This window comes from Crocodylus siamensis, chromosome 3 (assembly GCF_052110815.1).
Source record: "Crocodylus siamensis isolate JL-2025a chromosome 3, ASM5211081v1, whole genome shotgun sequence".
NCBI classification, from domain to species: Eukaryota; Metazoa; Chordata; order Crocodylia; family Crocodylidae; genus Crocodylus; species Crocodylus siamensis.
In genome coordinates this window covers 142,593,688-143,623,658 of record NC_143397.1, presented here as the reverse complement: position 1 = coordinate 143,623,658, position 1,029,971 = coordinate 142,593,688, and the positions used below count along the sequence as shown (strand labels likewise).

At 42.7% G+C, this 1,029,971-nt stretch overlaps 3 protein-coding genes, 2 long non-coding RNA genes and 1 pseudogene across 6 annotated transcripts; 2 read left to right on the top strand and 4 right to left on the bottom strand.

Moving 5' to 3' along the window:
• Positions 1–253,392: 253,392 nt before the first annotated feature.
• GMDS (GDP-mannose 4,6-dehydratase) lies at positions 253,393–836,829 on the top strand. Its single transcript, XM_090039384.1, has 11 exons — positions 253,393–253,707; positions 342,213–342,257; positions 350,098–350,185; positions 358,061–358,170; positions 487,543–487,735; positions 488,594–488,698; positions 527,820–527,947; positions 715,180–715,298; positions 729,276–729,372; positions 835,661–835,729; positions 836,356–836,829. Exons 1-11 carry the CDS (start codon positions 253,597–253,599, stop codon positions 836,416–836,418), a joined length of 1,128 nt encoding a protein of 375 aa, XP_089895510.1. The 5' UTR covers positions 253,393–253,596; the 3' UTR covers positions 836,419–836,829.
• On the bottom strand, positions 755,883–856,634 carry LOC149868933 (uncharacterized). The gene is made up of 5 exons (XR_016441359.1): positions 856,498–856,634; positions 855,624–855,746; positions 796,515–796,606; positions 761,823–762,114; positions 755,883–759,758 (listed from the first exon to the last, which is right to left on the bottom strand). It is a non-coding gene; the product is annotated as an uncharacterized LOC149868933 (long non-coding RNA).
• Positions 849,181–851,502, bottom strand: FOXC1 (forkhead box C1). The gene has a single exon (XM_090039383.1). It carries the CDS (start codon positions 851,368–851,370, stop codon positions 849,331–849,333), a length of 2,040 nt encoding a protein of 679 aa, XP_089895509.1. The 5' UTR covers positions 851,371–851,502; the 3' UTR covers positions 849,181–849,330.
• Positions 855,743–859,773, top strand: LOC149868932 (uncharacterized). 2 transcript variants are annotated; one of them, XR_016441357.1, is made up of 3 exons: positions 855,743–856,270; positions 858,480–858,571; positions 859,279–859,773. It is a non-coding gene; the product is annotated as an uncharacterized LOC149868932 (long non-coding RNA). The 2 variants fall into 2 exon arrangements; XR_016441358.1 differs by lacking the exon at positions 855,743–856,270 and adding an exon at positions 856,731–856,846.
• Positions 859,774–917,850: 58,077 nt separating this feature from the next.
• LOC149868931 (uncharacterized) lies at positions 917,851–932,685 on the bottom strand (annotated as a pseudogene).
• Positions 932,686–989,749: 57,064 nt separating this feature from the next.
• Positions 989,750–996,028, bottom strand: FOXF2 (forkhead box F2). Its single transcript, XM_090039382.1, has 2 exons — positions 994,886–996,028; positions 989,750–990,784 (listed from the first exon to the last, which is right to left on the bottom strand). The coding sequence occupies exons 1-2, from the start codon at positions 995,892–995,894 to the stop codon at positions 990,618–990,620; spliced, it is 1,176 nt and encodes a 391-aa protein (XP_089895508.1). The 5' UTR covers positions 995,895–996,028; the 3' UTR covers positions 989,750–990,617.
• Between the last annotated feature and the right edge of the window lie 33,943 nt (positions 996,029–1,029,971).

The following is a 1,029,971-nucleotide window of genomic DNA, read 5'->3' as shown; positions in this document are numbered from 1 at the left end:
GTCCCAGGGAACCAGGACGGAACTTACCGACAGCAGTGGCGGAGCCCAAGCGGGACATCCGCTGTTTGTTTACACTGACACAACCGGAAGTCGGCGCCGGTGCCAGCAAACGGACGCCGGCAATAAAAGCGGCCGCTGAGACAGGACGGGGGGGAAGAATGAGCTGGGAGCTTCGCTTTAGCTGGGGCAGAAGACCCTAGAGGGGAATGGGCCACGCCCCCCCCCCGGAAGGGGGATAGGAAGCTCCCGGGCAGAACGAGCTGCCAACTGCCCAGCTCGAGGAGCCAAGAACTCCGGGGAGGAACAAACAGTGAAGCCCCCAGAGAGAAGGACCGGGAGCCCTAGTGGGGAGCCACAGCATACCCAGGCGGAGGGGAGGATACCAGCCATGGCCAGCCGCAGGATGACGAGCAAGGAGTGGCAGACGAGCATCGAGGAAGAGGAATCAAGCGACGGGGAATTTTGGGACTGCGAACCCTAGACAAGCAGGACTTGCAGGTCCTGGGTTGGGGCGCCGGTGCGGGAATGCGATGTCTCCAGGGAGCGCCGGGACCCGGAAGAGCGCTGAGGAGGCTCTGTCGGGTGGAGGTTGACACCAGCTGGCTCCGGCCACAGACTAGGATAGGGTTTGCCCAAAGGGGCCTGGGAAGGTCTGGGTTAGAGGCCCAGCCGGTAGGGCTGTGAGGGCCTAGTTTTCAGTTTTTCAGGTTTGTTTTTTTTCTGTTAAAAGGGATACCCCAGCTGAGGGGTATAGCCGGGGAGCTTGAGTGAAGGATCCCGCAGTGAAACCCCGCCTTGGCCCTGACCCAGTCCCAGGTCACCCAGGATACAAGGAACTCTAGGATTAGGGTCGGTCAGACCAGTGAGGCAGTCGGCCCGTCTGTAGGAAGCCAGGTCACACCTTAGGAGGGAGCACCAGAGGAGGCGTAAGGCCAGGGTGCAAGGGGTGGCAGAGCCCCGCAACGTGACCGCCAAGAGGACCCCGGGCTACAGAGTGACCAGGAACCATCCTAACTGAACATAAACAACAAGTCGTGGCAGGCAAGATCTAGGGCGAGGAATGGACATCATAACACCTACTCCAAACCAGTAGCATTCCAGGGTGACCAGCGACGGTCCTTCTTCCACAGGCGACTACCCATGGGGAGGTCCCCTCCTCTCTTCCTCCAGTCCAGCGGTCACACAGATTTAACTGATTTGGCTCAAACTGGTTTATGCAATGTCTGTCCCAGATCCCCTGCTGATTTAAGATAAACCATACTCCCCCAGCATGCTCTCTGGCTGGGTGGGGCTCTGCTCCACAGAAGGGCTGGCCTCGCCCCTCTGCTCTGGCTGCAGCTTCAGAGACTGTGGGCTCCTTTCCCCCTCCCCTCACCACTCCCTGCTAAGCAGGAATTCCTTCTTCTCCTCTGCCTTGTCGAGGAGGTGTCTGTGGATTAGCCAGCAGACCACATGCTGGTTAAAGTCTGTGCTAAATCAACAGGTAGCTGGTAATATTCCTGTTTTCTTAAGTTGGTGATAAACACTGTTATCAATTTCCTGCTGGGTTAATCAGAGCTCCTGCCAGAGTCTATTCATGCCCTCCTCAGCTCCAGGCTGTGGAAGGAAGGAAGGAAGGGCTGCTTTAGCATCCCCTGGCTTCTAGCCTGAGCCACTGCAGGCATGTGCCTGCATTTCTGGGATGTCTGCCCTATTACAAAATTGGTTTACCCTAGCCAGGTTAGACTAACCTGCAAAGATTGAATCAATTCAGACTCAGGCTTTTTGAATGTCTGTCCCTAGCCCATGACAGCAGTTAAGCATTGCAACAAGCTATCTAGAGAAGTTGTGGAATCTCTACCCCTGGACATTTTCAAAAGCAGATTGAACAGACACTTGGCTAGGATAATTTAGTCAGGGACGTTCCTACTTGAATGGGTGGCTGAACTAGATGGCCTCATGGGGTGCCTTCCAGCCGTACTTTCCTATGATCCTAAAATCCAAATACCATGATTTAGCTGCATCAGCTGTTTACTTCCTGCAGTTGTAAAGCGAGGTCTGACTAATGTTCAGGACAGATGTCCCCTCTGTGGCAATGCAGGGAAAGTCTAGGGTCATATCTTAACTGATGCTCAGTTGAAAAGGAAGAGCCTTGATTAAGTAAACCACTAAAGCACTCACCAAAGTCCTTCCCTGTTCAGGATGGCACTTAAGCTTAATGGTATGTTTAAATTCTGTTAATATCAAGGGCCTGCTAGCATAAATATTTACATGCTTGGCCCACTGCTCACCTGAATCTGGGCTCATATTAGGAGTAACTCAGGTAAAGTTAATGGTGGTACAGTGGTGTTAATGAGAAGATTTTAACCTCTCTGAGTTATATCTCAGGGTTGGTGATACAGGGTGAGCCAGTCAATCTGGCTTCTTCCCCAGACTTTTTCTGCAGACAAGGAACAGTACTGTGATGAAGAAGGAATCTTAGCATTACTGGTCTAAGGCCCATGGCAGACGTTACACTTAAGCTGTGATTAACTAGTTAACCATAGCTTAAGTAGCAACCCAAACACGTGATACTGCAATAAAACAAGGAATAAGTCACAAAGTTATTTCTGGGAATTCTGGTTTTCTCTGATTTAAAAAAAAAAAAAGGGCACAAAATCTCTGATTTTAAAAAAATGAAATTCCCTGATTAAAAACCCCAAATCCGCAATTAAAATGAAACACTACTAATTATAAGTATCAATTGAACACAATGTTTTATTGATATAGTTGCAATTTTAAAGCTATTTGGAAGCCTACCAGTACCTCATTCACTATAATAAAATAAATTCTGAATACCTATATATTTTCGTATTTGATTTTGGGGGTTTATCATGGAAAATCAGAGCTGTCCCTGCTCCCTTAACTCACAAAATGCAGGTCCAGGCCCCTCACTCCCAACCCACCCCCCACCCAGCCTGCTGGTACCCCTCACACCCCCCACTCCCCGCCTCAGCCCCCTGGCCCTTCTGGTGCCCTTCATTCCCCCTAGCTCCCCAGCCCTGTTGATGCCCCTCTCCCCCCCATACATAGCCTCTGCACCTCCAACCCTGAAGATGGGGCCACAGCTGCCAGGGCTACAGGGCCAAGGACCTGGGTCCACAGCCGCTTGCCCCCCAGATGTGCCCAAGCCCCATCTGCCACACATGGGAAGCAGTGGCTGCTGCAACCTCTGCCCTGCCCCTGTGAGGCACCTCCTGCCCATCTAGTAGCAGCAAGGAACTCAATCCCATGTTGCTGCCCCCACTGCTGCAGGGTGTTAAGGGAATGCCTTGCCAGTGTGGCACAGGTCCCTGCCTGGCCCCGCTCTTCTCTGCTGTGCCAGATCATTGCTGCTGGGCTGCAGAGGCCCCATGGGAGGGCAGCAGGGAAGGGACCCCAAGCCTACAGTGGGCAGCCTGTCCCCACACCTGCTGCATGGGACACACCCCAATCTGCGGGAGTATGCACAGCAGTGGGGAGGCAGCCCCACCCCAACCTACCCCTGCATACAAGCTGCCTGTGGCCCTGTCCTGGTCCCCACCAGGGCTCTGTAGTTGCCTCAAACTCCATGCACCACCCAGCTGGATAGTAGCCCCAACCCCAGCCCTGCCCAACTCACTCCCTATTTATGGGGGCCTCAGTCTCCCTTCCCTGCTCAATTTACCTGTGGGAGATGCTCTCCAGGCTGCCTGGTGGCCATGTGCAAGTACATGCACATGGTACCCCCTCCCTAACCACCCTCCTCCTGCTACCCCCAGAACTCTGCCAGCCTGCAGAGAGCTCTTTACAGAAGTGCAAAATCCACACGTTTCTCCATTAAAATGAGATATCCATGTTTTTCTCAGGCAAAAGGGGAAATCCATGTTTTTCTCCAGTTTTCCGTGGGAAATAAAAACCCGGATCCCTGGTTATTACACAAAATGTGTGTAATATCTCTGTGGCTGGTAACTTTGAATGTGTGGACAGGCTGATTAGCTGATCAGAGCTCCCAGCCTCAGAAGAACACAGAACTCTTAGCTCCAATGTGTCTCGAAGCTGGAAACACTAGTCAGCTGACCAGAGCTTCCTGTCTTGGGAGCCTATCGGAGCCCTTGACTCTAATATGCTTCTGCAGCTGGGAGAACCAGTCAGCTGAGTGGTGCTGAGCTTGGCATACACTTGATCCTGGGCTTCTGCTGCACCACCAGTACAATACTTTTGGAATCTGATCTCCAGTCCCACAGTCACACTTCCTAACATCCAGGGGGATCCACTGCCCTTTGATTCCTGCTCCACCAAAGTTTACAAACCAACTGCCCAGCAGTGGCAGCAGCACTTCCAATTAGGCAGTGCTGAGGGAATCAATTGACTTCATGGGTCATTACAATCTATCTAAACTCTTCATTTCACAGTTTTTAACAACTCTTTCCATTTTGTAATGGTCTTGATGTTCCACCAATCAAGCTATCCTTTGTTCTGCAATTCAGTTGTCTGATAGCTGCTCCTGCTAGGGAAGCTGCTATTTTAAAGCCCTGCAGATTGTTTAATTCATTTCCAAGAATTTACATTTGTTTTTTACTTTAAACTTATTCAGAATGATGCAGCCCTAGGTCTTGCACATTAGTAAAGGTTCTAGTTTCCTGATCACTAGAATGCTCGCTAGAGGTCAGTGTTGTTGTTTCACATTTAATAGAGTAGACTCGCTTGTCGCCCAGCTGCTTGGAAAATCAGATTATTTACAGAGCTATTATAACTGCTGTTTGTACTACTGTGGTGTTCAGAAAAGCCAGTCAAGGTCAGATGTTTATTCTTAATGCCATACACATATACAGAAAAAATCCTTTTTTTGTATTTCTTCATATAATATTGCATATTTTCCCCAGAAAATGCAGAAAAACACTATCTACAATTTTTAAAAAACCCTGAGTTGTCTCAGAACATCAAATGGGAAGCATCCCTGACACATTCCTAGAGAGCAAGCAGACAGACAGATGTCCCATGATACAAAAAGGCAAAACCAACATTAGCCTAGGAATCACAATTAGGACTGGCTGTTGTTATCATTATGAATCATTTACTGAGCAACAATATGCTCAGTTCTGTTCAGAACAAGGAGAATGAGATTGCTTACTATTAGGAACTGCATGTGAATTACTTCCTATTAGACGGGCAAGGGCACGAGTAGATTAAAATCCTTGAGCACCATCTTTATGGCTAGGGACAGACATTATGTATAAACCAGTTTGAGTGATCAGAAACTGGTTTAAACCTGTAATAGAACAGATGGTCAGTGCTCATAAACCAGTTTGAAAATGGCTGAAACCAGTTTGAGATAAACCTGGTTGAATGTAGTAACAGATTTAACTGATCTGGCTCAAACTGGTTTATGCAATCTGTCTCAGACCCCTTGCTGGTTTAAGATAAACCAGACACCCCCAGCATCCCAGCATGCTCTCTGGACTGGATGGGACTGTCTGCTCCACAGCTCAGCTAGCCTATTCTCTCTGCTCCCTCGCTGGAGCTCCAGCAGGGACTGAAGGCATTGACTTGGCTTCTCCCTGCTAAAGAGGAATTATTCCTCCCGTCCCTCTGCCTTATGCAGATACCTCAGCATGAGCTAGCATACCACATAGTGGCTACAGTTTGTGCTGTGGGAGATGACAAAGGCAGACAGGCTTTTTGGAGCTAATCAACAGGTAGCTAGGAATGTCCTTCCTTGGAAAAGCTGTATAAGAAGAGCTTGAACTAATGGAGAGAGGCTTTGTTTTCTTAATGGGCTGGTAAACACTGAGTTAAGGGTGATAAACTTTCCCTGCTGGTCTGCTCAGGAAGGGGAGGAATATCAGAGCATCCTGCTGGGGCCTTTCCACTCCCCACCCCTCAGCTCAGTACTGTGGAAGGGAAGGGAGGGCTGTTTTAAAGTTCCCCAGCTTCTATCCTGAGCCACTGCAGGCATGTGCTTGTATTTTTTCAGTCCAGAGGGGATATCTGTGCAGTTACAAACTAGTTTAGCCTAGCCAGGTTAGACTAACCTGCAAAGATTGAATCAATTCAAGCTCAGGCTTTTTGAATATCTGTCCCTAGCCTATAAGTGTAGGGCCTATGCTTCAGGTGCATTTACATAGAAATAATCTGACTGAGAGAGAGAGATATTCTGAAAGATATGAACAGCATCTGACAAAATGATGATTCCTCTTGCATCCTACTGACTTCAGGCAAATGTGAAGGCACTCAACAGCTAGAAGGATTGCACCTGATAAAAAGGCAGATTCTGTCCTTCTTATATGCACAGACATCCCAACATTATCCTGGGGCTGGGTAGGGAAAATGGAAAAAAGAGATTTTACATACTGTATCTGGATCTAGCCATACCAGCTGAGTAATTCTGATGGTCTTGATGATTCAAGACTCATGGTATTCATAGACTTTAAGGACAAAAGGGATCACTGTCTTGCCTTCTAATGTAGGCCATAAGTCTTACTAAATTAATTCCTGTTTGAAAGATATCTTATTTTGAATCTCTGGTGATAGAGAATCCACCAGAGCCACTGGAATGTTGTTCTAATACTTAATCACCCTCACTGTTGAGACTTTATGTCCAACTTTTTTTTCTTTTTTTTTAAGGCAGAATTTGTCTAGTTTCAGTTTCCAGCCACTGGATATTGTTATATTGTTGCCAGATTGTACAGATCTCTATTTCCCACTCTCTGCTTAGGTAGTCATAGACTATGAGTAATTTAGTTACCTCTTAACCTTCTTTCGGTAAAAACAAACACATCAAATGGTTTCTAGTAAAATTCCAGGCTATTATTCTTGTGGCTCAACATACTTCTAAAGTGAGGCACCTACAAGTTATGCCCGAGGTGGTCACAAAAGTAATAAATACAGAGGCAATATAACCTTCCTTCCTACCACTAATCTTTAATCCCCTGTTTAAGAAACCATGGGTTGCATTAGCCCTACTGGCTACTGGGAGCTTATATTCAGTTGACTATCCTTGCTTTGCCTCATATCCTCTTTAGATTCTCTGCTTTCTGGGATGAGATCCTCATTCTACAAATTCAGCATATATTTGCTGCAGGATTTAGTGAACAGTGGGTGTGTCTATATGTGCACCCAACTGCGCCATTGTTATTGTGCAGTCATTTAGTACTTACTGTACTTCTATTGTGCCGCAGACACTATGTCACCATAGCGATGAGCTACATGGCCATAGCTCATCACTGTATTGACGTAGCATCAAACATAGATGCACACAGTGTTGATACTTAAATTGCAATGATTAGCCTCCAAAATTAAAATTGCACTTGGGTGAATGGTCCAATTCAAAGCTTCTTTGAGTTATTGTTAGCTTCTTTGAGTTATTGTTTTAATCCATCTGCAGACTGCCAGACATTAATGCATCAAGTCAGTCAGAGAAGGTTTTCTTCCTTACCAACAAGGGTTGCAAATACATTTTTCTCACCTAATCAAACTTTAAATTCCAGAGAAGCTGATGAGGCTGGCAGAGAAATGTTAGTATGGAAATGCAGTGGCCCAAAGTGACCCCTGTAAATCAAGAAGTGTCCTGTGTGTGTGGCTCAACGGGAAAAAAATATAAACAGCAGCATGTGAGCAAAAGGGGGAGTAACCAAGCCTTATGAAAACTGTCTTCATTCTAAACAGAACAACAACGGTGGAAGAAACAATAGTCTTTTCCCTTGGGAAAAAAAAACTGGTCGAGCAGAATGAATTAAAGTTAGCAACAGGACCCGAAGGAGGGTGGGGGGGGAAATTCAAATTTGTTACTACTTGTCAGGCAGACATGTCTCTAGGCCTTAACCAAACTTGAAACATTATATAGCAGACTCTAGGAAAACATATGTTTAAAAGACAGTCACTGACCTGAAGACAAGCTAAATAGTCAAGAGAGGGTGCAGACTACATGGATAAGGTGATTTGCCATGAGTCACAGAACAGGTCTGGGATAGAGCTGAAAGATCCAAGTCTTTTGCCACCAAATTTGGGTCCTGTCCACAAGGTTAAATAGTTCCTCCAAGTCTGACATTGTAATATGGGACAGGTTGGAGGATGGGATGGATTGCTTTAAAAAATTAATAAATGATGAGAAAGTGTTCATGACTTCTAAGAGCCTAGTCAAACTGTTAGAAATAGAATATTGTTAGAAATACGCAGCTTGCATCTTGCACCTGATAAGAAAGAAATACTATACATGTGATGTATGTAGTGATGTAACTTACATGTATGCTTGTATGAAACGGAAGTAAGCTGTAAGAGTTCCTGTTTCTGCACACGTGCCCAGGAGAGAGAAGATAAATTTCGCTTGCGAATACCAATGCGGGGTCAGAGTAATCTGTGTACCTGACTCTGCTCTGACCTTTGTTTGCAAACAAATGCCACCTTTGTGCCGTTCAATGTATGTGTGTCTGTGATTTTTTGCGGGCCTCCAGAGAAACGAACCGCTTTATGCATCAATTGGTGACCACGGCAGGACACCTTCTGGATCACCTCGGAACCCAGTGACAAGATCGTCTCTGCCACCACGGGGAGTGCGCACCGAGCCACCTTTTTGGGCTCGCCCAGGGAGTTTGAGACATGAGTCGGGGTATCCGAGAGATTAAAGGCTCCCGTGCAAAATTTTTGGTTTCTGAGGATGCCAGACACACATTCCAGCATTCTGATCAAGATCTCTGGGATACCTGAGTGAGTATACGAATTCCCTTGCCCAATTTGGTCTGGATCCGGGAAAAAGACTTGTTCGATTTGGTTTAATACTGGGGAATTTTCGGCCTGGTATATGCGAACAGTCTGTAACTAGGATCTTTTGGTATTTGGTGTGCGTTGGGCGCACTCTTGTGGGCATATGGGTGCGGGTCGCTCCCGTGTAGAAGACTCAGGTACGCCTTTAGGTTATATATTACATTAAACTTCAGTAAATTTGCAAAGCAGGCAGATTATGGAGTGAAGATGAAAAAGGGTGATTTAATTAAGTTTTGTCAACTCGAGTGGCCAACATTTGGGGTCCACTGGACCCCGAAAGGATCCTTTGTAGTAAAAGAAGTGATAGCTATCCATGAAATAGTTATGCAGAACGGATATTGGAATCAATTTCCTTATATCAATTGTTGGTTGGAAGTGGTTCAAAATCAGCCACCTTGGATGAAGAAATGCTTAGTAAAGTCTCATGTGATGGTTGTTAAAGGAAAGACTCGAGGAGGACCGCCTGTACTCCCTGAGTCTAATGAAGTGGGGGGGATTCTGAATTGGCTGAGTATCGGACCCGCTCTCCGGTCACCCTGTCAGGTAGCAAGGATGAATCAGACACCTCCTCGGGATCCAGTCCCTCTGCACCACTGCTCCCTCCCTCAGGGAAACCACCACCAGCGTATCAAAGCATACCTAATGATTCAGAGTGTGTGCTTCAGCCAAGTGCCCCATCTGAATCAGAGAATAAGGGCTATTTTTTGCGCAAGACTGTAGAATCACAGCCGGTGCTGAATTGCCCGATGCGAGAGGTTATCGGAGAGGGGGGCAATGCAACTTTTGTCTACACTCCATTTAGTACTTCAGATTTATTTAACTGGAAGAATCAGAGCCCCTCTTTTCGTGAAGACCCTGAAAAGATGAGGGACCTGTTTCGATCTATTGGACAAACCCATCGACCCACTTGGGCTGATGTCCAGATGATGCTCCAAACCCTCCTGACCCCGGAGGACAGGAGTTTAGTGTTGGGGATGGCAGAGCGCATTGCAGCAGCCAGGGTAGAAGTGGAGGGAGCTGCTGGTCATACCTTGCGTGATACCTGCCCTGTTGAGGAACCGAGATGGGATAATCATACCTCAGAAGGAAGAGAGCTGAGTGCACGGTACCTCGGGATTATAGTGGAAGCAATGGGGAAGGCAGTGCCTCGGGTTACTAATCTGTCTAAATTGTATGAAGTGAGACAGGAAAAAGAAGAGGATCCCTCAGCTTTCCTCGGGAGGCTGTATGAGGCGTTCCACAGGTTTTTGGACCTAGATCCAGAAGCCCCAGATAATCAACACATGGTAAATCTTATGTTTATTGGTCAGTCCGCTGCTGATATTCGTAAGAAGCTACAGAAAACTGAGGGAGGTGCTGGGAAACCAATTTCAGAGCTGGTGGAAATTGCATATAAGGTATATGGGAATCGTGAGCAAGTGCAGGAGCGCAAGGAGGATAAAAAGGCTCAGCGACAGATGGCAGCGCTGGCAGCTGCTATAACTGGAGGTAACCCTGGAAAGGCTGGGATACAGAAAGGGAAAGGAAAAAGAGTGGGAGCAGACGTTTGTGCTTACTGCAGGGAGAAAGGACACTGGAAGAGGGAATGCCCAAAGTTAAAGGAGAAGAGAGAGGGTGAACCAAGAGGTCACCTCATGCGGGCAGAGGAAAAGGGTGAAGACACAGAATGAAGGGGACGGGGATCTAAGACCACTACCTTTCGGGTTGGAGCCCGAGAAGATCCCATGGTAACCATTAGGGTTGGTGGCAAAAACTTTGAAGTCTTGGTGGATACTGGGGCTACATTTTCAATGATTCCAGAAAACCCCCCCTGTGCAACAGCTAGTGAACAGCATGTTCTTGTAGAAGGGATTGAGGGAACGCAATCCCGACTCCCCGTTTGTAAACCACTCCTCACCAAAGTGGGGGACCATTTGCTTGAGCACTCCTTTGTATATTCTCCAAGTTGCCCGGTTGCACTACTTGGGCGGGACCTACTCACAAAACTGCAAGCTGAGATATTTTTCAGAGACGACCAGATGGTGGTCCAGTTACCTGTCAAGCAGAGCTCGAACTATCAGATGGCTCTCCTGGAGGACCGACACCTTGTAGTAAGTTCTGAAGATCACATGACTGGAGTAGACCCTTTGGTATGGGCTGATGGAACCCCTGCACGGGCTAAGTCGGTCTCCCCGGTAAGGATCATACTCAAGGATGGGGAGGGGCCCATTCGGGTAAAGCAGTATCCACTCAGCCGAGCGGCCAGAGTTGGACTAAAGCTGTTAATAGAGAAATACAAGAGGTGCGGATGGCTAGTGGAAGGGTCCTCACCATATAATACCCCCATTCTTGTAGTGCCGAAGGCAGATGGGGTCTCATACAGACTGGTCCAAGACCTGCGAGCAGTAAATAAGAAGGTCCTTTCAGACCACCCTGTAGTCCTGAACCCACACATGATTTTGACACAAGTACCAGGGGAAGCTGAAATATTTTCAGTGCTAGATTTGAAAGATGCTTTCTTCTCCATTCCCCTTCACCGAGAGAGTCAAAAATTGTTTGCTTTTGAATGGGAGGACCCAGATACTTTCCATAAAGCCCAACTCATGTGGACAGTTCTTCCACAAGAATTCATAGCAGCCCCCCATATTTTTGGACTTGCCCTTCAGAAGGACTTGGAGGAGTGGAAGGGATCGCACCCCGCAGTGACTCTCCTCCAGTATGTGGATGACCTGCTAGTTGCAAGCCCAAATTTGCAACTCTGCGAGGAAGCCACCAGGTCACTGCTAAACACTCTAGGGGAAAAAGGATATAAAGTCTCTAGAGAGAAAGCCCAAATATGTCAGCCTCAAGTTACATTTTTGGGATATAAGCTCTCAAAAGGAGTCAGAGCCCTGAGTGCGGATCGCATACAGGCAATCCAAGGTCTAGCCTCACCTAAGTCACCCAAGGAACTGCGGGCATTCCTAGGGCTAACTGGGTTCTGTCGACTATGAATACCAGATTATGGTGGAAAGGCTAGACCACTGTATGACTCCCTGATTAAGGAGAGTCTCACTGAATGGAAATGGACTAAAGAAATGCAGCTTGCCTTTGATCTGCTTAAGGCAGCATTAACCCAGCCCCCTGCCCTGGCCATCCCAAATAGTAAAAAGCCATATCGACTGTATGTTCATGAGAATCGAGGGGTCGCATCAGGGGTGCTGACACAGCCATCAGGCCCAACCTGGAGACCCGTGGGATATTACTCAAAGGTTCTAGATCCAGTTGCGCTCGGGTGGCCAGCCTGTCTTTGGGCTGTGGCAGCCACAGCAGTGGTTGTTGAAGAAGCCCAGAAGATATTCATGGGTGCGGACATGGAAATACACACCCCTCATGGAGTTCCCCAGATTCTAGGGACTGAGGGAGGAAAGTTTCTCAACCCCTCCAGACAATCATGGTATGAAATATTTTTGCTCTCTAATCCAGGACTTACTTTCAATCATACTACAGCCTTGAACCCTGCAACCTTGCTGCCGGAACCAGGGAGACCAACGCATGACTGCCTTGAGGTCCTGAATCAAACCACGCAGGTGCGGCCTGATCTTGCTGAGGACCCAACTGAAGACCCAGATGCCAAATACTTCGTAGACGGCTCCAGCTCTGTCGTCGATGGAAAAAGACGAACAGGATGTGCAGTGGTAACCTTGGATAAGGTAGTATGGAGGGAGTTATTGCTGAGCTCATGGTCGGCACAGGCCGCGGAACTCACTGCGCTCACCCGAGCATTACAGTTGGGGACAGCCAGGCGGGTTAATGTATACACTGATTCTCGCTATGCTTTCTCTACGGTTCATGCACACGGACTATTGTGGAAAGAAAGGGGTTTCATTACGGCTTCTGGGAATAAAATTGCTAATGGCCCTCAGATTATCAAGCTACTAGAGGCACTCCACCAGCCTAAAGAGGTAGCAGTCATTCATGTGCCGGCCCATGGGAAGGCTGCTGAGGAAAAGCATAAGCTTGGAAACGCAAAGGCTGATGCGGCAGCAAAAGAAGCCGCATTTATTGGTGGAGAGGTGGAGGAAGTATCCAGGCAGGCCATGTCCCATGCCATATGGCCATACGTCCAGGATTTAGTCCCGCAGTATTCCCCTGAAGAAGATAAATTTGCACAGAAGGCTTGTGCAGAAAAGAACTCCCAGGGGTGGTGGATAGTACCAGGAGGGAAAGTCATGATACATAGGCCATTGCTTCGGGAGGTGCTGCAACAGCTCCATGCAAGTACCCATATGGGAGGCTTGGCTATGGGTGATCTAGTGATCCGCCAAGCAGTAGCCCCAGGGCTATATGTAGAAGCTCAGCGTATTGCTACCAGGTGCATCACATGCCAGAAAGTAAACCCTCAAAGGAAACCCCCTGTGCCAATGGGAGGTAGACCCTGGGCAGCGTACCCTGGACAAGCATGGCAGATTGATTTTGCCGAGCTCCCACGGTCCGGACATTATGGGTTTTTACTTGTCATGGTAGACCAGCTCTCCAGTTGGGTCGAGGCATGGCCCACCAGGACTGCCACTGCGGCTACAGTAGTGAAGTATCTGTTGCAGGAGATCATTCCCCGGTATTCTTTGCCTGAATCCATCGAGTCGGATCAAGGACAACACTTTGTGGGAAAGGTAGTTCAAGAGGTCGCACAAGCCCTCAAGATCACTTGGAATCTACACACACCATGGAGACCACAGAGTTCAGGACAAGTGGAACGCATGAATAGGACCTTAAAGACTCTACTCACCAAGATCTGTATTGAAGCACGCCTTAAGTGGCCTCAAGCATTGCCGCTAGCTCTTTCTTGCATCCGAAACACTCCCCGACGGGGCATTAAATTAACCCCATATGAAATTATGTTTGGCAAGCCCCCTCGAGTCTTACCCCCTGGGATGCGAGAAAATGTAACTTTTGAATTAGGTAATAGCGAGCTATTATGTACGTATCATATGTACGTTATTGCTTTGCAGTCTGTCTTGTCTTCTCTTCACAGGTATGCAGCCTTCTTTCAGCATCTGCCTTTAGACGTTCTGGTACATGACTTCTGCCCGGGAGACTGGGTCTTGGTGCAGCGGTGGAAAAAGGAACCTTTGACTGAGAGGTGGAGTGGCCCTTTCCAGGTACTTCTAACAACCCACACCGCTGTAAAGATTGCTGGCCATGACTGTTGGATACACCATACTCGTGTGAAACGACATCCACAAGCGTCAGAGGACACCAACTCCCAGGACGAACTCACTCCGGAAGCTGAGTCATCCTCGGAACAAGAAGCCAGCAAGTGGAGCTGTGAACCTACTGGTGATCTCCAAGTGTGACTGAGACGGCTTAATCAAAGTTCAGAAAATTAGACAAGAAAGTAAAAAGAAAAAGTTTAGGCTGTATTTGATCTCAGGAAAGGGAAAATATGGTGGGAGTCTTAATATGCCTTGTTATTATCTATGTAGTAAGAGAAGCAGGACTGAGCAGCTCTAGCCACCAGCCTATATCCCCGCTTCCCCCAATTGCTCCCCCAGGAACAAATTTGTATGTTGACATGATGGAAAGAATTGCAGGTACCTTCAATCTCACCAACTGCTGAGCCTGTGGGGGACTCCAAGAGGCCGGAGGCCGGTGGCCTTGGAGGGCTTTTCCTTTGGCCCCAAAGTGGCTAGTGAGTAGTAAGGCAGATGTTAAGAGTACTAGTCAAGAATGGGATGAGAACCGCAGCTGGGAGCTTTCCCAAGTGGCATTGGGAGAGTATTGCATCAGTAATAATGGTACAGAAAAAAGTTTGGGACATAGCCGTTGCATATGGACTTTAAAAGTGAGATGGATGAACCTTACAAAATTAGAACAGCTTTATTACCCTAACAGCCCAGGTTATAATCAGCTAGTGTGGCAGCATCCTAATGGAACAATTGCATGGTTTAATAAGTATTGGAGTGCCACAAATCAAAGTAATGATTGGACAGATTGTACAAACAAGAACCAGGATGGGCTATGGGAATGTTCCATGAGAGGAGGCCTCGCAGCCGCTGGTCCTTTGGGTCCAGAAGGAGGCTTGGGGTTTCCCGAGATGCCCTATGGTTGGGCCCCTCCAAATGCCACTAATAGAGAAAATAGGGCCTTAAGAGGATATTATTGGATTTGCAGATGACGGACCTATACAATACTACCACAAGAGTGGGTAGGAACCTGCTACATTGGGGTGATTGTACCAGCTTTCTTTTTGCTACCATCTGAGGTTGGAAATAAGTTAGGAGTCTCTTTGTATGATGATTGGAAAAGGACCAAGAGAAGTATTAATGTAAGTTTGACACAGGGTGGCTCCCAAAAGTGGAAGGAGGATGAGTGGCCTCCTCAAAGGATTATTGAGTATTATGGACCAGCTACATGGGCTAATGATGGGAGTTGGGGATACCGGACACCAATATACATGTTAAATAGAATTATCAGGTTGCAGGCAGTCTTGGAAATAATTACTAACCAAACTGCCACTGCTCTCGAGTTACTGGCCCGACAGAGTTCTCAGATGAGAGAAGCCATATACCAAAATCGAATGGCCTTAGACTATTTACTCGCAGAGGATGGCGGAGTCTGTGGAAAGTTCAACCTTTCTAATTGTTGCCTCCAAATAGATGATAACAGAAAAGCAGTCTTAGAGATTGCCAAAGAAATTAGGAAAATAGCCCATGTACCAATACAAACGTGGGAAAACACATGGGATAAAGACTGGTGGTCTAATCTACTTGGAGGACCCTGGTGGAAAAAGGTAGGGTTTGTATTTCTGTGTGCTCTGACTGGATTGATTTTTATTCCCTGCCTTATTCCCTGTTTCATGAGATTGAAGATTGATAACCACCACAGTTGAAGGAATGCAGGTTGCAACAGTTCCCCTCAAAGCGCAGACTGTAGCAAAAGTCATGGTACTCAGAAAAATTCCTCGTAATTATCTTGATCTGCCTAAATGAAAGTGGGGAGCAGAAAGCATCTTGAGGGGAGAATATTGTTAGAAATGCGCAGCTTGCATCTTGCACCTGATAAGAAAGAAATACTGCCAAGGACCTTTTCTTTCCAAGCCTTGCTACAGCCTTTCTTATGCTAATTGCAGTTTCTCCCCCTCACCTGCCTTAAGTCTTTCTCATGCGGATTGCAGGAGCCAAAATTCAATTATCTGTGTCCTTGAAGGGGCGGGGGAAAGTAAACTTTTGGTGACCTGTTGTAGTTTCTGAGCATGCTTAATTAGCTGATGCATATTTACTTCTCCGCCCTGCATACTTAAGTAGTTAATTATACTATACATGTGATGTATGTAGTGATGTAACTTACATGTATGCTTGTATGAAACGGAAGTAAGCTGTAAGAGTTCCTGTTTCTGCACACGTGCCCAGGAGAGAGAAGATAAATTTCGCTTGCGAATACCAATGCGGGGTCAGAGTAATCTGAGTACCTGACTCTGCTCTGACCTTTGTTTGCAAACAAATGCCACCTTTGTGCCGTTTAATGTATGTGTGTCTGTGATTTTTTGCGGGCCTCCAGAGAAACGAACCGCTTTATGCATCAAAACTACAAAAAGTCCATGGCATGACTAGAAGATAAAACTCACCAGCAAAATTTACAAAAGGTCTCAGTAAAAACAATGTCACAATAGAGGTTACATGAAAACAGATAGCAGGAGATGGAGGATAGAAGTATTCCCATTTACAATGTTTTCCACCAGGAAGACTGCCACCATAAAAAGCAGATCAAGTAAAGTTTCAGTAAAGTTAGTGGTAAAATTGGAACCGACAATGATAGCAAATGGTTACGTCCCCACCCTGAGCAACAAACACCCGACTGGCCTGTTTGTCTTCTCAACTTCATACCCAGAGCTCTTGTCTGATGCTGGGTCCAAGACAGGCAGAAAAGAGTGCACCTTTCTTTGACACTGAGTGACTGGCTTCACATAGATGGTAGGCTAGCAAGGGCCTGTGAAAGTGGCACTTGGCCTCCATAGGCAGAGAAGTTAAATCTAGAAATAGGTATTGTCAAATGAAGCAGATCAACTGTGCTGTGATATGTCACAGAAAAGCTGATCCACTTAATTGGGCAACACACACATCACCCCTTGTCCCCCTTGATGGTGCAGGACAAGGGGTTGTGATGGTCGTAGAGAAAGTAGGGAGCCCCTCAAGCCCCCAGAGCCCCTGCTTAGGGTGGCTGGAGAGTGTAAGCAGCTGAGGCTGCTCGTACTCTCTCACCACAGAGCTAATAGACATCTGCCACAATAAAGCAGCAGAGTCTATTACTACTTTTTGTCACTCCACTGGATTTTTCCTTTGATGTGGCACAACAGAGGGTAGCCCTAGTAACATCTATTTGCTCAGAACTTGTGCTACCATAAATAATTTTATGATGGCACAAAAGAGATGTCAGGTGACATCTGTTTACACCCAGAGTTTGCAAATAGCCATCTGCTGTTCAGTTTGAAGTGCCTTCTTCACTGCCTAATTAGCTGGGAGAGAAAGGAATAGAGTTACATGCAAAAACAAAGCATGGGGATGCAGTCATTACAATTCACTTAGTACCAGCAATGTTTTTGGCACTATGCAGTACAAATGACAACTCTATATCTACAGACAATAAAATATCATAAGTGGAGCCCTTCCAGAATCAAGAGATTGACTTTAAAGTTATGAGAATTTTTTTTCTTTTTTATAAGTGCTGGTTTCTCTTTGAATCCTGAAAGAAAATGGAGCCGTCATAGTGCATTTTCTTCCTTTTCATGAGTTTTTCTTTGCAAACATATGGGCCTGTCATCTACTTTTTGCTCCAAACGAATGCTAATATTCTCCACATTTCCAAGATTCCAGCTGCTGAGGCTTGACTACAGATACTAGATACTATGAGGTCTGCCAAGTCAATCCTGCCATTTGAAAATAATGAAAAAACAAAGCCAGTTTCTGCTCCAGGGGTAAAAAATGCCATTCATCCTGTTGGGATTCGTTTTGATTCCTGTTTTTTTTTTTTCTACCCAGAAAAACAAGGAAGAGATTTCTTGGCTGTCTCCTGGTTACTCAGAAACCCTCATGTAATGACTTTTTTTACTACTGACCTAAGCTGTATCTTAACAAGTAATGACAGTCTGTAGCCTAATGCAAATCCAGTTCTCCTTCCCAACCAAACTAAAATGTGGTGAGTATTCTCTGCCATACACACAAAAATGTGAGGTTATGGGCAAATATCAGGGTGCTGGTAACAAATCAAGAATTTTGATAGAAGTCAATTGGATATTGTAAAATTAAAAATGTTAAGAGTAAAAAATAGAACCTGAAAATGTTGAAAGGTAGCTGGGTTGCATTCCTTACTGGAATCAATAGAAAAAGGATAGGTGGCCAGTGAGCTTTTGTACTCCAGACATTGAAAAGGATTTGTCAGTGAAAGATATTAATGATCTGCGAGTGGATTGCAAGTTCACAAGGGAAATTTGAACTGAAAATGGAAAAGGCAGAACTAGTTCTGCAGATTTCTCTCAGGCTAAAGCATCAACTTTTAGAGATGTTCACCATGGCTCACACTGAAAAAACAAAAAACCCAGTAAAGCAACCAAAGGAAAACAAATATATATTATTGAAGGGTCTCTTGTTGGGCATGTCTGCACAAAATGTTGCCTATTAAGTTCTGCAGTAAACATCTTGGTATCTACAAAACTAATACAAATTACAAAACTAATACTAATTACAAAGCAAATACATTTTGCAGCAGGTTCTTCTGCAGAGTTTTTTTCATTCATATAAACACTGGCCTGGATAGTTGGGGCACAAGGGTGCTTCAGTGTGGGGGCTGCCTGCCAACTGGTCCCACACTGGACCACCATCATGCTCCCACCAGTCCCTCCACGGCACACTGAGCCAGGTCAGAGCAACCTCAGGCTGGTAGGATGACCCTCTGGGTTTCCCTGCAAGCCAGAGCTGCTCCAACTCAGATCAACATGCTGAGCTCCTGGGTGCACGTGTAAACACAGTGCCTGAGAGCAATAAACTTTGGCACAATAAGCACTGGAGTTTATTGCATTGAATTAATATGCACATGTAGATGTGCCCACCATGGAGTAGTGACTACACTGTGTCTGCATTTCTATGATGACCCTTATTTTCATGGTTAGGTAGCTTGGCTTGAAATAAATATTTCAGTAAGTATTTGATTGGAGCTGCAATGTGGCAGATGCATGTGCGGATAGATTGTTTTGTCTTACAACATTTCATACAGTTTTTTTCGGTTGTTTTTAAGTTGGCAGAAAGTAAACCATTTATCTGGCCTAACTTCCATTGTGAATTGCCCAAAAACAGTACTATTGGATAGTGGTAAAATGTCCTAAAATTGTCATTGGATGGAGATCAACTTGCAAAACACTTGGCCTCCCGTCACCCGCCCCACCGCCCCCCTTTTTTTTTTTGAGCACTGGGCCTGGATTGGACTGAACTATTTTGCTCCTGCCTCTCCTTTCTATAGTGAGCATACTCTGAGGAGTGATTTGTAGAAAACAGCCTGTACTTTTTTACCCAGCAGAAGTCTGTTCACCAAGGATATGAAAAATCAGACAGGCACTTGGCATGTAGGGATCTCATCATCCTGCTGGCTCCTTACTAATTAACAAGCTGGCACAGCAGAATCTGGTGGGCAGGGTACAAGGTGGAGAAGCAGTAGGTCTATGCTTCATTCCTATGTGTTCCACTTTATTGAGCAATCCATAAAGGTCAACTAAATTTGAGATCTTTAGGTCCCCAAAAATTTCAAATTCAGGCAGCCAAATCAGAATGGAAAAAAACAAGGCACCGAGAGTTTGGAACCACATCCAGGCTCTTACTGAATCTGAGGAAGACTTGCTGTTGACTTCAACAGAAAGATATGGGGGGTTTTTGTTTGGCTTGGGTCTAGCCCCTAATGACATTCATATAAATTTTAGCCGACCCTCTAAATTTATCCAAACTGAAAGGGCCTGAGCTAAAATACTCATGAGAATGAGGTTCCTTGGAAATCCTGTATAACATTTCTTGGTTTTAACTATGTGAAGGGTAACTCCTACCTTCTTCCTGGCCCCACTTCTTCAGTGTTTCAGCATTTTCACTTGCAGTTCTGAAAGTGCCATATGCTGAAATTTGTGAAAAGAAAATAAATAAATAATTTTACTACAGTTTTCCAGACCTCAGTTTGTGTTTCAGGAAAAGATCGGAGTCAGCATTAATTTAAACCAAAGCAGTTCACCTATTGCTAGACTGCAGGAAGAATTAAGCTAATTCAGAATCCTGGTATACAAATATGTTTTAATTTCTTAATGGGTTTTCTTTTATTCTTTTGTAGACTGACTGAAGTGGTAAAAAAAATCCCTCATTTCAAATGTGTGCTGTAGTTTTTTTAATAAAAGTTTGATTATTCTATTATATTTATTACCCATTGTTTTAATGAAAATTCTCAGGTTTTTCAAATGGCCAAAATGATCGTAAAAAGTGTTCTTTGAACACAATTTTTCTAGCCAAATATCTTTCTTTTTTAAATAAAATTAAGAATGTTAATCAGTAAAAAAACCCCAAACAATTCCCTGTTGTTGTTTTTTTTAATATATTCATCACTTTTTTGACTACATAAGAAAAGTATTATGAAATCATTGGATACCTCATCTTTTCTATATGCCTTTATTATTAGAATAAAGATGGACTAACAGAGGTAGAAACAGTTCATAGAGTCAAATCTGCAATTGAGGGTTCCTACTTTCAATGTGTATTCAGCTTCATGCACCCTGCTTGTTGCATCTCAGAAGGATTAAGGTGTTGAGTGAGTTGAACATATGCTTCTACTTAGAAAGTTTGGAGTTTAGTATTTTCCAGGACATTCAGTAGGATTGCCATGAGGATATGACAAGGCACTGAACATTATGGAAGGTAGAACCCAGGGAAAGGATGGATAGATTTACTAGCTGACAAACATTGCTGGAGCAGCGAAGAGTGCAGAGCTTTCAGGAGTATGCTTTGAGGGATTTGCATCATGTAAGTCACTGCATTTTAAGCTGCCTAGAAAGGAGAATTGGATTTGCACTAGGCTAGAGGCTGCCATCACATGATAAAATACAACCTAGGTAAGTAGTAACCAAGTCATTACAATCTAATGGCTTTCAGGTAACCTACATTTTCTGATAGTTAGGCATCTAAAACTACCCTCAGCACTAACTAATAGTCTCAGAAGAAACCACTAAGGAAGAAACAGGAATCAATGGCAATAGACTTGTTAATGGGTAATATAAGGGAAGCTATCTAATCACTCTCTCTCAATCCAAAACCTTTTGTCAACTAAAAGGATTGTCGTGGGGGGCATAGATATGATTCACTTGCCACCATTCTCCCAATGAGCTTCTCAAAGTTCAGATGGGACCTAAAAGTATAAGAGAGACTTCTTACATTTTTAAAAACATTTTTATAAAAAAAGGTTTACAAACAAAAGGTGAACTGCAAGTGTGTGTACCCATCTACCCAGCATGCTAATTTTCCCCAGGGGCCAAGCAAGCATGAAACTTGTTAATAACAAAACACCTATAACACCAGAGACTGACACCCCTGCCCAACACCTTCATGGTGTTACACATTTAGGACTGGCTGTGCATTTTCCACCTTGTAGAGTGCCCTCTTGTATTAGGGTGGCATCCCCAGAGTTGGCTGTAAGCTCCTGGAGACCCCCAAAAAATCCCTTTTTGCCCTGCTTTCTTTGGGCACCTTCTCTCCCTCACTTGTCTCCCATGCCTTTGTCTTTTATAGTTATAAAAGGGAGGCTGCCCCAGGGCTTCCCAACCCGTCTTGCTCTAGTGATCACTTGGGTAGCTGTGGTCCTTTGCCTTATGGGCAGATTGCATGGCTCTGGACCTCCCCTCCACCATGGCCCATGCCTTTCAGATGTCATCATTGTGGACATTCTGTCTGTCACACGTCTATACTCACGCAGCCCTCCTCTGGACCCTCAGTATCTCATAGAGCCCTCTTCTGGGTCTTCAGACAGCTCAGTCTCTCACATAGCCTCACTCAAGTCTCCAGGCCCCTCAGTCCCTTACTCAGCCATTCTCTGGGATGACAGATCCCTTAGTCCTTTGCTCAACTCCCCTCCAGGTTGCCAGATCCCTTGGTCCCTCATTTGACCCTTTCCTGGGTCTTCGGACCTCTCAGCCTTTCAGTCAGCCTTTCTCTGGGCTGCCAGCTCCTTCCCTCCCCCTGATCTCATTCTTGGCCCCTCTCTGGGCTGCCAGACCCATTTGGTCTTTCATGGGGCTCCTATCTGAGCCTCTGGACCCTGCTGGTCCCTCTCTATTCCCAGCCTCTTGCTGAGTTGCACTATTCCTGGCCCCTTGCCTGGGTCTCTGGACCACATGGTTCTGCCTTTGCTTTTGTTTTGGGGTGTGCTCCCCTAGCCAAGAGGAAACTCACACGGCAGTGGGGGCTGGGGTTTTAGGGAGCTCTGGCTCACCCCTCCATGGGGTTTGGCCCTGGTGGCACTTTCTAGGGGCTGTTCAACCATAAGCAGTCCCCCCATTGTGACCCCAAAACTAAGTAGGGTGCAGTTTTTTGCTTAGGCCCTGGTATCTGTTCCCAGAGCCATGCTTTCCCTATCCAATACTCCGTCTACAAGCTCTGTGGCTCTTTACTGATGTCACCTGTCAGGGCTGCCTTGGCTTTGGCTCTCTTTTCTCAGCCCCTGGTCTTCACTGGCTCTCATGAAGCCCCCTCCTGGGCTCAGCTCACTCTTTCCTCCAGTCTACCTCCAGGCAACCTGATCTTGGTGCTGTTTCAGACCCTCCTCTACATCCAATGGCTCTGTTACAGCCATCCTCATTCTGGGCCTCAGTTTCTCCAGCTCCTTCCTCTAGCTATGGCCACACTGGTGGCTTCAGCCTCTCTCAGGCCCTGGGCCCACCTTGGGCCAATTGAGAACTCCAAGCCTTCCCTTGATTTGGCTGGCTCCTACTGCAGCCACCTCCAATCTTCAGTCCCTCTGTGGGCCCTAGCCCCACTGGCAGGCCAACAAGATTATACTGGGGTCAAATCTCCAGCCTGCCAGCCCACACTTACTCACAGATCCACTGCCTCAGGCTACTCAGCCAGTCTCTTAAGCTCTCAGCCCCAGTCTCTAGGCTGACCTGAACCTCACAGTGGGTCTTATACACTAAGCCCCTCTCTCTGGCCTTCACCTGGACCCCACAATCAGTCTTCTATGTTGAGCCCCTCAATCTGGGCTCCCCCAGGTCTCACAATAGGTCTTATTCTCCGAGCCCCTCACTCTGGGCTTACCTGGATCCCAACCTGGGTCCCTAGGAACCTCCTCTATCCCCTTAGTCCCTACCCAAACCTCCAGACAGCTTCATCTTTCTTCTCTGTAGTGGTGCTTAGGAGTTGCAGTCCTCCTGCTAAGGTGCTTTTCACTTAGCAAACTCCAGATCTTACTGCTGGGCTTCTCTCTGGACCTGGCCTTACACCTGCTCTAAGACATCATTCTGAGTCAAGTGACTCCCTTTATCAGGCCTTACCTCACCTGCTGGCTTCCTGGGTTATTTCACCCCCAATCAGCCCTGGCCCACACCTCCCGGTGGCTTTGCAGGCAGCCAGACCTCTTAGAGCAGCAGGCATCCCAAGTGCCCTGCCATACCCCTCAGTGGTCCAGCATGAAACCAGCTGGTCCACATTTTGCTGCAAAATGAAATGTCCAAACTCAAATGAGATATATGCCAAGACCAAGAAATGGGAGAGTTGGAGCTGCCTTCCCCCCACCCCCCAGGCAGTTTCTGTGACTCTTCAGTATTGCCATCTTGGCCTGGACAAGCAGAAAATTGGCCAGGTAGATCATGCTCCCCTGGGCCACAGGGTATGGGGGAAAGAAAGAGAGACGCACCCAAACAGCTGATTAGAGTATGATAGGTGGAGAGACCTTTGGTAAGCATCTAAAGCACAGGTCCAAATCCAGGACCCTTGTTGAGGTTAAGATAACCATAAAGTAGTCCTGTCCTAAAACATCAAGCCAGACTGCTAGCTTCTCATTTGCACTGTTGTAAGTTTTTACTTATGTATGAAGTCAGCATGAACTCAGGGAGACTTCCCCATGTGAGCAGTAGCTGTTTATCAGCATGTGGTTCAGTCAGGTCCCTCATGTATTCTTAGCAGTGCCATTTCAAGTGGAGGCAAAAAAAACCCAGGAACCCTTATTGTGCATTTTTTCTAGAAAATTGAAACCCTTTCAGGAAATAGTTGACGCCTATTTTTAGATAAAGTTCCAAAGGGTTCCCAAACTGCAGGTTCGTCTGGACCCTCCCATCCTCAGCATAGGGAAGCAGGGTGAATGGATAACATGTGAAATGGCTTTTGTGAAAGTTTGTTTGGATTTCAGGAAGTGAGCAAGATCACCCTTTCCTGTTCTTGCTCTATTTTTTAAAAACAACTGCTAACAAGAAATGCTTGAAATGTGGAAAATCCAGCTGATTCTGTCAAAAAGACTGAAAACCACAGATGACACCAAATCAAACTCCATGATCCGAACATCCTGATCCTGCAAAATCTGAAGCAAGACCTACATTCTGAAACATGGGCCTATTTTTTTTCTTCTCCCACCTCAGCCTCTTTAACTGAAAACTTTGAAGTGGAAAAATTATCCATTAAATACTTCTGAGTGCTACCCACATAGAATACCTGGTAGAATTAGATTATTAGCAGTACAGATCAAGTGGTAATGATAACACTTACAATTGCACATCAGAAGAGACACATCAGGTAAGTGCATCCATTCCACTGCAACTGCCCAACCGTCAGAAAAGTCAGAACATAGGAGCTGTCTGACTACTTCAAATCTGTGGCTACTCCAGTCCAGTGTTTTATCTCTGACGATAGCCAATATTAGAAGCAAGAGAGGAAGGCATAAGAAAACCCATAATGGACAATTATGGAATAATTTACCCAGTGGGGGGGAACTTATTCCCAAACCCTGTCATTTCTTTGTTTAAATCCTGAAGCATATCTTACGTAGCTTGCCCTCCCTCCACCCTATCTTTTCATTTTAATCCAGTCAAATATTATTGTGAGTGTTCCCATTTTGATATATACTGTCCTAAGATGCAAAGAAGCTTTTAGGTTCATAAAGCTGACATAACTCTAAGTGGTAATTTTTAGTAAAAGGGTGGGTGTTGCATTGAATTGCCTGTGTCTGTAAATTTCCTCCTGGCATAGTTTAAAATGGCTTACTAAAAAAGAAAAGAGAGAAAAATAAATCTCAGGACAAAAAAATACTTTTTTAAAACCTTCCCCCTCTCTCCCTGCTTTGTACCAGCTCAGCCTCTCTGGGCCCTCCACCTACATCAAGCAGAAATATTTCTACTCTGGAGAAATGAATCGACAGAAAAGTCTTGGGACTCTGGATACTATTGTATGTTGGAAGTCAAGGAAATAACTTCTGGTCCTCTGCTGGAACATGCTGACCTTTCTTCCCTCTTGTTTATTTGTGTGATCTGAACTAATTTCACAACTGAAATCGACACCACCTAAAATGTCCTAGAACATTTGAAAAAAACCCAGCTTGCTGCTCTTGCATCTGAATAGCTGCTTAACTGATGGACCTTGATCCTGGGGAAATTACCAAAATGATGGCATGCAAGGGATGAATGCATTCACTAGTATTTAAGGCTATGAACAGCCAGTATAAATGATCAGAAACTGGTTCAAATCTGTAGCACAGCAGAAGTTCAGTGTACATAAAGCACTTTCAGAATAGCCAAAACTGGTTTAAGATAAACCTGGATGGATGTAGTATCAGATTTAACTGATTTAAGTTAAATCAGTTTATTGAACTTCTGTCTCAGATCCCCCCGAGATTCAAGTTAACTCAGAGTCCCCCAGCATCCCAGGATGCTTTGCAGGGTAGGCAGGCTAGCCTTAGCCCAAGCTGTCTACTCCAGCCCAGGCCAGTGTCCCCCATCTTCTGATTTGGGCCACAGCAGGCATGTGGCTGCATTTGCAGAATCAAAAGTGAATGTCTGTTCACTTGCTTATTGGTCCAATCTATGCAGCTTACACTAACCTACAAAGATTGAATCGATTCAGCCTCAGGCTTTTTCACTGTCTGTACTTAGCCTGAAAGGATATGAGCCAGACAGTGAAATGCTGTTTTAAATATGTTGCAGCACAGCATATTTCTTTAATAAAGAGACATAGTTTCAAAGTAGCATCTCTTCCCAGTAACATAAAAAGCACTTTCTTTTCTGCATTCTGTTACAGCTATGCAATACCGAAGGATCTTTTAGTCTTTGTGAAGGATCTTATCTGCTATACTAGGGTCTGCTTTCTTTATTTGAAAGGGAGTTTGTGATTGTGAAAGGTAGATACTGGTATGTCAGTGTCAAAAGAATTGACACACAGTGTAGGGAGAAACACAAATGTCTGCACATCACCCACCCATGTGCACCATCTCTGTTTTCAAGTGACCACCTTTAAAGGTGAAGAGACACAGTTAGTTTCTAAACTTACCCAATATTTAACCTTTCTGAGGCTGACAACAGTGTGATCCAGTGGTTAGAGGCTGGGAATCTTGTCAGATCCTAGTCTGTCCTTAACTCTCCTTAATACTCTAGGAACAAGACTTAACAGTGCTGTGCCTCAGTTCCCCTTTCTGTTAGGTAGACATAACTGTAAGTTTTATTGGGATGTCATGAGATCTAATTAATGTTTTTGAAGTGCTCAGAGATCTTCAGATGAAAGGCAGCAAAATGAAGTAAAATAGCAGCAGTAGTACCAATTAATATCTACTATGGCTTATTATAGACATCACAGACTTTGGACCCCAGGCTGACACCACTCACTCCATTATTTACAATGGTGAAAAGCCATCAAGGAGTAAAACTGTCCATTCTCGGTCACTATGATCTGGCCTAGAATCAAATCAGTGACCTCAGATCAACAGTGTGTTTGTCCCTATAAAAACACAGAACAAAAAGATGGCCCTTGTCCTGAGAACTTGCAATCTAAGGGCCAGGAGATGGTAATGCCACTCCAGTAACTCCAGCAGCAGGGCCAGCCCACAATTTTTTAGGGCCCCCTGGAAAATATAGTTTTGGGACCCCCTGACATGAAGAAGCCGGTGGGGGGCGGTGAGCAGCCAAAGAAGCTGATGTCAGCAGCAGGGCTTGAGAGCAGGATGACGAGTGGGAGACCCCTTGGCTGCAGGGCCCCCTGCGGCCATAGATTTTGCAGGATAGGATGGGCCAACCCTGCCAACAGGCACACATTTCTGTTTATTTTGGCCTGATTTGGCACTAATGATATATTCAGACCTACATTGTCTGACATGGCAAAGTGTGGTGAGCACATGGCACTTCTGATTACTTACAAATCTTAGGTACCTAATAATCTGTAGTGAAGTTTAACCGGTGTCAGTCGTAGTGCCTTACAACTGTACCTGTGCCTTGAACCTTTGACTGCTCCATCCATATTTAAAGCACAGTTGATAATAGAATGCTCTTTTAATTTGGGTATCTGTCAAACAAAATCAGTCTTGAGGAAGGTATTTAGACAGAAAGCTTCAATCCATCCTCTTTGATTTCACCATCTATGAAACCTAAAGCATTATATCAGCAGTATATGGTGCATGAATCTGAAGGCTGAATTCTGAACAGATTAAATATCCCTCCTTTGACACTTGATTGCATGTCTATTGCATGGGCACACATAAAGATGTAAATAGCTAGGAAAGAACGAAGCATGAGAAAGCCCTTTTCCAGACTCACTTCCTCAGGATGTTGTTTGGATTTAGAAATGTCTGTGGGCTGGACAACATCCACCCATGTTTCTAACTTCAGTCTTCCCTGGATGTTAGAGTTCCCTTAGGAACAACATACTAAGATATACCCAAATATGTGTGTGTGTATGTATATATGCGTATGTGTATATGTGTAAATGTAAATAAAACTTTGCCCTGCAGATCAGCAATGCTTTCTGGAAGAACCCTTTCATTTAATGACAACAGTAAAAACACAGACTATCCAAAGTTTCCAAGTCAGCAGAAACCAAAAAGCTTTACTCTTTGGTACGAGCTGCGATTGTCCAATATACAGTGCTTCTAAATATGATAAGTGGCCACTCTGTCTCCACAATCCCCCCCAAACAGCTTGTCCTAAACATGCTCTTTCCCTCAGTAATGTAAGAACACAGCCAGGCGCTAGGGGTGGCTGTTGCACACAAGGATAGTGGCAACTTATGTTTGCCACTGCTGCCATAATCACAATCACACAGGTATGGCAAAAGCCAGTTTTTGGGCCACCCCATCTCCATCGCAGCCTGGGATGGTAGCCCCTGTCACCCGGCTCTAGTTATGTCACTGCTATCCCTCCTTAACTCTCAATCCTGGTGTTATGCAAACTTTTATTTTACTAATTTATCACACAAAAAACAATCTGTTTTATCTCTGGTAATTTCTGGACAGAAGTGACTTCACCTAACTCTGAAGAATCTACCTAGCTCCTAAGGTGCAAGGGGGTAGATGTGGGGAATAGTATGTTAAAATAACAGATGCAATAGTATTTCTGGGACACAGAGGATGTACAGTGTAGACCATAACCAGCAGAGGAATAACAAGGCAGCTCTGCACCCAGGGCATCACCTGGGCTACCAGCGGCAGAGGGCCATCACCTTCAGTGACTGATATTTTTTCCATCCCTCTCTTCTCGGGTTGGCGTCAGGGGCTGCATCCCCCATTTGTCTCCCACACTTAGTTACACTACTGATAAGCCAGCATCTTATTCAGTGCTACTTTTAGAGTTCAGACAACTTGAACAGTTGCCATGGCATGTAGCAGGGGAGAATTGCAGTATCCTGTGCTCCAAATGTGTTGCTCAATGGGAAAGAGTGACAATAAAAGGAGGAGCATGATTTTAAGAACGATGGCCATGCAGTTGCACTCTAAAAATGGACCCTCTAGGTATAGCTTTTAGGCATCTGATGTCTTTTGCATCCCTGCAAAATGAAATCAAATGTGTTCAGTTTACAAGGGTTGTTAGCTGTAGCTGTGTTGGCCTAAGGACATAGGTAGGCAAGGTTCTTTGGATAAATGTGATATCTTTTATTAGACCAACTAAACAGTTGGAAAAGTTGTTCTTTGCAAGCTTTTGGGCACAAACACCCTTCTTCAGGTACAACAGTTATGTTCTAACTTCCAGCCTTGTGCACACAACCTGGGATCTAAAAAAAGTCAAGCTGGGCTCTTTCTGGCTTGTGGTTCCTCACTAGTCACAACAATCCTGCAGACAGAATTCTACACTCAGTTGCACATGTTCAAGACACAAGTACCTTCGGTTAAACTATCCAGATGTAAGGAGGGCACAATAAAACCTTGCTGTTGGGACTTAATAGTGGTATGAGAAGCAGATTCGGCCTGAATTAGGTATAGTGATTCAATTCATTGATTTGGATCACTGTCCCTGAGTCGATTCAGCTGAATCCAAATCTGAAGACTCAATGCCGATTCAGAGAATTAGGGATTAGGCCATAAATTTAAAAGTTTTTTTCTACATACGTTGCAGTAGTAGGCATGGCTTGTAATCACTGCGATGCTGGGGCGGATGAAGCGTCCCACAGGAGTGTGCAGGGGGCCCTCCACATGCTCGGTGGTGAACCCGGAAGTGGACCAGAAGTACTTCCAGTCCACTTCCGGGTCTTCTGGGAAGCACGCTGCGCGGTTCTCTCGCACCATGCCTCCCCCCAACTCAACAATTGGCCACAGAGGGACCCTGGGTTCCCGCCAGATCCAAGAGGTACCAGTCGCTGAGATGGGAAGCGCACGGGGTGGGGTGCAGCACACTCCCCAGAAGTGGTTCCGGTCCACTTTCAGGTCTGCTGCCAAGAGTGGGAGGGGGCGCACCCCTGTGCTTCTGTGGGACACTCCATCCTCCTCAGCATCACAGCACTCACAAGCTCCTGCTACCTAGAGGTATGTAGAAAAAACATTTAAAGCTGTCTCTATGTCTGAATCTCTGAATCTTTCTGAATCTCTCCAAATCAATTCAAAGGGTTATGATTTGATTTGGAGAGATTAAAGTGTCCTCTGATTTGTTTCAGGTTTGGAGATTTGGCCACCAAATCGGGCCGAATCTCCACCAAATCAAATCAAATCAAATCAAATCAAATCAAATCAGGGACTGAAGCTTCACACAGCCCTAGGATTTAACTGTTTTGTTCATGATGACAGAACCATAATAGAGTCCAGCTCATTCCTCTGGACCTGTCTTGTCTTTCTGCAGTACTTTCAGGAGTAAACCATGGTATTGTTATTGCCCTACTTTCATCCTTTCTCCCCCTCTGAAACAGGTCAGCATCTGTCCTTCTGTTACTAATTTTACCTATTTTGTACAAGGCAAGTAAACCTATAAATTGCTCTCAAAGCCACATTGTTCAGGTGCTTTGTAGTTCAATTGTTCCTTTAAAAATATCAACTGAGTGTGTATATGCGTGGGAAGGGGGGTGCATCTCTCTAGAGCAATGTGTCTCACTCTAGGATACTCCTAGCTCTGCAGGTATGTGCTGAATTTCTAGAGGGGATGCAAAAGGAAGGATTAGAAAAGCAGAAGGGAAAGTGGAAATGTAAATGGAGTGTCAAGGAGAAAATGAACAGTTTTACAAAACCTCTGAAGTTAGATGTGATGCTACTTCACAGTGGTAATGAGCTACTGCACAGTCAGTGTCACGAAAAAGCCATTTGGTGATGCTACTGCGCAGTAACTCTGATTACTGCAGAGTCATTTAGTACTTTTTTATACAAGTACTGAATGACTGTTCAGTAACAACTAAACAGTCAGTGTCTCACGTAGACACAGCCAGTGAAATAAAAGTAGCGAAATCATAGAATCAATGAGTCAGAAGGGACCTAGACAGATCATCTAGTCTGACCCCCTGCCATGGGCAGGAAGGAGCACTGGGGGTGGCAAGGGTCATAAGACCCCAGCCAGGTGCCTATCCTGTCTCCTCTTGAAGATCTCCAGGGAAGGTGAGAGCACCACCTCTCTGGGAAGCCTATTCCAGGCTCTAGCCACCGTTACCGTGAAGTAGTTCTTCCTAATATCTAACCTAAACCTATCCTCCCTCAGCGTGTGGCCATTGTTCCTGGTGACTCCAAGGGGGGCCCTGGTGAACAGACTTTCCCCGAGTCCTTGCTGCTGGCCCCTGATAAAGCTGTAGGCAGCCACAAGATCCCCCCTCAGTCTCCTCTTGCGGAGACTGAAGAGATTCAGGTCCCTCAGCCTCTCCCCACAGGGCTGGCCACGGAGGCCCCCAACCATACAAGTGGCCCTCCTCTGGACCCTCTCCAGGTTCTCCACGTCTGTCTTGAAGTGCGGTGCCCAGAACTGTAGTCCAGCTGCGGCCTGACCAGCGCCGCATAGAGGGGGAACAAGACCTCTCCAGACCTATTAGTGATGCCCCTGCTGATGTATGACAGGGTGCAGTTGGCTCTGCCTATTGCTTGATCGCATTGGTGACTCATATTCATCCTAGAGTCAATCCTGACTCCAAGATCCCTCTCTGCCTCTGTGCTGCCGAGAGGGTCAGCCCCTAGCCTATAACCATAATGCTGGCTCCCTCTCCCCAGGTGCAGCACTCTGCACTTGTCCTTGTTGAACTGCATCCTGTTCAGCTCTGCCCACTTCTCTAACCTATCCAGGTCTGCCTGGATGCGGTCCCTGCCTGCCGATGTATTCACTTTACCCCACAGCTTGGTGTCATCAGCGAACTTGAACAGGATGCTCTCCACACCCTTGTCCAGGTCGCTAATGAAAATGTTGAACAGTACCAGCCCAAGGACCGAGCCCTGGGGGACTCCGCTGCCCACACCCTCCCAGGTCGACATTGACCCATCCACCACCACCCTGTGGGTGTACCCCTGGAGCCAGTTTGCCACCCATGTGACCATGCATTCATCAATGCAGCAGTCCCTCAGCTTGCCCACCAGAATTGGGTGGGACACTGTGTCGAAGGCCTTCTGGAAGTCCAAGAAGATGATATCGACTTCCTCCTTCCTAGTGAAATAAAAGCACAGATTCTATTCTACCTATTGGGGAACTACCAGACCGAAGCATGTTTAAGTGTGATTATACTACACCCTGTGCAAATCCTGAAAAACCATTAATGCATGAATTTATTAATCTACTTTTACAACACACTGGGGGCATCTATATATGCATTTTACTGTGGAGTTGACTAATTAGCTCCACAGTAAAGCATCACTATCTACACATGCAATGCTATTAGGCCAAGTATACCAATTAACTCCACAGTAGGATGGTACTTCCTGACACAAGTACTAGGCCCCTCACCCCACCCCCAGATTGACTGGCCCCCTGTCAACCACCCCACCAGCTCCCACCACCACACCCAGGCCACCAAACTCCCCATCCTACAGGCCACTCCTGGTGCCAGTTTTACTTGTGTTCACCAGTACCAGAAGCCAATCAAAGTCAGGGTGTGGGGACAAGCAGACAGGATCTGGGGTTGGAGGTTCACTTGGGGGTGGGGGGTTGTTTGTATGGGGGTGGAGAGTTTGGGGAGCTAAAACTAGACCCTTGTCTGGGCGGGAGAGCCCCGTACCCCTTTAAGCCTCCCCTGACTCTGCCAAGCCTGCTACAGACCTCACTTGCCCCCTGATCCTGCCAAACCCTCCTGGTCTCCACCAACCCCTCTGCAGACCCCAGCTGCCCTTCTGATCCCCCCCGGGGCCCATACTAGACCCTTGATCCCCCACCCCCACAAGCCTCTGGCTGTTAGCCCCCCATCCTGATTTACCTTAGATGGGGTGACTATTTTTAACTTCATCTAACCTTCCCCTAACCACCCTGAAAGTCTGTATATAACCACAGAGAAGCATATAACCATGAATGTCAGGGAAATGATACGGGATGGGAGGCCTGTTGCCATCTACTGTCTCTCACAAGTGGGGTTGTAGTGACCCTTTTAACATTTCCCATGCTCCCAAGGGTCCTGCTGTTCCCTTGCCTTCATGGAGGGCAGAAGCTGCTCTACCCCTATCGCCATCAAGCATGGCTGACCTCTGAACATCTGATGACAGTAAAAATCATGATATACAACTGATGGACATGTAATGTGTAGATGAGATGGAGAGCATATGAGAGACCATAGCAAGGACAAGATTTGAATTAATAAAACCTTTCTGATACCATCTGCAGAAGACTGAACTTGACAGTGAAACCCTTGCTGGACCAAATACTGGAACTTTATTATTTCTGAGCCAAATCCTCAGGAACTTCATCAATTTTTACTCAGGACTGTATTGTATAATCTTTGTTAAAGGTAAGTGAGCAGTTACTAACAGCTTCATCCCACTCACATGACAAAAACTGCTTGGGCAGCTAGGCATCTGAATGTTTTTATGCAGGCCTAAATGATGTGGGTAGAGGCAGGAATTGGACCATGCTGCCAGCTCTTCAGCCTCCCTTCTGTCAGGGCACAGGGTTAGCAAATTTTAAGTCATGTGAAACTAGCCCACTCATGTGTCTATTCTGTCTCATTCCCTGAAGCAGGTGCTGTCCAACATAGCACGTGAAAAAGAAAGCACCTGCCCACGGGAGTAACATATGGTGGCTCTGTAGGCAGAGCCTGGGACAAGTATGGTATACAGAGCAAGAGGGTAAAGAAAGGAAAAAAAGCCACTGGTGAGCTGGGAAAAAGAGAAGAGACAAACAGCCAGTGAGGGGGCAGGAGTGGGTAGTGGAAAAAAGGAATAAATCTGTCAAGAACTTGGAAGTGGATACAGCAAGAGCAGAGACATGCAAGACAAGGACGGTGATGTAGATTTGAAATGATAGACAAAAACAGAAAGTTGTGCAGGTCGGATGCTGCCCTAGTCTGTGCTTGAGGGCTCATCTGGACATTGTTAGGTCCCTGTCCGGCTACCTCTTGTGCCTGGAACTTAAACTGCCTTGTTTGCATTATGAAACTGCCTTATCTTGTAGGTTTTGTAATGCTGAACACCAACTTCTTTTAATTTTTTGGCATGAATTTTGTGTTCCACGGCCGCCTCCTCTTCAGGATACAGGCCAGTAAGACATTCTACATGGTTTCTTTTGGTGACAATCTATTAGTTGGAATGGAACTAATATATGCAGAATATGAACCGGGAACCACTACACAGCAGTCCAATACTTTTTCATTCTTTAAATCCCTCTTCAAAGTCTCTTCTGTCCTGACACCTGCAAGAAACTATCCAGCTAATAATTAAGTAGGAAAGCTATTAGGGATACTCTTTTTTTCCATCTAACTGGAAAAAAAACAGAAAAAGAGAAGCATCAGAAAAAGAGAAGTATGTTGCCTGTCAGGAAGAAACCTGGGTATTAAGACTGATGCCTTCCAGCAGTCTGGTGCCAGTCCATCTTCAGACCTGCACGTTGTAAATTAGCTTATTTTCTATCTTGGAGAACACATAACACCAGCAGAGCCTCCTTATGCCTGACAAAGGATGTTTGTGCCCAAAACCTTACAAATAATTTTTTCTAACTGCTGCATTTAGTTGGTCTAATAAAAGATATCACATCTACCCAAAGAACCTTGCCTGCCTATGTCCTTAGACCAACACAGCTGCAATCAACAATCCTGAGTCCATCTTCAAGCTACTAAGCTGTTCAGAGATGAAAAAATAGATTTTTGGTCTATATGAACCAAAATATTAGGAGAAAAAAAATGGGTTCAGGTTGACCCCAAATTGATCTCTCTCTCAGGGATGGAAAAATGCAAAAATAAATAAATAAATAAATGCTGCATTAAACTTGAAATGAAGCTTTTCATTTAATTTTCAGGTTATTAAATCTTTTAAAAACCCTTTGTCTTTTTTTTTTTTAAGTCAATTAATTTGACCACTCTGTTCATATCTTGCTTTCCCTTGCTATACCCTGCATTAGCGTTGGTATTACAGACTGTTAGCTTTTGAAGACATGGACTATTTTGTCAGGAAGCAAACAAATAGTGCTTTCAACCAGAGCTGGACACAGGCATGGGTGAACCAGGTGGGTGCCAGGGGACCCGAAGAAAGGGGGCCCAAAAATTAAACAAAATGTACCAAAAAAATAATTATCTCTGGTGAAGGGAAGCCTGGTGCTAAAAGTTCGCCCAGGGCCACCAGCCGTCCAGGTATGGCATTGCTCCCAACATCTAGGTTGTACCCAGTATTAGTACTCAGCCAAATTCTCCTCTCAGTTACCGCAATGCTGCTCCACCCAAAGAAATGAGGTTGTACTTTTTGTTACTGAGAGGAAAATTTATCCTGTGATATGTTAGGAGGAAAAATCGTACAATAGCAAAGATGTAGAAGCTTAAATAGACAATTTAGACAAGACTCTATTAGTGTGAACTTGGTTTTCTCCTCCAAAAATCTGAGCTCTTAGGGGTTTGTAAACCAGGGGACAATGCCCACAGTCAAACTTACCTGCACAGATAATTCAAGCATTTTTCTCTAGGTGTGTTCTCTTCAAGAAACCCTACACAACTGTAGAGTCTTGCCAGATGCAGGGTTAGGCGCTCCTGTTCAGGAGAGGTACCCAGGGATACTCGAATGATTGCTTTGCTGCCTACAGGAACAGTGAGGCACAGGCAGTGCTTGTACATGTATCGAGGGTTTGTGCCCCCTGAATTGAAATAATGGGTGTTAAATTTCTGTCATTTGAAACGCTGGTATTTATCTTTCTGTCACTGAGAGGCTGGGTTTTAGCAATACACTATTCACATAAATTACTGGAAGCAGCACCGCGTAACCATTTACCATTGCTGATCTCTTCATGCTAAATTACAGCAGGGGGTGCTGCTCACCAGTAATTCCCACTACGGACCAGTCATCTCTGTAGCTCACAATTAACTCATTTCATTAAATTTTAACACATTTTACACATTTAAAAAAAATTGTCACCATTTTTATTCTTATTCTATTCTTTCTCTTTTCATTTCTATCTTTATTTTTATTCTTATTTATTTTGCTGTTTCTGTGTCATCAAGTACACTTTATTTTGCAGTGGGGGCTTCACTCCCCACACCCAATCTTGGAGCCTTGGTGATTGCCCACATCCACGCCCCTTCACTGGCCCATCTGAGGAGTTCAGCTGGTTTGGCAGTGCTCAAAACTAGTTGGACAGATTTTATTCAAGGATAATACAAGCTAGCATCCCCCCACCTCAACCCTTGCAGTTCAGGCTGAGCTGGTGTAGGAAAAATTTGGTGACTTAACTCACCACATGCTTGCAAACCCTTCTGCTTGTTGTACCACTGCGTGTGGGTGTGTTTGACACCGCTGCTGCCAGACCATGCAGCGCTCCCTCTGTTTTCCCTACAGGAATTTCTGGCCTGAATTCCTAGCTCTTGGAGTGACTGAAACAAAGCAGAAGAACTTCTGCATAAAAGTTTCTAAAATCCTTAATACAAACGTTTCCCTGAAGATTGAAGTGTTAGAAAATCCCCAGCACATTGTTCAACCCCATGGGGGAGCCTGATGGCCTCCTGGCACTGAGGAAAGCTTTGACCAGCTCTGCTTGACTCCAAGGGTTTGGTTCTGACCTCACTTACCCCCAACCCACTGGGAAGTCACTGGTCTTCCCATGATTTGCTCAAGGCCCTTGGGAATCTTTTATCAGAGACAGAGAAATCTCAGATGCCTCCTGGTTATGAAGCCACAAGAGGTGATAGAGGGATGCTCACTGGCTGTGTCTAAGCATGTCAACTGCAAGCTACAAGGGGCAAGGCATCTCCAGAGCCCAGGAGGGAAACACCCTGCAGGGGCAGAACATGGCAGTTGCTTTACAGATCACAGCAATGTTGCAGAGCAGTTGACGAGAGGAACCTTAGATGAGAAACAGCCAGCTGAAATGCAGGAGGGAGGCAGAATGTTAGTCACTGGAACTGAGCCAGGACACTCCATCTGAGTGGCACTGTATATCAGGACAGCCTGTGTGCTGCGAAATGATGTGATCCTAGCCATTGCTGACAGTGGAAAGCAAATGTGTAGCCTAGTATTTCTGCAAGGCAACCTTTGCAAATATAAGGTGCTTCCAACATTTCACAAGTATGCAGCCAAAGAATATTTTGCTGGGTCCTGCTTTCTCTGACTGTTGTGCTGTGTCCATTACCCACTCACAGCTTTCATTATACTGAGCTAGAAAGTGTGTAGGAGTTTTCTGGGGTTTAAAACTAATGCTTCCCTTAAAAATAAAGAGGCCCATAAAACAAGACTTGGTGGCTGAAGAATAATATCCCTGTTTGCTGTTCTCTGCCTTTGGAAGAAAACAAAGCGCAGATATGAATGAGAAGCCCCATCCTGGCTACTACCAACACACTCAGAGTTTTTCAAAAAGGTAGTTATATGATCTCCTTCAGTCTAGCTTCTGTTGCATGAAGGTTGCTATCCATAAGTATAAAGTGTCAGTGGGAAGGTCAGAGATGTGCATTTCACTCCATGAATGTAGAGCCCTGATGGACATTTAGCCTTACAGTTTGTCCATAGTGTGTTTGTTTCCAAGAGCGAGGAGTGCTGGGATGGTAGGGACAGTTGGACCCATCCACAGGGCCCAGGTGTTCACCTCCCGCAGGCTGCTAAAATCAACAATATTGTTCATTATTAACTATTCCTTTTCTTCCTAAGTCTGAATGTTCCTACTGTAATCATAGAACCAAATAGATTTTCCCCATATGAAGGAAGTTTGGTTTGAAAGAATTAAATTAAAAGAAAAAAAAGGTTTTCAAATAGCTCAGCCAGACAAGAATGCAATATTTGGCAAAACAGGTGCATTCTAGGTGGGCAGCTGTCTAAATACCAAGTTGAACAACACAGAGCTAAGCCTACTCTAACCCAAATCTCCCCAGATGAGATCAAAGCCCCTATATATAGGTTTATATACCCTATCCAGACAACCAAGATGGTGATACCCATGTCCTTTAAAACCAGATTTAAGTATCTGAATTCCTAACCCTTCTTTAGCCTGGCAGTTGATGTAAATGTCACCAGCCTTGAGATGATGAGACAATAAGAGAGGGTAAGAGTGGATGCTTGTAATACTGGAGATTGGGGGGAGATTGCTACATCTTTGCTGAATCTGCAGCCAGTTGGCTTCCAGGTTGAGCACTTCTGGTTAATGAAAGAGGGCACACCAACCTCTGGACTCAGTTGGGGGGCGGGGGAGAGGGGGTTGGTGATTGGTAGTGAATGAGAACAATGCAAATTCCAAACCAGGCAGCCAGGCTTGATTAGGTGCTAATTGGGTCACGGCTGGGAGGTGGGCTCTGCTTTGTGACGGAGGTGTGGTAGCCAAGTGCTGAGGAAATAAATGGTGACCAAACTCACCCGCTATTCATAAAGCAGGTGGGCTTCGCACTCATGCAGGCTGTCACAGAACCCCACTGGTTGGGTTAATGTGAAACTCGGAAGTGAGTTAATGGAATAAGTGGGATAATCAAGCCACAGCCAGCTGCAAAGGGATGTGTGGGGGGTGCAGGTTTTGGCAGCAGGCAGGGGACATTTACCAGGGCTCCCCTCTGGGTCAAGCCAGGTGGGCACCAGCAGCCCCTGCCCACCAGCAGCTACCATGAACCTTGCAGTAACAGGCAAGTGCAGTAGGGCTGCACATGCAGGGTCTCTCTGGCCCAGGACAGAGGGTGTTTGAATATGCCTCGCCAGCCCACTGGGTGATAAAAAGTTCATTATCCAGCCCCACATTCAAAAAGGTTGGACACCCATGTTCTAGAGGCACTTGCTGGACAAAAGGCTCACTGTACAAAAATTGTAGTGACATCTGGTGGACAAAGGGGATCACTACACATCATTCAGTGAATTGCCAGGTACATGTGACAGATTTACGGCCACATCATTGCAACTTGCAGTGGGTCAAACTGAACGACACCGGGATGTGGTTTAGTTTGTAACGATGAGAACTAATTTAAAATCTCCAAACTCATGTACATTTAAAGTGTGATATCAGTAAGCCACACAAAGGGGAATTTTTGTCACATGTACAAGTACCCAGGGAGTTTACAAGGACTCCAGGCTGGGAGGTATGCCAGAACAAGGGGTGAGGGAAGTTGTCCCCTCTCAATGGGGAAGAGGGCTGCTTCCCCTTTATATTTATGTTATACCCCAGGGGCTTAGTGTTTATGTTACAGTTTACACCGCCAGTTTGGGTTGGGACTATAGGGGTGGTATACAAAGGTCCCTTTAGTGCCAGAGGGCCATATGATTGCTTTGAGCCATGTCAGGGGCAGGCTCAGGCTCAGGCCCAAGTGACTATTGAGTCTGCAGCAGGCATAGTGCAAGACCAGAGCCAGGCAAGGGCCAGGGGCCTGGTGCCCAAGGTGGGGCACAACCAGGCAGGGGCCAGAGGCCCAGTGGCCAAAAGGGCCAAACCAGAGCTCGTGCCTCAAAGCCAGGTCCAACAATGTGGGCCCAGCTAGAAGGCTTAGCTAAGAATAAAGGGGCAGAGGGCAATGAGGCTGAAGCCCTGACAAGAGACAATGATATTGTAACACTCATGAGAACTGAGGTGTGGTGTAGGGAAGGATTGGAGCCACGCTATTAGCTCCTAAAGCTTTAGGTGGCCTGCAGGGCACAATCAACCAGAGAGACCCAGTGAGGGGCCTAGGACCAGAAAGGCCTAATGACATGCCTGAGGGCAGTAGATACAAGTGGGTGTCCATTTGGACTGGGACCACATGAAGGCCCATGGGAAGCCTCATTATTATTATGATTAGTAGCAGTAGTATATTTCCATCAAGGTGTGGAGGGTAAGAAGTGGTGGAGCAGGGCATGGTCGCAGAGCCACCAGGGGGCATGTGCTACAGGGATAAGGTGATAAAGAGGTAGAGGGAGAAAGAGAGATTGTATCCAAAATCAAACTGTCTAACCATATAAAATGCTGAAGCCATATAGGGCATATGGAAGCGCTAGGGCAAAAAGGATAGCACGTTCATCCCATGTTACTTCTTTGCAGCAATTCACAGCATACTTGGTTTTCCTGTCTATTACACAAGACTCTCTGCAGCAGCTTCTGAGTTAACTAACAAGTGGCAATAGGTGCATATTTTCTTTATATATACCATATTTACTCGATTAAAGACAAGGTTTTGTCTCCCCAGTCAGCATGGGGGAAAACAGTGCTTTGTCTTACATTCGCATACAAGGAAGCCTCATTAAATATATTGTCTAGCATTAAACTGCTGCTAGAAGTAGCTTGTGCTCAGTAATGGAAACCAGCTATGAAGGTGATTGAATGCAGCCCACATGGAACCTGACTATAAAGCATATGGCCCGTATTGGGCAAATATACCAATGAGAGCCTTTTTCTTTTTTTGGTCCTAAAAGAAAAAGGATGGGTGTTCTCTCCACAGGGAACTGACATGGGGGCTAGAATACCAGGCTGGTACCAAGAGAGCCAGAGCCAGAGCTAGCCTTGATTTCCTCCCCTTGGGGTCAAAAATGCTTGATCTTAGTGCAAAGGTCAACAACAGGTTAGGGGGTGTTGGTTGTAGCTGTGTTGGTCTAAGGACATAGGCAGGCAGGGTTCTTTGGGTAGATGTGATATAATTTATTAGACCAACTTAATAGTTGAAAAAGTTGTTCTTTGCAAGCTTTTGGGAACAAACATCCTTCTTCAGGCATAAGGAGAATCTGATTTTGTTTTGTGCTCTCTTGGATGCTATAGAAGTCAATATGCAAAATGCAGGTCTGTGAAAATGCAGATGTGTGGCAGTGAGGATCAGAGGCCATGGGGGACAATAAGTATGATACAGGTAGGTGGGGGTGGGGGAAGGGGAAATGTTGACCTAGCGATAGAATGTAGGTGGTAAAATATGGAGAGGTTATGTGGGATTATTGGATGGCAGGCAGGTTATAATGTGCAATAAATCTAATGTCTACATTTAATCTATGATTTATTGTATCCAGTAGATTTATGAATTGACGTTTGTAGGCTCAGGACGCCATGAGAAACTTGGTCGTCACACCAGACAGCAAAGCTAACATGTTTAACTATTTCTTTGCTTCCATCTTCCTAAGAAGGGACCAGAACAGCCACCTCCCTGCTGGGCCCCCCTCGGGCCCTGGGGGGGGGTGGGACACACCTGGGCCACAGGTTAGCGAGGATTTAGTTAGGGAGCTTCTGGAGGGGTTGAACGTATTCAAGTCAGCCGGCCTGGATGATCTCCACCCTAGAGTTCTAAAGGAACTGGCCGAGGTCATTGCAAGTCCCCTGGCACAACTTTACAAGCACTCGTGGTGCTCTGGTGAGGTGCCGGAGGACTGGAAGAGAGCCAACGTGGTCCCCATCTTCAAAAAAGGGAGGAAGGAGGACCCGGGAAACTATAGGCCGGTTAGTCTTACCTCGATCCTAGGCAAGCTGTTTGAGAAAATTATGCTGGCACACATCCAGGAGGGGCCAGCAGGGGACTGCATGCTTAGGGGCAACCAACACGGGTTCATCAGTGGCAGGTCCTGTCAGACCAACCTGGTGGCCTTTTACGATCAGATCACCAGATCATTAGACACAGGGGTAGCAGTGGAGATAGTCTTCCTGGACTTCCAGAAGGCTTTTGACACTGTCTCTCACCCCGTTCTCATTAAGAAACCGGGGGGCTGTGGTGTAGACACCCACACAGTCAAATGGGTCGCCAACTGGCTGGTGGGCCGCACTCAGAGGGTGGTAGTGGATGGGTCCTTTTCAACCTGGAGGGATGTGGGCAGTGGGGTTTTGCAGGGCTCGGTCCTCGGGCCTGCACTGTTCAACATCTTCATCAGTGATTTGGATGAGGGGGTAAAAAGCACCCTGTTTAAATTTGCTGATGACACTAAGATGTGGGGGTATGTGGGCACACTGGAAGGATGCAACAGGGTACAATCAGACCTAGACAGGTTACAAGGGTGGGCGGACAAGAATAGGATGGGTTTCAACACAGACAAGTGCAAGGTGATGCACCTCAGGTGGAACAACCGGCACCATACCTACAGGTTAGGGAACTCCCCTCTTGTCAGCACGGAGGCGGAAAGGGATCTGGGGGTCATCATTGACTCCAAGATGAACATGGGCCGGCAGTGTGGAGAGGCAGTTAGGAAGGCCAACCGCACCTTGGCATGCATCCACAGATGCATCTCGAGCAGGTCCAAAGAGGTGATCCTCCCTCTATGCGGCACTGGTCAGGCCACAGCTGGAGTACTGCGTCCAGTTCTGGGCGCCACACTTCAAGAGGGATGTCGACAGCATGGAGAGGGTCCAGAGGAGGCCACTCGTACGATCAAGGGACAACAGGGCAGGCCTTATGAGGAGAGACTATGGGACCCGAACCTGTTCAGCCTCCAGAAGAGAAGGCTGACGGGGGATCTTGTGGCCTGTTATAAACTCATCGGGGGGATCAGCAGGCATTGGGGGAGTCACTGTTCCCCCAAGCACCGCCAGGAGTGACCAGGAATAACGGTCACAAGCTGGCAGAGGGTAGGTTTAGGTTAGATATCAGGAGGCGCTACTTCACAGTCAGGGTGGCTAGGATCTGGAACCAATTTCCAAGAGAAGTGGTGCAGGCTCCTACCCTGGGGGTGTTTAAGAGGAGGTTAGATGAATATCTTGCTGGGGTCATTTGACCCCAGTACTCTTTCCTGCCATGGCAGGGGGTCAGTCTTGATGATCTGCTCAGGTCCCTTCCGACCCTAGAAACTACGAAACTATGAAAGGTGTTTTGAAAATTCTCTTTGAGAATCAGAACTGAGAGACTAGAGAGACAATGTTTGTCTTTTGAGAAGTGTGGACCCACAGGTAATTGGGTATTTTTATCTTTGGTATGTTTTCAGTGTGCGTTCATTCTGGTACACAGTTCTTGTTTGGTTTCTCCTACGTGTTTTCCATGAGGGCATTTAGTGCACTGGATAACATATATTACATTTCTGATAGCCTCAGGTAACGGCTCTACAATTTACCAACTATATTAGACTAATAAGACTAATTAGATCCCCAGAAAAGTCTCAGCGCCTACACATGCAGTACTGTTAGGATACAGTAAACCAATTAACTCTACCATAGGTTAGTACTTGTAAATACAAGTACAATTCTATGGTAAAGTTATTTATTCTACCACAACACATGTGTAGATGCTGATGAAGCTGGCTGGGGCGTGAGGCTGCTTCAGTCCAAGGGCTGCCTCCTGGCTAACCCTGCTCTTGAGCACCCTTGTACCCTAGTCAGCCCCTCCACAGCATGTTGAGTTGGCATACAGCAGTCCCAGGTTGAGAGACCCCACCCCCCGCTTCCTTCCCTCTGGCCCCCTTGCTAGCTGGGGCTGCTCTGACGCGGCTCAACGTGCTGCAGTTATGAGTGCACCTGCAAATGTAGTGCTGGGTAGCAATAAATTCCAGTTCAATATGCACTGGAGTTTATTGCATCTCCTTAAGAGCACATGTAGACACACCCAATGTTGGTGTGCATGGGGAAGGAGGGAGGGTGTAAAATTCTTGGCTACTGAAATGCAGACATCTCTCTTGCAATTCACACAATAGAATTGTGAGCAGAACATGAAAAATACCAGGTTCAAATGCTTGTAAAGATCTTCGAGTGGTTTCACTTTGATGGAGCCTCTCCTCTTCATTTTCAAACCCACAACCGTGATTCTAATTGAGAGATTCCTATTGATGTTAATGGGAATCACATGCCTTAAACATCTCCCCGTGGTACTTGAAAACTTACTTCAGCACCCCCAACTATTGCCTCTGCTTGGTACAAAAGAAATACAGAGGAGTGAACCAAATGAAAGGAAGTTCTGAAAAATGAATCCCTTTTGTCATATAGAGTCTACATCACCTGCTTTGCCTTCCCTACACAGATTGTGGGACCCCTGAGAAGATTATGTGTCATTATAACTGGTTTCTCCCATATGCCCTCTTTCCCCTCAGGGAAGTGGTTGTGAAGTTAAAATTTAGAAAGTGGTTCTTTGCAGCTCAAAAATGTGTGGTTTTATCCTAACCGTAAAATATCTCAAATCATTGGGATTAGCCCTTTTCTCCTTTCCTGTGTGCCTTCAATTAGCTGCATAAAAGCAAACCCACGGCTTTAGAACTGAAAATAGTTGGAGCAAAGTGACGCAGATTTCACCCGAGATGAAAGAGTGGATTCCAGAAGCCTAATTAAAAGCAACTGAGAAACCAGTATTTGATACAGAGTTTACTCACCTGAAAAAATAAACCAAGAACTGTAGCGTGGCTTTAGTGCAGCGTTGTGGGAAAGAGGCTGAAGGGTTTCACTCCGGTCACAGGAAGGCCCAGCTCTGCTAGAACACAAAATCTTTCTGTTTCTTCATGCTCAGAGTCAGGAGGAGGTCAGCCAGTGAGGTGAGGCCACCGCAGCTCCAGCAATATTTCACATTATATGGCATAAAAAGATAACAGACTCTAACATAGTGGTTGCCCCTTTCTTATTCTCCTTTTCATTTCTCTCTTTCACCACAAGCTAGGTTACCTGATTAGTTACACTGAAGATGAATGTTATGTTTCCTGATCACACAGACTGCTTTATTCTTCATCAAACCTCCCATTTTACAACTCTTGGCTTCTTTACTCATAGCTTAGATAGAAAAAAGCTTACAGAATTTAACAGGGGTTGGCAATATTTTTCTATAGGTTTTTTTAATATTTCTCTAGAATTGTGTTAATGGGGAATTAGACCCTTGCTAAAGACTCTTATACAATTATATCCTTGTACAGAAAGTATTTTATCCTCCATGAGATGTTTATGTTTTTTAGACCAATTTCTGTAGAGAGCAACTATATATGTATACAGCCCTATTGCATTTGATGTTCTACAGACCTTCTGATCAGGTTCTGTTCCTTAATTCATATATATTAAAATTAAAGCAAATAGTCCAAAACATTTTCTGTAAACACTCACTTGCGTTTTAACTGAATTTGCTCTGGCTATTTTTATGGCCCTTAGTGTTTGCTTTCTTTGCTGAATTTAGTGAATAGTCTTGAGTCAAAAAAATGGGAAAAACAAAACTGAAAAATTTTAAATACTTTGAACAGCTGAGGATTGTTAACGCTTTTTGAAGTTTTCAATTTTAAAATTTTGAAATACTTAAATTTTAATATTTTAAAACCAAAAAGCTCCAAAATGTTTCATTTGCTCAAGAATTAATGCTTTAGTTTTTCATCAAAAAACCCAAAAAACTAATCTCAGCTCAACATGCAACAATGTTTTCCTCAACTTTACTGGTACAAATATTTGCAGAAAGAGAATTTCAAAGATGCATGTTGTGTACTCACCCAATTAAAGAACCAAAACTGTCCTTCATGAATTATGTGACCAGTCACAGGTAACAATATGAAACAGTTGCAAAGAACAATTCATGGTCGGTCATAAAAATAAAAATATTTGCAAAAATCAATTCAAACAAGTAAACATTGGAAGTAATACAGTCTGATCATGCATATTTGATTAACAGAAAATGAAGCTAAATTAATCAGATAACTTGCCATTGTAAAATAATTCGCTAAGCTGTATTTCTAATAACAGCACCTAGCTCTTATGTGTCATATGTGTATCTAAGGGCTTCACAAAGGAGGTCATTTTCGTTATCTCCATCTTAATGTTTATTTTTATAGAGCAGTGATTTTCAACAAGGGTGTTGCAGCATCTTGGGTGCCTTGAAATCCTTTCAAGGGTGTTGTGGGTCCCATGCAATGTTAGTACTGTTAGGTGCATGAACATCATTCACAAAATGAACCCAGACATTTCAAGTGGCAATCCATAGTATTAAGAACATTCTGACCTGTGGTGGTCTTTCTGAGTTCCTTGCAACAGGGGAATTGCTCTATTATTTTTCTGTAGTCAAAAAATGAGTGAAAACTAAAAGTTGTCATTTTTCAAGGAATGTTTGGAGTCCAATGAAGAGTGACTTGAGCCTAAAAGGGTTAAGAGCCATGGCTATACATGTTGTAGGGGGGTTTCCAAAGGCTATCCTGGCATATTTCTAAAAAGATAAATAGACATCCAAGTGGTTATTTGAGCTAAATCAAGGAAGCATAGTGGAGAAAACAAGACAACAACTTTTTCACTTTTCATGTAGCCATTTTCCCCTGACTTTCCTGCATCACTGGCATTCTTTCATGAATTCCCTGTATATTACAGAGTTAAGCCTAATTTAAAATAAATTTAGATTCAATATGAAACATTTTTTAAGATACAAAGGAGTATGCACAAATTCCAAAAATGTATATCTTTTTAATCAAGTGTAAACACCTACCATGAATATGTTCATGAAAGATTTAGGGTCAAATTCTGCCCATATTTATATTAGTGCAATTCCTGCTGAAGCCAGTACAGTCCCAAGCTTGAAAACACTGATGCATGCTACATTATGCACTTGCATCGACTCAACATGCAAATAAAATTAAGGAAGGAAGGAAGTAAATAAAGTGCATACACAAGTGTATGCAAGAGACAGGCTTAGGACCACAATACTGTGTGTGCACGTACGTGCAGAATTTCATACATTTTAGTCTAAAAGTTTTTAAAGCTAGGATGATGTTTACATAAGACAAAAAACAAGACAAAATGAAAGCATTTAAAATGTCATGACACTTTATTTGACATAGAATTCCCTTCCTCTTTTCTAAACAGAGTATTTGTGTGTTTATGTCCCGTCCCTGTCCCCCAATCAAAATGTCTGCTAATGCTTTTCCTAAGCACTAGGGAAACTGATTAATTCTTTCTGCTATGTACGTATTACCGGTAAATCAGCCTCAGAACTGGAAGCTGGCAAGAAACGCCATTTAAAATGGCTGTATGCAAAAAAAGAAAAATCAGGATATATGTGTGCTGTCTGTGCCTGATACAAAGTCTGTTGGAGTAACAGAAAAAAAAACCTAAAAGGCCCATGGCCCAGTCCTCTATTGCTGGGATCCATAATATATTTAATCCTGACACTGTATGGCCGGATGAAAAATGCAAGCTTTTTGTGTTACAAGGACTGAGCAAATAGCATGGAGAAGTGCTCATATAATGAAGAAAATAGGATAGTGGAAAACTGTAGTAAGCAGTAGTTACATTGTTCTCTATTCATTGTAAAAACACACAAAAGTTCATTACATTTGGACCCCAACTGATCTCTGCTATGGGTATAAGCAAGATCTCTGATTGTTTTGCTGGTGCCGGACTACAAAAAAAATGAGAAACAGGAAATGTAGAAAGCAAAGATATTAAAATGCAGAAAAGCTATGGTAAGGTTAGAGCAAGAAAAAGACAATTCAGTAACCATGATCAATGCAATATTTGACTGAGAGGTTAAAAACACAGGTAATTCATTTACACTGAAGAAAACACAGGTATATGGAAGCAAATATTAATGAAAAAAAGCATTGCTGTATTTTAAAAGTTTGCATGAAATGACCTTTCCCTTAAAAATCATTAGGCTAACACATTCCATCTTTTGAAGTTAGCTGAAGCGTGAAACTTTATCCTAAAAACTGTTTACTTATGAGCCCTCTGCACAGGCTCACAGAATTTTCAAGGACAAACCAACTTCTTGTAAAAATATTTTAAAGTATTTTTAAAGTACCCCCTTGCACCTTTAAATTGCCTACTACTGATCCTAATACAATTGATTACTAAACTCATTGGGGTAAAAAATGTCCCTGTGTTATTCCAAAAGTTACCCCAGGGGTAAATTTGGCCAATTTTTTCAGGGGGGTTCTTTTTAATGGTAACACACAACATGAACAAGCTCGAAGTATGGTATGAAATCTGAACTCCGAAACAGTGCTAGCCTTTCAAACATGAACAATCTTACTTGTGTGTTTATGGTAACTGATTTGAAAAGAACAACCTAAGATCACTGTGCAAGCAGAGTGCTATAGGATTGTACAATACTGTCCAACAGCATTATAAAGGTACCACATACAGATTTCTTTCATCTTATGTAAGGGAATTATATTTGCTCTTAATAAAAAAACAAATAAACCGCCCCCCTTTATCTTACCCTGGAAATATTCCCTGTGAATTAATCAGCTTTTCAGAAAACATCCTCTAGAAAATGTTAGGAGCTTTAGCAAATACCTATTGCAAAATAAAGTCTGTACTAAAAACAAAATGAATACAGCACATAGCCTTTATATCTAAAATACTGAAGGGACCCTTAAAGGATCAGATTTATTTAAGGCTAGATATTTTTCCTGACCTCAACTTAGATGTTGTAAATAAATATCTCCTAGTGACCTTATTTCTAGTCACAGAAAAATTAAACTAGATTTCAACTTTCATTCTAATATTTAAATGTAATTTTCATTCTTTAACAGATTTGTAGGCACTGTAATACACGACTATACATATGACAGCCACATTTTATAAATATATAGGTAATGTCAGTGTGTATTTTTTAAAATAAAAATTAACACAGGAACAAAGGATCCTTTTCAGCATTCCTTACATCCTTGTCAGACAAAGCTCACATTGACTCTCGTGGGAATCAAAAGGAGCTTTTTCAACGCAAAGAGGTCTGACTGGGACCCCTAGAAAAAACACTGCATAATATAATCTCTTTATAACTCTTCATGTGGAAGTTAAGGGTTCTCTGTTTTGCTATTCTGGCAGTAAAGGCAAGATGCTTGTCTCTCCAGATTTATAGTTGTAAATCCTGGGGATTTTTATGACTTGTATGACAGGAACTGATTTTTCAGAAGAGCTGAAGAACCCCCCTCCCAATGAAGGTCAACAGAAGATACAGTTGTTCAACACCTCTAACCATAAGAGACCCAGTACTAGGTCTGCTGAGGTCAACGGAAATGGTTGTATTAACTTCAGTGGGTTTAGGATCTGACTCATACAGGCTATAAACAAATCTCATCTTTGGAGTGGGATCAGCTGTGCCAGGATGTGTCCCAGCACAGTTGATCCACTTCATTGGCATCTACAAATGTTGGCCATGGCTGTTGTCCCACAGGGTCAGGCTCCTGCCTCTCCTGGCCATTCAGGGGCTTGAAGCCTGAGAGACAATGGCCTCGGGTGCCATACCCCAACCTAGAGCAGAGCAGTGGATACATGCACTGTGGAAATCCCCTGCAGGGAGAATCCAAGGGTGCTGTCTGCAAGCAAAGGTGGGGAACCCCTGTGGCCCTTGTCCCCAGGGGAGCAGAGTCAAGGGAAAACCTAACTCAGGGCCCATATTGGCAGGCCAAAGCAGGGAATCTCTATGGGTTTCTCCTCATCCATGCTTCACACCCTGGGAATCCCTCTGCATGCTCCAGGAATGGTCCTGCAGGATCAGGACTCTATGCTTGTGGACACGTGCCCCAGAAATTCCCCTGCAGTTGCAGAGCAGGGAACTGGACTTCACCACTCCACCTCTGCAGAGGAATTCCCAGATCATGTTTCTCCAAGTGCAGAGTGGAGGTAACCCATGGGGTTCCTCTGCTCTGTGCCTGCAGACATGGGCTCTGCATTAGGCCCAGGTTCCCAGGGCTGTTGTTGGCTCCTGAGGCCCTGGGAGAACCATCTTAGGGTGGCTGCAAAGCACAGGCAACCCAAGACTTTCAGGCAGTACAAACTATTGCTACAAATTGGCACAGCCACAATTTTAGTCCTTTGTGGCACAACAAGAGCATGGTTGTCTGTTTCCTTGGATTCTGTGTTGATATAAAAAAATATTATGGCAGCACAAGGATGATATCTATTTGCAGCTACAGAGGCCAGGTCCACCCCAGATATCTCAAAAAACCTCTCTCCCCACTGACCCTCCCCTGCTTCTTACAGATATTCTGTTTCTATTAAGTGAATTGCCATTCTCGTCCCCCCAACCCCCCCCAAAAAACAAAAAAACTGAGTGTGCAGATACCTGTGCTGCTCCATCTCCCAGAATTGCTTGCAATACTGAGAAGGGGGAGAAGCATAATTGAATAGACAGAATCAGTCAAGACTATGATATTCCTCTCTGCTTGTTCCTCTCTGCTCCTCCAAAAACGGACGCTGGATGTATGGAATACAGGCAAACCCGCTTAACACTGTTTCGCTTAGCACTATTTCACTACAACGTTCATTTTAAATTGATACCTGATTTCATTTAGTGCTCAGTGAGTTTCATTATAACATTTGCTGTCACCGTCTTGGGTCATTAAAAACACTTGTGATTTGCCATCTTGGATCATCAAATACTTTTGGTTTCATTTAATGCTCGTTTCACTTAACACTCAGTTTTTCAGGAACCAATTAAGAGTGCTAAGTGGGGGTTGCCTGTATGGAGAAAGGTTTCTATAGGAATGGGGAAGAGCAGAGTATGCTGAAGACTTCCTGCTCTTCCTCCTCTTTTGTATCTTCTCAAGTCTCTTTCAGTCTAGTTTCTCTCAAGCAGTTGAAGGTCTCTATTTTTAAAACTGGTAAAAGACTTCTTTTCAATACAAATCATGTGAAATGTAGTGATAAAAGGAAGAGCTGCCTTTACACTATATTTTGGGGATCCAGGATCAACCTTGTATTTTCATTAGCCTATTCTTTATGTACAGATTAGGGCCATAGAGCTCAATTTGACAAAAGTAACTATCCCCATTCTGCCCCTCATCTCCAGTTTTGCCTGTATCTTTTCCCCAGCAAAAAAAGACCAGGAAGCAAATCTATTCCTTCCAAATGGAAACAAATTCCATTCCTCTCAAATCTACTGGGGGAGAGGGGAGGGGGAAGGAGAGAAATAAAAGGATAATGGTTGTATCATTGAATTAAACTTCTACATTATCTCCTCAAAGTGAACCTGATAGTCCAGGAGGGAAAACCTATCTCTCCCCCTAGACTTAATTAAGAAAACAGTGAGATACAGCTAAAGCCACCTCTCACCATATGACACATTCCAGAATACAATGAAAGAAACCAAACCTTTGAAAATGTGATTGCTTAAAAATGTATAACATGTTTACAGAAATGTGCACTTCCTAATAACACTTGGCATTTCTATAGAAGCATTCAACTGAAGACCTCATAACTCTTCACTGAATTAAGTAAGGAATATCTTTGTTACAGACAGACTGGGAAACTAAAGCTGCAAAAAGACCTTGCCTTTGTGCCACCATAAACTTTTTTATGGTGGCCCAAAGTCCAAACAAACAATTGTTTATGCCCCTTGTCACACCACAAATGTCCAAAATCATGGCTGTGACAATAGGCAGTAAACATTGGTACTGCTATTTTTGCAGTGGACCTCTGTTTGCTTTATGGTGTGAGAGCACGAGTGGCCTGGAAGTGACTGTGTTCTCTAGCTGCCCCAGGAAGACACTCCTGGGCTTCAGGGACCTGATCCTGCACACCCCAGGAATTCCCCTGCTGGACTGGGCCCCTGAAGCCCTAGGAGCACTAGCCCAGGTTTCCCCATTTGCAAAGGTGTGCCTGGGGAATCTCCCAGCAGAGGAATCCCCAGGCACATATATTGGACTATCACACTTCAACACAGGACAATGAGCAACATCTGTGTCACAAGTGAGGTGGAACAGCTGATCCTGCTCCAAGGACAAAATCTGTTTATCGCCATAGGCATAGGGGTCTAGTGATTTGCTCAGTGTCACTCAACAAGACATTAGCCCATGTGGGAATGAAGGTCAGGAGTCCTGATCTTTGAGAACATCCCCATTTTCCATAAGGCATGGAGTGATGAACTTTACTACTCTGGCTGGGATGCTATGTGGAGAAAGCATGTAGTGCTTTTAGAACTGAACCCAGTTGTGACAGTTCTGCATCTCATACACGCATTACATTCCCTTTTATAAAAGTGTGTTCAAATAAACAAATGTAACTAGCTGATGCTCTAAGGAGAGGTGGGAAAGCTGCTGTGTTGGAGAGACTCCTCTCTCTTTCACTTTCATATGGCATCAAATATCAGTTTCCAAATCCATGAGCCACTGTCTGGTTTTATCACCCTGTGCAGATTCCATCTGCCCCACCTGAGCTTTTGTAAAGATTGCAGCTTTTGATTAAGTGCACTGCTGTTTGCTGGACATCACATTCACACAGGGGGCTGTCCAAGATGTTCATCTTGTAAAATGTTGTTTTGAAGCCTCCACATCCAAATCTCAGTCTGTTCAGCTTGACCCATGTTTCTCTGTCAAGGTCATGCCCAACAGGGGACTAATTTGGTGTCAGTACAAAATGCTGTAGAAATAGGTCTGATCTTTTCCAACAGTTGGTCTGCACCATTGTTGCCCATAGGTTTGGTTCAGCATCCCCAACTGACTTCTAAACATCAGCCAGTAACACCTGAGCCTTTGCACAGATAAGGGACTATGCCTTTTTCTCTTCAGCTCAATAATTCTTCTTTCCTCTGCATTGGAAGAATGCTGTTCTGTGTTCAATTGTCCATGGAAGGAAGCAACTAAAATAAAAATCTGAAACCATCTGTGGAGGAATCATGCCCCCACCCTCCCCTGTCTGTCTCATTCCTATAAGCAGGCAGCACCTCCCCCATCTGTTTCATTCACCACTGAGCTGTGACCTGAGCTGGAGGCATTCCTGGAGGACAGGGGACCTGCTTCCTTTATCTCAGTTTCCCACCCTTGCAGGTCATGTGACTAGTTCTCTCACCTGATCAGTCTGATGTCATTTGGAAGCACAGGTCAGCAGCTAATGGGACTGCTTCTGGTGGGAACTTATTGATGAGGTCACAACCCCTCCATGAAGAAGTAGAGGGACATATTTGGAAACATGAAGCAAGCACATGGCCTCTTGAGCTCTTTTAGACTCCAGATGAACATGTGAGTAACCTACCTGAAACTTAGCCAGTAATGTAGGATTGAGTGTTTTAGAAGTGTATCAAACAGCTACCAAGCAGTTTTGGTTTGCTCAGGGTTATTCTTTTCATACTTCTCTGACTTGTACCCCTCCCCATGCCTACCCTCTCTATTCAATAAAGCTATCCATTATAGCAAGCCTTATTGCGCTTGCTTGAGAGGGATTGGACAAGCCTGTTTGTTCCCTTTGCTCAGCTGACTAAGGGAAGCTACTTTCTATGCTTCAGGCTATAAGTAGCACCAAGATATATCCTGCTGGGGCTAAGCAACCCCTTGATCTACAAGGCCTGTGTACCCAGAGCAGAGACTGGAGCTCGGGTGGTGGCAGCGGTTACACCAGGGTGTGGGTGTGCTCCAGGAAGGGGGTTGGCCAGAAGTTGACACCCCTAGGGAGGCATCTGAAGCTTGGTTTTGGTTTGGGTTCAGTGACGTGGGCGACTTGGTACTGGCGCACCCCTGCTATCCCGCCATACCATCTAAAGTAGCCCAGTGTCATGTCAGCTTATCCATCTCTGTTACCAAGGCTAGCAGAATCAAAATAGAAGCACAGTTTTGTTGTTCAGGAATCCTCTAGCCATGCCACTGCAGGCCATATTTTGAAAGCCTTGCTAAGGTTAACTTCACTTTTAATTTAAAGGGAAAGTAAACATTTTGTACTTTCTATTAAAGAAATGGTCTTGAAAATATAAAATAATCATTTTTATTGAAAGTTTGCTCTGGTAATATTTTCTAAAAGTCTTAGATTTTTCACAGTTCTTGCTCAGAACAAACCTGAGGAACCAGTGAAATCCACAATACCTGACACCATAGAATAGTTTGAGATTGGGGATTGCTGCTCAGAGTTCTGTCAATGAATACCAAAGGCACATTGGTGGCCAGTACCTCCAAATGAATCACCTTTTGTTAAGCAGCCATTGTCACTGGTATCCATATGGAAGAGCTACATTGCTTGATAAGTTGAAGGGCTGAATATGGGACAGACAACAAGGAAATCCAGCAGTCTCATCCCACTTAGACACTTCGGGCATTTTTACACATGCAAAGGCTATAGCGCCGGGTGCTTTAAAAACTTGTAGTTAGTTGTATAAGTCGCAAAATGTGCGTCGGCCCCAAGAAAATGGCAGTGGTGTGCTCTTGAACTAAAATACATAGGAGGTGCTTTAGTTCAAAAGTGTCCCACTGCCATTTTTGTCCGCTGACGCACATTTCGCTGTTTATACTACTGCATGTGGCGCAGCACAGCATGTGTCAGCTCACATGTGGAGCAGACTTCATTAATCGAGTCTGCTCCAAAGCAGTGGCTCTCCAGCGCATCATGGGATGAAAAGGTATGTGTATACATGCTTAATTCCTTCCGTGGCTTTGGTCAAATCATTTTTCCAACTTGCCTTTGTTTTTGTTTTCCTTTTTTATTTATTTCTTTTCCTTTTGACAAAAAATCATTTCCCACCCAACCCCCACCTCTTTGTTTCTTAGAATTGAACTGGAGCTTAAAAAAAATCTATATCCTTGTTTGTTTACTTCTAGCATCATCAAAGGTATCAGTAGTCAGTACAATTGAGATAGGAATAGTATCTCTGGGTGTGTCCAGACAAACACATATGCATATTTCCCTGGGGACAAATAGCAGTGGCACATAGTTGTACATGCACTATGGTGTGTAGCAAGTTACCCCGGGTGGGGTAGGGGACCTCAGCTGGCCCCAGCAGCCTTACGTGGGATCCTGGGGGCTAGGGAAGCTAGGGAGCCTGGCCGTCATCTGCAGTGTGGCTCTGGTGGGCCAGGCTCTGGTTTTGGGCTACACATGCTGTTGCCATGTGTGCCACTCTGCTTTTTTACCCTGGGGTTAGGTAGTAGCACAGGGAATGCCTGAATATGTGGTGTGTGCTGCCACAGACAGGTCTGTGGCACCACATACCACATGGCTGTGCTCATATGGACATAGCCTATTAATTTACCTGTGTTCTTGCAAGTAAATTTTTTTTTGCATGGTTTCTGCCTATGGCTCTGCAGCACTGAACATTTGATGGCTGTTTTACTTTCAGTGTTTTTAAAATATAATTTTCATTTCATACCTTCCAATTTGTGAGGGAAGAGTGATTTAGATGGTGGTAGTCAAATGAAAACCCGAAAAAAAGTGAAACGACTTTAAATCATAGCCAAGGAAGAACAAACTACATCTTTGTGCATGTGTGTGAGTGCATGATAGAGAGAGAGAGAGAGATTATGATATTCCTACAGCCTGAGGATACGATCAAATACCATACATGCAACATCAAATGTTACATTTTATTCACAAGCAAGACTTTGGGAAAAATTAAAGTCACTTAACTTTCAGTACAGTGACAAAAGTTTGCTTGCTTCCCAAGGAAATTTCAAGTTGAGTGTGTGTGTAAGACCTTTTATGTACAGTCTTTATGTTCACCAGTTAGGAAATTCTTCTTGTTCTTTAGTGGGGGAAAATGGTCCATGGGGAATAAAAGGCATTTATTTCAAACTATGCAAAATCTCGTACATATTGCAAGGAGAGGCAGTTCTTACAACAACTACTTCATACATTCCCAACTGGCAACTGCTAGTGCACATTTTTAATTCAGTGGGGAGTGAAACAAGGAAAACATTTTTATAAGGCTGTTTAAAAAATATATGCAAGGGAAACAATTAAAAAATGTGCAGCCATTTTCTTCACGGCACAGAAATGTCACATCCAACATCCAGTCTAAATGGGACAATGTTTTCCAGCTAGACTTATGCGGCAAAAGCTGCCAGGCAGACAGAAAACTAAATAGTGACATGTTTCATTTTGATATAATATTAATAATAATGCCAAAAATACCAAGACAGTTTTATAGTGCACAAGTTATGCTATTCCACTTTCTCTTCCGACTTCTCATTTTAAGTGTATTCTTATGCACTTCCATAAACAAGCTGGTAACTAGGTATCTGGTGGGATCTCATTTGGACTTCAATTCTTCCAAACTTCATTAGGATTCAAGTTTTAAGCTTTAACCCTATGCAGGCCACACTTCTGATCTTTGCATACCATACATCTGCGCAAACACAGCATTTCCTATCAGAAATGTTACATTTTATTTATCTACTCCACTGCACTTTTGGGTTGGGTTGGGTTGGGTTGGGTTGGGATGGGTTGGATTGGGGCGAGTCATTTAGCCTGCTGGCTTTTGGCAGGAAAATTGGCTCTCTGAAGAGCTCCTAAGCCAGATCTCTAAAGTTCAGTTTTTAGATCAACAAACAAACAAAACAAAATCCTTCTGTCCTCTCCCAAGCACTAGGAGGGGAGCCCCTTTCTGCTCTGGCCCCAGCACAGCAGCCTGGCCTCTCCTTACAAGCTGTTCCCTTCACAGCTTGCTTCCACCTCTCTCTTGCTTTTTCTTCTGGGAGCTTTTACAGGTCTCAGTGGGACACTCCTTCCAATTTTCCAGTGTTGCCATAGGTAAGTTATTTCACATCTACATTAAAATGGCAGTAACTAACACAGTAACTCACAGAAATGATGTTTGGCCTAAATGTATTCATATTTATAAAGCAGTTTAAGGGTGCGGAAAGATAAAATAATATATATGCATATAAATACAGCAGCATGCTGTCTATGGTTATATAGACCATAAAGTTTTATTTATTTATATATATGTATATAGTATAAAGTAACATATACATATAACATATAAGTATATTACTTTATACTATATATAGTATAGTGCAAATATATATATGTCCCTGCATATAGAAAGAACAACTACTCATACTGGGTCTGATCCACGGCCTGATAAATCAAAGGCAAGAGTCACACTAAGAAAGATAAGAACTGAAACAATTTAAAAAGTTAGCATACACACAAAAAAAGCTGCTCTTCTTTCTACATTTTCTTTTTCTTTCTTTCACAGGTTTCTATTTGTTGATCTTGGTATGGAATTTTTCCTGTTGAGATATTTTCACTTTTGTTTATATTTCACTTGGAAATGTTAAATTATGCTTGTTACCCTTCAGCTACAAAGACAGACTTATGATGAATAAAAAAGACAAATTTCATTTTCAGGCTATGAATTTCCAGCATTTTGCCTACAGATAATTTTTTCCAGAGGTTCACTTGTATTTTACTTCCCTCTGTTTTTAAAATATACATCTTTATGCAACATCATAAAGGTGTGTTCCCAGCAGGTCAAGGGAAGTGATTATTCCCCTCTATTCAGCATCGGTGAGGCCACATCTGGAGTACTGGGTTCAGTTTTGGGCCCCCCACTACAGAAAGGATGTGGACAAATTGGAGAGAGTCCAGTGGAGGGCAACAAAAATGGTTCAGGGACTGGGGCACATGACTTCTGAGGAGAGACTGAGGGAACAGGGCTTATTTAGTTCAGAGAAGACTAAGAGGGAATTTAATAGCAACCTTCAACTACCTAAAGGAAGGTTTGAAAGCAGATGGAGCTAGACTGTTCTCAGTGGTAGCAGATGACAGAACAAGGAGCAATGGTCTCAAGTTGCAGCAAGGGAAGTTTAGGTTAGATATTTGGAAGAATTTTATCATTAGACGGGTAATAAAACACTGGAACAGGTTACCCAGAGAGGCAGAATATCTATCCTTGGAGGTTTTCAAGATATGGCTAGACAAAGCTTTGGCTGGGATGATCTAGTTGGGAATGGTCCTACTTTGAGTAGGGGGATGGCCTCCAGAGGTACCTTTCAACCCCAATTTTCTATGATTCTATCAGTCTCTATTCAGAAAAGCATTTAACCATGGGCTTAATTTTAAAGATGTGTTTAAAAACTAGAGAAAAGTAAAACAACAGGATATTGGTGGGAAAAAATGGACTAATTCATAAATTACATGTTGCAGTGCTTTCTGGAATCACAGCCATAATAAAAATTACTATTATAATAGCCCTGCATAGATCCTGTTGATGTACATTCAACTAATAAAACCTGCATTTACTTTTTCCTTCCATGTTCACCATCTTTCTTTTACACGAACTGGGGCACATTAATGAAAATAATGGGAGACAGGTTTAAAACTAACAGGAGGAAGTCTTTTTTTTTTTTTTTACATAACACATTTCAATTTGTAGAAATCATTGCTACAGGAGGTTATAATATAAACCAGGTTCAAGAAGGGTTTAGATAAATTCTTGGAGGAAAGTTCTGTGGAGAAGTATTAAATGCATAGATTTTATAGATTTTTAGGGTCGGAAGGGACCTCAGTAGATCATCAAGTCTAACCCCCTGCCCTGGGCAGAAACAAGTGCTGGGGTCTGATGACCCCAGCTAGGTGCTTGTCCAGTCTCCTCTTAAAGACCTCCTAGGTAGGGGAGAGTACCACCTCCCTTGGAAGCCCATTACAGATTCTGGTAACCCTTACCATGAAGAAGTTCTTCCTGATGTTCAATCTAAATCTTCTCTGTCAGTTTGTGGCCATTGTTTCTCGTTACTCCAAGGGGTGCCCTGGTAAACAGAATATCTCCTATTCCTTGCTGCCCCCTGCCCCGATGAATTTGTAGACAGCCACAAGATCACCTCTCAGCTTTCTCTTGCAGAGGCTGAAGAGATCCAGGTCTCTCAACTTCTCCTTGTAGGGCCTTACCTGCAGTCTCCTAACCATACTAGTAGCCCTCCTCTGGACCCTCTCAAGGTTATCCACATCCTTGTTGAAGTGCAGTGCCCAAAACTGGATGCAGTACTCCGGATGTGGCCTTAAGAGGGGAAGTATCACCTCTTTAGATCTGTTTGTGATGCACCTGCTAATGCATGATAGAGTGTGGTTAGCTTTGCTTATCACTTCGTCACATTGACGACTCATGTTCATCTTGGAGTCTACTATGACTTGAGATCCCTTTCTGCCTCTGTGCTACTTAAAAGGTCATCTCCCAATTTGTATGTGTGTTGATGACTCGTAACTTATCTTTGTTAAACTGCATCCTGTTCTGTTCTGCCCACTTTTCCAACCTGTCCCAATCCACCCGAATCCATTCCCTGCCCAACCTTCTGTTTACTTTGTCTCATAATTTGATGTTGTCCACAGATTTGGACAAAGTGCTCTCCATGTCCTCATCACTGTCACTGATGAAGATATTGAACAGCAGTGGCCCAAGGACTGAACCTTGGGGGACCCCACTGCTCACATCTTTCTAGGTCAGTGCCAACCCAGATGTATACTTCCAAGTTGATACTGACCCAGATATATCCTCTGATATTGCTAAGTCAAGGATTTTTGATGCCCAGGAGGACACAGCAGGGGATGGATTATACTACAGTCATCCTCTAAAATATTTAATATTTGTCACTGTCTGAGATCAGGCACTGGGCTAGATGGACAATTGGTCTAACCCAGTGTAGCATTTCTTATGTTCTTATGCTCCTGTCACCTGCCATTTCCAGCACCTCTGTGGCATGAAATGAAAGCAAAGATGCAAATATCAGCTTGTGACTATAAGGGGCCTTTGTTTTAAAAATAAGTTCTGTTTGTTGTTAATAAGCACATACAGATTTTAGCATCTTACAATATAAAGTTGTTTTGAACCCTGTGTCACTGCTCTTAAGAAGTACCAGATGACATCCATAGACTTGGACCATTGGCTGCAGATCAGGTACAGGAGCAATGAAGTCTACCAGTTACTGTTTCTGTCAATATGCTTCCAATCCAGCATCCAGGGATCATCTCTAGGGACAAGGGGAGATTTCAGTTTCCAAAGCTTATTATTTCCTGGAGCTCTCAATTTGAAACCAAATAAAATGCTAATTAACATTGTAAGTCTTGGGCTGTGAACGTCTGCCCACTAAGAGCCGGGCTGTGACCACCATCCACCATTGACCTAAGCTTACTAACTGCTGCTTGAATGACGACAACTTTTTCTTCCTAGTAACCTTGATTATATTTGACCCAATGACCTAGCAGGTAAAAAAATATCCAAATCCTATTACCAGTTGCTTGGTATCCATCCCCCAGGGCCACCATTGGGAGGGTAAGCAATGTTGAACTTGTGAACTGTTTGTGCTGCCCTTGAATTCACTTTGTGAACTCTATCAGCCTAATAAGGAGAAATGTACCTATTGCAGAGAATATCCCAATACATAAAGACAGCTGCATTCACTGGATCAAGGCCAGTTGTGGGGTAGCATGCCACTGGTAGGTAATAACACTATTCTGGGTTACTAAGACCAAGACCAAGATTACCATGAATCCGGTCCTTAATTGGGTATTCTACTCAATCACCTGCCTGTCAACGTTCAAGTAAGCTACTGTCCCTGCTAATTACGATTCTAAAATATGGTAAAATGAATAGAGAACATTCATGCCCTTGATAGCGCTATGGATTCAGAATGGCTTCTGACTCAAGATGATAGGTTTGACAATGCAAATGAATCCCCAGTTAACTGCTGGTTTTGTTTGGTTTTCATTTAAAGCCACTTCCTTAAGAAATGAGCACACAATTTTTTTTAAAGAGGCCGGAGAGGAGGGAATGGGGGAATCCACCTGAAAGCCCTTGTTCCTTGATTCTAACTGAGCTGCTTCAATGACCTTGCCAATGGTAATAGGTTTTTCAGGCAAATTAGTTTCCATTACATACCAACATATTTTAAACAAGATATCTTAAAATCTAACAATTCTTTAGCTGGTGATCCCCCAGAAGTACTGGGCACCTTCTCTCTGCAGTCTCTGGTGTTAGGGGCAAGCTAGGAGCATGAAGGAGAGGTGAAAGGATCATGACTACATCATGCTATGTGACAGTCTCTAAATGGCAGATTGCTTCTTAGGAGACGTTGCCAGATACTCTAAAAATATTGAAGTGGCATTGACTTAGTTTCAGAATCAGGACATTATAATTGGATATTTTTCTGCCTCCACCCTTTTGTATTGATCTGCTGGGATTCTAGCATGTTTTGAGTTCAACTGGGATTTCAGCCACATAGTTCTAAGCAAAGCAGGAGATGATCAATAGGGGGGTATTCAGCCTTAGAATTATGTTCCCTCTATTGTATTTGTCCAAGTGCAGCCAGAAATAAAATGACTTAAGCCACTCATGTAGTGGATAAGAATTCTGCCATGCTGGCCAGGACTAAACATATTCTAAGCATAAAGTTAAACTATGGCTTAGTTGCCATCAGCAGATGTTTAGACTTAGATTTCCATGTGTACATTCATCACAAGCATTCAAATATCTCACACCCCCTTGGGCAAAACCACGGTACATGCTACAGTACTGCATAGCATTCAGGAGCTCAGGAGGAGCTCAGCAGTGTAAGGAACATACCTTGATTTGTGTTTGTACAGTACCTAGAACAATTTGGACAACAGTAAGTAATAATGTCACCAAAGAGAAGCAGAATTCCTCCTGGAGGACTCACTTATACAAGGTGGAACATGCTCATTGGAACAACTCATTAGGAACAGTCCTACTTCCAAAGATTTTTTTGCCTGTATCTATCAACTGCCCAGGGCAAATTGGGGAGGGGGTTGTGTGTATAGCGTGGGAGAAGGGGGTTGTGTGTTTAATCTTTCATATGGGTAAAGTAACCAGAATCAAACTAGGGAGGGTTTTGCTGTTGCTTTAAGAGTTAAATGAGAAATTCTGACATTCGAAAACATTCAAAGAAAAGTTCAGGGATTTTTTTTTCCCTTCCCAAAAGACACAAACATTTTTCAATATACTATCTAGCTAGTTCAAGTTTGGGGAAAAGAGGGAAATCATTAAAAAATCCATCAGGAAAAAATACCCCGTTATTTTTCAACAAATTTAAGATTAGGGTACTGTTCTAGGTATTTTAAAAAAAAAAAACACGTTATTTTAATTTAGATGGTTACTCCACTTTAGTTATGTTTAATATCGCTTTTTCACAGGTGTCTAGTTTTTGGCAATATCTGCAAAAGGTACATTAAAAAATCTTTCTTAAATAGCTTCTTTTACTCATTTATTTACAATGGGACGCATAGGATAAGCCACAGCAAGGAGGACAAAACAGAACTCCATAAAATGAAATAAAAAAGAAGAAAAAGAAGAGAAAAAATACATCTTAAATCCAATTAAATATATCTTTCATTCTGCCCTGAGGGCTGCTGAACCTAAAAGTGGTAAAAAAATATGTAAGTGTTCATGGTGTTTTTCAATTAAAATAATCTTGAATTACTCCACAGGGTACTCCAAATGCCGAGAAATTGCTACTGAAGTGCCGCCATTTCCTGGGGAAACAAAGTGCATTGCCAGAATGAAAATTATTAGAAATGCTATTCAATTTCAGGGACAGAAGCCTGTTAAATTCTTCTTGTGCTAAGTATCAGCCCTTATTGGACTTGCATGTAAGATACAAAACAGGAGTAAGCGGTGATACATTACAGCAAATAAAGTCATTTTAACCCTTTCAGCATCTGAAAACCTAATTAATAACGTTCAAATCCTGCAACTGGATCACATGAGTAGACTTTTGTGCCTATACCAATCCACACCAAAATCAAAGGGGCCTGCAGCAAGAATGGGGGAACAGATCCCAGTTCAGGCTCAGGGCACCACATTCTGCAACATCTGAGTACAATGGGAGAAAGAACAAATGTCATTAATAAGATAGAAACTGAGGGTGTACCTTTGTACAAACATAGCTCCTCCTCCTTCCCCCGCTCTTCTTCATCTTAGACAGTAACCCATGTTGTCCTTTCCTAAAGTGCCTTATGGAAGCAAACACATCTCGCCACCTAACTCCCTTCGGTTGCCTAGATGCCCGTATACATGGGAGCTGAGGACTAGCACGGCCTCTGCAACTAATTTACAGGGCCACAGGAAGATGTGTGACAGGCAAGGTCGACAAAAGTTCACCGCTGCTCCCCTTCACCGTTTTTTTGTTTTGTTTTTACATCAGAGCACATGCAGAGAAATATCTGATTGCACTAATAGCTTTTATTACTTTTAACATGTACTCACTTAGCCAAACAGGTGAAACTGATTTGTGCCAGGTTTTTACAAGCCCAAGGGCCAAGTGAGCGAAATGGAGGTTTGTGTGACAGGGCCCAGCAGCTTCTCCTGGTTCTCATCCGAGTTTGAAATTTGTGAGAAAATTCAATTTGAGCAAAGCACCCTTTTCAACTCTTGAGGCAAGCTCGCGGCCACCTGAATCAAAACCAGATGTACTTATCGGGCCTAAAGATAACAAATAGCGGCTTGAGATCCTGTCAGCAGAAGACCACCAGAGCAAGGCCCACAGAACTCGCTTGCCTCATGAAATTCTAGCACGATGAATATTAATGCTCACCAGATCTGGAGTCAAGTCTCTTTGACTCTTTTTTTTTTAGTCCCCCCTTTAATAAATTCTGAAGAACATCGCTGCATTGTAAACTGGTTATTTGAGACTGTTTAAGTAAAACCAAAAGCCCCCACATCCCTCTAATTCCTCCTCCGCCTCCCTCGATCCCTCTTCCCCCCAGGCTGACAAAGGCAGGTCTTTTCAAGTATGCCCGTAGCAGGAGATGGTTTGTTTTGGCAAGAGAGCAGGTGCCTTCCCAAGCTCAGAGATCTGGAGTGTCAGCAGTGACCTGAGGTCTTGGGTGGCCGGCTTCACGCTTACACTTCCCTGTGTCAGCTGATACACCTACCACCCACACTCTGAGAGATCCCAGCAAGTTCAAAAATTCTTGAAGAGGGAGCTGACCTTTCTCTCCTCTCTCCCCTCCTCCTCCCCTCACCAGCTCTTTCCTCCTGTCCCTTTGGAGCAGTCAGGGGATATCATGAATCTCAGGCTTTAATTCTTATAAACAGCAAGTTGGGGAATCAGTTGAAAACTGGGGCTGTGTAATATTAGCTTCTTGCAGATGATTCAAATATGACGGTGTAAACAAATGATGCTTTAAAGCCCGCAGAATATTCTCCCCAGCCCTTATCTCTGAAGGAAAGAGAAGATGGAAGGATTAGCTGGAGCTGCCAAGCAAAGGGTGTCCATTTCAGCACAACAGTAGGCTGTTCTCCCATTACCTTTGAATCATTCTCTTCTTTCTTTCTCATCCAAACAAAGGCATTTGCCACATGTATCTAATAAACTGCAAGTGTAATCGCTGTGCAAAAAAACCCCAAAAATTGCTAAGCAAGGTTTTTGTTTTTAATCTATTCTGTTCCCTGCACAGCCTGCAAATTGCCCAGTTCTGTACAGGTCTCTTCTTGTTTTGGCTTTGAAAAGAAAAAGACAAGGAAAAAAGACAAAAGGAAAGGGAAAAAAGGAGCATCTGTTGTCATCCTCGGAGGCAACAATGATACTACATTAGAATGGGAAATTCAGGAACAATGATGTGGCTCCATGACTGGGTTCAGACTTCAGTGCCTTTTTATTTTTAGATTTGCTGAGGTGCCTTTACGCAGCTGCGCCACCATAGTAAAATAAAATGGTAGTGAAAATGTCTTCTTGAAAATACCTCATACATACAGGACCCCCATGATGAGTCTAGAATTAGCTTAAAGGTTCTTCCCTGAATTTCTACCAGCCTTTCACGCGTGGGATAGGATGAGTGAAATGTGCCACATTAGAGCTATTCTATGCTTTCCTGACCCAGAAAGAGACCTGGGAAATAATGTGTGAGATTAGAGCAATCCCAAGACTGCTCTAATTTGCAGTGAGGGCAACAGAGGCCCCTGACAAGCTCCACCCTCCACATACAAATATTCTTTCTCCAAGCAGGGAACATTAATTGACAGGCAATAGATTTTGGTTGCTAGTTCAAGGATTTCCCTATGCCTAGCAACCTATAAGTCTACTGTGGTTCCAGCACACACACACATTTGTATCCGAGAGCATGCAAGGAATTAATGTGGTCAGCATCAGATCCAACCACATCTGACTTCCAGGCCCAAATGACCAGGTACCCATTTACAGCTGGTAGCTTTTGGCACAAGTTCAGGGAGGACTTGAATTTACATCTGTGGAACCTTAACCACTCTACTACCATGGTCTTCCTATTGCTTTTTAGGAGAAATGAATTGAAACTACACATTGGTTTTCTTTGATTGTACTAGTGACTGCGCCTGAAATCCAAAATGCCATTTAAGAAGAATTTCTAATAATCATTCACAGCCTGAATTATGTGGAATTGAAAAAGAGGGATTCTGCATTGCAAACTTGTTTTTTCAGCATTTTAAATACACAGAGAAAACCCTTGCTATGAAGATCTCAAGTCACAATACACGTGTTCATCATGTTTTATCATGACAGATTTTAAACAGATCAGGCCAAATTCTGTTTTCAGTTGCACCCATGATATCTGTATCATAGTCCCTATGGTTGTGAAAGCATTCTGTAGTGGAGATCATGGTCCAAAATGCTTTGCTATAATACACTGCATGGTGGGTCTCTGAGGAAGCCATAAATGTGCCGATTCATCAAAAAAGTTGAAGGTTGTTGAAGGTTTCCAATTTAAGGAAAAGTAAGCAAGCAGTGTGGGACTGAGAGTGATTCAGCACTTTTTTTTAACTGGCTGCTTGGCTTCCCAGTTAACACTACCACTGTGGTTACTGGAGAACAGGGAGCAAAGTTCCCATGATTATAATCATGGCAAATAAACCACTTCCTCTGCTAAGTGCTAATCAACATTTTCCATTTGCCTTTCTAAGCAGTTGTGGCAGGAATTACCTCCCTGTTGCAGGAAAGAAGAGTTCAGTGACCACATTATAAGTTTCTTAGAAATTCCACATCCCCCTAGCCAATTTTTATTTATTCCTGTCTCAGTTTAAATCCCAGGGCAATTAAATTCTAAATCCAAATTAGCAAAGCCCAATAACAATGTCTATCAATATCCGTGGGCCAGATTCTACTAGGCTGTCATCCTATGTGCAAGTCCCAAGCCTACAGGCCTGGGACTTCAGATGCCCTCTATTAGGCTTGGTCTGATCCTAAAAGAAGCCGGACATCCCTCTAGCCAATGCTGCAGAAAGCCATTGCACTTAATGGCAACTTCATGAAATATGCAAGCAATACTTGGAACCACATAGTCTCTGCCTCTGCTTTCTCTCTCCTTTCATCTGTTGAGAGACGTGCCACGCTCTTCTTCAGATTGCCTCTTCAGGGGAGAGGCTAAATTGTGTATGGATGTTGACTCAACTGTCATGTGGAATCGTTTACTTTGTGTTTCTGTTTTCCTTGCCACGTTTCCTTTACATGTGATTGATTCTTCAGATACGGGTGTATTCAAATCAGTGGTTGCAACTTGTGTCTTACTGTAATGGAGGGGTGAGACCAAATGCAACATAGGAACGTAGGGCTGTCCTGGGCCATGAAGTGCAAACCTCTGTATTTCACAGGTAACTGTTTTCCTAAAGATTCTCCTCAAATCATAACTTCAACCCTTCACACACGTGTGCAAGGTGGAAAACAGAACTACCAAGATCACACTACACCATGGCATAGGTAAAATCAGGGGAGACAAGTGCATAACCAATACTCTGCTACTTCAATGGGAGAGAAATAGTAACCAAATTCGCCGCTGCAAAATCATTCTGGCTTTCCCCAGATCTGAATCTGATCTGAGCACATTTTTTACAATGAACTGATCTGAGAACACAAATCGGAGTGCTTCTGATTCTGAAGGTTTCAAAATCCAAATACAGATGTGAACTTTCCAGCTCAAATCCATCTCTGTTTCATTCCTCCGTTTGTACTTGTGCCCGGTAATAGCTTATTTCTCTTGCCAGTAGCTTATCTCTCTCCCCAATACACACACACACAGTTTCAAGGAATTACTTGTGAAGTAACTTAGAAATTGTTTACACTGCCAGAATCTGGCCCTAGCTGGCCACTATATAAAGCCATTTGGAATTGCTGGAATATACCTCAGAGAGATGAGAGGGAAGGCAAGAGTTAGTATCTGGACACTAGGCCTGTGGGCGATCCTTGGAATCTTCAGGTAATACTGTGTTTTCAAGCAGCTGTTTCAGTCAAGGGATTTGTTTATTTTAAGAGAACCTTTATCCTAGTAGGAAGCATCTCAAAGTAGAAGCTGCTCTTACTACAGACTCTTCTTTCCAAAATACCTGTCAGTCTGGATCATTTGTCTTGTCGTGAATAATACTCAATCTATTATTAGCATGGTGGCAGTTTGGGGAAGTATACATTACTTGGAATTTAAGCTGTGTGACTGATCCTTAATATTATATGGCCTGAAGGAATAAGAAATAACAGGGTAGAAGGGATAAATAGTGATCAGTGATTAGGCTACGAGCCTATATAGTGATCCATGGTTAGGCTATGAGCTTGTACAACCTGAGGCCTAGTTTCAACTTCTTGTTCTATCACCATTTTCAGGTATCACTTCTGGCAAATCACTTAGGTTAACGAGAGAGAGAATTCCAATGATGTATCCCTTAATTCTTAGGCACCCATTCCCTGCAGTTTGCATCTGACATCTAGGGTTTGATAATACATGGAGAATAGAGTGCCTCGGTTTAGGCCAACACACTGAGTGGGGAGCCATCTAGAGGTAGGTAATAGGAAACACTGAGGACAAGAGTGTATCTGAAAGTCCCTCTATCAGGCAGAGCTACAGACTGGGACAATCTCATGAAAGTAGGTGCCTAAAACCTTTATTCAGAGGTTAAGAAAAGGTCATTTTTTTAAAAAACAACAGAGATGTTCTTTTCCTCCTCTCTCCCTATCCCATCCCTTTTCCTTTTCTACAATAAATCTGTGGTCAGATCTCTCATCTAGGAAATGAGACAGCCTCAGTTCTCTCCTGTCCCTGAAATGATTCAACCCCCCATTTCTACCTCTCTGGAAAATGCCCTAAACACCAACCTATAGGTTCAGGTTGTGTCACTGAGCAGAAATCAGCTCAACATCTATTGGGCCAAAAAGAGGGGAACAAATGCAAGCATGATACTCTAATCTCATAGCACTCACCTGGGACAAGAAAGATGAGGTTTCCAACCCTACTTCAGTGCATTTCTGCATTCTATCCTATGACGGTTTAATGAAATAGTCAAGGAGTGAGATATTTTGGGAGTTCAGATGGTCCTGAAGTGAAGCAGCAGCTGAGCATAGATTTGGCAGTTAAGATTCCTAAATTCTGCCTAAATTATTTTTTAGCCTTTCCATATCTCTGTTCCTTCTCTATTGCATAGGGCTTCCTTGCCTCACAGGAGCAAAGTAGAAACAGCAGTTTAGTTTTCTGAGCTGCTGTAGTAAAGGAGGCCACATAAGTACTTTAAATAGGCATGGCTATTAATGTAAACTACACTTTTTGCAATAAAATTCATACCTTCACAGAAAGCACAATGGACTAATTCAAAATGCATGCTATCATTTTGCATGGAATTTTTGTGAAGTTTTAGATCATTCAAATTTCCTGTCCACTCAGGATGCTGATAAAGGTGTCCATCCCAGAATGAGAGGTGGTGGTTAGAAAAGTGAGTAAAAATGCATTACAAGAGGCCCAAACATTCTCTGTCATTTCCCTCAAAGTGCTCATTTTATAAGGAAAGTTTTTTTGTTTTTTGAGGCTGTCAGCCTTCCCTATTCAGCCTGAGTTCAGAAGGTTTTCTTAGTCTTGGATACCATCACTTTTTTAATACAAGCTCTTCCAGGTGCACAATGACATTTCTATAACTCATAGTCTTCCAGTCATGCTTCAGTGACACCTGTGCAGTGATTGGCTTGGTTTCATGTGCACAGGTGCAACTGATTAGAGCTTAGTACATAATTCAGCCAACCATGCACATGATGGGTTATAATGCAGTTTGCATTGTATCAGCTGGGCGGGCTTCTGCAGGCCTTCTCAGGGAGCATGAAGTAAAAGTAATTTTGTCACTTAAAGTACCAAAGGATCCCTAGAAGCAGAGCTGTTCCGAAGTGAGCTATCTTTTTCTTTCTTCCCCTCCAAGCCACTTTTGGGAGTAGAATTGTATGGTAAGGCTTGTCAGACAGAAGGCAGGGTAGATATGCACCTTATAGAGTGCATGCTTTTGTGAACTTGAGTTCACTTCATCAGATGCTGTGAAAGGACAGCATAGAGCACTGTATAAAGTGGAGTGAGTGGTTTGAATACAAAAAGTGGGAAAAGAGGAAAAGGAAGTTGGGTGAAGGATACGATACTCGGAGAGGCATACAAGCAACAAACCCATAGGAACAAAGGGGTCACAAAAGCTAGGATAGGTGATACAATAAGAATCTGTAGTCCTTGTTTATATTTAACACAATCCAGTTTGTGGATGATTTTTTGTTCTGCAATTTCCTATTCAAGCTCTTTTTTTTTTTAATTTTGCTGTCTGAAAACAGCAATCCTGGGGTTAGCAATGGAGTGTCCAGGGAAGCTAGAGTGTTCGGGCACAAGCTTGCATGTCCTTCTGCAACCGATGTTCATTCATTCTTACCTGTAGATATTTCCCTGTCTGTCCAATATAGACAGGAAGGTAAACAGATGATGATGTATATGATGATAGAGTTGCAGGTGAAGGAATTTTGGGTGTTATTTTCATTATTTGGTTCAATGATCATAGAAGTAGGGTCAGAAGGGACCATGTAGATCTTCAAGTCCGACCCCCTGCCTGGGCAGGAGAAAAAACTGGGCTCAAATGATCCCAGCTAGGTAGGCATCAAACCTCCTCTTAAAGACCCCCAGGGTAGGAGCCAGCACCGCTTCCCTTGGAAGTTGGTTCCAGATCCTAGCCGCCCTGACAGCGAAGTAGTTCTTACAGATGTCTAATCTAAACCTACTCTCCAACAACTTATTTCATAGATTTCATAGACATGAAGGGCTGGAAGGGACCTCGGGAGATCATCGAGTCCAGCCCCCTGCCCAAAGGGCAGGAAGTCAGCTGGGGTCATAGGATCCCAGCAAGATAAGCATCCAATTTACTCTTGAAGGTGTTCAATGTAGGTGCTTGAACCACCTCCGCTGGCAAACTGTTCCAGACCTTGGGGGCTCAGACAGTAAAGAAATTCTTCCTTATGTCCAGCCTGAAACGGTCTTGCAGGAGTTTGTGACCGTTCGACCTCGTCATCCCATGGGGCGCTCTGGTGAACAGACGTTCCCCCAGATCCTGGTGGTCACCCCGATAAACTTATAGGTGGCCATCAGATCACCCCTGAGCCTGCGCTTTTCCAGGCTAAAGAGTCCCATGGCTCTCAGCCTGTCATCGTAAGATCTGTTTTCCTGGCCTCTGATCATGCGCGTGGCTCTCCTCTGGACTCTCTCAAGCTTCTCCACATCCTTTTTGAATTGTGGAGCCCAAAACTGGACGCAGTACTCCAGCTGCGGCCTCACCAAGGCTGAGTACAAGGGGAGAATGACGTCCCGGGATTTGCTCGAGAAGCATCTACGGATGCACACCAGCATTTTGGTCGCTTTAATAGCCGCAGCATCGCATTGGAGGCTCATGTTCATCTTGTGGTCAATGATGACCCCCAAGTCTTTTTCTTCTGTAGTGCTAACCAACGTAGCACTGCCAAGCCTATAAGGGTGCTGCAGGTTTTTCCTCCCAAGGTGGAGAACCTTGCATTTTTCGGTGTTAAACACCATGAGGTTCTCGTCTGCCCATTTGCTGAGCTTGTCCATGTCAGCCTGGATCACCCGCCTATCTTCTGGCGTGGATGCTTTGCCCCAAAGTTTGGTGTCATCGGCGAACTTGGCCAGTCCACTCCTGACTCCAATGTCCACATCGTTAATGAATATGTTGAACAGTATGGGTCCCAGGACAGAGCCTTGAGGGACCCCACTGGTCACAGGGCACCACGATGAGTGACTGCCATCAATCACAACCCTCTGGGTCCGACCACGAAGCCAATTTCCCAGCCAGCGGATTGTGGTGGAGCCAAAGCCACAACTGGGCAGTTTGGCCAAGAGGTGATCATGGGATAAACTTATTCCTTGTTATGCCAGGGGGCGCTAGGGGAAACAAGGTCTTTCCCAAACCCTTCTGGTCCCCCCTAGTGAGTTTATAGATGGTCACCAGGTCCCTCCTCAGCCTTCACTTGTGAAGGCTGAACAGGTTCAGGTCCCGCAGTCTCTCATTGTAGGGTCTGCCCTGTTGTCCCCAGATCATGCGGGTGGCCCTCCTCTGGACCCTCTCAATATTGTCCACATCCCTCCTGAAGTGAGGCGCACAGAACTGGACACAGTACTCCAGCTGTGGCCTGACCAGTGTTGCATAGAGGGGGAGGATCACCTCCTTGTCCCTGCTAGAGTTGTGCCTGTGGATGCACGACAAAGTCCGGTTAGCCCTGCCAACTGTGACCTCGCATTGTCAGCCCATGTTCATCTTGGAGTCAATAATGACTCCAAGATCCCTTTCTGCCTCTGTGCTCTCAAGAAGGGAGCTTCCCATGTTATAAGTGTGCTGCTGGTTACTATTGCCCAAGTGCAGCACCCTGCACTTGTCAGTATTGAAGCACATCCTGTTTTTGCTAGCCCACCCCTGTAACCTATCCAAGTCTTGCTGCAGTCTTTCCCTCCCTACTAGCGTGCTCACCTCACCCCAAATTTTGGTATCATCAGCGAATTTAAACAGGTTGCTTTTCATCCCATTGTCCAAATCACTGATAAGGAAATTGAACAGTGCAGGCCCAAGGACTGAGCCCTGGGGGACTCCGCTGCCCACTTCTCCCCAGGTCGAATATGACCCATCCACCACCACCCTGTGAGTGTGACCCTTCAGCCAATCTGTAATCCATCTGACTATGTAGGCATTAATGCCACAGTCGCCCAATTTTTTAATGAGGATGGGGTGGGAGATGGTGTCAAAGGCCTTGTTGAAGTCCAGAAAGACTACATCCACGGCAACACCTGCATCCAATGCTTTTTGACCTGATCATAAAAGGCAATCAGGTTCGTCTGACATGACCTGCCCCTACTGAAACTGTGCTGGTTGTCCTTGAGTATCATCTCTGAGGCCGGCCCATGGCAGAAATGCTCCGTGATGATCTTCTCAAAGAGTTTCTTCTCAAAGAGATTGAGGTAAGACTGACGGGCCTATAGTTGCCTCCTCCCTTTTTTAAAGATGGGGACCACGTTAGCTATCTTCCAATCATCTGGCACCTGGCCCGAGCACCACAACTGCTCACAAAGCCGTGCCAAGGGCCCTGCAATAACCCCTGCTATGTCTCTCAATACCCTGGGGTGGAGACCATCTGGACCCGCTGATTTGAACATGTCCAGCCCCTCCAGAAGCTCTCTAACCCGGTCCTCCCCAACCTGAGGTCTGGAGGTGTTCCCTTCGAGTCCATCTTGCATCATGGTGGGGAAGTCCCAGTCCCTGCCCAAGAAAACAGAGTTGAAGAATTGGTTAAAAAGATCTGCTTTCTCCTCTGGCGCAACCACCAGATTCCCCAGAGAATCTTGCAGGGCCCCACATTTCCCGGTGCTTTCTTCATCCTCCCTATATATTTGAAAAAGAACTTTTTGTTATCTTTGATTTAGGACATAAGTCCTAGCTCTATGTCCGCCTTAGCTTCCTGACACCCCCCCTACAGGCCCGAGCAGAGGAGGTATACTCCTCTTTGGAGATAGCACCCCCCTTCCACTGGTTGTATGCCGCCTTTTTGGCAATCAGGCATTCCCATACACCCTTGGTGAGCCAGGGGGGCTTTCAGGCACTCCTGCCCCCCTAACTTCTTGTTGGGATGATCACCCCTTGGGCCCAGAGTATTGTCTCCTTAAGGAACAGCCACTCATCTTGGGCACTGAGTTCCCCTGCTCTCGAGAACCCCAGCATCTCTCCCACTAATCTCCTCAATTCATTGAAGTTGGCCCTCTTGAAGTCTAGGGCTACCGCCTTGCTACAGGCCCTTGACACACTGCACTGGATGGTGAATTCCAGCAAGCAATGATCGCTATCACCCAGGTGGTCAAGGACCTGGAGGCCCCTTACCAGGTTGTTGCCTGTGGCCAGGACCAGGTCCAACAGGGCATTTCCTCTGGTGGGATTGTGAACCTCCTGGAACGGTTCGACCTGGCTGACTGTTCCTCCGAGCAGATGTCTGGGTAATTTAAATCTCCCATGACAACTACATCCCTTGCCTTAAGTGCCTCTGCAAGCTGGCCCGAAAATTCCCGGTCCAGCTTCTTCCCTTGGTTGGGGCGTCTGTAGTACATGTGTGGTCTGTATTTATGTGGGGGGAGAATAGCAGTCATTTGGGCCCATTGCGAGGCCTAGTATTTCAGTGGGGGTGGGAGTTAGTTAATCTGTTATTTGGCAGACATTATTTGAGGTTGGGGGACTGTCTGTTAGTCAGGACAGGTTTGTCCCCCATGTTTAGCTTGAGACAGTTACCCTTTTCCTGGAGGAGTTAGAGGTCATTAATGATGTGTCTAAGCTGCTCAAGCTGGGGACTGCAGCTGAAAATTAGAGGGATTCTATTGTCCTTGTCCTGGTTTGGTATTCTAGCAGGTCAGAGCGAGGGTTGAGTCTAGCTTTGTTGATTTGAGTGACTACAGTTTGGGGATTTTATTATAATTGTAGGAATCCTTGCTCTAGATCTTAAGGTGTTTATCCTCGTCTGTGAGATCAGTGCAGCTACAATTCTAACACAGATTTTGACTTTAGGTGATGGATCTAGTGGTTTGATTAGGGTGAAAGCTGGTGGCATGAAGATAGCTGTGGCAGTTGGTTGGTTTTCAATACACTGTTGTGGCAATGTAGCCATTGCAAACATGCACTGTAGTATCTAGAAAATGAAGCTGATCAGTGGAGAATTCTAGAGTTAGTTTAATGGGGGAGTGGAAATCTTTAAAGTCCTGGTTAAATCTCTCTAGAGATTCCTTCTCATATGTCCATATTGTGAAGATGTCATTGATGCACCTGAGAATGAGGGGGATGAGAGGGTAGGTGCAGAGGAAATTGACATCAAGGTCTGTCATAAATATACTAGCATACTGGGGGAGCATGTGTACTAATGGCAGTGCCATTTGTTTTTAGTTGTAGGGAGTCCCCAGATCTTGTGGGAGAGTGTAATGGACACAGATGCAGCTTTCTGATCAAGGATAAGATATTTTTATGATTTACAATCCATCCCATGGATTTACCAAGGGTAAGTCCTGCCTGATCAACCTGATTGATTTCTGTGATGAGATAACTGACTCTGTGGATGCAGGAAGACCAGTGGATGTGGTATACCTTCATTTTAGTAAGGCTTTTGATACGGCTGCCCACAACATTCTTGCAGGCAAGCTAAGGAAGTACGGGTTTGATGAATGGACTGTAATATGGTTAGAAAAGTAGCTGGATCATCAGGCTCAAAGGATAGTAACCAATGGCTCACTGTCTAATTGGCAGCCAGTATCAAGTGGAGTGCCCCAGGGGTCAGTCCTGGGGCCAGTTTTGTTCAATATTTTCATCAATGACCTGGAAGATGGCATAGAGTGCGCCCTTAGCAAGTCTGCAGATGACACCAAGCTTGGGGGGAGTAGTAGATGCACTGGAGTGTAGGGATAGGATTCAGAATGAACTTGAGAAATTGGAGGATTGGATCAAAAGAAATCTCATGTGATTCAGTAAGGACAAGTGCAAAGTCCTGTACTTAGGAAGGAATAATCCCATGCACCGGTACAGGTTGGGAGATGACTGGCTAGAGAGCAGCTCTGCAGAAAAGGACTTAGGGGTAGGTGTGTTGCCAGCAGATCAAGGGAAGTGATTATTCTCTATTCAGCACTGGTGAGACCACGTCTGGAGTACTGTGTCAAGTTTTGGGCCCTCCACTACAGAATATATGTGAATAAATTAGAGAGAATCCATTGGAGGGCAACAAAAATGGTGAGGGAGCTGGGGCACATGACTTCTGAGGAGAGGCTGACGGAACTGGGCTTATTTAGTTTGGAGAAGAGAAGACTGAGAGGGGATTTAATAGCAGCCTTCAGCTACCTGAAGAGTGGTTCCAAAGAGGATGGAGTTGGACTGTTCTCAGTGGTCGCAAATGATAGAGCAAGGAGCAATGGTTTCAAGCTGCAGCAAGGGAAGTTTAGGTTAGATATTAGGAAAAACTTTATCACTAGGAGGGTAGTAAAACACTGGAACAGGTTATCCAGAGAGGCTGTAGAATATCCATCCTTGGAGGTTTTTAAAGACCCAGATAGAAAAAGCCTTCGCTGGGATGATCTAGTATAGGGGGGGTCCTGCTTTGACTAGAGGGTTGGACTAGATGACCTCCTGAGGTCCCTTCTAACCTTAATTTTCTATGATTCTAAAATGTTGGTATACATAACCATGGTAGCTAATATAATGTTTCCTGGGAGCTTGTTAATGAAGTCCAGTTTTTATAAGAAATCTACAGTGTCTTTCAAATAGCTGGTGGCTGCACACACATTGTTTTTTCCATGACAACAGTTGCACGTACCTTCCACTTTACGCCCCCCCCCCGAATATACTTAATCAGCCTGTATATTCAGGTTGTTTTTAAGGTTGAGTGTGGCTCTTCCTACTGCAGGACTGAAGTTGTAATGTAAATGTTGTTCCTTTTTTGGCAATGGAAGTAGACACAGAAGTGGAAACAACTTATATGCAAGTCCAATAAAGTTTTTTTTTTTGTTTTTTTTTTGGGAGACCTTTTGTGATGAAAACACTATTGGACTATTGACTACTGGGGAGAAAATATCTCTCCAAAGGCCAGCGATGTCAATTCAAAATCTTCTGTTTGGTTTCATTTAGCTTTGGAACAGGCCCTCGAAGAGCTAGGATGAGTTGCTGAACTCCTAATCTGTCTACCAGAATAAACACAATTTTAATTCAAGATTCAAGATTCATTCTGGGCCTGGAGCTCTTCCCAAGTGAGAATGTGTGCATGTGTTTATATGTGTATATCCAAACTCTTTTTTCATCCAGCTACAACAGTAACCCCATTAAAATATTTTTAAAATCATTAAGATTAATATAAATAACTACTTTACTATTACGATGTTTTTAAACGCTATTTAACCCAGATATCGCCATTTGTTCCTTAGAGAATCATATTATACTGCTTCCTAGAAATTTTCTCCAGTCAGCATCAGCATTAGCTGCTAGTTGGTTCCAAGTCTTACTTACGTGAGCCTGTGTCAGAGACACTGAGTAGAGTTTGGCATTTGGCATCCCTGGTAAGACAGCCTGACTGGAGGCAGTGGGGGGAAACCCCTGAAGAAGCCAGCACACCAGACCCCCAGGCATGCATACACCACTGGGGAGCCAGATCCTTCCTGTCTCCTGGACAAGCCACCCACAGCTCCATCCCACTCCCCACCTGGGTCCTGTGGCTGCACAGTCTGGCCCTGGGCCCCCAGCCCCACAAGCCACCCCAGCTGGGCAAAAGCCCCGGTCCTGCCCTGCCCAACTCCCTCCCTCACTATGGGGGCCTCAATCCTGCCCCCACTCTGCCAAATGAGCCTGTGGGGAGCTGCTCTCCAGGCTGCCTGGCAAGCATGTGCATGTGTACATACAGCCAACCTGAACAGGGTGCAGGGGCCCTAACCCCACCCTGATCCCACGTGTCCCAGATGCAAAGAAGCTGCCACCACCATTGGCAGCAGCACTGGCAGCTGGGGGGGAGGGGGGCAGGGCTAGCAAGTGGACAAAAGTGAAGCCAGCTGTGGCAGCGTGGAGTTGCTGCGGCCACTCTGCCCAGCTCCATGGGGTCCCTCAAAGCACAGGACCTGGGGCGATCGCCCCAATTCGCTCCCTACCCCACCCCAGGGACAGCCCTGTGTAATCACCCTCTTCCTGCTCCCCTCAGCCCCTTGCAGGCTGGAACTCTGCCAGTCTGCAAAAGGAAACCCACAGTTTCCCACATTTTTCTCCCTTAAAGGAGAAAATACAGGTTTTTTTCTCTAAAATGAGGAAATACAGGTTTTACCATGTTTTTCCATGGCAAACAGAAAATCCAGATCCCTGGTGATAATGGTGTAGAAATCAGAGGTGTGGTAGGAACTTCAAAGTCTCTGCAGTTCTTCTTCTGAGTGAGCTCCTGTTTCTTCTCCAACAAAAATATGATCTGAAGAACACAGTAGAAAAGTGAACTTGAAGGGTGGAAAGCATTCTAGCTGGAAACTAATAGCCAGATTTATCAGTACTTTCCAGCTGTTACATTTTGCTAAATCGGCGCAAAGCACATAGGTATATGTCAGACCATCTGGCCCATTGTTTTTAACTCTCTAATACTATTCCTAATAGTTATCCTATGTTCTATAGCATAATTAGAATGTCAGGTTGTCATAATTTTCTAGTCAATGATTCCTTCCATCAAACCATAGCACAGTATCCATAGAAGTCAGTTATCTGAGACAAAATCCCATTGAAGCCATTTGTCTGAAATAAGAGTGGAGTTCAAGGTCACGCATTTGAGGCATAAGAGCATCTAAATGGAGCCCACAGGAGAGAGGCCTCATAAGATTCTCTCCCAAAGTTTTTCTGCAGCATTCTCCCATTGCAGGAGTGTGAAGTTGCTAACTCCTAAAGCTGGTAGCTATTCAGCTACAATTTTTGTAGCCTCTAACTTCAGCTGAAGGCATTCTGCTCTATGAGTGATGAAGAACAGGTTTATGCACCACATAAAAGACAAACCTAATAGAATTGGTATTTCAGTGACAGATATTATTAGTGGTTATGGGAATTGCTTTGTGTGGGTGTTGGGTGATTATCTATGGTGGTTATTAATTCAAGTCATAGTAAGGTTGAGCACTCGAAATAAAAGTTTCTCTGCCTCTCACTGTTCACTACAGGTATCCAGTCTTTGCCTCAAGTGTTGGCTAAATTGTCAAGAAAGCTAATCTCAAGTGAAAAATGTAGATCACGTCTTCCTTAAATAGCTTTTTCTCATAAGTCCCAGAAAAGAAAAAGGAGGAGTTAGTGACAGTCATGCTTACCAACTTGTAAGAAGCCTGTGTTTTGTTATTTAAAAAAAATAAAATGAAGAATCAGACATATTCATTCCTTATTTGATTTTGCATTCACTGTAATTATAGTGAACATATTATGATTTGTGATGCTCTGATCAGCTGACTTGGCAATATGTCAGGAATATTTTTGTCCCTGGCAGAATACCAAGGTGCTATATTCTGCTTTCTAACTCATATGTTACAGAGAAGGACATTGGGGAAAGGCTGAGTTGTCTTGATAATGAATGCCACTCTCATGCAGTGAGGCAAAAATGCAGCGAGACCTTGTTCTTAATAGCCAACTTGTCTGATTTAGGATTGAATAATATTGACTTTAAAAGGTCTGATAGGTCTGCTTTTCCAAATAAGAACTAGAGAGCCAAACAAACAACAATTCATTCTGGGCATATAACATAATGACACAAAGACAAATAACTTGATGGAAGAGCCCCGAGACAGATTGTGGAATTACCTAATTGTGGATAAATAAGAGTAAAGGTCATCAGCATCCCAGCTTTTACTAAATTTAGGTTGACTGGCTAAGGAAAGGAAATAGCTTTCAAGAAAGTGTGGAATGCTGGCCAAGAGGTTAGGTGATGGAAAAAAATCAAGCATCATAAAAAGACCTTAAATGTTACAGTGTAAGATTTAAGGATTATTGATTACCTTTCTAATTTAACTACAACAAAATCAGACAAATCTTTTTTATTTTTGCTACCAGAACTTAGGGTCTAACGAGGTTGGACAGACAAGGTGTGTTTTTTGAAAATCCAAATGAAATAGATACATGTAGGCACATGCACACACTCATCCCCGCCCCCCACACACAAATGATCATGGTAAATGGAGTCAATCTGGAAGAGTTAATTAAACATATTAATTATTGAGTGTACTGGAGAAAGTAATGGTGATACTGAGGGGGAAGGGCACTGGGAAGGTTAATTCTGTTTTTATTTTACTACCTGAAGTATGGCAACATCTCTAATGAAAAGGAAGAAAAACTAAGATTAGCTATAAAAGCAGGTCTAAAATTAATCTTTCTCCACAATCTAATGGACTAAATTGCAGGATTTGAGTTTTGAGTAATATAGGCGGTATAGTTTGTAGCTGTTTTGGTCTAAGGACATAAGCAGACTAGGTTTTTTTGGGTAAATCCAATATTTTTATTAGTGTGATAGGGGACAATGTCCCAGGCTTGGTCACAGTGCCGGCCCACCTACCTATCTTTGGGCAAGCTGCCCACTTTACACACTTGCCATGCCTTGTTGTTAAATAATTAAGATGTCAATTATGCAGAAGGCTGCCCTTCAAGTGCACTGATGACAAAGGGCAGTATTCACATGACTCCCACCATCCCTTATCATGTCCCATGTCTCATAGATATTTCTGTGAGTTGTGATATGCTTCAGTCTGAGGTCAGTCCCAACTCAGCACAGTGTTAGGCCTCTCACACACTGCCCTGTTCAGGGCCTCACACATACTGCCCCCCTCTCACTGGGGCCTCTACTATTCCACCTGCCCTCCTCAGACCTCTCTCACTCATGCCCCTTACTGGGCTACATTCACTCCTCCCTGCTCCCTCTAGGAAACATGTAGGCCATCAGGCTTGTCTCTGTACTCCTTGGCCAGCCCTGGCACAGCCTTTTGGGTCTACCCTGCAACTCTCATCTGTGCAGTGGTCAGATAATTAACCAAACACTGGGCTAACTCCACCCCTGGTCCCTCATCAGATAACCCAGCCCATTGGTCTCCTAATTGGGGCCAGAGCCCCTTTCACTCACGGCTCTCCCTATGCTGCCTCACTTGGCCTCAGGCCCACTTGCAGCCTCAGGTGCCTGAAGGCTCACCTGGGCCTCCTTGCCCCTTTTCTCACAAGACCTTAACATACTCAACCCCTCTTCAGGGTCCCACGCACTTGGCTCTCCCTGGGACCTCAACACACTTGCCCCCCTCTCTGGGGCTCAACAGACTTGCCCCCCTCTTTGGGGCCTTACACCCCCAAGGGCTCAGGTGCCACCTATGTGCGTGCCTGGTCCCACTACCCGTTCTGGGCTCAGGTGCCCCTCCCTGCACATGCCTGGCCCTACTCCCCTCCAATGTTATAACCCACCAGACTGGTGGGAGCTAAGATTTTAAGGCGCCCCTCCTCGGCTTTCACCAGGGAGGTAACTGGCCTGGTATTTCTTGAGGACTCCCTCACCACAGGGAGCCTCACCAGGCCTCCCTTCCCTGGCAAGGTGCAGTTTTCAGTCATACTTAGGACCAGAAGCCCCCTGCCATCCCCAATAGCTCTTGCCCTTATTTCCAAGATGTTCCATGATCAGCAGCATAGCTGGGTGTTGTTGCTCCCTCAGCTGCTAGCAACAAACTGCTGCTCCAGCCCTGAGAGCCAGGATCTTAAAATGGCTGCCTCATCAGGGCTGGCCTGCACCTGTCTGCTGCCTGCTGTCCTCCTTAGAGTGCTGTCCTCCTTAGAGTGTTCTGCCACCTACGTTCCCCCTTAAAATGGTTCCTGAGGGAGGCTCTCCCTGCTGCAACCACAGCAGACTCACTCAGAGCCTGCAACAGCCCTTAAGTGGTAAGCACCCCTCTGGTGCTCTGCCACAATTAAACCAATTAAAATAGTTGGAAAAATTCTTCTTTGCAAGCTTCAGGTACAAACACCCTTTGTCATGCTGAGGAAGCATCTGAAGGACAATTAAAAAATGAGATCCAAATTTTGTAAGTTGTGTCACTTTTCTTACTTTCTTATGACCCAAACCAGTTATTTGAATCTGATCCCAATTTGGAAGTTAAAGGGTGTGAAATCCATGTCCACATTCTGTTGGCTAGGCAACAGAGAAACATAGAAAACAAAAACGAAAAAAAATTCCAAAAAAATCTTTGCATTAGTGAATGCTACAGCTCTCCACTGTGAACTTTTCAAAACTCCTGGTTTATTAGTCAACTGACTAACCCATATAATTTTTGACTTGGAAGAAACTTCTAAACCCAAATGATTCATCCCAACAGATGTTAATAGGATCTATTCTCCATGTCATCGTAATCTTTGCTCCAGAGAGACCAACCCTTTTTGCATTATTTGCTGTTGTGGTTCTTGGGTGCCTCCTTGCATGGAAAAGAGACAAGTTAAGAGGGCTAATCTTAAAATATTCTATTCCAAGGAATAAATAGTAAAAAATGCCATACTTCAGTCCTGTACCATATTGTGGGAAAAGGTACAACCCTTAAAGAAACGGTTTGTAAACAACAGAGAAGTACAGCCACAGGAGGGTATGAATATAGTGCTGTTCTGGATTTATTTAAAGGAAAAAAGGTTGATGGCATGAGTGATGATCAACTCTCTTGCATTTGTAGAGCAAATATCTTGCAAAACATTTACAGTGGTCAGGAAGGAATATTGTCCCTATCTAGCATTTTCAAATAGGAAGTAGGGGTGCACCGATAGAGATTTTTGGGGCCAATACCAATAGCTGATTTTTAAGGAGGCATATCTGCCGATACTGATCTGATTTCTGATACAGCATGGAGAGCTGTGTGCAGCTGGTAAGTTGGTTGTGATGGAAGGGGAGTGGGGAAGGAAGGAGCTTGGGGGCGCAGATCAAGACCAGCATGGTGAGGAAGGGAGTGGGGCTGGGACTGGGGCAGGGGCTCCATCCCATGCTCTGCCCCACCCTGGCTTAAAGGGGCAGAGTGCTGCCTTTATTATTAATGTTATATTGTAGCCCATGGGCTTAGATTTGTGTTATTGTTTCAACCTGTGGACAGGCAAGAGGCTAAGAGGGCCTCATTGGGGGCACATGATTGTGTAGAGCTGGCTCAGCACCAGAGAGGCACAGTCTCAGGGACCATGGAGAGCCCAGTGCCAGAGAGGCGTGAGCTGCAAGGGCTAGGGGCCCAGTAATAAGAGGAGTTTGTGGGCTAGTGCCTCAAAGCTGGGTCCAGCACAGTGGGTCTAAGCTAGAAGGCCTAGCTATATCAAAGGGTGGAGTTCAAGTAGGCCAAGGCCCCAAAAGAGCATAACAGCAATGTAACACCTGTGAAGCATGGGGCAGAGTAAATGTGTGGTTGGAGCCATGCAATTGGCCCATAATGCCTGAGGTGCCTCGTGCAGCACCATACTGAAGAGAGGCCGGGCAAAGGGCCTACAGATCAGAGAGCTTGAGTAAGGTTCAGTAAACCAGGACTAAGCAAAGGCTCATGGGCAGCCTCCCAAGTTATTTTTCCATCAAAGACATGGCAGGAGAGATAAGAGGGCACCCTCAGGGCAGACCTTACACAGTTACAGAGCCATCAGGGGCATCACAGCTACCCCTGGGGATCTCACTCTATGACACCTCCCCTACTCCATCCCCATCCACCACAACAGACTTACCAGCTGCACACAGCTTTCCAAGTTCCGGGCTGTGCTCCTTGCCACCTACATGCTGTGCAGCGGCTGCGCACATACGAGCCATTTTTCAGCTATATCATGCCAATTTCTGATACAGCCAATTTTCTTTATATTGGTGCCAATCTGATATCAGTCCAATAGAAAAATGGTGAGGATGAGGAAGGGGTTAGAGAAGATGTATACGAAAAAGACAAAACAGACCAGTCGGGCACATCATATTTTCAAATACCTCTGTAAACATTGCTGCTCCGGGCCTGAAAAAATCAGCACAGCCTTGATCCCAAACTCTGTAAAGTCATTGAGAAGGTATCTGGTGACTTCAATGTACTTTGGGTCTGGCTTCAGGTACATAGTGTGACTACTCATCTAGCCCACTCAAACGAGGTCCAACAAGAACATAACCTAATCAAAAGGCACACTATTACAATAATCATACCACCTGTATATCTGGAAAATGAGAGGAACTTTCTATAAAGCATGGTCCCACATTAAGAAGCACCATGTGGTAGACTCTTACGTCTTCACAGCTGTCTATACAAGACCAGAGCTCGTGTTGTTCTCAGATTGATAAAGAAGGAAGTGGAGCAAGAGAGAGCATTCCAGTCAGGATTTGGTGCTGGAATCTCTAGTCTCAGCAGTGAGTACCCATATGTGCACAGCAAGAGAGAATATGTGAGCTGGAAAAGAGGAGATGGCAGGGAGAGAAATCAAATTTAAAAAAAAAAAGCAGCTTAAAAAAAAGGAGAATTAAATTGTCAATCAAATTTAAGTTGCATGTAGCCACTAGCTCATTGCTGAGATATTAAACTGTAGTTTAAATAGCAGCATATGTATATTTCACAGTCTGTTTTTCAGCAAACTGCCCTATTTTTTAAACATAAAGTGAGACAGTGGTGACTGTGATTACTGCTATAAATTATTATGGGTTAAAAAATTGCATTGCATTCTGAATGCTGTAAAACTTAGAGTAAGTCTGCGGTTTCAATACCAGTAAATAGGTCTTATTATATTACAGGGTAACTATTCTTTGTTCAGAGACCAAAAGCAAAAAATTTAAAAATATGGCTTATATATAAAGGATTTTTGTACATCTCATAAGATCATATTACACTATAAAACAGTCAAATAAAAAAAAACCTCCACGAAGTCCCAATTTGAGGTATAATGTGAGGCATGATGGAGCAAGCAAGGTGCCCATATATTGCACCCAAAACAGTGTAATACTATACAGTTTAGTTCAGACCTATTGGGAATCACTTTCCACTATATATCATTAACATAATAGCAGGCCCTTGCACTTACAGCAAAGTCAAATACACTCTGTAAATTTTGTGATCCAATGAGACTCTGTGAGCAACTATGTTTTGTTCTCAAGTCTACTACGACTTGCCATTACAACATAGTTGCTTGTCTTCCATTATGATGCAATGATGATTTATGGTCCAATCCAAGTTTATATACCCACTTTCTCACATGGTTTACTGGCAGTCAGTAAAAACACAAGAGTATTAGTTTGCAATGTAATTTTTTTCTAGTCATTGCAATGTAAGGAAAACAAGTTATAATGGTGGTGTGGGAGTGGGAAGCCCCTGCAGAGGGTGAGCTGGGAGAGAAAGCCCCCTAGCAGTCTATAGGGTGGTGCAAGGAACCCCGGCAGCAGCCTAATGGCGGCTAGCAATGCTCCCCCCACACCTGTAGGAGCAGCATTAGCCACAGTGGCAGTAGAGAAGCAGCAGGAGCAGGGGTCACTGCAGTTCATCGGTTCCTGTTTGCTCCACAAAGACGGGCATACAGGAATTGATAGTATATCTGGAAGTCTGCTGCCAGCAAGGAAAGGAGCAGCAGAGATGGCATGGAAGCCTGCCTCCATGTTGTACAGCATTGGGGATATGATCCTTGATGCCAGTGTTGCAGAGGAGCAAGGAGCCTTGGCTTAGGTGATCACCGGCACACAGGACAGCTGGATCCAGCACACTTGGGTAAATGGTGAAGGCAGTGAAGCCTGGGAGGCATTCCCAGACGTGAGGGGAGAAAGGAGCACCCAATACTCTCTGTATGGCACTCACAGCATTCCAAAGAAGGAGGAATTTGCCTAGCTTTGGGACATGTGAGTGAGGTCACCAGACTTGCATTCCCTGGAGGGGTGACCTTTAACTGTTAGTGGGGACATTGTCAGGTAAATTATTCATCAGCTGTTATTCTCCCTCTTCTAGTCCTGTCAGGCTAGTTGGTCATTGAACCCAGGCAACTGGGACCCAGACTGTGGGGGAGAGTGTATGAGTCAAAATCCCTTTAAAGGACTAAAAGGACTGGACTGGTCATCAGGCTATAGGGGCCCAGGGTATGATTTGTTTCCAAGCCTTTATTTGCTGGAGAACTGACATCTGAGCAGCTAATCAGATTTGTTGGCACCATCGTTTATATAAGCTTGCCAAGAGCTGCAGCTCAGGACTGAGTGCTGCCAGCAGGGACCAAAGGATTCAGACCACAGCCCTAAAAGACGCTGTCGCTCTGGCGACCCAGTTGCTGTGTGGAAGAGGTATAACGGAAGGCAGAGCCCAAAATGTCACCCTCGTAAAGCATACATTTCAGTTGTAGCCTACATAAGCCACACTGAAAGCCATGATGTCTGGAACTATGAGAGAGGAGGCAGGAGCCCCCCAGCATGGCCCGGACTCCTGATCAGCATAACCCAGCACTTACTGTAGGAGCAGAGATGAGCAGCAGCTGGAAAGAGATGCGGACACAGATGCAGACACAGGAGCAGGCTTGGCAGTTTCACAGCTGCCTGAGCCTGTGTATCAGCAAGAGCTGGGGGCATGGCTCATGAGCAGCGTGGACTGCTCAAAAGGTGGCTGGGGAACCAGCTGGTGGTGAGCCAGGGAGAGAGAAGCAGCACACCAGCTAGGAGATGCCAGCTCCAGAGCAAGGAGGATCCAGCTCCAGCCCCAGCCACCCAGGGAAGGAGCCAGCCATCCACTGGGGGACCTCAACTGGTGAGGCAGAAGGCAGATTCGGGGGTCAACAAAGGCAAGGAAGCCCTGTTGAGGAACAGCAACCAGGAGGGACGCTGCTGGGGAGTGGCAGGGCTCCAACCAGGAGGTCAGGCACTGTGGCTGAGGGCAGACCCTCAAGCCCACAGCCAATCTCAGACAGCCTCAGAGGGGGCAGAGCATGGAGGACCATGAGCCCCCAGAAGGGGAAGATAGGTGATGCTTTTGAGAAGGACCAGGACAATTGGACCTCAGGTCAGTTGGGCTCCAGGGCGGAGACGCCAGAAGTACTGGTAGGAACAGGGCACAGGGCCTTCCCCAGTACCCATGCCTATTAGAGGCGAGGGGATGCACAAGTTCTCTGAGGGTATAAAAAGGGACTCCGAAAGACAGAGAGAGAGGGAGATAATCTTGGGAGCTCCACTGGCAGGAGCTGGCATTTTACAGTTAAGTTGCAGTTGACCCTGGCTGGGTCAAGTTTATTTCTTAGAATAAGGGAAACCAGCCTGAAGACAAGGCGTGGACCCCTGAAGATTAAGGGCCAGGAAGACCCAGCCCTTTCAAGACAGGCAGTGTGGGTAAAACCTGCGGGAAGCAGCATCTACCCAGGCCGAGGATGTGGTAAGTGTGGGTTAAAGGGGAGGTTTGTAGCCCCATGAAGACACTACCAGGGTTGTGACCCCTCCAGGCCCCCAACAGGGAACTGACTCCCCAACAATAACTGAAGATGTGGCAGGCGGGAAAGGGACAGCACCCAGACCATCTAGGTGGCACTAAAATAGTGTTTCACCCTGACGTCACTGGGGGGCAAGGCACCGACAAAGAGGTCCCCAAAGCCTTACAACACCTACGAGTGACAGGAACAAAGGGCCAATTTCCATGAAGGGGAGGGGCCCATATTGTCCGACATGACCTATATCAGCGGCATCACTTACAGGTGGGTCTTAGTAGGCCTGGAAACAAAACAGTTGCTCATGAAGTCTAATTCACTCTCCTTGACAGTGGCTTTGATGTTGGAACATATTATCTCAAGTGATTGGCAATCAGCTTTCAGATACGATGCTGGGGACTGACTTCGCAGATACTGACTGTGACACAATTATCCCATGCTTCTATCACTTCTAACCTGGTTATTGTATGCCGTATGTGTTGTGAACACTGAGGAAGCTGAAGTTAGTGGAGAAGCTGCCTGGTCAACTACTAAGCAACATATTGTATTGGGAATATGTTAAAACAGGACTTTGTCTTTACTGACTGTCAGTAAGTTCCTGGATGGAGTTCATGTGGTTTAGAATCAGATTATCTGAAAGATCTTTATCCTTATGCAATGTTGTTACTATTAGGAGCAGCAGCTGTTCATGAGTTAAGAAGGAATTGCTAAGATGACATTCTCAGTTTTGGAATTTCCTGTCTCCACTGGTTAGCCAATGCCTGGCTTTGGTAACATTTTAAGCTCATTGAAAAGCCCATTGTTCCCCAGAAATCTGAAAGAATGTATTGATGAGCTAGAATATATGATGAGATAGGAACCTCTTAACAACTGTCTTGGATCCATGATACAATTGCACTGGCATTTCAATAATTATTTTCTATCAACACCATTTCACTTTATATGAAGTACCACTACCTAGCATTCTAGAGCTGTAGGTCACAACTAATTAAAGAAAAAGGAATATGACACAGTCTTTTATTCCTCAGATGTAGTACTAGTAAGATATCTGTGTGACTGACAGGAAGAAAAAGTTGTCAGCGTTAATTTAGTATGAGACAGAAATATACTAACTGTTTTACTGACATAGAATGAAATTCTGCTGAGCTCCATGGGTCAGTAATGGAGCAAGTTGCAGTATCAGTTGTGGTAGAATAGAATCCTTTTATTTGCAACACTTATTGGGAAGCTCCATCATTTCAAAACAAGAGAAGAATCTATGTCACAGAAAAAAATGAGATAAAATGAAATACTGGAGAAAGTCTGGACATATGCTCTTAGAGATTCCACACTAAAACCCCAGACCAAATATATACATATTAAGGCATATCACTAGCATTTCTATACTTGGCAAGGAACATCATTCATAATGGGATATATTCTCCCCTGTTAAAAATTCCTGCTCTTCTTGATCCCATTTAAAACAACAACAATTTGTAAGAGATCTAGATTTAAGAAGAATTTCCAATTTAAGTTATGGTCTCTTTTTTGTTTCAAACCATCAGGCTCAAGTAAACTGCAAAAACTGAATAGTGTCAAGAACTTCTGGTTCCCATGACAAATGCCAGTTTTTCTGTCTTTTAGTGTTCAGCATTTTAGTGCCATTATTTGAAAGCACTTCACTGAAAGAAAAATACACATCCAGTAGATTTCTGAAGCTCTAATAAAGGACTCTTGTAAAGAGCCATCACTGCTGGTGTAGATAAGGCACTGCTGGTGTAGATAAGGTTTTCTTGTGTGAGTGAGGTTGGTAGAGTTGGCTTTTGGTTAATAATATCAGTTTTATAAAGAAAATGCTAATTAAATTATTTATGGCACTTATTTCCAGATCCTATTATGAACACTCTGGGAGTTAGCCTGAAGATTTTCTGTATCTAGTGAAATAACTAAATATGTGCTGGTAGCCAACAAAGATAATTATAATTACTCAGTTCCCATAGATTCCGGAGGACCCCACAGAAAAAAATGTAACAGTAGCATATCATCCCAACTAGTATTGTTCATCAGTCAGATATGAGAAACATGAAATGTCTCATGGTCTGGGGACCAGTAGATATGGGAACTGAGCAAGAAATGGAAAAATAAAGATTGGTAATGTTTTGCACTTGGTTTCTGCTTTCTATCCAGCATTTGCAACCATAAAGATCAACATTATGTGACGGTAAAAATGGTATGCCGAGAACAACATAGACCTAAAGTACTGAGCCATAAGATCTGATTCAGGTCTGCCACTGGTAAATCAATATAACTGTTAACTTCATTAGTTAAAACTCATTTGCCCTGGTTGAGGATCCAGCTCATATGTATTACCTATGCTTGCTGCAACTTAGTGAAAAAATTGTGTACGAATTATGTCTTTTCTTTGAGGAGACTATTCTGATAACTACCAACCTGATAAAGATATAATCAGTTTGGCAATGATTTAGCTCTCCTTTGGTTTGAGAAGCATGGAGTTAATGCTATCTTGTTTCCTATTGGCCTCTTAAAGACTAAGGCACTATTAAGTCAATGGAAAAACTAAGACTGAATTCCTACCCCGGTGAAGTTAATCCAAGTATTTTGGGTAATGTTTCTCATTGGTCAACAGCTAACGGCAAGTGGGTTTTCTCATACATATAAATATTTCTCAAATGTGTGAAAAGTAGGACTTTTACTTTAACTGCTCTAAGCACTTTTGGAACAGGAGGACTGTGGGGGAGGGAATCAATTAACTAATGATGGGTAGACTGAGTGGCAGTCAAGCAGCTGATATTAATTTATTTTTAAAAAGAAATGCTTTGAAATGGTTTAGGTTCATGAAGCTGTTCACAAATTAACTAATGGGGCTTAAATTTTAGCAGATGTTGAAATGCTTTGCTGAATCATAGCCTCAATGTCTCTCTGACTGTTTAAATCCAAGGCACATGACCATACTTAATTTGGGTAAATGCTTAAAATTGTTCATGTTTTACCATTTTTTATAAGTATTTTAAACAGAGTTCAGCTGTGACTGTATAGTTTTGTTTTCTAATCAAACTCCTGGAAGAGCATTGTCAGTAGATGAAAGAAGGAAATCCTCCCACAGAAAAACTAGGATAGTTGAGATGTTTATTTTAAGTGCAAAACAGTAGTACAGTTCTCCCATGATGATTTTCATGAAAGTGAAGTAGACAGAAGAGCAAAAATAATTTTATACTTGCAATAAGCATCACAACCACTTCTGTAACAAATTAACTCTACACATACTTCGAAGGTATCCAGGAATAAAATACCTGAATCATTTATGTAACTTAGATTTAATGGAAGAGAAGGAAGTGGGTGGAGGACTATTCCCAAACATAAATTGTGCATTTGGCAACTCCCAACAAAAAATGACCAACTAGCCTGACGGGACTGGAAGAGGGAGAATAACAGCCAGATGATTACTTGTCTAGCAGGTTAGTAATAGACAAGAAGGTTCATGAAGACTGGACCAATTCAACTGTACATTAACACTTTTCAGTGGCCGCATCTACACAATATGCTGACTGTGTAGTCATTACTGGAGTTACCACGCAGTAGTGTCACCAAATGGCTTTTTTGTGATGCTGACTGAGCAATAGCTTGTTACTATTGTACAGTAGTGTTGCATTATGCTTCCTGCCATGCAACTCTACTGTATAGTAGTAACGAAATACTTCGCAGTCAGCATGTCATGTAGACACAGCCAGTATGAAGATGGTGAAGGGAGCACCAACCTAACTTTTTATAAAGTTGTCAGAGCCTAGTGCCTTTCAGCAAAATCTTTATCAACCAGAGCTCATATTGGAAGTGTGAGTACAACACAGTTACTCATATTAAAGAATTAATTTATGTTGTGGGAGGAGGAGTGTTGGGAAGCTCATCTCCCTTTTTAAAATAGTATTAGAACTTAGCTTATATCAAATAAATTTGAAAAGGTGATTTACAAGGAAAAGTTGGCCAGAGTAAATACCAGCAGGGGTGCGTGTGTGTTTATTTTTTTGTTTAAATTTCTGTTAATGTGCAAAGTTTTAGATGCGAGCTTTCTCTCTGTCCTTGTCACTTTTTAGAAAGGAGGCTTGGGAGGGAAAAGGCAGTAAGCAAAGGTGTAATTACAGAGCCCCTGTAGGCTAACCACGTATGGTGACAACAGGATGGTTACAGTGTTTCACTTTAGCTCCTGTTTCAACCCTGCTCCAGATTTGTACCAGAGTCTGCCCCCAATTAACCTAGTTTGAAATGAGGTTGACCTATGGGATTAGCCTCGTTCAAAATCTGGTTGACCTATGGGATTAGCATGGTTATGAAGCTCATGTGAACATCTGATCTTCTACAGCTGTCAATCCAACCCTTATTTGAAATGACTGATGTTGTCTATGAATTTGTCTCAAAGAGATTTTAAACAACACATCCATCAGGAAATCATTCTAGAAAGCTGATCTTCCACCTCAATCAATGTATATTTTCCTTATCATTTACTGTGTTTTATATATCAGGGCTCACTCTTTCAGGATCCACACATGGAACTGACTTTCAGTAGTTATCTCTAAATAGAGTTTTATTAGGAGGGCAGCCGGTTGTATCAGATACGCAGTGGGCGCATCCAGATGAGTGCGCACATGCCTCTTGCCCCGCCTCAAACCCCATTGAGGCAGGGCAACAGGCACATGAGGGAACAAAAAAATGTTCCCTGAGCTACAAACTTGCACCGCAGGGAGAAAATTAGACCCCTGGATATCCAGGGGTCTAAAAAAAATGAAGTATAAAAAAGTGGGGCAGGGCACGGTTCCCGACTGTGCCCTGAGGCAACCAGAGGTTGGGTCGTCCAAAGAGACGCACTAGCTGCCAGAGCATCTCTATGGTTGCCCCTTGCCCTGGTGCTGAAACATGCAGCGGGCCAGGCCACATGTTTCAACACCAGGGCTCCGGTGCCAGTGAGTAATGCATCGGGGGGGCTGGAGGAGGGGGGAAGGGACTGTGGAGGGGACCCCAATGGCCCCACCCACTCCCCCAGCCCCCTAACCCCTGCCAGCCCCCTCCGAGGCTCCCAACCCCTGCCGGGACTGGTCCCTCCCCCCACCAGTCCCCCAACCCCTGCCAGGCCCAGCCCCTCCTCCCGCCAGCCCCCCCAAGCCACCCGACCCCTGCTGGGGCTGGCCCCTCCCCCGTCCAGCCCCTGCCAGCCCCCCTGACCCCTGCCGCAGCAGGTCCCTTCCCTACCATCCCCCTGAGTCCCCTGACCCTTGCCCTGTCCAGCCCCATGCCCCCAAACCCCCCCATCCCTGCCCCCTTGCCCCATGCTTTAAAACAAACAAAAAACCCGGCACTTACTGGCAGTCTGGCTGCATGTGCCTAACTGGGGCCCCACCCACACAGTTCGGGGCACGGTGACAGCCCCAGCCTGGGCCCTGCTGCTCACCGCTGTCCTGTGCTGCCTGGAGGGCTCTGCCAGGAGGCCCTGGAGCCCTCTGACCCCTGCTTCTCAGGTAAGCAGAGGCTTTTTCTTCCCATTTTTTTCTATTCTTTTTCAGGGGGGGTTAAGTGATGGTGCCTGGGGTTGTGGGGGTAGCCTTGGGGGGTATGGGGGTGCAAGTTGGAGGGTGGGGCTGGGTGGGAAAGCCATTGGGGGGGTCCTGGGGTAGTGGGGGGGTGGGGCTGGGTGGAGCAGTCATTGGAGGGGCTGCAGCAATTGGGGGGCTGGGGTGGAGCACGTGGGCCTTGCAGGGGGTGGTAGCCCCTGAAGAGGCCATTTGGCCCCCACTGGGGGGCCCTACCCCCTGTTGGGGGGGATGAACCCCTTTTGGGGGGCTGAATCCCCTTTTGGGGGCTGAACCCTTTGTGTGGGGGACCAACCTCTTGTGTGAGGGCCATCGCCCTGTGGGAGGGCAGCAAAATATATATTCATGAATTCATGAAACCTATATTTAGAGTTCACTTTATTATTATGATAAGATACTTGCTTTAACACTGTAGATATATCAATAAAACATTGTTCAACTGATCGCTGTCTCTGTCTCATTTTCTGTCTCTTTGTAGTGGTCTTTTGTTTTACTTGTGGAGGAACTTGGATTTGGGGTTATTTTAGAGACTGATTTTGGGATTTTTTTTTTATCAGGGATTTTTCAGTTTTCCAATAGGGAACGCCAGAATTCCTGCTAGGGAAGCCAGTGGCAGGACCCTGCTTGCTCAGAGCTGGCACCTTGGACCCAGCTGGCTGTGGCTGACCTCCTGGACAAATGGGGCCAGGAGGACATGTTTTGACAGTTCAAAGCAGGACACCACACCTGGAACATCTTCTGAGTGATAGCTGCCCAGATGGCTGGGCAGGGAGCACAAATGGCAGTCATGCCGCACAAAAGCCAACCCTGCAACTACAGTCCACTGGCACCTGGCCCAGAGGGGCAGATGCCTCTACTGGCTCTGCAGTCCCCATCCAAGTCTGGCAGGTACACAGCAGGTCACAGCCAGGTAGCATCCCCCACTGCCAGACTGCTGCAGTGGATAGAAGGTGCAGGGAACTCCCAGGGCTGCTTCAGTAGTCCAGGTGGCACAAGGAATTGTGTCCCCAGGCACCAATTGGCTGGGCCCCAGAAGCTCCTGAGAGTGAGTAGCCCTGAGCTACTTCCCAGGACAGCATTTTGTACTGATGGGGCCAGGACAGGGCAGCTTTTTATATTGCTGGGGACAGCACAGGTGCTGGCCCTGGGCTCTAGCTCCCCCTGGCTGCAGATCCAGGAGGAGCCAGGAAGGGTTATTTTGCCCCAAGAGGCACAATTTGCTCCACAACAAAGTGCATGTCCAAGCACGTGCACTGAGGCAAAAAGCCCTGGCTCAAATTTGCACCGCTTCTATTTGAGCTGCTGCAAACGCACGTGCTTGCATGTGTGGACACACCCCAGTAAGGATGAGCAAATTGAGGGGAGAGCTGTAACAAGATATGCCCTTGGGCTGCCATGGTGCTCCCTTAATGGCCACCTAAGTCCTGATCAACTTTTGCTCCTGCCTCTCAGGGTCTTCTCCTGATTCCTCACTTGCCACACTTTTGATGTTGTTGATGAAGAGGGGAGGCTGCCCTTAGAAGCTGCTGAGCTCTAGGTGCTCTTCTTAGTCCCTTTTCCTGTTACAGGGGCTCACCCTGGCTCACTCAGCTTGGAGTTCAGACCCCAGTGCCCCAAAGTCTCTCTCTCCTATCTTTCTCTGCCCGGACTAACCCTGGGCCCCTCAGGCCTTAACCCTTGTCCAGGCTTCAGCCTATTCAGACTTAGCCCCTTTTGCCTCTAGTTGAGGCCCCTCAGCCCAAATCCAGTGGTTTACTCTTTGGCTCTTCAGGCCTCAGCCTTACATCAGAGTATGCCTACCTGGTACCCAACTTGTGATGTCCTCTACCCCATACAGCCACTTCCAGTCCTCAGGTTAATTTGACAAACATACACCAAGACATCTGAAATATAAGCAAACTACTTTCACAAAATTTGCCTGCACAAATTATAACCCCCAGGACTAGGCCTGATCTCAACCTTGTGGGTAGCTTGGGTATCCCTGGTCACTGCTTCCCACATTCAGCTTTACAGTCAGCCTGCAGGACCTGACTGCCTGCTCTGGCTCAGGCCTTGGCTTATATGCAGCAGTGGGCTCAGCCCCTGAATTCCTGGCTGCTCTAGAACCCCTGCAGGCCAAATGATATAGCTCCACAAGCTGTATATTTGACACCCAGTTTTAAACTATCATATCTTTGGGGTAGGGGTTGCCATTTGTTTTTGCTTTTTTGTTTGTACAGTTTCTGGCACAACTGAGCTCCAGTAGGTTTAAGGTCTTTAAGTGCTACTGCAAAATAAATAGTAAACTAACTGTTAATTTTGGAAAGCATCTACCTTAGGGTATACCACCAGAATATAATGAGTAATAACATTTACGCTTCTAGGCAACTAGCTGACCTGAAGAAAGATTGGGGGGATGGGGGGTGTCTCATCCTTACTTTTAATTTCACATGAAAATGGGGTTCTCCTTATGGTGACCAAAGGACACTTCTACCATCAGAGGGCTTCTACATGGCTCATGTAACATTCCTCAAGCTCCTTAGTGTTGCCTCCTTAAAAATACTGCTGTAAATAAATGAGTTTTTCTGGTAAAGCTCACAGAATTCTTTACAAATGTCCTTGGATTTAATGCTGCCTCTTATCTTTGCTGCCCTGGGTTCTATGGATATTATTTTTTATTGTCATTTTCCTGTTCTTTCTCCATGTCTATGCTGAACACTTGCCAGACTTCTCTGCTAATGTGTTTCATCCCAAATAGAACATATTTCTTCTTAATTTTGACATTAAGTTCAAATTTAACTTTTGATTGATTTTTTTTTTTTTGGCTCTGTAGTACTTAATTTTAGCACTCCTCTGGCAAAATAGTTCCTGCATCCTTCCAAATGGTGTTTGCTTTTCATGTATGGATGCTGAAGGCAAGTAGAAGATTGAAACCAGTGAAACCTTCATGACTGTACAATTGTACAGAGACCAGCATCACTGGGCCACCATCCTAGCCAAGACTTTTATAAAATACTATAGTAATAATTTTAAACAACAATAAACTACATGATTCCGTTAAATACTATTACAAAGATGGTACCTGAGGAGGCACACAAAATTATACTACTTAAAGAAGTACCACTTATAATGAACAACACACAACAGATGTAATGGGTAGGCACATCAGGAATGTGATTAGTAGGTTCACAAGAAGGGACTGCAAATATATTTATACAATATAAATATAGTAATAATAATATTAGTAGTACTAAAGCAGACCTGGTTTATCAGAAATAGGGGTAGTAATATTTCTACAAATAGTTTATATATAAATATTATTACTACCCCTATTTCTGATAAACCAGGTCTGCATGCACAGCAGATGATGTCATAGAAGTGCTATAAAAGCCATAATTTCAGATCCCAAGCTATCAGTGGGATATAACTCACCTTCTGACTTCTGGCACATCCTGGAAATAAAATATCAACATGGGCATATTAAGACAATTTCTTCAGGAAACCTCAAGGTACAGCTATTTATAAATTAAATCCAAAAGAACACTAATTTTATACCAAAACTTTGGAGAGGACTTTGAGTCAATTACTCTTGGTGACAGCACTGATTAATCCCTGAATATCGGGCATGTATGATTTATCGTTCTGCAAGCTTATCCGATGTTGATATACACCTAATTGGCCAAGTTCTACTCACTTAAACTGGTGAACTGGTGTGGTATTATTAAAGTGGGTCATGTTAGTCTACATCTCTTCCCAGCTCTCTGAGGTTCTGACCCATGTTCTGAAATATATTAAAAGGCAGATTATTTCCAAATTCCAAAAGTTTATCAATGAAATTATGTTGAAGTTTCTTTCCTGTTGTCTCTATCTGATCTCTTCAGATAAATAGCTAAACGCATACTTTTCTTCACCTAAGTATTTACACTTGTGTGTCTTTTTGTGTCCTGTTGAGGTAGGGCTGACATGACTCCCTGTTAACATGAATATGTCATTGGCATTTCTGTACTACCAGGAAGTATGATTATCATATGAGTAGTGCTACACCTTTTGCCACCTGTAATCAATTTAAAGTACCAATAACAGCAAAGAAGTAAACAATCACTGCCACAAGATGTTGTAGAAATGGATATTTTAACCAGGTTCAAAAGAGGATTAAACAAATACATGCAGAACAGGTCTCTCACTGGTTATTAAAGATGGTAGTAGGACTGAACCTTCATATTATGTCTTACATTTTCCAGCAGGTAGAAGCTTTGTAAGTGAAGAAGGGCAGGGAATAGTCCAGTCTGGATAGCCAGAGTTGCCAGCTGTCTATAAATTTATGGACAGTCAGTAAAAAAATAGACTAAAATGGCTGTCCACAAAGTCTGTAACTAGACTTGAGCCATGTGTAAAATACCAGAACTGCTGGTCTGCTTAATTGAAGATCCCTCTCAGAAAAAAGGTGGACAGCCAGAGCTTGACTGAAGGACAGGAAGAGTAGAGTAGTGCCACTTGGTGTCTGAATAGGAGCACAGTAACATGAAGGAAGCCTTCTCTCAGGGTTTTGTAGATCCTCTCCCCTTCTAGCCATATGCTGCTGCTCCTGCGTCTGGTTCTATAATACTGCTTTGTTACAGGTAGGCTTCTTTAGGGGTCTATGCCAGGACAGGAGGAGTAAGGCTATTGGGGTAAGGCTGAAGATGGCAAAGATGGGGGGTGCCAAAGATGAGTAGGGGTGGGGCAGCATGGTATAAAAAAACTGTTGCAGTCAAGCAGTGTTGCAAACCCAAGGCATTTTACTGACAATGAAACTATTTTTTTTTACTTTTTTACTGTGATTGGTGTTAAACTCCTACATTTAAAACTAGTAGCCCTTATGACTGGGGCCTGTCATCAGGACAGGGCCTGGCAAAAGAGCTACATTTACATCATGTAAAACATATATCAGTGAAAACATGTCACTAAAAAAAATTTGGTTGTCAGTAAAAAGTTTGCAGATTGTCAATGTGTGACAGGATCTGGGCTTTCATTCCCAGCTCTTCCTATCAGTGTTCCCTATTCTACTCTGCCTCCTACTTCTTGCCTGTCATGATTTGATGGTAACAGGTGTGTATTTAGAAGGAGGCTACCCCTGAAACCAGGACAGTCCTTTCCTTGATACCTGAGGGTTAGTGTTGTGGCCTCCTTACTGTCCCCATATCCATGCCTAAGCCTCACTGATGGCCTTCCATCTGCCCCTTTGTGGGGACTCTCCTTTTCATGCTGTCTCGTTCTCTACACAAAATCAGCACTGGGCTCCTCAGGCCCAACCCTTGTTGGACAAGAAGCATTAGTCCTAAATTGCAACAAGGGAAATTATAAGTTGGCTATGAGGAAAACCATTCTCATTATTAGGGTGTTTAAACTTTGGAACTGTTTACTTAGAGTGGTTGTAGCATCTCCATCCCTGGAAATTTTTAAGATCAATTTGGAGTCCAATGTTTCTGGAATGGTTTAGTTGGGGAGGATCTTGCCTTGAGCAGGGACCTGGACTGGATGACTTTCTGAAGTCCCTCACAACTATATTTTTCTATAATTGTTTGGCAAGCTGAGCAATCACAACCTCTACTGAAGTAGGTAGATACAAAATTAGGTTCTAGGTAAGAAAAGATATGCTGAGGTGCTCAAAGTGGCTTAATGGAGGTGGACAGGAATTTTCAAAGGTATCTCTAAAACCTCTGTAATGGTGTCCCCCTTCTCCTGTTACTTGGCACGCCATCAGCAGAGATAAAGTGCTATAAGAACTCTAGGCTGCATACCTCACTAAGAAGAACCAGCCTATTCACTGCAGGCAACAAAATGCTAGAGGACTGATGAGGCAATCAGCAATTCCTGTACTCTCTTAAGAAGAACCTGCTGACCAGAAGGGGTGGAGCAAGGCTGCAGTTAGAGAGCTCCGGGGCTGCCAAGGCATTCTGGCCCTGATCCCTGGAGAGGAAGGCATTCTACAGAAAAGCCCATCTGTAACTAAGTGTGTTTTGTGTTATGTATGTTAGAGGTTGTAACCAGATGCTTGGGAGTGGCTAAAAGGGTGGTTGGAGGCCACAAGGGGTGCTTGGGAGCACTCAGATATAGGAAGGAAGACCCAATGTTTCCCCAGAGACTGTGATCGCAGGCTATTGGAGGTCCACAGAAGGAGGCTACACCTTCTGACTCCAAACAAGGGGATGAGCAAGGCCTGTGATCTGAACTGAAACAGAAAGAGGGAAGAACTTGAGAAAGCCACTCTGGCGGATTAAGGGCAGCCATTAGAGGCAATTCTTACATAATAAAGAGCTTAGTCCATCTATCCATCTGTCCGTAATGCTCTTGGAGCACTCTGACTGGTTAGTGAAACAACCAATCAGAGTGCAGAGCACTGGCCTCACCCCCCCCATCCCATTCTGTTCCCACCATTATGGTGGTGCTCCTCCACCTCCAAGGAGCAGGGCCGGGGTGGGGTGGTGCGAGGCCAGCAGTGCTGGAGGCAGCAACAGGGTGCAGGTGGAGGAGAATGGAAGGGATGGCAGGGCAAGCTCCCCGCTCCCCACCCCCGGTGCCTGGGAGGTGGCAGCAGCATGGGGTAGTGGGTAACGATGCTCTGTCCCCACCCGCTCCCCTGCCACCCCCCATCATTCTTGATGGGCAATTGACTAGTATACCATAATTGTCTTGTAACTTTTTTCATCCTGAATAAAGAACCTCTATGTTGAATATGCTTTGCATAAACAGACAGTCTCAACTACATTTAAGATGCAGAAAACAGATCTGTAACCTCTACTTCAAGTTCCATAGTTATATACACCACATTTATTAAGTACTTCAAAGCTGTAATCCTCTGTACAATTGCAAAATTTTACTGTTGGCTACAAAGGACCAACTCACAGGGGCATCATAAATTCTAGTTTATTAAATGTGATATGAAGTTTTAATAAAATTATAAATGCAAATTCTGGGAGGTTATGATGGGCACTGGTCACCTTAGTGTGCACACACACTTACATGCACTCACTCATTCAAACCCATGTCATTCAGACCCAGGTAGTATAGTGTATAGTAGCTGCTGTAGTGATTGTGAGAGCACTGGTGTTTCGCTTCTCGGGCTCTTGAAGGCTCAGGAAACTCATCGGCTCTGCCTGGACCTGGACCAAGGAGCGCCGGGAGCTGGGAGTCTCCCTGCAACCAGCCCTGCATGCCAATCACGTCATCATGACACCCCGCACAAGGACCTTCCTGGACAGGTTCCTGAAGGACGCCGTCCAAAACAAGTACGCCTGCAACCTGAGGGCCAAACCTGACCAGGGCAAGGTCTTCAATGTCACCTCGAAGTGGGACTCCAGCAACTACTTCATGCCCAGCATAAGCTTCATGCACTTCGTGGACTGGTGCTTCCTCCACCACGCCCGCCTCAACTGCCTGCCTCTGAATGGGGCCATCCTCTTTGGCCACCGGGACAAGAGGTGCCGACAGTGCAGCTACACTGCAGAGACCCTCCCCCACATGCTATGCAGCTGCAAGCCACATGCCAGGGCCTGGCAGCTCTGCCACAATGCTGTCCAGGACCACCTAGTGAGGGCCATCCCGGCCGCAGTGGGGGAGTTCTCCATGAACTGCACTGTCTGGACTGCCAGAGCCAGATGCAACCTGATATCGTCATCACTAACAAAGAGGCCAAAAAGGTCGTGATCATGGATGTAACCATCCCATTTGAGAACCGGCACCAAGACTTCACTGATGCCTGGGCTCACAAGCGGAAGACGTACGCCCCACTGGCCGACATCCTGAGGGGCTGTGGCTATGACGTGATGGTTGACATGCTCATCATGGGAATGCTTGGAGCCTGGGACCCAAGCAATGAGAGTGTCCTGCGTGCCTGCTGCATCTCCTGCCGCTACGCCAAGCTGATGCGCTGCTCATGGTGTCTGACACCATCCGTTGATCCGGCAACATCTACGTGGAACACATTATGGGCCACCGCCAGTACTCCAACCCCACCAGACAAACCGCCACTGGACCGGACCCAGAGGGGACCACCTGAACCCCCCTCTGCACCAGATGGACCTTCACTTTTGAGAGGATTCTTCAGCAATGGATGGCCCCACTCCACCCGAAGAGAACCGCCGCGATGAGACTCTATATGGACTGAAACACTTCCTTCGAACCACTTCCTCCACCATTGTGGACCATTGTAATGGGTTTGTGTGTATCCATCTTCTTTCTCTCAGTGTCATGAACCCCCTCCCTCCCCTTCCCCCCTCTCTCCACCCCCAGGCTTAGTTGGCTAACATTGTATGTCCTGTAACCTAGTTGCGTTCCCGTCCTCACCCCCATCCCTCTACTGTTAATCCCTCATAGTTTCATAGTTTCTAGGGTCGGAAGGGACCTGAGTAGATCATCTAGTCCGACCCCCTGCCATGGCAGGAAAGAGTACTGGGGTCAAACAACCCCAGCAAGGTGTTCGTCTAACCTCCTCTTAAAAACCCCCAGAGTAGGAGCCTGCACCACTTCTCTTGGAAGTTGGTTCCAGATCCTAGCCGCCCTGACCGTGAAGTAGCACCTCCTGATATCTAGCCTAAACCTACCCTCTGCCAGCTTGTGACCGTTATCCCTGGTCACTCCTGGCGGTGCTCAGGGGAACAGTGACTCCCCCAATGCCTGCTGATCCCCCCTGATGAGTTTATAACAGGCCACAAGATCCCCCCTCAGCCTTCTCTTTTGGAGGCTGAACAGGTTCAGGTCCCATTGCCTCTCAACATAGGGCCTGCCCTGCTGCCCCCTGATCATGCGAGTGGCCCTTCTCTGGACCCTCTCCATGCTGTCCACATCCCTCTTGAAGTGTGGTGCCCAGAACTGGACACAGTACTCCAGCTGCGGCCTGACCAGTGCTGCATAGAGGGGGAGGATCACTTCCTTGGATCTACTTGAGATGCATCTGTGGATGCATGACAAGGTGTGGTTGGCCTTCCTGACTACATCCTGTTCTGGTCCCTACTTAGGAAGACGGAGGCAAAGAAATCGTTAAACATGTTAGCTTTGTCATCTGGTGTGACGACCAAATTTCCCAACGCATCCTACAGGGGCCCCACGTTACCCGGGACCTTCTTTTTATCTCCTATGTATTTAAAGAACGACTTCTTATTGTCCTTAATCTGGGAAGCTAGTCCTAATTCCATCTCTGCCTTGGCCTTCCTGACTGCCCCCCTACATCCCTGAGCAACTGCAGTATAGTCATCCCTGCTGATGACCCCTTCTTTCCATTGGGTGTACGCCTCCTTTTTAGCAAGGAGACATTCCCGGATGCTTTTGGTGAGCCATCGAGGCTTGTGTGACCTCCTGCTCCCTTTGACCCTCATTGGGATTACCTCCCTTTGGGCTTGGAGGATTGTTTCCTTAAGGAACGACCACTCTTCTTGGACACCTGGCTCCCCTCCCCTCTGGGACCTCAGTGCTTCCCCAACTATCCTTCTTAGCTCATTGAAGTTTGCCCTCCTGAAATCTAGGGCTGCTGCCTTACTGCAGGCCTTTGCCACCTTGTGCTGGGTGGTGAATTCCAGCAGGCGATGAACACTGTCGCCCAGGTGGTTGAGCACCCGCAGCCCCCTCACCAGGTCATCACCCGTGGCCAGCACCAGGTCCAACAAGGCATCTCCCCTGGTGGGGCTGTGCACCTTCTGGGTTAGATGGAGGTCCTGCACCCTGTCTAAGAACCTATGTGAGCATTCAGACCTGGCTGACTGCTCTTCCCAGCAGATGTCCGGGAAGTTCAGGTCCCCCATGACTACCACATCCTTAGACTTCGCTACCTCTGTGAGCTGACCTAAGAATTCCTGGTCAAGCTCTTCTCCCTGGTTGGGAGGTCTGTAGTAGACCCCCACCATTAAGTCTCTTTCCCCTCAACTGCCTTGTACTCTAACCCAAAGCACTTCAGAGTGCCCCTCCTCTGACTCCTTGCTAATTGACAAGGATGTGTATTCCTCCTTAATATAGAGTGCCACACCCCCACCTCTCCTTCCTATCCTGTCCCTCCTGTACAGCCCTTGACATTCACCTCCCAGTCATGCGTTGAGTCCCACCACATTTCAGAGATCCCCACTATGTCCGGGCTGGTGTCAGCTAGCAGGAGGGTGAGTTCCTCCTGCTTGTTTCCCATACTATGAGCTCTGGTGATATGTATTTCCCTACCAGCTTTGTCATCTTTTTAGGATTCACAATCCTAAACATCTACTAATAAAAGTCAATCTGCAAGGTATGACTTTACATTAAAGAAAAATGCATTTGTTAAAAGGTATAAAATGTAAAATACAGAATGCCAGGGTAAAGAGGAGACAGATGAAATATAAAAAGAAATATACCTTAATCAACAAATGCAAATGTGAGGTAGTGAGGACTGGCGCACAGCACCTTGGTGCTCTGCTCCTATACAGGCATACCTCGGAGATATTGCGGGTTCAGTTCCAGACACTGCAATAAAGTGAATATTGCAATAAAGTGAGTCACATGCATTTTTTGGTTTCCGAGTGCATATAACAGTTATGTTTACACTATACTGTAGTCTATTAAGTGTGCAATAGCATTATATCTAAAAAACAATGTCCATACCTTAATTAAAAAATACTTTATTGCTAAAAAATGCTAACCATCATCTGAGCCGAATGGAGCTGATGGAAAAATGGCGCCAATAGACTTGCTCGATGCAGGGTTGCCACAAACATTCAATTTGTAAAAGCACAATATCTGCGAAGCGCAATAAAGTGAAGCGCAATAAAACGAGGTATGCCTGTAAAGAGGGGAGGTGTGTTGCAGAGCACGCAGGTGCCCTGCTCCTTAGGGTGGAAACAGCTAGGCAGAGGACCCTAGCAGTGAGTGGGGAGCTCAGCGACTGGTTACCAGGGCAGCCCACAGTAGTAATAAAGAAGCACAGCTGCAGGTTGCCAGGGAAACCGGTGAGTCAGCTGACCAGAAGGGGCAGGGCCTGGCTCCCACTTAAACCCAGGCTGAGGCCAGGGAGGCAGTTCTCTGCCAGCAGCCATAGGGGTGGGAGCTCTGCCGGAGTGAGGAAAGGGAAGAGGCCAGGATACATGGGCAGTTGTTATGGGTGAGAGAGGGAGAAACCCAGTGACAGGCTTGAATGTGGTTATAGCCAGATGGCTTGAATTTATGTTGCAGCCTAGGGGCTTGAGTTTTCTGTTTAGTGTTTATGACTGGTGGTTTGGGTGAGGCTATTAGGGGTTGGAGGAGGCCTCATAGGGGCTCCATGGTAGTGTGGGGACCCGGGTGCCAGAGAGGGTGCAGCATCCGGGGGTGCACTGACCCCAGCCCCAAGAAGGGGAGCGGAGAATCGGAGGCCAGGTAAGACTGAGGCCTCCTGAGCCCTGCAGGGCATTCAAGACCCCAAGGAGGAGAGTTGGGGCCAGGCACAGCTACAGCCACCTGAGCCCCAAGGCTGTGGTAACCCCAGAGCAAAAGGGGCAGCACGAGGAGGCCCCAGAGCAAAGGGGGCAGCTCAAGGGAGCCCCAGAGCAAGGGGGCAGTGAGAGAAGCCCCAAAGCAAGGGGGTAGCCAGACAAGGCTGCAGAAAGCCAGAGCGCCTGTGGGGAGCGGTTGTGAGATAAGGGCTGCGGAGAGCCCAAGCGCCAGAGGGCATGGTGAGAGACGAGGGCTGCGGAGAGCCCAAGCACCAGAGAGGGCGCAGAGAGCCAGACAGACTAAACAACGTCCGGGATATTAGCGAGATTTAGGGCATGGTAAAGGGGCGGTTGGAGCCATGCATAGCCCATAAGGCTGGGTTGCACTGAGTCACACAGTACAGAACAGGGTCCAGGATACAACACAGCACCGTGTCCAAGGGGACGAAAAGCAGCCTCCCTTAGATATATAAAAGATCAAGACATGGTGGGCGGGAATGAGGGTGCTTTGAGACTAACTTGGCACGGTAGGGGGCACTAGGGGAGATCATGGCCACCCCTAAGACCCCACGCCATGACAAGGATCAAAGGCTACTGGGGACAGTAAGTGAGTTAGGTTAGCACTAGGATATATTTACCATCTTTGCAGTGGATGTTTTAGTTTTCTTTAGTGACACTTAGCTCAATCAATGCGTAGATGCAGTTCGCAGGTTTCTCCTACGGAAAGCCACTTCAGCTCTCTGGCTTGCTCTGAGCCTTGCCACACCCATGCAATGAGTATGCTAGGTCTCTACAAGAAGGGGCTTCTTGTTACATTACAAGATAACATTATACATTGAGTATTTTACTTGGATATTGCTCCCAGACCAGCACTATAATCTACATGTACTTTGGTCTCTTTGCATCACTCCCCCATTGAAAAGAGGCCTTAAAGTGGCTAGTGTAATTTATTTAAAATTTATAGTGTAATCTGCAGCATAAAGGGGCCTTAATAGAAAGCAGAATCAGCTCATCCATGCCTTTTATTGGCATGAATTTGAATGTCCCCTACTTTTCTAACTGTATCTGCTCTGAATGAATTTTGTTAAGAACCATTCCATTATGAGAGAGAGTAGCTTTAAATACTTCTATATTCCTTGGTATTCCAGAGTTTGACATTTTTCCCATGTATTCAAAGAAAATGCTGGAGTCTGAGATGGCAAGTATTTGATAGCAAAATCAACGTCCCATTAAAAAATTTGCCGTGGATCAACTTAGTAGATTCCACAACATTTTTGTACCATTATACACTCTTGTTCAGACATCCAATCTATGTTTTTTAATCTTTCTGTCATTAGTGATTGGACTTCACCATGGCAGCTTTTTGGCTGGAAACTGAAAACTTCTGACAATCTTCATAAAGACAAGAATTTGGCCAAGAAACTACTCTGGCAATTAAAACATTTGATTCTACAGTTGCCATTGGGGGGGCCTTCCAGGGCTGACCTACTTTGACTTTTCTGTCTGATTTTTGTAGCATTATGAGTAAAAATTCAAATTTATTTTGGTAAAAAGTGCCTTAAATTATAGGGAAGTTTTATTTTATTTAAGAAAAAAAATGTTTATGGGACAGAAAATAAGCTGTAAGGCAGATCCTCAGCTGGTGTGAGTCTCTGTCATAGTCCCAGTACTACAATTTACACCAGTTACCTGCCTGTTTTTTTAGATGCTGCTCCTAAAGAAATATCTGAAAGGGCATTTCTCCTTTTTTTTAACCAACAATTCTAAGTACATAATGCTGTCACTAGCTTAGAGTACAAACTATTTGTAACCAACTCTTTCAGTTTCAGTAGTTATTGTGCTCAGGCAGAGGGTTTGACTAGATGAACTCTGGTGGTCCCTTCCAGCCCTACTTCTCTGACTCGAACAGTGTCCAGCCAATTGGTATCTTTGCCCAAGAATTGTTCTCCTAGATTCTCATGCAATAAAAATAATAATTATTAATTCACAACAAATGTAAAATACAGAGCAGTGTTGCCTGGGTTGCAATGCAGTCTTTATTTTTTCCTTTTCTCTGAAAATTCCTTTCTGCCATATTTAGCATGGTTGCTGGGATAGCAGAAAATGGCTATGTAGCCTAATTCATGGATATTTGTTCTGTAGAAACGGAGTCCTCACTTACATTACTCCATTAAAGTTCTCCATAACAAAGTCAGTTTTACTTTGAGAAATTATTTATGCTCTGATAAATTATAATCTGAAATTTTGGGGTGGGGGTATTTTCATGTGTGTATAATAGGAGTACATTAAAATATGAACAATAAATATGGAGTGATTTGGATTGACATAATTAAAAATGCTTATAGCAGCTTAAGTGATTTATGATGTCACTCCGATCCATAGATGTAATTATCTGTTTTTTTACCATCCTCCTGTATGTTTATTTTTTTAATTTTAGCATGTCATAAATGAAGTTTATTACAAATAAAAGTAACAAGAGCTGGCAAGGGGTCTGATATTTCTTTTAAAATATAAATACATAAAAATATTTAATAGAATGCTCTGCATAACTATTAATGTTCTTGCTCAGTATTTGGTTGTGCTTCATGTGCCTTGCAATGGGAAAGAAACCATCAGGCAGGGGGTCCTTCTATTAGAGCATTACTTCCTTCTTTCCCTCCTTGCCCACATTCTGGATGCATCTTCTCACATTTTGTTTTGTAACTGCCTATGCAAACAGCCTTACTGAAAAACAGTTTTAATGATATTCCAGGAATCCTCACAGAAACAGCACATCAAGAATGCTGCTTACTATTGTCTATTATGATATCTCATACGTCAGAAAGACATTAAGCCTTCTGTTGTCAAGGATAACAATAATGGAGGGATTCTTACAATGAAGACATGATGTAAAGAAGTGGATGATCTCTGCAGTGGAGTGGCTTCCCATCTGTGGGGCAGATAGGATATCTTGCTAAGATCAGACTGCAGATGGAAAGGTATGGTATGATTGGAGGTTTAACACATGGAAAGGAGATGCATCAATAAGGAAGCACAGGGGGTGCTCATTATCTTCCAGCCACACAGGGAATTGACATGCCAGCCTGAACATTCCTCACATTAGTTCTAGAAACCAGAATAAAGATGGCAAGCTCAGATCGCGAATGAATGGGAGACCTTGGGTCTAATTTTTCATGTAGTCTTGTCATGAGATTGTAAAATGCAACTGGGTCAGAATTAAGTCTCCAAATCAACAATCTTTCTCCTTTTATGTATGCACACATGAAGATGTATGCAAATACCCGTCTGTATGAAATGTAGATTTATTCAGATGTGTACATATGTATACATCGGCCACCACCCCTGAAATAAAGATTAAGACACTAAGTTAGCAAAGCACTTAAAGCAGGCACTTAAATTTAAGCAATTCCCATTGGTTTTGCCTGAACTGAAGCATATACTTAAGTGGTTCTCTGAAATGGTCTCAGTGCATGGAGATTTAGACATCTTAGGAAGAGTCTCTCTGTAACTGGAGATCAAAAATAAAAGGTTCATAAATCATTCAGGAAGGGCTAAGTTGGTGTGATCTCTAAACTTCCCTTTGAGCTTCAAAATAAGTGAAAGAAATTTCAGCTCAAGGAAGAGTAATGTGTTAGACTCATTCTATATATACAGGCTGCTAACTCAGCCATTACTATATTCTCACTTGCATCCTGGGGTGCAAATGCCATTTTAAATCACCTGAGAAACTACTGGCCAAGAAAAAGAGAAATTATTGACACAGCAGAGCTTATAGAAAAACACCCTGCAGCCACCACTGCCTACTGGTGTCATTTGTCTCTCTTTTTCTTCTCTGCTAGGTTCTATACCTCTGCTGAAACTATTCTTTCCAGACTCTGCAAAAACAGGTATTGCCATGAATGGGATGCCTCCTAACTCTAGGCACTCAATAAAGTACTTATTTCTTATGTTCCACAGTGGTAATTGGATTTAGTAAGGACCAACTAGATGAAACAGCTATTGTTAAAAGAGAGACACTATTTAGTTTGGAGAGTGCCTCCAGTCTCCAGTGATGCTAAGCATTTCTATTTTACTTTAAAGGCCACTATTGAGGTCGTTTGGCTGTGTGCACAACTTTACCTTTTGAAAAATGATTTTTTTCTTAACTTTGTTTGATAAACCATGGACAAGAAGTCTGCCATCGTAACACTGTAGTCCTGCTATGTGTGTTATTCTGGTGGAAAGAAGCACTTGGGACACAAGGAATGTGTTAATAATTTTATTTTGCACTTTAGTAGCACAAAAGAAAAATCAAAAAAAGTTTAGTTATTGGTTTGATCTGAAACCCACATTTCTCGAATTTTTGGCAAATCAAAGAGAAGGGCATTTCAAGTGGAAATAATTTGGTGGTTAGGATGCTCAGCTGGACTGTGAGGGTCTTGTTCCAGCCCCTCCTTGCTGGATGATTAATAAGGATTTGAACTGCCAGCTCCTAGGGGAATATCCAGAGTTCCAGGCTACAGGATAATCAGGGATGGATCTCTTGTGTTGAAACATGGCAGCAATCAGGGAGTCCTAAGCTTGGGTCCCTGCTTTCAGGCTAATTTTTTTTAATCAAATGACTCTTTAATACAAACTGCATAAGAAATCCTCAGAGCAGAGGCCAGAACCAAACATTATCCATCTGTTGGGTTTGCTCTTGTCATCACTGGGCTCAGAAGGTGCTTCCAGTTGAGCGCACATGTGAATTTTCCCAGGGACAAATAGGAGCAGCACATACTTGTACCACTGCTACTTGTCCCCAGGGAGCACCCATGCACGCGTGCTCTGGTGCACAGCAGGTTGCCCCAGGTGGGGAAGGGGAGGCTGGAGCCAGCACCAGAGATGGCCCCAGCAGCCTTACCTGGGGTCCTGGGAGCTTCCTGGGGCTCCAGCAGCAGCAATCCAGCAGCAGGGAGCCTGGCTGGCAGCCAGAGTGTGGCTCCAGCTGGCCAGGCTCCGGTTTCATGTGGTGTATGCTAACACTACACGTGCTGCCCCACATTTTTCTAGTGTGGGTTTTTTTGACAATGCAGTCTCCCGGTATACCACACACCCAGAGGGTACCTAGTGGATTTCGGCCCCCACCACCACCACACACACACAATGGACCTAGATGCCAGTACATCTGCTATTTGGATTGCAGTGGAGCTTAATCAGGAGACATGGATTGAAGTGTTCAGACAGCATGGTATCTGAATGCCCAGAAGCAGAACTGTGAATGAACTGGCAACACATAGGGGTGCACATGCACCTCCTGAGATTGGCTGATGCTGCCAGCAGCCTGCAGGTGGTTGCTCCTCACCACCCCACCCCATTCCACCCCTCTGCCAACACCACCACCACCACCGCCACCTGAGGGACCTCCCCCCTCGGGCCGCCCTCGCCACCACCACCTGCAGAAGCTCTCTGTTTGCCGCTGCCACCACCGCTGCTGCCACCTGCGGAAGCTCACTGTGCCCTCCACTCCCCAGCCTCAGGAGGCACACGACATTCATGTGCAGATACTTGGAGATCTTTCACAAATTTAAGAAAACTCCAGAGTTAAGCAGCCACTGGGATGGGGTTTTTTGGATCTCAGTTTCAGACTTTTGGCTTTGTTTGGATCTGGCCCTAGGCGCCTCTGTTTTAAAACATGGGAATCACTGACACCTACTTATCAGCAAGTGGTCTTGTCTATATACTGAGTCCTTGCCCCACTGAACTCAGTAAGAAAACTCTCATTGGGGTGTGCCCACACAACAAAACATAAATGTGACTAATATGGGGGTCATCATTGACCACAAGATGAACATGAGCCTTCAGTGCAATGCTGCGGCTAGTAAAGGAAGCAAAACGCTGGCTTGCATCCATAGATGCTTCTCAAGCAAATCCCGGGACGTCATTCTCCCCTTGTACTCGGCCTTGGTGAGGCCACAGCTGGAGTACTGTGTCCAGTTTTGGGCTCCACAATTCAAAAAGGATGTGGAAAAGCCTGAGAGAGTCCAGAGAAGAGCCACGCACATGATCAGAAGTCAGGAAAACAGCCTTTACAACAACAGGCTGAGAGCCATGGGGCTCTTTAGCCTAGAAAAGTGCAGGCTCAGGGGTGATCTGATGGCCACCTATAAGTTTATCAGGGGTGACCACCAGGATCTGGGGGAAGATTTGTTCACCAGAGCGCCCCAAGGGATGACGAGGTCAAATGGCCATAAACTACTGCAGAAGATTATCGAGTCCAGCCTCCTGCCCCAGGGGCAGGAAGTCAGCTGGGGTCATAAGATCCCAGCAAGATAAGCATCCAATTTTTTCTTGAAGGCATTCAGAGTAGGTGCTTGAACCACCTCCAATGGCAGGCTGTTCCAGACCTTCGGGGCTCAGACACCAAAGAAATTTTTTCTTATGTCCAGCCTGGAACGATCTTGCAGGAGTCTATAACTGTTCAACTTTGTCATCCCTTGGGGTGCTCTGGTGAATAAATGTTCCCTCAGATTCTGGTGGTCACCCCTGATAAACTTATAGGTGGCCATCAGATCACCCCTGAGCCTGCGCTTTTCCAGGCTGAAAAGTCCCATACCTCTCAGGCTGTCGTCGTAAGGTCTGTTTTCCTGACCTCTGATCATGCCTGTGGCTCTCCTCTGGATTCTCTCAAGCTTCTTCACATCCTTTTTGAATTGTGGAGCCCAAAACTGGACGCAGTACTCCAGCTGCGGCCTCACCAAGGTGGAGTACAAGGGGAAAATGACATCCCGGGATTTGCTTGAGAAGTGTCTATGGATGCAAGCTAGCATTTTGCTCGCTTTACTAGCCGCAGCATCATGTTCATCTTGTGGTCAATGATGACCCCCAAGTCTCTTTCTTCCATAGTGCTAGCCAGCATAGCACTGCTGAGCATATAAGGATGCTGCAGGTTTTTCCTCCCAAGGTGGAGAACCTTGCATTTTTCAGTGTTAAACACCATCAGGTTCTCGTCCGCCCATTTGCTGAGCTTGTCATAGGAGTAAACTTCTGTGTACACATGAAATTTTGTGTGTGTGCAATGGAAGCTATATTAGGAACCATAGGACCACATTTTATTTAAGCATTCTGAAATATATGAGACAAGCATATTACGCAGTGAAACCATGGCACTATGGTGCTTCCTTTAGTCTCAATAAATAGCAAGAGAATTTTCTTCTCACCAGTTGTTAACAGGCCAGATCATTGAGATGTGTTTAATTGGTGCTAGATGGGATTTATACATTGATTTATACTAACAGATCTGAGACCAAATTCCTTTCACAGTGATACCTCTGTTTGCCATACTGCCACAGGATTTGTCAAATCTCTTCCAAGGCCACAATGCTTTAAAGATAGCTAGTTACCTTTCAAAACAAAAAGTTCCACATAGTTCTAAAATAAATAATCATTATAGTCCTTTACAATTTCTAGGTCAATAAGGCAAGATTATTGTAAATTAGGACTTGGCGGGGGCAGTGATGAAAGCAGTATTTGGAAGAATTGTTTATATATATATATTTTTTATATATATATATATGGAACCATTTCAGACAAGTGTAAAAGTAAGTCATAAGTAATAGATGCTTTAAATTTAGTGGCAAAAGACTTACTGTCTCAGGTGCTTTGGAAGTTGTACGTCATTCAGACTTCTCCAGAGACTGTTTAAACTTATTATTTGCTGCCCAAAAATCCTCTACAAACTATTACCTTATATTAAATGTAAAGCTACTAAATTCTTTCCTAATGACAGTCATTCAAAATGGATAGCTTGAAAGACTTATAGCTACCCTTACGCCAGGGACATTTAATGGTGAAACTAGACCTGAGCAATACCTTCCTTAAGCATACCTTTCAATCACTATAACAAGAGTTGTCTGAGTCTAATGGGAAGGAAAATTACACAGGAGAAAAGGAGAAAAGTAATGATTTTCTTCTCTCCCACTGGCCAGTAATATTTATAAGGTTCTTAAACTGACTCTTGCTTTTGAATAGAAGCAGTTTTAAAGTAGAGTATATTGAATATAGCATGAACAGTATTGCAAACAGTTGTTCACATTTGTTTGTTTCAATGGTTTTATTTAATTGCAAACATCTGTGTGAATTAGTTCTATTTACATAAATATTTGGGAGAATGGTTGTCATTTATATGACTAAGAGTGTTAGCATGAAAAAGAGTATTCACTATTTGTTTGTTATCTCTTGGCTTTTTCTTATTGTTTTTCCTTATTTTTCCTGTCTTTTAAAAACATATACTGTTTCCCAGTCAGGGAACAGAAACACTATAATGCAACCTAAATCATGATTTATCTGCTATGAACAATGTATAGAAAACAATCAAATTAATTACTCTGCAAACAATCTGTATGCTAAAAAAATGTTGCTGCAAACTATGTAGGTAATTAACTATAACAAAACCCCTTCACAGCAATCAGGTTAATTAAACTGGTCCTATTAATTTCAAACAAATTCAGACAACTTTGTCCATTTAGAAAGAACTTCTTTGTGCTTTGTTTCCTAAGTGTTGCATAAGCAGAGCTGGGGCCAAAAGGTGGATCAAAGTTCCAGTGATTTGTCATCTTTATGAGGGATTCATGGGCAGGTAAAGAACAGGTGCCAAGGGGTGACCTCTACCTTTCCCATAGTGCTAACTGAATTGGTCTCTAAGCACGTAGCATCTATCCAGCAGTGGTCCTAGAGTGAAAGAAAGTAAGAAACAACTGCTCTCCCGCTTATCTCTGTTGCTGAGAAAGCAAACTCTGAAATAATGAACTGCCTTGCAGTCCATGGATTAAATTGTGGTAAATCAATCCCAGTTTTGGGTGAGAGTCTCCATTGGCAAGAATCAGCATAGACTTTGGCTACACCGCATCTGGGTTCTTATTTTGTACTCATGAATATATATACATATATTCCAAATGTACCTTCACTTGCTTTCCTCCCACCCTCCTTCCCCTCTGTGTGACAAAGCCCCAAGAGCTGTACTTGTTGGCTATCCAAGATTTTGTCAGATGTCTCTATTGGAGTTACTTCATTTGCATAAAAAGAAATAAAAAGTGTTCAGGAGCCAAATCAAACACAGCCTGGCTAATAAGAACACCTTTAACACAAATGCTGTAACAGTTCAAAGTTTATTAGCGCAGATTTACTGAACAGGCTTTGGCACACAGATATGTTTTCCATTGGCACAAGGAGAGTTAAAGAAAGTAGCTGCCAGAATCAATTTTGAGGAACCTGCATATAACCTGAATGTTTGACAAAGAATTGCTATATCTGGGCAGATCTTTCTCTAGCACTCAGCAGCTTCATTCTGAAGCAGATGTGAAACTAGAAATGTAGAAGGCAAGACTAGGCAAGGGTAGCCTAACTGTTATGCCTCATGAGCCTCAGATGCCAACTCCCACATCCTGTGAGGAAGATAAGCCTTTTAAGCTGTGTCGGGCTTGATATCATATCTCATGTTGGACTTTAAATTATACCTTTAGTATTTGATGCATCTCAAGTGCTTTATGACACTGATTAAAGTAGTTCAAGGAGTCTCTGGGCAAATCTCTTACATAGCTTTGGGACAATTAGGCTCTGGTATTTATTTTTACTGAAAAAGGGAATTCTAGTCAGGGCACTGCCATGCAGTCTTGAACTTGCACTAGACAGCCGCTTAAGATGAGAAGAGGTGGCTGGTTCAATGTCTTCTACAACAGATATTGAAATGTGGGATCCTCCAAGGCAAATTTTCAAATCTTGTGCCTCTAAATACAGGATTGTGGCCTCTTTCTAGGAAGCCTGATCTTAAGTGCTGAACACTCACAAGTCAGACTAAATTGGCATGGGTTATTTGTTACTAATGAAACTCAGGCCTCTTATTTCCATACTCCAGTGGTTCTCAAGCATTTTAGGCTCCAGGGACCCCACAAAAAAGTCCTAATGTGTTTTGACACTTTGGACTCCTATTTGAAATTTCTGGGTTTATATCTTGTGAATCAAGTATAGGTATTTGCACACCTAATAGTGCTAGTATTGGGTGACACCCTGCAGCACTCTTAAAAGAATCTAACAGCAACCCAGGGTGCTGCAACACCCTGGTTGAGAATCACTGGTCTAATCTCATAAGATAATAGGTAAAGGAGAGATCCTAGGCCCTTTCTAGGTAGCAGTATGAAACCTGGGAAATGTTGTTATTATCAAAGTCAGCTTCACACCAGCTCAATGGATCCCAAGGAAAGTTGATGTGACTATGAGAAAGTGAGCTCATGTACAGCTACTTTGGACTGCCTAGGACTATGTAGCTGCTCAGGGGAAAAAGGGGCAAAGAGCTGTAGATAAAGCACTTGCTCCTCGCACTGTTTGCAAACTCTGGTTTGTTTTTATAGTGCTTAGGGTCAGAAGGGACCTAAACAGATCATCAGGTCCAACCTCCTGCCCCAGGCAGGAAGGGGTGCCACAGTCATATCACCCCATCCAAATATCTGTCCAGCCACCTCTTGAAGACTCCCAAGGTAGGAGAGAGCACTTAGGAGCCCATTCCAGAGCCTGGCAGCCCTAACTGTAAAGTAATGTCTCCTGATGTCCAGCCTGAACCTGCTCTCTAACAATTTGTGGCTGTTATTCCTAGTAGCCCCAGGTGGTGCCTGGGGCAACAGAGCATCCCCCAATTCTCGCTGGTTCCCCCTGCTGAGTTTGTAAATGGCCACCAGATCCCCTCTCAGTCTTATCTTGTGAAGGCTGAATAGGTTTAGGCCCTTTAGCCTCTCCTCATAGGGCCTGCCCCGCAGCCCCTTGACCATACGAGTGGCCCTCCTCTGGACCTTCTTAATGCTAGCCACACTCCTCTTGAAGTGCAGCGCCCAGAACTGGACGCAGTACTCCACCTGTGGCCTGACCAGTGCCTCATAGAGGGGGAGGATCACCTCCCTGGACCTGTTTGTGATGCATCTATAGATGCACAACAAAGTGTGGCTAGCCTTACTGACTGCTTCCTCGCATTGGCAATTCATGTTCATGCTCGAGTCAACAATGACTCCAAGATCCCTTTTTGCCACCATATTGACGAGAAGGGTGTTTCCCAGCCTACAGGTGTGTTTCTGGTTCCTTCTCCCTAGATGCAGTACCTTGCACTTGTCTGCATTGAACTCCATCCTGTTCTTATCCGCCCACCTCTGCAGCCTGTCTAGATCTAGCTGGATTCTGTCCCTTCCCTCCAGCATGCCCATCTTGCCCCACAACTTGGTGTCATCAGGGAATCTGGACAGCATGCATTCCACACCCACATCCAGATCGCTGATAAAGATGTTGAACAGTACAGGCCTCAGGACCAAGCCCTGGGGGACTCCATTGCCCACATCCCTCCAGGTCGAAAATGACCCGTCCACCACTACTCTCTGGGTGCGACCATTTAGCCAATTTGCCACCCATCAGTCAAGAAAACCAAGAAGAGCCTTCATCAATTTTGCTTTAGATTTGGAGGCTGCAGTGATTGTCTCTGTGGGGCTAAAGCAGAAAAGACAGCTCTATTAAAGTGTGTCAGACAAAACTGCACCATTGAGTAGGGGTAGGGAAGGTCTCTGACTAATTCACAGAAGTTTAGGGATGGAAGGAACCTTGTGAGATCATCAGGTCCATTCCCCCTGCTCTGGGCAGGAAAGATTGCTGGGATCAGATAACCCCAGCAAAATGTTTGTCCCACTCTCCTTTTGAAGATATCCAGGGTAGGTGCCTGAACCACCCCCACTGGGAGTCTATTCCAGAGTCTGGTCACATGGACTGTGAAGATGTTTTTCCTTATATCCAATCTGAAACCTTCTTCTAGGAGTTTATAACCGTTCTCCTGGTTTTCTCCTGGGCTTTGGTGAATAGTCGTATGCCTAGCCCCTGATGCTCACCCTGATATATTTGTAAGTTGCCACCAAATCCCCCCAAAGTCTTCTCTTTTCTACAGTCCCATATTTGTCAGCGTTGCCTCATATGGCTTGCTCTTCAGGCCTCTAATCATACGAGGGGCTCTTCTCTAGACTTTTTCAAGTTTCTCCAGATCCTTCTTGAAGTGTGGCACCCAGAACTGGATGCAGTACTCCAGCTGTGGCTTCACCAATGCTGAGCAAAGCGAGAGAATAACTTCCTTAGTTTTGTTTGAGACATATTGGTTGATGTATCATAGCATATTGTTTGTTCTGCTAACTGTAGCATCACACTGGCTGCTCATATTCATTTTATGGTCATCTATGACCCTGCGGTCCCTTTTGGACATGGTGCTAGCTAGCACAGCACCACCAACCCTGTAAGTTTGTTGCAGATTTTTCCTCCCCAGATGGAGCACTTTACACTTCTCAGTGTTGAACAGCATCTGGTTCTGGTCTGCCCATCTAACTAGTCTGTCTAGGTCCGCCTGAATCATCAGTCTACCCTGATGTGTGGCCACACTTCCCCATAGCTTAGTGTCTTCAGCACACTTTGCTAGTGTGCTTTTCAGCCGCATATCCAGCCTCCTCCAGCTGACAATACTGTCCTCTCAGTCTGTGGTGTTCATCTTTTCATGTACTTTAAATTTTTTGTTGGCCCATCAGTCAAAGTGAGCATGCTGCCTACCCTTTTTGGGCAATAAGTTTGAGTAGTGCCTGCAAAAAAACCAACTCATCAGGCAGGCTAGAGGAAGAAAAAGTTGTTATCCCTAAAAGCTTTCTGTGGTATATGCATGTCCTCAGGATGACTGCTGGCCACTGCACAGCTGGGTAAAATGTTACAGAGTCTCAGGGGCAGTGCAGTTCCAAATGGGCTTAGTGCAGGTAGGATTTGACCCTAAGTGACCTCTTGGGCTAAGGACAGAAGTTACACACAAATTGGTTTAAGTGTTCAGAAACCAATTTAAACCTGTAACAGAACAGAAGCTCAGTAGACATAAACTGGTTTCAAAATGGCTAAACTTGATTTAAGATAAACCTGGATGGATATAGAATCAGGCTTAACTGATTTGGGGTAAACTAGCTTATGGAATTTCTGTCCCAGTTTCACTCCCAGTTCAACTTATCTCACAGTCCCAGCATCCCAGGATGCTTTGCAGCCCTGGGCTGTGCTGTCTGCTGCAGCGGAGCAGGGCTGGCCCTGCCCCCAGCTGTCATGAAGCTGAGGCAGTAAAGCCTCTGCTCCCTAGTTTGCTTCCTGCTTGGGCCTGTCAGCTCAGTGGGATAGAAGCAGACCCCCACCTAGCCTGGCTCTGTGGGGACTTTTCACTCCCTCCCCCCACAGCCCGGGGACCTGGGCTAGGATCACCTCAGCCCTACCCCATCGCCAGCTTCCCACCTCTGAGAGGCAAGGGGGAACACATCCCCAGCCCAGCACCAGCCCCCCCAGTAGGGGTTGCGTGGGGATCCCCCATGGGGGGGCTTCCCCCTGCCTGCAGCCCAGCAAGCCAGGCTGGGAAGGCGCCAGGCCTGCCCCCTTGCCAGCTGCCAGCCAACAAGGAGGCTGGTGGCTGGCGAGGGGGGGCGGGTTGGGAAGAGATTCCCTGCTGACTCTCCCTCTCCCTACAGCAGATAGTGGGGGGAAGGCATGTGTCTGGCAGCCTATCAGTCATGGGTTGCCGATCGGCTGGGTTCAGCAGCCTTCAGCAGTGTCTAGCGTGACGGGAGGCACAGGTGAGCACCCCCCAGGCTCCTGGCCTGGGCCAGCACAGGCTTCTGCCTGCTTTGGCCACTGGAACCCTGAACATGGGTTCACTTCATTATCGATTCAATCTACGCAGCTTAGAGAAACCTGCAAAGATTGAATTGATTCTGCCTCTGGCTTTTTTGAACCTCTGTACTTAGCCCTGATGTGCTGCTGCTTAAACTTTGAAGGGCTTTAGAGGCTCGGCTTTCTTTTTTGTTGTTTTTTTATGCCATGAGTGGTCTAAATGGATGGAATGACTCCAGCAGTAAAACCAAACAGTTACAGTCAATATGGTCTCTCTGTTTCCCCCTGTAAGGACTAACTTCTATAACAAGAAATAGAAGCAACCCAGAGTAAAAATACCACCCACATCCCCTGCTTTTTCCTGGAGTCGCTGCTTCCTCTGAGTTGTTATGGAACCTAGTAGACCCTTGCAACAGGGATCCAGTGTCCGCATCTTTGTCTATCCCCAGCATAAGTAAGTTGGGGCCTTCCATTTCAGCTACTGGCATAAACTCCTGAACTCCAGTAAGACCAAGTTAGTGCAACTTAGCATCACCTTGTCTACTCTTTAGGAGGGATAGATGTCAGATGCAAAATTAATTCCACCCTTAGAGTTTGACACGGTCTTGTGACCCTGGACATAAAACTCTGCCTTCCTATAGGCATGCTGTCTTCTTGTCTCCATGCAACCACTTGTGTAACTGCTATGGAGAGCCCCCTATGTGGCAAGGGTAAAGGGATGACAAAAGAGCTGTGGTTCAACTGTTTTTTACTAGGGATTGTAGCTCCCTGCCATAGTCATCCAATCCACCCCCTGCTCCCCAGCCCCCGCCCCCATCTTCTTCCCCTAAGGAATTTGTTTTCATATCACAAAGAACCGATAGTGTTTCTTTTGAAAGGAGAAGATGTAATGCTGACTACATTTATTAAATGACATTATTCCTCTTGCACTTAATCATGAATCATTTTGCTCTTTCCCTCCCACTATATCTTATTTCCACTATGTTTGAATGATGGACTGATTTAAATTAATGTAGTTTCTCCTCATGAAGGAACACTCCCAAAGCTCCAGCAGTTAAATAACTGAAGTCAAAAGAGAAGAGTTACTTTGTCATCTTGGCTTAAATTTACAGCATATTGGTTCATTTTGTGTGCTTTAATGCTTCAGTCATCTTATGCAACAATATTTGATAGACCCTATTGAAAATATTTATAGATACCAGAGGTCCTTGTTTTCTGCTTGCTTTTGAATATGCAAAAGGCAGTCTTTTTAATGAATGCTGAGCATGTAAGCATGTGTTTGACAAAATCCAGAAAAGGCTAGATTCTAAATTAAAATGACTCTGTATTCTCTAACTCATCTGATTGTTACTTGAGTTAAGGGAACACAATTTGTCTCATAGTAACTTTCCACATTATTTGTATCAATCCTCACAAATTCTTAAAAAGTCACCTCTTTTTGCTCTCCCTTCCCTTCCTCTCCCAAAGAATTTAGGATAATAAATGTGAAAAAAATAGCACTAAATAGATCCAAATTTATTATCCTAAATCCTTACATGTGATGGCAAATGGCTTACATGTGCACTTTCCCTAGATAGTTTTGTCCAGCCATCCTGATTTGCCCCATCTTCTGCTGGTCCCATTTTGTATTGCCTCTAAACTAATTGTAAATGGTGATACATTGTGCAGTGACTTTTGTTTTATGGGCCAGTATTCATGAGAAATTAGATTTGGAGAACACAAAGCTCTTTTATAGGCCCAGAGAAATAATAAAACATCTTATTATCCTATCCAAATTATGTACCAGTCTTCCAATAAAACTTAACATTGTGATCTCTGGTAAGGTAATTGCAAACAGCCAAATAACTCAAGTACCAAGTATCGATTCTGCATGTCATGGTAATTTAATTTGTGGGCTCAGGGGATTCAGAGCTGCTTTAACTCTTCCCAATATAAAGAATTATGAGAAGGAGGATGGGCTTGTGGTTGAGTATTTGGACTCTGGAGATGCGGTCTCAGTTTTCCATTCGGACACAAAGTTTCTGTGTGGCCTCAGGTTAGTCATTAATCCTTCTGTGCTTTACTCCTTCATCCATCAAAAGTCAGTGATATTACTTGCCTTCCTCTCAGAGGAGGTCAGAATCAGACTGCCACCAAAATTTTTTCAAAATTTTTGGTGAACTGGAAACCCCTGCATCATTCTTCTTGGGGTAGGAGGTTATTTGTTTGTTTGCTCTGGGTTTTTTTAAGTTTGTATTTGTTTGTTTTTTGCTGCCAGAACCAGCAGCTGTCAATTTCACTGGGCACAGCTACATGTGTATTAATGCACTTTAGTTAATGTGCATTAAATCTAGTACCTCCATTGTGAGATACTAGGAAAATGCTCATTAGTCTATCTTAATGTGCATTACCTAAAGATCACAGGGTGCATCTACATGTGTGCTGTAATACACATTAGCCTATTTTAATGCACATTAAAACATAACTTTAAAAACTGTGGGCACTTACACACATGTGGGGAGTCTGCTCAAGCATGTAAATTGACACATGCTGGCAGCCTCACATGTATCAGCGGCACATCATGTACCCGTGCTACGAAAATGGTGATGGTGTGCTTTGAACTAAAACATGTTTGATGTGATTTAGTTCAAAGCATGTCACCGCCATTTTCTCAGCGCCGATTTGTGCTGTGCTGCTGATATACCCACTCCCAACATGGCACCAGGTGCTTTTAATTAGTATGGTTGGCTAATTAAAAGTGCACGGTGCAGTGCTAGAAACATATGTAAAAATGCCTTGTACTGTTTAGTTAATGTGCATTAAAATTGGCTAATGTATATTAAGTGTAACTTAAAAACCATATAGGTGACTATACACAAACAGGGAAGCTGCTCCAACATGCTGTAATTCCAGCACGTCAGTGCAGACTCAATTAGTCGAGCTTCCTAGAGCATGGCAATTACCACATCTGCATGTCATGTATTAGTGCCCCCATGCTTCAAAATGGCAGCAGGGCCACTTTATCTAAAGCTCGTTCAGTGAGCTTTAAATAAAGCACCCTCATGACCATTTTGAAGTACAGGGATGCTGATACATGAGATGCTACAGGCGCTTTAATTAGAGAAGCTCTCAGAGGCGCATGTTTATAAACATCTCATGCTCTTTAGTTAATGCACGTGTAGATGTGCCCACAGTTTTTAAGCGATGCCAAATGTGCCTTAGCCTATTTTAATTTGCATTAACTAAAAAGCACAGGCTCCTACAGACATGCAGGGTGCCTGCTCCGACGTGCTGGAAATCGAGTCTGCTGGAGCATAGAAACCAATGCAGTCCAGCAGCATTCTGCATCACATGTACCAGCATTCCTGTGTGTCTCCATGCTGAAAAAATGGCAGCAGGGTGCTTTGAAATAAAACACATTCAATGAGGTTTAGTTCAAAGTGTCCCACCACCATTTTTTCAGTGCAGAGATGTTTCGGGACACTGATACATTAGACGTGCAGGTGCTTTTAAGTAGCACAGCTATCTAATTAAAGCACCTGGGGACACATCCCAGAGTCATGTAAAAATGCCCCAGATTGTTAGTGACACTTTAAAATGCAAAAAAATTAGTCTAATGCGTATTAAAGCACACATGTAGATGCACCCACTGAGTAGCAGCAAGATCTCCAACCCTTAACCACCCCAGCACAGAGACAGGTGTGGTTCCCTCAAAAGTTTTTCACACTAGAGAGTTTTCAAACTAAATACTTTTGCATCAGGAAACCAACATTTTTCACTAAAATCTTCTGAGCGGCAATATTTACAAGCCATTCAGATGGTGTGGAAATGAAATGTAAAATATAACTAATGAGAGCCATGTCTGCTGTATTATCTAACCACGTACAGACCATACTTTCTTCTTCTTGAAGCTAATGGGATTTTTATCATTCATTAAATAGAAGCAGGCTCAAACCCCTACTAATAATGATCATAATCAGTATTTTTCATCATGACTTAAACAATAGTGTAGTATCAGTGTGGTCTGTGGAATCAATCCAAAACTCTAATTCCTGACATTGTACATAGGGAAATTTGGAACCAGTTCTAGGCTTCCTCCTACTAGCTCCTAATTTAATGAGTTGAACCCAGCTCTCTATCTAAAGACCTCTGACAAAGTTTGGATTTGAGTCCAAGCTTTGTGTCTTGGTCTTATCTCTGTAATATCAATCAAGTCAAGTACAGGAAGGGCTTCACATGTAACCCCTTTCTTCCCATGCCCTTGTTCATTCCTCCAATGTCAAGCCAGTGTGGAGGATATTTTAACACCCTGCCAGCTATACAGCCTATACATAACTCTAGTTTATGCTGGCTCATGACCTGAACTTAAAGGTGGTGATACAGCAGATACAATAGTGAGGTGAAAGTGTAGCCTTCTTCACAGGTACTCATTGTGAATGATCTAAAAAATCTGGGGCAGCAGAGCTCAGTGAGCTAGAGTTTCTTCAGATCCTACAAAGGTCTCTTTACATCCATGTATGCACAAACCATTGATAGAATATCTGTTAACATCATGGAGATCTTGAACTTCCAAGCTGATCCAGGGACTAAGTTGAAAGCCTTCCTTGGAGATCAAAGAAAAGGAGATGGGCTTTTTAGTCTTTCCACAGGGTATGGTGCCATCAGCTGGGTCTTCCTGCTGGTGACAGTGTGATCGATGGTGACCCTTCTCATGTTTGCAGCAAAGACTGCTTTGGCCTATATCTGTCCAGCTAGCAAAATACAAGAATCTGCCAAGGCAAACAGTCCGAGGCATGAAAGTTAACAGTTAGCAATAACTGCGGTGTGAAACATTCCCATGAAGTCCAGACATCAAGGATACTGCTTGGAATAGCTTGAATGTCCTGCATTCTTTTCTAGTGAAAAAAGGGTAGTACAACTGCAGTGTGGGAGACAGCAGAAAAGGAGGAATACATGAGCCCTGGAGAACAGGCCATCAATTTTCTTGCTGCGGCTGGCTGAGGGGAAAATGGAATGTATATTACAGTGACTTCTGACGCCAGCCACTCTTATGCACTCGGCACTCAAAACTCTAAATATGTTACCCTGAAAACAGAGGGGAAAAAGCCCTAACTATTAATAGATCTGTATAAAGGGATCTCTTGTAGTTTTTAATCATTTTCATCTGGGATGGAGAAACCAACCATAAAATGTCAGTAGGGCTATTACATGGGTCACTGAAACAGGTTTATATTAGCTAATATGCTGAAATAGTAGATTAGGAAAGGATGGTTTATGGCCTTTAATTCACTTGTTGACAGGATGAATCAGAAGCAGATTTGTTTCATGCTTGATCCCATCACAAAACAACTAGGGAAGGGGCAATGATTAAAATCCAGTCAAGAACTGGAATGAGAGAATCACTTGACTAGATATAAAAACACTCTCGGGCCACATCCAGACACAGATGGATGTTTAGTGCCCCTGTGACAACTAGCAGTGGTGCACCTTGTGTGCTGCTAGTTGTCCCCAGGGCATCCTGGTGCCACGTGTGCTCTGGAGCATGGCAAGTTACCCTGGGTGGGGTAGGGGGCTGGGCTGGCACTGGGCTGGCCCCAGCAACCTTACCCGGGGTCCTGAGGGCCTCCCAGGTCTACAGCTGTGGCAATCCTGCCATGTAGAGCCTGGCTGGCAGCGGAGCACAGCTCCAGCCAGCCAGGCTCCAGCTTGGGCAGTGCACACTGCCATTACATGTGCCACTTTGCCTTTTTTTTCCACAGATTTTTTTGACCCCAGGATATCCAGGGATCAAAAAAACCCATCCATGCTGCTCCCTTGCAGTATGAAGAACAACTGAATGTGCAGTGTGGCACCACAGATGTGTCTGCAGTGCCACATACTTCACAGCCATGATCATCTGGAGGTGGCCGCTGGGTGTATTTTGATACTTGTGAAAATGAAGAGCCAACAAGAATACTGAGGTTAGCAGTAGCTGGACCTATTGGAACCAAGATGCTATATTCTGACTCAGCTAGTGGCTTGTACCTGATGTGATGGAATTGCCAAACACAGACAATACGACATACTGTGCCAGTTGGGTAATCCTGTTCTCAGGTTTTAAAAATGCCTTCCCTAAACCTTGTAGAAAACTGGCTTGTATCTTGAAGGACAAGGTTTGAGCACTTCATATCACTACCTTAGCATGTGTGCTGATGTTTTAGTTGCTCATAAAAGCAGCTAGTCCTTTCCTAAATGCATACTTACAATACACACTTACTGTTCTATTGGATTGCATATGTTGGTTAATGATTGTACATTGGGAACTTTGGCTCATTGTTGGTCTGAAGACCATTGCCTGCTGCTCTTGCTCCAGTGTTTCTTTCTGAGGGACTCTACAGCATTTATGGGCTGTCCACTAAACAATTTTGAAGACTTGAGTCAATAAGGTATACCTGGTCTCCTCAACCTAATGGTGAATCAGCACCAAAGGAAAATCTGACCAGTTAAGGAAATCTATCACAGCATGTTTAGTATACCTTTCCATACCTCTCTATAATTAAAATTTAATTTAGATTCTTTGAAGCCAGTTGGGGTCTACCAGCAGACTGAAAATCTTGAGTTACTAAGGGTAGGTCAAGTTGTGTTGCTTACAGTCTGGCCCAGGATGATGTGAGAAAGGAAAGAGTAATAATGTGCAGACAGCAAGCAAGCATCCCTTTTAAGATTGTGAAGTATATTCATCATGCCCATCAGGTCATAGATTCTTGGAGCCAGGGACTGCCACTTCCTATGGTCCTTTCTTGAACAGTTAAGACTCAACCTTGCTGTGGCCTTCCTCTTAAAAAGCAATCATCATAGATGCTACATATTAGTCAGTTTCACAGGGGACATTGCTTCCCATACTCCCTGTTAATACTGGATTCCAGTCCATACTCCCAGTGCAATTGTTGATGCAAAATTCATAAAAATTTGTAAGAAATAAAACCTAGAACTCCATCACTGGGTTCAAAGACTCAAGGTTTCTCTTGTGTTTATTCTCTGACCTTATGATTCTTCTTTCTCTCCAGGGGGTCCACCTTCCACAGGGGAAGAGAGTATTTCTTCCTAACCTAGCTGTTAGGGCACTATCCTGGGAAGTGGGAGATGTGGGTTTGTATCCCTTCATGCAAAGGAGGGTTTATAATCTGGGGTCCTACTATCTAGCACTTGTACATTATTTCCATCCATCTGAAAGGATGGGTTAGGTACCTAAATCCAGCCCAGTGCCAGCCCAGCCCCCTACCCCACCCAGGGTAACTTGCCATGCGCCAGAGCACACGTGGCACCAGGATGCCCTGGGGACAACTAGCAGCATACAAGGTGCGCCACTGCTAGTTGTCACAGGGGCACTAAACATCCATCTGTGTCTGGATGTGGCCCGAGAGTGTTTTTATATCTAGTCAAGTGATTCTCTCATTCCAGTTCTTGACTGGATTTTAATCATTGCCCCTTCCCTAGTTGTTTTGTGATGGGATCAAGCCATGAGTCCCAGTCTCAGCCTAACTTAGGTCCAGCTAGGGCATTCAGCCCAAAAGAGTATGGGGTTTCAGGCACTCTCTTCTCTCTGCCATTTCTTAATGGCTGGATTGGGCAACCCCTTCTACTGAGTATAGTAGCTATTCTGAAGCCTATTGCGAGGTGCTGGACTCTCCCAATACACTGCATAGAAAAAGTAAGGTGTGGCACTTTTAAAATTTCCCATATCTGAGTCTCTGTGGATCTGTTTTTAGGCACCTCAACACATTTAAATACTTTGGTGGATCCAGGCCTTGGTTACTAAGGTTTTATACCCTGACATTTCCCTAGCATCCATTCATTTACACCCTAGAGACAACCTTGTATCAACCATGCTGTACTTCTGCTAAATTTCCGTTGTGATCGTCTTACCCTACTACATCATTAAATGCTACATGTTTATGAACCACCTACCCTGTTAATAAGGTTCCATAGTCACATACAACACTGTAATTCATCCTCCCCTTCCATAAACAAGTGAAAGAACTCTTCTTTCTTCATTCCCCCTCCCTATTTTTCTCTGGCCAGTAGACCATCCCATTTTTACATCTCACCCTCTCTAGAATCATAGAATCGAGTTGGAAGGGACCTAGACAGATCATCCAGTCTGACCCCCTGCCATGGGCAGGAAGGAGCGCTGGGGCTGGCAGGGGTCATAAGACCCCAGCCAGGTGCCTATCCTGTCTCCTCTTGAAGATTTCCAGGGAAGGTGAGAGCACAACCTCTCCGGGAAGCCTATTCCAGGCTATGGCCACCCTTACTGTGAAGTAGTTGTTCCTAATATCCAACCTAAACCTATCTTCCCTCAGCTTGTGGCCATTGTTCCCGGTGACTCCAAGGGGGGCCCTGGTGAACAGACTTTCCCTGAGTCCCTGCTGCTGCCCCGATAAGGTTGTAGGCAGCCACAAGATCCCCCCTGAGTCTCCTCTTGCAGAGACTAAAGAGATTCAGGTCCCTCAGCCTCTCCTCACAGGGCTGGCCACGGAGGCCCCCAACCATATGAGTGGCCCTCCTCTGGACCCTCTCCAGGTTCTCCACGTCCCTCTTGAAGTGTGGCACCCAGAACTGGACACAGTATCCAGCTGCGGCCTGACCAGCGCCACATAGAGGGGGAACAAGACCTCTCTGGACCTGTTAGTGATGCCCCTGTTGATGCAGGACAGGGTGCGGTTGGCTCTACCTATTTCTTCGTCGCATTGGTGACTCATATTCATCCTGGATCAATCATGACTCCAAGATCCCTCTCTGCCTCTGTGCTGCCGAGAGGGTCAGCCCCTAACCTATAACCATAATGCTGGTTCCCTCTCCCCAGGTGCAGCACTCTGCACTTGTCCTTGTTGAACCGCATCCTGTTCAGCTCCTCCCACTTCTCTAGCCTATCCAGGTCTGCCTGGATGCGGTCCCTGCCTGCCGGTGTATTCGCTTTACCTAACAGCTTAGTGTCATCAGTGAACTTGAACAGGGTGCTCTCCACACCCTCATCCAGGTCGCTAATGAAGATGTTGAACAGCACCGGCCCAAGAACCAAGCCCTGGGGGACTCTGCTGCCCACACCCTCCCAGGTCGACAGCAACCCGTCCACCACCACCCTCTGGGTTCACCCCTGAAGCCAGTTTGCCACCCATGTGACTGTGCATTCATCAATGCCGCAGTCCCTTAGCTTGCCCACCAGAATTGGGTGGCACACTGTGTCAAAGGCCTTCTGGAAGTCCAAGAAGATGACATTGACTTCCTCCTTCCCATCTAAGCTCTATGTTACCTGGTCATAGAAAGAGACCAGGTTAGTCAGGCAGATTCGGCCTTGCACGAACCCATACTGGTTACCCCTCAACATCACTTCCCGTGCAGGGCTCTCACAAATGTGGCCCTTGATAATTTTTTCAAAGACCTTCCCCAGGGTAGAAGTGAGGCTGACTGGCCTGTAGTTGCCAAGCTCTTCCTTCCTCTCCTTCTTGAAAATAGGGACCACATTGGCCCTTTTCCAGTCCTCAGGGACTTGGCCCGAGCACCAGGAGTTCTCAAACAGCCATGTCAATGGCTCCGCAATGACACCAGCCAATTCCCTCAGCACCTATGGATGAAGGTCATCCGGGCCCGCTGACTTGGATACATCAAAGCCCTCCAGGTAATCCTTAACTAGATCTGAACTAACAGTCAGGGGACTCGCATCCTTCCTGTTTCCCTCTCCCCAGGTGGACACCCGAGAGCACCCCATTGTCAGCAGATAGGAACACGGAGGCAAATAACTAGTTAAAGAGTTCTGCCTTCTCTCGTGTGTCCATCACCAACCGCCCTGCCCTGCCCTGCCCTGCCCTGCCCTGCCCTGCCCTGCCCTGCCCCGTAGGGGTCCAATGTTACCCCAAGACTTCTTCTTGCTACTTATACTTGACGAAGGACTTTTTGTTATCCTTAATCCCAGAAGCTAATTTAAGCTCCAGTGCTGCTTTAGCCTTCCTTACCAAATCCCTACAAGCTCGGGTCAGGGAGGTATACTCCTCCTTTGTCCCTGTCCCCTGCTTCCACCACCAGTACGCTTTTTTCTTTGCCCTCAGGCCAGCCTGGATATCCGTGCTCAGCCATGAAGTTTTCTTGGACCCTTTTCCCACCTTCCTGCGCAGTATTCCATTTATACCTTCTAATTCCTTGCCTACTCTACTATTCCCTACCCATTACTCCTTATTTATAATTTTTTTCTCTCTAGTTTGCCCTACTCAGCTATAAATGACAGCAAATACTTTACTTACATGGCAGTAAAGTTGGCACTTTCCTGAAGATTTTTGCCAGGGGACATATCATAGCATCTGCTGCTTTGTTCATAAAAGACACAGGAAGGAAGAGAATTTATTTTTAAAAAAATACTGTTATATTTAATTTTATGTGCCCATAATTCATAGGAGAAAGTGACCCTCTAAAAGATGTAGCCTTGCGTATCCCTAGGTTTAAAAAATGTATTCTTAGGCCTAGTTGGCTTCTGGGTTCTATGTTTCAGATTTTTGGCTTCATAGCTTTTGCCACTGATATTGCTAGTTTTTATATTCTCGTTAGGATGAGCTCTAACCCTGTTCTCTAATGTAATAGGCATGCAGATGAACTGAGGACATCAAAATGTATAGCATGTACCTTACTGCCATTGTTAAAATGGTAGAGCTGCATACAAACAGCAGAGGGATTTGTTTGATTAACCAGATCAGTCATAATTCATTGCAGGCTATCACTGTTCGATTTGTGACGCATGTTGCTTCAGTATTTTGAGATCTGCCTTTACACTTTTCAGCACTAGTGATTTCTTTGGTTGAACAGAAAATGAGTTTGACACCATTAAATGGCTTTAAATATCTGTCTTAAGACAAGGCTATAGAGCAAATAAATATAAGAATGTAATTAACTTATGTGTTTAGTTAATCATGGATGATGTAAAAGATAAATAAGGAATTTGCAGTTTTTTTAAAAAGAGAGAGAACCCACCAAGAGAGTTTTACCTTTTGCATTTTCTGGTTTTGTAGGCATAAAAAATAATAAAAAAATTAAGTCAGCCAGGTTAAAGAAGTAACACTACTGCAGAAGCAGCAGAGAGGTTGAGGGAAGAACATAGCCTTGCTAGTATTCATAGAATCATAGAAAAGCAGGGCTGAAAGAGAACTCCAGGAGTCATTTAGTCCAACCCCCTACCTGAGGTAAGATCATCACTATCCAAATCATCCTATACAAATACATTGTCTAACTTACTAGCAAAAAAATGTTTGTCTAACCTATTAGTCCCCAACCTGATCCTTACCCCCTTCCAACCTTCCCTTGGAACCACTTTTGATTATTGCCTGATGTTTTATGATAATTGCTGAGAATTAACCTTATTTTAGTAAGACAAAGGCAGCAGAAATCCCAGGACAACAGTCATGCTTGTGCACATGTAGTTGTTCTCCCTTCAAGCTGGGAAGCTGTTCATTAGCTGAGATTTTTGGAATGGATAGCTGAGATCCAAACAAATCTCCTACATCTGGACAGTAAGAAGAATAAGGCTTCTTCAACTGGCAAGTTTACTTTATGGTGTACGTATCTCTGCGAAACATAGGTTAAATCCTTTCTATGATTATGTGGACTATTTCTGAAGTAGAAGGGAAACCACGGTGGTGTTCTTATGCTCTTAATTAAAAAGAAAATAAATCTCTTAGCTTGCCAAAATTGGAGAGAGTGGAAGATGATGAAATTAGGCAGGCCAAACTGAATTTTAAAGGTGAACTCTGTGCCAGATTTACATGCTAATTTGAAACCGAATAGGCAATGCATATACCACATAGACCACATACACAGCCTTGAATTGCCCAAATCTACAAGGTACTCAGATCCAGAGTTTTGTTTCAGGCCCATTGCTAATGAAAATTTCACACCACCATACATGGACACACAAATTACATATGAGCCCATTATTACAGGAAAAAGTGGTAAAGAGGTTTGGAAGAACTGTATCATTCAGTCCATGTACCTAGCAAATATTTGTCTCAAAGTATATTTGAACATCTCCTATATATTTAGGTTGTTTTACCAGCATATGTATATTCCATCAAGTAAACATATATTCTTAAGAGAAATATTTATATTTAAGAGCAAGGGAAGGATAATAGAAGATTGTAAGGGGTATTTTTTCCATGATAAGCCTCTGTAAGAACTTCTCTGGATGATAATAAGGGTATCTCTATTCCCTTATACTGATGAGTGCCAGAGTTGGAATTATTAGATTTTTCTTAACTGGTTCTCTTCTTTCTGGTTCTTTTTCCCTACCGATTTTCTCTAGGATTAGACACCAGTACAAATATTATTACACACCACAGGCTTTGCCTTATGACCCATTCTGGATGGAGTCAGCATTGTGGAATAGAAAATTTCTTCCTTAAATCTATAGCATTGGAGTTATGCCAAGGCAGACTCCCAGTAGTTAATAAAAGAGACCTGGCTGGTAGTTCTCATGATAGGAGTCAGACTGAAAAGAGAGCCCTGGTGTTTAAGAATATGAGCCAGTACCTGACTCAACAGGAAGTCAAACAAAATGAAAGTGTGTGGGGGAGTTAATTCTATTAGCTGGGTTCTAACACTCTCAATAGTATGGCATGTGCTTTTCCAGGAACCGTATTTGGGGCTCTTAATCTACTAATGTTGGCCTTTTAGATCAGCTGTGTTTATTTTATTGTTAATAGGCAAGGATTTGTTAAGTGCATATGCATGTATGAGTATGTTAAGAGAATTTCCCTGGGAAAGACTTCTTGGGAACAAATTGGATTTGTCACAAGCATTAATAAACTAGGAGTTCTCATTGTCCAGCGCTACACATCAGTGGCTGCACTTACACGAGATGCTGATGGTGCAGTAGCCTAATACTACTGCACAGTAGCATTGTGTGGCAACAACCGTGATGCAATGCTACTGCACAGCAGTATTAAGCTACCGCACACCTATGTCACAAAAAAGACATTAATCGGCACTACTGTGCAGGAACTCACGTTACAGAGCAGTCATTTAATACTTGTTTATTCAAGTACTAAATGACTGCATGGTAGCGACTGCACAGTCAGCATCTTGTTTAGATGTGGCCAGTGACTATCAGGTTGCCCATGGTAGCATATCTATCAGTGCTCATCGTGTAAGAACCCCATTCACATGGCTCCCTCCACATCTGAAAAGGATCTTGGACTTTTTTGTAATGTGGTGCCAAGACTTTTTTTTTTACATCAGAATTTTTTTCCTTGAAAACAGTGTTCATGACATAAGGATTCTCAGTACTGGCTGAAACCAGGCACAATGTCAGCAGGGACTGTGCCAACCTCCCACACACAGCTTTGCTAATGCAGCTCAGTTCTGACCCGCAACAACCCTGTTATTCCAACTCTGAGACTCTGCTAGGCACTAACTTCTAAATATGCCAGACTGTGTGGGGTTTTTGTGATGTGGACAGATTCCCATGAGGGGGTAGGTCTAGCCCACCACTCTTTCACCTTTTGACCTAAGACAGGATTTGAACTTGTCTCCAGAGGTGAAAATTTCTGCCAAGATTTTTAACTATCATGGTATGAATGTTGCACCCTGCTGTGGACTGTAGATACCAGGAATGAGTTCAGATAAAACAAAAGTCAACAAGAACCTTCCCCCATAAATACTTTCAAATAAACTGAAGCTTATTGTTGGTTCAGAAAAGTCAGTTTAATTCTATTTGGTTTTGGTTATTTTAATTATTTGTTGTGTCTGTTCACTCCCGAGTTTTTATCAAGAGTCAAAGAAAAAATGCCCATGTACCATGAAAGCAACTATATTTTTTTATTTATTTTTACTAATAAGAAAATACAAAGAATATCTCTTCAAGGCCCTAGGGGCCCAAAACACTTACTTAAAAATGCAAATCTTGTCTATAGAAATAATTAGCAAAGCGTGTTCATATTTCTTTTGCAGTCAGAAAGTGCCAGAAGTGCTTTTCAGAAAGCTGCTCATTTGATGGATACGTTAATTTCTGCATCAAAAAACCATTAAAAAAACATCAATCAGATAACCTTAAGATATGCATGGCAGCTCTTGCTTAATTTTCCAGCACTGAACTCATAATTTTTTTAATCATAACAGCTTTATAGTTAGACATCATAGTGTATGGGAAGCAGTGAGATCTTTTACCTGTTTTATCAATGTTTTGGTTTTGGTTTTGATGTAACTTAGTTGTGTTACTAAGTCATAAAAGGTGGTGGGTTTTATTCTTGAACATAAAACACTAACATACTGCTGTCACCTTCTCTATCTTAAATCTTTACAGTAAACAGAATGCGCATGTTCTAAATACAAGTTATGCAAAAAAACATAAGAGAGAGAATGCACTTTGAATAAACAAATCCAATGATCAAATATAACTCATTTGTATCCATAATATTTGGGAGTTAGGCAGTCAGTTTCAATTTGCAAGATATCTTGCAGACCTTGCTACTTCTTACCATAGGGACTAACTTTTGTTTTTAATTATTGAACCTTAAGAGTTCTTTCTGTAATTTGGGGTAAGCACTTAACTCCTGAAGGCAGGGAGGGAAGGGGAGCAAGGGAAAGGCACAGCCTATAAATTCTACTGTTCTCCAGCACTCCCAACAGTAGACTTTTGTGGTCCAACTACCCTCAATTAAGTGTTCTTTTTTAAAGAAAAAAAATTAAAGAAGTTAAGCAAGCATGGCACTGGGCAACAGAGTGGCAAATGGAAAGTATTTGGCAAGGGGCCTTAACTAAATGTATATAAGAAATATATTAAAGTCTAATGGACAATGAGTGAAAAAACATATCTCTACAAAGCAGGGCTTCTGCTTTAGATGCCGCACATCTGATAGAGCCCAAAGATGAGGAAGATGGAAGTGTATTTTCCTTTTAATTTTATTGTCTGACTACCTTGACCCTTTCTTCAAGAGCTGCATTTTATTTTTTTTCTTAAAGTTATTTGGAAGGCAGGGTTCCAATTGTATCAGTTTATAATTCTGACAACTGGGGTTCCTCATTTCCTTCTGAGACTTTACATGACTAGCTAATTTTCCTGGCAGCTGTAGTCCCCTATTTAAGGTTCATTCCAGTGGAATCAGCTGGATGAATTTGTACATTCATGCACAAGGACATTTCTAGCTTTCAGTCACCAAAGAGAGACATGTTGATATCTATCATGCTCTTTTGCTTTTGGTAACTGTATGTGGGCTTTCTAGTGACAAAGCAAGAGATAAATAGTGTGTCCATACTTAAAGACATCTCACCCCTTTTGCAAGCTAAGTACAGACAGTCAAATAGCCAGAGGCTGAATCGATTCAGTCTTTGCAGGTTAGTCTAGACTGCATAGCTTGAACGGAGAAGCAAGTGAACAGACGTTCACTTTCAGTTATGGAAATACATCCACATGCCTGCAGTGGCTCAGGCCAGGCAAGGGTGGGGGGCACACTAGATAATACCTCCCAGCCTGCCAGTCACTGCCAAAGGGAAGGGACAGAAGAGCCAAGGCTTTTCCCCCCTCTGTCTTTGAGCGGGGGGATGTGGCCAAGCCCCAGGCTGGGACTGGCACACTGATGCCAGGGGGAGGGAGGCTTTAAAGCCCCCTCCATGGCCCACATGGGACTCTAGCCTATGGCCAGCAGCGAGGGGGCACCTGCCCCTGGCCCGGACCACCATGCTGAGAGGGGAGAGGTGGGTTTAACTGGCCTGCAGCAGACCCCAGCCAGGGTCTGCCTGGTGGGCAGGAGGGGCAGCCCCTGCCAGGTTTTTGCCCCCCTGCTTCTGTGCCCTGCCTCCCTACTTCCCAATCAAGGCAGAGGGAGGCAGCCCCTGCCAGGGTTTTGTTTCCCATGCTCCTCACTCCCCACTCAAGTGGAGAGCAGGGTCCATAGCCGTGCCCTGCCCAGGGCTGGCAGGCTGAGGTGGAGGGAAAGGGGTTTAAACCCCAACTCTGGCTGCACAGGATCCCTTCAGAAGTATTTTATAGTAATTGTAAGATCATAGAATCATAGAACCATAGAAATTAAAGGCTGAAAGAAACCTCAAAAGATCATCGAGTCCAGCCCCCCTGCTTCGGGCAAGAATACTGCTGTGATCAAATGACCATCCTGTGATCACCCACAACCTCAAAGTCCTTTTCAGCCATCGTGCTGACCAGGACATCTCCTCCTAACCTATTTTCATGTTTCTGGTTACTTCTCCCCTTTATATACCTAAAGAAGGACTTTTTATTGTCCTTGATTTTGGCCACCACCCTGATCTCAGTTGCTGCCCTTGCCTTCCTTATCATCTCCCTACAAATACGGGCTATGTTTGTGTATTCCATCTTGGTGACTACCCCTTGTTTTCACTGTCTGTAAGCCTCCTTTTTCTTTTTTAAGCACTCCTTGACTCCTCTGGTAAGCCAAGAGAGCTTCCTGGCTCTTTTACCACTTTTCCCGCATACAGGAATGGACCTTTTCTGCACTCTGAGGATGGCATTCTATTCTTTTTCTAGACACCTATACAACTAGATTGGGTTGCCAGCATGGATGTCCAAATCCAAAAAATGCCACTTATGCACAGGTTAGCATTCAATTTCTGGGCACATATGTAGCCATTCACATGAGCAGGGTCAGAGTGCCAACCTATGTATAAGTGATAATTTTGGCATCCAGAAAAGAATAGAATGCCATCCGTGCATTTTCTTCCTTCAGCAGTGAGGAGACTCCTTTGGCCTGGTTTTAAGCTTAAACCTGATTATATCAGTATTTTCAAATTAAAGGATTTTTACCTTCTTTAGTATGGTGTTATAGAGGTCTTCTTACACTGAGTTATAGTTAATACTCTTCTGGCTGTTTAATATAAGTAATAGCCAGAATGGGGACACAGCTCTGTATGCTAGGAAGGAATTATGGCTTCTCAGTTGAGTTGATCCAAATGCTAAGTAAACTCATTTTCACAAAACAGAAATAAAAGTTATCAGGACATTTTCCTACTATTATTATTCTGTAGGCCTTATGTAAGAACAGTGATAAATAAATGGGTATATGATGAATAGGTGCTTGTAGGCACTAAAAATGCCTCCCTGAAGATAGCATGTGAGGGGCTGGCTGAAACCCTATATGTAAGTAGATATGAATAGACAGAGAGCAAGCCTATGTTACAAGAGTTTTATGAATATTCCTCATTCAGTGGAAGGTTAATAAATCACAGCACTGGGGACCTGTTCATCCAGTTAGATGGAAGCTAATAGTATTCCTGTCCCAGAGCAGGGAGAGAACACAGGTGCCAGGGCTGCCAGCACCAAAAACTTCCTTGGCAGTGTCCCCTGACTGGTCCCTTCCTGCTCTTCCTGCCCTTTCATTGTTAATTCTTATAGCTTCATCTTTTCTTGGGGGCCCATCTTTAAGCAGAGCTATCTCAATAATCTACTATTTGTTCAGAACTAATCCAGGTATCTTTGTACAGCACTGCACCATGTTCAGAGTCCCTAAGGGCACATACAAATGTTCAGGTTAGGGGGAGGTTAGATCAAGTTAAAAATGGCCACCCAAACTAAGGTAAGGTGGGATGCAGGGACCTAGCAGGCAGGGGATTTGAGGGGCATCTGGGAGGTCAGGTGGTGGGTGGGATCAGAGGGCAAGAGGGATCTATGGGGGAATTGGAGGGACAAACAGTGTCTGTGGAGAGGATCAGGGGGCTAACAGGGTCCACAGGAGCTTGGGTGGATTGGAGGGGTTAATACAGTCTGCAGGGCGGGGTGCTGGGGTTCTAGGAGGGTTTGGCAGGATGCTTCTTCTTTGGGGCTTAAAACCAGGGGGCTACCAGGATCCATAGGGAGGCTTGGGGGGAAGAGGGGTGCTCTCTTTTGCCCAGGACCAGGGGCCGTTTTTAGCTCCCTGTCCACCCTCCCAGCACCCCCATAAGAACAACCCTGCCTCCAGCAAACCTACCCCACCAATCCTGCCTGTCCCTCCTGCCCCCCACCCCCGACTTACTTCCTCAGCTTCCAGCATCAGCAAATGCTGGTAAAACTAGCACTGGGAGCAGCTTGTGGGATGCAGGGTTGGTGGGTTCAGGGGGAACTGATGGGTGTAGGTTGTCCATCTGGAGAGGGACAAGAGGCTGGGGAGCTAAAAATAGTCCAGTGCCAGAGGAGCTTGTAGGAAAAGTGAAACCGTGGGAGTGGTGCCAATAGCTGGCCTTTCCCAGCCCTGGGCTGTGCTGGGAACTGTACCAAAGTTCAATTAGATCAGTCTCACTAGACCCAATCTAAGTTAGACTTCATCTGAAGTACAGTTAACTTAGATCAGGTTGGTCATTTTGAGACCAATCTAACTTTCCTGAAATGTACAGTGCACACATAGGTCAACCTAACTCAAGATCCAAGTGTAGGGTCTGCACCTGCACAGACTACGTTGGATTAGGTGGCCATTTCAAACATGATCTAACTTCCCCCTGGCTCCCCTGAATGGCTGTATTTACTCCTTGGGTGCCTCAGCCCATTTTTTGCTATTTAGGTAAATCTTGTCTGGCTATAGATTTCCTTTTCTGGCCGTGCTATGAACAAGGTCATTTTGGCCAGGCCAGAAGTTATTCAGCCAGCTAAAGGCCACAGGATGCCCAGCTGTTTTTAGGTCACTGCTGCTCTGTACTGAGTGAACAAAGTTTAAATATACAATCTGTTGAGCTGTTTTGACAAGACATATCATTCAGGCTCTTTCCTGCCACCAGAATTTAGAAAAGGGTTAAAGTATACAATGTATTAAGTCTGCCTCCTCCTCCCTTTAAATCCCCATGAGGAAAAGAGTAATGTAAATTTTGCATTTTGTTTTCTTCTGTGTCAGTAATTTTTGTCCAGCACACCCTGTTAAAGCAGAGGAAGAAATGGCATTTTCTCAGAAAGGGGGCATTGCATGTGGAAACAGAGTGCACAGCGCAGCACTGAGAAGCATCAGCTCTTTTTCAGGATGTTTGTGTGTGTGCATGGGTACAAAAGATGGAGAGAATGAGAATCAGCATTTCTTGGGACATGTGAACAAGAATATTGTTTCCAGGCTTGCCTGTAATTTCTGCTAGGCTGATCAAATTTGCAGTCTCTCCAACTGGGACTCAATATCCAATGGCAAAGGGAAGGGGCGGGGGAGTCCTCCTTTGAAGAATTGGTTTCAGATGCAGGGAACATTTCCATTTTATGGCTCTGAGCGGCAAACACCAACTTTAAACAGACAGAACCCCAGGACTGTTAATTAGAAACTGACAAAACTGGGACATCTGGACACGTTATCAGAGGTTTATCAAAATGACTACTATGATCCATACAAAGTTTTAATGGAACTCAGCTGTCAAACAAGTGAAATAATTTACACAAAGACTCTGGGGGAGGAGAGGGGGAGGAAGTCATCACTACAGTGTAATTAATTCATGCTTGGATTTTAGATACTGTCATATCTCACCAACATTTACTCATTCTCAAGCACCCTGAGCCAGAAGAATGCCAAAATCAGAATTTGTCAGCCTTGTTACCAGCCTCTGTTTGTTTGGTTTTTAACAACAACATAAATTAGAGATTTGTTGCCATTGCACTCTTAGTTTTGAAGCCATTTCCCACCTCACATTTCCTTAACTCAGCCAGAAGGAATATTCAAATAAGTTACAATAAGGAAAAGTTAGCTTGAAAATCAAAACGAACCACCAACATTTTTGGTGCCAGATCCTTCACAGGTATAAAATCTAGCTCTGATGGAGTTCACACCAGTTTTCACTAGATTTCATAGATTTCATAGACATCAGGGCTGGAAGGGACCTCAGGAGATCATCGAGTCCAGCCCCCTGCCCAAAGGGCAGGAAGTCAGCTGGGGTCATAGGATCCCAGCAAGATAAGCATGAAGAGTGTGAAATGTGGCCCATCACATCTGAAGGAGGATACTAAATTCAAGCATCAGTTCAGATTCAGGGGGGCTGTAAGCACATATAATGCCTTTCTTCTTTGCATAGGACCACATCAGGGTATGTGTAGAAATATCTTGTGCTTATGGCCTGAGCCCCAGAAATCAGAGGATGAAATCCTACAAATCTTTTTAAGGAAATGCTCTTTCCATTTCCTATGGAAGCCAATATATACAAACTGTGGTGAGCTGCTTAAGAGTAGTGAACTGTTCTGTTCATGTTAGTTCTGAAGTCTGGTGGCAACCTGAATATGGACAAGACCACTGTTGGGCCTGGCCTGATATGAGTCCTAATTAGGAATATGGCCAGGGCTCCCGATTGCTTTCTATTCTCCTTGTCTGGATCTCCATTTTGAGAAAACTACTATTATGCACAAAAAAAACAAAGTAGATTCTGGCAGTTCTTTGGTGTATGAATGTGCTTCAGGTATCTAGGAGCAAAACTGACCCCTAAATTTATAACACCAAGTGATATTGATACTATGGGGTGATCCAATATTGCTTCTGATGGCTAATTTCCCTTTTGTATAATTAGACTTTTCAAGGGAGCTGTTGTACATAGTTGTCAATTCTGTTAGTTTCAAATTAGCATTTGTGAATGTATTGTGCTTCTCTGGGGTGGGTAAGACCAGGGTAACGCAAACAGAAAAAAAGGACCTGAGTCACCAGCTGCATGCAGACGTTAGCTGAAACTGTTATCAGTCCTTCTATGGGCATAAAAGAAGATATGACAACACTTCTCCCTTTGGAAAGCTAGGACCCTTTCTCCTGCTTTAGAAATGCAGCATTCCAGACAAGTCTTTGGGGAGTGCTAGTGCTCAGAATGTTCTGTCTTGGCAAGCGCACCTCATCCAAGACTTGTAATCAGTACAGCTTCGGTGCTTTAAATGGGGACTTTGAGGGGGAGGCACTGGTAATGTTCTGATGAGATGGCTAGTTTCCACGCACTGCATGTGTTTTTTCTTACTGCCTACTTAACTGATTTTGGTACTGACCGTATGTGTTACATTTTCCCATGCACAAAATAGCCCATATCTTTCCACTCAGAAACACCTCTATTTTATATTAAGAGAGCACTAAAACAGAAGAAAGCATAAAAGAATGTTTCTGTGAAAGGGCACACATGATATTGTCAGCCTTGTTCTCACTTCTGCTAAAGGTCTTTTATGCTTCTCTGGCAGCATAAAGAGGCTTTTTAGTGGGTGAAATGGACCCTTGAACATACGACTTGCCCATGGGGCTGATGTAGTGCTGACATGAGGGCTCCATTCCAGATCTCAGCTCCAGGTAAAGAGTCATGTTGCCAGCATAGCTAGATTGTAATTACTGTGGCTTCCGTTTCTAGGGCTTATAAGCCATGGGCAGCAAAACATAAGTTGAAGTAGCCCTGGGGCTCAACAACTTCTTGGCTCCCTCAAATTACTGAGAACCACCTTGTATAGGTGGTTCATATACAAGGTTTCTTTACTAAGCAGATTATAGGCTTGTCTACAGAGAGACATTGACTGGGAGGGCTATGGAGGTGCAATTATATTGGAGGTATAATTATAGATATATAATTATATATAAATAAAATTATATTGGTAGGATGAGAGAACTCTTCATGTGGATGCTCTGTTATGTTATAGTTGTAATTACTTTGCTTTGGAAGTGTTATTAAATATTAGTAAATCATTCACAAAATATGAAGAATAACTAAATATAGCCTACTCAAATTTGCATGCACACACATAGATCCGGCCTTTTCTCTGATCTTAAATTGAGTCAAAATCTAATTTCAAAAGAGCATATAGTGGGACTAAAATTTGATCTTTCCCAACTAGAAATATTTGTTTTGGAGCTCATCTTTTTGCTTTATTCCAAACTGGTAATTGATGTTGGAAAATATCTGAAAATGAATGTGTGATTTCTTTCTTTTTCTTTCTCTGTCTCATAAGTTTCTCATTAAGAAAGCCAAATGTTCAGAAAGCCAAATGTGTGAACTTTCTCTTGGATTTGAAGCTTCCTCTAATACAAGAAGCAGTCAGGTAGTATCACTGAATCTGATGCAGCACTGGGTACCAGCTGGGATGTTCATTCATCAGTCCCTGTCCTTGTAAATAATATGTCATTATTGAGCACTTTTTGAGAGGAAATACATTTTATTCTTCCTGCGGTTTCTCAGTTCATATGATGAATATGAAGTTGAAGAATGTGAGCCAAGAATCTTGGCTCTAGAATGAAAGTATCTGCCATAGCAAGTTTAGTCGGATTGGACTGGCGTTGTAATTGTGATGATCCAAAAAATGTGTGAGAAACAGGGGGCCTCTCAGTGGGTAATATCATTTATTGGACCAACTGAAAAATTGGGAAGGATGTTTTAGTGCACATAGTGTCTTTCCTTTGATCTGGGGAGGGGTACTTTGTGCCCAAAAAGTTTGTCTAACCTCTTTCCCAACTCTTCAACTGGTCCAGTAAGAAACCATTATCCCCAGAAAAGCCTTTGCTTCCAACATATTCAATTAGTGTTCTCAGGTCTCTTTTTCCTTCTTTTTGATTGTTGCCACTAAGTCCATAAATCCTATGCACAGTGTATGCTGCTTTCAAAACTCCTTTGTCTACATTAGAACACGGCTTCATCTACTATGAAGTTCTTTCATGGTCTTTCAACAGTTTCAAAGGTTGGTAACAAAGGGAACAGCTTCAAAGGGGGGGAAGGAGCATAAATTACTGATATTGAGAAATTATCAGAAGAGATTGCAGGGATTTTATCAGCACCTGGATTTCCTGAGGGATAGCAATGGAATATGGGTAGCTCACATAGTAAAGTACCTACAAGGATGCCTCACCATTTGAAAGACTGTAGTTTCCTGTACAGTGACAGGCATGTTCTGCAGGTGTGTATAGGTATATATATGAGGTATGCAGTAGGTGGTTGAGGAAGGCATCAGCCCTGGGCATCAGCTGGATTAATAGCATGGGGACAGTGCCATGGGTCAGATTGAACCTGTGGACACCCAGCAAGTAGAGAACTCATGGAGTCCCACCTTTCCCCCCTGCCAGATCAAGTGCCTGCTTTTATTGCACTGGGACAGGATTGCATGCAGCATCTGCTCTGGAATCTGTGCTGGCCTGGATCAGCTAGAACAGGTGCCACATGTAGTGACACATGTAGTCAGACTGGCCAAAGTGTGTGCCACAGGCATTGGATTCAGCATGCAGGGGGATTTCCAGACAGAACTTGTACAGGGCCAGCACAAGGGGTCAGATGATGTGAGCCATCTTTGCCACCACTGGTATAGACCAGTGGGCCCCAAACTTCTGGCCCTGTGGGCCAGAACAGTGGCATGGGATTGATCCGAAGACCAGATCCCATGCCACCCCAATCTGATACCATGCCACCTGCCTACCAGATCTGGACATAAACCAGCACAATCTACTATGCAAGGCCCTGTTATCCAGCCTGAGGGGCTCCCCACAGGTCAGAAATTTGGCAGCAGAGGAGCAGCAATGAATGCTGCTACCACTCCCCTGACTCCAAGTTCCACACTTCAAATGATACTGCTCTGTGGGCCAAATTGGAGGGTGAGAACCCTGGTCTAAACACTCTGCTGCTTGTTGTTTTGGAGGATTTGGGCTCTCATGATTTCTGACGGTTTGGTTATGCTGTGGACTTCATACCTCCCAAATCTTTCTGTGTAGAAGTTGGTGATACCACTTAAAGTGCCAAATATTAGCAGAATCTGCTGAACTAGGAATTGCAGAAAACATAAATACTGAGCATGTTCAAAAGAAGACCTGTAAGACAATGTACAATAAATCATTTGTGGGGAGCTGTGCTTGATAAGTGAAATGTCAGCTAGAGTGGATATGAAGGGTAGGGCAATCAAATATCTTATCCTGGAGTTTACAATGATTGCTTTAAAATTAATATAAGTAGGAGACCCCAAGTATGCATGCACATGCAGTACACACACTCCAAATATCAGGGACTGGCTCACCTGCCCTTAAACTGTATGCAACAATGACTAGATTCAGCCTGCCAGTAGGCTGATCTGGTACATCACGCACAAACTTCTACAATATCTCCTGTTGCCTCCACAATGAGAGGGACTCGTACCTATTTTCTCAGAGAAGTCTGCAACATAGTAGGGAGTAACTGTACTATTTATCCTGTGGGTCTGATAGTGCCTGATGGTCTTAGAGGCTTATAAATAGTGATGCAGAATTAAACCTGCCCACTCCCAGAATGTAGATAGAACACATTCACTGCCTCCCCCTAGGGGGGACATGCTACTCCTTTTGCATTGCTTTTCTTCTTCCTCCTTCCTTTACTCCCTGTGACTGACAGGCCCAGGATGATGCCAAAAAATAAAAGCTATATAAGAGCTTTATATGAGAAGAGCTAATGGAGGGCTACCACTAGTGGAATCCATTCTGGTCAGATGTAAGCCCTCAGCATGTTTGCAAGCAGGAAACTGGGAGGTGGTGCAGGTGCTAAGGCACACAGTTAATAACCCAGAGTTCACAGGTTTGAGGCTATAACAAAAGTACTTATGATGTAGCCCTGTCAGATTCCAGCTTATCTGTGAACTCTGCTAAATACCTTGTCACAAAGTACTTGAAAAATGAAAGGACTTGGCTATGTGTACAGGTGTATGTACAAATTACTGAGGCATCACATACAGTGTGGACACAATTCATGTAGTTTTGCTCCTAGGATCACCCTGGAGGATGTTGCCTATGTTGTATTACTTTGTTCTACCCGTGTCCCAATTGAAGCCCTTTGTGCATCCAGCTGCAATCTTGTACTCAATCCTGTTAAGATCTCTGTTGCCTGGTTCAGATCAAGTCATGGATAAGGATTGTTTGGCTGAGCACCCCTGGGAAAGGAAAGAGGTGATGTTCATGGACCTGAAGAAACAGTGGAAGAAACTGTGAAGATTTATTTGCTCTTGGAGTGAGGGTATGTACTGATTTGCTTACCTTTTGCATTTAGGATTTGGGATTAGATACTCAGCTGCTGCTTAGAAAGTCAAGTTGCAGCAGCCCAGGAGAGCTTATCTAGTATGGAGGTTAAATCTGTTTTGGATGTGGTTAAAAATGAAGCCTCCTTTCCAAAAGAAATTCTGTTATTTTAAAATTTGGGTTTGTTTCAATTCAGAACAAAAAGTCAACACTTCTCACAGGACCAAATTAAAAAATATATATTTCAATGACATCTGGTTATTACAGAAATATACAATGAAATGATAGTCTAAGATTTTTTTAATGAGCCTAAACCAATAATTTTCACTGCTCCCATTAGAAGTTTTATCAAAATTGACATTTTCCATTCAAGGTCTCTGCTTAAACAACAAATAATGTTTCCTCATAGAAAATATTTCTGTCAAATGTTTCTATTGGGTCTAATCTATCTGAGGTTCATCGGTATGTGTGGCTTTATTATCAGATGTAGTCCTTACTACTAGAAACTGTGTCTTTGTCCCATCAAAACTAAATTAGTTCAATATAGCAGGATGACTGCTTAAAGTGTGCAGGTCTCCTAGGCCATTCAATTATTGCTTTTCTTTGTTTTTGGTGGTGCTCAGTAGAGTTGTTTAACCTGGATCTCACCTTCTAAAAATCAGGTGTTGCTAGTAAAGCATTGTATGCCAGAGTAATTTGGGAAGCCCCTCTCTGGCCCCAGATACTCTCCCTGCTCTTGCCCCCAAACACTAAATTGTTGCTCTTAAGAATTTAATGAAAGTCTTCTTTCTTCCTCAGTTATCAAGGGGAAGAGAAGTGGCTTCATGTTAGTCTGCTCAGGTGAATAGTGGAAAATTTTAAAGGTTCGTATTTTTTGGTGCTTCCATTTTTAGTGTCCTAGATGAGGCAACCATAGGCAGATCTACGATCTGGTACAGGTGGTGTAGTGCATAACATGACACATATTTTTCTCCAGTTAAAGAGAAACTAGAAGTTTTACTAATATGCTAGGATACCTTCAAGTCAGCCGGCCCTGATGAGTTGCACCCAAGGGTACTCAGGGAGCTGGCAAGCATCATAGCTCAGCCCCTGGCATGGATCTTTGAGAGCTCTTGGTGCTCTGGTGAAGTGCCTGATGATTGGAAGAGGGCCAATGTTGTGCCTATCTTCAGGAAAGGGAGGAAAGTAGATCCAGCAAACTACAGGCCCATCAGCCTGACCTCTGTACTGGGGAGAGTCTTGGAAAAGATTATCAAGGAGGCCATCCTTAACAGACTAGCTGAAGGCAATATCCTGAGGGATACCCAGCATGGGTTTGTTGTGGATAGGTCTTGTTTGACCAATCTCATTTCCTTTTATGACCAGGTGACCTATCACCTGGACAAGGGGGAAGAGATCGACGTTGTATACCTCGACTTTAAAAAAGCCTTCAGTCTGGTATCCCATGATCACCTCTTGGCTAAACTGGCTAACTGCAGCCTTGACGTCACCATGATCCGCTGGCTGGGGAACTGGCTCTGCAGTAGGACCCAGATGGTGGTGGTCGAAGTCAATCGTCTTGGTGCGCTGTGATCAGTGGAGTCCCACAAGGCTCTGTCCTAGGGCCTATACTGTTTAACATCTTCATCAATGATGTGGACATTGGTGTCAGAAGCTGACTGGCCAAGTTTGCCGATTACACCAAACTTAGGGGTGAAGCATCCACACCTGAGGACAGGAGGGTGATCCAGGAGGATCTAACAGACTCATGAAATGGGCGGACGAGAACATGATGGTGTTCAACACCGAAAAATGCAAGGTTCTCCACCTTGGGAAGAAAAACCTGCACCGTGCCTATAGGCTCAGTAGTGCTACGCTGGTTAGCACTACAGATGAAAGGGTCTTGAGAGTCATGGTTGACCACAAGATGAACATGAGCCTTCAGTGTGATGCTGCAACTACTAAAGCAACAAAAATGCTGACTTGCATCCATAGATGCTTCTTAAGCAGATCCCGGGACATCATTCTCCCGCTGTACTCAGCCTTGGTGAGGCCACAGCTGGAGTACTGCATCCAGTTTTGGGTTCCCAATTCAAAAGGGATGTGGAGAAGCTTGAGAGGGTGCAGAGAAGAGCCACACACATGACTATATATTAAGTTTAAAAAGATACAACAAACTAAACAAAACATAGCCCAAAGATGTTTTGGCATTAGTCCTGTAGTCATTACAGTTAAATCATAGAAACATAGAAAATTAGGGTTGGAAGGGACCTCAGGAGGTCATCTAGTACAACCCCTGCTCAAAGCAGGACGATCCTCAACTGGATCATCCCAGCCAATGTACGTATCTTATTCAGATTTGTAAGAACTAGTCTTCTTGAGTGTCTTGACTGTGTCTCCAATATTTCAATTATAGCCATTTCTACACCAGAGTTAAGGTTTTAAGCTAAAGCTAAAAACAGTCTGCAGGGCTGTGAAACAGAAGAGGGACTTGGCCTGGAATGACTAACAGCAGAATTGCAGAAGAAACAGTGGAACATCAAGACCAGTAAAAAGATGGCCATTAGCACCTGTAGAGAGAGAAAAGCAGAGATCAGGCAGATGATAATAAGCCATGAAGTCAATTCATCCCCCCAGGTTGCCTGAATAGAAATACCAGTGCACCAAACCCAGAACATTGCCAAAATAGGCATCACATTACTTGAACCCAGCATGCCCAACATCTGTATAGATCAGGCACTTTAGTGGGGCTTTTTGGGGCTTTTATCTAAGAGCTGATTGAATCAACTTGAGATAAAAGCGCCAAAAAGCCCCACTAAAGCACCCAATCTATACAGATGCTGAGGAGCTGGGTCAAATTAACACAGTACTTCTTCCCATAAAGTGCAGTTTTGTGTTTTGGGGTTTTTTTTCCACATCTGTCAGCAGCCCTCGAGCTCATGTTTTAAGCTAGAATTTTTGAATGAGCCCAGAGGAGTTACATGCCCATCAGCTTTCAGTGGAAGCTAGGCCCCTTTGAAAATCCCAGTTCTAATTATTATGTATGTAGGACATGCAATGCAAATAAAATAAATATATTGTCCTAATATGAACTAAATAGTGAAATAGGATCCTAACAGTATCATTGCCCTGTAGCAGCATAAATGATTGCAGTGTAGCATGGAGCTACCCAAGTCAACTAAAGTACCAATTGGTAACTAATTGGGCACTACCCACAGCAGCAGTGTAGAATTAAGCATGGTCTGCAAAAGCTACCCAAGTAGCTGAGCAAGTTAGTCACACTGGGCATGTCCACACAAGCACATGTGTGCTTTGTGGTGCCTCAACGGCATTTAAGGCACCGCAAAACACGCCCTGCGCATGTGATTTGGTTCTCCGCACTGCATATTTGCAGCATGGAGCCAAACTTAGATACCGGGAAATCCCAGTATCAAAACAAAAGCACGTTGAAAAAGAGTGTGGTAGCACATGTGGCAACAGCATGTGCAGCCTGAAACCGGAGCCTGGCTAGCCAGAGCTATGTTCCAGCTGCCAGCCAGGCTCCACGTGCCTGGATTGCTGCTGATTGCTGCCAGGATCCCAGGTTAAGGTTGCTGGGGCCAGCCCAGATGCTAGCCCCAGCCTTGCCTACCCCACCCAGGGCAATTTACCCCATGCCAGAGTATGTGTGCAGGGGGATTCCCTAGCAGCACAAATATGCGCCATTGCTAGTTGTCCCTGGGGAAATGCACATGCACATTCATCTGGACATGCCCACTGAGTTAGACTGTTATGAATACCTAAGCTAGCTCCAATATCATTCCTCTCTGCTGCAGTAATGATGACTGCAGTGTAGACTTACTCTAGGTCTGTCTGTATGGAAAAGGTTTTGTAATCATAAGTAATTAGTCATCTAGGTACATCAGCTGCCTTGCCCTTTGACTGCCTCACATCCTACAGATTTCTACTGCAATGTTATCGAAAGCTGTTAAAATCAATGCTTTTTTCTTGGCCTTATAAAGTTTTAAACGTAGCTACATTCTAGTGCTGAAGTCTTTCCTGAGCTCTGCAGATGAGGACACATTTCAGCTGGAGCTGTTCCCTCAGCAAATGCCTGTAACACTACTGGAAGCTGTACACACACATCCAGGAGAGAGGAGTATGAGCCAAGGAGGTGTCACAGCAGGTTCCTAAAAAGGTGTGGGGATCTTACCTCTACACTTTTTAGAAGTTCTTCTAGAACCTCTAAACTGTCTTCTAGATCTCAGGATGATCTAGAAGACAGTGCTTTGGACTGGGAGTCAGGAAACCTGGGTTTTATTTCTATATCTGCAATGTGGCCTGGGGCAGGTCATGTTGTGAGCTCTTCAAAATAGTGTAATCAGTAATCACCTATGTACTGTATGTTTGTACAGTACGTAACATAATGTGGTTCTGATCTCTTTGGGCATTTATACACATGCATTGGGGAGTGGGAGCTGCTCTAATTAAAGCACCCAGAGCATCATATGTATCAGCATCCCCACACTGAAAAATAGTGGTGGGGGCGCTTTAAAACTCATTCAGCGAGCTTTACTTCCCGCCACCATTTTTCAGTGTGGGGGTGCTGATAAATGTGACACTGTAGTCTGCTGGACCATGGTAATTAGCCCACTCCAGCAGACTTGATTAATCAAGTCTGTTCCAACATGCTGTAATTACAGCATGTCAGAGCAGCCTCAAAGCACATGTATAGGTACCCTTTATCTCAAAGTACTACTGTAATACAAATAACAATAATGAAGACAACTTTGAGGTCTGTCAGTGTCTTTATGGGAACCTTAACAACAGGAGCCAAAAGGGAAGGATTTACTCAGTCAGTCTATATCCCCAGCACCCTGACACTACCACCCTCTTTTTTGTCTGCAGTGGCTGCCTGCAGCTTCCTTGGAAGAAAGAAAGGTTTGCTTTCCACCACTGCTTCCTCCACTCCATACTTCCCAGTAGGTTTTCTGCCATTTGCAGTCCTGGCATCCAGCAAGAGCTAGTGGCAGTAAACTACTAGTTATCCTGCACCTGTAGTTGTGGTTTATTTGCAGGACAAAGAAAGACTGTACTGTTTGCAGAGGTAGCAGTATTTCTATGGCTAGAGGTGGACACTTAGGACCTTATTATGCATTAATTTTAGGCAGCTCCTGGAGCTCTTATCCCGTGGATTTGTCCACACATTAACATCTGAAACTAGTTTTAAGCACACTTTATGTGGCTTAAAGTCGCACCACTCTAGGGCAGGTCTATTTTTGATCTGTGTTACCCAGTTGTGTTCCACATTGTGTGGCTAATCTCCACAGATGAGCCACCCAAGTTCCAGTCCTCCAGCACCAACCCCCATCCCTGTTCTGTGTCTACAAACTTTCCACCCCCTGAACTCTACTGCCCAGGAGCAGTTCTGGCACCAAGCCAACTCTCCCAACCCTCTGGGCTGTGACATTCCCGCCCACAAGGGAGCAACCCCATGCAAACAGTCTGCAAAGCACTTACCAGCTAGCCAAGTCACAGGGCACAGGTGAGTCCAAAAGTGGGGTTTGGAGGAGGTGGGAGAACAACGCAGGGGACTGGACCAGGTCCCCGTGAGCTGGGGCTTCCTTCCCAAGGCAAGGGCAGTAGCTCCCCAAAAACACCTTCCCTCACTGGTGCTATCTCTCAGCCACTCTTGGAAGCATGACCAGCAACCCCCCACCCCAATCCCAGTTTATTAAAACATGAGACCTTCTTTAATTTACTTTTCTATTTCCTTATAATTTTTTTACTTTCTTTTATTTTATCCTTCAGTAGCTGACTTCCTTCATTTTATCACCCTTCCACCGCCATTTCCTTTCCACCTCCCTTTTCATTACTGTCTCCCATCCCATTAATTCTCCACCTCCCAGCTTAATGTTCTCATCCCTTCTCAACCCATTTCTCATGCACCCTCACCAAGGGCAGGGATAGAAACCTGTTCTGCTTCACCAGCCCTGTAGTGGCAACTCACAGCTACAGCTCCTAGTCAGGCCCCTGCTCACCAGCCCTGTAATGGCAAGACACATCTGTGCAGGTGGGGGACAGTCAGAGAAGATTTCTAGTCTTAAGGTGTAATTTCTCTAAACTCCAGCTAGCACTAACACAAATCAACATGTGGGCAACTCTAAGTACAACATATAACAAGGCCCCCAGCTATGTGACTATAGGCTGATTTACTAAATCTCATCTCAGTGCTGTAGTTTTGCCCTTGTTGATAATGTGAACTGGTATCAACTGGTATGATCTGATGATGATAATACTTATGTATCCAACAGCGTTGGTGAGGTTTAATTGATGCTTTAATGCTGTGAAGTCCTCTGGATGGTGGTATATGTGTGCACACTTCTTAATATAATGTAAAGTCAAACTGGTATAAAACCAAATTGCTGTACAACCATATGCTGATTGGGGGAAGAACAAAAACAGGAAATTCCAGTCATGCAAAAGCAAGAAAAAATATGACATGTTAAGGCTTAAAAAATAAAGTAAATGAAATGAAAGAGAAGGGCAAGAGAGAGAGGGAGGCTGAGAAAAGGTTAAGGAAATCAGCAGTATCAATCCACCTCATTGTTACTGGATGAAAATGCATATGTTGGGTTTCACTGCTCCAAGGGTGCCAGGAGTTGACAGTCCTGTTCAGCAATCAACCACTTGGATCTGAAGTGAGCTGCAATGTTCAGGTGTGTCTATAGTTTTCTGACAAATAACCAGTCTAACTTCTGACATTGCTGAGCTGTATATGGAAAGAAAGCACATATGATTTTTATTTTCTTGGATCTGGGAGAATACATTCCAATAGCTGGATAAGCAGAACATGCTATTCTTAAAGAGTTTTATATTCTCTGGAATTGTATCATAGCAAAGCACACACAGTAGACAAATTATAGTTTCATCTTAAATTATATTCCAAAGCAGAAAAAAAATTAAAATGTCATTTCCATTATTTTTCATATGAAAGGCCAAATTCCAATCAGTTTTTTGCTTTCTACTACATTTAATGTATGTTCTTCAAACAGTGGGGTAATCTGTCTTAGAACAATCTCCCTCTGGCTGCCCTTTGCCATCCCAATGGAAGGAATTATCACAGCAAATGTATTTTACCTTCAGTAGACAGTGGAGGGTGCTGTTGTATTTGAGGTGTTTACAAAAAACAGGCATTTTTCTGTGTTGGTGCAGTTCTGTTTTGTTTTTTTCTCCATTTCATGTGGTCATTTCACAGTCTGCAAACCATGGATTGCAGCTACCCAAATGACTTCTCAGTGTTGGCACTACTCTAGTGCCTGGGAGCCCTACTTACGGGCCAAAACCCCATGACTAGTTCAAAATGCCCAGTCTTCGATGAGCTAAAGCTGAGATTGCATGTATGACTGCACATCTCAGCACTTGTATTACACCTTGTCTTTCTGTATATTAAATTTCAGGGAGGATTTTGAAGCATTTTCTTCTTTTTGCAGTGATTTGGGGTCCTGAGCTATCTCTTGCAAGCTGTTGGCTAAACCAAAGTAGTATGCAGTTTGTGTAGAAAAGCCTGATTTTCAAACTTGAATCATTGGTGGATTCTGCATCTTGCTTTGAATCTCTTTACTCAAATCAGTACAAAAATGTCTGGATTTAATTGGATTAGTTAAAGTTTAAAACAAAACCTAACACCAACAGGTCAACAAATAAAATTAGTTTATGCATTTATAACATAGTCCTTGCATAGGAAATGTATCAAATATTAAATTGACAGTACATTTGATTCTAGCTAACAGGCCAAGAGGGGAATATATATTTAGTTATATGCTATGCTGTCAGATTATGTATATTTCTACAAAGTAAGGAGTGGAATAGAATTAAGAAAAATTAATTTTTTTCAAGCATCTTTGGAGACACAGTACAACTATCCTAAATACCAGCATCAATAATTCTTTGCCCTTTTTTACTGCCTTCCATTAAAAAAAAAAATCTCACAGAAAAATATTACTTAAGCTTCACACCACAAAATGGTTATCGTACAACTATACACTACACCACAATTATGATTGTAGGAGTACTCTTTTTATAAATAAAGTAGCTGAGAGCAATGAGAGCTTGATCAGTCAGATATTGACTGGGGTAGTTATTTAACTCTTAATCGAGACTTTCTAAAACACATGGGAAGGTGCTAGCCTTTGGATGCAGGATCTCCTGCCCCACGATATTACCCTGGAACAAGGACAAGACAGCCCAGAAGGAATGTTCACTCTGCATCCTGTGGTGGTTGCCATACCCAGGAGCTCTGGATGATGTAAAGCCCATGGGCAATGTGACTGTGTCTGTACAACTTGGCCCTCACTATTTAAACATTGCTTTAAAGATGCAAAGCATTTTTGGGCAGATGTTAAATGTAGCTTTCACTCCACCAACTTAGTTTAGCCATGAAAATATATTTTACTGCTTTTGTTACTCATTGCCCAGCAAAAAAAAAAAAAAAAAAGCTTTGCTCAATAAACATTCAAACAAAATAAATCTTTTCTCTTAGAGTTCTCAGGGAATTATGAATGAACTGAGAACTTGTACTACTTTTAAGGGTTTGGGGTTGTTTGTTTGATTGTGTTTTGTCCTTAATGCCTTTGACTTGAATGTAGATGAACACTAGTGGGTGAGAATTGAGGCTTTTTATAGCAAGTTCTTCAGAATTAATGTCCAGCTAATCTGCTGAACACCAGTTCAGCCTGTGGGAAATATTCCTGTCTGACCCCCTATAATTCAGTTTACTTTCATTTAATCTTCTTAACAACCATTGGTTAAAGAGGGTGTGCTTATGTCTGCATCTAAAGAGATAGTCCTTAAATGTGCACATAAAGTTTACTTTATCTTACAAGTTTATTTTCTTTTTTTTCCTTTCCATTACCATGTCACTGATGTTGCATTTTATTAGACCTCTGGTTTTCATTATGCAAGAAGTCAAAACTGGAACATTGTAAATCTCTCTTCCCTTTTTTACTTGCTGTTCTGCAGCTAGTTCACCATTGCGTGTCTAACAGCTTCCACTACCATAGCATACTATTCCAGGGGCTTTGGGGAATAGAAGGTGAGAATGGGGGTAGGGGTACATAGGGGCGGGAGAGAGAGAAAGCGGTTTGCTTGCCCAAGGCTTGTTAACTTGAGCGCACACTCTTTATCTCAAATTTGTTTTCTCAGCTGGTGGCACAGTCCCTGCCCCAGCACCATCGGTGCAGCAGAGAGCGGTTTCATACAAGATCTGAAGGTAGATTTTTAAAGAAGTGGTTGGGGCAGAAGGGGAGCAGAGCTTAATAACAGCTTAGAGCCTGGCTCTCTGTGTTTTCTTAGTATATTGAAATATGAACTGTGTAAACATTCTGCATTCCACCTGCTTTGGCATCTGCCAAAGAGCTCACAAATGTTCTTTGCTGTTTTTACATCCTTCAAGCTTGCTAGCCCACTCTGCTAGCCTTTTATAACACCCTGCTATCCTGTCCTCCCACCTAACCTCCACAGACGTGCACACACTGTTTCCACTGGAAATATGTTTTTTTCAAAGCTTCTCTATACCTGCGGTTCTTTTTAATCCCCCTTGTTCTTAGATCTCAGGGCCTTTTCAGTTCCTGGAGCGCTGTTGTGACAGTTTGCATTCTTCCAACTATTGGGAAGGTGGCAGGAGCCAGTGCAGAGTCTGTGCAGCTTTCACACTAAATAGAATGAGAATGCGACATTTTCCCCAGAATCAAACACACAAAGTATGCACTGCCATGGTCTGCAATATGAACCACTTCTCCTGCCTGGAACAAACAGGACGGCAAGTTCCATCTACAGGTCAAACTATCAAGGGGGCTGACACTTTTACATTTAGTGAAAAGCTGAACAAAGAAGTCCATTTTTCATTGGCTTTAAAGAGAGGCCCAGCTCTGCTTGGGCTTCCTGTGAGAACAATCTTAAATCCAGGAGGGATCCACCACTTGGAAAGTTCTGCCACCAGCTTCCAGGACTGGGAAACTGAGATCTAGTGCTGCCACTGAACCTGGGTATCAGAGGAGATCCTAGGAGGAGAGGTCAGGGTCAGCCTTAAGGGTGGGCAACAGGGGCAACCACCCCAAGCGCAGCACAGCCCAGCTCCCCACCAGGAAGAGCCTAGTGTGACTGCAGCCCCAGCCCATAGCAGCAGCCTGCTGTCATCCTGCATGCAGATCTGGAGGCACAACCCCCCCGAGAAGAGCCTGGTGCAGCCCCCCAGCCCGCACCCCTCCCGGGATGCACATAGCAGCAAGAGTCGCAGCCCCCTGTCCCACAGCCCGCACCCACTGACACTGCACTTTGCTCCCTACTGCAGCCCCGGGAGCAGCCAGCACCACCTGCCTGAAACTGCTGGGCTGTGCTGCGCCCCTCTCCCCACCCCTTCCCCTACAGACTTACCTCACATATAACGAATTTACCTCTCGTATAACGAATTTTAGGTGTAAAAAGGGGCATTGCATAAAAGCGATTTCACATATAGAGAACCCACATAAAGCAAGGGAAACCTGTACTACATTCAACCAGGTTCATCTCAAACCAGTTTCAGCCATTTTCAAACTGGTTTATGTGCACTGAATGTCCGTTCTGTTAAAGATTTAAACCAGTTACTGATCACTTAAACTGGTTTATATGTAATGTCTGTCCCTAGCTGAGGAGTCAGGCCAGGCAAGTGCAGACAGGGTGGCACCTGCTCCAGTCCATCCATCTTGCCCCCCACAGCAACAGTAGTACCTGTCCATGGGGATGCAGATCTCCCAATAAAACCCAGCAGCAGCCTCCTGGGGCTTTATTTCTGAAACTTTTGCAAATAGTACTATATACTTAAACTCAAAGAACAGGCACCAAAATACAGGCTTACTCAGGGTGCTATTTTTCCTAAGGCTGGCCCTGGGAAAGGTAATCCTAGATAATTAGATAATTAACCTCTATTAATTGCTTGGCATTTTTAAAGCACTCTGAACATGTTAAATGCTACCATTAGCAATTTTGCAGACAGTGCACAGAACCTTGGACTGTTCCTGGAAGTGAACTGGCAGTGCAGGTTAGAGAATTGTAATACAGTATCAGTGCAACATTAGCTAAAGTGGTCTTCAACGGCAACCATATCTGTGTTAGGCTGCAATAGACCATCCTGTAAAAATGGGGCATCTGAGTGGTGAACTATGTATATCAAAATAGAAAGAAGGCAACTTTTGTAGGTGAATGCCCTCAAAATACAATTAGTATTTTACTCAAAGGCATCCTTTAATTTCTATAGTGGTTTTATTTACAGTGAGAGCATCTAGACAAGATGCTTTACTCTGACGTAGCATAATTTACTGCACAGTAAGCATGTGTGTCTACACATGCACATGCTTACTGTGCAGTAAACCTCGCTAATCACAAGTAAATTTTCTACCTGCAAATGCAAGTAGCAGATTTACTCATGATTAGTAATGGTGCAGCAGCACTCATATAGACACTAGACTGGGGGCACCAGAGCCCAGGTAGGGATTATGTCCCCCTGCCTCTGCAAGAGGGAGATCCAAGCCCCCCTCTGAGATCAGTGCCTGGGAAATAAGGGTCTCCCAGCCTGAGCCCCACAACCACAGTGCCAGCACTAGGAGATAAGGTTCTCCCAGCCTCAGACCTGTGACAGCAGAGCTCAGACTGGGAGATAATTGTCTCATAGCACCAACCCTGTGGTTGCAGAGCTGGCAATGGGAGCTCCCTGTTGGTGGGGGCTGGAGAACCAGTTCCCTGCTCAGCTCCATGAGCATGAAGGTAGGTGGGGAACAGGCTGGGGAGCTTGTTCCCTGTTCAGCTCCGTGAGTGCAGAACTGGACAAGGACTAGGCTCCCCAGCCTGTTCCCCACCCAGCTCTGCAGTGAGCAGGAAACAAGCCCCTCAGCCTGTTCTCCACCCAGCTATACATTTGCACAGATGAATAGAGAACAAACTCCCCAGCCTCCACCCTGTGATCATGTAGACTGTCCCAGTCAGGAGCAGGTCCCTGCCCTATGCTCTGATTGGGTGATTGAGGCACGGGGCTTGGAAAGATCTGTAGGGGTGAGGTAGATCCCAGATCCCTGCCATAATCCTCAGCAAGCTAGCTGTCCCACCAGCAGATAAGGCAGGGGGCTGGGACCTGCCCCTGGCCCCTGCCCCTGATTGGGGAGCCAAGGCCAGGAGCTCCCTGCTGCCAATGCAGGGGAACACCATTGCTGCCTCAGCAGCAGGCAGCCCCTCGAGGGCAGGGTGCAATTTCCCAGCCCCAGTGAGTAGACAATCGTCTCCTGGCCCAGTGCTCCCTGCCAGCCCCTGAGCTAGCACCCAGGGGGGACCTAGAAATCCCCATTATGAGACACCTGCCTCCACCACATTTTGCTTCATAGCATAGCTTATTCCTGCTAGTTCTGATTTATAGCCACCTTCAGACAACTCTACTCCTGTCTGAGGTGTCCAGCAACCCACAAAAGGAAACATGTGGCAGGGCACTGTTTGTGCCTGCCACTTTAAGGGCCTGAGAAAGCACCTGGCAGGTGCTTGATGAGGGCAGCCATTTTGGATTCAGGGCTGCCCATATAAGTGGGGCATTTCACTGCTGGGAGCTAGACAACAACACTGCCTGGCTGCAGGTATCATTGGGAGGTAAGGGAGGCGCTGTAGGGGATGGTGAGGAGGCTCCTGGTCCTGGGCATGACCTAAAACTCCACCCTGCCAAGAGTGGGCAGCCTGGTGGGGCTCTCAGTGGTGTGGGAGCCCCCAGGAAATGCCAGACTAGTTACCACCCTGGTGAAAGATGGGTTGGGGCGCCTTAACCCCAGCTCCCACAACCGAGTGGGTTACCCCCTTTGCAGGGCCTGCAAGATGGACCCCAGTGAGAGAGTGGGACCGGAGACTTGCACCTGTCTGGACACCCCCAGTTGGCCCAAGCTGGGGCCAGGACCGGAAGGATCAAAGGGCCGGGGGCCCACCATAAGGAACGCCCAAGAGCTGAGCGCCTGGGGTTGCGGCTGGCCTGGAGATGGGCCAGGACTAGATGAGGCAAAGGTCCCAGGGGGACCACACCTATAAGGGGGAAGCAGTTCAGGGAGCTGTGCTGCCCTGGATGAAGGTGGAATAACCTGCCTGAGGAGAGGAATCCAGGTGGGGTTCAACTAGTAGGATTTGGGACCCAGTGTGGGGCCAGTGATATTGATAACATTTGGGTACCATCTGCGAGGCTTGGACTGCAGTGTAGGGGAGGAACAGAGCTTCAGATAGAGCTCCCTGGCATTGGGGCAGGAAATAGGTGGCCTCCTGCTTAACTTGTATCAATTAATTAATTACCAACAAGGCGTGGTGGAAACAGGGGCCCATTGCAGGGTCTCAGGAACTGGGAGCAGTTTGCTGCCATTAGCAGTCAATTTTCTCCCACGTACCTGCATGTGTAGACACCTGCCTGGGAGCATTTACTCATAAGTAGTTTACTCACAAGTAAACTGACCCTGGATCAAGTTCATGTATAGATGCACCCACTATGAACAAGAAGGAATACTGAAGTATTCTAATAGTCAGAATCCTTCAACAGAGAAGTGTAGGAAACTGGGTTATACATATTAGACTATCAGTGGTCAGGAGATATGCTACTATGCACTGTTCTGAAATTCTTTGGGAATTGCTATGAGGTTCAGGCTGGTGGCAGAGCATGTTGGGAACTGGTATCCTGCAGAGCTATTTAGATTACCATTTCTTCACAGCTGATAGATTCTGCTCTTCCTAGTAGGGTCCATCTGTTAGGCTATTAGCGTTGGATTCAGGACACCCAAGTTCAGTTCATTGGCTTCATTGTTCTCCCTTGGATGTGGATGAGCCACTGAAGCACTTTATACACATATTTCTAGCAAGGTTTTAAAGTAAACACCGTGTCACGTCTCTTGTGACATCTTGTGACACCTCTCTACTTTTTTACTCTAGTTTTATCAGAGAAACTTACTTTTGTTTGTTTTTTTGTTTGCTGCACACTACACTACCCCTCTATAACAAGGGTGGGCAAAATACAGCCTGTGGGCCAGATCTGGCCCACCAAGGGATTCATCCAGCCCACAGTAGGTTCCTTGGCCCCACCCAGCTCAGGCATAGGAGGCAGCCTGGGCTGGCACATGTGGCTGGTCCTGCTGCCCCCAGGCACATGGGGCAGGGGTAGGAGGGCAGCCAGACTCCACTTCCTAGAAGCCCTTGCAGCAGTGGCTTCTTCTGGTTGCTGCCACTAGTGTCTCCACCACCACCAGACCCAGTCCTGCTGCCTGGGCACCCTGGCTCATCCACCACCAGGGATACCAGATGGAGCAGGTAGTTGGCGGATTCTCCATGGAGACCAGCCTGGGACATCCACAAGCAAGGCACACTTGGCCAGGCGGATGGGATGGGGCTGCAGACAGGTGGGGAGAAGCAGCTAGAAGTGGGACAGGCAGATGGGGCCTAGAGTCATGGGGTGGTGACAGAGTTGTGATTATGCAGGGAGCAGATTGTGGCTCTGCACCAGACCCTGCCCCCATGCTGTCCCCACCCCATGATCGTGGCCTCGGCCTTGGTCTCTGGCCCTTCCCACCCATCTGCTTGCCCCCAGACATTGCTCCCTACCCACCCATGCCTCCATCCCATCTGCCTGGCAGAGCATGCCCTGGCCACAGAGATTTCCATGGAGAGCCTGCCTACCCACTCTGTCTTGTGCCCCAGTGGTGGGTGTGGAGCAGATGGGCTGGGGCTGGATAAGATCAATTGCCCCTCTCCCCTTTCTACCACACCAGGCTGTGTCAGCACTCCCCGCCCACACCCTGCAAGGTCAGCAGCAGCTCACCAAAATTCCTAAAGTGGCCCTCCAGTCAAAATAATTGCCACCTCCAGATCCATGAGGACTGTGCTGCCACAGGGAAGCTTGCCATCATATTACCACATGCTAGACTCTCTCAGGGAAACTTCCCTTTGGTCCTATCCTGTTTTGGTACAATTTCATATCCTACAGCAGGAAGTGTTTGGTTTGACTAGACCTACAAAAAACACCTAACATTCTCTGCTGTAAAACAATACCATTCACTCCTACTTCTGTGCCTGAAATTTCCATCAAAACCATTTTTTCCTTCTATAATTTGTTCTTACACAACATCCCTGCCTGTAATATGAGCCAGGCAAAATATCTTTTTTTCAAATCTTCTCTTTTTCTCTTATAAATAAGATAAAATTCATACAAAACAATTAACAGCAGAAGCAGAGAAGGAGAAAGGAAAAAAAAAGGAAAGCATTCACCCCACCCTTGTAAACAAATAGAAATCTAGCTGGAGTGATCAATCAGATGAAAGATCACAATAAGGAGAAGGCAAAAAAATGTTCCCTCCTGCCCCAAACAAAATCAGAGAGAAATCATGGGTGTAACCACATATACAGAGACATGACTTGCCAGTAGAAAATAAGACACATGGTAACATGAGAGGAATTCAGCTCCCTTATGGGTTTGTTGTTTTGCTATTGAAGGTGCCATGAAATCTTCATCCTCAAGTTCAATTTTTTGTTCTGTTCTACAGTTGTCACAATTCATCTCAATGAAAAGAAAACTTGAACATAACACATAATCTAGTTAGGAGACACTGTACCATCTCCAAATAATTTTTTGGAAGGTTGATGTGAAGGAGCAAGCAATGGAGCATGTGTGTGTGTGTGTATCCACTCCATGAGAGAGAAAGGGTCACTAAAGTGAAACGTCTAGTATGCTTTTATAAGTATTGCATTATACCAGAAGGAGCAAGGAATAAGATATCATTTGTTAACTTTGTTAATATATTAAATCTACACTGGGCAAATGGACTGTTATTTGGAACTTGCTGCTATATGTCATAACAAGGAAGCTATGTCCTACTGAGCTTAAGTGCGATATGTTCTAAGAGCACATAAAGCTTTGTATGAAGCTGATTTGGATGTTAGGTAACAGCACATATTGAATCACTTCAGGGAAAAAGTCCCTAAAATCTCCTAGTAGTAAATTATCTGGAATTCCAAATAATACCTGGGTATTTTTATCCTATTATCCCAGTACTTATGGGTTTTCATGAGTGAGTGTGTAAGGGGGGTCTGGGAGGCTAAATACATACAGTTAATCTATATTTGTGATTGCAAACCAAAATGAGCCATTCTTGCATTTTTTATGAGTGGGACATCATTAGAAAAGACTTCTGGCTGAAGTCAAAGATGGGTATACTTTACAGAAAGCACCAGCACAGAGATTTGAGCAAGATGCCTTACTCTTTAGCATTTTAGTAAATTGAAAAGAAGATATAACAGTTAATGTGAAAAAGTATTTCTCATGGTTTAATGTCATTAGTCTTTTTTATTTCAATTGAAATGAAGGAAGACAAAAGCTCTATGACTATATGGTTCATGTAGGATCATAATAGCAAAAGCATGATGTAGTGAGTCTGTAAAGATTTCATTGGTTCCTTACTATGGCTCTGAAATGATCAAGGTCTTAACAATGATATTGATCACCAAAGTGGCACTTTAAATGACACTAGCTTTTTTATGTCTTTTAGAAACCTCATTACTACCACATATTGGCTTCCTTTTCCCCCTGCATTAGTATAGCAAAGTGACATTGACTGTTAGGAACTTCTTATAGAATAGGTGCCAACACATGCCTCATTAATGACTATACACAAAATATATCCTAAACAGATAAAAAATAAGTATAATCACATTAGAGCTAGAATCATTGCCCATCTTGCCTAAAACTAAGTTTCTAAGCCCATATTTAAAGATTAGGCACCTACATAAGTGACCTTATGACCAAAGAACCTATGACTTCCACTTACATTAATATGAGCTCTTGGTACTGATCCCTTTGTGAAATCAGGCTTCTCATGTGTAGGGGCTTAATATTAGATAGCCACTGTGCCACAGCAAGGGGAGCACAAGTGAGGGGACTGCCCCAGGTGCCAAAGCGAAGGGGCACCAAACGGCACTGCCCAGCTGAGACAGGGCACAGGACAGAGCTGCAAGTGTCTCATTTTGGGGAGTGGGGAGCAGGGATGGGGGGAGGGCAGCTCCCACTGCTGCATACACTCCTGGGCAAGGATAGGGGTGTGTGTGTGCCCCCTGAATCTGTGGACAGGGCAAGGGCGAGGGTGAGCTGCCGCTGCAGGCTTTGCCCCGGGTGCCAAACTTCGTTGCCATGGTTCTGAATAGCCAAGTCCAAATTTTCAAACTTAGTCATTCTGCCTCAGAAGTGAAGATAGGTGTTATTCCCCTCCCTTCCAACTGAGGACATCAAAGTGCACCCTGGTGCCGCAGTGGAGATCACCCTTGGGGATGGTGGACTTCATCTGTGTCACCGAGCCACCCTGAAGTTTCCACAGGGGGATGGTGTCTTTATTTAGGGTAGCAACGGCTAGTCAAGGGATGTATTGTGTGTCCTAGCCTCATTCCTATATCTGCTCTGCGCACTTCACGCTTGTGATACCATGGCTGGTTACAGTTGTCATTCTGAGTATCTTGTGGCACTACAAATTCCACCAGCCCCAGGACACATGCATTGTTTTGACTGTGAAAGGTACAAAGTATTATGTGCTTTTTTAAATCTCATATTTATTACTCCTGAGCCTCCCATCTGCTGACCTTTGGCCCCAATCCTGCTTCAGAATCTGCTGCAAAAGGTCCCTGTGTTTGTGTTCAGCCCTAGGGGGGAGGTTAGCAGCTCCTTTGCAGAACAGGTAGCTGTGCATCTGGTGCTACATATTATTATTAGTTTTATATGAAAAATGAACATCCCTTTTAGTTTTTCGTAAAAGCTTGCCTGGTTTAAATTGAAATATTACCTCTGCCTTGAGACACGTTAATTATGGCTGTTGAAGTAAGAATTCATTGTGAAGCCAGCAGAAGCTCTGGTGGGAGGATTTTGAAACAAACATGACTTCTGTTAAAATATCATTAAAAACAACTGAACAAACCATGTAGGTAAAGGCACTGAGAAACAGTGAACTTTGGTCTATTACTACTTCTCCCTCTGGAAGATGCTGATAAGAGTTCAAGGGCAGGACAAAAAAGAAAGTAACAAAGAAAGGATGGCCCTTTAGCTTTCTGTGACTGCCCTCAAGTGAAATAACTAATCTGCTTCACTGTTAACTTATTAATCAATTATAAAATTATAACACAAAGGACACACCAGCCATGAACTCTGAGGGGAAACAGCTACTAGAATCATGGTTTTCAAATGGGCTGTTTCCGACTTGCGGGCAAAGGCTCTTGAAATGCAAGCTGCAAATGAAACAGGCCACAGATGAGAGGTAGGATCTATCTTCAGGCTGTAGCAGGGGGTCTGCTGACAAGCCTATGACTGTACTACTAACATGCAAACTTGCATAGTTAGCTTCTTATAGAGAGACATCTCTTCTCTTAAGACATCTAACCCAATGCATCCCCATTATGAGACACCTGCCTCCACCACATTTTGCTTCATAGCATAGCTTATTCCTGCTAGTTCTGATTTATAGCCACCTTCAGACAACTCTACTCCTGTCTGAGGTGTCCAGCAACCCACAAAAGGAAACATGTGGCAGGGCACTGTTTGTGCCTGCCACTTTAAGGGCCTGAGAAAGCACCTGGCAGGTGCTTGATGAGGGCAGCCATTTTGGATTCAGGGCTGCCCATATAAGTGGGGCATTTCACTGCTGGGAGCTAGACAACAACACTGCCTGGCTGCAGGTATCATTGGGAGGTAAGGGAGGCGCTGTAGGGGATGGTGAGGAGGCTCCTGGTCCTGGGCATGACCTAAAACTCCACCCTGCCAGGAGTGGGTGGCCTGATGGGGCTCTCAGTGGTGTGGGAGCCCCCAGGAAATGCCAGACTAGTTACCACCCTGGTGAAAGATGGGTTGGGGCGCCTTAACCCCAGCTCCCACAACCGAGTGGGTTACCCCCTTTGCAGGGCCTGCAAGATGGACCCCAGTGAGAGAGTGGGACCGGAGACTTGCACCTGTCTGGACACCCCCAGTTGGCCCAAGCTGGGGCCAGGACCGGAAGGATCAAAGGGCCGGGGGCCCACCATAAGGAATGCCCAAGAGCTGAGCGCCTGGGGTTGCGGCTGGCCTGGAGATGGGCCAGGACTAGATGAGGCAAAGGTCCCAGGGGGACCACACCTATAAGGGGGAAACAGTTCAGGGAGCTGTGCTGCCCTGGATGAAGGTGGAATAACCTGCCTGAGGAGAGGAATCCAGGTGGGGTTCAACTAGTAGGATTTGGGGCCCAATGTGGGGCCAGTGATATTGATAACATCTGGGTACCATCTGCGAGGCTTGGACTGCAGTGTAGGGGAGGAACAGAGCTTCAGATAGAGCTCCCTGGCATTGGGGCAGGAAATAGGTGGCCTCCTGCTTAACTTGTATCAATTAATTAATTACCAACAAGGCGTGGTGGGCAAGAAGGCAGGCGGTTAGCCCAGAAACTGGGGAGCCACTAGGAAATCAGCCCTGAGAAGGCCCACTGTTACAAAACACCTGTGAAAAACTTCCCTCAAAATACCTGCTTTTCTCATGCAACGCCTTCAGTAAGCACCCAGCCCATAAAGATTCATTTCCCATCCTCCACTTTGAGGAAGTGCTTTGGGAAACATCAGGGAAGCAATCCTGAGGTTTTCTGTATGTTTTGTGTGTTGATTAGTTTCCAGGTAGTGTGTCCATACATTTATGGTTTCTTCTGCATTGAATTGTTTTTTTCTGTCAAATTAGTCTCCCCCCAACTTCAAGCTCATCAATATGACAGTAATTTAGGAGGGGGGAGTTGCTTGGAGTGAGCTGATCTGCACATGGACAGTCTTATGTATGATCAAACTCCTAAAAACAGTGGGGATGAGAATGCATGAGAAAAGGCAAGAACTTAGGAGATGAGGTAACTTATTAATCTAAAGGAGTTGGATATTTTTCTGGACATTGCTGGGTTTCTCCTGCTTCTCCAACTATTTGTCTGCTCTGAAGAGGAGGTTCAACTTCAGCAGACTAACAGTTTCAAATATAGAGCAGAACAGAGAGAGAAAAAAACTTGGGTTAGGGCGTAAGACCTTCACAACTAAACTTCAGATAAAACAGCACTAGCTCTACTTACCTGATATGTAAGTGGATACTCTTTGTTTCTTCATGTCTGTACAGAAGGAGTGCCAAGATCCTCTTGACCATTATTTCTCAATGATGGCTAGATTTATTCATGAAATATAATGTTGCTTTTGTTGTGTTGCTCCATGAAGTTATATTTTTCATAGAAATTTTAAAACCTAGAAATTAGAGAAACTAAAACTGAAATCATAATTGATAAAGTTGAGTTTGTACAACCATTCACAATTAAGATTTATAGTATCAAAAAGCACCTAAACAAAAAGATCCTGATGGTCCCATCAGATCAGAGGGGGAACAAATGTTTACCTGTAGGGATCTGAGTGTCAAGGCTTATAAAAACAAAAAATGATCCCCAGCTGGGCCTATCTCTGTCGTGGGGGGGGAAGAATTATAACATAATAAATACTCGGCCCATTCCTGCTCTTGTTGAATTTCCTGCAAAAATCTGATTGACTTCAAAAGTAGAAGGAACTAGGCCCATTAAAAGCTCCCATAAGTAAAACCCTGAATTATGGGAATTTTTACTCTTTCCCACAGCTTTTTTTGCGCACAGTCTCCCATATTCTCTGTCCAATCACTTGCTTTAAGGAAAAAGGAGGGGAAATAGCCAAGGAAACTGATAACAAATTAGTCACTGAAGTGGTTTTTTTTTTTTTTAAGCAACAACCAAAAAAAAAAAAAAAAGGAAAAATTAAAGTGGTGGTAACCTCTTACGTTTGTATGCATCTTGAGATGAAATCCTGCCAAAACGCCTATTGACTTCAACAAGACTGGATTTCTCTCTGTTGCTGATATATCCTTATCAAACTAAGGGATAAACATAGAAGGAACTAGGAAAGAATTATTAAAAACTTATGAGAAGCATGCAGCATTGTTAAGAACATAACAATTTGTTTGTTTCAAAAGTTTGACTGACCTTGATTCATTCCTAACAAATGGTTTCTTTGGCCCCAATCCTGTGTGGTTACATGCATGCTTAACTTGAGGCACATGAATAATCCCATATCAGTGAAATGGCATACTCTTATGTCTAATGTTAAGTATGTCTATGAGTGTTGGCAGGATTGGGACCTTGAACTACAACAGGCATTTCAACAGTATTTCAGAATGATTGTAGAACACTGCTTGTTGCAAGTCCACTTATAGGGGGGAGCTTTCTTAAAATCAATCTTCTGAATGAAAGGTGCAAGTCCTTGACAAAGAAAAGAATAGAAAAGCAAACTTGCTTCAGAGAACTAAATAAACTAGAGCAAATTCTCTTCCCTAAATGCCTTTGTTTAGTTTCAGTAATTTTTGTTGTGTCAAACAAAGAAACCATTGTTTCTCAGCTCTGAAAATGTGTGACCTGTAGTGAAAAAAATACCTTGTGATCTGACTGCTGGAGGCAGTGTGCTATCAAGTCAATCAGATCAGGATTTCTTTCTCGTTATGAAAAATGCTTACAGGCTTTCTTGAATAAGGACCAAAATGAATCTGTGTTCCTGGATTAGTTGAGGAAGACTATTGTGAACCAGGCTTACAAACATGCTACTCTTAGCTACGACCCATAAATATTCTCTGGGTGCCTCATGCAAGTTTGTCAGGAATTATGGGTTAATGCCAAGATCTTGGAGAGGGTAAAAGTGAATGCACAGCACTGAAATGTGATCTCTTTTATGTTACACTTTTTTTTGAAGAAATAAAAAAAACTTTTGTTTGGCATTTTTATGTATGAAGTCATGAATAGCACATTTCTAATTTCTTTTATAAGGTTATATACAAATTAACAGTTTGAAAGTTACAGCTTAGCAGTCTTTCATATCACGCAAGTTAGGCAATCTATTGCAATAATAAAATGGGAATTTTTATGCTGGCACACTTCTGAATATTCAACAGAAATGGGGAAAGCACATAATATATCTTAGAAGCAGTAATGTCCTGTTATTGTTAAAAAACTGCTGGGACCTCATTAGTGACTATGAAAACATCATCTGTGAGTACTGTGAGGCAATAAATCTACAGTGTCCAAGGAAGAGAAGCTGGGGGCGGGAGAGAGAGAGCAAGAGCAATGTGTGTATTTACCATTTTTTTTCCTTACCCAGCTATGAGTTAGTAATTTCCATGTCTTCTCGCTGAACAGCTTCCAGAAACTATTAGTGATTATGTGAATTCAATAGTCTGCTAATGAATGATAATTAGTCTGTGTTCAGGAATACAGGAGACAAATAGTTATTTACATATAAGAATGTCCTTTTTCTTTCTGCCTCTCCTTTTTTTTGGTTTACACTTTTTAGGCCACAATCTCAGCTAAGGATTTTTCCCTTAATGTCACAAAGCTGGATTGATCTATGCTGCTTTCTGGAGCATGCTTTTCACAAATGAACATCTTTCACAGCTTTAGATAAAAAACATAGTGCTTTAAAATATTTAAAATAATAGTCATAGGTTGAAAGGTAAATATTTGTAATAATTATATTTAAATATCTTCATATTTATATCCCATATTTGCAAGATTTAGATTAAAACTCTAAAATAGTTTTACTATATACCAATCGGTTCTAGTTCTATGAATGATACTCAGTAACACTACTGATCCCCAAATTATTTTTAATCTACAGATATAGTGCAACCATGGTGTAGAGTAGTGAAAATTCACTGGTACTGGAAGTGTAAACAGTCACACCAGTGGGTTAATTTGGCTCTATATATGCAAAGATCACTTCGCCCATCATTAAAATGTGGTTGCTTCTACTGCAGAAAAGCAGCAGTGCCAGGAAGACTTTTTAAGCAGGGAAAGTACAAGATAATATAGTTAATGGAAATTGCCTGTAGGAAGTAAGACCATACAGTAATTACATAGGTGGAAATTTTATTTAGGGCTCTGGGGCTATCCAACATACATCTGTGAGAAGTGCTGTGAAGTCTGTAATGACCACAAGAGGCAGACCAAACATGTGAAAATTACTTATTGTCATGAAAATTACAGATTGGCTTCTCATATAATCCCACTCGAGTTTCTTACTATGGGATTCTCTGCTCCAGTCTTGTTTTCCCTATTTAACATTATATAGGGCATCTCATTTAAAAATAAACTCCCATTTCCCACGCTGAAGAGGAAAATAGGTGGGTTTTGGATGGTATGCACCCTTCAGGTTGCCTCAGTAATTAATAAAAGGACTTGCTCATTTATCACAGATGTAGGATGGGAACAACTGCAGAAGTATCCTGCTATATAGCACTCTTGACTCCATAGTAGATCAGGGTTTGCAGCTTGACATCTCTGTAACTCATTGTACAGGCATCAGGGAATTTATGGCTGCTCCCTAAATGTAGTAAATACAGTAAGTAATAATAGCAAGTTTCAAGGACTTTAGGCCAGGTACATTACACACAAACTGGTATAAGTGATTGTAAACTAGTCTACACCCATAACTGTACAGAAATTTGAGGTACACAGAGAGACTTAAAAATGTGGATCCTGGTCTAACACAGAACTGGCTCTGGCTTAGAAGTGAACTGAAGTGAAAGTGATTCACTTTAGGATTTTAGTACAGTCAGATAGTCACTCAAAATTATCTCAGCTCCTTTTATAAAGCCTAGATAAAACTAACCCTTCACTTTTAACACAATTCTGATATTTTCTCTTGAAAACTTCTACTTGTGTGGTATGGCCAAATACAGTCAGATTCTGCAATACAAAGAGACAACAGAAAAAAATGGCAACTGAACACGCATGCTAGCCTCCCCCAATCTGTGAGGTGAATATCAGAAGGACTGTATTGTTCCTGTCTTGCAAGAAAAAGAATAAAATGATGGTTGGTGATGAAGCACAAGCTGTCATTCCTCAATTAAATGAAATGTATAGTGTAAGATCTTTCTCAGAAAAATCAGTGGCATACTTAACTTGGCTAAGTTCTCATGGCTCATTAAGAAGGGGAATTCATACATTATTTCTTACTCTAACAATCCCACTCAGGGGATATGTTAACAAAAATACCTTCCAGATTGTCATGATACCCAAGTTACAATTCATTATTTCCCCAACCTAGGCTAAGTACAGACATTCAAAAATCCTGAGGCAGAAGTGGTCTAAGTTCCTCACTTTAAGCACTCAAAGTTAGGTCAGGAGTGGACAGAATGGACGTTCACCCTTGGTAGGGAGTGGGGCATGCACGCTGCCTGCAGTGGTCAAGGTCAGCAGGTTGGAGCATGCCAACATGCCTCCCAATAGGCTGTCTCTGTTCCCTCAGCCCCTCCACCACCACTGATAGCCAACCACTGGCAGGGGGCAGGACTGGGAGCTGGCCAGCTGGGCCAGGCATTGGGGGAGGGGGGACAGAGAGTGGAGGCCCCCACTATGTGGCCTTCCCCAGCAGTGCAGTCTCATACAGACACTTGAGACATGCCATGCATGGCCCAGCACTGGGCAGCTCCTTGGTCAGCAGATGCATTTGGACAAGGGCAGGTATAGCTAGGAAGCGCAGTGAGGTATGGGTGGGCAGGGCTGTCCTGCACCTCCAGGAGTGGGGATAGGACACGGGCAAAGCAATGAGACCTGGCTCCAAGGATGCTGAGCCCCTCCATGAAGCCAGCACTCTGCTGCCACCCACCTTGCAGTGCCACTTGGGCACCTGGCTCTGCTCCATGCTATCCTGCCCCACTACTTGCCTAGTAAGGAGTCCCACAGCCACACCAGGAAGAGTCCCCATGGGGAAGGAGCTCTTTACTCAGTGCACCACTCCTTGGGGACCCCTGCCATGGCTGTGGCTCCAGTCAGTGCCCCTTGGGGTGGTCCTGCTGGCCCTGGGCAGGGGGCAAGAGAAACAGCTGGTGCCAGCACCTCATGGGGCAGAAGTCGCTGCAGCGGGGCCATCCACCCCCAAGTCACTGCCTTGCATGTGGTGGCCCACAGAATGGGTGAACTCAGAGATGGCCAGGCAGAGCAGGGTAGATTAGGGCAGGGCAGGGCAGAGTTGTGAAGCAGGCAGCAGCAGAGAGCCATCTGCATGGAACAGTTCACCATCCTTAGAGCCAGTCCCATTGCTTTGCCCCCACCTCACCCCTGCCCCCACCTGTGCCCCTGGAGGTGTGCATCAATGATAGACCTGACCCTGCATACCTGCAGCCTGCTGTGCTCCCCAGAGATGCCTGCCCCTGTCCCACTGCCTCTGTCAGCCAGAAGCAGCCCAGCACTGGGCCCTGCCTAGCATGTCTTGGGGGCACGTGTGGCTACAGCCAGACTCAGATACTCGCAATGCCCTGTCCTCAGCAGCACATAGAGGGTCTGCCTGCTAAGCCAAGCCAGGGTCCTGGTTTACTGGTATCTTGGTGTCACTGGTGTCTTGGCTGCAGCCCTGTCCTATCCCACCCATGTCCCACTCCCCCATGCTCCCTGCCCTGCTGATAGGACCCCCAGACTCAAGCCAGCATTTCTGGAAGGGGCTCTGTGGTAGGGGCTCCCTCCCCCATCCTGCCACCATGACAGCAACTGGCAGGCTGAGTCTAGCATGCCACTATGCAAGAGGAAATTAGCAGGGGGGCCTGCAGAGCAGGCTGCAATGTTGGTGGACTGCAATTTAACTTGCACTGGCAGGGGATCTAATACAGAAGTTCGATAGACCAGTCTAGCCTAAACCAATTAAGTCTGATACCATATCAATCTAGTTCTGTCTTAGACCAGGATCCACCATATTTAAATCGGTCTATGTGCCCCAAATTTCTGTATGGTTATGGGTTTAGACCAGTTTACGATCACTTACAGCAGTTTAAGTGTAATGTACCTGGCCATAAAGTCCTTGAAACATGCTATTATTACTTACTATATTTATTACATTTAGGGCGCAGCCAGGAATTCAACTCCCCTCTGTAACTGAGAACACTTTGCAGGAAGCGTTCTGAGTTACAACAGTCCCCCTGACCAAACAGAAGTGCACTGTTGGTTCCAAGGGGGAAGGGAATCTGGCTGCTGGCCGGAAGCCTGCAGTTGGTTTCCCTTAGCAACAGCAGTCTTTCTTTCTCCCAGCAGGTCCCCATTTCAGAATGGGAGCAGAGCAAAAGGGAGGAGAAGGAGCTCATTCTAAGGGTTCCCAAGCCAGCACTGGAGGGTAGAGTGGGTGAATTGGACACCCCCCACCCAAGGTGGAAGGGGGGTCCAATGTACCCACCCTACCCCACCCTCCAGTAGGGGCTGAAAAACCCCCATACCAAACTCCCTCCACTCCCTTTCCCCCCTCCTATTCTGAAAACAGGCTGGCAGGCAGTGCAAACAGAAGTTACAGAAGATGCTCTGTTTTGAAACACCTTCATCTGACCTCTCATGCAGTGAGGGTTCAGATTTTCACCTGATCAACCATTTTTAAGCAGTTTGGAGCCATGAACTTGAGTTTACTCATGGCTATAGGCCGCTTTCTGTGGCCAGAATGGGTGAAAATTGTCACTTCTGTCTGTGCCCTTTGTGTCCCAAGTGAGGGACACTGGAGATTCTTTTGTAATGAATCTGAAAACTCATCGTCTTGATTTTACAGAAGTTTGAAACTATCTAATGATCAGTGAAGTGCTCTGAATCTGATTATAAACTATGCTTCCAAGGCCACTAGGCTGGTTCCATTGTCTTGAAAGAGTTATTTTAAACTTACAACACACAACAAAGATCAGAAACCACTCCTGAGCAAGAACTGAAAAAACTCAAACTCTGCAATAGGACCATCTTTCAGAGATGTTCATCATCCTGAACTTCTTTTGAAGTATTAGATCCCCATGTTTGGCATCCCAAGAACCAAAGTACCCAGAATGGATATGATTAAAAATGTTAGGCTAAGAACTTTTTTCCATACATTTCATTGTCTTTTATCTTGTCCTTGTTCTAACTTCAGTTCTTTAAATCAACAGCAATCCTATGGACAGTTTCTCCTTCTATGGCCAGTAATAGAAACATTTTAGGTCCCAACTAAAAGAGAAAAGAGCTCCAGCATTAGACCATAATGCAGAGAGAGCCAACAGCAACAAAATGAAACACAAAACTAACCATGGCCAATCAAAGGTCATGTCCACCATCACATCCCATTTGTCTGGAGGAAGAGATTGTCAGATGTGATTTACTATAATCTGGAATCAAGTGCTTGCCTTGAAAGATATCACCAATTTTATAATGGATCTAACAGAACTATATATTAACAAGGTCTGTATTAATTTATATTTTGTAGATACAGAAAGCCAACAATCAGTGAGCTCCTGCTGAGCTGCATCTTCAAGAAGAATTATGGCATTGTGTTAGACTAGCCTTTTTAAGATCTGAAAGTCAATAGAGAAATAACATTTTGACATGTATGCCCAAGGGTAAGCAGCTTCCTTCTCCTACTGAAGGAGCCTTCTGCTACTCCACACGCAGCCACAAATGTCCAACTAACCTGTATCATGCATACATGAATGAATGATTACCAAGCAGCTATAATAATAGTTACCAGTCTGGACAAAGGCTTGTACACATGAGTGATCACACTGCTAAAAAAAATGAGGCTTCATGCCAGAAACACCTACTCTTTACATCATGTATCTGATAAGATGGAGAAAATGAGTAGTGTGACCTTTAGAAACCAGTGTCACAAAAACATCTTGCTTTTTTTTCAGTATGACCAGAAGTGTAAAGTAGCTAGCTGACTTTTTAAAACAAGATCAAAACAAGTATAGAAAAACAATGTTTTGATAGAGATCTTAGTCCATCTGGTAAATGGCAAGAAATGGGTAAATATGAAACAATTCAAGGAAAAATAATAATATATCCCATATCTACATGTTATGAATATGATTAGCTACATCCTTACAAGATCTCTGGCTGAATTGTCTAGTATTTGAGGTTTTAGAGGGGAGAAGGAATGGTTTTTAATTTGTTTGCCTGACTTTTTTTTTTAATCTAGTGTTTTAAATAACTGTCCATAAAATGTGGTGAGAAAACCAAATGATTGTTTCTTTTTGTATGAGACTGCGGTTGGTTACTGTCTGGGGGATGGCAGTATTGTCAAGAACTCCTTAGTCAGTCATGGTGCAGCTGAGCTTTGCAAAGCCAATTAAGGAATCTGAACACTCAATCCCCATTAATTTTAGTGGGAATAATCATCTATGCCTCTTAGACAGCTTGGAAAGACCCAGCCCACGTGTACATTACTCCACAGTTAACCATAGCATACGAATGGACACACGTAATATTCAAATTCCTCTAATCTAGATTCATTTACTAAATTGAGGTTTTTTTAATATGGGGGTGGGGATTGTTGACTTTATAATTCCAACTTCTATGTTAATTTATTCTATCCCTTGCTCAGAAAATAAAAATAACTTAGGTGGTGGCATTTTGGTTTTTCTAGTTGTGATTTATAATCTTATAATCAATTTATGGGCAATAGAGTAATTATAGAATCCATTGTCTGTAAGTTAGAGACAATAAATCTACAATGTTGAAAAGTGTTGCCAGAAATTTAAGCAAAAAGCCATCTGAGTGGAACTGGAAAGTTGGTCCAAAGGTGAAAGATATTAGTTAGACCTTTGTGCCAGTTAATAACTTATCAATCAATTAGAGTTTTTGGAGTAAATGAACATTCCTGATGACTGCCAGAGTTTTCAATCCATCTTCTGGCCATGCACAGGTGCATATGTGCTGAATCTGCCATTTTAGCCTCAGATTCAAAGACCTTAAAATATTCCTTGTTCATCAGTATTGTCATTAGCATACTAGGGGTGGGCAAGAGGGGAACAATTCCCAGGTGCTGACATAGAGAAGGAGCCTTCAAATTCTCCTCCATTCACTTCCTCCCCTCCACTCAGCATTTCCCAAACCTTGCAGCCCTAAATTGTGCCCTCCTAATAATCACCTTCACCTGCTGTTCCATCCCTGGGGCTACCCTGTAGCTCTGCATTACTCGTAACTCTTTCTCTGCACCTTCTTCCATAGCATCCCACCCCAGCTGCTCTGTCACTCATCCTTGCCATTAAATTTGTAAATTGCCTCTTAGCATACATTGAAGCAGCAGAGAGAGTGAGAGGGGAAGACAAGAGGGACTTTTCTGCTGCAGGAGCAGACCAAGGTGACCATTAAAGGGGAATTTGGAAAAAGCTGACCCAGGGCACAAACAAGCACGTAGAGGTGGTAATTAATGCCCACCAGCTTCACCCAAGGGTGCAGATCTTAGGACCTCATTAATATGTGTTAAATCTGTGGAATGCTATGTAATATTAAAGTTAGTACATGTTATGACCAGTTGCACGGTAATGTTTACTAGGACTATGCAAAGTTTTGATCCCTGATTTGATTCGGCGGAGATTCAGCCCACTTTTGTGGCTGGATCTCCAAATTCGAATCAAATCAGGAGACCCTTTAATCTCTCCAAATCAAATTGGAACCCTCTAAATTGATTCAGAGAGATTCAGATTTGGTGATTCAGACATAGACACAGCTTTCAATGTTTTTTCTACATACCTCAATGCGGTGATGGTGGGACAAATGCAGTATCCCACAGAAGCGTGGCGGGGTGGGTCCCCAGCACTCAGCAACAGACCTGGAAGTGAACCAGAAGCACTTCTGGTCCACTTCCCAGTCTGCCAGGGAGCATGTGGTGGGCTCCCCCTCCCCCACACCCCCCTGGCTTGGTGACTAGTGCTTCCTGGGTCTGGGTCCCCCCATGGCTGATCACTGAGCCAGGAGGGCATGGGGGGGTGGGACAGCATGCTCAGTGGCAGACCCAGAAGTGGACCAAAAGTACCCCCTGTGCTCCTGTGGGATTCTCCATCCATCCCAACATCGCAGCATTCACAAGCCGCACCTGGTACCTCAACATATGTAAGAAAAACATTTAAAGATGTATCTATGGCTGAATCGCTGATTCTCTGAATCAACATCAGATCTTCAGATTTGGATTCAGCTGAATCGAATCAGGGACAGTGATCCGAATCAACTAATCGAATCACTGTGCCAGATTCGGGCTGAATCTGAATCGAATATGGCCTGTTTTGCACCTCCCTAATATTTACTACAATCTCTAATATGCACAGCCCATGCTCTGCTACTACAGGACCCATAAACAGGTGTCCTGGCATGCTTTTCTGGCACGCCTTGTTCACATATTTCTGACAATGGCAGAAAATTTCTGAGCACAGAGGAAAGCACTGATTGGCTGACCATCTCACTGAGGATGTGAATTCCAATCCCTTCTTGGCCAGTGGGGAAGAGATCTTAAGTCCCCCCTTGACCAACTATCCCAACTGAGATAGTGTGTCCAGCAGATTCCTGGAGAATGGCAAGTGGTAGAACCAAGTAAATCATTGCCCTAGCTACTATAATTTACAGGCACTCTGTGCTTCGGTGGCACAAGCTCCTGGCCTGGGTGAGGCACTACTTTGAGGACTGTTATTGTGGACATCAGGCTGACCAGCTTGCAAGAGACACAACATGATACTATCCAAACCAAAGCACTGTAGGCCTGGTATTAAATGCCATCTCACTGCTGCTGGGCACTAGTAGTGAGCACTGACTCGGATAAACTCATGCTTGAAACTTGGGACTTCCCATGGCATATTCATAGACTTTTGTGCCGAGTTGTGTTCCTACTGTAGCACAGTGACATCAGGCTTCTATGCCTCATGCCTGTCAAGAGACACATGACTCTGGTGATTTGGAAGTTGATGCACACTACCAGCATCTGTTTCATCACCAAGCAATTCAGAGTATGGTGGACAATGACCTATTGAGCTGGGACCTCAGTTCATTGGCTCAGGGACCTTGCACAAGGTCATCACCAGATTTGAACAGATGGTGGGCTTTCTGAATTGCATGAGGGCTATTGATGAGACCCGCATACCCATTCTATGCCCTCCTCACCATGCCTTGGATTATATAAACAGTAATGGGTTCTTTTCAGCCTGTTCAGCCTCCACAAGAGAAGGCTGAAGCGGGATCTAGTGGCCTGTTACAAACTAGTCGGAGGGGACCAGCAGGCATTGGGGGAGTCCCTGTTCCCCCGAGCACTACCAGGAGTGACTAGAAATAACAGTCACAAGCTGGCAGAGGGTAGAATCAGACTAGACATCAGGAGGCGCTACTTCACTGTCAGGGCAGCTAGGATCTGGAACCAACTTCCAAGAGAAGTGGTGCTGGCTCCTACCCTGGAGGTCTTTGAGACAAGGCTAGACAGTCACCTTGCTGGGGTTATTTGACCCCAGTACTTTTTCCTGCCAAGGCAGGGGGTCGGACTTGATGATCTGCTCAGGTCCCTTCCGACCCTACAAACAGTGAAACTTTTCAGTTATACTTGAGGCAGTTGTGGACCATGGGAATGCTTCACTAATATCAAGTTTTGGTGGTTGAGTCACCTACATGACACCTGTGTATTCAGGAACTCCAGTTTCCTGGAGAGAATAGAATATCAGGCTTTACCCCAGGGCTCCCCCTTTAGAACCATAGAAATCACAGAATTATAGAAAATTATGATTGGAAGGGACCTCAAGAGGTCCTCAGGTCCAACCCCCATTTCAAAGCAGGACCACCCCCCAACTACTTCATTCCAGCCAGGACTTTGTCAAGCTCAGCTTTAAAAACCTCCAAGGATGGAGATTCCACCACCTCTCTAGGTAACCCCTTCCAGTGCTTCACCACCCTCCTAGTAAGAAAGTTTTTCCTATCCAACCTAAACTTCCCTTGCTGCAACTTGAGCCCAATGGTTCTTTTCTGTCATCCTTGTTCTGGTCCTTGTACTCCAGGTTCAAACACTGAAAGCACAGTACAGTTTTTAATCAAGATTCAAAGGACCAGCATCCAAAGTCAGGCTGCAATTTATTAACTCCTGCACTCACGGACATAATAAATAAGAGGTCAGCCACAATGCAAAGCACTAATATTGAGACCTAAAGACCCCTCAGTAAGACAGAAATTTACCTCAGACTATAATGGGTATACCTTTGTCTAAACCCTATGGAAAAAGGGACCAGCCTTGAGGAACAGTCCCAGAACTATTTCTCTCATGTTTATTTTTGTAACATGTAGACCTGAGGGAAGAAACTGTTGACTGATGGCTTTCTATCAGGATGGATAAAAATCAACAATTTAAAAAAATATATATCAGATTTTTTCTAATTTAAAAGATTTTCAATTTAATCATTTTATTTGTTAAGATGCTTTTTAAATTTTAATTTAAGATATGTTAAAGCTCAAAGATATCATCATAGAATAATAGAGGTGCCCTGATACATTGGTCCCATATTGGATTCACACTGATATAAGTAAAATTGACAGTACCAGCAACCGGCTTTTTTTGGCTGATATGGCTACTAACATTCCCGATAAATGCCATTGTGCAAGTGTGCAGCCACAGCACAGCATGCAGACAGCTAGGAGTACAGCCCGGCAGCATGAAGAGCAGCCGGGTTCAGCTGGCAAGTCTGTTGTGAGGGTAGGGGTACTGGGGGCAGGGGAGAGGAGCAGATCACAGCCCCAGTGGTAGAGGAGGGAGTTGGGCTGGGGCTGAGGCTGGGGTTGGGGCAGGCACTCCACACCTTGGGCAGGTGTGGGACAGAGCCACAAGCAGCTCATCTGAGGGGTGTGCGGGGTGGCTCCTGCTGCTGCACACACCTCAGGAGAGCATGGGCGGGCTTTTAGATTTGAGTTGACTAGCCATCCTCCCCCTTGATCATCTGGGATCTGGCCTACTGACTTCTCCCCTGGCTTATGAACCCATACACTGGCTAACTGGACCCCAGGAAGGAGTTCTTCAAAATTACCAGTCAAGCAGCTGTCAGATGGTGGTGGAGTGTGGCTCTGGGTGCCTAAAGGAACACTGGACATCCCTGAGGATCTTGAATTCAGGCTGAGGGACATTCCCAGTTTTGTGGCCACTGACTAGATACTTCACAATTTATTTGAGGTGAAGAGTGAAGCCTTCCAGGAAACTGGAACAGCTCCAGATAGACCCACAGAGGAGGAAGCCCCTGACATTTGAACAGTGCATGAGCTGAAGTGGTGCTCCCAGCCAAGTATCCTGAACATTACCACCAGCAGGCCATTCCAATTACGGATGCCTTGTCTGACTACTCTCTGGGACAATGCTCTGCCAGGCAGGAGGAGGTGCATGGAGATCTCTGAGTGACTGCAAACTCTTCATTCACTGCAGTGCACCTTTAGTAGTGTGTTATCTGCTTTTTCAGAACATCTCAGTAAATATGTTTCATGTTAATCATTGGGCTTGACACACCCAGACCCCCAAAAACATCACCAATCACCCTTTCCCCAGTGTTGATGAACCTTACTAAGAGCTGGCGTGGTGTTGTTTCTTACTGCTCAATGAGGGTCTCACTCATGTTGTCCCCACCTTGTGTGTCCCGAGTCTGGGTCAGAGTAGTCACAGCTTTGCTGGAGAATAAGTCCATGGTTTAAGCATCCTTATGCTTCTCCACAGCCATTTCAGGAAAAGGCAGCAGAGAGGCAAAGCCATTGTTGTATTTGTCACCATTATGCTGCACCATGAGTGTGCAGTGCAGAGTGTGGCATGGAGCAACAATATGGTCCTCCTTGAGGATTCTGGATAGCTCCTAGTGATAGAGGACCGTGCTCCTCTCAGCACTGGAGACCTTGGCATCCCTTTCCCAAAAGTACTATGACATCAGACACATTTAGTGTGGGTCTGCAGCCAGTTCCATTGGTGCCCCCCAGGTACCATCTGGGCTGCAATGCACTTGTAGACCACTTGGTGTTGTTGGCTGCCCTTCATGCCCCTGGTAGCAGTGGCAATGCTTCTGTCTACTCCTCAGATCATGATTAGGTTCAACACCCCATCACAATTCTAGTTCAAGGCCAATGTGCTAATATCTAAGGAGGGAATTCTCTGGTGCAGTTTGGTTCACAAAGCTAGCTGATTGCTGTTCACAGCAGAGTTCTTGAGAAAGTGATGGGCCTCAGCAAACCTTCAGAGTGTCAATGGCTGCTTGAGGACATGCCATGTGGGCTGGGTTCACACCCTGATGGGGCAGCTGGGAGTGTCATTTTGGGGTTGGTACCACCCATTAGGGAAGGTATCATCCCCCTGGGTAGTAGAATTCTGGCAGGTGGATAGACTATCCCATAGAGCTAGAGTGGGGGCTAGGAGTGGTGCAGCCTGGGACGCTGGAGGATTGCAGATTGCTATACATTTCTGTGGAGTAGTCCAATGATAGTTAAGCATATATTATTTCATACCATCTGGAAATAGTCCTCACATGAAAAGTCATAACTTTGCCATAATACTAGCACACTTTGCACATCTTTAACTGCTTAAATGCACAGTTGCTCCCATCTGAAGTACATCAAACACATACTAAGTATGACATATGATATGGCCCTGACTCTCTATACCTCTGCTTATTGTTGTCTTAGGCTGTTGACAGTACTAATGATTTAAAGAAAAATTCTTCCCTGCTATCATTGCAAATCAGATGCTCCACTGAAGTCAGTGGAATTCTACCAGTGTGTAAAATAAATAAGCTTAGGGAAGCGCAGAAGCTCCCATGATTCTGGCACTCATCAAATAATTGGCATTACAGATGACTTAAAAAGCTGTTCAGATTCCTGAGGAGACTGAGACTTCTGGACTGAAAGAGGTGACCCAGAAGGACTGTATACACTTCAGAAGAACATGGAAAACACCATGCAACACCCCTTTACACTGAGAACAACACCTCATGGTCTCAGTCCCATGAAGATATATGCCCTAAGCTGCCATTAGGAAGTCCTGTCACCAACTGCCCTCTCCCCAGACTTACTGAGGATTCTACATTGGATTTGTGCTTCAAACAGCAGATAGTGGTGACTGGGGACGAAGGCCCCCATGCTGCATGGTGCTCCACATAGACAGGCCCCTGAACCTTCTTGGAGTACCAAGTCAGCTGTGCCTATCCAAACAGAACAATTTGCAGATTTGGGGCCCAGGTTCCTACAAGTTTACAGGTACCATTTTTAAGTTAAAGTCTCTGGAGTGTTCTGTTTTTGGTTTTTGTTAAAAAATAATAATAAAAAAAAAAAACGTGGCAAAGCCCTCTGCACTTCCTAATATCAATGTGCATTCTATTTGCAGAGCACATAGATGGTAGAAAGCCCATATTCCTGGCCTTTAGCAAAAGGAAGAATTTCAATTGCTCCACAACTTTACAGAATTGGGAGGCACTACAGGCAAGAGCAAAGCGTTGTCCTGGTCCATACATGGGGGAAACAATTGCACAACTACATGAAAACCACACACGTTATAGAGGGAAAACAGTATACAACTAATACAAATTGTCAGGGGATGCAGTGGCACAGATGCAACCCCCTTTCAGGTGATGACATCACAGAAGCAGCCACCGGGGATTTTTTTATGCCCCTGAATTGGGTATGAATTCTCTCCTCCACCCATGCTCAGCAGCACCTTCCCTCTCCTCCCCTTCTCTCCCTGCTACCCCTGTGCACCACTGTCACCGTCTTTGGAACTAGGGACTGGTTGGGGAACTAGGGACTGGTGGGGGGCTAGGAGTGGTGCAGCCTGGGACGCTGGGTGGGGAGGACAGAGGGAGGCTCCAGACCTGCTTCTGTCTATGCCAGCTGGGCTCTGTGGAGAGCCAGGCTCAGTGGCAGACAGGTTTCCTCTGTGTCTGCTACACTGGATGTTCCCTGCCAACCAGGGAGCAGGCATGGAAGCAGAGAAGCTGCTTGTTGCTGCCACTGCTGCTGCTGTCCCTCATCAAGCCTGGATCCACATGCAGTGTGGCTTGAGCAGGACAAGCGGCTCTAGAAACTCTCTCAAACCGTGCCCCCAAAGTCACTCCTGCTGGAGACAGCAGCAGTGGTGGGCAAAGGACGGGGGAATGGGAGGGGACATTCATGAATGGGAAGAAACAAGGAAAGGAAGATTCTTACCTGATTGAGGGACCCTGTCTTCTGGTCCCATGGTGCTGGAGGAGCTGGCAGGAGAGAGAGAACTGGGAACGAGAGGTGCAGCACCATACAGTGCTCCCACACCTCCCTTTGCAATGTCCTGGATCTACCCCTGCCACCTGTTTTTATTCTCTTCCTTAATTCCTCTGGGGTGGAGGACGGCCATCTCAAATACGCGCTCTGATGTCATGACCGGTCTGGGCGACCGGGCTGGCTCGGGGTCGAACTGCGACTTCCAGTGCTGCCGCGTCCTGGGCCCTCGCCAGGCTGCTTTTTTGCTCTCTTTTGGGAGGAAGTTGAAGGCTTTGTGACGTGGATGAGGGGATGGAGCAGGGTCTGAATCGGTTAGGACTGTGTGGCCGGCACGCCGACCGCATAACATGTGAGACACGACGTGAAATGCAGCGAAGGTGTCTGTCACGGTGTGATGTGTGGGTGGTTTGGTTGGCCCGGGGTTTTGTCTTTTGGCCCTGGATTTGGGGTGCGTGGGACACACCTTTTGCGGACGGGCTGTGGCTCGGATCTCTTTGTAATACTTGGGTGGGCATTAACTCCCTTGCCCGATTTGGGTTCTGGATCCGAGGACAAAGAGACTTGTCCGATCTCGTTTTTGGGTTGGTAGTAAGTTGTTGGTGCTTTCGCTTGCAAGCGGCCACCATTGTTGTACCCCTGAACCCCTGAATAAAGTATTTAAAAAATCAAAATCCTTAATTCCTCTGTTGTTGAATCTTCAGGCATTAGCATTATCTCACAAATAACACAATGCTAATACCAAGGTCCAACTTCAAAATGTAGTTGAAAATGAACAGCCCATGCTCAAGGGTTTTTTTTAGCTGCATTCTTTTCTTTTTTTTATTGCCAAAATCCCAAAGTGAGTGATTATATAAAGGGAAGGGGAGAAGATTTCTTCCCACCTGTATTCTCATGCTAGAAAAGAAGGAAGGAGAGAATGGGCTAAAAACACCAAATCATTTCGATGTTCAGTACTTCACTTTCTGGTCCTACTTTATTCAATATGCAGAAACCAATACAGCTGCAGCAGAACCCAAAACTCAGCTACTTTTCTCCATTATTAACCCTGGAGTCTTTTCATTTTGAAAGGATTATTCTTACTGAACTTTGGAATGTCAACCAGCATTACTAAATCTGCACACGTATTGCAAATAATACTCATGAGCATTTGTATATATAAAAGTCAGGAACTTGTTATAATGATAAATGGGTACCCCTTCTTTACTTGCTTTACCCAAACATTTCTGGGACTGAAATTTCATTAAAAGGAAAATCAGTAGAAAGTTCACACCAATTGTTAAGCATATGTATGCATACCAGAAACGTGGTCTTAAAAGCTATCTTAGTTTGGGAGTCATTTAGTTTTGCCACAGGCAAAATGGGAGATAGAGGAAGAGATAACCAACTGCCTCCCCTCCCTCAACCCCAAATATCACATAACTCTAACAACCCAATCAAAGCGTGCAATTAAGTGAATTATAAAGCAATAGTCACCATAAGTTGTTTGGAATAACCATAGAATGAAACATTAATATAAACCATGTACCTAATCATTAATATAGACCATTTACATTGACATCTGTGGCTAATTCATGCAAACTATGGTTAATAGTTTCGCCAGCAATAACCACGATTGCTTATTGTATCCTTTACCCAACTTTGACCTTTGCATATCATGTCACAGTCAATATTGTCAGTCCATGAATGCCAACAATTAAAAATATTCAGAAATTTGATTTGTGTTCATTTACTCTTGACACAAGGCACTACCATTATCTCTGCTTAGGCAAGCATCTTTACTCCATTATGGCCCTAATTATGCCAGGCACTTGAGCATCTGCTTAACTTTAAATATGTTCTTAATCCCACCTGACTTCAATGAATTAAAGTGCTCCTCTGAAATGGAGTTTTAGGCCCAGATCCAAAAAGGTATCTAAACTCTCACTGAAATCCATGGGAAGTAACTCACCTAAACACTTAATAGAATCTGACTCTTAGTCTTCTGCTACATGTCTTATAGCCAGCAAACAAAGCTACTCCATTTTTATCTCTTGCAGGCCTCATAACACGCTAAAGATGATTCATTGCAAGCATAAGAATGCATTATCTGTGGTCTAAGCCAAAATGTATCCATATTACATAGCGTTTTTGCCATGTTATCCCTATTCTTCCTGTTTTCATTATGAAAAACATACAAAATGATTGTGACATTCCTCTACCACTCATTTCCTCTCTATGCTAATTGAAAATGACTCAAAAACCCAGTGAAGTACCTGTGTGTCAGAGCTATAATTAAGCTTGCCTAAACATTTCCATTCTAAGGGCCCAGTTTCAGTTATTCATAACTTTCTTAAACTTTCACCTTTTTGATTGAACTTTTTCTACAGCTGGTTTCTTTCCAAGAGTCACTATTTTTAGAAAGTCTGAGCATGAGTTGAGTGAAAATAAAAGTCCACTTTTCCCCATTATTAAAAAAAAAACCCAAACCCTGACAACTTGCTACCATCTTTAGAACAGACATAACTGGTTTTCAGGTAGAAAGCTGAAATTTGGCAAAGAGCTAGCTGTTCCCTAAAGAGAAAGAGTGCCTTTCAGTGTCATCCTGGAAATTGATTTTGATTTATCCAATTTATGTGGGCTTAAAGATTTAAAGGTCACTTACATGGAATTGTTTTGCAGTAATAATACCTAATTTCTCTTTTTCATGACTAAATCACAAAGCAGTTTGCAGAGGAGGCCAGTATCATTGTCCCTGTTTTATCAACCAGCAGGCTTTTGTCAGAGTTAGGAGTAAAGTCCAGGCTTCCTGAGATCTGGTCCAGTGGTTTGTCCCCCTGGGTTCCAGCTTACCAAGCACTCTAAAATGGAAGTGTAATGCACTGCATCTTGTGCCAGTAGAAATTTTCATATGTAGTTAAAAGAAAATCTTCAAAAATGTTCAACAAATATTATACGCAACAGGCAAGGTCATGAGAAGAGTTTTATTTAGTCACTGTAGTGAAAACATAACTTAGATAATGTGTAATGCACAGAAAAAAAGTTCCTTCATTGAATGGTTAGGATACAAGTTGGTGCTGGAAGTAGTGTGGCAGCTTTCATAATCTGTTCTAATGAGTTGTTGCAAATAATAATCTCACACCTGTTTTGTTCACTTAGTATCAATCAGTCTGAATATTGTATAACAGTTTGAAGGCCTGCAGTTGAAAATTCTCTAGTAGGCCTCAGTCCAGGCAGGCAGGGATTAACACAAGGGGGTTATTTTCTCATATTGGGGTCTTGGACCTTAGCTTTCTTCGTTTTCTTTGAAAATCCCACCAAAGGATTAAAGTGCATTGAATTTAAATAAATGAGAAGTTTCATTGCTACCAATAGAATTACCCTTGTGCGTAAGGTCAGGTGCTGGATTGGGACCTTGGTACATACTGTATTTACTTGAAAAGATGATGGCCCTGACTATAAAATGACCCCCAATAATTAGTTTTTATACATGTCAAATTTATATGTTTGTTATCATTTTCCAGGTAAAGAATCTCATTATTGGAGGTTCACCCTGAATTTGTCCCCCTCCTACTGGTACAGTAAGGAAAATAAATCTAGGGGTTAGATTGCTCTCTGCTCCCCCCAACCCAAATTTTGTCTTGGCAGCCCTTTCTCCCTCTCCTTACTGTTAGACCCTGCTCTCCCTGAGCACATGAAATTGAAAGCAAATTTGAAAGCAATGATCTTGAAATTAGGTCAAAGGTGGAAATGAACCATGCTTGCCCTATTCTTTCCAGTGGCTCTCTTAGCTGGGGCATAGGGAAAGCATCAAACTGCGTGATGGCGTTTAGTTTACGGATATCAATGCATAGCCGCTGCTTCCCATCAGCCTTTGGGACCATTACTATAGGGATGCACCACGAGCTTCAAGATTCCGTGGTAATCCCTTGTTTCAACATCTTTTGTAGCTCTTCTTTCACCACTGGATATCGGTGATACAGTATTTGCCTCCACCTTTCTCTGACTAGTGCTCCCTCGGGCGTTACAATCTTATGAACCATGCCTTAGGTTCTCCCTGGTATTTCACTAAATACATTTGGCAAAATATCGCACCAGTCAGGCCAACTGTCCCTTCTGTTCAGTCATTAAGTCTCAGCCTATAGATATCTTATTCCCTACTGGTTCATCTTGGGGCCAGCCCAGTTCCTCCCTCTCAGACACCATCATGGCTAAGAATCCTTCTGGTTCCCACTGTTGCTTTAGCAAAGTAACGATAGACTTGCTTTTCCCGCCGGTGGCTGGGCCTCAGGACTTCATAATCGACTGGGCCCACCCTTCGGACAATCTGGAACGGTCCTTGCCAGTAGGTCAAGAATTTACTCGTGGAGCTGGGGAGTAGCACCAGTACTTTCTGTCCTACTTGAAACTCCCATTCAACTGTAATCTCGTCGAACTGCTGTTTCTGCCGCTCTTGGGCTTTCCTTAAATTATTCCCTGCCATTTGGTTTGTCTTACACAGGCACTTCCTTAAGGCCTGTACGTACTGGGGGGAAAGGGCTCCTTCCCCTTCTGTTCTTTCCCATCTTTCTCAAACCACATCCAGTAGGCCCTGAGGGGTATGCCCAAAAACTAGTTTGAATGAGCCAAAGCCCAGCAATGTTTGGGGGGCTTCCCTAATTGCAAATAAAAGTGGGGGAATCAGCAGATCCCACTGTTGGGGGTCTTCTTGCATACTTCGCCGGAGCATGGCCTTAAGGGTCCCATTGGAACGCTCCATGAGCCCGTTTGTTTGTGGGTGATATACTGAAGAGTATAGATGTTTTATACGTAAGACCCAACAGAGACCCCTCCCCCCATCACATGTGACATAAAATTTGTGCCCTGGTCCGTGACAATCTCCCAAGGGAGTCCCACCCAGGAGATCCATTTGAGGAGTTCCTCCACTACCCAAGGACCCGTGACCAACCACAATGGGACGGCCTCTGGGTAATGAGTCTCATAATTGACCAACACTAGTATAAACTCGTGGCTGGTAGAGGATTTGGGCAATGGGCCTATGATGTCTAGGGCCACCCATGAAAAGGGGTTTCCGACAACCAGCATGGGTTGCAAAGGTACCTTGGGGGCTTTTCTTAGGTTTACCCATTGGCACTCGGGACAAGTGGTGCAGAACTGCTCCACATCCTGATGGAGATGCGGCCAGAAAAATCTTCCTGTTAGCCAGGCTGCTGTCTTCTCCCAGCCCAGGTGTCCGCCAAGGGGGTTTGTATGGGCCAGCCATAACAGGTGTATCTAATAGGCTTGGGCCACCAGGAGCTGGGCTACTGGATCCTCTCCTTCCTGTCCCTTTGTAACACAGTACAGGAGCCCCCTCCTCACCTGACAACGGGGTAGCTGGTCACACAGCTCCGGCCACACTATTTGCTGGTCCTGTCTAGCGATTTCTGTCTCCCAGAAGGCTTGGAATGTTGGCTCTTCTCATTGTGCCTCCCGAAACTGAGCCCCGCTAGTGAGGGACTACAGATCCCAAAGGGCTCCTTCTGCTTCCCCTTGGTCTTTGTTGGCTCCTTCTCCTAAGAGTCCTGGGTGCCAGTCTTCCCTGGTCCTTTCATCTTCCAGGATCTCATAAATCCTCAGCCAATCCCAGCCTAGGATCATCTGGTAAGGTAGGCCTACCGTGATCCCCACAGGCATCTTTCTCATGACCCCTTGCATGGTCACCAGGACTCTCCATCTAGGATAGGTGGAGGTTTGTCCATGCAGGCAGAGCATCTTAATAGGGTTCACTTGGGTTCCTTCACTGCCTGATATCAACCCAGCCCTGACTAGCGTCTGATCGTACCCTGTGTCTAAGGTAACGCAGACAGCTCATCCTGCCACCACACCACCATCACCGTCGGTTTGTCTCTTTGGGTGGCTTCTGCAGTGCTCCCTAGGCTACAGTCCATCATTTCCACTGGGGATGCATCTCGGAGCATGTGGTGGCTGCCTCGGCTATCCCATTGTCCCTCCATCTCCTGGCCAATGAGCCGTGGGTTTGCCGGGCATTCCCTCGAGAAGTGACCCCTTCTTCCACATAGGAAGCATGTTGATCCTTGCAATGAGGCTTGGATGGGGGCTCTACTATCCCAGTCCCCCGTCTCTCGTTAGGTTTAGTATTCCCAGACGTTCTCACCCCATTTTAGGGTAGTTCATTCTGGGCACAGTCATAGTTTTCCACCAGCTGAAGCACCTCTTGGAATGTTTTGGGGCAGTGGCAGCATACCCACTGCTGGGTATTCTCCTCTAAGTCTACTAGGAACTGTTCTATTAGGAAAGCGTCCATGATCTCTTCCCTAGATGCTCGGGCAGGTTGGATCCACCACTCCTGAAGGTCTTTCAACTTCTGTAGGAGGACCCGGGGAGCTTTGTCTTCATTCTTCTTCTTGGCTCAGAACATTTGCCCTTTACCCCACCCTTACCACTAGGATGGATACTATCTTCTATTGGCGTCCGCTTTGGATGTCTCTTCCTCCTCACTCAGCTTGTCTGCCCCTGATCTGGGTTGAGCCATCCTGATCAGTCTGCCCTTCACTGTAGCTGGTTCCTTGGCTTCAGGCCAACTAGTGTATCTGGGAAGGCCCAGTCTCAGGCCAGCTAGAGCTTTCAACAAAACTCAACACCTGGATTTTCACTGGAGGGTACCCCTTGGGATTTTGCCTCCCAGTGTCCCTTTCAATGTAAAGGAGAAACTTAGAGGAGTAAATAAGGGACCCACGCGTCCCAGTGCCCTGGATAACTATGGGGGTGCACTGCTGCTCTGTGCCTCACTCTGGCCTGGCCTCTCAATTTGGCTGTCCCTGGCCCCCGGCCAACCTTGAGTCATTCCTGGTCTTCCCCAGCTTGGAAGAGCGCGTGGTTCCCACGCAGGGTTGCTTCTGCTCCCCCTGTCGTGCCCCCCATGTGGGGTACCTGCTCCTGCCAGTGCCTTCCACCTCCTGTGCCAGAGCCTTCGGCTTCCCTCCTCTTGCTTGCAGCTGCGGAATCCTCCTTCTAGCTGCTTGCGTGTCCAGGTCACCATCTGTTCTTCCCTCCGCCAGCATCCCTGGATCAGTGCTTTCCTCTTCCTCCAGTAGCGTCTCTAGGTCGGGGTCCTCCTCTTCCTTCCCCAGAGGCTCTGGGTCAGCATCTTCTTTCTTCCGCAGCATCTCTGGGTCGGTGTCCTCTTCCCCCGCTGTTCACCACCCAGCTGCTTTTCCAGCTGCCATTTGAGCAGCCCACAGCTTCTGGAGGCTCCCCTCCCTTCCCCCGCCAATCCTCTGCTGCAGGCAGCTCCAGAACCATTGGGCCACCACCCGCGTTTCCTCCAGGCTGCCGCTGTCCGGGATCCCTAAGGTGAGTCCCAGGGTGCATGGGGTGGGGGTCTGGGACCCCTTAGAGGGGCTTCCACTGCCCCTCTCACAGTAATCATTTAAAATAAGGACACAGCCATAACTCATGAAAGATGGGGTATGGAATTTCCAGGCATCTCTTTTTAAGCACTGGAATTTGTAACCTTATTAATGTTATTTTAATGTAATTTGTTACATGTAATTTCCTGATTTTTTTTAATCAAACTGAAAAACAGAAATTATATCATGTTGCATCATACCGATAGCTATATAGACCATCAGCAGGGCTGGGACCCTATAGGGTAGTTCTCGGCCACTTGAGATAATGCAGTAACTGAGAGCAGTAGTAGGAGGTTGTTATCCCCTATCCAGATAAATAACAATTAGTGGCAGGCAGGGAGGGGGCAAGCAGTCGGCTATTCCACAGATATTTGCTGCCGCCAGAGGAACTGTGGAGATTAGAGGCTCAAGCCTCTGGAGATGTATAGTTATATAGGTCAAAGCCTCAAAGCCTCTTCTATTCATTTCCCTCAAGCAGGCTTCCTTTTGCCATGTCCCTATTCCCATCCATATTTTAGCTTTTTCCGTTCCCATTCTCTTTGCTAAGAATAGTCAAAATACTAAAGAAAGCAGTTTCATTAGAAATAGAGAAGACATAAGTCTGACATTTACTGCTTAGATGCAGTACTTTGTTCCTGGAGTGAGAAAGTTACATTTAGCCCAACTGGTATGATGGGGAAAATGTATCTGGTCCTGCTCCAGTTCCCAATATAAACATGACAAAATTATATCACTGTTGCAAGGTCTGTGTTCACCATTATCACTAATTTGCATACTTGTTAGATTGGTGGCGAAAACTAAATGAGCACACAGAACTTACATGTTTAACTACTCATACACCCCTGATCCATTTAGTATCTAAGCATCTTACCCGTAGGTGGGTTTCTTCCAACTAGGACTTAGGCTCTGTAATAGGGGGAGAATGGCAATGCCTGAACTAAACTCTGATCCCCATGGCTATCAGTCTAGCACCTCTGAAGAGCGATAAAGTCTCACGCTATAAAATAAAATAAAAATAAAATAAAGTCACACATTTCTGCCAAAAAAAAGAAGCAGTATTGGGAAATAAACTGTCAAGTGTGATATATAACACAGCCTTCCCAATACTTTTTTTCCCTTCCTCTGCAAGGGTATTGCTAGTCAACATTACCATGAATCTATCAAAATATTTTAGGTAACAGGCTCTTGAAAAGTTGAATTTAAAATAAGAAGGGGAAAAACATATCTTCAAACCAGATGCCACAAGTACTCAAGAGGCACTCTATAATTCAAACCTGGATACCCTCAGGCATGCCATACATGCATTTTATATTTGAAGGGGAATGATCCCACAATAAAAATACTGTGAGTGATTTTGGCTTCAGGATTCTGTAGAATTTATGTCCATGAGGACTCTCTCACTTGTAAATAGGGTCAGGAACCTGCTTGGGTGGAGGGGGCAAAGCCAGTGCTTTCCTGAAGTCTTTCCTTATGCCAGGAAATAACCACCACACCCAAAGCTCCCAGCTTTGTGCCAAGGTGTTCTAAGGACACAGCCTGTCACAGAAGGGATGCCTGTGGAAAGTAGTTTTATAAGGCATATCCCATTTCTTTCATCTTTCATTCCCACTTTCTGAAAGAAATGAGAAAAAAAGATCAAGGTAGTAAGTTATGAGGGAGGTGGAAAAAGGAGCTTCTGTCCAAACCTCAAAGATACAAAAGCAAACTTTTGAATTTTTACAAGGTCCAGGTAGGGTTTATTCCCACTAGGTTAAACAACAGATAATTAAGAGTTGACACCATTGGCATAAATCAACCCTCTCGATGGAGTAAAGGAATGAAGAGGAAAATAAAGAATAGTGAGAGGCTCCTATGCCAAGTTTTACCTGGCAAAAAACCAAAACACACAAAAATTAATCACTGATTTTTTTCTGGTAGATAAGTTAATTTGTGAGTAGACATCCCCATCTGTGTTGGTTAATCAACTGTTATTTTAAATTAGAATTAAATGTATTTAATGTGTGCTGTAAACAGCTTATTGTGTTTTCTTACCTCACCTCCAGTCTAGTTTTCTTGTGATGCAAGAAGTCAGGCATAAAATTGATATACAGTGAAATCTCTGGTAACTGGCACCTTACAAGCTTGCATGCTCAGTTAGCTGGCGTGCCGGCTTGTAAGGAAAAGTGAAACCACGGCACTTGTGGTTTCTCCAAGCCCCCATGGCCTGGGGAGATAACAGGCTGTGCAAGGCTCGCCTCCCTGTGCTGCAGGAGGGGCTGCGATGCCCCAGACATGGAGGGAGGGGCAGCAGCCCAAACAGGCAAGGATGCCTGTTCGGGCCACTCAATTAACTAGCCTCCACTGATGGGAACCCAAGCCCTTTGGGCTCAAGATAGCAATCGGCTGACAGCCAGCCAGCCACACTTGTGTTTGTTTTGACTGTGATCAGGTTACTATTCTTCATGTTATAAATGAAGACACTGGGTAGATGTTCCTTGCCAACAAGTGGTAATAGCATCTGTCAAATACCTGCTGCCTCAGAAAATGTTGTTTCATTTGATTTTACAGTCTACTAAGTCTCTCAAATTCTTGAGCATCTACTTGCTTGCCTCAAATGCATTTTGAGATCATAACCATACACTCTAGGATGCCCACATTATTCACTTCCAGTGGAGGCTGCTGACAACTGAGAGTGAAATAGGCAAAACTGATACATAAAAGTATCATCAGAGACAACAGGCAGCAGTGGGTAAAGATCACTTGACCTTGACTCCTGCAAGTTGGGAGGTTAATCTATGCACTGCGAATAGGAGCAACAATTAATTTTGAATTCAATACACAGGCATGCATACAGGGAGCTAGGACTAGAATCTCCATCTCTGAGCCTTAAAAAACCCAATAAAACACAGGCCTTCTGTCAATTGTATTAGGAGTGAATGCCTGTAGTCAGGGGCTGCAGCAGCTGATCTCTTCTCCTCTCTACAGCTTAGCCAATAGAGGGCAACATTACTCAGTCACTCATACCTACAGAGTGAGTTAGTTGCATAACTTCAGTTAGATGAAGCTCAGACAGCATTTCCTAGTTCCAGGACTACACAGTCCAAAAAATGTATGGATACAATGTAAGCAATATATTGTAGAATAAAAGCAATTTGATATATATTGGGAGTGGATTCATTTCATATTGGGTCTTTGACATATATTCATTGTTCAAACCTATCTCAGAAAGATACACAATGAACTGGAAACAGAAGCCTGTTGAACTGTAGATATTCAGGATTAGCTTTACAGCTTTAACTAACTTGTTCGATAGAGTGCTAGCTTCCCATCTTTGTTCCTCACCCCTTTATTCTGGTAAAAGAGCTGGAGTAATATAAAGGGGTTCCTAAGAGCCCTAGATCTAGCTGGAAATTGATTCCTCTGGTAGAAGAGCTGTGGAAAACTATAGTTACATCCAGGCAATTATGCACAGAAAAATTCAAAATTATGTAAAATTAATTACTTTCAGTTTGTTTTACAAATTAAACTAAAAATAACACTACTTGAACCTTCTCTAGAAATATATGCAGGTACTTTATATGGTTGGGGGTAGGTGTGAATTGTATGAGTGGGTATGTGGGGGGTTTGCGAAGGGGTGGGGTTTGTGATGGGTTGTGAAGGGTTGTGGGAGTATATGTGGGGTTTATGGGTGGGGGTGGGGGTGGGGTTTGCAAGGGAGTGTGGGTATGAGATTGCGTGCGGTTTGTTGGAGTGGGTATAGGGTTTGTGGGCGGGTGTTGCTGTTGTTCACATAAAAATATATATTAAAACAATAATGGTAGTTGTTTTAAACAGCTGGAAATTATTGTCCTCTGGAGAGATTTTACCTCCATTGTAAAATAATTTCTGAAGCTGGGTATCACTATTTCAAATTCCCTTTTTGTTACAGAGGCTATATAAAGTATAGTGATTCTATACACTGAACAACTCTAGTTACTTTAGCTGATTTCAGAAATAGTTACTATATAAATGCTCTGATTCAAAGCTCATTAAAGATAATAAGAAACTTTTAACTGAGTTCATTTGACACTGGATAAACCCTAGAGTTTGTTATATGCAGCACATTTTAAACATTTGCTGTGTTGCTGGCAATAACTATAAACAACTGAGGTAATTTCAGTTCTGAGAGCACCATTTTCCAGCTGTTCCTTGACAATAGCTATCCCCATTTTTCTGCATGTGTATGTGTATGAACAAAAGTGTTAAGGACATGCTACATTGCCAGGATATTGTGAACAAATTTTTCAGGCAATGATGCAGAGAGATCATATGGTTTTATTTTAGTCAGTAATAAAATTAGGTGGGTGCGTTTGTGTTTATATCCTTGGTTTTCACAGTACTCAAGACACAGTCCACTTGACATGTCATATGAAGTAAAATAATTTAATGCCTTTGCTGTCTGGGAGAATCACTAGTTTTTAACTATTGACTAGCCACTAGTTGACAGGGAAAAATCCCATATTCTAAAATAAACAGGGTTTATGACAAGGTAATTCTGGAAGCAGTAAATGCTTAGGGCCAGACTTTTAAAAAAGTTCAGCTCCCACTGAGGCACCTGAATAGACTCTCAGGTTTTCAAAACCATCCTGCACATTGAGCACTGAGTTCTTTTTGGAAATCTGTCTACAAGGTACACAGTATATGCTGCAGGATGCTGAGCATGTTTGCAAATCTGGCACCTATTCTAAGTGCTGACCACTTGAAAAACTGCCCCTGAGCCTTTTTGATGACCTGAGGGACCTTAATTCTGCAAGATTTTAAGTGAAGATTCTGTTAAACACTGAGTTCCATCAACTCTTTCACTAAGAGCAAGTCATGCTGACCAACCTAATTTCTTTCCTATGATAAGATGACAGACTCTGTGGATGGGGTGAGAGCAGTAGATATAATATACCTTGACTTTAGCAAGGCTTTTTTGGTACTGTCTCTCGATATTTTCATTAACAAACTAAGGAAATACAGACTAGACAAACGTACTGTAAGGTGGATATTGGTTGGATCATCATACTCAACGAGTAGTCATCAATGGTTCAATGTCTAACTGTGAGGAGATATCAAGTGGGGTTCCCCATGGAACCTCTGGTCTGGGTCTGGTAATGTTTAGTATCTTCATCAATGATTTGGATGATGGGAACGACTGCATGATTAGCAAATTTGCAGGTGTCACCAAGTTGGGTGCAATTTCAGATAATCTGGCAGCAAGATAGGATTCAGAATGACCTGGATATACTGGAGAAATAGTCCAATATCAATCAGATGAAATTCAACAAAACAAGAGAAAGTCGTGCCTGTGGATTAGAATAATTGCATGCACAAAAACAGGCTGGGGAATCACTGGATAGACTGCAGTACTGCAGAGAAGGACCTGGGAGTTGCAACAGAGCATGAGATGAACAGTAGCCAACAGTGTGCTCTTGATGCAAAAAAGTGGATCACATACTGGGAAGTATTAACAGGAGTGTCACTTGGTGAGTCCTCATGTGGAGTCCTGTGTCTGGGTTTCAGCCCCACACTTCAAGAAAGATGTAGACAGTTGGGAAAGAGTCCAGTACAGAGCAACAAAAATTATTACGATCTGGGAGGCAAGATCTATGAGAAAAGGCTGAATGAACTAGGGTTATTTAGTTTGGAGAAAAGAAGACTGAGGGGGATTTAATAATAGTCTTCAAATACCTGAAGGGCAATTATAGAGAAGATAGAAATTTGCTTACAAGAAAGGAAACAAGAAACTAAAACTCTAGATGTGAAACACTGGATTTTTTTTCTTTGTGATGCACCTGTTCAACTCTGACTACAGTGAAGTTAATGGGTACATTTCAAAGCAGAATTTGGCATACATAAAATTATTCCACACTCCAGGTTAAACCCTTACATCACTTCCACAGGGTGGATCTCAGCTAAGTAACAGAAATAAAGACTTATCTTGGCTCCAGTGCAAGAACGTAGGATGTTTCCATACTTCATATAGTGTTTTGCATCAGCTGCACACTATGTGTGCATTATAACAAACTGATCTCTGAAAGGGTAATGTTTTGGCCATTAAAAGAGTGTTTCTAGCCAGTTCACCATCACAATACTTCAGAATCTAGTGTCCTAACACTGGCTGAAATTAAATCCATATGCAATGCACAAATTATTCCACCCCCTAGGTGTAAAGAATTATACACCGCATCCTCTTGAGCATTAAACCCATTAAGGAGAAGGGTTGATGTTCAGTATGCGCTGTGTATCCTTACATACCCTAGATTGGCCAATGTAAAGTCCTAAATGAAAACAATTACAATCCAACTCACAGCATGGGTTTAGGATGGTCCCTAACCAACTAAGAATGTTTGGCAGTTATAGCTTTGCTCTAACATGTTTCATAAAATGTTAGGAGAATTTATACTGACATTGCTTAGGCCAGCACCCTAAAATAATCTGAAGATTAGAGTTGTGTTTTACCAGAAATAAAATCAGAAATAATATATAGGATGAGTGACTTCTTTTAACCATTTTCATATACCACATGGGAGAGAATCCATTTGTGCAGAAAACTCCTCACCCACAGCATGACCAGCAAAAGCTGGTCATCAGCTTTTGTTTACTCCGTTGCATTCAAGTATGTTAAATGACAAATAGATTAGAAGCCTGCTTTTCAACTGCTAGATGACACCTGCAGCATGTGGCAGGTCAGATGTGGCTTTCTATGTTCAAAAGGAGTATGTGACTTGCATGTAATTTAGCTGAAAATATGCAAAAGGTCAGGCATTATGCAAACTCCAAAGTGTTTCTTTAAATAGTCTCAGAAAATGGGTGGATTAAAACCCGATGACATTCAACACTGAAAAATGCAAGGTACTCCACCTTGGGGGAAAAAAACCCACAGTATGCTTATAGGCTCAGCAGTACTGCGCTTGCTAGCAGCATAGCTGAAAGGGACTTGCCGGTCATGACTGACCACAAGATGAATATGAGCCACCAATGCAATGTCACAGCTGGTAAAGCGAGCAAAACTCTGGCTTGCATCCATAGATGCTTCTCAAACAAATCCCAAGATATCATCCTCCTCCTGTACTCGGCCTTGGTGAGGCCACAGCCGAAGTACTGCATCCAATTTTGGGCTCCACAGTTTAAAATGGATGTGGAAAAGCTTGAGAGAGTCCAGAGGAGAGCCACATGCATGATCAGAGGGCAGGAGAACAGGCCCTATAATGAGAGGCTAAGAGCCATGGGACTTTTCATCCTGGAAAAGTGCAGGCTCAGGGGGGACCTGGTGGCTACCTATAAGTATATAAGGGGTGTACATCAGGATCTAAGGGAACACCTGTTCACCAGTGCACCCAAGGGATGACAAGGTCAAACAGTCACAAACTCCTCCAAGACTGTTTCAGGATGGACATAAGGAAAAACTTCTTTATTGTCCAAACCCCCAAGGCCTGGAATAGACTCCTCCAAAGGTGGTGCAAGCACCTACTCTGGACTCTTTTAAGAAACATTTGGATGCCTATCTTGCTGGGATCCTTTGACCCCAGCTGACTTCCTGCCCCTGGGGCAGGGGGCTAGACCTGATGATCTTCCGAGGTCCCTTCCAGCCCTAATGTCTATGAAATCTTTATTCTGACATAAACTTCTTGGGCCAAATCCACCACTCAAAACCTTGCAAGAATAGCTAGTTTGGATTTGGGCATGAACAGTGGCGACACGTAGTGGGTGCATGGGGGTGCTTATACACCCCCTGAAAGCACTGGTGCACACCCTGACAGCTAGCATTTCCTGCTTAGGTGATGGGTGTCACGTCCGAGGACCGGTGCACCCTTGACTTGCAAGCCTGGGTTGGCATGACCGGCTGGACGCGGGTGGGGTAAGGTAATTAAGTAGATGGGTAAGTGAGAGAAGTCAGGAAGTTTAACGCATCTTGGTTATAAAGAAAGTTTATTTTTACTTACACTACAGGAGATTGTAGCGTAGGGAGGAAGTTGTGGTTGCGCGGTGTAGAAAGAGAAGTTGAGCTGTTCAGTTCAGCTTGCAGATGTTTTCACTGCACAGATTACAAACTGCGTAGCGCAGATTTTAAGCAAAGTATACAGGTAACTTTGATCTGAAGACTTTCGTGAGCTCTTGACGAGAACGGACGAGCCGGCAGAACGGATACACCTGAAAACTTTTACCGCAGGTGGGGAGAGGTCAGCGACTGGCCAAATCACTGACTATGTCTACTGGGCGTGCATGGAGGTCTCCGCAAAAGGCGCAAATCTTTCCAAAATTATAGTTATCACGTAGCCTATTACAACACGCCAAATTTGAATAATTATAGGACTGCCAATCATGACTGTGAACAGACTCTGTGTGTTCTTAGGTTTCATGCGAGATTGACTGTGCATGTGTTTTACATTTAGGCTGGGGGGGGTTGGATACGGAACTATAATGACAAAATATGTTAATATGTTATGTTAACCTTTTGACCTTTTTGCCATCGGCATCTGAAATCAAAGATTTTTCTTTGACAATGGGCAGGGGGGGCAGGCGGGAGTGCTGGTGCCCTGCCTGAGAGTGCTGGCCAGGAGGGAGTGGGGGTGCACCACTGGCACGCTGCTGGACCCTCCCCCGTAGCCCCCCTATTTGGTGCAATTGGCTACTGGGGGACCCCCCCCGGTCACTGACTGGCCACTGACCCCCCCGGTCACTGACTGGCCACTGACCCCCCCGGTCACTGCCTCCGGAGGCACAGTTGCCCATGAGCATGGGGGACCTTGAGGGTGGCAACCACAGCAAAATAAGCTACTATCATAAGCTGAAACTACAATTTAGCAAAGGACTTAAACACACACTTAGGTTAAACACATATATACTTCCATGTCCATTCTGAAAAGCAATTTAAGCATAGGCTTAACTCTGTTCAAGTGCTTTACTGAACCAGAACCTTAATGGCTTCCCTCCATAGGGGTTAGGATCAAAATAGCAGCAGGTCATCCAAGTACAATAACCTGTCATCAGGTCAAGATGCAACACCATCATCACTTCTGCTTTCAGAAAGATATTTCACAGTTATACAGCAAGCATGAAATGTAGCCCACTGACACCACAGTTGTGGAATCATTTTTTCCTAATAATATGGGTGCTATTAAAACTGGACATTTATATATTTTGCAAAGTGTACTGTAATGTATCATTTCTCATTCCAAGTGTAGTGTATATTCCAAATTCTACAGTCAAGATAAGAGGAAGTTTTCAAATGCATAAATGGCAGCTAAGCTTCAAATTCCCATAGGCTAGGAGTCCAAATGTTGTTTGCACTTTTAAGTCTCCCAAAAAAACTGCTGTGTGGTAAAGATCCATGTTCAGTAGGGCCTGGTCTACATCTTTGCAGATAAGATAATGTTTGGGATAACTGAGGCTGAACTTTATAAAATAAACTAGATTCAGTGGCACAGAGCATGACAAATTGTTTATTGTATTGTCCTGAGTCTGGAATGTCTAAATTACTCATAACTCAATGACTCATAGTAGTCTTCCTAAACAAGTAGTGCATGAAGAAAGGCAAGGATTTAAGGTGTATTTAGTGCAGTCACTAGTATCCTTTTTCGTCTAAATTGTTCAATTGAAACACAGCCCTGCATTGAGGGCAATTGTACCCCACCCCACCAAGGGAGCATTCAATTTAGAGTACTCTGGAGTACACCCACTGTTGTACCCCTTGAAGAGGTACAGAATATACTCTCTTGAACAGAAGGGCAACTCAGTTAGTTATTGAGCCTAAAAGAAGGCAAATCAATTGCTTCTTTTTACTCTTCTCCCCATTAGGAATGTCAGACAGCCCAAAGGAAATAGCATGCAGTTTCTACACTCCACAGAGCTCAGGACTGCAATTCTGTCCCACCTTATGGGTTGTTTCTCTATTCTGTCTTCCTACCATGTACACATTTAAGACCCAGGTGGATTCTGGCTACATATCATGTAATGAATCCAAGAAGATTTTTTTTTTTACTTCAGACTTAATTCTACTTACAAGTCTCTTGCATTGGCATAAATCTTGTTAAGATCTGAACATTTTAACTGAAGTCTTGTACTAATCCTGTCCAAAAAAATAAATTAACTTCCTTCCCATTACTCCAGTTTGGTTTAAATCTGCAACATAAAAGAAGTTATTTTTTATTTTTATTACTGCTGTGCTAAGACCCACAGTCACAAACCCAAACTGCACTGTGCAAAATGTCAAATGAAAATGCTTTTGAGAGGAAGAATCATCTACCCCAAAAGGATTACCATCTTGACAAGTTCTGGGCGCCACACTTCAAGAGGGATGTGGCTAGCATTGAAAGAGTCCAGAGGAGGGCCACTCTTATGGTCAAGGGGTAGCGGGGCAGGCTCTATGAAGAGAGGCTAAAGGGCCTGAACCTATTCAGCCTTCACAAGAGAAGGCTGAGGGGGGATCTGGTGGCAGTTTACAGACTCACCAGGATAGACCAGGGGGAATTGGGTGAGGCTCTGTTCCCCCGGGCACCGCCCAGGGTTACTAGGAATAACAGCCAAAAATTGTTAGAGAGCAGTTTCAGGCTGGACATCAGGAGGCATTACTTTATGGTTAGAGCTGCCAGGCTCTGGAATGGACTCCCAAGGGAAGTGGTGCTATCTCCTACCTTGGGGGTCTTCAAGAGGAGGCTGGACAGATATTTGGCTGGGGTGATATGACCGTGGCACCCGTTCCTGCCCAGGGCAGGGGGTCAGACCTGATGATCTATTTAGGTCCCTTCCGACCCTAAGCACTATGATACTATGAATACAGGTATTGAAGCATATGCATTTTCAAGAAAGATGGAAATAAATGCAAATGTTGTTGAATAGCATTGCATGTTAGGGCTGAAGTAGACTGTAAAGCCCTAAGAGGGAATAAGCATGAATAAAACTCTTTTGATCCAAGTCACCATGGAGAAGCTTGATAAAACTGTCTACTTGTATAGTGGTGGGAATCTGCTATACCTCCAGGGTTGAATTTGAATGTGGAGACAGATCAATGTAAGATTACTGGGAATTCTGTCATTATGAGAGACTTCAACTTCTTGGGTATAGGGTGGATAATAATGGCAGTGCCCAGTTGTTCCTGCAGGTTATAAGTGACAAATTTCTTCACCAAACAGTAATTGTGCCCTTTTAGATTTTGTTTTGGTAAGTACCAAGAGCATTACCAAAGACCTAGTTGTATAAAATAACATTAAGTCAAGTGCAGATGAGTTGATTCAGTTTAAAATAAATGGAAGGCTAAACAAGTAGATTTGTAAGTAAGGTAAATCAGTTTCAGAAAGACACACTTGGATTATGGGAACTAGTTAGTGAATTCACCTGGACTGAGATACTCCAGAAATTTAATGAAGAGAATGCTTGGATTTTCGAGTCAGAGATACAAAATGATCTGGAACTGAAATCCCCTCCAAGGGCTCCAACCCAAACTGGATGAATGACCACCTCAAAAAGGCTGTTAGGAAAACAAAAGAGCCTATAATGAATACTAAAAGCATCGATCAAAGAAAGCTATATCTGAGAGGTCAGGAAGTAAAGGGATAAAATGAGAGTTGCCAAAAGTCAAGCTGAGTTAGACCTTGCAAAGGAAATTAGAAGAGGTACCAAATGTTTCTTCAGCCATATAAGTAAAAAGAAAATAAGATGTGGAGTTTCTGTACAGTAAGAACTAGGGGTTAAAAAATAACCTAGGTATGACCCAGAAACTAAGTGAATACTTTTCCCAAGCTTTCTGTAAGGATGGTAAGGTGGAATATGGTGGCAAAGGCAGGATGGCTAATGGAAAATGTGATATCAAAATATAAATTACCCCACCTATTGTTAAAGCAAAACTCCAAGATAGCAATTCTCTCATTTTAGGAGGATCTGCATAATCTTCATCCCAGAATTCTGAAAAAACTGATGCTTGAAAGCACAAATTCAGTAGGCAGGGTTTTTAAGCCAGGGGTGCTAACAGGTGGCTAGAGAATAGCAAGCATCACTCCCATATTTAAGAACAATGAACATGTGATTTGTGTAACTACAGGCTTGTTAGTCTGCCTTCAAAAGCATGTAAAGCTTTAGAAAAAAACTGTACAAAATAATTAAAAATCCATGGAGATTTGGAAAATGGAACAATACGCAACATGGTTTCACCAACAGTAGATCTGGCCAGATAAACCTAATATCTTTCTTTGATGAGGTAAATGATTGTCTAGTCAAAGGAAATAGGCTAGATCTCATCTGTCTGGACTTCAGGAAAGCAAGTGATACACTGCCACATGGGAAGTTTTTGGCTTAGTGGGAGAAAAAAGGGATTAATAGAAGAATTGGAAGACACATAAATAACTGGTTAAAGGGCAAGAACAAAACTGAAAAAGGAAGTATCAGGCTGGAGGCAGGTGGCTGCCTGGCTGGTGGATTCCTCAAGGGTCTTGATACTGATCCTATTTAATATTTTCATTTATGACCTTGGCACAAAATGTAGGAGTGTGCTAATGAAATATGCTGGTGACACAAAGTTGGGAGGCATTGGCAGTACAGAGGAGGATTGGAATATTACACAGAGAGTTGTTGGATGACCTTAAGGACTGGAGTAATAGAAATGGGATGAAATTCAATTGTACAGAATGCAAGGTCATATACTTTGGGACTAATAAGAATTTCTGCTATAATGTGAGAGCTCATCAATTGAAAACAATGGGACAGGAGAAATCTTTAATGCACTTCTCCTGACAATAGTCTTGCAAGCTACAGAAAATGATGTTCTCCTCAAATTACAGATGTATAACTGGAACATGGAGACCAGCCAGGGTCAAATAAGAAGTCTGTAGCACATCGGGGATATGAAACCCAGTTTCCTAAATCCTAGGATAGCACCTTAACCATTGGTCCATTCTTCCTTCCCAGAGGAAAGAGATTTCAGCAGTATGTTTGTATATTTATTTGTCCATGCTTTCTTCATTCATATGTGTTACAATATCTTTAGATTAAAATTGAAGATGTCACATGAGCAAATAACCAAAGCAAGGTCCTTACCCAAGTGCTGAAGTTCTCTGGCCTAATTATTTCTTCTGGAATCGAATTTGCAGTTTTGTTTCCAAAGTACAACATATAGTACAAGAGTTGGCAGGGATCCTCTGACTTCAGACAATAGCTGGATGTCAGAATTTAAAATTAATTGCTAGAGAGACTGTTTCCTATGTATCCCTCACCCACATGGTGACTAACAATTGAGTTATGGCTGACATATTCTTATCAACCAATGATTTCACTGTTTCCTTACTTATGAGCATTAGGGATAGCTACGCCAGTTTTAGGAGTGGTGGGAGGGAATCCATAAAAACTAGAATATAATACTATACTTGATTACTTTTAGAGTCCTGAAAAGTTATGCTCCTTACACTCAATCGGTTTTTCCTCATCTCCAGGCTGCTATAATGCTGTCATAAAGTGAGTAAGACTAAAGAAACACTTCTGCAATGATCAGAGATAATATGTGCTGGGCTTTGGTAATCTCTTTGGCTAGGGACAGAAATTACACATAAACAGGTATAAGTGATCAGAAACTGGTTCAAAGCTGTACTACAAGAGAAGTTCACTGCACACAAACTGCTTTCAAAATGGCCAAAACAGGTGCAAGATAAGCCTAGATGGATGTAGTATCAGACTTAGGTTAAATTGGTTTATTGAATTTCTGTTCCAGATCTCCTCCAAAGTCAAGTTAACTTGCAGTCTTCCAGAATCCCAGGATGCTTTGTACCTCCCCCCACAAACCACCCCTCACAGAGTGGGTGGGCTAGCACTGGCCCAAGCTGTCTGGTTCAGCTGAGCAGAGAGCCATGCTTTAGCACCCCACCCCCACTCCCCGTCAGCCTTACATCTGGCTTGAGCCACTGCAGGCATGTAGCTACATTTCCAGAATCAAAAATGAATGTCTGTTGACTTACTTATTGGTTCAATCTACGCAGCTCAGACTAACCAGAGAAGACTAAATTGATTCAGCCTTGGGCTTTTTGACTGTCTATACATAGCCTGTAGGCCCCTGCCTTAGAAACACTGCTTTAGATTAGATCCTGCTGCATTTGTCTGGATATTAAAGTTTCAATCACACTAATGAGACTTAGCACAGCTACAGTGTTATATGTCAAGGAATGGGAGAAAAACATTAAGAGCTAGACAGAGCCTGCAAGCCTCCAGCTGACACCTTGTTCCCATTATTCAGTATTTATGTGTTGAGTGTATGATGGGAGACAGCATTTTGGCATTGGGAAAATGCAGTAGGAAGAGCTAAAATTCACTCCACAAAATAAATACTTGCCGGGGTTGGTTTCCAGCTCACTTTTTAACACAGTGCAGGTTTTATGCGTTATGTGTCTGTGAGTCTGTACAGTGAGTAATGGCATCATAGTACTATTATCAGCTGTAAATCTCTGAGAGGTACATCCAAATATCAAGGAAAGCACATCCAAAACATTCAGACCTTGACCATTTGATTAGCAGCCCAAGCAAATATCATACCATGACCATAATTCAATTTTTGTTTGGGCTGCAAACTTACATTCTGCTTCTTGTAATGTTGTTCTGACAGATCTTTTTCACCTGTTTGGGTTTTGGTGAACCCTGAGGCACAGCAGGTAAAAGCCAATGTGCTCAACCTCTTTTCAGCCATAGTGAATTTCTTTTGGCACATATTGGAGTCAATGGAATTATTTGTATCCTGGAGTGGGGAAAGTAGGCTGCAGGAATTAGGTTCAGGCCCACCTATGTCAAATCAAAACTAACAAAGACTCATTATTAACATTCTGAAAACCATGAATTAGGAGGGAAAAAATTGAATCTGAGCGCTCAGTTTTGGCTAAGTGAATTTAATTGGGTCATGAAATTTTTTTCATGGATCTAATTTAGGTACGTTTCCCAAGGCATGCATTTTCTTCTTGTTATGATTCCACACACACCACAGAAAATACTTCTTGTCTAATAAAACAGCCCTTTCAGGTATGTTTATTGTTGGACACTTTAATTTGCATTGTTTAAATCATAGCACTTGACTACCTAGCTTTGTAAATACGCATTGCTGTCACTTCTCAGGACCTTGTTGAAAAAAATTGTTGATGCATTTGTTCCTGAAAATGTTCAGCTGGTAATGTATTATGAATAAATAAATATACAGATAGATAGTCCCATCATTACTAACAAGTTTACTTATTTAGCCTTTTTCCCTTAAATGATTCCTTAACTGTTACATGGGTGGGTGGACAGATGTTTGCAATTATGTCCATATATGTGGTCCACAGGTATGCCAGAGCTGAGGAATCTGGCTCTTTGTTAAATATTTTCAAGTAACCAGCTGCCACAGTTCTCCATGAAGCCAAACCACACCAAGTGGAAATGTACTAAAAGGGATGGGTAAAGTGAAGTACTTCTTTAAAAACAGAAAAATGACTCATGCTCATAAAATATAATTACGGTAGTAATTCTTTAAATATACTGACCAACTATGGGGGAACATTTCAATTGACCATTCATTAGAGTGATTTTTTCCACAGGATTTTGCATCTATAATTGCTGTGGCCTACAAATAAGCTGGGACTAAAAGGAAAGATGAAGAGGACCTACTTTGCTTTTAATGGGGAAAACACTTCCTGAAGCTGAGTATCTTTTGTCCACTATAATACTGCAATGTCACCTATTCTACACATCTGCACTCATCTATGAAAATTAGCAAGCCTTTAAATTAATTCTTTCTTTCCTTCCTGCTTTCTAGACCAAATACATTCTAATGACTTTCGACCTTTAGCAGTCAAGTCATGAGTAAATGTCAAAAACCCTACCTGAAAAACAAACAAGAAGGGAAGCAAAGATGGAAGTTCCCAAATTTTAAAAATATGCACCATAGACACATTTGTGAGTGACATCCTTCTATTTGGTTTGTATCACAAGCTGCTACACAGGTTTTTCCAGTAACTTGCAATAGGTTATATTTCCCTGAGCCATTTTTTTCTGCAGGGAAACAATCCTGAAAGAACATATGACAACATAGTATCACACATTAATTTAGTTTTGGTTTTTTTCATATTTCTCTGTGATTGGTCTCCCCATTGCTGTACACCTTGTCTAGTTGTCTTTTTACTCAAGTGCAGCATGAGTATTAAGTGGGTGTGAAAAGGTACTAGATTAGAATGGTAGCATGTTGTACTCATTTTGCATGGATGTAAATGCAAATAATCAAAGACCCATAGAATGATTCAGATATTTCCATGCTGTGTATTATCTCTGCTCTGTGTGTGTGAGCGAGAGAGCGAGAGGGAGAGTGCATTGAGTCTACTTTTTCAAACAAGCCCAATATATCCACATGATCCCATTTTGCCCCAAAGACTTACATGTGTTTTTGTGCTTGTACAGGATTGAGAAGGAACACAGACAGCACAAGGTCTATCTTCTGTTAGTTGCTCTATCAAATTGTATTTTTAGAGGATTCCCTATTTAATAAGTAGCTCACTTCTGAAGGGGGACTTACTAGGGTGCCTCTGGGTTTTTTTTACTTTTCCAAATGCATGGGTACAGGGTGTCTAGGAAAGTATCTTCTTGTACGGTCAAAATAATCTAAAGAAATTGATATTCTAATAGAAATTGAAACAACTTAGAAAATATTAGTAAAATCGATTGATGGTAGCAAAAGTGCTTTGTGTTTGGCTCCTTCAGCTTGGCCAGAAAGCTAAAAAGGGAATAAATAGCCAAAAGATGTAGTCTGCAGACTTCTAGAGTAGCACTACTTGGCTGAGGCAAAATCCACTGATATATATTTCTTTAAACACTATAACCATCTTTATCAAGTGTTCAAATTCCCAGAGCTGCAGGAAACTTATGCTAATAAACTGGATTTACGCTGACCTTCCATTCTCAAGCTGTCACTTTTAAGTTTCTTTGTCTTTAAATTTTGGGTAAAAGTTTTCTGGCTTTTATAAATGATGTCATTCCCATCAGCTCCACTGCGTTGTTTCATATGGCTCTGAACAGGAATTTAGGATCTGAGCCTGAAACACCACTCCAGGGGGTAGGGCAGTGTAGCGGGAGTGGAGCTGGGCTGCCCACACTGTGCTTACAACAGGGACTCTAGGATGCCTATGCTGCATGCGTGGGGTGGGGAAGCTGGGCAGCTCACACTGCACGCATTACAAAGGAAGGAGCCAAGCTGTGTGCACAAAAGTCAGGAGCTGGGGTTAGGGTGGCTGCTCACATGCTGAGTAGCCCATGTAGTGTATAGCCCCTTTGTCTCATAGCATCCTGGCAGCCCAAAAGTGGGGGAGCCCTAGTTTAAAGCTTCTACTGAATTTGAGTGTCCAAGTTGAGATACGTTTAAAAGAGTCCTGAATTTTCAGAGGATGACTGCTTGGTACTTCCTGAAAGTTGGCACTTATTATGGTATCAAGCGGAGTGGTCAAAGTTACACTTGAAAATTTAGGCCAAATATATCTTAATTGGAAACAAGGAAAAAAGAATGAAATATTTCTAATGAAAAAAGGGATAGGAAATATTTTGGAATCAATTTCTAATTATTCTTAAAGGATTCGTACCATTATGTGAGGCAGCTAAAAAACTAATGTATGTGGTGCTATAATAATAGTAATAATATTAATAACACATGAAAAATGCTTACTTTCCTCTGGATTTTGAAAAAACCAAACTCTTTTGTAGAATAATCCAGAATTCTCAAAAACCACATACAGGGCATGTCCCCACATTCAGAGGTGTGTGGTTGCTGGGACAAAAATAGTAGTGGTACAAATTTGTGCCCGTGCTTTTTGCCACTGCACATGCCCCTGCACGAGGGGTTAGTGTGGGGCAAACTGTCCCAGATGGGGTAGGAAAGGCTGAGGCCAGCACCTGTGCTTGCCCCAGCAGCCTTACCTGTGGTCCCAGGGTCCTCCCAGGACAGCAGTGGAGGCAACTGGCTGCTAGAAGTCTGGCCAGCAGTCAGAGCATGGCTCTGGCTACCCAGCCTCTGGTTTCTGATGGGACATACTGCTGCCATGTGTGCTGCAGTGCTTTTTTCAGCAGTGGTTTTTTCTGACACCAGGATCCCCCAGTGTTAGTAGAAACCTCCACACTGCAAATTATCAGTGTAATGAACACTTGCACATGCACTGTGTGCAGTTTGCAGTGCCTCAACCTGCTTTGAGGTTCCACAAACAGCACAAAAAAGCTGGCGGGGATGTATGTGGCACCACAGATGGGTCTGCAGCGGCACACACTGCACATGAAGGCATTCCCAATACTGCTACTTTGCTGTTACTTGGGTCAAAAAAACCCACGCCAAAAAACAGGGCAGTGCACGTGGCAACAGCATTCAGTGCCCAAAGCTGGAGCCTGGCAGCCTGGAGCCATACTCCAGCTGCCAGCCAGGCTCCCAGCTGCCAAAATGCTGCAGTTGCAGCTCCCCAAAGCCACAGGTAAGGCTGTCCCAGCCTTCCCTACCCCACCTAGGGTAAGCTACCACACGCCAGAGGATGTGTGGCATAGGCATTCCCCAGGGACAAGCAGCAATGGCACAAGATGTGCTGCCGCTACTTGTCCCTGGGGAACCAAACATCTGTACTCCTGTAGACCTGACCATAGGGTACAAATAAGACTTCAGAAGAAATACTTCAGAAACAATGATAAAGCGACAAGCAATACACGCACGCCATTGTGCTATAATAAGTGATTCATCAGAGTATACTGATGGAATTCCCATTTTTTGGCAAAAGGAAACAGCTATGTTCCACTTTTTTTTTTTTGTGCAGATGTGACTCTGTAGGAAATTACCTTTGGTTCCAACTTCTAACCAGTATAGATTTAATGAATACAGCAGAACCAGATAAACACTAAAATTGCCTAGAAAGACCAGCTTCAGCTTGTAGATACAATAGATACTGTGGCAGATATGTCCATGTTTATATTGCCAGAGTATTTGCAAAAGTTGCAAACACATTTCTGCCTCTGCTAGGAAAGCATTAAATTCTCAGTCATCTTTTTCCATTCAAAATTGTCTAATTAAACCGAGCTTTGCCAACATTTCAATATCAATATGAGCCTTTTTTTCCATTCAGTATTTTTAATTTCTGTCTATATTAGGCTCTCTTCAAAAGTCAGTAAACAGACTCTGTCAGTCATGGAAGCTGTATAAAGGAATAATCCCTTAAAAGATTTCTCTTTTACATTTCTTCTTGCAGTAAAATTGCTTTTATCATGCCGAGGTTTTAAAAAAATCAGTGCCTACAATTATTCTTCTATCCCCACATTAAGGCAGGAAGGAAGGTCTAACTGGAGTGGTTACTGCATTCGGACTCAGGACACCTGTGTCCAGTTCCTTGCGTAGCTATCCGCTTCCTGCGTGACTTTGGGAAAGTCATTTTTTCTACAGAGCTCCTCAGTGCCTTGTCTATAAAATCTCTCCATCTCATAAAGGCAATAAGAAGCTAAAATCCATTTTGTGGTAGTCTAATACAACTGAAATTAAGTACCCATGTAAGTGGCTTGAGTCTTAGAAGTGTTCAGCTTTCAGCAGGTACCCCTGAAGTTGTTATTGCACAGCTCTGTGTGTTTTATTTCACTGTGGAAGTTCTCCTTTCTACAGCTTTGAAGGCATGAGAGTACTCATATTTTTGGAAGGCAAAGTTAATATTACCTCTTTTCACAGCACTTAAAGATTGTTCTGGTAGGTGGAAGAGTTTGAGTGTTTCACAAAGTTTTCTCAGATCAATCAGGGTAGATGTGGGGTTTAAAAGAGTGTGGCACATGCCAAAGACTGTTGCCTGCCTGCGTTTTCAAACATCTGGGTTATTTCTAAGCTGCAGTTTTGGAGGAAGCTGTTTTGCATTCTCAGCCCGGCAGAAAGTATGGCAATCCCAGCTGCTACTATGGCAAAGCCATGCAGGAGAGTAGAGGACAAATTTAATTCGGAAAAATTAGTTGTGCAGAAGAAAGAAGTGAGCGAAAGCTCAAGAACTCCAAATTGGACTAGCTAACTTTACACTCCAATCACTGCCTTTAGGAGCTGTGAACCCTCTTGGCATATATCTCCCTAGCCTGGGTCAACTGGGTGAGGAAAAACATACACTAGGATTGCTGGGACCTTTCTACAGTAAGGAGAAAAAATGCTTTTTGGACAGCTTTTTGGAAAGCTATAAAATCAAATGCAGTTCATAACACATGTTGTTTGATCAAGCAGAGCTTCCCCTCGCCTGCCAGAACTCTGCCCAGGGACTGAGAGATCTTTTAAAAACTGCCTGTGATAGTCTGATGTTTTCTTTTTGTACATTAGAATAGGTTATTCCATTCTGGGAGGAAACAACCAAAAACATGCATCAATGTTAAAGTATCGTATTCCTGATGACTGTTGTTTACAATGGAGAGATATATTTTTTTAAGTAAACCTCTCACTCTCTCCTTTTTGAGGCCCTTTATTTAAATCCTGTGCTTTTCAATGACCTATTTCCTCAACGCAAGAATGAAAGCCTTAGATGATTATAGCATCCCTGCTCTCTGCAGCCCAGCTCTCTGCCAGCATAGTAATTAATTAACTTTCAGTGACCAACTATGCCCTTTTAAATGTTTCTCCCATTTAAAAATAATTGTATACAGATCTAATATATAACTTTCATAAAGGAAAGATACTCTTTTGTGCCAAGTGGAAATCTGCATTGTTGCCTGCATTAGGGAATGTTTAAGCTGTATTACTTTGCATGTACGGCAAGGCAATAAAACAAATTCATGTTCATATCTAAATAAATAAATCAATCTCCTGGCTGTCAGGTAGTTAGTAACTCAAGGGTCAGTTGGATAACTAATTGACGCTTTTTCCACAAGAAGCACTTCCTCTTGTAGAACATCCTGTCCAGACAGCTAATACAATGGGAAAACAAGACCCACTGTAAAAGATGCAATGAGACTCAGGAAAGCCAGAGTTTAGTATGTCCATGAACAAATACAGATGACCTATACTGCCCTGACAAGAAAGTGTTGTGATATATATAGCTCTCTGTGCTCCAGGGCTCCAGCAGCCCTTATCATTCAGTTTGATCTATGATTGTTTACAATGGGAGTGAACTTGCTTATTTGGGTGAGTGACCTTGGAAGACATCCCACCATGACAGTCAGAGAGGTAGATTTATGAGATCATTAAAGCCTTTACACCTTGGCCAGCTTAACAAATGAGCCCTTGCAGACACCCAAGTGCATAAAACTTGACATATCCTGTCTAGAAATAATTCCACCATATTTGTTCATTGAAAACCGATGGACATCCTTGTCAGATTCAAGACTAAACACTTTCATACATCTCAGCTCCAGTAATTAATATTTACTGTAGCTAATTTATTTTATTTAATTTAGAATCTGTGAAGCTTTGGAGGAAATCCAGACTGCTCCCTTTTCAATTTGGACAGATGAAAAAGAAATATATTTTTTTCAACTTGATGCTTTTTCTCAAAATGTCCTTCCAGGGCAAAATTGTTCTCCTTCCTGATATAGACAAAGTGTTTATGCTTAGAGCCCATATTTAAAAATGCTGTAACATGGATTCAGTGAAACTAAGAGAAAATAAGCAAGAAACCTTTAAAAAGTAATCTGAAACCAGAAATACAATTAATGCCTCGGTCATATCTGTACAGTTTTTACAAATAGTCAATAAAAGGTTGAGTTAAAGTTGTCCATTGCCTTACCTGTACATTTTGGATTTTTTTAAATTCTGAATTCCCCAGGATTTGGGGATAAATATATCCCTATAATTTATTAAATAAATATCTGAGTAGGAATATATGGAATGTACAGTGAGCTTTTTTTTCTTCCAAGTTAAAAGCTTGTAGTATAGTGAGTAGGTAGAAAAACATAGCTCTGCACTCAGCCATAGTTCATACCCCAGCAAATTAGAAACTGTTTCCTTGAAAAAGAGAATATTGGCCAGTGTGCTGTTTTCTCTGAAAAGTGCCACAGATTCAGTTTTTTTAAAACTACAACAAAAGATGAGCTAAAGGCACCCACACTTCCTATAGTATCCAAGGGATAGGCTTTTAAAATAAGTCATAGAAAAAGTCAGTGCAGGGTATGAAGGCAAATTCTGAATAAGACATTTGAACCTTTGAGGACTGTCTGGTTCCGAACTTGTTAGCAAACGAACTGTGTTGACAGCATGACTGATTGTTCTTAATTTGCCTGGGAAATAAATCTAAGTTTAGAATCAATCTAAGCCTGATAAAACTTATATGCTGATACATTTCCAAACAGTACTTTATTAAATCAGATGGACAGCTAGCTAATAAAATGATATTTTACCTCTAAGGTAAAATATCTTTCATCTGGCAGCACATTGCAAACCTTATGCTAATTCCACATCCACCCTGCTTGCTAACGCTTATTAGCATCAATAGAACATGCTCCATCAATCTGTAAGGTATGGACATCACAAAAAAAAGAAGAAGGATAAACTGAGGATCTTCCCAGAATCCGGACCGATTGTACTGAGAAGTATAATTCAAAGACGACATTTATGCAGAAACCTAACAAGTGGTGGGTGACCCAGGCACTCACCTAGAGAGGGGCACAAGAATGGCAGTTACTACTCCTGATCGCTCAGCTGCTGCCACTCCTCTTGTCCAGGGCTTAGACCCTGCTTATTACACCTCTGCCAGTAGTGCTTACTGTACAGCACTTAAAATTTCTAAAAATCAAGTCAACCTCCACATTAAGCATTCAAAGTGATACAATTTACTGATTAACAGTAGGAATGCCTGGTACTTCTAAACACTTTCATTGACTAAGCAATGGTTGGTTTCAGCCAACCCAGTATAAAAGCCTATAGTAAACATAAAATCTTGCTTCTTTACCATAAGGAGAAGGCACTATGGTCTACCTGTTTGGGCACTGGACTGATAGTCAAAATACCTTCGTTCTGTTTCTTTTGGCTTCTAAATGCATTTCATTTCTGTATACTTCTTGCAGTGCAAATAACAACAGGGAATTCTTAAAACTACTACTGAATTATATATAAGTTATTAGGAGACTTTTAAAATAGAAATTCTCTTTCTACTTTTACATTTCTAAAAACAATTCATAATCTCACCAGAGCTACAAAATTAAGGAAATAAAAAGATAAACTGCTTTGAGTTAATGTGTTATATTTCCCTTATGAAAAAAGTAGCTCAATATTTGTATTGGCTTCAATACTAAAATGGAAGTGAATGAAAACATACAACAATTACTATATTCAAACACAAAAATAGTGCATAAGAAGGAACCTGGGAGGTATTATGTATCTGTAGGGAGTATTTGAGGAACAAGATTTTGGCTGCACCGAGTTTCTTAGTAAGAATTATGATAGGAATAATTAGTACCATTATAAATGTACAAGTTCATTGATATAATCTGAGTAAATCTTTCCTGCAGGACTTTATACCCTTTGCAGCCCATATTCACATGAGACATGTTTACTTATGAGAGAAACTGAAGTCAATAGGACTGTTCATATGAGTGAATTAAAATAATTAGGCTACCCAAACTCTGCCACCCACACTCAAGCAGTGTAGTATTTTATTTGAACTACTCAAGTTGAATAATTCAATCTGCTGAATTACTCTGAAGGTACTGTAGGGTTCTAAGGTGCTATGAGGTACCATGAAGGTGACAGGATGTGGTCCTCATCAAGTAACCTGTTGAATAATCCTTACAACTGTGCATAAGAACAATACTACATTGTAATTTCCATAAACAAGAAATAATAGTGTAAGTGCTGGAGGTTTCACTGGGTTACTACTTTTATGGTGAGGTGTGAAATGGCTACCCATTAATTAGTCTTCAAACAATTTAGCATAAAAAAAAAATCAATGTTTATCTAACACTAGCACATACCCAATCAGGTCAAAAGCTAATGCTAAACTCTTTATTTCAAAGTCCAGAAAGGAAAATTAAAAAAACGTTAACCCTGCTTGTACTTTCAGAGTATCACAACAATGAGATCACTTGTCCTGTTCATGAATTAAAAACAAGATCCTTGTTTTTACGGTATAATTTTGAGAAAATGAACCAAAGACTTCTATTGTTTTGAGTGGGTTAGCAGTTCCATGCTGTAAATTGTTTTATCAGTATGTTTATCAGTATGTATTGGACGGATAAAATTCACACACACACAGCCAAGTGCATGACCCAGGTAGGTGGAAAATGTGTAGGGAATGAAGTCACAACTGAAGTGGAAATGGAAGTTATCTCCACACTCCTTGGACAGATCTCACAGCTTTAGTGCTGCCACACTGCAGCTGTAACTCAAATCCAGTGACTGAAATAACAGTCACTCACACCTTTCCCTGGTAGAGGTCTCGGGTCTCAGGTTCCTGGTAACCTGAATATGGGGATTCCTTTATATATGAATCATTCCCCCCTGCACCAGCATCCCTTACCTATCCCAGCACCCAATCCTTCCTTTCAAGTTCCTGTTTACAGCCTGCACAGAGTGTACTCTCCTGATTTGAACTGGGTGATTTGAAGTTCCTCTGACTGACCACATTGTGTAAAGATATGCCTCAGGACCCCACCAGCAAAGAGATTCTTGCAAATCAATCCTGAATGGTAAGCTTTACCCTATGGGTATGTGTACACATGAAATTAATATGCCACAATAAACTCCAGTGCAGTTTGCACCAGAGTAAACTGCTCCCAGTTGCAGTATCTACATGTGCGCCCAGGACAGCACCAATTTGAGCATGGCAGAGCAGGCCCCCGGCTGACTGGGCTAACTGGGCACAGTTTATGCCCCCAGTCACTTTCTACATGTGTGCTTCAGCACAGTAAAATGCTCTGCCATAAGATAGTACTGCCCCGACAGTACTATCTTATGGCAGAGTTAATTAGTTCACTGAGCCCTAATACCAGGGTACACGTAGACTGTGACACTTTACTGCAGAGCCAATTAGTCTACTTCAGAGTAAAGCACACGTGTAGATGTACCCTGTGTGAATATATTTATACATTATTATTTTTTCCTCAGTATCTTTTCCATACCAGTGTGCACATTGCCCAGGATAATTCTGATAAGTGGTGGTAAATTTTTGACTTAACAGCTGACCATACTGTAGACAGAAAAGAAAAGAGCCTTTAGAGATCTTATCGGTGGTGGAATCCTATAGCTGACCCTTCATTCAAAGTAGGTATGTGTGAAAGAATGTCATTAGCTACATTTTTAGCTTAAAAAACATGTTTTTAAACATGTTTAAAAAACATGCTTAAAAAGGCTAAAGAACATCATTGGCACAGTCAAAAACTGGTAGCAGTTCTGTGAACTTATTTTTCTTTTTGTACATTTTGAGTACACTGATTTAATTATAAGCTACTTGCCAAGACTTAGCAAAATATGTATATGTCTATTAATTTTAAACTGTATTCTTAGAGACCTTACCTTTTGCCATATTATTTTTTTGAAATCTAGCCTGGCAAATAGAAAATGCACTCTAAAGGAAGCTTTCTTGAATGATACCAGTAGGTGGGAGTGTTGACTTTATCCCAGAACCTTCACAAACCTTAATATGAACTTTTCATATGCTATGGAAAGGGTAATTCCCAAGGAATGAGCAGATTAATCTTATCTATGTTTTTTATACTTGCAAAAATATCATTCTTCATCTCAAATACCAATAGGAACTCTATTTCAAAAGTACTGCATTGTCCATATATTGCTTTTGGCTCCCTGTTCAGTTCAGTAGATGAAGGGAAATTCTCTGATTTGTCAGGTTTCAGTTATCCAGCACAGATATTTGCTTATCTATCCCATAGGTGGCAGGGGACTTCTGTTCATCCTGTCAAACAAATAATTTTCACAGGAAATCAAAGGGTTTTTCATGAAAAAAATACTAAAACATCCCTGGGGAGAAATGGGGGAAAGCATCTGACCTTGGATAGTAAGTATGTGAGCATTGGTCTGGAAAGTTAGATATGCTTGAAAAGCTTGTTTATCTTTAAAATGGGGTACTTAAATAAATGAATGAAAGGAGGAAGAGAGAAAGCATTACTGAAAAGTCAGTAGAGGAATGTGGGAGTCATGAGTCAACTCTGGGTTCCAATACCAGCTATGCAACTGACGCATAGCATGACTTCAAACAAGTTACATATGTCCAGATTTTTTAAAGTGACTTTTGAAAGACTCAGAAATAATATTTTAAATGACCAGCTTTAGACCCCTCTGAAACAATTTTCAGTGCTGAGCACTTGTATCTCCCACTGACTTCATTGCAGTCATGTGAAAGTCAAGTCTGGCCTGCTGTCATTACACAGACTGAAGTTTGGCCATTACGCCCCTGCAACAGAGAATGTCATGCCCAGAACAACCGTAATCTCATATCTCACCCAACCCTTCCCTTTAAGCACCTGTTTACAGCCTGCACAGCATGCACTCTCCTGATTTGAAGCGGGTATAAAGTTCCTCTGATTCAATCCTGAATGGCAAATGCAATCCTATGTGAATATACTTATACCTTGTTATTTCTTCCTCAGTTTCCACAGCAATAAAATGTCATGCCCAGAACAACCTTAATTTTGTATCTCCAGATAAAAAATATTACCTCCAGCAGTTCATTTCCCACTGAAGCTCTTACACAGATGAAGCCATAGCAGCCATTTAACACACTCCCCCTTCTCCACTTTTTAAAATTTTTTTGGCCTGTGGTGCTTTCTAGAAAGATTGTACCCAGTCCAGTCTCATTTTATCCAAAGCACTGAGGTTACACAAACCCCCACAACTTCTATCACATGTATTCTACCCTGTAGGCCAGCTCAGCTCTGCTACCAATGGAGGTTGTGGCTTGTGTCTGCCCCATTCTATCCATTCCAGCTCGACAATCAGCACTGAAATACCTGAGTCCTTGTGCACCGAAGGCCACGTTTCCTCAGTGGTAATTATATAAGTAAGAACTGAATTTGTCCCTGAGAACACAAGGACCTTGATTGCATCACATCCCTGCAAAGAAGCTCAAGAGGGAAATGCAGCAGACTAAGCACAATCAAACCTCTCTAGCAAGGGAACAGCCAGAGTTCAACATAATGGGAAAATGTATCCAATGAAAACAAATCATTACAATACTATACAGAGTGAACAATTTTAATTGAAAGATTAGGTTTATACTGCCAGATAAAATATCAGCCAGGAACAGCTGCTCTTCAGGAGTAACTGAATGGCAAACCGTAGGTGTCTTTAATTTGCGCTTGCATAAATTCAGAGAAATTATGAATAATAATAGAACATTCACCTATTCAAGATTGGAGGTGTCTTTGCCACAAATTGTGAGAATAAAACGGCCATTTAGCCCTTCATGTCCATTCCTCCCTCTCCCCTAAACAGTCAGCAGAACTCAACTTCCTACTAAAACACCGCCCCCTTACAGCACACAGACCAAACTCCCATCAAATCCAACTCTCCACAACTGCTTATGCCAGGTACATGTTGTGGCATGTCCTGAAATTCAGTAGTTTAGAGGGAAGGGAGATCTTGTTCTAAGGTTCAGAGCCCCTCATGGAGAGAATGGCTGATGCCAGACACGGAGGCACCCACACATGTGCCCAATGCCTGCTCCGACTCATTCGAATTAGAATGCATCAGAGCAGACTCCATTAATCAAGCCTCAGCATCATGTGTATTCAACATCCCCACGCTTCAAAATGGCAGCCGGGGCATTTTAACTAAAGCCCATTGAACAAGCTTTAGTTAAAGTGCCCCTGCCACCATTTTGAAGCACGGGACTCTGAATACATGAAACACTGTAGGTGCTTTAATTAGAGCAGCTCTCAAGAGCCACTCTAATTAAAATGCACCCCCCCCACACACACACACACACACACACACTCCAGAGCACATGTAAAGATGTGCTTTCTGCTCTTCTAAACCAACAGGTATTCAGCTGCATCAGTAGAACATGAATAGGAAGGTCCCCAACTATTTAGGTGAAATAGCTGGACCATATGAAGTGGTTTATGTGTCTGTTACAAACTTGAAGTAAAGAGCCTCTCCATTTAGCATGGAGACAGGAATAGACTTATAAACCTTTGAATGTGCTCAGCCATCTGGGTAAGACAAGAACTTGAACTTGCATATTACCTACAATCTAACTTTCTGTTGGGAGTTCTGGCCATAGGATATAATGGGGAAACAATAAAATATCTATAACTTTGTTGTTTCTTGTCCAATTTGGATGAAATTTTCAGAAGTGATATATTCTGCAGAGAGGATGAAGTCTGCCAAGTTTCAAGAAGTTTGGCATAGAGGTTTGAGGGCAACTGTACCCCAAATTCTTGAAAGCAAAACTCCTGTCACATCTATGTGTTACAACAAGGGGGGGGGGGGTTAAAACTGCAGGGCTGATAGCTCTTACAGAGACCACAAAGCCTGCCAAGTTTCAAGATCAGTGTAGGGGTTTGGGGGGAACTGCTTCTAAAGCTACGGACAACCAAAACTCATGCCATAGCTGCTGTGAGACTGACTCTTTCTGTCTTGGGGCGGGGAGGGGAAACAGCACTGCAGGCCTGGCTGCTGAGCCGCTGAGCACCCTGTTACCAATCAATCAGTCATGTTTCACTCAGGGACCAGCTCAAAACACAGGACCTAGCTACTAGATAATGACTGAAAGAGCATCAATTAGCACCTACAAAACTAGGCTTAGAGGAAAGAATCAATACAGACAATCAACTGCTTCAGGACAGACAGTCTTGGCACGAGTTTTGCCTGTCAGCAGCTAGGGGTGCTGGGCCCCAGGACGCCCCTGCACTGATCTCCTCTACAGCTGGCAGGCATCACAGCAGGGGCCACAATCCCTGCAGCTGTCACCCCGCTGCACTTTAACACATGCAGTGTCACCCATGGCACCAGTTTTGCTTGTTCGCAGCTTGGGGTGCAGTTCCCCCCAAGCCCCTGCACCAATCTCCCTGAAACTTGGCATACTTTGTGTCCTCAGTAAGAGCCACCACCCCTGCAGTTTTCACTCCGCCCAGGGGACAGTTTCCCCAAATCCCTACACCAATCTTCTTGAAACTTGGCAGATTTCATGCTCTCAGAAGAGGCTACCATTCCTGCAAGCTTCATCCAAATCAGACAAAAAACAACAAAGTTATAGATATTTCATTGATTCCCCATTATACCCTATGGCCAGATCTCTGAGGCGCTTTGGCTGGATCGTGGTGGAAATCCGGTCCGGAGCTCCAGATCGAATCACAGCCATCCAAAGCGGCCGTATCTGAAACCAGATCGGATCATTGCCGACTTGCACAGGCCTAGTTTGCAGCACTTCAAACTGCTTTGAGGTGCCGCAAACTGCATATGCACACTCATAAGGATGTAACCATTGTGGGCTATTTTAGAAGTCCACAGTGAGAGTGGACTTTAGCAGCAGTAAGTGTTTTGAATCCAAATTTCTTTTAAAATGTTATGTGCACTATTAAGGATATACTCCATGGCAAACGTGAATTTTTTAAACAAGCCCATTTTTATTTGTAGATTCTTTCCAATCATGTAAGCCTGAGCCATGTAAGTCCATGGAACCACATGAGCTGGCCCATGGGCTCCCAAGATTCCAGAAATGTAGTGGTAGAAGGAGCTGTATGTATTAACACTGCTACCACTCTCCCACCACCAAATTTCCAAAGCCCTCAAGCCAGATGAAATGGCTCTGCATGCAGGAATGCAACAATGGATAGAGAGCTGGGGTTGGAGCCAAGACAGCAGGCCGAATCAGGGACACACAGGGTCATGGCCCTCTGCTTGAGCCCCAGCCCTAGCACTGGCTCCATGCATTGGATCCCTCCGTGCTCCTAGATCCCTGCTGCCATGGCCCTGCACCCCTGGCAGAATCAAACCCTGCCACCCCCCCAACCCTCGCTTTCTGCACACAGCAGGATCCCACATGCAGGGGCAGGTCATCTGGTCTATATAGCTAGAAAATTTGACAATAGGAGAGTGGTAGCAGCCTTAATTAGTAACCTTCCTACCCCTCCAAATTTCTAGACCACTGGGAAACCCCATGACCAGATCCCTTGGCTCTACAAGTTGGATCTGGCCTGCGAGACCCTCTGAAAAAGGCTGAGAGCCTCTTTCTGCAGGGTCGGACCCAGAAAGTACTAATAAATGGATCTGTGTCAACCTGGCAGAAGGTAGCCAGTGGGGGTGAAAAGGACAATGACAATGACACTAAGCTCTGGGGAAATGCTGCCATGCATCAGGGTAGGCTGACAATCCAGGCACATCTAGCAAGATTAGTTAAATGGGTGGACCAGAACCAGATGCTGTTTAACACTGAGAAGTTTAAAGTGCTCCATCTGGGGAGGAAAAATCCACAACAAATTTACAGGCTCGGTGATGCTATGCTAGCTAGCACCATGTCCAAATTGACCATAATTGTCATAATTGACCATAAAATGAACATGAGCCACCAGTGTGATGTTATAGTTAGCAGAGCAAACAATAAGCTGGCATGCATCAACTAAAGTATCTCAAGCAAAACTAAGGAAGTTATTCTCCTGCTCTGCTCTGCTCTGCTCTGCTCTGCTCTGCATTGGTGAGGCCACAGCTGGAGTACTGCATCCAGTTCTGGGCGCCACACTTCAAGAAGGATCTGGAGAAGCTTAAGAGAGTCCAGACAAGAGCCACTCATATGATTAAAGGCCTGAAGAGCAAGCCATACAAGGAAATGCTGACAGATATAGATTTCATAGACATTAGGGCTGGAAGGGACCTTGGAAGATCATCGAGTCCAGTCCCCTCCCATAGGGCAGGAAGTCAGCTGGGGTCACAGGATCCCAGCAAGATAAGCATCCAATTTGCTCTTGAAGGTATTCAGTGGCAGGCTGAAGGTGGCAGGCTGTTCCAGACCTTGGGGGCTTGGACAATAAAGAAATTCTTCCTTATGTCCAGCCTGAAATGGTCTTGTACTAGTTTATGACCGTTTGACCTTGACATCTCTTGGGGCGCTCTGGTGAACAAACGTTCCCCCAAATACTGGTGGTCACCCCTGATAAACTTATAGGTGGCCATCAGATCACCCCTGAGCCTGTGCTTTTCCAGGCTAAAGAGTCCCATGGCTCTCAGCCTGTCGTCGTAAGGTCTGTTTTCCTGACCTCTGATCATGTGCATGGCTCTCCTCTGGACTCTCTCAAGCTCTTCCACACCCTTTTTGAATTGTGGAGCCCAAAACTGGACGCAGTACTCCAGCTGCGGGCTCACCAAGGCAGAGTACAAGGGGAGAATGACGTCCCGGGATTTGCTTGAGAAGCATCTATGGATGTAAGCCAGCGTTTTGGCCGCTTTACTAGCTGCAGCATTGCATTGGAGGCTCATGTTCATCTTGTGGTCAATGATGACCCCCAAGTCTCCTTCTTCCGTAGTGCTAGCCAGCGTAGAACTGCCAAGCCTATAAGGATGCTACAGGTTTTTCTTCCCAAGGTGGAGAACTTTGCATTTTTCGGTGTTAAACACCATCAGGTTCTCATCCGACCATTTGCTGAGCCTGTCCAGGTCAGCCTGAATCACCCACCTGTCCTCTGGTGTGGATGCTTTGCCCTGAAGTTTGGTGTCATTGGAGAACTTGGCCAGTCCGCTTCTGACACCAATGTCCACATCATTAATGAAAATGTTGAACAATATGGGTCCACGGACAGAGCTTTGGGGGACCCTACTGGTCACAGGACACCATGATGATTGACTTCCATCAATTACTACCGTCTGGGTCCAACCATGGAGCCAATTTCACAGCCGGTGGATCCTGGTGGACCCAAGGCCACAATTGGCCAGTTTCGCTAAGAGGTGATCATGGGATACCAGATTGAAGGCTTTTTTTGAAATCAAGATATATGACATCAATCTCTTCTCCCTTGTCCAGGTGATAGGTCACCTGGTCATAGAAGGAAATGAGACTGGTCAAGCAAGACCTACCCACAACAAACCCATGCTGGCTATCCCTTAGGATGTTGGCGTCGGCCAGTCCATTAAGGATGGCCCCTTTAATAAACTTTTCTAAGATCTTCCCTGGGATAGAAGTCAGGCTGATGGGCCTACAGTTAGCCAGATCCACTTTCCTCCCTTTCTTGAAGATAGACACCACATTGGCCTTCTTCCAGTCTTCAGACACTACACCAGAGCACCAGGAGCTTTCAAATATCTGTGCCAGAGGCTGGGCTATGATGCTCGCCAGCTCCTTGGGTACCCTGGGGTGTAGATTGACAGGGCCGGCTGACTTGAAGGTATCCAGCTTCTCAAGGTGTTCCTTCACGAGGTCAGCATTAATGGAAGGCAGGGGATCTCCCTCACCCGGACCTCCCTGTCCTGTAGTGGGCATGGGTGTCCCATGGGACTGACAAAAGACCAACGCAAAGTACCAATTTAATAGGTTGGCCTTTTCCTGGGCGTCAGTTGTCAGTTGCCCCATCTGGTTCAGCAGGGGTCCAATGTTGCCCTTGCTTTTCCTCCAGCTCCCCAGGTATCTGAAAAAGGACTTATTATCCTTGATGCTCAAAGCTAGTTGGAGCTCAGTTGCAGCCTTAGCTTTCCTGGTTTGCTCCCTGCAGGACCAGATCAGTGCAGAATAATCCTCCTTGGAGGTGAATCCCATCCTCCATCCTTTGTAGGCCTTTCTTTTTAGCCTCAGGAGGTCTGCTAGGTCCCTGGAGAGCCAGGGTGGCTGCTGTGTCCTCTTGTTGCCTTTCCTCCAAGATGGAACACAATTAGCTTGTGCATTGAGGATTGCTCCCTTGAGGAGCAACCACTCTTCTTGAACTCCCCTCTCCCTGGGGTAATTGGTCTCTTAGGGTCTGACTGACAAGCCTCCTAAGCTTGTCAAAGTTGGCTTTCCTAAAGTCAAGGACTTCCGTGTTGCTGACTGACTTGCCAGCTTTACGGCGGATGGTGAAGGTGATCAGCTCATGGTCACTGTCATCCAGCTTCCCATCAATCACTAGGTCATTGATTAGGTCGTCCCCCGTAGCCAGTACCAGGTCGAGCAGCGCTTTGCCTCTTGTTGGCCCACAGAGTTCTTGAGTCAAGTAGAAAGGAAGCTTTGCAACCACCTGGATTTTGCTGAGTGATCCTCCCACAAGCTGTCCAGGTAATTGAAGTCACCCATGACAACCATGGTCCTGGAGCATGCGGCCTCAGCCAGTTCCCAGGTGAACTGGTCAAGCTCAGGACTTTGGGTGGGAGGTCTGTAGTAGAATCCCACTGTTGTGTCCCCTGTGCCGTGTTCCCCATGGATTTTAACCCGGAGGGTCTCCAGTCATCCACCCTGGTCACCAACATCAGCTTGCAGGGACGCGTAGCTCTCCTTAACATAGAGAGCCACACCCCCGCCCCTTTTATCTACACAATCCCTCCTATACAGGGTATAGCCATCTATACCCATGGTCCAGTCATGGGTGGAGTCCCACCAGGTCTCTGTTATCCCTATGACATCATAATTAATTGCATTGAGCAGGAGGACGAGCTCTTCCTGCTTATTCCCCAAGCTCCTGGCATTTGTATAGAGGCAGGAAAGTGTCCCCTTGGGGGCTCTTGCCTTGCCCACAGATTGTACCAGGGCTGGGGCAGGGGTGGGGTCCGTTAAGTGCCTTTGCCTGCTGGCTTTGCAATGGTTGCTCAGCAGGCCAGCAGTGGAGGTAGTCCCCCAGTCCCCCAGTGGGCTTAGAAAACTGTAGAAAAGAGAAGACTTTGGGGGGATTTGGTGGCAGCTTACAAACATATCAGGGGAGAGCATCAGGGGCTAGGTGAACAACTATTCACCAAACTGCCCCAGGGAAAAACCAGGAGCAACTCCTAGGAGAAGGTTTCAGACAGAATATAAGGCAAAACCTCTTTACAATTCATCTGACCAGAATCTGGAATGGATTTCCAGAGTGGGTGGTGCAGGCATCTACCCTGGAGGTCTTCAAAAGGAGACTGGATGCACACCTGGATGGCATTATCTGTTTCCAGCAGTCTTTCCTGCCTAGAGCAGGGGGAGCTGGACCTGATGATATAACAAGGTCCCTTCCAGCCCTAAACTTCTGTGAATCTGTGTCCCAGGGGCACAACCACAGGGGAGCTAGAGACCCTCCCCACAGGGGACCCTGGGACAGGGGATACACACCCTGGGGGAAAAAACCCCCTGAAAACAAAAGCCTCTTACCTGCTACAGGATGTCAGACACAGGACAATCAAAGAGTGAAACCCGCATGGTTCATTAGCCATGCTTATATACAGCTGGTGCCGGTGATAACATCTGGAGCGATCACCAGACAGCGAAGATAAAAAGGGGGAGAAACGGAGAGAATGGGAAATGCAGTGGAGGCTGTGGAGGCTCTCCACACCAGTGATGGGCAGCATTGGCAAGGAAACAGGGATCTCACTCAGGGAGAGGCAGAGGAGACTGTGGAGACTCCCCGCACTGGTGGCAGGCTGCCCCAGCACTAGGAGGCAGATTCCACTTGGGGAAAGGCATCCCAAGCAGCTGTGATCAAAATTCAACCCCACACCAGTCACAAGCAACACCGGTGTCCGAGAAAAGACCTCACTTCTGAAGGAGCTACAGGAGTCCCAGAGACAATGGAGACTCCCTACTCTGAGTTCCCACAGGTACAAAGCCAAGAAGAAAGACTAACCCAGAGAAGAATAGAAGACATCCACAGCAAGGGAAAAAAGCGGAGCAATGCCAGGGGACACCACCTGGCTTAGGTTGTAGGACTGAGAGAAGGAAAGGGTGGCTCAACCTGATCTTTCTTTCTCTATCCACCTTCCTCCTTTTTCTTTAAGTCTTTTTTCTCTGTAGTTTTCACTTGTCAGTATATACCCTCTTGTGTTGCTTTTTATGGCTTGTCTTCATCATTGGTTATTCAGGGTTTAGGTCCACCTCAAGGGGATCCAACCGACACCCCAACACCGGGGGTGCTCATGAGGCTCAGCAAGTAGCTGGTAAGAGCAGGAGAGACAGACAAGAGAGGCAAATCCAGCAGTCCTGTAGCCTACCAACAGGAACAAAAGTAACAATCAGTCCTGGAGAAGGCGTGAAGACCGAGGATCATCTAAGCCAGAGGGCTGGCCTCAATAAGATCAGGTGGCCTGCCGAAGATTGGCATAAGGAAGGGGTGTAGGGGAGGTGGAGCCCCACGAATAGCTGCTGGGAGAAGTGACTGGCCCTGAGGGACCTTCAACAGAAGCCCTCTCCACTGAAGATACACTCAAAGTCATGGAAGGAAAGTTTAGGGGCCTTCTTCAGGGTAATCAAGGTCCCTCTCAGTGGTTGCATGAACCCTCACCACACCCACCACCAGGCGCTCATGCTAAGGCAGCTCGTGAGCAGGTATTTGAAGCAAGGCAGTCACAATCTGTAAATAAAAGACCAGAGAAGCACCACCTGCTGAAAAGGTCTAGCTGGTGTTCTTCCATAAGCTAGTATGACATAGCCAGAGAGGTGGTTTCTTAGATAACCAGGCCACAAGCTATTTAGGACTATGAAAATTAAAACCAACATTTTGAACTTATTCATAAACATATAGACATAAATACATGCAAGTAAAATCTAAAAATGTTTTAAGGATAGTCCAGATTCTCCTTTCTGCTCCTGTAAGAAGCAGAGTGGAGAATCTGGCAAAACATTGTGAGCAAAACATTGTGGGGACAGGGAAATCAGAAGAAGGGATATCACTAGCTTCCCTACAGGTCCTGTCTCCTATGGGATTTCTGAAAAGTCTTTCAAGTACAGGTTGAATGAGATGAGTATATTACTGCCTCTGTGGTGAGCCTGAGAGCATGCCCTATCCACTCACTCTTGCTGAGCATATGCCAACGCCTAGAAATTAGACAATGTAACTGGTTTAACATCACCCTGAGTACATGCTAGCAAGAATATCTGAGATGGGGAGCCCAAGAGCAGCTCAGGGTGTATGACTTCAAATGAGCTTCACATCATAAATGCATTCTGCTTTCAGGCAAGCTAATTTCACTTGGAAAAGTTCTATTGTATCTTTAAACAAAGCCGTTGGAAATGAGAGTTCATGGGATGACTACTCTAGAGTAGAAAGCTGAACTTCAGTACAAAAAATAGCTAATTCAGAAGCCCAGTACAATGTCACCAGAATTTTCTCCTTTGCCCCTGTGACCTGATATCCTGAGGAATGAATTAATGATGTGTATCTTTCAATATCAACTTTGATCAGATTTTATGCTCCTCTCTATGACAGTCTTTGAAAAGTTTCTCAGATCTTGGTGGGTCAGAGAATGAATTTTACAAATTGAAGTTAAACAGACTGGAGAGAATTACTTCAAAATAATGATTAACTGTCCCGTCTGGAGTTACTGTGTCAGAGTAACATCCAAAAGAATTTTTGGATGCTTCCCCAACTCTAAGTATCATGCCCTTTTGTTAACAAATAGCACCACAGTCCCTTTGCTTGAAGCCAGTTTTTATTTGTTCCTGTGGTGTAGAAGAAGGAAAACTATAACATGGAAATTACTTTTAGGTACAGATTGTATTTGGACTAGATATCGAGTCACTTCAAAATTAAAGCCAAACACAGAACAAAAAGGCAGTCTTTTGCCCAACCAAACCAGCCATCCTTTCACACACAAAGCTTTCCCAGATAGGCATCTTCCAGCTTACCAGTGTTTTAATTAAAAAAATATACAAAGCTAAGATTCCATTTAAATTCATAGAACTTAAGGCCAAAATAAATCACTAGATAATCTACTGTGACCTTGTATATATTACAGGTTATTACATTTCACTAAGTTATGCTTATGTTGAGCTCAATAATTTGCATTGAGCTTCCTATGGGTTGGGAAATTTGGCTACAGGGGAACAGTGGCAATTAATACTGCTGCTCTTCCCCTGCTGCTAAATTCCTAAGCCCCACACAGTCAAATCAGGGATGGACCATGCCCCCTCTTCCCATGATGGACCAGGTTGGGGCCGAGCCATGCCCCTTTCCCTCTGTATGGCTGAATTGGGACCAGACCACCCCCTCTTCCTGCATGGGGCTGAATCGGGGCTGGGCCCCCCTCCTATAGCCACATGACTGGATCAGTCTCCACTGTACCTGCCTGCCCACCAGATTGGGCACACCACCTGGACAAGGCCTGCAGTCAAACCAGGCACCAGCCACCACACATCTAGCCCACAAAGCAAAAAGGTTCAGCACCACTGGGCTAGACTGTAAGGTAGAGAGTATAAGAGTTTGACTGTAGCATCACACTTTGGGGATGGATGAGAAGAAAGGAGGAGTGGTCTACAGGCACACACCAGTCTTGCCTAATTACATGCACATACACGTGTTCCCTTCCAGGTTTTCATTACAAAAATTATGGTCTCATTAATTCTTCAATTCACAAAAAGATCTCTTATGTGTAATGCTTTCCAAACCACAGCTTAAAGGCCCACAGTATTTATACAGCAATATAAATCACTTCTTTCTCAGCAAGTAAAGTTGTAACTAGTTTTAATGCAAGTTTTAGAACTAAAAAGTTGAAATTTTTAATAATTTACATATGTTGCACAATCTGATGTAAAACTTTTAAACACATTTGCATAGGTCATAATGATCCATAAATAAGTTGTACATAAGGGCTGAGATGTGTATACAGGCATAACTATATACACATCATCTCTCTTGCAGATAATGTATTCTCTTCCCCTTCTCTCCAGCAGGGATGAACTAAAATAACTTCCAACATCCCTGAAGGAAATTTATTAGATCTCTATTTAATATATGTTTGAATCAAGACACTGAGGTTAATGGAAGTCTTTCCATAGATTCACTGTTGGTAGTTTCACTATTTAAATGACTATGGTGAAGTCCTGGTTGATGAAGTTAGATGAGTACATTGGTTATTCTTTCTCTTTTGTCATGTTGGACCATGCATTTTGTTATCTCATTTTGTTATGAACCTGATCCAATGGCCACTACAGTTAATGAACTTAAGTGAGTCTTAAAGCAAGTTCATTGTGTTTGTTTTATCATATATGACACAAAATTCAATCCTCTTATCCTCTTTCATACGATTACTTCTAACACATGCTGGTAATCCAATATAAGGACTTATGCATTAGGGACTGTGCTATTTGTATTTAGACATTAAACTTTAAAAAAAGACTAGCTGTATGTATGTATGATTATTAGTATGTAATCAGAATTTTGTGCCTGATTTTTAAACCTCCATTTCTATAGATAGAATTTTGCCCCTGCAAGAAATTACCAGGAAAAAAAACATGAATTAATGAATCTTCACAAAAGGGATATACAGAAACCCAAAATATCCTTTTTTGCTTATCAGGTCAGTACTCTACAGTAGGCACTCCTGGAAATCACAGTGAAGTCTGTGGGATGTTTTGGTTATGTATAAATTTAGGATCATGCCCCTACTAGAAGAATAATATAGACTAATAATGTAAAACAGCTTATAAGTATAGTAATCCTTCCAGTTTGGCTTATGAATTCCAGGAGCCTTCTACAGACTTTGTCAAACCTTTGTGGTTTCTGTTTAAAATTGCAGCAATTTTTTTCCACTAGAGCAAATCAGCCCAACATTTTAGCTCCCCATTGCAGAGTGGGAGGTTTCTCACATTTCCCCCTTACAGTTAAACAGTTTTTTGGCAGCAATAAGTGCTAATTCAACAAATTTCTTTCCAACATTTTTTTTGCCAGCAGGCAACCAGAAACATCCTCAGGTATACTAAGAAGAGGTGATGTTAGGAATGGAAAATGGCATACTACATCCCAAGAAGCCTGGGGCATCTCCAGAGACTCAGTACTGGGACCTCCTGCCTGACTTTATACAAAATCAATATTTGATCTTAAGCAGCTAAGCATTTAAATGGTCTGATGGTTGGTTGCCATGAGGCAGAACAAAGTATGTGTACCATTTTAAACAGGATTGCATAGAGTAGAACATATAAAAGGCAAGTTTAAAAAGAAAATGTCTGTTTGTGTTGTGTTGCTGCCTACAACTCCTTTCTGTCCATTTTGACTTCTGTTTTCCCAGTAGCTGAAAGAGGGATCATCTCAAACCTATGACAGGAAATTCTGTGTTTATAGGAAATTTTCTCTGATTTACTCCATGAGGCCAATATTCTAGGTTGAATGCCAGGATAGGATTAAAAATAGCATGAACTCATCTTGATTGCTAGGGATTTTTGCACAACCAACCATTATTGCTGTTGTGGCTAGGGGAGAGAAATCTATGGCAATTTCTTTAAGGTAAAAGTAAGGATTTAATGGGAATTGTGTGGAATTCCAAAGGGGTCAACTGCCAGAATTAAAAGGATATTTCTGTTAGCATGTCTGTCTTGGACATTATGGCAGACTTTTTAAATCCACAAATTGAAGACACTACCTCATAGTTTATAGCCAGTGAGTCACTGAAAGTATCTCAAAAAGCCTATCTATAATTATAGCCTCTGAAATTTTGTTAGACATGTCAGTAAGGTCAGTGGTAGGAAGGGCTTAGCTAATGCTGTCACACACTAACACATATCATCAAGTCCAGTGGTGCTCAAGATTTGGGCCCAGCAGGCTAGATGAGCAGTGTAGGGCCAGTCTTTGGGCCCAACTGAACCCTGCATGCTACGATTGGGCCCTGCGCAGCCTCGGCTGGTCCTCATATGCTGGGATCAGGCCTCCAAGCCCTGTGCTGCCTCTGCCCATCCCTTTGCACTAGGATTGGGCCATTGGCCCCTATGCCATCTCTGCTGAGCTCCACATGCCAGGATTAGGCCCTGCAGCCTTGTGTCACTTCCATGTGCTGCTGGGATCAGGTTCTGGGGCTCTACACCACCCCCGCAAAGTCCCATGTGTCAGGATCAGGCCCCAGTGCCCTGTGCCACCCCTAAGCAATGGGATTGGGCTCTAGAGTCCCATACTACCTCCATGTGCCACGTTTTGGCCCTGGGGCCCTGTACTACCCCTGGCTGGTTCTGCCAGGATTAAGCCGTGGGGCCCCATGCTGCTCCCATCATGTACTAGGATTGGACTTCGGGGCCCTATGCCACCTTCACCCAGCCAGAGACAACAGGCTCTAGCACACAGGTCACAGCTTGTGGGGCTTCCCAAAGACTTGTGGGGAGCCCCTTCGGTGGGATGACATGGCATTAGGGGCCAGAACTGGCCCATGGGCTAGGGTTTTCAGTACCTTTGCTGTAACCAAACACTTCAGCGTAATGGTGGGAACATTGCCAAATAACTATGTCCCTTGCAGTAGGTTGAGAAGAAAATATAGACTGGGATGAATGGTGAATAATTATACGGAGACTTTGAAACACCAGCAAAGATAGGCCAGATGCATTGACAGGTGTCCACTTTTGGAAGCTCCATAAGGGCAAGAGTTTACTTCAGTGCAAAGTGTCAGTAGTCTTAGTTATCCCAAGGATTGATATTAGAGCAACCATGCCACCCAAAATATAGGAGGCTCTGATCATGAAAGGGACTGTGGCCACCAGAGCTGGCCTTTGAAACCTGCAGAAAGCCAAGGTACCAAATATCTCTGCTAATAAAAAATAATATTTTTAACATTCACTCAGTGGAGATGGCCTTGAAAATGTGAACCAGTTCAAATCTGTTACTGGAGTTGCATGTATCAGTTTGCCATTGTGACTTTTTCTGCAGATCCCCTCTTCTTAAGGCTAAGCAGAGTGGTCTTTTGGGACACACTGAGGAAAGTAATTTGTTTGAGGTAGGCTGTTCCCTATGAATGCTAAGGTATCTGAACCAGCTAGTGTCTAAGGTCATCTTTACATGTGCTCCAAGGGGTGGGCTTGGGGGGCACTTTAGTTAGAGCACCCACAACATTTCAAAATGCCAATGGCGGCGCTTTAACTAACGCTTGTTGAATGATTTAGAAGCTCAGGAATGCTGAATACACATGCACACTAATTATCATAGTTTCATAGTTTGTAGGGTCAGAAGGGACACAAGCAGATCATCGAGTCCGACACCCTGCCATGGCAGAAAGGAGTACTGAGGTCAGACGACCCCAGCAAGGGGTACATCTAGCCTCCTCTTAAAGACCCCCAGGGTAGGAGCTAGCACCACTTCGCTTGGAAGTTGGTTCCAGATCCTAGCCACCCTCACAGGAGTAGCACCTCCTGATATCTAGCCTAAATCTACCCTCTGCCAGCTTGTGACCATTATTCCTGGTCACTCCTGGTAGTGCTCAGGGGAACAGGGACTTTTCCTGTGCCTGCTGATCCCCCCTGACTAGTTTGTAACAGGGCACTAGATCTCCCCTCAGCCTTCTCTTGTGGAGGCTGAACAGGTTCAGGTCCCGCAGTCTATCCTCATAGGGCCTGCCCTGCTGCCCCCGATCATGCAAGTGGCCCTCCTCTGGACCCTCTCCATGTTGTCCACATCCCTCTTGAAGTGCGGTGCCCAGAACTGGACACAGTACTCCAGCTGTGGCCTGACCATTGTCACATAGAGGGGGAGGATCACCTCCTTGGACCTGCTCGAGATGCATCTGTGGATGCATGACAAGATGTGGTTGGCCTTCCTGACTACGTCCCCAAAATGCCAGCCCATGTTCATCTTGGCATCAATGATGGCTCCAAGATCCTTTTCTGCACTGACGAGAAGGGAATTCCCCAGCCTGTAGGTATGGTGCTGATTGTTCCTCCCCAGGTGCAGCACCTTGCACTTGTCGGTGTTGAATCCCATCCTATTCTCATCTGCCCACCCCGTAAACTGTCTAGGTCTGATTGCAGCCTATTCCTCCCTTCTAGTGTGCCCACATCCCCCCACATCTTAGTGTCATCAACAAATGTGAACAGGGTGCCATTTATCCCCTTGTCCAAGTCACTGGTGAAGATGTTGAACAGTGTGGGCTCAAGGACCGCGCCCTGCGGAACCCCACTGCCCATATCCCTCCAGATCAAAAATGACCCATCCACCACCATTCTCTGGGTGCGGCCCTCCAGCCAGTTGGAGACCCATTTGACTGTGTAGGTGTTGACACCACAGTCCCCCAGTTTCTTAATGAGAACAGGGTGAGAGACAGTGTCGAAGGCCTTCCAAAAGTTCAGGAAGACTATGTCCACTACTACCCCTGCATCTAATGATTTGGTGACCTGGTTGTAGAAGGCCACCAGGTTGGTCTGATGGGACCTGCCTCTAATGAACCCATGTTGGTTGCCCCTAAGCATAATCTCCCCTGCTGGCCCTTCGTGGACAAATGCCAGAATAATTCTCTCAAAAAGCTTCCCCAGGATTGAGGTAAGACTAACTGGCCTATAGTTTCCCGGGTCCTCCTTCCTCCCCTTTTTGACAATGGGAACCACATTGGCCCTCTTCCAGTCCTCTGACACCATACCAGAGCACCATAAGTGCTCATAAAGTCATGCCAGGGGTCCCACAATGACCTCAACCAATTGCCTCAGTACTTGAGGGTGGAGATTGTCTGGACCAGCTGATTTGAATACATCCAGTCCCTCCAGAAGTTCCCTAACTAGTTCTTCACTAACCCTTGGCCTAGGTGCGCCTCCCCTGGGGTTTAAGGGGGGCCCAGAGGGGGGGTGGCTGTTCTGGTCCCTGCTCAGGAAAATGGAGGCAAAGAAATCGTTAAATATGTTAGCTTTTTCATCTGGTGTGTCGATCAAATTTCCTAGCTTGTCCTGCAGGGGTCCCATGTTACCCGGAACCTTCTTTTTGCCCCCTATGTATTTAAAAAGGACTTCTTGTTGTCCTTGATTGAGGAAGCTAGTCCCAGTTTCATCTCCGCCTTGGCCTTCCTAACTGCCCCCCTGCATCCCTGAGCGACGGTAGTATAATCCTCCCTGGTGATGGCCCCTCCCTTCCATTGGGTGTGCGCCTCCCTTTTAGCTAGTAGACATTCTCAGATGCTTTTGGTGAGCCATGGGGGCTTTTGCGCCCTCCTGCCCCCTTTGATCCATGTTGGGATTACCTCCCTTTGGGCTTGGAGGATCGTCTCCTTATGGAGCTACCACTCTTCTTGGACACCTTGCTCCCCTTCCCTCCAGGACCTCAGTGATTCCCTGACCATTCTCCTTAGCTCATTGAAGTCTGCCCTCCTGAAATCTAGGGCTGCTGCCTTGCTGTAGGCCTTTGCCACCTTGCGCTGGATGGTGAATTCCAGCAGGCGATGATCGCTGTCGCCCAGGTGGTGGAGTACCCGCAGCCCCCTCACCAGGTCATCGCTCATGGCCAGCACCAGGTCCAACAAGGCATCTCCCCTGGTAGGGCTGTGCACATCCTGGGTTAGATGGAGGTCTAGCATTTTTGCATAATTCTTCTCTTACTTGCTGTAGTTTTACACCACTGTAACCCTTAGTGTAGGGTTAACCTGGATTGACAGTACAGACAGTCCTCAGACTTATGACACAATTGGTTCCTGAAAACCATACCTTAAGTTGAAACATTGTAAGTCAGAAATGATTTTCCCAAAGGAAATGTCCATGACTGATATCCCAAGGTGCTACCACAACATAAGCAAGTAATAATTCCTTATCATCCATTCCAAGGCCTCCCAGACTAGACTGGTGGAGTATAGAGTTAGGATCTTGGTCTAAATGAGAACTGGGGCCTTCCTCTATTTCTAACCTTCAGTCTCTTCTGACATGGCAAACAAATTGAAATAGTAGAATGTCAGAATAACAAGCAAATTCCTTTGAATGAAACAATACTTATTTTATGGGTTTGGTCAGAGCTTGGCATCAGTCTATCGACTGCTGTTCTTTGCATTTTTAAGAGAAGTTAGTGTTTTAAAACTAGGTTTGTATTTGTAGGTATTGTAAAGTATATTCTTTACGAAAGGATCCAACAGCTGTAGATGAACTAAAAAGAACTCCAGGGACCCAGCTGGAGCAGTTAAAAATACTTTTAGTTGCAATATTAACTTGTTTAATGGATTATTGATTTTCATTAAAACAAATATAAACTCCTATATTGTATGCATCATAAATACCTTGGATCTAATTCTCTCTGTGCTTCTCAGGGCTTTTTAGCATGTGTACAGGGAGTGCTAAGGGTGTGTAAAACAACTTTTCTGATTTAGTAGCAATTTGTACTCATTTTGCATGTTGATTAAGGTGTCAGGTCCCGTTGTTTTTAAAATGTGAGAATAGCTCTGCTTTTCAACAAAATTCCCCCAAATGTACCTCTTGTTTTTTTCCCCTTCTTAATGTAGGGTTTGATCCAAAGTCCACTCTCATATAATACATGGGTATTTCAGGGACTTACCTGGGTTTGTAAAAAAGCTCTAATATCATCTTAAGATTGTGTTTATTATATGTAGCACACCCAAAATGTACAAGCCATTTTGTGCTATAAAGTGTGTTTTGTGTCACTGTGGATCTCATTTGGCTGTAAAGCATGATCACGTTTTCTGTGTGATTCTTGTATATTGTGCCTCCTCTAGGACTGCAGAGGACCACCTCCCATCCCTCCCCAGACCTTTGCCTTAAGATTCCTCCACAGAACCTGTAAAACCAGTTTCATGACTCTGGCCAAATCCTGGAGTGCTGACCCCCTTTGAATTGATTGGTCTGCACCCCCACAGCCACTCAGGCAGAAGCAGAGATTGGTACTCCATAGTAGCTTGGCAGAGTCACATCAATGGAAATCTAGGGCAGGAGCAGGCTGGGTCAACAGCTCCCAACCCACAACAGCTCATCAAAATTCCCTAAGTGACTCTGCCTTGGGGCCTGGTCCCATGCTGTCACCACAAAGTGATCCCAGGGTCTCAATGGAGACTAGCCTGGGACACATATGGGCAGGGCATGCTGAACCAGGAGGATGGGATAGGGCTGCAGGCAGGTGGAGAGCAGCTTCCAGAAGTGGGAGGAGCAGGCAGGGCTAGGGCTGGGGTTAGGATTGCAGGGCAGTGACAGTGTGGGACCAGGCCTGGGGCAGAGCCATGATCTGCTGCCTGCATGTCCCTGCAATGGACACCCATTCCATGGGCAGGGGTGTGCCAGGGGTGGATTGTGGCTCTGCCCCAGGCCTTGGCCCCACACGATCACCACCCTGTGATCATGCCCCTTGATCCTGGCCCCAGCCTTGGCCCCACCCAACTTGCTCCCAGGAGCCACTCTCCACCCTCCCATGGCCCCATCCCATCTGCCCAGCCTGAAGTGTGCCCTGCCCACGTGGATCCTAGGTCAGCCTTAATGGAGATTCCACCTGCTCTGTCCAGCATCCCCAGTGGTGGGTATGGGGAGGATGGGCTGGGGTGCCTGGGTAGTGGGGCTGGGTCCAGCAGCAGCAGCAGCCAAAAGGAGTCATTATCACTCTGCTGCCAGGAAGTAGAGTCTGGCTGCCACCCTGCCCCAGCCCTGCTGCATGCCTGGCAGTGGCAGGACTGGCCACGTGATATGACCCAAACTTCCCCCACCCCTGGACTGGGTGGAGCCATGTAACACGCCCTGGTGGCCACGTGGCCCCTACCCTGGCTTTTTGATCTTGCCTGCCATAGTTTGATGGTTCTCATGGAGTATAGGGAGGCTGCTCCAGGGACCCAAGGTGAGTTCCAAGGTCTCAACCAGCCACTCTCAGTCTTGCCCCCAGGGCACTTTTGGCTCTGTCAGTGCCTCAAGGCTATATTCAAGGCCTCTATCCTCCCCTAGCCCCAAGCCAGGCTGCTTTCAATGCCCTAGCCCTCAGCCCTCTGAGTCCCCAACCTTAGCTTCAGACCAACTCAGTACACCAGCCCTCTGGGTCCCTGACCCCAGGCTAGACTGCTTGCTATTGAGTGCCCTATCAGGCACCCCTCTACAGCCTACATATCTCCTGGTCCAGCAGCATCTAACTTATCTACAACACTAGCAGAAGCACCTGCTTCCAAACTCAAAGTCACCCTCACTCAGGGTCAATGTCACCCCTGAAAGCTGTACTTCCCTTCAAGGTCTCAACTCCCAGCTCTTATGGGTGGCTTGGGTGCCTGCCAGGCTGTCTCCTGCAGCCCCTCTATCCCAGGAGAGCCATCCCCTGCAGTGTGTAGAGCCAGACACTGGGATTATATGCCTCTAAGTGCTGCCCCTTCCAATCGGGTGGCTCCTCACCCACCAACAAGCATTTCCCTTTTACTAAATGGCCTGCCCAGCCTCCGCTGCAGCCCTGCAAAACAAACTCCTACCAACACTCCTACCAATGCAGCTCAGCATGCTATTAGCCTTCTTGGCAACAAGGGCACACTGCTGGCTCATATTCAACTTATTGTCCCCAGGTCCTTCTCTGCAGAGCTGCTGCACAGCCAGTCAGCCCCCAGCCTGAACTGGTACATGGAATTATTCCATCCTAAATGCAGGACTTTGTACTTGTCCTTGTTGAACCTCATGAGATTCCTTTTGGTCTAATCCTCCAATTTGTCTAGGTCACTCTGATTCCTAGCCCTGTCTTCTGGTGTATCTACTACTCCTCCCAGCTTGGTGTCATCTGCAAACGTGTTGAGGGTGCACTCTGTGCCATCTTCCAGGTCGTTGATGAAGATACTGAACAAAACCAGCCCTAGGACCAGCCCCTGGTATGCTCTGTTTGATACTGGCTGCCAACTAGACATTGAGCTTTTGACTACTACCCTCTGAGCCTGATGCTCCAGCCAGTTTTGTATCCACTTTAGAGCCCGTACTTCCTTAGCTTACCTGAGAGAATGTTATGGGAGACCATATCAAAAGCCTTGCTAACATCAAGGTACACCACATCCACTGGTCTCCCCACATCCACAGAGCCAGTCATCTCATCATAGAAAGCAATCAGGGTGGTCAGGCTGTAGACCATGGGTGGGCAAACTGCAGCCTGCAGGCCACATGCAGGCCACCAGGCCATTCTATCCCGTGTGCAGGGCCCCTAAAAAATTTAGAAAATTAATATTTATCTTCCCCCAGCTGCCCGTCATGCGGTCCTCAATGGCTTGCCAAAACACAGTAAGCAGCCTTCTGACCAAAATAATTGCCTGCCCCTGCTGTAGACAGTAGAGTCCTGGCACTGTTACACGTGCGTAGGATGACTAGAGGTTGGATTCAGAATGTTTGAACTCCTAACCATAATGATGTTATGACCCACTTCTGATAGCTGAGCATGCGCAGTGAGTTGTTTGACCAGTACCTAGTTGTTTGTTTGGTAACCAGGGGAACTGTGGCATTAAGGACCATTATGCTAAAGAGTTATTATGGGTTGTTAGGATAGTTTGATTTACATGGTCCTATAGCTGTGATTGACTTTGATTGGCATTGATTGAGAGAGTAATGATTGGATCTGCACATAATTGACAGGGGGCATAGTTCCGATGTTATAAAGTCTGTGCAGTGTAGGGGCTGGCGCAGCTTTTTGGGGCCGTCATTGTCAGAGTTAGAGCTTGCTGAGACTTGCTCAGTCTCGTGCTCTCTCCCTCTTTTGCCTGGTGTGTGTGCAACTGATTTAATCTTTGAGTACTTGTGTTTGCAGAACTCATCGTTTATTGACTGGAGTGAGTGAATACAGCGTGTGCATGGGACAGTGTTCGGGACCAAGGGCAAGAGGATCCTGATCACCTGAGCACTTGCCAGCCACTCAACTGTGTCATCACATCACATTGGTTGGGTAAAGTATCACCTACCCCTTTTCTGAGGTGCTTAGTACCCACCTGCAGGGGAGGGAACAGCATAGAAATCCTCAGGGGTGTGAGACTGCAGACCAGGCCCTCCCTGCCTGTCAGCTCTCTAGGGTGATAGTCGGCCCTCTAGGGTGACAGACTGCTCTTGGGTTCTTTAGCTGTTCTATAGTTTAACTGGTTATAGTACTGTATCCAGGCAGTCCTCAACTTGGTCCCTCAACAATGTTTCAAGTGACAATGTTTCACACTTACAACATTTATAAACTGACACCCTGTTTCAACTTTATGATGTCAGTTTCAACTTACAATGCTTGATCTGATGTGATGCCACGCCAGTGAACAAGTTATTTGCATCGCTCATCTCCCTGTAAAACATCTGTCCAAACTTCCTTGGCCACTTTCTTTAAGAAAGCAGACAAGACTACAGAAAAACCTGCAGCCAAGACTCCTGAGAAGGCTTCAGCCAAGAACCCTTCAAAAAGTCCAACCAAGAGCCCTTCAAAAAGTCCAGCAAAGTTGCCTCAAAAAAGTCCTTCCAAATCAATATGATTGCTATTTACAATATAAATACATTAATGTAGCTGTATTACTCATCTATAATTGATCTATTCTGAAAATTCTGGGGTATTTTTGGTAAAATTATGGTATCAGGCCTTGGTTTAGGAACCAATCCCCCATTTATAACATTGTTTCGTACAAGAAAATTAGTTCCAAGTTACAATGTTTCGACTTAAGAAGGGTTTTCAGGACCCAATTGTGTTGTAAGTCTGAGGACTGCCTATACTCTGTCTGTATACTGTTGCCTGTACTGTGTCTGTATACTGTTATGTTGTGTTTGGTTGTGTTGGTTCTTGGCACAATACACTTGTTAAATTTTACATTTGTGTGGAGTTTTGCTTGATTTTTTCCACCTCTTGTCGGGGCTGGGCAGTAGGCCAATTTCCAGAGAGATTTAGCTCTCTGGTGTCCCTTGAATCTAATAGGGAGGTTGGTAGGGTGTGGTGGCTTAACAACCCTCTGTGTGTGTTTGAGAGCGTGGGTAGGTGCCTGAAGTAGTCCATGGGGTTCTCTGCTTTATTGTGGTGTGCCTGCCTGCTCTTTTCCCCCACTCTTCAAGGCATGACTTGCCCTTGGTGAATCCATGCTGACTCTTCCTAATCACCTTCTTCTCCTCCAAGTGCTTAGAAATGGATTCCTTGAGGATCTGCTCCGTGATTTTTTTCACTGACTGAAGTGAGGCTGAGTGGTCTGTAGTTCCCTAGATCCTCCTTTTTCCCTTTCTTAACTATGGGTACTATATAACTTAAATGTCTTTGTAGCAGAGCACTGGGGTGCTCGCTACTAGCAATAGTAATAAGGACAGTTGCCAATCAGCAGGGCAGCACAGGTGAGGGTTGCCAGGGCAACTAATGTTGGTCAGCTGGCTAGAAGAGGGCAGGGCCAGGCCTTTATAAACGGCCCAGGCCGGAGCCTAAGAGGAGGGTGGTTCCCTTCTGGAAGCTGCAGGAGCTGGAGCTCTGTGGTAGAGTGGAGCAGACAGTTGCAGCCTGACCACCCAAGCAGCTATGGCATGATATGGGGTAGAGAGAGAGCCCTGACTGGAAGGCCTTTACAAGACAGCCAGGTGGGCCTAGGTTCTATGCTCGAGCCAGGAGGCTCATTGTTACCTTACAGCCGGCTGGCTGATGGTTTAGTTATCCTTAGACCGGAGGACCAGGTGAGGCTGTAGGGGTGTGAGGAGGCCTCACAGGAGCTCCCCAATAATCCGGGGGTTCCTGGTGCCCAGTAAGGGCACAGTGGTTAGTGCCGGAGTCGGCACGGTGAGTGAGCACTGGAGAGGCGCGGTGAGGGCGGTATTTTGCCCAGTGGGGCAAACAACCCAGGAAAGGGTCAAGGGGCCAGGCCCAGCTGCGGGTCACCTGAGCCCCAAGCGCGGGAGCTAGGCCCAAGAAGGCGGGTCTGGGGGTCAGGCGGGGATAGGGCCGCCTGAGCCCAACTTTGAGAAGCCCCAGTAAGGGCGAGAAGTGCAGGAAGCACAGCATAGGCCCCAGAGAGGGTGGGAGCCCCAGAGAGGGCGAGGGAAGCACGAGCAGCGCAGCACAGGCCCCAGAGAGGGCGAGGGAAGCATGAGCAGCGCGGCACAGGTTCCAGAGAGGGCGAGGAAACCGCAAGCACCGCAGCACAGGCCCCAGAGAGGGCCGATCAGAACAAGAGGCTCCGGAGTGAGCAATTAGTCCCCGACCGGCACAAAGCCCTGGGGAAGGGCGGGCACGCGGTATACTTTCCGGAGAGGGACAGGTGCGCGGCATAAGCCCGGGGAGGGGCTGACGTCCAGATAGGGGCCAGATCCATAAGAGCTCGACAGAGCTGTACAGAAGCCCAGGTGGGGCAAGTAGGCCCGGGAGAGGGCGAGAGGGGAATAGAAGCCCAGGAGGGGCGAATATATGACGAGAACATCTGGTACAGCTGCAAGGCTTGGGGCGTGCTAAAGGGGAGGTTTGGAGGCACACATTAGCCCTTAAGGCGGGGGTGCACCGAGGCACCCCATAAGGAGCAGGGGTAGTTCAACTTACACTGTGTATTAGGAGATAAAGGCAGCCTCCCTAATTGAACCAATTACCATCAAAGACGTGACGGACAAGGATAAGAGGGTGCTGGATCACCTAAGATGAAGCTAGCGGGATCACGGCCACCCCTGCGCCCCACTCCGTGACAGTTTTTATATATATTTTATATAAAACAATATATATTTTTCCCTTTCTTAAATATGTGCACTATATATCCCTTTTTCCAATCATCTAGGACCTCTCCCGATTGCCATGAGCTTTCAAAGATGGTGGCCACTGGCTCTGCAGTCACATCAGCCAACTCCCTTAGCACCCTTGGGTGCATTCCATCCAGCCCCATGAACTTAAATATGTCCAGCTTTTCTAAATAGTTCCTAACCTGTTCTTTCACCACTCTTGGCTGCTTACCTCCTCCCCAAACTGTGCTGCCAGGTGCAGTAGTCTGGGAGCTGATCTTGCCTGTGAATACCAAGGTAAAAAAGGCATTGAGTACTTCAGCCTTTTCTGTATCCTCAGTCACTAGATTGCCTCCCCCATTCAGTAAGGGACCCATACTTTCCCTGATATTCCTCTTGTTACTGACATACTTGTAGAAACCCTTCTTGTTCCCTTGACATTCCTTCCTAGCTGCAACTCCAGTTGTGCTTTGACCTTCCTGACTTCATCCCTACATGCCCAAGCAATACTCTTCTCCTCCTCCCTAGTTGTTTCTCCAAGTTTCCATTTCTTCTAAGCTTCAGATACTTTTTCAAACAATGGAATAGATATTGGTGGCTTGTAAGATGTTCATGTCAGCCACTATGGTTAAATTAAATTAATGTATAAGCCCAATTAAAACTTGGACTTATATGGCACTGATTTCTTGTAGCATCCATTAAAATGCAAAGCCCAGTTAGTTGATTCCAACTCCCTATTCTATGCACAAGAAAAATGCAGCCAAAACCTGCTGTCCTTAAGCATACTCACCATTACCTTAAAGCTCCTCTCTAGCAGATGGGTCTGAAGGGCAAGAAATACCCTTCTGGAAATGTTCTCAGTATGAGAAGAATCCACAGCCAATGAAGTGCTGAGAGAAGAGCTCTAAACCAATCCATAAATAAAAAAAAGCCAGCTGCAAACACAATTGCCCTCCTACTCACTATTGTTTTTAGTTCTGCACTAACTACAGAGGGAAAGAGAAGTGGGACCCTTGCATCTAATCATGTTACTGTGAAATTCCTATTGACTTCCACTGGAGTAGAAACAACTCCATAAGGCAGAGACACTAAAATAGATCCTCCTCCCATGCTGCTTTTCATAATTTCATAGTTTCTAGGGTTGGAAGGGACCTGAGCAGATCATCTAGTCTGACCCCCTGCCTTGGCAGGAAAAAGTACTGGGGTCAAATGACCCCAGCAAGGTGTATGACTATCCTCTTCTTAAAGACTCCCAGGGTAGGAGCCATCACTGCTTTGCTTGGAAGTTGGTTTCAGATCCTAGCCGCTTTGACAGTGAAGTAGCACCTTCTGATATCTAGTCTGAATTTACCCTCTGCCAGCTTGTGACCGTTATTTCTAGTCACTCCTGGTAGTGCTTGGGGGAACAGGGACTCCCCAAGTGCCTGCTGGTCCCTTCTGACTGGTTTGTAACAGGCTACTAAATCCCCCCTCAGACTTCTCTTGTGGAGGCTGAACAGGTTCAGGTCCCGTAGCCTCTCCTCGTAGGGCCTGCCCTGCTGCCCCCTGATCATGTGAGTGGCCCTCCTCTGGACCCTCTCCATGTTGTCCACATCCCTCTTGAAGTGCGGCACCCAGAACTGGACACACTACTCCAGCTGCGGCCTGACCAGTGCTGCATAGAGGGGGAGGATCACTTCCTTGGATCTGCTTGAGACTTACCCTGCATCAATACCTGTGGATGCATGACAAGGTGTGGTTGGCCTTCCTGACTGCATCCCCACACTGCCAGCCCATGTTAATCTTGTCATCAATGATGACTCCAAGATCCTTTTCTTTCCAAGATCTTTTCTGCCTCTGCATTGACGAGAAGGGAGTTCCCCAGCCTGTAGGTATGGTGCTGGTTCTTCCTCCCCAGGTGCAGCACCTTGCACTTGTCGGTGTTGAATCCCATCCTATTCTCATCCGCCCACCCCTGTAACGGCTCTAGGTCCAATTGTAGCCTATTCCTCCCTTCTAGTGTGCCCACATCCCCCCACATCTTAGTGTCATCAGCAAATTTGAACAGGGTGCCATTTATCCCCTTGTCCAAGTCACTGGTGAAGATGTTGAACAGTGTGGGCCGGAGGACTGAGCCCTGCAGAATGCCATTGTCCACATCCCTCCAGGTCGAAAATGACCCATCCACCACCACTCTCTGGGTGCGGCCCTCCAGCCAGTTGGAGACCCATTTGTCTGTGTGGGTGTTGACACCACAGTCCCCCAGTTTCTTAATGAGAACAGGGTGAGAGACAGTGTCGAAGGCCTTCCAAAAATCCAGGAAGACTATGTCCACTGCTACCCCTGCATCTAATGATTTGGTGACCTGGTCGTAGAAGGCCACCAGGTTGGTCTGATGGGATCTGCCTCTAATGAACCCATGTTGGTTGCCCCTAAGCATAATCTCACCTGCTGGCCTCTCATGGACACATGCCAGAATAATTCTCTCAAAAAGCTTCCCCAGGATTGAGGTAAAACTAACTGGCCTATAGTTTCCCGGGTCCTCCTTCCTCCCTTTTTTGAAGATGGGAACCTCATTGGCCAGCATAACTCTTTCTGCAGCATAACTCTTTTGCCTGCAGTAGAATTACTGCCAATTTACACTGGTGTGTGAGAGAGAAGGAAGAGACTTCTTTATTCTGGATTTTAATGGAGAGTAGCATGTACATCTATACCAGTGATGATGATGATAATCAGAGCTGGATTTTAGCCTGTCAAAGCATGTGGGTTTGGCTGAGGGAGGGTAAACAGGGCATGGACTGCCAAACATTCTCCCAACTAAGGAAGCAAGTGGTTATAAGGAAGGGAACAGAAAAAGCATTGTATAACGTATCATGAAAGCTGAACTAATAAATAGTTCCAGGTGGGACCCAGCAGTAGCCTGTGTTTTCCTGAGTTGAGGCTAAAACTTCTAAACTTACTATGCCTCTGTATCTGCCAACTGTATACCCAAATCTTGACCAAAAAAGTCTGGCAAGTTATTAGAAGGGTAAGAATCACCTGTGAGAGGTACCAGTCTTGGTTAATTTCTGTCTAGTTCTTGCCCTAAGAGTTACCATCCAGTACAAATCCAAAAATTCTCCTGGCAAAGAACCAGATTTCACAGGACCAGGGTTCAGCCCCACAAAAAATGATGGTGGACACCTGCATATTTTCCATCCAATACTTAGAAAATGGAATGTGGAAATGCTCCCCTGCCTCTGTTCTCATTCTCCTACAATCCATTCACCTGGAGTGGCCAGAATGATCTTGCCCATCTTCTCCTGCTATTAGCTCCTCTCACTATTGTTTCTGTACTGCTTTCCATAGATTCATAGACTTGGAAGGGACCTAAGTAGATCATCAAGTCTGACCCCCCGCCCTGGGCAGGAGAGAATACTGGGCTCATATGACCCCAGTTAGGTAACTATCCAGCTGTCTCCCTAATGTGACCGCATGCACAAGGCAACAAGATGGCGGGACTCCCGCCCCCCGTGCCGAGGGAGCAGGGAGAGAAAAAAAAGCACGGGCTTTTAAAAATCAATGATAGGACGAGCTTACCGTTCTTCAGCTCATCATCACGGGCTTCATCAAAGTAATAAAAGGGACCCCCTAGCCACGCCAGAGTGAGGTCGTCATTTTCACTCCATTGTTAAAGGGGAAGCTAGACTGATCATCTAGCTCCCGCCTCCCGTCCGCGCCTAGCAACGCTGGACGCCGTTTATACTTACTGGAACATGTCTGCTCGTTGTATTCACCTCGGTTGCTTCTATCTTCTGTCACCCACGGCTGCAGCCATAAGTAATTAAAAAATTCTTTGATTTTTCTCTCATCATCCCGCCTGCTTCTTATTAATTGTTAATTACAACCACATGTAGGCTGGACTTGCACAACCCCATCACCCGCTAAAAGTCCCGAAGCTTTATCTAGTCCTCACACGCAGCAATAGCAGTGTGACATGGTGTCACAAACAGGATTGGGGCTTTTAGACCCACTGGTCACCGTGTGTCCATGGGGCAAGGGATGCTGCCCCACTGAAGATGACACTGAATTGTGGGTGTGTATAAGTTACCATGCTGCTAGCTTGGCTCCCAAAACCTGCTGAGGCTATTTGTCCCTGAAGAAGGTTCAGAAGGAATGGGCTTTTGAGGGGACGCCCTCAGCCCTAGGATGCCTGTTAACGAACTCTAAAACCTTGTTCTGTCTGCAAGATGAGAGGCAAACTGTCCCTAAAGAAAGTTAAGGGGTACAGGATAGGAGATCCCACCCCAGCACAAACCTGGGCATGGGGGCTGCAACACTTAAAGAGCCTAGGAGTCGATACGCCCGCCATTAAAAGAAGGCTCTCTGGGGCATGAAATGGCCGCGGATTTGATTAGTGATTTGGAGGCACATGGGAAAACCACACATAAGTGGTCGGGGCCCACATGGGATAAAGCAAAGTGCCGAAGTGTTGTGTATCAGCATTTTGTTAACACGGTGCAGTTGTATGTTAACTTGGAGTCTCAGCTTTATGCTGCAGTGCAACATGCAGCCAATGAAAGCCAAGAAGAAATGAAGCAGGCAGCGGAGACACCATCGCCAGCACAGCCTGTAGCTTTGCCCACAACACCGCCCCTCCATACAACGGCCCGAAAGGCGGGACAGCAGAGGAAGCTCCACCTGCCCTCTATCCAAAGCTGTCAGCTCTCCCTGACGAGCCAAAGTCCACGCCTCCAGCGACACCTGCTCTGCTTACAGCTTATCCGATCAGCACAACAAAGATCACCATCGGGCTGGCAGGACAGCCAGTGACGAGCACCTCCTGGAGGATTAGATCACGAATAGAGGTACGTGACCTGATTACCTCTACCTCCCGCCACCCAGGGGAGCCACCACTAGTTTGGCTGGGCCTCATGGTCATAGAGTTTGATTATGATCGTGTGGACCAAGAAGAAAAAAGTCTGGGAGAAAAGAAAGTTCCCAACGTTATGAAGAACCAGAGTTTAAAGAGCAGGTTTCTTCAGGAGACAAACAGAGAGAACAAAGAGAACAAAAGAAGTCTAAAGTACAGAAGAAGACCACAAAGAAAAAGAAAAATGTTAAGAAAAAGCGGAAGAGGTCCAAAGGTGATTCTGAGGTTTCTGATGAAGACACTGTTCAATAACATAAGAAGAAAAAGGTCCTCATACTCGCATATTAACGCACCATAATTGGCTAAGCCAGCGCAACCCAAATTTACAGTAAATCTTAACTTGTTATATAGATCTTGTTAATTGATCATTAATCTGTTATCTTGTTACAGGTTCAGAGCAATGACTTGCGAAAAAATTCCTTTATAACATTAGTTATCATGTCCCGCAACTGTGTAAATGATACGCAAGAAAATGGCACCTTCGTTGCATGTACTGACCGAGTCCTCAGTGTTCAGCAGTTAGGCCTTTTGTTTACTCCATTTACTTTTAATGATTCCTTCGAATTCACATCCTGGGCCAATTTTCCTAGTTGCCCGTCAGGACATCCCAGCACGGTTGATGGCATTTCCCTAAATCCTATTAATTTAACAAACTCAGTAGCCCCCATAGTATGGCTAAAGAATGGTACTGCCTTAGACCAATTACTGTTATGTAACACTTCCATGCAGCAAGCAATTTTCATGTGGCGGCCAACCTTTAATAATAACAATTGCCACCACTCTGCATGGGTTTCCCAACTTACAAGCACCCCTTGTTTTGGAAAAGTCGTTTCCCTTCCAGCAGGCCTTCAAACCTTAGTCTCAGCCTGTAAGGCAGCAGCAGCGCAGTGCAGCTACCTGACTAGTACCGATGCGGTCACGTATGTTCCATCAAACTTTAGCCCAGCGGCTTTCAGGCAACTATGTGCACACGCTCCGAAACTAATTCTCCGTAATTGTTCCAGTTCCCCAGCAACAACTTCTTGTGATAGCCATTCCCCCAAAGATGCCTTACCACCCGGATGGGTATGGCTTAATCTTAACACTTCTTATGCCTTTTTAGACATCCAGCCAGATCCCGACTATAAGTGGACAATAGTTACCACTGCCCTCAACATTAAACAGTTTATACTTTATCGCGAGCAGCCTTTTTCCCAACGCCCACAGTCTGGCCGTGCAAAACACAGCACGTGGGATCAAATGTCCCACCTCAAGAGACTAGGCACTACATTCCCTTCAGTTGGTACACCCGTTGCGTTAACTAAACTTGTGGATCTTAACCAAGCCTATCTTAACCAAGCCTTTGAAGCCTTTGCCAAGTCCACAAAAACAGGTTTTGAGAAGACGGAACAAGTGATCAACGAACTTCAACAAGCCGTGTACTTTAACTGCCTCAGGTTAGACTATCTGTTAGCCACAGAAGGTGGCCTTTGCACTGCCCTAGATGACATCTACAACAGCTCTTTTCCGTCCGAAGGTGACAGTCAACTACAATGCTGTTTGTGTTTCACCCCTGCTGGCTTCAACCTCACCGATGTCCTGCAGGGAATTGACGTTCCCCTCAACCTTACACGCCAGGCCTGCAATGTTGGCTCTGACTCTGACTGGCTGTTTAGATGGCTCGATGTATTCAGACTCGGTCACTTTAAGTGCCTAGCAGTTACAGCTTTAACCATTTGTTCTGTTGGCATTATAATATGTTGTTTATGCTGTTTTTATTGCAGTGGCTAAAGTCATGATTAGTACATTTATCTGTATTTGTATATACCCGTTCACCCAGTGATGAAGCAACTATGAGTTCAGCTGTACAAGAGCCGTACACTGAGGATGAGTACAGTACCATAATTTAGAACATCTTGCTGCCTCGTGCAAGGGGGCATGTCTCCCTAATGTGACCACGTTCACGAGGCAACAAGATGGAGGGACTCCCGCCCCCCACGCTGAGGGAGCAGGGAGAGAAAAAAAAGCGCACGCTTTTAAAAATCAATGATAGGATGAGTGTACCGTTCGTCACCTCGTCATCACAGGCATCATCAAAATAATAAAAGGGAGTCCCTAGCCACACCAGAGCGAGGTCATCATTTTCGCTCCATTGTTAAAGGGGAAGCTAGACTGATCATCTAGCTCCCGCCTCCCGTCCGCGCCTAGCAACCCCGGACGCCGTTTATACTTACCGGGACATGTCTGCTCGTTGTATTCACCTCGTTTGCTTCTATCTTCTGTCACCTGTGGCTGCAGCTGTAAGTAATTAAAAAATTCTCTGATTTTTTTCTCTCATCATCCCACCTGCTCCTTATTAATCATTAATTACAACCAGGTGTAAGCTGGACTTGCACAACCCCATTGCCCGCTAAAAGTCCCAAAGCTTTATCCAGTCCTCACGCGCAGCAATAGCAGTGTGACACCAGCCTCCTCTTAAAGACCCCCAAGGTAGAAGCCAGCACCACTTCCCTTGGAAGTTGGTTCCAGAGCCTAGCCTTCCTGACCGTGAAGTAGTGCTTCCTGATGTCCAGCCTGAACCTACTCTCAAACAACTTATGGCTGTTATTCCTTGTTATTCTGGGAAGTGCTCATAGACCCTTCTGCCAGACTGTTCTTTCTTCCCTTTATTGCACCCATTCTCTTTTTCAGATCCTCTCTCCAAAATGTACTGCTTCTGTGAAGCCCATGAAGGCTACCATTCCATGCATTATATTAAAGATGCAAAAAGAAAAAAGGAAGAAAGACTTTTCTGACTTAACTTTCCTTTGGTCATCTCAGTATCTAACATACTCGTTAGGATAAAATGTAATCCCCACAAGAGGAGACTGTGACTCACATCCTACATTGTATCTATTCTCTGCTTATTCCTATGTTTTATTCCTTGAAGTTTAGAACAAACTAAAGACCACTGGGCACATCTACATGTGAAATTAGCATGCCTGAATAAACTCCAAAGCAGTTTGCACTGGAGTTAATTGCTCCTGGGCACAGCATTTACATGTGTGCCCATGACTACAGCACATTGCCCTGAGTCAGAGCAGTCCTGGATGGTAGGGAGCCCTGGAGGTCAGCCTACCAGCCCAGGGCTGTTCTTACCTAGCTTAACATGCTGCAGAGGGGCTGGCTAGGGTATTAGGGCACTTCACTGTGGTGCTAGCCATCAGGCAGCCCCTACACTGAAGCATCCTTGTGCCCCAGCCAGCTCTATCAGCATCTGCACGTGCATTGTGGTGCACATAATAATGCTGCCACAGGATAATACTTGTGTTTACAAGTTCTATTTTACAGCAGCATTTGTGAGTTTACTGCGGCCTAATTAGGCATCCCTGCAGTCAATGTTTGTGTAGACGCACCCACTGTAAAGTAATAAGTCTTAAAGAGCCATCAGCTAGCTGCAGATAATTAAAGTGTGATGCACTTTCGTATCTCTGTGCTAGAATCTATAGGAGAGTGGCATAGCAACTGGTTGTACTACCTTGGTGCTCGCTGTGTGTTATCCCACAGTGTAAAATAATCCCTGCAGGAAGGGTGCGGCCAGTTTCTGACTCTTTGTGCTACTAGAGTGAGGCAGAAGAAATGAGGAAAAAAACAGGATGGAGCAGGATCTGGTTCAGCCTTGCCTTTCAGTATCTTGTGCACAACTACTCATAAGTGTACGTTTGAGGCTGAACAGATAAACGCTGATAATGATACAGTAATTCAAAATTTCAGCCTCACCACTGTGAAGTATAGCATAAATTTGCCCCATCTATATCTCTGCTTTGACTTCATCTGTGTCAGTTCACTGGGGATGAATTTGGCCCATAAAATATAAACATATTTTATTCTAAATAAAAAATGTTCCTCTATCAAAACAAGCTTACTTCTTCAAAAATAAGAACAGTAGGCTCCAATGACCTCCTTAAAGCTCACATCCACAACCAGTTTTTTAAAATCCCTGCTTGCTGCATAGGGCCTCATTAAAATATTTCATAATCTAGGACCAAAATTTGTATGTTCTTCAAACATAATAAACCAGCTTAGAGAACAAGAAAAGAGGAATCTTTTCCTTTGTCATTTATAGTACTTATTTTCTTTAATTTAATTTTCCATTCTTGAATATATTTTTGAGGTTGATGTTCATTTCCTCCACAAAATTGCTCTTCTTTCTGCTCCACTTTCCTGAAAACATTTATTTTCTCTAATATTCTGCCTCCCTTCAACTTCCTCTCTCACACTTGACCGCTTTTATCTCATTGTTTTGTCTTTGGTACTTCACTTCACTGATTTTTTCTTCTTCCTTTTATTAAACTTATTTTTCTTTCCATCAATCGCATCACCCTTTTTTCCCCCTGAGTTGTCTTTCTTCTTTATTTCCTTACCATCCACTAACATGCAAATCCCCCTGTGGGTGCTAACAGAAGTGATATTTGTCATGCAATCAGCCCCCAGGAAGCGCTTTACAGCTGTGCCCTGACAGAAGTGCACAGCTGCAGAGGGCTTTAAAAGTGCCCAATTGCACTACAAATTAACCCTCATTTAATGAGGTTTCAAATGAAGGTGCTCCAAAGTGGAGCACCTTCACTAACTTCTGTTTGTCCCTGCATCAGGCATGGCTGCCCCTGTGCTATCTTCAGGATGGGAGGGGGGAAATGGCAGGGGAGGGAGCTCTGGGGTTTGCCTAACCTGCACCTGGGGGTGGGGAATGGAGCGCCCTACCTCAGAGGGGCTCCTATCCATGCCCCACCAAGTGCAGGCTGGGTAAATCCCCAATCAGACTTCCCTCCCTTGCCTTCTCCCCACTCCCATCCTCAAGACAGCACAAGGGCAGCCCCACCTGATGCAGTTCAGCTCTGCTCAGAGGCAAGGACCAACAGAAGTTAGTGAATGTGCACCACTTTGGAGCACCTTCATCTGAACCCTCATTAAATGGGAGTTAATTAGTCATTGTAATTGGGTACTTTTAAAGCACTCTGAAGTGCTTTGGCCAGGGTGGGGGTGTTCACTTAAGTCATGACACTTTCTGTGAAGCCCCATGAGTTACAGTGGGGAACTGTACATGTCTGTCAGCACCCTTTGTGTCTTATCACACCCTCCCCAGTTCCTGACTGGGCAGTCATGTAGTTGACATTTGGTGGCCTGTGGAGAGTATGCCATTCTGTTTGTTCAAGGTCTGCCTGTTCATTTGCTCCCACACAATGTATAAGGATGCTATTTCAACACTCCTATCTCTCTCCTTGCGAGGCTTCAAGGCTACATGTGGTATATGTGACCCTGCTGCCTTCTCTTCATGTAGAAGTCTTGTCATCAGTAAGATCTTGGCCATATCTGCATGTGGGGTATATCTACTCAGTGAATGAAGGCAGAATGGGTAGGTTTAGTGGCTCAACTGTTAGCCTAGCTAGCATAGGTTAACAATAGTAGTGAAAAGGCAACAGCCCAAGGTCACAGCCAGAGTTGCCCAGGGCTGCCAACACCTTGTACTCTGTGAGCTAGTTCTAAAGCTTCTTTCACTGTATGTTCATATTTATGATTAATAGAGCTGATTAGATTCAACAGGTGTGTCCACGCATGCAATCACATGCAGTTGCAGCAGCTCAAATAGAAATGGTGCAAATTTGAGCCAGGGCTTTTTGCCTCAGTGCATGTGCTCAGACATGTACTTTGTTGTGGAGCAAATTGTGCCACTTGGGGCAAAATAACCCTGCCTGGCTCCTCTCGGATATTCAGCCAGGGGGAGCTAGAGCCCAGGGCCAGAACCTGCACTGTCCCCAGCAGTATAAGAAGCCACCTTGGCAAGTAGCTCAGGGCTACTCGCTCTCAGGAGTTTCTGGGGGCCAGCCAATTGGTACCTGGGATACTACCCCTTGTGCCAGCTGGACTGCTGAAGCAAGCCTGAGAGTTCCCTGCACCCTCTACCCACTGCAGCAGTCCGGCAGTGGGGACTGCTGCCTGGCTGTGACCTGCTGTGTACCTGCCAGACTCGGATGGAGACTGCGGAACCAGTAGAGACATCTGCCCCTCTGGGCCAGCTGCCCGTGGACTGTGGTTGCAGGGTTGGCCTTTGTGCAGCACTACTGCCATTTGTGCCCTGTGACAGGAGCATCTCTACTGGAGCCTTTCTATTGGTGGCTCTGCCCTCCTGTTATGGGCCAACCACCTGCTTACTTTCCTGCCATGCCTTGATTTTAATTGATTAATTGACTGATGTAATTAGCAGGAGGCTGCCCACTTTATACACCCCAGTGCCAGGGGGTGCTATCTGCAGCTCCTTTTCCACCCCTACAACGCAGCCCAAGCCTCATAGATGGTACTGCCATAGTTTTTGACCTGGGCCCTGTTGTAGCTTGGCCTCTCTTTTGCCTCCTTGGGGCTTCTCACTGCCCCCCTTGCTCTGGGGCTTCTCACTCCTTGCAGCCCTCTCTCCGGGCTCCTCACTGCCCCCCCCTTGCTCTGGGACCAATGCACCTCAAATGCTGTGCCCTCTCTGGTGCCAGGGTTCCCACGCTACTGTGGAGTCCCTATGAGGCCTTCTCCAACTGCTAATAGCCTCACCCAGTCCTCCAGTTAAAACAGTTAAAACAGTAAACACAAAAACACAAAGCCCCTGGGCTATAACATAAAAAGCTAGACCATCCAGCCAAACAACATTCAATCCCTACCAGAAAAACACTCCAACCCCAGTAGCAACTGCTCACACAGTTAGATTTCTCCCCTCTATCTGTACTAACTGAGCCCCTCCTCCTTCAGTCACCAGAGGGGAACTGCCTTCTTGGCCTCCTGCCTGGGCTTATATGGGCCAGCCTTCCTGTCAGCTGGCCCCACCGGTTGCCCTAGCAACCAGCACCTGTGACTCTGGCTGCCCTGGTCACTGGCAGCTGAGCCTCCCCCTTCTTGCCACTAGGGGTCTGTCCCAAGGTGTTCTTCTGCTGTCAGGTGCAGGGCATCTGAGTGCTCTGCAACATGCCCCCTGCCCAGCCATCTGGGCAGCTATGGCCTGGAAGATGTTCCGGGTGTGGTGGCTTGCTTTGAACTGTCAAAGCTTGTCCTCCTGGCCCCATTTGTCCAGGAGGTCAGCCACAGCCAGCTGGGTCCAAGGTGCTAGCTCAGAGCAAGCAGGGTCCTGCCACTGGCCTCCCTAGCAGGAATTCTGGTGTTCCCTATTGGAAAACTGAAAAATCCCTGATAGAATAATCCCAAAGTCACTCAGTAAAATACCCCCAAATCCATGTTCCTCCACAAGTAAAATAAAAGACCACTATAAAGACAGGGAGCAAGACAGAGACAGCAATCAGTTGGACAATGTTTTATTGATATATCTTACAGTGTTAAAGCAAGTCTTTTATCATAATAATAAAGTGAACTATAAATATATGTTTCATGAATTCATGAATACATGTTTTGCTGCACTCCCACAAGGCGATGGCCCCCACACAAGGGGTTCAGCCCGCCAACAGGAGGTTCGGCCCTCTCACAAGGGGTATGGCCCCCAAGAGTGGGTTCATCCCCCACACAAGAGGTATTCCCCCTCAACAGGAGGTTTGGCCCCCAACAGGGGTTTCAACCCCCAAACAAGGGGTACAGGCACCCAACAGGGGATTCAGCCCCACAACAGGGGATTCAGCCCCCACAGAAGGGGTTTGGCCCCCCAACAGGGGCCAAATTGCCCACACAGGGGCTACCACCCCTCTTGCAAGGCCCATATGCCCCACCCCGGTCCCCCAATTGCTGCCCCACCTGGCCCCATCCCCCACCAGTTGCTGCAGCCCCCCAGTGGCTGCTCCACCCAGCCTCACCCCCAAATTTGGACCCCCAGGTCCCCAAGGTGACCCCTACAACCCCAAGCACCATCACTTAACCCCCCCCCAGAAAAAAACAGAAAAAAATGGAGAAAAAAAAGCCTCTGCTTACCTTAGAAGCAGGGGTAGGGGAGCTCCAGGACCTCCTGGCAGAGCTCCCCAGGCAGTACACCCCAGCCCTACTGATGTAAAAATCGCGGTTCGTTTCTCGGGAGGCGAAAAAAACCTTCAGCCACAGACACACTCTATTAGCAACACAAAAGGTATATATTTGCAAATAGGGTCAGAGAGAGAGACAAAAGATCAAACACTCTGCTGCCCCCGAGGGAAACTGCCCAGCTGGCTTTATCCCCTCTCTCCTGACCACGTGTGCAGAAGGAGGAACTTTTACAACTCATTTCCGATTCATACAAACATGTATGTGAATACGTCAAATCATGTGTCGCATGTGTATTATAATTAACTACTTAAGTATGCGGGGCGGATAGGCTTATATGTATTAATTCATTACGCATGGGCAGACAGTACCTGAGGTTACAAAAGTCTGAATTTTCCTTGCTTCAAGGCTAGAACTGCAATCTACTCTTATCTGCATGAGAAAAGCTGAGGAGTATATGCTTTACTGTAGCAAAGAGATAGTAACTTTGCAAAACAAAGAGGGAGTGATACCTTAATACAAAGAGCTCTCAGTAGCTCTCCCAGTTCTTTCACCAGGGAGGGCTGATAGCTGCACTGTTTTAACAAGACACCAGGGAGGGCTGACAGCTGCACTGTTTTAACAAGACTTATTGATAATGCATTTTTAATAATATTTCTAACAATATTCCCCAGTAGGGCCTGGGCTGGGGCCACTGGGGCTGTTAGCCTTCCCTGCACTGTGTGGGCAGGGCCCCAGTCAGTCACACAGCAGCTGAACTGCAGGTAAGTGCTGGGGGGGTGTTGTTGGTTTTTAAAACTATGGGGTGGGGGGGCAGGGATCGGGGGGGGGTTTGGGAGGATGGGGCTGGCAGGGCAGGGCAGGGGTCAGGGGCCTTGGGGGGTCTTGGGGGGCTGGCAGGAGGAGGGGATAGCACTGGCAGGGGGCAGGGGCCTTGGGGGGTTGTTGGGGAAGGAGCACTGGGGGAGTGGGTGGGGCCATTGGGGTTCTCCCCATGGCCCCTTAGTCACCGGCATTGGAGCCCTGGTGTTGAAACATGTGGCCCGCATATAAAAACAATCTTATATGTAAGGTGTATCCTACTAAATTACTTATTGTCAGGTTGTCCTCTGCTTTGTAGTATAATGAGATGGCTGTAAATGGAAAGAAACAACAGTTTAAAGCAATTCCTCAAAATACTGCAGAACCTGCCATAATTATTGCTAGAAGCATAATTGATTGACTATCTTGTCAATATCAACTGCAAAACAAGTATACTTCCTTCCTTTTTGAAGATGGCACTTTAGTGGATTAATGCAGATCATATAATTTGAGCCAGCCAATCTCTCTCTAAAGTGGAGACTAATATTTTCTGAATAGTTAACTGAAGAATCCTGACTGAGGGTGGTAAGAAAAGCTAATTTGATAGTATGTTTTTTATCTTCTTTGACACAAATTAAAACAACAGCTATTGGTGCAATGTAATTTTCATATTATGAAGTATATTATTTTTTTTAGATGATGCTCAATAAGCCAGGTTCAGAAACTGTATGCATCCACTTTTGGAATGAAATATGGCAACTGTGTACCTGTATGCAGAAATGTTATCTAATAGGAAGGGAGGGAAAATGTTATCTTGTTGAAGGGAAGAGAAAAATAGCTTGTCAGTTAAAATTGTGTGGGGGAGAGGATGACTGTTGGTTGTTATTTCAAAGAGGAAATTTGCAAGAGTCTGAAAGGGATTTACAGTACAAAGCCCATTGGAAGCTCAGATTCATTAAGCACTTTTGTACATCTGCTTAATGGATTATCTGCCTCTAACAACTGAATATATTGCATGGTCAACAAAATACTGAGCAATAGTAAGAGTTGTTGGTTGTGGCCGTGTTGGTCTGAGGACATAAGCAGACAAGGTTCTTTGGGTAAATGTGACATCTTTTATTAGACCAACTAAAAAACTTGCAAAGAACAATTTTCTAACTTTTCAGTTGGTCTAATAGAAGATAATATCACATTTACTCAAGGAACCTTGTCTGAACAATAGTAACAATTTTTCATTCTATCGACAACCTAATTATCTGTTAGTGGAAGACCAGGTTTCCTGTTGCTTTTCTATTGAGTTGAGCAGAAGGAGGCAAGGGGAAAAATCTGTGAGTTTTGGAGGGTAGCCACAGTCCTCCTTGGAAGGAGTAGGGGATGGGCTTCAGGAGAACATTGGAGAAGAGAGGACAGTTCCCTGGGTGAGAAGCAAGGGAGTAGGAGTGGGAGTGGGTCTACAACGTGTGCATGTTGGGGAATGTGAGAAGATGGTGTCTGTCTGCAAAAGACCCAGATGTGAGTAGGGGATTGGGAAGCATTGGGTGGGGAGAATGTTCCCTGAGAGGCAGGGAAGCAGGAGTGAGTGGGGTGGAGTATTTCTATTTCTGGTCTATTTCTGTTTCATGTCTTGTGGACTTTATAGTAAGCTGCCCTAAGCCTTCTTTGAGTAGGGTGACATATGAATCAAATTAAATAAATAAATGAAAATATTTGTCAAAAGAAATTTTGTTTTAGGAAATGCCATTACTGTTGTAAAGTACCACAGAATCCTTAAGAATCAGAAGTAGACAATATTTTACATTTTTATTTTTCTACTAAATACAGCACAGCACCCCAACATCAGACTGGAACACCCACTCAAAGTTTCCTTAGGAGAAATAGTGTATTACAAACAACCATTTGCATGGAAGCTCAGTGTGTGTATGTGTGCTTTTGTTTGGTGCAAATTGCATGGTGTACTGATCTTGGGCTCCTAAGTTCCCAGGCAGTGCCTCAAAGACCTTTTTCCCTCTGTGCAGAGCAGCATTTCCTTCTCAACTAGGACCTGGCCATAACAATACATACCTCTGTGCCTTGACATTACAGTGATTGAACATCCTATACCTGGGGCTGTGCTTTGGGCAACATCTATAAATGGAAACTAATGTATATAGTATACCTGCGGGGAGCAGACTATTCCAGTACATTGAAATTTGAATACACTCCCAGTAAGTTACTAGACAATTTTCCAGATACTAGGCCTGTAAAGTGTATATAATTAATCAACATCTCTTAACTGGATGAAAAAAAGAACAGTTAAGTGGCTAAGAACTAAAAAGTGTGTGTGTGTGGATGATTTTGGAGTTTGAGACTTGATGTGGGGTCAAGTTATTTAATCTCTAGTTACCAGAAATAGAGATCAGTTTTGCCAGCCACAAACCTTCAGAAGAAATGAGTCTGGATTCATATGGTCCATACTGTCTCTTGCTGAGGTTCCTAATTTCTTGATTCCAGAAGTTGTGACAATTGCCTTTTTTTTCCCTTTGTGCCCTAAGACTCAGGATGAATTAGGGAGGCTCCCATCATTAACAACCTGGTGAAAGAGAAATCACTGAGACCTCAGTCTGTAAGATGGAAGAAGCTCTGAGAAGCATAAAACATTGATGGAATTAAGCTGGAATTCCAGAGTGGAGCCTGGAAGGTGTCGCGAAATGCCGGATTAGAGACTCCGACACCGCTTGGTGAGCCGTGGATTTTACGGAACGAGCGAGTACACGGCTTGTGGGGAGGGATAAGAGGTGGCTCGTTGACCGCCCTCGAGGTTCGCCTTACTGGTGCAAGTAGGCGAAATGCTATACGCTTTCAAAGTTTATAGTAAAAGGGTTTATTCAACTCACCTGGCCTCACCCTCTTACGAATAAGAGGGGAGACCGGCTGCAGTGAAGTTGCAGTTAAAGTATAAGTGCAGAGGTATGGTATAAGCGGGTATGCGGTCTAAGCTACGCTGAGAGGCTGATGTTTGTTGTTGGGTTTTCGAGGCCTTTGACGGGTTTTCGCTGGGATACGCCCAGATGGGAGGCTGAGGACCGGCAACAGGGTGATCAAGCCTGAGGTTTATCCAGTCGTAGTCTCTGCCGTTTCCTGCTTCTTCACCTCTTTATTGATGTTGGTTGGACCGCCTCTATGACACTAACTATGACATAAGCTAAGCGTGCAGGGATAGGATAGTTTCTTTTACATGGGTGTTGCTAGGCAGATTTTTATATAGGTTGTGTTTCTGCGAAAGTGAAACTTACAGGATAGAAAAGAAACAAAATACGCATGCGCAGCTTGATACAAAATTCGCGCACGCGGGAAAATACAAAATTTGCGCGCGCGGCAAATACAAAACTCTCGCGTGCAGCAAATGCAAAGTGCGCGCGATAGGATTTCGGTTATAGCTATTACTAAATAAACATTTTGGGTTGACCTAAAAGATAAGACTATAAAGTTACATAAATGTCAAAAATGCCACGCGGCAGTTATACAAAATGAAATAAAACATTTACAGAGGGGAAAGACAAGTTACTGCTGTGCTATCACGCAAGGGGGATTGGGAACAGCCATCCTGTACTGATTCTTCCTCAAGGGGATAAGAGCACAGTGTGTCCGACACACGGGCAGACGCTTTGAGAGATGGAGAAGAGAGCGGGCCTTGAAAGAGCTGGGGAAGAGCAGCTTAGCAGGTGGATGCTGTTTTCCTGACGACACTTCTCGCTGGACAGGAGCGGCAGACAGCTTCTGCCCCAGTGGGCGCGTGGTGAGGTGCACAAGGCAAGACCCTGGGAGCTGCACAAGGCAACTCGGGTCTGCAGCCCCTGGCCGTAAACCCAGAGCCGGCAGTGCGGTATGGTCTGGTGGGACCCTGACCCTGGGAACTGCTCAAGGCAGCTCAGGTCCACTATCAGGTCCAGGACTTGCATGCACACTTATTGTGCAACTGGTCCCAGGCAGGGACCTTGGCCTCAGAGCCACAGAAGACGGCCTGAGCCCCCCACCATGAGCAGCAGGCAGAGCCCTCAGTGCCTGAAGTGGGGCACAGGGCTACGAGGGAATCTGAGGCCCTGCAGGAGCCAGTGGCTTGCGTCTGCATCAGCTGAAAGAAACCAAGGTTGGGGTGACAAGGACCCCACATCACCAGAGGCAGCTGTGAGTTACTGGGGAAAGGGTTCCCACAGGGGAGAAAGCCCCTGGAACAGGGTCTAGCAGAGGGCCCTGCGAGGAAGGGGTCCCTGGCAAGCCCATGAGGGGCTGAGAGGTTCTGGGGCCCCTTCCTCCTCCCCTTTTTGGAGCAGTGCCAAGGCTCCGAGCATCAAAGGGGAATCTCCAGTACTCCCAGTGATGATGATACACTGAAGGCTGTGCATGCGCCTCATACTTTGTAGATAGTGCCTTATATTTTGTTATTTCCAGTGGGAGTTGCTGTTTAACTGTTGTATATTTTTTATATATAATTAATTTATCTGTCTTGTTGAATCCCTTGTTGATACCTACCCCCCTGTGGTTTTCCAGTATTTATTTGCTGTTCACCTCTATTTACTTGTTGGTTATTTGGACTTACCTGTGCTTACCTGTTTCAGATCAGTTACTTACCTCTGCTGGGTTCAAGGCCATTGGTGATGGCATAATTTCCTAGTCACCAAGTATAGACTAAAGCCTGATCTGTAAAGTGTATATATTTATTAATATCACTTTTTGGGTTTTGTGTGTGTGTGTGCGCATGTCTATATATATATATATAAAAACCTGTATATAGTTTAAACTCTTTTTGTCCTGGCCTGACTCTATAGCGACCAGAAGGAACAGGCCGGTATTGCCGATCCCTCTCCCAGCACAGGCATCAAATGCTGGAGGCGGGAGGGGGGGGTGTAACTTGCTATCTCACATCCAGCCTGGGATGCCCAGCTGCCCCGCATCCCCTTCCCAGGAGCAACGCAGCGGCCCGGCCTGCAATGCGCTCCTCCCTCCTGCAAGGGGCACCCCGTCCTCTCCGTCCGGGAACACGGAAGTCGGGCTTTGCAGCCATTGTCCAATCGCAGCCCGAGAGCCGGCACCTTCGGCGGCTCGTGTTTCTGTAGCTGCTCGTGATTGGTGGCCGGCGGCGGCTCTCGCGTTTCAAGTGCCCGGAGGGAGCGGGGTTGATACAGGTGTGGGAGGGGGTGAGGTGGGCGCGCTGCAGCTGGGGCGGGGCGGGGGCGGAACGCGGAAGTGCCAGCGCCAGCGCGCCCGGCGGCCGTTGCCTGAGGAGCAACCGCCGCCCTCGGGCGGCCCCGCCCCCTCCCGGCTCCGGGCGGCCCATGCGCTCCCGCCTCCCCCCTTCGCATGGCTCAGCCACCCGCCTTTCCTGGCTCCGACTCCGGCTCCGGCTCCAGTTGCGCGGCGGGCGACATGAGTGCCAGGAAGATCGCGCTCATCACGGGCATCACAGGCCAGGTAAGGGATAGCAGCAGTAATGGTAGCACAGCAGTGATGGTAGCCGGCGGCAATAGCCACTGTGATGATGGTGATGCCGGGCGGCAAGACTCATGGGCAGAGCAGGCTGATGGAAAAAGTGGGTGGGAGGGAGCACTGGTGTTTCTCCCTCACGGGGGCTGGAGTTGCGGGGCTTTGCAGCAGTAGTCGCTGCTTGCACTTCTCTCCGCCGTCCTTGCTCCCCTGGAGTTTGAGCAGGGTGTAGTAAGAGGGCACTGAAGCTCAGGGAAGCATGGAGGAGATGCAGTGTGAGCTGGGGCAGGGGCTTTGCTTCCCTCTGTAGCGGGTGTGCAGTCCTGGGAGTCTTGAACATATGTTGGCAGCATTTCCTAGAAGCAGGACACTGGGTCCTCTGCTTTGCCTGTGGCAGGTGAGGGTGTTAGGTCTGTGGTGTGTGCGGGCTGACTGCAGCCGCACATAGAATTTGGGGGATGGAGTATGTAGGGTAGTTTGGACAGCGATGCTCTTGAGTCGGGTGGGGCCTTGGCCTAGATGACTTGGAGGCCCCCTTCAGCCCGACTTCTCCCCTAGTCGTTCTTCTCCAGATGTGCCATCTGTTAGGGCAAATGTACACCAAATGCTGTCACTGTAGCGACGAGCTATGGCAGCATAGCGTCAGTGGGCACAACTGTGACACTGACGTTATCTGCGCAGTGCTAATGAATTTAGCTGCTGTGCAGTAGGGTTGGAAATGACTCCTGCGGTGCCGGGACTGAGTCGTAACAGTGGTTACTGCGCAGTCATTTAGTACTTGTTATTGTACAGTCATTTAGTATTTGCTTTAGCAACTGCGCAGTTGAGCGCGTGTGTAGATGCACTCTCTGAGTAACACAGTTTATTTTTATATAGAGTCAGTCTCACTGTTGTACAAGACATTGGATGTTCTACAAATGGCCCAATTGCAGTACTGCAACATCTGGTTCCCAGACTCAAGAGGAGAGATGAAACAGTTGCTTATATTTGCCTTTCCAGATCAGTCTGTCTTTATAAGTACTATCTGCTGAGCAGGTTTACCACCAGAAAAGAATGGGTCCTAACCCATATAAAATTCCCAACACAGATGTCTTGGCACCAGGCCTGAAATATGGATAGATGTGTGTTTTAGCATAGGTCTAATGGATCAAAGCAGGGTCTTTTGAGGTCCTGGTGGCGTAGGTTGTTGAGCTACAGTTGGTGGTGGGACTTGGAATGAGCATGGATCTCCAGGAGCTCAGCCTCAGCCTGCCACTTCTCTGCGGACAGCTGGTACTCAGCTGGGTTCAGCTCTGGTGGCAGCAAAACCATTAGCCCAGGCTTGTAGCCAGGCCTTGAGGAGGCAGTGGATGCTATTATCCTGATCTGCTGCCTCTTATAGCCATCTGTCAGAAGCCTTAAAGTTGCCCTGTGCTGTTATGTACTGTCTCTCTCTAGTCACCCAAGTGACAGCCCCTTTTGTTCTGTGATGTACAAGCTGTATGCAGCTGCTTACTCTAGCTTTGAGCTGTTGTATGGTACAAGGGATTCATTTGGAAAACTCCACAGACCCGAAAGAGAGGCTTTTATCGCTGCATTGTGTCTAAGGCAGTGGAACTCGATTACCAGCCTGCAGGCTAGGACTGGTTTGCAGAAACATGTCATCTAGGTCATGGGTCTCTGCATGGGTCTGGAAATTTGGTGATTGGGGGGGAGAGGGGGGGAGCAGTGACAGCATTAGTTACTCTTCTTCCTGCTGCCAAATTTCTGGACTCAATTCTGGTCTCATGGAGAGACTCGGGCCAAATGATGTGGCCTTCCATGCAGGATCTGGCCCACAGACAGACATCACTAGTCCAAGGTGTCGCCTACATGAGCAAATTGCACTCATCTTACTAACTTTCTGTGCTTTCTGTGAAAAGTCTTCTCTATACAAGACTTTTCTCCCCTTAAAAACAGTGATCTGAAAGACAGACACTTCCTACAAGCAGTATCTTCTTGTGAAAATAAGCCTTCCTTAGGCTAGTTATTAACTGTCATGTGGTCACAATTGACTGTACAGTCCCCTTACAGTATGCTCTCACAATGGAGATCTTTGACAGAGGCTCAGGACTGGAATGGGCCCGCACAAAGTGAACATGTTTTGGTGTTTCCCTCTGAGGGCATCCACAGCAGAAATGAAGATGTGTTCATAGCAGGGGTAGGTTTAACCTAGCTAACCTACACAACAGTAATGAAGATGTAGTAGCAAAGACAAGCAGTTGCTGGAAGGCTAATGCCTTCATTGGGTATTTTGGAGTGTGTTCTTAGTTGCAAATTCATGATGTAGTTGTACTGAAGATGTGACAGCACTTGCTGCCTTTGTTAGCTAGCTGAAAGCTAGCATGGATGTATGCCTTGTCCATACTCCAGTTATATGTGCAGTGCAGTTTGCTGTTGGAGGAAGGTTACTTGGAAAAGTGCCAGAAAGATGCTATACAACAGTTGCTTGTACTTATGAGTGCTTGAGGCTGTTATCAATGCATCACCCTTTGTAAGCATTATCCTTTTTAAGATTGGAAAGGGCAGAATTTGTATTTCCTTTTACCAACAGCATTTAACCACTACATATTAGCACTGTAAGGATGGCCTTTTCCATCTATAATTGTACCAAGCATGTGTTCAGATTCATGGATGATGAACTTATGACTGGTTAAATGGGACATGGCTGCTGTACAGAACTGCCTGATGTCTCCTATAGACCTAAATGGAACTATTAGATGTTAATGGAAGAGACTGAACCCACTGCAATAAGCTCATCTGCCTAGCAGGTGAGTAGAGGCCTGGGCAACAGGTCTAGCTAGCAGTGGCTTGCTTCATTCTCCAGAAATGGGTGCAGATTAGAAGCTTCTCTAGAGTTGAGCTAGCAACTTATTCACAACAGGCCATGCAATCTTGTGTTAACCAGCTCAGGACTTAGTGATATAACTATTAAAGCTATCTCTGTCTCATCACAGGAGGCCACAGAGAAGTCACTACATTCAGACCTGTGTTTTATATTGCATATGTAATGTCCAGGCCACAGATGGGTCATATCTGGTTTGTCACTTTCTGCTGTTCAACTTTTCTTTTTCATTTTACCCTATAGATTGAGGAGTAGTGTTGGCTGCCAGCTTCTATATAGGCTGACAAAGTGAAACCAGACTCGGCCAGTGGGACTGCTATTGAATGCTGCGCTCTTATTCTAATTTCAAAGTCTCCACATTCTTTCTCTCCTTTTTTAAACTGCTACACTAGGGAAGAGTCTCAACTGCACAATCACTGGCCACCCAAGAACTTGGTCTCCAGCTTAGTGGAGTGCATCTTGCTCTCCATTACCTGAAATGAATTTATAAGGGAGGCAGTTCCTGCAGTTGGATAGGTAAATTGTGGATGCTGGTTTACTTGTGACTGGTGGATGTATGAAGGAAAAAGCATTGTGGCCAGGTTTATGTCTGCAGTGTACAAGAATGCCTGGTGGAAATAAGAATAAGCTGTTTATTAAACAGCCTGTTGAATGAATAACATTCTACTTCTGTATAAAATGGTTGGGCTGTCTTTTTACAAATTTTTTTGTTGATGTTTCTTTAACTTCCCTTTTCCCACAAAGATTTGCAAATTTATATATGGGAACATGCAGCATACCTTACCTGTGGGTGTTCAGACCTCCATCACCTATTTTTATGGGTACTGAAGCTGTTGTCTTTAAATAGAGACGAGAGTTGTCTTTAAATATGCTTCATTGCAAGTATTTAATATTTGCACTTTGAAAATTAGGGTGTCAGGAAAGTACTTCTCTAACAGTCAGTTTGGGTGGTGTCTTGCTATAAACTAATACCTTACAAGAATACCTAATTCAGTGAACAGTTGACTTCTGGACTGACTTTCTTATTGCTCATAAATTCTGTTTGGCCAAGTCTAATTACTGAAGCCTCCCCCTCTTCTCCCCCACTTCTTTTCAGTGCATTGTCTCCACAGAGGTGTTTATAAGACGGCTTATAGGCCAGTAGGAAAGAGCCACCTGCCAGGCATTCATTCATAGCCTTGATTAAATTTAGTAGGTCATAGATGGTTAAAATGATTGTCCTGAATAAAGACTGCTGCCTTGTAGCTTTTGTGTACCAGGGTGGGAACTTATGCTCACCTGGATGCCACTCTCTTTCAAACCCTATTACTCTTTGGGAAGCACGTGCTGAGAACCTTGTGAGGCCTTTTGAGTGGGTGGAAAGTGACCAGTGGTATATTAAAGTGATGGTATATTAAAAGCATCTTCCCTTCCAATGGTCAATTCAGGCAGAATATAGGGGCCTGATTGGTTTTTTTGTTTGTTTGTAAGTTTTTCTTTGTCTGTGTCCTAAACTTTGTGAACACAATCTCTGTGCAAATGGTGCACAGGTGCTAAAATTGCCACTTGGTGTACACCTGGTTTGAGAGGCTAACCTACCTTTCTGAGGGAGAAGACCTTTGGAACAGGCCAAATTTGTTGTGGTATGTTGGTGTATAGTGTATGTGAGTATCTATAAAAACTGGCTGCTTCAAATGAAGCCATGGAGGTTGAAAGCTAGAAGAGCAAGACAGAGCTTGTGAGGCAAAACGGGAGAAATACTAGAGGTAAAAGATGATGATAAAAGATGTTGCATGTTGATATTCCTAAACAGAAAGGTGGTAATTTGTGTAGCCTGTATTGAAGTTAATGTGGCATAGGTACTGTAGCCTACACGAGCAGTTGCAGGGGAAGCTGCTGCAGCTTTCCTCAGTTGCTGAACTCCTTGGAGTATTTTTGTCAGATGGTGATCAGTTTTGTTATATGCTTGGTAGATGAATGGAGATGAACACTAGGGAAATAACAGGGTTGACTATTTATTAATTTATTTATTTTAATATTTGGTGAAAGGTAAAATAAAAAGGGTAACTTTTCTGTACAAGAATGAGAGGGTGTAATTATCTTTAATCAGGGGTTGGCAGCCTTTTGCTACTGTAGACCTCTGCTTGTGACTCAACTCCCTGCCATGGATGCCTCCGAACCAAAATGGCTGCCAAAATTTTACACAGCCCTCCCACACAGGTTCTTTACCATCTCCTAATCTTTCTCCAAATTTGTGCAGTGGCATCTCTTGTTAAGGGAATTGCTACAGCAAAAGATTTGAACCTTATTCAATGCAACATTTTTGGTAGAACCAGAGTATTACAGAACATCTTTTCTGTGTCTTGGCCTAGTATTTTGATAGAATAGGTAAAATTAGGTGGCCCAATGCCTTCCTTACAGGCTCCTTTTGAAACTGATACCTTCTTCCTAGCCCTTTAGCTCTTGTGTCCTAGGTAGGAATTAGAGCATGAAATGCATCTGGAAAGAGTTCTGGGGTTTGTGCTCTTCAGGAGTGCAACAATAAGAAGAACTGTAGGTCTTCACATGTAATCTAAAGGGCAGGATCTTAACCTTTCTCTTGTCATTTCACATTCAAAATCTTGCATCTGTTAACATTGCCACCTTAAAGGTCTTAGTACATGTACATGACAAGAAGAAAACCTGACCTATAGATGTGTCACGGTGCTTCTGATAGTGTCTGTCACTTATCATACTTCTCCTTTTATCATTATAATGTGGGTTTGGTTTGGTTTGTTTTGTTTTTCTGAACTGCTACTACAATTCATTCCTCTGATAAGGAAGAAGCTCTCATTGTATGGCAGAGTTAATCTTGCCACTTCCTTGTCAATACTTGCTTAAATGAACAGGATGTGTGCCGGACACAAACTGGAATGTTCAGGTGGCACCTGAATTGCCACGTGTGTCAGTTAGCATTGTGAACCTGTTGTGGGAGGGGAGAGAGTACAAGATTTGTCCCAGGAAGCAGCAAAGCTAAAGCTAACTTTCATTTGTCACTCTGCACGGGTACAAAGTAGGGTGGAGGTATGAAACTGAAGTCGCACTTGAGTCGGTGAGTTGCTACCAGAGCACGTGGGCACAAATTATACCAGAAGCTGTTAGTATTTCTTGGTATGAAACTACATGGCTTAGCAGCAACTTCCTATCCATGTATTTATATTAAACCTGAACAGAAGACAAAATTCTTTTGTCCTGCACTCATTTTGCTTGGTTATCTTTCCCAGCTGGATGGATACATTTCACTGCCTCTTTCAAGCCTTTATAATCCTTTTTGGTTTTCTGGTAAGGGATTTTAACATTCCTAGAAACAGTTTCTTCTTATGTAGAAACTTGATAGACTCCTTATCCTTCTGCATAACTAGGTATTCTCAACCCAACTGACACCAAGAAGACTTTTGTAACTCATTGCTCTGCAGAGTGGATTGATTTGGGGAAACTTCTATTTTGCATAAACTAAATTTGAAAAAGTTACTAATAGCCTGGACTTGGACATTGCAAACAGGGTGTTAAAGTTACTTTGGTTTACAGAGTGGTAGGTAGGCATGGTGCTCCAAAAATCAAGTAATCGGATGAGCTAAAACAGGTATGGAATTGCCAGTGTGATGTCTGTTCATGCATCTCATACCCTAGTTTGAGGGAGTTGCTTCTAGAATAAGAAACTAGTAAACTAAAATTAACTGAAAGTATGAAACCAAGCTTTCCCCACTACAGTGAGGAGAAAAAAGACTGGCAAGAGATGCACATTTTTTCTTATCTATAAGCTACTTGGCTTGCATCTTACTGAACCACACTCTTCATTCCCATTTACAGTGTCAGTGTCATAAGCCTACCTTTAGATGGTCTTAAGGACAGAGGAGTTATACTCAGAACTTTCTTCTGTAGAAACATTTTTACATTGGGCAATAAGAACTCTTCCTCTACACTGCATTTCAAGAGAAACAATTTCATGACTTGTCCTGTTCTGAGTGCAAAGCGTGATTTATTTAAAAAAAGCAAACTTCTTCTGGAAAGCTTTTCCATTATCTCCAGTAGTTTGACTTTTCCAAAGAGCAGTTTCTACCCTCTCACTAATTACAGACCCCCTACAGTCACATATCTCTGTGACAAACAACAAGTCTTTCTACTTCTATATGCTTAATAATGTCACTGGTTAAAGGGCAAAACTCAAGGCCTGCAGCCTTCTATGCCTAAAGGAAGTACATTTTTATAGCTGACAAACCATTTGGCATGGTGCACTTGTTCCTACTGGAGCTTTCATGTTAACTGTTTGATTCTTCATTGGTCTGTCTCCTGTAGATGTTTTGGGGCAAATAAGCCAACTGTGTTTGGTTACACAATTATTTTAAACAGTCTTAAGTTGCCTAAATATGAAAAGATCTATAGCAGGTGTTGGCAACATATGGCTTTCAGCCCCTTACGTCTTTATCATGCTCCCAGCTCTGTGTGGGCACCAGGCCTCTCGCAGGGAGCTGTGAGGTAGGAAGCAGCAGGCACGGCTGAGTGACTAGGGGGTGCTGCCCAGCTGTGGAGCCTTGGCTTTCTCTTGCCCCCACAAGCAGGGGCTAGGGCTGCAGATGAGGATGGAGACAGGGCTGCAGACCTTTCCTGTGCTCGTATCCTGCCACCACAGGGTGGGAGGGAGGGAGGTGCCAGTTCCCCACAGGTATCATGTGGGGTCATCCTGCCGCAGCAACGAGACTCCCAGCCCCATGGTGGGTATATACCTAGCTTCTCTGCAGCAGTGGGGCCTGGGCAAGGAGACAGACTCCCTGTGCCTCCCATCTCACTTGTGCAACTGTGGTCTAGACCTAGAAGGCTCCTTTGTGCTGACTAGCTGGGCCCACCCCAGCTTCCCATGGGAGAAGGGGAGCTGGTCCTAGTGGGGCAGCCTCTGCCAGGTGTGCTGTATCTGTCTGCTTCCTGTTTGTGATGCTAAGGCCCCATGTGGCCTGCCCAGCCCTGAGGCAGGCCTGAGCATTGAGGAGGTGCCACAGCAACTGGAGCAGGCAGCACCAGGCCTGAGTGCTTGCTGGCAGCCCCTTGCACGGTGAGCATGGTCCCAGGGCATTCTTGAGGGGTGGTGGCATTGCAGGTATCCTGGTGGGAACATTAGGGCTGCAAGGTTGTTGGTTGTAGCCATGTTTGTCTAAGAATGTTGCCTGCTATGTGCTTTAGGTAGATGTGGTATCTTTTATTAGACCAACTAAATAGTTGGAAAAAATGTTTTCTCGGGCACAAATGCCCTTCTTCAGGCATAGGGAAACTCTGTAGAGACATCTACTCAAAGAATCTTGCCTGCCTTAAGGTTGCAAGAGCAGCCTCCCAGAGTGAAGCCCCTGCCCCTCAGGAACACCCATGTTAGACTGGAGCTGGCTTGTTTTGATCTGCAGCTTGTAAAAGTTTGCTGGCCACTGCTCTATACTGTTCACACAACTGTTCTTAACTAGTTTTGTTCTAATTTCTCACTTGCTTGTTGCACACAACACAGCTTTGTTTGCTGTTGGTCTGCTGTTGGGTTTATCAGATGTGACTGATCCTTTTTTCTGCTTTTTCTTGTTTCAGTTTAAGGGACTAGAGTAGCAGCAAAAAGAATTATGTGGACATTCCCAAAGAAGGACGTTCTCTAACCAGAGAACAGGTACAGCAGGTGCACTCGGTTCATTGCACATGTGACATTTGCTGCAATAATTAATCTGCGTGGGAGGAAATGCAGTTGTTCAACAATGTACACAGAAAATGGGAGTGCCAAACAAATGCACAGAGCTTCAATTTTATATGTAGCAATCAATCTAAAACAAAGGTTTTTCTATAAGGACTGTAGTCTTTTATATCCTTGTTCTACTTCCTTAAGGCTATATGGTTAGTTTAATAAAAGGTAGTGCCAAAAAAGTTCTGGCCTCATTTTATTTCTTGGACCATCACTGCTACAACAACATTCCAGCCCTACTGCAAAGATCCAAGGCATTTTTGTTCCCTCTTCTCAAAGAAGGCAGACTGAAAACTGGCCTGTTGCCACTTGTTGAACCCAGCAAACCTGAACTTCACTAAAGGACTGAGAGAACCTTCACATAGCTTGGATTCAGTGGTGCCTGATGAAGTTGGGTGGGGGTCAGCAAGAGTCAGGCCCCTTGCCAATTTGAGCATCCCAAACAGGTGTGGAATCCCCATTGTTCCCAGACAGGTATAAGCAGCTCCAATAAAACTTCAGAGGAAGAGGCCTGGGTTACAGGAGGGGTGTACAGGATAAATACCAGTGTTGAGACTCCTGCAAACCATTCTCGGGAGGAGTGACTGCAAAAGATATACTGAATTTCTCTCTCCAAGATGGATGGATTAGACTTGCATAAATTTAAACTATATCATATGCAGCAAGCTGTGATGTTTGTTTTTTGACGTCCATGCAATTAAAAGTGAGGCTTTCATTGGTCTCTTACTTCCTCCATAATCAGTGCAGTGGTCTTTCAGTAAGTTCCTATCTAATGTGGATTTGAGATTTAAAGATGAGCATTATTTTAAACAAAAACATACAACCCAATAACTTTGCTTAAAATCTTTGATAGTATGTGCAAGGTAGAATTCACTTAAGATTCAACTGCTAAATAGTAGATCATATTCTCCTTTGAGTCTGTATAAGCATTGTCAATGTTAACAAGGTTGATAACTGTCCTTCTGCTGCATGAACCTTGGTGGGAATGTTTGTGAGGACAGGGCTTTGGTGCAGTTGCTTTTTTCACAGTAGTCTCAGTTGGGCCTCTCAAGGGATAGCTTTCTTTTTAAAGAAGATGCCTTGGTCCTACCACTCTATTGGCGTAGCTTGATAGGTTCATTTGTTGTCTAGAATTTTTTTTTTTTTTTTTGTGACTGCAGTGCAACTAGATACTAACTTTCAGATTGCTGTTTGGCACCTAAAACAGCAACAGAGTCTCTGGAGCTGTGAAGTTGCTGAATTGTGAACACAAAACTTTGTTTGCACTTGGTTTACAGTTGCAAGTATGTATTTTCTATTTGTTTGGAATTTTTTTTCTTGTTTATTTCCTTGCCTTGAATTTTTTTGTAACAAGGTCTAGAAACTCAAAATTGAAAGCACAGTTTAATGGCTTAAGCTCCCCCTTCCCCACCCCTCCCCCCCCACTTTAGGCAAAGTTTTTATTTCCTGTTGATAAGGAGTTTTCAAATCCATATAATTACTGATATTGCTTTGTAAACGTTCACTCCCTTTATTAAGGCCATACTGGGCGTGTCTACACAAGATGCTAACTGCACAATAGTTTTTAATACTGCGCAGGAGCGTGTCACAGCACAAACAGTGCTAATGTGTTACTTGGCAGTATTTATTGGGCTACTTCACAGTCGTGTCACTAAAAAGGTGTGTGCTGGCACTACTGCACAGTTGTATAATCAAGTCCTAAATGAATGGGCAGTAACTGATACAAGTACTAAATTTTAGTGCGCAGTAACTGTGGTGCATTAATGAATATAGATGCACTCACTGTGTTCCAAATAGGCACTTGCGAATGTATTGTTGTACATTTATTGTAGTCATTTCTCTTCTTGTTCGCTTGTGTTTCTTCAAATTTTGTGAAGTAAAAACAACTTCTGGGTGTAGAAAAGACATGTTAACCTAAGGTTTTGAGTACCTTTCTGGGTTACTTGGAGTTGGAAAATGAAATGACCCTCCTGACATTAATTACATCTACTATAAATAATGCTGTTCAATTTCTTTATTAGTGACTTGGATGATGGGGTGAAGAGCAGCCTGTTTAAATTCGCAGACGACACCAAGATTTGGGGTGAGGTGGGCATGCTAGAAGGGAAGGACAGATTACATCAGGACCTGGACAGGTTACAGGGGTGGGCAAATGAAAATAGGATGGGATTCAATACTGACAAGTGTAGGGTGCTGCACTTGAAGTAGGAACCAGCAGCATACCTATAGGTTGGGGAAACTCCCTTCTCGAAAGCACAGTGACAGAAAGATCTTGGAGTCATTATTGACTCCAAGATGAACATGGGCCAGCAATGCGATAACATGGTCAGTAGGGCTAACTGTACCTTGTCCTGCATCCGTAGATGCATCACTAGCAGGGCCAAGGAGGTGATCCTCCACTTCCTATTCGACACTGGTCAGGCCGCAGCTGGAGTACTGCATCCAGTTCTGAGCGCCACACTTCAGGAGGGATGTGGACAGCATTGAGAGCCTCCAAAGGAGGGCCACTCACATGATCTGGGGACAACAGGGCAGACCCTATGAGGATAGGCTACGGGACCTGAACCTGTTTAGCCTTTGCAAGAGAAGGCTGAGGGGGGACCTGGTGGCCGTCTATAAACTTTCTGAGGGGGACCAGCGGGGTTTGGGAGAGACCTTGTTCCCCAGAGCACCTCCCGGAGTAACAAGGAATAATGGCCATAAGTTACTAGAGAGTAGGTTTAGATTAGACGCACTACTTCACACTCAGGGCAGCTAGGATCTGGAACCAACTTCCAAGGGAAGTAGTGATAGTTCCTACCCTGGGGGTCTTTAAGAGGAGGCTTGATGTCTACCTGGCTGGGGTCATTTGAGCCCAGTTTTCCCTCCAGCCCAGGGCGGGGGGTCAGACTAGAAGAACTGCAAGGTCACTTCTGACCCCCACATCTATGAATCTATAGTTCCTTCTTTTTTCTTGCAAGCTACATTCTTGTTCTCTGGCTGTTTAGTAGTCTATACAAACTTGTTACTAAATTTTGTATTTAAAGAAATTCAGGTAAAATTTCAAATGTTAAACTGTTTGTTTCTTCCCTTATGTAGTATGGAAGAATGTTTTTGAACTTTGAATTTTCAAACTAGAAAGTAACGTTTCAGTCACTTAAAGAAATAGCAGACGTATTTCATTTGATGACATAATCCATCTGATCTGCAGCAAAAGTCATATTGCCAGCAGTATTTTTACCACAGCTAGCATCTAGCTAGCCTAAACAGTTAAATTACAGTGAAATGTAATGCATGCTCTGCAAATTGAAAATAACCAGTACAGTACCTGTAACGATGAAATGGTCCAAACAGTTTGCTGTTTGTTTTAATTCAATTGATTAATTCAGAAGGGGTGGTTATATTATTATTGCCAGTGTAAAACACCTGTGCATTCACCAACACTTCAATAAACTGGGAAATGTGATAGGAAAGTAGCATATTTGGATTGGTGGTATGCTCTTGCTTATGTTTTCATTTGCACTTACTGTTGTATACAGATGCTACCTCCACTTAAAACTATTTACCCAGGCTTAGCCAGTAGTCTTTTGATACTCATATTGCAAGTATTCATGACTCTCTTCAGTGTCTGCTAGCAAATGCAATTCTTACTGTTGCTGAGACTGTGTTTCTGATGTTGGTACTCTCCTACATTTCTCCAGTAATACAATTGGGACAGATTTTGCCACCTCTGCTTCCTGTGGTATAGTATGTTGCTGTAGATGTAGTAGCAGAACCAGAGGGCAAACATACTACATGCAGCTGCCCTGCTAGCCCAGCTGTGTGCTGTTTGGGCTTGATCATGGCCTGATCTGGACTGGCCTCAGTCAGTGCACAGCTAATCCAGAGTGAACACCCTGGACCTGCCGTCTGTGCCAAGTGTAGCACTCATGGCACTAGGTCTAGCCCTACATGTCATGTGCAGCATACCACACTGGTTCCATCTGCCACATGCAACGCACGAGGCTGATACCAGTGTGTCCTGCATGTGAGTTCAGTCTGAGACCTGTGGACTGGAACCTATGGTTTTTCCCCTGTAACTTTGGCACTTCTAGATCATGGATAGCAAATATGCGGCCTGCAGGTAAGTGTAAAGATATTTAGATGGCTGGATCCAGCCTGCATGCCAGGCTGGGTCTGCATGTCAGGCTAGCCCAAGACTTACAGGCTGGACCTGGTGCTGCAGGTGCTGTTTATGGCACGGCGGGGGGGGGGGGGGGGTGTTAATCTGGGGCATGAACAGTGTATGGCACCTGCACTAGACTAACCTAGTGCAAAGGTTTCAGGACTGGTCCAAACTAGACTGTCAAGGCCAGCATCCAGGGCCAGTCTGGCAGGGTGCCATATGCAGTGCACACCATGTGCTGGCCCCCTGCACTGTGTGCAGTGCCAAATCTAGTGGGGACCCAGTACATGCTGATATCTAGAGCCCAACCAGGACTGGCCCAAGAAGGTACCTGAGCAGTGGGCATTGCCCACGGTGCCAGGTCAAGCCTGCATGGGGCTTGTGGGCTGGCTTCACATGGCCCGATCCAGCTACAGACTGGCCCAAAGATCCTGCTGTGGTGGGCCAGATTAGTTTGACACCTGCTGTCAAGGATTGAGCATGAGAAAAGGTGGCCAAAAATCAGTTAAAGAGAAAGTTTTCATGGAGATGAAAACCCACATTTTTAATTAAAGCTTGTGGCCTGATGAGACATGTAATATGCTGAACAGACCAGTGTTGTAAACTTGGTTCTGATCAGTAGTAGTATTTAGTTTTATAACTTGTTTCTATCAGATTAATGCTAAGAAGGAATTTAGAAAGTGGTTTTTTTTTTTTGTTTGTTTTTTCCAGTTGGCAGTCACAGACTAAAAATGAGAGTTGTTTTTGCTTTGTTTATTTAATTGCATATATTTTGCTTCTACGGTACTGTTTTTTGTATTATTTCTTTTAAAAAGAAAATACTTATAGGTGTAGTTCCTGAATCTACTTTTAGTTGATGTTCAGTGTTTTTTAAATTCACGTTTAAATTTCCTTTAATTGGAGTTGGAGAGTAGTTTGGGTGGGGATGAAGGAGAAGAGAAACCAATTCTGGTATATCTTTTATCCATGAGCTGTAGTGTCTTACTTCTGTCTCTTGGCTTTTACTTGGGGCAGTTCCAAAGACTTGGTTCTAACATGTTTACAAACAAAATAAGAAAACCTCTAAGCCCTCAGTCAGATTCCTACCACGTTGTTATGCTCAACAAATTATCTCATAGTGATGAATTGCCTCACAAGGGTTAGTAGTTTAATGTTTTTCTCTTCCTGTGCTGATTTACTTGCTATTGCCTCAGTTCATATGATGATTTTTCATATTACTTGTCAGTATTAATTTTTATCCTTTCTAACTATGTCTTTAAAATTTGCATAACAGTGTGTGCAAAATAGCAAGTTTGTTAGGAAAAAGCTGTTCTGGATTCTAGTTGCATCTGCTTGGGAGTTTTGACTCGTGTCTTTTTTTTTTTTTCTTTAACTATATATGTCTGTTGCATGGTCTCCCATCAGTATGCATGTTGGTTTACTGAAGTGCTGAATCTCACTTTTTTTTATGTGGGGGGTGATAATTGCTCCAGGATGTCCTTGCAATCATGTTTACATATGGCTAGTTTTTCACAAATAATGGTTTTTCATGTATCTCCTTTTTCCCCACAAGAGCATATTTTGTCTGAATATGCGGTCTGACCCCACCTGCCCATGACAACTGCAGATGTCAGAATAAATCTTAATCTAATAATGATCTCTTGTTGTTTGTAGTTTTGTACTACAGACAGGTAGGTTTCTAGGCTAAAGGAGTGCTTGTTAACCTTTAACAAGGGGGAGTTTGAGACAGTCTTGCTGCTAGGATATTTGTCTGCATGCTAGCATCTTAAATGTACTTTAATTTAGGAATTAAAGTAAATGTTTCCCAACTATTTTCACAGGAGTAAACATGAGACTAATGGATGATAGAATGCAGGATCTCTTATCACCATTATTAAAAATTGGAACTATTTTATTTTCTATTCCAATACTTTGGATAAATGCCTTCCTTCTAAAATAATTATATTACAAGAAATTGATCAAAATCGGAAATCCCCAGTCAATATTATTAATAAGTATAGTTGAGTCTATCACTAGGTAAAGCACAGTCATGCTGCCTCTGTATTTAACCTTTTATCAAGTCTGAATAAGGGCAGTTTTACAGCTGTGTGTTAAATGCTTGCAGATAAAATGGAACTGATGATGGTCTTTATAGTGCCAAAAGTAGCATCTCCTTTACTGTACATCAGTTTCATGGTTAGTATTAATAGCTGTTTCCTCACAGATGTTTGCTGTTATACCCTTACAAGGAAACATTTTAAGTTTCAAAACAGTGACTTGAATTCCCTTAGATAAGTTTTCTTTTCCTTTTGAGATTTGCAGGCATGAAATAAGATTTCATATATCCAAAATGCTCATTTCTTTCTTTATCATTTAAAAGCAGAGTATTGTGGTGTTAAGTAGAAGCTGAAAGTAACTTACCTATGCTTTAGAGTGGACTGGTCTTGTCTGATGTTTCAAGTCCAGCCCCCTTTACCCCCAAATAGTAGTTGTTGTTGTTGTTGTTGTTTAAGTTTTTCATAGGTATATTTGGTTATCAGGATATTTTAAGAGTGCGACATATATTTAAGTAAATACTTGGTGTATTTTAGAGATGGTGAACCCTCTTCTCATATCTAATGTCAACACGACATTTGAACACATTAGCAGCGAAAAACCTTTCTGGAAGATGCATACGTAAGTGTATCTTTACAATATGGATATTGGACATCTTCTGTCTTAAAGCATGTAAAACCAACACTTGATCGCCTTTCAGTTCTTTCAGTTTGAGCATCAGCACTAGGAAGCTAAGAAAACAATGTGGAGCATTAACATCAGAATCCAGAATAATTTAGTTGCTTATGTTTTCATGAACTGTCTGAGGTGTGACCTACCCTTATACATCATAGGGAGAACCAAAAACTTGGTAACCACTTCTGTGCTTACTGTTTTTAAACTTGGTAAAGTAGCTGGAGAGTGATGCATTGCATTTTGTGGTTGAAGTAGGATTAACACTATAATGCTCTGGGGCATAGAGCTGTCTGGCCTACCAGATAAATTAATTTGAGTGTAACTGGAATTGGGTTATACTTTGTGCATACCTCTTGCCAAAGGAAGACTTGGATATTGTAGTCTTCCTTTATGCATGGCTTTGAAACCTGGAGCTATCTCTGTTCAGCTTGGATCTAAAGAGTTTTTTTGAGTGATGCAGAAACATGGATTGTGAAAATGATAATAGTGCAGAACAGATAAAAAAAAATAGATTCTTTGCAGAACCTTTGAGATGTTCAAAGAAGTGGGTGAAAGAGAGAGATGTAATGATACTTTAATCTGATTTCAGGAACACCTCCTTTTGCATTGCATGTAGGCACATAGTCGCACATGAAAATGGATTATTTATAAAGTATTTAAATTGGATATTCTTATTGCATTTAAAATGGTTGTTAGATTTTTTTTTTTTTCCCCACCCCCAGAGGGACAGTGCTTAATATGGGAACAAGGATCCTATCCGTATCTAACACTGACTTACTTCTTGGCATATTGTTACCCTTCTTAATGCGTCATGGTGAAACTTAATTCCATGAAAAAGACGGTGCTCATTGTGTAGCTAGAAACTGGAAAAGCTGAAGTTTCTGGATTTGCTGCTGCTTTTGATGTCCAGTTTGTTAGGTGGCTCCAACCTTGTGACAGGTAGCACAAAGCCTGACAAGAGCATAGCACCTCTACACTTTGCCAAACAGCTGGTCCAATGAAGGGAAGGCGCTACGTAAAATTGAGAGGTAATCATGTTTCAAAGGCAGGAAAAGGACAGAGCTACCTCAGGAGAAATTATTATGTAATAATATTGTATTGTATTTTAAACTGAAGTTCACTTGCTTTGTAGGACAGTAAAGCTCTGTCTGTGAACTTGAAATCTATCCTTCCCATTGTGTTCTTAATTTACATATCTGTCGTCAAATAGCAAACTGTCTGTCATGCTACGGAAGTACCATAGTGTCATAACTGAACAGATGAAGCATATTTTTAACATAAAGTTTGTTCATGTACATTCACATTGGTGAAACGTAGGGTAGTGTAACATTGGAAGGCCAACATAATGCATACTTTGCTGGAGGATTTGAAAAGATCTCAGATAAAGTCAGCCTTTGCAAGAACCCTGTCAGAATTAAAGTTGGCGTAATGCAGTGGTTCTCAAACTTTTTCGGCTCAGGGCACCCATTGTTAGGCTTGAGGAACCCCTTGGAAAATGCTGGCTCTTTATTTTTTCCATAGTCAAAAGAGTAAAAATTATAAAGCAGTTTTTCTGTTGCAAAAACCGCAAAAGGTCAGATTATTTTTAACACTGGATTCCTTTTTGAGATCTCTGGGTTTATCTTGTGAATCATCATGTTTTGCATACCTACCAGTGCTAACATGCAACACTGGCACTTCTAAAAGGATCTCAAGGCAGCCCAGGGTGCTGTGGCATTCTAATTGAGAATTGCTGGTATGGTGCCTTGCATCGGGGTGCTCAACCTTTAGCCCACAGGCCAAATACATCTTATCTAACCCATGGGGCTCCCCACAAGTCTGAGAATTTTGGTGGTGGGGGAGCAGTGACTGTTAATATGACCAAATTCCCAAGCCCTGCTTGCCTGGTAGAAACTGGGTTGCACCACTTACCCCTGCAGACCATGTTTGGTTTCCCCCCACTGCCAGAGACCAGGCTCAGGCTGGGCTGCCTCCATCCCCTCTCTTCATGGCCAGATGGCCCTGGGTCGGGATCACCATCTGGTCCATGGTTGGACCAGGCACTGCCCATTTGGCTCATGGGGGAGTGGGGGGCAGGGAAAGGGTTGAGTACCTTAGATGGACTCTGTCCATACAAAATTATATCACCAAATAATGTAGAATCAATGAGTCAGAAAGGACCTAGACATCATCTAGTCTGACCCCCTGCCATAGGCAGGAAGGAGCACTGGGGGTGGTAGGGGTCATAAGACCCCAGCCAGGTGCCTATCCAGTCTCCTCTTGAAGATTTCCAGGGAAGGTGAGAGCACCACCTCTCTGGGAAGCCTATTCCAGGCTCTAGCCACCGTTACCGTGAAGTAGTTCTTCCTAATATCCAACCTAAACCTATCCTCCCTCAGCTTGTGGCCATTGTTCCTGGTGACTCCAAGGGGGACCCTGGTGAACAGACTTTCCCCGAGTCCCTGATAAGGTTGTAGGCAGCCACAAGATCCCCCTTCAGTCTCTTCTTGTGGAGACTGAAGAGATTCAGATCCCTCAGCCTCTTCTCATAGGGCTGGCCATGGAGGCCCCCGACCATATGAGTGGCCCTCCTCTGGACCCTGTAATTTCTTCTTAAGAAAGTTGGCTCTTTGTCTTTAAAAGACCTGTTTTGTGCAGATTTGTGGTACTCCATGGGCTGGCCAAGTACTTCTGAGGTGTGTTTAAAAAGAAATTTGATGTATGCCATAATTAACTATAAAAAAATAAATAAATAATAGAACCAATGTTTAAATAAACCTTTGTTTATAACACAGTTCCTTGGAGTTCTTTCTTCTAACTTTCCTGTCTTCTGTAAGCTTGATGTATTTTCACTTATAAATACATTGTGGAGAATGAACAGTTTGAATCCTAGGATTGCATAGGAATATCAGTAATGGTCCATCTTCTAGAGAATAATACTTTTTTGGGAGAGATTGTATGATTCTACATGGAAAAACTGTTTTGGACTTCTCTCTTCAAATACGGTACTAAACAATAACAATTGGAAGTACTAAGAGTTTCTTTTACAGATGGGTACTTGGACTCCTTTGTCCCTGAATCCTGGCTAGTGCTGCCTGCATACCGGTTCCTGGTTAGTTTGATTTGTTCTTTTGCCACCCCCTTCTCCCTCCAATTCCCCTGAGGGCCACACATTGGGGAACACATCAGTGCAAAGAGGTGTGCCTTGGTTGAAAATGTTGCAGCTGCCAATTTTTTCTTCTTTTTAATAAAGAAAACCTGTTGAACACTGCTCTTGTCTCAGCTTGGTCCCTCTTCCCATTGACACAAACCAGCAAACTGTTGGAGGGGGCGATTTGTGAGAGGGGTGAAATAAGATGGGGAGGGGGGTGTACCACTTCCTGCTGTGGCTGTGCCACTCCCCTGCAGCTGGACCCAGGCCAGGAAAGGGGCCATAGGAAGCAAAAAAAGCTCTGCTTGGTGGGTGGATGGGCTGGGACAGGCAGTCTCCAGTGCCAGCTCCAGTCCTAGTGACAGCCTGGCCCAGTTGAGCTGGAAGACTGTCCTTTACCTTTTGTTCTAGTTGCTTCTGTGTGTGCCTAACTGGGACTGTCCTGGAATGGCCTGATCTAGACAAGGCAGTTGCTAGGGCTAGGGGGCATGGATAAGCTCTGAGAGTGGGGGCAGTATAACATATGGTCCTGGCATCAACACCCAGGCATCCCAGTCCCACTCATCTCATCCACCACTGTCTGTTGGTTCAAGCCCAGCCAGGGGCCTTTCTACTTCCAGAGACCATGAGTTGCTGACTCCCTTGCACCACATATCCAGTCCTGGGTCTAGCTCTGAGTCGGGGTATAATGGGGACTGTTTCCCCCCTGCTTGTCATCCAGGGGCCCCTCCCATGGGACCGCTCTTCTCATGCATGTCCTGTAGCAAACGGAGCCAAGAGTCAGCTGTGCACACCTAGCACTTGGAGAGAGCGACCAAGGCTGTAGCATCTCCTCTGCTTTGACACCTCCACGTATCCCTTGTGCACTTTGCAGCTTTGTGCCTTGAGTCAGCATTTCATCCTCAGCATGCTGTTCTCACTTGCACAAGTGGTGTTTCTGCAGTTTGACAGGGGAGACATAGAGCCTTTGTATGAAGTTGCAACTTTTGCTGGTAAAATGAAGTACAAGGGCAGGAATCTGGGACCCTCCCAGAGGTTGCCTGGGCAGTCACACAGAGACAAGGAGGTTGCTACGAGAAATTCACCGGCACTTTCCTAAGTCCTATAGCAGTGCTGGGCCATGTGCCAGGGAGGGAGGTCCCTCCAGGAACTATGGTGGGCACCTATTCCACTTCCCTGACAGGGTCTGGAGACCTGGGGTCCTTCAGGAAATCGGAGCATCCCTGGAGCAAGCGGGGACTGACCACTCTGAGGAATGCCAGCAGAGCCCTTGCGCTACTCCCCCTTTCCCCCTGCCCCCCAGTCCTTTCTTTACAAAGTTTCAGCGCTGTTTCTGTGTAGGAGTGGTACTTTTTCTCCAAATGCTTCCCTGGTGAGAGTCAGCTGGGCCCAGGTGAAGGAACTTCCCCACTACTTCCGGGGGGATGCCAGACAATATGCCTTGCTCCTGCTGGAAGACATGGTCCCCTGGGAGGCGGTCAGCACCTGGAGGGAGTCTGTCTGTTTTGAAAGCACATGGGGGAAGCTCAAGTTGCTGTTCAACAGGAGACTCCACCTTGCGTGCTACCTGTAGCTCTGCTATGAGTTGACACACATGGATGAATTTGCAATCACCATAACTGTTGATGTGATGCTGGACCCTTGACTTGACCCATGTAGAGGTTCCCCATACCTTGGCTACCAAAGAAGTTCTGGTGTGCACTGTCCTTAGTTGTTACTTTTCTGTTTTGAATAAACTGCATGGGGTGAGGTTTTCTTCATGTTCAGGGCTTGGGGAGGTTGTGCTGTCTGGGACCAGGGTGGGGTGAGGACGTCGCTTAAGGGATTGAGACAAGAACTGCCTGCATCATGCGACTTGGGGTCACCTGGTACCCATAGACTTCCCCTAGGGTTCAAATCAGATGGGTATCCTCAATCTGTGCCTGGGGGGAATCACTCCATGCATCTGGAAGGGGGGGGTAGTGAACAGGTATTGGTGGGTCTTGGGGCCGTGTATTTGGCCACGGTCCTTGGGGTCAAGGGGTGGAGGGTTGAGGTGCTCCAGTCAGGTGGAGGGCATAGGCTCAAGTTCCAGAGCCTGACTGTTGACTCCTGTGGCATTCAAGCTTTTTTCCATGCTCTGTGTTCCACGCTTCCTGCTCTCATCTCTACCCAGGAAGATGTCAAGAGAGCTCAGGTCCAGCAACAGCTACAGCTTTAACTCCACTACCCGATCCTGCAGTGATGCGGGGACCAGAGCCCTGTGGACCTGCTCATAGGCAGCTGGTTGTTCAATCATCGCAGGGTTTTCCTGTGCTGCCTCTTCTGGTGGGGTCCCTGCCAGCAACTCCCCCTGCTCCCTGGGTGCTGTAGGTGTATGGGGTGGCCCTGTCCCTGTCAAGGAAATGGGATAGTTCCTTGTAGAAGGGCATGCTCTACATCCTGGTCCTGGACTTTTTATTGGTGTTCTTGCATGTGCCTATACTGAATCTTCATCTATTTCATCTTGGCCTGACACTGCACCCAGTCCATGTTGTGGCGGTGTACTTGCATTTATTGTAGGGATATAAATATTGTTTAAAAAATGTTAGTTTAAGCTCTTCTAATTATATCAGTTAAATGATTAACTGATAACACAGGAGCTTCAACATAGCTGCTGTTGGCAGCTGCTTTGGCTCTTAGAGCCCTTTGACTGCGGGATGTGGGGGAAGAGGCAAGCTCAGTCAATGAAGCCCACATGAAGCCATGCCTTGGGAGGGAGGGAACAACCATGAATCAGCAGCTAATTGCTTAAGTGAGTCATTGTGCTGCTCCTGGTTTTCCTCTAAGGCTACTGGTATTGGTTCCCCTCACTCCTCCCTCCTCGTCCTCTGCCTTCTGGTTCCTCCTGGGGCACCACGCAGCTTCCCTTCCCTCCCCCAACGCCCACTTTCCTGCCAGACTGCCTGCCTGGAGGTAAAGGATAACCAGTTATCACTGCACTTCTCAGTTAAACGATTTAATTGTTTAACCTTTCACACCCCTAATTTGTTGAGCAATGTGCATGGAACACATTCCTATTGCCTTGCCTTTTGTGGAGTTGCTGCTGAGTCTTCTCTTTGCCCCATTTCCTGGAGTCCCAGTTGTGTGACAGGTTAGGTAGTGGAGGAGGATGGGACATGTTCCTTAATGCTCTGCAGTGGTACCAGTGGCATCTCAGTGTCTGCGGATAGGTGAGGTCTGGGTTCAAGGAAGTAGATGGATAGACAGAAGGAATGGTGGGTGCACACTGATGTGGGTTCTAGCACATGGCTACCCTTCTCACTGCAGGCCCAGTTTTAATTTTTCTCCTATCACCCGAGCCCACCAGAGGTGAGTCACGTGTACTGGCTGCTTCCCACTCAGAAGTGTTGTCTATTCTGAGGTCTGGGTGGCAGGATGCCTGGCTCTGGCCTCTGAGAAATGGTATGCAGGTGCCAGGCATGTGGTCTGTAGGCTTATGCCCAGGCACAGGAGCATGGTGGTTTCTGGCTGGGTGTGCAGGTGCCAGGGTTAAAGTCTGCATGTATGCCGTGGGTTGCTTCATGATGGGGTATTGGGGATGTGGGGATGTGGCCCAGGGGCTTGGGTCCCCAGGTCCCATGGCTCATGCAGGGCACACAAGCATTTCCCGCCCCCCCCACTATCTATAGGGAAACAGTACAGAAGTTGGATGCACCATCCCACCCTAAATCAATCTGAATTGAATGTACCTTGCACCAGCCCTGTCTTAAACCACTTGCACCATTTTTAAACCAGTCTTTGTGCACTGAACTTCTTTATGAATATGGGTTTAGATTAATTGCCATTCAGTTAGACCAGTCTAAGTGTAATCTCTGTGTACTCCTACAGAAAAGTAGAAACTGAAACAAAAAACATGCTCCCCAAGTGCCATAAAATATTAAATAGATGAGTGTGACATGAATCTCATTTTTTGACACATTTTGAGAAATGGATGCCAGTTAATGTTTCTTGTGATGGGATATGAACATAGAAGAAACACTTATGCAGGAAGAAGTGTAATCAATGGAAAATGTATGAGTGGTAGAATCTGAAAGGACTACTTTTTTGACCAGAAAAGTAACTAATGCATTACTACTAGTTGCTTCCTGACTAGCTGTTTCTACTGCCTGGCAAAAAGATAATGTAAAGTATGGACTGATTGATTTGGTTTTGTGGGGTTTTGTTTCATGTTGACGGGAAGGCAAATGATAAAGCAGAGACAAGTCCCTTTCACTTTGGTTTCTGCTCTTTTCCAGGCTGCCATTGTGTAGGAAAAACTTCACTTGGCTCTGTAAACTCTAACCCTGACGTGTTAATCATATGGTAGGGAGGTGTTGCCTTTCTTTTCCTGACTTGCAGTATTTAGTGCTTAGTAGCAATTGTGGTACAGTAAAGCTCTCCACCTAGAGGTAAAAGGCAAAATGGCAGTTTATCAGCATATGCCTTTGCAAGGCAGAATTAATACGGAAGACCTTATGCAAAGTAAGATGATGAACATATAGTCTCAGTTTTCCTAAGGTAGAAGAATATTTGGGTTTATTTCAAATAAAACTAAAAGGTAGTCTTTTATGCATTAAAATGGAGTTATAACACAAATATTTCTTTTTGTTCATTATAACTTTTTTTGCATGGGCATACATGCTCTGATTTGAAAAATAGATATAACAGAGTTTTTAAAATAGTAGTTGCTTACATTGCTTTTCTTAAGAATATTTTAGTAATCTTTTCCCCCTTTTTGCATGTGAACACGCACATATTATACTTGCTGAAGTCAGTCAAACCTAAGACTTTAATGACTAAAAATGAATTTATTATTACTTCTGTAAAATGCTGTAACATATAAGGTAACAAGGAAGTAAAAGGCTTTTCCTGCCAACTATTTATCTGATTTTCCTCCTCTTTCTTTCTTTTTCCTTTAAATCCTTTTGAAAGGTGTTCTTTCATTTTTGGGTTGTATTGCTGTATCACAGCTCAGCTCTATGCCATTCACTGCCTTTGGATACTTGGAGAAAATCCCAATCACTAGTTTTGACTGTCAGGGAAACTTCTGTCAGAATTACTTTCAGCAGTGGTTGCTACATTGCGTTAGTTTTTTGGAGGGACTAAATTAGGGTAGGCAGTTACTTCAGCTGGAAGGCCATTTAACGACTTCTTGTGAGCTGTTGAGGTCCATAAGGGTAGCTCTGCCCCCAATCACTATCTTGGGATTTGAAGTCCCACCTTTAACCCCTGACCTTTGCCACCAGAAGTCCCTCCCCTTGCCCCTAAAAGTACTCCTTTTAGGAGGGGGGGTATGCTATCTTGGAACCAGAACACCCCCCCCCCAAAATTATATACTAAAAATCAAGCATCTACTATACGTATTTTAATTAGGGGTGTACCAATGGTTGGTTGTTGACCAGCTGTATCACCCGATACTGATCCAATTGCTAATATGCAGCCTGGCAGCTTGGAGAGCAGTGTCTGGCTGGTAAGTCTGTTGGGGGGAGAAGGGGTTTGGGGAGGGGACAGATGGAGGCCCCTGTGGTGAGGGCAGTGGGGCAGGGCATGGGATGGAGCTGGCAGCTTGTTTGGAGGGGGTGGCGAGTGACTCCTGCTGCTGCGTGCACCTCCAGGGGAACCATGGGAGCACATGCCCCCTGGATCTGTTCATGGGACAAGGGTGGGCTGCAACTGTGCACTTGCGGGCTGTGCCAGGGTCCTCCCACTGGCTGTGCTTGGGCCAGGTTGGATAGTGGCACTGCTGGGAGGGGACCTACAGGTTGGGGGAGGAAATGGTGTTGGCTCTAGGCCCCCTCTCCCATAGACCCCCCTTCCCAGCAGAAAACTGTCACCCATCCCACCCAGCCTGAGCACAGCCTGGGAAAAATCCAGCACAGCCCATGAGTTTACAGCGGCAGCCTGCCTTTGCCCTGTACACAGATCCAGGGGGCATGTGTCTCCTCCAGGGATGTACACAGTGGCAGGAGCTGCCTCCCCATGCCTACCAAACAACCTGCTGGCTCTGCACCGCCAGATGCTGCTCTCCAAGCTGCTGGGCTGCACTCCTGGCTGTGTGCGCACTGCGGCTGTGCGTGTGCATGTAGCATTTATTGGCAACATTATTGGCCACATTAGCCAAAAAAGCTGATTGCTGATGAATGTCAATTTCATTTATTGGTGCTGATTATGATATAGATTGATATGGACTGTACCTCCTATTTTCTTAATTATTTCAAAAATATTTTTGTCCGGATTTACATATGTTTGCATAGTGTATATATAGAGGTGATTGAACTCAAATAAAGTCTTACTCTTGTATATTGTGTGTGTGGTGGGGTATGTGGCTAGAGGTAGGTGTGTGTGTGTGTGGCTTGTGAAAGTGGGGGATGTGGGTGTGGGGTTTGTGAAGGGGTTTGTATGCAGGTGATTGTGGGGTTTGCGGGAGTTTGTGGGGGTGAGTGTGGGGTTTGCGGCTGGGTGTGGGGCCCCCCCACCATGCCTCCCCTGCACGTAGCCTGTGGCGGCAGCAGCCCCCCTGCCACACCTGCCCCCCCTGCTGTGCATCGCCCCCACCACTGGTGGCAGTAGCAGGCCCTTGGGGTGCTTGTGGCTGCAGCAGGCAGTCCTCCAGTGGCATGCAGCTCTGGCTGAGTCCTGGGAGCTGCATGTGGTGGCATGGAGCCCAATGGCACATGACTCTCTGCATGGTCCACATGCCATTGGGATGGGTGGGCTCCATGCCACTATGTGCAGCTCTCCATTGGAGTGCTGGAAACCCCACATAGAGGCATGGAGCTGGCCTGGCTCGGCCTAATGGTGCATGGCTCCCACCTGCAGTGCAGTGAGCCCCATGTGCTGGTACAAAGCCAGGCTTATCTGGGTTGAAGGTGCACATCGAAGGGCCAGGGACTTGGCTGGAGCCATGTGCTGCCAGGATGCTCTTGCTGCTGCGGGTGTGAGTGCCCCAAGGACTTGCCACCTGCTGCTGCTGCCAGCATCAGGGGCTGTGTGCCATGGGGGTACGCATATGGTGGGGGAACACACACCCACCTACAAACCTCCCACCCATCCCCCCACCCCCTCCTGCAGGCAGAAGCTCCCCTCCTCACACATCGGCTGTCCAGTCGCACACTATCATGCACAGTGCCTCCACATGGGGCTCCCAACTGGAGTGCTGAGAGCCCCATGGAGGTGAAGGCGCAGAGTCCACCCAGTCTAATGGTGTGTGAGCTCTGAAAACTGATGCGTCCTTGCAGCTTTTGGAGGGGCAACCATGAGCTGGTTGGTAATAATTGTGTTTTGGAGGGGCCATGTGGGCCAGATAGAATGGTCTGGTGGGCCTGATCCAGCTCACAGGCCGCATTTTGCCCACACTGGACTAAAGGCTAGCTTTGGTGCAGACATCAGCTGCTTAGCTCCTCAACTTGACTGGGAGTAGCAAAAAGGGGTGTGGGGAGAAATTCTTCAATAAATAGTCTTCTGCCCGGACAGCCATATGGAATTACGCAGTATGAGTCTGTCTAAACACTGTTTCCCTGTGTCACAGCTGGACTGCTCGGCTGTGATGTAGCTGGAAAATTAACACAGGACTTCTATCTTTTCTACCCTGGGAGTTGAAAAGTTGCCAGTTTATTCCCAAATTCAAGTTTGCACACATTTGAAGAAAGCCACAGTTGGCCTACGTTTCTTTTTCTTTTAAGGACTTAGTCCTGCCCAGATGTTCATAAATTTGCATTTTTAATTCCTTTTTCAATAGTATGTGAAAATGTAATTAAAGATTGTTGGTATGTGTGCGTACAAGAGGCCTGATCTTAAAATTACACAGGTATAATATGAGAGTTTATCTTGTGACTAAACCACCACTTCCAAAGTCATCTCCTTCAAAGAACTACCAGAGTATTTCACAAAAAGGCAGGGAGCTATCTCATCTCATTCAGATTTAAGGAGCATTAACAGAACTTTTTAGGTGCGGAACACCAACTGTTACAGCAGTCTATGCCTTCAGCACTAGATGAGGAGTAATCAGGGGAGTTTTTTTGCTAGAAATTCCAAAGAGAGTCTGTGGGAGTCTTTCTACTTGCTACCTTACTGATTTAGTTTCTATTTTGGCAAATACCCTTAGTGTTAAGAGACAAGATTTCTTCTGTTTGGGTGTTAGCATCCTGGAATCCTCAATCTCCATCAATAGACCTCTTTGGAGCTGTTGGCAAGGTGAGGATTGAGGGAACATATTGTTTAAATGGTGCCTTCTTGCCCTTTCCTTTCTTTTAAGGGCCATGTGCTGTTTGGAGACATGCTTTCAAGGATATCTTTGAAAAATATCTTTCTGCCTTTTGGCCTTTCAGTAAAACAAGTTGTCAGCAGCTACCAGCACCTGCTCCTTTGGGAAAAATAAGCTTCAATTTTTCCCTTCAGGAGATCTCCAGTGAAGTGTAAACCCAAGTCATTTCAAATTTCAGCACTGCTTTTTTAGCAATTCACAATTCAAACATAAATCCTGCTCTGATCAAAACCATATCTGGAAGTTTTTGAAAGCTTATCTAAGTCTATCCCAACCATGAAGTTAGTCCAATAAAATATATCATCCACAAAAATCCTTGCCTTGCATATTTCCTTGACTGTCACGGCTGCAACATCACTTAGTCTCTCTTTCTTTCTTTCTTTCTTTTTAACTTTGTCCTTTTAAGATGTTTTTAAATATTCATGTTAAATCCATTGACCAGAATGGAAAAGCACTCAGGATTAGTTCATTTTATTCAATTTAATGTCTTTGGTGGGGTACTTATCCTAAGGTATCAGATGTGTTCACTGGAATCTAGTGATGAGAATAAAAAGGCCTCTTCCGGCTTCTAAATTTTGCCTAAAATAATCTCTTAATGGTGAGTCTGGATGCTAAGTAACAAGACAACTGCAGACATGCTTTACCCAGCTGTTCTTTGTTCTGCCTGCATCTTTCATCATTTCTTGCATTATGCATGGTCTTGATCTCCAGTTGGGTGGAATTTTGCTGGAACTCCTGATCTACAGAAATGAAGTGACTATATCAGTGGTTCTCCTTTTTTTTGTACCAGGACCCATTTGTAAACATCAATGGCCAGTCCTGACCCACAGCTCCCTTACCTCCCAGTCCTGCTGGTGCTCCTCACTCCCAGCCCCCCCAACTGTGTGGGGCTGGGGGTGGTTGTGTGGGGTGAAAGGGTGGGGGCAGGTACATACTTGCATTTGTGTAGGCATGGAGCTGTAGTCTGGCTGGACCAGTATGGACCAGAGCCGCCTCTGTGGGCCAGTGAGCACATGCCAGCATGGGAGGGTGGAGTGGGGCAGTGAGACTAGTTGCTGCTGCCGCCATGAACCCCATACCAGCTGCACTTCCAGCAGCATGAGGAATAACTAATGAGGATGCTGTCCTCATCTCCTTCAGCTGCTTCTGCACCAGGCCATGGCTCTACCCCATTGCCATGGCTGGGCTGCTGGCAACTAGTCTTGCTGCCCTGCTCCACCCTCATGTGCTGGGACCCCACTCACTGGGCCACAGGTGGTTCCTGCCTGTGCTGGTCCAGCCAGGCTGCAACCTCATGGCTGCACAAACTTTGGGGGGATGGGCTCCCTTCCTGTTATGTACTTGCAAGTGATGGAAGTTTCAAGAGTTCTTCTGCATATGAAGACAATACAGTTGACACTCATAGAATGGCAGTTGTTAGTGAATGGATAATGCAAATTCTGTTACTATGAGAATGGAAAATTCCTTACCCAGGTATGTTGATCAGGCAGTAAGATTACCAATGAATATATTGTTGTGGAGAGATCCAGTTTATCATGCCACGATGACATAGCTCATGGAGGTTTGAAGAATAATATCTACTATGTGCCATTATAGATTCCACTGTTTCTATGCTCAAAATGTGACAAATTTCACTGATATACGTTAAACCGCTTCTAACACCGATGGGTCTTTTTTTTCCTCATCATTTTATAAACAATATGCAAGGTATGGAAGATACACTTAATGTCTTCAGAAAACAGAGCAAAACAACCCCCCCCCACCACCTATAATGACGGTGAATGAAACACTTTGCATCTGTTGTCCATGTAATTGCAGTGAAGCATTTTCATTTGGAGATGGTGTTTTGCCTGTGCCATAGTCTTGAAGTTGTTTTGACACATATTCCAAAGTCATTCTTTTAAAAGAAAGTAGGCAAAACAGAAATGTGGTTGTATCAAAATATTTTTGCTTGAAATGGAACTAAAGCAGCCACTGTTTAAATTGGGTAGACTAAAAATGCTTGTAAAAGTGCACAAATGATAAATTATCCCTCTTATCGGATTAAGGAAAATTAAGAATGTGTACCTATCAATGCTGGAAGGCTATAGTAATATGAACAATTGCTTTGGTTTCATATTGGCAGAACTTTTAAAATTATTATTATTATTTTTAACCCCATTGAATTCTAAAGTAATAATAAAGTTGCCTTCCCATCTAGTTGAACAAGTTTTAGCCTCAGAAAAGTAAAACCACCTGATGTTGGGCAAAATTCTGCATAGGTGGTAAACCCAGGTTCTTCTGCTTTGATTTGTGTGTAAAAGAAGGCTTGAATTTGGCCCAGCATGTGTAATATTACGTATGTTTTGCATGTATTTATTTGCACATGAAATCATTGTGTTGGATTATGCTGCATTGAAAGTCTCCTTGACTTGAGTTGGGGGCAGAACTGAAAATTTTTAGTAGGAATGTTGTTTAAATTGGGAAAATAGCAGCTTAGCCTTCTTTCTCTTTATACTACATAAATAAATGCATAAGGCTATGTATCTAGTTTTAATAATGCTCACGATTAATTACGTTTTTAAGAATGGAGGCTAGAACTCTTTGGTGAATTTAATACCTCAAAACAGAATTTGTAGTGGCCTCTATTTTAAAAGCAGTTCCTTGCTTTGATAACTCAAGATTGATGTAGTTGGGTAAGCTGTATTTTCAGGGTGTTTTTGTTTGTTTGTGTGTTTTGTTCCCCCCCTTCCCCCATTACACTGCAGCTTACTAGGCAGAAACAAAACCTCTAAACATTTGCCATTCCAGTAAGATTTTTTTTTTTTAATTGTCATTCCATTTTGAAGTTTCCTTGGATCCGAAGTTGAATAATTATCTTTTTCAGCTCTGAGAGATTATTTGAATAGTTACTTTTTATTTATAGAGAGAGCTCATGTGCACACTTTCCCATTCTCGCATGCGCGCACACTTATGCTCGTGCGCGCTCTCTCTATATAAAATAGCTATTCAAATTGTCACTAGTATTTTTGTTTTGTCTTTTCCTTTGAAAGACTGAAAGCTTCATACAAGTAGAGATAAAAGGCTGCACACAGTAAAGGTGTCAAGGGTTTCAGTGAATAAGTTCTCTCTTTTATAAACATTATTTTTATATTTGAAGATGACTAGAAGCTTTTGAATAAAAACAAGCAGCCAAACTATTCATGGGAGCACAGTAACCCACACCATGCTTCTAGTATGCCACATACCAGACCCACAAAATACCAGTTCCCTAGGTGAAAAAGTGTGCTTGCAAAAGCTGAATATTGGAAGGGCTGTGTAGGAAAATTAAACTTAAAAAACATTTTTTTCTGAAGTTACTGCCCTTTCCTTGTCAACTTTTCTGCCAGCTGTTATTTAAATTCATGTGCCCCTGCCTCATTAGGCTGAGCAGCTGAGACTACTGTACTAGCCGGAAACCAGGGCATTTATGATTGAGTTCCTGTTATTGACTTACTCTAGAGAAAATGCCAAGTTCTACTAGACAGTACAGTAGGCCCACTGTGGGAATCTTATGCGACTGCTGTTTTGACATTTTAGACTGTGATTTTTGTTTTCTATTTCAAGACTTACTTTCTTTACAGTTTTTTTCCAGAGTCTTAAGTGCATTCTGCAGTAATTAAGAAAATAGCTGAGCTTAACAAAATGTATGTGGGTAACATGGACCAAGAACGGTGTTTTGAAAAACCCTATTGTTAGTGTATTGTGAAGGACTTATAAACTGTGTGTTAACATTGTTTGTGTTATTGTTCTCTCTCCTTATTTAAATACCCTGGGACTTTTTTTTTTAGATACTACCTGCCAGCTGAATTACTGTTATTTTTGGTATTGATGTGAAATACTAGTGTTCTTAAATAAATTCAGGAAAAAAACCCAGTATAATCCAAGCTATATGAGAAGTACTTCTGTAAAGTTATTCCAACTTGTACAAAAAATAGTCACAGAATTTTCTAGGAATCTTTAAAGCTTCATGCTTGGCCGGTGTAAAATAGCTTTCTGAACTTAAGCTTTAGAATCTCTGAAATCTGTAAGTACTTGAGTTTAAAACTTACTTTACTTGAATACCTTTAAAAACTTGAGAACTGCAGCAGTAGCCTGATACTGAAGCTATACTGGGTGTTAAACTTATGGAGGAAGATTTTACTGTATTTTTTCAAAATACTGCATTGGAGTTCCATAGATCATTTAAGGATCAGTTCTGCTTAATTCATCTAACATTTTTTTTTCTGGTACCTATGAGAACAATTTACAGTAGTGGTAAGATGGAATTTCTGTTATCAGGCAAAAATAACTCTCTACACACATGCATTTCTTTTATAATGAGAATAAATGAGAATATGCTATACATGTTTATTCTCTTTTTATTTGTAGCTTTCATTCTGGCTACTGACCATAAAGCATGGCTTACAATTAAGTATAACTTTTAAGCAGCATTTGGTACTTTTTAGCTGAATGGAAGAATACATTAATGCATATGCATGCTATGTAATCATAAGAAGAATATATTTAATGCTATATTTCTGTTACGAGATGGTAAAACTAATTTCTTGCTCAACAGATATCCTCCCTTCTTATCTGTGAGGTTTTATTTGGTAAAAGGATTAAATTAGAATGCACAAAATCAGCATTTCGGAAATAATTTTGCTAAAATAGAAACAACCTTTAAATGTACTGGCTATACAAAAGGTAATCAGGACTCATAGTAGAGGTGATATCTTTTATTAGATCAACAAGATACAACCTGGATACCTGGCTATACAAGCTTTTTTTCTTAGTAATAAAGGCTTGCAGTTAAAATCAATGACTTACTAAATAAAAATGTGATCTATGGTTAGTTGTTCTAAATTATTTTGTCTAGCTTTTCTTGTTTCTCTGCGCTAGAGATAGCAGATCTTGTCTTTATCTCCTTAGTTTTTATGCATTGACTAGAAGAGAACAACAAGTGTTCCTGCTTTCTCAAATCCTGATAAGTTTTTCAGCTTTGAATGGTTTGGTTATTGAACTGAAGAAACTAGAATAAGGGAAATATTTTCTTTGCACCTGCAGCAAAAGCTTTTGCTGTGAAAAATCTGGTTTAACACTTCTACAGTCAGATTTCAGATGCTTAGCCAGGGACTTCAAGTTTAGTGAACTGACTTTATTTGACTTTACTTAAAACTTTAAACAGTAAATGTTTACTGCTTGACTATTTAATTTTTAAATTATTTTAATGGATTTTATTTGTTTGGGCCTTCATGTAGGTTACCATCACTTGCTATCACTTTTTTAAAAAGTATTACTTTATCTAAATTGAATTTGTTGTATATTTTTATTTTTAAACATAATGTTGGGGAAAATATCTCTGTCTCTGGGAAAAATAGCTTGATTAGTTCACTATGTATGTTTGTCTGCTACTTAGCAAAAGAAAGTAAAATCAACTGCCTGAATCCTCCTCTCTTCCTACAATCCCTTGCTCTTCTCCTTTATATTGCTTTGGCTTCCTGTAACAAAAGACACAATGGCATTATGGACAACACTCTCATTCACTGCACAGCCTAATTTGTCTGCAGAGCAGGTCTGTTAAGGTGCTAAAGTTTTTTTTTAAACAAATTGGTTGTAAAGATTTTTTATATATATATATATATATATATATATATATATATATATATATATATATATATATATAAAAATCACCCTAAAGTAGACACTTAGTATAGAGCATTGCATCACGAAATGTTTGGAAAAGTGTTAGGATCTTATGATGGAAAGCAATGGGCAACCTTAACAAGAGGAGCCTCTAACTCCATCACCTATCTTCAGTAGTTTCTGATTTTAAATCGTTTTATTGTAGTGACTCAGTCTCTTCTTTATTGTTTTGTAATACAATTAAGTAAGTCTGGAGGAGCATAACATTTTGTATTTAGTATATGTGGAAGAGGAAGGATCATCATAACAGATGAAAAATGTATATATAGTATACTTAAGGAAAAGCTGACAAACCAGAAAGTATAAAAACCCTATAGGAATGATGTATATACAACATAACCCTATAGGAATGATGTATATACAACTTGTATTTTTAATACAAAAACTTTTTTCACTGAAAGAGTGATTCAGGAACACTAATTAAAATGGGTGAAAAAAGATGTGCAGCTTTTTTTAAAGGAAAAAATCAGTAAACTGTCTTGGACAGTTATGAAATCTAGGGAATAGGCAAACATTCATTTTAGCTGGTTTAAAATGGGGGTGGGAGAGCTCCTGCTACTGTGCATACACCAGCTGTTATACATGTTGCTGTAGAGATGCAAGGTAACTAAAACATTCAAAATTTGACCCTGAATAAGGCAGAGTTAAAATTGGAAAGTTTTTGTTTTACTTGTTTCATTACAGAATCCAGCAGATGGAATTGGTTGCATTGTAACAGATTGTATCAGTATGCTTTGATGGCATACTGTACAACTGTTATGTCTGTCTATGCTCTGAAAGAAACAGTAATACATTTCTTAAAATATTTGTTGGAGCACTTTATTCCTGGAAGAGATTAACTGACTTTACACATTCATTTAACTGTCTCCGTTTTTCAGATGACTTAAAATTGTAGTAGAGACTCTCAATTCTAATGGCGGGGGGGTGGAAAAAAAAGAGGAAGAATTGCTGACAAAATGAAGAGGCCAGGCCTAAGGGACTGTTTAGCTCTACAAGAAACTAAAGATGCATTGATTAAAATACTATAAGATTCTTGATTTTTTTTTCCTGAAATCTTTCAAAGATGTATTTTAAATCCCTGCAAAGATCAATGGGGATATTTCCACATAGATCATTCTTTTTTAATTAATGTAGATGCAAAAATACTACTGAAAAATACTGGCGGGTCTTCAAGGAATATCACCTGCTGTGATCAACAAGGCACACTTTGTGGCCAGTTTGTATTGTTTTTCATAATCCAAGATTTGTTTAATTTAATATAATCAACTAAGGCTTGTTAAAGGATCAGTAAATTTGCATAGGGCCCAATTTGGTGAAGAAAATTATGGGTGGAGAATTGAGGCCTGCCAGTCTGGTTGCTTTTGCACAATTGAGGCCATAGTGGGCTTTTTGGTGCGTGTGATGCAGGAATGAGGTTTTTGGGCAGGCTTCGTAAAATGTGTCCCAACCTTCTGTAATGCAGTTGACCTATTCTGCAACAAATGGTGTATCATCCTTTTGACAGTTGAGAAAGGAGGATGCATTAAGCTTGCTCTTTGCATCCATTGGTAATCGATATGATAAAGGTAGTTAGAGTTCTGTCAAAAGGCAGATACCATGGAATATGGAATATAACATGGCATTGTACAGGTAGCTAAAGAACTGTTATGTTAAATCTCCTAACAGGAAATTTGAACTCTTATTTTAGATTCATATATGCCAAGCAATTCATAAAGACAGTTAACTATTAAGCTTATAAGTGAAATCTTTCATGTTTGAAATTGGGGTAACAAAGAGGGTTGTGCATAGCAGTCAATGAAGTAGGTTTGTCCTGGGGGATAAATGTTTCTTTCTGGAATATCTCATGATAATTCTTTCGTGTATGTTACATGTATAAGGAACTTAAACTTTGAGATGGGCTACTGCTCTTGTACAATCTTGTTTCAATTTTCTATGTGGAGGAGAAGGTTGCATTAGGACTTGTCTCTTTAGATTTTTATAAAGCTGCGTGCCTTTTATTGTAATGAGATGTGAAATTATGAATGGATTGAATAATGTCTATGACATGACATTGTTCAGTTTCCAACATCTTTTTTTCATTTCTGCTCTATCCCTGAGGTCCATTTTTTGCTATTGAAACACTTAATGTAGAACTGAGGATGAAAAAAGTACTTTTTTTGGTTTCACAGATGCTTAAAGGTTAGAGCTATGGAGCAAAATTAAGCTAAGATGCACGTCTTCTCTAAAATCTTTATAAAATGCCTTTTACCACAGTCTTTTAGCTCTGACTTATGATATATGTTTTATAATATGAACTTAATACTAGAGGGGTGTGAAGAGGGCTGTATTGGATTCAGATTTGGCTCAACTGGAGGACAGTGATTCGATTAATTGATTCAAATCACTGTCCTGATTTGATTTAGCCAAATTGGAATCTGAAAGTTTGATGCCGATTCAGAGAATCAGTGATTTTGGCCATAGATATGGCTTTAAATATTTTTTCTACATACCTCAAGGTACCAGGCATGGCTTGTGAACGCTGTGATGCTGGGGCGGATAGAGCATCCTACAGGAGTGTGGGAGGGCCCCCCGCATGCTTGGCAGCAGACCCAAAAGGGGACCAGAAGTACTTCTATTCCCTTTCTGGGTCCACTGCCAAGAGCGTGGGGGACACATCCCCCTGGCTTAGCAGTCAGCCATGGGGGGGGACCCTGGGTGCCCCCCGCAGACCCAGAAGGCACTAGTTGCTGAGCCAGGGAATGGGGAAGGATCCCCCGTGGACCCGGAAGTGCTTCTGGTCCACTTCTGGGTCCACTGCTGAGCATGCTGGGGACCCCCCCCCACCCCCGCGCTCATGTGGAAAACTCCATCTGCTCCACCATCTCAGTGCTCACGAGCCCCCTGGTACTTTGAGGAATGTAGAAAAAGCATTTAAAGCTGTCTGTGTCTGAATCATTGAATCTCTCTGAATCATAGATTCATAGATGTTGGGGTTGGAAAGGACCTCAATAGATCATTGAGTCCAACCCCCTGCATAGACAGGAAAGAGTGCTGGGTTCAGATAACCCCAGCCAGATGCCCATCCAACCTTCTCTTGAAGACCCCTATGGTAGGGGAAAGCACCACCTCCCTTGGGAGTCCATTCCAGACCTTGGCCACTCTAGGAGGAACTTCTTCACAGTTTAATGTCCAGAGAAGTTCCTCCTAATGTTGATTTAGAGGATTCTGATTTGATTTGGAGAGATTAAAGGATCTCCTGATTCTATTTGGATTCGTAGATTCGGCCGCCAAATTGGCCCAAATCTCTGCCAAATTGAATCAGTGACCAAAGGTTCACACAGCCTTGTTTAATACTAGCGTCCCTATATTAAAACAAAGCATGTTAACTAATAAAGGATAAAATTGAATAGTGTGGTCAATAAGTGTTTACAAATTCATGTGTTGTATCTTTATATGGTAGTTTTAATGTACCACAGCCAGTTGCTTCAGAACAACGTACCTGGTATAGTATAGTAAATTTTTAAATGCTGAAACTTTGTACCTTTTTTAGAGAACATTATTTTGCTATAGTCAAAGTATGTTTTAATGAAAAATATTTTCTTTCTCTTTTCAATGAAAGGAAATGTCTCTGAATATAAAGAATCTGTAAAGTTATCTTTGAATAAGATTCAGCAATGATGCATTCTTCTCTGGAAGTGACAATGTTTACTATTCCCTAAATTAGATGAGAAACCATGAGATCAGTCAAAGCAGGGTAGCATCAACTTCTCTTATCACCGAGTCTTATTGAAAAGATTGGATTCTAAATGATAACGCTCAAGCAACATGTTCCAATCTGCAAATCATCTTTTAAGCTGAAAGAATAGAGCAGCATAAAGCTTTTGTTCTTTGCTGTGTAAAATTAAACAGTTCTTCTGGACCCTGAGATTTTTTTTTTTTGACACTTTTGGAACAATCTTCTCATTTACAAGCCTGAGGAAAAAAATTAGCATAAAATCTTTCAAATTGAGGGTAGTGGTCCTGCCATTCTAATCTTTATTCTAAGGGATTCATGCCAAAATCTTCTTCAGGTATGTATAAAATTGAGCTGAGCAAAAGGGATGGAGAAGTCACAGGTAGAGAAGCACCAGAATAAAAAGAAATATAACTGTAGTCCCCCAGAAGTCCCGATAGCTATAACATAAAGTTCTTTTTTTTTTTTTTAAACTTCTTTATTACCTAACTTTTTTTTTCTCAAGTAGACATCTGAGTTTAGCCTTCCCCCCACCTTCCTCCTCCCCCTTGCTCTGCTTACCTTCTTGTATATCTTCATTTCAAGGATATTGTTAACTACCAAACCACCTACCTATTGCTCAGGAGCCTAAGTTTGGTCCTCTCAGTTCTGCCATCTTGCAGTCTCTATTGGAAACCTTTTTGGTCTTTTGGTGTTTTTTTTTTTTTTTTTTTTTTTTTTTTGTTTCATAATTTTCAAAGTTATTTGCTTACTGGTAGTCCCACTCACTCTGAAAGTATGATATAGAAGCTCAGTTCGTTAAAGACTTGAAGGCGTACTATTTAGAATTTGGGGGTGGGTAAGAACCCTAACTTTTTGAAAGATGGTGGAATCCAAGTCCATCAGAGTAGGACTGTGCTTCTATACTTTTTTGATCTGAACATAAACTTACCTTAAAGATGCTCAGACAGAAACACTGATTTCAGAGTCCAATGGCCATGGCATTCATTCTTCTGGAATGTAGAGGACTCTAGTTTATATTGTTCTTCCAATGAACATGTATTTGTACAAAGTGAGGCCGCTTCAACAGTAGATATTTGAGGGTCCTGTCCCAGAATAACAAGTAATCTAGGGGATAAAGCATTTGTCCCTGATCTGGGAGATGTAGGCTACAGACAGGTGTTCATTTTTACTGATAAGAAATTGCTTGCCTTACCCATCCCATCATGAGCTCATTGCACCCTTTTCCTGCCCCACCCCTTGGGCTTTTTTTCCATGGTGGGAACCCTCCCAGTAATTCTGCCACAGGAAACAAGCCCCTCCTGCTCCTTGCACCCCTTTGGTCTGACCCAGCACAATGAAAGGAGGAAGCAACGTGTTCTACTGCAGTGGCAAGTCTCCCTAAGTCTGGGCAGCCTTGCAGTAGTGGCACAACTGTCTCCCATCCCTGCTCCTCCCCCTTCCTCAACACCTTCTGGAAGGTATGTAGGCATGGGAGACGAGCCTTCTGTGGCTGCAAGTTTGCTTGAACATGGGGAGCATTGCATTTGCAGGAGAACTGTCCTCTGGCTCCCCACAAATTTCTTGTGGAGCCAAGGAATGCATCAGGTGGGGGCTCTTCTCCTGTGGTAGAAACCTTCCTGGGGCTCTGCAAGGGTTTCTGGTGCAGGAAGATAACCCTGCCCCACCTGTCCTGCCATTCAGCTTATTCCAGGGATAGGTGGGGAGGGGGCAGGCCATTCTCCCAAGCCTTGGACCTTCTTGGGGCTCCATAAGGGCTCCAGCCCAACATCTGTCTCCTGTTGTCTTCCAGGTTGAACTTAAATGAGTGTACCAGGTGGAACTTTTCTCCTGCCTCAGCACAATACCTCCTCCTTTCCCTCCCATGCCAATCAGGTGATTGGGTCCCCACAGGGCTCCCTGACATCTCACCCCTGGGTGGGCTGTAAGGGAGTCAAAGCTTTCCCATCCTCCCTGTGCACCCAGGGGGAGGACTGTGCATGTCATCAGCAACAGAGAGAAGCTTACAGCTGTTCAGATTTGTGTGGGATGGGACAGATCTATCAGGTTTGGAGAGGTAGAATATTCTTATAGAAGAGCTGCTGTATACTTTCTGTCCTGGCTTTTTTTGTAGCAGAAATGTAATATCTGTACATGTCCTTAGAGCCATGATTCCTAACCTTATTTATTTATTTTTTCTTTCTGCGCCCTGCTGCTGGGAGCGGAATGTTGCGGCGGCAGCCGCCTGAGGGCATGGGAGCTCCTGGCATGCGGCATGGCTTGTCTTTTCTGTGCAGTGCTGCCGGCATTGCCCCGAGACCCTCATTTGGGTTGCAACCCGGGGGTTGGGAACCACTGCCTTAAATTATACCTTCTAGTTTGAATTGGACAATTGGTTTCCCATATACCAGGTGACTATTCATTAGGCCACTGGCTGTTCTGGAATAGTCATGCATCTCTGATCAGAAATTCTTTGAATCTAAGAAAAGTTTTCTGAAGAAAGCTTGATCAATATTAACATTCCCAAAAAAGTTTTAGTTCTGAATTGGTTCTTTTTGATTAAAATTTAGAAAAAAACCTTTCAGGTAAGCAGAAAATAGCTGTCAGATTCCAGTTTAGAGCTGCCCCTGTGGTAAGATCTAAACAGCATTAGGATGAGACTTCTTTCAAGGAAGTAGGGGAGTATAAATACCTCACAAATGCTGTTTCACTATATCATTATTGCTTTAAAAATGAATTTGTCATTTTTACTTGAATCAAGGTGACCAGTTAAGTGAACAGACTGGAAGCTGTAGACTCTAGGCCAGTTTATATATTAAATGAAACATTGTCTGTGACAAAAAAAAAAAAATACTACTGAATATTTTGTTTACTTTTTTAATATGGCTTGATTTAAATTTAGAAAGGTATGATAGTCTTAAGTAAGAGTGAATGAATTTTTTGAAGCAGCAATCAGTTTGAGGCCCAATATGTACAAAAATGCTTTAAATACATACATTTGGAAGGGTTAGTGGATTACTTGTAGTAATTTGTGCTGTATGTTTGGTGATTGGACATTTTTTCCTTTAAAACCAATTTGCCTGATGCATTATTACAAAGTACTCCTTTGGACTTTAAATGGAAGATTGACGCATCATCATTTGTGACAAGAATTGCTTTAAGACATTTGCCCACTCTGTTTTCTTGCCATAAAAATCCTCTAAAATTGCCCCTTATAATAAAAGCTCCATTAAGATGCCATCCAATTAGAGTATTGTAAAGTCAAACAGTAAAGGAATACAGTAATAGCTTAAGTATTCTGGAGTGTAGTGAGTTTTCAAGTTTGTTGTTTCTATCTATTGTCTCAAAGCAAGTAGTGTTGGGAACTGCAAAAATTGGTTGCTTGAGACATGGCTTGTTAAATTTTGGAAGCGGTGAAGATGTTTTTAAAGGAAATGCCTGTAGAAGCACACCAATGGGGTACAATTAGGAAACAAATAGGACACAAGTAGAAAAAAAATTAGTAGATATGGCTGGTATGGTATTGTCAGGGGTGCACTGATAGAGATTTTGGGGGCCAATACTGATAGTTGATTTTTAAGGAGGCATATCGGCCAATACCGAGTTGATTTCTGATACAACTGTGTCCAGCTGGTAGGTCGGTTGTGGTGGCAGGGGAGTGGTAAGGGAGGGAGTAGGGCAGGGGCTGGGGCAGGGCGGGTGTGGGATGGAGCCACAACTTGTCCGGGAGGGTTTGGGGAGGGGGAGCGGCTCCCACTGGGATGGGACTGGGGGCTGCGCCGGGCTCTTCCTAGTGCATGGGGGGCTGGGCCACACTGTGCCCAGGGAGGGCAGTGATGGCACTGGGAAGGGGTATGGGGAGGAGCTGTAGCCACCCCAAATTTCACTGTAGCCCCTGCATAGCCCCCATTCCAGCACTGCTGCCACTGTGTGGCCCAGCCCTCCCCACATGCCGGGAAGAGCCCAGCACGGCCCACAGCTGCAGCCTGCCTCACCCTGTGTAGACCCAGGGACAGATGCACCTCCCCCCCACCATGCCCTCCTGGTGTGCGTGCAGTGGCAGGAGCCACTCTCCTCCCCTGCCCCCCCCCCCCCGCCCCGACAAGCCATGGCTCTATCCCATGCCTGCCCTGCCCCGGCTGGATGGCGCCTGCCCCTGCCTCTGCTTCACTCCCTCACTGCTGGAGGTGTTGATCTACCACCCCCATGCCCCTTCCCTCTCCCCTCCTTGTCCAGGATACAGACTTACCAGCTGCACTCAACTCTCCAAGCTGGAAGGCTGTGCTCCTCACCCACTATGTGCTCTGCTGCAGCTATGCACATGCATGGGCATTTATTGGCCAAATTTATTTGCCACATCAGGCTGGCTTTTTTTTTTTTTTTTTTTTTTTTTTCCAATACAGTAAATGTTCTTTATATCAGTGCCGATCTGATATCAGACCAATGTGTCAGTGCACCTCTAGGTATTATACTTTGTTTCTGATTTGTGGTTTTTCACATTGTCGTGAACAAGACTGTCCAACTTGCACCTGGCTAGGGACTGGCCACAGCGCTGACCTGCAGTCCCTGGGTTGCACACCATCTGGGCAGCGTGTTGTCCCCCCCATCATGCTGGTCACTTGTGGTTGCCTGACGAGCAGTTTTCAGGGCCTGTGGGCTGCATGTTTGCCTCCTGTGGACCACCAGTTGGATTGCTGTGATCTAAAACTATAGTATTATTTTTTGTCCTAAAAAGTTGTTGAAGTAATTCTTCATATATAACAACTAATACATTCAGTGATTTAAAGTTTGTTTTTTGTTATTTATATTAAATATTTATGCTAAGATATGTTAAATTATAACACTTTAAACACTGAACATCTGCCAAAGAGAAACTTTTTAACTTGGAATCCCTGTTCTTTTTTGTTACTTCTCTGTTTTCCCCAGGTAAAAATGAAATTTAACACTTAATGTAATGGGGAAATTTGATTTGAAACTTGGTATGTATTCATTACTTGCCTAACATCATAGATTTCTTTTAAAATATAACAGAAAAATGATGTATAATTTTACACTTACTTCTATATGGCATGCCTCTGAATTCATAAGGTAATGAAATGGCTAACGCTGATTGAGGCAGTTCTGAATTAATCCTTACATCTTTTGCAAAAAATAGCAGGATTATCAATTTGTTGAAGTGTTGATTTATATCCCTGTCATTAGAAATTAGCAGATTTTCAGCTCATATGCATGTCAGTTTAGAAAAAACAAAAAACCCTCAGAATACCTTTATTGACCTTCCTAACATAAGTATTATGAACAATTAGTGTCATTGGATACTGAAACAGTGCTGAGAATTGCATTTCACATGTCCATACTTAAAGCTGAAGAAAACCTACTACGTAGGGTCTTGGATGAACCAAGTCTTGATCAAACTACTGAATTTTAATGGGCCATTAACTTTAGCCTTAATTGTATTGGAGGCTGTATTTTAAGATGGTTAAATTGCACTTTCTAGTCTGAAATATGATGTTGGATGTCCTGTTTTTAATAATTCAGATGGTAAACTGTTTTTATAAGGTAAAATGCTTTTGTTGTTAAACTCTTTCTTCAGCACCTTCTTATGATCTATCAGCAGCCTTAGAAGGTGTGATTGAATTTGATGTGTGATCTCAACAATTGGAGCTCTCAGCCATGGGAGAGCACCATGCACCCCTACAGCTGGGAGCCCCATCAGGGTTTGGAGCAGACTCCCATATTCTGTGGAGGGTGGGAGCATTGGCCACACATTGAATTAAAGGTGTGATAAGAATCGGCCACAAAGTTATTAGACATTTTGTGTAATAACTTTGTCTCCTCTTATTCTGCTGTTAATTGAAGGAGTGCGTAGCCAGGTCACTACTTAAGATATGATTAACTAGTTAATCATATCTTAAGTGTAATGTGTGCTAGACAAGGTTCTTTGGATAAATCTGATATTTTTTATTAGACCGACTAAAATAGTTGGAAAAAATTTTCTTTGCAAGCTTCCAGGTTCAAACACCTTCTTCTTGCAGAGGAAATGTCTACAGATACTTCCTCTGTCAGAAGAAGGGTGTTTGTTTCCAAAAGCATGCAATGAAGAATTTTTTCCACCTTTTTTTAGTTGGTCTAATAAAAGATAACAGATTTACCCAAAGAACCTCGTCTGCCTGTGTCCTTAGGCCAAGACGCTACAACCAATGTCTTGGGTACCTAGAAGACATGCTATGCAGTTAGTTGCAATTTGTCTGAATGCAGTATGTGACACTGCACTGCACTGTTAACTTTGTAGTGATGAAAGTTGGGATTTTCTTGGTTCATAAGTGTTCTGGATTAGCACTGTAGCCTTGGAAATCCCTACCTATTGCACCAGTGGGCTAATGTACTGGACTTCTATTGTAAGGAAATAAAGGACTTCAGGGTAATACTTGAGTTTCTGTATTCTTTGTAAAATAATTTTTCATCAAACAGGGTCTAGGAAAATCCCAATTATGACAGAAGAGTAATCTTTTCAGGTGATTCATACAAGAAAGCTAACAACATGAAGTAAATTAGGCAGAGTAAATATTTATATAACTGAACAGCAAGAAGCCTACAATATAGGATTATGCAGATTTTTCAAATGAAACGGGTCGTTAAATTTCCTAATGCTGTTTATAATTGAGGGGAAAATAAATAGATGGTTGGTGTTTACGATTCAGCTTCATGAATAAAGCTACTGTATGAGTTTCCAAAATGTCAGATAAAATAATTTTGGCTTCCATATTATTTAATAGAAATTGAATTTGTTCTTTTTTAAAAATTGGATGTCTAGACATGGGAGGTTCATTTGCTTTAACTAATAAAGAGCTGATTTTTCTCTAAATATAGATTAGGGATTTTTACGTGGATTGCATATAGATTAGTTGTCGTTACTTCAGAAAAGTTTCTGGGATTTTTTGCATGGCCAGTCATTCAAATGTGAATGGTCTTGGTTTTCTTTCAGTATTGCTGTGTTGTCTATTGCTGTGCTGTCAGAGTTGAAAGCGAGTCTTTCTGCTTTGTGTAAATGCAACCTTCTTAATGCATGAATGTGTGATGATTCTGAAAAGTATTTTTTTTTTTTTTTTTGTTTTAAGCACATTTTTACTGGAAATCATTACAGCATAACCTCATGAATTGGGTATGCTCGGGACTGAGCACCTGCTGGAAATGTAAACATTTCTGGATTTTTTAAACCAGAACAGCAGCTGGTCTCAGAGCAGTGGTGGGGGGGAGGGGAATAGCAGCGACTGGTCTTTGAGCAGCGGCAACATGTAGAGTGGTGGCACAGGGTGGTAGATGGCGGTGGCAGCTGCCGCGTGCAAACTTCCCCCTCTGCTGCTCTGGGACTGGCTGCCGCTACTCCGTGATGGAGCGGAGTTTTTAAGAAGTGTTTGTTTGATCTTTGATGATAATTCTGCATTCTTTTATATCTGGATTTATGAGGTTATACTGTAATAGCTTTTTGTTGTTGTTTTTTAGGGGTTACACATGTATGTACACAGGTGGTCAAATACAGATCTGGAGTTAGAAATCTGCCATTTAGCTTTGGGCAGTCTGCCAGCCCCCCACCCTTTTAAGTAGCATAACCCTTGTTCTTGAATTTTCTCCCTACCCTCTTCTGTTCCCCTTCCACAAGTAATGTACATTAATGTTCCTATAGCTAGGTGAAGAATATATGCGTGCTTTAAGTTTTACGTTTCAGAGTTCTGATGCTACGTTCTTTGTACGCACACAACTTTATATCAATATCAGTTAAGATGGGGAAAGATTCTGCACTCCTGTCTGCACCTATTTTTATAATATAGTAATTATTTATTTTTAGTACCCATTCCATTTTTTAAAGTACACTTGGTTAGGTTACCAGGGATCTTTTTTACATGGTATAGTAGCTGTTTTTAGAACTGCTAGGTTGCATCAAAAATGCAAACAGTTGTCCTAGATATTTTCTTAAAAATACTTAGGCTTAATTTAGATGTATTAAAATATGGTAAGGTAGACAATTGACTTGGGATATTGTTGCAATGCATATATTACATTGCATGTTTACAAAAGTTTGAAGTTGAAAGTGTTTAGAAACTTTGATATGCAAGCTTTCCATTGTTTTTATTTAACTATAGCTTTTACGTAAAGCCTCTATAAATGTTTGGTTGACATCACTGGAGTGCAGTAGAACACCAATCCAAGATATATAGTTATCATTATTTTTTGCTTGTTAGTTTGTGTGTATTGTACGTACCTTGCATGTATGCAATGTCTTTTATTATTCCTTAGCCTTTTGCTGCTTTATTCCTTACTCCCTTCTCAAGGTAACTAGAGTGAAAATCAAGAGCAATATAAAACAGTACAATCTTTTGCAATGGTTAAAGTAAAATGCCTCCTTGGAATTGGAAAAAAAAATAGTTTTATCAGATTACCTTCTACATAGTTTACTTGTAGCATATTGGCTTGAGCCTTTAGATTTATCTCAGTTTAAACAAGATCTTTCTTTTTTTATTTTTAATCACAGCTGTGTTAGGTTATCACACTTGCAAAACTAAATGAATTCAGAGTAGCATGCAAGACAAGAAGGAGAAATGCTTCAGTCATAAAATATGTGAATGAAAAAGCTCATAGTAATGTAATATTAGCAAGGAGTAATTTAAAAATACTGGGTTTAGAGAGATTTGGCTTAATTAACCTGCTGTAAATTAAGAACACAAAAGTAAATGCTTTGAAACCTTGGAACAAAAGCATAGTGCCCAATAATATAATAAGTAAGATCCAGGTCCTCAAGGGTGTTTTACTGGTTTATATTTTCTTTTGGATACTTATCTTGCTGGGATCCTATGACCCCAGCTGACTTCCTGCCCTTTGGGTGAGGGGCTGGACTCGATCTTCCGAGGTCCCTTCCAGCCCTAATATCTATGAAATCTACTTTCGTGGCTGTGTCCCTAAGTAATTGTCTCATTTATAGATTCAGTGTATTATATACAACTTTGCAAACTAGTTGCTTGAAGTTAGGCTACACTGAAAAAGAAGAGATGATTCTATAGAGTCTAGAATGGATTTTGCTGTTGCTGTCAGTTGTAAGTGGACAGTGTTTGGATAAAACAATGTTAGAGGCAACAATAGAAAATCCTAAAATGGAGAGAAAGAGTGGCTTCTAAGCCCTTTGAATGGGCCCACCTTTCTTTTATCAAAAGACCTGTATATCCAGGAGCTTCTGAACAGCTCTTTGGAGGATGAGTTTTCTCTGAGACTCAACGTTTTATGAGTTTCATATGAGCTGTGGCTTTCCATTGGGATGATGGTATTTTCCAGCTTTGATACCTTCAGCCTAAGGAAATGTGAAGGTTGCCTAGTATTGACTTTCAGGTTTGCTTCTTCTCCTGTCCCCTCTTCCCAGCTCTCTAATTGCTTTGTTTTATCAGGTTTTATTTACATCTCCAGCAATACAGGGTAAAACTTGAACACAAACTGCAAAGTGAACTCTTCAGGGGCAGAATTTAACTTCACAGCTATAGGAGTCAGAACTAGAATTGGAAGTCTAGGATTCCTGGCTTTGCTAAGACTCTGGTTGGTTAAAAGGGAAAGGGGAAGGGGGAGAATTAAGCTAGCTTATTAATCCTCAGTAGTGCATGTGTTTCAACAAGGTGATTCTTGCTAAAGGAAACGAAACCTAAACCTTAGTCTTACGTAACATTAATAGGGACTTACCAAAATTGAGGGGGAAGTACGCTATGCAGTGGCTCCTTTAATTTTGCATTTTCCTGGATGTACCCCCCTCATGCCCGCTGCTGATTGGCAGAGGGACCTGGCTGTTTGCTCCTGATCAGTGGGAAGGCAAAAACAGGTTTAAAATATGGTGTGGTTTTTGCCTTCTGGCTGGTAAGCAGCCAAGCCCCTTCTGCCATGATTTTGGCATGGTCCTAAACATTAGTATTCATCAAAATGTTGTACAAACGTTAGTTCCTGTAAAGCCACTTCAATAATTAGTTATTTGAAAACTGGTGGGATACTGTGAAGGGTATGGTCTACTGAAATTTGTCTTTAGGGTCATTTCCCATCATCTCACATCTTCTGGGTATATACATCTCTTCTGTCCCTGGAGTCTCCATTTTTTGGGGGGGGTTGGGGAGTGGTGGGAGAAAAATCACAGCTACATTATAGTTTGCCTCGAACTGTCTCCTAGTAATGTCATTAACGTTGAGCATTAGCTGTCTTAATTAACTGGCTGTAAATTAACAACACAACGCAGCATATGTTGTATAATGTAAAGGCTACATAAGGGTAAATACACTTATTAAGCAAGTTTCTTGCCTTTTAGGCAAGAAAGGTTTAATTTTCTTTCTCTGCTTCTTCAAAATTTGGCCTATCTCAAAGGCTCTTCACATTGCAATTGAGGCATGCTGGTGAGAGGAAGTTTATGGTGTTGCTGCTTGTTTCTGTGCAGGACAAGTTTAGCATATGATTTATGGTTTGGTGTGTGATTTGCTTTTTGGTATCTTTTTGTAGGCAGTCTATTTTATTTTATTTTAATTTTTTAACAAAGGAGGAATTTAAACTTCAGTAATGCAGCTGATATAGGACAACCTTTAAAACCTAGATGCACATTTTGTTTTGTTTACTAGAATAATGCACAGAAAACCATAAAACAAAACAATTAAAAAAAATAAATATGATATTTACTAATCACAGAAATTCAGAATTACTTTTTCAGTGCTTTGCCACTTTGAGAGGAATTACTGGTAATCTGTTTTGTACAACAGTTTTACAGTAAGTCACCAAAATGAGACCTAATGATACAATTAATTTCAGGTCACAAACAGTTGCTTTAGAACTATCGTGCCGACTGATGTCAACAGCCAAGCACTTAATAAAACACAGTATTTTGGTTTGTGCCTTGCTGTAGCGTAACCCTTACTCCATAGTAGTAGACTTAATAACAGACATGTTGAATTATGACCGCGGTATTGCTAATTTATTTACTGTGTGAATTTTGTTGGGTTCTGGCACTTGAATATGTGCAGAATGGGTTAATCAAAGCATGATGCAGTCTCCTATTCAAAGATGTATGCTGACTGACAGTGTTTAGCACTGTAGTATGGGAAATGTGCCACCAGGTGGCTCAAGAATATAGCTCTTAAGACCTTTTTAAAACTGTATGGCTTGCATTACACCACAGCCTTGCATTACAGTTTAGTACTGTACTGTGTTAAAGCACTTGATCTGTGTGATGTGGTGTATCATAGTATATATAAAGTTTGGAATGCATCGTGTACATTTCATAGTCTGTGGATGTGGGGATAACAATATATTCAGTTAATTTAGTGTGATTTTATTCAGGTTTTACATTTTTATTATAACTTTGGAGGAATCCAGAGGCACATTTCTAGTTCAGTAGGTCAGAAATAAAGCTTTCAACAGTGTATAAGCAGGTGACTTAGTCACTGAAAATTGTTACCCTAGATGTTTCAGACCAAGGGTTTCTATAGTGTCTGGGGAGAAGGGAAGGAGGAGAAGACAGATGTATTTCTAAAAATATGGAGGGCACAGAATGTTTCTAGACAAGTTAAGAGATCCCAATGCAGCTGGTGAAGTGCAGCATCTGGGGATTCTGTAATATTCCCTTGAATATGTCTTGAGATCAAAAAACTATCAGTGTAAAATTTGACAATATTACTTTCAGTTTCCAGTTCAAAATGAGATTTTTTTTTTTTTTCCCCCCACACAAGAATTCTGGTATTAGGACATATCTTAATGTTTATGTTGCCTTGAGTATCAACAAGTCTTTAAATTTTAAAACAAAAATTAAAAGGCTGTGTCACTAGCATTGCTTGAGCTGGAAGAGAATGCTACTTCCCTTTCATGGTTATTCTGGCTCTATCATGTGGTGAAAAATTTAGTTTTAACGCACATTAAAAAGCACGTAAGATATAAAAGACATATAGGATGCACAGCATAAAGCTGTGTTCTAAGGATCTTTATGTCAAGGCTCATTGTTACACAGTTACTTCCAGGAATAATGATGATCAAAAACTGCCTCCCACTATTGATCTTTGTTAGGGCTGAAGCACAGGTCAGGACCAGTTGTCCTAATATGATTGATGTCAGTATTGCTCCCTAAAGCTTGAAACGTTCTGATTTGCAGCTGTTTGCTTAGTCTTTGTGGTTAGTAAAATCAAACGAGACTTTCTTTCTGCTTCCTGCAGCAGGGCAGAATGTCCAAATCAATGTAGTAATATTATCACTTTTGCCTTTTGCATTAAGCAGGTTAAAACAGTTATTAAAATTGTGAAGGAAAAGCATCCTTGCACTGTGTTAGACTTGCACTCTGAACTACCGAGAAAAGTAACTTTTAGTTAAAGCACTGCTATCATATGAAGGATTAAAACGTAGCAAGTGCTCCCTGATAGGTCTTAATTGTTAAGTACTGAGCATGCATCTAATCAGCCTGATGTTGAAAATGATGGCTAAATTGGAGAACAGTCTGTATGAGGGCTTTCAATGCTGCTTACCATTGGTGTTGAACCCATGTTAACAAAAAAAAGAGAATCCTTTAAAACAGAGTCATCCTACTCTAGATAAAGTTTAAAGAGGATTGTAATCAAACAGTTACATTTTTTTTGAAATCTGAACAATCATGTTGGAACTAGGTGGGGAAGAAAAGCTGGTTAGAGAGGGTGAAATATAGGCAGACCAGGGTAATACCACCTGTACTCTGTTATCCCAGTAGTAGCTTTGTTTTGAATTACTTAGAAATTTGTAACTCCGGTGATTGTCTTTAGCAAAACACACTATATTCTAGTCTAGAGGTTAAGTCGGTTCCTGCAGATGACTAGCCTACTGCAAAGTCTGCATTTGAAGAATGGCTGTCTTCTGCCCGGTACTTGATTGTAAAACAGCAGTGACATGAATGGTATCTATAAGCCAAGCAGCAATAATTGTTGCTTCCCACAGCAACAATATTCAAAAACTTCTCCAAAAGGAAACCATTCCTAGCTTAATCATAGTTGTTTGCCTCCCTTTGGATGGAGACTTTAATAATGCTATTGAATAATGGGCATCTGTTACGGTACTTGGATCCATCTCTCCGGTGATTAGTTGCAAATCTGCAAGCATAGCCAAAACCTCACAATGTGAAACTGTGAAAACCAACCTGTCTTGCAGATTTTGTACTCATAGTTGTTATTCTGAGATTCCCCTTTTTCTTGCTAGCTTTCTTTTTTTCCTTCCTGTGCTGTAGCATCTCCTTTCCCTGGGCACATTTATACATAGTGCTGAAGCATCTCTGTTGGAAACAGCATGGCATACAAGAGGGAAGGAAATGCTATGTCTAGACTAAACCACAACTCTTCTTCCTCCAGCATGAATATTTCTGCACAACATAAGCTTGCATTGGAAGGGAATGGTATAACATACAGCAGTAGCCACAATAGTATACTTGCTACGAAAACTGGCAAAGGCAAGCTGAGCTTCAAGAGCCTGATCAAATACCAACCCCATCATTATGACATACCTGCTTTAATTGGAGCAGAGTGTGGACTGTAAATGAGGGGGAAAGGATGAGGAAGGGGTCTGCATTCTTTTAAGATAAATATGAGAAATTGGCAAGAAAACTCAATTAAAACATATGAAAGGTAAATGCATTTTTGTTTGGCTGTTATACTTGAAAGTTTTCCCCAGGGTAGAAGTCCCTCTTTAGCTCAGTTATTACTTGGCAGTGCCTGTAGTGAAGTAGCCAAAGAAGGCACAAATTGGTGTACTTTTTTCTTCCTATTAGAATACATAAGAGAGCAGTTTTATAATGTGGCTTTATCTAGTATAAATTGAAATAGTCACCAAAAAAGAAACTTGTTCCTTATCTTTATTCACTTTTTTGTCATGGCCACTGTGGTCTTAGTATTTACAGCCTTTGAACAGACTAGTTATTACTCTTTGAAATTCAGCACAATATCAGATGTTGCTGGCAGCATTAATATATCGCTCCATTTGCAGTTTATTTACAGGTTTACGATGTTTTGCTGTATCTAGTGATCATCAGTGGGCTTCAGGAAGAACTTCTTGTCTTGTTCTTTTTATATGTGTACCCCCTGATGCTAAGCAGAATATTTTAGATCGTTCCCAAATTTTCCAAGAAAAGATGACAAAACTTGTGAAGAACTTGTATATCATTGACAAAAATGCCTAACTTCTGGAATATTATGCAGCAGATCCTCAGTGTTGATTCATACATTTAAAAAATTATTCCTTTTTAGGCATGTGTGACAATTTGTTTCCATGCTGTTGCAGGTGAAATACTTAAAATTGCAGTCTGATGCTCTTCTTAATCTGATTTTTTGTTTGTTTGTTTTTGTGTTGTTTTTTTTTAGATGGCACAATAAATGTGTCAAACAGGTTTAAAATAAAGTTTTTATACTGGTTATGGAGGCAGGTCTTGGATCAGTGAATACATTACTTCTGTCTCCTTTGGTAACTATTATTTATTAACATTTGTTTTTGGTTCATTATGCTTTAATAGCAAGTAAAGGTATACTCTTGAATTCTAACTTAAAACAAGATACCTATTTATTTCTGTTCAGCGGTGCTCTAGGTTTGTGTATGTATGTAAACCTAAATATTCCTCTATTCAGCCAATTTCTTTTTTTAAAGTTGATAGAAATCATCATAAGGGCCAAAGCAATGTTCTTGTTTATAAATTATCCTTAGCTTCTATACTAGCTCCTGGAACTAGAGGAAAAAATTCCTGAAGTCTTCTGGCACAGTTATTTAAAAAATGGTTCCAACTTTTTCTTAACCACAGAGCCTCATGCTTCTATTCCATGTTATAATAGTGTAATTGCTTTTTGCTTGAAAGGTTGTTTGTTTGTTTTGTTTTAAAACCCCAAGAAACAACCATACCAGTGTATACAGAAGGATAATAAGGCTTCCTTTAGCTTGTCATGAATTTCAGAATCGTTCACTGTCAGTCATGCCATTTCTTTCTGTCCTTTAGTTTGGGAATTCCATGCCAATTTTTACTTGGGTCTTTGGATTTTACTTGGATATTGCAGGTGTTTGCAAGATCAGGTTCTCTTGTTTAAATAGTATTGGTAGGATCTTCACTCCTATCTATTTCAAGTTTGAATCTTTTTGTCTGAACAGTAGTGGGTTCAGTTGAACTATTTCTGCTCCCTGAGGGGATTTCATCATTTCTGGTGAGTAAATTATATATTTACAGTTAAATGGGAAATCAGAAGTGATGGTTAAGGACACATCTATCTGGAAAATATGGGACCAGCTTTAAAGTACAGTTGCCATATACAGTTTTAATGAAAACTTTTAAAATAAGAAACAGTGCAAACACCCTCACTTTCTACTTTCCTCCTGCGCTGACTTTCCTTATGAAAGGCTTTTTCTGATGCTCACTGAAGTTAGTGAATTTTGGATCAGGCTCCTAAATATCCTTGAACTCTAGGTATTCTAGATATCTTTGACGTCACACAAAAAGGCCCTTGGTATTAGTGCTGCCATATTGTAGAAGAGCACTGAAAAGGTCTCTGAGGCAAAAAGTCTAATACTGAATGTATTAACTTTAGCTTTTTTTGCTACAGGGCATATTTAAGGCTAAAAATATTTCATGTTATATCAACATTTGATTATAAGAAATAAATTTGCCTGGCTGATCTTTCAGTGTAATTATTTCCCCCCATGTTTTGTCTTGTGGTCATCTTCTGCTAATAATTAAATGGTTTTCAGCCTCGTGTATGTGTTTTGTCTGTTTCTACTAAAGCTACCCTAGCTAATGTTGGATATTTAGCTTTATAGTTCTGTGACAGGGTTGATTTGTATAGTTTTTAGGAATAGGTTAGACAAGTGATTCTGAGATGATCCTGCCTTGGGGGTTGGACTATATGACCTTTTGAGGTCCCTTCCAGCTCAGCCTTAGCATAATCTGATAAAGTTTTGAAAATGGTTGTTCAGAGTAGTGTTATACAGACATATGGGCAGTACTCAAAGCCTTTAGTGATCCTTTACTGTGCTATAACATAGTATTAAAGACTATAATTTTAAATCCTTTTTTTTTTTTAATTAGTAAGATCTCTATGAATTAAGCCTTGGGGATTTTTTTGACCAAGAAAAAAACAAAACAAAACAGTGGCCCTTTGCTTACTTAAGTGAACATCTTATTTTGAGCAACCAGAAGGGGCAGTGGAGGGGTAGATATGGTTCCCATTGGCTTTTGCAAGTACTTCTAGTAACAGCAGGAAAGCTCAAACCCTTCAGTGTATTGGACATGCTAATTTTTTCTGAGCTTGCCAAAGTAGGTAAGGGCCTGAGAATGACCATTTGTTTTACAGATGTCATGAAATTTGCCTTTATATGATAGTTACTGTCAACCTAGACTAGACTTTGCAGCTGAAGGTTAGTATAGTTCATATTCCACTGCACACTATTCTGAGCTATCAGGTTCCGTATAAATGTTTTGTATATTATTATTTCCTTGCCTCTCTATGAGAAACTATACAACTTGATACTGTTGTGACTACTAACTGTTGAAATCGGGCTGTTTTTGTTTCAGAGTATAATTTTTGGGATTTCTAGATCTGAAAGCTATTATTAATATTAAACTTGATCATATCTGCTAAAGAATTACAAACATTGCTTGCTTCATCTAGGCTATTACATAGTTTTTACACCACAAAAAGGCTGTTTCAGGGGTTAATGATGTAAATTATTAGAAAATAATAGTGCAGTTAAGATAGTAGTGTCTCCCAAAGAGTATATTTAACTTGAATGTTTTTTTTGGGTTTTTTTTGCTTGATTTAGCTGAGGATTAGCTCTTTAGCATTTCCAACTAGGTGTGAATCTAACTGGTTGTGGATATCTTGGACATTTATCAAGTTTGGGAATCCTTGGCCTTTACCTCTACTTGCCCTTTTTGTAGTTATGTAACCTATGAACACTATAAACTAAAATTTTGTGGTTTCTTTTAGCCTACTTGTCGTCATGATAAGATGCCTTTTTCTTCATTCTTGGGCATATAACATTTTTAGGTGCCTTAGTTTTCCCTCTCTAATACTGTGCTTAGTTTCAGGATTTGTATTTTGTTGTCTTGAAGGCACTTTTGTGCTGGGCAGGGTTTTTATACTTGCAATACACATCTTTAAAGCAGCCTGTGTGTTCTGTGAAAGCTGAAGCGAGATAAAGCAGTGGCTCAGTAGGTTAAAAATTACGCCAATATCAGTTTCCTCTTTTGAGATGCAAACAATGGCTACTGTTTTCTTTTCTCGCTCTTTCTACTGGTTCCAGTGGGAGCATGTACTTCATAATATGCATGGAACATTTGCTGTGATGTCACACTTTCTTAGAATTAGCAACCTGGAAGTAATTTGCAGGCTTATGTTCAAAGAGACTGCAATAATAAACTTATTAGAACAGAAATTCTCTCCATCCTCTTGTCTCCATTCCATGACAACCTGGTTTGCTTCAGTTTGAAGGAAGTAATTTCTCAAAACTTAATAGAGCCAGGGACTCTGACTAAAGTTTGCCAAGTTAAAGATTTGTAAATGACTACAAAACAAAAATTTAAAATTTGTGGTATGAAGCCAGTCTCAGAAGGTGGCAGATATGACTACTTGTGGAGTTCTGGCACATGGAAGCCTGGGCTTTTAACATCTTGCTACTAGTGAATTGTGAATAAAGAAATAGGGTCCTTCTAATCAGATGCCACAGTATTCAAGACAAAGATGATGTTTTCTTAAGGTGCCTACAGGCAAAATGAAGAAGAATAGGTAGTTTTCTATGCTGCATCTTTCTCACCAGCTGTGTAGTGTGACTCGGTAAGTATGAATAGCAGTGCAAGCAGTTTACAGGCGAGACAGGGACCCTCTCTACAGCCTAGGGAACTGAAGAGAGAATTCCAAAAAATAGATTAATTGCAAAACTTTTGGAAACTCCCGAGTGAAAAGACCTAATGCAGTGGAGAACAAATACATTTCAGTGGACTGGCCTAAAAATCACTGTAGTGGATAAAGATGCCCATTAGAATGGGTGCCTTAAGAAATAAGAGAATGTGACCCTTATTCTTAATAAAGGAAAGATCATACAGGGCCAACCATGCAGCTATCAAAGACCAGCCAGACTCACTTAGATTGTCTCTGTTGTCTCTGAATTACAGAACTTACATTTTACTTTTCTCTTATCCCAGCAGAACACAGGAGAACAAAATTTTCTTGATAAATATCAAGCCAAAGTAGTTAAAACCACACTCTTGCTTTCAGTTCTTTTACTAAGGCTTTTTATTATGCTCTTAAGGCGGCTTCAGAATTGATGGAGGAAATTGAGCTATATCTTTAACAACTTTTTTATTTATTTTTTTCCCTGTTGCTCCTGAACCATTGGACACATTTAATTAAAACTCACAAATTACTTTGAATGGTCCTTGTAGTCAATTTAGGAGAAGATATTCCAGGAGAGTTATTAACTTTGTAAAAGCGTGTATGTAATATAAGATGCTTTATTTTTATATTCCATTTTTATAAATATGAGGGAACTACTTAAAGTTTTATGGATAAATTCAATTTTATACAAAAAAATGAAAACACATTTGCACAGCTTCATTAATTTATGCTGCAGAATGTGTCCTAGGATATGGAGTTGCTGTGAATGAGTTACCATGCTGCTTATGTGTGTATCAGTGGTTGGGCTGTACCTTGCTATGACTGCATGAACCTGTAGCAATTAAATTAAATTGTTGAAGTGCTTACAAGAGCTGCAAACTGTTTGAAAACAAAAAAACCTTTTTACTATCATTTTTTTTGTCCCTTAAAAGCCTGCCAACTCCTGGTTTAGGAGCAGTAGGCTGAAATAATTCAGCCCCATCTTAAGTGGCCCAGCTTCTTCAATTTGGCCAACCCCACAGAATCCTGCTGCTTTAAAATCACCACTGGTATCTGTGGCTTGTATGCTGAAATGGGTTGGCAGCCTGGATACAACCCCACCTTAATCTATTGATTTAAGAAAGGACATGATATTGTTGAGATGAAAATAAAGCTGTGTCATTTAATATATAAATTCAACTGAAGACTACTCACACTCAAAATCAAGTTATCTTGCTAGTAGGAATTTAATCAGAGAGAGAATTACTGTATTTACTCAAATATAAGATGAGGTTTTCCCCTAATTGACACGAGGAGAAAAAGCCTCTTGTCTTACAATTGCATACAAGGAAATCTCACTAACTACATAATTTGTCATTAAACTGCTGCCAAAACAGCATGTACTCAGCAATGAAAACCAGTTATGAAGTTGATTAAAAACAGGCAACAATGAGTGTGACTAGAACACATGGCTCACATTGGGAAAACATGATGATGGGAACCAACCACAAGAATAAGTTAGTGTAGCCCATCTATAAGACCTACTTGCTGTTCACTCTTTTCCAAGTCATGGTGAGCCACAACATTGCATACAGATCACCCAGAATCCTTGCACCACTCCCTCTCAGCCTGGTGTATATGATTAATGTGGCCCTGCCCTTCATGAGGTGAAGTCAGACCAGGTTGCCCTCTGCCTAATCTGCATATAAACTTTTGGAGCATCCAAGTGCTTGTGAGAAAAATATCTGGTTCCAGGCATGGGTGGGGCGCTAATTAGCATATAGCTCCTATGTGGCAGGTGTCTGGAGTACACATACATACCGAGCAGCGCTGAGCTGTGGGTTCACCAATACTCAAAATGTTGTTGACTTAGCTCAATGTGCTGGGCCCCACCAATGTGGTAAATCATGAGCCATTAGCTTTCAAGTAATATAAGTAGGTGCCAAAGTGCTGCTCTAAAGTGTGTTTATGGAAAACCTGTGCTAAAACTTTCAGCAGTTTTGAAAAAAAGGTAACATGCATGAACTCCAGATAAACAAAGTGCATGGGTACTATATGCAAATTGCTACAACCATGTATAATTTCAAGGTTATTGTTTTCAAATTTGCTTCTCAGTCCTATATGCTTAGGGAGGGAAGGGCCTGACAGTGAAGAGAGGAGGGAAGGGGCTGCCAGGGGAAAAAGTTGGGAAGCAGAGAGTACCTGACCCCCCCACCCAACTTACTTTCCCTGCTACAGTAGTGGAGGGAGTGGGCATGAGTGACTGGTGCCTCTTGAATCTGGCATCTGCAGAAGCCACTGACCCTGTCGGGGGGGGGGGGAGGCACCAGCTCTACTGACGGCATCAGTGTTGGCTGTTGGGGGGCATATGCACCCCCTACCAGTTGCCTATGGGATGGGGCGGTAAGGGGGAACATATTCAAGGCAAATGTCCAATAATTTAAATTCTATACCTTGCAAAGTATAACAAACTTATAAATTTTCCATATATAGAATCTAATTACTAGGGGATTGTCTTATAATTAGAATAATCTATTCATGTAAGTATGGCAAAGATTGCTCTTTCCTACAGACTTAAAAAAAGTTTATCTGTTTGGGAAGTGTCTCCCTAAATTCAGCTCAAATTGCTAGACACATTTTTTTTTTTCCAGTGCACTAAGACAGTTAGGCTCAGATCAGAAAATAAATTCATGTATCTTTAAAATTGCATCTTTTGTTCACTGGCTAGTATGTACTCATCACTCACATTTTGAAGCTTAATTGGAAAGGTGCTGCCACTCTCTTTTTAAGTGTCTGCTAGGTGGGGAATATGCTAACATTTTCTGACAGGAAAAATATTTCCCTGTAACCATCTGAGCTGATGGAATAGTTTTATACATAAAGTGCACCCCAAGGAATTTTGCACAGAAAAATTCAATATTATTCACAGGAAAGCTCAAAACTTACTACTACTACTACTACTACTACTACTACTACTACTACTACTATAAGTTAAACCCAAATATAACACTATTTGAACCTTCTTTAGAAATATATGCAGGTACTTTGTATAGTTGGAGAATGTGTGTGTGGATTTGTAGATGGTGTACTGGGGTTTGTGGGGGGTTGTGAAGGTGTATAGGTGTGTATGGGGACTTGTAGGTGGGTGTGGGCCCCCCTGCCGCACATTCCACCTTCTCCCCCATTGTGCACAGCTGCTAGTGGCTCAGTGGCAGCAGGCCCTTGGGGCACTCATGGCCATAGCAGGCAGAGAGCCCCCAGCAGCACATGCCTCTGACATAGTCCCAGGGCCTGTACGTGCTGGCACAAAGTCAGCCTGACTCACTGGCACACACCTTGAAACCAGACCAGGTTGGCTCCATGCCAGCCCTTGGGGCTCATGACATTGCAGGTGGGAACTGTGTGCCATTGGGCTGGGTGGGCTCCATACGTGGCTTCCCACTGGAGTGCTAGAAGCCCCACATGGAGGCACAGAGCAGTCTGGTGTGCCCTGATGGCATTTGGACTGGGAGCTGCATACCATCAGGCCATTTGGGCTCTGTGCCTCTGCATGGGGCTTCCAGCACTCCAGCGGGAAGCCACGTGTGAAGGCAAGCAGGAGCCTGCCCAGCCCAATGGCACACAGCTCCTGGTCCACATGCCACTGGGCTGGACTGGCCGTCCTTCCATGTGGGGCTTCAAGCACTCCAGCAGGAAGCTGCACATGGAGGCGTGGAGTTGCATGGCATTAGGCCGGGCAGGCTTCTGCTTGCCTCCACATGTGGCTTCCTGTTGATGTGCTGGAAGCCCCACGTGAAGGCACTGAACCAGTCTAGTGGTATGTGGCCCATGCCTACCCACAAACCCCATGCCCACCTCTCCATTACTGCAGTGGGGAGCTCCCCTCCCCACTTACTCTGCTGTCCAGCTGTGCAGCTCTGTGCCTCCACATCATGGAGGTGAAGATACAGAGCCCACCATTGTTAAAAGTTGCAAAATTATACAATTATGCACAGCTATGCCTTTCATGTGCAAAATTGCGCGGGTGCATAATTCCCCAGAGTGTAATAAAGGTAATTGTGTCCTCAGTTCAGTCTGGCAAGAAAACTGAGATCTTGTGTTCTTAGCATTCAGCTTATTCTCAGCAGTTCCCAGATCTATTTCAATTCACTAAATTCTTTTAACCATGGTCTTCAGTAAAGTTTTTAGTTTACTGTGCTGGCTCTTCTGTTGCTGCCAGCTGTCAGATGCTCTTTCACCCTGTTGTTTGGGTTCTCTTGCACAGCTGGAGGAGTGTCTGATTCCTGTCATCAAAGTATTATTTTTATTTTATTTATTTGCTGAATTTCCTGGGATTCAAAAGGCTTGTCTACACTGCCTCTAGCACTGAACTCAGGAGCAGTACTGGGAAGTGTGCCCCACCTGCTCACTTTCCTTCAGTTCTTGCCAGATCTCAGAAATGAGACAATATAGCTGCCTTACAGCACCGCTAAGCACATATCAAGAGTGCCTAAGAGTGCTGGGGCATATACTCTGGGCTGTTTTGTGGCAGCTACATTGCCTCACGAAGGAGCCCAAATTCCACAGAAGCTTGGGTGTTCAAGCACGCCTGCTTTTAACGTCTCCTTTGGTTTCTTATTCCTAGCGGCTCCCTGCTCAGTCTGGGGTTCTGCACTGCTCTTTTGAGCCCCCCACTAGTTCTTCCCGTGCACTAGGGGGAACGGGATACTAAACTCTAGCATGGGGGTGTCCAAATTAACATGCATGCCACAAATAGCATGGCCAAGCCTCTGTGTGGCACACAGCGGACTGGGAAGGGGACAGGCAGCACAGTGGTAGGGCAGGGAGCAGGAAACAGGGCAGCAGATTGGGCAGGGAATACAGGTCAGGATGTAGAAACCAAAGCAGCAGATGAGGCAGGGAGCAGAAAGCAGAGCAGCCTTTTGGGAAGGGAATTAGAGTGGGGTCCACCTCTGGAAAAAAAAATTGGCCCCCACTGCTTTAGTCCTTGGTTTTCCCCTTTGGGCCCAATTTAAGTGTTAAACTTGAAACTGCTTCCACATTGTTCAAAAGTACTTGCTTTTTAGAAATGAATGTCTGCAGCAGTCCTATTGGATTTTCTTTGTAATTGTGGCTTAACGTTTTCAAGAGTTCCACAATTCCCCTTTTAAACACTATTAAAATATATGCGCTTAAAGGACCTAAAATTCTTGGCAAATTACCCTCCAGATTTGCCCATTACATTTTTCTATGATGCTTCCTTATTAGGAGAGGACAAGGGCCTAAGAGTAATTAAAATTCTTACTGGAATTATACTGTGTAAATTCAAGACCTCTTAATTATAACAACAACAACAAAAAAAGCACTGATAATTAAGCAGAAGTGCAGTTGTGTCCTGGGCCTGAATCATCCTTGGCATCTACATTCCTGAAAGTTTCCAAGAGCATGTTAGATGGACACTTGACTGGGATAGTTAGTCAGATGATCCTGCCTTATGCTGGGGATTTTACTAGATAATTCCAGCCCTGTTTTCCTGTGATCTACTCGACCCAGACAGCATGAGGTTGAGTTTGGCCCATTCATTGGTTTAAAAAACAGCATCATTTTGGTTTTGTCTCCGTAAGTTTAAACTAGCCAAACAAATGAAGTGGTAGGCAAAACATCTTGCGTCACCTTGAACAAGTAGGACCTATACAGTTGCAGGAGTTGAACATCTTTTGTGTGTTCACTCACCCTGAATCATTTGGCTTGCTCTAGGCCTGGGATGGTAAGCTGTAAGCTTTGAAAAACTCTGTTCTGGGAGCAAAACAAAAAAAGAAGTACGTGGTCCAGTTTCAGAATTCTTGCCAGTACCTCTCTCAGGTGGCTGATTGAGTCTGACTGAGACTCTGGCAACATGTTCTGTTCATACACTTTTACTTGCTTATTGTAATGGCTCTTTGCCTTGTACAAGGGGTTTGATAATTGCTTATAATATTCTCTTAGAAATCTCAAAGCCTCCCATTGTACATGAAACTTTGCATACAGCTGAATGGTTTGTTGTTCCTTGCAGTTTGCTTAAGTCTTGTTCCTCAAAGTATCATTAAAGCTGGCCAGGGGCAGATTAGTAATTGATATTACTAGCTGCACCTTTAGCAGGATTTTTTTAGTGCCATTAGCAGTAATTGCTATGCCAGAACATCATGCATTCTGCATCGTTGTTTGGACTAAGTAGTGTTGTAAATGGCCATTAGTGACACAAACAGAGTAAGTTGGTTAACACTGAATGCCTGCAGTATACAGCTTTTAAAATTTAATCTTCAGTTTGCCTTTTTATAGCAGAACACCTTGCATTCACAAGCCTTTCTGTGGAAAAGTCTTTTGTGTGCTAATAAATAGAATACATAAAAATATAGGACTAAACAGGCTTCTGTGTTTTTTGGCTTGTACTCGAGAATGCACGTTTTAGATTCGTATTCATTTTCTTTCTCCTGTGGTGATTCTTGCTAAGGCAGCTTGATATATAAATCTACCTCTCTTCCTTTTCCCTTTGCTACTCTCTTTTAAATGTAATTTGCTTGTTTTGTAGGATACAGGGGGATCAGAGTAACATAGATTTTGTTATTTTAAGAACTTGCCTCCAAAGAAAGCAATGTTTGTTTAGAAATACTAACTATACATTTTGGTATATTATAACAGTCTACCTCTATTGATAGTGCAGGAAAAGGCAGCTGTGGACCAGAGTCCAGCTGCAAGGAACTTCATATATGATATCAAAGTCAGATTATTTTAATCAAGCACCTTGTTGAATGTTCAAAAGAGATAATTTGACATCTTCAGTATCCCATATCTCAAAGGCTGTACTTCAGCAAAGCTTTTTTGAAGGTGCAAGTATAGAGGTATTTTCCACATCCATTGCTGGCAATCAACTTAACCCTTCATTTGTTAACGCCTAATTGCGCTTCTAGTATGATTCTAATGGTGTCCAGTAATCTGAATTTTACCAAATTCCATAGGAGCAGAGCGTTCCAACTTGCTGACATCTTGAAATGGGGGGGGGGAACCCCAAACCTTTCTATGTACTTACGTTGCTGAAGTATTTCAAATTCATAGTGAAGTTTTGAAAAAGTAATTTTTAATGCTCCTGACTGGTGGGTAAGAAACTTTCCTATGCCCACTGATGGGGAAACAAAACCATCGAATTCTCCTCATATGTTTTTTGGAAACTAAAGGATAAATTGGAATATTTCTAGTCCTTATAAATAAGAAAATAGCAACCCTAAATGTGAGGGGGATGCAGTTTTATTCTCTATTACCCTGCAACCAATGAGACTTAGCGCCTCTACCCCTTCTGTTTGGCTTCTGGAAGATAATTGTTTTATGAAACTGAGAGGACTGGTCATTTTGATATCTGATATTAAAAATTGGTTAGTGCTGATGGTGACCATTGTATTACTTCTGCTATTTGTGAAACCGAACAAAAGTAGGTATTGGAGCTATTTCTTTCAGTACTGTGCCCAAAGAACTGAGTTGGAGTGTGTGTTTCACTAGCAGATTAGGGAGTGAAAAGCAAAAAAAGAGGATAAGGGGAACCCTTTCTAGTTATTAAAACGGTGGCAAGGTGGCCTTCGCTTTCTTTGTTACTGCCAGGCTTCTGATAAATATGGAGCCCTGATAGCAGGGTTCAGGGACATTATTTTGGCTAAATTTCAAGATGCTAGCCCTGGAAAGGTTAGTAAGATGCTCTTTGTGATATTGCTGCTGGGCTTTCTGTTTTTGAGCTCCACTCAACTTCCAGAAAACATACAGGTGAGAGAGAACAAGATGAGTTTAACTCAGAGGCAGGAAATTATTTTGGGTGGAGGGCTGCTTACTGAGTTTCATAGATTTCATAAACAGTAGGGCTGGAAGGGACCTTGGAGGATCATTGAGTCCAGCCCCCTGCCCTAAGGGCGGGAAGTCAGCTGGGGTCATAGGATCCCAGCAAGATAAGCATCCAATTTGCTCTTGAAGGTGTTCAATGTAGGTGCCACCCCTGATGGCAGGCTGTTCCAGACCTTGGGGGCTTGGACAGTAAAGAAATTCTTCCTTATGTCCAGCCTGAAACGGTCTAGTAGTAGTTTATGACAGTTCAAGTTCTGGCAAGCCATCGAGGACCACATGACAGGCAGCCAGGGGCAGATAATTATTAATTTTCTAAATTTTTTTAGGGGCCTCGTGGGCTGGATAGAACGGCCTGGCAGGCCGCATCCAGCCCGGGGGCCGCATTTTGCCCACCCCTGGTTTAACTCATGGCTCTAGATGAGTTGAATTTCTCTTCCCGCTCTTCTTTTCCCAGTGCCTCATTCCTTTTTCTCAGAGTTCTACTTTCCCCTCACCCAGGAGAATGCCATTTTCCTGTAATTCAGGGGCAAGCTGCTTATGTGCATGTGTAAGTCTATCATCTTACTTAGTTTCAGATGCTTAGTTTTTCTCTCCCTCAATGAAATACCTGTTACTGATGACAAAATTGAGCGTGGATTAGGGGAGATCACTTGACTTCATGACTATGCCTGAGGTAAAAGTTTTATACTTTGGGTGGCAATACTGTGAAGGGGAAAATAGACAAGAGTCTTTGCAAAGAAAGTGATTGGAAAAAAACCCACCATGGGAGCTGAACATGAATGGCTGGAGAGCTTTCAAGAGTAAGTAAGGCACTGATATGGTTTTGGTATCTTGTTTCTGCTACAGTTTACCATCTTGGAAACAATAGTGAATCACAACTGAATTGAGGCAAACAGGTTCTAACATGGGCTTAGACCCACCAAAAGTTTCAGATGCATTGGGAAAATCTGAAATAGGTTGCACTTGTTCTGCTTCTTAATTGACCATTGTTTCACATTAAATCCCTACAACCTGCTCTCTTTCAGGTTGAAGCATATATGTTTGTTAGGCAAGAGATATATTTGAGATTTGATTCTTCTCCTGTGGTCTCTACTTCCTTGAAATGCTATCTACAGAAAGAAGTGGTGAAATAATGTTGCAAGTATTCCATGTTCTATTGTTGACTCATGCCTGAGGGATGTAAGTGCCTGATCCAGAGCTCTTGAAATCAATGGGTATGTTTCCACAAAGTTCAGTAGGCTTTTAAAAATCTTAAGTGACATGAGCTGTATTAAGTTGAAAAGAACCTGCCTTAATGCAAAGTGTAGAAATCTGTAAATGAGGGTGAGCATGAGCATTGTGGCTACAACCTTGTTTATCCTCTGCTAGCATGTGTATGTTACATATATGAGCAGCCCTCGAATTTGCATCACAATTGGTTCCTGAAAACCGCTTCTTAAGTTGAAACCTTGTAACTCAGAACCAATTTTCCCATAGGAAGCAATGTTATAAATGGGTGATTGGTTCCTGAACCAAGGCCCAATACCCTATTTTCACTAAAAATAACCCATAATTTTGTACTCAATCATAGACAAGTAATATAGTTATATTAATGTATTTATATTGTAAATAGCAATCGTGTTGATTTGTGTGGGAGCTCGATACCAAATTATATAGGACTGAATTAAGAACAGGCTCAGACCTGTTCAATTTAAAACTTTTATTGTTTCACAAAGTCATAAACTAAAGGAGGTCTGTTGGTTCACGAGGGTTCCAAATCAAGCCCTTGCTCTGTAACCCGGAGGCTAGGTGCGGCTGCCTGATTCAGTAGTCTCAGAACTGGTCAACAGCTCATTTAAAAGGAGTCCCTTACCTTTTTTTTAGGCAAAAGATACAAAACTGTCCCCATGGTGGAAGTGAGGCATCTAACATAACTTTACTATTAGTTATATATGATAACACTTATACATATGCATTTTCTAATTCTTACTTCTATTGGTTATTTAGTTAACTTATCTATATTATAATATCAGGTGATACGCTTTGTATTATAATCATTACGCTTCTTATGTTAATTCTTAATGACCTTTATATTTCTTATGCTAATTTTCTATAACCTAAATACATTATTCATCTATATGTTTTGCTGGTTTTTGCAGGGTTAAAATGTCAAAACTGACATAATATGCGGTTGTTTTTTCGTCATTGCGGTTTAGCCATGCAGTTTCCTATTCTTAACAATGTAAGTGGCATGTCTGCTATTTTTATCATTGTTTAAAGGTCAGAAGTTCAGTATTTTCATCTAAGGGTCAGAAAGTGATTACCAGAATGTCAATCGCTGACTCCTCAACCTCCTTGAAGCATTCTGGGAGTTTTAGTGCATTTTTTTTTTTTTTAATGCTAGGCCTTGCTTAGCATAAGCACTCTCTCACAATTTGGAAGAACTTCTTTGAGGTAACTTTGCTGGACTTTTTGAAAGGCTCTTGGTTGGAATTTTTGAAGGGTTCTTGGCTGGAGTCTCCTCATGAGTCTTGGCTGCAGGTTTTTCTGTAGTCTTGTCTGCTTTCTTAAAGGAAGTGTCCAAGGAAGTTTGGACAGATGTTCTCCAGGGAGATGAGCAATGCAGAAAACTTGTTTGCTGGTATGGCGTTGCATCAGGTCAAGCATTGTAAAGTCAAAACTGACTTCAGAAAGTTGATACAGGGTGTCAATTTATAAACATTGTAAGTGTGAAACCTAAGTCGAGGACAGCCTGTACAATTAAGCATCTTGTTTTTCTATGCTTTGTTTTGTTTTCCTTTGAAGAGATTTCCCATCCAAGCCATTCATACAGTATCTATCGAAGGCTGTATAAATGCATTCAGATAATCAGGGAGAATTCTACAGGTTTGTTCTCTCAATAGAAAAACTTAACCAGAGCCACATGTATAAGCATTCGAATGCTGAGGTCCTGAAAAGTGGAGAGCTTCCAGTGCTGACTCTGTGTAGCTTGGTGTTGAGGGCTTGATGTTGTACACATATTTCAGCCTGCTCTGCAGACTTCCTTAGTCTGCCTGGTGACAGATGGCTGCAGTACATAGGGCAGCCTGTTTTGCTGAGTTAGACTACCCATGGTTAAGTTGTGTTTTCCTGAAGCATGGTGTGCAAATTTTGAAGGAGGCATGTTCTGCTTCCCACTGTAACAGCAGAGTGTTGTGAGCAACACAGTCTCCTGGGGGAGGTGGGGAGGAGGAAGGGAGATGCTGGAAAACTATGGTCTCTTTTGAGAAGTCACAGCATGCACAGATGCTTACTCTTATAGAAGAAACTCTCCTAGGAGTAATTTAAATCTGGGAGTAACTCTCCTGGGACTAATTTTTTTCTTTTAACCTGAAGAGGCAGAACTGTTTGGCATCAGGAGTCAGAGGCCTGAATTTTTTACTCTTGAGCTGTGCAGGGGAAGCAGAGGATGCAGAAGAGTGCTGATTTCCCTGCCTGAACAGCCCCTGCTGTGGTAGCCCTGTCCTTATTGCCACCTGGAAGCAACTGGAATGGGGCAGTCTGGATGGGGCAGCTGTTCTAACTCCCTTCTTCCTACCCCTGTGTAATGGAGGAGGGAGAGCAGAGCACTATGCATCAGCAGGAGGGCCTAAGACTTGGCCAGACATTAAATTTGGCTTGAAGTTTGAAACAGGAACTTCTTTATTATGAGGCTGCCATTTTGTAACAAAGATTGGCTATTTTTTTTTAACTTGGGGAAAATCCCTTTAACATATGGTCTGTTATCAGTTGTTGCTGGAAGTTTGCATGTATTGTGTAACAAATGCATTGTCTGAAGCGGGGGACACGGTGTACAACACTGATACCAACTATTCAGTTGTCCATGTTGAGTTAAGTCTGTACACGTGATGTTTAAATGCAGATTCAGGTTAATTATTTAGTTCTTCTAATACTATCATTAATTTGCAACAGGAAAAATAGATTTTGCAAAGTTTATATCTCTGATGCTTTTCATGCACGCTGGATTTGAAATGCAGATTAACTTTTTTCTTGTTTTTAGTCGTCAATCAGGAATTTTAAGATCTGAACAAGAGTATTGTGGTATGTAAAATTATTTAAGGCCTTGGGGTAGAAGAAAGACACCCAGGATTTAGATCCTCTGACCTTGCAGCTGTCTTGAGAAATGACTGTTTTTCTATAGACTCTCAAATCATAAAATCTCGTGAGTTTTAGAAAATGCATTGAAAACATTAGAAAACACAACCTGAGCAATTTTTTGCTTTTCTTTTGCACTTTGTGGAAAAGAAACTGTTGTGAAACTCTGTAAATTTGTAAATGTTCTTTAATAGATTGAGGGGAATGGACTACAACTTTTTCTAAAACAAATGTTTGATTTCATTTAATGATAACTATTTTTTTTTAATAAAGTCGATGCTTTATTAAAAAAAAACCCTGTGCTTAACTAGTTGAATGATCAATGCTGAAAATAATATTTCTCTTTCAAGCTTAAAGGGAGTAGTGGTATGACACACGGTCCATTAACACTTCATTTTTCTTATGGGTGGATTTTCCCTGAGGGATTGTGTTAATTGAAAAACCAGTGAGATTTCAGAGGGTACGTGGTGGTTGTTTTGCTTTGTTTTTTAATAACAAACTGTATGCTATCACTTTGGCTGTGTGGGATGCACCGATCTTCTGCTGTCAGTCTGGAGTCAGGTAGGTTGAAATGTCAAATAGTCATCCACTGGAATTGAGGAAATAAGATGCTTCCTTTTAAATGTTGAGGGAGTTGTTTATGAGGGGTGTCCAAAATGAGTTGTAGACTGCTGGTTATGGGTTTTTGTTAACACAGAACATCCACCCAACTTTTAATTACTTTTAGCTACAAATTGTGGAAGTTCAGCTCTTTCTTTGGAACCAATCCAGTATTAGCTCCTTTATCAGTTGCCAATTTAATAAAAAGTTTTGCATTAACTGCAGTTCCTTAGCTCCTTCAGTTTTCCTGTCCCCTAACATAATCGGAGGAAAATGGCGTAGGGTTTTCACAAATGGATAAGAGAGAATAAATTTTGTTACATTCGTGTATAGATAGTATTTATTTATTTATGCATGCGAGAGAGAGCCATTCTGCAGTGGAGCAAATAGTTATGTTGTATGAATTTGGTACATCAGTAAAAAAACCAACAAAAAACCTGAATAGTTCTCTCTCTCTACATTACAATATCTATTGCGTGTCTTTATATTTGCAGGTTTGAGAAGATGTCTGTAAGAAAGGTTGCCTGGCTAGTGTGATTACTTTCAAATGACATTTTATTAAGACAGATCTAAATTACCTACATTTAGATTTCATTATTGTTTGTCTACAAGCATTAAATGCTGAGGAATTGTTATATTGCTCCACAACCAAGGGTGTGCCATCAAGTTGTAGCTAATTTTTTCTGCTCTAGAGACACATCAGCAAAAGGTGGTCGCCTCTCAAGGTGTAACCATATGTTTTCCAGTCCCTGTTCTACTTCTGATAGAGAGCAGTTGGGGAAAAAATGTACACAGGAACACCTATATATATGACCCTGGAAGATGCAGACATGTACCAAATGGCTGGCTTCTTGAATGTGAATTGTCATCTTGTCCACCAGTTCATTAATCCTGAGCTTAAAGGTTGAAACTGCCAAGTGTAGGACAGTATGCAGATAACTTGTGGTAAATCAGGATCTCAAGGGAAGCCTCCGTGACTACAGAATGGAATTGCACTACCTTCATACATACCTTCTAAATGAGAGCATTTATTTAAATGTGTTTATTGAGGAAAGTTTTGTGTGTGTGTGTGTCTTTGTGCAAATTAAACCAATGCCAGCTTTCTCTGGAGTTGGATTTCATGCAAACCACATAAATTAGCTGGATCTGAGTTAGTTTGGTGTGCTGGAGGCGTGCTTTTTTTTTTAAACTCTGTCAGATCTGAGAAAAGATTACTGCTGTGCATGATTTTCAGAATAAAAAATGCTTGATATTTAACAAACCATAACACCTAAATAACCTTGTGGTATGATCTATCATTCTGAAAATCTAAGCATGATTTCTCTATGTCAGTATCTTCTGCAGTATACCTAGAAGCTTCAGGAAGTGGTAATGATATTCTGTTAGGTGGCACTTTGTTCTAATCAGTCCCCAAGCATGGTATTGATAGACTCCAGGGTGCTGGAGGTATTAAAACAGAAACTAGAGGTTTTGACTACTTTGGCTAAAATTGCATGTCATGTAGAGTAAGAAGTCTTATTCTAGTTAGACTTCAGTTCTGGTGACTGCACTCTCCTTGCTTAAAATTCCAGCCCTTATTTTGCTCTCCCCATGAACATAAGTTATCTGCAGTGCTATATTTACCCAAATCCAAGACTACTCTGAATTTAAAATGACCTCCCAATAATTAGATTCCATGCATAGACAGTTATAATCAGTCTGTACATGGAAAATGTATACATTTGTTATAATTTTCCACATACTGAATCTAATTATTAGAGGGTCATTTTAAATTTGTCCCCCTTCCAACACTGCAATGGAGAAGGTGGTTGGGGGAGGAAGTGGGGATGGGGGCAGGTGGTGGAGTTGTCAAGCATGGGGAAGCCTGTGTGCCCCAGCACGCACCCCTTCCTGTGGTGCCTGCCAGACCACCCCCACTTACCATCTGGTTCTAGCTCTGGCAGGGCTCTAGCCCTACTGCACTCTGGGGCACAGAACACAGGGTTGTTCTGCTCCCATCTTGGCTTGGTAGCAGTGATGGTGGTGCTCCGGCTGAGCCTCAGGCTTGGTTCTTGGGCTGGAGCTGCTGCCACGGCCATTGCTGCTATCAGGCTGGGCTGGGGTTAGAGCAACCACGTATACTCTGTGCCCTCGGGTGGAGCAGAAGTGGAGTCCTGCCAGAGGGTATGCAGAGGTTGGGGGGAGCAATAGGTAGAGGCTGTAGGCAGGGGCAGGCAGCTGGGGCAAGTTGGTGTCAGGGCAGATGGGGGAGCAAAGCTGATGGGAGAGTGAACAGCTGCTGTGGCTCTGACCCAAACTCAGGAAAACCAGGGGAAAAATAATGCTACATTTTACAGACTTACCCTTGAACAAAATTGTACAAAAGCTAAAAACTATATTCTTTCAGCTTCATCTCCAATTTTCTGAGACCCCTGTTGATAAACAAGATCATAGCACTAGCTTGCTTCCTCTGACTGTTTAATCAGGTTCATAAATTTTTGATGTAGATGCGGGGTGGGGGGGAGTCTGTGTTGGTTATTTTTCTCAAGTGTGGAATATCTCTGTAATAGTGTTCAAATATACGTTGGACTTCAATCTAGGAATTGAAGGAGTTTTATTGTGATTACAGTTCTATGTAACCCTTTGCATTACAGCAGTTTTTTTATTCTTGGGATGCATATTTAACCTTCCTCCATTTTGTTTTGGTGCCAAACTTTGGGGCAAAGCATCCACGCCAGAAGATAGGCGGGTGATCCAGGCTGACCTGGACAAGCTCAGCAAATGGGCAGAGGAGAACCTCATGGTGTTTAACACCGAAAAATGCAAGGTTCTCCACCTTGGGAGGAGAAACCTGCAGCACCCTTATAGGCTCGGCAGTGCTACGTTGGTTAGCACTACAGAAGAAAAAGACTTGGGGGTCATCATTGACCACAAGATGAACATGAGCCTCCAATGCGATGCTGCGGCTAGTAAAGCGACCAAAATGCTGGCGTGCATCCATAGATGCTTCTCGAGCAAATCCCGGGACATCATTCTCCCCTTGGACTCGGCCTTGGTGAGGCCGCAGGTGGAGTACTGCGTCCAGTTTTGGGCTCCACAATTCAAAAAGGATGTGGAGAAGCTTGAGAGAGTCCAGAGGAGAGCCACGCGCATGATCAGAGGTCAGGAAAACAGATCTGATAGGCTGAGAGCCATGGGACTCTTTAGCCTGGAAAAGCGCAGGCTCGGGGTGATCTGATGGCCACCTACAAGTTTATCAGGGGTGACCACCAGGATTTGGGGGAACATCTGTTCACCAGAGCGCCCCATGGGATGACGAGGTCGAATGGTCACAAACTCCTGCAAGACCGTTTCAGGCTGGACATAAGGAAGGATTTCTTTACTGTCTGAGCCCCCAAGGTCTGGAACAGTCTGCCAGCGGAGGTGGTTCAAGTGCCTACATTGAACACCTTCAAGAGTAAATTGGATGCTTATCTTGCTGGGATCCTATGACCCCAGCTGACTTCCTGCCCTTTGTGCAGGGGGCTGGACTCGATGATCTCCCAAGGTCCCTTCCAGCCCTAATGTCTATGAAATCTATGAAAGGTGGTTCAGTACAGGTGGGAAGTCAGGTCAATAACATACCTCTTCATTACTGTGTGGATTCTGCATGAAGGAATTTGCATGCTTTTAGAAAAATAGGGGATTATGCCGTGGGTTTTAAAAATGAGTTATGTTGGAGAATAGCTACTCTTTGTGGCATTTCTTTTTGGATAACTGGGCAGGAGTTAGAGCTGCTGAGGAGCAGTGTTTACCCCTCCTGGATTCATTGTGCTGCTGCTGCAGTGTAGTAGGGGAGGTTCCCAAGCCTAGCTAGAATTTTATTATTTGTTATCATGAAAGATTAAGATGTTCCAATTTTATTGATGTAGCAAAGTATTCAGATTCCCCTTTAAACCTCTTGAATAGAGTTATGTTACTATAGCTTTATTAATGAAGAGTACCTTTAGAGAAGGAAGTGCACCATGTTTTTCTTGTGCGCACAGTTTTTAAACATTTAAATAGTTTGTGCTGTTAAACATAGCATATTTCCCTCTGCCCATTAATTTTTTTGTTGCAGAACTTTCATTCTTATCAGGTGGGTAGCCTAAAAGCAAAAGTAAAATATTTTCCTCTGGCCTGATGTTAAAGTAGTTAGCTGTCTCAATTTGTGAGAGGGAAGAATGTTCTCTATAAAGGTGTATCATTACTTAGCTTAGTCATTTTTGTGATGATGTAATGAATTCACAGAAATCCTGAGTCTAGCAGTAGGCAGAAAAAGAATTAAAAATCTCTTGTGGAAAGCAGGCTACACTACTTTGTCCTTTTGTAAATACCTTAACATAAAGCTGTCGTCTGAATAAAAAATTATTCTAATTAAATACAATTCACATATGTTCAATAATTGAGTAAATTTATCATGACTTGACATCTTGATGCACACCTGTCATCTACTTCTGTAGTATAATATATCACTTTTTCTTCTCCATTCTATGTAGTCAAAAGTACCTGGCTTTCCTGCTAAGGTACAAGAGTAAATTTAAAGCTGCATAAGTGAAAACTTCTCTTCATACCATCCCTTATGGCAGTGGTTGTCAACTGGGGGTACGTGTACCCCTAGGGATACTTAAAAAGGTCATAGGGAGTATGCAGAATGAATGAGAAAAAATTACTGTCTTATAGAGGTGCACTGATGCATTGGTCCCATATTGGATTGGCACCAATGTAAGGAAAACTTATTGTATCGGCAATTGGCTTTTTTTTGGCTAATGTGGCTGATAAATGCCCTGTGCATGTGCGCAGCTGCAGTGCAGCACAAGCAGCCAGGAGCACGGTCCAGCTGGTAAGTCTGTTGTGGGGAAATGGGCATGGGGCGGGGTGGCACAGATTGAGGCCTCTGGTGAGGGAGGGAGTGGGGCAGGGGCAGGTGCTGTACAGCTGGGGCAGGGTGGAGGATGGAGCTGTGCCTTGTTTGGGAGGGTGGCTCCTGCTGCTGCATGCACCCTCGGGTGGCCGGGCTGAGGCTAGAGTTGTGCCGGGCTCTTCCTGGCAGGGGGGCTGGGCTGGGACTGCACTTGGGGCAGGTGGTGGCAGCACTGGGAGGGGGGCTACAGGGGTGCTGCAGTGAATTTTGAGGTGGCTGCAGCCCCCCTCTCCCAGTGCCACCACTGCCCACCCCAAGCACAGTCCACAGCGGCAGCCCACCTTTGCCCTGCATGCAGATCTGAGGGACATGCCCCTATGCCCTCCTGGGGTGAGAATAGTGGCAGAAGCTGCCCGCATCCCACCAGATGAGCCACTTGTGGCTCTGTTCCTCATCCTGCCCTGGCTGTGCAGTACCTTTCTCTACCCCAGGCCCAACCCCCACTCACTCACCGCTGAGGCCTCGATCTGTTCCCCCCCCCACATGCCCTTTCCTTCCCTTGTTAATGGTAACATTAAAAACAAGAAAAAAAATATAAAGGGGTACGTGAGCTGAAACTGAGACAGAAGGGGTATGCTTATTTAAAAAAGTTGAAAACCCCTGCCTTACAGTATAGTGTCAGAGCAAAATTTTGTATGTATGCTGATAACACAGAGAGTTAGATCTGAACATGCGCAGACAAGCCTAGCAAGCAGAAAATTCCACTGCATGCCCAGCATGTGCCCCCTGCTCGACCCCAAGGCTTGTCAATCAAGACTGCCATAACGCACATGCTCAGTTTACTCAGAGCATGAGATAATCTGATCTAATGCACATGCTGAATTCACTGACTGCATGATGTAATTGGACTAGAAATTTCTATGAAGCGAGCAGCCTGATTGGCCACTAAATTCATATAAAAGGCTTGTGACCCCCTCCACCCAGGGAGGTGAGATGGTGTGTGTGTGTTTTGGAGGAGAGACTGTGCTCGACCTGTGAGCAGAGGCTAGGGACTGTTTCGCAGGGAGAGAACGATCCTTAGAGCAGGGGCTGCGGCTACAGGGGCTACTCCTAAGGAGGGCTTCTAGCCCACTGGTCTCTTCCTTGCTGCGATTTTGGCTATTCGATTCCTCTTCGTTTCCTGTCTTGATCTTTTGGCTACCAGACTGATTGTGGCACCGACCCTGACCACGATTTCTATCAACCCGACTTACTGAGATCACGGCTTTACCTCATTGTACCCGGCACTGACCTCAGCATCGTTATCTATCAACTTCGGCATTGATTCCAGTTTGGATTGGCGTCACAACGTGTTACAGTTTTGTTGTTCGTATCCCTTTAATGAGCTGTTGACCAGCCCTGGGACTAGCGAGTGGGCAGCCACACCTATCCTTCGGGGTAGAAAGCAAGGGCTCACTCGGGAACCCCATGGGCCAACAGACCCCTCTGTTGTTCGTTTTGGTAGCACTGTAACTGAAACAAACTTCCGACCTACGCTACAAAAGTGTAAGTAAATAAAATTCAACTATTTTTGAAACCGAGCGATTCCACGTACCGCTCAGACTCCTCGCCGCTAATCCTGCCTATTCCGTATACGAACCCTCGGCCCACTGTGACCTTGGGGCCTTTATTCCCCGACATATAGTAAAATAAGCTGCTACCAGTGTCTTCAGAAACTCCTAAAACTCTGTATCTTTCCATGCTGCAGTTTCATTTATCCTTTGATACACTAGAGTTTTGGCTATATAATATGTCTTGTGCCTTTTAATATGAATTCCTTCCCTAAGTGTCCTTCTTATAGGGCGCCATCTACGTGTGCTGATTTAAGGCTCGTTAGCCATTTTTAAGGCACCTCAAGGGCATGGGTCTACATATGTGTGCCCTTAATGTGCTTTAAATTGGCCGTTTTAGGCTATTTCCGCCTCGATTTGATACCTTGTAGTTCTAGGCCTGGGCATCAGATTTTACCAAATAAACACCTAAAACTGCTGTAATTGCAAAATGTGAACTACTACTTCTTTTTTTTAAGTATTGTACTGACACTAAACCTTAAAACAATTTTGCATTTGTTAATGCTGTTTTATGTTTCAAAGTGCTATACATTTCTTAAAGAAATAAAATAGAATGTTGACAGATGAAATAAAAATTATGGTTTCAGATTTATTTATGGATGTTTGGAATATTACCATAGGAGAGGAGTATGTGTAGTTGGAGGGCTGCCTGCTTTTATGAACATGGTGCATACAGTAGACTGGAAAGCAATACTCCACTTGAGTGTTTTGTTCACAGCTTGAAAAGAATGGATGACCTTATGGCCTGGATGATGATGTGTATAATTTAAGAGTGGCCTTATGGGTAAAGGTACTACTTTTATCCAACCTACAAGAAGTTTGACCATGTAGATTTCTTCTCTAGTTGGTAATATGTCAGATTTGACTTCTCTGGAGATTCATTGTGAATTTGTGCATTAAAATGTTTGACAGAGCAGGAGATTTAGTGTCACCTTTTAATAAAAACAAAAAAACACTTTCTACTAGTGTTAGTACCTTAAGCATAAGTTATCACATTCATCTTGCAGTCACCTCCCCTCCCTTGCCCCACACTGCTGCCACTTCTCTGTGCTGCCTGATTGCCAAAATGCCACAGAAGACTGCCCCCCCCCCAGCTCTGTGGGCCAAAAAAATGGATTTAGAATGTGGGCCATAGGTTGCTGATTTTCTTGACTTCAGACTTTGTGTGACTTGTCAAGTCACCTAATCTACCCAGTGCTTCTGTTTCCCTTTTGTAATTTGAGGATAGTACTCTACCACAACCCAATAAGGTAAAGCAGTAAGAATAACATTCATTTATTTCACTGCAGCCCAGTGATTGGGAACCTCTGTTTTAAGTGACTGTTTTCAAAAGTCCCTTTTTCAGAAGTCATTGTTTTATCTGTTTAACTTAGGATGTCAGTAGAGGTACACCAATACATTGGTTGGATATGGGGCCAATATTTTGGCTGATTAAATGCCTGTGCGCATGCACAGCCACAACACAACACTAGGCAGTGAGGAACACAGCCCCACAGCTTGGAGAGCTGCCTCCAGCTGGTAAGTCTGGTGTGGTGGAAGGGGAGGAGGGAGGGAAGGAGTGTGGGGGGGTATAGATCAACCCTTCCCCATGGTGAGGGAGGGGGCCAGAGCAGGCAATGCCCAGCTGGGGTGGAACAAGCGCAGGATGGAGGAATGACTCATGTGGGGGTACAGCTCCCACTGCTGCTTGCAACCCAGGAGAGTGGGGAGGGCTGGTGTGTGTGTGCTTCCTGGATCTGTATGGGGCAAACGGGTGAGCTGTAGTTGTAGGCTGGATCCAGGTTCTTCTCGTAAGGGCCTGGGCTTGGAGCAGGGGTTATGGAGGGGGCTGCAGCCACCCCAAATTTCTCAGTAGCTCCCTTCTAGTACTGCTCCTGCCTGCTTACCAGGCACAGCCCCGGTTATTCCTGGCTCAATCCCTGTCTCCCTCCACTTGGGGTGTGAGACAGAGGTGTGGCTTGTTGGTGGGGGGGACGACTACCCCCCAGTGCCACCGCCACTGCATGCTGAGCACAGCTATGTCTTTTCCAGCTGTGTGGGGGGAGGTAGGGGTTGAGCTGGGCTGTGCCAGATGCACGGCAGCAGTGCTGGGAGGGAGCTATGGTGAAATTGGCTACAGCGCCCTCTGTAGCCTCCACCCTTAGCCCAGATCTCAGTGAGAAGAGCCCAGCTCCAGCTCCAGCCCACAGCTGGAGCCTGCCTGCTCACCCCGCACAGATCTGAAGGGCACACACCCACCCTCCCAGGATACAAGCAGTGGAGGGAGCTGCCCTGCACCCTGATGAGCTGCACCTCCATCCTGCACCTGCCCCTGCCCCCTCCCTCACTGCAGGGGAGGGGGGGGGATTGATCAGCCCCCCTCCCCTTCCACCACAACAGACTTACCCGCTGGGGGGTAGCTCTCCACGCTGTATCAGAAATCAGATTGGTATCGGTAGGTATGCCTCCTTAAAAACTGGATAATAGTATCAGCCCCCAAAATCCTTGTCAGTGTACCTGTAGGTGTCAGTGCTTTTCCCAAACCTGAGAAGTAGCACAGTATGCTTAAAAGTGTGTCTAATATTTCCCCCAACAATTCAACTGGTCCAATAAAAGAGAGTGCTCCCCAAAACCTTGCTTCTTAAGGTCTCCTTGACCATCACGGCTGCAACAACACGCTAATCTGGTGTTAAGTGTTTTCTCTCCCCCCCCCCCCCCACTGATCCCAGGGTTGGGGCAACAGCTAAAGTTTGAGGAGGTAGGGGGAGCCAGGAGACCCAGGCCCGTCTCTACGGGCTGAATGCAGCCTGTGGGCTCCCACTAGACAGCCTTGAAGATTCTAACAAGGAAAGGTGTGACAAATTGTTTTTAGGTGACTTCTTGCATTTCTACACTAAAGCTATTCAGTCCTGGTGCAAGCACCATTTTGCCTCCCCTGCTGTGGCAAAGGCTCCCTGCTGGAGGGGGTCCTGGCACATCCTTGTAGTTGTGCTGGGGCGTGGAGTGGCGATGCCCTGTCTCCCTGTCCTAGTTATACTACTGTACTTTAGTGAAGCAGAATTCTGTTTAAAACTTGGTCCTAATTGTTCCAAGTTTTTTGTTTTCCAGTTTTTATCAAACTGCAGCTTTTTCTAGAAAAAGAAAACGGTCACATGCCTCTCTCTCTCATGAACATCTATGCATGAATTCTCTCATGCACGTGTATTTACTCCTGTTCCACCATACCACCTGCAATGAAACAGTTCTCACAAAGCGGCCTTACTATGCTTCCTTTTTTTTATCACCATATTATTTTAATGAAACTTGTATCCTTTTTTCCACAAATGTTCCTTGTAATACTTAACTAGATTAGTGATCTTAGCAAAAGTGTCTTTTAGGTGCGTTACATAGGAAGGTGGTACATAGGAAGTAATATCTGTACTTTTACTGTTTTGGCTTTCATAAACTACTATAAATTCTAGATTAAAGATTTTTATGGCAACAAAAATGAAGAGCTTATAAATTTAAACCAATAATTCTGGGGTGCTATAGAGTTTGGCTTTAGTACTTTGTTATTAACCTAATCAGAAATATATGTCAGAGAACAGTCTGCAAAGTAAATTAGACAGGGAGGTTTCCTTAGTATTTCCTGTAGTTTCTGGGAGGCAAGACAATTCAAAATAACTGCTTTAAAGAACTTGTGATTTGAGGAAATTACTGTGAATACAGACAGAGATGGCTAAAATCTGTCGTATGTAGTCAGTCTCTCCACAGCTTGTAAAGTCTGTTTAGATTTATCCATTTTTAGGTTCTGCGGAACAGCAAATAAGAAAAGTCAAAGCAAGAAGTGTATGTGTGAGAGAGTCTTGAAAAACCCTTCAGAGTAATTTGTTTTGACACTTTTTAAAGGCGTCGTTGTGAACAGGCTTTTAAATAGTACTTCTGTTTTCATAGATCGATGCAAGATTACAAAATAACACTAAGTAGTTTCAAAAGAGCTGGCGTGGGAATGTATTATAAAATTGCATTTGGCACAGCCTCCAGTTCTCTCTCTCTCTCTTAATCCTAACTGAAAATTTTACATAAAACAATTGAAATTACTGTGCCAAAATCATCCTCATGCCAGTGTTTGGGTGAATGATACCTGGTGGTGTGAATGCAAGTTTATAAAAAGAATTTTTATTGTATTATGAATGTAAGGAACATAAATTAAACATCCTAATGACTTAATAGCAAGGTTGCCTAATCCAAAGCCTGCTTCTAATAGATATGATAAACAAAGAGACCCCTTTGCTCACTTTTCTTTTCTGATCCCCCTTTTGACAAGAACCTTGGCAATTAATGAAATTGTCCTAAACTAACAAAGGAGAGCCACTGAGTTTGATCCACAAGGCACTGTATGGTATCTGTACATTGTAGGAGTGACCTTCTTTAACCTTCTCTGAAAAAACATTTCATCCATTTGCAGTCTATCGTCTAGATAATTCCTATCCTGCTTGGCTTCTTGCCACCAGAAAGATATGTGCAGTCTTGATTAACAAAATGGCTGCAGCAATAGGCTGTGTGCAATAAGAACATTAAGTTTAATGGCTAATATTAACCAGTCTATTTATTTAATAATTTTTTAACCCTTCACAGTTTATTCTATAGTTGAGCATCTATCTTTGTCTGTAGTTGTTGTTTTTTGCCCTTCTTTTTTTTGTATTTCTTTTATATACTGTCTGAATTATTGAATACCTTTATAACTAGAGAAGTACTGTATCAAGATTTACTCAGAAAGTCCAGTCCAGGTGTTTCATTTATTTTGGATTGCTCTGTATATGATGTACTTGAAAGTTTCTGGACTGTAAAAATGCTGTTGAAGCCTGTTTACACTGTTGCTCAGAAGAATCTGACAAAATGTGGTGGTTCTACTAGACGTGGTAAAAATGTGTTGCAAAACACAGTTATGGCAAGTGTTGACTTTGAAAACTGGTTTATAAGCATTATATTCAACCCTAACATGGGATATAATGTTTCTTTGATTTTGCTAATAGTTTTTCCAGATTTGAGAACCTGCATGCATGTAAGTTTTATTGAGTGAAGACAACTTTTTGGAAGGTTCTGAGAGAATTCGTCTTCCTGTATTTGTTTGCTTGCTTTGTTGTTGGACTAAACTGTAATTGTATGTATTTAACATTCAAAATGCTTCATGTGCAACTTTAAAAAAATCAAGCTCAAACAGGAGAGTTCTTCAGTTATGTAAAGAAGAGACTGCTATAAAGACAGCCAAGATATTTGGGGGTAAAGGGGTAGGCAGGGGAGGAAGAGAAGGGAAGTAATTTAAAAGGTGTAATTAAGACTCAGACTAGTAATTGGTTTCCACTGTTAAGGTTCAAAATGGACATGTACCCATAGGATTCCTAAAATAGGTGAGGGGCAACATCAGTTTAGTCTATTTATCATATTCAAGCTGATCCATTTATTTTTTATATATGTATACATCTGTGTGACAGAGCGCTTCATTAGTTTTATCTTTAGGTCTGTTTCTCAGTAGTTTTGAATCCAGTTTTTTTTCCTTCTCCCCATTGTCTTTGATCAATAAATGGTTTTGGATAGAAAGATAACATCTAATCGAAGTAGTGTATACGTTTAATATGTTTTGTAGGTTAAGCTCCAGTTTTTGGCCAGGCATTTCATCCAACATGCCTCAGAGTCTCTGTGTAGCATTTCAGGCATGTGATGGTGGTGGTAGAGTTGCTGGTTTGCTTTTATTTCTGTTTTGTTATTTGGATTCCAAAGCAAATATTAGATATTAGAGAAATCAGGAGAATGAGGTAGTTAGAGAAGAACTTTGTGAATTAGTACCTTTTTCAAGTGTAAGTCTTCTAAGAACCATGTTGCTTTGTTGGGAGTCTAGCTGATCCTCAACAGAGGAATATGCTCACACTTTATTAGCATCTAGTGAAGCCTTGAGACTGGGCTTTTGTAGATGGAGCCAACTCCTATCTTTTTAGCAGTGTGGCTGTCAAGGGGGCAAGGCCATATTTTTTTCCTGGAGTTGCTTCAAGCCCGGATGGTCACAAGTAAACTGGAAAAACCTTTGAAACACTCTTCTACTAAACTTCTCCTTTTTTTTTTTTAGTGTCATTTCTTAAAACGGATGTAATTTCTATACTTCCTCTATTCAATCTAGACATGAGATAAAATTAAAACTTCCCATGGCTCTGCAGCGATCCAGTCTCTAACTCCTTTTGTCCTATCGTGCAGTACCTGGTGGGTATTCTCTCTCCTCACGGGAAGAGGGGACCATCTTTTAACTGGGGACCATCTTTAGCTGGGGACCATCTTTTAACTTTCAGGTTTGGTGATCTGGGTAGCAAGGAACTTGAAGAAGCCTGTTGAGAAAGGGGAATTGCATTATTTTTCTTGATCAGTGCTCTTTTCCATCTTGTTGATTTGGGTGTGGACATCATTACAGGACTAGTAAAGACTGGTTTAGTTGCTTGGACTACCTTGGAGTTGGACTTCCAGCAGTAGCTGTAAAAGAATCTGTCTGAGGATCATGACAGGTAAATACAGAAGATGGTTGGTATGTTAGCATGCAGAGTGCATTATGGAGGGAATCATTCCATTCCCAGTACTCTTTGATTATACAGATATTAGTAGTCTACATTTTGGGGTCTTCCTGACATCTAAGCAACTACTGTAATGTAAAATTGAAAATTTTACAGGCTCTAAAGTTCAAAGTACATGCATTCCTTATTTTATACCAGCATTTCCAAGCACACACAAAATTGTGAAAATCATTGTTGGTTTATTGTTATTTGCTTCTCCACGCAAATAGAACAAACATTTTCCTACATTTTGGCTACAGATTTCTATATAAATGTGGGAACCTTTTCAAACGGGACTTTTTAATGTGATTTTTTTTAAAGCAATTACATCTGTGCAAAAACAAAGAGTTATGAAGCTAAAATGCTCAGTGTTGCCTTAGATATCCTCTTACAGGACAGGTCCTATGCAAATACAGTAACGAGAGCAGTTTCTTTTCTGGAGTGGCTGAAATAACTACCATCATACCCAGTGTGGGGCCTGATTTAAAAAGTGGCACATGGTTTGTCACCTGAACAGCCTTACCTCCAGCAGTGTAGGGATTTTGTGAAGTCATAACCATAATCTCAGGTCAGGTATGTGAGTGGCAGTTACTGGTTTTGCTTTCCTGAGCTAATTTCTAAGGAACTTAAGACAGTCTTAGTGCAGCTATGTGTCATCTATACTTTTGTTCCATGTAAATTAGTTATCTGTTAAAAACAACATGATAAATGCTGCTTCCTTTAGCACAATTTTTGTTCTCTGTGATCATATCCTACTGTTAGTGCACTGGTGGAGTTACAAAAAATTATTTTGTTGCTACAAATAATTTCTTTTGCTCTGCACCAAGGTGACTTTTTTCTTTCAAAGTTTGTGTCCAAAATTAAAAATTGGAACGTTCTAATTTGCTCAGGTTAATTTCCATTGTTCCGTGTTACTCTGAAATCATGCAGAAGGCAGGGGAGAGTTGTCCCTTTATAGGGCTAAATCAGATATGCTTGATAGTCTTACTTCAGCCTTCACAGCATCTGATGAAGCCCACTGCTTACAAAAGTTTATGTTGTGCATCTTTGACTTAGTTAATCTATAAGGGGCAAATCTACCCTGCCTTCTAAATAAAACAGGCCAGGCCTGAGGATGATGTTAGTTACATTTTCATTTGAATATTGGAAGATACTTCTCTATAGGTTGGTGTTCTGGGCTAAGTACAGACAGTCAGAAGCCTGAGGATGAATTGATTCAGTCTTTGCAGATTAGTCTAAGCTGCACAGATTAAACTGAAACAGAAGTGAACAAACATTTTACCTTTGATTCAGGAAATGCAGCCACATGTCTGCAGTGGGTCAGACCAGAAGCCAGGGTGTGCTGAAGTATGGCTTTCTGTGTGTTCACTTCTTCCTGCTGCCCCTGAGGTTTCTGGAATTTGCAATCAAGAATTACAGCAGCAGGAGTCTGCAGGGTTGCTTATCACTAACCCTTCTTGCTTCCAGGTGCCTCTGGGATTTGTAGTTCACAGTCATAGCCAGCAGTAAACTTGCTGGATACAAACTGTGAGCTGCAGGGAGTTTGATCTATTTATCACCCAGATTTCTGTAAGTGCCTTCAGAGTTTTCACTCACAGAGTTAAGGAGGCTGCTTATACCTGTAAATCAGCTGTTTCTAACGGCATTTATTCACGTGCACAGAATATGGGTGTTTGACATACAATGGGATATGTCTTTGTCTATAGCCTTTTATTGGCCACATCAGATAGTTTGCCCCTAGAAATTAAGTTACATTCACTCCATTGACATCAGTTTGCTTTATGACGGTGTAATAGTGTAATGTAGAAACTGCACCTGTGCGTGGGAGCTAAACATATTTGTTCACAATTGTAAGGAATGGAACAGTTGAGTGTAAAAGGCTAAAAATACCTAATAAATAGGTAATAGTGAACTGGGTAGGTATAAATGAAAAAAGTGAGGACTAAGAGGAAGGAACCTTTTTGGGGACTGGGAAGCAGAAAGACAAATCTTTGTAATTAAGGAATCCAATATAGTGCTTAAGTAGCTGTAATGTTTAGCAGCAGTGTCAGTGCTAATGTTTCCTACTCAGTGCTGAGTAGGAAAAGTAATGATAATTCAGTCTTCCAACACAGCTTATTTGCATGAAAACAAAATTAATTGGAAAAAGAGTAAAATTGAAATGAATTAAAGGTATGGTTTGTTTGGGTTGTGCACTTTGTGGTTTAGGTTGCTCATTCTCTCTCTTTTTTTCTTTTTTTTATAGTAGTAGCTTTCCCTCGTATTTCATACTTGTGCAATTAACCTGTTACAGAAATTTGCAATAAAGTGCAGAGCCTTATTTAAAAAAATATATATATATATTTTTTAAATAAGGCTCTGTATAATGTATAGATTTACAATTATGTGCTCTTCTGTTGCCTTTGACTTTGGCAGCATGGACAAAAAGACTTTTGTTTTCCTAGACTTGCTTGGCCAGAATACAAATCACAATAATAAAATATCTACTGTATTTGGAGGATGGAAGCTTTAATAAATCAGGTAAATACTTAGAGTTCATAATTCTTCCTTTTTCTGTATGAAGTCTTTTTTTTTAATGTTTTAAACTTTTTCCTCAAATATTGCTTGGAAGACTGTAGACAAAGTGCAGCACTGTTCTGTTTATAGTAGCTACAAAAAATAGCCATTTCCCTCATAAATCATTAAAAATGATTAGAAGTATGCATTTTTCAGCAGAAATAACACTACACTACATTGCTTTTTCAGATTTTTAAGGGGGTTATTTTTTCCACATTACAGATATATGAATAGTTATTATTTAAATAGTTTTTATGGTGCTGTACACACAGATTCTGTTTAACAGAATAGGACACATTCCCTGCCTCAGAGCATTTGGACTGTGCACTGAAATGGCATTTATTTGTAGTTATGTAAAATCTAAATGTTAAAAAAGGGGAAAGCTTAGTACTGAAGTGAGACTCTTCTATCATAGGTGGGTGTGAGTATATGTTGCTCCTTTATGATGGCAATGCTCATGTATTGTTTGTGTTAATTAAAAAAATATTTTGGAACACTATTAGCGCTATGTACATCCCAAACTATCAACTTCACCAGATTTAATCGCATTTTGCAAAATCAACTTAGCAAAGCAGTGCATAGCCAGCTAGCCCAAAAGGAATTTGGTTAATGACTGCCACTTAAGCCATCTATGTTTCTATCTATACTGCTGCCACCTTCTTAGAATCCACTGTAAAATAATTAGAAGAGAATTTAATTGGAATCTAATACCAAACTTGATAGAAATATAACATTTCAAAATTGGTCATTTGTTACCAAAAAGAAAAGGAGCAAAAGTAGAAATAAGCTTTGTCAGCTTGGCTTGTATGTATGACAGCTGTTCAAGATGAATAGATAACAATTGAAGAATAATTAATTAGTCACACTGTGAATATGCAGTTAATGATAGCTATTTAATCACAAATACTGTTTTTCTTTAAAAACTCTGTGATTACACATAATGCATTGGACATCAGGTAGATTTATTCTCTGTTCTAAATTCTCCAATTTTATCACTATCTTTACTCATATGAAGACAGCCTAGATGGATGGAGACTCTCTTCCTTGACTGTAGTGTCTAGTAATGAGAATGAAATCTGCATGCACTGGGGGGTGGTAGGAGTGGGGAGGGAAAGGGTTTGAAACAGGGAAGTAAGAGTCAGGAGTGCTGGGGTCTGTTCTGTCAGCATCATGTTTTGGGACCTAGTATAAGTCTTATCTGTGTCTCTGTTTGCAATAAAGGGGTAATGGTTATCTCAGAAACATTGTGTTAGTGATTATCCAATGTGGTAGCTGAAAAGGCTTGACCTCAAACAGGAGGGAAAATTGAGCATGGGAGACAGAAGGGTAAAATTGACTGTGTATAGGCCATTCAGAATTGGGGATGTGTTTGCCTAGTGATGAGAGTTTAGTAGTGGCAATGTGATATTAGGATGTAAATTCTGCCTTTTTTATTTTATGTTTATTTTATTTTTTAAGAAACAAAGCAAATCTTTGGTAGCTGGGCTGATGGCACACACTTTCTCTAGGAGTTTTGGGTTTGATTTTTGGTGATCTTTTGTTTGATTTGAGAATTCTTAAAATGGGAGCTTCTGCAGGGGCTTTGTGGGAGTGTCGCTTTCACCAAAAGACTTGGTAGATGGTTTTTCTTAAACTTCTTATCCATTTTTCTGCAGTGGAACTATCTGTTGTGTTTGTGTGCATGAGTGATACAGCAAAAATGATGCAATTATTAATTTTTGCCTTCTCAGAAATTCAACTATATATGTTTTATGGCCTGCTTCTTGTGTTCTTTATTATGAATCCAAAGCACCTCTATGGAATTAAATGGAGTTATACTGGTGCAAGGGAGAGGAGAATAGAATGCTTGGACTTTTTTTAAAGAAAGCCTGTGGAAGTTGTTTTTGGTCTAAAAGCTGCCAAATGAACTGTCAAAATGATGAAACTGTTTTTCCTTAGCATTCTAGACACTTGGCCCACATATTCATAACTTGTGATCATTATGATAATTCTTTTGCTCTTATACCTTACCAGTGGGTATTAATATTCTTATTGACTGTAGTTTTAATGTATTAAATACAAAAATACATGCTAATACTGTAGTCTAGCTTAATATACTTCTCATAGGGATTTTTTTTACATCTTGGAATTTGCCTTGACTTAGATGTAAAGAAAGCTATGATTAACTACTAAAATCTATTTGTGCATAGAAAGCAAAGAGAAATATCATTTTTTGTGTACACTTTTCTTTTACTGTATTTGGTTGTAAGTCATATAGTGAATCTCCAAGCCAAATATGTTACAGTGATAAACCATTTACTTATCCAGAGTAATTTTGTTAAATGGTTATTGTGAAACTGTTTTGACCTCTCCAGGCTCCAGTGTAACTGTCTGGCATGTTTGAACAGGACCAAACTTTGTTACAACTATATTATAAAGCAATTCCTTTAGCTCGGCCTGTTCTGTTTAAAGTGGGTGCCCTGGTCACGGAGATAGGGCCTCATGTTTCCTGTCTCCTTCGGCTGGTTAGCAAAATTTCAAAATGCAGTGTGCATTCATTTAAAAGCAAAATTAAGCCAGAGAATTGAATGGCTCTTCTAAATTGAATAGAAGAACACCTCACCCAGTGAGCAAACTAACTGATTAAAACTAGTATAGAATTAACACTAGAAAATACTTTTGTCGGGTTCGGTGCAGTTTAAGTAACTCAGCTTTTGTTGAAAGGCTATTAAGTTCAGTAGGTATATACAAACACTGCCATTCAGAAAACTTGAGGCGTTTTTACATGTGCTTTGGGATGTGGTGCCAGATTCTTTAATTAGCAAGCTGCGCTAATTGAAAGCATCCGCATGCTGAAAAAATGGTGGTGGGGTGCTTTGAACTAAAGCATATCGAATGTGACGATGTAGCAAACATGTATTTCAAAGTGCCTCACCACTGTTTTTTCAGTGTGGGGAATGCATGGGGATGCTGATGCACGTGATGCAGAAGGCTGCCAGAGTGCGCCAATTTCTGTGCTTCAGCAGACTTGATTTATTGAGTCTGCTCCGACGGACGCACTAGATTTCCAGTGCATCAGAGCAGGCTCCATGCACGTCTGTAGGAGCCCTTAGGAAATGTCTGTAAGAAGCATTGGGGGGGGCGGAATTCCAGTGCTTGAAACGAGATTTAAAAAGTTCTGAAAATGATGCAATAACTGCCAAAAAAGCTGAACTCCTTTTGAAAACTGGATAGGAGTGTAAATGTGTAGGACCCGTACACAATGACCCGACAGCCAAGGAAGTCGGACAGCAATAACTTTTGCTCAGTATTAACATGCATTCAATTTTGAAGAAGTGATTTAGTGGTGCAATGCTTTGTATCCTATTTCCATTTCTTAAAGCCATTGATTCACTACTTGTGAGGCCTGAAGATCACAAACAAGGATTAGGATTAACCTGATATTTATAGGGTAAGTCCTGATCCTTAAGTTGGAACACCCCCTAAAGCCCTTACCTTCTCTCTCTCAACCTTTACTCATTTTCTTGCAGTGAGTTATCAGTGTTCCTTGTTTTGTAACACCTCTAGCTGTGTGCGTGGTAGGGATGGATGTGGTTGGGAGCTTGTGATTCAAAGAAAGCAAAATGGAAAACTTTCAGAAAGTGGTTTTTATATTTCCTGGAATGCTTCCCTCTAGTCTTTTCCATAAATAATTTCTAAAAATTGGGTGCCCTGTTTGTGGAGTATAAAATTTGAATATACAATTTGCATATAATGTAGATTATTTTCATGCATAAGGTATTTTTCTGTTTTTGTTTTTATTGGAACATGTTTGTTGGAGGCCATTTAATAACCTCTGACCCTCAATCTCATTAGGAAAAGATTGAAACTTTAAACCTACCTAACAAGTTGTAAACTTTTATGACATTTTAATCACTGTTCTGATTACTGCACTCATTGACAGCTACCATACTGAACAGCCAGGGGAGGGAAATGTGAAACTTCACAACTGGTTGATGCTGTATCTCAGATCGGGACCACATCAATCTGCGTTGTGTGAGATTACCAGACAGTAAATCTGCTGTGCAGTGTCAGAGCCAGGGACCAGTAGCATTCACACTTGCTGCCTGTTTCCCACTCATTGTAAAGCCATGCCCTATCACTTGATAGCCCTGGAGGGGAAGTGCAAAGGAAGTAAATGCCACTGCTGGTTCAGAATGTTCCAGTGTGGTTGGAAAGTTTGAGAAATGGCCCGGGTGAGAAGAACAAGACCTTATTGGCAGGGTTCAATCCTAGTCAGGTCTGTTTCACATCAGCCTTTTAAATAATCACAGCCTCTTCCCTCCCCTCTCTCTTTTGGGTCTCTAGCACTTTCACCTCTGCTTTTTTTTTTTTAAACAGGTTATGTAACTATAGCAGAACTCTTTTTTCCCTCCTCCTCCTTTCCCCCCCCAAATCTTGGGGGATTTATGAAACATGTAAATTAAAGGTTTGCCTGTTATTTTTTTTAAAACAAAATGTTGTGCTTTCTAATACTTAGCTTGTCTAATAAAAGATATCACATCTACCCAAAGAACTTTGCCTGCCTATTGTGCTTTCTAAGGCTTGTTTTACTGTAAATTTTAGACTGTGTGTACCTTTTTTCCCCTGTTGACTCTCATATGACATTTTAATTTAGGGAACCACAAAATATTCCAGTATTTCCATGGGTGGTATGCTAAATGTATGTTGTTATGTTCCAAATTAGCCAGCATTGTAATCTGATTTTGGTATGAATCTGGGCATTTAAAGTCTAAGTGTCTGTATATCATGTGTGGTAGAATATGTATATTCCAAGATATGCTTTTACTCTCTGTTCCCCTCCTTCCCCTATCTATAAAAGCCTATAAAACAGAATATTTATGTCATAGTGTCATAAGAAAAGCTGCTGGAGTTTTAAAATTACCCACAAAATATGGCTTTTGTATACCATGCCTTGCCATTCTGCATGGATTTATGTACAGCTACAGCATCAATATCGTAAATGTGCTCTACTGGCAGCTCTTTCATTTAGAACTTCCTAGTGCTTCTCAGATTTCTTAATTGACTATTTGATTCTCTTCAGGCTATCTGTTAGAAGGGAAGTTCATTAAATCAAAGATCAAGTAGCACACTTTTCTGGACCAAAAACAAATGCGTCTTTAACAATGGGACCAAAGTGAAAGTGTGTTCACTTAACTCTTGTGTCTTTGGCACATGGTGAACTTTATGCCTGCGAGTCAAACTGACTTCATTGCATTACTATAGCAAGATAATTGACTTTATTAGGAACACTTGCTTATGTGAATTTAAGCACATACCTCAGTTTTCCCATGAGCAGGTTGTGATTGGTGAAAAACAGAGTGGGGAAGGGAACTATTAGCTGGGAGTTGATGACTTGTTAATTTTTTATATGTGATGTGGTACATTATATTCTATACGGAGAGTTTTTGCTATCATTGCAATAGTACTAAGTTTCATAAGTTTTTATAATGTGATTTATAGAATGCTATAATCCAAATTGCAATAAAGAACATAAGAGAATATTCATCACAGAAAATGCAAACCAGCACATTCAATATTTGACAAGATTTTAATAATTAAACTCAAAGGCAGAGACAGGGGAGCCTAGCGATACGTAAACCTGGAACATAATTTTTATACGCATGTATGTACATCAGAATAGAGATTGTCAGACTCATTTTGTGGGACTGAAGTGATAAAGACCATGAAAATAAAATGCCTGATTCTTTTTCCATTACAATATGTAGAATGAATACTGTTTTATGCAATCAGCAGTTCTTGCTGCTCAATGCTGCATTATAAAACTTGTTGGGTCAGCTGGTGGGGCACTCTGGCTGCCCAGATTCAGAGTTTCCCCCTCCTTTCCTCTGTGCAAAATAGCCTAAATTTGATGATACCCAGAGTAAGTTGTCTACTCAAGTATTTGAAAACTGGAGTGGGCAATGGAAAAGGAGGGACAGGAGATTTTTGAGTTGTGTACATGAAAGTTACTTGCTGTAAGATGGTTCATCTTGTATTAGATTGCTGTTTTAAATTAAATAATAGCACATATGCATGGGTGTCCTCTTAAATAAATATACCACATAAATCTCAGGAGGAAGTGCAAATAAAATCATGTGACATTACTTGTGGTAACTAAAAGTGAAATTTGCTCTTGCCCAGTCCAATATGATTCAAAATATTTTAAAGATTTTTGGCCTACAAGTTGGGTACTTGCTACCCACTTTATTCTTAATGTTTTCCTGTCTCTTGCTCTTTTTCTTAGGATGGCTCTTACTTGGCTGAGTTCCTGCTGGAAAAGGGCTATGAGGTGAGTGACTCAAAAACCAACTGCAGACTGATGGAATCATTTGGATACAGCCACCTCCAGCTTCCTTTGCTGTCCTCCTCTGTGTATGTTTTCCACTCAACCCTAGATAACAAATCAAAACTCCCAGAAAAGAATGTGCAACACAGCTTGTAATCCATGCCAGCTTATTGTACTATTTATCACATTGTGTCCACTAGGATTCTCTCAGCTCCTCTGGGTACAGCTGCTTTGCACACTTCCGCTAACTCAGATAAGTGGTGACCTGTGCAGCCAAAACTGTTTAAAAAAAAAAAAAAAGAAAGAAAAGAAAAAAAAAAGCATTATTTATTATGTAATATACCACATTAAAAAAGGAGAGAGGGGGGGTTTGGTGAGGGAGAGATGGAGAAAGAAACACCCTGCTCACAATGAAGTCACTTTTAAATTTTGAAATTGCACTAAGCAATAAAAAAATCATGCTAATCCACGGCAGGCTCATACTAAAAATATAAACCTGGACGTTGCTTTCTAATAGGCATTCTGGTTTCTTTATGGAAGTCCAGACTTATGAATGTATTGTTGTAATATATTTTTCCCTTCAGATTTATTGCTTCCATGCTAAAAATATGAGGCTTATTTACTAAACTTAATACAACCAAATGCCTGAGACTTGTCACGTTGTATCTGTTGTCAAGTTTGCACTAGTATCCATTTGTGAGCTCTGCCTTGAGTTTAAGCTTTGGCTTTAGCTGTCAAATAACTTGTACTTTGACGCACCAAAGTGTAAAGAAAATAAATATATGTGCCTTCCTGGCTTGTGCTTATCCCAGGGATTATATAGCGGAACAGTTCTGTTTCATGTTGGCATTACAAAGGTCATACAGTTACAATACAATACACAAGTGCTTGGCATTATTGTGGATATCTAATCACAGATGTTTGCCTGCACAGTAGAAAGTATCCCATAGTTTTAGGATACTAGAAGGGAGAGGGACAGGTTTCTCAAGAACACCTAGCCCTTTGCCTGGCAAACATTGTTTTGATCATTATTCTGTAAGCATTGTTCCATCTGTCTCCTGCAGCATGATTACAAAGACAAACTAACGTGTTTATGTTGGAGCTTGAACACCTATTGAGAGACAATATTGCTTACTTGGCCTAGGGATAGTAACAAATTCAGTATTTTCAGGTTTTATATTGCATAAATAAAATCTGAGATGAAATATGATTGGCCTGATGTCTCAAATTTCCCTTCTGATCTAAAACCTGATGAAAATGTCCTTATCGCCGTTAGTAGCTTCAAATTAGCTATTTTTTAACAGATGAGAAAACATGTATAGGGGAATTTGAAACTGAAAAGTACCATGTAAATGGTAAAGTTAATATTAAATCTATGGCTGAAGTCATGCTACTGTATTCATAGTTTTTAAATGTCACCCTGACCCAAAATAAGTTATGAAAATAATGTGGCTAGTACTAGATGCACCTGTAGTTTATCATGTTGAAAACAGTCCCTTAGTCATATTAATTCAGATATACAGAATAATGACAGTCATTCTTAACTTACAGAGATAGAAATTTACTTTGTTTGCTTCAATCTAAATTTACTGTCTTCCAAGTGTATGAGAAAAGTATGCTGGAATGAGCTGAAGGACAATGGCAACCTTAAGGAGAGCTGAAGGACAATGGCAACCTTAAGGACAATATTCAGCCCTTCAGGCCTTACCAGTGCTGAACAAAGAATATTCAGGTCTCTTGGTTTGCAAATGACTCTCCTCTTAATACAACCCAATATGCTGCCAGCTTTTTGCACCAAAAACACACTCCTGGCTCTCATTCACCTTAAGGTCTTCTATAACCCCAGATCCTTTTCTGCAGCACAGCAGCCTAGCCAGTCATTCCTCAATCTGTATTTATTTGTGTATACAATCATTCTGTCCCAAGTATAGGATTTTGCACTTATCCTGTCAAATCCCATCTGATTGGTTGTGGACCACTTCTCTGGTATATCCAGGTCATTTTGGATTGTAGCCTTACCCTTTGGAGTATCTGCAAATTTGCTAAGTTTACATTCAATCCCATCATTGGATTCATTGATGAAGATATTAAACAATACTGAACTCAGAACAGATCTCTGTGAACCCCACTTGATATCTCCTTTGTACTGGGCATTGAGCCATTGATGACTGCTTGCTGAGTATAATGATTCAACCAGTTATATCAACCTTACAGTGCTCATTAGCTTGTTAGTGAGAAGGTCATGAGAGAGTGTCAAAAGCCTTGCAAAAGTCTAGGTATATGTGGCAGAGCACCTTTGTGAGTGCTCGCTTCTTGAGGGCTCTCACAGGCTCCAAGGGGAGCCTGTTATGGAGAAGCAGCAGGGGAAACCTTCCCTTAATACCATTTGAAGGGGGAAGATGTGTGGCAGGGCACTGTGGGTACCTGCGACTTTAAGACCAGAGCCAAGCAGCCAGCAGGTGCTTGATTGAGGCAGCCATTTTAGATCCCTGGCTGCCTACATAAACAGCTCAGTTCCCTACTGGCTGGCAAGGCAGCAACATTGCCTGGCTGTGAGGCTTCATAACAACTTGGAGGTAAGGACAGGAGCTGTAGGGGATGGATTGGAGGTTCCTGGTCCTGGGCATGACCTAAAACTGCACCCAGGTGGCCTGGTGAGGCTCTCAGTGGCATGGGAGCTCCCAGGAAATGCCAGGCCAGTTATCACCCCAGTGAAAGGTGGGTAGGGGCACCTTAACCCTAGCCCTCACCTTCGGGTGGGTCACGTAACACCAGAGGTAGTTGGAACCAGGCACAGCTGCAGCCTCCTTAGCCCTGTGGTGTGCAGGACCCTGATGAAGGGTAGCTGGGGCCAGCCACAGCTATAGCCACCTGAGCCCACCAGGGAGGGAAGCCCTGTTGCCCCAAGTGAGGGGGGGCAGAGATGTGGAGCCCCAATTGGGGTGGGGGGGACCAGAGAGCTGAAAGCCCTATATGTTTATGTATATAGAATTGCCCTGAGAAGGAGCCAGAGTAAGCTTAGATGCGGTTGGGTAATTGGCTGGCCACTGTCCTGGTGAGGGTCACAGGAGAGGCCCAAAAGACGGTACGTCTGCCACCCAAGGGATGGACTAGCTAAGCCTATGGCCTAAAGGGTCTGCTCCAGGAGGGAGCAAGGCAGGATGAGTCATTGAGGTATGAAAGAGACCCTGTGAGAGAGGGTACAGTGTGTGAGGCCTGAGAGAGAGGCGGGCGGTGTGAATGGGCATGTGACTGAGGCCTGATGGAGTGGCCTAAGCTTACTCAGGCGGTAGGCTGGGAGCACTGTAACAGCTGGATGCCATCTGTGAGCCATGGGCTGCGGTGTAGGGAAGATGGGGAGCTGGAGATCGTGCCCCCTGGCATTGGGGCATGAATGGGCAGCCTCTCGCCTTAATCACCATCCTCATTAATTAAGAACAAGGTATGGCAGGTGAGTCAGGTGGGGGGCATGCCCAATGGCAAGTGGGGAACCTAGTACTGTGGCTAGGCGGGGAGCCCCACTTTGTCACAGTATATAGTATCCGCTGCTTTCCTCCCCATCCACAGAGCCTGTCACTTTATCACAGAGGGAAGTCAAATTGGTCAGGGATAACTAATTCTTGGTGAATCTATGCTGGCTGTTCCTGATAATTTTGTTTTCCTCTGCGTGTTTTCCAATAGCTTCCTTGAGAACCTGCTTCATGATCTTTCCAGGCATTGCAGTCAGGCTGACTGGTCTGTAGTTCCTTATATCTTCCTTTTTACCTTTCTTAAAGATAGATAGTATATTTAGCTTTTTCCAGTCATCTGGGACTTCACCATGAGTCTCGGAAGATGGCCAAGTACCTCTGAATTTACCTCAGCCAATTCCTTCAGTGCCGTAGGGTACTGGCCCTGCCAACTTGAAAGCATCTAGCTCCTCTAAGTAATCCCTGACCTGTTTTTCTACTACTTTTAGACTTTTTGTCTCTTTCCCTGTCTTTGCTGCCGACTGCACTCATCTAGTAGCTTGCCCCTCTTTGTGAAGACTGAAGTTAAAAAGGCATTAAATAGTTCAGCCTTGCCCAGAATTCTGCAGTCACTGCCCAATTAAGAAATAACATTGGTAAGTCCATTGCCAGAGGACAGGATAGTAGTAGAGGGGTAGAGCAGAGCATAAGAGGAAAAAGGAAAGTAGTAGAGGATAGTAGTAGAGGGCAAAGAAACTGGAAAATAGAACCAAATGAATATTTCTGTGGGAGAGCCTGCTAGGGTTAGCCCTTGCAAATGCTCTTTAAAAACAATATAGGTAGGGAGAGCATACATGTCCCAGTGTTCTGTACAGGGTTATAAGTTTTAAACTGTAATTTAAGTATACTTTTTAAATGTTTGTTTCTGAAGTTGTGCTTGATGCAGGGTTTCTAACCTTGTACCATATTTCCTTCACTGAAATAATGTAGGTAACTGGTGATCAAATACAGAGAGGTGAATCAGTGATGGCTGGTATGAGCAGACAGCAAGTTGGCTGCCCACACTTAATAAATACATTAGATCCCCATGGCAATTGAATGATAAATGTATGCTATGTTTCCACATTGGGAAATTTCTTATTGACTTAGAATAACTTCATGAATCAACTTTGGCTAGTAGGAATTTCACTTACAATAGGATGAATATTATTCTTTTACAGGCTGTTGCATTATTTTTACATAATTGAATAATATAAACTATTGGACTGCCTCAGTGATTTGTTTTCTCATTGGTCACAGTCACTTAAGAGTGTAATGCTAGACATACATAAGTCAGACTGTTTATTAGTGTGCATTACTTCGCACTTTTCAGCATTAAATTTTTTTGAAGTTCACTGTAGCTTTGGTCAGTTGGATGTTCCATTTTTTCAAAAAAGTAAAATTTAAGTCATTTTAATTGAAATTTACTGACTTAAAATACAGAGGTAACTAACCTTAGCACAAAAATCAGCTGTAATTTATATTTCTGGTTTTAAAAAAACCCTCAACCCCTGTTGAGAGAAATCCACTAATCTTGCATTCTTGACTGGATTATCCAGTTTGCATGCAGTTTGGCTTGTCACAAAGTTTGTATTTCACCTGTCTTGCAAGCAAACAAAGGCAGCTTTCATCAGCTCTTACAGTAATACTTTCTTGCATGGATTAAGCATTTGACAGGTTTTCTTTCTCTGGCATACACATACCAAAAAGGGGGAGAGGGGGGAAGCTGAGTTTGTGTTTTCTTGTTATCACAGGATGCAAGAGACTCTCTATCTGTTTATTTGCTGGAACTTTATGAAGCTATGTGATGTTTGCATTTAGCACATCTCAGTGGTTAGCTGCATCCTAGTCAGTCAGCTGACAAAAAACTCCTGGAAGTACAGTCTTTCATCAAGCTTTGAGCTGCCAGTATTTGACTGTTGGTCTATGATTTGTATAAACATGAACTTAAGCATAACTCAATTCTGAATCAAATAATCAAGAGCTGACAATGTCGATCATCAGGATTTCAAGTCAGAATATTTTAGTTTCAGAAATAGTGGTAGAATGATTCAGTTAACTTGATCATTTTTTCCTCCTTAAAATATTATGTTTTTGGAATTCAAAGTTCGTTACTTTCCTGGTTTAAAAAAATATTTGGATTACACTATAACAATGTTTCCAATGTTTTTTAAAGCCTTTTAGTTATGGCTCTGTATTCTTTTAAGGATTTCATTAAAATAATTCTGCTGCACCTACAGAATTAGTGGAACATGAATTCTTATGTTGCAAACGCATGCAATATTTCCTTCATTATGCTACAGGCATTTAGAAGGCAGGGTAGATTTGTACCTTAGACTAACCAAAGTAGATAACTAAGATCACCTCATCAGATTTATATGAGAGAACATGTATAGAGCGGTGTATAAAATGGAGAGAATGATTTGAATAGAGAAACCAGGAAGGGAAGGAAGGGATTTGTCATGTAATGTTATTAGTTAATCTCTAGGGCTAGGGAAAGACATTCAAAAAGCCTGAGCCTGAATTGTTTCAATCTTTGCAGCTTAGTCTAACCTGGCTGGCTAGGCTAAGTCACTTTGTAACCACACAGACATCCCCTCTGGTCTGAAAAAATGCTGGCACATGCCTGCAGTGGCTCAGGCTAGAAGCTGGGGTGGGGCACTAGAGCAGCCCTCCCTTCCCTTTTACAGTTCTTGAGCTGATGGCAGTGGAGGGGTGTGGTGAGGCCTCAGCAGGATGTTATGATTAGGCCCCTCCCTTGATAACAGAACATTTGTCAGCTCTGTTATCAGCATTTAGCACACTCTTCTTGAATACTTTTTCCAAAGGAAGGAATTCAGGGACCTTACCAGCTGACCTGTTGATTAGCTCCAAAAAGCCCTAAGCAAACACTGTCCTATCTGCCTTACGCAGACATCTCGGCATTAGCTAGCATACCACATTCTGCCTACAGTCCATGTTGTGAGAGAAAGGGATTCCTGCTTAAGTAGCAAGTGGTGAAGGTGAGGGGAGATGGGGACACGGGGAAGCCAAGTGGACACTGCCATGCCTGCAAGTCTCTGCCAGAGCTCCAGCCAGGGAGCAGGGGGGGAGGGGCCAGCTCTTTTTTTTATTTTTTTAAGATAGGATTTATGGCTACAATTTTAGGGCAGGGAGTGATTAAACAGATTAAAACATCTTAAAGCCCTGAAAGATAACATGTACAGCTTTGGTTGCCTGACTCAGTTTTGAGTATAGTGAATATTCTTCACTAAAGTCAGTCTTTATTTACTTTAGCGAGAATACAAGGAGTCTCTTGCATGTAGAGTCAGCCTTTCTAATCCAGAAACTTTGTCTGTGCTCTTGGGCACATGTTAATTGCTATGGGGATGACAAGAGCAAAAAGAAACCTACAAGCAAGTTTGATGCAACAAATTGTGAGGGATAGCTTCAGAAATACCTGGAATGAGTCAGGTGTTTTAGTTTAAACTTCCACTTGTGCAGCTGGTGACTTAAACTAACATAAATCTTGGCAACAGAGAAAGGAGTATCTTGCATAAGGAGGAAATGGGATCAGTTTTTGAACAGATTCTCTAATGTATTAGCACAAACAGGCTTTTCTTTTGCATCATGCAAGCTCTCGTTTTTATTCCAAGTATTTAATTTTTTTCACAGACCTATTTATCAAGGAAATTCCCACTCTCAAGTTAAGTCTGAGCTGCCCTGTGTTTTTTTATATGTTATCTCAGAACACTGACTCTTGAGTTATGAACAAGGTCCTGTTTTGTCTGCTTGTTTCTGCACTTTCAATGTACAAGTTCTCTAGAGCAATTGACAGTGTTTATTGAATGTCTGCACAATGCAATGGCGGTGTTTGGGCCCAGGAATGATATGCAGGGGTATTAATAGGAGAGGATGTGAAACATTTAACATATTGGCAGAAGGATGGATCATCAAAGAACTCATCACAAAATACTTTGTGCTGAGCCACTGACGAATTTGTATTTGTGTTTAATATTGCTACATGCTGTCCACCTTCAATTAAGAATAGAGAGAGATGCCTGTCAGCAATCAGTATCTGATATCAGGATTTGTGGATTTGGGAAGAGAGGGGTTGGCAAACAGAATTAGATCCGTCTAATGAGCAAATTAACTGTGCTTATTAATTGCTACTTTTTTGTTCTAGGAGGCTTTCAAAGGTGCTACCAATCAAAATCAAAGCTTTCCTTGTGATAATCCCAATAACATAAATAAATAGAGGGTTGGTTTGAGCAGTTTCACTAGAGAAAATGTTTTAACAAGGATGTTCAGAGTTATGCACGGAGGCATCTAAAATCCCATTTAATTTTACATTCTTCTTCCACTTTAAACTATAGGTGCATGGAATTGTTCGCAGATCTAGCTCTTTCAACACAGGCCGGATTGAGCATCTCTATAAGAACCCACAGGCTCATATCGAAGGAAGTAAGGCTCTGTTTTTGTAACATATTATTTCTGTCTCAGTTTTTTCATGATTTTTTTTTCACAGGATGCCTTCCCCTGCCAGAGGTATATAAAACCTAACAAACAATTGTGATTCTAAAGCTTCCATCCTACCCAATCAAGACTGAAGATAATAGTAAAACTTCCATTAACCAAGCAAGCATTCCTTCTGACTTTCTGTCTCTACCTCAGTGAGAAATGGAAGCAGTATGTTTTTTTCTGATCAAAATGTGGTATAGTTATTATGTGTGCTCCTCCATGGTATGAGGTAAAATACATGCAGATATAAATCTTCAAGTCCATTTTAATTGAACTGGGAAGGCGATGGTATTTTATATTTTATGCAAATATTGATGTAATCTACAAAGAGTTCACTGGTTCAGAAAAAAATAACGGGTAGGTCCTGCAAGAAGCTGCAGATTGGGAAAGCTTTGAGCAGCTGATGATGTGAAACGGCATTGAGCCAGTATAGAAGACGGTCATTTTAACTGTAGATCACTTGAATTTAGATCCTAAAATGAAGGATCCAATTAATTTTTCTCTGGTTCTATTCAGTATTTCTTTCCAGAAGTAATATAGTATTACTTCCTTACATCTGTTTGTCTTTGTGACCTTTCTTTGCAGTTTCAGGGGCTCAACTGTACCACAGCCTAGTCCTGGTGACTGATGAAATACTCTGGAAATGCTCATATTAGTTTAGCTGTACCTTGTAACTGCTAACATCTGCATCTTATAGATTTCAGTAAAAGATTTGGTCTTTATCTTTTGGAGTGGATATTTTTGACACTGAGATTTAGGAAATGAAATGCTTTGAGTTATGTTGTCAGATACTTTGGGTGAGTCTCTCAGTACTGCATCACCTTTTTTCCTCAAATCAGCTTCTATGGTTAAATCTTCCAGAGTCTGACAGAGGGGTCTATATGAAAAAGCAATAACTGACTTGGCATTAATAAGACATGATTGATTTGTTACAGTGGGAAGAACTGAATATGAAGACAGCCCCATCTCAGCCTTCCATTGGATATGCACCTACTTTTTGAAACAGTGTTTCAATCTGGGTATCCCACTAGCTATGCCATTGCTCTGCAATTTGAATGCCAATGGCAGGTTGAATGCTGTGTGCAGGTCAGAGGCAGAATTCTATATACCTGCGGCTTGTCTCTGTTTTTTTGGTCAGAAAGCCGAAGCCATTCCTATTTAAGAGGTGTGAAAAATTGTTACAGGTGTACACTAAGCTTGCACAGTTTATATCAGAATAATGAAATTGGAATCAGGCATTTCCAGCCTGGTGGAAAAACTCAGTCACTTAAAGGGCCTTGTCTTTGGTATCTGACCCCCTGGATGGTTTAATGACAGCCAGGTTTGTCAAACTATGTAGAACATGACACAAGATATATATCTACAACATTTTTGCTGGTGCTTATTTTTAAAATTTTTAATTTGTGACAAGGACAGCAGTGTTCAAAGATACCCAATGTGGATGGCTCTGCTATTTCATAGTGGAGTATTATTTGAATAAAAGACCAACCTGCATAAGTAGCCCTCCACAAAACAGTTGTTACACTACCTTCCTGAAGATTGCCCTTCTTAATGTTTCCAGCCAAGACAATAAAAGAATTTGGTCTACTATAATTGGAAACTCATAGTGAAGTAAACCAAAAGAAGCTAAGCAAACCTGTGGTCCTTGGAATACATTCTTGGAAATATGAAATGGAGGAAAAAATAGAGCAAGTGGAAATAGATGCCATTCTTCACATTCTTCCTTACAATTATTGCCCTCTAATTGTGGAACGGTTACTATCTGCATATGAGATGGAGGATTCAGAAGCAGAATGAGGAAAGACTGTTCTATGGTAACTGTATTGGAACAATGGGTCCCCAGGCAGTACTGGAGGAAGTGAAGAAGCAATTGGGTACTTCTGTTCTCATTGGTTTTTAAAAGCTGTGTGGATACCCTAAGCATTCTTTCCAGGAAGAACTAATTTATGTTTGAATACTGCAAGGGAAGATGTCTCCAGAGGCAGGCAATAACATTTATAAAATTTAGCAAGCCTGACTAGGTTGCAACTACATGCCCAGAGTAGAGCCTACAGCCATTGCATAGTAAGAAGACTAATGGACTGGAGAGAGATGTATTTATATAAATTGGTACAAGTCCAAAGGTTTGTGCATTTTATAGATATGTGTACACAGGAACACCATTTCAAATGAAGATTTTTCTGATTTAGCTTAGTATTATAAAACATGCCTTTTCCTCAAATAATGTGTTTTATCTCTTATCCCAAATAGTGCATCTTTCAAGAAGTGTTGCAGAATTTAGAGGCCTTATTATAAGCAGGCTGAAGTAGGGAGCAAATCTGAACTTGAGATCTCCAAAACAGAACCATTCAATCTGGAAAAGTCTGTTGTATGTAGTCTAGCTCATTGTGTAGTACTGCAACAGTGATGGGAGGATGGGCCTAAGGCTGGAGTATCACACTCTTCTGATGTTATGGGGCTGGTCCACAGGCCAAATCCAGAGCATGGAGCTATGTCATCTGTCACATGAAGCAGCCCATGAGTCCAGAAATTTCGCAGCAGCATCATTAACTGCATGTTCACAGAGTCACAGCAGCCTCTGCTCCTCTCACTGCCTGATTTCCAGGCCTGTGGGCAGATCTGCAAGGTCACATGGCTCTGCGTTTCTGATCCAGCCCACAGGGCAACTTATGGGGCCAGAGATTTGGTGTCTCAACGAGAAGTGGCAACATTAATTGCCATGTTTCCCATCCAGAAAGAAAGTGAACTTCAGCAAACCTTGAAGACAGTTTCCAAAATGCATGGTTAGTTTGTGTTATAGTGACTTGTAATAAAGTTCAGGTGTCATGACTAGGGATATCAAAGGTTACATGTTTACCTGATAAGATAAATAGTTAGTTTACCAGTTATCCTTTAGCTGCAAATGAGCAGTCTGACAGGGAACAGGGGAAGGGAAGCTGTGTGGTGCCCTGGCAAAAATCAGAAGGCAGCAGGGCAGGCAGAAGGAAAGGAAGGGGTGGGGATGGAGGAGGGGCAAGGGGACTAGTACCCATAGCTAGAGGAAAATAGGGAGTGGCGTAATGCTCATTAGCTAAGCAGTTAGATGCTGATTTGCAGGTGCCCTGTCCCTCCCAGGGCAGGGCTTCAGGTAGACTGTGTTGTCTGGCTGGGCTTGCTTCTTCCTAACCTCCTCCCAGTCAAAGGGCTTTGGGAGCAGCTCCCAGCAACAGCTGTGTCCTAACTGCTATGCTGTTGGCAGGGAATCCTAGTTTTCTCTACTTAGTCACAAATCTCACAAATTCTCGTGATAATAAAAAAAAAAATTGCAAATTTTCTGATTTAAAACCCCTCAAATCTGTGTTTTTTCCACAATTAAAATGAAACGCCACTATAAATGCCACCCACCTACCTGACTTTGGGCTTTGGGAGCTGGGAGCAGCTCCCAGCAACAGCTGTGTCCTAGCCGCTGTGCTGTTGGCAGGGGATCCTAGTTTTTTCTAGGGTGACCCTGCCGCCCACCTTTTGGGGCCTCCACAGCCTGGCGGGCATGGCGGGGCCAGGCAGAGAAGCTCATTGTGGCTACTGTGAGCCCCACCCTGCCCTGGTGGCACACACCGTGCCTCCCCCCTCCCCCACTCACCCCCCCCCCCCGAGCAGCAGGGCAGCACCATGGCAGCAGTGGGAGAGGAGGGGAAGGTGGCTCCTGCCACTGTACACACCCCTGGAGGAGGCATGTGTGCCCCACATTTGTGCCCAGGCTGGAGGCAGGCTGTGTGGCTCAGGGCTCTGTGCCCTGCTGTTGTTGGCCCAGGAGCCATGCAGTGCCATGCTGTACCTTCTGCCATTGGCCAGGCAGCAGACACACGATACAGCCAATGCATGGCTCCTTGGGCAGAGGGCACACAGAGTCACAGCCCACCTCTGCCCTGCACACAAATCCAGAGTAGAATGCAGAACCTAGACTTGAAAAACTATAAAGTGTCTTAAAGATTGTCACCAAGGATATTTTTTTCAGGTTTTTGCTGGTTGACTATGAACAAAGATTAGTAGGCTATTGCCACGTTCAAATAGAATACGCACCTTCCCTGCTCCTCCCAAGAAAACTAACTCTTGGAAATTGAAATATGTGTTTTAAATGAGCAGAAGGCCCAATCATGTGAGCTGCATGGCCCCCCTTCGCAACTTAGGTGGGCAGACAGTGACATCTGCTGAGTCAGCTGAAGGGCCCACTCACTTGAGAAGAGTTTGGGCCGTTTCATCCTTCAGTTGACTTGCATTTCACAGGTTGAGCCAAGCTTCCTGGCCGCTCTTGTTTTTTGAGCTGAACTGGGTGGACAGACAGCAGTGCCTGCCAAGTCAGCTGAGTGCCTGTTGCTGCTGGAGCTGAACTGCCCAGCTCCTCTTCTCCTGAGTGGGTGCTTAGCTGACTCTGCAGGTGCTGTTAGTTAGTATCAGGCCATTTACTCATCTGGAAGGTGCTGCTGGTTGCCTACTGATCTCAATGGAGGAACAGAAGAGGGATCTTGTAGTTTGGCACAGCCAGTAGTGTCAAGGCTGATCTCTTTCTAAATGCAGACAGCCTGGAGATTTCTGTTCCTTTATGACAGAAGCAGCCCAGAGAGGGAGCTCTGCAGCCAGGCAGAGCTCCCTGTCTGGGCCTCAGCTGCTGCAGGTCACCATAATAACTGGGCAATGAGGCCAATTAGAAGACACATAAGACTGGGGCCCTAACTAGCAAACTAATCTAGCCCTGCAAGCCACAGGGGTAACAGTTTGTGGCCAGGGGGCCTAGCAGAGAATGCTGTAGGTAGAGACTGCTGTGCTGTCTGTGGATCCCCAGTGAGGCTTTTGGAGAACTGGGAAGCTATTCTGGCACAAAAGGTAAGGGAAAGTTTTCCCTCTTAAAGTGTCTGTGTTGGTAGGTCCAGAGGGGACTGTTTGTATTATAGCCCAGAGGCTTGCTGTTTAGGTTGCAGTTTAGCACTAGTGGTTTGGGTTGGGACCATAAGGGGCAATATAGAGAGGCCCCATTAGTACCTGAGGGGCATGCAATTGTCTCGAGTCCTGCCAGGACTCAAACAAATGTTGAGCACAGAGCGAGGCAGAGCATGGGGCCACAAAGCCAGATGGGGGCCGGGGCCCAGTGCCTGAGAGGGGAGCAGCCAGACAGGGGCCAGGAGTCTGGTGCCCAAGAGAGCTGGACCACATCTGGTGCCTCAAAACCAGGCCCAGGACAGTGTGCCTGGGCTTAGAAGGTCTAATTAAGAGGGAAAGGGGCAGTGGCAGTCAAGGAGGCTGAAGCCCCAGCAGGAGAGTAACGATACAGCAGCACCCACAAGGCTTGAGGTGTGGTATAGCGGAGGAATGGAGACATGCAATTAGCCTTCAAGGCTATAGGGGCCCTGCAGTGGCAGGGTCAAAAGAGGCCTGGCGAGGAGCTTGGGAGTAGCGTAGTTGAAACCAGTAGGGTGCCAGGGAACCCCAGTGGGGATTCAGTTGGATTGGAGCCCACGCTAAGACCCATGGGCACCCTTCCTTTTAATCCTGTTATTACATCAAGGCGTGATGGGTGAGACAGAAGGGAAGGCAGCCTATGGACAGAGTGGAGCATAGTTGTAAAGCCACCTGGGGGAATTACAGCTACCCCTGGTAACCCAGTGTGCTACAGGGACAAAGTTGGTACTTTTTGCTATATTGTGGCATTAAATTATATTGACATGACCATCTTTCCAGTGTAAGGGGCGGGGTGGTAATGAATGTTAAGCTTGCAGTAACAGCTCTGATTTGGATTTTGAGAATTTTCTCACAGAAAATGTAACACTGGGCTGCATGCACCATTTTTTTTTACATGGATGATGAAAGACATTATTCGTAGCTAAGAGAAGTGACAGACGCGTAGGCTATTGGCTGATTGCCCTTTGCAGGAACCTGGAATTCTAATTTCCAGCTGTAGCTCTAGCTTTGATCAAATTAATGTCTTCCTCCTAATAGCCCTGTCTTCAGTGTTAGTGTAAATTTACTTGCGTAGCTCATAGTGAGGAACAGAGATTACTGGTAACAGAGTTCTTTGAGGTGCTTTGTCCATTCTCACTGGGGTTTTCTGTGTGCCTGAAACACTCAATTAGACATTTCTTTTGCCTTGGGAGTACCTGTGAGGTGCACCACAGCACTGCCCTGTCTTGTGGCTTGCAAAGAAATAAAGGACAGTGTGCACTTCCTGCTCCTCAGTTTTTTTCAGCTGCAGAATCTAATACTGCATGCAGTTCTGTCCAAGAGGGTGGGGTGCAAAAATGTGTGCAGATTAAAACATCTAGAAAAACTCCAGTTACTAATAAAGAACTTGTCTCTTGTCATTATCCATGTGAAGATTTTTTGCTGTAAGTGATCGGAGCTCATCTGAGTGGCCACCAGGGTCATGATGGCCACCCCTGGGGCCTGGTCCTGTCACAGTAATAAACCTGTTTTACTTTATCACTGACAGGACCAAGCCCCAGAGGTGGCTGTCATGACCCCTGCTAACCACTTGGCTCCTGCCCTGCCCCAACTCCTTGGGTACCCTCCCTTTTCTCTTGCATGCCAAAATCTCAGTGGAGTTATTTTATTGAAAAAAGGAAGCTGCCCTAGGGTCCCACAGCATATCTTTGATTCCAGTCCTGCTTCTCAAGCACCAAGTGGTTTAATTGCACAAAATAGCTTAACCAGAAACATGTACAAAGTAATCATCACACAATAAAAATGACTATCCGACTATAAAAAGAGTTAACTAGCTATAAAATTAGTGCTTGAAAATGTGTAACAATTCTGTAGTTGATTTCTTTCCAGCTTTAATTTGAATGTGTAGCATGGCCCTCTGTCAAAAACTCTTTAGTGGTGACTTAAATTTTGGCTATGTTTTGGGGTTTTTTAAAAAATGTAAAAAGCAAAGCCCCAAATCCACTTAATTAGAAATATTGCAGTTTAAATGTTAAAAATACAAACTAAATAGTTTTGTGTTAAAATTGAAGAGCAACTGCTCAGTTTTTATATACAGGTTTCCCTTACTTTATGCTGTATATGTGTTCCTGGAAAACAGCGCAGAACTTGAATTTGCATAAAGGGAGCCCACTTTACAATGTAACAAATAGGGATACGTTCCAAGACCATGACTGTACTGACCCCCAGACCCATTTCTACCATTTTTACAAGATAATTTTGGTACTCACAAACAGCAGACAGCACAGGGTGGAGGTGAATGTTTAGTCAGTGTGAAGAGAGGGTAGTGAAAGGTGTTAGTGAAGCTCTCTTGCACTTCGTTGATGAACCAGGGAGAGGGGTAGGAGATAAGCTAATGCAATGCTTAGAAGCCATAATGGGGATGGCAACTATAGAGACACATGTCGCAGGCAACAAGCAAGGAGCACAGATTCACACAGGAGACTATATTTTGGTGTGTGTCACTCCCACAGTGTACCACACAAAGCGGCTGACTGCGGTCTTCCACCACACCAATTCCATAAGAGTGAATTTACCTTGCATAAAACAAATTTTTGGTATAAAAAGGATCATCACATAAGAGCGAATTCACACATACAGAACCTGCATAAAGTGAGGGGAAACTTGTATTCCATTTTTGATGAAGTGCAAAAGTACTCATTCCCAATTAAATCAAATGTTAAGAACAATAAATTCACCATTGTATATGCAACTCTTGTAAAGAAAACTTTTTAAAATATTAATTCTTATTTAGTGATTTTGTTACCCAATTAATGGATTGGACTTTAAAATAGTAGGATCTTATGGTTTTGAGAATTGTAGCAAGTATTACTTTCTTTGGTCTAATTGTATATTCTCAATCTAAAGATATGAAGCTGCACTATGGGGATCTCACTGACAGTACTTGCTTAGTGAAGATAATTAACGAAGTGAAGCCTACTGAAATTTACAACCTGGGAGCCCAGAGCCATGTCAAAGTAAGAAGCTTTTGTTGTTTTCCTTTTGAATGGTTTGTGACTTGTGTGACTGTCACTGATTTTTAGTGTTTTGCAGTTTTCAATATCTGACCACTTGCTTTAAATCATTTAGGACTTGCCATGATGCTGTGTTCTGATCCACTTTCAGTACTGAATGCATAATTAAATCCCATCCTTCTTTATAGATGAAGGGAAATCAACATTGCCAACACAATCCTCAATTTTTGTATAATTTCTTTGTCATTAGAAGCAAAATTGCAGGTGCAAGATGTTCTGCAAATAAACCCTAAGGGAACAGCAGCAGGCTTGTATCTAAACCAAAACAGGATTTAAAAATAGACTTTATTTTTAGCTGGCACATACGATCATTTATACTAGGGATGTGCATGAACTTGAAGGGAAAAAAAGTCTTAATTAGCTGAGTGTTCCAAATTCTAGTTGGAGGCCTTTGGGGAGAAAAACTTACTTCCAGACCATCCCTCATCCCAAGCCTCTAAAGGTGCTGGCAGATGGTAAGGCAGTTGTGCACTTTGGGCCTGAGGAATTTTATGCCCCATTCCTCACTCGTGTGACCTGCCTTGCCAGACATACATGGCAGGTTGCATAGTTCTGGGAATGGGGCATAAAATAACTCGCATCCCAATTGCACAACTGCCAATTGCCAGTTCTAGGCAGGGACACCTGCATTTGGGGAGCCCAAAACTCTCTGCTCCTTCGCTGCACCCCCTCCCCACACCCCTGTGCATGTAGAAGCAGCAGCTAAGGGGGCTGAGTGCTCCTCACAAGCCACTTCCACAGGTTCCTGGGAACATAAAAAAGCAGGTGTACAGTTGGGACTCTCACCTACACATCCACTTCTAAACATCTGGGGCACAGTGAGCCCAACACTGGGGAGCCTTTCCCTGAGGACCTTTTAAAGTGGGTGTGCAGCTAGGAGCTTTGGCTGAATGTTCACCTGAGCTTTTTGAGTTCCATGGTTGCCCATAAGCTTAACATCACTTGTTGAGCTTAGGGTGCCCCCGATTTGGTACAAGTGGGGGTTGGAGAGCTCCCTGATCCCCTACTGCCCATGTTGGTTTAAAGAGGCACCCAATGCTAATAGTGGGAGATGGGAATTCTTCCCCAACCCTGGTTGCTCATGCTAGTTACCCTTTTTTTTTTTTTTTTTTTTTTTTTTTTTTAAGGGGTACATGCAGCTGGGGATGGGGAAAACTTTCTCATGCTGAATTACACATTCCTGGTTAGAGTTACATGGCTCATAACTGGGGTGGAGGGAACTTCCCCATCTCATGCTGCTAGCATCAGGCACCTCTTTAAACCAGCACATGCAGCTGGGGATGAGAAGCTTCCCCATCTCCAGCTGCATGCCCATTTTTAAACAGGTATGTGACATCCTCTGGAGATTAGTGCAGGGGGCAGCTGAGTTTGGGATCCCAAGCTGCCCCTAGCCTTATCCTATCAACTGGGAAGGGGGTGGCTTTGTTTCAGACTCCAGGGCTGGCTGGTGCTGACTCCTGACCCTCAGTTGAGCAGTGGAATTTCGAACTGGGCAGCCCTCATCCTGGTTCAGACCCAGGGTTGGTCCATGTTTGATCCTGAAGATCCTGGGTCTGAGACCCCAGAGCTGCCCCATATCTCAAGGCTGGCTGAGACTTGATGCCTTAAAGAGCTTTCAAGGGAGGGCTCTGCAGGGAAGGCTCTTTAAGGTGCCAGGTTCTGGCAAGTCTTCACCTTGATGCTGACAATCAATGATTGTCAGCATCAGGACCACTGCAGCCTTGAGCCAGGTTCCAGACCTGGAGCTGCCCAGGTCCCAGTGCTGATAGTCAGTTGATTGGTGGTATTAGGATGATCATGCATGCCTACCACATGTTGAATATATGATGCCATGATATTTTTTTATAGCTGGCTGATACATTTTGGTCCCATAAATGTGATGAATGTGTACCATGTTCCTGTTAACTGCACCATAAATATGTTAATTGAGTGAAAATGTAATGAGCACCAGGGGCCTAACTGTCAACCTTCTGACTTGCTCATCCTTCTCTATCTACCAGTAGTCTGTTCAGAACAACCCTTCCTTTTTGATCAGACTAGATTTCAAAGTGCTGTGGAGTGGTCCTTGGCTTTTCAGATACTCATGTGTGTAAATCTGAGTTTGTGACTAGCAGATGAGCAGCAATTTTACCATGTATGTGTAATAGGTGACATAATAAACAGTATAAATAGTTAATTATACTTAATTTTGTTCATTCTGACACTAATATGATTTAACTTTTACTAACATGGAGAGATTGCACAAATAGGCATTTCAGGGTCTTTGCAGTCCATGGTTTGTTTGTTTGGTTTTTTTTAACAAGAAAGGAATTAAACAGTTCTCTCTCTGATAATTTAACTCCTTTATACACTGTTATACTGCAGATGCTGACAGAATGCTGGCTATTACAGAATTAATAATAGCAGCCATCTTCTCAACTTTTTCTAATATATTAAATTTATTCATGATATACAGGGCATTTGATCTGTTGATAGTTGTCTTGGAAGAAGCTGCTTAAAGTTAGTCTGGTAGCTGGTCTCATCTTTCTTCCTTCATTTGCAATCAGTATGTGTTCATGGGAGGTGAAAGTTCCACTTTACATAGCACAGCTACAACCTATATCTCTTTACATAGCTGTTTTCCAAGCATATGTATAGAAATGTATAACTTCAAGAAAAATTCTTCTTGTGCTATTTCTGATATCTATGGTGTCTTCTGAAATAAAGTGACTTACAAAGGAGGGGAAAAGGCAACACTTCTTTTATGAGCAGAAAGTGAAAATTTTAAAATAGTCTACTCCTGCTACAAATCAGTAACTTAACCTGAAATAACATTCCTTTAATGGAGATGGATGGTAGTGATAGAGATGAATTTGCTGTCAAAGGGATGGGCAGCTACCTAACATGCACAAAAAGTTATACCCAGATCCCAGAAATATAAACAACATGTTAATTGCAGAAAACTCTTTAACAGGTAAAGCCCTATTTACAATGGAAAATTATCATTTACTTCTGTTTTTTTTTCAGTTCATTCTTACAAACTGATCCCCATAAACTACTCTGCGCTGCTCAGTAGCAAGCTGTCATTAGAAAAAATGGTAGATCATCCACCATTTCCTAGTCCTCTGGATAGTGTATAATACCCCCAGGCATTAGAGATCCCTGGCCCTGAGCTCAAGCAGTTTGGAAACAATGAGCAAAGACCTCTTGCTTTCAAGACTTAATTACTATTGTTTGTAAACCAGCCAACTGAAATTCATGCTTCAAAATAGCATCTATTGAGGGGAATAACGATAGAATTAAAACATGAAATGAGAATGCTTGCTTTTTAAATTGTGCTGAAAGAATGATGCTCTAGACTAGTGTCCATGTGATTTAGAACCAGTATAGCAATGCTCAGCTTCTGACACCGAGCTAGGAAATAGGACCACCTATTATTAGGAGAAATCTTGTGCCTTTGTAGAATTTTTTTGGTGAACTCGTGAATATCATCCTCAGTACATGTTAAACATTCTTGCTTTAATTGTGGTCTATTTAAATTAGCCCCTTTTTGTGTGTTGTGCTTTTTAAGAGAGAGGTTTTAATCTTAGTTTACTGCACATCCTGGTCACTTTAAGTTAGTGACATCTACAGTGTTATTAGATGTTGTTTGTGTTGGCCTATGTTTATGTGGAATGAAGTGTTCTATCACTCTCACTTCCAGTTAACTTCGTGAGCTATGCTGAAAGTAAGGAAAATAAAATAATAGGAAGTTGGTCTGGTTTCCTGTAGGAAACCAATGAAGATGAAATTGGTTCTTGGAATGAACCCATAGCAGTCTGGGAAATACTGACAGAGAAGACATTTTTCTGAATCATAAATAGTGAAGATTATGACTCACAATGTAGGTCACAGAGAGGCTGATTTGATCTTATGTGGGAGGATGAGAGAAGACTGAAATTTACTAGTTACTAAAAACAATTGACTTAACAAAATGACATCATCATCCAAAACATATGATGCAAGTCTGTAGTTCTGTTTGTTTTCAGAAGAATGGGGGTTATCCAGTCATTCTATAACTGCTAAGCATGCTGTTCAGTAACAGTTAGTACACTCACGTCAGAGCTATTTTTCTAGTACAGCGATGCCCAACCTTTTGGCCCTGCAGGCCTGGAGAGTAACATGGGACCAGTCTGTGGGCTGGATTCCTTTCGGGGTCGGCCTCATGTACCTGGATCAGGTGCCGCACTTCCCTGGTCCTGCACTTCCTTCACCCAACCCCATGTGCCCAAATCAGGTTCCACACTGGTTTGGTCCTGATCTACTGAATGCATTCAGAGCCTTGCTCTTCAGCCCATTGGGCTCCCCTGGGTCCAGAAATTTCAAAGTGAAGCACAGCCCAGCAACACTCTAGTGTATTTTGTATTTTAGTCTTGTTGACTTGAGTAGATGAATTTGTTAAATTGTGAAATCTCTCTCTGCCCTCACGGGTATATTGCCACTGTACTAAAATGGAGACCCTCAGTCTGTTAACATCTTGGGGTTTCCCTGTCCTGTGGCTACAAAGTCCACCAGCAAAATCTTTGCATATCTGTCTTTCTGGGAGCTGGTCATCTTATTGACCCATGTGGTTAAATGACTTGCTCAGAGTTGTACAGTTATAACACAGTTTCACTGCTAAAAGTAGAAATAGCTATCGCCTTTCCTTGTCTTTGTGCTGCCGTAAAAACTTTTCTGCAATCGGATGTCCATACAAATTTGGACATTTGTGGCATGACAAAATGAACAGAAAGTAGTCATAATTTGATCAGCTTTATTGCAGTGAACTTTGCATTTTGCATATTGCATTCGCTTTGTGGCAAGAGAGTGTGGGTAGCCTGGGTGCTGCCTGTGCTCTCCAACTGCCTTGGACTGGAGCTCAGGGGGTCTTGGACTGGACCCATGCGCAGCATGCAGTGTGCATCCTGAACTGGCCTGTGTTTTGTGTGCAGCACACATTGTGGTCCTGCATGCTACAGTGGCATGTGGGGCCTGAGCTGGTGCAGGCACTGAACATGCAGGACACAGGGCTGGTCTGGGACACCACAGGCTACATGATATGGGGCTTTGTGGGGCCTGGTGAGTTTTGATACCCCTACTTGGGAACTTTGCAGAAGCCAAAAGCGCTTTGGAAAAATAAAGTAGTTTAATATTTTACCTTTTGCCATTCTCAAAATAGTAGTTTGATTATTCCATGCAGCAAGATCTAGGTCACTTAGAAACCAGAACAATGGCACCATTATACCTGCCCAAGAGAAGTAATAATGGATACAGGGAAAAAAAAATCTAATATGTCTTAATTTTATGGAATTTAAATGTAACAGTTGTGTTTCTTTGTGTCACAAATCAATATTAAATTACCTAAAAAATCAACTTAGTTTGCATTCTAAATTTGATCAGCTAAAATTGGGGTTCAATCTTCATGGTTGCAGCCATGGAACCGTAGATACAAAAGGGCGCATCCCTTCCCTGAGATGTCTTGGATAGTATTTGAAGGGGTAAATTAAGGCACCATATTATGCAGTCTGTTTTCCTTACATTTGTTAGCACACTGTGCTCAGCCACCAACTCTTGGCTGGAACTTCTTGCTTATTGCAGCTTGTAACACTAACCTCCTCACCACAGCTTTTGAGGAGGTGGTGTGTGGGGGCCAGTGCATCAGCTTATTCTGTGTCTGAACAGTGTCTTTCACAGCACATCTCTGTCCCTTGACCAGGACACCATAAGAAAATATTAATTAAGGTTTTTTTCATTGCATGGTATATTTGTGAGAAATGTAACACCCTACACATGGTAGCCAACTTATCAAACAGTTAGAAGATGGCAGAGCAGTTTTAGGCAATGTATTTAACATGTGGTCTTTATTTATATATGCATACATATATACTTGCTTATAATAATTCTCTCCTCCTACACATGCATGCATGCACACATTCACGTGCCCTATGTAGGAAGGTTCTCTACTTGTATTTCCACAAGAGGAAAGGGGCTACTTGTATCATCTTATTGCTCTCTGCATTAGGGGCTTCTTTCTATAGGGTACTGAAGAGTGTCATTCTATGGTGCTCAACCATTTTATCTAGAGGGCTGGATTGGTAATGCCTGGTCCATCCACAGGCTGGATCCAGCTGGTGTTTCTGATTCAGCAAGCTTCATGGAGGGGAGAGGGGACAGGTCAACCCCAACACAACCCCACAGGGAATGGAGCCTGACCCAGCCTTGTGGAGAAGGAAGGGAGCATGGCTTGGTCCTGCCGGGGATGCAGGGGTATGGTCAGGCCATGCCTGGCTCTTGTGCTTGACCCAGCCCCATGGACACTGGGCTATGGCCTGGTTCCTGGGCGGGGGGAACCTAACTCTGATCCAGAAATGGGGTTGTGGCCCAGCCTCTTAAAGGAAAGGCCTGACCCACCGTATAGGGCTTGGGGTTTTTGGAATTTGGCAGAGGGGAAGTGCCCCCCACCACCAAATTTTCTGACCTGGGGGGGAGCCCCATAGGCCAGATGCAGTGGTTCTGTGGGCCACATTTGGCCTGTGGGATGGAGATTGAGCACCCCTGGTCCAGTTCCAATCCAGCAAAGCACATAAAAATGTGTTTAACTTCAGGTTGTTAGGATCCATTTGCTGGTGTTTAAAAACTTCACTGGATTGGGGCCAGAGTGCTGGGACCTTGTGGGACAGAGCCCTAGTGTGGCAGAGGACAGAATAGAGCTCTTGCTGCTCCTTGAGAGCTTGTGTGTCATTCAGTCTGTCTGACTGGAAAACTCTCCTTTGTAATATTAAGCAATCTATTTCAAATGAAAAACCACTTAAAAATTCCTTTGCACTCAATTAATATTTCATGTGGGAGGAAACACCCTCTCTGAAAAATCCTACTGTACCTGTTCAAACAGATTGCTTTGTTTTATTAGGTCTAGGAGGAGTTGTAATGTTGATAACGGCCTATAATTTGATTTTTTTTAATTGGTCGACCACACAAAGATCTAGTTGTTACATTTCACACAATCAGCCCACTCATGCTGTCTGCATTGTAAAAACCATAGTAAATTAAAAGTCAAATATTATTTTTATAACTCAGTGTAACTGTTATATGTAATAAAGAGATTAATGTAATTATTAGCTAAACATACATGTTGGACCTGCTTAATGATGTAAATACATGTAAAAGGATGATGGGTCTATATACTGAATTGTACCAGTATGTATCAGGAAGTAGTGCTACCAAATTCTTCTCTTTTCTAAATCAGAAACAAGTATTTTCTACACCCATGCATTGTGAACTGAATTTAGATATTACTTTTTTGGGAACCCCGTTGCAGCAAAAATCTGTATTCTCCTTCCTTACATCCACTCCACAAAAATCCCAGATTGAATTCTCATCTTTCCCCACCAGTTCCATACAAAACTCACCTCCTGTTTTTGAAGATGCAGGAATGCTTTTTTGGATTCTGGTAACTTTTGTTTGTAGGTCACACGGACAGTTTTTAGATTTTACTTTTTTATCTTCTGTGTTTTCATGTGAAATTACTGGGATAAACGCTATGCTGATTTATACTACTTGGTTATTTAAACTTACCAGGAAATCAAGCAGGTCAAAATGAAGCCTGACCACTTGTTGAATACTAATCAGGGGTGTGAAAAAGATGGTGTCGAACTCTGAAACATAGAACTGTTCGTACAGTTACATGGCAAGGTGTGTATTGTCATGCTAATCAACTAGCTAAAGATGATGTGCTGTATTGTCTTGCTTATTTGTAACTTGAGCAGTTGTGTTTTGAGTCATATTGTACAAAAGCTAGTAAAGGGATTTTTTCCAAGCTCCCCCCTTTTGCCATACAGCAGATAGAGAGAATTAAATGTCTTCTGGTGAGTTGTTTTATCTTTGTGATCCTGATAGAAATAAAAAGCCACCTCCTCACTATCCCACTTTTAGCATGCTTTCAATTTTAACACAGGATAAATTTTGAACCTTATGATGTTTGAAATCAAGAATAATGAATGAGGCAGTAGAGTTGTATTCACTTGCACAGTATTGATATGGGTCTAGACTAATCTAATCAAAACTAGAATAGGCTCTTTATGTTTAAGTTACTGCAAATAGGTGCAATTAAATCCCTTTGGAAGATTGGTAATGAGATATGTAAATGTCCTGTTTTAAGATCTAAATTGAAGCTATTAATTTCAATTTTAGAATTCCTATTAAAATGCAGATTTTATTTGGATATAATCTATGTTTAATATCCAGTATTTTGGTTTTGGTTATTCAAGTGGAGAGAGAATGCAGGTTCTTTGTGGGGCTCCTCTGTGTTCTTGTGAAAGTGAAATATTTTAGTATTTTTCCTTCTGGCACCTGGGTCAGTAGAAAGAGAAGGAAAATGGTTATGGTGTTCCTGCTGTTCTATTTCTTCTGTCAAATAGGTGGCAGCAGAGTGTTACAGACAATGGTGCAGCTGGGTCCTATAATTGTAATGAAAGACGAGTGACACTATATGCTGTCAACTGCAGCCTTGTATAACTTGTAGTTAAACATAAAATAAGAAAGAAAGCTACTATTGATAATGAAAGACCATAGAAGATGAAGGGTGTGAGATGCTATAAAGTACTGAATTTCTGGACTAGTCTCAGTTGGGAAAACTTAATCTTTAAAGGTATGTCATTCACTCATGCAACATGATTCAGATCAGCTAAGATAATATGTATGTCAAAAGAGACAGAAAAAGGCAAAGTGTTCATAAGTTGCAACTGAAAGTAATGAACTGCTGCCTTGGGGTACTGTAGGAGTTGGCCTTCATGTGTGTTTTAGTGAAGCAAGTTACAGAAAGGAAATGTCAGTCCTCGAATCAGGCAAGCATTCTTTGGGAACATTTGTTCAATTGTCAGCATTTTTTAGAAACAGAGCTGCAGTCTATTAAGCCACAATCCCAAAATTAGATTTGCCATTCAAATAGCTTCAATAATGCCTCTTCAGGATAAGTGTTGGATTAATAAAAATGCTGCAGAATCTTACTGTTAATTTGCAGACAAAATTAATGGCTACAAAAGAGGTTCATTTGGATACTATGTATGAGCTATTGAATACTTGCTTGTACCTGGAGTTTTAGTAAGATTGTTCCCAAAATATAAGCTGAGATTGCAGCCCCAGTGAAGTTGTGGGTATATTGCAATTAACTTCTGTGTGTGACCAGGAGGTTGCACCTACAATGAGGAGGAATTTTAGAATCTACCAATCAATTTTAGTTATATTATAGAAACTGGTAGTTTCTAATAAATTGTAAAGACAAAGGACAAATTGAAAAAGACGTTAACAAGGACAATATTGTTGTTGCATTTGTGTCACAAAGCTGAAAAGAAATCAACTTAGGGCAATAGTTTATTGTTACTAAACAAATTAAGCATTTTATTTCTGGTAAGATTGTTAATATTGCCGTTCAGGTTATGCGTGTCTTCCACCTTTTATTTTCCTGTTGAACCTTATATGGTTTACTTTTCATAAACAGACTTCTTTTTATTAAATTGCTTTCAAGTGTGTATATAGCAACTTAATAAAGGTTGTATCTGGTTAGTATGTATTGTGACAGTAACTTTTCACATAATGTTTTTCCCCTATTAAATCTGACATTCTAACAATTCCTAGCCCTATCTGGCAAGTTTAAAACTAACCGCCCTCCTTTCTCCCAGTTCTCTCCTCATGTTATAAAGGGGTGTTGAATATTTCATTCTGAAGTGTTACAGTTTATGCTAGCTGATACTTAAAAGTGAGAGCAGAAGGGAGCATACATTTATAGGGCTGTAAGGTGGTTTTTAATGTTTTTATAGTATACTGTAAGAGTGCTAAAATTGCATAATTCTGGATGCTTGTGTTTTGATAATGATTGAATTGCTGTTTACTGCATCAGTAGGTCTGTGTATTTACAATATTTTTATAAAATCAAATATGGCAACATGTTTTTGGAAAAAAAACATACGTGTAATAAAACATACAGCATATAATTCTGTTCAACCGTGGCAAAGCACTGAATGTGTCTGGATTAAATGCATGTAGTGTATGATGGTATCCTGCTCCTTTCTTTTTTAACTTTCTTATTATCTACCATTTATTACATATTTTAGAAACTATTATAAATAAAGTATTTTTTGTCTTTTGGTGAATACTTAAGAGTCCAAAGCAAGAATTAAGTTTGAAATCATGCCATACTTGCATGCAAATAGTAATGGGGTTGCTCTGATACTAGATGGAAACCTGTAAGTGTGTACAAGTATATAGCAATACATGGATTATACAAGGTCAATATCGATACAGGTAGTAAAACAAGCATTAGCGGCAGTCTTGGCTGGTGTATTGGATGCATTAATAACACTTTTTTCTAAAAGTATATCACGTGGCAATTTTTTGTATCCTATTAAGCAAGTATTGCCAAGCCTTACTTAAGTAAAAACTAGTTGAAATCAGTGGGGGTTTTTGTTCCCTGAATGAGGACATCAGTTTGAAAATATTATTATTATTATTAATATTGTAAAACAAAGATACTACTTTTTTGCATTGTAGCATGTACACTTCCGTATATATTGTAAAATTTTACTTTTATGGGGCTGTTACTGCATTTTTGTGATATACACCTTCCCCCACCCTCCACCTCCTTTTTTGGGGGGGGGGGTGACTAAAATCAGCTTCATTTTCTGTGTTTAGGAACTTACTCCTGTGGTTTGTACTTTATTTAAATACATGGATTCACCCCTTCAGCTTCCATGATCCATGGAGGTGTATTACAGTATGACATGTAAAAAAAATATATAGGTTTTACATGTGTTCAAAAGTAAATAAACCACTACTATTACTGCTATATGCATGCAGAATAACTGAATATTTTACCAACTTCAAAAGTTTTGTAGTTTTTCATACTGTAACTATTTAAAAAAAAAAAAAAAAAAAAAATTATTAGACCAAACTGTTGCAGTGAAACGCATCTGAGACTACAGAACCTGTAATTATGAAATGCTGTAAGTTCAGTGATAAAAGTGCAACTTTAGATTGAGGTATCTTCATTGACATATTGTTGTGTGAGCATTGGTTGCTTTTTTTTCTTTGAAAGTTTTTAAGGGAGTGAAGGTGAAACAATAACAGGTTTTACATTGAAAACTGTACACTTGTATTGGTTTATAGCTAATGGTGCTTTTTTATGTCTGTCATACTCTTAAGCATTTAAGGTTAGGTATCGTTTGTTTGTACATTTTTACCCACATTTCAATAAAATATCATAAAGAAATAAGACAAAAATATTAGGTATAATATTTGGGACCTATGGACCTTAGAATTAACTTCATATTGGCTTCTCTTCTAGAATATACAGCCTATACCCCGAGAATATTTTTAAAGCATTTACTGTTTACACGGTCCAGGCAAATTATTCTTTTATATGTATTACTGTCAATTTTGAATCATTTTTATCAATACAGCTATTTGAATCGGAAATCAACAGATTGAATATACAAATTTTTGTTCCTGTTTTAAAGAAGGAAACAAAATTTAGAAATTATTTTGAGTTGAAGAAATACCATGTAGTACCTTGAAATTTATTAAGCATAAAAAAAAATTGGTAAAGCTATTGTGGTTTATTTTCCTGAAAGAAGGATCAAGGACATGATTCTTCTGAACAACTGAATGCCACTTTATCACTTTGAAGAATTAGGCCTGTAAAGGGAAAAATATCAGTAGATATTTAGTTTGCAAAGAAATTGAACATGTACTTTGTAGCAGGGAGTTGAAAGAACATTTTTGTTGTTGTTGTTAATACAGGTCATTGTCTGAAAGACCCCAGGCTCTAAAAATTTCCCTGAGTTTTATCCTGGTTGTTTCACATCCTTGTGAGTTGTCTTGAAGTTAAATCAGGCTTTCTGACCATATCCTTGGGCTTCAAAGAGAGTTTAGGCAGAACAAAGATAGGATTGGACCATATGATAATTTTCTTTTTTACTCTTGTTTTTATCACTAACAGCACTTTCCTATTTCGTTGTTTTCATTTAAGTTATTAATATGTTGGTTTGATTATTTTGCAGTGGATGTTTGCAGAGCTTCATTTTTTCTTACAACTAAGCAACAGCATTTTCATTTCTGACTAGCATTCTTTTATGATGGTGCTTTCATGATGCAGTTTCACTGGCAGTGCATCAAAACAATGGATAAACTATAAAACAAGGTTATAAAGCTAACTTCAAGGATGCTAACATTTGAACAGTTTCTTTCAAGATTTAATATACGTAGTATTTTTTCCAAAATTTTGGTTTCTAAAGTGTTTTTTCCCTGCCCTTGTATAGAGCAAGTTGTAAGTTTGGGGCTTTTCAGATGTTATATGTTGGTGTGATACTTGTCTTCCCTTGATATTCCCACCCCCCCCGGTCTCTAAGAACTCACTGTGGCAAAGAACATCCCTGGTAAAAAATGATGTATTTTAATTACAGGGCATATGTAACCTTTTTATTTAGTTAGCTGGGCAGTAAAGTTTAATTGCAGAGCTCTAAAAAATGTTCCTGAACACATTGCATACATTCAGCACACTTGAGTACTACTTGTTATAAAAGATTCACTAAATCCCTTCTGTAAACTCTTTTAAATGCCAATGCATAACCCCCCCTCAAAAAAAAAAAAACAACAAAAAACCTCACTGTGATATGAGTGGAGATGGGGAAAGACACATTTTTAATATTTGTTATTCTTATGCTTTCTCAGTCTTAATGCCTTTCCTTTTTACATGCAATTTATAGTAGCAGTTATCTCATGAATTATCTGAAATAGTGTTCAAAAGGTGTAAACAATTCCTAACCAAATTAATTTATAACGTAACAAGCAGATAAGCATGGGCTCTGTTTAGATAAACTGTACAGAGCTTTTTTTTTGTTAAATACAGTTTTTCTGAACTTGGTTGTGGTATTTCTAATCAGAGGTAATACGACTTGACTGTGAGAGAGAGATCTAATTCTCTTAAATTACTGGAAATGGTATTTCATGTTGGAGGTTTTTTCTTAGCTTAGTAATACCAAGTCTGATTTTATAAAGGGTATTAGGAACATCTAATTGTTTCTACGTGTCATGCATTATTGTAACACAGTTGAACAGTTCTGTATTTTATAAGCCATCATCACTAAATGCTACCAATTCATTGAATTTGTTGATGTACTTTGGAATGGGTACCTTTTATTATTGAAAATAACTTGCATTCATAGGATGTGTTCTTTAAAAATGGACTCTAAATATCAGATGCTAATTAAGATTTTTTTTAAATCAGGTGTTAGTTTAAACTAACAAATGAATGTTGATGATCCAGAGAATCTCATACTATTTAAATTTGTTTAAATTGTGTAAGTACTTTATTACTTGTAATTCATTGCCTTTCATTTGTAGTAAAAACACGGAGCTAAAATTCCCCTGTAAATATTAACATAAAGTATTCTTTATTTATTCTAAATAAATCAAAGCATATGACTTGTGCTTCCCTCTTAAATGTAAAATAATTCATGGGAAATCTGGTGTTTAGAACGAAATACTGTTGAGTTCAAAACTTCAGAGTGATAATATGCAATTGATCAATACTAATAATTGATGATATTTTGTCAGTGTAGCTTTAGGATTCTAAGAATAGCAATACTGTTGCTATTTAAAGCTTGAAAATATATGGAACAGTACCTGACATCAATATCTATTTTGTATTCTAAAAGGCCAGTTTATTTTCATTTATTTCTTTAAATTAAAAGCTTCAAATAGAAAAGTAATGAATGTACTACCTTTTTATGAAAAATCATAATCTAGTGAGAACCCAGGGATAAAGCAGGGTTATGTGCTGTACATTACCCTATTTGTCAATAAATATAGATTACAGTTGACTTGACTTCTGTAAGTAAGTGCTAACATCAATGATGTATTACATATGTATATTTTCTGGAACATGGTAACACAATCACAAAATGCATTATTAACAAATAGAAGCATGTAGTTTTTCAATAGCAGCTAACATAAATAGTTCTGAAGTGATAAAAGGTGGCTGATGCAATGCATAGAAAACATTGGTCTTAATGCAAGCAAGCAGTTGCACCTAATGTGGAATGTAACCTAAAAATTTGATGCTTTTGGGTTTTTTTTTAAAGAAAATCTGTAGCTATTTTGTTTTTCATTCCTTCAAATCCCACATGAAATAGAAATGGTGCACATTTTGTGTTAACATTTAGGAAGGGGATTACGTTTGATCACAGGAACTATTTTTTCCATTTTTGTTTCAAGTATAATGAAATAATACTTTAATTACATTTACAAATCATTTTTTGGGCTTACAGAGGTGTCTTCTCTTGACTATACTAAAATTTAAAAGGGCAAAGCAGAAGAATTGTTGGTTATTATCAGATCATTGCTTACATGAAACCAAGTTCTGCTTTATTATTGATATTACTTAAATTAATAAGTATGAAGAGAGTAGGAATATAATGCAGGGGCTTCAGGGCTAGAACCATTAAAGCCTTACACAATGAGGCCTTGCTCTTGATTGCAACATGTAGTTTTAAACCACAGTGTTATAATGTAAAGATACAACATACTAAAAATAAAACAAATTATAAATGGAAACATGATACCCTTAATATAAATTTATTAAGTTACTTCCATATGTTAAAAATGAGTAATATATGTCTATTTAAATGGAAGTATTGATTGATGACTGAACTATGTATTATTTTTTCAAAAGGCTTTTTGAAACTATATAGTGGTTTTTTGTTTGTTTTTGATCAGCATAACATTACAGCTGCTGATCCTTGGTCTCTGTATAAACACTATAGTATGCCTTCTCAAACTTTCAGATATTGATGGCATAGCTGGATAAATCAGTTTGTTTGGAATAGAAATCAGAAAGGTTGCACTTTCTGAAGTAGTCTTTTATAACTCATTAAGACTTCATTCATTAATATGCGACAAAATCTTAATAAGAAATTTGTTTTCATTCATGTCTTAATGAATGGTACTGATGTAAAGGATGATGCATTTTAAACAGAAACGCTGATGAATATTCATACAACTGCTTCTTAATAAATGAACCATTGTAAATGAAGGGGTTTTTATGCATTTTTATTTCAGTGATGACTAGATTAATATTGTATAATATATTTGGAATGAAAACTGTATCAACAAGTTAACATCACTATAGCTTACATGATGAAAGACGAGAGCAATATACACTTTCTTAAACCATTGACCAAAATTTTCAAAAGGATCATTGATTGTAATACATCTTGCAAGACTCTAATAACTATATTTTCCATAATCTGTTGGCACAAGTGAAATAGTTAATCTTACCATTTGTTCGTTTAAAAAGTTATACTTACAACAAGAAAAAGAAAGGGTTTACTTACCATATAATGAAACTTTTGAAGCTAGTGCCTTAATAATCATTTTAAAAGCATAAATAAAATATTTTGTTAATTTTTAGTTGTCTCAGGTTTTTCTCTAGTCATACTAGGAAAGCTTTTATACAGAAGGTGCATGAAACTATTTTGAGCTAGTGATAGTAGTAAAAAGAAAGTTCAATTTACTGTTTTATTAAATTCTTTCTCCTCTTAGATATTACACCTACAGGTATATTTAGCTATGTTCTTATAACATTTTCTGTTGCTTTTGCAGCATGAATGAATTACTTGGAATCTTATCAAAGCTTCTCCTGCTTATTAATATTGCTAAAGATTTCAAATTATTTGTCATAGCACACTGTTAAATGCAGTGATAACAGTATCAGAGATTGTAGTGGATTTAATAGTAATGAAACGCTGAAAAGTACAAAAGTCAGACTGAATATATTTGTTTATTTCATCCTTCTTTTTTTCTTCCTGCCACTTTTGGAGTGAAAGCTACCTCTCTTTTTTTAAGATGGGTGTTAAGCACGGAGAATATGTAAAAATGTTATACTTTGCAACTGATTTAAAGGACTTTTTACTAGAAATATCTGTTCCCACCTCCTAATCTTCAGGTGGCTCTTGAAATACAGGCCAAACTTTATCTGAGTGTCAGTGGATAATGGATACAACTAGCTATAACATGTAAAAAATACAAAATATAAAGATACCAAAACAGGTTAGAATTTTTTTAACATTATGATTTCCAAATTGAAATTTCTGGATTTTCTTATGAATCATGTTTGTAGCTTTTCCAAAAGCTTTAGCTGGTAAAAAAATTTAGTGATACATGGGTTTAGCACACAAATCATGTGTATGTCACCTCAGTTACCTTTTTATTATCTTGATGTTTTAACGCAGCATCTGTAGGACTTGCTCCAACTATTTCTCAGATCACCACTCCCTTCCATAACAGCCGGTTGTTTGGGATCATGAAGCTGTTGATGGGTAGTGATGTGATTTATAAGTGGTGAGACACAGAACTTTTCTAGCAGCTTGATGTAGGTTCTGATTTTTGACTCTTGGAAGAGACATAGGCCATAGACCTTGCCACTTTCAGTAATAGGTGCAAAACTCATTTCCTTGTATAAAATCTCTGTTGCACACAAACATGCAAGATCCTGTGAATTATTTCAGTGTGACTGTGTACGTGAGAGAGTTTTTAAATGGGTATTATAAAAATACTGAAAACAGAATGTGAAAGTGCAAAAAGTGTGTGCGCCCCCCTTTTCTACCCCACTCCAATGCCAGGGGCCAAGCATGAAACACTTTTAACAAAACACCTGTATCACCAGAGACTGACATTCCCTCCGCCCTCCCTTCATGAGGTTATACACTTTGGACTAGCTGTCTGTCTTCCACCAGAGCGCTCCTTGACGGTCCAACACAACCCAAACTGGCCCACGTTCTGTTGCAAGGTGAAGTGTCCAAACTCAACTGAGATATACAGGCCAAGAAGTGGAGGATTTGGAAGCATTGTCAGAGGTGCCCTCTGCGATTTGCTTTCTGCAGCTTTTCATGGTCGTCATTTTGGCCTGGCCCAGCAGGAAATTGGGAGGCAGATGACACTCCCTTCAGCTGCTTGGGAGAGGATAGGGAAGAAGTATAAAGTCTTAGTGAAGTCCAAGTCCAGAGCATCAGAGAGGGTGCTTAGGTCAGCAAACAGTAGCCACAACTGGAGGCATTTGAGGAAGGCATGGAAAGGAGTCTCTTCCACCTTTCTTACAGAAAGGGCAGGCTGCACCATAGTCTGAGTGTGTGGACAGGTGTCCATGGCGAGAGCGGGAGGCATTGATGCCATTTCAGTTTTAAATAACTGGGAGATAGTCACATGCTGTGGTGAATGCAGGCCGTCAGTACATGTATGTGCATTTATATATGTGCATGTGTAAATGTACAGGTATACATGTATGTTGTATAGGTTTGTGCACAAATGTATACTGTATATACAAATATATATGCCTCGCTCCTCACATACACACATTAGGTGTTTGTGTAGTGTATAGTATTTCTCCATACACATATTAGGTGTTATATTGTATACTAAATCTTTCTATACTTTGTATATGTTGTCAAGTTACTCTGTTGGTGAAAGTACCAATGTGCAGAATACGGGTGCTGCAGAAGTAGAGTTCTGAATAGTTGCTTAGGCTCTTTCTGCCCCTCATGACAGTGCCTGCTTATGTATCTTAACCTTATATTGCTGATTAGTACTAACTGAATAAGATTTTACAATCTCTAAGTGATTTTTTTTTTTAACCAGTAAACTTTGGTACATGACTTACAACTTGCTCCTGAATTTTGTGTTGCTTAGCCATACATATTACCTTGCTGTACAACTAAAGGCACTTATGCAGAATACCCAACGTCTCATCATGATGACTTACTTCCATGTGAAAATACAGCCCTGGTACAAATTGATTTTTTTTTTTTTTTAGGACTTCTCTTGCCTCCATCCCCCGCATCAAGTTAGGAACTGGCCAGCATTCAGCAACTGAAACTGGACATTAGCTTGCTTCCTTTGTGTTCTTCCACTGTTGTGTCTGTGTCTTCATTCCTGTTACTCCTTGTGATCAGTCTGCCAGCTATTTTCCTGGATTCCAGGTGTTTATGCCCCTGTATTGTAAGCAGGGTTCAAATATCTCTCTTTTTTAACCACATTTTTTCAGGTTTATTCTGAGCAGACTTTGAGATGGCATTACACCTGACTACCATCCCCAGCATCATTTAAACTTTTGCTAAAACCTGTAAAGCTGCATTTAGTTGACTGTAGGTGAACTAGTGGTACATTTTTTCTTAGTGCAAATGAAACTTTTACTGAAAAACAGAACCCTAGACAAAGCTATCCGAGTGCATATTTAAAGTATTTAAGCTGAGAGTGATTACCAGTCTTAAATTCAGCTCACAGAATGCCAGTGATTTGTGTAAAGCCAAATAAGCTCTAATAATAATACAAATAAAGTATTATAGTGGTACTAAATCCATGATGCTAGTATACTTTTTTTGTGTTCTAGGAACTCTGATATTTATCTCTTTTTGTTTTTTAAAACTGCCTAGAAAAAACTCATACTTTGGCTTTTGTGTGAAGAATTCGGACTTCACAAAGTGATAACGACTTTAGAGCTATGATCAGTCATAAGCTTTCTTGTTAGCACTATCCAGTCAGGATGCAGCTGTTCCCCAGGCTAAGGGAGACGTATTTATTTTACTTCTTGTTATCACTAAAACTTTTAGGCTTATTTCCTCTCTAGGGGAGACCTCCGTTTCTCATTGAAGTTTCATAGACACGTGGGACTTCACATCTTGGGTCAGATCAGGAGTGTATTTTTTCTGGGTTCTGTACCTCAGTGGTCAGTGCCAGGTGCTTCAGAGGAAAGAATAAAGGAATTTAAAAAAAATTGATATATGTCTCCAATGGAAAATAGACCTGTTTACTATTGTACTATATAGTATGTAGGTAGCAATAATTTGCTTAGTGAGAGTTGAGGTTCATGGGATTCTTTTTAGGGTAAAAAAATTGAAATCAAGTTGACAAATCTATTTGTATACTGAATATGATAATGTTAGCATTGAATATAAAGCAGTCACAGACCTAAATACATCTAACATAGAGCCGGCTGGTATTTGTCCCACTTCAAAATAGTGACTATTGTGCTGTTAAGTAAAGTACTCTTGTTAACCAGTAACTCTTTATTATATAGCATTTAGCTATTTATAAATGCTTTCATATAAGCTTTCCAGTCCTGTCTGAAAGTTTGGTAACTTGTTGTGGCTGTATAAATATCACTGCTATAAGCTTTGTAAATAATAGGGAAAGAATTTCCATAGAACTACCTATCCTACTGAGGTCTGTTGACATGCAGGGAATGACTTTAAAAGTTGATCTGATCAAAATCAGGTTTTGTCATCAGAGTGTTCAGGACAACTCAAAGTCTAGAAAGTGAATGAAATTTCTTCAAGCCTTGCTTGATTATAACTGGGTGTGTCTACACGAGATGCTTGACTTAGCAGACTAATTTTCTGCACAGTAAGGTGTCACCATTTATACATATGCAGCAGTTAGGGCACAGTAGACTAATTTACTGCACTGCTGGATAGTCCCATCAGATGCAAGGGGTATCTAGCAGCGTAGTAGATTACTGAGCTTAAATGCACGTGTAGATGGTGATGTTGGGATTAGTTTACTCTGGCTTGGATTGAGTTGGAGTATATTTAATTGCATGTATAGAGCACCCACTGTGTTTTAAAAATAACGTGTTAGGAACAAATATATTCTAACTTCATCTTGCTGAAATCTAGCAAAGGGACACTGATCTTTTTAATTGAAAGGAAAATCCTACCAAGCTGTTAATAGTTTTGAATTACTCTAGTGCAGCCAAAATACTGAAGGTGCTATAGAAGAAGAAATTGATGCCCACTGAATTATTTCAGGGACTATAATCACTGACTACCAACTGTTTGATTCGGTTGACTTGTTTAGTGTTAAAATCCCTCAACACTGATACAGTGAAACCAAGACTAAGGGATAACTCTGTGTATTGGTTACAAAAAGTTTTCTAAAACTACTTTTAGATGCATTATTTATGGATTTTTTCTCAAGTCTGCAAGGGAAGTTTTAATCTAGATCGATACAGTACTAACCATAACCATCTGTAAATTAGGTGACTCAACTATTATGTTTTGAATCTCAATCCTTTGCTGTTGAAGCCTAGGGAGGTGTAGGGGGCAAATCCTGATCACCTGGTGCAAGTAGAACCAGTGAATTAATCTGAGTGAAATGGAGACAGTTTGGACCTTGGTTAAAAAATGGAGGTGAGAAAGATGGAAAAACCAAACGTTGCTGGGGATTTTTTGGATTTGGAGAGCAGAGTGTGTTGTTTATTGCAGTTTAGGGAGGGGCAGTAATCTGAAATCTGGTCAGGGTAAAATTTGTCTCCTGAAGTTTTTTTTGTATGTTAACACCTGCCCCCAGAGATGCCAGCCTGATTGTTGTTGTTTTATAATTGCCTTTTCTGGTTGGTTGGTTTGTTTGTTAAGATGGCCGCATCCCCTTTTGGAGAAAGTAGCAAGGAAATATACTTTGTTCTACTGCACATTTCTGATGTGTGAAATAACTTTAAAGCATCAAGGATACACAGAGTTATTCCTGTGTTTTTGGACAGCATTTGATTGATTGACTGAGTTGCCATGATCAGACTTCTGATTTGTGGGCTTTGTGTTGTTTCATCAGGGCACATTAAAAGCAAGCCATAGCAGCTAAATGTTTTCTTGATCTTCTGTACAGTAAACCAGGAAACAATTTAGTTGGCGGCACAGAAGTGGAATGCAGTATGAAAATGAAATAAGATAAAACTTCCTATGGAGAAGTAGTCCACATTTTGTACCCTTAAGGGGTGAATGCTGATACCATACATAAAGCACTTCTTTATAAAATCCTGTAATTTTAAAATATTTATTATGGCAGTGTATTATGGCTAAATTACATAATAAATATGTTGTAATTTCCTCCTTTCTCTGCTCTCAGTATGCCTGATAATTCAGTCTTAAACAAAATTCTGCAATGACTCCTACACTGACGTTACATTGTGATATTAATGCAGCTACAATTGAATTGCATGAATAGAAACGTATAACAAAATTGAAAAATGAAAGAAAAAGGAGCAAAATGTTAGGTAAGGGTACAGTATTCTGATCAGTAGAAAGAACATATTCTAAGGGTTAGTAGATCTGTGTTTTAATTCTTCCCCCTGCTCCTAACTTGCTGTAAAAACTTGGATAAAATCATCATGTATTAACTCAGCTGCTTCTGTCCATTGGGAATGCCAGAACCTAAAGTGCAGTGTATTTTTTTTTTTTAAATTTATTTGAGATTCTCAGTTTAGAGATGCTGTGGAGATTTATGCTATATAAAATACTTACCTGAGAAAAATCAACATGTTATTGCAAACAGCATATGGACTTCAGAATAGGCAGACAGAGATGGCACAGATGGAAGTACATTATTCTTGGCATACGAACAAGCTCCTTGGAAACTCTTCAAAATTGGTTCTTTTATTTCATTAAAATGTAACATACACATGTTCTTTGGTGATCTATTTGGAAAGTATAAACACTGTTAAAGCTAGTGCAGGTATTTTGGCAAATGGTTTCTCTCCCTTTCAGATTATTTTTGGGAACTTTCTAATTTCTTTCCAGTAGCCATTGCACTACAAGAGAGCAGCCCTTAAGCTATTGGCAAAATTGCAAATAAAGCGTTCAGTGGAACAAAATGTAGGCTTGTCTAGATCTAATAGACACAGTATATTATGTTGATCTTGCCTAAAATCGTATCTTGACCAAAATGGAAGTACTTTACAGTGTTTATAAAACCACCTTGGAGTGCTCTGAAGATAATCTGATAATCAGTAGAGAACAAAAGACGAGCAATAAAATAGTTGTTCTTTTAATACCTGGTATACTTAGCATGCATAAACATTGATAGAAGAGAAACAGACCTAAAAAACATAACCAGTGTGTGGAAAAACCCTACCTGCTGAACTGGAACTGGCAACCTGTCTATTTTGTTGTATTGCATATATTTACCTTACCTGAGTAGCTATTTTGTGCTTCACAATCTAAGCTTTCATTGGAAAAGAAGTAGTAAGGACTAAATTCACTGGTTCTGCAGATCCATTTTGTACTAAAGACTGCAAAGTGGAGATGACTGACTACTGGAGAATTCCACACCTAAGCACCTCTGCTGCCTCCTGTGCCAGAGCCCCCCTTTCCCCTCCCCCACTTCCACCATAAAAGGAGGGAAAAGATGGTCCTTCAAAACCAGTCTTAGCCCTGTGGCGAGTGCAGGGATCCCACCTCAGTAAAACACCTGGGTATTCGTATCCCACTGCTAACACCACGTGAGGCGGGCCAGTAGGGGGCGCTCCTGCATTGAACTGCCCACCTCCCTGCGCCCAACCACCTTCCAAGCTCCGAATGCCTCCCTAGGGACACCTTATGCTCGGCCGACCCCTCTCCCGGAGCACACTCGCTAGTCTGGGGGTAACATAGCCACCACCACCCCGAGAAGGGACTGTCTCGGGCCTGTGTCCTCGGGGAAACATAGGCCTAATAGTCCGACGGGTACTCGACCCGGTACAGGCACTTGGGGCACTTCCCCAAGTCAGGGGGCAAAAAGTAAAGTCTCCCTTAGTCTGCAGACCTAAGGGGTCTCTTAGGCATAATTTAGACCCACCCCTCAATAAGTCTCCCACACCAGTCAAAAAGGAGAACTTTATTGATTACAAGGGGTAGGGTAAACTAGGGTACAGGATTGAGCAATATCTTAGGAATCCTAAAGAGCAAACAGTGTGGCTGAGGTAGCCTTTTGATTATGCATCTGTGTTACTGCCACCTAAATATCTAAGCAGATCTCAAGTAGCTTACTCACAAGCATCTTCCAGAGGCTGGTGAAATTCCCCTCTGTAAGCAGGCGGTTTCTAGCTCATGAGTTTGGGGGAGAGAGCCAACTTTAGATGGTAAAGCTCTTCTGTGTCCCCTGCATGGCTGCTGCTTCACCTCATGGCCGAAGAGAGTGAACCCGCCTCCTAGCCCATCCTAACTTATATAGCCCCTGTGACCAATCACCTGGTCCAGTGGAGGTCAGCCCCACTTGGCTATCAGCCAACCAATTTGAGATATATCACCTGTCACTGGGCAGATTCCAGCTCCCCAGGTAGAAACCCCTTCCCCAGGTAACTGATGCCAGTCACATAGGCAGAGGGAGCAGGTTTCCCCCCTCCCTCAGGAATGCAGCCAGCTCAGGTTACCTAAAGAGAGGCTGAGATGTGAATTCTCTGTGCTGGCCCATCTAATCACATTGTCACAGGGCAGAGATTTTGGGGAGAAACCAAGGTGGTTTTCTGCCACAAGCCCCATCTTGACTTTTTGCGGGGCCAGATATGATATCCTTTGTATACCTATTTAACACCTCCATTGAAAAAGTTGGAAGAAAGAAGAACCCATTCCTCTGTCCACATAAAGGTCTGCTGTCCATGTAAATGTCTGTCGCTATTGTCTCCTAATAGTTCTTCACATGGCACTATGGGATTTTGATGATTCAGATGCATTTACCGTCCTGTTCTGAATTCCTAATTGCAGTTAGTAAGAAAATGGGGGGCGAGGATGACCCATGCTAAAGAAACAGAAGTTGGAATGCTTATTTCCTCAGGAGTGCAGTGAGCCAAGTGGTAAGTCACCAAGTTGCCTTGGACTTCTGTCTAGAGAAGGGCTGGGCAAACTACATCCTGCGGGCCATGTCTGGCCTATCAACTGACTGGATCTGGTCTATAGGTCCTGTGGTGCTCAACATGGGGCCGAGCCCCACCCACTCCTGCTGGGGCAGCCCATACTGCTCTTCTACCCAGGCCTGCCGGCCCAGGCCCAAAGCAGTATGCAGCTGCTCTGCTCCCTTTGCATCCAGCAGGAGCTGCCTGGTTGAAGCTCCTCCCTGAATCCACCTAGAGCAGCATAGCATGGGCAGGAGTGGGAGCAGGAGCCATGGCTGGAAGTGAGGGGAGCAATGCAGCACCCAGCTGGCTGCAATTACACCAAGAACAGCCCTGCCAGAGGCTGTGCACACTAACAGGGGCCCAGGCCAGCAAGGCTGTTTTGCTCCCCTCACTTCAAATGGTGGCTCCTGCCCCTGCCCCTGCTATGCTGCTCTGGGCCAGGGGACTTCTGCTTCAGTGTGTGGAGCTCTCACTTCAGCTTTTAGCTGCTTCCTGCCCACTTGACATAATGAACAGCCACCTGTGGGTGGGTGGAAGGTGGCTGGGAGTTTGAGCCAGAGCCCTGCATGCCGTACCAGGAGCTGCCCCACTGAAGTTCCCCCTCCTCACCCAGAGTGGTGCAGCAGGGGCAGAAGCGAGGACAACAGAACAGACCCACTGTCCCAGACCCAGGCCCTGGCCAGTGCACAGCTTCTAGTGGGGCTGGGGCTGTTCCCAGTGTGGCTGCAGCCAACAGAATGCTGCTGTGCTCCCCTCCTGCTGCAGGTCCTTCCCTTGTTCCTGTCCCTACTGTGCTGCTCTGGGCAGGGGAAGATTCAGCCAGGTGCCTCCCTCTGGCGGTGAGGGGAGCAGAGCAGCACCTGGCCAGCTTAAGACACTGGGAATAGGCCTGCCAAAAGCTGTGCACTGGCCAGCACCAGGCCTAGGACAGGATTGGCAGGCACAGGTGGGAGAGTGGTGTGGGCTGTCCCAAGTGGAGCTTAGCTTCACTCACAGCACTTTGGGGCAGCCACAGACCAGATGAACTCTGTTGCATGTGCCCCCTGCCTCCCCATTCCTCCCTCCCCCCATCCCCAGCTGGCTCCTGGGACCTAGTTCTCTGCCAGCTCCCCATCCCCAACATGCATATGCACCCCCCCACACACACCTGTACACTTCTCCCTGCCATTACAGAGCAGGGTGTGCAGGGAGCAGTTTGTGCTAGTCCCACTCTCAAAATTTGGTCCCTGCCTGCCCAAAGCCCCATAGGGAGTTTTGGTGAGTTGTTTTGGGGGCAGGATGCTGACTCAGCTCACAGCAGCTCATCAAAACTCCGTGTGTTGCCTTTGGGCCCAAATAATTGCCTACCCCTGATCTAGTCAGACAAGTTGGCAACCCTAATATTGTATTTAATTCAACAGAAAATGACCCTAATTATAAGACGGCCCCCTAGTAATCAGATTGTATATATGGAAAGTGGTTCAGCAGGGAACTGTTCAGTAAACTAGGTCACAAAAAGGAAGCTTATAAGAAGTGGAAACTTGGACAGACATCTAGGGAGGAGTATAAGAGCAGTGCTCAGGCATGCTGGGATGAAGTCAGGAAGGCCAAAGCGCAGTTGGAGTTGCAGCTCATAAGGGACATAAAGGGTAACAAGAAGGGTTTCTATAAGTATGTTGGTAGCAAGAGAGGGATCAGGGAAAGTGTTGGTCCCTTACTGAGTTGTGGAGGCAACCTTGTGACAGAGGATATAGGAAGAGGCTGAAGTGCTCAATGCCTTTTTTGCCTCAGTCTTCATAGGTAAGGTCAGTTCCAGGCTGCTGCACCTGGCAGCATAGTTTGGGGAGGAGGTGAGCAGCCAACAGTGGCAAAAGAACAGGTATGGGACTATTTAGAAAAGTTGGATGCGTCTGTGGGGCTGGGTGGGATGCACCTAAGGGTGTTGAAAGAGTTGGCTGATGAGATTGCAGAGCCACAGGCTACAACCTTTGAAAACTCATGACAATCAGAAGAGATCCTGGATGGCCCGAAAAGCAGGCAAGAAAGGGGAAAAGCAGGATCCAGGGAACTACAGACCGGCCAACCTCACCTCAGTCCCTGGAAAACTCATAGAGCAGATCCTCAAGGAATCTATTTTTAAGCATGTGGAGAAGTAGGTGATTAGAAACAGTCAGCATGGCAATCCCATGTACACTACAGGCTGGGGGCTGACTGGTTGGGCAGCAGCTCTGCAGAAAAGGACCTGGGGGTTATAGTAGATGGTAAGCTAAGTATGAGTCAGCAGTGTGCCCTTCTTGCCAAGAAAGCTAATGCATACTGGGCTGCATTGGTAGAATTGTTGCCAGCAGGTAAAAGGACATGATTATCAGGGATCTTGGTTTTCTCTGATTAAAAAACAAATCACAAATTCCCTGTCAAAAATCACAAATTCTCTGACAACCCGCAAAATCCATTACTAAAATTAAAAGCCTCCTGCAACCCCCCCGTAGCCCTGCTGGTGCCCCTCACTTGCCCCCACTGCCTCCTGCAGCCCTGCTGGTGCCCCTCACTCACCCCCAAAGCCATCCCAACCCTGCTGGTGCCCCTCATTGCCCCCACAACAGTCCTCTGCCCTACTCATGCCTCTTGCCCCCACCCACAGACTTCCCAAACAGTGACAGTGGCCTCAGCTAAAGACAGCTTTTAGAGTATGAATCAAACCAGGAAACTCAAATTGAAAAACATGGACTTATTCCTTGGTCTACTCCCTTTTTGAGGACTGCCTGTTGCCCTTTGCTGTTCAAGGTAGCCTCTTCCCCAGCATCAAAGTTCTTTCATCAAAAAGAAACACCTCGGTAGCGGTTTTAGGTGGAGACGCACATAATAGTTAAAACATTTCAGATGTTGTGTTTCAAAGGGCCAATTGGACACAGGCACAAGCATTTAAAACATTTTAAAAATAGCTGAAATATTCTACCTTGGGTGCTTGTATACGTGACGAAAATTGGCCATTTTTTCAGTTTAATTGCAGCAAGCTGTACACATGCAGGGGTTTTTAATTATTTAAATGAGTTTGTTATATTGCAAACTAATTCACATCTGCATGTAGCTTAGTTTGCAGTGTAGCTATTTGTAACGTTGCAGCCTTTTGACAGCTGCCTCCCCCTCTGCTACCGCAGAGGCAGGCTGAAGGCAGAAACAACAAGGGGGTGATTTTGTTTTGTTTTGTTTTTCCTGTTGAGCCTACCCTCATCTCCTGTTGGGGGGTGGGGTGGGAGAATGGGGATACGTGAGCTGTCAGCAGGCCAAGTAGCCCCTGAGCTGTGGGGGGGGGGGCAGTCCTTTCTTCCATGGTGGCGGCACCCCCAAAGCCACCTGGGTGGGCTGTTAGTGGGCAGGTGCTGCCCCAGCTCAGGCACTACCCACCCACCGGCCGCCCACCCAAGGAGCACTGGGGGGAGAGGGCACTGCTGTGGTGGAGGGAAGGACTGGGGTCCCCCATAGTTCAGGGCCCACCGGCAGCTTTCTCCTTGGCCACAAGAGAGGCAGGCAGGCTCCGGGGGTCGGGGAAATAAAGATCAGGCCCCACACTGCTGCTTTTTCTTTTTTTTTTTTCTTTTCTGGTGGAGCCTGTCTGCTTGAGCTGCCGCAGGTCCAAGTGACCTGTGAGCTTTGGGGTGGTCCTTCCCTCCACAGTGGTGACTCTGCCTGAGCTTGGTGCTAGCTTTTCAGGTGCTGCCACAGCTTGCGGGCAGCACTGGCCGGATCCAACTATTCCCCCAGCCCACACAAAGTGCCTCGTGGGCTTCCAGCTTCCTGCACAAGCTTAGGGAGGAGTTGGATCTGGTGGGTGTTTTCTGCAAGCTGGGGCAGCACCCGTGCAGCTAGCACCCTACCTAGGGGGGGCATTGCCATTATAGGGAAGGCCCAGGGCTGCTCAGGCTGGCAGCAGTTTGCCCAGGCAAGCTCTGACTGGGGGGTGGTGGTAGGAAGCAATGAGGGGCCCAATCTTTTTTTGGTGGAGCCTGCCTGCCTCTGCTGTGACTAGGGGGCAAGCTGCTGGTGGGCCTTGAGCTGCAGGGAGGCTCTGGTCCTTTCCTCCGCCATTGTTTTGCCCCTTGGCCCACAGCATAGAAAGGTTGGGAACCTCTAGCTTAGGGCCCTGTATGTCATAATCCAGCCCTGAATTTAGGAGACTAAACCCATGTCACGAACACGTGCCCAAGAGGACTACTTTACATGAAGTTTTTACTTTGGAGTATTTTACTTTTGGTAACCTCTGTCCAAGAGTGCATGAGAGAGGAACTGGACTTAGCCCTTCCACTCAGCCAATTACCTCTTCGCTCTGCTTTCATAGATTTCATAGACATTCCAGCTGGAAGGGACTCCAAAGGATCATTGAGTCCAGCCCCCTGCCCCAGGGGCAGGAAGTCAGCAGGGATCGTAGGATCCCAGCAAGATAAACATCCAAATGTGTCTTGTGAGTGCTTGAATCACCTCCGGCAGCAGTCTGTTCTGAACTTTGGGGGCTTGAGCAGTAAAGTTCTTCCTTATGTCCAGCCTGAATTGGTCTGAGACTGTTCAATCTTGTCATCCCATGGGGCGCTCTGGTGAACAGATGTTCCCCTGGATCCTGGTGAACACCCATAATAAATTTATAGCTGGCCACCAGATTGCCCCTGAGCCTGGTTTGCTCTGCTCTGCTTTCCTTTCTGTTTTCCTACCTGTCCCTATGAGGGGAGGGTGAAGAGGAAACTGAGAGTGGAGCCTCAGTCTGCTGAAACCTCCCTTAGCATCCAGTTTGAGTGCCAATAGAGAAGCCTACAGCAGTGTTCCAGCCGGAAGAGCACAGGGATATATGTGTGCCGACTAACTGAAATGTTTCCTTTTTGAAGAGTTTCCAAGTGCATTTCACTAGGAAAATTTCAGTTGTTACGTCTGTCCTCACCCAGTAAAAGGGTTCCTGGTATTTGCCAGTGCTCAGAAGACATAAGGACTTTTCCATATTATTGAGCAAAGAGATCTTGGTTTTTGTTAAAAGTTGTTCAGAATTCAAAATGGTGATACTGGTTTCTGGTGTTAAATTGACAGCTTGTGACTGAGAAATGAGGGCTCCAGGTACCAAGACTTCTGGCAGTATGTTATAGGTTTGCTACAAAGAAGGAATTAGGTGGTGTTACAAAAGGAAGAAGAGAATAGAGATGGGTCTTGTAAATTGCAGTGAATTAATTAAGTTTAAATATATTATTTTTAAAACTTTGCTAAAGTGGTGCTGTCTCTTCTATTGGACACTTGCTTATTCTGGTTTGAGAAATATACTTTAATATTAGCTTAAACTGATTCCTCATCAGTCAGGGCTAATGCAAAATAAGTATCCATGCAGGGAGTTTGCATCCTTTTAATTAAATGCGTTTAAAATAACATTTTAATTAAACATGTCAAGTCTCTCCGTATATGGATTATGGACCTCTTTTTTTGCCTCCTTTTTTTTCAATTTGTCTTTATTAAATGTAGGGTTGTATCCTCTTAAATGTTCTGTGAAGACTGTCTCGAGTTCATACCTGTTAGATGTGATGTGCCCTCATGTCTTTCCATTTCATAAAGAGCACTTCTGATGATTAATTTGCAGAAGAAGGCAGTTTCCCAAGAGGAGGCTGAGTTGGATCACTTCCACAAATAATACTCCCCCTCCACCCTGTCTTCTTAAATAAGTGACTGATAAATCCCCATCTTGTTCAGATGGCTATAGCTTCAAGCTTGCAGTCAGTAGACCATTAACACCAGCCGAGGATCTGCCTTCTTGTTTGATCCAGGATCCTCCAGAGAGATAAGAACGGACTCTGGCCATCTGATGGCAAAATGAAGGGAGCATTTTACTGGGAAGCTGTTCTCAAGCTGAAAGACACTTGCTCAAGGAGATGTTTAATTCCAGCCATTTTTTGGATTGAGCTAATTTACACTTCAGATGATGTCAGCTGTCTATCACCAAACCAGTCCTGTGGATTTAATAACTGGATTCTGGCTTCAGTTGAGTATAAAAATTGGTTCTATTTACTACAGTGTTCATCAACTGCAAGGAAAAAACTTGTCTTTGAGTGTACATCTACTGTATACTAACAGAAAAGAACTCTTTGGATAGCTAAATATTAGCTTAGTTTATTGCCCTTTTATTTAGCACACAATCTTTATAATAACTCACCCTTACAACTGTAATAACTTTGCTAAAACTTCCCATGAATCCCAGGCAGCAATCCGTGCTTATTGTTAGCATCACTTCAAATAAACAATATCAAATTGATACCTTCATTTAAAAGAATCTTTGAGTTTCAGCTGCCTTGATTTTCATAAATCATATTTATGGTAATTATTTTTTTATTGTTTAGATCAATAAAATTAGTAGTTTAGATAGTCTGCCTTATGGAAATATATGATTGTCATGAAGAGCACAGACATACATATTAACACACTCTTACTACAGCAAACACAAGGCAACAATAACACACACACAGAAACAGAACAGTCAGTAGGGGTTTGATGGAGAATGTCTAGACTATCTCCACCCTTACAATAATCCTGACTGTAAAGATATTGGAAATGTCTTTGCATTAATCTGTACCACTGACAAGACAATAGGGGAAATAAAAGAAACTTGATATATACTTAAGGAAAAAGAAATCTCTGTCAATGTCAAACTTCCTCAAGTTTCCCATAAAAAAAAGAAAAAGAAGAAATTCAGAAGAAGATTGGAGAAAAATGAAAAGGGACTAATATTTCACCGTTGTTTCCTTCATAAAATTGTGATCAGCCATTGAGAAATCTTACTTTTAGTTCAAGTTCCATTTTAATTTGGTACTCAGGGGCTCATTTCAAAACTTGTGCTTTGTAAAGCATTATGTATCTAATAGCTACAATATAAAAAATGCTTAGGTGGTATTCTGTGTGTAATACAAAATAAATATGAACCTATAAAATAAGCAATCTTCTTCAGTTCCTAAAAACCCTTACTACTCTGTTATGAAAAATTAGAGCCCAATTCTTGGTTTCCTAACATTTTTAAGAGATGTCATTGTACACCTTTCTCTAGATGTCCAAGCTTTAGGCTTTGCACCGAGGCCAACAAGCTCAATGCATTCAGGAAATAAGATGTTTTGGGTTGGGTTAGGGCAGGAACTCATTTCAAAGCAGACAACCTTTGCGAGAGTTTGACCATCTCCTTTAAACCAAAGGGGCTCCAACTTGGGTGCCTCAGCTGTTCTCGGTTTCAGCAGTATATTTCTGAGAACACGGGCATCTTTACATGTGCTTGGGAGTGTGTGTGTGTGTGGGGGGGGGAGGGGCGTGCACTTTTAGCCACTCTAATTATTAAAGTCCCACAGAATCTCACCTATTCAGCATCCCATGTTTCAAAATGCTGGCAGCGGTGCTTTAACTAAAGCTCATTCACTGAACATTAAAGTGTCCTAGTGTCGCTGAAGCATGGGGATGCTGAATACATGAGACGTATTAATTAGCATGGTCCAGCAGACTTAATCAAGTCTGCTCCAACACTCCGTAATTATAGTGGAGCAGCATCCCTGCGTGGGTACAGGCATCTAATGGTAATAGTCCCATCTAAAGCCATTTAGCACTTTATAAAAAGGTGTCAGAAGTTAGGTCGGTGCTTTGAAAATCCCGCAAGAACTCTGATCAGAAACCATCAGGAATCCAGGGACCAGAAATGATTGGGCACTGGTTATGCTAACATCAAGTAAATCATCAAATCATGGTTCCACCCCTTCCTGCACCTTCGATATTTTTCCAGTCTCTCCCAGGTTTACCTACACAGGTGACAGACTTTTCACCTTCACCTCTATATGGGTCAAGTCCTACTATTCTCCCACTCTCAGCTTAAGTGCCTGGCCTTCAGAATCCTGTTAATCACCTCTGATTGATTGTTCAGCTGGTCCAGTTGTGTTTGACTACCTATAAGTTCCCTTCAGGAACAGTGACTAGTGAGAATATTAGTGCTGAATATTCACAACACTAATAACAAAACATAATAGGAGTTTTTAATCCAATCAGGTATCCCCTAATGTGTACTTAACCAACAGAAGGCACAGAGATCCCTTGGCTGTTCTCCTTGACCTATAGGCATTGCTTTATACTATTCAGATTCAGCTGTACCAAGTAATTCTCATCCAGCTCCCAATTTCACCCAGGTAGACCATCATCTAGTAGGTTGACAGGAACTTGGGTTTTCTCAGCTAACTCTCTTACTGTATAAGACTGGAGAGTAAGTGGAACCCCATGCAAGATGGCTCAGTGGTTTTCAGGAAGAGCTTTTGCTCAAAACTAGTTCCTGGAAACACTTGGGTTGAGAGAGATGAGCCGTGTTGCCCAGGAGCAGCTATATTTGCTCCCACTAAGATCTGTGGGTAAGTCAACAATGCTTTATGATCAACGGTACTAAAGGCTGCTTCTGAAACCAGTAGTTCTATTATATATACCACATCTCTATCTGTTGTTATGAGGAGGTCATGCATCAACATAAATGGTATTGTCTCTATTTTGCTCATATCGTATAATATCCCCATAGTCTGGAATAATAACAGAAAGTTAGATAAAGAAGAGGCAGGGGAAGCTGAACGGTACCTGGACAGCTACATCAGCGGTACTGCTGGGAAGCTGTGTTTGCTGGCTGGGGCCAGGGCTCAGGTGGTGCTGTCTGGCAGGTGTGGGGCAGGTGCAGGTGGGAGCACAGCGCAGGCTGCCCCAGGTGGGCAGCCCCATGCAGAGTACTTCAGTGGTAGCTTGGCCCCATGCAGAGCACCACAGGGGTGGCAGCAGGCCAGATGTGGTGAGGGGGGAGGTGGACTGCACCACCTGGGTGAGCTCTGTTGCATGTTCCTCCTGCCCCATTCTCCTTCTCCCCCCCACCCCCAAACGGCTCCCAGGACCTAGCACGCAGGCAGCCTCCCACCCATGTTCACATCCACCAGCCCACACATACATCCCACACCCCTTCCACACAACCACCCTCACTCACTCCCATGCCCCCCCCACACATGCTGGCCCCCCTCCCCGCAATATGCAACAGTAAGAATTTCATATCTATATTTAAAAAATTAAAATCAGGGCAAAAATAGTTTTTTGATATTTAAATTATAATATGTTATAGTAAGTTTGTTTTTTAGCATGATCTGTTTTTTATTTATAATTTGTTAAAATGATATCTTCTGAAAGATTTCATGTGTGTGGCCCTTGACAGCTCGCCAAAACTTAAGTGGCCCTGTAACTGAAATAATTCCTGCCTCTCTGCTTCCCCACCCAGAATAGGGCAAAGTGTGGAGTAATGTGGATGTTGGGGAAGCAAGAGATCCCCCTAATGCTGCATGTAACTGTACAGATGTTATATGTAATGCTTCAAAGAAGTTCCTGTTTCAAATGAACATTTTTATACCACTACATGTGGGGTGTGTCCCTGTACACCCAATTCTTGTAGTGCTACAAATATAATATCCATCCATGGCTTGAATGTTCCCATTGAGGGCAGATTGCACACCAGGTTCAGGGCTGACAAGACAGTCAACTTGATGGGACTTTAGGGGCGTGTCCAGATGAGCAGGCACATTTGATATGGGGCACCGCAGACCCGTCGGCCACACTGCACACACAGGCATTTCCTGCACTATTAATTTGCAGCATGTTTTTTGTTTTGTTTTGGTCTCTTTTTTTTGTTTTTGGACACCAGGAGGTCCTGGTGTCAAAAACAAATAACCCCCCCCCCCCAAAACCCCACACAAAAAAAACCCCACAGCAGAAAAAAGCAGGTGTATGAAGAAGGTTTTGTAGTTTTGTATTAGATTCAATTATTAACACTTCTGTTTTTTTCACTCATATAATTCATTGTTTTCCTCTGTGAAAAACAGTTAAGCTTTTATAGTATTAATGATCTATACAATGTGCTAATCGCACTTTAAAATTGTCTTTAAAAATACGATTTTTAGCTAAATCTATTCCAACACGGAGGAAAGGCAGCAAGAAGGCACAGCAGCCCTCCTGGCTCTCCAGGGACCTAGCGGACCTCCTGCGGCTAAAAAGGAAAGCCTACAAAGGATGGAGGATGGGATTCACCTCCAAGGAGGATTACTCCGCACTGGTCCGGTCCTGCAGGGAGCAAACCAAGAAAGCCAAGGCTGCAACTGAACTCCAACTAGCTTCAAGCATCAAGGACAACAAAAAGTCCTTTTTCAGATATGTGGGGAGCCGGAGGAAAAGCAAGGGCAACGTTGGACCCCTGCTAAACCAGATGGGGCAACTGACAACTGACGCCCAGGAAAAAGCCAACCTATTAAATAGGTACTTTGCGTCAGTCATTCATCAGTCCCATGGGACGCCCATGCCTGTTATGGGACAGGGAGATCCGGGTGAGGGGGATCCCCTACCCTCCATCAATGCTGACCTCGTGAAGGAACACCTTGAGAAGCTGGATACCTTCAAGTCAGCTGGCCCTGACAATCTGCACCCCAGGGTACTCAAGGAGCTGGCGAGCGTCATAGCCCAGCCCCTGGCACGGATCTTTGAAAACTCCTGGCGCTCTGGTGTAGTGCCCGAAGACTGGAAGAAGGCCAATGTGGTGCCGATCTTCAAGAGAGTGGATCCGGCTAACTACAGGCCCATTAGCCTGACTTGTATCCTGGGGAAGATCTTAGAAAAGTTTATTAAGGAGGCCATCCTTGAGGGACTGGCCCAGGCTAACATTCTAAGGGATAGCCAGCATGGGTTTGTTGCGGGTAGGTCTTGCTTGACCAATCTCATTTCCTTCTATGACCAGGTGACCTATCACCTGGACAAGGGAGAAGAGATTGATGTCATATATCTTGACTTCAAAAAAGCCTTTGATCTGGTATCCCACGATCACCTCTTGGCCAAACTAGCCAGTTGTGGCCTTGGCTCCACCACAATCCGCTGGCTGGGAAACTGGCTCCGTGGTCGGACCCAGAGGGTTGTAATTGATGGCAGTCACTCATCGTGGTGCCCTGTGACCAGTGGGGTCCCTCAAGGCTCTGTCCTGGGACCCATACTGTTCAACATCTTCATTAACGATGTGGACATTGAAGTCAGGAGTGGACTGGCCAAGTTTGCCGATGACACCAAACTTTGGGGCAAAGCATCCACGCCAGAAGATAGGCGGGTGATCCAGGCTGACCTGGACAAGCTCAGCAAATGGGCGGACAAGAACCTCATGGTGTTTAACACCAAAAAATGCAAGGTTCTCCACCTTGGGAGGAAAAACCTGCAGCATGCTTATCGGCTCGGCAGTGCTATGGTGGTTAGCACTACAGAAGAAAGAGACTTGGGGGTCATCATTGACCACAAGATGAACATGAGCCTGCAATGCAATGCTGCGGCTAATAAAGCGACCAAAACACTGGCTTGCATCCATAGATGCTTCTTGAGCAAATCCCGGGATGTCATTCTCCCCTTGTACTTGGCCTTGGTGAGGCTGCAGCTGGAGTACTGCGTCCAGTTTTGGGCTCCACAATTCAAAAAGGATGTGGAGAAGCTTGAGAGAGTCCAGAGGAGAGCCATGCACATGATCAGAGGTCAGGAAAACAGATCTTATGATGACAGGCTGAGAGCCATGGGACTCTTTAGCCTGGAAAAGCGCAGGCTCAGGGGTTGACCTATAAGTTTATCAAGGGTGACCACCAGGATCTGGGGGAACATTTGTTCACCAGAGCGCCCCAAGGGATGACTAGCTCAAACGGTCACAAACTCCTGCAAGACCGTTTCAGGCTGGACATAAGGAAGAATTTCTTTACTGTCCGAGCCCCCAAGGTCTGGAACAGTCTGCCAGCGGAGGTGGTTCAAGCGCCTACATTGAACACCTTCAAGAGTAAATTGGATGCTTATCTTGCTGGGATCCTATGACCCCAGCTGACTTCCTGCCCTTTGGGCAGGGGGCTGGACTCGATGATCTCCCGAGGTCCCTTCCAACCCTAATGTCTATGTAATCTATGATTAGCACAAAAGAAAATGGAAATAAAGGGGGGTAAACCAAAACTGTAGGAGAGGACGGAATAAAGAAAGTGTGTATCGAGAGGGAAAAGTAAGGGAGTTTAAAACAACAGCTACATATGTATAATTAAAAATGTTGTGCGGCTTGTTAACTTTGAACTTTTCTAGCCATTCCTTTGGATTGTCGGAAGAAACATAAGAGTAAATAAACTCCCTATTTATTGGAGTAAATGGTAGTGAAGCAATGGCTGATGTTATTGGTTGTCATTAGACCATTTTACTTTTTACTGTATTGCTCAGAATCCGGAATGCTTTAACTTGGTTTGTTGGGCAAAGTTAAGGATACAGTTTTGAACACAGATCAGTTGGGTGATGCAAGAGTAACATTATTTTAAAGTAACATTATTTATTAGATTTATATGCCACCCTTTCTGGGGCTCAGGGTGGTTTACAGAAGAGAGAAAATTAACTTATAAAGCAAGAACAAAATATAAGAAAATAATTGAAAAAGATAATATTAGCCTGAAAATCTGATATTTAAGAGTATTAAAATAAGAGTATTAACCTAAAGAGCACATTTTCTGTAAATAATATCCCGTCTTAGCCTCACTTGCCAAGTGGCTGCTCAAATCAGTGGTCTTAGAGCTTCTGAAAGATGTCCAGGCTCAGGCTCTGTTAGGCATCAAGTGAGAGGGAGTTCCACAGCAGAAGGCAGCTATTGAGAATGACCTCCTATATGTTTTTGTCCAGTAAATTTGGTGCATTAATAGTACTTGCATGAGGTTGCTTTTGGTATACCTTAGCAATTGTGAAGGTACAGATGAGAGAAGGCAGTCCCTTCTGTATCTTGGGTCCACGTCATTTAGGGTTTTATATATCAGAACCAACACCTCAAGTTGCACCTGGAAAGCTGTTGGGAGCCTGTGGCAGAGTACAAGTTGTGCCTGCCACTCTAAAAGGTTTAAGTAGGCTGTGGAGCAACTGGCAGGTGTGGTCTGGCCCAATTAGGTGATCACATGACTGTACAGGGGGCCACCTGATTGGATGAGGGCTGGGCAGCCAGGGTATTTGCCCAGGCCCTAGGAGCAGAGCCAGCAGTTCTGTCCTGCCACAGGCAGCCCCACCACACCATCCAACCCCAGCAGGGTGCAATCTCCAGGAAATGTCACACCTGTGCCTCCCCAGTGAATGCAGAGAATGGGGCACCATAAAGCCTTAGCCCTGCTGCCTTATGGGCATCCTGGGGATGGGAAAGGCGAGGGAAGAATGCCTTTATAACCCTTGGGCCTCAGGCCCCACTCAGTGAGTCAGGCCCATAGAGTGGGGCCTGAGACAGAGGTCAAGACTCACTGACAGGGGGTATAAGGCCCAGGAGCCCTGTGAGGGGAGGAGCAGTGACCCAGAAAGGGGCTAGAGGCTGAGTTTGGCCTGGTGTGCGGCAGAAACCCAGAAGCTGCATAGAGTAGGCCCTGTGAGTGGCCTGAAGGCCTAGGCATAGGTTGGCCAGAGTGTGTGAGTGATGAAGTCCAAAGCACCCTGTAGACTAGGGCCCAGGTGGGATCCAAAGGGCTGCGCAGGTGAGGCCCAGTAGCGGACAGAGTGTTAGAAGCCCAGCAAGGGGTAGAGTTCAGCCTGGCAAGGGGCCATAGTTGTCAGCAGTTTAGATGCCATGTGCAAGACATGGGGCACAGTGTAGGGATGGTTGAGAGGTGTGTATTTGGCCCAGTACTCCAGGGCCACAGTTAGAGAAGCTTCCCACATTTAACAGCCATTATAGTAACATCAAAGGCATGGCAGGAAAGGCAGGGCAGACAGCCTTAGGCAGGGGGTGAGCCAATGATGTGAATGGCCCAAGGCTGGAGCTTGTAGCCACCTTCCTGCCAGAGAGCCACTACAGACTGTGGAGTAACGTGGAAAGTAGGCCACCATGAAAGCCTGCCTGTTTGTAATTAAATGTAAATGGGCTTAGCTGGTCACCCAAGTTCACACTTGGTTGAATGAGTGTTTGTTTAGGTGATTTTATGCTTCCCTGGTAGTAAAATAGCATGGCAGAATAGCTTGTCATCTCTATCTAATTTGACTAAAGCTGGGTTAAGAGAGTAGCTAAGCATCTGCAAAACTAACAGAAGACAACGGTAGCAGATAAACTTCAGGGTCTCCAGGGGTGGTCTCATATTTTGGACCCTGCAATGATGAGGATGCACAGAGACACAGCGTAGTCATCGTTTGTGCAAAGTATTCTCCTGTTAGATTTGCTGAAGTAGGAAGGTTATCTGGACCCAATAGTGGTTGAATTCACTTGGAAGAGACTCTTCCACTCTCTCCAACTTTTGCTCAGATATTACAGATACTAGCATTATGGCAGCATGTGTAACAGAAAGTATCTTCTACTCCTTTTCATACACCAAGCAGGGGCAGGTAGAATCTAGCCCTTTTGGGGTGTTTTCCTTGTATGGGTAATCTCAGATGTCCAGCAGTTGTAATATTTAAAAAAAAATACTTTTTTTTTTTTAAATCAATCCTTTAATATTCATGCTTTTTCTCCCGTAAGCTTTGCTCTGCAGTCAGAAATGCTAGGACTTTAATTTTATTTTATATTGAAGCTGAGTTTTCTCCAGGGCTTCAGAAGCTAAGCCTTTTAATAATAGTAAAAAAGGACAACAACTATTGAACAACTTGGGACTAGTATCTGTGTATGTCATGTCTTCATGGTCACAATCCTGTGGAGTGCTCCAGCTTCAACCCTTAGGTATGTCAGATCAAGCTGCTGTGCTATGCTTTATGATGTTAGAAGGGATGAGGTGTTCTCAAAAGTAAGCTAAAGTCTTAATAGATGCTTACTGAATATAATTAAAGTCTCAATTGCTGATGTTTTTTTTGTTTAAATCACTCCCATCCAGCTTCCCTGAGCATTTTTAGCAACCAATCTCATTTTATGGAAGAATATACCATACCATACCATACCATACCATGCATGCATGTATACTCACTCACTCAAAAATGCCTGAATGGACTTTTTTCAAATGTTTCCAGAAAAATCAGTCCCTGGGATGAAGACCAATCATAAAAAGATTCAGTGTCTGTAGGAAAGTTTTTAGAAAGTTATGAATTTGTTATATGAAATAAGGGACCATATTCACAATACTGATATGTCTTTAACTATAGTCATCTGTGCTAGGCAACTCTTAAGTAAAACTTTAAAAAAAAAAATATTTTCTAGCATGCAGGAAAGTACCTGCTTTGCTGTATACTGTGTTGTAATGACTTCATACCCATCTTCATGCATAGTAGTATAATAATTTTGGCTGCTTACAGAGGTAAAAAAAAAAACAAACCCAAAAAATAAATATCATTTTACTTTAAACTCTGCACACCCCTGCGTGAACCCCAGCACATGCCCAGAAGAGGCATCACATTAGTTGGACCCGGCTCACCCAACATCTATAGATTGGGTGCTTCAGCAGGGCTTTTATGGCACTTTTATCTAATGGATGATTGATTGGCTATTATATAAAAGCACCAAAAAGCCCCACTGAAGTACCTGATCTATACAGATGCTGCAGAGCTGGGATGAGCTAATGCTGCTTCTGGTAAAACGTGCTTTTTTTTTTTCTTCCCCCCCCCCCTTCATATCTGTCAGTGCCCATAGAGGTACAGTAGAATGTAATCTGGGTTCTGCATGTGCTAACTATGAATTTAACTTGACTATGATGCCCTACTTTCAAATTAATAAAGAAGCATGCTTAATTTTGAAATCTTTTTTTGTGGTATTTACAGGGTTTTTTTCTGTAAAAGCAGTTAATATTTCAGATTTTTGACTTGTAGTTTGCAGCTGAATACAGGTTTGCTTTCTTAACCTGGCTTCTATGGAAGAAATGATAGAATGTAAGAGAGATGTGGTTTGCTTCTCTCTGTCTAAATTCATATGTTAGCATTTGAAATTATTGATAACCCCAAGGATTCCAAAACCTTCAGAATTTTGAGTCCAAAAATATTTTCTTTTAATAATGGCTTGAAAAGCAATACAGTTTGCTTTCAGTTTGTATTCAACCCAACCTTTTAAAATTTAGATTAGAAATTTACTTAAATATTGAGGTTTTCAAATAATCCCATGGTTCTGGAAACTGAAACTTCATCAAATAGTAATTACGAATGAAATTTTGAATTGACAAGATGTCACTTTTCTGAAAGTGATTCTGATTGTACAATCTCAAGTCAGGTTGTACAATCTCAAGTCAGGAAAATGGAAGTCAATAGACTTCCATTTTCAAATACCTGCTAAGTGTGGATTCAAGCACCTTCTAAGTGTGGTTAGATATTAGGAAGAATTTTCTCACTAGGAGGGTTACCCAGAGAGGTTGTGGAATCTCCATCGTTGGAGGTTTTTAAGACCTGCTCAGACAAAGCTTTGCCCTGGATGAGGTAGTTGAGTATGGTCCTGCCTTGAGCAGGAGGCTGGACTAGATGACTTCCTGAGGTCCCTTCCAAACCTAATATTCTGTGATTCACTGAAATAATATGTTTTTCTGTCCCACAGAGATTATTTTTTGCACGTATTTCCTGTGTGTAAACTTGGAGCATGCATTGGCATTATGCTGGTCTGCCCAACCAAGATATCACAGAGGCCAAATGAAATTGGATATGTTTAGAAAGAGGCATCCAAAAAAACCCAGAGCTATACCAGAGGTGTTCCTGTGTATCCAGCATGAATATGGCATGTGCATAAATTACCGTGAGTGGCTGCAGGTGGGAGTTGTATTAATTTTCTCTGTGCACTGACTGCCTAATCTAAACATTCCAACGTGGAAATGAAAACTGTTAGTTAATATTTCAAGGCAAGGGTCAGTGAGCCCCTAATCGTAATAGGAATATAAAATGAACCAAGAAGCTCTTGAGAGAGCTTATGTAGAATGTAAAACAGGGTAACGTACTGTTCATACTTTCAGCTAGCTGAGGTGGTCATAGGTTTGTGTGCAAGTTCTCTTCTTTTGTTTTTTTAATCTTTAAAAGGGCTTTGTTGGGAGAAGGGAGGGAAATTTAACATGGTGAGAGAAGAGCAAAGTGAAAATTCTGCTCTTTTCAGCAAGTTTTGCAGATATTTCAATCTGTTTTCATTTGCAAAATCCTGATGGAATGATCTTGAAAGAATTATGCCTGTTGTTCTTGGCATTTAGTGATCTTACTCCATGCAGTGTGAAGGACCTGCTGCTTGTCCCAAAAAGTATGAAACTGAATGAAGATTGATTTTGGATGTGTTCCAGTATCATTCCTTAAAACATATATTCTATGAGCCTGTTCCCTCCTTAGGACAGGGGCCAGGGTTTTACTCTGTCACATGTCCTTTTACAGATACAGATAGACTTGTTCAAATAATGTCATGCCTTTATGCATATCATTCTGTTGAGAAAGATAACTTTATTACCAAGCAGTCCGTCCCCTGGATTATTCTTATTAATGTGTAATCATATAGCATTCATGACACTGGGGGATTCCTGTTTTATTGTTTAATAAGGGCTATTGATGTATTTAGTGAAAGTACATGTGTGTTTATGTATGTATGTTTGTGTGTTTGAATGCAAATGAGATTATTTGTAATTAATTACAAGAATCTTTTAGTGTACTAATATCTCTTATGATATGAGCTTCCTTGGATTAAAAGTATAGGTGTCAGAACCTCACAATTTACCTTTGGAGTTAGCTCACCCATGTCATTTGTGAGATCAGATTAATTCCATAAAGGATATGGATATACTGTGGATATGAATTATTTGCTGCATTAGTTATGGGCGTCATGGTCTTCTAAATCTTTCCAGTTTTCTTTTTTAATGGAGTGCTTTGACCTTCCTAGTGAAAAGAGTGATGAGCTCATTCAGTTCATATATACCTTTCATCTAATTTACAGATTTACTTTCCTGGTTACTGTCCTTTTTAGTTTTTTAGTAAACACAAAAATATCTATCGCTGAGCAGTTGTTGATATTGTGAGATCTAAGGTTTTCTCGTGCTATACTAATTAACTTCTTTACTGGTTCACAGGAGAAAAAAGTGAACTTGTAACAATGTGGCTCAAATAGCCATTCTGGGTCTGCCTCTAAATGCAGCCACAGTTCTGTTGACTTTGACATGAATCCTTTTCACAGATATTGTTCTTAACTCCAGTATTTATTAGTGACTCCTTTCCAGAGACTGTCTGCTGATTAATTTCTAACATTCTCAAAATATTCTAGGCAAGACATACAACAACAACAACGCAACAAAAATAAAGGATTTAACTGGTTACAAAGCAGTAGGCTGAGCTCAACTTTGACCTTTAATGCAGTAGTCAGCAGCTGATGGCCTGTGGGCCAAATCTGTGCCTTGGAGCCATTGGTTCTGGCCTGGCTGGGGGCTTAGACCTCACCATGGCTGGGGTAGTGGGGTACTTTGTCATTGTGATTAGGAGCGTTGTCTGTGCTGCAGCCAGGTGCTTGGATGGTGCCATGGCCAGACAGGAGAACGAAACAGTGGTGGCAGCAGGTCCTGTTGCCAGTCCATATCACATCTGAGCTGGGTCACTTTGTCCTACTGGGCAAAAATGTTGCCAACTGCTGCTGAAATGCATCAAATAACCAGCAAGTGATGGACTGCTCACTTTCAGTTGTAGCATCTTCAAGAATCTGTGTAAACTTTTCCGAATTATTTTGCATCTAGGGTTGTCCTGTTAAGAGTTTGAGGAGATGTGCTGTCAGTACGTTCATAGTAGAGTCTGTCTTCCCTGACCCCTCCCCCAAAACAGGCCTGGCCCTCGTATCCCACCACGCCCTGTGCCAGAGATCTCGGCTGCCTCAGCAGCATAAGCAGTGGTGGGGAGAGTTAAAGCCTGGTGCAGCCCACAGGCCATGTGTTAACCCTTCACAGGCCAGATGCAGCCTTTGGGTAGCAAGGTAAACAGTGAACAGCTCTAGTTTGAGAAATCCTAGAAGGAGGGAAGGTGAGCAGATGGTGAAAATAACATAAATTTGAATGCATACAATCTGTTCTGGTGTTTTTTGCTGACTTATTATGTTAGTTCAGGCTAATGGAACTCTGTCTCCCTGTGCTGTAGGTAATCCATTCATTTATGGCTACTGTGCTTCTGTTCTAGTTATAGCTTCTTTCATGATGAAGTACTGACTTCAGATTTATTCATAAGGGTTAGGGACATACATTACACATACAGCAGGTTAAGTGATTAAAAACTGATTTAAACCTGTAACAGAACAGATGCTCAATGCATAAGCCAGTTTAAAAATGTCTGAAACTGGTTTGAGATAAACCTGGTTGAATATAGTAGCAGACTTAACTGATTTGGGTCAAACTGGTTTATGCAATGTCTGTCCCAGACCCCTTCCTGGTTTAATGTAAGCCAGAGTCCCCCAGCATCCCAGATGCTTTGCAGCCCTGGGCAGGTCTGTCTGCTCCATAGCAGAGCTGGACCTGCCTCTCTGCTCCCCCTGAAGCTCTGGTGGAGACTGCAGGTACAGCAGCATCTGCCTGGCTTCCCTTTGCCCCACTCCCCTCACCACTGCCTGCTCAAGCAGGGATTCCCTCACTTCCCTCTCCCACAGCGTGGACCGTAGCCAGCATGTGGTATGCTAGCGAATGCTGAGAGGTGTCTGTGCAAGGCAGACAGGACAGTGTCTGCTTAGCGCTTTTTGGGGCTAATCAACAGGTCAGCTGGTAATGTCCCTCCATTCTTTCCTTGGAAAAAGTTGTTTAAGAAGAGTTAGAACCAATGAAAGAAGCTTCTGTTTTTTTGTTGGGGTGCTAAATGCTCTGTTATCAACTCCCTACTGGCTCTCTGGTCAGGAGCAATTGGGGGTGACCCTTCCCTAATCAGTGTTGTGCCGGGGCCCCCACACTCCTGCTCAGCTCAACCCTGCGGAAGGGAAGGGAGGGCTGCTCTAGTGCCCCACGGCATCTAGCCTGAGCCACTGCAGGCATGTGCTTGCATTTCTTTAGTCCAAAAGGAAAGTTTGAATGGTTGCAAAGCAGTTCAGCCTAGCCAGGGTAGACTAACCTGCAGAGATTGAATTAATTCAGGTTCAGGCTTTTTGAATGTCTATCCCTAGCCCAGAAGCCACGGACTTTGATTGTCCCCATCCTAGGTGGCTTGCTGCTGAGTTCGTGAATATTTACAGATTTAGCACTGTGTGTGATTCTGGTCTGCATCAATTAGATGCACGGTACTGGACTTGAAAGTCATCGGTTGAGGAAGCTGCTTAGGACCTACTGAGAATCTGGTGCAACTTAGCCCTAATGTTCTGTGGAAATTGCGAGTTCTGTGGGCCAGAGTTCTGCCAGGCAACTTCCAGATACTGCAAGCTGCCTGTCCCCCTCCTCCTCCTCCTCCGTTTCCCTTCTTATGCCAGGTCTTTAGAGAAAGTCCTTGCGTGTCAGTCTAATTACTATTCTCTTCCTGAACCTGGAACTTTGATGCCTTCTAAGCTGTTCCAACCCCTTTACACCAGAGAGAGCAGCCCTGTGTGAAGATGAGGATCCCTCTGGTGCATTAAGAAGAAAACACTGATTAAACTAACTAGTTCAGTGTTAAGCGATATAAAAATATTTATTGTAAATTGAAGCTTAGTTACAACTCTTCATGCTTTCTATGACAAATAGCTTAATAATACTTTTAATTTTTTTTGCAGTAACTTCCTTTTCCAGTTGAAATTTGGACTATCTTTGCCTTGACAGCAACATATACTAAGCACTGTTCATTTTGTATGCTGGGGCTTACAAAATGCTGTATGCTGGGGCTAACCTCTGTAAAAATACTTTGATATGTAAAGGTACAGTATGGCTGCATTGGTTTCATTTAAATCTTCCAGTTTAGATTTTCCTAATCTCCCAAGTAAAGTGTTGCATGGTTTCTCCACTGGAATAAAGTGACTGTGGTAGGTACCATTGGATGGACTTGTTTGACTGTAAATAATCAAAATCTGACTGATTACCAATGTCCTTATTTATCTCATTTTATACTGAGAAAAAGCGATCTGCTGGGTCAGTTCATATCCAATTTCTACATCTGTATTTAAAATAAATAATAAAATAGATTTTTTTGTTCATTTAAAGAATACTTCAGTTTATAGTACAAGTTCATATTTTGCAAAAAAAATTACCACATTGAATTATAAAAGTTTTAATGTTTTCCTGTCCCTCCCTCTGTTTAAGAAAAAATATACTGCTATAGACAGTGAATTTATGTGAGCAATGGAAAACATGAAGGATTAAATTTCAGACACTTATTTTTAGGTCCAATTTGTAAATTACAGATCATTTTTTAAGCTGTGGCATATTTTCCATGCCTTGTGTCATCTTTTATGTAACCTTGATATCTAAATTTGTACATTACATGTGTATGTGTAACTATATTTATAACATCTGTTAACCAAAATTCTATTTTTGCACATAAACACAAAAGGTGGCAAGAATGATTGTTATTTATTCGTTGTTTTTTTTAACCTCTCAAAACTCTACGCTCCAAAAGCTTAGGGGTTTTTTTTCCCTTTTGCTTGAAGCACATTTGACACACAAACAAAAGTGACTTTTGTCTTGTAATGGAAACATGCCAAGCTGTTTGACATAATGACAGGTGGGATATTATTTAGTGCTACTAAAATTTGGGTTGTATGGGTGCTTTGTTCTTTCTAGATTGTGTTTTGACTTGCATGTTTCTGACTGCCATTGTAGCATTAACCTTCTTTATTGGACTTGGAACATGCCTGCAAGAGTTAGTCTTATAAATGGCATAGTTTTTTCCCTATGTTGTTAACATGTTTCTGAAACAAATTGTACAATAGTAGTTAAAAAGAGTTTTTCTTTTGTATTTTTTTCCATAGTGAATTATCCATTATACTTAAGTGTATATGTGATGGGAATATTTAATAACAAATAAAATATCTTACAGGTAAAGTTGTAACAAATATTGAAATTACTTTTTCCTAAGTAACCTTCATAAAAGGTCCATGTACTCTAACTAGGGTGAGATCTTGGTGTTAACTTTGATTGGTCTTGCAAAGATGTTTATTTTGCTCAGACATCCCATCAGGCACCATTCTGTGAAGCCACAGTTACTGCAACCCCTGCTGGAGCATAGATCTGGCTTCTAGGAGTTCAGGCCAGTGTTGCTTTTAATTTTGTGTTATGTGTTTTCAGGGTGATATCATGGCACTAGATATTTTATTTAATGCTCTGTTGTTTAAAATGACTATAAAGAAATATCCAATGCAGTGCAGTAACAGGAAAGGATTTTTTGAAACTGCAAAACAGTAAAAGGAGCAGGCTACAGTTGAATCATTCTTTACCCTAGTGTGATGGAACCACTGTTTTCTTAGTTAGCCTGTTACCAAGTGAAGCTGACCAGATGCATTTCCCGCTATATATTACTAGTTATTGGTCCTTGTGCTACCAATTTTCCTTTCAAGGTAGATGGCTGGAAAGATGAATAACTTTGCCCTCTTAGAAAGATTAGCTTTCATGGAGTAGCAGATTGCAGGACATTTAAAAATTGCTATACAGGCAACCCCTGCTTAGCGCTCTTAATTGGTTCTGGGAAAACCGAGCACTAAGTGAAACAGTGTTAAGCAAAACCCATTTCCTAATAGGATTTAATGCAAATAAAGATAATTGGTTCCATGCCACTTGCTGGCCCAGACACTGCACTCCTGCAGCCCCACCGTGGACCCTACCAGCCTAGGCCTTACACTCCTGCCGGCCCTGGGTGGGCCGCTCCTGGCAAGGCACCGCGCAGGCTCTGCCAGGGAAAGCATCAGCTCCTCCTGGCCTCATTGTTCCCCTGCTGCGATGACCCCTGCCAGCATGCACCCGCCGGCCACCAGTGCACCTAAGCATGGCCCCAGCTGCCCCGCCCATGGGGCCTGAGTCAGGGACCCACCTGCCCAGTGGCCAGAAGGCAGCAGAGCTCTTGGTGCAGGGGGAGCAGTGGGGCCACCCACCTGCCCACGCCCCACTTTGCCCAGCTGGGGCTCCCTCCAGGTCACCTGGCATTGGGATGAGCTGCCACTGCCAGATCACTGTAGGCTTGGGACAGTGTCTGCATCCTGTGTGTGAGTATATGACCATTGAGGAACAGGGCATGGGCTGCAGCCCGGAGGCAGGGGAGCACTGTGGGCTCGGCTTGCATTGGCTTCCACCAGCCCAGGCCCTGCAATCCTGCTGGCCCTGGCCTTGGGCCCCACGCTCATGCCCCCCACCCACCCCTTCTCACTGCCGCTGCCGCTCCTCCCTGGCCGCTCCAGCACCACATGCTGGAGTAGACCCTGTGCTCCTGCCACCCCACTGGGCCCTGCTGGCCTGGGCTCCAAGCTCATACTGCCTTGCCCCTCCCCGCCCTCGCTGCTACCATTCCTCCCTGCCCGCTCCAGCACCATGTGCCGGAATGGACCTTGGGCTCCTGCCCCCCCTCCCTGGGCTCCTGCCAACTGACACTCACCACTTCACTTGATGCTGACTCTGCCACCACTGCTTCTCTCCACCCCCGTGCTGAGTGTTATAACGAAACATGCTGAGTGAAACCAGGTAGATATTTTAAATGAGAGCTATAACAAAATGGCAGTAAGCAGGGGTTGTCTGTACTGAAATGGGCCCAGGGACAACCTAGCACAGTACAGTGAAGAGCTGCCAAAGGAAGGGGTCAGAATCTTGCTGCAGACAAATCTGCCCTTTCTCTCCACCTTGCCTGCAGTGTAGTGTAGGTACAGTACACTGGCTAGTAAGCTTGACCTAAATTCTAAGCTATCTCCACAGACTTTATGCTACAGTGGAGCACACTAGAAATCTTGTGGTGGCTTTTGTTTAATGAAATGGAGGTTTTATAATGAATTACAGTGTATAAATAATGCTACCAGTACAACAAGTTAGCAACTTACTGAGATAAATAGGACAGTTGGCAGTTCTCACAGCTATAGTTTCAGAGTGTCCTGAAGACTCTGAGTGCACTAGCTTTTACCCACTGCTTCAGCTTAGATTTCAGTTCATGTTTTTAATATTGAACTCATAACTGAGAACTAGGTTCTGGTTCAAATTCTGTTGTTGCATAATCTGAAAATACAGCTAATTTTGCTTATTAACAGAGGCTGTGCAGTAAGCTAAATACATTCCAATATTTACATTCATAAATATATCTTTTTTAAAAATGGGCCCAATAATAGTAGTGAAATACAGAGTTCCAAATTACTTCAGTTGCATGGGAGTAAACCTTGAACAACTCTTGTAGTCAAATAAGCTACCTCTAGCTTTAAAGCTGTGAAGCCTTGCAGTACAAATCCATGCAATTCTAATATTATAGAAGCCTCTGTCTGTCTGTCTGTCTGTCTGTACATAATGCTTTATGCACGATCTGATTTGCTGATGGAAACAACCAATCAGAGTGTTCCAAGTGTGGAGGAGTGCTGCCATGATTGCGAAGCCGCACTGAGGACTGGACATAGGGTGTGGGAACCCAGGCCAGCAGCACTCCCTGCAAGAGGCAGAACAGCAGCAGCATGGGGCGTTAGGTGCTTCCCCCCCGCAATCATTCTTGACAGGCAATTGGCTAGTTCAGGAATAAAAGTACAAGGGTTCACCCACCAAATCCTACTCCTTGTTCTTGATCTAGTCAGCCTTTCTGTTAATATCCTTCTGTTAATATCATGGAAGTCTGCCTGTATAAGGTACATAAAGCCCCCCAGAATGTCAGTTCCTTGTGAAGGGCTGGATGGAGTTATAGAAGCCACCCTCACCCACTACTGTTTATTGAAATCGGTTCAGGAAAGACTGACATCCATAAGATAAAGCCAAAAATGGAAATTAATAAAAAAAAATGCGTCTCTGAGGCTGAATTTAAGAAGAACTTGTTATATTTCCAAGTAAAAGGGGGCAGTTAAAGAAATACCCTACAATCCCAATCTGCTAGTCCAGGTACTCTGTAAGACTATAAAAGACAGCTGTAATGTATAGAATACCCTAGTACCAGAGAAACTAGTATGTTAAAATGTGCTAGTACCAATCTGAGAATCTCAGACTATGTAAAAACAGGGAAATGTCAGGGGCACTCATTTAAATTTAGTTAAAAAAGAATACCTTTCTTACATTAGTAACTGACAGTGGACACAGTGCCAAAAATAACAAAGCTGAGTGAAAAAGCACACAATAAGCATAACAAATAAAAATGTAGCTTTCGTATTAGTAAAGGTATGAAGACGAACCATATTGAAATATAGGGGAAAATATTAACTTTTAGTTGTAATGTGTGAAAATCAGATAAATTCCTCCCTGTAAATAATTTCAGGCATTTGTTTTAATGTTTGTTTTAACAAACCATATGTATCCCTCAAATACATTAATTTATTTTACTGTGTTTAGGTGTGAAAAGGGTGTATAGGATATAAAATGAGAAGAACAATGTGCAGGAAATAGCAGATAATTGGATAATATATTAAAAATGAGTATAAAATGCTAAGCCAAATAGTATGTTGGATGTCAACAAAGCATTAGAGCCAGTAAAAACAACACGGGGTAAAAATCCTGGGGAAAACTTAACAGTTAAGCCAAGAGTTTCTTTCAAATATTTACTCCTTAGGAATAGCTCACATGCAGCTTTTTTAAAAAGAACCTCTTTTACTAGTCAGGAAACTACTGACTGGAGGAAGTTTGGCTTATTCTCGTTGTTTCTCAATATTTTATTGTATAGTATTTGTCTGTGTGAACATGAGACTGAGGCAGCTGTGATCCTTGTTTATTTTTCACTTAAGCAGACTGCTTTCAAAAACAGCGCATGTCCAATGCAAAGTATTAATGCTACTGGTTTTAACTAGATTCTTGTTGTGAAACTTGGATCCAAAAGTTGTGGCTAGGGGTTAGAAGCAGGCACTCAGTTAGTTAGCCATTCTTGATATAACCAAGAATGCTCTGCATCCAAATAAAATGGATCTTTTACAACAAAAAAATTAGTCTACATTTTACTGCGCTTTTGTTGTGAGAGGTGTCATGTAGAGATGAGGCATGCAGAGATGATTCAACACTTAGAATCATAGAAAATTTGGTTTGGATGGGACCTCAGCAGGTCATCTAGTCCACCTTTTTATACTTTTTATACTTTTATACTGACCAGCAAACTCACTCAAAGATTGGTACAAAAACAATCTAGTTTACATATTAAATGTGCATATTTAAATTTAATCTTTGCATATTTAAATTGGATTTTTACATAGTGGAGGATTGTAAGAGCAGCTGGGTTTGGCTGGTAAGTCTGTTGTGGAAGGAGGGGTATGGTGGGTAGTTTGAGGCCCCAGTGGTGGGGGAGGAAGTGAGGCTGAGGCTGCCCAGTCAGGGAGGGGCGCTGGACTGAGCTGTGCGGGGGAGAGGGGTGGTTCCCCAAAATTTGCCGGCTCCTTGCAGGGGTTTCCTTCTCCCTCAGCAGCTGCAGCCCAGGCTTGCACCCCGTTGGGGCAGCTCTTTGCCCCAGCATTCCCAGCACTGAGTTCTCCCCTCCCCCCATGCAAAGTGGATCTCAGGCTGCCTTGTGCAGCCCTGGAGGATCTTGCTGCTGGGCCCCCACATAGAGTGGGAAGGAGGTGCTGCCAAGCTGTTTGCCCTGGCCACCTTCCTGCTCAGCCCCATCCCACAAAGATCCAGGGGCACGTGTCCCCCCCCATACTCTCCAAGGGTGCATGTAGCAGTAGGAGCTGCCTGCATCCCCGAACAAGCTGCAGCTCCCCTCCCCTCCCTTTCTACCACACCAGACTTACCAGCTGGACACAGCCAGGGCGGCACTGACCCAGCCTGCCATGCCCCATGTAGATCTTGTGACACGCGCCTCCCCCAAGGCCTCCCGGACAAGCGACAGGAGTCACCGTATGAACAGATGAGTGCCAGATGAGCGGCGTGCAGTGGCAGAAGCTGCCTGTGCTTCCCGGATGAGCCACAACTCCATCCTGCATGCTGCCCCGGCCTCAGCCCGCCCTGCGCAAATCCGGGGGCACACCTCCTGCCCATTCCCTCCCAGGATGCACGCAGTGGCAGGAGCTGCCCGCACCTCCCGGACAAGCTGCAGCTCCATCCCATGCCTGCTGCAGCCCCAGCAGCCCCGCTCCCTCCCTCACCCCGGAGGTCTACAGGAAAGGGGCTTGTGCCACAGCCCAGCAACCAATCCTTCATGGCTTGGTACTGGGTCATGGCCTGGTGGTCGGGACCTCTGATCTAGTCCAACCCCTTCCTCAAAGCAGAACCAGCCACAACTAGATCCCAGCCAAGGCTTTGTTTAGCTGGCTTTTAAAAACCTCCAAGGATGGAGATTTCACAACCTTTCTGGGTAACCTGTTCCATTAGTTTGTATATAGTGCAAAAGACAAATTTAAAATTCCTAATGGAATTCTTCAATCTTTCAAAATAAATTAGTAGAAAATTGCCCCACAGTTGTTAAGTTTGAATATATATGTGATTTTTCAATATATGACAACTCTTTTTAAATTATCTCTCAATTTGTAAATGCTGAAGACTTTGGAGAGTCTTATCTAAGTAATATTTAGCGGAATGCTATCAAGTGGCTGCATAGGAATTTTGTGAGGATTTATTTTTAACCTACTTCCATGGACATTTAGCCTTTTTGTTTCTGTTTTAGACAGTAAGTTCAAACAATATCTCTTTTCACTTTAACTGAATTTGGTGGATATGGATTTTGTCCGTTTGGAGACTGTTGATCCGTATAATATAATCCCAGTGTATAATAATCAGTTCTTCCATGGGGCTATACCTCAGATTCATTCATGTGGGTGGAGATTAATATATTTGGATATATTATTCCAATAATGAGAAAATGTAATGGTAATGATTTAATAAAGTCAAGATGCCAGTACTTCACTGCTAGCCTGAATTATTTTCTAGCCCCACAGTTGAAAAAAAATGTTGTTATTTTTCAGATATAGAATCTAATTATCAGAGGGTTGTCTTAAGTTTGCACCCCCACCCCTGCACTGCTACAACAGGGAAAGCACCTGCATTCCTCTACCCCCAGCTCCCCAAACTCCAGCTCCCCCACCACACTATCAGATGCTGCTGAGTAGGGCTATGCAAAGCTTCGTGTGGTGATTCAATTTGGCCTGATTCAGTGGCTGAATCTCTGAATCCATATCGAATCAAGGGACCAATTGAAAGGTCAGAATCATAGAATCAATGAGTCGGAAGGGACCTGACCAGATCATCTAGTCCGACCCTCCCCCCCCCCCCGCCATGGGCAGGAAGGAGCACTGGGGGTGGCAGGGGTCATAAGATCCTAGCCAGGTGCCTATCCAGTCTCCTCTTGAAGATTTCCAGGGAAGGTGAGAGCACCACCTCTCTGGGAAGCCTATTCTAGGCTCTGGCCACCCTTACAGTGAAGTAGTTCTTCCTAATATCTAACCTAAACCTATCTTCCCTCAGCTTGTGGCCATTGTTCCTGGTGGCTCCAAGGGGGACCCTGGTGAACAGACTTTTCCCGAGTCCCTGCTGCTGGCCCCTGATAAGGTTGTAGGCAGCCACAAGATCCCCCCTCAGTCTCCTCTTGTGGAGACTGAAGAGTTTCAGGTCCCTCAGCCTCTTCTCATAGGGCTGGCCACGGAGGCCCCCGACCATATGAGTGGCCCTCCTCTGGACCCTCTCCAGGTTCTCCACATCCTTCTTGAAGTGTGGCGCCCAGAACTGGACACAGTATTCCAGCTATGGCCTGACCAGCACCGCATAGAGGGGGAGCAAGACCTCTCTGGACCTGTTAATAATGCCCCTGTTGATGCAGGACAGGGTACGGTTGGCTCTGCCTATTGCTTTGTCACATTGGCAACTCATACTCATCCTGGAGTCAATCCTGACTCCAAGATCCCTCTCTGCCTGTGTGCTGCTGAGAGGGTCAGCCCCTAACCTATAACCATAATGCTGGTTCCCTCTCCCCAGGTGCAGCACTCCGCACTTGTCCTTGTTGAACAGTATCCTGTTCAGATCTGCCCACTTCTCTAACCTATCCAGGTCTGCCTGGATGCGGTCCCTGCCTGCTGGTGTAGAATCAATTCAAAGCTCTCCGAATCTTCAGAAAAGATTTGGAGAGCTTTGATTTGGACAGTCCCTGGTGGCTGCAGCAGGGAGCTGGAGCTGGACTTGGAGCTGGTAAGTAGGTAGGGGCTGGAGGAGGGGGGAGAGAACCATGGGGGGGATGACCCCTGCCAGCCCCCATCCCCTCCCTGCTCCCCCAGCCCCCTTGACCCCTGGCTGCTACCCCAGCCCTCCCCATGGCTGCCCTGCCCACCCCAGCTCCTGGCCCTTTAAAGAAAAGCCTCAGTGATCACTGGATGCTGCCAGGTGGAGGGGTGATCCCTGCTGACCCCCACTGCCCCATGCTGCATGGGGGGTTCTGCATGAGCCCACTGCCCCCCTGCTTTCCCAGCCACCTTCCCATGTCTGCCCTGTCAACCAGGGCTTCAGCCCTTTTAGGAAAAAAAAAAAAATGGAGAAAAGCCCTAGGATTCATTGCTTCTGCATCCTTGGGGCTTTGGGGGGCTTGTGCATACCCCCCCACCTGGCACAGGGCAGTGGGGATCACCCCCCGCCAAGCAGGAACAGTGAGAGCAGGGGTTTTTCTCGGGTTTTTTTCTTAAAGATCCAGGTCCATGGCGTACAGGGGAGCCATGGGCAGGGCTGGGGCAGTGGGGATCACCTCCCCACCTGGCAGCACCCACTGAGTTAGGGCTTTTTCTTTACCAAGTGCTGGGAGCTGGGGCAGGCAGGGCAACCATTGCTGGGCTGGAGGGGATGTGGCTGGCTGATCAAATTGGTCAAATCTGAAGTGAATACTAGCCACTTCACACAAGCCTGCTGCTTAGGTTTTGTTCCCTGCTGGGTCACGGGGCACAGCACTTGGGAAGCCTAGCCCTTGCCAGGCCATGCAGCAGTAATGCTGATTGGCCTGGCAGGGGTTGGAGTTTCTGTAGGCTCTGTACCCCAGAGGGAATCCAACCCAAGCTAGAATTGAGCTGCACCTGACAGTGAGGTGGGGGGGAGGAGGAGGCAGAAACTGCAGAAGACATATGGGGGTGAGGGAGGGAGCAGGTGGCTGCTGTGGGTCTGACTCTGGCCCCAACTGACTCTGGGCTCAAGGCCAGTCAGAGCTGCAGCAGCCACCTGCCCCCCTGGCTCTCCCCTCCATGCTGATGTGGGGTGGGGAGGAACCTAGCCTTAGATTCCAGTAAATACAATATAAGTCTTTTGTTTTATAAATCATTAGTTTTACTGTAACTTGGAAATTGCACACTTTTTCCTATAAAGTACATGGAATAAATCTGTTTTATCCTAGTCTTAAGTTTATATAACAACGCTGAAGTGGCAGTGATCAATTAGAACTAGAAACCTGAATCATAAAACTAGCTTAGGTTTTTCTACATCCATTTTAGTAATAATTTCATATCCGTGAACATCTTAGTATTAGTCGTGTTTTCTTTCTTTAATAGTAATAGTATTAAATGAAATAGTAAATTATTCTAGAAAATGCTAATATTTGTTTTATAGTTGGATCTGATCCTTAAGTGTTAATCATTCCTGCAGTGTGTGAACATACATGTCTTATGGTACATTTTCCCTTAAATTCTCTACTCTTTTGATTCTTTTCTAGTTCATTTGCTCTTGATATTAAATTATTTTACTATGGAGATCAAATATTTGGAGGTATAAGTATAAGACAGTTTGCTCAGTAAATGCTAATCAAATAGTGGTCTCTCACTACTGAGGATAAGCATATCCTGAAGATTATGCTCTATATAAATCAAGGAAAATATTTTAGAAATGGTGAATTAAAATGTATTTTATGCAAGATTTTAAGTCATCTGCTTGTAAGTAAGTCTGGTCTTGTATCTTGGTAGATACATACTGAAACACCTGTACTAAAGTGAACCAAAGGTACTTTTCAACACCTCAAACAACCAGCTTAGTTCTGAATCTCTGGGCAATGATTGTAACTAAAGGGCATGATGTCATCATTCTCTTATGAAGGTGCAGGGATTAAAATGTTCTGCTGTAAAGAAAGAGGGGGAGAAAGGAAGGGGAAGAGTAAGGAATCTGTCATCCTTGAGGTAGGATTTTGAACAGTGCAAACACCAGAATCATTATACCCAGACATGACAGCATGCGGCAAGATTGTTACATGAAATCAGACATACAATGCACAGTGGATTGAGTGACAATAAAGTAATTGTTATAAACTGAGAAACTGAGAAATGGACTGCTTACACTTAATACCTACAAACATTCTTTGTGAAAGAGGTGCACATAAAGGCCACATTATGTGCTAGATTATAGGTTGTTATGCCATAAGTGCTGTGAAATTTCTGTTTGCCAACATGCCAGAATGGAAGTTTTTATTACTCTCATTTCATTCTCTTTGGTGCTGTGTGTGAATTGAATTAGGTCTTTTTGATATCCTAACTTCAGAATTTTGACCTAAAGATTGTAAACTAGATTCCCTTCTTCAGCGCATGACATTAGTTAATAGGCTGGATATTTGTATAGGTTACTGGTCCCGAGAATCTTGTGGCTGTTTTTTTTGTTTTTTGGATTTGTTTTTGTTTTAGGTTTTCAGCTACTTAATTCTGCTGAGAGTGAAATGCCTCCAAGCAACTAATTGTTGGATTTTAATGCTGCTTATAGTCTAAAGAGGATAAAAGAAAATAGGACATTAATTTGTCTATTTTTTCTCAATTAATTGGTCTGCCATTTGCAATGATTTTGTTTCTTTTTCTGGTCAAGCTTTTATCTGACCATTGTACAGTAAAGGTGCACATACTACCTTGCTAAGTTTGAAGTCAAACTTATGAATCATGTAATGAACTTGCTATGACTGTGTGAAACTATCTGAAATCATTGGCTTAGAAGGGACCTCCATTAGTATTTTGTTCTACCCCCTTAAAAAATTCCTCTGTTATCCCAGACAAATTCCTGTAATGTATAGTATGCCATTTGTATGCCTACATATACACACACTTCTGCACAAACATACATGTATATTAGACCTGTGTGAAGTAGCTAGTATTCAATTTGGATTCAGCCAGTTTGGGGGGTAGTGATTCAAATCGGCCATCTCTTTAAATCAAACAGGCCCCATCCCCTGCCCACTCCCCCAGCTCCGTCAATGGCTGTCCTGCCCAGCTCCAGCATCCCAGCTCTTAAAAAAAGCCCCCAGAAGCCCTGACGGCTGCTACAGCAGCCAGTGAGTGCAGGACTTTGTTTGGTTTCTTTTAATAGCCAGGACACTGGGGCCAGGTGGGGCAGCTATTGAGAGCATATCAGGGCTGGGGGGCTCATGGAAGATTGGGGCAGTGGGGGGCAGCAGGGAGTGCCCCCCCCCCGGCCTGGCAGGAGCTGGTGAGTGTGGGGCTTTTTTTTTTTTTTTTTTTTTTGCTTTTTTTAAAGAACTGGGAGCTGGGGCGGGCGGGGCAGCTATTGAAGGAGCTGAGAGAGCAGGTAGGGGTCAACAGGTGCTCAGGGGACTGGGGGAGCAGGCAGGGGATGGGCCTGATGGGGGTCCCCCCATGGTCCCCTCCCCCCCAGAAGCTCCGTCCTCCCCTCCACCCCCTATCCCCTACTTACCGGCATGGAGTCCAGGCCCAGCTCCCTGCAGCGGTGAGTGAGGACTACCCAAATCTCCAGCACTCTCTGAATCTTTTCCAAATCAATTCAGACCTTTTTATTGGTCTACCAATTCAATTCTGATTCAGAGATTCAGCTGGCAAATCAGGCTGAATCTCCTCTAAATTGAATCAGCACCCAAAGCTTCGCACAGCTCTAATGTATATCTGCATGTCTGAGTTGCACAATATATATTTCTACATAGAATTGAATATTCTGATTGAATTATATGAATCCAAGCTGCCAGAGTGGTGCACTACTAACAAGCAGGAGCATCATGAGAGATTTTTTCATCCACTGCTACATAAGCAATATTAAATGAAGTACAATTTCTGAAAGATCCCATTATGTAAACTATGAAACATATTTAGTAGTGGAGAAAGAATGAATCATTAAGTGCAGATTAAAATAGAATCTATATTTAATATTTCATGTCACAAGAATAAGAATTGTATGACCATAGTGAAAGTGAGTCTGTTTACTTGCCTGTTAGTTATGGCCTTCATAATGTTATATAACATCACTTAAGCCTCCATCACAAAGGTCATGGCTAGCTTGTGAGAATAAATTTGATATTTTTGGCCAGACTGAAGTGTCAAACACCCTTTCTGCACACAGGGTCAGTTTCTGGTCTCATCTCCAGAGTAAACTGAAGTTTAATTTAATTTTCTCTGGAATTCAGGTGCTGTATCTACATTTCAAATTCCATATTGGGCATCTTTAAAACGTACCTTTTTAGAAGACATGAAAATATTTCTTATCTGTTTCTGGTTTGCAAATGTTTTATGCATTTTTCTTATATAATGCACATGAAAATAATGCTGGAAAACTGGAGTTAGCTTTACTGTTTTTCAGTCTGATTAAGTAACTCAAGGAAGGGTGTATCACATTAATTATACCTCTAATTGAGAAAAATCAGTAATTTGCTGCAATAACTTGGAATCCTGTATAAAGTTACTGAATGTCAGACAACTTCAGACAAAGCATCTAATTGAAACTTCATAGCAGAAAAGTGCTCTAATTAAAAAATTATTTTTCCTCATTTTTTTTGTCCTTAATGCTGCATTAAGGCAGTTGGGAGTTGAGTTCAGTTGCTTAGTCAAATTACTGTCCTCATAGTTTTACTGGAACTTTTATTCCAAAGGTATTTTTAATTTCCAATTTGTGGTTTACGCTGTATTTTTCCAGAGGGTTATTGCTACCTCTGTACAGCAGTCGATATACTGTACAGCTGAAACATCAGATATACACTTGATACATCAAGTGTCTTTTGTTGTAAAAACATAACTGGCCTTCTGCTCATGGGAAAATTCCCTGTTAGTTGATAGCTTGATCTTCCTATTTGATTTGTTTTTTTTCATTTACTTTCAACATTTATCTCCTGATAGCTTTAGCCAGCTGACTGCCATTTTAAGGTACCTTGCACATAACCATACAATAATGTTCAGATTTCGTGTATTTTCCTGCTGTTCTTCGCATGGGACTAGATAAAGGAGTTTTCAGAAATGTCTATAGAATCATTCAGCATCTCATGGAACTAATTATTAGGATTTGGGGCTTTCTTAAATATGTTTAGTCTTCCGAACGAAGCTTACAAAACCTCTTAATCTCTGCAGGAGCCCCACATGAGGAAAAATTTCTGCATTCCAATAAAAGGCATGGTTTAGGTTTTTTGTTTTGTTTTGTTTTTAAGGGAGATAGACAAAAATTACTGGATGTTGCTTTGATGTACAGTATGTCTAACAGGTCATGTTGTTGTTTTCTTTTTTTTACAGGCTTGCTAGTTGTCAATCCAGTATAAAGAGAGACTTTGAAAACAGTAGTCAGTCAGACACACAGACTGTTCTGAATTAATGGTTACTAACTATATGCACTACTGTTCACAGAAAAGAAATGTCATCTTGTGTAAAATTTTCCATAAATCATATAAGTTGAAATGCAAGAAGGGAATTTGTATGACGGATTGAATATATTGCTGGCAGTTCTTTCTTTTTTGTCATGTTGTAGGACTATATTTAAAATAACAGGACCAATATCTTGTAAATCCCTCCCCTTGCTGCCAGAAAAAGGCCTGTGAGACGGCCCTAAAATCCCACAAATTAATATCAGTATGGGTTGTATGCTTCTGTTTTTTAGAAGGGATTAACTCTTACACTCCAAGAACAAAATTAAGTAAGTATATGTATAGAGGAGCAGATCTGCTTTTGTATTCCCTTAGGTTTGGTTAGGATTTGTAATCAAAATTTCCTCATAAGAATAAACCACATTCAGTGCAGGTATATAGAAGTTAACTTGCCACATCACTGGCAAAAAAATTGGTATTGCTTATTTTTGTATGCATTTAAGAAAGGGTTACTTATTTTTCTTCTCACTTTACTATATGCATCTCAGAAGCATTTGAGTAGTCCCATAGTAAATGTATACGTTCATACCAAAAGACATTATTAAAAGTAGGAGGCTAGTTGTGAATATCTGGTTGATTGACTTTCTTCAGAGCTATTCCCAGTCTGGTATGAAGAAGATAGCTTTGGTTTACAAGACTGAACCTTAATATGGAATAAAGCAAATTTTCAAGAATGGTGCCAAAAGATGTGTGTGTTATTATATGGACTCTAGCCAATGTCAATTGCATAAGGGCTATAATCTGGGGTGCGACTAGGGTATCAGTTTTGTTACATGCTCAAATACTTCTGATTTTTTTTTTTTAAATACTTGGGATTTGTCCAAACATAACAAAAACAAGCAATTCATACTCTGTTCAGCCTGTATTGCCAAAAACTCCTGTCTTAGAATGGGAAGACTGGTAAAGCCTGGTTTCTTCTTTAAAGTATTCTCTGTTGGGATTTCCTGTAGGGAAGGGAGGGAAAATGCAGTTCCTGCTCTGGAAGAAATTGTGAGGATCTATGTCAACACTTTTCGAAAAAACCCTGCTCCTTCAATCACTGAACATTGGTTAGGGAGATCCTTTTACATCTTTGCACTGGCCTCGCATTAAGGGTAGGGACAGACATTACACACAAACCAGTTTGAGTGATCAGAAACTGGTTTAAACCTGTAACAGAACAGATATTCAGTGCACATAAACCAGTTTGAAAATGGCTGAAATTGGTTTGAGATAAACCTGAACATAGTAACAGTCTTAACTGATTTGGGTCAAACTGGTTCATGCAATGTCTGTCCCAGACCCCTTGCTGGTTTAAGATAAACCAGACACCCCCAGCATCCCAGCATGCTCTCTTGGCTGGGCAGGGCTCTCTGCTCCACAGCAGGGCTGGCCTCTCCCCTCTGCTTTCTGGCTGGAGCTCCAGCAGACTGCAAGGTGCTTCCCCCTCCCCCTCACCACTCCCTGCTAAGCAGGAATTCCCCTCCCCATTGCCTTGCTGAGGAGGTGTCTGTGTATTAGATAGCAGACCACATGCTGGCTAGAATCACTGCTGAATCAACAGGTAGCTGGTAATGTCCCTCTCTTTCCTTAATGGGGAGATAAACACTGAGTTAGGGGGTGATAAACACCATTATCAATCCCCTGCTGGGCTAATCAGAATCTCCTGCTAGAATCTGGCCACACATCCCTCAGCTCAGTGCTGTGGAAGGGGGGGGTGGAGTTGGGCTGCTCTAGTGCCCCCCTCCAGCTTGTAGCTTGAGCCACTGCAGGCATGTGCCTGCATGTCTGGGATGTCTGTGCAATTACGAACGTGTTCAGCCTAGCCAGGTTAAACTAGCCTGCAAAGATTGAATCAATTCAGGCTCAGGCTTTTTGAATGCCTGTCCTTAGCCTATGGGTTAGTGTACATTGTAAGCCTACCGTGATTCTGTGCAGCAACAACCTGTCTCTTCAGGGATGAAAATTAAATTTTGGAATGAATCTCCCTTATTTGCATATTGTTTTCATTAAGCAGATCTGCAAACTCACCCCAACTGATTATCTTTCTAACATGTGCGCAATGTTAGAGTTTTTAAGAGAAATAAGTTCTTTTCATTCCTGATTCTGTCTCTCCTCTCTCGCAACTTTGTGAAAAAAATATTCTTTTGGGTCTAGAACACTTAAAAAAATTCCCTGCACTTCTTCCTAGTCTGATATTTAGGATTTGGGAACATTTAATAAGAGGATTGCAATGGAAGAATATGAATTTATAACACTGCAAAGCCATACTATTGAATATTTGGAAATTAGAATGAGGGATGGTCATGCACCTAGTTCACCAGCCTTCCATTCTAGTGTCATAACAGATTTTTTTTCTTTTCATGTAACTTTTGCTTCTATTGTCATGTGAATTGAATTGAACAGGTTTGGGGGTAAGGGAAGTCTGTAGAAGAGCAGATGCCTAACTCTCATAGCTTAAGGACAGACTGTATTCCTAAAAAATCAAGCAACCATAGTTGCTACTTCACGGGATAAAACCAGCGGAAATCAGCAGGTTTCCTGTTGGAAGAAAGGCACCCGTGGTTAGAGAGAATGTGTGGCTTTTTTAACCAAAGACTGACCTAGAACCAGCCTATTCTTTCCCTGCCATGGCTTCTGTGGTATGCGTTAGAGAAAAATCTGACTGAATCTGGCCAGGCTTCTATATTTTGGTCCCTCCCAGAAAGTTTGTTCAGCATCTCAGTTGTTCCATCTTTAAAATGGAGAGAATTCTAGTTGCCTGCTTTTTTAGTAGAGATGTAAGTTCTTGCTCAATAACAATGGCTAGACAATGCACAGAATTGCCAACCACAAAGAGAAATGAAACTGGAACTCACAGGCCATGTCTACACTGGCTGACGCTTACTACACAGTAGCTCGTTAGTACTGCATAGTAGTGTCATCTGGCATGAAGCATGATGTGATGCTGCCAAACAGTAGTAACAAACTACTGCTCAGTCAGCATCACCGAAAAGCCATTGAAGGACGCTACTGCACAGTAACACCATGTATTCAATTAAAGCACAGTGCAAACTAACCACAGAGATGGTCTGCATTCAATGAGTAACCTCTTTGAGACTAATTCATCCTTTTTACGACTCCTTCTCCATATTTATTGTGTAGTACATTGTTTGAATGTGTGGCATGTTACAATTTATTGAGTGATTAACCAAATGTGTTGGAGGGGTCTTATTGGTGACCTTTAGCTAATTTCTTTTTGCTTTTCTGAATTGTTCTGAGCCATTATATTATTTTACCTATTCATTTCCTTTTATCTCATCTTTTCTTTACACAAACTTTGGTCAAGCAAATACAAGAAAATACAATACCACATTACCAGTAAGTAGCTTAGGGCAGTGGTGTCAAACTCTTCCGAACCCATGGGCCAGATCAGTTGTGTGGGGCTGGTTCACAGGCCTGATCTGGCCCATAGACCTCTACCCGGGTGCCCGATCCAGTGCATGCAGCACTTGCCCAGGCTGTTCTGGGATGCTTGTAAGCAAGCTCTGCCTGTGGTGCAGCCTGGAACTGGCTCCAGTGGGCAGTGTAGCCCAGGACCTGGCCCCAGTAACAGCTGCGTGTAGTGTGAGGCTGGTCTGCCACAGCACGTGTCAATGGAGCAGAACTGGGGATTGGATTATGAGGCTCCTCAGGCCACATGTTTGACACCCTTGGCTTAGGGTTTAATGTAGTCTATAACATGTAAGTGAGTGTAGGTACCTAAATGTGATCTTACATAAACTTCCTTGAGTCCCCGAAAGATGGGTAGCACCTGGGTGAGCTCTGCTTACTACTTTTTGTGGTCTGATCTTAAGGTGAAGGTAAAGGTGTGTTACAAAATTAGACACGTTAATATTTTTTCAGGGAATTGAGGGTGAAATAGAATCACACTTATGTGCCTAAGCATACTTAGGCATGTAATAAAGAAATAGGATTTGCCCTTATAACGAAGTAAAATCTCAGTATATATCCTTGGAAACATCAAAAGACCGTAGGGTCACTTTGCCAAATTTCAAGTTTGTGTGTGAAATCCAGGAGGGAATAGAACTCTTCAAAGAAAGTATTATTTTTGGTTTTCAAAACATTTGCAAAATTGTTTGTAACTTCCTACCTTCGCTCTTGGAAACATATGAACTTTTTTGTTTGAAGCTTTCAAAAAATATTCAGCCTGTGGCAAACATAGAATTTAACCCCTCAAGTCTATCAGAATTAAAGCAACTGGACATGGGGTCTTAGTGGAATATTTTTGGCAACTTTGAGAGAGAGCAACCTTGTCTGCCTGTAACCAGATTAGAAAAACTAAACTTTTAAAATGAAACTTTGCATTCTGTCATAAGTGGCAAAATGGCAGTGTCTAGGTTTCTAGGTCTTTCTAAAGGACTGTGATCTAAGCCCCAAACTCAGTAATGATATTGCCAGTTTCTAGGTAGTAAAATTTCTAAGGTCATTTTTAAAGAAATGTCCATATGGCTTTGTTGTTATAGTGCCATCTTAACAATTGACTGTGCAATTTAAAGATAGATTATTAAATATAATTTTAAAAGGATTTCAGTGAAAATTAAACCCTAAATATCTTGGAGGATATTGGCCTTAATGACTTAAGCACTTGTGTAGGTAACTAGGATAGTGCATAGAATTTGCTCTGGGTATAAAAATAACTGTTGTTTCTTAGCTTTTTATCTTGCTGCATAATAAATGTACCTTATATCTAGGGCCTGATCCTCTATTTTTTTGTGCTTTGTGTGCTATTCTTTCCACCATGGAAAAGTGAATGTGAAATACTGCCACTCTGATTTGGTATCATTTTTCATCCTCTTCTTGCTTGCTTTGTAAAAGAGAAGGTCCAAGGCAAGGCATTATTAGGCCCACAGTTTTAAAGCATCCAAAAAGTGACAGGGATAAAATAATTATAGAACTTTGTTCAGAGATCTTTCTGTTAGAAAAAACTACAAAATTTGTATATTGGAGTTCATCTGCTGTAACTCTGGAATACATTCAGCCCTCTGTTATATCTCATAGAATTCAGATTACAATAAGAATGAAGGATTTGTTATAGGCCTGCTCTACTTAGTGCTCCAGTGAGTAAGGCTTTGCTGGGAGTAGGTTGCTTTGACAGTCTTAATCCAAAAAACATAATATATTAAAAAATAAGTTTAAACTAAGGAATAAATGTATGTTGGTACTTAAAATTATTTGGAAATAGCTCTGAGGTCAGAAATAAGGTAAAGATAACAGAGTATGTGTAGTAGTGACACCTTGCAAGTTGAACATTGGCGATACCTATGTAACTTACTAGGCAGTAAACCAAATATATTGATGAATGCATTCACATAATCTATATCCATATCTAAACTGTGGGTTAAATTTACTTTATAATGCTCTTTGAATTGCTATTTCCTTTTGGGGAAAAAAATCCAGGAAATATACAAAAAGTAAGAAGCTTTATGTGAAACAGATTTAAAAAAAACAAACAGTATGAAGTAAAGATATTGGTCGGATCTTGGATGGTGCTCCACATCTTCAGGTCCCCAACATTTTAGCAAGTTTACTATAATGGAATTATATGTATTCTGACTTCTCCTAGTTCTCGATGCACACTGAGACCATCTGATAGCTTTCTTCACCACTTGGTTCTACAATCTTGCAGGGCATTTTGACAGTTCCTATACATGAATTAATGCAATTCAGTGAAAGTAGCTCCATCTGGGAAGGTCTTCTTTATTGTGTATGTTTGTGTACATTCCATGTAGGATGCCTCTAGAAATGGAATTGTTCTCTTTGTCCCCTTATACTTATAATAAAGCTGTAGTATTGTGTCATACAACAAAAGGAAGTACAGCTGAAGTTGACTCAAATCAATTTGTTTAAAAAAAATAGGATTTTCAGATTTTTGATAGATACACATTTTAAAAAATTTATTTACAAACTCAGTGTTTAACTTATCAGAGCTAGAAAACTCTGGATAAAGTCTGGCAGGGCTGTTAGCTAGTGTGTCTGATCTTTTGTACTTTCATCAGAAATGCAGCATTGGTGGTAGAGAGCCTCATTTTGCAAGCTGAAGTCTAAAGTGCATATTTCAAATCCAAGCATAATACTGTCATCGATAGAACCTTTGTGGTAAACTTTGAAGACTGGCAGCTGAAAGACTTGCACTTTGAAATGTTGGAATCCAATAGAGCACTGTTAACCTTTCAGTGCATGAATCTCTTGCATTTCAGCAACACAAAGTAGGCTAAGGAATCTGTGGAAAGAGATGTTATCAGAAGGATGTGTTCACTCTTAAATAGCTGAAGTTTTTCCAGGGGTTATTCAGTATGTAGATGGAAAAATTCTTTTCAGTTCTTAAAGATCTTATTTCCCTTTAATATGCACCCATGTAGTTTTCATTTATGGAATGGCAGTTAGCCACATCCATTGAGAAGAGGTTATGCATCTTAGCTATGCATATTTTTTCTCTTTTACTGCAGTATTCCTTAGAGAGAGGCAGCAGGTCTCAGTTACATCTGTTTTCTTCCAGTGCTGTTATTCCTGTTTCTTGAACTTTAATTTGAACCTGTGCATTTGTTGTTCACTGGAAAGTAGATGTACCTAATCTATGCTCCTGCTTTTCCTGTGGAGTGCCCAACTCTTTAATAAATTGAATTAAATCAGTTTTGTAAAAAATGCTTCACCATTCATGAAGCATCTATAATAAAGTTGTGTAGAAGTAGGAATATGTAAAGGAGTTAGGAAGCAATAATCCAAATCCTAACACCAGAATAGTATCTAAACCTGCAAACAGGCCCTTTTAAGTTGATGGGTCTAGTGAGGTAAGTAATTGTAATAGATTCTGGACCACACAGATTTACTTTGGGGCCACATAGTTAGAGCCATTAAAGAATCTGAAAAGGCAGACAAGTGCATGGGGCAAAATTCAGCCTGGTCCCATACTACCTCCACATTAGATGACATTGCCCAAAAATTAGGTGTTTTTCCCCAGGAAGGTAAATCAGAAAAATAGGTCCTAGGCTACTTGTGTAGTGAACGGGAAGAGTCTGATGCCTCTGAAGGATGGTTCACAGAGCTCACTCTGAAGGGAAGCTGCCAAAAGCTGATGAAATGAAACATAAGCTCGGTGATATGTTTGAGCCCTCACCTTTCTGGAGCTTAGGAGACCCACTCAGGATTGAAGTTTACATGCTTCAGGAGCATCGAATTGTCTTCCAAAGGTAAGCACCTTTCTGAGCATAGCTCACTGTTCAGAGTGATTCTTGCTCTCTGTTCAGTGCTCGTGAAACCTCACCTGGAGTACTGTGTCCAGTTTTGGGTGCCACACTTCAAGAAGGATGTGGACAGTTTGGAAAGTGTAGTCCAGTGTGGGACATTAAGAATAATTAAGGGCTTGGGAGGTAAGACTTATGAGGAGAGGCTGAAAAAAATAGGGTTGTTTAGCTTGGTGAAGAGAATACAGGAGGATGGTGAGGTATATTTGATAACAATCTTCAAATACCTAAAGGTAGATTGAAGAGAAATGGACTTTTCTCTCTGGCTGTCGGGGACATGAGTAGGAGCAACAGCCTTAAACTGCAGCAGAGGAAATTTAGGCTGGAGATTAGGAGGAAATTTCTGGTTATGAGGGTGGTCAGGCATTCAGCCAGGCTCCCTAGAGAACTTGTGGAATCTCCATACTTGGAAACTTTCAAAAGCAGGTTAGGCAGACACTTGGGTGTGATGGTTTAGTCGGGAATGATCTTGCCTTGTGCAGGGGGCTGGATTAGGTAATCTTGTGATGTCCCTCCCAGTCTTAATTCTGTGATCTTTCAATCCTAGGACAATTTATCCAGAGACCCTGAGGAAACCTGCTTCCTTAACCACAGATGATTTTTAGGGTCAGTATGCCCTGCAGGGTTGCTGCTGTTTTAACTATAGTGCAGGGATGGGCAAAATATGACTCAAGGGCTGGATCTGGCCCGTGGAAGGACTTCATCCTGTCTGCGGCGGGTCCCTTGGTCCCACCTGGGTCTGGCACTGTCTGGCCCATGGTGCATCCTACCGCTTCCAGGGCAGGCTGTGGGGCTAATGTGACTCCACAGCTGGACTACCTTTCTAGGCAGCCCAGTTGGCAGTGGCTTCTTCCAGCAGCTGCAGCCGCTGGCCCCAATCCTGCAGTACTGGCGGGGACCTGTGCGCAAAATCCCTGACCCTGGCCGATGTCTACTCTGGACCATCTGGCCGTGCCAAGCAGCGGCAACAGTAGCCATGGCTGGGAAAAAGCTGCTGCTCAATGCAGGGAAAAAGTGGCCCCTTACCGCTGCCAGGCCCTTCTTGCTGTAGCCTCCCAGAGCCCATGCCTGGGCTGCCGTGCCGCTCCTCTGCACTGCCACTGCCGCTCCGCTGAGTGTCCTGGAGGCAACGGCAGTGAAGAGGAGCAGCAGAGCAGCCCAGGCGCGGGCTCTGGGCAGCTGCAGCAAGAAGTGCCAGGCAGCAGTGAGGGGGAGAGGCCATTTTTTCCCCTCACTGAGCAGCAACTTCTGCCTGGCCGCTGCTGCTACTGCCGCTGCTCAGCGTAGGCAAGTGAGTTGAGCAGGTGTGCAGTGGGACAGGGCTGTGCGCACAGGTTCTGGCTGTTCTGGAGCTGCTCCTTTGTGCCTTGTTGAGTCTGGAGCATGAACGAGTCAGGCCGGTGCTAGGGCTGTGTGTGCAGGTCCCCACCAGTACCGCAGTTCTGGGGTCAGCAGTGGTGGCATCCTGAAGGAACCACTGCTGCTGCCTGGGCTATCCAGAAGGGTGGGGTGGGGCTGTGCACTGTTGTCAGTGGCATGTTGGCTGCAGTCTGTTGTAGTTGTGGGGAGGAGTGCAAAGGGGTGCTGACCAGCCCATGGCAGCTCCCCACAGCTGCCTTGGGCAAAAATAATTGCACGCCCCTGCTATAGTGTGATCTTTTACTTAGCTGCTACAGCTCTGTTGGTGGAACTTTGCAGTGCAAACAAGGCTTTCATATCCATGTAGGGTAGAAGAGGACCTCTGTTTTTAAGGACTCACTTGAAAGCCCTAGATACCAGTGAATTACTTGGTGCATATAGACAGGTACAGTGATTCCAATTATTTTTTTTTTAATTATTTTGAAAGATGCAAACTGTTTGAAAGAGACTAGATGAAAAGCTCTATGTGCCTTTAACACTGCAACACAAAATCTCCCCTAAAGAGGTAGGCAGGCTGTGGTGTCTAAGCCATTTTTGTGTTCTTTTGACCTTTGGCAGCTTCAGAATGTAGAAAGGCCCCCAGATGAATTCAGTACTTTTCGTCCAATCCATGCATTTCCTTAGCTCGTGAAAGAGGATGTCATGGGAGACTGTCAAATGCCTTGCTAAAATCAAGGTATACCACATCCCCTGCTCTCCCTTCCTCCACAGAGTCTGTCAATTTATCACAGAAAGAAATCAGATTTGTCAGGCATGGCTTGCTCTTGGTGAAATCAGATTGAATGTTCCTGATCACCTTGTTCTCCTCTGTGTTTCATAATAGATTACTTGAGGACCTGCTCTATGTTCTTTCCAGGTATTTAGGTCAGGCTGACTGGGATTTAGTTCCTCCTATTCTCCTTCTTCCCTTTCTTAAAGATGGCACCATGTTTGCCCTTTTTCAGTCACCCAGGACCTCATCGGACCTCCATGAGTTCTCAGAAAGGATAGCCAATGACACTGAAATTATCTCAGCCAATTCTTTCAGTACCCTTGGTTATTGTCCCACTTTTAGACACTGATGTACAGAATACTCAGACCTTTGCATGATTGGATGCTATACAGTGAGTCTTCTGTTGCCACATAAAATGTAGAAGTGAGGTTATGTAGTCTTAATGCTCCATCTGGTGTTGTTATACTATGAAGGTTCTTGTTTCAGAACACACCACGACAGTTTCTTTTTAGATACCTGCACTTTGTAAAAGAGGGAGTGTTTTATTATTCTGCTTAATGCATGTTTTGTTCAGGGTAATTCATAAAGAGGTCACTGGGTAAAAAAAAAATCCTCATCACCCTTTGATAAAGAAAGCAAAAAACCAATAAAAAGTAAAAGTTTTTTAACATAAACACAAAAGGCTTGCAACTCAGATGTCGCATGCTTCTCTAGAGGGCAACTACGCTTAATCTACACTAATGCTTAACTATGACATTCCTGCAAAAAGTGGCACACTTAATATAGATAAACAATCTCTGACTACTTACTGTAAAGGTAGCAATTAGCTATGTTCTCTTTTGAACAGTTCCTTAATGGCCAAATTCAAATCCTGTGGCCTTTGGGCATGCCTACTTTTTTTTTTCTTTTTTTTTTTTCCTTATTTGGAGGATATAGTGCTATCGGTATTACCCAAATGTTAATACTTTCAAATTGGTAGAACAATTGCATCTAGAAATACATTTTATTTATCTGTGTAGTGATTATTTTATTTATTTCATAGTTTGGTTGAACTCAAAAAGGAAAAGAAAGCATATAATTCAGTTAACCAAACAATTTTATAATGAAGTGGTTGAAGAAAATAAATCCTTTACTTTTGAGTGTTTCAGAACTTGGCCTGATGGTACTGTTTCTACAAACATTGCTGCCGATTTTACATTAAAAAGTTCTTTCTGTTGTGGAATTGTTTAATATTTTAAGAATTGTTTTGTTGGTTCATGACTAAAACAGCTTTACATTTTTATTTAGCATTGTGCCTTACTCCATAATGAAACCAGTCTGCATGTAGTATAAAATTAAAATATAAAAAGGATAGGCAACATTTTTTGGGCTGCAGTGACCCATCCCAGGTCAGAGGCAGGCAGGTGGGTAGGCACTAAAACCTAGCCACCACTCCAGCAGTACACACAGAGCATCTGCAGGCATCCTCTCCCCCCCCCCCGTACTACTGAATCCCCCTGTATGTGGGTGGATTCAGTGGTTCTGTGGGCTGGTTCAGCCTGTGGATCATAAGCTGTCAACTCCTGATCCAAATGATTATATACTGCTCTGCAATAACAATATAATTATCTGGGATGGTAACAAGCACTCAGATACTTTAACTTAACCACTTCCAAAATACTCCTTTTGGTTGTGATATGAAACAATCAAGGCTGAGCAGTGTAGTGTGCGGGGAGTATTTGCTTTGTCATGTACTGTACGTGTAACATTAACCAGTCCCTATCCCACTGTACTGAAAATTTACTCCATTGCATTTGTGGAATGGTGGGTTTTTTTGAACAGCTTAAATTAATGCTAAAATGTAAATGGATTTTATATTAGTGGGACTTTTTAAAAGTATAACTTGGGGACATATCTGTAGAATGTAATATTTGGTAAAAGATTAATATTTTTTTAGGAAGCTTTTGAGTGACATCTGCAGTTAATTCACAAATTTATTTCCATAGGTGTTCAGTTGAAGCTCAGAAATTAATCACAAAGAATCTTTTTTTCTTTGAATTACTGTTAACAAAAAGTTAAGCAAAAATTTACCCCCATGTTTTGCTGGCTTGTGGTTGAGCCAGACAAGCATATTTCAGCAGGGAGACTTTTTTAATGCTGCACTTCTGGTAACATTTCAGATTGCCCAAAACACTTTTATAAAAGGTTGCACTAAGGGAGGTGGTTGGTTTGTTTTTTTTTAAAGCAGTTTTATAGTATTATTTCCCATATGCACAGGATATTGCTCTGACATATCAAAGAATTGGTTCTGCTGTAAGCAGAAGGAAAATAAGCATATACCAAAAATGACTGAGTGGGTAAAAAAACAGAAATTGGGGAACACTATGCAAAAGATTCAGGCTGCTTCTACCAAACAAGTCAGACATTCATTCTTGAAAGTCTCAGCCCTGGCTCTTTTGCTAGTTTTCACTAGAATGGCCTGCTTATCAAAGCACTTTATCAGTGGGGAAGGGATGTGGGTTAACCACTTCAGTCAGCTTTAACTTCCCAGCTAGCAGTCTGTCACCAAACAGCTGTTTCTCAATACATACACTATGAACTGTAGAGCTCCTGACAAGAACAGCATTGTACTTGTTCTGGGTGGGGGCTGGTTTCTTATAACCTCCAAGGAAAAAGAACTGAAGATCAACTTGAGTTTTTATTTTATTTTTAAGGGGTGCGTTGTTTATTGTATTTACATTTAAAAAGTGTATGTGTGTGCATGTGTATGTTCTTAAGGCAGTGTTTGTCAACCTTTTGGGACTTGAGACATCCCGTTGTTCAACTTGATGTCCCTCTCATTCAGCTCAAGGCCCCCCTCCATAACTTTTATGAATTAAGTGGCACCCAATTTAAAAAACTAATTTATATATTATGTGCTTAACTCCTTGCACAGGGGCCAGGCAATGAGAGTGGAGGATTGGCTGGGCAGGGACAAGCTTGAGCCTGCTTGTACCTGCTTATCTCCTCACACCCCCTCCCTTATTACGTCATACCTTGAGACACCCTACAAAGGATGTGGCAGCACCCTTGGGTGCCACAGCACTCTCATCAAGAATCAGTGTTGTAGAGCAGTGGTTAACATGTGATCTGCAGACCCCTGGGGGACCACAGACTACATAAGAGGTCTGCAAAAGATGACTGTGATCAATCAAAAGTATGTGAATACCCACACTTGACAATTCAGAGGGGTCCAAACCTCTATTTGAAATTTTCAAAGGGTTCCACAGCCCGATTTGACATTTTTTAGGGATCTACAAATGAAGAAAGGTTGAAAACTACTGTTGTAGGGTATTCCTGGTGTTTTGTTTCTGGTCTCTTGCCTTACACACGAGAGAGGATTTGAAGTCATGATTTTGCGGCTTCTTGGGTGAATAACTGCCTGCAAGCAGAAGGTCATGGCCCAGGAGTCCCCTTCCAGTCCTGTGTTCCTGTATGTGTATAAGTAAAGTAAAAGCTCCATTATCCAGCACTTTACAAGCTGGCATGTTCTATTAACTGTCATGCTGGCTTGTAAGGTAAAATGAAACCAGAAGTGCCCACTGTGGCACTTCCAGTTTCTCTGAGCCCCCACAGCCCAGGAGAAAGCAGCCTGCACTGCTTAGCCCCCACAGCTCAGAGCATAGCAGGCTGCACGGGGCCTGCCTCCCTGACCCACAGGGCCCATGGGAGGGGCAGCGACACCCCAGATGCGGCAGGAGAAGCAGTGGCCCAAACAGGCAAGGACGCCTGTTCAGGCCGCCCAACTAACTGGTGTATTGTGTTATCTGGCATCCCCCATTTGCGGGGTATGATGGATAACAGAGCTTTTACTGTAATTGAGGTTCAAAAATTAATCATGCATATTTCTGAAGAGCCAGGTACTGAATCTGTTTACTGTGCCTACAGACAATAAAACTGTACTATAAGCTGCTTTTTTCTTTGATGCAGTCTTTTGGCTAGTGGGATAATTTCAGCTATGCTGCTTAGAATCTTCAGCAAGCTAATGTAATAATATATATTGTATGTGACCAATGAGAATTTTAGTCATGTCTTGCAACAGATTGCATTGTGATGATATAGTCTGCTTTGCATTACATCTGTTATTACTAAAAGATGAGTTACCTACCAGTTCAGATGGATGGCTCTTGCCAAAAGTATCCCGGACTAATGAGCAAAATAACCAGTGCAGGAGGGGATCATTAGGCATATGCTGATTTTCGTCTGAGTTAATCTTCTCTTGTTCTGTCTGGTGTTTTCCATTTGTTTCTTCAAAGAAGCTGGCTGCCCTTTAACCCAAGAATAGTTAAAGACCGATGACTGAGTTGGGGGATAGCAGTTCATAGCTTGAAGATTCCATGGGCAAGCTGAGCCACCAACTTATGCAACATTTACACTTCCAAATCCAAATGAAGTGTCTAGCCTTCGTGGCTGCAAGTGCTGTCTTCAGTGAAGTATCAGTGAAATGAAGGTCAGGCCCACTGCTGCTGTTCAGAATCTCAGAATCATGTGGGTAACAAACTGACTGGTGGGTAACATGCTGGTTTTGCTTTACTGTTGCTTAGGAAAGCTATAAGCAGGAAAAAGGCAGACAACTGAACTCTCCATACAGCTAGAGCAAGGATGTCAATCTTGGGCCATGCCCCGAGTTGGGTTTGGCATGGATCTTGCAGTGGAGATGGTAAGGCAAATGTGTGGGCCAAGTGACTGCTTGATGCAACTGTGGCAGTTAGCCAAGCAGACACAGGGCAACTGTGGTTGTGTCAGTACAGCCCTCACTAGGTTGCAAATGGCCATATCCACCAGGACCCTGGGGATCCTGTATTCTGTGGTAGGCTATGCCCCCAGTTGCTCTATCCTGCCAGCAGGCCAGATAGAAAGGGCTCCATGGACTGAATCTGCCTCTCAGGCTGTAGGTTTGACACCTCTGAGGTGAGTGTCCATACAAACAGATGCTCAATGAGAGGTATTATTAGCAGAACATCTCACCGTGTAGCAACTGGAGGAGGAATGGAATAATTCACCAGAGAAGAGCTTTTGTAATGGGTTGGAGAAGAGAGAGAAAACAAGCTCCTTTTCAGTTTAGTGTCAAAGGAATATGTATAGGAGGCATGGGGGCACTGAATATGTATTAATCGACTGATATATTAGCTCCCTGGCAGGGTCAAGATGACCTGCTTGGAAGTTTCAGCAGGGTCTCTATTCTTAGGAGTTGACTGTAGGGCCTGGGATTTTCACCAGTTTATTGCCTTGGATAGAGCTGATGGGTTTACTATCTTCCTGCTCTGTTGCCAGCCCCTTCTGCCATCTTTCATACTGGCTTCCAGCTAGTATATGCAGTATAACATTTTCAAGTCCTGCCAGTCCTCTTGAGAACTGAATAAGAGAGGAAAATTGGCTGGAATGGAATGCCATTCTGCCAAGGCAAATCCCAGATGGGCAGTGATGAGGCCTGATTTGACATTGATGTCTCTGTACAACTCTGTCAGGTTGTTAAATATACATACATCTGTAGTTCTTAGAGGTAGAAGATTTTTGATTTTCATCAAAATAAATGTGGATACATGGGTCTTAGGAGATGTTAATTACACTGAAAAAATGTCCTGAATATTGAGAGGAAACCACGTATAGGCAAATAATCTAAAAAGATTAGGTCTGAAGGCAAGTCATCCATCCTAATACAAGTCCATTCTATATCCTAGTTTAATTAATCTGGGCCTACACTTAGTTTAAGTCTCTCTACTTTAGTACAGTGAACATACTTGCTTCAAGAATGTAATGAACAGGGAATTTGATTTTTTTCTCAGTATTATTTATAGCATGGTATTAATGTTCTACAGAAATGATTCCCTGTAATGGCTATATTGCCCGACACCTGCTTTTGAGAGGCATTCCTGGTGTTACTATGATACATTAAGTGCAGATCTTTGTCTTGGAACTACTGATTTTATTAACACCTTGTTATCTTAAAGACCGCCCACAGAAGGACCATAAATCCTTCAGAAAACAGCTTGATTTTATCATTTCATTTTGTCTCACTGATTTCTTTCTTTGCGTATATGAGGAAGGGGAAGGTTGCATTGACTTTCTTCATCTGTGAGGATGTCTGTTAAACTAAAGAATGTTTTTAAAAGCTCAATGAAGTAAAATGCTACCATTTTACTCTTAGTAACACAGTTAAGTTGAAAACCAGAGACAAACCCCAAAGCATAATTTGCTTCTGATATATTGAAAGTGTGGAAGACATTAGCTGAGAAAACAGTACTTCCTATTACAGAAAACTGTGATAATTTCTATTTGCTGTAGAAGATAAAGGTGGTATTGTTTTATATGTTCAACTCCTTCAAATTATTAAATAGCAGAGATGAGGCTTGAATTTTATTCCAGGAAGTCAGGCTTGAAAATAGAATTTCCTTTATATCTTAAGGAATGAACAGATGAAGGCTATTTGTTCAGACATTTTTTCAATAACTGCCATTAACTAGGAGAGGAAAGGTGGCCCTATACCTCTTTAAATTTCTTGTCCATTTTGTCATCCCTGCCAACATGAAAGAAATTCTTTATTTGACAGAATCCCCTTTTAAAAATAAATGCACTCTAATGATGCAAACTTTGCCACCTTCCCTTTAGGAAGTGCTCTCCAAATAGGCTAAAGGAAACAAGAATGTTTTGCTGCTGTGACTAAATGAAGGTCTTGTTTATTTGATTGGCCCACTTCAGTATTCATTTTTTTCCCCCCAGAAACTCTGTAAAAGTTTACCTGGGCCACAGGGCAAAAATAACAGAGAATCCCCTGCCAGCTACTATGGCTTTTCTTTTCCCTAACTGCTTCAGATAGATTAATCTTGGAGCTCTCCTTCAAGTTGGGGCTGAGAGACTTTATTACCCGTAGCTTCTTCTGTATCCTTCGCTTTGCTAATGTCCTTTACTTTTTTTTCAGTTTCATAGTTGTTAGGGGCTGGAAGGGACCTTACAGTTCATCGGGTCCAGCCCCCCTGCACTTGGGCAGGAAAGACTGCTGGGATCAGGTGACCCCAGCAAGATGGGTGTCAATACACTTTTTGAAGGTCACCAATTCCATCATTCAACTGCCAGCTGTTTCTTTCTAGCAGCCCCAGAGCCTTTTCTCAATTTCATTTGCATGTTCTGTAACATAAAATATTAGAGAGAGGAAAAAGTAGGCAGGTATATATAAAGCATACACAAATTAATATGGAATTAACAAGAAGGGAGCCTCCTCCCCCCCAACTCAACATATTTAAAAACAAACAACAATCTCTAATGTAAGGTTGTGCTAATATAAATGGGGGGTTTTTTTGGTTAGTTGAGCTATTCATTGGGACTCAGCCTCACAGCTACCCACTGATGCACTGAGATGCCTGGGAGATGTTAATTTAAATGTGCATTGGGATCTGAGGAACTTTAATCTGGATCACAAAAATCATGTGTCCAGGCATTTAAGATATGGTATAGCAAGACATGCAATTTGAGGTATTTGGATAAAATATCTCAGACCCCAACATGCATGCAGACTTTTCAAGGCTCCCTGGGCAGCCTGGTATGGAGGAACTAGTCCCAGATTCTGGATTGGCCAGCACAGCTTTAAACTTGCCTAGGAAGCCCAGGATCATTGCATTTAATATGGAATATTTTTGTGGCTAGTTTACCATTTTTATCACACAATAAATTGGTTGAATGTCTGGTATGTTACCATTTATTTTGTGATTAACACATTAATCAGGTGATAAATGTGTAATGTCTGGCACGGTCTGAGGGACATGGATCTATTGGAAGCCCTTGATTACTGAAAAGGAGAACAACTTCTATTTCTCTTTTTTGATTAAGTGACTTCAGTCCTTGTTATCAAGCTCGTTCTTCATTACGTTTCGCTTTGCCATTGGTTCCTTCCCTTTCAATGTACCTTCCTTCTCCTGGTACTTTTCTTTGCTGCTTTTCCACCCCACCTCTCTCTCTCTCATTTCTCCCTCCCCTAGCGGGGGAGTGGCTTCTCTGATCTTCCAACATCCACTGGTTTGATTCTTCTTATTTCAGTCAGTGCTGCCCTCAGAGCTTTGCTCACAGACCGAAGGCAAAGCAGGGAGAAAAGCATTAGCATTTGTTCGAGGAGATCAGGCATCATAGGAGAGGCATAAGCAAAGTTCAGAAACATGCTGGGACATGGTCAGGAAAATGGCTTAATAACAGGATGTGCCATGAAATGTAGAACACTTGAGAAATGTGACAGCCTGTAGAACCCTTAAGGGTTGTAACATCTGTAGCAGCTTTTGGAACGCACACAGTTTCAATTACAGCTGCTTGTACTATATAAGGTTTGACAGGGACTCAACAGCTCAGGTAGCTTGCTAAAAAGTGGTTATTTAAAAGACTCAGTAGTAACTTAAAATTTCTTGTCTTGTTTTGAATTACCCCAAATCTTAACTTTTCCTTGCTGAAACATAAATGTAACTATGAGCAATATTTAGGGTCCTCTCAGTGCATCTTTCAGTCAATTTTAAGTGCAGTATTTGCTTAGTTAAACATGCATTTTGCTTTTCTTAATGTATTATTTATCTGATAGATCCTATTGGTTTATTTGGATTCTTTACAGCCTGAAGGGCAAACACACATCTTGGCATGTGTAGCAGTTTAGAAAACATGTATTATTTACCCATCAGAAAGTAATGGGTCCAGAGGAGCAATTATGGTCCCCCTTGTAAATCCTTCTCAGTTCACATATTTTTGACCCAATAGACAGTAACAGCTCTTGGGAGCTTTTGTGGTCTATCCATATTCATTTAGTTGCTGTGAATGTTCATAAAGTCTGCTTGCTGCAAATCCTTACAAATGTTTAGTTGAAAAAATTTATACAGAAAGCTGTGTTTATAAATTAAATTGCTTGGTCAAGTTTAATTTCCCTTTTTCTCCCCTTTCTTCCATAAATACCCAAAGACACTTTTATGGAAAATTATTTGCTTTGGAATTATCCAAACACCCCAAAGATTTTTATCCTAGTGTAAAAAAAAAAAAAAAAAAAAGGTAACTTAATACACAGTCTGACTCTTTTGGAGAATTTTTAAAAATCTTTTTGCAGCACTTTTATGCCAAGTTTTAAACTAAAAACAAAAATTTACAGCTAAATTATAGATCATGAAACGAGAGTTTATAATGGAAATGTTGACATTTCATAGCATTTGGTACATATAGTTTTAGTACAGTAACACTTTTGTATCTTAGAGGCATTTACAATTTCATCCAAATCATTGTTTTATAAACAAAAGAACAAAAATACCCACCTTTCCAGTAACATTTATGCATCAGTCTAGACTGGGCAAAGCAGGTGTTTCCATTGCTGCTGTTATCAACATGTAGAGAGCCATGCAAGGTACAAAGTGGTTTATGGTCACAAGCTAAATAAATAAATAAAGAGTCTGGCCATTTTCAGCATGGGAGAATTATATCAGCATCAAACAAGTGTTTGGACTGTTCCAGCATGAGTTCATTCTATTCTAGTGCTCCATCACTGTGGAAGCAGATGCATAAGGGGCACAGTGAATTTGATGCAGCAGTTGCTTTCAGTCCTGTGTTTGGCCCTGCACTTCTGTGACTGCTCTTTGCTGTGGATGTTATTTCTTCTTGCCCAGAGGACTGGCAAAAGTCCTTTGCATCAAATTCTCCAAAGTAGGTTTTGTGACATAAGAGATACAAAAGCCTTGTTTTGGGCCACTGCACAAGGATGTCATGGTATGTATAAAGTGCAGGGATATGCTGCTAGTAAGGCACTCGATTGGCTCTGCACAGAACTAGCCAGTACCTCCTAAAGGCGTTTGGACATCTGTAGACTCATAAAGCCCAATTGTCATTTGACACTGCGTTAGCCTGCCTAGAACTTGGACAGGAAATCGGTCACAAGCCAGTGCTGTACAATAGCTGTTCAGCATTTTAAGCCAAAGGCCTTCTTAAAGACTGTAGAAAAATTCTTTGATCCCAAACCAACAAATTTAATGGGGTAGCTGTATTACAAACATACAAGGGAAGGTTGAATCTTGGGACTGCCCAGGGGCAATGTTAAGCTAGTTTGAGTACCCTAACTGTGAATTTTCATGCTGTCAAGCTTTTGTGAGTATAACCTGAAGTTTGAATTTCCTGGCTTTTTATTTTTTTCCCCTCCCCTAACTATCTCATTATTAATGTTTTTTTCCACTTGTCCTCTCCATGTCCGCAAAGTTATTTGGGATGGTACGTGACAAATATATAAATTCTCCTGAGCCAAACTGACCTAATTGTATTTAGTCATGGGGAAAGCAACACTAGCAAATTAGTATGAAATAAGACTGCAATGGAGCAGTCAGTGGTTTTTATTTTAATTTAAAATGTATAATATGATTGCAGTGGTGGACATGCAGTTCCATATATTTCTTTGCAAAATTTGCATTGCAAGAATCATTTCTTTGTTGCAGCTATAAAGTCCAGATTTGTAATAGCAAATAATAAACTGTCCCAAAATGATTGATTTTTATCAAGGTTAGAAAAAGGATCTGTACCTCTTCTCCTCAGACCATCTGAAGTAGCATTAGTAATTTTATTTCAGAGCCTAGCTTGAGCAAGAAGGCTTAAAGCAGTTTGACCAATCACTTTCTTGTGCAAAATACCATCTGTCATCTTTAGCTTTCACATGAAACCATCAACCAGTAATTGTAGTTCTCATCTGTGGAATATAGCAATCAGTGCTTGCTAACTCCCATTAGGCATAAGTAAATCAGCATAGAAAAATGGTAGAGGGCGTATATTTACAGTATGTTTATTTAAAGTACTTTATAGGTAATCCACCAAAAGTTGTCTTTTGCCAAAGCCAGAGAAGTCTATTGCTTTTTCTTTAGATTTTGCTTATCATTAATAGAAAGCAGCATGTGTACATCCTGCAGACTCATTTCCTTATTTAAAGTGGGCATCCTTCCTTTACTGAGATTCGCTTCCTCTTTTAATACAGGAGTGAGGACGAAGCCTTTGTAAGCTCTTAAAGTCACATCCCTTCCAAATGACCTTTTGTCCTGCACTACTAAGTTGCATTGTTTAGTCAATTCTGTGGACTGTAATAGTTACATGAGAAGTCCTAGGAAAAGAGAAAAAAACTTTTTTTTGCTAATTACATTTGGAACTATATCAGATTTTCCTATTATAAAGTATAAATGAAAGCTCAGAAGAATGCATCGTTCCTTTTTAGATTCTACTGGGTAATATGACTTCTAGGGGATAATACAATTTTTATACAATTGTATTTTGTCTCAGAGATCATTGTACTGTATCTTTCTTTTTATTTTGATTATTGGGACATTTTAATTTAAATACACACTTTTTGCTCCTTTTAACAACAACAACAACAACTGGTTGCTTTGCTCGACAGTCCCCTAAGCCAATTGATTTTGCACTTGATTGGTGTGGAAGAGATCTTACAGGAGAGTAGTAGAGAAGAAGGTAGGTAGTTATAAAATAAGTAGTTTTTATTTAACAGCAAATACTGGATCACAGTAGTCAGCAGGGAAGGAAAAGGAAATTCAGAAAAAAATGACTGAGGTTTTGACAGAACCTTGGGGCCAGATATTGTCCTTGGATGCCCATGTTGACTAGAAAAGTAGGTAAATTGATCTCTTCAGAAGAGAAATGTAACTGTTCCAAGCCATGACTCTTAAGAACCACTTTTTTCATCCCTTCCTCCATTCTCCTCTATCCTCCCTAATATGACCAGGCACACATAGTCCGAGTAATACTTTTCCTGTGGAGCTGCAGTCCATGTAGTTTGCTGTCCTTTTTGGGAGAGAGGGAAGGAGGAAGTTCAGCAATACTTACGCATTTAATAGGAATTATACCAAGAAGTTTAATTATTTCTTCCAATTATTTTCACATACTGGACAACAGTGACTGGTAATTTTGGGGGTTTTTTAAATTGGTCACTTTATTTCTACTCAGTAACTTACGTTTCAACAATGTGTAGATCTTTTTTTTTGTTTGTTTAAGTCCTGTTTGAAACTGGAGTCTGCTAATGCAGACTTTGTGCTTGTGTGGGCACCAATTGATTTAACCAGGACTCTGAATGGAGGCAGGGGTTTGAACTAGGGTATCCTGTGGCAGAATCAGAACTCAGGCCCCACAGCTGTAGTGATGTATGCGAATTCTCATCTTCATGCACTGTTGACTTTAATACACCTAAGTTTCTAGCCTATAGATTTTATAGTCCTTGCCAAGTCGCACACCCTTTCTGTCCAACAGTTCTCTCTCTGTAAAGAGGAAATGCATATCCTTGGTTTTTTCTCAGGTCTTTCTGACTGTTGCCTTGACTATTTAAATTAGAAGCTAGTCTCCAAAAAGACTGTCTCTTTAATGTGGTAGGGGTATGTCTACATGCAGTTCAGATGGTAGCTCATGTTGATGCCAATCTGGCTTCATGTCATTTGAATAAAACTCTATAACTTTTCCATTGGAAAGTGTGACTGTTGGGGCAGGGTTAATTCTTACTTTCTGTTAAATTTTATTGCAGGAGCCCTTGGGGACTCGGTCACATTTGACACTTCATCATGCAAGTCAGCTTGTGTGTGTGTCAACACCCTGAAAGGGAAAGAGGCACAAAGATTTGGAGAAAGAAAAACAACAGTGTTTCCTTTCCCAGTCAGAGAGCTAAATGTCAGTGAGATGGAGAGTGTATTCAGTGGCACAACTCCTGCTGACTTCAATGGGGCCTTCATACTTAGTGGCAGTGGCCAACAAATAGATAGTTACTTTCTCCTAGGAGAGTTGCTGCTTTTCCAAGAAAAACCATGAGTGTGCAGGTGTTCAAGAATATTCTCCCAAAGCAAAAATGGGTAGTCCAGGAGAAAAATGACATGGGAACAACAGAACTAATACCTGTACAGCTTAACCTTCTGAGAGAAGCCACAGCTCTGCACCTCTCCCTACCTTCACCACAGAAGCACTCCTTCACAGTCTGCAGCTGCAGGGAGACACATGCTGACTGAGCAGTCACGGCTGTCTTGTCCACTGCTGCAGTCTGTCACCAAGCAGATCTGAGGTATCCTGCAGAGCATGCCAAGATGTTTACACAGGGGCCCAGCCATGCAGCTTCAGCACTGCAAGCTCTCTGCTTTTCACAGGCCCAGCATTCAAATGTCTGTTCACGCATCTCCAAGCAACCTTTTCTATGGGGAGAACACCCCAGGAGAAATTTCTTGGGTCACAAGGGAAGTTTTTAGCAGAGCTGGAATTTGAACTGTGTCCCTGAGTCCGAGTCCCAGTCTTAACATATCAGACTTCCTAGAAACAAAATCTAAAACTAAACCTGTTGGCATACTGCATTAAGTTTTTTTTTATTATTAATTTCTTGCATGTTTATTAGAAGTAATGGAGGTTTGAAAGTGCAGTAAAGTTCCAGGCATCTGCTTGCTTAAGGAGGTCATCTGTGTAGTAAGGTACTTGCTAGAAGAGTTTGTGTCCAAGCCATATGAAAGTATCAGTATGACTTCATCATAATGACAGTGCTGTTTGGCAGTGGCCAACTTTTTGCACAAGTCACTAAAAAGCATTGGGATCTGACATTTAGTTTTTGTAAATTAATGAGTGAAATTATAGGCGGAGGGAGAAAATATTATTTGGGGGGGGGGACTGTGTGCACCCCCCCCCTGCCAGCATGTAAATCTGTCATGAAGGGCTTGTGGGGGGGCAGATCGAAGCTCTTGCAGTGAGGGAGGGAGTGGGGCAGAGGCAGGGACAAGGGTTGGGATGAATGGGGCCCCAGGGACAAGGTGGGAAGCTCAGAGCCCAGGCAGCTCATCCAGAGGTGCTGGGGGGGGGGGGGGGGGGGCTCCTGCTGCTGTGTGCACCTTGGCAGAGGCCCAGGGGGCATGTGCCACCAAGATCTGTGCACAGGGCGGAGGCAGGCTGCCACTGTGGGTTGTGTGCAGTGGCAGGAGACCCCGACACCCCTGAATGAGCTGCCCAGGCTCCAAGCCTCCCACAACCTGCCCCAATCCCAGGGCCTCATTCACCCCAATCCCTGCCTCTGCTCCACTCCCTCCCACATCGCGGGGCCCTCAATCTGCCCCGCCATACCCCTTTCCCATGGCAGACTCACCTGCTATGCTGGGCAGTGCTCCACACACTGCCAGGCTGCTGCAGGCTCCAGCTGTGTGCATACCCCTCCCTTCCTGCTACAGCCACTGGGAGCCCATGTCCAAGCTACCCCGCAGCCCTTTGTGCTGCCCTGTGCTTGGGGGAGCTAAGCCTATTAGCCCTGGCCTTCTGCCATCTATGAGTGAAATCCTGTTAGGGCTGTATCTTTATTAATTTTGAGTGGTTTATTCTGAGGTTGTAGTTAAGATGCTTATAGTAACATGCTGTTCAGGTAATTAATGTTTTTTGAGCTGGGGTGCTGAACCCCCCAGTTTACATGCCAAATCTGGCCCCTGGCGTGGTGTTATCCAGTCTGCAGTGCTCCCCATAGGTCCAGAAATTTGTCTGCAGGAGAGCAGTGGTATCTTTCCCCTGCTACTAAATTCCAATCTCAGCACCTAAGGCCAGGTGGAAATGGTGTCAGGCCCCAGGGCCTAATCGTGGCTCATGGGCCTGGGCAGCACCACACCCCAGACCCCAATCCTGGCACACAGGGTTCAAGCCAATCTGTGGACTGGCCCTGCACCATTGACAGGCCTGTGGGGCAAAAGCTTGAGCACCACTGTTTTTGAGTTTTGTTTGCTTACTGACTGTATGTGGGTATCTGTTGGTGTGTGCATATGCATGCCTGGGAAAAGCCAATGGGGTTAATGATCTTAAGCCTCCTAGAATGGTGTGCTCTTTTAAAAATGGGAGATGGTAACTCCTGGGAAGTGCAGTGTGTAGTTTCCTAAGTCAAATGCACTTTAGATTACAACTTGTGTGCCTACAGATACCTTGTTAAAAACAGATAGAAAATGTTTATCATAGAACTATAGAGAATTAGGGCTAGAAGAGCTCTCTAGAAATGACCTGGCTGAACACCCTGCTCAAGGAAGAATCATCCCTATCCAAACCATCCTGTACAAATTCTTGTTTAACCCAGTTTCATATTTTTAATCAAATAAATTGGTATGGCTTCAGCTACAACTGTTTTACAGTATTTTCACCTTGAATATCTTACTTACAATATAAAGGGTTTCAGTTTTATAATTTGAGGAAATAAAAAAAAAAAAAGCTGGTTGGTTGCCAGGTTATATGAATGAAGAGCCTTTAATATGTTTTCATGTGTTACTGCTATTGGGCAATTTGCACAACATGGTGTAAGCTGGGGGCATGAAATTATGTATGATTTGGGTCTGCTGTTTTGTATGCATATGAAAATAATATTATTTGAGTCTCCAGTCCTGGAAATACAAACATATGTGCCTAACTAGGAGCACGTGAAGGCTTCAGGGGGACTTTTTGTGTGTTTAAAGAGAAGCACATTCATAAGGTATTGAAGGATTGGGGCCTAACACAATGTCAGTTGGGCTAGGATAGCTTAGATTATGCCACCCCTTACAAAAATGACCTTGGTGTTTAGAAGCCTTTTTTACGTACCTGGAAAGATACAGGTCTGTAGGTCCAGTTCAGGTCTAGTGTAAATTCTGTCTGTATGAATAGAGTAGCATTGGATTTGGTCTGTGCATGTGAATTGTGTGGTTTTAGTTTTCAAACATGCTTTTAGTTTAACAGTTCAAAGTGACAACTCAGGAATATTTGAATTGAGCACAACTGATTGTCTGCACATAATCAGACACTGCAGTCTGTTGTCAAAACATTTTTTGAAATTAATACAAGGAAAAATGCATTTGACTGTACAAGTAGATTGCATTGGTGTAGGAAGATATTCACTCTGATACATGTCATAAAATACTTTTTCTAAAGGTATTTACTCATGTACCCCCCTTGCATTGTCCAGCCTGTGCTGTGCTGCATGCCCCACCTCCCCACTGCACTGTACTCTGCTGCACAGCTTTCGTCCCTCCCCCAGCTGCCATGTCAGACTGCATGGGGTTTCCAGGTTCCCCCAAGCTCCCAAGCCACAGGGACCTGGATCTGGCCCATGGGCCACTAGCTGGACAGTCCTGTATTAATAATTATTGGATGAAATACAGAAATAATCCTGGGAGCAGGAACTAGAACCCAATAACATTTATCCCTCCTAGCTGGAAAGCAGTTTCAACCTCTCCAGAATCTCCCCACCACCCTCAACTAACACTGACTGGGCATGTCTATGTGGGGCAGTGACTGCACACTAGCCTGATACTATTGCTCAGTAACATTGCATGGCAAAAACTGTGCCAAGACACTACTGGATAGAGAACTGGCTGGAGCATCAGGCTCAGAGAGTAGTAATCAATGGTTTGATGTCTAGTTGGCAGCCGGTATCAAGTGGAGTGCCCCAAGGGTCAGTCCTAGTGCCCGTTTTATTCAATGCCTTCATCAGTGACCTGGAAGATGGCATAGAGTGTACCCTCAGCAAGTTTGCAGATGACACCAAGCTGGGGGGAGTAGTAGATATTCTGGAGGATAGGGCTAGGATTCAGAGTGATCTAGACAAATTGGGCCAAAAGGAATCTGATGAGGTTTAACAAGGACAGGTGCAAAGTCCTGCACGTAGGATGGAAGAATCCTGTGCACCACTACAGGCTGGGAGCTGACTGACTGGGTAGTAGCTCTGCAGAAAAGGACCTGGGGGTTATTGTGGACAATAAGCTGAATGTGAGTCAGCAGTGTGCCCTAGTTGCCAAGAAAGCTAATGGCACTGGACTGCATTTAGAGGTGTAATGCCAGTGGGTGAAGGAAAGTAATTATTCCCCTCTATTCAGCAGTGGGAGGCCATATCTGGAGTACTGTGTTCAGTTTTGGGGCCCCCATTACAAAAAAGTTGTGGACAAATTGGAGAGAGTCCAGCAGAGTGCAGCATAATGGTGAAGGGGCCAGGGGGCATTACTTATGAGGAAAGACTGGGAGAACTGGGCTTATTTAGTCTAGAGAAGAGGCTGAGAGGAGACTTAATAACAGTCCTCAACTACCTGAAGCAGGGTTTGAAAGAGGATGGAGCTAGTTTATTCTCAATGGTGGCAGATGACAGAACAAGGAGCAATAGTCTCAAGTTGCAGCAAGGGAAGTTTAGGTTCAATATTAGGAACAATTTTCTCACTAGGAGGGTAGTAAAACACTGGAACCAGAGAGGTGGTGGAAGCTCCATCCTTGTGGGTTTTCAAGATCTGGCTAGATGGTGCTTTGGCTGGGATGATCTAGTTGGGACTGCTTCTGCTTTGAGCAGGAGGCAGGACTAGATGACATCCTGAGGTCCCTTCTAACCCCAACTTTATATGATCCTGTGATCACTTAAAAAGCGTTTAATGGCACTACTGCGCAGTAACTCTGGTTACTGTGCATTTATTACTTATTTAATTTAAGTAGTAAATAACTGTACAGTAAAAACTCTGCAGTAGCATCTCATGTAAATGCACCCATTGACTAGCCTTTTGGGCCAGTCCTGCATGTAAATAACTTTTAGGACTTCCCTCAGTTACCATAATTCTTCCCTTACAAAGAGTTTATTCCATAAATGATAGAAGATGCTCCATTTAGGATATTCTTCCCAATTCTAATACAACTTTACACACTTCAGAGAAGTAATTAAGTTATAAAGAAAAAACTCTGTTCAATATTTCTAATTTCCTATGTCCTAACCAAGTCAGCTCATTTGGTGTAAGAGAGCAATCTGTGCTATCAAGAGTACTGTCATTTCAGTTTTTATTACTGAAAATTTCTGACAAGCAGTGATATAAAAAGCAAAGACATCTAGATCACAGGACAAAATTTTAAGGTGAAATTAGAAAAAGAAAATAATCCTTTGATTCTTAAGATGTAGTGTGTGGAATGACGTTAAAAAGAAAATAATTATGGGACCCCAAGCAGGCCCTTTTAGATTAGGTTTGTGGCTCCTTTCTAGCAGACTGATGGTTAGTTGAGCAGAACTGTTAAATTTTAGGGCTTGAAGGTAAAGCGAGTGTGCATTCTGCTTCTCAGCCTGATAATTATAAATAGGCATGAAAATGGCAACGAGCTGCATCTGTTGCTTCTCTTGTGACCGTTTCCAAATACTTTAAAGCAAATGATTCATGAAATGAGGAACAACAAAAAGGAGAAATCTGCCAATTTGTAGAATTTGACTCCTCCTAATCAGAGCAAGGCAACAGGATGTCGAGTTCCTGCCTTGCACCTGATTAAAGCCAAATGCACTTGAAACAGCTGGGAATAAGAGGAAGCTCCAAGCTTCCCTCAGTTGGGGGTAGGACAGCAAAAGATTTAAAAAACAACAACAAAAACCCTCCCCTTTACCTTTGTTGTTCTGTTTTTTGACTCTTTGACAGATAAGCACCTACTTCCCCTGGTACTTAAACCTTTTAGAAACCACCTTTCTGCAGTGTACAGAACATAGGAAGAAGTGAGACGTGAATGTGCCTGGCCTAGAATTCATTTTTGTCATGGTGTTATAGGACATTCCTGGTCAGCAGAGTTTAGCCAAATTGCTAACTTTACAGACTGTGATTGTGCAGGTGCCAAATTCTCAGAGTTCTGCCCACCCACCTTCAGCAAGTCAAAAGCTGTGCAGGAATAGAAAGCAGACTGAGATGCATTTTCCATCTGGAGCATTGTGGTAGTTCTAGCTGCCCCATGCACACACAGTCCCTCTAAATGTACAAGTAAACTTTCATACTTTCACTGGGTTTTTTTTTAATAAGGTGGAAATAAACCCACATTTGAAACTTTTTCTTCTTTATACTGTTTCATCTGTGTGGTCTAGAAACTGCCTGTGCACAACTCTTAAAGTTAAAAAGCAGCTGAATGTCCTAAAATAAGGAATAAACACATGGTTATTTTTTTAACTCATTCCAGAACGCATGATAAGAATGACAAAAACACAAGAAGGCAAAGATGTCAAGTGCTTTGTAGATTGTACCTGTAAATGCTGTAAGTTTGTTTTCTTTTAAAAACAGGTATTCTCTTTGTGATGTCAGAAAGTTTCCTGAAATGTTAAGATGAAACCATTGTTAACATTTAGGAATTTGTTTCCATTATGGATAGACTTGGCAGAGTTGGTTTGTTTTTTTAATTTTGATGGTTAAAACTGATGTTTATTTTTTAGCAATTATTTCAATTGTTATCATTTGAAATTTTCAAGATTGCATTAAATTAGGGGTGTTTTATCAATTTTTTTACATGCGTACGCACCCATACATGCGTGTGTGCAGCAGCTGCTGCAGGAGCTGGAGGCCATGCTGGAAAGGCTGTGCTGGGATTAGGGGTTGGAGGGATTGGGTTGGTAGCACTAGGGAGCTTAGTGCTGCCGGCCCCTTGTTTTGCCCAGGTGCCAGCTGGGGTAGCAGCCAAACTCCCATGGAGGGCCCCAGCTCCTCCAGTAGCCTGTGTGTGTGCATGTGTTTCGCGTGCCAGTGCTCATCACCCCCTGACCTGGATTTCCTTATTCCTCATCCTGGATTTTTTTTTCCTCTACATTTCATTGATTACCGATGGAAATAGTTTTATGTCAGTCCGTGAGTGTCATATGTCTATTGATAAACATCGAATTCTGCCACGCCTAATTATGAATATACCCTATTGATGCCAGTATTTAGTACTGGCTATTCTGCAGTTGAGCTCTTGTTAATAAAACAAGCTGTTTCTGTGTGATGTCTACTCTGTGCATGGGTCTTGACCAACAGCTGACTGACTTCAGCAGTACCCCTGTTGACTTCAGTGGGTTTTGGATGAGACCCCATTATTTTACACTATGTGCACTGTTATACAGCTCTTCTTCCATTTGTTACGAATCCTTCTGGAGCAACAGAGTGAACAGCATCATTGTAGTGCTTCTGAAAAGCAGGTAATCAAAGCAAACTTTGCTTGAAATACAAACTTTTAATGCTCTCAAAAAATATTTTTTTCCTGCACTAATAAATAGTTTTCAGTTTAATACATGTCCTTCTTTCTCACCTCTCACCTGGTACTGGCCAGTTTCTCTCCCTTTGCTAACTCCTTGTACCCTTTTTATTTTATATTTCTATTTTATTTCTCTCTGTCTTGGTACTTCTGTGAGCTTCCTCACTCATGTTGCCTTATTTGTAAGCCTCCACATGAATACTGTGTTTGCCATAATAGCATTAGGACTACTACTAATTGACAATAGTACCATGAGAATGGACAGCCAAAGTTTTATGACCTCCATAGTTGTCTATGTAAGATTTCAGTATATATCAAAATATGTCTTTATGTCCAACAAAAGGAAAGTGCTACTTGTATTCCTTTGTCATTTCAACTATTGCAAATATATGACCATTTAAAAAACAAAAAGATACTTCAATAAGATTGCTCTGTAAATTAGGAACCTGAGGTATGTATGCTTCTCTTCTGGCTAACAGTGGGATGCAGGAAGCTGTCAGTCACAATTCTATGGGAAAAATTTTGTGGGCATCTCCGTTTACTTTGTTGTTTTGGGCTTGATCCAGTACTAGTAGACTAGATAAAAGTTTTGATATTTACATGAAATGAGAACAAGAACCAGGCCCTTGGAGCAAATGGCATTGCATTTTAAAACAGTTTTGCTTCAGTGATTTTAAAAATATAATTTTGTTGTTACAGCTTTTAGCACCTGTTAGAAAGTGGCAAGTTACTTTCCCCTCTTTCTATTATATAGTCTAGGATGCCTATTAATTCGTAATGCGCTTGCTTAATATAGCATAGGAAACTCTATGAATTATTGTGCATATCCAATACAACAATGCAACAAGTTTTATTTACATAGATTAAGTTAAAACAGCAAAGCAATTAAACGCCTACTCACCACTTAATGTGTTTTTCCTGTCTCACAGTGCCAAAAAAGGTGTTTGAAAATATCAAGAGATGCACTAATTTTCTCTGAGTTAATGGAACTTGCCTGGTGCTATTTTGGAACACACAATCATTATGTATTCTTCAATGTATCTATATTTAAAACTCCAAAACAGATGTTGAATATTGAGACAACTTATGGAAATGTTATGTGTCAACTTCAGCTTCTTTTGCTTATTTGTTTTTTATTCCTGCAAAAAATAAAATGGTATAAATGTCAGCGATTTCATTGCTTTTTTCATAATAAGAGGACAATATATGCAACTTTTGAATAAGCATCTTAGAGCTTTCCTTTTTTTTTCTTAATTTATACTATTCAAAAGGATTTTGTCTGTTTACAGGCATATTATAGATTTCAGAGAATACTGCATATTTACTATTAGGTTACTGGGTTACAGATGCATGCTATTAGTTTTATTGGTTTCTATTTGTATTAGACTGGCAAAATCTATCTTCTTGGTCTCCACATTAAAATTCTGCATTTTAAGTTAAAAGTATTTAAATTGAGTAAAAAGTAAATGGACTTGTATACAAAAAAAATCATTCTCTTTTTCTTTCCTGCTTAGTGCTTCCCTGGTCCTGTAGAGTAGAATCAGGCCTTTTATGTGCAGTCGTAGTAACTACATGAATGATCAACTTTCATTCCTTCTTGGGTACCTGCTTCATAGTCTATTTCATTTAGATCCTTCGGATCCATCTATGCTGGAAATAGGTCCCTTATAAGCAAGAAGAAAACAAAACTTCTTGTGATATTATTCATTCTACAAAGGTTGATCCCAAGGGGAGAAAACTAACTGACCTTGTAACTGATTTTCCTGTCCCAAGTAGTAGAGACAAGGCTGTGGCTAACTAACAGGGTAAACCCTCGGATTAATTCTTCTCTTTATTTAAGCTAGTGTTTATTGAGAGAACTTCAGTGAGTCACTTTTAACTTAATTCGAAGTAAAACTATGCAAATTAAAAAGAAAACTGGGTTTTTTCCCCTCATTTACATATATTCAGGTTGCATTGTTTTATGGTTTTAAAGAATTCAGACTCTGAGGATGGAGATATTTTAACCATATGGTTCAAATGTTAAGTGCAGTAGAATTTCTTTTTGCTTTAAAGTTCAGGCATATGTATCTGGATTTCACCATTGGCCTAGCCTGAGGCTGTTCAAGTATAAGCAACCAGCAGGCCACACACCTTGCAGGTTACATCAGAGAGGACTTCAAGCCACATGGGCCTCACCAGGCCATGTGCCTATGCAGGTGCCTGCCCACCTCTGTGCTACATAGCTGTTCCGCCCTCACCCTCAGCTACCTGGGGCAAGGTGCAGAGGACTGAGGGGGAACCTGGAGACTCCAGCTGCTGTTGCAGACAGAGCAATGCAGTAAGTGGCAGGTGGTCAGTAGCCCAGGGGCTGCAACTTAACCCTGAGGCCTGGGTCACCAACTGGACAGTCAGTTGTCATAAAGGAGTGTGTCCCAGTGTACTCTGTAATACATTTCTCCTGTTTTAAATTTTGGACTTTTAAAAGCCTTACCATTCCATAGAGCTGCTTGACATAGGCATAGCTTTGGTACATCTTTACTGAGGCAGATACATTTGACCTACTGCTTTCCAAGAAAAGAAGTTTATTAACTTGACTGTAAATAGATGACTGATGGCTACCAGGGAAGTAAAAAAAACCCCAGATTATTCTGGTAGTAAGGAAGGCACCATCTTGACTGGAGTCTGGATGAAGTTCTGAAAGGCTTAGCAGCTTCTGAAGGCCATACATGGTGGGCATATTTACACATGCATTAATGCACCATAATTGCAATGCATTAGGTTTAGTACCTGCAATACGGGTACTAAACAGGTACTAAACTTAATGTAAGTTGCGCTACTGCACAGTAGAGCTGGCACATGTCTTACGTGAGGCTAATGTACAGTAGACTAATTCTACTGCACATTAGTGCATTAGCACAGCTTTTGCTCTAAAGCACTCATGTGCACTAGAATTAATCTACTGTACCTCTAGCATCTCATGTAGATGCACCCAGTGTCTCAGGACTGCTGATAAAGAATGCCTGTGCTACCTTTGGTTGTGAATCTTTACTTCCTGCTAAAGCTTGTCCTGCAGAAGGAGGTGCCCCCTGTTGGAAAGAGAATTTTCTGCCTAGAACTATTGTAAATCAGATCTCTTCAGTCACATTTGCCTAGGGCTTGGGGGGTCTGGTTTCTGGGATGCATGGGGAAGCAGTGCAAAATAATATATTTTCATGCTATATAGTTACCATGTAGGAACAGAAATGTATATAAATCAGTTGTATACACAAATTTGAAAGAGAAACAAATTTTCTGTCCTACCAACTAATTTAAAAACCATAAGAAAACACATTTTTCACAAAGCCAGTAATTCTGACAAAACCCCCCAAAGAAACCACACTATTATTTTTTTAAACAAAACAAAGCGGGGAGGGGGGCAGAGGAAGTCGCACACTTTTTTTTTTTAAACAGACAAAGAGCTCAGGACTGGGGAATCATTAGCTTGCCAGTTACAGCAACTTTGTACCAACAGTATTACTTCTCTTAAGAAAGTTTCAGATGATTTGGAATAAAACAAATAAAATACCTTTTACCATCAATGAGGCAGAATTTTCATATGGTATTTAGACACTTTCTTTGATGTCAGATTCTTCTTATGTCTTGTAAATGATGACTAGGAGTGATTTCTAAAAGAAGTTGTTTATCCATTAGGTATATATGCATCATTCCCAAAGTTTACTTCTCCAACTAATCTGTATGGATTCTTTGTCAGAGTAAATAGGATTGTCCTATTTATGTATCCAAAGATCATAAGTAGGAACAAGAGGATAATATTACTTGTAAATGGCATTGATGAGACCACTACTGGAAGACAGCCATTGGTTTGGATTTCTTTAAAACATACTAAAAGGCTGGAAAGGGTTCAGAAAAGAAATATACCAGTGTTGTCCAATCATTTGGCCCCATGGAACAGATGAGTTTTATGGGCTCAATCTGTGGGCCAGGTCCCACAGCTGGATCCAGTCCTGCACACCTGCATTGGACCCCATGCAGGCTGGATCCAGCCCCATACACCCACATTGGGCCTTGTGCTGGATGGATCAGGCTCTGCCTGCATCAGGCCCCCTGTGCCAACCAGATCTAGCCACATGTACCTGCACTGGGCCCTGCATGCTGGCTATATCCACCTTTGTGCCTACACATTGGGTTCCACACTGGCTGGATCTAGTCACATGCCTGGATCCAGGCTGCACCAGCATAGTTCTGCAGTCCAGCACAAAAAGCCACATGATTTGGCTGGTGGGGCTCTCCATGGATCTGCAGTTCTGGCAGCAGAGGAGCACTAATTAATGCTACCACACTCCCTGCTGTCAAGTTTTCAGACCTGATGGGAGCTCTGTGGCCTGGGTGACAGCTCTGTGAGCGAGATCTAGCTCATAGCCCTGGGGTGAGCACCCTGAGATACACAGTTGATATAAGGCTTGTGCTTGGCCTGGATGTCTGGCGTAGGGGTTCTGTGCTGACTCTGGGAACCAAACAATTGTGAGTTTGAGCCTGGGTTGGGGATGAGGCTTCCTGTTATTGCATCTAGTTCTGGGTGCTGCCCTTCAAGGGATGTGGCTAAACTTGAGGTGTTCCAGAGGAGGGCTACTTGCATGGTCGGGGTCAGCAGGCCAGGCCCTATGAAGATAGAGTAAAGGCCCTGAATCTATTAATCTTCCACAAGAGAAGACTGAGAGGGGATCAGGGGACCAGTGGAAAATAGGTGAGGCTCTGTTCTACCAGGGACCCCCTGGGATAACAGGAAATAATGGCCACAAATTGATTGAGAGCAGGTTCAGGCTTGATATCAGGAGGCATTACTTTACGGTTAGGGCTGCCAGGCTCTGGAACGGGCTCCCAAGGGAGGTGGTGTTCTCCCCTACCTTGGGGGTCTTCAAGAGGAAGTTGGATAGATATCTGGCTGGGGTATTATGATCCCATCTCTCGTTCTTGCCCAGGGCAGGGAGTTGGACTTGATGATCTGTTCAGGTCCCTTCTGACCCTAGAAACTATGAAACCTGCCTTTCAGTAGGAGACAGAAGAAGATTAGCCTGCTTTTAGTTCATTGAAATGAAGATTAAGATTTATAATAATCTACTTGGAAAAGGAATTGGATGCTACACAGCTTAAACCTAGCAGGCAGTTCTACAGAGATGCAGTGGTGAAAATGGGGTTTGGCATGGCATGGGCACTAAGGCACATGGGGCATTTATAAACATACTTTTTTGTCCTGCGACGCATGGAAGATTTGCTGCTTCGGAGCAGATTGATTAATTATGTCTGCTCCACAGATGAGCTGATGCAAACTGTGCTGCACTGTGTGCAGTTGTATAAGTGGCAAAATGTGCAGCAGAGTGCAGAAAATGGCAGCAGTGCACTTTTGAACTAAAATGCCGTCTTTGTATTTTAGTTTAAAAGCGTGCCACTGCCATTTTCTCAATGCTGACATGAATGTCACCACTTATACAACTGCAAGTGATGCAGTGCCAGGAGCTTTTCAAAGTTCCCAGCACTGTGGCACTTACATGTGCAAAACTGCCTGTGGCTGGCAGCCCAGAAGTCACAAGTTTGAGGCCGCAACAGAAGCACTTACAGCATGGACCTGTCAGATTCCAATGAATCTGCAAATTCTGCTAAAATACCTTTTTGGAGTAGTTAATCCTGGAAAGACGAGAGGAAAGACCATTCTTGACCTAGTCCTATGTAGTGCACAGGATTTGTGGCAAAGGGTGAGTTTCACTGTGCTTCTCTGCAATAGTGACCGCAACGCATTTAGATTTGACATCCATGTAGGATGGGAGATGAGACTATGTACTACAGTAGCCTGTAACTTTAAAAAGGGATACTACACTAGGATAAGGAAGCTAGTTAGACAGAAGTTAAAAGGAACCCCTAAGGAAGTGAAGAATTTTCAGGCAGCATGGGAATTGCTTAAGAACACCATATTGGAGCACAGAACAAACACAGACTGCAAATCAAACAAAAAAGAGAAAGCATACCAAAAGAAAGCTAGCATGATTTAATGGCACAATTGGAAAGACAATAAACAGAAAAAAGGCTTTTTTCAAAAGATGGAAGACAAATTCTAATGAGAAAAATTTGAAAAAGCATAAACTCTAGCAAATCAAATATAAAGTCTTAATGGGACAAGCTAAGAAAGAATTTGAGAAGAAACTTGCTATAGACATAAAAGGTAACAATAAAAGTGTATAGTAAATTTCTTTAAGTATATTAGAAATTAGAAATTTCTTTAAGTATATTAGCTGAAGACCTTCCAGAGGGCACTTGGGCCTTTGGAGGACTGGAGAGTAAAAAGGGCACAAAAGTATGACGGGGCCATTGCCAAGAAACTAAATACATTCCTTGCATCTGTCTTCGCTGTGAAAGATGTTAGGGAGATTCTCTCACTAGATCCACTCCTCTCTAAGGAAAAATCATTGAAGTTGACTCAAATTGAGGTATCAGTTGAGGTCATGGAGGAAATTGATAACCAAAACTACCTCCAGTTCTGGGCACCACACTTCAAGAAGGATGTGGAGAGGTTTGAGAGAGTCCACAGAAGAGCCACTCATATGATTAGAGGCCTGAAGAGCAAGCCATATGAGAACAGGCTGACAGATATGGGACTGTTCAGCTTAGAAGAGAAGATTTGGGGGGATTTGGTGGCAGCTTACAAATATATCAGGGGTGAGCGTCTGGGGCTAGGCCAACAACTGTTCACCAAAGCGCCCCAGGGGAAGACCAGGAGTAATGGTCATAAACTCCTAAAAGAAGGTTTCTGGCTGGATATAAGGGAAAGCTTCTTCACAATTATTGTGACCAGACTCTGGAGTAGACTCCCAGCAGGAGTGATGCAGGCACCTACCTTGGAGATTTTCAAAAGATATGAATACAGTAGCAAATCACCAGGACCTGATGGGATCCTAGGGTCCTGAAGGAGCTTAGATTGGAAATTGCTAAACTCTTAACTGTAGTATGCAGCCTATCACTAATAACAGCCTCAGTACCAGAAAACTGAAGGATTGCCAGTGTGACTCCGTAGCAGAATCGAGCCCCAGGGTGGCTCTGATGCCTCCTGGTGATCATGTAGCTCCTATCCTGCTCCAGCTCTCTGGGTACCCTCCCTCTTCTGGCCTCTTTCCTGCCCTGTCTTGTTGATATTATTTAATTGGGAGAAAGGGTGGCTGCCCAGGGTCCCAGAGTGAGTCCTTGGCTACTATCAGTTGCTGTGTCCTTGCTGACCCCACTGTTCTTCATCCTGCACTCAAACACTAGGTGAGTCCTTCTAGCCCATCCGTGCCCCGTGAGGCACTAATTACTTTAAGAGCTAATTTCATAGTGTCCAGTCTCCCCTACCATGCCTCGCAGATGTTGACAGTCATCACTTAAGCAGGCATTTTGCCCCCAACCAGTGCTAAGCCTCCTCAGGCCCCTGTGCCTTTGTTAGGGCCTCGTCTCCCCAGCTTTTGCCCCTTCCCTCTAGCTGGGCCCTTTTGCTTAGGTGCACTATTGCAAACCTGGCCTATAGGTCCCAGCCCTAGTCTAGCTTCCTAGTCTAGCCCTAGTCTAGACTGAACCCTAGGCTTCAGTCTCTTCCAGTTTTTTGTTCCACTCCTCTTGGCTTCAGGCCTGCTATTGCCCCTCTTGGGCTTGTGCTCTGGCCCTTTTGGCCTCACACATGCTATTAACCTTTTTAGGCTTGTGCCCGGAGTCCCTGTTTGTGCCTCTCTGGCACCATTGGGTTCTTCTCCTCCCTTGTTAGTTCCAACCCAGTCTACCCATATGAATCAAAACATAAAAACAAGCAACCTCTTTGTCATAAACCATCCCTTCTGGGCAAACAAAACTTCAGGGAAACAAAAGACATACTGCCATTTGAAAAGGAACACTCTCACATGCCCCCGGAGCAGCCTTCACCTTGGGTTCTCACCTCTCTCTAATCCCTCTGCTCTGGCTTGGGGTCCATCTCACTGCTCTTTACCCTTCTGCTCCTGGAAAACTGGTAGAAACAATAATAAAAAAAAATTCTTCAGCACATAGATGAACATGACTTGTTGGGGAGGAATCAATATGGCTTTGTCAAGTGGAAATCATACCTCAACAACATACTAGAAGGTGTCAGTAAGCAGGTGGATTGGGTGATCCAGTAGATGTAGCATATTGGGACTTCCAGAAAACCTTTGACAAAGTCCCTCATTAGAAGGTTTTAATGAAGTTAGGTAAGTGCGGGGTCCCCCAGAGAGCTGTGTTTGAGACCAGTGCTGTTTAACATGCATTCACAAATGATCTAGAAAAGAGGATGAGTAGCAAGGTAGCAAATTTACAGATGCCACAAAATTATTTGAAGTTATAAAGACAAAGGCAGACTGTGAGGAGCTACAGAAAGATAGGTGCCATTGAGAGAATGGGCAACTAAATGTCAGATGCAATTCAGTGTAGATAAGCATAAAGTGATGCACATAGGCAAAAATAACCCAAGCTATACCTACACTATAGTGGGCTTTACATTAGCTGTTAATACACAGGCAGAGATCTGGGAGTCATTGTAAGCAGTTCTTTAAAAACATTAGTTCAATGCTCACCAGCTGTGAAAAAGGCAAATAAAATGTTAGGGATTATTAAGAAGGAAAATGTAAATAAAACCATCATGCACCTTTATAAATCCATGGTGCATCGACACCTTGAATACCATGCCCTGTTTTGGTCTCCACACCTCAAAAATGATAAAGAATAACTAGAGAAAGTTACAAAGAAGGGCAACAAAACAAAGATGATTAGTGGTATGAAGGGACTTCTATATGAAAAGAAAACTAAGGGATGTAAAATAAAACTAGTAGGTATTAAGTTTAAAACTAAGAAAATTAATTATACCACTTGTAAGTCAAGGCCACTTGTACACATGATGGGGGTTTAGTCTCCTAAATTGAAAAGGTTGGTTTTTAATTGCAACGATTAAAACCCACCATTTCAATTTAGGGCCTTCTGTCACTGTTATGATGAGGGGCCCGATCCTTTTTATTCCCTACGGAGCCTACCCACCTCCCACAGCTGGGGGGCGAGTTGCTGGCAGGCCAAGCAGTCCCAAAGCTATGGGGGCCCCCAGTCCTTCCCTCCACCTGGGTGGACTGCTAGTGGAAGGCAGCTGCCTGGGGGGTGCCACTGCCATGGAGAGAAGGTCTCAGGGCCCATCAGCTGCTTGCCCCCCAGCCACAGAAATGGTGGGCAGGCTCTGGGGGGGGTGGAAAGAAAAAGGGATCAGGCCCCTCACCACTTCTCCTCTCCCCACCCCTTTCCCCCCTAACTGAGCCTGCTGGCACGAGCTGCCACTGGGCTGTGGATCCCCTGAGCTGGCAGAGGGGGGCAGTCCTTCCCTCTGGCAGTGGCACCCCCAAGGCAGCACCTACCCGCTAGTAGCCCACCTAGGGGGCACCGTTGCCACAGAGGGAAGGACCTCACCAGGCCAACACCTGGCCACACCCTCTGTTGCTCAAGCAGAAAGCAGGGGTGAAAAGCCAGCAGACCCCAGCTGGGGTGCCATGCCGTTGGGAGAGGGGAGGCAGGGGGTTTAATCCTTCTCCCTCCCCTCCACCTGAGGCCTGGGCCAGCACCTGGCCACATCCCCCACTGCTCAAGCGGCAAGCAGAGGAGAAAAGCCAGCAGACCCTGGCTGGGGTCCTGTACTGGTGAGATAGGGGAGGCAGGGGGGTTTAGTTCCCCTGCCTCCCCTCCACCTGATCCTGAGGTGCTGACCAGGCTGCTGGTTGTCTATGTCCCCTGCCACTCAGGAAGAACCTGGTAAGAGCTGCTTTCTCCCTCCCCCTCCCCATCCAAACACACCCTAGCTGGGGTCCCTTCAGGCCGGAGTGGGGGTTTAAACTCCTCCCCAGTCATACTCCATGACCTGCCAGGACCCCTCAGCTTAGCTTCTTTCCAGTCTTCCTGCCACTTCCAAAGGCAAGGGAGGGCTTGCTTTAGTGCTCCCTCTGGCTTGTAGCCTGAGCCTCTACAGCCATGTGACTTCATGTTCAGAATCCAAAGTGAACGTCTATTCACTTGCTTTTTTTATAGAATCATAGGGCTGGAAGGGACCTTGAAGGATCATGGGGTCTAGCCCGCTGCATGGGCAGGAAAGACATCTGTAGACCTCTGGGATTTCTCCAGAGGCCCGTAATTTTTTAAAGACCTTTGCCAGGAGCTCTGTGATTACTTTGGCCAACTTTTGCAGCACTCTTGGGTGGAGTTCATCCATTCCTGCTGATTTATATACGTCTAATTTCTTTAACTGATCGTACACCAGTTCTGTGGTGGGAATGGTGTGAATTTTCTCGGCTCCCGTAAGAGTGGCTTGCTTGGTTTCATTGTCAGTGGAGTTTTCCTGTATATTGGTCCCTGGGTAGGCTCCAGTTAGCATTTTCCCATCCTTCTGTGATCTTAGTTTAAAGTCCTATCTAAGAGATCGGGCATCCTGGCCAAGAAAAGGGACTTACCTTTCTGCGTGAGGTGGATGCCATCTTTCCCCTCTTCTGTCATCTTCTGTCCTCTCTTCTGTGATCTCGGTTCAATCTGCGCAGGTTAGACTCCCTACAAAGACTGAATCAATTCAGACTTGGGCTTTTTGAATGTCTTAGCAAGAAAGACCACAACTGTTTGAAATATCTAGGTTTATTCTGTGAATCATGTTTGTGAATCATTATTAACATCTGTGGCACCCTTGAAAGGATTTGAAGTACCCCATGGCATCTTGGTTGAGAATCACCATTGTAATATCATAAAGTGAAAAAAACAACAGCAACAAACAACAACAACAACCAAACAAACAAAAAATAGAGTCCAGGAATGAATGATTTTGAAATACAGTTAAACAGCTTGAAGCCAAACATTTGTTTATGGATTGGACTTGGGGTGGGGGGTTGAGTCAGGCAGAGATGAAAATTCTGGGTATTTCTTCATGAGTCCTTCTAGATTTTTTTCATCATTGAGGAACCTATGATTTCGCTGAATTATAAAAGTAAATTTTGCAGGATACCAGCCTTAGTCAAGTTCCCTCTGGGAGGATTCCACTCTTCTCTTCTTAAGTTTCCTGCCCACAAATCTGAAAAAGTAACATTTTTCTCTACATTAGTGATTTTCCTCAATTTTCTAGCTTTTCTTTACATTTCTTCTTTTTCGTTGGTAGTTGAGAATTTTTACTATAGTAATTCAGGAAGTGTCTCTTTCTGCAGACCATGGCCTCTCAGGCCAAGAGTTTGGATAAGGAGAACAATTTTAGTTTAGTCTAAATGGATTTCTGTATAAATGTTATACAGTCCATTCTCCGAAATCCATGAATCATAGATTTAGCCTTCCAGCTCCTATTTTCCAGATCATCAATTTTATCAGAGAGGAATTCCACTCTCTTTCACCAGGGACAGTAATGCCTCCTCTGAAGTCTGGTGATCTCCCAGATCACTAATTCTGGTTTCTGCATTTTCTATTCTAGGCTGCAGGGCATCAGTTTTACCCTTCCATTTTTTTAACAGATACAGTTAATTTCAGAAACTTCAGCTAGAGACTTAGTTTGCACAGTTTGAGTGCTTTATTTTTTTTCCTTCCCAAAGCACAGTTTCCAACTGGGTCCTTCATCTTTTTCCAGGCACACTTTCCATTTTGTTTGCAGTAGATGGGATCTATTTTTCAGCTGGCCTGGAGGTGTAACATTGACAGAAAGCCCCTAAAATGATTTTGGATTTATGTGACTGCTCTTCTTCATTTTATCTGTAATATAGAGCAGTGCTGTAAGTGAACCTGCAGGTTTAGTGCTGGTAATCAGTATTTTAAGCAGGTTTTGGGAGCACTCAGGGAAGGCATGTCTGCTGTTTGAGCATATCCAGTGGTGCCCACAAGCCAAACTTTCCAAATGAGCCAAAGTTTCTAGTCTTCAATCTGGATAGTAGAATGCAAAAAAGTTTAGATCAGGAGGCATCCCACATATTAACCCTGTACAAGCCCAAGTACCACTCTGATCCCCTTCCCCCATCCAATCTTCTGCTCTGTTTTCTGCCACTGCTCTTTGCCTCATCTGCTACTCTGCTTTCTGCACCCTGCCCTGTGCTCCCTGCCCAATCTGTTGCTCTGTTTTCTTTTTCCTGCCCTATCTACTGTTGTGATAACCCCCTCCCTACCCCCCCACCAATCCATCATGTACCACGCAGAGGCTGTCTAAGCTACTTACGGCAAGTGTGTCACAGGATTGTCACCCCTGAACTAAGATTTGTATAACTTAAGTATTTTAAAAGAATAACATGTTAAAAAAATGACATATTTTGCCAAATCTTTGATATCTCATACAATCATAGAAAAGTAGGGCTAGAAGGGACTTCAGTCGGTCATCTAGTCCTGACTCCCTGGTCAGGGTAGGATTGTTCCTGAAATAAACAAGCCCATTTAAGTGTCTGTCTATGAGATGGCACAGCTGGCATTTATGGAATGAGTCATGTTTATCAGGCTGTGAAAAGTTTGGTACAATTTGGAAAGAGTTCTTAGAATATTTTGGTACCTAAAATATTAATCTTGCACACTCCTCTTTCTTCTTCTATCCCTCCCTCTTCCCCTCCCCTTGTTTTATTTCCCCCCCCATTACCTACTTACTGTTTGTGATAAATGTACAGAGTTCAGGTTGTCATGTAGAGTTGATATTACATATTGATGATTTTTGTGTTGCATTTAAAATACCAATAATTTTTGTTTTAATGTGAGAGGCTTGGATTTTTTAGGGTGGTATTTTTTTGGACCAACTGTAGTTGGGATAGACTTAAACAAGCTTTGGAATGCAAGATATTCTTCATCAAATCTGGCTTATTTTTTCTTTAGCGTGTGAATTTTTCATTGTTATCAGTAGATTTTGATATCTTCCATGTTCTAGTAGTGCAAGAGTGATGTTGTACCTGTGATGGTCCAGAAATTAAGTAAGAGGCAAGGATTTCTTAGGGTGGTATCTTTTATTGAACCAACTGTGTCATTGGGATTGGGTTAGACAGGCTTTTGAATGCAAGGTATTCTTCATTAGGTCTGATGGGGAGGTGGGGGTGGAACCAAAAAGACTTCCAGAGATAGAGTTTCCACAACCTTTCTGGGTAGCCTGATCCAATATTTAACCACCTTCATAATGATTAAGTTCTTGCTAATATCCAACGTAAACGTCTCCTGTTGGAATTTAAGACCATTGCTTCTTGTCCTCTCATCTTTAGCCACAGCGTCCTGCATATTTTCTCTTTATGCCCACCCTTTAGGTATTTGAAAATTATTATCAAATCAAACCATCTCCTACCCCAAGGTCTCTCTTCAGACTAAATAATTTCAGTTCTTTCAGCCTTTCCATATAAGTCATGTGTCCTAGATCTCTGCTCATTTTTGTTGCTCTCCTCTGGACTTTTTCCAATCTCTCCACATCTTTCTTGAAACATGGTGCCCCAAACTGGACACAGTGCTGCAGGTGAGATTTCACTAGTGCTGAATAGAGTGGAAAAATCACTTCCCTGGACTTTCAAGTGATATTTCTATTAATACAGCCCAATATGCTGTTGGATTTATTTATATATATTTATTTATTTTTGCAACTATATCCTTTGCAGGGTCAGCACATGGGGTCAGGTCCCAAACACCCAGGTCAAGTCTATGCACCCAGATCAGGTCCTGTGCCACCCTGGCCTGGCCCTGCCCTAGCTTGGGGATAATTGGGTCCCAAGCCACTCTAATCCAATCCAACCCAGCCAAGCCCTGTCCTAGCCTGGCCCCATGCTCCCAAATCAGGCCCTGTGCTACCTTGGCCCTGGCCTGCACATGTAATCTAGCATGCAGGGCCACACTGTCTTATCACAGGGCTCTCCATGAGTCTGGAAATTTGGCAGAAGGGGAGCAGCAAATAATGCTGCCACTGCTACCCCAGCACCAAATTTTTGGAATTGTGAGGAGCCTGTCGTGCCAAATGACCAAGCTCCATGAGCTGAAGGCTGGGGGTTGAGCACCCCTGCTGCAACTCATTCATGAAAATATGAAAACAGTATCAGACCCAGGACAGACCCCCAGCAGAGCTTCACTTGATTACATTTTGCAAGTAGATATCAACACATTGATGCCTACCCTTTGAGCATGGTGACCCAGCCAATTATGCATCCACCTTACAATCTTATCATGCAGTCTGTATTGTGTTAGCTCTGCTAGTGAGACTGACATGGGAGATATTGTAAAAACTTTGCTTAAGTCAAGATATATTACACTACTGTTTTCTCCCCATCCACAGAGCCCTTTAATAGTTTTTAAAGAAATCAGGTGTGTATGCTTGTTGGCTATTCTTTGTCAGGTTGTTGTCTTCCACTTGCTTAGAAAAACATTCCTTGATTATCTGCTCTGTGATCTTTCCGTGCATCAAGGTAAGGCTTATTTGTAATTCCCTGGATCTTCATTCTTCCTTTGTTTTAAAAGCAGATAATTTGCCCTTTTCCAGTTGTCCAGGATCTCACCCCACTAACACGAATTTTCAAAGATAACCAAAGGCTCTGCAATTACCTCAGCCAGTTCCTTGAGTACTCTGGGATGCACCCTGTCTAGCTCTGTGAACTTGAAAACATCCAGCTTCTCTAAGTAACCCCTGACCTATTCTTCCACTATTCAAGGCTGCTGATCTCCTCCCCTATCTTTGCTTCCAGCTGTGCTTGCCATCAGACCTTATTCATGAAGCCTACAGTAAAAAGTCATTAAATACTTCAGCCTCTTCTGCATTATCCATTATTAATTACCCTCTACATTAAGTAAGGGAACCTATGCTTTCCTTGGCCTTTCTCTTACTTCTGGCGTACTTTTGTAGTTCATTGCTTCATTTTATCACCATGCTTTCCAAGGAGAAAAACTTAGGGTATTTGCATAATTGTTTATTTAAGTTTGGTAGTGGGAAAGAGAGAGTTATGGGCTTAAATCAGCTAGTAGAATAGTTGGCACAGTAGAAGGACCAAGAGGGAGACCTCAGATGGGGCAGGTAAAAATCGGGTAAGGTACCACACCACCACCTGTGGACCAGTTTGCTACCTCTCCATAACATTATTTTTGAGGTTACCTTGGAGGAGTAATAAATGTAGTAAAAGTTTGGGACAACTATTTGGCAGCACAGTACAATTTTAAAAAATTGTAAGTGGAGAGTAAGGTAAGCAGTATTGTTGGATAGATGATCTGTAGCAAGGGCTATTCTAGTCATAGCCAAACACTCTTTAGTTAATTCATCACTGTCCTAAAACATTTCAGTTCTTTATGTTTAAAATGTTGAGGTTGTAAATAGTTTATTGCCACTGAGGCCTTGTGAATCACTATTGAATTCCCTCTGTTTAGATGCAAGATCTCTGAAATATACTCTGTAGATTTAGTCTGAGAGGAGGATAATTGCCTTGAGGGTTTAAAATTTGAAAGCAGATCCTTCTATGGCTAGAATGCAACAGGCTGTAAAGATAGACTAGTGTGAAACAATGCAGTTATGTGTGTATGTACATATTTATTATGTATTTGCATTAAATAATAGGGAAAACATCTGAGTCAAGGAAAAGTTAAGTCTGCCTTCAGCTCTTCCCTTTCATGTCTGTACATTACCTTCAGTTTTTTTGCCACATATGCTGTAGTTTTGAGCAGTTGGCTTCTATCGTGAGCATAGTGTTGGAGAGTTATTAGTTTCTTAAGCAGCAATGCAGGTAAGGTTCCTAACTATGTACAGCTGAAACACTGTAGTTATGTTTTTCTGAAACATCCCGTTGTTCATAATTTTTATACTGTTTCAACAGTGCACTTATTCAGTGTACAAGATTCTTAGTGTTATTTTAGAGAAGCCTTGAATGCAGGATTTTGGAGAATTTGTCAATATATAGTGCTGGTTTAGTGTCTAACTGGCCTAACAAGTGTCTGCCAGAATATGACCACATGTCCAGGTACAAACATTACATTTTTACCAGCATAAGTGATTGGACACCCGTAGATACCCATAACAGAACAGGGCTAGGGACAAAAATTACACACAAACTGGTTTAAGTTATTGGAAAGTGGGTTAAACCTGTAACATGATGCGTTAAACCTGTAACAGAACAGAAATTCAGTGCACATAAACCAGTTTCAAAATGGCTGAAACTGGTTTAAGACAAAGCTGGTTTAATGTAGAATCAGACTTAACTGATTTGGGTCAAACCAGTTTATGAAACTTGTGTCCCAGACCCCTTCCTAGTTCAAGTTAAATCAGTCTCCCAGCGTGCTTTCCAGCCCTGGGCTGGGGTGGGGGGGTATGCAGGGACTACACTCCTGGCAAACCCCAGTTGGGGTCTGGGGCTGGGAGAGGGGTGTTAAACTCCCCCCCACCCCAGTACAGAGCTACCCTGCCCTGCTAAACTTCCTGTTGGCTATGACTGTGGACTTCAAATCACAGAGGTACCTTGAAGTGGGAAGAGGAAGTGATGAGCAGCCCTGCAGAGTCCTCCTATTGTGATTCTCGACTGCAAATCACAGAGCCCTCAGAGGGCAGCAGGAAGAAGAAGCAAATACAACACATGCTGGCTGTGTGCTAAAGAGCCGTACTCTAGCACCCCCCCCCCCCAGAGCTTGGCCTGAGTCACTGCAGGCATATGGCTGCAAAAAACAAATGTCTCTTCACTTGTTAGTCAGTTTAATCTCTGTATTTTAGACTAACCTACAAAGACTGAATCAATTCATCCTTGGGCTTTTTGACTGTCTGTACTTAGACCAGAAGTTTGGTGCACACAGACTGGTTTAAGAGTGTTGGAACCCAGTTTAAGATTTGCATCACCTCGCTCCTCCCCCACCAAAGGGCAAATGTGTGTTCTGTTCACTACCAATCTAAACTACACCACTTACAGAAAACTGTAACTTAGATTGATTCCATCTCTGTACCTAGCCAATGGCTATAAGCTTTGAATCTGAATTTATTAACTTATATAGTTGATGAGGAGACATTTCAGCATCTACATAAACCAAAAAAAATCTCAAACTGAGTATATTCTTGTTGACTGTTGCCCTTCTGTCAACATGTCAATATTTTTTATTGTTGGGCTATTTTATATACTTACTGTTAATTCTCTTTAAAATATAGTGCTTAATTATTCTTTGGTCCTAGTCCTTTCTGTGGTTCTGTGCACATGAATATCTGTGCTTAACTTAGATGAGGATTCCATTATTTTAATTATCACTAACCCCAAGGACTAACCAAATAGTTGTAAAAGAAAGGCAAAAAAGCAAGAAAGAGGGGAAAGAAGAGAACTACTAACAACTAATGTAGCAAATTCCTCCCAACACTGCCTTGCTTTACTGATTCAATAGAAAATCGATATCCCAGATTCAGCAAACATTAACTTTGCTATTAATCTTCAAGTGTTTGGAGCTTTCCATATAGTGTTCTTTCAGACGGAGCTATGCACAGATGGAGTATGAACTTTAGTCCTATTGCATTAGAAATTATTTTGATTTTAAAACATTGGTCCTGACTGGACCAGGTGTTCCTTACACCCTTTAACAATGGCAGAAGTTTCATTTGTCATAGTCTGGCTGTAGTTAACAGACAGTTTATTCAGGAGTGGGGTGTGATGAATAGCTAAGGGAAATCCAAGAAAAATGGTATGATAGGCACAGGGGAGAAAACCTGGGCCGCAGCTATTCTCTTGAATCAATGGCAACTCTGTTTGATTCAGTGGGAGCAGGAGTAAGCCCTAAAATGGGGTTGATGTAACACTGTAGAATCTTATTTGTATTTAAGGCCAGATTAGAATATGAACTGCAAACAGTATTGTTGTCAGCAGCTCAGAAAGGCATTTTCAAAGCATCTGATTCTGATGATGTCATACGAGAGTGCTTACTTCTATTAAAAACAAATCTGAGCCAAAATTTGTAATACAAAAATTGTAAACGTGTGACTAAATATGGTGCCTGTTGTTTTTAATAGCTTTTGTTTCATGACACTTAACTGATGGGAATAAAATAATAAGTAGTTCTTATGATCTGAAGTTGTTTTTACTATTTAATTTAATTTAACTTTATTTAATTTGTTGGGGTATAGTGTCTATTAGAATGGTATACTTTCTTTTGGAATTTGGTTAAAGATAATCAAGCATTAAGTAGTATATATTTCAAAATCTTTTCAGTATTCATAAACTTTTCAACAAGTTGTAACTTGTCTGGTTTAAAATTATCATTTTTATATATGTAGATGTGCACCTTTGAGGATTTTTTGGAAAAAAGCAAGAAAATTGAGAGAGGTTTGCTATTTCATTCTGCCTTGCTGTCTAATTAAATCTCTGTTCTAAAGAGTTGTGGAGCATTTTAGTTTCTTGGTAAAGAGATCTAGCCACTGTAGTGTGAAATTACTGTGTTCTATCTCTCTGCCTAATCTGAGAAAGAAAAGGTATACATCATTTTGGCATCCTTCAGGATGAAAGGTGCCATATAAATACAAAATGTTATTAGGTTGGTGTATAAATACACTTTTACGCATGTAGTAATTATTTTCTTCATAAAACTTGCAAGCATTTAGCATGCAGTAAAAAATGGGTGTATCTGCATTTCAATACACAAGACTATAGCCAAGTAAATACCATTAGCATGAATGGGATTTATGGAGCTTAAACCCGTATGTATGAAAATAAGAATTGTGCATGAACAACAGCTGGATTAACAGGTGGCATGCATCAGAACCTTAACACTATTTAATCAACTTTTACTGTAACACTTTATAGTCTTATCCACTTAGGAGAAGCATTGAAATTTTTAAAGGATCACAAAGGGCTTTCAGCTAAATGCGAGAAAACAACAGAGCTCTCTAGAATATTTTCTGTGAATGATGTGTGGAAATCTAAGGATGTAGTTGGGGCAGGGAGATAGACTTTTCAAGTGACATCAGAGCTTCTGAGGATAACACTATTTATCAGAAGCAGCTGAGCACAGAGTAGCCTGTACGGGGTAAGATTCAGTAGTATTTAATGTTACCTTTTATTGAGCCCTTCACCATGTTCACTGAGATTTACCTGAAGGCCATGACTTTGTAGGTGTGTAGACTCAAACTGTTCTGTTTAATTCTGTTTGTCTCTAATTATTCCTTTGTCATCCTAAGCAAGTAGATTTCTTTCTCCTTAGGCAATTGGTTAGAAGAAGAAAAAAGTAGTAGAGTAGTCTAATAGTTTGAAATAATACCTATTCTTGAAGGAAAGGTTAACTTGTTCGTGTTAATTAGTGGGAAAAAAAGTATATAAGGTTCAGTAATGTAAACTATCAATCTTGTGTTTATTGCAGTCAGAAATACACTTCTCATTTCCAACTCAACAGCAAAAAAAGACAGTTCTGAGGGGTGTGGTTATCATGAGATAATTGCACCCCTGAGGGATCTGAGACACTTGGGTGCAATTCATATCTTGTAGCCATCTAAGGATGAGATTTTTTTTTTTACATGAAGGCTCCACCCCATTATATCTTATTTTATTACCTAAATCGGTCCACATATTTATGGGTCATTTATCATTTCTCTAATATTCTCAGGAGTACAAGCAATATGCTTCCATTTAATCTCCTCCTTTCTCCCTTCCCTCGCTTAAGAAAGAAAAGTTGGCAGGACAAAATCATGTAATGGCTGATCTGTATTTTCATACAGAAATTATATGTCGCCCTAAAACCCTTCACCCCCAGAGTACTCTTTGTACTTTGGAGAGCATGATATAGAGCTCCTTAGTGTAGTTTTAGTAGATATTTTTTGCTGTTGTTTAAACTCTTCAGTTTTTGGAAAAGGGATTACTGCCTGTAGCATAACTAATATTATTATTGTGTTCATGTTGCAATTACTGTATACAACTGTTTTAATCTGTATGCACTGAGAGCATTCTTAGAGTACCGGTGTTGCAGAAATCCAAAGAAATGGAATTTGAAACATGTTTCAAATACATATGAGATTTGGAAATACTAATAGCTCATCATTTGTATTTATTTATTCATTTGCTCATTTATTTATTAATTTTTCCACTCTGCACCAACATGTCTTATTTATATTTTGGATTCTCTGTCTGAAGCTTCCCCAGTTTACCTCCAGCAGAACCTATCACTGTTATACGATCAAAAGGTAACTGACACTGCTAAATCAGACCCTGAATTTTGCTACTTTCCTCTTCATTCTTCTATTACTACAGAGCAAGAATTCACTTCTCCCTACATTCTCACTTTTTTTTCTTTGGTTTTACTCTTTCAGGTGAGTATAGAGGTATAACTGACATGGCAAAGGGTGGGCAGTTCTGGAAGCCAACCAACAATGTCATTATAATAGATCACTGAAAAGGAAATGCAGTTGTTTGGTTTAGATCTATGTGGTGTCAAGCTAGGTATCTAAACCCACTTTAATTTTTATCTAAATGTATCTCAGAAGTACTCAGCAAATCTACCTTTCTGTGTGATATCCATCATAAATGAAAGCATTTATTTAGCATTACTAATGTGTAAATATTTGCAGGTTTCCCTATCTATATTTATTTGCTGACTAGTTGGTGAAGTCTCCCTTAGTTTAGTAGATTCCAGCTCAGCATAGCAGTTACAAAACTAGTTTCTTTATGTTGCTTGACAGGCAGCCTTGGGAAATATAACTTCCAGAGCTTTAGTAAACTATTTGTGAATACTGCTTGGTTGGAAGGATATGGAAGCTTAGTACACTATGTTCTGTGGGCTTGCAGCCATTTCTGGAAAACATGTTTGAAAAGGGAGAGGGGTTGGAAAAATGCCAAGGGGGGGGGAATCAAGTAAAATGTGCAAACCTGTCTCTGTGATGCAAGTCTCTTTCTGGCATGCCTTCTTAGTATTCATAGATGTTAGGGTTGGAAGGGACCTCAGTAGATCATTGAGTCCGACCCCCTGCCCTGGGCAGGAAAGAGTGCAGGGGTCAGACGATCCCAGCTAGGTGCTTGTCTAGTCTCCTCTTGAAGACCCCCAAGGTAGGGGAGAGCGCCTCCCTTGGAAGCCCATTCCAGATTCTGGCATCCCTGACTGTGAAGAAGTTCTTCCTGACGTCCAACCTAAATTTGCTTTTTGTCAATTTGTGGCCATTGGCCCTACTTACTCCAGGGGGTGGTCTAGTAAATAGAGCATCTCCTATTCCCTGCTGCCCTCCCCTGATGAATTTATAGGAAGCCACAAGATCACTTCTCAGCCTGAAGAGATCTAGGTCCCTTAGTCTTTTCTCACAGGGACTTGCCTGCAGGCCTCTGACCATACAAGTGACCCTCCTCTGAACTCTCTCAAGATTCTCCACATCCCACTTGAAGTGTGATGCCCAAAACTGGACACAGTATTCCAATTGTGGCCTGACCAGTGCCACATAGAAAGGAAGCATCACCTCCCTAGACCTGTTCATCATGTGTGATAAAGTGCAGTTAGCCTTGTTGATCACTTTGTCACATTGATGACTCATGTTCATTTTGGAGTCAGCGGTGACTCCAAGATCTGTTTCTGCTGCTGTGCTGCTGAGAAGGTCATCCCCCAGCCTGTAAGTGTGTTGGTCGATATCGATATCCACCACCACTCTCTGGGTGTGACGCCTTAGCCACTTTGCCACCCACCTGACCATGTAATCATCTACATTACAGCCCGTCAGTTTATTTACAAGAACAGAATAAGATACTGTATCGAAGGCCTTCTTAAAGTCTAGGTAGATTATATCTACCTTGACTCCTGCATCTAAGCATTTTGTGTCACCTAGTCATAAAAAGAAACAAGGTTAGTCAGAGGATCTACTTTTCAGCATTATTTCCCTTGTTGGGCTCCCACAGATGTGATCTTTTTAATGATTTTTTTTCCAGTTTTCCCAAGGATAGGGGTGAGACTAACTTGCCTATAGTTTCCCGATTCCTCTTTCCTCCCCTTCTTGAAAATAGTGACCACATTGGCCTTTTTCCAGCCCCCTAGGACTTGAACGGAGCACCGTGAGTGCTCAAACAGCCATGCCAGCAACTCTGCTAAGACACTGGTCAATTCCTTTAGCACCCTTGGATGAAGTTCATCCGGACCTGCTGACTTGAACACATCTGGCCTCTCCAAGTGCCCCTTCACTAAGTCTGCGCTAACAGTTGGTGGGCTGGTGTCTATCCTGTGTCTGTCTATGATCCTTCTGTGTCTATTGATGTTGCTCAACTCCAATACTCATTGCCTCAATTTAAAAAAAATGTAATCAGAAGGAAACACTAATTTCAATTTAAAAACTGCATACAATAGAGACAGGATGGCATATATCCAAGTTATACAGGCTTTTATTGTTTTTTAAGAACGTTTTGTGCTTGTAGAAATGCCCTCCCTATTGACAGTCATAGAAAGGGCATTGGTACCACATTTTCAGTTCAAGTTTCACTGCAATCCTGTACTAACCTGCTTTATTACTAACTTGCAGGGCCTACCACAAGTGACAGGAGAGTCTTTTGAGTCCAGCCAACCTTTGGAAACTACCTAGGCTCTCACAAGTAGGGGTTATGGAAAACAGTTCATTGGTATGATTATTGCCAGTTCCATTCAGATTTCATGACTTAGACTGTACTAATGATGAAGAATATTATTTCACTTCCCATAAATGGTCAATACATCTTTTTACTCACTGCTAACTTCAGTCAGTGACCAAGAGGTGAAAAAGTTTCTATCCTCTTAGCCACTCACCCAGTCCTCTCTAGTTCAGTCTCAATTTTAGCAAATGTAGTGAAACATTGTATGAATTTCTAGACTAGAGTTTTGTGTAATTCATCAGTTGTCTTTGATACCCTGGCTCAAAAATCCAGTAAGTGCCTTGCCACTTGAATCCATATAACTATCTTATGTTATTACTCTGGAGGTTATAGGAGACTATCCTGTCTACAGCTGTTTCCTAAGCTTCATATCTTAACGGTCAATGAAAGGTAGCTGTTGTTCCTGTATCCATGCCTTGTGTTAGAACACAAAAATGGATTAAGAAATGCTAGAGAGAGGCTTGGTAGCAGTTTATGGCAGACAGGTCATTTGTGATGTTCATTGATTTATGATTGCCATACTTCATGTGTGTCAAAGCGGAAAAATGACTTTTTAAATAAATAGCTATTTATCTTAGATGAGTTGTGCTAAAGAAATGTTAGTCTTCAACATCATAATAATAATAATATCATTAAAGGAGAATTGGATGCCAGCTGCAGACCTGACCATTCTGTGATTTATTTTGTGAGAATGGCCTCCTTGTTCAGGAAAGGGAAAAAATGACGTAACAGATGGGCCTTGTCCCTTAAAACTGTCCTTTTCTCCCTCCCCTGCCCCTGCCCCCTCCTCCTCTTCTTTCTGCCTGTCTGCCTTTTCCCACATACCTGTCAAGCCACATGGATTATCAGATTCATCCCACAGATTCCTGGTTTTCCACCCCTCACCCCCAACCAAACCTCTCCTTTCTGAAACTGGTGATTTGATTGAATGAAGGATTTTGTGTCGGGGGGTGTTATTTGAGTTTGCAGAAATGTTCATTTTCACATAGAAAGAAAACATCAGTGATCGCCCGAAAACCAGGCAGTTGGGGAAAGCATACAGCTACATTCAAGTATAACTATACTGAAACTTCAGTGCTAACAATGAAGGTACTAATGGCACATCACTTTTCCATAGCATTTCAATTTCAAATACTTTCTGTAGTGTCTTACAGTAATGAATTAAGCAGCATCTCATTGAAGTAAGGTAACTAGAGAGGACTGGGTGGGTGGCTAAGAGGATAGAAACTCTTTCACCACTTGGTCACTGGCTGAGCTGTTATGTTACAAGCTTAAAAATACCTTTATCTTAAAATGACTCATTGCTCTGTTAAGCATAAGAATGCATATTGTGTGCCACTTACTTATAAGCAGTGCCCACCTGTTAAAATAGCCCAGTCCTTCTCTACAGTTGCTTGGAAAATGCACTAGGCTGAGGGGACAGATTTTCCATATCATGTGTCTACCTCAGGCTAAAACTTTGTATTTTATTTTGGGGGGGAAAAATCAGTGACTTCTAAGTACAAGCGTGGGGGGTGGGGAGGAGAGGAGACCTGCTTTGTTAGTTTTAAAAAATTCTGATGTCCTCTTGTTTAGAGTGCTCTCATGACGTGTGGCTTTAGACCAAGGACTTGAAATTTACTGGAGTGGTTGGCTTTCTACCAGGGATGTTTCTTTTGCTGTCTCTGTGAAAATCCATCCCAGTGTGGTACTAGTTTTTGAAAAAATATTTTACATGTGCTCAGTAAAGACCCACTAGAGCTTTACTGCTTAATTGTCACTGAGCATCTGCCAGCCTGTGGCTGGACCAGGACTTTCCCTGTGTGGCAGTTTATGGAGTTCTGTAGTTGCATGCCAAAACTGGGCCAGCAACTGGGCACAGGAATTAAGGATTAGGGGCGCCTATATACAAGCAAGTGAGGCTGCTCCTATGTGCTGTAATTACAGCGCCTCAAAGCCAGCTTGATTTAAGTGAATCTGCTGGAGTGTGGTAATTTCTGTGCTGCAGCAGATTGCAGCATCTCATGGACCTGATGATCATTCAAGGTCCCTTCCAGCCTTACAATCTATGAATCCAACCTCCTACAATGCACATGGTCGAAGATGCGATTGTGTGGATCATGCATTATATCCTATCACACCTTTATCTGAACTTCTTTCAGAACTTCTAGAATCAAATGATTATTATCTCAAGTATAGGGCCAGGCATTATCCAAACTAGATATTTGAGCACCCATTTTCATCGCATACAGGCATCTCTCAGTCTAAAGTATTTATTCTCACAGCTTGCATGCAACTCCTCTGCAGTTTTAATGTGGCTGCTGAAAAAAAAGTGTAGTTATTAAATAAAAACACACATTTTTCTCTGTTTCCTCGTTTATTTTCTGTTTTCTGTGTTCTGTTCTTGCTGATTATTTATTCAAATAAGTCATTTAATGGCAAGTTATTTGAGCGGCAGTGCTGAGTGCTGATTCTGGAGCATGTGCAATTCCAGCATAGGCAACTGGTGCCTCCTGAGTCGGGGGGGCACAAGGGGGCCAGTCAGTGATTGGGTGGGTCCCCCTGCTGGCACTTCAAAGCCAGTGTGATCGGCCGCGGGAGAACCCCTCCACCCTCTGGTCGGCACAGTTGGCAACAGGGAGACCATGGGAATCACTTCTCTTGGTGCTTCTGAGCCAGTGCTCTCAGGGGGGACACCAGCGCTCTTGCCTGCCCTCCCATCACCTAAGTGGAGAATGCTACTAGCAGGAGGTGCACCAGGTCTCTCGGGGTGCACATGCATCCCATACACATCCCCACTGATCTCCAGAGTTTTGTGTCCTGCAGTTCTCAGCCCTGTCAGGGTTTTGGTTTGTGGCCAAAAGTGTTAGGAAGTTGAGTCCCCACGTCTGTTATAGGTATAGGAAAGCACAGAGGGACTGTTGGGAATTTTTTTTTTAATTTGCAGGCCAAAAAACTTTAGAAATTCCTGCAGAGGAAGAAGTGAAGGCTTTTATAGAGAAGATGTGGTCATTTTACAACACAACAGTAGTAAAGACGCCTTATTTCAAAGTTTGCCCCTATCTTATTTCTGTTTGTTCAGTGGAAAATGTGGAAAGGTTCTGCAAATCATGCTTAAGTGTGACCTTGAAATTAAGGATGCAGTTTAGGAATGAAAATGAAAACCCTGCTGGTTGCTGGTTGTTTTCTAGTTTTAATGTCAGTTAATGTACAGATTGGTTACAAAAAACAGGAACAAAACAACAGTTGATATAATTTGGAGGGCTGAGTAAGAAATTTCAGTCAATGAAATCTCAACCAAAACTGAGATGGAAAAATCAGTTTTGGAAAAACAAACAAACAAAAAATCCCCTCACACTTTCCATTTTCCAGCAAGTTCTTCTAGTGTGCAGTGGCTTCTCCTTGAGAAATTCATTGATTTCCTTAGAAATGGTGTGATTTGGAGATTCTGCACCTGTTCAGTAGATAGTATTTATTTTTGAACTACATGTCTCTGAATATAACTAGGGCACTAGTCCATATTCAAGGCTGCATAAAAGCCAAGTATGACATTTTATTTAATTGTGAAGCCATTTTTCACTGCTGGGGAAGCACCTTCTCCCCAGTTGTTGGATAAAAGTGAAACAGCTGCATGTTTGGGTTTGTTTTTTTTTAACTTTCCAAAGCCAGCTTTTTGGGGCTGAAAGTGAGTGGGAGAAAATCATCCCAAAAGATCATTTTCTTAAGTGATAAATAATAAAAATCCAGTAATTTTACTCTCACTGGGAAGAGATGACTTTGGCAGTACCTTTGTGCTTTAAGCTATGTTTTGCCTCGTTGCAGCATCCAGAACTCTCAAAAGGAGGGCCATGTACTAATCGTACTCCCCAAGGTAATTCTAGTTTCCAAACAATGCAGCTGTTGCACCACCCTTTGAGAGGACTCCATGTCTGGTGGTTTTGTGGGCCAGCAGAGAGGGAGGAGGCCTTTGCTTTTCTTTGCCAGAGCTCTGCCCTCTGACAGATAGCTAGGATTAGATTCACAATAGAAACTTGTGTAAATGTTGAAACGTTAAACTCTAAGATCAGTTCCATCGAACTGTGATGCATCATCAGGGGTTCTGCAAAGAGGTTGGGGTTAAAGGGAGGCAAAGCACTGCCTCTGCTGGGCTGAGTTGCCTGGCTCCATGTCAGCCCATGTGGCTCACAGAGCCAGGGATAGGGGTTCTGCAGTAACAGGAGTGATATGAAAGGGTCCCATGAGTGCAGGAAGGTTGAAAATCAGTGTCTTAAAGGGTCCACTGTTTTAGTGGACTTCACAGCCCCACTTTAGGTGGTGTTTCTTTCTTTGGGATTTATACCCGTGAACCCCCTCCTGCCAGTGATGTACCATGGGTCTCCAGCACTCGGGGGCCAATGCTTGCATTTTGCACCCCAGCCCCATTCTTCTTGTAGCAATACTTAGTCGTGTCACGCAATAAGAACTCTAAAGGGCCCAGCCCCTTGCCTCCCTGTCAGTCCGCCACTGCCCTACTGCTTAGGCCCAATGGCATAGATACCCAAGCACTTTCTTCCAGAAATCAGAAAAAAGCAAGTCCTTTCAAGCCACGGCTGGAGGATAGGTGCTTCTGGTGCCCTCCTTTTGCCTAGCAATCAGGAGATGCCTTAGGAATAGGGAAATAGATGCTCAGAGCTCTTGAAGGAGACAAGGAACTTAATCTTATGTTTCTATACATCCTGTTAGCATTTCCCAACCAGTGAGCTGTTGGGTGGCATCAGAACACCATTTCCCTGGCTTGTTTTGGTTTGGGTAGGCATAGTCTGAGCACATCTAAAAGACCAGACCTTGTCAGTGGCAATGGGGAGAATAATAGGGTTTAAATGTGAAGGTGTGCCCAGAAGTTCTACTCAGTTAGGGTTTAGATGGCTGTATTCCTACACAATGTTAGAAGCCAGGACGTTATCAGCAAAAACCTACCTACAGAGGGAGTTTGAGCACCTCTAGAGTTTAGGCAGGATTTTTTTTGCAAATGCCAGTGTTTCTAAGTGAAATCTGGGACTTAGGTACTTAAAAAGGTAATTAGGCATCCAAAGTCCCCTTATTAATATTGCCCCTACTGTGCGTGGGGGCACCTTGTGAACAAGCCGGAACTATGCTTTTTTTCTGTGCAAGGGCTCACAGAGCAACTGCTTCCACTTTTAAATGTGCTCAGAATGGGCTGACCAGAACTTGGCTTCATGTTTGGAGCATTAATGAACAAGCACTGGCTTAGATTTAGGCTTAGGCCACATGTCATTTATATGATCTGGCTCTCACTCTATTTTCTCTGAACCCAATGATTCATGCCTCCTTTATATTTAGAGGAAGATTGTTAACAAGTGATAGTCACTATATTAGTCCACATCTCCACATGGAATTCCAGCACCTGGTAATGGAGAATCAGCTGATGATCCTGCTGCTGTGATAGTCAATTCTGAGAGCCTCTTCTCTATATTTTAATATATGATGGTGGTGTCCAGCCTTCCAACTTGATACATGGCAAAGGGCTAGTCTGTGGGCCAGATCCAGCACAGAGTCATGAATAGGATCAGTCCATGGGTGTGGTCTGACCTGTCCCATCCAGCTGGGGCCCCACACAGTCCCGCATATCAGATCTGGCTGTAGTGTGACCCCACTACTAGCACAATCTAGTATTCAGAGGTCCCCATGGGTCTAGAAGTTTGATGGCAGGGAAGCAGCAATTAATGCTGCCATCATTTACCCATTGCCAAATTTCCAGACCTGTAGAAATTTAACTGGATGACATGGCCTTGTGGGTTGGATCTGGCTCAAGGGCTGGAGGCAGACTCCTGTTGATACGGGATGTCATTACAAAACCGTTTTGTATGCGTTACTTTCCTTGAAGGCAACTGGCAATCTGCTTTGCTGTTATTGTCCCCTTATTAAATTTCACTATGAATTTTGAATCATTTTGAATAATCAGAACAGATACATTAGCTTATTATAACATGAAAATATTTCTGGAAAAAAAGTTGTGGCTTTTGAATCTCATAGTAAGCTGCTGGCTTATAAATAAACTGAGTAAAAAATGTTGTAGGCATTTTTATGAGAAATTATTTTGTAATTAATTAATATAAGGGATGATCATTCAATGAAGTCCAGAAACTGTTGAATTAAATTGGTGATCTGTTTCGCATTCAATAGGAAGTCCCATTTTTTTTACATGTATTGTGGTGTCATCTTGCATCTGGTGAGTATTAAATCTGTCAATTGCAGTCATAAATAAAAGTGGTATAAGCCACTGCATGGGTAAGAGTGCTGCCACATTGGCTAACACTGAATATATTTTGAATGTAAGTTAAAACTAGGAATTAGTTGCCATAGACAGATTCAATAAACAGAAAGGTAGCTTTAAAATTACTATGTACACATTCAAATATCTCGTAGTGGAGTTTTTATCATTTCTTCTATTTAAAAAAAAATCATTCATGTTCTGGAAGCATCACCAGGTTACAGGAGGCAATAATGGACGAATTTCATACTGTATCAGGAAGAAAATATGTTTTAACTGTGGATAGGTTTGTAAATAATAAGTACTTTTCATATCCATTACTTTATCCATGAAAATTAATAGAAAGAAAATTTCCAAAATGACTCCTTCCTCTCTCACATTTTATTCATAGTCCTTTATTCCCTTGGTGTGTATAAAACAAAATGAATTGGCTATCTTTTTACATCTCCTTTTCTAATGCTCTCTTGTGACTCCGCAAGTTGCCCCTTTTGCCTTTTTTTGAACAGTGTTTAAAGCTTCTGGCACAGCTGGATTTCACTATGTAAAAAAACTTTCAGAGTATTATAGTGTCACTAATCATTGAAGTTACAACATTTCAAACTGCCAAACACTTCCTGGCTTTGCTTACACGCTTTATTGTGCTTTAGCAGAATGGGGTAAACATATACATGTTCTATATGTCCACTGAAAAACATAGTTAAACAAAAAAGTTCCCCTCTCTTCATTTTAGGCTTTTTTTAAATTTTGTAATTTGAAACTAAAGACTCTTTGAACAGTGGGTTGGAGATTGTTCTGCAAGATAAATTCCTTGCATCACATAACCCTGACAACTCCCCAATTCCATCAAATTAATAACGAATGGATGGGAAGATAAGCAAAACTAATGGGGAGGTTACATTTTTGTGACAAAGGTTTATGGCCATTCTGAATCTCATGTTTTATTATATCCCTCCTCCTCTCTAGCATTTTATTACTATCACATCTGAGTATTCCTATATATAAGCCTAACTGTGGAGGAGAGATGATGAAAGGTAGACAGAGCTGTAGCCAACTAAGGACCTAATTCAGTGATGGTTTGTGTCCCTCCTAAGAGATGTCTCTCTGCAAACGGCTCATCTTGTAGGATGCCTTACACCTTTAGTATCCATAATTAATATCTACTGTTTCCTATTCAAACGATATCACTTAAGCATTGAAACAAGTTGATAGTGGCATCTTTCTGATTTTCTAAAATAAATTCCAAGAAATATGTCTCATCTCTATATAATCAGCAAAGAAAAAATAGAATGCTGTAAATGATCTCCAAAGTCCTCATATCATTAAATTAAATCTGAAAGGCAACGTATATTCTAATAAAGAAATGTGTTAGAAACTTCATAATAACTTGTAGGTAGTAACTTTTCTTGACAGCACATCTTTTTCATCTGTCTGATGCTTATTAATAGTTTGCTTCAAAGATTAAGATAAAGTAAGTGTGTGTGTGTGGCACTGTGGCGCACACACAATGAACAAATCCATTGTTCAAATTCATTGCTACAAGGGGCACTCTTACTGATTATAAGCACCTTTTTTTGTTTAGAACTTTCAAACTGACCATTCAGACTGATGTTTTTTCCCACTCCTGCTCTCTGCTTCAGGTTGACTTATATATAGATATATAGCTATCTCTGTATAGATAGATAGATAAAATTGATAGATACACCTATATCTATACAGATATATATAGTCTTTTAATTTTCAGTAAGAAGGATATATCCAGTTTTGATAGAGGCCAGGGGAAAATTGTTCATCTTAATGCCAATCTGCTTATCTCTGAAAAGTTCTAGCATTTCCAAGGTTTGAAGAAAGACCCTGAAAGTTTTCAGCATGAGGGTTGTTCTCCAGTCCCCAGGAAAAATTGGTCAAGTTTCTAAATCATGGAAAAATCAGCCTGCATCCATATACAATAGACCATATTAAAACCCACTGGTAAAACCTCTGAATTTCATCTGGACTGATTATGCTTCCTGCCCCCTCCCTTGACCTCCTGAAGCTCCCTTGACTCCCAAAATTATGCTAGAATCTAGTTCATCTGTCAACTAGCCCATGATTTTGTGTGTAGGTTGGTAAGTTAGAACCAACACACTTTTGTCATCCCTTTTATGGTTATAAGTGATACAGTTCATCTGAGTGTGCAACTTCCAGTGCTTAGGGAACAAGAACTAGTACAGAACACTGCAGCGTATCTTTTCAACAATGCAGACTGCCAGGAGAACATTAAACCCTCCTTTGTCCACAGCTCTCGTTTCCTGTAAGACGATAAATCAGCTTCAGGGTGTCAGTCCTTATTGTCAAGATTCTTGGTGGCCTGGCCTCAGATATGTAAAAGATCAGTTGAAGCTTTGGAATGAAAACTGTGCTGAACAACTCCATTTATTTCATTATACAACTTTCTGGTAAAGCACAACAGCATGGTAGGCTGCTTTCTTATGGGCTGGCTCAAGACTGGAATGGCTTGTGCAGGAATTAAGGGTCATCATAAACCCCTTCTGCTCCAAGTGCAATGCACAATACTTGAATCTTGCTTTTACTTTTTCTTTTTTTAATAGCAGCGTGCAGCACTGCCCCCATAACAAGCAAATGGAAGAAAACATTCCATTGCACATACAATTCTTCCTTTGGGGAGAGGCTTTGAGAAACAAACCACTCATACCTAATATTAGGTTCATCTCCTAATGAACTTCTGAGAGGTGTTCAGGTACTGTGCAGTGAGTATAAATTCATATTAGTTGAGGACTAACCCACAGTTTCTTCTTAAATTACAAGTTTGTTGTCATCCCATTTGAACAGAATCGTACATTATTCATACATCCTAAGAAGAAAGCTCTGCCAGGAAATAAGATGACATCTTTTTTTCTTAGCCATCTCTAAGTTTTAACCAGATTGTCATATTAATTCTGAATGGTTAAGGATATCTGTGATCAAGACTGGATCACAGTGTTTGTTGTAAGTGTTTTGGAGAAAAAGAAAAAGTTTGTTCAGGATCTTAGTACTACTTGTACATTTTGGAGAGCGGGAGTGAAGGGATGTTCATTTAGCCACAAACTTCAATTTTAGTTAATTTGATGAAGCAAGAAGAGTTGAATCAAGAGCCCAGCTTCCAACAGCTGTTTTGACAGTTCATTGTTTCTTCTCCTGCTCTCTTCCCTGCTTTGTAGGTTTATTTTTCAGGAGGCAGCTTCTCTAGCCATATGATAGGAGGAAATCAGACTGATAACACTGAAATGTTATTAAAGCAAAACATCGTATACAAACTCTATATAATTCCGCTGCTTAGGAAAAAATGTATTTCCAGGATAACTTCAGAAATTTTGAGACATCAGGCTCTTGGCTGCTTTATATTAGGGCTGTGTGAAATTTTGACAGGTGTTTCATTTTGAAGCTGTTTCAACATGTTTCTAGCTCAAAATGAAGGGCTTCGAAACAGCTTTGAAACAAAATGAGGGCACTCAAGTTAAAGTTTTGAAGCCAGGCTTCCTTGCAGCTAAACAGAAGCTAAGAAGCAGGAGGAGCAAGAGGGGGGAAAGACTGCTCTGATATTGACATCTAGCTCCTGTTTCAATTCCCCAGCCCCTATTTTGATTCCCCAGTTTTCTGATCGCTTCTCCAGCTCTTCCTGGAGGGCGCAGGCCCCCAGTCTGTGTGCAGGGTTTCAGCAGCCTGCTGAAACTGCAGCCTGCTGCAGCTAGGAAGACTGGTGCTGCTACGGGCCCCAGCCTGCTGAAACCCAGCAAGCAAATCCTGGGGCTGTGCCCCCGGAAAGAGTTGGGGGAATGATCAGTGAGTTGTGAATCGAACCAGGAGCTCCAGCTGACCCAGCTCCCGGACAGCATGGGATGCCCTGCCAAGCTACACCTGCACCATGGGGCAGCTGCAGCGTGGGTACCAGGCAGGGGGGACGAGCCCTGCTGCCCTGTGGTGCGCAGGGGGGATCTGCCATGAGTGCTCAGAGGCCCCAATCACTGCTGCCAGAGCCAGTGCTTGCAGAGCTTTTTGTTTTTTGTTTTTTTCTTTTTTTTAAGTTCTGCACTCGCTGGCTGCAGAGCCTGCAGGTGACAGCATGCTGCTGCTGCCGGCTGGGGCCAGTGCCAGTGCCAGTACCCGAGTCTGTCCAGTGCAGCTTGCGCCAAGCACCAGGAAGAACCCAGTGCTGGCGCTGGCCCCAGCCAGCAGTGGCAGCCTGCTGTCATCCTGCATGCAGATCCAGGATCCCATGCCCCCTGGGAGGGCTGCAGGGCTGTGCCCTACTGCTCCCAGGGGGAGCAGGCCCCTGGATCTGCATGCAGGATGACAGCATGCTGCTGCTGCTGGCAAGTGATACAAGTTTTGCTTTGAACAGTTTGAGGTGCAGTTTCACAAAAACCCCTGCACCTATCTCCTTGAAACTTGGCAAGCTTCATGCCATCAGAAGGGGCTACTATTATCATTGAAATCAGGCAAGAAATTACAAAATTATATCCATTTTTGTGATTCCCCATTATAGCCTATGGGCAAAATGTTAAAACACATTGAAACAGCGTTGAAACAGTTTCAACTAAACGAAACAGAACAGTGCTTTGAAACAGTGAAATGAAACACTTTCTGTTTGAAATGGTGAAACAGAACTCAAAATGAAACAGTGCTGGTTTGTACAGCCCTACTTTATATTCCTGCAGAGACTGGTGCTATTAAAAACCTAGATTCATATTTTCTTGTTTGAGTTTTCTCCATCTTAAGAAGTGCTGTTCTGCCATTAAGTTCTTTCTTTGCTGTCTTCAGAAGTGGCACCCTGGTTAGTAAATGCTTGGGGGAGGTGGAGAGGGTGGCAGTCACAAATTAACTAAACTCTACTTACTCCCTAATTAGCATATATTGATCTAAAAAGAAATCTGATAACATTTAAGCACTATATTAGGTGATTGGCAGAAGCCAGTTCTAAGTTACTTATGCTGCTTCTATTCACATCTGGGTGAACAGACTTCTAAAGTAATATGTAGTTTAATGGGTTCTCATTATCTAGAGTAAAAATTATTCCTTGCAGTTTAGTATCACTAACAGTAAATAGCTTATTATCATTTAAGACTTGACAGTTTGGCCCTGCTGAAATATTCTGGTATTTTCTCTCTCTCTCTCCCTCATTATTCTTGTATTGGATATCATCTATGCTGCTACTTTTTGTCTGGGGAAGGTGGTTGAGAAGAACTTACGAGAGGAAGCTGATATGTTTTCTTATAAGTTCACTTGAACGTTTTGTAGATGTTGTTTTGTGAAAATTCGTTTCATTTCTTGAAATGCCCTACAATATTTCTTTTTTCAGTATATTAATTCTCACTAGGAATGTTTGACTCTTATTCTGTGTTGGAGTTAGATGCTGGAATGTTGTGCTTTTAGATACCTATTCATAAGGAGTTGAGCAGTTGGTTAATTAAGATCGTATAAGTGATCCCAGTGCTTGCTTTTATTGGTAAAGAAAGGAACAGTAAATAGTCAATATGCACCATATTGATTTAAGAAATTCGAGAAAGTGTCTACTGCAGACACTCTTTTGAACCATGGAACATTTATCAGCAGTCTTTTCCGTTTCTCCTTATATGCTTCTCAGGTTAACCTCTCTGGAACCTTTGAGAATGACATAAGCTTTTTAAGAGTGGCAGCAATCCTCAGTTTATTGTTACTAATAAATTATCCAACTTTAACTTTTTTAGTGAAATAATTATTTGAAATTGACATTACCCAGTTTCCTCCTCCCTTTAGTGTCTCACACTGCCCATCTTTTAATAGCCCTTTTACAGATCTACAGGCTTTGTGTCTGAAGCATTTACCCCTTCCCATTCATTCTGCGGCTGAGAAACAACTGAAGACACACACACATACATTGCCCACAAATTTATTTTTAAAAAACTTTGGATTTCATGACTTGGTTCAGAATGATATCCTTCTAGCACTTGCTAGTTTTGGTGAAAAGCTAGGAGTTATGCTGCTTTCAGTCCATCCTTTTCATTGTTTTTAATGACAGAGTAATGAAAAATTTTACCATGCCAACCCTATGTAAGTGTACTAAATTAGTATTTATGTTCACAACTTTAGCCATTACTAACAACACGGTGGTCAGAAGCAAGTACCAGTAAATCTGTATGCTTTATGCACTATCCATAGACATGATAGGAATGTGTTCTTTTTCGAGGGTGAAAGTCCCATATGTTTTCATTCAGATAGCTTTCAGTAAGCTTTTAAATCTTGTTAAAGACCTTGCTAAGCTTAGTTTTGAACAATTGATTGGGAAGAAACATATTTAAAACATTATCCTGTTAAGTACAACTCTTGTGTAAAGATTGAAGCTGGCAATTAAAAAAAAATTGCAGGTTCAGAATGTAGCAAACCACAACATGAAAAGGATTGTCATCTTTTTGAGTTGAGTTGCATGATCTCTCAGGTGAGTCATGTGCCTGTTTTGTTTCACAAAAGATGTTAAACAATTACTTTTTAAAATATTTTCTTATTGGTAAACAATGTAGTGCCATTTTATATTAGCAAGATTACACAAATATCAATAAATTCCCCAATTCGGGTTTGATCCTAGAAGGAATCTGCTTTGAATTTCAGAACTCATCATATTGAACTGAACATGAATTGAAGGCACTCAGCATCAGATAGGAGAGCCTTTCATATATAAGTGTACTTTGTGTCTCTCTTTTTCTGGGACCAATCCTGCAAGGTGCTAAATATCATGCTCAGCACCCTGCATAATTGGAACTTGTGTTTTTTTGAAGTCATAAATCTTGTTCTGTCCATTGCTTATGATCCCCTTCACCATATGTCCCTAAACTTGTTTTTTCTCAACTTCATCTTTTTCTTTGCTATATTTTGCTTGATGAGAGAGATTTATTTTGTAAACCTTTTTCATTTCCTCAGTAGGGCAAGCAGAAACATACTTAAAATTTGAGCATTAACAATGCTTCCAAAAAATGCTTTGTTGCTTCCAACCCTTTGGGCTAGAGACAGAAATTACATATAAGCCACTATAAGTGATCAAAAACTGATTCAAATGTGTAATGCAACAGAAGTTCAGCACACATAAACTGCTTTCAAAATGTCCAAAACCAGTTTAAACCTGGATGGGCGTAGTATCAGACTTAACTGATTTAGGTTAAATCAGTTTATTGAACTTGTGTCCCAGATCCCCTCCAGATTCAAGTTAACTTGCAGCCCCCCGCATCCCAGGATGCTTTGTACCTTCCGCACAAACCACCCCTCACAGGGCAGGCAGATGGGCTAGCCTTGGACCAAGCTGTCTGCTCCAGCCAAACACAGAGATGTGCTCTAGCACTGCCTCAGCTTCTGACCTGAGCCATTTGCAGGCATGTGGCTGCATTTCTGGAATTAAAAGTAAAAGTGTGTTCATTTGCTTATTGGTTCAATCTACACAGTTTAGACTAACCTGCGAAGATTAAATGGATTCATCCTTGGGCTATTTAACTGTCTGTACTTAGCCTAGGTTCCCACAGTTGAGTTCAAAACTAAGGTACTCATAATGAGAGCTTATGTTTCTTAATGCAATTAACTTTTTAAATATGTAGGACTTTTAACCATTTTAAGGGCAGTTATAGAAGGATGACTGATTAGATTTCATAGATTTCATAGACATCAGGGCTGGAAGGGACCTCGGGAGATCATCGAGTCCAGCCCCTTGCCCAAAGGGCAGGAAGTCAGCTGGGGTCATAGGATCCCAGCAAGATAAGCATCCAATTTACTCTTGAAGGTGTTCAATGTAGGTGCTTGAACCACCTCTGCTGGCAGACTGTTCCAGACCTTGGGGGCTTGGACAGTAAAGAAATTCTTCCTTATGTCCAGCCTGAAACGGTCTTGCAGGAGTTTGTGACCATTCGACCTCGTCATCCCTTGGGGCGCTCTGGTGAACAAACGTTCCCCCAGATCCTGGTGGTCACCCCTGATAAACTTATAGGTGGCCATCAGATCACCCCTGAGCCTGCGCTTTTCCAGGCTAAAGAGTCCCATGGCTCTCAGCCTGTCATCGTAAGATCTGTTTTCCTGACCTCTGATCATGCGCGTGGCTCTCCTCTGGACTCTCTCAAGCTTCTCCACATCCTTTTTGAATTGTGGAGCCCAAAACTGGATGCAGTACTCCAGCTGCGGCCTCACCAAGGCCGAGTCCAAGGGGAGAATGACGTCCCGGGATTTGCTCGAGAAGCATCTGTGGATGCAAGCCAGCATTTTGGTCACTTTATTAGCCGCAGCATTGCATTGCAGGCTCATGTTTATCTTGTGGTCAATGATGACCCCCAAGTCTCTTTCTTCTGTAGTGCTATCCAACGTAGCACTGCCGAGCCTATAAGGATACTGCAGGTTTTTCCTCCCAGGGTGGAGAACCTTGCATTTTTCGGTGTTAAACACCATGATGTTCTCATCCGCCCATTTGCTGAGCATGTCCAGGTCAGCCTGGATCACCCGCCTATCTTCTGGTGTGGATGCTTTGCCCCAAAGTTTGGTGTCATCGGCAAACTTGGCCAGTCCGCTCCTGACTCCAATGTCCACATCGTTAATGAAGATGTTGAACAGTATGGGTCCCAGGACAGAGCCTTGAGGGACCCCACTGGTCACAGGGCACCACGATGAGTGACTGCCATCAATTACAACCCTCTGGGTCCGACCACGGAGCCAATTTCCCAGCCAGCGGATCGTGGTGGAGCCAAGGCCACACCTGGCCAGTTTGGCCAAGAGGTGATCATGGGATACGAGATCAAAAGCTTTTTTGAAGTTAAGACATCAATCTCTTCTCCCTCGTCCAGGTGATAGGTCACCTGGTCATAGAAGGAAATGAGATTGGTCAAACAAGACCTACCCGCAACAAACCCGTGCTGGCTATCCCTTAGAATGTTAGCCTGGGCCAGTCCATCAAAGATGGCCTCCTTAATAAACTTTTCTAAGATCTTCCCCAGGATAGAAGTCAGGTTACTCAGATTTCATATATAAATTACCCTGTATATGCTTTTTAAAAATTCTTTAAGAAACTCTGTTGCATTTTTAAATAAATTATTATTGTTTTGCCATAGCCATGATAGCCATAAAACTAAAGGAAAAATAACATTGAGTTCTTTAATATTTGGATGTGCCCTTTGGGGGGACTTGATGCTTTTTCACTCAGCTGCTTCATCAGGAAATCAGGAATAACTGATGGCAATTCAGACACCCTCTGCTACCACCATTGCTGCCATCACCTTTCTTTTCTACCCTTTTTATGTGAAGTGATAAATAGTTCAGAATAGAGGGAGAAGTTTTATATCTGCACTTCTAATTTTGTCCAAGGCCAGAATTTTTCACTTTCCTGGGAACCATTCTATTTCAACCAACAGCCCTATCTGAAATGAAGTTAGTGGTCTGAACCCATTCCCTAGTGAACAATAGCTCACAATTCAAAAACACCAAATACACGCAAAGCTGTCAGTTACTGCTCAAGAGACATTCAGAACTGGGCAAACATGGATGCAGAATTACCTCACACCCTGGAGAGTGATTTTTCCAGGTGAACGTCAAGGTCATTCACAAGGCAATAGGGAAAAACATGCACTGTGTATTTGGTGTGTGCATAAACCAGTGAGAGCAGTTTCCCATATCACTACTGCAGGCTCATTGTTCATTTTGGAAAGGGGATTTATAATCTAGGATTTAAAAAATAATAATTCTTTCCCTTTAGCTGAACTCACCTGAGGGCATGGACACACACAACACTTAGAATGGTTTAAATGCAGTTTAAATCTTAAGTGAACAGGCATACACGCCTGTTAAAATCAGTTTAAATCCACCTGGAAGGGTTTGAAAATGTATGTGGAAAATCAACTACCATTTGAACTAGTTTACTGTAAACCAGTTATTACATGTGGACACCAAGCCTTCTGTGACATGGCTCTGGTTAGTCCTCCAGGCATCCCACACTACATTAACCCCTCAACACACACACTGCTGCAACTGGCCACTCTGGTATGTAGCCAGAACTCTGGGCCCCTGCCCCCCACCTTCTTCTCCCTTTCATTGGCACTTTTTATCAATGAGCTCCCTTGCATTTCTTGTACAGTAAATCTGTCTTTCTAACAGCCATCTCTATCTCCACTACCTACTTGACCACAGACCCTTTTCATTAGGAACCTACCTAAATCATGGCAGAAGTTTGTGGCATAGTAGCACCTTTACTCTTGCTCTTTTGGCCATGTCCTCTCCGCACAAACCCCCCTCCCCTGAGTGGCCAAGAGGCAATTAATGCCATGGTTTTAATGCAGCCGGGGGGAGGTATGCAACAAAAAGGGCAAGATTAAAGGCAGCGATGCACCGTAAACTCCTACCGTGATTTAGATATGTCCCTACTCATCATGCTCCTCCAGCGCCTGAGAACAAAAAAGAAAGGCTCCAAGCACTTCTCTCTACCTCCCCTTCCCTCCCCACAAATCAGGCATGTATACTGCAGACTTTGGTCATATGCAGGCTGTTGAAGTTTGAGATCATGTTTAGGAAACAGAAAAGTGAACAATACCAGCAGCAACAGATTACCCACGCCTGGGACTTCCAAAGCATAAGTGCAATCATTCTCCCCTTCCCTCTCCCCACATGCCCCCAGCCCACCCACTGAGGGACATGCTGTGCTGGGTGCTCACTCCCACATACTGCCCTCTGATATCAGAGCAACAACTCTTTCACAACATTGTGAAAAAGTTCCCAATCTCTGACATTTTGGAACGGTTGAGTTGTTATGAGCATCTGCACCCTGCTTATTATCCATTTGTCTGGCAGTAGGTGTCAGCAAACTGTATTTAATAAGGCATTGTTATTAGTGGATATATTAGAAATAATACATGGGGAAATCCTAGCCCTATTGCAGTCAGGGAGAATTTAGCCATTTACTTAAAAAAATAAGACTTTATACCATAAATGTTTTTCACATAACAAATTGGAGAGATGTAATAAGCATATCCTTTGATTGTATCATCTGCTTGCTAATGCATTTTCCCTGGATTTAGTCTAGCATTTCAAAACTTTGATAAGGTTCAAGTGGCTGCCGTGTTTTAAAATGAACCATCACAAAAATGGTTACTCCTCTCCATTAAATCACTAGTTGATTTGTTTGGATGGTTGCATCAGGGCGATAAACGAACTCCTTTATTTATTTACGTACGTACTTCTTTGCCTACTTATTTATTTCATTGAGATTTCCATTTTCTCCATAATATCGAGTTTTATTAACAAAAAACAAAACAAAAAAACACTGGCAGCTTGCCTCTACAGCTGGGGTGGGCAAATGCGGCCACCAGGCCATTCTATCTAGCCCACAGGGCCCCTAAAAAAATTTAGAAAATTAATATTTAACTGCCCCTGCCTGCCTGTCATGTGGCCCTCTATGGCTTGCCATAACTCAGTAAGTGGTCCTCTGCCCGAAATAATTGCCTCCCCTGCTCTACAGAACTGAAATAGCTAAATTAACTAATTTTAATTCATAGCTTTAGTGATTTCTGTGCACCTCTGTGTGCTAACATATATTTTGGAATAAGAGTGCCTCATTTTGAAATAATGAAGTCAGCCAAAATTCAGGTTTCTGCCAAAATAACTAGAGGTGTGAATTACAACTGATTTACTTATTTTGGTTTCAGTTGCTGTGTCTCTAGCTATTAAGACTGTATAAAACAACTTAGAACGTGAAGGGAATGTAGTGTTTTCTGGATCTCAAAGCGCCCGAAACAATATCTGAGAAGTGTGAACTACCCTGTACCTCAGTGGGATGGTAGTTCAAATGTCTCGCTATGGCAGTTTAAAAAGTCTGTTAACTATTCATGGTATTGAATACAGTTCTGCTCCATCTGCTGTGAATAGTGTCTCTTTTTGGTAGCATGAATTGATGGCATGTGGGAAAAAGTCAACACTTTTTTTCTAAATTTCAGCATGCAGCCAAAAAGCTTGGAAGGGTGGAATAGAATCTAGTTTTTTGAGCTGCCCAAAATCAGTCAATGGCTAGTGGCTTGTCCTATAAACCCAAATGGCCAGCCTTTACTCCCAGAATAGCAAAGGCCAAGCTTTTCTCTGGCAGTGAGTGTAAACTAGGCAGTCTCCTGCCTGGCTGTCATGGCTTATGATCCTCCCTCTCTACAAAGGAACTCCTCCCTCTCCTCCTCCTCCCTCTGGAGATATTCAAGCAGATACAAGATACCATCAGTAACATGGTACTTTTCCCAAACATCTCCACGTGGCCATGGCAACTAGAAACAGTATATATGATGCACCTTAACAAAAGCTTGGGATCTAATACCCTAACACGGCTGACCCCACTGCACCTGTCTTTTATGCTTCTGCCTTAATCAGACCTACACTAAAACAATTATGAACTCCATGGGGTACCCCAGGGTAAACTATTTTTTATTTCTGCCCATGCTGTGAAAGGCTCCTTATTTTGGTATTTCAAATGGCTGGGACCATGAGTTTTTGGGAGAGCTTGAGAAAGGAACACCACACTCCCCTTCTCCCTACTGAAGTTCTCCAAAATTACCTGGGACCAGTTGTCAGCTATTTTAGACATTAAAAGTAAGTCACAGCTCTAATGCTTTGTCTCACAACCATTTAGGGCTGTGAATGCCAGTAGGTAGCAGATCCCTGGTTCCCTGTGCTTTCTTCTGCTCTTTAGTTGTGTCATCAAATTGCAGAACATTGCGGGGTGGGGTGTGATTAGGGGTAGAGGCAAGTTTTGTTTTATCAGTTCATTTTGAAAAATAAAGTGTTCAGCCACTGTTTGTAAGTTTAAAAATTGAATTCATCCTGAATTTTGTGTAGATGGCTCTGTTACAAATATAGCATAAATGTGATACTGCTGTGCATACTTATAGTATTTGTGGTTGCCCAAAATAAATGTCTTTTGTTTTTATTCTTCTCTCTCCTCCCCCAAGATTTCTTTTGACCTGGCAGAATATACTGCTGATGTTGATGGAGTTGGCACTTTACGGCTTTTGGATGCTATTAAGACATGTGGCCTTATCAACTCTGTGAAGTTCTACCAAGCCTCAACCAGTGAACTTTTTGGGAAAGTGCAAGAAATACCACAAAAGGAGACCACCCCTTTTTACCCAAGATCGCCATATGGTGAGTATTCTTAGCGTGTGTATGTCTGGCTGTCCACTGTGCTCATGTTTCAGGGCTGAAGTAATTTGGGTGTGAAATTTAAATGAAAATAGAACAAAAGTGACTAGACATGTTTAGAGGCATACCTTTATGAATTACTATATAAAAAGCATTTACTGCCATTGCCTGAGGGCTGGAAATTACCATTTCACTTCACAAAACCTCGTTCATTCAAATCTGGAATGGAGAATTCTTTTCAAAAGATTCAGGGGAGGAGTAGTCCTTTCTTCATGAAGGATTGTAAGATAGCACTGAAGTGATAAGGTTTCATATTTTTTGTTGCCTAAATGAAAATCTCCCAAGAGCTCACTTGTCTCATGAACTTGCATTAAATTTGAAACACTTATTAAAGCAATGTGCATGGAAGACTATAGTGATAAAGTTTCAAATCAGTTTGAATGCTAAGGCACCAGATTTTCTCTCTTATTCCCCCAATGTCATTTTTTTTTTATTAGCAGAGGTCACCACAGTGGCATATTTCACACGCTCTGGCTGTGTTAATTATATTGTAAAAGAAAAAGTGCTATGCTTGTGTGTGCATAAGAAAACAAGTGAGAGGTGCTTAAACACTTCCTGACCAGCACTACAGCTATATAGAAAAGACTATTTTTTCATTCAGTTACTGTTTATTAGGCTGGATTTTTTTTCATGGTGAAACATGACACACTAAGGGAATTAATCAAACTCTAATTTTCTTTGTTGAAAGGTGGAATTTATTCACTCTGTGTATATGTAGTAGGTGTGCATATGTGTGTATTTCATATATATTTTATACACAAGCATTAGGGTATGTATATAATATTTTGAATTTTTTTTTAGGAGCAGCAAAACTGTATGCCTACTGGATTGTGGTGAACTTCAGGGAGGCCTACAATCTGTTTGCTGTGAATGGCATTCTCTTCAATCATGAGAGTCCCAGGAGAGGTTAGAAAATCTTTGAAAAACTCTATTACCACCCCATTGTACATCTGAGCAGTAAAAAAGAAGCAATATATCCACAGGTTTCATTTAAATTTACCAGTGTTCTAAAGCAGAGGTTTCTAACTCCCAGCTTGCTTGATGTGTTTATATGACCCCCAAGATAGACTTAGCGTCTGCAGAATGCATGCCTTCACTTTCAAACATAAATTCTATTTCCAACCCCTTTTGGTTTTGACTTTATCCTTCTGCATACAAACTAAAGTAGTACTGTCCTAGATTAATTGAAACAGTCTCTGTGAATTTACATATTCACCTTGATAGGTGTGTTAAGGCTAACTTGTAAAGATGATGTTTAAAAGACCAGTATTTAAAATGCTAGAGTAGGCAATTGCACGTGGAGAGGAGGCAAAATTTAATGCCTACTTTGCACACAAATAACAAATAAAGGGGTAAAAATAATAATTTTTCAAAATTCATAGGTGCTGAATTCATCCTAATATGTATAAGGTTGTGGATTAAAGAACCCCTCATTTTCTGTGAAAGTTCTTTCTCAGGGCTGCAAGCTGGATCTTTTATTGTAATACCAGTTAGTCCTTAATACCAATATGAAGGGGTAGAATACAGAAGATTGTATAACCATTTAATAACTATTTTCTTCCCAGTAAAAATAAACAGTTAATACTAATTTGGAATGTAAATTACGCGCCAGAGTTTTCACCACAGCAAAAATTTTCTACTACCCATAAACTTCTAGAATTGTATTCAAGTGTACTGTTTAAGAAAATAATTGAATTAAAACAAGAAGCCAGATTTTCACTTTAGAAACGTTTTCTTGTTGTCTGTCACTAACAAAAAGTAAATCCAAGTTATAGGGAAATATAATTACGTAAATTCCATTCTAGCACAAAACTCTATAATGATGATGATACAGACATATATCATAAACTATAATTGCAACTCAGTTAGAATAGTGTAGATCCCAGGCACGTTTAGGCTAGGGACAGAAATTGCACATAATCCGACTTAAGTGATCAGAAACTGATTTTAAACCTGTAACAGAACAAAAACTCAGTGCACATAAACCAGTTTCAAAATGCCTAAAACTGATTTAAGATAAACCTGGTTCAATGCAGTATCAGACTGAACTGATTTGGGTCAAACCAGTTTATGAAACTTCGGTCCCAGACCCCCTTCCTGGGTCAAGTTAAATCACAGTCCCCCAGCATCCCAGCATGCTTTCCAGCCCTGGGCTGGGGTGGGCTGTCTCTCAGTCTCTCTGCTCCCTAGCTGGAGCAGTGAGGGCTGGCTGACGAGGGAGGCTGGGGCAGGGGGAGAGGGGAGCAAGCCCAGCTGGGGATGCAGTCCAGTCTGTGGCGGGGAAGGGAGGGACATTCCCTACTACAAACCCTGACTGGGGTCTGGGGCCAGGGAGGAGGGGTTAAACACCCCTTCCTTTGCTCAAACTTACTGCTAGCTGCAACTGTGGACTACAAATCTCAGAGGCACCAGGAAGCATGAAGAGGAAGTGATAAGCAACCCTGCAGAGTCCTGATGGTGTAATTCTGGACTGCAAATCCCAGAGACCTCAGAGGCAGCAGGAAGAGGAAGTGAACACACAGCCAGAGAGCTGTGCTCTAGCACCCCCCAGCTTCTGGGCTGAGCCAGTGCAGGCATGTGGTGTCATTTCCTAAATCAAAAGTAAACGTCTGTTCACTTCTGTTTCAATTTAATCTGTGCAGTTTAGCCTAACCTGCAAAGACTGAATCAATTCAGCCTCGGGTTGTTTTAGTTGTCATACTTAGCCTTAAACACAGCTTTTGCAATGGTCATTTTTGGGGTCATTTACTAATGTACAATTTGGTAGCTTATCAGAGCTAGAATCACTTTCTTACTGCACCAAATCCTTGACTGCTGCAAATTGATACCACATACCCACTTTTTTGTAGGACTGCACAAGTGGTGCAGAACAACAGAGAGTCAGCCACAATCTTTTACATCCTTTGGTACCAGGTTAAGGAAAAAGTACATATTTAAGAAAATTGTTAAATTATTTAATTTAATTTAACTCCAAATTATTTGACTTTTGTAGAAGTAAGCACTGTCATAGACTTTCACTAGAAACAGTATTCTGGGTTTTTATAGTAATTTGGCAGTTGGATTGACACAATAGTGTTTAATTACTATGAACTGCAAAGTAAGATTGATATATGTGCCAGGGGACTCAAGCTTAGTATGTGGAAGATGTTCTCTGTGCAGTCTAGTGTAGGGCGTGGGCATATCATTGCAGGTTAAATGACTACTGGGGCCCTGATCCTGGCACTTGTCTTTATGTGCCCCTTTTAAATTGGTGGTGCTCTATGTGTCGTCACCACTCTATCCAAGCATTGTATATGGCAGGATCCTTACAATTCCATGAAAAATTCCACTCAGTTTTCCCTAGAGAAAACACCACCAAATTATGGAGCTGATAGAATATGGCTTAATTCCATTTCTATACCACTGCAATGCAGTTGGTCTTCAGTGACATTTAAGTGGTACAAAACCCGAATAAAGCTGTATTAAATAAAGCTCATAGTAGTTTTGTTGATCACATTGACTTTTGGATTCTGCAGTTCACCTTTTGTGCATTTCAAGCCCTCTATAGTTTCACAGTGTTAAATAGCTGCATGATATTATCCATTTGCATACCTGATTTATGGGGTGATGAGTGTATACTTTATGCAGTAGTAAACAAGTCACTGCAGTATACTCTAATGATGTCATGGGATTTGATACTAGGAATATCCAGTTTGCTATACATATTTTGAGTTAGTACAGGGTGATACAACTGAAAACAGATCAGCCAGCATAAAAAATGGCAAGAAAAAAATAAAATCAACAATCTTTTTGTATAACAGGACAAGCAATGACAGATTCTTGCATTTCTGGTATGCCTCAAGAATTAAAGGGTCAGCAGTACATCATCTAAATTCATTTTCAAGTCAGAATGCCTTCTAAAAACTGTTGCCATTTTGAAGAAGAAGAAACATTCATTCTTGCTTTCAATCCATTAGGCTGTACTGGCATTCTGTTCCAGCTTTGAGACCAGTCCAATGCAGCTTCCAGTCCTAAACCTCCTCCTGATACTTTTAACGTCCCTAAAGACATTGCAAGTTTGTGATTTGAAGTTACAAGCGTTGCTTTTACTTGGGGAAAAAAATCCACATTTACCATGAACAGGGAGCCCTTTCTTAGAAATGGATTCAGCCTTGCTCCATTACAACAGGAACATAAGCAATGAAAGTAGCAGTAACCACAGATTGGTGCCATTTTGCTACATTTTTAGTGTCAGAATGTCTAAAAAGAGCTAAAGTAACTTTTTAATAGCCATTCATAACTTTTATAACTTTACAAAGATAACAATTTGTGTTGTCTGGGAAGGAAAAGGTATAAAAATAGTGAAAAATGCCGGGAAGTACTTTGCTTGCCAATTTAAGAGGTTGGAAAGGTAAAAGCAGACAAAACTGAATTCCTTCAAATATTGTATGGTATTAGTACTGTAGGTTCCGTGTTCCACTGAGCCATTAAGAGACAATTCGACATCGAGGGTGGTGTTGGAATGCATCAAGCTTGGGGGTCTGTGGGAAGCAGTGTGCCCAGTGATCTGATGAGGAGTTAGACTGATGTATGCTAGGTCCCAAGGGCCTAAGTCAGTCAGACAGTCAAAAAGCCCAAGGCTGAATTGATTCAGTCTTTGCATGTTAATCTAAGCTGCAGAGACTAAATTGAAATAGAAGTGGACAGACATTTACATTTGATTGAGGAAATGCAGCCACATGCCTGCAGTGGCTCAGGCCAGAAGCCAAGAGGCGGTAGAGCACTGCTTTCTGGCACCAGCATGGGCTGTGTGTTTCTGCTGCCCCCCAAGGTCTCTGGGATTTGTAGTCCAAAATAACAGCATCAGGACTCTGAGGGTTGGTTGCTCATCTGTTCTTCCTGCTTCCAGCTGCCTCTGGGATTTGTAGTCCACAGTTGCAGCCAGCAAGAAGTTTGAGTGGGCGAAGTGGTCTTTTAAGCCCCACGCCCAACCACCCCGGCCCCAAATGCTAGTCCCAGGGAAGCAATCCCTTTCAGCTAGGGAGCAGAGGGGCGGGGCAGGGCAAGCCTTGCTCTATGAAGCAGACAGCACAGCCCAGCCCAGGGCTGGAAAGTATGCTGGGAAGTTGAAAGACTGTGATTTAACTTGAACCAGGAAGGGGTCTGGGTTAGAAGCTTCATAAACCAGTGTGACCCAAATCAGTTAAGTCTGATACTACGTTCAACCAAGTTTATCTCAAATCAGTTTCAGTCATTTTGAAACTGGTTTATGTGCACTGAGCTTCTGTTCTGTTACAGGTTTAAACCTGCCCTTTTGGCTAGGGACAAACATTACACATAAACCAGCTTAAGTGATCAGAAATTTTGTTAAACCTGTAACAACAGAAGCTCAGTGCACATAAACCAGTTTCAGAATAACTGGTTTAAGATAAACCTGGTTGAATGTAGTAGCAGACTTAATTGATTTGGGTCAAACCAGTTTATGCACCATCTGTCCCAGACCACTTGCTGCTTTAAGATAAATTGGAGTCCCCCAGCATCCTGGTATGCTCTCTTGGTTGGGTGAGGCTTTCTGCTCCATAGCAGGGCTGGCCCCTCCCCTCTGCTCCCTGGCTAAGATTTGCCGGTACAGCAGGATCTGCTGACTTCCCCATGCCCCCCCTTCCTTCCTCTTCCCCTCCCCTCTCAGCACTTGCTGCTTAAGCAGGGATCTCTTCCTCCTCTATCTCACAGCATGGACCATAGTTAGCATGTGGTATGGTTGCTAATGCTGTATAAGGCTCCGGCAGAAAGTGCAGACACAGCAGGGCCTGCCTGGCTTCCCCCTGTCTTAACCCCCTCCCTCCCATCTCCCAACCCCAGTGCCAGGGACCCAAGGCATGTGTTGTGCTAGCTAATGGGGAGAGGTGTCTGGGTGTGAGTCTCCAATTTCACTGGGACAGGCAGGCAGACAGAGCAGGGCTTTTGGAGCTAATCAACAGGTCAGCCCAGTAAACTGTTTAAGAAGTTTGAAGTAATGGGAAAGAGACCACTGTTTTGCTACTGTTATCAGCCCCCTGGCTGGCTGGCTTGCCTGTCGGTTTGCTGCAGACAATCTGAGGAAACAAGGAGAGAGACTGAAAAGCTGTGTATCACCAACAGATGCATGCACTACACGCCCGCCCCCTTGCCTCAGAGTGCTAGCCTGGGGCTAGGGACTGACAACAATCCTGCCCCTTGAACAGCAAGTGGGGAAAAGCCTGTGACTGTGCACACAGACCTCCCTAATCAGAGGTTCTGCCAAGGCCTGGCCATGCCCCCCTCAGCTCAGCTCCCTGCAGAAGGGAAGGGAGGGCTGCTGTAATGCCTCCAGGCTTCTAGCTTGAGCCACTACAGGAATGTGCCTGAATTTCCTCAGTCCAGAGAGAATGTCTGTCCAGTTTCCAACTAGTTCAGCCTAGCCAGGTTAGACTAACCTGAAAAGATTGAATCAATTCAGGCTCAGGCTTTTTGAATGTCTGTCCCTAGCCATTGTGTTACAGAGTTGAACTGATTTCCAGTTGCTTATACTTTTTTATATGTTATTTCTGTCCCTAGCCATTAGTACATTGTACCTTTGAGTGTTTCTCGTGCATAAGTTTTCCACCTGCGTAGTGTTCCGCACATCTCTCTTGAGCATCTCCCAGGCTTGCTATAGGGCCTGTATTTGCAGAGGCAAAGTTTGTAAAAGCCTCTGTAGTAGTCTTGTGGGCTGGCTTCTGTGCATCCATGTTGTAAGATTCACACTAAATGAGGAGGGCTGACAAAATGCATTTCAGTGTACTGCTAGCCTGGTGTTGTGGGTTGATCAAGTACAGAATGGAGGAACAAATAATAAGCCACTGGCAAATTTGTCTTCCATGTTGACTGTCTCTGATTGGTCAATGGGTCTGACCTGAACCAAGACAAAACTGGGAACAGCTGAATTCTCTGTAACCTTTTTCCTTAACATTTCAGATATCAGAGGAATGGAGAGTAGATAAAAAGGTTACATTGGGAATCCAACTAAAAAAACATGGAATCCTCCTCTTTTGCCTTGATACAGGAGTTTGGGGTCCATATTCATTGGGCTGTGGGGTTGCTGGCACTATTTTTGTTTATGCAACACCTCTATTCTGGGTAAATAATGTGAGGCAATTCAGCATGATTCTCAGGAGCATTAAAATCCCCAAAGGTCAATCTATATAATCAGTCCTAAATTTAAATGTATTTTGATCTTGTCACTTAATGAGTCATGAAATGGAGGGGAAAAAAGGCCTGAAGGTTTATTTAAAAGGTAGCCCACTGGTTTGAATTCTGTTTTAAGAAAATGGAAACAAATACTTTGAAAAAAATCCTTATATAGAAGGGCCATTAAACACTCCCAGAACAAGCTTACATATCTTGGGCCAAAGAAAAGAAAAGTAGACTTTTTAACCAATGGGTCCCGCAGTGGAATAATCTGTGCAGAGGGAAACTTTCAAGGAGTATATTTTCTGCAGATGAGAGGTCTGATTCACCATGGCATCAAAACAGCTTTATACTAGTTGTCTTTTCTAAAGTTCCTCCGTGGTAAAAACAGCATTACACAATATGAAATCTAACCAAAAACCTTCATATGAAGCCATAGGAGAAATTGTTTTTCTTGTATTTCAAGCTGTTGGAAAGAAGATATCTTTATTAAAGCGTTTTATTTTCATTTTAAAATAAATCAAAACAAAAAAGTTCTTTGTCATCTCCATAGTTTTCACAATGCGTTTAAAAAGGAGTTTTAGTAGTTTTAATAGCTAACACCATGACACCTGGATAATAATGTGCAAGTCTACTCAGAACACCTGAGGTTTACTGTGCAAGTCTACTCCTGGATAATAATGTGCAAGTCTGCTCAGAATGCCTGAGTGTCTTAATCTTAATCTGAGGGGTTTCCTACTCCTCAGAATTACTCAGATTTGAGGGTAACACGTATTTCGTGAATTAGCGTCTTAGATTCTCTCTATAGCCTTTACTTCTGTCTTCCTTTTTTGCTCTGTTGAAGTACAGCCACAGCAACAGTTAGTAAGATGTGAAAGTATACTACAAATTTGAACAGTTAAAAAGCAAGCCCACACAATGAGCTTATGTTGGACATCTTGTTCTGACAGCCCTGGTGACTTAAAAAAACCAGCAATGATAAATTCCAGGGTGCTTGAACCTGCTGTCTGAGCCTTGCATCTCATTTTGAAAACAGTGCTGCAACATCAGATTATACAAATGCTGGGTCCCATGGTCATGTGTTGCAAATGTATGTTTAATAATAAATAAATAAATAAAGGGTTACCAAATCCCTTGTGTCATATATAACAACACAAAAAGTTAATGTTAATAAGGGAAAGGATGTTTTGCAAACAATCATTGAGAGGTTTTTCCCCCTTATTTGCATATGGCTATTGCCTTTATCTCTGTGACAGTTACTTTATGGATGATATGGGGTATTTTTCAGGAAAAATGCTGGTCAGATCTTCAGCTCATGGTAAATCAGCATGGCTGTGCTAAATTGAGTAGAGCTATGTTGATCTATACCAGCTGAAAATTTGGCATGCAATTTCCAGTCTTGGACTGATACTCCACAATAACTTGGGTATAGCTTGCTTTGTGTGAGAAACAGGTTAGTTGCACCATTAAATTCTCAGGTCTGATTCTTCCTGTTACCTTCACTGTTTTTATGTTAGTGTATGTCATTTGACCTAGGGTGGATTTCTTCTGATTTATACTATTGTGTAAGGAGAGCCAGCTCTTCAATATTTTAGCTATTTTTAATATGTAACTATGATATTCACAGTATTTAGATAGTATTTTTTTTGTTTTCTATGTTAAGAGCTAGGATTTTGCTTTTATTTCAAAGTGCTTCCCAGGTTGCAACATCCTGAAGAAGGCTCAGAAAAACCCTAAACATACCGTGCAAGGTCTCTCTGGCACATGCCATGTGTGTGGCCAGATAATATGTTTTGCCATTATTATTTGCTAGAGTTTTGTTTTTCACTTTGACTGGTCCTAGAAGGGCAAATGCAGCAGTACTATAATTGTGATCTTCAGACAGGCACTGTCTTTGCATCTGCAGAAAGCTGGCTAGCTCTTGTTTCCAGCAATGGGACACCAAAGAGATGGAAGTAGAATATTGAAAAGAAAGTAAAAGTGGACAACTTTTTCCAAAAATTAACCAGAATCCTGGCCCCCCCCTCCCCCCCGAGAGTGATGTATAAGAGATTGTTAAAAATTACAGCACTTCTTCTAATATTACTTTTTAGTATGTGCAGCTGCAGTCATTGGTTTTATGGTATTGAAAGGGAAAGTAACTGAATCATTAATTCATATCGCTATTAAAAAGCATAGTATTTGAGTATTACAAGCTTGGGAATCCTGCTCTGCAAAATGATGCAAATGAGAATTTTCAGCCACTGAGATTGTTTGTTTGTTTACTTTGATGCTCAAGTGAATACCCGGTTCATTATGCAACAGAACATAAGTTTTTCAGGGAAAGTTAGGGCCTGATCCAAAACTCATTGAAATCTCTGGAAAGACTGCCATTACTTCCGTGGGATTTGGGTTAGACTTTTTCTTACTGTTGTTTTTAAAGAGCCAGAAAGGAGACGTGTTCATTAAACTTTTTATTTAAACATCCTAGCTACAGAGGAGATGTGACATGTAATTGGCTTTGATGTTTCTTCTGAATCTCTCTTGTTGGTAGTGTTGTTTCTTTTTTCTCCTTATTCCCCCTCATTTCTTGCTTTCTAATTCTGTGTAATAATGTTTATGTATAAACGTCACATAATTTCTCATCTCCCTTAATGTGTCTCTCTACTGTGTTCTATGTAATTAATACTCCATAATATATGTATTATATATAAATATATATTTATATATATACATACGAATACATACACAATATGAATAACATATAATATGAAATATTAATTACATAGAACAGACTTTTGTGTAATTAAAACATAAATATAAATACAGTATATACTGTATTTCATGTTGTATAAGTCAACCCCACATTTCTGATCAAAAAAGTTACAATTTTTGTAGATCTGGTGCAGAAGCCGACCCACATTTTATATTGAGTCATTTGTAAAAAAAACTCCATGTACAGTAAGTATTCTGTTGTAGCGGGAAGAATTCAGAATGAACCATCACTGCCATGATTGTTTCTGATGATGGTTATGCTAACTATCACAAGCCGCAAGTTATATTCAAAGAACAATTTCCGGAGCATAGTTTAAAATCCCTCAGTCATTTTAATCTTCAGAAGTGTCACGCCCAAACAGTTCCATCCAGCCATCTAATGTCCTATGGATCTTCAACAGTGGAAGTTTCAGCATCTTCATCCTCGCTTAGATCTCCATCATGCCACAAGCAAAGAGAATCGTTGCATTTTTACACAAAGGGGTAAAAACAATGGTCCAGTCATAATGGATATTATTATGGTAACTGATTCATGTAATTAGTGTGACTGTGCCTCATACATCCAAACTATTATCACTGTCTTACTGTGTGATTAATTGTAACACATTTTTAAGGCTGGCAGCCATTCTTTGCTTTGCTTTGACTGTTTCAAAGATGAACAAACTTTGAAATGCAATATTTTTTTATTTCAAGGTATTGATATGGTGTATAAGTCGAGGTGAATTTAAGGGTAAATATTTGGCTTCAAACTTTGGCTAGTACACTGTGAAATATGATGTATTCCACATATGTATAACTTCATGTGCACACACATATACACATATATATAACTTTATTACATAGAAGTGGGAGATATATATTATCACCCCTCTGATTTATTTTATATATATATGTATATATATATATATCAATCACACACACACACAATGTAAAATAAATATAACTTCACATATATTTATTGTTATATACATATATGTACACAGAAACATATATACATTCACATGCATATAATATGATTTTTTTTATCCAATTTACAATGGCTGTCTCCAGTTAGATTTTGGTTTTCAATCAGTTTCCCAATCAAGGGAAGTGATTCTTTCACTCTATTCAGCACTGGTGAAGCCCTCACCTGGAATATTGTGTCCAGTTTTGGACCCCATGCTTCAAGGAAAATGTGAACAGTTTGGAAAGAGTCTAACACAAGGCAATAGAAATTATTAGGGACCTGGGAGGCAAGACGTATGAGGAGAGACTAAAAGAAATAGGGTTATTTAGCCTGAAGAAGAAAAGACTGAGGGGGGATTTGATAACAGTCTTCAAATACCTGAAGGGCAATTATAGGGAGGATGGAAATGGACATTTCTCTGTGACTGTAGGGGTCCAGACTAGAACCAATGGTATCAAGCTGCTTATGTTGGAGATTAGGAGGAACTTTCTGACTACGAGTGGTCAGGCACTGGGACAGTCTACCTCAGGAAGCTATAGATTCTCCATGCTTCAAAACTTTCAAGAGCTGGTTGGACAGATACTTGGCTGGGATGGTTTAGTTGGGAATGATCCTGCCTTGAGCAAGGGGCTAAACCAGTTGACCCAGAGGTCCCTTCCAGCCCTACTTTCTTGTGATCCTGTAATTTCCTTAACCTTTTGAATATTTGGCTCATTTAATCCTTCAAAGCAAGATGTTTGCAGTGTCCAGGATAATTTTTTTTTTTGGCTTTTACATTGTGTTAGAAAAAGTAATAACTACTGTGATTCTGTATGTGACATCATTTTCTAGATCATTCAGTAGTGGAGCTTTCTTTCCTCTGATAGTACCCCAGGTAGAACACTTGTCATCACACAATTACTGTATAGCCAGAGGGAAAGGATATAGCCGTTCATTTCTCTGATAAGTCTCAGCGAAGAAGGAAACTGCAGGGTGTTATATTGCAGGTTGAGGCTGTCAAAGTACTTGTAGTCTGATTAATATAAAAAGAAGTCATGGAACTTAAATGTGTTGGAGGTAATATTCACTTTTGTGTTTATTTGTAGGTTATCTCGATATAGCAGATTTTTTACCACTTGGGGGTGCGGGGGTGTCTTTAATAGTGATTTTCTTTTACAACCTTCCATTCCCCCTTCTACCTTTCTCTTAAAGAGGACAGTCGCACGTGCTCCTGAAAAAGTCCAGAAAATCCCTACAACATGACAGCTGGGTCTTCTGAGTCTCCCAAAAGATGAGCTGGCCAGCTTTTCCAAGGTTTCTCTTTTCCCTCTCTGTTTCCCCCCTCCCAAATGAGGAGAAGAACTGGATGTCTTCCCCCTCCCCCACTTCTCCCCACCCCCAGCCTCATTTTCTGCATAAGAGAAACCTGGCAGCCAACCCCACCATAAAAAGCAAGGTGTTAACTAATTCCATTCTCTTAGAAGACACAAAGGGACCTTATGACTAGTGCTGCTTTTATTCCCTAAACTCCTTATGTCCATAGGACTTAAGTATATAATATTTTCTATGCAAAACTTCTTTTTATCCTATGTAAATACAAAATTTCCAGATCCATTGAGTACAGTTCTGGTCTACTAAACAGCCAATTTATATCTGGTCCTTGACTGTTTGCTTCTGATCAGGTTCAGTGGGTAGCATGTATGTTTTTTCTACCAAGCTAAGCGAATGCAAAGTACTCCTGGCAGCAAATGTCAGATGATTGCCTTTTTTACTTATAACCAAATATGTGTAGGAAGGAGAAGGAAGCCACATCCTATTATTAAGTATGATCCAGCTATGTATTGAGGAATGTTTGATGTAAGGTGCCATAACCAGTAGAAAAGAAGTTGTTCAGACAGTTGTGTATCATTTTGCTGTCAAGATCACATAATACATTTTAAGTTTGCATGTTTGAACAAAGAAAGCATGCTGTGTCCCAAAGACATAAATTCTTACTGGCTTATTTTCCTTATTCCTCCAAGTGATCCAGGCAGGCGACATCTTACACCTGCTATTAGTCAACTGCCAGTGGAACTAAATGCCCTATATGTGGGCAAATAGGGTTTTCAGTGCACAGACAGTTTAGGAGGAATAGTGAGAAGACTGCCAGGTAGTCTCCTATCTATTTATATACATCGATTGCCACCTGATAGGTCCAAATTAGTTAAAAAGTTATTTTAGCTAATTTTGCTGCTCATGAAGCTAACAGTAGCCAGCTAAATAATGTTGACTGGCTCAGTTAAAATACCTTAATCTCAACTTTCATCATCTCTGCTTCTTTTTTTTTTACTCAATCACTACTAAGCAGGGAAATGTGATTATTGCAAAATATTCATTGATTGTTTTATGAAAAGAATGTTTTGCAAGTAACTTCAATAGGCTCAAATTTCAAATAAAAAAAAATGAGGCTGCAAACATTTACAGACATGCTTAACTTTAAGCATATACATTATACAACTGGCTTCAGCTGAACTACTTACATGTGTAAAATTAAGGATTTTGAATGTTTGTCTTGGAAGATGAGTCTGTATGTCACATAATGTCATCACCAAACCCTATCAATTGTTATATTTGCCACAATAATCTATGACAATCTGTTCTGCATCTAAGTATTTTAGTCTATCTTCTTTGCTTATCTGCTTTAGGTATTTTTGAGGGACCTATCACCAGTTTATCTAAGTACTTATGGAAATTACAAAAAAGCAGTCATTTTTTTGCCTGTGGGTTTAGATTTTCAGAACAGCTGTGTTCACAATCCAGAGCTCTCCTCAAGCAAATTGTTATCTTATCAGATACATCTTCTTGCCATTAAATCATCCATTCCCTTGTGGCTCATTCCGTGCTGAGAGGAAAAAAATGGAATTACAGTTTCTACACTTTCCTCTGATTAAAGTAAATATTTGTTCACTATACAGCGTAAACTAATGAATGATGAACACCAGCAAATGTTAAATGCTATGATTTCTTATACAGATCTTGCCACGTAATTCCTAACATTTTCTAGGAATATATTTAATCTCCTTTAATATTTCCAAATTTCTATTTTGAAAACTTTGAAGGATTTGGTGAAATTTCAAACCAAAACTTTAAGTTAATGTTTTGTGAAAGACCATTAAAAAAAAAGTAATCACATTTAAGGATTCCTGTCAGCAATGATGAATGATGCAGTTAGGCCACATACCTAATTTACAACATTCTTATTGCCTTTTTAATACATTGAATCATGGCAGAATTTCTAAAAACATCATTCATGTTTGATGGCTTCTTCTCTACTGTCTTGCACTTTGTTCAGTTGTTCAAATCTGTGCCAGTTGGATTTGGTGATCTCTCACCTATTTTCCACTTCGTTAAATAAAAAAGCAAACTAAAGTAAAATGAGTGAAGCTTCATTGTAATCCTCTTTTCTTACGTGTGTAATGCTTTGTACTGTCTTACTAAAGGTGGAATAGAAATTTTCTTTGCTTGGTCACAGTCCAGAAGTAATTTGTTTGTAAAATATGAGGGCCTGGTTATGCTTTGCACTCTAAGCTGCTCAAATGTTGATTGATGTTAGTCCTAGCTTGAGTTTGGAAGAATCGCACCTGAAGGTTAAAAACCTTCTCTGACTGTTTCCCACCTGCACAGCTATGACTTGCTGTGAGAGGGCTGGTGAGAAGGGGCCTGAACGGCTTCTATCCCTGCTCTAGGTCGAGGGTTGAGATGAGTTGAGGGTGGTGGGGGGGAGGCAGGAACATGAAGCTGGGAGGCCAAGAGTTGATGGGATGTGGTGGGAAAACAGTGGTTAAATGAAGGAAGTCAGCCACTGAAGGATAAAATAAAAAGAAGATAAAATTAATAATTTAAGAAGAAATAAAGAAGTAAATTAAGCAAGGTCTTATGTTTTAACAAATTGGGGTGAGATGTGGGGGTGCTGGTCATGCTTCCTGGGGTGGCTTGGACGTGGATGCGGTGAGGGAAGGCATTTTTGAGGATGCTACTGCCCTGACCTGGGAAGGAGCCCAGCTCATGGGGAGCCAATCTAGCCCCTACCTTGTTCCCCTCATTCTCCCCAGACCTGACTCCTGGATCTGTCTGTGCTCTGCGACCTGGCTAGATAGCATGTTCTCTGCAGGCTGTTTGTGGGGGGTTGCACCCCTGGGGGTGGAAAGGTCACACCCTCAGGGGTTGAAAGGATAGTTGGATTGGTGTCAGAATTGCCACCTGGGCAATAGAGCTCAGAGGATTAAAAGTTTGTCCATACAAAGCAAGAGGTGGGGGAGAGACCCTACCTCCTAGGATGCTGGAGGATCACAATTTGTACAACTCATCTGTGGGGAGTGGCTACACTGATGGAACACAAGCTGGGTAACATAGATCAGAGAGAAACCTGCCCTGGAGTGACGTAACTAAGCCACCTAAAGTTTGCTTAAAATTAGTTTCAGTTGTTAATGTGTAGATAGTGCAGGGGTTGATTGCTTCAAAAGCTTCCTCAAATTAATGTGTAACAAGGCCCTGAGAGAGAAAGTGGTGTGAAGCTTAGTGAGGGGAACTGAAATAGAAAAATTCCTGTTCAGCTTGAAATAAACTAAAGTTTCTTGAGTCACCATTATTCACTAAAAAAATAGCTGTAGAAGGAATCTTCAGATTGAATACAAAGCTCTTCCTCCATTGAAAAGAATTCCTTGTTCGAGTTTGAAATGATTAATTGAAAAAGGTAAGGTTATAAGTAAACAATACTGCCTCAGTACATCATCAGATTTTACTACAGTGGCAAAGAAAGGAAAGCTGGTTTGACCAAGATCACATAATTAGTAAGGGCCAGAGCCAGAAATAGAACCCCGAGGTCAGATCCTTGGTTGAATGCTTAGAAATGGAAAATGTTCTACCTTCTGTTGAACTAAATCATACTAAATATCCCCAGGAGGCTATAGTAAGAAAACACCATTTGGGTCTAAAATTAAAAGGTTGTGAACCTTAAATGCTTTATTCCTTCTGTATATACACTTGTGTGTTTTTTTTATATAAAGTAAAATCCATCTTTGGCGAAAACACTCTTTGCTAGCTTTAAATATCTGCAAATCTAAACAATGGGACAGACCATCAATTCTGGCAATTGCATACTCCAAATTATGGATGTATTTTGAGCATTTTAATTCCTCTTTGCTCCCACAACATCTTTTATTTTAAAGTATGTGACTATTAAACATGTTCCCTATATATACTGCTACCTGTACATGCCTTGCCAACTGTACTAAACTGTTTCTTCCTCTTGGTTAACATTTCATAGGAATTGGAATGTAACTAAACATTCTGTTGATTTGTTATGTTCTAAATAACAGCTTGAGAAGTTTTGCAAAATCTGAAAAAATCAATAATCAATTTTAAGCTAATGACTTCTTGCAGTAAAGAAAGATTCTTTGGATGTAATTCTGAAGATTCATGCTTACTGCTCTGTATATTAAAATTGTATTACTGTGGCAATTCCGCAGTAAAACTAATTGAGCTCTGTATGTAAAGAGCTGCAGCGCATGCAGGAGTAACACTTAAAAGTAATGAGGGGGCTCTGTTGCTCATTAATTAAACCGTTTAGGGCCTGGGTATGTGACTCATGGAAGCCATTTCTCCAATAGCATGAAAAAGGAGCAATATATGATATAGTCCACTATATTGCACAGATATAAATCCCACCTGAGTATTTTTGTATATTCATTCCTCTCCCAAGAGAGCTGTTTGCTAATGCAAGTAATCTATTACTGGCTCCCCCACCACCTGGTGGTGACATGCAGTAATAGACCTATTGTAACATCTGTTCCAAGGGAGCTGGTTGTCTGTCCATTTGGACATCAGTGTAACTTGCATTTGTGTTCAAAACCAATGTAAGTTCTACCAGTGGTAAGGTGTCATGTGTTCAGGACCTTAGTCAACCTTCTTTTTCCTTTTTGTACATGTATGTGGACAAAATTTTACATGATCGTGGGGTAAAGATTGAAAGTATGTTGGTAACTGAAGAGCAAAATCACTTAAAGGAATTGTATTTATCTAGACATAAAACACTGGGAAGTCAGAAAAGTCAAATGGTGTGTTTCACTTAAAAGAAATCACAGGTAAGCTACACAATCTCAACGCAAAACGCATTCGGTGTGGGTTTTTCTGAAATATATTTTTCTTTCAGGATAGAACTAAAGCTTTTGTTGGCTTTTTTTTTTCCTCTCCCCCCACTTTGCCAGTGTCTCAGCTATAGTCCTTATTTACCTGAATCTAAGATTACTTCAAATGTAAGACATACCCCTACCCCCAAATAATTAGATTGTATACATGGAATAGTTTCATTTTTCAAATAATTTCCCATGTAGAGAATCTAATTAGTGGAAGGTTGTTTGAAATTTGTCCTCCTGCTATAGCTATAGCACAGAAAGCAGCAGTGGGGGGGAGGGGTGTCCAGAACCCTCCCCCTTGTTCTCCCATGCCTGTCTCATGCCACGTGCCTTCCTGCCACATGGTCCGCTGCTGCTTCCCCCACTCCTGCTGCATCTCTGCTCCAGATCAGGGCAGTCAGCAGCGGTTGTGGCCCCTCCTGGCCCCAGCTCAGTTAGGGAGAAGCAGCGGCAGCTCCTGGCCAGACCAGGTCAGGAGTAGAGGAGCCAGCATTAGAGCAGGAGGTAAGCGGGGAGGAGAAGCTGATCTACAGGGCAGGTTGCAGGTAGAACAGTAGGTGGGGAGGAAGGCACAAGCTGGCAAAGTATAGTGGAGCAGGCTACAGGTTTCCTGTTCACCACAACGGTGAGCTCCCTTCCCCACCAAATAAAGCATTCCTGCCCAGAGCAGGTGGCAACTCGGGCTCCAGGTTCAGCACTCAGCCTGGTGCCAAAGCCAGAGCGGAGCTATCACCTGCCCCAGGTTGGTATGCAAATCCAAGGCACGGCTTTTTTTTCCCCATGCTGATTGGGTGCAGGGTGGGGAGAGGAGCCTCATTTTGGATTTAAATAAATATGCTATTCGTTTTCTAAAGACAAGGGAGTAGATTGCATTATCTCTAGTGTTACAATGGCTCTTACCTTGCATGCAGTTTATTTTATTCAAATATAGCATATGCATGACATTCTGATTAATGTTAACTACACAGAAAAGCTGAAGAGACTGTGGTGTTTCATTTGTATTATCTTTCAGGAAAGCTAAATACTTAGTAAATTTCTTTGAGAACTTAATTTTAATTCATTTTTATCTCAAGCTAATTAGTATATTTATTTGCTAAATTTATTCTGTTTTCAAAGATTATTTTTTATAAGGTTGGATGGGACACCCCACATTTCATACATAAAAAACCCCACAGTATAACTCCACTTTCAATGCAAAAGAAAACTTAGCTTCAATTATGGTGTCATAGTCAGTGCATCCTTAATGTGTATGGGCTGTCAGAAGGATTCCTAAGATAAAATGGTCTTTTCAACAAGCTCATATTTAGTTGTGCTCCAGTAGGTATGTTGGCCTCTAGTTAAAACCCTGAATGATTTGAACTTTAATGTTTGGCAAGCTGCTTTGTCTACTTGCAGCAATTTTTTAATTAAGTGACAGACTACTGATTTCAACATAACATTGGTACTTGCATCTTGTGTACCATAATCATAATAATAAGATAATATTGTTTTTGTTGTTGTTGTTGTTGTTTAGATTTATATCCCATGTTATCCAAAAAGGCTCAGCATTTGTACTTTAGTTCAACAGAAACAGTGTCTATTTGTTTTTGGCAGAAAGGGTTAGTTAGCTATGTTAGCCTGAATCCAGGCAGAAGCCATGGTAGAATTTACACCTTGTAGACTTAAAAAATCAGAGATGTATAGTATGTATGAACATCTAGCTGGGGTCATTTGACCCCAGTACTCTTTCCTGCCATGGCAGGGGGTCGGACTAGATGATCTGCTCAGGTCCCTTCCGACCCTACAAACTATGAAACTATAAGTTTTTGTGAGCTCAAGCTCACTTCGTATTGGTCTTTGGCACATTAGATTTTTTCCCCAGGCTTTAAGAGAAGGGATTGATACAGTGTGTGGACTTTTTATAGGAGCAGGTATGAAAAAATTAGATGGCATTGATAGTCTTGTTGGGTTAAATTATTACTTGATTATGGTAGAATGTAATCTTCTATTTCCTTTGATTTTGAAAGGTTATAGTTCTCTTTTTTTTTCCCTGGGTGTATAATAAGAGCGGGGAGAAATGCATTTTAAAAATCTAAATACAGGTGTACAGGCAAGGAAAGGGGAGAAGGAGTATTGCTCTTTTGAGGGCTTAAACTAACTATATTAATGCAATATTTGATCCCAGAGAGGGAAAGAAAAATAGTTATTGAAAACAGTCTAAGTAAGTGCTTTATGAATTGCATGATACTACTCACATACTGAGGCTAAACCATTTTACTCTCAATATGAGAAAAGCTCTGGTAACCTCAAAGAGGGGGCTGACAGAATTCTGCTTCCTTTTACCAGCACAGCTCAGGCAAGTAAGGATCATATTTGATTATTTTAAATAAAATGCATCTTTTTGCCACTTTCCCTATAACTTAAAAGACATGCCTTTAACATGGCATGTGAGGTTTCCTTGAAAGTGTCGGTAAAACTGTGGGATGGAAGATGGCTCCGGTGCTGTATTTTCTTCTTGGCATGTCATAGGAACACTGGCATTCCAATTTTTAAAAGAAGGACTTGGCATGGGGCACATGTGCCAGCTTTGTTGTTCTAGCAACATTCTGTCCTCAACTCCTATAAGAGTGCTGTTTATGCTTCTGGAATGCATTTTCCAAGATACTTTTAGTGTCTTGATAATGTTGTATTCTTCTCTTATCTTCATGAAAGCTTAAAAAAAAGAAGCTGTTAATTAGTTGCCTTGTTCACAAAACTGTGCTTGTCAACAGAAAAATGTGTTTGCAACACATAGTATCTATTTTTTATGCATCTATTAATATTTATTGTTTTAAAAACATCAGGGCTTACTACTACAGTTCATCTTTGTGTTAGGACGATTTAATGACAAAGTTTTCCCCACAGACCTTGCACAATTTAATAAAAACATTTAGACTAGATTGGTGCAACAATAACCCATACAAAACCAAACTAGAAAGCTTGAGTTCATCTACCAACAACAGTAGGCAGACGCTACCTTTCCCATCTAGTCCATCAAGGCCAGGTATAGGGATTACACTTTTACCAGTATAAGTGATTAGAAACCTGTAACAGAATAGAAGTTAGGCATACAAAACTGGTCTATACCCGTAACAGAACAAAAGTTCAACACATATATATTGGTTTAAAAATGGTGGAAGCCAATCTAGATTTGCATTCCCCTCAACCCTCAACAAAGGGCAAAAGTGTGTTCTGTTTGCTACCTATCTATAATACACCCCTTACAGAAAACTGGATAACTTAGATCAATTCTACCGTAGGCGTCTTGAATGTCTCTACCTAGCCTAAATTGGCTATGCCAGTATTTCTAAAGAACTGGCAACAATTTTGATCTTGCTAGTGAATCCAAGTAATGCAGCCAAAAGCATGTCAAGAATCAAGCAAACCAATAACTAGCAGGTCATTATTTTATTTATGCTTCTATCTTATAATGATGTCTTGTTGTTTCAAGAAGAGCATCCAGCCTTAAATTGCTCTTAAAGGAAAATTAAACTATACATTCTGAAATCATAGGATGAAGTCATTCTGGGTTCAAGTTCATTAGTATACTTGCTGTTGTTGCACAACATCATTTTATTTGCAAGTCTGTGAAGTGTCTCCCTTTCCCTTTGTATTCCACAAGAGTTGGGTGCTCTTTCTGGGTTTGGTGTTGCAGTGACATCATCTGGTTTACCATCGGATTTGTAGACTATGATAACTCCTCCTCAACACCCACAATAAGAAACCACAAAGTTGACTTGCTTTGATATTTATTCTTCTAAAAAAAGTTTGAATCCTTATGTCTGCTTATAGATCAAATGCTATTTAAGGACACATTTAGGGACTGTTGCTATAAAAACTGAATTAATCAAGATTTATTTATTATGAAAATCACGTGATGCCTCAGGTCCATTAAAGCATTCAAGTGAGCATGATAGCAATATTAATATTTACTCTGAAGAATGTGGTATCATAAGAAGTCCTGATAGGGTTATCATATTTTCCAACACTTGCCCCTTCTAGCCATAAGAATCCAGATTTAATCTGTCCCCTGAATGGTGCAGACAGGCAAAGTAAAACGTCTCTTCATTAGAACACCATGTCCCGCAGACAGTGCTGTCCTTCTGCTTTCCTCAAGGTATGAATATTGTCCTTGCCTCTTGTCTAAAAAGGACAAGGCAAGTGTTTGGGATGCCATCAGGTGTTCTACAGGGCATCCCAAAAGGAACGTGTATGCGCTCACCCACTGAAAAGAGTCCTTACAGAACCTGGTTGGCTCTCCTGGATAATTTACATATTTTTCTAAACTTTAGCTTCTATATAGAGTATATAGCCTTACTTTTGCTCTTTCATGAATACCAAACAGGAGGAAGAAGTTGGTAAATTAAGGTCTTGATTCTACAAATAGTTTTGCATGGAAGTAGTCCTGTTAATTCAAGTTTTGCAGAATCTGAGTTTAACTTTGAATGAACATCTTGGCTAATTAAGCTTTTTCAAAATCAATCTTTGTTCAACACTGAGAGGAGAAGTAAAACTTCTCATATTGGCATAGTGATGGAAGTCCCTGGTTTGCCTTAAGTGCCATGGTATCTGACACATTGCAGAATCCTTCAAATTCCTAGAACACATTGAATGTTTAGGTTCAAGAAACAGTTTCAAAAGGTCACTGTTCTATAATTCTTCACTTCTAAAAGTAAAACTTCTCATTTACTTAATGTTACTAAGTTCATAGTTTGCAGTAACATGGGTGTAATTTTATTGAGTGCTTACAGACATGAAAAAAACAAACAAACAGCACTTTACTTTCAGCTTGGCGCACCCCCACACTAAGCTCAGCGCATGGCCAGGAGAGGCATTGTGTTAGTTTGACCCAGCTTGCCCAAGGTCTGTATAAATCAGGCACTTCAAGTGTACCTTTTTTGTGCTTTTATTGATTAGCTGATTGAATCAGCTTTAGGTAAAAACACCAAATTTTGTTTTTTCATATCTGTCATTGCCCATTATCTTTTTACTGTAGAATACTTACATATGGGAACCTGAATTCAAAATTGCTTATTCTAAAAATAAAAGGAAAGTTGATTTCTGTGCTACCAGTACCACACTAGATTGCAATACCTAACCAAATGAAAATATTACAATTTTTGGAGAAAAAAAGTTATAGGAAAAATCTGCTACTGTGGGTGCGCAGTTTACAGCGATGTAGATTAATTTGCTGTGCGATAAAGCATTCCCACCTGTATATGCTGCAGTAATCTAATTTATTGCAATATTGGGCTGCAGTAATCTAATTAATTCCATCATAAGGCAGTAGTGCCGGGGACAGTACTGTTTTATGGTGGAGTAAATAAGTGCAATTAAACGTGTGTGTAGATGCTGACTGCAGACGTAGTTTACACCTGGTCAGCCCAGGCAGCAGGGGGCCAGACTCTTGCCTGTCAGTTGGCACGTGGCTCCGCACTTGTGGCATGCTGATGCCCCAGCCAGCCCCTCTTCCACCCAGCGCTACCACCCAGAGCCTGGGGCTGACCCCTGTGCCCTCTGCCAGCACAGGCCTGCTTCACTCTGGCTCAAATTGCTGCTGTTACTCCAACTCAAACTGCTCCCGAGTTTATTTAAACTGCTTGCTTTGTATTCATTACATGTGTAGATTTACCCTGTTTTTCTATTTTTACTACACTACTATTTTAAAAAAGAAAGACAGAAACCTTATTTAAAAGGTAAGGTACATGATTTTTGGTACCCTCCTACTCTCCCTCTGCCCCCCCCCCCCAAAAAAAAAAAAAAGACTTAAATAACAATTACATGGCCCAGAAGTGTTTTATTATAGAGTTTTATCATATGATTATTTGCAAAGAAAAGAGAATCCATACACAGGGAAGGGATGAGATGAAGGGCATGGAGGCCATGAAGGGCATTTTTACATATGCAAGCGCCGCAGCACCGGGCACTTTGAAAAGTGCCTGGTGCTGTGACACTTGCAGTTGCATAAGCGGCATATCATCGCTTGAGAAAATGGCAGCAGTGTGCTTTTGAACTTAAACACATAGAAGATGCTTTTGTTCAAAAGTGCACTGCTGCCATTTTCCGGTGTGCTGACATGCGTTTTACCCCTTATACAACTGCATGTAGCGCAGCACGGTTGACATTGGCTTTTCTTGATTAATCGAGTCTGCTCAGATTAATTGAGTCTCCTCCAAAGCGGCGGATCTCTGGCGCATTGCAGGACAAAAAATATATGTGTATAAATGCCCAGAGTTCCTGGAAGGAGGTAATCTCACTAGAAGCCACAGGTGTTCCATGCCAAAGGTAATAGAGCTCTGTGTTTTATTAAATATTCTTGGTTCCCTTTCCCCATACAGGTTTGGAGCTTGATACAGCTACAGCCAAAGGAAGTCCTTGAAGCAAGATTCCAGGGGAAGTGAATTGTTTCTAGAGCTTGTTTACCTCCATAGAGATTAGGACTAGAAAGACATAATCTCTTCATTCTTGTTGCAATGTATGGGAAACTCCGCAGTTCTTCACAGTTATTCTCATCCCTTTGGTCCCTTCTCTCAGGGAAAAGCTGTAATTATTCTTATCACTAGCCTTGATATGGGGAAACCATACGATTGCATAAACTTGAAAATGGGTTTAACAAATGTGAAGAACCAAAAAGCTCCTAAATGCAGAACTGATTTCCTAATAGATGTATTCTGTACGATAACAATTGCTAAAGTGTTTACTCACAGGCAAAAATACTTAAATGGCCTCCTTAATCTCTAATTATTATTGCCCTTTGAGCTTGACCTCTCTTGATGTTTTCTATAAACAATTTAAAGAATAAATGAAGTATTAGAAACAGTTATTATAGAGCAGGAAAATTTATTTGCTTTCCTTGGGTGAAAAGATATCATTTATAAAGGACTGATTACACTCATCTGTTTTCTGGGTAGCCTATAAGTTTACTTTATCATGGCAAGGGAGAATAACAGAGAAATTGTGTCATGGGAGCAAAGTAAGATATTGTAGCGGTAGGAAATCCAATTGCCTTGTTTTACAGCCATTTGTCTTGTCCATAGACTTGGTCAAATGACAGTTTGGATCAAAAGTATTTAAAAGGTTTTCCTGCTTTACAGTAATGAGAACAACAGAGACTTTTATGTTGTAGGAGGTTCTTATAAGGCCTTTCCTTCTTTAATATGGTTATCTGCCAGTGCATTTTTATTAAAAGCAGCTTCATATAATAAATTATATAAAATGGCTCTGCTTGGCTTCTTGACTGTCACTAAGGTTATGAGTCAAAAAAAGGGGGCTGGAGAAAAGCTTTTATTCTATGAAACTTAACCATGAAGGTCATCAAACAGGAGCTTGAGAACATTGATAGCTAACTTTGTCTTTCTTGTGTATTTTTTTTAAAGATGTCAGTCTGTATCTATAATAAAATGCTGGGGAACATGGATGCAATCCATCTTTGAGCCTGAGCCTCTTCATATTTATTCAAGTATAAACCAGCAAGTGGCTGTGTTGTAATTAATTGAGAACACATAGATACCAAACCTTCATACATGAGATCAGAATCAGGGTTGTTTCTACTCCAGCAGTAGCATTACTAGGGGTGGATGAGCAAGGCATCAGCCCCCAGGCACCAACTTAGGAGGTGTGCCAGAATCCCCCGCTCCTAAGGTGACCACCTTTTCAAAATGAAAAGGCAGGACACATGCCCGCCTCTCTTCCCATGTCCCCTTCTGCCAGTGGCATGGCTGGAGCAGAGCCAAGCCCAGTGTGGGTGCAAGCAGGCTGCATACTGTGGGCTCAGGGCTCCCCACCCTGCTGCCTTTCCCTTGGCAGCCTTATGCTGGCCATGCACCCTCTGCCTGCCTGGCAGCAGTGAGGAGCACAACTTCATTCTGCTGCAGCCCCCACCTTTCTGGGTGGGCAGGGATGCTGCACCATGGTGGTGTGGCCAGCACAGGGCTCCCAGGGGGAGAGCAGCAGGGCAGGGAGCCCCAAGCCCACAGTGGGCAGCCCACATCCGCCCCACAGAAATCTGGACTAGCCGCCCTTGGCTCCATCCCACTCCACACCCTGGGCCCTGGACCCATGCACCGCCCTGGCTGGGCAGTGCCCCCAGCCCCTGCCCCACTCCCCTCCTCAACATCAGGGTCCCAATCTATTTCCCTTGGCCCCCCTACAGGGAACTGGATTTTCCATTCAGGATGGCAGCATTCCAGCCTGCAAGGGGCTGCTGGGGGTGGGACGCAGGGGGTGCCACATGCATGTTCATGCCTACACACATGCATGAAGCCTGGAATACAGCTAGGCAGTATGGAAAGCAGCTCCCCACAGGTAAGTCTATGTGGGAGAGGGAGCAGGCAGACCATGCTGTGGCAACAGCACCAGCTGGGGACTCTTTTTGAGTCGTTGGCATACATAAAACTTCTGTGTGCCCCTCTCCTGCTCTCAGCAACACCACAGCTCAAAACCTGCAATATTCTCACCTCCAATTTGCAAGTTCAAGAAGCAGGAATGAAGCCAGGGACTAGTTTTCTCTTAAGTTATCAAAACAACAGGACCTTTTGTCTGCAAAACAACAGGGCATGGGAAGATGTCTGCTTCTCCTCACTCATGTGGCCTTTTCAGTCTCCTCTCCTATCTCCCAGAGAGGCAGACAGAATGGAAGCAGAGGAGCAGTAGGGACGGGAAAGGAGTGCCAGCAGTTGCTCACTTTAGTGACTGGAGAGCAAGCTGTCTTGCACCCAAAATCTGCCAAGCCCAGCTCTGGAGCCCCTGGAGTAAAAGGGGCCTTTTGCCTTTATAGTATATTTAGCAATAAGAGAGGCACAGCCATTTTTACAAGCAGTATTTGATTGGAGGAGGAGGGAGAGAGAATGTTATACACAAGTGTATCTTTCCTTCCCTGTTCTGCTATAAAAATAAAGGGAAGATGAGAGGAGAGGGAAAGGTAGTGATATACTGTACATTTTAGGAAGATAAACAGTATAATAATCCATTTTTCCACTTCTGAGACTGTTTTAGCTATTCCTTAGGGTTTTACATTCATCCTTTATTTTCAAATATATACAATGTGCTCTGTAGGCAGGTGTGATGTATACCAGTGGTTCTCAACTTTTTTGGACTCAAGGACCCCCTCACTCCTGACCTGCAGCCCCCTGGCCCTGCTGGTGCCCCTCACTCCTGACCAACAGGAGTGCAGCCCCCCAGCCCTGCAGTGTATGGGGCAGTGGGGGCATGGTCCAACTGCTGTCACTCTCCTCAGGCCACCCGTGCTGTCCCCCACCCCACCTCCCCTCTGGTGGTGGGTAGAGGTGAGGGCAGCATGGACCCCACCCCAGTCCGGTATAAGTCACACTGCTGACAGCGCAGCTGGTGTGGGGGTCTCAGCAGCATTAGCAATGAGTCTCACAGCCATGCTTCGCCCTCCCATGCTAGGTCCTGCTCACTGGGCCTTAGAGGTGGTTCCTGCCCATGTTGATCTGGACAGGCTGCAGCCCCATGCCCACTATGGGCACAGAAATCTGGGGGGGCACCCAGATTTGCCTGCAGGGTGCAGCAGGGCAGGGTGGCCTGCAGGGAGGAGTAGAGCATGGTGCTGTAGCAGGTTGTGCTGAATGAGAAGATGCATTCAAAGAGCTTGCTGGGCTGCTTCACCAACAGCACTGCAGCGTGCCCCTACAGCTCATACAGTGCCAGGCTCAGGCAGCAGAAGCCCAGCACAAAAAGTGCCTGGTCTAAGCCCCCTGCCTGGTAGCAGTCTGTGCCCAAACACAGCTCTCCCACCTGTTCCCTCAGATGTGGGCCCCCTGAAACCTGCTCATGTCTCTCCAGGAGGCTGCACATTGCCAGTTGAGAACTGCTGATGTACGCTACTCCGCAAAGTACCAAAACCTGAGCAGGAGGTGCGGGATACATCAAAAGCTCAAAATAGATGTTACATGAAGCCTAAATCGCTCTTGAATCAGAATATCTCTGAACCCCAGCTCTTAGCTCAGAATATGAAGGTTGTGTGGGACAGAGGTAGGTTTGCCTCTGGCTCAAGGGAGGTCCCTTGTCATGAGATGACGTATGAAGGTTATGCATGTAAGTTCCAAGCTTTCATGCTCCCATACTGTGCTGCATTTCAGAGCCTGGAGATATCAACAGGCTGTAGCAGTTTTAAAATAATAACTATGAATTTTCTCTGTTTATCTCTGTTCAGTGGGATGACCGTTAAGTCCTTTGTGTTTATTTTCTGATAAGCCCTCATCAGTCCTTTAACTTTAAATCAGGTGTGTTTCTGAATAATATCTGGTAGGAAATTTATTAAATAGTAGGCAGGGTTTAAAAGATTCTCTCATGAATAATAGCCAAAAGGTGGCAGCTACAGTATCCCCAACAAATACACATTATGAATGGTCCTCTTTTAAGACTAGAATTCCTTTAAACATGCCTGTTGGGTTTTGAGTACCTGCAGTTAAATAGTGTTGCTCTTGGCAGGGCTTGGTGAGCAAATGAGGCATAATCTCTCTGATCTCAGTAGTCTGGTCAGTCATCCATGACATTCTCAGTGTCTTTTCTTTCTACACCCTGTCTGAACAGAGCCCATAGCCCAGGCAGCACTCAGTGGGGTTGCCAAAGATCACCATGTGCATTAGAGCAGCAGATGGCAGGACAGTGGAAAATATGCAGCCCCAAGGCTTGGGTTCATGTGGGGTTCAGGCTTAAATTTGACCTATTCCCTACCCCACCCTCCTTCTTGAACTGTCCATTGAGGATGATGATTCTCCATTGCAACCTCTAAAATTAGGGGGTCTGGTTTAAGGGCTAGGTTCTAGATTAGAATGCTATTAAAAAACTCTTATTCTTATAGGTGCTTAGAGTACACAGAAGCTTTTGCTTTTCTTTTAGTCCTGATTTCAGTAGTTTGTATAGAAGAGAACGTGAATAAGATTACACCCAGAAAACTATGTTAAGGAGCATCATTAAGGTTTGCAACCCCAAAGTGACTCAGAAGTTAAGCAACACCAAAATTAAAGTTGCCCATACAAAGTTTATTTGACTGCACTGCATGTCTGTGCTCTGATATAATCCTTAGGTACATAAACAAATACTCTTCCTGCAGTACCTCTGCTTCACTCAGAATTCGTGTTCGTGATGGACTATATTCACTTAATAATCTTCAATATTTTATTTTGCCCTCATTGTGGGGTTACTGCTCACTATTCAAACCCTGCTCTGGAGACAGAATTACTAATTTCCTCATAGGTAGGCCAAATTTTTTGGATAGATGTGATCTTTTATCAGACCAACTGAGTAGTTGGAACAAAGCTTTTGGGCACAATCAGCCTTCTTCAGGCCTAGGGAGTCTCTGCTGTTCTAAGATCTCCAAAGAATGAAAGAAGATAAAAGTGTGATAGGATGTCAGTGAGAATGTAAATAGGTGGAAATTAGGAAAACAAAAGGTAGAGAAGAGAAGGAGGGGAGGAAATGAGGAGAGAAAAAAGCCAGAGGTAGGTAAGAGAGACAAGTGTAGTAGTTTTCCAAGGTAAAAAAGGCTTTCCTCGTGGCTTCTCAGTGCTGCTCATCACTGAAATATCAGAGTGCTTCCCAAACATTTATGAACTTATTTTCATAACAGCCTTTTAATAGCTGCTGCTATCTGTTTTTACAAATGGGGAAAGGGCAAATTTTCAGCTAATTTTGATTGGACAATTGGAGATACCTAGTCTGTTATTTTTCTGGAATACTTAGCATTGGAGCACTTAATGTATTCAAAATAAGTGCTCAGCATTTCTTTAAATTGAACCCCGAGAATCCCTTAATTCAGGCACCTACCAGATAGGGGTCACATGGTTACTAATTGACAGAAAAGTTTTGTTTTGGTGAATTGCCTGACGACACAAGGGGCTCAGTGGAAAAGAAGGGCATAGAATCTAGTTCTCCAAGGCAGCACTCAGCTCTCTGTACCATGAGGCCATTGCTTCTCTCCCTGCAATCCCCTTGATCTTTCAATGCATGCTTTCCATCTTTCACAACAAGTGAAGATCTGTTTCTGCTGATGATATTGGCCTTTGTGGCCCCAATCCTGTCTCTTCCTTATACGCAGACACTGAAGAAAGAACCCTGTTGAATGAAGAATCGAATGAAAGTTGCACAGGGAACTTGCATTCCAACATTTTCTAACTTCGGTGCAAAACTGCAGCCTTAATAATTCAATGTAGCTTTTGCTTGTAAAATATAGATATTGTGTGTGTGTGTGTGCATGCAGGTGTGCATGTATGTATTTGTGCACACGTGGTAGGAAAAATTATGTTAAGAATCTGATTTAAAAGACAAAGCCAGGAAATGCATAACTCAGCTAACATTCTGTCCTTAGCTCACCCCATTGTGGAGGATTATAGTGATCTCCAAACAGCGGGTGATCCAACTGCCTCTTCTGTTCTTAGAGGAAGTATAAATGGGAAATATCACAAAAGCAGGATAACACCGTATTTCAAGAGTCCACAATGAAAAAAATGTATTTTAAGTTTACAAACTGTAATGCAGTCCTAGGTAAAACAGATTGAATTCTGGGCCCCAGTAGAAATTTCACTGAGATGATCTTGATTTTGCTGTTTAATTAAAGTTCTTTACCTTTTAATACAGTTGTTTTCTGTTGTCCCTTCCTGTTCTAGGGGGTAGCATAAGTGGAACTTTCTTTGAACATTTTTGCAGCTCTTTCACTTTGGAATTCACAGCCCAGATTCTCTGCTAGTGCGAATTGGTGCAGATTCATTGGCTTCAGTGGAGCTGCATCTATTTGTGAGGAGAGAAACCTGTGCCTGTTATGGATAACTATTATGAATTCACATTTAAGTAGACATCCACTGCTCATACACTCATATAAATGCAGAGATGACAGACTACCAGTTACCTGATAAAACTTCAGTGAAAATTTCTTCTTCTTAGAGATTATTGAGATATGCAACATCTCACTGAAATTAATATAATTTTCAATAAAAAGCCATAATGTTAACATTTAATCTGTGATAAAAAAATCTTCTAAGTAACTACAAGCACAATTGATGCATACGCTGTCTAGTTTTCTACATAAACAAGTTTTCTGCTTTACAATGGAGATAGAATTCATCACCATTACCAACCATATTACTAATAATTTTGTTGGCTGGTGTGCTGCTGAAAAATATTTAATTGATTTAATCCTTTTGGATGAAATAGACAATAATTAAATTTGAGATGACAGCTTGCACAGAGAATGGAAGTTCCAAGCAATTTAAAACATATGAGTTATACTGTTAATCCTTGGAACTGACAGTGGTGTCAGATATGTACTTTTCACATACATTAGTCTGAGTGCTAAAATGTTGATCGTTCATAATATGTGCTCTAGTTGGAAGATGGTTGCTCCGAGTATTACTAGGGAAATTCATGATCTGTATATATGAGGAAGCTTGGATAGGGATAGTTCTCCCCCTAGCCACAGGGGCCTGAATTACTCAGTCAAGAAGGGAGCGGAGTAATGTCTGTTGCTACTGCTACACATTACATATATTAGACAATTAACTGATGAATCTCGCAATGCTTTTTTAAACCAGCCACACATGCAAAGTAAGACTGGCCACAAGTGCAAAGTAATTATCACACAATTGACTTGGTTAATCGTACAATAAATTGAAACAAGACATGCATGCCAAGTAATTATCACACAGTAAAAATGATTTCCAGTGTTAAAAACAGCCAATCAGCTATAAACTTAGTGCTTGAAAGTGTATAACAACTCTATAGCTGGTTTCTCTCCAGGTTTAATTTAAATGAGTAGCAGGGCCCTGTATGTCAGCCTACCCCACATAACCCAAAGGATAGTTCTTCCTCCTCGTTCACCCTGCATGCTAGAGTTTCCAAGGAACAGATAACTTGTGCTTAACTGGCTGGGAATCACTGTTTGTACAGGGTTAGTTCCTAAATGAAACAATTTAAGTATAGGTAGGTGCACACAGATGTAGTTTCACCAGAAATCTAGCATGGCATATCCACTTAGGGGTCCTGATCCTTTGTATTAAATATGATAACCAACTAATTACTGTTTTATATTTGTTTAATGTACAGTATCCTGAGTTTAACTTTTACTTAACTGTTTAAGGACTGTCAATGATTTTGTGTTCTAGAGCAGGGGTTGGCAACTTAATGATCTGTGGGCAGCAGCTGGCAGGCAGAGCTGTTTACTCTCGCCTGCAGACATGGGGCTTCAGCAGCATTCAGTGCAAGTGGTTTGGCATCAGTCACTTTCCCAGTGCTGCTGTGGGGAAAATCAGTGACAGCGAGAGCTTTCCCTGTGCCACTGTGGGGAGAAGCAGTGGTGGCTGATTCTTAGTGCCCACCAACCTCTGATCTGAACTGGGTCATTCCAACCCAGAGTCTGAAAAGGTTGTTGATCACTGTTCTTGAGGATCATAATTTCTCCTACAGTTATTAACTTCAGTGGGCATTGAGGACCAATTCATTACAGCATGTGTATAGCTTTGATTGTTTAAGTGTATTTAAAGAAATGAATAAGAATACTCAAATGCTACAGTGCGTACCTGTAAGCTCATGTCTCATTTGATGAGACTTTTGCAAGAATTTTTGATGCCTGACCTTTTCCTGTCTGTATATATTTCCTGAGATTAAAATATTTTAATTTAAGAAAAATTGTAGAAAGAACATAGTGATAGAACACTTGTGTGGCAAATGGGGATTGTCAGTCTGCTCTTGTATCCTTTTAAGTAAACTCATATAGCAGGATTTGACCAGCACAAAATACTATAAATCCTAACCATGGAAAATGCAATATTTTTATATTTTTCATGCAATATTCTTTTCCACTGTAAACTTTACTACGGTACTGAAGAATATGCAGTGGTCTCTGACAAGCACCTGCTCTGACTTTCATCATTTTCTGTATTTGCTAAGTGACCAGATCCTAATGTATCTGATCCCACCTAAACATGGGGGGGGGGTTCCCCTTTGAGCTACCTCCTGGCAGCCTTGTGTGTATAAATTTCTCATTATTTTCCTACCAACTTTTACAAAATGAAAAATTCAAACAAATCCAGTTCTCCTGTTTTCCTTCCTCCCAACTCCTGGAGCCCTTTATTACTCAGCCTTAGAAAACCCCTGTCTCTCATGTTATACCCTGCAGCCGTGGAAACCAAAAACTATACCATCTTAGGGACTATGCTGAGGCACTGCATACCTTGCAATCACAAAGGCCCCCAACATGGTCAGGCAGTCCTACTGCATTACGTTTTTGCTTTTACTGTAGCTGTCTAGTAAAGAGCAGAGACTTTGGGCCAGTCTAGTAAAGAGCAGATAAATCCTGCTCCTGTGTCACCTCACTCCCCAACTCACACCACTGCTAGTTCCGTCAGAATTCTCTTAGGTTATAGGTCTTATTTAAATATTAAATGAGGAGTGAAATAAATTGTGTATGAAAGTGTACACCTGGAGCCACAAGCTTAGGTGTGCTATTCTTGGCTCTGATGGTGATTACTTCTGTGACATTAAGAAAATCATTTCACTTTCGTTCCTCAGTTTCTCCAATTACAAAATGAGGGCAATACTCAAAGAATGCCAGTTGAAAAGTACCAAATAAATAGGAAGTGGGGCTAATCATTCTTTGTAAATAACAATTCTGCAATTTTTGTTGAGCTTTTTTAATTTTCATGGGAAAAAGAATGGAAGTGATACACTAATGGGATTTAATCAGTAGTAAAGTACTTTATTGTCATAAAGAGTGTCTTCCTAGTTGTAAATATTTGTTGAAGTTTCCTAAAGTTTCCTAAATTTCCATGGACTTACTTAATGGAGTGGTAATTTTTTTTTACTGTTCTAAGTGTATATTGCAAAAAAAATTAAACACAAAAAAAAACCAAAACAAAGTGTGAAACTCATATTTGCATATGAATAAAACTAAAAAGGACTAGAGAGTATTACAAATAAGATCAGCAATAAGATTAGCATCTTCATATGAAGGATTAAAAAAGTAAGGTCATTTCACCTTCTGTTTCATCTGTTGCTGAGGTCAGAGAAACATTTCCTGTATTGTGCGTGACTGAATAATGAATTGCTTGTGAAGCTTTTCACCACTATCTGAAGTGTCTTTCATTTGTGAAAAACAGATAATGGGACTTGCTGTTCCATAATGGCTATATTTGGTAATCAACTGAACAATGAATGTATCATCTAAATGGTAGAAAGGGAAGGAGTGGAAATGTGCTTTAGTTACAAGTGTCTCTGCTGATATCATTTAATGTAGGGTTAAATAAATAAGGATTTGGTATGTCAGGTTAAAAGTGAAGTTATCGGTGATGCATATAGTTAAGTTTAAGAAGGTGCTGAATAGATCCTATATGAGAAACACCTAAATGCAGCACTGTCCCTTGGCTAATTTAATAATTTAATCACAAATCACACTTTGAAATGAATGACGTTACTTAAAATCAGTGTAAACAGCTGGTGCCTTATTTTCCTTTGATTTATGCTAGCATAGCTCCATTGACTTCAGTGTAGTTTGCTCTTAATTCACATCAGTATAAGCAAGAGGGGAATATGGATTTCTTTTCTGACAGAAACAGTTTCATTATTTAATTTTAATAAGCCATATAAACAAACTAGCTCCTAGGAGAATGGAAATTATGAGTAGTTTAGACTTTGGGGCAATCAAAACATTTTAATGATCTCATTAAATATATCATTTGCAGCATATATGTGTTAAAAGAAATATGTTCCCTTTGTTTAGTAAATGCATCAGGTATAGCATGTGTTTGAACATGCAGGACCTCCATTCCAATCTTTGCCAGAACCTAAGAAACATATGGAGAAAAATTCCCCTTTTTCTCTTGCCAGCATCTGTAGAGACAGAGGCCTTTTTGTCATTAGCCTTCAAGTGTTATCTGCAAAGACTAACAAGAATGAAGTTACTGAAATTTGATAGACTGCATTATTACTGCATCAGCAGACAAAACTCTTGGGGTAGAGGTGATATATTTTATTAGACCAAGTAGATAGTTGCAATTTTTTTTATTAATTTGCAAGCTTTCAGGCCCAAACACTCTTCATCAGGCAAACAAAAATTCAAAGATTGTAAAAATTCTCCCAGGTAGAAATGAAACTTCATATTGCAAAGAAGAAATAAAAGATGTAATAAAAGTTCTCTCTTTCTTACCCAGGAGAACCCCATACCATCTTTTATTTCTCCTGTCCAATATGAAGTTTTGTTTCTGCCTGGGAGAAATTTTACAAACTTTGAATTCTCCTTTGCCTGATGAAGGGTGTTTAGCCATGAAAGCTTGCAAATAAAAAAAATATATATATATTTTTTGCAACTATCTATTTGGTCTAATAAAAGATATGGCTTTTACCTCAAGAGTTTTGTTGGTCTATGCCTCTAGACCAATGCAGCTACCAGCAATATCTCTTATTACTGCATCTGAATTGAGACATATTACTATCAAAGCGTTACTAAGGTGTCTGCCCCTACATGCTATTACAGGAATTGTGATGGATTTTTCCTATGCATGGTATAAGTAATCTTATATTATTATGGAAATTCTGTAGTCAAAGGCCAAAGCTTGGAGTATTATGCTGGCTGTGACACTTTAGTAACAGGTTGTTGAAGTGTATTTAGCTGCAGCAGTTTGAGAGATATTGGGATGGAAAGAGGAATGGTTACTTACCTTGCTGCAATTTGTTCTTCAAGAAGTCTGGACCATGTGGCTTCCACTTCTGATTGTGTATGCTCTTGAAACATAAGAGATGGACCTTCTCAAGGAGAACTACTTCATTCAGATTTGAAAGTACAAGATAGAACACAAGGGATGAAATATTAGTTGCACTGAACTGATGGTCCAGGATTTAAAGTAATGTATATATGGTCCCTGACAGATATTAAAATGATGGTGCAGTTGGGATTGGAGTAATTTTATGCCCTGTCCCAAACATTGCATCTCCTGTCATGCCATTGTAGAGTTTTTATAAAAGCTCCTTTATATCAAATCAATCAAATTATTTTCTTGTAAGAGAACAAATTTGGAGGAACTGCACTGAAATCAATAGCAGCAAAAGTGAGAGCAGAATTTGGTTGCTAGTGTTTGTTTGTTAGTCTTGTTACTGTTTGAGCACAGCAGGCATGTAAAGCAAATGTTTTTTCTTCCAAGCTTCTACAAGGCCTTTCAGTATGTTCTGATACATCCATAAGTATACATGCATGGTCCCACAGTATCCATTGACAAAACAACCTTATAAATTGTATAGGAGTTCAAAAATTGTTCTGAATCTGAAGAAGTGAGGGGAAAGAGCAACACATGCACAATCTCTTTTGCACCCACAGCTGAGTGGTAAATCTAGCATACTTAGCCCCATTTGGGGGAAGAAGGAATGCTTTTCATCACATTCCATCATTTGGTCATTGTACTTCTGTCAGATATCAAGAGCCCAGGGATAGCCTCTCCTGCTTTGACGTTTTGATTAAAAATCAAAATATGTCAAGCTAAAATCACTCAATCAACAGCAATGCATTTTGACTGACTGATAAGTATTTGAACTCTGCAAGTTCATTTTTCTCTAGACGTAAAGGATGAAGGCTGCCTTATGGGCCCCAAAGACTGAGGGAGGAATGCAAAGCCAGGAGACAATGGGATTCTCATATCTCTCCTTTCTTAAAATTCCTTTGTGGTTTTTTTTTCTCTTAATATTTCTCACACTGAAAACCCTTTTTTTAAAAGGGGCCTTCAATTTATACTGACATGGTCAAAAGCACTGCCACAGGTGGTAGCCCTGATGGAAATACAAATACAGGTATCCACAATTGGTGTTTTAACCACTGCATCATATAAACCAGCTCAGAGGCGATCTTAGATGATGCAGTGCCAAGAGCAGATCCAAGGGGCACAGTGGCATAGTTGTACCCCTCTTCCAGAAGGAAGGTCACATGCCAGCAGCTCCATTTGTCCATGGTCCCTGATGCCAAGTTCCCTTGCTGTGTATGGTGTACATCTAGAGCCTCAGGCTGGAGTGGCACACCCACACCTGGGGAACCAAAAAATAAGGAAGGAGAGCCTCCCACTGCTGTCCCCAGCTAATGGATTCGGGAGGCCCCAAGATGACTTCAGCCCTGTTCCAACTGGGGGCTATTAGGAGTAGTTGCATAGGAGGCTGGGTCACTGCTCCCTCCTCCTCCACTACATTTTTCCCAATGGCCCAAAGGCTTCAGGGATACGTGGGGAGCAGGCAGGTAGAAGGAGTGCCTGGAAGTGGAGGGATCACCCACTAATGCTGCAATCCCCAGCCTTGCCCAGCACTTAGGGCAGCTGCTCCCTGCATCAGGAGCACTCAGGACAGTGGAGAAAATGTAGCAGACGAGGGAGCAAGGAGCTGGCGTTTCATGTAGATGCTTCCCACAGCCCCCAGCTGTAGCAGGGCAGGAGTGGTCCTCAGGCTTTCCCTGCCCCTAGGTCAGCTGGAGGCAGAAGTGGAAGCTGGCTTCTGGGTGCTTCTGCTCCCTGTCCACCCTCCACGTATCCCTTATTATTTGGGAGCAGGTGCTGGAAGGGAGCACCTGTCCACTACTATGCTGTACCCATACCCCATGCTGTCACTTACTGAAGTCCCCAGTCAGAGAGGAGCAGGAGCAGCCCTGGGGTTCCCCTGCCCTAGACTTCCTCTGCCTTGGGTCATCTGGGAACAGCAGCAGTAGTAGGCAGATCCCTCTTGCCTGCACCCAGAGCCAACCCATGCTGAAGAGGGGAGGGGGTGCCAAGGGCTGTGCATGTGTGTGTATGGGGAGGGAGGAGTCTTACCCATCTCCCCCAGAAGCTGCCCTTGTGTAGTCTATGGATGAGAGGGAGAATGCAACCTCCCCTGCAGCACTACGGTATGTCCTGCACCCTGCTTTTCAAATGCCTGGATATGTCCTCGTGCAGTGGTTAAAATACCAGCCAGTCAGTCATGCTCCCACCGACACTACTTCCAATAATTTTCTCATGGGAAATTTTAAGAGAAAAAATGCTACCCTAGGTATAGCAGAGTCCTGGAGATCTCTTAAGGAAGAAGGAAGTGAACTATTTCTGTGCCCCAACACTTATTTTGTTTTTAGCACTAAAAAAAAATCTGTAGAACTTTGTATAGATATATAGATGAAATTACTCCATAGAAGAGAGACGTCCTGTCTGCCAAGTTTCAGGTCAAAGCAAATTTTTATGCCCAAATTACAGAGCCCTGGAAATAGGGCTTTATAATGGAAATGCTGACCTCACCTTAACTACTGCGTATGGCTGTAGTGGGCATCATTTTAAGTTCTAGTTATGATGTGCATTTAATGGCATGAGCTCAAGCATGAAGTGTAATAGGATATTTTAAGATACTGTGTTTGAAGATAATCAGTATTTAAACATTATTTATGATCCACATCATTTCAGTGCCTCTGAAACATGTCATTCAATCCTTAGTCTAGGGTCGCATAAAAAAATCATGATCACATATCCCAAACTGAACAATAGCTTAGCTTTCATGCACTGCTTTTGTAACGTGGTACTTAAAATTAGGTCAGCCCATACAGAAGATCTGAAGCATTTTGACTAAGCTTTTACCAGAGTATTGCCATATAGTAATAGTTCATATTTTTCATCTCAAAACTCTCTCACTTCTATTGTTTGGGGTTCTTCATTAAGTACAGATGTATAGCTGTAGATATATAGATAACTTATTTTTGTTTTTTTGTGTATGGCCACTGATAACATTAGCTTCTAGTGGTAATGCCTCCTTATATCCTGCGTAGTAGTGTTGATCATGCTTTAGTCAGTACCATGTTAAACCAGAAAAAATCAACTCTTTTTGTGTTGCCTCTGGAGGTAATAATGCCAAAATGGAGGTTCTTTAACCTAGTAGGTTAAGGCATTAAATCTTGCTGCAGCACAGATGATGATTATAACTTTCATTGTTGATATGGTGAATGGGAATGCTGTGCTGAAAGCTGCTCATTTCACATGTTCTCCCTTGCAGTCTAAAACCTCAGACCATATATTTTAACTCTGTCCCTGAGAAAAAAAAACACTGGTGGTGAAAAGTACCTCTTCTGTTCATGTGGGAAATATAATGTGATTTCAGTGCAAACTTTTGCATTGCCCTGAATAGATTTGGATGACAATTAAAATGTAATAAAACGAAAAGCACCATTACAAATATTAGGAATTCTTGAAGTCTTAAAGCAGTTTACTAACATTATACAAGGAATAAAGGACCTTATGTAAAATCTGCTGTTGACTTCAGTGAGCTCTGCATTCCACTCCAGCTCCATAGCTGTTATAGAGGACTTGGAGCACTTCGCTTTACAAAAATTGCAATAACACAAAAGCCAATTTGACTTTCCCCTGTTTTGGAGTAACACTAGAATAAAATTCTCTTTTTTCCCTTTTTTCTTCTTTTTCTTGTTCTTTTTTTTTTTTTTTTTTTTTTTTTTTTTGGAGTATTCCAACCATGTCACAGAGGATTGGCTGAGGCTTTGATCCTGCAGTGGCCTGTGGATAGGTATCTCTCTATTATCCATACCTGTCACATTCAAGTTTTCACACATGCAGGTTGGGTGAACATAAATTTATGCATGGTTTTGTGTGCATGCCTTTGTAAATCTGATTCTCAGTGTCAAGTAGTGCAGTTGAGATAAGATTTTTTTTTCCACAAGACAAATTCGTAGTCACTAAATTATTTCTTATTTTTTAAATAAATGCACCAGAATGCCATTAAATATTTAGCATTTATATTTAAGATTCTGATTAATCTGTTCCTTGGAATTTTGATTTTTCCATCTTTCCAGTGAGCAGGGTTTGAAAGTAATGTTTCCAAAACTGTTTGGGTTTTTTTTTGTGGGGGAGAATTAAATAGTGCAAAGCAGTACCCATGATTCATTTATTTTTGGACTAAAGGTTATGGTCTGAAATATTGCACAGGATCTCATACAGTAAGTCCAAAGAAAGACCATTTGTTAGACCAGCAGTGTACAAGTGTACCTAATAAAAGCTGAATCATATCACTGAGATGCCTGCGGCACTGGTTTGTTGTTTGAATGTGAATAATCATTTACAAAAAAATTGTGCTTTATTCTGTTAATGCTCCTGGTTTCTATTTAGATAAAGTATGTCTTGTCACTACTCACTTATGTCCTTTGACTCTTTAATTGTCATGTGCTTTTGATTTTAGTGGCATATTAGCGTACTAGTACCATTGGGGTTGTTCAGCCTCAATTCACGAGAGTAAGATCTGTTAACCTCTTCTTTTGAGGAACCAATTGATCAGTTTTTAAAAGTATTGGGATCAGATTCTCATTATTAAACATTAAAAAAGTAAAGGCAAATACTATTTTAAGTAACTCTAAGGGAGCAGAGGTGGCATGTGACTTTTGGAGGGAAACATGCAGAATCCCACTACTTGTGGTAGAATACACTTGTGCAGTTCCCAAACAATAAATTTGGGACTGCTATGTTAATATCTTGCCCAAATTGAGGGACTGAGAATCCCAAATGGATGTATTCTCTTTTCTAGTGAAACAGTAAAACCCTTTGAAGGAAGTTTAATTTTTGGACAGCCATACCAGCAGTTTTATTAATAGACAAAAATTATACGTATATATTTTCTTTATGAAATTGAGGGTGGTCTAAAATGCCTGTCTTCTGTTCTTTATGTAACCTTTTGCATTTGTGTTCAGAAACTGACATTCCAATTGATTTTCCTTGGCCTTATGCCTGGATTGAATACTGAGACAGCAAATTAGGCGTGCTTAAGAAGTCCCACAAAGAAAGATGTTTGCCATGAAAGAGGAGCTAATGTGACTCTTATTTGAAGCATCTTAGCTTACTGAAATGATTAAATGATGGCATTGTATAAGTGAGTTAAAGCACATGGGAGTAAAGACTTGAAAGAAGTTGCCATGAGTAGAGTTTTGGGGTCCTACTAAAGATTGCTCTCAATACATATAAACATGCTGTTATTTCTACTTCCTTTTCAGGGGCTAATTTTGTAACTCGAAAAATTAGCCGGTCGGTAGCCAAGATTCACCTCGGACAGCTGGAATGTTTCAGTCTGGGCAATCTGGATGCTAAGAGAGACTGGGGCCATGCCATGGACTATGTTGAGGTAGGCTATTGGCCATGTGCCCTCTTTGAAATGCTTTCTGTGGTTGATATGTTTAATGGAATAACTTCAGTCAACATGCATGACGTGCAGAGGGGTATCTCATGAATTTTTGCCCACAGAGGCCTGTTAACTTAGTGTTGTTCTCAGTTGCAGACTAGGGAGTTCAATAACATAGTGGTCTACCCCAAGCAAGACCTAAACAGAAAAATAAATCTTTGGGTTTATATTTCTTTCCTGAATTACTCTGTGGGGGGGGACACAACAACTATAAACTGGATCTGTTTTAAAAGGCTTTTTTGCCTATTGTTTCCAAAACTTTTTTTCATTAAGACCATAGCAAGATGCAGTGAAACCAGAATTTAAAGACCTTCTGTATGAGCTGGTGGCCTGTTATCAATCTGGGTTGTTAATGTTATTGGTCTGGTCTGGTCTGTGTAGGAAAGGAGCTTCACATTAATATTATAATGACAAGCATTGTGTATGCCTGTCAGTTTCAAATCAGTTTAAAATATTTTCATACTCTAAATTTATTTCTAGCTGTATATGAGATATATATATATATATATATATATATATATATATATATTTAATTTTTTTTTAACTGTAAATATTGAATTGTAGAGAAATGTGAATGACGTCATAAAATACTGTCTTTTCCCTGGGTGACTCTTGTCCTCATTTTGGTGCTTAAAGTTTTCCTATGATCATCAATAATTCCTCTATGAGAAACAGGATCTGGCTTACCAGTTCATTGGTGTGATTCAAAAAGAGGGCAATTGTTTGTTTGTTTGTTTGTTTGTTTAATATTTTTATTATTTTAATAACAAAACAAAATACAAAACAAATCAGGTGCTGGGATTTCTTTTAATTCTTTATGGGTGGGGTTTTTTCCTTTAAAAAAGAGCTCTGGGGTCTTGATTAAAGCTGTTTACGGAAGCCCCCAGAACTCAACAGTAAGACTAAAATATATCACTAATTTATCCGCTACCTCGATGGACAGTCATGAAAATTAGTGAGGCCTTGCAGTAATAGTGGTAAAATCTTTAAAAAGATGTGGTGCTTCTGTGCATCAAAACTACAAGGTGCATCAAACTATGTGAGTGGGGAAGTATAATTTTGTCAACTGGGCAGTACTTTTGGGCCCAGATTCTGCAATTTAGCATCGTAGATAGTCTGTTATGGTTGTAAACAGAATCACTGATAATACATTACATGATGCATTATATCCACTACTTAGATGGACTCTTTTGTGAGGGACTACAGCATGATTAAGTAACCCTGGAATTGTCCATCATATATTTGCCAGATTTAATTGGGAACTATAATATATTATTTTGTGTATAAAACTATTTAAATAACTGTAAACAGAATATACAATATTTTTAAAAATCACAGTTATCTTATTTTCAATTAAAACCTGACCTTCTAAGATGAGCAGTATTCTAGAAGAATTTCCTTTTTTAAAATAATTAAAAATGACCTAAAATAAATATTGTAGCAAAACATTAATATTGTTACTCGAGTAAAATATTAAAAGAAAATGTGGAACTTGAGTTTCAGTGTGGATATGCAGAACTGAATTCAGCTTCTTCTACCATACTACCAGTCTGCTGTACTTACACCACGTACAAGCATTAGTGTTTCTGCTGGGAGAATCTCTGTTTCCTGGCAGAAATCACAAGTGTACAAAAATTCACACCATTTCTACCAAATCAAAAATGGTGATTTCAGGATTAAAAATAAGTTGACTCCAACCCATTCAAATTGTCTCTTGAGAGAGTTTCTTCTGGGAGAATGGAAATTTGTATGCTTTCCCACAGCTTAAGTCCTCCTATGGAGCTGTGAGGAAAGGCTCCCGTGCTGTCTGGAGACCGAGGTCACCCTGGTCTGGAGAAGGTGTGGAGAGCAGCTGCCAGCTGATTCTTGCTAGCTCTTCACACACCAGGGTCCCTGGAGTAAGAAGCAAGCAGGGGGCTTGTGACACCACTCCCTCTGCTCAGCTCCTGGGGCCTGAGCCCAAGAGCCCAGGGGTTGAAAGAGTCAAACAAAATCCCCTGCCTGCCTTCAGTTATTTCAAAATAATTGAAATAAAAATGTATTATATTCAGCAAAACAATGAACTTCCCATTACACTGACCATCAGATAGAGTGTACTCAGCTGGGGTCCCTACCAGGAACACATGTTGGTGATGTAAATCGCATTCCAGATCTCTCTTAATTTACATGTTTTGGGATTTTTCCCAAATCTTCTGGAAATAATTCCTCACCAGGATAGAGTTCATCATAAGTATCTCATTCCCCAGGGAAGCACCCTTCTGGCTCAAGGGAGAATTATCATCAGTTATTAAATTCCTCAAGTATAGTAAGAATGTGCTTAATCCAACCTTTAAATGGCTAAAAAAAAAGAGAGAATAACTTTAAAATGGAAATAAACAACTATTCCAGGTTTTAATGGACTGGAAAATAGGACTTAAAGATTTAATCTTTAGAGTAAATATATTATATAATGTTAGAAAGCAGGGTCATATTTATAAGCATTTGGGGAGCTTCCTTAAATATATGGCTAAACACAAAGGGATCTGTCTTATCCTCTCCATATGTACTTTTAAATCCCATTGATGTTAATACAAGTAACACATGTGCATATAGGCTAGACCACATACTGTCTTTTTAAATTTCCTTATTAGGGATAATAATAAAAACACAAATATATTCAAGCTATATTTTATAAAATATTACGGATGGAATCTTGGTTTTATTAGAGTCCATGGCAAAATTCCCATGGACTTCAGTACGGACAGATTTCATCCTTATTATTTGCTAGTTTTTGTACTGGTAGTATGAAACATAGCAGGTACTTTGAAACCAATAGGAGTCAGGATTTTCAGGTTCTGATTGCAGGTATTCTACTGACTTGTGTTATGATCTTATGCAAACTGTTTCCTGATTCAGTAACGTACTTAAGCATATGCCTAAATGGAAGTGTCTAGTCACTGTGCTGACTTTATGGTACTCACATACTTAAAGTTAGGCACTTAACAAAGTACCTTTGCTGAGTTGGGTTTAATAACTGTCCTTTTTCAAAGTGTTTTTAAAAATGGAATGTGAGTGGTGGAAGGAAGGAGTGCGTGTGTATGCGTGCGCACACTTAATTTTACCAGTTTTGCTTGGGTGTTAAACCTGCAGTGGTTGAAAGTAGACTTTGAGGTTTTGTGCCAAATGAATGAAATCCTGATTTTCTCCTTTAAAGGGGAAAAATGCGGGAAACAGTGGGTTTCCCCTTGCAGGCTGGCAGAGTTCCAGCCTTCAGGGGGCTGTGGGGAGTGGAAGGAGTGTAGTCAAGCTGGAGGTACCATGCACATGGCCACCACGAAGCCTAGAGAGCAACTCCCCACAGGCAAGTCTGGAGGCAGGGATTGCGGCCCCTAGAGGGATGGAGAGAGAGAATGAGGTGAGCAGGGCTGGGGCTGATGCCTAGCCCGGGTGGTGCATGGGACCAGAATACACGGTGGCAGTGCCTAAGCCAGGAGTGGGACAGAGCTATGGGCAGCTCATCTGTGGGTGCAGTGGGTTGGCTCCCTGCCACTGTGTGCACTCCTGGGTATAGTATGGAAGGCATGTGCCCCCCCCCAGATTTGTGCATGGTGTGGGGGTGGATGCGGGCTGCCCTTGGGGCTCCCTGCCCAACTGCCCTCCCCCTAGGGCCTCCACAGCCCAGTGGGTGGGACACAGTGCAGCAGGGCAGAGTGGACCCAGGCAGAAAGCTTGATGCTGCTGCCATGATCACATGCTGCCATAGCAAGTTGCCCTCTGCCCACCCAGCAACCACGGGGGCAGCATCGGGTTGTGCCCCTCCTTGCTGCCGGGCAGGCAGGGGGTGCCTCAACATGGCAGTGCAGAGCTTCCAGAAGCATCAACGAGTTTCTCCTCCCAACCCTGCTCTGCCCTGCCGCACCAGTTCTCACCTGCTAGGCCACAGAAGCCTCAGAGAAAGGGCAGCAGAGCGGGGAGCCCCAAGACCGCAGCAGACAGCCTGCACCCGCTGCCTCCATTGGGCTCCCCTCCAGCCATGCCACCCATGGGGGAGGGGGAGCCAGGCTCTACGCTTCATTCTGCCGCAGCAGCCACTGTCTCCCGTGGGCAGCAGGTGGGACTTGGAGGCTGCTGCAAGAAGCAGGGGTCTATAGACCCTGGGCCCTGGCCCTGTAGCCCTAGTAGCTGGGGGCCCCCTCTGGCAGGGCTGGGGGAGGCGGGGGGCTGTGGAAGGGGAGTGAGGGGTACCAGCACAGGCAGGGGGCTGTGGGTCAGGAGCGAGGGACACCGACAGGCCTGGGGGTGGGTCCAGGGGGCTGTGGGTGGGGAATAAGGGGTACCAGTAGGGGTGGGAGGGCTGTGGGTGTGACATGAAGGACAATGGCATGGACAGGACACCAGCATCTCAGGGCTGTCAATGCCACAAAGCAGTGGGGGTGGGGAGGTGCAGCTGCAGTTGGCCCCATGTCCTGGTAAGTGAAGGGGGCAGGGAAAGCTCTGATTTTCCATGGTATAAAACCCCAAATCAAATACCAAAAATTATAGGTATTTAGGATTTATTATAGGAATAGAGGTACTGGTAGGCTTCCAAATTGTTTTAAAATTGAAAATATATCAATAAAAGATTGTGTTCATCTGATACATATATATATCATCCAACACATATATAGTGGCTTTTCATTTTAATCATGGAAAAACACAGATCTTGGGGTTTTTAACCAGTGAAGTTGTGTTTTTATCAGAGAATTTGCTATTTTTAAACAGAGAAAACCAGGATCCGTGCTCATTAGTCTGCTTTTACAAGCTTTACCTAGGTGTTCACAAATGGTGAAAACTTGAGACTTTTTATTTTTAATTTTTAATCCCAATTGGTATTGATAAGAGGTAAGAATTGTTTTTAACTTGTTGATAGCCATTTTAATTAATATGAGGTTGATTTATATTTTGCAACTGAATGTGACCTAGTGGAAGGAGTTTGCTCAGACTGTATTATGAATGACAATCAATACTATCAAATTGTTGGGAGGAAAAAAGTAATATATCAACACTGTTGATATATGAATCTTCTGTGTGCCATTTTATTTTGTGAGGATAATTTATACTTTTTATTTGATACAGAACATTAGAATAAACCATCTGCTAGGTATTTTCAAACACAAGTACAATAGCAAGTACTTAACAGCCTATGACTCATTCCCATACCATGTAAAAAACACGAGGCATCATACAAATTTCCTCGCACACAGCCCCCAAGAGAGTCTTATTTCAAATTAATACAGGTTCTCACAAACATTTAACTTGGAGCTCTAAGAAAATACCCATCAATTCATTGCTAACTTTTTATTTCCCAGCAGCCAAACACTGTTAACGCTAAAATCATGATGGGCTATCTGCAAGTGAAGCTATAAAGGAGTCTCCTTCTACGGGAAGCAACAGACATGTTTATTTGTGAAGTTGTAATAGGATAGCTCGCAAATAGAACACAACTTCACCATAAAGCTACTTTGGGGAGAGAGAGTTTGTCTTTCCTCATATTCTTCCGCTCTGATAGTTTCCTCCATGCTAGGCCTAAGAAATGATCCTTTTGTAGGAGTGCTGCCCAAACCTGAGGGCTGTACAGACTGAAGAGATGAGCCTCAGCAGCCAGAATTAGTCATCATAACTCTAATTCCATCTTCCCCCAACCACCCACCTATATATGGATATAATATCATTTCCTTACCTTAGAGATGCATCTTAAAAAACATGTAACCTTTGTGAAATGCTTACATTTGACGTGGATTGATATGACAGAAAAGTCTATAAATAAATAAAAGATTGAAAAACATTCCTAACCAAGGTTTTGGTGACCAGAATAATTTACAAAGAGTTTGCATGTTTTACAGATCTCGTGGGAGCATTCCCTCTTTCAAAACACAGTTACAAGAATTAATATGGACATCAATCCTACGTAGCTCTTAAGCATAGATCTCCTTAGATGCCAGTGTTAAACATGTGTTTTTGGTGCTATGCTGGATTCTGGAAACCTTTAGGATAGAAATGGGTTGCCATTCTTTTATATTTATTTTCATTTAAAAATATACAAAGTAAAAATATAGGTAGAATAATGAATACATATGGAATTAATAAATATAAATGACCATGAGTGAACTCTGATTACATCAGACAGATTATTATAAGAGTATAATTTTTGTACATGGCAAAATGGCAGGGCTATGCTGAGATACCAGAGCAGACTCAACCCCCAACATGTTAGTGAGACGTTCTGCCTGGGACAATCTAACCCACTTCTTGGTGAGGTTAACGTTCATCAGAGCTGGCTTGATATCTCGGCATGCCTCTAGATTGTACCACTCAGCCATACAATGACACACTATATATGAGTAGTACTATTACAGCTTAGTAATAATACAGTGCCAATGCCATTCATGAATAAAGTAAACAGGAAAATCCACAACACTTTTCCAAATGATCACCTTAAGCATTTTAGAAATGAAAAGCAAAATCTAGTCTGACATGCTACGGCATCTTTTTTTCTACATGAATAGTATGTTTATGATTCTCATTGGCAATAATCAAACTTTTGTGCATAAATTTCTCTACATACATTCCTAAACAATGTATGTACAGAAATTTATGTATGTATGTATCTAAATTTCTCTATGTACAGTTCCTAAAGAATGGTAAAGAAACAGGATTAAACAGCTGCATGAAGCAAGATTTTGCACTTCTTGTATATTAATATGTATATGTAGTGTAGAAACATATTTTTATTTTAGTTTGTGTTTGGTCTTGTCTTGTGAAAGACTCTTATGAGTCGCTTCACTTTGGGAAATAATTTATAGATTAAACATCCATCCAACTAAATTGTTGGCCAGGATACTTCTGGTTCTGCTTTACTGCTTTCTTGGAATGTTAATGCCCTGTCTCGTCATCTGTGGTGCATTTTACCTTAGTCTTCTTCACTCAGCATCTCCTTTATGACAAACCCTGAAATCCTTCCTTGGACATAGCTAAAGTCAGTGGATGTTTTGCCATAAGGAAGACTGTGGGATTTTCCCTTAGGTAATATAAGGAATGTCAATTATCTCTGTCTGGGTAACTATCATTACAATATGATATGAGATCACTCACGTAGTGTCTGATAAAAGGTATTTTGTCCGCCTTTTTCTTTGCTTCTGTTTTAAACTGTTTTCTTCCATTCTGCTGTCTTGATTAGAGATACTTGCATTGATTAAAAGTTGAACTGCCTAAAACAAATGCTGCAGATGTATTAAGGAGTTACTCTTCATTTTTAGGTTTTGGAAACTTTATGTTGTTGTTGTAGTTTATGGGTGAGGTATGTTAAGTGCAACCTTTATATATATTCAAGAATATTTTATATTTTAAAGGCTGTAATTTTCCTGTCAGTTCCTGTGAGCAGGTATAATTGATGGCTCTGTTAAGCTAATTTGATCTTGAAATCAGATACAGTCTTCTTTGAATGATCTGGTGATCCACTACCCTGATTATCTTATCACTGCCATCTAGGTGAAGTAATTTTGAGACCTGGGCTTGTATAAACCTTCAGTGGAAAGGCTTGATAGACAGCAATTTTTTTGTCTGAACACCAATCTTGACATCAATATCAGAAAGACAGTGTCAGAACTTCATAGTTGCTGTTCCTAGACAATAAAACTTTAAAAACAAACTTGAACAGGAAATTGTGGAACAAGAATCCATCAACAGGTTATTATATAAGCCCTGTGTCCCTCAATGGGTTAACTGCTGTGTTTTTCTCTCTCCTACCTAGCTTGCTTACAAGTGTTCCCTTCTTTTTCCTCCCCCTTAACTACCCTTTGTATTCTAATCACTTCTTTCTATTTAGCAGCTCTGCTTCCTGCAATCCCTTCCCAGCATCTGATGAACTAAGTCCTCTCCTTCGAAAGCTTGTGATATACATCTCTGATTTAGTTAGTCTATAAAGGTGCAAATCTACCCACCTTCTTTTTTTCTGGAACAGATCCTGCACATTCATAACATTCTTGACTCTTAACTTGTATATGTACCAGAGACCATACCCTTTGCATTATTTATTTTCCTCTAATAGTTTAAAGAGCTGCTGTATTGTTTGAAACATATGGATCAAAGCATCACCCTGAAATTTGTATTTTGGAAAGCAACAGATTTCAAAAGGAAATAAACAATTAGCGATGCCAGAATATTATTTTGTTCCTGGTATATGTACTTTGCAACATGCTAAATGAGTTGTGTCCAGAAAAAAGGGGATTTAAATATACCCAAAGGGCCATATATAATCCACCATATGAATAAAGATCACACTGACAGGGTACAGTATAGGTAATGTACGTGACATGCCAGTAATAGTGGTTTTCATATAAAAGAAACCTAATCCATAAAGAAACCAAACTGCCTTTCAAATTTAAACAGGTTTACTCATCCAGTATTGAAACACAACCTCTTTGAAGCTGAAATGTTGCCCTTTTTCCAAATATACAGTGGTGACAATGTACAATAACTCAATCAGGCATTCAAGATGATTGCTTTCTGCAGCTGAATCTTTGTTGGGAAAACATAGGTAAGTGGAATGCAGTTACCCAGGGCAGAATACAACTCTGACATCAGATGTAACATCTCTAGCCTTTGTGCGCCGAGGGATATCAAATAAGTACAAGTGGTCACAAACTTTGTTTTTCATTTCTCATGAACCAAGCCATTTGAATTAACAAGTACCCTTAGCATTGCATATGCATTTTGATTGAAGAGTGCCACCTACTTAATTGGAATGATATATTCATTTTAAGTAATTTCTTCATGTAAAATCTATTTCTTAATTGCCACTGAATGAATAAACATGTATACTGAACAAACAAGCAAACATAGAGGCAGAAGAGCACAGTAAAATACAAGGTATTTAATAAAATTCCAAGAAGACATGTCCTTCAACTGATTTGTATGGCCCTTTATAACTTTTCCCTTATCTTTAACAAGTTCTGCAAACAAGTTACTCTTCAGAATTGGGTGGTTGAATCTTTTTCAAAAAACATATTTTTTTTTCGAACACTATTGTTTCTAGAAACACTTGAATTCACCTTTCTTTTTAGTGTGGTGTGGTGATTATTATTGCTTTCATTTCCATGCTACAGTGAACATACAGAAGCAGATGTAAGTATAGCTATAGCAGTAGAAAATAGATCCCAGGCTTATTATGATTTTAATTATTGTATTTTGGGAGATGTTCAGATAATGGGCATCCTTACAAGAATATAGAGCAGGGGTGTTCAACCCCCAGCCCATGGCCCCGTGTCAACCAGCCCTTGGGGCTCCCCATAGATCTAGAAATTTGGCAGCAGGGCAGTGGTAGTACTGCTCCCCCATCACCAAATTTTTGAACCCATGGAGAGTCATGGGATTTGCACAATGGATCAAGCCCCTGATCCCAGCACCCAGTGCCAAGCAGGGTCGGTGCTGGGCCCCAGGGTCCAATCCTGGCACACTGGGCCAGGATAAGGCAGTGCTAGGCCCCAAGGGATCGATCCCAGTGTGAGGGGGACTGCTGGGCCCCCAGGGACCAACCACAGTGTGTCAGTATGAGGGGGGGCAGTGCCAGGCTCCTGGATCCAATTGTGTTGTGTTGGGGCTGGGGAGAGGGGTGTTGGGCCCCATGGCCCAGTCCTGGCATTCAGAGCAGGGAGAGGGTAGTGCCAGGCCCCAGGGCCTGATACTGGCACTTGTGGCTCAATCCTGCCTGCAGACTGGCCCTCCCCCACCCCATTCATCTGGCCCATGGGGCCAGAAGGTTGAGTACTGCCAATATAGAGTAATCTTGAGTAATGCTAATACAGAGGTGGAGCATCCTTCTGTCTTCAAAAAGAAAGGCTCCTTTCCAGGAATAGTCCAATCCAGAATACCCTTAGGACTTCGGGCTTTTTGACCCACTAACCTCCAAAACAACACATGCCCACTGCCCAGTGTTTTCATTTCATGATTGGTGGCTATTGTATTTTTACTGAGGACATTTAGTCATGATCAAATAATTCTAATGACACCAACGCTGGAATAGGGCACATACAAATTCTGAAATGATTTAGAAGAAAGAACATAGAAGTCACTAGGCAATGAAGAATTCTAATAAAACTAAAACCTTTAGAGAGAAAATGAATGATATGACGTTATAATTCAGTAATTGCATCCCAAAATGTATTTATTTTTGTATTCTGCTACCATAATCTTATTTTAATGTTAGTTTTGCTGTAACCAACTACTGTAGTTGTTCCAGGGAGGAGTGGAATCAATGTTTACTAACTCATCATCTAAGTGTCACTTTATTTAAAGCATTCATTTGAACACCTGATAGCAAAAGATACCACTTGAAGGCAAAACTGCCTTAGAAAAAACTTTCATAAGAAGTTCTTCAACGAATCAGCACTACATTGCTTTCCAATGTATCTTTAATCCATGAAAATAAGCAGTTTTGCTGGTAATACTAGAGTCCAGTTTGTTTTTTTGTTGCAGCAAGTCTGTTTGAAGTAACTGTTATGTGAAAACTTAGTCACATATAAAAGGCACTTCAGCTACCTGCTAACTAGCATGTATATTTTCCTTATCTAAAACACATTTTATTTTTTAAACGAAAAAAGTAGAAATAATTGAAAATCCAATGCTCTTCAAAAATATTGTTTAGCAGAAAACATAAATAGATGCACAAGGACACAGTAAAATCAAAGATGTTCCAAAAAGACATGTCCTCCTTTTTATGAAGCAGAATAAACTTATTTAGTCTGTCCTTTTTTGTGTTTCCCTTGTCTTTAAATGCATGTATCTTTTCTTGATATATTGTCACCTATTTCTTTATTCAAAAGATAGCCCTTTCCTCAGTTCAGGATCCCATTTCTACTTCCCAACTATGCAGCAAAGAAGCCTATGTTCTTCCCAGAAAAGAGAAACCCTATCTGACACGCTGTTATATCTCCCTTCTGAAATTGCCTTCTCATTTTGTGTGAAATAGAATTAAACATACTAAGAATATTGACAAAAATAATTTGGCTCATATTCAGAGTATATGCCATATTATAAAGCAGCCCCATTTGTCTTTCCCAAATCTGCTTTTTAAAATAATTATGCTCCTGGTGATAGGTAGGTGCTACTCCTATTTATAGTAAGAAGAACAGAGTCTGCCTTCAGTGTGGCTGAACTGAAAATTCAGGGTGCCTGTAGACATGCCAGGAGGCTGCTCTAACATGCTGTAATTACAGTGCGTTGAAGCAGACTTGATTAATTGAATCTGTTGGATTAGATCGATTGAGGTTCTGGAGTGTGTTAATTTGATTAATTAAGTCTGCTAATCAGCACACTCCAGCCAGCCTCTGCATCTTGTGTATCAGCATCCCCGCACTTCAAAATGGTGGCAGGGGCACTTTAACTAAAGTTCATCAAAGGAACTTTAGTTAAAGCACCCCCACTGCCATTTTGAAGTGCGGGGATGCTGATACAGGAGATGCTGTAGGCATGTTACTTACAGTGGTTCTTGGAGTGGGGACATTACTTAAAGTGCCCCTCTCTACCCAGCCCTAGAGCATATATAAAAACACCTTCAATGCATAGAGAGTATATCTGAACACTCTGCTGCTCTCTTACCCTTCTGCTTGTTATCAGCTAAGCAAAATATCTGTATTTGTACTTTCATTCCCTTTCATCCTGAAAACATAGGAAGGCTTTTGTTAATTTTCTTGCCATTTTGGTTCCCATTATTTCAATGTATGCAGTTTTGCATTACCTTTAGAGATGATGCAGCCACAAATACTTAGTCCACTCATTGGAAGGAGAAATCTCTTTGGGAGTGATTTGGTCCTGAAAAGTGTGTTCAAACTCCCACATTGGTTGGGGGATGAGGGGACTCACCCAACACTCCTCTGATGAAGAACCACAGTGAGATGTCACTCACAGTAGTTTGAGCAGTTCTCCACAATGTATGCTTCTTTTCTTTTTTTGCATGCTTTGAGCAGTAAAAGTATTGAGATGGTATGTACACCGTGGGTATAGTTGGATGCATGAGTACGCGCAGAGTGCATGGTTTGGTCTACACATCTCAGAATTCTTTCCTTCTGATTCTGCAAACTCAGGCAATCTTCTCTTCTGTAGAGTACGTGTTTTCGGGACTTTCTCAGGAAACTTAAGCACTCAAAATTTTCTTTTTTAACAAAAATAAACGCTCATATTCTAGACAATAAGAATGCCTTCCCATGAAAGAAGGCAGTGTGATGGATTAGAATGCCCTACATTCAAAACCTGCTGTTGAAACACGTCTCTTTAAATCTGCAGGTGTTCGTGAACTCCAAACAGCAAAACACTGTTTCTTTAATTCCATTCAAAAGTACGGCATTGAAATAAAAGCCAAGTACAGATGTTAAAAAAGCCTGAGGTGGAAGCAGTCTAAGTTTTGTACTTTATTCTAAACACCCTAACTTGGGTTGGGAGTGAACAGAACACATATTTGCCCTTGTGGGGTGCGGGGGCATGCAGGCTGCCTGCACTGACCAAGGCCAGCAGACTCGGGGCTCTCTCACACACCTCCCAGCAGTCAGGCCACCTCTGATTAGCCAGCATAACCCCTCTCCCTAGCCCCACTCCCCACCAGTGGCCATCTGTCAGCAGCAGCCAAGTGGTGGAGTGGTCTCCCACCCCGCAGATGTACTAGCTCAGGTCTGGGGGATTCAGGGCCAGGCCTCTGTGGTGAGGGTGGAGGCGTCTGTTTCCCACCCCACTACCCAGCCTGCCTGACAGCCATACAGCTACAAGTCCTGCCTTCTGCCTGCACGTGTCAGCAGAGGCAGGATGGTGGTGGGAGTGGGGTAGTGGAGGACCGTACTGCGCAGGCACTCTCCAAATGAGCTGGCTCCAGCCACCAGTGGCCTCTGTTTCCCTCCTGTCCCCTGCCCTCCTGCTGCCACTGACAGCCAACTGCTTGCAGGGGAGGTGGGGCTGGGAAGTGGAGCTGCTCTGGCTAACTAGTCCAGGCAGCAGAGCGGAAGTCCCCACTGTGGGGTCCTCCACTCTTCTCTCGCCCACGCCCCCCACCCCGGCCCACACTGTCCTCCCACCCAGCCACTGCTGACACGTTCAGATAGGAATCAGAGGCTTTTCTAGCACCTCTCTGTGATATCCTGGGGCTGCAGCTGGCCCGTCATTTGCCTGCAACGGATTAGTGCTGGCTGAGGTGAGCATGTCTCCCTGTAGATGGGGCACCATGAGAGGATGGGGATCACAAAGGCACCTGGGATGCTAGCAGACTGAGACTTAAGTAGAGTCAGGAGGGATCTGGTACAGAAGTACAATAGATTGGTCTAACCCAAAAGACTTAAGTCTAATACTGCATCCATCCAAGTCTATCTTGGACCAGGATCCACCATTTTTTATACTGATCTATATGTGCTGAACTTCTGTACAGTTTCAGGTATAGACCAGTTTCTGAGCACTTACTGTTGTCTATACTTTGCCAAAATTAACTTGTTGCATGTTTTTTGACTGTGAGACTCCAGAAGTGATACAAATATCTGTAAAAGATGTGACTGTAGACAGCTTCTGCAGCATGGCATCTGAAGATGTTAGGAAGCTAGAGGTTCCAATTTTTTTCCACCCACGTTTCAGAAAGAAAGAAAGAGAAGACAGATGACTAAAAGTCACTTGTATTAGCTGCTTTCTTGCATTCTGGCTTGGCAAGATTAAGGAATAAGACTTGGAAGAAGGAAGAACATAGCCCATAGTTACTTTAGACATGAATGGAGCCTGTATTTTAAAGTACATAAATGAGGCAAGAAAAGGGTTTTAATGATAATACGTAGGTGTTCTGTCTAATAGAAATCATATGGCATTAATTTTGAAAGCTGTTCTGCGGTGCCTACTATAAGTGTTTCTGTTAGTTTTTCTTTAAGAAAATGATACTGATCTGTTTCATACTTACTATACCATATTATTTTCCTGCATCCATATTTTATGTGCTGGGAATATAATTTTTTTTAAGTAATTTTTCTTATTTACATAAATCTTCCCTTTAGCTTTGTTTCACCTTTTTTTGCATTTGACCTGTTAGTGTTTTTTTGGTTTTATAAAGTTAAAAAAGTGCTTTCCTCCGCAAAACCATCTGGTTTAGTTTCCTGTGCTTCAACAACTATATGTGTATTATTATCAAGGCCACCCCTGTGGCTTACTAAGTGGTCTTGTTACAGCGGTGGTCTTAGAATTCAGTTGGAGTGATGGAAAGGTTAGACTAAAGCCGTCTTTCAAGTATAAAGTTTCCAGATTGAGAAATTATATATTATTGTCATATTTTTAGACTAACCTATTATTTCATTATTAACCAGAATACAGTATTACTTTAAATAGCATAAACACAGTAGTGCTCTAACAAATTCAGCTTTTGCAATACATTTCTTTTCTTAGGCTGCCAAATTAAGACAGCTCTCTAAGATAAGTGGAAGTGTACATTGCACTTGTACATTGTCAGTTTTCAGCTGTGCAAGGCAATTTTGGAGGTAAAACAAACAGAATTGTAATTGTAGTCCTTGCTTAGGAATTATTCATATACTCACTGCAGGAAAAAAATACAGAAAAATCAAAACAGAGGATTTTGTTGAATACAGGGTAATGTATAAGGATCTGCATTACTATATCCTTTTCAGTACAAATTCAGGGTTGTACTTAGGCATTAGTAACTGGGATTATTTCACATGGATGAAAAGAAATAAGGCTGCTTAAAATGAGTTTAAGTGTCCAGAGCTTTGTATCGGGTATCCAGGTTGTAGCTATACTGATCTAGAGAAAAAGGCAATCAGGACTCATAGTAGAGATGATATCTTTTATTAGACCAACGAGATTTTTGCAAAAAAAATTCTTTAATTGCAAGCTTTCGGGCACAAAAACCCTTCATCAGGCACTGGAGAAAAGATTGTAAAAGCTCTCCTGGGTAGAAATGAAAGTTTATATTTCATAAGATTTCACAGAGGAGTCACAGGTGTCAGAGGCAAGGGGCGGGGTGCGGATGTGAGTAGGGACTGCCTGCAGAAGCCGGTGGCAGCCAATCTTGGGGGGGCATGTTCCCCCCCTGCCCCTCTCTATGCATCGCCTATGGGCAGATTACATTCAAAGATACCTTTAGATACAATCTAAGTATTTCTTCTAAAAAGAAAAGTGGTATATTAAGTATGCTCCATGGGTTTGCAAAAAGTTCCACACACAAAAAAATTACATTTTTCATAATCAGAAAGCAGAGAATAATTATTGCTAGAATTGATTCTCTCAGTAATAATGTATGGAATATTAATAACTACCCTATAGCAAGAGGGGTCTTGACTTTTTCATTTACCCCCCTGAAATATTTAATCTTTCAGTGGAATTAATTTGAGTGCAGTACAATCATTGGAGAGCAAGAAATCTAAATTCTGGGAGTGAACTGCCCATAATGTTTCTCTGGCTTCTTTTCAAATGAAAAGAATTACAGTACAGTGAGGATGTTACTACACAGATATAATAATACCTTTAACTATTCTGACTTCTAATGTAAATTGAACCATTATGGGGTTTTAAAAGTGTCCTCATTAAATTTTAATGGCCTGTTTTAAGGGACTTTTTCCCTATTAAAATTAAAAAATGAGTGTGTTCCTTAGACCTTCCTAGAGCATAGACCATAACTCTAAGATTAAATCAGAGTTTAGTTAGTAAAGAGAAAATACCTGGATTATTTTAGGTTGTGTTGGAAGCATCACCTATATTTATGGTTAATGGATTTTGCATTAAGAAACTGTTTCCAGTTGATTACAACTTTGCAAATAATAACTGCCTACACAAAAAATATCTGTGCCAGGTGACGGCCTATGGCTAACCTCTCTCTCTCTCTCATTTTTATTTTTAATATTTTTGCTGGGGAGATGGTGGTAGGAGGAGAGAGAGAGAGTTTCTGAAAACTATAGTCCTGTGATTTGAAGAAGGGAGCTGAAATTTGGCTGAGGAGGTACTTCTGTGTGAGGGGTATTCACAAATTAGGCTAAATCACAAATCTGGGGGGGAGGGGGAAATCACAGTCTGCATATGCTCAGCAGCAACTTGCTAGAGCTGTGCAGTTAAATTATCTACAGATTCAATCCACACAGACTACGATCAATTCTGGTGGTGAACAGGACTTTTCCTGAAATTGCAGATTTGTGGCCTCCTGTTGATCACATGGTCCCCAGACTCCTATCCAGCCAAATTTCCATTCCCTCCATTCTAGTTCCTCATTAGGACTAAGTAGAGACAGTCAAAAAGCCTCAGATCAATCTTCACAGGTTAGTGTAAACTGTGCAGATTGAACCAATAAGCAAGCCAACAGACATTCACTTTTGTTTGTGGAAATACAGCTACATGCCTGTGGCCCACAGCAGATGCCAGGGGGTGGCTTGTGGGAGAGGTGCAAAACATCCTGGGATGCTGGAGAACTGTGAGTTTTAACTTGAATCTGGAGGGGATCTGAGACACAAGTTCAGTAAACTGATTTAACCTAAATCAGTTAAGTCTGATACTGCATCCGTCCAGGTTTGTCATCTTAAACCGGTTTCAGCCATTTTGAATGTGGTTTATGTGCAGTGAACTTCTGTTGTGTTACAGATTTGAACTGGTTTCTGATCACTTATACCAGTTTATATGTAATTTCTGTCCCTAGCCTTGTTGTGTTACAGATCCAAATCAGTTTCTGATCACTTATGCTGGTTTATGTGTAATTTCTGTCCCTAGTCCAGATTTCTTTCTTTCTCCTCAGTCTGGGCTCCAGTTATCCATGTTCCATATCTTTACTGTCTCCCAGAGTTCCAATCTTCCTCCCCTGCCTCCTCCAAGTAGAATTTTGCTGCCATCTTGGGGCAGGGGGGAGTACAGGAGAAGGAGAGAGGAGGAGTACTTGCTTTGCTAATCTAAAAGCAATACAAAGCTCTGAGCACTCATAGCAGAGATGATATCTTTTATTACACCAAGAAGAGTTTTTCAAAAAAATGTCTTTAATTGCAAGCTTTTGGGCACAAATACCCTTCATCAAGCATTGGAGAAAAGATGGTAAACAGTCTCCTGGACAGAAATGAAAGTTCATATTTCATAGGATTTCAGAGAGGAGTCAGTAGATCGAAAACTCCTCAGGGCAGCTGCGAGTGATCCCCACTCACCGCCATGGTGCCCCCAGTCTCGGGAGGCACCAGTCTCTCATGAGCCTGCCTTAACAACCAACCAACATTAATGGTCCAGAGATGAAGCAGCTGAATTTTCCAGTCTTTTCTGGCTGACATTAGCTCTCTCTGGGGCCATTTAGTAGTGCTTATCAGGTTAAGTATGTGGAGAAAACTTACTTTGCTGTTAAGATCTGTATTGTAGTATTGTGCCCTTTTTTACTCCATTTAAAAAAACCCCACCCCTCTCTTGTTTTCTATCTAGAACAAATAACTTTGTGTCATCAGGAATGTGCAGAAAGAAGTGTTTTCTTGGATAGTAGACAGACACTATTAAAATCTTCAGCAAAAATAGGTCTACCTGAAGTAAGGTTGAGAGAGGATGGACAAAGTAATCAGTGTTTCCCTTGACCCATCATGTACCCTTAGCTTTGGAGTTGGAGGTTTTGGTAAGGCTGTGACAGTAGTTCTGTGGAAATAAAAAAAAGTCTGCCTCCCTGGAAAGTCATGGGCTATAGTGGAAACAGGGTTTTGGTGTGTTTGTCTGAAGCATTGCTCCAAGGGTTAAGGGCATCTAGATCTGGTGCAACATAGTGGGCATCTCTATACGTGCTGTTAAAGTGAAGCAATAAACTCCAGAGCTTATATCACTGGAGTTTATTGCTCCTGAATGCCACATTTATGCATGTGGCTGGGACTGCAACACATTGAGCTGAGTCAGAGCAGCCTTGGCTGGCAAGAGACTTGGGGGTCAGCTGGCCAGCCCAGGGCTGCTCCGACCCAGCTCAGCATGGTGTGGAGGGACTGGCTGGGGCACAAGGATGCTCCAGTGTTGGGGCTAGCTGGCAGGCAGCCCCCACACTGAAACACACTTGTGCCCCAGCCAGTTGCATCAGCATCTATATGTGTGATGCTGCGGAGTAAAAAGCTCTGCAGCAGGATAGTATTTGTATTTACACGTACCACCCTTCTGTAGAGCTAGTTTCCTGCAGCCTAACAGGGCCACACATGTAGATGCAAGACATTTACTATGGGGCTAATTAGTCTACTTGTCAGTAAATGTCTCAGGTAGACACGCCCAGTGGGATTTAGAGAACCCTTATATTGAATGATGGGAGTGAAGATTATGGCAAACCTTTATCACTAAAACGTGATTTGCTTGTGGAGATTGCTTGTGGAGATTGCTTATTAATAGTCACAGCCAATCTAGGTAGATTTTCCTAAATTATTGGTTAAGAAACTTTCCCACTTGGGATCACTTTTCTTTACCCCCTAACTCCTTCAATTTAGCAAAGCAAGAGAAGTGGGGTTGTCTGAGTCCCTTTAAACTTACTTCCATTTCTCAAGGATTATGACCTCCAATTTAGGAACCCCTGCTCTAAATTGTTGTATACATTGCATTATTTTCTTTCCAGACTAATATTAAAAATATTAAAAGATACAAAATTTAGCTTAATGAGTTCCATATATATATATTTCATTTCTTTATAAAGAAACCATGCTCTGGTTATGCAAATTATAGCATTCATTCTCCAGGTTTGCATTTAATAATAAATGTTCTGCTTTTTGTAAAAACTTATTCCTAGCATAAAAGTGATAGTGCCTCAGCATTTCTTAATCTGAAAATTGTATGAAATCAAGTGTTCCTTTTTGCTAAATGCACCTAAAGAGATATCTTTACAATATGGTGAGTTGCATAAATGGAGCATTAAATCTGACTTGTGTCTTGACCTTTTACATGTGGGATGTCATTTTACAAGTACTGTCTAACCACAGCTGTTTATCATGGCAACCACTAAGGTATATCACTTGACCCATATGTTACTTTTGGTATAATGAACACTCGTTAAAAATCATGTATTCTCATTGCACACTGTGCAATTTATTTTTTATGTTATGTTGTATAGCCAAAACAATACAACGTTCTCTTCTAGCAAAACAGGCACTTTTTTTCTTGTAGATCATTTATTTTTCCCAATTATTTTTTAAGCACAGTTTATCTTGTCCGACTGTAGGTTCTTCTATACTTTATTTTTTTTATTTCAACAAGTGGTCAAGATTTTTGAATTTTTTATGCAGCACACTACCCCAGGGGGGTGGCAATATTTTAGCAAGAGTAGGCCGAATTATTGCAGCTGGGTCTCTAGGCAGGCTGCTGCTTGTCACTCAGCCACCGCTATTTTCCCCTCTGCAGAATGCCACCAGTTTCCTCTTGCCACTGATGGTTGACACTGTCCTGTCTTAGAGGGCAAAACAGAATTTCTGGATGGGATCTGGCCTGTGGACTGCAGGTTACTGACTACTGCATTAGATTGATTTTCAGGGAGTTGTGGGACAGAGAGACTGTTGGAGAAAAATATTAAAATGCTCTGTTATGGCGGTTTTGGAGTAATACTGTAGCCATGATGGCACAGAAGATATGCAAGCAGCAAGGATTTAATTAGGTGATATCTTTTACTAGACAACAACACACTTTGGGATTACCTTAGACAAGTTTTTGAAGGCCATACATTATTCTTTGTGCTTGTCATAGTCTGTCCCAACCATGCAATTGGTTCAATAAAATATATAACCCACAAAATCTTTGCCTCTCAAAACAATTCTGTTAATTTTATTGTTAATAGTTCGTACTGCCATGCAGCATAAGTATACCTTTTATGCAGTATCTCTTTCAGTAACACAGGGTGCATCTACATGAGATGTTTCCTGCAGAGCTGACTAAGTAGCTCCATAGTAAATGTCTCAGCATCTATACATGCGCCCCTATTAGGGTGCAGGAAACTAATAAATTCAGCAGCAGGTAGTTCTTGTAAATACAGGTACTACTACCCTTCTGCAGAAGTTTTTTTGTGAGCAGCAATACACGTGTAGACACTGACCCGACTGGCTGGGGCACAAGGGTGTCTCACTTTGGGGGCTGCCTGCTGGCTAGCCACACGCTGGAGCACCCTCATGCTCCAGCCAGCTCCTCTGCAGCACACTGAGCTAGGGAGCAGCCCCAGGTTGGCAGGCTGACCCCCAGGGCCTCCTGCCAGCTGGGGCTGCTCTGACCGGGCTCCATGTGCTACACCTGAATAAACTGTAGAGCTTCTTGCTCCAGAGTTAATGGCTCCCACACACATGTTCAAACGGCGTGCCCGGGAGCCATTAACTCAGGAGCTATTAGCTCTCCAGTTTATTCAAGCACCATAATTGCATGAGTAGATGCACCCAATGACTACAAATGACAGCATAAAACATTCTAGGCATCCTTCCTGCATGGGAAAGTGGAAGAAGTTCAGCCTTTTTCTGCAAAAATGAAATTATTTCAATGTGCATATTTAGTAATGGATCAGGATGGAGCTTCATAGTTATAGGAAAGTATAGTGGAATATCTTCTTTGAGAGAAACTGATTCAGGTTACCTCAGTGGCCTCTCTGAGAGATCGCAGTGCCTTCCAAGAGGTATTCAGTATCTTGTAAATTCCAGCTTTACCTAACGTTCATATGTATATTCTGTGTGTGTGCGTGCATGTGTGTGTGTGTGTATGTGTGTATACACTCGCACACAACAGACTTGACAAACCTTGCAAAATTCTGATGTATGTTATACTGGGGATCCAAGGACTGGTGGAAAGGAACAAATCTCCTTGTCTACACACAGCTACACCTCACCTGTGAAATGAAGAGCCACAATATGTCCCCAAATTTACAATTATAAGAAAACAATTGGAAATTGAGACCTGTTTCCATTTAACATGTTACCCAATTTAAACTAGAACTGGAATAAAGAGGTTTCACCTGGCCCATTCTCTGTCAGCTTGCAGCCTCATGTATGACAAAATGATGAAATTGGTGCATGACTGATCACTTCTTGTAATTAAGCAAATTATGCTTTTCTCCAAGAATTTCTTGTTGCTGATTATCATAAGGTCACATCTAAGGAAGGCAAGCATGAAGCCATGAGGCACACATGTAAAACTATAGCTGGCAGATGAACAAATTTTAATAAGAAGTCTGTCCAAAACCAAACTAAATTAATCATCATTGCTTCAGAATTAATTCAGCGAATAGAGAAAATAGCCTTGAATACTTATAGGACTGAGCACTTACTTATGACATTTATCTTTAAATGTACTGTTTAGTTCAAGAACCCCCCTCCCCCCAACCCCCACTCCCCTTAACAGTTTATGTATACTTAGGAGCTTTTCAGTGAACTGTACAATGAAACTCTTCTGTGGTCACATACATTTGTTTATATGGATTTGTTACAGTTTAATTATTTGTGTATAGTATTTCATAAATATTTCAAGATGGGGGAAGAAGTTATATGTTGAGATTTTCTGGTGTTTTAATTTTGCAATTTTGAATAATTGTGTACACACTGTAGCTGCTTAGAATAGCCAGCTTATATATAAGTCAGTAGCTGCATTACTCATATCCAGACGTGATTCTTCAGTTCATTTTAAGTAACTTTCACAAAGGTAGGCAAACAGTTGGTCTCTGCAAGTTTTGGTGGTGTTGGTATTAAAAAGTCCTTTTTATAGGAAAAATAATAATTTTACATTAAAGTTTTTCGATCACAATACTGTATGTTAAAGTAGATTTAACATGAATAAACTTCTGCCCATTCCAAAGATACACAAGATCATTTTTACAGAAAAAATACAGCTGCATTCAGATGCCTAATATGGATTGTTGCAGCACTTTTGTATCCTCTCTACACGCAAGAAATGTTTTACATAACCTAATATTAATATAATCTTTTCTGTGAATTTTCACATGAATGTTGATGAATATTGGTGTCAATTTAAACATTCCTCTGCAATGTTTATAGCCAGAGCACAGCACCAGTGAGCAAATTACTACAAAATCTGGAAGATGAATCTGATTGTAAATAAAAGTCAATTTTCAAAGTCTAGGGCATAGAGCAGAAGCTCAAGTCTGGAATCCTGCCTGGCACCAGCTTTTCCTGGCAGATATGGAGGTGGATCAGCTAACGTATACTCTGTAATCAAAGGAAGCCACTACATATACTTCCCACTCTGACACAGGCTGCTGAGCATGATTCCCTGATCAAGAGAATGGTGCTGTGGTCTTGTCCACATTGCTGCGGGACAAAGCGATCCATCAATTCTTTTGTCTTCTTTCCTATTGCTTCCTTTAAGCTTGGCTGTAGGGCTGAGACAAGTTATCCAAAGTGAGTGAAGCATGAGATGGAAACCAGCAGCATAAATAATAAGAAATAACTTAGGGGTTTTTTGCCATTCTTTCTGTTAAGTTTTAGTAGAAATGCAGGAAATGAATTTGTTTAATAGAAGATCTTAACTAACACAATCCCTTTAGAAGTCAAATTATGGATGGCTTTTACTATCGAAACTAAAATGACCCAGTTTCCTTGCAGCCCATTTTTTAGAAAATGAGGGTATGGAAGTTTAAACAAGGATTTCTGGCACTGCTCACAGAAAGTCAGCCTTGGAGAATGAAGTCCTCTGTGCACAGATATGCACAGACCATATCGCTGAAACATTCCCCATGTTATCTATCAGTGTACCCACAGCTTGAATTAGGATAAACTTATCTAGGGATAATAAGACATGATTTCAGTATCCCATGTCCATTCATTTCTGGCCTCTTGAGGCTTTCAACCAGGTTGACACTTGGTTGTGGCATGCCCTGGACAAAAAACAGCTATTTAGATCCTCATCTGGTGGAAGCTCATGTTAAACAAGTGTATAGTCCCAGTGAGACTTCTCACTTGCTTGAAGTTTTACTCTGCCTAAGTGTCCTGCTGGGTGAGGGCCCAAATTCACGTACTCTTTTGAGCAGTTCCTAGGTAGTAAAACTTCTAATTGCCATCTTTCTGAAGCAGATTTATAAGTGGCACACCAGCCACCATCTTGTTTCTGCCTTTTTCTGTCTGTCTTTTCCTGCCTCTGTTGCTGCCATGTTACGTAACAAAAACATTCCTCTCAAAAGATGTTCATTATGTCATGACCAGTTCCTTTAGCCACTCAACACACGGTGTCACTTTTAAAGCTGACCCACTCCTGCACCCTTTTTGATGTATATAGAGACTTAAAGCTGTTTGGGACGCACGCACGCACACATACACACACGTGCGGGCGGGTGCGCACGCACACACACACACACTTTAGTGTTATTTTGATAGGTTTTTTTTCCCCCTAGCACTTCAGAAATACCAGGCATGCAAAGTCCGACTTTCCCTGTTTTTGCTGGAGGACTTTTTGAGATGGTCACAGAGGTGTTATTGAGATCTTATCAGAATAGGGCATCAAATCTTTAACAAAACTTCCTTTTTGACAAGGGTTCAGTAGGCTTTGGAGTTTCATAAGTGTCAACACATAAAACGTGCAACACTCAAAATCCTTTACTTTTTCAGCTTCTCAGCTTTCACTCTCTTTTCTTTAGTAATATAAAATGACTGTGAATTCTCCCCTTTCCATAGCATTTTTCTAGTGAAACAAGACCTGAATTTCAAATGTTAAAAGCAAGTATGTGGGGCATGGGGAGTAGGGTTTGAATTTTTTTTAATTGTTTGTTTTTAGCAAAAGCATTTCAAAGAAAAAAGAATGCAGGGTTTTTTTTAACTTGCACATGAAGACCAGGCATTTATTTAAGTGTGCATACAACTGTAGCTGATCAGAGATAACTGATCTAAAGTGGTATTCAAGAAAAAATTGTCAAGTCGTCTGTCCAACAGAATTTGAAATAAACAAAACAAAAGTAAAACAGGCAAACTTGACAGACTTTTAAGAGAGTAAGTCTATCCGTAAAAAAAATAAGCCTTTATAGTTCAGCAGATTGAATTTATTATTTAATGGTTCAGATTATTATGGTTCAGATTATTATGTTTGTTGCTTTATTTAGATGAATAGTTTGGCTCTCATTGCCTTCATTCTCTTTGCACAGAAGACTTGGCACATAGCATGCCTTCCATGATACCATTTAAATAGGGAAGACCTGCTAGAGGACATCCACCTAAGGTGGACTAGCAGACAATAGAACATCCTCTTCACTGAAAGCTGTTCATCAGGAAAGCATCAGTCCTGCTTCTCTGTAGTTAGCTGAATGCAGATGAGAGCCATGATTAACTCTAATGAGTGAACAGGGATCTATTGTTTTCTTAGAGATAAGACATGGGCTTCCTTTGCTGGCACTTTCAACTAACTAATTCGGTCTTCGCTTGTTAAACTTGTTGTTATATTATTTGTCAGGGTTTTTTTGTTTTGTATTTTTAAGTGAATTCTTTCTCCTAAATCTCTAAGGCACATGGACTTTTTCGTGTTGCAGATTGTCTGAACTGTTTGTCATTTGGGCCATAGAAGTCTGGAGGTCCTTTACTCCCATCACGTGTTCTGCATCCAACAGTGCTTTTTCTGTTCAGTGCTTGCCCTCCTCCCCAAAGCTGAAATAAATCAAAGTTGGTTGAGACTCAGTCGCAATAAATCAAGACCTGTCCAAAGCTGGAGCCTGCCCAGTCAAAATGTCATAGCTTGGCTTTCACTGAGGATTAATTAAAGGCCTGATATAAAGCCCAGATGTGCTTCAGGAGAGTAGCAAAATGCCTGGTGGTGGCTATACTAAAAACCAAGTCTCCCCATGAATCTGCCCACCCAAGAACATGGAGGAGGATCAGGCTGAAAGGGAGGAAGAAAAAGGAGCAGACTGAATCAGGCATGTTCTTAAGATTTTTATGGAGTAAAATGCAAGATTTTTGGTAAAATTGTTAAAACAAGGCAAGCTCTATGTTATAGCACCTCTGGAAAAAACAATAAAAGTGTGTGTGTGTGTGTGTGTGTAATTCTAGCAGCAGCAGTGAACATAATTGTTAAAATGTTCTACATTAATCAAGGGGTGAGAGAAAACTAACACAGTGAATGAACTTTTGCACTTTTTATGCTAAAAAAAAGCATGCCCAGTGACTGAGTTTGCTCTATGCCTGTTTTGCATTAAATTCCTGAAAGTCATAGTGACTAAAATAATTTAGCTGAAGATTCCTGAAACTCTGATAGGGAGGGATATGAAAAAATATTTGAGTTAAAGGCTGACATTTTTCAGTGCAATTCTCCCAGAATTCTAGCATCAGCTCCAGACGAGTGACTATCGGACTCAATAGCATGCCTGAAAAAGACACCTTTTTAAGTTCTTTTTCTTTAAATGAAATGCATTATGATTGACGCATGGTATATGGCAGGGTTCATTTTATTTCTTGGTATAGGGACCTGATAGGCTCCTGAGATAAAGTACATATGAATATAATAAAAGAAAATCAGATTTGCAAACTGAACTGTTTGTGCGAGCCATTTGCATGAATATGATTATGCTGAAAGCAGAGAGAGGTGGTTTAACCATGTTAGTCTGAAGTCAGTCAAAAGGCAGGATAGATACGTACCTTTACAGATTAACTAAATAAGATATATAGAGAGAACACAAGCTTTCATGAACGAAAATTCACTTCATCAGCATCCGCTCAGACTTTGGTTGAACTTTTGTTCATTGGATGCTGGCAAAGTGAACTTAAGTTCATGAAAACTTGTGTGCTCACTCTTTATTATATATCTTATTTAGTTAGTCTGTAAAGGTACATGTCTACCCTGCCTTATAAAGAAAGCTCCATAATGGCAATGCTTAGAATGTTACATTCCTAAATGAACAATGTACATTTTATCTGCTTGGGTAAAATGTGATATAAAACAGAATTACATACTGAACAAAACTAAGCAGTTATTGTGACATGATACAAGACCCTGCACAATATAGTCCTGGACTTTTGAAGCTGGGGTAGTGATGATGTGCTGTTTGCTCCCCACCTCTTTCTGTGAGGTTTCTAAACTGTGATAGTATTAGATGTTCACAGGTGTGGAGGGTTATTTTAGTGACCTAATGTTTAGTTACCAGCAGTTCTATGTTCCCATTTAAGAAGCGCCCAGCTTTCTCCCAGCCCTGGCTAATTGAACACTGTCTCTCAGACATTAGAGCTTAAACCCACATCTTCAAAATATGAGACTCAGAGATACTGCAGTGCATTGTTCAGAGCAGAACAAAACAACTTTTTAAAATATGTGAATGTGAATAATTCAGTGGCAGACCTCTCAGTCCTGTGCTTGTGTCTGGACCCTGTATCAGGTATATGGTAAATGTGTGTCCTTGTGCCATTTTGGTGAACCCAGATGTTCCTGATCCTTAACATTATGTATTTGTACCACGGCTACAGAGAAATTGGCCAGCATGGTGAGGGTTGGCTCTGATGCATGTATCCTGTGAACCAGGAGTCCTACATTGCCACATGAGGATTCCATGGGGCAGACCTGGGCTTGTGCAGCTCTGCTGTAGCCTTAGAAAAAAGTGTTTTACATCATCTTGGGTAGTATGAGCTGCTGTTTCTATTGAATCTCCCATCTGTGCCTTACTCCAGCCACCATCTTGTTTCAGCCTTTGTCTTAGTCCTATATTCCTTCTGTCTTTTTCTGCCTTTATTGCTGTTAAATTGCATTATGGAGAAATTTGCCTCATCACCTAATTCCCCTTTACACCTCACTCCTTTTCATAACATTTTCTCCTTTCTCCTCCTTCTCCCCAGTAATCTCTCCATGTGCTCCCTGGGGACCCTGGGTGCACATTTGCCCTGTCTCTCTCCCTCTCTGATGGTTAAACCTTCAGGGCTAGAAGAATGGTTACCATGCATTGGCTAAGCAATGCATACTGTTACTACTGTTGTTGTTATTACTACTAACAGGTGCTAGGGGAGGAAGGGGTTGCTAAGTGCAGGTGAGGATATTACTAATACCTTTTTCTGACACAGGAACAAGCACCGAGGAAGGTTTCCACCTCATTGCTTATGTGTATTGGTGGGAAAGACACTTCCCCATGAAGCACCTCTGCAGCAAAGAGAAGGAACGAATTAGATCCAAAGCATATTTTTTTTAGCAGACAAGGTTCTTTAGGTAAATCTGATATCTTGTATTAGACCAACTCAAATAGTTGGAAAAATTCTTCTTAGCAAGCTTTCAGGTTTAAAAACCCTTCATCAGGCTGAAGAAGCATCTTTGTCAGGCTGAGCATTTCTCAGCCTGACAAAGGGTTTTTAAACCCGAAAGCTTGCTAAGAAGAATTTTTCCAACTATTTGAGTTGGTCCACTAAAAGATATCAGATTTACCCAAAGAACCATGTGTGCCTGTGTCCTTAGACCAACACGGCTACAACCTACACCCCTGTATTTGTTTTAGAAAAACTTTAATGCAAAAAAGGGGAGATGAAAAAACTTTGGAGCTATTGCTTATATCAAATGATGGATCTATTTTAAGGAGCACCCAAGTAGACCATTATAGTATATCTGAAAGGTGGGTAATGAAGGCATGCTTTCTGTCTAAGAATGCAGCACTGTTTTGCCTCCACCTCCTGTGTTTAGGTGTTGCCATATACATGCAGTTTGGGGCAGCATAATTTCTGGAGAAAAGTCTAGAAAAGGGAAGACTGTAGCAGAGAGTCTGGATTTACTGTCTGACTGGTTGGTGTCACATGTAACATATATTATATATATGATACTTCAGAGTTTTATACTTTGCAGAAACATGCAAGTTTTTACCACTGTGGTGAAGGCCCCTCTTTACTACCATATCATTTTCAATTAATAACATGCCCATAAAATTTCACTGTGGGTCTAAAGTTAGTAAAAGCCATCAAAACCTGGGACCATTTTTACAATTTTTGTTTTTAATAACCTTGCACAAAGATCAGTCTTGAAGTCAGGCTTGTGAAGTACTGAGGAGGTTTTGTGCTAAAATTAAAGCCTTGCTGTAGTTTTGAGTCTATGCAGGTTGTTAGCTCCAAATGTGAACCAAGTTCTTCGTGTGTGTGTGTGTGTGTGTGTGTGTGTGTGTGTGTGTGTGTGTGTGTGTGTGTGTGTGTCCATGTGCGCATGTGTGCAGAAAAAAAAAGATGTAAAACAGTTAAGTGTTTAGAATTTGACAATTAGCTACTGTACATGCTCAGGAGCCTTTTCCCCCCACATAATGTTTTCTTTTTCTCCTGGGTGGTCCATAGCATCCCTTTTGGTTTTCCCAAGAACCCCCTTCCCCTTTTTCTCAGTCTTTACTCTCTCTGTGTTGAGGCCCTGCCTTCACAGCCACTATCCTTCCTGTCAGAGAAGGCTGACTAAGACTCCTCTGGGAGCCAGGCAGTGATGTACTTTGTTTTATATGAAAGAACCAAGTAGAGATGAGTTATACTAGAGATTAGACCTGAGGAAAATGTTTATGTGGGGAAACAATGCTGAATCCCAAGCTGTCAAAGTTGTGCTTAGTGTAAGAGTACATGCAATATGCCCTGCCTGTTGCAGCACACAAGCATCTATGCTCCCTCTTCCCCTTTGATTGTCAGCCTGCCCTATAGACAAGACATTGTCCAGCTAAGTTGTGTCATTCTGTATTTTCCTCCTATGTGGATGGTTGTGGGAAAGGTGACAGTGGGTGCGTCTACACAAAATGTGTACTGCAGTTGCCTAATTAGCTCTGCAGTGAAGTCTCAGTGTTTACACATTTGCAGACTTATTAGGCCATAATAAACTTGTAAACACAAGTACTATCCTATGGCAGCGTTATTTCATGTGCCACAAGGCTTGTGTAGATGCTGACGGGGCTGTCTGGGGCACTTTTTTGCACCGGTCCTGGAAGCACTGCAATACCAGGTCAATGCATGGAGTGGATGGAGCACGCTCCGCTTCCACCACCCAATACCAAAAAGAATCTGCTCAATATAGAGCTCCTATGGAGGACATATCAGAGACAATTAACCTGGGGAGCTGGCCTATATGGTCACGCTGCTTCCCCTAGTGCAGGGGTTGCTTCAGTGTGGGGGCTGCCTGCTGGCTAACCCCATGCTGGAGCACCCTTGTGCCCCAGCCATCCCCTATGCAGCATGTTGAGCAGGGTTGGAGCAGACCCAGGCTGTTAGGTGCCATGTTTAGATGTGCACCTGGGAGCAATAAACTCCAGCGTGAACTGTGTTTGGAGTTTATTCAGTCGCATTAATAGCAAGTGTAGATGCACCCACTGATAGGTACTGCTGTGCTGAAACTCAGTGATCTTTGTTCCTAGTAGCTTGGGAAACGTTTTCTTGTATTCTTCACCAGGGCTTCCAATTCCACTAAATATTTCCTTTAGCAGGGTACCCTATTCACAGCAGTAGAATTATGCTCATTCACACCAGCTGAGGAAATGCCCCAGTACGCAAATGCAAAGGTGTTACATGGTAGATGAGCTTCCTGTGATAACACTTAGGGATTGCATGAATCTTCTTTTGAAGAGCTTGGGTCTGTGAGAGACAGTGAAAGCAAGTAGCCAGGCAGGACAATTGATTTATCTTGATGGTGAATCATTACAATTAGTAGGAGCTTTGACTTAGGCCTTGCCTGAACTGGAAAGTTGCACTGTTTCAGCCATCCTTGGTATAGTCAAAGCAGGACCAGTCCTCCCTTGTCCCTCTTCCATGTAGAGGCAGCTTTAGCAGTATTCAGGTGTTTCGTACTGATATAGGTATTTCTGTTTAGAGAGGAAGAATATCAAAGCATAGGCCGAGCTTTAAGGAAGGCATATTATAGATGGCAGGCTACGGGCATATAAAATGTCCAGATTACCCAGGAATCTTTAGCACAACTGAAAGCATCCTCCTCAGTCTCAGTACAGTGTCTTGACCACATATTGTCCACCAAAAAGTATATACTTACAGTTCTCGTTGATTTGATAAATTTGCCTTGGTGGCCCTTTTCCCTTAGTTTAATGATAGAATAAGTATCATAATACCTGTCTGCAGTTCAGTGATTTTGGAGAGCCTAGAAAACTCCTGTGGTGTGGGACTTGCTCATTATCTTAACTATTCTGCGCTTTGAATACCTGAAAGCTTAAGGCTGCCTATACATGTGATCAGAGGTGGAGGGGAGGGGCCGTTTTAATTACAGCAGTTCCTGGACAGCCATTCTAATTAAAACTGCTCACCGTCACACGTAGAAGCGTATTTCAGAATGGCTGTGGGGGCACTTTAACTAAAACTCACCATTTTGAAATGCAGGGGGGGCTTAATACATGTGACAGTGAGGTGACACGAGCGTTCCAATTAGAATGCGAAGCAGACTTGATTCTTTAATTAATCAAGCCTACTCTAATTAGAAAGTGAATGAACACATCTGTAGGCAGCCTAAATTTCTATATTTGTTAGTATTCTTAAAAGTGTTATTTACTTCTGTGTTCTTTGCATCAAAATGTTCCCAGTACACCAAAGTATTTCAGTGGGAGAGCGATACACTTTGCTAATTCTTTTTTTAAAAAAGCTTAAAGAAGTTGGCCATAAAACTGGAAGTCTCGGGAAATGGTATTTCCAAGGGTTTGTTTGCCATAGAAGAGGATAATATTGGTGTAGCTTACAGAATATTCATAACTTTGGTAATTAAGGAATTAATGCCTTTGAAAGAATTTCACTGTATTGTAATCAAACAATCACTTAGCCTCTGATACTTCTGAACTTTTCACATGTAAGACTTTACACTGTACTTGCTTAATATGATTATAAAATATTCCTCAGTCCAGTTTCCTGGAATCATACAAGCAGTCTTTTCTTCTCCACATGTGTTCCTGGTTTACAGCCTGACTTGGAAGGAAGCTATGTTTGTGAACGTTTGTTTCTCTGCACAGCAAAGTCCAGTGCCAATGTATTTCTTATTTATTTTTTTAATGTTTGTGCTCTGTGTCAGTCCTATGTACATTTTGCTGAAATGTCCTCATAGAGTTTTACATAACTGGATGCAGTTTGGTACAAATACTCATTGCCTCAGTATCAAAATTATAATAGTGTGGGGTGTTTTCACAGTTTTGCTTTTAATCTCTACATGCAAGATAGAAAATGTTGTCTTGTTTTCATTCTCCAGTTACTTACCTTTTTGTTGGAGTTTGGTCAAAACCAAAACCCTGTGTCTGACCACGTCTGTTTCTGAACCAGTTCAGATCTGGACTGAATCTTTATTGTTGACCCATCTCTCTAATGGGACCAAAACCAGCTGTGGGAGTCTTACTGTACCATCATCTTCAGATCCTTGCCTGTCTATTAAACCTTTAAAACTGCTTTATACTGGGAATAATACACTTTTTAACTTAAATATATGTAAGGTTTTAAGTTTTGCAAAGTATTGGTTAAATACAATTGCAAGGATTCTGCTGATATTTTCATGGGATGGATATATTTGAAAAAACAAAGTAGGCAGAAAATTTTGGATGTTCTGTTGCCACTGCTTACCCTTGCCTTTAAAATGTGCACTGTTCCATACACATACTCTAAATGATCCTTCATATATCATCACTTACTACAGTACTTCATTCATGTACGTGTTGTTTCTTGTGTGTGCGCAAAAGGTCAGCTATTCAAAATTTAACGTCTGAACACTTGGATTTTTGAGCAACTTGACACTCCTTTGAAATTGGCATTATTTAATGATCTAATTCATCGTTGAGGTAAAGTAACCCATTCCAATTGTAGACCTAGTTTTCTAACACCTTTCAATTAATTGCATATACTCATAAAATCAGGATGTTATCATACAGATCAGATGGTCTAAGCATTGCACCTGAGAACGCCAGCATGATTGTCTTGTAGGAACTACAGAGTGTTAAGTGGTTAAGATTGCTACAAGCAAAGTATAGAATTCAGTCACTAAATTTATATTAGTTCTATGTACCAGGTTACAAAAAAATGAAAGTTTGAAGTTTGCCCTTGGCATTGTTTAAGCTCATTCTTTACAAACCCCTTTAAAATGCGCACTAGGCTTTGAACATTTTTAGAGCCAAAGAGTGTCAATATAGAACTACAAATATAGTGTTTTAAATTTGTTCTCTTAACTTCTGAGATCTAGATGGGTAGTTAGTTGTCCTTGTAATAATGTTCTTGTGACTTGAGGTCTGGCAGCAATATGAGGATGGTAAGTTGAAAGAACAAAGGGAAATGTGCTCATACATTTTATTTGTTAGTGATTTTTTTAATAGAAGCTGAAACCTTTTCATTATATTAAATGCATTAAGTAATTTATCATGGGAAAAGAATGAACATGTATGGATTAGAAAAATATGTAAGTAGATATGTTAACTTTGTATGAATATAGTAGCCTGGGTCAAAATGGGTGTTAAAAAATTTTACACAGTGCTGCTTGTTCACGTCATTAGCGTGTTTCAGTATTTCCATTGCTAGAGTATAATTTCATAAGTTAAAAAAAAATGCCCAGGGCTTCAGCATGGTGTACAAGGTCTGAACTCAAGAGTGATTTTTTATTTAATACTAAATTTTAGTTGATTTATTGTATACAGTTTGTAAACCACTCAAATTTTTCAGGACAAAAGGCATTGTGTATGTGAATTATCATCATGGTTGTTTATTGTTAAACTCTGGGAGTAACACACACATACACACACCCCCAACACCATCTTGTCTCTGATATGGTTCAGAAACAACTTAACATCTTTAAATTTTATCGTTAAAAATTAAATTCTAAAAAAGAAAACTCACAAGAGTTTGCAGGTATTAGCCCATATGGAGCATTACTATTTTAACCTAGAAAAATGTAAAATGTATGTTCATGATTTCTGGGTTGTGTACAAGCTGTGCTCAGTGCAGTTCAATAAGAGGAGGGAGCAAAAGTAACTGGTTTCTAACATTCGGTAGAAATTGCCCCTCATCCTCAGAGGTGCTTCATCTTAAACAGTTGCCTGTGGGCACTTGTACATGTGATGGGGGTTTAGTCTTCTGTGTCCCCTAAATTGAAACGGTGGGTTATGAATTGAAACGTGCTGTTTCAATTTAGGGATTTTATTTTTCCGTCATGTTACAGTGAGGGGCCCGATACTTTATTTTTCATTTTGGTGGTGCCTGCGCACAGACTGGGGGTGATTTGCTGGTGGGGTGAGCGGCTCCTGATCTGCGGGGGGCCCTGGTCCTTCCCTCCTTAGTGGTGGTGCCCCCTGGGGAAGAGTTGGATCGGTCTGGGTGCTGCCTCTGAGCCTCTCCCATGGCTGGAGGACAAGTTGATCAGTAACTGCAACGCATCATTGCAAACTAAACTACATCAGAATGTAGTTTACTTTGCAACGATGCAAACTCATCTAAACCCCCCAAAACTAATGCACGTGTAATATGTGACACCATTAAACCACACAAAGTGACATTTTTGTCACGTGTGCATCGTGACATCGTCACATGTACAAGCGCCCTGTGATGCTGTTGGGTCACTTTATTCTCTGCAGCATGGTGGGATACAAAGATCCACCTTTTTTCTTTGGGTGTTCTCCCTTTTCCAGAAGCCATGGTGGTGGCACACATGCTGCTCTGATTGTCTGCTTTCAGGGTTATTGCTTCACTTCTAAGACTATTAAAATTAATAAGAAAATGCTATGTCCTTTGTCTTCAACCATCCCTCATTGGAATTTTACTTTATGTGTTTATTATATATAAATCACTTTATTTAATTAGATACTGATTCTTTTTCAGTTTATGCAAATATTTACAGCTAAAAAATCCTTAACTTAAACATTTCAGGTTATGATTTTTAGCTTCAGCTTTCCTTTGTACACACAAACACGCACATATGCACACATACCTGTGCCTGCAGTTGCGAGGATGAAAAATCAGAGTGCATAAAGAAGTGATAAACTTGCGTGCAACTGCTGGATATCCCCCCTCTCCTAATTAGTCTTGAAGGGAAAAGTTCTCATGCCTGCCTTTGAATACTTAATATGTAAAATGTGGATGCTTACAAATGGAAACTCAGTAAAGATGTAGTTGAAACTTTGCACCTTAATATAAATCAAGGATGAGTGGGGGCAATTATATCATTTGATCTGGATTTATCTATTTTATTCATGCTATTTTAAATTATTTTTTGGATTCCTCACCTTCCAATGATGTTGGCAGAGTAGCCAAGCGGTGGAGTGCAGAAGCTGTACTAATACAGGATCAAATTCCTACATGCAACGTGCCAGCTAAACGAGTGTGTTCCTGAATAAGAAGTAATGTGTTGCATTTTTTTTGGAACAGATCCTAGTTAGGACCTGATTCAGTTCAGTAGGAGTTACAAGTACATTACTCCACCGAAAATCCATGCCTTAAGGGACGGGTTTTAATTTCCCTGTTTCTCTGTCTGCCTTGGTAACCCAGAAAGGAACACCTAGATGCTGAATATGTTCCAGCAACAGTGTTTTATAAAGATTGGCATATAAAGAACACTGTGTCAGCCAGTACAGAGTGTGTGACTCTATTGTCATTGCCTTTGCAGGAAGTGACTCTCCCAGAGCCAGAGTTGGGGTTGGGAGGAATGATAAATAACGCCAAGTACCAGAGTGCTGGAAAATCTGATTTCTCCCATCACTAAGTTCCTAATATGAGTCACAGTTGTAGGCGGGGGTGGAGAGGAAGGCAGGCACTGCTTGGCAAAAGAGAGGAAGGACAGGCAAACTGGTCACCCTACTTTATAAAGCTCCCACAAACAGTCAGACTTCGGGGGAGGGAATTGGCACAAAGTGCCAGCATTTCTGGCATTTTGGCTCAACAAACGTGTTTCAGAAACCTTTAATGCCTGAACAAATGTGTAATATAAAAGTTTATTTTTAAGATGTCCCAGGCACAAACGCAGTGCTAAAGATAAGAAGTTAATAATACTAGGGAAATATTTTGTCCCTATTAGTCCCAATTCATTTCTGCATTCAGTTTAGGGTTACATATTTTCAGTTTCAAAAAAGAGGACATATATTGAGGAGGGGGAGGGTAATATGATGGGGGCAGAGTGATGTGCCTGTGCCCTGCCCCTGCCTCCCAAGCCACAGCCCGCCCTGCCCTGCTGCTGCCCCTCATTCCCGACCCACAGTTCCCCGCCCCGCAAGACCATGTTGGTACCCCTCACTCCCAGCTGCTGCACACCTGCAAACACAGGCACCGGCCCCGGTGCTGTCGGCCCAGCCACACAGCTCCCTGCTGCCCACAAAAGGCCCTCCTGCCCCCTTGCTCTGCTGGTGAGGCAGGCACCTCCCCTACCCTGCTGCAGCCCCAGTGCCCAGACAGCTTCCCCCAGTGCCAGCAGGTATCCACTCCCTCCACACACCTCTGCTACACACACGTGCACACCCTCCCCACCCCTGGACAGTCCCCAAGCCCTGGCCCTCCAATCCCTGCCCCCACATAGACTTACCTGTCTTCAGCTCCCAGCTCTGCTCCCACCACCCTTCCTGACTGCATGCTGGCCGTGTGTGTGCATAAGCAGAGCTCATAATGCCCCTGCCTCCAATCGCCCTTCCCTCGCTCCCTTCAGCTCCAAGTGGCTCCTTGCTAGGTCAAGCCGAAAAGTGTTGGGAAAAACTTTGATTCTGAGCAGAGCAAAATCTCAGACATTTGTGGATATTTTAAAAAAGCACGCGGACAAAGATGGGAGGAGCCAAAAAGAGTCCATGACTTTGCTTGTAGTCAGGTAGGAGTACTGGTCCAGTATGCTGCAAATTTTCCATGAGATCCTGGGTGAATGAGTTAACCTCTGTCCTCCTCAATTTTCTCATCTGTAAAATGAAGGGAATATGGCACGTCACCGGGATGGTGTGAAGCTAAATTCATTAAGAATCACAGATCAGCTTGATGCAATCAGTAGAAAGTGTTATCATAGACAGAATCTAGTGTCATATAAGAGGAAACAGAAGCATTTGCATGTGTTATAGGTATGAAACTAGATCATGTATTCATTACAAGAAGAGAAAATTTCTTACAGTCGGGGCCTCTGAGGTAGATAACAATGAACTGGCTCCTATGCTTCAGGAACATGAGGTTTAACTATTTAACTGAACTATTGGAAAAAATACACTTGGGCTCCCATTTCACAGTCAACCATTTAAAGATCTCCCATGTAGCCATACAGCATTTCTTTCATTGAAACAGTCCTAAAATCAGATTAGAGCATGTGTGAGGGAAATATTATTGTAATAAGTTATGGTATTAGCGTTTATAAAGTTAATCAATAATGTTCCCAAAAACAGGGTAGACCATGATTTCTTTTGATTTCAGTGGCAAGGGTTTTGGCAGCAAGGATAAAAAGGCATGTTTATTTTTTTCTCTAGGTATCTGCTGATTAGTTAATTAAATATTTTCATCAGTCAGTGTGACCTCTGTATTTGGGCTGCATATTGGTTTACACTGGATTTCCCAAAACAGTGACTTTGTCCAAAGATGACTTCAGTTAACAGAAACAGAATTTGTCTTATCCACTTGGTTTCTTATCAAGTTTGGTAGCCTACATCCTCTGAAACCTGTATCTTTGGCAGGGCTGAACTGGCCCTGCTAGCTCAAAGGTTCCTGCTTTGTTAAAAGGTTCACAGCGGGTCAGGTATTTTTCAGTATATTTTTAAAGGCTTGGTTCAGCTAATTTAATTTCTGTTCATTAATTCCTCCCCCCACGCCCCCTTCAAAATAAACGGCCCTTCACACGAATCCAATTTAACTTCAATATACCTTATTCACACTGCCTTTTATTGCAAGCCACAGTTCAGCCAGCTGTAAGATTGCCCAGCTGCCTCAGGTTTCCCAATTTAGCACTGGAAATGATTTCAGCATGGCTAAAACTTTTCACTGGCCAATTTGGAAACAGGATTTGATTTGTGAAAATGTCACAAAATGGCCACTGGGAAAAAAAAAAAAAGCAGCAACCCAAACAAACAAAGAAGGCGGGAGCTGGGGAGCGCTGGGTTCTTTTCTGACTAGGGTGAGGGGATGCGGATGGGTTATACAGCAGGAGGAGCTGAGGAATTAATTCTTAGCCTTGCACTTTTGCCACCCTCTGAGGGACTTCTCTTCTTGGCCTGGGCTTAATTGCAGCACTGATATAAACAAGGGGTTTAGTGTGAAACTCTGTACAGGCAGCTGGAGGTGAACTGGCAGTGAAGACCAGGATTGAGTTAAGCACTGAGGCAAAATAGCATGGTTTTAGCTGGGAGCAATAGTAGGAAGGGGGGAAAAAAAAGATTTGCAGCTGTGTGGTGAGAATGCGTGTCCAATCGATGAAGCCTAAGGCATCAAATGTTCATATTTACGTGGCCAAGGGTAAAAAATAGTAACACTTCCATCTCTTAAACACCATTGAACTTGAAGCTGCTTCAGTTTATACCGAGCATCTAGCTGTGAGACCTGAGTTGCGTTTTACAGTGTCCATGTGTGCGTAGCTCAACAAAGGGTTGATTAAGTATGGATTTATTGTTGCGCTTTTATAGAAAACCTTAGCGTGGCTTGAAGTTTATAGAGACAGACATGTTAATGAAACCTGTTGGCAAACCTAGAATTCCAAAATAGGCAACAGTCAGAAAGTCTGAACTTAAAGCTAAGAAGAAAAATGTGAATATACAGTGGAATTATGTAAATGCATTCTGTGATTTTGCATATAAATTGCAATAATTGGGGAGCAGAGTTCAGGACTGATTCATTCAGTTAATATTTTGCTTTTCCCAGGGCTTATTTTAATATCTAGGACTAAGGATTTTTTCTGATTGCTCCCAGTGAGGTTCTTTTTTCTTGTATATATAATTTGGTTATGTAGACTTTTAAAATGAACATATGTATTGTTATTGTTTCAACTCTTGTAAATTGAAGGTGATGAGAGAGCAACATATTTGTCTGTCTTTCTAGTTAGAAAGATAGATAGGCAAACAATATTGTGATAGCCATGTTGAAAATATATTTTTTACTTTACCAGTTGATGAATAATTTATATCAGTGCTGTGTTATGGTTTCCAGTTTTCCCCATAGTCATTTTTTTAAACAACCAAAGCCATGTACATAAGGAACTTTCACAAGAATGAAAGTACTAATTCAATAGATCTCGTTATTATTTTATGTGAAAATCTATTGCAGTTCCAATATTTTTGCATACAGTGCATTATCACACAAATGTCACAGTTAGTCCTAGTTTTCATGTTTAGACATTTCTGGTCAATCTTAAAAGCTTAAAATGTTTCCAAATAGCCTTCTATTTGTCTAAATTTTCTGAAGGAAATGGAGAAACTAAAAAATTTAATTGACATAATTAGCATAGGTGAGTCCCAAAACGTGATTTTGTACTGAAGAATGGCTTTGTAAAAATGGGAGTCTATGGTGATGGCTATTCATTGATTTCCATGTGTATATCCACTTTATACAAATTTTAACGACCATTCTCATAACTGCCAGTTCATCAGATTCCTCAGGGATCTGAAAATCTAGCTATGTTCTTTTTTTGCCTCAAGCGTTAATCAGTAATACAGGTACTGCTACTGGGTTTAACTGAGGATTTTACTGTGCTGGTGTGAAGCTCAGTTCCATATATTTGCATTTGCTCTCCAGCAGATGAAAAAAAAAAAAGAAAGAAGAATGCATACGTGTCAAAAAATAAGGAATTTTGACTCAGAAAACAGAGTAGGTGTATTAAATAACAACATGCCAATTTTATAGCCACTATTCAGTTTGTAATTGTATGCTAAAAATCCAAAAACCTATCACTGAATGAGTAATCAACAAAGCTTTATTTTTTTAAAGTATAAGCAGCCTCTACGTGTAAATTTAACCCATTGACCTGAATTTAGCCCTGCAAAATGAGATAACAGGTTTTAGCATTTTTAAAAATTATAGTTTTTAATTATACAGATTATCTCATTTGATGATGATTGTTTGTCTTAGCCTTCAATTATTAAGTCATATATCTTTCTGGGTAATAGACTTCAAAAATATGCCAGCATGGAGGGGGAGAGAGAATTAGATTTCAAAGATATACAGTCTGCCATTTGTAGACATTGGTAGGAGTGAAATGGAGCTTCTGAAGGAAGAATTTTTCAGATGAGGAGTATTATCTGGTTTCTAAAAGAAGAGCAAACCCAGAAAATTTTGCTCTCTGACACGAATGATTTAACAGTCTAGTATTTTTATGCTTATTTACACTATAATCTAGCCACGTATACCCTTTTTCATCTGTCTTGCACCCCCACCTCCACCGTCAAAGGTAGCCCAAATTGAAATAAAATGTCATGCCAGTAAGGTGGTGGCACATTAAATTACTCTTCATGACTTTGGTGCAGCCAGCTAATTAAGCAGGTGCCTAGTTTAAAGCAAATGAATAAGCTTTTAAAGTGGATGGTTCTACTTACATGCTTAAAGATAAGCATAGACTTAAATTGTTTGTTGAATCAAAGGCTAATAGCCCATTTTTGTCATAACTATGACTTCAAGACAAAAATGGTAATTTTTCTTTTCTTAGGTGTTTTAAGTAAGTTGTTAAAGCCATGGTCTGTCACCCCAGGCATAATTTTAAACACTGGTTTAAGAAGGTCCAGTAGGCTTATCAAAACAAAATAGCCTCAATAAGTTGTGGGCTTTGTATTATTTTCTTCCCATTTTTGTCGTGTGTGTTTGGGAATGAAAATTGCCATTCTGGGCAAGTTTTCAGATGTGGACGCCTAGGTTTTTGTCCTCGGAATCTCAATACACTCAAGGTGCAAGACAGCATAAGTCAAGCACAAGAAGCCTTCTTCATCTTGAATGATAAAGACGCATGGAGAGAAAACATTTTACTGAGCACTTGGCCACTTTTAGCTGATATTGTATGTGCCCCTTCTAAAAAAGTTAAACTCTGAGCATTGATTTATTCAAAAAAATTTCAAGGTGATCTGCATTTTTGAGGAGTAACAGGCAGGTTTTGAGGACATGTTTTCAAAAGTGTTGTTTTTCCCACAAAGAGGCCAGATCCCACAAAGATCTCATCATCTAGGCTATGTCAGTGGAGCCCATCTAGAAGTGGTCACATGCTAAAAACACTCTTTTAGAGCAGCACAATGATGACAGAAATTAAATAACACATCGTGTTTAAATGCAGACATTAAGTTTTGAAATCTAGGAACAACATGGAAGACTCTGGACTGACATCCTGTATGAACTGTGCTTGTTGCAATATGCTTAAAACATGAGTTCCCTTGCTTTACATAGTTTTGTCACAGCTATGATTCTCATTGAATGCTCTTTTATTTGTTCTGAATAAAGAACATTAAGAATGGTACACAACATTTTTCTCCCAAAAGTGTCCACATAGCTTTGATTACTGTACCTCATACTTGCTTGTGAGAGAATTCTGGGTGTGTGTATTTCAAAATCCTTATGTAGAATATTGTTTAGATATTTAAAGGGTGCTTTTGAGCTATAATCTTTGAATGCAGATCTGAATGTTCCCAAAGAGTGTAAGGGCTTTGGGGCCCAATGTCCCAGTTAGATTTCATGTCTAAATGCCCAGTTCTCTCATTCCCCAAAAGCTAATTCTTCATTATTTTGTTTGTGATGAGTGAATGGAGGAGGTGTGTGTGACAGAAATGCTAGAACTGGCAAACACCTTACAGGCAAATGGATATTCTTCTATGCCCAAAACTACAAGATATTGGCATTAAAACAGCTTCATACAATTTTGTGTACTTCTCTCCTTCAAACACATACACCCACTCTTTTCTGCTTCAAAAAAAGAAAAGGAAAAAAAGCAAGCCATGTAACGTAATTACATTTATGCCAGAAATGTCATAAATACTGTCTTGGAATGAAAAATAAACTGTAAATGCAGCCTACTAATCTATGTTTAAAATGTACATGATAGTTTGATTTAATTTCCTTTGAATTAAGTAAACCATGTAAGCTTTTTTACAAATAGTTGCTTATGTAGATGAGGCAGATAATGACAAAAAGAGGGTGGGCATAATTGATGAGAATCTGATTAATATGCTTGGTTTTATGCCAGAAGTCATAATAATTCACTGGAGAAAGTGGGATGTGGCACAAATAATCATTTATTTAAAATTAAAGTCTGGTTTAGGCTGCCACAATTAAGTTTACATAGACTATGGAGGTATGCAAACCTAATCTCTCATTACAGTAACCAGACAGTAATACCTTTATATGAGAATTTTTAGTTACTGGAATTGATATCAGCACTAAAATAAATAAGAGAGTTTTTTTGGGAGTGGTGGCTTTTGATTAAACACACAATGATTAATTAGACTGAGCCAGATGATGGGGTGCTGGGGTTTTCTGTTAGATCCCAGAAACTTTAGACCTAAATTGAAGATGTATTTGTGTAAATCTTGGGTTCCTGAGAGCATCTGTCTTTCTTGATATTATTAGTGAGCTGTGAGTGAGTGTGCAAATTTCCTTAAAAATTTTTTTTTTCCATGTCTCTCTCAATCTCTGGACTTTCCCACAGTAAAAGTTATTTATGTCTACACCGGCAATTCCTTTCTTTAATGTCTTCTGATGGAATTATCTAAATTATATCAGTTAAAGTTGTTACCCTTCACTCACAACTCATGCGAAATCCATGTTGAAGTTGAGCAAAGTTTGAGTGAGCAAAGTGGCCAGAATGGGACCAGTATCCACAACTCATGTTTCCATGCAACACACGCTGAAACAAAAATATGGAACTTTATCATTAATAAAAATTATAAGGAGAGTTCAATTCTCCCAAGTGCTATGACTACCTTACCCTGTATTTTCCTCTGACAAAGGATTTTGGCTGTGTGCATTTTGGTCCAAAAATTCTAAGTTGAATCATTTGCCATAGAGATAACAATAATGCTTCCATTTTTTCCATCATAGAGGAAGAGAATAATTAACTTGCAAAGCACTGCATTGTCATTGTAAAAAAAAATCATACAACAATGGTTATTAAAATGCCATTACATGCTAAATACTGACACACACTGCTGCCTCAGCTTGTCTGTATTTTTCCCTGAGTTTGGAGTAGGAGTCAGAAATAGTTAGCAAAGGATAGCTTTTAATAGCTTCCATTGTAAAAAAAAAAAAAAGAGAGAGAGAGAGTCAGAATGTATTTACATAGCAGTAATTAACATATAAAGCTAACAATAAATAAATTTTCTGAAGTGGTTAATGGTTTCATAGTTTCATAGTTTCTAGGGTCGGAAGGGACCTGAGCAGATCATCTAGTCCGACCCCTGCCATGGCAGGAAAGTGTACTGGGGTCAAAAGACCAGCAAGGTGTTCATCTAACCTCCTCTTAAAAACCCCCAGAGTAGGAGACTGCACCACTTCTCTTGGAAGCTGGTTCCAGACCCTAGCCGCCCTGACCATGAAGTAGCGCCTCCTGATATCTAACCTAAACCTACCCTCTGCCAGCTTGTGACCGTTATTCCTGGTCACTCCTGGCGGTGCTCGGGGGAACAGTGACTCCCCCAATGCCTGCTGGTCCCCTCTGCCTAGTTTATAACAGGCCACAAGATCCCCCCTCAGCCTTCTCTTGTGGAGGCTGAACAGGTTCAGGTCCCGTAGCCTCTCCTCATAGGGCCTGCCCTGTCCCCTGATCATGCGAATGGCCCTCCTCTGGACCCTCTCCATGCTGTCGACATCCTTCTTGAAGTGCGGCACCCAGAACTGGATGCAGTACTCCAACTGCGGCCTGACCAGTGCCGCATAGAGGGGGAGGATCACCTCTTTGGACCTGCTCGAGATGCATCTGTGGATGCATGACAAGGTGCGGTTGGCCTTCCTAACTGTCTCCCTACACTGCCGGCCCATGTTCGTCTTGGAGTCAGTTATGACTCCAAGATCCTTTTCCGCCTCCGTGCTGACAAGAGGGGAGTTCCCTAACTTGTAGATATGGTGCCGGTTGTGCCTCCCCAGGTGCATCACCTTGCACTTGTCTGTGTTGAATCCCATCCTATTCTCATCCGCCCACCTTTGTAACCTGTCTAGGTCTGATCCTGTTGCTTCCTTCTAGTGTGCCCACATCGCCCCACATCTTAGTGTCATCAGCAAATTTGAACAGGGTGCTTTTTACCCCCTCGTCCAAATCACTGATGAAGATGTTGAACAGTGCAGGCCCGAGGACTGAGCCCTGTGGAACCCCACTGCCCATGTCCTTCCAGATTGAGAAGGACCCATCCACCACGACTCTTGGTGCAACCCTCCAGCCAGTTGGCGACCCATTTGACTGTGTGGGTGTCTACACCACAGCCCCCCAGTTTCTTAATGAGAACGGGGTGAGAGACAGTGTCAAAAGCCTTCCGGAAGTCCAGGAAGACTATATCCACTGCTACCCCTGCATCTAATGATCTGGTGATCTGATTGTAAAAGGCCGCCAGGTTGGTCTGACAGGACCTGCCACTGATGAACCCGTGTTGGTTGCCCCTAAGCATGCAGTCCCTTGCTGGCTCCTCCTGGATGTGTGCCAGCATAATTTTCTCAAACAGCTTGCCTAGGATCGAGGTAAGACTAACTGGCCTATAGTTTCCCGGGTCTTCCTTCCTCCCTTTTTTGAAGATGAGAACCACTTTGGCCCTCTTCCAGTCCTCCGGCACCACTCCTGAGCACCACGAGTGCTCGTAAAGCCATGCCAGGGGTCTTGAATGACGTCAGCCAATTCCTTTAGAACTCTAGGGTGGAGATCATCCAGACCGGCTGACTTGAATATGTCCAGCCCCTCCAGAAACTCCCTAACTAAATCCTTGCTAACCCTTGGCCCAGATGTGCCTCCCCCGGGGCCCGAGGGGGGCCCAGCAGGGAGGTGGCTGTTCTGGTCCCTACTTAGGAAGACGGAGGCAAAGAAATCGTTAAACATCTTAGCTTTGCCGTCTGGTGTGACGAGCAAATTTCCCAACGCGGCCTGCAAGGGTCCCACATTACCCGGGACCTTCTTTTTACCCCCTGTGTATTTAAAAAAAGACTTCTTATTGTCCTTAATCTGGGAAGCTAGTCCCAGTTCCATCTCTGCCTTGGCCTTCCTAACTACCCCCCTACATCCCCGAGCAGCTGCAGAATAGTCCTCCCTGGTGATGACCCCTTCTTTCCATTGGGTGTAAGCCTCCTTTTTAGCAAGGAGACATTCCCAGATGCTTTTGGTGAGCCATGGAGGCTTGTGTGGTTTCCTGCTCCCTTTGATCCTGGTTGGGATTACCTTCCTTTAGGCTTGGAGGATCGTCTCCTTAAGGAGCGACCACTCTCCTTTGACACCTGGCTCCCCCCCCACCTCCGGGACCTCAGTGCTTCTCCAACTATCCTCCTTAGCTCGCTGAAGTTTGCCCTCCTAAAATCTAGGGCCGCTGCCTTACTGCATGCCTTTGCCACCTTGCGCTGGATGGTGAATTCCAGCAGGCGATGATCACTGTCACCCAGGTGGTTGAGCACTCGCAGCCCCCTCACCAGGTCATCACCCGTGGCCAACACTAGGTCCAACAAGGCATCTCCCGTGGTGGGGCTGTGCACCTCCTGGGTTAGATGGAGGTCCTGCACTCTGGCCAAGAACCTACATGAGCGTTCAGACCTGGCTGACTGCTCTTCCCAGCAGATGGCCGGGAAGTTCAGGTCCCCCATGACAACCACATCCTTAGCCTTCACTACCTCTGTGAGCTGACCCAAGAATTCCTGGTCAAGCTCTTCACCCTGGTTGGGAGGTCTGTAGTAGACTCCCACCGTTAAGTCTCTTTCCACTTGACTGTCTTGTACTCTAACCCAAAGCACTTCGGAGTGCCCCTCCCCTGGCTCCTTGCTAATTGACGAGGATGTGTATTCCTCCTTAATTTAGAGTGCCATGCCCCCACCTCTCTTTCCTATCCTGTCCCTCCTGTACAACCTATAGCCCTTGACATTCACCGCCCAATCATGCATTGAGTCCCGCCACGTTTCCGTGATCCCCACTATGTCCGGGCTGGTGTCAGCCAGCAGGAGGGTGAGTTCCTTCTGCTTGTTACCCATACTATGAGCGTTTGTGTAGAGGCATTTGAGGCCTCCCGTGGATCTGTGTACTGACCCCCTAGTCCCAGCATTACCCTGGCCCCTATCTCTTACCTGTTTATTCACGTCGCTCGTTGGTTTGGGCTGGGCTGTAGTTGTGGGTGCTGTTTGGTCTGGCAATCTGATGTTTCCTCTGCCCTCATCTACCCCTTCCTCCAACTAGCCTAGTTTAAAGCCCACCAGAGGAGGTCCGCCAACCTAGAAGAGAACGCACGCTTACCTTTAGGGGAAAGGTGTAGCCCATCCCATCCCAGCATGTCTCTCGTCATGATGTGCCGGTCATGGCTGAGGAAGCCAAAGCCCTCCTCAAAGCACCATTCCTGTAGCCGCCAGTTGGTCTCCGCGATGCAAGTTTTGTGCCGACTGCCTCGTCCACTCACTGGCAGGATAGAAGAGAAAACCACCTGTGCGCCCATCTCCTTCAGCACACACCCCAGGGTGTGGTAGTTGTCCATCAAGCAATCAGGGTTGCTCCTGGCCGCATCATTAGTGCCCACATGGACTAGGACCATGGGGTAATAATCGGTGGGCTGGATTACGGTTTGGAGCATCCCTTTCACGTCCTGAATCCTCGCTCCAGGTAGGCAGTATACCTCATGTGCCAAGGGGTCCTGGCAGCAGATGGGGCCCTCCATACCTCTCAGGATGGAGTCACCAATGACAATCACGCGACGCTTCCTCTTCCTGGTCTGCTTGTCTCCTTCAGCTTGCACAGGACGCGGTGAGCGTGGAGTTGCCTCCTCCCCGGTTTCGTTCTCTCCTTCCTCCTCCTCCTGGGCTGCCAGGGCTTCGTACCTGTTCTCCAGCCGCACTGGAGGAACTGGTGCTGCCATATTTCAAGCAGCCCTGGCACGGGAGGGCTCCTCCACTTAGCAGTGGAGGGCTCTTCTTGAGCTGCATCCTCCTTGGTCGTACAACCCTGCAGGGAAAGAAAATATCTGTCAATTTCCTTCTCTGCCTCTCGGATTAAGTTGACACATCCTAATGAAATCTGATTTTTAGAGGGAGGAGATCATTCTGCAAAACAGGCCCCTTTTAAGTTATTTTAAGGCGCATACCCAAAAAGTTATTTTAAGGTGCACATATGTGTGCACGTGTGTGTGTATCCCCTCAGTTTCCAGAGCACCTATCATAGATGTGTGTCTGGTTTTTAAAAGACAGTGGAGTCCCTTTAAAGGCATAGTCTCATTCTCTGACTCCAGTGTTGGATTTGGAATATGCTGGTGGGTTTTCTTCTGTTCTGCTGCTTGGGAAGACTTCATATTGAAAAAATGAATCTGGCAGTGGAATCTGAAGGTGGCAAAGATTGGGTTTTGCTGATTTGTGAAAATATGTTGTGTTGTCCTGCTCTTGAAAAGGCTGTTTCTCCCGATCTCTGAGGGTCATAGACAGGTTCACATGTATATATCTGACTTGGCAGGCTCTGGAAGAAAAGGTGGTTCACGAGACAATATGGGCTTATTCATTAAGGTCTTTGTAAGCCAGTACCAGAACATAGAAGCAGTAGAAGTAGCTGGTAGAGAATTAGGTTTTGGAACAGTGGTAAAACATGCTGCTTAACTTGGCTTAGGCCATTAGTAAAGTATTTCTGGGGGTTGGGGTGGCATGGCACAAGCACAAATGCACACAACTGACAACCCAGAAGTCACAAGTTCAAGGCTCTAGTACAAGTGCTTACAGCACAGCCTGTCAGACTCCAAAACACAAAATCTGTGAGTTCTGCTAAACACCTTGTCACAAAGACATCAACAAGGAAAGTAAAAAGTGTTTCCTCAACTGTAGGAACGAATTCTTGCAGAGGGACACAGACAGCTCTCTGTGGTTAATGGTACCTGAAAGAAATATAAATAAGTGTGTAACTTTTAACAAAACTATATGGGTCTGAAATTGGAAATAGGAACCAGCTGAAAATTTGGTTTCATTTTTCTGCAGTGGAGGATCAGCTCCCCTTTCAGTAAGGAGGTGGATTCTGGCATTATGCACTGCTTGTAGTTTCTCACCTTGACTCGGCTAAATTGGATTAAACCAGTCCAGCATGGAGATAATGAATGAATTGCTGTCATTGTAGCCAGAGATGGAAGATAAAGTCATAGCCAGAGGGAAAACTTTGCTTTTGGCAGCTGCTGCTCCATGACTAATCAAGGACTGTTGAGTGTTTTGTATTAAGGCCCTGATTCAGGAAGACTCTTATGCACATGCTTAAATTAATCTTTTTCAAAGCTAGTTTAAGGCCAGGAAACCATAGGCCCAGTAATTTCAGGTTCATTTAAAACTAAATAGGTTTTTAGCTTTTTTGGTTGTGAAGCAAAACTTAAAGATGGGACTTGAACATAATCAGTATCTTCCTGACATTCGGGTATCCTGTTTTTCATTGTGTTTGGAGAATCTGAAAGAATAATTCTGAGAAGTATGAATTTCCCAAGGCACGTCACTGGAGTAGAACTCCAGTCTCTCTTGTCATTTGGCCTCCAATACCATACAAGCAAAAGACTCTCTGTAGCATATTAAAGCAGATATATTCTGACTACTTGAGAAAGTACTTTGGTGCCCTTTGCCCCTCTGAGGTAGGAAAGAGGCTTCTGCCTCTTCAAGGAAGTAGGGGACTTGTGTTGCAACAAAAGCCACAGGAGCACCTAAAATATTAAAACCTTTTATCTAACTTTGATTCTTGTTTAGGAGAGCATTTGTACACATGCTTAATTTAAAGCATGTGCTTAAAGTTAAGGTGGTGTTTAAAAGGAACTTGTCATGAATTGAAATCCTGGCATATCAGAGTTCTTGTCTTTTATCTAAGGATAGTGACTTATTACGCCTTGTGATCCCTACACCCTGGGATATTAGTATTCAGGATTTTGTTCTATTGCCAGTGGGATTCAGTTATCCAAACTAAGTGAAAACTATACTGAAGCCAGGATAGGAACCAAACATTACATTGCTGTATGGATTCTGAATAAATGTTTGAAATTCTGTTTTCCAGGTTGGCGGATACCAGGTGCTTTGCTAAAGCAATGTGCTTGGCCTTTCACAAGAATCCTGCTGATCAAATGGTTCTGTGAACATCCTGTGATTAGTAGATTAATGAAGTAGCCGGTCAACATGGCAAAAGCGAAACCGGAGGTGTCCACCACTTCCAGTTTCGCCAAGCCCCCACAGCCTGAGACAAAGAAGCCTGCACTGCCAAGCCCACACAGCCCGAGGCAAAGCAGCCCGCGCAGGGCCCACCTCCCTGTCCCCTGGCACACTGATGCCAGGGGTGGGGTGGCAGTGCACCAGATGCAGTGGGAGAGGTGGCAGCCAGAACAGGCAAAGATGCCTGTTCGGGCCTCTTGGGTAACTGGCATATTTGGTTATCCGGCATCCCCCATGAGTGCTGGATGATAGAGCTTTTGCTGTAGTAATAAGAACTCATTGGAAAATGCAAGGAGGAAGTAAACAGTAGCAACATTAGTAGAAGAGCTGTAGATTCCTATCCAGATCCAACTTTCAGCAGTTTCAGAGTGTTCTGATACCTCTGTGGGTCTAGTAATGAAGATAGAAGAAAATGGAGCTAGACAAGTCGATGTATCATTGTTTAGGGCTGTTTTCATTTTTCACATTTGTTTACAGTCTTTTTTCACATCTTTCTAATAATAACCTGCTGTCAACTTCACAAGTTTTCTGGAATCCTGGATGGGTTTTTTTCCTAGTCTTCCCTCTCCTTAACTCTGATTGAATACAGGTTCAAACTAAAAGTTTTGGCTCTTTACTATGATGTCCCAGGGACATTAAACTGATATATATGCTAGATAAATGTGTAGTTAGAAGTGTGGGAGGTCTCCAGTTTTCCCAGGATAACTTTTCTTATTGGCTTTACAATAAAAAGCAACAGCACTTGTCTCTGCGTTATCTCAATTATAATTTAATTTTCATCTAGTGAATTCTATTAAATTACAGATCCTTATAATTTTCTCAACAGAGATACCTAATATGACATTTCTGGGTCAAACGAATGAGTGATCTCAGACTGTTCTTTTTTAAAATGACTGTTGCATCCTATTTTATCCAAAAATATCAAAGCATCTTTTTAACTTCTCAGAGCAGAGGTGCCAGAATGTATAAGTATTTAATGTTTCATCAAGCAGTTACGTTAATTTTTCATTTGTTTCAACACAGCTTCCTCAGGTTTTGCAGTTGAATCAGTGTTTTGAAAGTTAACATTTAGTAGGGAGTTTATAGATAAATGATAGAACTTTGTAGCCTGAATAGATAAATTTTGAATAGGTGCCAGTAGGTAAATGACTAACTTCAATTCAAGCAATTTAGTAGCAATCAGCTTTGAGGTCAAGCAACTATGGACAGTATAGCTTAATGTATTACTCTTTTATGAGTAAATCATTGCTGACTTCTGTTCTCAGAATTTATTTATTTTTTTTATTCTTTTCCCAAAGACTGTTTCTCTCAGAAGTTTAGTAAGCTACTGCCAGAACTGAAGGGGACTGGGAACATTAACAAATGGAAGTGACACTAATGTGAACCAATGAATTATTTGCATTCCAGTGCTTAAGTTATCACTTAATAGTTATAGGCTCTGATGGCAAGACTGTGGACTGCGTTATGTTAGACTCAGGAACAAACGCTAATATCTTCAACGTTTTCAGATTCCCAACCATATTTGGTAAATTGTGCTAGTATAGACTCATGAGGGCTGCCAAGAGTCTTGTTGGCAAAAATGCCACTTTGGTGAAGACATGACTTCAACCACTGGCTTTACTTTCAGGCTGTCCTTATTTAAAATGGCATCATCTCACTTATCAGGTTGCAGATTTTATTTTGGATGGATTTTTTTAATTAAATATGTTCATCTGAGTTGGCATAAATTATTCTGTTATATAATAATGCTTTTCTCTAGTTGAAGTGTTTTCATCTTTATATATAAGCTTTTTCAGTCATAAAGAAAAAATCTGCTTTGTAGCAGTCATGCAAATCCTTCTGACCTCTCTATTTCTGCTAAAAAATAAAAAAGTTTCTGTGCATTGCTGAGTGCTTGCAGGACTTCTGAGATCTGTACATCTAGTTCAAGTGTGCAAAATGAATGCCTGCATGCTTAAATTTAGGAAACCAGGATATGCTCTAGCAAACAACACCAGCAGTCCTCCTTGTCTAGTGTGCTGCCACTGACAGTGTCCAGTACCACATGCCTCAGAAGAAAGAAAAAGAAATCCTAAGTGGGCACTTCTAAAATAGAGTTCTTTTAGAGTAAATTTCTTCCTCCTCCTCCTCTCATTTACAGGTTGATTAATGCCCTGAAGCAGAACGAGTTCTTTTCCAAACCTTCGTGGGGTTTTTTAAATCACGCATGGGGGGCGGGGTTTAATGTCAGTCACAAGTTGTAAGGGAAGTAGCCTTTTCTTTATTTACATGGGTACAAATACAAATAATATGTAAAGATATTCATGTACAAATAATTGGAAAAAAATCTAATTTTGTTGTTCTAATAGATCAAAAATAATTAAACTTTCTTTTTTTAAGGAAAAAAAGAAGTTGCATTTTTATGGCAAAGCAAAAAAAGCCAAAGATAAAACCATTACCGAGACTTGTGAATGTTGACTTCAATCCTGCAATTGTATGTGTCAGGGTGAAATATGGTGTTGTACTGAGCGTTGTTCCTTGTGGGTGTAGGGATTTATTCGTACATGTGCAGCTTCAGGAATGGAGCCCTGTTTAGTATCTAGCTGAAAAATGGTGCAAAGCACCAAAGCGCCTTTTAATGTGGTATCGTGCTCTAATATTTTGGGGAACAAAGGAGCTTTTAACACAACCATTTCAGTTTTTACTAAAAGGATAGGGCACTGCATCAGTGCACAGAAGGTTCTAGTGACTCTCAGTAAGGAATCCCTCGAGAACATCTCGCACTTCATGAGCTAAAAATGACACAGGCTATTGTTGTGTGCCCTTATTGCAGGGGTTTTCAACCTTTTTGGATCAGTGTACCCCCAGCAGCTGGACATGGAACAGGGGTGGGAGGGGGGTGGGGTAAGGGCATATGGCAGCAGCCACTGCATGCAAGCTTCCTCTGCATCCAGCCGGGTGGGTAGTGCAGGATGGTATGTGGCAGCACTCCATCCCTGCCCACCCATGCATACCTCCTAGGGCCTTCTCAAGTACCCTTGGGGTATGCATACCCCCAGTTGACAACCCCTGCCTTATTGGACAGTACTTAGTGTGCATGTGTGGTGGGGGACAGAGCTGCCCACAGGCTAGGTCCCAGAAGCTATCCAGAGGTGGAGGGAGAAAGGGAAAGGGGGTGCATGAAACAGAGCTCACCTGAGCAGTGTGGTGCAGGTGAAATCTGCCCCCCCCCCCCCCCCCCCCCCCCCATCCAGCCCACAATTTCCCACCCAGTGCTCCACATGGGCTAAGCCCCACCTGCTCCCACCTGGGCAGCCTGCACCGCGGTCGTACCTGTGTCCACCAAACATCACCACCTCTGCAGTGCTCACAGCTTCCCAGGAGGGCTGCTGCCACAGTTGCCCAGGTACTGCTTGGCCCCCACCCCTGCCTCCAGCAGCTCATCCTCCTCCTGCCCCTGCTGCACCACTCTGGGCAACAGGTAATGTGGGGGAGCTGTGGGGACGTGGGTCAAACACCACATGCCCAGCCAGGTTGGGAGGAAGCTGCAACCAGGCAGCTCGTGCTCCAGTGCATGGGGTTGCAGCTCCAGTTCCCAGCCACCTTTCACCCACTCCGTTCACCCAGCGCCATGAGCAGCAATAGCAGTAAAAATATCTAACAAAGGTAGAGAAAGAATGCCTTTTGGCAAACTGGTTCCTGTGCATTGCTCTAATCCTTCAATTCTCTATCTTCAAACAACATACTTCAGTAGCTTGAAATGTTATTTTCCCCTGACATCATTTAGTGTTCTTTTGTCTTAATATAGTCAATGGATCAAAACTTGTTTAAACTACTTGGAAGCTACAATTTTGGGGGTTTCCGTTTTTTAAATTTGTCTGACTGTTATATCTAGCAACCCTCCCGCCCCCCAATAAAAAGTCCTTTTGGCTAAAATTAGATTAGGAATGACAGATTTGGCCTAAAATATCTTTAATTACAGATTCTGGCACGTGTACCTGCCTGTATATACTATATGCCCTTAAATGATGGAATTTGTATAATGCAGTCATTCTTCATAGAGCAGCTTCACTTTAAAGGTTTGATTATCACTAGGGTGAATGCATATTGCAGTGCACTAGAGCAGTTTGAGTCCTGTATTCTACTTCAAGCTGAGCATTTATAGTAACTTTTACTATAAGTTAGGCCAAGTATCATTTTTAGTCTCTCAGTCCGTGGCATATTGAGGGCTGAGCATACTGTGTTTATACACACACATACACATCGCCCAGATGCTTTTGTTTTAAAACAAAACAAAATAAAGCTTGCTGATTCTGCTCTGTCCACTTTCCCACTAGGATGCTCGCTGTGCTGTACTGGCTGCTGATTCATTTGTTAAATCTTGAATGATGACTCTTGCCTCATCCCTGCTGTGTTGGAGATGAAAGCAGATGCTCTTGATCATACAGTGTTAATCTGAATCCTCAAATTTCAGTTTGACCTGGCTGGATTTCTCTGAAGATGGTCTGGAGCATTTGTAGCACCACAGTGTTACAAAAAAAAAAAAGGCACCGCACTGAGGTTTTATGCAGTTATTTAAAATCCTTTCTGTCAGTAATTTCAGCATGTTATGAATTCTTCAGACTTTCATTGTTCTAGCTACGATGCCTACCTTTGATTCCCTTGGTTCAGTGGTCCCTCACTGCAGTGCTCCAAACCCTGTTATGTCTGTTCCTCTAGTGTGTATGAAGGCAGCTTCAGCCTCATCTGCCAACTCCATTTAAACACAAGTTTAATAGCATGCAATGTTTCACTGCAGCAAGGATTTCGTTTTTAGGCTTTCACTTCAGGTGACTGACAGCTGCATTAACCAGGAGTTTACCCTTAAAATGAAAAGTACAAACCGCTCCTTTCCTAATGTGACCAGTGACTGCAAGAAGTAAAAGGTTTCAGCTGCCGTAAATTTCATTATTTTACTTGAAATACTAGAATACTTGCCCCTCTCCAACCATGGGAAAGCAAGATAAGTTTTCTTCCCTGTGGCAGACTGGCCTTCAAGAGGTCATTAGAAGGAGGTAGTAGAGCAGCCATGTCTGCTGGGAGAAAGGAAGGAGTAAGCATCTTATAAATAGGCCTCAAGGCTCGTTGACCCAATTAAACTTGAGCCGCAGACTAGCCACAGGCCTTGTTTGGTCTAAATCCTTTCAATTTTGTATGTTAGATTACATTGCTACCTGGTACATATATTAACAGACTGAATCTCTTTCAATCACAGCCATAAGAGGAATAGTTTATTCTCAGAATTCCTTCAGAATCACTGTATACTATCAATTTTATCAAGCTATAGGTTTTTCCTATGCATCAAGTTTATTGGCCTAGGTAAGGAGAAGCTGTGTATTAACATTTATCATTTTAAGGCTTTTTGCTTTAAACACAGAGGATAACAGATTAAAGGAAAAATTAATACCCTGCAAGCAAATTTAAGTTTTTAACATGGTTGATAATGCAAAGTAAATTAAAAAAAATACCATGACATTGCAATAAGATAGGTGGTGTGAATCTAACACTGTTTCAATTACAAAATTATAATTGCAGTGGGGAGCAAGAAGTGGTTGAATGGACTGACACAGGATAAGCTGCTCCTTTCTGACTTCCTGCTAACAAAAAGCGGGGGAGGAGGAAAAGAGGCCCACACACAGCTCTATGGACAATATAAATTGACTCTTCACATAGAGTTCATGTGAATGGCAGATCCTCTTGCAGGAGAAGCCTTTGTCTGTTCTTGTCCTCGGGCTGTGACACTGAATTATGATACAGTAATATTTGGGACAACTGGTGTAACAACAGGTTTTCAGCAGTCTGGTTAAAACACCATGACATTCAAGAGCTGTTTTGGCATATTTTTAATTTGCTGTTGTTGAATTAGACTGTCAGGGTGTTACAAATGAATGCCAGCACCCTATATATGGGATAAGATGCCTCCTTTTGTTATATAACAATGTTATAATCCTTTGATATCAAAATATAACCAAAAATGATATTTTATAATTGCATATGATTGACTCATTACAATTGCTGATTAATATGAATACAAAGAATCATATGCTTAGAGACTAGAGCTGGTTAAAAAAAATAGAAAATTGATATTACTTGGTTAAAAATGGAACAATTTTTTATAAAAACATGCCTTCCTGAAAAGAGAAAAATATTGCTTTCCAGCCAGCTCTTCTACAGAAACCTCAGTATTCCCTTTTATTGAAGGCATGTGGATCAAAAGGCCTGTCTCTAGTCCATATTCAAGACATTAGGTGTTCTGCTAGAAAGAGGCGCCTCTTGCTTGTACATAGCAGAAGGCCCAGACACCCTGCCAACAGTGTCCTCCTTCCTCCCTGCGAAAATATTCAAAACACTTGATGTACATTTGTCAGAAAAGTAGTTCTTTTTCAGAATAGAGGCCAGATATCTGAAGTAATGGAGTTTACTCATTGAAAACCAGTATCACCAATGCAAACGAATCTATGGTTTGGCTTTAAAGTATTTATGTTGTTCTGAGGTATCACAGATACTATATTGTCAATGCCATCCATTCAAAAATTATGAGAATCTCAAAATCATGAGATTTGGTTTAAATCAATCAAGAGATTTAAAAAATAATCATAATAAATACAGGGCTCTTTTCTTTTGTCTTTTGGTTTTTTGAGCCTGCATGACATACCGAAGTCATGTTGTCAGTCTCTTGTTTGCAACCATAAGAGTTGTTAAAAAATTATTTTACTGAAATCTGAGTCCAGGACAAAGGGCTTCAAGGAAAACACCAACAAGACTCGCTTGAAAAATCACAACACCAAGTTTAGTCTTCCAAACACCAAATCTGTATTCTGCCTTTCACGGTTTTATGCAGACAGTTGTTTAACCAGTAACTGGTGTGTTGAAATGTTTCTCCTTAAGATAAATGCTCTTTTTTACTCTCCTCATTTCCTCCCAGACTTCTCCCTGGCTCATAGAAGTTGGAACCTGGTCTTTTTCTTTTTTTCTCTAGAAACCTTTTTCCTTTTGAGTATAAGGTTTTTTTCATAAACTAGAATAACAGCACAAGTCATTCATGGATATACAGAATGTGATAGATGGATTATTACATTAATGCAGTAAAATGATCTTCAGTACAGTTTTCAGATTGCTGTACTGTGTAACTACCAAAAAGCTCAGCAGTATAGCATAAATACATGGGAACAAAGGCATGACTTGACAAAGATAAAGTGATACCAAAAGAAAAAGGGTGATGAACAAAATGTTAGAAGATTGATGAAATCTTATGATGTGGTTAAGGTCTGTAACGTTGATTAGGAAGTGATTCCTATTTGAAGATTATCCCAGGCTTCTGACCTCTCTCTGTAAGGTTCACCCCCCCACCCCCAATAATTGGAAAGCATCCATAAAGCAATTTTGAAGAATTTGTGTGGATCTGTATTTCTGTTTATAAAGCTATTCCAGCCATTTACCCTCAGTATCTTAATCTCAGTATCCAAAATTAGATTGGGAAATATCTTTATTCCATCTAGAAAACCTGTCTCACTGCTTTTGATTTTTACAGTATTCCTATAAGCAAGATTTAACTTACTTATTTTGCACCTATGAGTGTTGAAATACATTTTTTTCCTACTTTAATTATAGCAAACATTCCTAGGATACAAAACTCTGATCTTGCATTGAGAAACAAATGTAGTGTCAAATGTGCAAGTTTAATCTCTTGGATGAAGTCACTGTGCAGTAAGTAAAAGATAGTGATTAGTGTACTCCTCTGTGCAAGCACTTTCCCCTGAAGCTATCTGGAGTAAGAGTTGCTGTAATACAGCTGGAGCTGTTGTGGTATGCTGAAACACAGTCAATGGATTGTTCCATTTTAATAAACTGTGTGTGTGGCATAAGGAGAACTTTAATTAGTTCTGTTGCATGTCTTTGGAGTGGAGGAGGCCCACACGAGTCATTCGGAACACCTGCCTTTTTACCTTTATACCCTCTCCTCCAATAAAGAATGGTCACATCCCGGCAAGGTAGAGTGTAGTGTGTTCTTGCTGTCACCAGCTCATTTTCATTGATTAATCTTGTCATTCAGCAGGCAAAGACTTGTGCTCTCACTATAATCACAGATAGAATGGTTTGGATCTCTGTGACTTAGTAAGTGAGCAGTTACATTTCTTCAGCTGCCTTCCAGCACTGTTTTATCTGTTGGACCTTCCAGGCAATAATCATTTTATTATCCCTGTCTTACATTCCTTTCTTCACCCCTTCTCCTTACCTCCACATTCTCCAACATAGAACATCTGCTAAATAATACTGGCTTTGCATTTCTTATCATCAGACTCCTCTTAATTTCTACACACTCTACTCATCGTCTTTCTGTGTCAATGAACTGGTTGCCTACAGCCAACTTTCCTGTACACAAGCGGTGCTCAGCTTGCTAACTTCGTGGGCCAGTGTGGGTTTGGCACATGGGGTCAGCCCATGGTTTGTGATAGAGCATGTCATATGGCCACATACACCAGGTTGATCTCTCACACAGTCCAACCCTGCATGCCAGATCCAGCTGCACACTGGCATAATCTAAAGGACAGGGCCATGTTATCTGCCCCTCAGGGCTCCCCATGCTTATGGAAATTTGGCAACAAGGGAGCATCAGTTAACATTGCTACTGCTCCCCACCTTTAAAATTTCTGGACCCATGAGGAGACCCATGAACCTGATGACATGGCTTTTCATGTCTCTACACAACTGATAAATGAAGCTCAGTTGCTTCACAGAATGCTTGCTTCTATTTTAAAAATGTTAGGTGACTGTTCAGGTGAGCTCCCAAAGACATGGCAGAGGGGACTGTGAGGGAAAATTGGTACTTTTGCAGTTGTCCTCTCCCTCTAGATCAGTGGTCTCCGAAGTGGGGTGCACAAGATGATCCATTGGGCTGCAGGAAGAAAATATTAGAACTTCTATTTATATTTATTTTTTATCTATATATATTGTACATAATACATTAGTACAGTAGTACATGTATATAATTTATAAATAAATAAATATCCATATATTGGGGGTGCATGCTCAAAAATTTTTTACTGATAGGGGTGCGCGATCAAAAACATTTGGAGACCACTGCTCTAGATGATGATTTGTGTGACCGTAGTCAATTCCGGTCATTTCAAATAGTCACAGAAACCAATCATACACTCTACAGGCTTTACCTCCACTTGTCCAGTTTCATGATAACGTGCTTCACGATATTTATTATTTTCAGCTGTGTGCAGTTTGCAAGAGAGAAATACAAACTGCAAACATGTAAACAGCTGTTGGGGGGGAGGTAACTTCATGTAACAGAATAGGCTGCCAAATTCATCGCTACCATGTGTGCTGTGTAATACTTGTCATCTCAAGTGAGTCATTAAAAGGGTTCCCCCTAATGGTACTTTGAAGTGCTGTGACAGCTTGAGAGCATCTATAAATTGCCACAAACAGCCCTCATACTGAGTTAGCTAATTGCTTGCTCTTTGACTTATTAGGAGTCACTGAGTTAAATAATTTGTCACATGTGTGGCTCATAATAAATAATGTGACTAGCCAGTTTGTGAGCTGTTTTTGTGATATATAGTGCCCCTTTGGATGTTGTCTCACACAGCTAACAAATATGGGTTCATTTTGACCCAAAGATTGTCAGAACCTTGTGAAAATAATCACACCTGACAGAGCAGCAGGTAAAATAACAATAATAATAATGAAGCATAATTTAGTTAAACTGGGCTGTTCTTGAAGTTTACAAAGAAGTATTTTATAACTGTTTCCTTTCGTAATTGATATTGAGAGCATGCACACTTTTCCTGCAAAAAAGCCTCTTTCTTTTAATTTATATAGTGATGACCACTGAATTAAAAAATAAATTAACTTTCCTACCAGTATAAAAAGAGTACCTACTCAACAGCAGAAAAATATCAGTAATTTTTTTAATCTGCTTGTTTGTTTGTTTGTTTTTATAAAGTACTAGCCAATTGCCCATCAAGAATGAAGGCGGGGGCTGGACGGGGACTAGAATGGGATGCCACCACCTAACACCCCATGCTGCTGCTGTTCTGCCTCTTGCAGTGAGTGGGGTGTCCGGTCCTCGGTGCAGGTCCTCCCCCTGTCCAGTCCCCGCTGCAGGTTCAGAACGATGTTGGTGTTCCCCCATACTTGGAGCACTCTGATTGACTGTTTCCTTCAGCCAGTCAGAGCACGAATAAACCGTTACAGACAGACAGACAGACTTAGGCTTTTATAATATTAGAATTCTGATTACACTCATACCTTATCAGGATAAATAAAACAGATTTTCCCTGGGCCTCATCTGGCTTCTGCTTGTACATCTGCAAGTTTTGGACAATGTGATCACCCTGCTTTTTTATGCATACTACTTGAGACAGAGGAATAACTAGACAGTTTTGCACCTTAGGCAGTGGCAGTGGCCACTGTAAAATGGAGCACCTAGGACTGGTGCTCCACTCCTCTACTTCTAATTATGCTACTGAGCTTGGATCAAGCTTGGAGCTTGAGATTTGGAAACAGAAATACAGGAAGTGCAGCTACAAGCTGTTTTGCTGTTGTGAAAGTAGAAGTAATTTTTGAAAGAATAAGTAAAAAACAAAAGTGTTATTTACAGTTAAATGAAAGTCTTCTCTGATTTCTAAATAGGAGAAGAATCCCAATGTTTTTCCCATGGAGATAAATGGCAATATCCACAGTAGTTTCAGTGATGACTTAGAAGCCGGTTGTCAGCTCTTCCGGTTTCTCCTATGAGCACTCTTTCCATACAACAGGCCTCTATTGGCACTTCCCAATACCCCACTCTAAACTAGATCACCAAGCTACAAACTTCCTATTGCAACCACACTACAGGTGTTAAACAAGAAATTGTATTTTTGTACTCTTCAGTAGTCCCTTGTGAGTATGACCCTTCAGGGATGAGTTTCACCTTTCCTAAATGGTTACAACTGATCAGAAAGTGATGTTTCCCTTCACGTAGATTTGAGCTAGGGGCAACTTGACCTACAGTCAAATGTTCATAAGTTGAGCTGTTCCCCCTACCTCTCTCCTGTAGATCCATAAAGTTCTACTACTTTTAAACTGGATCCCAGATTTATAGTTGAGATTGAGAGTATGTACAATTTTTCACAAAAATGGCCTTTTTCTTTTCTTTTACATAATGATGGCCACTGAATTTAAAAAGAGATGTTGAAATAATGGTCCTGACCAGGAACTTATAGTTACATAAGACTCCTCTGTGTGCCTGTGACTCTAGATTTGATCAAAGTGAGCCAAAAAAATTTCTGAATACATAGTTTATTCTCCCAAAGGGAATCTGCAAACGGGGAAAAGAATGAAAGCAATTAGAGACCTCTAATCGCTGCAATCACCTGAAGGTCATTGTCACTTAGAGATGAGGTGAGCCCAGCTATGTCAGGTACAGCAGAAACATTTATTTACTTGAAAGTCTTAAGTTACTGAAACTCAAGGTTTTGTTAAGAATGTATGTGTTGATTTTACCGAAGAGGAAATTTCAGGTGAAAAGCAAAGAGAAGCTAATGTCCACTGACCCTATAATAGCAGGTAGCCTGGTGATCATGGTACTGTCCTCAGGTACGGTAGAGGGAAGTTCAAGCTCTTGCTCCCAATCATACATAAAGCAACTTGAACCTGTTTTCCATGACCTGATGGCTTCCTGCCAAGTCCTAGTTATAGCTCTGGGGCCCAGCTGTTTGCTCAGAGTATCTCAGTTTTCCTCCACTACTCCCTCAAGAAGTTACTGCCCCCTCTCCAATCCTTTACTCTAGACTTGATTTTTTTTATAACTTGTGCTGTGGATAAATGTACCTTTTAACTGCCCTAAAAGTTGAAGGGGAACTGACACTTAGGCATTTCCCCTTCTCCTAAATGTTACAAAATAACTGTTACTGTTGCATCTGGTGCTCTAATAGTACTAGAAGGCAGGTAAATAGTTGTATTTTTAACCCTAAAGGGAGCAGGGACAAAGTTACAACAGTTTTCTCACACTTCTACTACTACAGAAGCAGTCAGATATAAGAGCTCCCTTGTAACAACTTATATTAATATCATTTGATATTGATACAATATTGACGTGTTTTTTGAATTTAGAGTTTGGGCTTGCAAAAATAGCAGTTACCTTTCTGGCAAGAGACAGGTAGGGATTTCACATGACTAGTTCACCCATTGTTGATCTTAAGGACTTTTTGGCATTTGTCGACACTGCCTCCGTGCTGAGTGCCACCATGAAGTATGTTCTGTCCACTTGCCCCTGCTTCGCAAATGCCAAATCCCAGAAATGAGGCAATGTAGCCATCACCAATGACAGGAACCTAAAAGCAGTATATACTCCTAGTCCTGGGACAGGAACAGTTTAGACATACCCTTTGTATTACACTAGGAGATGCCATATCTCTTCAACTGCTTCATTCCCTGCTTGCTCTTCCCTAACAACCTCCTTTGAATAAACTCCAACTGTTAAATGGTTATAACATCAAACAGATAAACCAAGGCACATAAAATGTTCATACAGAATCATACAGAAAACTTCCTTAATCTCAATTCATTGACAGCAAGAATCTGTGTGTGAAATTCTGACCTCATTGAAGTCAGTGGTGTCAAGATTTTATCATGTTTTTTTTATTCCTTTTCTTTTGGTAAGAATGTGACACTGTTTTCTGACATTTGAAGGTATTAAGATCTTTATTAGCAGCAAATAAAGAAATATAACCACAGTCATGGATGTTTTAATTCTTGAATGTTCGTAAATAAAACTTTATTATTTTGAATGTGTCCAGCCCACCTCCATCCCAAAATCTTATCTGCTAACACCTGTTTCTATCTGAAGATTTGTTTTTATTAACCAGTGTTGTCAGCTCTCATGATGTTGTAAGTCTCACATGAGTTAGTGGTTTTTTGTGTTTGTTTTTGCTTAAAGCCCCAGGTCCTCAAGTCAGGGTATTTCATGAGGATCTTAGGAGTTGTTTGGAGGCAAAAAATGTTTCTGACCCTAATAGTTATGGAGAGAAAAACCAGAAGATCCCAAGATCCAGGGGCTCAGACCAGAAGGCAAATAGAAGGAGTACAAGATGTGTTCTTTCTGAACATCTCATGCTTGTCTGCCAATTTCTATGTGGCCCCTATTTTTTTCCATTTAAATATAACATGGCTATATGCTTGCATATTATCACTGGGACAACAAGCAATAAAAATGCCAGAAAGTCAAAGAGAGTGAAGCAGAGAAGTCACGAACAGCTCCCAGCTGGAGTGTTCAGGTCTTACTTATATGATTTCTCCTCCCCCTCCCTCTCCCCACTGAAGACGTCGCTCACTACAATTTGGGTGGCTGTAGTAATTAAATGACTGTTCAAATTGCCTTTTTGTACCTAAGCGTATCCTCTCTATTTCAAGCTTATGAAGCCATTTAGCCCAGTATTATTGGCCTCCTGTGGAGCAAGTGGCTGAGGCTTTTGTCTGTGCTGGAAAAGAGGAGTATACCTATTAATCGACTGATCTGTATTTGCTTAAATTGTGCTGTCTTATTTGTTAGTTTAACATAGCTAGGTTAGTCCTCTTCTGCCCTCTGTGACCTGAAAAACAGTACTGAATGCTTTTTCTTGTGTAATTTAGTGTGAGGTTAATTTAATGCCCTTTTATGCTGCACTCCATTGTAACATTCTTTTATTATTAAACCTTATTTATTCATCCTATAGGTGGAGAATTTTTAGGTGTTTAATTAACATTTAATTGATAATGCTTCTGTTTTGAACCATATGCTCCACTAGAGAGCCTTCTGTATTTAAAAGTGGCTTATGGAATTGGTGAATGAAGTAACTGACTACCAGCCATCTGCCCTGTCTTAAGACATAATGAATATAGGCTTGACACATACTTCTTTATACACTGCACTAATTATATACACAAACAACATACAGCTAGTCTGATGTTCAACTGAAAATATGATTGAACTAGGGACGGTGTGGGGAAAACAGGGCATTTAAACATGGACTTGAGTTGAGAAGTCTTGTTCTAGATCTGCATCCAAATTTTCCAAAAATTCAAAAGCAGTGGAGGTCTGTACATCTGTTTTTCCTATTTGGACTATATTCCAGTACAGCTGAGATGCAATTACAGTAACATCAGAATTACTTCATTATTGGGTATTACCATAAGTCTATTTGTTATCTCCATCTTGTTACTACATATACTGAGTTGTGGGTGGGGGGTGGGAAGCAGTTCTAAATATATTTTCTGGTGAGGAGCAGAATGGTTTATCACAAGGTTAATATTGGCTAGAAATATGAGTAGTTGAGAAACAATTATGTTTTGACCTCTTTTTAGTAAATAGGCTAATCACATAAGAGATGGCTAAACAGTTTTATAGATGATGTAACTGATTCTGTGTGTGCTGAAATCATGCCCCATGCCAATTTCCGCAAAAAAAGGTTCACGGTTAATCTGGTAGTCTAAGCCATGTACACATCACTTCATGCTTCTGCATCATGCAGTGCTAAGTCACTGCCAAAAGCAGAAGAAACAATGGTGAGATTTGGACATCTGGATCAGTAGATGTATACATTAAAACCCCAAGCTGAGACCCTGTCCCTGAAACAAATTTTGTTTAAGTGATGTTAGATGATGTTTCCAAGAGTTTTGTGGAGCCAGGACTAGGGTACAAGATATATGCTTTTTAATTCACCTCTATATATCTCTATTTCAACTAACTCTCCTTTAGAAGAGGTGGCTTGGACTTAGTCAGATTGGTGGCAACTCCTAAAAAACCCAAATCAGAGTTAACTAATAATACCTGTTCAGTTTCTACATCCCAATTTCATTTTCAGTTTTGTGGTTGTGATTTTAAGCTTTTACCCATCCTGTTTTGTGAATGTATGAGTGTGATCATATTAAAGAAATTCACATGCTTTATAACACGCATCTGATATATCTACATTCAGTGCTTGTGCCAGTATAAATCTTAGTAGCAGTCCCTGGCAGCAAAACGCTTACCAGCAGACCAAATAGTAAAGTGGGGCTGACTTACTATCAGCATCGGAATCAGCCTGAAAAAAGTTGATGGTACTAGCAGGAAAGGGTAAGGCCAAATGTTGATGTTGTGTGGTCTTTCCATTCAGCATCTCCTGCTGATAGAGCTCCCGTAGAGCCCAGCATAAATTAAAATGTGTTCTCCCCCACCATCAAGCAAAAAGCAAGCACACTGCCAACATCTGACCTCCTCAGAATGACTCTCCCACCTCCAGGCTTCAAGGCGTAGTTGGCACAGAGGGATGAAATTTACACCATCGTTCATCATCTTTCCTAAATTAAGCCTGTATTGTCTCAGCCCCAAGAAGAGCCATGCACAGTTGGGGAGCTGTTCCTGCGTCTATTTCTTACATGTTTTTTTAAGTCAGAAATCTCAAAGAAATTTCAGTTTCGAAATAAAAAAAAGAGTTTCTAAACTGATCCTTTATTTTATCTTACTCTTGGAATCATTTAAAGGGCTAAATGAATGATGCTAGCCAAGCAGGTAGGCATACATGCTTTTTTCCTGGTGTCATGTATTAAGCCAGATTTGTGTGTTTCTTCAAGAGAATCACCCTTTGTGTACTGCTGACTTCCAATAAGTGACTTTGTAGTTAAAACATTTCCCAACAGATGTATTTCAACCGAAAGACTTTATGCTAATACAGGAATGAATCAATTCTTGACCAGAAATGCTAGTTCTTCTAGTTTCCTGGCCTTATGAGGTTATCTCTGTAATTATTATTGCTCCTGCCCCCAGGATGCCTGCCTAATAGGAATCTTTGGGGGTGGTTGGGATTAAGTTATTTACTACTGTGTTTAAATGAAGCTGTCAGTTCTTTAAAAGCCATTTAGTTCATGTGTGGTTTTTTGATATACTATATATTGCATACCTTTATTGTGATTCACTACCATTCATTCAACATTCCCAACTGTATCCAAACAAATATAATCAAAGACTAGATTTACATGACTCTTGCTGTGTATGCTGTGCTCCTGTTTTAAACAGTTTGTAAATGGGCTGAGGGGACTTTCCTGAAATTTTGCTATAGTTTGGTCCTATTATACATAGAACTCAATGCTATTCCTCACATGAGTTTTCCAATTAACTCAACTGAGCTCTTAGGCCAGGTACAGACCTTACACTTTTACTGGTATAAGTGATCAGAAAACGGCCTATACCCATAACAGAACAGAAACTTGGTGCACAAAACCAGTCTTTACCCATAACAAAACCGAAGGTCGGGATGCATAGACTGATCTAAAAATGGCAGAACCCAGTCTAGGTTTGCACCCCTCCCCCTAACCCGGGGCAAATGTGTGTTTGCTACTGATTTAAACTATGCCACTTACAGAAAACCATGCAACTTAGATCGATTCTGCCTTGGGCTTTTTTGAATGTCTGTACTTAGCTTTAGAGTGTTTTTATCAGAAGTGCTGATCACTGCCCAAACTCTACTTACATTAAAGTTAATGGGGGGTTTGCAGTGAGTTCAGTGGGGAAGAGAAGCCAACACTGAATGCCAGTCTGGTAAGCACACACTTAAATCTGTCCACATACAAAAAAGCACAGGCTTAACTTTAAGCCACATTTTATCACTGTTGATTAAAACTTCAGCACATTTTAATAGCATTTCTGATTCAGGTCTGTAAGTAATAAATTCTTTTTCAATGTCAGCAAAAGAATGCCTCCTCTTGGCAGCATTCTGATAAATTAGTGTAATAAACATTAATTTACCTTCATAGACTTAAGTGAACTAAACAAAGTTATAATGCTGTATTTAGTCAAGTATAAGATGACCCTAATTATTAGATTGTATATATGGAATATTTATAAATCTGTTACTGTGAATTTTACAGGTGTATCCATGAAATGGTGGTAACCCTGTCAGTTCTGTGGCTAATCCTGGCATTACAGGAGATGCCACCTTAGTGTACTGTGACATTCTGCCAGGGTCACACTCAGTAAACCTGGGATTTTTACAAAGGGCTAAAGCAGGGATCGGCAACATTTTTGGACAGTGCCAAAAACACTCACAACCTTGACTTGTAAGATGTTGGCGTGCCGAGGCAGATGGCAGAGTAGCTGCAAGGGGCCCAGTCTTTATTGTGGCAGCACAGCTCCTGCCCCTTCCCTGCCATCTGCTCTGAAGCACACATGCCAAGCAAAATGCCTTTGCATGCCATGCTCTGGCACTTGTGCCAGGGGTTGCCTAAACCTGGGCTAAAGGGATTGGGAACAAAAAATTCAACTGAAAGTCATTGGGGATTGGGTATTTAAGTCCAGCAGCCATGTTTGAAAACTCTAGTCTGTGCTGTCAAAGTACGATCATTATGAGCTCTTGGACAAAACTAATGTGGCATATTAGCAGAAACTGAATACTAATTAAGGAAGAAAAAATGTGTCACTTAGAAAATGACAATATTCCCCTAAGTAGATATCCTGCGCAAGGTGCAGTTAAAAGCCAGATATATAATTTACTTACTGATTTATATGCTTTTACATTTTCTTGGGTAAGATATGTTTGTTTTCTTCTGGAGCAGTGAAAAAAGAGTATTTTTGAGGTTTTGTCTTATACTGCTTGTTTTGTTACATATTGTTGTATGGATGGCATAGTAATTGTATATATATTTTGAATTTTAAAAACCTCTAATATAAGGGAGTTCCTTTTAATATGTTTTTATACGTTTAAATGAAAAATAGTTGGAAAACTGGTGCCTAATGCATTTTGTTGCAGACTAAACAGGTTCTAATCGTGCAAGCATCATCACACATGACTATTATGGAACTTGTTGCAAACTAGCAATGAATTATAGGTAGTTTCACAAACAACCATAATTATGGGCCATACAAATAAATAGTGACCTGGCTTTATACCAACTCCAGTAATTCTTCCTACTGACCTGTTGTTAACATCTTTTAAAAATTCCTGTAACATAATTTATAAGATAACTATAATGTGACATAGTTAAGGCCTTTTAAACATGTGATTTTCAGAACTGTAAGTAGACTAATACAGTAAAATCTTTGTCCTTTGCAAAGTATGTGTATATGTGTATGTATGTACAGTATATATTTATCTGGTCTGGAATAAGCATTAATCTTTAATTACTGTATAAACATTTTAAACAGGTGTGGAATAACTGTACTTTCAAATATTCAGTGTTTCTTTGCTAACTAGTGATGTGTTGGCTCTGCTGTTTGAAGGGTTTCACCTTTCTGTGCCCAAGGTTTAGTGGAGGAGGGGGAGGGGAAATGGGGAAGGTAGAAAAATGCCCCAAATCCCACATAAATCAGAAATTTCCAGGTCTAAACCAGTTATAAATTATGCACCATCATAACATCCTTTACCACAGTTTGTGAGCCAGGACTGCAGCTTGGGTAGTTTATAGCGGAAAAATGGTTTTTCAAGGGATAGCACACCCTCGGACTACTTCTTCTCCTAGGCCCTATGTGCTGGGCCTGTGGTGTGAGGAGATATAAAGCAGCATTTTTCTAACTGCCTTTGAAAACAATGAGGGCTCTGTTAGCACGGAGCCCAAACTCCTGTAGCCCCTGTCTCACAAGGTTGGAATGACTGGTTAAACCCAGGTTCAAAGCTCTTGGCCTCCAAGTTCCTTAATTTAGCACTATTTTTGCTTCTCTAACCTCTGTTTTTTCTACTTAAACCATCTAAGGTCTCCTTGTTTTGCAGGGAACTAAGCAGCTCCTTTTTATAATTAGATTAAAGATAATCAAATGAAGGCTTGGATATTTTTTAATGTCGTTTAATCTTCTCCCCCTTCCCCATCTCCAAAATAGCTTTTTATCACCATTGTCTAGTTTTTTGAAAATTTACACACAGTAAATTTACCTTTTTTTGCTTTTGCTTGTTCTGTATTTCAACCCTCTGGTTTTCTGATTCAAAAATACAGTTTGATAGGTATTTTTCAGCATTTTTATATGTTGCTGTAAAATAAACTTTTGCCAGGTGTTTCAGGCACGACTCACAGCACTCCTTCTTTATCAGTTTCACAAAGCTGTCTGGCATGAAATTGAAAAAGAAACAGAAAGAGCACAGAGAAAGAAGGGGGGAAATAAGGTGTGTAAGAAAGGAGCAGTTCAAGATACAGCACACAAAGTGTTTTGCTACATAATCATGTTGACAAAACATGTCTAATTTAGTCTTTTTTTATTTTAAAACCAGAATCCCAGACTTGTTAATACTCTCCTGCAAGTAAATAACGTTCTAAAAATTTTGCTGAGAATTACAGTTGTATACAAAATCATAGCTGCTGTTCTCAGACCCCTGCATCATTTCATTTTTTTCCCTTTCTTTTCAAATCTTACTTTCACCATCCTACATAATACAAGGCTAATACAAATGTCTTTGAAACAAGAGCCGAAAACGTTATTGGCATCAGACTTTGATCACACTTAATATTTTAAGCCAAAGAAACTGTAGATGAACAACTGCGTATTTTAAAAAACAATCATCTAAATTTACAGTGTATAGAATATCACTGTACTCTTTGTCCGGTCCAGAACTTCATACTGGAAGAGACAAAAGGAGATTCACCACTCTTGACAAGATTATCATTTGCAGACTTATCTGAGGAGGCCAAGGTAGAGATCAAGTTTCCAATTTGTTAAATTAGTGGGTACAGGGGTACTAGGTTGTTAGGTCTGGTTCTCATTTTAAAGCTGGTGCTAAAAAGACTATGGTTCACATTTCCTTTTTTTTTAATTTAAAAAGGGGTCATCACCAGTCTTTTGTTTTAGTCTTTTCTGTAATTCTTGTTAGTGTTCTTTTTTTTTTTAATGTGATCAAATATCTTGAGGTTGGGGTAAGGGGTGGAGGGGGGCTCTTTTCTGCTGTATATGAAGCTTGTAGATATAAAGTTTTTTTAGACTTAAAATTTTTCCCTGGTATTACAAAAATACAAACTGAAGGAGGGAAAAGTGATCTTAAAATTTAAATGGTCTTAAAATTTAGCAGCAACATTTATTTAATAAAATAAGAATGCAGTTCTGTAGCTTCCATTCACCTGACTAATTCTTGCACAGCTGACTAATTCCTGACTGTCCGTAAGATTTCACTAGGATTTTGGAAGTCAAATTCCTTTTACCACTAATTATTTGTTCCAGGACTTTTCTTGTTTTTACAACATTGTGAAAGATTGGAAGAAAGTTGCTGTAGAACCAATTAATATTTGGTTATTTCTACATCATCCTTTACTAATAGTACTTTATCAAATGTACCTGTAGAAATAGTCACTGTGACAGTAACATTTTTTTTCTAAAATAAGTAGCTGTTGTGGTTGACGGAATTCTTTTATTATTATTATTATTTATTTTAAAAGGGGTTTTAAAATATTATTGTTTTTAATGTAAGGGCTTGAGTTGATATCAGACTTGAGTTGCTGAATTAAAGAATCTAAGTATTATTTGTGACAGTAATGTTATTGGCTAATGCCTGCTTTGTGACTGGATGACACACAAGAGAGAATGCAATATGACTTTAGGGTTTGGGCACATAGCATCCTGTGGTGGCAATTTTAAGTAGCTGATTGGAAAGAAATTAAAGTATTGGGGAAAGAAGCTTCCCTTCCCCAAAACATCAAAGGAGAAGCCTATAGTAGATAATAAGTATTAGATTAAGGAAGAGGCTAGGAATCGAGTGTCCTTTGCACTTCTTCTGTAGTCTCTACAGAATGGAAGATCTGTATCTTTCTGGTGTTGGCAGAGATGACTGTAAGTGGAAGGTACTCGTGTTTATTTAATTTTTACAAATAAATCTGGCAGATTAAAAAGGAGACTGAAAATGTAATGCATAGTTTGGTGTCAGAGAACAGACAGGTTTGCAATGGATAATTTTCCTAACTTCTCTTTGCAAATCCATAATGATAAAGTGTGCGTAGTAATAGGCAGCTTGTGTAACTCATGTAATGACCAAAATGTTCAAGTAGGCATCTTGCAAATCAGAATAATAAATAATAAAATCCCAAGATATCTGTACCTTGAGGGAAAAAAAGTCAAGGGTATATTGTCTTAAATTAGGTGAAATATTCCATGATTTCTAAGATCATAGGGATTCTTCAGATAGCTGGAGCCTTCGGTTAATGCAGCTATTGTAAAGTAGAAATACTGATGACTAATGAAATAACCAGTTGTCTACATATTAATTTTTCATTTATAGATCCAAAAATAGTCCTTACATTTCCAGAGGCGCTATACATCTATTATGCGGGCAATATATTAGTATACATGCTAGATTTATTTCCCTCCTACTCCATCCTCCTCCACAAAATTTTTGCAATGTAACTTTCCAAAGTAAACGTCTGAAACATTTCATTTTACCTGTCAGTTTTTCATTTTTTCTGTTAGAGAAAAACATTAAGTTGTACAGTTCTGATGGTAGGTTTTTTGGGGAAGTTTAAATTAAACAAAAGTGTAATTTATCATTCTGAGACAAAAAATGACTAATGAGCATAACTAATCCCTTTTCCAGGTCCTAGGTGTACTTAGTTGAAAGCCATAAAGGTTACAGAGGTTATCAAATCTTGAAGATAAGAAGCAGAAGCTGTTAAACTTAGTGTTGAAAATCAGTTTCCTCATTTTTCTTTTTTCTATGTGAACTAGTAATTCTGCAGATTCACACTATTCATACGGTAGAGTTGTGGCTGTGAGTTGTCGTGTCCTTTAAATAATTTTAGCTCATTTTGTAATATTTTCTCTTATTATTTTCCACTTATGCCACTACTGTTTGCCAGAGCTGTTGTTGAATCTTTTCACTACAAACCTGGTGGCATAGCTAACTACATTAAGTAGCCTGTAGGGCAAAACCTGTGCTAATACACTACTGTGCAGTAGTATTAGAATACTGTGCAGTTAGCGTCAGTGAAAAACCATGTCCTCGGTGCTACTGCGCAGTAGCACGAGTCACTGCACATTGATTTAGTACTTGGTTATGCAAGTCCTAAATTTAATTCATAGTAACTATGGCACATTAATAAACATGTCGATGCAGCCAGTTTGGTTTGTATGTTGTGTTGGTTTATGCTTCATGTTTGTTCTCCTAGCCTAACTTCACTTCCCATTTCCCCCACCAAGAGAATTTAAGTTAGGAGTAGTGTGAAACAGTAGGGTTTGAAAAAAAACCAAACACGTTAAAGCCACTGTATTTCATCCATAGTCATCTTCACAAAACTAATTTAATAACACCTTTCATTTTGAAGTATTTATGTCTAAAAGTATAATTCTTTTGAATTATCTTTGGCAGAGTCTTTCTTGAGTATTTGTTTGACTGGGGCAATGTTATGCTGGCAGAAGAAATTATTGAAATTTGTTAATTATAAACTATGGTGTGTTAGATTTTATAAAACAGTCTGTACCAGTTAGCCTTAAGAAAGACGTCCTGACAAGGTAATGACACTTCTCTAACAATTTTTTTCTAAAGGGTTTGCTTACTGCTACTGAGTGTACATGGTTGCCATCATACTTGTTTTACAAAACAATATAGAGTAAGGATGGTGGAAGGGCCTTATCCTTTTCCCTGTGCACTTGGAAACAAAACTCCCCTTTGGCTTCTGTGGTTCAAGATTATGTTAGTATCTGGAGTATGTATTAAAATGATTCATCTCATCTATTCTTGTTTCTTTTTGTTGAAAAAGAGGAAACCATCGCAATCAAAGTGATTTTATTTTTATATACTACACTATAACCATAGAAATGTTGTTGGATCACTTTCAAACTGTTAAATGTACAAATATGCTTTCAGTCATCATATGCAGCATTATTTTCTTTAATCTGATTTATGGGGAATGATACTACTTGAGCAAAAATACCACTGTTCTATCTCATCCTTATTATATTGTCTAGTTCAGTTATTTTTGCAGGTCTTGATCCAGTTTACACTGAAGTTGGATGCTTTCTTCTGCAGTTACTAACAGTTGAGTCTTAAGGCTCTGCAGTTGAATGCCATCTGTTAAAATGCACTTCACATTTAGCAACATAGGAGAAAATTCTGCCCGTTACTGAGCAGGTAGGCAGGTGAAAAACAAGGCAGAGGAAAATATTAGGATCCCTTCCCACTGAAATCAAGGACTTCTTAGGGTGCTACCTTTTATAGAACCAACTATGTAGTTGGGATAAAGTTAAACAAGCTTTTGAATGCAAGACATTCTTCCTCAGGTCTTTGATCACAGGGAGCCAGACACAGCATAGTGAAAAAGCACTATGGTTTTTTTTATCTACCTTTATCCCAACTACTTAGTTGGTCCAGTAAAAGATATCACCCTAAGAAATCCTTGCCTCTTGCATAATTTCTGGACATCACAGCTACATCACTTGGACACCATTAAGATCAAATTAGCATTCAGGAAGGTAGCTAAAGTATCAGGATATAGCAAAATGTGCTTGGCATTTGTCTGCCATATTTAAGCCAGCCCACCCTGAAACTAAAGACCGTTCTTGTGCCAGCTGTGCAGCTGGCAGTGCTCAGCTTCTCCCCCTCTCCCCAACCCCGCTCCCGCTACCACCCCTAGCATATAGCCCTGTCAGCTAAAAATATAAGTTCCTCTTCTTTGAAGAAAAATTTAAATAAAAGCCGATTAAAAGATTGTCTGCTCTTCAGAGAAGAAGAATGCAGATCTTCCATAAATGTTGGATATTAACTTCTGGTTTCATTTTGATTTCCTTTACTTGCAAATCCCAATTTCTGCATGAGAGGACTTTGGGGCCATCAGCAGGCTTGATTCTTTCCTTCATATTCAGTACATTTTTTCTCACCCACAGTCCAAAAATATCAGAAGTTGATAGGTGTAGGATATCATCATGCACTACTGAGTACTGGACATACTCAGCTTTGTCTTTTGGTCTTGCTACCCACTGACATCAGGACACATCTATTAATCTAGGGTTTATGGAGGAGAAAATGACAAACATGTTCACTTGTAACCAAAAAAGATGTGAAGTTGGAGGGGTCTGCTTTCCCTTTTTATTATTTTGTATAGTTTGGGACAATGAGAAGTTGCCAGATTTTTCTGTTTGTCTTTATGGGTTCATATTTTTTATTTTGTGGAAAAGGTTTTGGAGTTTGGGATGCACATGCGGTTTTTTTAGTTAACTAAAGGTGTAATTATCCCATATCAACCATATCATAGTTAGGGCTAACCAGAAAATAACAATTTGCTTCACCAAAAACAGAAGGAAAAAAGAGGGGAGGGGGTGAAATTTGTTCTCATTCCAGTGCAGAGTTCTCTCTCACACCCACCAGAAATTCCATTCTGGCCTGAGAACCATTTGCACTGGAACTGCAATGTTTCCCTAAAGCATTACTGTTTTGAGAAAAAGGTATTTTTCAATGGGAAAAAGTTTTGTCATTTTTTTTCTTTACCAGCTCTACCAATAGCCCTCTCTTGCTCACAATAAATAAAAAATATATTAGTAAAGGCTGTACATGAGCAAAGGTCTTCAGTTTGTAGAAATAAACAAAATGGGTTTCTCCAATTCTTAAGCAGTTCCATAAATGGGCATGAAAAACTTCATTTTAAGAGGTGCTTGTACTTACTATTCATCTGAAATCAGTAGCAGGGACAGGTGCTCTACATATCAAAGAAAAAAAATTTAAGTCAATATTATCTAATTCTAATGGCGTGGTTGACACGTTATATACAGATATAAAATCATTTAGAACTAAGTAAAAGTAACTAATGCAGTTCCAACTGCTTATATTTTGCTTTCAAAATATTGTACTTTGTGACCTGGATATGTACTGGCTGTCCTTTTAATTAACTAAACTGGGCATTAGATATTAGTAAAACGCTGCTCTTTTTTGTGAAGTACTGACAAAATTCTTAATCTAAGGAGTGATGGTATGAACTATTGGCTAGAGGCCCATACAAGAAGTGAGAGTGACATTAGTATTTCTTTTTAATAGACATAGAGAAAAATAGTCTGATTCTTTTCCTTCTCTTACACTGGTTTAACTCCGTCACCTTCTTTGGAATTACCTATGATGCAAACCAGAATTGGCCTAGGGGTTTCTAAAGCTGTTCTGTCATTACAGCACTTTGCCTTGCAGTAGCTTTTCCTAACACTGATTTTCACAGAGATGAACTTGAAATCATTACTATATATTTTTTTATTCCTTCCTGTCCTCAGATGTCAGTCTACAAAATTATTTGCTTAGTTGATGGGATGATGTGTGTGACTTGAAATTGTCCAGTGTAAGTATTTTATTGCCAGCAGCACATCATTGAAAATATGCTATTAGCAAAGGAATAGGGTATCTGATTGATCTCATAACAAAGATCTAGGGAATTACTTCTAAAACAAATATGAATGCATTGTAGGAAAATTTTATAGACTTCCAATCCAACCAAGTTAAAACTAATAATATATTGAAACTTGTTGTCTCTTCTTTTTGACATCTGGTTTTGATCAGAGGTCTTCTTGAAAAAGGCATCTATCTCTTTACAATGAAAAATAGCTGTGTTATGGCATAACAAAATAAAATGTTTCATCTGTGCTTTAGCTGAAATATAGAAATTGAACTTTTATCTAATAAACACCATTTTGAGCTTTAATACAAACTGAATAAGTGTGTTTATGTACATTTAAAGGTGTCTTGAGAGATTCAGAAATTTATCTCATGAATGTTATACAAACCGAAACAAATAGAAAATAATTATTTCTGGACAAGGGTTATAAATGTTTCTCACTATATTTGAAGAACAGAGATTTTTTTCCATTTGCTGCACTGTTCCTAGATCCTATCATTCTAATATGCACTTAAGTGTATCTGTTATTTTTGTGAAGAGTTTGAATTCTAAAAAAGATATTTCAGCCTGACAACTTTACTTCATTATTCCAACTTTATTTTTTTATTTATTATCTAGTTCAAAGTACATTTAAATTAATTAATTGATAGGCTTATACTCTCACTGAGGCTTTGGAGAAGCCATCTCTGACAGCTCAGTTTAAACTAACCTTAAAAAGTGATTGTATTAAGTTTTGTGATGCGGTATCAATATCCACTTGCAAGTTCCTAGGTGAATGCTGTGTCTGGATGTCAAAATGGATCATGTGAAAGTATGTCAGTCAATTAATCACTGCCAATGAGCCATAGCATGCTACAGCTCCATTTCATACCCGCTTCCTCGTTACGTTCACAAAATTCAAATCAGCAAGCCAGACCTCCTCCTTTTAGACCTCCAATAATGGCCAGAGTAATTTTGGATTTATCTGGGTCATCTTTGCAGTAACATGCATTTGAACTGTTTCAGGCTTCTATAGTGAAACCTTAAAATCAGTATGCAATGCAGTTAGCTTGCAAAACATGTTTGTAAATAATTCTACTTTATTTACTGGGAGATGCCTAAATAACTAGTGTGGTAGAATGGATAATGCTGAATGTTGATATTGATAAGCATAGTGAAAATCTTCTAGCACAAACCTCAGAAATATCCAGGGTGAGTTTTCTGTGAAGCATAACTCAGAATTACCAGGAAGCTGAACTTTGATTAACAGCAATGACTTACAATAGGGAGAAAGAGAATCATTCACATTTAATACCCTTTCTCCTCTCCTGTCTATTTCTTACCCCCCACAAACTCACCAAGAGAAGTATAATCCAAATTGAATACTAGCTTGATATACTAGAAAAATTAAATTAAATTCTTGCGACAAGTAAGGCATTGTTATTGGGGGGGAGGAGGGTAGAGAGCAGGGTTGAGAGACTCTCTAACTTTTTTGGCCTGTTGAGGAAGTTTGGTCACTGGTACAAAGCCATACAGCTGCACACAATATAAAGTAAGTTTAACAGCATATTTGGTGAGTTTATAACTTCCCCAGGGCATTTTAACATTAAAAATAGGGATTGTTAACCCGGCCCATCTGAATTTAAATATGAGCTTACTTTGCAAGAAATGAGGGGTAACATCTCAAGTACTTTTCTTTGTGTTTTATTATAGTGTAAAGATTTACATTGCTTTATGGCTCCATTTTGCATTTTGTATTCACTATGCAGAGAGATAGTGCGTAGTCTTGGTACAAATGATAATCCCAGGGTGAGATTACATACATGTTTTTTTATAGTGCAACATGGATATTCATAGGGAAAAGATGTAGGATAAAAAAGTCAGTTGTGTATATTTCTGACTAAAATAAAATTCAGAAGGCAAGGTAGATATAGACCTTATAAACTAAGGGAATTAGATATATAACATAAGCTTTCATGAGATGGAGCTCACTTCATCAGATGTACTTCTTCGTAAGCTTTTGTACCCCTAGCTCACAAATGTTTATGCTACATGTATGTGTGTGTGTACATATATGTATATATATATAGCATAAGCGTGCATAAACTGGAGGTACAAAAGCTTTTGTATATATATTATATATATCTAATTTAGTTAGTCTGTAAGGTGCAAATCTAGCTTGCCTTCTGCTTAACTTCAGATTAATATGGCTAAGATAACTGCATATCTCTGCATATACAATAAATGGCTCATTGCCTTTGTACTGTATTATTTGAGCAACTACACCAAAGCAGGCAAGAAAACAAACAAACAATATGTCTTTTAAGTCAGTAGTATTTCAGATTACATTAGGCATTATTAAGCATTTCAGCCCGAAAGCCAAATTAATATTTAGTAGGATATGCAAGATATGGCTGTAGACTTTGAAGAGTTAACATTGCCCTACACACTGGAGTATATTGCTTAAAATTATTTTAAGGTACTGTGTATAAAAGCACAGTACTCTAGATTGGATTGTCCTTAAATACTGGCTTTTCCCCTGAGGTGCATATGTAGCTTGCAACTCTGAGTGCTCAGAGCCATGAGTCATGCACCTCCACAAATTAAGACATTGGCTTAAAAATCAGGAGATTTAAAACTCTAATCTGCTTTGGGTTCTTCTTATTTCTGTACAGGTTTGTGATCCTTCAGATATTTTCATGCTTTTCCCTGCAGTCGTGAGACTAACAACTCATTTATCCTGGGGCTGAGCCTTGCAATAAAAATATAGACCATCAAATATTGCAAAACTGTCAGTAGTCTTAGAACTTGGGAACACTGTGTAAGAGCAGTATTTGGCCCTACTGGTCTGTGTTCAGAACTTCAGCATAGTGTTTGCTGAAACAATGCCATCCCCCGGACTCTTTATCACTATTGGAAACTGCAGTGTAGTTTGCAGTGCAAGTGTACTGCCTTTCTGTAGAACATGGTTGTACTGCATTGAATATCACGGTGGCAGTGTATCACTAGTTTTGCTTTGGTTTTCTTCTTAGTATTTTCCACATCTAAGAAACAAACTGGGAAACCTTTTTGGAGTTAGATTTTTTTTTCTTTTTTGTTTCATAAATTTCACTACATTTTAGATGACAGTGAGATCAGATGAGGTTTCTAGTCAATATTTGGTGACTATTTAAAATTATATGGAGGTTGGAGCCACCACTTACTGTTTACAAGCCCTGTTTATAGCATTCTGAGTTGTAGGCCCTGAGTATCATGACTTCTTGTACTAAGTAATACTAAAAAGACCTTCATTCTGCAGGCACTACTGCCCTGTAGAGCTTGTGTTCTGTTTAGTGGACCAGTGCCATTTTCATGCATGGACACTAACAGTGAAATTCACATCCCTGTGTAATACCAAACCAAATTAGTTTTGCACAGGGCACTAGCAACAGAGAGGTTGGGAGGGAACAGAACACCTACCTAGAGGGGAAAGTTCAGGGCAGCTGTTACCACAGTGTGTGATTCTGGAAGTGGGCATGACCTTCTTGCACCCTTTATATTAGATTTCCTAGCCAATGTATCAATATACTGTTTCCTGGAATGACAATCAAGGTTTTCTCGTACATTTAATGGGGGCAAGAGAAGGTAGGCAGCAGGGGACACAGGAACTGGCAACAGGGGAGAACAAATAAAATTATCATTCCAAGGAATGAGTTTTGTGACTAATTTCAGTGGGGTAGGATCAAGCCTTAGGTAACTTTGTGCGACTTAAAAATATCAGATATATAATATTGGATCAAATCAAAGGTCCATCTAGCCCAATATCCTGTCTGTCATAGTGGCAGAGAGGGGATGATAAGGGAAGAAATCCTTATCTAGGATATATCTAGAATATAGTTTGTTGGTAGTACATACTAGTATAATACTGAACATGCAATAAATAATAATAGATTCACCTTTTCCCCAGTGATCTTTTGATGTTGTTTACTCACAGTATGAATTAGTCAGCTTCCGAATTCCATTTTGGAAAAACAAGTGACCTTAAAAAATTTAAATCAATAAAGCAGTTGTTTTCTTTATATGTGAAATACCCCAAACTGTCTATTTCTTATGTTTTCTTAAATCTTCTGTAATTGGCACAAATACTGTTGAAGCCCAGTACCTGGCCTCAGCCCTACCACTACCTTATGCATCATTAATGTAAGTGGTTCTGTTGGAATCACTGGGGGCTGTTCATGAGCAGTAAAGTTGGGCACATGTGGTTTGCAGGATCTCGGCTTGTGTTCGTGAATTTGTTGTAATTTCTTGACAACGTGTAAAGGAGGAGGACATTAAATCCAAGGTTCAGTGGTCATTTTTATTTTCTTTTAAAAGATAAAAATCTTCAATGGCAATAGCCCAGAACTGATCAACCTTACAGCCATGATCTTATGTTTGCTTGTGAAGAAGGAAATTAGGAATTTGGCAAGATAAAGTGTTGACTGTAAATCCATATCATAAATAAGGCTTTGGATTTTTCACAAGAGTCTTTAAATCTATGATATTTTTTACATGAAAAAACCAAGCAAGGCTGCAGTTATATCTGGAATGGAAATATTCAGTCTCTGAATGAGGCGTGCAATACAGTGCTCCTTGACTTAAACGGTGGTAAAGTAAGAATGGCCAGGCTAAGTCTTTGCAAGTCTTCCTGTATAATGTCTCAGATATATACAGCCCTTCCTTTTACATCCATGCAGTTAAATCTCTCATATCTTGTCTTCATATCCTTTTCTCTAGACTTGACAAATGCAATATAGACCTGCATGCATTCATTTCTAATGCTAAAGCAAAGATCATATTTCTAGTCCATTACTTTGTTCATGCCTCCTTCCATTGCCAGGTTCATATTTGTATCTCCCATTGGCTCTCTCTTCTCTCTCACATTAAACATAAACCATTCATTTCCACCATCAAGGCCTGTCATGTTTTATATCCATCCTACACTGTCATCTCTCATGTTCTGCGAAGAGGTCAAATCCTACCTCCAATCACTCTATAATATCATCATTATTGCCAACTTATTTTTTCAAACAATCTCTCTATCACACTGACTCTAACACTTGGTAAATATCTACGGATCGACCTCACTTGTTCTTCAAATCGCTATCTAAAACTCTCTTTTGCCTTGATGCCTCTAAAAATCTTGACAGTGGGTTAGACTGCAGTTGCAGAGCTCACTCCTTCTCATAACAATCTTTGGTGGGATGAGGCTCCCATGTACCAGAAGACCCCTGTCTTGACAGACTTGATGTCATTGATAGGTTCTGGACCTAGTTCTTGTATCATCCTATGGCATTCAGCATGGTGATTTATATATATTCATGTCTCTCATGATTTCCTTCTCTGAATATTAAAAAGCATGATATATGAATGTTGACATTTTAAAAAATATTCTTGAGGGCAAAGAGATAGCCTTTATCATGAGAACCTTTTAATCAGGATTGCTGCTCCATCTCCTAGAACGATGAACCAATTTTCAAACCCATCTAGATGTCTGAATTTTAGAAAGGAAGTAAAAAAAAAATTTAAACTGAAATCATGTCACAAATGTAACTATGGTGCAGCCATAGCTTCTCATAATACATGTACACACACAAAGATATGGATATGCATTATATTTATTTTTATGCATGTATGTGTGTGTATATATATATATAAAACATGTAATATAAAATCTTGCTAAAAGAATGTGTCCCAGACTTGTCTGCCAAGTTTCAGGTGGGAGTGAGTTATTATAGCAGAGCTTTTGACCTCTGAAACAGGGCTTTATAATGGAAATGTGGACATAACCTTTAACAATAGAGCCACAAACAGCATCATTATATTACTTGCTATTTGCTTACATCCTTGCTGTGGAAACAATGGTAGCACTGTCTACTACTAATAGTGCTAGGGGGACAGGGATAGTTGGCACTGATATCAGAGGGGGAAAATAATTTCAGATTAAAAGTTCACCTTATCTGAGGCATACAAACCTAAGGGATTTTTAAATGAATGGCTTTGGTTTGGATCTGTGTATAAAACATTCTAAACTTTTTTTGGTAGACTGCAGATAAATTTATAAAGGACATTTACTACATACAATGTATTTTGAGTATTTTAGGCCCCTTAAATATTTGTCTTGCAAATCTAATTGTTCTATTGTTCTTTTTATTACATTTTTCCCAGTTTTTATTGTAAACAGAAACTACACCATTATGCAGTGTTGCTAACTTTCAAGATATCAGTTCAATTCTTGCAGTATCTAGTATTTTCCAAAGACCTATCTCCTGGAGTTCTCTGACTACATTAGAACCTTGGTTTTTAGGTCTGCCCATCTGTCCATCCTTCCTTCCTGCTAAGAAAAGATCTGAACACTAAAAAGACCACCCTCCAAAAAAATGTACTTTATTTCTTTAATGACTTCTACACCAATTCATGAATTTGTAAAAGGGGAAAGGGGGCTGACTCATGATTTTTAAACTCTTGTGCCTGATAGTACTGAGAACATAAACAATTGGAATGAAGGTGTTAAGAATTCAGATTGCTCCCAGCAATGGAATTGCTTAGTGATATCCAAAGCAAAATCCCAGAAACAATCATTTCTGAGTCTTGAAGTTTAGAAGCAGATCTGAATTCTGATCTCAGTTTATGGGTGGCAACTGCTGAAGCCAACCTTAAACATCAGAACGTTCCTGAAAGTTTGGACCTTGATCCAAATCTTGTTTCCTGTTGACCTGTTGTGAAAGCATTTTGATGCAGAAAATGTAGACATGGTCACCAATTTATTGTGTTGTTTCTTTTTTTTAAAATTAAATGTAATGAAAAAGATCAGCAGAACTACATTATTCTGGATCCTCTCTTGTAGATGGGGTACACTCACTGGTGCTGCTTAATCATAAGTACTGTAGTTTATTGTAGAAATGGATGTGCAATCTGTCTGCAGATGCAGTGTAAAGGGCTTCTGTTGAGTAGCCTGTTACTATTGTTTTCTTTTAGAGGTGCTAATTTAAAGATAAAGAACTAATGGCTTCTAGTGACACATGCAAAGAAGGCTGCCAGAACTGTTAATTGTGGGAAACCTAACAGACATGGGAAGCAAATGGCTTGATAGATGAGTTTCAGACAATTAACTTTTTAACAAACTCACCCTTTAGTAGTTCTTCAGCACTCCATCTGCCAGGTTCTCAGTATCAAACTTTGTGTTAGTTAATTTTGATTGGGGGGGCACTCAGAGGAAAATTTTCTAACATTTATAATAGTCGTCTGTTTCATGATGGTTTTACCCATCATTTTATATCTGCATAAAAAGCATCTATAATGTTTATTATTTGGATGATGTGGAAAAAATGAGTTAAAAATGGGGTCTAGTTGAGGGACCGCATTGTGCTGTGAAAAGTTATCAAAACTACACCCAGTTCAACCAAAAAGATATTGGATTGCAACAAGCCCCTTCTGTCAAAAATGGATGTGAACACTTATGGACTCCATGTCTTAGTATGTATTTGAATCCCTATGATTCTCTGGAGCACCACCTGCTGAAACAAAGTCTTCTCCGCCTGCAACTTCCAGTAAAAAGATGAAAGGGCCATGAGCTACATGGACTTGGTACAGAACTTGCATTTGACCCACAGTCCAAACTTTGGCCACTCCTTTGAAAGAGATAGTCCTTGTCTCTTTAGGAACAGAAGATGGGAAATCAGAAGTCATCTTTTAATCTGTAATATTTCATTTAGATTGATTTTAAAGGGAAAAAAACTTCCTAGTGCCTGGTAATTCATGGTGCATCTGCCCCATATATTCCGTAGTTAAAGTGTTTTTGTGCTCATGAAGTTATCATTTTAATGTATTTTTGAAGCCTTGAATACCTTTGATCATAATGTGAAATAAAATTATTGGTGACACCAACTACCAGCCACTGAAAAGACTTGCCATATAAAAGTATTCCTTTATGTTTTTACTGAATAATCACAACAATTGTAATTGAATGAAGACAGAATTAGTCAGTCAACCATCTAGCTTTTTCCTTTTTGTTCAATGAAAACACGCAAAGCTTAAAGCTTCTTAAGGTTTCTGTGATACGGATTTCTATTATCCTTTTTTTAGGGTCTCTAATTTGTAAGAATGAGATTTTGATTGATTAAAAACCCCTAGTAAATCTCTCAAAGTCCTTAACCACTTACTGCTTACTTAATATAGCATTTGCTGTTGTTTATAGTCTGCTATCCATGGGATTGGCTTTCTGTGTAATAAAGTACTAAAAATCTCATAGAGTCGGATCAACTTGGGTGTTCTGCGGTTAGCATGGTGGTTGTTATGCCTAATTCCCACAGCAGAGAGGGGGAATTAGGGGGAGCATCATAAAGAACAAAAGTTAGTAGATTGCCAGCTGAGTAAAGCCCTCACCGTGAACAGGTTTGGGTAATAGCAATATTTCTAAAGGGAAAGGTAATGACACTTAAGTGAGGTTGGTCTTAGTAAGCAGTTGCAGGTCTGGATCCAATAATGTATCATTTACTGCGTCTGGAATAGATCGCTTGGATAAATTAAGTGAACTCTTACCCTGCTGTGAGCTTTTTTGCTGTGTGCTCTGTGCTTATTAGCCTCCTAGCCCCTCATTTGACCCTGTTCCTTTCTTAAATTAATGCATCTCCAATTCCCTAATCTAGACATTTTTTTTAATCTCATGTTTCTTTGTTTCCACCCATCTTGAGGAAATAGCTGAGGAGTTTTCAACTGTTTACCCAGAGGCAAAATTAACAGGTGCATTCAGGGTTATTGTAAGGCTCATCAAATGCACTGAGGGCTTGGCCCTGCTCCAGCTTCCATAAACAAAATGGTATTGTAAATTAATTGAAAACTGACAGAGATAAAAGCCGTATTTAAAGCATTGGAATCATGTCTACAGTGGGGAAGGGTATACAACAAAAAAGGTCTCACTATGTGCGAATCTTATCACCTCTGGCCAGGATGGACAATAAAAGAGATGGCACCACTAAAAAAGATGCATCATGGTATTTGGAGCCAGTAGCATCCTAGTGCATTAGGGCACATAGGCTAGGGACAGAAATTACACATAAACTGGGATAACTGATCAGAAACTGGTTCAAATCTGTAACAGATCAGAAGTTCGATGCATATTAACTGCTTTCAAAATGGCTGAAACCAGTTTAAGATAAACCTGGATGGATGTAGTATCAGACTGAACTCATTTAGGTTAAATTGGTTTAATGAACTCTGTCCCAGATCCCCTCCAGTTTTTGAGTTGTCTCAGTCCCCCAGCATTCCAAGATGCTTTGCACCTCCCCAGCAAGCCCCCCTCACAGGGTGGATAAGGTAGCCTTGGCCCAAGCTATCTGCTCCAGCTGAGCAGGAAGGTGTGCTCTAGCGCCTCTGGCCTGGATCACTGCAGGCATGTAGCTGCATTTCCAGAATTAAAGGTAAATGAAGTGTATGTTGCCATTCTGGAAATGTTTAAAGTTTGAGACTTGTGGTCCCTCTGCTCCCAATGTTTTTCAGGCAACATGTTGCCTGTGAGACTCTCTAACATTTCTTGCAGCCATAAGGAAATTAAAAGGCTGAAACAGAGGTTGATAGGGAGAGCAAAACATGTGTTACTGTCTCAGTATTGTCAAAAGCCCACTGAAAGATGGAGACCGCACTTTTAGATAAATTTCCTGTATGTCACATAGGTAATGCTCCTAAAACACTATTATCTTCAGGAGTTTATAGACATATTCTGGGCATGGGTGCTTTAATTAGAGCAGCTCTGAGAACCGCTCTACTTAAAGCACTTGGAGCATCACACATATCAGCATCATGCCATCACTGAAAAAATGGCAGTGGGGGCACTTTAAGTAAAGCTCATTGAATGACCTTTAGTTAACCCCTCCCCCACCTCGGCTGCCATTTTTCAGCACAGGGGTGCTGATACTGGGGTCTCCTGGAGCTCAGTAACTGCCATGCTCCAGCAAACTCAATTAATCAAGTAATTACAGCTCATTAGAGCAGCCTCACTGCATGTGTATAGGTGCCCTTTGCCACTGACCACGGTGAATTTTTTATGTGCATCTGTTTTTTAGGAAAAAAAACATTTAGTATGTTGACGTGTATTTGCTGTCAGTGAATGTTTTTTTTTTTAAAGTACTTAGCAAAGGTTCTGCGTGTGAAAAGGGAGGAAGGGTTAAAAATATTCTCTGTTAAGACTTCCAGGGATCATTTACACACAGGTTTAAGCCAATGCTGTTTTACATTCTAAAGGACACTTTTATAGGGACAAAAGTTCTTTAAGGCTCAACTTCCTCATTGTGAAAGTTGAACCTCATATTTTTCAAAGAATGCTTTCTCCATCCAAGCACTTCTAGTACTAAGACAAAAAGCATTGAAGAGTTCTTTGTTAGAAGGTGTTTTGCAACCTATCTTAGGTCACAATATCTGATGGCATTTTATTATATAAAATGTCATGAAACTCCAGGATGTGCTATTGAGTGACCTTGCATAATAAATCTATTATTACATCAGAATTCTATAGATTCAGATTATTATAACACAGATTTAGAACACTGAATTAAGAAAGAACTGTAAATAATTTCTCATTTGTTTGTTTAACATTACCAGTATCTTTGTAAATATGTTATACATTTGAAAACACAAGAATAGTTCTAGTATTCCTTTAGGTTCCACAAAAAGGAGCCATTTCAATAGAATATAAAGCTATTAGTGTTTAATGCTGTTACCAGTCCAAAAGCTTTCCTCCGTACATTACTTAATTTTTTTGTGTGACAGCCAGTAGTATTAAGGAACTCTTTTGCATACACTGACTTCCTTTTACATATTTGCATTTATGACAAAGAGGAATCATAAGTAGCCATGTAGTTGGAGAAGAAGAGTAGTAGACCTGCCTAGCTGAGGATGACCCTGTTTTTCATTTAACATTGCACTCTGCACCTTTCTGATATTTTTGCTGATGTGTAACTATGTAGAAATAATCTAAGGTGGTCAAGATAAAGCAGGTTGAGGCACATCTGAGACAGATTTTGTTTAATATTTCTGTTACCTTAATCTGAACTCTGTCTACCAAGCCATCTCTTCCAAATGCGGTTGAAGATTCAGTTAGCCACTTGAATAAATAGTTGCTGACCTCAGTCTTCTGATCTTCTGTAATTCTGATGTGTGGTCAGATGATTTGGGCCAGGAAGAAACCTAGTTGTCTTAGCACTCTGCATGATGTAGTGTTAATAAGGTACATTATATTAGAAGTCATTACGTTTGCAGTACAAACTGAACCTTGGTCCCTTTTTCACCCCTGCCAAGGGTATCTATTGGGTTAGAAACCTGTTTTCTTGCACCTCATTCAGTTTCCATTTATTCTTGGATTAGGTCTTTGGGTGGACTACAGACTCTTATTTCCAGATATGTTAAGACCCAAGTGGGTTTTGACATCTGTAAGGGTCACCCATACTTTACCATACTAAATCTGTGGAATGTTAAGCAGTTTTGAAGTTAAAACATGCTGTGAGCAGTCACACAAAAAAGTTAATACCATTTTTAAGATCCATAGACGTTTGGGTCAGAAGGGACCTTGGCAAATCATTGAGTCTGACCCCTTGCCCTGGGTGGGAAAGAGCCAGGTGCATGCCTAGCTTCCTCTTAAAGACCCTGAAGCCACCCAGATTTTGGTAACCCTTACTGTGAAGAAGTTCTTCCTGATGTCTAACCTAAATCTGCTCTCTGTCAGTTTCTGGCCGTTGTTCCTAGTTACCCCAAGGGGTGCCCTGGTAAACAGAGTCTCTCCTATTCCTTGCTGTCCCCCCCTGAAGAATTTGTAGGCAGCCACAAGATCACCTCTCAGCCTCCTTTTGCAGAGACTGAAGAGATCCAGGGTCCCCCGACCCCCTTGATTTACCTGCAGGCCCTTAACCATATGAACGGCCCTCCTCTGAACCCTCTTCAGGTTGTCCACATCCCTTTTGAAGTGTGGTGCCCAAAACTGGACACAGTACTCCAACTGCGGCCTGACCAATGCCGCATAAAGGGGAAGTATCACCTCCCTGGACCTGTTTGTCATGCACCTGCTAATGCATGATAAAGTGCAGTTAGTTTTACTGATCACTTTATCACATTAACAATTCATGTTAATCTTGGAGTCAACAGTGACTCCAAGATCCTTTCTGCTGCTGTGCTGCTCAGAAGGTCCTCCCCCCCAGCTTGTAAGTATGTTGATGATTCCTTCTCCTTAGGTGCAGCACCTTGCATTTGTCTTTGTTGAACTGCATCCTGTTCTGTTCTGCCCACTTTTCCAAACTGTCCAGATGCACCTGGATTTGTTCCCTACGCTCTGGTGCATTAACTTTACCCCACAATTTGGTATCATCTGCAAATTTGGACAGAGTGCATTCCACGTCCTCATCCAAGTCACTGGTGAAGACATTGAACAGCACCAGTCCAAGGACCGAGCCTTGTGGGACTCCACTGTCCACATTTTTCCAAGTTGATACTGACCCATCCACCACCACTCTCTGATCTCTAAGCCAATTTGCCACCCACCTGACCATGTAATCATCTACATCACAGTCACTCAGTTTATCTATAAAAAATATAATGATATACCTTATCGAAGGCCTACTTAAAATCCTGGATTTCCCTGTTCAGCCAAGAGGGTTTCTTGGCCCCTTTGCCCCCTTTCCTGCACAAGGGGATCATCTCCTGTGCCCTTAGGACTGCTCCCTTTGGGAATGACCATTCTTCCTGGACTCCCATCTCACCAATTCTCCTGTTCTTCAGTGCCTTGCTAACTAATCTCCTGAGCACACTGACGTTAGCCTTTCTGAATTCTAGCACTTCTTCCCTACTGGTTATCTTTCCTACCCTACACTGGATAGTGAATTCAATCAAGTGATGGTCACTGACCCCTAGGTTACCTTGTGTCAGTAGATCCCCCACCAAATCATCCCCTATAGCCTGTAAGGCATTTCCCCTAGTGGGACAGTATACCTCCTGTGTTAGGTGAAGGTCCTGTATGCAGGTTAGGAATCTATGTGAATGTTTGGATCTAGCTGACTACTCCTCTCAGCAGATGTCCAGGTAGTTTAGGTCACCCACGACAACCATCTCCCTTGACCATACGGCCTCTGAGAGCTGTCTGGAGAATTCCATGTCCAACTCCTCCTCCCGATGTGGCAGTCTGTAGTAGACCCCGACTACCAAGTCCCTTTCCCCTGACCCCCTTGCATTCTGACCCACAATACATCAATTTGCCCCTCCTCTGATCCCATCCCTGCTGATGCTTTCCCCTGCCACAGTCTGTGCTTCTATCCTTGACATCTCCCCCATCCAGACTGCTCTTCTTTGCCCCAAGACATGGACTTGTGTATCAGGCTTTGGGTCACCTGACTCTTCACTTCTGTCTCCTGGATCATCAGGCTATGTCTGCACCTAGATTCAGCGGCCATCTTGTTTCATGTCCTCAGCCTGTGTGCCAACTATGGGAACACCCAGCGACCCACCAACTCGGACTGTATGGTACGATAAAGGGAAAGAGTGTGTATGTGTACAGGGAGAGAGATGGAGGTGAAAAAGGGGTGAGGGGAGAGGGTAGCAGTGAGAGCAAACCCTAAACCACCTACTCTCCCTAGTAATGGGGTAGGGACCCCAGAAATAGCACACAGAAATAACATCTTCAAAACAAGGTATTATATATACATTCCTCAAAAGTACTGAACTTGGAGCACAAAGGTAAAAGAACAATAAAGGGCCTATGTTAACGGGTGATGCACCTTAATTTCACCTGACAACATTTATAAGTTCACGTTAGCCCAGATAACTCCACCTCCTATGGAGTGAAAGAGCCAGTTCTTTTGCAGCAGTCTCTCTAACTGTATTTCTTAGTTTATTAGCTTTTATTGACAACAATGTGTAGTGTCTGTTCACTCAGTCCAGCCCTTCTTCCCTTTCTAGCATCTTTGAGGTTTAGAAGTCTTTTGATCCTAACCTTAGCCTTGAGAACCATAAGCCCATCCTAGCTTGGGTGGAGAGAGGCAGGGAGTATTTGCTAGTTGATCATTCCAGTCCTGCCATCCATTGCTCCTTGAGGACCTTTATACTTGTCATTGTTTATTTTCCTCTAATTTTCACCTTTTATAGCTTCCTTTGCTTAAACTCCTGAAGTTTTAGCTGATTAAGATTCATTTTAAGGGCATCAGATATTTGTAAAACCTATTAGGAACCACTTCTCCCTTGTTATCCACACAATTTACTGATTTTTTTGCCAAAAAAGCAGCAACCAGGTCACCTTGATCTCTCTGGAGAAGAAACTGGAAAAAAAACGAACAGACTTCAGCACTTTCAGATTTTCCTACAAACAGGTGGTTGGAGAGAAATTGGAAAAGGTAAAATCCTTCATGCTGCTGTTTGTGGTAAGCCCACAATCACTGATGATGTACAGTATATTCCAGAGGGAATGTGAAAGAGATTGCTGAAGAAAACTATTCAAAATATTTAAAAGTACTATAGTCTTGCAGGAATGTCACTTCATAGAATCATAGAAGTAGGGTCGGAAGGGACCTTATAGATCTTCAAGTCCGACCCCCTGCCAGGGCAGGAGAAAAAACTGGGCTCAAATGATCCCAGCTAGGTAGGCATCAAGCCTCCTCTTAAAGACCCCCAGGGTCAGAGCCAGCACCACTTCCCTTGGAAGTTGGTTCCAGATCCTAGCCACCCTAACTGTGAAGTAGTTCTTATGGATGTCTAATCTAAACCTACTCTCCAACAACTTGTGGCTGGTATTCTTTGTTATGCCAGGGGGTGCTAGGGGAAACAGGGTCTCTCCCAAACCCTTCTGGTCCCCCCTAGTGAGTTTATAGACTGTCACCAGGTCCCCCCTCAGCCTTCTCTTGTGAAGGCTGAACAGGTTCAGCTCCCGCAGTCTCTCATTGTAGGGTCTGCCCTGTTGTCCCCGAATCATGCGGGTGGCCCTCCTCTGGACCCTCTCAATATTATCCACATCCCTCCTGAAGTGGGGCGCACAGAATTGGACACAGTAGTCCAGCTGCAGCCTGACCAGTGTTGCATAGAGGGGGAGGATCACCTCCTTGTTCCTGCTAGAGTTGTGCCTGTGGATGTGCGACAAAGTCCAGTTAGCCCTGCCAACCGTGACCTCGCATTGTCGGCCCATGTTCATCTTGGAGTCAGTAATGACTCCAAGATCCCTTTCTGCCTCCATGCTCTCAAGAAGGGAGTTTCCCATCTTATAAGTGTGCTGATGGTTACTACTGCCCAAGTGCAGCACCCTGCACTTGTCAGTCTTGAAGCGCATTCTGTTTTTGCTAGCCCACCCCTGTAACCTATCCAAGTCTTGCAGCAGTCTTTCCCTCCCTACTAGTGTGCTCACCTCACCCCAAATTTTGGTATCATCAGTGAATTTAAACAGGGTGCTTTTCACCCCGTCGTCCAAATCACTGATAAAGAGATTGAACAGCACAGGCCCAAGGACCGAGCCCTGGGGGACTCCACTGCCCACTTCTCCCCAGGTCGAATATGACCCATCCACCACCACCCTCTGAGTGCGACCCTTCAGCCAATCTGCAATCCATCTGACTGTGTAGGCATCAATGCCACAGTCGCCCAATTTCTTAATGAGGATGGGGTGGGAGACGGTGTCAAAGGCCTTGCTGAAGTCCAGAAAGACTACATCCACAGCAACACCTGCATCCAAGGCTTTTGTGACCTGATCATAAAAGGCAATCAGGTTCATCTGACATGACCTGCCCCTAATGAAAACGTGCTGGTTGCCCTTGAGCATCATCTCTGAGGCCGGCCCGTCACAGATGTGCTCCATGATGATCTTCTCAAAGAGTTTCCCCAGGATTGAGGTAAGACTGATGGGCCTATAGTTGCCTGGGTCCTCCCTCCTCCCTTTTTTAAAGATGGGGACCACGTTGGCTACCTTCCAAGCATCCAGCACCTGGCCCAAGCACCATGAGCGCTCGTAAAGCCATGCCAAGGGCCCTGCAATAACCCCTGCTAGCTTCCTCAACACCCTGGGGTGGAGAGCATCTGGACCCGCTGATCTGAGAGCTCTCTAACCTGGTCCTCCCCAGCCTGAGGTCTGGAGGCATTCCCCTCGAGTCGATCTTGCATCACAGTGGGGAAGTCCCGGTCCCTGCCCAAGAAAACAGAGGTGAAGAATTGGTTAAAGAGGTCTGCTTTCTCCTCTGGCACAACCACCAGATTGCCCAGAGGATCTTGCAGGGGCCCCACATTTCCTGGTGCTTTCTTTATCCTCCCTATATATTTGAAAAAGGACTTTCTGTTACCTTTGATTTTGGACGCAAGTCCTAGCTCTGTGTCCACCTTAGCTTTCCTGACAGCCCCCCTACAGGCCCGAGCAGAGGAGGTATACTCGTCTTTGTAGATAGCGCCCCCCCTTCCACCGGGTGTACACCACCTTTTTGGTGATCAGGCATTCCTGGACGCCCTTGGTGAGCCAGGGGGCCTTTTAGGCACTCCTGCCCCCACTTGCTTTTTGTTGGGATGGTCACCCCTTGGGCCCTGAATATCGTCTCCTTAAGGAACGACCACTCATCTTGGGCACTGAGTTCCCCTGCCCTTGAACCCCAGTGCCTCTCCCACTAATCTCAACTCATTGAAGTTGGCCCTCTTGAAGTCTAGGGCTACTGTCTTGCTGCTGGCCCTTCACACCCTGTGCTGGATGGTGAATTCCAGCAAGCAATGATCGCTATCACCCAGGTGGTCAAGGACCTGGAGGCCCCTTACCAGGTCATCGCCTGTGGCCAGGACCAGGTCCAACAGGGCATTTCCTCTGGTGGGACTGTGCACCTCCTGAATTAAGTGGAGGTCCTGTATCTTGGCCAGGAACCTCCTGGAACGGTCCGACCTGGCTGACTGTTCCTCCCAGCAGATGTCCGGATAATTGAAGTCACCCATGACAACTACATTCCTAGCCTTAAGTGCCTCTGCTTGATCACTTGCAACTTGCCTTCATCATTGCCTCACACCTGAGCTATACCAATGGTTCAGATTAGGATAGAAGCAACATGCTGATTTGGGAGGTAAGATGGGATATAGTGGGAAACTACATATTGTTCTGCAAAATGCTGAAGGTAAAGGACATAAACTGAACAGAAACACAGGCTTGTCTGGATGATATGAATGGTGCAGGATACATACTCAGTGACAAAGAAGTTTACATGAGCCCAAGGAGGTTGGCAAGTGTTTATATTAATGGAAAAATTCCAAAACACTAGATAGGGATAGAGATGAGTGCAGTATTCTTCAAATTCTCCTGGCCAGAGAGGCCAAATTGAGACCAAAATGCACATGGGCCGACAGTGTGGGGACACAATCAGAAAGGCCAGCCGTACCTTGTAATGCGTCCAGACCTACAAAGCAGGTCCAAGGAGGTGATCCTCCGCCTCTATGCAACTCTGGTCAGGCCGCAGCTGGAGTACTGTGTCCAGTTCTGGGCGCCGCACTTCAAGAGGGATGTGGACAACATGGAGGGGATCCAGAGGAGGGCCACTCACATGATCAGGGGGCCACCTGCATGATCAGGGGGCCCTATGAGGCGAGGCTACGGGACCCGAACCTGTTCAGCCTCCACAAGAGAAGGCTGAGGGGGATCTAGTGGCCTGTAACAAACTAGTCAGAGGGGACCAGCAGGCACTGGGGGAGTCCCTGTTCCCCCGAGCACTGCCAGGAGTGACGAGAAATAACGGTCACAAGCTGGCAGAGGGTAGATTCAGACTAGGCATCAGGAGGCGCTACTTCACTGTCAGGGCGGCTAGGATCTGGAACCAACTTCCAAGAGAAGTGGTGCTGGCTTCTACCCTCAGGGTCTTTAAGAGGAGGCTAGACATACACATTGCTGGGGTCATTTGACCCCAGTACTTTTTCCTGCCATGGCAGGAGGTCAGACTTGATGATCTGCTCATGTCCCTTCCAACCCTACCAACTATGAAACAACATTCACAATAGTGTGTGCAGATGCTCAAAATACACTCAGGGATGCTCTGCTGGGTTCTTTGGTTTCCTCTTAAAGAGATTTGAGTAACTCCCTGGGTTTTCCTAATCTCCTGGGCTTGATGACTCCTTGGTGGGTTTAGATGTTACTCAGGGTTCTGCTGGAATATGGTGTTAGTTTCTTAGGGATAGAAAAAAAGGGTTAGTATCTCTCAGTTGCCAGTCTCTGTGGCGCCAAAATGAGCTGTCACTCATGGTAGATCTTCATGATATACATTTCGCCATTTTGCATGCCTTGATCAGCATGAAACACCTAATTATCATTCTAGGGTATCTGTGTTAATATGTCACTGAAATGAATATGGGCAGTTTGAGTTGCAGAGATATTGTTGCAGGACCTTTCCATACTTTGAGAGACATTGCTCTAATGATTAAATTTGCTTCAGATTGTATTAATAATAAGAGATTTAGCTTGAAGAATCTAGGCTTTTGGTTTTTTTTTAAAAAGCCATTTGTGGTAGCAGTTCTGGAAATATGCTACAGATTCCAGAAATTCATGGACAAACTGACACACCTGAGGAAATTATTTACTAATTTATCCAAATAAGGTGCTATTGACAGGGGGGATTTGCCCCAGTTACCACTATCGGAGGGCAGCATCAGCATCAGTGCAAACTGCTGCCTGAGAAAGGTAAAGTTTCCCTGAGGAATTTTATCAGTGTTTTAAATTAGGGAAATAAGTTGTGGTTATGAACGTTTTTGTGAATATGTTTATGGGCAGAATTGAATTAAGATAAAACAGCATAAATCATTGGAAGCCATATTATTGAAACCGTTGTGTAAAGCATCTCTTAGAGTTCCACACTGTCAAAGAATCATAGAAAAATAAGGCTGGAAGGAACCTGAAGAAGTCAGGCAGTGCAAATCCCCGCCTCAAGATTTCTGCCTGCCATAGACAAACTACTTCTGTCTACATCAGGACTGTCCAACTGGTGGCCTGCAGGTGATTAAATTGCAGTCAGCTTCCTGCCCAAGCCCAGGGGGTGAATACTACCGGTGCTTACACACCACCAAATTCAAGGTCTTCAGGTGCCATTGGAGATTAAAGTCAGTGGTGACTTTAGGCTTTGGAGCTGTGCCAACACAGAGATTCTGGCAGCCACATGATCTAAATCCAATCCATGGGGCCAGATTTGTTGGCTGGTCTAAAACATCTCAGATAAATACTTGCCTAACATGCACTTAAGAACTTTCAGTGATGGGGATCTATAATATCTCTATAATATCTCTGTTCTGGTGATTAACCACTTTCATAGTTCATAGATTTCATAGACATTAAGGCTGGAAAGGACCAGCTCCCTGCTCCAGGGGCAGGAAGTCAGCATAGGATCCCAGCAAGATAAACATCCAATTTTCTCTTGAAGGCGTTGAAAGTAGGTGCTTGAACCACCTCTGATGTCAGTCTATTCCAGACCTTGGAGGCTCGAACAGTAAAGAAGTTCTTCCTTATGCCCAGCCTAAAACGGTCATGGAGGAATTTGTGACCGTTCAACCTTGTCATCCCATGGGGCACTCTGGTGAACAGATGTTTCCCCAGATCCTGGTGAGTACCCCTTATACACTTATAGGCAGCCACCAGATCACCCCTGAACCTGCGCTTTCCAGGCTAAAGAGTCCCATGTCTCTCAGCCTTTCATCATAAGGTCTGTTTTCCTGACCTCTGATCATGCACGTGGCTCTCATCTGGACTCTCTCAAGCTTCTCCACACCCTTTTTGAATTGTGGAGCCCAAAACTGGATACAGGACTCCAGCTGCAGCCTCACCAAGGCTGAGTACAACGCGAGACTAGTCACCAGGTTCTTCCTAATATCCCTTGTTCCAACTAAGCCTGATTGTTATAGTCTCTGTGTCCACAGGGGACAGGACAAGAACATGGATGGGCAATTATTTGAGCTGGAGGGGCACTTAGGGAGTTTTGGTGAGCTGTTGCAGGCCGAGTCCACACCACTACCACCCCTAACCCTGCTTGCAGTGGCTCACCACCCTGGGGCCTACCCCCATGCTGTCACTGCCCAGCAATCCCAGCCCTGGCCCCAGGGTCTCCATGGAGACTAGCCCAGGATCCCACAGGCTGGGCATGCTCGGCCATGTAGTTGGGATGGGGCTGTTGGCAGGCAGGGAACAGCATCTGGGAATGGGATGAGTGGCTGCGGCTGGGATCACGGGGCAGTGACAGTGTGGGGCTGGGACCCGGGGCAGTTATTTAGGATGGAGGACCACTTAAGGAGTTTTGGTGAGCTGTTATAGGCCAGGTCAGCACCTCTTCACTGTGCCAGGTCAGCAGCCACCTCCTGCCTCCCCCCTCCCCACCCCACCCCCCGATCTGCAACAGCTCACCAAAACTCCCTAAGTGGCTCTGTCTTGGGGCCTGGCCCCATGCTGTCACTGCTCACTGGTCCCAACCCTTGCCCCAGTGTCTCCATGGACACCAAACCAGGACTCCCATGGATAGGGCACACTTAGCCAGGTGGATACAGTGGGGCCACAGGAGGGCAGGGAGTGACAACTGGGAGTGGGACAGGTGGTTGGAGCTGGGACCGGGGCTGGGATCGTGGGGCAGTGACAGTGCAGGTCTGGGACCCAGGACAGAGGCACAGTCCACTCCCAGCACACCTCTGTCCACAGAACCAGAACCCATCACAGGGCCATGCAGGCAGGGAGCAACATCTGGGAACGGGATCATTGTTCTGCCCCAGCTCCAGCCCCATGCTTTCACTGCCCTGTGATCCTGGCCCTGGCCCTGCCTTCCCATCCCACTCCCAGATGCTGTTCCCTGCCTGCCTGGGGCCCCATCCCATCCTCCCAAGCAAGCACACCCTGCCCACGTGGGTCCTGGGCCAGTCTGCATTGAGACCCTGCCCACCTGGTCTATATAGCACCTGTGGTGGTAGGTGCAGAGTGGATGGGCTAGGGTGCCTAGGCAATGGGGCCAGGCTAGGTCTGGCAATGGAAGCAACGCAGGCAGAGGCAGCCAGAAGGAGTCACTGTTGTTGGGGCTGCCAGGAAGCAGAGGCCAGCTGCCACACCATTCCAGTCCCACTGTGCATCTGGAGGCAGCAGGACTGCACCTGGGCTGGGCAGGGCAAAGGAACTTGCTGCAGGCCAAATAAAATCCCTTGGTGGGCCATATTTTTCCCACCCCTGGAATATACTGTCACCAGCCTCTTTATAACCATCCTTTGTACTTGAAGACTGTTATCAAATCATCCCCTAAATCTCCAGATTAAATAATCCCAGTCTTTCCAAATTTTTCCTTATATATTGTATTTTCTGAACCTCTAAGCATTTTGTTGCTGTCTTCTAGGCTTTTTCCAATTTGTCCATGTTTTTATTAAATGACAATGTGCAAAACTAGATGCTCCAAGTGAGGCCTCACCAGTACTAAGTGAAGGAGAGAAACTACTTCACATGACTTGAATACAACACTCTAGTAAGGCCAGGTTCTTTGGTTAGAATCCTAACCAAATCCTCCTGTTAATACATCCTAGTATGCTATTGGCTATTTTTGCAACAGTATTACACTGTTTCCTATTCAGGTTGCCATCCACTATAATCCCCTCTCTATAGCCCCTCCCCCAATGTCCTTCCCTTTAGTCATTCCAGCCTCATCAGTTGTCTTTGTGCATTTCGTAGTTTCATCCTAAATACAGTCCTTTGCACTGGTCCTTGCTGAATTTCATCCAAATTATGGTGAAATTGCAAACTATCTTGCTGTTTGTGAAATGGAACAAGTAAGAACATTCTTCTGGCAGACATGTTTTCAAAAGTACTATAATTAACAAAAGCATGGTGATTCCAGAAGAGCAGTTTGAAGTAGATATGACTTCGGGCACAACTCAGTTCTGATATGAGACATGCCTCATTGTCAAGTAAAGCTTTGACACCTCAGACACCTCTTTTTCACATTTAGGACCACTACCAAGAAGCGTACAGCCCACCTGCTCTCACCTGCTTGGTAGGTCCAATCCCAACAATAAGTCCTAAGAGAGAGCCACCTTGGAGTGGCCCTGAGTGCTTATCCCAGGATTAGGATGAAGATTAGGTTTTGCATTTTGGCATGCGCTGGGCACAAACAAGTGAGGGAGGCATGTGACAGCACAGAGAAGATGGAGATTTACCTTCAGAGCCCTACAGTTCTGAAATGTAAAGGAGAAAGGTTGCCAGCATCCCAAGGATAGAAATAGCACTTGTTTCATAGAGACCTAACAATTGCGTCACCAGTAAAGGATACGAAGACAAAGGTGTTCCAATGAAGCTGTTATATCTGCATGATTCTGTAGCAAAACCATTCTACCTCTAACCCTGCTTCAGTCAGGGTCAAAGTTAGGGTGATTTAATTAACTTGTATTGCTGCAGTATTGCTGATACAGTGTGGACTCCCAATATCTCTATTTTGCATATGAAAGCATGGGATCAAATGAAAGATAGTTGTTAAAAGATTAGACAACTGGTTAAATCACAGTATTACTAATCTTGTTTTGCAAAGTGTGTCTTATTTTTGAGATGCACAACAGCTTAAGGAAAAATGGGAAACTCTGAACCTCTGGGACTTTGCCATTTTGTGGTGCGGCATAATATTATTTAATTGTAGTTTTATTTTTTCACTGCATACGAAGAATGTGGAGCCTATTATTTAGCTAGTATCTTGGCAGTGAATATCAAGTGAGTTTCTGAGGCAGATCAAAAAATAGACCAAAATGCTTTTGAAATGGAGATCATGCACTTTGTAATATGTGCTTTCCAAAATGTGACATCTAAGCAAGAATGCCTTCTTCTTAGTGTACTGCTGCGAGTGATTGAGTAATTTCTGTACTAATTACTTGCCAAACTTCTCTCTTTCATTAATATCAAAACATTTATGAAGCAAGCAAATTTATTTATTTATTTTGTTGCTGTCTAACTTAAAATCTTTTTGATATGTGCTCTGGGGAAGTGGCTTGTTCTTGTTTTTTGGGGAACTTTTGCTAGGTTATATTCTATTTTGAGCCAATTTATATTAACAGTATTATAAAAGGACTGTTCTAAAGCACATACCTTGGCCAAATAGGTATAAATAGTCGCATGTGCGTGTGTCTATGGCTCTGATCCTGCAAAAACATGTGCATGTTCTTTACTGGTAGTGTTCGCAGGGGGTAAATTAAGTGGATTACTCATAGCATATGAAGCTAAGTACATGGTAAATCTTTGCAGAATCAAGGTGTGTGTGTCTGTACAAGAGAGACATGTTTTTAAAATTTCTGTTTACCACCAGGCAGCAGTTATCTTTCTTGTAGGATTTGCCATTTTCCTCAAAAATTCTTTTTGGGAAACAATTACGATTGGGAGTAGACAGCCTGTTGTTAATGGTACTATGTATGTATATTAGGGCTGTGCAAAGCTTCGGTCCCTGATTCGATTTGGCAGAGATTCAGCCCAATTCAGTTGCCAAATCTCCAAATCCAATCAGGAGACCCTTTAATCTCTCCGAATAGAATTAGAACCATCCAAATCGATTTGGAGAGATTCAGAAAGATTTGGAGATTTGAACATAGACACAGCTTTAAATGTTTTTTCTACATACCTCAAGGTACCAGGCAGCTTGTGAACGCTGAGATGGTGGGGCAGAGGCACAGGAGCATGGGGGGTCCCCAGCACACTTGGCAGCAGACCCAGAAGTGGACCAGAAGCACTTCCGGTCCACTTTTGGGTCCATAAGGGAGTGTGCAAGGGGGCCCCCCATTCCTCCCCCCAGCTCAGCATTTGGTGCCTCCTGGGACTGGGTGGGGGGGGGTTGATCGGGGTTCCCCTGCAGCCAGGTGTTGAGCCAGAGGTGTGGGGGGGGGGAGGGGGGAATCTATGCATTCAGTAGCAGGCCTGGAAGTAGACCAGATGTACTTCTGGTCCACTTCCAGGTTCACCACTGAGCACGTGCCTGCTGTCCCACCCCCTGTGAGATGCTCCATCTGCCCCAGCATTGCAATGTTCGTGAGCCATGCCTGGTACCTCGAGGTATGTAGAAAAAACATTTAAAGCTATGTCTATGGCTTCTCCAAATCAGCATTGAATCTTCGGATTCAGCTGAATCGAATAGGGGACAGTGATCTGAATCAATTAATTGAATCACTGTCCCCGATTCGGGCTGAATCCAAATCGAATACAGCCCAATTCACACACCCCTAATGTATATCCATGTGATGGCACAATATAACAATTCCAGTGCTGAAGTCTGAGGTGGGCACATTACCAAGTGCAGCAACCGTAAGTGAGTTAAGCAGGTCAAATGCCAGTGAACACTTTGTGGTCCTAAATCATCCTCAACAAAGTCTTTAGCTTTCCAGAATGCTGCAGAATGCTGCATTTCTTGATGCGATCACGGACAGAGTTTTACCATTATAATTGTTTATAACTATGAATTACAGGAAGATAGATGATGTTAATAGTCCCTGATTATGGTGTTTCTAGTGTAGACTTCAGTATTTGGAGCACATATTAAGAAAAATGCACAATATTTTAACTGATATTTAAGTGTTCCAGAAATGTACATCATAAGTGTTTTGTATCCCTTGCAACTCAAAGGGGAGTTGCCTCAGTTACTGAGCATTCCAGGAGTTAAAGCTATCCAATTATACAGGCACCGTGAAGTTAGAGAAAAATTAGTAGTGCAGTTGAAAAATATATCCTGACCCAGGTTTATTCTGTTTGAACAGATTGTAAAATTTGATACTTCACCATTTGGCTAGCTTGAAAGCTAGCTATGGATAAAAGCCATGGGAGAAGCAAAATCTCCCAGGGAATTCTCTCCAATTAAGTCAGTGGAGTTTTCTCCCCTTAGAGAGGAGTGTTCTCCCTTTAGAGAGGGAGAAACCTTGCTGCTTATGGAAATAACCAAATTTCTTTTTGCAAACCCAGTATCTCTTCAAGGAGAACCTACATCCTTAGAATGATCTCACCTGTTATAGGAAGTTTTCTTGGGAGGGAGGTGTTTCTTGGTTGGCTCCTCCTACAGACTGCAGGACAGACAGAAGGAGTCATGCAGTGTGGTTTAAAGGACAGCTGTGCACGGGCTCTGTCTTCTCCTCACCCATGGAAACCTTATGGAGAGATGTGTGTGGGCTCAGTGTCATAGGCTGAACATGCCAGAGACATGTTGTTCTTCATCTTTCCCTCCACATTTGTGATTAGAGAGGACCATTGAGCCTATAATCAGTAACAGAAATCTCATTTGATATTCTTTTTAATAAACATACAAACCAGGTTAGTATCCCTTGGATACAAGTTGTCTTCTAACATAGTTAAAGTGCTGGTTAACAGATGCTATGGCCATTTCATACAATCCAATAAAATTGTATATTATTATATTTAGAATGGAAATTAAACATTACAGTTTCATTGGAGGAGGGAAGATGTATCTGATTTAGAGTGACTGGAGTAGTAACTCATGAGCAGAATGATGGATCTGAGATATACTTGAAGGGATAATTGTACACAACCAGTTTAAAAGCTGGTAAATATTTAAGGGTCAGGGGTTAAATGTCAAAGCCATAGTACTTGGGCTCAGCTCCATAAAGTATCAAGAATGACTGGTAATTAAATCCAGGGTATATTTCACCAAAGGGAAATAAATTTGACAGCGAACAACCAATACTGGATTACCACCTTTCAGAGGTTAGGGATCATGCTAGTAATTGTAGGTGGTTTACAGTTGTTAACATAATAGTAATAGGTAGAATGAGTGCTTACTCCTAGACATCACCATACTAAACAACTAAATCATCTGCATGTTTAAAAAAAAGGAAAGAAAAAGATCCTGGTAAAAAGTCTGTATTTTAGTTCATTCGGTACTTTACTGTTTAAAATAAACATCTTCAGGCTGTTTCTACTTGAATCACAACAACTAAATGTGATTCTGAAACAGTTTTGAACATTTTTTGAGTTTAGGAAACTTTAAAGATGAAATATCAAAATGACTTTGTACTGGCAGAAGGGGTTTCTGAGTCATATTTCTTTAAAAAATGACAGGATGTCAAAGATATTATTGAATGTAGTAACTTTTGCAAAATGTTCAAGTTCTTTACCAGTTGTTTTTATGTCATACTAGGACATTTACAAGTGTGTGATGTACTATCAAATAAGCTGCCATTGGAATGCTGCTAATGGCTTTCATTTATAGAACATATTCTAACCAACAGGCTCAAGGTGTGTTTCAGACCGTGTGTAAGCATTTCAGTTTTAAATTAGAAACTTATAGAGTAAATGAAAGACAAATTGAGAGTTGCTTCTAATTTTTGTGTGCCTAACTTTAGTTGCCTAACTTGAGATGCCATGGGCCTGATTCTTTTTTTCAAAGAAGTTTAGTACTCAAAGCTTCCTTTTTTTTCTTTTTGCTGATGAGTGCTCAACGTAGGGCTGGCTGGAAAAAATGTTGAGGTTTTAAATATTTCTTTTTTAAAATTCGTCATTGGAATGAAACAAGGACCTTCTGAAATCTGTGAATGGTACAAGAAAAAAATGGGATATAGCCCACCGTCAGAGCAAACTTTGCTATAGTTAAAATGTCAGTTCTACAAGGAGCTCAGTACAGGTGGATGTCAGCATATACACTAAGCCTCACTGGCTTCAGTGAGCCAGTGGGTGTTTTAGCTCACTGAAGATATTTTGGGGATAGCCATCTTTACCCAGGATAGCAAATATAGGAAAGTGAAATGCCTGTTTTACTAAAAGCATGCTGCAATAAATATTGTTCTTGGGAGGCAGTGGAATTGACTGAGCCATCAGAAAGTATTCTCTCTAGGCTTCATCTCAGGGTAGAACTCAAGTGTTACCTCTTTTCCATACATACAAACCTCTATGCTAGGTGAAATCTGTGGTACATTGCCCTTGACACACAGCCACACTTCACCAATAATATGAATACTTAGGTGCTTTATACAGCTTGAGTGTTTTGCAGCATAGCTTGAGCTATGCTATTCAGGACATAGGAAAATCAAGCTAATAACATTGTAGTGAAGATAACACTGTTAGTATTTCTTGACACTGTTAGTATTTCTAACTAAAAGCCTCCACAGATATGGATCTCTTTTCACATTTATTAAAATATCATTACACCCAGTGCGATAAAATGGACACAATTTATGTTTTCATCTTGTCATTTGCATAACAATAAATTGTGGTAGGGTGCTCAGAGAATAATGACTTTGGTTCAAATATGTACAAAGAAATCGTACATAAATATACAGGGTGGGTTTTTTGTTTTGTTTTGTTTTACAGATTTCTTTTTAATTCCTTTCCTGTGTCTACAGATTTCCTGCTGGAACAGAACATTCCCTTAGATTCAGCATGAGGGAAGTAGTTTTGCATGAGTAGCTTCAAAGCCGGCATATACCTGTTGTTGACCTCAGCATGGTTTTTGCCCTTTTTTTTTTTCCAGAGCTCACTGTGGGCAATCATAATGTGTGGCACAGCTTTGAGTTTGTCTCTCAGGTCCTCCTGTTTCCTCCTCGTGAGGCCCATAGTTTCCAGTGTCTGCAGTGGATTCAGGTCTTCCTTTCAGAAAGGCAAAAGCTGATCTGGAGATCCTGTCCAGACCTGTGGGAAAGTGCAGCAAAGCAATAGCTATTAATACTGTTCCTTTCCCACTCACTTTGAAAGGAACTCCCAACAGGAAGATTTCAGCAGTCTGCAGAACTTAACTGCTTGGCTTTAACTCTTTGGCTCCTACACCATGAAGTTGCTTCAACAAAGTCTTCACCTTTCCAGAATGCTGGTTGTCTCTTGATGCAATCACAGAGTTTTACCATTATAATTTTTTATAACTATGAATTACTGCTACCCCACAGGGAAATGGATGTTAATAGTCCCTGATTCGGGTGTTTCTGGTGTGGACTTCAGTATTTGGAGCACATCTGATTATTATCAGTTTTAAATGCTTTAGAGGCTAGTGTCAATGAGTTCTTTCAGGTTATGGTCATAACTGCATCCTAAAACTTTTTCAGTCTGTGAATCCTTCAGGATCTGCTCTTAGTGTACCTATTGAGACATTTGCATCCACTGCCTCCAGGCTTAATTATTTTCTGATATGCATGTTGCCTCTTTTATATGACCCCAGTTGACACAGTAGTAAATTACTAATACATATTTGTGGTATGTATTAATTGTTGCAAACTTGACTAAGTCACTTAAAGAGATATGCTCGGATAAAAAAGAGAGAGTGAGTCTGTACGTGCGTGTGTGTGCACACGTGTGTGCGCACACACATATACACACATGCACTCACAAAGAAAGAAAAAATAATTGGATTCTACCCTATGAAAAATATCACCACATAGAATTTTTAAAGCTTGCATCATTTTTTGTCTTTGTCTCCTCTTGGAAATGAGTGGTTGAGGTGGTTTCACTTTTGTTTCTAGACAGTTTCTAATCAATAGTCCTTACATCCCAGCCCATGCCATGTTATGCTACAGCAAGGTTTGTACTATGAACAGTGCGGAGAAATGCTTAATACATGCATTTTTAATTTAAAATCTAGACCAGGTTGGCTATATTTTTTAAACTCTGTATGCTCACTTTCTACATCTTCAGAGGAAAAGTGTATTATAATATACTGACTAGAGTTTGTGAGACATAATTACCAGTGGCCTTCTTCAATATACTCTGGGTTACATAAAGAGTTAACTGCCATTTCTTACACTTATTAGTTTTAATTTGCACAGTTTGGCATTCTCACTCATCATGAACTCCCTTTGAAAGTAATGAGAGTTATGAGTGAGCTTTGCAAAATCGGATACAGTGGTTACATGCTCTTTGAGAATCTCCAGCTATGAATAAGATTTTATTATTTCATAATTTTGCTGGAGTCTTTTTCCATTATTCTTTCCTTTAAATCTCCTATCAAAAAGATGAAATCTTCCTAAAATTCTTCCTTAAAACACACTTGGAACTGTTATTTCTTCTTTTATTAAAAAGAGAAAAGACATGCATGCACATTCTGTTAGAAAACCTGACTTACGTCAGAAAATAAATGCTATTCAAGAGGAAATCTAACCAATGAAGTATAAAGAGTTTCACTTCCTGTATTTGGATTTTTAACCTTTCCTAAACTTTCTCTATTGTAAAGTTAAAGTCTTATCAGCAAGTAACATATAGTAGCAGCTGGATATCATTAGAGCCCTTTGTATAAGCTATTCTTCTTCATTACCTTTTTCATGACAGCTCTTACTTTGCACAGAAAATGTTACTTTGTGTTGGAGATTTATGTAATTCAGGTGTCTTCCATTCTGAAAGCATGGCTGCAATGGGAATGAGTGGTTTACAAGTGGAGCCAATAGAAATTTATGGGGGGAAAAAGATAAAATTTACGAAGAGCAGTGAAAAAACATGAGTTTATACAAGTAGTTTAATAACTTCCCTCCCCTCATCAAGTCTCCCTCTTTCCCTTTGTGGGCATTTCACATAATAGAAGGTGAGGGGAGGTATTTTGTTCTTGGTGGGGACTGCAGTAAGTCCAGTGGCCGGGGATGTTGGGTAGCAAATCTGTTTCTAGTTTCTGTAGGCAACTAAACTAACCTGATACATCCATTCCTGCAAGGTAGGATGAAGAAGGTACACTCCTTTTTGTTTACTGTCTGATAAACTGATGTGATTAATTTTTAACTATGAATGTTTATTTACAATCTCTTTAATATATTTAAATAGTTATTCAAATTTAGAACAAGCAGATTGATAATTTACTACTGCAGCATTTGTAAACTGATTCCTCCTTTGGACATTCTTCTTTGTCCGCTGACAGACCTACAAAGGGGGAGGCAGTGCCCAGCTGGACTGATTTGTTTTCTCCCCCCTGCCCCCTGCCTCTCACAAGGAGGGGCTGGAGAGGGGGCGGGGCTGTGCTGATCCTAGCCTGGCAACCCAGGCTTCAGGGGAGTGAAAAGCCCCCAGTGGGGGCTTCCTCTTCATCTATCCCGCACCCCTGCACCGGGCAGACCATGGCTGGATGGGGGCGGTCATGGGCAGGGCTTGTGCATTCCCTTTCTATCCTAAATCCCCTTGTGGTGGGGGGAGAGTTGGAGAAGAGGTTGGGCTGAGCTGATGGGCAAGCCAGGCTGCAGGAGAGCCAAAAGCTTTCCCCCTGTGCTGGGCAGATCCCAGCTACTGGGGCTAGGGCCTGGCTGGTGCAGTTTCCCACCCTCCTTACAGGCTGGGTGCTGGGAAGGTGGTGGGGCTCAGCTGACACCAAGCCCACTCACCTGGCTGCTGCAGTGGTGAAAAGCCCCCACTGCTGGGGATTTCCTTCCCCTTGTCCTGTACAGACACAGGGCTACCGGGCCCTGGGGAATTGTTCCCTTGCCCCACCCCCATCCCACCAGGTTGACAGGTCCTGGCTGGAAAAAGAGGCTTTAGTGCCTTAGCTCAGTGATAGCTGGTGGAAGGGTCAGCCTTGCTTCATGAATCATACAGCACAGCCCAGGGCTGCAAAGCATCCTGGGATTTTAGGGGCTTTGAGTTGACTTGAACTGGGAAGGGATCTGGGACAGAAGTTCCATAAACCAGTTTGACCTTTATCAGTTAAGTCTGATACTACATCCTAACCAGGTTTAATGTTAAACTGGTTTTGGCCATTTTGAATGTGGTTTATGTACACTGAACTTCCAGTTTGTTACAGATTTAAACTGGTTTTGGATCACCTAAACCAGATTATGTGTAAGTTCTGTCCCTAGCCCCCTAGTGATGTCATTTGATAGCCGCTTTGAACCCTGACAGCCTAAGATGATTGCACATTTCATGCAATCCATTCCCCAGAGGATATTACCATCTCTTAGTTATAAATTTTACTTTGTACTGACGTCTTGCCTTTTGTAGGTCTTTTGTAGATCTCTTCTACTTATTCTTATATCCCGTCACTGACTGTGGTCTCTACCGACCTTAAGCAAAATGATGGAGTCCCCTTTTGAAGGCCAGCCCTATCATTCTTTAATCAAAAAGCCAGCCCTCTGCTCACAAATAAGGGACTGACTGTATCACCATCACAATGCAATTAATTTCATTTGTTTTGCATGTTTTAAAGTGAAGTAATACACAATATAATAGCATGTATATGGCCCATAAGCTTTAAATGCATAATATCATCATCCTACGGAAGCCAAATGATCGCTATCACTTTAGCTGACTTTTTTCCACGTTGCCATTTGAAAATTTATTCATTTGAATGCTTGCTTAAACAGATGTAGCATATGTTATGCACAGATGGATGCCAAACTCCTAAGCGTAGTAAACTTTGTGAGGAAAAGGGTTGTGAGGTCAGTGCTTTCTACTGAAACTCTTTGGCATTTCAACCTCAGATGTGGGCTAGGGATTGCTTCTCTCACATCTTTAATTTTCTTCAAGGATACTGCTATGGATGCTTAGAAAAGAACTGTCTGAAGCTGTTCTGTCGTTTGAAAGGGCTTTAAAAGGTCTCTGTTTTATTCTTGCTGATAAAAGAATTAGATTACTGTAAAAACTTCTTTCTGCCAATTGGTGCCAAATCCTGAAGTCCGTATTCTCTGAGGTAGGTCTCTCCATCTCTCCTTTTGGAGCCATTTCACTTTGTAAAAAACTCAGTTTTACCTCAGGCCCTCCTCAGGCATAGCTCCCATTAGCTTCAGAAAATATTTTTCCTCATAAAATGGGAGCAAATGCTCCATGCTCGTTGGAATTCACCCCAGCCAACTTGTGGAGTCTGAGTGAACGTACGCAGAAACAGTTCTCCTTTGAATTCAGACAGTTCATACTCATAGGCCAGAATCAAAAACAAGGTCTACACTTTCCCTGCTGTTGCTACTGGGTCCAGAAGCCACATAAAATGTCAATTCAGAAAGGTTAAAAATGCTCTTAGTAAAATCATTTAACTATGAAAGCAGCTAACAAACTCTGACAGGGAAATGGAGAACGAAGCCAGAAACAGAGTTGATAAGCAACAGATTGAATCTAACAAAATGGGGAGGGAGTCTGAATGGGAGGTATGGATCATTTGCATGAAGGTCATGAGGGCCACAAGTGTTTCAAGTAAGAGCTGCTTCCTCTGCCAGAGAAAGCAATAGAGAGAGATGTCAATAAGGAACCCAAACTAGGAAAGGAAATCCAAAGAAATACATTGAGAAGGAACACCTAGCAGAGTAAGACTCCAGGTGAGGTAGAAGTAGAACTTCAAAGAGTACAGAGAAACATGATATTAAATCTCATGGGAAGAGCGCTCAGCCAAATCCAGGTGGTTGCAAAGTTTTCTGTCGTGTGTGGATGAGCTCTATCTGACTCAAGAAGTCGACAGGCCGACGAGAGGTAAAACGCTGCTCGACCTGCTACTGGCAACAGGGGATGACCTAATCAGTGACCTAATGATCGAAAGGAAGCTGGGTGACAGTGACCACGAGCTGATCACCTTCACCATCTGCCATAAAGCTGGCAAGTCAGTCAGCAATACAGAAGTCCTCGACTTCAGGAAAGCTGACTTTGACAAGCTCAGGAGGCTGGTCAGTGAGGCCCTAATGGACCAAAACCCAATGAGGAAGGGAGTTCAGGACGAGTGGTTACTCCGCAAGGGAGCAATCCTAGATGCACAAGCTAAGTCTATTTCGTCTTGGAGGAAAAGCAGCAGAAGGGCACAGCAGCTCCCTTGGCTCTGGAGGGAACTAGTGGAGCTTCTGCATCTAAAAAAAAAGACCTACAAAGGATGGAGGACTGGATCCACCTCCAAGGAGGACTATTCTGCACTGGTCTGGACTTGCAGGGAGTGAACCAGGAAAGCCAAGGCTGTGACTGAACTCCAACTAGCTACAAGTATCAAGGACAATAAAAAGTCCTTTTTTAGATATGTGGGGAGCCGGAGAAAAAGCAAGGACGACATCAGACCCCTGCTAAACCAGTAGCTCCATAGCTCAGCCCCTGGCATGGATCTTTAAAAACTCCTGGCACTCTGGCAAAGTGCCTGAAGACTGGAAGAAGGCCAATGTGGTACCTATCTTCTAGAAAGGGAGAAAAGTGGATCTGGCAAACTACAGGCCCATCAGCCTGAACTCTATCCCAGGGAAAGTCTTAGAAAAGTTTATCAAAGAGGCCATTCTTAACAGACTGGCCAATGGCAACATCCTGAGGGATAGCCAGCATGGGTTTGTTGCGGGTAGGTCTTACTTGACCGATTTTATTTCCTTTTACAACCAGATGACCTATGACCTGGACAAGGAAGAAGAGATTGATGTCGTATATCTTGACTTTAAAAAAGCCTTCGATCTGGTATCCCATGATCACCTCCTAGCAAAATTGGACAACTGCGGCCTCGGCTTCACCATGATCTGCTGGCTGGGGAATTGGCTCTGCAGTCGGACCCAGAGGATGGTGGTTGATAGAAGTCAATCGTCGTGGTGCGCTGTGATCAGTGGGGTCCCTCAAGGCTCTGTCCTTGGGCCAACACTATTCAACATCTTCATTAATAATGTGGACATTGGAGTCAGAAGTGGACTGGCCAAGTTCGCTGACAACACCAAACTTTGGGGCAAAGCATCCACACCTGGGCACAGGAGGACGATCCAGGCTGACCTTGACAGGCTCAGGAAATGGGCGGACGAGAACCTGATGGTGTTTAACACCTAAAAATGCAAGGTTCTCCACCTTGGGAAGAAAAACCTGGAGCATGCTTATCGGCTTGGTAGTGCTACACTGGCTAGCACTACGAACGAAAAGGACTTGGGGGTCATTACTGACCACAAGATTAATATGAGCCTTTAATGTGATGCTGCGACCAGTAAAGCGAGCAAAATGCTGGCTTGCATCCATAGATGCTTCTCAAGCAAATCCCAGGACATCATTCTCCCATTGTACTTGGCCCTGGTGAGGCTACAACTGGAATAATGCATCCAGTTTTGGGCTCCCCAATTCAAAAAGGATGTGGAGAAGCTTGAGAGAGTCCAGAGGAGAGCCATGTGCATGATAAGAGGTCAGGAAAACAGACCTTATGATGAGAGGCTGAGGGGCATGGGACTCTTCAGCCTGGAAAAGTGCAGGTACAGGGGTGATTTGGTGGCTGCCTATAAGTTTATCAGGGGTGTTCACCAGGATCTGGGGCAACATCTGTTCACCAGAGCACCCCATGGGATGACAAGGTCAAATGGTCACAAAATCCTTCATGACCGTTTCAGGCTGGACATAAGGACACACTTCTTTACTGCCCATGCCCCCAAGTTCTGGAATAGACTGCCACCGGAGGTGGTTCAAGCATCTACTTTGAACGCCTTCAAGAAAAAATTGGATGTTTATCTTGCTGGGATCCTATGACCCCTGCTGACTTCCTGCCCCCGGGGCTGGGGGCTGGACTCGATGATCTTCCGAGGTCCCTTCCAGCCCTAATGTCTATGAAATCTACGAAATGAGAGTAGAAGAGAAAAAGATGACAGCATCAAAAATTAAGGCTATGACAACCTGAAAGTGCACCTCATCTCATCTGATTTTGAAAGCTACGCAATCTTGGATGTGGCTGGTGGTTGGAGGGGTAACCACCTTTGAATTCTAGGCACTGCAAATATAAGTCAAGGAGTCACCATGGAACACTACTAGAACACAGGTGGTCAACTGTGGCTCATGAAATAAGGCTCTTGAAGTTATTTAATGACAAATTAATAGTTGAGCTGGAGTACTATGTGCACATCGTTGACTCAGACATGTTCATCTTTCAAGTTTTGTGTCCTGTGACTCAGTTGTGTCGAGGTTTTGATTTGCAGCTAGAAGGTTTCAAAGGTTTGGCCACCCCTCTACTGGAGTATAGAAACCAAATGAGTGGCATGACTTCATTTGGCCCCACTGTCACTGCTGAGCTGATGGATGGAAATAAAAGAAAGAAAGGAAAGAACTAATTTTAAAGTACTTAAGTATTAGCTAAATGTTTGTATGGAAAAAAATTTTAATAAGGTGCTCAGCATCACTGAATATCAGGATACTTACTGAATATCAGGATACTTCTATGTCAGTGCCTAAATGAGGTTGTAGGTACAAAGAATTGAAAAAGCTGTACTAAATACTTGTATCAAGGTGCTTGAAGATTGTAAATCCCAATGGCAGGATTCTGGTCTCTTTTACATGAGTTGGGAAAATGAACACAAAGGGGGGAAGTAATAGGAGAGAAAACAGATAACCATACTCCTTTAAACATGATGTGAGACTTGGATACTGTGCCTGTTGACACAAGATTCAAAGTAGAGGTTGGCTGTTTTTAGGGAACAGGGCAGATGGGTATGAATGTACCAAGGGCACCATGCACTGCTCTTTTTGAAGAAGCAGGAAGGGAGCACATTATAGAATATCAGCCCCTTGCCCTGGCCATCCTTCCTGCCCTGTAGTATAGGATACTGGTTCAGTTCCTCTTTACTACCACCCCGCTTTCAGCCCTTCCTGTGGCTTCTGTCCTAGAGTCTCTAATGAGTATCACAGCACAACTTGGTTTTAGAGAAGGACTCCACATCAATCTCTCTTGCTCCTCATAGACCAAACCCACAACAAAACAACAAGCTTCCCTAAAAACACCTCCCCATCACTGCTCTTGAGATCTGTCTCCAACACACTTGAAAGCAGGACCCAATTTCCCTTACATTTCTACAGAACTGGTGTATCAAACTCAGACTTGTTTGAAAGTTGGACTGTGCTAGACAAGGTAGGAATCCATCATGACTAGGCAGGAAGAAGAGGAATGGACAAGTTCACCTGCTTTGATAGGCTTTTTATCTTTCCCTAATTCCCGTATTTTTCAGAGGGCAGTGCATATTCTATAATTGGAACAGTATGTTTTCCCAGTGTTTACTATTTGACATTTTGTGATGATTATCTTTCATTGTTGAGCCTTCACAAAATTCCTTCGTTCCTAAATGAAGAGAAACTTTTCTATGTGTATGAAAATGTGCTAATAATAAAGAATAGCCATTTAAAGGCCCTCTCTGTATTTGTCATGCACTAAAAAGATGGATCCCAACTGGAACAGCAGAAGAAAAGATGTATCATTGTCCTGCTGACATCATATAATCTTCCAGTTCCCCTTGGGATATAAAATGCAATTGCAAAGAAAAATAGAACACTGTGGGTCTGTTTCTGTCCTGCAGAATAAAGTAAAGATCTAAAACAGTGTAAATTCTTTGTGACTGAGAAAGCTGTGAATGATTTGGGGAAAAAAGAACTACAGAATATTTCGATTCAAAGATGTTGTCTTATTAGAGAGATTATACTTTTCTGATGTACTATAATTTAAATATTTTGTATTGTTGTTACCTCCTCATCTTTTTAAGCCCGGAATGTTTCTTCTTGTATCCTTCTATTTTGAATAATTCTGTGAATACAAGAATTATTTCGTCATTGATGCTTTTACTATATTAGCTGACTAGAATTTGTAGAAAATGGTAATTAAAAAAACTTTATTTTTTAAAGAATTAAGGAGCTAACTATGCTTTTTGGTTTACTTAAACACAAATATTTTTTTTTTTTAATGGGAAACCTGTATTTGAAAAGACATTTTTGCCAGGAAATGTGTAACAGATGCTAGCACATTGACTTTTCTATATGTTAATTCGAATGTTCCTGAATACTTTGACATTTCTGGAGTTTCATCCATTTATTTTCTGGTATTTTTTGTTTTGAGTTTTAATCTTGGATTTTGTTTAGGAAACGGGTGAACAAAAGGAGCTGCTGTACCTAATTGGATAATTGTAAATTACAATTGTGAAAATATACGTGTGCACGCATATGTGTGTACATGCAGCTGTGCATTTCATGAAGCAAGTTGGCCATGAACATGAGCATAGGCCCCACTTTATTTTAAGTAATTTACAGCTTAATTACAGCATGTTCTGTTCTCTCAAGGAAAAAGAGGAGAGAAGACAAAAAAAGCTTTGTAATCATGTGCTGTATTCAGGGTTTAGATCTCACCTTGTAAAAGTTTTTATTGCAGCCGCCTCCTCCACTTGTGCCATGAAATAGTGAATCACTCCTCCTTGTCTCGCAGTACAACTGCAGCTCTCATGTTTTATCCTGACACCTCCTAGATGAGCTTTCCATACCCAAGGAAGGGAGGACATTTGATGCTTCTAATATTATTCTGACGCCTCCCCTTCTCAGAGGAGTCAGCCTTGCTAGCAGCGTTAGCAGTTAAACTCAGCATGAGACTGCATTCAGCCTTGTACCCTAGTGATTAATGTATGTGAGAGCTCAAACCACCCCTTGCCTTCTTTTAGTGCATTCATTCTCATGGCATAACGTTTCATATGTTCAGCTGTAGGATGACCTGGGCAGAAGCCCAGTGGCGCCAACAATTTTCCGTCCTTTGTACAAGTATCCAGAGAGACTAGTCCAGAGAAATTGACAGTGGCCTCACTCACCGCTGCTAATGATTGTCAGTAGCTGAAGACTTCCTTCCTTGTGTGGCTGTAACTTCACTGGATAAACATGTAATTTGGAAGGTAGCAATAAAGATAGAATGTGATTACTTTTTTTTAACATGTAATATTTTCTCAATAGAAAAGTTTTTCTCTGAGCCCTGTCAAGTAGAGATATTGCAGATGCAGCTTACTTAGCAAATTTTGGATTAACCTTTGCCTTGGAGCCCCCAAATGTTTGAGTTTCTCTAAATACAGAGACCTAATTTGGAATATTACTTTTTTTTACTGCTACTAATATGCACATATGAGCCAACAGTACAATTAAAACTCTCTAATAAGCTGATTGTTTTACGGCAGGATTATGGTAGGCTTACGTTCAATAGTGCCTTAATTTAAATTATACTATCTCTGTAATAATATCCTCATCCACTTTATTGGCCATAACCTTTCTATTAAGACTTAGGCATTGGGAGAGAATACGTTTTATTACCTTGTTATTTTGCAGGTTGTTGATTAAAGTTACTTTAATTATTGTAAAAATAACTTTGTAATAACAGCATATTCTTATGTCATAACTTTCACCAGCAAACAATAGCCACTTACTCCTCTCTAGTTAAAAGCAATGGACAGAGGGTGTGAGAGAACTAAGGGACATCCCTGTTTTTTTCAGCACAGTGTGACACACAGATGAACTGATATTGTTGGGAGCATCACAGGGCAGGAGTCAAGGAACTAATTCGCATGTACCCACCCCCATGTCCCATACATTTCAGAATGTATTTTGACAGAGTAGCTTTTGAATTTCTGTTTCTATCTACCTAGTTCCCATTGTTGCTCTGAATAAAAATGGATTGTTTCTTAGCCAACATCCAGCTTGAAAGGCCTCCAATGTGAGTTTTTTTGGTTTTTGTTGTTTGGGGTTTTTTCCCTGAGTCCAAGCCCTGAATTCGGGAATGTGATGGAGAAGCAGGGTTTCAGTTGCCAGTTGAAACATACTTTGATTGAAAAGTCCTTGTTAAAATATAGAGCTGCATTACCAAATCTACACTCCCATATTGGTGTGTTAGGTAATGTGCTACTTTATGATTGAAAATCTCCCAAATTTTCTTAGTTTTTTTATGTGCTTGTCTCAAAATATCAATGCACTGAATGTTCCAGGGAAGCAAGGAATTAACTTGTATTTCTGTTTCCCAAGAACAAACTTTCCATATCAATAATCTATGGCCCAGGTTGCCTGAGGGTTATCCATTTATGGGAGGAATGATTTATTTAGAGCCATATTTTGCAAACCCTTAATCAAGCAAATAGTCCTTTGATTTTACTAGGACTACTTGTAAGCAGCCGTTTATATGATCAGCCTCAATAAGAGTAACAATTATTTAAGGCACAGGGGAGAGTATGCTATTAAATATTCAGTTCTGCTATTTCTTTCTTATGCTTCAATTTTCCTTTTAAGATCAGAAGAAAGATTTTAGGAAAACAAGTTCAACTGAATAAAAGTCTGTTCTTTATTTAGAATAAAATCATTGACTCGCTAATAAGAGATGCAATAATATGGTTCAGTTCTGTTCTCACTGAGTGCATCTACACAATACGCTTTACTCCAGCAGACTAATTTGCTGCACTGGAAAGCATCACCATCTAAACATGTGCAGCCATTAGGCAATTGCAATAAAATGAACAGTATATTCATTTATTGTGGTGCATGATAGTCCTGTGAGATACAAGTGGTACCTGGCAGCACAGTAAATTAATGTGCTTAAATGTATGTGTAGATGGTGACATCAAAATTAGTTTACTTCAGCTCAAATTGAGTCAAGAGTATATTCAGTTGCATTAATTGCACATGTAAATGCGCCCACGTGCTCTAAAGAATTTTTCTGTTCTCTTCAATAGGAGCAGAATCAAAATTTTACCGAGTCTCTCTTTCTCTCTCTGTCCCTCTTGCTCTAAGTTGTCTATTTTGTATTAACTGTGTATGTGTCCACTTAGCTGTTAAATGATTTCTGTCAACCAGAGTTAGGTTTTAAAAGACCTAGTATATAGTGTTAAATCCTTGATTTCTGAAATGTTTTGCATGTGATTTATTGTTGAAGGGGAGGAGCTGCTGTACCTAATTGTATAATTGTAAATTATTAGTGTGAAAATTTAGAAAACATGAATGTTTCACTATAAAATGTTCTTTACCCTCCACCATAGCATTCAAACCAAGTTCCTCCCCATTTTTGAAAGACCATATAAACTAAAAAGATATCTGTTTTCCTGAATTAAAGCTGGTTCCATGAACTGTTTCTAGTGAAAATCTAGGACAAAATACCCTTTAAATTCAATAGACTGATAGCCTTGATTGGGCAAAATCCCGTTAACTCTCTCTCATTTGGAAGATTTAGGTTGCCAGATTTGTAAGTTAAAGCAAAAAAGTTTTTAAAAAATGTTTATTGTTCAGAAAGAAATCTGTCATTTCCAAATGTCATGAAAACCAATCTATTTGTATTCCTTAACCAAAAAGGTGGGTAGTGGCTAGCAAAGTCTTTTGTGGTCAGAAGAAAATCCATGTCAAAAGTGCAGGTTGAATACAAGTGTGAGGTTTTTTTGGTTTTTGTTGTTGTTATTGGTTGGGTTTTTTTCCCCGTGAGTCCAAGCCCTGAATTTTGGGAATGGGATGGAGAAGCAGTGTTTCAGCTGCTGGTTGAAACATAACTTGATTGAAAAGTCCTTGTTAAAATATAGTGCTGCATTACCAAATCTCCACTCCCATATTGTTGTGTTAGGCAATGTGCTACAACACTGTAGCTAAAGCAAAAGACATTTGTAGCAATTTCTTTATATTCCAAAGTCAACATAATGGTTCTGTGGCATTTCTGATGAAGTGAATTTAATATGCTGAGCCTCTGTGGCCATCAGCATCACCAAAATTAAATTCAGTTTAATGAGTAATTATTTTTAGCATGACATTTATTTTGGTGAATAAAGTTTTTGTCTATAAGTTATAGAGTTTCCACCAAAGGAAATAAGCATCTACAGTAACTTACTACTTCCCCTTCTATCCTCTATATATTAAGGCACCAAACCTGCAAACACTTATGCACGTAAATAGTCCCATTGATGTTGATGGGACTGGTCATATGCATGAAATTATTTACATGCATAAATGTTTGCTGGATCAGGACCTTTGCTTGCATTCTATGCAGTATTTTGTTCTTTTCTCGTTGTGTCCTTGTTTGCAAGTCCATTTTTTTATTCTTTGAAATTTAAAATATATTTTACTTTCATTATAGAGACTTCTTTTAGAGGATTTACATAAGCAGGATTTGTGAAGGCTTTTTTTTTTTTTTTTTACTTCTGTAGGTTATTTTTACCCAAGTTCTGCATATTGAGCCAAATCCTTATTCTTTGTAAAGCGGCATCAGTTGTAAGTTGTACCCAGTGGAGCTCTACCAGCTTACTCCATGTGGGAATTTTGTTCTTATACTTTCACCATAATCCACTTAGGTTTTTAGTAATTTAATTATCCTAAGACTTGCTTACACAAATAACCTCAGTGTTTTAGTTGAGGACATATATTTTCATACCAAGCTTTTAATATTTTTCTCTTCACAAGCTTAAGTATTTTAAAGTTCTAAGAATAACTTTAAAGACTGATGAGTTATGAAAATAAGTATAAAGAGGAATTTACTGCTATTAGCAAATATAAACAATGGGTAGTTAAAGGTGCACATGAATAAAAACACATTTCTCTGACCCTTTGCAGTTTAATAGTTGCTATAAATATAAAGATAAAAAATACTTTGCTGATAATACTTCAAATTATTTTGTTTCAGTTTTACCAATCCAACCTCTCTCTCAAAGCTTCCTTGCTTTTGGAATCTTACTTGAATGATTTAATGAGTTTTTTATTGGTAATAAATACTCTTCCAATAGATAAAATGTACTTTAAATCAGAAAATTTAGTTTTTCATAGGTCTAATGGCCATTTCTTACTCTATCACTTCATTTAGAAAAATGAGTGAGTAAGGGATAGGTTTTCAGAGCTGTCTATTTCATGGTAGTTTACATAGCAGAAAGAAAACTGAGAAAAGGACTTGAAAGAAGACAAAGAACTTTACAGTATTTTTTTTCTTTTCAGGAAAACACACAGAAGCTAATTTTAGCTTCTTGATCAAATTGACCCAGTCTTTAACCCTGGCAAACGTTACCACAACACACTTCCAATAGACAATAGTTTGCATACCAACATCACACTGGAAACAGATGTGCATGCAGAACTGGCTTTTTTGGGAGACTCTCTGAGAATTCCACTACAGTGAAAGTCTGAAAGAGCTTTCTTCCTAATTGGGGTATAAACTGGGTCTTCTTTCAAATCCAGTCTGTGAGCTTTTCAAAGTCTCCCTCTTTCTTTCTCTCTTAAAAAATGTATTATGTCACAGCCGTGTTTTTGACCAAAGTTTCCAAATATCATTCATTCACTTAGAGAAATGTTGCCTGGCATGAAGGTTGATTATTATCTTGGAAAAAAAATTGTTAACAGCTGGACTATTCATGGGCGAAGGTTGCACAGTTTATATATCAAAATGTTTGGAATGTGAACAATTACCTCTTTTACTTTCTCACAAAGTCTCCTATAGTTTATATAACTAAGTTTTTGTTACCAGAAATGTGTAACCCCCTCCCTGCTGCCTCTTCTCCATCTCCCCTCCCTGTCTCCTGCTCTACCTTCACCGCATTACCTTTTCTTTTTTTCCTCCCCTGACCTGCTGGCGTTCTGAGTTCATAGTCCATGGAAGCGTTTGTCCATGTAATATTTCTGGTTCTTTGGTAACATGTATTCTTACAAGGCAGAACTGTGCTTAGAAAAGGCCCTCCCACCCAGACTGTTCATTCCTTTCTAAATTGCTAAGTTTTTTAAGCTTCCAAGTATTTCATGTGGGTTCTTTTTTTGTGTGTTCTAAAGAATCTTTATAGTTTCTGAATGTTTTGAACTGAGCCATGTTTGCAAAGAGCAGAGAAAATCAGTCACTGTGTAAAATACATTTCCTGTTTCATCTCCCGCTATATTCTGTAGACCCAGGCATGGACAAGAAAGTAACTTTACTCAGATGAGTTTCCTAACCTACTACTAACTTGTATTGCTCTAGTGCCTGGAAATCTCAGTCATTGACCAGGTCCTAGTTGTGCTGTCATGTCAAGCATAGCAAAAGGTTGTTCCTTCCCCCAAATTACTTATAGTCTTAAATCTAAGGCAAGAGGCAACAGAGGGATACGGGCAGATAAGAACAAGGAAACAATGAGACAACACCAGCTACCTAACTGTTGTCAAGCATTTTGTAGGCATCTTGCCAAAGGAAGGTTTTAAAGAGGGATTTGAAGGAGGATGATGAAGGATCTCTGCAGTTGCTTTGAGGTAGCTTTTCTTCTCCCAAGGACAAAAAGGCCAATATGGACTCTTGGGGGGAATCTAGGGGAAGACAGTGGAATTTGCTGGTGAGAGTGAATCCTGCGTGGCAGCATATGGATTCATCCCCCTTCCAGAATTTACTCCCTTTCATACCTGAATCAACCTCATCCACTGCAGGGCCATCTTTGGGGTGAAGGTAGAACTATTAGTATTAGTAGCATAAAAGGGAAGGGGAAATCAGGATGGGCATCAGTTCTGGATGCAACTTAAGAGATTAAAATCAATATTTAATGATTGCATATCTATTTTATTAAAACATTAAAATAAAACAGAAAATTAAATGAAAATCTTTCTCCTCTTCATTTCTCTCCCCCCTCCCAAACTGCAAAAAAGAAAAGAAAATTAGCCAAAACTAATTGGGCAATTTGAATCAACTTGGAGTCAGCTGAAATTGTGTTATTAACATGAAATCACAATTCATTACAAATAAATTAGTGACCTCTGATTTGGAGTACACATAGCACAGAATAAAGTTGTATGGCATAAGCTCCTATAAACTGATATGCCCAGGAGGATAGTACAGGTAGCTACTGATATACAAATGTCTTGCAATACTGCAAGACACCTGTAGGCCTGATGCAGAGCCCATAGATTAAGCATTTGAAGCACAAACAGGGAAATTTGAAACAGCTTGCTGAGTAGTTGATGACATGTTCTGCTGCTTATCTGTTAATTTGGTCTCCTTTTTACCTATGAAATCATCATCATCTTCAGCCTTACAATGTGCTATGGTGTGACAAAGGCGATTAGGATCTTTTGCATGATGGAACACAAGAAAACCCTGTTGTGTTTCAGGAATGTTTTTGATTACCAAACAGAGATCTTATCATGCAGTCTTACTCACATGAGTAAAGATTACATCGTTAACAAAAGCTGTCTGTGTAACGGGCATTGAACTGAGAAGCCTGAAGACCAGCAGCACAGAAACCATTAAAAAATGCTACTTCTAGATAAACTACTTTATGCTATTTACAAATATGCCATCACTTAGCTGTGATTTATCACTGACCGGTGCTAGCCGGTCAATTTTGGTTTGTTTAAAACTTGTTTGTCCTGTCTTTGGGGAAAAAATGAAGTGGTGTTCTTCTCTTTAGAACTGCATTTTAATTTTGCCAGAGGCTATGAGCGTTTGGTTGCAAGTTTGTGATGTAGCCTGTTAAAGAGATGCAAGCCAGTATAAAGCTAGAATTCAAATTAGGACATGAACTTTCTAAGAGATCAGACATACTTTGAAATTCTGATTTACCTCTGCCTTATTTTTAAACCTCCTTAAATATCTTCATATCAGTGTTTATCCTAATTAGAACATGCTTTCAGTACATGTTTGCAATACAGTTCTCTGACTGTTAGTCCAGTGCCAGAGTTCAACTCCTGAGTCTCTTACGAAAGACTAGAGCCACACACTGAATTGTAATGGCTTCCAAGCCCAGACATCTCTGAGTATTAGTAGAAGATGACAACCTGCTTACAGTCTTCCCTGCTAATTATGAAAGCACAAGGAATGTCATGCTCCAGCAGCTGAACTTCAGTCTTTAAAATCACAGCCACAAAAGCAACAGCAATGTAAATGGCTCTTCTGAGAGCCAAATAAATCATTACATCAGACCCTCTCTGCAGATTATACAACTCTACATCAAGAAACAATCTAATGCAAAGAACAAGGTAAAGTGTAGACTATTGAAAACAAACTACATGGATGTCTTGATGCTACAGGTAACCCATGTAGCAGCTCTCAGACCCCATACTATGATCTCTGGTTACATACTAGACACTTCACAATACCATCCTAAATGTGGCCATCTCAGCAAGGATTTGAGTTGCTAGCGAGCGCTAAATGGTCATTTTCAGGGTTCTGTTCTTTCTTTGATTTTTCTCAACCTATACACCAGCAACATCCCACTGACAGAATCACATAAATTTCTTTATGCTGATGATATTGCATTAGCCACACAAGTGGATTCTTTGGAGGCAATAGAAAAAGTCCTTGAAAAAGTCCTCTAAGGTATGTAGATCAATCTCAGATGTTGGGGTTTGAAACCTAATGCACCTAAGATTCTACCTTAACAACTCTCGGTCCAATAAAATGCTAAATGTACAGTTTTGTGGAACTAAAATAATGCATGAAAAACATTCACGATACCTTGGAATCACTCTAGATCAAACTCTCAGTTACTGCCAGCACCTCAATATTTCTGTAATAGAGACAGCATCAAGGGTAAACATTATAGAGAAACACCCTGGAACATGCTGGGGAGGTAAAGCTCCTACCTTCTGTAGATCAACCCAGGACCTGGACACTCTACAGCTGAATACTGTACTCCATCATGTCGACACACAAGTGAACACCACCATGCAAGTAGTAAGTGGTACTCTAGAATCCACACCACTTCCATGGCTGCCATTGTGACAGGGAGTCATCTCAGGGGCTTTTCAAAACGTCGGCCCACCCACCTGTCTACAGCAGTCCACGCACCCAACTCACCTGCCACGTATTTGATACAATTGATAAGTTGCTTCTAAGGCAGCTGGCTGCCCATTTAATGCCTGATGCCAAGGGCATAATACGTGGCTCCGACCTTCCCTTTACTGCATCCCGCATCTTACAGATGGCATCCAAATCACTACCCCAGCCCCATCAGATCGCCCATGGAAAAGCGCAGGCTCAAGGGCAATCTGATGGCCACCTATAAGTTTATCAAGGGTGTTTACCAGGATCTAGGGAAACAATTGTTCACCAGAGTCCCCCCAAGGGATGACAAGGTCAAATGGTTATAAACTCCTGCAAGACCACTTCAGGCTGGACATAAGGAAGAATTTCTTTACTGTCAAAGCCCCCTAGGTCTGGATCAGCCTGCCATCGGAGATGGTTCAAGCACCTACTCTGAACACCTTTAAGAGAACATTGGATGTTTATCATGCTGGGATCCTGTGACTGCAGCTGACTTCCTGCCCCTGGAGCAGGGGACTGGACTTGATGATCAGACTGGGTTCCTTGTCTCTCACTAGGCTCCATGCCCTTCCCACAGACTCTCAGCTCCTTGCCCCTCACTCACTCTGGGCTCCTTGCCCCACTCTGGACCCACTTGGTACTGCTGACCACCTTGCTGGGTTCTTTTCTGTCGAGATCTGTTTCCTTAGCCTTTCCCCTCCACAGGATACCCACAAAGCATTGGGGGCTGAGGCTTTCCAGGGTCCCATACTCACCTTTCACTAAGGAGGCACAGGTGTGGCATTTCCTGGAGACTGCCCTGTCATAGGCAGCCCCACTACACCATCCAACCCTAGCCACATAGTTTCAGGTCATGCCCTGGGAATGTTCTCCATCTCCCTAGCTCCTACCCTCAACCTCCAGGTGTTCTGGGAGTAGCAGCTCCAGCTGGTGATGTTATCCCTCTAGCTCCCTGCAGTAAAAGCCAGGTCAGCCCTGAGGGCCTGGGGTTATATTGAGGCTGCTCAACCCCATCCTCCAATCCAGGAGCCCTCCTGTGGTCATATGACTGCCTCATTAGGCTGCATCGCACCTACTGGCTGCTCCACAGCCTGATCAAGCCTCTTAAAGTGGCAGGCACTAAAGTTGTCTGGCCACATGGTGTTATCAAATATCTCTCCCTCCATGGTGAGAAAGGATTCAGCCGTACTTCAAGAATACGAAAAGATCATGACTGACCTTCAACTCCCATTGTATGAAGATATCGTGCACCCCCGCAAGATGTAGACTTAAGTCAAGGAAACCTTTCTGGTTACACACACTCAAACTTTCAGTGAGCAGTCTGGATGCTGAGAGCTGCTGGCACAAAATCTGGTCTGCAGTAACAATGTGGAACAAAAATGTTGTCATCAATCCAATCATCAAGCTTCTGGGTTTCCACCTGCACCATAGATATTGGACTGCATTCATATAGGACATGGAAGGTTTGGCTATTTATTGAACAAGTGGGGCATCAAGGACTTGCCAAACTGCCTATGTGCCAAGGTGCAGTCAGGGAGCCACGTAGCAAACTCCTGCCTGAACTTGCACATCATGAGGGGATTGAACTGTCATCAACTGGCTATCAAACCTCAAAATACAACTTTATTTAACCTGCACCTTCTCTGCTGTTGTTTGCGCTAGCCATATGAAAGTAGAAGTGTTCACTGAATTTACCAGCAATGTTAGTGGTACTCCTAGCAAAGGTTGGCTCATGAGAAGTTTATCACCAAACGGTAAGAGAAAGTGAGTTGCTTGCTCTGCTACAAAATGAGTCCCCTACTATGAACTTCCATTTGTATTATTCACATGTTTTCTGGATAATGTTTCCAATTACTCATGTTAGAGTAAACCATAACTTCTTTCATAAGCCTACTACTGTAGAGGCAAATGTGTACCTTTTTGAAGTATTTCACTACTACAAGTTTGGAAAGAGAACCAGGAAAATGATTGTTTCATGGGCATTTGACTTCAAAATTCATTTTCTCATTTCTACCAAGACCATATTTGCTGTCCTGCTTACACAACTGTGGAATAACATGTCATTATACTAAGGGAAAGAGTACTTCTTTTGTCAGTTGTGTTGAATTTTGTGGTGAAATGGGAGAAAACAAATCATTAAGAAAAGCTATTTTGGTTCAAGACATTACCCATTGTGAGAGGCTTTTTTTAATTTCTCTGCTCTCCAAATAAATTCAGGCTTAATTGTATCCAACAAGAAAATATATTCAAAATTATCCATTTATCCAAGTTATCCAAAATTAAGCAGAACTGCACCAAGCTCTGTTAATTGCTTATTTACATCTGTTAAATTTGCAGCCACCGCTTCTCAGAGATGCACTAGAAGGCAAATGTTTGGACTCTTCAGGTGCCTATACACATGCTTGGGGGTGGGAGGTGGGCGTTTTGATTACAGCAGTTCCCAGAGATGCCAGGTACATGGCATCGCATGTATGAAGCCCCCCGCCCCCTGTGCACTTAAAAATGGCCATAGGATGCTTTAACTAAGGCTTATTCAATAAGCCTTAGTTAAAGCACCCCAACAACCATTTTTAAACCTGCAGAGGCTCATACACATGACACTGCAGCAATGTGAGAGCATTCTAATTAGAACGGGGAGCAGACTCAGCTGAGTCGGAGAACACATTGGGGGATGTGCATAAGCACCTTTTATGGGTAATGACACATAGGTTTCTTGTTCATTATAAGTGGCAAGAATGATTTTCGTCAAGTGTGGCAGCGGAGATGGGCAGCCAGCTGGTGCTTGATTAGGGTGGCCATTTTAGGTCCTGCTGTTTTATACGCAGTAGTTTGCTGACTGGGGAAGCAACATCTTCCAGTGGAGCTGCTGCTCTGAGAACAGCATGGAGGTAAGGGCTGAAGCTTGGAGGCTCCTGATCCTGGGCATGACCTGAAACTATACCCTGATGGTGAAGGGTGGCCTGGTAGAGCTGTTTGTGGCAGAGCAGCCCCCAAGACATGCCAGGCCAGTGACCTCCCCAGTGTAAGGTGGGTAGGGACACCTTAACCCTGGCTCCCACCATCTGGTGGGTAAGATTAGAGTGTAGTGGAGCAACAGGGCCAGGTACGCCCATTAGGAGGCACCTGAGCCCATCAGGGGTATGAGTTCCCAGAGATCCTGGAAGAGGTAGTTTGTTGTGTGTAGGGTGAAGAGGCAGTGTGGAGCCCTAGTGAGTGGGCAGTGTGAGGGCCTGCTCAGGGTAGGGTACAATAAGGGGCATCTGAAGGTGTGGGTGTGCAGAGTAGGGCTGCAGAGGGCAGTTTGAAGGACTGCATCAGGGGCATACTGAGCAGGGCTGCTGAAGTGACTTGAAGGATGGTATATGGGCCAACCATGCATGTGAAATCAGTTGCCCAGTGAGGGGTTTGGGGCAAAGGCAGCTCAGCATTGGCACAAGGTTGCACCACATAGAGTAAGGGAACTCGTGGGAACTGAAGGACTGCATGGTAGTGCCAGGGTGCAAGTAGTGAAGCCCAAAAGCCCAAGAAGGGCCACTCAAGAGGAGCTAGGGCAGTAGAGTATGGCCTAGTAATAGGCAGTATTGAAGAGCCCCCTTTGAGAGGGGGGCAGAGTGCAAGAGGCCCGCCTGTAAAAGGTGGGGGCAGAGCGAATGGAGTTCAATAATGGACTGAGTTTGCCTCGGCCTCAGGCTGGGGAGCAATCATAATTTGGATGCCATCTGCAAGGCATGAGCCCTGGTGTAGGGGAGGTTCAGAGCCACAGATAGCACCCCTTGGCATCGGGGCAAGGAATGGGAAGTTTCCTGCTTAACAGACAGATAACATGCAAGTTGTGGCAGGTGAGTCAGGGCAGACTGCCCTAGGCAGGTGAGCGGGCCAACTTGAGATTAGGTCCTAGGAAGGCCCCCTGTCACACAAGGATTACATTATTATCATCTAATCTATGGATAGTATACAGTCTCCACTACAGGCTGCCTTTTGAACCATGCTGATAAACCTGGTAGTTCTCAGGATGGTTTATAGACTAATTCAGTCACTATCTAACTTGCCCTAGCCATCTGGCTGGTGTCAGTCACCCATTTAGGCCAGCATTCCTGTCTATGAGAATACTTATGGTTAAGGCCATCTGCAAAGGTTTTCTGGAGTTAAAAACACCTGTGAACAGACTTCCTGACATAAGTAGTACTATTGAGATTTATATATATATTTTATGGCAATCCATTTTTTGATGGCACTAAAATCAGGGAAGTAGCTTGCATGAGAAAACAGTATAGAATCAGGCCCTCAGATTGAACTGATCAGTTACATATTTGGATAGAAATGTAAGGCCAATATATACATACATCATCATCATCTACCCACTAGACTAATGAAACATAATTCTGTTTCAATTTGTCATGTGTCTCTATTTAGGTACATGGCAAACCTTTTTTGAACTTTCATTATAAAAAAATGTTACTGAGCATATAGAATGTTGTTTTCAGCATTTTGTATCATAGATGTATAAAGAATTTTCCTTTCAGGATGCCAAAGGACTTACAACACATTACTAGTTAAATGAGTGCCTAATTTCACTTGAAAAAATGTTTTGTTTTTCTTAATATATGGAAATTGATTCAAGCTTTGCTGTTGCTAAAGAAAAGCATTCAAACTTAGCTACATTTGTGGCAAGCTTTTATTCCTATAAACATGACAGGAAAAAAAATCTTTTCAAATCTAAAGTAGTCTTCCAAGTTAGGTCCTCATATGCCAAATTTAATAAAATTTAGTCTTTCTGCCAAAATTATACACCAAAGAAAAAAGGAACCCGGATGGTAAATTCTTTTGCTTGAGTGATGACAACATGGCAGTTTTTCAATTAAAGGACACTTTTGGGCTCTGATCTTTCAGATTCTGAGTTCAAAGGACATTATGACTCATGTACAATAAATACACATTATTCCCATGCTTAAAATCACTAGCTTTTTGGAAGTAATATAATGGTGCTTGAAGTATTAAGCCATTATAATTTCTATTCAGTAGTGTGGTCAGCTTGTCACCTGGAAAGTCCATGTGAGTGCTCGGTGTAACAGGGAACCTTAGACCTGTTAAAAGACAGAAAGGCAAAGAAAAAGGGGAAAACTGCTTTAAGAGCCTGACTTTTGTAGCCTGAAAGGGCAGAGTCTAGGACTATATAACCTCCACTCTTAAACAAGGCAGGGCAGGACTAACCTGGATCACAGAGGAAAAAAGAACTCCTTGCCATGGGCTGTGCCCCCTGGGTCAACAGACTGTGAGCAGAGACTACTTTTGTTATGGCTAGAGGATCTAGCAGCAGAAAGTGTGAGCATGCTACAAAGGAAGGCCCTTTTCTTCTGGGTTAAATTGTTTGTCCAGGTCTGTGTTGATTGGTGACAGAGGAGTTGAGTTAAGGACTTACAGCCCTGTGTGTGGGAAGGAACTGAGTTAAGAGATACCAGCCATGTGTTTGGGAAGATCTGAGAGTTTTCAACCTCTGTGTGTATAAGGAAGTTTATACTAAATCCCAGAGCTCTGGGCAAAGAGGTAGCTTGTACCAGTCTCCAGGACTTTGTGGAAGGGGTTTTGTACCAGCACTGAAACTTCTATGCAAGTGTACTGCAAGCCCTAGGACAGCAAACAGGCTGTGAGCCCCAGGACTTGTACCGTATGTAAGGGAGGTGGTGGGATGTATTAAGTAAGCCAAGAGGGGAGGTTATTACCAAGCTACCAGGCTGACCATGTACCCCATCTGGTGGAATAGCATTTTTATATATCAGTCTACTCCCTGTGACTGGTCTGTAGGCCAGAAGGGCTAAGGCTAGTTTGAGCCTTATTTGGTCTTAGGGAAGGACTTAACTAGAGTAGGTATTCATTTGGACAGCATGGGCAGCTATGAATGAAAACTTAATCCTGTTTTTATGGAAGTCGTTCATAAACTTTCTTGATTCCAAAAAAGAAGTGTGAGGCAGCCCATAATTCAGTATGACTAGATTGTATCCCTGATTCTATACTACAGTGCAAGAATGGTGATTATAGCTTCCTAGGCCTTTCCAGCCCAGGCTCCACCCCCAGCAGTTAGAGCCTCAGGGACCAGAATCTAACTTCTACTGTTGTGTAAGATGTATACTATTGCCAGTCAAAGGTCAGACACAGCGGACATCCTTTTTTTTTTTTTTTGGCAGAATACATTTACACAAACACACCCCTCTACTTTAACCGTCTTGTCACATAAGCAGTCCAGTTCACTTGATGGTTCCTACTCCATATCCATCATTACATGATCCACTTCCTGTTACAATAACCACATCTGCACACTCTTTGTTGTCTCTTTACCTGCTACAATAATGCCAAACTACCCCGATGCACTTACACTGCACTACAGCCCCTTCTAGTCAATCCTAGCGTCACTTGCTACACATAAATGCCTTGATGCTTTCCCATCTCCCCTCAGACTAGGATGGCAAGCAAAAGAGGCGGAAAAGCTGCCTTTCCACTGGAAAGTTTCACCTCACAATGGGATTCTCTACCAGCTGTGACCAGCCACCTTATACTAGATGCTTATTTATTTTGTACACATATTGAATGAGCATAATTTTAAATATATATAAATAAACACATTCCAGTTAAATCTCTGATTGAAACATTTGCTTGGTACAAGCCATGCGTCTGCTGACGGATGAATATTAGCATTCCATTAAAGAGAAAAGAAAACAAAGATACTTTCCCACAGCTTGAAACTGAGAGGCAGGAATGTCTGTTTTTGCATTCAAACTGAAATCATAGTTCATGAGTTATTTCAGGGTTTCATTCTGTAACACACCTAGGCATTGTTTTGGAGCCGGACCTTGTTTCTTCTACTTTTCTTACCATGCTGCTAACTTTCTTGTCAAAGTATTTTTGAGAGAGGAGTCCAGAGAAGAGCACAAAGGTTTGACTGTGATACACACTGTGATGGGTGAGCAAGGACCAGTTAAACACTTAATTATCATCTTTCCAAACAAGAATCCCCTTTCAATTCATATACTTATAAACACATTTAACACTGCCTTTCTGGATAGCCTATTTACTGTCAGAAAAGGAGTCCTCAAGACATCTACTGAAGTGTCATGCCACATCATGGAAACAGCTGCATTTCATACCACCTTTAACTGTAGTGTAAGGTTTTCCTAGTTAGTCTTTCTCTTAGGCTGAAGCAGATGTGCTCTCCTGTTGCCTTCAGAGAGAAAATGGCCATCTATTTGGCCTGAAAAACTCCAGGGCTGGGACAGCAGGTCTTCTCATTTTACCAGGTCCTCTAATTCATCATCTGTTTGTTCCCGTAACTACACAGGCTCTTAGCCCTTTGAATGAAAGGCTGACAAGGCCAGCTGGCAGTAAGAACTCGCTGCACTTTAGCCCATGTGGTCACAGTACATGAAGGACAGTGTAGCTCACGGAAGTCTTTGCTGGGGGTAAGGAATTTTAATTTTAGTTTTGCCTGCCTAGGCAGTTTTGGAATGTCGTGAGTTGTCTAGTTAATGCACTGCTTTCTTCACTATCACAAGAGAGGCTGCCAGAAAGAAAATTAACACGAAAGAGAGGAAACGCAGGGCCCCTCCACAAAGCCAAAGTTGCTGGCTCCATCCTTGAAACTTGTGACAAGCAGCCATTAGCTGAAGTTGGATCCAGCTCCCTTCCTGCAGAGCAGCATGTTAGACCACAAATCTAAGGAATCATATAGAGAAGCATCCCTCTCAACAACAGGATGTAAACGTCCCTAAGGGGCTTGCTTCAGTCTTCATACAGATGCACTTACCCTCCTTTTCAGGCTACTACATACTCCTCAGACCAGATGGATTCAGAGATCTAAATGAAATGTGAACTCCCGAGTAAGTGATTACAGATTTTTTTTTCAGGTTTGCTGTTCCCTCCCAGGAAATCCAGAAGTTAAATTTCTGAGAATAAAGCAAGCTCTAACTCACTTGAGTTTCTCTTCCTCAATCCCTCTGCTAGCACAGGAAAATAAATTCATCTCAGTTCTAGTGCAAATAGCTTTTTCCAGGAAAGATGAAATTTTCTCTTCTATCTCTTCAGGTTTAAAAGAGATTTTTTCAAAAAAAATATTTCATGGAACACATTTTGACTTTTGGGTCCTGAACCTGCAACTGCATCTATCTGAAACCCAGTTCTGAGGACTGCATCAGTGCAGAGGAAGGCACTCGGATCATGCCTTAGCTAATTTTTTTCCTCTTAAAAAAGGTTTGAAGCATTTTTTTCTTCAAGTTCATGATAATCAATATTGCCCTGTTAGTGAAAGTTGTACATTTCATGGCTTAGGTAATGGACTAGGCAAAGTAGACTCATTTGAAGAGACTCTCTAGTTTTGTTCTATGTACATCTATGTCATAAATACTACAGCATGATTATGAATCAAAAAAAGAGTGCCAGATTATCAGGGAACCTTCACTATCTTAAGGAAGAGAAATCCTCCCATACAAAGGTCTAGTCTTCTGTAGACTGGGAGAGATTCCTCAAAGTAGCAACCGCATTAAATAAATCTTAATAGCATAGAGTTACACCTAATAACATAAGAAAAGAGGGAACCTGGGACAGCAGCCTGGTGGGAAGAGATGGGTATAAAAATAGCAGCAAGTGCTGATTGACTTTGTCTCTACTGCCCATTATGCCTCTGATACTAGATACAGACCTGAGGCCTGTCACTATTGTTCTGAAGAGTGAAATAAACAGTTCTGTCTGTGTAGCCCTTAAAAATGTTCTCAGAAAGTGAACACAGCTTTTGTTCTCAAAACATGGTTGAAGTGAGGGATAAGTGGTGGATAGGCCTTTTATTGAGCCAAAACCATTTAGGATTGCCAAGAGGGAATTCTGGATTGATGGCGTCTACATTATGGGGACTCGCATATATATCTGCTGTAACCAAATACCATATTGCCTTCCTCAGTCTGCAGACAGCCTGGAGCAATGGCCTAGAGAGGCATGACTTTTTCATCCTTCATTTTATTGGACTGTTAATGGGGAAGTTTAATGATAATTATTTCAAATTGAAATTTTAGTATAAACTGTTTCATCTGTGCAAGTGAAGTCCATAAAGAATAAAAAGGCAAAATTGTTGTGCAGGGGACAGCAGAATTAAACTATTGAAGAAAATGAAAAAAGGAATATATAAAGATAGGCAAGATTGAAAGAAACTTAAAAGGAAATGGGGTAACAAGTGGGAGGGAGAGAAGAGATGCGTAGTGGTTATAACAGCAGATGAGGGGTTGGACATACCACATTTACTCAAATCCAAGAAGAGGTTCTTGTCTCCAATCAGCATGGCTGTGGTGGGGAGCCTTGCCTTCAATTTGAGTACCAGCCTGGGGCAGGTGGCAGCTCAGCTCTTGCTTTGACTCTGGGCTCACGGCTGAAGCTGAGCCTTTGCCTGCCCTGGGCTGTCCTGGCTCATTTGGTGGGGAAGGGGCCATGCAGCTGGCAGAAGCACAGGGAAGACTGCAGGGGGAGTGGGAAACCTGAAGCCTGTTAACCTCACCCTCCCTTCCCCGTCTGCCACCTGCTCCCCCTGCTGCCAGCTCTTGCCACCCAGCAGCTCCAGTACCTCTGGCCCCTGGCCCCTGGCCCATCTGGGAGCTGTTGCTGTTTCTCTCTAGCTGGGCTGAACTGGAATTAGCCAGAACCGCTGCTGCTGCTGCATGCCTCGATCTGGAGCACAGTTGCAACCAAAGGGGGTGGCTGGGCAAGCTGCAGGTGGGAGTAGGGTGCAGGAGAAGCAGGCTGCAGTGAGGATCAGGGTGTTGGGAGGTCAGATAGATACCCTGCTCCCCTTCAGCTGCCCCTCCACACCCTGCTCCCCCTTGCAACCTGTCCCCTCCTCTAACATTCTGGCAGACTGCAGATGAGAGCAGGATGGCAAGGGAGGCGGTAGGAGGGAGAGGCAGAGAGTGGAGGGGCAGGCACATGGTCATCAGGTGAGGGACCATGTTGCAGGGGGCTCATAGTAGGTGGTAGCATGAGAGAGACAAGGGGCAGGAATCTGGCCCCTCGCCCCTGCTGCTGTTTTCCCCACTGCAATAGTAGTAGGGATAAAGTTAAAATAACTTTTTAGTAATTTGATTCTGTTTGTGTAAAATGATAACAAATTATAAGTCTCCATGTAGAGAATCTAGCTACTGAAGGGTCATCTTAAATTTCAAGTTGTCTTGGATTCGGGTGCATGTGGTAATTCGAGGTTTATGTTGTGGCTAGCAACTTTAAAAATGGAATGATCCAGAGTGTTACAGTTCTTGTTTAAACTGTCTCCTGAGCTTACACTTCAAATCCTCCAGATCATAGTTTATGAAGAAAAAAATTATCAGGGAAAGCCTCTAGTGGAGCTGTCAGCTACCAGCAAGCCTCCAAGTAACAGGACTTCAGATCTGTAGAGCAATAAAGGGGCATCAAGAATTCCAGCTGATATCAGGAAGCAGTGCAGTCTACCATAGCTGAAGAGAAAGGAGCAAGCTAATAAAAGCAACTTGTTTTTGCATACAAGGGAAACCAATTCAGCAAGCTGATTGGTTGAGCAGCCAGACTTTACTCCCAAGAAGCTTAGCCAACAGATGTTTGCTCAAATAACAAACATGTGGAATCTCCCGGTGATAGATTTATTCAAATCCAGGTGGCCAGAGGCCAGGAATATTAAAAAGAAACAGGGTGAAAATTATATTTATAGTTCCTTACCAGTCCCTCAGACTATACTTTTCACCAGTGTGGATGATGTCAATCATCAAATTATGAAAGGTACTGATTTTCAAGAACTTATTGTGATAGGCTCCATGTATTCATCCAAACCTGAACAAAATAGATGGTTAGATCTTTGTGTGATTAGATATTACCAGAATCATCAGGAGCTGTTTAAAGTTGAGAAGAGATGCCTCACATGGGATTGGAGGGTTAAATTCTGCTCTCTGACATGTGCTTGCCACTCTCCTTCACTTAAGTGGAAGTCATGGCTTGCATGTGAAAGTAGAGTGGTCCATGTTGTACAAAGGCATCTGGTAATCTTTTCTTTTCATGAAATAAATCTTGCTGTAAAGCATCTATTGGCTTCTTCATCAGCTTTCTTATGTGCTTATTCTTGGGGTATAAAAATAAAATTGTTGTAGTAGCTCCTAAAGAATTCAGCTTTCTGCTATAGGAACACTATATCCAGGTGAGATAATGGTAATATCATTCCCTGTTTCTTAGGGCAGTGTTTTGTTTACTGTTTGCACAGATATAAGATGAGCCCCCCAAAAATTAGATTCTATATATGGAATATATATAAATTTGTTATAATGTTCTAAGTATAAAATCAAGTTATTGGAGGTTTGCCTTGAATATAGGGAGAGGGATTAGGTGGTCACCTTGGCCTCTGCCCCCCCCCCCAACTTCTTCCCCCTGCAGCCTCTTTCTCTTGCCACTGTCAGACCCTGCTCTCCCCGAGCACATGAAAGTGAAGGACAGATTTAAAAACACCAACCTAGAAATAAACATACATGTACTAATTTGTATATAGGCAAATTACTATGGATACCCATAGACTTAGATTAGGCATGTTCAACCTCTGGGCAATGGGCCAAATGTAGCCTGCAGAGCCATAAGTATCCAGCCCAAGGGGCTCTGCATGGATCAGGAAATTTGGTGGCAGAGGAGCACTAGGAATAAATATGGCCACCCTCCCTTGCTGCCAAATTCCCAAACCCTGAGCCCTGCACAGTAGTTTAGGGCCAGGTCACACCCACTACCCCCCAGGCTGGATGGGCTGAGTTATTCCCCCTCCCCACTCCCCCTGTTGAGGCCAAGTCAAGTCCCCTTCCCCCCATAGGGCTGGGTTGTGACTAGGCCATGACCCATTCCCCTGTGAAGCCATGTTGGGGCTGGGCCATGTCACCTTCCCCTGTGGGGATGGCTTGGGGCTGAGCCATGCTCCCTCCCTCCCCACCTTCCCTGCATGGGGTCAGGTTGGAGGTGGGATGCCCCCTGCCCTCCTCCATATAGTTAGATGGACCCTGCTGTGACTGCCCCTTGCTGGATCAGGACCATCAGCCATTTCCAGCCTACAGAAGGTTTGGGCACTGCCCAAACAGACCACTGGCCAAAAAGGTTGAGCACCACTGAATTCATTCCTCCAGAATTGATTCATTTTACCTTTTTTTGAAACTGCTGTAAGTTGTTTTAGCATGAGTACTCCATGAGCATGCTTTTAAGCATCACTTTTATATCCACTGCCGTATAGTACAAAGTATGCATGATATTAGTCCAAAGTCAAAATCTTATGATTTACCATATTGTTCATTGGGCTGGGCCCCAGCAGAGTCAACAGCATTTCAAACCATGGTGACCCCACAGCTCAACACTGTTCAGTATGTGTGTACTCCAGATAACCCCCACAAAGGATTCTGTGCTAATTAGCCCCCTACTCATGACTTGAACCAGATGTTCTTGTCATGAGGCCTGGGACCTTCCAAAAATTTATATGCAGGTGAAGTGCAGCACAACCTCACCTGGCTCCACATCCTGGAGGATGGTGCAGCACTTATCATATACAACAAACTGAGAGAGAGGCAACAGGGGGATTCTGAGTGAGCTGTTTGGGGCCCTATTTGGTGATGTTTACCGGATGTTTAAGGCTGATGAATAAACCAGACTCATAGGAAACAGAAAAGAAAGGCACAGTTCAGCTGTAGGAGTTAAGAGGATGTAATAGTGTATGTAATGTCATAGCTCACCATGACTTGAAAAAGAACTGGCACTGAAAGGAAATGAGTGCAATAGGCACTATAACATTTTTTTATTCAACTGGGCTTCATTAATCTGTCCTTCCCTTTTTGGCTAAGATCAAATTTTTAGCAACAAGGGGAGGATGTCAAGGCTGGCTCTGGCCCTCCTGGTGCCAGCCTGGTTTTGCAGTACCTCTAGTTCCCTGTGGAGGGAAAACCCACTCTTTTTTTTTTTAAGGACCAAAACAAAAAGGTTCACGTCAGCATTTTTGGCATAAGCAATGGGTGTTACTCTCCAAGTGCTGTTCTGGTATTGTTGTTCTACCAGACCCAGTGCTTGTTCTCTCTTGGGGGAACAACTGCCGATTTTTAAGGGACGGACGCACACACGCACTCTCTCCTATCAGTATGTTTGCCCAATGTGGGCCATGCATTTTATAGTCATGCTTACTGTTGACTGTATTTAATCAACTTCATATTTGGCTTCCATTGTTGCTTTTGGCAGCAGTTTAATGATAGACAGTGTATTTAATGATGTTTCCTTGTATGCAAATATACCATGCTGATTGGGGTGGGGGGGAGCCTTTTCTTATATTCACGTAAATATAATATTTATTTCTCAATAATTAGACTTGTTTTTAAGTTAACACTATGTAATGGTCCTTGGCTTTTTATAACCTTTAAGCCCCCTTTGCTTAAGAGCATTGCATAGGTATGGATATGGATACATCAAAGCAGACAAAGCTGTAGGAAATAATGAATCTTAATTGGTCACACACTGACTAGTTGCACACTTGGAGCAACTGTCCCTAGGCACTGCCAAAATGAAAATTATAAACAATAAATGTAGTAGCACAACTTGGGGTAGGTGAGCAGGGCAGTAGCTAAAATCACCCTTCAACCCCATGGAGTATGCACCCTAGAAGTAAAGCCATCTCATGGCATTGCTATTGCATTAGCAGCTGGATTCATGGACAGACCACACTACAGGGGACAGGTTTTGAGTCCCAGGCATAGGTAAGACTCCTGCACCCCTACCTTTCTGGCTGCTCAACAGCACCTCTCTGCAAACCTTCATCATTATACCTCTGACTAAATGTCTTTCAAGAGAATAAACTGGATAGTCTATTTTAAGTCATTTTATCTTAGCTAAAGGAATGAGAAGGTATTTAAGAATTCTAAACAGAAGCTGTAATGAGGACCTTTGGAATTAGGCTGAGATACTTGGTTGTGAAGAAATATGACCATAGCCATGTGCCATGACCACTGCTTTCCAGGCTGACCAATTTTGTTTTGTCATTACCTTTTATGCTTTCTATCTCTATTGTGTCTGTCTATTGTTTCTTTCCTTAGATTACAAGCTTTTGAAGCTAGATGCTGTCTTTTGGTTAGGCTTATGTATAATACACCAAGACGTTCTGGGCATTATACAAAGACATAGCATTTGTTCTTACCCCAAAGAATGTTTTCAGTCTTCACATACAATGGACAAAGGTTGGAAGGGGAAATAGAAGCCTGAAGTAGAGAAATGACTTGCCAAAGGTCAAATAATGGCAAAGCTAGTAATGGAAACCAGGTCTCTTGATTCTGTGTCCAATATTTCCATATACCAGACTGTACTGCATCTCCTGTGGCTCAGTTGTGAGGCAGAACATATTTTTTCTTACTATGTTAATGTATTTTATCAGAGGGAAAACATTTATCAGTACCAAGGAGGCTTGCCTGTCTTTGAGAGAATGAATATGTATTTGGCTGAAGTGAGTTGCCTTATAAATGCCATTTATGAAAATAAATGTTTTTGGTTTATCCATATGAAAAAATACATTTTGAAAAAATGATATACTGTGTCTTTATTCCTAAAGGACCCCCAGACTCCTTATAGATATGTCAACAGAAAATGCATCTGCTTTATAGGGTACAGGAATGGCTCAGATGAAAGCCTGTTGTGTAGCACAGAAGAGGAGGTACTTGGTTAGAGATACTCCAATACAAACCTACAACCAGAAAACAGTGTCCCTTGCAGTCCTCCTAAGACAGACAAAGCCTTTCTTTTTAAGGTCTCTGGTAAAAGGCTTCAAACTCAATTTACCTGTTGTCTTGGGGAACCTTATACATCTTTAAATAAACTCATTATAAAACAAGTGGTCAAAACTAAGTACAGGACCCTTAGGGTTCAATACTGCAAGTAGGCGTGTGCAAAACAGGCCATATTCAATTTGGATTTGGATTCGTCCCAAATCAGAGACAGTGATTTGATTAATTGATTCATATCACTGTCCTGATTCGATTCGGCCAAATCCGAATCTGAAGATTCGATGCTGATTCCAAGAATCAGCGATTCAGCCACAGACACAGCTTTCAATGTTTTTCCGGTCCACTTACAAGTCTGCTGCTGAGCATGCAAAGGCTCCTCCCCTCCACCTGGCTGCAGGTGGACCCCAGGTGCCCCCCAGGCCCAGGGGGCACCAGTTGCTGAGCTTCTGGTCTACCTCTGGGTCTGCTGCCGAGCACACTGTGGACCCCCTGTGTTCCTGTGGGCCGCTCCATCTGTCCCACCATCTCAGCATTCATGAGCTACCTGGCACCATGAGTTATGTAGAAAAAACATTTAAAGCTGTGTCTATGTCAGAATCGTCGAATCTCTCCGAATCAATTCAGAGGGTTCAAATTTGATTCAGGGAGATTAAAGGGTCTTCTGATTTGATTCGGCTTCAGAGATTGGGCTGAATCTCCGCCAAATCGAATCAGCGACTGAAGTTTCACACAGCCCTGCTGAGCAGCTCTTGTAGGGATCTGAGCTTCTTAGTTTTTGAGGAGAAATCCTCAGTGTAGTGACTTTACCAGGGTCAAGATTTCATCCTTGGAAGTGAAACATGCTCTGCATTCACATTCTGGAGCACTGAGGTACTAGCCAGGCCAAGCCTTGGATGACCAAGTAAAACCTCTGTATCTCTAGAACAGTTAACTTTCTCCTTAATTTCCTAATGCTATGGGATGGCACTGCAGTTATGATCACCAGTTCTGCAGCTGTATCATGTTTGACTTTTAGAGAGTTCTGTGCCATTTCCAAGTGCTCCATCATCTGCTAATTTAGCATTTACATCCATGGTATAAATCACTTCTATATGTTTTTCCTCTCTCAAATCATTGAGTTTCCTTGTTTAAAAAAAAAAAAGAGAAACAAAAGGATTGGCAACATTGTCTAATTCTGCCCCATGGTCCAATAAAATCACAGTAGAACTGCCAGAAGCCATCTAGGAAAGAGTAAATAGAAAGTCCTTCAACTCTGGTTCACCCAGATAAGATGGATATTGCATGGTGCTTCACAATCTTAATTAATCTTACCTTTGGACTTTAAAGTCATTTGAATCATATTAGAATTTTGGTTTTTTAATATACTACCAATGACAGTTAAGTTATCTACTTCCAACAAAGAGTTCTATTAGCAGTTTTTCCATAGCTATAACCCTCCTTTTTTGCTGTAGTTAATCCTTATCTGTGTATCTTTATGATTTCAGTATTGTTTCACATAGTCTCACACTTTGCCCTAACTCTTAATTTACACATTTGGCTTGGCTGAGTCCCCTCACCCTTCTTACAAATTTATCCCATGTCATCTCCTTCTAGCAATTTATAACCTCTATAAAATGTCATGTAGAGTAACTTTTTTATGTTTCTGAGTAATGGTTAGAAAGAATTGCACAGGGAATCAAAAATCTAATGAGTTGTACATTATTTTACTATTTATAACTGGAAAGCAGTCATTGACAATATTTGGCAATTTTACAGCTAAGAGCCCGGACTATTGTGCTTTTGAATGTAATTTATTAAGCAAATAAAACTCTTATTGGTAATGGGTCCTGTTAAACCTGTGGCACTGCATGAGTTCCAGGTCCATACAGCTGTGGAAGTTTCATAGTACCTGCATGCATCTTGCATGTCTGGACACTAATATTTTACACTTACTTCATAGTTTTATTTATTCAATTGCTTTTATGCTCCTGATTAGGTTGTAACCAGCCATTTATAGTAAAACCTTAGGTTGGGGGAGGAGCAGAAAGAGAAATAAAATGCATTTATTCTGAGAAGACTTAAATCCCTGTTTTACAAGGCATGGCATTTACTAAAGCCAGGCAGTGGAGAAAATGGCAGAAATGTTAATGGCTTCCACTGGTGTAAAAATAACCTCAATAAATAGAAGGCAAAGCCTGGGCAAACAAAATTTACCCCAAGTACAAAATTATCCTGAGATGAGATGCAGTGAATCAGAATTGTTTCTGAACTGGTCATATATGTTTTATTCCTATTTTCTCAGTAATGTCTGTTAATCAAATAGTTCAATTCATTAGTAAAAGGGTTTGCTTTACATCACCAAAGGGAAGGACTATGATGTCATTGTATAAGTACATATACTTGCTTGTGTGTGCTTGATTGTGTGTGCATCTAATATTAGTTTTTTTGCTAGAATTTGTGAAGAGGGCAAAGGACGATGGGGGGGGAATTTGCTTTTTCTTTTAAGAGTGATTGGACATTTTCTTCTGAGGAGCAATTCCACTGAAGTGAGTGGCTTTATACAAATGTTAAACAAATGTGAACTGGAGGTGGATCATGGACATCAGATATGCCAAAGACCAAAGATTATCCCGTCAAACGTGGGCTTGTTATTGATTTGATCTCTCTATGCAGTAAGTCTTGAAGCCAATGAGTGGATATGGTAATGTACTTCCTGCTAAACAACCATAACAGGTAATTGTCCAGATCTAATCCCACTTATGGCTGTGTAAATCCAGAGTAATTTACTAGAAATCAATGGAGTTAGATCATTGCAAATCAAAATAACTGGGTTCAAATATAGTGTCATACCCTAAGGCTGGCTTTTTTTTTTTTTACTTATTACAGCTGATAGGATAGCTTCTTAATACTATATTAATGAAACAATAAGCAATATAACAGAGTAACTACCAATTTTATGGGACTTCTTCAGTAGAGGGACAATATACAAAGAAATTATGTATTAATCTAGGCCAATCTTTTAGAAATTGTTTGGGGATTTTTTGGCATTCAATTTAAATCACAGACCAGGATCCAATTTTTTAGAGTATGAGTGATGCTCAGGAATTGAAATTTTCATATTGGACACCCAAAATCACAAGTTCCTTTCAAAAGTTTTGACCTTACTGATTTAAGAAGTAAAAGCATGATTTCTCAGACTGGCAGTGAACTTAAATGTAAAATCTGTGAGACCATTCAGGAATCCTGCATATTAAAAGCTGATATTTCAGAATCTAAATCTATCTCAACCCTATAAAGATGCATGTGCTCTAAATATGGTACAACTAATTAATTGCTAAGCATACACTTGTGCATATACATGCTTCCTCATCCTGTGGCTGTTTCAGCTTTCAAGAAGTCTTCTTGCATATTCCTCCCTCCCTCCCCAGATTTCCCCCGCCTGCAGAGAAAAAGGAGTGTATGTGTTAAATTGATTCAGATGACACCACCAGAGTGAAAAACGCGTATGAAAATTAGCGAGCCCCTTCTCTGCTTTAGTAATGACCAAGATATCCTGTGCCTTGGTTATTGCTTTGAGGAGGAGGGACTTGTTATATATCTAATATACTCTAGTTTGTAGCTAAAAAAAGAAGAGACTCCATCTATTCTAGCAATATAAAGAGGGTGTGGCCATAGGGGGGAAAAAAGACATTAATACAAAACAGTTTTAGAAAAATATTCTATAGGTCCTTCTGGGTGAATAAATTAGTAACTAAAAGAGCTTGATACCCATAACCATCACTTACTACACTGCAAAGAAATAAATATTCCCTTTAGGTCAGTGTCTACATATCATATCTGTGCAGTTGGCAACAACTTCTTATAACATATAGTAAACAGTTGTGAATGGGCAGACAGGGGATTTTGGCTTTGGAGGGTTTTTCAACTGAAAACAATTGGAAAAATACAATTTCTGGATATTAGCAATGCATCACTTAGATTTCACTACACTCCCTACATACGGTATGTCTGGGATATAATTTAATCATCTATACAAACATACAGTTAAACTCATACCTGAGAGATCGTGACATAATAAAGTCATGTTTCTTCAGTAGCTTGAGTCATTTCAGAATCAGGCTAAATTCTTCTCTCTCATTGATTTTTTTTTTTAGAAGGCTTATACTGATGTACAAGGATGGAGTGGAAGACACAGGTTTCTCCGAACGTAATTCTTCCCTCATTTGAAGTGATGAAATTCATATCCTTCCACCAAAGCTATCCTTACATCTCTGAGAAATGTGTTTAAATTCATTTAGAAATCAAACAAAGACTGTAGAAGAAAAAGAGATGAGTTGACACATGCTGACCTTTGGTGCTAACTTATAAGGCTAAATGTCTATATTTTTTGCATTTCACAAGCACCAAATTGGTTTGTTTCTTCATTAGCCACTTTCTCCATCCCCACTTCCCCTCAAGTATAACTGCAGCTGGAGTACTGAACAACATTGTTAACTTCATTTTCATTCATATTTACTGACACAGCAGAGTTAGACAGGGCAAGTGTTGATCAACACCTCTGCAGTGTTTCTCTAATTATTGAACTAGTATCTCTAGGGTCCAGTAACATTTTGCACTGTTAGTAATAAAGTAACTGAACTGCTTTTTTTTTCTTGGTAAATTCTGGCTGTCCTAAAGGGAGCCCCTGCCTACTGTAGTAAATTGTAGCTATAGTCTTGATAATACACTGCTTGGACAATAAGGTCTCAAGGGGTGCTTACTGAAAGAGATTAAACTGTAATTAAACTGCTCTGTGAGTAAGAAAGAAGGCAAAAAAAAAGATTTGTGGTTTTCATAAAGCAGAAAAAAATACGTTGACTGGTGTTTACAGCCCGGAGACTTTTTTGCTGTCTTGACTACAAAACAATCTTATTTTTAGCAGACGAGGGTTTTGCAATAGTGCCATATCAATCCCACAATCCTGTTCTTTGAAATAATCGTGCAGGGTTAGTCCCAAATCAGCAGTTACTTACTGAAAAGCAGGAAAGAAGCATTTAACACACATACATAGAAATGGATGAAATTTACCATAAAAAGTATGAATTTATGTAAGCAGTCTGCAGTTCTTCATATTTTTTTAATGAGCCCTTAATTGAATGTGCAGCTATATAATATCCTTTTGTTTAAGTTAAAAAATAGTGGCTTTTTTTTTTGAGTTAACCCCTCCTCTTATCAGCTCAGCTATTAAATATTGTGGCTTTCTAGCTATCAGTCTCCGATCAGCACAGTTAGTGCATTTTACCTTCCAAGGAAGTGCACTTTGAGCCAGCTGGAGCACAAAAAATGTAGGAGCTGGAGAGAGTCATAATTGAAACAGGCGACTGCTGCAGTACAGACAGGAAATAAAAGGAAGACTGGGCCCTTCAATGGATTAAATTAGATGTTTCAAATTCAGACAGTATCAGGAAAAAGAAGACTTATGGTAGAAAAAAAAGGTAACAGTAAGTTCATTCAGTTGCGTGCCCACCCCTCCTGCCTTTTCCGTTGTAACACATGTTTTTGCTGGAATCTTACTGCGATGCACTGTAGGGTAGAAATTGCACAGGCCCCTCTCTGCCAAACAACAGAGTAGCAGGTTCCTATGCTAATGTTATCCTATCCTCATTTTTTCCCCCTTCAGACAGTCCTTGGATATTCTCTTTCTATAAACTAGGCATGAAATTAAGTTGGGCCAAGGATACATGGTTTCAGCTGTTCTATTAGAAAGAAAAATACATTATACGTAAAGCAAAAACATAAAATGTATGTACTTCCTGAATATTAGTTTACAATATGCTTATTAGGTCTGTGTGTGTTGGTATATGCATACATACATTATTTTTTCATCCAGACTAGCTCTGCTTGCTTTATGGAAACTGCCTATATTGCTGTGAGAGAAGCTGCAAAGTTTTCTCCTTAGTCATTTGCATGTGTCTGTGTATGTTGTAGTACATGATGACACAGTAGGAAGATTTTTATTGGCTTGAGTTTCAGATGCCACCTTACTCAGGAGTGGCAAAGACATACGGGTGTTGTGCTGATCGTTCTGGGCAAGTGCTTACGAAATGCTTGTGCCCGCAATGCCATCATCTATTCTATTGTATATGTTCCACATATATTTTAGGGAGAAAAAAATGGAAAGACTATTTGGACTATATTTGTATCTTTCATTCTTGCTGTGAATCCATGAATTCCAAGATTTGCAGGCATAATAAAGACCTCTGAAAATGACTTAAAATTAGAGCTGGTCATGCTTCCTGGTTCAAAATGGTCATCATCAAAATGGAAATTACAATGGGAGAGGTCTGTTTGTTATTCGTTTAATCTGGTTTTAATTGCAAAAATGACATTCCCCCAACACGCACACAGTTTTCAGCAACCCCCCAAATTTAAATTAAAACTGGTTTTCAGTTTCTTTGACAAAACCCCCAAAACTTCAAGAAAAAAATTAAAAAACATTTAAGGGCTGTTTCGTTTAGTTTTCATGGATGGGAGGAACATTTCCCAACCAGCTCTACTATAAAATAACTTTTCCACTCATTAAAGTTCATTAACTAGGGACCTACCAGGACTAGAATTTAGTGTCACTTGAGAAACATCACACTCCTCGTTATTTTAAAATACAGGGCAAAAGGCTATTTTTTTACCATATAACTAAAATGAACCACAGTCCTTTAAAAGTGTGACCAATCAGATACTGTACCCTGAAGCCTGCTGAACTGAGCATTTTAGAAAAATGAAAACTTTGACTCAGAACAATTAGTCTTCACGAAGAGTATAAATTACAGCAGCAGTGCCTCTAATTACTCATTTGCCTTCCAAAATGCCTCCAGGTTTTGGATTAGGAAGAGAACCAGTATAATCTTAGAAGTCAATACAGTATCACAAAAGTGAATTGAAATTGATGGCTAGAAGTACAGTAGTTCTTTTTTAGATTTCACAGAAAATGTTTAGCTATTCGGTACCTATGAGCAAAAGACTATTTTGGAGGTAAGTAAAGAGTGTTTTATAATGAGAAATGCATGCCAAGGTAATGCTGAGAAGCATGTAGAAGGGCATAACCAGACAGATCCCAAGCCCAAGTAAATTGTCATAGCTCTCTTATTTCTGTATGTCCTTCCTTGTATGTGTTAGATCCTTCTTATCTTCAGATTGGCTCTCTTTCAACTAGAAAATCGGAGGGGTAAATGTATTTTTAACAGACATTGGCTTTGCTATGCAGTTGACACCAGCTTTTTATACCAGATCTGCCACTCTGTGGAGGAAGCCTCTTTTTTCTCATCCAGCAGTGTTCTGTTATCACATAAGCATCCTATTTTATTTCCCCACTACAGTACTAATTAGTTCCCATAAGAGTAAGGCTAGAGAAATGTAAAATGTGATAGAAACTGGTAGAATGGAGTTTTGGACTGTTCTATCTGGTCAGGAGAAAAAGCAATGAAATGGCATGACATAAATGAGCTCCTCAATTCCCTGAAACCCAACATGACAGATCTAACATTTAAATAAATACATATGTGTTTAAGTTAGTGTGCAGTTGTGTGCAGAGATTCATATCTATCCTCTAAGTTGTCTAGATTGTTGTTGGTCTAACTCCTCGGAAATCTTTTCTTTGCTTAGAAACCAGGCATTTTATAAAGGAAACAGTTGCTGTAAGTGCTTTGTAATACTTTGGTACAGAAGAGCCAGCGTGGCGGAAACAAAATAGCAAAATAGGGCATGACTTCAGATGTGCTTAGAATGAGGTTCCTGCAAGTTGAGCCTTGAAGTTTTGGAAATTACCTAAGTATGATAGAAAAGCAGAACATTTGACTGAACTCTTTTTTTCTGAACCATGGAAGAAAAAATAACAAAGGTATATTACACTCTATTTGGTGACAACATTAGAGTGTAATTTGTTTGGTATGGGTTTTTTCATACCCCATGGTTTAGTTACACAAATTAGAGAGAGAGAGTATTTTCTCTTATACAGCTTTCTATCTGCCTATTCCTTTTTTTTCATGTAGAAAGTTGAGAACCGCATGCTATGTATTCTTGCAACTGGATCATTTCTGTAAGTAGCAGTAATACTGGGACAGAATGCATGCAATCTTATTAGACACCCTGCATTATAAGGATGCCTCAGTGATCTCTTGACAATGGCACATAAGTATAGTTTTTTTTTAAAAATTAAACAAGGAAAGTATTTTTAAAGTAAGGATTAGTTGGAACAATTCCAGTGCTTGAGCTGTAAGCAAACAAGATAGATAGAACAATGGAAAGCAAAATGTGCCTTTAGAAAGTTGAGCCTTTTTTTTCCTTCAGTAAAGCAAGTTCTTTATAAAGGCCTTTTTTACTTAGTGTTGTAGGTAAAGTAGTGCTTTGGAGCTAAAACTATGTCTGTGGAATTTGATAGCTAAAGGGCAAATCCAGGACACAAAACTGCTAAAAAATGATGATAGGAGTTATGCTTGGGGACTTGAACCCAGATCTCCACATGAAAGCAGATGCCCCGTTTCATTGGCAGCTATTCTGTGAGCCTCAGTATGCTGTGTAACATGATGGCAGGTATTTCAAAGGGTATACGTGCATGATTGCACCCCGTGTAGGCAAAGCTGAGCTAGCTTTAAACTAACTAACTTGGCACTCAGAAAACTGTAATGAGTGTGCTGCCTACCCAAAGACAGGGATCTTTAGGGTTAGGGTTATGAAATTCAAAAAGTAAAGATCTGGTAACATTTTATAGGAAATGCAAGCACAACAACAGGCATATTAAAATCAGGACTTACTGGTCACGTCTGCATGATACACTTTACTGCACATTAGACTAATGCTCAGTAAAGCATCACCGTCTACACGTACACTGGACTTACTGTGCACTAAACTAGTCTAATGTGCCATTTGGTAGTACCAGAAAATAGAGGTAGCAGATAAATAACGCATTAGGTAACGCGCAGTAGCGCATGTGTAGGTCAGCCCAGACAGCAGATGGGCTAAGCCCTGTTGTGTGGGGAGCTGTGCTGGCTGCAGGGGCACCTCTCTCCCAGCCCTATGCACATTGCGACTGGCCCTCATGCCACCTGCCAGCCTCTGGGTTGGTACCCAGGGGAGTCTGGAGCTTCCCCTGTAGCAGGGCAGAGCATGGCAGGAGCAACAGGGCACACATGTAGATGCATTCTCAGCCACATCTTCCTGTGCTTTATTTTACTGTTCAATAACCTTACTCCACATTAACTGCATGTGTGGATCCACCCACTGTGGCTTATTCCATAGATAACCTTGAATCATTTATTTGAAAAAAAGTTTCAAATGCATCCCCTACTGCAAGACTAGAGGTGTGATCTTCTGTGTGGCTGATAGATCTCTGAATGCAACAGCATGGTAAAACCTTAGGATCAAGCTGAGGATCCTGGTATCTTGGCAGGATCCATAGTAACCCATCTGCCTCAAGAGAATTGTGAACATAGATCCCAAGTCATGAACTCAGTCTTGTTTGAAGGACTGTAGCAGCCTAAGTTCCTCTAATGCCCTGTTACTGCCTTCAGAAGAAGTTGGGAAGGAGAGCTGGATTCCAGTCCTGTCTTCTCTATTTGAAATTTGATGTCAGCCTCCTTTAAGCATGCATCTGGGGACTGGTGGTAATCAATTTTCAATCACATTCAATTAAAATATTTTTAATATTAATTTCTGAAACACTTTTTATTAATTATAGTTAAAGAAGATTGCGTTCACATTCCATTTGTCAGTAATAAGGCAAGATTGTTGCACTGTACAGCTAGATTCTGCTTCCATCTACACCACAACAAATCCATTTCTTTCCACCAACTTCAGTGTAAAAAGTTTCCTTCAGCTTAACAGAAAGGAAGATTCCAAACTGTAGCTTGCATAGCTATTCGTGTGGTTTGTTTTTTGGTTCTAACACACCTGGAAAGTAAGAACAAGCCAAGAATTAATTGGTGCATAGGGATAGTCTCACCTTGGCTTTATTGTCTTTCTTTTGTACTTCATTAACATCCCTGCTTTCCAAACTGGTGTTGTTGGCATGTAGCAATACACATTGTTGGACTGGAGAGGTTCATAGGAAACATTCTTTCCAATTTCAATTCCTGTATCTTGCATTTTGTGTTCCACTTCTCAATTCAGTGCCAAAACTGCCAGTGGTTGCTTGGTTTCAGGAAGAAACAACTAAGCTTTTTTTAATGGTTTTAACCTGAAGTCATAATTTGGCCTACGAGTACGTGAGAGTTCTCAAGCCTCAGTGAACCTTCTGGCAAGGTTGGCTCCAGTTCTGTGTTTGTCATGAAGCCTAAATCAGGTGAATATTTTGGATTTTGTTCTTCCAGTCTTTATAACTTCAGCAGATGCCAGTTGTATTGCTTTGCTCCTCAGCCTCCTTTGCACAGGCCATTACTGAGCCATAGAGAGAGATTTTCTATAACACAAATTGATGGAAAATGCCTTACTACCATTGGAATTAGGCACCTAACTGTAATTTGGCACCTAATTACTAGGTTTTTGTTTTACTTTATAAAATCTCCTACATATACTCTGACTTGTGCCAAAGACTTGCTGAGGAGGCTAGGTAGTAGGACAAGGTTTGGAGGGAGTGCACAGAGGAAATACATATCCCAAAGGAATGGTAGGAAGAAAATGTGCTCTGATGTTTTACTTGACACCAAAACAAGGAGAAAAGTGGAGAGATGTGGGGTAGGAAGCACATTAATGTTTTTAGGTGGCATTACCACACCCTAAATCTGATATTTAAAATAGTGTTTCCGGAGGACTCATAATCGTATGGTATTTCATAAAGTGTTGGAGATGTCATTATAGGTATTTGCCTATGGTCAAATTTCATTGGGCCTATTTTAAGTGGAAAGGATCTATTATTTTCACTTTTCATTACGTCTAAGGCAGAGTTACTATGTGCTATTAAATCCTGCTGTACTGTACCCCAAGAAGGGGCTGCATTCACTAACTTGTTAGATGGTACTTGGGCGCATCCACATGAGATGCTGCTATGTAGCTCATTGCTACTGCACAGTAGGGTCAAAAATGAGCCATGTGGCACCAGGACTATGCAGTACTAGCTGTTACTGTACACTCATTTAGTACTTGCAAGTACTAAATAACTGCCCAATTACAACTACACAGTCAGACACGGGTGTAGATGTGCGCCTTGTGTATTTCATGTTTTATTCCAGTTCACATGACACTGGGGGATGAAACATTTCAACATTTTAGTTAGTAGGTTGATTATTAATTTTGACACACCCACATAAAAAATATGGAAGAAGAGAAATGGAATTGTGGTATTCAGTGCACATTTTTTAAGGCAATTCAGATAAAAGGCACATAAAAGCTACTGGTTGTTGTAGAGTCGTGTGACATTGCAGAGATTCCTCTCATAGATATTTGTTGGGGAAATCCAGCCAGTTTATTAAAAAACAACCCAAAAAACTCAACAACAGCCTAAATATAGACAAAAAAATTTCTTTCACTTAAGAGTTGAAGTTGTTGCTGGTCTGGATGTTGGAGTGATTCTTTAGGATCACATTACATTCTGCTTAAGCTATGTTTAAGTCAAAAGCCTATTTAGTTTCAGTGGACCACATTCTCCTCATGTATTGATAAAAATCTAAAATGTACATCTACGTAAACCAGTGACTTCCATAGTGTTATTTTAGATTTACACCAGCCTAAGTGAGAACAGAATGTGTGGCTCACTGTTTGCTATAAAAATGCTTTATTGAATCTGATTTGAGTGAATTGAAGGCATAATAAGCACATGTATTTACATTAGTATCCATTAAAATGGAATACACACCTCAAAGATGTTTAATGTAGATGCCATACCATGACATTGCTGAACTCTAATTTTATCAGATCAGTGGAATAAGTCCCATTTTACAGGACTGTTACAAATGGCGAACAGGATCCTGACACAGATACCATTCCTGACCCCGAGGTTCTAATTCAGTCATAAATAATAAATGCTCCATGAGGCCCTAATAATTTCACTAATACCTGGAGTCTAGGTAATTAATTATATTAACACTTGTAGGTCATAAACTGGTATTTCTTATTATATTTGTACATTGTGTGGATTGAAATAATAATAACAGAACTACTTTTATGAATATGATATATGATAATCAGAATTTGGACTTGAATATTACTGCAACAGTTTGACTTCATAGCTAAGTACGGACAGTCAAAAAGCCCAACACTGAATTGATTCAGTCTTTGCAGGCTAATCTAAGCTGCGTAGATTGAAGCAACAAGCAAGTAAACAGACATTCACTTTGGGTTCTGGAAATGCAGTGACCCAGGCATGAGTGGGGGGAGGGGGGAGCACTAGAGCATGCCTTCCTCTTTGGCTGGAGCAGACACTTGGGAGATAAGGCTAGCCCATCCATCATGCAAGGGGGAGTTTGCAGAGGAGGTGCAAAGCATCCTGAGATGCTGGGGGACTAAGAGTTAACTTGAATTTGGAAGGGATCTGGGACAGAAGTTCAATAAACTGATTTAACCTAAATGAGTTAAATCTGATACTACATCCATCTAGGTTTATCTGAAACCGGTTTCAGCCATTTTGAAAGCAGTTTATATCCACTAAACTTCCAGGCTAAGTACAAACAGTCAAAAAGCCTGAGGCTGAATCAATTCAGTCTTTGCATGTCAGTCTAAGCTGTACAGATTAAATTATAACAGAATAGAACAGACATTTATCTTTGATTCAGGAAATGCAGCCACATGTCTGCAGTGGCTCAGGCCAGAAGCCAGGGGGCACAGAGCACAGCTTTCTGGCTGGTTGTTCATTTTCTCTTCCTGCTGCCCAGGTCTCAGGGATTTGTAGTCCAGATTTAAAGCAGCTGGACTCTGCAGGGTTGCTCATCACTTCCTTGTCCTGCTTCCAGGTACCTCTGGAATTTGTAGTCCACAGTTGCAGCCAGCAGTAAGTTTGAGTTGGATGAGATGTTTAACTCCCCCTCCCTGGCCCCAGACTCCAGCTAGGGTTGGGGGGAGCAGTCGTCTCTCCCATATAGACTAGGCTGCATCCTCAGCCAGGCTTGTCCCCACCCCCCCTTGTCAGCCAGCCCTCACTGCTCCAGGTAGGGAGCAGATGGGCTGGACCAGCCCTGCTCTCTGGAGCAGAAAGCATAGGCCAGCCCAGGGCTGGACAGCATGCTGGGATACTGGGGGACTATGATTTAACTTGAACCAGGGAGTGGCCAGGGACAGAAGTTTCGTAAACCGGTTTGACCCAAATCAGTTAAGTCTGATACTACATTCAATCAGATTTATCTTAAACCAGTTTCAATCTGGTTTATGTGCACTGAGTTTCTGTTTTATTACAGGTTTAAACCATTTTCTGATCACTTAAACCAATTTATGTGTAAATTCTGTTCCTAGCCTCATTGTGTTGCAGATTTGAACTGGTTTCTGATGGCTTATACAAGTTTATGTGTAATTTCTATCTCTAGCCCATAAGTGTAGCAGCAGAGCTGTGTTTCCAATGTGTGGATTTGATCTAAGCAGTCCCTTAGAACAAGAAAGTATTGTATAGTATTAAAGAATATGTCTTATACACTGTACATTTTCACATTTCAGTCTCTTTAGCTTGGTTTCATTGCTTGTGATATAATGGAGTATTCATAAGAAGGGAGAAGAAAATGTAGTATATGGCTGGATTTTATTATTAGAAAAAGGGAAAACATCAAAAGTTTCTGAGTAATTGTAATAAGCAACCAAAATTTCTTGTGCCTACATAAAACTTAACCAAAGCTATAGAGGTCTTCCCAACTTTACAATAAGCTAGTGTGACCTACTCTTCATTCCTCAGATCTGCATTAGATTTTCATTTCACCCCAGCTTATTTTTTCTGTTCCTCTTTTTTCATTCTTTCCATACTTTCTTATTTTCTCCCCTCCAAACTTTTCATCAGGGAAAGCCTAACAGATCCATCCATAGCCCTGAATATGTCCTAGTGCTTCATTTATTGTCAGTTTATGCACTTACTTACTTGTCATATGTATCTATTTTTGGAATCTCCACAGCAGAAATTGTCTTGTGATTTTTTTTTCCTGCGGCTTGCTAAATCACCTAAAAATATGAGTAGTGGCCAAAAACCAGAGACCTAGCAAATTTGCAGTGAATAGTATGCAGAATCCAGGGGGGAAAGGCACTACACCATTTATGCCCTTCAAAACACTGGGAAGAGAGCAGTAATGCATGGATACTAAGACCTATAGGCAATATGGGTGATAAGTAATGGGATTCAGGTCTGTCTAGACAAGTGTAAATGTGGATGGATGCATGCATGCATGCATTTTGTTCAGTTTTTTAAAAGATCACAGTTGGTTGTTTTGCCTGGCATCATATCAAATCTTGCAGACACATTTTCGTATTTTTGGAGATTTCAAGATATGAAAATCCAGCATGTTCAACCCATTGTACCCTGTTACTACATTCCCACGTCACTAGTTACATGCCAGATGACCTATGGTTTAAGTTTAAGACATCTGCCATTTGTATGCATGTTTAAAAAAGAACTGTGCTGTTATGATTTTAAAGCTTTTGCTTTTTAGAGTGATTTTGGCATGATGACCTCAGACATAGTTTCTGCTTGTGTTTCAGACACTTGATGTAGGTCTCCAGAGGAAGAGTTATAGGCTGTGTGAGAAATAATTAAGTTTACTTTTAAAAGAAATATTGTAAAGTGATTAAAAACCTCCCAGTGAAAAAACACAGCTTACCACTTTAACATATGATGCTGTTTGCTTATCTAGATAATAGTGAAGTATGTTTTATTTATTCTAAACAGTCTTTCTGATCAATGAAATTTGTGGAAATGACCCAGGTTTTTTGGGTCAAAAAAACTGTTTTCTGACAATATTTTTTCACAGAAAAGTTTGCTATTCCTCAGTGTGTCTCAATTTCATACTGAAATTCTGACACAACATTTTTCTGACACAAAGCCTTTGTTATAGACTGGTAAGGAAAGAAATGTCCCACTTCCTTACCTTTTAAAACCATTTTATTTAAAAATGTACTAGGTAAAAGTGTGAAGGGTAGGACAGAAATTATTTTGAAAAATAAGTGCTTTTTGTTGAAAATAAAGCAAAAACAATTCTGAAATGAAACAAAAAACAGTTTATAAAACAAAAAAAATGTTGACAATATTGTTTTATTGAATTTTTTTCTCAGTAATGATTAATACGCAAAATATTCATTTTCCCCATTCCAATTCTATAGTTTTCCCTGTCAGCTTCATGGAAGCAGAACTGTATTTAATCCCCAACCACCCCTTCCCCACCCCCACCCCTAATTGAGCAATGCTCTTTTGGATGAATGAGCTACCATAATCTCAGACAGGACTGGAAAACAATAATGTAACTCTGGGAGGGGTGACCAAGCCATCATCCCCTGCCACCACCTCACCTTTTTTGGGGAGGGAAGAAGGGCGGGAGGTTTGTAAATATAGCCAGTGCTGCCCTGTGCACCCCTGCAGCCCAAGGTGCAGAGCTGCCCCATTATGCTTCTGCTTGAAGGAGTTAAATAGGTGTGTGGCCTATTCCTGAGTAAGTATTTTTAAAGGGAATATGTAGGGTCTTCCTAACCTCCAGAATAGCATTGCACAGACTAATTTAAATTTAATGTAATAATCAATATATAAACAATGCTTGAAAAAAATAAGGGAAGAAAAAAATAAGTTCCATTCTTACTGAGTAAATTTACTTTTCTCTAGCTTGCCCTCACTGTATTTAAAAACTGTGTTAAAAAAATTATTTTTGTGTAGTTGAGTTTCAGTACAGACATGTATTTGATTGCAGATGCCTTAATGTGAGGGGGTGGGGAAGCACTTTCCCTGCATCAAAATAAGCCAGATTTAGGTTAACATACCATGGGCTCTGTTCTCCCTCCAAGGTGGACATAACTCCCAGTAAGGTTAATGGAAGTTAGGGCCATGCACTGGCAGGAGAATAGAAGCCCTTGTTTTCTGAGATGGACTTATCACATGGTTAGCAGCTGGAATTTATATGGAGTCTTATTAAATAAAACAGCAGTAGCTAGCCATGTCCTATTGCAATATACTTGAAAGTGTAGTACCTAATTTTTTCCAAAAGCTTTTGGCCTTTATACTTCTTTCAACATCTCTGTAGTTTGTCTTATACGTGCCTGACAGTTTTTGACCTCGCAGTAAATTTTTATTATTATTTTTATTACAGTTTAGGATTGTGATAATTTAAAGGCTTGATTTATATGATTACAAGTTACTAAAGAGAAGATAAAGACATACCCAAGAGCATCCATTAAAAGTAGAGTCCTTTACCATTAGGTCTTATTTTATTAAGTTATAAACTTTTTGGACTAAAAAAGTTCACAAGATGATTGGTTAGAACATCTGGAATAACTGAGTAAAACAGAAGTATGAATGAAAACAATACAGTGCTTACATAATAACAAAAGACACTTCATTAAAACAATTTCAGCATATTTTAGTTGGTTAATTACATCATTTAAAGAACACTTCTCCATATGGGAACCCTCACTCCTTTGAAATTATTTTTTGTGTGTCAGTTGCTGGAGAGATTATAATTTTGAGGATGGTGCTCCATGGCAGTCTGAGCTCCTACATAGGAAAAGAAGAAAGCCATAGGTTACCTATGTATTCCTTGGTGATGGTAACAGTGACTTTTTTTAAACTTTATTAGTCTTTTAGGCTAGGGACAGAAGCTACACACAAGCTGGTTTAAGTTATCACAAACTGGTTTAAACCTGTAACAGAACAGAAGTTCAGTGCACATAAAACAGTTTCAAAATGGCTGAAACTGCTTTAAGATAAACCTGGTTGAATGTAGTATCAGACTTAACTGATTTGGGTCAAACCAGTTTATGAAACATCTGTCTCAGACCCCTTCCTGGTTTAAGTTATATCAGACTCCACCAGCATCCTAACCTGCTTTCCAGCCCTAGGCTGGGCTGTGCTGTGCTGTCTGCTCCACCAGAGATGGGGTGGGGTAGAGGGGAGACAAGGACTGCTCCCCCCCCTGCCCCAGGAAACCCTGGCTGGAGCCAGGGAGGGGAGGAATTAAACCCCCCTTCCTGAGTATAGAGCTGCCCTGCCCTGCTAAACTTACTGAAAGTTACTTCTGGCTGCGACTATGAACTACGAATTTCAGAGGCACCTGGATGCAGGAAGGGGAAGTGGTGAGCAACCTGCAGAGTCCGGTTGGTATGATTCTGGACTGCAAACCCCTGAGACCTCGGGGGCAGCAGGAAGAGGAAGCGAACATACAGTCCATGCTGGCTATGTGCCAGAGAGCCATGCTGTAGCACCCCAAGGCTTCTGGCCTGAGCCACTGCAGGCATGTGGCTGCGTTTCCTGTTTTAAAAGCAAATGTGTGTCCATTTTTTTCTCAATTTAATCTATGCAGCTTAGACTGACCTGCAGAGACTGAATCAATTCAGCCTCAGGCTTTTTGACTCTCTGTACTTAGCCTTACAGAAGTGCAGAGACGACATTGTTTGTCACAATAGAAGAGCAGAGCTCCACAAAGCAGCTATGTTACAGTCTGAATTACAGTAGAATCTTTCTTAAAAGTGTTTTGCTTGAAACTGTGAAAAACTGGTGTCCTTGAAGCTGCCTTTGTCTACAAAATAAGTCGAGTGTTGGCAGTGGAACTGCGATTCCCCAAGTTGTTATGCAGATGTTTCAACCCCAGTCATCTTAACTGTTGAAACTCTTGACAAGTGAGCTTTTGACAAGGACATTTTTGTGGCAGACCATGTTTCCAGAAGGAATGGGTACGAGACCCCAAAATGTATCCTGTGCAAGCCAGCTTGTAGCATTAACTCTGCCAAACAATGAAAAAATCAGATGCATATTAAAAAAAAATCTGTGCAATGCAATTTGTTCATCTAACTTGCTCACCATACATTTGTTTTGATAACTGCAGTACAAGGCTACTTTTTTTGGTATTTACTGCTAGGTTCTGACATATACTGTTAGAGGAGGCAGGTCCAGTAAGACAGCAAAGATAGCTTTCATTTTCTATAGCTAGAAATACATAAGCTGGATGAGTAAAGCTGATGCACCTGCCTAAGTAGAACTAGATATGGTAATAAAGTTAGTCGGTCAGAGAGAATAAGTTATAAGTGAACTAATGGCAAATGTTCAAAGAATAAAAGTAGCAAAAATATTAGTTCCTGACTTTTATGTTTCTGGTTGGTTTTATCTCAGTGTAAAATGCTTGTATATATGCAGCTGATAAAAAGGCCATTGTAAATGTATCTCATGCCACAGCAGGAAGCATGTGATTTCATAGACAGGATGTTCCACCCACTGCCAAGATTTTATTCTTGAGAAGGCAATGGACAACATCATAGTTTCTCTTTTTATTTTTATTCAGCTTCTGTATAAATGGGCAGGGTCTATACTGACTTGTATGTGGAGAGAGGAATTCAGAAACAAGAATTGTGTTCTGCTTCATTTTTATTTATTTTTGAGTTAGTACAGCTTGTACAAATGTGGTGTTTATAACCTAGACTAAATTATCAGCAGCCAGCTACAATAAGCAGTGCCTACCCTGTAAGAGAATGTTATCTAAACAGCAAGGAGTTTACTCCTTTGTAAATAAGGAAAGGAATCAATACTGACCTGTTGAAATAAATGAGTATTATTATAAATATTTTTCTTTTTATGGGAAAACTGTTGAACATCAATTTTCTGTTTGGCAGATTAAATTTTGTTTGAATTTTGAAACATTGCTATGTCACTAACTGCCAGTTGGTCTGTTCTCCCTCGATGCGCCTGTGTCACTAAAATGGTATGCAGCATTGTTGGGTAACTTGTACTTTCTGTTTTCAAATTTCCTGTCTTATTTCAGATTTTTTAGCATAGACCAAATATATATAGACCTTTACTCATGCCTAGATATTTTATTTCAGAAAGCATTATTGTAACTGGTGTATAAAAACAACAGCTGTTAGCTTGCCTCAGTTAAAATTCAAGTGCACTTTTCAGAAGAAATTTCTGTTAGTGCTTTCTTTTATTTTTAATATATTTTTCAAGACCTTGATTCTTTTTTGATATTTCACCTGTTGTGTAAGGAGGAGAAAGTACTTTTTAACACTATGTGAATGCTAAGCTAATGGAGAACAGCAGGCCTGCTATTAGGTAATGCATGAATTAACTAATATTTTTTGTCTGGGCTTTTCCTTCACCAGCATATCAAATCCAAGCATCTTGTCCTCACCTTTAAAACCATTCGCAATTCAGACTCCCCTTATCTATTCAGTCTTCTGACTTCTAGCTCCTGACTTCATCTAAGGCTCAGGGCCAGGAAAAATGAGAAGGCCGGAGGGAGAGGCTTACCAGGTACACAGGTGTGGACAGAACATGATCCTATACAGCAGAGTGGAATGGAGAACGTCTCAAGTCACTTCTGCGTGGGGCCAGCCCGCCTATAAAATATTTAGCTGCAGCACTGTGGATCAAATTTGAGTTGGGGAAGGGGTTCGTGACACTGAGAGAGAAAGGAGATAGAGGCACACAAATGCATATACAGTTGTCCGCAATGGTGGTAGAAGTAGGTCGACGAAAGTGTTTCAGTCCATATAGAGTCTAATCGCAGGGGTCCTCTTCGGGTGGAGCAGGGTGGTCTGTTGCTGAAGAGTCCTGTTGAAGTGAAGTCCCATCAGGTGCAAAGGAGGTTCAGGTGGTCCCCTTTGGGTCCGGTCTGGTGGCGATCGGTCTGGTGGGGTCGGAGTAATGGCGGTGGCCTGTGATGTGCTCCACATAGATGTCACGGGTCCAGTGGATCGTGTCAGACACCGTAAGGCTTGGCATAGCAGCGAGAGATGTGGCAGGCACACAGGACGGTCTCATTGCTGGAGTCCAAGGCTCAGAGCGTTCCCACAATGAGCACGTCAACCGTCATGTTGTAGTTGTGGCCCCACAGGATGTCAGCCAGCGGGGTGTACTTCCCCCACTTGCGAGTCTGGGTGTCGGTGAAGGCTTGATGCTGGTTCTCAATGGGGATGGTCATGTCCACTGTCACAATCTTCTTGGCCTCTTCGTTCCTGATCACGATGTCGGGGCACATCTGGCTCTCGCAGCCCAGGACACTGGTTCACAGAGATCTCCCCGCTGTGGCCAAAATGGCCCTCACCAGGCAGTCCTGGACAGTGTTGTGGCAGAGCTCTGGCATGCAGCCTGCAGCTGCACAGCACGTGAGGGAGGGTCTCTGCTGTGTAGCCACACAATAGGCACTTCTTATCCCGGTGGCCGAAGTGGATGGCCACATTCAGAAGCAGGCAGTTGAGGCAGGCGCAGTGGAGGAAGTGCCAGTCCACAAAGCGCATGAAGCTCCCGCCGGGCATGAAGTAGTTGCTGGAGTCCCACTAGAGTGCATTTGACTTTAGCCAAAAAGCTGAGATGCCAATGGGAAGCAGGACAGGCAGGTAGGGCCAGCATCATAAGACGGCATACTGGGGCAGTATATTTTCAGGACAGAGCCAATAGCACAGTCCACTACCTTCACATCCCTGCAACAGGCACCGATTCCATGGGCAGAGATGTGCAGGGAGCAGTTCATGGCTCTGACCCTGTCCCAGTCCCATGCTATCATGGCCCCACAATCCCAGCCTCAGCCCTGCTCCTGGATGCCACTCCCCGCCCACCTGCAGCCTCATCCCAGCAGCCCAGCCCAGCATAGAGCAGAGTTGTTTACAGAGTTTTAGTGAGCTGTTGTGGGGGGGATGGTGCTGATCTGGCTCCTGACAGCTCATCAAAACTCCCTAAGTGGCCCTCCGGCCCAAATAATTGTCCATCCCTGCTCTACACACAATATTACCTTCTTTTAGTCTTAATTAAATGGCAGGTATTCCTACATTTGAAAATCCCAGGGGACCAGTTCCTTCCTACCTATCCAGGTGCTCCATATCCTCAGTTTTCTAGTCTCCATGTGGTTCTCCACCATCTAAGATTTACCTTTCATACTTTGATGGGTCTTTATAACACAGTCTTCAGAACTTTCCTTTAAAACCTGCCTCACTTTTTATGCCTGTGTTAGGTTTTTTTTTTAAAAAACAGTATACATTCACTTTAAGCCCTCAGCACTGCTTTGCTGCTTGCAAACCCTAGCTTTTTAGTTGCATAAGTTTTGCCCTGGCGTTTTACAATACCGTACAGATCTTCTGGTCATTCATAGACTGGTGTCCAACATCAAAGAAAAGACTCATCCTTATTGTCTGAAGCTTGCTAAGGCTTGTTATACTCTGCTCTGCTCTGCTCTGCTCTGCTCTGCTCTGAAGGCAGACAGCGTGGTTTTGCCATTACTCTAGTCCCTTTGCATCATCTGTGCATAAATGAACTCTAAAGCAAGAATTAAACTCTGCCAGTGAATACCAGAAGCAGCAGCTGAGAATGCCAAGTGCAGAGGCATGTCCACCAGCCCTTCCTTAGCCTCTAGCCCAATGGGCAATCTCAGTTATCCCCCATTTTGCCCTAGTAATAAAAAAGCTGCATCAAGAATCTTCTCCCCTGTGGTTCAGCTGTCTGGTAGTTCACATCATCAGAGGCTAAGATCCACTATGCTCCTTATATATAACAAGGCAATGCTCAGGAGAATTACAGGTGGTAACAGGTGCTCCATCTGTTTCTGAATCCCCTTGTCAAGTAGTGAGCCCACGTACAAATTCATTTGCTTTAGGCAAATCCAGTCATCTTTTCGGAACAGACCAGAAGGAGAGTGTGGCCTTTTAGGGGAGATGCTTGTGGTCAGTGTACCAATTTATCATCAACCTTTTCCCTCAAGCAAATCCATCAGGGAAGTGCCCTATTCCCACTGCTAGGGATAGTTCAACTTTGCTTCCATGTTGGTAAATCAGTTCCACCTTATTTTGTATTATTTTACCCTTGGTATTTATTTTAATTTGTATATATCTTACTAACTATAACTTCTCCATGGTTTAAGTGACAGATTTATTCAGTAGGCAAAAAAATAGGCATTGCGGTATAGGCCTAATACTCTGGTGCCAGCACCCTATGAACAAGAACCCATTTGGGGATTTTGCATGGCTTTATTAGCATTAAGTGGTGTGTTCCAGAGAATTGTGCACTGCTTTATGGTTCTAGATAAACCCTGGGATCAATCAGAATTCACCCCAGTTTTAAATTAGTTGCATAGTTGTTGCACACTTTGTAAGCATCTAATATGTGATACTTCTGCCTAAGTCTTTTTTTTTCACATGCCTCACAGCTTGCTGAGGCCCAAATATGGGATACAGACCAGATGGCAAAATTCAAAAAAATATTTTCATGCTGAGAACTTAAAACACTGTGGGATTGATTCCTTTAAAGTAAACAGCTCCTTCTGTAACCTCAGTTTTGAGATACTGTTTCCAAAGTAAGTAATTTTCAACCATAAAAACAAAAGGATACCAAACTTGTATGGAACATAAGCTTTGGGACTAAAATGAGAGCCGTTCCTTGAAATATGGGACATTTGATAACTTCATTCCCTCAATAATGAATGCAATGGAAAGGAAGATGATCTAGTATATTTGCAGTAAAGCCTGTTTTATCTGTCCAGTGGAGGGAAACCTGACAATCTTTAAGCATCCAAGGCCTCACTGAGTTTTAAAAATCTCACTGCTGCAGGATGAATTCCTGTCACACCCTAATCTCAGGAGAGTTTTGGCAACTGAGAGGGAAAGGATGCCTTCTCTCTCTCTCCTGGTCTGCAGAGTGATTCATCTTGGTTGAGGAAAAGGAAAACCGAAGTACTAGGAGTCTAGTCAGAAATTAGTCATTGCAAGACAGCTTCCACTAGGATTTTTCCATTTTTGTTTTCTTACCCTACATCAGGTGACTCACTCTCCTGCCTTACAGTTCATACCGCAGTTGTTTCTGTTGGAACAAATGGTAACTTTCTTATCTTGTACGTCCAATTAAGCAAATCTCACTATGAATTTAAAGGCCTTGGCCAATTTCAGAGCAGCTTTTCATATGGTTGGTGATACTACAGAACATCTGGGCTATGTTGCTACCAAAGCAGCTGGGAATGAAAACCAACCAGAAGTAGCTGTCTTGGATCCAGCCAGTCAGATTTTAATTATATTCCTTTTTTCAGCCTACACGGCACAACAAAAGGAGCCGAAACACTGTGATCTACTCATGGGGAAAAAAAGATGGGATTATATAGTTGCATACAGTGTTGTGACTAAATACTACCATACATTGATCTGCTGATTCATAAGGGGAGAAATGTTACATGCGTCTTTGTCATGCTAGAAAAGTTCTGTAAATATGTGTTACTGGAATATATGGCATTTTGTGCCCAAACTGATGCACACAGTATTCCTATGCAGTACAGAGTATATGAAAAGTATGTTCCTTGGGTGTATGTTCTCTAATAGGTCATGTCAAACTAAGATAACGGTAATGAAGTGTCATATTTTCACTGAGGGGGAATTAGAGCTTTGGCAGAGGAGCAGGTTAGATACCTCCCCACTATGAGCTATGGGCCAAGTTCACTTGTGCAGGTCTTTCATTTGCTCTCCTCTACTCTCCTCTACCCTTATGCTGCTGCTTGCTTCTAGGCAGCTTTCATTTTTCCAGAGAGCTTAATATGATATGGTCCCTGCAGGCAAGGTTACACACAGAATTTGGGTGTCTTTCTCTGCTGTTGTGACCATGCTTTTCACTCTGACAGTACCTCCTGCTTTCAGTATCTGTAGATTCGTCAGTTGATTATGTACTCCATGTCCCAGCACAGGATCCTGCCAGCAGACTTTCATTTCCAAGACCAATCTGTGAAGCTATGCATGAAGATGTGGAGTAAGTCTGGTCCGGTGTATGCAGAAAACTCTTCTGTAGTTCTGGAGTACTCATGGTCTTTTGAAGCTGTGGAAGACCAGAAGGGTGTGTTACATAGATGATCATACAAGAGAGCACCAGTGTAGAGTCCTGTATGGCTGCTTCATGCTCTAGAGTAGGAAAAAGGGAAGATTTTGCTAGTAAAACCATGTCACACTACTCCACAGACCTGCAGCATAGTCTGTGAGTGTTAGTATCCACCCCACCAATAGCCACAGGAGGGGCAGTATGCTGTTTTTTATACATGCCATAGTTGGTAAGAGGAGTAGCTCTTTAAATGGTCTTTGGGGAATCTTTGCACTGAAGATCTGCCATTGTCATATGTCTGGATACTAGCTGTCCATTGAGTGTAGTACTAGTCTATGGAAAAGTCTCTACATACATTGCTTCTTTCAGTACTAATAAACAATGGTGTGCTTCCTCTCCTTCACTGGGGAGTTTTCCTACATGGAAGGTAATGTGTGGAGATTAGGAATCTGCCTCTGGCCTGATTGTAAAGATAAAAGGAAGTCAGCTCTGTGTTTCTCCTTAAAATACATTCTCCTTTTCCCACCGATCCACCCATCCTAGATATTCCCAAATGGAGAGCAGGAAGGATCAGTGCCCTTCTGGGCACAAGATATGGAAAGGAAACTAATGCAAATCAATGACAGTTGTGGGCATTTCAGGGGGCTGTTTCCCAGTTAAGCGACCACATGGAGGAGGACCACAATGACAGATGGGTTAAGAGAGATTTGGACAAAATGAGTTCTTTTGAAAATTCTCAGGACATACAGGGCATCGGTGTTGCATGCTGATACAAGTAATCCTTTATCCATTGCATTTTTAACATTTGAACATCAGCAGTAGCCTTCTTTTTTGTATGTGGCAATGGAAGAAAGTTCACACAGGAGACAGAAAAAAGTCTGGGCCATGAGGCACAGACGAGGGCTATAATGGAAATTAATTGGGTAGCATGTTAAATAATATTACTTTAATCCTGCAGCTTTGGGCAGTTGAGCTGAATTTCTTTTTTATGGCATGTTTTACAAACTAAAATATTTCAGGGCTTGGAAACTGCTGGGCTTGAGTAGTTCAGCTCAGGAAATAAGCTTCCATGCTGTCAAATGCAACGGTCTGTACTCTGCATTATTCACTGTGGCACAGTGCATGCAGACAGTTCTCCCCATTTGCTATCTCTGCTGAACCTTTCACATCAGCTCATTTATCTTTCAGGTGTTATAATAATTGACCCTCAATCAGTATTCCATTATCCTAAACAGGCAATTATCCATATTGTCACTTTTGCATTTGCTCTTTTGACCCAGAGGTCACAGAGGCCTAGTGTAACTGAATCCAACAAAATTATTCCCTTACCTGTCATATAAATAGTCATCCTAGCAAAATGAGACCCATGGGGGCTTTTGCTGAGGTGTTGAGAAGGCCAGTCTAACTCGATCCTTTATTCTGCTCTTTAAGGAATGCAGTACTGTTTTGGCACTCTATCAAAATAAAACAAAGTTCCATTTTTAGACCCCTCATTTTTTTTAAGTGAGCACCCCTGCACTTACAAATGCTTCTTTGTGGCCCACTTTATTGAAATTTCCATTCAGCTCTTCCATCTGTTAGCTGTGTTTACCACTATTCCTAGGGAAAGAATTCTGCATTTCACCTTCATTCGGGGGTGTAAGGTCATAAAACTGTCTGGATTATTTCAGCTATATTTATACCTAAGTTAATATTACTTCTTTAACAGGTTTAAAGCTTTTAATTCCCCAGTTCACTATTCATGGTGAGTGAACTGAAGTGAACAGCGTTTTTGTTTTATAAAAGAGGAAAACATTTTGGTATTCCAGAAAGTGTTCTGCAAAGGTGAATTTCATCTCAGAAAATTCTGATTAAGTTCATATTTCATGCTTCTCCTCCTATCACTCATGATCACCAAATGTCACATTAGTTAGTTTTATTTGACCAGCTTCTTTGTGTTATTCATATATGTACATCGCCCTCCATATAATTTTCATCCTTCTTAACATTAACTACATGGACAAAAACTGAAATAATACCTGTCCCAGACATAAGTTATGTCAGTCAGATTTAATTGGCTCCATTACCGGATGTGCCAAGTGACTCGCCTCAGGTCATGCATGAAGTCTATGGCAGGGCAAGGAATGAAACTTAGGTCTCCCTATAGGACCCAGGCTGTTTAACCATAGGACCATCTGCTACACGTGCTTAGAATGGGATGATCAGACCAAATCAGGAGCTAAAAACATCAACTGGGAGCTGAAGTGAGACTATAACAGCACATTTTATGATTTTTCATAGAAATATAACTAAAGGACTTCCCCAGTGACTGCACTGCTTCAGCAGCTGAAGTAGGTTTCTGGGGAGAAGAGATTGCTGAAGCGGAATCTTGCTGGGATCCTATGACCCCAGCTGACTTCCTGCCCTTTGGGCAGGGGGCTGGACTCGATGATCTTCCGAGGTCCCTTCCAGCCCTGATGTCTATGAAATCTATGAAATCCTGAGCCCTCTACAAATAATTTGACTGTGCAGTCACATTAAGGGAATACTTCATCTGCAACTGCTAACAAAATACAGGCAAGGATATTGTGGGATTGCCACTATATTCCCATAATCATTCATAAAACTAATGACTCTTGTACCCATTATTACTCTGCTTTTCAGTAATGTGGTTTTGCAGTCCTTCATTCCTTCAGATTGAATTTTCCTTTCAAGGTACATACCTATATACTACTTTGCTATCCCCTTCAATAAATATAATAGTGTATGTTTCAGTAGCTGAAGCATTGGGACCCATATCGTGGAGGATAGGATTGAACCACAAGCATGTGTCTGCCTGCAAACACTTTGTTGGAAAATCCATAATGTCCCATGGTTTTTAAAAAAGTGTCACCCATCTATGTAAATGCATGATAGCTTTTGGGGGACACTGAAAGAAATAGTATTGTGTTTGTTGATTTGCAGTGTTTCATATGAACTACAAAAATCAGATATTATTCTGTATTTGTTCTGAGACAGTTATTTTAAGTTTAACCATAAACTATGGTAATGGGTGGTGGCATAATAGGAAAGAATTTGACCAAAAACTTAAATTTGGAGGAAGAGGGGGAACTTAATTTAAAAGTATGACCTGAGGATTAAATTAAATTAAACAGAATTTTCAATTAAACAGAGTTGTTTAATTGGAAATAGTGCCAAATTATCAAAATGTTTGCTCAAAAATGGCGCTTATGTCCTTTGTGAAGCACTTATAAGGTCTGTGGTTGAAAACCACTTTATATAAAAGCTACCAATAGGATTGTTTGTGCCAAATAATCTTTAAAGTTTCCTATACTATTTTTTTCACTTCAGACAGAAAGGCTCTGAAGGTACATTTGGCCCTATAGTCCTCTCTTGTTTGCAGTAATTTAAGGGTGTGTACAGAAGTGTTCTGTGTACATTTTACAGCGCTGTAATTTGGAGCATGTTTTATAGTACTGTAAAATTACAGCATTCTTAAACATGACAGAAGTGCAGTGTTTGGTGGGAGGGTGGAGGAGAGGCCTCTAAGCCTCCCTGAACTTTTCAGGCCAGGAAACAGGGAGTGCTCTGCAGCTTCCTGGGGCTGCAGGAGACTGTAGGGAGCAGCAGACCAGTGAAGAAGATGGAGCTGAACCCATGGGAATTGCCAAAAATTTGACCAGCATGCAGAAGTTATTTAAAGCACTATAGGCTGCTACAGTGCAGTAAAATACAGTGCTTCAAATTCAATATCTCATTTAACAAGGGTTAATTTAAAGCACTCTACCCATTTTTAAAGTGCTGAAAAGCCATGCACTTCTGTCATGTCACAGTAATAAAGGGCTGTAAATAGGGAAAAAGCAACTTCTGTACAAACCCTAACTCAACTAAACTTAACAGGGCAGCCTGTCCCTTTAAAGGGAACAGTCAGTCCTGTTGAGACAGCCCAGCTGCAGGGCATTTGGAAAGAAGTGTTCCACTAGGAGTTTTAAAAAGCTCTCAGAAGAGTAAGCAAGAGAGGAGAAAGCAAAACAGAACAGCTTGCTACAGAGAGGGTCCAGGCTACTGTGCTGGATGCCAGAACCAAAAGGTTCCCCTCCTAGGGTGCTTGTACATGTGTGGGAAAGCTGCTCCGATGCACTGTCATTACAGTGCATCAGAGAAAGTCAATTAATCAAGTCTGCTGGAGCATGCTAATTAGCATGCTCCAGCCAGCCTCCATGTCTCTTGTATCAGCATCCCCATGCTTCAAAATGGTGGTTCAAAGTTCATTTGAGAAGCTTTAGTTAAAGTGCCCTGATGCCATTTTGCAGCAGGGGGATGCTGATACACAAGCTGCTGCAGGCACTTTAATTAAAGCGACTCTTGTAGTTTTTCTAATTAAAGTGTCCCTTCACCCTTGGAGCATGTGTAAAACTGCCCTTACTGCCCAGAACAGGATTTAATTTTGTTTATTTGTTTGCTTGTTTTGTTTAAAGACTTTTGTTTGGAAGGACTGCCTGAGGAGGTTCTCAAGGAGCAAAATGCACCTTCAGAAGCCAGCAGATTATATAATCTGCTTACACCCTTCTTGAGTGCATTTACATATGTGCTTTACTGTGAAGTTGACTATTTATCTCTGCAGTAAAGTGTCACAGTCTACACACATGCCAGGATTAGGGCACATTAAATTAACTCCCTACCATGGTAAAATTATTCCCTTCAGTTCATTATAGGGGTTTGTTTGTCCATTATGGTTTTAATGGTACTTGACTTTATTCAGTGCAAGCAACATAGATTGTTCAACAATCCAATAAATCTCATTATCCTGACATTTTTCCTTATACTGCCTGGGACGGTACTATCCTACAGCAGAGTACTTACATGTGCTGCAACATACATGTAAACCAGTGTTACCCAACCGGTGTGCCATCAGGCATGTCCAGGTGTCCCGTGGCATTTTGGGCTGGAGCCATGCCCCCATCTGCTGCTGCTACAGATACAGACAGACAAGGAAGCATGGCTCCAGCCAGGCACGGGGTGTGGCTCCAGCCCGAAATGCCATCTGGCTGGCCACATACCACCCCTCCCCGTTGGCATCTGGTTGGCTGTACCCTCTCCCACCCCAGTTTGTGTCTGGCTGGCTGTGTGCCACCCCCTTTGCCCCGCTACACATCCGGGGTGTCACAGTGCTTTTTTATTTAAGTAAGTGTGCCATGGGGCAAAAAAGGTTGGGAAACACTGACGTAGTCTGTGACAGTGGCTGGCTGGGGCATGCAAGTGCTACAGTATGGGAGCTGCTTGCTGGCTAGCCCCACACTGTACCACCCTCGTACCCCAGCCAGCCGCTCTACTGCCCAACACTGCAACCCAGAGCCCAGGGCTGGCTCCCTGGGCCCCCTGCCAGCCCAGGGCTGCTCCACCTCAGCTCAAACTTCTGTGGTCCCAGGAGCATGTAAACCTGGGACCAGGTTTCTCCAGTGCATACTGCACTGGGGTTTATTGCTCAAAGTTAATTGCTTGTATAGCTGCACCCCTTGTCTACTAGAAGAACAGAGGAGGAAGAAGCAAGTCCGGTCTTTTTTACAGTATCACGGTATTATATTTTAACTGTAGAAAAATGCATACAGAGGGAAAAATGGTATTTGGAAAGATAAACTGAGAGGTAGGTAGATAGATAAACTGTATGACTATCCACAGTCTTTTGGTGACTCTGGGCTTATAATCTATTTTAATAGCCAAGTGAGAGGTTGCACAATACTTTGTTTTATATTATATGAAACTATCTGCAGCTGTGAAGGAATGGTCCTCATAATTCAATTGAGGCTGTAGCTTTCCCCCTTTTTCCTTCTCCGCAACCCCCCCCCCCAGTTTTGTTCTCTCACTTTCTCAAGGGATATTTTCCATGTCTCTTATCAGCTTGCTGCATGTGTCCTTAATAAGCTCAGGAAGATCATGTGATAGAGTGTAATGAAACAAAAAAGGTAGGGTTTGGAATGCAGGTTACATTCTCTAACATGTGAGTAACAAAGCCAGAAGGAAGATCTCTCTCTCCATTTTAAGTACACAGAGTACCGTGTACATTACAAAAAAAAATTAACCCCACACCCACTCCACACCCCACACACAACTGAGACATTACATTGCACACACAAGTCTACCCCTGGGGTGAGAATTAGAACAAACCACAAATGAATGGTGTTACTCATGTTTCTTAATGCACTTCTGGAAAGTGTTCAGATATAATGATGATGAAGAACAATGCAGGATAGAAGAATTCTGTACATCAGATAAAAGCTATCCGTTCAAAAGAAAGCAAGCAATTTGGTAAAAAGCTCTCTCAACTTAGTAATTAATAAAATAACTGTGGCTTTTCATCTTGGTACACATTTCTCAATTTAGTTTTATGTTTAGGCTTCTTTTTAATTCTTTAAGGCAAGCACAACCACATAACAATTTGAGTTCCTTGTTTACTAATTAGTTTTATACAAGGCAATTTGAATATGCTAAAGACTTTATGATACTGATCTAGCTTCTAAAGATTGACAAAACTCTGCATTCAGCTGAGCCATATTCTGTGAATTGTACTTCTGCCATTTGCTGCCTTTTTCTTGCAAGCAGCAGCTGTTTGCAAATGTACATTTAACTATGACAATCTGGATCTTTGGTTTTAAAGGCTAGAAAAAAAGGAGGACTATTTATTCTTTTTGTCCTGGAAGCAATTTATTAATCTTGTTTGGGATTAGTCAAGATGGTTTAGTAAAGGGAAGAATCCAGAGCTTTTTAGAAATAGTATTTTCTTCTACCGTTGTATGTTTCCAGTTTTTGCTGTTGATTAGATTTCCAGTAAGGTTACTCAGGTAGGGTAGCACCAAATGGTTCACAATAGTATGGTCCATTTATGGCCTCTGAAAAAATAAGTGTTTGCCTATTAAAGCTCAGGCCTCTCTGAACTAGTCTCTAAGGTCATTTTTACATGTGCTTTGGGATGCGGTGCCAAACGTTTTAATTAGCAAGCTCTGCTAATTAAAAGCACCTGCGCATCATGTGCATCAGTGTCCCCATGCATCCCTGCACTGAAAAAATGGCGGAAGTGTGCTTTGAACTAAAGCTCATCAAATGTGTTTTATTCCAAATCACCCCACCACCATTTTTTAAGCACAGAGATACACAAGGATGCTGATACTTGTGACACTGAAGGCTGCATCAATTTCCATGCTCCAACAGACTCAATTAATTGAGTCTGCTCCAACGCTCTGAAAATCCAACACATTAGAGCAGGTTCCCCGCATGTGTATAGGAACCCTAAAATGCCATCCCGCCCTGCCTTCTGCTTGACTTCAAACTAACACAACTAACCACCTCTGTGATCAATATGTGTGGATCTTTTGAATTCTACTGGGAAACTTGAACCATCATTTCTCCATTTGCAATCAACTATCCATGTAGTTGATGGTGGTTTTGGAAGAATGTTTCATCTTTTATAATGTACTTTTGGGACTAGTAGGTGTTATATCCACACATACATACCTCAAGCTTTCATATGAATCATTTTACCTATCACTGACAAATTGGTAACCCAGCTGAAGCTTGACTGTGGTTTAGCAGCTCAAAGTAATGTTACACAACAATTTAGGCAAGGAGTCAATAATATGGTCGCCAATAGAAACTACAGGAAGAGCCTAGGTAGAATGTAACTAGAAAGGTATAGTGCTTTTCATTTTTGTACATGGCATATTCTGTGTTGTGCAACCTAGTGTCTAAGCTACCAGCTAATTGAACCTTGGCCAGATTTTTAAAGATACCTGTGTGCCTAACTTTCACTGAAATCTGTGGAGATTAGGTTCCTTAGTTTTTTAAAGGTATTATCTCTGTCCATTTTGGATGAGTTAATTAGTGAGTTGCATGTTAGGGTCACCTTCATCCTTTGCATCCTACACTCCAGCATGTCAATTAATGAACAAAGGTAAACCATGACCAGGAAAGAAATTAACACTACTTCTTTTGGGGAAAGTATCATGAGATCTCAGGTTTAGATCACTTCCAAGAGGCAGCATGTGGTTCAGTAGTGACAAGAAAAAAAGCCTCACCTTGTAAATTAGCTTTCTGTTGAGTCCCAGATTGGATGTCCCATTAGCATCTGTCATCCAAAGAGTGGTCTTGCTGAAAACTACTGAAAGTTGTTATGGCTGATGCATTAATTTTTCCTTTTTCAGTTCTGTCTTTTATATTTTCAGTGGTTCCATGGGTGTTAGATTTACTCATTACCTGTATGAATTGTATTTTGTCTGTTGCCTACTCATGCAAACATAATTTATATTACAAGTATGTTTAAATATCCAATTTGGTATAATGTCAGCAATTAATATTAAACAGACACTGTCCGTGTGACAAAGGGAGGAATAGGATTTCTTTTATTCAGCAGGATACTTATAGTAGAAAAAAACCAAAAGTGGTGCATGTGATCTTTTCCTCTTGCATTTTCTTACTCAGAAATATATCCCAATTTAAACATTAGCAAAATCAAACATTAACATGGGAGTTAATGTTTTAAAATAATGACCTTCTGCCGGAAACCTGTTGGTGCTGACACCCTGCCAACTGCAAAAATCCAAATGAAGTTAGAAACTGAGGAAAATAAACTAATTCTATTTTCATTCTTCGCTAACATTTATCGTACATCCTGAAAACTTGATTACTTCATTTTATTGTACTGAAATCTTCTTTAAGCAATGGATTAGAGGTGCCATGTTTCTATTATATATTTAGGCTACTTACTTTTTATCGTTCGGTTTAGTTTTTTGAGTCATTTATTCAGTTCATCAAAATTTAATTGGCATTCTTGCCACTTCGTAAAGTAAATTCAGTTTACTAAATGATGGACTTTTGAGGATGATAAATAGCATTATCAGTGTATGAGAAAATCTAGAACAAAAATTGAACGTACTTGTGCATAACTATAAAAAAATGTAGACCATTTCATCCAAACGTTCTGTGGCAGATGGCTTCAGTGGTAGCTTGTTGGGGAGTTAAGAAGACTCCCTTAATTTTGCATAACAATGTATGGATTTCATTCACTACCTCCTTTCATATAGACGTATGAGCTAGGCAGACCAGAGGGCCTGTCAGATCCTTGGATTAAGTGGAAGCAGTTAATTTCAACGTATGTAATTGCCAAGAGATGGACCTCCATGTGGAAACTAATGCAGACCTTGAATGGAATTTTAGAAACGTCAAGATAATAGTTAAATTTGCAGCTAAAACTTGGCACCCTATTTTTGATCAATGTGATCTACAATATATACATGGGTTATTTAATGCCCCAGAAAAACCTTACAAATGTTGCCAGAGGCAGTATGCAGTACTATGTATTAAGAGGGGATCTTTGAGTTCTAATTCCTTTTGTGTGACTTCGGGAATGATTTCATTACTTCTGTTGTCTTCATCTTAAATAAAATAAGAATAATAGCACTTACCTAACTTATTCACAGCAAGCAAGGTGAATATTAGGTAAATTATCTATGTAGAACACCTTGAAAATTATAAAATATTATTTCTTAAAATTTTTTATCTCTGCACATTCTCTAGGTATTTGGGCCATTGAGACCAACTAAAATTCTTTCTCCAAATATGCCATAGGCTGTGATTCAGTGAATCACTTCAGTATCTACTTGAATCTAATTAAAGTCAACCAGATTTAAGCACTTCCTTAAAGGCAAGTATGTACTCCAGTACTTTGCTTAATTGGGATGGAGTCAGCCTGTGTTTAACATGGAGCACATGCTCTAGTACTTTGCTGAGATGGGACTCTATTTCGGGGTCACACCTTTTACTGAAAATAATTTAAAATTTACCTCTCAATTGCTTGTCTCACCATTCAGTAAAAGGGACACTGATAGAAATGGAAACAATCTTTAATAGACAGTAGTGTAAATGAGGGCAGGCAACAGGGTGGAAAGGGGGCAAAAATAACCATTGCCAGTGAGAGCTGCCTACTTTGCCATCATCAAAACTGCAGCAGCCAGCACTGCCCCATGCACTATAGCTGCCCAGAGCACAGAGCTGCCCTTCTGTGCATCTCTTAGTAAGAGGTAAATAGACAAAACGAGAGGTGTGTGAGAATGACACTTTAAAGCAAGCTAAATGCTTTTGCACTGCTTTAATGGTATTGGTGTTTGCATGCCTTGGTGATGCATTGCGCAGTAATTCCAGCCACTGTAGGAAATCGGACGGCGCAATGCGCCTTAAATAACTTGGGGTGCAGCAAACCAAAACTCCTTCGAGTTGTGAAGCAAAACACCAGGCTCTGTGCAGCTCTGTAGGAAACCCTGCAGGCAGTCTGGCAGCAGCCTGAAAAAGCAGGCACTGCCCAAGAAAAGCAGTGAGCCTGATTCCCACCCCCTCACCCCCCACCCCTGAGCCTGCATGACCTGCACACGAGCCCGGTGCTTCCCTCCATGACTACGGTGCCCCCTGGGACCACCCGAGCCACGTGCATGCAGGTGGGTGCCATGCAGGGGTGGGAGAGAGAGGAGACCGCCTCTGCTGTGGAGAGAAGCACCAGCCCCCTCACCCCCGCTCCCCTGCAGCCTAGGGACCACTCCCCCCACCAGCAGCTCACCCTCCCCTCTCTGCTGGAGAGGTAGCTAAGTCAGCAGGGTATGTGCACAACATGGGGGTTTAATCAGCCCTAAATTGAAGCAGTGTTTTTTAAAACCCACCACTTCAATTTACCACATTCATTTCATATACACAGAAGGTACCTGAAAATTACTATATGCTGAATAGGTTCAGATGCGATAATTTTATATTTTGCATTCAACCAATATCGTTTATATTGATTTGTTTATCTAATAAGAAAATTGCTACATTCCACTTTATTTATCCATACAAACGCTTTCTGCACAAAATTATTAACGATAAAGCAGGCTGTATAATATCCAGATTTTGTAAAGATGTGACAAAAAGGACAAAGCAGTACTTTATGGCCTGCCATAGACTGGAAATGACAACAGATGTTTCTCCACCATTATCTCGAGCAAACAGTAATTTGACTAGATTAATAAGAAGCAGGTAAACCAACCCTTACTCCTCTGTGCTCAATGTCAAGTCCTGATTTGGATTCCAGCTGGAAAAGGGTTTATAAAGAAAATAATAAAATTGCACAAGGAAAGCATGATTACCCTAGGAGGACATTATTATTTCAATTAAGAGATTAAACAGTTTGGAATATGCAGAAAGAATTTATACTCCAGTCATTCAGCAATGCTTGTTGGTGAGATCAGAACTGATCAAAGGCAAGTGCCTTGATAATAGTTTATTCAGGAGTTCAACAGCTTTTTATGTTCTAGCTGCTGGAGAATTTTATGGCCTCTCTTTATCCCACCAAATGACAAAATTCGGAGCCATAAATGCAGGCTCTAAAAATATGTCACCTATCACTAAGAGCTTTGTGTAGGTCTGTCTTGAAGTGGGAAGATGTTTGGAAAGCACTGTTCCTCTAACACTAATCCCTTTGGGTTAAAAGGGAGAGAAAAGGAATAATAAGTAAATGCCTAAATGCTGAATAGGTACATCAGCTTCATTTTTGTCTTTTCGCTTTCTCGTATAGATTATCAAATTGGATATGGTATCTTTCTGATTTCAAAATGACAAATGGCTAGATTAATTTTAGAAATCAGACAAGACATAGACCTGCCTACTTTTAGTTATATGTTGAGTTAGAGAAGCAATTTGCAATCTGCCTTGAGTAAGGATCAGCAGGTAGCAGCCTGAACATGAATAAAAGCAATGAATTGCGACTCTTAAAAATCACTGTTTGTTCCCTGGTTTCTCCCAGATTTCCAGAATAGGCATGATTTGCTTCTAGTCTTTGCTAAACACATAATCTTCCCCTCCCTGCACAGCTCAGATGCATTGGCCAACAGGGGCAAGAAAAGATTTCTTCCTACCTTGCTTTCCTGCTCGCCTTCATGGGAGGGATCCAAAGCAGCTCTCTAATGCAGGTGGCCCTCACAGCATGGCTGTTACGATGGCCCACACAGAGATTTATTCCACTGCCCAGACATGAAGGGCAGGCCTCAGTCTCACCCCTTGTAATTTTATAGGTCAGTTGTTACAGAATGCCAACAGTGCTTTGAAATCCCCAATGTTTTTCTATGTATTATCACTCTCCCCATAGCTATCAACCATGAGGTTTTATAAAGAAAAAAATATCTGTTGAAGATGTTTCCATCACACATATGCTGCTTAAGGGAGGGGGAAAAACCCCAAACCTTTTTTTTTTTGTGGAGCTGCTTAACTGCATCTTAGAATCTAACTGCCTTGACAGCCGTACGATCTGAGATCTGTGATAATATACCAAAGATCTCATTTAAAAAAAACCCACCCTGTGTTAAAGTGTATAGAGGAATGACTTTGTAGTTATTTATTGTGCTACTTGCAAAGCTTCAGGTATATAAAAACAATGAGATGAACAGCTGAAGACATAACTTTTACACTGACCACAAAATATACAAACGTGTTACTTTTAGCAAATATTAAGAAATACATTTTCATCTTGGTACAACAGCCTTAGTTTTGGCCCACGAATTGTTTGATTATTTTAGGTTGTGTTTACTTACTGCAGTCAAATTAATGAAAATGTCCTCTTAAGGGACACCATTAAAATGGGAATACTATCTGATGCATATTTACCAATTAATAGTAGAATGTTTGCTGAAATTGCTTTGAGTGTCATTATATTGTATAGATTTAATGAGATTATTATAAAATTACTGCCTTAGTTTAAAAATAGTATATGCATACTTTCTTTTCAGCTAAACAATGCATTTCATCAATGCATGCAAGTGTAATTTTTAAATGGATTTTTTCAAAGGATTTTGTGTTCAGTGTGTGCATTTGGATTTACTGATGAACAAATTCATTTTGTGTCATAGTTAAGGCTCCTGAATTGTAATGAACTTTATATTTCTTTGTCTTTAATGAGACCTGACATTACTTTCAGTGACACCAGTGTATAACTGGAGTGAATTACCATAAATTATTGCCATTTTTACAATGAGTGGAATCTGATTCAGTGTGTCTATATTTGTAATGTAAGCAGAGATCAATTTAAAGATGTCCTTAACTCTGATTTGTCTTGTTTCTAAATGCTCCTATTTATAAATTATGAGATGTTGTCATTTTAACAGCCATGATTGCATTTTAAATTTTTTTGTCCTGGGGGTATTCCAGGGTTGGGGGTTAGTTTGTTTTGTGTAAATCATGCACTGGTTTAAACCCTGCTTGAATGTTATTCTATTCCCTGAAATCCTATTACTTATTTTCCAAATCTGCCCCACCCCCCATTGTTCCCTTGCATGCATGAATAGTTTAATTCAAGGTATCCTATGTGTGCAGGAACTTAGAGGATCAGGGCCTATGTTTAGAACCATTTCACAAATGTGGGGACTTTCTGGGACCATTCTGGGACCTCCAGTTTCCAGACTATACCAAAAGGGAAGGCAGCAAGTTTAATTAATCATCTTTGACCTGCACAGTGTTAGGTCTGGACGCTCCCACTACATATGCACATGTTTACCTTTAGGCACAAGACTTTGAGACATCTTTCATGCCTCAAGATATGCGTGTATATAACTTCTTTCAGAATCAGGGCTTTATTCATCATTCCAATTTTACTGAAAATCTCATAGCCTGGATAGTACCAGAAAAAAATCTGCAGTGTTGTTTTGTTTTGGCTTTCAGATATAGGGAGATGTTGTCAGGGTTTTTTGTGTTGTTTTGTCTTTAAACTCCTTCTCACCACCTCCCCCTCTCACCCCCCCCCAAAAAAAAAAAAAAGAAAAAAGAAATGGCATGAGCCATTGCGTTAATTTGTGTCCCTCTCTCCACATTGTCTGCTTTTTTCCAATATTTTTTAGAAAATCAACCTTTTTTCTTTTGTGGGGAGTTTTTAAATTAGCAAAATATGAAATACGATGAACTGGTACAATTAGCTCTCCATCATTCTACAGATGGGGAACTAATTGTAGATTAATTCTATAGATGTGGAAGCCAATAAGCCAGTAAGCCACAAAATCAAGCCTACGCCTCAAAAAATCCAGTGACATTAATATATCAAAAGAAAAGGTATATTCATAGTTGGAAGTAGTATGGAAATCATACCTTAGATGATACCTTATTTGCCCAATAGAGCAGCCATTCCATTTTGGTTTTTAGTACAGATCAGTGAAACACAGACTGTAGATGCCTTTTTATCCACAGCAAAGTTTTTGTTGTTTCTTAAAGATCCCTTTTGCTCTTCCATGCAAATAATTTTAGGTTGGAGGAAAGAAAAGGTGGAGAAAACTGGTTTAGGGGCTTCTTCCAGCGGTAGGTACTGCAGTCTGTCAGTAATAGTCCTCCTGCTGAGTTGGCAGCTGCTTCCATAAGTTCAGAGAGGTCAGCATGGTTTCTTTCCTGTTGCTCCTCCAGGCGTTGAACTGCTGGAGGAGCTGGAAATAAGGCACCTCCCTTGCTTGTTCTGAAACAAGTCGACAAAAACCTTACTCAGTTTAGATTGCTATTCTAAGTTATTGTAAGGCACAAACATTTGGGGAGTAAAAATTGTTTACATTTATATCACATCTTGATCCAGATATATCCTAAAGTATATTACAAACTGACTCAGATATGTATGATCTGATATATGAATGTGGATACATAAATATGTGCATACTACATGGAAAAAACTTTGTTTCTGGCCATGGCAGTTCCTCCCTTCATGTATCTGAAGTACTGTATGATTTCAGGACAAAAGACTCACTGGCAAGAGAGACAGAATTAAGAATCATCCTTCCCTTTACAGAGAGATGGAATATTTTAGACAACTTATAGGGATTTTCACTGTGGATGATCAGGCAGTATGTATGTGAGCCCAGGTCCCTGCACCTGGGAGCCTGATCTTTCTATGGAAAGCGAGAACATTCCTGTTGACTTTAACTCTGCAAGTTTCCAGGTTGCATACTTGGAAATCAGAATTGTGTGTCAAACCAGTACTGTTATACCAGAAAACAATACAGCACCAACTCAAAACTACTGGAAAAAATGGAGGGACCTCTTGAACTGTGAATGTTTCAGTCTTAGAACCCTGTTCTTCCTGAGGAGCAAGAGAAACAGCTAGGATATCAAGTTTCATTGGTACAATTTTTTTCCACCTTGTCTTTGTCTTAAGCCAGCTACACCCTCGTCCTGTTCATATGGAAAGAACATGCATTTGAAGGTGTTCAATGTCAGTTTATTTTAATTGTGATTTTCTCAGTAGTGGAGGAATTACATGGCTTTTGTTTAGATGTGCCTGTCTGAATAAGCCTGTATTATCACCATGACAGTGTGACTGTGCTGTGGCAAAGCAGTGGTGAGATATCAACACCCTCTTATGGAGGTGTGATTTATTTCCCATGGATTGGCCCTAAATAAAGTTGTGTACAGGTATAAATAATGTGTGTTTGGAAGTTTGTAGAATTTGCTTTATCGATCAGTGCTAAGCCATCACTTGTGTATGTATGAAGCATAGTGCTTTTCCAGATTAGAGTTCATGTTTTCTGACTAAAGATCTGACATAAAGACTGAAATAAAGTTATGTTCATCTTTTGCCAGTGGATGTGTCTCGCATAGTAAAACATAAACAGGCCAGGCAGCTACTAATCAAACCTTTTAAAACTGCCAAACCCACTTTTTGTCTTTATTATGAAACTAAGATTTGGTCAACTGAGGTCAAGTTGTGCACTTAACACAGCTTCCATTATAGTCAGTGAACTCTGTTACAGAGAGTAAAGTCAAAATATAAACATAGAACATTTCTGCAGCAGCTCAGGGCTGGGATTAACTTGGATCACCTAGTCTTCTGCTTTTAATGAAATTCTCTCCCTTGTATTTTCTTGTTTGGAAGAGAGTCCAAAGTTATCTCATGTTAATTTAGTTAGGCAGTGCCCTCCAGGGATGTCACAGGCCTCCATGACCCCTCCAGAGAGACTCAGTAAAGGGATGAGGAGAATTAAACATTCCTGAGAAATTGCAAAGCAGCAACCCCCAGAGATTTTGCATAGAAACTAGCTCCAGACTAGCTGCCAGAGACCCAAGTCACCTTTTCAGCACTTCCTTGACATCTCCCCACCAATCCCATCTGGCTTGACTCAGGAGGTCAATATGGGGACTGCAGAGAGGTGGCAGCTAGAAAAAGCAGAATTCAAGGGAGGTCTGACTACAGTACTTTCCAGCTTTTATATGTTTCAGTGGGATGTGCAGGCAAATGGAATGAGAAACGGAGGGAAAGAATGTATCTGATTTCACTCTAAAGCCCCCCTTTTACATGCGGCTTTCAGTTAAAGACAATGACTGTGAAGTTTTGATATTATCGCCAGTAAGTTTGATTATTGTTATGTGTAGTTTTTTGTTTTATTTGGACTTCTGTTGCAAATGCCTTCAGAACAGTGCCTTTGGGATCTGATCCTGCGAACACATATACTATATACAATTCCATTGACTTCAGGGGGTATTTAATGTAGCAAACACTTTGGACCCAGTCCTCCCTTCTCTTACACCATTTTGAAACTAGAATCAATAGCACAATGCTGATGTTGGGTCAGAAATGGGTCCAGTGCTTGTCTTCAAGCTGAAGTCCTGTATTACTTTGTTTAAAGAGGAAAGAGTTTGAGGGATTTTTTGTAGATTTATCTCAGAATTTCACAGCAGAAAAGGAAACGGCTTGAATTCCTTTATTTGAAAGGTTACTGTTCATGTGCACTATCTCCTCTAAGTCAAGCTGAGACTTTTGTGCCATTTATTTGTGAGTTTGTTTTTTATTACACCAAGCAAAGGTGATCAATAGTATGCAACAGTATTTTAGACACTTTAATAAGACTGTTTTTTCATTATTCAGACTCAGCAAAATGCATCTAATTCTGCCTCCCATTTCAGTAGTTCATTTCATCCTAAAATGCCTTTAAAGATACAGTATTAAAATTCTTAAAACACATCAGTCACATAAATATACTTTACATTTGTAGGAAATTTAGGGATTGGCCAAGGCCAAGAGAATCATTGCCATATCTGAAATTAGGATGCTGAGGAGTCTAGATCTTCATCATTTACCTACACCAAACTGACACTAATAGGCTAATCAAAAATCCAGTATAAAGAATTAAAATATGGTTTTAGTTAATATTGGTGAAAATATTTATTCCAGGGCTGAGAACAGCACACATTGAGTTCCAATTTACTTCAGTAATTGAGCTATAACAAAGAGATTTCAATATGGAAATAGCAGGCACAATAGTAACAACACAGTAATGACACAGTAGTGATAAATCAGGTCTGTAATGAATTGTGTCAGTATGATCAGTTTTCCAGCAAATAAAATGTCAACCCTAGCCAAGTAGGATGAGAATGTCACAGGCTTTAGGATACAAGCTTTGGTTCTGGCAAAGGCTGCTGAAGATTCTCTTTTATCTCTAGTGGAAGAGATCTGCATTTGCCTGGGTATGGTGTAACTGGTGACTATGTGTATAGCACAGAGATTTATTATAAGTGCAAGTTGTAATATAGTAATGCTGCTAGGGGGTTCTGTGATAATGTGGTAAAAGACTTGTCACCACTTCATCTTGGTCTGTGAAAGTGTATTGTATGTGCTTCTGCAGAGACAGATAAAAAGCATAAATACACTTTGAGCTTCATATGGTTTGCATTTTTAGTAACAGCTCTCCTGACTCTAATATAAGACAGGTTTTAATTTTGTTTTGGATAAGTGGATGTGCTTACAGTCTCACACCCACAATTTCATGGCTTTAAATAGCATCATTCCCACAGTATATAAAAGAACACACACTGCTGTGCAGAGGGTTTATATCTGAAATGCTAGTACTGCATGCATTGCTGGGAAGGAACTGAATAACACTTTTTGTTCCACTCTGCCTGCAGCACATGGAAAGTAGCTGTATCTCCAATTTAATGCCAGAGAAATGGAAAGCTCTATCTTTGGGATCCAGTGTAAAAAGTAATAATAATGTTAATGATAATAACAGTAAAAACAAATCTGTAAGTTTAGCTGTTTTTAAATATGACCTCAGAGTTTGAATTAACACAGTTTCTACGATCATTTAATCCTCAAACTCCAGTAGCCCTCGGGAGAATGTTGTTTTGAGGAATTAAGTTGGATTTTGCCCTACCAAGGAAGACAGTAAGTACCAACAATGGTGGCCTATTTGGCAGGTGAATCCCTGTCTGTTAGCAAATGGACTACAACTCCAAAGCCCTTTCACTCAAGTCACTGAATCTTATAGGCTAGGGACAGACATTCAAAAAGCCTAAGCCTAAATTGATTTAATCTTCGCAGGTTAGTCTATCGTGACTAGGCTCAACTGGTTTGTAACCACACAGACATCCCCTCTGGACTGAACAAATTCAGGCACATCCCTGCAGTGGCTCCAGCTAGAAGCTGGGGGGGGGGGCTGGAGCAGCTCTCCCTTCCTTCCCACAAAGCTAAACTGAGGGGGGGCATGGCCAGGCCCCAGCAGGATGCTCTGATGTTCCTGCCCCCCTCACTCCCCTGAGCATCCCAGCCAGAGGGAAAGTTTATCACCCCTAACTCAGTGTTTATCAGCCCATTAAGCAAACAAAGCCTCTCTCCATTAGCTCAAGCTCTTCTTAAACTGCTTTTCCAAGGAAGGATATTACCAGCTACCTGTTGATTAGCTCCAAAAAACCTGTCTGCCTTTGTCATCTCCCACAGCTTAGGCTGTAGCCAGCATGTGGTCTGCTAGCTAATACTATGAGATGTCTGTGTAAAGCAGAGGGGTGGGGGGAATAATCCCTGTTTAGCAGGGAGAAACCAGGCAGATGCCTGCAGTCTTTGCCAGAGCTCCAGCAAGGGAGCAGAGGGGAGGGGCAGCCCTGCTGTGTAGAGCACAGAACCCTGCCCAGCCCAAAGAGCATGCGGGGATGCTGGGGGTGTCTGGTTTAACTTAAACCAGCAAGAGGTATGGGACACACGTTGCATAAACCAGTATGACCCAAATCAGTTAAGTCTGATACTACATTCTGCCAGGTTTATCTCAGACTGGTTTCAGCCATTTTCAAACGGGTTTATGTGCACGGAATATCTAGTCTGTTACAGGTTTAAACCAGTTTCTGATCATTTAAACTGGTTTATGTGTAATGTCTGTCCCTAGCCATAGTGTCAGCTTATGTTACTCCTTAGCAAAATTCAAACTCATGACATGAGTTGAAAGACTTTATTCCTGGTGTGTATCTACCCAGACTTGACTCCTATCTGCTCACCACAAAAAAAAGGTTTAACCTGTCATTCCAAAACATTATATACCAACATGTCATTGTAAACAAAAATAAAAATCGCAATAATTTTTTGTGATCCAGGAAAACAACAGGTTTTTCATGGCCTGCTTGTGGCATGTTAAATCAATTTCTTGGCCTTTTTGTGGCAGCCCCACCCCCCCACCACTGATTGGCAGAGGGTGCCTTTACTCAGTCTACCTCACTCCCCCGCCCTTTATTTTTTTTTTTTGCTTGATTTCATGGGAAATCATGGAAAATGCTGTTTTTTGTGGTTTCTGTGAAATCTGCAAAACTGCAATTTAGATACATCCCTATTTATAGTTACTAGTTACTAGAATTAGTACTATACTAGAATGTAAAGTTACTAATTCATCCACTCCAGCTCCCTACCATGGTGGAATAATTCACTTCAGTTCAGTATAGGGGCTTGTTTGTCCATTATGGTTTTAAGTATACTTGACTTTATCCTGTGCCAACAACATAGCTTGTTCAATATTCCAATACATTTCATAATCCTGAAATTTTTCCTAATACTCAGCCTAAGGTGTACCTCATTTTAAATTTTATTCCACTACTTGTCCAGTATTCCCTGATGCTGTCCTAAAGAAGTTCTGCTGTGTCCTTGGCATTTATACTCTTAAGACATGGGAAAATGTTTATTGGATGTCAGCTAGTTATCTCCCAGCCAGTCTATTGATATATGTGCTTAGAACTCTTGAGTGCTTGATTCTGCCATGTGCTGAACTGTCTAGAACAATTCTTCTAACTGGACAGCCTGGTCAGGACCAACCTGCACAAACAGCAAGAGATAATCCCTAGGTGGAGGGACCAGCAGTTCATAGAGAAAATGTAGACAAAAATGGGCAGAGAAACTGGGCTAAACAAAGATAAAGTGACTTGCTTGAAATTGCAATGCAAGTAAGTGACAGAGCTGTGGTGTTCTGACCCCTGAGTCATTCTGCCTTTCTGGCCTCAATCAAATAGCAAGTATGCTTAATTCTGAGCATGTGAGCAATCCTGACAAAAGGGATGAAGCACACAGACATTTTAAGCAGAAGGTTTTCCTAGTCAACTGTTGCGTCATAAACATTTTACGATCAGTATCTTCATTGTGATTATTATTTTGGAGCTGATCGTGTTTTTATAGCAAACATGCCAACACTTGACTTGAAAGTCTAGTCTGGTTTCTTGTGGTTGGATCATGGACTTTACTAGTCTTTTCTTGGCATTGATTTCTAAAATTTCTCTATTCTAACCGCAACCTGGGTACAACCCTTTACTTCTGTGGTGAGTAATCCTGTCAACTGGAGTCTGCTTCTTTGTGAAAAGGCATTTTGTCTTTCATATAAAAATAGCAGGAAAAATTAATTCTGGAAGGGAAAAAAAAGTGGGTCAAATATCTGCTTTCAGAATTGTCTGCTAGGTGGAACCTGGGAAACTTACACATAGATTATGTTCTTGGCTAGCTAAGACAAACCGGCATGATTGAAAGGAAATGAATTCATTCTGTAATTGCTACATGAAGGAATAATCTAATAGGGGTTATTACCTGTAGGCTCATCTATCTATTCATAACTGTAATATAGCCCTTTATATGACTCCAGACCCTGTGATTTTTCTACATAATTCATTGTTTGGTTTCTAATTACAGAACTAAAACAAATCACTTTTAACAATTTTCATTCTTTCCAGAAGAAAATTGAAAGAAAAATAACTTACTTACATCATTTCTGTATCTTTTCATTGAAGCTACTTTATGTCATACATGTCACTTTAGATTTCTCCACTTAAAGGCAAAATAAACCATGGTGGACTTCAGAAGCAAAAATCTGTTCAAAACTCCCTTTTTGGCAGGAAAAAAAGAATATATTCAAAGCTTTCTTAATTTTTATCGCTAGTGAGATTTCCCAACAAGCAGCTTTACTGTTTCATTTTGCCTCCAGCAGATATATCAAGATCAGTAATAAGGCCCTATAGAAAAACTTTTATGTATTAAAAGAATAATATTTTGACACTCATTGACACAAGCAAAAATACAACATGAAATTAGTGTTTGACAACACAATAAGAGCATTGTGCTTTCTCCTAAAATGAATGAGAAAAATATTGTGTTGCATTACTACGGAAGGTTATTCAGAACTGACCTTTAACATTTATCTGGATTATACTGCTTGCTGTTTTATTAATAAAATTTCATACTACTCTCTCCTGCATCTACTTGAAGAGTTTTAAAACAATTGGACTATCAGCTTACAAGAGAAAAGTTATACAGTATTTCCTAGTATTTCCTACTGGTGTGAGGCCCTTTGTTCCATTAGGCATTGATACGGTTTTTATTCAAGATGTTTCACAAAGATTATCAGCTTTTTTTTCCTTATCTTCGTGACTTTAGAATTTTTGGATTATTATCTAAAAATGCCACCTATCGTACTTGAAAATTAAAAAACAAACAAACCCCTGAGTGGGGCCTTAACCAAACCCCCGGATCTGAACATAACTAACTTCTGAGAATGTTCACAGCTGCATCTCTACTTTTTGGCTTAAGTACACCACTGCTTAATGTTTTAAATTGCTTCTATGACAAGTTATTTGTGTATAACTTTGTGGCTTCAAAGAGAGCTTACAGTACAAGGGCTGACACATTGCAGAATTCTGCACCCTCACTGCATTCTGGCAGACAAAAATATTTGGTCAAAAGCTCATGAGATTGTTGGCAATGTATTGTATTTCATTTTCCTCCTTCGTGTAAATTGTTATCATCTTAATTCTGTCTCCATATTTTTACTACTTGCAGCAGTAAACCCTTTACCTGGGCACTTCTGCACCCTGGGTGGCAGCAGCAGATAGGGCAGCATCAGCAGCTGCACCGCCAGTAGTAGCCAGGCCAGCGGTGTAGTAGCTGCCATTTTTGCAGCCCCCACCTTCAGTGGTCACCCTCCCCTTGGCTATGTTCTGTTTTACGGTTAGACAAACAGTCTCTTGTTTGTGAGATTGCTGTTATGGGCAGACAGGTGATTGGTGGTGTTAGTCTGAAGCCAGGCAGAAGATAGGGCAGAGTGTCACATTATTCACTAAGTGTTTTGTACAGTGAAAGTAAGTAGGATATAATAAACAGCAAGTTATAATTGTCACTGGCTGCAGTGGGCAGTAAAAAATGGAGTAACATGGATACAGCTAGAGTTCTCTTTATCTCCAGTTTTGCATTAATGGGGAAGAAAGAAAACCAATAGCTCAACCTTACCCAAACACTTTTAAATTAGTTGTGTTTGGAAGAGAAATATATTCAGGAAAATACTTAGTGAATATAGGTGTCATGAAAAAGAGCTTGGTCTTACAAAGCAAGAAGTTGAACACTGTTCAGTTACAGAATGATCTAAAATTTCAAGATTTACTGGTGAGGTGATTTTCAAATTGAAGGGGACAGGGGTTTGAAAATCAGAGTAAGAGTATTTATCCCTTCCTGAAAAGCAACTTTCAGATTAGATGTCCCAAATACATTATTGGTTCTGATGTATAGAGCCTTTCCCCTCCCTTAGTATCATACAAATTCAACTCTATTTGATACTTCCAATATGGTCAATACATCTTACCAAGAACAAACTATAAGCTTTTATTTCTAGCAAGCTGCTGGTAAACTGGGTATATTTCTTTCATGGTTACAATTATGCAAGATTGGTTTTGTTTCAGTGGAAACACAAATGAGCAGATTAGTTGCCTACACTCATATTTCAGACTAGGGAGCCTTTCTGCTATGTTTGTCTTTCTGAATAACACCATCAGTAACAAGAATCAATAGTGGGCCAAAAACTACAATCCTAACTCTGTCCAAATTGACATTGTGGTAAAAGCTGTAGAATCATGGTTTTGTGTCAGCATTAGGATAAAATCAGCTTATACTTGCATTTTAATCACAAGGCATTTTCCCCTGTAATTGAGCTACATTACTGTTTGTTCAGCCTTTTGTGTGATGCACATAATGTGTACAGTATCAACGTGAGAGAATTTTTGCTCTGGGCAGCTGTATATGTATACCTTAGTGTCTTTATATAATCTTTTTTATACAGTGTGCTCTCATGCATATTCTTTGTATATCCAGTACACACCTTGGTTTTTAACAGTAGAAGCAATCCGTCAGTCTCCTGTGACTCGGCCCCTTTTTCTCCCCTCAAAAGTCTAAAACTATCAGTCATCATTCCCAGTTTCTCATGCAAGTTTCTTTCTATTAAGCAATCAGAGATTGCGGTTTCTGTTTCAAAAACTGCAAGTCCTCAGCCATGTTCCATTGGAAAGGGCCAAATTGTGGCACTTGGAACCACTTCACACTGTGAGTCACTGAAGCAAGGGTTGTGTCATGGTAGGACATAATTCCTCCCCAGACAGTCTGGTGTGCACAGAACAGGGCAGCTCATTTTCTCCTAGAGCAGCTGACCTACTTGATGTGAAACCAGTGCGAAGAGGGCAGGTGAATTAATAGCCATACCCCTTTTGTGGCACAAAAACAATAGTCCCTGACTGTGTATTACTGACCTTGCTGCTGCCCATATTGAGCAGAGTGAACTCCTTTGTGGCTCCCCACCTCAACAGCCACATCCATGTAAAAACTTGTCACAGGCTAACCAGAACATTCAGTTCAGATTCTCAGTGGTGTCTCCCCCACCAGAATAACTAGAGTTGGGATCATCAGACAGTACTGATCAGCCCACTGATTTCCTCTCTGGCTGCTAGACAATGAAGTATGAAATGTTGCCAAAACCAAAATTGCTTTAAATGGTGACAGTGCATCGTAGGTTCTCAATGGGTGGTGATGTTTTTTGCCTTAATCAAAAATGCTTCTTAAAGTGGTGTAACCCTCCACAAGAACTGAATAAATAAAACTAGACGCCTACCATGGTGCAATCTGTTTTTGCACCATGAAAATGATGCACTCTGGATGAAATGCAACGTATCTGTTCAGTCTCCTGTAGTAAATATTATTGATTTGTTTTTTAAGTAGGTAATGAGTTTTTTTCAGAAGAATTGGGTATATTACATAGGGTTATGTATGGAAGGCCTTGTTTTTTTGATTTCATAGTAATTGCAATGCAGATGTTCTATAATAGTAGAATAAAAATTTTAATTAGATCAGAAGCTATACTTATAGTTTCATAGTTTCATAGTAGCTAGAGTCGGAAGGGACCTAGGTAGATCATCTAGTCCGACCCCCTGCCTTAGCAGGAAAGAGCACCGGGGTCAGATGACCCCGGCAAGGTGCTCATCTAACTTCCTTTTAAAAATCCCCAGGCTAGCAGCCTGCACCACTTCCCCTGGAAGCTGGTTCCAGGCCCTAGCCGCCCTGACTGTGAAGTAGCGCCTCCTAATATCTAATCTAAACTTACCCTCCTCCAGTTTGTGACCGTTATTCCTGGTCACTCCTGGCAGCGCACGGGGGAACAGGGACTCCCCCAATACCTGCTGATCCCCCCTGACCAGTTTGTAGCAGGCCACAAGGTCCCCCCTTAACCTTCTCTTGTGGAGGCTAAACAGGTTCAGGTCCCGTAGCCTCTCCTCATAAAGCCTGCCCTGCTGACCCCTGATCATACGAGTGGCCCTCCTCTGAACTCTTTCCATATTGTCCTCTTTCCATATTGTTCTCATCGGTCTCTCTGGCCTTTCAGCCATCATTTTCTTAAAATGTAGGGCTTGCCACTCCGTAAGGCACGAGAAAGGCTTTACTCATTTTGTGGAAAAATCGACAGTGAACACTGTCTCCAGAGCAGAAATCATCAGTTGTATTTTAAAACATAAGCATCCTCTGAGGTTTGCATTTGTATTTTTCATTTCGTCCTGAACAAACAGGTCCCTAATTAAGCCAATTTCTAATAATAGATTGTACTTGCTACTAGGGGTGCTGAAGTGGTCAGTTTAAAGAAAAGGAATCAAATGAATCTAGTTAAACAAAGCCTCGATTAACAAGTCTTGTTATTCATGGATGGCAGCACAGTTAATAAGTGTTTTCTGGCTTGGATGCTGAACTGGAAGTTCATGATGAGGCACATCTGAAACACGCTCCAGATTCTTAAGACAAACACTCACACTACCATCTTAATTCAAGCAGCATGCACAGAATTAGTATGTATTGGTTGTGCTAATCCAGTTCAGGTTTTCCTCTTCACTAGTCCAGGTGTGAACAGTACTGTACTCTAAGCTAATGACTTTTACATGGTCGTTGAGGAAAACTGGGTCAAGGATAGAAATGGAGCCTAAAATCAGTGCCCTCTAATCAGAGGAATGTAGAAAACATAAGTTGAGGAGAGACTTTTGGCAGGAACTGTAGTTAATACATGTGGAGCAGATATCTTGGTCATATAATAACAAAAGTGTATCTGCTTGTTAGACTTGCTGTGAATCCTTCTACAGTTAACTTTCTTCTTTCAAATGTACATGGTATAGTCAGTATTGCCTTTAGACTTTGTGAGTCACTAGAGCAGAGCCAAGAGGAGTTCAAATATGGAAAATGTTTTTGGTGTATTTGCCATTAAAGGAACAGTGTTATTTTTAAAAAACTGAAGTTTCCATAATTGTTTTCTTCTTCTCCACAGCATTTACCTTATTTTGGTAACCAAATCCAATGAAAGGGGAAAGAAAGGGTTATAAAAAATGTATCACAGCAAGTGGCTTAATATCAACCCATTACAAATCCAAGAAATTTAGGAAAGCCCAAGACCTTCCTTCCTCTCCACAAAAAAATCCTAAAATATGTGACCAGATGATAGTTAAAAGACAGCCAAGAACCAAAGCTGGGCAATGATTTTATCACAGATTGCAGCCCAGCCATGTTATGGGTCATGTGGTTCAGCATATGAACAGGAAGGTGAGAATTGGTGAACTTTTGCCTCAGTTGTGCAGTCCATCAGAGAATAAATGGACCAAATCGCTGTGCAGCTGTATAAGGAGGTGAACGGCTGAATACTTCTCACACAGAGGTCTTTGTGTTCTGGACATGATCTAGCATTATGATGGGATGCAATGGCTGCGGCTTTGTAGCAATTACTAACCCATTATCACGCTAGAACACAAGATCATTTATCTTCTAATTCAGAGTGTCACCTGTTCTTCATTTACCAGTCAATAACCATTAATTATGCTCAGTGGAAATTTAAACAAAGCTTTTCCCCTCTGTTAAAACCAGTAAACCATTCAGTAATGACAAATAAATTTGGAGCAGCATATCTCCTCTTCTCCTTGTTCTCAGCCTGAAGTCTGGTACACTATGAACTCTAAAAGGAAATGCCTTCAATAGGTCAAGGGCCTTCAATAGTCTGATGACCCCCCCACACACACATTTTTAACATTTACTGTAGTGAAAGTGTGTGACTACTACTAGCATGCAGATTTTTGATCAGCTGTATATGTACTGGTAAAAATGCATATTGTAATGCTGAATATGTTACAGATATTTTCCCTTCACCAACTTTGCTTTTGTCTTGATTTTACAAAAACAACAACAATGTGCCCCTTTGGGAAAGCAATCAATGATTTTCTTCTTTTTTAATTAGTAGCATATTCTTTTTCACTGATTTGATTGAGGTAATTTATAAGAAAGATCAAATGACAAAGAAAATAAAAAGGAAAATAGTAATACAGTCTCAAGTAATCATTATTCCAAGCTCTGTTTTTCTACTGGGAACACAGGCAAAGTTGCTTTAAGTTTAGGTGTATCTGTGGTGTTCTTTCCAATTTTGACTTAGTAGAAATGTACTACTATGTAAGTAATATTTCTAGGGAAATGACTCACTTGCCCTTTGAAATTATAGAAAAATTATGACAAAGCAAATGCAAAAAGATCTGATAGGGATGATAAGATTTGGTTTTGTTTTATATTTCATTAGTTGTCTCATTCAGTTAAACTAAAATTGCATCTTTAAAAAAAGCGAGGGCAAAATATAACATTCCAACAATACTCAAGTTAGGGATTCTCAATCTTCTTAGACCCAGGGCATCCCTCACTAGACTTAAGGAAACCTTTGGAAAATGCCAGCTTAGTTTTCACTTTTTTTTGACTGTGGAAAAATAAAGCAATTCTTCCTTAAGTTGCAGAGACCTCAGAAAGACCACTGCAGGTCTGAAAGTTTTTAACACTATGAATTCCAATTTGAGATCCCTAGATTTATCTGTGAATCATGTTTGCACAGCTAACAGTGCTAATATTGTGTGGCACCCTTCAAAAGATCTGAAGACAGCCTTGTTGAGAACCATTGCTCTAAGTAATAACCAAAAACAACTGTAAATATTTATGTCCCTGATGATGCACTAATGGATATTTGGTTTTATTTCTTAGTTTGACAATATGAATATTCTACAATATTAACTATGTAGTAAAATAACATTCAAAATATTAAAAGATTTGCCATTAAATAATAGAAAAATGCATGATTGTGATCTATCTTGCATTTGTTACTATATATCTGTAACTGAAATGAAAATCAGCCGTATTAAAATGCATTTTGCGTATGTGCTTTTACATAAAAGAGGTGAAGTAGCTACATCTCTGTTCGGTCTGCTTTGTCTATTTTGAACAAAGTACAATGGGCCATACCCTGAATCTGTTTTGCACGTAGATCTCCCATTGAAATTGGTGGACTCACGGCAATCTTTGACTGATTGAGAACTGAAAGGCTGATCCTGAAAATTCTTATTCTGTTGAATAGTGCTCCCTCAGAGGCACAATCCTGTTGTTTTCATCAGGACTCCTTAGGTCAATTAAGAGATCAAGGACCGAGTTAAAACAGCAAGATTTGTGTTCTGCATATTTGAGACATTGATTTTTGTTCATTGAGGCTGCAAACCCTACAAGTCTGTTCCATCACAAAGGAACACAGTGGAACATAGGGTATCAGTGATTTACAATGCCCTTTTGAATCAAAAAGAAACTGAAACATCCCAAGAAAGATAGTAGGAAAGATAGGAATTGAGACGTCTCTTCCCAACAGGAGGAATTTCACCAGTCAGTCGGATATTGCTGCGTCATTGGCTAGAACACTCAACCCTGGAGAGGAAAAATAAAGCTGCTGCCATTGTCCTGCCCAGCAGGCTACATCCCTAAAGCACAATTAATGTCAAGGACATACACAGCAGTTGCCCAAAATCCGTCCTTCCCTACACGTCCAAGATGCAAGAGGAACATGCTAATAACATCTCAAAGAATTCTGAAAGATGCATAGAATAATAACCTGAAAGAAAAATGGCTTGCAGATAGAGGCACTTTAAAAGGAATATTTCTTCTTGCTATGTCTGACACTGATTTACCGAAAGGGAAAAAAAGAAAAAGAATTGAACTTTTCAGGTGGTATTTACTAAGAGAAACTGAGCTGTCCCAGAGCTTTTATTAATCTGATTTGCAGAGTATCTCCTAGCAGCTGGGGACCTACTAAAGTTGTTTTCTTTAAATCTGATGTGAAGAGGTCAATGCAAATAGCATTGTGGATTACACTGTAAGAAGACAGAATGGGCGGTTTTGGGCGGGGGTGGGGTTTTTTTTACCAGATGGAGAGAGATTTGAGCTATTTTTGTATACTAGTAATTTATTGCCTGGCATGTAGGTGCTGCTCTTTTCCTAAGGAAATACAGTATTTCCATCACTTTGATTGACCTGTAGTAACAGAGTTCATCCATAATGTCTAGGGGACAGTTTGGTCAATGAGGTATGGCACTGGACTGGAAGTCTGAAGAAAGGTGCTCTATTACTGACATTGACCTGCTGTGTAATCTCAGACCGAGCTCAGTACTTCCCTGTGCTCTTGCCTACCTTCTCATCTCTGTCTTGTCTATTTAGACTGTAAGTGCTTTGGGGCAGAGATTCTCTCTCATCCTGTATTTGAATAGAGATGCTTCTGAGGAGACACCTGTAAAAACCATAAACAGCATTATGATCTAGGCAGAATAATTATCTGTGAAACTTGGATTCAAATTCAATACTGATTTTTGTCACTGTGCTGATCTTTGCCCCCCTTGCCCCCTTTGCAAGAGAAATGTCAATGTTTGCCTAACTTTCTTCCCTGGTATTTCTGTACACAAGAAAGCTTTGTTCAAATGTTTCTCCCTGTGTGAGAAAAGCAAGAATAGCTGAATTTGAGATAATGAGAAAATATTGGTCCTTGGTACTTTTATTTTTGAAGTGCACGCACGTGTGGGTGTGTTGCTGGGCATTATGGTTACATCTAGTTAAAGACAGCCAAAAGAGTATTTGACCAGTTTTATATTGCTGTGCAAACAGCAGCACCTTAAAGGTGAGCGAGATGTGCAAATATTGCTCTCCATTTATTGCAAAGGCAAACAAATTGAAAAACAGCTTCACTGCTGACTTCTAAGTACTATGAGATATGCTCAATCCTGTAAAAGTTGTCCTGAACTGGTTAATAGTCCCACATTCAAAAAGTGGTAATTACCCTGGCTGGATGCATACATATATCTGGTTATCTGCAAATCAAAAAATGTGGTAATACAATATCATGTACCAAAGAGGCCACTTACATATGTAGTAAATCTGGATTTGTTTATCTTTCTGCAGGCTATGTGGCTGATGTTGCAAACGGATGAGCCAGAGGACTTTGTCATAGCTACTGGGGAGGTCCATAGTGTCCGTGAATTTGTGGAGAAGTCATTTAAGCACATCGGGAAAACCATTGTGTAAGTAGCAGTATGAGAGAGCAGCCATGGACCTTAGAATCCCTGTAAGCTATTTACAGGCCACTTTGGTCATGTCATTATGGAACAATAGTTCTTCGTATTTTTTTTTCATATTCTGGTTTTGTAACGCAAGTTCTTTTGAATACAAACACTTGACCCTTCCTCACCTGATCCAGCCTCAGGGTACATGTCCAGCATTCTATTTCATACCTAAAAAAAATCCTGCTGAATATGATCTACTCCATGTGGATTATGTTGGTCATTTGTACAGCCTGTTCATCTTCCAGTTTCAGTATATGTGCTGCCAAAGGATAGATCTGATGCTCTCCCTGTATGTGGGAGGCATTGCCACCTCTGAGATTACAATGCAGTGTCTATACCATTCTACATTGATTTGCAGAGGACATTTAAGATAATGTTTGTCATTGGCATATTCTTCTTCCCATCCTTTCCTCTTCCCCTCTCCCCTCTTCTCCCCCACTATGCAAAACATTACCTCTACTTTGCTCCCAGCTCTGCTGGTTTAAGGTGTGACACCTGTAAACTCATTTCCTTTCTGCCTGGCCGCACACCGTCCATCCGGCTGGGATTACATAGCAGCTTAATCCACAGTCTTATTAGCCCTCATCCTACTGAGCCATAAAAATGTTGAGCTGTGGGTGCGGAATGTTTACAATGCATATTCTGCATAGTTTGATTGAAAATACAAAATTCCTTCTCAAGGCCAGATAATAAAATCAGGATGGCTTTGTGAATGCTTTCCGTAATTTATATTTTTATTGTTTATTATTTTTTCAATTTCCCTCCTTCTGTATCTTCTCTGGGCCCCATGCATCAACATACCAATCTCAGCTGGAAAAGGGAGAGGAAAGCCACAGGCTCTTCCATGACGCTAGCACCAGGGCTGTTCCTCAGGCCATCAGTCACTGGTGCAGCTGGTGAACTTTTGACAGGACCAATAAGCTTTACTTGGGAACAAAAACTTGACAAATTCAATAAATATGCAGAAGTGCACAGATATATACAATATTATTTGAACAGGCAGTGGGTGGCTGGGGAGATAATAACATTTTCCCTCAATAGCTTTTAGTCTGGTTTCAGTTTTTGGCCTTTAATTTTAGAAAAAAAATCAGAGAGATTTGGAGCAAAAGAACCTCTAGCCCAAAAGCTCAATTTTAGGACATTTTTCTTTCCATGATTAGCATCTCTCAGATTGTTTGCCAGCTCGAACCATAACAACAGTGACATTTGTCCGGGCAGAAATGAATATTGGGAACATTAAGATGTCGCACACGGCTGGGTTCGCATGCGGGTCAGTGGAGCTGGTGGGTCTTTTTCCCTTTGGGCGGGGGTTTGCAAAGGAGGCGGCTACACACGTGTAATGGTTGCAAGATTTTTGTTTTCGTTTTACTTGCACGTAAGCAGAATGGACACATAGGCGCAAGTCAAAACAGATAACAGATACTGGTTGCGTTGCGAGATCGAGATCGACAGCTGCAGAGACCCTCTCGAGATAGTGACGAACAAGGTCTTAACGAGTGCACTGGGAAGGGGTACACCGGGGCAATTTCGTTGGTGGAGAAGCACGTCAAGGCTGGCCAGGCCTGGGCGGGGAAGAAAAGCTCCTCCTCGATGCACTGACGAGTGCTGCTTCTGCTGAGCGGAAGCTTGCACATGGGTTTTATCGGCCGAATGACGTGTCTCGCATCACGGGCATGGATTGGTTAGTTCTTCCACCTGCTTTTGGCACGCGTGGGAACAGAGTAACAGAAAAACAAGGGGTGTCCCAGGGCAGGAAGAACTTGCCCGGGTGCATGCTGCACAGTTTTGCAGGTTTGTGCTGACGGCACAGTTTTTTGCACAAGACATAAGAATGTTCCTGTCTGATTTTACTTTTTTTCTCTTTATGTATTACATTTGTTTATTATAGCTACTTTTTTTCTGGTAAATGTTGTTTTAAATTGAAAGCAGCACCTTTTAGAATAGCAAGTAAAATTTTCCTATATATTATGGAAATGATTGGTCCAGGCAGATGACAAATCTTGTGATATGCATTTGTTCTTCTGTTCTTTGTCCAATGTTGCTTTGCAGCAGGAAGATGAAAAATTAGACAGTTTGTAAAAATGGGTGCCTAAGGAAAGGCACTTAAATTTATAGATAGATACATAAATGACTGACCTGACTTTCAGAATGTTAAGCACCTACAGCTTTCACTGATGTCAATGGAGCCACTCAGTTAAAATTGAACACGCTAGATAAATGTTTTGCTACATTATGCTAGAGTATTCAAAACTCCAAAGGAGAAAGAAGTGAATGTGTTAAAAAAAATAAACCTTCCCCCCATCTGCTCTCAATGGCATGAAAAACAACAAAAAAGTATTTTTGTAAATATCACCTATTTTAAAGGAGAAACTAAGAATGTCCTTTAATTTTTAAGTGGTCATGGTGTGCAGAATGTTGCCTCATTTTTTTTCAGTGTTTTATTTACACATAAAGGAATGGGTTGCATTTAACAGTGCCTTAATTAAAGGGGTAATTAGCATGTTCAGTGTTTAGATTAATTAAACCAATTTTAGACTTCTAAGCCAGTATTTTCCCAATTAGTGAGATGGGAGCGATATTTAAATGTACAGAGAAAGCTGTATTATGCTTCTTAAACATACAATGAAAGACGCTGGGTAAAATTTTCATTGCTTAGGTGCTGAAATCCCAATTTCAGAGTGCTTTGAAAGTTAAATCCAATTCTCTTTACATATGACTTAAAATCATAAGTGGCTGGATCACTTTTAAAAAATTTGGCTACTAATCATGTAGCTGCCTTTGATATTTTTACCTGCTTCAAATAATGTATTAATCGCATCCTTAAGTGATTTCTGGCAATACTAATATGTTAACTTACTTATGTAGTAAAGTCAAGTGTTAACACAGTTTCAACAGTTTGTATTTTAAAAAATGATGTTGTTTAGGTGCTGATGATTTGCTTTTAGAAATGTTGCCTTTAGAGTGGTGTAGCCATGATCATATTCACTAGTCCTCCCCCCACCCCTTATAAATATTCAGCTGACCCTTCTTATACTGATTCTGGGTTGATAGTAAGGATGGGCAAATTAGAGTAATGTAGAACCCATGTGCTACTCATTAAAAAGTGTTGCTCATCTCTCAGCTGAACTAAAACTGTTTCTGAAGATTGAAAAAGATTTTTGGGGGGAACCTCTTTAATTTTTCTGTGTCCTGACAGAGGTTGATCCTTCTCAACATAATGCCCCCACACACAGAGCTCCTCCCCCCTACCCCTCTCCCCCTCTTTCATTGCTGCTGTCTTATTGACCAGATGCCTGATAACCTCTCACATTCTTTGAAACCCCCAAGGGCCTGTTACACCAGCTCCTCCAGTGTGAATAGATCTTCTTTAAGGAGTAACCAGACACCCCAGTTCTCCACATTCATGCAGTGGGATTCCACTGGTACATCCCTTTAATCTGCTATTTAAAATTCTACATGATGTCCATGACTGATGATCTAGAATGCACTGTAAGTTCATTATATCGGTGCCTGCAAGAAAAGTGGATTGCTTCATTACCCCATCCTGAAAAATCCGTTGTTTTCAGGAATTAGGAAATTTCATGATCCCAAATGACTCTTTGGGGACAGAGCATCTGGCTGCCTGACTTTTTTTTTCTTTTTTTTTTAAGTGACAGAAAATCTTTCTGGTATTGCTCCACAGCGTATCTTTCAAAATCCATGAGCCTGTGAAGTAAGGATCCAGATGATATTGCAATTGAAACAGTGTATAACATGGGTGAGGGCTTGAGGCAAACCTACAGTGACCATTAAACCCTGTCACTGTGATGAGTTTTATGCTTTGGATAGTGCAGTTAGAATTTCTCCTCATATTCAGACTCAGTCATTGCGGTTTTGGTTGCTTAGTATTTGGTAGCATGTAGTACCCAGAAAAACAATCTTGAATACTCTACTGCCAAGTTTAAACTGCTGCCATGATTCATATACTTTTTCTTCTTAGTACATCATATTAACTTGTGCAGTTAAACATACCGGACAGGCTAATAAACCTTTCCAAAAAGTAATATCATACCATGCTATTCAGAGGTTACAACACATTGTTGGACAGTATGCGTTAGCCCAAAACATGAAAAAGGAAATTTTTAATACATGTCTTGTAAATAACTGAATGTACAGCCTCAACAAGGTTGGCACATTATTTCCCCAAAATCTAGTATAAACAGAAGTTTGTTTGTATCGGTTTGTTTTACTTAGATTTTCCTCTTAACACTTTTTGTACCAGGAATAAATTTGGAATGATATTTATATAATAGCTGTGAGTCATTTAATTCAGTCCTTTGTACTGACAGGAAAGCCTTTGAGCTACAAATATTTTCCTCCTGTAAGCGTTACACTTTTTTTTCCCCTTTTACTTTCCTTTCTACTTATTGCTAATTAAGTAAAACTAGAGGGAAACACTTCCCTCTGTATAATTTAAACTACAGCAGGATAAACCAAACAGGCAAACGCTTGTCTTGACTAATTTTCTGTCATTAATCTTATTAAATTAGAACAGGATTGCAAGGATAGCCTGAAACGATGACAGCACTCAAAAGTTCTTTGCAGACTGCTGTCTGCATATTGGGGGTAGGAGTAGGGAGGGGGGAGGGGGGGCTGTTCAGGCAATGGAAAGATTTATTGTATTTTTTTATTAATATAAAATGTATATACATTTGTAGCAGAAATATGCATCGCTCCAAGGCCAGAATTAATGCAGGAAAATGAACAAATTATCACAATCATACTGGCTCCACGTTTTAGTTTCTGTAGTGACTAACGTGCTACTTTGTCTGTAGCAATTCTCCTGAAGTGGGATTGGTCACAGAAATCAGTATAAAAGTGTGAAGTCGGCCACTAGAAGGCTAGGAGCTTTTCTCCCTTCACTGATGTGGACGGTTAAACTGAGAGGGGTTTTATTTTTAAGGGTTTGAAGTGAAAAGCTAAGTTATGGAAGCATATAAGAGATTTGAAGGGTTCCTACAGGAATGCAAAGTAGACAATGCAGTGGCAATGGTGTGGGAAAGAGGAAAGCGATCCATCAAAAGACTTCATCAGGAATCACTATTTTCAAGTCTGGCTTTTGCCCACAAGAACTGGCTGTCTGATCAGTAACACTCTGTTGCACTTAGCAGTATGGGAAAGCGAGATCTTAGGTCAGAAAGAGAGAGGCTGAAACTTGGTGCACAACTGAAGTTGTTTTAACAGCAAAGGATGAAAAAAACCAGTTGTCACTGAAAAATATTCACTTAGTTAAAGTTACACAGAAAGCAATGCTTTCTTTTGATTGTTTTTGTTAAATTTTGCTCTCCCTTAACAGTATTAATCACTGTTTTATTTGATATGCTATATTTATATGTTGTTGTTGACTGTATATACCTCAGTCAGAAAACTGTCTTAGAAATCTTAGAAATGTAAGAAGCTTTTTTGCTTTCTCTAAGCTTTCTGGTCACATAGGAGCATAAGACTGAAGGGGACCATGCTCATCACCAAGTACAATCCCTTGAATTAGCAGGCAACCATTTATCCGTAAAGTCCTAAATATGGTGCAGCGACCCCTCTCATCTGCCACAGCCACATAGCAGTCACAGAAACAAAACTCAAAACACCCAACTCCCTTCAGTGTGACAGAGGCAAAAAACAGAGGAGACAAAGGTGCTGCCAATGCCCGGCCCCCTGCTGTGGCAGAAAAGTTACTAAGTGAATATCAGATCACGGTCTTAGGAGTTGGTAGATATGACAGCAGTCTCAAAACTCAAGTTAACCCTGATTTGAATTTTGAAAACTTAATTTTTTTATTATTATCATTATTTATTTTCATAAACCAAAAATGCTGAGATGCTGTGAGAAGTGTCCCACATGATAGCCAGGTAGACACTGGATTTTCCCTTTTTGGGGAGAGTTCAGCCTTTTACAATTTTTTGGTTTCAAAATGGAATGAAAGAAGTTTCCGCAAAATGAAATTGTAAAAAAAGTTCCAATTCTGGACTGTTGAAACATTTTTGTTTTGAATTTGACTTTTTTGGATTACAGTTTTTACGGCAAAAAAAAAAAATTGCAAAATTTACATTCTGAAAATGTCGTGGCATCCTGGGTTGATGATATCAGAATGCTTCCTTTTGTTTTTTTCAATGAAATTTCATTTAAATGAATTCATTTGCAATGTAGTTTCATTAAAAAAGAAACACGTTTTTTGGTCCAAAAAACCTGCAATCATTTTGATGAACAATTATCCTCATTCCTGTGGTATTTCTAGTCTGGTCAGAGGAAAGAAATACTGGAATCCCATTCAGCAGACTAAATTGCAAGATTTCTCATCCAAATTTGCAGACTCAAAGAGATTTAGTCAGTATGGAGGAGCAGTCTACAACAGAATGAAGTGGAAGTACTTTATCCCTGCTAAACCATGTTATAAGTTTAAGTCATGTTCTCCTTCTTGTTGTACAGATGATCAGGAAAGGGAGATACTCAGCTGAACTTATCAACATGTTTACTGTTATCTTTTGAGATTCACCACTATTATGTGAACATGTTTGCTTCTGAACACAGGCCTTCCTAATCAGAAGCAGCATTACTCTCTCAATTTTTATCCTTAATCTCTTGATATTCGGTGGTTCTCCTAAAGCACCAACTCATGCAGTCAAGTAATTTCAGTTATTTTATGAGAATATCAACTTTCATTTTATTTGCAACTGAACGGTTCTAGCTGTCAAGGTTAGAAAGAGAAGCTTGGAAAGGTAATCCCCAAAGAAACAAAAAAGTGAAAGTGAAATATAAAGAACCCCCAAATGTATTATTCTTAAAAGCCTTATGACTTTGAGCTTGACTCTTTATTTTTGTACACTTGGTGTTGGCAATAGGATGGCTTTGACCCTGTAATTCTCTCAGCTTTTATTAATATTTGTGGCATTTTAGAGCCGCTTCTGCAAAGTACCTTTTCAGCAAAATACTTCAGTCTTTGCTTCCCTGTAAGAATGGGCTTGAACTCTGTCTGCACTGAGAGCTTGGGTTGACCTTGAGGCATTGTCCTCATGCTCATACTTGCTGGCTAGCTACGCTGAAACACCTTAATTTGATCTCTGGCAGCAACATCCCCCCCAGCTCAGAAGGTTCTTCTGAGTTTACCGGGGTGTGAAAGTCAGCAGCAATCCCACAGTTCCCTATTCCTGACTGACATTCCCTTTTTCTCTTTACTAACTATAAATAGACAAGCCCAGATGGAGACATGGGTAATCTTTTGTCAGGTTAATGAAAGCTCTCCACAATAGAACTTGAGGTTCATTTTAAAGTGGAGCTTAAAAATTAAGAAGCACATTGTTGATTGAACAGCTTTGATATAGGCCATGAGATAAAATATAGACAGGAAAGGTAGATCATCTTTTTTTGGGGGCGGGGGGAGAGGAGGGGGGAAATACACACACATACACACAAGCACACACTCTCCTAACCATAACCCATTACAATATCCACACCCGTACAAAGGCCTGCTAGCCACCCAAAACCATTACAATAGCCCATGCACTACACACACAAATGCTGGTCTCTCAGACCAGGCAACCCATTCCCTTCATCCCTACCCCACTTGCAGGGTGACAGACTAAGTTCATGTGTTGGGACTACTTTGCACCTGGATCCTTTTTAGGGAGTATCTGGAGTACACACACTTTTTTTAAGGAATTTTTTTTGTGTTCCAAGCCAAATCAGCCAGATCAATTCCAAATTCATTCAAGAACCATATGTGGCAAGCATCCTCCACCCCCACCTGGGGCTTCAGATGCTTCCAAATCCTTTGGTAGGCATCCTATGTGCAAGCCCAAGCCCAGAGGCTTAGGGTTCAGATGCCCCTAAGTTTCACTTGCCCTCAGCTATATGGCCACAGAAGCAAGCTGTGTACACACATACTGTGGAGTCATCATGACTTGAAACGCTGTTGTCTCTGAGGCCAGCCAAATGAACTATATAGTAAATCATTTTGGCTTTGGATTAATGGTATATCAAGGTTGTACTGTTGTAGGTAGGGGGAATACCATGAGCACCAAGGTGGTTTTCCTACTGGCAGGGGAAAACCACAAACGTAGCATGGGGTAGTACTGTGACTGAGGTAATGCAATTAAAATGGCATGGTGTAGTGGAGGGTTACACCCATGTCTGCTTGCAGACAAGACTCCGTATGAGAGCATCATAGTTAGCCTTCCACTTGGACTTCCAGGAGGATCTTGACTACACGCCAACTTTATGGAATTGGGAGATTTCTCCCTAGCTTGCTCCTGTGGCCATATGGCTGGGGGCAAGTGAAACTCGGGGACATCCAAACCCCAAGCCTCCGGGCTTGGGCCTGCACATAGGATGCCAAAAGATTGGGAAGTATTTGAAGCCCCAGGCAGGAATAGAGGATGCTCGCTGGTAGCAGGGCCACATATCGTTCTTGAATGATTTGCACGGATTTGGAATTGATTTGGCTGATTTGTCTTGGGACCTGAAAAATTTTCCAAAGGAAGGGAAAAAAACCCCCAAAAAGGTTGTATTAAGGCTAAGGATTAGTAGGCTAAGATCAAATGTAGTTTGCTGCACTGGTCTTCTGCCCTACTGAATTCACCTTAAAATGACATTGTGTAGTAGTGTGTGCAGACCTTTCCAATGCAGTACAGACAGGACACATTACAAAAGTGTGATATAGCCTGACCGTGGGAGAATTTCGGCTACACGCCTGCTTTATGGAAATGGGGGACCACTCCTTAGTTTGCTTCTGTGGCCATTGGCTAAAGGCAAGTGAGACTTGGGGGCATCCAAACCCCAAGATCTCCAGGGTTGAGCCTGCACATAGGAAGCTTGCCAAATGGATTTGGGAGTAGCTGAAGCCCCAGGCTGAAAAGTCTGGGGTGGAGGATACTTGCTGGTTGTAACGCCACATATAGTGTTTGAATGATTGAGTTTTGCTCAGTCGATAGGATTCAGAATTCATTTGGCTAATTTGACCTAGATTTTGAAAAATTTTGCAAAAATAATAAAATAAAAGTAGATACAAATGTGCTTCTTGAACATGTGTTTGGCTAAGTACAGGCAGTCACCAAGCCCAAAGCTGAATCGATTCAATCTTTGCATGTTAGTCTAGGCTGCAAAGATTAAACTGAGAAACAACTGGACACACATTTACTTTTGATTCAGGAAATGGAGCCACATGCCTGCAGTGGCTCAGGCCAGACAGGGGATACTAAAGCATGGCTCTCTGACACTTCCTCCTCTCGCTGCCCCCAAGGTCTGTAGGATTTTCAGTCCAGCATCACAGCAGCAGGACTTTGCAGGGTTGCTCATCAATTCCTCTTCCTGCTTTTAGGTGACTCTGGGATTTGTAGTCCACAGTTGTAGCCAGCAGTAACTTTCAGTAAGTTTAGCAGGGCAGGACAGCTTTCTACTCAGGGGAAGGAAGCTTTAACCCCGCACCCTGGCCCCAGACCCCAGCTGGGGTTTGCCTGGGGGGGCACCATCCCTGCCTCTCTCTTCTCCCCTCCTTCCAACCCTTCTCTGCTAGAGCATAGCCCAGCACAGGGCTGGAAAGCATGCTAGGATGCTGGGGGACTCTGATTTAACTTGAACCAAGAAGGTGTCTGGGACAGAATGTTCATTAACTGGTTTGACTCAAATCAGTTAAGTCTGATACTATATTCAACCAGGTTTATTTCTAACCAGTTGCAGTCATTTTGAAACTGGTTTATGGGCACTTAACTTCTGTTCTATTACAGGTTTAAACCAGTTTCTGATCACTTAAACCAGTTCATCTGTAACTTCTGTCCCTAGCCTTTATGTTCTAAAACTTGCAGCATTTTCAAAATGGGTAAACTGCATCAATTCTGGATGAAATAAGTGTATGGTTATCTGTAGTAATTGCCCTATCTTCAAGTTACTGTAGGTATGCTTATTTCTAAGCCAGCGTTTTCAAATTTGCTTCTCACTTCCATGTGCTGAGGGAGAGCAGGGTCTGACAGTAAGGAAAGGGCTGTAGGGGAAAGAAGTTTTGGAGGCAGAGGGCAAGGGAACTACCTGACCTCTGAGGGGGGACAAATTCAAGGCAAATCTCTAATAATTAAATTTTATACCTGGAATATTATCACATTATATATAAACTTTCCATATATAGAATCTAATTATTGGAGAATCATCTTATATATGAGTAAATACAGTACCTTTTCTGACACCTGTGAATGATAAGCAGGATTTTCCTAAAGTTTTATTTTTAAATTTTGCGTTGTGTTGCTTTTTTGAGGTAGAAAGCTTACCAATTAATGTAAATTCATGCAGAAAAATAAGAAGGCTTTAAAGTCATGCTGTTGAATATCTGTCAAACAGTATCAGTTTGCATATACCTAAAAGCTGAAATTGAAGACAAATAAAGGTGGGAGGGGGAATGAACTGATATATTTTTCAGTTTATCTGTACTCTTGGGAAAAGCTTTAGGATTAATGAAATTCTGAGGTATCTCCTGTACTAGTTCTTGGTGGCAATTGTTACACATATCCATGTCACGGTTTGTATGCAGGATACTCCAGCAGTCACATTTTGGAGAAAAGGCAGGCAGTTTGTTTGTGTTTGCTTACCTTGCTGTTTCACAGGACAGTGGTAAAAAATGCAGAAGGAATTCATAGTTTCATAGTTTGTAGGGTCGGAAGGGACCTGAGCAGATCATCTAGTCCGACCCCCTGCCATGGCAGGAAAGAATACTGGGGTCAAATGACCCCAGCAAGATGTTCATTCTACTGTTTGGAGTTAACAAGGATAAAATGAATGTTTTACAATAAGTAATATATAGCAAAAGTAATATATGAGCAAAAATGACAGTGACTTTTAGTATAAAAATCTACCCATGAAATAAAAATCTCTGTGAACAATGAAATAGTAACAACATTCAAAACATGGTCAAACATTTTCATTGCCTAAAGATTTCTGAAACTTTTTTTCTTGGTAGTGTCCATCATTCTTAAGAATGAGTCCATATTTTAAGTATTTACAGGGCATGTCTCCAGTAGTGTCTCTGTACCATGAAGAGTAGCAAGGCAGCAAGAGATATACTAAACTGATATTATCAGTAATTGCAGACACCATCGTCCACATGCTTCACACTGGAGGGAGGTGCGGAGAGTTCTGCAATCCAGCTGCAGTAACAAACCAATTTGACAGTTCCCTCACCCCACTTGGGGGAGATGAAGATGATCTTATTGTGGTGGTGCATTTATTTTGTCAAAGCTCCAGGACTAGGGTTTGTCATATATATGCATAAGACCAGAGACCACTTGCTCTAAGCAAAGTGTTATGACATTAGCAGTGTTGGGAGTTCACTTTCCATTCTGTTTTAATTCAGGGAAACCTTGATTAACCAGAGATTGGTTATCCCCCTCCCCCCCCACACACACACACACACATATTGCTTAGGTATGTTTTATTGCCTGATGGGACTTCAACCTTGCAGAACCAAACTTCAAGAAAGCTCCCAGCTGTCTAAAACCACAATAATGTGAAAATTTCAGATGTCTCTTTCCCAACCCTGAGACTGAGTAAATTTTGTGTTGTGTTCTCTGAATTCACAAAATGTTTCTTAATGATTTTTCAATCATTTGCAGCTGGTTAAATCAACAGATTCCTGGTGTCTGATTTGTGTAGGATACAGTGTCATCTTTCGGCAGGATAGTATTCACCAGCTGTGGACTTGGAGGTGCCATTTGTAATTAAAAATATTATTTTCAGTGCTTACCCTCCATTTCGTTCAAACTAAAAAGGGCTCATTTCCTTATGAACTTTTCACACTACTGACTAAGTAAAATGGGTGGAGTTTTCCCTTCAGTCATTTCTATTGTTACATGTATTTGATAGCAATGTTCAGTGAGTCTTTGCTAGATTTGGAGAGACTCTTGTAGACTATTGGGTGTTAAATGGTGTTCTCTGCTCAGTGACCTCCAACAACTGACATCTCCTGTTTTAAGAACTTCCTGTTGTTTTACTGGTGAGCATTGTTTTTTTATTAAGCACATTTGAGTTCTGCACACTATTATCCTTTGCCCTTTAAAGGGAGGGACTAATGTTGGTTTTGGCTTCTGGATGAAAATTTTACTTACTGGCTTCAAAAAGAACCACTGCAAAAAAAATCTCAAAAGTTAAATTACAAATCATATTCAACATCATATGTTACTCTCTACAGCTTTGTAGGCAGCAGAACATTGCCACAAATTTTAGTGCAGCTAATAATGTCTGCGGTATGCAGAAATGACTTAAAAATGTAGCCATGCCAATCCATAACATTTAAAAGCCACGATCCAGTCTCCAGAAGTTGATATTGGCTTAAAAATCACATGGTCTGCCTTAAAAAAAACCTTCACATTTCTAATTTTATTTCTCAAAAAATAATAAGCATTCAGTTTTTGAACTTTGAGGGTGCCTTTGGATCACCTTTTCAGCCTTTTCTCTACAACATCAAAAGCTAGGAACTTGAAACAAAAACTGAGATTCTTCCAAAATTAAATGCTGCAGGAGCTGGAGTTTTTAAGAAAAACATTAACTATTGTGTGATAACATTACAAAAACTGACAATACTGAATATGTATATATAAATGGGCACTTCTCTTTTATTGCCTAAAGCCAAATAGTTTAAATTGCAACTGCTGCTTTGAAATGACATAGAATTTGCCTAAACCTACAAAAGCAAGGAATTTCATCTTTATCACCCTTTTGTACTAAAGTACTGCAATATCAACTTTCAGAACTCTACGCTATGCTAGACCTAAGGAGCACAAAAAAAAAAAGGATTTCAGTCTTTAATTCTGAACGTTTATAGGTTTAGTGAATCTGTTCTTTAATATTATTTGAACAATTTTTTTTTAAATTAAACAAATCCACAAACTGCAGATTTGGAGCTTGAACATATGGAATTGAAGGGCATGATGTATCTAGTGATAAAGTTAAATCAATTACATTGTTCTTCAGATCTTACCAGTATGGTGTATTCCAGGGGCTCTGTGATCCAACCCATTGAGCACTATCACCTAAGTCTCCGGTGCTACCTATGGTTTCCTGTGCCATGTGCCAGACCAGACCCATGCACTACCCGGGGGCAGGGTGCTGTCTGTGCATTGTGGGCAGCACATAGGACTAGTCCCAAGGACATGCGCATTCTCAATACCTTGGTGCTGCCAAAGTATTGAGAATGAGAAATGCATATGCACAATACTTTGTTAGCCTAGCAATATCCCACACTTGCATCATAACAGAGTATGAAAAAGTAGGAAACAGATTTAGCTTCCATTCAGCATAGTAGCAGATCACAAGTTAGTAGTAGGTTAGTAGTCCTGTTCTCATTAACCATGTATTTAAATACTTTGCTGAATTAGGACCTTAAAATGGAGGAGCCTTTTTAAAACTGAAAATGAACAGTTTTTTAAGTACGTGGAAGTGTTTTTCTAACAGTGTTTGGTTTGACTTGAATTCATGTGCAACTTAAACGTATCTGAGACTTTTGCCTCAATAGCTAATATCTATTTAAAAAGACATCTGTTTTCCTAACAACTTTGTACATATCAGTGAATAAAAGTATCATTCTTATATTTATTTGAAGATTAATGAAGCATTGGAATTAACAATAAGGTGTTACTTTTTTCTTTTCAATATGTGTTTAACTTGGAAGTTCTAAGTTTTACATGTTTGACTGGATCAAAAAAAAAAAACAACCAAAAAAACCCAAAACAACAGAGAACTTCAAAAGCTATTGATGCTGCCTTCTGGTCAGACTTCTGTCTTTGTTCCTGTCATTAATTAGTTTATTCTGTCCTGCAGAGAGAATTAACACCACAGTCCAATAAAAGAAAGCAAGCCAAATGCTGCTAGGATCAGAGCACTAAAGTAATTATGGATTGATTTAAATGTTTATCTACTTTACAGGTGGGAAGGAAAGAATGAAGCTGAAGTGGGCCGATGCAAGGAGACTGGCAAGATTCATGTGAGAGTCAATCTCAAATACTACAGGCCGACTGAAGTGGTAAGAAAATGCCCTCTCCCAGCTTTACAAATGAATAATCCAATCACTCAGCCAATAAATTGCTGCATTTGGTCAGCTGTCTGTGAAAATGCTGTAATTGCACACCTACTGCCAGCTTTCAAAGCTCTAAATTAGGCTGCTCATCAGCCCCCCTGCAGTAAGTTACCCAAAAACAAACAAAACAAAAAATGCAAAGGACCGGATTTGCAATGCACTAATTCACCAGCTGCTGGGTGGAGGTTGGTGTCCTTGGACAGAACTAAAGGAATGTGCGTGTAACTTCACCTTGCAGGGGATGACAACAAAAGTCCAATCAAATTGTTGTCTCTCTTGAATTAAAATCTGCATCTGGTCTTCTCTTTCAGAGCTGCTAGAAATAAATAATGGTGGTGCAGTGATATTTTTCCATTTTTAAACATCTCTTCCCATATGTTAATAAAATCATACAACTTAACCTATGAATTCCCTCCGATGACTATCCTCAGCAAAAAAATTCTATCTTTGTGACTTTTGGAAGTAGTATAAAAGCTGACAGTCATTTAATAACTGCATTCATAGGACACTATTCCACAAAACCCCTTAAGCATAAAAACTAACTGACACTGACATGATACCTCCCACTGAAGTCAATGGAGACAGCTTTAAAGCACAGCCTGAAGAATCTGTCCAGTAGTACATTTCTTCTCTATGAATACTGAACTAGCTACAAAAAAATGAGCTTTTGCTTAGTACATGGGCAGATAGTGACAACTCAGTGCTGGCACAGAGTGGGGTTCAGGTTTATAGATGCAGCAAAGAGTTGTTCACAGTGCTAATGGAGAATAGGAGTTCCAAGGAAACGTTGTGCTTGACTTCTCCCAGGGAGGTTGATACCAGCCCTGCTGGCTGCTGTCATAACATCAGCTGTCACTGGATCCATTCAGAAATGTCGGCAGTAACTTCCTGATACAAGTGAGGTGTCACAAGAGCACATTTGTCTTGACTCAGACCCAGGGGAAGGTAAAAACAAGTGTGTGTGTGTAAACGCATATCAGTTCCAAAATGGAAATTCAAAGAGGCAAAAGAAACTTAATGTTACATAACAAAAAAGGGCTGGATCTGTATTTCAGAATCCTTTAAAAAACTAGGAAGTTGTTAAGAAATGTCTGTCATTCTTTACTTAGGCAGGGTGTCCAAGAGAGAAAGACATAAAGACATTGACTTGCTGAACAGGAAAAGGACCCTTGACCCAACACATCTGTGCTTTGTAAGGCCTGCTTTCTTGCTCTGTCATCATAGGCAGTACCTTTTCCTCAAAACCATTGATTTATTCCTCCAGATGCATTGTAGTGGGGCATTTGCCCAAATGACTTCACTCCATAGGGTTAGTATTCTCTGTCCATGACGTCTCTATCTGTCCCATTTTTAGAACCCAAATCCTGGTTTTCAAACTCCTCAGCACTTGCATAGACTTTACTTCTGCATTACTGCTTTAATATTTAAGCACAGATTGTTGAGAAGTGCTTTTGTCATCAGAGATATATCTGTGTATGGCAGTGATGCTCACAGTTTGGGCCCTACAGGCCCAATAAATGGCATGGGGCCAATGTGAAGGCCAGATCAGGCCCTGTGCCAACTCTGCACACCTGAACTAGCATGCACAGCCACAACCTGTGAGGCTTCCCACAGATCCTTGAGGAGCTCTGCAGACCAGATGACATGGTGCTGAGGGATGGATCTAGATTGCAAGCTGGAGGTTGAACACCTTATTGTATAAGGATCCAGTAAGTGTACAGTGAAGTTTGGGTCCATGCAAAATCTATTGACTTTGAAAATCCAGCCCTACTGAGCTATCATGAAAACTTTTCCTATGCAATAAAAATTTAAAATAAATATAAAAATAACCTCTTCAGTATTTCAGGAAAATAACAATACCTAACATCGTGGAATCTACCTAACTACCATGGCTGTGTTTCCTATGAAGTAATAACAGCCTTACTGATAAAACTGGAACTGAATGCAATACTGTACATTTGCTCTCCTATTTCCAGTATTCAGAGTATTCAGGAGAAAGTCTAAGTCTTCTTAGAAATGTCCAAGCTTAAATCTTTAACTACACAACCTTTCCAGAACTACTAAGATTTAGGTTTTAATATCTTTTTAATCTTCTTTTGTATGTATACAAAAAACTGTAGCCAAAATTTTCAAAAAGTCTTTTGGAGGTCCATGTTGCTAAGCACCCACTTAATGAGCCCCTTTTGGTGTGTCTCATATCAGACGCTTTGAATTGTAACTTCCTTTTGAAAATCTTGGCCAATGGCTTAATCCTGCTCTTACCAGTGAAAATCAAAAGTAAATCCATTTAATTCAGTGGAATCGCATCTATATAAATAAGAGACCAAAATCCAATCCAGTGCCAAAAAGCAAATGAACATAACCACTTTGCTAAAAGAAACGATTCTGCATATGCCTCCATCCCCTTTTGAGGGCAGAAAGGCTTGGGTTGAGACTTTCAAAGTTAGCTGAGGGGCTTAGCCATGCAATTAGGTTAATGGGAGTGGCATGGCTAACCTACCACACTTGTCTTAGAAAATCTAACACTCAGATTCTCGCCATTCATTTCAGAGAAGTTTTGTTTTGTTTTTCTAAACTGAATTCAGTATTTTGAAAATTAAAAACAAATGCTTGCGTTATATGCATATACATGCACACACACGTGCACAGGCATTCATTTTTATATATAAACCAGTGAGTGTTGGTAGTTAGGATAAGTTCATTTTAAAATGCATCTATTCCATTCAGTTAAGTGCACTCTGGGGTCAAGGCCTCTGTCCTGAAGAGCTTAACAACACTGAAGAAGAAACTGTGAAATGTGAGACCTATCTTCTGGTTGAACTGAGTGGACTGTTTGAATGCCTTGACTCGAAATCTGTTGACTCCCTTTAGATACTGAAGCTTTTGATTGCTTTGGGGGCCCTTTGGTACTCACTGGCTTTGGGAATTATCCCCTGCTAACCCCTCCAGCCACCTGTCCTCCCTCCTGTTTGCTGCTTACAGACCTAACAATATTTTTGTTTTGACTTCCATTCTATTCTTCCCATTTTGACTGGTTTACAAACTGGACCTTGTTACAATAGGTTGATCACTGCCAGTCTTTTTTGTATAGTAATTCCTGTATCCTTCTCATAATCACTGGGTTTTAGAAATACTCTGTTGCAAATGCATTCTCTGTGCAGGGCTCTCTGTCTCAGCTCTTTACAAAATACGTTTTCAAACATAGTGAAGGCTTCTGAAGCCCACATCTCCTTGGCTGGAAAGTAAGTAACGCAAGACTCATGTAGAGATTTGCAAATTTAAAGAGAGACTGTTGTTACTCCTCCATTCATATGAAGGATTCATATCCTTCAGAATCTGTCCTTTTTAGTCTTCAGAATCAAGTATGTCCAAAATGTTCAAGTGTAGTTGCCTCAAGTTAGGCACTTTTATAGTATGGACAGACAAACCAAATGTACCAAGTTAAATAGGAAGAAATTTACCACTCAGTCATTTTCTGCCAGCTGTGTTCTCTCTCCACTCTTATCCCATGATAAGTGGAAGCTAAACTATGGTAACTTAGCCCCATTTCATTCAGGAGTAAACTGCCTCAGTTTAGCTTTCACTTATGGTACACAAGAGTTACTGTGGAGCATCTAGCATGCAGAAAATGCCCCCATAGAAAATCCCCTTCTCCTTTTAATGCAGTATGATTTGTTTATCATGCCATACCCTTAGGCACTGAAATAAGTGGCTTGATTTGCAAAAGTACTGAGCCACCCATAGCTCAGCAGGTCTGAAAATTCAGGCCTCTCATTTAGCTATTCCAATCCAAATTTAGACAACTACGTTTAGGGAGCCATCAGAAAATTCTGGTCTGTCTCTCAAATATTTTTCTCTTTCAGTAAATTTTATTTGTCATTAATTTGTTCTTTTTTGTTCACCTTATGTATCTATGCTGAAAACCACCATAGTACTTTCTCTGAGGGAATCCAGTAAGCTAGTTAAGCAAAGACTTCCCTCCAAAAATAACATATTGGCTGTTTCTAATCAAATTATTCTTGTTGAGGTGTTCTAGCAATAGTGCCTTTAATATTTTTCCCACAAATGATGTTAAGCTAACTGTTCTGTAATTGCCCACACCATCCCACAGCCCACTGCTGCAACAGTGACATTTAACACTTTCCAGACCTCAGGAATCTGATCTGTCATCCGAGAACTTACATAAATACCAGTTAGGATTTCACTAATTTCTGTCTTCATTTCTAAAAAGAAAGGAAAGAACCCTTTCTACCTTGTGGACATATTGTAAATTATTTATATCTTTGGCTTTCTATGACTTAAATGAGATCCTTTTCTCTACACACACATCCATTGCTGTCATAGAACTTGCTTTGAGCAGGGGAATTTGCACTCAAGAGGGTGTGTCATTGGTGCATTATGAGCTTGTACAGACAAAACTGCATGGATGTACTTAACACCATTGCAAATTTTCATAATATGGACAAGACCTAACACCTCAATCATGTCAAGTATCATGATAGTTGTTCATCCTTTTACCCCGTTGTGTAAAGAAAAAAAACACACTAACTTGTTCCTTTTCTATATTCTCTGTTTCCAGTTCTTAGAAATTTAAGGGAAGAATGTGTTTTCTCATGTATCTTTCTAGCACAGAAACCATAACAAATCATTATGGTTAGTTGGACTATTCTTGGGAGCAGAATCTTCAGTGATTCTTTCTCCTCCCGTAATTTTCTTCTGAACCTGCTTTTGCTTATTTTTAATAGAAGTCTCAGTCCTCCTTGCCAGCTTGTTTATATTTTTCAAAGAGTTGTTTATACATATATATACATATATATTAAAGTCTTCTACTTATTGCTTACACTAATCTTTACATCCCTACTTAATCACATTTGGCCTCAGCTGCCCTTTTTTCCTCTTCGGAATTAACCAGGATAGCTTTAAATTTCACTCTCTTCAAATGTTTTTTAAATAGTCAGATCTATGTTTCCCATGCTTCATAGGATTCCACTAAAAATTCCTCGGGGCATATCACATTCCCCCAAAGTCAGCTCTCCTCAAGTCGAAAACATTTGTGCTTCTTCCTCTAAGTTCTTCAGCCCTAAAGAGCTTTTAAAATGTAATGAAACTGTGATCACAAAATCCTAGATGCCCCCAACTTCCACTTTATTTTTCATACATGCCTCATTTCCTACTATTAGATCCAGAATAGGCTCTGACTCCTTACATTGTTTAAACGTCTTTATAAGGAAACCCAGGCTTCCCTTCCTTAAGGGTCCATTTTCCCATCCATGTGACTTGTACCCCAATCATGCAAGTAAGATTAGGGCATTCAAGGAAGAATAATCCTTAGAAATCTATTTTCCTGTATTCCCAGCTAGAAACCAGATAAATAACCTAAGTTTTATTATAAGAATAATGACTTTCTGACAAACCTGTCTTATCTGAAGGGTTGTGGGAAGGGAAAAACTGCTTTACTTTCTTTTCTTTTCTTGGAAGTCTGTGTCAACATCAGAAAATCACTACCTTAGTAAATGATTACCTTTATTGTCCTTAACTCTTCTCCAAACTCTGCTACTGTGCCAGCCAAAATATTTATATCTATAATTACTTCAGACTCAACAGTATCCCTTGGTTCCATTTACACCCATTCACACTTCTTCATTTTGCCCCTTCATCCTAATATTAAAAATTGCACCGCCACTTTTCTATTTCATTCTTATGTCTCAGGTCAGAAGGTATGAAGTTAGGATGAGAAACAATGCCTCTAATTCTGCAAAGCACAGTAATGATTAATTTATAATTTGTCCCTCGCAACACTTTTCTGAAACACTCAGCCCTTGACAGATTGTAAATATTTAGGCATCTCACTGCAAGATGGGTAAAAGGTATCCATCCTGTTTCCAAAATGGAAAGAACTTGCCTGGTCAGGGGCAGAGCCAAGAACAGGATATAATGGTGACACCCTCTAAGCCCTGGCTCACCCATCCTGTGCACATGTATATATATGTATGGAAGACTTTTTGCTTTTTCTTATCTTGTCTTTGCTTTTTTCTTCTGCATTCCTTTAAATTCTTCCTTGAATGTCACTATGCCCCCCCAGTACAGTATGTAAAGATCATATGTTGTTATCAGATTAATTATCTCTCACAGTGTGTCTTCCAAACTTTGTCTTCAGCAAGCTTATGGCCAGTGCTCTTCACTATCTTAATCCTCCTAACAGATGCCTTTGTGCCTTTGCCTCAGTTATAAGACTAACTATCCTGATATTATGTCCCCTTGTGCAGGAACAATTACCCATGAGGCCTGCTTCAGATGCATGTACAAACCTGTGACTCTTTTTGTTGTTTCTTCATGGCTTGCTCATTATGTCATATTTGACAAACCCGTCTTTTAAATCCTTTCTGGTGATATCCAACACTGGAATCTTACTGGACGCCACCACGACAGTCATTCCAGGCTACACTTAATAGTTAACTAATTGCTGTCCTGTATGTCATTCTGCTTCTCATCTGCTGTGCCTCCAACATACTTCTCTGGAAACTTTCACAGCTGGCCTTGTTCCCCCTCCTCCCCTGCTGTCATTCCTGAGGTTTAAAACCAGCCATGTGTCATCTGTGAACTTTGCTTATTCATTGATCTTAAACATCAACCTGTCTCTCTAAATCTGCTATCTGATCCCCTAGTACTGCAACTAACTGACAACCCTTGCCAAAAGAAAAGTGTCCCCTTACCTCGTCAGATCTAAGTCAAAAATGGCTTTGCCCTTTGACTCTTTCACTGTACTTGTTGCAAGATTCATGGCCATTTTTATGAAATGGTGAAAAATGGTTGATGAAAATTTGGACCTACTGTAAGCAAAACAATCCTTTGCTGTGGTTGTGCAGGAGATTGCAAATCCTTTGAAAGCATAGTTTAGAGATAAAACTGTCGCACAGGCATACATGCAGAATGGTGATTTTTTTTTTCTCATTGATCATTTCTCTAAATGAGGCTGACGGGGCAATTAGTGGTAATTTTGGAAATGCAGGAGATCTAGGCTTGACTCTTGAAAGACAATTTTTAAGTCAAGCTTGAGTAAATGGAGGATTTAAGATCGAGGGAGGGGAGTGAAAAATGAGGGCTGTTCTGCTCCCTAATAAGGCCATGATCCAAGGCATTTATGCTTTTGCTTAATTTTAAGCCTGGAGATTGTAGTTTGCATAGCTTGTATGCTTAAGGTAAACACACGCTTATGTTTTTGCCAAATCTTAATGTGAAATGAAGCTGGCCAGTACAAATGAAAACTCACTCAACCGATCCATAGAGTTTCAAGACTGTCATTTGGGGGTTTTTTTCCACCCACTGTTAACGCGTGCTTCTCTAGTCAGGAGTGGGCAATGTTGAAATACCTCAAGAGAGCTGTTCTCACCAGATTCCCAGCAGACTGGAAAGGATCTGATTAAGTTCAGAGAACGTTGGGGTTTTTTCTTTTAAATCAATTGCTCCTGAGGCAATACTTCCTGTCTATGATTGACAAGAAGTGTTGTGGTTATCAGGCTAGATTATCTCAAATACCTCCCTTACCTTCTCCCCTTCTTTGGGTGACCCTCTCCCATCTTTATTCACATGTATTAAGTCTCTTCTTATCTCACCAGTTATCCTCTGGTCTCCTCTTTCCCTCAGCCTCCCATTTGGCCCTCTCCCGTTCCTCCTCATCTACTCTCTCATTTTCCCCATGCCTTGTTTTCTTATCTCTGCCTGTCCCGTCCTGTTGATGCATGGGCTCTTTACGCTAAAACAGCTGTATCAAAAAAAAGCAGAGGAGGGAACTGGGAAGGGAGCAGGATGGGAGCATACAAAATCCCTAATGGAGCTCGTTTTCTGATCGCTCCAGCCCACTTCATATTGTCCAAACACCCTGTCCCTTTCCTATGTATCCATATGAGGTCAGCTTTTCAAAAAAGCCTAGGGACCAGCTTTGCATGTGCCCATGTGTCACAAGTAGGTTCAGATTTCCATTCAGCACCCTGCAGTTCCCAATCTGACACTTAGAGTAAGATTTTTCAAAAGACTTCAGTAACTCAGGCATGGGGTGCTTTAAAAAATCTATGTAATTAATTTCTGTTTCCCCAGATGGGAGTTGAGTAGTTCTCAAAATCTTATCCTTTTCTAGACACCTGCCAAACATTTTTGAAAATGTCCAATGGTGCCAGGTTTTCATAGATCCATAGATTGTTAGGGGCTGGAAGGGACCTTGCAGATCATCAGGTGCAGTCCCCCCACTCTGGGAAGGAAGACAACTGGGATTAAGTGACCCCAGCGAGGTGACTGTCCGGTCTCCTCTTGAAAACCTCCAGGGTAGGTGATTGTACCAACATTGGAGGGAGTTTATTCCACAATCTGGACACCCTGACTATGAAGGAGTTTTTCCTGATATTAAACCTGAAGTGACCTTCCAGGAGTTTGTATCCATTAGTCCTGGTCTTCCCCAGGGGTGTTTACCAAGCTCCTGATACACTCCTCTGATATAGTGGTAAGCTGCTATCAAGTTCCCTCTCAACCTTCTCTTCTTTAGGCTAAAGAGACCCAGGCCCCTCAGCCTTTCCTCATATGGCTTGCCTTGCAAGTCCCTGATCATATGGGTGGCTCTTTTCTGGACCCTCTCAAGTTTTTCCACATTCTTATTGAAGTGCAGCACCCAGAACTGGACACAGTACTGCAGCTGTGGTCTAACCAGTGCTGAGTACAGCAGGAGTATCACTCCCTTAGTTTTACACGAGATACTTCAGCTGATGCATGCCAGCGTGTTATTTGCCCTGCTAACCGCCACCTCACACTAACAGCTCATATTCATGCAATGGTCAGACATTACCCCTAGGTCCCTTTTGGCCATGGTGCAAGTCAAGCTGTCACCACCAAGCCTGTATGTATGTTGAGGGTTGTTTGCCCCCAGGTGGAGCACCTTACACTTGGAAGTGTTAAACTTCATCTGGTTTTGGTCTGCCCAACACTCTAGCCTGTCCAGGTCCACCTGTATCTGCAACCTCTCTTCTGACGTGACCACACTGCCCCATAACTTGGTGTTGTCCGCGAACTTGGCCAGCAAGCTTTTCACTCCCCCATCTAAATCATTGATAAAGATGTTGAAAAGCACCGGTCCAAGCATGAACTCCTGAGGGTCACCACTAGCCACTTCATGCCAAGACAGCACAGATCTGTTCATGAGAACTCTCTGGGTCGTACCGTGTAGCCAGTTTTCCACCCACTGAACTGTTGAGCAGTTAAGCCCACAATTTTCCCACAAGGATATCATGGGATACTAGATCAAAAGCCTTTTGGAAGTCTAGGTATATAATGTCTACCTTGTCTCCCATGTCCACGTGGCGAGATACCTGGTTGTAGAAGGATGAAATTGGTAGGACAAGACCTACCTGTGGCCAAGCCATGCTGGCTGTCATTCAGAATCTTATCTTCCGCGAAAGTATCGCATGTAGATTCTTTAGTGAGCTTTTCCAGGATTTTCCCAGGCCTATAGTTGCCCAGGTACTCCTTCTTCTGCTTCTTGAAGATGGGCACAATGTTGGCCCCCTTCCAATCCTCAGGGATTTTCCCTGTGCATCATGAATTCTGAAAGAGCTTTGCCAGGGGTTCTGCAATGACCTCAGCCAGCTCCTTCAGGACTCTTGGATGAAGTCCATCCAGTCCTGCGGACATATAAATGTCTAGCTTTTCTAGTTGGTATTGCCTCTGCTCAGTATCCACAGTGGGGAGGCTGTCATTCCTGGCATGCCCCTTATGAGCCTTATCTTGTTTGTCTTTCCCCTTGGTCCAGTGAAATACTGAAGCAAAGTGGGCATTCAGGAGTTCATTTTTTTCCTGAATGCCAGTTACCAGCTGTCCCAAGGTATTAAGCAGGGGTCCCACACTTCCATTTGTTTTCCTTCTAGTGCCTACATACCTGAAGAAGGACTTCTTATTGTCCTTGACTTCCGTGGCTAACCTAAACTCAGTCACTGCCTTGGCTTTCCTGATCATTTCTTTACAAGTGCTGGCTACTATTGTATAATCTTCCTTGAGGACCATCCCCACCATACATACACCTCTTTTTTTCTTTTTTAAGAGGACCACAAAGTCCCTATTAAGCCAGGAGGGCTTGCCAGCCCTTCTGCTATCTTTCCTCTTTGAAGGAACTGTTTTCTTTTATGCTTCAAGGATCATATCCTTAAGCAATGACCATTCTTCATGCACCCCATTTGCCTTCCCTTCCTGGTCCTGCATCGCCTCCCCTACTAATGCTCTGAGTGTGTCAGAGTCAGCATTTTTGAAGTCCAGGACTTCAGTCCTGCTCATTGATTTGTCAGCCTTGTGGCGGATGGTGAACCTAATAATTTCATGGTCGCTGTCACCCAGGTTACCCTCAGTGTTCAAGCCACACACCAGATCATCTCCATTGGCCAAGATCAAGTCTAGGAAAGCGTTACCTCTGGTTAGCCCTTGCACTTCCCGGGTCAGGAAGATCTCCTTGATCACAGTCAGGAATGAATGAATGATCTGGCCTGGCCAACTGTTCTTCTCAATCTATATCTGGGTAATTGAAGTCATCCATGACAACCAAGTCCCTTGAACGCGTGGCCTCTGTTAGTTCTTGAGAGAACTCCAGATCCAGCTCCTTTCCTTGGTTCAGTGGCTTGTAGTAAATGCCTACAGATAGGTTTCTCTCACCTTCCTGCCCACCCCCCTTGACCCAGAGGGTTTTAAGCTGCTTATCTTTGGAGCCAATGTCAGCCTCCAGAGAGGAGTACTGCCCTCTCATGTAGAGATCTAGGCCTCTGCCTTTTCTTCCTACTCTGTCCTTTCTGTGCAAGGTATAGCCCTCTACGGCTACCCTCCAATCATGCAAGGAGTCCCACAAGGTCTCTGTGATCCCTGCTAGGTCATGATGCCCACTAGAGAGCAGGAGGGCTAACTCCTCCTGCTTGTACCCCGTGCTCCTGGCATTGGTCTACAGGCAGCTGAGGCCCCCAGCTGATGAACTCAATTTTATGAGGTGCTGTGGGAGAACTGTTTGGTGAACATTTTCAAAAACAGTTGTGTTGGTGTCCTCCACAAGCGAGCTGTCCTATGTGCCAGTGCCCGGGCATGCTCCACTTGGCGCTTCCCCATCCCCCAGCAAAGTTGATTTAAAGCCATGTCCAGTAGATCAACCATCCTGGCTGAGAACAGGGCCTTACCTCTCTGGGTGACATGAATGCCATCTCGTCCTAGGAGTCCTCTCTCCCTGAAGTGTGTGCTGTGGTCGACAAAACTGAACCCCTCACAGTAACACCACCATCTGAGGTGTCTGTTAACCTCTTCCATGCAGCCTTCCCTCCTGGGTCCATGGCCTGCAACAGGGAGCACAGAAGAGAAAACTATTTGAACCCCTAGTCCCTTGAGCTCAGCCCCCAAAGCCCTGTAGTCACTCATGACCTGGTCAGGGTTACCCCTAGGTGTGTCATTCATGCCCACATGGATGAGGAGCATGGGGTAATAGAGGGACAGATGAACCTGGGGATCCTCTCCGCAACATCTCAGATGCAGGCCTCAGGGAGACAGCAGACCTCTTGGACTAAGGGGTCCAGATGGCAGATAGGTCCCCCTGTACCTCTCAGGAGAGAGTCCCCCACCACCACCACCCAGCATATCCCCTAGGGGTGGTGTGGCAGGGCACTGTTTGTGCCTGCCACTTTAAGACCTGGGGCCAAGCAGTCAGTAGGTACTTAATTGCGGTGGCCATTTTAGAGCTCTGGCCACCCATATAAACAGGGCATTTTGCTGCTGGCTGGAGGTGCAGCAACATCATCTGGCTGTGAGGTTTCATGGAACACTCTGCAAGGCATGGGCTGTGGTGTAGGGGAGGTACAGAGCCACAGATAGCGCCCCCCCCCCCCCAGCATTGGGGCAAGAACTAGGCAGCCTCCTGCTTAATTAACAACAATTAATTAATTATCAGCAAGGCGTGGCGGGCAAGAAGGCAGGCAGGTAGCCCAGAAACAGGTGGGCGGGCCAAAGGTAAATCAGCCCAGAGAAGGCCCCCTGTTACAGGTGGGAATACTTACCTCCTGCATACTAACCCCCTCCTCCAGTGTCTCTGTTGGAGTCTCCTCATGTGTAGTGGGGGGAGCGTACCTGCTATGCAGTGCCAGGGAGGAGTGGCCCTAGCTCTGTGTGCTCTGGACCTGGAGACAACTGTTTTCCAGGTAGCTCCAGGGGGGTCTTTGTGGCCAGTCTTCTTTGTGGCCACTTCCTCCCCCTTCTCTACATTCTTCTTCTCTCCTCCATTTCCCTGGAGTAGGACCTGGCAGCAGCTGTCAATATAATCTTCATGGGCCCTGATGGTGTATAGCTGGCGTACCTCCTCCTCAGGCTCCCGCACTCAGCCCTCCAGGGACTCCACTGAGGGGCACATCCCACAAGTGGGGGCGCTCCCATGCTTGGGTATCAGCAGCTTCTGCCACACCAGGCAGCCCCCACAGTGGCTGCAGGCTGTGTCTGGGTGGAGGTTTCAGTGCAGAGAAGTTGATGCTGACAGGCACAGTGGGTCACTGCCATGGCTGGAAGGTACTTCTCATACTTACCTGGTCTCAGCAGCTGCTCTTTAGGCCTCTGGGATCAGGCATTAATAAAGATGTTCACATCCTGTTTCTTAACCAGTTTGAGCCTAACCTTTTCCTTGCATGCATTTTTGGAGCCCAGCCCAGGTAAAACCCTCACAGGGGAGGTTATTACCGCAGAGCCATGAAAGGAATGGACAAAGTGAAAAAGAAAATGGCAGGTCTGGGCTTTGAATGGAAAGCAGAGCGTGTCTATGGGGCCAGGTTTCCTTCCTAAACTGTGAAATAAAGTGCTAGAATTCTGTGCCTACTCATTCATGCTCTGCTGGAGCCCATTTCCATTATCATTTTCTGTAGTAGGTATAGCGAGGGAACAAACTCCAACCAAATATTAAAGTGTTGCATGTGATACTGATTAAAAACTAAGCTTTAGCTTAGTTTGGGTAGATAAAACTCATGGATAATTACTGCTTAGCAGAAGTCTTTCAAAAATGTTATCCAGACAAGAGGGGTCATCTGCTATGATATACAATATATTCTGTGTTCTTAGGAAAATCTTCATATCCAGATACAGGGAAGTCCTGTTTCTATCTTCCCTTTCCCAGTCTTTCTGGTTTGTGTTGTATTTTTCGTATTGACTTAACTAGCAAATTATATATTTGAAAAAATAAAAAGGGCAAATGTCTATAAAAACAAGGCATTGATTTCCAGTAAAATATTGAATGTTTCTGCAACAGGATGTGGATTTGGAGAGTTTTCAAGGGTGGAGATACCATATAGGGCAGCTTATGGGCAGACGTTTCCTCTTGAGAGATGGCTCAGGGCTGCTTTCCAAACAGTCACCTTTTGCAGCAGTATCAGAGAACTACTTACTTGCCATGTTCACGTTATCTTTTTACTTTTTAATTAATTGCCAAAGTTTTGTTGTTTGGTTTCTCTCCTGTGGGCTTTCTTAAAAAAAAAAACAAAGTACTATATAAATGTTACCTTTAAAGCGTGCCGTAATCTATGCCATAGATGTACTGCACAGAGGTGCAGGTCTGATACCCTGTGGAAGTAATAAAGTTCCTGAGAAGAATTGATTATGATCATATTAAGGCATAGTCATCGAAAGAGAACCAAGTTGTGGCCTAGCAGTTTATGGATGAGTGAGGAAGAGGCAAAAGGACATCCTTTGTTCCCCTACACTGGACCGCCACATGACAAGTATCATTTCTCCCACCAGTGAGCCCCACAGTGCAGAAGGTAGTGCAGTCATGCTGATCCAGTGAGGGAATTAAACCATATCATGGAGAAGGTAGGCTCTTTCTCAAGACAAAGGGAAACTAGCAGTGCTGTAGCATGCTGCCCTGCTACAGCGCAGTTGGGCCAAAGGCACAGTTTAGCTCTAGAGTTCGTCTGGGGCTAACCGGCTGCGAAATCTTTCCGATTCTATAGCCTGATTTTTCTGAAGAGCTGAAAGCTTGTACCTTCCTTACTCAACACCTTTGAAAACCAGACCACTAAAGGTAAAGGTCTAAAAGAGAAAAAAGTATGAAACCTGATTATCAAAGGAATAGATCAAAGAAAGAATATCAGTTAAGCATGAGGGCCATATGAATACATACATCAGTAAAGTAACCTGTAAAGGAGTATCGGTCTATGAAAAACATTTTCTCTCCGACCTCAGTCATAAACTCAGATTTTTTTTCCACAGAAAGAGCAGAAGAGCCCAGAAATGTACTTGCCAAGAGCAGAAAGAAATCAAATTATCACTTTCTACAAAAATCCATAATTTCTGAGGAAAACAGACACTTTCCAGGAATACTCTAAATTGGTTTAAAAGTTTACAATATTCTGTCCAAAAAAAAAGTTTCACAGAAAATTTTTGACCAGACTAACTTTCTATGGCAGTTCTTCTGTCCTTCACACCTCAATATTTCTCCCTTGCATTCCATTAATTAAAGGGTTGATAAGGAATGTAGGATTGAAAATTGTTGCTTATGTAACCTAAATGTTCACCTTTTTAAGTCATTGTTTCTAAATGGGCAAAACTTAGAGGGAGGCCTGAAGAGTCTGGGTATTTTCTAGTGTCATTGCCTAGATGCAGTGGTGATAGGTGCTTTATCAATGATATGTGGAAGAATGTTATCTTGGGATGACACTGCTTGCCGGCTCTGCCAGACACCAGAATAGCCTGTAACAATGATGTGGCCAGGTACAAAACTAAATGAAGTTAAACAACATTGCCAATTGATTTTAGCACCCCATTACTTTTTTTGGTATTCCCTTGTTTTCAAGGAGAAATTCAGTATGTATGCATTGCATGGAGGACACACATAGAAGATCTGTTTTATATAAATTGGTTATTTTGCCATAAACCCCAGAAAGTGATCTTTCTGTTACAACATCCACATACTTATGCTGCACTAGGGAATGGATCTTAATGATAATGTTGGATGATCCAAACTGTCTGATCCCCCAAGTGAGTGGGTGAAATTAGGGAGTAGTAATTATTAGCAAGGCAGGGAAGACTTAAACTTTCAAGAGCATTATGCCTAGGGCCAGTGGGTGGTTTTGTCCAAGGTTCACATATGGTATTTGAGTAGACCAAAGCAGACTGTAAAGCTGAAAAATATTAACAAGCTTTAAAAAACCCCCACTAGCAGCACACACACACACACACACACACGAATTATTGGAATCCAGAAAACTCTAAAGGGACTAGGTGAAGTTTGCATTATTGTCCATGAAATATTAAAGCATCTATTTCTCATTCAGCAGAGCTAGCATTTAAAGTATTAGCATTGTTTGGCATAACATAAAACAGGGATCAGTCATTCAACCCTTTGAAACATCTAACCGAGCCTCATTTAAATTTCACCTTTCCAGCTTTGCCAGTACATTTTAATTTTAATTTAGTAGAGTTCTCCTTTGCCTAGTCTTTTAGAATTTTATCTGTTGTACTGTGGTTAGGCAGGAAATCAGTTAAAACTTCAGCCTTTCTGCGCATGCCATGACACAAAGTACAGTAGTGCAGACAGCCACTGAAATTCAAACCAAACCACCTGACTAGCTACCAAAAATATCTTTTAAATCAGATTTCCTTTTTCTAAACTTTTTTTTCTTGCAGGCTTTCTCTTTTCCAAACTGCTGAACTGTACTGCAGTCTGGTCACGCTTAATACTATGTAACTGTATAAGGAAAAAAAGGTTAATGATAAGGAAAACAAAAAATGTATTTTAATATAGGATGGTTGCCTGTTTTCTTGTGTAGTAAGCTGTGACAAGTACATGTTTATAATTCACTACATCTGTAACTTCACTACATCTGTAACTGAGTCAGTGCTTTCCAGACCTTAGCTTAATGGATTCCTGTTGGGTGAGTGGGAGCAGAATTGTTTTTGTTTTTATTTTGTTTCTTTTCATTGATCTATAGAAAACATGACTTCTATATTATGATTCTTAAGAAGGAAAAAACATATATATATATATATATATCACATAAACTTTTCTAAAATAACAAGAATCTCTGACCAAAGCGGTTGACTCCTACTATCATTTGTCTTTAGATAACAGTTGTAAATTCCCAAACCTCTAATCTCTGGCAGCGTTTCTCCCTTGATCCCAGATTCTGTTACTATGTGATGGGCGGGGGGATTAGAAAATTGGTTATATGGTAGAATTGTAAACAGAGGAAATGTGAGGTATTAGTAGAAGCTCAGGTGAGTGATATGACCAGGTTTGGTCTGTGTGCTCTGCTGGTAACTATGCAACAAAACCTACTATCCCACTTTTTATATCACTGTTTGTCCCCAGTGAGTAGTGAGTATGTGTTGTGACATTTACTTCTCACTCCAAAGAGTTCTTTTGCAGTGCTAATCCCATATGATTAGCATAGTCTTTTCTCCTGCTAACAGTAGGTCAAAGAGACAAGAAAAGAGTTTCCCAAGTCATGTTCAAGCATTTTTATTTCCAGAAGTTGTTAGTATTATTTGCGTATTTAACATACTGGTCAGATGCCTATTGCATGGTATGTGAGCTCCAAACAATCAAAAGCCAAAATCCACAAACTAGTTCAAATGCTGGATGCAGCAAGAAATGAATATGTGCAAAGGAGGAAATCAAAAAACTCTAGAAATAAGGCATGAGAGGAATCATTATGTATGCTGTATAAAGGGTAAGGGGAAAAGGTGGAGTCTGGAGCAAAATATTCAAACCAGGAAGGGAGTCTGTAAAAACATCGTAACAGAGGCTTGTGCATGCTCAAAATGCAGCCAACAAGTGACTGATTGCCTTGGAAGGGAGTTCCTTTCCTAGGATGCTGCTCAGAGAAGTTCTTGCTCTTTCCTTCCAGTGTTAGGACCTAAAAGCAGATCCACCCTGGCCTTAATTATAACAACTGCTGAAAAGCATAAAAAAGAAAGAAATGATCACTCACTCAAGTAGTTACGTACTGTATTGTATTTGTGTAATAACACTCACATCTTGTGTTATATCTTTTTGACGTCCCCAATAGTAAGTAAGTATAGTTGCAAATAGCATATTTGGCCCTATCTTAAGGAGCAAGCAGCTGCATCCTGTAGCTGCTTCAGCCAGGGATCAGTTTCAGAGTACACTTGGGTTGGCAGTACAACTTAATGTTCTAACCAGGAGGTGGCAAAGGCATGACTGACTGTGGCAAAGTTTATGTCTGAGTGAAACTAGCAGATTTTCCATATAAGCTGAAAATGATATTTGCCAAGATAAACATATGCCAAGTCTAACAAAATGGGCTTTTGAGGTCAATATAGAATTGTTTTTAAATGTCCCATTGACTGAAATCCTCTATTTAGCCACAGGACAGAACAGGTAGCTGCTGCACAGGTTTTTGCACAAAGTTTTACCAGTTGATTAGAATCTGAATCTAAAGTGACCACACAGTGGAGTCCAGTAGTTTGGTCTCTGCATCTTGACAGAGATTGCCAACAAGTTTACTAATTATGGGGGTGTTTTCTCTGTTGAAGACATTTTGTCCACTACTCAAAGAAACACAATAAACAGGTAATTTTACATAAGTCACCAGTGACAGCAGGGAAGGACAAACTGATTTGATTAGGAGGAAATGCCTCTCATTCCTGTCCACTGCTTTTCCATAGCCCTTTTTTTTTTTTTTTTTGTGCCCGAAGCTTGGTAGGTTTACCCAGGGGCAGATCCAAGGGTCTGTACTGGTACAGTTGCACCATTTCTTTGATTTCTGCTTCACCCGAAGTGTAAAAGCAACTTCCTAGTAGTGGCAGCAGCATTTCTATTCTGGAGCAGTGAGGACATCAACTGACTTTATTTTTCATTAAAATATACCTGATTCCTCCTAAACTCTTCATTCCACAAGTGTCAATAGTTGTCTCTCCTTTTAATAGTCTTGAGGTTCTGAGTGATAATCAAACTAGCCTTTCTTCTGCAATTCTGGTGTCTGTCAGTTGCTCCTGGTAATGAAGCTCCTATTTTGCAGTCTTGCAGACTGCTTTTAAGTCGTTCCAATAGTTATATTTGCTTTTGTATCAATTTTAAACTAAATAATAGAGCCCTAGGCCTCTAGCATATTAGTAAAGCTTCTAGTTTCTTTTTAAGTAGAGAAAAATATGTCTTGTGTTGTATGTGATGATGTACCTTACCATCTGCACCCTCTTTTCACAATCTTAGATCCACCCATAGGTTCAACACAAACTCCTCCTATTTTACTTATAGGTATCAAGAACTCAGCCTGCTAGCACCGGGGGGTTTTGTTGGTGAAATCTCAAAGGTCTCAGCACCGCTATGAAAGACCCAAATCTTGGGTGATCTGAGGTCTTCCTATGATAGTTCTTTCAGGAAAGTCTCAGCAACGCTTTGTTCAGAAAGGACATCAACACCAACACCCAAGGTGATGTGGGCAAGGATGTCACAGGCTTTCACCTCACTTTCCTAAGCTCGCACAACCCATAGGAAGATTGTTTGGCCAGAACAAAGAATAGCGTGAACAAGTCCCTGACTGCAAAATTAAGGGATAGAAAGAGATTCAGCTGGGTGAGTTTGGACAGGGATCCAAAATGCATGAAAATACAGATTTTTTTGTATTTCACCATCAACCTGGCTTAGTTTTGAACTGGTGAGTAGGGCTGTGTGAAGCTTTGGGTGCCGATTCAATTTGGAGGAGATTAGGCCCGATTCATCGGCTGAATCTCCAAATCCAAATCAAATCAGGAAACCAATAAAAAGGTCTGAATCGATTCAAAGCTCTCCAAATCAATTCGGAAAAGATTCAGAGAGCTTCAGAGATTTGGGCAGTCCCTGCTCGCCGCAGCAGGGAGCTGGACCCGGACTCTGCAGGTAAGTAGGGGGCAGGGTGGGGCTGGAGGAGGGGGAAGGGACCATGGGGGGACCTCTGCTAGGCCCCATCCCCTGCCTGATCCCCCAGCCCCCCTGAGCATCCCCCAACCCCTGCCCACTCTCTCAGTCCCATCAATGGCTGCCCTGCCTGACCCAGTTCCTGGCTCTTAAAAATAAATAAATAAAAGCCCCCACTCACCGGCTCCTGCAAGAGGGGCAATCCCTGCTGTCCCCCAGTGCCCCACATTGTGTGTGGGGCTCTGCCACGAGCCCCCATCCCCCACCTGCTTTCCCAGCCTCAGCCATGGCTGCCCTGCCCAGCCCCAACTCCCGGTTCTTTAAAAAAAAAAAAGCCCCACACTCACCAGAGGCTGCAGCAGCTGCAGGGCTTCTGGGGGCTCATTGTAGAGCAGTGCAGAGCAGTGGGAGCAGCAGGGATTACCACACAAATCCCCCCCTGGCAGCATCTGGTGAGTGCTGTGCTTTTTTTTTTTTTAAAGAGCCAGAAGCTGGTGCTGGGTGGGGCAGCCATTGACAGAGCTGGGAGAGTGGGCGAGTAATGGAACCTGTTTGATTTGGAGATTCGGCAGCAGCTGAGTCTCCAAATCAGATTCGGCCAAGTCGATTTGGGACAGTGATTCAAATCACCAAATTGAATCTCTGTCCCCCGAATCAGCCAAATCTGAATCCGAAGCAAATACTAGCCTCTTTGCACAGGCCTACTGGTGAGGTAGGAACAAAAAGCTCTACATAACATTTCCATTCACTAGAACCATCCAGCATGACCACCCACCATCCAGGTATTTATGGTGAACAAGATGGAGGCATGTGTTGAAAAAATGCAAGAGGACCTGGAGCCAATGTTAAGGCAGACAGTAACATATTCTGCTAACACATTATTTATTTTAGTTTGGATATAGAAACATTAAAAAAAAAACAGGTAGGGAAAGGGAGGCTTAATCTTTCCTATAAAGAGGGTACCAACTTAAACTAGTGCATGAATGGAAAAAAATGACTGGACACACCACACCAGTGGAGAGATAAACAGTCTCATTTCTGTGAAAATGGTGATGACAAGCAATGATTCTTGGGAAGCCTCCAGCTAGAGTCCAGACACTGACTTTAAGGATTTAGCATTATAAAAGTGATTATTAAAAAATGAAAAGACATTTATATCAGCTGTGCCGATGGTGGGTTTTTTTAATATAGTTTTATTCTCTTAAACATTTCCAGAAAAGCTTGTACAGTTAAGCCTAGTACCATGAAAACAGATAATGTCATTTTTGGATACACTGTTCCTTTTTGGTATTTGAGTCAAACAGATTATTTTTCAGCTATGAATCAAGCCTGCTGAAAAAAGGGCATGCAAGACCTGGGCCTGGTAGGCCTCAAGTAAATATAGATCTGAAAATATTTGATTCCAAATGATGGCCAATGTGACCTGGGTCACTCACAGGATGCTGCCAGAGAAATCTTACTGACCTCTCCACACTGTAGTGCCAGTCATCTAGGTAGGACCATTAGCTAAAGTCCTAAATGTTTGTTTCTTCCTGTATCCTGGCCTCCAAACTTTGTTAGAAATACAGAAAAGGACAACCAAGTTAATTAGGCATATGGAACATCTGCTATGCCAGGAGAAACTAAAAAAGTTAGGACTCCAGTTTGGAAAGAAGGCTGGAGGTAGGGGGATATGATAGAGGTCTATAAAATGTTGAAGGGTGGAAACAAAGTAAACAGGGGATTTACTCACCAAGTCCCAGAAAACTAGAACTATGGGACACCCACTGAAATTAGCAGGAAACAGGTTTAAAACTAACAACAGAGAGTACTTTTTTACACAGCACAGTTAACTTGTGGAACTTATTACCACAAGAGATTGTAGAGCCATATAGTATAGCCAGGTTCATCCATCATTCATGGATGATCCATTAATACAGAACAGTCAGGATGTATTCTCTGGCATCTCTAAACCAGTGACAGTGGATGCCAGGAAGAGTATGACAGGAGATAGATCACCCTAGATATCCCTTATTTATATATTTTCCCTCTAAAGCATCCACTCCTGGTATTATCAGAGATAGGGTACTTGGTTGATGAACAATTGGTCTGAACTTGTCTTATGTTCTTATGTTTTTTGCCCTTCTAGTGCTTGATGACATAAATTCTTTGAGGCATGAGCTTTGTTATTCTATTTTGTCTTTAAAATGCCCCATAGATGGCTGATGATATCTAAATAAGTAACATTACATGCACCCCTTCCTCCAAATCAGCATCCTAAATATCCAGCTACAAGCTCTCACAGTCCCCTGGACTTTTGATATCTGGGCCACATTTCTTCTTCCACATCCTACTCTTGACTATACTCAAAGCTCATCCCAGCCCTGGTTCTAAATAGCCAAGAATCTTGCTCGCATGTGCCTTTCACCTTGGTTCTAGACATTTAAGAAGCATCTGCACCCTGAAACCAAATCCTGGGCACCTCTTACTTGCAAACCTGGGTTCTGGACATCAAAACGCTTGTAAGAGAAAGTGTTATTGAATATTGGCGAGTGCAGTTTCTTTACGAAAGGGAATTTCTGTAGAATTCATCAAGGAGTCTGTAGAAAGGAAATCACTGTATATTAATTTCTCTCAACTCCGACTTCAAATCAGCCCATATTTACCATCCTCTATCCTCCTACTCGTTAGATTTTCACACCAGCATATTTGTGTTTTCTCCCATGCTGTCCACCAGACTCAGGAGAAGCTCCCTGTAAAAATTTCCAAGGGTACCTCACTATCCTACTTCAGATCCCTTCTTAAAACTCTCCTTTGCTGGTATACCAATTAAAATCTTGATGATCACTGCCTATGTTAACCAGTTATTTGTTTCCTGGTATTCTGCTTTCCATTTTGCCATCTCTTGTATCTTGTCTTACTCATGTAAGATCCTTGGGACAGGAAATAATGTTTCTGTTTTGAGTTTGTACAGTGCCTACTAGAGTGGAGTTTGTTGCAGGGGACAGTGGACACTATGGGTGCCAGTACATGAGTGTGGAGGTGCTCCAGTTATTTGAGTCTCCTGTAACCTGGCAATTACCGTGATCCAGCAGCCTCCTGCATCTCATGTATCAGCATCCCCGGGCTTTAAAACGGTGGGAAGGGTGTTTGAACAAAGCTTGTTGAACAAACTTTAGTTCAAGAACCTCCACTGCCATTTTTAAGCACAGGGATGCTTATACACTCTTGGAGCTGCTCTAATTAAAGTGCCCCCTCTTTTCCACCCCTGGAGCATGTGTAAAAGTGCCCTATTAGTTTTATCTTTAAAAGCCATGACACAAGGGTGCAAGATCCCATCTGTATGTCAGGTCAGAACAGAACATAGAAGGCTTAGTTCACCAATCAGGCAACAAGACAGCTCAAAAATACCTTCAGGAAATTCATCATAGAATCACAGAAGTAGGGTCGGAAGGGACCTTATAGATCTTAAAGTCCGACCCCCTGCCAGGGCAGGAGAAAAAAACTGGGCTCATACTGGAAACTGCTTGTGTGTCATCTTTAAATTTACTGTCTTTCTGTTGCATAGTTTCCAGTCTTTGGCAAATCAATGAAAAGTCAGGTCTGAAAGCCAAACCTTCCTTTCTTTGCTTTAGAAGGGTGTGTGTGAGCTTTAAATTAATGTGAAATTTACTTCCTTGCTGATGGACATGCATTTCATATATAAACCTCTTATGTGTGCCTGTGTAGTTAAAAAAAACTGTAGGCTGCCCACATGTAGTAAGAAGATACAGAATGTGATCAGGACCTCTACTATCACTTCTGTACCCAGATGTTCAAGAGGAAATGAAGCATCCGTGGTATGACACAATGGGTGGTCTACTATAACATACAAATGTTAGTATGATATTAATAACTATGTTACTGTCAATGTCAGACTAACACACTTCTTAATAACTCTGAGGAATCCTCACACACTTTTCTGCTGGTATCATTTTAGAAAGATGCATTTTATATACATGTGAACTGAAGCACGTTAGGGCGTAAGTGTGGTCTGAAGTATACCTTACCTGTGTGTAATGTGCCTAGAGACGGGAAGGTTGTTTGTTGTTGGCTTTTGTTTTTCTGTTTCAAAAGGATGTTGCCATGATGTGACCTACCTTGTAGTTGTTCTTCCTGATCTTGATTTTCTTCCCTTATGAGACACAGTGTCATCTGGAGCAGTGAGCAAAGAGCTAAGAATCTGGGTTTTGAGTTAGCATTGTCACTGATTTGCTATTTGACATTAGGCAAGTCACTTTAACTTTTTGCCTATTTCAACATTTCTAATCCTGTAACAATGAGGAAGTAAGATAATATTCAGGGATGTAGTGGGGAACAATTAATCTCTATTTTTCTGTATAAATACTAAATATTACCTATTTTCTTTTAAGGGGAAGGGGTAGTTTTATTTTTAAAGTCTACAAACAACATAATTACTGAGATTGAAAGTAACAAAGTACTACTTGTTTTGTGAACCTTACAGTGATTCATTGAGATCAGTAGCCAGAGGCGACCTGAGCAGGGTGTGGGACCCGGAGCAAATCAGCCCATGTGATCCCACGGGCCCTGGACCCGAAGAAGGTGCCACTGCCATGGTGAGGGGGAGGGGGGCTGTGAGTGCCTGGATGCAAAGCTCCCACTCTGCCTGGCTCCACGGGGCCCAGGGTAGTCACTCTGATTCGCCTCTCCTGTTGCAACCCTGTCAGTAGCAAGAGTTAACTAACAAACACTGTTTCCATTACTTCATTTATATTAAAAAATATTCTAGGGCAGTGTCAGGCCTTGGCCTTAAACCTGGGGCCTCAGCCTGCGCACACCCCAGCCTGCCACCCTACAGCTGACCACCCAAATTGGGCAAGGCTGGCCTGAAGCCTCTATTGGGGTTTAGCCCTCTGCCCATGTCCTGTCACCAGAGTAGCTGGTCAGGGTCAGCTGACTCTTCACATCCCCTGTATAAGCTCCTGAGCAGAAATAGGAAGTGTATGGCCACAGGGTTCAACCTGGTGTTAGATCGCTTTGCCGTTCCCTTCAGCTCGCTCTCTGCATAATCTCCTGGCTTCTCAACCCAGCTTATTTTCCAGCTCCAACTTCAGTCCCTGCTTGATCTGGCTTCTCAAGCCAACTTGCTTTCCGAATCTGCTCTCTGCCAGATCTCCCAGCTTCCTGGCTCGACTTGTTCCTAGACCCTGCTCTTGGACTGCTCTCCTGGCTTCCTGCTTTGGCTTGTCCTGGGTTCTTTTCACTCCTTCTGACCCTGGTCACCACCTCAATTCCTGAATGACCCCAGACCTGGCTGGCCACGACCCAGTGTGGCAAGCAGCAGGCAGCAATGTTTTCTGGTAGCAGGCCAGAATGACCAGCACAGGTTTGAGGCAGGCTGGATCCAGAACATGGGCTCTGCTGCCATCTCCTCTTCCTGCAGCCCAGGCAAAGGCCCCCTTGCCACTAAAGCCCCCTGGCTCTGCATGCTGTAGTTTGCCACTCCCTTTTTAGGTAGGACACTAAGCTGAAGTTGACAAAATTAACCATAAAAATGTCCAGCTCTTTCAAAACCCAGGAAGCAATTGAGTTTGCAACTAAAAAACAAAAAAATTGAGAGAAATTTTTTTAAAAACCCTGAATTTGTATGCTTGTAAGAGGACATTGCAAGCAGCAGGAAGGAAAAAAAATTGAATACATTTGTTAAAGAAAAAAATCCTAGCAGTTCCATTTATTTATGTTGCTTTATTTTAACATCAGAAAGTTTTGTTTCTGAGGTTTCAGAGCTGACTGTCATTTACAGGCTGCCCATGTTATGCTACTGTTGCATAAAGAGGACAATTTATGTTTATACTGCTGGAGAGATGTCAGATCGCCTTAATATGAAATAAAATCAGGCCCTGTAAAGTTTAAGGAATCCTGTAAAGCCTAATACACACATTTAACCTTTTAGCTCAGATGTGTTTAAGTTATGCACGTGTATAAGATAAGGGAGGGTTATGTGCAGAACTGGGGCTTTCTTTGATTTCACCACTGTCTCTGCCCATTGAGATACATTGGCTGCATCTACACAAAATGCTGACTGCACAGTAGCTCATTACTACTGCGCAGTAGCATCACATCACATTTCCTGGAACACAATGGTACTGCATAGCAGTAATGAGCTACTGCGCGGTCAGCGTCACCTAAAAGCCATTTGGCGATGCTACTGCACAGTAACTCCGGTTACTGCACAGTCATTTAGTACTTCTTTATACAAGTACTAAATGACTGTACAGTAATGACTGCACAGTCAGAGTCTCATGTAGATGTGGCCATTATCTTTTGTTTGATTTTCCTACCCTGCTTCACACCTTAGCTGCTTGTACTGTAAGTCATCCATCAACCTAGATTCCTACCTCACCTCAGTGATTCTGATGTTTTTCCTTCCTCCTTCCCTATAATTTTCTATAATCCCCCAGGCCTGAAGATGTCTAGAAAACTAACTTCCAGTTGATTTCATTTAATATTAGGTGCCTACTTATCTTTAAAAATCTGTGTAAATACACTTTCATTTTATTTTCCCCTTTTTCTTTTGGGTCAGTAATAAAATGAACAGAATTGGACTTAGTATTAATCTCAGCAAGGCCTTTTCTTGCTCTACCCTTTCTCTCTCATTTAAATTTCTGTGTAAATAATAGTTGGTGCCTACTGGAAATTGCAGTTCATGTATGCCTCTAAGCTGGAGGGGCAGTCCTTTCAAATACTTGGCTACCAATCAAGGAACTGAAGACTTATAAAACAGAAGAGATAGGTTCTGCAATGAGAAAATGCAGTTCAGCAGAACTCAGGCAGAGAGGCTTTTTAAAAAATATTTTCCTACCAGCCTCCGAGACCTACAAAATGTGTACCTTGTGCAGTTTTTACACTTAGCCAGGGATAGTCTTATGAAGCAGGAAAAGGCAGAGCTTCACACCCAGATTTGAAACTTCTCCGGTTTCATTTTGACAAGAAGTTTTACCCAGCTTCAAATTAAGCTGAGGGCACCTGCAAAAACCTGCTTTTTGCTATGTGGGCAGGGGCACTGAAAGTGTGGGAGAAAGTAACAAATCTCTTGATTTTTTTTCTAAAGGAAACGCTTTTTTTTCCCTATAAAATTCACCTTCAGTGTGAATATTTTGCACAGCTTTTTCTCCATATGATTTGTGATTCCTAGACTTTTCTTACTGCTCAAGTTGTGCACATAGGGTTTCAGTTACCTGTCTACAACTACCTGCAGAAAATTATCCTCACATGTACAGTAATTTTAATAGGTTTACCATCATTTTATTAAAATAAGTAATATGGCAATGGCAAATTTATAGTTAGACTGATTCAGAGATTTATGTTAATAACTTGCATGCTCCAGTACTAAAGAATAGTAAAATTTTAGGAAGTCAAAATTGTGGGGTCTGTTACTGTAGACCACTGTGAAATATTATAAGGGAGTTTTAATATTGAATACTTGTACAAAAATTAAATAGTTTTGTTTACAGGTACTAATTAAATATAAAATATTCCATTTAATGAGCAGAATACTTAATGAGCAGACAGTGACAATTTAAGCAACACAAATGATAATAGTTTATTAACAATGATGAATAAATGGTTGGCAGTGATAGTCATGGTGATTTCTCTTTGTTATGCTTTAATTGTTATACATACGTGATATAACAAAGTAACTTAAGGAAAAATCCCACACATGCTGGCCTGCTCTGGGAGTTCAGTGAATTTTTGTCACTTTCTATTTCATCTGCATTTTTCTAATGAAATATTTTAATTGGAATCCTGATGGGAATTACTGTACAGCTGCTCTGAAGTGTTGATTTTAATGAATGAGTTTATAAACCTCCCATTTTGTGCCTGAAATACTGTTAATGATATTAAAACAATTTTCTAACACCATTAAACCTTACTACCATATTTAGTCAAATATAGGATGATCCGAATATAAGACAGTCCTCCAATAATTAGATTCTATATATGGAAAATTTATAAATTAGTTATAATTTTCCAAGTATGGAATCTAGATTTGTCTTTAATTTATCAGCCTCCCACTGCTACTGAAGGGAAAATAAATCTGGGAGGGGAGTCAGGTGGTTCCCTTACCCTTTGCCCACCCCTAGCCCCCAATTGATTTCTCCTGCAGCCCTTCCCTCCCATACTGTCAAACTCTGCTAGCCCTGAGCACACGGAAATGAGGAGCAAATTTGAAAACACTGACCATGAAATAAACATACCTATAGTAATCTGCATATAGGGAAATTACTATGTGTACCCATAGACTTAGTTCATCTAGAACTGAGGCATTTTAACTTTTTAAAACTGCTGCAAGTTGTAGCACAGGTACTTCATAAACACACTTGTGTACCTATTTATATATAGTACAAGCTGTTGGGGGGAGGGTGTTGCAAAAATATTTATTTCTATATAAATAAATGTATATAACTGTGACCGCTATGGTTCATTTGACAGTCCAAAGCACACTTTTACAGTTGTATCATTCTTAGTCCTGTTACAAAGACTGCTCTCACCTTCCTGCACACCCATGCACCAGCCACTGTCACTTTGAAACCATCAGTTATGCAAAGAACTACCTCAGTCATCTCCCTCCTCCCTTCTCAGCTCCCCTGTCTGTTTGTCCAGTCCTTTCACTTGTCATATTCATCATCATCATAATCATCATTGTTATCTTTGTTGCTGTCTTCAGGGGGCTCGCCTCTGAAAAGTCTGTGCCAGTCCCCTCTCTTTCATATGATGCCCGCCATCTCTTTCCCATCATGTTGTACCACTGTTCAGTAGTACCAGTACATCTCATTCAGTGCCATTTTAATACAGTCCTCGCCTCGGAGATTTGTGTGCCTGTTTATGAGCAAGTTCCTGGTCTTCCACAGTATGTTCCTGAAGCAGGAAATGAATTGGCCAAAGCGGGCTGTCAGGGCCCCTAGCTGCTTAGTCAAGTTTTCATATAGAATCAGCTCTTTGGTCAGGGTTATGAAACCTGTCACCAACAGGAGGAATATATGTATTCTCTTCTACACCTCTCTAGTGTATGGGCAGTCCCAAAAGAGGAGGTCAGTTGTTTCTGCCTCCTTTGAGCAGAATTACCTGGAGCAGTTGGATAGCCTCTCTGTCCTGTTAGGCTTTTTTTTTTTAAAATGTGCTGTCAAGTTGTGTATAAGAGTAGTCCGAAGCCAAAAGACTTATAATTTATCTTATATTTTAATGGCTGGGCCCCTGCAGAGTCAACAGTATTTCAAGCCATAGTGACCCCATAGCTCAGCACTGCTCAGTATATGTGTGTACCCCACAAATGATACACATGCTAATTATCCCCCACTCCTGACTGGAACTGAATGTTCTCATCATGAATCCTGGGATCATCCAAAAAATTACATGCAGATGAGGCACAGGGCAACCTGATCCAGCCCCACCTCAGGGATGGCAAGGCCACACTAATCATATGCAACAGGCTGAGAGAGAGAGTGATAAAGGGACTCTGGGTGAACTGTTTGAGGTCCCATTTGGCCAGACATTTAAGACGGGTGAAGAAACAGGAATCATTGGAAATGGAAGAGAAAGGCACAGCTGTGGAGTAAAGAGGAAGTAAAAATGTATGCATTGTGGTGGCTCACCATGACTTGGGAAAGAGTCAGTTCTGAGCAGGGACTAAATGTATTGGGCAGTACCATATATCTTATTTAGATGGATTGTACTAATCTATCTTTGTGGTAGATTCACATTATTACGTTTTTCTAATATGGGTCATATATTTTATAGTTATGTTTAGTATTGGCTGCATGTAGTTGACATCATAGTTGCTTTCCATTACTGAGCACATGCTGTTTTGGGCAGCAGTTTAATGTTAGACACTGTATTTCATAAGTTTCCTTGTATGTGAATGTAAGATGAGGAGCTTTATCTCTATGCTAATTGGGAAAAAAAAACTTGTCTTATGTTTGAGTAAATATGGTAGTTGTTTTAGCAATTTGAAGGCAGGTCTCAAAAGTGGAGGAGTAGTGATTTGCCAGTTTCTTATTATCCTGAAAAGTGCCCCTCCCCTTGCCCTCCCAATTTCAGTAATGCCTAAGTGTCTAATAATAAAATATTCTAACATCAGACCAGTCCGTCCATGAACCTACACTGCTACTCAGGGGAGTTATATCTTGCTGTTGTATTAGTGATCCCACAATGTTGGGATCCCGATGTAGTAGCTATGCATTCCTTTCAAGCAGGTAGGCAAGGAAACCAGAAGTGGCTGGAGTCATGGTGTTTGATTACACTGCCTCCTAAGCAAGACTGAGCATGCTGCTGTGATTAACCCATGCATGATTAAGCCACAAACCTGCTGAAGAGATGGCATGGTCCTAAACGCTGGCCCAAATACTGTATTTAGGCTTCAGAGAAGTCAAGTGCACTAAGAGCAAGTATGAGTGGGTGTGGATTATTTCTCTGCAGCGTGCCCCATCTTCCTCAAGAAGTAGTATGGACATACCCCCAGTTTTCCCCTTTCCACCAAAATGCCTACTAGCAGAGCTGTGGCAGTATGGGAGGACTGCAGCTGGAGAAGGGCTATAGCAAATCCTCTTCTCGAGGGAGGAGGACAGGTGCTGAACACAGGCTTTGCTCTAATCCCTGAATTCTTATCCTTGAGAAAACAAAGCTTTGTTAACCTGGTTGGGATGCATGACATCCCTGTCACAAATGTATAATCTGTGTATTAACAGTGGCTTTGGTTTTCAAATTAGTCCATGCAATGACGAACTGGCATCCTAGACAGATCAGAAGGTTTGTTTCTGCACATTCATTAATGCACCATAGTTACTGCACACTCAGTTTAGTACTTGGATAACCAAATACTAAATCATTGCAGTGTAACTCATACTACTGCGCAGTAGCACCAGCACATGGGGGCGTGTTTTGGACATTAACTGTGCAGTAGCCTAATGCTACTGTGCAGTAGTGTATTAGCACAAGTTTTGCCCAGCATGCTACTGTGCAGTGTTATTAGGCTAGTGCACAGTTAGCATCTCATGAAGACGCACCCAAGGAGAAAGTAAATTGCTGCCTAAACATGTATTTTTAGTAAAGATATAAATGGTATCCAACTGGTGTTTTCTCTTGATTTCCTCATTTGATTCCATTCTTTTGGATAAAATAGTGGAATTTTAGTTAGAGTTGCTATGAGCCGAGAATAACAACTCTTACATACATACCATGGAAAAGTACAACAGAACTGTACATACATTCAGTAACAATCTGGACACAGGAATGGAGAAACCAGCCTTCCAGTGCAGAACAACAGAAGGCACTTGAAATTATTATTGATTACAGCTGCTGTAAATTTTACCGTCCCTATTGATTGAAGCTTTTCAATACTCCCATTTCCAGCATATTTGGGGGGAAATATAGTATTCCTCAGGGGTAAAAATGCTGCCTGGAAAAGTGAAAATAAAAATTACTTTGGTAATATTATATATTAAAGAAGCTTTTAGAGGTCATTTAAAATATGATGTACAAGGTCCTAAAATGTGTGTTCTGGATCTAAGTTGCGATTAGATGAAGGAACATAAAAGCAAAGAAAGTAAGACTATGTACTTATGGTAACATTCTAGGAAGGACACTGGAGACTTGTAATATATCATATCTTATGTGTTGGTTCTTAACCAGATTTACATTCTTATATTACTGTACACTTTACAACAGCATAAACTTCAATTTATTACTTTACATTTGTAATTTTGGAAGTATCTCTTGTGTGAATGTCAATACTGTCTTTAAAGTAAACATGTACAATGGCTCTCTGCAGTTAAGAAAGGAGTTGGTTTCCTCAATGGAAATATCTGTACTGGCTATAGAAAGAGCTACAGTTCCGCTCAAGTATCTCATTAAACACTTCAAATTGTCTTTGCATATATGGGCTAGAATCCAATAGCATTAGGAAATCCTCAGTGGATAGTAAGCTGGAACACAAAAAACATCAGTCATAATTCAGCACAATTGATAGTCTCTGCTTAGAGCTGGCTTTGGGCTTAAATTATCATAGAAACTAAATTAACTGTCTTTTACTGAAAAGGCGGTTCCTTTCCAGATCAAGGTCATTGGTAGGGCAGCATTGCCTATATGTGGTTATGTGCAGCCTAGTTTACTTGTTAAAAAAAGAAGTTCAGACTTCAGTGCTGTCAGCCTTGACACACGCAAAACCATCCCTCCTGTAACATTATAGCCCATCAGCCAACCACATTTGCCACCAGACAGTACCAGTTCAGACTTGCAAACGCAAGCATTTTTCTCTCTTCCTGTCTTTTTTATGTCAAACAAGCGACTTTGATTTCCATCTTCATCTTTTGCCAAGTAATAAAACAGGGTACATTTTTAGTCGTGTTGACTCTATAGGAGAGAAATAAGATTCATTCCACATAGTACATTATTCCAGATTCCCTCCTTCAGCTCATGGGTTTTTTATTATGAATTTCACAGGGATTGAAAGCTGACCTCAGGCTAGAGGCCCCCTTGTTGCAGAAGTGCTTCCTGTCATCGTTCTGATTGGTGTTGTGTCCAAAATAATAATTAAAAAAAAGCACAACACAAGAAATTGTTTATTTCTCTGGGATAAAAGAAAATTGAGTGTGTCGTTTCTCACTGAGAAAACATAGTTTCTTGGCAAAACAATTTACTGAGGTTTTCAGCAGAATCTTCTCCCTTTTGACTCTATGTAGTTTAGGAAGGAGCAGTATTGGCTTCCCAGTCCAATTTTGGATTTGACAATGCCCAAGGGGGGAGATGCGTCAGTTTTAAGGAATCCCCCACACCCCACTAATCTTGGAAATTTTACACTTATAACATCATGTCTGCCTTGAGGATGCAAAAGCCTGTTCTCTGAACCAGCATTCAGGTGTTCTTTTATAAATATTGTTTTCTCTTTTCAGATAAAACTTTAATCAGACTTGATTAAAAAAATCATACTGCTTGCTAGTCCATGTCAATCATCAATATCAAACCACATAGTGAGGGGAAGAAGCAGTGGCAATGCATATGGGGTACATATGCACACCCTGAAAGCGCTGGTGCACCCTGTGACAGCCAGCATTCCCCACTTACATGTTCCTCTCTGAAAGCACCAGCCAGGGTCCAGGAGCACCCTGGCACTTGTGGGCATGCCACTGGCACTTCTGGATCGGCATGATCAGCCCCTGGTCAGTGCGATCGCCTGGTCACTGATTGGCCATGGGGAGAGGCAAGTGCCCCCCCCCCCCCTTGCGAAGAGAGATGGAGATTTTTAAAGAGATTTGGGACCAGCTTCTCAGTTGGTATATGTGGTTGCAGCTCCACTGATTTACTTTATTCATTGTGGTTTCAAGGCAGAGCACATTGATTCAGGGGTTTGACCGTAACCACACATCCTTTTCCTAGAGTACAAATGGAGGAAACTATGGGCACCCCATAATGCCCCTTGCTCCACTGATATCCAGGGGGATGGGAGGAGGGTTGTGTAACTTACACATTTCTTAAGAGAGCCTGGGTGTTGATTTTTTTTTCCTGATATTTTTTCCTGACCACGTGCTGCACATCAGATGAGGGAATGAGGCCTCATGTGCTTCTTATTTGCCAGTTTCCAGAGGTTATTACCAGACTTGTATGGGTTATCTGCTAAGGGGAATAGCTGGCACACTGGGAGAGATGACCAGTCAGGAATGATCTTCATGTCTTCTGAATACTTTCGTTGCACTCAGCATGCAAGACTACCTTGGCTTATTTCCTTTTGCTGAGGGTTCTTATCTCTTTCATTACCGCTGGAAAACAATAGGGAAGAAACAAGTCATGTTATGAATGAAGAATTGGCATAGGGACATGAGGACTAAATTGCACTTAGCCCACTGTGAGGAGGATAGCATCTTGTAGAGCTAGAGTTGAGGAAGGAGTGGTGCTGGACTCAAGAGAAGGAAAAAGTATAGAGAGAAATAGGTCTTATGCTGAGTTGGGAGGAAGAAAAGTGGAGTAGTGGAAGTGGAGTAGTCTAGCTTAGCTTTTATATCCTCACCAAAGACATCCCAGGATGAATATTGTAAAAATGTTATAGCTTTAAAGGGTAAGGGTGCTTTGCAAGGGTGGAGAGTAGAATAATAAAACTATTATTTGATCCTGAAGGAATAAATTCTCAATATCCCCTGAGGCAGAACATTTCTTGAGAAAATCTCAGCAGATAAATGAGTTACTGCCTGGTAGAGCTGGCAGAAGAATTAGGGTCTAGGAATTAGAATCAGATTTTTTAAAAATGTATAGAACATGAGAAATCAAAATACTGGCATACCACTGATTTGTTCCACAATGTGTCCATCTTTGTAGTACTAGCAGACTAGTTGCTATGTTCAACAAGACCAGAAAAAGCTGGCAGCCTTGAACTCATGCTGTCCTTGCTTCTATTCCCTCCCTATGATATCTCTGGTGGCTCACAGCCCATTTTAAAACTAAAATTGTCTTTCAAATTGTCCCATTGCCCTCACCAGAGCAACAGCCTTGGTGGCCCTTCACTCCACATTTGTTACTGAGATTTATTAAAAGGATAGATTATCCTTACTCCCTCTAACTATTGCTGCTCTTCTGCAGTTTATTCCCTTAATATACTAATAGTCTCATATTTCTAGTTCTCAGACTGACATGGAAGAAATCAGTGGAAGCCCTTTGCGTGAACTAGTGCTGTTGAGAGGGTATCCATGTTAGCACAGCAATGACCGGCTTCTTTAAGTAGTATGGATCTGATTTAATAGCTACAGATAAAGGATACCATTTACTAGCACTGTGTTGTGCTGATAAATTAGGTTGATTCAGCCCACCCACTCTTCTGGTTGCTTGTGTAAAATAAGCCCCAGTCTGTGCAAAGTTCAAGGCCACCACATACTAAACAGACTCACACTTGTTCCTTTAAGTCACTCTCCTCCTCTGAGTATTGTTCTTGCAGTTCAGTGGGTTATTGTCTGCAGTTCATCTTTCTGTCACATGGAGGAATTTTAAATACAGTGCAGCATCTTTCCTATGTAGCTTCTAACCTCGCCTGTCATTTGGATGATTTGGCACCTCAAACTTGTCAAGTGATCCCTTCTGTGAAAACTTTTGCTCTAAGAGAATTTCAGGGCTGCAGGCCTAATCCTGCATGTCTTCAAGAAAGGCATCTCACTGAGCTCAGTGGAACTTGCGGTCAGGAGGAGAGGGCCAAAAGATCAAGCCATAGTCATGAAAAAAAGTCCAGTGGCACACAGCAGAGTTTTATCAAGATTGTTTATATATGTTGGGAAATGACAGACAATTTGCTGTGTGACAAGGGGAAAAAAACTAGGTAGATTAGAGAGGGCCAGATATTCAGCTTGCATTGGTTGTTGGCCTGACTTCCCTAGAAATCAGTGGTGCTGCACTAGTTTCCACAATCCGAGAACCTGAATTAAAAAAAAAAATAGATTTCAGTTCCCCCAGCCTCCCCTCACCCCCAGCATGTTTCATATTTGTATAGATTGTGTAACATATAAATGGGGAGAAGATTCTAAGGTCAGGGATATGCATAGATACCAAAGGTCAGAGGAAAAACATGGGCCTCCTTCACACAAACAGTAAAAGTTGTTATTCTGTTCCCTGGTATAACTTTAAAGAAATCCACTACAGTTAGTACAGTTCTACCAGTGTGGAACAGGCATGAGAGCACAGTGGCTCTTACTTTTGCAGCTGAGTACTGAAAAACATGGCCCTTTGAAAAAATGACCAATCAAATGAAAAGTGGTTCTGTGCAGATATTGGAGGGTTGTTTGTTTTGGTAGAATGTTGGTGCCTTATAGGGTTTCCTTTTCCTGCCTGATTTTATACATCCATGCAGATATTTAGTTAATAAATACAATTTGTCTGAATTTTCAAATAGATCTTCAGTGTGTGGCAGATGCTTGTACAATATTAATTGGTGATATGATATTTTGTGATGTCACAGCAACTTGAGCTATTTCTGTAGACCTGCCCTACCTATTTATACTACAGAGACATTCTGATAACCCACCTCACCTGTTTAGCTCCTTTCTAGAGTGTTTCTTCTTTTTGCCCTTCCCAACTGTTCTGCCTCGGCTGAGCCGAAGACACGGTTTCCTCATGCTCCCTTCTGCTTGTCCTTTTGTCACATACATCAGCATGATTTCTGAATGTCATACATTGTGACCTAACCAATACCTCCTGTACTGCGTCCTGGGCCCCAAGCGGTCAACTCTTAGGCTAGGGACAGACATTCAGAAAGCTGGAGCCTGAATTGATTGAATCTTTGCAGGTTAGTCTAACCTGCAGAGATTAAACCAATTTGCAAGTGGATAGACATTCACTTTTGATTCAGGAAATGCAGGCACATGCCTACAGTGGCTCAGGCTAAAAGCAGGGGGGTGCTAAAGTGAGCCTTCCCTTCCCTTCTACAGTGCTGAGCTAGGCTGCGCCCAGCAGGATGCTATGATTGAGGAGGGGTTTAAACCTCCACCCTGCTCTGCACAATCCCCAGATGAGGTGTGCCTGGAGCAGGAGGAGCAAGCAGCCCTCTCCTGGCTTCCCCCCTGACTCACCGGTCAGGGAGTGGGCAGTGTTGCCAGCCCCCAGCTAGCGCTAGCACTCTGAGGCAAAGGGCAGGGGGGGAAGGGAGGACTGCCTGTGTGGACTGCATGCACCTGTTGATGATACGGAGCTTTTCAATCTCCCTCTCCCTGCTTCTTCATACTGTCTGCAGCAAACCAACAGGCATTGCATTCATTGCATACCAGGTCATTTCTCACACCTCTCTCTGTCCCCTCTTAAACACTGCTAGGAGCCAGCAGGGAGCTTATCAAATACGAAGCTTATCAATCCATCAAGAAAACAAAGCCTCTCTCACTAGTTCAAGCTCTTCTCAAACAGCTTTTTGCAAAGCATTTTTAAGAAAGAATTTCATAGATTTCATAGACATTAGGGCTGGAAGGGACCTTGGGAGATCATCGAGTCCAGCCCCCTGCCCAAAGGGCAGGGAGTCAGCTGGGGTCACAGGATCCCAGCAAGATAAGCATCCAATTTCCTCTTGAAGGTGTTCAATGTAGGTGCTTGAACCACCTCCGCTGGCAGACTGTCCCAGACCTTGGGGGCTCAGACAGTAAAGAAATTCTTCCTTATGTCCAGCCTGAAACGGTCTTGCAGGAGTTTGTGACCGTTCGACCTCGTCATCCCTTGGGGCGCTCTGGTGAACAAACGTTCCCCCAGATCCTGGTGGTCACCCTTGATAAATTTATAGGTGGCCATCAGATCACCCCTGAGCCTACGCTTTTCCAGGCTAAAGAGTCCCATGGCTCTCAGCCTGTCATTGTAAGATCTGTTTTCCTGACCTCTGATCATGCACATGGATCTCCTCTGGACTCTCTCAAGCTTCTCCACATCCTTTTTGAATTGTGGAGCCCAAAACTGGACGCAGTACTCCACCTGCGGCCTCACCAAGGCCGAGTACAAGGGGAGAATGATGTCCCGGGATTTGCTCGAGAAGCATCTATGGATGCATGCCAGCATTTTGGTCGCTTTACTAGCCGCAGCATCGCATTGCAGGCTCATGTTCATCTTGTGGTCAATGATGACCCCCAAGTCTTTTTCTTCTGTAGTGCTAACCAACGTAGCACTGCTGAGCCTATAAGGATGCTGCAGGTTTTTCCTCCCAAGGTGGAGAACCTTGCATTTTTCGGTGTTAAACACCATGAGGTTCTCGTCTGCCCATTTGCTGAGCTTGTCCAGGTCAGCCTGGATCACCCGCCTATCTTCTGGCGTGGATGCTTTGCCCCAGAGTTTGGTGTCATCGGCGAACTTGGCCAGTCCACTCCTGACTCCAATGTCCACATCATTAATGAAGATGTTGAACAGTATGGGTCCCAGGACAGAGCCTTGAGGGACCCCACTGGTCACAGGGCACCATGATGAGTGACTGCCATCAATCACAACCCTCTGGGTCTGACCACGAAGCCAATTTCCCAGCCAGTGGATCATGGTGGAGCCAAGGCCACAACTGGGCAGTTTGGCCAAGAGGTGATCATGGGATACCAGATCAAAAGCTTTTTTGAAGTCAAGATATATGACATCAATCTCTTCTCCCTTGTCCAGGTGATAGGTCACCTGGTCATAGAAGGAAATGAGATTGGTCAAACAAGACCTACCCGCAACAAACCCGTGCTGGCTATCCCTTAGAATGTTAGCCTGGGCCAGTCCCTCAAGGATGGCCTCCTTAATAAACTTTTCTAAGATCTTCCCCGGGATAGAAGTCAGGCTAATGGGCCTGTAGTTAGTTAGAATGGAGGGGTATTACCAGCTGACCTGTTGGTTAGCTCTAAAAAGCCCTAAGCAGACACTGTTCAGTCTGCCTTCATTCCTGTGAAATTGGAGACCCACACACACATACCTTTTAGCATTAGCTAGGATGGGGGTGGTGTGACTGTGACCCCTCTGGAGTCCGTGCTGTAGAAGAAGGGAGGAAGGGAGTGGGGGGGATCCCTGCTTCAGTAGCAAGTGGCGAGGCGGGTTGGGGCAGGGGGAAGCCAGAGAGACGCTGCTGTCTCCCAGCTGCAATCTCCACTTCCTTCTCAGTCAGCTAGAGCTCCAGCTAGGGAAGGAGAGGGGCAAGGCCAGCTCTGCTCTCTGGAGCAGACAGCCCAGCACTGTCCAAGGCAGAAAAGCATACTGGGGGACTCCTGATTTAATTTAAACCAGGGGGGACAGAAGTTCCATAAACTGGTTTGATCCAAATCAGTTAGGTCTGATTCTACATTCAACCAGGTTCATCTTAAACTAGTTTTGGCCATTTTGAAAGTAGTTTATGCGCACTGAACTTATGTTCTGTTACAGGTTTAAACCAGTTTCTGATTACTTACACCAGTTTATGTGTAACTTCTGTCCCTAGACTTGAAGCTTTTCCACTGATCTGCTATTGGCTTAGAATCTAGGCTCCCCTTTGCCAATTTTATGCAAATCTGTCAATAGAGTTATTGCACAAGAATAACTAAGAAGGAAATGTGTTTGAGTAAATGCAATCCAGTTGATCAGATAGCATAATAATGTTTGTTTAGTCCACAAAGTATTGATCTATTTCCTTTTCTTGTACACTTTGTTAACATATGTGAATTATAGGTTTTGACATCCAGCAATATGTAGTCCAACCCCTTGCAAAAATGCAGGATTCCTATATCACCTCAGTATATCCCACCTCTTATTGAAAATCTCAAATGAACCTAGTTCATTTGAGCAGCTTGTTGCTCTGTCCTATTGCTCTGACAGTAATGAAGACTTTTATGAGATTGTATCTTCTGCTTTGCTGCTATTCAAACCCATTACTTTGTGTCCTGTGGTGAGAGAGAATGGTTGTACTCACTGTTTTTTATGGCAGCATTTCAGCTGAAAATTTTTTAAATATTTGAAAATTACTATCTTATCTTTCCTTAATCTCATTTTCACCAAAGTAAACATACCTTCTTTGTATGGCGTGCTTTCCAACCCCTTTATCATCATTAGGTGTGTACAGAAGTTACATTTTTAATGCGATGAGGCCCCTGAAAGTGGTTGATAGCCATAACACAACAAACATTCAAGGCTACAGAGCACTTTTAAAATGGTCAGTTGTATGAAAATTTAACCCTCATCTGATGTAGTGTAAAGCACTATAGTTAGAGCACCTCCCCAACAGGCTGCTTGAACTTCTGTACTCATCCTCCTCTGGATCCTCTCCAGTTTTTTCACATCCTTCTCAAACTGGACAGCACAGAACTGCACACAATACTCTAACTCAGGCTAACCAACACTTAGCGGAGTGACACTGTTACCTTTGGTGTCTTGCACACTATATTCTTATTAATGCAGCCCAAAATTGCACTTGTTTTAATGAGTGCATCACACTTCTGACTCATTTGAGTCTGTGATCCACCAAAATGTCCAGGTCCTTCTCAGCAATGCCATTGTCTAAACAGTCATCTCCTATTTTGTATTTGTGTATTTGTTTTTCTTGCCTATGCACAGCACCTTACATTTGTATTTGTTGAATGTCATTGTGCTGTCTAGTGTACAGTTCTATCAAGATCCTTATGAATCTATCCCTGTCCTCGCACATGTTTTCAAGTACTCCCAGCTTTGTTTCACCTGCCCATTTGATCGAGCAGCTCTCTCCTCCTGCATCTAAGTCCTTAATTAAAATGGTACACGATGCCATATGCAGAACAGACCATTCTGAAGCCCTATTTGAAACCTCCTGCCATTCTTACATGAATCCACTTACGAATCCTCTGTGCTTGAGGTTATTTAGCCAATGTGTCCATTTAACAGGAATTCTATCTAGGCCATATTTTTCTAATTTACTTAAGTATGTGAGAGTGTATCAAAAGTCCTACTAAAGTCCAGGTGCATCGTGTCCACTGCATTTCCTTCACTGAGCTAACTGCTCTAGTGAAAGCAAAGAAGGTAATCTAGTTCATTTGACACACCTTATTCTTAACAAATCCGTGTTGACTACTAGTGATCACCCCTTCCTCCTTCAGGTGTTTATAAATTGCACCAGTAAATTTACTTCTAAAATAATAAAAACTTGAAAGTATAGAGCAAATTTAATCGGCTTAACTATCCCAAGAGATAAAATACTGTATGGGGCCCAAGCACTAACTTTTTCTAGGTAGGCCTTAAGAAATACTGAACAAAACAATTGGTAGGCACTGGCCTTACACTTAGTCTGTTTCCAGTCTGTCCAATCCGGTTAGGACGAATATTCCTCAGAATACACTATGTCCAAACATTACCATGGCCTGACTGTCATTTTGGCTATCCTAGGCTCCTGAGGCTTAAGACACACTTGCAGTCTCAGTAAATAGCTTGTGCCTCCTTTCTTCAGTTAGGCAGAGGAATCCATTGCACCATCAGGAATAGTCAAGAAGGAATTTTGGATTGAAGACTTGACTTAATCCACATTTTTTATGGGAGATTTACCTATTACACACATTTTGTCATAAAGGAGATGAGAGTAACCAATGGGAATTTCAAATCTGAGTGATTTAATAATATTTTTCCCAGGCATGAACAGTATCTTCTCAAGTAATATTTCCTGTATATCTTGTTTATAAATGCCAAAATGGGTTTGCATGAGAAATGTGGTTGCATTGGTAGATATGTATATAAATATATACTTGTGTGTGCACCTATATATGTAAATATATCTGTGTATAATACACACAGAACTAAAGTATACATTAAGCAAGATAAGCTGTGCTTGCTAGTGCTTTAATCTCAGTGGGAGACTGTTATTACTGGAGTCAGACTCTTGAGCACCAGCTGAGGATAGGAAACTAGATTCTGGCCTGCAGGGTGTGGGAGGAATATCTCTTTGTCTAACCCTCCCTCCCTTTTTTTCTAAATACATACACAAATAACATTCACATGTGGCCATGGATGATGTAATGTATGTAACTGACCTCAAAAGAAAATTTTCTTGTGAATGTAACCTCTTTAGAGCATTTATCATTGTACAGAAGTACTAAGCAATGCATTACCATGCCACTAGGTAACATTCGGTGTTTCAGCTCCTATTTTTCCTCACGCACGTAATTTTTTAAAATATTATACAAATAAATGGTGATATAACAGATAGCTTTGTGTTTTGAAAATCTGCTTTGTTTGGTTCCTTTCTGTTTTTAATGCATCTGACCTGTATTCAGAGGTTGAATGTGTGCAACAGAACCATCCCTCCCTTCCCCCCGTCCCCCCGCCCCGGGAACACTTTAGCACACAAACGTAACAATTATATAGCTGCGAGCTCTTACAATGCAACTATTATGTCAGCATGATGCTGTAGCAATACAACTATAGCAAAACTATTCCAGCTTTAACCCTGCTTCAGTCAAGGTCAAACTTGGGACATTTTAGCTCAGTTATATCACTACTGATCATTACAACAGATTACAACAGTTGTGGCAGATTACAGCAGCTGCCCCTCCCCTTTTAGAGTAGTTAAAAGGGGCATTTGTCCATACCCATAGATGCTTGTTTCTGTGGCTTGAGCAGGAAACCAACTTCACAAGTTTTTTTTATAGATTCTGCAAGCTCTGATCTTCTGTGTGTGTGACTTCTGCGGCCCCCATGCATTGTACAAGGCTATTTCCCTGCAAAAGTATTCACCCAAGAGAGAGGTTATGAGGAATATCATCAGTGGATGTAAATCGACGTAGCTCCACCATACTGATTTCCTAACTAGAAGTATTTGGGAGAATATTTCCTTCATCTGTTCAAATTAAATATTTCAGAAGCAAAACTTGCTTAATCTTCCATGCAGGTAGTTGGAAGTAGAGGAAAAAGTGTCAAATTCCTCCATAGCTCCAGGGAACCCACGTTTGGAAAAAAATTACAAAATTTTGTAGTATCTGCTGTTAAGAGAAGTCATTAAAAAACCTTCACTGAGGAAATGATGAGTTTGATTCTGCTTCTTCCACGACCAATGGAAGTTAGATCAGGTTCTAAACCAGGAGTAATTCATGGAAGTTAAAAATATATATTAAACCTGGTACAAGTGAAATCAGAAATAGGTCCACCGTAAAAATGTTCCAAGCCTCCAGTCTTTTAAAACACATGAAAGATGCTAACTCCCTACTCACCATAAAGCAGATTAGAAAAATGGAGTTTTATGGATCAAACATAACTTGTTTGCATTACATGATAATGACTGTATATTACTACTCTTTATTTGAGTACTGATGATGTACTTGACATCATACGAGACATAAATAATAACTACACTCATCCTAAAGAACTTGCAATATAAAAAGCAAACACAGACAAACACAAGACATGTTAAAGAACCTATAGGAAATATTAATTTGAAACATAAATAATTTTCTTTTATTGCATTATGGCATCTTATGTTGATAGAGTCTCTGTAGCCAACAACATTACTTTGGATTCAGTCATCAAACACGAATTGATTTGGAGAGATGTATTCAGTACTTGAGGTGAGAAAATGCTTTTCAGAGTAGCCTGATGTCAGGAATGTGCAAAGAAGCATATTTGAGAGAATACCAACACGTCTGTCTTCTGTTTTACATAACCCAGTGCAAAAAAAACCCTCAATTTTTCATCATTATTTTCTGTTATTTTGTTTAATTTAAATCACAAGTTTTCATTAGTTTTGTTTTATCCAAAAAGAGTATTAAAAACACTGGAAGCCATAGGACCCTGAAGACACTAACCATTTTCTACAGCTTTCAGCAAGCCAACAACTTATGCCTGAATTTTGTTGTCTTTCCCTGTCTCTTGCAATTTAACTTTTTTAATTGACACAGATGGCTGAGAGCTGCTCTCCAGTGAGCAGCCAGCTTCATTTTTCAACTCTGAGTCAAGTTTAAAAATCAAACTAAGCTTTGAGGCCCTAATCCAGCAGGTGTTGGATCAGACCACAATTCAGTGGAGACTTGTTTTTTGAGCATGGGTTGCTTGCTGGCAAACAGACTTAACCAAAGCCTATTTGTCATAACTTTCAGGAGGGAGCAGAGAGTTTGCTACTTGGAGGAGGAGATAGGAAAAAGAAATGCTCTACAAAGCACAATCTCCTTATATGTGACTCTTAAAGAGAAGATTATGTGTGTTTGGTGCTTAAAACTATCAAACTCTGGCTTTTAACCAAAACCTGGATCATTCACCCCAGTGGTCACACCCAGCTGTGTTAATAATTTTCAGCTATAGGATTGTTATGGGCAAGAGCCATCCATTTTGTCTTTTGTTAGCTTTGCTTTCACCTTGTATACTGGTGTTTTCCATTCAAAATAGAAAAGTACAAAGTCATTTTGCTGATACCCAGCATCAGGTCTCTTTGATGGCATCATAACTCATGTTGACTGCATTATAGTGTATATTAGGGAGAAATTGCAGAGGAATTATATTACCACAAAATCCATCTGTATGATAAAACACTAAAGTAGTTGCATTGCACTTTCCAAAAGCAGGTAGGATGTGTTCCCTTCCCCAAGAAGGCTTCAGTCAAATAAAATAGAACTTCCCATGTTATGCAAGTTACCCTTCTGAACTGTTCTGTTTTGCATCCATTACCCAGCCATTTTATGAAGGAAAAAACTGTCAGTGAAATATAGTTTGTAAGGGCTATTTCTTCCAAAATGCTTAGAAACCTAAGTATATGAATAGGGGTTGTGAGTCAAAATGACCCAGCTCGAGTTAGAGGTGGGCGAGTGGACAGGTGCTAGGGCCCAACTGCCACACTTCTCTCTGTGACAGCACACAGAGAGTAAGCACCTGCCAAATGCTGAAGACCAGTATCTGCAAGCTGGATCCATCCCATGGGCCATAGGTTGCCAACCCCTGATCTAATAGGTTTTGAAAAAAACCCAGACAGAATTGGTATCTAATTCCTTTTCACTCCGATGGGAGTTAGACACCAACCCTGCTTAGGAAAATGCTTCTAGGCACCTATCTGTGTATTCAACCACCTCAATACCTCTTAATGTCTGACTCTCAGCAACTAAGTCTGGATTGTGAAAGTAAAACTCCTAACTGGACATATTTAAACTCAGACAAAAGAGTTGCTTGTGAATGTTAGAGGATTCCATTAATCAAGTCTTGATGGACCAATGTAATGAAAGCTTCCACCATCATGTTTTAGTCCTCTGAAATGGAAAAAATATATGTGATTAGAAGTAGCTGGACTTAGTTGGTACATTGTCCTTGTATTGGCTTTTGGCCTATGGGTGACTTTCCTAATACTAACCTAAAGGTGAGGGGATCTTAATTCCACAGTGGGCACATCTACATGAGATGCTTAACTGCACAGTAGCAAAGTTTACTGCAAAGTAAATGTGTGTCTACCTGTGCACATGCTTACTATGCAGTAAACCGTGCTAATCATGAGTAAATTTGCTATCTGCAAATGCAAGTAGCAAATTAACTTTTGATTAGTAATGGCACAGTAGCTGTTCCCTATCAGCTGTCTACCAGGGTGCAGGAGATTGCTCCCTGCCCCCAGGACTTGAGGTAGGCTGCACCACTGGAACCTGGGTGGGGACTATGTCCCCCTGCCCCAGCAGAAGGGAGCTCCAAGCCCCGCTGGGAGATGAGGGTCTCCCAGGGCTGGCCCCATGCTTGCAGAGCTGGCACTGGGAGATAAGGGTCTCTCAGCGCCAGTCCTGCAACTGCAGAGCTGGTGCTGAGAGCTCCCTGCTGGTAGGGGCTGGGGAGCCTGTTCCCCACTCAGTTCCATGAGTGCGGAGCTGAGTGGGGAACAGGCTCCCCAGCCTCTGTCCCACAATCACGGAGCCAACGCTGGGAACTGTCTGGTCAGGGGCAGGTCCCAGCCCCATGCCCCAATTGGGTGATCAAGGCACAGGGCTTGGAAAGAGTTGCAGCATTGGGGTAGGTCCCAGCTCCCTACCCTGCTCTGCTGGTGGGGCAGCTAGCAGCCTAGAGCTCCCCTTGGTGGTGGAAGCAGCCTATTGCAGGGACCCAGGAAGCAGGAGTAGTTTGCTTCCATTAGCAACCAATGTGCTTCTGCTTCTCTACACATGTAGACGCCTGCCCGGGAGCATTTGCTTGCGAGTAGTTTACTCACGAGTAAACTGACCCTGGATTAAATGCATGTGTAGACATGCCCACTGTTATCAGATGTTCTGTTCCTAAATCTTCCCAGAAGAATTATTCGAAATAAAGGACAAGACAGGTTTGATTAGTTTGACACCTGTTTTCTTATGTTGGGCAAGAACCACACTTAACACCTGTGTTTTGGCAAATTTTAGATGCAGCCTTATTTTTCCCCCATAAAATGACCTTGGTATATATTCTGTAAATAAGCTACCTATCATTAGGACTTTTGGTACAAGGTATAAGTTTATCTATTCAGAAATGCCATAATGTGAATAAACAGTTTAGCTTGGGGGAAGAAAAATCTATTAATCAACCATAATAAACCATAGGCCAGTTAAGGTGAGACAGTTTATTTCCCCCTTGAACAATGACAGAATGTGAATTAAAAAGCACTAAGCACTTAGGCACTTAAGATTAAAGTGAAAAACATGGTAATGATACCTTGATGACTGAATGATGTCTGCCAAACTTCCTCAGGGACTTCAATAATATGAGGGTAATAGATCATTAGAAGTGTTGAACACTGTGTCTGACATGTTTAAATTTATGTATCACATTCCTCTAAAATAATAACTAGTAAGAGGTTAAAAGCTTTGGAAATATGTGGGAGATGTATGCAAAACCACAGGGTAGGTGATAGTTTGAACTGGTGGCATTTCAGTGAGGAGTTTGAGATTACTTAAAAGTATATTTAAAATTTTTCAAAAAGAGAACCTAACATAGTAATGTTAGCCATTTTCTTTCTTTCAAGATCCTTGTTATGGCATATATAAAGCATACAGTCAACTAATGGTGATTTAACTGCTTGGTAAATATCACTAAAATATACTCATCGTTCTAGGACTGGTTGCTAATAGCATAATAATTACCAGAGTTAATGAAGAAATAGAAAAGTCATAAAGTGAAAAGTGGATTTTTCTAAACAGTGATTCAATCGTGAAGACTATATTGTCTGTCTTGTGATGTGTAGTTCAGAGTTGTATATGCATGTTTGTGGCAATGCATGTCACTTGTGTAGAATTCACAAGTTGGAGCTCCTCCTGCTGTAATGAGTGGAACAGGAACGTGCTGGGTTCCTTCCTAGTGGACATGGGTGGGGAGCAGAGATTATGAATGAAAAAATAGTCAGGTTGACATGTGTGGACGTATTTCTGTATTTCACTTGTAGCAATGACATGGAAATGTGTCCATCCCAGTCTCTTGGTGACTTTGACAAGCAATACAGTTCCTACAAAAGACTTTGCAGTTGACTGACTGAACATCACCTACGACCATGCAGCTGTGTAAATATAACAAAAACATAATAATAAATCCTATTAACAAAACTACCACCAAAGACCCAATCACTTGCATTTGAGTGTTCATGTCCAAGAATCTACCATGTCACAAATCACACATTTCCATGAAATATCAAGGTGTCACTTGGTGGATTAATACTAATTGGAAGCTGGTCCAACCTAGTCTGGCCTAAGGAATCCTTTCCTCTCTCTGTTCCTCCCCACCCTCACACAACTAATCTCTCCAGCTAGCAGCTCTCCTGACGCTCATCTCTCAAAGTGCTCCCTAGATGTAAGGTATGTGACCATAACAGGGAGGCATGGGCTCCTGTTCTTTAAGGGGAAAGCAGCCACAGAGAGTCCCCCAAGCAGAAGGCAACACTTCCCTTGAGCCGGCTGCAGGGGAATAGGCAATCAGGGGCCAGAGTCTGTGAGTGCCTATTGCAAGGCTAGCTGCTCTGCAATAGGACAGTAGGTCAGAGGCCTGCTTTGGGAGCAAGGGCACTGCTAGAGAAGTCAGAGCAGCAGTTGCAGGCTGCCCTGGAGCTAGCCATCAGGCTGTAATTGTAAACCCCTGCAGGTGGCTGGAGAGCCACCTGGGTGGACGGGACAGAGTTTTGGAGGCATATAAGCTCAGGGCCTGAGCCTTGGCAGGCAGTCTGGCCCCGCAAGCTGCAGGGAGAATAGCTTGGCAAAAAGATGGTGGTGGGTAATGCCTGAGATCCTGCTATACCTGGGAACTGCAAGTAAGGGGCTGAGGGCTTGCAGGGAGCTGGGGTCCAGGATGAGGAGGAGTTTGTTCTTGAGCTAGTGGACTTAGAGTTTTGTTCCAGCCAGAGGGGTTAATATTTTAGTTTTCAGTTTATACAGGCAGATTGAACTGTGACCCTCAGGGGAGGTGGCAGTCACAGAGTGCCAGAGAGACAAATGAGGACTTGAACCAGCTGTGGGCAGGGGCACAAGCTATAGTGGTGGCCCAAGAGGTGTCTGATGTTTTGAGCCCTGCCACAGGAGCTGGGGCTCCTGGGACAAGCAGGCAGTGGTCAAGAGAGACAAAGCCTGGGCTAAAGCTGAAGCTTGGAGGGCAAAGGCCAGAAGCCCAAGCGGGGTCAGAATCAGGGCTAGGGAGCCAAAACCCATAAGGGGAAAAGCCCAAAACCAGAGCCTGAGAGGGCGAGACTAGGGCTGGAACCCAGAAGCCGGGTCTGGTATAGTGGGCCCAGCCTAAGGGACCAGCTAAAATAGAGGGGCAAAAGCTAGGAAGGCCAAAGCCCCAACAAGGGGCAGAGGCCTAAGGTGGCCTAGTATTGTCTTGGGGGTAAGGTGCCCCACTAAAGTGTTGACCAGTAGCCTCTGAGAGGTATGGATGTGGCTGCAGGGGAAGTTAGAGACACAAAATCATCTCTCAAGGCACTAATATGACAGAGTACAGATGGACCAGGAGGGCCCCACCAGATGCCTGTGGCCAGGATGGGGATCAGTGGGGTTCAGAAGGAGCCTGCAGACTAGGAGGAGACAAAGGATCACTCTGGGACCCTGGGGGCAGTCTCCCTTTTCCCCAATAAAATACTAACAGTAAAGCATTGCAGGTGAGGGAGCAAAACCCAGAGAGCCAGAACCAGACAGGAGTCACAAGACCACCAGGGGGCATCACGGTTGCCCCTGAGACCTGGTCCTGTCCCACTGACTCTCACTGAGCTCTGCCTCTATGAAGAACCAGTGTCAGGCTGTTCTGCCTGCCCTCTACACTGGTGAGGAATCCCCGATACGCTAAACGTGTTCCCCAAGGGGGAAAGCCAGGCAGATACTCAAGGGACCTCTAACAATCCCAGAAATTTGGACTTTATGTTTATATCCCTTGCATTTCTCTTGGAGGATTTGATTAAATGTTTACCTTGTACTTGGGCTCACACTATTCAACTTTGGACTCTCTTCAGCTTTTCTTCTTCATAAAGGCTATGGGACTACACAGAAGCTATTTCTATTTTAACAGTTATTTTCCATTTTAACAGGCATTTGTGGTACCTTGTGCCTTTCGAACAAGGGTAGTAAAAGCTATCACTACAGTACAGTGCTGTTGTAATATTATTTTAGTGTCAGAGTTGCTAGTCCCAGCTTACCAAATGCACTCTTGAGTATTCAACTATAAAAACATTCAGCTGGCCATTTTTATTTTTAAAAATTGCAAGCTCTCCAACAGATGGCTCTGCTGGAAACAATCGTATGACCCAATAATAGCACATAAATTTGAAGTTAACTTATGAGGGTGGTTATATCTTCCCTTTGTGTGGTGATGGTGAAATGCAGTTGCAGGAATGTGTAGATGCAGTGATTTTTTTTCCAGCTGCTCTTCAGAGGGCGTACCCTTCAAAACCTTTACGTAGGGGAGAAAATGCTGAGCATCCCAAGATCACTTTCAGTAGTGCAGTATTGCAGCATCGTGTGCATTCTTTTCACCTAACAGCTAACATATCACAAGGTGCTGGTAGCACAAAGGTTCCTGTACTAAGTTTTGAGCAGTGATGCCAGTATAGGCTGAAATGGAAAAACAGTGTACAGAGATAGAGGCCAGGACGAAAAGAGATGACACGATGGGAAAAGCAGAGATTTCAGGAATACCATGCAAGTCTGCTCCTGTTCTTTGTTAGCCTTAGTGAGAATATTGCTATTAATTTCAAAGTGGGCAGTTCTAGGCTATTAAGAAGTAGCTACAGTGTTAACTTCCCATTCTTTTTTAGGGCCCAGACTTGCAACATGTTTATGCTAGTGTAATTAATATTGGTTGCATACGCTGATGTAAAAGGAGGGCCACTCGCATGATCAGGGGGCAGCAGGGCAGGCCTTACAAGGAGAGGCTCAGGGACCTGAACCTGTTCAGCCTCCACAAGAGAAGGCTGAGGGGGGATCTAGTGGCCTGTTACAAACTAGTCAGAGGGAACCAGCAGGCATTGGGGGAGTCCCTGTTCCCCCAAGCACTACCAGGAGTGACCAGGAATAATGGTCACAAGCTGGCAGAGGGTAAATTCAGACTAGACATCAGGAGGCGCTACTTCACTGTCAGGGCGGCTAGGATCTGGAACCAACTCCCAAGGGAAGTGGTGCTGGCTCCTACCCTGGAAGTCTTTAAGACAAGGCTAGACAAACACCTTGCTGGGGTCGTTTGACCCTAGTACTTTTTCCTGCCAAGGCAGGGGGTCGGACTAGACGATCTGCTCAGGTCCCTTCCGACCCAACAAACTATGAAACTATGAAAATGAACAGGAGTGCAAAGCCGACAGATGACCTGCCCTTCTGCCATCACTGAATGCAGTACATGCTATTGCAGAACCTCACACTGGGCCTGTTTGCCTCCAGCAAAAGCTACCCCTGCATAAGCTACAGGCAGACAACAGCTGTGCTGGAGTGACTTCCATCAGAATAGTTTTTTCTTGGATTTTTCCTGAGGTAATTCTCAGTAAAGTCATAAGAGAGAAGTAAGTGGGACACCAACCCTGCCCACTAACTACTGGGGAAGTGCCAAAATCACACTTCCCACCCCCACTCCCCCAGGAGTCAGGAATCTGCTACAGCAGGGGCAGCCCTGTGCCCATAGGAGTTGAACTGGGCAATGCCACACCAAACAGTGTATCTGAGGGACAGATGGTGAATGGATCAAACAGGGAGTGCTTCCCTGCTCCCCACAGCAGCCTTTGCCAGAACAGACACCCAATATTTCTGAATTGGGACGGGAGGGAGAGGGAGGGACACCTGGGTTGGTTCCCAGGGAGCCTAGCCACTGGAGAAGAACGGATACTGCTACAGCAGCGGTAGCCTGGGAAGAACTATTCACACATCCCCGTCCCTGTCTACAGAGGCCAGTATACCACTGCACTCTTTCCCCACTACCCAGTGGTCTCAGGAGTTCAGTGAGCTCACCACAACTCTGGTAATTCTACACCATTTTTCAATAAGCTGCACTGGTGTGTGGCTATATATTGTGTGTCTGCTCCTTTTTTATTTGTCTTTTTTTTAGCACCAGTGTAAAGACCAATTACACCAGTATAGATGTATCACATGCTTGGGGCCTTAGGCAGACTTCCACTGACTCAAAAGGTTTTTCAGCCGAGTGAGAACTGCAAGGCTTGACCGTTATGATACAAGTCCCTCCTTTTACAGCTGTGCACTTCTTCTATCCCATTCCACTTTGATCTACCACAGTGATTTTTCTCCCAAAGTACCAGGGCACTAGGGTGCCATGAGATCTTTTGAAGGGTACCACAAGATGTGAGGAGATAAGTGCAGGCTCAGATTTATCCCTGCCTGGCCACTGCCCCACCCTCACTATTCAGCCTCTGCAAGGAAGTAAGCACAGTAATAAGTTTGTTTTTAAAATGACATGCTGCTCAATTCACAAAAGCTATGGAGTAGTGCTTCAAGTCACACAAGAGGTATCACAAGTCTATAAAGGGATGAAAAAGACTGTTCTCTCTATTAAGATCTGCATACAGTGTTGGCAACAAAAGGCCACCTGAAGTATGCAGACGTGCACTTGCATCTGGGAGTGGTTTGCTAGCTGCATACTTCAGAATAGATATTTGGCAGGAGGATTTGTCTTTGAATCAAACAAGTCACAACACCAACTTTAAACATTTCATAAAAATACCAAGTGACAAAGGTTCAGCTTCTTCTCACATCTCGTAAGTCTTTGAAATCTGGGTGGTTGTATGGTATGGCACAGACTACTACGTCAACGTAATCTGTTCATGTTGCTGCTATTGATGCTGTGTTATGAGGTTAAGCAATAGACATTGGACTGGCTCTTATCCTACCTATCAGGCACCTAGGAGTGATCCAGTTTCATCCTGGTCAAGTCCCTGTAAAAACACACACACCAGGGTAAGGCTAAGTCACAAAAAGCACAAATCTGTGGAAGATTCTGCATGATTTGTTTTTCAAGGAGTTTGAGCAAGGTAGAATGGGATCATACTTTGTGGTGCCTAAATTCACTTTGGCACCTAACTGGAGTAATATCTGGCCCATTGTCTTTTCCGATTTGAAGAATGGTCCAGAGTTTCCTAAAAGTTTTAATAGCCAATATACCAAACTGCTTCATGTTCAGAAAAATCAGTAAATCCCTTCTCTTCTTTACAGATAACAATAGATTGGTGAACATTAAATAGAAATATACATGGAGATAGGGAATTTCCTTTGTATGTTGTCACAAGAATTTTTTTAAAGACGATATATGGCATAACAGGTAGGTGTTTTTGATGTTGAAGGAAACTTGGTTTGTACCTAATGAAGGGGAACAATTGCACTTGAATGGATTATCTGCCCCTGTAAGCGATAGCTGTCTTAGAGGTAATTTAGGGACTGAATCCTGTTTACTTTCCTTACACAAGGTATCCGAAATCAACAGGACCAGTTGTTTGAGTAAACCAAGCTGAATTTGGCCTTTGTGGTGTGAACATAACTTTCTCTCAAATTGAAAGGACAAGTTTCTCACTAAGAGGGTAGTAAAACACTGGAACAGGTTACCCAGAGAGGTGGTGGGCTCTCTATCTTTGGAGGTTTTTAAGACCTGGCTAGACCAAGCCTTGGCTGGGATGATCTAGTATAGGGGTGGTCCTGCTTTGAGCAGGGGGTTGGACTAAATGACCTCCTGAGGTCCCTTCCAACACTATTTTTCTTTTATTCTATGAGTCTCTGTTTCGTTGTTGTGAGTCAGAATTTCTTTCTTTATGTTTTAATTTGTTTTTGTATCTAAAATTCTGGACTTTAGATCAAAGCCAGTAAATCAGTTAGAATAGAGGGAGCTAGCTATGCTCCATCCTTTATCTTCTTTGTTGAAGCAAAAATCAGTTGTATGGTGGAATGCAGGATCTGGTACCCTATTTTGGATGGCTCACATGAGATAGTATAATAGAGGTTCCCAATCTGTGTTACAGGGACCAGCAGTGATATGCAGACAACCTAGTACAAGTTAATAGATTTATTATAATTACTTTATATGACAAAAATTTGCTGGTTTACTTAAGGTTGTATTATTTTAAATTGGTGGTACGCAATCTATCAGAGTTTAGGAACCATTGGAGGATGTTTTGACCCAGAGTATGTAAGACTAACGCAATGAATATCTGTGAAGGAAAGATGTACAAAGTAGCACTACGAACAGCACAGCTGAGTCAGCAGACCTATATACTATCTGTGATATGCTTTTTGGCTTCATTCTTAGGCTAATTACATGCCACACAAGTATCATAATGTTAACTGTTCTTTTGAAATGTAACCATTGCATGGAGAGTCTAGATGAGAATTGACTTGATCTTTGGCTTATTTGGGTTGTCTGAGTTTTTTTACAAAAATAACATCTGGGATAAACCATTGTAAAATTATCTTTTGGGTTAATCTTGGTGGCATTAATACTGCTTCTGGCCTTATGAAGAGATTTGCAGCATACTTTCAAGTAAAGTGTTTTGAGAAATTGTTCTGTGTCCTAAAGTCAAAAAAGACACATTCCAGCAAATCAGTATATAGAACTCTCCCACAAAAGAATCTTGTAAATAATGTGCAGACTAGAATTCACCGGGGTAAAATTCACCCATATGCCCAGCTCCAGGAGAGAGGCCTGTTGATCATTTTTAAATCCCACTTCAGCTGTCAAAATTAACAGGAATGGAGATGGTTTTGGATGGACCATCGACAGTGAGTATATTAGACCTACAGAGATTTCTAGCGGCTCAAGATTTAAATGTTATGTTTTCCATAGAGTAGAATTTCCTATCCTTTATTGAATGGTAGGTATCTACCTTGTATACCAAACAGATTTTGCATCTACTACACCCAATGTAACATGTAAGACTAAAGGTTAAATCATCAGGTTGGCAGGTATTTATGTAATGCAGCTTTAATTTGTCCATGCTGCAATAATACAGTTCAGTGTCAGGCTTTTTTAATTTTATTTTGGATTTTCCCCCCTCTAAGACCAATTAATTATTCAAAGGTAAAATATGGAGTATATTTCAAAAGGTTTCTGGAATCCCTTTGAAGCACCTACACTTCACTGTAAGTACATTTTGGAGACTCATCTGTCTGCTATAAAATGGTCCTGTAAGAATATCAGATCTGCTTTACCGCTGTGTTACTCTAATTTTATACTTATGTAATAACTCCACTGATCTGATTTATGATGACATACGCTGGAACAGTGCAGTGGTGAATCAGGCCCAGAGGCTCCATCTTGCAAATATGGGAGTTGTTCTCATATTCTAGGAGGTGGTTCAGATAAGGACAGGAGCAGTTGAAGTGGGGAGGGTGCATAATGTTGCACTTCTCTGATTCCTGAACCATCCAGAGTTTAAGACTAGCTGCCTGGCAGTGGCAGCAACATTTCTCGTCATAAAGAAATAAAGAATTGCAGGGTGGTGTCTTTTTTTTTTGCTAAATTGTTAACAATTTGCAGTAGACTTCAGTTAAGGTATTTTACAGGCAAGAAGTACGTATATGTGTATACAGGATCATATATTTGCATTCAGAATCATAATTAGATATGAAAAATATAAACTGGAGAAAAATCATCTCCCACTGTATGGAGGTGTCATGCTCCCTAGGTCACAAACAGTTACAGACATTTTGCTGACCTTGAAGTGGTGAGAAGATGCAAGCATAATTCCCAGTCTTATTATGCCTAGCCATTCTAAGGGCCAGCAAGAACAACAGCCCCTGCACTATAGAGGGCCCAGAAGTAGCTCTGTCTGCATTCAGGATCTTACAAGGCTTCAAACAGGCATGGAATCATGATCTGTCCTAGTGATTCTCAACCTTTTTAGACTTGAGACACCCCTCATTAGGTCCAGGGCACCCCTGGGAAAATGTCAACTCTTAGTTCTTACTCGGGTTTTGACTGCAGAAAAATAATAGAGCAATACTGCTCATGTAGAGAATTCAGAAAGATCACAAGAAGTCAGAATGTTTCAGAGACTATGTGTTTCTGTTTGAAATCTCTGGTTTACCATATACTCAATTCTAACACAAGGTTTTTTCCCCCCATTTAACATGGGTAATAGAGCCCTTCATCTTAGAATCGCATATGAGGGCAGAGGGAGGGGGCAGGTAGCTGCTGTGGCTTATGCTTCTATCTGGGATCAGGGCCATAGTTGTAGCTGTTGCCTGCCTCCCTCTCCCTCCACCCCGCAACCTGTTCCCCTCATCAGTAGGGGTTTCAGAGGAGTTGGACCTCCCCAACAAGAGCACCAAACAAATCAAGTTGAGGGTCATGCACATAAAATCTTTCAGAAGAAATCATTTTAACAAAGTGTAGATAAAAAAACCCTTGTATACTAAAATTGAACATTTACTATAACATATTTTAATTTTATTTCAAAAAATATTTTTGTCCTTACGTATGTTTGCATACTGTATATAGAGGTGACTGCATAATAGCTCAAAATAAAGTGTTACTCTTGCAGATTTTGTGTGGGAGAGTAGGGGGGTATGGCAGGGTGTTGGGGGGTGAGAAGAATGTGAGCTTGTGTGGAGTAGGGTATGTGGAGGGGTGTAGGTGTGTATGGGTATAGTGTGTGCTTTGGGTGTGGCTATGTGTGGGAGGATGCCCGAGTGCTAGGTCCTCAGAGTTAGGCAGGGGGGTGGGTCTGCAGCTGCAGTCTGCCTCCCCCACCCCTGCCCCTAAATCCAAGGCTGTTCCCTGGCACTCTGCATGGGGCCAAGTCCCACCTGCTGCCACCAAGGGCAGCCTGCCCCATGCTTTCATCTGCATCCGCCCCACGCTCCCACCTGCACCCATCCCATGCTCCTGCCTGCACCAACCCTGGCCCCAGCTTCCTGGAGGGGACACCTTCCACCTAGTTGGCCACCCACAGATGGCTTTTGATTGCTGTGGGCAGGCAGAGTGACTGGAACGTGACTGGGAGTGGGAGCTACAGTTGGAGCACCATGTACTGGGGCAGGAACTGCCCAACTGCAGCTTCCCCCTCACCTGCTGTCACTTCCCCTCTCTACCTGCTGTAGCAGGGACAGGAGGAGGAGCCACTGCAGGTGGGGGAGAGCCAAGCAGTTTCCTGGGCAGCTGTAGCAGCAACAGCTCCACCGGGAAGCTGTCCGTGCTGGCCAGGCGGGTCCCTCCAGCAGGTGAGGGCGGGTATAGGTGGGGCTCAGCCCCGTGTGGAGCATAGCAGGGGCAGCTGCAGGCCACATACAGTTAATTGGTGGGTGTCTGCCCACAGGCCAGATCCAAACAGCTGGCTGCCCAGATCCAGCCCATGGACCATATTTTGCCTACCACTGAATTAGTCAACCTTTCAATAATTCGATTCTATACATGGAGAATTATAATAAATTTATAAATTTGCTGTATATAGAATCTGCTTATTGGGGGTCATCTTAAATTTGGGATGGTCTTAACTTTGAGTAAACAGTTACAGTATCCTGTGATGCATGTTTTCACACCTAATAGTGCTAAAATAGTGTGGCGCTCGGCGGCATCCTTGGAAGGATCTCAAGGCACCCCAGAGTGTTGAAACACCTGGGTTGAGAATCACTGACTTATCTACTCTTCTAAGGGTTCACAAAACACAGACTTCAGAATGAACTTTGTAAAAGGATGCAAATCACACCTGAATACCAGGTATCTTTGGGAAGCCCTCAGCCTTCCATGACTCTCTGTAAGGTTCTCCCTATTATGTATAACAGATGAGAGCTAGCCTCTCACTGGCTTAATTTCAATTATGCTGATCAGCACATAGGCCTTTGAAGGGGTCTGTTTCAGCTGCTGCTGGCAAGTGAGTCTAAATTTAAAGGAGTTTTTTTTGTTTGTTTGATAAGCTGATGGATAGGAACCAACCATGGAGCTGAACATCTTTCCACCACTTTCCATCTTGGGCTACATTGTGGCTTCATCTTTAAAACATTTCTTGTTCTGCACCAGTCTTTACTGTATCTATCCAATGTATAACTTAAAGAGGTTTAAAATGGTTTAAAGAGAAGCTTATTTTTTTTCTATTTCATTCTGATATGCATTGTCATATAGAATATCCTTTCCAGGTCTTTTCTTGACATGCATCCAAACCATCCCTACCACCTCCTTGAATCTTTCGTAACAGCATTATTTCTTGTCCTCGGCATCTCCTTATCACTTCATTTTTCATTTATGTGGTCTTGAAGCAGTCTTTGTTCCAGCCAGCTGACTCATTTTTGCAATTAATATCTTCCACTCTTGATTTCCCCTCACACTCCTGCATTCTGACCTATACAACAGGACTGCCACAATTGTCTCATACCCTGATTTTCATTTTTTACAAAATGCCTTGAGCCTTCCAGGTCTTGCAGACATTTCTAAGGATAGTTGCAGCTCATGGAATTCTTTTTTCATTTTCAAAATTCCTGTTTTTCAGTGCTAGTCCCCCAGAGAATGCAGAAGTCAGATTTTCTGGATTCCTGGTCAGCACAGTCAGTTAATCTCTGTAGATCCTTATTGGTAAGGGCTTTGAGGCCAGTATCATTATCTGCAAATCTGAGAATATTTGCTGTCTCCCCCTATAGCATGGCTCCACCCATTTTATGTCTCAGCGCTAAAGTAATTGCTTCCCATACAGAATTGAATAAATCTGGTAATAGTGAGCATCCTCATCTTGCTCACATGTTTGTCCTGAGCTATTGTGTTAGCTTCTTGCTAACTCTGACGACATTCATTGAATTCTATAGCAGGAGTGGGCAACACGGCAGATCTGGCTGGTGGCTGGACTCCCATTTCCCAGCAGCCACTGTGGCATGTGGATCGCAGCTCTGCCCCAGCTCCAGACCACGCTATCACTGGCAAGATCCAAATCTACTTCCTCTGCTGCTTCCTTTGTTGAAATACTGTGCTTTATCCTCAGTTGATAACTGTTCTCCTCTGTAGTTTTCTTCAGGCCAAATTTTGGTTTCTCCAGCACATAAATTTCACTTTGATCTTACCTTTGCAATAAAAATCCCTTATCACTAGTAACATAGCTCATCTTATAACATCTTATTTGGCTTCTATAGTTCCTTATAAAACTAGTCAGCTTCTTCCCCAGGCATTGCTGGGGTCAGTGTTTATACTGTGACTGTACTAGAATTCATTCTAAATCTTGTCTTCAACCCACATTATAATATTAAGTTAAATGCCACAAGTGTCTAAGTTGCCTTCACTTTGGCCTCAAATCAATTTCCATAACCAGTGTCTTTTGTTGCTGTAGTAGAATTGTCCTTTTTCTTCCCACTTAATTTCACATAAACCAACAATTTCCCATTCACGTCTTCTCAGTTCAGGCATCATTACCACAAGTGTTTAATCCTGCTGTAATCTTACTATACTCCCTATTCTGATAGGTGTCTTATGCCATGACTTTGAGGCATCATTCCTATTTTTGTATGGTGTTTAGTTTGTGTTCTAGTCATAAACTTTTGGACTGGTTCCTGTTTCCTAATGGTAAACATGTTCCTTGTTTAGCTGGGCACAAGTAGAGCCAGGGTGTTCTTGTTCTTCTTTCCATTCATCATTTGGTTCCTGTGGTCTAATTCTTGCTGAGAGTTTGACCACAACTCCTTGGTTTTGTGACTGAGCAGAGCATCATGAGCTGTCTGTAGTATGGCTTACAAGAGAGTACCACAAGAAGGTACCTTACCTGTCCGTAAGCTTATTCAAGCGTTGTTGGGACCGGTGTCTTTGGAAGCTGTTGTGCCAGTTGCACCGTAAGGGACTTTGTGTGCTAGACATACCCTTTTGGTAGCAGTTGGTACCAGTAGCTACCCTGACTAGGGTTAATGTGGCAATTGAGACAAGATGCCAGGGTGTGGCACTTCAATACATACTCAACTACTTGGAGCCTACTAATAGGAGTTGAGTGAATTATCAGAACCAGATGCAAGCAAAACCACTGTTTGCGGGTGTGGCTATCTATTATGAATAGGTACTACTTTATGACTTTGCTTCATATACCCTTTAAAAAAGATATTGGCTGCATATTTAATTAATGTTCTAGTTTTTGTGCATGCTTAAATCAAACTGAGAAGATTAACGACAAGTTCATCCACCCTGTTTGCTTAAACAATGAACCTGCCTCATTTTCAGATGGGTGTTGGACTGTTTGCATAGGTTTTTAACTAGTGCCAGATGAAGTGTCTGAAAGGTTGTTATTGCCTTTTTAGAGATGTAACTCATTCTGTGCATCAGCTCAAAAATATTTGAGAACCTTTGTGTGCACTTGGCATAAGGACAATGAGAAAAATGGAAGCATTGAATTTTTCACTTTTTTGGTACATGCCATGTGTTAAATGCAAGCTCTTTTATTATGACCTACATTCGTAACAGTATATCTATATGTATAATTACAACTTCTTTTATGAAATATCCAATCCTATGGTGGTATGTGTATCTAGGCAGAAAGTGAAGCATCTTCCAAAAATTTTTTAAATGCTATCCACATAGTGTTTGCTGTTTTCCGTACTTACAAAATAATTCTCATTTCCCTTAAACAATCTTGCATCAAGCTCCCTGTTAACAAACCTATAAATTGGGAACTATTCCACTGAAATGAATAGAATTACATGATGTGAAACCCATTTAGAATTAGGTCAAAAACTTTAATTTTTTTCAATTTTAAAATTACATTTCTAAGTAATATTCACATTCCCCAATAATTGCTACCAGTTTTGATTGTAAAATGAAGCATTCTAAAGGATTTCTGTATTTTAAAAGTGAGATTTTTAATTTATGGTAATAGACACAAATTAAATTGACTTCTACACATAGTCCTTGCACTTGGATTTTTTTTTAATACAAGCTGAGAACATATAAAATTGTTCTTTTTGGAAAGACATCAAAATATTAAAATAGCACACAAAAATACAGGAAAAGAACATAGTTAAGATTATAAAGTCAAGTGCACAGAAATTAGAAAATGCAAGAACTATACAGATGTACAAGTAAAAGATTTTTTTTCAGTTTGCTGGCTGAACCCATACTTCGCCACTTCCAGTCCCAGTCTCCTTTCTATGCCAGTCTCAATCCCTACCACACTGGTTCCTTGTATAATCTCAGTTTTCTTCTCAGCAAGCTGCCTTCCAGTCTCCCCGTCCTCCCCACTTTCATATCTGGCTCCCAGTCTTGGTCCTTCTGCCAGCTTCCAGTCTTAGGCCTGAATATTTCTATATATCGTAAATCTAGCTCTTCTCCTTTACATATTCTAATTGAGTGGTTTCCTCTTCCATGCCACCTGAGTACCAGTGGGGATTTGGTAGGGGAACAGGGAGAATTGAGATCTCAGAAGAGTCAGGATCCCTGATTTTACTTTCAGTCTCCAGTCTCACCCTGATCAAGGTCCAGAACAGCTCATGATAGGGAAGGTCCAGCTTCATCCCTGTAACTCTGGGCCAGAAGTCTTGTGTCCATTTGTTTTGTCATGCAACATCTGGTCAGTACTAGGAACTGGGAGTGGTTTGAGTATGCTTGTTAAGGACTCACCTGAGATTTTAGCTATCAAGTTTTAACAAGTCTTCAAGCTTATGGAAACCAATGTTATTCCAGAGGTGTATAACATGGCTAAATGTGGGTGGATTTTCACAGGAATGGTAAACAGCGTATCTCTGACATTTCAAGGCTGAAAGTGCTGGTAGTGCTGGATTTTGCAAAACAAAAGTCGTCATACATTTTCTAATAGGGGTGTGCAAAGCGGGCCGTATTCTATTCAGATTCAGATTTGGCCCGATTCTGGGGACAGTGATTTGATTAATTGATTTGGATCACTGTCCCAATTTGATTTGGCCAAATCCAAATCTGAAGATTAAATGCTGATTTGGAGAATCAGCAATTTAGCCATAGACACAGCTTTAAACGGTTTTTCTACACACCTCGAGGTACCAGGCTCATGAACACTGAGATGGTGGGGCAGATGGAGCGTCCCAGGGAGCATGGTGGGTTCTCCCGTGTGCTTGGTGGCAGACCTGGAAATCGACTGAAAGTACTTTCAGTCCACTTCCAGGTCTGCCACCAAGCAACTCCGTCCCCGCCCCCCCGGTGCTCCCCCAGCTTGGTGATTGGCTGTGGAGATACCCTGGGTGCCCCCCCAGACCAAAGAGGCAACAGTCACCAAGGTAAAGTGGGGGGGGTCCCCCGTGCACTCCACAGTGGACCTGGAAGTAGATTGGAAGTGCTTCTGGTTCACTTCTGGGTCTGCTGCTGAGCGTGCTGGGGACACCCCCCACCCCCCATGCTCCTGTGCGATGTTCCATCCACCCCACCATCTCAGCATTCATGAGCTGCCTGGTACCTTCGGGTATGTAGAAAAACGTATGTACAAAAACATTTAAAGCTGTCTTTATGTCCGAATCATTGGATCTCTCTGAATCGATTTGGAGGGTTCTGATTTGATTCAGAGAGATTAAAGGGTCTCCTGATTTGATTTGAATTTAGAGATTTGGCCACTGAATCGGGCCAAATCTCTGCCAAATCAAATCAGTGACCGGAGCTTCGCACAGCCCTATTTTTTAATATTAAAAAACTCTGTTCCTTCACATTTTCTCGGAAACAACTGAACCATTTTTGGTGACATTTTCCAGAAAGGTTCTGCAGAGGTCACTTGCAAAGGGAAGTGATCCTTTTGCTTTATTCCATACTGGGTCCAGGACTACTGGATGTTCACCAGGAGTACTGTGTCCAGGTTGGGGCCCATCACTTCAAGAAAGTTGTGGACAAATTAGAAAGAGTCCACCAGAGAGTTTAAAAAAATATATTAGAGGCTTGGGAAATGTGACTTACAAGGGGAGGCTGAAGGAACTAGGTTTATTCAGTGTGAAAAAGAGAAGACTGACTTAATAAACGGTCTTCAAATTTTTGAAAGGTGGTTTTATAAAGGATGGAGATAAGACTATTTTCTGTGGCTGCAGGGAAGAGGATATGGACCAACAGTCTTAAATTGCTGCAAGGGAAATTAATGTTAGATATTCAGAAAAACTTTCTCACTATGAGGGTGGTCAAGCGTTGGAATAGGCTACCTAGAGAAGCTGTAGAATCACCATCCCTGGAAGTTTTAAAATATGTCTTAGACAAATACTTGACTAATGTTTTAGTCCGAGATGATTCTGCCTTGAGCAGAGGGTTGGACTACGTGGGCTCCTGCGTAGTCCAGGAGTCTATTTTTCTGTGATTCTATAATAACATTTCCCAGTCTGGGAAATATTAGTGGTTAAAACCTGCAGCATTTTACACAATTGAAAACAATATGGTTTTGTAATGGGAAATGTTGGTCAACCTTAGTAATGTGTAGTTCTACTAGCCCTGCCTGTAAATACAGGTAACTCATGTAGATGCATCTTTTTGTATTAGCTTGTGATGTAATGATAGCTTCATTGTGCTTGCTGCATATGTGGTACAGAAAACCTCCAAGATAAAAAATGTCTGTTTCCACAAAAGTAGTATAACCATCTTTGAAAATGTATAGTTCTTTAACATAGAATCATAGAAGATTAGAGTTTGAAGGGACCTCAGGAGGTCATCCAGTCAAACCCCCTGCTCAAAGCAGGACCATCTCCAATGAGATAATTCCAGTCAGGGCTTTGTCAAGCCAAACCTTAAAAACCTCCAAGGATGGAGCTTCCACCCCCTCTCTAGGTAACTTGTCCAATGCTTCACCACCCTCCTAGTGAAAGTGTTTGCTAGTATCCAACCTAAACTTCCCTTGCTGCAACTTGAGATCATTGCTTCTTGTTCTGTCATCTGTCACCAGTGAAAATAGTCTAGCTTCATCATCTTTGGAACCACCCTTCAGGTAGTTAAAGGCTGCTATCAAATCCCATTCAGTCTTCTCTTCTCCAAACTAAATAAACCCAGTTCCCTCAGCCTCTCCTTTATAAGTCATGTACCCCAGCCCCTGAATCATTTTCTTTACTCTCCGCTGGGCTGTCTCCAACTTGTCCACATACTTTCTAAAGTGGGGGCCCAAAACTGGACACAGTACTCGAGATGTGGCCTCACTGGTGCAGAATGGAGCGGAATAATTACTTTCCTCAATCTGTTTGTAACACTTCTGTTAATGCTGCCCAGTATGCTGTTAGCCTAGTTGGCAACAAGGCCACACTGCTGACTCGTATCCATCTTATTGTCCAGTGTAACCCCCAGGTCCTTTTCTGCAGAGCTGCTGCTTAGCCAGTCAGTCCCCAGGCTGTAGCAGTGCATGAGATTGTTCCATCCTAGGTGCAGGACTTTTAACTTGTCCTTGTTGAACCTCATGAGATTTCCTTTGGCCCAGTTCTCCAGTTTGTCTAGGTCAATGACAAAGTACCTCAAGCTTCATTGTTTTTGTTAGGAGTTGGGGACAGTTTCCTAGAGGAAGTGCTTCACTCCTCACAGATCAAACCCTTCTGTTAGAAAAATGCCTTCCATCACTGAGAAACTCAGACCCAGAGAAAGAGGCACTGGGCCAGATTTGTCACTGTGCTCTGCCATTGAGCCTGACAGAAAGGATCAGCAGTTGGTTAGGGCATATTGGATGCATTTACATGTGCTACTAATGTGACTGAATATAAACTCTGGCATAGTTCATGCCAGTGTTTATTGCTCCTGAGCACCACATTTACATATGTGCCCAGGAGCGCAACACACTGAGCCTGGTCAGAGCAGCCCCAGCTGGCAGGGGGCCCCAGGGATCAGCCTGACAGCCCATGGATGCTCCAACCTGCAGAGGGGCTGGCTGAGGCACAAGTGTGCTCCAGCCAGCCCTATCAGCATCTATATGTGCACTGCAGTGCACTAAATGATGCTGATGTAGGATAATACTTGTGTTGACAAGTACTAACCTATGGTAGCGTTTATTAGTTTACTGCGGCCTAATAGGGCAGCATGTATAGATGCTGAAATTTTACTGCAGAGCTAATCAGATAACTCCACAGTAAATGTCTCATGTAGGATGCATCCACTGTGATGCAAAAGGGTGTTTGGGCCTATCCCATCCCAGCCAAAAAAAAATCTTCAAGTCCACCCAGGGCAGCATTCTGGAGAGGGCAGTCCAGAAGGAGGAGGAGGTAGCATAGCTAGAAAATTCTCACATAGGGACTATTGCAATGGGAGCACAAGCTGGAGTAGTTTTCATGGACATAACAGGGACTGAAATAAAGAGAGGTGTACAGGTGGCCTCACATCTGTACCAGAGTGTCTCCCAGCACAGGGGTGTAAGTTTTCCTTTGCAGTTTTGATCAGCACAATCTATCCTTCACAAGGGGAAATGTGGCCACTGTAACACCCTTTAAAAGTACACAATATGAGCCTTCATACTGAATCCATATGGCACAGAAAAGTAGCACAAAATGTTGATATGCAGTTAATATTGTGGTGAAGAGTAACATGGCCTTTGTTTTCTATATGTTTCTTTCTTTTTTTTTTATCCCTGAAACCTGTCTTATCTGTACAGTCATAAAATAAGATAAATCTACCACCAAGCTCAAACAAGCTGACACTTCTCTAAGCCATGAGGTTGCCCAGAAGGATAAGCTGATTGATGCATTAAAGTGGTTTTATGATGCAGTGGGGGCCTAGCATCAGTTATTGCAGTTTACTTGGAAGACATTGTCGATTACTCCAACTGAACGGGTGAACTTGCATTTGTTCAGAGATGAGCCACATGGTAATGAGCTGCCTTGTCTAGAATTTCCAAATGCCCTGCAGCTGTGCTATGACAGTCAAACTGAGCAGAAGTCAGTGTTGGAGGGTGGGGGAGAGGAGCAGGAAGTGAATGGGGGTTCAGATAGAGGGTATTTGTGGAAATCCAACCTGCCCAGGTTGTGTGCACAGTCAGCAAGAAGATACATTTTTTTAAAAAATGTTTAGGTAACACCTCAGGCCATAGTGTGACCTGCAGATGACTTCTGTCTTTGCGACTGTGGAATGCAGAATAGAGAGGAGGGAAAAGTAGCAGCCGAACGTGGGTAAAATGATAATCTCCTACTACTCTAACTGTCCTTCAGGGAGACTTTCATTATCTAGAATAGCAATCTTCTTCCTTTGGTTTACTTAAAAGATCTTGCTGCTTTATATTAAATTGGATTCCTTTTTTTCTAACCAGGGTTTCAAAGGGCTTAGTCTGCACATTTAAATATACTGAGCATGTGCTTTTAGACTCTAAGCGTCTCAAAAACCTTTTCACATTAGCTTGCACCAAACCCAGCACAGTAGGCCCTGCTCTTAGTAGGGACTTTGGCCAGTAATATTACAAATTATCTCTGTTTATTAATATTAATGTTATCTTCTCAGTGAAAGTGCTTTTACATCCTCATTTTTACACACACAAATTAATTTCATGAACAGCTATGATTGGTATCATAAAATCATAGAGAAGTAGAGCTGAAAGGAACCTCCAGAGGTCATCTAGTTCAACCCCCTGCATGAGGGAAGATCATCCCTATCCAAACCATTTTATACAAGCCATAATCTAAACTCTACATAAGACTACCATAAACCTTGATGCAACACAGACCTAACACCCTAACCTGCCACAGGTAAAGCAGAGGAACCACAGTAGTGAATGTCCTGCTTCTGTGAAACATATGCTCAAGAGATTCCAGATAGAGGGCCAAATCCCCTGCTACAGAGGAAGGTAGTAACCCCCACTTTCCGTACCAATGTGACCAATATTCCTTCCTGAGCGCAGATATGGCAATTAGTCTGAACCTGGCAAGACCCCTTAGCCAGGAACCTCTGGCTTTGGTCCCAGCAAACACCCCAGTCAACATCCCCAGCCTTGGCTGTAGCCAACCCCCACAATGCCTCTGTAGAAGGCTTAAAAACACCCTGATACATGTAGCAGAAAGGGGGTGGGTAGAGTGGGAGTAACCAGCAAAAGGCAGAAACAGAGGCTAGCTACTCAGATACCCAGAAATCAACAACAGATTAACAAATGAGGCAAAATTGTCATGTGTCCCTCCAAAAGATGCAAAAGTCCAGATGAACATACAGCATTTTAGTACCAACCTCAGATTGAGACCAAATTATGAACTGGGCAATGCATCTTTCCCATGGTTTAATTTGGTCCCTTCCAAAGCCCTTGCTAACACTGTCCCCAGCATTTAGTTCCAGGGGAAAGATTTTACTCCATCCTAGTCCTTTGAACTAAGCAGCACTGTTTAAGAGAGAAAATGATCCAGGCTGAAATGGCAGCTCTGACGCATCTGTTGGGTGGCTTCTGATCTATGCATTATCAGGCTTCTGAGCATTATTGCTGGTCCTTCTTCTCTATGATGGACACATCACTATTTGCAAAGGGGGTTAGCTGACTTAAGCAGTCAGGTCTGACATTGAGATGACAGCAGGTTCCAACTCACATGAGGCTGCCTTTGAACCGAGCAGCCGTGGTCCAGAACACTGAAGTAATGAAGGGACAGTGTATAGGGAGGACACGAGGGGAAAAGCCCCTTGTCTTGGATCTGAGGGAGGTGGGGGGGACAGGCAGGGGCTGAGGCTAGAGCTACAGCTGCTTCTTGCCTCTTTCCCCACCCACCCCCAAAGCCTCAGGGCTCCACTTCTCTTCTCTCCCCTTCAGCCTCTGCAAGGGGACAGAGGCACTGGGGGACAGGCACAAGGGGGAAGACAGCAGAGCAAATGATAAGGGAGGGTTAGGCAGCAGGGGGCAAAGTATGGGGATGCAAGGGGCAGGGGTCAAGCTACTTGTCCCACCACCTGCCCCACCACTGCCTTCCTCACTGCATAACCCCCTCCTGCCTGCCTCCTCACTGCCCTCCCGCACTGCCTGCCCCCACTACTGCCTGCTCCTCTTCCACTGCTTTTTCAGCTGCATCAGTGGGGAGGACTACTTTAAAATGACCCTCCAATAATAAGATTTTATACATGAAGAATTATAACAGCTTTCAGGGTCTTAAATTCAGCAGCATCTTGGATTTGGGTAAATATGGTCATCATCAGGCTGCCCAAATCCTCCTTGGCAATGCACACAACTGGTATAGGTGATACTAGTTAAAGTCTTGTTAAAGTCAGTGGCTCCCATTTAAATCAGCGAAGCCTGGATTTCAGTCTGCTTCCGTTTTAGCTAAGGACTGATTTCCTGTAGCAATTACTTGTCATACTTTTCTTATGTATAATAATTAAAAATAGTTGTAATTCTTGTACTTCATGAATAGATTGCTGCTTTTATTTAGACTATTCATATAACTCTCCCTTTCTAATACTCATAACAAGGGCTGTTTCTGTATACCAGAAGCTACAAGGAATCATAATTGAGGTAGGATTTAATTTATCTATACCAGTGGTTCTCAACATTTTTCAATTCAAAGTAACCCACATGAGACTCAAGGTACCCCACGGAAAATGTAAGTTCTTAACTTTGGGTAGATGTGTTTATCTTTTATTAGACCAACTAAATAGTTGGGAAAAGGTTATTTGCAAGCTTTTGGGCACAGGAGAACCAGAGTGCAGGAGACATGAGTCTTGCCACAGCAGAACTGTTGATTGGCTCAGGGCACCACCTATCCGTATCCATTTGGATAGGTGGCACTCCCAACAGCCAATTAAGATACTCACTGCTCCTAAACTAGGACAGAGTTCATTAGCTGGGGCTTGCTGCAAGTGTGGCTGCTGAGGTGCTTGTCCCAGGCTGGTCTGCCCTATCAGTGTCCCTTACTTTGGGTAGCAACCCATCTGCCCTGTACATCAGATGGATAGGGGAATGGAGGAGCTGCTCTGCGAGGTCTCTTCTTTAGATGAGAAAATTAAGCATCAACTTAAAGAGCAGATAGCGTACAAAAATTTCTTCCTTGCTCTCCGATATACCTGGCAAGGTATCCTTAGTTAAGTGGTATTGGATCTTGGGGAAAGGTAGGCCCATCTGTCCATTTCCACAGCATCCATATCCACAAAGTGCTACAGGAATGATGGAGCAGAGAGATTAATTTAATCTGATCCTAATGAGTCACATGAGCCTGTGCTTACTTCACAATTAAAGAGGCAGAGGGGTCCAATTTCCCCATGCATATATCCAAATGCCTTCTATGGGCATTTGGATATATGCCTTGTATTATACCACAAGGGAGAGAAATTGCATTGTCCATTCCACCATGGGTGCTGCCTCTTGCTCTGTCTGTCACATTGGGGCCAGGCACAAAGCTACCACCTGGAAATGACAAGAATTCGAAAATACAGATGATATATTTCCTCCCATTGAAATCCTTTTCCCCAAAAGATCAATTTGATCATCCCCGTTAAGAAAATCTAAATGCTTCTGTATAGTTTAAGTATAACCATATTTTAAAGAGTGCTCTGTTTTTACCTGAGTACTTGCTGTTCTTTGGTGCTGAATCAAGTCACCTCTTCATAGTTTCTCTATCACTTTATGCTCTTAACATGGTCTTTGAACCTGGGCTGAAAAAGCATGAAATAAATGTCAGATACTGTAACATTTAGAAGAATAATACCATTACCAGATTCTTGTGCTGATCTTATAGTCATACAACTAAAAGAATAACAAGACATACTGGGATATAATCTGCTTTAAAAGTATTCATGCAACTTCCAAGAGTGCCCTTGGGAGCTACAGGCAAAGAGAAAACACCAGTGGCAACTGTGATGTCTTTGAGTTTTCATTCAGTGTTTCACCAATGAGGGATCCTAATGGAAAGATTCCTAGTATTCTTAATGGTCTTTGGGACAGAATTTAAGAATTTACAGGCCTCTGAAAACAGTCTCTCTGTGGATGACAGAGTATGTGTATGTGCACTTCTGGATACACATATATATTTTCAAATTAGATGAGCAAGTTGGGGAAAAGGATAATGAGAAAAACAATGTGGTATGTATCTGTAACATGTTAGCAAAGAAAATGACAGCATCCTTTGTCTTCCAGTTGGTGAGGTTATAAACGGCAGGAAGGGGGTATCTACACTGAAGATTGCACTATAGTACTGAGATACATAAGGTAGCTCATTTAGCTTCTCAGAAGGATACACTAGCATGTACTAGGCCCCACTCTGCCACAGCTAAACTACCTCTAGTACCTGAACTAACTTGGTGTCTCTGTTGCAGCACAGCAAAAACCCTGCGCGTGGTGGGACAGAGCACAGCCACACATCATTAAAACCAGACAAAAACCAGATGAGAAAGTTAACAAATCTTACTATTTTGTGCTTTAGTTTTTGTTTTGTTTCATAGGATGAGTTGGTTCTGTCTGTATCATTCTCTTCGTGTAGAAAAAAACCAGCAGACATTCCTTCAGTCAGGCTATTTGATGATGTTGTCTTTAAATGTTAATTTTAATTTTCACCATTTTAGTTTGTACTTTACTTTGTATGCATATCCTGCTTTAATATGCTACAAAAGAGCTCAGATTCTTATCCTAGATTACTTATTTATTCTGATTTACTTGCAGTTATATAACAGATACTTTTTCTCTGTATCTGCATTGTCTTCCCACAGTGGGATACTGGCATTTGTTAAGTTTAACGAAAATCAGATGCGATTGCTGCTAGGAGTAACTGAGGTAGTAAGTCAGGTCATTTAACTCTTAAACAATCTCCTTCCCTTCTTAATTACTTTAATAATAGCAGGAGGTTTTTGATTTGCTTTTTCCAAATTAAATGTATGCATATCCTTGTTTCTTTAGGTTCCTAAAGTTAGTATTTTTTATGAAGTAAACTAAAGCATGCTTTGCACAAGTATTCAAGAAGTGGAATTGTTAAATCTGATTTAATTCACTTCCTCTCTGCAATACTGTCAGCTGTTTGAATGACTGACCTGCTATAATATAGCTACCAAAGACAAATCAGTGCTTCTGTTTCAGAATGACAAGCCATTGGTACACATTTCTTTTTATTTTTCTTATGTTTTCCAATTCAGGGTTAAAGGCTCAATCCTCCAGAGTGCAGAGCATTTCAGTTCTCCCACTGAAAAGTGTATTTTTTCAGGATTGGGGCCAGCACACTCAGGAACTGCCAGGATGGAAAACCAAATCCTGCTTGCTTGCTTCCTTCATTATTGTTGTTTTATCAATTTGTGCCATAAGGCAGCATTTATCGCCTATACGTAAAGGCAGAAAATAATAAATCAGTTCCTGGTTTATGTTACTTTCTTGTTCTTTGCCTGATCTTTTGGAAATCCTGTTAGAAGTATGTACCGGTTTCTTTCAGTTTTATGCCTCTTGATATTTGACCATGACTTCAGGGACATATGTTGCTGTAGAGAAATAATGCGAGTGTGGAATTTTGATGGGATTAATCAAGGTTACCTAAAGGAGAAAAAGTCCAAGTTTGAATAGAACCTAAATGAAACTGAGACGATGAAGATGTTACATTCTCTACCACAAATTCAGGTTAATATACAATACTGTATATACCTTCAGGGATTTGGGGTCTTTTTAGTTGATGATTTTTAAAAAGCAACTTAAAAATCAGTATTTAGAAGCAACTGTCTGGAACAACCACAAACCCATCATATTTTTTAAACCTATTTCAGTCCAGTTGCTACTCTTCTTGTGCTGACATTCTACAAACTGATTTTCAAAAAGGACTGTCACCATCAATTTTTCTTTTTTAAAGGACTTTAATTCTTTCAGCATGTCCATATGGTTTTATAAAGCCCCAGATACATGGCAAATCCCCTTGGTGTTGTAAGACAAGATTGCTGTTAAAAAATGTTTAGGCTTAGTCAGCTTCTTCTCACCACTGAAGTCATGAGGGACTCTGGGAAATGGTGTTTATACTAAGCTTAAATTGATAGGGCAAGTTTAATGCAATCAGGTCAAAGGTACAACTGCTTAGCTAGTCTCATCAACCACTCAGGTTTCAGCATCAGTTTATAAGTAAAGGCCTGTAATGATAACATCTGGCTGCTAGCGCATGGGCTGCATTTTGTGTGCTGTGATTGAATGCAATTTAATGGTAGAGAGGAGCAAAGCTGAGGGCAGCTTCATTCCTGAATTATGATTCCAGATAGATAAGGGTATAATGCCAGACTTTGATCCGTCTGGGTCCTGCTCTGCATTGATTTCATGGAGAGCCTTTCTTCAGCTCATCCTGAGCTAGGCAGGTCCCTGCTGAGTGGAAGAGTACAGTCCATTACAAGAGCTTTGAGTAGGGAAAGTGTGGTCCAGGCCAAGAGTTATCCCTATCCAAGGTTCTCCTTCTAGCACTTAATTTTCACACTGAATTTATCACAGAGTTGGTCCAGGATTTACATTCTGTACGCATCAGGCAATCCAGGAAATGGCCAACTCATTGAGTTGCTTTCCTAATATAAGGATGGTATACACACTAATAAGTTACCATCTGTCTCCCAAAGCCATCCAAGTTTGTTTATGCCAACCCAGTTAATGATTACTGTCAAGGAGTGTAGGCTCTAAAATATAGCTTTCTTAAGAAAAGGTAAACGTCTGACATATCATACATTTTTAGCTATAGGCATGGCTGGCTGGTAATGCCACCTATTATGATAGTTGCCCCATGTTTCCTGATTATGCAACCTTGTTTTCAGTAGCTTATAACTTTGTGAAACTTTAAGCATCTGGGCTGAAATTTTCCATGCCAGGTGTCTGCCTCAGGCTAAGGAATTTTGGAAAATCTCAGCCAATATAGTTTAGTCATTTCCAAGAATGAAGTTATAGAGAAAAAATATGGTGTTTGGGTCATGCCAGCCTTTTTGTTAAAAAGCTCTAGCTTTTCATGCTTTAGAGCAGGCACTTTGAACTTTGGTAAGAACGTGGCCTCTGTATATCAGGGATGTGCCTTTTACTGTTTCCTGTGAAAATGTGGCCAAACTAAAAACCTTTGAAAAATCACAGTTTCTACATTTAGCAAAAATGTCTTTAGTTTTAGCAGCTGCGATCTCTGCAGCTTCCATTTGCACTGAGCATGCTCAAGCCCCTCACATCTGCTGCTCACCAGGCTGCACCATGCCTGTAGAGTGACCAAGCTCATTCTCTCCAGCCCAGGGGTTACAGGGGTAAAGCCAGAGTTGGTCTGTAATGACTGTTCCAGACACCAGAATTAAAAGGTGCGAACCTATCTCTGGGTGCATCTACTCATGCAAATGCTCCAGGGTGGGTTTACTCTAGCATAATTTACTCTAGATAAGAATCTCCCAGCCCCTCTCCATCTTTGTGGAATGGGGGCTGGGAGCTCCCTGCTCCTGGGGCAGGGGCTTTTTTCCCCTGGACTCCTGTGACAGAGCCCACCCCAGCAGCAGGCAGCTGCCAGAGGCAGGGAGCAATCTCCCATCCCCTGCTACCCTGCTGACCAGGAGCACATTTGCTCCCAGTCAGCTGTCTACGCGTGCCATACTACACAGTAATTACTCCCAAGTAAATTTGCTACTTGTATTTACAGGTAGCAAATTTACTCAGGATTATAGCAGATTACTGCACAGTAAGCATGTGCACATATAGACGGTGACACTTAGTAATTTGCTCTGATCTCAAGTAAAGTGTCTTGTGTAGATGTGCCATCTGTGTCCTGGCTGATTCCTAGACAATGTGGAGGAAGAATTGATTGCAGAGGATACAAAACCAGACCACAGTGGAGGAAAAAATCAATAAAGCAGACAAGAAAACTGGTGACACTAGGACCAGAGGAGTTGAAAGAAACTGAGTTATGGCTGGTTAAGGATAGCATGAAAGTAGCAGGGGAGGCTGGGATAGGGGGAATGACATATGTAAAAGCAGCAGACACTGCTTGGACAAGGGAATTGGAATTAGAATCCTTGAGAAGGTGTAGACTAGGAGTAGGAGGTAGTAGTGTTGGGCTAGGACCCAGCTGGCTGTAAGGGAGTGCTGGGATTGAGCAAGAAGCTGGTTGGAAACTTGAACTGGCTGGATGGAGACTAAGACAAAGAACCACTTGCAGAAGAGTTAAGGAGCAAGTGCGACAGAGGATACAGATCTGGCAAGAAATTAAGAGTATGAGGGAGAAACCTGAAACAGTCTGGGCAAAGAAATGGGGACAAAGACTTAAGGAGTGAGAAAATGAGATTGGTTGAGAAGTCCAGAGATGATGGCTAGAAACCACAGGGCAGGAAGTGGGGGAACAGATGGGAAAATGGAACTGGATAGTGAAGGAGACCAACTACAAGAAATTGGGGAAGAAGGTAAAATATTTTGTGACTTACATATCAACATAAAGCTAGCTTATGTTCATGGTAAAAGAGATCTTCAGTCTCTTTTTTCTGCATAAACTTGAAGTATATGCATTGTTATGTCTGAAGTTATAGATTTTATAATAAAATACTAATTGCATAGTAAGTGATCAGCAAAAGGTTGGCTCACATTTTTTCCTACTTTTGGATTGCCTTGTTTTCAGTGCTTACATTAGTCCATTTATGTTTCTTCTGTTCCAGATGGAATGGAACTCTTTCAGAGCAGTAATGATTGTATACATTGTACAGCTAAAAGTATAAATTGCCTTTGAACATATTAGCAAAGGCTAAATTACAAACTGCTAATTCAATGAATCATATTTTGCACAGGAGTGTTTTATAATACATATATAAAATCCAACTGTATATGTATATGGAAGGCATATATTTACACACCACATGTGTAAGATATAAATGATCCTGATGAAGACCACTGGAGTAAATTATGTTAATACTTCAGTTAGAACTATTTTTACATTAGTTTCAAAATGTTTTTGTTATACTGTAGATTGGATGTCGGCAAGATAAAGGAATCTAGACTCTTAACTGCAACCTCTGCACTGCAGTGTGGCTCTGTGGGGATGTTCAAAATTAAACATTTGGTTTAAGCATTAAACATTAAAGTTTTCCTTTTAATTCCTCGGTCTGTGTTAAAGCAGATTGGGAAATGGTTTACAATATCTCCCAGTGGGGGCTTCCACACTGAAGCTGTCAGAAATTACATCACTTTTTCTTTTTTTTCTAGCAGAATGTCACGCATAAAAGAAGGCTCAAAAATACCAAGAATACACTTACAAATGTATATTTCAGGTAGAATTTTGCAGTGTTTTCCTGATAATACAGCTTTTTCCTGTAATTTGTGTTTGTCCAGGAAAAGTTCTGAGTTCCCTCATTCATTTTTACTGGACCTGGTAACTATTGAAAGACACCATCCCTAGAGGGAGCGTTATTGACTCGGTCAGTTCTGCTTCCCCACCACAGTTGCCCACTTCATTTAGAACAGATGGCCAACTGTGCACAACCAAGCCATTAGCACAGTTGGGAGAACTGACTGACCTCTCTGGTGACTTCTTCAGTGCTTTTCACACAGTCTCATGTGATGGAACAGTAAAGGGAACCAGTATCCATACCTGCTCTGCCCCCAGCAGCATCAAGTCTCTTCTTTATGACTTAACAATTCAGTATGTTGGGGGGAAGTAATAACTTGGTTTAACCTTACTTACCCAGTTGCGATGTTGGCTTTCATTGGTTTCGGTTGAAGGAGACCATACTTCACAGACATGACTGTGAGTCTCCAGTGTAGCTGATGGTTTGAGTTAACAAAGTGGATCTGAATTAAAGTTATGTACGTCAACATTTTCCTCAACTAATTATGTGGCTGGAAGCTGCTGTAAGTTATGCACAGCACACACAACTGGCAGTAGTCCTCTGGGTTTTAAGGGGCCCTGGGAACACTTCCCCATGGATCAGACCCCTTCTGCTCATTCTGGATTGCAGAAAGATGTCCTTTCATTTAGGTGGTACTCCCAAAGTTAGCTTTAGCTGTTTAGGACCATCTTGACTCCTGGGGAAAACCTGGAACAATTTTATTACATATTTATGTACTGTGGGAAAATGGGACCATGGTGTCATTATATAGCTTTTGGTGCAGACTTATTAGTATTTATAAACAGAACATAATTTTCCAGAGGCAAATGATACTCCTGTATTTTAGTTTCATATGACTAGACATGTGTGGAAAGTTATTCATGTGTAAAAGGATTCAGGGTTCTACAAAACTTAGTAGAATATTCAATCCACTGAATCTGACCCTGGAAACTTAGTGCATGTCATGCTAATTTAGAGCATGCCCATTTCTTTGCCATCCAGCTATTGATGATATGAAGGATTACACACTTGCATAGAAAAAAGCAACAAGAAATGATGAACTTGTAAGGCTTGTCCAGAGAAGCAAGCATGTGTATTTTCCTGGGGACTGTGGCAGTGGCACATATTTGTACCACTGCTACTCGTCTCTGGGGAACACCCATGCACATATGCTCTGGCACATGGCAGGTTGTCCCGGGTAAGGTAGCAGAGGCTGTGGCCAACACCTGGACTGTCCCCAGCAGCCTTACCTCAGGTCCTGTGGGGGGCCTCCCGGGGCTCCAGCAGCAGTGATCTGGAAGCAGGCAGCCTGGCCAGCAGCCGGAGTGTGGCTCTAGCTAGCCAGGCTCCAGTTTCAGGTGATGCACGCTGCCACCACATGCACCGACTTGCTTTTTTCTAACATGCTTTTTTTTTTTGACACTGGGATCTCCCAGTGTCAAACCTCCCACCACCCCCAACATTGCAAATTAGCAGCATGGGGAATACCTGTGTGTGCAGTGCCACTGCCACATACCACACATGCACGCTTGTTTGGATGCCTCCATAAGGACCCAGAAATATTCTTACCTTATCAAACAAGTAATCCATCCAGTTCAGTACTAGAGAGCACAAAAATACTGTACTGAAAAATACATGTTTGCAAGATTGGACCCAGGTGTCCTCACTGGATATTTTCTGCCTAACCTATCACACACTACACTAAATCTGTGCCCCAGAATGCATTTTTTTTATCTGTAGTTGTGGAAAGTTGTTGACATAGGCACAGTCAGCCAAGGCATTCAAAATGTATCCAACCCTTATTTAAAGTAAACCTTTGGAATTCTACACTAGAGCACAGACAAAAGAGTGACTGCAAGTGGTGGGTGATTACTTTAGAAAGCTGTAGTAGTATTATCTTAATAAGGGAACTGTGGGTTGCATTGACTGCTTGCCAGGAACCTGAGGGCTATGTCTAATTTGCATTAAATGGAGCACATTGTAGCCACCCTCATCCTTTAATACAAAGGTGTGTCCCTTAATGACTGCAGGTCCCAACATGCAGTGATCCACTTTAATCCAAGCAGGCAGGCCAGGAACGATGTAATCTCTGCAGTCTGCATCTCCATGTTAAAGATGAAAATGATAGCAAGTCTCATTTTGGCTACAGTGGTTGTGGACATACTCATGCTAAACAAAAAGTTAAAAGGAGTGCAGCCAGTATAATTAACTTCTATCTTGCAGAAGTTCAAAAAGAGAACTTTTTCACTACCATTCTGTTTTCCTCGTCTGCTCAACAGGCGTTTCAGTCATTGGTGGTTAATGTGGAAATTAAAGGGGAAAATGATTGTCATAGCAGCATATTGACATCTAGGGGTTATTTTATATAGTAAGCTGCTGAAATTGCTGACAAAATGATCAAACAAGACTTTGTGTTTGTAAATGAACATTAGAAACTCATAGCAACATTTTTCTGATATCAAATGATCAAATTATTTAATTATGTACAGTTGAAGTTCTCTGTCTTTCTGTAGACATAAATAATTTCACCTCCTTACCTTTATGAGTAGATTAGTGTTTTATGTACACAGAGAGTTGTTCTGACAAAGATTCATTTAGGATTTATTCATCAAATCATACTGAGGAGTAAAATGAATGAATCATGAAAAGATTCAGTTCAGCCATGCTCATTTTTCAGTCTGTAAATAATAATAATAATAATGTTTCGACTCCATATAGAGTCACTTGCCAAAAGCTTCAGCTCAGGTTCAGGCATCTCCTTTTGGTACCAATTACTATAAAAGTATTGCCTAGTAGCTGCTTGTATTATTATAAGGTTTTTCAGTCATTGATACCCTGAAGAATATGCACATTTAACACTCTTCAACTGTTTTGAACACAACAGCATACTTCATTAGTGAATGAAAAGACAAGGCAGATTGTTGATTTTAATTATGTGCATAGTTCTGGTCAGTCATCTTCAAAAGTGAAATACAGGCATATTTTAGTATATTCCTATCATTTTATTACTTTAATTACATCAGTTTTCTGATGGTATCCTCATATGACACCAACAAAGGATGTAGCTTTTCTTTACTCTTTTTTATTAACACTGAGCAGGTAAAATTTTAAAATTCTGGGTTTTAAAATTTTTTATTACATTTCATTTCATTACTTTTTGAATGCTACAATTAGGAAAAGGGTATTATGAAAGGTAAACAGTACCACAAAATGAGTGCATCTACACGTACCGTTAAGGTGATGTGATAAACTCCAGCACATTTCATGCCGGAGTCTGCTTTTCCCAGGCACAGCATCTGTACGTGCATTCAGGACCACAGCAGTCTGAGCCTGGATGGAGCAGCCCCAGGCTGGCAGTGGGCCTGGGGGGTCAGCCCCGGGCTCCACATGGCAGCATTTGGTGGCGTTTGGGTTGACTGTGGCATGAGGGTGCTAAAGTGCAAAGCTAGGCAGCAGGCAGCCCCCTCACTTTAGCACCTTCATGTCCCAGCCATCCCCTGTCACCTCTGCATGCATTTCAGTGAACTTAAGTACTCTGCTGTAAGATAGTACTGTCCCCAACAGTCACCCTAATATGTGTACACATCTAAATGGTGATGCTTTACTGTGGAGCTAATTAGTCAACTCTGCAGTAAAGCACACGAGTGGCTGCACCCAGTATCTTTTAATTTAGTTTTCATACAGACTTTTAGCGCCAGAGAAGATTGCACTAGGTGACTTGAACAACTTGTGAAACTAAGAATTAGTAATGCTGGTTATGCTAGTTTAGGACACTGTGAAGTTTTGTGTCTTTGAGCTTCTCTTCGAAATTCACCAGTTTCTAATATTCAGTACCAATATCTAGTCTGTCTAATGTGCCAGATTCTGTGACAGTGGTAACCAACAATCACTAACACGGCAAAGAAATGAAAAGTATCAGTTCTATTAAGTGAAGTTATTAAAAAACAATTTTAAAATATTTTATTTAATATTCAACCATCCTTAGTTTGAGGGTTTTTCCAGAACTAGCTAGTGTTGCTTGATTGATTTCCCCCCATTCTGTTCTCTTCTCTGTGTCCTTTATCCACACTCTTTTTCTTTCTTCCCCGCCTCATCCTTCTTTCCAAACATCCATGAATGATTATCTTCTCTAACCACAAGTCCCACACATTTTATCTTCCTTCTCTTAATGGCGTTGATAAGGTATTTTGTTACAGTCTTCTCCAATACCCCATCAGATTTTTTTGCTCTCGTGCAATTCTCAATACTTTTGGATAAGACTATGTTTCATACGTTTCTAATATCTGAATTCTCTCTTTTTCAATGTCTATAAAAAACACAGCTAGTACACTTACAGGCAGTTACTTCTTTAGATGTACTTATAGAGCATGGAAGCAGAGCATTAGGGTTTGGTCTGGGCTTCAGAGGCATGAATGTGAGCCTTTCTCAAGTCTCATGCTGAAGGCTGCACCCAGTTGGCCCCACTGTAAATGGGTGCCTGGTCAAAGGCTGGGGAGTCAAAAGTGAAGGCCAACTTCAGTGCTAGCCAGAACAGTCCCTTTAGTTCTGTTGGTGACAGAACCTGGAGTGGCTTAACCTTGGTAACCCATTGACAGTGGTGCAACTAAGGCAAGGCAAACGGGACCAATTTGGGAGAGCAAAAAAAAAAAGTGGCTGCTGCCAGCATCTGGGCAATTGTAGTTGTAATCATGGCAGCAACTAGAAGTCGGTACTTCCTCTGTGCCCCTGGCACTTACCCACATCCCTGTTTTGCTGCCCAATGGGCCTTTTAGGATTAGGTAAACCATGCCTAACTGTTAGAGTAATTTATTCTATGTTGTAATTAGTTGTGCCATGCCTTGCTCTATCAGATTATTCACAGGGATGGCATTTATTGCTGATATAGTAAAGTGGCATTCAAAATGTTTGGGACTTGATACAGTTTTAAAAAGCATTTTGTTTCTAGTTCCTGTGATCTTTCTGTAAGGATATGAGGATTGTAGTGGTTTTGGGTAAATCACCTGGCATATTTAAGGTATAAATATTATAGTCCTTATCTCAAACTAAACTCACAATTTGAGAGAGGATAGATAAATGCAATTCAATTTCAGTGATAAAACTTCAAACTTCACTTCCACTATAGATTTGTAAATCTGTTGTATCACATCTCAGCACTGTTGGAAAAAATAAGAGGGCTGCTATTGAAAAGGAAATATGCCTTTTCCAGTTCATATGTGATAATTCCATAAGGATACATTTTAGCATACTAGACAGCAGACCATATTTATGTAAGACAAGTCAAGATGTAATTCTACCAGTTGGCATCCTAGATGTCTTTGCAAGTAAAATATGTTTTAAAGACAATAGGCCAAATTCCTCCCCACTGTTAGATCCATTGAAGCCCCCTAGTTTGATGCCCCAGATAACCAAATATGAACACTGTTATAAAAAAGGGCTTGGAAACATTTGGAATTTGATATGGACAATTCTGAGTTAGGATGATATCTGAAAATATTGGCTCGATGTAATTGTTACGTTTTAAAATATTTGGCTAGATTTACTTAATGGTTTATGCCAGTTTCAAAGGGCACAGATACTCTTGAAAAGGGAATCTATTATGGAAGGAAATTATAACTTGGGGAAGTGGCTGTTGTCTCCCTTGTTGCAAGGGGAAGTGCCGACCAGGAAATCTAATCACTGGAGAGTGTATTGACTTGCCTTCCCACCTTCAGACCTCCTAAGGAACTCCCTTGGGAAATTAAGTTCTCTGCCTACTCACATGCCCTGCAGGAACCTCCCTGAAGCAGCAGCTTCAGCTAATCTTTTGTACTAGATAGTCATCATTTTAGAAAATGGTTTCCATAGAGGATTTCTTTTTGTTTTATAGTATAATGATGCAGTGTTGGTGGATGCCCTAAGGTATGATCACTCTGTGAGAGGTCACTTCAAGGCCAGTACCACACCCAACATGCAGTACTATCATGCATGATCAGTACACACAGTTGTTCCCTATTGCTTAAATTTGGAGAGGTATATCAGTCTTTGTCAACAAATTTCACAGTTTTGGAGATATTGGAATAAGTATTTCTTGAGCTAAACAGAGTAGCTCAGAGCCTTGTATTAATGTGGCACCAGAAGCACTTCACTAGTGCTGAAATGCAGCTGCCTCAGCACTGAAGCAGGGCAACCATTTAACAATTTAACAACACTCCACAGTCTTTGGGAAAGGAAGTTAATATGCTATAATTTTTTTTTTCCAAAAGTAATTTGCAATTCTTCAAATTATTCCTGGGTTCAACATACATATTAGGAGAAAGAATACATTGGGATAGGTCTTTATTTTACACTGGTGGGAACTGAGAGGATCTCCATTAAACAGTTATAGCTGCATAAAATCAGAATCAAGCCCCTAATATAGCATTCATGCATAGAACTCAGATATGATTGGCACCAAAATCTTTAAAAGCCATTTTTCTCCCATTTGCAAAGTAAAGCTCTAATGAGAGTTGTTAATTATTATCATTATTATTATTACTATTATTGTTGTTGTTAAAGGGACTGCAAACCCAAGAGGGGTTATGAAAGGGTAGAATAGCAGCTGAAGGTGCAGTATAATTTTTGTGCCTGTGCTTTAGCTAAAAAAACACATCAGTTGACAGTATAAACCACAGTCACCACAAAAAAATCATGATATGCTCCAGTTATTTTAATTTTTCCCAACTCCTCCCTCTTACCTTTCAAATTTTGTTGTCTTTTCAGCTGCCAGCAATAACAACCTTAGAGAAACACCATAAAAACCTACCTCCTCTCAATGCCTATGCCGAACACTGACAAACAGTGTTTTGAGTACTTCAAATATTACTTGACATAAGCTTATGAATACTAACAGCATAATGTTTAGTGGCAGCAACAGACTAAATTGTGGCCAAAAACATATTTTTTAGGTCAGGACCTAAAAGAAAAGCCTAGTGAAATTATAAAAATGTGTACTAACATTCAGGCATCATGATTAATGTTAGTAACTAATAGTTCTATGAAACATGAATGTTACTGTATGTGCCTTATGTGCTGTGACTTTATGGAAAATTGCAAACTTAGTTTTATGAAGGCATGTCACCAATTTTTTCACTGTTACGACATAAAAGTCCGAATGACATCTTCATTTATCATTAAAATAGTTATGTATTTTATATAATATAAACATTATAACAGAGCCAGAATTTGTTATAACAGTATTAAAATCTCTGACACCCTATATATAAATGGCTTGATTTTAAGATGCAATTTAGCTGTTATATTATGCGGGTAGGCAGATCCATTTAGTAGTTCCAACTAGGATATAAGAAGAATATAGGGTAAGGTAGAACAACGATATCACTGAGTAAGGCGTAATGTGACTTCCAGGGAGAATGCAAACCAAGTGCAGATCAATGTATGGGTTATTATTTACCAGTTAGGGTAAACAAGGGAAGTTTTGGATGCTGCTGTGTTGAGAGACAGTGGGGTGGGACTCTGTCCTATTTCCACACATGCATGTAAAATCAGAAAATTATTAAAACAAGATACGACTCTGTGTAGTTGTATATACTCTTTTGATGGCCTTCACCATCAAGCTGAAGTTTTTGCCATGCTTATTTTTGAAGCTATAAAAAGAGTAGTGGGGAAAAGATTATGAAAGAGTGCTGGTGTGTATTGTAGAATCGTAATCCAGTTCTCAGTTAACATGTTATTAAAGCTAAATAGGGAACTATGAAGGCAAAGTTGGTTTGTAAGTTGTTGCTTATGAAAGCTTATGCCTTCTGAATCCATTAGTCTCTAAGGTCCCTACCCTGCCTCTTGCTGTTTAAGGAATTAATTTATATTGTTGCCTCCCAGTTTCCAATGTTGTGTTCTAACTTCATTATGGTGACTTTTGTTCAATCAAAAATTTAAGCACAATGAGTGAAGGATAAGATGTCCTGATCTCTGCTCTGGAAGTTCCTTATATCATAGTTAGAATACATAAGAGCCTGTAGTGCCTTTTACAGCCGTGACCATCTAGTGGCTTAGAGGGAGGCACAACCTATCATAGAAGGAGTCTATACTTCTGCCCGTTCATCAGAACTAACCAAGATAGGCCAAGTATCCCTGTAAATGCTTCTGTCCCCCTAGGATCTCTGGTCAGGTAAGAGGTAAAGAGACAAGATTGGGTCAGTCCCTTCTGGTACAGTTTTGGCCACAGTCTCAGAAGACTGGCAGCGACCAGAATGTAGGACAAGTACAAAAATCACCTTGGCAAGCAAAACTACAGTCACTGCAGCACCTCAGTACCCCACAAGGTGCTAGACAAATAGGAGCAGCTCTGCCAGGGAGGGGATACGTTTGGAGCAACCCGAGAAACCAGGCATTCCAATTCTGCAGGGATCTCTAAAAGAAAAAGTGATTGTGTTTTTGTAACTGACAACATTGTTGGGAATTTGGCAGGGAGCCATGAAGGTGTGCATCAGCTTTTTAAAATGATGGAAGGCCATTGTAGAAAAAGAGCTTTGATTCTCCTGTCAACCTTGAAAAAAGATTAGAGTTGTGAGTTGCACAACCTTTCTCTGATGCCACTGAGGGAAAGGGTGAGGCTTGGGGTGAGAAGCTGGTCACATCATCCTTACAGACACAGCAGAGGACTGGAATGTAAAACAAGAACCTGAGCATCTATTCTTGTATGGTATTAAAAAGACAGGAGTTTGATGGCACCTGCTTAAATAACATTTGCAAAATAGCTTCATTCACAGGTCCTGTACCTCAGACTCTGTAACTTTCTGAAACAGTTGTCTTTTTAGCTGAATTTTCAGTGCTTGGGCTCTGTCCAAAGACAAATTTCATTAAGCAGAATCCTTTTGTGCTCTTTTTACCCCCTCAGGTTTGGTGAGGGCAGGGGAAAAGAACTATTTTCCATGTTTAAATAACTAAACCATAGCATTTTGAAAATGGCCAGAGGCTGGGACCCGGCTTTGATATTAGCCTTTACTGATGCCAAACACATTTAATTTGTTTGGGAGAAAATACTGGCTTTGAAACACTGTTTGAAAAATTATGTTCTGCTGGTGCAGGGAAGTAGATTTATGTCTCAGGTGGTCCCTCCAATGTAGAAACACTTCTACCTTGTGTACAGCTGATTGAGTGCTCAGTAGGGCTGGGGACAGAGATTCAAAAAGCCTGAACCTGAATTGATTCAATCTTTGCAGGTTAGTCTAACTGCCTAGGTTGAACTGGTTTGCAAGTGCACAGACATTCCCTCTGGATTGAGGAAATGCAAGCATATGCCTGCAGTGGCTCAGGCACTGCACCCAGGGGGTGCTAGACCAGCCCTCTCTTCCCTTCCATAGTGCTGAGCTGAGGGGGGAATGGCCAGGCCCCAACAGGACCTCTGATTAGGGAGGGGTTTAAACCCCCACCCTGCCTGCACAATCCCAGGATTTTCTCCACTTGCTGCTCAAGGGGTGGGAGTGTTGGCAGCCCCTAGCTAGCATTCTGAGGCAAAGCGGAGGGGTGTGTAGTATAGGCATCTGTTGATGATACTGAGCTTTTCAATCTCCCTTTCCCTGCTTCTTCATACTGTCTGAAAACCTGACAGGCGAGGGAGTGAGTAGGGAGCTGATAATACAGCGTTTATCAGCCCATCAAGAAAACAAAAACCTCTCTCATTAGTTCAAGCTCTTCTTAAGCAGCTTTTTCCAAGGAAGGAATGGAGGAACATTACCAGCTGACTTGTTGATTGGCTCCAAAAAGCTCTAAGCAGACACTGTCCTGTCTGCCTTTGTCGTATCTGCCTTTGTCCTGCCCCAATGAAATCAGAGAAACACAGACACCTTTAAACATTAGCAAGCATACTGCATGCTGGCTAGGGTGGATGTGGCTGGGGTCCGTGCTATAGGAGGTAGGAAGGTGGGGTGGGGCAGGGAGAAGCCAGGCAGACCCTGTTGTGCCGGCTCTGGCTAGGGAACAGAGGTGTGGGGCCAGCCCTGCTCTCTGGAGCAGACACCCCAGCCCAGCCCAATGCTGCAAAGTATCTGGGATGCTGGGGGTCCCTGATTTAACTTAAACCAGGAAGGGGTCTGGGACATAAACTGGTTTGATCCAAATCAGTTAAGTCTGATACTACATTCAGCCAGATTTATTTTAAACCAGTTTCAGCCATTTTGAACTGGCTTATGTGCACTGAACTTATGTTCTGCTACAGGTGTAAACCAGTTTCTGTTCACTCAAACCAGTGTATGTGTAATGTCTGTCCCTAACCCAAGGGCCTAGTTGAAAGACTGTTGTAGCTAATTGCAGGCTGTTGACTTCAGTGGGCTTTGGATGATTCCTGTAGTAGAGAGTACACTTGTTGTTTCAGATAAACCCTCAAGGTCTTCTGGCAAGCATTTTTAGCCAGTCTTCTCCTGTGTAGCAAAATGAACAGGTAGCAGTCAAAAAGCAGACTTTTCTGGTTACTTATTTTACTGAGATTCACAGCAAGTAAATAGAATCTGTCACAGTTATTGCTTTCAGTAGTGGGTCTTTCAGTGCTATTACATTGCTGTAAAACTCCTAGTATCTTCTATGTAGCCTAGTGGCTGGACCCAGAGTTTTTCCTCTAGGCTCTGACACTAGCTTACTATGTAACTCTGAAAGAGTTGCTTATCTTTCTAGATCCCTGACTCCCTATAATCACCTATGGAAAACAATTTAAAATCACCTGACAAGTGGTACACAAGTACAAGAAATTGTATTATAATATAATTACCAGAACTGTTAACTTGACATTATTGAAGCAGTAAGAATAAAACAGAGGAAGAGAATAGTGTGTCTGCCTGAATAGGATCAGAAAATGTTATTTCCTCCCTGCTGTCAATCACAATTAACATTATTTGATGACAATACTGTTGCATTGTTTTGGTAATCTTCCAGGTGTCTTTTCTTGCACTCATGAATATTAGTAACTGTTGCATAAATAACTATTTTTATATACCCTGTCAGGGGTGTCAAACTCACCTTGTGCCCCAGCCCGGATCTGGACCACAGGCCTCTTTGCAGTCTGTATTGTGCCCAGGACACTAAGAAGCAGTGGTGTCAGCCACACCAGCTCTGGCTTCTCTGGCACATAGCAGCTGCAGTGGCATCTCTGACTTTGACCCAGGGCCCCCGCTATGTACCAAAGCTGGAGCTGCTGCTGCCACTGTGCCTTATGCCACGGCAGCAGCAGTTCAAATTGCGCAGCTCCAATGTGGGGCATGTGCAAAGGCCAGCAGCCGAAGAGATGGGGTTATGGTAGTACAGATGGAGAGCGACTGGAGCTTTGTTAGTCCATGCTCACCCTCCTGCCATCAATTGCCATGACCACCAGGGCCAAAGGGCCCCTGATTATGGCAATCCACTGCCCAGCCACACTAGTAATCTGGTGGACCAGATAAGAGTGGCTCCATGAGCCACACCCAGCCCCAAAATGTAAGTTGACATCCCTGCACTTCATCAGTTCATACCAGTTGACATTTTTATTGTGATGCAAGTTATAATTGAGTAGTTATCTGATAGATCATATGGTTTTTATGATCCATGATGAGAAATATAGCTGTCATGTATAAGGAATTCCCATCATAAAACCCAGTGCTCTCATTTCAGTATCTGAATGAATTCCGCCTCAGGTGCTGATTGTGCTAATAAATGCTGAGGACTGATTTTCCCCATTTGCTTCCCCCCCTTTCATTCATATATATGTACTGGCATATTTCTTACCTACCCTCCTCAGACAGCTGATGCTATCAAAGTCCTTGCCATCGGAGTGCTATCAGAGATCTACAGTAGGTAGTGAGTGCTGCAGGAATGTGCCTGTGAAAAGGTCTGGAGGGAAGGTAAGATATTGTTTACCTGAAGTAGTGTCTCAGCAGAGAGTTAATTCCTTGTAGCACTATCCATAATGGAGCAAACCCATTCAAGCCACAGAATTGTCTCGAGTTCTAAGCAGAGCTTACAATATTCAATTTATGTAAAAAGTTTCTTCTGTGTGAGAAGACTGTGGGACTGTTGTGTGTTGAGATTAAGACACAATGTCACCATAAGCTGGCGCTGTTATCCATTATGTTTAGGATATTTGGTATAATTTTCATTGAGGTGAATAGGAGTGGAAACTAGACATCAAACATAAGGACTGAGCCAAAGGTGAAAATTCCCCTCTTGGATTCACTCTCCAGATCTCACCCTGTGTTTGGAACAGGCTGGTTGTCTGGAAGTGCTGACAGGCACCACTGCACGCAGTGTTTGATTTAGCATTGTTTTACAGTCTTCCAAAGAAAGTGTAATGCCTTTGTATCCACGTGTCTTTGGCATTCATGATGATGCATCCCCAAAAGAGGGTGTGGTTTAGCTGAAGTTGTCTACTTCTCACAAAAAAGAATTAATGATTCCTGTACTACTGTCTGAAAAGGTGGATCTGGAGCCAATTTAATGAGCATAAGTTACAACTGACTTTGGAAGCAATAGCTTACGCTTCAGAGCTTCCTCAGATAGATAGCCAAGGAGCTGTCTGACTGCATGTGTTTTTACACATCTTTTAGCTAAATTTGAAATCCAAGTACAAAATTCAGTACTTAGCTATATCAAATAGATTTGTGACCCTCCCAGAAGAATGTCAGGTCCATAAACCAATGACTGTGTTACCTGGATTCATAAACATAAGGTTTTTTTTCATTTGTGGCAGATACAGTCACCTGAATTGTAGTCATCATTAATCTTAAATAATGAACCCAGGTCTCATTTGCCTCTGTCTTTGCAAATGAGGCACTCACTTAACTGGAAAGCTGAGAAGTAGAAATAACCAAACTAACACGATAGCTTGTACGAGGAAATGGACACGGGTTGAGTATGTTTGTGTCTGTCAAGGTTGGAAAACTTTCAGGGGCTATGGAACTGAAGGTAAGATCGTGGTGAAGTGAAGAGCAGACTCATTTGGTAAATGTGAAAGAGGAGAATGAGTCTGATAGCAAAACACCAATGGAAAGAGAGAGTCTAACCAGAATGCACTGGGGAATGGCCAAGAGCAGCCAATATAGTGGAAAAATGGTTGAGAAGATCTGTATCTTCTGCTGGCACTTGTGAACAATCTCCCCTTCACTTCAATGGATTTTGCATCAAGCAAGAAGAAGAACACATGAAGGGGAAAGGGAAGCGGAAAGGGATCTTGGAGTCCTAGTGGACTCCAAGATGAACATGAGTCATCAGTGTGATAAAGTTATCAGAAAAGCTAACACCACTTTATCGTGCATCAGGAGATGCATGACAAACAGAACCAAGGAGGTGATATTCCCCTCTGTCAGGCACTGGTCAGACCACAGTTGGAATACTGCGTCCAGTTTTGAGTGCCACACTTCAAGAGGGATGTGGATAACCTGGAGAGGGTCCAGAGAAAGGCCACTCGTATGGTTAAGGGCTTGCAGGCTGAGCCCTACAAGGAGAGACTAGGGCACCTGGACCTCTTCAGCCTCCGCAAGAGAAGGTTGAGAGGTGACCTTGTGGCTGCCTATAAATTCATCATGGGGGCACAGAAGGGAATTGGTGAGGCCCTACTTAACAAGGTGTCCCTGGGGGTCACAAGAAATAATGGCCATTAGAGAGCAGATTTAGACTGGACCTTAGGAGGAACTTCTTCACGGTTAGAGTGATCAAAATCTGGAATGGGCTCCCAAGGGAGGTGGTGCTCTCCCCTACCCTGGGGGTCTTCAAGAGGAGGTTGGATAGGCATCTGGCTGGGGTCATCTGAACCCAGCACTCTTTCTTGCCTATGCAGGGGGTCGGACTCGATCTATAGAGGTCCCTTCCAACCCTAACATCTACGAATCTATGAGATTACAGAGAATAGGAGGTAAGACAGATACAAGATAAAATACACTCTGGCAATCAGGACTTGAACCTTCTGGGGTGGTAACATAAATGGAGTGTGTTGAGAATTAATGTGAGGAAGTACCTACCTATTTTGTCTTTTTTTTTTTTTTAACTCAGGCCTTACTTGGTCATGCTCCCATTAATTTCAGTAGGAGCTTGCCCAAATGGTTTGTCTGCTTATGTGAGAACCCCCAGAAAATAGCAATTACTTATGTGAAAAAGTCAGACACATAGGACAGAAGAGTGAATTGCTGGAGCATCAGATAGGTCTGATTGTAACATGTGGCCAAAATTTTTAATATTGGCTGTGCCAAGTTAGGCATCTACATTTGTACTGAAGCACCTGGAAAAATGGATTATTTTCAAAGATGCCAAAAATCCACAGCTCTTGCCAATTGGTGGAAATGTCTCCACTTGAAAAAATCAAACCAGATTTAGCTAGGTGTATAAATATCAACTGAAATGTTTCACTTTCAGTGCCAAAGCCTGCGAACATTAGCCTGTGCAAATTGAGGCAATCCTTTCTGTGATGCTTTCTGTGATGCTTCTGGTCATACATCACATGTAGTGTTTTGAGATTTTTAATGATCTTATTTTCCTCATCTAGGGACAGGTTCTCTGCATTCTGTGCGTGCGTGCTTTTAACATGAGCCTTCACTACATTGTACCTTGTTTAATCGACACTACGCAAAAACCAGAGGCATAGCTAGCTATTCTGTTGCAGTGGACAGAGTGGAAGGAAGGAGGGATGTGCTGAGCCCTGTAGAGCAATGTGTGTGAAATGGGGAGGGCGAGAGGGTGCTGTCAGAGTCGTACCTGCCACATCACAGGCTCACCACATTCTGAGTGCTGCAGTGGTGACAGAAATTCATACTCTTGCAGCTACAGGACAGGGTCCCCATACACTGGGTGCAGTGGCTCCCACAGCATTGGCACACTCTAACTTGACACCCAAGGCTGGTGTCCCACTCACCTATCACTAATCGCTGCAAAGTATGTGCAGGATGAGTATTAAACAGTGACTAATGAATATGTTAACAGCTGACATGTTGCTCATGTCTGTAAGGTTCAAGTTCTATGCACCTAATTTTTCCATGCACATTATCATGACTGATCACACAGTTGTGCCCAGGCAGATCGCCAGTTAATTGTCTAGCACAGGGGTCAGCAACCCCCGGCACATGTGGCGAGCACAGCACATGAGGCCATTTTGCTCAGCACACCACCACCAGCCTAGGCTCTAGGCAGCTGCTACCAGCCATGAAACCCAGGCTGCTCCCAGCAGGAGACTGGGCAGCTGCAAGCCCTACTGCAAGCAGACCAATCTCTGTGGTTGGCAGCAGCTACACAGAGCTTGGGCCAGCTGTAGCCAGGAGGCTGCAAACATCTGCTCCGGGCTCCAGCATTAGCGCCATACTGGCGGACACATAAACACCTCGGAGCAGACGGTATGGGAGGGGCCTGAGGCAGCACAACACCAGCCTGTCCCCCACTGCCGGCACAGAGCTGATGACAGGGCTCCAGAGCCTGGCGCAGCTGTTTATAGCCAGCCTAGGCAGCTGCAGCGGGCAGGATGCAACAGCTGTGCCAGCTCCATGCTGGCAGTGACTGCACGTGCACCTCAGAGCAGAAAGCGGGAGGGCTGTGGTGCCTCAGGCCCTATCCCCACCATCCACTCTGAGGCATGCGTGCACCCGCCAGTGTGGAACTGATGCCAGAGCCCAGAGCAGCTATTTGCATCCTCCTGGCTGCAGCCGGCCCAGGCTCTGGTAGCTGCTGCCAACCACAGAGCCCAGGATGCTTGCAGTAGGGCTTGCAGCTGAGCCCGCCTGACTCCCACCCGCTCCAAGCCCAGCCCCCGCCCAGCTCCACCACCAGGATGAGGCTGGCACTGACCCTTGCCAGGAGCACCACACCTTTTGCAGGCTTAGCTGTGCAGGGTGGGTGGGTGGGTGGGTGATTGGGCTGATGGGCAGGCTCCGGGTCAGGGCCTTAGCCAGCAGCGCCGCACCCCAGGGGAAGCACAGAGGCTCTGGCAGGACCAGGGCATTGTTGGGTCGGACTTTGTCCAGTGGCCCAGGAGCCCAGCTCCACGTGCCTGTGCAGCTGGTGTGTTTGTCTGCCTCTGTCTGGTTCTGTGTGTGTGTGCGTGTGTGCGCGCGTGCGCGCACATATGTGTCCCGTTCCGGATGTTTGTGTGCATGTGTCTGTTCTGGGTGTGTTCTGGTTTTCTGTGTTTATACACGTGCTTCTCTGTGTGCGTGGGTGTGTGTGTCTGGTTCTCTTTCTGCTCTCCTTTTTCTTTCTCTCTCTCCTTGTTCTCTTATTTGTCTCTTTTTTTCTCTCTGTCATTGCAACGTGCTCAACAAAAAAGGAATACACAACAACAAAGGCAATATTTATGATTATTAAATATACTAATATGCAGTGCATCCTGCCAGAGTGCCATGTACCCCCCCCCGCCCCCATTTTGTTTTTCTGGCATGTTGGCACTCCGGCACCTTCCAAGGTAGACATCTTTTGTGGGTTTTTTGGCACTCTGGCCAAAAACTGTTGCCTAGCCCTGGTCTAGCAGGTCATTTTCATGTGCTCTTACCACAACTGCATGCTCAGTTGTGATAATGTGTGTACAAAATAAACGAGCAAGTGCATGCCTGGAATGATTCAAATCTCACACAAAATGTCCATTGGAATTGTTCTGCTGTTTCACATGAATTGGAATAGAGCTGAGTAGGAAATCATTCTTACATTAAATGAAATGGGGCATGTAAGTAGATGCAAGAAAGGCATCATTTCTGTATTGATCTGATTGTGGTTTGAATATTGACCCTGTTTGGCAGAATCGCACATCTGTAAACCAGGCAACCTCCAAGCATATCTACCAATGCCAGCCTCTGTGGGCAACCAGAGAGCAAAATAAGCTACAACCTCCCAGTCTTGAATAAAGATAGTCTTAAATTTTGCACTTAAACACCTTGCTCTTTTTATCTAAAATCATGGGGAGGACCTAGTCATTGCCTGAAGCAATTAAGAATCAGGCTGTAGCCACTGAGAGAACATCTTAGTCTCTGTTTCTCTCATTTGCAGGTTGCTTTTCTCATCTGTTCCAATAGGCCCTTTTTTCCCCTTCTGCAGACTTATTTGCCTTAAAGGACTTGTTGAGGGAAAGAATCAAATTTGCACATCTGAGGAAGGGAGGCAGAGATTCAAAGGGATTATAGGGAGGTGTCCCAGAAGCTCTCTGGGATTTTTTTTTCATGAGTACTTTATGACCTGCAGTTTAATTACTCATGTTTTCCTAACCTGTGTGATAAACTGAGCTGAAGAGGAGGAGAAATGATGAAGCCACAGAAGTGCCAACCACTACCTACGTACTGCAGCAGGCATAAAGCAGCACGACTATGAAGTGGTGGTGCAGGTTGTGATCAGATCCAAGCAAGCTTCTTTTTCAACTGGATCACAACTCTGACTCTAATTGTCCTAATAAATGATTCCAAAAGACCAGGAGGCAGTGAGGAGCCATCCCTCTCCACCCCCTTTCTGATTGCTGCTTGTACAGAATAAGTTTGTGATACTTGCTGATTGTATCCTATTTATTCAGAATACTTCACTAAACATCCATAATGAATTTAGTTGATCTTTTAAACTAAACTGCCAAGCACATCTGTCAGGCTTGTAAAATCATTTTCTTTATTTGTTTCTCATTCTACAATTTTAGTGCTTATATTTTCAAAACAGACCTTAAGATATTTGTTGTATTTTTCTAAAAAGTCTTGAAGGCTTCCATATTAATTTTTTAAAAAGTATAGATCATTGATATGATATGGAGTGGTAATAAGATGGTAGTGGTGGAAACTGTTTTTCCCTACACTGTAGCATGAAACATAACAAAGAGTCTTTTGCAGCCAATGAGAGACAGGATTACTGACAGAATAGAGTGACACTGAACTCTGCTCAGTATTATGATGTCCAATTTTACCTCTGCCATAGAAGTCATAATAATCCTCCTCCAAAAATAATAATGTCCCCAAAACCTGAGCTTCTGGAATCCTGTGATTAAATAGGAATCTTTCTTTTCTTTCTTTTGTTTTTTTGTTTGGGTTTTTGTTTGTTTGTTTGTTTTTTTAATGAGTTGCTGGGCATTTCAATTTTGAAGAAAATCTTAAAAATATAAACCCTGAAAGCTCAACTTTCAGCAGATTTGAAAATATATGGTTCCTTATTTTTATCGTGTTATTTTTAAGTGGATCTTTTGGGGATTTTTTGTGCTTTCTGCATACTTGGGGGTTTTGTGATTTTTTTTTTTTTTTTATGTCCAAAAAGTTACAACAGGAAGCAGGAAAATCTAGAAATTAAAAGCTGATGCCTTAGATGAGAGAGAGAAACCTAGAGAATGGAAAACAATGGAGATAAGGTATTTACTATAGTAGAGGTAAAATAGAGCGTATGATCTGCAGAGCTGATGGAGGAATGATTTTTTAAAGGCTACATCTTACTATGAGTTCACAAAGGAATAAGGAGGCATGTAATAGAGTCCAGAATTTGATCCAAAGTGATCTGAATACTTGGAGTGCTATATAGGTACTAAGATATATATCTTAATAATAAGAAAGTAGCATGGTGTGGCAGATAATACTTGACTGAGAGCCAGTAGACATGGGTCCTTTGCTCTGCTAATGACATGCTGTATAAGATTGATCAAGTCATACAGTTTGTCTGTGCCACAATTTCAGTCTTTGTAAAATGGAGGTGATAATTCTTCCCTGCATTTGGAAAATGTGCTAAGGTGTATGAAAGATTAGTGCTGGGTATTTTTGTTGTTTTATTGTATGGAATCTGTATCTTTCTTTTTTTCTCTTTCAGTTGGACCATTATTTAATATGCCAGCACTATCTTGCATTAGTAGTAATAGTTCTCCTCCTGAGTCTTGCTCAGATTACTAAGAGAGAACGGCTACCAAGATGCTTATCTAGCTTGTTACTTCGGTTGATTCTTGGTTGCACTATTGGTACCTGATAACCCTGCCATTCAGCATTTTCTGTGTTGCACAATATTGCCCATGACATTAGAAAGAGATATAATCAAGTAAGTCAAATTATAGAAATTAGAAGTGACATATACCAGAAAAAAGATATAAGACTTGGAAGTGTTCTGAGGAAGCATACATTTGATATTGACAGCTTTTTGGAGGGTTGGTGGGGTGGGGAAGGACTGCCATTTATTACGTATTTGTGCAGTTTACAAAGGGACTCTCACCTAGCCTTTGTGTGTTACCACAATGTAAATGAAAAATATAGGGACAGCTGAATATCAGCCTGTTTGAAAAACAGTTCAGTCTTTAATTGTTATTTAAACATCTCAAAGGACTATCTATTCTCAGAAGAACTAAGTACTGCATGATGAATCTTGCATTTGGAATATCACACACAATACATTAGGGATATTTCGATCCCATACTCACTGGTATATGTGGAGCCATGCAGAAAATGACTGTGTTTTTTTTTTTTAATCCTGGTTTGGAAGAAGAATTTGGTAAATAGGGCAGGTCTATTAGAAAATGCTAACTTGTCTCTCACTATAATGCTCTTTCATATTTGACTGCTGCAGGGTGAAAAAAATCTAGAATTTGTTGGTAACAGATCAAAAATTCCTTTCTTGTTTAATTGAAGGTGTTTAAGTGAAGGAGATCATAGAAAGGACAGCTTTAAAGAGTACTGGAAAAGGAGCAGAATATATGTGTGCTTTTAAAAGTGCATGTGTGCGCGCACGTGCATGTGTACACGTGGTAAGTGTATGTTGCCAAATTTGTCAAATTTATGCTTCTAGGCAACTTCTCTGAGCAGTAATAGTGGTTCTTGTGTATGCTTCTTTTGGACTTGCTTCCAGATACTGCAGTAGTTTTAGTCCTGTCACTCTGTGTAACGGGCATAACATATTGCTTTTAAATCTCTGCAACAGTTTCAAGAAAACTGAGGGTGAAGGAATGAAGAAATTTGATCTTTGTATTATCTCAGAGGTTGGGACAAGTAAAAAGGAATAGGCTGGTGGCATAAGAAGAGAGGATCAGGGCTGAGGTAGGAGACAAAGAGGAGCAAATCTAGCATCTCCTGGTAAGATGATAGGGTGGGAGGAAAGGAGAAATGGGATAGGCATAGGCATAGGAGAGGCAATGGTGAAGCGGAGAAATAGGGAGAAACACTGAATGTGGGATGACAGGGATGATGCTACCTTGAATAGGAGATTGGACTAGATGGGAATCCTGAGGTCTCAACCTGCCGTATTTTTCTATTATTCAATGAGTCTAAAAGAAGAGAATAACATTATTCTAAAAAATGAGAAATTAGGTTTTACAGGAGAATAAAATAATTCAGACGTGTTAACAGAATGAAAAAATGAAACAAGACAAAGACAGTAACATATGATATAAAGTGGAAAAGATGGAAGAAAAAAGAAGGAAATTATTTAACAGGAAAATACCTTTATTATTGTTAATGAATTTGCCGTTTATTGGTAGTTTGGGTATTTTCTCAGTTTTTTAATTAATACATTTTAAAGAGAGAGTGATGGACAAAAAACGAAAAGTAAACCAAAAAATTTCCCAGTCCTTCCCATCAATATTGTGCAACACAGAAAATGCTGAATGGCAGAGTTATCAGGTACCAATAGTGCAACCAAGAATCAACCGAAGTAACAAGCTAGATAAGCATCTTGGTAGCCGTTCTCTCTTAGTAATCTGAGCAAGACTCAGGAGGAGAACTATTACTACTAATGCAAGATAGTGCTGGCATATTAAATAATGGTCCAACTGAAAGAGAAAAAAAGAAAGATACAGATTCCATACAATAAAACAACAAAAATACCCAGCACTAATCTTTCATACACCTTAGCACATTTTCCAAATGCAGGGAAGAATTATCACCTCCATTTTACAAAGACTGAAATTGTGGCACAGACAAACTGTATGACTTGATCAATCTTATACAGCATGTCATTAGCAGAGCAAAGGACCCATGTCTACTGGCTCTCAGTCAAGTATTATCTGCCACACCATGCTACTGGATCTGGCAACTTCCGTGCACTCTTTACCATCCCTCTTTTCATTCTCAAGAGCTGAAAGTTACACCTAGGAAACTGTTTTTATTATCAGTCTGGCAATATGCAACAGTAAATCACAAAGCATTTTGTGGCAAATGAGTTTATTTTTCAAACTGCAACAATAAGACTCTCAGGTATTAATAAGTAAAAGCTCGAGTTGAATTGTAAGGGATGTGAGTGAGCTGAACTCACTGCGTTACCCAAGTACAATATACATGTGCTAGCTGATTTGCATCACAGACAAGCAGATGTATTAAGTATATTGTTTACTGTCCGATATTGTTTACTAACTATCTTCATTATTTTATGTTCTGGAAGGGCTTCTTCTAAAACAAAAAATGCACTTGTTTGATTTATTTTATAAATGTGAAATAATACAGATGTAAAAGGGATGATTCATTTTCTAGAATTAGTATAAATTGAGTTAGAGGATAACATTATGAAATTCCATGTGTATTTAGACTGGGACATAAAAGTTACCAGTGTAGAATACCCAGGATGTATTGAATGCTAGATAGATGGACAGAGACAACAATTGCCTTGCTAAAGCATTTTGGGATCCTTGCTGAAATGTAATACTAAGCTTGGTGTGTGTGTATCTGTTATCTGGAGTAGGGCTTTCTTGTGTTCAGATCAGGGTCCTGCAGTACATTTTCCAAGATTCTAATTTTTGACATTGAATTCAACGTAGTGGCATAATAGAACAACTCAGCCAACCGTGAACATAACTACAACTGAAACATATCCCCTCCTATTGAAATCAAGAGTTGAAAGTGCTTAGCGCTGAAAATCAGGTCCTGTCATGTGTAAGTGGCTTTTCTTTTTAACAGATAAAGTTCTGGGCCCAGTTTTGTGGGTAACCCGGCCTGCTCAGCTCAGAAGTCAGGAGGGAGGGAGGCCAAGGTGTTCATACCGATGAAATCTCTTGTTCTTGGGATGCCCATGGATGCTCCACCTTGCAGCTGGCTACAACAAACTGCAGTGGGCTATTCCTGCAGCTAGGGGTCACCACAGTGCAGCAGCACTTGGACCACACCCCAGCACATCTTCTGCCCCAGGAATGTGAAGGTGAGAGAGTGCAAGGAGGCAGCAATGCCATGTCTGCACTGTTGGAGGATTCCTTTCCTTCAATGGAAGTTCTCAAGTGCTTGCTCAACACAAGTTTTACAGTGGCCAGGATCTGACCTTTTGTCCTTGGCAGTCTTATTTGGCTGAATCCATATACAGAATAAAAATAAACATATTTAGAAGCAGGAAATACAGCAGCCTCCTATTGGGCAATGAATGAGTGTGCAGTGTTAAATATTGCTGCTTTGTTTCAAATACATACCTGCAAAGGGTTACTGTTTGTAGTGTCCTACTTGGACCGGCATTCTAAAGCTTTCATCAAAGTAAATCTGATTATTTTGCACATGGTTTTCCTGAAAGGATGTTATGATTTTCTAGATGTTTGTTAGCTGGTGATAAATTAGGCTTTTATGATGTCATGTGAAAAGCCACCACTTGGGCTTCCTACTCTATCAAGTGTGCTGAAGGATGCATTCAGGGCACACTCCAAATGAATAATCCTCTCCTATCTTGTTTGACTTTTTAACCCTTTCATGGATTACTTGCTTTATAGTGAGAGGTGTTTGGCAGAGAAAAATACAGCCTATTGTATCAGTTCCATGGAGATGTTTGCATCCCCCTTTTACGCACTCAGAGTGCCTCTAGTCTTGTAACAGGAAGATTACTTCTGGGCACCTCCTGAACCATAAGAATCCTGCCCTGCCTGTTTTTATCATCTATTGAAAAGGGTTTCTGAATCTGGCATTTGTCAGTGATTAACTGAAATGCAGGGAGGCAAAAAGGGCCACTGTGAGATTTACAGAGAAGATGTAGGAGAGGCTGCCTCAGAAACAGAGACAGTAACAAGAGACAGTCCCAGACAAGGAATTGTGGCTCAAGGTGCTACAGGGTCACCCAAAAATGTGCATACTGAGCAAGGAGCCATCTAGAACTAGCCACTAGGAAACACAAAACACAAGGGTGAGTTTGAACTGCTATCCCTCTCCAGTGTGTAGGCCCCTGAGTCACTGCAGGCAGGGGCCTCCCTCCACTCGCAATGCAGACCCCAGAATCCTTTCCTGAACTAAGCCACCAAAAACTGTTTTGGGGATGTTGGTCTTTTCTATAGTGCATTAATAGTTGCAGCATTTGCTCAGAAAGCTGGAGACTTGAGTTCAATGTCCTCCTCAACCTTAGGATGTTCAGCTCTACATCTCTACCCTCCCAGGAGAATGCCCTAACCCCTAGACTAGGCTGTGGGGAGGAACTGTCTACCTCTCCAGTTAAAGCTGTGCCAGTATGCAGAAAGGAATGCAAGAGTCATGAGACCTAAAGAAGAATGTGAAAGTGGCCACATGGCTCTAGTCCAGTTATTATAAGCCCCCTTGACAGGGTGAGCAGTGGGCTACAATGAGACATGCAGGTTTGGAAGAGTCAGAGTTTTAGACACATGCCTCTCTTCAGTATTCCCTATTGGCTGGCTTATGTGTCTCCCCACTCTCCCCCAGTCTCCTCAAAGGACTAGCTGGATCCCATTCCAGACCCTTTAAGCTGTATAGAAAATGTGTGTTTAAACTGGTATAAGGTTACACTCCATGAACCAAATGCAAATATCTCATCACACCCAGGTCCTTACAGGGACCTGGGCCTTGTATATTTGGTCACTATTTTGTTGATAACTTAATGAAGCACATTTACAGAAAAATGCATGCCTGTCTGTTTTTTTAATATGACCTTTTTTAGATATGTCTAATTTAATGTATGCAAGTAGAGTCACTAGTTTTATTCACTTTAATAAAATCACTAGTGACAGCATGTCCTGTAATGGTATAGAGCGTTACTCTGTAAATGGTAAATAGGGAGTTATTAAACTGTTGCTTCATACTTCTTTACATACAAAATAATCTGAGTGTTGTAATGATTACTGTCTTCTTTCTGATACTTGCATGGCAATGATTTGTAAGCCTGTAATAGTTATTATAATATTAAAATGGTTCTTAATTATTTTTTGTGGTGAAGGAAGAGTGATGTTATTGAGACAGCAGGAGCAGCTGAGAAGGTGGCCAGTTCTCCCTTTCATCCTAGCATACAAATCAGTGTTGAAACCTGATCTTTTTATGTATGGGTTAGCACATTTAGTTAGGTCCAGTTTCCACTGCCATTGGGAAGTATAACTCTTACTGTGCAATTAATCACACTGAAATCACACTGTTTTACAAATAGAGTAATTTGCTAAATAAATGAATACAAATAAAAATAAAAGCAAGATAGGAAAGGGGAATTTAAGCTTCAGATATAACACTTAGGACCTTTTTGTAACAACTGTGTTTAAGGACTGAAGAGGTATCAACCACTTGCTCAAGTACCCTAATAAGTACTCTGCCTGGTGATGAGACCTTACAGGTTCAGACCACAATTACCCAATATCTCATCCTTACTCAAGCAAAACTCCCATTGACTCCAAGAGTAAACGTACATACACAGCATTTGTTCCATGCTAGGATGAAATATTGTGATATAATATAGCCCAATAAGAGACGAGCACATTGATTGATTAATTAAAAGATAATCTGTCATCTAGAACACTCTCCTGGTGTTAATTCTTCTCTTTTATGACAACCAGGCCCTCATTATCCCATTGGGAAATAATTTATCCCTGAGGCTCCTACTGTTATTAAAGCTCACTAATTTCTCTAGAAACTTTGAATGACTTGATTTTGTTGAGAAACTTGCTTTTTCGGAAGCTTACTGTAGCCCCAAGATCTTTAATTCTTTGTACATATGTGGGGATGGGTGCATGGGTGATGGATGGATACAGTACCAGAGCACATGTATATGCCCACATCACTAAAGTCTACTTCACATTTAGAAAATAGAATAAATATTTCAGTTAGGGGATGTGATTTTTTTTAACCTAAAAAGTTTCATCTATAGAAGCTGTAGTGTGGATGCTGTTTTTTTCCAGGAAAAAGGTAATTTATGGGTACTTTCCTTCCTATATGGAAATAACTAAATTGATATAGTTACTGTAACTGCATCCATGTGGTGGGGGGGGCAGGAGGGACATTGCAGTGAGTGAGGGAGTATTATACCCCCTTCAATGGCCTTTTTGAGTGAGTTCTCCCTGTTGTAGTGCAGCGAGCAAAGACAGTGCATTGCAGATTGCACTGTAAATGTCAGTCTTCCACACTATGGAAACTCAAAACAAATTTTGCTCTATTACGTATGTTAAGCTTGTATATATGCACATGCAAAGGTAAACTTATCCCATGTATTGGGTTTCTTTTTCCAAAATAATCATGACTCATACAAATGGCATGTATCGTATTGTGGATTTAATCCTATTCATCTTCCCAGGAATTCTCCCAGTTCTCTCCTTGGGCACCTGTTACACTTAAAGGGATCTAACTATATGGACGCTTCACTTGAGTCTACCACGCCACCAGTTGTTATGTTTACAGACTCATAGAAGTTGGAGCTGAAAGACCCATCAGTTCATTTGATCTGTCTCCCTGTAAATGTAGACTTGTGCCCTGAGGTAAATTTCTATTAGGTGAAATCTTGGTGCCACAGAATTCCAAAGAAATATTGCCACTAGTTCCAGTAGGGCTTCCTCTGGTCCCATGAGGAGAATAGTCCATACTTAATATTGTCACCACCCAGGGCTGAAGAGTCCTTAAAGGTTAGCAACTCTCTTTTGAATTCCTGTAATATTAGCTGGCCTGTGGGGATAAATCTCCAGTTAGGGCAACTTGCATTTAGCAACTAATGGTCTGATCCAAAGCCCAGTAAAGCCAGTACTTGTGATTTCTTTGCATTAGGCTCTGACTCAGGAGGAATTTAGTCTGGCCCAAAGGAAAACTTTCTCCAAGATATTTTCTCAGGCTTCCTCTGGCAAATTAAGAGATTGAAAAATACTCAACCATATTCACATTCTTAAGCGTGTAAATCAGTTGACTTTTGCACAAAAGATAAAAGCAGCCATGATCCAGTGTCTGCCTATGCTCTTGTAAGTGTACATGAGCATTATGCCCTTGTGTTGATTAACTGGTGCACTACCTCCATCAGAGTGATTACGCTCTGGCGACAAGAATTGTACAGCAGAGAGGGCCAGCTCCCTCTGTTTTGCTCCATTTGCCGTTTTATCTCCAGTGTCAGTGTGCTTGTCAGAGCCAGTGCTGACTGACTCAATTTCCCTGAAGTTGAGCTGAAGCATTGTTTTAGCACTGACGGCATTCTCTTGGCCCCGCTGATGGACAATACCACTGATTCCCAACTTCCTGAGCAGACCAGACAGCTTGCTGTTTTCTTCTTGTCTCTTATCACCCCCTGTCATTAAAAGAGAGGTCTGGCTTCAGCTTCAGTTTGTGCAGATACACAGCAATAAAGTGGAAAAGGCATGAGGAGGGGGAGAGGGAATATTCATTACAGTTATTATCACTCTTGTGTTTGTTGCTGCTGTGAGTTCATTTGCTCTGTGGCAATTGATCCAATTGAACGTTATCAAATAGCTGAGATACAGTTACTGTTGTAACATCTGCTTTGTGGTGGAAAAGCAAGAACTGATTTGATTTATTCGCTAAGTCCTCTTAATGTTAGAAGGACAATGGATCTCCTTTATAAAAAGGAGCTTATTCATGAAGTGCTGAGCACCTGCAATCTATGAAAGTCACTCAGGTTTGCAGGTCCTCAGCACAGGGCTCATTCTGAGGGATACTGAAGTTTGTTGGGGGGATTTAGTTTTATTTTACATAGAGTTTCCTAAGCAGAAAATCAATTTATATATTAAACACACTGGGAAAAGTATCAGAACTTCCACTACAAAGGAAGCTTCATAGAATCCAAGTTTTGCTCTGAGCTGTTTCCACTTGATAGGCTCTCTGCAAACAATGCTGTCTCTCTGAAAAAGCTCACTGTTCCAAGAGTGGAAGCTAGCCTGCTTCTGCTGCATTAAAAACAAATATAGACCAGGAACCAAACTTGCTGGCATTCCTTTATTCCCTTGGCACTTTAACTGCTCTACAACTTTCCTTTCCTAAAAGCAGTAGATGAAAAAAAATAAAAATTGAGTGATACTCCTCACTGCCTTTCTGAAAGTCATATTTATTGGGTATTTCCTAGATTTTGAGCCTTCCTCACTGATACACTTTATTTTCATGTTCCCCTTCCACTTACTACACTTACCGACTGCTACAGTCTTATATTTTTTCTTATGGCATGACAGACATATACAACACTTCAGAGACAAATCAAGATGGTGAGCCTTACCTTGAAGAGTTCAATCTTAAGGGTCCCATCCTGCAACTACTTACAGGCAGACTTGGTGCCTATTGATGTGACTACTTTCATTTGCTCTTTAACTTGGTGTTTCTATTCATCATGTTTGTACCTACTAATGATATTTCTGCACTCCCCTTCTAAAAGACTTTTGCTTTTATTAACTCTACACATTACAAGTCGTTCAAATGAGGTCAACAGGGAATGCTTGCATGCTTAAATCTTCTTGCAGGAGCAGAGGTGTAGTTGAGACACAGTATATCAATACCTGTGGTGACAAATACTGGGTGGGTTAGAGGCATGAAAGGGTAAGGACAGCAGCAATTGAATTATGCAGTTAGTGAGGCAAGCATCCCAAATATGGTAAGCTGTTTGATGGGACTTCTTCCTGATCTTAGCAAACATGTTAACTAAATCTTTGCTTTAGCAGTTAGGTGTAGCAGCCCTGCAGACATGCTGTGTGGCTGACCTTGGGTGCATCTACATGAGATGCCTTAATGCGCAGTAGCCTATTCTACTGCACGTTAGTGTATCATGGCAAAAATCTGGCTAGTAAGCTACTGTGCAGTAGAATTAGTCTATTGCACATTAAGCATCACTAAAAAGGCATGCTGTTTTGTTACAGCTCATTAGGACAGCCTAATATACCTTTATATAGCATGGTATATTAGAGGTACTAAACTTTAATACATGCACAATAACCTGAGTTACTGCATAGTGGCACTGGCAAACACCTATTTTGTGATGATACTGCACAGTAGCAAAAGTGCATTAATAAACATGTAGACACACCCTTTGCCAATGAAATACCTTACAGAAGCTCTTATTAAAAATAAAAATGAAATGTTTAAATATGATAACCAAGAAACCTGAAGAAAAAAATTGGCATAATAAAATAAATATAGGAGGAGATATGATAACGTCCATGTACATCTCAAAGTTAGAGCAGTGGGGGGACACTGTAAAATAATAGTCAAGTGAAATAGTGTGTTTGTTTATTTCATAGCGTGAGTGGAACTTGAGAGGCAGAGCCCTAAGGAGATATATGGGGAGAGAATAAAAATGGAGCTAGAAGGAAACATTTTATTCAGACTGTTAAGACTCTTGAGAGCTGAGGGCAATTTAGAGGCCCAGGCTTGACAGCTTTTCTGCACTGAAAGGAGTGCAGGGCCAGGCACTTAGTTTAGTGATTCTTTAGCACTTCATTCGTCCACTCTTTGTTTATGAAAGAGCTGTAACATAAAAAGTCTCCTTCCTGAAAAACCTCTTGCACCATCTTGCAGATTTTGAATGTGATCACTACAACTTTTCTGACAGTATAGAACTATTGCATGTTCAGCTCCTTATTTTAGGGTGGGACTCATGTCTCTGCTGAAGCCAATAAGGTTGGGATTTCACCCTTGGTGTTTTATAGTGCCCGTGTTTTCATTGGCCTTGCTCTTGATTTTATATTGTGGGATAACAGAGCAAAATCTGAGCTGAAGTACTGAGCTGAATTGATGAATGTTGTAAATGAATGATACTGTCTGTACACTTCTTGTAGGCATGAAGTACATCTCTCTCCTTTTTTTGTCATGCTGTTTTGAAACTTTCAGATTTCCAATTAAACTTAATCGAATTAAGCAGTTGTAAATTGCACCGTGAAGCCAGATCAATTACCTAATGAGTCAAAATAAAAGTAGTGATGACATCCTGTATCAGAACTCAAGAAATGTGGTATTTACATAGAAATATTTAACATGTCTTCCTTGTGGTTGTATAACCTATCTGTAAAAATATCTGGCCATACTACAGAGTAGGTTTGTCTGCCTGTGCCTTTTTTTTGTCCAAGGACCATAACATCTCCATAAGATGAAGTTTGATGAAACTTTAAGGGTTCTTTTGGGCACATACACTACAAGCTATAATTAATGTGAAGGGGAGAGAGCTAGGCAAACAAAAGAATGTATCAAAGTTAAACTCATTCTTTCCCTGCCTCCAGAGAGGATCATATCACCACTCAGAGAACTTGTATCTTTTGGGTGTTAAATAGCAATAAGCAATTTGGCTCCTGGCTGTTACCCCTTTAGCTTACTACACCACATACTCAGCTCTCTGTATCCAAGAATAGATAACCACTTGCATGTTAAACTTGTGATTTATGTCCTTCATTTTCTCTTTCATGGAAAATAAAAATGTAGTGTCAGATCCTCCTAAAATGGCTGTTTAACAAAGGACAGTTTACTAGTGTTTTAATTGGAAGTTCCAAGTACTGAAAAACAACAGAAAACAAATTCTTACCTCCTATACCTAGACCGTTGGAGTCTTCATAATGTCAAAGAACCCTTTTTTTCCACACCTTGTATATTTACATCACAATGGGCTCATCTGCATGAGACGCTAAGTGCACAGTAGCCCAATATGGCAAAAGCCATTGTGCGATGCTACTGAGCAGTAATATTAGGCTACTTGCACAGTATCTTCACAAAATAAGTGTTTTCCAGTGCTACTATGCAGTAACAAAGATAATTGCGCTTGTATTTGGTATTTGTTTATACAAGTACTAAATAAATGCACAGTAATGAGGACTGTGCAGTAGCATTAGTGTAGACACAGCCAGTGATAAAGAAAAAAGATTGTGGTAATGCTAAAACATGAAATATGCTGTGATTTTATCACCTACTATTGCATCAGAAATAGGAATATTGACAGGTCTTCATTCAGCAGTAGCTGTGCTTTGTGAATCACAAAGGTCCACTTTTTCTTTTTGGGACCTATTCCATCCCTTTCACAGACTTTTTTGGTGTGCCTGTATCTCAAGGAAATAAAACCCTGGGCCTGAAAAGTGGTAAGACCACTGAATGGCATGTGGAGCTTCAGTTAAACCTAAATTTGGAAGTATCTGGTTGAAACTTTGAAATCTCTGGTTTCAAAAAAGACTTTAATAATATAAACAAAGAGTGATTCTGTTCCAAGAGGGTTTCTTTTTAAACATTCTTTTTATTGTAATTGCCTTATTGTTTTCAAATTATGAGCTACTTGCAGAAAAATACAGGAAACATGACTGCAATACAATCCTTTAATTAGTAATAGCTGTTTTCCAGTCATCGTTAAGTACATTTCTATTCTGTACTTCAGGCTTTCACTTGTAACACAACCCTCAGATATAGATGTGATGTTAGGCTGGTTGGTTTAAACTGCAATATTGTATCTTATATCCATTTTATCTTATGTCTGTGTATTAACTTTCATAGAGCAATTTAAAAAGTCCATAGGAATAACTGTGTTTATATAGAGCTATTTTAAAACAAATCTTACTGTAAAGTAGTGTTTCAAGAAAGTCTATAAGCTACTTTGGGAGAGCAATTTAAAATGTTTTAACCTGAGTCAGATGGGAACATTGCATTACCTTATATACTAAATATTTTTACAAACTAAGCACCGTTGTACTTTATTGTTAGCGTGTGTAACCTTTTTAAACGTGTTTTTTGGAGTCTTACACTTTAGAGTAAGAGTTAGAAGTAGGTTGGACTTCACGTGCAAAGCTTTTGCATTAGTTATCTTTACCATTCAGTACTGTGGTAATATTTGTAATTTTTATTTCTTAGCATTTTTTTCTTATATATGGCTACTCAGTGATTGAGTGTGAAGGCCTTGAATTACAGAAGACATTTTTGAGGTAGACAATTTTAATTGGAGAATATTTTTACAGGAAAGGTTAAAGTTTGCTCCCATGCTGTTGAAAATCAGAATAAAGCTGTATACAGTGGGGTTGCATTCCTCTGTCTCTAACCCTTTTTCTAAATAAGTAAAGAATCATGACACTGGGTAAGGTTTTCAAAAAATCTGATTTTGAAATAAAGATTGTATTTGTAAAGTTATGACGGCTGCAATGTTTATGAAAAATAAACTCCAGTTTTATGATTAAATGTCCTTTATGTCTTTTAAAACTAGATGGAACTGAAAATGGCTGCTAGCTAATGAATTAAATAATGTTTTAAATAGTTTATTATAGTATTGATTAAAATGCAACTATTTTTACACTTTTTAAGGAGGGGGAGGGTCTTGTTTCTTCATATATGTGTCTTTCCAATGCACATTTAAATAAAATCCAGATAAAAAGCAGTGGTACTTAAATGTACCCTTATGACCTGAACCAAAATCTATCCAAGGGGAGCTTTTGCCATTTTAGAGCCCATTTTGCAATTCATATTCGTATGGAGATCATTTCTTCAGAGGAGTAATTTTATGATACCCCCTCCCCCACCCATGGGGGACCCGTTACATTGGCATGGTTTTGAAGGATTTGGCCCAAAATCTCTATTGCAGTTTCCAAAAGCCACCCTAGAACTGCAGTAACAAATTAACAGGATAATTTAGGGAAATGAAGCAGATTTGTTCCAACAGTGGTTTGTTTTGAATCAGTTGTTTACTCTCTTCTGAAGGAGGAGGCTAACTCCTTATTTGTACCATGAAGTTTGAATTATTAAAAGTGCTGCTTGGAACAGTCTCAGCAGACTTGTTTGTTCCATATCCCCCATTTCAGGATAATTCCAGGAGTGATTTTCCTCTGCTCCTAGAATGGAGCTGCCTAGCTTTATGTAGCATAATTATGAAGAATTTCCTATGTTTTGCTGTGCAAGATCTGTCAGTTAACATAATGTGTGTCTTTGTCTCTCAAAATAAACGCAAAACTTTAGAACTCTTGATTCAGAGATTATAACTTTCATTAGACCAACTAAGAAATCACCCAAAAAAACTGTCTTTTTCTGCAAGTTTTTGAGCTCAGTTGCCTTTCCTCAGGCGCAGGGAAAATTAAAGATAGTAAAAAGTCCACCATCTTTAATTTTCCCTCAGCCTGAGGAAGGGTGACTAAGCCCAAAAGCTTGCAGAAAAATAAATTTTTTTTTGCGATTTGTATCTGAAATGCACGATGCTCTTGGAGTACTTAAGCGAAAATGCTCATCAGCTCCCACACTGGACAGGAGAGTGGAGGATGGAGAAAAACATATTTCTCCAGTTTTAGAGAAACTTTATCTTGCTGTGTTATGCCACTGAAATCAAACCCAAGAGCAGAATTCAACCCACAGATTTTATCTCCAAGTTAAAGAAAAGACCTTGCTATACAACTATAGTTATCTTGAGTGGTCACCTACAGGCAGCTTTTAATGATGCTTTAAATGAGAATGCTTATGCAAATTTAAGCAAAGTGATATTGATCTATACAACTAACTTCTAATCTAAAAGCAACAAACAATTTATAGTAGTCCTTAATTTCATTAGAGATGCAATAAGTGTATATTTTTGTAGCACTTTAAAGGTACTTGAATCAGTAAAGATATATTTGACTGACAGCTGCTCAGTTTCTTCAACAATATTTCAAAGTTGTTTCTGTGTATCTAGCTTTTATATATCTGGTTACTTTCTTTTCTACTTGGCTGTTCAAATTACTTTAAAAAATATTGCATCAAGAACTTTCTCTTTCCCAGTATCAGCTGGTTGTGCCTACCCTACCCTGTAGCCATGCAGCCACAGAGAGATTCTTAGCAGTCTAACAGCACTGTCCTTTGCTGATCACATGTTTTTTATTTGAAAGAGAACATTTCAGTTGTCATGTTTGCTTTGTGATTTACTCCTATTTAAGCAAAAGGTGATGGGGGTGTGTGTGCAGTGATTTGAAACAGCTCTTGCGGTAGCATGACCAGGATATATGACAACTTCATGTAAAGCGTTCATCATTAAAGAGTCAATTAGATTTGATGTAAAAAAAAATTACCCCTTTACTTTTTATATGGCTTAGGCAAGGATTCTTAAATGTTGCTTCCTGGTGATTTATAGGCATCTAAGGTTTGACTGAAACTGAAGTACTTCTAAAAGGAATTGATTTTTTTGTCTGTTTCTAAAAATGGCCTGAACTGATGTAGCAGAGCTGTGAACCATGGCCTTACCTTTCCACCTATCATTTCAACCTGTTAAAAAAGCCAGGCTGAAGTTTTCCTTAGCCTGAAGGCTTTCATTCTAGCTTTTCTTTTCAAGACAATGTGTAGCTACTGAAAGCCTCAAGATGCATTATATAAGAGTGAACAGTACAATGGCAAATTTTAACGTTGCAATGAAGAGCCAGATGAAGAGACCTTACAAATGTTTCTTTCTCTTCCTCAGGAATTTCTTCAAGGAGATTGTACCAAAGCCAAACAAAAACTAAACTGGACACCCAGAGTCACTTTTGATGTAAGTTCTTCTTCTTCCAGTGTGTTCATGGGCGTGTGTATGTGCCTTTAAGAGACTCGGTGGGGGGGGGGGGGGGGTGGAAAAGTTCTGTGTTAATTGATTTAAACAGAAAAATAAATTACATTTTCAACAATGATTCAAAGAAGACTATTAAAAAAAAGCCACTAGAGGAAAGTGGAGTAGTAATTCAACTTCTAACATTCTTTGGATGGAGTACTGCGGTTCTCAACATTTTGGAAAAATAGCTAGCTTTGAGTTAGGATCCCAACCTTAAAACACAGGCCAAGATTGAATAAATCAGTATAATAGCACAGCATTCATGTAACAAAGCCTAGAAATGCACAAATAAAATTACCGACGGTTGTTTTTAATAAAGCATTTAAACTGTATGTCAGTGCTATTTCAATGTTGACTCTATGGGTGGTATTATTCTATATCCATTTTGTGGTATTTTTTAAATCAGTGCTCAACTTTACACAGCTCCAGTGTGTGGTTAAGGAGATGCAGAGGGTTAGGTTCTTGGGGTGCACTGGATATTGCAAATATGAATGTAGGCTAAATAAGGGGAAGCGTGTTGAGTCTTCATGTGGTGGATAAATAACATATGCCTCTGTTCCCTCTTGCAGGACCTGGTGAAGGAGATGGTGGAAGCTGATGTGGAGCTGATGAGGAATAACCCTAATGCTTAAACCTGCTCCTGCTCCTGCTCCACAGCACTCATGTCATTTGCCCTAGGAAAAAAATAATCACTCCGGATGTTTGCTTGAAGGGATACTGTCTGCCTCTCAGTGGGACATAATCTATTGGAGAGGAACCCTTGGATGGGTGCAGGACGATTTGGTGTTGGGGCTTTTGTAATTTTATTTTATTTTCAGTCCTTTTGTAAAGGGAACGGTTTAACTTTCGGCCCTTTCATTTTGCACATGAGATCTCACACCCCACTGCTACTCCATTCTGCTGTCACTTTTTTTCTTGCATTTGAGATTTAACCCAAGAGAGCCTTTTTGCCTGATCATGAACCTTAAAATACTGGCTGAGATCTGGGGGGAGAGGATTCCCATTAATTTCCTTTTGATATTAAAAATGATCTTTGCTATTAACCAGGAGTGGGTTTGAGTACTTTCTCCAAACAAAGGGGGGGAAATTAAAAACAAAACCAAAGCACTCCAGGCCTAGCACTTGGTCGCTGCTCCCTCTCTCCCTCCTCCCCAGCTTCCCTTTGCAGTACACTCCTTGTTTTTCTACCCTCCACCCCAGTGTCCCGTTTCCACCACTTGAACTCTTTCAAGTCGGGAGAACTGATCTGACTGACAGTGAAATCGCCTTTTGACCGTGCCGAATTAATTCCTAATTGCTCGAATATCTTTCGGGGCAAGGGGGGAGAAGGACGGGGGTGCAAGGCTTTCTGAAACCTCCCTTTCAGAGCTGGGAGAGGGGTGTGTGCGCGGGGGGGGGGGGTGCAGAGTAAGTTTCTCTGTCCAGCACCTTCTCGCAGACTCGAGGCTTTCACAGCCCCAGCTTCTGCTCACTATAATTAGATCTTATTGAACCGGCTGGAAAGAGCCAGCTTCAGAAATAAAAACAAAATCAAAGGGGGGGGGGAGCTGGGAGGTGAATAAATATTGTTGGGCCGCGCCGTGCCAAGGTGCCCGGGTTAGCCAGAGGGCGGCGGAGCCCATATCCTCTTCAGCATCTGCCCTCACCCGCACTTGGCTCTCCCGCCTAGGAGGGGACAGAGCCCGCCCTCGGGGCTCCAGGGCGACACCATGTCCCTATCCGTTTGCAGGCGTGTGATTGCGGGGGGGGACACAAACGGGCATCACATCTCTGAGGTTTTGGGAGGAGGGGGAAGGGCGCAGAAGTGGACAAGGAGGGCAGCTGCATGCCGCAAGTGCACACGTTTGCACGAGAGGGCGTAAGCCTGAGTGGGGACTTGGCCCCGGGGGAGGGGGAGGCACTCGCCGAGGTGCGCCGGGCCGGCCGGGCGGCGCTGCCCCGGGACGAGGACGAGAGGTTGCAGAGGCCGAAGGCGCGGGACGTGGCGGGCGGCGCGCAGGGGGCAGCGGGAAGCGGAGCGCGGCTCACGCGGGAGCTGCGGGCTGCTGCTAATTGGAAACAGATGCTTCCTTTCAGGCTGACCCCGCCGGGCAGGGGCTGAGCACTGCAACTGCAGAAAAAAGTAACCCCCGCCCCCTCGGCTTGCGTGGCTGCCTGCAGGTGCAGGGGCGCGCCCGGCTGCCGGGGGCTGCTGCTCGCGGGGAGATGCGGAGAGGCTGCGAAGCGCGGGAAACGCAAGGATTCCCCGCCCCGCCTCTAATCCAGACTTCTGTACTGCGACTAGCTCCGACCCGATCTCTCGGTGTAGCTACATACATTTACACGACTGAGGACGACGCACGTGGTCACCAAACTCCAGAGGCTCGCACAGAAAAGCGTGAAAGCAGTCATTTGGGGGGGGGGTATATACATGTACATATATGTGTAGTTTGTTAGTGTGTATATAGCACGCAATATATGTACTATATATTCTTTGCTATAGCACGTAATATGTATGTGCTAGATACGTTGTTCACTATTTTGTATATATAGTTCTTTATTTAGAAAGAATGCTATATATAATAGAGAACAACATATGCCTAGCACATGTATTACGTATTATAGCACATATATGTTGTGTGTTTTTATATAATAGCAAACTATATTTATCACGCATTGTGTTCTATAATAGCAAACAAAGAACTAGCCCGTGGATTACGTGCTTACATACAGTAGCAAAATATATGGCACATATGTATTACATGCTACATAATAACATTAGTACGTATGTGTATGTGTTACGTAATCGTAAACAGTATATAGCACGTATGTATTATGTGCTATATAATAGCGAACTGTATTAGGACATGTTTCCCATGCTATATAATAAGAAACTTTGTTTTTATATAGTTCGCACAGTTTGCATTTTTGCATATTTTGTTTGATATTGTATACAACATGTATTATGTGTTATATATAATAGCAAACAAAATATGCATATCCTATATTATCTGCCACGTATAATAGCAAACATACACACACACATATCCATATATATACCACATAGATATTATGTCCTATATGGAATAGCAAACCATATATATATATATATAGTGCACCGTATAATAGCAAGCAAAATAGATATAGCACATAGTATGTGCTCCATGTAATAGCAAACCAAATGGATATAGCACATAGCATGTATAATAGCAAACAATATATATAGCACATGTATAATATGCTATATATAATAGCAAACAAAATGACTGGTTTTCACCCTTTCCTGTGCAAGCCCCGGAATTTTGGTGGCCAGGTGCCTCTTCTTCGATCTTATACGCGAAAATGCTTTCCCTTCCCCGTGATGTTTTCCCCATGAGGGAGATAAATGTTTGTCCCGATTCGGATTTTGTGAATCGACCCGGTACGGGCACGCGTGTGCGGCCTGTGCGCTCGTGTCCGAGCTGCGCTGGAGAGCAGCCGGGGCCTGCCGCCCCCCGCCCGGGTTATCTTTTCGTGCGCAGTTAACAGGTGTGTGCGGCTGGAGATGCGCCTCTGCTCGTGTGCTTGTGCCCTCTCCCAGGCACCGGCGCACACGTGGTGCGGGAGGAGAGAGGCTCACACCCACTTGCAGAATGAATCGTCGGCGAGAGGCGGGGGTTGCATTGTCGCTGGAGCTGAAACGCGAGCCCCAGCCCGAGCCACTGCTTCCCCCGCCCGGCAGAAGCAGCGGGGCTTTCGCACGTGGCCCTGCAGAGGGGCGCACAGAAGGTGCCCCCCCCCCGCCGGGGCAGGAGCCCTCTGCACGGGGGTAAAGTCTCCACCGCCACTTCTGCTTCAGCGGCGGCTCTTGGTCGCCAGGGGGGTTTGCTTTGAGGAAGGGATCTGAGAGCATCTTTCCCCTCCCCAGTAGCTGTGACCCAGTAACGACACCATTTGTTGCAGATCTTTAGTAGCACATACTTAAAAAAAAAAAAAAAAGACGTTACAAGGCGCTATTCATTGCAAGGGACTGGTGGGGATGATTTTTTTTCTCTCGCCATAATTTATTGGCTGATCTCCGACCTCATTGGATATTAATTAATACATCCCTTAAGAAGAAGAGGGGGAAAAAACCACTCTAGCTAGTTTACACAAGCTAACATTTATTTTCCCCCTTGCTCCCTTCTTTTCTGTGGCACCTCGAAAGCTGCTGGTGCACCCCACGATTTTGGTTTTTCCATCTGTTTGGGGAGGGGGACTTGGTTATACGCGTGACTGTGCTGGTTGGAGAGACTCGTTATTGTACGAGTCGAAGAGACAGGAGAAAAATGAACTATACGGATAACTTTCTTAAATGGGGGCGGGACATTGCTGTCAGAGCTAAATCTACCTTCCAGAAATACCCCTGCTTCCATGCCCGTGGTGCGTAAGGTTGGAAAGGTCCAAGCTGTGATAAAGATGAAGAAGAGCTGGCCTTTCCCTGCAATTCCCTGTTCCCCTGCAATTCCCCGTGTCACTTCTCAGTCCTCCCGCTCAGCCGCTTCTCGCTATACTGCACGAGTCAAGTGCCCTGAGTTTTGCCCGGGGGTTGGAGTCCACGGGGCTCGGATGCGGTGACTGCGGGGGGCTGTCACGCCCCAGCGGTGCCCTGGGTGGGGGGATGCCGCGGGGGGGACGCGTGGCCGCACCCTTGGGGCTCCTACTCCATTAGCAAGGGCGGCTGTAATTGCAAGTGGTCATCAAGTCTGATCTCGCGAGCAGCCCACCCCCCTGTGCCACTAGTGACTGCAGCCTAGTCCCAGACACGCCGAGCAAGGGCTGGGACAGAAAGGAAACGCTTCCCCCCCCGCCCCCCAGTCTCTTTCTTGCGAACAGTTGGGGGCTTCCTCTGCTGAAGGGGCCCGATCCTCCCCCCGTCCCAGCCTAGGGGAGGTGGTGTCCGCTAAAGGGCCAGTCCGGGCGGCGGGGGCGACGGGCGGGCAGAGCAAAGCCCCGCGCCCCTGCTGACATCGTGCCGGAGGAAATTACGCGCGCTGGGGGCGCGGGGCTTCCCGGGGAGCGCAGGGGCGTGCAACTGAGGAAACCTGGTTTGGAGGGCAGGCGGCCAGGCCTGGCTGAGAAGAGTCCCCGTCTCCGCTGCTAGCCCCGCTCCCCAGTGCCCTTCCCCTCTCCCACAAAGCCTTTTTTCTTTCAAGGCCCTTGAGAGCGCGGAAAGCCACCGGCCGGCCGTGCCCTTCCTTGCACCCCCAGCCACCCCGCAGGACAACAGGGAGAGGGACACGCGCTAGTCCGCGTTAGCGAAGCAGGGCTGCACCTGACTTGTCCTGCCGCCTAGCCCCGCATCTCCACCTCCTGGTGCTGACCCGAGGTCGCTTCCACTCTGTACACGGCGGGGGCCGCAGAGCAGCCCCCCGGGCTGGGCTGTAAAGCCACACACAGCTACACAGGGCCAAGCTGCACCAAGCATTGGGGCTTTTTTTTTTCTGCTCCTGCTGCTCTCCCGGGTTTTTCTCTGTGGGTTTGGTCGGGTTGCTTTGCTCTGGGGGCTCTTTCGTTTGTTTTAAATAGATCAATCCCTTTCCTCCCCAGTAGCCCCACACACAGCCCCACACCCTGCCTCTCAGATCTCGGCGCGGAGCAGAGGGACAGAAGAGGCCGGGATCTCCGCCAGCGCGCAATAAGCCCCCGGTTCAAACCACGAGGTGAGCAGCAGCAAGCCCGAAGCCAGCCCGGGCCAAGCCTGACTGAGACGGATCGGGTTGGTGTTTTCACCGTGACATTTACAAAACGACAAGAGGCGGCGGCGGAGGGCGCCTGGCTCCGGACACAGGCGGCCGCGCTCCCGGGACGGGACGGGAGCGGGTCCCGCGGGGCAAGCAGCCGGGCGCGGGCAGCCCCCGGCCGGGCATCACCCGCTCCCCTCGCCTCTGCCACTCCAGACACAACAAACCCCGAGAGGCCCAGTCGCGCCGGGCCGCCCCGCAGCGCTGGGACTCGAGAGGCAAACATCAGCGGGCCCTCTGCAAGTCCTAGGGCGAGGGGCTGAGAGCAAAGCAGCTGCTTTACTGCGCTCCTGCCATCACGGCAGCTATCTCACACATACATATATACACACACACACACGGTTGCTCAGGAGGCCGCGAGAAAAGTTGCCTATTGCTTCTCCCCCAGTCCATTCTTCTTTCATTTTAAACCCATTCTTTCAGGGGCAGCCGTTGGACGAGGATTGCCAGTGAGCACCTTAACCCCCCAGCCCCTTGCTAAGACAGCATTGCAGCCAACGCCTGCTTAAAACTTTCTAGAGTCATTTTGCAGTGCCCGCACCCCAGGCACTGCACCAGCCTCTTCCCTGCCCTGCCAGGGTGGCACTCAGAGGAGAGGGGAAAACGCTTCGGCTCACCCTCAAAACGAGGGGCGGGGGGGCCTCAGGCAGCCCTTGCAACAAAAGCTCAGCTCCGGGCCGATGTATTTATCCTGGGCAGTCTTGCAAGCCCCGACATTGTTTAAACAACTTTCCCCTGCGCCGGACGATATTATCAGGATTTTTTTTTTTTACATTATCGTTCCACATGGAAAAACATTCCTCTTTCCCCGTCTTTCAAATATTTACGTAAAAAAAAAAAGCACCCTCGATGGCTTAAAATGTCCTGGCGAGCTAAAGCAGTGCCAAGAGCCTGCGGACAGAGGGTCGCACGGCATCTGGCTGCGCTTTAAATCGAGTGAGCGCGTCTGGACAGACACGCGTGTTATCTCTTGGGCCTGCCTCTTCCGAGCTGGATCTGACCCTCGCTCGTAGTAACGAAGCATTGCTTTCAGGCGAGAGGAAATGCAGCTAGATGGAGAGTTAATGGCTCTGAATGTCTTGGTTTTCCTCCTTCCTCCCCAGAGGTGACGGGGAGGGAAAGATCCGGTACCATCCATACAGATGCAGCTCTATGTTCATCTGGGGCTGGCACAGAGCGCGGGTCGCCCACCCGAGGCCGGGGTAAGAGGCGAGCCGCCCCTTGCTAGCGGAAGCGCAGGTGAGTCTCCCGCAGGTAAGAGCCAGGCTGGCCGGGCGCCTCCCCGCCGCACATCCCCGCTGCCCACCCAGGTCGAGTCAAGCTGTGTTTACTTTAGGGGCAAAACAGAATCGGCGACCACCCAATCGCCAGCCGGGCGGCGAGCTCCCCCTCCCTCCCAGCGCAGCCCGGCTACCCCGCGCTTGCTTTCCGCCGGGGTGCCCCGCTGCGCCCGGCCCGGCCCGGCCACCTCCGCCCCCCCGGACCCACTGCTGCCTCCGGCCTGCGCAACCACCGGCCCCGGCAGGAGCTTAGCAGCAGCCTGTCTTCTGGGGGGCATTGGCTGCTGACACCGCCCTCCCAGACTCTGGGAGACACATGCACAAAGGCCCTAGTTGTGTGTGGGGGGGGGGGGCGCGTGTGTCACTTAGCGAGGCGCACACACACACGCAGTTAGTGTTAGCGCGTCAGTTTCGCCTCTCCCCCCCATAATACGCTCAATATGCTCCAATTTAAAAGCCAGCCAGAGGGAAGGGGGGGAAGAAGTCACGTAAACAGCCAAGCCCCCCCTGCCCCAGCTGTAATACAGAGCAGCGGGACCAGGAGGCTGGGGATGAATGTAAGGGATGATGCGGGGGAGGGGCAGGAAAGCCATCCTCAACCCCCCGGCCTTGCTGGTTCACGCTCTGAGGCGACCAGCCCGTCTCCCCGCTGTCACCCCCTGGCCCTTGTAGCAGCCCCCGGCCGGCTGTCCCGCCGTGCGCGCCCTCCAGGTGAAGGCGGCTGCGGTCAAAAGAGCCCCCCTGCGGGGTCAGGCCAGCAGCGCCCGCACCCTCCGGCCCAGCCAGCCGCCCTGCCAAACCCCCGGTCCTTGACTTCGCCCGCCTCCCGTGCTCCCCCCGCCGCTGCCTGTCTTCCCGGGCCCTGAAAAATGACTGCGCTGCGCCGCGTTTGAGTTTTATTCCTTCCTGACCCGGCCGCGTTTGTGGCGGGGACGCCATCCATCTCGCCCTAACGCGACGGGTTGTTTATGCCTCGGGAAGAGCCGCGAAGGGCTGCGGGAGCCCCGGCCTCATTAGCACGGGAGCCGCCGCCGGCCCGGGGCAGCCCCGATGGCTCTGGCGGGGCCCGGGGGGAGGTGAGCGGGGGGTTGGTGGGATACACGCCCGCCCTTTCCTCCAGGTTTCTCCTGCCTCTCGGATCCGGGCACACACGAGCTGCCTATGCGCACAAGCCCAGAAAGCCAGAAAGAAAGGATGCCCCTGGCTGGGCTCCCTCTTGGAAAGCTCCGACAAACTCCCGGCACGAGGCCTGCGAGGGGCAGCCGAGCCGAGCCGACCCCCCGCGGGAAGAGCAGCCTCGGCCCAGTTGCTTCAGGCTTGAAACGAGGAAGTAGAAAGCGGGGTAGGGAGGGGGGAGGAAAAAAGAGTGTGCTTGGGGCGGGGGGGTGGCTGGAGGAAATGGTCTGAACATTAACAATGACCGTCTGAGGAGAAAAAGAAAATAGCAAGCTAAAAATAACGGGGTGATTCTTAATGCGAAGGAGCTACGCGAGCGCTGAGTAAAGCTGCCTGGAGAGTGTTGCAGTCCGCACCCAGAGTGCCTACTGACGTGCGGGGCTGTGCCACAGCCTCGGGCTCCCTTTCTCTCTCTCTCTCTCTCTCTCTCTCTCTCACACACACACCCCAATCTTCACCCTCTCTCTCTCTCTCTCTCTCTTTCACACACACACACACACACACACACACACACACACAATCTTCGCCCTTCCTCATGACTACTACTGGGTATTGATTGCCCCGTGTACACACACACACACACACACACACACACACACCAATCTTCGCCCTTCCTCATGAAGACTACTGGGTATTGATTGCCCCGTGTGAGCCCGGTGCCCGCGTTTCTACTGGAGAGGTCATCGGTCTGCAACAACAAGACTGTTCCCCTCCCATAACACAACGCTCGGTGTCCTGGGAAATACTCGCCCCTCCAACTCGAAGCCTGTCAGGCTTCGTAGCTCGAAAAAACACTTCAGAAAATACGCAATTAAAGCCCTGAAATGTCTTTCCAAGAACGGCATGTTAATATAACTCAGCTTTCCACAATTGTTTCTTTCCTTGAGGAGCGGGCAAAGAGGGCAGAAGGCAAAGGACAGATCGCTGTTGGGGCTAAGAAATGATAGTGAGAGAGAGATGCAACCCCCCACCCCCACCCCCCGGGGTTATTCAGACCGGGAAAAACTTATGAAATCTGAGTCCAGCTATTCAAATAATATTCTCAAGCTTTCTTGAGGGAGGGAAAACAAAACTAGCTTCGTGACTTTTCAATAAAGCCTTGAGATTTTGATTTCTTAAGCGTATTTGTAAACAGTAGCAAATACACTGCCTGCTGAGCACAAACGTGCTCGCCAGGTTTGGTTCTTTCTTTCTGTCTTTCCTCTTTAAGTCTGACCTGGCCTATCTAGGAAAATAAATGTCAACGATTTGTATGCGCAATGTAGCCTCTTTTTTTTTTTTTTAACTTGGCTACAAACAAGTGTCACTCGCTTTGTGAAGAAGCTCGAAGAAGACTTAAGTCGAGCTGGAAGCCAGAATGATTTTGGTTGTAACGAGTGTGATGCAAAAGCAGCTTAGCTGAACTGCTGTATTGGGGGGGAGGGGATCCCCAATTTGGATCACTTAAAATGAACAGCATCGCCGGGTCAAGAGCATCAGAAGAGAGAGTCGCTTCCCCAGAGAAAAGGCAATGAGAGGAGGGAAGGGGAGGTGGAAACGGTGCTGGACTCCAGACAGACCTAACCCAGACCCCCGTGCAGGGCAGGGGAAGGGCGGCCAGCTCTGCTCTTGCCGTGTGGCCGGGGGAGGGCACCCCTCGGACCTAGGTCCTTGGAGACCCCTCCCGACTCGCCCCCGGCTCCCCAGGCCGAGCCCCACCCCGTGTCTCACAGCCCCCTGCTCCTCGTGCCCTAAAGGCTCCGTGCGAGGGGGGCCAGGCAAGAGCCCGCCTAGGGACCCTGCTTCCAGCGCCCCGAAGACGGGGTCGCACAACGCAGCCTCCCCGTGGCCTCTCCCCCTGGAGCAGCAGCAGCCAGGCCAAGAGACCCGGCCTGCCCCTTCCTTCCCTGCCCCACAAGCATCAGCCAGCGCCTGCCCTCCTGGGGATGCACCTCGGGGCAGTCTGCCACGATCCACCGCCTCTTCTCCTCCCTTGCTAACCTTTCTTTTGCCGGGGAGCCCCTGGCCTGGCGAAAGCTCCCACCCCGAGCTTGCTAGCAAAGCAGGCGGCCCCCCTCGGGGCCCTGCTGCCCGGAGGGTGTCCCGGAGCAGGGTCGGGGGCTCGGGTGTCGCTGCCCGGGGAAGGGCCCCGCGCTGTCCGCGGGAAGCGCCGCCACGTGTGTCCGCCCAGCGCCAAAGGTGACCGCGGAGCGCAGGGGTCAGCAACCCTACTTCCCCCCGGGCCAGGGGAGCGCAGCATCCCCCAGCTACCAGCCTTGCTCCTGGGGCAGCGGGTCGCCTCCCGGGGCTGCTCGGGCATTAGGAGCAATTACACGACACTTGTTCACGCCGCCCGGGTCCTCCCCCCCGCCCCCCGGCCAGCCATCCGCCGGGTGATTAAACAATCAAAGCTGACGACCGGGTTTCTCCGCTCTCTCTCTTCTCCCCAAACATCTGATTTCTGGAGACCGCGGAGACAACCGAGGGCATCGGACCCTAGTTTTAAAACACCCCTAAACCACGGCAACAATAAGCCCAGCGCGGGCAGCCCATCTCCCCGCGGCCTGTCAGCGGATGGAGGGGGAAATGCAAAGGCAATTACCCTTCAGGCAGCTCCGGGAGCCCCAAACATCATGTTTTGTTTTGTTTGGGGTCCCCCCCACCGCTGCTGCCTCCCTGCTTCTGATCTGCTTTTAAAACAGAAAGAGAGAATCGCGGGGGGGGGGGGGATACTGATAGAGGAAATAGCCCTTCATTTCTGACACCCAGATAAGCCAAAGGATCTTTGTTCTCCTGAAGGGAGAAGACCTAAGCTACACATATCCGAGAACAGTCACAATATAATCGACGCCTGCTTAAAATCACGTTGGGGGGCCCTCAAATATCCACGTCCTGAGCCCGGGTGATCCGACGCTGGGAACAATTGGGGTGTGTGCACAACATTATGTTTATCCCGTTAATTAAACAAAGTAGCCGGCGAGCTGAGGTTGAAATCTCTGCTCTTCCTTACAGCAAAAGAACAACAAAACCTTCCTCGATGTCACTATGCTATGAACAAAAAAAATCCAAAGACTATGCCTGTTCCTACTCTATCCAAAACTTTTTTTAAAAATGCTATATTTTTAAGGCAATGGCTGCAAATAAAGCGTGAAGCAGATAACATTAAATATGTATCCAACCTGAGTTCACAAAAAAATCCTCGAGACCATATATTGGATGTCCATGATGATTTCTGAACACTGGATTAATGCTTCGGAGAAGCAGCGCAGTTCAAAAGCTACATAATAAAGCTTTACTGACATTACCTGGTTTTTATTTACAGTGTTACCCTGAACAATGCGAAAGCAATTACTGCTAAGTGTTGCCTTAAGATAAGAGGGCCTGATAGGAAACTGTATTATCTTGAAAGCAAACTTTAGGCCCTAAATATCTCTAATCAAATAATCGTCCTCTAAAAGTCTGACTGACGGGCCGGATCATTGGGAGATAATGGATTTATTACATTTTCTTCGTTATTTACAAAGGGAAAAGGTGATCCCGATCCCCCTAGCATTTAATTGTAAATTGACCAGGAGAGACCTCTGATCTGACAACATCGGAGGGAACAGTCATCTGCTCTGGCCTTTTTCCTTCGGATTATAGAAAGGAAGGTGAGGGGATTTCAGTGGTAAAGGTAAGGGAGAAAAACTGCAAGAACATAGGTTCCCCCTCCCCCCCCCCCCCAGTTTAATATCATTTCAAGCAGCTAAAGTACTGAAAGAAGGAGCTATGTTTATGCTGACAGGCAGAAAGTGGAAGGGGGAATCCTGTTTGTAAAATAACTCCTGCTTATGTAGAAAGGGGTTTGGATTGTACTTTTAAAATACACATTTCACAATCTGTTTACTATGTATATATAATTATCCGCTCTAGGCAACAAGGGTATAATCTATGCTTACATTAGAATTAAGGATACCTTACCGAATGTCTCCTGTATAAAATACTAAATAGCATGCAGAATGCCACGGGTATATATACAATTCTACTAATATATATAGTTAGCTATATATATATATATATATATATATATATATTCACACACAGAGAGAGAGAGTTAGATATATCTAACGATAGATAGGTAGATAGATAGACAGACAGACAGACAGACAGAGCAGGCATATATATATAATATGTTATATATATGCTCCTCTCCCTCTCTCTCTCTCTCTCTCTCTATCGCTAGAATCACTTATGTCATGCTCATAAGAAATAGATACATATAATCCTGCTATAAATATGCACAGAGAGGAAGAAGCCTGTTTCACATAGCCTTACACAGAAGACAATATACCCTGTATATAATATTTGCATCTATATAAAATATGCTATGTCCTAAGGCTACTATGTATGGTCAAAAATGTCTTGACCATGCATTGCAAGGCAAACGTGTCTGTTAACGTGCCACCTCAGATTTGCTATGGGAAAGTGTTGTTGTTTTTTTCCCCTAGCGGATAAAGCAAGCTGAGTGGACCATATAAGAGGAGAGATTAGAACAAAAATTTCGACCTGACAGTTCCTAAATAATCTTTTAATTTGGTACAGAAAAAAGGAACAAGTTGTCCCATCGCTAACGTTAGCCATGACATCTTTCATTAAAAATATATAGAGATAGATGAAAGTATCCAGACGTATCAAGGTATTATTCCAATCGAATGGTAATTTATTAATAAACAAACAATGCAATACCTTCAGAATATTTTCAACAAAAAAAAGGGAGGGGGATCGATAGAATAAAATGAATACAGTTTCCCTTGTTTCATATAGAATGGGGGGGGGTGGGAATCAGGCAATTTTAACTTCAGGTTTTAAAAGGGGGCCCGGAGGGAGGGTGGGGGGCGACACTTTCTGGCATTTGGTCCGCAACATCCAACTACAAATTAAAAAATAAATTACTATGTAGCAATTTACATTTTAAAACAAGTCCTTGTAAAGAAGGAAAGGGGGAAGGGAGTGGGAGGGGGAAGGAAAGGGCCGCAATGCTGGTCAGCTAGGCTGGAATTTTTTTTTTTTTGGTTTTGTTTTTGTCTTTGAATCACAGGGCAGAAGGGGGCAGGGGAGAGGAGAGGAGAGGCGGGGGAAAGAGGATTTCTGAAAAGCAAGACAAACTTACGTGTTATTTGGAGTAACACTGTCCTTTAACAAACCAAGACATTTGGGGTGGGGGCGGGTAGGGAGGGGGCTGTCTCTGTCCAAAAAGAGTCTCGTGCTTGTTGTCTGCTGGGCTTCGAGCAAGGCTCGGAGCTGCCTGGCCGGCCACGGGCGGGGGGCGCGTGTGTGTGCGGGGGGTGGGGAGCGGGCCCGGCTTGTCGCTGCCTGCCTCTCGCCCGGGTCAGAACTTGCTGCAGTCGTAGACGAAAGCCCCTGAGGTGCGGTAGAGCGGCTGGCTGGAGGGGAAGGCCATCTGACAGCTGCTGGGCCCGGCGCCGGCGTTGCCCGGGGAGCTGCCGAGGCCCAGCCGCTGCGGCTCGAACATGTCCCGCACGGCGTGGAAGTTTTGCGCCGGCTGCTGCTGCTGCTGCTGCTGCTGCTGCTGCTGCTGTTGCTGCTGCTGCCCGGGGTAGGCGGCCGCGCCGCCCAGCGGGGCCAGGTCCCCGGCCGCCGCCGCCGCGGCCGCCGCCGCCGCGGCCGCCGTGGCTTGGTTGAGGTACCAGGAGGCCAGGCGGCCGGGCGGCCCGTCCTGGTGCCCGGGCGGCGTGCTCAGCCCCCCGCCGCCGCCGCCTCCCAGGGCGTAGTCGGGCAGCGGCTCCTCCACAGGGCTGGCCCCGCTGCTGCCCAGCTGGCCGGCGCGCTCGCCTCCCCCCGCGGCGGCGGCGGCAGCGGCGGCGTAGAGGCTCATGGCTTGCATGTTGCAGTGGTAGGTGCCCGCCCCGCCGGGCGCGGCGCCGCCGCCGCCCGCCGCCTGGCTGCAGGGCGAGCTGTAGATGGAGCTGGGCCCCGGCGAGTAGCTGCCGAGCGCCAGCGCGGGCGGGATGCCGGTGCGCGACGGCGCGGCCGCGGCGGCCGCGGCGGCCAGGAGGCCGGAGCCCAGGTCGGGCGCGGCCTGCGGGGAGCCCCGCAGCGAGGTCATGATGTTGTCCACGCTGAAGCCCGGGCCGTGGTGGTGGTGGTGGTGGTGGTGCGGCGGCGGCGGCGGGGGAGGCGGCGGCGGCTGGGGCGGCTCGGGCGGCTCGGGCGCCTCCAGGCTGGCCGGCGCGCCGGCGCTGTGCGGGCTGCCGCCGCTCGACAGGCTGCTGCTGCTGCTGTCGGGGCTCTCCACCTTGGGCACCAGCGCCGCCAGGCCGGGCGGGGAGCCGGCGGTGGGCGGCGAGGCCGTGCCGTTCTCCGTCTTGATGTCCTGGATGCGCACGGGGCCACCCGCCTCCTGCTGCTGCTGCGGCGGCTGCTGTTGCGGCGGCGGCTGCGGGGGCTGGTCCGGCGGGGCGGGCGGGCGCGGCGGCGGGTCCTTGAGCTGCAGCCGGTCCTTGTCCTCCTTGTCCTTGACCGCGTCCTTCTTCTTGAAGCGGCGGCGGCGGCGCAGGAAGGAGCCGTTCTCGAACATGTTGTAGGAGTCCGGGTCCAGCGTCCAGTAGCTGCCCTTGCCCGGCTTCTTGTCGTCGCGGGGCACCTTGACGAAGCACTCGTTGAGCGAGAGGTTGTGGCGGATGGAGTTCTGCCAGCCCTGCTTGTTGTCGCGGTAGAAGGGGAAGCGCTCCATGATGAACTGGTAGATGCCGTTCAGCGTGATGCGCTTGTCGGGCGCGTTCTGGATGGCCATGGTGATCAGCGCGATGTAGCTGTAGGGCGGCTTCACCATGTCCTTGGGCTGCGGCGGCGGCGTGTAGGGCCCGTAGGCGCGGGCCATGCCCCCCGCGTACTGCTCGTGGGCCGCGGGGTGCGAGTACATGCTCATGGGCGCCGGCATGGCGCTGTAGCCCCCGCCGGCCGCCGCCGCCGCCGCAGCCGCGCGGTAGTAGCTCTGCTCCCCGCCCAGGTAAGGCACGACTCCCAGCGAGTTGGGGCTGGACACGGAGTAGCGAGCCTGCATGTCCTCCTGGCCCTCGCCGCCGGCCCGGACCGCTCGCCCGCCCCGCGCAGCCCCGCCGCACCACTCCAGGACCGGGCTGGGGGCGGCCGGCTGCCCCGCGCCGAGCCGGGCGGCAGCGCGCAGGGGCGGGCTCCGCTCCTCCTCGCCCCGGCCCTGGCCCTGGCCCCGGCCCCGGCCCGGGGGGCGCCGCGCCGGCGAGGGCGGCCCCGCGCCGCGGGGGACGAGGCGAGCGGCCGGGGCCAAAAAAGCAGCCGGGCCGGGCCCTCGGAGCCGCCGCGGAGAAAGCAACTCCCAGGCGCAGCGATCAAAAAGCAGAGGGATAGAAATCACAATCGCAAGGATCATATAGAGCGGCGGCTCGGTCTGGAGAGAGATGCACTCAGCGGAGAGGGAAAAAAAACAACAACAAAAAACACAAAAAGCAGCAAAAAACAACAACAAAAACACAGCACCAAAGAAAACAGCGCCTGGGCGAGGAGGCTCCCGCACTCCCAGCGCCCGGTTCCGCGGGGATCTGCCACGAGCTGTCTGCAAAGGAGGGGACAAAAGCAAAAGGGGTGGGTGCTTGCTTTTTTCTTTTCTTAAGGGAGAAGAAAAAAAGAATATCCACCTTCCTGATCTCCCCGGGAGAACTCTCCCTCTCTCTCTCTCCCTCTCTCTCCCTCTCTTTTCAGTCTCTCTCTCAGTCGCAGGCTGCTCGGGGAAGCATTGGAAAAAACTTCTGAACTTTTGAGCATCCGTCACCGAGGCAGGAACTTTTTTACGCACTTACAGCTCGCCTTTTTTTCTCCCCCTCTCCCTCTCCGCAGGCTCCGACGCCCCGCCCCGCCCCGGCCCGGCGCCCAATGGGAAGGCAGCGCCGGGCACTGAATGGAGAAAGGGGGGAAACCTGCAGCGGCGGCGGCTCCGCGGGGACCTGCGCTCCCGGGACGGGCCACACGCGCGAGCCCACGCGCGGCTCCCTGTTCCTCCACGCACAGGCACACGGATTACTACACACACACACTCCAGGACTTCCATTGCACACGTTCGGACGTGTATACACACACACACACACACACACACACACACACACACACAGAGGCACGCGGAGAGCAACTCATATTATTATTTACACTCACACACCCATTCCTGTACACTCCCTTGCACATGTTCGGATGTGCACACACACACACACAAACACACACATTCCAGTAATCCTTTGCACACTTTTGGATGTGTACACGCGCGCACATACACAGAGGCACACGGAGGGAAGCTCATATTACTATATACACTCACACACATTCCTGTACACTCCCCTGCACGTTTCCGGATGTGCACACACACATACACATATAGTCCAGTACACCCATTGCACACTTATGGACGTGTACGCACACACACACAGGCACACGGAGGGAAGCTCATATTACTATTTACACTCACACATTCTTGAACACCCCTTGCACATGTTCGGACGTGTACACAAACGCACACACAGGCACACGGAGGGCAGCTCCTATACACACACATTCCAGTGCACCGACTGCAGACGCCTGGACGCGAAGACGCACACAAACACACACACACACACACACTCGGGCGTCGGATGCACAGCCTCGCGGCCCCCCCCCCAGCAGATTTGCCTGGTGGCCCCTGTGGGCAGCCGCGTTGCCTCGGAGGACGCAGCCTTTTCCCACCAACCTCCACACGCATTCCTGGACACACCCACGCATGCTCCCCCGCAAAGACACACACACAGGTATTTTCCCACACGCACAAAACCCTCGTCCTCTCCTGCAAGCTTGGCTAACTTGACCCCAACTACCTAGTGGGTCCTAGAAAATATACCACCCCAAGAAAACCCTGCTCCTCTCTTCAAAGACACTCGTGGTCCTTCTCCTACACACGCGCATACACTTTTCCCTCTGCGCTGTGCCCACACTGACACACCACAGAGCCCTGTGTACCTCGAGAACTTTCACGCACAACTTGCATCCACAGAGCCGTGTGTTGCCTGGACAACTTGCACCTACAAGTGCTCAGCTCCCTCCCCGCCCCCCGCAGAGGGGGGGGGCTGTCACAGCCCCAAGCCGCTCTTCTCACGAGCCGGGGAGGGGGACACGTTTGTATGGGCGGGTGGGAGGAGGGTGACAGGCCCCCCTTCCTCCCCAGCACCACGCTTCTTCCAGCCAGCTGCCGGACCAAACGCCCCTGAAGAGGAGCCTTTCTTCCATTTGACCAGCGTTTTATTCATCAGCCACCCAGGGCTTTCCTCTCCCAGTCTGCAAAGAAAGTGCCCGCTGCCTCTGCTTTTATGAAGCCTGGCAGATTGCTTTCGACTCGTCTTTTAACTGGCTGGCTCGGGTGCTCCTTACAGACGTGCTGGGGGATGCGATGCTTCACCATTTCTCTGATTTGGGAGGCGGGGGGAACATACTTCGGTCTGCAAAAGATTTCACATAGTGGCCAAACAGGCGCGTGGACATGGGGAAAATGGGGTCCCAAACAGCTAAAGGGCACTACTGGCAGGACTTGATTTCTGTTCATGCCACCTCCTGTATGCCTGTGAGAAACAGGATCTGGGCTCTAATGACCTGTTTAGATGCACGTCTGAACAGGAATAAAGCACTGAGCTGAGGGGAAACACCGAGGGAGAAAACGAGTCGTCCCCTTTTTTTAACCGCGTGAATCTGCCTTAGGCACCAAACCTCTGGGTTTTTCCCCTTTAAAAAATCGTGAATGGTAATGAAGAGTTGCTCGCGTTTTGAACATATTTGACAATGCCATGCGATTTTAAATCCAACCCGCCGCCGCCTTTTTCTGTCTTTTTTTTTAGCCCCCTAATCTTTGCCTCTAAAATCTCATTCCTTGGTAGGACCATGCTGAAGTGGCGGTGTCTGCATCGGCGCCCGTGTGTTCGTGTGAGAGGAGTTTCACACCCACGCACCCCTGGGTCTGTGACAAACTTTCACTCTGAAGATGTGTCAGAAGCCCCTTTTGGCTGCCCTGATTTCAATACCCCTTCCCTCACTATTTACTGTGTTTGCTTGCTCTGGAAACCATATCGCGTAGAAACAATGTGAACATGACTTCCCCGGCAGTGTTTTAACAATCCTGCCTTTTCTTTTGAATAACTAAGCTACCGGTCATCCAAAATATTAAACAAGAAAGGCAAAGGGGAAGGGGGTGGGGGTGGGGGAGGTTGGAAGTAGTGGGAAAGGAAATCGCTTATATATTGTAAGACTGAGACATTCCAGTTCTACTTCTGTGCTAAACCCCCTCTTGTAATAAATAGTGTCCCCGTTAGCATTTTATCCTCTGCATTTCACCTGCTCTTGTTTAATTACATACTTCCCCCAAATAGTTAACTTTGAGGCAGTGCTCTATATATTATGTTAGATGTAATTTCAACACGTTGCGTCTTAACTCCCCCACCCCTGTTTTGCTAAGAAAGAAAGACAGAAAGAAAAAGATTTTACGTTTCCCAGCTCAGATCAACCAGTTTTTTCCCACGGTTTTTACGTGCAATTAAAACGATTTTCCATATATCTCACATTCATTTCCACTAAGCATTGTTCTTTTCCGTTTAAATAACCTAACTTGAAATAGCTTACCATTTTACCCGGACACCGCTCAAGTTTTTTCACGCTATTTCTAACTTGAATTCAGCAGTAACACTGAGGCGCTTTGTTTTTTGGTGTTTTTGTTTTTAAACCGAAATATATTGCATCTAATATATTTTGCAATAACACTTATCTCTCTGTCTTCTCTTGCTACGAAGTGATGCAATGCTTAGCCTGTGTTAAATTACAGATCTGCAAGCAGTAAGACTCTGGTTTCTCTCGCCAAGGTACAAACGTTGCCATTGTCAGACTAGTAACCGGCGTGTGCAAACAGTATTTTTTTGGGGGGGGACGGACGTTTCTCAGAAATAAAAAGATCAGTTTTCCGTCTGCTTTTCCAGTCTGGATGCAACCCAGAAAAAAAAAAGTAATTTGTATGGGTGTTTAGTATACTCAGCTATGCGACAGAGCTGAGTTTCAGATGACTTATTTATTTGTTTGTTGTCATGTTCAAGCTGGCCTCTGGATGAAAGAGCAACATTTGGGATGTGTTTTATGGCTGGGCGACAGAAACGAAACAGGTTGGCCGCGTTAACAACTGTGTACATTGGAGGAGCAAAGCAATCCAGCTTCCTCTTTTTTTTTTTTTTTTAAGAATTGTGCAAAGGATCCCCAAGCCCTGGTTTCAACCATGGCAAACCATTTTCAAATAGGGAGGACTTGCTCATAACAATTTCATAGAAACTTCAGTGTGTGTGTGTGTGTGTGGGGGGGGGTGTGTTTGGAGCCTTTACTTCCACCCTTTTTATTACGGTGAAAGAAAGAGACCCCCACAGTGACACAGTGAAGGAATAATACTGGGGCTGATTAGAGCCCACAGGTGGACCCAAACAACCGGCTGTCGGTTCTGCTCTCAGCTCAGAGCTAGGGGTGAAGTGTTTTGCAGCCGCTGGCTGTTGATCTTTATACCTAGTCACAGCTTCACCTCTCCCTCTCTCGGGCTCTTGGCTCTAAACATCACAGCCCTCTTCTTGCCACGTCCAGCCTTACCTCCCTCCCTGTTCCCGGCTTCTTGAATCTCACCATCTAGATTTCCTCGTTTCCCAAACTGTGTGCAACTTCTTTGCGGAGAATCGCCTTTTTTTTTTTTAATCCGGGGGGCGGGGGGTACTCCTGGAAAAAAGAAACATCTGTGATTCAGCAACTGAAAATCTCCTGTATCAGAAAACCGACTCAGCCAGACATACCGTACTGCTAAGGATGGCCACTCTGCTCTCTATCTCGGGATTATGACTAGGATCCGTTCGTTGCGATTTTTCCACCCGAAACTAATACAACAGATCTACAGCAAAGGTCTATTTTGAGGGCATCAATGGATCGCTTCATTCATTGATGCGATCGTTCATTTTTGATGCAGAGGAGTCATTTTCAAGTTTATCATTTGAAATGAATGGCAGTAGGAGTAGTGCTGTATTAATTATTCAAAACCTCTCTTCTTCCCCCACTGGCGCACTATTTCGTTAAATCAAGAAGTAACTCTCGGGAGCGGGTCATGGGCGACGCATCGATCGGCTTTACAAACCGCATTGACTTGCACCCTCTGAAACCAACCCCTGCCCTCACTTCGCAACGCACAGAAGAAAAAAACCCACCCAGGTCACGACTTATTTGCAGGCTCCGCTGCCGACCCCGGCACAGTAAGGGTCTTGGGAAAGCAGTACTCGGTTTCTATCCACAGGATTTTTTTTCTCTGTAAAATTGTGCGCGTCTTAATCATCCCAGGCAGGCAGCGGTACAAACACTTACGACTCTCCTGCCCTGGGAGGGGGGAAATCATGGACTTTTGCTGTTGTGGCTCTTGAAAAGCAGGTCTGATCACGACCCAAACGTGGGCAGAATAAACCTCGCGGCAGAGTTTTCTAACCTTGGCATACGGGGCTAAAGGATCTGGCGAGAGACGAGACGTGATCTCTCTCTGGCACAGAGAAATGATCAGCGGGGCTGAGTTTACCCCTCGGCTCCCTTCCAGCTCTCTCCCCTGTCTCTTTGGTATTCCGTTTCCTCTTTCTTTCTTCCTTCCCCTTGACTCCAGCTCTGGGAAGGGGCAGCGAGGGCTGGAGGGGGCTGAATCTATTGGATCCGCTGAGAGACAGCAACCAGACACCCACAACCGGGGGTGGGAGGGGGACCCTTGCCTGCCCGGCACGGAGGGATGTGCTTGGAGGGGTTTACGTCCATGCGAGCGAAGCCACAGCTCGGAGCTGGGGGCCGAGGTACTTATCAGATAAGCCAGGTCGCGGGCCGCCGCGTGGAGGGCTCATCGCACCGCCCGGTTTGCTGCAAGAGGCGGGATGCGAGACACTGCGGGGGCGGGGGGCAGTCCAGTAGCTCCCTGCCCCTGCCATCCCGCAGCCAGACACGTCGCCCCAGCCCTGGCAAGGGCGGAGGGACCTGGGGGAGGAATCGCGGCAGCCGCCCGGGGGCGGCAAGCAGAGTCCCACCTGCGACGAGGACGCCCCCGGCTGGGCTGGGACTCGCCCGCGGCGGCTCCGGCGGGGCCAGCCCGGTGCAGGCGGGCGGCCGCGGCCAGGAGGCGCCGGTCCCGCGCGGGGCCGGGCGCGCTGTGCGGGCGGGACCCGCCGGGCTCCGCCGGCGCGGCCACCTGCGCGGGGCTGCGTGTGCCTGGAGCGCCCCCTGCCGGCCAGGCCGCGCCAGCGCCGCCAGGCCCGGCTCTGAGCCCCCGCAGCAGGTGGCCCCGTCTTCTTCCCCCTAGGGAGCATTTTGCAGAGCGCCCCCGACTGGCGGCGCGGAGCAGTGGGCGGATTGCGCCTTTTCGGCTTTCCACTGAGTGCTGTAATAATCGCTGGACCCCCATGAGGGCTGTGCACGAGGCCCATCTTGTACAGCGCTGTTCTCAAGCCTCCCTATCCGGATCTCGCTCTGTTCAGCAGGACTCAGGCTTCTCTGTCCCGTGCCTGGTGTTGGGCTAAAGCACTGTAAGAATAGGTCTGGCCTTTCCTGGCGGTCAGCCCACTCTGCCACTGCCCATAGGTTCGGTTCAGTAGCCCCGATCTCTGCCAGGAGCTTGTGGGCTTGTGCAAGGCACTTTGGATGTTTAGGCCTTTTAAGTCTCCATCCTGTTCAGGTCTTTAGTTAACAGTTATTGGAACAGGTGATTTTTGTCATCTCTGTTGTCAGGAATGATTAGGTAATGGGAGCCGATACAGGTGATGTCAAGACAGCGGGATGCAATCCTTTCCCCACCAGGCTCTGCATGGCCTTCCTGCCTTGGGGCTTTGCCACAGACGTTCTGCTAAGGACATGCTCTCTCTGCCCCTGCTTCTAGTAACAGAGCAGCCTGGACAGATACAAAAGACTTTCCCCCCAAACAGGCCACGCACCTCATCCAGCAACAATTTCCCTCAGCCTAGCTACCATCCACCTTCCAAACCAGCTACCCTTCCCATACACTCCAGCACTCTCCAGCCAGCCAACTAACCAGCGCCATCGAAAGGACACCAACATCCATCCCCCAGCCATGCCCAGCATGCCTCCCTGCCAATTTCCCATCCAATGTCAGGGATACATCCCCTCACAGAACAGGCAGCACAGTGGCAGATAGGGCAGGTAGCAGAAAGCAAGAGGGCAGATCAGTCAGGGAGCACAGGGCAGGGAGCAAAAAGCAGAGCAGTCCATGGGGCAGTGGAAGGAGATAGAGTGGCTGTGGGGGAGGTCACGGGGCTAATTTGCAGCACACCTGCCAAAAAAGGTGGCTCCCCACTGTTCTAGGTGATGCCAAGAATGTTTTTATGAGTTGCCCGGGTAGCCAATAAAGCTTGCAAATGAAAAAGTGTTGGTTTCCAGGAAAGTGTACTTCTGTTTTTTAACCTACTCCTTTCTTTCCAGTTCTCAGATACCACATCTCCAAGAACCAAGTTTCAGAGCACTAAAGACTAATGAAAACCAGCTGAGAACACCTCCAGTACCTGCAGCCACGGGTAACAGTCATGCATACATATAGGGAGACATCTAGATACATACATATTCAGACATATACACATATTTTCCGGAACAGAGATTTATCAGACTTTTATGCCTGGACATGTTTGTACAGTGTCAATCATGATAGGGTCTTGGTCCCAGAGTAGGAACCCTCAAGTGCTATGATAATGCAAGTAATAATACATCATGTGTCTGTTTTCACACACACATTTACTAAGACCTGTAACGAACAGTATTTTTCCACTGGTAGCTGCACACTGGTAGACAAAACGTAATAGAGTGGCCTGCACAGAAAAACGGCTAGCTATGTCCAGACCATTTACATGGTAAATAAATAAAAAGAGCAAAGAAAGCTATAGGGATTTAAAACAGAAAATGCAATTAAGAAAGCTAATTAGTCTTCCTATTTGCCACTTCTAAGAAAAAGAACATATTGAATTAAAGAGTGACAAACAGAAAGATAAGGATTTTTAAATGCAGTGTATAATTAACGCACAGAACTTTTGGCTGCAGGACAAGAATAACAGCAACTGTTACACTAGGCTCAGATTAAATTATATGGGCATCTATACTTTAACTTCAGGAAAAACGCAGATCATTTGTTAAAGAAAAAAGTCATCATTCACATCCCAAATACCCTTTCCCCATTTTTTCCAACTATAGGCTTTAGGGATTTGACTCTCTTCTTTTTTTTTTTGTCAAGAGTTCCTTGTTTGGTATCTGAAGAATGTGAATCTTCCTGTGATTCCTGACCAAAATTGCATGATATTAGCAATTCTTTTCTGCAACCGGCAGCTGGAAATGTGGATTTGTCATACTTCTAATATTGAATCAGCTCAATCCTTGCTTCATGCCCAGGAAAGAACAGCTGTCCAGCTCCACTGGGGGAAGATGCTTTCTGATCATGAATAAAGCCTGACTGAACCCAAAACATTTCACCCCTGTTGCTTTGCATGATGGAAGAACTTGCCAACTTAATGATGATGCACATATCATTCATTTGAGTATGCTTTATTGTGTAACTGAAAATGCTGATTTGTGTTTTACTAACATGAAAAAATGGGAGATTTTTTCAAAGTATTTTTAAGCGCTTACTATGGTCACCTTGAAAGTAGACTCTTAGTGTGGCAGCTAATGCATATGTTTGACAATAAGTTGGGCGTGTGTAATATGTATATGTAGTTGGATTAAAATGATATCCATATGTAACTGTCTTATTTTATTTCATTATTGCACTTAATGGCAGGGCAACAACACACATTTAGACTGTAAGTTGCCTGTATGGAATCTTGTTATATTGGGACATCCTTGGTGGGTGGTGATTTATTTTGTTATATTTAGTAGAGAATGCCATTTCAGTGTTAAAGAAGCATTCTGGCACACTGTAGTGAATTCTCCAGGGTACCTCATAGCTCCAAAGAGACAGTAAAAAGCACCTTATCTAGTAGGACAGGGAACAACCCCAGTCATGGAAAAAAAACCCTGTATCAGGCTATTTGCTTCTCTTATACCAGGTAGCAGCCAGAAGCAAGAATTGCTAAAGTAACTTACCTCATTGTCTGCCTGTATCTTTACTAAAAAGGATCTGAAAGCTCTGTTTTAAGCAGACAGACATGATTAGCTTGAGCTTGAGACACAAAAGCCCAAGCAGTATAAATAACTACTAAATAACCTGAAGGCATCCTAATTAAATGGCATTAGCATCTCTTGAAGATGTAGTCATTACTAGTAAAGCCTCATTGGTTTTTAACTGAGTTTTCCTCATTAGGTAGATTCCCTGATAAGGTGCATCTAAATTAAATAGTGTGAAGTGTGTGTGGAAATGTGTACTTGTGTTTGTGTGAGTGGCTCTAAGTTTTTCAGAAGTGCCTGGTAATTACAGGTGCCTGAGTTGAGACACCTTTACAAGGAAAAGGGGGATATCTTCACTTACTGAAAAATCCCAAATTATTAGTTACTTCTGAAAAAAGTGTGAACTTGGGTGCATGTGTAGGTATAAAACTACCCCCCTCTCCACACACACATATGCACATTTAAATCCTCTATTCCACTTAAGACATATCTAATGCCTTTGGAGGTATAAGGTCCTACAAACCTGTACTTTGGGTGTACACCTTCATGGCCAGGACAAAAACCCATTGTTTTCAGATGCAATGATTTCTGTAAGATGAAATGTGGCATACATTTAGGCAGCTGGAAAGTTAGGCGTTAGTTGCATACCTTTTTAATGTCAGCATCTCATTCTAACCTAGTTATTCTGATTCAGGCTTAAAGGTCTGCACAAAGAAAACACTAACAACTGTATGGAGAAGGCCTTCCAAGTGATGCTCCTCTCAATAGCCATGAGCAGAATCAACTAAGTGATCTTGCTGGAGAGAAGAGTCTGGGCTAAGGTCAATTGCCTTGTCCTCCAAAGTATCCTGCATAGCATCTGAAATGAACCTTCTAGTTGAGAGAGTTCTGTAGGAGGCAGGAGTGGGAGGAGGCGGTTTCCTTTGGCAGTGAGTACTGCTGTACCTGTCAGTGTGCCTGCTTCCTTCCCAGAGGCTGTGTTTGTCCTGTACCCACATGCTGAATGGGGTGAAGAGAGCAAGTCCTCCACCACACCCAGGGCTTCCAAACTTTGCCAAGCCTAATTGTCTATTTGTGACTCTTCAGACTGTAATCTTTGCAGGCCAAGGACTGTCTCAGATTACATGTGCCTAACACCTGATCCTGATTAGGGCCTTTACTGAAATCATGATTAATAGCTGTGATCATTGCAGGGCATGTGCCAAGGATTCCTGTTGGGCAAATTAGTTTAGGGATAAAGTATGCCACCTCCTTGAAAGAGGCAGACTTAATCATGCTAGTACTGTGATAGATATCATTTTCATAGCTATGCAGCATGTATTTGCATAAAATTAACAGCACAGCTTATTCATTTTCCTTTGAAAATAATGTGATGGCAGCAACCGTCTGATTGTTGTTTCTCTGAAGAGAGAGAAAACATAGACCTTTTTTGCTGACTTGCAGTAAAGATATGTTATTTAGTTGGATGCATTTTTCAGACTGTCAGTCCATTAAGTTATGCAGGTTTATGTTGTTATTTCACTGTAGAAACCCCTAACTTGGATACCCGTCTGCTATTGCACAGCAGCAACAGTGTATTTTGTACCAGTACAGAGATCCCTATTTCACTTTCCTTTTTTTTCTTCCTTTTCACATTTACTAAAAAAAGTAGACTAGCTCCTTAAACATCACTGGGCTGAATTACATCAGCTGTGGAACTGGTGCAGAGAAATTAAATGCGAACACCTGTACCAACTCAACACCCACACTGAGAAATTAACCATACAGGAGCCTAGGTATATGAAAGTTAACATAAGTAGAGCTACGGGTAGCACAGGCATGTTGTTCTATGTGCTTTATAACTAAATCCCTGTGAGCAACACTGGGAAGAAATCTGTTGCTCAGCTATATAGCATTAGGCACTGATTGTTCACTCCATCCAAGGTCTAAATCTGTCTTTTAGTAAGTGCAGTATGAAATTATGGGTTTTTTTTTTTGCAAAGGGCAATATTTACTAAACCTTCAAAACTGCTAATATTACTATATTTGGCTTCCGAAAAACCCAGTTCCTATTGCAATCAGTGGAAAGATTCATATCCATCTCAGAATATAATCTTTTAGCTCCTTTTCTTTTCTTATTATTAAAATATCTCATCAAACATGCTTGATAGGAATCAGTAAGTACTGTTCAAAGATGTGCTCTCTTTGCCCAGAGAAAAAAATAAGTATAAACTGAAACATGATGCTGAAAACTATGTTTAGTAGAATGTGTTTAGTCTAGTGCTGAATAAATAATGAAACCATGTATTAGTGAATAATCTATTTGACAATCAATGGGGGAAAAGGCACTGATTGAATTCTTTGTTCATTTTTCTATAGAACTGGCAGGACAATGCACAAACAAATCATTCCTACTTATTCAACCACCAAAAGGCCAATTTTTGTCATGTAAATTATTAGTACTGGTTTTTGACCAGATCTAGTTTTCTGGAGTCTTTTGGACAGAAAATAAAAGAAAGGGTATTTACTAATCTGTGCATTTAACATGTATATTTATCTGATCTATCTTTTAGTTGCATTCAGAACTGTATGGAGAGTCATGCACTTGTAAATGGCCATATGTCGGAAGTCCCACTAACACACTTTATAGCTTTAGTTCCCTTTTAAGCATAAAAAAATCTAGGTCGGATCACAGAATTCCCTCACCGTCCCTCTTCTTTAATGTGTCCATTGCCAACTCCTGCTGAGCTCAAAACCGTGTGTAATATGTACAATATTTATTATGTGGAAATCAGAGACAACTCTTGTTAAGCAGAAGGTGCCATTACCAGGATGGCTGTAATCTGCAGCTGATTGCCATCTAGAAGCTGCTTATTAATTTTTATGGGAGGTGGAATACTAAGGAGGGAGGAAGGTACAAGGAGCTTCTGAAGAACTGTCTGGAAGCCTTCTGCCTGGGGACAAAATCTCTGCATTTCTGCACACATTTCCTCCCACACCCCTTCCCATTCTCTATGCCGCACCCAGCTTCTCTCCTGACACTCCCTGTGTCTGCTGCCACCTTCACAGCTTCTGTGCTACTGCACATGCTGACCTCAGCTTCCTAATGAATGTTTTCCAAGCTCTCTTTCCCTGTCCTCTCCTTCAGGAGCTCGGGGGAAACATTTTTTTAAGTGTGAAGTGTGGAAGTCACCAGGACAATTCCATGACCCTTTCCAGGTGTTTTTTGAATTGCACAACTTGTCCAAAGTCCAGTGTTATGAATGCCATACACTTTGGATCACACCTTTAGACTGTGAGCTCTTTGGGACTGGAACATTAGTATAGGTCTGAGTGACCTGATTGCCAGAAGAAAGGTTGAACACACACATCCTATGGAGGGGGGCTGCAGGCAAGAAGTGTTCAAAATCAGGCTCATCTGGTGCATTTTCCCCTTTCTAGAGGGTTGCTTACACACACACAGTCAGAAAATCAGAGTTGGAAAGGACATTCCTTGAAAGACGGCTTTTGTTTGCATTATTTAATCTGTTTGTTGTTGTTTAATCCCACTGTATTACATTGCAGGTCTGTATTTTATTTGTCTTGGTAGGCAACAGCTCTTCAGGGCTGTATCTTGCTAAGAAGGTACACGAGTGACAGGCTCTTAAAAAATGCTAAATGAATAACAGGTCTCCATCCTCCAAGGCAAACTTCTTCCCAGATAAGGATCATCTGCTTGTCAGCTCCTGCAAAAACCCAGTGGCCCAGGCTACCCCAACTGCCAGGTTTTTCAAGAAGGCACCTTGCAGTGAGGTAGAACATTTTCCACTCTGTGGAGTAGGCCATGGTAGGCTTTGTCCCATGGGTGGGGACACCCTTCCCCAACCACTTGATATCTGGGAAACCAGACATATGAAGTCAACTGGAGGTGCTGCAGCATGAGGGGATGGAAGAGAGCAGAAGTTTCTACTTGGTGATTACTGAGGCAAACTTCCTAATAAGTTTAGGGGAATTTTGGCTGATTACAGACTAAATCAGCATCACAGAGTTTGACCCTCTCTCTTGTATTACTTCGAAATTCAACCCAGCTAAGTGACCATCTTTCTATTTTCCTGTCTAGGGCCAGCTGGGAACTGGCCCAGCTTCTGCCATAACTTAAAGCAAGGTCCAAGGCTGTACCAAGTTATACTGTACTACTTCAGCTTCTTTCTCCTGCCTGTTCAGGAAGCTGGGGAGAGCACAGACACTATGGACATGTCTCCACATGCAGAGGCATGCAGTTGCTGTGGCAAAAATAGGGGCAGCACAAATTTGTGGCACTGTTTTTTGCTTCTGCACACACCCCTGCATATGAGGCTGGTGTGGGGCAAATTGTCCCAGGTGGGGTAGGAAAGGCCTATGCTGGCTCTAGAAGCATTATTTGGCGTCCTAGGGGCCTTCTGAGGCAGAAGCAGCAGCAGTGCTGCTGCTCGGAGTCTAGTCAGCAGTGAGAGCATGACTGGCCAGGCTCCCCTTCTGGTGGTGCAGGCTGCTGCGGTGTGTGCTGCACCACTTTTTTCAGGGGAAGTTTTTTTTTTTTGACACGGGGATCTCTTGCATAATGCAAGTGGAATCCTTTACTAGCGGGTTAAGCCAGCTTTAAGGCTATTATGCATGACTGGAAAAGCACAAAACCAGTTTAACAAAGGCTATGGACCAGGCCCTCTATTTTTACATGGCCCTTATTCAAGCAGAAGCCACCGCCAAAGTCCTGAAGTGGGGATTTTGGCATTTGGATCTGTAACATTCATCTGGGGTGGCTTCTGTTAATTTCTCAAGTGAGTAGACTTCCCTCTGTGCATTCTTGAAGGGATCACCTCTGCAAGCTGGTAAGGGTGAAGTTACACATTAAACTTAGACCATACTGAGGGCACTTAAAAAAACAAGTGTCTGCACATTAAAGGTCATTAACTCATGCTAAGTCCCCTTTGAGCCACATCAGGCCAGGGTTAACTCTGGGCCATGCTCCTAGCTTGTGTTAGGGTGACTTCAGTCTGTTCCATGGAGATAAAACGAGCAATTTGCAGTCCTCCAGCGTCCTAGGATTTATGGCTCCCAGACCTGCCCCGCACAAGAGCAAGGATAGAGCCCAGGAGTCCTGGCTCCTCGCCACACCTCTGCTCACCGGCCTTCTAGTAGCAAGTCAGAGCTGTGTGGGCAAGAAATGGCATTAACCCGTAACATGCAACTGTTCGTAGCATGCTCTGACTTTAACACCTCTTAACATTCCACAGACATAGTGTGGTCTGTGTGTAACATGTAACTTCACCCCAAGTGCTCTCGGTGACTAATGAAGCCAGAAGGAGTTGAGGGTGACGCAACACCTGGCAGTAATAAGCCCTCACACTGGTAGCCCTGTAGAAGCTCCATTCAGGTCACCACAAGATTTAGCATGTATTTTACTTTGTCCTTATTCCAGCAGAATTTCTTACCGATGTCCCTGACACTTCCTCCTTTAAGGTAGCATCCCATTTTAATTGTAAATGGCATGCAATTTCCACTTATAAATATGAAAAAAAAATTCTTTCCTATGGTGTTAGGTAGTTAAAATAGTTACAATATTTAGCACCTGTATCCAGGCTTTTACTTTCTTAAGTACTGGACAAGCCCCAATAACTAATTTGCTAAGTTATGTGGCACCCTGTAAAGGAGGGGAATTGAATGCAGAAGTCCCTCCAGTGCAAGCAGACCCTAAAGGCAGGGGAGCGTGGGACTGTGACCTCAAGGCATCACAAGGCCCCCAGTGCTGCAGATGTGCATGGAATGCTTGCTTCTCTGTATCATTTGCAGGCCTAAGATGCCGTACTGTTAACATATTTGTCTCATTAGTTTTTCTCCCACTGGTCTCCCAGACATGTCTGTCTGGTTCTTAGTCTATTGCAAAGGTTAGAAGGTGTAGGACAGAAGCTAATGCGTCTCTGAGCAGATTTTAAGCTGGGCTCTGTAGGGGGTATAGTATGCTAGCTGCTCTTCAATTCCTTCCCCTTTCTGGCTTGATATGACTGCTAGATTTTCTGTGGAGTCTTAACTACCCCTTGCCCATGACACAAGGCTTCCTGTGTTTATAAAACTACAGCAGCACCACCTCTTCCATGCTTTAGTGAAACCTTGGTCATAGCTATTTCTTTTTCTGTTCTTTTTCCCTTGCCAAACTGCTATGGGGAGTGATGACTTTTATGCACTTGGCAAAAAGAGTGATTTTAAAAAACAGAAAAGAGAGACTCAATTTTTCAAAGGGCCACAGCTTTTTACTTACATGTGCAAAATTACCTGTACTTTTTTTTGCTCCTCCTCCTTACCTACTCATCTGGATTCCCACATGTGGAACCCCTTTTGAAGGATGTGTGTGTGAATGCCAGAGTGTATAAAACTCCGTGTATATGTGTTTTCTTGTGTGGACTAAAGAGAACTTGCTTGGTTAGCCCATTCAGCCCCCGGCCCTCTAATGCTTTTAATAAATTTGTTATACAAAAATGAAGGCCACAGGTCAAACATTTGACCCAAATGATTTAAATAACTTTGGGAACCTTATACATTCTGCATTTTTAAAAGTCTTATTACTGCAACCTGTGTTTCCCAGAGAGACTCATCTCTGTACAATTTGTCCTTGCTGCTGCTTGTGTACTGTATATCAACTTAGACAAAGTTGTTTTTTTTTTTTACTAAACAAGCAAACTTTGGCTTTGCGTTTATTTTTAGGCAGCAATATATATTTCCTTTGTCTGTTTTTCCCCCTAAGCAATTTTTGGGAGAGAGGTTGTGAAGCCCCTGATGGGAGATAAGGGTAGGCAGTCTGCCAGCTGTTTCCTACACAACAACACTGCTGCCTGTTCCATTCGTACAGATGAGAAAAATATGGTTCTATTTCATAAAATGAGGGCCTATACCAGTGTTGTGTCTGATTCCTTTGATCCCAGTATCAGTGAACTGGTTAGAAGAACCTGTTGACAGATCTTATGATTTTACAAAGAACTTTGAGACCTTGATTTGGAGTGGAATTCTATTTCTCTGCATAAAGGGTAGTTTTGATACTTGAGCACAAGTTGTGATTTCTATTACCCTTCCCCTGTGGACACACAAGCATGAGTGGACAGACCACACAGGCTCTGTTGGTCACACAGTGGCTAGGCAGGTATGTGGTTATGTGCCTAGCTAAGCATAAGTCCTGGAAAAAATGGAGGACCCTCCCATGTCTTAACCTGAAGCAGTCAGCTATTGGAACACTTCCAAAGAAGCAGGTAAAGGAGGCTCTTCCTGACCTAGAGGGAGTTTGAATCTGTATCTCTCTGAGTTCCCAGCACACTACTGTAACCAGAGGTATAACTGAGTGCTTCAGTGTCTTGGGCATGAATGGTGTGAGCCCCTGGTGGCTGGGTGGGCATGGCTGCACTGGTGGTGGCAGGAGCATGGTGGGAGCGGTGGGAGCCTAGGGGTGGTAAGCTAGGAGCCCCCACAGATGCCACTGGCACTCTCAGCAGTGGGAGGGGGTACAGAGTGCCAATCAAGGGTCAACGACCACCCGAAGTGTCGGCGGTGGCCAGTGGCAATAGCAGACTGCAGCAGACATTGGCGGTAGGGTGGCGAGTGGCAACTGCCCACAGGCCCTGACAACAGTGTTGGCAGCACCTTTTTGCAGGGGGTGCACCCGTGTGCGCTCCCTGTGCATTGTCTCTGGCTTGGGTGGGAACTATGAGGGCTGTGCAGAATTTTGGTCCCCAATTCAATTCGGTGGTGATTTGGCCCAATTTGGTTGCTGAATCTTCAATTCCGAATCAAATCAGAGGACCCCTTAATCTCTCTGAATTGATTCGAAGAGATTTGGAAAGATTTGGACATGGATACAGATTTAAATGTTTTTTCTACATTCCTTTAGGTAGCAGGCAGCTCGTGAATGCTGCGATAGTAGGGTGTATGGAGCATCCCACAGGTGTGTGGGGGGGCTCCCCAGTGTGCTTGGCAGCAGACCTGGAAATGGGCCAGAAGTGGACCCCCATTCTCCCCCCACCTCAGCAACTGGTGCTTCCTGGGTCTGGGGGGCAGCACCTGGGGTCCCCCCATGGTTGATTACTGAGCCAGGAGGGCATGGGGTGGGGGTGGGGGCAGCATGCTTACTGGCAGACCTGGAAGTGGAGTGGACCAGTACTTCTGGGTTCACCACTGAGTACGTGGGGTGGGGAGGGGCTGTGCTCCTGTGGGACACTCTATCTGCCCCAGCATCACAGTGTTTATGAGCCATGCTGGTACCTCAAGGTATGTAGAAAAAACATTTAAAGCTGTGTCTATGGCTGATTCTCCGAATCAGCATTGAACCTTCAGATTCAGATTTGGCTGAATTGAATTGGGGGCAGTAATCCAGATCAAGGAATGGAATCTCTGTCCCCGATTTGGCTGAATCCAAATGCAAATTGAGTAGGGCCTGCTTCACACACCCCTAGGAGCTATGTATGGGGCAACATTAGTGGCTGAGGTCCTAGCACCACGGTTGCTGTTCTGTACCAGCCTCAGGCACTGAACCTTGGAGTGGTACTGAACCCCCACTTCCACCCTCCAAGGTTCAGTACCTGGGGCTGGTGCCCTGGTTACTCCCCACTTCATTATGTAGTAGCTCTAACCACCATGCTGGAGGTTAAGCTCTGTCTAAGCTCCTCTCCAGTCCTCCTCTTGAAGTGGAGCTATTTCTCATTTAATATTCACCAGATGGAGAGCAAATGAAGTGGGGAAGTTTTTGCCTCATTGAAGCATGGGCACAGGCTAGAACTCAAGGTTGGCTCCTGGCCAGCAGGGAGGGCATCCACGTCAATGACCCTGAGCCACATGCACACCATGCTGGGAAGTCAAAGATGCCCAACCACAAGGCTACGGGGGATGAAATGTTGGAGGGACCTCTTCTTTTTCTAGTATCTAACACCCATTAGTCATGGGCTTCTACACAGCTACAGTGTTGTGACACACACACACACACACACACACATCTACAAGGGGCACACGTGATGTCTGACTATTATGTAGTGAGATATACATGCTCAATCTGTCTGAGCATGTGTTCAGTCTGTGTGTCCATGTTCACATGTCCACAGTGCAGGGGTAATGGAATTGTAGCTTGTAAGAGCTTAAAAAGTTGACCTGCATAGCTCACAAACTGCCCTTGAGGTGCACAAGGAGAAATACAATTCCATCCTTGGTGTTTTCTGAATGATCTCACTCTTGGGATCAACTGATTAGATGAAAGTCTCAGCTTTTTCTTATCAAACAAGTTTCAAACTCCTTACGTTTACAAAGAAAAGCCTCCTGTGAACTGGAGTGCACCCCAAAGGCTCAGAAATGGGAGACAAAGGTAAAGTTCTGCTTCCCCAAAAGGCAGAGCCCTGCTCCCTGGGTTGTCTTCTAGGTGAAGAAGCTAATAAGAGTCTGTCTGAAGGCTGTAACCCTTGTAACTTGATCTCCTGCTGCTGGGGTTATGACTTATGAGGATGGGCTTTTTGTGGGACCAACCAAACACTGAAATCCTATCTCATGCTCATGCTGTTCCCATGATGTCAATCAATTGCTCAATCAGTATTTTACTCTGAATAAAATTAGTTACCATTTTTTCTTTTTAATCCCCTTCCAGGCTCTTTAATAATGGTTCAGCCAGACCTGGCAACCAGCTTTTGTAAAGGAAGAGCGTTGGTGTTCCCCTTGGCTTTTTGCATTTTCTGCCAACTATGATGTGATATTCCCCACCCTGACAAGTCCCAATCACATACTGCGAGTGCTGTTGGAATCCACTTTTCCCCCCTCATCTGGCATGAGATGTGCACTTTAATCTGAAAGCAAAATCAAGCCAAAATTATACTGGGGAACAAAACATTGTCATCTACTTATTACTGATGAGTCAAACCACTTAACCCAATGAAAGATTCTTAAATGAGAGGTGAGACACCCAGCAGCCTTATCTTGTCTGCTCACTTTTGGGTAAAAAGGTGGAGCTGAGGAAACTTGAATAACCTTATACTTCACTCAAGGGCACTTGAGAAGAATTAAGTGGAGCTCAGGAGACTGCATTAAAGTGAGTGTGTGTGTTATTAAGAGGCACTGAGGGTGAAAGAGAGGCTTTATCAACACACACACACACACCCACCCACCCCCTTTACTTATTCTGGTATTTCTATATAGGTAGGAGAATAAACAGTATTGGTATAAGGCAAGTGGGGCTAACCTGCAGCATGGGTGGCATGGGCATCTTCTGCATGGCATGCAGCAGATTGGGGAGGGGACAGGCAGCATAGTGGTAGGGAGAAGAAAGAGGAGTAGCAGATCAGGCAGGGAGCACAGGGCAGGAAGCAGAAAGGTGAGCAGAAGATGGTGTAAGGGAAAAAGATCAGAGTGGTACTTGGGGAATGCCGACAAGTTTGATCCTTGTATAAGGCATCTCTATACTGGTATGACCATGTCTATGTTGGGGTTGTTCTGGATAAAATGATACTTGACATAGTATAACTTGGCATAATTATACCACCACAGAGCCATATATAGATCAGTCAAGTATCTGGCAGGAGAAAAGGGTAGGTCCTTTCAGAGTGGTGACGGAGGTTATATCAGGGCACTTTTGAGTAGGAAGGTGGTATTCCAGGGTGTGGTGAGGGGAAAAAGTCCTTCCTTGGGTTGTGTACACACTGGTTTCAAGGGGATATTTGGTTTCAAGTAATCCATTTTTAAAACAAAAGAGGTGGTGACAAATTTCAGGGAAGTGAGTTAACTTGCTATGAAATAAAAATCCCCAGAAGATGTAGGTCTGATATACATGGCCTTGTTTTCTTGGTATAATCAATTTCATTAATGATATGATTTAAAAAAATGAAACTTATTGGGAAAAGCCCTGTGTAGATCCAGTTATAATGGCATGGATATAACTTATATCAGGGTAACTTATTTTTGCTTTTCAAATCATAATGAGCTATATCAACAGACAACTTTTATACTGGTATAATGATATACACACTGGGTAGAGAGGAAGCCTTCCATTTCAGCTATTCCAAACTCCTTGAGGAGGCAAAACTTTCTAGTGGAGGTAAAGCTTGAGTTTGAATATGATGGAAAAGTCTGTTCAGGTGTTTAAGTTTCTGAGGGGGGGTGGTAGAAAGCAAGTCACCTCAAACTGGAAATCACATCATTGCAACTTGACTAGACACAGCCAACCTAGTTTTAAACTAGCAGGAAGTCCCACATGAGCTACCTGCTCAAGTGCTGACATCTCATGCCGACTCTGTACTAACACAGCTGGAGAGTTACTGGTACGTGAACCAACTAGTTTTGAGCTAGTTTGGGCACGTCTATGCAGGCTGCTGTCACAGCAGTGACTGAAGTGTAAATGTAAAATTGGATAAAATGCAGGGGTATATTTTACACAAAATAATCTATTATGTTGGAGAGAGAGAAAGGTTATAGATTATCTCAAGGGTCATTGTCATTTTGACTTTATGGTAACTTTTTGGAGGAAGGAAGGGGCAAAGGGCTCAGGGAAAAGACTGCTCCTTTCTATAAGAGAGGGACTTCTCCCTCATCCTAGCCAGGCTCTGCTCCAGGTCGATCCCTAGGGAGCCTTCAGTAGAGTGGGTCAGGATCTGTTAGCTGAACACAGCTCACAGTTACTCTGGGGGATGATAGCTCCACAGGGTTGGGGCGGCAGGTGGGAGCCAGTGGGCACTGGGATGCTTCAGCAATGCCCTCCCTGGCAAGGTCATTCCCTTAGCTTGGCTGCTGGGAGTAGAGAAGCTGTGCTCTATTGATTGTAAGCCAACAGGAAATCTCTTTTTAAAGGGATTGCCCCCTCCCTCTGGGTGGTGCTGTTGGCCTTAGGGGGCTATTTGTGTTGGGGAAGGGTGGAAAGCTGCCCTAATGCAAAGAAGGACTGGGGCCCTGGCTGACCTCCCCCTTATTTAAGTAAGTTTTTATATCAGGCGCCTTGAACCATGAGACTGAAAGGTATCAACTAGGTTTGGCGTGGCTCTAAATCCTCCTCTGGTGTCATTTTCCTCATGTCTGCCTTCTCAGCACTGTCCCACATTGTGATCTGGGTTGTAGCCAGGCAGGGAGAAGTGCGTGGGCATCTCAGGAATTAGACTGCATGGACTGAGGAGAGAGCTCAGACAAAGCCAAACAGAAGGAGTGCGGAGCAGGGCAGAGCTTATGTATACGAGTTGTTTGTCTGGTTTCCCCAGGTCTGTTCTAGGCGAGCAGGTTGGGAGATGGCCCTGAACTTGCAGGCATTATGGAAGAAGTTTGCCACCTGAGCTTGCCTCCTGGCAAATGCTTCTTTCTTTGGAGAGCCACTAGAGCCAATGCTACATTTTGGGAGCAGCAAAAAAAGATATAAACCCAGTTAGCATGAAGTAATTCTATATGAAGGACGTGGATCCTGAGAGTCAGGAGAGAGGAAACGGAATAAAAAAGGCATTTGTCATTTTACAGAAAAGCGGAGAAAACCCATTTATTTCTCCCCACTCCTCTAACAGTGAATTATACCTAACTAATAATTCATAAAGGGCTTGTGTTATGGCATGCTTGACAAAATCATCTGTCTTTCTCTTTCTCTAAAGGCACATTCCAGATTTTATGCCTCGTTGTCACAAGCCTTGTTGTTATGATTTCATCATAAATTGATTCTGATATGTGTTTCCTGTGATGCCGAATTCATTGGAACTGAATTTCTGCTTTGGAAAACAGGCACGGAGCTTCTGGTTCTTCATCTTTCGCCCCCATATGAAAAAGAGTTTTTCAAGGATGTGTTCATGTCCTGGCTGCAGGCCCCAAGTTGGTGGGGGGGGGCGGGCACACATTTTACTGAGGTGGAGCAGTACTTCCATCTAGTGGTAAGAAGGAAGTAAGGCACTTGCTGAAGCCCAAGCCCAAATGCACAAAGACAATTTGGGAAACACAGGCAGGCACTGTTTTTTGGGTAAATGTGATATCTTCTATTAAACCAAATAAATAGTTGATACAAAGCTCTTTGCAAGCTTCCAGGTGCAGTCACCCTTCTTCAGGCATAGGGAGATTCTGCTGTTGTTTTGAGATCTCCAAGGAAGCTAAAATTGTGACAGGAGGTCAGTCTCTATTCACAAACTATGGTGGTTTTACACTAGGAAGAAATGTAACCCACTAGGGGTCCCAGGGATGCTGTCCAGATTGTGCGCAGGCTCTTCACTCCTGAGTTGTTTCATGTGCTATTGTACTGTACACTCATTTAACACGTATTTTGTTTGCATACCGGAGTAGTCACTCCTGTTTTTATACAAGTTTGGTTTTATTCAAAGAATGAAGTCAGTAGCTCATAACAGAGGGCTTATCTAACAGACAGTCCTTTTTATCTGATTGTTGAATAATTTTACTGTTAACTGATTACAGATCTGTTCAGAAAATAGATCTCACTGACCTTCTGTCAGACTTAACTTCTTTCATTCATTGGAGATCTCAGAACAGCAGTGGACTCTTTAGGCCTGAAGAAGGGTACTTGTGCCTGAAAGTTAGCAGATAACTTTGTTCTAATAACAGATATCACGTCTACCCAAAGAACCTTGCCTGCCTATATCCTTAGACCAACATGGATACACCCAAAAACTCTGCATAGGGGAGACACTACATTCCTAAGCAATGGCAGAGTATACATGATGGCCCCTTTTGTTTTAGCTTTAGTATTCTATTTATACAATTGGATAGCTTAAGTAGGGCATCCAAATATGAATGTGGCCTGTAAAGTAAAACAGTAAATAGACAAAATGTGGCATTCCTGGAAGCAGTAACAGTGAACAAGAGCTAGAAGTAACAAGTATATCAGAATGCAGGGAGCCCACACACTTGTAAAACACTCTGCATCCAAAGATCTCCACCCATTTTACAAAGGAGGGTATTTTCATCTCCAATTGCTTGAGGAGGAAACTCAATCCCAGAGAAGGTTTTATTAAGTAGTCTTTAAGTCTGAGCACCTCCATTTTTATGTGCTGAATCTGAAACATGCAGGGCTTCAGAGATGCTGAATTGTCCTAATTCTAAGTGACCGGTTTAGGCTGCCTGCTCTTCTGGGACAGGGGACATCTTTTCTGGGTTTGTGCTGGGTCTAGGCCAGGGAAGGTCTTGGTCCACAGCTGGGACGCGCTTGTTACTACTATATGCACAAAGAAATAAGTAATAATGGATTTTCTGGCTCTGAAAAACAGGGCCAAGATGGGTGGCCAGAACTGAGCCATTTCATGTCGGCAAACACTTCCAAAGGTATGAAACCTAAGTGAGTTCAGGCCATTGGCAGAGCTGGGCAGTGATTCCCAGGAGCTAGGTCCTTTTCCTATGGAAGTCAATGATAAATATTACATGAGTTTCAACAGGGGCAGAATCTGCTGACTGGCGGTGTCCTCTGAGCTCTAGCTCCTGCCATCTCCTTTAAGCTGCCAGAGGAAATCAGCAAGGGTTTTATTTTACATGATCTCTCTCCCAAGATGGGTGATGGTGAGATCTCCACATACACCCCTCTCATTTCTACAGAGGATAGAGGTATAAGTTTAAAAGTGTAATTCTGTCTACTAGGTGAGAATAAGGGCAACTGAGGTGGCTCTGCAGAGAATGGAGGCATTTGACTTACACCTCTGGGTGGATTAAACAACAAGGCATGACAAGGTGTGTTTTTTAAAGTTATTTTAGGATGCTCAGGGCAGCCTTAGGGGTGTTATGAAACCCTGACACACTGCCAAGTGGATCAGATTCCCTAGGGGTGTGATTATCTCATGGTAGTCACACCCTCTGCGTTGGCTGCCTGGATGCAATTATATAAAAAGTCTTTATTAACAGGGAAAAATGAATAAGTTATATGGGAGGAACACACAGGTCATTGTTCCTCCTTGGCAGGTGACTCACTCACATTGAGCTGTCTGCTTAGGTTAGCCATTAACATGGTGCATTAGGAAAGCCAAATAATTTTGTTCTTTCCTAAGAACAAAACCCCCTTCACCCATCCCCAATTTTCAGTCACCTTTTGAGGTCCCCCCCCCCATTTCTTTGGCAATTGTAGACATGATGGTAATTTTTATTAAGGAAGAATCATTATTAATAATTATTCTCTGCCTCCTCCAGATTGAATACCCTTTTTTCAAAACTTCAAAGTACTTTACAATTATTAGTGGATGAAGCCTCTTGATGACCCTGAAGGTAAGCAAAAATGGTGGCTAATAAAAATGTTACAGCTTCTCACTGTCAGACCTCTGATCTTCCCTTCCCCAGTAGTAGGAAGGGCTGTTAGCTTTGTGGGAGCCTAAACCCCACTTTCTCACTCCAGGGCTATGAAGATTGAAGCCCCAGGTCTGAGGGACCTCGCAAGCAATAGGGGTGACCTTCCTTTAGCCTTGGGTGGGCTTAAAAGCCCCCTGTGTCTATAGCTCTGTAATGTCCGCATATAGCCTTAGCCCATGGCATCTTGCAGATCAGTTTATTGGCTGTCACTGGGGCAGGGAAGGCAAAATCGTATCCTCTCCACAAGGTGGCTATACAGTGACTGATGATTGTCATTCTAACCCTGCTGCCACAGCTTGGATGGTGCTGGCATCACTGCTCCACAAGGTGGAAAAGTACATTACACCAGTTCCACTTAGGTCCCCCTGTTCCATCCTGTTATGTGTGCAAGACATTGCTCTGGGCCTCAACAGGAGCACCATGCCAGGGGTGCACACCCTCAGACCCCAAGTCCTTTTGCACAGAAGTGCCCCAGAGCCAGTGCATGTGGTGATTTGCTCAAAGGATGTAATACAGTTATCTACCTGTAGAACCCTTCCCAGGCACTTTCCTTCCCTGTTTTTAAGTTGTCAGAGTGTTAACATGGGGATACCTCCGGGTTGAGGTAGCAACAAGAGTCCAGCTAATAGCCAAATTCATACAAAACACAATTCGGGCATTCTCTGACATCCTCTTCCTATCTCAGTGCTGCTAAGGTAGTAGAAGCAGCTGCAGGAAAGCTAATAGCAGGGTTTAAAGCAGACTTGGCCAGCAATTTCATTCCTGGCCAGACAGTCAATTTTTTCATGCTTTTGTCTGGCTGTCTCTTTCAGGCTGTGTTAGTTTTATTTTGTGTGTGTGTATCTGTCTTTCTGTCTTTCTTCTGAATTCAGCTAGGACTGATGTAACATCTCAGTGGCACATTGCTTCCAGGGAGGTTTGAGTGACTGAATAATGAAAATAAAAGGAAAAAAATTGCTTTCCATGCAGCCTAAACCCAAGGACTTGCTTTTTGCCAGTGACTTCCTGAAAAGAAGAGAGGCTTTTATTGTGCCTCCTTATTTTTTCTGCATGCTCAAGGAAAGGATTTTTTGTTGCATTCCTGTCACCATCATGCATATCTTCTAAAACCAGTGCATGCCCCCTGTCCTCTCAGGAGTGCAGGGGGACAGCAGTTAATTTTTTTTAGGAAATAATTTAACATACCTGTAAGTCAGTTTGCAGGAGAATTCACACTCTCTGTTCTTCAGTTCAGCTGGGGTACTCTTGCTGAAAAAGGTGATGTCTACTGTGTCTTTGGCTTGGCAAGAGCATTTATTAAAATACCACAAGTTCAGACAATGCTGGTTACAAGAAGAGTACAGTATATTACATGTGGGAGGACTGTTGCAGAGTTTCCCATACAATGAAATGACTTACAAAAAAGTCTCTTCTCCAACCTGGCACATCCCAAGGAGCTTATTCTGCATTTGTGTTTTGGATGAGGGCTGTCTTGCAGCCTGTATATAATGTGTATTCATGCAAACCTCCCAGGAAGTCTTGGGAATCCTTTAGCTCCCTAAAACCATGCAGCACAAATTTCAAAACAGCCAAATAAATTATTTTTAGTCCAGTTAAAGCTTATTCCAGATAAGCGTTGCATGCATTAAGCCAGCCACTTTAGTGGGTGTAAATCAGTGTAGCTGTATGGATGTTGGTGGGGCCATGCTGACTTATGCCAGCTGAGGATCTGTCCCCTCCTTCCCCATCCCTCTGCCTCTCTCCTTCAAATCCCTCCTATCTGGATTTAAAGAGCCAGACAGCACAAGGAAAAACAAAACAAAACCAAGCACTGCAAAACAGCCACACAGTGACAGCATAATGATGTTTGTCCTGGAGGATGCACTAATGCAAGACAATTTTATGATCTATTCATGCAACAGTGCAGTGCTATGTTAGGACATTGCTGAGCTATTTTGTAACAGACTCTGTCTGCCTTGATACCTATGTCTTCTTTGTCTATCCTTGTTAGCATCCAAGAAGTGGAAGAGCGTTTCATTGTTCCTTTTCCCTTGCTTTCCTCACTCTGGCCAGTATGTAGGAACAGAAAGGTCTCTCAGGGCTCCTGTTTGTGTGATCAGGGTGACCTCACGAGCTCTGAGCCATGTTGCAATCTGAATGGGAGGTTCTGAGGAGTTGCATGTGGTTCCAAAAACATTTATTGCCTACAGTAGGTGAGCTAGATGACTTAATGAGCGCAACTCCATGACTTGAATTGAGTTTAGCTAGTTTAACCCAGTGAAGGGTCTAGCCCAGTATTTTCTCAAAGTAAAGCAAGCCCCAGATCCAGGATCTTCACTCCATCTTTTCTCCTATTCTACTCCACTGTGCTTAACTCACTCCTGGTCCAGAATATGAACTGAATCTATTCTGGTGTGAAAAAGGATGGTAATTTTGAAATTCTGCTTTTCAAACCTACAGGAATAGGATGTCTTGATTTTTATAACCATTGCAAATCATCCTTTTTAAACATGCTGGATTGATTCCTCTGCTAGTGCCTGTCATGGTAGCTGCGGTGCAGACAGTGGAATTAAGATGATTTACCCCACCTGAGAAGTTGATCCAGCATCTCTGTTTCAGGGTAGAAAATGAGGTTTTGGTGTTGACATTCAGAGCTCTGAATGTCCTGAGATTTGACCACCTGAGAAGCCACATTTTGTTTTGCATGAAATAGCATTGAGAATCCTGCCTTAAGAGAGAAGGCCTGGTTACAGGAGAGTTTCCTTGAACTAGGCTGGATTCTGAACTCAAAGCCCTTTCTCCAACCCTCCACCCTTCTCCCACCACACAGAAACCCCCCAAAATCAGAGAGAGAATGAACCAAGGGAGCTAGACTACTTTTGGTAGCTGACTCTTTAGGCACTTTTTTTTTGGTTAAATAAATAAAGACACTGAAATAACTGTCTGTGTAGGGATAGGAACTCAAGACTCCCCCTCTGCTAGCTGCCCTTTGTAACTATTGGGCTACAGTGGCAGCTGGCAACGACTTTTCAAGCTTTGGGCTGGAAAACCCAGCTCAGGCCTGACATAGGCCAGGTGGCTTCTAGCTGGAAGCTGTGTCCACATCATGCCTGGGGGGCAGCTAAGAGGTAGGGGGGAGAAGCAATGTGGGCAAGGGGACAGCTAGAAGTTGCCTGGCTCTGGCATAGCCCCCTTAGCATAGGCAAAAGGCTTTGCTGACTCAGTCCAGTGGATCTGCAGACTGGATCTGGCTTGCAGGATACTGGCTTGCTGACTCCTGGGCTATGGAGTTATACTTCTTCCCATGCACTCTTCCTCTTCCTCATCCCATTCTTACTGCACAGGGGCCCACCTGCAACAGGAAGAGCAGATGGTGTCTTCCACCACCAGGCTAGGCACCAGCCTGGTGGTTAGAGCAGCCTCTTTGGTGTGGGCTTTGAACTCCCACAGACTGAGGCTGGCATGGAGCTCAGGCCTCCCACTTTCTGGGTAAATGTTTTGTTCAAGAGGCCACCACTGCCACTTGAAAGGAAAAGGGACTGTGCTTTCCTAGAATGTTTGCAGTCATCTCTCTTCAGGAGGGGAATCTGGGGTCCAGATCCTCAGCTGATAGAGGTGGTGTCTGTCTGTAGACCTGATTTGGGTATCTCTCCTCTGAAGAGGGGGGAGTTGTACTTAGTGCACCCTATCATCTAGTTTTAAGTAGTTCCCTGCTCAGCATGCTGACTTAAGATTACCTTTCTGTGGTATCTAGCTCTTCCGATAGCTTGCTACGTGCCAGTAGCAAGTTAATGGCACCTAACTTGCTACTGCTCTGGGCTGTGCTAGGTTGCCTCATTCGTACCTAGATCCAAAAATGGCTTGGCTTGGCTTGGGATCTAAAATTACTAGGCACACTGCAAAGCTCATGTTATGTTTTGAGGCCTTTTCTGTTCAGATTGTGTTGAAAGGTGAGGTGGTAAGATGAGGCTATTATGCTGGTTCTGTGTGTGTATCTGTCTATTTATCATTTCATATATATGTGCAATTAGAAGAGAAATAACATTCACACCAATGGAAAGCATGCCATCCCTTTAGTAGATTTCCACTGAGGTCCATGTGAGTTTTAAGCAGGACTTTTAAAAAAGCCTCATTTCCTTTTGAGCACAAGTTCCAGTTAGGAGCCCCGTGCTCTTTAGGGTCCAGGCACACGTATATTTGGATCAGTTTCAAAAGTGCAGCAGCTGTAACATTTTAATTGTTATGGCTGGACAAGCTGGGAAGGATAGAAATGTAGCAAATCGGCCCCCCAATTTAACCCTGATTCATCCAGTGTTAAAGCAAAAGCAGTTTTGCTATATTTGTATCTTTCCCAGCTTGTCCACAGGCAACAGTTAGGAAGTAACAGTTAATGTCCTTTTGAAATGACTCTAAATGTATCCTCAGTGACTTTGGGAAATCCCACACTGACCAGAGTGAACTATGCAGGAGACAGCCGTTGGCAGTGCACTTGTTTACCAAACCACTTCCCAGAAGCAACTGAAAACCACCTACTACCCTTCAACAAGGACAGTGATTTCACCTATGAAAACACATCAGTAACTATCATGCTCTAGCTTTGAAATGAAGCCTTCATTCAAATACCCCATTCTTAACCCAACACAAGGACACATTAAACTTCAGAAGGTTGACAGCACAGGAATCACTTTGACATTTATGATTAATAATGCTAAGCACTGCACAAACACAAGGCAACAGACAGTCCATGCCTCAAAGAGCTTATGATCGAGATCAGGGTTGGTAACGTTTTTGTGCAGAGTGCCAAAAACACTGGCAACCTTGTCTTGTAAGATGTTTGCATGCAGGCGAGCCACAAGGGGACCAGTTCTTGTTGTGGCAGTGCAACCCTGGCCCCTTCCCTTTGCATGCCATGCTCTGACATACATACCAGGAGTTTCCTACCCCTAATCTAGATTAGGGATTCCCAATCAGGGAGCTGTCAGATCTTTTGAAGGGTGCCCAGAGCTATGAGGAGATAACAACATAAATAAAATAGGTGTGAGCAGTTTCAGGCTTGTCCCTGTCTAGACAAGCTCCCATCCCCAAAGCAAGGCCCCTCTGTAAGGAAGTAAATTTGGTAATATATAATATAGCTTTTGAAAGGGAGAGCCACTCAGTTCACAAAAGTTATGGAAGGGGGCCTCAAGTCCAGTGAAGCCTGCTTTGAGTCCAAAAAGGTTGGGAACCACTGCTCTAGATCAGCATTTCTCAACACATGAGTTGCACCCAAAACTGGGTCACGAGAATATATGAAATGGTCACAAACAAGTATTAAAAATGGATCATATTTTGTATACATTTAAAAAATAGATGCTGCTTGTGCTTCACTGCATGTTAACACAGGCCTACTAATAAACAGGGATCCAGGTTTTCCATTTGCTGCAGAAAAACATGGATTTTCTTCTTTAAAGGAGAAAAATGTGGGAACCCCCCCTTGCAGGTTGGCAGAGTTCCAGCAGAGAGGGGCTGCTGGGGACGGGGAGGAGTGGGAAGAGGGTGATCAGGCAGGGGGTGCCACATGCATGTGCTCATGCACACATACACGTGGCAGTTGGGCAGCATGGAGAACAGCTCTGGCAGCTCCCTGGAGGTAAGGCTATGGGGTGGGGGGGCATTGGGGGGTACAGGCAATGTCGGGGGGGAAATGGGGGTTATATGCCCCCCCATATTTGTGTACCCACAGCAGTCATGGAGCTGCAGCCTGGCCAGATCAGCATAGACAAGAGGCATCTCTGTGGCCTATCGGGCAGGACATAGCACAGGAGGGTAGAGCAGGGTGACAAAACTTGTTGCTGCCACCACTAGGACCCCTGCCCTGCTGTGCCACCAGCAGCATGAGGAATAATGGATGGGGGGGGGCTTGCTGCGTTCACCTCTCCTAGCTGCCAGTAGCTTGTATGCCAGGCCATGGCTCTACCCCACTGCCATAGCCTGACTGTCACTGCTGCTGCTCCCATGAGGCTATGGCTCTACTCAAGAGGGGAGATGGGGTGGTAGGCAACACAGGCAGCCTGAGGGAAGTGGTGGCAGCAGCAGCTGGGCCATGGTGATGAGGTACAGGCATGGCCTGGTGCGCAAATGGTTGGCAGTGGGAGGAAGTGATGGCAGTACAGCCCTTGCCCCCTGACCATTACTGCTTGCACTGCTGGCAGTGTGGCTGGCACAGGGGTCCTGGCAGCAGTGGTGGCAACACTGAGTCTGGGCATCCCACTCTGTTCTCCTCTGCCGGATCTTGCCCACTGGGCCACAGAGGTGGCTTCTGCCTATACCAGTCCAGCCAGGATGCAGCCCCATAACCACTGTGGGTACACAAATCTGGAGGGGCACATGCCCCACACACTCCTCCTGTCCCACACCTCCACCCCCTTCCCCACACACCTGGGGGCTGGGCGTGGGGGGGCTGTGGGTTGGGAGTGAGGGGCGCCAGCAGAAAGTTGGTGTTGTTTTCTACTTAAACTATTTACTGGGTTGGGATTGGCCACTGATGTTTACAAATGGGTACTGGTGCAAAAAAAAGTTGGGAACCACTGCCCTTGATAGATAGGACAAGCAAAAGGAGAGGAAAGTGATATAATGTGTGAACAGAGTGATAGCATCTCACTCTGTCATGTTCCACAAGGTCTCTTTGCTTGCTAAGAGAGAGGGTAAACTAGATGCAAAGAAAAATGAAGGGGGTGGAAACAATGAAAGGGAGGTGGACTAGATGGAGAGAAGCATTCCAACATTTTCTCTCTCACCGTTAATTTTTTTCTTTAAAAACCAAATACTAATTTTACATCTAAGTTTAATTTCTGGAATCAGCACATAGCAATGCGTTTTCTCTGTAGTGGTTACAGTGTATATATTTGATCCTACAAGACTTACATTTTCCTTCTGGTAGTTGAAGCAAGATATAAAACTTTTTTACAGCTGAGCTTAAAATAAAATGAGCCCTTAATAAAAGCAGACCTGATTTTTTGGGGGGGCTGATTCTCCCTCTTATTTACCTGGGCTTAATGCGGGCATAAGCCCACTTTTGTCAATGGATTTAGTCCTGAACTACCATGGTTTGAAGAACATCAACCACTTCTTACCTGCAACACACTGTATTGTGTGGAGTATTATGCCTGTTGATCTTGGAGAGGAGATCTCTGATTTCTCCCATTCTCAAAGTATAAATTCAAGGTTGTGGGATGCTGCAATAATGTTGAAGTGTGTTTTAGGAGTCATGTTGTCAAACAACCACATATATTGAGAGTCATGAATGACGTGTGCCCCTGGTGGCTGGGGGGAGCAAGGCAGTGCTGTCGGCGGCAGGGGTGCAGCAGTGGTAAATGAGGTGCTCCCGCAGACACCACCAGTGCTGTCAGCAGTGGGGGGGAGGGAAGGGGGTGGCATGTGCCAGCCAGGGGTTGGCGACCACCCACAGGTGCATCGGTGATGGCCAGCTGCAGTCTCTGACCACCCAAAGATGCTGCTGGCAGTGTCAGCAGCAAGCGGGGAGAGGAGGTGCTTTCATAGGGGTGCACTGCCACACTCAGGGGGTGCACATGCACCTGTGTGCATCCCCTACGCATTGCCAATACTTAGAGTCATTTGTCAGTGAACAGTCTGAAAAGGTCAGCTAATATGTCTGACCCACACTCCTTACCTGCAATTCTGGTGCCCCAGGAATCCTATTGGCTAGGGACAGAAGTTATACATAAACTGGTTTAAGTGATCAGAAACTGGCTTAAACCTATAACAGAACGTAAGTTCAGTGCACATAAACAAGTTTCAAAAAGGCCAAAACTGGTTTAAGATAAATCTGGTTGAATGTAATATCAGACTTAACTGATTTGGGTCAAACGGACTTATGGAACTTCTGTCCCAGATTCCTTCCTTATTTAAGTTTAAATCAGAATCCCCCAGCGTGCTTTTCAGACCTGGGCTGGGCTGTCTGCTCCAGAGAGCAGGGCCTCCTCCCTAGCTTGAGCTCCAGCTGGCTGAGAAGGAGGTGGGGGACTGCTGGCATAGCAGCATCTGCCTGGCTTCCCCCTGCCCCACTCCCTCATTGCTTGCTTCCCAATCGGGGATTTCCCCACCTCCCTCCATTCCGTCTCTCACAGCAAAGACCCCCGCTGGCATCTGGTCATGGTCACGCCACCCCCATGATATCTAATGCTGAGAGGTGTCTGTGTGTGGGTCTCCAATTTTACTGGGACAGGCAGACAGAACCGTGTTTGCTTAGGGTTTTTTGGAACTAATCAGCAGGTCAGCTGGTAACGTCCCTCCATTCCTTCCTTGGAAAAAGGTGTTTGAGAAGAGCATGAACTAATGAGAGAGGCTTTTGTTTTCTTGATTGGCTTATAAGCTTTGTTTTATCAGCTCCCTGATAACTTGCTTGCTTCAAAGGCCACAATCTTTCAGTGTTCAAGAGAGGACAGAGAGTGGTGTGGGAAATGACCTGGTTTGCAATGAATTCAGTGCCTGTCAGTTTGCTGTAGACAGTATGAAGAAGCAGGGAGAAGGAGATTGAAAAGCTCAGTATCATCAATAGATGCATATACGCCACACAAGCAGTCTGGCCTCCCCCCACCCTTCTTTGCCTCAGTGATAGCTGGGGTGTGGGGTCTGGCAACACTCCCCTCATTGGTGATGCATAGGGAGTGCATGTGCACCCCCTGAGTGTGGCAGTGCACCCCCTATGAAAAGGTGCCACTGATGCTGGTTGTGGGCAGTTGCTGCTCACCATCCTCCCTCACTGCTGACACTGCTGGTGGTGTCTGCGGGTGGTCAGCAATCACTGCTGGCTGCCGCCGCCAATGCTGGCAGCATTTGCAGGTGGTTGCCGACCCCCCTCATCGGCATTCGCCATCCCCTCCCCTCATTGCCAGCAGTGCCAGTGGCATCTGTGGGAGCTCTCCGCTTACTGCCACTGTGCTCCCACTGACACTGCTGTGCTTTCACCACTGCCAGCACTGCAGTCCCCCCCAGCCACTGGGGGCATACTTTGTTCATGCTCCCACCCCTTAAGCAGCCAGCCAGGAAGAGCCTGGTGTAGGCTGCTTCCCCCTCTACTTCCAGGCACACCCCAGCTAGGAATTGTTCAGGTCAGGGTGCGGGTTTAAACTCATCCCTAATCAGTGTCTTGCCAGGGCCTGGTGGACCCGCCCCCCCCCCAGGTCAGCATTGTGGAAGGGAAGGGAGGGCTCACTCTAGCACCCCCTAGCTTCTAGCCGGAGTCACTGCAGGCATGTGCCCGCATTTCCTGAATCAAAAGTGAGGGTCTATCCACTTGCAAATTGGTTCAACCTCTGCAGATTAGACTAACCTGAAAAGACTGAATCAGTTCAGGCTTGGACTTTTTTGAATGTCTGTCCCTAGCCATAATGTGTGGCAGAGAGAGCCTCACTGTGTGTCAGAGTGTAAACATGGCCTTTGCTTCATATATTCATACATACTCACACTCAGATTAGGTAAATGTGAGTGTCTGTCTCTTACTCCATTCATCCTAGGGATCTCAAGGCTGGGAGGAAGTCCTTACCATGCAAAACTCTGCCTTCTCACGTAGAATAAAGGACATAAACCTTTGCTTAGCACTGGTACATTGCTCTTGTGACTCCACACAAGGTTTCTCTTCCATGAAGGGAAAAAGTGGAAGTTGGGCTTCCTCGAGTCAAGTTTAGGTTCACCTGGGATATCAACTCAGTGGAAAAACTAATACAGTTTGAGCATTTCTTACTGTTTTAAGGCCTCCCTTATGCTACTCCTATGTTGATGGAATCTGATGTAGAAAAGCCCTTGGGTGGCATATTTCCGTTGCAGTTGCACTGTGAGGGTCTAGAGGTGGGGCTGGCCCTTGTCTGCTTGGGATCTATGAAGTTCAGAGGTGCAACTGAAACCTTCTCCCTTGATTGGCATAAACCATTGAATGATTTGGAGGAAAATCCTTGAGGGGAATATCAGAGAGTTTTTTTTTTTTCCCCTCTCTCCCTGGTATCTTTTTCTCATGGGTCTTCCAATGAGAAGGAGATTTAAGCCTGGATAATTATCTGGCTACATTATACTTTATGCTTGCTCTAATTCATCTGCCTGGGCACCTCGGGAGAAAGAATGTGTGGCTGACAAAGTTGGAGTCCAAGATCTTTGTCACAAAGCTGGAGAAGCAGCCTCACAGAACTTGAATGTTAACATCCAGGCGTGCAACTTCAGGTGCCAACTTTTATATGCAGCATGGGAAATTTCCTTTGTGAACTTCATTTCTCAAATTTAGTACTTTGTTTTCTACTTTCTTTCACAGAATATCTTCATTTTCCTTTCTGAGAGGAGAAAAGCAGAGAAGAACTAGTGTTCAGATGCCTGTTAATTTCCACAGGATATTTGGCTATGGGTAAAATGACCAAATGAGACAAGAATCAAAAACAGTGCTACACAGGAGGCAAAGAACTAATTTATGCCAGCCTCCTGGGCAGCTAACTCCTAGAGCTGGTATCTGCACTTTGTGGGTGGGCAGCCTTCCACAGCATGCCATTCTGTCCTCTGAATAGGTCTACTTGTCACAGGCTCAGCATCTGCAGCTGTCTGCATGGAGTAGAGCCTTTCCTGTATTGGTGTCTGATATTTTCTCATGCTGGGAAAAGCTGTATTTTCTCATGCCAGTACCCCCATGAACTTCATTGGAAGCAAATGCTCAGTACTGTTAAGAAGGGTTGGACATGAGAGTAACCTGTTTAGTTGCCTCTGTCTTTCACTGCATGGCTATCTATAAACTGTCAGAGTAACATACCTTAAGCTTAGTAGATGCAAAAGTACTAAGCTTGAAGTAGGTGAACTGGAATAATGGCTTGTGTTATATCTTGTTCCACCTATTAGATAGCTAAGCAGTACAAGCATCTAAGTAGCTAATGGCCTTTTTACATGTGCTCCGGGAGGTGTTGGGGGGGGGGGGTGCTTCTGGAGTCATGCTAATTAGAAGTGCCCGAATGTCACGTGTATAAGCATTCCTGCACTGAAAAATGGTGGCAGGGCACTTTAAACTAAGGGTCATCAAATGAGCTTTAGTTCAAAGTGTCCTACCACCACTTCTCAGCACGGGGACACTGATACATGTGACACTAGAGTCTTCTGGAGCATGTTAATTTTTGCACTTCAACAGACTCAGTTAATTCAGTCTGCTCAGAGCAGGCTCCCTGCACATGTATAGGAGCCCTAAGTGTTCTCTGCTGCTGAAGTCACTGAAAAAAACATTAATGTGAAAGATGGGTGAGTCCTTCCTGCTTTTTCAGACTGAGGCCTTAGGCCATGTTGAAGGTGCATTTCAAAATGTTTTTTCAGGAACTTGAGCAAGGTGAGAGAGGATTGGTGAAGTACTTAGAAATGTCTGTGATTACTTTCCTGTACCCGGATCTGACACAGGACTAGCTCCTATTCTGCTCTTTAGGCAAGTAAGTGGATAAATGTGATCCTAAGTGTGAATACATATTGGTGAAGATGCCACCAAGGTCTAGGAGTAAAGCTTTATTGCTTGCTCAGGCATACCATTTAGGAAGTGTTTTCTAACATCCAACCTCAGTTCTGATTTACAGCTTCATTTCATCTCTAGGCATCCCTGCTCTTTCTCCCTTCATTTAATGCTGAGATCTTTCAAATGTTTTGATACGGTTGGTTACATAACATCTAATTTTTTTGTGCAGTGCTTTGGAGCTGTCAAATACTATGTAGTGGTCAGAAGGGTTGGTGACTGATGGCTAATCATTCTCACTTCATTCTTTTAACTAAGACACACAGGCAATTTTTGCTCTTTTTACCTATCATTCTCACTTAGTTTTTTTTTTCCCCCCAACATTTTAATCATTGTTCATTTATTTTACTTGTTCATTTACTGGTACTTCTAAAATTATTGTTTATTTATTGATACTTCCTCCTGGGATGTTCATATCCACAATGGAATGTGTTATTTCAAACATGGAGGTAACACTGGACTGCTTCAGATTGTATGATATCTTTTTTTATTGTGCTATCTTCTGTCACATTTATCTTCTGCTTTATTGTTGGTTTTTTGTTTTTTGTTTTTGTTTTTTTTAAGCTTCTGATCTTCCCATTATGTTCTGTACATCTGTTTTTCCTGCAATACAACTTTGGCTTTCTGTATATTAAATCTTGCTGGTTAAAGCTAGGATAATCCTCACATCCCTGTAAGCCCATTTGCTTTTTCCTTTTATAGTTTCTGGTTTACCCACTCTGCTCCCCCTTGTTGAGTATCAACTCTGAATATAATTAATAAGGCTTTCTACTTCTGCTTCCAGATAACTGCTGAAATTGTTATACAAAAAAAGACTCTGGCAGAACCCTGCTAGACAGTTCATCCAAACATATCATCCTACAGCTCTGATAAAAGGAGCTCTAGGATTTTGTTTCTTAATGAGATAATATGTTTGTGTTCATTATAGCCAGTCCTAATGGGGTAGAAAGTATTATGGTCTACTTAACACACATTATTCAATTAAAAGAGCCATAAAAGAATGTAAAGACTCAGAGACAATTTGCATAGACTGCAGACTTTATTTCTTGCTATGTAGTTACCATATTTACTTGAATACAAAGCAAGGTTTTTTTCCCAATCAGTATGGGGAAAAAAGCCCCATTCATTAAACTGCTGCCAAAAGCAGCATGTGCTTAGTAATGGAAACCAAGTATGAAGTTGATTAAATGCAGCCAACACTGAACATGACTATAAAACACATGGTCCATATTGAGCAAACATACTGACAGGACTCTACAGGGACCTGGCACGGGGCCTGCAATACTAGGCTGGCACTGGGAGGACTAGAGCCAGCCCTGACATCCTCCTCTAGGTGCCAAAAATGCTACATTTGATATGCTGATGGGAACCTTTTTAAAATTTATTTACAATTTCTTTTAAAAACACTAATCACCCTATGCCTACAAAGCTACACATATTGAGCATCTTTGTTTTATCACGACTTCATATTATAGAAAAAATACATATAAAAAGCATACAGCTACATATATTAAACCCTTAAACAACATACATCACCTTCCCACAAAAACCAAACCTTTACAGAAATCTTTTTCTTCATACAGAGCCCCATGAAAAATGATTACCGCAGGAACCACCTGAAACTCTCTGCCCCTCCCATCAGTTCTCTCTGTTGGTTTAGTGAAACAAGCGTGTCCAGCCCCTCTCCACTTCTTCCTCTCTGATTTCTTTCTTGTCCCAATCTATGTAGAATGTCAATTCATGCAGCCCCAGCTTCCGGCACTCTTTCAGTGAAAGCCAACCCTTAAACACCTAGAGGTTTCTTACTTTCCATAAACTAGTTTTAACACATGCCGATAAAGTTGTTAATAACATTTCTTCCCATCTGAGTCCATATAGTAACCATCCCCCACGTTAATGACAGGTTTATTTTGGTGATACTCAGAAAGCAACGGACCCTCTCCCACACCCACTTTGCATACGTACACTCCCAAAACACATGTTCTACTGCTGCTTCTTCCCTGTACCTCTCCCTTGGTCACCTTGATGAGCTTGTCAAGTCCTATCTGTGCTGCACTTCTCTCACTAGCAAGATATTTCTTACGACCATCCATGCTAGGTCAGCATGTTCACCTTTTAGTTGTTTACGCACCACTGCTCCCACACCTTCACTTGTCCTTCTGTGAAGTTTCCCACTGGTCCCATCCTGCCTCTCTCCCTTACTGCTTTCATCAGTTTCTTATGATCCTTCAGGACCTCCAGCCCTACCTTCCCTATTGTATATCTCTACATGAATCCTTCCATCCTGATGTTTCCATGCCAATGGACTCTTCAAAGAGGTCTGGTATAGTCCCTAGTTCCTCAAAATTGCAACTGTGTGAAATCAGGTGACATGTGCTGCTTTCCTTTCTTCCTCCATTTGTGCCTTGCATATCATGCTTATATATTTTGTGTAGATGAACAATCCTAAGTCTGGCAGCCTCCATTCCCCACCATTTCTCTTGCTTTGTGGAGCTCATCTCTCACCAACTTTTCTCTTCCAGCATTACAGGACACACACTTTTCCCTCTGTACTTCTGCTCTCCGCTGCCATGCTGGTGGGAACACAATTCCCATACATAGAAGAATTGGCAGTAGCACAGCCTTAGAAGTGACCACTTTTCTAGCAAAGGACAGTGTCCTTCCAGACCTTAACTAAAGTATTTGTCATAGCCTTGTTGCCATCACTTCTTCCTATGCTGTATTACCTTACCCTTTAGCATCCTTTGGGATCCCTAGCACTCTGATTTTTCTCCCTCTTATTTGAAGCCCCCAGCTTCTCCAAGTCCCTTCAGTTCTCCATGCCCATTATGGTGCTTTTTGATCTATTTAGTTTTGCCCCTGTCATTTTTGTCATACACTGATGTATGCTTTAGCACCCTTTTCATCAAAAGTCCTTCTCTAACTAGTACATTTATATCATCCATGTCTAGTACACATTTTACCTTTCCCCCTCCTAGTATCTTTACTCTACTTACGACCTTATCTTTTCTTATTTTTTGTGCTAATGGTTGCATGCTGCACACAAATGGTAGTGGTAACAGGGAACACCCTTGTTTCACCCCTGTATGGTTTTTAAAGGCTCCACTTAGGTGCCCATTAATTTGGACTTCACTCCATTTTTCTATACAATAACCTTATCTGACATATACAGTTCTCTGGGAACCCCATTTTTCCTTTCACCTTGAATATGCAGTCATGATCCACTCTGTTTATGTGCTTTTTGTAAATCTACATTTGCTATAACTGTTTTTCACCTCTCTTGGATGTAAGACAGTGTGTCTCTGATCACTTTGGAGATTATTTTACCTAGTACTGCACATACTTGGTTGTCATGAATTATCTTCTGGAGGAGTTTCCTCATCCTCAAAGCCAGTATCTTGGCCATTAACCTATAATCCATATTAAGGAGTGTAATCAGTCTCCAGGTTTTCAGGAGTTCCTTCTCCCTTTCTAAGAGGTGGTATGACCTTGCTCTTTAAAATCTTTCTTTCCCTATGTCTCCTGTTTTCACTTTTCTTGAAAACTTCCATTATACCCCTCCCTACCCATGCCCGAAACGTCCCAGGCAGCCAGTCTGCTCTTGGTGATTTAACTGTTTTAAAGGTGTTTAAGCATTCCTTCTCTTCCTTTAAGCTTGTCTTTTCTTCCATCTACTTTGTCTTCAATGGCTTGCAAGAAAACCTTCATCTCCTTCCTGTTTTCTCCGTCTGGTATAGCTCTTTGTAAAATCTTCTTGCCACCTCCAACAGCTGCTCCTGCTTTTCCATCTGGGCATCACCACCTTTCTGCACTGCTTTAAGCTCTATCTTCACTCTGGCTGAAAAGTATCAGGAGCACTTTGTACCCAATCCCGCTTTGTTTTCATTTGTCCCTGACCACCAAGATGGTCCCCATCTCCACCTTTTCTCAAAGCATTTATAATCCCTTTCCCCTGTTGTGCCACATTCTTGTAGGCAGATTTGTCTGCCCTTATTTGGTTCAACATTGGTTCAATCTGTTCCCATCTTTTCCTTGTTAAGGTACTCCTGATGTTTTCTCCCACTCAGGGTGCTTGTGCTAAGAACATTTTCTCTTTCGTGTTTCTTTTAAACCAGGTTTCTAACTCTTGCCTTGTTTCTTCTAGCTCTTCTTGCACCTGTCTTCTTTCTGTGGCTTCCTTTAGCAGTTTCTGCATCTTTCTTTGTAGCTCTCTTAGTTCTTTCGTTCTTTTCCTTGGACATCTTTGGCCTTCCTTCCTGAAATTCTCTCATCCTCTTCTTCATCTTCTGCCATTCTCTGGTACTCCTGAAATATTTCTTCAGTGTTCACCACCCCATATACTGTCTCTTGTACATTTGATATATCTCTTTATCTTGTAATAGTTGTACATTTAACTTCCACAGTCCCTGCCCTCTCATGGGGCTCTTTCTGAGATTCATTTCCACCTTCAGCATCCAGTGATCACTAAAAGCCACGTGTCTGGTTCCTTTCTTCCTTATTCCTGTTTCTTTTGTTAGAAACACAAAATCAGTTCTTGATTGTTTCTTTCCACTGGGGTTTGTTCTAGTGAAAACTTCCTCCCCTGCCCACACATCTCTTAGTGACCCTTCTTTAATTATGTTTGTTAACAGTCTGGATGAGCTGTCTAAAGCTCCATTTTCTCCTTCCCCTCCTTCTGTCGCCCACTTTGATTACACAGTTGAAATTTCCTGCCGTTGTGCATGGTCTCCCCCTGACGACGCAAACTGTTAGTTTTCTAAGCAGTGCATTCCTTCCCTCGCTCTCTGGTGGTGCATATACATTTAAAAACTTCTACGCCTATTCCCCCAACTGATAGTATCATTCATTGCAATCTGCTACTGGTGACTTCTACCTGCTTTGCTCAGCTCTGGGTTCTTGAATAATATTTCTGCCACTTTGTTCTCGTTTGTCCCTGACCACCAAGATGGTCCCCATCTCCACCTTTTCTCAAAGTGTTTATAATCCCTCTCCCTTGGTGTATAACATTCTTGTAGGCAGATTATGTCTGCCTTAACTTAGTTCAAGACTGGTTCAATCTGTTCCCATTTTTTCCTTAAGATACTCCTGATGTTAAGTGAAAATATTGTCAATACCATTTATGTTTGTTTTAAAATGTGTGCACCAGTCCCTTTTAAGGTTTGTCTGTGCTATTGCTCAGGGTGGTCAACTCATCTTCCCTCACTTGCATTCCTGTAGCTTTTGCAAGCTGCCCAGATTGCTTTTGCATTTAGGAAGGCTTGCATCTTCCCACCACTTCTCAACTCTTGGTCTCGACTCTAGGCTGGAGCCCAGAGGCGTTAGTAGCAGGAAACTATTCTCTGGCTCTTCCTCCAACTCACCTCCCCCATCATCAGGTTCCTTCTTCCTGGTCTTCAGCCTCTGCATTCACTTTCTTTTCCAGGCTTGTCTCTCTGGTTCTTTCTCTTGCTCCATCTCCACTTCTATTGTCTGTGGGGTGTCTTTCTTCCTCCGACTTAAGGTGCAGTTTTCAGGAACCAATTGTGTCTTAAGTTGAAACGTTGTAACTTGGAACCAATTTTCCCATAGGAAGTAATGTTATAAATGGAGGATTGGTTCCTGAACCAAGGCCCAATACCCTATTTTCACCAAAAATAACCAAGAAGTTTGTACCCAATCAACTATAGATGCATAATATAGCTTCATTGAAGTATTTATACTGTAAATAACAATCGCATCGATTTGGAAGGACTTATTTGACGTGACTTTGCTGGACTTTTTGAAGGGCTCTTGGTTGGACTTTTTGAAGAGTTCTTGGCTGGTGTCTTCTCAGGGTCTTGGCTGCAGGTTTTTCTGGAGTCTTGAACTTGTTCACTGATGTGGCATCGCATCAGATCAAGCGCTGTAAACTTTAAATTGATGTCAGAAAGTTGAAACAGGGTGTCAATTTTTATAAATGCTGCAAGTGTGAAACTTTGTAACTTGAAACATAAGTCAAGAACTGCCTGTACTTGAAAAGGTTTTGAGGCACCTAGGATATAGGTGTCCCTCTCCTTTTTATACACAGTGTGTTTTAGAGACTCCTGGCACTCTGCTCAATGCCCTATTCCTTCATATTGGTAGTACACTGTGAGGGGACTGTGGGTAGACAGGCGCCCCACGTTTCCACTTTCCTGCAACATTTCAGTTGTCTGTGGTACGTTATAAAACCCCAGTGTACCCAATCTGGATCATTGATGGGAGGTGCAGCACCCCACCAGGGCTTCAGTTGTCTGCTTGTAACACTGTTCATTCCCTCCAAGACCCCGTCCAGATACCATAATTGTCCCTTACTCTCTCTACTGACAATACCCTTTGGACATACTTTTCTATCTAACTGTCTATGTCTTCTGCCTCTAGTAAATCCATGTACATTTGAAGCATAATCACTCTTTCTTTTGACTTTTTCCCCCCTGCTATGAACATTATCCCTCTTAATTCTTTCCGCCCATGTTTCTCTGCATATTTTTTCCAAAAGTTCTCAGACCCTTCTCCATCCCTGTAAGTCAATTCCCAAGTCTTTTGCTTCAAGAAACCGATCGGGTTGGTGAGATGTTTGACCTGCATGTCCAAAATCTCAAATATTTTCCAGAAAATCATATCTGTTTTTCATTGATCCCATCTGTCTCCTGCAGGCTGGTTTCTGTGGGCCATTAGGGTCACCCTCCCAACAGAAGCAGCAACTGCCCTAGAAGGCTACCTCCAGGCTCACCAGACCATCCCCACTGTGGACGCCACAGGTGATGCCTGCCCACCACTGCTGGTCATTCCAGCAGTGGCCAGTGAGCTGGCTGACCGGCCCAACACACTGCTTAGGCTTCCCGTGTCCCCCAGCAGCAATATGAGCTGCCCCTTTTGGCACACTGCCCCAGAAGGGACTCTACACATGGTGGTGCACACCCGGCATGCCCAGGTGCTGGCCAGCTGCCCCAACACCGTGTGGTGGCAGTGCCTGGTGTGGCCCGGGACCCCAGCGTGGCGCACACTGTACAAGGCACCCACCGCCAAGAAGACCAGTGACCTGGAAGAGGACATTTTCCATGCCTGCCTTGACTGCCCCCAGCTGAGGCTGCTCTTTGCTGCCCTCGGGGCACTGCTTCGGGCACCGGGCTGGGACTTCTCAGAGGACACCTACATCTACTCCTTCCCGTACCAGGCAGTTGAGTGGGCCGCAGTTAGCCTGGCCAATTTCCTGGTGGGACAGGCCAAGATGGCCACCCTGAAGACCCAGCAAAACTGGCTGACCGGGACAGACGATGCCCTGCAGCTCTTTCATCTGCTGGTGCGGGCCCGCCTCTCACTTGAATTCTAGCAGGCAGTCCTCCAATGGATGGGGTCCACCTTTGAGGAATGCTGGGCTGTCAAGGGGGCACTCAAGTCAAGGTGGGATGCCTGCTCCCTGCCTTGTGATGCCACCAGCTGCTCGAGGTGCAGAGGCGCACCCAGCAAGCCGAGACCTCGGGCTTTGTTCACGCGGGCTGACCCCTGATGTCCTGAGGCCCTCCCCCCCGGGCATCCCCACTGGCAAGAACTATATATATGTAAATACTCTTTTTGTTTTCTGTGTTTTTGCTTAGAGTATGCAGGCAGGCCTTGCAGGCCATGAGCCCAGGCCCTGTCCTCGAGGCCCAGATCCTCGGACCAACCTATGCATGATTTCTACCGCCCTGCATTTAAGAGACATTCCAGGGAGTGTGACAAAAGTCAAAGTCTTTGTTTCTTCTCCATCTTTGTCCAGTCTCTAGCTGTCTCCAGATCTTCATTTATGCTCTTCAACTCTCTTTCCACGTCATGCTTACTTGCCACCACTGCCGTTGCTTTGAGATTTGGGTCTCCCTTCTCCACTCCTTACACCCCACTGCTTTTGTGGGTGAGTCTACCTGAGATGCTTACTGCACAGTAGTCTAAAAACACTGCACCGTAGCATGCTGGTCAAAAACCATGCTAATATGCTACTGCACAGTGTTATCAGGCCCAGTAAGTGTCACAAAAAAAATCGTGTGCCAGTGCTACTGTGCATTTAGTCAGTACTTCATTAAGCAAGTGCTAAATTAAATGCACAGTAACTATTGCATATCAATGAACATATAAGTGTGTCCCGTCAATTCCTTTCTCTGCCTTTAAGGCATTGATCAGGCTTTCAGAGCTGATGGGAATGGATTTTTTTTGGTTTTTGTTTTTTTTTTTTTTTTAAGGAAAATTTTTTGTATTCCAAGTCAAATCGCCCAAACCAATTCCAAATCCACGTGAATCATTCAAGACCATATGTGGCCCTGCTACTGGCAAGCATCCTCCACCCCCATCTGGGGCTTTAGATACTTTCCAATCTTTTGGCAGGCATCCTATGTGCAGGCCTAAGCCTGGAGGCTTGGATGCCCCTGAGTTTCACTTGCCCTTAGCCGTATGGCCACAGGAGCAAGCTAGGGTGGTGTCTCCCATTTCCATAAAGTTGGCATATAACTGACATCTTCCCACTGGAAGCTTAAGTGGGAAGCTAACAATGAAATTGTCATAGGGAAACCTGTCTGCAAGCAGACAAGCGTACAACCCTCCACTACGCTGTGCCATTTTAATTGCATTACCTCAGTCAGGGTACTGCCCTGTACCTTGCCTGTAGTTTCCCCCTGACAGTAGGAAAACCACTTTGGTAGTCATGGCATTTCCTTGCCAGTTAATGAATTACAACCTGCACTAACCTGTTCTTATCTGAATACAATACATGCTAACGCCCGTTGCATTCACTCCCTATCAGTGCTGACATCATGCCAGTCATCGTGAGCTACTACACTGAGTACGTTTCACCTTCCTCTTTACTCCCATGGATAAGCTGCACCTTTTTTCCAATTTCCAATGATTCCTGTTTATTTAACAGCCTTAAATGTCTGGCAGACATCACCAAATGGGGCTCCAAACATTGCACCCAGAATCCCTCTGTTACTCTCTCTCTCAGCCTGTCGCATATAATTAGTGTGGCCCCACCCTCAATAAGCTGGAGACAGACTAGGCTGTCCTAGTAATAGATTGTATCTACTAGGTTGTATCTACCTACGTTGTATTTAGTAGTATATGCAGTGGAGGGTAGGGTTAGGATTCAGCGTGACCTAGACAAGTTGGAGAATTGGGCCAAAAGAAATTTCATGAGGTTCAACAAGGACAAGTCAAAGTCCTGCTTTTAGGACAGAACAATCCCATGCACCAATACAGGCTGGGCAGGAGCTCTGCAGAAAAGCATCTGGGGTTTACAGTGGACAATAAGCTGAATATGAGTCGGCAGTGTGCCCTTGCTACCAAGAAGGCTAATGGCATACACACCTACATCGGTAGGTGTGTTGCCACTTGTCAGTAGGTCAAGAGAAGTGATTATTCCCCTTTATTCAGCACTAGTGAGGCCACATCTGGAGTACTGTGTTCAGTTTTGGGCCCCCCACTATAGAAAGGATGTGGACAAATTGGAGAGAGTCCAGCAGAGGGCAACAAAAATGGTAAGGGGGCTGGGGCACATGACTTATGAAGAGAACCTGAGGGAATTTGGCTTATTTAGTCTAGAGAAGAGAAGACTGAGAGGGGATTTAGTAGAAGCCTTCAACTACCTGAAATGGCGTCTGAAAAAGGATACTATTCTCAGTGGTGGGAGATGACAAAACAAGGAGCAACAGTCTAAACTTGCAGCAAAGGAAGTTTAGGTTAGATATGAGGAAGAATTTTCTCACTAGGAGGGCAGTAAAACACTGGAACAGGTTACCCAGAGAGGTGGTGGAAAGTCCATCCTTGGAGGTTTTCAAAACCTGGCTAGACAGAGCTTTGGCTGGGACGATCTAGTTGGGGATGGCCCTGCTCTGAGCAGGAGGTTGGACTACAGGACTTCCAGAGGTCCCTTCCAACCCTCATTTTCTATGATTCCTGTTCCTCATCATCATATACATTTTTGGAGGAGCCCAGGACTCATGGTTAGGGGTATACTCAAATTGAGGAGGCAGTCAGCTGATTTCAAGCCAGATCATGGAGCTGGCTGCTATTTTCCTGGGCTTATTGCAGCAGGGCCCCCCACTCCTCTGGCTGAGGGGCCCTGGAAGTCTTGCCCCTTTCCAGAGATTGGCAGATGGCCTGAAACCACAGCTTAACTATTTACCATTAATGGCTTCCTTAGGCTTAATCAGGGGATTAAGCCTAAGGAAGCCATTAACAGAAACATTATTAAGCAATCTAAGCATTTAATTGAAACATCTTATGAAATTAAAGCTATACACAACATGAGTTGTAATCAGTACCATAACTATACTTTAATAAAGGACATTGTAAAAAGGAGTTTATTCAATGCTAACCTTGAGACAGGCAATTCATGCTAGCTGTTAAATGCTAGCGTGCAGCATCCAATGGCAGTAGCTGCTGACATATTCTATCTCTGTGAGGTGAACACTTGTCCATATACTGAGATGGCATGTGTCCACTGAGTGTCAGTTTCTACTGGGTTTGTTGCCATAGGGATGTGGAACCTGGTCGTAGACAAAGTCCTAAAATGCAGGCAGAGGCATCCAGCACTTTGATGAAGTTCATGTAAGCGGCATGTTTGTTGTCATGTCATGCTCTTTCTTCCATCAAGGGATTGATTTCAGTAGCTGAGGATCACAACTAAGAACAGGGACCTGGTTCAGGTCCAGAATGTGAACAGCACTAAGAAAGGAGGCAGCTGGTTGTCTGAACTGCAGTGGCAGTGTTAGGTTGTACCTGTAGTACTGGTTCAGCTTCACAGCTGTTGCCAGGAACGGGTTTCTTCTCTGCTGGTTTTCATAAGGACAGCTTGACAGTTCTTGTGATGCCATCCTATGTCTTCAACCCAGCTTATCAAATCCAATAGCTTGTTATGTGCATGGTAGATCACCTCCTGCTGGCCTTTAAACTATATTAGAAGCTCCATGAACTGGAAGGCATTTTCCACCACAAACTTCACTTGATCTCAAATGTTTCCCTGTTCCAGGAGACTGTGAAGCTTCAGCATGCATTGTGGGCTGGCTGTCATTTCCAGCTCCTTGCTCTCAAACTCCTGGTAGTACTGCATATGCTTGGTGCGGTAGTGGAATGCGATGAACCAGGAATTACACTGTGTGACCACAGGCTCTGGTGGCAGCAATGCAGTGACATTTAGTCCCCACTTTGACTGGTGAGGGATTCCCTGTACTAGACCTTATGTCCTGGACAGTGCTTGAAGGCTTTTGTGAAGGAGGGCACCAAGCTATCCACATCTGGGGACTGTGTGTACCAGATGTCACTTATTAAAGGTAGATCCCAATGTGTGCATTGCAGGTGACATAAACTGCATTGGGCAGCATTCCTTGGAGCACATCAGAGAAAGCTTTGTACATGTACATGGCATTGTCACACAGGAGAGCTGAGATCTTGTTAGATGCTAAGCTGTAGTTGACAATTGCCTTTGCTATAGCCTGAGAAACTATAGAAAAATTGACAGTTCTGAGGTTTGAAACACAGGCAAGTCCTAGTCTGTCTAGCTTCCAGGTACAAATAAAATGTGCAACAGTTATCTTGAAGGCCAGTGGCTGCATTGGCTTGGTTTTTCTTGGTTTTCCTTGACACATCCAGAGTTACATTTCAGGTGGTACAGAACAGTCTGCCTCCATTTGTGTGCAAGGTCCCTGAAGGATACTGCCTTACACGGTCCAGACCTGAAATGTATTTGGCTCTCTTGGAAGATTTCTTCTCCATGTTCATGTCTGCTCAATCCTCCTCAGGCTGCAGCACGCTGCAGCAGCTTGTCTCTGGCTGCTTAAAAGATGGTGCCAAAACACACTGATTTCCCTGACTGGCCCCAGACTGGCTCCTGCACTGAGCTTATGTCACAGGCTCAGCCTCTGATTTACTCCCTCTCCCCCGCATCCTTCCATGCTTCAAGGCTGCAGGGTTCCCACTCTTTTCTCTGTTTGTTGGTAAGTTTTTTTGTGTGTGTTTTTTTTTTTTTTTTTTCTGCAGCAGCCCCACCAAAATCATGGAACCTGCCATTTTCCACAGAAAACACCTGATTTTGCATTTTCCATGAAATATATGAAATTGCAATTTTGGTAGGTCCATACTTGTTACAAGAACACTCAGTTCCAGTCATGGGTGGGGACTAGTTAGCACATGGATCTTTTGTGGGGGGTAACTGGAGTACACACACACATACTGAGCTTGAAACACTGTTGACTCTGCTGTGGCCCAGCCCAGTGAACTATAAGGTAAACCATGAGTCTTTTGGCTTTGGACTACTCTCATGAATAATTTGTACTATATATAAGTGGATTAAAAAGTTCTGTTTAGAAGCATGCGTATGGAGTACCTGTGCTAAAACTGGTAGCGGAGGTTTCAAAAAAGGTAAAATGCATCAGTTCTGGCTGGCCTAAGTCTATAGGTACTTGTAATAATTTTCCTATATGTAGGATAATACAGGAAAGTTTATTTCAAGGTCAGTGTTTTCAAATAAACTACTGTGAGATCGTTTCAGGCTGGACATAAGGAAAAATTTCTTTACTGTCCGAGCCCCCAAGGTCTGGAACAGTCTGCCAGCGGAGGTGGTTCAAGCACCTACATTGAACACCTTCAAGAGTAAATTGGGTGCTTATCTTGCTGGGATCCTATGACCCCAGCTGACTTCCTGCCCTTTGGGCAGGGGGCTGGACTCGATGGTCTTCCGAGGTCCCTTCCAGCCCTAACGTCTATGCAATCTATACAAATATGCCTTTCATTTGCATGTGTTCAGGGAGAACAGGATCTGACAATAGGAAGGGGCTGCAGGGGGTGGAATTTGGGGGGAATGAGGGCAAATGGATATCTGACCTCCAGATTTATTTTCACTGCTGTAGCAGTGGGAGGTAGACAAATTCAAAACACCTCTTTAATAATTAGATTCTATACCTGGAAAATTGTAATAAATTGATTGTTTCCATATATAGAATCTAATTATTGGCAAGGTTGTTTTATATTCTAATAAATATGGGATTACATGAAATCTGCTTACAAGCTAAAAGGCACTGGGAAGTGTGGAACTGTAGAGAGAGGATTGTTCATTTATTGATGTCAGACTGGGCATATTTTACTGTATTTACAGTATTATTTGGCTGTGAGGAACATTTTAGAAGAAAGAGGAGTAAAAAGAGTAGTAGAAATTTCCTTTTACAAAAGTGGGTTGATGGCTTTTGTTTTTATTGCTCCTATATTTTTGCCATACATTTCTATAGGTGGATTTGCCACTGGTTTGAAATATTTTCTTGCATACAACATGCACCTTTTTCCCAAAATTTAGCTGCCAGACACTGGGGTGTGCATTATATCTGGGGAAACACAGTAATAGCAGTTCATGCCTCTGTCAGGAGAAATCAACAGTGCTGCTGCAGTCCTACACGTGCTGTCTAGCTGCTGTCTGTGGTTATCTTCTCTTTCTCCCCAGCAGAGGCTGCTTCTTCAGAAGCTGCTATTCAGTTACTTATTGCTACTTACCAGTATTTTAAAGGACAGATTTTTTCCTTCATTCTGCTTTTTCAAAAACTTAGTGTGTATCTTATTTGGGGGCATGTTGTATGCAGGAACATATGGTAATGCTTTAACTAATTAGGATAATAAAAAGAATTAGGAGAATAGTTAAGATAAGAAAAATAAATATTACATAAATAAATCTGACTGGCTAAAAAAATAAACCAGTGCCCACATGCTGTTTTCACCTCAGCATCCCAAGGCACTGCTCAGTGTTGCTGAGCTTACATGTCATAGGTAGGGTGACCATATGTCCTGGTTTGGCTGGGACAGTTCTGGATTTCATATGCTGTCATGGCTCCCCAGCCAGTTGACTAAAATTGAAGCATATAAGTCCTGGATTGGTGGCACCACCCCACCCACATGTGCCTGGCCTGACTCCTCCTGGAGGCTGTGGGCTGGGCCGGGCTGGGCTGAGCACTGCTCCTGCTTGGGGCAGGGGCTGGGTACCTGTGCAGGGCAAGCTAGCATGGCTACCTACTGCTGGCAGCTTTGTGCTTGGCTGCTGCAGCTGCTGCTGAGGCCTGGGCTGTGCGTGGCAGCTCCGGGCTGCTGCTGGTGGCAGAGTGGGGGGTAACTGGCCCCCCATGTGGCTACATAGTGCAGGCTGGCAGAGTCCAGGTGTCGCACAGGGGCAACTCCCAGCTGGGTCCAGCCTTTGCAAGAATGGGAGGTTTGAGTCCTAGATGCTATTGCCTGCTTACCTTTCTGTCTGTCTCTTTCTTACCTGCTTCAGAGAAACATCTTTATTTTGCTCCTTCGTTTTTATCTAAATTGGTCCCTCATTTTAGGCCTGACTGAGCCAAGGAAAGACTCTCACTGGCTTATATGGCCTTTTAGGTCAAGCCCTTTAGTGAGAAAGAGCTGGAAAGAGCATGGTGTGGAGGTGTAACACATATCCTCCTGAGGCTGTAGGTTGCACTGATGTGGAGGGTTGCACACATAAACATAAGGGAAAGTGCTGAGCAAGACACAGAGGGCAGGAGAACCTGACCTGAAGAAATGAATGGGATCGCAACTGCATGGCCTTGAACAGTTAGGTATCATAGCAGGAGTGAGGCCTGAAAGGGGAAAGCTTACCTATGGGTCTCCTCAGCACCATGAAACTTGCACTTAAACTCTTCAGCCTGTGTCTGAGTATACAAAAGTCAACTCTACTTAGCTTAAAGGGTCAAACCTAATGCTCGGCTTAATTGCACGCTCCAGTAGGGTACAGGCACACACTACATAGTACATTGACTTTACTAGCTAGTGAAAGTGAAGCGGGCATACAGTGAATTACCACATAGTAATTCTCAGGAATCCAGGGTCCAGTTACTCCACTGAAAAATGTGTGCTTTTACAATGAAGTTACTATATAAAGGGTACTGTTTATCTGCCTCCCTAGCCAATATCATCCTAGGGCAACCCCTTGCTTGATGCAGGCTTGCACTCATCTCCTGGTAGCTCGGTTCTGCGGTAGTGCCTACTGCAGACAGCCAGCTTGGGGGATCTGACTGCACGTCATCTTCTTGCTGTGGAGTAAATTTACTATGGTTTAAAGTCTAGGGCAAATCACATCATAGTAACCATACTGTGTCATACTATGGTTTGTGCCTTGGGTGGTAGTGGCAGAGGTACTGTGTTGCTCCTGTGTTGTGTTTCCACTAGAACTAGTGCTGGAGAGCAACAGCACCAGACTGGGTATTGCGTGGGCTTCATTTTACACAGAAGGCTAGCAAAAGTGGAGCTTTTGAATAGGCATGATACCAAGTAAGTACAACCAGTTAAAATGACACTGCAGGAACACAAAGGGTGAATACAGTGAGCTAGATCTTAGTGCCAAAAATCATACCCTCTGTGCAATACGGAAAAAAAAAGAAAAGAAAGGAAAAGCTGAACTTGACTGGATGATCAAGTGAAGTGTTACTGAGTAAATTTAGATACCAGTTCTAGTTACTGTAACTGATAAGTTACTGTACTATAACAAGTAGCTATACAACTTACTGTAACAAGACAAGTGAGGGATTTGTTCAAATGCAAATGATTTGATTAGGGTTACCATGCATGAGCATTATACAACAAGAAGGAGAGAGATGGTCACATCTAGACTTCAAAGTGCCATAAGCTTCAGAGAGATAAATAAAAGGCTGCGTAACAGTCTTCAGGTGTTTAAAGCAGGTGGATGTGATACTGAGTGAAAAATAACAATAGGAAGAAGAGGATGGTGAAACGAGAGAGGAGAGTGTGGTGCCATCCTGTTGGCCACCACTTTTTAAGTAACGAATGACTCACTGAAGACTGATCTTCAGTGGTTTCTGGAGAAAATGTAAGAGATCAGAAGCTCTCAAGGAGCATGGAACTTGTGATGGATAAAAGACATCCATTTACGGGCTGGATCCAAACTGTGGAGTTTCCCAGCAAAGATTTCAGTCCCATTCTGATTTTTAAAAAATGTGCGACTGGAGTGCATGCAGACTGCTGTCTTGGAAGTCAGGAAGAATGAACTTCCTTTCCCCAGACCCAGAACTCACATGGTCCTTGCCCAAGGGTGTAATGAAAGCGATTGAAATACCATTGACAAATCTGATGATACAGAAAAGAAAGGTCTGCTTGGTTAAGAAACTTGTAATTATGAGTTAGCCTTACAGGGGAGCAAGGAGGAATATGGAAAGTTAGCAAAACTCAGACAAATAAACTAAAGGGGAAGGAAAACAAACAGTTAAATCTTGCATCAAAGAAAACAAGAAGTGTAAATCAAAAGTCAAGGAGAAGAAAAAATGGAGGCGTTCCAGAGAAGAAATTGCTGTGTATTAATAGCAAACTGACAAAAAGAAGGAAGCACAAATCTCTTAAGGAGCCTTGTAAGTTCAGGTAATCAGACTTCCAGGTAATATTGGTCTAGTTTTTCCTTTTAATGAAAGATTATAATTAGACCACTTGGGTCTTCTCAGTATTAATCTGTGCTAGAAACTGAGATTGTGAAAAAGGTCCTGTTTGGTTAGCTATATTTATCTGGAGGTTATTTTCTACACATTCTTTAAGGGTTTGATTCTTTTTTTAATACATGGTCAATAAGGCAAAATGTTCATGTGCTGGAGAGGAAGAAGAGGAGAAAGCGCAGCTATTCCCAAACTGAGGGTCATGACCCACGAGCTTAGTGGGTCATAGCTGAGGATTAAAAAAAAGTTTTAATTTCCTTTCTTCCCAGGGCTGGAGTTGGATGAAAAATGTGACAGGCAGGCAGGCAGGCAACTGGCTACCCCCACTTTCTGATCGTCATCCAGGAATTATTTTACGATCCATGCTGAAATGCAAACTGCTAGTGTTGATGGCTCATTAAGGTTAGAATAATGAGAGTGGGGCATTCCTGCTGATGCCAGTGGGAAAGACAGTCATGGATTCATAGGCTGCTGCTGCTGCCATTTCTTTGTATCTCATTGTTTAATCAGTCCACATACTATATACAACTCAGATGCCATGGTCATCAGCTGTTCTGGGGGTAAACATTATCTGAAGGATAAAATTTATTCTGACTTCCTGCTCCACAACCCAAACTAATCCCGCTGTCTGAGCTGAAGTACAATCTTTCAGCTCTCTTGTGGTGATACTAGTAGTAGGGGCACATATCCATTCACTAGAGCAGTGGTTCCCAATGTATTTTGACCAGGACATCATTCTGGAGCTCACCTACTACTTCCAACCTGCTTGTGACCATGTATGACCCCCCTGCTTGTGATCTGGGCTTATTTGAGATGACTGAATACTGTTGGGGCTTATGATCCCATTCATAAGAGCCATCATGACTCCAGCACTGAAGGGAAACTGTGGCATATATACATTTGAACAGCCCTGCTCGACAGAGGGTGGTAGTAACCCACATGCCCTAGATGTAGTCATTACATTTCACAAGCAATTGCATGTTACTTCAGAAATTCCTGATGTTTTTAATAAGCATGAGATTCAGAATCGCTGGACAAAAGGCAGCTCAGTTAAAGAATTGGAGGCCAAGCACTTAAGTGTTATGCTGGCCAAATATGATTTAACTTGCTTGTACCCAGCACGTAATGTAGCACTGGAGAAGTCTGATCCATGCAGGAAAAAGCTCAGAAAAAATAAATTAATGTAACCTATATTTTTTCTCAATAACCACATAAGGAAAAATATTTTCTTCAGAAATATGCATGTAACTTCCATGAACACCCATGAATATGTGCATGTGGCTGAGGGGAAGGATGTGCACATGAGTGATGCTTCTAGGGCTTCCAAGCTCTCAAATATGGTCCAGGTTATTATCATTTCACCTGAGACAATCCAGTGTTATCCCTGCACCCAAACATTTTTCAGTGTTGCCTAATTAGACAATGCTCTTTTTAATGTCAAATGAAATGTACTATTATTGAAACAGCACTTCATATCAATTATTGCCACCTGGCACAAACATCCCCAGCCCAGATAAACTACTCCATGTTAACCAGTCAAGTGGAACAGTGACATGGGCTGCCTAGGATGAGGATCTCATTTTTTGCTTTATGGATCCATTTTGATGCCCACTGGAGTCAGTGGGAGCCTTTCCATTGACTTCAGTATGTATCAGATGCAAAGTTAGGGGAGAGTCAAAAGAACTGCTGGGCCCAGCTTACTTAGCACCTTTCAAGATTGATCCTAAATAATGCAGAGGAGGGAGAGAGAAACCAGTAGGGACTGTGAAGCCATGGCTTTTAGTGACTTAATTTGTGGTTTGAAGTATGAATTTCACCTGCTGGAAAATTCACATCATCTACTGCAGGGAGATGCCAGGCTTGAGTATAATGGCAACTATTGAAGGAAGCTGCATCACTCTAATCTAAATCCATTTTCATTTAGATCAGATTTGGCTCTGTGAACAGATGCGTGGTGCAGGTCTGAAGTGTGGACTGGATTGGGTCCTGGCCTGTCTCTGCCCTGCAGGTTGGGCCATCCCTGGGGGTGTGAATCGAGGTGACTGCCCTGAGCCCCATGCTTTGGGGGGCCCTGCAGAGCTGGGCAGAGCGGCCACAGCAACTCTGCACTGCTGCTGCCGGTTTCGCATCCAGCCGATTGCTACCCCCTGCCCCCCTCACTGCTGATGCCACTGCTGCCAATGGTGGTGGCAGCTTCTTCGGGTCTGGGGTGCATGGGATTGGGGTGGGGGCAGGGTCCCGGATGGGCTGCTTTACCCCAGGCCCCGCACCCTGCTCAGTTTAGCTCTGCCTGCAGGAGTGGGCTCTGGGACTCTACCCGACTCCTGAGCACTGGGATCAGGTCCTGCACTGCCCTGCATACCTGAGCTAGATCACAGGCCATCTGGGGGGACCCACTGGCCAAATCACATGGTGCCATGGATGGGATCCAGCCCATGGGCCAGGGGTTGAGCACCCCGGTTTAGATTAATTTAGATTAATCCTAACCTCTGTGTGAAATCTTTTATCTCAGTTTGAAAGTGGCTTGGTTGGTTTTAATCTAAACTAATATTCAGCTGACTGACACTGAAGTGAAGTAGCCCTGATTTAAATGGAAAGAAGAGGGTCCAATAACTTTTTGCAAAGTTTAACTACTTCAATTTAAAATCCTATTGTAAATTAAAGCAATGCAACCTTCTTGCATGGAAAATGGCCTTTGCAAGAGATACCAATATCTTTGTCAATGGTGCTGGATAGGGGTGTGCAAAGCAGGTCGTATTCAATTCAGATTCAGGGACAGTGATTTGATTTGTTGATTCAGATCACTGTCCCCGATTCGTTTTGGCCGAATCCAAATCTGAAGATTCGATGCTGATTCAGAGAATCAGCGATTTGGACATAATCACAGCTTTAAATGTTTTTTCTACATACCTCAAGGTACCAGCACGACTCGTGAACGCTGCAATGCTGGGGAGCATGGAACGTCCCACAGAAGTGTGCGGGGGGGCCCTCCACATGCTTGGTGGCGAACCCGGAAGTGGACCGGAAGTATTTCTGGTTCTCTTCTGGGTCTGCAGGGAGCACGCTAGGGTGCCCTGCCACGCTCCCCTGGCTTGGCAATCAGCTATGGGGTAGACCCTGAGTGCTGCTCCAGACTCAGGAGGCACCAGTCACCAAGCCAGGGTGGGTGCTCCTGGGTCTGCTGCCGGGTGCACTGGGGACCCCCCTGCACTCCTGTGGGACACTCCATCCACCCCAGCATCGCAGCATTCACGAGCCACCTGGTACCTAGAGGAATGCAGAAAAAATATGTAAAGCTGGTTTATGTCCAAATCACCGAATCTTTCCGAATATCTCTGAATTGATTCAGAAGGTTCCGATTCGATTTGGAAAGATTAAAGGGTCCTCTGATTCTATTCAGATTCGGAGGCTTGGCCACCAAATCGGGATGAATCTCTGCTGAATTGAATCAGGGACTGAAGGTTCGCACAGCCCTAGTGCTGGGACTTTTCTACTTTTCAGATTTTTTATATCTTGATTTAAAATCTAACAAAATATGTCCTAATTTTTTTAAAAGATAGAACAATAAACTAAAAGGGAAGGCTTAAGATTCAACTAAAATTGGATCCACACACAGTGGCTCAGAAAGGAAATGGTGGTTTTTTATGTCCTTAAATAAAAATGATGATGCAGAATTCAATGGAGCTTTGGCATTTCAAATAGAAATGGCCAGAGAGTGCGATGTGTGGTGGTTTTGTTTGTTACTATTATCTCAAAAATGTCTCTTAGCTCTTAGGTGGCTCACAACTGGAAAAATTTGAGAGATACTGAGTCTTATTAGCCTGTCGTTAGTTTCTGCTATCACGTCTCATGGGTAATATAAAAAACACAATATGACTTTCTTCCCCTTTGTCGTACAATTACACTAATGTTTAAAGTTGTGTAGTGTAATAGGGCCCCCACACAACATTCCAGTTTGCATATTGCTCTGTTTTATGGCAGGGTTTGCATAAAATGCATTAAGAAGCTTTTTTTTTTTTCTTTTTAAAATAAAATATCCTTTTGAGTTATGACCATTTTGGATGATTCAATTAGCTGTTAATAGGTGTTCACAGTGGTGTGTTGTAAGAGGAAGTCAGGTTGGAGTTAATGGTTACCATAAGTTAGAACAGCCTTAAAAACAGCCGTCTTGTTCAGCTCAGCTATACAATCAGAGCTCTGTCTTTAGAACTCAGCTTGTCATGCTGAAGAGGCAGGAACCTGCTTTTTGCTGGTAATTTTATTACTTTCCTTCTACTGCTCAGTTAATTTGAATAGGAATGGCTGTATGGGACTGTGCAATGAATCATAAATGTGGAAGGGACCTCAAGGGGTCATCTAGTCCAGTGGTTCTCCACCTTTTTTGTACCAGGACCCATTTGTAAACATTGTTGGCAGTTCCGACCCAGTGCCTCTCACTCCTGTCCCCCTGCCCCCAGCCCCCCAGCGTGTGTGTGTGTGTGTGTGTGTGTGAAATATGGGGCCCCAAGCATCTCTTTGCAGGCTGGAACTCTGACAACCTGCAGGGGAAAACCCATGTTTCCCCACGTTTTTCTTTAAAGGAGATCCCATCTTTAAAGCTGATCCTTTTTTAAAGTTTGCTTGTGACCCTTTCACATATTCTTGAGAACCACTTTTGGGTCATGATCCACAGGTTGAGAAACACTGATTTAGTCCAACCCCTGCACAGACATGGGATACAGAAGTATATTAACCTTCAGCAAACTGCTGTATTAATTTTACATCCTTGTAGGGTGCTTCTGACTGTGCTGTTTTCTTTTTTTTTTTCTACAAGGAATTATTTTCAGAATGCCTAAGCTTGTGGAAAGGTGTGAGGCAGATGAGTGTGACTTAGTTCATTACAAAAATCAAGGAACTAGCCCACTGGTGGTTTGGAATTTTACAACATCGAAGATGAGGATACAGAAATGAGCAAGAGACACTCCTTCGAGCCTTTCAGTCTGTTTGCTGTTTTTCAAAGACCACCACCACATGGCACTGGAGAGTTAAAAGGTATCTGGTGTAGCATGGGAAGCAGTCTCAGCTAGTCAGGATATTACATGACATATCTTTCTGAAATGAAAAGCCATCTGATGAAAAAATATGTGATGCCATAAACAAGTCTATAGTAATATGAATGAATGTGGATATATTTAGGCCTCTTTGGACTACTGGCAACTATGTCTGCTAGCTCATTGCTGCAGAGAGCTAACAGGGCTTCTGCCAGTAGCATAGATAAGGTAGGGCAAATAGGGCACCTGTCCCCACACTGGCATAGAGGGTGCCAGTAACCACACCCATACTCTCCAGTTCCTCCTGTTCTCTGGCTCTTGACAGCTTCTTTACCCAGTGTGCTAAATTTGCAAGTTACACCTCTGCCTGCCACCAATCCTCTCCTCCTCACAACTTTCCCCCGCTTCTTGCCTGGTGACCCAGATAGGCATCTCTAATTTACTATTCTTCATTTTACATATTACAGTAGTCTCCAGAGGCTGTGGCTAAGATCAGAGCTGTACAAACATATTGTCCCAAGGAGTTTCTGCTTGGTACCCTTGCTATTGGGAAGGGGTCCAGAGGCAAAGGGCTGGGCCTACCAATGAGTCGAGGCATCATGATGCTGAGCATTGTGGTGCTGCAATGGAGTTCTGAGCCCTGAGCTAGGCCCCTGTGCTCCCTCTGCCGGGAGCTAGGTACCTCAGAATGGGAATCAGCAAAGAGGCATGTGTCTTTAATCCTACTCTGTGGGGTTTATGGACCTCCTTCCACTTGGGATTCAAGGCTCTTGAAACCTCTCCTGGAGTGTGATGTCTGAACCTTTTTTGTCTTGAATCAAGCAGGAGTCAGTCCTTTCCCCCACCCAAAATATATCCAGAAGAGCTGATGGTGACGTCATTCAACCTGTCACCCTCTCGGTCAGACATTAGAGCTCTCACCTAGAATGCAAGAAACTAGAGTTCAATTCTTGCCTTGACCTATGGGGTTTTGAACCCAGGTTTGGGCCTCACCTCAGGATAGAGTGGCCATCATGGAGGACATTCTGGTTTTCTGCTACTCTGTCCTCTGTTGATGCAAAACCCAACGCCTTTATGTTCTCTTTTTTCTTCTCAAAGAGAGAACACTTGAAGAGAAAAATAGAGGATGAAAAGGTGTCCAGTTTCATATCAATAGAGGACAGAGAACAACCAGACTGTCCTCTATGATAGCCACCCTACCTCAGGAGGGGATTCTCAACTATGGATCACAAGTGAATGGAGACACCTTCCTGCATTCCTGAATCTGGAGCCTAAGCTCTCAAGAGGAATAGGAGTTAAAATGCATCCCTCTCTGGAGTGCTTCCTGTTGGCTTGCTATTGGTAGCATCTCACTCACTGGGCATGTTCTTTGGACTTCCCTCTCAGGGTGTCTACACTACGTCCCCACTATGTCCCCATAGTCTCCCTAGCTGATTGCTCCCTTTTTGATGCTCCAAACCTGGAGATGTATCTGCAAGGCTACTCCAGAGATATGGCCACTCAAGCATGTTGGAGACCAAGGTCTGGAGAATGGCCATGGAGAGGAAGTGACTCCAGAGCGGCTTTTCTGGATGTGTAAGTGGAAATGGGTGGGCAGTGCTATCACACCTGGGACATGCTTGGGATGTTGTGTAGACACATCCACTTAACTCTCCTATGGGGGATCTCCTATACCTAATAAAGGGCTTTGGACTCTATTCCTGGGAGTCATTTGGGGAGGAGGGAATGGGTCAGTCCTTTATTCAGTTTAGTTTAAGTGTGATGAGGTAACTTGGGGAAAACCTATAGAGGGTTTTATAAGTGAGGAAACCTAGACCTTGAAAGAAAGTTGCAGTTGTGAAACCAAGGATATGGCCTGTCATCTCTCTTTATGAGAAGGTAGGCAGCAGTGGCATGTACTTACTGGAGTTAGAGGATCTGTGACTCGCATTACGATTTCATGTGTGGATACCTGTAAGCTTTCAGCAAGTTAACCTGTAGGAAAAGGGGGTTAAAATAGTTAAGTTGGTAAGGGGTGGAGAGATGGAAGAAGATGTTAGCAGAGGTGACCTGGCACCAGGTTAAGAAAACTCTGTCACTCAGAAACCTAGTACAAAAGTAGAAGTAGGCACTTACAATTTATGCCTGCCTGAGGATACTAAAGGAGGCTGAGTCACAGAAGGCACAGAAACAGCAACCTTTTAATCAGATGAGCAGGTGGCTACAGGTGTTGAGTGCACACAGGGCAAAGAGATGTGAGCTGCCTGGAGACAAGATGGGATAGAGCTCAGAGACTTATCAGAGATAAAGGTGCAGGAGGAGACGGGATTCAGCTGGGCTGAGTCCTCAGGGCAGGGCTTCCCCAGTACCTAATTGCTATCAGCCACTCAAGTAATTGTTTGAAATTGAAAGGCGGAACCTGGGAGAACCAGGCTGAGTCTCTCTTCCGATGTGGCGTTTATTAATGCTCTGAGCAGTGGCTTGGGCTTATTTGAATGGGGAAAGAGTAGGCTTGGAAAATTTTGGTTAAGGGCAATGTTTCACCTCCAAAAAACCAAAGCACACAAAAGGAGTGATTTCCCAGCCAAATCAGATTAGGCTGCACAGCAGTTTTCATAGCATGGCAAAAGTAGCAAGAGTTCTCACTTCAGTGCACTGTCACTTTATACTGAGAGGGAGAGAGAGTCTTGTAAGCTGTATGCTGCACTTAGTGCATTCATCAGCCATTGCTTTTGCTAGGTAGGCAACCAATAGCTTATTTTGCTAATCAACCTAGTGTAGGGCTTGAATTAAAGTAAACTGTAATAGTTGAATACTTGCTTCTCCTACAAAAGGCAGCTCACTGTGACTTATAGAAGGGCAATGGCCACTCTATAATACTTTGTCAGAGCCTCTAGCATTGCAAACTTGTCTGCTGCTGCTTCTAGGGTTAGGCAGTTTAAATAGCCAATCTTTCCTATCTTTAATACTATTTTGACCATTTCTTAAACCTACATGCACACTGAATTAGTGGATCTTTCATGAAGGAAAAATGTCTGAGATACAGCACACCATCCTTTGGAATGCGTTGCGTTTTTGGGAGAATGAGGTGGGTTAAAACCCCACAAATGTTCGCTTAAATCATCAAACAATTAGAGGGAGGTTCCCTGGCAAAAAGAGATGGAATTAGCTAACACATCACTTTGTTCACTAGAAACTCCTATTACTAGAGTCCTGCTTTCATTTTCCCTGCAAACAGCTCACAGTGCTTGATCTACTTATTGTGATTTTGATTTAAAAGATTTCTCTAATGCTCTGCAATTTGTCAGTGGAAGGTGGCTGTGATTACACTGAACTCGCACCCTCTGAATGTGTTTAGAAAAAGCAACCGCACAGTTCTTAAAGAAATGTTTTAGAGGCATTGCACACTGCTAGGTTTTAATTCTGGGCTTGATGATAAGAAGTCTGTAGAGTGTAGATGGACAGGTCCACATACACAAGCTTCATGAAGGAGGTAGAAAAATGGGCTGCTTTAGAGAAGTGCCATGAGAAAGATTAAGAGACTGAAAAATCTTACCTTATTATGACAGACTTGAGGAATTCACTCTAGTTAGCTTTTCGAAGAGAAGGTTAAAACTTTCCGAAAGTCTACAGGTAATTCACACATGAAATAGTAATGTGAGGATAGAGGGCTCTTTAATCTCCTGGACAAATATCTAAGAGGGCAGTTGTTAGGAGCTGAAGCTAGGTAGATTCAAGCTATAACGCAGGCACTTTTTTTTATGAACAAGGCTAATTAGATCTTGAAACCACTTACCAAGGGCTTGGGGAGATTTTTTAGCACTAGATGTTTGTTATAGTACTTGTTTAAGCCTTGTTCTTGGACTTGAAGTGAGAATTAAGTCAGAGAAATCCTATGGTGGGTTTTGGTCACAATAGTATTTTTCTGGCCTTAATATTTGTGAAATGTAAGGGGAGGGAAATTTTGTGCTTTTCTTCCTATCAGAAATCAACATCGAAATCTGGGACTGTTGATGTACTGTAGAAAAAACAAAGAACTTTTGGGGATCATGGTTAAAGAGCTTTAATAAGAATTGGCTGACCTGAATTAAGAGTTGCAGTAGAAAATATACTCTTCAAAAGTATGCAGAACAAGACAAGATACTGCTAACTCTGGTGAGAAACACTGTCAGTAACATCCTAGCTTTCAGAAAAGAGGATCCCTGTTCCCAAAAGCATGAATGTGAAAGATGGCATTAATAGTTATTATTTCATTCCCAAAGGTGAAGGCAACCTCAAGGTTTTACTGCTGGCTTCTGAGACAAGAATGAAGGGTTGGATACATATATGCAGCGCACACCATGTTGATAGTGAAGCCAGACTACTGAAATCATAGATTCATAGAATCATAGATTATTAGGGTTGGAAGGGACCTTGGGAGGTCATCTAGTCCAATCCCCTGCTCAAAGCAGGACCATCCATGACTAGATCGACCCAGCCAAGGCTTTGTCTACGTGGTCTTAAAAACCTCCAAGGATGGAGATTCCACAGCTTCTCTGGGTAACCTGTTCTGGTGTCTTACTACCCTTCTAGTTAGAGAGTTTTTCCTAATATCTAACCTAAACTTCTCTTGCTGCAACTTGAGAAAGTTGTTCCTTGTTCTGTTATCTGCTACCTCTGAGAACAGTCTAGTTGCAGTTGCTTTGGAATGACCCTTCAAGTAGTTGAAGGCTGCTATTAGATCTCCTCACAGTCTTCTCTTTTCCAGACTAAATAAACCCAGGTCCCTCAGCTTGTCATAAACCATGTACCCCATTCCCCTAACCATTTTTGTTGTCCTCCACTGGACTCTCTCCAGGTTGTTCACATCCTTTCTGTAGTGAGGGGCTCAAAACTGAACACAGTGCTGGAGATTTGGCCTCATCAGTGCTGAATACAGAGGAATAATCACTTCCCTTGATCCGCTGGCAGCACTCCTACCAATGCAGCCCAGTATGCTGTTAGCCTTCTTTGCAACAAGAGCGTGCTGTTGGCTCATATTTAGCTTATTGTCCATTGTAATTGCTAAGTCTTTTTCTGCAGAGCTACTGCTCAGCCTGAACCAGTGCATGGGATTGTTCCATCCTAAGTGCAGGTCTTTGCATTTGTCCTTGTTGAACCTCATGACATTCCTTTTGGTCCAATCCTCCAATTTGTCAAGGTCTCCCTGAATCCTAGCCCTACCCTCCAGCATATGTACTACTCCACCCTAGCTTGGTGTCATTGGCAAACTTGCTGAAGGTGCACTCCATCCCATCTTCCAGGTCACTGATGAAGATACTGAACAAAACTGGCCCTAGGACTGACTGCTGGGGCACTCCACTTGATATGGGCTGTCAACTAGATTTCAAGTCATTGACTACTATCCTCTGAACTTGATGCTCCAGCCAGTTTTCCATCCACCTTATAGTCCATTCAATGAACCTGTACTTCCTTAGCTTGCTTGCTGCCAAAGGTCACAAGCTTTCAGCTTCTGCCTTCCTGGGGAGTCTATGTCCCCTCCCTTCTGTAGCGCTGCCTTTGGCAGTCCTTCCTCCACAGTCCCAGACGTCTCCTCCAGCATCAAATTGATGAATCCTAATTGCAGCCTTGCCACCTCCTTCTGTAGCTCTCTGGCCTGCTCCCTAAGGGACACCACTAGGAGGCACCACTCACATTGCAGGCACTCTTCCATCTGGCCATCACTGAAAGGAACCTGCAAGCTGCAGTCTCCGCAGCACCAAACCAGGACCTGGGTGGAGGCCTCGACAGTGAGCGGTTCTACCAGGACAGACACCTTGCAGACGCAAGCAGAGGAAAAGCTCTAGCATTGTGACAGCCTGCAGCCATTTCTCTGTCTCTCTTAATCTGCTGCCTCTTTCTTGCTGCTCCTTTTCCAAGCAGACATTTCCTTTTAGCAGTTGGCTATCCTCTGTTTGGAACACACTGTGGAAACTGAGTCAGGAGCACTGAGAAGGAGAGAGAGGCAATTTTTGAGCAGTTGATGTTTTATGACTGAACTTTTGTTTACTGCTTTTCAAAGAAAGCTCATGTTTTTGAGGGCATTCAATGTGCTATGGTGGGACTCCCTACCTTACTAAAGGACAGCTTTTAATCCTACATCCAAAAATATATAAGAAGTTGGATTTGAAAGGGTTCACATTTCTGAGTCTTTAGAGGCAAAGTAGAAAAACATCATTAGGCTTGTATCTGTTAATGAAGGGACTAGTTTCAGATTTATAAAGTTGACAGCCACCACTTTTCACAGTGGTTAAGTCAGAGCTTTCTAACTGACAGTCTTTGGGCCACCTGGGCATCTAACTTGCAGCCTGTGGGCTCCCACATGGGCATCTCTTCCCTCCATTGCTCCTGCTGCTGCTGCAGCTGGGGTCTCCAACTTCCACTCCCTCATCCAACCTTTACTTGCTGCCCCTGCCCCTGGAGCAGGGATGGAGGAGCACAGCATGCAGGGCCTGGGGAGCCTGGGGATATGGAGGCCTGGGACGGCCCTGGTTGCCCAGAAGTTGGACTGTCCTTGTTTAAGTCCTTTAACTTCACATAGGGCATGTCTACATGTGCCCCTACAGTGCTGTTGTTACTATGTTGTCATTTGGTACTTTCTTTTGGAAGTGTGCTGTGCCATGCCGGCGGTGCATGATTATTTTTAGCCCCTACGTCAAGTAGCGATCCACTGTACTGAAGGAGCATGTCGCTACAGCGACGTAGCTGTAGAGTCATGGTTTGTACCTGCTGCGTCACAGTAGCGCTGTGCTATGGAGATGTAGTGTCATGTGTAGACGCACCCATAGTGATTAGAATATCTGACTTACAATGGTCTTGTGCAAACAATCTGTCATTTTGCTTTACGTGACAATTGAATGAAAAGCAAAAGGAGAGTGCCCAAGTGGGTGTTGCCTTTAAAATGGCACTTAAATACTATCAAATCCACAAAGTCATGATTGTGAATACACACATTTCTGAAAGCTTGTAACCACTGGGCCACCTGCCCTTCTGCATACATTGCTCATAGTGGCAGAGTTGTTCTCTGTGCTGTAGCAATGCACTAATAGACTGTGGTTCTCCACAATGAACCATATCAAATTAGCCCACACACAGGAAAGCATATGCTAGGGCTTGATGCAGATAGCAGCGAATGATCCAAGTGTTGAAGATCTCCAGCCTCATTATACTGTTCTGAACTGAACAAGGGTTCTCAGATAAAACATATATACAGATTTCCTTAACAAGGATAAGTAGAAATGGCTGGTCTCTTAGTTTTCACTGGAATTTCTGTGGGTGAATTCTAAAGTACTTTTATATCTTGGGGTTTGAATTAGGGGTCAGACAGCTGGAAAAGGAATTGGAGCACAAATATTCCAATCAAAATAGTTTTATTCCCAGGGATGTTAAATCCTCTTATAATCATCTATGAAATCAAAGGCCTGCTTCCTCTCCCTGGAAGCTCACTTCCTAGCAGATGGAGGTAAGAAACAGAGGGCTGAGCCTCAATGTGAAGAGGTGCATCTTCCAGGAAAGGGACTTGATGAAATGAGAGATTTATAACAGAGATTTAAAGCATCCATGGTGTAGGAAGATGATGCCAGAAGAAAAGCTTCATTGATAATTTAATTGGGAATTCAGAAAGAAAAACATAATTTCTGTGCTTTGAGGGAGGCAATGTTGATAAATAGACTTTGGACTCTACTCATATTGCTGCACTTAGGTGTGTGTAACTTCGTACAAATATGTCCCTGGACAAGAGAAAATGTGGACAGATATAAATTATTAGTGCCCAGAGAGGAAGAACAAGTTTGTTTGTGTGTTTAGGGTCCAGAGTTAGGCCTAGGAAATGTGGATTCAAGTCCTGGTTCTGTTGCAGACTTCCTTGGGGAAGACCTTCAATATGTGTGTCCTGCTTTCCCATCTGAAAAATGGGGGTATGCCTCTTTCTTTACCTTTGTCTTCGTGAAGAGAAAGAGCTTCACATATTTGTCTTCATAGGACAAAGACCTTCTGCTTCTTCTGTGTCTAGGCAGTGCCCATAGTAATGGGTCTCAAATAACATTTGCATCCTCTTGGTTCTTGTCTACTACAAAAGAACTAATGGAGAGAACAGTTGGAGAGGAAGGAGATCTGGATTCGGGGAGAGCAAGGGGAAAGGCACAAGAAAAATAGGAGCTTAGAGGTAAATTGGGGAAGAAGATGGATGCGAGCTTGGATTCTTACCAGATCATTGACTCTGTTGTAAGGGAGGTCATGATGTAATAAATCGTAGCATTTTAGGTGACTCCTGGGAAATGCCTAATGCACAAGAATAAGCCTGTGCCTAAAGCTAAATATTTAATTAGGGTTGGATCAGCATATGGGGCATGTGAGGAATGTACAGGTTATACTGTCCTGGTGGGAGGTGCCTCAGACCCCTTAAGTTTGCCTGTTCCACCTTGCTTCTTCTATGGCTCCACCTTCTTTGTGAAACAGAGAAAATAGTTCCTGCCATAGCCCAAGCATAGGAATTGTGGTATGCGTGGGTCTAATGTGGGGTGACCAAGCTAGGTGGGGAAGGGACTCCTTGTTTTCTGCACAGAGGCCAGGGAGATCTCATTGTGGTCAGACTTGTATTGTTTTCCAATGATTCTTGGCTTCTGTGGTTGTGACATTGGCAGCTTCAAAGCAGAGTTATATGATATCTTGTTTGGGAAGGCTGACTCAGGAATGATGGAAAAGAAGCCATTTAGCAATATAAATGATCTTGGTGTGTCTGAACTAGCATTCTGAAGCGCATGTGCCCCTCTTCATGTTCACTCTACCAACTGGGAGGCTGAGGGGTTGGAAATGTTGAAAGATCCATGGTAGTGTGAAATGCCCCAACTAACATATTTATTTAGAAACATCATAGCAAGCTGATTGTTTCCCTATTGTGACTTTTAATAACTTGTGTTGGCTGCTTGTCTAATACTGTTAAGATACCAGAGGGAATTTTTGTGATTTTTTTTCTAAAAAACGTGTAGCAACAGTTCTTCCACATTTCAACTTGAAAGGGAAACATACTTATTCCTTATTACAACAACATTTTAAAAATTAAGGACAAATTTATTGCTTGTGATATTCCAGGAGTAACATTTTTCTGAGAAACCTGCATAGTTACAAGAATGAGTCTGAGGGCTTGTTTATGCAGGGAGATTTACCAACATAATTATGAGTCTAATTATGCTGGTAAATTTGCCTATGTATACAGACCTTAATTTAAAAGGCCCATTGTCTCTGAATGCACACCTAAGAAGCTGTGGGGTTTTAGGTCCCCCAACCATGCTTGATAGCTGTGGACTCACTGCCTTAGCCTTTGACTAAGTTTTCTCATTTCATGGCAGGAAATTTCTTTGGAAACTAAGGCCTTGCATTAAATAAAACAAAAAGCTATCTAAGCAGTTTGTATCTGCTGAAGTAACTCAGTTTCTTCTGAAATCTATTGACAAGGGTATATGGGTCAGTCACCACAACCTCCTTCTCAAAGGAGTGTCAGACATATCAATATGTGTGTGACTCTCTTCTTGTGTTAGCTGACTTACTAATGCTACTACAACAGCAGATTCTCCTTTAGCCGAAATATTAGCGTTTCGGATTCTGGAGTGAGAGAAGTTGAAGTCATTTCTTCATGTTGCATGCATGCACAGAAATGATGATTAGTGGAGGATTTGAATTGTACGTATTGTACGTAGCATATGAATTTGGTTTTGTAAATATTCCCTGACTGTTTTTAATACCTTTTTAAATAGGTCTTACCTTTTGGTGAAATCTTTAACATGAAGATAGGAAAGCCAGTTAAGGCCAAAATTTTGTACCAGTTGAGTAGCTCATATGTACATTTTTGTCATGACAGTGTACAAACACCTGGAGATCTGCACATTCATGTGGCTTGTGAAACTGGCTATTTGTAAACCTGCCCATGTAATATATTATTATGGGTTGAACATAACTGCTGCCCTTTTATAGGCAGTTCAACTGTTTTTTACAACTCTTGTTATGGAGTGACAGGTAAAAATAGTAACACCCACAGGCATCCCAAACATGGGCACAAGTCACCAAAACAAAGGCAAGTGCAAGGCATGTAGGTTGAGGGTCGTTGCCAATTGTTCTATTGTGAAGGTTTGTGTGTCTGTGGGAGGGGAGCAAAAGGAAACGCCAGAGCAGCAGGGGCAGAAAATCTAAGGTTATAGTCAAAACAAGCAGTGGGAATGTGTCCTGAGAGAGAGATTTTTGGCTAGGCCCCAAAAGAGAAGTTTTGGGCTAAGTGCTAACTGGAAAGCGTTTGGAGCTGTGAGCAAAGATCCTATCGCTTGCTATTTTATTATTCAGCAAAACAAATTTTTGTACATTTTCTTTGAGTAAACAAATAGGATTGCATTAAAGAAACACACCAGATGTTACCAATTTTTCCTTCTAGTGGAAACAACCTACAGCACCCTGAGTAGCCTAACTGCTCAAGTAAAAAAGATGTCGCAACATGCAGCTCAGACACTGCAACTTCTTTATGCGTGCATGGATTTTTTCATTCTCCCTCCTCAAATCCTACATATTTCCTTGTCAATGAAGAATTGTCTGGAGACTATATAGGATTCTTTAGCATGGTTATTCATTTGGAAGGATCTACTTTATATTTTAATTTATGTTTGGATCAGGTCAAATCCAAATTCCCAGATTTGAACAGCTCTGGGTTTTATAAATACAGATCTAAACTGTACATTTCTATCCCTTCTGTTCCTTCTGATATAGTAGTGCTTGCGACTCCATTGTGGATCAGAGCCTCATTGTGATAGGCACTGTACAAATGCCAGTCTTCCCTTTTATAGTACAGGTATTTGCATACTTTCTAGCCTGGAGCTACGTGGACCCCAAATGGGGTTGGAAAGCACGATACTTTCCTGTGACTGTTCCACAGTTATCTCACTAGCTTTTTGAAGATCACCACACAGTAGGCTTGATTAAATATGTTTTTGAATGCATGCTCTGCAGTAGCTCAACCCATTTTTCTGGGTAGCACAGAGTGTGAGATGACTTAGTTCAGGTGCAGGGCGGGAAGAGCATAATATGTGTCAGCGGTTATGCAAGTTATTCTCAACCAGGGAGCCATGGCACCCTGGGATGCCTTGAGATCCTTTCATGGGTGTTGCAGGATGCCACACAATGTTACCACTGTTAGGTGTGCAAATATGATTCACAAGATAAACCTAGATAGGAACCCATAGTGTTATAAATGTTCTGACCTGTTGTGGTCTTTCTGAGTTCTTTGCGGGAGACAAATTATTCCAATATTTTTCTGTAGTCGAAAAGCAAGAGAAAACTATGAGCTGGCATTTTTCATGGACAGCCTTAAGTCTAAACAGGTTGAGAACCACTGGGATATGCACAGATGCATTTTGCTGTTGTTAAAAAAAAAAGCATTGCATAGTGTAAGTGCACGGCCCCACAGATGAATGCGGCTGGATGCACAATATTTTTCTGTTTTGGTATTGTCTAAATGTCCCATCAAGGTGGTGACTCAGGGATCTTACAAATGCTCCAGTGATCTTAGAGTCTGTGTAGAAGATGAGACAATAGCAGGGAGACAGGATGAGAGGATAGGCCCAAGGTAAGAGTGTCGTGATGAGGAGTATTTTAATAAGCAGTGGTTGTGGCACACTAGCTGCCTAGCCCTTGCTGCAGCTGCTTTTCCAAGCATGATCCTTGTGGAGATGCAGGTGATTGTTTGGAATAGAGCTTGCACCGGTGTCCTCTCCTGGCCTCTCTGGCTACTGCACAGGTGCAGTAGTAGAACTAGTGCCTTGCTCTCTTGGTGGCCATTTTAACTGAAGCACATGCAGGGTGTTTTGCAGCTGGTAGACACTGGGTTGAGAATGCCCTTTCCCTATCCATCTCCCAGCTCTTCCTAAAATGCGTATTCTATGCTCATGGCTCCAAGGTAATTCTGGGATGATTTCGTTCAGAAAAAATGTTTTCCTCTTGATAAGCTACATCTTTCCTCTTAATTGAGCTTACACGCTCAGAAATTCTTAACAGTCCTAGTCATCTCCCCAGCACAATAAGCCATTCAGAAGGAAAATATATTACATAATCACTGTGAGAGGTTTTTCTTTGTTTATTAATCTTAAATTTCCTACCCGTCAATGGATAAGTAAAATCTTCCTATTGTAACAGTATGGCATTTTTCATGGTTGTGCTGCTACGTGCAGGTTATACAGCAAAAGTTCTTTGTGGTCAGGATCCTTTAAAATGTTGACTGAGGGGGGCTTTGCCCAGGGATGTGATATAGCACAATCAGATTCACACATGAAAACAACATTTTCCGGGTCTTCTGCAAGTTATTAAGTTTATTATCATGCAAAAATCTCTCTTTACCTTTTTAATCACATATTCAGAGTAGCAAACAAAATCATCTTTAACATAAACATCTTTATAATCTTTAGCATAAGCAAAACCATCTGGTTCAAGCACTGTCTTTCCATTTTACTTTACAGTTTTCTTTATTTTCACAAACTCTTTTCACCTTTAAACTGTGACTATAATGTCTTTACAGAAACCTATAGAATAAAAACTCTGTGCAAACTAGAAAAATTGGTCACTTTCTTAAATATTTGCTGTAATTTAGCTTTCTGTTCTACATTCAACTTGCATTATTAGTAGTTATCTATAGAAGAATGGAAGATATTTTTATTCTATATAAAACTCCCATGAATTAGCAATACCTCTCAAAATCTAGGAATACTATTATTATTTTCTTGCATTGGTTAATATTCCAACTAAGATTAGGGTTCCATTGAGCTAAGTACCATATAAAAACATAGTGTAAGATGACACCTTCTCCAGAAAGCTTACAGTCTAAATATCACATCCATAAATCACATCGGTATATTGCAACCTTAAAAAATTATCTTCTTTAAGTCTTCTGTGTGAAGAAACACTGAAACACTGAAACTCCCCCAATAGCCCCCTGAGAAAGGACCTTTGTACACACAACAAAATTGGCCTTTAAAGTGGCTTAAATGCCCTTTTGCACCACTTTAATGACGTTGCTGTTTATGCTCTCAGTGGTATATTGCACTTTAAATGACTTTGGTAAGTAACAAGATAAAACACCTCTAAGGTGTTTTAGTTTGCCTACCTAAGTGCAACAGGCATGGAGGGAAACACTGGGCCCCGTGCAGCTTGGGGGCTGTGTAGGCAGCCTGTGGTGGGGGGGAAGGTGGCGAGCCTGATTTTTTTTTTTTTTTTTCTCCCCAGAGCCTGCCTGCCTGCCTGAGCTGTGTGGAGGGCCTGGTGCTTCCCTCTGTGGCTGTGTGTGTGTGGGGGGGGATGCCCCCTGGGACCAGCTAGATTGGGTGCTGGTGGCTGGGTGCAGCTGGGGGTCACCGCTGCTGCCGCAGAAGGAAGCACCAGCCCCCCCACAGCTCAGGGACAGATCAGCATGTCGGCTGCTTGCCTCCTCCCCCCAGCCAGAGAGGCAAATAAGGATCAGGCCCCCACCTTTGTGTACTCACCATGGGGGTTTAGTTCAGTTTAATTCTCCCTAAATTGAAGCGATGTCTTTAAAAGCCCACAGTTTCAATTTAGGGAGAGCTAAACCAAATGAAACCCCTGTAGCAGCTACAAGCACCCACAATCAGTAAATCACATCGGTATATTGCAACCTTAAAAAACTATCTCCTTTAGTTGTTCTGTGTGTATACACATTGAATCCCCCTCAGATAGCCCCCTGAGAAAAGTCCTGTCTTTCTTACAGTGGAACCTTACATAGCAACAAGGTATATTGTGAATAAAACTTTGCTAAAAAAACTAATTCTCCTCTTTACAACTATCTTATTAAGAAAATTTTCTCTCCTATGTGCAACAGTATTCAGATGATATCGGAGAGTTCTTACATCACCAAAATAAGATACTGAGGCATATAAACCCTCAACATTGCGTGTCACAAGATCTAGATTGATCAACAGATTTCAAAGTACCCAGTTTACAAAACAACTGTTGTGTCTTTTGCACACCAGTAATGCATATGTCCACACGTGTAAACAAACATTTAGGTTTGTAACAATGTTTGTGTGTATGAATCAATGCTAAAATGTTAAAGATTTAGGAACAGCATTACTGTAAAAATGAGAAAAGTTGATCTTTTGGTATATAATGATTTTGTTTTAGGTTTCTATATCAGTCCAATATTTCTATTCCATTCCAATAATTTTATATACTTACTTTTCCTTGGGAAAGATGGAGTTCCTTATAAGCCATAATTACCACTTTACACCTGCTAATTTAGCTATATTCAGAATTAGAATGCTTTAGAAGATGAGCTGATTTTTCTAACAGTTTAATTATCCCCTGATTAATTGTATTGGAAGGATCTGAACCAGTCAAAACATGGTTACTTGTGCTTTTTTGAAAAAGAAAGAAGAGCAACAAATGTTATACCTATTTCATCACTGTTTTCAGTGAACAATCAGGCTAATTTTATCTTTATTTTGGGCTGGTTTGTAGATGACATGATCACTTGCTGAATGTTTGCACCCAGCTCTTTAAGATGATTTATTTATTTATTTATTTTTTGCTTTCAGTGACACTTAGCCTTCACCCACAGCTTTGCATGGCAGCCTGGATGTCACAACTTCTCTTATGGGTCTCTTGAAGTCCCTGGGAGGGAGGGAAAGAGGGGTAAGCCTGCAAAGTGAAAAATGCAGAGATCTAGGAATGGCTCAGCCAGCTGAAAGTTACGGGAAGGGAAAAGCTCCGGTTTCACTCAAAATAAAAAAAATAAAAAGAATGGCTCCTTTCAAGGCAGGCGGAGGCAGCCTGGCTGAGAGTCAATGAGGTTTAAAAATCCAAGAGGTCCAATAACTGAAAATCTGTACATATTCAAAGCAATATTTGAAATACCGCACAAGTGCAGATAAAAAAAAAAAGTGTGATGGTTTTTCCATCCTTCTGGTGTGTACAGCCAGCCATGTTCTAAAACCATGCAATATTTCTTTCTCAAAAACTCTGAGCATATGTGGTTAAGTTCAGCCAGCCCCTGTTGTCAAAGGATGTGGGTGAAGGCCTGCTATGGAATGACTCCTTTGGTCACTTTTTTCAGTAGGAAGATGGCTGGCCGTTCCAAGAAAAGAAATGAATTACTTTTGTTATCCCATTAAAATGCAAACTGCTGCTGCTATTATTATAAAACCTGGACAAAGTGAAGGCTCCAGCAATGATGCAGTCGTTAGCCTCTAAAACAGAATTACTTCTCCTAACAGGGTTCCAGTTTATAGAGCTCATTTCATGAAGAATAAAATGACATGAAAAATAAGAGTCATGGGATTTGGGGCACCTGGCTGCAAGTTCATACCAGAAATCTCACACTCCCTTTTTCTCTTCCTCCCTCCGCCCCTTGCTTACTGTCTCCTCTCTTTTTCTCCCTCCCTTGGTCTTTGTCTCTTTCCCTTTAATCCCCTTGTACATTGTTCCAGATTTTCCCTATAGTCCCAGACAGGCTCTGAAGCCTTCTATGAAAGCATAGGTAGAGGGCAAAAGATCAATGAATAAAGCACTGAGTACTTACCTCTTAGAGCCTGTTATACTGTCAGCTCAAAGTTAAAGTGCCATAAATCTGGTGGTCTCACGTCAGTCCCCCGTGTATTGCAGTCCACCTCATAAAACTACTACTTAATTAAGTACAGTTCAGTACAATTGGCAATCTCTCTACTCAGCAAAGGCCTAGGACTAAACACATAAACCTGTTCCCAGTCCCTGTAGGTTGGGGCTTGAGGCCAGGAGAGGGTGAAGGCAGAGAGGGGATTTTGCAGTTGCCAGCACAACACTTTTACTTGGCTGTGGAGAAAGCGAGAACTTTTGTTTCCATTGCTGAAATGTCCATGAGCATACAAATTTAGATAGGAAAGGATGATGGTGAATACTTCAGGTGACTTGTGCGAAGGAACAGTAATGGCCTGATGAGGACTGCGTCTTGGCTTTTAGCTAGGTTGGGAGTGACCAAAACTTATTACTGTCAATTGTTTGTTGGCCGAAGTGAAGTGATTTGCATCTCAGTGAAGTTTCTAGTGAATAGGGATCCATACTCCTAAGAGCATCATTTATATGTGGCAACTTTTGGGACCAGTCTTAGTGGAGAGTCTCAGGGGCTCCCTGCTAGAGGAAGCTGATGCTTCATGTTAGTATTGAGATACAGTATTGATGCTGCAATAGTTGTGTGGGGAGAGGAATGCTTCGGCCATTCATTCTTTCCTTTCCTTCGTCCCTGACATCTGACCGCACTATTACGAACATGTAACTTCTAATGCTGCCAAAAAAATCTTTTAATCAAGCCCGTGGCCTTAGAAGGATGAAATACTTGAGTACTGGAGGACAGCAGTTTGATGTCTCTTGCCTGTTTCTTCTGAACATTGGGCGTCTCAGATGTGCAAGCAGGAATCTCCATTAGAAGCCTATCACACTTTTATTCTATTTTTTAGGTCCTTACCAGAACAATAATAATTAATGAGCTTTACTTGGCAGGCACATGTATTTCTGGGAATTAGTCAAAACCCTCTTTATAGGGTTTTTAAAAAAACTTACTAGACATTGACATTTTGTTCCTGCTATTGATAATGTGAAACCCTGACTAGCAGCTGGAAAACTGGCCGTATTGCACTGATCACTCCTTGCGTGACACAAGGAAGGTGGCAGCTTTCAGCATTTCTACTGTGAAACAAAGGGCAGACTGGTTGTAAATGTTCAGTCTGGAATGTGAATCTTTGCACAAAATAAGTCAGAAGGGGGAGAAAGTATTTTATATTTTGAAAAATAAAATATACATTCAATGGGTTTTGAGTTGTATATGTGTATTAAAGGGCGGGGGGTTGACCCAGACCCCAACTCCTGTCTCTGACTAGCATTAATAACAAATATTTATCAAGGTTTCTTTCTTCTTTGTGTAAAACTCATTCTTGTGAAAAAGATCTATGTGTTGCTGTGGTTCTCAATGAATTTAATTCTTTGTTCTTTATTAATACCATGCTAACTCCAACCCAGCCAAATTTGAAGAACTGTTTTACTAAGCTTTATAGCATATAGTGAGAGGGAGTCCTTGCCTAAAAAGATGAAAATTTAAGTAGGTAAGCTAGACCAGGGGTTAGCAACCTATGGTCTGAGGGCCAGATCCCACCTGTGAAGACACTGGATCTGGCCTCCAGCAGTACAGGGAATCTGCAGACTGCTGCAACCTGCTGTGTTCCAGCTGTTCCTTCCACAGCATCCGCTGATTACTGGTGGGCGTGGAAACTGATAGCCTGCAGCAGTGGCTGGGTTGGAAGCAGTGGCCAGTGGTAAAGGGCTGCCAAGCCCGAAGCTAGGAAAAGGGAGGTAAGAAGTTGGTACTGACTCCTCATTTTATGGATGAAAAACTGAAACAAGGACAATAAAATACTGGCCCCTTGGAGTAAGTGGGAAACAACATAATTGACTCCATTGCACCAGGATTGCACTCACAGACACTGAGTAACTTCTCCAGGGGACTAATGCCTGAATTAGGGATCAGCCCATGATCTTCTGAGTCCCAGTCTGGTACCTTAGTCTTTTGCACCTATAGATCTCAAAACACAGTACAAAGATAAAAGTAAGCGTGGTGGGCTTGCTACTTTTGCCTGGCAAGCCCAGCTTGGAGAAGGACACTTCGGATTAGTTGAACATTTCCAGCTAACAGCTGGGAGGGGTTTGCCCCGCCCCTGCTTGGAGAGCTGGGGCATGCGAAGAGCCCCTGGACCTGATTGAAGATACCTAAATACCTCTGAAGGATCTGCATCTAAGTGCCTTGTTCAGTGGCACATGGTATATGCATAGGTTCATAGATTGTAGAGTCAGAAGGGATTCAGTGGATCATCGTGTCCGACCCCCTGCCCCTGGCAGGAAAGAGGACCGAGGTCAGATGACCCCAGCCAGGTGCCTATCTAGCCTCCTCTTGAAGCCCTCCAAGTTAGGTGATAGTACCACCTCTCTTGGAAACCCATTGCAGACTCTGGCCACCCTTACTGTAAAAAATTTCTTCCTAATGTCTAACCTAAATCTACTCTCCACTAGTTTGTACTCATTATTCCTAGTTACTCTCTGGGGCACTCTGGTAAACAGCGCATCCCCAATTCCCTGCTGTACTCCCCTGATAAACTTGTAGATGGCTACAAGGTCACCCCTCAGCTGTCTTTTGTAAAGGCTGAAGAGATCCAGATCCCTCAACCTCTCCTTGTAGGGTCTTTCATGGAGGCCAGCAATCATGCAAGTGGCCCTCCTCTGAACCCTCTCCAGGTTCTCCGTGTCCCTCTTGAAGTGCGGCGCCCAAAACTGGAAACAGTACTTCAACTGTGGCCTGACCAATGCCGTGTAGAGGGGGAGCATCACCTCCCTTGATCTGTTGGTCATGCATCTGTTAATACATGACAAGGTGTGATTGGCTTTGTTGATGGCCTTGTTACACTGCTGACTCACATTCATCTTGGGGTCAACTATGACTCCAAGATCTCTCTCAGCCTCTGAGCTGCTGAGGAGGTCATCCCCCAACCTGTAGGTGTGCTGGGGATTCCTCCTTCCTAGGCGGAGTACCTTACATTTATCTTTGTTGAATTCCATCCTATTTCATTCTGCCCATTGGTCTAATCTGTCCAGGTCTGCCTGTATCTGCTCCCTGCCCTCCATTGTATTAACTTTGCCCCAAAACTTGGTATCATCTGTGAACTTGGAGAGGGTGCTCTCCATACCCTCGTCCAAATCACTGATGAAGATATTAAAGAACATTGGCCCAAGGACCGAACCCTGTGGGACCCCACTGCCCACCTCCTTCCAGGCTGAGAACGACCCGGCCACCACCACTCTCTGGGTGCAGTCCCTAAGCCAGTTGGCCACCCACCTGACTGTGTTCACTCCACAGCCCATTAGCTTCCCTATGAGAATAGGTTGCAAAACTGTGTCCAAGTAGATGAAATCACCCTCAGCTCCTGGGTCAAGGCAGTGTGTGACCTGGTCATAAAAAGCTATAAGGTTTATCAGGCAGGATCTACCTATGATGAACCCTTGCTGGTTTCCTTTCAGCATTGTTTCCCCTGCTGGGCCTTCACAAATGCAGTCTTTGATGATTTTTTCCAGTATTTTCACAGGGATAGAGGTAGGACTGACTGGCCTGAAGTTACCCGGCTCCTCCCTTCTCCTCCTGCCTTCTCCCCTTCTTAAAAATAGGCACCATGTTGGCCTTTTTTCCAGTCCTCAGGGACCTGGCTGGAGCACCATGAGAGCTCAAACAGCTATGCCAGTGGCTCAGCTATGACACTGGCCAATTCCTTTAGCAACCGTGGATGGAGGTCATCTGGCCCAGTTGACTTGTACCCATCCAGCCCTTCCAAGTGCTCCTAAAGTAAGTTAGCACTAACCTTTGGTGGTCTGGTGCTTTTTGGACATCTGTCTATGCTCAAGGTGAGGGAATTGTCCTGGTCAGTATTCAGGAATACTGAACTAAAGAACCCATTGAAGAGCTCTGCCTTTTTCTCTGCATCGACCACCAGCTGTCCTGATTTGTCCTGCAGGGGCCCTATGTCACTTTGTGCTTTCCTTTTGCTCGTTATGTATCTGTAGAAAGACTTCTTATTGCCCTTAATTGTTGTAGCCATCCTAAACTCCAGTCCTGCCTTGGCCTGCCTAACTGACTCCCTGCAATAGTGCACCAGGGTGGTGTATGCCTCCTTGGTGGCTGCCCCCTGCTTCTACTGCCTATAAATCTCTTTCTTTGCCCTCCGTCTTTCCTGAAGCTCCCTGTTCAGCCAAGGGGGAGGTGGATGGGGGGGTTATCCCCTTACCCCCTTTCCTGAGTAAGGGGATAGACTCCTTTTGTGCCCCAAGGATCACTTCCTTGAGAAACTTCCAACCGTCTTGGACCCCCATTAGCTCGATGCTCTTGAGTTCTGCCACCTCAATAACTAGCCCTCTAAGTTTACTAAAGTTGGCCCTTCTGAAGTCTAAAAACTTTACCATCACTGAATGTTTTTCTCACCCTTCACTGGATAGTGAACTCTACCAAGTGGTGGTCACTATCACTCAGGTTACTGCATACCCTCAGGTCCCCCACGAGATCATCCCCTGTTGCTAAGACCTGGTCTAGCAAGGTGCTACCCCTGGTGGGGCTGGACATCACCTGGGTTAGGTGGAGGTCCTGCACACAGTGTAAGAACCTCCTTGAGCAGCTTGTTTTGGCCACCTGTTCCTCCCAGCAGATGTATGGTTAATTTAGGTCCCCCGTGACCACTGCCTCCCTCACTTATATGGCATCTGAGAGCTAACTGGAGAATACCTTGTCTAGATCATCATCCTGGTGAGGAAGTCTGTAGTAGACCCCCACTACCAAGTCCTTTTCCCCTGCTCCCCCCACCGGATCCTGACCCACAGTGGATCTGTATTCTCCTCCTCCACTCCTGCCTTGATGATGGAAGATGTGTACTGCTCCTTAACATAGAGAGCTACACCCCTGCCTTTTCTCCTTACTCTGTCTCATCTATACAGCCTGTACCCCTCAATGCCTACCATCCAGTCATGAGCAGAATCCCACCATGTTTCAGTTAAGCTGACCAGGTCATACTGCATGCTAGCAAGTAGGAGTGTGAGTTCCTCCTGCTTGTTCCCCATACTCCTGGCATTTCTGTAAAGACAATTTAGCCCCCCAGTGGGTGCTCTTAGTGCCTTTTTACCTTGATGCTTTGTGATCCCCTTAGGGCTTACCTGGTTAGGTCTGGTGCCTTGATTGTGGCTTTCCAACCCTGGGTTCTCATCAAGCACCGGTTCCCCGTCCCCCGTCAAACCTAGTTTAAAGCTTTTCAGAGGAGATCAGCCAACCTGAGGGAGAAGAGATGCTTACCTCTAGGAGAGAGATGAAGATCATCCCATCCTAGGAAGTCTTTTCGCTGGAAGTGCTACTCATGGTTGTAGAATCTGAATCCCTCCTGAAGACAACATCTCTGGAGCCGCCAGTTGACTTCCCTGATGCGGGCATCCTGGTACCTTTGGCTGCTGCTAACTGGAAGGATGGAGGAGAATACCACCTGTGCCCCTGACTTCCTAAGCCTGACCCCCAGCTCATGGAAGTCCTTCATGATGCGGTCAGGACTACTCCCAGCTACACCGTTAGTGCCCACATGGACAAGGACCATGTGGTTGGAGGGCTTAATGAAATTAGGACTCCTTGCAGTGATGTCACTGATCTTAGCTCCAGGCATGCAGGAGACCTCTCTCATCATGGGATCTGGTCAGCAGATTGGCCCTTTTGTGCCTCTCGGGATTGAGTTGCCCACCATGATAACTTGATCTTTCTTCTTCTGCCTGGGCAGTGGTCCCCCAGTCTGCCCGGCGGTGGCTACAGGGACTACCTCATCTGCATCCTCCTCTTCTGGAGAATGTTCATCCTCTGTCTCCTCCACCAAGGCTGTCAGGGCCCCGTTGCTGTTCCCCAGATGCACTGGGGAAGCAGATGCTGGGTGAATGGCAGAAATAGGACTTAAACCTCAGGTTGCCTTATGTCACAGGTTCCATGAGAGGGGTGCTTGCTCAGGGTCTCTGGCCTTTCCTAGTCTCTCTGAGTACTCTGTAAAGCCAGGCAGGCATGGCTTCTAGAGAGGGGGAAGTCCCTGGATCCCTTCATCTCTGAGACCCCATCCTTTAGATCCCTGACATAACTGGTTACCTATGGCCTTCCCTTAGGGAGTTACCTTCCAGCTTATCTCCTGAGAGAGGAACTTTACCCAGAGCTGGCTTTAAGGGATATGGAACCCCAGGCAAACTTATATTTTGGCACCCCTCCCTGCCAGTGCCCACCTCAGTGACCCCACCTGGAGCCCTCCCCCATCCCCAAGTCAGCAGTGCTCTTGCCCTCCTGCAGAGGAGCTCCATCCAACAAGTCAAGGAGCTGGACAGGGCATCTGCCTGTGGCAGGGACCACTGGTTGCAACTCCATGGAGCCAAAGTGGAGGGAGCAGAAGCCTGTAATGAGTGGCTGGCAAGTGCTGGTATGGGGGCTCCAGTGCCCTGTGGCCACAACAGGACTTCTCCAGGGTCCAACATGCAACCAGCTGTATGTAGCTGAGATTCAGCTGAAGCCCTCCCTTGCTCCCCTCCATGGATCGCTAGCCTGAGCCCAGGGCTCCCTGCATGCACTGCTTTGCCCTTCCTATCTGGGTGGGAGCAGGTGATGCTGTTGCCCTGCACACCGAATCCAGGCACCTTGCCCTGCCCTGCCCTGCCCTGACAAGGCCCCCTTCCCACCTGCCCTGGTATTGCAAGGGACTTCAAGCAATGCCCCAGCCAGCACTGCTACTGGCTGCTCATGGTGCTCATGTGAGTGTGTGTGTGAATGGCACCCCCCAACCATGGTGCCCTGGGCAGTCACCCACCCCTAAGGCTGGATCTAATGTTACCTCTTCAGAGGGAAAGAGGAAAGTGCCAAGCAGTAAAGCAGACTACTTCTCTTCAATAAAGGCCTTTAGTGGGCAAATTCAAGTCCACCAAACAGATTCCAGAGTCCTCAGTCCAACCTGCATAGCCCTAAACACTCCAAAGTTAGGTCCGCTCTTCTCTCTCTCCTGGGCTTCTCTCCCTCTTCTTCAGCCCCTTTTTTCTATTGTTCACCTTGTTTCCATGTACAGAGGTAGCTTTTTCTGATATTTGTTAGTTGGAGTCCACTCAATGCCTCAATAAGGCTATTCAGCTCTTTGTTGGTGGAAGTATCTGTTGTTTCATTCAGCACCTAGGCAGCTCTGGTACCTAGTACAGACCCTATTAACTCTTCTTTTCCCGGGTACAAACCAGTGAGAGTAACTGAGGCATGTAACATAATTACAACAACGAACACATTTTAAGCCACAAATATTACAACAAAACCATAGTCTATTCTATCTTAGTACCAGTTTGAACCATTCAACCACTGATCTCTAGTCTCCAGGAGCACACTTCTTTTGTGGCTTTGCTTTTGGAATCTGTGCACAGATCAAGCTTCAAATGTCATGGCTGGTCTATATTTCTATCTTGGGCTGAACCAAAACCACAAGTATAAACACCGTGAATGCCGAGGGGTTGAAGATCTGGTGTCAGAGCCAGCTCCAAATATTGTGGATCAGGTATGTCTCTAAAATAATATATTGAGGTCAGTGCTTTGGAGTGTTAATTACTTTAAAGAAGAAGAAAGGTTTGGGTTTTTTTCAAGAGAGGAAACCAAAGTTTATAAACTATTTTTCCACAAGGAAAACTTTTGGTCAAAGTTACTTTGGTATTTGGGGAAAAAATATTTATAATGGCTGATATACAGAATTCAATCAGAAACTTCAACACGGTGGATGCTGCCTGCCTGAGGCCACAGCATCTTGCACAGGTATAACTGAGACTTGGGTTTTTTTCACTCACACTGCACAGCAACACCTTTTTAGCCATGAAACTCCTGAGACATATCTCTGTAGTTTTGTCAACTGTAGGATGAAATGGTCATCCTGGAGAGTTCTTTTGCTTTGTTTCCAAAGGTTTTTTGCCAACCTGAGGCCAGAGCTTTTGGTCTGACTAAGCACTGCTTGTTGCAAGGCAGTTGGTACAAAGAGGGTCTGTACCAGCATAGATCCCCAGCACAATTCAGTGCAATCCTAACTTAGATTATCTTCCCACTGCCCCAAGGTACTGTTATAGCAATTAGGGACTAAGAGATAGAGGTGATCTTACTGTGTTCTTACCTTTTGCCCTGGAGATGCAACCAAATCACAGAAATCCACAGTTGTGGTCTTTCTGAGTTCTTTGCAATAGGAAAACTGCTCTATTATTTTTCTGTAATCAAAAAAAAGAGTGAAAACTAAGCTGGCATTTTCCAAGGGGTGCTGCAAATGTATTCAAAGGTGCCTGGAGTCTGAAAAGGTTGAGAACCACTGGTCTACAGTCAGCAGCAAGTGAAGAACTCTTGTAAGGCCACGACAGCTTTGTGGCACAGAGAGATTCCCTAACGAAGGAAATGCTCACAGGGTTTGTTAAACCAGTTGGGTGATGACTTTGTATCAGCAAAGGGGCACAGAGAAGCAGGAATGGAGTTAAGGATCAATTCCTTTGAATTTTAAATACTCTTGCACTGATGTTTTGGATACAAAACTTATAGAAGATGGTGGTGGCCTTTGGGCTGGCTCATGGGGTGCAAATCCTTACCTTTGTAACTGAAAGATGGGATTTGCATAAACTTTTGAAAACTCACACTGAAGCTTTTCTATAGCTACATCTCTGTGATATGATGTAGTTATGTGCTTCAACATCATGACTGTCCATGGGGATTCTGTGCCTGTGGGGAGACTTGCTTCTCTTAATGACACAGCTGAATGATTTGAGTCCTCCACTCTGGAGTAAATTACATTCCAATTACAAAACTCCTACTGACTTAGCTGGGATCGGGATCAGACGTACAGAGATTGATGACTAGTAAGAGGGTGGAGAGTATTCAGTCCACAGCTGTCTCTGTCTGGTAGCTGAGTTGTCTTCTGTCACAGCAGCAAATCCTTCCTAAATGTTGTGTTTAATTATTTTACAATGGGGAAGTCAGAAAACAGGATCCTCCACTAGCTTTATTTTCCCTGAAAGATGAATTGTTGTTTTGAAGTCTGATTTTATTATGGATATGTACATCCTAAATCTATAAGCTTCCTAATTAGATTTTCAGACTTGTGGTGCCTAGGAAATTCAAGGGGAAGGTTCAGAGGAAGAAAGAGTAACTGTGTGAAGATTCTTTCCAAAAGGCAGTTTGAGCATTAAGGCCAAATTGTGACTTCATTTGCAACATGAGTGACCAGACTATGTTCCATACATAAATTTGGCCCTTACTCTTTAGCTCATTCTTATTCTTGAGCTTGAAGAAATGAAAGCACACGGCCATCAAAGGGAAAGGTTTTTTCCATTTAATTCAAAGGTCTTTGGATTAGGCCCATCTAGAGAAAGTGCGCACAGAATCTGAAGCTCTAGGCTGATGGAAACCCTGTGGCTAGTCCCCAGATGAAGCAATAAAATAATATTTGTACAAAGATTGAATTGCCTTCATAAAATGTGGAGCAGGGGCCAAAGCAGCTGAGTCATCCATAGCCAGCAGAATCAATGCAGTAATGTGGAGCTGTCCAACTGGGGGCCACATGCTGCCTGCAAGGGGTTAACATGCAGTCTCCTGCCTGGTCCTCCCATTGCTCTTGCTGCTGTGGTGGTCTAGGGGTCAGGGCTCTTCTTTTCACTCCTGAGGGTAGGGCAGAGTGGGGGAAGGAGGCCAGGGAAAGTCTGTGCTGCCCATGCTCTGTGCAGCTGGGGGTGGAGAGGAGGAGGCTGTGAGTAGAGCCAGATGCATGTGGCAAGGTGGGGAGTGGGCTGCCTGCATGGTGTGGGGGGACCCCAAGAAGGCAGGCCCTGTGGCAGGTGGCTTGTGCATCATGCAGCCTGGGGATCTGCAGCTCATAAGGCCTATGGTCCTCCTACCACCCAGCTGTTGGACAGCCTTGAAATACTTTTTCACCCTGGAGGTGTGATGCCCCATGTGTGGTATGGATTCCTGCTCTACACAGATCTCCTTTGGGGCATCTTACAGGTGGCAAATGACATCAGACTTGGATTGGGGCAGAGATCCTGTGCAAGAGTCTCATGTAAGGTCAATTCAGTATTATGGATCCCCTGGCCTCTGTTTTTAGAAGCCATTCTAGAGTAACAGTGAGAAAGCACAGGTTAAAGTGAAACTTCTTACAAACTTAGAAAGAACAATTTCAAGGCACAGTATCATGGTGGGACTTTTGGCAATTTTCACTTCTTGTGAAAGGCAGCTGAACTCCTGGTGCTCCCCGGGTTGGGTGGCTAGATATTCCAGAGACCTGGGCTGCTTCAACTTCCCCATCCCTGTAGGACAAAATGCTCCATCCTCCAGTTAGATCTTACATAAAGTGATGGAAATTAAGAGTTGGCAGGTAAGGCTAAGCTGCAAGGACAGCAAAGATCAGTAGGAAAAGGGAAAAGTAAAACACTGAGTATTCTGTGCATGAACAATATCACAACTTAGGAAGAAGCAGGACTTTCTCCCAGTACTAATAAAGCTGATGTGCTGTTTCTGAGCTGCAGATGAAGAACTGGCCTTGCTACTTAGTCCAGTTTATTGCAATAATCCATCTGGAAGATGAATGTTTTCTGGTTATTTGGCCAATGTGCATCATTAGTCTGGTGACTTCTTAAGGACCACATAAAGGACCTATGACCAGAGATTCCCCAATGCAATAGCAGAATATGGGGTGGGTAAGCAGGGCACTAGTTCCAGGCACTGACTTAGTGGGGCACCAAAATGGATCCATTGCAGGGAATTTGTGCTGTGGCAACAGCAGCTGGGTTCCAGGGCATTGCACTCCTGCTGTTGTAGCAGCAGCAGCTGAGATGGTCAGTGAAGGGAAGCCCTCTATCCCCAAACTGGGACAAAGGAAGCTTACCCTGTTGGATGGGGCCTTGGAATAAGAAGGGAGTACACCTGTCTCTTCTCAAGAGAATCACCTTTTATTGGAAAGCTAAATGTAAGTTTAACTAGTATTCAGATCAGGCAATGGAAATGCAAAAGTATATTTGCACCTGGGAGGATGGGTGTAGGCCAGACCCCGGGAACGCTGAAGTTTTGTTCAGTTCTTCCAAGAACTCAGGTCCATGATTGCCAACTTTCCCCAGGTTTACAATCATATTAATGACATGCAGCTATCTACAACCTGACTTAGCATATGTTAATCAAAGGAGTTGATCTTGAAGACCCTGCTGCCATCTAAATGAAGTATTTATGGTAAATATTTAAAAAGTGATTAGCTAGGATAGTCTCAGATGTTATCAGTTAGGTTTTGACTTCTGATAATGAGTGATATTCGTTATGGTAATGGGTCACATTTGCTTTGTTGTGTGACTAGTCAGACACTTAAGTTAGTACTTTCATATTTTCATAGTAGCTAGGGTCAGGAGGGACCTGATCAGATCATCTAGTCTGACCCCCTGTCACAGGCAGGAATGAATGCTGGGTTCACAAGACCCCAGACAGGTGATCATCCAACCTCCTCTTGAATTTGCCCAGGGTAGGGGCGAGAATCACTTCCCTGGGAAGTTGGTTCCAGATTCTGGCCACCGTAACTGTAAAATATTGCCTTCTGATCTCTAACCTAAACCTATTCTCCATCAGCTTATTACCATTGTTTCTCATCACCTCAGGTAGTGCTAAGGAATAAAAGGGCTCTACCTATTTGCTGTTGATCTCCCCTAATGAATTTGTAGGCAGCCACCAAATCCCCCCTCAGCCACCGCTTGCTGAGGCTGAACAGGTTCAGGTCCCTCAGTCTCTCCTCATAGGGCCTGTCCTGCTGCCCTCCCACCTTTTAAAGTGCGGTGTCCAGTACTGGACACAGTACTCCAACTACGGTCTGTCCAAAGTCACATAGAAGGGGAATATCACCTCTCTTGACTGGCTTGAGATGCATTTTTGGATGCATGACAAGGTATGGCTGGCCTTGCTGGCTGCGGTTTGGCATTGGCGGCTCATGTTCATCCTGGAGTCAATAATGACTCCACCATCCCTTTCTGCCTCTGTGCTCTCAAGGGGGGAGCTCCCCAGCCTGTATGTGTGCTGTGGATTCCTTCTCCCAAGGTGCAGCACCCTGCATTTATCTACATTGAATCCCCTCCTATTCTCATCTGCCCACTTTTGTAGTCTATCTAAATCTTTCTTTTTTACATCAGAAAAAACATGGAATTTGGCCTTGCAAGCCTGTTTCTCTATGAAGTTACTAAAAGTTTGTTCCAACCTTTATATAATGGGGGGTGTAGACAAGACGGAGGTACTTATGCCAAGGTCTCTACTCTGTTCCTTGCAGTCAGACCACACCATGGCAACAGCAGCCAGGGACCTGGATTTTCCAGGATGGATAAGACTCCTGCTTTCCCTTTCCTCCCTACTATGCTTGGCACTTTGAGTCTCCACTGTCACCTTCCACCTCCTGCTCTCCAGCATGGTTCTGCCCAGGACACAAACCTTGCTAGTTATGCCTCTGCTCTGATGAACCACCACCAAATATTAGTCTTCTGAGGCATTTAAGGTTCCTTGACCAGAAATTAGCTGCACAACTACTAACCATAGCCACCATCATTGCTTTAGCTTTAGGCCAAATCTATGGCCCCACTGTGGGGGCTTTGGGCCTGTCAGCAACACAAAGTAGCTTTAAACCATGGTCAAAGAGCCATTAGGAGAATTCCCTATGTAGGTGAATCCTGTAGTGGTTTCTATGCCAGTACTTCTGAATGATGACAGAATGGGTACAGGCATGAATTTAGCAAAGGAAAACTTCTGCCAGTTAGTGAAACTAATCTGCCAGAGGCTTCCTTTTGAGCCTGGGGACAGCAGATTGTTTTATATTACAAAAGAAGCCATCATGCAGCCAGCATAAAGCCATATTTTTTACTTCTGGCACATGAATTGGATGGCACCAAATGGGACTGGAGAATACAGTTCTTGGTTCCTGCCATGGCAGGTCTTGTTTAGTTGAAAATTTGATCCAGATTAAGGCTGGTGAAAGGTTGTAGTGCGATAGCTAGTCCTGATTAACTAGGTTGTTTGGATACTCTTCATTACGGAGTAAAGTAGCTGTGTTAGGGATTAACCTTTCCAGTCTCCTCAATAATTCCATGGGTAGACAAGCCCTTAAATCCCTAACTTCTGAAATGCCATTTCTTGTAGGATTGGAAATAGTAGGAAACAGAGCAGATACTGCCATCTTCTGTTAGCAGCAGAAATCAGAAACTAGGGTAAAAAACAGTAGCATAACTGAGGCAGTGCAAGGGGAGGTGGGGCACGAGCCCACAGCCCAGCAGCCACAGTTAAGCAGTGTGAGCATGAAACCAGTCTCAGGCTTGGGCCCAGCAAGGCAATGATCAGGCAGCCAGCCCCAACCTTGGCCTTGATCCCAGCCCCAGAGGCAGCATGCAAGGAATGAGCTCTGACAGCACCAGCAGCCACTGTCAGGTAAGACCCTCCCATGCTTGCCCCTGCTTCTCCCAGGAGCTTGGTGCAACCTCACCAACCCAGCATCTCTGCCTAGCATACAGAAATCACTAGCTATGCCTCTGGTAAAGAATGAAGAAACATAGTGTGTATAGGAGCAACTGAGACACCCCCTGTGACCTGGACTTGTTGAGAGTGTGACTCAGTGTAGCAGAGCTTTTTTTCTAGCTGTTCTGAATGCAGCTTTGATGATTTCAATCTTACTGTTCATAATCAAATTAGTTCCCTTTTGTAAAAAGTATCATTAAAATGGTAGTTCCCACTGAGGGCGATGACAGCCCCACTCACAGATGGAGGCACTTGAAAGAGAGACAGGTATTTTTAATATGTGTCTGCAGCTTCCTTTCTTTAATATACCTTTTTCTGGGTCACTAACTATCCATTTAGTTACCCCACATATCATAACCAGTCACCCCAGGTCTCTCTCAACATTGCACTATCCGTTTGAGTTTAGCAAAGCCTGTGGTCACTGGCAGAACACCTCTTGGCCAGGGGATTGCCTTTCCACATGCAGGTGGTGGAGCCTCACACCTCCAGAGCCATAAAAGCAGGGCTTTTTAATCCACAGTTGAGGATTAAAAACTCCAGCAGCCATGCATACGGGGACGCCACCTAAACGTGGTCATGCTGGGTACTGGAGTTTTTAATGCCTAACTGTGACTTTCCTACCCCATTTTTGTGGGGCACTCTCTCACTACATTAACATTCTTGTAATATGGTTTTTGTTGTGTGAATACTGCCACACTGTCAGCTTGAAGCCAAAGTGCCATAAATCTGGTGGTCTCATGTTAGTCCCCTGGGTATTGCAGTCCACCTCATAAAACTACTACTTAATTAAGTACAGTTCAGTACAATTGGCAGTCTCTGCTCAGCAGCCAAAGCTGAGGACTAAGCACATAAATGTACGCCTGTCAGGTTTATGCCTGGAGGAGTGGTAAAGGACCTTGCACTGCAATAGTGGAGAGAAATTTCTAAGCAGAGCTGACAAATAAATCCCTTTAGAACAATAGAAAATGTTTATAAATCATTAAAAAAAAACCCTCCTCTAATCATAGGGCAGCTTTTCTATGCTTGAGGGATTTCTTTCTTACTCATATAAGAGTACCTCATCCAGGCAGCAAAAAATTAGAAGTAAATTAAAAAAAATACAGAGGGAAAAGAATGGAAATAAATGAACTTTTATGAATTGTTAGCATGCGCTGAAAGAATGTTTTAGGGTTACCCAAAAGCATTGCTATAGTCTGTCCCTGGCTAAGAATAATTAAGAATTATACCACTGAATAATGAATATTACCACAGTTGACCCCTTTAGTGCCAGGACCTCAAACATCAATTTGCTGACCCTGCTAATGCTCCTGGTCAGTTGGCAAGTATTTTTCCCATGTTTTTTTACAGATAAGTTGACTGCAAACTGGAGAAGCTGAAGTGATTCCAGGTCATTCCTTGGGGCTCTAACTTTGTCAGATGCTCCTAGTGTTACTATTTAAATGAGAAGCATTTTTATTATTAAATAGCAAGCATTAAATAGCAACAATGACTACGTCTTTGATTGTTACTGATTTTTTGATGAATGAATGAACCACTGTGAGCCCCGTACTGCTCTGACGAGGCGCTGCCTGCTCATGTGGCAGCAGTGAGGGGCACAACCCTGTGCAGTGAGGGGGCCCCTGTCCATGCCCTGTGCACAGATCTGGGGGGCCCAGGTCCCCCTGTCCCATGTGAGTGTGCACAGCAATGGGGAGCTGGCCCCACACCCTGTGCTCCACTCAAGCAGGCAGTGGCGGGGCGGGGGGAAAGCTGGGCTTCCCACTCCACTCTGCTGCTGCAGCTGGTGCCTCCTACAGGCAGCAGCCAGGGCTCAGATACTGCTGCAGAGGGTTGCAGACCTGGAACCCTACCCCCATAGCCTGGCAGCCGTGGGCCCCCTTCAGCAGGCCTGTGGGGGCAGGGGGCTGTGGGTAGGAGGGTGAAGGACCTGGACCTGTGTTCTATAAACTAAGGAGACAGGGGGAGCTTGATTTTTTCCATGATAAAAAATCCAAAGTCAAATACCAAAATTTATAGGTATTTATAATTTATTGTATTATAGTGACTGAGGCACTGGTAGGCTTGCAAATTACTTTGAAATTGTAAATATATCAAGAAAACATTGTTTTCAGCAGGTACCTACACACACACATGCGCGTGCACACACACACACACACACACACACACACACACACAGGATTTTGGCTTTTTAATGAGAGAATTCTCAATGTTTTATCAGATAATATGAGGGGGGTTTTTATTAGGGAAAACCAAGATCCCTAGTGATGACTGCTACTAGCTTTTCTTCAGGCCTTTACATTCTATGCCTGCTTAGTCACTAACAATATATTACCAGCACTTACGGATTGCAAGTACTGAAGAGCTGTGATTGCTTGAGTCAAGAGGTAGCAAAAGTGGGTTATGCTGACAGCTGGGAGATCTAGATGCAACCAGGCTTGCTAATTCAATATACAGAACCAGCAAGCCCAGGATATGTTGCAGTGGACTTTGTGGGACCATGCCCTGCTGTTCTTCCACATACACATTTCCATGCTTTATCCCCATTCACATGACAGCCTATTTAAATCAATGGGAATTTTGCCTTAAAAATCAAACAGAGTAATGGTCCAATTTCTCTCCAGCATGAACAGTTTTTTAGTCATCAGTATTACACCTATAATTAGCAAAGCTCCGAATGCCTTATGCTAGAGCTGGCGGCTCAAGGACAGGTGTGAAAGGATTTCCTCTATCCTCTGGTTTTCATGCCTGAAGGAAAATCAAGGTTGGACAATTACTTTCCTTTTTGTTCTAGTCTTTTTGCAAGCACATCAGGATCTACTGAATCAGCAAAAGCTTTAGCTTTCTGCACTCATGAACCCGGTCCCCAGCAAGTATAGTTTAAACTAGTGGAAACATTAAAAAAAACAAACAACAACAACAAGCCAAAAATAGTATTTCAGAGACAGTTGTGGGCATCTGTGCAAGAGAAAGGAAAAAAAGACACCCTTTAATTAATGGAACATGGATTTTTAGATGCCCTGAAAAGCTAGTGCAGTTCCCTTTAACTTATAGGTTGTAATTCTACATTGAGGAGAGAAACAGAAAGGCAATACGAGAGAAGACATAACAGGGTTAAAGAAGATATTGCAGAAAGTACTACACATACTTGATGTATAGCATGAAAATGATGAAAAATCAAGCTGTCAGTGCTGTTGCTTCTTTTCTGATCTTGGAAAAAAGAAATGGAAACAAGTGGCAGATCTCCCAGCATTACCATAGCAAATGAAATGGTGAACCAACTCTGGAATTCAGCATTTCCATAATGTAACTCTTGCTAATATAATCATGTACTAAAGAGCTTGAAAATGAGATTAAGCAAACTGAAAGGACTGGTGAAGCAATACAGCAATGGAGATGAACGCTTTAGTTGAAAAGACGCAAGGGAAATATGTTTGTTAAGATTTGGCTTGATTTTTCCATTAAAGCAGAAAACTGACACTAAAAGTTGGTTTCATTCTAAATTTCCTTGGGAGCATAACTACACTGGAAATGGCAAAATTGCTTAATCCAGATGGCTGAGATGAAAAACAATGCTAAATGGCAAAAGCTTTATTATAATTCTTAGGATTAGTATTATCGTCACCTATTACATTAATACCATCACCTGGCATTCAGCCACTTGAAGCCTGTCTTTCTCCAATGTGTCATACATTCCTTTGTAGTGATTCCCATAGCATTTTAGTGAACAAGTCAGTTCTCTGAGCGATCCAAAGGAGATGCTGCAAACGCTGTGGTTGATGGTTCATAGGCTGGTTTGGGCACCTGAATAAGAAGAATTGAAGGAGGCTGAATACATTCTTCTCAGTGAAAGACTGGACATAGCACAAGGCAGTGGAGAGGGAGGCACAGTTTGACCTAATCACCCTAGAGAGCTGCTGGTGACCTTTGAGGGTCGTGACCCACAAATTGAGAACTGCTGCCTTAGACCATCTGGCTGTTTTACCAAAGATTTGCTGCTTGAATAGCAGTAACTGCCTGAGCTGCATTGACCATTCACTGGAAACACCTTGCCTGTCTTTGGAACTGTGATCTGATTTCCTTCTTCAGACAAATATTTTGCACCTCCAAAACAGCATTCTTACATCAAGGTGTGTGTAGCAGTTTATTTGTAAGCAATTTGGAATGATCGTGGTTCTTATTGCCTTTCACTAGTTATAATGTGGTACTTCCTAGCATTTTCCCTTCAGTGTTGAATTTTCCCTTTGTATGAGGCACTCAATGAACTTAGAGACTACCCCAGGTTATTTATGTAAATTTAGAAAATAGATATTTAAGACTCCCATAATCTTGCAAAACTTGAGCCCAGCCAAAACCTGATTGCTGACTTACAGTGGATGTATGAGACAAGCAACATTTATTTGGCTCTTCTAGGTGTTTAGAGTAGGAGTACATCAAGGTAGGGCCTTTGGTGAGGCTCTTTTATTGTCACATATAGACTGGGTAAATCTGTTCACGAGTTGGGCCTTTGACTAACTGCAGTAGCTGGATAAAGCTCAGTGTAACTTTGGAGACTGTATGTAGTGTTTCCTGAGGAAATTTTGAATTAAAGGATATAGTATATGGAAAATAAAGTAATAATTCTTTCTAACATGCACAATAAAAATAAAGCATATGAGTAAGACCTTCAGCTAGTGTAAACTGGTTTTGGTCTACTGGTACTAAATTATTATATAATTCTAAATTATGACATGGGTGCCTTTTTGTTAAATGGAAAATGTAGAAATCAGTGACAGGAGTCTTGTAGAAACCCCCCAAACACATGTTCCAATTTACAGGTCAGTTGATATCTTCCCTAGAGACTGCTTTAATTTCTAGTTTGGACATGTCAATATATCAATGCCACAATCTATCAAAGAGGCAGTATCCAGTGAGGCCAGATGCTGAATCCCAAAATGTACAGCCCAAAATGGCTCACTCAATACATTTTTTTTTACCTCATTAGTTTTTGTTTTACCTAAAAATCGTGGGTTTTTTTTCCCCTTTTTACAGTGAATCATCATGTCCACCTTAAGACAAATAGGTCTATTAACTATGGTGGTTAAATAAAGAATGGGAAATTAATTCCAGTGTGGAACCAGTAATACAAGGCCACTCTGAGTTATGATTTTTTTCCTCAGGTGAGTGTACCTTTTTCTAGTCAAGCATAAATTCTGCTCTCATACAGAAGATGTGATAGATGAAAAAAGCTTCTGTTATCCTTTGTGGTGCCTGTGTATAGTATAAGACTCCACATATGAACTCTTTTTACTATAGCTGTGCTTAGTACAGAGTAGTGGCACAGACACAGCTCTGTTCAAAGACCTTATTCGTAACTGAAATGGCTGAAAGAATATGGCAGATGGCTGAAATAATATGCCAAAACTGCATACACTAAATAAAAAATTCTCAGCCCCTTTGTAAAACATGGAGATTTTTACAACTGTACAAATTGGACATAAAATGCCACCAAGTCAGCTTCCCTGATATTTATAGTTTTCCTCCGATTTGTGCTTTGTGTACCTACTGGCACCTGTGCAAAGCATGGGCAAAATATTATAGCAAATTGCTGAGTTTTAATGCTCACCCTCCTCTCATTTCACACAAATGTAAATGACTATGCCATCGGCCAGGCGGTGGAGAGTGTTCATCCCCCAGAGATATTCTGGAACCAAGAGAGGTTTGACGAGTTAGTCCCACAAAAATTAAATGCTCACAAAAATAAATGTAGATCAGTTTTAATAGCAAATGTAATAGTAAAATACAGATAAAATATAAATGACCAAACAGCACAGGGAGCATGTATCAAGCAAATGATTACAATTTGTAAAATATATACTCATCTAGAGAAATAACAATGTTGTTAACATTTAAGAGAATTTAACATTTTTTTTTTTAAGCCCTAAAGTCTTAGACAACCTCTAACTCATAGCCAGCCTGTTAGGAGAAAGGACTTCTCACTTAGGTTTCAAATTACATATTAAAAGAGCACTTACTTGGTTCATCTGCTAATGGGCTATTCAGCAAGAACTGTAGTTCAAGGCTAAAGAGCAAAAGTTCCAAGATGAACCCAGATATTTCTACTTTATTGCCTGGCTCAATATTAAAAAGCTTACTAAATAAACCCAAAACTTCAAAAATGCTCCTAGTAGGTTCTACTCTAATTAATATTCATTTGCCTATTTTTTTTCTCAACCTCAGGGCGCAACCCAAATCAGGGTTGTGTGGGGACTGCTTCTCACTCTGCCCCTCCTGTCGGGTCTTGCCACTGCTACACCTTGTGATCCTGGCCTGGAGCCACTGGGCATAAGTGAATTGGGGGCAGAAGTAGGGGCAAGGGCAGAGGTCGTGACCCGGATTTAGGGTCACAGCAAAAAAAAGTTGGGATCTAACTGGCATAAAACTGGTAACTATTCTCTGAGGAAACCTTTACCCTAGATGTTTTAAATTGTTGTTCTGGAACTTCGGCCTCTGATCATGTGCATGGCGCTCCTGTGGACTCTCTCAAGCTTCTCCACATCTTTCTTGAAGTGCAACACCCAGAACTGGATGCAGTACTCCAGCTGTGGTCTCGCCAAGGCCAAGTAGAGTGGGAGGGATGACATCTTTAGCCTTGCTTGTGATGCCTCGGTAGATGCATGCCAGTGTTTGATTAGCTCTGCTAGTTATGGCATTGCATTGATGGCTCATGTTCATTTTGTTGTCAATCACAACAAGCAGGTCTTGTTCAGATGTGGTGCTGGCAAGTGTAGCACTGCTGAGCCTGTAAGTTCTTGTGGATTATTTCCCCAAATTATTCTTGTTTCTGACATTCTCTTGGCTGTTCATATGCTTTGGGTGGCATTACGCATTTCACTTAAGTGAACAGTGAGATGAAAAACAGCAGATGAGCAATTTAGACCAAACAGAAGACAGCCTAATACACTTTTAGCACCACCCCACACCACAATTTAACAAAAGCCAACCACTGTTAAATGTATTCTTAGTGGTTACATGTCTACAATGTCTCCAGTTAACAGACAGCTCACAGTCAGAAATCTTGTGCTCTTCTTTGTAAGAAGCAAAGCATGAGAACAGGAAGGAAATACAATCTCCGCATCTCAGATATTTTGTCCAGGATCAAGCAGACAGATTTTTTGCAGCATGTAGCAAGCAACCCAAATCTTGACCTCTTGAGTAAGTTAGAGGGGAATGCTGATTTAGTAGTGCAAATGACTAAACAAGGCATGTGGGTATGGAAAATCAGTCCTTATGTCCCTCTGAGGCAGTTATGCTCATCCAGCTTGCCTTTACACTCACTTCTCAGAAACTGTCTCAGACCAGGGAGCACTGGTAGGGAAGAGGAACTTGATAAGCTAGGGGAGGAAGTATGGTTCAGTGGTTAGGGCACTAGCCTGGAACTCTGGAGTCTTTCTGCTCCACCACAGACTTCCTTTGCTTTAGTGTTTGCTTCCTGTGCCTCAGATGGAAATAATAGCACCTCCCTACCTCACAGGGAAGTCTTGTGAGGATATAAACATTAAAGATTGTGAGGCACTCAGATACTGTAGTGATGGAGCATACAAGTGCCTGATACAGCTGTTATATCTAGTCCCCGCCAGTGTAGCATCATTCTTTAAAATTGTGCTAGTGTATTGCATATGTTACATGTAGGGTCAAATTTAGCACTTGCACTAAAGTGTTTGCTATTGTTTTATATCCTGGCTTCTGTACAAAATATCAAAAAAAGTTTAAGTTATTACTTACATGTTATGAAATGGTTTAAAAGGACTTTAACTGTCAAATAAGGAAAGTTACTAAGAAGAGGACTGACAGGTTTTACACAGCTAAACTTCTATTGCTTCGTCTTTGATTCATAAGCCATTGAACTCTTCCATCTACACAAAGATAATATTCCTCCTCTACTTACTGTTCCCTATGCTCACCTTAAGTCTGCTGATCACAAATGTGTGGTACTGAAAAATCCTACGCTCTGTACCTACAGCTGCTGCTTTTTTTTCCCTGAGGTTCTTTTCATCTGAAAGGTTGTGCAATAATGATAGCTGTAAGTGTTGTCGCGGCCCTGACTGGCAAGATGCAAAGAGGGTGAATAGTCACAGCTGTGGCTTTAGACATAACAAGTGTAGTAGCATATGAGAGGCTAAAATGGTTTAAAACAATTATGGGATGATTGTCAAAAGTAGATGATTTCCTGTAAACTAAAGGAAAAACTGCTATTCCAGCTTAGTATTAATTAAACTATTATATGCTGAGATTTTTCCCTTTTTAAAGTAACCAGCACTGCTTTTGGATTGCTTTTGTCATGACCAATATCTACCTTTAATTTTGACTTTTATAATCTTCCACAAAAGATTTCACATTTGTGACCTTGTCCAACACCTGCTGAGCTGAACCATTTATATTACAAACCTCTGTTTTGGTCTTATGTAACAACCAATGCCTTGGTTGTTAACTCACTGCCAGTTCACCATAAATAACAGCAGGATATAAGTGTGTTTTTGCTGGTAGTAGGTGAAATAACATACATTGTATTAAAAAAACCCCTCTCTGTTGACTATAAATAATAGTGGGGTATAAGTGTGCTCTAGGTGGAAATAAATGCATGAAATAAAATACAATACAGTATCTTCCTCTCTAATTATGACTACGTTTTTCTTGCACAGTGAATTCTGTCCTGCTCTTGCCAATTATTAGCTTACCAAGTTGTATCAGAGTCCAATTTTCTCTTTCTTCCCCTTATGTCATGCACTTATGGTTGAGTGGTGACACATGTTTGTCTTTCAACCTGGGAGGCGCTAACGCATTTTGGAAACAGCATAATGGAGATAATTGCAGAACACAATCCATGGCTTTTTGCTGTACTTGGATTTTAGAAAATCAGGTCTAAACAGATCTCTCAAACTTTGCCACCACGATAAAAAGCAAAGACCTGATTCTTTCTCTTATGCCAGTGTAATTAAGGAGACACTTCATGGAAGATAGTGTAATTAATATAATTGAGAACAGACCCAATGTTTTCTGGCTTTGGTATTGTTAATTGTAATTATGTTATCTTTCACCATATCTTCATAGGCTGAGTTAATGATTCAGGAGATGCATAGTGGGCCAAATACACACTGGTACAACTTGTGCAATATCAGCTCTGGGATTTCATGCAAAACTGGTAATTGTTCACATATGCACCCATTTTTGTTTTTCCTTTGGACTTTCCAACAGATTTACAAATCATGCTTATCTGTCTCTTAACTGGGATACTGTTGCTTTAAAAAAAATCACTGCTGGTTATATGGTTTTCATTGAGAGAATTTGCTTTACTGCATAACACTAGGTCAAAACACAGACAGATGTGTTCAGAACTGCCCTCAGACTGAGTAAAAATAGTAACAAAGATTGAGTTTTATTCACAGACAATTGGTCTGGAGCTCCTCCACAAACAAAGCATTGTGGGTAGAGGTTAGAGGTAGGAAGTTACTGTGTACATGATGTTGTTTGTGCTTGTGTCTCTGACTTATTTCCAGCAAGACAAATAACAAGGAAGTTACAGCATTTTTATAACCATTACAGTAGCAAAAAATAATATTTAATACCCTTTCATTTTAACATCAAAGTATACATAAAAGAAAAACCTGTTCCTGGCGTATTCAGAAGACAAGCCAGGACACTTTGCTATCATTTAAAGCAAATGATTTGTCTTGCCAAAGACCTAAGGAAAACAGGTCTTTTCAAAATGCAAAGCTGATGCTTTTTGGCCTGATATCAAACTAATACATTTCATGTGGAAAAAAAAGACAAACCATTATTACCAATAAGAGTAAACAGAGATAATTTAGCTAGAATTATATAGGAAAAAGCCAATGCTATTCAATATTAACATAACAAATTACACTGTGTTCTTTTGAATAAGATGCCCCTGAATTTGAGAGATGCCCATATTTTCTGACTCACAATTTTAAAAAGTCAGATAAAGACACACGAGGATAAAATCTATAGAGTGTCTAAAATATTTTTTTGCTTGAAGTAAGATGCCTGCCATTCTTGGAAGAAATATTTGGGTTTAAAAATGTCTTATTCAAAGAAATATGTTATATAGTCACTTGAAAATGTAGAGGACTGTTGCAGCCAGCCAATCAGTCATTCCAAAGAAAGAGAGGCTATTGGCCTAATTGGCTGGCATAATTTCTTCCAGTGACTCCCATTGACTCCAGGAAGGCTTCAGTCAGGCTTCAGGCATCTGTAAGGTGCTAAGTGCTTTCAGCATTGCCTCAGGTGAGGTGTTGCTGAACACCCTCCAGAACTGTGCATTTCTTAGAGAGGCTTAAAACCCTTTGTTTAATGAAAGCTGAGATTTCTCTTCAGAGTGGGGGTTATAAGCTGGTTCTGCTAGAAAAAATCTTACCCAAGCAGTGTTCAGCTAATTGCTGCAATGTTTTAATTATTTTGGGGGCTATTTGTAGTATAAGTGACCTCTCCCACCCAATTTACATGAGTCTGAGCTAAACAGGATAATTTGGAGAGGAGACTATTAAGAGCTCAAAGCTTTCAAAATTCAACATGAAGGTGGAGGCCACATTAGAAGGATATGGAGTTTTGTCTGGGTGTTTGGAGCTTGAGGATGGATCAAGACGAAGTGTAGTTGCTTTGAATCCCTTGTTAGGACTTCAGTGTTTTGGCCATACTCTGATGTGGTGTTGAGAGAGAGAGAGGCAGTAGTCTACAGACATAATGGTTGGGCCTTCTGCTTCTCCAGGAAGAACATCTTATGACAGGTGTATCTTGCATAATGTATGCTCCATAATGCAAAAGCACAGCTAAGTTACTGGGAAGGTTAAAAGGAGGGATCCTGAGTTTAATTTGTCCCAGAGCTCTCCTCCGCACCCTCATGGACTCTCTTCATTCATGCATGGCTACTGGTGAATAGCTGATGCAGCAGCTAAAAGAAGCATCTTGTATTCCCTCGAGCTGCTGTGAAGCAAAGGCAACAGTGTGGCCCCTGATTACAATTCACTCCTGGGTCAGTGGGATCTGCCTGTGATATATTAAAGTCTAAGTCGTATTAGGAAGTGCTATGGGGTGGGGGGTGCATCTACACGTGCACTTTACTGCAGAGCTCACTTATTAGCTCTGCAGTAAAGCATCACTGTCTACATGTGCGCTCGTTTTAGGGCAGAGTAAATTAATTAACTCCACTGTAGGATAGAACTGTCCAGGATAAGTACTATCCTAGGGTAGAGTTATTTCCTCTGCATGTGTAGATGGTGATGGGGCTCGCTTGGGCACAAGGGTGCTGCAGTGCGGGGTCTGCCTGCTGACTAACCTCACATTTTAACACCTCACGCCCCAGCCAGCCCCTCTGCAGCATGTTAAACTGAGGTAGAGCAGCCCTGGACTGGCAGGCTGACCCCCACAACCCCCTGTCAAGCCAAAGTTGCTCCGCTCTGGCTCAGTGTGCTGCGGTCCTGGACGCACATGTAAACTCTGCGCCTGGGAGAAATAAACTCCAGCGCAGTTTATTGCTGTGTTAATTGCATGTATAGCTTTACCCAGGGAGTCAAAATCTGCCAACAAGTAGGTGGCCTTCATGTCTGTCATTTAACCTTTCACTTTTAAGACTAAATTTTACAGGTAATCATGTGATGAGGGAATTAATATATGCACTGGAGGGAGTACAACATAATGGTTCTGTAAGAGGAAGATAAAAGAAATCTGAAATACCAGTCTGAAAGTAACTGATTTCAGAAAGACCTTCATGATAGTTTGGGGGATTTAGGAGTTATTTAGAGGATTAAGAAACAGAAGTGAATTTAGTTATTCTACTTGCTTGAAAACCACAAGAAAGTTTTTCCATTTTACATTCGGCTCATGTTCAAATTAAATTTAAACAGATGTGCACCAGCTCTTTGGTTTCAAACACTTGAAGAAAGATCATGTCTGCATTCCTACCAATAGAAAGTGACATACAACCACCATAAAATGAAACTCATTGTGTGACGGAGCTATTTATCTTGCTCATTTAAGATAGAGAAATGTTTTTCAATGAAAATGTAAACAGACCGTTAAGCCTCACCAGAAGGGATGCCAAAAAATTACGACTAAAATATGCTAGAAATCAGAAAATTGAAAATTAAAGAATGAAACATTGTAACTAAGAGACCTTGTCACAGATAGGAGAAAGAATGGGAAGAAGGGGAAAGAAACAACAGCATTTAGAGAGCTGTAGGTATCTAGTAATTATTGTAAAGCCTCATTAAAAAAAAAATCAAATGTTATGTGACTGGATTGTTGGTGAGTCTTTTACTAATGAAATGCTTCGGTGGTTTCTTTGCAGGGTTCTTTGCTATTGATTCTTCCAGCATGAAATAAATATGCACTATTCCCCACAAAGCAAGGAAATGTAGGTTTGGTTCCTCAGCTGGTGTGAACTGAAGTATCCAGTGATTTCACTGGGATTATGCTGACTTCAGAGGTGAAGATCCAGCCTGTAACCTTCAGTCAAGTGGGTGGTTTTATTAGAATCCATTTTGGTTCTGTTCATGCGTTTTGGGTTAATTTTTCCACTCCTTAACTAGGTTCCTGAATAACCTTGCCAGTCTCCTTAGATCCACAGGTTTTTTCCTAGGTCAGCTTTCAAGAAGGTTTTTCTCCCTTCATCTCTTTGGGCCTTTATTAAAACTTTCTAACCCACCCACACTTTACTTCTCTTTTGTTTAACCCCCACATTGATAAATTCTCATTTTAGATGCTTTCCTTAAAGCTTTTCTATTAAAGGTTTTGTAGATATTTTAAACGGCAGAAGTGACATCAGGAATATTCCTCCCCCTTTTTAAGATTCCCTAAATCATGCTATTTTTTTTCTGTAACATCCTCAGAATTAACAATTTCCTCACTGTCACCACTGCCAAAATTTTAATAATTTCATAATTTCTTTCCTCAGCTACTGTAACATCCTTGTCTCTGGCCTCAGCTCATCTCATGCCTCGTACCTATCATCCATCCAAAATGCCACTGCCAAGATAATTTTTTACTGGTAGTAATGCCATATCTACTTCACCTTGAAGCTCTGGGCTAGCCTCTCCTCTTGTTTTGCATGCAGTTCACTCATCTCCTCCATATTTTCAATGCCCTTCACATTTCATTCCCTGCCTAGAATGTTTCTCTTATTTGTCCTGTGTTTTTCTCTAGCTCCTGATGCTCTGCTCTGACTGTTTCTTTTGTTGCCTTAACTCACTCAATTTTCTGCCACATTTCTTGCCACCTCCTGATTTAAGGTGTGTCAATACCTTCCATTTCCTTTTCCAAACTACTTCTGAGAAGTCCACCTATTCCATAAAATTTACCCAGGATTACACCTGCATGCTATAATTTGAGCCTGATCTCAGTTACCCCAGTGCAAGTTAGAAGTAATTTTGCTTAAGTCAGTAGAGTTTAAATCAATGCAAAATCAATAGAAGCAAGTGGTATCTCAGTGATTTCCTTTGCACTTTATTTAGTTGCATCTATGGGCACTGGCTATAGAATGCCCTTTGTTATTAAATTACATTTTATGACTTGGGTTCTCAGCTATGCCAGAATTATACTCAGCAGTTCAGGAGCAGGGGAGAAAACCTGAATTTCAGGTATCTGTGTGCTTCCATAATTTCAAAGTCAATCACAAGCCAGACTGACCTCTGGTGAATGCTAGAACAGCCTCAGGACTGCTCTACCTTAGGTTGTCTTGTAACAATCCCCATGGATTATTGTACTGCCTGGAAATTGCAGGAGTGGCACTCTTCTTCCCCAAGATTCTCCTATTTCTACCCCTCACATACCTCTCATACCAGTAGGGGTTCGTTGAGGATGGTTTATTGTGGTCTAAACTTGCTCTGTGCCAATTGAGAATATTTTCGATGTAATGGTAATCTTAGATGTCCTGTCAGGGCAGCTTTAAGGCTGACTAGCCTTGTTCCACTTTGTGACATGTAGCAAACTAACTTTACTGGGGCCCTGGGTCTACCTACTGTGAATATTTTCAGGTCTAGATTTTAATTTTTGTTCAGTATATTTCACTTGTTTTAAGGTACACATACTGCTTCAATACTCTCTAAATAAGGATTCCTTCAAGGGTCCAGAAGTGATAATGCTTTTTGCATGGATTTATTTTTATGACAATAATTATACTGTATGTGTTTAATAATTTTAATATAAAGACATTTCTTTGCAACATTCCTCAAATTAAATCATAATTATCCCTTTTTCCTATGCAATGGATTATGAGTATATATTGGATCTAGTCTTGCATTTCTTTTTCTCTCTAATCCAGCCAAGTCCTTGTAACACAGCATTTTACTTATATTAAAGCTGCGTCTCACTGATAGTACGTGTGTTTCAACCTGGCTGCGTTTGGGGGTATTTATTTTGGCTGTTTGCATCATCACGTATTTAGGCAAGAGGAAATAGCGCTGTGCCTTCTAAATTGCTAACACTAAGGGGAGCACTTAATCTTTAGAATATCTTAACTATAAATCCAACATCAACACATGCGTCAGAAAACACATGAATTCTTTGTGCCTAAATATTCAGGGATCGTGATTAATGTTTAATGCAAAGCACACATTAAGTGCATGGAAATGGAATGCCAGTTGCCTTAAGTCTCATTAAAAAGGTTTCACATGTCAGTTTAATGATATTTCTAAAAAGTCACATGTACTTCCTGAGCCATTTGTGTTTCTCTATTGGTTGATCATTGCAGTTCTTAGGTCTTGCAGTAATGTGCCCTTCCTTCAATGTATCCAAACATGTAGCCAGATTCCCCACATGGATGCACATCCATGATACGAAACGTTAGTGAGAGAGGAGTAAGTATGGAGGGAGAGACTGTACCTTCCCTGATATCCAGCATGGGGTCGGTCTCTCTGGCTAAAGCAGCTAAGGAGATTCTCAGAAACTGAATAATTCTACCTCCCAGTAAGACAAAGTGGCTCATCAGCCTGCAGATACTCTTCACCTATGGACAAAGGCATGACAAAAACAACTCTTTGGGAATTACAGTCATACCCCATTCCCAGGACACTTCCTTCCACTCCCCTTTGTGAGAGCTACTGCTCACTATCCCCTTCTGGCACTTCTTGAGATATGACAGCAAAAGGAACAAGCAGCCTCTCTAACAGCTGTAGCACTGATTTGGCAGTAGTAGTCAGAGCAATGGGCTGTTCACTTCTCCATGAGTCAAGGATTTGCCTTATTGACTTCTCTGGGGATAGCTGCGTGAGTAAGTAGAGGGATTTTTGATTTCAGGTGTATTATAATGGATGATAAATAAAGCCTTCTCGTGGGCCTTATTTCTGTTAGGTAGGTCGCTTCTCAAATATGAAACCTTCGTGAATGATAGACAGAGATAGCTGTGGAAAATAAGTCGCAACCCACTGTTGTACTCTTATGACTGAATCTCAGTATATGTAGTCAATCCTTAATACATATCTATTAACTCTTCACTGAGACAACTGGTGTCAGGATGTGCATTCCCAGTTTTATACTTGTCCTTTAATTCTTGGTATTCCTAAATTTTGACTTTCCATGTACAGATTTGTGTGCTGGTCAGTAGATTAGCCTGGGTACATTATATGAAGTGGGGAGAGTTTTACACTTGTGTCTCTCTTAAGTGTGGTTATACCTATTGAACTTTTTAAATATTAAGTGGGATTGTCTGCATACAGCTGCTCTGCACTGAAGGAGTAATCCTAATCAGAAAGCACTGTGCAGTAGACTGACTTCACCAGGCATGTACAACAGCTTCTAAAAAGAGCTGCCTTATAACATCAATATTTTACTTCCCCTAGATCTACCTACCTTATTTAATACCACAGAGCCAGTGTGCCTCTTTATAATGGCTCCATCTGGTGACCTGCTGTCTATATTACATATATTCATTTCTTGAAGTGTTGTTATGTATATATGTGTGTGCACGTGTGTGTATGTGTGTGTGTGTATGTATGTATCTTCGAATAGATATATACTGGGAGGATATAGTCACTAATGTTTTATAAGATGTTCAGCTGTTTCAGTAAGGAACTTATCATACACTGTAAGTATCTGTTTATATGCATCAGTCTGATTTGTGCACTGTGTACAGTTTGATGCTCCATTTGCCAAATTCACGTGGTCACCATGGGACTTAGATATCTGCATCTTGGTCATGCACAACTTGCAACATTGAGGAGTGACTGGTGTAAGGGAGAGTTAGGAAATTTAAAGAGGAAGCAGTTTTTAGCAGGGACCAAATAATAGAGGCGAGCTGAAAGGGAGGAAGCAACATATGGACAGGGGGGAGCCTCATGTGGAGAGTAAGCTAATTGAGGTTTGTGTTTTTGTGATTTATAAAATGTGCTATGAGGGAATAAGTTGTGAATTCCCGCTTGTTCAGAAACTTGTCTTAGGTTCTGGCTCCTGCAGTGAAGAGATGAGCAGTCTCTTTGGGGTGACGGTCTAGGAGCACCATACCATACAAAATTAAAAGCAATGGTTGCTGCATCTTTCTGTTCCATGTTCCTAAGATTTTGCTTTTTAAAACAAGGGAAGTAGCCATATTATTTTGTATGACTGTCATGTGTGCCTTAGTTTACCTGTTTGATATGATTGTGATTGATGGAGTTATACTAAAGCCTGTGTTTGGAGACAGCAAGCAGGAAACAAAATACCGGAAAAAAATAAAGCATCTCAGTTAGAATACCAAGGGTCTTCGACAGAAACAATGGGTGAACTAGTCAGTGGCCCTTCTGGAAGTGGGGCAGACCTAATTTTTCAAAGGCTAGATGGAAGATACTAAGCAGTAAAACAAAAGTGCCCAAACTAGAGAAAAAAAAGAGTAAAAGGTGGGCAGCATCTTCCTGGAGAAAGACCATGATAGAGAAGGACTGTAGAATGAAGACAGAGCCTCTGTAGGATGTGGCTAAGACTCTGAGAGATTGTGGAGAACTGTATCTTTAAATGGCTATCATAAAAGCAAGTTGGGAGTGATGGCTGTGTTGTAGAGGCTTATGTGACATAGTGCTGATGAGTGAGAGCACAAATACTGGCTAGAGAAGACTTCTGTCAGATGCCTTGGCTTCTGGGTGATTGCTGAATGCCACAAAACACCAGGATCATGAACTGTACAGTGTTATAGCCTTTCTGGAAACATTACATGAGAGTCATTTCAGGTTTAAACCTCCCCCTGCCCCTCTTGCCCTACAGCTTGGGAGGGCATGAGTTTAAGCAGTTTTTAATGATGTATAGGTTTCGGCAGATCCACCAGCAGTCCCCACTACCCCCAGTCCAATGGATATTTAGAAAATGGTATCAAAATTAAATGAAGCACTTGCTCAGAATGGCTGCCGAGTCAACCTGATGCATCTATAACCTTGTTTAAATTGCTAATTGGCACCAGCGGAACATGGGTTGACATTTAATTGTATTTGTTGGCAAAAATCTGCAAACAAAAATGCATGTACTGTTAGCGACTAATAGCCAGGGCACTTGCAGATGTTTAAAGAAAGAGAAAAGGCAAAGTAAAAATCTTCCTACACAATTTGGAACCCAAGGAGTGACACTGCTTTATAAAAGGGCACTGCATATCTACACTGTGCATACTGAGAAACAATACTTGGAAAGGGCAGCGGTAGTTCGGCAGGCATACAAGACAGATGCATTCTGTAGCAGAATAGAGAACACTTGAAATTCCACTGAGCCAGCTGTTTTGCTGTAGAGAGTCTGGGACAGGCAGCAGCAACAGAAGGCTGAGACAATGGAACCGGATGACACGAGCATCCAGGACTGATAGATTTACAACCACAGGTGCTAGACGGGTCACGGGAGACCACACTACAATACAAAGTACTTCCGAGACCAACTGAAAATTGTTATTCAAGAGGTTGTTTATATGTACGTGAAATTCTCTGTTATTTATAAATCGATTGGTAGTTGTTATGTATTGCTGGAGATGGAAAACCTGGGAAACTGCACCTTTTTAAGAGGCTCTTAAAAGTTATGCCACTGTGGTTTAGGGCCTTGTTACATAGTAATATTGGGCAGCTCCTGGAGGTCTTAACACATTGACTGTCCTCACATTAACACCTGAAACTAGTTTTAAGCACTCATTATGCCATTCGGTTATGCCACTCCAGGGCAGGATTATCCCTGATCCATGCTACCCAGCTTGTGTTACACTAAGATGTAGCCTACTCCAGGCTATACCTTAATGTAAACACCCTCCCCTCCCCTGCTTGCCCACTGCCCCCTCTCATCCTCCTCAGCACCCCAGATCCCTGCTCACTGCCCTCCCACTCCCTACCGCTGCCATTTTCTTGTGGCTGCCCATGATGTCTGTCTGGCAGAGAGAGAGAAGGGACTGGGTCTGGCAGCTGCAGTGGCTGAGCAGGCATCTTAATTTTTCCCTGCCTGCTCCCCTAGGACAGATGAGGGGGAGGGCAGCCATAAGTAAGTCAGGGTGGGAGCACTGGGGGTAGGGGAAGATGGGGGGGGGACCCTGAGGGATGGGGGGAGGGCAACCACAGGATCAGGGAGAGCCCTGGGGAGTGGGGGCAGGAAGGAAGCCCAGAATGGGGTGGGATTCTTACTTCTCAGTCCTCGAGGCCCCTACTGGCCTGAACACACGGCTGCTCCAAACTGGAGCTGGTACTAACACCCATCAACATGTGTGCGGCTCACTGCGTAAGGTGTAACAAGGCCCTTAGTTTAGCTGAAAAGGTGCCAGCTAGATAAGATATGAAATAATTGCTCCCCTTTCTTAAATCCTAATCCTAATGACTGCTTGTTGCAGAATATACCACTATATAGGTCAGCAGAAGTAGAATTGTTTACAGGTGAAACTACAGTGCTTCATGGCATGTGGGAGTAACATATTACTCTATAAGGTTATGTGTATGTTATCTTATGGCTTGTTAGCTGTGGTTTCCAGTCACTGGCTGTGATCAGTCTGGAATCCGTGCTGCTTGTCTGAGGATGAGCATGTATTCGCTGGAATGAACTATTACTGTAGAGGTTTCCATGTATGGTTCCACTCTGAAAAAATAGTTGCAGGATTTATATCCTTTTGGGCAACAGCCAGACTCCTCCCATTTCTGATTTCATAAGCCTATGATATATTACTCAGGTATTTTACTGTGATGTAATAATGATGTAATGCATTTTGGGCACCTGTTCTAGTGGGGCTAAGCTTCAGCTTGCCTAGATAGGGAAAAAAACCTGAAAGAGCTGTTTTCAAAATGCAACAGGTTATTACAATGGAAACCAATTCCTCATATAACTGAAAGCACTACTGCTGTATAGATATGCCGAGGGGCACCCTCTGGTCCAGTGAGAAAAGCTGAATCGGGCACAGTAGAAGAGGAATTTGCCAACCATTGTTTTCTCTCTTAGTTGTTAAGCTGTAGTCAAACAGCTAATATTTTATGGAGCAACTGCATACAGTTTCTCCAAACGTGAGGTATCACTAGATAGCATCGTCACACATAGCTCTTTACATTCTTTTTCTTATGTGCAAGCAAAAGTTTAGTTTTGAGAAGACATGGTCTGTTGTGGCTTGTTTGTGCTGTGTGAGACTGGGTAGAAACAATGTTCCAGGGTGAATTTGAAAAGTATCAGAAGAGTTGCTGTGAGGCAGGAATTGGTACTGAGCTGTGATTCCTGAGTTCAGAGAGTCTATGACCTTTATTGCAATCTTTCACAAAAGCTTTATGGAAAATACAACCAACCTCTTTTTGATCGGCCCTTGGGCATTCACTTGAAAAACAAAAAGGACAAAAAAGAATCACAGGTTGGTTAGCAGAACAACCATCCATCCTCACCATCTGTGGCAGTTGACATGGCAGCTTCACGAAAAACAGAAATAGGGTCCTTTATTTCCTAGTTTCATTGCAAGGCTATACTCTTTGCCTATGCCTGTGGCAAAGTCCCTAACTGCAATATGCCTCACAACCCCTCATCTTTTTTTGGCCTGTCTGAGAGTGGTGGTGCTGCCTCTGGAAGTTCAGTTGGTGTAGAGAGGAGAAGGTAAATAGAGGGAGGTTCCAAAAGAGTAATCTCTTTGGAGTGGAGTTTCTCTTTGGCTAACACAAAACAGTAAATGAGAAAAGAAAAAGCAACCATAATCAGAAGATCAGGACAAGTGATTGCTCCTCGAGGGAGCAATCCTTGATGTGCAAGCAAAGTCCATCCCATCTCGGAGGAAAAGCAGCAAAAGGGCACAGCAGCCCTCTTGGCTCTCAAGGGAACTGGTGGACCCCCTGTGTCTTAAAAGAAAGACCTACAAAGGATGGAGGACTGGAACCACCACCAAGGAGGAATACTCTGCTCTGGTTTGGACCTGCAGAGAGCAAACCAGGAAAGCCAAGGCTGTGATGGAACTCCAGCTAGCTACAAATATCAAGGACAATAAAAAGTCCTATTTAGATATGTGGGGAGCTGGAAGAAAAGCAAGGGCAACATTGGACCCCTGCTAAACCAGATGGGGCAACTGACCACCAATGCCCAGGAAAAAGTGAACTTGCTAAATGGGTACTTTGCGTCAGTTTTTCACCAGTCCCATGGGACGGCCCTGCCCACTGTGGGTCAGAGAGGCCTGGGTGAAGGAGATTCCTTGCCCTCCATCGAAGCTGACCTCATGAAGGAACACCTTGAGAGGCTGGATACCTTCAAGTCAGCCGGCCCTGATGGAAGGGTACTTAGGGACCTGGCAAGCATTATAGCCCAGCCACTGGCATGGATCTTTGAGAGCTCTCGGCGCTCTGGTGAAGTGCCTGAAGATTGGAAGAGGGCCAATGTGGTGCCCATCTTCAAGAAAGGGAGGAAAGTAGAGCTGGCAAACTACAAGCCCATCAGCCTGACCTCTATCCTGGGGAGGGTCTTGGAAAGATTATGAAAGAGGCCATCCTTAGACTAGCTGAAGGCAATATCCTGAGGGATACCCAGCATGGGTTTTTTGTGGGTAGATCTTGCTTCACAATCTCATTTCCTTTTATGACCAAGTGACCTATCACCTGGACAAGGGGGAAGAGATTGACATTGTATATCTTGACTTTAAAAAAGCCTTTGATCTGGTATCCCATGATCACCTCTTGGTTAAACTGGCTAACTGCAGCCTCTACCTCACCACAATCCACTGGCTGGTGAATTGGCTCTGCGGTAGGACCCAGAGGGTGGTGGTTGATGGAAGCTAATCTCTTGGTGTGCTGTGACCAGTGGGGTCCCACAAGTCTGTGTCTTAGCGCCTATACTGTTTAACATCTTCATCAATGATGTGGACACTGGTGTCAGAAGTGGACTGACCAAGTTTGCCAATGACACCAAACTCTGGGGTAAAGCATCCACACCTGAGGACAAGAGGGTGATCCAGGCAGATCTTGACAGGCTCATGAAATGAGCAGATGAGAACATGATGGTGTTCAACACCAAAAAATGCAAGGTTCTCCATCTTGGGAGGAAAAACCTGCAGCATGCTTATAGGCTTGGCAGTGCTACGCTGGTTAGCACTACAGATGAAATGGACTTGGGGGTCATGATAGACCACAAGATGAACATGAGCCTTCAAAGTGATGCTGCAGCTAGTAAAGTGAGCAAAATGCTGGCTTGCATCCATAGATGTTTCTCAAGCAAATCTCAGGATGTCATTCTCCCATTGTATTCGGCCTTGGTGTGGCCGCAGCTGGAGTACTGCATCCAGTTTTGGGCTCCACAATTCAAAAGGGATGTGGAGAAGCTTGAGAGGGTGTAGAGGAGAGCCATGTGCATGATCAGAGGTCAGGAAAACAGACCTTATGATGAGAGGCTGAGAGCCATGGGACTCTTCAGCCTGGAAAAGTGCAGGCTCAGGGGTGATCTGGTGGCCACCTATAAGTTTATCAGGGGTGCTCACCAGGATCTGGGGGAATGTCTGTTCACCAGCACGCCCCAAGGGATAACAAGATCGAATGGTCACAAACTCTGACGCCACCAACTCAGGCTGGATATAAGAAATAACTTCTTCACTGCCTGAACCCCCAAGGTTTGGAATAGACTGCTGCCAGAGGCAGTTCAAGCATCCACTCTGAACGCCTTCAAGACACATTTGAATGCTTATCTTGCTGAGATCCTATGATCCCTGCTGACTTCCTGCCCCTGGGGCAGGGGGCTGGACCCGCTGATCTTCTGGGGTCCCTACCAGCCCAAATGTCTATGAAATCTATGCAAAATATAATTGAAAATATCATTGGAGAAACACATGAAAGGGAAGAAATACAAAATTGCTTGGATTCTCTGGCCTGAAGACACTCCCCCCCCACCCCAAAACAAACTGCAGCAGTCTGGCAAGAGGTGCAGAGAAAGACACTGGCTTTCAGCCATGGCAAGTGAGAGTACTGGAACAGGACATGACGTTTTCCCCTCACAAGGCCCAGTCAGCAACTCCTGCTGAACAGAACCGTTCAAAGCAAAAATAGGAACAGTCTCTGTGCTAACAGCAGTGTGTGGCAGAAGTAGGGAGCCGCGCCTGTGCTACAGAATGGACATCAGGGTGTACTGTGCATTGATGTGGTGTGTGAGCCCAAGCAGGATGCCTAGTGTGGATGCTGTGAAGTTCACTTACCCCAGTACAAAGTGCAGTGCTACAATGGTCTAACCCAGTACTGCTCAAGCTTTTGGCCCTGCAGGCCAAATGAGCGGTCTGGGGCTGGTCTGCAGGCTGGATCAGACCCTCTGCCCCAGGACCTGGCCTGCATGTCCAGATTTGGATGGTGCTGCCCCCGCGCAGACCTACATGCTGGGATTGGGGCCTGGGGCCCCATGCTACGTCCACCAGGTCCTGTGTGTTGAGATTAGGCTCTGGAGCCCTGGACTGCTGGGATCAGGTCCTGTGCCACCCTGCATGCCAGATCTAGCATGGAGGGCCATGGTTCATGGGGCTGTCCATGGACCTGTGGGGAGCATCACAGGCTAGATGACAAGGTGTTGGGGATTAGATCTGGTCTGCAGGATGGGACGGGCAATTATTTTGGGCAGAGGGCTGCTTACTGGGCTTTACCAAGCCATCAAGGGCCTCATGACAGGCAGCCCAGGGCAGATTAATGCTAATTTTCTAAATTTTTTAGGGGCCCCACAGGTCAGATAGAATGGCTTGGCAGGCTGCATTCAGCCTGCGGGCCGCATTTTGCCCGCCTCTGCCCTAGTCTAATGTAACTGCAGCTGAAAGCAATTTGCAGGTGACGATTTGATGGAGCAAAATCAAAGACACTCCTTTTTTCCTTGGGTCTTGGCTTAGTATCTAAATGGTCCTCTGCTCCAAAATGTGACTATATGGATGAATTCCAAATTGATCCTGTTTCAAGGTCTGTTTTGTGAAGGAAACATGCTTACTAGCTAAACACACAAGACAGTTAATGGTATAACGGTACAGACATCAAGCTAGCCACATAGATTGACCCTGAAAACACTTCAATAGTCATGTTTTTTGGCTGGGAGATTTCATGTAGCTTTTACAGACTTCTCTTTTTTCTTTTACCTTGGATGGCTTTTTCTTAACCTAATGCCCTGGGCACTAATCAAATGTTCATGCCTACAGCCCAAGGCTAACATTTGTTCTGTGTTTTGAAAGTTAATTTGCATGTACATTTGCCAGATTTCTTGCAAGCAACATCTCTTTATGTCTGTCGTCATGGGCAAACCTTCTTCTCCCAATCTAGCCACTTGCCCATCTAAGTTTCTATCAGCTCTGATTTCTTGCCAGCAGCTTAGACAGAGCCAGGACAACTCCTGGTATGGCAGCTGCTCTCTGAAAATGCTGACATCAGGCAACAGCCTTAAACAAATGCTGTGTTTTTAAAGTTGCGGTTTGCAGAGGCCTGAAGCATCATTGTTTTCAAAAAAAGAAGAAGAAAAAACAACTTACAAGACAACAGGAAAAAGAAAAGCAGCAGGAGGCAGGGACTCTTGTGTGTTGAAAGTTGGACTAGAATCTCAGCAGACTTCTCCGACTTTCATGTAAGTGCAGCAGTTTTCCACAGTTTCCTTCAAGGCAAATCAGGACAAACATCTATGGAGGTGGCTGGGGGGAATTCTTTACATTCATTATGTACTCCATATAATCATAAAGCAAAACATTGTCATTTTTATTCTTGTCTTGTTCAGTGTTTGGTCTGGAAACTTTACAAAGTGGAGCTGGGAAGATTATCAGTTTGTTACTTAAGTAATCAGAACCAGTATTTCAGAGTGGAAGCTTCTCCCAGACACAATCCCAGACATTAGCAGGGGGACCAAATCCAGGTCTCACTGCAGTATCACTGGATCCTCGCTATTTTTTCCATTGATTTTTTTTCATATGTTTATTCTGTTAGTTTACCCTGTGTGTATTAACACATTGGTGCTTATGGGCCAACCAAGGATGGAACCCTGTTGCACAAGGAACTGCACAAACATAGTAGATTGGCCCTGCTCCCAAAGTGCTTACCATCTGAATTGACAAGAAGACTGGATGAAAGGCAGAGGAAAGGGAGGTAACATCCTAACCAAGTAAAGCCTGTTCCAGCAGCAAGCATCTTGTTAGTTCCGTGATTTGATGGTAGTGGGGAGTCAAGGGGTGGGGAGGACCAGAGCAGTGAGGAGAGAAGGAGGAGAAAGGTGTAGGAAAGGATGCAGAATGAGGCCAAGATGGAGAGAATCAGAAATGGATTGGAAGGGAGCTGGAATAAAAGATGAATTCATTATTTCATCTGTTTCACTTGGATAGACAGGGTTTTTTTTCCCAAGGAAAACCCATCATCAGTCAGAAACTGCAGTGGAGGGAACAGTGTAAAATCTTGGGTGCAAAGAAATGTCAGCTAGGCTGTGCAACTGGTGCTTTCTGGGTCTGGGGGGCACCCAGGGTCCCCCTGTGGCTGATTGCTGAGCTGGGGGCCCCGTGGGGTGGGGTATGCACTCCTTGGCAGACCCGAAAGTAATTCCAATCCACTTCCAGGTTCACCACCGAGCATGCCCCCGCTCCTGTGGGGTGCTCCATCCACCCCACCACTGCAGCATTCACAAGCTGTGCCTGGTACCTTGAGGTATGTAGTAAAAACATTTAAAGCTGTATCTATGGCTGAATCGCTGATTCTCCGAATCACCATTGAATCTTCAGATTCCGATTCAGCCAAATCGAATCAGGGACAGAGATCCGAATCAACAACTTGAATCACTGTCCCCACTTTGGGTTGAATCTGAATCGAATATGGACCATTTTGCACACCCCTAATGTCCTCAACTCTAGGCAGAGGGTAAGTTATGGGCTTTCCTTCCTTTCACCCCTACACTGGATGACTTGAAATAAGCTGGTTGGTCTCTTGGCCATGGCCTGGGCCCCAGAGTGATTGTTCTGGACCTTACTCCTCCTACTGGCTCTCTCTAATTGCATGCTTACATTAATGCTGATCTGAATGTTATGTATAAGGTGTGAAGAAGCATCTGGATCCCAGTATACTTTAAACCTTCAATTAATAATTTTTATTAAAAAAGAACTTTCTTCAATTATCCTCTACCCTTAAAAATTTCCATTAGGGAACTGACAGTGATTCTTGTCCAAAATACAGAGAACTTTAAAAGTCTGATTCGGATAAACTAGTAAACTGGGCTTTGCTTGTGATACACATTTTAATTGAAGATTGTACAGAAAAATACCCAGAGGCTTATACAAGTATATGCTTATGCAAGCTATACCCATAAGATGGAGCTCTTGTGCTATGAAATAAATCCCTGAGTGTACTTTTGTCTCCTTGTTGCTCTGGTTGGGTGCCACTTTTGATTTAACATTTATAGTACGGTAGCAACTAGACACCCACCCACAGAAAATCCTAATTTAGAAATGCAATATCACACGTGACATTGTGAACTTCTCTTTCATTAGGATCAAAATAGATTCAATTCGATTGTTGAGGTACACAAAATGTTTCATAGTAGTGTCAGAGTATAATAGATTTATCTACCCTTCCAAGAGGTAAAAAAGTCTGTCTAATCAAATACAGGTTAGAAAGATTATCTGGATAGGCAATACTTTCTGAATTGAGGCTATAATATAATTATTTTTTCAGACATCCCATGTTAAACTGTAAACATTTGTTTATGGGATTAATAGTAGTAATTATAATGTGAGTAGTTTGATATTGTGGTATAAGAGAATTGCTATATTTGTGACAATAAATTAAATTATATATTTGGATTGTCTCATGTTTGACAGATCTTTAAAAAAAGATCACCTGACAATAATGGGACAGGTAAAACAGCTAAAGAAGGGAAGACATTTTTTTTTCCCTGAACACAATACACAATATTCTTAAATGAAGTGGTGACTCCCCCAGTTCCTCTATTGTTTCTGTATATTTAGACATAAGGCATTTTAAATTTTGATGACATGGGAAATTAGTGAGGCTGATGCTTCTCTCAGTGATGTCCAAAGGCAATACTCATATTGTTTTCAGTGGCGGCTGAAACGGGGTTTGTGTTGCTTATTATTGATATTTATAAATCATTCAGGAGAGGCTTTGAAATTTTACATGAAATATGCTATTTCTCTTAGGTGATTTTTTTTCTCATTTCCCTTTCAGGTATTTCTGTCTTTTCAAAATTAGTATATGGTGCACTGAACATTTTTGGAGGGGGGCAGGAAAGGGTGGTAATTCACATTTACACAGAGGATTTTAAAAAAAATAAACAGCTATAAGAAAAGGTTATTTGATTAATGGAGTCAATAATCAATAATCAAATAGTTAATGGGATATAGCTTCTGCTACAGAAATCTTGAAGATGAAGATATTTTTCCCATATTGAACACTTATCTGCTTAGGACAACAGTTTTTGGAACCACTGTATGAAGCAGTGAGTCTTTTTTTAATAATAAAAAAAAATCTTTTGGCTCAAATTCATTCTAAATTATTACTTAATTTTGATTTTGCTTTATTTAGGGAAAAAACCTGTTGGGGCTTTCTTTATGTGTTTGATAGCCATCGTCTTGAACTGGAACAGTTGACCTCCAGTGCTAAAAGCATGAGTGGCTAAGACCTGTATGGAACAGTTTGTTCTCCTTACCAGTGGTTACTTGCATCCTTTATGGAGTGGCACGGAGAAGGCCCTGAATGCATACTCATCAATGGATTACAGATAGTAGTGCTACCAGTATAAATAGATGGCTGCTGATAGCCTTCACATACTGGGGCTCAAGTGATGCATCTACACAAGACATTTATTTCAGTGTAGACTAATTAGCTCCACAGTAAAGTCTCCATGTCTACACATGTGGCTATATGAGGCTACAGTAAACTAATAAACACTGCTGTAGGTTAGTACTTATCAGCACAAGTACAACCCAGCTCAATGTACTGTGGTCCCAGGCACATGTGTAAATGTGGTCTCCAGAAGCAATAAACTCCAGTGTGAAGTATGCTAGAGTTTGCTCATTCACATTAATTGCACATATGCTCAAGGCGACCTGGATTTAATTCCCAATTTGGCCATAGGTTTTCTGTATGGCCTCATATCAAATTTTGTGTACTGCCTTGGCTATCTGTAAAATGGGGCTTAGCTATCTGTAAAATGGGGCTAGTCCCTTCCTATTTCACACACTTATATATGAAAATAAAATTAACTGGTGACTTCAAGGCACTGCTGTGATGTTCCAGTGATGAGAATCACATAAGCAATTTGTGACTAGTACCAGTAACACATTTGATAAAGGGTTATTTAGTATTTATTTAAGTATATAGACTGACCTAAATTTTAAGGTAGCTTTTTCAGGGTCACAACTTATTTATGGGAACTGGTGCCATCCCTTCTTATGGGTCTTATCATCAGCACACTAATGAAGGACTAACTATTCTTATTTTCACATACATAACAAGGAATGGTTTCTTTGTGCAGGACCTCCTGGATGATAGACCAGGAGCTTGGTTCTGATCTCATACTGGGCTAAATCAGGAGGCACTCCATAGAACTTTTATTGGTATAAAGATGGTATGTGTGATTTCAGAGCTGGGGTCCTGGAGGCAGATGGATAGTTAATCTAAATGTGGGGCAGTTTTTTGTGAACTGAGGTATGGGGAAGGGTGTAACAGACCCTGCTTGGCTTATATGTGACTGAATATGTTGCTGTACATATAGATTGCCCACCTTTCTTAAAAAAAATCATGGAAACCTTATGCTGAATTTAAAATGTATAAAATAAAATAATCTACAGATTTCCAGGGTGAGCCAGTCAAACGACAGACTCCCAACATATAAGGTCTTGTCTCCATCAGGGAGATAAGAGCAGTTCTGTTCCTCCTTTGTTTCTTATATGTTTCCAGGCAGCTATTTTGCTGGATGCTGACCTTAGCTTGTAGATGCCAGGTCATCTCAGGAGAACTTACTGACTTCTCCTTAAATCCCTTCATATGGGCCTTCTTTTAACAATCATTTGGTGTGTAGAGTCCCAGATCCTTACCGAACTGGGCCTTTCTCTGACTTTCAAGTGTCTTACAGATTTTTGCCAAATCATTGAAGTTTGTTTTTGAGCAGCACATCACACAATAGAAATCCCAAATGGGATGTTTCTGAGAATTATCACCATTTGACATCTAGTTCCTCAGCATACTAATAGGTATGCTGGCTAAGAATCTAGTTCCTTTTACATCAACACATTTCTTCTCCCCACCTTCATTTGTGTGTTGACTCTAATCAGCATATTAGAAATAGCAAATTGCAGTCTCAGTAATATAATTATTTCACTATCTGCCTATAGTTTGTGTGTAGTCACAATTCTGCAAGGTTTCGAGAATTACCTTCCAAGCATGACATGCCCTTGGCTTCTGTTGTACTCAGTAGGGGTTAGTGCTCAGCATAGCCCCTCACAGGACAGCAGCATCCTCTGACTGTAAAACCCCCTCTTGGAATTTAATATTCCCAAGTTGTCAGCAGCACAAAACAAATGCATCAGTTTTTAAAGGAAATATATATAAGTAGAAATGTCTGGAAAATTGATGGAAGCAGATGGCTTTAAGGAACTGGAAATCAATCTCACAGCCTATCACACCCCACCCTCCATGTCACTAGTTTGAACTGAGCCTAGATCTCCACTGTCTGACTACTGTCAAGGAGGCTCAGCTCTTAATCCACTTTTGGTGTGCACAATGCAAAAAATGATGGCATTACTTGTCTTAGTCTGTGTTCTTTGGAGAGCAGTTAAGATTGAATCAGCACTGAGAATGAACTATCCTCTATAGAGGTGGTCCTATGTGTTTAGAGTTGGGATACATTTATGGGTTAGATCTAATTCACACCAGCAGTTCTGGGCCTGGAGTTCAGCATTTAGAGCTGCCAATCTGGCACCTTGACCAGCAGTAAATACTGGGACTTTTGCTCCAAAAAAAATCTGTGAGAAAACAGTCCACAAAAATAGGTTTCCTTGAACTCCTCCTTTTGGCAGAAACCCTTAAGTCCTTCCCCAGATCCTTTTTCAGAAACACTTGCACCTGACCTGAATAGGAGATTTATATGCATAAGTACTAAAAGCAAAAGCTGAGGAAAGGTTTCTGGTTTCACCCTGTGTGAGTTAGTGGTACATCCCCTCCATCTTGAATTGCCCTTATTTCTTTTCATCAGAAGCTAAATATGTTGGCACCTTTTGATGCTTATTTGTTTGCCTGGCACTGGAACTTGTGTGCTTTTACAAAAATAAACCTTTGAGCACAACTTTTTAATGGGATTATGGTCTGAAGAGTGGCTTTGAATGTGGAAACCCACCCCCATCTCTTAAACTGAAGTCTCTCTCTCTCTTTTTCTAGCTCACAGTTGCTGAAGACAGGCAACTTTCTTGTTTCATGCTTTGTTACTGAATTTCAGCTTTTCTAAACTGAACTGGATAAAATGCCATGAAAAGAATGCTGTCAGGAAATAATAACATTCCTTTCCTCACACTTGAAAATGTATAAAAATGATATCGAGGAATGTCCTTTTCCTCGGCAAAATTCTCAATTTGTTTGGCAAAATTCAGCAGCTCTGATTCGCCACTTGCCCATACCAGAGTAAATTCTGTTACTAAGGAAAGTGCAAAGGCACCTTAAAAGGCAATCAGGACTCATAGCAGAGATGATAACTTTTATTAGACCAACATGATTTTTGCAAACAAAATTATTTCATTACAGGCTTTCGGGCACAAACACCCGTCATCAGGCACTGGAGAAAAGAATGTAAAAGTTCTTCTGGGTAGAAATGAAAGTTGATACCCAGGAAAACTTTTAGAATCTTTTTTCCAGTGCCTGATGAAGGGTGTTTGTGCCTGAAAGCTTGTAATTAAAGATCTTTTTTTGCTAAAATCTTGTTGGTCTAATACAAAGTATCATCTATACTATGAGTCCTGATTGCCTGTTCCTTTGGACCAATACGGCTACAACCTGGATACCTGACACATGGAAGATATTGAATTTTAGCCAGTTTAAAAAAATAAAATCTTCATATTTTCCCAAGCAGCAAGCAACTGTGACCACCTGAAACCTGAGATCCTGCTCCTGCCTCTATTTCAAGGTAATTTGCATCATCACAGATCCTCATAGGAGGTGAGAGGCTCTGTACCAGCTATGAACTGACTGTCCAGAGAGTTTTCCATTTATTGACCTCTCCGTGAATATCCTACGAAATATGAACTTTCATTTCTACCCAGGAGAACTTTTACAATCTTTTCTCCAATGCCTGGTAAAGGTAATGGAATCTCAGCACATGCTTAGAATGATCTTCTGAATTGAGGCCTAGAACTAAATGAACCACGTTTATCCAATCACAGTTTATACTTGCACTTTAGACTCAAGAGAGTTCATTTCACAAAGAGTTTAAAAAGAAAAATGAAAATGCAACAAAATGTGTTAACAGTTGTAATTTAAGTTTGTGTATGAAAAATATGTAAATATCATTGAGTGTTTATGGCATACGACTTCTAGCTGTACGCCTTTGAAGTGCAGATCAGATACATGATACATGGTATTATGCAATGGTAAAGTGAAGAAGATAAGATATGTGATACCTGGCATTATTCAATGGCACCGTGCTTTTGTGCATAATCTGGATTCAGATGTCTAGTTTTAGCTGCTATTTCTTTTTAAATTAAAGATAAACAGAACTGTTGACATTCAAAGTTATTCAGGCCAATGAGATGCCAAAACTAAAGCAGCCAGGGTTGAAAGTGTTGGCTTAGGTGACTCGTCTAAGGTCTTACAGTGCGTCAGTGGCACAGGCAGGAATAGAACCCCAGTCCCTTGACACCCAGCCCACACAGCTGCCTCTTTACAGCCAGAGCATGTCTTAAAGTATTTTATTGCTTATATATTTATCTTTCAGAACAAGTGAAAAAGACCTAAAATATACAAGACAAATTATCCAACATATTTCTCTGGGAAATATTGTGTATCTTAAATGCAGCCAAAGGACAGAGTGCATGCCAGTTGTAACAATAATCACTCATTTTCTGTTTTGAGCTTACTGAGAAATTACAGGGCCGGGAAGAGGCAATTTTAATATCAGAATCTTTTGTCATTTTCAAAGAGTTTCTTTTCATTTTTATTTTTGGGAGCAGCACATGCTGTTTGCAGTTTCTTGGTTTGATCAGGACATGTTATTTTCCATCCAGTTCTGCTTTCTATAGACAGCTCATTTAATCTGGATACTAAGTTATGCCACAGCCATCCCTGTGCTGTCTGAGCTGTTCATCCAGACTCATCACTGGACTTGTTGGGTTTAACACCCATATTTAACCTACTAATTGCAGAAGAATTCTTCATTCTTCCCAGGTCAAGGATATGGCAGACACTCAGAGGTTGATTTTTTTTATGAACTGGGGCCTGCAGACTTGGAACATATTAATACACAGAGCTGGTCTGACACAGAGACATCTATTTAATAAATATTTACTTTATTTTGGAAAGTGTGTCCATTGACTATGCTCAGCCCCAACGTCCCTCCTTCCTGCCTTTGTGGGCTACTGTTTTGAAAAGTATTTTGTACCAAGGTAAATCCTGATCATTTACCTACCAAAGTGACAATGACTTTTCTTTAATGGGAATGTGTTTTTTGTTGGTACAAAGTGTATTCTGTAGACTGTTTAGAACCGATAGTGCGTTCAATAGTTTGCTTTTGTTACTAGGACTGGAGCTGATTTCACAGTAGCAGCCCAGCTCAGCTGTTGGCCTAAAGTACAAGAACTTCTCTCACATTACAGTCATTCTGGAAGATTTTATCTTGTCATTTAGAAAGCACCCTTGTCACGTGTGATGAAAAGGAACATGTGAAATATCCTGCAGGGGTATAACCCTCCCTCCCCTGCCCAGCCTTGCACAGCCATGTCATTTGACATAGAACAACATATGAAGCAGGTTAACACCATATCTGTCTGCACTGGGGGGTGCTGCACTGAGAATATGCTCTTCACTGAGAATGCACTTCAGGCATGTGGAATACTGAAAAACTGTAATTCAGCTATGTTGTAGCACTTGCTCCAGGTGCACCCTGTGCCACTCTTACCATTTAAGTGGCTAGATTGCTGATTTGTAGTGGGAGGACTGGGCCAGACATGTTTTACTTAACACAGTCTGGTGCAGTATAGATCTTCCACAATGTGCTAAGGGCCAGATACCCTCAGATATTAATGCACAACTCTAATCTATGTTACACAGAAGAATGTGTGTAGTACTTGGCTCACGGTACTTTATTCCCCTTGGAAAAGCATCTGTAAAGTATTGTTCTTTGAAACAAGCTTTCTTCTACAAATTAGAGCTGGGCATATCACCTTCAACGTATATGTAACTCCATGTCTTTAGCATAATTTCCTGTTCATGAAATATCCATGGGCAGACTGCAATTTTCTCTAACCTATTTATTTCTCTACTTAATCATTTACTTTCTACATTGATTATGGATGTTCTGACTTTGAGCTCTGTTGCTGAATGGTGATTGGTCAGATAAATAATGTGGTATTGTTTGTTTCCTGGCTGCACAAGCATTTCTGGCAAGAGCATTATAATATGCAAATTTAAAGATCAGTTTCTTTGAATATTTGTGCGTGTAACTGTTTATTTTCCACAAACTTTTTTTGCCAGGAAACTTCCATGGCTTGAACTTTCACAGAAAATGGGCACATAAAAAAGACACAAGCATGGCCAAAAAAGAATCAGTTAAATGACTGGCATGGCTAGTTAGGGGGTAATATTTTGGATTACTGGCTCAGATCTACTGGAAGGGTTGCAAAAGACCATTTTTGGTCCTGGCTTGAAGTCCTCTGAAGTCAAAGGGCAGCTTTTTATAGACTTCTAAGGCTTTGGCTCAAGCCCATAAAACATTGTTCCTTTGTAATTTAACTTTTTACATCTTCTAAGAAGCAAATTTTGTGATCCCCAAACCTGAACTGTTTTATTTATGGTGGACGTTGTTATGCATCAATTTGTGTATCATTAGGTATTCTTTTCCCATCTTTGCCTTTTAATCAGTGTTATTCCCTCTTCCTCTAATCATTCATTTATTCTAGCCAAGCCCCAAGGTGAAAAATCTGAGGCAACAGGCCACACTGCAGTTTCAAACCTCATGGGAATAAGCATGAGAAGTTTCTCCTTTCATATGATGGTTTGTTGTGGAATAGAATCCAGGGTTGCTTTGTTGCAATAAACATCTACTGAGATTGATTAAATGTTGAGGCTAAGGAATTCAAACAATCCTAGTGGCCATTTACTGTAGCCTTATGCTCCCAAAAGATACAGATTATAATTTAATGACATGCTCTTAATCTATATTTATCCATCATGTTCACTAATATTTCAGCCTATCAAGCTACAAGGATAATTTCCATAACTAACTACATATTGAAATTATTTCTGTGTAATCATACAGAATTGGCATAAAGGTTAGAAATTCTCTCTAACTTTCTTAAGTTAAACATCTCTTTAGGAAGTCTTTAACTAGACCAGGGGTTCACATTATTCCAGGAAAGATGGCCACAATTACATGACTGGCAATGCAACACATGCGCATATGTGTATCCACATCTGCACAATGCACACACATTTTCCCAGTCTCAAATAGCTTTGCAGCTCAGAGAACAGTGCATTTTCACAGACTCCCATTTTGTGCTCAAAGGAAATGCAGTAGACATTTAAATATTTCTAAACCAAACAAGGATTCTCCTCCTGTGGCTTCATTATCTGCTTCTGTTCGTGTTTTAAGATATCAAAAGAAATAGGCAATATTGCTCTAAGCAGAAATACAAAAACAACCTGAAAAAATAATTATACCTACCTACACTTTAAGATGAGCCCCTTTCACTTTGTGAAGTTTCAGTTTAAAGGCATGATGTTCAGACTCTTGAAACAGAAAAGTAGGGCATTGGTATATGAGCTTCTAAGACACCACAGAGTTTAAATGCAATCTGGAGTCTGAGGGAACTCCTGCAAAGAAAGTGGTGAGACACGATAAATGACGTATCCCCTTTCTATAACTGAGGGAACCTGTTCTCCCTAGAATTAGGTCTTTGAGCTGCTTTATAATAGGAAAGTTTAGTGAGTTGATCCTTCTTCCCAGCTCAGTGACTGGGACCTAGAATGACTAGATCCTGTTTGACACAATCATAGATTCATAGATTGTTAGGGGCTAGAAGGGAACTTGTAGATACTCGGGTCCAGCCCCCCAGGCAGGAAAAGACAACTGGGGTCAAGAGACCTCAGCGAGGTGACTGTCCAGTCTCCTTTTGTAGATTTCCAGGGTAGGTGACTGCACCAGCACTGGAGGGAGTTTATTCCACAGTCTGGACACCCTGCCTGTGAAGGTATTGTTCCTGGAATTGAGCCTGAAGCTGCCTTCCAGGACTTTGTATCCATTGCTCCTGGTCTTCCCCAGGGGTGCCCTGCTGAACAGCTGTTCACCGAGTTCTTGATGTACTCCCCTGATGTAGTGGTAAGCTGCTACCAAGTCCCCCCTCAGCCTTCTCTTCTGCAGGCTGAAGAGGCCCAAGGCCCTTGGCCTCTCCTTGTATGGCTTGTCTTGCAAGTCCCTGATCACATGGGTGGCTCTTCTCTGGACCCTCTCAAGTTTTTCACGCCCTTGTTGAAGTGCGGCACCCAGAACCGGATGCAGTACTCCAGCTGTGGTCTCATCAGTGCAGAGTACAGTATGAGTATTACTTCCTTAGTTTTGCATGAAATGCAATGGTTAATGCATGCCAGCATGTTATTTGCCCTGCTGGTCACAGCATCGCACTGCTGGCTCATGTTCACACAATGGTTGATCGCTACCCCTAGGTCCTTTTGGCTGTGGTGCAAGTCAAATTGTCACCACTGAGCCTGTAGGTTTGTTGGGGATTGTTTGTCCCCAGATGGAGCACCTTACACTTCTGAGTGTTGAACTTCATCTTGTTCCAATTCACCCAACTCTCCAGCCTGTACAGGTCTGCCAGCAAGCTGGTGATATCACTAGTAGGGGAATTCAAACAAGACCTTTTTCAGTGGTTGCCAAATGACAGCTGATTCCTATCCATGCCCGATGAGGACATCCCAAAAGGAGCTACTTGTCTTGTCTCTCTCCTGGAGCTTGTTCTTGTTGCTAGTCTTCACTTGCTTTTTTATAGTAGTTGCATGCATCTTTAAATCATACAAATATAAGGTGTGCCCCTGCACTGTCTTGTGCACCTGATCATATTAACAAGTAACATTTAAAAAGCAGTTTTAAAAACATATGAAACTGCAGAAACCACATGAGTGTTGTGGGTTAACTTTCTGCAAGCATTCAGTACAGCTTCAAAGTCAATGGCAGGATATGACCATTTTACTGAGTGGGAAGGAGCAGATTATGCTCACACAATGAACAGTCCCAGAGAAATTGTGGCTGGCTTATGCAATGTATCTCTACTGCTACTCCAGGGGTAGCATGACTGCAAAACCAACTGCTGTTCACAGATGTGGCTACAAAGTCACAGTATGGTCCAGATCCAGGTGCTGTCTAAGATCTGGGCCCACTCTGGGAAGCAATTATCTGCCAATGCCAAGATGTGGAAGACCAGCAACCATGGCTTTGTTCATTCACCTTTTCTCTCAGGGGAGCATTGTGTTATGGCTGGGTGTTGGACATGGTGGGTGGGATCATAGGAGAGAAGACACAGGACCAAAAGTGGATCTGATGTAGGGAAAGAACATTCATTAAGAAACCAGGTTGAAAGAGAAAAGGAGAAGACTGAAGCAAGTGGGGAGGAGAATGGACAGCAAGAAGACAGAAAAATGTAAGACCACTTCCCTTTCGTCCCACTTAAGCCACATCCTATGAATCTCCTCCCACTGAAAAAGTGCTGTGTTTCTTCACCTTGAAAATCTGGTCACCTTGTAAATAAACTATTTTTATTTTCAAATATAAACAGTGTCTCAGACTATGAAACTCCTGTAAATATTTGCGACAGCACAATTTTGACCAGCTCATGGTTCCACCAGGGCCTTCATTGACCTGCCTTTTGTGTATGAATTAATCTTCTGGGCTGCCATACTTCCAGCTTTCTGACAGCTCACATTCTACTGAGGTTGCTGCAAGACCTGAAGGCCAAATTCAGCATTTCTTTGTGATGTAAGCTGTGAATAGAACTCCTTCAACAGAAACCTCAAGGTGTGGAACAGCTGCACCTAAGTTTAAGACCGGTTAAAATGGATGACAGGAGAAATGTGTGTGGGAGATCACACAACAAGACCTGCATAGGGCAGTTGGAAGCATGTTGACCTGCCCTTGTCTTGTGGTAGAGCTGAACCCAGCTTGAAGCTGTAGCCCCATGTGATGAGAGAAAGCCCACAAGGAGTAGGGGTGAGAGCAGGGACCAGCTACTTGAGCTACTTGCTTTGACTTTCAACCCATGCCACCCCTTACCTTCTGAAATTGTCCTTTCTTGCAGCTGGAAGCCAATTGGCTCTGCTAAAGGTGACCCAAATGGAGCCATGAATCTTCAGAAAACTCAGAGGCTTGACAGCTGTAATTATTCTGGATCTTGGAGCGGGTCCTGTGGTGCTGCTGATGACTGACCTGCAATTTTTAGGCCAGCAGAGTAATAAGCATTTGATTTCAGTGATTGTTCCTCTTGAGCCTATATCAGATGCCATGATTAGATTATAATTGCAATGATGAAAGCCTTCTCATTGTTTTAAATAGAAGCCAAGTTTCTCCTTTATGATACACCCATAGAGTTTGGCTTTGACAGTCTTTACCTTCCTCCGTGAATTCTGTCAAGTACCAGTGCAGCAAATAAATTACCTTTCACCTTTGAGACATTTACTCTCCCTGTGGGGAGCTACTAGGTGCTGAGGAGATTGCTGCAAAAATTAACTAAACATTGCCTTTTCTTTATAAACGACAGTTGCCGTTGCTGACGATCCAAAACCACGAATCACATTGTTAATTTACTTGGGGATTTATTGAAATAAATACATTTGTGCTTCAGACTTTCCTGATTCAGAATAATTTTGGAGCCTTTTTTTATGCCAAAGTAGTCAACTGGGGCCTTTGTCTTTTAAGGACCAGGAAGCCACTGAGGCTGCTTTCCAGACTAAAGAGTTTGGACGCAAAGCTTTCCAAGAAATGAATAGTACTTCTCTAAAGAGCCTCGGGACAATGCACTGTTATTTATTTACTTAAGCCATTTTATAATAATTTGGCTGTCCAGTCCAGTTGTGAGGTCCCAATGGGCTTGGGCTTTTTAACCTCTAAACACAGGATGTGCTTATTGAAGCGATAAGAAAGAAACAGGGTTTTCTGGAGGATAGAATCTATATTCTTTCTGGATGACTGTATCTTTTCAGGCAGATTCCAGGTATAAGGCAAACAGGAATACTGAAGCATCTGGAACAGCTTAAACTTCATATAACCCAGAATTCACCTTTGCAGTACTATTCAGAAGGTTTCTAGTTAAGCACTCATTTGCATGAGAGCTTAAAGCTGTATTGAACTAAGGTGGTCAGATTTGCACTAGAATAATAGGTGTCACTTCTCATCTTTGAATATGCACAGAACTCACGTTAACTTTAAGACGAATTTAAAACATATGTGGCAACTTTGAGCTAATGTAACAGAAAGTGCTGTAAAATCAGTGCAAAAGGGTAGAAGTCCAGCCAGGTGGATAAAAACCAACCAGTTTGGATAATTGAAACAATAGCTTTAATTTGTATCCTAAACTTAAAACCAAACATAATCATTTGGGGGGTTTGACTATCCCCGTTCCTCTATTTTCTACTGCCCTTTCATGTGAATGTGCGACTGCACTTCCTGGTTTTGCTGAGACTGCAGAAGAGAACTGGTTCTTGTAACATTTCTGATCTACTCAATGATAGGTGTCTGACAAAATAGGCTATTGCCAGGGCAGCTCCATACCATGGGCAACAGCAGCATATGGGGCACCGCTGGCTTTTGTGTTGCAGGCAGTGGTGCTGCAGTGAAAGCTATTTTTGCATAACCCCCCAAAGACGGCATCTGGGGATGCTGCCCTAGTTGTTCCCCCCACCCTCACCCCCCAGTAACTCTACTAGATATCACCTGCAAAAGCTTATGCCTCTTTGAACCAATTAGCTGCTAAGGTGACACCCTGCCCTACCTCATACCAGTCAGTAAGAACTATCCATCCCCCAATAATACCAGTTCAGGCCTGTTAGCTTCTCTCTCTTCTCAAAGAATGCATTGGCTGGAATCCTCTCTCATTCGCCATCAAGTTCAGTAAGTCTGTGCAAGTCAGCAGTGATCCGATCCGGCTTTGGATCTGGCCGCTTCGGATGGCCTTAATCCAGCCAAAGCGGCTCCAAAGCTTTGGAGCCGCCTTGGAGATCCGGCCATAGAGTATAATAGGGAATCAATGAAATAGCTATAACTTTGTTGTTTTTTGTCCAAGTTGGATAAAACTTGCAGGAATGGTAGCCTCTGCTGAGAGTATTAAAGATGTCAAGTTTCAAGAAGATCAGTTCAGGGGTTTGGGGGAAACTGTACCCCAAATTCTTGAAAGCCAAACTCATGTCACGGCTGTGTATCATACAGGGGGGTGAAAACTGCAGGGGTGGTGGCTCTTACTGAGGACACAAAGTATGCCAAGTTTCAGGGAGATCAGTACAGGGGTTTGGGGGGAGCTGCACCCCAAGCTGCGGACAAGCAAAACTGGTGCCATGGGTGACACTGCGTGTGTTAAGGTGCAGCGGGGTGACAGCTGCAGGGATGGTGGCCCCTGCTGTGATGCCTGCCAGCTGTGGGGGAGTTCAGTGCAGGGGCGTCCTGCACTCCAGCACCCCTACCTGCTGACAGGCTAAACTCGTGCCAAGACTGTGTCTGTTTTGGGGCATTTGATTGTATTGATTCTTTCCTCTCCTTAGCCTGGTTTTGTAGGTGCTAATTGATGCTCATTAAGTTGTTATGTGGTAACTAGGTCCTGTGTTTTGAGCTTGTCCCTGAGTGAATCATGATTGATTGATTGGTAGCAGGGAGCACAGCAGCTCAGCAGCCAGGCCTGCAGCGGTGTGTCCCCTTCCCACCCCACGACAGACACAGTCAGTCCTACAGCACCCATGGCACCAGTTTTGCTTGTCCACAGCTTGAGGGGCAGTGCCCCCTAAACCCCTGCACCGATCTTCTTGAAACTTGGCAGGCTTTGTGGCCTCCATAAGAGCTACCAGCCCTGCAGTTTTCACCCACCTATGTTGTAATGCCTAGATGTGACATGAGTTTTGCTTTCAGGAATTTGGGGTACAGTTCCTCCCAAACCCCTGCACCAGTCTTCTTGAAACTTGGCAGGCTTCATGCTCTCTGAAGAGTCTACCACCCCAACAATTCCATCCAAATCGAACAAAACCCAACACAGTTATAGATATTTTATTGTTTCCCCATTATACCCTGTGGCCAGATCTCGGAGGTGGGTCCGAGGAAGCAGAAGAGGCAGCGCTTCGAGCTGGACGCGGCCTCCAAGCGTCCGAAACGTCTCCGGATCTGAAGCTCTGTCTGAAGCCTCACACAGCTCTAACATTCAGTCTCCTCAGTCCTGCCTTCATGTTGTCTTCAGGTCTGCCCCAGCAACACCTCTTCAGAGTTTCTGTTTGTTCCTTGGAGTCTCCTTAACTCTTCTCTGCCTCTTCCATCTCTTCACATGCTTCGACACACATGTTATTCTTTGATGTGTCTGTCTCTTGGCATGGAACTGCTCCCCACTTACCATGTGTTGAGGCCCTCTTTTTCTTTATCTGTTTGTTCTGCTTCCTTATGATGGCCTCCTGTCTAACAGTTTCTCCACATGTCCTTACATTTGAATCTGTTATCTTTAATGTGCCATATGTGAGGTCCCTTTCAGCCTCAGCTTTCTGTCTGTCTGCACCCAACCTCACCCATATTTGGACAGTCCAGTAACAGCGTAGGTGGGAGGGGAGGGGAAGCCCCAGGTGCCAAATTAGGTGGGGGTACATAAACAGAAGCCACCGTAATGCTGCCTTGGCCACTGCTGCGAGTAGCTTAGCTGCTGATGCTGCCCTGTGTACCACCCAGGGCACAGAAATACACAGGTACATTTTGTACATCTTACAAAACACTTGTCACAGATGAGCCTATGAACTTCACTTCATCAACCTCCTGGATGCTTAAAATCATGGAATAAATATAGACATTAGATTTATGGCACATTATATCCCCAGCTACCTCTCCACTATTTAACTATGTTCATCCCCCTTTTCTTTCTGCCCCCCAACCCAGCCTGTCTCTCACCCACTGACTCCTCAATTTACATCTTCACTGCCTGCCTGTCTTGCATACATACCAGCCCAGCCCAGCCCAGCCTCTGGCTTCTTTACTATTTATTCTATCCAGGAAGAGCACACACCAACTGCAGAGACTTTCTCAGCCTGACAAAGGGTTTTTAAACCCAAAAACTTAATAATTTTTCCCCCCAACTATTTAAGTTGGTTTAATAAAAAATATATTCACCCTAAGAATGTCTGCCTATGTCCTTAAACCAGCATGGTTACAACCTACACCCAGGTACATCTCTGCCTTCCAGCATCATGTTTCAGGCTATTCATAGATTGTTAAGGGCTGGAAGGGCCTTGTAGATCATTGGATGCAGTCCCCCTGCACTAGGCAGGAAAAGACAAATGGGGTCAAGTGAACCCAGCAAGGTGACTGTCCAGTCTCTTTTTGAAGATTTCCAGGGTAGGTGACTGGTTGTGTTTTTGCTCTGGAAAGCTCAGTAACCCCTTTTTCCTGAAAATCCATCATAGTTCTCTTTAGAAAAAGAACCTGAAATTGTTTTATAGTTAAGAGGTATTGTGTAGAATGAGTACTGTTAGGGACCTGTCGTGGATCACAGGACATGATATGCATTGTACCCCTCCACAGTTCCTTGTAAGTTTACCCTTCCCAGTGATAACCTCTGGATTCTTGAGCAGGAGTCCTGTCACTCTGCCACTGTTAAACTGAGTCCCTAGACTCAAGTAGGTCTCCAGGCCTGGTTTGGCTTTGGTTCCCTGCTGGAATCTTCTCTCTCAAAGCTTTGTACCCAGACAAAGCACAGAGTGACCCCAAGTATTACTGAAGAGTTCATGGAAGTCAGAGAATTGGGTTAAAACAACAAAGACGGTCTACACACATGAATCTCACTTCCGTTTCATTCTTTTTTTTTGAGTACTTTCCACTCCGTTTGGATACCCCCACTCCTGACTTGGGAATGACAGACCACCCCTGCAGTGTTATCTCAATGTCTCTTTGTCAGAAACTCACCCCCATCTTCCTGTCCAAATATGTATCACTCTTCAGTAGTTGAGAGTTTCTTTGAACCTAACCTTGGGCCTGGAGCAAATAAACCTACTAGCCAGATGGATAGATATTTCCTGGAGGACTCTCAGTATTAATTCTGGGGACAGCTGTTCTTTCATTTCCTGTGTGTTTGCTCCTAGCAGACTCCCTTGATTTGCTGTACATAGTCATAGTATTGTAGTGCTTAGGGTTGGAAGTGACCTAAACAGATCATCAGGTCCAACCCCCTGCTGTTGGCAGGAACGGGTGCTGGGATCATATCCCCCCAGCCAAACATCTGTCCAGCCTCCTCTTGAAGACCCCCAAGGTAGGAGAGAGCACCACCACATTTGGGAGCCCATGCCAGAGCCTGGCAGCCCTAACTGTAAAGTAATGTCTCCTGATGTCCAGCCTGAACCTTCTCTCTAACAAATTATAGCCATTATTCCTAGTAACCCTGGGTGGTGCCCCGGGGGAACAGGGCCTCCCCCAATTCCCGCTGGTTCCCCCTCGTGAGTTTGTAAATGGCCACCAGATCCCCCCTCAGCCTTCTCTTGTGGAAGCTGAATAGTCATAGTGAACAGTGTCAAGTGGGTAAGCTAAGGCACACAGGATATTCATAGAAACCTACAACAGGCTCCACTGGCTTTGTACCTCTTACTTTTCATCCTCCTTACTTTTCATTTTCATTCTTTTTTCTTTCTCTGCTCTTGCACTGAAGCCTTGAATTCACGATCACCTCTTTGATTTTAACAGATTATGTTCATTATTTTAATCACGTTAATGCTGTTACATATAAATATATATATATGCATGGTGCTCTGCTCTCAGCTCATGAGGCAATGGGTTGTACCTTATAAATCTTATTTTTAATTGATGATTATTATTATAGTTGATGATCATTTATCATTTTATGTGTCTGATTAGATTGCAAGCTTCTCAGGTCAAGTAGACCATATCTTTTTGGTTATACCAGGTTTGAATGTGGTTAAGTTGATGTAAACCAGTGAAGCTATTTCAGGTTTATACCACTGTAACTCAGAGCAGAACTTGGCCCTTTGTCTTTTTGGGTTTGTAAAGAACACTGCACACTGTAAGCCCCAAAACATCTCATCTTATCTAAAAATGTCTATCCTGAAGAGCATATTGTTATTTCAACTTCAGCACCTGACTACACTATTCCAACTTTATCAGGTTAGTCCATTGCTCAGGGTCTTTGGTATGGTTCCTGATATAGGTTGATGAGCAAAGTACCAGTACTGTGGATCAAATATTGACTAAGAAAGAGGAAATAAAGAGTAGGAGTAAAGGGCTAGTTTTCATCATGGCGGTAGGTTTCACCACTCTTCTGCTGTGCCAACACTACTACCTGGACTTTTAAGCAAGCACAGGGCACTGGTACCATGGTGACTGCCATTGTGACTGGCTCCTGTATGACCATGCAGATGGATGGAGGAACTAGCAACTAATTTCATAGATCATTTAGCATATACACTGTTACACAGCAATGTATAGAAGTTGCTGTCAAGGCCAGGCATATGTCCAATACCTCAAATAAAAAAAGAGGTAATCATCAGTCTGTTCTGCAAATCCTGGGTCTCCCCAAGGAGCTATGCACCCATGATGATATCATTAATCTCATGTTCACTATGCCCTGCCCCCATGATCCTTTTGTCTTTATGCTTTCAAAGGGCGATATAGTGATAAAGGGATTTGGCCTTGACCCAAGTTTAGCCAGCCACATCCACTTTCTAGAGAGTACAGAAAAATGGCAAGCCTTCTGATCTGTGCCTAATGTCCTTCTTCCTTATGATTGGCACAGAGAACAATATCCTTTTCAATGAAACACATTGGCACACTTTTCTATAATTGGCCCTGTTTAGTCATCAGTGACCAGTTACCAGCACAACTGCATCTTCCAGGATATAGATAAGGAAAGCAGTCATTTGCAGCAGCAAACAATCTATATAATTCCTAGGTGACTTCATCCCAAGAGTGACTCCAGTCTAGGAGGTCAGGAAGAACCAACTGTGGGCAGATCCAAATTCTTGCTGACATCTCACACCTACACGTAATGCCCAGTGGCCTTCTCTGGAGAGACTGCCTCCGTGCAGCCAGGAACCTGGTAGTTATATATGTTGAAGGAAAGCATTGCATTGCCCAGAAGATCAGCCTAGTGACTCTGTTGACTACCTGAAGGATGAAGACAATTTGCTTAATAACGAAGGTGTGGTCAGCATGTTTGAGGATACTATGTGCTCCCTTAAGGTCCCCAGAAGAAGGTGACCTGTGTGCACATTTCACTGTGCATGTTCTAGCCACTCTCTGACATGGAAAGACAGAATGATAAAAAGCAGGACCATACTGCTGCTAGCATCCCCCTGCCAGACCTCTACATGACACTTAAAAGCCAAGTACCCTCTCCACCTCCTTTTCCTCTTTCCAGTTCCTCTGACAGCCGTAATGTGCTGAGTCACTGTGAATCTGCCCTGTCTTGTCCAGATGGCTTTCCTTTTGACCTCTTCCCTCAAAAGCACAGCTGGGGAGTTCCTGATCTTTTCTTTTAGGGCTGGGAGGAAAGAGAGGGTAAAAAAGGAAGTGGACCAACAGGAGTCAAAGGAAAGCTATGGATGATCTTGATTCTTCTTTTGCAGCAGTACAAAATCCAGCTGCAAGCAAACATCTCATCATTAGCAAGCAGCATAGGAATTAGGCTGTAGAGCTTGGTTGTGGTGTCAGTAGCTGTTCCTCACCAATAAAGAGACAAATTGACTAAAGAGAAAATGCAGATGAAATATCAAGTGATTAACTTGCTTTCTGTGCTCAGATTCACTAGCTGATCTTTCTTAAAGTTCTTTATGATCATTTTTCTTTTATGTTTCCCCTATAGACAACATGGGGCATTTGGCTGTGGTTTTCATTCTGCAAGGCTTACTTGTACTGTAGGTTCACAAATTGGAATTTCACCACTGTGAAATCCCTCACATAATGCCAACAATATGTCTGTCTTACAGAGCAACTGTCCCTCTGTCTCCTTCCTGGTCTGTGTGTCCCCTGCCCAAATCATGGGCCTTGTGTCTTTTTTCTTATGTCCTCTCAGGCAGAATTCTTCCACTCTTAAGGCAGATACGCTTGCTGATTTAAGTGATCGGAAACCAGTCTATACCCATAACAGAACAAAAGTTTGGCACACATAAACTGGTTTAAAAATGGCAGAACCCAAACTGAGATTTGCCCCCCACCAGAAGGCAAATGCTTGTTCTGTTTGCTATCGAGGTAAACTATGCTGCTTACAAAAAATTGCATAACTTAGATCAATTCCACCTTGGGCTTTTTGAATGTCTGTACCCATCCTCAAACTCCAGACAGATTAAACAATTATGTTGTTTTAAAGGGGGCAGGAGGGACTTACTACTTGTGAATGCAAGTCAGCTGATCTTTTTGAATGGCTCTGTGTGCCTGCTTCTGTCCTGTAGTAAGTGAATTTAAGCCAGGTAGTTTATACTAGAATGAAACAGGCAATAAATTATTGTGATTTAGCTCCTACTTACTATGGGATAGTGGGCACATCTACACAAGATGCTTAATGTACAATAGCCTAAAACACTGTGCAGTAGCATGTCACAGCACAGACCGTGCTAATACACTACTGAGCAGTGTTATTAGGCTACTGTGCAGTAGTGTCACTAAAAGGGTATTTGCTGGTGCTACTGCACAGTAAATCTAGTTACTGCACAGTTAGTACTTCATTAAGCAAGTACTAAATTAAATGTGCAGTAACTACTGTGCATTAATGAACATGTAGACATGCCCAGTGAGGACAAACAAAATGGTTAGAATGGAGCACCCTGAAAATTAGTAAGTCTTCCCTCCCCTTTTCGAAGCTTTGTTTGATGAACTTCTTAGCCTGAACCCTATGATATAGTATGCTTTGTGTCAGTTAAAAACAGGATATTGAGTCATTTTAATAGTAGGAACAATGCATGTAGGGAATAAAGATAGTAAAGCAAAAGTTCACACACCTGTCTATCTTATCTATGGGCTTACCCCTGCTTGGTGGTAGCCAAGACAGGCCTATCTTCTTAAGACAACAATGCATTGTCTGAGTCATATATGCACATTTTCCCCAGCAATTCTGTTTGATTAAGATGCTTTCCCCTGCAGCTTCAGAGCACCTACAGCTCTTCTGCCACAGATCTTTTTATTTATTGTAAGACACTCAGGCATCCTTCAACACTTCCACAGTGTAGATTATACTATCTGATGGATATGCCTCCTCCCTCCTTCTTAACTGCTCTGTCTTGCCAACAGTCATATGATATCCCTGTGCAGATGTAGCAATTACTAGAAACATTTGTGGATTTTACCTGCTCTTCAATGTGTCTAGTGTTTGGTATTCCTCCATGAGAGGAGTCAACCACACTACCTACCCTACTGTTCACTGGATCTCCCACTCTCATCTGTTCTCATTCTCTCATCTGGAAAGCAGTAGAGCTAGAGCCAGCACTGTATAACCGGATAGCTCTACATGAGTCACCAGCAGATACTTTGCAGGCCACCAGTAGCCAAAAAACCCCCCAAAACTCAACCCACAGTCAGGGAAACCTCCCAATTATACATAATAAAATGAAAATGGGTTAATTATGGAGTCACTCCTGACTGTTTGGCATAGAAAGTGATCAGCCATTTACATGGTGATGCCAAGGTGGCCAATAGACAGTTTCTATAGCAGCCTGGTGCATGGCAGAGGTACTGCTGGTGCACAGCTGAAGCGATGTATAACGGTCCATAGTGTATGATTCATGACTGTTGTCATACCTCAGGCTGTTTTTGATAGCCCAAAATTGAAAGAGATGGATGCACCTGCCCTACTGTATTTTGATGCCACTTGTTTTTTCAGGGTAGATCAAATCCAGGAGTTTTTTTGCTGAGGAGTTGGCAATAAGGTGTTTGCAGACATCAGTGCTGTTCCCTGGTGCCAGCTGCAGTCCAGCTTCCATATTTAAAGTGTTTCCTGTTTGAATCCACTTCAGAACCATCTTCTAATGTTGGACTTTTCACATGAGAATGTTGCACTGGTACGACTTAAGTTGCATTGGTTTAATCTGAATTGACAGTGCTGAGCAAGTACTCTTGTATCACTTTAAAACTGGTTATAGTGGTATAGTTTGCACTGTAGATTAGCAGTTGCAGCTCAACCTATATAAGAGAGTTTTAAGCTGAGCTGATCAACACATAAAAGGTGCATCAGTTTAACTAGATCAGGAAAAAAATCAAGAGCTTAGTTACATTAGTAACACATTGTGGGTAAAGTAAGTTTCAAGGTGTCACTGTTAAACTGATTTTAGTTATGCCAGTGCAGAAGTCTGTGTTGATACTTTCATTTTACTTTAAACTAAAATTATTTTGGTTGTGCTTAAATTGATTAGGAACAGGTGTAAGCTAATCCAGAACAAGCCTCAGGATAAGAGTACCTCAGATTTTCTATGAATTAAGCTAAATCCGGTTTTAAAAAAGCTTTAGCTTGACTGTGGGAACTCTTGTATAGACAAGTCTTTCTATGAACAGCTGCTTTCGCTATAAGAGAGATCATGTCTTATCCCTATCCAGCAGAAAATGCCTGATGACAAAGTAAGGCTAATCAGACAAACTGCTGTGAAGTTTGGAGTTGAGATTTCTCACTTTTTCTAAATCTTCCTACCATTGGCTGGTATTGCTAAAATTGTATTTAGAATCACATATCTGAATCTGGACTCTCAGCCCAATCAGTGCAGCTCTACAGCATTCAGTGGAGCAACACCAAATTTCACCAGTTGAGAAGCTGTCCCTAAGGAACATAATTTTTATCTTCTTAAAGCTGACAGAAAATGAAGTTATCTGTAAGCCCAACCACATTCTGTACAGTACTAGATGTGAAGAAATTAAAATACCAACTGATGCAAGTCACAGGAAGTACCATTCTTTCCAATATTACATTTAAAAGAGTAGTAATGTAATTAAAAAAATGTTAAATCTAAAGCCGCAATTAAAATACCTCTAATTCCAGCTGTGGTTTGAGAGTGACGTAAGTTCTCAACAAATTTTCGAGCCTCGCCAGCATACTGGTATTTCTTCTTATAAATGACCAAGGGAGAAACAAACCCATTTCCATAAATCATTGTTGGATGAAAAACAAGCATTAAAAAGGAGGGTTGAAGTTGTTTAATGTTACAAATGTTTTGGAGCTCTATTCAGTAGTTGGCAAGTGACACAAGGCTGCTCTGAATTCTTTATAATCTAGACACAAAGATCATAGCACTCTGGAAGAACCTCTGGGCTTTTAGTCAAAAATATGTTGGCTTCTATTTACCTCTTTCCTCATTTGTATCTATCAAATGGCTAAATGTATAAATAAAGTCCGGGTGTTCTTATTAGCTAAGGCACTATTTCATGCAGATTAATGCCAGCAGGTTTAGTAAAATACATTTCTATTCAAAGTTAGAGTATGTTTTGAATTAATTTTCTTTGTGTATATGAATCAGGTATATTCTGTTTGAGTCCCTATGCCTATGGGGGCCGACCTTTTTGGCAGACATGCCAGAGTTTAGCTCTGCACCTACCCTGAGTGCCACACTCATCTCCTTCCTCTGTCTAATTGGTTGCTCAGCTTTCTACTCCCTCCCTATGTGTCCCCTGCCCAATTTTCCTGCTTTGCCTTCTGTTTCCTGCCCTATTTGCTGCTGTGTTGCCTGTCCACTCCCTGATCTGCTGCATGTCACACACACAGGCTGCCTGTGCCACTTGTGGCACTCATGGAGTAGGCTGGCCACCCCTTCCCTACTTAATGCTCAACAGCAGCAGATTTAAACAACTTTTGGTGGTTTGTTCAAGTCCCAGTTTGGCCAACCTACTCTATCCAGCAAAAAGCTTCCCTTTTAAGCACATGCTTTATTCCCTTCACTTTAGTGAGACTTCTCATGCTCTTAAAATTATTAAAATGCAATTTAAAGCAGGATTTTGATGACTAGCAGTGTCAGGGCCTAACTAACACTTTTAGCTTTCTCTGGAATACACAGATTTAAAGGTTACTTGATGTATATGTCACCAACATATTCATCAGAATTCAATGAAAGCAAATTTATGACAACTAAATAAAAACTGCCCACTTCCCTTCACCCTTAAAGCCAGCTAAAATTCTGAAACTGAAACTAAAATGCTACCCTGACAATTAATAAGAAAATTCAGCTGCTTTGTGAATTGAGCTAAAACAGTGAGATTTCAATCTGAAGGCAGTTTTATTGAACTGATGTGTGATTGGTTTTTGTTTAAATAAATACACTTCCAGGAACTTTTTGATCAGATTGCCATTACAGATCCAGCATCCCATGCAAGATAACTCAGCATTTTGCTATTTTTGCAAATATTAAACTGCTTTGCTAGAGCTCTCCTGGCTTGGAGTGGTTGGGTTTGTAAATGTAAACACCCTAACAAGCCAAATCCCCAGACTGATGCATAAAGCTGTGATGAAATCAGGGAATGGGGAGAGAATCTATGTGGGATTAGGGTGCAACACAAACTCTTTGGATCATTCCAGTGTTTGTGTTAAGGATTTAATTTCTGTGCTACAAAAACTTATTTTAATATGCTACAATTACAAAACAGTTTGTACTTGGTCCACATTTTAATTCAATTACTCCAAGGTTGCATCAAGTGTGAGCTATGCTGGACAATGTATTATGAATGAATGTATCTGCAGTTGTGTACATCAGTGGGTCTCAGCTTCTCCATTCAGTGCAAAGAAAAATAGTTTGGAGACAATGCAGCCATTTAGGAAGGGAGGATGGCTGCATCCCCAGGAGCCTGGCCGTGGCTCCTAGACTGAGAGCTTATAATGATCATGTTAGCACACCCAGGCAGTGGAGCAGAGACAAAAGTCTAGAGGTTGTGATTTAGACTGAACTTTTGGTTAAAAGAAAGGAGCTAGTGTTCAGGCATCATAGTAAGGTGTGCAAAGAGAATAAGGCAGAGAAGCATCTCAGTGAACACAAAAATGCAAATGAATGCAACCCCCCCCAGGAAATAAGTTTTTGTCATTGAAAGTAGTGATGCTTAATCATTATGATGCTTAAACTGAGGTCCCCTAAGGTACATACCAACTGATATCTTTGTCCTTTTAATTTCCCCTTCAAGGTGGCCTGCAAATTTTTTTTTAAGTGGAGTTATGCTGGGTTTTTTCCTTTTTCTTTATGATGTATTCACTGAAAAGGAGTTTTCCAACTAAACATCACAATTATAATGATGTGAAGGTTTGGGGGTTTTTTAACTTTAGAAATAGCTAGAGGCCAAACATAGTCTTCTCTGAGTTTTCCTGGAGGGTCTCAAAGGTCAGTGTTATGAACATTACCCACCTTCAATTAAAAGTTTCAAGGTGCTAGACCTTTAACAGTAGCTTCGTCTCCCTAAACATTAAGTGGCCATTTATGCTAAATAAGTATGAACAAAATCTAACACAATGCGAACCATTTTCAATGTTTGATATCCCTTTCCCCTCTCACTGCTCAGCTATTGACTTTCATATCTCTGTAGCCACGGGATTCATGTAGGCTAAGCAAGCCCTGACTTAGTGAGTGTAGAGAATGAGAAGATGAAATAGAATAAAAAGAATATTTCTTTTTAGCCTTGTTTTGTGATCACTTTTAAATTTGGGGATGTTCTTGGGTAAGGATTAGGAATCCATTTCATTATCACCAACCAGCGTTTGCCCGCATTGAAAACCAGGCTGCTTCAGAAGGGGTCTCTTTGTGGGTGCCTTCAGTTTTGTAAAAAAATAAATCTTAAAAGTTACCAGGAAGAAACTAGGGAAGCTCAACTCTGCCATAACTCCTAACGTTGGATCCCTGGCTTTTGTTAGAGCTCTGTAATATGTGCCTGAGTCACCGTTTCCAGGGCTGTAATCGCATCCAGAAGCAGAAAGAAGGAAAAGAAATGCAGGCATCAAAACCGAAATACTGCAAAAGTGTGGAACAGACCAAGCCTGTAGGCTGTCTCAGTGGCTGTGCTGGGCCGCAGGGGGGCACTCCAGCCCTACTCTAGCTGGCCTGTTAGGCCAATGCAGTTTTTTTGTCTTTGAGGTCCTGTCATTCTCTGTATAAACAAGTTACGTTCAAGTGTTTAGGATATAAATTACGACCATGCAGGCTTGCCTTGGAAAGAATGTAAACACAGCACTGTGGTCGGAGCAAACTCTGAAGCTGACTTTATAATTTATTGCAGGCCCCTGAGAAGCTCAGGAGGGGAGTGGGGGGAAGAAGGGGGCATGTTGGAGAATGGCTATGGAAAGGGAGATTGCACAAAGGAGGCAGAGAATCATAGAAAATTAGGGTTGGAAGGGATCTCCCAAGGCCATCTAGTCCAACCCCGTGCTCCAAGCAGGACCGGCCCCAACTATCTCACACCAGCCAAGGCTTTGTCTACCTGGGTCTTAAAAAAAGAGGGGCAGAAAGGAAGGGCAAAGTCTCCTGTTCCCTGGGTAAAGGGGCAAGGGTGACTGGGGTTGCAGTATGCTGGGGCAGGGCTTGCTGACTGGGGGAGCAGGGCTCTCCTTTAGCAGGATCTGGGCCACCAAGTCTCAGACTGGGGTGAAGGGAAACCCTGCCCAACACTATCCATGACTCTGCTTCCTCCTCCCCAGTGCTGGTTGGGGGAGAGCTGAGGATGGAGGCTGTCAGGCTCCCCCCAGCAGTGCTGAGGCTTCCCATGGGGCCTTTGCAAGGTCCCTTAAGCAGCCTAGTGGGAGAGGGGCACCAGAAGGCATGGAGGAGGGCCCCTATAGATGATCCCCGCAATTCCCTGCCTCCAGCTGGCAGGGAGATGGGTACGGGGCAGCAGCTAGAGGACAAGCTGGGTTTACAAAGCTGAGCTGCAGGACTGTCTGCAGCCCTGGGATCATCTTGTCTATAACAAGGATAATAGAGGTACATGGCCCAGGGCTTTCTACTCACTTGAACTGGGGCGAGTGAAGGAAAAAGCCACGATAGCCAAACAGGGTGCTCTTACAGGGCCTGTCTGCTCTCTTCCCCACCCCCAAGCAGCACAAGTAAGCAGTGGAGATGGGTGACCCTGCCTGCCAGCTCCTTGAATGGCAGCAGGGTGGGGTCCACGTCCTCCCCCAGCTGCAGGGACATAGGGGGTCGGAAGGAACAGGGTGGAAAAGGCAGCCCTAGCAGCCAGTGCCCGGCTCTTGGAACAACACAAAGCTCAGGGCACTGCAATCAGTTGCTTGGATATGCTGTTATTGCCAAGCACAGAAAACTCAAGGGGGTGTGTGTGTTTGCGTGTGTGTGCGTGTGTGGACGGTGGGTCAGACCCCTGCCTGGCCAGCTCAGATCCCAATATGGATCAGCTGCTTGGAAGAGACACTGTTAGGTTTAAGAGGACAAGTCCGAGGACCGTGGCAGTGACAGGAACAGCCTGTCCAGTGGGTGTTCGTTTATATACATTTTATTGGAAAACAACAACAAAACCAAAAAATTTTGTACATCAAAATAGTTTGGCAAAACTGTAAAAGTTATACATAAGTGCAAATATATTCTCCTTTTAAAGCAATAGTGTGTGAGTATACACAAGGTTTGTTTAAAATATTATTTTAAAAAATACTGTGGTAGAAAACTTTGTAAAAAATATCGAAACACAACGGTGTGTTGCCGCAATACGGGGGGAGGGGCGGGGGGACAACGGACTTTCTTAAAGTCTATACACCAAGTTTCTAAACACCGTTGCTGTAATACTATCAATCGGTGCTGGAGTCCGCAAGAGTATTTTGCTCCCACCCCCCGCTTCGGAAAAAAAGAAGTTAATGTTAACACTACAGCAACAGAAAGGGGATTTTCCGCAGGTGTTGGGATTGAGGAAGGGTTTGGTTTTTTTCTGTCCACTCTCCTGAAACATTTTTAATAGGAGAAATGGCCCCCTTTCCCAAAGCTTAATTCGCTAGGAGAATGGAGATCGCAGAAATGCATTGGATGATTAACCTGCTCTGACTTCCCATGCATAGACCAGTCCCCGGCCCTTCCCAAACACAGGCACAAAAGAAAATCTTTCGGTGGGGCGGGGGCGGAGGGGGGAGCTGGGAGCTGTTATATCATCTGGGTCTGTCCTTCAAGGAGTGGCCGGGCGGACACTGCCGACACTTCTGCCTTGGGGAGCGACTCGTGCTAAGTGACTCGTGTTGTGTTGAATGCTACCAGAGTGCACATTACATTGGACCTGCGTGAGCCCCGCTATACCTCCGACCTGTTACACAGCCCCCCGATCGTCTGTCTGTCCGCCTGCCTGGGCTCGCTGCCGCGCCCTTCACATCACGCAGGGCTTGATGTCTTGACAGACGCTTTGGTGGTGATGGTGGTGATAATAGGATCCACTGGCGGATGGGTGGAAAGAAGAAATGCCATTGAAATTGAGAACGAAATCTTTCCGGTCACACACTGGGGAAGAGTGATGCTGGTAGCGAGGCAATCCCACTGCAAGAGAGGAGAAGAACATAACACGGGTGAAGGCAGGCTGGCAGCCCGGTTGCGCATCAGGAGGCCCCGCTCCTGGAGGGCTGATCTGGACACGAGCCTGTCAAGATCTCGTGTCCCGGGAGCAGGCCCCTCGCCGCAGTGAACAGCTGTCCGCGTGCGTGGGTTTGCCCCTCGGCGGGTAGCCTGGCCGCGGGTGTGTGCGCGGCTGTATCGGGGCGTGGATGCGCTGCTGCACCAGCCCGCTGGTATATTTTCCTGAGCCTGCTTCACCCCCTCCCAGGGCAATCGGGGCCTCGCTCCCGGCTTTGCCTGCCAGTGGGAGCCCAGGGAGAAGGAGCTCCGCTGCGGGTCTGTGTCCAGGAGGCGGGGGCCAGGCAACCTACCTCCGCTCAGGACGGAGGCCGCTCCGTGAGTGCGTATGGACCGCGGGGAGAGAGCAAAGTCCTCCTGAACCCGCTCGCCCACGAGCACGTCTCGGCCTCCCTTGCCACGTCCCGCGGCTCCCCCCGGTGGGTCGGCGTCCGGTGGCCTTCGGGCAGCTCGGCTCTGCAGCCGCGGGGCTGATCAGAGGGTCCCGATCCCGGGCATAGCTCTCACTGAAGCCGGGGGGGGCTGGCTTGGGGCAATGCTGCGGGATGGGACGTGGCTCCTCCGGCCATCGGCTCCGATTGGGATGAAATGGGGAAGGGGCGGGGAGGGCATGAACTGCTTCTTTTTTTTTTTTTTTTTGCATGGACTTCGGGATCGCGGGCGGAAGGAGCTATACTGGAGGCGCTCTTCTCCCACGGGGGAGTAAGAAGCCCCCTGGCAGCCCCGGACATGTCTCAGGGAAAGGCGGATAAAGCTCCACGGAGCGCCGCGGCAGCAGGCGGGTGTAGGTCCCGCCTGCCCCCGGCTCACCCAGCCGCAGAAAAGCCATAAGCCCGGGCGCTTTCTTTCAATCAGGATCCAGGGTTTATCACAGCGTCCGAACCCCCCGCTCAAAACCGCCTCTGGTGCCAGTCTCGGCCAGTTCCTCTCCGGGCCGGTGCCAGCCTGAGGCTCCCAACCTGCCCTGTAAGGCGAAGGCGGATGAGCCGGTGATTGGAGATCGGTTTCTCCCCGGGTCAAAAAAACCCCCAACCTAACCAAACAACCCCCCCTTGCAGCCTACCCTGCTATAAAAAATGGACCTGCAGCGCGCTTGATGCCCTCTCGGATGCTGACTTGTCATAGCTCCACTTACTTGGCTGATGAGACTGATCCCAAATCATGGTTACCTCCCGCCCCCCGAGCACACACGTACTTGCCCCGCAGACAGTTCTCCACAACGCCAGCGGGGTTGTGTTGCTCTGCACGTGCGAGGCATTGTTAAGCAACCAAGCAATTAGCTTTCGAGCTGCTTTCATTACAGTCATGGACCATTAATCCTGGCATCGGATTTTTAAACAAGAGCCCGCCGCTGGAATTATTGGAGGGGATCTGCCTGGCGAGGGTGCTCCCACCGGAGTCCCGGGGAGGGACGTGAATGTGTCCCTTGTGACACAAACGGTCCCACTAGAACTGCTCATTTGTCTAGAAATGTTCGTCGGTCTGTCTCTCTCTCGGACCTGCAGTTCTCTTTATGTCTCACTGCCCTTCACGTATCCCCGTCTTGGAAAGATTTGCGCATTTTTCGCTGTAACACAAAGCCTTTTCTTCTAATACACGCACACGCATACACACAAATATATGTCAGAATCAGAGAGGGCATCAAGTCCAATATATATAGAGAAGCCCTATATATATATATGGGTACACACACGTATGTACACACACACAGAGCCCCAAATAGAGCTGTCTCTGACCTTCTCTTCATTCCCCCGGCTCTACTGGGTTTGGGGTTTTTTTTTGTTTTTTTTTTTTGTTTTTGTTTGTTTTTTAATCTCGGGTCTATGGAAGGAGGGGGGTGCACTTGGCGTCCTGCTCGGGGTTTGATCACAGGCTTCAGGTCTACCAGCTCCTGAGATGAGGTAATTTGCTATGTTTGCTTGTTGTTTGTCAAGGTTAAATTTGTTGCTGGTGGCTGCCACGGGAGGAGGGATGGGTTGTTCTCAGAGTGGGAGAGACGAGGCCATTCTTCACCCGTGTGTCTGCACGTCAGCCGGACCAGGGGTGATGTCTGCCCGGTTCTCGTCACGAAACGATGGTGAGAAATGGACTGAATCTGGACCACGGGACTGATAACGCAACAAGCCCCGGTGTGGCCTTTTCTATTTACAAATCGGCTGCAGCGCAGATCGCGTTTGTGCAGACTGGAAATTTTGGGGGAGAGATGGTCTCCGTCACCCTTCTCCTCTCCGGACTAAGGTCCATTTCTCCGGAGCTGCTGCAAAAACTTAAATCCCAGGAGCCGCTGTTGCCCCTTTAGCCACCCGCTTCCCGTGCCATTGTCGAGGTACCAAAGCTGAGTTATATTGTTTCATGTAGCTAAAAGATTTCGGGCAGTTTCACGGAGCTAAAGTTCAGGCAAGACACGAACTCGAAGGTGGGGGGAAGCGGGGGAAGGGTGTGTGTGTGTGTGTGTGAGGGGGTGGGGGGTGCTCCCTTCCTACAGGACATCCAAAACCGCTCGCATTGTTTTCGGGAGACTCAGCTCCCGCGTTGCTTTCCAAAGCAAAGGCTAAGGCGCTTTGCAAATCTATCCAAAGATACAGCGCAGCGCTCCGAGGTGGACAGAAGGGTGATTGACAAGAAGAAGGGAGGAGGGAGAAAGAGCCCCCACTGAAGAGGGGTCGCCTGTATTTGTTACTTGTTGAAATTCCCATAAAATTGAACAAGACCCTGCTCTCATATGGGTTAAGTCAGGCTAAAATCCTCTTCGGTGTGGTCCAGCCCAGACTGTCTTTGTTTAGTTAACCTCCAAGACCCGCATTTAAAAGGGCTATTTGGAAAATTTCCCCGTAAGAACCCAACATCTTTTACCCATTTCTATGCCTTGTTTTCTCTGCCGATGCCCCCCTTTTGCAGATTTTTTTTCTCTCTCCCTACATATATATTTTCTACGATCACCAGAGTGGCAGGAGGGGAAGAGAAGGAAGACCGAGGGGCGCATTTCCCCTCGGGTTATAGAAATATATTGGATCTGCTTTAATCTCTCCCGCATTTTGAAAGATTAGCAATTTTTTTTGGTAGCCTGTAGAACTTCGGAGATATTTAACGCCTTTCCTCCCAATTGCCCGTGCTATAAACCTCCTTGATTTTGTTTTTTTGTTTAATTTTTTATTTTAATGCTTAATGAGCTTAAGGACTCTACGATTCTTTATGGTTTCCCTAGTAGTTCTGGCTGAGAACATATATATTCTTAGCCAGAGCTAAGAATACACACCCGCACACACAAATGGATATATATTCTTAGCCATTGATAGATAGATAGATAGATAGATAAACACACACACACGAACGTATATATATTCTTAGCCAAAGATGATAGACAGAATATATATACATACATACATGCATACATATATATAATATTCTTAGCAAGAGCTACTCAGAAACCCAAAGAGAAAAGAAGAGTAAAATTATTTATATATACATGCACATAGGTATACACACACCACACACACATGCTTGAGGGGGGGCATTAAAACAGGTAAGAAACTCTGAAATTGACAAAGCCCGCGTGAAATTGACAACGCCTATGTGAAACTGAGCGCACGCATATGAAACCGAGTGCCTGTATCTAAAGGTGACACAAACACACACACTTAAATACATATATAAAATGATCTTGAAAATACTGAGAGCAATCACCCGGGCGCTCTAAAAATACAGTCCCCAACACTAGATAGCGGAGTAGTGTTTTTCCCCCACCCCTCTCTCTCTCCCCTTATCCCCCCTACACAGCAGTAGGGGTGAGTGTTTCCACCAAGAATAGGGCTCCCCCCGCCCCCCATGCGAAGTGGGTCGTGTTTGCTCTCCTCCGGCGGAGCGCCACAACAGCCGGCCCCGTCTGTATCTGACAGCTTCCCTGCCCCGGGGGCCGGAGCCAGGCGGGTCCAAGCGCGAAGGAAGCCCCTTGCCCGTGCCCCCAGAAGCGGGTCTGGCCGCGGGGGGCGGGGAGGGGCAGGCGCCTACCTGAGAGGTCTTCCCGGGCGTTCTGGTGCAGGTAGCTCTGCTCCAGGGAGTAGGAGGACATGCTGGAGTGGATGCCCGAGGGGGCGGCGTTGCTGGGCGGCAGGGCCTGCTGCTTTATGTAGGGCGATGCCCCTGAGGCTGTCCAGTGAGCCGACGGGCTGGCGTAGGGGGAATGGCACTCGATGGCACTAGCCATGGCGGGCGAGGAGGGCACGGGGCTGCTGCTGCTGTCCGGGCCGTACTCCCCGTTGGCAGGCACGGGACAGCTGGCCATGTAGGTCGAGCCCGGGTTGGGGGACATGTGCGGCACGTGGTGGCCCTCGTAGGCGCCCGCCATGGAGTTGGGCATCATGTCGAGGTTGTAGCCATTGGCGTGGCAGGCCAGCGGGGCCGAGGGCGCCTGGAAGTCGAAGCCCTGCGGCAGCAGCGAGGCGCTGAAGCCCAGCCCGTTCATCATGCGGTACATGGGCTTCAGCGCCTGGCACTTGCGGCGGAAACCCCGCGGGCGGCGGCGGAACGAGCCCTCCTCGAACATGAACTCGCTGGCCGGGTCGATGGTCCAGTAGTGGCCCTTGCCCGGGCGGCCCAGCCCCTTGGGCAGCTTGATGAAGCACTCGTTGAGCGAGAGGTTGTGGCGCACCGAGTTCTTCCAGCCCTGGTAGGAGCCGCGGAAGAAGGGGAAGCGCGCCTGTAGGAACTGGTAGATCTCGCTCAGCGTCAGGCGCTTGGAGGGCGAGCTCTGGATGGCCATGACGATGAGCGCGATGTAGGAGTAGGGGGGCTTCTCCGGCCGCCGCAGCCCCGAGCTGGCCTTCTTGCCCTTGGACGAGGACGAGGACGACGACGACGACGACGAGGACGCGGAGGAAGACGACGACGACGACGACTCCAGGGCGGAGGCGGCGGGCGGCTGGCTCATCAAGACGGCCTGGAGAGCTCCGCGAGCCGGGCTGCAGGGGCGGAGAGGCAGCGGGGGCTCCGGCGGCGGCTGCCCGCTCTCGCTGGTCATCTGGAGGGAGGGACTGGACGGGGTGGGCTGCGGGGGAAGGGCGGGCTGGGCCGGGCCGGGCGGCGGGCTGCGCAACGAGGGAGGTGGGTGCCCGGCTGCTGGGGGGCGGGGGGCACCTCCTCCTCCGTGCGGCCGCTGCGGCGATGTGCGGGCAGCCCCCCGCAGCAGCCGGTCCCTTGCGAAACCCTGCCGTCTTCCCGCCCGGCTCCGAGCTCCCCCCGCGCCTCTCCCGCCCCGGCCTGGGAGGGGGCGGCTCAGCGCTGCTCCCGCCCCCGCCTCGTGCCCACGCCGCCGCCCAAGGGCGAGAGCCAGGAGCGCGGCCCCCGCCTCTCCCTGCCCCCCGGTCCCAGCACGAAACCAGCCCCCTAGTAGCAGCGCGGCGGCGGAGGAGGGAGAGAGCCCAGCCCCTTTGCAGCTGGCAGGAGGGGCTGCCCGCTCGCAGACACGCAATTACACCATCCATCAGCCGCCCCCAGACAAGCCCCAGCCCCAGCCCCAGCGCTCGTGTGCCAAGCTCCAGAGGTAAAGTGCCGATCTCTCTCCCCCTCTCTCCCTCTCTGGCAGGGCGGCGATGCAGGGAGTTCGCCACAAGCAGAAGCGGGTGGGGGTGGGGGTGGGATGGGGCTCTGTGGCTGCCCAAGCACCCGGGAGCCTCCCCGCTACGCTGGCCACCAGCTGGGCTGCAGGGAGGGCTCCAGGGAAGCCCGCATAGGGAGCCCCTGCCCGCCTCCAGACACCCTGCCAACAATATGATGCCCCCCCAACCCCCCAAGAGAAATCCTTTCGGATGAATCTCAGGCTCAAAGTGATTGGGTTACACGGAAGGAATTTCCGGTCACTAAAACCAGCCTCCCACCCATACCTATATATCTATATCTGTATCTATATCTATATCTATGTCTATATCTATATCGATCTCTCTCTCTATATATATATATATGTATATATGTGTGTGTGTGTGTGTGTGTGTATAAATGGCTGGGAGCAGCAGGGGAAAGATGCTGGAGCCGAGCAAGGCCTGGGCCATGTCCCTGTCTGTCTCCCGGCTGAGCGCCTGGTGGGTAAAGGCAGGGGTGGGGGCGGGGGCTGGTCTCAGACAGTGACCTGCGCTTGAGTGGAAGCAGGCTTTTTCCATCAAACTCTGCCTGGATACCACACACAGAGCCCAAGTGTCAGTTTACTGCCCTGAGCCCGGCTCCTTTTCCCTAAGCTCCACAGTAATTAGACAAAGAAAACCTAAATTAACTGAACAGGCGTCGACAGCTTCCTCCAGATCCCCACTGCCACATACATGGGAATGTGTCCGAAAATGGCCTGATTGTACCTGAGAATCAGCTAAGAAAACACCACAAAGCCCCACAATGTTTACTACACATTTTAACAGAAAAACACACTCGCTCTGTCAATAGCCCCGTGTTGATCTTTCGCGGGGCATCGGCTTCAGGGCTTCCCACAGCCCCATCGGGGACGCATTGTTGGAATTGCCTCTGCAGAGAATAGAAATGACCCCGTTTTATTTTTTCCCCCATCAGCGGGTGATTTTCTGTCTCCTGAGCTGCTTGACCACTGCTTAAATGCCAGCATCCTTCCCTCGTTTCCCCCGCAAAAAATACCCCCCAAACAAACCAAAAACACATTTCAATAAACTGCTGTAAGATCACAGGCACTGAATAAAAGGCCATGAGTTTATCTTGAACGATTTCAACCTGCTGAAAACTGGTTGTAGCTGGGACGTGGTGGTGTGTTGCGGGGGGGAGGGAGTCACTGCAAATGAGTCTCTGGAGAGCCTGTTGCTCCTGGGAGAAGCGCATGTCATTCCATTCAAAGCAACCTGGAAAGAAATGTTTCAAATACATCAAAATACTGCCCCCTCTTCCCTCCCTCCCCTCGATCCAGCTGTGCTGTGCATTCATCTCTAGTCTACACAGAGGCGATAAGGGCTAATAGATTACATCAGATTCCTTCTACCTGAACAGGAATGTGCTTTTCCTGGGCAAACGCTTAGTTTCAACAACTCCTTGAAGAAGCCAGGCATAGGATCAGAAACGAATTTAAAAGATCTGGGGACTTTAGCAACAGCAGTGGTGGGCTTTGCTTCTGAGCCTCTCTGGCCTTTTTCTTTGCTAGCCACCCAAATCCTGCCTCGGAGACAAGGTACCGAAAGTTTAAAAAAGACTTTTCTTTTTCTTTCTTTTTTTTTTTGGGGGGGGGGGGAGGGGGTATGGAGGGTAGGGGTTGAAGTGCCTGAGACTGACATTGGCTGGTTGGTTTATTTTGATTGGTGTATCGGTTTCTCTGCTGATCCCGGCTTCGGAACCCAACTGGTTTGCTTTACCATAGTATAGGGAAATTAAACTTTTGGCAGATTTGGATGCTCAGATGTTGTTCTATAATCATCCTAGGAAATCTCCTCATTACTGCGGTTTCAGTTTCATGCATAACACTGTGGCCCTCCTGCTTCTCCGGCGAAATGAAAGCCTAGACTAAACCAGTGAAGAAAATGGGAGACAAATAGGAAAGATAAATGTTTACTGCTATCTCCCAGCCCTCCTTTTTCCAACGCAGGCTTCAGTCTCTCCCTCCCTCCCGCTCCGCTCTGAGGTCCTGCGGATGAGAAGCCTTTTTTCAATTAAATCAGAGGCTGAAACTTAAAACAAATCCCTCCAGCGTTGTAAAAGGCCGCTTCCTTAGGCCCCGAGGACTTTCCTTTGACTGCCCATTTCAGGGTGCCTTTCAGGATGTATCTAGGTCTGCATGGGGACGGGGGGATCTGGATGGATTGGTGCATGGGGAAGGGAGGATTGGTCTGCATGGGGAAGGGGGGATCTGGATGGATCGAGGTCTGCATGGGGAAGGGGGCGGGTGGATTGGTGTAAGGGTAGGGGCTGCCTTCTGAAGCCAACCTATGAGCCAGTAGTCAGGGCCTGACGGGAAAACCCCAGCGAGGACAGAGGGAGTGGAAGGAGTTAGGACCAAGCCCAGACCCTTCTGTCTCTCTTCTGTATCCTGAGCCCGCACACTGCTCGGACCTGGGCCATCCGTTTGTTTGGCTTGGCTCTGCACTGTGCCCGGCTGGCCCGGAGCGTTTCACTGCCCCGAGCCAGCTGATCCCCTTGATAGGGGCTTCCTGCCGTCCGGCCCCTGGGCAGCGCGGCTCAGGTCCGTGGCAGAGAAGCCCGTGGTCGCGGCGTGCCAACGTGTGTCCGGGGGGGGGGGCAGCACACACCGGGACACCTACAGGTCTGCCTCACCCCACAGGGAGGGCGCCTGGCTTTAAAGGCCCCCATCCTTAGCAGTTTGCTCTGAAGGCCGCGGGGCAGAGCGGACTGGGGTTTAGGAGAAGCATTTCCCCGCCTGAGCCGGGTCCATCGAGTCCGCCAAATGCATCTTCCCCCGAGGGCTGTTGGTCCCCGCAGGGGCCAGGACGTCTGTGGCAGGCAGGAGGAGCCGCCCCGCGCTGCCCAGCGGTGCCCGGGCGCCAAGCAGAGGGCATGCAGCTCGCGGGTGACTTGTGGGGCCGCGAGGGGAGGAAAAGGAGGGAGGAAGCCTCGCAGGACCTGGCTCAGCCCCCCTCCTACCGATTCCCGTGTAGCTCGCCTCTCGGTGGGTGCAGGGGCCACGGGGCGTCCGGGGCATCCCACGCTCCCCCTCCTCCCCGCCCCAGCACACACCCCTTGAAACGTTTCTCCTGCCCATGCAGGTCTGTTCAATGCGCTCAGGGGGATCTCATCCCGCGGCTGCCCGGAAGGCCAGCCCGCCGCCCCAGCGAGGCTGCCCGTGCTCCCGCGGCTGCCTCCCCCCCATGACCCCGCTTCGGCCTCTGCCTCTTCCTTGAGAAACGCTGCGGTGCCTGCAGCCAGAGCAGCTGGGGAAGGCATGGGCACTCTCTAACTCCCTGCTGCGGGAGTGGGGGCATCTCCAGGGGGCACAGCCTGGGCAGGAGCCCCCGGAGGAGGCACAGAGACGTGGTTGACTCAGGGAGCTGGCTCTTGGGATGTCCCGGCGCCTTGTGCCTTCGTATCCCTACCTCCGGGGAGGCAGCTGCGTCGCCTCTGCTTCCGCGAGTTGGTGGGAGACTCGCAGTCCTGCCTCCTGGCTTCTCCCGACGCCCGCGATCCGCCTGCAACACAGCAGCCTCGTGCACACACCCTGCATCGTGCCCACAGCTCTGGATCAAACCCCTCTGAATTGTCTTTTGTGCGGGGATCACTTGGGACATTTTATTTTATTTTATTTTAACTACTTTCGTCCATTGTTTAGGCAGATCTTGCTTGATGACACTGCAAAGGATTTTTCTCTCCCCCCCGCCCCCTCCAACTCTGTGATCTGAACTTCCCGGGGCATCAAAATAAACCCCCTGCTGCGGTCAGGATATAGGTCACCTCTTTAAAGGAAGCACAAGCCTTCCAAAAATATAAAACAGCTTTGACGTAAGGAAAAAAAAAGGATTCTTTTGTCTGCGAGCATCCTTTGTGGGGGTAAATAAAACGTGACAGGCGCGGAGTCGAGCACAGGCACAGCAATGCTGCGTGCTGGCAGGGCGGAGAGGAGGCGGCGGCTGCATGCACCTCTGCTCCGGCGGGGAGGCTCTTCCCGGCCTGGGAGCCGCAGCCTGGGCTGGGAGCAGAGCAGCGCGGCCTGAGCTGCCCCACCGAAACCCGTGTGGCCCTGGCAGAGGGTGCACGGGATGCCCAGCCTGGTCCTGCAGGGTGTCCCGCCTGAGAGCAAAGAAAGAAAGAAACAAGATAAAGAAAAAGCCGCTTCTAAAGAGGCAGTGCCTGCTGCTTTTGGCCCTGGCTGAGCTGAGTGCTGGAACAGCTCCGTGTTTTTTCATGCATGCTCCCACCGGGAGCTTCTTTCCCTGTAGGAGAGGTAGCGTGGGGAGGGGCAGGGGCAGAGCTGATCCCAGCCTAAGGGGCACCCTTTCACGGGCCGGCAAGCTCACTGCTAGGGGCTGCTCTTAGCCTTATGCACAGAGGTGGGGATCCTGACCCCAGCAGTTCTCAGACAGGGGCTGCCCAGGGCATCAGCCCCTGGCCCTGCTTGGCTGCTGTGTGGAGCACCCAGGGGCCGGGGGGTCCTCACTGCGGCCTGATATTGGAGAGGGGAGGCTCCCCGAAGCCAGATCCCTCCCCACTCCGGCCCCAGCAGCCGCCGCTGGGTGGTGCCAGGCTCTCGGCAATGCGGCTGCAGCCCCAGCCGCCGGCACCTGTCGGGAACTCCCAGCACAGGGCGCCCGGGCCCGAGGGTCCTGCACGGGCTGGGGCTGCCCGCCTGTCCCACGAACCTTTTAAACGCGTTTGCTTGCAACAGGGTTCCTTGAGCCATGGCTTTTGACTTTCCGCGTGGCTTTAGCTTCTGCCTCAGCCAATGCAAGGGCAGAGCCGGAGCGAGGCATGTATGTCTCCCATAGGGGATTGTCCCAGTGCCCGACATCTCGCAGACATCACGTATAGACAGACCTGGCGTCAGCTCCTGCTGCAGGTCAGGGAGAGCATATGTAAAGCTCTGATGTAAAGCTCCCTCTGGGATCCACAGTGGCACCGAGATCTCAAGGGTTGGCACAGAGATGGTTTTTTTCATTTAAGAATAAGTGAGTTATTTTCAAGGTAGCTTTGGAGGAGCCTCATGTTGCAGTCATTTGCTCCATACATTTTGATATGCTATGTATCAGACAGACACATATATATCTATATCTAGACATATATCTGTATCTAGATATCTATATCTGTATCTAGATAGCTATATCTATAGATATAGATACAGATATAGATATCTATACAGTATACTATACTATAGATATCTATACAGTATACAGATATAGCTATCTATAGATATCTACCTACATCTATATATATCTATATGTGTATGTGTCTCCTTTTATATAGGGCAGTATAAAAGCGATGTTGTAGCCGTGGTGGTCCAGAAATTATGCAAGAGACAAGGACTTGTTAGGATTTTCTTTTATTGGACTAAATATGTAGTTGGGGTAAAGTTAGACAAGCTTTCGATTGTAAGACATTCTTCCTCAGGGCTCTGATATGATATCTATATTGATATCGATATTGATATCGATATGTTTATATAAACATATGTTGCGTATAACGGAATATATGACATATTTATATATTTTTGTATACTATAAAACGCTATACTATATATGGAATATTTTATATACTATATATAAAATTAGAGACCTGAGAAAGAATGTGTATATTCTTTGATGTGAAACAATGTAGATCTATCTATCTATCTAATATATGCCTCATCTTTCTCTATCTACATGCCTCATATCTGTTTGTCTAGATATCTGTCTGTCTGTCTGTCTATCATTTGCCTCCCCACATATATATATGTATATATATATACATGTGCTCCGCAAGTAAGGGGGAAGATGCCAAGGAGGGCGAGCACTGCTGCAAATCAAAAGCCTGTTTGCTGGCTCAGTGTCTCGCCCAAACCTTTGTAAAGTCCTCTCGCGCCTGGAGCTCTGTGGGTGCAGCTAGCAGCATCCCATGTTCCTAACGTGTTGGCATGTTTCCGTGTGTGTGTGTGTGTGTGGGTGGGTGGGTGAAGGCTAGGAGCGCTAGAAACACACCTGTATAATTCACACATCTCCCTCCAAGCCCCTTTGAAGACGCTTCAGCTTCCGTAGGCTATCAAGAGGAAGGGGGAAGAGTTTTAGCACGTCTCCTGCCTTGCCTTTGCTTTCCCGGCTTGCATTTATGGTGCACGGTTTGAAAAGAGCCTCAGACTCAAAGCCAGTGATGGACAGGGAGCTGCGGCACCTTGGGGTGCTTTGAAATCCGTCCAAGGTCCCCCACAAAGGTAGCACTGTTGGGCGTGCACACATGAATGGCCAGATAAACCCTAGAGGTTTCAAACAGGAATCCAGTGTCAAAAGCATCCCGACCTGTTGTGGGCTTTCTGAGTACTTCGCAGCAGACGAATTGCTCGTATTGTTTTTCTGTGGTCAAAACAAAACAAAACAAAACAAAACAAGAGTGAAAGTGAAGAGCTGGCAGTTTTCGAGGGATGCCTTGAGTCTAAAGGGGGTGTAGGTTGTAGGCGTGTTGGTCTAAGGACGCAGGCAGGCAAGGCTCTTCGGGTAAATCTGATAGCTTTTATTACACAACTCAAATTGCCTTGAGTCTAACGAGGGGCGCCTGGTGCGCCGCCCTGCGAGTCCCCACTTCCCTTCCCTTCAGCGTGGCAGATTTGTCGCTGCTGTTCAGGGAGCGGGAACGAGCTCCCCCCGAGATCCGCGGTTCAGCACAAGGCGTTCGTCAGCCCAGCTCTACGTCAGCCATTCCGTTTCTTTCTTATTTGGAGACCTTGGGAGGTGTGAGCCGATGCCATGTTTCTGCCGTGGTGGGCTCACGCTTCTGGGTAGTTTTCGTTAGGCTGAAATACACACGCGCCCTCCGAGAGCTGGGCGGCTGCAAGGTTTCCCCTTGGATCCAACGCGAAGCGGGGACATAAGAACGGGTTCCCAGGGCCCACTGCCTTGGCTTTTACGTCCTGATCTCTGATCACGTTCAGTCTTGCTTCTTACCACGGCTGGACGGTCCTCTCAGACAGGACCGACCTTCCTGCTGGGTGGAGGCTGGCGCTGAGCTGATCAGCCAGGAGCCGCGGTGACATAGAGGAGCGCCGCAGCTCATCTGCTACCACTTATGATATAACAATCGGCGCTGATGGCTCGGCTGAATCAGCCCTCCAGATGCCCATCAGAGCTGCCTCCAAGCGTCCTATAAAGACCCACCCAACAGGGCTATTTTAATCGGCGGGGTGGGCATCACACGTACGTTTTATCCGAGGCCAGCTGTATTGCTCGGACTGAAGGGAGATGCGTTAGGCGGGTGACAGGGGTGCAGACAGAAGTGACAAATAAAGCCCTTGTGGCGCTTGGCATGCATGTCCAGGGGCTCCTTGCCCAAAAGGGATCTCTCCGTGCTCTCAATCCCAGGTAGGAGGCAAGCACAGGAGTGTGCCAGGCAGAGCACCCGTCTGGCTGTGCTTGGCTTTAGAGGGCGAGTCACACACCCAAGCTTTCTTCCAGCTGCAGATGCTGGGAAAGTGGGATAAACCCGGGGGGCGAGCTATGTGCCTTGCCTTCCCCGGGGTGAGAGGGGGAACCCCAACTCTGTCCGCACCGCGGCGGGTGCCTGATGCTGATCCTCCGACGTTTGCAAATCAGACTGCCCGGGCTGTTTGCACCCACCGGGGAGAGGCACCTTGAACCCTGCAGACACACGGGCACATTCACAAAGTGAAGGGAATCGAAAGGTTTTCCCTATTTATTTGGCAGATCCCAATTACTTCCCTTTGGGGGAGGTGGGGGAAAGGGCAGAGGGCTACTATTTTGTTTCTCTCCCGAGTTAGCAGCAAAGCCATCTCTCCCGGGGCACACGGATGCTGCTGCTGGCCGCGGACCGAGCGAAAGCGGGGGAAGGCGAAGAAACGCCAGCAAAAGGCGATCATGAAAGTCAAGTTTCCATCTCCTCCGTCCGAAAGCCACGTGGGAACCCGGATTTGACACTGACCACACGGGATCTGTTGGGATGACACAAACGATCACGTCCACACGCCTGCAACGCTTGCAATGCCCCGCAGCACCAATAATGACAACGCTACAAATAACATAGTTGGATCTTTTGGGGGTAGGGATGGGGAAGGGAGGGTCTACCGATCGATGTATCTATTTAATGTTATGTCGTTGCATTTATCTGCATTACTCTTTTACGTTTGTTTCTCCTGCTGTAAGCCTCTCTGAGCCTTGGTTGGGAAGGGAGGCATATACATCGTATAAATAATTGCATATATTAATACATGCATATATTAATGCACGCAAATGACATTTCTCCCTTGTTTTGGTTAGGAATGAAATATGACTCTTCCCCCCCCACTGACAGCTGACAGAAAGCACAGCCAGTTTGCAACAGCATTCTACCTTTTACATATTAGGCATGCAATGAACTCTCTTCGTATTTGGATGCTTGTAGCTCTGCCCCGGTACCCTGTCTTCTCGCGAATCCGGGAGTAGGCTATAATTGCTGCTTTCCTGGGATCCTCCCCCGCCGAGATCAATGGCAACACTTCCACGGAGGGAAGCAGGACCAGAATCAAAAAGTAGGTGCTCTGTGTCTGTGGTAGGGGAGTGATGTTGTAGCCCTGATGGCCCAGAAATTATTTGAGAGGCAAGGATTTCTTAGGCTGATCTCTTCTATTGGACTAACTATGTAGTTGGGGCAAAGCTTTCAACTGTAGGACAGCCTTCCTCAGGTCTATAGTCTTACAGTCTAAAGCTTGTGTAACTTTGCCCCAGTTACATCGAGGGTCCAATTAAACAGATCACCCTAAGAAATCCTTGCTTGTATGATAGGGGCACATCCTGCTGCACACTGGCTGGGTTTTCAGGCTGCAAGACATGTTGTCAGGAGCCTGAGATAGGACACCATCTGCTAATGGATCCATTGAGCACTAAAGGGATGTGATGGCAAGTGTGGAACAGGAGCATCCAAAGGCAGTTTAGCTGCTTGGTGAATATGTAGACTAAGGAGTGATTCTGTGGAATGGAAAAATAGGCACATCAAACAGAAGTATGGATCAGAAGAAATGCAATTGGTTTGGTGCTGCCAAAAGAAAAAACAGAGTTCCGTATTCTGATGTTATTTCTTACTGGACATTGGGCCCAGACATGCACAGTGTGTTTTCATTTCCTGACTTGATAAATGCTTCCTGGGATCAGGCCCCATGTAAATAGTGCATATCCCAAATGGGAAAATGTGACAATAATCATATAGAAAATAACATAACTACATAGTAAGTTATTAAATATATTAGTTCCACATGTTATTACATTTCTTGCCATATTATTTTCCTTTTGTGCCTCATTTAAGGCTTGATCCAAAGCCAGTAGGAGTCCACAGGAGCCTTTTCTTTGATTTCCATAGGAGTTACCATGTCCTGTAGGCTGGTGTCACACATCTGGGTCACAGTAAACTGAGAGCTATGGAGAAGAAATCTGAGCCGATCTGTTTTGAAAATGCTGGTTAGATGTGAGGAAAGTCTTATATACCTGTGTTTATATTATGAGTGTTGGGAATAAGAGTGTATATGCTGGATTTGCTTGGATACTATATTGTATATAAGATGTATGTAGAAGAGATGGACATGGCAAACTAACTTTATATACATTAAATCAGAGAAGTTTGAAACCAATGGGCATTAGAGGGATCTGAGACTAAGATGGATGGTCATTTGCCTCATTTATGCAGAACTGGCCTTTGGACTTCTGAAATGTGCAATGGTGGTAGTAATATCAGGAACAATTCCTAGTTTGATGTTTGCATGCGTGATCTGTGGTTGGCTGAACATCCCTAAGGAGACTGAGCACTTGATGAGCTATCTGCTAACTCTGTCTATATTTAGAGGGGTTAAGTGAGGGGGAGCTGAGAAGGAAAAGACTGGAAAGAATGGAATGACTCAGATGTTTATGGGGAAGGATGAAAAAATAATTCTGAGAAGAGGCACTAATGTTAATCCTAAATCTAAAGCTCAAATCAAAACCTTAAAGCAAATCCTACTGGTGAGAATAAAAAAACAATTTCTCATCCTTGTAGCCTTGATTCTCACTTACACTTGGCTAATGACTAAACAAGGAATAACTTATCAATGAAGCAACATTAGCATAAGTCTGGCATAGGCAAATTGGGCCTATCCTATTGAAATCAATGGAAACGTCACTATTGGCCTAGTAACGTGGCAATAGGAAGCAAAATCATACCTCAAAGGACCATGGGACCCACCGTTCTCCATTTTGCACCTTGTTTACATGATGGTATTAATCTGTAGCAATATCTCTTGTCATAGTTTAACAATGCATAAGCATTGAAAAAAGTGGAAATCCTGCAGTTGATTTTGGTCTGTTGCCATTGGGTGCAGTCCATTTCTGTGGCCATGAGTTGGTTACCTAAGAAACCACAATGGGATGGAGTCTGATTGGCTATGTTGTCAGGTTTTTGGGTGGAGTTTAAAGTAGTTGACAGCTCAGCTTTTCTCTCTCTCTCACAGGCAGGCACATACCCTTGATATTTTTACATTAAAAATACATATGAATGGAATGCTTGACAAGTAAGCTTGGTTAGAGCAAGGATATAATTTGGATGGCTAGAAGGAAGAATATTTTTTGAAGTAATTCAGAGGGAAATGTTGGTATTGGTGAACTGTACAAATGACTCTCCCTGCAAAGAATATACTTACATATATATGCATTGAAGTAATTTCCAGCTACTGTAGTATAAATAACAAACAACACCTGGCTGTAAGGGCTCAGCGGAGGGTTGAGCCATAATGTTGAAAAGCAAAGTGGCACAGGGCCATTGAATGATATGGCACTTTAATTAATTTTGTTTAATTAATTAATTATGTTTTAATTATGTTTTCAGTGTTAATCTTTTAGTGTTTATAGTGTTAATCTTTCAGTGTTTATAATGTTTTCAGTGTTTCAGTGGAGTTCATCTTATTTGTGTGGACTGCAATGGCTATTTAACTTGAAAGCATGGTAGGCCTGATCCTGATTCATTAAAGTTAGTAGGACGAGCTTTGCTCTTGATGTCATTGGCGGAAGAAATGCGTTCTATGTATCTGAGCACATATTGTAGAATCAGTTTAAATTATTTTCTTCAGTGAAAAATTACTTTGTCTGAAATTAACAAGTTTGCAGAAACTATTTGCTCCAGTTTGAGTTTTCTGTTTTTTGAATGAAATTTTTTTTAGTTTTTGAAAGTTGAAACCATTTGGGCTTTTTCTTTCCTTTTTATTTTTTCTAACCTTCCCTTTTCTTTTCCAGTGGATAAATGTGGAATATATGTGCAGGATGTAAAAAAATATTTTTCTCATTTCTTTTCTTAATTAGAAAAAAAAAGACTTTCCAGGAAAATGAAACCATGTCATGTTTTGGAAATTTTTTACTGAAAATATTTTTCAGTGAAAGACATGCACAGTATTTCTGACCAGTTCTGAAGAGCTATTATCTAAGTAGTCATCTCTCTCCCGCTTCAGGCAATGGCAAAATGATCAGTAGGAGCTGGATCAGATTTCTGTTGCTTGCTTCCATAAACACTAACACTATGACACTGGTGTTCCAGTTAGCCTGCTGCTGTTCCAGAGCTCATGATTTTGAGAAACAGAAAAGTGTACCCACCCACCCACATATATTGTTCTGGCCACATTCTGAAACCCTGGCTTAAAGCCTGATCTTGCAAGTTTTTATGCATGCACTTAATACTAGCTGAATAAAAATAAAGTAAGGACATCAAGGTTTGGCCCTGTTTGTGTATATCATTCTAGGCACATGTGCATCAAGAAATGTGGGAAGATGTTTGCAACTTACACCATATGATTTTTTTAATTTGCATGAAACCTTTTAAAAGAATCTGTTCAAGAGCTGACGTGTACCCATCAGTAGAATGATTATATTTAAACTTTTGAAACTATATTTCAGCAACAATTTCCTTGTCTACAACTTTACAAGGCTGTAAATGGCCCCTGTGTGCATAATGAATTCTGACATCATAGGCCAGGGCACTTATACACAGCAGGTTTGCCAGAGCTTTTATTAGCAAGTATACCTTGAGGCTAAACAACTCCCCCCAACTTTCTATTATAAATGTTACAATAAAATGTTCCTTTGAGTTTCCCTCATGTTCCATGCTTCTTCTTTCTTCCCGTTCCAAGTTATGCATTCTTTAGAGAATAAGAACTTGATACAGTCAGATTACACAGAAAATGTGTTTTGCTGCAGACATATTGGAAATTAACTATTGTTACAAGGTGGTTTTTACAGCTGGGCTTGCAGGACAAATCTACAAGGATGATAAAGAATAAAAGCCAAGGCTCTCTTACTTCCATATCACTGCACTGAGAATTCCACTTATTCCTATGTGGCCAATGGTGGATGTGTGTTGCTTCTACTTATCCAAATGGTATATGTAATGAAGATGAAATGGAAGCTAAACGGAATGAAGCTAAATGGGAAAAAAACCTGGTCAGGAAGGTTTCTCTAAAATAGAGAAATGATGCAAGTATAAACCTGTAACGAACTATTCCTCTTACCTTGTCTGCATATCAGCAATGTTTTAATACTTATTATACACATCTGTTGCAAATATAGAAGTGCTTTCCTTCCATGTTAACATATGTATTTCCTATGTAGTGCCTAACAGAAAATCTATGTCCTGAACATAAAAACACTCACAATTTGATATAGTGCTTACTGTTTTATACTGCTTCTTTTGATTCAAGAGGGCTATTTTCAGCATCAAGAAATACCTTGGTTCAGGAAAACAAGGACATGTATTTTAATTCCAGCTTCAGCACTGTATTGCTGGCTGACTCTGGGCAAGTCCTTTATCTAGAGGTGAAAAGAGATGCACAAGACCTAATTGATAATAGTTATTGTTATCATCATCATCATCATCCAAAAAGGCATTTTAGTGTGTGCCTAAGCCCCATTAAACTTAAACACCTCATAGCTCAGCCTCTTTTTAAAATGTTTTCAAATATGTTTATTTGATAGTATTAACAGGATCTGACCCATGGTATGTGATCTGTTTTTCCATCCAGCATGGAAGGACTTTCTTTATATTATGGCTAACAGTGTGGTTCTCACTGCATACTGAATTAAGTGTACTTACCAATATTAACTGTTTTATCCTGCTGTCTCCTCAAGTCTTTTGGATATTTTCAGTTAGTTAATTACTGGATGTAGAATTCATGAGTAGCCACTCAACTCCCTCCCCTGGTTTGCTTTCACTTTTATCTCTGTTTTAAAGACTGTTTGATTCATGTCCATACATTGCAGAATTTCCCCTTAGCTGAATTACTGAAGCCATAGCTCTGCGCATCTACAACAAAAAAAAATACCCTACAAACTCCGTGTTCACATCTTTTTAACCAAGATACACATTTTGGAAGCTACATTCTTGTACCAATTACATTTCATCTGTTCCTTAGAAACACCAGAATACCTAGATTCCGAAGGGTAAAGCAGACAATACCCACCTTTGACAGCACCTGGCCGCCTGTGCTGCAGCAAAGCCCATGATGAATCTCTTTGTCAAAGCCTTGACAGAATCTGAGCTGAACTAAAAGCTTTCTCTAATCAGAGCTGATTTTCTCTTCCTTTTACAGGCTCATCAAGTGAACACCAAAAGTGACGTGAGAGTTTTGGTTGGCCCAGTTCCTATGGCAAAGCAGTATCTTTTTTTGCTTGTTTTTTTCAGCATAATGTATGTTTCATTGTTATTGAGTGGGTTATCTAGAGGTCAGTGGGCTAACAGGTTGTTTGGATTTCCTAAAATGGTGCCTCTCCCTAAATGTGGCTAAAAAGATTGTTTACCGACTGCTCCGTGAACCTGGGCTATGCACTAAAAATTGCATACAATGCTGCTATTTCTGTTTCTTTTTCTTCCCTCCCCCTCCATCTGGATATTACAGGACAATGCGGGACTCATTCACATTCTTAAGGAGACAAGATATAGATGGTCCTAGACTCTTCTCTTATTCTTGGGAAGATCTGTAGTAAAAAGGTGTAGTTCAAAAAGAGATGTCTTTTAATAAGAATAATTTATAAGTGGCCTTTACAACAAGGCTGAGAGCTTCCTCTTAGACTGATTTCCTCTGTGACCTGGGCAAGTCACTGCGTCAGTCCAGATCTCATTTTCTTTTGTGCATAATGGAGAACACAACACTTGCTTGTCTCTGTTATCTATATTTTGTTTCGACTGCAACCTTTTCTGGGGAGAGACTATCTCTACATCATTTAACACAATTATAGCTGATGCCTCTCAGTACTACTGTAATGTTACAAATACAGTGGCCATTTCTGTTGCCATTGAAATTGATACCACTTTGGTCATTGACTTTAGTGGGACAGGAGTAGTTCTTGTTTGCAGTCATTTTCCTTATATTTGAATGAATATTAGTTCTATACTCTGGTGAGATGAGGCTATTCCATGGGAAAGGGTTACTTTTGATCTGACCTGACATACTACAGTACTGAAAAATCCACAGAAGTACTCTGAGATAGCTTTTATGTTTTCTTCTACATATACACAGCACTTTCTGGGCCTGATTCAACATTTCATTATACCAGTATATACCAGTGTAACTCTGCTGCAATAATTTACTTGGTTTTATGACCATGATCTTCCCCCCTGTCCTCTCAATAAAAATGTACATTTAAAAATATAGTCCAATTTATATTTCATTATGGAAACTTTCCATTGAGGTCAATTGGCTTTGGACTAAGCACTAAGAGCTGAGAGTGAAAGGAATGATCTACTCAATACAACTATTCTTAACTTTTAAAACAAATTTTAAAAAAAAGACCTGCTTTGCACTCTTCTAAAACTTGTAATATACTGAATATGTAATCAAAATCAAACCTAACTTTGGCTCCTGTTCCCTTTTCAAAATACAATATAACAGCCTGAATACATAATATTTTTGGTGTGTTTCCTTGCCCGTTTATCATCAGGATAACATTAGAAACTCCACATGTTACAGTCTTGTTTATAGTTTGTTGCTAAAACATTATCCATAGGAAAGAATCTGGGAAATAGATGTTTTATGGGGAGTGATACCAAACCTCCTTAATGATACACATATGGAAAATATTCCGAGGGGGTAAATTTGACGCACTTCTTGAATTAAGTCACTCAGTTTTCAAGACTCTGAAAGTCCCAGGTGTTTTTGAAAGTTGAATATTTGTTTGTGATGTGCAAAAAGCCAGAGAACTCTGGCTGGGTGTTTTAACAACTAAGATATTGAGAAACCCACGTTCACACAAGATGACTGGATTCATTTCTGTTGCATACACTTGTTACCAAGTATCACAGCGCTTTGAAGTTTGTATAGCAATGCCAGATGATTACACCATTTCTGCCGTGCCTTCCCTGGAAGGGAATATGGGAAATGTTGCAAAAATGGAACATATATCAGATAATGGTCCAAATATTATCTTCAGGTTGCACAGAATACAGAAGAAAATGTCACGTGTTTGCCATAGTGGCCTGGGTAACCCACTGACCAAGGGAATCCAATGAGTTGCATCCAATGAGTTGAATCCAATGAGTTGCATCCAACCGTGCTCTGTTGTCTGGAGATGGAACATGGTAGCAGAAGGAAGAGTGTACAACATGCTTTCAGTGCAATGGACTGGCTCTGCATTCCCCTTTCATAGCCCCATAGAAGGACCATAAAAGAGGTGGGTGAAAAGGGGATTTGGCTAGGAACTACAGTGCTCCAAAGTGTAGGTTTAGTCAGCTGGGACAGTTTGGAACTAGCCATAGCTTAAAATTTATATAATGTTTTTCCCTCTAAATTAAAATTAGTCACTTGATTAGACCAAAAACAATTAATCTATCAAACAAAAAAAATCTTTGTTTTGCTCCAGAAGAAAATGTCAGGAGGACACAAAAAACCTGGTCAGCAAAAGAATGTTGAACAAAATCTGATTAATTTAGTTTTTCAAATTTCCACTTGAAAAAAAAAAAAGTCATTTCAGTGAAAAATCAACATTTTTCATAGAAGGGGTAGGGACCAGCCATTTGTACACAGGCCTAGAATCAGGACTGGGGAACTTCAGCTGACTGATATGTACTTCCTACAGTAGCATGTTCCACTAATGCTCCTGAAATTTTACATACATCATTTAATCCCAAACTATTTTTGGGGGGAAGAGTGAAAAGAAAAAGAGTTTTATGGGCTCTGTTTTTCCACTACTTGGTACTTTATCTACTAATTTATACTTGTGCAGAATGAGGGTGTAACAACTACACAAAAGACAAGGAAAGGGAGAATTAGACCCCATGGTACTTAAAAAGTTCTGAGCTGTTGACTTTGTATTTACTAGATTTATATTGACTGCACATTTATTTATATTAATATTAAGGCCCTGTAACAGTGCCAGAATGGCATAAAGTTCCTGGAGAACTAATAAGAAACAGCTCTTAGTTCAGTTACAGGTGATGAATTTATCTTTGATTGCCCTTCTTGGAGCAATCTGGTTTATTAACTGAGGACAGTATAGCTTTACTAGTGCTGCCATTAGAGATCACATTTACTCTGATTGTGATGTACTCTGTCTTTTTTAAGAGAGCTGCCCCCGCTCCAGCTCTTGTAATTGCATGTACAGATGTCCAAGTGAAAGGAAAAAATGAATTCTTATTAATTGTGACCTATGGGTCTTCTGATAATATGTAAAACATTAAAAATCAAAATGAAAAGCAAGAGAATTTCTTTATTCATGCTGGAGGTATTCATATCCTTCATTTTAAAAAAATATAACATGTTTTCTCTTACCAATCAATCCATCCCACATCATTTTACGGTCAAATGGCATTAGAATGACAAACCTCCTGGGTTTCATATATTTCCACTATACTTTACTGTGCATGGGAAGAGCAGGATAAAGCTGTTCAAGAATGCCCAGGTGTATTGCTGTTATCTTCAAAGGTACCTGCAGGCTGCAGTGTTGCCTTGATTATCTGCACACCTACTACAAGTCTTTACTTGATTTTTTTAACGTACGTGCCATAGCAATGAGTTAATCATAGAAGTTATTGACAGTAAAAAGCAGGAGCAAAGTAAGTGACTTAATTGGAAATGAAATAAAGAAGCTGTAGCTAGCTTAAACCACGTAAGTCAAGAGAATGAAGGAAGATGTGTAATAATCTATGGGTATAGTTGGGGGGAGTGAACACAATGTTTGCCAATAACAGGTTTTGAATGAGAAAATCAGCCTTCTGTTTCAAATAGTCAGAGACCCAATACCAAAATCTTTGCTTATTTTCATCTTGAAAGGTACTTATTGTTCAGACAGCCCAGTACTGCCTGTCTGAACATTTGACATAAGTGAGGAGAAGAGAAAAGAGACTGAGGGCCAAATTATGTCTTATGGGAGAACAAACTGTGATTCAGGACAAAACATTTTCATCATCCTCTAGTAGAGGTATGGGCAAAAAGGAAAGGAGAGATGAGGCAGACATTATCTGCCAACTCTGTAGAGGAAGTGGAGAAAAAAACCTTTGTAGAGGTGACAGGAACATAGAGAACTCCTGGGAGCAGTGGAAAACCCACATAGCTGCTGAGGTTGGGAAGCTAGGGAAGAAGTGAAAGTATGTTTTCTGGGCCCTCCTGTCCCATCAAGGGAGTATGACTTCACTCTGCCTGCACCTGGCTTAAAAAAACCCGGTACGATAGGGCCAATTTGGAAGTCAGTGGGGCGCTCATGTAGGATATAATGCTAGGTTTCCTCACAGGCTTGCAGGTGATATCGCATGTGTTGTCAATCCTCCAATTATATCCCTTCCCTTGTACAGGTGTGTATCCTCCTAAGACACAGAAGTTTCCCTAGAATCCAAGAAAGAGATGCACAGGATAATGCTACGCAGCTTCTGAACAACATTGCCTTATTTGTTCTACTGTCTTTACCATCCAGAGGTTCTTCTATTTTCCCCTGATGGAAAGTGATCAGACTGACAGTGAGATTTGGCCATTAGTATTTGTATAACCTGGTGACAGACTCACTCCCTTGAACTATAATCAGTAACAGCTTGTCATTTGGGAAATAATATTTAAAAAAAAAAAAAAAGAATGAAGTCGTAGAATGAAATCTTTATCACTTATCTTCACTGAGCAATTAGAAGCGCTGCCAATACCAGGACTATAAGAGCTGATCAAATGGGCTAGCTTCTGCAATGCTGGGTACCCAAAATCACTTGTATTTAAAATTAGCTTTCATAGTCAGTGGATTGAGCGTCTGCTATTCCTAATGTAATCAGTGGGAGCTGTGGATTCTCAGCTGCCTCTAAGAATCAGGGTATTACGTGCTTTTCTCTGCAATGTTCACTCAGCTCTTGTCTTTTCTGTTTCTTGAAAGCCTGGTAAGAAATCCCAAATCTTAAAAAGTAAGGGCTTGATCCAAAGCCAACTTAAGTCAAGGCAAAAACTTCTCACAAATAGTATCATGGACTGGGGACAATAATGCACCTTTGGTCTGCCTTTTAATGCGTAATGGCTATGGTATGAAAAGCCTTGTGAAATACCTGGTGAAGTTAAACATCATATATAAGGATATGAGCTTAAGATCGCTTAAGCTGGTTTCTGGGGTTGCGTAACAAATAATTATAGCATCTTGCAGTGCCTTGCTTTATTATTTCAGAGCTTCAGGCTCTTACCCCCAGTGGCTTTACATACTTATAAAGATTTAAATTAAGTATAAATTTGGGTAAGTGTTAAGGGGCTTTTTTTGTTGTTGTTAAGGCTTTTTTTGGTTTAATTTTAGATTTGGTAACAAAAATCACTTTGGAGGAGGGTGCAATGAATGTCATATTTTTCTGAAAAGGCAATCAGGACTCATAGTAGAAATGATATCTTTTATTAGAACAACAAGATTTTTGCAAAAAAATTCTTTAATTGCAAGTGTTTGGGCACAAACACCCTTTATCAGGCATTGGAGAAAAACACCCTTCAATGCCTGATGAAGGGTGTTTGTGTCTGAAAGCTTGCAAATAAGAATTATTTTTGCAAAAATCTTGCTGGTCTAATAAAAGATATAACGTCTACTATGATTCCTGATTGCCTTTTCCTCTAGACCAATACGGCTACAACCTGGATATTTTTTTAAAGGCATTTTCCCCCTTTAATAATTCCTTGCTGATTCACTAATACAAATGTGAAACATAAAAATCTTCCAAATCCTCTTTTTTCTTGTTTCTTCAAAGCAAATGATAAATTATTTGGAAAGGCCTCTATTTAAAAAAAAAATAAAGCTGCATAAGCAGTGTAAGACTTTAGCTTGTCTGGGGAATACTCTCACCATAGTAAAATATAGAAAACTTTCAAAATGTTAGCCTGACTGCCTGGTCAAGTTAAAATCATAGAATCATAGAAGCAGGGTCGGAAGGGACCTTGTAGATCTTCAAGTCCGACCCCCTGCCTGGGTGGAAGAAAAGACTGGACTCATATGAGTTCAGCCAGGTAGTCATCAAGCCTCTTCTTAAAGATCTCCAGGGTAGGAGCCAGCACCACTTCTTTTGGAAGTTGGTTCCAGCTCCTAGCCGCCCTAACTGTGAAGTAGTTCTTGTGGATGTCTAATCTAAATCTACTCTCCAATAATTTGTGTCCATTGTTCCTTGTCATGCCAGGGGGTACTAGGGGAAACAGTGTCTCCCCTAAACCTCTCTGGTCCCCCCTAGTGAGTTTATAGACAGCCACCAGGTCCCCCCTCAGCCTTCTCTTGTGAAGGCTGAACAGGTTTAGGTCCCGCAGTCTTTCAATGTAGGGTCTGCCCTGTAGTCCCTGGATCATGTGGGTGGCCCTCCTCTGGACCCTTTCAATGTTGTCCACATCCCTCCTGAAATGGGGCGCACAGAACTGGACACAGTACTCCAGCTGTGGCCTGACCAGCGTTGCATAGAGGGGGAGGATCACCTCCCTCGGTCTACTTGAGATGCACCTGTGGATGCACAACAAGGTGCGGTTAGCCCTGCCAACCGTGACCTTGCATTGTCGGCCCATGTTCATCTTGGAGTCAATAATGACTCCAAGATCCCTTTCTGCCTCCGTGCTCTCAAGAAGGGAGTTTCCCATTCTATAAGTGTGCTTCAGCACCCTGCACTTGTCAGTATTGAAACACATCCTGTTTTTGTCAGCCCACTCCTGTAACCTATCCAGGTCTTTTTGCAGTCTTTGCCCCCCTACTAGCATGCTCACCTCACCCCAAATTTTGGTATCATCAGCCAATTTAAACAGGTTGCATTTCACCCAGTTGTCCAAATCGCTGATGAAGAAATTGAACAGCGCAGGCCCCAGGACCGAGCCCTGGGAGACTCTGCTGCCCACTTCCCCCCAGGTCGAAATGAAAATCTTCCTTCCTTTTTTTTTTTTAATGAATTCCAAGAGCCTATCATTTCTCCACAATGTTGGCCGGTAGCATACTGGCTTCAAGCAAATCTGTGCTTCCTTTCCTGGCTCACTTTAATGATGACTGTGGTGCCTGCCACTTTAAGGACTGATTATGGTGGCCATTTTAGAACCTTGGCCACCTATATATACAGAGCAGTTTGCTGCTGGTAGCCAGGTAGGAAGCACTGCCTGACTGAGCTGCTGTATGAGAACATCTACAGGTAGGAGCAAGAGGCTCTTGGTCCTGGGCATGGCCTGAAACTGTACCCTGCCAGGAGCTGGTGGCCTGGTGGGGCTCCCAGTGGCACAGGAACCTCCAGGAAAATACGAGACCTGTTACCACCCCGGTGGAAGGTGGGTTGAGGTGCCTCAATAACCCCTAGCCCCCACATCACTGTGGGTAGCAACTGGGGCCAGGTGTGGTTATGGCCACATGAGGCCCCATCAGGGGAAACCCCATAGCCCCAGTGAGGGGGTGGAAGATGTGGAGCCCCGGTAAGGGTAAGCCCTCAGTGAAGGGGTAGGGATATGGAGCCCCAGTGAGAGGGAAACCAGAGGGCTGGGAGCCTGGTGTGTATGTGTGTGTGAGTTTATATAGAGTTGCCCTGGGAGGGGCCAGGGCAGGCTTGGCCCTGGTTGGGTAATTGGCTGGCCACTACCCCTGTGGGGGTTGCAGAGGAGGCCCAAAAGATGTGTGCTAGATAAAGCCTATGGCTTGTTAGTCGCGTCTTTTTGAAATTGTGTCCAGCTAGAGAGAGGGGAAAGGAGAGCCAGCATGGGGAAATAAGAGGCGTGGCGAGTGAGGCAGAAGGGAGGAGGGTGGTGAGAAGGACAACAGGGGAGGTACTCCCAGGACCTCTCCCTGAAGATAGAGCAGGAACGGCTCTCACAGGGCAGAAGGCTGCCTCAGAGTTCTCCAGGAGAGAGACACCAGTGACAGGCTAAGGAAGAAAGAAGCAGCCAAGCTGCATCCCGATGCAGAACTCCTGGGAGAGGCTCCAGAGACCATACAGGTGAGCAGGGTACCGAGGGAGGGCCCTAAAGAAGAGGAGGGATCGACGGGACTTGAGGTACCGAGCCAAGAGGGACCAGTACAAGTGTAACCCAGCTCCAGGGACTATCCTAAGTGGGAGGCAGAAGGCTGCAACAGCAACAGGGACTGCTGGAAAATAGAACCAAGGACATAAAGTAGCCCTTCTGAGGACAGACGATAGCCCCAGCCGGAAAGGACGTCGAGGGTCTGCTTAATTTGTAGAGCACTCTCTGAAAATAGGGGAAGAAGGTGGCACTAGGGGAACAGCCAGTTGTGGGTCAGGGCTAATTAAGGCACATTCGCACCAACCTGCCTGACAGTAGTAGTTAGAAGGTCACGGGTGTTGTAGATAGTCTTTTCTATTAGGTTTTTTTTTGTCTTCTGCCTTTGGAAAGGCTGGACAGAGGGTGACATAAAACCCTAGTGCTCACCTGGTAGGAAGGAAGGCTCTGACAGGTAGAAGGACTGAGACGGTCAGTTGGGCCCATAACGGGTAGCTTGGGTTTCAGGGGAGACCTGGTGCATAGTTTTGGGGAAAACTAGGATACTCGCAGGGGAGGGCAGGCTGTGAAGAACATCTGCACTCCATTGTGGCTGGGTTCAGGGCGAGGTACAGGGGAGGTTGGAGCCTCGCAGAAGATTTCTGCCCTAAGGCCTTGGATGTAGACAAGCCCCAGTAGTCGGACCCCACCAGTGAAAGAGTCACCGAAGTCGTGGCAGGCAGGATTGGGGAAAAGACTGCCCCGGGGAGAAACATCGATCTCCTGAGACCAGAGGGACGGATTGAAGAACAGCCCTACATATCCAGAGCCGAGCAGCACAGGACTGAATGATCGAGGCCCAATGGGTGCACAGTATAAGCTGTTGATGTATGAAAGAGACCCTGTGAGAGGGAATGGAGCATGAGAGGCACTAGTGAGAGGAGGGCGATATGAATGTATGTGTGTCTGAGGCCCAACAACAAAGGCTAAGCTTGGTCCTGCTGTAGGCTGGGAGCATTATTACCTGGATGCCATCTGTGAGGTTTGGGCCGCAGTGTAGGGGAGGAACGGAGCCACAGATAGTGCTCCCTGGCATCAGGGCAAGAATGGGCAGCCTCCTGCCAAAGTTAGAATCAATTAAGAAACAACAAGGCATGGCAGGAAAGTGAGATGGGCGGTTGGCCCTGAAACAGGTGGGTGGGCCAATGGCGGACCAGCCCCAGGAAGGTTCCCTGTTACAATAACATTAAAACCTGTTAGTAGACCAACACAGATGTCTCTCAAACATAGTGCAGTTGGTTAATAAGGTATGGAGGATGATGCATATAACTCAAAACGGCCCAAATACTGTATAACATACAGCTGCCTTTTGTGTGAAATTTTTGAAATGGCTCACTGTTAACTTAATTCTGCTTCCATTAAAATCAACAGTAAAATTCTTATTGGAAACATTAGAAGTAGAGTACATCCAGTGCTGAGTGTTTTGAAAGCTATCACTCGGTATGTCCTGGGGGCAATGCCATGGATCTAACTCTTGTGCATCCACCTCCCTCGTGACCTACTAAAGCCCAGATATATCTGTAACAAAGGGCCTTAAACAGGGAGGCAACTAGCTAAAAATAACAGAGCTGGAAGTTTGAAATTATTCAGGATTCATCTGTTTTAACATTTATGTTATTTATAAACATACAATGCATAATGTTTCTTATATTCTCAGTCTCATGACAACTTCCAGTAATAATTGATGAGAACAGAGGAAAGCTTTTTGTGTAGGATAGAGGTAAATATGATTTTAAAATTAAATACCTATAGATACACTGTACAATGCTGTGTTGTACAAAGCTGGCTTAGGTACTGGATATAGTTAGTAGAGTGCTTCAGCTGTGCTAATTTATCCTGTCTGGGTAGGATCATAGAATCATTTTTTGAAGGAAATTCATCAAGCCATTTAGTCCAGCCCCCAGCATAAGGCAGATTGTCTCTGATTAAACTATTCCAGGCAAGAGTCTGTCTAATCTGCTCTTAAAAACTCTTTTAAACTCTTCTCTAATCTAAGTAATCCAAGTTCTTTCAGCCTATCCCCATAAATCATGTTTCCCAGGCCTTTAAATTTTTGTTTTGCTCTCTATGGGGCTCTTTTTAATTTGTGCACATCCTTCTTGAAGCATGCGGCCCAAAACTGGACACTGTATTCTGGGTGAGGCTTCACCAGTGCTGAAGAGAGAAAAAGAATCACTTCCCTAGATTTGCAATTGATACTTCTGTTAATACAGCCAGTATGCTATTGGCCATTTATTCAACAAGAGTACACTGTTGGCTCTTGTACAGTTCATGATATACTATGACCTCCCTCCCATGTCCTTTTTTGTGGTACTGCAGTCTAGCTAGTCCTTTCCTTGTCTGTATTTGTGAATGTGACTTACGTTTCAGGCACAGGACTTGGCACCTGAATTTGATTTGTGGACCCTTTATCCAGTTCACTTTGATTTGTGGACCCTTTATCCAGTTCATCAAGGTAATTCTGAATCCTAGCTCTACCCTTTGGAATGTCTGCAGTTACATTTAATTTGGCGTCATCTGCAGATTTGCTAAATGTAATGTTTAATAGATTCATTAAGATAGTGGGCCCAGCACAAGACCCATGGGAAAATATCTCGATATCTCCTCTGGTGAGACATTGAGCCATTGATGATGATTATTGTTCACTAAGCATGATTATCCAACCACTTGCATTATCCACTTTACAGTACTTTCATTTAGTCTGTATTTCCTTAGCTTATTCATGAGACTGTCATGGGAGATCACATAAAAAATCTTGCTAAAGTCAAGATACAGCAATTTTCAACCTAAATTAAACTAATACAGCCATGTGCACTATTGAATCAAGGAGAATGTGAAGGCATGTCAAAGGATGGGAAAGACAGTGGAATGGTATGAACAACTGTCACATCTATTGGTTCCTGTGTAGTTCTCATCACTATCCAAAAAAGAGAACCTCTCCCTTTGTTTTCTTAGGCTAATAATAACATATTCACTTCAGTATAAGAGGAGTTCCCCCCCACCCAGTTGGGATAGGGAAAAAGGCCCCTCATATTATAATTGCATACAAGAAAACCTCATTAAATATATTGTCTATCATTAAACTGCTACCACAAGCAGTGTGTGCTCAGAAATGAAAACTGACTGTAAAGCTGGTTAAATGCAACCAACACTGAATATGACTGTAAGACACTTGGCCCATATTGGGCAAACAAGTGTCTTGGGTTAATGGGAGCTTTATTTTTGTGTGTGGCCCTTAAAAAAAAAAGTGCAGTACTGCAATATCAGGCTGCACTCAGAGAATGCCAAAATGATGATGGGAACCTTTCTTTTCTTTTTTTTCTTTTCTTTGGTGTGGCTCTTAAAAAATGGGCAGGCATTCCCTCCACAGGGAGCTGGCGCGAGGCCTGAAGGTACTGTAATATTAAGCTGGCACTAGAAGAGCCAGAACCAGCCCTGCCACCCTCTACTTGCTACATTTGATCTTGGCTAAAAAGGTTGAGATGCTGATGGAGGTGTTGGTTGTAGGACATAGGTAGACAAGGTTCTTTGGGTAAATGTGATATCTTTTATTAGACAAACTGAATAGTTGGAAAAATTGTTCTTTGCAAGATTTCAGGCACAACTTTCTGCAGGCATAGGGAGAATCTGCTGTTGTTTTGTGTTCTCCTAGATGGAATAGAATATGCAAAATGCAGGTCTGTGAAAATGCTCATATGTGGTGGTGAGGATCAGAGGCCATGGGGCACAATAGATATGAGACAGGTGGTGGGGAGGAAGGGGGAATGCTGACCTGGTGACAGAATGTAGCTGATAAAATGTAGAGAGGTTACCTGGGGTTATTGGATGCCAGGCAGGTTATAATGTGCCAAAAATCTAATGTCTATATTTAATCCATGATTTTTGGTACCCAGTAGATTTATGAAGTGAAGTTCTTAGGCTTGTCTATGAAAGGTGTTTTTTAAATTCCCTTTGAGGATTAGAACCAAGAGATTGGAGAGAGGGTGATTATCTTGTGAGAAGCGTGCACCCACAAGTAATTCAGTATTTTTGCCTTTGATAGATTTTCCATATGCGTTCATTCTGATACACAGTTGTTTGGTTCTACTACATATTTTCCATCTGGGCATTTAGTTCACTGCATGAAATATATTATATTTCTGGAGGGGCAGGTATAAGATGCTGATGGGAACCTGCCACAAAAAATAGGTTTAGTGCAACCCACCTGAATAAAACATATGGTGGTCCCCATTAAGCTTAATCACCCTCAGCAGTGACTTTTTTTAAAGTCATGGTGAGCCACAACATTGCATACATTTTGACTTTCTCTTCGCTCCCATAGCTAAGCTGTGCCTTTCTTTCCCATTTCCAATGACTCCTGTTTCTTCACCAGCCTTAAATGTCTGGCAAACATAACAAAATGGGGCCTCAAACTGTTCACTCAGAATCTCTCCGTCACCCTCTCTCTCAGCCTGGCACATATGATTAGTTTGGTCTTGCTCTCCATGAAATGAACCTAGACAAGGTTGCCCTGAGCCTCATCTGCATATAAATTTTTGGAGTACCCCAGGACTCATGACAAAAACACCTGGTTCCAGTCATAGTGTGGGCCTAATAAGCACATGGATCCTTTGTGGGGTGTATCTGGAGTACACACACATACTGAGAAGTGATGAGCTGTGAGGTCACCATGGCTTGAAATCTTGTTGACTCTGGTGTGGTGCAGCCCAGTGAACCATATGGCAAATCATAAGCCTGTTGGTTTTGGACTAATATCATGCATAGTTTGTACTATATAAAAAAGTATGTATCAAAGTGCTGATTAAAAGTGCATTTGTGGAGTAGCTGTGCTTGCAGCAGTTTCAAAAAAAGGTAACTTGCATCAATTCTGGATGCACTCAGTGGTTGGATACTATAAGGAAATTGCTATAGCCATACGTTTAATTTCAAGACAATTGTTTTCAAATGTGCTTCTCACTTCCATGTGCTCAGGGAGAACAGGGTCTGACAAGGAAAGGAGAAAGGGGTTGCAGGGGAGAAGAGGAAATTTAGGAGAAGCAAAGAGGCACTAGAACTCTCAGATTTATTTTTCCTGCTATAGCAGTGAGAAGGGGATTAATTCAAGGCAAAGTTCCAATAATTAGATTCTGTACCTGAAAAATAATAACAATTTTTTTATATATATACAAAATCTAATTATCAGAGGGTCATCTTATAATCATGGTCATCTTCTATTCAAGTAAATATGGTGCATTCCTATAAATCTTTACTCATACATGTATCCCTTATTTTAATATCATAATCCTTAAAGGTGCAAGATGTGTGAGTAAAAAATACTTGCATAAGTAATACTTTGCATGATTAGGTCTTGCATTCACAGTTCAAGCAAGCAAACAATATAACTTAGATTTCTTTGAAATCATATTAGAAAGTTTCTTAGTAAGATGGATCTGCTATTTGAAAGGATCTATTTCTGATATAATCTAGAGAAATATATGACCAGGCTCTTGGCCTATGCAGTGAGACACAAATTAAACCAGACTTCGATGTGTAACTCAAATAATAAGGATGCCTAGATCAAATTTTATGAGTAGATAAAGAATTGTCATCGTTGTATTACATTTTTATTGATAATTTGTTACAAAGCTCATTCCTGATGCCACTTACTAAATACAATTATTTTCCTAAAAAAATATTTTTGTATCTTTGAGGAAGAAAAGAGAAGCTACAGAAGAAATGGATGGGTGGATAGAAGAACAAGACCACAACCAAAACATTCAGTCATGCTCCAGTTTAATGTAACCAGAGTTCTCAGGTTTTACACAGAGTGATGGAAAAACATTGTATTGAATCAAGTCAAAATAAGTAAAAATCTATTGGATATTATAAATTCTCTCCCTTGAAATACTTTCATGACAACAATCTGTAAAGAAGCACTTTCAAATGAAAACAGATGGATGTTATTTAAATATTATCAAATATCTTCCGTCATCCTGAAACTACAAATTTCAGTATACAGCACAAAAAGCACAAGAAGATGCTGCTTAAAGTGGGTGAAGTGATGAGAATGTTTAAGCTGGACCTTTAAATGGCTTCACCAATGCTCACTGATGTTCAGTCAGATGGAAAAGAATCCATTTCATTGGTGTTGCTTGTGCTCAGTGGAATCCCAGTATTGTTCACAACACCCTAATTGTCACACTGGTGAGGAACAATTTCCCTCTATAATGAAGGATCAGAATAAGCTTCTGCTGCTGCGTAAAGCACAACATCTTATTTATCTGACTATAAATTGGACTATTTAGGGAGTGTGCCTACATGAGATGCTTTATTGCACCTTAGACTAATATAATGTGCAGTAAAGCATCACCAATTACTGTACATTAAATTAATTTAATGTGCCATTTTCTAGTACCAATATATACAGGTACTAGAAAAATGGTGCATTAACTAATGTGCCAAAGTGCATGTGTAGACTTTGACACAGAGCAATTTGCTTCTATTAACCCAGGTAGCAAAGCTAAGTCCCAGTCTTGACATGGCTGAGAAACCTGTCCTGGCTCTGAGGACAGCTGCTTCGCAGCCATATTGTGGGTCCCAATCTCGATGTGGCTGGGGGGCAGCTGCCCCACAGCCAGGGCAGGTCTTCCAGGCACGTTGAGATTGGGACCTGTCCTGATCTCTACATTGCTTAGAGGCAGCTGCCTTGCAGTTAGGACAGCTCCCCCCACCCGAAGGAGATCTGGACCAGCCCCTGTGTCCCCCGTCAGACTGAGGCTAGCACCTGGGGGAGTCTGGAGCTCCCCCTGGCTGCTGCGGGGGGGGGCAGAGCAGGGCAGGAGCAGCCCTGGACTGAACTGTTCCCATTGGGAACAAATTTGCTCCCAACAGGTACATGTTCAGATGTGTGCAGGGGTGCAGTTTAATTTGCCTGAATTTTCTGCACATTAATTGCACATGGAGGCGTAAGATTTTCTGTGCATTTAATTGCATGTGGAGATGCATCCATGGTGCAGAAAATTAAGCTGTGCCTAAATCTTTGCAGTAACAGGGTTTTAAAATTATGCACACCTTTACTCGGGTACTGTATTATACACTGTATCAAAGCTTGGTTCTTTATAGCCTGACACTGCAGACTCCAGGTAACTTCTTGCAGATTGCTCAGAGTTCTCATATCCCAGTGAAATCAAAAGACTCTTTATACCGCTGGTAGAGAGAATACAGAGCAACATTTTTACTGTCTAAGGTAGTACACCTCCCAGAACTCCTGGACTAATTGCCCACTTATGTAAGAGCCCCCATTTCCCATCCCACATGGCATAGCCAGAAGGTGCCATCTAGGTACTAATCCTGGAGGTGTTCAGCCCTTTGCCAGGTTGGGGCCTTAATTAAATTATTTTGCTTCTGTAATGTGCTTATTATCCAGTATGGTGTAATGCATAGCAAAAAATAGACCTGTTGGAAATGTGATTAGAAAGTGTATCATCTGAACATCTTTCAGAGCAGTTTAAATTATCCTTGTCTTCCATAAAAGTGTTTAGAAATTAACACAAAATGCCATGTGGGAGATATCAAACACTAGCACTGATATTACTATTTATTTGAAGATCTTTTGGGCGTTGTGCCAAGAAAAGGAGTCCTGGTAGAAATAGGATAAAAGCTGAAAATCATACTTAGTGTGAAGGTAATGCTTGGGAATTTTTAACCTAGGCAGTAGGCCTCTACCATGATTAATAATTGGATAGACCATTTTTTTTGTCTCCCATGTGCTTCTTTTTGATTGTCCAGTTCAGGCAGGATTTCCAAGTAAATTCAAGTTGTTAAGAGAATAATAACAATATTTGCATAGATCCTGACCCTGCTAGGATCTGAGCAACTCACTGTAGAAGTTGAATGTGATTAGTTCTAATTGACTTCACTGGGAGTTCTATTAAAAATGAAGACATTAAGGGCCGCTAACTACTAGGAGTTAAGCATCTAGGTGCTTTAAAAAACCTTGCAGTTTTAGGTGCTTAAATGCTTTAAAAATCTGATTTATTTCCTGATATCAGCTGTTTTCATATAAGTAGTAAACACTCTTTAAATGAAATTTCAGAGTTCAAACAATTTAAGCAAGATACAATGAAATTAATTAATGATGATTTTTCTTATTAGTCCTATTTTTGATGGTAATTTAGGAATGCTATAAAATAAACACATAACAATGAATTAATATGCATATCTGTTTTGGGGGTAACTTTCACAAATTGTATGGGCAACAGAAATCCTGTTTTTTTCCTCATAGGTTCTGTTATGGAACAGTTAAATAAAATGATGAATATTTTAGATATAGCAATTGGCTTGCTTATCCAGTGTATGGGCTACATGCTCTAATCAATGCCAATGGCAATTGTGTGTATGAATTCAGAGCAATAAATCCCACTTAATTAGTTACTAAATAAATACTCCAGACTACAGGGGAGTGGACTCTGGTAATTGGTTTTTGGATACAAAGTTCTTCTAGTAATGTCATGAATCCCTTTGCGGTTCTGAGTCCTGCATCTTGCATAATAATATTTGACTTAGATGAAATATGTAAAATAGTTCATATTTCAGGAAGCTCCTGTTTTACCTTGCATCTGAGGAGCTATTGTTTTTAGCTTTTTTTCAGCAATGGTCTGAAATAGGCTGAACTCAGGGTTAAGAATAAAGGAGTGTTAGGGTAGAGTCTGTGTTAACTCATGTCTCATTTTTTGGGAACTTTGAGCACCAGAATATTAGACAAGTATCCATCCCTATCCTGATATATTCATTGAAAAATGGCGAAATAATGATTAAAAGTTTGCCAAAGTAATAGATTCCTCTGAACACAGATTTTGTATTACAAGGCTAGGACTGAGCCTTGTATTTTTGTGAATGGTTTTGTCTGTTTCTAAACCACAAAACTTTGTTTGTGTGGAAAAAGGGGCAAGAAAGATCTAACTTGATATTGCACAGAATCTAAATTTAGAAATATTTGAAATTAAGAAAGCAAGGCTTAGATTTGAGTTCTTCTGATCTTGACAATGCACTATCTTTGCACAGTTTTGCTTATTTACATGCCTGGTTAGAATCCAACTACCTAAATCAAAGTAAAAGAAAACAAACAACCCCCCCTCCTAAAAAAAACCTAATACATTTTATTTTTATTCAAAATTCACCTTCCAACTTAAAAAGAGGTAAGGGTCTTATGGACAAGACTATTATTAACTGTACAGCTTTGGTTCATCCTTAGGGAACCCTCCATTCTTTGCAGTGAAGGAGGAAGAGCTCTTTTGGGAAGACAGAATGTAACTGTGGATTTAAAGCTGTTTTCTAACAGTGTACACATGGGGGCTGAATAAAGGTTGCATAGCCAACTTTGATTCTTGAATTTCTTACCTTCAAGTTTGCAAACTTGACATTTATTTTAATAGTTTTATGTAGATAACTTTATAGCCTGTGTAAAATATAGTTAACTATTGCTGATATTACTATGTGATGTGGGAAATAAAAATGAACACATATCATGTTAAGACAATAAGCTGCAACTTTCATTACAAGAACAAATATTAGCTCAGAAATTATCCAGCCTAAACTTTTTGGTCAATATGGCAAACAGCCCATGGGCCTCAATTCAATGCTAACTAAACCTGGAGCAAATAGACTCAGGCCACGTCCAGACATGCATGGATATTTGGTTCCCCTGGGGACAACTAACCTTGTGCTGTTGCTAGCCAACCCTGGGGAATGCCTGTGCCATGTGCACTCTGGCACATGTCAAGTTACCCTGAGTTGGGCAGGAGAGGCTGAATCCACAATGGGCTAGCCTCAGCAGCTTCACCTGTGGTCCTGGTGGCCTCCTGGGCCTGCAGCAGTAGTGATCCTGCCACAGAGAGCCTGGCTGGGAGCAGAGTGTGGTTCTGGCTGGCTGGCCAGGCACCGGCTTTGGGTGGTCCATGTTGCTGCCAAGTGTGCTGCTTTACTTTTTTTCCCACATGTTTTTTTGACCCCTGGATATCCAGAGATCAAAAAACCCTCTGCAGTGCTCCCTTGGAGTGCAAAGTACAACTGAATGTGTGGTATGTGGTACCACAGATATGGCACCACAGACATATACAGCACGACCGCATTCATCTGGACGTGGCCATAAATTCTTCAGTCATCCATTTTCCTCTTTTTGAAGAACTGGGCCCATCCAGTAGAAGAAGCCAATGTGTACATATGGTTGTCATATTATTTCCCCATTGTTTTTGAAACCATAAAAATTTAACTTTAGTCACTTGTAGCTTTAATATTATAGTAGCTGCTAAAAATGTTAGTTGCACTAGGACTAAACACTAAGGATCTGATTCTGATCTCTCTTACTTGGGTATTACTCAGGAACAACAAGTGACGTAATGAAAATTACTTTTGAAATGGTTGAGATCAGAAACAGACCTTTATTCTAGCCACTACTACAATTAGATCGGAGGTTAAGCATATCAAGTATGTCAGCCCACTCAACTCATTCCTAGAGACAACTTCTTCAGGATAATGGGAGGGAATACTCCTTTCAGGAAGAACAAAACCAGGAGACTGATGGCTCCTGAAGAAGGGGCAAATTCTTCCAGAGGGGATCCAGTCCCCAGGAACAGGTAAACTCTAAATCCTGCTATTTCTGCTGTGCATCTGTCATGATTTGCTCCTATAGATTTGGCTAGATACAGAGCATTTAGAGATTGACAGTAAATGGAGCAAGGCATTTACTTTGATTTGGTAAAAGCTTTAATAGTCACTTTATCACAGTGAGATTGTAAATCAGGTTAAACTAAGGATTAGGATTTGAAAGTTCTTCAGTTGATATTTCAACTGTGTTTTTATTTCATATTTCAAATGCTAAAATGTGTGCAGCTACTCACAAGAATGTTCATAAAAGGGAGTGGTTGTTACTGCCTCCTTAGGAAAAGATACTGGGAAAATGGAGGGCTGTGGGGCCTGTATGCAGGTTTATGTCTCATTCCCTCTCTCTCATGGTGTTTTGAAAGATGGACCCAAGGAAGGGGTCTACTCCTGTTCCATGAAGAAAGGCCAGTGAAAAATAAAGGTAAGTTCCCCTGCTCCCAAGCTGAATGCCCTTTACTAATTGTTGTTCTTCATGGTCTCTGGGGATTTTTGTTGCTGAGCAGTTTAGGGAATTGCTGTGTGTAATCTGTTACCGTATACCAGTGAAGGCTGGTTGCACTTCTCTGTCCATTTGTAGCTCATCTTTTCTATGCTAGGTGTGGAGGGTTTCAGGCTGACACAGCACTGTGCATTACAACAGAGAATGCTATGCCCTTGCAGTGTCTTACAATCAGTCAGAAACCAATAAATCTGAGGGAGTTCAGAAGAAAAACAGAAATGAGCAGAGAGCTTTCTAAACTGGCTTGTAAATAAAGAGGGAAAGAGGTGTTTCATGGGCAAACAATTTTGCTCAACCTTGATTAAGGGGTGATGTGATGATGAACAGCTACTTGAGTTTGTTTATGCAAAACAAGGAGAGGTATTTAGTATGGTAACTGGGTATGGGTAGAGTGCCAAATTACTTTGGTGATAATGTAATTTGGTAATGTACCTTGATTGGTAGTAATTGGTTGAAAATCAGAAGGAATCTTTTTTAGACTGAACAATAAGCCATAGCCTGGGGAAATGAGTTCTGTTTCTTTGTGGCACAGTCTCCCAGAGAAGGTAGAGGAAAATCCATTTTTGAGATATTCAAATCTAGACAAGATGTTGGCTGAAGTAGTATAAGGAACAGTTCTGTGTTGGAAGGAGAATAGGTTAGATAGGCCTTTCCTGTCTCTGCTTTCTTCCTCTTATTGAAAATCTAGAGGAAATTACTTTCATAATGAGATGCCACAACCTTCCACTCTAAATACTGTAGAAGGAATTAAAGTAAACAGTTCAGTGTCATAGGTCTATTCCAAGAGGTCATGGGTTATATCTGAGACCTTATTGAAAATGAAGGTGAAATTACTTTCCAATAACATACAGGAAGATCTCAGATTCATTAATAACCTTTAGTAGAAT

Bases quoted from the DNA above. Each gene is read 5' to 3' on its own strand.
- GMDS (XM_090039384.1), top strand. From the start codon at position 253,597: ATGGCTCAGCCACCCGCCTTTCCTGGCTCCGACTCCGGCTCCGGCTCC. The intron at 715,299-729,275 runs GTAAGTAGCAGT...TCTACTTTACAG, and splicing joins CACATCGGGAAAACCATTGT to GTGGGAAGGAAAGAATGAAG. The intron at 729,373-835,660 runs GTAAGAAAATGC...TCTCTTCCTCAG, and splicing joins ACTACAGGCCGACTGAAGTG to GAATTTCTTCAAGGAGATTG.
- FOXF2 (XM_090039382.1), bottom strand. From the start codon at position 995,894: ATGACCAGCGAGAGCGGGCAGCCGCCGCCGGAGCCCCCGCTGCCTCTC. The intron at 990,785-994,885 runs GTAGGCGCCTGC...CCTCTCTTGCAG, and splicing joins CGCCCGGGAAGACCTCTCAG to TGGGATTGCCTCGCTACCAG.
- FOXC1 (XM_090039383.1), bottom strand. From the start codon at position 851,370: ATGATCCTTGCGATTGTGATTTCTATCCCTCTGCTTTTTGATCGCTGC.